Source organism: Bombus terrestris, chromosome 15, assembly GCF_910591885.1.
Source record: "Bombus terrestris chromosome 15, iyBomTerr1.2, whole genome shotgun sequence".
In the NCBI taxonomy this organism is placed as follows: Eukaryota; Metazoa; Arthropoda; class Insecta; order Hymenoptera; family Apidae; genus Bombus; species Bombus terrestris.
The window spans coordinates 4,995,190-6,016,467 of NC_063283.1; the positions used below are offsets into that span (position 1 = coordinate 4,995,190).

At 34.8% G+C, this 1,021,278-nt stretch overlaps 67 protein-coding genes, 10 long non-coding RNA genes and 5 other non-coding genes across 184 annotated transcripts; 43 read left to right on the forward strand and 39 right to left on the reverse strand.

Annotated features, from left to right (window-relative positions):
- The first annotated feature begins 278 nt into the window (after positions 1-278).
- LOC105666583 (MAP kinase-activating death domain protein) lies at positions 279-40,299 on the forward strand. 11 transcript variants are annotated; one of them, XM_012317383.3, is made up of 34 exons: positions 279-397; positions 5,311-5,533; positions 5,955-6,123; positions 6,315-6,480; positions 6,955-7,135; positions 7,228-7,385; positions 7,969-8,269; positions 8,809-9,138; positions 9,897-9,929; positions 10,299-10,411; positions 11,365-12,059; positions 12,528-12,766; positions 13,303-13,497; positions 15,510-15,851; positions 16,153-16,221; positions 16,319-16,519; positions 16,870-17,065; positions 17,182-17,271; positions 17,348-17,481; positions 17,579-17,737; positions 17,838-18,029; positions 18,119-18,206; positions 18,428-18,570; positions 19,499-19,639; positions 21,224-21,368; positions 21,520-21,649; positions 21,741-21,957; positions 22,139-22,411; positions 23,682-23,861; positions 27,509-27,517; positions 32,852-32,924; positions 33,195-33,241; positions 33,874-34,201; positions 37,106-40,299. In XM_012317383.3, exons 2-34 carry the CDS (start codon positions 5,438-5,440, stop codon positions 37,111-37,113), a joined length of 5,841 nt encoding a protein of 1,946 aa, XP_012172773.1. In that variant the 5' UTR covers positions 279-397; positions 5,311-5,437; the 3' UTR covers positions 37,114-40,299. The 11 variants fall into 11 exon arrangements, 10 of the variants coding, with proteins under 10 accessions (XP_012172773.1, XP_012172776.1, XP_012172769.1 ...); XM_012317386.2 differs by lacking the exon at positions 37,106-40,299 and adding an exon at positions 33,405-33,511 and having other exon boundaries at positions 33,874-34,044; XR_007226448.1 differs by lacking the exons at positions 33,874-34,201; positions 37,106-40,299 and adding an exon at positions 31,281-31,403.
- A 487-nt stretch (positions 40,300-40,786) lies between these two features.
- Positions 40,787-43,431, forward strand: LOC100647945 (farnesol dehydrogenase). The gene is made up of 7 exons (XM_003401471.4): positions 40,787-40,940; positions 41,146-41,253; positions 41,344-41,497; positions 41,819-42,031; positions 42,366-42,616; positions 42,760-42,906; positions 43,030-43,431. The coding sequence occupies exons 3-7, from the start codon at positions 41,410-41,412 to the stop codon at positions 43,069-43,071; spliced, it is 741 nt and encodes a 246-aa protein (XP_003401519.1). The 5' UTR covers positions 40,787-40,940; positions 41,146-41,253; positions 41,344-41,409; the 3' UTR covers positions 43,072-43,431.
- Positions 43,432-46,387: 2,956 nt separating this feature from the next.
- Positions 46,388-49,678, reverse strand: LOC125386378. Its single transcript, XR_007226455.1, has 2 exons — positions 48,186-49,678; positions 46,388-48,110 (listed from the first exon to the last, which is right to left on the reverse strand). It is a non-coding gene; the product is annotated as an uncharacterized LOC125386378 (long non-coding RNA).
- A 258-nt stretch (positions 49,679-49,936) lies between these two features.
- Positions 49,937-51,360, forward strand: LOC100648073 (dehydrogenase/reductase SDR family member 11). The gene is made up of 4 exons (XM_003401472.4): positions 49,937-50,071; positions 50,448-50,712; positions 50,812-50,984; positions 51,077-51,360. Exons 1-4 carry the CDS (start codon positions 49,937-49,939, stop codon positions 51,248-51,250), a joined length of 747 nt encoding a protein of 248 aa, XP_003401520.1. The 3' UTR covers positions 51,251-51,360.
- An 800-nt stretch (positions 51,361-52,160) lies between these two features.
- LOC100647824 (serine/arginine-rich splicing factor 1B) lies at positions 52,161-59,432 on the reverse strand. Of its 2 annotated transcripts, XR_007226449.1 has the most exons (4): positions 59,012-59,432; positions 58,334-58,718; positions 53,070-56,855; positions 52,161-52,964 (listed from the first exon to the last, which is right to left on the reverse strand). XR_007226449.1 is itself a non-coding variant. In XM_003401470.4 (3 exons), exons 1-3 carry the CDS (start codon positions 59,179-59,181, stop codon positions 56,664-56,666), a joined length of 747 nt encoding a protein of 248 aa, XP_003401518.1. In that variant the 5' UTR covers positions 59,182-59,432; the 3' UTR covers positions 52,161-56,663. The 2 variants fall into 2 exon arrangements, 1 of the variants encoding a protein (XP_003401518.1); XM_003401470.4 differs by having other exon boundaries at positions 52,161-56,855.
- Positions 59,433-59,866: 434 nt separating this feature from the next.
- LOC100647708 (cilium assembly protein DZIP1L) lies at positions 59,867-64,266 on the forward strand. 2 transcript variants are annotated; one of them, XM_012317378.3, is made up of 9 exons: positions 59,867-60,237; positions 60,325-60,626; positions 60,815-61,183; positions 61,291-61,407; positions 61,470-62,594; positions 62,677-62,854; positions 62,923-63,445; positions 63,548-63,668; positions 63,737-64,266. In XM_012317378.3, the coding sequence occupies exons 1-9, from the start codon at positions 60,117-60,119 to the stop codon at positions 64,034-64,036; spliced, it is 3,156 nt and encodes a 1,051-aa protein (XP_012172768.2). In that variant the 5' UTR covers positions 59,867-60,116; the 3' UTR covers positions 64,037-64,266. The 2 variants fall into 2 exon arrangements, with proteins under 2 accessions (XP_012172768.2, XP_003401517.2); XM_003401469.4 differs by having other exon boundaries at positions 59,869-60,237; positions 60,325-60,689.
- Positions 64,267-64,952: 686 nt separating this feature from the next.
- Positions 64,953-68,123, forward strand: LOC100647595 (zinc finger protein 658B). 2 transcript variants are annotated; one of them, XM_048412376.1, is made up of 5 exons: positions 64,953-65,971; positions 66,059-66,235; positions 66,423-66,745; positions 66,807-66,994; positions 67,057-68,123. In XM_048412376.1, exons 1-5 carry the CDS (start codon positions 65,317-65,319, stop codon positions 67,472-67,474), a joined length of 1,761 nt encoding a protein of 586 aa, XP_048268333.1. In that variant the 5' UTR covers positions 64,953-65,316; the 3' UTR covers positions 67,475-68,123. The 2 variants fall into 2 exon arrangements, with proteins under 2 accessions (XP_048268333.1, XP_048268332.1); XM_048412375.1 differs by having other exon boundaries at positions 64,955-65,971; positions 66,324-66,745.
- Positions 67,722-72,625, reverse strand: LOC100649517. The gene is made up of 15 exons (XM_048412758.1): positions 72,284-72,625; positions 71,963-72,190; positions 71,599-71,886; positions 71,235-71,533; positions 70,961-71,165; positions 70,692-70,895; positions 70,413-70,628; positions 70,205-70,358; positions 69,866-70,137; positions 69,315-69,795; positions 68,787-68,932; positions 68,546-68,710; positions 68,314-68,430; positions 68,060-68,226; positions 67,722-67,994 (listed from the first exon to the last, which is right to left on the reverse strand). Exons 1-15 carry the CDS (start codon positions 72,296-72,298, stop codon positions 67,877-67,879), a joined length of 3,075 nt encoding a protein of 1,024 aa, XP_048268715.1. The 5' UTR covers positions 72,299-72,625; the 3' UTR covers positions 67,722-67,876.
- A 515-nt stretch (positions 72,626-73,140) lies between these two features.
- LOC100647479 (uncharacterized protein DDB_G0287625) lies at positions 73,141-77,702 on the forward strand. 2 transcript variants are annotated; one of them, XM_003401467.4, is made up of 5 exons: positions 73,141-73,333; positions 76,041-76,633; positions 76,710-76,876; positions 77,029-77,215; positions 77,314-77,702. In XM_003401467.4, the coding sequence occupies exons 1-5, from the start codon at positions 73,297-73,299 to the stop codon at positions 77,503-77,505; spliced, it is 1,176 nt and encodes a 391-aa protein (XP_003401515.1). In that variant the 5' UTR covers positions 73,141-73,296; the 3' UTR covers positions 77,506-77,702. The 2 variants fall into 2 exon arrangements, with proteins under 2 accessions (XP_003401515.1, XP_048268891.1); XM_048412934.1 differs by having other exon boundaries at positions 73,143-75,208.
- A 346-nt stretch (positions 77,703-78,048) lies between these two features.
- Positions 78,049-81,113, forward strand: LOC100647358 (succinate--CoA ligase [ADP-forming] subunit beta, mitochondrial). 2 transcript variants are annotated; one of them, XM_012317374.3, is made up of 6 exons: positions 78,049-79,378; positions 79,459-79,621; positions 79,884-80,151; positions 80,232-80,536; positions 80,637-80,756; positions 80,828-81,113. In XM_012317374.3, exons 1-6 carry the CDS (start codon positions 78,999-79,001, stop codon positions 81,029-81,031), a joined length of 1,440 nt encoding a protein of 479 aa, XP_012172764.1. In that variant the 5' UTR covers positions 78,049-78,998; the 3' UTR covers positions 81,032-81,113. The 2 variants fall into 2 exon arrangements, with proteins under 2 accessions (XP_012172764.1, XP_012172767.1); XM_012317377.2 differs by having other exon boundaries at positions 80,810-80,961.
- A 655-nt stretch (positions 81,114-81,768) lies between these two features.
- LOC100647240 (succinate--CoA ligase [ADP-forming] subunit beta, mitochondrial) lies at positions 81,769-85,143 on the forward strand. Its single transcript, XM_003401465.4, has 7 exons — positions 81,769-81,925; positions 82,715-82,974; positions 83,051-83,213; positions 83,287-83,551; positions 83,632-83,936; positions 84,016-84,135; positions 84,211-85,143. The coding sequence occupies exons 1-7, from the start codon at positions 81,860-81,862 to the stop codon at positions 84,379-84,381; spliced, it is 1,350 nt and encodes a 449-aa protein (XP_003401513.1). The 5' UTR covers positions 81,769-81,859; the 3' UTR covers positions 84,382-85,143.
- A 593-nt stretch (positions 85,144-85,736) lies between these two features.
- LOC100647121 (PCNA-associated factor) lies at positions 85,737-86,568 on the forward strand. Its single transcript, XM_003401464.4, has 4 exons — positions 85,737-85,915; positions 86,145-86,216; positions 86,282-86,403; positions 86,469-86,568. The coding sequence occupies exons 1-4, from the start codon at positions 85,879-85,881 to the stop codon at positions 86,517-86,519; spliced, it is 282 nt and encodes a 93-aa protein (XP_003401512.1). The 5' UTR covers positions 85,737-85,878; the 3' UTR covers positions 86,520-86,568.
- Positions 86,569-87,071: 503 nt separating this feature from the next.
- LOC100646927 (cullin-associated NEDD8-dissociated protein 1) lies at positions 87,072-93,145 on the forward strand. Of its 2 annotated transcripts, XM_003401462.4 has the most exons (17): positions 87,072-87,352; positions 87,916-88,085; positions 88,282-88,495; positions 88,598-88,890; positions 88,962-89,124; positions 89,211-89,484; positions 89,567-90,073; positions 90,152-90,435; positions 90,552-90,683; positions 90,754-90,922; positions 91,013-91,301; positions 91,365-91,563; positions 91,635-91,892; positions 91,958-92,146; positions 92,240-92,483; positions 92,549-92,695; positions 92,770-93,145. In XM_003401462.4, the coding sequence occupies exons 1-17, from the start codon at positions 87,311-87,313 to the stop codon at positions 92,901-92,903; spliced, it is 3,708 nt and encodes a 1,235-aa protein (XP_003401510.1). In that variant the 5' UTR covers positions 87,072-87,310; the 3' UTR covers positions 92,904-93,145. The 2 variants fall into 2 exon arrangements, with proteins under 2 accessions (XP_003401510.1, XP_012172763.1); XM_012317373.2 differs by lacking the exon at positions 87,072-87,352 and having other exon boundaries at positions 87,946-88,085; positions 88,264-88,495.
- LOC105666582 lies at positions 92,963-96,492 on the reverse strand. The gene is made up of 3 exons (XR_001099399.3): positions 96,270-96,492; positions 95,951-96,113; positions 92,963-95,397 (listed from the first exon to the last, which is right to left on the reverse strand). It is a non-coding gene; the product is annotated as an uncharacterized LOC105666582 (long non-coding RNA).
- On the forward strand, positions 96,490-115,091 carry LOC100646805 (transmembrane protein 205). The gene is made up of 4 exons (XM_003401461.4): positions 96,490-96,956; positions 112,115-112,305; positions 112,389-112,552; positions 112,951-115,091. Exons 1-4 carry the CDS (start codon positions 96,682-96,684, stop codon positions 113,236-113,238), a joined length of 918 nt encoding a protein of 305 aa, XP_003401509.1. The 5' UTR covers positions 96,490-96,681; the 3' UTR covers positions 113,239-115,091.
- On the reverse strand, positions 114,207-117,321 carry LOC100646684 (DDB1- and CUL4-associated factor 7). The gene is made up of 4 exons (XM_012317372.3): positions 117,107-117,321; positions 116,599-116,873; positions 115,957-116,509; positions 114,207-115,861 (listed from the first exon to the last, which is right to left on the reverse strand). The coding sequence occupies exons 2-4, from the start codon at positions 116,849-116,851 to the stop codon at positions 115,627-115,629; spliced, it is 1,041 nt and encodes a 346-aa protein (XP_012172762.1). The 5' UTR covers positions 116,852-116,873; positions 117,107-117,321; the 3' UTR covers positions 114,207-115,626.
- A 659-nt stretch (positions 117,322-117,980) lies between these two features.
- Positions 117,981-122,247, forward strand: LOC100646244 (ribonucleoside-diphosphate reductase subunit M2). 4 transcript variants are annotated; one of them, XM_048412910.1, is made up of 8 exons: positions 117,981-118,428; positions 118,511-118,678; positions 119,731-119,790; positions 119,870-120,058; positions 120,130-120,365; positions 120,458-120,686; positions 120,882-121,100; positions 121,181-122,247. In XM_048412910.1, the coding sequence occupies exons 2-8, from the start codon at positions 118,610-118,612 to the stop codon at positions 121,331-121,333; spliced, it is 1,155 nt and encodes a 384-aa protein (XP_048268867.1). In that variant the 5' UTR covers positions 117,981-118,428; positions 118,511-118,609; the 3' UTR covers positions 121,334-122,247. The 4 variants fall into 4 exon arrangements, with proteins under 4 accessions (XP_048268867.1, XP_003401504.2, XP_003401505.2 ...); XM_003401456.4 differs by having other exon boundaries at positions 117,981-118,199; positions 118,402-118,678; XM_003401457.4 differs by lacking the exons at positions 117,981-118,428; positions 118,511-118,678 and adding an exon at positions 119,004-119,140.
- On the reverse strand, positions 119,107-119,497 carry LOC125386466. Its single transcript, XR_007226632.1, has 2 exons — positions 119,408-119,497; positions 119,107-119,240 (listed from the first exon to the last, which is right to left on the reverse strand). It is a non-coding gene; the product is annotated as an uncharacterized LOC125386466 (long non-coding RNA).
- LOC100646563 (1,2-dihydroxy-3-keto-5-methylthiopentene dioxygenase) lies at positions 120,477-123,181 on the reverse strand. Of its 2 annotated transcripts, none has more exons than XM_048412911.1 (4): positions 123,046-123,181; positions 122,694-122,813; positions 122,416-122,608; positions 120,477-120,623 (listed from the first exon to the last, which is right to left on the reverse strand). In XM_048412911.1, exons 1-4 carry the CDS (start codon positions 123,166-123,168, stop codon positions 120,613-120,615), a joined length of 447 nt encoding a protein of 148 aa, XP_048268868.1. In that variant the 5' UTR covers positions 123,169-123,181; the 3' UTR covers positions 120,477-120,612. The 2 variants fall into 2 exon arrangements, with proteins under 2 accessions (XP_048268868.1, XP_012172758.3); XM_012317368.3 differs by lacking the exon at positions 120,477-120,623 and adding an exon at positions 122,154-122,360 and having other exon boundaries at positions 122,429-122,608.
- LOC100646441 lies at positions 121,181-126,565 on the forward strand. 4 transcript variants are annotated; one of them, XM_048412893.1, is made up of 2 exons: positions 121,181-121,232; positions 123,606-126,565. In XM_048412893.1, exon 2 carries the CDS (start codon positions 123,695-123,697, stop codon positions 126,539-126,541), a length of 2,847 nt encoding a protein of 948 aa, XP_048268850.1. In that variant the 5' UTR covers positions 121,181-121,232; positions 123,606-123,694; the 3' UTR covers positions 126,542-126,565. The 4 variants fall into 4 exon arrangements, with proteins under 4 accessions (XP_048268850.1, XP_003401506.1, XP_012172760.1 ...); XM_003401458.4 differs by lacking the exon at positions 121,181-121,232 and adding an exon at positions 122,813-123,101; XM_012317370.3 differs by lacking the exon at positions 121,181-121,232 and adding an exon at positions 123,181-123,296.
- Positions 126,566-128,107: 1,542 nt separating this feature from the next.
- Positions 128,108-134,245, reverse strand: LOC105666581 (ras-related protein Rap-2a). 2 transcript variants are annotated; one of them, XM_012317362.3, is made up of 2 exons: positions 134,126-134,245; positions 128,108-134,045 (listed from the first exon to the last, which is right to left on the reverse strand). In XM_012317362.3, the coding sequence occupies exon 2, from the start codon at positions 133,520-133,522 to the stop codon at positions 132,977-132,979; it is 546 nt and encodes a 181-aa protein (XP_012172752.1). In that variant the 5' UTR covers positions 133,523-134,045; positions 134,126-134,245; the 3' UTR covers positions 128,108-132,976. The 2 variants fall into 2 exon arrangements, with proteins under 2 accessions (XP_012172752.1, XP_012172753.1); XM_012317363.3 differs by lacking the exon at positions 134,126-134,245 and having other exon boundaries at positions 128,108-133,654; positions 133,795-134,028.
- A 14-nt stretch (positions 134,246-134,259) lies between these two features.
- LOC100645694 (phospholipid scramblase 3) lies at positions 134,260-147,449 on the forward strand. Of its 3 annotated transcripts, none has more exons than XM_003401453.4 (7): positions 134,260-134,399; positions 137,699-138,087; positions 141,863-141,961; positions 142,071-142,288; positions 144,249-144,404; positions 144,511-144,672; positions 144,747-147,449. In XM_003401453.4, the coding sequence occupies exons 2-7, from the start codon at positions 137,775-137,777 to the stop codon at positions 144,789-144,791; spliced, it is 993 nt and encodes a 330-aa protein (XP_003401501.2). In that variant the 5' UTR covers positions 134,260-134,399; positions 137,699-137,774; the 3' UTR covers positions 144,792-147,449. The 3 variants fall into 3 exon arrangements, with proteins under 3 accessions (XP_003401501.2, XP_012172755.2, XP_012172754.2); XM_012317365.3 differs by lacking the exon at positions 134,260-134,399 and adding an exon at positions 134,953-135,148; XM_012317364.3 differs by lacking the exon at positions 134,260-134,399 and adding an exon at positions 137,299-137,446.
- LOC100631087 (arginine kinase) lies at positions 147,021-159,314 on the reverse strand. The gene is made up of 5 exons (XM_003401454.4): positions 158,881-159,314; positions 157,610-158,079; positions 149,031-149,391; positions 148,324-148,698; positions 147,021-148,195 (listed from the first exon to the last, which is right to left on the reverse strand). The coding sequence occupies exons 2-5, from the start codon at positions 157,648-157,650 to the stop codon at positions 147,848-147,850; spliced, it is 1,125 nt and encodes a 374-aa protein (XP_003401502.1). The 5' UTR covers positions 157,651-158,079; positions 158,881-159,314; the 3' UTR covers positions 147,021-147,847.
- A 15,642-nt stretch (positions 159,315-174,956) lies between these two features.
- Positions 174,957-184,291, forward strand: LOC125386463. Of its 3 annotated transcripts, none has more exons than XR_007226628.1 (4): positions 174,957-175,630; positions 179,531-179,826; positions 179,916-183,186; positions 183,630-184,291. It is a non-coding gene; the product is annotated as an uncharacterized LOC125386463 (long non-coding RNA). The 3 variants fall into 3 exon arrangements; XR_007226626.1 differs by having other exon boundaries at positions 179,916-183,012; positions 183,073-184,291; XR_007226627.1 differs by having other exon boundaries at positions 179,916-183,012; positions 183,110-184,291.
- On the forward strand, positions 175,641-178,108 carry LOC125386465. The gene is made up of 2 exons (XR_007226631.1): positions 175,641-176,457; positions 176,532-178,108. It is a non-coding gene; the product is annotated as an uncharacterized LOC125386465 (long non-coding RNA).
- A 5,559-nt stretch (positions 184,292-189,850) lies between the features above and the next one.
- LOC125386461 lies at positions 189,851-194,048 on the reverse strand. The gene is made up of 2 exons (XR_007226622.1): positions 192,325-194,048; positions 189,851-191,947 (listed from the first exon to the last, which is right to left on the reverse strand). It is a non-coding gene; the product is annotated as an uncharacterized LOC125386461 (long non-coding RNA).
- A 527-nt stretch (positions 194,049-194,575) lies between these two features.
- LOC100645389 (retinal homeobox protein Rx2) lies at positions 194,576-201,816 on the forward strand. Of its 2 annotated transcripts, XM_012317359.3 has the most exons (6): positions 194,576-194,970; positions 195,060-195,476; positions 196,409-198,765; positions 199,129-199,207; positions 199,478-199,701; positions 200,388-201,816. In XM_012317359.3, exons 3-6 carry the CDS (start codon positions 198,363-198,365, stop codon positions 200,999-201,001), a joined length of 1,320 nt encoding a protein of 439 aa, XP_012172749.1. In that variant the 5' UTR covers positions 194,576-194,970; positions 195,060-195,476; positions 196,409-198,362; the 3' UTR covers positions 201,002-201,816. The 2 variants fall into 2 exon arrangements, with proteins under 2 accessions (XP_012172749.1, XP_003401499.1); XM_003401451.4 differs by having other exon boundaries at positions 194,576-195,476.
- A 407-nt stretch (positions 201,817-202,223) lies between these two features.
- Positions 202,224-202,810, forward strand: LOC125386437 (histone-lysine N-methyltransferase SETMAR-like). Its single transcript, XM_048412759.1, has 2 exons — positions 202,224-202,505; positions 202,583-202,810. Exons 1-2 carry the CDS (start codon positions 202,224-202,226, stop codon positions 202,808-202,810), a joined length of 510 nt encoding a protein of 169 aa, XP_048268716.1.
- Positions 202,811-202,957: 147 nt separating this feature from the next.
- Positions 202,958-205,914, reverse strand: LOC100645265 (transcription termination factor 5, mitochondrial). 3 transcript variants are annotated; one of them, XM_048412909.1, is made up of 7 exons: positions 205,462-205,911; positions 205,242-205,375; positions 204,977-205,134; positions 204,816-204,871; positions 204,315-204,742; positions 203,999-204,223; positions 202,958-203,919 (listed from the first exon to the last, which is right to left on the reverse strand). In XM_048412909.1, exons 1-7 carry the CDS (start codon positions 205,672-205,674, stop codon positions 203,634-203,636), a joined length of 1,500 nt encoding a protein of 499 aa, XP_048268866.1. In that variant the 5' UTR covers positions 205,675-205,911; the 3' UTR covers positions 202,958-203,633. The 3 variants fall into 3 exon arrangements, with proteins under 3 accessions (XP_048268866.1, XP_012172748.1, XP_048268865.1); XM_012317358.3 differs by having other exon boundaries at positions 204,816-205,134; positions 205,223-205,375; positions 205,462-205,914; XM_048412908.1 differs by having other exon boundaries at positions 204,816-205,134.
- Positions 205,915-206,303: 389 nt separating this feature from the next.
- Positions 206,304-209,363, reverse strand: LOC100645142 (translation initiation factor eIF-2B subunit delta). Of its 2 annotated transcripts, none has more exons than XM_048412907.1 (7): positions 209,207-209,363; positions 208,699-208,758; positions 207,604-208,562; positions 207,395-207,522; positions 207,138-207,315; positions 206,878-207,058; positions 206,304-206,757 (listed from the first exon to the last, which is right to left on the reverse strand). In XM_048412907.1, exons 3-7 carry the CDS (start codon positions 208,519-208,521, stop codon positions 206,549-206,551), a joined length of 1,614 nt encoding a protein of 537 aa, XP_048268864.1. In that variant the 5' UTR covers positions 208,522-208,562; positions 208,699-208,758; positions 209,207-209,363; the 3' UTR covers positions 206,304-206,548. The 2 variants fall into 2 exon arrangements, with proteins under 2 accessions (XP_048268864.1, XP_048268863.1); XM_048412906.1 differs by having other exon boundaries at positions 208,636-208,758.
- A 455-nt stretch (positions 209,364-209,818) lies between these two features.
- On the reverse strand, positions 209,819-211,109 carry LOC100645028 (60S ribosomal protein L19). The gene is made up of 4 exons (XM_003401448.4): positions 211,002-211,109; positions 210,548-210,654; positions 210,306-210,469; positions 209,819-210,203 (listed from the first exon to the last, which is right to left on the reverse strand). Exons 1-4 carry the CDS (start codon positions 211,004-211,006, stop codon positions 209,877-209,879), a joined length of 603 nt encoding a protein of 200 aa, XP_003401496.1. The 5' UTR covers positions 211,007-211,109; the 3' UTR covers positions 209,819-209,876.
- Positions 211,110-211,772: 663 nt separating this feature from the next.
- Positions 211,773-219,224, forward strand: LOC100644825 (probable peroxisomal acyl-coenzyme A oxidase 1). Of its 2 annotated transcripts, XM_048412899.1 has the most exons (13): positions 211,773-211,981; positions 212,051-212,375; positions 212,479-212,632; positions 215,619-215,778; positions 216,075-216,243; positions 216,336-216,459; positions 216,541-216,660; positions 216,842-216,957; positions 217,111-217,280; positions 217,428-217,590; positions 217,663-218,006; positions 218,094-218,349; positions 218,468-219,224. In XM_048412899.1, the coding sequence occupies exons 3-13, from the start codon at positions 212,503-212,505 to the stop codon at positions 218,726-218,728; spliced, it is 2,013 nt and encodes a 670-aa protein (XP_048268856.1). In that variant the 5' UTR covers positions 211,773-211,981; positions 212,051-212,375; positions 212,479-212,502; the 3' UTR covers positions 218,729-219,224. The 2 variants fall into 2 exon arrangements, with proteins under 2 accessions (XP_048268856.1, XP_003401494.1); XM_003401446.4 differs by lacking the exon at positions 212,051-212,375.
- A 2,919-nt stretch (positions 219,225-222,143) lies between these two features.
- On the forward strand, positions 222,144-222,562 carry LOC125386460 (probable peroxisomal acyl-coenzyme A oxidase 1). The gene is made up of 2 exons (XM_048412912.1): positions 222,144-222,323; positions 222,416-222,562. Exons 1-2 carry the CDS (start codon positions 222,225-222,227, stop codon positions 222,545-222,547), a joined length of 231 nt encoding a protein of 76 aa, XP_048268869.1. The 5' UTR covers positions 222,144-222,224; the 3' UTR covers positions 222,548-222,562.
- A 547-nt stretch (positions 222,563-223,109) lies between these two features.
- Positions 223,110-225,128, forward strand: LOC100649394 (probable peroxisomal acyl-coenzyme A oxidase 1). The gene is made up of 5 exons (XM_020866943.2): positions 223,110-223,192; positions 223,342-223,504; positions 223,577-223,920; positions 224,003-224,258; positions 224,378-225,128. The coding sequence occupies exons 2-5, from the start codon at positions 223,448-223,450 to the stop codon at positions 224,540-224,542; spliced, it is 822 nt and encodes a 273-aa protein (XP_020722602.2). The 5' UTR covers positions 223,110-223,192; positions 223,342-223,447; the 3' UTR covers positions 224,543-225,128.
- A 1,222-nt stretch (positions 225,129-226,350) lies between these two features.
- Positions 226,351-233,945, forward strand: LOC100650628 (probable peroxisomal acyl-coenzyme A oxidase 1). Its single transcript, XM_048412902.1, has 11 exons — positions 226,351-226,577; positions 230,376-230,535; positions 230,822-230,990; positions 231,083-231,206; positions 231,288-231,407; positions 231,589-231,704; positions 231,849-232,018; positions 232,166-232,328; positions 232,401-232,744; positions 232,831-233,086; positions 233,205-233,945. Exons 1-11 carry the CDS (start codon positions 226,448-226,450, stop codon positions 233,463-233,465), a joined length of 2,013 nt encoding a protein of 670 aa, XP_048268859.1. The 5' UTR covers positions 226,351-226,447; the 3' UTR covers positions 233,466-233,945.
- A 6,632-nt stretch (positions 233,946-240,577) lies between these two features.
- On the forward strand, positions 240,578-246,582 carry LOC100649275 (probable peroxisomal acyl-coenzyme A oxidase 1). The gene is made up of 12 exons (XM_048412898.1): positions 240,578-240,780; positions 241,018-241,266; positions 243,156-243,318; positions 243,605-243,773; positions 243,863-243,986; positions 244,068-244,187; positions 244,345-244,460; positions 244,605-244,774; positions 244,920-245,082; positions 245,155-245,498; positions 245,585-245,840; positions 245,960-246,582. The coding sequence occupies exons 2-12, from the start codon at positions 241,137-241,139 to the stop codon at positions 246,218-246,220; spliced, it is 2,016 nt and encodes a 671-aa protein (XP_048268855.1). The 5' UTR covers positions 240,578-240,780; positions 241,018-241,136; the 3' UTR covers positions 246,221-246,582.
- Positions 246,583-248,419: 1,837 nt separating this feature from the next.
- Positions 248,420-254,285, forward strand: LOC100649153 (probable peroxisomal acyl-coenzyme A oxidase 1). Its single transcript, XM_048412904.1, has 11 exons — positions 248,420-248,694; positions 250,590-250,749; positions 251,036-251,204; positions 251,297-251,420; positions 251,502-251,621; positions 251,803-251,918; positions 252,063-252,232; positions 252,380-252,542; positions 252,613-252,956; positions 253,044-253,299; positions 253,418-254,285. Exons 1-11 carry the CDS (start codon positions 248,565-248,567, stop codon positions 253,676-253,678), a joined length of 2,013 nt encoding a protein of 670 aa, XP_048268861.1. The 5' UTR covers positions 248,420-248,564; the 3' UTR covers positions 253,679-254,285.
- A 3,111-nt stretch (positions 254,286-257,396) lies between these two features.
- LOC100648955 (probable peroxisomal acyl-coenzyme A oxidase 1) lies at positions 257,397-262,118 on the forward strand. 3 transcript variants are annotated; one of them, XM_012317356.3, is made up of 11 exons: positions 257,397-257,579; positions 258,060-258,219; positions 258,462-258,630; positions 258,723-258,846; positions 258,928-259,047; positions 259,205-259,320; positions 259,465-259,634; positions 259,782-259,944; positions 260,017-260,360; positions 260,448-260,703; positions 260,822-262,118. In XM_012317356.3, exons 1-11 carry the CDS (start codon positions 257,450-257,452, stop codon positions 261,080-261,082), a joined length of 2,013 nt encoding a protein of 670 aa, XP_012172746.3. In that variant the 5' UTR covers positions 257,397-257,449; the 3' UTR covers positions 261,083-262,118. The 3 variants fall into 3 exon arrangements, with proteins under 3 accessions (XP_012172746.3, XP_048268857.1, XP_048268858.1); XM_048412900.1 differs by having other exon boundaries at positions 260,017-260,207; XM_048412901.1 differs by lacking the exon at positions 258,060-258,219 and having other exon boundaries at positions 258,451-258,630.
- Positions 261,635-488,464, reverse strand: LOC100644380 (syndecan). The gene is made up of 5 exons (XM_003401443.4): positions 488,207-488,464; positions 271,225-271,408; positions 269,891-269,994; positions 268,995-269,163; positions 261,635-267,924 (listed from the first exon to the last, which is right to left on the reverse strand). Exons 1-5 carry the CDS (start codon positions 488,276-488,278, stop codon positions 267,743-267,745), a joined length of 711 nt encoding a protein of 236 aa, XP_003401491.1. The 5' UTR covers positions 488,279-488,464; the 3' UTR covers positions 261,635-267,742.
- Positions 349,354-474,494, reverse strand: LOC125386464. Of its 2 annotated transcripts, none has more exons than XR_007226629.1 (3): positions 473,203-474,494; positions 396,718-396,800; positions 349,354-356,671 (listed from the first exon to the last, which is right to left on the reverse strand). It is a non-coding gene; the product is annotated as an uncharacterized LOC125386464 (long non-coding RNA). The 2 variants fall into 2 exon arrangements; XR_007226630.1 differs by lacking the exon at positions 473,203-474,494 and adding an exon at positions 445,507-445,552.
- A 1,842-nt stretch (positions 488,465-490,306) lies between the features above and the next one.
- On the reverse strand, positions 490,307-491,603 carry LOC100644502 (ATPase inhibitor mai-2, mitochondrial). Its single transcript, XM_003401444.4, has 3 exons — positions 491,450-491,603; positions 490,776-490,908; positions 490,307-490,638 (listed from the first exon to the last, which is right to left on the reverse strand). The coding sequence occupies exons 1-3, from the start codon at positions 491,494-491,496 to the stop codon at positions 490,507-490,509; spliced, it is 312 nt and encodes a 103-aa protein (XP_003401492.1). The 5' UTR covers positions 491,497-491,603; the 3' UTR covers positions 490,307-490,506.
- Positions 491,604-491,695: 92 nt separating this feature from the next.
- Positions 491,696-493,937, reverse strand: LOC125386438. Its single transcript, XM_048412760.1, is given in 5 exon segments — positions 491,696-492,040; positions 492,379-492,391; positions 492,393-492,492; positions 492,495-492,690; positions 492,779-493,937. Coding segments are annotated over 4 exon segments (540 nt in total). The 5' UTR covers positions 492,652-492,690; positions 492,779-493,937; the 3' UTR covers positions 491,696-491,770.
- A 3,084-nt stretch (positions 493,938-497,021) lies between these two features.
- LOC100644150 (protein scarlet) lies at positions 497,022-510,340 on the forward strand. 6 transcript variants are annotated; one of them, XM_012317344.3, is made up of 14 exons: positions 497,022-499,117; positions 499,378-499,543; positions 499,658-499,706; positions 501,132-501,181; positions 501,875-502,008; positions 503,707-503,859; positions 504,104-504,342; positions 505,090-505,186; positions 505,456-505,698; positions 507,426-507,659; positions 508,217-508,352; positions 508,890-508,995; positions 509,233-509,333; positions 509,807-510,340. In XM_012317344.3, the coding sequence occupies exons 1-14, from the start codon at positions 499,100-499,102 to the stop codon at positions 509,986-509,988; spliced, it is 1,908 nt and encodes a 635-aa protein (XP_012172734.2). In that variant the 5' UTR covers positions 497,022-499,099; the 3' UTR covers positions 509,989-510,340. The 6 variants fall into 6 exon arrangements, with proteins under 6 accessions (XP_012172734.2, XP_012172735.2, XP_012172732.2 ...); XM_012317345.3 differs by having other exon boundaries at positions 497,022-499,108; XM_012317342.3 differs by having other exon boundaries at positions 497,022-499,101.
- Positions 510,281-516,617, reverse strand: LOC100644270 (protein brown-like). Of its 3 annotated transcripts, none has more exons than XM_003401442.4 (11): positions 516,399-516,616; positions 516,211-516,259; positions 515,657-515,837; positions 515,177-515,369; positions 514,618-514,807; positions 513,796-514,011; positions 513,591-513,693; positions 512,916-513,137; positions 511,999-512,240; positions 511,114-511,214; positions 510,281-510,537 (listed from the first exon to the last, which is right to left on the reverse strand). In XM_003401442.4, the coding sequence occupies exons 1-11, from the start codon at positions 516,613-516,615 to the stop codon at positions 510,356-510,358; spliced, it is 1,896 nt and encodes a 631-aa protein (XP_003401490.3). In that variant the 5' UTR covers position 516,616; the 3' UTR covers positions 510,281-510,355. The 3 variants fall into 3 exon arrangements, with proteins under 3 accessions (XP_003401490.3, XP_012172739.2, XP_048268862.1); XM_012317349.3 differs by having other exon boundaries at positions 512,910-513,137; XM_048412905.1 differs by lacking the exon at positions 512,916-513,137 and having other exon boundaries at positions 516,399-516,617.
- A 1,841-nt stretch (positions 516,618-518,458) lies between these two features.
- LOC100644037 (ras-related protein Rab-32) lies at positions 518,459-575,644 on the reverse strand. Of its 6 annotated transcripts, XM_012317334.3 has the most exons (7): positions 540,116-540,601; positions 537,112-537,770; positions 534,025-534,480; positions 531,274-531,845; positions 525,438-525,666; positions 523,465-523,790; positions 518,459-522,123 (listed from the first exon to the last, which is right to left on the reverse strand). In XM_012317334.3, the coding sequence occupies exons 2-7, from the start codon at positions 537,449-537,451 to the stop codon at positions 522,010-522,012; spliced, it is 2,037 nt and encodes a 678-aa protein (XP_012172724.2). In that variant the 5' UTR covers positions 537,452-537,770; positions 540,116-540,601; the 3' UTR covers positions 518,459-522,009. The 6 variants fall into 6 exon arrangements, with proteins under 6 accessions (XP_012172724.2, XP_048268853.1, XP_003401488.2 ...); XM_048412896.1 differs by lacking the exons at positions 537,112-537,770; positions 540,116-540,601 and adding an exon at positions 549,182-549,338; XM_003401440.4 differs by having other exon boundaries at positions 537,112-540,601.
- A 1,069-nt stretch (positions 575,645-576,713) lies between these two features.
- LOC100643784 (conserved oligomeric Golgi complex subunit 1) lies at positions 576,714-581,226 on the reverse strand. 3 transcript variants are annotated; one of them, XM_048412894.1, is made up of 10 exons: positions 580,848-581,226; positions 580,536-580,758; positions 580,174-580,341; positions 579,814-580,099; positions 579,537-579,738; positions 579,044-579,460; positions 578,060-578,963; positions 577,707-577,986; positions 577,412-577,621; positions 576,714-576,979 (listed from the first exon to the last, which is right to left on the reverse strand). In XM_048412894.1, exons 2-10 carry the CDS (start codon positions 580,667-580,669, stop codon positions 576,863-576,865), a joined length of 2,718 nt encoding a protein of 905 aa, XP_048268851.1. In that variant the 5' UTR covers positions 580,670-580,758; positions 580,848-581,226; the 3' UTR covers positions 576,714-576,862. The 3 variants fall into 3 exon arrangements, with proteins under 3 accessions (XP_048268851.1, XP_012172722.2, XP_012172721.2); XM_012317331.3 differs by lacking the exon at positions 580,848-581,226 and adding an exon at positions 577,230-577,279 and having other exon boundaries at positions 576,846-576,979; XM_012317332.3 differs by lacking the exon at positions 580,848-581,226 and having other exon boundaries at positions 580,510-580,649.
- Positions 581,227-581,236: 10 nt separating this feature from the next.
- LOC100643467 lies at positions 581,237-591,579 on the forward strand. Of its 4 annotated transcripts, XR_007226621.1 has the most exons (19): positions 581,237-581,639; positions 581,714-581,901; positions 581,977-582,153; positions 582,227-582,366; positions 582,454-582,650; positions 582,734-582,864; positions 582,977-583,087; positions 583,171-583,485; positions 583,557-583,650; positions 583,726-583,801; positions 583,879-584,142; positions 584,217-584,399; positions 584,919-585,071; positions 585,171-585,304; positions 585,378-585,713; positions 585,798-587,523; positions 587,656-588,381; positions 588,710-588,872; positions 589,991-590,122. XR_007226621.1 is itself a non-coding variant. In XM_012317333.3 (18 exons), exons 1-18 carry the CDS (start codon positions 581,382-581,384, stop codon positions 590,203-590,205), a joined length of 5,424 nt encoding a protein of 1,807 aa, XP_012172723.2. In that variant the 5' UTR covers positions 581,237-581,381; the 3' UTR covers positions 590,206-591,579. The 4 variants fall into 4 exon arrangements, 3 of the variants coding, with proteins under 3 accessions (XP_012172723.2, XP_048268848.1, XP_048268847.1); XM_012317333.3 differs by lacking the exon at positions 588,710-588,872 and having other exon boundaries at positions 589,991-591,579; XM_048412891.1 differs by lacking the exon at positions 588,710-588,872 and having other exon boundaries at positions 587,656-588,412; positions 589,991-590,124.
- LOC125386462 lies at positions 591,574-705,985 on the reverse strand. Of its 3 annotated transcripts, XR_007226624.1 has the most exons (8): positions 705,579-705,985; positions 704,831-705,000; positions 703,182-703,408; positions 692,381-692,560; positions 645,102-645,258; positions 643,359-643,623; positions 591,812-592,006; positions 591,574-591,731 (listed from the first exon to the last, which is right to left on the reverse strand). It is a non-coding gene; the product is annotated as an uncharacterized LOC125386462 (long non-coding RNA). The 3 variants fall into 3 exon arrangements; XR_007226623.1 differs by lacking the exon at positions 591,574-591,731 and having other exon boundaries at positions 591,739-592,006; XR_007226625.1 differs by lacking the exons at positions 591,574-591,731; positions 591,812-592,006 and adding an exon at positions 642,375-643,295.
- Positions 635,020-639,857, forward strand: LOC105666602 (E3 ubiquitin-protein ligase MARCHF3). 2 transcript variants are annotated; one of them, XM_012317476.3, is made up of 6 exons: positions 635,020-635,884; positions 635,967-636,125; positions 636,521-636,692; positions 637,512-637,686; positions 638,129-638,319; positions 639,213-639,857. In XM_012317476.3, exons 1-6 carry the CDS (start codon positions 635,842-635,844, stop codon positions 639,406-639,408), a joined length of 936 nt encoding a protein of 311 aa, XP_012172866.2. In that variant the 5' UTR covers positions 635,020-635,841; the 3' UTR covers positions 639,409-639,857. The 2 variants fall into 2 exon arrangements, with proteins under 2 accessions (XP_012172866.2, XP_020722799.2); XM_020867140.2 differs by having other exon boundaries at positions 639,228-639,857.
- On the reverse strand, positions 657,186-657,257 carry TRNAH-GUG. The gene has a single exon. It is a non-coding gene; the product is annotated as a tRNA-His (tRNA).
- A 43,780-nt stretch (positions 705,986-749,765) lies between the features above and the next one.
- Positions 749,766-860,360, forward strand: LOC100643345 (fibroblast growth factor receptor homolog 1). 6 transcript variants are annotated; one of them, XM_012317326.3, is made up of 12 exons: positions 749,766-751,126; positions 786,139-786,190; positions 825,078-825,216; positions 851,709-852,047; positions 852,596-852,988; positions 855,312-855,499; positions 856,184-856,316; positions 856,654-857,142; positions 857,327-857,825; positions 858,009-858,149; positions 858,238-858,343; positions 858,568-860,360. In XM_012317326.3, exons 3-12 carry the CDS (start codon positions 825,114-825,116, stop codon positions 858,673-858,675), a joined length of 2,499 nt encoding a protein of 832 aa, XP_012172716.1. In that variant the 5' UTR covers positions 749,766-751,126; positions 786,139-786,190; positions 825,078-825,113; the 3' UTR covers positions 858,676-860,360. The 6 variants fall into 6 exon arrangements, with proteins under 6 accessions (XP_012172716.1, XP_012172717.1, XP_048268657.1 ...); XM_012317327.3 differs by lacking the exon at positions 786,139-786,190; XM_048412700.1 differs by lacking the exons at positions 749,766-751,126; positions 786,139-786,190 and adding an exon at positions 786,324-786,342.
- On the reverse strand, positions 827,557-830,917 carry LOC125386428. Its single transcript, XR_007226565.1, has 2 exons — positions 829,020-830,917; positions 827,557-828,830 (listed from the first exon to the last, which is right to left on the reverse strand). It is a non-coding gene; the product is annotated as an uncharacterized LOC125386428 (long non-coding RNA).
- Positions 860,361-860,995: 635 nt separating the features above from the next.
- On the forward strand, positions 860,996-863,695 carry LOC100644745 (polycomb group RING finger protein 3). The gene is made up of 5 exons (XM_003402472.4): positions 860,996-861,219; positions 861,562-861,852; positions 861,947-862,092; positions 862,168-862,311; positions 862,379-863,695. The coding sequence occupies exons 2-5, from the start codon at positions 861,576-861,578 to the stop codon at positions 862,502-862,504; spliced, it is 693 nt and encodes a 230-aa protein (XP_003402520.1). The 5' UTR covers positions 860,996-861,219; positions 861,562-861,575; the 3' UTR covers positions 862,505-863,695.
- A 1,307-nt stretch (positions 863,696-865,002) lies between these two features.
- Positions 865,003-874,853, forward strand: LOC100643220 (R3H and coiled-coil domain-containing protein 1). 7 transcript variants are annotated; one of them, XM_048412703.1, is made up of 9 exons: positions 865,007-865,246; positions 868,292-868,557; positions 869,663-869,809; positions 871,177-871,310; positions 871,392-871,512; positions 871,601-872,534; positions 872,618-872,858; positions 872,930-873,166; positions 873,259-874,853. In XM_048412703.1, the coding sequence occupies exons 4-9, from the start codon at positions 871,247-871,249 to the stop codon at positions 873,321-873,323; spliced, it is 1,662 nt and encodes a 553-aa protein (XP_048268660.1). In that variant the 5' UTR covers positions 865,007-865,246; positions 868,292-868,557; positions 869,663-869,809; positions 871,177-871,246; the 3' UTR covers positions 873,324-874,853. The 7 variants fall into 7 exon arrangements, with proteins under 7 accessions (XP_048268659.1, XP_003401482.1, XP_048268660.1 ...); XM_012317320.2 differs by having other exon boundaries at positions 868,416-868,557; XM_012317322.3 differs by having other exon boundaries at positions 865,182-865,297; positions 868,416-868,557.
- On the reverse strand, positions 874,344-877,267 carry LOC100643099 (signal recognition particle subunit SRP72). The gene is made up of 8 exons (XM_048412701.1): positions 877,107-877,267; positions 876,877-876,994; positions 876,520-876,775; positions 875,966-876,445; positions 875,525-875,887; positions 875,150-875,454; positions 874,861-875,073; positions 874,344-874,776 (listed from the first exon to the last, which is right to left on the reverse strand). Exons 1-8 carry the CDS (start codon positions 877,204-877,206, stop codon positions 874,641-874,643), a joined length of 1,971 nt encoding a protein of 656 aa, XP_048268658.1. The 5' UTR covers positions 877,207-877,267; the 3' UTR covers positions 874,344-874,640.
- An 888-nt stretch (positions 877,268-878,155) lies between these two features.
- On the reverse strand, positions 878,156-884,294 carry LOC100642864. Of its 3 annotated transcripts, XM_048412709.1 has the most exons (7): positions 884,143-884,294; positions 883,337-883,412; positions 883,171-883,262; positions 881,841-881,955; positions 879,360-881,720; positions 879,200-879,280; positions 878,547-878,634 (listed from the first exon to the last, which is right to left on the reverse strand). In XM_048412709.1, exons 1-5 carry the CDS (start codon positions 884,188-884,190, stop codon positions 881,608-881,610), a joined length of 444 nt encoding a protein of 147 aa, XP_048268666.1. In that variant the 5' UTR covers positions 884,191-884,294; the 3' UTR covers positions 878,547-878,634; positions 879,200-879,280; positions 879,360-881,607. The 3 variants fall into 3 exon arrangements, with proteins under 3 accessions (XP_003401480.1, XP_048268666.1, XP_003401479.1); XM_003401431.4 differs by lacking the exon at positions 878,547-878,634 and having other exon boundaries at positions 879,220-879,291; XM_003401432.4 differs by lacking the exons at positions 881,841-881,955; positions 883,171-883,262; positions 883,337-883,412; positions 884,143-884,294 and adding an exon at positions 878,156-878,411 and having other exon boundaries at positions 878,526-878,634; positions 879,200-879,291; positions 879,360-879,435; positions 879,970-880,233.
- LOC125386429 lies at positions 881,015-884,451 on the forward strand. Of its 3 annotated transcripts, none has more exons than XR_007226570.1 (3): positions 881,015-881,101; positions 884,093-884,219; positions 884,296-884,451. It is a non-coding gene; the product is annotated as an uncharacterized LOC125386429 (long non-coding RNA). The 3 variants fall into 3 exon arrangements; XR_007226568.1 differs by lacking the exon at positions 881,015-881,101 and adding an exon at positions 882,425-882,942 and having other exon boundaries at positions 883,967-884,219; XR_007226569.1 differs by lacking the exon at positions 881,015-881,101 and adding an exon at positions 882,425-882,942.
- A 1,476-nt stretch (positions 884,452-885,927) lies between these two features.
- On the forward strand, positions 885,928-890,010 carry LOC100648724 (UPF0687 protein C20orf27 homolog). Of its 2 annotated transcripts, XM_003401554.4 has the most exons (6): positions 885,928-886,145; positions 886,363-886,610; positions 888,414-888,531; positions 888,648-888,785; positions 888,901-889,087; positions 889,160-890,010. In XM_003401554.4, exons 2-6 carry the CDS (start codon positions 886,598-886,600, stop codon positions 889,214-889,216), a joined length of 513 nt encoding a protein of 170 aa, XP_003401602.1. In that variant the 5' UTR covers positions 885,928-886,145; positions 886,363-886,597; the 3' UTR covers positions 889,217-890,010. The 2 variants fall into 2 exon arrangements, with proteins under 2 accessions (XP_003401602.1, XP_012172708.1); XM_012317318.3 differs by lacking the exons at positions 885,928-886,145; positions 886,363-886,610 and adding an exon at positions 887,202-887,417.
- Positions 889,163-899,951, reverse strand: LOC100642742. 6 transcript variants are annotated; one of them, XM_048412705.1, is made up of 8 exons: positions 899,464-899,951; positions 899,216-899,354; positions 895,536-899,107; positions 892,022-892,156; positions 891,622-891,899; positions 891,467-891,514; positions 891,165-891,398; positions 889,163-890,876 (listed from the first exon to the last, which is right to left on the reverse strand). In XM_048412705.1, the coding sequence occupies exons 3-8, from the start codon at positions 895,606-895,608 to the stop codon at positions 890,406-890,408; spliced, it is 1,239 nt and encodes a 412-aa protein (XP_048268662.1). In that variant the 5' UTR covers positions 895,609-899,107; positions 899,216-899,354; positions 899,464-899,951; the 3' UTR covers positions 889,163-890,405. The 6 variants fall into 6 exon arrangements, with proteins under 6 accessions (XP_048268662.1, XP_048268661.1, XP_003401478.2 ...); XM_048412704.1 differs by having other exon boundaries at positions 891,592-891,899; XM_003401430.4 differs by lacking the exon at positions 891,467-891,514 and having other exon boundaries at positions 899,464-899,950.
- Positions 899,952-900,935: 984 nt separating this feature from the next.
- Positions 900,936-901,759, reverse strand: LOC125384625 (transcription factor ces-2). The gene is made up of 3 exons (XM_048412761.1): positions 901,702-901,759; positions 901,225-901,406; positions 900,936-901,145 (listed from the first exon to the last, which is right to left on the reverse strand). The coding sequence occupies exons 1-3, from the start codon at positions 901,757-901,759 to the stop codon at positions 900,936-900,938; spliced, it is 450 nt and encodes a 149-aa protein (XP_048268718.1).
- TRNAM-CAU lies at positions 901,537-901,609 on the reverse strand. Its single transcript has one exon. It is a non-coding gene; the product is annotated as a tRNA-Met (tRNA).
- Positions 901,760-901,812: 53 nt separating the features above from the next.
- LOC100642387 lies at positions 901,813-905,256 on the reverse strand. 2 transcript variants are annotated; one of them, XR_007226567.1, is made up of 7 exons: positions 905,061-905,256; positions 904,668-904,749; positions 903,400-904,180; positions 903,103-903,215; positions 902,693-902,918; positions 902,477-902,615; positions 901,813-901,926 (listed from the first exon to the last, which is right to left on the reverse strand). It is a non-coding gene; the product is annotated as an uncharacterized LOC100642387 (transcript). The 2 variants fall into 2 exon arrangements; XR_007226566.1 differs by having other exon boundaries at positions 902,699-902,918; positions 905,061-905,255.
- TRNAR-CCU lies at positions 902,195-902,267 on the forward strand. The gene has a single exon. It is a non-coding gene; the product is annotated as a tRNA-Arg (tRNA).
- Positions 902,723-902,794, reverse strand: TRNAH-GUG. The gene has a single exon. It is a non-coding gene; the product is annotated as a tRNA-His (tRNA).
- A 6,883-nt stretch (positions 905,257-912,139) lies between the features above and the next one.
- On the reverse strand, positions 912,140-914,081 carry LOC105666577. The gene is made up of 3 exons (XM_012317312.3): positions 913,845-914,081; positions 913,529-913,743; positions 912,140-913,438 (listed from the first exon to the last, which is right to left on the reverse strand). The coding sequence occupies exons 1-3, from the start codon at positions 913,907-913,909 to the stop codon at positions 913,275-913,277; spliced, it is 444 nt and encodes a 147-aa protein (XP_012172702.3). The 5' UTR covers positions 913,910-914,081; the 3' UTR covers positions 912,140-913,274.
- A 296-nt stretch (positions 914,082-914,377) lies between these two features.
- On the forward strand, positions 914,378-919,192 carry LOC100648609 (cytoplasmic dynein 2 intermediate chain 1). Its single transcript, XM_012317304.3, has 16 exons — positions 914,378-914,484; positions 914,806-915,528; positions 915,589-915,708; positions 915,786-915,955; positions 916,112-916,259; positions 916,329-916,469; positions 916,540-916,680; positions 916,742-917,053; positions 917,120-917,292; positions 917,365-917,581; positions 917,700-917,851; positions 917,923-918,071; positions 918,141-918,199; positions 918,268-918,422; positions 918,509-918,641; positions 918,704-919,192. Exons 1-16 carry the CDS (start codon positions 914,473-914,475, stop codon positions 918,824-918,826), a joined length of 2,928 nt encoding a protein of 975 aa, XP_012172694.2. The 5' UTR covers positions 914,378-914,472; the 3' UTR covers positions 918,827-919,192.
- Position 919,193: 1 nt separating this feature from the next.
- Positions 919,194-927,098, reverse strand: LOC100652058 (transferrin). 5 transcript variants are annotated; one of them, XM_020866956.2, is made up of 15 exons: positions 926,957-927,098; positions 926,510-926,618; positions 925,704-925,837; positions 925,471-925,598; positions 924,456-924,600; positions 924,221-924,378; positions 923,625-923,746; positions 923,401-923,546; positions 922,692-922,938; positions 922,468-922,616; positions 921,986-922,147; positions 921,803-921,901; positions 921,600-921,703; positions 921,365-921,520; positions 919,194-919,463 (listed from the first exon to the last, which is right to left on the reverse strand). In XM_020866956.2, exons 1-15 carry the CDS (start codon positions 927,048-927,050, stop codon positions 919,278-919,280), a joined length of 2,139 nt encoding a protein of 712 aa, XP_020722615.1. In that variant the 5' UTR covers positions 927,051-927,098; the 3' UTR covers positions 919,194-919,277. The 5 variants fall into 5 exon arrangements, with proteins under 5 accessions (XP_020722615.1, XP_020722616.1, XP_048268305.1 ...); XM_048412347.1 differs by lacking the exon at positions 919,194-919,463 and adding an exon at positions 920,681-920,890; XM_020866957.2 differs by lacking the exon at positions 926,510-926,618 and having other exon boundaries at positions 926,957-927,093.
- On the forward strand, positions 926,966-933,351 carry LOC100652175 (major facilitator superfamily domain-containing protein 6). 5 transcript variants are annotated; one of them, XM_003401424.4, is made up of 11 exons: positions 929,826-930,285; positions 930,374-930,572; positions 930,773-930,921; positions 930,995-931,293; positions 931,376-931,706; positions 931,794-931,984; positions 932,073-932,209; positions 932,328-932,443; positions 932,519-932,764; positions 932,919-933,065; positions 933,139-933,351. In XM_003401424.4, exons 3-11 carry the CDS (start codon positions 930,864-930,866, stop codon positions 933,207-933,209), a joined length of 1,596 nt encoding a protein of 531 aa, XP_003401472.2. In that variant the 5' UTR covers positions 929,826-930,285; positions 930,374-930,572; positions 930,773-930,863; the 3' UTR covers positions 933,210-933,351. The 5 variants fall into 5 exon arrangements, with proteins under 5 accessions (XP_012172697.2, XP_003401472.2, XP_012172699.2 ...); XM_012317309.3 differs by having other exon boundaries at positions 930,065-930,292; XM_048412352.1 differs by having other exon boundaries at positions 930,065-930,285; positions 932,402-932,421.
- A 65-nt stretch (positions 933,352-933,416) lies between these two features.
- Positions 933,417-936,503, forward strand: LOC100652297 (F-box/WD repeat-containing protein 4). Its single transcript, XM_012317302.3, has 7 exons — positions 933,417-933,688; positions 934,170-934,448; positions 934,539-934,689; positions 934,845-935,008; positions 935,084-935,212; positions 935,281-935,428; positions 935,535-936,503. The coding sequence occupies exons 1-7, from the start codon at positions 933,417-933,419 to the stop codon at positions 935,718-935,720; spliced, it is 1,329 nt and encodes a 442-aa protein (XP_012172692.3). The 3' UTR covers positions 935,721-936,503.
- LOC100651936 (cytoplasmic aconitate hydratase) lies at positions 936,472-946,841 on the reverse strand. The gene is made up of 15 exons (XM_012317303.3): positions 946,725-946,841; positions 945,895-945,987; positions 945,655-945,821; positions 945,436-945,581; positions 944,785-945,178; positions 944,510-944,681; positions 944,213-944,430; positions 939,574-939,733; positions 938,923-939,143; positions 938,684-938,840; positions 938,381-938,616; positions 937,542-937,678; positions 937,305-937,452; positions 937,068-937,234; positions 936,472-936,954 (listed from the first exon to the last, which is right to left on the reverse strand). Exons 1-15 carry the CDS (start codon positions 946,729-946,731, stop codon positions 936,702-936,704), a joined length of 2,676 nt encoding a protein of 891 aa, XP_012172693.1. The 5' UTR covers positions 946,732-946,841; the 3' UTR covers positions 936,472-936,701.
- A 404-nt stretch (positions 946,842-947,245) lies between these two features.
- On the forward strand, positions 947,246-948,472 carry LOC100651819. The gene is made up of 4 exons (XM_003401421.4): positions 947,246-947,450; positions 947,797-947,858; positions 947,935-948,049; positions 948,215-948,472. Exons 1-4 carry the CDS (start codon positions 947,416-947,418, stop codon positions 948,276-948,278), a joined length of 276 nt encoding a protein of 91 aa, XP_003401469.1. The 5' UTR covers positions 947,246-947,415; the 3' UTR covers positions 948,279-948,472.
- Positions 948,108-951,306, reverse strand: LOC100651701 (protein RFT1 homolog). Of its 4 annotated transcripts, none has more exons than XM_012317300.3 (9): positions 951,215-951,306; positions 950,828-950,984; positions 950,378-950,580; positions 950,118-950,304; positions 949,768-950,052; positions 949,582-949,713; positions 949,362-949,493; positions 948,790-949,290; positions 948,108-948,711 (listed from the first exon to the last, which is right to left on the reverse strand). In XM_012317300.3, exons 2-9 carry the CDS (start codon positions 950,885-950,887, stop codon positions 948,553-948,555), a joined length of 1,659 nt encoding a protein of 552 aa, XP_012172690.1. In that variant the 5' UTR covers positions 950,888-950,984; positions 951,215-951,306; the 3' UTR covers positions 948,108-948,552. The 4 variants fall into 4 exon arrangements, with proteins under 4 accessions (XP_012172690.1, XP_012172689.1, XP_003401468.1 ...); XM_012317299.3 differs by having other exon boundaries at positions 951,079-951,215; XM_003401420.4 differs by lacking the exon at positions 951,215-951,306 and having other exon boundaries at positions 950,828-951,188.
- A 230-nt stretch (positions 951,307-951,536) lies between these two features.
- LOC100651266 (S-adenosylmethionine mitochondrial carrier protein) lies at positions 951,537-954,235 on the forward strand. 2 transcript variants are annotated; one of them, XM_048412355.1, is made up of 8 exons: positions 951,537-951,675; positions 952,119-952,275; positions 952,352-952,461; positions 952,691-952,931; positions 953,015-953,153; positions 953,232-953,451; positions 953,643-953,654; positions 953,745-954,235. In XM_048412355.1, the coding sequence occupies exons 1-6, from the start codon at positions 951,610-951,612 to the stop codon at positions 953,341-953,343; spliced, it is 825 nt and encodes a 274-aa protein (XP_048268312.1). In that variant the 5' UTR covers positions 951,537-951,609; the 3' UTR covers positions 953,344-953,451; positions 953,643-953,654; positions 953,745-954,235. The 2 variants fall into 2 exon arrangements, with proteins under 2 accessions (XP_048268312.1, XP_048268311.1); XM_048412354.1 differs by having other exon boundaries at positions 953,643-954,235.
- Positions 953,885-955,467, reverse strand: LOC100651387 (ras-related protein Rab-24). 2 transcript variants are annotated; one of them, XM_048412358.1, is made up of 4 exons: positions 955,059-955,467; positions 954,600-954,688; positions 954,266-954,536; positions 953,885-954,193 (listed from the first exon to the last, which is right to left on the reverse strand). In XM_048412358.1, the coding sequence occupies exons 1-4, from the start codon at positions 955,170-955,172 to the stop codon at positions 954,122-954,124; spliced, it is 546 nt and encodes a 181-aa protein (XP_048268315.1). In that variant the 5' UTR covers positions 955,173-955,467; the 3' UTR covers positions 953,885-954,121. The 2 variants fall into 2 exon arrangements, with proteins under 2 accessions (XP_048268315.1, XP_003401465.1); XM_003401417.4 differs by having other exon boundaries at positions 954,262-954,536.
- A 110-nt stretch (positions 955,468-955,577) lies between these two features.
- LOC100651143 (phosphoglycerate mutase 2) lies at positions 955,578-957,319 on the reverse strand. The gene is made up of 3 exons (XM_003401415.3): positions 957,108-957,319; positions 956,078-956,575; positions 955,578-956,001 (listed from the first exon to the last, which is right to left on the reverse strand). The coding sequence occupies exons 1-3, from the start codon at positions 957,205-957,207 to the stop codon at positions 955,835-955,837; spliced, it is 765 nt and encodes a 254-aa protein (XP_003401463.2). The 5' UTR covers positions 957,208-957,319; the 3' UTR covers positions 955,578-955,834.
- A 45-nt stretch (positions 957,320-957,364) lies between these two features.
- On the forward strand, positions 957,365-959,715 carry LOC100650825. 4 transcript variants are annotated; one of them, XM_003401413.4, is made up of 4 exons: positions 957,365-957,477; positions 957,866-958,022; positions 958,278-958,554; positions 958,623-959,715. In XM_003401413.4, the coding sequence occupies exons 2-4, from the start codon at positions 957,877-957,879 to the stop codon at positions 959,052-959,054; spliced, it is 855 nt and encodes a 284-aa protein (XP_003401461.1). In that variant the 5' UTR covers positions 957,365-957,477; positions 957,866-957,876; the 3' UTR covers positions 959,055-959,715. The 4 variants fall into 4 exon arrangements, with proteins under 4 accessions (XP_003401461.1, XP_012172687.1, XP_012172688.1 ...); XM_012317297.3 differs by lacking the exon at positions 957,365-957,477 and adding an exon at positions 957,505-957,602; XM_012317298.3 differs by lacking the exon at positions 957,365-957,477 and adding an exon at positions 957,510-957,554.
- On the reverse strand, positions 959,165-960,748 carry LOC100651022 (histone RNA hairpin-binding protein). The gene is made up of 3 exons (XM_003401414.4): positions 960,364-960,748; positions 959,709-960,279; positions 959,165-959,632 (listed from the first exon to the last, which is right to left on the reverse strand). Exons 2-3 carry the CDS (start codon positions 960,242-960,244, stop codon positions 959,491-959,493), a joined length of 678 nt encoding a protein of 225 aa, XP_003401462.1. The 5' UTR covers positions 960,245-960,279; positions 960,364-960,748; the 3' UTR covers positions 959,165-959,490.
- Positions 960,749-960,889: 141 nt separating this feature from the next.
- On the forward strand, positions 960,890-969,344 carry LOC100650703. Of its 3 annotated transcripts, XM_048412356.1 has the most exons (9): positions 961,106-961,258; positions 961,355-961,482; positions 961,553-961,617; positions 961,721-961,861; positions 961,944-962,093; positions 963,219-963,331; positions 966,017-966,054; positions 966,925-967,173; positions 968,769-969,344. In XM_048412356.1, the coding sequence occupies exons 6-9, from the start codon at positions 963,328-963,330 to the stop codon at positions 968,883-968,885; spliced, it is 408 nt and encodes a 135-aa protein (XP_048268313.1). In that variant the 5' UTR covers positions 961,106-961,258; positions 961,355-961,482; positions 961,553-961,617; positions 961,721-961,861; positions 961,944-962,093; positions 963,219-963,327; the 3' UTR covers positions 968,886-969,344. The 3 variants fall into 3 exon arrangements, with proteins under 3 accessions (XP_012172679.1, XP_020722773.1, XP_048268313.1); XM_012317289.3 differs by lacking the exons at positions 961,355-961,482; positions 961,553-961,617; positions 961,721-961,861; positions 961,944-962,093 and having other exon boundaries at positions 960,890-961,258; XM_020867114.2 differs by lacking the exons at positions 961,355-961,482; positions 961,553-961,617; positions 961,721-961,861; positions 961,944-962,093; positions 968,769-969,344 and adding an exon at positions 967,807-968,564 and having other exon boundaries at positions 960,890-961,258.
- Positions 969,345-969,585: 241 nt separating this feature from the next.
- LOC100650461 (uncharacterized protein KIAA2026) lies at positions 969,586-985,823 on the reverse strand. Of its 3 annotated transcripts, none has more exons than XM_003401409.4 (11): positions 985,630-985,823; positions 976,161-976,285; positions 975,958-976,097; positions 975,658-975,787; positions 975,350-975,487; positions 975,027-975,203; positions 973,669-974,943; positions 973,449-973,597; positions 972,810-973,150; positions 972,449-972,715; positions 969,586-972,292 (listed from the first exon to the last, which is right to left on the reverse strand). In XM_003401409.4, the coding sequence occupies exons 2-11, from the start codon at positions 976,275-976,277 to the stop codon at positions 970,914-970,916; spliced, it is 4,113 nt and encodes a 1,370-aa protein (XP_003401457.2). In that variant the 5' UTR covers positions 976,278-976,285; positions 985,630-985,823; the 3' UTR covers positions 969,586-970,913. The 3 variants fall into 3 exon arrangements, with proteins under 3 accessions (XP_003401457.2, XP_020722771.2, XP_048268303.1); XM_020867112.2 differs by lacking the exon at positions 985,630-985,823 and adding an exon at positions 982,023-982,117 and having other exon boundaries at positions 972,810-973,147; XM_048412346.1 differs by lacking the exon at positions 985,630-985,823 and adding an exon at positions 982,023-982,117.
- On the forward strand, positions 977,299-984,899 carry LOC100650580 (pickpocket protein 28). 3 transcript variants are annotated; one of them, XM_012317286.3, is made up of 14 exons: positions 977,299-977,532; positions 978,830-978,891; positions 979,482-979,758; positions 980,105-980,202; positions 980,274-980,390; positions 980,686-980,889; positions 981,114-981,231; positions 981,567-981,715; positions 981,940-982,141; positions 982,609-982,879; positions 983,086-983,206; positions 983,267-983,392; positions 983,528-983,619; positions 984,516-984,899. In XM_012317286.3, exons 3-14 carry the CDS (start codon positions 979,483-979,485, stop codon positions 984,701-984,703), a joined length of 1,962 nt encoding a protein of 653 aa, XP_012172676.1. In that variant the 5' UTR covers positions 977,299-977,532; positions 978,830-978,891; position 979,482; the 3' UTR covers positions 984,704-984,899. The 3 variants fall into 3 exon arrangements, with proteins under 3 accessions (XP_012172676.1, XP_012172677.1, XP_048268306.1); XM_012317287.3 differs by having other exon boundaries at positions 977,300-977,532; positions 979,599-979,758; XM_048412349.1 differs by lacking the exon at positions 977,299-977,532 and adding an exon at positions 978,391-978,734.
- Positions 985,824-986,236: 413 nt separating the features above from the next.
- On the reverse strand, positions 986,237-997,125 carry LOC100650344 (zinc finger protein 665). 3 transcript variants are annotated; one of them, XM_012317283.3, is made up of 9 exons: positions 996,399-997,125; positions 996,123-996,210; positions 995,807-995,917; positions 994,939-995,569; positions 994,658-994,750; positions 994,308-994,394; positions 993,141-993,299; positions 992,731-993,034; positions 986,237-992,650 (listed from the first exon to the last, which is right to left on the reverse strand). In XM_012317283.3, coding segments are annotated over exons 1-9 (1,785 nt in total). In that variant the 5' UTR covers positions 996,401-997,125; the 3' UTR covers positions 986,237-992,340. The 3 variants fall into 3 exon arrangements, with proteins under 3 accessions (XP_012172673.1, XP_012172674.1, XP_012172675.1); XM_012317284.3 differs by lacking the exon at positions 994,308-994,394 and having other exon boundaries at positions 996,399-997,118; XM_012317285.2 differs by lacking the exon at positions 996,399-997,125 and having other exon boundaries at positions 996,069-996,209.
- Positions 997,126-1,000,887: 3,762 nt separating this feature from the next.
- LOC125386439 lies at positions 1,000,888-1,009,440 on the forward strand. Its single transcript, XM_048412762.1, has 3 exons — positions 1,000,888-1,003,941; positions 1,004,099-1,004,176; positions 1,009,225-1,009,440. Exons 1-3 carry the CDS (start codon positions 1,003,666-1,003,668, stop codon positions 1,009,438-1,009,440), a joined length of 570 nt encoding a protein of 189 aa, XP_048268719.1. The 5' UTR covers positions 1,000,888-1,003,665.
- Positions 1,009,441-1,021,278: the final 11,838 nt, after the last annotated feature.

Genomic DNA, 1,021,278 nt, shown 5'->3' on the forward strand with positions numbered 1-1,021,278 from the left:
ATCAAAAATCTGCCCATCTTTCTTCTAGTTTCCCCGAAATCCCACTGTTATCTCAAAAGCCTACTCCTACTCCTATCCACGAAAACCACCCCAAAACTGTATCCCGTAGAAATTCACCTTCTGAATCTCCGAACACCCTCTCTTATACCCTATCGATTGGAAATTTTGAAAGGGGAATTAAAAAGCCGGAAAAATGGTCGGTTCCGGACAGACATCGGGATTTGAGGACAACTTCGTGTCCCTTTCCCGACGCAAGTGCCGCCCCTGGTCGCACGCCTGCCTAGTAGCCTCGTCGTGAACGATCGCCAGTGTAGTATCGCCAGTCAGGCGATACGGTGTGCGGCCTCGTGCACGAAAAGCGACGATTTTCCACCGGGATCCTCGTTCTAAACGACACGTAAGTTCACCTAGCAGCTATGCGTTTCCAATATTTTTCAACTTTCTCGACGATACGTCGTTAACTTATTACATCGAAATGCAAAACTATCGATTATATAGTGTCACTAATGCGATCTAACGAGCGACGTAGTTTAGGTCGCGTGCAACTGGCTCGAAAGCTTGTTGAAATTGGCCAAAGTTAAGCTATGGAAGTGAATGCGTGTTCCGATCGACTGTCGTTCTAAGGATTGAAGTATGCGGTGGCTACAAGAAGCGTTTCTCTTATCAGGTTTTACATTTCGTTTTCATAATATCGAATTTTTATCCCGATGATGATATTTATGCAAATTCATACTTTTCGTGGAGATGGTTAAAAAGTGTGGAATCTAGGTGGGTGATTTTTCTATGTACTAAACATTTTGTTTATTTTATATATCTTTGCGCATTACATTCTCGCTACGATGCATTCTACGCATTTTTGCACCTTCCAATTTCCCATAAACACGTAAAAGTCCGCAGTACTATCAAATGATACGAAATTTAGTATAGTTGGATCTACGTAATTAATTACTATGTAAATGTTATAATACCTACGACGGTGTGTCGATACTTTTCGTAGCCAAGATGCATGTACTCGTAAAAGTTTATATATTTGATATTGTGGCGATGGTTTTTCGCTGGAACGCGGACGACGAATGATTTGAAATTAGCAATTATTAATTAAGAGTTAAGAATCAGCAGTTCGAAACCATCTTATCGCTGTAAATTTTTCCACAGTGTTATTATTATTATCTACCCGATTTGAAATATATCGTTGCGTATTTCTGCGCTTGGTGCTTTTTAGCCGACTTATTCGAATTTCAATGATTTGATTTGACAAGTGATTTGATTACCGAGAAAGATATTTCAAGCCAAGAAAATATACTCATACTGATAAAGTATTGAAACTACAAAATAACTTGAATTCAGGTGAAACGACTAATGTGAACGAGGTTTACACGCGACCTAAACGATGTCATTTGCTTTTTCTCACCAACGACGTTCCATAATTTCGATTGTTATATACATCAGTATTTAATAAATTAATGGTATATCGTTGAACAAGTTGGGAAATATTGGAAACGCAAAGCCGCTGCATTTATACAGCGTCGTTTACCGCTGGCATTGCAACGACGCATTTATTAAATCCGTTTAAATTTTGCTATTCTAAGTTTATCAAGCTTCTGAATTTTTAATAACGAAATAAGTACGTTCCCATGTACCGTATTATCAAACTTGCTGAATTTTAACGATACGAAATGTTAGGAACGTTGCATTCCTTGACTGCGTACGACCTGTTCGTTGGAATCGTTGTTCGATGATGATATCCGACGATGAAAGATCTTTATCCTACATTCTATAAGCTTTTGAAAAAATTTGTTGGAACGAAGAGATACGAGCCGAGAATTATGCATATAAGATTGTCTGGGAACGTTGTAAAGCTTCTGTTACCTGAAAGTGTGCTACGTGTTCGTTTTGCAAATCGACTTTTGCAAATCGATGCAAATCGACGTATTGAAAAATTGATCGTACAAAATTGACGAGCGGAAGTAGTTTGATATATAAGTATCCTGAAAAATTGCTCGGTCGAACGAAATATTACGATTTATTGGAAACGTTCCTATCTGAATAACATTTTGCAAAAGAATCCATGGATGAAAATTACGTATGCAGAGTAAGGATGAAATAAATGATACCACTTTGGTGTCTTACTTTACCTAAAAATAAAATACTACATATATGGAAATGTATATGTAACGCGTGAAAAAACACTTGTCTCGAAATTATTGGCGTTTCAAATATTTTTTACGAGCGATAATAATCCGGGGAGTTTCGAATTATTTTTAGCGAGTATTATCACAAATGTATATTTATAAGACCATTTTTCATATTTAGATAGAGTGAAATACGTTACCAGAGAGGGGCCACTTATTTTAGCGTCAACCTGTATATAAACATTCGAGTAAAGCTTCAATTATGTGCTGCTACGTGTACTTTGATTTTGCAAATCGATTTTAAGGGTTTGTTAGGTGATTTCCATGGTAGGCATTGTTCGATGGGCTTTTGATCAAGATTTTACCATCAATGGATTGGATAAAGTCTAATTGCTGTCGTAGGTGTCGATTTGTGTGCTAAAACGTGTTTTGTTTGATCACAATGGTATATCAGCTGGGAATTCTTGGAGAGGGTGAAAACATAAAGGGATGAAGCATGATAATCTTCGATCATATTCGGTCATATGTATTGTTTGTTACATTTTCGTGTATTTCTATGCTGAAAAGTTTATAAACTAGTGAATTGCGTTAGAAAAAATGCTTTGTAGTTTGATTCGTATCGAAACGTTGATTTGAAATAATTGGACGAACGTGGAAACGTGGATTCGTCCATTGAAGAAGTGAACTGGTCTGTTCGCTTGGAACGATTTCCTCTTGTTCACTTCTCTTTTATTTCTATTCAATTATATTTATTATATATATATACGAATTCCTACAACTCATATGTAAAATCACTTTTCATTAAAAACTCTTCTCCTCGAATTTTAGTGGAACGATTCATAATATATTTATCGCCAACTTCATATCAATTCCTTGCCTATTAATTATCCGAAAAGGTAGGATTCTTAGTTTGAAATAGCGTAAGAAAAGTTTAGTCAGAGAAATAATTAATAGTAGAAGAGAAATAAAGGATATTGGCAATAATCGATAGTATGGAACAGATCAACGTGTTTGTTCGCGTTGATTCATTTTTTGGCTATCAGTTGTCTGCAAAATGTAATGTTGAAATTTCTAAAATAACTTAAAAGAATGCAGAGCAAAATAAATGAAAGTGCTGGAGAAACGAGTCAAGGATTGCTAAATCGACTCATTGATTGCCTCCCGATCGATACAGAGGAATCTAACGCAATTACTCGACGGATTGTTGAAATTTTGCAGCTTTATTCTAACGAGGGTAAATCAATGAATCGCACTGACAATTTTCGATAATTTTCGACGATTCAGCGAGCACAATTTCCACATTTTCCTACAATTGTACAAATCAAATATTTCTTATCAGTTCTTGTAATATAATTTCTCCGAGTCTTGCTATCTCGAATTTTTGTTGAAATGTTCAAGCTGTATGTGTAAATTTTCAAGCATAGTACCGAGACCGTGATATCTCGTATTGCAATTTATCTCGCTCGAGGTGACGGAACGGGCCGGAAACGGGACGTTCTGTAGCGGAAAGTGTTGTTCCGAACGCATTATCCTTTTCTCACGACTAGTAGAGAAACTTGCGAGCGTCGAAACCACGAAATTAAATGGAAAAAGTAGGTCAGAAAGACGGAAAAGACGCGAAAATATTTTTGGCATCTACTCGAGGATATTATTCCGCGCAAGCTCGTGCTATTCTTTAAGGAGGGATATATCGATTGTGAATTATCCTTTTCTTAAAACGAAATTCCTATTTTTAAATTATGCAAATTCTGAGTCACGGTATCCTTCAAAATGTTATTATATCGTTCCTCATTCTTCTTATTATTTATAGATTATATAGGTATAAGAATAATAATTTTGATATAAACACAAATGTTTCGTTATTTTCTTTTGTTTAATTCATACGATTTTAATAATTTTACGGACTGTAGGAATTTTCAATTCGCAATTATTATTTGATGTCGCGGCAATAATTATTTAAACGTTAAGAAAAATTTCGTTTCTCGAACCGTAAGAGAATGTTTAACGTATTTTAATGGTTTTGTAGTAGATCATGATTAAGTTGAAGAAAATTCAGGGACGTGGAAATCTTGTCAATGTTAATGTCACCTAAAAGCTCGAACCTTTTTAAGGATCTTCACCTAAATATTGCTTCAGAGAAGCTATGCTCGGCTTAAACCTTGTACAGTGCTCGAGCGTTTTTGTGATTCTTGTTAACCCAATATGGGTCACGAGGCTCAAGAAATCAATGAGCCTCGTGCTCCAAATATTGTTTCACGTACTATTAGATCGTACTATCAATTAACAGTTCAGGCAATATTATTTTCCATCGTCTAATCCGTTCTTTTTGTTTATCGCGTGTATCTAACTCTAAATTAAGTTGGAAAAATTTTACGTCGCATATAAAATTCCTCGTCGTTATAAAGTGCAAGGATTACATCTCTCTAAATAGGAATTGTTCTACAAGTTATTGTATCCATACAGTTATTATTAAATAGCAACTGTAGTAGATACATTTTTGAAGCACGAATTTCCAGAACTTGAGTGGAGCTTTTATGACAGAAATTTGGCGAATGCAAATTTCCGCGATAGAAATTTGGTACAAAACAAATTTCAGCGAAGAACAGTTTGCTCAATACGAATTTCAGCGAACAGAAGTTCGTTGAAGATAGAGGTTGTTACAAACAGAAATTTCTGGCATAGAAATTTCATAGATGGTAATTTCCCTGATGGTAAAACTAAATATTCGCAATAGAAATTGGTCGGATAAAAGAATTCTGGAGGATAGAAATTTTCTAAATATAAATATTCATTGATAGAAAAATGTTGTAATACAGACTTGGAAAATTTCCTTCAGATCGAAACTGTTGGAAAAATTTTTAGGGAAATTCTTTGACACTAGAACCGTTGATCTTTGTCAGGTACCTAAATAATAATAATAATAATAGTAAATTAAATAACGATAGATTAAAATTATAGTAACAGCTGTATATTTTTACTAATTATGAAAACATGATTTTAATGTCGATTATCTTGACTGGTGCGTTAGCTCTAGTGTTAAAATCGATGAAATTAATTAAAAGCCGAAGTAGGAGGCGAGATGCCAAGGCGATCTAGCGTAGAAGGACAAATTAAATAGAACTCAATTTTCAGAGGAAATATAATTCTGCGATAGTTATTGATTCGCGTGTGTTTTCAGATATGGAAGATTAAGAGAAGAATGATATAGCCATGAACCGATCAGGAGGCGATCGTGACGAAAGGCCGACGGCTCAGATGATCCGTACACATTGCACAGAACGGTGACAGAGCTGTAAATTACAGCGATGGATATACAGAAGAAGCACTTGTGCCCCCGCTTGGTGGATTATCTCGCCATTGTGGGGGCCAGACTACCCTCAGTCTCTCGCCAGCCTGTGCAGGTACATATTTTTCTTTAAACGAGTAATAACTATGAAGATTATTTATCATTAAGCATTCTGACAACCTTGCGGAAAAAGAGAATTTCAAGAAACAGCGGAAACATTAAGAAGATATCAAGAAATTTGAATTACAGCAGAAAGATTAACGAAGGAATTTAACAAAAATAAAGGAGAAATTTTTACGATAAAAAGAAGTGGTGCGGAGGTGGTAAAGATATCAAAGGGAGAACAGCAGCGATAAAAAGGGCAACGCGAGGATGTGAAAAAAGGAATTTCAAATAAGGAAGAGAAATATTTGTATATTAAAAGAAAGTGGAAAGTGGTGAAAAGAGATGATTCAGAAGATACAATTGTATTAAGCATATAGATGGTGCGGAATTTTATTAATTAGAAAGTTCATGAATGTATTATGATTATTTAGGTTCCAGAGTTGCTGCGACGATATCCAGTGGAAGATCACAAAGATTTTCCATTGCCGCTGGACATGGTTTATTTCTGTCAACCCGAGGGTTGCACCAGCGTGGGCCCAAAACGCACAGCCTTACGAGAAGCCACATCTTTCACTTTCACCCTTACGGACAAAGACTCCGGTACTCAATTATTTTCCTTTGCGTTTCTCAAAATAATCTTTCGAAGAATTAACTTTGACATTAGGAGCCTTGAGAAACAAAAGTCAACGCAGAAGTGTTGCGATTAGAATCAAATAAATATAATTCGTAAAATGCTTGGTTTCCTGATATTTATATCGTATTTTAACTGTATTTATTCGATATTATTTTAGGGAGAACTCGCTATGGTATCTGCGTGAATTTTTATCGACCAATAGAAAGGATGGGAGCTGCGGTCGGGAGTGGAGTGTCGATGAAAAGGGACAAGTACAATACGACTTTTCGGAGGGAGAGTTGGAGGAAAAGCATGGAAAAGAGCACCGATTCTGCCTTTTCTAGGTGAAATATAACACATCATTTTATCATAATCTTATTACCGGAAACTACACCCATTCTGTCAGTTACCAACGCTTATCCGAACAATTAAAAATTCACGCCATTCATTTTCTCTCATTTGCGAGATATCAACGGGAAAGGTCAAGTGAAATATCAGACTCATTAGTAAAGTTATAATTCAGATCCATAATTACGTAATCGTTATTAGCAGCTGTGTATATTATACGAACATTTAAACATTTAAACGTTGAATCGCCTAAGACTGAAAATCGAGATTCAGCTGTTACTTATAGTCTAACTACCAAAAAGTGGAAGCTTAGGAAATATCAATGAAATAGGAAAGAATTCTTTTAGGAATATTCCTCCAACATTTTTAATCGGATATTTTTACCATTTTCGTTTACGCTGATTATATTGATTAATTAAAAAGAATATTTTTCCCAATTATAAGACTGTATCTCTAGCTGTTCTTTATAGCGACTATAGGAGCAGTGCAGTGGGCCCTAGCGATTCAGAAAAAGATTGCCCGAGCAGCAGAAGGGACTCTGACACTTCGCATATACCAAGTGCACCAAGATTAGGTATCACTGCACCGAGTGGAGATAGTGAAAGTGGAGGAAGCCATTCTCCGTCTCCACGTGCTTCACGTAGACGACAGGTAAGCTGGTCAAAAATGTTGTATCGTTTACCTAATATATAACTAACATATGTATGGTAATCTTTATCTTTATTTCATGATTTTGCTTCCAGAGGATACGAAATCATTCGCTAACGTCGTTATGTATCATTTCCCATCATCCGTTCTTTTCGATGTTCCGGGAATGCCTTTTCATTTTGAAGAAGATCATCGATGCGTGTAACGAGAGTTCTTCACCGCAGAAAGTCGGTGCTTCCCGGCAGACCAACAGGTAAGGATTAATCCTTACAACAGCAAACTTACATCCACTTGCGTTCACTCGCTAATTCTTCCTTATGAATATTCAAATCTCATTTCGCATGCTATTTGTACGTGCCTCTATTTCATTGCTCCTCTCTCACTTCATTTCCCATTGCGTCGATTGTGTTAACGATAGTTTCTATTTTTGTCTGTCGATTGCGTATTACTATAAACGTAGGGATTACGGTACAAATATTTTTTAATGACTCTCAGTGGAAATGATGATATTCTTTGTGACGAATGTTTGATTAGGAGATACAAAAGTATGTTAAGAGTTTAACAGAAAGACTTCTTGTTCTTCTATTTAGTTATTTTGATTTGTTCCTCGCTCGAGAGTCTTCGCTTCAAGCAACTTTAGTTTCAGAACTATTGTTCTAAATACGATACATATTTTTATATCATGGTATTATACGTATTGCACTATATTATATTCCAAACCTTAATGCGGTGATTAACGCAGCTTTCAATTGTTTTTAAACACTCAATTGAGATATAAGTAAATAAATGAAGAACGAGTTTCTTAAAAACAGAAATTGTCTGCCGATTTTTAACAGAGACACCGTGTGGAGCGTTTTAACAGGACAAACACTGGAGGGAACACCATCGATAGTGCTACACGATGTCCGAGAGATCGAGACGTGGATATTGCGATTGTTAAGCAGCCCTGTACCTGTTCCGGAAAAGACACGCGTCGAAGTCGAGATCGTGTCGCAAAGTATGCAGCCACCACTCTGTTTTGCACTCCCAGACCACACTAGATTTTCTCTCGTTGATTTCCCTCTGCATCTACCCCTGGAACTTCTTGGCGTTGACATATGCTTGAAGGTCCTCACGTTGATTCTCTTGGAGCACAAGGTAATCTTTCTTTTAACCATTTAAATAACAATTATTTTCTCTTGAAAGTGATCTTTTCTTTAGAAAGAAAATTTTCCAAGCGTATCTTTCATTTTTGACGAATTCTTTGTCAGGTACTAATCAATATATTTAGTGTAATTTATAAGATTTGAATTTTTGTAAAACGTCTTCAGCCTGTTTAAGATTTTCTGCTTATTCAAATTTAGGATAAGAGATTTAAGGAAATTGATTTTCCCAATTATATCTTTAATAATCCGATACTTTAGACTGAAGATTCTTACTACGTTGCTCAGAACAATTAGAGAATTTCCACGTTTGATTTTTATACCTCATTCCTTCTTTTTACTCGTTCTTTCTCTAACGATTGTTTTAAAGTTAATCTTCCACGATGTGATAAAAATAATATACTATTATAAACACAGTAGTCCTCAATTTTTTTAAATTTCTCAGTTTCACTCTCTTAATTTTCTGATAATATTGCGAATGAAGATAACAGAGGAAATGGAATTAATCGATGAATAAATGATATTTGTTTGCAGATCGTGTTGCAATCCCGCGACTACAATGCCCTGTCGATGTCCGTAATGGCGTTCGTAACGATGATTTATCCTCTGGAGTATATGTTCCCCGCGATACCATTGTTACCCACGTGCATGAGCTGCGCGGAACAGTTGTTGCTTGCACCTACACCATTTGTTATCGGAATACCCGCTACTTTTTTATTGTTCAAAACGAACTTTAAAATGCCCGATGACATTTGGCTAGTGGATCTAGACAGCAATAAAATAAACGCACCTACTGGTCTGGGTGATCAATTGCCCCCATTACCCGAACCAGAAGGCACCGTACTAAAGAACCACTTGAAACAGGTAAATAAATAGACATTTATCACGATCAAGATTAACCCTTTCGCAGCCTAGCGAATAAAGTATTAGGAAAAAAGAAGACCAAAGAATTTAAAAAAATTAAGAATTAAATAATTCCAAAGTTAATTGCAAATAAATTCCGAAATATTTCTGTAGGCTTCCATATAGGAAAATATATTATTTATTGTCGCATTGACTAATATAGGTCATTAGCGACCACAATTACATTACATAAGTTGGTACAGTCGTACGATATGTATACTCATTATTATTATTATTATATGTTTAAGCGTATGCATTTGTACGTATGTATAAACGATAAAGTACGTAGGAAAATTCTATACAGTGCAAATTTTACGAATTGACGAATTAAGAACTAAAAAGTGAAGCCGATTATTATTGGAGAATTTTGGGATATTTCTGCAACATTACGTTTTAAATAATTGAAAATTTTCGTTGATAGCATTCATTCAGAGTCATGCACAATTCTTACTTATATACGTAAATGAAATGTTTGAACCATGGATGACAATAATATTGTATTATTATGTAGCTACTTAATATGTAACTTATAAAAGATAAGGCTATTACTGTGACTTTAACGTTAAAATGTAATATCGTATGAAAAGCTGCGAAGGAGTTAATATGACAAAATTAGAAAAAGAGACGAAATATACTCTAGTATATCTCTCTACGGTAGACAACAATATTGACAATGAACCAAGTTGATTTAATCATTCCTCGTTTAATCGGTTCCGCAGGCAATGCAACTGATGGACCAAACCGGCTCTGGTGTAAATATTTCATTTATCCACTCTTTGCATGAACCATAAATATATAGGTGATACACTCCTTGTGTTGTAGTTAGCGGCATGGACTAATTTTGCCTCATATACCTACGACAAGTAGATTTTATTTTTTTATTTGATTATTCATTCTTAGAGGATACAGAGCACGTGTTATTTCCGTTTCAAGGGAAGGAACCGGAAGCTTTTTAGAGACTACGATCTAGGAAGTGTAGTATAGTTATAGAATAGACGGAGTAGACGTAGTTGCTTAAACAATACGACAAATTCTGAAACGCGAGCTCTTGATAGGAAGATATCTAGAAAATTGTATTATTACTCTGCGTTTTTCTTATTGGATGGTGTTTCTTTTTCTAGGCAATGGCTAGTATGTCAGTTCCGCAAACGCTTTCGCAAGACACTTCTCCGAGGACTTCTCTGCAAGCTCCAAGTAGAAGGGAAAGCCTAACTTCTCATTTGTCCACTTTAAGGTTGGCAATTATATTAATCCTATTAGTTTCTTTAATTTTTGCAACCCTTGAATCATATTTCGTATTTTATAGTGAGTGTTATTATAATAATGATAATGATATTTTACGAGTACCAATCCAATAGATTAAATTCAATGGTTGTTTGCAATTTTTCTATGGTTATATATGTATTAGATTGTTCAAAAAGTTTCAATATATTTTTTGACGAATTTTTACCGTCCATTGGTTTATCATAACGTCATGATTTTTAAAAGAAACTCCACCTTGTTCAATGAATGTTTTTGTAATTAATAACGTAAAAACTGTAGATGAGAAATGTTTAGTTTCTTCTAGTTAAACATCTTATTCCTTTCCGTTCTTATGTTTCTTTCTGCTGCCTCTTATCTCTTCTTTATTTTATCTCTATTTTTATTCGCTTCAATCTCTATTCTTTTCGATTTACCTTTTCTATGCTTTTAGTTTAAGCTTTCATCTACCTTACTCTTATTTCAATATCAATTTCAACTTTCTTTTATACCTTCGTGAATAGGAAGCGCGTTAATGCGTTTACTGCTGATTGAATTTTTACTTTTTACTATTCTTTTACCCCACAGAATAACAGAGAATATTTCACAACTGAATATCGAATGCGATAAAAACAAAACGAATAAAAAGAGTAGGATTGAATTTAAAGAAGAGAAGGCTTAGAGACCAATAACTAGACAATTGTAAGAAAATTTATAGAAAATTTAAAATTGAAAAAATGCGCAGAATTCATAATAGGCAGAAATAGAATATCCGAAGTATTCTGATCACCATAACAATATCTAGCAGAGTGAGGCAAAGTTCTGCTTAAATGCCATTTCTTCAATTGCATTCATAAAAATATGAATTTGCATGAACATTCGCAGTCAGCTAATACTAACACTATCGAAGCAATTAACTCTTGTTACAATTAAACCAATTCTTCACAGTGTGTCGTCAATGAAGCATAGACCTAGCGTCGAGCATCATCCGAGTCCAGCGAGTTCCCCAGGAACCAGCGCGGCTTCCGGTCATCGTCGCTCCTCCATATCTCAGACAGCGGGTTCCTCGTCACCTCAAAAACCATTCTCTTCCCAAACCATGCAATCTTTCAACCCATTCATTTATGGAAACGACGTGGACTCTGTAGACGTCGCTACGAGAGTAGCCATGGTGCGTTTCTTCAACTCTCAGAACCTTCTGGCGAACTTCACCGAGCATACGAGGACACTCAGGCTATATCCGAGGCCTGTAGTCGCCTTCCAGATCAATTCTTTTCTCCGATCAAGGCCACGGACCAGTCATTTCTTGAATAAGTTCGCTAGAACTCAGGCGGTGGAATTTTTGGCTGAGTGGTCGCTCACTCCCAGCAACGTCGCGTTCTTGAGAGTGCAAACAGGGGTGTTTGACCCAGCTCAAATCGGAGACAAGCCAAAGTGGTACGCCTCGAATTTAGAACCTATTTATTTTCCTGTTTGGGACAATGGTAGCTCGTTGGCGAACGCTTTGAAGGCGATGAAGGAACACGAGAGTCAACCGACTGACGAAAGCGGATCTGACTCGGAAGGTGCTGAGAGTACGAGTTCCTCTTATTCGTCGCTGAGCGATTTTGTATCCGAGATGGTGTCATCCGACTTATCTCCAAGTGAGTAGCCGTAATTAACAAATAAATCATTTTTTTTTAATTTAATGTGCAGTGTAAATGTAATCAAACGCAATGTTAATGTAGAAAATTATTATAGTATTTAGGATTTGGAGTTATGTAGCTAAATCTCAGTTAAGTGAGATAGGCTTCGATTCCCCATTTCTTTGATTGTGCTCACAAATACATGAATTTACACAAACATCTGCAGTTAAATACGTTTTTAAGAACCGTTTATGTTTGACAGAACTGGTATATTGAAATTATTAGAAATGGAAGTAAACGAGTGTTGGTAAAAGCTGTAATGTTTAAGAAGGCTCATACTTAAAACGGAAAAAATGTAACATCAATTAGGATCGTTTACTCTTATCTGAAATATTCTAATGATGGAATCAAAGGAGAATCTAGAATGAATTTTAATTTAATTCATTGATAATTCTATTTCTTAATCGGATATAATTTGTTTTACAGGCTACAATTGTTCACAAGTGGCGCAGCCTCAACCAATGTCCCTGTCTGTGGACCCAAAGAACGTTTACGATCCACCCAGTTCATTGCGATATCCTGGAGTGGACGAAGAATCGACAGTAAGGCCAGAAAGTCCTTTGAGCACTTCCTCCAGTCACAGTGACCTAAGCAGTCCTAGTTTCAACAGGGACTCTGAGTTCGAGTTAAACCCCAAAGTTCAAGAAGGTTCACAATCAACCAATGTGAGTATTTTTAAAAATATATATGTACTCAATTCTGCTTGCTTTTGTTATTAATTTGCAATTAATGCTACACTTATCAATAGTAATTTTCTTCCCAACAGAATGTACCAGAGTAACAGAATCCTAGATTAATTTCCTTTTTTTAAATTTCTGACTTCTACTTCACACATAATAGTCCTTCATTCTCAAATGAAACTTTGGTCGCCAACATACGTAATTTTCTGCTTAGGATCATTCCACAATTATTTTCTAAATTTATTCTTACTACGGAGTAATAAGAAAAGAAGAGTTAAAAATTGTATCTTTATTCCTAAATCTTAGATCTTTTTATTCAAAAGAAGGAACCTGAAATCTTATCTTGCTCCTATAATTTTTAATTCTTCTTTCGTATCATTCTATCTATACGAATCTCATTATACATAGAACATACCGTATCAATCTCCAACACGAAGCAACTCTTAAAAAACTGCTAAACTATTGACAAAATAAAAGTATCCTCATTACGCTCGACGTCCTAACAAAGTGCTTAATCATAGGATAAAGAGGAGGGTGGTAGCTTTGAGTCAGACTCAGCGTCCACGATAACACCACGCACAATCCTGAGCGCACAAAGTTCAGTAGGACAGTTTGGAGTAGGGAAGGGACGTTCTTTAGCGACTCCGAGCATCGGCGACACTGAACGTCCTGCCACATCCCACAGGACTTCTCGCGTCAGTAGATATGTCGTTCCTGTGAGTTCATCCTTCATTGGTGGTCTATTGACTGGTGTAACATCTATCGATTACTTTCTATCGATTTTTTTCGTTTTGATGTTGTTTTGAACTTTGCATGCGGTATATCATCGAAAAGTAGCAGATTTTCCACTCGATGTGTTCAGCATGGAAAACCCTCTTTTTCATGGTCGTTTGACATTTCGTTATCGAGTTACGAAGACTTCCTTTCATTTCATTTACACTTTCATCTATCGTTCGATGTTCGATATCGCTCAAATAATTTCTTTTCCTTTGGATAATTTTTCACTTTTCAATGTTTGTTCTAAGTATATGGTACGAATATATTTTAAGTTTTTGAAACTTCTTTAGGAGTTTCTCTTCGAATTTCATATGCTATAGATTTCTTTTGCTTCTCGATGCATTTTTAGTGATTTCTTTTAAAATTCCAAAGTATAGATCTGTCTTATTTTTTGAAGCATTTTCAGTGTTGTTTCTTGGAATCTTATAATATAGATTTCCTGTATCTCTAATGTTTTCCATTTTCCGATGTCTGTTGATTCTTTCTGCAATTCTATAGTATTGATTTTCCTTTATTCTTCTACGTTTCTCTAGTGTTTCCTTTCAGAATTTCACCATTCAAACATCTTTTTCTTTCCACTTATTTGGTTTTTAATTCTGTAGTAGAAATTTCTTCTTCTTTCTTATATTTTTCTCCTAAGATTCATTTCAAGCATTTTTTAAATCGTTTTCGTATTAAAAAGATTTGTATGTATTATTTGTATGTAATGTACAAAACGTTTCATTGATAAAACTGTCCCAATGTAGTTCATTGATATGTTTATTATCGTATCAATATTTTACGAATAAATTAAGTCAAATGCATGGTATTTTTTCATTGACAAAAGTTATAATGTCACAAAATTGAAATTAACAACCTCTATGACATTTCATCAAAGCTGTATGTAATATAAACCTTCATCTCAAAGCATCAATTATCCTTTCGATCAATCGGTCTCAACTTATTTTAACCCTTTGCCTTATAATTTAATAACAAGTTAAGTCAGACTACGAAGAGTTGAGTCATCTTTGCTTAATCATCTTTTTTATTTATAACATCATTTCAGAATGCCACTATCCAATTATATGTATGTAACAGAGAATATTGTAAGAATAATCGTCTCCACAGGCCTGCTTTCTCTATTTAACTCTCGCCTGGCAAAGACTTGATTATTATCACGTCAAACGAGAAGAATTTCCATCTCCATATAATGATAAAATTGTTCGCGTAGTTTTATAGAATAATGACGTCAGTGTACGGTATAGAAAGTAAGGAACGTAAAACATCTGCATTTGTTAGAATTGACCCAGCCTCCACCGGCCTTGACCAGCCTCAGACGTCGATAAAGAACGTCTTTTTAAATTTTACAGCGATACATGTTGCCTTTAACATTCCATACTATGACTATGAAATAAGTATTTTAATATATAATATTATAAATGTCTCATCTGAAAATATTTTATTTCCTGTTTTAAACTTCATTCTTCATGTACATATGTACGTAGTATCATCTTTTTCTTCACTTACGTTACTCTGTGTATTTATATTTACTTTCCTCTCTTAAATATCTTATCTCTTGTCTTTTGAATCGAAAGCTTTTTACATAACAATCTTTATCTGTCTTCCGATATTATTCGATATTATATAAATATATATAAATTCGATATTATACGGCAAAGGGTAGAACTTGTATAATATTCCAAAAAATTAACGATTAACATATCTAACAATTGAATCAAAAACTTAACAAATTTACAATTAGAGAAATTCTCCCTTAAATTAAAGAAGGAATTCTTCCTCTATTTCATCTTTCGATATTTAAATGTATGTGTATGTAAAGTTGAAAACTGTCCTGTTTTTCTTCCCAAAAGGATCTTTCTCCAAGAACAAGCGTCCTCTTCAGAAATATTCGATAAATCCTCAAAATAGCTTACGATAATTAATGTTATCCGTTATTCGTGTTACTTCAAAGATTCAACCAAGTGCGGCAAGCCTGCAGCGTCACCCAAGTGTGGGCAACGTTTTAGCAAGGACGTCGAGCTTTGGAGCAGGACCATTTTCTCGACAGACGAGTAGTAACAGTAGCAACGAAAGTGAATCGTCAATGGTTTCTCGACAATTATCTGTGAATACTAGTGGACAGAAGCAGGCCGAAGGTTTACCAAGACAAGCCTCCAGTGTGACTGGAAATGGTGTGTTAAGACAAGGTTCTCAAGGATCGTTGTTAGAACAAATAGCGAGCCAGGCGAAGGATTTGGTCCGTGAAACTAAGAGACAGAGCAGCCAGGATGGAATTCTTGCTCAGATGGATAAGGTATCTTTGTGACTTTGAATATTGTGAATATTCGGAAATCATGGAATTTTAGATGTTATAGAATTTGACTGAAGAACGATCACGTTTAATGCTTTTTAAATTTTAATAATGTCCATGATGGTTTAAAATTGTAACAGAATGGTTTTATCGATAATTTAAGATTCTTCCGATAATAATCATACTAGCCCCAAATACTTTTGATGTGAATTACAGTACAATTTCCTTATAGCTTATTTTCCTTGAAAACTTTCAATAATCCTTTTCTGTAAATAATTGCAGCTTCTTTCTTTTTGTTTTACAGTTGAAACATCAGGCGAAGGAGAAGATTACAGAGGCCGGGGAAGATAGTCTCTTCGCGCCATTGGAACAAGTGAGTCTTTAATTATTTAATATTTAAATTAAACGATATAATTATAATACTTAAATTAAGTAGAAAATATTTAATTTTTCGTTTAAATATTAAACAGTTGACGCAACAGACGAAGAAAGCCATGGGGGAGGCAACGAAATCTGTCCAAGAAGCTTCGAAGAGCGCTTTGGAAGCTAGTAAAACCGCGGCTGGAGTCAGCAAAAATACATTCGATGATTTAACGTACGTAAGCAAGAGCACTTTTGGAGACTTGACGAAAAGTGCCAAAGAGGTTGCTGCGAAGAAAGGTTTACTCAAGGTATGCCACATTATTATTAATGATACATTTCTTCATTTCATTAGATTTGGAAATCTTTGAAACTGATTCATCTACTGGATTAATCAGGATTTCTCTTTCAAAAAGTTTCTAAAGAAACTTTGAAAACATTTCAAAGTTCGAAAGAAATTTTCAATAAATCTTATAACAATAGCGCAAATACTTGAAACAAACTTTAAAAGTTTGTTGATACGGAGAAAATACGCTAAATAAGAATATTAAAAATAGAAAGTTTCTTTTAAAGGGAACTGAACGGTTTAATTTCAAGTGAAAGAACTGTGTTTCAAAATTAAAATTCTAAGAAAGAAATTTTACGAAATGAAATTATTTAGGGCCTTGGCGATACGCAGCATTCACCCCCATCGCCTCCGGGAATGTTGCAACGAAGAGATTCGAGTACTACGCAATTGGTCGCTTCGGATAACCGCGGAGGGCGCCGGGAAATCGGACGTGATTTTTTCAGCAATATTAGTAGTGATTTAAATGGCATCGCTACGCAAACGAGCAACATGTTTAGCGATCTGTTTGGTACGTTTAATCTCTTCTTTCTTATTTATTGTACAAATACAATACAAGAAGATATACAAATGATAAAAAATATATAAAATAATTCATTTTGTGTATTTCTCTTTTTACACTTGTAGGTAGTAAAAGTAGTTCTAATCGAAATACCGGCTCCCCTCAGTCCCAAAAGGCGGATAAGAAGACACCATTACTCGGACCTTTCCCTAAAAGTATTTATTATCCTTTTTCAATCTCGACTAATTATAAATTAATTTCTGACTCTTTAAATTGTTTCGTCTTATTTAGGTAAAACAGGATTGGTCGAACGCTCGTCATTGATAAAACACTCGACGAATAAAGCTAATCAGGAAGATATTCAGAGGATGCAGAATGCAGAGAGATCTAGTACAAATAGCGACAATCAAGCTTTCCTCACGGATGTAAGTTCTTTCATTTATTAATATTTATTTTGCTATATTACGCAGAATTGGAATTAACATTCAATTGTAAGAGAGATATTTTATGAATTTATATCAGGTGGTGAATCAGGTGATAGCCGGCGAAGGCGTTGGTTGGCTAAAACTGAACAGGCTGAAGAAACTAATGGAGGATGAGAGCTATCGAGATCTGGTGGTGACGAAACTGAATAAGGGTCTTCATAAGAAGATTAGTCCTGACGATCATATCGACGATGTGGTGAGTGTAATTTATACAAAACCTTCATGATGTATACATATGGTCATAATGCCAATTTCAACATTCATGAACTTCTCTTCGTTCCGCTTTTTATCAACAGTGTATCTCGAAACCAGTTTACAAAGGAATGCTAAAGTGCCTTCAAGCAGTGGCTCACGGTCTTGGACACACTTACAATAACTTCGGTTTAGGTGGAATGGCGTCAGTCTTCCAGCTATTGGAGATTGCACACACTCATTATTGGAGTAAGGATCTTTCAGAGGGTGGTTTCGATAGTTCACTAATGTCTCAAGTATGTACCACTCGTTACAAATTATCTATCTTGCTTCGTGTTATCAATGTTATAATTCGATTCTTACTAATTCTTTACGACTCCTCCAGGCATCTAGCCCATTTGGCAGCAGGGAAAATTTGAAGTCTCCACAGTCTCCTATACAGCCCGAATTTTCAGACGCACCTCGAAAATCAGGTAAATTAGAACACAATAAATTGAACGCAAAAGACTTGAAATTTCAGGAATTCTAATTAAAATATATTAGTGATTCATTTAATCATCGTTAGGATCTTTTCAAATAGAAAAATATAGAACGATGTGAATTTTAATGTATCCCATGTTACATTATAAATTACAGTTTATTAATATTTCAAGTCTGAGTTGATTCTAACACTATAAATGTCCTTTGATTGAAGATACGTCTCAACTTCATTTGGATATATCACACGGCCACCCACCACCGGCTAACGAAGGGAGCCATTCTGCGACGGACACGTTCTTCGATGTGTTCACGAAAAAAGGAAAGTTCCTCAGCAGGCTAACGTCCTTCGACTCTGAGGTAAAAGCAACGAGTTCCGTCAGAACGTTACCTCGTGGCATACGAAGGTAGCGAAGGTGTTTTTCTCTCCATGGTCTCACTTTCTGTCTACATTTCACGTGTACAGCCCGATAACTATAAAGCTTACCAAAACTATTCTTACAGAATGTTTCGTTTCCCTCGTACGCTTTCATGTATAATATTTTATATTCTAGATTTTTTATATATTTTTTCTTCTTTTTTATTGCAAGCCATATAGAGAGTTTTACAAAGAAGATATTTGATTTCACGGAAAAGTTTCTACTTTCTATGATACCTTTTCTCCTGATTAAGAATTTTAGAAGACTATAGATTAATCAAATGTATTGAATTTACTTATAAGTTAAACACATAGGACACAAAATTAGTAAACATTTGAAAGCGCAGGTGAACGAAAGGCTCTGTAGGATCAAACAGCGACAAAACAGTTGTTGAAATTAAAAATTCCTATGTATTATCTTCCTACGATGGACAAATGGGTGTTGTTTCCGTTAAATACACAGGTACACATAATTGCATGAGAGATTGTTATACTTAATATTGTCAAACGATAAGTATTGCCCAAGAATAGTGATCAGTAATACTAATCCACGAGCTTAGAGGAACACAGAGCACTACGGGAAATAATTCAGAACTATAATACATGAATATCAGACCAAATGAAACTTATGAAAATTCTTTATACACCTAACTTTTCGCATAAACAATAATAAAATACTATATTTGTCCTCCAACAGTTAATATACAAATTTAATATTCGGGGTTCCCGCGAGATTGAAAAGTCCGTAAATCTTTTAAATTGATTTCCAATTGTTAATAATAAATAAAACAAAAATTAAGATAAGAGAAAGAAAAAGAAATAAAGTTGCAAGTAGTAAGTGTGCTATATAGAGGCGTCATGTGTTTTTAGAGTGGGCGGGGAGGTGGAACAGGAAGCAGCGAAGCTTTATCCACAGACGGAGGTAGCATAATCACTAATCCTGCTTTTCGGCAAGCGCACCAGGCTTCTTTCCGAAGCACTGTCTCTGATAGCGAGGTCGAACAAGGCAATGTAAATTGATCACTAATGAGTCTTTTCTTTTTTTTTAATGTGCTAATTAACATAGAATATTTTAAAATAGTTGTTAGCAAAACCGAACCAGGTTTATCCAGATGAACGACCTATGAACTTATGCAACAACAAGCCTCTATATTACATGTAGTGTACATATAAGGTGTGGTATCAATTAATCACCATGATAATATTTGAGCCAGTTTCGATAGTATAATAAAAAGAGTACTTCAAATGAAAATTTATTGATTTTAATCTAAATACGATTGAACGCTGTGACCAAAATCTCATTTTCTCTTTATTCACAGTCTACGTTACATTAAATTATTAATTGGCCAAATTTTTGTGTTGTTCGTTACTTTAAAGAAACGTTTAGTTCGTTTCAAAAAAATTAATAATTAATTTTTTAGAAATGTTCATTCTCAATGATCTTCCCTCCAGAAGAATGTTGTCTATACAAAACAAATATTCTTAGATAAAACGAAGATCAACGTAACATAACTTCGGTTTCTTCTTATGAATCAAAGATACTCTTTCTTGTGTACCCAGCAAATTTTTCATTTAATATCAATGAACTTTGGTTTGAAATATTTCTTTGCTAAATTATCCGAACGAGTTCAAACATCGTGGCAATTAATTTGTGTCACACTCTGTATGTAAAATATGTAGCTAAGAAAGTTTTATAGTTTAGTGTATAGAGTTCGTACATAATTCTAGTTGAGAGTCGATGGAAAAAGAAAGCAGAGCTTGTGCAATACTTGCATTTTGTCAAAGTTTGCGAAACATTGAATTACAATGGATCATTTGAAAAGAAGATAAAGTTAAGATTGGTTAAAGAGAACGGTAGTGAACAGCATGTTTTGCATCTACGATCACTAGATTAGCGTTTGCACTAATGAAAAGACGAAGCTTTTGTAATTGCTGTTAGTACACGATGAAACACACGATTAGCTTTCTATAGTTAAGAAAGTTGTGTTTGATGAAAATTAGGCATTCTTTGAGAACTTTTTGGCGGAGAAGTATTCTACTATTTTCTACTCTTTCTATTAAATTAATACTCTAAATTAATTACCTTTTCTACTAAATGAAATTGGTTATGTATATATGCTTTATATATAGAAGAAGAATGTTAACAAATTGAGTTGTGTGAATAGCAGAAACGTATTGCTCTCGCATAGCCCTATTTTTCTTTATTTATACACTTTGTATGTACCTGAAAAAAATTGTCTTTTGCAGTTATCTTTTACAGTTTTCCCTAAAACAATTCTTAAGGAATGTCTAATTCGTTGTGCGTCAAATTAAGTGGCCATTTAAATAAAATACAAGATTAACATGTATAACACTTCGTCGCTTGAAAATACTCCTTGTTACAGTAGTGTCACTGCACTGAGATATTAAAATTCGCGTAGTTTTCTATAGTATGATCCTTTGAAGCTTCCCTTTAATCGTAGATAAGAATAATCAAGCTTACCTATTTAAGAAAACTTTAGACAAAGGTCGACAGCCTTGATCGATTTGACAAACAACGAATAATAAGCTTTGAAGAAACCGTTTAAAAATTCTAACATTACACCATGATTTCAGTTTTCAAGACAACCGAAGCAACGAACGGGAAGTGTTTGGTCGAGCAAGTCTTCTTTGAGCACCGGTTTCCGGTACCATGGAGGAAGCTTGGTGCCAACCATGGCTGCTCCTAGTCCAGAAGCTGCAAGAACTTATTTATTCGAAGGTACAGTATCACTAAACCTTTCGGTATTAGATAAATAAGTATTAAATAAATAGGTAAATATGAATCTATTTAGATATCTCTTCTTGCAAAGTCTACTCTCAGTCTATCGATATTGTTCCCTATATTTTCTTAAATAAAATTGACTATACAGGTTTACTGGGTAAAGAAAGATCGTCGCTTTGGGACCAGATGCAATTTTGGGAGGATGCCTTTTTGGATGCAGTATCTCAAGAAAGAGACATGATCGGCATGGATCAAGGTCCTAGAGAAATGATGGAAAGGTTAGCTTTTACAATAAAGATGATAGATAAAGATTTCGGATGGAACGTTTTCGAGCAAAATATAAACGCTTCATTTTGGATCCACATTCAGGTATAAGAATTTGAGCGAGAGCGAAAAGAAACGACTGGAGCATGACGAAGATAGACTGCTGTGCACCTTGTTGCACAATTTGACGGCGATTTTAGTGATGCTGAACGTGAATAAGGACGAAGTGAAACGGAAAGTAAGGCGGCTATTGGGAAAGAGTCATATTGGTCTGATCTACAGTCAGGAGCTCAATCAACTTCTCGACCAAATACACAATCTTGTAAGTAGAATAAGTAGAATAAGTAGAATAAGACTCTCGAAGAGTCCTACAAGCTTTAAATAAAATTCTGCAAGATTAAATCCTTATATCGAAGAATTCGAAAAATGTATAATATCAAAAATTCTATAAATTTCCCGGAGCGTAAGAAAATTCTAGCTGAATGGTGTAAATCACGTTTCAGTATGGGAACGATATAGATTTGAAGCCTCTGACATCCAGACAAATGCATCGTCAATCTTTCACCGTGCATGCTGGAGTCGATGCAGAAGGTGATCTACGATTTCTCGAGGTACGCCACGATGGCCTTGTCCTGAGATCCGTGAACGGCGTGATCGTGGAGAGATGGTGGTATGAGCGTTTGGTGAATATGACTTACAGTCCAAAGAACAAAGTATTGTGCCTTTGGCAGCGAAATGGCGGGCAAACTCAGCTGCATAAGTATTATACTAAAAAGGTACGCAGTGAATATATGTAGAGGATAGTTAGTACGTGAGCTTTAAAGGACGAGATTGCTCGTTGTTGTAACTGTCGAATATATTTAAAATAATAAATTAATGTACAGCCGTATACGCGAGTCGTTAGTACAAAATATAAATGGCAAAATAAACTCGTTAATGCTCGTCGCGTAATTCGATAAATACTCGTAAGATACTCGGAGATACTCTAGATACTGTTAGATACTCGATATATCATTCGCGATTACGTTCGTTTATTTATACTGATCGGGGAGAAGTCGGAAAATTTGAATTCGTCTTCATTCGACGATTGCACGACAACATTGTTTTGCCCAGAGTTTGTTTATCATTACATTTCCGCGTCAAGGCTGAGTCAATGTCCTGAGGCAAAACAACAGCATGAATCGCTCTCGACTGGCGTCGTCCTTTGACTCCTGTACCGCTACATATACATAAAATAATTTAAAAATAAAATAAGATTCGTAGGATCAAACATTTTTACTATGTAGAAATAAATATTCTTATATTGCTATATAATAGAAAATTTTGATTCTATATATAAATATAAATATTTTATTTTTATGTATATTAATATCATTATTCTACGATTAAATCATTTACAATGCTTCCTACAAATTGAGGATTGTTAAATAAGTGTTCATTCACTGTGTGACCAAACTCATTTTCTAATTGATCCATAGCTAATTCCTTCTAAATCGATGACCCTTTAATAGCTTAATACTTCGTTATAAGTCTCTTTCGTTAACGATGACCTTTACAGTCCCCATTTGTCTCCAATGAACAACAAAATAAAGCATGTAATGGATTTAACGTGTGGCCACTCTTGTAACTAACAAACGATTCATATTGCTTATGCATTTCTGTTCATAAATATTAGGATACTTTCTAGTATCACAGATACCTGAGGAGATAGCTACTCAAATAACGATCTTGATCATCTTTCATAGTCACTTTATTGTCGCAGAAGCATGGAAATTATATTATTGATGTGTATACGCCTGATTGTTAACTGGAATGTATATGTAATTAAGCTTTACAAATCCATCTATTGTTACGATACAAGTAGTATATCTAGAAGATATATTACATATATTAGATATATTAGTATATTCAAAAATTCGAAATGATTTGCCTCATACACCTTTCGATTACATTATGAAATTAATCACTCGTTCATTCGCTAAATGTGCAAAAGAAAGTGAAAAAATTGTTATAGGTAAATAAATTAATGAAACAATCGATTTTTAGTGCAAGGACCTATACTACTGCATAAAGGATGCAATGGAAAAGGCAGCAGCCCGTGGCCGTGGGGTGAACGCGGGTATCGAACTCGGCGGCGAGTTTCCAGTTCAGGACATGCGCACCGGCGAGGGTGGGCTCCTTCAGGTTTGCATGGAGGGCGTGGGTCTCCTCTTCGCGAATAGCAAGGTATGATTCGCACCCGAAAGCGTGCACCAAGCGTTCATTCGTTTCGAAACGAAACTGCAAGAAGAATGGAATCTTCGAACTTTTAACCGGTTGTTGCAAACACCTGTTTTCCTATCTCTATCTCTATCTATCTATCTTTTCTTTATACATTGTCCAATTGTTCATGTAATGTTGAAAACGCATCCAAAGTTTTCCACCATTCTATTGGGTATATTATACTACTATATTATATCCGTCCCTTTATTATCTATAGCGAACTTTTTTACTTACATCCACTACTGTTTTTTGACTATATACGATGTCATGTCTTTTTTTGGCGATGTTATTGTCTCGACTATAATATGTTCCAACACAAAGTATAATCATGTATTTATTTCAGCGACCGAAAAATACATATGCAGTCTGAGAATTTGTTACGGTGGTTTGTTTGTTAAATTGCCTCGATTCAATTTTGTAGAATTAGTAAAAGAAAAATTTCGCTCTATCGAGCGAAGGTAGAATTGGGGAGCTTTCTAGAAAAATTCGGGTTCGTAAGGTAAAATGGTGGATCTAGCTCGAATTTTTGATAATGTTTTTAACGTGTTTCAATCGATATATTGATTATAAGATTTCTTAACGTATCATCCAGAAAAGTTAACTCGTCGTTTGGACTAACGATTTCTTCAATAAAATAATCTTTTTATCTAAAGAATCTCCCATATTCTTACGAATAACTTTATTTTCGTTAAAAATAAATTTCATATCATACTTAAATTTGCAAGGATTAAAACCCACCTACAATAACTTGCATTAATATTCGAACATTTCAAACATTTTTACAACATGAAATTTATGTCTTATCTAAAAATAAAATCGTCACCTATGTATTATATTATAGGCCCTTTTTTCAAAAAGCTTCTCAATTAATGTCGAAAAAGAATTGGTAGTCAAAGAGATTAGTTCCTTTAGAAAATGAAAGAATTGAATCGAGGCGAATGTTAGGGGAGCAAACCACAGAAGCTCCATCCCAAAACCACCCCTCAACCCCCTTTTATTCTTTATACTCTTCCGATATTATTGAATCTTCTCTCTGTGTATTACTTTTTCGTTCCTTTCTTCCATTTTATTGCATTGATGCAAGGACCACTCAATATTATCTCCCGTTGCTAGCCACCACGATCTGCTTAATTTTGTATCTGTACGTATTATTATATCTTTACCGACTCTTATGTATGAGTTTGTGAGGTGTACGACGATCAAAATAGGATCACACGAAGCTCTGACCGCCTAAAGAGAAATCTCTCTTTCGATTCAGAAACTTTTTCTCTCACGAATCCTTCCTCGTCGCAGGAACGAGAATAATACTTACATTGTATTGTAATATGTAATTATATGAAAGGGGAAATTAGAATCTTTTTTCAGGCTGCTATAGTTCGAAACACGAGACAAATGTCACACATACGAGACACATGCACACGAGGGGGACGAATGGGACCGATGCGATGATGGAAGAGCAGAGGGAAGATCAAGATGTTGACTTAGTTCAATTAATCCAGATATTATTGACACATTGCCGACCAATCGAGGAAATCTCTCATTTCGTTTAACGACATAATAAATAATAAAATTAACCTAGATGAATCGGTAGGATTCATGAAAAAAGGTAATCTTGTCAACGTTTACATTTCTCCAGATGAGCAAGAACATATATTAAGAACTTTAACTTCTTATTGGCTCTATAGAATTTTCATTGATCCAATAGATCTTAATTATTTTAAATATCTTCAACTAAATTATGAATTATTAGAAAGACAGATTAAAAGAGCAAACAATGGAATATTAGAAATATCAATATTCTTGGTATAAATCTTTTAAAGACATAAAACGAAGACATAAAGGCTATTGTGGTAAAATATAATTTTGACAAAGATTGTTTTAATAGATTAAAAAATTTTTCATTCTATAACAAATCATAATCATTAAATACATGTATTACTTCTGTTAGATCTGTTGTATTTGATATATATTAGATCATATTTTATAGTATTAGCTCCATCATTTATTGAATCCCATTTCTAATGATTACAATGGTAGATTATTTTTAAAAATCGAAAGATTTGACAAGATCTGCCTTTGTTATGAATCTCATAATTGTTAACATGTGAATTCGAAGATAGTATCGCGTGATAACCATAATATAGTGACTATATTATAGTCAAGCATAATTCACGTGGTCGGCGATGCGTTGACCCTTTGCACTCCGAAATTTTGCCTAATATAATCATAAAACATAGCAAACTCAAAATTTTTACAGTAAAATTATCCGAAACCATAAATTTCGAAAAGAAATATAATATCTCTTCCCTTTCCCATATTTTATCGGTGAGAGTAATTCAAGAACCAACGTTGCCATTATGAATATCGCTATATCGACACCAGTGGAGTACAAAGGGTTAAAAATAACAAAAACCTAATAATTAATCACATATTCATACGATCACATACTCATACACGCTATTAAAAAAGAAAATCGTAAAAAAAAAAGAAAATAATTCTTCGCACAGGACGAGCAGCCCCTGACACTCTGGTTATCATGATGTTCTATCTATCTCACTAAATATTATATTGATATTTATTATACATTATATCTGTTTATTTCTATATATATTTATATATACACTTGGGTATTTAACATTTATTATGTGGTAATTGTATTTTACATACTGACAGGGGTACTTTGATATATATATATATATACGTATTTCATATACATATATATACAACATATTTACACGTATATATAAATTATCGGTCATTTTGTTGGGTAATATTTTCGTTCAAGCGTTAATCAGTGTTTTCTTGCATGGAGCTCGATGTGCAGCTGCAGTCTCTCTTTTATCTGTATTATAATCATATTATATATACATTTATCATATATATACATTCATATAGGTGATAAGGGTTAAAAAGTCTACAGAAACTTGTCTTTGATTATATATATATATACTATTCTTATATATATATACATCTATCATAATTTGTATTGAATGTTGGATGCCATTATATTTTTCTCTATTAAGTCTAACGATTTGTTTCTGTTTCTATCATTATTTGTCGTGGTCATACGTGAGGAAAGTCTATTCGCAATGAAAGAGAAAGGAAAAAGAAGAATGAATAAATTAATAAAAACAACAAAGAGTTAATGGATAATCAATTATAATACAGAAAGAGATAATTATAATGATTGTTTACGACATATCAAAAGAACTTAATTGCAAAGGAGGAAAGTGTAAGACAAGTATAACGAAACGTTCGTCAATGATCGCATCTCGATAATGATATTTCGGAAATTAGTACACATGAAATATATGAACGATCATCGATAGACTTTCCTCAGCTTGGGGAACTTTTGAGATGGTCCTTGAACAATGAACAATCACCGCTGATTTTTTTAAAAATTGGCCATGACGTATTAGGTAATAATCTCATAGCTGTATTATCATCGTATACAACTGAGCCCTGAGATAATAATCAACTTTTTTAATATTCTAATTGAGTGGACTCTATTATAATTAATTGATTGTTGGCAGAAATTTAATTTTCTGTTTTTCTGTTTTCTGTTTTCTTGTCCTGTCCGTCGACATTGCCCCTGGGCTGGGCATACACAGGATTTCGAGGTACTAATCAAATTAAATCACTGTTTGTTATATGAACTCAGTATATTAATTATAATCAGTGTTGGCCGTGTTCCGGAAATGCTTCTTTATCTCACCATTACTTTTAGCCGTATTATTATTATTAACCATATATACTATTATCTACTACTTACTACTACCTACCTACTACTACTACTACTACTACTACTACTACTACTACTACTACTACTACTACTACTACTACTACTACTACTACTACTACTACTACTACTACTACTACTACTACTACTACTACTAGTACTACTACTACTACTACCACTACTACTACTACTATTACTACTACTACTACTACTAGTACTACTACTACTTACTATATTTACTACTACTATTACTATTACTACACTCTCAACCAATGCATTTAAATTTAACTGATTTGCTCTGTCTACCTTACTGTTTTCCTACCATCGATCGGTGTTAGCTGTGACATACACACATCTATGTATGTATATATATTACACACAGAAAGTACATATATATACATACTTATATATTTATATGTTCCCTATATGATATATATTATCTATGAAGCATACATATGTATACGATATGTGTTTATATATTTATATAAGTTTTATAATTTATATATCTATATAAATGTATATAATATACAGAATTATGCAGAACAGTGTCTGCTGCATTTCAATATTTGAGTCCAACCAGATTGTCCTTAGATGAGAATATTATTTGTGAGTAGTGTTTAGTGCAACCTGTAGAGCAATGTTTTGGTGCACACAATGCAACTATATATATATATACATACATATTATGTATATTATTTTTCACCATATAGCCTTCTACGTCTTGTCCCATATGTTATGGGACACTCCGTATATTAACGCCATCCAGTATTTGTTCTCTATGCGCCATTATGTTTTGTATTCATGTAAATGCATTCAAAATGAATTGAAAATTGTGGTACAAATGTGGTACCGACGTTACTATGATTCAAAATAGATCTAAATGATAAAATAAATTTTTATTATAAAGCTTCACTTTTTCTAGGAAAAATTATATTCAATGTATATACAAACAATATACAAACAATGTATATTGCCAAATTAATTTTGAATATAATTTTTCCTAGAAAAAGTGAAGCTTTATATTATTGCATATATTTTTTTATATACAACAGTTATAATAGTTTTTGTATATAGTGTGATATTATTGTCTCGAATGAGAGAAATGGACATGATACTAATAATTTTTAGCACCAAAGCAATTATGTGAAATGTCTTCATTGATTTTCACAGTAATATTTTTTGGAAGCTTCGTATGATAAAATGTTATTCTGCAATTTTGATTAAAATTGAATCATAGAATATTCAGTATCCCACTTTAACCATAAATTGTGGTATATCGTGTACATCGAAATTTACCGAAATATAGACAAGAAGGACGAATTTATACGATTTCTGGTACATTTCACACAATTTAACTAATTATCAGTAGTGAAATGATACAAATTAACATTATTAATCAATTCTCTTGCATAACAGTAAGAAGTTTAACGATAAATCAAATACAATCCCAAAACGGAATTTCATAAATTACAAATAAATTGGAAAATTGCGAGATCGTAAAGTTATAAAATTGAAAAGAATCTGCTTGTATGACAAAACATCAATATTTAATAAGACTAGCCATTTGTCAATCCACTAATACTCTTAATTAGTAAATCATTGTGTAAGAGGACCTTGCTACTGGAATTGGCGAAGATAAATCAGAAGAAGAAGAGGGAAACGATCGGCGCGGTATATTAATTCAATAAACGCGTAGTTGGAGCATAATAATGATAATTAGGTTCTGAGAAGGGGATCTGTGAAGTGTTTTTGAAATCGTGTTGCGTCAACCTCAAGGTCAATCTGTGGTAATTAAACATTATCTATCTTCTATACGGATATGCGTATTTCCTTAATTTATTAATTTATTTATTTAATCCTCGTAAATTAAAGTCGTATGATATTTTTCGCGCCTCCGAAGAAACCGATAACGAATGAGGAACTTATTGCACTTTAAGCTGTTCCAGATATTTGGAGAAGTATTTTTAGTTTATTACATTTGATACAGTTATTGCTGCGATAACTATGACTGACAGCAGTAAATATTTATATTTGCAAATATTATGTAGACGAATATCCAAATTATATAATTCACAAAGTAAATAAATAAATAGGGTGTGTAGTAAATAACAAAGCAAAGAAATGGTAAAGTATTAGAAGTAAATCATTAGTTATTAGAAATCATAATTGAAAGTGAAAAATCGCAACTCGATTTCAAAAATTCATTTCGTACCCACCTATCGAAACACATTCTAAACGAGTAATAAAAAGATTTCGGAGTACGGCCGTAGAAGTATATGTTGAACTATTATAGTAACAAAATCATGTAGCGATACTCGTAGCGTCAAAAAATTTATTTTTTATGGATTTTTTAATTTTCGCGCAAAACCGGGTGACAGACACAACTATTAACAGAGAAAAGAAAGAAAGGGAATAATATAAAACATTATCAATAGGACAGTTATCGTTGAAATTACGTATCATCATTTGTTTTCTTTTTTAATCGAAAGGCTACTTTTCGTTAGGGACGAATAATAGAGATGAATGTTTATGTACGTCTCTAGGGAAATTTGAATGCACTGCATGAATGAGTAGTTCTCGATATATGTACGATAGAAAAAAGTCGCCCGCTTTTGCAGAATCATCTATTAAAACCACTCTCACGTTGCCAGTTATGTAGTAGAGCAATGGTATCGTGCTATATAGTGATGTCTGATTTGATGAATGAAACTATCACAATTCGTGAGAAAAGCAACTCGAAAATAACCCGACACAACACCTTCTTCGACCTCCATACACATACACACATCATTACACACATACATCTATAACAGTGTTCTTTAAACTTTGATAACACTACGGTAGTAATCAATTTATTTCTCAATTTCTTAACACCCAATATAAACAAAAAATCAAAACGAGTAAAGCTTTTTCATTAATCTGCAAGTTTTTGCAGATCTGCTAATCTACTCGATAATTTTTCAAAAATATTTTAAATCAACAGAGATAAAATACAGGATAAAAGAAATTTGTATTAATACATTGTACATAACCGCCGCCACTATAAGAGTGATTGCGTATATGTATTTATTATTGACTTTAATCGACGCTTATACCGAAGAGATTATATAACAATATAATAAGTTTGAAAAGCACTGTTCTACAGCATGCTACCGCTGTACACGATGTTTCGATCCTATGGATCTCAGACACAATAAAATTACCCCTCTAAACACCATCACTCGTGACCACTCTAATCGATCGATCTATTGATCGATCGCATCCTAACTGTGCATCATTGAACAAAAAAAAAAGAACCCAAAAATACAAAAAAAAAAAAGGAAGAATCAACCGGGCCAAATCCCAATATCTCGTGCATTTTAGATATACCAATACCAATTGCACATATATAGCAGATTTATCGACGCCGAGCAATCTCGATGACATTTATACATTTTTTGATAAGTTTAGGCCATCTCCAGAGTTGCCTGCCTGCCGCTGAACTTCTTAAAAAAAAGAAATATTTTTTACAAAAAATATTACAAATTCGCTGTACGATTAATTAGACGCTGCTCTTTGTGATATTTCTGCTTCAAAGTTTTGAACCGTTTTTTCACTGTTCACCCAATATAATCTCGCTTCTTTTATGCGCCTTGTTGCAGTAGGAAATGCGACCAGCCGCGGCCAATACTCGCGATTATCCAGCTTTTTCAGGCCCGCTTCCTTTATCGAACTCGAGCCGCTAAATGGATGACTTGGCTTTTAATTAGCGGAGAAAATGATGCATGGTGTGTGCAGCTTTATCGTGCTAGTTAATCCCTGCATGCCAGTCGATACGATCGTTTTTGTTATACACGAATCAGAAAGAGTTCCGTAAGAAATACGTTTTGAAGAAGAGGAGACCGTTTTTGAAAAGAACGAGGAACTTTTAAATTGATATAGTATAATGATGAGTAATTGAATTAATATATGTTTTCTAAAATGATCGATAGACCGTGAATCATTACGAGTTTATGGGAAATTCCAAGAAATTAAACTAATGCGTAGAATACACATTATCGAAAGTATAGTACTCGTTAGAATATTTAGTAAGTGAAAGAAAACTCTGTCGACATCTGATTTTGAAGAATTTATTGCTGAGCAAATATCAAGGAAAATCTTTCTAGAGATTTAAAACGAGTTAAAAGAATAGTATTTCTTTCTATCTAACGATTTTATAGAAAAATTTTGATTCGAGTATACCTGAACGTGCATGAGTTTCAAAGATGGTTCATTTGAAACCAGTCACACAAGTAGACTTATTGAGACACTTATGTTCGGAGAAAAGTTCGGTGACAGAAAGGAGCTAACGAGAACCATTGTTTTAAAAGAGCATATTTGAACAGTATACTTGTACCGTAAACTTTTCTCTTTGATGTGTGTTTAATGATGTACGGAATTGAGATACAAGGAATAAAGAAAGATTCAGATTAAGACAGTGCCAAGTTTCATTGTTGATGGATGGAACAATGAAGTTTGGTACCGTTGGGGAAGAAATATCTCTGTAAATGCTATAGTTAATACGATACAATAAAGGAAATGGGAAATTCCTAAAAATTGCAACGGGATAAAAAGAAATAAATAAAATGAAAAGAAGAAAAGTGTAATTCAAAGTTCAGGAGAATGAAAATTTTTGGAAGAGTAGGATAAAATATCTTTGGAAATTTTGGAAATTAAGATAGAATGCTAGTATACATTTTTCAAATTCAGCTAATTTTCTTCCCAAAGTAAGAAAGGAAGATCATTGGAAATTTCTTTGGAAGGCAAATAGGGTATAATAATTTCGAATATTTTTTAGAAATAGAATAGACTATAATTAGGCATTTTTGTCAAAGATAAAACGAAGCGGTATCCTCCAAAAATTTTCCCGAAACTAAATTGCAAAATAAAGATTGGAGAGAAATTTCTTTGCCCGAAAAGACCTGCTTAAAAAGATGCACTGTGATGCATATTAGCCGATATGATAGTACAAGACAATCGACGATTCAGAGCTTTATCCCATTATCGAATTGAGCATTATTTTACTCGAACGAGTTTCACGCCTTTTTTCCGAAATGTTGTTGGCACACACGGTTTTATATTGTCCGGGGCATATAAAGCCATAGAGGATCCAATCACAAGTGTGCATGTAAGAGTAGACCGCGAAATTACTTCGTTTCCGATCTCGACTAATGCAAGATGATCGTATTATTTGCAGTTTTTTGTAAGACTCGATCATATCCGCAAGTGCTTTACTCAGAAGGATGGGATCTTTGTATTGGAAGAATTCAGTGAGTAACTTCTTATAAAGAAAATATAAAAAAAGGAAATAATTATTCTAAAAGATTTACAAAATAGTTTTATGTAAAAAGAATATTGTTTTATACCACTTTTATATAAAAGATTATATATAGAAGTATAGGATTTTTTAAAGATCGTATATTATTACTCTTATCGTATACTCTTATATAAAAGTATATTTGTTATATTTTTCGTTAATAAATTTATTAATATTCCGCTTCAATTTCGAATTTTTAATATTGATATTTTTTACTTTTCAGATCCTAAAACTAGACAAGTAATTCAACGTAAATATAAGTCTCAAATGGTAAGTAGATTAAGTTCTAATGATGCAAGTTCTTTTTAATCATTCTTTTTTAATTGCTTGTTACTATATATGTATCTCCCGTACATCTAATATTCTCTTATCATATTATTCATCGCAATGATTAAATATTTTAAAATATTTTTTTTTATATACTATGTAACAGGCCATTGAAATATGCCACTGCATCCACAGGATTTTCTCCGTTGCCTTTACGTTATCTAAACTCTCGTCTGAGGTTCAAGCCGAGCCCGAAAACGACAATGCATGAAGGTTTAATTACCATTTTTTCATTTTTCGTTTTCCACATGTAATTCTCCGTTGCTTATTTTAGATTTTGTTCTTTTTTCGCTTCCAGAAGCTTATAATAATCACTGCCCATAATTCATCTTCGTTTTTTCCTATATCATCTTATTAAACAAAATTCACCCTTCAACTGAAATTCCTTTTCTATCATGAGAGTATTAAATCTTGTTTCTTAATCATAAGTTATAAGTGCAAAAGATTAAAAAGCATATATTTACAAAAATTGTCAAATCTTCTAAAATAGATAAGAATAAAACACACATGCCCAATAAAGTACTGAATAATACAATGAATAATCCTTAACATAAATTTGATATACAAAATTACAGGCAGATCAAATCTGTTACTCGGTCCTCTGTGTGTTCTCTTACTTGGCCGTTGGGTTGGAGCAAAGAAAGCAACAACAGAACCAACAGCAGCAGCCCCCGCGTCAATCCCAGCCCCAGCAACAGCAACAGCAACAGCAACCACAACAGCACCAACAACAACCACAACAGCACCAACAACAACCACAACGTCAACAACCTCAGTCACAGCAACGTCAGCAACCACAGCAGAAGCAACAATATCAACAACACCAACAAACACAACAACGTGCACAGTATCAGCAGCAACGTCAACAACAACAGCAACAGCCTCAAACTCAACAACATTCAGGTAGCAATGTTGGCCAACCTAATCAAGGCCATAGAAACGCGCACCTCGATTCTTTTCCTAAGCATCACTGACACAAAGGCAGACACTCGCTCCCATTTGTGCATAATTACAATAAGTGTGCCCCCTACGCTTGCCTACCTTGGGTGTAAACACTCGTTTCAACTTTAATCCATTTGCATCGTTAAGGAATTTAAGAGAATAGGCCTCCCAAATGTTGGATGTGGATGATAATGAGTAAATTATACGGATTATTAGGTATGATAAAATTTGTTGAAGTAATAAAAAGTTAATAGCACCTAGGAGAATTTTCCGGATGGCACTAGCGACTGATCGTAATAAAATTTGACGAGTTTTATGGAAAAGATATCATCTTTTATGGAAAAAGATAGCGAATAGAAAATGTGAAATCTGAACTTTGGCAATTTAAAAGAAAGTCTAGGAATTCATATACAGAATTAGTCATCAGATTATTTACTTGAATAATTCGAGAACGAGAAAAAGAAATGTAATCTATTTCAGATGTTTGCAAAAGTTTACAAATGTTTGCGAGCATTTGTATTGGAATATTCACCGAGTATTTGGGATTCTCTATCTGATGACAAATGATTCGCAAGCATTTCGATAAAAATGGACCAATTATTTGTTCTTTAAATATATAAATTCCTGCGTCATCCTAATCTCAATTCCAAAGGGAACGCTATACACGCTATTACATACGGTTCCGATGCAAATGGATCGAAACGAGCACAAAAATCTAATCCAAAAAGTCTAATCTAAAGAATCTTTAATTTTCGAATTCTTAAAAATCGTTTCATTTCAACTTTGATCTCTGACTATAAAAAAATTGGTAATCGTTGCACGCGCCGCTCAAAAGCGGTATATCATCCTCCGATCATTCTCAGAGAGTCAGCTCTAAGTTTCCTCTAAATGTGGAAAACCTGTTTCGTATTCTATTCGAGAAAAGTAGTCGATGGAATCGAACGAGGGTATTTTGAGACCGGAATCAGACTGGAGGGTTAAAACGACAACACGTTACCTAACGAACTAGTTAAGTCGATTATTTAACAAAATATGATATAGTGAAATTAAGTTGTAATTTGGTTCCAAATTCTTTTAAAGAATTACAGAACTCCGAACTTTATAACCTCGATATTTATAAATATTTATAAATATTTACTTCGCAAATTATTTATCAGATCGAAATCTGTCCCTTTTATTAATTTCAGTTTAGACTGTTTAATGTGTTCTAAGGATATCCTTTCAGTTGGAAAATTGAGAATTATTCTACGAATTTCCACTTAGAGTTTGGTGTCTTAAATAAAAATATATTCTAATTCAATGGTAATTTCTATGGCAGTCAACGTGTTAAGCGTTTCATAAAGCAATTGAAAAAATAATTCGTGAATCAAAAAGTGAAAAGAAAACCATCGTTGAAAAATTGGCTGATTAACTGGACACAATCGTGATAATTATTTACAAAGCGGGAGTCTTGGGTGTAAAATGATTAAAATGAATTGCGAAGCATTTTTTCAACAGTTCTCGATGGAAGAACTTGAAAAATTATCGATTGACGATTCGAAGCAAAATGATGTTGGTGATGATGATGATGATGATGATAATGATGATGATGATAATGATGATGATAATGATGATGATAATGACGACGACGACGATGATGATGATGGTGATGATGATGATGATGACGATAATGATGATGACGATAATAATGACGATGATGATAATAATAATAATAATAACAATAACAATAATAATAATAATAATAATAATAGTAACGGCAACGTAATAGAATAACAATGGTTATTGTACATTCGGAAGTACGGATTCGAGTGGTATTTAAATGAACAAATAGAAGATCGCACCGAGTGATTTACATGTTCTTTGATCCCCTTACTATGGATCGTAAGGAAGACTTATAAGAGAAAAGGAATATATCTCTCTAATAGTTTCATTCTTTGATATGTCGATTGTGTGCACGTGTAGAGACATGAAGTAATAAAGCTTGCGTAGTTGCTGGAGGAAATATAACGAGGTATAAAAACAGCAACTATAGCAAGATACATTTTATTGCGGGCATTGAAGAGAAAAATTTTAAAAATTTTTAAGGGAACAGGAACTTCATAAAATATACATCCTGTATTTTAAAAATTATCCAGATAATATACCAATTGGAAGTGAAAGATTTAAAAACATATATATATATACATAAATATAAATCCTCGTATTAAGTTTTACCTCGCGAATATTGTGGTGATGATTATTTTGACAAATTGCGGTAAAGCAAGAAATTATATTCGTATATAACTTCGTTAAATTTCTCCCAGCAACGATAAAAATATATTAGTCGTTCGTGAAAGAAATCTACTTAGACCGCCGTTAAACTATCCTTCGGAACTTCGAAGAAGATCCGCGTATAATCAATAGCGTGGTCTTTCTTGGAGGTGTTTTCTATGAATAGCACGTAAAGCAATTCTGAGATACAATAAATGAGATAGAGAAGAGAAAAAAAAGAAATAAAAAGAATAAAAAAAAAGATAGAAGAAGAACTAATATTCGTATAATCGGCGGAACAATTTTGTATAAAATACATCGAAACAGACTGTAACTGTGATCATCTAATTTGATGGAGAAAAATGAAGATGAAAGGAGGTGAAGATGAAGTTATTTAATTTCATATGGCCGCATGAAATAGTCCAAAAGAGTATTATGTATAATCTCGGATAGGATCGATACATAAGCCGTCTCTCCCTCTCTATACATAATCATGCATTCATTTCAACTAATTGTATCGTTGTTGTTGCGAGATCTGTTTTAAGACGTTTTGACTCGTTAACGCCGTTAAGAAAGATGAACGATTTTATTCAGACTTTTTCTTTTCTTTTTTAGGAGTTTAGTCGGAGTCGTAATAGGTGTGAGGAATAATTATTGTTTTCTAGTCGACGAATGGTCGGTCTGGAGGAGACAAAGGGATTAGAAAAAGAGATTCGTGCTCCACGTTGATCTTGAAATTTGAAATCTCGTGAATTCTTTGGGCTTGGTCAATAATTTTATTTAAAAGAAATTTAGAGTCGAGGAAATTACAAATTCTCAAAATTCATAGATAAAGTTAGCTAAAGTTAGCTAATATTATGCTAATTTTGTACAAAAAATAGTTGAAACTTTTCTATTGTCTAAAAGTCAAAACTTCCAAACTTGAAACAATTAAAACATGAAATTCCTAAAATTGAAAATATAAAAATAACAAATTCTCAAATGCGAGAATGTTAAAATATAAAATTTCCCAATATTTCAAGAATGTTTACACTATTTAACAATAATCATTTTATAATCCTTAAAATAATTTGAGGATTAAATTAATTAAGGATTAATCCTTGATAATGCTGACCAAAAAAAAAATATTCCTTAATTCCACGTTCCAAATTTCAGGATCAATTATATGCTCTCTCCCTAAAGTTGCAATAAAAGAAGAAAAATGTGTAAAAAGGCGATGAGTATAGTGGTTAAACAGACGTATAACATATTCTCTAAACTAACGGGCTTTAAATCTCCAAGGCTGACTATTTGCATACTTTACCTCATGATAGTTAACGCGAAGTAAGAAAGGAATGAGTCGGTCGTGCTAATGTAACAAGTTAATTACGTATATATTTTAGTATGAATACTAAATAATGTAAAGGTTAATGTATATTTGTAATGAATGTCGAACCGTCGAATACGAGCGTCGATTTATCTCCTTATTTTATTCGAATTTATTAAAATTAAAAATACGTACTACGATCAATTTTCCGATTTATCAAGATTATCATAGCGAATAAAAGGAAAGAACAGCCGTAAGTATACGAGATAATGAAACGTCGCATTTCTGAACATTTATCGTCTAAAATAATAATTTTAAATTACGATTGTTAATTTACGATTTTGTTGTAAGCTTGGCCGTAAGCACTGATCGTAAGTTTGAGATTAACTTTTTAATTTAAACTTTAGATTCGTTTCTTTCGTGCTTAGTGTACGAAAGTGAAAAGTTGAGAAAGAAATACAAAAGATAAAAAGTAAAGATTTGAGATTAATGATTTAGCATGGAAATTCGAAAATTTGAACGTTTTCCGAATATCTTAGATATAATAGCAAATCAAATTTTAAATAATACAAATTTCATATATGAGGGTCCATTACTTATTAATACTTGTTTCGCTACTTGCAGACTTTAATAACTTAAGACGATTACTGAAGAATTATCCTGCTCTCAGATAATTGGTAATTATAAATAAACACATTTGTTTTTAAATTTCATCTAAAAATAAATTCGATGTTAAATGTAATCTCAAACTTATATTCAGAACTGCACATCATTTTTCACACGTAACAAGTCAAACTTTACGATATGTATCACCTCTTCAAGTTATTATATCTCGTATCTGTGATCTTAAATTTTGTAAATCAATCCTACGTTTAAGTTTAATTATTGTTTCTGGTGATGTGCGTGCAACGGAAGATACAAACAAAAAAATGAAGCTTCAAATTACATACATGTACTTACATTTCGTAGATAGACCGTGTTGTCGAATCGATACGGCTGAAACTCAACGTGTTCCCCTGCAAACAAGAAAATAAAAAAATAAAATTTCACATATCTCGTATGTAAGAGGAAACCCACGAGCATTCTATTCCTCCATTGTTCTGTCCGCACGTGATTAGCCTTTTCAATAAAATTAATTATGAAAATTATTATTTGAAATAGTGAGTTTGATAACAAATATAAAAATTTAGTGAAAAGTTAAGAAAAAGATCAAAAGCCTAGAAATACTTCCGAAGGTTTAACGAACAAAGGCAAAGTTTGAAAATTTCTAAAAGTTATTAGGATTTTGAAAAATCTTGATGTCTTGGAAGTTTCACAAAAATTGATTCATTTCACAAAATAGATATATATATATATATTAATCCAATAATTCATGAAATTAAAAGCTGGGAAGTTTTGTAATTGAAAATTCTATCGAACGATTTAGAAAATTAAGATATACATTATTTCATTACTTTCATAATTCTCCATTTTTTGTTCTTTCCTTTAAACACGTTTCAATTCGTATTTTTAAACCTCGAACACAACTCCATTTTAATCAAAATTTTATTGATAAATATTATTGGAAAGTTAGCATAAAGACGCGTATCAATGAATCTTCAGAGAAGTATTTTTATACTTCTGACCCATACGATACGTTTATCTTGTAAAACCGGGCTCTGAATTAATATCAGACTGTGTTTTATTTAATCGTGGAACACAATTATACACATATAACAAATTAGAGAATAACTTGTTATTAAAAAGACATGTTCTTTATAATGTTCAACGTACCCTATAAACAGAGAACAATTCAATAAACAAATTTAATCTAATTTCACAATTAATTGATAAACTACGATAAATAACGGATCGTGTCGTTTGTACGTGTTACAATTAAACGAAAATGAATATACGATCATGAACAAAAGTTTGAGTTTGAACAAAAATTGACATAGACTAGCTCTATTTGTAAAATTCTTTGTAAAACTTGTAAAAAGCATGATTCCTTTTTTTCTTGTAAAATATAAGATTTCTGAGTATAGCTAATATCAATTTTATGTTTCATGAATAACTGTTGTGAGAACTAAAATTTCTCTTCTATTCAGAGTTTTTATATTAATCCTGAAATCATTATTTTTCTATTTCTATATCGGTTCTCAAACGGTTTTAGAATCAATTTTCGTATTTTCTAGTAATTGAAATATATTGCATTAAAAACAATTCATCATATATTTCTAATTATTCATTTTCATACTGCGGGTGCTTAACAATAAATTATAATATATTTGATCATTATACTCGAAGGAATCGTGTATTCATCATTGTCACAACGATACGTGACGAATTTAATAACAGGCGAACGAGAATGAATACTAACAATAATAATTATAACAATGAAATGGAAAAAAGCAGAAAAGTGTTTTATTAGAGCTTCGATCGGGAGCAGATGCGATACAAAATTTCAAATGTATAGTAATGTAGGCGCCTTATATCAATAAATAAGTTGTAGATTTGAAGCGAAGCACGTGTTTAATTCAGAACCTATGGTAATTTATCGTATTAACTTTTTTAATAAGAATTCATAAGTAATTTTCGTGTTATGGAAATTATTAAAGGATACCAAATAACACGTTCTAATATTTCCTTTCTTTTTTTCTAAATTAGTGCTCCAATAGTACAATGGATGTTTGAAGCGACAGGATAATTGATTTGGCAATCTAAAGCGCGTCGCTCATTAGCCTTAATTCGCTAACGAACTACTTCCTTATACACTTTGCAAATAAGACATACTAACTTGAAGACATATACATAATATAACACGTATACGATAATGTAATTATACATTAACAAGTAACAAAAATTTTCCCATCTGATCACGATTGGTATATTCTTATTCTATAAATAAATAAAGAACATGCTGTTATCCCATTATGTACCATAGAGGCACAATGACAAACAAACGACAAGGGCTTCCCAATTAACGTTCTATATGTACGCACCTAGCCATATAGTGCGCAGCTCATCGTAACTGCAGTCGAGCAAAGAAGTTCATCACGGTCGCTTCGAACAAATATCTTCAATAAAGTCTAATTCGCAAAATCTCAAGTTTAGTTTAAAGAGAAAGATTCATCTATCAAAAACTGAACAAAAATTTCGGAAAATGTAATTAAGTAATCCATATTCTTTTTAATTTAGAAAGATAAAGACGTGAAACATTTCTTGACTGAAATGTCCACTAATAGAACTTAGGAGTATACTAAAACTTATTGACGCCTTCTCTCTAAATTTTCTCTGTGTTTCAATATTTGTATTATTAATTGCATTATATTATGTTTATATCATTAATGAAATTATATTATTCTATAAGAATAAGTAGGAGGAGATCGTATGAGAATGGAAATATAGATCGCAGACAGGATGTCAGAAATCTCGCAAACAACATTAATTGTCGAGGACATATCGAGCCGAAGGCTAGGTATGGTTTACCACGAGACTATCGGATTTCCTGCTGAACCAGTCGCAATTGATTTTTAGCCGCCGTTACTTTTTACCTATCGGTTTCTAGACTTATAAGCGATCTTATTACTGGAGCTGCGTCGAACAGTCGCGATCTGTAAGTGAAATAGCGAGGATGGACAGATGGGCAGGAAAGGTGGCCGTGGTTACGGGCGCGAGTGCTGGAATCGGGGCTGCGATCGTCAAACAATTAGTCAGTCATGGTAAGCTTCGACAGTTCTTTTTATTATTATTATTAGATAATTATATTTTAAAAATTTCGGAAAATGCTTACAAAATTCCTTTGGTAAACGATATGTTTCGCGTTTAATCCTAGGTTTAAAGAAAGAAGAACGAATGAAATTTTTAACACTTTTATACGGAGATTAGAGACTTGAGGAAATTGAAGAATTAATCATCAGGAATGTAAAATAAACTAATTTAAAACATAAAGATAAAACCTAATCTAAATGAAATAAATTGAAGGCTAACCATAAATTAAAAGAAAATTATTGTTTAAAAATTAATAAATTGATTTCTATAAGGTATGGTGGTGGCTGGCCTTGCCAGAAGAGTAGAGAAGATAAAGGAACTGGAGCAAGGATTGGAAGAGTGTTCAGGGAAACTACACGCCGTCGAATGCGACGTATCGAAGGAAGAAAGCGTGATCTCTGCTTTCGCATGGGTGCAGGAAAATCTTGGGCCTGCTAGCGTGTTGGTAAACAATGCTGGAATGACCAAAGAATCTTCTCTTATAGGTAATTCCTTAAACTTGAATGTATTCAATATCGTAGTCAATTTAGGTATGAATCGAGAAATGGAATTTAAGAATTTTATGTCTCTGAACAAGTTTTCTTCAAAGTTATTATTGCGTACTCAATTTAAGTTTCAAAATTTCGATATCAAATTTAGAATTTTTTATCTATTTAAAAGATAGCTATATAAATGTATTCAAGCCATAATTACGAATATTAAGTATAAATCAAGATGTAGACGTAGAATATTTCGATTATCAATATTCCAAAAATAATCAAATTTCCTAATTATTATTATTTGTTAATTAACGAATTGATAGCTTCGTTAAATCTACAGATGGAAATCTAGAAGATTGGCATACAGTTTTCGACGTGAACGTTTTTGGATTGTGCCTCTGCACGAAAGAAGCTATTCGTATGATGCGAGAAGCAGGGGGAGAGGGTGTCATTATAAACGTGAACAGCCTCGCGGGTGAAAGAGTGCCTTTTATACCCGGATTCTCTGTTTATCCAGCTTCAAAGAGAGCCGTCACTGCTCTGGCACAGACTTTACGACACGAACTCACAGGAACCCAAATTAGGGTCACGGTTGGTGACCAATTATTCTATATAAATAATAAAATATAAAAAAATATCACAGAAAAATAAGATTATAAATGATTGCAATAATAAAAGAAAAATTTCCAGAAACATTCTGGATATCTTAATTTCCTTTTTACTACAAATTCTAGGGAATTAGTCCAGGATTAGTGGGCACGGAATTAATGGTATCCTATAGTACGTATTCCGAGGAAGCATTAGCATCGTTCCCTACATTGGACCCTGAAGACGTCGCTTCAGCTGCAATATACATTTTAACATGTGCTCCACATGTTGTCGTGAGTAAATCATCACTCGAAATCGATCTTCTTGGAAATGCTTATTTAAAAATCTTGCATTCTTCATCTTCGATTTATTTTATGGATATTAAAATTCATATTGTTTTTAAATTGTATTTTCAGGTTCAAGATATTGTTCTGCGACCTTTAGGCGAGTCTTGGTAGTGAACATGCGATGCAATTCAGCATTAGTTGCAGTATAGTTAGAGTTATTCAGTTATTCGTTACATTTATTATGGGATAAATAATTGTTACAAAAATAACAACGTTTAGGGAGAATAGAATTTATTATATTATTAATCGAAACTTCTCTAACACATACGTAGATGACAATTTTGTTGTTGATTGAAATTCATGTTCCGCTTAACAAATTCTAATACCTTACTATTTTAGTACTACTATATATACTACTATGTAATGCAAAAAAAATTCTTCAACGCTGATGCTAATATTTCAACCTTAAACTGAAATGAAACTTTCCCAACCTTTACTCTGAAAATAAATTTAACCATTCTTCTTAAGAAATTGTTTGAATTATTTTTTTCTATTCTCTATCATTGAGAACATTTTCAATATTTAAAGAAGAGATACGTCTATGCGTCTACGCCTTTTATCTATTCTTCTATGTATCCCAGTTCCCTCTCCCCGCTTATTTCCAATGAAAACAATTGATATTATGATATAACCTATGTGTCGTGTATTGTATTTAAGTATCTGCAAATTGCGAACGACGTTCCCTCAAAATGGAGATATTTCAGCTTGCCGAAAAGAAGAAAGCTTTCGCACCACCGGAGAAACGTTATAAGAACCCCTTTAAAGAGGCCATCAAAGTGGGACGAATCTTTATTTTAAATAAAGGAATTTTATTCAAAGATAAAATTTCCATACATATATTTTAAACTATCAGCCGAAAATTGTATAGAAAACTGATCTTATTGCGAAATCATAAATTTTATCGATAACATCCTGGGATACCTTAAAAATTCAAATAAAACACAAGTCGAGGAATTTTACTATGAATATTACGTATATATTATTTAACGTTACAAAATATACATATATAAAATTAATATAGATGAAAATTTTTACGAAAATTTGAAAATTTGATGAATAGAATAAATAATATACTTTTATAATATACGTTTATAATAATATACTAAGTTTATAAATGTATGTATAATTGAAGTAGTTACGAGAATTATGGAGCTATCACAAACCGCTTACCAAAAGACAGGAAATACGGAGCGCGAAACGTTTGTTCAAGGAAGCGAGTAATCTTATGCAGAAAGAGGAAGAATTAAAGAAAGTCAATCGTTTAATCAGCAAAGGATTGTTTTATAACCCGAATTTTCACGCATTTTATGCCCTGAAAGGAGATATACATTTACTTGAAGGTCTCTGAAATTATAATATAATAAATATAGATTTAATTTATTTTTTGGAATTGAATTTTTATATGCGTATCTATCGTTTTCATTGTCGATGGATAATTAATAAAAATCAGCAGTTAAATTAGTTATTCTGCGAAATGTCTCGTAACTTGTAAAGATTTGTTTAAAAAACTTGTTTAAAAATCGAAATTTTTTGGAGACAATTTACTCTAAGAATTTCTCTTTCCTATTTTCCTTCTCTCTTTTTGAAATTAAAAGTGTGATTCCTAACGTTTTATTAAATAAAAATTCATTTCCGCCTCAAAAATCGCGAATAGTACGGAAAAATTACTTTACCATTTTTATCAAGGCAAAGATGTCTTTAAAGAAATGCCCTAATACACACAAAAGCCGCGAATATTACCGAAAATTGTTCGATTTAAGGAAAATGGACGAATGCCATCAAAAGCTACGAAAATGCCAAGTCAATGGCCAGATTCGATCATACACTATCGAAAGAAGGAATGAAAGTTATATACAATAAGCAATTAATGGATGCCTACATGAAAAGAGGAGACTGGTACAGCGAAAATAATTTATTAGTAGAAGCTCTAGGCGATTATGAACAAGTCTACCTGCTTAAGTTATGCGAAATGGATATGACAGAGATACAAGTATACGATCTTATTCCCTATTGTTATTAATTTTTTCGCATATTAATATTACGTGTGTCAAAACAGGATAAATTGTTAGATATCATACCTAAGTTGCACAAATACGATATATTTCGGAGATATTGGAACAAATTTATATTGAATGCCGATTCTATAAGGACATCCAATTTGCTGGCCGTGCACGCAAAATATAAAATTCATTTAAAGCAAATGGGAATTGCTAGGCACATGCTTCTAAAAGCTTTAAACCTTGATAAGAATAATGAGAAAGCTAAAGAATTGTTACAAGTTCGCATCTTCTTAATATTAAATTAAGTTAATTACGAATATATAATGATATAAAGATGATATGAATTAAACAATTCTAAGATAAAAGTAATGGAATGTACCTGATATAATGATAACATATAAACACACATCTGAATTAATTACAGTCACTAAAATTATTGATAGTTACTCAATTATCTACAATACATTTATTTTTCATATTACAAAAGATACAAACAATCATTAATTAATATACATATTATACATATACCAAGCTAATGAACACAATGTATATGTGTATATACAGACAGTTTAAACGTCATAGATTGTTCAATTTCTTTTTCTTTTCTTTCTCTTCCTTTTTTATATTGTTTATATTAAATACCTTTATAAATTTTTGTTAGAGTAGTGAACAATTATATCTAGTCCATTGGAATTACATTAAATTTCAATTCCCTTCCAATTTTCAAGAATATTAGTAATACTCTAATAATCACAATTTTTTATTAGATTCTATTAGCAATAAAATCCTCTGATCCTGTGCGATTGTAGAATATTATTCTTCGGATATCTATTATTCTTAGAAAAATACTATTCTTTCGTTAATACTATTCGCTTACTATCATTCGACTCGTCCTCGTCACGCTTACCACGCCTCAGCCTATATAAGGAGCTTTTCACAGACGAATAAGTTGGAACATTGGTGATAAATTCATATCCCCTATTCACCAGTTGTCCCACTTCTTCCTTGTATATCTGAGCGATCGGCAGCACTTCCTCTTTTGCTCTCTTCCGCGCTATAGCCACGTGCTTCTTCACCTCACATTTAGCTAGGTCAGGCTTACACGTGTGTTCAATGAATTTCAAAATTTCCCCATTTCTTGTGGCCATTCGACCTTTACACCTGGACGTCTTTTCGTTTAAACATAGCCACGTTATTACCTCCCCATTGCACCTGTACTGACGAAATTGATAGCCCTTGTAGAGGACTAGTGGTTTACCTTTTGATGTTTCCACTATTTCCATTTCTTTCCTTTTTTCTCTCTTCTTTTCTTCTTTGCTTCGCAAAAAATTTTTTACGATCTTTATTAAAACAAAATTTTCTTTGAAAAAAGGTCGTAATACTTATAAAAACAACAATTATTAAAACCAAAAAATTTCTTGATCCTCTTCTTTTTCTTCCTTTCTGTTCTTGCTTCTTTTCTTAATTTCTTTAATTGAGATGAGAAATGAGGTTGACAAAGGAGGGTAGGAGGACTTGGTCGCACGGAAGTGACTTCACGACTGCTGATGATCCGAAGATTTAGACCCGAGGTAAAGTTCATGTCTAACCGCACCTTCGGGTTCCACGGAAAAATAAGCAGCGTGAACGGAGACCGCAAATCGCGCTAATTCCTCCGCGACCACAGCCGCATGACCGCAACCTGCACAGCCGGCTGCTAGATCCTCCATGATCCCGGTGAAATCGTTTCCAATAATTTACACCAACTGATTCATTCGATATATAAAAGTAATAGAACTGTTATGTTTGTTATGTATATATATGTTTATAATATTTAAAAAGATCATAATATTTATGATATAATAATATAATAATTTATTCTTCTTTTTAGAATCATGCAAATCCTTTTTAAGTCTTTGGTTTGTGTAGTAAGTAATGTTTCTGTAAAGTATCTGTTATTATATCTTACCTGCTCACAACACAATATGTAACTTCCTTCATTTACAATAATTTAGTGTTAATTGTAATAATCAATGTAACTTTCCATCGTTTAAAAAGGGGTAAAAATATTATTTTATTTAATTGATCATCGATCAAATTTTGAGAATGATGTTGTACATCATTCCAAATTAAAAAGTATAATTGAAAACTATAAAAACTAATATACTAAAAAACATTCCATTACTTATATCCTCTTTGTTGTAAGTCTTATAAATTGATTTATAAGTTATATATTATATATTTTATATATTTATTGTATCACGTACATACACAGGTGGTATTTAGTACTGGTCACACATTATCAGCATATACCGTCCTATGGTGCATGTACAATTGTTATGACAAAGCTTTGATTATAGTCGAAAAAGCACTAGATTGTAATCCATACAATCCAGGATTCAATTTACTGAAAGCGATAGTCTTGCGATTATCTGGTCGTTTCGAAGAAGCAAATTTTTGGTTACAAAGTCTCAGCGACAATTTCTACAAATTAATGGAACCGACAGTAGACAAAGAAAAATCGCTCATGGGAAAAGTTTCTATTAGCGAAGCGAGGAATCAGTTGATCAAACAATGGTACTTAATACGGTAAAAATAAAATACGATAATAGTATATATTAATATATATTAATGATAGAATATATCGATATTAATAAAATATATGCATATTCTTGACGGCAAGAATATAAAAATAGTGAGATCATAACAGTGACGGATTCAGAAGCCTTTCTTGGATTTTTACATAATGTATTTTTCTACATAAGTACATTTTTGAACCTTCTTTTACAAGATTTAAAATTTGCTTGTAATTTATATTTGAATATCTCTATTTGATATTGTAGCCTAAATAATTGAATTCACATCAATTATACCTGTATATCCAAAAAGTTTTTCAGAATGTAATATAACATTCGTATATATTATTACTCTTGGGGGGGGGGGGGGAGGGGGAGGATCGATCCCTACCGATATCTCTGAATCCGCCACTTTTTACCAGTATAAAGTCACACTAAAGTGGAAATATCTTTCTTTTTTACTATATTGATAGTAATTACTACATCGATAAAAATTAACCTGTAACTGCAAAAGAAGACGTTTCAGCGCCTTAAATCTCCTCAAATTTCTGTTTTGGAAACCAAATCTTCAAATCAGTACTGTTCACTTCCAAACCTGAAAAATTTTATAACCTTATGACATAACTCTCTTTCACCAAAAGTATATTAATTGTATTATTCTTCAATTTACCTTAAAAATCCATCTAAATGACTTGTTACCAAAAATCATCACAGATATTTCACATTAAATTTACATTTTACACTTTTAAAAATTAGAACACGCGGTGCGTAACGATACAACGTTCTCTCAATCGGAAGTAGAATTCAAACTTGCTAGTCTATCGAACATCTAACCGTTTCAAAACAACGTTAAAAACTTTCGAATACTCCATTTATAGATACGATATGGCGATGCAATGCATGTTGGACGATAAACTCGACGCAGCAGTACGAATTGTATATAAAAGTAACCTAGCCAAGCACTATGCGGAGCCGTATATATTATTAGGCGATTACTTTCTGAAAAATAAGGATATCGATACGGCACTGAAGTCGTACTTAAAATGCCGCGAAAAGATACGCGAGATGGAATATCCGGTATCTCAAAAGACGATTGATCTGACAAAACGAATAATCGATATTTTAAACGATAAAGCAGAAATGGCGGTAAATAAGGGACATTCGAATCAGGCTATAGATATAGCTACGCAAGCGCTTCAAATACTCGAGGAAGATAAAATACCATTGCAAGAATTACGCTTACAGCGTGGTCGTATCCTTCTTTATAAAGCTCGTGCCCTATTTCAGATCGAGAATAAACAAAATATGCGAAAAAAACGAAGCTGTGAAATTGCAGCTGATAGTATGCGATTCGTTCGCGAACTAAACGCAGATCTATATCAAACATTGTATAACGACAGAGATATCGAAGGTGTCATCGATCGATTTGCGCCAACTCGGAAGCTACCGCGATCTTTGAAAATCCTTATGCAATTTTCTTAAGAAATATTGTTATATGGATATATTTTAAAAGAATTTTAAAGAAAGGTAAACAGAATATTTCAATGATTTGGAAGTATTATTTCGAGGCTAATAAATTATGGAGAACTTAATGAAACAGAATGAAGCGATATTAAAAATACTCATCTGATGCAATAGTTTGAAAACGTTACTCTTGAAAAAGATACCTGTATCTCCTTTTATCAGTGTCCTTGATTGTATTATAGTAAACACATAGCACGTATTTAAAAAAAAACATTCACATTAATGTATTTTTTTACACAGAATTAAAATCGTATCTGCAATTGTATGCTCCCAATAAAAAAGATTGCATAAAATAATATTGTATATCTATAATAATGTTTCTTATTCTTTATAACTAAAATATTAAAAAACTATTCCTCTTTTCATTCATAAATTTCTAATATCTCATGCAATGTAACATTCGATAAAGACATTTATAAAATTGATTATACGATTTTATTTTATTATCGTAAGATCATCGTTATTTTGTAAATTCATATATTTTGCTTTTCCAATTCATATATATTAAAAGAAAAAAAAGTTAAGTACTACAGATAATTACGCAAAATTTATTTCTCATGAAAAGTGTCTTATATCAAAACACATCCTATCTGTAATAAACTGTCTACCATCATAAAAGTATCAATATCCTGTATGATTTATTATTACAGTTTCCTGCAAATAATGCAATATCGTTTCAAATGTCAATATAAGAACAACCTACATAGTACCCATGGTTGAAGAAAAGCTGACTGATATATTTCTGTCTGTCTGAAGATTAACGCGACCTCGGTAATCTTGGGCCACAATTTTACTCTGGTATAAAAAGAGGCGCCAGTGTTTTAAAATGCAGATACATTTTGTAACTTCAATTCCACGGTTCTTTCTCATATAATCACACAAATCAAACACATCATCATGGAACAACGTTGGGCTGACAAAGTTGCTTTAATTACTGGAGCCAACTGTAGCAGTGGCAAATGCCTAGCAGAATGTCTGGTTGGCAAAGGAATGAAAGTTATTGGCATTGCCTCAGAGGTTGACAAAGTAAAGGTATGTTTCTTGTAAAAATTATTCTTTGAACAAGTAACAAGTAATACAACTTCATAATAAATAAAATTTCATTACTATAAAAAAAAGAGTCATCTTCATTACTCATTGTGAGCTTTAAAAATATTTCATCGCCTATTTACTGTTAGTAGATTTAAGGCAACTTCATTCTATTCAGCATTTTTTCCTTCTTCCACATACAAGTATTGTAATCATATCTTCAATGTTCAATAGTGTTGTTTAATTTTACATAGATCGCAAAATGTTTCATTTAGATAAACGTAGATTTAAAACAGTTTTTTTTCTTTTGTATCTTAACGTTTTTATTTATAGAATAATTATGTAGAATTCAAATGTTATTAACTTTAATTCTAAACAGGCACTTGCTGAGGAACTAAAGTCGAAGCCTGGAAAACTGTTTCCTCTACAGTGTGACCTTTCCAATCAGAATGACATACTGCATGTTTTGGAATGGGTTGAAAAGAATTTAGGAGCCATAGACATCCTCATCAATAACGCTGCTAATAACATAGATATCTCACTACAGTCTGGTGAAATGGAAGACTGGAAGAAAATGTTTGATGTAAACTTCCTTGGATTGACTTGGATGACCAAGGAAGCTCTAAAGTTAATGAAGAAGAAAGGTAGGTATTTATAAAATGTAAGCAAGTCAAAGAAGTTTCAGAATGTTTCAGTGTCCAGGATGCAAATTTTTCGTATTCTCTTATTGTTTTGTTCTACAGGAATTGACAATGGTATTATTGTAAACATCAATGATGCTTCTTGGCTGAAAGCACCAATTAATTGTGATCGTCCAATATCCCCAGCTTACATAGCCAGCAAATTTGCTTTGAATTTCTTGACAGAAAGCCTTAGATCCGAATTAGCACAAGTTGAATCTAACATCAAAGTCATTGTAAGTGTTCTACTATGTTTATTCTTGCTTCTGGAGCTACTATCTTTGAAATTCTATTCTTGATGATTACTGTATGTGCTTTTTTGTTATAGTCAATTTGTCCTGGTTTGGTGGAGAGTGAGATGACTGCTCAATGGTTAAAGGAAAATCCTCGTATGGCTTTGAAACCCAAAGATGTGACTGATTGTGTTCTCTTCGCGTTACAATCTCCTGACTCAGTACTCATCAAAGAAATAGTTGTCTCACCAATCCGCGAAGCGATATAAAAGAAAGATATCATATCGATTATTTTTACTGTTTAATGTAAAATATGCTAATTAACACTTGTAAATATAACAAATACAAATTTTTGCAATATATACATATATACCAATCAGTCGTTCTTCATAAAGTTTAATACTGCTTCATAAGATATTTGTATTGATCAAAAGCTGTTACAAACAATTCAGAATCAAGAAGAAGAATAATTTATTCATTGATCGCGTAACAAAGATATGATAAGATATATGATAAAAAAGAAAAGAAAATTATATTTATGAAATAATAAAATTAAATATATTAGATACATATATATCTAATATATGTAGAATATTTGTAACAAATATTAATTGCAATAATATTAGATACAACCTATCTTACAAAACGATTACTTCATAAATCCAAGCAGCGGAACTCTGCTCTCCTATTGATCCTTGATGGATCATCTGAACAGAACTGATAATAGGTTAATAATATCATATTTTCTTCTTTTTCGTATTACTTACCTAAATTTCTTTTTTATTATAGACATTGAGAAACATTTCTTCACACTTTGTTAGTACCAATCGATTTTTATTATGCGTAACAAATATTTAAATAAAATACTCTTTTTTAACATAAAAAAAGTATATTTAGACCTTTCTTATTAGAAAATATATTTTTTGCTATTATTAAACTTGTAATATCATGTTTTTAATATCATGTATTTCATTTGAACTTTAGAAGAAAATAATTCGCGAAGGAGGGTGAATCCATACTCACGTATATTTCCCTCTTGCTTCCTTGTACAAATACATAAAAAGAAATGTAAGGTCGATCAATATTAGTTGTGTACTAAATTATAAAAATATATTACTTTTTTAACAATAAACATTAGTTGAGGAAAGGAATTCAGGATATATCCAGAAACACTATCAGTAATAAAACAATCAAACATCTTTTATTCCTGCTTCCTGAAACAGATATTGACGATCAGGAGTTTTATAAAATTCCTCTTATCGTCGTGAAGTAACAAACGTAAATGCGAAGGTCTCTAATTGAACAGGGTGACTGGGTAACTATTAAGGAATAGTTAATACTACTATCAGGAAACGGACATTCACTCTTGTCAATAATTTTGTGAGAGAAACTTCTGTTTTCAGGATTGAAAAATATCTGTGTCTATATACGTATATAGGTGTGTAAGCTGAACATAAAGATGGTGACGAATGATTAATATAACCACACTAAAACAGATCTTTCAAGCAGACGAAATATTATATCTGTTACACACATTTTAAGTTAGTCTCTCAAAAAGGTGGATCTCTCTAATATCATTTTTCTGATTCTTTGACAGGGCATTTTTGGTATCGTTTAGAAGAATTGCATGCAGAACAAATGTATATATATCGAAGGAACGTCAGAGATATTAAACTTGAACAAATACCTTACAGCGAGTGTGTGCGAATCATCCGTTTTCGATCATCCGTGTGTTATCCGAAAAATGAGATATCCGACTATTTTTATTTATTATTTATATATACTCTTTTTTAATTCCTGTATTGATCCCGACAAGTGCAAGTCCAAATCCCCTAGGTCAGAACCTAGGCGATTATAATCCATGAAACCTATTTGACGTATAAACGAGCGTAGCCACAAGTTTTGCTTTCTTTTTTTTATATAATTTATCGACATTTCGATAATCCAACTCCATCCAAACGGCATGAACACGGCGTATATATTCTGTCCGGTCAAAAGATCCAAGTAATCCGTTTATTTATAGAATCCAAGTGGAATATTTCCAGCCAATTTATCCGTTTATCCAAAATATCCATCATGAATACTAACTTTATATCCTGTCAGCATCCTAATCCAACACACCGTATCTCTGCCGAATCCTGTCTTTCCGTTTTATCATTTATTTTTTGTTTTCGTCCCGGGAGATCCTCTACAACTAGGGAGAGCCAGGTTCTTGTTATAAGATGAAGTATTCGTCTTATTTTCCAACCCAAACGTTAATATCCTCTTGCACCGCGCATCAAGTCCCGACGAACGAGGTGAAGTTCTTACTACACATATGTAGCACACGTATACAAATTGTATATACACACGGTGTCACGATCAATCGAAATGTGCAATAAAAAGATCGAAATGACCGAGAGGAAAAGCAATCGGACGATTTTCGATCACGAGGTAGAAGGCAAACCCGTGAGAACACACTATTTTTTGCAACGCGAATTTTTTCTCAGAGAACCACTTGTTCGTTCTCCACGATCCTGAGGAACGCTAATCACGGAGTTAGATAGTTCGATATGGTATACCGCCTATGCTAATGCTTATATTGCACAAGTCGAACAAGAAACGAGGAAAATTTCTCAACCGAATCGATTTTCTCGCGTTGAACCAGTCACCAAGTCTTATATTCTTTCCGTGTAAGTTTTCGCGAATCATCGATCACTGAACGCCGATGGGTGAGAATTATGATATATTTCTGGTTAATAGAGTTTCTCTTTGACGATGAGAATCAAAGTTATCATGTCGGTAATGATAAAAATAATTCTCGACTTACGAACATCTGACATACGAAGCTATAAGCGAGTACTTTCATATAAAATAAAACTTTTGCAATGTTGACATTCCATTACCAGTTAGTTTGCTCTTTTTTAGATCGTACAGAACGTAATAAAAAAATTGCGAAAATCACTCTCTTTCTTTCTCGCTTTATGTACGCGTAATTGTAATAGAACTGAAACACTGAAACGATTAAGAAATCTATACTACAACCACGTAATATGTCGAAGATGTTCATTCTGCGTTTTTCAATTACGGTATTATTATCTTTTTTCCGTTTAGTTTGTCAACGCAGAAGCACTGCTATGTCACGATTAAATAATTTTTTTTACGTTTGTTTAACGATTCGAAAGAGAAAAATATATTGAATCCTTGTAATGGATTTGCCAACGTTTTCTGATGAAAATCCAGCTAATTGAGAATCCTTGAATGAAACGGATTGTGTCTTTCATCCAATTCCTTTCCTGAATTCCTGATCCTGAATTTCCTCTTGAAAGTATCCTTAATGCCTCATTATTTTTGCATTCTCTTAATCCTTTTTTATAATATATGCTCCATACATAAATCCATCCAAAACGCATTCCATCTCATCCCACCGTCAAGCGAATGTGTATTATATCCATCCAAGAAGTAAGATCGTGTCGATTTCAGTTTTTCATTCATTGTGTTACAATCCAATCCAATATACAAAAGAAGAAAAAATACATTAGTCCCTTATACAATATGCATTAATATTATATATAAAATTTATCACTGCAAATGTAATCCCTGTGACTTACAATATTTGAGTAGTGTTTTATAAATTGAGCAAATACTATATAAAACAATGCATATTTGCTAACATTAAATTTAAATTTTCACATTTTTATATTTAGTGAATGAATGTAAATAACGTTAAAAGGAAACAAATATCACAGGATCAATTTGCAATAATAATGCTCTCAAGAATACACGAAATCATTGTTTTCCTTCAACATCTTTAATTTATGATTGAAAATTCTATAGTTTAGGCATGTATTGCAAAATTTCAAGAATTAGTCTGTGTAATTTTTAAAAGGAAAACGTTAAACGAGAAATGTGTAACAAATTTCCAAATGACTCATTTCATCATAAAAACACATTTCTCTCCAAATATGTCGTGTATAACTTAAAATTTAATTCCATATTTCACAAACATCCAAATAATTGTAACAAACATATTGTTATGGTCTTAATAATAATTTCAGTATGAATTGTTTGATTTTTCACTTTAAGGTGATACATAACACACAGTTCTTTTTATCAAACCAAACAAATGGCCCAATGATCGTCGTTAAAGAACACTCAAATACATAAGACATTTTAAGCTAATTATTATACCGAATGAACAATATCAGTGCACAATAAATGATAGCTATATATATATATATATATATATATATATGTCAGCTTTCCCCAAAGCAAATTGGTCATATGAATATTAATCTATTAGTAAAAAATAAATCTTTTACTTATATTTATCAAATATTATGTCCTATCCGTATGCACTATCCGTTGACGAGTATCGATGTATTACATTATCTACGTATTAAGTGTTATATTTTCAGCACATATAATATTTTGTATTGTCATCACTAGATAGCCAAAATTATCGTACTTAAATTTGCGTGGTAACTTAAACGACGACGAGCCGTGTAGACAACTTTGATGTATTTATTCATACATTAATTGTTTGTAAGAATTTATAGTCTTCAATAATTCCTTTTAATATATTTCATTAAATTAATGTCTTAAAATCCAAATCCATAAAATTTATAGGATAATAAATATCAAATGGAATTATATATAGTGGAAAAAAAGAATTTTAGAATTCCTATAGCAAATAATTACAGTAAAAAATGTTTTGATCAAGTATTGAATACAATATCCATTATGCAATATACTGTATTTTATGTTGCATAATGTATATGCATGTTAAAAATATACGTTTTCCTCATTATCTATTATTTAGCATTTTAATTTATATGCACAATAATTTTCAGCTGTTAACAATAAGAAAAATGTTAGCTTTATGAACTTATATGATAAGCATTCAGCATTAGAAGCTTAAAAAAATTCCATGTTATATATGCTATAAAATGTGCTGTATTTATCACTGCAAATGTGATTAAATAAATGTGAAAAAACAAAGGCTATGTTCACATCAAGTTTTATAGTAGAGCTACCAATGGTAATATCATACAGTACAATGTGAATGATCATGTGTTAAATCAATAAATGAAGGCATTCACATTGAACATAGATTATATTGGCAGCTGTACAACAAATACTATTCACCAATGTGAACATTAATTAAATCACTGAAGTAATATGAGTTATTTCCTCTTAGATTCTCATTTGTAATATTTGAAAATTGTTACATATTTTAAATATAGTTGTAGTGTCAAAACAAATTGCAAAATATAAAGGAATGTATTTTTAAACATAAAAGTAACTCTAATCAGTATATCTTGAACAGTAATATGCAATTAATATGAGCACGATTCCCCTTTTTCAAGACAAAAAATTAAGATAAAACTTGATGTTAATATTTACTGTTGAAAAATCTACTCTTCCAGGTTTACACAAGTTAGAAATCTTTGAATTGATAGCAACAAGGTCTTTGATAAAACAGTTTTAGTATATGTAAAATGAACCGTGCTCTAACTATACATTAGGTATAATACAATTATTAAATTCAAGCAACACAGGAATAATTTTGTAATTTATACAAAATTGGTTTGGATTGGAAGGTGTCTTTAAGTGAAATTCAAATCAGTAATAATGAAACATGGTAAAGCAAATATTGATAAGCCTTTACTTATATTACCATGTGAAACATATACGTACACACTAGTCGTATGAACGAGATCTGGAACGAGATCTTGATCGCGAGTAATTACGTCGCAATGGTGAATAGGTAGGTGAACCACGACGCCGTGGGCTATAGCTTCGTGAATGACTCCGACCTCTCTCCCTATCTTCACTACGTCCCCTATCGCCACTGTTATGATCTTCTTTCACTCGAATATAAGCTACTTCACCCTATAAACAAAAATAAAGTCATGTAAAAATAGTGTACAAATATAAAAAGTATTAACCCTTTGCGCTCGAGAAGCGATTCTCAGTCGCCACGGCGTTTCATGCGGTAACTCGAGAGGCAAGTAAAAAGCAACAGCCTCTGTTTATTCTAGATTTCGACATCTCTAATTGATGAAAATACAGTATTGGTTCGTAAATAGGTTCCTTAGCTCTTTATGTCCTTTGTTAAGAAATGTAAAGTGTTACACGTTAAAATGGAAGTAAAATATTTCATCTCAAATTCTTCCGAAACTATAATTCTGACATCTCGAACATTAGTTCGGATTCGACGATCATAGCAAAAGTATTATAGTTTAGAAGTCATAAAAAATATGGATTTTGGAAATGAAATTGCCTCAAATGAAAATGAATTTGATTTTGAATTGTTGAGAAAAGAGATCGATTGTATTCATGAAGGAATTATTGATAGAGGAAATGAAAGCAGTATTGGAGATAGTGACATAGTATTAAGTGTAAGAAATTGAAAAATTAGAACAATAGATAGTGAATCCGAAAGTGACAGTAATGCCCCACAAGATTCTAATAATTCAGAATGGACATCTTGTGAAAAATCTAGCGAAATACCACCGAGAATAAAATTCATAGTCGCTGAAAAATCTGCAGGGCTGCAAATTTTCCTCAAATGTTGAAGAAACTGTTAGATTTTTTAAGATATTTGTTATCAACGAGCTAATAAATCAAATAACAACTGAAACAAACAATTATGCAACAAAACGGATAGGGGAGAGCACACTGGCCTTTTGTCAGTCCATTTTAAAAATTTAACATAACCTAATATTATTTTTGTTGTGCATGTTGTCGCGCTGTCGTTCTCCGACGAACATGCATAACTATTTTTTTTTACTATACGGAATTGAAAAATTTTTTGATTCACGCTATGAATGTTTCTTATAGAAAAATGTTCACAGAATTGCGTGCGATGATCAGAATTCGCGTCACACCTCCACTTTTCGAAAAAAGTCAAAAAAAGTACTTCAAAATTAGGGCCAAAGCTGGTCCCATCAACTTTACTTAATATTTACAGATATATGCAAATTGATATTGCCAAACTGTATATATTGTATATCAATGTATTAGTTGAAGTCTACGGAATTCATTGAACCCAAGAGGAATGATATAGCTTTTGTAATTTTGCTATAAATTGAGGTCAAAGTTGAAAAATTGCAATTGTGTTGAACAGTGTAATCTGACACTGCACCACCCCACGAAGCAGACCCTGCATTCGGGCGCCACCTTACAGAGAAAATCCTGAATATTGGCACCGACGTCAACGTGTTAATTTGTAGACCATTTTAGTAAGACCATTTTATGTTACCTATAAGACACTTGTTACATATGCGCAATATCATTTCAAGTTGCTACTTTGCCCGACTGAGAAAATCGTTGAGCGCAAAGAGTTAAGAATAATAGTATCATTATACCTCATGAGACCTAAATCTTGAATCATCTAACTTCTTCACAGCATACTTCATATCTTCATACCGTAAGAATTCAACAACTCCAGTACCATCTTTATAAACATCAGCAAAGCATACATCACCAGCTTCACGCATATGATCCTTTAAATCTTGCCAACTACCAGAAGGAGGTAAACCAGTAACAAGGACTCTGTATTGAGACCTCCTAGCAGGTGGGCCACGTCCTCGAGAGTTACTCATTTCACCTCGACCACCTCTTCCACTGTCTCCTGCTCCACGGCCACCGCGAAAATTATTACTGGGGCCACCACCTCTTGGAAACTCAACACGTAGTCTATAACCATCATAATCATATCCATCTCTTGCATGTACTGCATCTTCAGCATCTCTGAAAGAGATTACTTATAGTAATAATTCTTGTGTAATTTTTATGTAACATTAAGATGTCAACATCAAGTTTCATATATATAATAAAAATCATATATTTCTTAATATAAAATTAATAATTTCTAACTTAATAAAATTACAAACTTGGAATTTTCAAACAAAGATATTTTCTCACTTAATGAAAAAAAAGTATTATAGAACAATAAGGATATATATTACGGAACAATCCAGTATTGTATAACTACATCTAAAAAATAAAAAATTTTTTATAGAATCATAAGTTATGGAAGGTACCTTGGATCATCGAATTCAACGAAAGCGAAAGGTGGTCCTCTGCGATTCTTTAAATCAACAAAAATAACTTTACCGAACTTGTAGAAAAGATCTTGAATGTCTTTCGTTCTTATATCAGGAGGTAAATTGCCCACGTAAATTCTACATTCATTTCTACCACCGTGGGACATATTCACAGTTTTTGTTACAATTTATTGTTTTCAAGACACAAATAAAAACCACTTTAAAAAATTTCTAATCGTCCTTTAAGTCTTACACTCTCTTCATTGATGAAATAAACAAGATGGTGGTACTAGTCGAAGAGGAGCGTAATCACGAAACACAGAAAACCACAAACACTAAAGAAACCTGAACGAACCAATCAAATATTTTTCTGCAATTAACAAACAATTATATATCATATTCTATATATTATTTGCCTTTTTTTTCACCGATCAGTAATCTAACTTTTTAAAATATAGCTTTCTTCAATTATGTATTTCAAATATATAGAATTAATTAAATTAATTTATTTCTTGATAAAACATATATGAATTTCTCAAGTACATGGAAATCAAACATTATGTTTTATATATGATATTTCTTCGACCATTTTCCATTTTTTTAAATAAATCATATATTCCACTTAATATTTATCTAATTCCAAAATCTGTCAATCTAAAATTTTTTAGATATACAAATAATTTATTAGGATTTGAGTATGAAACAATTCGAATACTCTTAGTTGTATAATTAAATTATATAAAAAATAATTTTATTTAAATATTTTATTTGAATATTTGACTCATTCCACACATTCTTAAATTAAATCCTAGTGAAAAAATTTGATATACAAATGAATAAAATCTATAGACATAATTGAAATAGATAGTACTCTCTAGATATATCATATCTGTTAAATTTTGTTTATGTTTTCTTCTAACCTTCAAAATGTATAAAAACAATAAGTAGTATTATATATTTGTAAATACCAGAATCATGAAGTTAATAACACAATTTTCATTTACCACTTTTTATAATATTATATTTCTAATTAATTAATAGTTATGAAGTAGTAGCTAGAAATAATGTGTGAATAGGCATCAACAGACTTGTAAATACACTAATGGCATTTTCATTTCGTATTGGCACCAAATGGTGTCATGATTTTCCAAAATTAGCAAAAGAATCTGGATTTTATTTTAATATGCATAGATCCAGAACACGCGTAGATTGGAATCGTATAAGTACGCAATATAACAAATATATTCTTTACCATTATGATTTGTAAACAGATATATTTAATCCATACTTAAAATTCCCTTTTATTCTAGGTAACATAGATATAGATCGAATTATAAGAGAAAGAGATTTCCATTCCATTGATGATAATATAAATAATGTAATAGATTATTGTTTAGAAAGTGAATACGATGTTAAAATCTTAGATTCCAACTTTGTAAAACTCTTTTGTCTTGCACAGTTAGCAGTTGAATATTTATTATATTGTAAACAATATTTAGATCATAGTGTAATTATACTAAAAGATGAACTAAGATCAAAAATTGAAGAAAATGTTAAATTGAAAAAAGAAATAACTGCTTTAGAAGAAGTAGTGAAACATATGAAAGAGAAAGTAAGGGAAAAAAGTAAATTAATAGAAACTAAAATTGGAGATACTAATGGCGAAATTTACAAAGTAATAAAATTATGAATATGTATTAATTGTCCTTGTTGAAATAATTTTTGTAATAACATTTTGTCCACAGAAAAATACTAGTTTTAATCGTGCAAAAATTTTATTAAATTATTTTATTTTTCTAGTGTCCACATTGTCCAAAATCTTTTATATCTCCTATGTTTGTAAGTGCACATATTATACGTCGTCATGCTTATGCATCAGAGTTATATATGCCTGCTTCTCCCATACATGAGCACTATCGCAGTGAAACTGAAAAGTTGCATAATGAAATAAAGAATTTAAAAGAAAGATTAAATGAAACAGAAAAGGTGATAAGGAATGAGTCTGAAAGGATTCCAGAGACAAAAATATTAAGTTATAATAGAAGGCAAGCTGAGAGTGAAAATGAAAATTTTAGATACAATAGTAACAAATCTAAAGAACATTCAGAGTATAAAGAATATCAAGAAGAAATAAAAAATTTGAAGACCATGCTTTTTGATGAAATACATGTATGTATAAAGTAAATAAATTTGAAAAGTTCTTACTAATGATTTAAATGATAATATAAATATTCATATATATGTGTATATCTATACACACATCAATATTTCAACAGAATTTAAGGCAAAAGGAAAAAACCATGCATGAACACACATCTGAAACAAACGTCCAAACATTCATAAATCAGCAAGAGAAAGAATTTCAAAAGCTAAAGAACCAGTTACTTGATAAGGTAAGTAAAATATACTTTTCATGAAATGAATATTATTAATTTGTTTTGTAAACATTTTGCAGCTTACTCCAGACATAGAGAGCATGCATGCAAAATTACAAGCTCAGGAAAATTATTGGAAATCAAAAATAGAACATTTGGAGAATCAACATCAAAAAGATGTTGAGAGGCTTATCACAGAATTAAAATTAACACAAAGTACAGCTGATGATATGAAAGCCAAGTATGAAGCAAAAGTTAACGATTTAGAACGCCAAACTGCGAATCAGTTGGATATCTTATTGGAACAAAGCAAACAATTACAATCTCTATCACAGGAAATAAATGTTTCACAATTGAATGAAAAAAATAAAGATTTTGAAAATAATTCACTGAGAAGACATAGTCCACCTATAATATTAGACAAACTTAATGAAATTTTAAAAGTATCAGATGAAACTAATTCAAAACAAAATGGCACAAATACAAAAACTGAGCAAATTGCTGTTGGAAATAGTGTGATAGACACTACAATAAGTTCAAGTTTATCAAGTAAAGTGCTTCCATTAACAGTAGAAAATACTCATGTAAAGAAAGATTCGAATTCCAGAAACAAATCCATTATGCATGAAAATAAAAGAAATATTAAGCAAAAAGATATAAAAAATAGAACTAATACAATATTTGATCCTGTGAAAACTATTGAAAAGGATTTGGAGTATTACAGTTCAAGTAATATTTCAGACACAGAAATTTCAGTGCCTGAAAAAAGAAATAATTATGAACACACAAAATATAATCGCGTAATTATAAAATGTGACGAACCTAGCACAAGTAAGCCGCAGGATATTTTTAATAAAAGCATATCTGATGAGTTTTTATCTAACATTAAAAATACGAAAATATCAAAATCCTTAGAGGACAATGTATCATTTACATCAAATTCAGAATCATTTGTTTCTGACTCAAGCACAGAAAGTGTTACTGCAATTCACAATAACTCCCCATTTCATGAACATAAAACACATTTACCTAAAAAAATAACAGGACATAGTTCATTTTATAAAAGATTACAAACTAGTTTAATAGAAACTTTTGAACAGAAATTAAGAGATTTAGGAGTAGATCCGGAATGGCAAGGAATACCAAAAGCAACATTCAAACAGAAAATGGACATTTTAAAGCATCATCACAAATTAACTGCAAAAGTAAGACAAATGCATATTAAATTTTTTATGTAAATTTGTTATGTAAAAAATATTAACACTATTTATTATTAATTTAACACAGAAGACTCCAAAATATCATCAGATTAAATTAAGGATAATTGAAGAAGTTCTTAATAAAATATCTAAGAAGAAAAAGGTTACTGAAAATGTGAAACAATTTAAAAACTCACCTCTACATAAACCAATAATCACTGTTAAATCAATGGTTGCAAAAGACCTTAATCATCAACATGATCCTGGTAATTACTATTACTCATATATAAATAAATTTCTCTGAAAAGAAATAACTCCAATAATTTTTTTTTAGGGCAAGCAACAACATCAAATAAATTTCATTCTATACCAGAAGATAAAGATTTTGCCAGAAATATACTCGAAAATGAATCAATGCCTACAAAAGCTACAAAAATTGCAAATTACGGAGGTGTAGAAAAATTATTACAATTTTCTCCCAATTTAAAATCTTCGGAAAATGTACAACATATAACAAATTCTCAAGAGATTTCAATAAGAAGAGATTCTTTCAACAAAATGAAATCTTTATTTACTCTTGAAACTCTTAAGATAATACCAAATGATAAAGATTTAGCTAATAACAAATCTATTGAAAATAGTAGTATAGATAATTCAAATATGCAACAGGATTTACAAAGTATTTTCATATCTCCAAAACATAATAAAAGTGTTCTAAAATCTACAACTGGTTCAGCAAGTAGTTTGACAAAAAAGAAAGTTATTTTTGATTTAACTAATAATGAAAGTATAAAATCATCTTCCGATGATGTTACGGACAAAGAAGAGTTAAATGACAGTAATTGGAATTCTTCGAGGTGCGTAAATTATTTGTGCTCCACGTAGGAAATAAATAATATAGCAATTTTATAAATAATTTTAATGTTTATATAATAATTAATAATTTTGCGTTTATGTAGTATGTCTGACAAGCAAAAACATTTGTCTCAATCAGAACACCATAAAGGTTCAAATAATATTGTATTAAGGACTGCACAAAGTGATAAAATTGCGGAAATATCAAAAAAGCTTGAAGCACAGGTAAGAAGACCAGGTACTACAAAACTTGTTGTGTTTAATGATATTAAACTATACATATTTTCTTTCAGCTAAATATGGTAAGACAAAAGCCTGTGGGATCAGTTGAAACAATATTTTCTTCGACATACATGCAAAATAAAGAGAATCAAATTAAGAGCAACGAACAAATAAATCCTACTAGTATAAGTTCTCTTTTAGTAAATCCATTCCAAGCATCTGTAACAAATTCTAAAGAAACGAATGATTCGCTACCACAACCAGCACCGCGTAATTTAAGAGATAAAATGCCTAATGCCTTACATGCAGAATCTATATCAGAAATATCAGATTTAGATTCTGATATAGATCAAATTTTAAAATTAGAATAATTTTAAATTAAAATTTATATAATTAAATATATAAATATACTTTCTTTTTAGCAAAAAAAAGATATTTGAAAAATATGATATATGTAATAACTTTTTGTTTATTTATTATAATCTAATCTATTAGACCAGAAAGACAATCATTATATAATGTAGTTGATATTTTATGTACTGTGTACAGAATTTTTATTTATGAAATGAATAAAAACAGAAACATTTTCTGCATCAATAAATTTTATTGCAGAATTATAACACAGGCTAATTCAGCTACATGGGACCACCCAGATATCTGCCTTATTTATTGTTGTATGAAAACACTTTCCTGGATAAATTTACAGTATCTCAAGGAACATGTGCAATGGTGGAAGTATTATTTATCCATAATCATTGTTTCATGAGATTTCAAGTTCATTGTCACTTTTTTTAATGGAACCATGTATTTATTTTTCGTTATCCTTGTGCAGCATAAAAATCAAATTCACTGAGGTTAATAAACATACCGTTCTCAACATTTAATCCTAAAATATTTGCGCTTGAAATGTATATACATATGGAATTAATTATTTTGAATTAACAGCAAAATGAATAAACTTCTCGATTCCTAGGCAGAACTTTTTAACTTACGAGAGCTCAAACGGATGTTTAGAACTTGTGGAATTAATTGAAATTAATTTTATTTAAATAATTAGTTTTAAACAGATTTAAAAAATTGTCCAGTTGGCGGGCTACTAAACACTACAATCAGCTAGCAGTGAGAAATCAAATCTGTAAAAGTACCCTATTTTGGACATGGTGATGCCATCTACCAGCGAAAATTTTTACTGCGATTAGTATCGCTAATTCTGCCTAAGTACCGAGAAATTTGGATTTTTTAATTTTACCACATGTCGATTAGTTTTACTTTTTCATCGCTAGATGCTTATAGTGTTTCATTTCCTACTATGGAATCATATGAAGAATTATATTTTGTAATTTATAATTTATGACTTATAGTTGAAGAAACAAACATTAAATATATTTTATTAATTGTATGAGACACAGCACGATATCAAAATTATCCCGCACATAAAATTATTATCGATATGTTATGTCGCGGAGTATAGTAAAGGTTATGTTTAAGATGCGCTGTCAAAGAATAATACACGATTATCGTACAAAATGGTCATATTTATATCTGTTATTTATTATAAAGTAACAACATATACTATTAAAAAAGAGCTAAGTAAAAGTAAGAGTTTAATAATCAATTAAACGTTTTGATCAACTTTTAATGGTAAAACAAAATGATGCCAATGTCTAATATATTTTGCTCAATATGCGATATGAAAATTGATTCTTCATCTTCTGTAAATATATTTTCTACATCTTTCCCTCGTCAAGGAGAATTGTTAGTAAATTTTGTATCACGAGTACTTCGTATAGCTACTTTTGAATTACAAGACCCTTACATTTGTTTGCAATGTTATAATCTGTTTCAAATGTTAGAACAAGCACAGAAAACTGTTTTAAACATACGTTGTGAGATTTTGAAAATATATCGTGCTTGTGAAAGAAGAAAAAATGTTAAACGATCAATGTACGATGGTACAAAATTGAATATCAGTACAAACATAGCATTAGAAGCAAAAAGATTATATAATAGTAATGACAACATAGAGAAGGTATTGAATTTACAAAATGCTACTCAAGTAGAGGATATAGTACAAGAACAATGTGTTCAAGATAATATAACAATGCAAAATATAAGTATTTCAAATACAAAAGTGAAGAAACACTTAAGAAAGGAAACAATTAATTATAATGAAGCAGATAGCACAAAGTCATTTGATTATAATATTTATGATGACATAAAAGAAGGTGAAATTTTAAAAAATGATATATTTCATAATTCAGTGGCATTAACTAATAGTGGTAATACATGTAATATTAATTCACAAGGTAAAGAGAGATTATTTAAATCAATAAAAATAAATGTAAAATTAATAACAGAAATATATAAAAATATTTGTTGATATTTGTTTGCAGGAAATATGCATGCATTAAAAATTCATGTTGGAGAAAAAAGCTGTATTTCACTGACAGATTCTGAAAGTGAATCAAAAAACACTGTAAAAACAGAATCCACATTTTCTGACAATATATTACAAATACAAAATGTTGAAAATATTATAGAAGTAACAGAAAATACTGTGAACACAACAGGTGATATTTTATTTATTATTCATAAGCTTCCCTTTTTAAAATGATCTATTCATTACTTATTGTTTAAATCTTTATAATACATATATAGTGTCAGCAGTTGACCCAATAAAAATACCTATAAAATCAATAAAGATACCAAAATATGATTTAAAATCATTAAAATATTCTTGTCCTATTTGTGATAAAGTATGGAAAACATCAACTGAATTAAAAACACACATGAAAACTCATTCAACATTAAGACCATACATGTGTGAAAAATGTGGTCAGGCATATAAACATAAACATGCATTGGAAATACATGTTGGAATGCATAATGGAATAAATCCATTTCAATGTAATTTTTGTAAAAAATCCTTTACACAAAAAGGAGCACTTATGAGGCATTTACCAATGCATACCGGTGAAATGCCCTATCAATGTGAATTGTGTGGTAAAAGATTCATACACCATACATCATACAATATGCACAGATTATCACATAGTGGTAAAAAATCTTATAAGTGTCAAGTAAGTAATTACTAGCATAGAAACATGATATACAAAACAGTTAAGTATTTATATGTTTTAGATGTGTGATTTGTCTTTGCTTTCAACATCTCATTTGAAAAGGCATATGCGAGTTCATACAGGTGAAAAACCATATAGCTGTACAGTATGTGGAAAACGTTTTGCAGAACGATATAATTTGCTTGCCCATCAAAAAATTCATGATCCACATGAAAATAAGGCAAAGAAAGTAAAAGAAACGCAATTCCAGTAAGTATATTTAAAAGCTTGTATTTCCTATATAATACTTATCCTAACAACTTCATTTTCAGATGTATTCATTGTAATCTGATATTTGAACAGAAAAAAAGCTTAAATGATCATATGAAGTATCATTCTAATGTGAATAGTGAATCTGATTTTAAACAATCACAATGTACACTTCTTCAAGTTGAACCAGAACATCATGAACTATCAAAAAAGGTAGATTCTGAACACAGTGTATTACAAGAAACTTGGATTCAAATGAATCGTTCTAAACTAGACATTATTGACAATCAAGCAAGATTTGTACTTTTACAAAATTCTTTACCTCAAATTGACGAAAATTCCTTCGCAGTTACATTTAGTGACCAAAAAATATCCTTGGGGAGTACAAACTATAATACAAATTTACATGTAATCATAGAACCATCAGATATATCACTTTTAAGCAATAATCTTCCTTCTATTGATAAAATGCATATGTGATTGAGCATTAAAACAGAAACTTTAGATTTCTAACAAATAATTACTTTATTAGAATATACTTGAAAAACGCTTTAAACAAATCCAATTATTTTTTATCATGTACATGTGTAACTATTATCATATTTTTTAAACTTAGCAGGATAACATATAAATCAACTGTGCATAAATAAGTAAATCAATTATAAATATATATTCTTCTTCTGCCAATTAAGAGTTCCTTGTATGAAAGTATTTCTAAAAAAATGTGTTCATTTTTTGTAACATATATATTACTATTTAAAAACAGACTGTTATCAATAAAATACATTGTACAAGATAATCATATAACCAGTAAAATTAAAACTTTAAAAAATAAATTATGAGTGGATTAACTAGTTTTATAACTAAACATTTATCTTGTACTTAATCAACAACATCAGTTGAATCTTCTATTATTTGACTAGGCATTAAATCCTTCCATGAAGTAACACCATACATTCTCAACAAAGTTCTTCTTTGTAATATAGGCGTTGATAAAGATCTACAGATCAATAAATCCAATTGATATTATACATAGCAATTGATATAAAAAAGATTGAAACTTACTGTTTTATCTCATCAATAATAGGATCGATCATTGCAGGAATAGCAATCTTTGAAAAATGATTAAGTTCTGCTAAAAATTTAGGTTCTTGAAAAGAATAATTTGTATATAATTCATAAATAAAATTAATTAATTTGTTAAATGCTTTAAAATAATCATCTGATAGTAGCTGAAAAATAATGATTATACAAAAGTTTTTCTAATGATAAATTATGAATTTGGCATTCTTAATTTACTTTTATCGAAGACATGTTACCACCAAAGAAAAAAATCCAGGCTTATTCACATGTTGATCTAGGTACATTTTTCTTGACTTTAATATCAAGTCGGTATAGAAATCTTTCATATCTTCTGGTTTTTCCATTTCTGGCGACTTAAAATAAATTACAGATTTATATTATTTTATACCTATATAACCTTATACATATATTAATTGAAAACAATAACACCCTGCCCATCGAAAGAAAAGTAAAATATTCAATACAAACTCTTCTTGTTAATAGTTCTTCACTTGATTCACTAAGTTCATCTGTAAATGAAGGCACTGTTCCTCGAATCAATGTATTACGACGATGCAAAAGTTTTGCTTGATGTCTTTTACGCCTTAATTGTTCATCTTCCACTATAACATTTGAATGCTCATCTAAAATTACCTAAAAAAATAATAAAATTACTTACAACTGTTATGTGTTAGATAGAGGTATGCAAGAACCAGAAAATTTATGAAACCCGATAGTTGGAATGAAACAGAAACACATCGGATTGGGTCGAGTTCATGAAAGTATCGGGTTTCCTAAGAATATCCGGGATTCTCAAAAAATCACCTGTATCAAGAGCCGCTTTAATGAATAAGACCGTGTTCCAATTTTCTATTTTTTAAGCGTTTTCGGAAATCATATTATGAAATTTATTTATTTAGTTATTTTTACTTATTTAATTTATTAATATAAAATTATGAAATGTGGAAGATTGAGTGGAAATAGTGCACCAAATAAGTAATATCTAAATATAATATTTTATTTTGAAATCGCATGTAAAAATGTCAATTTCTCCACAATTTCAAACAGTAGTCTTATCCTGTTCAGTGTAACAATATTATTACACAATACTGTCTGAAAACGTAGAAAAAGCAGCTATTTTACATACGAATTTAAAATAAAATATTATATTTAAATATTATTTATTTGGTGCACTATTTCCACTCAATTTTGCATATTTCATAATTTTATATTAATAAATTAAATAAGTAAAAATAACTAAATAAATAAATTTCATAATGTGATTTTCGAAAACACCTAAAAAATAAAAAATTCGAAACCACGATCGTATTCATTAAAGCGAATCTTGAAACGGGCCCTCGGATTTTTCGAGAATTCCAAATATTTTCGGAAATCCCAACACTTTCGGGAAACCCGGACGTTCTCGAGAAACTTGTCAATTTCGAGAATTCCGAAAATTTCAATAACCGGTCCCGGTATCGAAAAAAATGCCCATCCAGATCCTGCATACCTCTAGTGCTAGGTAAACTCAATACTCGTAATCCTTTATCATCAAAATGTGAATTAATGTCTTGTTCCTGAAATTTAATATAATTTGATGTTTTGTCTTTTATTTCTGTTGGACCCTGCACGGCTTCATCATCAAATATTGTTACATTTCCCAATGCATTATAAATTGTTTTATCATCAGTCTCTGTTGCCAGTGGAATTTTGGGAAGTAATTTAAGATCTCTTATAATCTATAAGCAAGTTTAAAATAATATTTGTAGCACTATGAGCGGTATAATAAAGATATGAAATTGTTCATACATCATTTAAAATTTCTTTAATAAAATTTATATCACTTCCTATGAGTATTGCTGAACTATCTTCAGATAATAAATTTTCTTTACTATCTTTAGTACATGTATAAACATAAAACCTTTCTTGTATCCATTCACGGTGGATTTCTTCATTTTTTGGGAGCACAAGAACTGCTCTACTATTGGAGTACCGGTTAAGCATTTGAATAGTTGCATGTAAATCCGTTTGTGTTATACCAATTTTATTTCTTAATTTTAAGGAAGTAATTTGATTGTGATCTATATAAATATAAATAAAAGCATCTTGGAAGATATTTTTATAGAAAATTTAATTTATCTAACTAACGAAATCCATAGCTGTATCCTAATCTCTCTTGAATTGCTAAAAATTCTCCATGACGAGACATATCATTAAATTCTTCTCTGTCTACAAAAATATAAAATTGATTTTCACTTTCATCTTCTGAGCTTTTTGTTGTATACCACTGACAATATTGGACCTGTGATAAATTATTATTTTAATCCGATATATTAAAAATTAATTAGAATATTACTTTTTTTGATAATGTTTGGGTCACGTGAAGAGCCAAAGATAATTTTCTTACTGCACTTGGACCTGTGAGTATTATTATAGGTGGGCTCACTTCATCATATGGTGTTACATGAAGATCAATTTTAGGAATATTTAATTGCTCTAATAAAGTTAGCTTTGTTATAGTGCGAGCAGCTGTTAAATTTACTGGTGGTGCAAATAGAGCAACTGCAGCAATCTATTTAAATAAATTCTTTAATAATTTATATAAGTTGATAATTATCAATACTTGATTATATACCTTTTCTGAAGTAGATACATTAACACCATCGATAATCTGTATACTTGGTATGGAAAATAGAAGTACAGCTTTATAATTAGGCCACTTTGTGCAACTATTACCTCTAAAATCTACTTCTTGTATTAAACCAGTGAGATTTAATAATTCTAATAAATCATTGATTCTATTAAACTTTAAATCTATCACACGTAAACTATATGCATCCTATAGTTTTAAACACATTGTTACAGTTTAAATATTCATCTAATTATTAAATATGAAATTGTTACCTTAAAAAATTCTAAAGTAGATAATTTATTGTATCCTAAATATAATTTCCGCAAATCAGATAAAGTACTTATGCCATATCCAGGAATGGCAGATTTATATGACAGTATACAGTTACCCTCTAAATTTAGTTCTTGAATATTTAATCTATCCAAATTTTCAATGTACTCAATTAAGTTATATGATAAATTTAAATATTTCAAATATCTAAAAATAAAATACATAATGTATAAATGAAGTCATATTTTATTTAATTACATAAAAAGGCATGCTAACTTCAAATTTTGCAAACCAGTAATGGTTTCAATTGCATTATGTGACAAATCCAAGTGAACAATACTCCAGAAATCACTGATATCATGCATTTTTGATATATAATTGTATGATAAATTTACATATGTCAAATACCAAGGAGGTGAAAAATTTAAAATACTATTCATTCTGTTATGTGCTACATTTAAGTACATTAAGTAGGGAACTCCTCCCAGAGGTGATAAATTTGTAATATAATTATATGCAAGATCAATATATTGTAAATAACGGTGGTAACTTAACATTGTAATATTTGATAGTGACTGCAAAAAGATTGTTTTCATCATATTTGTTTTATAAAATATGTTTCTAATATAAAATAATATACCATATTTCTCATAATACATTTGCTTAATATATAAAGACTATTTTCAGGAGATTTAGTCAAGAATGATTTTCCAACTCCTATTAATCTGTCAGTAAGATATCCACAGAATTCTATATTATCAAATGATATTTCTTTAAGATTTCTTAATTTCATAACTGGTGCTCTACCATCATCCCATAAACTGATATCTAGAGCATAACTACTCCAGTTGTTTTCAGTTGCACATTGTATTATTTTTTGATCTACTGAAAGTGATATTTGATCAAGCAATGAAAATGAAAGATTGGACTGTGAAAACGAATAAATTATAATTATTTCAATTATATCATAAAATAAAATTAGTTTTATATTAAGTAAAATTTACATTGGATGAAGACTTTGAAGTAGTTGATATAGAATCATTAGATGCAATTTCAAATAACATATATCTATCCTCCATAGTTTCCCAACTCATATCACTATGTGATAGCAAATCTGTATCATCATTTTCAATAACTGTATCATCCTTCTGCAAAGGTACCTTTGGTACAGATATCCTACCAATTGCATCTTGAGAAAGTAGTGGTTCAGAGGTAGAGAACAAATAAGAAAACTGTAATTATAAGCATAGAAATTAATTTTTGTATGAATGATATCAATTTTAATTTTATAAAACTTATCAATTTGAGCAGAAGTATAATTTTACTCTTTTTTCATCCATTATTCTGCTTGAAACATTAATTATTTATCTTTGTGATAAATTATTTTCATATAAAACCACTAATATACAATTTTCTATTGTTTCTTAACAACTGAATATACACAGAGCTACCAAATTATGTAAAGAAACCACAATTTGTTATAAAGTTTGTTCATAACAATCTTATTTATACAACAATAATATCCCTATACAAGGAATTAACATCCCAGCGAAAAGGAATTTTGAATGGTCTGGACTCTAGACAGAGCTGCAAATATTATAATTCTTTTCAAATTCGTAAAGTCCTTGCGTTAGCACGTAACATTGTACACGCATCATTCAATCAGCAGAGCCGAATTAAAATTTTCCTTCTTCATAGAAATATAGGGCAAGAAGTTAAAATGAAATAAAATTACCTAAATATGAAATAAGATTTATTTTATAATAAATTATACTTAAATTTTTTAGTATGCATTTTTAAAATACAATCTTTTTTTATTTTTTTTAAGATAATTCACTTGCTATACTCGTAAAGTAAAATGTATTTTTTTTTTTAGTAATTATTAAAATTCTAATGTAAATCAATTTCCCATAAAATTTGCAATTCTTTATTATTCACTTCTTCAAGTAGCAACGATATTGACAAAGGTGCAACAAAATATTCAAAGTAGAATATTTAGTATATAAAACAAATTTCTATTTAGTCGTTTTCTTAGTTATATTCACAAAAATATAAAAATGTATAAAAATCCGCAGTGTATTAATAAGAAAATTATCGGCAGCAGCCGACCCATTTGAAATTTTCGCGGTGCGAAAGAAGCGACAACTTCCGGTACGATTTGGCAATTACTTCCTGTGAGTGACCATTTATGTTCATTCGCGATCCGTGCGTCGTGTGATATTGTTGCGTGTGGTCTGTGGTGACGTTACGGTGATAGTATTCGGGTGATTTATTTGCGGTCTTCGTGTATTTTTCGCGTTTAAAAGAATAACAAAGACAAAAACAGAACGAACGAAATATGTCTGAGATTGATGCGAAAGTGAACATGTCGCTTGGTAAGTGGCCAGAGTCTCGAAAATCTAGCAGTTTTGCTGATAGTCCTGGGTGAGCGTACGGCTACTGTTTCTTCCTTTGCACGAATTCAAAATGGCGATGAAAATTATACAACGTAGATATATATCCACATTTATTTTCGTTCATTTAACATCCAAAGTGGTAAATAGATCTCTAAGAAAATAAAACAAAGAAACGTATCTGTGTCAGACAATGAACCAACTTTTGATACAGGATCGTTTCGTCTCCCTAATTAATTATTAAGCAAAAAAAAAGGCAGACATTTTAATCGATGTTTACTTATGAGAGGATGTATGGTGTCTTTTCTAATCGCTGGAAGAAAAATGTCTTCGCTATTTATACCGATGATCGAATAACCAAGTGTATATGAATTCCGGACTTTTTCAAAAGAACCAATTCAATTTCAACGAAATAGGAACGAAATAGATAACAGGCTTCTACTAACGACAGTGGTAGTAAAGAAGAAGAAAGATATATCCGCCATGAAGAATTTATACATTCTGGAAAAAATACTATGATTTACGTAGGATTGGCGGTGAGGGGATTTCTTACAATTTTTGACCAATTACTCGAGAAATTTGTCGAATGGAAAATTTACGTACCTGAACATTTTTGGATAATAACACAACCGAAGTTATGATTCATGATTTACAGAAAAGAAGTCAACTTTCTCATTACGTGGGATATACGTTTGCATAACTTTAGTCGTATTTTTATCTCTTCTATATCATATTTCTCGAGTTTCTCTTTGTTCATCTGATGGATTTGAGAGATGCTACACACTATACGTGAGATAAAAACACGTTGAAAATTTTCAAATCGATTTTATTTTTGAACGGATCACGCGTTCTATGAAAGTATATGGAATGTCTGCTACAAATAATCGCCGTTGAATTCGAGAATTTAACTAAATTCTAAATGAAAATGGTATTTATGTATGTTACAAGTGTGCAATCCAGAATAATTTAAGTTTAAGATTAAATATGTTCGCAATTTATTACTTAAAAACATGCATTGTATATAAATGAATACTTCATGATATGTCAAATGTTATTTAGAATTAACAGAAGCATTTTTATTAAGGAAATTATTAAAGATAAAAAGCCCGACAGAGTGCAATCGTTTAAACAATCAAGATATATAAAACTGCAAGAAGAAGCATCTATGTGATTAAATATTATATCTAAATCAGTTATTAAATGACTTATTAGATAACTGGATTTTATTAATTTGCATGTAAGACTCGAAGGCATCTACTTCAACAAATGAGAGAAATTTTTATGTAATCTACAAACTTTTGTCTACAAGCAACACATCAATGGAAGCAATATAATATTGGTTTATGATGCTTATGTAGTGGAAAATTTTGTGGATAACATACTAATTACATAAGAGAAGACAACTTGAGAAACTTTACCTTCAACTGAAAGTAGATATCTATCAAAAATAATGCCACTATGCTATTGTAAAACATCAATAATGGATCTATTCAATTATAATTTTGTTCAAATATAATTGATGTAATAACTAATATTAATAGCAATATAGATAGTCTGCTTCCTTTGTCAATGAACAATGAATAACATGTTTTTGTTAAATTGAAATTGAAATGGAAGAATAGACTAAAACAGACAATGTAATATAAAAATTATATTTTGAAGATATGCATTGAATCAAGAGAAAAACTGAAATATAATAAACATGCATATATAGAAAGTGTGAAGAATTACAAAAGTATGAAGAATCTTCAGTATGCAAGAAAGTACACATGAAATTTATGTATCAGTGTATAAATAATTGGAACACTCATGGAAGATCACAATGAAAATAACACAGAGAGAAAGGACATTTATTAAGTACAGAAATAAAATAAAATAAACAATTTAATATGCACGAAGATTTAGTTTTAATTAAAAATATCTTAAAGAAAAGAAAATAAAGAATACACGTGGAAATTTATTATTATTAATTAAATTAGCCAATAATACTTTTTATGTAGCAACAAATAGTTCCTTTTCATAAGATGCAATCTTTTGTTACAAATATAATTCTACAGTAATGCATTATGAAAGAAAAATATATGAAAATCATCTGATTAAACTTATTCCTATATATATATATATATATATATTATTTATTTATTTATTTATTTATTTACTTATTTATTTATTTTATACAAAACAATGTTATTTTAAAGTGTGTAAAACCCTGTCATCTGCAGAAGTGTAGTGTTTCACTATGTCTGTTATTTTTTATTTAATATAGAATATGTGATTTTTATTGTTATTTTTTATTTGATATGATTTAAGGAATTAGTAACACATTTTAAACTTAAAGGCTGATCTATAAACACAGAAATTCCAAGTTACATTCTACTTAAGTTTCGTTGTAATTAATTGATAGATGTATGTGTATACATAGACCATACACAGTGAGATTATTTTGAAAGTATATACACATATTGGAAGAAAATCAGGGAAACAATTCACAAAAATAAATATCGAAAAAGATCGATATACTTAAAAGAATTAAATAGAAACTGAATTAGCCATATTGAATTGTCCTTCAACATCATCCATACAAGAGGAAATTTTTCACATATTCCAGATTAAAGCTTAACACAAATTAACTTCATGCACTGATAAGACTGTACGCTCACTAAACCTTGTGAATTTTCTTCCTTTTAAGATGAAATCATAAAGATGGAGAAAAAGGAGAAAAAGAAAAAGGCCGGGGCTACTAATGGAAAAACTGGTGCTAAACGCACTCGAGGAAGTGTGCGAGGACGAAGTGGACTCAGAGGTAGAGGTACCAGAGTAAAGCGTAATGTTGGAACTGCTAAAAAAGAGCAAACATGGCAAGCTGGGCAAAATAACAATAATAACAACAATAATAACAATAATGTGCGTGGTGGTTTTGTGAGAAAACGATATAAGAAAAACAGTAGCTTAACTAGATCACGAAGTAATTTAACATTAAATCAGAAACCTAATACACGAGGAGCTTTTAATGTTCGCCGTGGTCGTGGTAATAGATTTGGTCTGACTCGAAGTAGAAGTCGCACAAACTTGACTTTTACACAAGGAGGCTTTTTTACCAATAATAAGACTCCATTAAAACGAACGAACAGTTTACCAAATTTACGTGATCCAACTTCGGTTCATAATCGACTGGGATATCAAAGCCCTGCTCAAATTGCTTACCGAAATCGTGTTAAAAGAGCAAAACAATTGCTGCTGCAAAGACAGAACCAGAGATTATCCTTACAAAACCAATTCAGAGTAAGTAAATATTGTAGATAATAAATCATAAACGTAATTAATTTGACATTAATTTAATTATGTTCTTCTCTTGTAGATTCCACAAGCTGGGAAATCATTATTAGCACTCCAACAAAGATCCACAGATAGAAGACAACAAATTTTAACTTCTCAACGTCGTTTTACTACTGGTGGATTACGATCAGATCAAATTGCCCGTGCACAAAGACGTGCACAATATGAACAAAAATTAATGAGAATGAAGTATGCTTAAATGTCTTCACATTTATTGTTCTAAGTAGCTTACAATTAAGTTCATATAATTTGAAATGCTTTTTAGTAAATTATTTTTTATTTTCAATTACAAAATCTTATACTTTATATTGGGATTTTATTGAAATTATACAATGTTGTAGTTCCTCGCGATTAAATTCAAACTCAAATGTAAACTTCATGTATACATTGGGAAATGAGTACAGTCCTAGCACACATCAACGCCCTCTTACTCTTACCCCAAGCAGAAACGGAAGTGCTGTGAACAGTTTGCGTCCATTACCAAGAGGAAGGTCCCCATTTAGACAAAGTGTACAAAATTTGAATATGGTATGATAATTATAATTTTAAAAAATCAGGTTCTGTAACTAATCAAGTTATATAAATTAATTTATATAATTTAATATGGTGGAATTTATAAATTTCAGGTTGGTCGATCATCTATGTTTGGTCGACAACGTTCAAGGTCAAGATCGCGTTCCCGTTCTCGTACACGCAACACTCCTTCATCAGATGCAAGACCAGATGTCGATGATCGTACTTTCAGCGAAGTCATGTATAGCTTGTCCGGAAATCTCGGCGTTACGGGAAGAACGCTTAATGATAGATTTAGTTTTTAAATTGAAGAAGGAAAGTTTGTTTTGTATTTAGAATATAAGACTGTTGAGGCCAGAAATTTTATGCTTGAAATAGATACTAGGTATAATGTTTTCTTATCAATTGCATTAATATTAAAGTTACATCAAGTAGAAATCAATTTATTTAACTCGAATGTTCCCCATTTTTTCGTTTGTATATTAAAACTATATGAAAATTACTTTGAAGTTTTAAAGTATAAAACATTTAAGTTTGAAATATATTCCAAAATATTAACTACATTGAATTCGTAATAAATTCGATGTTTAATATTACCTCATCATATTTGAGTTCAAAAGTTTGACACAAATTGATTTGCATAAGATGAAATTCATAGTAAATTTTTGTATGAAAAGATAATTTACAATATAATAATATTAAAAATAATTTTAATATTATAATATAATATTTATATAATATATATATAATATAATATAATATTATAATATAATATAATATTTTTAATATTAAAAATAATTTTAACTTTTTATTAGTATAAAAATATTTCATTCTTTGTTACTTTATAAATATTTTAGTAACATTTTTATTTCTTTTTTATGTATATATTTCTATATTGCAATAATTCGGTAGAATTATTTTTTTATCACACTTAATATATTTTATTGAAAAATGTGGCCTCAATTACGCGAGTTTAGTACATCTAGAGACAAAGTATAATATTATTAAAAAGAATGAACGCTATAACTATATTCGAATTATAAAAATTGTAGAAATTTTATTAGGGATGTTTAATTAGTTCTCAAAATAAGTATAAGTCTGAGTCGTGGAATAAGTTTTTAATATAGGTACGTGGATTATTCACATTTCGAGTATACTGAACATGATATATCAATGAAATATAAATATAATTTAGAATGAATTTCTTTTCTTTATTATACGTATTTAATAGTTGTTATATAAGTGCTTATAAAGAAATCATAATGAGAGTATATATAGCATATACATAGAAATATAATATAAATTGAACTTTTTTATTTTACTTTATTAACATAATTTAATACATATATCTTCTATATATACACACATATAAAAAGTAGAAGGATTTTTATTACACTATGAAAGTTATGTTTACTATCCAATTTACTATCCAACTACAGTGACGCGGTTTAGAATATAAATGGAATAATTTTTACAAGACTTAAAGAATTTATTACTGAAATACTTTTCGACTGTAAAAATATTGCTTTATAATGTAGTATTATAATCATAAATACAGTGTCTCTCAGAATGCAATATTCATCGCCTACTCGACTTAACTGAATTCGTCATATTTTTTATATAAGTTTACAAATTCAAGGTATAATGCTTCTACAAGAAAAATATCCTATAACATTTTGTACATTTACAATAATTGTTTCACACCCTTCTTGGAAAGCCAAACAATTTTCACTGTGAATGTGTTAGAAAAACTCATTTTGTATAGCAATAAAATTGTTTAAAATAATTTACCGGCAATATGTCCATTAGACTCTCGTCTTTTACATCATTTTGTGTTAGAAAAATAGGAAGACAGGTAACAGTATTTATTTTAAGTAGTCACATACAACAAACGCAAATATATCAAAGAAAATATTTTCAGTTTTTAAATCATACTTCTGTCATTGTTCAACAAACTCGACATTTACAAGTTCATGAACATATCGCATATACTTTATTAAAAAATAGTGGAATTCCAACTCCGCCTTTTGGAGTAGCCAAAACTCCAGACGAGGCTGCTAAGATAGCAACTGATCTTAAGACAAAAGATATTGTTCTGAAAGCTCAAGTTCTTGCTGGAGGACGTGGAATGGGACACTTTAAAGATACCAATGTCAGCGGTGTTGTTATGTGTGAAACGTGAGTTTAATCAATTAAATCAACTCTATTATAATGTGCTATTATATTTATGATACACTGTATTTGACATATATTTTTAGGCCTGAGCAAGCAAAGACTTTGACTAATAATATGATAGGTAAATTGTTAATAACTAAACAAACTGGAGAAGCTGGTAGAATTTGTAATTCAGTAATGGTGACAACACGTATGTTCCCACGTAAAGAATATTATATGGCAGTAATGTTGGAACAATCTTTTGATGTAAATTGCAACATTTCATTATAACTAGACTGTGGATCTTTGTACAAATTCATATTTTTATTAGTACAGATAGAGAATTTTAACTTGAAAGAAGGTTTTATTTTCTGAATGTCATAACATTAGCTTTCCTTTTGATAATTTATGTAATTTTGTGTTTGTGCACATTCTTGTATAACTTTATATAAATACATAAGTATCTGCAGTCTAATTGTAACTATCGTTGAATTTATTATTAAAAGTAAAAATTAAATATGATTTACAGGGTCCTGTCGTAATTGTATCTAAACAGGGCGGTGTAAATATCGAAGACATCGCTGCCACGAATCCGGAAGCTATATCGTATACACCAGTGAATATCATGAAAGGTTTATCACTTGAACAAATAAATCAAATTGTGGATAACTTAGGTATAGAAGGAGAGGAGAGGAAGATTACATCGTTAATTATTTGTAATCTCTACGAGTTGTTCATCGAAAAAGATGCATTATTACTTGAAATTAATCCATTTGCATTAGATATTTGCGGAGAATGTATGTTGTAAAAAAGAATCTAATGAATTTATTTTATTAAATTAAAGGTAGTTAATAACATAAGTATTACGTATTTTCAGATTTTGCCTTAGATTGTAAATGTTCTTTTGACGACAGTTCAGAGTTCAGACAAAAGAAACTATTTGCACTGCAAGATTTCACACAACTAGATCCTAACGAAGTCCAAGCATCTAAGTTTAATTTAAGCTATATAGCTTTAGATGGAAATATAGGATGTATGGTAAATGGTGCTGGATTAGCGATGGCTACTATGGATTTAATAAAATACAATGGCGGTATGCCAGCTAATTTTTTAGATGTGGGTGGTAGTGCCACTGAAGAAGCTGTGATGGAAGCTTTTAAAATAATAATCTCTGATCCGAAGGTACTTAAAATTTAAAACAAATAATATTCGAATTATATCTTTTGCCAATAAGTTTGAAAATATGTAATGTAAGGTTCAAAACTATTTTACAAATTTTTAGGTAGAAGCAATTTTCGTAAATATATTTGGTGGTATTATGAGGTGTGATATAATCGCAAAAGGTATTATTAATGCGTCCAAAGAGTTACAGTTGAATATTCCCGTAGTTGTAAGACTGCAGGTAATTTATCACTAATACATGAGAAAAAATTTTACACAATTTTTTTATATTAGTCTAATGTAATCATATAGGGAACTAACGTAGAAGAAGCACATCGATTGATACGGGAAGCACAGTTGAAAGTTATTTCCGTAGATGATTTTGCCCAAGCTGCTGAATCGGTTGTAAAATTATCTTTAATAATAAAAGCTGCAAATTCTATGAACTTGGACATTTCTTTCACATCCAAAGAAACTTCGGCAGAAAAGTCTAAAGTCGGAAGCAAGAAAAAGTAAAAATGAAATAAATTTTTATATTTTTAGAGACACAATTTAAAAGATATATTACATACATAGATATAATTATTATGTTCATTTTATTTTATATTAATCATTTTATATCTGACAACAAAAGTTGGATATTATAAAATATTAGATGTCTTTCCTTTTTGACCTTTTTTATATTATATAAATTTATGTGGATGTAAATATGTTTGTAAAGAATAAATATTTTTTTCGAAATTTATAATGTAATAATTTATTCTAGTTTCGAATATAATATATTATCTATATTATTTTATATCGTAATTTGTAAAAATTGTAATCATGAAATTGTTACTGCCAGTACTAAAAATGATTTACTTTTCTTTAAATTTATATAAATTTGGGTATTTTATAATTATATGAATGAATAACAAAGAATGCTTAATTTTGACTTAGGACTAGTGACTTAAGACTTAAGACTATAGACTATAAAATAGAATAATACTAGTATTTAAATGGCGACAATAGAATTAAATTAACTATACAAAACAAACTAAATATATTTTTTTCACTTATAAATATAATAACTTTAACAAAACTTGTACAATGAACTTATTATTGAAATGTTATATCTATAATTAAAATATCCCAAGATTGGAATACAGTAGTAGAGAGAAATCAAATGAGTAATTAAATCAGAAAAAATTCAAATAAACATAAAGAAGTGCTGCCATTGCGGCATCACCGTGGAGTTTGCGTCATGTTTTTCAGGAAACATCAAGGAAGGTGGGGACATGAAGGCGTAGACAGCGCAGCTTACATTTGGCACTTTTGGCAGTCCACTGCCACTGCTTTAGTAAGATGGCCACCATGTTGTCTCGGACTATCTCAATCGTTGAAAATTTTACCCGATTCAATGGGTCAAAGGTACATTAAATATTCTATTTTTCGTGTCGTACTATATTATTTGTTCACGGTAATTCCTATTCATTTATGTCATTTTATTCCATTTTCACGAATCCATCGATATTTACGCCAATAATTCATAAGTGGTATAATCACCATATTAGATATCTGTAGTCTGCTAAATTGAGCGCCAGGGTCAGGCGATTCGAAGCCAAAGATTGTGGCCTTGCATTAAACCAAGTTTTTTTTACGAAATATGAATATGACAGTTGTGCAATACGAGCGTGGACATTTCCACAATCAATCTTTGATTCGTTGGTCATTGACTCTGTTCTGTACATTCGTATTTAATTAATATTTATTCAATTACGTGAAAAATGACACTACTTGTCAAACTATCAAGAATTGTCATTCTTTTTGAAAATTTGAAATTCGAATAATCGATTATCATCACTATTGATTACTTCGTTTTGTTACGAAATTACTCTTTTTTTTAATGTTTTGGCATTTTTTTTATCATCTTCAGTATTCAATTTTATATCATTTGTTTTCAATAACTATACTCACTGTTTGTTATTTTCTCTTGTTTTGATTAGTTAGAGTATTTCTTTACCAAAGACAAAATAAAGTACAAGTGCCAAGTATGCGATTAGAAGTATGTGGGTCATTACCATTGATTGATCTTTGTACTTCTTTGCTCTTCTTCTTTATGTTCCTCCGTACTAAACAATTAATGTCTATTATTATCATATATGTTACACAAGCTTTATTTAATGTCATTGATCCATTTTTGCTATTTCATTTATATAGATACTGGGATGCAAAACCAACTTAGTAAATCAATCAGTCAGGAATTTGAATGTTCATGAACACATCAGTTACAGTTTATTAAATGAAGCTGGAGTTCCAACTCCTAAATTTGGAGTTGCTAAAACTGCAGATGAAGCTGCTAAACTTGCTGCTGATTTGAAGACCAAAGATATTGTTTTGAAGGCACAAGTCTTAGCTGGTGGCAGAGGAAAGGGACATTTTAAAGGAACTAGCATTAGTGGTGTAAAGATGTGTGAAACGTAAGTTATTATACGCAGATGATGATAGATATGTATGCTTTGCATTACATTAATTTTTCTTTTTTTTTTTTTATAGACCAGAAGAAGCAAAAAAATTAGCCAGTCAAATGTTAGGTAAATTGTTAATTACTAAACAGACAGGTGAAGCAGGTAGGATATGCAATGCAGTGATGGTTACACAACGTATGTTTCCTCGTAAAGAATACTATCTTGCAGTTATGATGGAAAGAGCCTTTGGTGTAAGTTGCTAAGTAAATGTAATTTCAATGAATGAAAGAGCACCTCATTTAATTAAAAAATTTCTTATTTGAGGGTCCAGTCATAATAGCTTCAAGTCAAGGTGGTGTAAATATTGAGGAAGTTGCTGCAACAAATCCTAGTGCTATCATGTATGAACCCATTGATATACATAAGGGTATTACGAAAGAGCAAGCAGATCGAATTGCTGTTAAACTTGGACTTCAGAATGTTAAAGATTATATTTCTAACATCATCATGAACCTGTATAAAATGTTTCTTAAGAAAGATGCTCTTTTATTAGAAGTGAATCCTTTAGCAGAAGATGTTAATGGAGAATGTAAGTTCAATCTTAAAAATTTATAATTCACTATACATTGTAAAAAGTAACATTTAAAAATTGCATTATTTAATATACAGATTTTGCTTTGGACTGCAAGTGCAGATTTGATGATAATGCTGAATTTAGACAAAAAGAACTATTTTCCTTAAGAGATTGGAGTCAGGAAGATACTAAAGAAGTTGAAGCTGCTAAATATGATTTAAATTATATTGCACTTGATGGTAACATTGGTTGTATGGTAAATGGAGCTGGTCTAGCTATGGCTACTATGGACATCATAAAATTGCATGGAGGTGAACCAGCTAATTTCTTAGATGTAGGCGGTGGTGCGTCTACATCTGCCGTGAAAGAAGCATTTAAAATAATTACATCAGATTCACGAGTGGGTTCACATAACATAGATTCTATTATTTCTAATATTGATAAGATTGATAAATATTCTTTTTTTATATCAATTATAGGTTCACGCTCTTTTGGTCAACATATTTGGTGGAATAATGAGATGCGATGTTATCGCAGAAGGAATTATTGCTGCAACTAAAGAACTTAGCTTAAAAATTCCTGTTGTTGTTCGATTACAGGTATAATTCTAAACATATATTAATACTGAAGTAATTGAGTAAATGTAATTTTATATGATTTTGTTGCCATTTCAGGGTACAAATGTAGACGAAGCAAAAGCTCTTATTGCAAATGCAGGTTTAAAAATTGTACCAATAGATGATCTTGATGAAGCTGCCCGAGTTGCGGTTAAATTATCAACGATTGTTAAATTAGCACAATCTGAAAATCTTAGCGTTAATTTTGAAATACCTTCGATTTCATAAATATAGTAAAAATTGTTATTTGCATATTATCAGAAGAACTTCGAGAATATATTCATATTGCTAAATGTTTGGAACAACATTTGAAAGTAATAACTAGATTAATAATTTCGAATGTCACATCTGTGCTGTCTTTAGAATTACATTTGAGTACTTCACATATGTTTTTATTATAAGTGGAATGGAAAGAAAGTTCATTGAAACTTTTGTTTTGCTCGATATTTCACACATTTATATTCTCCATAAAAAGAGATGGGTGTGATCGTAAATTTTAATTACGGATTTGTACATTTGAAAAAAAAAACTAAACCTGTATTTAATTACGATCTTCTACATTTAAAACATTACAAAAAATACTAGACAATTGAGTTACTTCCTTCTCAATGCAAGCACAAATTCGTTCCCAAGAAGTACACAGACTTCTTCAAGAATGTAATTTATTGCTTACCCAATTAACGGGGGTTTCTGTGATTCAGTATTAAAATTAAGTTACATAATATACACTTACTGACATAGCCATATCTTTTGCACGAAAGTGTACCAGATATTCTTTCAAACCTTACATATATGTTAACAAAAAGTACATGACTACTACTGTCCAAAAAACGAAAACCTTTTATATAATCATCCACAAAAAATTGTTATAATTGAGATATTACGCGAGATATGATTGTCATATCTCATTTGAAAAGAAAAAAGGGCCTGTTTAATGTAATATAGACATATGTAGTTATATGTATACATATATAAATTATTTTACGTAATTTTGATTTGTTTTTATTTTATTAATGAGTCGAAAGTAAGATGATGCTCACGTTTCTTGCGTCCCTGAAACATAATATCATTGCAAAATAATCAGATTACAACGTATCAGTATTATGACATGATATGGTGATGATATAGTAATGAAATAGTTATGATATAGTATTGTTGCATCTATGTTGATACATATATATATATATATTACATATATGTATATTACAAGATATATCGCATCGTTAAATAAATTATATTATTATTTAATTTATTGGAAGAAACTTGTACAAAAAGGAAAGTTATCGATTAGTAAATGTAATATTATTTTAAATACAACATAAAAATATTTCAAATAAAATTCATCATGTTCCTCCAAGTGTGAAATCTCTTAAAAGTACTTTTGCTTAAATGCAACTATTATGATCGGTAATAATTATTTTCTTCAATAAAAATGTGCTATTATTATAAAACAACTGTTCTTTTCATTTATCTACAAATTTAATTTAAAGGATTTGAAAAGAAATATCAGAGGAAATATGTAGTAACATTCGTAGTTTGTTTTTAATTTATGATTTTTTGAAGTTGGCCTTCCTGTTTGATGCTCAACTTCTTTGCGATTGGTAGTAACAAATAATAAAGAACAGGGGTTATTCATTTTGAATATCGTGTAATGTATTATAACGAAATCTTCTAAAGTCACTTATTTTCTTATATTTTTCAATTTGTATCCTTAATATTTAAAAAATGGTGAGAACAAAGGCAGATCGCGTCCCTACAAGAGGTAAAACAAATTTTAAAAAATTCACCTTTTTTCAGTAAATTATTTTAAAAATTTCTATCGTTTCTTTGTTATTTCACTTCAGTTAGTTTTAATTGTTAATTTAAACTTGTATTATTACGTTTGATAAATATTTTGTAGTTTTATTCAACTTATATTATTATTTTTAATTGTTAAAGTACCAAAAGATAATTAATTTTATGAAAGTTTCATTAATATTTATTATTTGTAGCTGTTGGTAGCAAAGCATCACATAAAACTACGAAAAGTACGCCAGTTAAGAAATCAAGTAGCAGTAGCAAAGGTAAGATTTATAATTTTATTAAATTAAAGGTATAGTTTCAAAATTTAAAACAATCGTAATTTTAGGAAAGAGTTATTCAGGTGGTAATCCGTATCATCCAAGGGAAACTCCAGAATGGCAGAAGCCTATTACATGTTTTCTCAACCAAGGTTCTGTGAATCAATCTAAAGATTTGTCAAAAGCTCAGGTATATGATGATAGTATTACCAATAAATATATTTAGATAATAAAACACATTATTTTAAATAATAGGAAGCTGCTGGTGAAGATCCTAGCCAAGTAGTAAAAAATGAGTCGGATTAGAGATGTGCAACATTATTGTTAAATTATTATGGTATTATCATAGTGTTATTTGTCAGTACAAAAGGTTATTTATTTCTTTAAACTAGTGTAGATATAAGTATTTTATATTTTATCACAATGAACAACAAAGAATTTTTAATTTTAACTAACATGAGACAAGTAAAAAGATAAGAATGAGCAACACAAGCACCTAAATGCTGAAAGTAGAATTAAATTAGGTAAATTAAATACAAAGCAGACTAAATATATCTTTTTACTCAACATTTGAAATGTGATCAATGTCATAAGTATAGTATTTATAATTTAAAGAACAGTATTGTAATATATTTAAATAAAATTATCATAAATGAAAAAAACGTAAACATTTATTTTATAATCTAATAAGATTAACCTTTTTTATTTACCTTAAGTTATTCAAACTTGTAAAAAAATATCAAAGTATACAAAACCGTTTAAGCGAAGTAAAACACGTCAGAGAGAAATGAACCAATCGTGAAGCTATATTGCGATGTTTCTTTTCAGCGGTTATTGTTTGATAGAGTTTAGGAACGCAATTTCCTATCAAAATTTTGGCAGTCCAAGTTGCGGTAAAGATTCGCAGTATTGAAATGCTGCCGACAGTGAAATTTCATTAAAATACAGTTTCTAACGCGATTTTCTATCGAATAAACGTAACCAAGTTCAGTGTCGTCTGCTTCGACGGAACTTCGTAATTTTTTTTTCTTTTCGTTTTATTATAACGTGAAATATTGGAACGACAACTGTAACCGGCTGTAAAAAAGTTTTCAATCATGGCTAGTGTTTCTTATCAAATTGCAAACCTGCTAGAAAAGGTATTTGACATATTTTTTGAAATATATGCTGAATATCCTTTCGTTTTTTATTCTGAGATAAAATTGATGAGGATGTTAACACTTGATCCGGTGATGATACTGAAGTTCTACATAACCTCGCTTTATTGTTTAAAAAAATATGCAATTATTCTTATAAGCAATGATTTTCTAATTTTCAGTACGAATAACTATATTATGCTTGTTCAATATTATTTTTTTCTAAATTATAATATAATATCTTGTCATTATATACTTTACATGCCCAAAAATGTACAGATTCATGAATTCATTGTCAGCAAGAAACAAAGGTGTTTTCAGCTGTCACTAAGATAATATTATGTATCGTTTTTATTTGATTGGAGTAATCCAAAGTTTTATATATGTATAATGATTATTAGTTGATATATTGTTTATTATTAGTAATTTGATTAGTTTAGTATATATTTTATTATCAAATGGAACAATACATTCTTTGCTTATTTTTATAAATAATTTTAATTGCAAAATATTATTCATTGTTTTGATTTTATATCAATATTTTAACTCATATTTTATTGTCTTAGATGACATCCACTGATAAGGACTTCAGATTTATGGCAACCAATGATTTAATGAGCGAACTCCAAAAAGACAATATTAAACTGGATGATGATTCAGAACGTAAAGTTGTGAAAATGCTTCTAAAACTGTTAGAGGATAAAAATGGAGAAGTACAAAATCTTGCTGTAAAATGGTACACTTATATTTAGATTTAGATGTGAATTTTTTGGTTTGAAATTTCATAATAATATTGTGTGTTAATTTTTAGCATTAGTTGTTTTTCTTTAAAAATTAAATATATGTAATTGCTTGTGTGTTCGAAACGCATATTATGTTTGCAAGATTTTCTTTGTATTTGGACACGATTACAGAAACGTGTCCGATTTCAGTTTGGGCCCACTAGTCAATAAGGTAAAGGAGTACCAGGTGGAAACTATTGTAGATGCCTTATGCATTAACATGGTATCAGATAAAGAACAATTAAGGGATATTTCTAGTATTGGATTGAAGACTGTAATATCTGAGCTTCCTTTGGGATCCAGTGCACTTGTCGCGAATGTTTGTAAACGAATAACCGGCCGACTAAGTAGTGCTATAGAAAAAGTAATTAATGTTTTCAAACTTATAATAACTCATCTTAAAGTTATTAATAAAATTTTATATAACATATTCAGAATAAAAGAAATAATTCTTTATCATATACAGCAGGAGGATGTATCCGTACAACTCGAAGCACTCGATATTATGGCCGATTTACTGTCTCGATTTGGTGCTTTGCTAATTACCTTCCATTCCACTATTTTGGCTGCATTGTTGCCGCAACTTTCTTCTCCTCGTCAAGCAGTTAGAAAGCGTACTATAATAGCATTGAGTCACCTCCTAACTTCAAGCAACAATTATTTGTACAATAAACTTGTAGATCATCTACTTGAAGGACTTTATACTCAAACAGCAAAAAATGTAATACGTACTTATATACAATGCATTGCTTCCATTTGGTAAGTATTTTTATGACTAATCACTATGCATTTTTTTCTATGTAAGTCCTATCTTTATTGTAAAATTTCAGTCGTCAAGCAGGTCACAGATTTGGAGAGCAAATAGAAAAAGTTATGCCATTAATTGTACAGTATAGTAACGAGGATGACGATGAGTTGAGAGAGTATTGTTTGCAAGCATTTGAATCTTTTGTATACAGATGCCCTAAAGAAATTACTCCACATATAAATAAAGTGCGGACACTTTCTTAAGTAATTTTAATATTTTAGATTCATTAGAATTATTCAGAAATTTACGTTAAATTCTATTTCTTTGCTAGATTATAGAAATCTGTTTGGTTTACATTACATATGATCCAAATTACAATTACGATGATGATATGAACGAAATGTCCGATGGAGAAGATATTATGATGGAAGTAGAAGAAGATGGAGAAGAGGACGCGGAAGACGAATATTCAGATGATGATGACATGAGTTGGAAAGTTCGTAGGGCAGCTGCAAAGTGCCTGGAAGCTGTTGTGTCTAGTAGACGGGAGCTTCTTCCCGAACTTTATAAAGTTGTTTCTCCGGCTTTGATTTCCAGATTTAAAGGTATCTTTCGCATACAGTAAAAACAATTCAATAGAAAATTAATGTTATTTAAATTGTTACTAATACAACTATATTTTTGTAGAAAGGGAGGAAAATGTAAAGTCTGATATTTTCCATGCATACATTGCACTTCTAAGACAAACAAGACCAGCTACTGGTGTGGCTCTTGATCCAGATGCAATGGAAGATGATGATGGACCTATTGCATTGCTACAGCAACAAGTCCCATTAATCGTGAAAGCTGTCCATCGTCAAATGAAAGAAAAAAGTATTAAAACGAGACAAGATTGTTTCTCACTGTTGAAAGAATTAGTGCTCGTATTGCCCGGTGCTTTAAGTAATCATATACCTGCGTTGATACCTGGTATACAATATTCTTTGGGAGACAAAAATTCTTCATCCAATATGAAGATTGATACATTGGCATTTGTACATACGTTATTGATAACTCATCAACCGGAAGTGTTTCACGCTCATATGGCAGTTTTAGCGCCACCGATTATATTAGCTGTCGGAGATCCGTTTTATAAAATTACAGCAGAAGCATTGCTGGTATTACAACAACTTGTGCAAGTAATCAGGCCACATGGTAAACAAATCTGTTTGACTATAGATTTATAAATGAATCAATACAAAATTTATTTCGTTGTCATAAATATTATTTCAGATAAAACATGTTACTTTGATTTTACATCATTATCTGGGGAAATATATCGTTGCACGTTAATGAGATTGAGAACAGCAGACATCGATCAAGAAGTAAAGGAAAGAGCAATCGCATGCATGGGTCAAATTCTCGCACATTTTGGAGATACTTTGTCTGACGAATTGCATGTATGCCTTCCTATATTCCTGGATAGACTACGTAATGAGATCACTCGACTTACGACAGTGAAAGCTTTGACATGTATAGCAGCGTCTCCTCTAAGAGTAGATCTTAATCAAATTATGGTATGTACGCTATATTATCTTTTACAGATTAATACTTTAGATTTTGTTTTGATAAACATTTTTATACTATTTTAATATTATTGTATTTGCTTCATTTTACTGTATTTTTTTTACAGGAAGAAGCAATTCCAATTCTTGGATCTTTTCTGAGAAAAAATCAACGGGCATTAAAATTATGTTCTCTTCCACTTCTGGATACCTTGGTTCGAAACTATAGCTCTACTCTTCACGCTGATTTATTGGATAAGGTAATAATAGGAAAATAATCAGATCAGTGCGTACTTTAACATTCCATATTATAATAGAATATTTTATTAGGTTACTACAGAATTACCAGCATTATTAAACGAGACCGATCTACATATTGCACAATTAACCCTTAATCTTCTCACCACCATAGCGAAGTTACATCCAGTTGCTCTTACAAGGGTTTCTGATAACATCCTTCCGGAAATATTAGTTCTGGTGAAGTCTCCACTTCTACAAGGTAATGTATATTTAAATACTTAACTAAAAAATATGTAAAATATATATGTATAATAAAAATATTAATAATGAATTCTTCTTCATGTATTAGGTGTAGCTTTGAATTCGATGTTGGAATTTTTCCAAGCATTAGTACAAGCAGATATACCAGGTCTTGGTTACAGAGAACTGCTCTCAATGTTGTTAGCTCCTGTCAGTCAATCTGTACTTCACAAACAAGCTTATCATTCTCTCGCAAAATGTGCAGCTGCATTAACAATCACATGGCATCAAGAAGCTCAAGCGGTAGTCGAGCAATTTCTGAAAGACGTTCAAAATCCTCAAAGTGATGCGCAGCATATTTTTGCATTATTGGTTATTGGTGAAATAGGTAGACATGTGTAAGTATATATTATTATGTCGATTTTAAATTGTTCACGTCACTTAAATTATTTTCCATTTAGGGATTTGAGTGAAATCAGTTCTCTGAAACATATAATTTTGAATTCATTCTCTTCCCATTCAGAGGAGGTAAAATCAGCAGCTAGTTATACATTGGGTAACATAGCTGTTGGTAATCTTCCAAAATACTTGCCATTCATCTTGAAAGAAATCGAGGCACAACCAAAGCGTCAATATCTTCTTTTACATTCGTTGAAAGAGGTAACCTTTATTAAATATTTTAAGCTTTGTTTTATTTTCATTTAAAACTTTGAAAATTTAATGGCTTACAGATAATTACATGTCAATCTGCTAGTCCATCCGGGGTATCTCATTTGCAAAATTTCGTGCCTTCGATTTGGATGCTTTTGTACAGGCATTGTGAATGCACGGAAGAAGGTACCCGTAACGTTGTAGCAGAGTGCCTAGGAAAACTTACATTGATCGATCCCGCTACTTTACTGCCCAGATTACAAGAGTCATTAAAATCAACATCTGCTCTTTTGAGAACTACTACAGTTACCGCTGTTAAATTTACTATTTCTGACCAGGTATTTCATACATTCTTCTTACTTGTTAAAATAAATTATTTAATTCTTTATGAAATTCTTTGCAGCCACAACAAATCGATGCTATGTTAAAACAACGTATGGATAGTTTCTTAGTTGCTTTGGAAGATCCTGATTTGAATGTCAGAAGGGTAGCTTTAGTTGCATTTAATTCAGCAGCACACAATAAACCAATGCTCATAAGAGATTTATTAGATTCCGTGTTACCACATCTTTACGCTGAAACTAAGATAAAGGTATTTGACAAGGAACAATTTAATTAATTATCATTATTTAATTAATTATTTATTGAATAATTATTTTACGTGTATGAAATAATTTAAATGTAGAAAGAACTAATAAGAGAGGTGGAAATGGGTCCCTTCAAACATACAGTAGATGATGGCTTAGATCTCAGAAAGGCAGCATTCGAGTGCATGTATACATTACTCGATTCTTGTTTGGATCGTCTTGATGTTTTCGAATTCTTAAATCACGTTGAGAATGGTCTCAGAGATCATTATGACATTAAGATGTTAACTTATCTAATGACTGCGAGACTTGCTCAATTATGTCCTACAGCAGTTTTGCAGAGTAAGTGTATAGTATAAATTATAAATTGGTTGATTTTTATTAATGGAATATTGAATCATATGTAGGGTTAGAACGATTAGTTGAACCATTAAAAAGCACTTGTACACTGAAGGTAAAAGCAAATTCGGTCAAACAGGAATATGAAAAACAAGATGAACTTAAGCGTTCGGCATTAAGAGCTGTGGCAGCATTGTTAACTATTCCAGATGCCGGTAAAAGAAATCATTTTTTTATGCGTCAGTATTAATTTTGTTGTTTGATCCCTAATCTTTTTCTCTTTTTTCAGACAAAAATCCATCGTTAAGCGAATTTGTAACGCAGATCAAATCGACACCCGACTTACAACCACTTTTCGAGATAATCCAAAAAGATTGTACTGGTAGTAATATGAATGAAACCAATGTGATGGATCAGAGCTAAAATGTCTATGATTTACTTTTTGTATTTTACATAGATCGCTGTTAGCTAAGCATCCACGGTCATATTATTCATAGTTTATTTCTATACGTTATTTTTTCATTATTATCTTCGATCTGAACTGTAGTTTGAGATGAATGTGATTTCATGTAATACGTCATGTATAAATTATAAAATAAATTTGCCAATTGTAAGCATCTTACAATAATGATCTTTCCTTTAACAATAAATAATATGAAAAACAATGTTTTGGCTTAATTAATTCTGCTTTTACGAAGAAAAGAAAACACCAAAGATTGTTTTCCAGTTGCACAAACCGACTTAAAAATTTATGATTAATGTGCTATCTTCTCACGCACGTATATGTTGCATTTGCTGACCTACTTATATGATTCATTAATAAATTTATTAGCAAGGCTAACTACTACTTTCCCTCCAAATAAACATGCATTTGCGAGGTGCAAGTTGAGAATCTTTAATTTTGGTAATTTACAAATAAATCACAAATTAATTACAATTCTCGCGTTAAAAAGTATACTTTGCACAAATATTATGCATGTCCATATGTTTCATGTAATGTTGAGTCATGCTATTAATATTATGATCGAAATGGAACATCTTTAGTGTCAGTAAAGACGTTCCAAAAATAAATGAAGCTTAAGGAATACACACTTCGGGGGTGGTACTTTGCCAAATATTTTGCGGTCGACAGCCTTTAATCTTACGTTACAGCTGTAATAATATAAAGCTTGATAATTTTGTCTTTATCTGACCTGCTAATAGTTACATTGATGGATAGTCATTCGATTTACCTGATATAATTGAAACCTCTTAATTTAAATATAACATGTTGAATCTAAAAAATAATGAAGATAAATTCATTTTTATATTTCTTTCTGCAATTATCTTTATCCTTGTGCAGCTAGAATTTCTTATAAATTTTCCTATCATTATAAATTTATAAAATGTATTTTGAAAATAATTAGAAAAGATTTGGGAATAGAATTTGCGATTCTTAACTACATAATTGTTCGTTTCTAGATCATAAGAAGCTTGGATCAGTATTGCTATGCACCATATGGCAACTGTGAAAGCTCGCTGTATCATTGATTATTGAATCATTTAACGCAAGAGTCCAGATTTGTTTTTCTTTCGAGCTCGTGCGATGATCCTCATGCGTATGTAAGCTTCGTAATCCTTCACCTAATTCCGAAACCTGTTGCTAATCACGTTTCCGAAAATATTTTATTATCTTTAGAACATGCTTTTTAATTTAAACAATATGTGGTAAATATATAATATCATTACAGAAAGTCTTTTGTTTATACCGAGAAGATTAGATTAATAATAAATAGCAAATGGATAACTAACAATTAGCAATGAAAGGCTATCGTTATGATATGAAAAGGAAATTACTAAGAAGAGTTAATTACGCAATTTTTTGTCGTGAAATTTATATCGGGCCACTACTCGGTATTTATATACGTGAGAACTGTATGGACTAGATATAAAAAAAATTCTCCGAATCATAAGGCACCGAAATTTCTAACGTTGCAGGGAATCACGTAGCATCTCTACGTTGAGCCGCTTTTAACTCGGATGACGATGCCTAGCGTGTTTGTGTGATGCTATAGCGCACGTAAATCCAACCCGATGAATACTTAACTATCAATTATCTATATACCTTCCCATGGAACGTTAGACGCTCTATATGAGGTTTGTTTTCAAATAATATAATCATCATTGACTCATTCATACTGAATCGCTTTAAATAGCTACTTAACTCCCTAAAATATTTCAGTATTAGAAATTTCATAATTTTATCCAAGTTTGTTTAAATATACTACAATTTTTATAGCATTTAAAAGTTATAGAGCTACGGAGTAATAAAAAATGAGCAATTTAATTTTAAAGTACATAATCTTCTCTTATGAAAAGGAAAGATGTTGGTCCCTTGGCCTTACTGACGGTGGTCACGTTTCACATCCTTTTTTCTTTTAGTCGTTTTTATTAATTTCTATTGCACAACAATTTGTCTTGTGTAACAAATTTATTTATAACTGAAAAAAACGTAACAAAATGGAATTATTCAAATTTTATTTCATAATTATATTTTGTTAATATTTCATACTGATTGAAATTTAGGAAAATGCAGATGACGCCCTTAGATTTGAAAGTCAAACTATGGTTTCTCGTGAGTGTCGCCGACTAAGGGACAGCTTGGAAACACGTCTATTGCTCGAATATCTTTCATCACTGTGTAGTTCGCCGGTGGTACCCCTTCATTTGAAATCAAGCGAGTAAAAAAACAGCAATTGCCGGATAACGCTAGTGCGCAGTCGAAACACGCCATCCGGCTCGTCCATTTCCTCTTCTTCTTTTTCCACGATCATTTCTTCTTCTTTGTAACATTGTTCTTATTCCCTCCATTCGAATAATGCACTGCTTTCTTCCCGCGAAGTTATCCCCGAATTTATCTTGTAAATTCATATCCAATCTAATGAAACGTATCGCATTCTTAAATATGCAATTATATTCATAACAAATATACGAAGGATATAAATATCACTTGATTGATAATAATATGAGATGAGAAAATCTGGAACGTTACACAAACGATAATATTGAACGTTAAATATTGTCCGTCAGATAATTATAATGTAAAAGGAAAAATGCTAAAGACAAACTCATTTATTGAAATTTTCCATTGAATTTTATGTGACCTATAATTTGATTGGCAAAATAAATGATAAAAGGACGTTAACTCTGTCTTGTAAAAACGCTGCATGATCGCATATGATAAATCGAGATTTTATCAATCAGTGGCAATCAATTAAGTGCAACGAATTTTTATTTCCCGCGCTTTTATGTAATTGGGAGGATATTTGCAATTTGAACCCCTATTTAATTTGTTCGCCAAACAACATGGAAAACATCCATATAAAGTAAAATATGTCATATTACGGTAAAGATGTTATTGTACATTATATTCTGGATCTATGTTGATATCTATCGAACCATAAAACATTTTTATTTCCAGTATACAATACCTTCGACACACTTTAAAGCATTTAGTCCATTCTTAGTACTATTATACATTTCAAATTGGTTACGAAGTAATAATAGTACTTATTCGTTCTTGGCTTAAGGACATGATTATTTCGGCTGTAATCGATTCTTTTGTGTTGATTACTGACGTCAACGAGTACAATGCTGCAGAAAAGACAAAATCTGCATGATGCATTATAATAAATAGGAAATGAATCTTATGTAAAAAAAATGAAAAAAGAAAGAGCTACAATGCAACAGAAATGACAGAAATTCCATATTATAACTATAGTATAAAAACTTAATCTTAAAGATACAAACCATAGAAAGTAGTTCCTTGATTTTATTTCAGTGAGATAATTAAACAATAACGATTGCATTAAATCTTCATCACAGATCAGTGAACTCATCCCTCGTAAATTCAGGGTTTCTCGAATGGCAAACCCTTTCGATTACATGATCTCGTGATTGGTCGATTGTCGATCATTGGTGGGGAGTTATAAAAGGGGGTTTACTTCCACGGAGCGGCGCACTGTGCGACAGTACAACTTCGTCTACGCGACCATTCACGTCGCGATTTCCAAATTATTTCTGAAACGTTTCAGTCAAATTCGACGAGCCTCTCGTGCGTAATTGGTGTAAACGATTCGGCACGTTTCGAAGACTAATTTATTATCTTTCTATCACGCACAGGCGGTTATCAAAAGACGGTTACCAAAAGAAAGGAAGAAACATGTGTGTACGTACGTTGTTCGGTACCGAAAGTAGCGGGCCGGTAGTGGTATACAATAATCAGAACAAGCTCCAAAAAGCAAAAGAGAAGTACATGAAGCTACACGATGATCTGGTCACTAAGGAATTGGAGATGCTCAAACAGCGGAAGACTCAGACAGTCTTCATACCAGAACTTGCTGATGACATCTTGAGGGCAAGCACCATAAACTATAGCTCACTTTTGAAAGCCTTGTCCAATTACTATGAATCTATACAACAAACTAAGATTTTCAAGTAAGTCATCTTGGTATTTTTAATTCATTTAAATGGAAGTCAAACTGATCAATTTGATTTCATTTCTGATAAAATAAAACCTAAATGATATGTATTTTGATACCAAAATTATGAAAATTTTAAAAAGTGGTTCAATTTGACTTTTGAATACTTTAATTGATTCTCTAGTTATACAATTTATCGCAAATACTCGATCGATTAAATGCGTAACTGTAAACAAATATTTCTCTCCAGATTTATCTCACTTTTTCATCGGTCAGTACGATGGTAAAAAGTCCTATGTTGATCATTGAGTATAAAAATGTAACTAGTTCAATGTCAAAACGGAGTTAAAACACCGGTAACAATTTGTATAGCGGTATTCGTATATAAATGGGTTTCCTTAAGTGAAAGTTAACGTTGACATTTCGTTATCCTTATATTTAATCATTTATAGGTGACGTCAGGGAATTTTAACCTCCTCCCATTTTTTTTTTTTTAGCGAAGCACTTTTATTTTATATTCAGTTTCCACTATGTATCTAACAGTCTAACCTATTAGCGATACAAAATATTTATAGACGATGTTAAATGATATTTTCGTCCAGCTAATTTTAAAACAGTTTTAGATTGTATTTTATCTTATTTAGCCAATTATAATACGACGCATTCTCTTATATAGCAAAGCTTAACAAAATACAGGAAGATCTATAATTTAATAAATCGTAACCTGCTAAATCACTCATCTCAGACGTTAAACGTAGTTCAAATATTTAATGTTAATTTGGCAGGTGATAATTAAAATCGTGTGGCTAGCCGATAAATGGTAGTTCTCTCATACATAACACGATAAATTCACCTTTTAGTCTAAAATGCTTACTCGAACAAGTTGTTAAGGTTTTGAGTAGTTGCCTATAATTATTAAACATGAATTACAATTTCACGTACGAAATTTCGCGAAGTTAATAAACCAACATTTTTGCCCTATAGATATAGATAGAACATAATCGTTATCGCGTAATAGATAATAAAATTAAAATTGTTTCTCTATTTGCTTTGTCCGATAAGGATCTAAATCATACTGCCATTCGAGTAGGTAACGATTCGAGACTATAGAGTGTATACATACTTTACATCCACTTCTCGCGTTTTTAAATGAATTCGAGTGAGTGATCGTCATGAATTTGTCATGATTCCCTTTCGTTCTATCTTCCAAAATATCCAGTATAGCACACTATCATAATTAGCATGTGATATAATATTGATATTTAATGCAATACAAGAAAAATTAATGTGATAAGTTTCCTAAGCAACGAAAAAGTTATTAATATTATCGAACAGAAAGATTGATAAAATTGCGAATGAGACAATGGTAAAAACCTAAACAATTTTTGATTCCGCTGTTTTTCTAAATTTTTTACCTTTTAAGATTCTAAAATAATAGATGTAGCAATGAATTCTTTTCGAAAATGAAACTTCCATTTCACACAAAAATCGAAAAGAATGCATTTTTACATCTAACACAAATATAAAAAATGTATAATCTTATTTTTGTGAAAATATATCTAATTTTGATTTTGCATAAATATACATATATTAATTATGTACAAATATACAATATACATGCACAAACATATAAATGTAACCGTATCATAGTATACAAGCAATTGACATTAGAATTTACGATGTAAAATGCAGTTTGAATAACATGTCACGTTCGCCTAAAAAAATATTACGGTAGCTGATGAATGGCCGTTCTCAAGATCCTTGGGAACGGTATAAAAAGGACAAGGAGAAAGGCAAACGGTACCGTAACGTACGTAAGTCTGCTGATTAATTCAAGGATTGTTTGATGTTATCATTGTAATCATAACAAAGTGAAAAAGAAATGTTCTGCAAAACGGAACTTAAAAGATCATTACGTTCATGCTGCGTGACTATATGCACAAATAAAAATGACACTGAATAAATAATTATCATACTGATATATACTCGATCTGTATTTAGCAGTTAAAGAAATATTTGCTGATATATTATACTTACAACACTATAAATCGTTTCAGTGTTTGAGAAGTCCTAATAGCTTTGAGGTTAAACAGAACGTTGCAAGTATTCGTCGCAACCTATTTCAGAACATTGAAGAATTTAGAAAAAGGTACTTTCTAAGGTGGAAGTTTGATGTAGTAATTATTACACTTAGGTTTCTGTGTGTATTATGTAACTAGTGAATAGAAGGAGAAATCATGAGAATAAGTTATCCCTATTTGCTTCACTACTGAAGCTTCTGTATATTCAACGACACATTAGAATACATAATTTGTTAAACTTTAACTTCTTGTTTTCGTCTTTCAAATACGAAATTTCAAATTGTGGGAAAGCTTTACGTAGATATCACTAGACACAAAATTTAATTTACAAGTAATATAATCTTCTAATATGAATTTTTGTACGAGAAAAATACAAATCATTGCATACACAATAGTGTACGAGAAATACTTAACTGTAATTAATATTAAATGTTAATTAATATAAATCAGTCTTCATTATATTTTTCATGTTTGGCATATAAACATAAAGTAGACTTAGAAGATCATAAACCATCATCTCATCCAATCTTCTGGTTCATTCCTGGTTTCTGGTTCATTCCTGGTTTCTGGTTCATTTCTGGTTTCTGGTTCATTCCCGCGATCAGATAAAAATAACCTTGATTAATAGCCGTTTTTTCGGTACATTATTTTAAATTACATTTATTTTGTCGTTGGAAATATATTACGTGAATAATAATGATATTTAGAATTCATTAAATATTGAAATAGTTATATGAATGAGTGTTTTCAGAATGTAATAATAAATATGTCAGTAATGAATATGAACAGATTCTCTGAAGCTGCCACTATTAACTACTACGTTAACGTTTGAACAGCATAAGCATGCGTACTTGACCAATATAAATACATATATGTAATATAGTTATATTTATCACACTTTGTTATTTAAAGTGCATTCACTTCCGACTAAGATTAGCAGTCGTGATTAATAATTACGTGTTCACCGGTGATTCCCAGCACGTGCGCGCCAATTCTGAGGAATGCAATGTTTCGCGCATGCGTGGAAAAAACGAGACAGATTGACATACATGCATTCGTCGCACGTGCGAAATATTCATAATAATTACATAAGAAGTATAATTTTGGTAACATGTAATATACCTATATTAAGCTTATAATACTAATCGGAAAGAGTAGGGAATATCTAATCAGCATAAGTTGACGAATCCTTTCGACATTGTATCGAGTTCTGTATTAACCCTATTTTTCAATTAATGAAAAACAGAATTTAATTAGTCCCTTCGATCAGATGCCAGTTATGCACTAAATCTATTGAATTCCTTTATTAGAGGTATTATCATCTTCTCAGTAATGACATACGCATGACTTTACAACAGCAAATAGAAAATGTATGTCGTGTAATACAAGGCATAGAAGAGGCACATAAAAAAGATCCATGGACGTCAGTCTTGTATTACAATGGAGGGAAGACATATCAAACATCATTTACAAATGTGAAAGCAAATTTTTATGTTCTTCATTATAGAGTTCATATTGATTACACAATTTTTACTGCTATCTATGAGTTCATAACCTCACAATATCTTAGACATTTTCCTTATGATATATTATACAAAATTCTACTATGCCATTGCCATCTAAATTACATGCATTTGTATTTCTGGAACTCCATATCATAATATAATTTTTATGGAAATAGGACATGTTTCATGAATATTATTTTAGAATGTTTTAAGACATGAGACATCCCAATATTTTGGCTGGTATTCAAGTTTGAAAATACCCGTTTTCATGTGACAAACAAACGCACTGAGGTGACAGGAGAGAGTTTTGTTTGTTCATGTCATTCAAGATGCTGAAAAATTAGTCCAAGGGCTTCGGCAACTTTTTTGCTATCAAGTTTCGTATCTTTTTTATTTCAAAAAACCTGGTATGTCGTTTTTCTCCTTGATTAGAATGCGGCCCTTTTAATCTTTCGCATAAAAGTTAAATGTTAATGTCAATTGATTATGAATGACGAGGCAAGAAAGGTTAGCGGTCCTTAGACGAAGTGAAAGTACGCGATTAAGTCAAACCTAATTTACTATAGGTTATTTTTATAGGTAAATTTTAAATATGTGTACGATTTAACTAACATTCTTACTTTTAGTTATAATATCATGCGAAATTAACTAATCCATAACAATTTGTGAAAGTTTTTTCCTAGAACTGATTTATAGCAACACACTTGTCAGAGAATTTTCTACTAATGATTATCCACACAGACCTTTACCTTTCTGTGTTTCTCTTCTGTAAATCTCTGTTCTCTGGACCGTTGTTAAGTCCATTGGCAAGTCCGTTGGCAAGTCCATTAGTGGGTCCAAAGCGGAACACCCTTCATCAACTTCTTTTATTTTATTTTCCCATGCTTTATTTTCTTCCAACAGTATCTTAGCTATGTAGGAGCATTAGCAATAAAAGGAATATCGTATTACAGTCCATTACCACTCTATTATGAACTTATAGTAATATATAAAAATATTCATTTCTTTATGACGAATAAGGAGATTCGGCGTCATTATATAAATAAAATACATATTACAAATTTTAATTAAAAATGCTAAATACACAATCGGGGACAGAACATTACAAATATCTTGAAAACTCTGATTTATTCTGCGCATAATTCTAAATTGTCAGTCAATCGATTTGATTCACTGATTATTCGAGATATCTGAGAATTCAATAAAAAGCGTCAGCGTGTTAGAAAAGGATAAGGATGCGCATCAATCATGCCGACGACGCGCTTTAATTTGTTTTTGATCACAGACGACACTGATTCATGAAAAAGTACGCGTGCATCAGGACGACACGGACAGGAAATTTCAAGGACCGGAATTATTCATGAAACTCCGGACTGCCCAATACTTTTTTCGGTTGACTGCCATTTCGGAAGAAAAAGCAGGTAGTTGCCGAAGAATTTTAATGGAGGTAATCCCTGAGGCACATTTGGCTTCGATGCAGTTACTTGGCGCTCGGTCAAAAGACACATCACGAAATTTACAAGAAGAGATGAAAGTGAACGCGTGACATTGCAATAACCATGAACGTCTACGCAGTTCAAATAACCCGCCAAAAATTGTCGACCTAGAATACAGTCAGTTCCCTTTGGCAATATATATCGTCACACGCCCACGCAAATGCGTATGCCAACTTTTTGCGCTCAATCGGAACTGTTGAAATAAATTACATCGATCTGTCAGGACTGTACATTATCGTGTAAAAAGCAAACAGGATTTGTCAACATTTGTTGTAAATAAGATACGATAGTATGTCTGGCAAAATAATCGTCACAATGTTCGCTATACTGAATCTCGTCAAGTATATAATGCATTGTATAAGTATATAATGCATTGGCACGCTTTATTAATCTCGATTTGTCGAGAAATTACAATAAACGAAGACGCACTTCCGTAAGGCGGTTAATCTTATCGAAATCTGTCTATGGCAATATGATTCTTATCTCTGCGATTATACGAAGATAGAAATACGACTTTGTAGGGAAAGTGGAATTCTTCTGTAGTGCCAAGCACTTGATGCAACAGCAGGTGCAAAATCAATGTACGCTTTATGCGTGCATCGTCAAAGTGTGCATTCGTAAAGGTGAAGGTGCTCAGATCAGCATAGATTGGCCAAAAAGTTCGTGCGCTAGAAGTTCATGACTCAATATAACAATTAATGGGATTCTACATATAATAAAACTCGATATTTTTACAATTTTTTAATAGACCGGTTCCTTATTTAGATATTTCTATTTTTACGGTCATTGGGTTATTATTAAACAAATCCTTGAATGTCTCGCCTATTTTAGTTCTCAATCAAAATTCTTAAGTTTCGAGTGCTCAGAGCTTTAGACTTCCGTATCTTTAGAGTTTCACGGGGCTCAACATTTTAGCATTCCAGAGTATTCAAAACTTTCGAGTTATCGGGCGCCAAAATCTTTAGAGTTTTCGAATGCTTGCAATTTTTAAGTTCCAGAGTATGTACTCGAAACATTAGCGATCCACAAAGCTTGGAATTTTAAAATTCCCGAAATCTTCCATGCATTCTAAGTATTCGAGTTGCCAGATGTATGTACAGCCCGATAACATCACTTCCACTTGACTCGTAAAAGTGAAGTGCCCTCTCATCCAGGGCGGGCGCCGTCAGTTTCAATGTATAGACATACAAACTAAGGGGGTATTGTTTGATCAACGCTCAAATCAGGAAGGTGAAATTGCAAAGTGGTTGCATATGTATGCGTCTAGCGCGCGCGTGTAGTCCAAGCGATGGGCTGCGTGCCATCTCGCACGTTTCCCTCTTGATAACTGGCTCATAATACCCGGCGATTCTATACCTGCAGGCTTATGCTTTAGAATACGAGCGGACAGCTCGTTGCCTGGTCACGCGTCGAATTACCTCCATTCGGTTCCCTTTCGCAACTCGATAACCCATCCCCTCTACACCTGGAAAAGGAAGAAATAGTTGGGCGTAATTACTATGGGCTGAAACCCTAATTGTAGCCGGTTAGAGAAATTTACTCGACCATCGCACACAGTACCTGTTGACTTTTTGCGGCAATATTTTTTCGCAGATACAAATTTCGAGTCACGAGTTGCGATGATAACCTGTTGCATACGCTGAGTACGAAATGTATACCACCGTGTTTAATGTTGCATTTATATACTAGTTGATTATTAATTTATAAGCCAATCCACGCTTTGCATTTGACGCAGGCAAAAATTATTAATAGATAATAGTTAATTGATTACTAGTTACCTAGATCTAATTATTATAGATTTCGTCACATTTTTTAGTATTTTAGTATTTTCATATGACTACCAAAATTTCATACCATAGAAATGAAATGTAAGATCTAAGAAATAAAAGGTTTCATTGGGGAAAAAGGGTATAGTTAGTACATAAGAGTATATAAGGGTACATGAATAGTTTTTGTTGCCACTGTATATTCAGTCAGACCTAAAATATCCTTCTCTTGTTGTTTTCTATTTCGATTATGAAATATTTAATGCCGAACGAAAAGAAAAAGTTGACCTGTATTGAATGTAACATCGGAACGAAGAAATTAGCTATTTACGAGTAAGAAAAACAAAGAGGAAAATTTGCTATGGAGTGGAATAAAAATGCCTTTGACCGACCTCGAATCCAGTTGTAAATAATTGATGTGAGACAAAGCTGACGTTGGCGCACCGTGCAATGATCGTGAATGATTGATGTAATCACGAAACATGCAAGATAATGTGATCTGTCGCAGACGGTCCTTATCAGTGCTGTCTATGGAGTTTCATTGACATTTAGATTATCGTTATCATCGATATCCCTTTATATGCATTTGAAAATATTTTGGCAATTTATCTTAGTTGATATTCAAATTAAAAATCGTTAAACCAACGATCGCGATATAACATTTTTGACGAGCGGAAATCAACCTTTTTCTCGAACGGTAATACGATGATAATAATCATAAAAGTGATTATTTTATAAATCGGAATTGGAATACGAGTAAAAAGAATTTGCTGAGTTATTCTAAATGCATGTGTGGAACGTGTAAAAATTTTCCAAGTGCATAGTCTTCGACAGGAAGGTTCTTGACCCGAATAACTCTTCGCATACTATATCTATAGGACGATTCTGGGAATTTCAAAACAGGATTACATGACTTTCCAATACGCGCGAATGTTACACATCATTTGTTCAATATATTACGTTCCGTTCAGTATTTATATAGTACTTTTTCAGAAGAAATCCAAGTTGGTTAAGAAACCTGATAATCAATTCCTTCACGCTTTCAACGTTATAAATGTCGAGTACATATAGCATGTATATATGTACATAAGTGGGTAAAAATTCCATTACTATAGTCTCTAAATCCTTACATGTGATGAATGATCCTTTTTTTCGTTAGTCATCATCTCTAAGCAAAAGTATGCATTGCGAGATTTGTAACTGAATTTCTTTTTTTCTAATTAGTACATTAAACGTTTTCTTACGACTCGGTGGTGTTATGTCGTAATTAGTTTGCATCGTTAATGGTATCATTTTGTAAGTTGTTGCGTTATTTATATTTATACGTCGCCTTCGTGACATCAGATGTTGATATGCATACACTGAAAGAGTCAATGATCGTTTATAGAAAGGTTAAATATATAACTAGCGAGTGGCTACGTGGTCCACGTCTCTCGTTATTTCAAGGAGCAAATGATACAATACTTATTAACCCACTGCTACGGTGGTCAGTTTGTCACGTAGACAGTATACATACTACGATATATACCCACAGGATATGACTCTTCTATTTCTTAATTAAGAGATTAAACAAAAGAGGTAAGGTACATTTTTAAACTAATCAAATTATACATAATGTATATACTTTACTATATAAATTACATATCGAATTAGTAGTGGATATCTTCCAAATTACCACAAAATTGAAATTGTTCTACATTAACACCTACAGATTAACATCAATTACGTTTAATTTCGTGGTCAGCTATTACATGCAGAAGGCGTGATAACCACAGAGTCATGAGATATAGCGTAACTAATGATGAAAGGAGTGGCAAACAAATAGGAAGTGACACCCAAATCAGCCAGTTCTAAGACAAGTGACGCGAAAGACGGACGTCATAAGAGTAATTTGACCGGCTTGAAACGTGATGTAATTTTCTTACCACGTACAATTGGTGATGTACAAAGTACGACGTATATACTTTATGTTCCATTCACGTCGCGAAATACACGTGATTTCTGATCGTATGAGTAACCATTCAAACATGGGTTCCATGACCTGAAATGCAATAGGAGCCCCTATAACGCTATAAATTTCGTGTTATACGGGACTCAGAGCGTACAAAGTTAGAAATAAATAGCGAGGTTTCTTTTTAATACACATGATACGCATTCTATTTTATATTTTAATTATATTCTACATAAGATTTTCGTTATTATAAATTACACTATATATAAATAACTTAAAGCGTAAAGAAGCAGGCGAAGCTAAAATCTAATCACTCTCAGAATCGTTTAAAAAATTAAGTTCCATCAACATTACTTTTTGGCTGCTGGTATAATATGTTTGTCGGTTGAATTCTCTTCAGCTTCAGAATTTCTATGTTCTTTATTGGCGAATGTCTCTTTGGTATTATTTCCTTAATATGTCACAGTCATTGTTATTTTCCAGATCGCGTTATATCGTGTCCTATAGTATATTGTGTTCTCAAGAGACACCACTGATGTATTGTTTCGAATGCTATAAGTTATATTTAGCGACTTGGAAACGAATTCATTGAACGCTTACGGGAACACGAGCGATGATGCAATCCATTAATGATTTTGCCTTATCGTCGCGACCGTTTGCCATCTCGATTCTCGCGCTATTTCGACAAATTTGTGTCTTTCCGATAATTTGTTAAATTTGGGTCAAAATCTCGTTCTTGCGAAAAATGTTCAATTTTTCCGTCGGTCAGCTTACAATGCAGAATTCTTGATTATGACAGCGAATCCTGTATTATTATTTGGAATCATCTTACAAAAATATTTTAGAACACCGTGTATAATATCATGGAGACCGTATGGTATTTTGGAGCACATTGCGCAAGAGTTCTTTGAACCATGCTATAAATATACACATATTTTTTGTAATCATTACCTTTGTGACGCACAGAAAAGAATTTGTCACCTTACTTTCACATCCAGTGTTACAATACTAAAAATAACATATTCAGCAGAAAGTTCATTCCAAAGTAATAACTCATTGGGTGTAACATAAGTCTACCTACTTATTAACGATTTTACATTACTTCCTATGTTACACGACACCGATAGATATTTATTAAACGTAACTTCGCCCGAGTTAAATTTTGCTCCAATAATATTGGCAAAAATATTAAATCATTTTCCGTTATAAAAGATGCAACAATGACATAGTTTACAAAGGGACATAGGGAACATTTATAGACACCATAAAGTGATACAGCATGCACCGAATAGGAGATGTAATGGATATCAATGAGCAAAACCTCAAACACAACGTATAACAAGACACAAAACATCCATTTAAGTACACGCAAACCACGTGTACCTACATCCTCGTGGACAGTGGTGTGCCTTACTTTTTATAGCACGAACTTTCCACGAATATTGCTGTTACCGACAAAACCTCTTTTCTTGCCACATTATGCTCCACTTGGATTCTCTTCGTAACATAATATCTGTATGTTATATCTATACGTGAAAGAATCATCGAACGAAAAATGGAAGTAGAAAGCAGACAGGGATATTTAGATATCAAAAATTCTCTGATTAAAAGTAGCCGAAGAGCTTTCTGAAAAATGAGCCTGTGAAACAAAATGGAAAGTCGAATAAATTGCCGCATGGGTAGTTCCAGTTCCAATTTCTTAATACATATTGGCTTTGATATTATTAATGTGTTCCGCTGAATTTATTTGCATAGCAATTAGAGAGATTTGATTGAAGTTTTTTAGCAGACAGATAAGGGGGATAAATATTATCGAAAAATGCCTGAATCAAAGTTCAGAGGGAGAGAAAAAAGAGAATTAAGGCCTATAATTGATATCACTGGCAAATATCTAAGTAACTTTCTAATCTGCTGAATCCAACATCAAATTTCCTCGCCAAAAAATTCCAAGAATCCAAGAAATCTTATATGCAGTTATCGAGCATTTCGTAACTCGATAAAATTTTTAAATATCTCTCCCTTATCGAAAATCCATAATGCTCGTTTTTTAATACAAGAAATGTTTCGAGTATCTAAACGATTCTCCTACAACTTTGAAAAATATTCTGTAATTTAATTATATATATATATATGTCGAGTTGCCACACGAGAAATATTCTTAATAAGAATTCAGGAAATCGTGCGTTTAGCCAGTTTTCCGCAATTTGTACAATCTCAGCAGGATATTAGAAAGATACATTTGCAATCTTTAACGAAACACTGGAGCATAACGGGATACCGCTTCTATCGCCTACGTGCGAATTGATTACTTCGATATGGAGGCAAATGCATCGTATGCTCTCGAGTATCTGGTAGGAGAGGCAGGATGAAAGGGACAAGTATTGAAAGGATTGAAAGGGACATTGCAAATATTCAAAAGACGAAAGATTTGCTCGTGATGATAATTTTTTTTTATTTCCTAACACCATTATTGCGTGCACAATCGCGTGCACTTTCACGTCGTTGTTATTTCAAGCGTAACAATAACGCACGATTGAATCTTTTCTGTAGTAGAAGCAAAAGTTTTGGCAGTTTACTGAAACCTTGTACTACGTTGTACTACGTTGCACTGCGCGAAGTACTGCTATTAGCAAGCAACTCCTTCATCCTGAAGTACTACATCAGAACAGGTGCTTATCCAGAAATGGTAATATGAAATATCCGGTACCTTAGGTTTAATGTTTTTCCTTAGATTTAAAATATCGTTGCCATATTTACGAAGGGGGAGGGCAGGGGGGCAACAAAAGCTTATGAATTTATTATTTATGGTAATTTAAGATCGTCTAGCTTTATAAGCTTCACTTGTTGACTTTTTAATTTTACTACGAATTAATATCGTATGTATTTTGATTAGTTTAAGAATTATATTTTATTTTATTTTTTGCATTTTTTTATTTCACTTGTTATTCCTTAGTTTGATAATTATTTTCGTTTTTAAATAGGTGCCTTAAATAGGTCGATGAAATAGATAAATTTCACGTAAATTTTGTCATATTTTTATTATGATTCTAATATCTAAAAAAAACAACATTAATATTATCCTGTTTTATTACGCTATCCTATTCAATACAGCCAATATATGAGAAGGACAAACTTTAAAAAAACACTTCTTTAAGAAACAAAAAATAGGTAGGTATATATAGAAAAATGTTACTGTTAGTACTGCTACGTACAGTTATAGCCTGATAACTAAGCTTTTCAATGTTATCAATTAAAAGCGAAATTATCTTTCAGCTTTTGTTATATCTTATTCGAAACGGAAATGTCCCTTTCCTTTCCATCTCTCACGTACCACTTTCATCTTTTGACAAATATGTACTTCTATTTGTACTTTATTCGCAATTTTATTCCTGTAATATATTACCGCATTTTTTAAGATAGCACGCCACCACTTATCTTCCTTGATCCGTATATTTTCCAGTTTCATAAGATGTTATAACATATTATAATCGATCTTATCTAGATCGATACAATTGGCAAATTCATCATTCATGGTATTTGTTTAAAAAAGAACGTTCATCAGAGTCTTATGAGTGTTATTATTTTAGTCTCTTCTCTTCTTATCGCTTCATCCTGATTTGGCAATATAAAGATTTCTTATTATTCAATAATGGAGCTTCTTTAAGATTTAAATTTAAAAATTATATAAATGATAACTACATAGATGCACCTGTTGCTATCTTATACAATCATTTTATTTAGAGCTTGCTATTTTTTGTGAAACACTCTGACAATTCCTCATAATTAACTTCATTATTTTTTATTATTAATCTCTATGCTTCTCATTCCTCCATCAACGTTATTCTATAAGCAGAGGATGACCTATGGCACGATTTAATTTAGAAGTAGGCAGTAAATGAATTTGACTTTCGTAAAACCACCATCGTTAGGAGACATCGTTTCGTCTGGTGCTCTGGTACTGTCTGGTGTCCGAGACGATGATGATACTGGATGAGTCCTGTGAATCTAACTTAACGGAGAACCGGATCCGATAATAAGATGTGGTCACGCGAGTAGCGCAAACCATATCGATGATGAGGCTGGCGCATTCGTTGTCTGTCGATTCTAGGACTCAACCAGATCGAAATTGTTTCTCCTTTTTCTAAAACTATGTATTTAGCGTACACGAAACCAGAACATATACGGAATGGAAGAACTATACTTTTTATTGTTATTCTTTGTAGATATCTCTTTAAAGAGTGGATGTTTGCAGATAAATTACAATCCTATACATCTTTTGTTACGTTATAATTTACAAATAACTTATAACTTATAACTTATTACCTTATAAATTAGCTATTATGAATTATACATTTTTTAAATACTATTTCGACGTGCGTTACGAAAAATAGCACATTTCACTTGTCTTAGAAAGACTTAACAGCCGGCTCCTCCTGGCCAAGAAAAACAACGTTTCGATTTTCGTCGCGAAAAATAGTATGTTTTCGTTCATGGCCACGAATAATAATACGTTACGCTTTTTCGCGACGAAAAGTCGCATATTTCGGTAGCTCGCCAAGAAAGATAGTACGTTCGTAGGTTGCTTACGATTCTATCGGAAGAATAATAATAATTTTAAGTGAAATAAACGAAATAAATAATAATATTTATATCTTCTGCGAAGATATAAATGAAACTTCATCAAGCATAGATTCGTATAAACTAATTTATTTAACTAGCAATATCATTATAACATTGACTATATTTTCTCGGTATAAGAACTTTTCAAAGGTCAATTTCAACCGCTTAAAGGAAATCTGCGTTGCAAAAAGAATTATACAATATATACCTATATATTCTCTACATATCCCAAAGTTCCATAATTTGTTGAATTTGCGGGTTGTGGATCTTCTTGTTGGAATTTCTCCATTATAATCGATTTTTTAATATTTTTTTGGAAGAAAGCAAAATAATATATAAGTCTTAAACTTGATATCTATTTTCTATAGCAATTTAGTATTGAAACAAAAATAACCATATCTTCCTTCTTATAATGAGAGAAGAAACATGACACATTTTTCATATAATATTGACAAAGATATTTATCTATTATTCACCACCAGAAACTAGCATTACAAGAGTACCTTCCTCCTATGCTACATAATTTTCAATATTATTTTCTAAAGGTGTTGGACGAGACCATCAATTTACTCTTAATCTATAATTGTTTCATTCATTTGGCTAAACTCGTTTAAAGTTGATCAACGATATTTTTAAGTTTTATCAACAATGAACGAGCAATAAGCGACAATAAGTTAACAGAAGATTAACGACATCCCTTTGGAATCTGAAATATTCTATTCTTCGGTAAATAAATGAAACATGCTACTTCTCGCTACAGCGTTTGAAATAAACTACTGCTCGTGGCGAAATGTGAATCGCTCGTTATCGCGGTATATCTGAAACGTGCTTGTTATCAGCAGAAACTGTAAAATATGCTTCATCTCACGGTAGATCGAGTTATGCTACTCTTCGTAAAACAAACGAAACACGCTACTTTTTCGTAACGCATGTCGATTTATATTATCAATTTTATTACAATTATTTATTTCTATTTAATTAGTTCGCTTCAATTTGATTATATTTATATAAATTACAAGTACAATAATTTTTGATATTTCTCAAGAGTTAATTTTACAAAGATTTAATATCCCTTAATTACGAATTATATTACGTTACATGACTATTTTACGCTGTCAGTATAAACACAATGTTTGCCATGGAATATAAAATACGAATGTTCCTCTAGTTAAGCAGTTAACTAACAAAGCAGCCGTTGTTCGAGTTCCAATTAGAAATGCTCGGGGCTGTTGTAATTAATGGCTTTCTACGAACGATGGCAATGATGCTAACGATCACCCTTGTATTCTGAAATTATAGGTCTTTAACTCGTGAAATGATGGATCGATCGGGCCGATGCTTCACTTGCCATACAAATCTTCTTATCACCTGAAAAGCGTCGAAACAAATTACACTTTGCCGGAGGACTGCTCATATTGTTTCATATCGACGTCTGAAACAGCAACTTAGAAAAACATATGATAAAATGAAATAATGCAATCGTCAAAATTAAATCATCAACTTTCTACTATCCTTCGATAATTTTGCAAAATTGTTACATGGTATAATGAAGTATAAAAGACAAATTTTCTAAATAAAAATATAGTTTTCGAAAATAATAATATATAATACAATAGCTGGAAATTATCAACCAAGTAAATTGTCTAACTAAATTATCAATTACTGTTACCGTTTTGCTTTTTGTTTTGTCCAGGACTTCCTATATCTATGATTCCAGATTCTAATATTAATATAAGTGAGTAATTTTTGTTACAGAATTCTATTTTACACGACGCAACCGGCTCATGTGATTATGATCGCAGCAGTCCTATGCGTGACATCGGCTCTTGTACCAACTACTGACAGAATACACGTTAGTCATCCTCAATCGAGAATAGCAGCCTTTATTTACCTAGCTTCATTCGTGATGCATCTTGGTGCGCAAATTTGGATGACTTTTGTATCAGGTAATCACCATACATGAGATAGAACTGGAAGAAATAATCATAAAGATGAGGGAATATTAAGAAATTCTTGTTTGGATTCACAGGTCTCACCTTGTACTTCGCATTACCAAGACACACGTTTGGGGAGGTGCAGCGTATCCTGTTTCCAAGATACTTCACCATTAATGCATGCCTTAGTCTCACTACACTTCTTATTTTCGTCAAACATCATCCTATACACACATGGAACACTGAAATTGCCATTCAGGTTTGTAAAACAATTAACTGAAAGTTCAGAACAGTTATTACGCCATATAAAACAGATTAAGAATTGCGTTTCTGGAGAGCTTAAAAATGTGAGTTACATGTAATGTTTCAAAGTACAAGAAGTGTATTTATTTTTAACTCTTGCGTTATACAGAAGAAATAAAGCATTACACGATACAATTGGGTGTTTCCTATTTGTATACTCGCTATTGTATCTCATTAAAATTCTTTTTATTTCATGATATTCACTTTTTCCGACCAAATGCTTTAATATTTTTCCATATCATTAAAAACAATGGAAATATTTTCGATTCTAGTCTTAGGTAATTCATTCTATATGTCCGTATAGAAGAAAGTGATATATTTCATTATATATATATATAAATATATATTTTTCAGGTAGGTGGTATGTCCAGTGCCTTTTTTCTGGAGCTATTGATACGACTCTACTTGACTCCGCCTCTTCTACGGCTAATAGTACAGAAGAATACTCTGGAACGTGCTGCTGGTGTCGGCAACGAGATTGGTGTTCACAATCCTGGTCCTCTGAAACACTGCCCCCACTATTTAAAGATTCATCAAGCCTTTAGACGCGTCCATGTTTATATAGCAATGGGAAACATGTTGACTATGGGATGTACGGTGTTACATCTCCATTATATAGCTAGTAAATTATGCTTTATTTAAAAACACCGTTAGTCCCCTAAGTAATGAGTTTTACTGAATATATCTGTATTCAGGATCTTCTGAAGAGTACTAGTACGCTAGTACATTAGCAAAGAAACGCTAATATGTGCTGCTTTCAACGTCATATAGTGTTTGCTTCTCAATACAGAAGATATTTAATGAAAATATCCAATATGTTCTTTGAAAGAAAAAGAGCAATTCATAAGGCTGATGAATATGCTTGTAAAAGAGCGAATTGAGTATTCTAAAACGCGTTTAGAATTCTCTACATATCCAAAAGGATTGAAAATACTGAACTTGATCTATATCCCTGTAGAACGAGCGTTCAGTAATTTAGGCATTACAGTAAAATGAAAAATGTATACTTTCTAGAATTCTCCAAAAAGAACATGATCTATGTTCATAATTTGATTTGATTATGATCATAATTTACTATTAACGCGATGCATTAATTATAATAAAAATGTAACGATACACGAATGACGATAAACGTAACTCTTTTACGTTTAACCGTCAGATAATTACTGTTTTGTCGTTGATCACCTAATCTCTTATTTGTTCCTCTTTTTCTCCGGAAGAGAAATGCAATGTGCGTGTTTGTGGTTCGTACGTGTGCCTTCGGTTAAAATTCAAGAGAATCACTTGTCTAAGGAATGAATGAATCATGGAATTAGTGAAAAAAACAAAATATACACTTTACAGTGAGATAAAGTACATGTCATTAGCCCTTATTTTTTACTTATATATACATATATATGAAATTTAATGGAATATTCCTAGCGAGAACAAGATAAAATAGGTCTTGCCAAAGTTTAATGTAAATTATTGATAGGGATAATATCTTTAAAATTTATTCGACGTAGCTATATGTATAAATATGCCTTTTAACTATTGACGTTAAATTGAGAAAAAGGAAAGAAACGCAAGATCATTGACTATGTTAAATAAATAGATAGTGAAAGGCTTGCTCTGCATCAGAGTTACTGATATTTATTGAAATAGCGATAGCATTATAATAGTTTAATCCTATATCTGTGTAAAGTTATCGGATATTTAATGGAAAACGAACGGGAGATTATCGTGAAAAATTAATGTATTAATTGACTAATATTTTATCTCGCACACACATTTCATTATTGTAAATAATGCATCTCGCTCATTATGTAGTTGTAAATTATAAAACACTTGAGTACCAATATAAATCGTACTTTTCTAAAAGATAAATTGTACTAATTATGAATCCTATCAGGTTATTCGGAATAGAGATAGTGTGATCCTTAATTAACGCCTCTGTTATTAATTATGTTAGAAACTATCGAATTAAATTAATAACATATAAAAAGACTTATCTTCGATCAGAATTTTGATCGATAATTTCATAAGTAAATATTTTATTACTAATACTAATATCACGAGCGCTACTGCTATAACTTTTTTCATTTTAATAAAAGAACTCGAAAATTTTCTTTCTTTTATTAAAGTACGAATATGCATTGCATTTTATGTTAATAATTTTTGCATACATTTTCCAACAATACATATTATGAATGTAGTGAAAAGGTGTATGAAAAATTGATAGTTATATATCCTAATTATATAATCTTTTTCTACAAAATCAAGTAAATATGTAAGTATAAACATATATACAATTGTATAATGTAATGGATATATTTTATTTTGTTGCATTTCATGTAAAATGATTATTCAAACGTTTCTTGAGTATTCTAGGATTACTGTAAGAAACAGACTGATTCGTTATTCCTGGAACCTCATCATGTACATATCACCACAAAATAAGATACATCGATTAATTCATTATACATTAATATAAATATACACGTGGTTCATCATTATTTATATATCGTACCCAGTTTTATGCTACTACTTAACTTTTACTTATTCAATGAGCTTTTTTAAATTTGTATGATTGTAGTCGGTCGCATGACAATTATTCGAAAAACCTGAGGATCCCAAACCTTAGATAAGTAAAATATCAGTGACACAATGATAAACCATTGCATTAAATTAACATGTATACATACTGGATATTTTCAAACCGCTTAAGCCTTATTTATTCCAATAATTAAAATTGATAGTATTAATGGAATCATTCCAAATTGATTCTTTAAAAAAGTTTAAAATTTATACAGACTTTGATTAAAAGATACACGCTAATCGTTTCAGATATTTCCAATATCTTAAAAAATATCTAGTATTTATACACGTCTATTTTACAGGTACAAAAAGAAGTATAAAAAAATCTTATGGCATAGGCGAAATTCTGTACAAATACTAAGGTCAAACGCATTTAATAAATTTAAGTAGATAATTTGCAAGAAAAATTTTGCTACACGCAGAGTGGCATAAACCTAATAAAAAATACTTTTTTTACACCCTGAGAATTTCCGCCGCTTTGTTATAACAAATTGCAATCCAGTCAGGTTGTGTGGCGCCCCATTGAATTTGATTCACTTCTCCTTCGGCAGCGGTGTAGGCAAGAATCGGATCCTCGATGGCTCGTGGCATTTGTTGTATGTCCCAAATTAATGCCTGATGATCATCTCCCGCCGTACAAATGTGGCAAGACGAATGTGGTGCCCAAGCAATACCATTAACGCTTGCTCTAAAAAGGAATATTAAAATTAAGATTTAATATGAAATGTATAAAACATGAGATCCAAATAAATATAACTAATACAATAAATACATGTTACATACCTATGATTATTAAGTCTCGCAACTGGTGTACATGGCACGCGGACGTCTAAAATAATTACTTCACACGCGTCCATTGCAACTGTTGCAAGATAATTAGGGTCCTGCTTATTCCATGCAAGTCTCAAAAGCGGTGTATGTTGCGGGTCTTCATATATTATCGTTGAATGTTCCAAATGTCGTAAATCAAACATTCTCACAGAACCATCTGCACCAACAGATGCAAACATGTCACGACCACCACCAGCGCGGCTAAATGCTATGTCATATACTTCTTTATCATGAGCAATTAACTGTGTCTTAACGTGGCCAGTGACCATATTAACTCTACCCAAAACTTGACCAGTTTCCAATCCCCAAATAGTACATGTTGTATCTATACTAGAAGTACCAATTAAATTTGGATCTACTTCATTCCAGTCAAAAGATGTAAGAGGGGCACAAAAATCTGAATTTTTATTATTATTTAAAACACATTCTAAACGAGTTTCTGGTTCAGCTGCTCTCCAAACTCTTAGATAGTCTCCAGATGTAGCTAAAAGATCTGGAAACAAACCTATGAACATAATAAAATATGCAAATGAAGATAAAAATAAGAATAATATTAATATGTAATTAAGATTTATTTCAATAATGTAATAATACCTTTACTATCAGGTATCCACATAATTTTTGTAGTTGGATATGGATGATCAAATGTACTTTTGGCACTAAATTCAGAAGTCTCTTCATCCAATGAAACTATTTGTACTTTATTGTTATATTCTTCCACAAAACTACCAAGAGCCAAACGAAATCGCTTATCAGGTCTTACTGACCAATTAATACTGTACAAAGGCCATGGTGCCTCATATTTATAGATTTCTTTTCTTTTTGGCGGTACACTATGTAACGCCATATTTTCCTCCTACGTTTTTCACCTAAAATAATTCATATTAAATGTACATCAAACAATATAAATATATATATATATATATATATAATTTTTAAATTAATATTTTTATGTGAATTGCGATATAATAAAAGGAATGAAATTATTTATATTTTCTAGCAAAACAGTATTTATAATATAATAATAGTGCTTATATGTATTCTATTATGATATAATCTCATAATATATAAACAAACAGATTACTTAGATTACGACACTAACCTCAAAATCTGAAGTGTTCAGAACGCAATCGCTTTTTAATGCAATTTATATGCAAGTTCAGAAAATTTATTCTTTCATAGTAAACATATTTTCACAAAGAATATTTAATGCTAAAAATATTAGCGAAAGGAAGCCGATATTTAAATTACAATATTTCATAAAGATATAGACTTAACCAAATCTTTTATGATAAGATAAAATGGCGCTCTTTTAAATTTGACATTTTATTGTTATCATAATTTAATAATAATTAACAATAGCATTCGATCAATTCCAGTGGCTAAAATATATTTTTCAAAAATATGCGAGGTAATATCAACATAATCTTAAACAAATTTGTAATTGTTATATTAAAATGTATCTTTATTTTTAATTTCCCATTTGCATGAATTTTATAAACTTACGTATTAAAAATTACAAATCCATTCATAGATACAGAATACATTTTTAATATCAATAAATATGTACGTATCTAAATATTGAATAAAATTGTGTTTTATGTTGATATTTTATACTGCTGCGTATGCGTCTTGATCTACTACAGATATAATTGTGAATCTATCTTAATATTTCTAATGTGAAGTTTAAATATTAGATAGTTCCAATATTTTAAAATTTGTGCCCTTTTAATTAAATCTAATATCATACATATTTATCCTATATATACATATATTTATTTGTATTCCATTTATTTCACATTATTTGTCCTATCTACCAGGTAAAGCTACATTTATGTTGGAGCTACGATGAACAAGAAGAGTGGCGATAAGAACGAAATGTAGAAATACATGCAATTATGACGTGTATACATGCATAAAACGCTTCACAAACTGTTTTCATATAATACAATATTATATAACAGTGCTTCGCTCTCATTGTCACTCTTATCATTTATTGCAGGTCCAATGTAAATGGACTCTAATATTCATATAATCTTTTAGTCATTTGTTATTAAGCATGAAGTGGCAAAATAAAATAATTTGGAGTTCGAGACGTATCATTAAGACAAATAAAATAATGATCGAAGATAATAATTAGCTAGGAAACGATGGCCGTATGCTTTGAATCTCTTTGAATGACAGCATAACTTCTGGTATTAGGCCTTTCATTGAAGATTATGCCTTATATTGATAATAATGCTTCTTTCCCATACATATTAAGAAACACGCGGGAAAAGTCAATATCAACATATTATAATTTTCACTCTTATTATCATTGTAGAATGCAGGATAACTATTTTTAAATATTTTCAAACAAATATCATTCATAAATACGTGCTTTTTACGATATTGTAGATGTGAACGCGTTTTTGGCGGCAACAGGTAATTATTCGATTGGTTGCCAGTAATTTGGCGCGAAGCAGAAGGAAATTATGGGTGAAGTATACTTCTGGAATACTTACAGTTTACTCTGAGCATTTGGTTGGTTTTCGTGGAGTGCTGACAAATTTTTGAAACTTGTATTCTTTATTCGCTTTTTCTGTAGGATTCGTTGAATGTTACAATGCCACTTCAAATTTCAACAAAGGAAAATATTCGTAAACATCTTGAAAAGGTTTCTTTGAAAGATAACGTAAGTTTATTTATGTATTTTGTAATTCTAATTTATCCCAAATCTTACATTCTACATTGATTATTGCTTAGTTTTCTTTCTCAGTATAATTATTACTAAAGAATTTTTATCTAAGTTAATTACCAAAATTGTTATCAAGAAGAGGTTTTATTTCCTTTTTTTGGTTCCAGTTTTATTAGTACTTATATTTATTAATTATAATAAAAAATGTAAATTATATTATACTATTTATAAATATTCTACGTATATTGAGAAACTAATTTGGCATAAAAGATAGCTATGTCGATTTGTTAGATATAACTTATTAATTTTATAGTGAATTGTTTTTATAACGAATTTACATTTCGTACAAACGAATTGTACATTTTATTAGATAATGAAAATCAGAACTTACAATGTTAAATTACATGGTATATTAACGTATTAAATTATTTTTGTTAGTTCCACATGTCTAACACAGATGTAAGATATACCTCTACTGTATTTTTCCATAAAAAAATTGTGATTTGTTATATTCAGCTTGTTATAAACAGATAAACATAATTCTGTTAAATATAATCGACTGAAAAAACCAAAAAAATACTGTTAATAATTAAATATTTATATTATAATTTGTGTTATGTTGTATAAAATTTTTCAGATTTATAATAAAGTATAATGTATGAATATTAGTATATTAGTATACATAATAAAAAGGTGGAATGTTGTGATATTTTGTGGATTACTTACTGTTTATAGTATTCTGATTAATATTTTGTTTAGTAAAAAATGAATTCATATATAGGTTATCATAGCTTTTCTTGAATTATGTAAATACTATTAAATGTAATTATGTAGTACAATAATATTTGTCATTTCATGATTTTTTGTGTATTTCTGTTCTTCAAAGTGTTATTGAAGAAATTCTTTATATCTCCTGTAACATATTAAATCTAATAGGTATATGACAAACAAACTATTTTTACTTATAACTCTTATTAATTATTTGATAATGTGACTGTTAATTTAATTAAATATCTTCTGTGTATTAACTTTTATATTTTTGTTTTTAGACTTCTCCAAAGAAATTATGTATTTCTCCAATTATTTCACAAGAGAATGGTATCAAAAATGTAATACATAATTGTTTTGCATTTATATGATTAAGATGATTAATTATAAGATTTTTATAATATTTTGATGTATTTTCAGGGAAGTAAAGCCAAAGATGTAAAAATGACAATTTTAAAAGAAAATGGATTCAATCCAGAATTAGAACCATTACTGAAAGAAAATCCACGTAGATTTGTTGTCTTTCCTATCCAATGGCCTGACATTTGGCAAATGTATAAAAAAGCTGAAGCATCATTTTGGACTGTCGAGGAAGTGGATCTTTCTAAAGTATAATTCTTCAAATAGTTGGACTTAAAAAGCAACATATAAGTTAATAATTATATTATATATCTTCACAGGATATATTTGACTGGAATCATTTAAATAGTGATGAGAAACATTTCATATCTCATGTCTTAGCATTCTTTGCGGCTTCTGATGGAATCGTTAATGAGAACCTCGTCGAACGATTTAGTCAAGAAGTACAAGTAACCGAGGCACGTTGTTTCTATGGTTTTCAAGTCGCCATAGAAAATGTGCACTCAGAAATGTACTCTATGTTGATTGATACATATATCACAGATACCAAAGAGAGGTAAATAATAAAGTATCTCTTTTTCAATTATTGAATGTTATTGTACAACTTTTATTAAAAAACTGCTATTCATTGATATTGTTTGTTCATAGAGACTTTTTGTTCAATGCGATTGAAAATTTACCATGCGTTGCGAAAAAAGCTAATTGGGCGTTAAATTGGATCAATCATGAGAGTGCTACATTTCCTGAACGTGTGGTTGCATTTGCTGCAGTGGAAGGTATTTTCTTTAGCGGTAGTTTTGCTGCTATTTTCTGGCTGAAAAAAAGAGGTTTAATGCCAGGACTTACATTTAGTAATGAGCTTATTTCTAGAGATGAGGTTAGTATACAATTGTTTTAATACATAGTAAAAGAATCAGTGATATGCAGAACTAGAAAGAAGACAAGTGAAAAGAATGCGCGTCCAGTTGATTATATAATTCTATCAGTCTTCTTTCCAACTTTGCATAATATATATGTGGAATAAGTACAAAGGTTCAGTACTGCATAAAATCAACTAGTTTACTTAATTTAGGGATTACATTGTGATTTCGCATGTTTAATGTTCAAACATATTGTACAAAAACCGTCTTGCGATCGGGTCACGTCAATTATTAAAGATGCCGTCAAAATTGAACAAGAATTTTTAACGGACGCTTTACCTGTTCAAATGATAGGAATGAACTGTACACTTATGTGTCAATATATCGAATTTGTTGCTGATAGATTACTTACAGAATTAGGCTGTGAAAAGGTTTGTAAAAGTATTATAATTTTAATGGTAATATTGACCAAATTAATATGTATATTAATTTTAAATATTTTTATTTTCAGATTTATATGTCCGAAAATCCATTTGATTTTATGGAGCACATCTCTTTAGAAGGTAAGACGAACTTTTTCGAAAAGAAAGTAGGAGAGTATCAAAAATGGGGAGTAATGCAAGATAAAGTCGAAAGCAATTTTACAGTTAATGCTGAATTTTAATTTACTAAGTGACAGTAATAGGAAAATTGACTATCTCTTTTTTTTTTCTTTTAAACAATAACGAGTTCGATTTGATTGTTTTTTATTTATGTATGAAGCAAGAATGTTATATATGCTTTACTTATCTACATAGATGGAAAATAATTTTCATTATTTTTTTCTTTTCTCATTGATTAAGACTACATTGTATATTACTAGAACCAAGATTGATAATTGTATTTATTTTTTACTACAATTTTTATATTTTGACAATGATATTTAAAGTCCAATAACAACTGGATCTACTTCATTTATCACATTTCTTATGAAGTTATGATGAAATGTATTATACATTTATTGCGACATTTGCTTTGAGTCTTGTCATATATTATATTCAATCATAGAAATAATTTTGCTTTAAAACGAGTCATATATTGGCAATCAAAAGCTTATTATCTCATAAAACAACATGCAAATGAAATTTGTATAGGAATATAAAAGTTTAAATGGACAACAAGAATATTTAACAATTGAGACAAAACTATTCAGTATTTATATAAGTTTATGTGTATGTATATAATGTAAAAAATATAATAATCTTTATTACAAGCAACAGGAATAGGTAATTATCGTGAATATGAGATTACTATGCAATTATATATATATATGGAAAGTTTATATCTTTAATAACAATTGATAAATTTTATAAAATTTATACATTCATTTTATAAAAATTGGATGTTTTAGTGATACAACAATCTCAGAGAAAAGTATTTTTCATGATAGGTAGGAATGTGAACATGAATTGTATGCTATCTAAATCTATGTAAATTTTACACAATTAGAATTTGTATATATGTCTGTATTATCTATTCCTACAAAAAATGTATTTCCATAAAGTTCATAACGAACATTAAAGTGACTTTATTTGAAAACCATTGTTTAAACGATTTAGGTAATTTTTACGGCATTCCATGCCGTCAGCTGGTCTATTGTATGGCAACCAAACAGGTTCGCCCACGAAATAACGTTTTGCTTTGATGTAATTCTGGAAAACCATAATGATATAATTTTTAATAAAACTTAAAAGTGTACTTACTTACACTTAATGCTTACATTAATATCCAAGGTAAACCTATGATATATTCCACTTGGAATAATTATCAAATCTCCAGCTTTAACTTCAATACGTATCCATTGGTCATTCTTGTCTCTAACATCAAAATATCCTGTTCCATCCAAAACTAATCTTATTTCTTCATCAGTATGGAGATGTTCGGTGAAGAAATTTTTTAACTAAAAATTTAAGAAATAATTTGTATTACTTTATTTTGAAAAATTGTCATGGAAATTTATCGAAAGAAATAAAAATTTTACTTACTTTTTCCTCGTAATTCGGGAGACATTCCTTAGAACATTCTATTTCATCTTCGTATGTATAACCACGTTCTGCTTTCAATACCGTCAACGTATTATCATTTTGATAGTTTTTGTAATCAATCTACATCAACACAAGTTAAATATATAAATAAAATATGAAAGATAGAACATTAATACAACGTAATTTTTTCAATAACGTATGAAGGTCAAATTTGAAGATAATTTCTTTTTTACATAATTTTTATTCAATGCGCACGAGCATAAAACGAAAGTAATACGATTACAAAATCACAATCGTGCGACAGATGTCAATAACGAAAAAATTTTACTGAAGTATACAAATGTGACCTAACCTTAAAATATTCAACACCTGTTTTCTTGAACAAATCCTCAAGAGAAATATATTCAGGTAGTTGTTTATGGTGTTCTAACCGTTGATCGGCATCGCTGTTATCCATGTACCACGCACGAACCATTTTTCTTCTGTGAACAAATCTGATTAACTCAGTTGTAGCTTTTATAACTTGTTATTTGCTAATGTCGTAACCTTAATGATAAAATTATCTATTATAGATGTAATATACATTTTTCACTGGACTTTAAAGTAACGTATAAACTTATCTGAGCAACTGATATTGAAGCATAATTTTAAATTAAAAATTACATGCCTTTATTGTAATTATAATTAAATATAAAGGATGAATATATTGTCTTATTATTCTACAAACTTATGATAATGTTAATATTTTATGTATTTTTTATATATTTTTTATTTTTATGTTATGCAAGTCATTTTTTCTAATGCAGTTTGTATTATTTCATATATCATATTTATTTATGTATATTGAATTCATATTTATTAATGTCATTTTAGTAATTGATATATTTAATAGCAATTGTATTTAATTTTCAGAGGTCTTTATATAAAGATGTACATATGAATCTCCATTGATAAAGGAAAGGCTTTCATGAAACAATACAATTCTAATTAATTATACTAAGATGGAATGGTCAGACAAACTAAATGAATTTTACAAAAAGATTCAAATGTATCTAATGAAAATGAGTCAAGAATGTGGAGAATTGAAATTACTTACTTTGTGCATTACAACTGAGAATAATAATCATATTGAACACATATGTAAATCAATGAACAATATATTTAAAACCTATAATATACCTATAGAGGAAAAGACTTCTATAAATAATGAAAGATGTATACAGTCATATAAATACTTATTATTAAATACTAATTTTGAGAATCAAGAACGTTTGGCAGAGGATCTTGTCAGTGGTCACTTGGTTGATATGTGTCCACCTTTATCTCCATATTTGCTTATACAAATATTATGGAGTCTTGAGTATGAGGAGGTTTTAATCGAATCTCTTTTATATATGCCACTTGATCTATGTACAGAGGTGGTGAAAACAGTTACAAAATGTATAGACAGATTACCCTTTCAAAGATTAGTTAAAGCTATATATCAATTGATACTAATCATATACACTAAATTCTCTCAATTAAAGGAATGTAGTGTACAGTCCAAGAATGTCGAGGAAAGCGTACAAAATTTATTAATGAGTTTTGAAGAATTCTTACCATTGTTAACAAATCCAAAGTTACCTTATTTAATAGAAGCATCAGACTTAAAGAAATGTGAACGACATGGTATCATATTAAAGAAGCTAATTTGTACAATAAGAAAATGTTTGGAAAACAAAAGTAAGAAGATATTGATTTCTAGTGAACTTGAAAAATTGTATAACATTACATTTGGAAGAGAAGCACTTGTAAAGTGTGAAAGTACATTGATAGAAAATACTATATCGACATTAAATCAACAATTGGTGAACTTATTGCTGACTAAAGTCAAAGAAGTTGATTGTAATATTTACTTAAGCTGGGCAGAGTTGGATGATCAAGAGAACAATATGATCTCTTTACAACGTTCCATTGGAATTGAATGTTATTACTTTATAGATTATGTATCAAATAATAAGGAAATATCGGAGAACACACATTTGATAGAATGTTTACAGCAATTATCATGTAAATCAGATCCTAAACAATCGAGCTTTGCTTTAAGTCTATCAGAACTCTGTTGTGCCATACATAGTGGTAAAAAGGAGCTCATGAGAGAATTACTATGTAGGTACAAAGAATGGGACCGCACGGTGCTTGATTTCATTTATGACAATAGATCATTACTAGAAAAAAAAGACTGTTTAACACTGTTAGAATATCTTACTTTTGTTCTTACACAATCAACAGAGGAAGATTTCAAAGAATTCAGTTACACCTTAGTTATAAAAATATTATCGTGTCAAAGTGTAACAGATATTTACGAAATTATAACAATGTATTTAACGAAATATGATGGTAAAAGTTATTTAGAGTGTCCGCACACAGATGAAGCATTTCACGAGTTTATTATGCGAAATACAAATTTACAAACTTCCACAAATTTAAAAACGGTTTTACTGTTTCTTTTAAAAAATCCTAAAATGGTACTAATAGTACTTTTGAAAATTACTATTGGTCATTCTCATTATAGAAATATTATGATTTCTCCTAATGATTTACTTTTACTATCACCATTTATGCAAATAAGAGAAGGCAATAATCAAATATTATTGACAAGTGTGCTAAGAATTATTTGTATAGAAAATACAGAATGGAATGCTAAGAAATTCATGGACCTCGTGAATATCATGTTAGACAATTCTGTAATTAAAGTACATGACTTGATAAATAACGTTTATATACCATATTTAAGGCAAGATACCTTTAATGTATCAAACATAAATTCTGTTCTTACTAGTATTCGCAAACTGCAGGCGAAATGTACCAAAGATACGAATATTAAAGACTTGATAATAGCTCTTTCAAGAAGAATGTCGTTCCTTCGAAAAAATACAAGCATCTCCAAATATGTAAGCAATGAAATATTTATTCAGATAACAAGAATATTGCCATGTTTTTTAGAAAACAAACATTTTCCTGTTTCAATGAAAAAAGACATTATTGATGGGATTGATTCTGTCATCGAACCAATAGACAAGTTACATTTCGCTTCCCTTTGGTATTTTATACAAAAAGGCGTCAGTGTAATTTATATAATCGAAGATTATCAAAGACGTTGTTTTGCTGTATTGAACAGATTAAAGGAAGATCCAAAAACTTCAGAAAAATTGCGACATTATTTGTCTAATTTAAATTTATTACGAGAAGACTTTCTGCGCCATTTGATCATTCGTTCGACCGAAGAAGAATATCAGAGAATATGTTCTGAGCTTACTATAATTTATTGGTTCGTTTTTGGATGGAATGACGTAATCGATGCATACGATCATATTCTACGTGTGACGATAGAGGCGTGTTGTTTATCTCTAGAATATCCATCTATCGGTGGATACGATTTATTCACATTTTTACTTAGATCTTTCACGCGTTTCTGTAGAACTTTTGTATCGCTTGAAGGAATAGAAAATTATGAGCAAATATACCAAACGTTAATTAAAAATATCAAGCAACTCGATGGAAGCATAAGACATAGTCCTTATGCGGATCTATTCACTACCTGTATTACACATTTAAATGATCAGACAGAAAATTATTCTGCAAATTTTCTGCAAGATGTTTTAAACACTTTTCATCATTTCAGAGATCAGTGCTTTGAATATAATAAGTACAATGAATATAGTGAAGCAATATATAAAATACCTCATTCTCTAAAAGTTTCAAATTGTTATGTAACTTACGAAATAATTTCTGCTTGTATGAAAGTACCTGCAACAGAAGCTTATGAATGTATTAGGAGAATGAACGATCTATTTGTCCCGAAATAAATAAAAGTGGGAATGGATTATGAATATTGATTATTTGTTGAATTTAAACTATTTATATTTTAAGTTTACATTTATGTAATCTATTTCATTTTTTTTATTATTAAAAGATTTAAGTTGGCCTTTATCGATACCATCCTGAAACTTCACAAAATGCTAAAGCAGAAATTTAATATACTTCATGATATGCCACAATAGTTGCATTAGGTAAAATATATTGTATTTGTAATATTAAGATTAATACACAGGCTGTGGCAATAACTCTGATCATCCTGAGTATTTCCGTTATTTTTAGAGATATGGAAAATTTTTGATTACAAAAGTTGTATGGTGTGAAGGGAGCCATAATATAGCAGTAATAATCTTTTTGTAAGTGAAGCGTTTTCAAAGATTTCAAGGTCACGTCTGTTCTTTTAAATTACTTTTTTATGCTTGGTAAAATATAGTATGTTTAGACGATCTCAACAACCCTTAATACAAAGTCGTTTAACAATAAATAAAAGACACAAATCAAAACAGCAACAAATATTACGTCATGATGAAGTGGTGAAAATTTTGAAATCATCAAATTGCCGAAGCCTGTTCATTTATCATTTCCAAATTGATTGAGCCTTTATTTCATGCCTAATAGCATCGTTAGCTTTTTTGGTACACAGTATTTTTTAATATTTCCCACAGAAATCAAATGATGTTTTTAATCATTAATAAATATCAGGAGGATAGGCTAGCCACGAAACTGACCCATCACATCCTATGCATCGATTGAGTAAGATTCTATCAAGTAGTTTTTACCGTGCATAATGCGTGAGACAGTGGTGTTATTGGTTACAAATGTAAATATGTCCAACGACTAATACAGGGAGAATATTACAAGATATGAAACGAAGACTCATTGCAGTATGTGCTACAATCAATCCGGAAGTGATAACAAGTACATGGGCTTTGACAATTCGAGGATTTCAAAGTTGCATCGATGTAAATGGGCACCATTTCGAACATTTATTATGATGTAAGGCTTGTTGCTTACTGTTTTATTTCTTGTTGAATGACATTGAATTAGGTGTCGTTGAAATCATTCTCTACTCTACCAGTCATACCAAAGTATGGCACAGAATTTTAAAAAACGGCGGTAAACTTGAGATATTTTTAAGTGATCAGAGTTATTGCTGTACCCTATATTTTTAAATATATATATAAATATATATACTTACCACTAATTTATTACACAATTTGTTTTCTTCTTTTTTGAGCCTACAGATTTTAGTTTTTGTGCGATTTTTATCGAATTATAAAGTATTTAAAAAATTATTTCCATAATAAACGATAAAACAACTAACGCAAACGGATATTAAATATTTTCACGATCAATAAATTTCTAATTCGATTATTCTATTGCTGAATCACTTTATGTAAAAGAATTTATTAAAAATTTTACAAGTTTAAAAATTATAGGGAGTTTTTGTATGTATTTTCAATCTTTGTAACGAAAAATTTTTTACATCTTATTAAAATTTTAAACTTTTCATCTTTACGTCCTAAAGGATTTTTTTATAATCAGTACTAAAGTAGTTGCTTGTTTTTATTCTATATTATATTTGTGCGATATTTCCAAAATGCCAGTACAATGGTTAGTAATAAAAAAATGTGAAAAAATTGCATACAAAGAAAAAATGTGCACCAGTATTGAGACAGGCAAAAATCAAGTGGGTAGCTTCCTCTGGATAGTCTCAATGCTTTCATGGAAAAAAATTTGGTCTGCAATATGAGACAAAATTGCTGTATCAGCCTATCGTCTTTGAAATTAAATTACGATTTCTATCTTTAACTACAAATATTAGATCCATGCTACATTATATAGACCATATCAAAAAATTAATATTTAAAATAATTTCAATATAAAGAATCGACTTTTAATTAACTAGACAATAGGGTAGTACAGTCATGCCTTTCATAATAAAACCATTATTTTCTCCAAGTTAAGAACCATACATTTTTTCCATGTCATTGAGTTACAAGATTTCTATAGTGACTAGATTCTTATGTTGGTAATATAAATGGAATACAATACAACGTTTGATAATTGAAAGTAGATTTTTTGACAAATGAAAACGAAATCAAGAATGAGAATATTTTGTCACAAAAAAAGATACTCGTTTATTTTCACTCGCGTTTTTAAAAAAGGAAATATACAAGTGGTACGTACTCCTATGTTTTACTTCTTTTTTTTCTCTCGCCACTGGTAAAAAATAACGCATGTTTTCGTTTCGCCTATTTCTCCTGCTTCTTTTATCGACGCGATTAACAAACATCTCAGGTGGAGAAAGAAAAAAAAGAATTCGAAATACCAGCGAGCAATTTTTGCGGATGGTGTCGTTTACAATCGAGTGGTCTCGAGTATCTGTTTCTTGTCTACCCAAGTGATATTATCGCTCGAACAGTATAGTTAATCCGATCAAAGAACAACGAACCAAAGAAAGACGGGCTAAAACAACAAAGAACATAACTATATCTCGCGAAGGTTGTTTGTCAATGAAATGCACATTTTTTTACTGTAAGCCATTCTCATTGTTGTCTTTTCGAATGTCAGATCAGTATTCCTTCAAATTTTTTTTCCTTCATTAATATTAATATTATTATTAATTATTATTATTATTATTATATATAATTCGACGCTATAATATTTACAGATTCTTCACATTGTAAAAAATATAACGTATTTCGTACTCAATATCATACGCAGGTAGTACTGAAAGGCCGATATACATCTAAATCGTGGTGTTTCTCGAATTAATGTGACCCAGTTGCGTAACAAATCTGCATGTATACATATATATTGTATGTATATATATATATTTATATATTTATATTTATATCATTTATTTATTCATTCATTTATTTATATCTAATTATAAAATCGTATGCGAATCGTTTTTTTATAGGTGGTGAATTCTTGTGCTTTCTCTTTTCCTAATCTTTTTCCTTCTTTCACTTTTGTTATAAAAAAAAATAAAAAAAAAAAAAAAGAAACGATAGATAATACTAAAAAATATTTGCTGGCCGAGAAACAAGGGAACGAAACGTACCTGGTCCTTGATACTTGATATGCTCACTCAGGCGAAGCTCGATTTTTTTTTCTATTTCTTTTTTTTTTCTAGTATTTTCTTAATGCTCGATAGCTTTCCAAGTAAGAGGACAGTTTTTTTTATCATTATTATTAGTAGTAGTACTTTATCATCTTTTTTTTGCATTTTTCGTTTTTTTGGGTTTCTCTTCATTTTTTCTCTTTCTTTCGTGTACAAAAGTTTTCAGTGCATTCTTTAGAAAAATATTCTTAAAACGCGATCCCACGCCGGAGAAACATGTGCGTGTACGTTCAGAAGCGATACAAATATAGAAACTTCTTTTTTCCTTTATTCCGTTTTTTTTTTTTCGTGCATTTAGTGTGTATATAATGTACTTAGAAAGCTATCCCGCGGGCAGTCAATGAGCGTCCTTTACTTTTCCCCCACCCCCGTGTCCAACCCCTCACTCTACCATTTTTCTTTCCTTTTTTCGTTCTTTCTTTTTTTATTATTTTCTTTGCCGATCTATGGTTTTCGCGAAGCACAAAAAACCCAGGAGGGCGAAAAAACGTAACGATAATAGAGCGAGAGCGATTACACGTTTCACAAAGAGGCCCTTTGATTCGCCGTTGAAAGGCTTCTATACGCGGTTATTATCGTCGCCTTTTAATAGAAAAACTGCGGTTATAATCTACGGGATCACAGCGAGACTATGAATTTTCCGAGTGATAAAATAGAGGATACGAATAATTATATCTGTTGCCACCTCCCGTTCCCCCCTCCCACTCGCTTTTCCCCCTTTTTTCTTCTTTGCCTGTGTTTATATTATTTGAGTACAATAACGAAATATATTAAATGGCCGATTCGCTACGTCGGTATACGCTTCACCAATCTTAAACTGACGAAACGTATTAGCACCCTTCATTAGACGAATACGCGAGGCTACTTCGAATTCTCCCTCTATATACTCTACTGTATATTCGAGTACTTCGTTCCCCTCATGCATATACATATACATATAGATATATGATGTATAATGGTTTCTAAAGTATCAAATTATAAATACTAATATTTTGGAATGAAACTAAAATGTAAAAAATAACAAATAATCGTTTAAACTTATTATATATAAATATCTAACGTGAAACGTATAATTAAACTTAATATGAGAAATTTAAAAAAACATAGAAATTTCCGAACCATGCATAATAGTTATTAACGCATAAAGTTAAATGCTTTGCGATGTTAGAAAGAAGAACATCCAGCCCCGCATATTCGCTACGAAACGACATTTCTAAAAGTGCACCGACAATTGGTGAGAACGAATTAAGTGTACGATCGATAACTCTTCCCAAGAATTCTATATCGTTGGACTCATTTTTTTTTGTCCTCTCTAACTACCAATGATAGAAATACTGTACATCAGTTCGTTTGAAACTTTTCAGTTCGATATCGCGGCCCTTCGACACGTTCGAATACGGGAAGCGCTGTCGGTCGTGTACAATTCAACATTCGTAATCGATCCGAAAGACAGATAATTGAGACGAACAAGTAGATATTATACAAACTATAAATTCACATTTTCTTTTGTTTTTATAAAATCAGGATTTAATATCCTCCCATTAAAATTTGTAAAAAAGAAAAAAAGAGAAGATAATCAAATTGAACAACCCTCATTTTTTTTTTTTATTAAGGTACGTTATGCAATGATCACACGGAAATTAATAACTTCGATGGTGGCATTAAATAATAATGTATCGAGCTAATGTAATGACTGTTATGGTATAAAAGCGGTATTTAACATCGGATAATATGATTTTTTTTGATCACACGAGAAAAATTACACACGACCTACTACTACTTTAAGGGAGTCCATTGCTTCTTTTTTTTTTCTTTTTTGTTACATCTATCTGTTTACATTCACAAACTCAATGATAATCAGTTTCGAAAAGAGATTTTTTGTTCGTACAAAGCAATGGATATATTGATTATTATGAGTACCACATACGTATTTTGCAGTTGAAGGGATCAATGTACCAGCAAGCCTTTGTGAAAAAACACATTTCAAAGTCTCACCTCTCTCCTCTTGCTGGTTTCTTTTGTTTCAAATTGGCCATAAAACTTTTTGGAATTGTATAAAGAACTTGTATTTTTGTTTCTATCATACACACTTTACCATGTAAATCCTATAATTATGTTTACGATTGATGTTATGCACTACTGTCCTTCTGTAATATTACTGCAATTTTCTTTCCTCTTCTTTTCTTTTGTTCCTTTTCATTTCATGCTTTGATCAATTAAGCACTGGGTGTTAAGCTTTCAGTTTTCATTCTGATCAAGGTAATTCTTATTGAAATAAGAATACGCACAATATCTGGTATACTATGGAATCTTTTTGATATTTATATTCTGGTCTTAAATATAAAATTCTATTCATTAGTGACCATTCTCAATACTCCATCATGTTCACTTCAATAAAAAGTATTTCTAATATTGGAACTGTACAATCAATACCAGTACCATTAATGACACACCATTCAAGCCATCTATATAATGTACTGCAGCCTCTGACATTGAGCATAGGTAACATATCATTAATGGAAATCATTGCACAATGTATTTAAAATGATCTATCTTCTTTCCAATTCTTGACTGTACATTGTAAACAACATTTATTCTAACGTTTCCAATTCTTTTTAATATTTCAAATGGCTGACCATCACAGTGATTCCTTCAATATCTGCAAATAGTTTGAATGCTTTGTTAATCTAACCTGCGAGTAATAGAGGTTCATGGACTGGAACAAATACGCAACGGGTGTATCTTTTAGATTGAGCAGAAAGCTAGACGTATCGAGTTTGGTTTTGCTGTTAACAAGTAACAACTACTGCAGGGCAGTTCTGTTATCACCCTCGATGGTATCTGTGTCCTTTCCTATTCCATTTGCTATTCCCTTTTCTCATTCTTTCTCTCTCGAGTATTGGTCCTTTGCTGACGGAGTTACCTCTTTCATTGCCCACTTATATCTACTATTATATATTACAATAATATTACACATAATACTATCCATGTATATTAAAATATTTAACAGCCAGCCAAATAGCAGGCTACGATTTTCCAATAGAAAAAGAACCAAGAGAGACGGCATGAGTCTTTGACGTATTTTGAATTCACAAAAATCCAGGCATTACAATCATAATATTAGTCTTACAGATTGGCGAATTCACAGCACAAGCCCAACATTGAGCCTAAGAGAGAGAGCGTAGCCACTGGATGAATGAAATTTTCACCAAGTGTACCACAATCCAGCCACTATATGCATTTCCTTCACCTAACATGGCTCAATTAGCCCATGGTTCAGGATTTTGATTAATTATTAGAGGATGCTGCAACAACAGTAGCTTTTCTTCTCTTTCTCAGGGCTGACGTTCATCTCGCGTACAATCTCCGCAAACACGTCGTTCACATTCGTGCGATGTTTTGCAGATGCTTCGACGAATGGACAACCCCAGAGTTGCGCCAGAGCGTTACCCTCGGCGGTATCCACTTCGCGTTGATGCTCAAGATCAAGCTTATTCGCGACGAGTAATACAGGTACCCTTTCAGTACCTTTAACGCGCGTTATCAATTCCTTCATCGCCTTGATATCTTGGAAAGTTTGATGATTCGTCAGACTATAAACTACGACGAATCCTTGGCCGTTCTTTATGTATAGATCGCGCATACTCGCGAATTGTTCGGTACCGGCGGTATCGAGGATCTCGAGTACACACGGCGAGTTGTCCACTTCGATCTCCTTTCGATAAAAGTCCTCGATCGTCGGATCGTACTTCTCCATAAAACATCCCGAAACAAATTGCACAGTAAGTGCACTCTTGCCTACCCCGCCCGAGCCGAGGACGACTACCTTGAACTCGCGCATCTCTTTGGCAGTTCGCCTCCGTCTCCTCCGTCTCCTCCTCCTCCTCGACGTGTCCAGGACCGAGAGGAAGGTTCTCTCTCTCTCGAGTACCTTTTAGCCGATTATCGTTGCACGTTTGTTCTTTCTCGAACACTACAAAAATTGACTGCCGCTATATTAACTCCGTCTTCTTCGTATCGTTGAGACGATCGCGTTAGAACTAGAACGATTCTTATTGCCGGACAAAGGCATTGATGATATTATTAAACGATGAATCGTGCACAAGATTTTACCGTGATCGAAACGTAGCCGTTCTTAAGGTCCGAAGAAGACATGACAGCACCCGTATTCACACTCTCTGTCACACACCGCAGTCCCCTGGCGACGTTCGCCTGGCCTGCCTCCTTCCTGTCTTTCCTCTACCCCTCACTTCTTCCCTAGATCTGACGTGCGTGACGCCATCTTATCACACTTGGATTTTCTTTTCGTACCTCCTGCGCCGAACATCGGACCACTGCCTGAACTGCCTCTATCCGCTTTCAACCTATAACTAGTTTACGTCTACTCAATATATATCTTTCCAAAACTTATCTCGTAAAGGACTGAAAAATTGTGCTTTAAGACCTGTTTCCAAATTTTCCGGCATGGCTCCTTTTTACTTGATCGCACTGTTCTACGATTGGTGAATACCGATCGGGTTGGAAAAGTCGTAACGAATCGGAGCGCTCGATGAGGGGACTGACTGTTCGCTCTTTCTTTGTGTATAATCGTACACCCGAGGAAAATAGTAAGAGAGGAATCACGGAAACTCCCTTTACCGGATGCAAGTGTCATTCTCTTATCTTCCAGACAGCACTATCCACGATCTCAAAAGCCACGAACTCCCAAGCATTCATCAGTGAGTTTTATTAATATCACAAATTATTCTGTAAAATTTTATTTTTTGTTTATTTTTGGTTTTTAATAAATTTTATGATAACAAAATTTGTTGTCCTAAGATGAGAATTGGAATAATCGTTATTTATATTAACTTATAATCATAGTTATAGTAATACATATATATGTAATAAATTAAAAAGCAATCAAAGTTGTATTAAACGTACATATTTGTAAGCAAAGATTGTACTAAGTTTTAATCCCCGTTACAATAAACACAAATAACAACAGTAATAATAATTTGTATTAGCATAAATTTAATCGTTTATTAAAAGTCATCGGAATTGCACATTTCCTTCTATATTGGTTAAATAAAGGTACAATGTTATACCGGATTTGTTAAATGATTCATAGAACACGAACCACTTTTCGTTGATGATATTTGCAATTTTAATTGCTTTTTTTGCAAAGTCAATCGTATTGCATCATTGAGCAGTAGAAAAATAAGCGTTGTCTATTCGTCTATACAAAGTTTCTCACTTACATGAAAACACCGCATAAATACGATATTCCTAAAATAGATCAATAAGAAAAATATCTAAAGAGATGTGCGTGACAAGAAAATTCGATTTCTATTGAGCTTGTTGCTTCGTATGTTTTTATTGAATATTTCCCTTTCTTTTACATAGTGTTGAAAAAAAAGAAAGACAGGGTTAGGGAGGGAGAAACAGGGACAACAAGAAAAAAGAAAGAGATAACGAGAAACTACAAGTAAGTTCATGTTTCGTTTTCCATCGTTAAAGGGCGTAGCTAATACTTTTCTGAAAAACCGGAAGCGCATGTTGCTACCGTATCTTGCGGTTTATAGAGACCTCCCGTTTCTTTTGTATTGGTGTATCCCCATGTAGATATACGTCATTCCTATAGTCAAGCACTAACGACCTTGTGGTATGCGAACGCAGACACATGTGAGACACGATGACATCATCCGATGAAAGTGTACATAACTGAACAATGCATCACTTTACGTAGTATTTGGTGACGAATGGTGATAATTAGTTACTAAAGGTTAATACTCATTAATCTTTTGAAAAGTCCCATCTTTCTGCGTATTAGAAGAATTATAGTTTAGTTAATTTTTATCTTCAGTACAAGAATTTTCATTTCTTTTTTTTTTAGGAATTATTTAACATCTAAATAAAAATAAAAATAATTTGATAAAAATAATTATACTGCAGTCATACTTTAATAATTTCAAATATATTATAGCTAGGTTTTATTTGTAAAATAATAAATTATACTTTATTAGAAATTTGTACAAATATATAACAACACATGTTACACATTTTTATACAATATAAACATGTTACGAATGTCGGTGCTTGGTGATATAATAAATAAACAAAATGTAAGCTAGAATTGATAATTGTACGAGCAAGTAAATGATTTATTTGGAAATATCATCGAATCAGCTATCGTTGAATATACAGAACAATGCACATGGTTCTTGAAACGCACGTGCACTTATCGCCACGCTTATCGATGATTTTCAGTGTCATTAATTGGAGCATCACCGAAATGTGGTTCGCTCCGATCGTGTAACGCTAATTCGTATAATTTGTCGTTCGTTCACCGTGAAAAGCGTAATCAGTGCGTGTTACGAACGCGCGCATTGAAAAAAGATCGTACGAACGAAAAGTTATCGAGGTTGTTCGTAACAAACGAGGAAACCGTCGATTAGGTCTCATGAAATCTAATTCAAGGCTATTAAAAAGTAGTGCATTCAATGAGGTCGAAACTAGATTAAGGTGTTATTTTTCTTTTCAATTCGCACTGCACTTTCCTGCCTATTTTGCTGCATGTTTATTTTACCAATTATTTTTTCCTTTTCTTTTTCTTTTTTAAATTATATCGTGTTACATTATAATTTAATAAGACATAAAAACTCGTAAGAATTTTAATTTATCCCATATTAAATATATTATAACCGTAAAAATGTATGTACATAACCTAAATAGAGCGAATAAAAGTGGAAATATAGAGTTCTCAGAAAAATATACAGTGTGTTTTATATATAATGATAGATAGCGGATGTTTATACGATTTTATATTTTTATGAACCTGACTAAAGAAATGGAGTCTATATACAAATTTGTTTCGTCCATTAAATGTCATAATATATATTCTACTTTGGATGTCTTGTACATTCTTGCATATATTATATGTATTTTGTAGATTTTTGGAAATTACAGAAATCTTGGAAATTAAATTTTCCAAAAATGCAAACATCCGCAGTCCAGTAATGAAGTTACAAAATATAATCTTGGAAATTGTTAGAGACAATAACAAATTTTTTTTTGAGTAATCGTTCTACGATTTATTCGAATCTTTTAAGGATACTCTCAAGGATGTTAACAGTAGCGCCTATGTATTTGGCAAAAGGTTTTTGAACTGAGGCACCAAAAAAGAATTTTGCTGTTACCCTTAATAATTCTTGAAACAACTATGAACCACTCAATATGCAAAACAATGAAAACGTGATGAATAATGTTTAATTGATGTATGGATAATGATAATGAAAAGATAAAAACAAATGCCACTATCATGCAATTATATGCTAATTGAATTTGTAATAGTATAGTTTATACTATGATTGAATTGGTATCTGACCAGCAATATCCGTGTAATTTATCGATCATAGACATATCGAGAGACAAAGGATTGTTATCAATGAAAGAATGGAAATTTATCGGCTATAGTTCATACAGTTCATATCCTCCCATAAGTTACAACGACCTTTACGAGCGGACAATGACCTGACAATTTCAATAACATAAACAGTATTATACGATTAGAGTTTCGTCACCGCACGATCTTTTTCGTAACTACACTCGGTGCAACCGCTCTGTTGATAAGAAAGGTCGTTATACGAACAGCGTTACCGACTAGGGGATATACACAAACATAACCTAGATACCGAAACAAAAAGTAAACAAAGCGAAGAGAAATGCTTTGATTGTTACCTTTTTACATAGAATTATATCACCTAATGTTTGTATAATACATACAGTAAGTTCTTCACAAAATACACATGCAAATGCGTATTTTTGTATGCATGTAATAAAATTACTTACATACTAAGAATACCACATACACACATATGTTACTAAATTTTAAAAGAATTCGAATTGTATGTTTGCAGCTTCTTTATTAAAATAATAAAATTAGATATTAAGCTTGATTTTTGATTTAATTGATTTTAATTTTAATTTTAATTAATTTTTGATGAAAATTGATTTTTAATCATGATTTTCTTTTTAGTTTCAGGGAAGATAGGAGTTTAAGAAGTTTTATCTTGTCGTGGATTTTAAGAAAGTAATTTATTCAAACAAAAAAGATGAATTCGACTTCTTATTCTGCGCTACAACCATATCCGCCGACTATTGCTACTGCACCATCACCTGGTGCATTTTCAATACCTCAACCTGGAATACCACAACCCGGGGTGGCACCTGGGATACCACAACCCGGGGTGGCACCTGGGATACCACAACCCGGAGTGGCACCTGGGATACCACAACCCGGGGTGGCACCTGGGATACCACAACCCGGGATGGCACCTGGGATACCACAACCTGCACCACCACCATATGGGATATCAATGCCAGGACCTGAAGCGCCACAACCCGAGTTACCAATGATACCACAAGGTAAAATTTTCTAGTTCCTGTACTTATAAATATGGTTACCTATTTGTAAACGTTTAACATATATTTCTATAGGTTTCCGTTATTTTACAAAAATTTTCACTGCTCGAAAATTTAAAACGATTACTCGGGATAATATAAAATTGTTGACGAGGTAGATATAAAATTCTTGATTAAAGTACCCTTGAGACATTCGCGTGTTATCAGATTCCGTCAAGATTATTTTTTATATAGAATGTCTTCGATAAAAGACTTGTTGGCACAAACCGTACTTATACTAATCAGAAATAGATTATTAAAACGTTAATTCAAATACGGGAATTAATACAGAAGTAAGTTATGAAACTTTTTTAACTAACTATAAATACCTAAGTCTAATGTCATATTCTTCGTACATTTTGATTACATATCATTTGAACAAATACATAGAACGATAGAACAAAGTTATGAAATTTGTAATTAAAAGACTGTATATATAAATATTATAATTACTATCAGGCGACAGGAACAAATCTGATCTATATTCATAAAATTAAATATATAGTATATAAACGTTATATTATGTTTTAATTAAAGATTAACTTTAGAGTAGTACTATAAAATATAATCTTTTCATAACAATCCTGCAGCTTTCTAAATACTTCCAAAGCTTCTTCACCATGTTCAGGTAGTAACTCGACTTTGAATTTATCACTCACTAATATTATCTGGGTACGTACATATATAGTAAGAGAAGAGAGGTTCGTAAACGAAGCACGATACAGCCGCTGTTTGCCAAGTGACGATCAGTAAGTAGATAATAGTCGTCTTCGTTGATGGAAGCGTCACGTATGCAGGATAAGTGACATCCAGTTTCGTGTTCTCGCTCGCATCGTTCTCTTATCGCTAGTAAATACTATTTGTGATCTTGATCGATTCCTAAATCTTTCTAAAAAAAGGTACAACATAAATCAATTAATATGATTCATCTATAGATCGTGTGTGTCACTAGTTTAAATCAGTTAATATTATTTGTGATCAACAAAAAGACATATTATGTAAATACCGGTACAGCAGTTATTTATAAGTGTTAAATATTGACCAGTTACTAATTATAAGTGTTATCAGTGATAAGTGTTTAATAAGAATCGTGAAAAATAAAAATTTTCATTAGTGAAATGTTATCACAGTGATATTATGGTAAATAATTAATGACTATAGTTGATTTATAATATCTGGTTATGGATGAATGTAAAAATTTATATATAACTATGATCAGAGTTGCTATGTGACTATTGTAAGCACTTCGTATACTTACTTTTCTATTATTGTACTTCTTTGGAAGCGCTACATCGTTGATATATGAAAACTCCATCTCTAATTAAATCGTAACACGATACTTTTATCTATCGCTAGACTGCGGATGATTATGCAAAATGTAAATTAATACTTTAAGTTCAATTAAAGAAACGAAACATACATAAACATACATATAGAAATTCAAAATCTCAAATATCGAAATACAGCAATGAATACTTTACTTTGAATATTTTGTGTATTTTTAGAATATTACATACTTTCCATATACTTAATTTTGCATATTTAATTTTCTCTGAAATGCACAAATATTTCCAATCTATTTATCACTGACTTGCCACTTCTTTATGTCCTTCAAGCAGTTTCATTGAGCAGATAGTCACTGATAGAAATAAGATTATTACAAAAATGAATAAACTATTAATGATGGAATTATTAATTGAAGATGTTAAAAATTAATATTTCTTTTGAACTCATTAATTCCTTACAATTATTTTCACTATAAACAATTTCCAATAAGATGTGGTGAAGGATTCTCAACGACAGAAAAATTATTTTATCTGAACGAAATTTTCGAAATGACCTTTGATTCTCGCGATGGTCGAATAGTAAAATGGCAGTTGTGTAGTATGGTTGTGTGCCAAGGTGATTCATGGCTAATTTACGGTATACAAAGCTTAAAGAATATTCTGCCTAATTTATGAAACAACGAGTCGGAAATGTGTCGTCGGATCGACAATCTGCTAACGACGAAGGGCTGGATAATTATGTTGCATAAAATTCCACTTCGCGGCACTATAAACACCTTCAATTTTGCTGTTCCCTTTTCTAACGCGACGCTTCTATCGTAATACTTTCTCAGAGTTTTGACATAATTAAAATTTCCAATCGCATTATTTTTATAAGACAATGAAAAGGTTATTTAAGAAACCCAATTTATGATTGTACTTAGAAAAAATATTTTGTGCAAAAAATCACATAAAATTTAAAAAACATGTATATAAACAAAATTATCTTAAGAAAGTAAATAATATATGGAATAATCCATGGAAGATAAAGAAATGTGGAAAAATAAATAGAGTATAGGGAAAAGATTGGAATTATTTTAAGATACTACATTAAACAGCTGGAAAAGTTTTAACTCAGGGGGAGCATTTATTGTTTTCTTTATCTGCAAAGATAACGTGAAAAAGCAAACCGTTCTAACTAAAACTATCTTAAGGAAAGTACATAAGTTTTATCATTTTGCTGAGCAGAGGAAACTTGAGAAAATAGCCGACATTAGTATATTGACTGCTGTTAAAGTTTCGGTATTCCGTAACGCGGTTTCACGCATCTCATAAATTCGTCAAGTACATGTCCATTCTTTCAAACGTTTCAAAATGCGGAAGAATAGAAAATTATTCGAAAATAGTATTCCTAGTAAATATCCTAGTAAACACTGACATATAAGTAAACAATTTTTGCTATAAAGGAATAAACAATCTTAAATTATTGTTTATAACTCTAAAAAAAAATAAGAGTGGGAATTTTGTCTGTGAAATGAATTTTTTATTCATACAAATGTTCCATTAGAAAATGAGAAAGAGTTCAGGAATGATTACTAGAAAATAGTACATATTATAATACTAATAAGAAATTTTTAGTGGGGCCAATAAGCAAGTTAGAAATGTTTATTACGATTATGAAAAGCAAAAGGTGAAGATTTTGGTTGTGAAAGAAGTGTGTGAGTGATGGAGTCGGAATATCTTGAAACTTCCTGGAAGGGAAAGATACAACAGTTTCGAAGACGGCTTCGCGCTTTGGTCAGAAACACGTTAAAGAGATATAGATCAAAGAAGAAGGGCTATACGAGATTCCTTACGGATGAGGAAAAGAGGTGATTCTATTACACGCTTGGCTGCTGATTAAATGGCCTGAAATTAAATTTATGGAGGTCCTTCGGCCGATAAAAGTAAATTTGAATATTTGATGGTTACAGATCGACTGTGACTAATGATTATTTTGTTTTTAAATCGAAGTTGGAATTTAAATTAACTCCGCTACGGTCTTCGGATTTTTACGTCGCGTTCTTGTTCTCGTCTAAAGGAATAAGAAATCAGTATTTTAGTCTTTATATTTTTTATAAATATCTCTTACAATCAATATTTTCTATAAATACTTTGTTTAGATATTTTTTTACAACTATTGCTTTTTATAAATATCGTCATGGAAAACTTTATCGTAAAAGTGAAACAAGAAGTTATATAATATATTTGTTTCTTGTTATAATAAATATAAATATAGTATATTCATATTCTCCCCAAATTTAGGAATTTTTTAACAATTAAAAAAAAGGACAATTGGATCGAGAATGATTCGAAGGATGTATAGCTAAATTGGATTGAATCAATTTTTTGAAATATATTAAAAAATGGCCTATAATTAGAAGAAAACATAAACAAAAGAGGTAACTTAAATTTTAATAAATCTTTCATTTTAGGTGGCTGGTCACCGCAGAATACGACTTGTCCACCCGGCTTGGAATACCTTATAGTCCTTGATCGTCTGTACGTACAACAACAACTTGAGTTATTGGAAGGTTAGTGTTGTATCATTCGAAACACAACGTGCTGTATCCCTCTACTAAACAATACAAATGTCCGTCGCAACAATTATAATTTGTCAATGAACCAATTAAATAATTACAGTTGTCGTTGGATGGGAGACTGAGAACAAATACCTTATAACGAATGCTACTGGCCAGCCATTGTTTTATGTCATGGAAGAGTCAAATGTATGCGCGCGGCTATGCCTCGGTACTCTACGTAGTTGTGAATTACACGTGGGCGACACCAATCACAGGGAAGTCCTACGTATGGTTCGACCCTGCAGGTGTACAGGTTGCTGTTGCTTTTGTTGCATGCAGGTATTTCATCCTTTAATATCAATCTGAGAATACGATCTAATACGTACAATCAGTAATCATACGGATAAATAGGATAGGATATGATTGGCAGGCAGAGCATTGCCAAATTTTGGTCAAAACAGGATACGCTAATATATTCTATGTTATTTTCTTTTTGCCTTTGGTTCCAATAGTGCAATTCAATTCCATTTCTTTCTCATTCATTTTATTTGAGGTGTTAATATTATATCTAAAATTTGATACCTGATCTTAAATAACTTTTAAGTATTATAAATACTTCTCTGCAAAACTAATAATTCTGACTTATACCCTTTCGGCCGCCTACTGGAAATATACAGAACGTCCCAGTTTTTTCCTGCCATACGTTGTTAGTATATTCTAAAGATCAGAATAAACAAAGATATAGCATATGTCATTGGAAGTATTGTTATGACACAAAAGAGATACGAGTTATAACACAAAAAGGAATACGATATACGAAATGGATAATAACAAATATGCGTTACTATACTTACTATAAAGTATGAATAAACAACAAATATCTACATCTACATATTTATTCTAAACTTAGTATTTAAATGTTTAGCAGGAATTCATAGTAAACAATTCTATTTTAATGCTATCATATGTAATGCGGAATATATTCATTTCACATGTTTCTTTGAAATAATACACCGTGACAATATATTATACAAGCTTCGTTATGTAGTTAGCCAATCAGTTAACGACGGACGTCTGGCAACCGCGTTACTGTAATTTATAGCGGGCAGTAGATACGGTTTGCAAATAGTAGGCATGAGTTTTTTCTCCAACACGCGGTGCACACAACGCGCACACTTTCTTTGCACGTGCGCACCATCTGTGACGATTACCTTTGACGAAAAGTTATTCGGCACATTAGAAAAGCCGGTCACGATCGATACTCTTTGACCAGTACCGCTCGTCGAAGTCGCTTTTGGATACGTTGTTTCGGCCTCTAGTGAAGAACCTCACTCACTCGATCCCCGTACAAGAGCTGCTGTAAATAGAACCCTTTAATACAAATACTCTTCGAACGCACAGTCGTTGCAGAAGAAAGTCGTACGGATAATTTATAATACATAATAACAAATATTTTTACAGGTGTTCAAACATCTGTCACTTCATCAATTCTGATTTATAAAGAAAGATACTTTTATATTAACACATTGTACCGACAAGAAAATTTTGTATATTTTACTTTGAGACCTGCAATAGAGTAAAATATACTAAACTGTAATACTTAATTTTTGCAAAATATTAGTATATTGTATTTGCACATTTTTTTTCTGGCAATGTTATGTAAGTCATTCACATTATTGAAAATTTGTTAGTCCATGAAATTTGTCTTATTCCAATCATTTAAAAAATCTGGTAACGTGCATCACTGATGACCATGGCTGTCAATGTGTTGAAACATACTAATTTTGTGATACTATTTTACTATTTGTAAATTTGAAAGAACTAATGTTTTGGATATAACGAGCATAACGTGGTTAATTGTAATACTTTATTTTTAAATTATTCTATTAGTTATCGTGAATGTTATTTTGTAGCTTACATTTATGATTAAAAAGAAACATGTTTGAATTATGCATGGAGCAAAGCACGCTATGCCGATTTCTATGCATCTACCTTGCGCAACCTTGTAAAAGATAGAGATAGTCAGCATGCTGACCAAACCTTTTTTCACATTCTTCATACTCATGAATTCTTTGATTCAGATTTATTAATAGCAACGTATGAATATTTGGCAAAAAGATATACGTACTTAAATATTAAAACTAGAATCAGATTTATCCCCTTCCTTCAATCATTCCTAATAGTTGTTTTGAATTTCGAAATTACCGCCATTTTTTTCCCTCGCACGATAAGAGGTTATATATTTAAATATAAACTCGAATTTAATTTCATTTGCATTTGAATTTGAATTTATTTTCAGATGCTAGAGGTGTATTCTGGAGACATGCTTCTCGGTTCTGTAACAGAAAATTGCCATATTTTTAGGCCTTCGTTTTCTATTCGCGATGCATCTGGGAAAATAGTCTTAAGGATTAAGGGACCATGCTTTAGATGTTGCGGAAACGTGACATATAAGGTAGAATATTAATTGTAATATATATTAATTATAATAATAGTTAAAGAACATCTTTTTAAAGATCATTTAACTAGTATTTACATAACTCTTTTCTCCTTTCCCTCAGATAAAGTCTGCCGATGGAGTACATAGAGTTGGAGAAATTAAGAAGAAATGGAGTGGTTTTACTACAGAAGTTTTTACAGACGCTGATAATTTCAGCCTACGCTTTCCTGTGGATTTAGATGTTAAAATTAAAGCTGTTTTACTCGGTGCCTGTATTCTCATCGTAAGTTATCATATAGGCAGATTTGTACATATATTAATATCGATAAATTTATCGATTTTACAAATATGTTTTAGGATTTCATGTATTTCGAACGAAGCGCCAAAAGGAGCTCTATATAGAATTCGTAAAATGCTTAAAGGAATTCTATTTACTGATCTGAAATGAATAGTTTATTGTTGTGCTCTATTATAATACAAGGTAAACGGTTTGCAGTGAAGAATCACTGTTGTTGAAAGCTTTCAACTTTACCTAAACTTTCTTACCTTAGAATTCGCCATATTTTTTATATCAAATTATTAATGAATACTTGTAATATTGTTAACAAATTTGATGCACAAGTGCTATTAAGTTATCAGTATCATTGCTATTTTTGTATTCAATATTGGAACGAATTTATCATATATTTGTATGTGTGTATATATATTGCTCATCTTCCTATAAAGGTATGTTCAGAAGTTCTCGAACAAATACGTTTTACGACTTTTGTTACAAGATTTCCGCAATATTTATAATGTTATGAACACGAATTATTAGATTGTAAGTTTTTAATTTGCTTTAATGCAGATATGTGTATACGGTATATATATTATACAGGCTATTTTTGAAATTATGATATAATCAGAAAGGAGGTGTAAAAGTAAGTTGAAAATATAGAATGAATTTGTTTATATCTGCCTATTTCACTCAATCTGATTAGTTTCCGTTACTTTTATTCATTTTTATGAATATCAATCGGGATGTAGTATAATTGTAACTAATATAGTTACTTTTAATGACATTTATTTTAATGGTTTATAAATTATTGAAAATGTCTTTGTATCACAGATGGATACTATGTACTTCCGTGGCGAATTAAAGAAGCATGAACTGATGATAATGCGTTAATTCCTATATCTTACATTTCATATTGTTAGTTGAATAAACCCGTATTAATGAATATTCAAACTCAATTTTCTCGAAGATGGAGCTCTATACGATTATTATTATTTATTCATTATCATATTATTTATTATCATATTTTCGATTTACTTCTACATAAAGAATCACCTGCTTTCTGTTTATACTACTATTTCAGGAACACTGTATATACATAAGTTTTTATAATTGCGGGTCATATATACTCTTTTTATATTTTTGTGCATTTGTTTAAGGGCATTAAATATTTGAACTGCCTGAATATTTATGAGACAATTTTAATTACTCATCATAAACAATGTTCAAAAAGACTTAATTCTGTTTTATGATTGAAAGATCTCCTAATTGTCATGTAAAGATATCAAAAGGAATTAAGTTAAATAAAGAAGGAGAATTATTGTGTATGTTCTTTATTCGTGTTTTAAATTCACATCTTCATACATCTGATAGTGGAGCTGTTACCGCCTCAGCTGCAGCACATAGTATGCTATATTTGTCGCAGATGTTCTTGGTTTTATTAAAAAAAGAGAATGGAAAAACAATATGTGTGTAACATCCTTTCCTACACACGTTAGAAAACGGCCACCGAGATGCTGCAGATATCGCACTCGTTGCGTTTTTTTAACACATCAAGGACCGGATTCACGCGCTAAATTTAGGTTTCAAAATGGAAACTTGACACTTCTTTGTCATATCTTCCAGTTTTTTAACGCTCCAGAATCTTCTCTTATTATTTTCCGCAATTTTTATAAAAAAAAAAGATAATAAAATTTATACACACACTAAACTGTCGCAATGATTGAGCATAAATTCTTCCATTTTTGGGGAAAGATGAGATAATATTACTTTTAAAATATAAAGATTAAAGCCAATACTTTCAGAAGAGTTTTGACAGTTCTCAAAGCGGCGGCAATTCAGATGTAGAATTATATAATTAAATCCAGATATTGTAATACTCTTGACAAAACATTTCTTGCCTTTCTTTCATCCATACAAACTCGTCTTTTATATTGATATCAAACGACACGACTTATTTTGTCGAAAATAGGGTCAAAAAGGATCGATTTCTCGCATGGAACACCGTACAAAAATCCAGGGCGTCCTCAACGTGTTAAGCAAAAGGTCTCACGATCCGTTTGTAGTTTTCGATCAATGTAAACGTCATACATAACGACATATCTCGTTTTTTCCCCTCGTCATTCGACATTATTACAAATGTTGAATTATTTCCATCGCGAGACAACATGGTGCAGATACAACGATACTTCCAGTTCATAGTGGTAGAAAGAGAAAAGCAAAAGGTTCCAGGCAAAACGAAGAAAGGAATGATAGAGAAAATGAAAGAATACTGCGTGTATTTTTTCTACATGCTGGATATTACATGTCCTTAGAAAAAAAAAGAAAGAAGAAAACAGGGTGAAATAAAATTAAAATACTGTTAAAGATATAATATAATGCGTATTATATAGAACTTATAATACAAGCTTTTTCTTCTCTTTTCCATTTTCTTTTTGTTCGTACGGATTGATACAAAGGAACTTGAGTCAACGTAAGAGACAATAATAATAATATAATAATAATAATAATATAACGGTAATAATATTAATTAATAATAATAATAGTAATCATATCGCGTGTGTAAAGGGGTAGGTGGAGACCGTAGAGACGTGCAAAAGTTCACCGTTCACGACAATTCTAGATATTTTTTCAAAAATTTAGCATATTTAAGATTCGATCTTTAGATTTCGACTAGGCTAGCTAGAGTTTTATAGAATCAATTTTTATCGCGAACGGCGCTTACATCGTCTCCGTTTGGAACTCTAAGAACGCGCTTTATAGCTGCGTGAAGAGATCTTAGCACATCGAGGACCAAAACCATATTATACCACCATTGTTATACCACGTGATAAAAAGCATGGATCAGAAATCCCAGAAATGCCCCATTGTCTTTTAGAAATTGTTTCCTTTTAGGATTATTCTCCTTCTATTCTTTAATTTCCTTCCTCACGTTTGAAAACGTGAACAAACTATAATACACTTTTATCACGCTACAAACTCTTCGAAAATTTCTTTTCGAATTCCTCTTCGATATACGCGTTTCTTTCAGTTTATGCGGGAAACAGTATGAAAATTTCTCAAAGATGTTTGAATTTCGTTTTTGTTTTCCGAAGGAAAGGAGATCCTCGATGTATCAAGAACGTCTAAAGGGCGAATAAAAGAGGGAAATGATCGCGTGGTTGTTTTTTCTCTGGCGCGCTGTTTAAAGTTCTTTCTCGAGCTTGATCAGCTCGGCGATTCCATCGTGCATCTCCTTCACAGCCTGATACTCGGTCAGACCGAGACGTCGTTTGTTGGAAATGTCGTAGATACCACCCTCGGCCTCGGTGTGCTCTCCGCGAGTACCACGGACCTGGAGATTGAACTTTCCAGCAATTTCTTCAAGCTTCTCCCTGTTAGCGGCCAATTTAGGCAGTTTGATGTGTACAGAGGCACGGACAGTAGTACCTAAGTTGGTAGGGCAGAAGGTCAAGAAACCAAGACGGTCGTGGTGGGAGAAAGGAAGTCGTTTTTCGATCTCGTTCACGGCGCTCACCAGACGACGGTAGACCTTCAAGAAAAAGAATATTAATTACTTAACTTGAAAGGCTATAGACCTTTTTGTTCCTACGATCATTGATATAGTCATTAGATTGCTGATATTTGTTTAATCATACTTCGTTTAATTATTTTTTGTACCTGTCCAAGATCACCGCCCATTTGCATGGAAATGATACGGAGATGATCTTCCTCGTTGCACCAGACCAAGAAGGTCTTGGCATCGTTGTGGTAGATACCACGGCCAGTGGGCCAGAAGCGGCAAGCATTGGCAGCTTGCAAGAAGCGATCACCCTCCTTGAACAGGAAGTGGTCGTCGATCAGTTTCTGCTGAACTTCTTTGCTCATACCAGTTAGAGGATAGAAAGTTCCCTTGAGTTCACCCTCTAAGCCAGACAAAGTGCTAGAGACTTTCTCTTCCATTTCTTTGTACTGAGCTTCAGTCAGGCAGGGGTTGAATGGATAGCCTTCCAGGGAACGGCCGCATCTTACACGGGTGGAGACGATGAACTCACCCTGGGAAGAATAAAGGATTAATCAATACTTTATATTTATTAAATTCTTGAGGGGAATGGTTATCTTAGAAGTTGCCTAGGAATCATTCTTCCAATTTCTATGTAATAGTAATTATAGCTCTTAGGAAGAATAAATTTGAAGATAAATCCAGTTCCCTTTTTAACATCGTAATTACTACTGAATGAGTATGAATTTATTACAATTATAGTTTTATAGTTATTACCGAATAAAAATAAATTTACAAATATATTTGCTATATCAATCTTAATCCTGTATGTTATAATAAATACTGTGCGTTTCATCGCATCTAGACTACAATCCTCAATACTAACAGCTGGGTCAAGGTTGCCAAGACTATCGACGTCTCCAAAGTCTTTTGGTGGATGCTTGTCAGTCTTCTTGAAGCCACCATGGTAGTCTTCAATGATGGGATCGAAGAGGTCAGCAAAAACTGTGTAAGAATCAGCATCAGGCGCGTAGATACCGACACCAGAGTCCAGATTCTCTACACCAGACTGGATCACATCAAGGAGAGTGGATCCAAAGGAAGTCTTCTTTGTCTTCAGTTGATCGAAGACCTCTTTGGACAGATACTTCTTCAGCAGAGATTTGCTGTCAGAGCCAGCCACTTTGGAGAAGCCAGCTTCCAGTTTGTCCAAAACTGCCTGGTCAACCATATTGCTATTTTTCTTGCTATAAACAATTAAATTACATTATAAATTAAGTATTCTCCGGAAGAATATACGACATGGAAAACAATTTTTAAAACAATTTGAACATTTTTCTAATGTTCTTGACTACTTTTAAAAATATAGTAGATTGAATCTAGAAATTTTTGTCAAATTAATCGATACAAGAACAAGACGGTAAGATAGTAAAATCATGAATGCAAAATGTAAAGTAATGCAATGGATCTACAAACAGATTTTTACACTTATAATAAGATAACCGTATTTTACATGAAGCAAAAGAACATCAAATAGATTAGCAGAACCAGAAGAATTAGTCTTTCCTTCTTTGCTATTCGATACATAATGTTTTTCACTTCAGTGATAGATTGGAAATCAATTATAGCGTAGGTAGACGAGACTTTTGTAACAAGGTCGTTTAATTTCTTATCAGTGTCTCTTATCGTGAAAAATTACGTGTTTATTTGCACGTATTATTCGTACCAGATCGTCTACGATAGTCATAACTGTCCGCTATATTACGATATCCCCGATAGTACAATGGAATATATTTCGAGATTTTAGAAAATCCCTTGTACCGATATGCATACATACTATTTGCCTTGTATAAAAATTGGTTTAACAGTCGCATTTTTATGTACATATCATAAATGTAGAAGCTTTTTGAAATTGGTGATAAGCAGCAAGATAGCAGTGCAAATATTAAAGTTCTTAATTGCGGTGAAACAGAATTTAACTTTGAATATTCGTGATGAAGTATACTCTTTATTTTCCTCTTTTTTATTAAATATATTTTGCTAATTGATATTTAACAAAAATTGTATTGTAATTAACATATTTAAAATATGTGAATATAATATATCTAAAAGATTCTAATTACGTCTAATTTTCTCTTCTGGAATTAATTTAAACAAACTATTTAAAGTAATAAACGTAACTTATCAAAACACGTTATTTACTAATGTCTAAAAGTTTAATGTTAAATAATGTTATAGAGTAAAAAGTGCGCTAATAAACTATAAACAATTTTTATTACAATCTAATGTTCCATAAAAATTAAATATTACGGTGTACTATTGAAATATTAACGCGTTAACGCAATGTTTTATTTAATTTTTTGTCCAAACGATTTACATCATAAAATCCTGTTCTTTTTTAACATTGCGACTATGAAAAAGATTCAGTGCATTTTTCATATCTTAATAATGATATATAAAATATTTTCATTCTTTAGTTTTTACGTACTATGTACTATTTCACTACTCGGTCCTTAATTTGTTAATAAAAATATTCCTTTCATACTAGTTTCACTAAACCTAATCAAAAACAACCTTATTAATAGAGCGCTGATTTTACGAATATAATTAAACAAATGAAAAGGAGTAGGATATTAGATAAAGGTACTTTGGATATTTTGTATATTTCTGCGTATTATATATATATTTTATAAATTTTTGCATATTTAAATTTCCCATAAACGCATAAAAATCCATAGTCTGCATATTATCCATTCCTAAAACATCCCCCACTATTCCCATTATTTTCCTTTGAGACACCTTGTATGTTGTACATAACCCATATAACTTTTACGTAACATCACCCTCATCGTAATGCAACTTTCACAACCCTCTTGCAACTCCATGATCACAAAACAATCTCATCGACGATGACGATGCTTCAACAAATTTCCCCATACACGCTCTATATACTAATTATTGTAACCATAATTAATTACAAGTTTTCTAACTATCATGAAACGTCTGATGAGTAAGAATAAGAAAATATAGAAAAATATAAAAGAAGCATTTATTAAAAGTCGGTCAAATCCTCAAAACATACTCAAAACTCATCAATGATAACGATGCTTCAACAAAGAATGATAGTCAGAAAGTGGCAAAGTACCCCTTCAAGCACATACAAAATTCTAGTAAGACATCATTCTATAAGTCCTAATTGTATCATAAAAGGTACAGTTACTTATGGCAAAAAATATGAATTGGAACTTTCTGATTTCAAATGATCATAACTTGAAAATGTAAAAAAAATGTAAAAGTTCAAACGCTATTTTGTAAAGAAAAGTTGATATTAATATTGTTACTTAATAACAATAACACGCGACAAATTAAGGTAAAACATTACAATATAAATGTTCTACGAAACATGTTTGTTATTATATTATAACTTACTTCGAAAACAAATGGAATGTATTGAATACGAAGAATTATTGTTACGTTTCATCCTTCTCTTCTTCGGATGATAGTTCTTCAATATAATCATCGTTAACGACAAAGTATGCAATGTGTGATGCCTTGTTTGAATATTTAGGTGCCTGAAGGGATACAAATTTGTCACTTTTTGGCTATTTTTCTTCTCCCATATAAGCTCTACGTGGTTATTTCAATCATAATAAATCACAAGTCTTCTAACTACCATGAAACATCTAATAATTAACAATATGGTAATGTACAAACAATAAGGAGGAAACGTACAAAAAAATATAAAAGAATTGCAACCGAATATCCTTGGTGCTACTCACCAAGTTCCAAATAGTTTAATAGTTTGTCGGGAGATGGGATTATCAAAGAGTCGAGCCGATGGTCTCACAAAGGTATCCTTTGATGCGGAGAGGGCTTTAAGGAGTTTAAACGAGCCTGACATCGAGAATTCCAATAGCAACAGCTGTCTTGTCGGATCTCATGCACTTTTCTATTGCGCTACCTCGTGAATCGAAAGGACTCATCGTTACTCGTGTTTGTTAGGTTAGAACCGAATGAGGATAGGGCGCGTTCTCGAAACATGGCGTCGATTTTATACATGAATATGTACAAAGCACAGTTCAAGCAGTTACTAATAAAGAGAATACCATTAGGCATTAAGTGTCTAATCATTTTTATGAATTAAAACATTGAGAACGTCCATCGTTTATGAAAAAAATTCAGATAATAATACGATAAATAATGATTCATCGTTAAGAGATAAGATTGTGACATAAGAGGATATTATATTAACAAAATGTATTTCCTTATTATTGTTATGACTGTATTGCAAGGTGTCAGATATGCTGCTCAAAATAATAAAACATTTGACATTACAATAAGGTAACTATTTTAAAATTTATCATTTTTAAAAACATTGAATTGCTCAGATTAATTATTTTGTGCAAAATTGCAAAATATACCTATTACACGATTAGTGACGTAGGCGTGACTCGTCGTTGGTGCACATTTTGAAACACATTTTAATACACATAATATTTCGCTCGAACTTTTCTTCATAATAATAGCGCCAGATTATATTTGGATTAAATACGAAATTCATGTGATTTTTCATCATCAGATACTGATATAAGGATAATGATACTACTTGAAATAAAAAATTCATTATCAATGTACTTAATGGTATTTCAACGTCTGTTTATAAGAATCTGTAAATCTCATATTACATGTATGTGTATCTATGCTTACAGAATTTTATTTGTAATCGCGATATTCTACATCTCTTAGATAATAATATGGATTAATCGCTGTACAATAATCACATTTAATCTTGACTGATATTTTTATACAAAATAAAACGATTCTTTTAATTCTCAAATTACTCTTCTTCCGTGTCTTTATTTCAGAGGAATTCCAAGCTCGTCCAATTTCCACAATAATTATTAATAACTTTTACTTTATCTTTAAAAATTAAAAATCCAACAATCACAAGCTAAATTTTTCTCCTCTTTCAGATCATTTTCAATTATATTCGCTCATTTAAATTCACTTTCTTATTTCTGCAAAAAATTGCAAAACAGAGAGAAAGAAAGAGAAAATAACGATAAATTAACGGAATCCTTCTGCCTTTTTATTCGAGAACCGTGGTAAGCTGTGGTGTCTTTGTTTTTACTGTAATAGAGCAGATTCCAAGGTAAATTTAAAAAATAGTATTCGCAACACCATCATTTCCCCTTGTCCTACGATTTATAAAATTAATCAATATAGCTTCCATTTAATGATAATTGCAGAATTTGTATCGCTGATACAAGGGTTGAAATGTAAAATAGAGAAAGTTCGAGCGAGACTGCAGATATTCGGACAGATGGTGGCTTTTTAGCCGAGTCGAAACACTGTTTGTGCCAACCAGCAATACGTACTCGTCCTCGACGTTCGTTTCATCCGACTCGCATATGCCCAGCGACGTGCATACGCCCATTGTCGACGATTATGCGCCGATTATGCCTCGATTATCGCCCCGGGTTATGCGTCTATTTATAAGCGACACGAACAGTTAACGGTCGATCCTCTCTTTCTCTTATGAAACCGTGCATCCGTCGACGACGACGACCACGAGACGATGAGAAGGAAGAACTCAGCCAGACGCTAATCACAACGATGTCACTCGACGTCGACCAGGATTAGGATGACGCGATCCCATCGCGTCTCCAAAGCTTCGCCTCTCTGTTTTTCCCCCGCTATGTGAAAACAGACTCTCAGACACGAGATTTTTCTTCTCTTCCGTATTTCTTCTTCAAACGAGATTTTACGACACCGAGGATCTTATGGCGAATTAATCATTTTAGTGATTGAGAATTGAGCGACGATTTTTGTGCTTGAATATTGTCATTTCAGTTTGAATTTTTAGTGCAACACTGCGTGTTTCTTCAGTGGTTTCGTATTTTATTGATTTGATGTCCTTTATTGATATCGCTATAATTTCTATAGCTGTTTTTTTTATCTATGAGGTAATATTGATCGATTGAAAAGCATCTGCAGTATGATGTGCGTTTTTGGTAATAAATAATAAGTGATTATTATATTCGGAAGAAGCTATCAAGATTTCTATAAAAGTGTTTCATCGTCAGGAGTAATATGAAAGTTTGATAAATCTCTTTAATATAAATCTAGAGATTTCTATATTTTATATTGACTGTTTTGTTTAAATATATAGGTAGAAGAAGGAGACGCTGTCTAATAAAAATTAACGATTGTTACCACAGTAATCTAATAAACCTAGATACGATTTCAATCGATCATTAATCTTCCATCGACTTAATAAAAAAAAAAAAATAACGAATGATAATGAATGATAAGATAAGGAGCTAAACAACACACATTTTAACTTACGATATTAATCAACATTTATATATATTTATAGATATTTTACAACATTTATAGGTATTTTAGAAAAGTGAAGAAATCCCTTTCGTAAATTGTGCTGATCAAAATATTATACACGAAAATTTTATATTATTCCATAAGCTACCGGTCTGCAAATCTGTTCTAAACAAATAATTTAAAAGATTAAAGTATTACACGTCCACTTTTGGAAACAGCGTGATATTAAAAAAAGGGAAGAATTGAGAATATAAAAATGAAAATTAATTTCGGTCACTAATATGAGAAATAATTATACATTAGTAGTTAATTTATTAAATCTTTATAAATACACAAAAGTAATTTTACTCTTATATTCCGAGATAGTTAACGGACAGATCCACGTTGATTAAGCCTACTCAATTAATTATAATTAATAATTACATTCTTGAAACATCTTTTTTAATAGTCTGTACACATATTTATTTATACTCTCATATATGCCAGTGGAAATGACTTGCACTCTTATGCTGTCAGATAATATCTTTACCCATACCAAGTCCAATCAATTGTTGTCTTAAGTTTCCTTGTGATATTTTACGAATACGACGGACAACAGCAAACGATAAGAATCAAATAATGATCTGACAGTATTTTTTAATTTATCTCATCACGATATCTTTATTGAAATAGATTCAAATACTTATTATACCAATTAAACTTACACTTAATCATTACTAATTTCAATCAAAGTTTCTTATATTTACCGTGTGACTAATTAACAGAAAGAAGTGTTTCCTTGCTCTAAAAAAATTGGAGATTCTTGTCCTCAACAAATAAATAGAATTTACAACAAAATTTAGTATGATTTTAACATTCTAAATATTTTATTACGAACTTATTATTTCAAAATTTAGAAATAATATTTTCGTTAGAGCGTAATTCAGTCGAAAAATTACTTTAACTATTACAAAGGAACGTTATCAAAGAACTCTCTAAATTAAAGAATAAAAAATAGAATAAAAATTAAAAAGTGGGAAAAAGATGTTTTAAACGTTTTCCATCGAGTACATTCTCTTCCTCTCTCTTGTAAATAGATAGAAAATTTGTTTTCACAAAAGAATAAATGGAATCTATAATAAAATTTATCGTTGTTTTAAATTGCCAAGTATTTTATTATCATTCTGTTATTTCACAATTTAAAAAAGGATACTGTCACTAGAGCATAGTTCGTAGAAAATAATACTCTAAATTCTAAACATTAGAATATCAACAATCTCTAAAAAAATATTTTCACTAGATAAAACAGTATTCTACGAATTGCAATAAAATATTACCACAGAGCTCTTTAGCCATTTCTCATAAATCGAAAAAAGAGGGAGAATTAACAATCGAAAAAAAAGCCTTTAAAATATTTTCCAGCGAGCGATATTTCATTCGGAAAGTGTAACAATGGTAACAAGGCAGGCGAAGTGAACATAGGCCGATATATCGTGCGAAATGCAAATAAAATTTTTCAGTCGACCTGTTTCTCGTCCACGCCCCTGCGTAAGGGCAGAGGGTTAACCCTTTTGTGTGAACCAACAGGGGTAGTCCCTACCCCACTATAAACGTCGGCTACACACTCGACCAAGCTCCTTTATAAGGAACTTAAGAGAACGTCCAAACAACACATTTAATTCTAAACCAATAGAATGAAATAAAAAAAAGGTAGAAAAATGAGTTCCAATTTAATATTTCGCTAAGAAACAACACTACACTAATTAATAAAAATAAGTTCCTCTTATGATCCAGTATCAAGAAAATGAATAACTATACACTAATTATAGATATAAATAAATGGAAAAGCGGTTTCTAATTAATTTGACATTGGCGAATGAAACTGCTCCCTAACTCTTAGAGTCTAAGATAATAGACACTAAAAGTTTCAGTCGAGAGGGATCTTTGGCCTGTACGTCAAACTTCGGAGGACATAAACTCTGTTGACGGTTCGATACTTAAAGTGTGGGAAACACGAAGGATAATGAAGTCCTGAGTAACTTGTAAGCAAGGTTTAACGATCGAGCGATGGGAACTTCGATGGTTTGCTGACGAATAACTCGAATTAAATCTGTTTTTTTTTTTTTTTTTTTTTCTTCATAATACTGATACTACGAGTTTTATACGTAAAGCTTGTGTTTTTACATGACAAGCAATATTTTAGTCTTCTAATCTTGCACTAATATTTTATGGAGATTTTTAAAAATAATTTTGAATTTGTCTTATGTTATTATTAAATAAGGAGAATGTATTTTGTATTTATACTTGTTACCAATTTGTTTTTAGAGATTTTTCAAACCAGCCCTGGTTCCTTTTCATCTTGCTACTGAATAGGGAGATTGTATTCTGTTTTACATATTCTTTCTAGTTTCTATCTCTGCCTCTACTTCGTGTATTCATACTACTGAATAGATGCAGTATGTTTTATTTTACCAATATTTGTAGAAGTCTTTCAAAAAGATCCTGGTTATGCTTTATAACGCTATTCAATAGATAGCGTGCATTTTACTTTGACGATTCTTTTTAAAATATTTGTAACCCATTCAGTACCAAATTTTCTTTATATTCTGAGAAAAATTTGTTCTAAATAATTATTAAGAATAAAGTCTTTTTTATGTCTTTGTAAGACTGACAGAACATAGTAAAACCTTATTGAAATACCATTCCTTGTATTAATAAAATTAAAGAAGAGGAACAATAGAAATATCTCTCCCCAATAAGATCACAATTTTCCTATACATAATAACTACACACTTCTAGATGACTCACTCGAGTCCTCGATGCATCAATTACGAATTCCATGAATGTCTGATCTGACGTCCTGCTACGTCACTAGGCGGGCACCGAGCCAAGTGACGTCACCGATGAACCCCTAAACCGACTCACACACATAATACAGCATTCTCCCAAAAAACCTAAAAACCCCAGATAATCTGTCTTAAAATTTTTTATCCAACAGCAATAAATACGTAACGGACCCAAAAAAATACTCATACAAATGTACACATAATCCGTCATAATATATCTTTCTCACAAAAGATCAAATAAATCCTAAAAGTAATCGTTTTTACAAATTGCTCGTCATAAATATATCCAAGGAATACGTACTCGTCGTTCGACGTGGTATCCTTAGAGGTACATCCGCCCATGACGACGACGACAACGATGACGACGCCCCGGCGAGAGAGACAGCGAGCGAGAAACTGACAGAGAGCAGTGAACCTCGTGTGTTCACCTCTCGATAATCGAACTTCACCTCTTCACCACGTTTCTCCTTCCCCAACGTCCTGTAGGAGGATCTTCGAGACCGGAAGTTCACGGGGGGGAACAAGAGAGGGTGTGGGTGGCGGCACACTTCCTCGACGAGGCAAGATGGACGGAAAACGAACGCGTGTTATACACGGGACACGCTATACTTGTGTATGTAGCGTGTACTTCGAAGCACTTCCGGTTGTCCTTGGCGTCGACGGGGGGGTAGTCACCCCTGGCAGAGAGTCAAAGGTCCTGTATCTTCCCGATCGTTGTCCCCTTTCACGGGATTATCCGTCGAAATATTCTTCTTCTCGCGAATAAACTTTCTAATGATGATTTAAAAAAGCCGAGAAGTCGATTGTCAGTCTCTTCCCCTCTTTCTTTCCAATTTTTATTTTTGTTAACATCACCGGGCAATTTAGTTAGAGAATTATAAATTGTAACTAGTAGTAAATGATTCACTGGAATACTGTTATATATTATGTAAATAATACTGTTGTATATAATTATTTATATATAAATATTACTCTTTAAATGATAGGTTATTTTAATACTTCCGTCGATTTAGATTAGCGAACACATAAATTCTCTAACTGTTCTTGAACGGTGCAGTTCCGGTCACACTGGCTGACTAGCGTAGTACGGAAGGCGCTGACAGAATCGTACACCGGCTACGGTCGATTGGAAAATTGATTATTCGCGCTGGTACACGATCCTCGATCGTAAAGAATTCGTATTAGAGTTAGAATCGGTCGTAGGAGATAAGGAACGTTTGAGAACCAGTAAGAAGGAAAAATCGGCGAATGGGCGTCTGTTACTGGTAGCAATCGCGATCAATGCGTCTACACTCTATTATTATGTCTTTCCTGGTCGCGGGTGAAAATGAAAGCGGATTGCGTGTGTCCCGGGGAACCCTGACGGCCGTCAATCGATATCGAGTACGCAAACGTGAAGAAATTCTCGCGACTTCCGGTTGTAGAACTTCGCGATCCTTTTTAGGACGTATATCGTTCATATAACGCGCCAAAAAATATTACAGTATAAAAATATAATAAATAGATAATAAAATAATAATTTAATATTGAAAAGGATTAGCCAGTGCAATCGATGTATGGTCTCTTACTCACCGTCTCGAAAGAAGGAAAGAGAACGATCAGAGAGCGCGGTTCGGCGAGAAAAATCCTCGCAAAAAGAACGCCTTCTAAAAATTGGTCACAGTCGTTAGGAATGTGCGTATATGGTCGTTGTTCCTTCGAAGGTAGATAGTGTTTTTTTTACACGAGAGAAGTATCCTTTTCGCTGTTACTTTATCTCTCTGTTCGTGTGTCCTTCGAACGGTCTGTCTCCTGCGTTGTCCTGTGCGTACGTATTATATATGTGTGCGTTTTGTCGAGATGGTCGCGCGCTCGCGCTCTTCTATATAATATGTATATACACGTTAAGTGTGTGCGTTTTGTAACGTATCCAATTATCGTGTCGCGGAATGGAACGATAATACTTTGGGCGCGCGTCGAACTTGCGAAAAATTCTCGGCGTGTCGCGTGTGATGTGAACACTACAGTCTCTACGCTATCACTAAGCAGGAGGCATTTCTGCGTGCCGTGATCTCTCTCTGTCTCGCTCCCTCGCTATCTGTCTCGCTCACTACCTCCCTCTCCCTCACTAGCTATGTCCTTGTCTTTTCAGACTACTACTATTCTCTCTCTTTCTCTCTCCGCGACTCTCCGTCCCTTTCTTCCTTTCATCCACACGAATCTCCGCTTGCCCTCTCTTTTTACTCCTGTCACTCTGTCATTACTTCGCTCCTTCTCTCCCCTTAAACGACTTTCCCCCTTTTCGCGAATTCACGCTCCTCCTCTCTCTCTTTTTCCCGCTTTTTCCCATCGGATCCACTTTTATTTTCCTCTTCTAAAGCCATCTCTGTTTTTTCCCGGTTCCACGGTGCTCCTCTGTCCCTTTTGTTCTCGCTCGCTGCATCTCTCGCTTCTCTTCGCTCGTGATCGTCTGTCCTTTTTGAACCTACCACTCGTGGCGCTAGTTGTCCTCGTCTTACTCGCGACGTATAGCGCTCTCTCTTGCACGCTACTCACTTCAGGGTGGGGCACACCGGCGTCCAGCACAGAAGGATACCCGGTCGATAGCACGCACCTACACCTACACCAGCCAGCAGCCTCCCGTGTTACGTATGCGTGGAAAATCACGCATACGCGTCTAGCTCATTCGTACAGACAAGAAACTATATGTGTAGCATAGAATGTGTCAGGATGGCAGTTTTTGGCCCTGTTTAAAAACGTATGACGTTCAATGTAACACCGCAGTGCGTTTTAAACTTAAATATGTTGGTATTAATTCACGTGTATACAAACGTATTTCTAATATCTTCCTTTTTTCTTTCTTTGGAATCTAAGTTGAGTGTGTTAACTAAATTTTTTATTACTGTTAACTACTTTTAATACAAAGCAATTTTTCCAAAAGGGATGTGAATAGTAATATGGAAATCGATATTTAAAATCAGGTAATTTGCAATATTCCTTCTGAAAGGGTAGTAGACATGTCTCGATTAACCCTTTTATAGGCAATGGGATTTATATACTTTTCCCATCAACTAAAGTCAAACATGTAGGCAATATGAAAATGTATTCCCGTTATGAAAGTGTGTTACCATAGAAAACTGAAATTTTCAAAAATCAAATTTTATTAAATATTTGTTTTATATTAAATCTTGATTTAATAAAATGTATCCAATATAGTCGATGGGAATCACACTGCCCACTTATCCCCTTATTAGCAAAGTGCCATACAAAACAAAAATGAATATTTTATAAAAACGAATATTATTGCTTTACTAAAATAAATATGTATTCGCTTTAATATGCTCTGTATCAACATTTTTGCTTTTTGAGAAAAATTTAAGTTGTGTCCACGACAGAATTACATAGATGTGTCTACGCAGACAATGAATCTAGTCGATAATGTCAATCCCATTGATTTTTCTTTTTCTTTACGATTTCGAGACGCGTTTCCATGATGTTTATAGCAAGCGCTACTTTCTAAATTTTTCGCGGAGATCGGGAAACGACGGAGAACCGGTGTATCGAGAAATTCTGGATCGAGCTGAGCCAGTCGAATTCAGCGAAACTTCACCCGAGAACAAAAAAAGAGGAGCGACACTCGATCACGTTTACTCGACCAATTTGCTCTCTGCATATTAATCTTTCGTAACACTTCGATTTTCGCATAAGTACGACGTAATCGAAATTAAAGATTAACATATCGGAAAGTTGCATTAATCTTAACGATAGCTATCCGCCTGACAAAATGACGAATTTCACATTTTTGTTTTTAAAGCTATTAAAATCATGTTAAGTATTCGACAAAATTAATATTGTCCTTTAGCGAGCTAAAAATATTTGCCTATTTTTATCATACTACTTTAATTATAATACAGTTACAATAATCTATAATTTTTCTTTATTATTTCTAAATTTATTAATATATTATCTCAAATGATTTCAAATATTCTCAGTAAAAAATGTAACTCAAATATACATCTACTATTTTATTAAAATAAATTGAAACATTAAAGTACAAAAATACAGTAGCGATCAAAGAATTGCTATAATTTATAAAAAGCAATAGTACCGCTCTATACAGGCTCCTAAATGCATCATATAAAATAAACAGCGAGGAATCTCCTTGCATATTTTAAAGAGCAGACGAGACTCTATTCGCTGGAATTTAATATTCGTCTCTCGTTACATATATGAGACTCAAATTACTTTAGGCAAGTACATTATGAATGTGTGCACGTATCACGATGAACAGAGCGACGAAAACCGATAATACAGGAGAACCTAATAAATGGTTCGACGTTTACCCGGTGTAACTTAGCAGAAGCTGATGGCAGGTTATGAATGCGTGAAAAACTCATGCACGCGTATTATATCGTGTTTCGTGAAATTGCTTTCATGAAGTCATAAATACCAAGGAAAGTATAACCCGTTCAATTATTGACCTAATTTTGGTATAAAGGCGTCTTCTAATTGTTATATATATTATATAAAGTCAATTTAAATTTACTGTATAAATCTAATAGTACTTTCCAGATTTTCTACTAGACATATGTATTTTCTCTAATATTGTGGTAATATACTAATTTCTGCTAAATGTATTTTCCAACATTCTTACAAAAAAAAAAAGAAACTTTCAGAATTTCAAAGAACTTTTCTCTAAACTCATATCCATACTTTAATGGATCAGCAAAATTCTACAATTTTATCTCGATCTACTTCCCACGATCTCTATACCTATTTCCAATTAAATAATAACTCTCAAACATATCTGAATCCCCTAACACACCATCGTTCCCATTGCAGAGGCTGTTTAATCATGATCGAAGCTGACTAACAGTGAATAAAATACCGCAACGAGGGGTCGTCCGCTAAGAGTGGAGAATCGAGTCAAGGTGCATCATCTCCCATTGCGTGCCATGTCTCTGTGCGAATACGCAATTTCACAGGGCGGAGAGGGATGCGGATTACCCACTAGTAAGTGCATGATTATCCTACGAGAGGAACACGGCCTCGTGCAATAATGGAGGTGTGAACGATCGTAAGATGTCATTTTCTTCATTCACTTGTGTAATATTATGCATGCACTGGTACCTATACGTCACAAGTGCGCGCATACATTCTACGGCGACGAGCTTGTGAATGAAAGCGGGTTAAAAAGCGCATTCACTATGAACGTGTGTACTAAATATGTACCATGAGCTTCTCTAGTGCGTATCGTGGTTACGCTGTATTGTTCGCGATACTTGTAATTCTGTAGATTAAATTGGTTGGTTGTTCAAAGAGAGATAATTTTTGAAGACAGATAATGTCTCGTTTGTTAAAATATGTTATTTGATAATGTCAATCGTTGGGTAATATAAATTATATTGTTCGATGTTTTATTGATATCAATCGTATTAGTTATAAGTAGACTGCTGACTCTCTCCTTAGTTTGACTTTGATTAATTCTTTAATGATCTTTTTATGATGTTTTCATTTGGTAGTGTCAATCGTAGGATAATATAAATTATGTTGTTCATAGCTTCATTGGTGTTAATTACAGTTGCTTATAAGTAGATTGCGGACTTTCTCTTTACTCTGACTTTTATTAATTCTCTGATGATTCTTTCACGATTCTAAGGTAAGCCTATTCTCAGAGTTTCACACCTATCGCACGCACATTCCTGCCACGTGCAGTCAAATTTCCACATGTATTCTCGGAACTGATCCTTATTCGTACGTGACAATTGAGCGTAAACAGATGAATCGATGACTCGTTGTCTATTCTATTATTTTAACAATAAATAAATAATAATGGTGTTGAATCTATTTGAAATATATGAAATAGATGATAACATAGAAAGTCGACACAGTCGTATTAAATGACTTACAATGAGGATATTTTTCTCTATTTTGGAAAATTTAGAAGAAGATGAATTTTACTTGAGAGGAAAAGCTTCATTAAGAAATCTTGAATTTCGTATCTCTGAATTCCTATTTTTATGGAAAAATAGTTTGACACATTTAACGTAACGAATAAACGTATAATCCAATGCAGGCAGCGATAAGAATCTGAAAATGTTCTCAATCTTTTTGAAAGCCTAGCGTAGTAAAAAGCTAGGGCTGGATCTAAAGAACCTAATACGTCGACACAGAAGAATATCAAATATTCGAGAATTAATATAGAAAAGTAACGAATACACGAAGATGAATTTATAAATACATCCAAAGATGATTCTCAACGTAACAAATTAATATGAATATAAAACACCTAGCACAGGAAAATGAATATAAAATTTTGTCTATTTTTTTTTTTGTCTTTCCTCTTTCGTCTTTACCTCAAACGTGTTAAATATCTGTTAAGTATCTCTCAATACTATAACATAGAAATTTCATCCCCTAAAACCTAGAACCACTGATGCAATTTAAAATACAAACTCGAATCAAACGCGATGAAAGCAAAGAGTAACGACTCGTCTTTTGGCTGCCCTTTCGAAGCTTTTGCGCTAGTTTGAAAAGGCTGGACGAAGATGAAAGAACGACGGAGGGTGCGAATAGAAGCGCAACATACAGCCCAGAGTAAACGTGGATACTTTGTTTTCATTGTTTCGGCTTGTTGGCCGACTTGCGGCCACTTGTATCCTCGCCCTAGGCCCTGTGTAATTTTATCTTTTCTTTTTTTTTTGTTTCTCCATCGAGGAAATCATCTCAACGGATCTTTTTGATTAATTTACTGTCGAGAACATCAATTAAACGTCGAGCAACCCTTCTGTGCCGGTCATTGAATATTTTCTGTTCTTTTGAGGCATTTCAAGGCAAATCGGGCAACTGGAGAATTATTGCTTATATAAGATGCATCTGAATAGAAAATTTAATTAATGCGGAGATAACGTAGATTTTGATATTTGAGTCGGAAGTTTTGATCCGATTGAAATTGTTTTATCTTTAAATTAAGTAACGAACTGTGTGAAAATACAAATATTTTTATTAGCGGATTCATTATCTTTTAAGTGCTTGAGTTATCGAGGTACTTAGTTAAATTGCTTAAAAATTTGTCTAATGTAATAAAGAATTTATTGAGAACTGAACGAATTTATTTGCAAGTGTTAAAAGTCTTAAAAATATAAAAAAGTTTTATAGGAAGCATAAGATAATAGAACTAATAATAAAGATTTCTCTGCGTATCTCAAATTTTAGAAATGCCATTATCATTTTCGTTCGATAATTTTCAAAAACGATCGCCAATTTGTTGGTTACATAATGGAGTTCCCAGAGAAATTTCGAGATATTCTATCAGGTGTAACGCGATACAATTCGAGGCTATTTGCGGAGTACAAATGAATCAGAAAGGACAACGATACGAAATGCGATTACGATTTGTATCGAGTTTCGAGAACGTCTCATCGTCTTAACCGATAAAACAATCGTAACACACTGTATTTCGTTATCTTGTTATAATAATCAGATAAGACGGACTTCGCAACGCATGATTTCATTATTCGTTTCCCTTTCTCCGCGTTAGAAAATTATAACCGAGGTGATAACAATCGACGGCCTTCGTGAGATAATAGAGTCTTTGGTATTTTTCCTCTGATTGATCCTACTTTTTTGAAAAACCAAGTTCGGCAAAATTATTGTCATGGTTACGAAATTTAAATTAAATACTTCTCTTTGATAATTTATCTCCAAAAAGTATCTTAGAGTGGCTGATGTAAATTTTTGGAATTAAAGGAAGTATCTTTCTGTTACTTAAGAAATAAATTAGAAATTCTGAAAGAATATTTTATGGCTGTAATTACAAATGAATACGAAAAATACACGACTTGCAAATTTACTATCTTGTACAAGTAAGCAAGATAAAACTGAAAGATCGATATCTTGTAATCGATAACATCGATAAAAACGTAATCTTGTAGGAAATCTGATAAGAAATTAATTTCTCGTAATCACGATCGTTGTATAGAAATTTATTCGAAAAATTGCCAGATTATAGAAGAGTTAATTAAATGGTCCGATTAATATTTACAGAGGAATTATACTTTTATGTAACCTACTACTCTTTCAGAAAATTTAATTCAGCCACTCTTTTCATTAGAGGTTTCGATTATTCTCAAAGGAGCGTAATGAAATTTTAACACGAGGAATTTTATCAAAAGTAAGGGACTACGTACGTACACACAAAATCTACTCGATTCCATCTAACTGAGTATCATTTAATCTTGTACACATGTAATCACTGATTATGTAGTTTTCGTCACTAATGACTTTATAATATATGAAGGACCACCTTAAAATAAATCGAATAAATAAAGAAGTAAAATTGGATCTTTAAATCGATACTGAAGAGAGGAAAAAAAAAAAGATCGTGCAACGTGAATCACGAAAATTATGCGCGGTAAACATGACGATACTCGAGAACGTCGCTGCAACATCCTGTTACGTCATTGTCGCATTATTTGTGCCTTGAATCCGTTCAGAATATAAATTCTACCCAAGTGAATTCAGACGATCGAGATGTATGGGATGGTCGAATTGCAAAATCGCGATCGACCTTCCATAGGTAGCAAACAAAAGTAAAGCAAACGTAATTCTACGAAACTGAGCTTGTTAACATCTTAAACTCAAAGATGGAAGAATCTTCTAGTGGTAGACGTTTGTAAATGGTATGCATTACGTTGAATATCGAATCTTGGAAATTATATGAATCGGATATTTCAAATAAGTGTTATGTTAATTTATTGATAGTATTTAAAGATGAATCGTTTGAAATGAAAAAGCGTATTTATAAATCATAGCTTACAAGCTTTAAGACTATTTATAAATATATATTATAATATATAATCTAAATTTTAATTCGAACGTTTTAAATATCATATTCTTTTATGCAATTTAGTTGATTTACAATTCTTGAACGATTTGTACACCTTTAGATGTTGTTTCATAAATTGCTAATTACAAAAATCATGTAAAGTAATGTTAACATTTTTCAATTACTATAAACTCGAATGTATTAGTTTACAACTTGTAAAGCCTTAAATATACTGTTTAAACGAGAGTTAATAAGATTCAATAATGTAAGAACTAAGAGTTACATAATATAAAATAAATTCCATTTAGTATGGATGCTATGAAAATTTTGGAAATTAGTTTGTGCGTGTGTATGCGTGTTAAAGATTAATATGTAATAAATACACATGTGAATTGGCTAAATAGTATATTTTAGAGGTCAAGAAGTTGAGAACCACTGCTAGCCTATACAGACAACTAGCGCCACTTTCTCCAGGCCCTGGTTAATACGCTTTGTTGATTTACGAACTAGGAGAATTCCATGTGAGTGGAATGATACCGTTTCACTGTTCGTATTCTATTCAATTTGCGAAACCTCAAAGCAAATAAGTCAGTCAAGATGACGATGAATTTAAACGATTATTTTGAGCAATTAAACTTGCAGAAATAATCGCGCGGAATTATAAGAGCAAGGAGCATCACGATCAACATTTGTTTGCACGTCTCGTTTTGTTATCAATTGACAAATTCTCATGTTTATAGCGAAACACGCAATGGCCATATGCGTATGACTGATTTTTTATTTTCTGCGGCTTTAAATAATCTCGAGAGTTATTCGAATAAATGAAAAAAATAATTGTCTTTAAATAAACGTAATTAATAGTCTGGAGCAAATTATTTGCAAATTGCTCGATGCCTGTTAATTGTACCAATTTACATATATGCTGTATGCGTTGATGCAATGTTATCTGGTCTTGTTTCGTTGTAATTATTATTATTAGTACCGGTTGCTTGAAATATATAGACTATATTTTTATTGCACGAAAGTAACATAATGAATTATCCTTATTTTTTGCTACCAGAATGTTGAGAGATAACCTGAAAATTAATTAAATTTTAATGTTATAAATGAGCAGCAGGTATTCGGAAATATTAATTTTCTGATCTATAAAATCTCTATTTAAAGAATTTACTTTTTACAGCATAAATAAATAATTTCTTCAACATTTTTTTATTTTAATAATAGCAATATTTGTTTTTCCCCTTGTTAAGTATACAGGACATAAATAATTTTTAAATTTTTTTATAAGAAGCGCTATAGTTCATTTTCTAATAAATATTTTTTTAATATTTACTATCCTACGTTTGTTCCGAAATTAAGCAAACTTTGCTTTAAACGAGTCAGATAAATTTATACTGAACGTATTTAATAAGAATATATAATACAAAAAACCCGATGAAAAATTCATAAAGCGTTAGAAATGATCAGCTTACGTTTTCCTTCCTTCGGTTAATTACAAGTGATTGTGAATGAAAATAGAAATAATTATTCCGTGAAAAGTGAATCGGCGCGGTTTCCAGAAGCGTTCATCGTCACGGTTCTAAAGTCTGACAATGAGTAATTGCACACTGGAGATGAGTATTGTGCGACAGACTTATAGCAGAAAGTAAATATCAAGTCCATTTAAAAGGAACACGGTTTTATAAATAATATTATCGTCAAACGAGTTACGACACGGTTTTACTACGATCAAATATTTGTCCAAGATATTTTATCTGCAAATATCGCGAGATTTCAATTATCTGCCATTTGAATTTTTTTAATGACGCTACGCCATATAACTTTTTACTTAGTTCATGCTCGATCGACTTAGAACGATGAACCGATACACGATTAATTATAAGATAAAGAAAAAGATTTGCAGAAAGTATTCAAATTAGTGTGAAATAATTTAAAAAGATTAATACTACTTTGGAAAATTGTTATACAAAATGCAAAGATGGGGTTCGATGATATACATAAATTAATTATGAATATATAGTTGACATGTGAAAAATTAAATGTCTGCATTATTTCTCAAAAACTTTCTTCTTTACTTGTCCTTAAAAATGAAATATTAAAAAAAATGTAAAAATATTAAAACTACTAAAATTATCCATCGCCTAATTCTAAAAAATTCTAACTTCCATCGTAACTGTACGAACTGTGGAATCTTAGGCACTTTTTAAGTGTCTAATTTCTATGCAAGCATGGAGAGGAATTCAAGTAAAATGAGAGAACCGAGTAAGAAGATATATGCCATTATAAGTGGCTAGAAAATGGATGGACAAGTCATACATACAATTAGCCGGATGCCGGTCGTTCTGGTCGACTGCGTTAATTCTGGTATGGAATCGCGTAGAATTCTGCGAATTCGTCGAATATTTATCACTTTTATGATAATTGGCTTCGTATCTGCGATATTATTACGTATCTCATATTTCAGATACACAAAATTGTACACCATTAGTTAATTTAAGCTTAGTTCAATTTTAGAACTACTTTATATAAAATAATGATGTAGAAATTTATATTTCTAATTCATAATATTCTTTCTATGATGTTTTTATATAATTTCTTTTATAAATTATATATTATTAAGATAATCATTGAAAAATGTACGATATTTTATGGTATTCAGTTCTTCGACTGGAATGCATGTCAATATCATCAAAATGGCGACTTAAGCGCCACCCTCGCAAATTTCTACTGGCTCGTTTCTGTGATTAGACAGTGTCCGGTTTCATGTTATATGAAGATAAATTGCCTACGACGTGTATCATGTGAGAAGGAGAACAGTACGTGTAATAAGTTAATTATTAAGATGCAATTCAGTTTCTTCAATCGTAGTGTTCAGAAATATCATAATTAAAAATATTTGTTTAAATAAAAAATATCAATAAATGTTTTTTTTATATACATGTCTCGTCTTTTTTCTATTTAATCATCTTTACCGATGTATTGATCGTAATTATTCGACCCGTATCGATTAGTGTCGCAATCTGTCGGCAACAGCTCGAAGCTACTTCCCCGCAGAGTCAGCGCGCGCGGTAATTCAAACTACGTTAATCGATAATCTTAAAAATATATTTTTACCAGATTTTACACATACATATCTATTTAGAAATATCTTTTTATATCTACATAATCTAACAAAATATTTAAAATCATACATTTATGTAAAAAAAAAGTAGATTTGAATTAGTTATTTTTAAAATGTAAGATATTTATTTCCCTTGAAAAATTTCATTAATGATCTCTCTTTTCTTTTTGTATCTGTAATAAACTTAAAATTTCAATGTGAATCAGTCTCTATTATTGGGTTGGCAACTAAGTGATTGCGGATTTTGTCAATACCGCCTAATGACAAAATCCGCAATCACTTAGTTGCCAACCTAATAGTTCCAACACTGATGCGGACATTTGATATGTCAAGTACTCGCGCGAACTAAATATCTAAAAGGAGACGACGAGCAAACCATTCGCTGGTCACAACAAGAGTTAGCCAATTTGTATTTTTAAACTCCATGTAACTTCATCGCTGGCCTCAATTATTAGACTCGAGATTTTAACTTCTATAGGCACGCTTATTGTCACTTCAACGGCAATTGCGCTTTAACACTGCGAGTTTTAGTCTGAATCAATCTTAACCAAGTTATTATCCATAGTTACGAAACAAACAAATTTGTAAAATAGGAAATTATCCTAACATAAAAGTAATTAAAAAATATGAAATATTTAATCCTAATAAAGTATTACAAAATAAAAATTTGCCTAAAATTATGTTTACGAGAACTTCTATTTAAAATTATATTTTATACTATAAGAAACTATTTGAAATTATACTTTGTATTCGAAAAAGATTATGCTATATACAAGCGTTAAATAACGTTCACGTAAATCTTTTTTTATTGACGCTATCTAAAGGAAGAAAATGTACGTACTTACATTTCTCTATAAGCCGAGTGTCGAGTGTCGCTTCTTTCCGCGAATCTTTCTAATCATTAATTCCAACGTAAGTTGCAGATAGTTCTAAGCGACTTGCACGTGCGTTCACGGCTAATGTCAAGGAGAAACTGAATTCTAAAGAGCCTACATGAATTATTAGGACGCGCTATAGTCAGCGATGCAAGAACCTTCGAGATCATAATTACAACGTGTCTTTAGAGCAATGCACATCAATTTTTGTGCAACAGACACGGCGGAAGTGACTGAAATATTTACTCCGACCAAGGTTAATCGATAATACCACACATGTATTCTTATTTCCGTGTGATAAAAATCTTCTACTTTTAATAATTGTGAACTACAGTTGATTTTTAATTTATTTAACAAATGTCTATTTTGAATTAAAATAAAAATCGAAATATTAGAAATATATTATTCAACGAAAGGAAATGGATAAATAAAAATAAGAAAATGGACAAAGAAGAAGAAGGTACAGCTCTTTATAATGAGATAGAAAGTAAAATGATCTGGTAGAATGTAAAGTAGAATGATTTAAAATATGAATATACAATGCTGGAACATTAAGATCGACTAGAGGAGATCCGGAAGCGTCTCCTCGAGAGTTCAAAGACCTTTTGAACAGAAATAATTGCACTCTAAATGAGCGTCGGAAAGCAGTCCAAGACACGTTTATTGTGATTAATAGTGGACACTGGTTAAGCACTATACTGTATTTAGTGCTCATGTGAACAGAGTGGTTTACTGAAGTCAATATGTACAACGTTAAAGAAACTTACTATAATGATATAATAATAGTAAAATAATATTCTTCGAAATGGGAAGGTATATAGAAAATCATTATATCTATTATAGTTGAAGGAAACATAGTTAATTTTATCAAATCAACGTCATTCGATTAAATCTAAATTTATCTTTAACAGTTTCATTGATATTTTCTTATGCAAGTATAATAAGTCGTAAAAGGTTTCCTTTATCCGATTATACGAGGCAAAGCGTGATTTTCATTCACCGTGAAATGGTCGAGTAAAAGAGTTAAATATCACAAGAGCGCCACATGAGAAAGGAAGATAACGCAAATCGATATCGGCAATCGCTGCCGTAGAGTTGATCATAATCAACTGCGTCTATACGATGTTAATAGCATCGTCATTCGTCCAAACAAACCGCATCTGGTGTTAAAGAAACGAGGAACATATTATTCGATATCTAGAATTAAACTTAGCTTCGTTTCACTGAATTGAACAAACGATGAAACAATTTAAAAAATTTGAATTTCTATCATTCATAACGTAATAAGAAAAGAAAATTAGAAGATGAAGTTCTAGATCCTTTAGCGTTATACAGGTCCCTCACCGCGATTTTATTAAGTTGGCGCCCATGAAAAGTTTCTGCGAAATTTGAATTTGGCGGATCAATCATATCCGTTAAATAAAACAATAATATGAAAACTAATTAATTACTGAAAAAGAACATTAATTACGTAGAAATCATTGTAATTAAAAGAAACTATGTGCGCTTACTGTTCTACATAAATGTCTGAAAAACAACATTTCATACATATGTATATACCAATCTAATAAAAGAGAAACATTAAAAGAGTTCATTGTAATATGTACTTAAATTTACATTCACACATGCAAAAATTGCTACCATTAATAATTATTACAGTAATTATGCTAATCGCGTTAATTATAGCATCTTCGGAGTTATTTAAAAACTCAACACGCGATCGAGCAAGAGATACAGGGTTGTACGTGTGTGTCGCAAAGAATCGATCAAAGAGAAACATCGCCGGCAGACAGGCGTACATTCCGGTTCTGTAATTGTGTGTATACGTTCGTATATGCACGCAAACGATCGTTGCGACGCGTTCCTTGCACGCAGAGCTCCGATCGGGAGACCGCCAACTATCAATTTCCGTTTTGAATTACCAAACGCCATAACGCATGCACGCGCCGCTCAAACGAATCTCCGGTCTTCTCTGGCATAACGAGCCTCCTACTAAGAAACGCATCGATGCACTTTCCTTTGCTAATAAGACGCCTCCTTCTTCCTTCTGTACAACACGTTTTTCGACCGACGATAAACCAGTTTCGCACGCTGCGAAATCGCAACGAAAATTTTTACCGTTCGCCACCTCTTAGTATCCCCTTAAATTCTTAAAGCAGGTAGGTCGGATTATACTGAACTATAGTATTTTAATGTATTGACGATTGAACATAAACGTTGCAGAAGCTTTTCAGTTAAATTTTAAAGTTTTAAAGCTTTTAGAGTTTGATTGATGTTAATTGATGGTTATAAACGAACCTGTTCTTAAAAGTTTGGCAAGTTTAAGGTTATGTATAATTTTATATGTTCGCTATTTAAGGATATATCCCGAATGCTTTAACTACTTTAGTTTACATAAAAAAGGATACGTTCGTCTGTTTAGATGTTTCTGCTTTGTTTTTTTTTTTTACAATAGCTTTTAAGGTTATCTTATAGATGAAATAAATAAATATATATATATATACATAATTTTAATCATGGTGTGTTACTCGATATATATATTGAATTGTTACGAAATTAATGATAAAGTAATGAAGTATTTTTATGAAATAAAGTTTTTAAGTGGTCAGTCGTGGAAACTACTATACACATGTACTATGTTTGTGTCTGATTAATGAACTCGTTGAAAACAACACGTCATCGGTTGACTATAATGATCAAATAAAAACACTATTCATTGCCAAAAAAACAATGTTTATTTTAACCAACCTAAACGAAATTAAAAATAAAACATATTCAAGTACTAATAGTTTCATACTATCACTTAAGGCATTTAATATACCGAATGTTAATTATATTTTTATGCATTGAACTACGCTATCTTGATATTTTAAATAAAAAGTCGAGAATTAAAAAGAAGTTCGTTAAAAGGAGGAAATTGAGAATCACTGTGCATCCATGGCCTTACGTAATCATGCTGCACCCACTCGTTTTACTGTATAGTGGTCTGACCGTAATCTGTCAATTTACTTTTGACAGTATCCCTGCAACGGAAATCCGATGTAACGCACCTTGTGATTTGCATATTCGATATATTTTCAAATCATCAAATTCGATGCCGTTCATCAAGGTTATAGGGTTGGAAAATTGCATAACGATTTAGTTTTAACCGGAAACAAGACCGCGGCGCACTCTCGAATCTTTCCTGAAAACGTTCGCCGGAAATTGAGCCGATCAATTCGCATTTGTGCAATAATTGCTGCGAACTATTATGTTAATGAATCAATTCAATAGATACATTTCATTATTACTCATAAAATAAACAAAAATTATATAAAAAAATATTTTATAATTTTTTCTAATAAATTTTCATTTACAGATATACAATGAAAGATGGTTAGGAATTTTTTCCTCCTTTGATATTTTGTATACAAATATACGATTGATAATGTTACATGATCGATACTCCTAAAAATCTACAGACATTAATCTTTCTCTGTCAAGAATGAAAGCCAATAATATCGAAGAATGGGAGTTTCGTATCAGAAGAAGAACCACGAAGATATAATATAGTATTATCGAAGCCGAAGAAATAAGATCGATAGTAATGCAGTATGTATATATGTATGTAAGTATGTATGTATGTACAAATATAGTAAACACTGTTGTTGAAGAACAGCCTCGAATTTAATACCGTTGAATCTTTGGAATTTCTTAATTCCAAATAATTTAAATGCCTAGATATTAATTGATATACAATGGATGAATACAATTTTAAATATAGATTTTAAACTGCGAGTTTTTATCTTTCGTAGTGCAAAATAATACAAACTGCAAATTATTATTTTTCGTACTGTAAAATAATACATAACCTTGAAACACGAGAAGGAGAGCCTCATGTTTTTTAGCGAGTCTCAATTTTCACTGTCAGTTATGAATTCTGCGATGCTTCTCACAAAACGGAGGTTACTAATTTCATTGAAATGTACATTCACACGGCACAGAAGCAACTATCATTATGTCATACTAACATATATATCATATATTCATGCATAGAAACAATATATATAGATTTTCATTAAATTTTTCAAAATGATACCAGAATTAATTATTATTTAATTATCTCAGTAGATTAAACTTGGTTAAGACTACTTTCGCTGTAAGGTGAAAGGAATAATCATCCGCCATTTCAATGAAAGTGCCATCCTACAACTGAATATGTACTTAAACTATTCCTATTTCCAATATTTGGATTTTAATGTATCGAAAATTTAATTATTATTAAATGTTAGAAATAGCATTAATTATATTCTATAAGATTATTCCCAACCTAAAATTATAAGTAATTTGTTATAAGAGAATATATCTGATATATTTGGTCGATCTTCGTCTAACCTAAAAACCGGTATCTGTTTGATGTAACAAAGCGTAACAACGCATATTACTCCCGAGATAATCGATGATCGTCTGTAATGATGAATCATTTCCCAAATATGCGGTACACTACGCAAAAATTTCTATCCTTAAATCCCAACAATCGTACCGTGAGAACAAGTGCCGATCTCCAACGGTCGCGACAATTAATCCTTCCACTGTTTACTGGTAACCGAATCTCCCTAAAATATTTCTCACGTGACATATTGATATTTCCTTCATAATTATTCTCAACATTTAATTATGATGTAATGAAATAATATTCAAATGGTCACAGGAAATAATATCGTGTATGACCGGCGAGAATATATTTTTATTTCTTATCCTAATCCGTCTAAGTTTCATAGCGTGCTTTGAGAACAACGTCCTATAGATGTGTAAGTACACATATTCATGTGAAAATACAAAAATATGGTAATACATATTGCTTACCTTTAGCAGACAAAAGAAAATCGAAGAATTTGTTCTGAGAGTTAGTCCTCGGAGCACGTCGTACGCGTACACGAGTCGGAAACGAAGTGGCGCGGAATCAACTCGCCTCGCGACAGCCGAGAACCTCTCCTCTCTGCTTCGGCCAATCACATCCCTCCTTTGTACATATCCCCTCCCCGCCTCCCGATCCTCTCCTAGGGACGGTCCGCGGTCCAGCCACGTTCCTTCGTTCCGTTGTTTCTACGAGGACTCTGGTTGCTACCTCGACTTTTTTCGTCCTAATTATTATCCTCCGCCACATTCTTGCGGAAACAAACGAAGAAGTCATTACATACAATCGAATATACGGCGAGTTTCAAGGTCTTAATTATCGAGCCCTAATATAATAAAGTTCTTATAGTACATGGACTTATACGATATTCAAAGTTTACAAAAATTGTGGACCAGTAAATATGAGGCTACAGAATATATGATAATTTTATGAGAATATTTATAGTGGTTACAAAAAGTATTTGTACACCGTTGTATTTATTATAGTATTTATTTACTAATCAATTAAGTCCAAATATATTAAGTTTCTTATCATTTGGTAGTACTTTCATGTAACGACTAAAACTTGATACTATGAAAATGAAATGTGGGATTTAGTAAAAAATGCTTCATTGGAAAATTCAGGTATGTAAAAATATCTTTCGTAGTTACTGTAGATATAATTTTTGGCAGGCGATTGAGAATGAGTATCTTGAGTACCTATAAGAATTATTCTTTAGTGGTTAAAGATGATTTCGAGAGAATAACTGTCGGTGATTAATATCGATACCTGAATCGATGAGATCGGATGTGGCTCGAGCCAAATTCAGTTGGCTGGCCTTTGAGCAAAGCACTACGCGAAGAGTTGAATGTTTATGAGTGTTCGAAAGAAATATAGAGTATGTGTGAGAATGTTTTATGAGAAATGTTTTATGAAAAGTAGTGGAACGATAGAACTTTAAACAACTATCGACGAACATGTATTTTTCTAATTTTTTTTATTGGTGAAATTCTTATTGAGAATATTTCTTATTGAACGAATATTGATGTTTTTAAACTTTACTTCTCGTTTATTCTTTTTTCATGATGTCAACGTAAAGCAAAATATTTGCAATATTTTTCAATAGACGATGCAGTACAATGTGCACAATCGATAATCGATCTCGTTTAATTACACGATCGGCATATCGAAGTCAATGGCCTCGAAACAAAGAACCGACATAAAAGGAAGATAACTATTCGATTGTTATCCACCTCGAAAGATACAATAGAAATTTCTTTGATGCTTGTTTTAATTCTATTATAGTTCATTTCAAATAGTAAAAACGAGAAAAAATAAATATTAAAATAATTAACATCCGCAATGTATATTATTACAGATAAAGACTATTTCTCAATTTAATCATAATTTAATTCAGATCAGGGATCAGTGAAAATTTACATCTGGATCAGGAATCAAAAGAGAAAAAGAGGTAAAAAGTGATTAATCTCTGACCATTTATAAACTATAAGAGATTCAGCAAAGTAACGCAAGATCCTTCTACAGAGGACAAGGTCTGCTCTCGATCTTATGAATCATAGCGTTGCTAAAGCGTATTCAGACCGTTCTTTCACCGTTCGTGCAAAAACGAGCATTGAAGTTCAGTGATCTGAAAAATGATTTCAACCAACTTCCGTGGAATTTCGAAATGACCGAGCTATAATCAGAAACACGTTTATGCATTATATCTATGTATGCTTTCTATGCTTATTTGATATTTTAATCAGACCCCTGTACAAGTGTAAATGTAACGGTCTATAAATAACGGATGCCATATTCTCACCTGAGCTTCTTCAGCCGATTATGACGTCGTGTTTGTCGTCCGTGACACAACACGCGTATAAAAACACGTAATCTACTTGTAACGTCTGCGTCCATTTAATTCTACTATCTCCCTGCATTTTCTAAAACCATAAAAATGACGTCACCTGTCAACATCGTTCTCAATCCCCTTACCTAATCGTTCAAAGAGTTATGATGTATTCCTGTTTAAAAAGATCAGATGTTTTTGAATGAAAGTTTAATATTTTTAAGACGATTAATTTCTTAATTTGAATTTTAAATTGAACTTTAATTACAAGTTTACGGTCACAGAATTTTTATTGATATATTTTGCATCATCATAATTCGGTTTTAACTTTATAGGATTGTTGTTTTTTGTAGCTAAATACTCTAGTGTAATTTGTTCACTTGGAGTGCATTGGAATTGTTCCAAAATATTTATCTTTCTCATATTTTAAATTCGAAATTAGCCTAAATTACTGTCATTGAAAAATAACAATTATGTTAATTATATTCCAAATTATATTTTAATAATACAACATTTCCTCGTAATTTCTCATTTCTATCAAAATATTCAATCTGCTTGGGGTTAAATCTCATCGAGTTCTATTCTATGTATATTAAACCTGATTAAATTAATTATATTAGATACATATAATAATTCCTAAATATAAAATTTATGTCAATTTTGATTTAGAGGAATATTCTTAATTTTAGGTTTGTTTGCTGAACTTTTGGTATGCTTTGCTAGTGGACGGTCCGTTTCCGCGTTGTTCCTTGGATTCCCCAGAATATATAGATCATGAAGCGTTTCCGGAGAACGGTGGAACTCCGGGAGTGTCGCCTGGCCGTTACGAAATCAGCTGTGCGCCTGTCGGTGCTTGTTGTAGGTCGCGTTCAGGACTCCCCTCGGCCTCCCTTCTGCTCTGTTCCTCTCATTCCATCTAACAAGAGAGTTAGAGGAGAGGGGATATTAAAGGTCGCCTCAACGTGGAGATCAATACGAAACCTACATACCTACCTTCCCTATCGGACCAATGGGAATGCCCAAAATGATCCTTTTCGTATCTATTAATTATCTTTTTATGTTCAAGACAGTCAGTTTGATATAATTGCCCAATTTGCTTACTTTCTTAAATCTAAACAAATAATTATTCTTCTATAGTCTTATCAATTAAATCCTTCCTCTCAAATTGGACAATTTATTATAATTATATGTGTCCAGTACACAATTATATGCAGTACTTCATTAGATTCTAGATATTTCTAATACAGCAAGTAATGATAAAACTTTTAATTTTTGATACAGGGAAATCATTGAAGAGGTATTTATTCAAATACATTTATTTATTAAGTACTCAACATGATAATCAAGCTTTGGGAGATTTAGCGTGATATACAATCTACACAAACACCTTGTTTTTTTTTGATAAAGCTATAGAAAGAATATTCCAGGATTTTTAATCTTTTTCTTTCAATTAATGAACACATTTTTTCTGGATTAACTCATCCTTTTGTTAAATCCTATTAGAAGGTTTAAATATCTAACAAGGTCAAATTTATAATAGAGTTCATATTTTTTAATTGGGAGTGTGTAATATACTCGAAAAAGTAACATTTGTTTTCATTTTCTATCTAAATTTTGATTGCAGTTAATGTGTATAACAATCATCTAGTATGGACTTCTTAAAGAATGGAATTGAGCAACAGTTGATGGTTATAATTAGATAATACATATGTATGTGTTTTTTTAAATAAGTTTCACTCCTTCGACTTCACTTTCCACCCAGTTCACGTCGTCAATGTCAGTTAGTGGTGGACAGCACGGAAACTTATTACCTGTAATCGATATGGCTGAAAATCGATCGGTTTCAAGGAACGATTATTGTGTTCGGGGAAGAGGTATCCGTGTAATTATCAGCGACGCGACGATATGAACGAGGAAGTTACCGATTGAAATCGAGTCTCGAAACGAAGACAACTTCGCACGCCGTTATTATTAAAAACATTCTAAAAATTCTGTCCCTCTATAACGTGTTATCGTCATTAGAAGAATTATATAACGCCTTGAGCTGGCCAGTCTGGTTGAGTTGACGAGAAAGGTTACGTCAATGGCCGGGGGGAAATTACTTTTCCTCGCTTGCCCGTTATTTTTATCCTAAGAACTGTTTCATGCCGTTTCCACCGTTATGGTTTAACGAGAACCAGACTCTTCCATTCAGTTCTCTAGTAAACAATCCTTTGCTTGTTTTGTAAACTTCAGAATGTGTAATTGCATATTATATATTATATATCAGGTTTATACTGCTGATTCTAAGAAAAATTGTCATGAAATAATCGAAAAACACGAAGTAGTTGATATTAGAATAAAATATACTTAGTAGATTGATATGGTAACTGGAATAGATTATAAATATAACATCGCCTTGTTCATACGAAATCAGTATTCCTCTTCTCGTATTTATCTATTCACTACTCACCTTCGACAAGTGTCGCCACAATAATCGTAACATGATATTGTAAAAAAAATGCTTCGGAATTATCTTCATGGACTCTTAAAGTATTATATTATACAAAGTTATAAATAGTTATATATATATTATATAACAAATTACGAAAATATTCTATTAATACTTAATCAAATTTTCCATCCACTTTCTTTTCTTCATAGTGAAATGTTTAAATGATAAAGTAAATAAATTATTGTTACATCTTTATTACAGATTCAAGGATTTCCGAAGCAAGTAAAAAAGCAGCTATAAAGCTGACTTGGCTTTATAATAAAAGATAATCAAAATAGAATTGAAAACAAATTAAAAAGAAAGATCAAGATATGGAAAAAACTGGAAAAATTATCAAAAGGGAAAAACTGGAAGAGTGGTATAAATAGAACAACTTTAAGATAATTACTATTGACCTTAAATCGCAAACAGTGACCTTGAAAAAGAGACCTCCTTGAACCAAATACTATTTCTGTATTCTAGCACAATCGTCTTATTGCATTACACGAGTTATAACTGTAAATACTATACTACTAGTCTCAATTACATAAATTATTAATATCCACATTAAATACATATTAAACCATTTTTTTTTTATCGTACATAGGAATTTGATACTCTGGTTTCGTTCGTCATATATTCAAGGATATAAATATAACACGTATACATGTATTTGAAAGAACGAAGAATATAAGAAGACGTGTAATTCATTTCTAAGGGAAATCAGGTATATCGTAGGCCAGGCAATGAGAAAATTGTCATTTGATTCGCATACGTAAGAACGTCGCGCTACTTTAAATACAATACCATTATAACGACATTAATTCGCCGATTTAACCGTCTCAAGAGGCAAGCGACTTTATCGCGTGACTGGCACCGACTACAGCAAATATTTGTCGTCCAGTTTCTTCAGTCAGCGTCACACCTATCAGAAAGACGGCCGTTTTTGCGAAGAGCAGTAAACGAAAAACAAAATTGTAAATCCTCCGTGATCCATAAATACGTAGTACGAGAATGGTGTGCGATATTCGACCGTTGACTAAGGGCAGTTCTCAATGTCAATGTCTCAGCAACGATCGAGCACCACTGACTGCTTCGTAATTTCGACACGTTCGCCGGGAGCAAATCACCGGTGACCACCGTTGATGGCCACCTTGCTTGTTTGTTGCATAATATTGGCCGACGATTCTGCTACGCCAGATATACATACATACTTGCTTTCTGTGGAAATGTTCGCTCGTGCCAAGATTATCTGCTGGCATCTCAAGCATGGAAAACATCCCTGCCAGACCGCTTCCTTATCGATCTTTTGCCGCGCTTTTATCGTTTTCGCTGAATCAATGCCATTCGATGGTTTACGTAGTTCCTCATTTCGAAAATAGTAAAACTGTCGTATTTAATGTATGACGAGGACTTTATTGCTGATTTGATCTATCTCTTTGGTTTTAATTTTCATCTGTAGGTGGAGGGGGTTTTAGTAAAGTAACGCTGATGTGCTAATGATGAGAAAACAAGTAATTTTAGACTCTACTTACTTCTTTACACGTAGATCTTTTGTATATTTTGCATGTTTCGAAAACTTCGTGTATTTTCTTTTTTTATCTGAATATCTGATATTTACACAACTTATCGATGAAGCAATTGAATTTGAAACCGAAAATTTTAACGAAGCAAAGTCTTACAAGTGAACGTGACGATCGGCACGTAAAACTTTTTACGCTACTAAAACAATAAAGTAGTTGTGTATGATAAATATGAGTAATAAATTCTGTTAATGCAGTTTTATCAGTTATGTAATTTAACGGACGTAATTCCAATGGAAAATTTTTTCGTATTTCTTTCATGGAAATCATTAATTTTACTTACATTGAAAAAATTATAAAGATTATGTAAAGAACTTTTAGAATATAAGAACTATCGAGATCGACAAGCTATTCCCAAAATTTTTAAAAATTTTAATGCGTATATATATTTCTTTATTCTTCTTTTTTTTTTTAAATAGCTTTCCTTGATTGTTAGGAAAGTGTGATAAGATTCTTTACTGTGAAATCTGTCCGCGGCAACCCGGTGAACTCATTCAGATCAATTGATGAGGCCGAGTTGATATGCTGCCAATGAAATTAGCCAGGAGGACAATTAAGCGCATCGTTGAACAAATCCTAGACAAACTTGTCGCCGTTGATGGACACAAACTGTTGCCTATAACTAAAGTAAATTCTACTTGGCTCCATATCTTTCATCGGCTTTCTTCTACATTAAACAACGTATCAATAACATGATGATTTTAATTCTACTGTTACAATACAATTATTGGAAAATTATCGAACATATATTGATTGAAAATTTTATGAGAATAGAAATCCATATTAAAGAAGAAATATGAATCATTAAAGTCAAAATTATTGAAGAAAAATTCATTAAAAAAGTATCCATGTTTCAGCTCAAGTCCACCACAGCATGAATAGAAGACCGATGTTGAGGAGGAAGATACAATCTTATTCTCCAATTAACTACAGATTGTCATCTACACCCCGTTGTTCAACACTGCAATGATATTGTCATCAAAGACTCAATTGAATCGTTTAAAGGAACACCTTACCAATAATACCCTGATGAAAAATTGCGAGTAATCAGCTGCATATGATTCATTATTTTAAGAAACTGCTATCTCTTATGCAAACTGCAATTATCTAGCGGTTCAGCAAGGCTTAAATTTAGAGAGGAATTTCGCTAAGTCGGCGAGACGTAAAGGCTGGAGGGCCCTGCCGGTGCTGGGACCGAAATACACGACGATTATACCGGCGACTCCTCGAATTGTTTCTCTGCATGTGGCTTTTTTCCCCTCACCGTTACAGATACGCCTCTGCAAATGTAAATCTTCGTGGCTGTGGTACAGTCAGGCATACAATTCCATCGTAAAGATTCTCTGTAGTCTTAACGACATCATCTTTCGAGAGCTGCTTTCTGGTTGTGGTTTCCTCTGTGTATTATGTTAAATTAACAGGATAATCACGTGTAACACGGATACATATATCATAGATAAATAATTATAAATAATATAGGTAATTTCGATTAATTTTAATTAATACGAAGATTCTATTCATAGCATAAATAATATGAAAAGTAGAATAGTTACTGTTAAAGTGACTTTAGTTGAATTATTTTAATTTTTGTAATAGAGAAATTCTTTCTTAGATTATATACATATAATAAATGGAATTAATCAGTGAAAATATAAGTACATTAAGTCCATTGTTACTCAACAATAATTTTGACATTATGGATATTATAAGTAATTCACAGATATTTCTGTTTTGGACTTTAGAAACACAGGCATTTGTCTAATTCTGATTGATTTATTATATGTTTTCTGAGAATCTGTGAAATTTCAAGCATGGTAAGCAAACAATAGAGTGAAATCCAGTGGATCAATAATTATTTCAAAATCAATATATTATTACAATAAATAATATGTAAATTCTTCATCTAAGAGTTGTAGGTAAGAATTATAAGTAAATGATGGATAACACTAACTAAGCTATTTACGTAGGAATGGAACCATCCCCATATATAATCTTTAACATTTTATACATTTTTCAATTACGTTATCAAGATGTATAATGAGTGTTCAACTTCTCAAAAAATAAGTTGCTTATCACAAATCCATTTATGGCAAGATGATATAAATGATTATAAATTTCAAGGTAAATTTTGAAAAATAGCATTTTCAGCATCAAAACTCCTCTGTATATTTTAATTTATAGAGTTGATTAGTATGAATTTTGAATTTCCATATTGAAGAATCGAGATTATCAAAAAGCCCCATAAACGATGTAAGAGAAGCGAAGGATGGAACGGATGGTCGCTGTATTTTAGTAGTAAGCTGGCTGCAATAGTTTAAGGCTTAAGGCAAGTCATTTATGTCGCAAGGGATCTCGCGTCTTAAGACATCGCTCCCTCGCTGTATAGTGACACGAGTGGCCGTGAAATCGGCTACGTCGGCCATTCTAAAATCGTGCCAGAATTTCTTGCCAAATTTAATTGGAGCTCCGTCCTGTTTACCTGTGCGAACCTACGATCTTGAGCGTTTATCCATCTTTTCATCTCTCTCTCTCTCTCTTTTTTCTTTTCATACCTTTGCTGGCAAATTTTCGATACGAGACAATCAGACGAAACAATGACTCCTTGACGACATGCCAAGGAACCTGATACTGCAAGGCTTAGCTCAGTTATTTAGTTATTTCTGCGATTAACATTTTGTTACACAATTGCAACGTTCTCGAGAATCGTAAAATTAATCGTTTTATTGTTTTGTTTGAAGATCGACAAGCCATGACGAATCGCTGGAGAAGAGCAACGGAATATTTTCATTTATCTGACAAGATGTGACAGACATGATTTGGAGCCATTTTATATCTACCTTTTCAGATCGTTAACGCTATAGATTGTAAGGGACCTGCGTATCTTTACCGGTGCCGGATCGATGCTTGTTAATTTTCACAGATGTGGCCCACACCTGTGAATTTTGGTCGCTTATCGCTCCATTTTTTATCGCTTGATAAGCTTCAAATTTGGGCAAACGTTTCCTGTCTCGTGATAAATGTTCGAGTATTTTTTTTTTTTTTTTTTATCGCGTTATTTTGGAACTGTTGAAAAAATTTGTGAAAGTATAGAACAAGGTGTTTATAGATGAAGATATAATGATAGAAACATAATTTCTGAGAATGAAAATAATTTTATATGAATAAATATCCGCTTGTTAAGTTATTTCTTGGGAAGTATTGGCAATATCATCTTTCTCATTTTATTATAAAACTCCATAACTACTTTTAACCGTTTTATGGAAAGACGTAGGCACTTCCAGCTTTATTTTCAATTTTGTCTTATCAGAGATCAAACAGAGAGAAATAAGAAAACTAACGCTCATTGATATTTTTATTAAAACACAGCTAATTCTAAATTCTTTTGTAATAAAGTGAGTCTCCTTGGGTTTTCTTTCTTATGTTAAATTCTAATAACAATTTAAAAATGAAAAAGGCTTTGTAAAACGATGAATATGGAAGCTATACTATTTTTGTGCTGGTTAGATAGCTTATAACAAGTTGAAGCGACTTCGAAAAATCGTTAAATCGTACACGTGCACCTACTTGTATTACGTCAGTAGTTCACGTAATAACTGCTAAACGATAATGATTTGTTAGCTTACAAGCTGATTGCAGCTTCTGTTACCAGGCGAATTACCGGAAAAATGATGATTTAATAACATCCAAATGTAGATTGAATTTTTTTCAAACAAACATTTCATATAAAATAATCTAAAATGTTTAAAATCTGAACATACTTTTTTGTTTACAGATATATTGCAATTATGATGTTTAACAAAAAGTTCATCATCGTTTAAAATGCTATTCTTATTTTATATAAAATATATGCCAAAGAAAACTTGTTAAAGTCTCTAAAAAGTTTATCACTATACGTAATAAAGTTTATCACTAATTCGCAAGATAGGAACTTCAGACTATATCTGTAAATCAAAAAGATACAAGATAAGTAGCATTAAAAATCCGGAAGCTTATTTTTCAAAGCTTTCGAACGCTTTGAAGGTTTACGTTACGCAATCGTACATCGCTGAAAATAATCAGAAACTACGGCTTAAAATTTTATTACACGTTAAAACATTCGTGATACTTGAGAGAATCTTACATGTATTATCGCTCCAAACAGCTGTAGACCACGTTATTCGCCTGTAAAAGAAATTAATTTTGTAAAATTAACAACTTGTATCTTTTGTGGTATTTTCTATGAATACTTATTAAATTAAAACTTTCAATTTAATCCAGATTCCAGCCAGTTATAATAGCTTTATACTCTATTGAAAATTTCTTTTAGCTTTTACAAAACTAAAACAAAATTAATCTTCTCAAACATATTAACAAACATTTTGACTGAGATACTTCTCTTATTCTGTTAAAGTATTTGTTTTACTATTACAAAAAGTTCTTGTAAATACTTATATCATATCCATAAAAGATATTTTGTTTAAACTCAATTAAACTAAATTATATTCATAATTACAATTAATTTATCTCGACTCAATTATTTCCTCAAACATAGCGAATGACTATGTTTGTACAAATTTTAAATAGCATGTATAACAGTACTTATTCAAAGAAAGTGAATGTTCTTATATACAAAAAATTGTTTTAGGTTATGTTTAAATTAAACCTATACGAAGCCAAAATTCGCGTAATATTTCTCAGTTTGTATCTCTCGTATTTATAATTCGCATAATAAGTGCAGATTTTATCGTGGCCTTGCTCTTTCGGTGAAACGTGCCAAATAATGTTGTCATGTGCGACCAGGGTTTTGCGGAATCTCTGGTGTTTATAAACGTTTAATTATCCGTGGCCAAGACTTTTCGGTGAGCAGTGGGCTTGCCTATTACGATACACGTCGTTTGAAGTACCGGGAAAGCTATGCGATCTATTTTCGAGCTTGAGGATTCGCTGTTGTCGGGCGGACACGCTCCGTCACTCGATCTTCCTCTTTCGATTCGAAGAAAGCTCGTCTTTCGCCGACTGCCTTCCTTTGCCACCCGCGAAAATCCTCTGGTCTATCTTTAGCAGTGTCTTCAAGGTTCTGGGAGGTGAATGATAAAAAATAAATTAGTTCTTTGCACGTGGTGACTAAAATTAATAATCGAAGTGATTAAAGATAATTTTAATAATAAATCAGATAAAGATTGATGATTTGAAGAAAGAATAACTGTGATTTGGATTTCTAACGGAAAAAACTTATTCCAAATACCTTTATTACGCTGTGGCCTGTCTTTGTAGTCTATCAGAATTTGTTATATTCGACAGAATTGTGTCTCTGATTTTTTTAAGTAAAGATATTTATATTATCCTTGTTAGAAATGGTGCTTACCTGTATGTGTTTGTACAACATAATTAAAATGATTATATATATGTATCTTAATTTTCTTCCTATTTTATATAACAGTAATATTCCAATATTTTTTAGCTTCTTCAAAATATGATTTTGTGTATGGTTTACTTCATGTCGTTTTAAATAATTCATTATTTTCCATTCCTTCTATTTCCTAAAAGCATGAGGTAAAGGTAACATTTTTTTCCGAAAGGAGGTTAGTTTCTATCGTTTATATAAAGTCTGTCATATTATCAAATATTCATGCTATGAAATATTTTTATAATTATGCTTTTACATTTGCATTCATGTTTTCTTTGACTTGAAGTAGAAAATATTTTTCCTCTAGTGATGAGAGTTAAAGAAGATAATTTTGTGGTGGCCTGTAGGTCGAGTCAGACTTTCATCAGTAAAGGATGCACCGTGCTCCTTTTATTCTGTTATGCCACATTCACTAGCTGCATTCTATTTCTCCCTCTTCAGCTAATTTCACGAGAGCTCGGTGGACTGACCTCACAAATGTTTGTCGACGATTGGCTGTGGTATTTTAAGCGATAGCTATGTTTCTGCTACACTATACTTTATATGTACTTTAAAATTTATGACACTTTATGAATTGTGTGCCAATTTATTATACAGCGTTTTATACGATTAAAACTTTGTGTTGAATGAAATTACAGGTAATAGATTGTATAGATTGCTGCTATTATACATTTAAAATTTCATTTTTCGAGTAAAGAATTACATTTTGTTCGTCCTCAATTATTATTTTTATACTAATTAATCAAGTATTATAATGTGGTATAAGGTATGGTATATAATTTTATATAGGTTTTGTTTCATAAGTTGTAGCAAAATTTCAACAATTATTTCGAACTGTGATTGAATGAAAGCATCGATTGTAATTATATATACTGTTTCCAATATATCATTTAGGCGAAGAATTATTTGACACTGCAATTTAATGCAATTGAATGCAATTTTGAAAATGAATTCCGTACAATTTTTATGCACCTTGAGAGTCTACGATTACGATACTTTCGAAAGAATCGGTAGATGTCTCCACCGAACATTTTATTTCATTAAGCGGGTAACATAGATTTCTTCGCACACCAAATTCGAACTGATTACGATCTCGTAATAATAAAATTAAATAATATGCCTTTAAAATAATTTAAATCGCTAAATAATCCATGAAGATTTTAATAATTAATTATTTCATTATTTCTTCCTATAAATTCACCAATGACACTGTATCAGTTATCTTATAACGGATTTAAAAAGTAGAAGTATAGAGATTTAATAAATTCATAAAATTTTATTCTCAAGAAATATGTATTTGTAGAGTAATTATTTAATTCGTAGATTAGTATCTAACTTATTGAATTATATTTACATAAAGATTTATCTACTTATTTAAAGATGCTTTGAACAGCTTAGTACAGTGAAGATGTTGGTTCATATTGAAAATACAATGAATTTATGCTTATACGTTATTCAGCTATATTTATTTTAATTTTGTTATTTTTCTTTGTAATTATTATTTAAGTATCTTAACATTAATTTACGCTCTGGATAGTTTCAATAGAATTTCCAACAAACCATAGACAATAAAAATTCCTTCCAGTACCATTCATATTCTGTACCACTATAAAAGGGCCATTAATTTTATGGTGTTCTCATTGTGAAAAAATCTGAAGAGAGAATCCTGCAGCGGACAATTCCACGGATATCATTCCCTCACCAAAATCGAATTGACAATTAAGTATTTAGGGTGGCTGCGGGTCGCGTGTCAGGAAGAGTCATCTTCGCCAGCATGAACAGCAGTAAAAACATATGGTTCCTCCATGGGGTTCAGAGTGCAGAGTCCCCGAAGACACTCGACGAAACAATTTTCTACGGAGTCCTCGACTGTCGCTGCTTTCGTTCATTTTATAAATATTTCAATAGAAACTCGTATTACATTTAACAGATATAAACATTTCTAATTTCTTACAATTTTCGATAACAAGAAATTAAAAGAAGCGCATGAGGATCCTAATTATAATAAAATTATAATACAAAGAAATTCAAGTAATCCCATTCATTTTTCTATTATACTCTTCAAATTGGCGAATTAAATTATTGCCAAATAAATTCTCAATTCGTGCATCTACACCGTTTCACTACTTGTGGCTTAATTTTGTCTGGCGTTGCCTTAAAGACCGTGGGGTCTTCTACCTAAAGTAACAGGTACAACAAGATCGTTACACTTATCCAGAATTCTTACGTTAAATAAATTCTTTCTCATGATCGTGCGATTAATAATTGCCACTTTCCCTGTTAAATTCTTCCAAATGCACGAATTCCACCATCGGAGAATAGGTTCTCGACTCTGAGATTCAGGCTTTTATTCGAGCAGAAATGTCGATATCGAAAAGGATCTCGGAGGGAGATTAGTCTCGACAGCGGCACTTTTATGCGACATTTCTGGATATGGGCGCAGTTTTCCACCGGTTCCCTGAACACCAAAAATTTCGTGTAATCAGATCTAAAGACGTGCTCGTAAATTCCCACCCGCAGTCCTGTTATATTATTGTACATAGATGATCTTATGCGGGATGATATAAACCTCGTAGCATGTATCAGAGTCCGAATTTCTCGTTCTCACGAAATATGAGGGCATAGGTCCTCGACTAATTGCTCGTCAATGTGCACTGTACCTTTTCAAAACGAATGTGTTCGCCCTCGTTTTGCGTGAGAATCTATAACTACGTACTTTGATATTTCATCTGTTCTTTCATCTATCCGGAGCTGCTTCGTAGACCTTGGCATTGCCATATTGACAATACAATGAATTTACACCTTATTGTTCAGCTGAACCTATTTTAAATTTATCTTAATTTAGTAATCCTCTGTTAATCCATTTAGTAATTTCTATGTAATAATTTATTATCAATTGATTATAATAATTTAGTAATCTCAATTAATCCATCTTCTAGATAGTGTTTAGAAGAGTTTAACATATTGAATTAGTACGTTACTGTATAAGTGGTGTATCTTTGAGAAATTTGAATAGACTGACATTCTTTTGGATAGAGGCGTATGCGACCAATTTTTGAATAGCAATATTTATCTATATACAGTAAGAAAAACATTAAAAAATAGTTTGATTTTCACAAAATTTCGCGGACAATCTTTAACTGATTTTATAAAGAGATATAGGAAGAGTTACGATATAATTATATATACTATATATCATTTATGTACAAGTATATCACGGTGAATTAGAAAATGTATGAAATTAAACAAGAGTAAGATTTCCAGCGTAAATTTGAAGAGTATGATTTGTATTAGAGAATTTTAAATTGAAGTACGTAACTCTATAGACTGGTTTCAATATGTAAATCAAAGTATCATTACGAGAAACACCCTGCACGTGAATACAGAACGGGACAGCGACGGATGTGACTACGTCGGGTTAATAAGGATGCGACGTCATCAGGCTGCGACGTTACATTTTCTCCTTTGAATCACGATCTCCAAATCTAAAAGTGCAATTAAATACCAGCTTAATTATTATTACAATTAAACGTGACAATTTATGGAAAACTTCAACTGCGAAATTCTAACAAATAACGTTATCAACAATTTAATTTAATACATTCTATAACATTCTACAATATACGTTCTATAGCGTATATCTCATAGCACATATTCTACGCCCCCTCAACCTTCACGTTTCATAATTAATAATCTAATCAATCTCATTCTACAGTGCACATTTCACTCCCCTTAACTCTCAAATTCGACCCTTATAAATATCTTTAATCCTTTCATCGATAATCTAATTTAGCTCATTCTACACCCTTCAATTCTCAAATCCTACTCTCTTCAATTTCACGACGTTCTAATCCAACTGTATTTTACATTCTTCACGCGTTACTCTACTTCATTGACTCTACATCTCTGACTGATCTACATTTCATTGGCCGGACACGTGATTACCACTGTACTTCTCGAAGAAACAAATTACATTCGCCTCTAGCGTAAGCTTATCCGTATTGCAAGATAATGACATAAATAAGCGTAAATTGTGAAGAAATTTCAGAAAAATTGTAACATCCAACACGCGTCATTTTCTCCTTTTAATTTATAGAGTTAATGAGTATAACTTCTGGACGATATAATTATTGAAAGCGAAAGCCTTAATTTATATCCACTCAACAGGTAGTCTCCTACGAGTCTCCATACACCTGTTGCATGCACTCAGCCCACGTGGTCGCATCCGGCATATTTCAAACTAGGAATTCATCCACTGTATGAATCGAATCTCAGGTAGAATCGCAGCAACCATTGAATAGACAGTGCGCGTATATTGAAAATATCCAAGCTCTTTGTGTCGGATCGAGGGTGGGGATCGACCACCAGTATTTCTCCTCAAAACACATACAGCACGTATAAAAAAGTCTTCGTCGTTGGCCATCTCCCTACGCTTTGACCAGTGAAATATACCAGCATGATATAAAGTGACTAATATCAATGACTGTTGCTTGTTCGCCAACGTTCCATGGGGGTGAAAAAAAGGGAAAAAGCGAGAAAGGAACGTTTATTGTGATCTCGATCAGGAATCTCGCGACGCTCATGTGGGCACGTTAATTCTTGGGCCACGGCTGTCATAATTGCCTCCTCTGATGGCCATTATCCTGGTACCGGTGATGTTGTAATTTGTTTTACTTGGGGGAAGCTTAGAGAACACGAAGAGGGTGGAATTTTTCTGACCGATATAAGGGTTGCTTTTTTTTTATTTTTCACTAATTTTCATAGAAGCGATGAAATGATTTGTCTTGTAGTGAATTTTTTATGATTCTGTTATTTTCTTAAGAAGGTACCTATTGCTCTGTATGTTTGATCTGTTATTTGATAATGTAATAGATATTATATTTATACATAACATAATCGCGTTAACATTGTACCCAAGAATTATCCACCATAATTATGAAAATAAATAAAAGCAAAGTTTAAATGCTTCAGCATAAGAATCACGTTAAACAACATCAAACCTATTTTATCTGAGATCATTTAGTGAGAAATTAAACAACTAAATCTACGAGATTACAATTTGACGGCTCTAGAGAAACATAGTAAATCTCTATAAAATAGCGTTTTACCTAAAATAGTCACAAAACTACGTCCCGAAAAGACTCCATGCCTAAATATTATCCCTATATAAAACCAGTGTTTTAAACAATCTATGTATCAAATCAGTCTTGTACAACATTCCTCGATTATGTCGAACTTATGTTTGGACTGTACTTTGAAGGAAGTCCTGAGAATACGGCGATATCAGCGCGAAAAGAGAAACGCGAGCATGGCTGGTGAACAGAGAGCGAAGGTTCCCCGTCGCCTTCGCGCAATTACGTCCAATTGAACTAATTCAGCTCAATTGACGTTAACAGGCTCAATTGGTCGGCCCTGCCAGCCTGGCCACACGGCAATACTATCCGGTCGGCATACCTACGACGTAAAAAAGAGCGGCTCGCGTGCAAAAAGTCGCTTCCAAACCCTCCTCTTCACCTCGTTTCCCTGTGTCGTTCGATCTAAATATACTTCTCAACAACAGAGACTCTTTCCCTTTGTCTGCTTATTATCAGCTCGTTGCGTTCTCCATATATGTAAAAGCTTGTGTACATTATATATGTATATATGTGGATTATGTTAGTCTGTTCTGATCTAAAAAATAAATATGAAAATAAAATATGGCATACTGTAAAAAATATGATATAAGAATGAAATATAGTGTAGGAACAAACGTGAATATTGAAGAGTGGGCAGGTTTCTAATTTGAAATAAAAATCCTAAGATTCTAAGATTGTAATTTCAATAAATTTTCGATTATGGTATAAGGAAAGACATTTTGGAAAAATTGCGTTCGTTAATTAATATTGAAAAATAATAGTATTGTGTATTTGAGTTGTAAATTAACTGTAGGAATTATAGATCAGTCAGTTTTGTAAAAATTGTAAGATTACAAAAGGTTGTTTGGAAATTACTTTCTGGGTGTATGAGAGATGTAAACAGAAGTCTTAGGGGGTTGAAGAGCGAGGTACCTAAGTACAGTAAGTCAGAGTCAAATCGTCATCCACCGTCGAAGGAGGGTATTATCGGAAGGGGAAGAGGTGGAGCCGAGAAACTCCTTCTATTCTGCTGGTAGAAGTGGTGGGGACGGAACGTATCGTGTCCATTTCGTTCTTATCTTTCCTCCAGGTCTATTCCCCTCTCTTGTCGCTTCGAAGTGGTTGGTGGGAGATAATTATTCTGTCTTCTCTTTCTTTAACCGCTGATATCCCCCACTTCGATATCAAGTCTTCCTCAGTTTGTCCAATATTACATTTAATACGTTACAATACATTACAATATAACGTTTTTTAACGAAAATTTAGTGGTATATTAACAATATTCAAATTTAATATTGTAAGAATTAATAATAGTAAAAGTTTGCTAGAAGATTTTTGACTAACTTGTGAATATTGAATATTAAATACAATTTACATATAGAAAGTCTTTTATTATATAAAAATCATAATATTTACGAAGATTTTAAATAGCGCACATAGAATCTTCATAAAATTAGCACTTAAGGAATTTATACATGTAAAATATCGTTAATGAATCATATACAAGAAATCTCAACAAGATATAAAAGAATCGCAACTTCATAGCTTAAATTAAATCATATCGCTTGAATTCAAGATACAAGTATGCTTTGTCATAAAAAGATAGTTCAATATGTAACTTACAACGAACCATATCAGTTTCGAGTTAAGATATGTACTTATTTTTATCATACACAACTTCCAACAAAGAATTCTTCAACAATCACTATACACCTATAAGAACATTTTACTCACACGAACAACGCGATTCTTCGATCTCCGTTTCAAATTTGGCGCGCTCCGAGCTGTCACTTTCACCGGGCGCACGTGTTTCCTGTTGCACAGTCAGGGTAGCGTTACGGCTCGGCCAGGATCGGGCAACATCGTCCGCCAGACCTCGTGTACATCGAGAATCGTCTGTTTCTTCCGAGAGACTTCACCTTCCACAAAGTTTCACAAAACTAACCTAAAAAACGATTTCGTAAACAACGACAAACGTAACAATTATACAAAATGAACGCGTTTCTATGATTTAGATACGGATAGATGATACAGGACACGAAATTCTTGATAGTATGAACGAGAAAAAGGGGTCGAAAAGAAAGTCGTACAGAGGGTCAGTGCAGGAGGCGACCCGTTACTGCAGCCCGGCACCACCGGACCTTCACTTATATCGTCTCTCGGCTAATAACGCTAGTAATGTGATATGATTAGCTTAGTTGAGTTCAGTTTAGTTCGTATTCGTTCAATTTAGTGGTTCGCCAGCAAAATCACATCGAGTTAAACCCATTTAGGCCAGTTAAGTTACCGACTTCTCGCTCTTGCGCGCTTGCCGTCATCCTCCCGGTCAGCCGCCTCCTGCATCCGCGGATATCCTGCAAGCATGAGTGCGCGCACGCTCGATCACCCGCATTCAATCACCTTCAACTTCATTGAAGTTTGATCCAGTCGATTCAGTCTGGATATAGAGGAAATTGAAGATTCTTGAAACTTCTGCTGCTTGATTCATGAATTCTGTCTGAAGGTAGTTTAAGGTTAGATGAATCTTAAAAAGTTTGTGACAGAGAGTGTTGGTTAGTGGCAGAGATTTTGTGTGAGATGGTATGAGTATGAAGATTTGGGGATATATATTATTAAGTGATAATTATTTTGCCAAGGATTGTACTCTAGAATGATAAGATTGGTTGGTTTAAGTAACATTTAAGAAATATGGTAATGTACAAATATAATGTAATAGATATTTATTGTAGTATATCAAGAAGCGTTGGCAGTATACATTTATTTGTTAGAATAAAAAGAAACTGTCAGGATATAACCTAGTAGATAGGTAGGTAGGTAGGTAGGAAATTGTTACCATGTAGTGTGATCATAAAATAATAGATTACTAATATACAGTTATATTTTATTAATGTATCATTAACAATTTTTTTATATGGAAAGTTTCATATTATGTTAGAAAACTCTGATCAATTATAACTATCTTTTCTCATGATTAAACAAAATTTAGGTTATAGATTATTAAACGATCATACAATCATCTGACTAAATAGTGAAATCTATTTATGAAAACTTTACTCAACAAACTCAGACAAAATGAGATCTATATCGATTTCTATATCCATCCGCTTCGTGCAAAACCATCCCTAACCTCCAAAATCGTCTTTACCTATTTAATTAAATTTTCTCCGTTCTTCTGTCCAATCTTGTCGTTTCATCTACTCACAAAGGTAGTCACGAGATTCATCGATCTGGAGTAAACAAACTCATTGACGAAAACGAGGAGACCAGGCGGCTGGAACGATGGCGCGATCGGTTTCGCGCGGCGCAACGGAAAAGATGCACCGTAAGGATGGTAGGGGAGGAAGTAAAGAGTGTCCGCGAGAGTGCAATTAAATCAGCGCGTGACAGGCGCGCGCTCGCGCGCGCTAATTACCGCCGATGAAATTAGCAGTTAATATACGCGTGTACACACGGAATGGGGGTAGTTTGATTGGGCCAATTCGAGGCAATTCCTGGCGATTGCTGGTTTCATTGAGCCTGCGCTTAAGAGCTCAGTGCCACGCTGCCGGTCAACGGACATGGATCTCTTGGAAAGTATAGGTACTCTTACCTTTCTCGTCCTTCCGATCGATCATCTTCTCATAAATCGATCGATAGATTCTAATCCGTTTCTAACCTCTCAATTCAAGTATATACCGGATACAACTGATACGAGGACGAATCGAAACGGTGTGGATGTAAAATTGCGGGACAATTCGAATCATTGATAGTGCATGGGACGCAAATCGATGGGAGGATCGTGCATTCGGTAGACAGAGGATCGGTGACGCGATGTACGCAAGTCGATCGTCGCCGAGAGCGCTCTGTGATCTCTCAAACCGTTTGATCGAGGTTCAAGGTTCCGGTTCAAGGACTTCTGCGAACAGAGACACGAGATGGATAGCTGATATGTTCGGTGTGACTGAGGCTAGGGTGGAAACTAAGTGGAATTTATGGGAGTTGGGTTAGGTGGTACTTACTTGATGATGTGTGATGTTCAAAAACATGAATTTCATAGAAGATACAACGACTTTAGGAAATGGAAATACGTGGACTTAGAAATTCAGGTAATGTGTTAATTATATTTTTGTTTATGAAAATTTGATTTGAGTATTTTAAGATTGACTCGTGTTAAATTGTATGAAATTGTCTAGTTCTTTTTCTGGATACTTTTGCTCTTCATTCTTTGGTAATGTGAGCAGTTGAAACCTTTGTAATTTATAGAAATAGTAATTGTTCGAATTATGCCTCGATCTCTATTTTTATTTTTCACCTGCTTATCTGTAAGTCATAAATCAAGTGTGATTATAAGTAAGAAGTACATGTTTGAAACGTGAACTATGAATGACTTAAACCTTATGACTTGGATAATTTCATGCATAAATAACGTCATCGTTGGAGTATGTTGCGTAAGCTGCTCCAACTTTCTGCATAAAACCATACAATGACGCATGTTAAACACAAATCTATTGTATTTTACATACCTTTTTATGCCGTTTAATTAACAAAAATTTAGCTGCTAATAGATTTTTATAAAAATTAATCTTTTTTAACGTTTATTTATTTTTCTATACGATGTTCAATTTGATATCTCCAATATCTATTTCTTGAAGTTATAAAACCCTAAAAGGGACTCTAGATAAGTTCTTTTACCAATATTTTTAAACTTCTTTTAAAAAGAAGTAGAATATAAATAGCATAATTTTTCCTAAATCTAAGTCCCAATGGTGCCAACAACCAACCAACCAACCAACCAAACCAAGAACCTTTATTTCCAGTATTCTGCACTTCATCTTCATCCACACAGTCCAAAGATGCAAGGTAGTCTTTTTCTTGAATTTAGAACTATACCAAAGAAATTTACATCATTAATTAAACAAAATGTGTATTCTACAATGCTGTAAGACAACAAAGAAACAGAAAGTAGACAAGTTAGATCATTATTAAATTTACTTTAGAAGTAAATTTTTCCTAAAACCACCTTATTTCCTCTAAACAGCGCACATGCAGCATTCTCTCCACCATGATCTCCGTTCCAAGAAACATCGAGGTCGCAGTGGGTCAAGCGCAGGTCGTCCATATTCGAAGTGGAATCGTGATGTACACAATTTTCCCATCGCGGTGGACCGTGCACAAGCCAACCCGCTCCGATTCCCACATGCCCCTCCAAGCTCCTCTGCAACATCACCTAACACACATCGTAATATCGAGGCGGCGTTCTCCAACTTCTTTGCCGGGGGGCGGTCGCAATGGTGTGGCAGTGGCCACGAGACCAAACAGAGACTCTCGAACCCTAACTTCAGACAGAGGAAACATAAACGACGAAGATACAATGCACATATACCTCTATATACATTCAGCCAATACCATGACGAACCATTTTATTTGGAGTGGTGGAGTGGTACCAGGCCAGAGAAAAGGCAAGAAAGCAAAAAAAGAAAAAGAAAGAATCAAAGAGATGAAAGAGCACATACAGAGAGAGAGAGAGAGAGAGAGAGAGAGAGAGAGACTGAGAGGGGGTGGGAGGGGGAAGTGACTCTTCTGTGCAAGGGGGATTAAAAAGAGAGACAGACGGATGACTCTGGTGCAGAATGGAAAGGGAGAAAAAGAGAAAGAAAGAGGAAGAAATACAGGAGAACAGTACATACCGCGCCCGCATAAAACGGCCGTCCTCTCGTGGAGCACGTAACGCGTAGTAGGTGCTACAGGATTGGTTGGTTTCTATGTGTGGGGGCGGCCTGGCCAGCAACCCGTTGAAAATATAAGCGTGTGTGAGTGTCGGTTGATTAGCCAGAGTCAGAACGGATCGTCGCTTAGTGCGACAGTGTCCGGTTAGTTAGGCGGCTCTTGTTGTTTCGCGCGATCAACTCACCCGGTTGTCGATATATAGAAAATTCAGCAAAAATCCGTTCAGTCGCAAGAGAAACAATATACGTAAACATTTGGAAAATCATTCGTCCTCTCTTTCTTTCGTTTTCTTCTTTTTTTTTTATTGCTGCTTTTATTTTGAAAATGTTTTCAAATTAACGTTTGAGTATAGTTGCTCCGGTTCTCGAAAGTATAATTCGGATCGACTGGTTCAATCTGTTCGTGTGCCGACGACACGATGCTTGGCTCTCGCTTCGTTAGCTTGTACTAATCAAAATTAATCATAACCCGGGCAACAATTGATCGCAATTGGCTCAGATTCCATTACGGAGGACGCGCGAACGCTGCGACCGCCATCCTGCGCACCGCGCACGCCTTTTTGCATAATTGGCCAACCGGAGGTCTTCACGAAGAACCCGAGGAATCGGCGGTAATAAAGGGAGCAGGAAGTGAATGGGACACAGTTGTCTAGGGTATTTTAATCCCCGACTGGATCATCGATCGACGAATTTTCATTTGTTACTACTGAGAAGAGAAGATAAAGAACAAAGTTGAAGAAACACCGAGGAAGAGGAAACTCTCATATACTTTGTATCGAAAATCCAAGCGAGGAATTCAATATTTATTTACTAATAGAGAGAAATGGTTCCTGTCGAGTTGCTCTAATTTTAGTCCTATGAGGATTGAAGAAGAAAGATAATTGAAGTCAAAAAATTGTTGAAGAAGAAGTGTATATAATTAAGAGTAAAAGAAATTGTATTCAACGCACGGTGATTGAAGAACAGAAACACTGTTGCAGTTTGTGAAACTATTCAAGAAAAGGAGATACGAATTTATATTAAAGATTGAAAGAATTTGATATTTATGATATTTTTATTAAAAAGAAGAGAAGTTCCTATCTGATTTTGATAACGGAACCACGTGTTTTTAAAACGTCAAGAGTTATTAAAGAAATACTGTGCCAATAATTGCATTTCGATTGTTATCTAACACTAAAAAAATAATCTAACATTGTTATTCATTACTTGAAGAATCGAAAGGAGAAAATAATTGAAATTTTTCAATCGTAAAAAAATTTATAAAAGATGGACGGAGGTCCCTTCGATGACCCGATCTTCTCTGACTTCGGAGGTCGAGGAGGTTCCGGAGTCCACAGTATTCAAGTGATGCTTGGCCTTCATGGTGGACACCATGGTGGCGATTTAATGCCCACTGGAGGTCATCTCCACAAGTTGGACTCTTCCAACAGTCCACCGCCACATCATCAAACGTCTCACCATCATCTGCAACAACAACAACAACAACAACAGAAAGAGCTGAAGGAATTGGAATTAGCTGGAATGTACGCACCACTTCCTCAGACGCAGGATGTCACCACGTCGACGTCCACCGCTGCGACGCCGACCTCGACGACGTTGCAGCAAGGTCTGCAGCTTGGAAATCCTTTGAAAAGGAAGCCAGAAGATCCGATGAACACCCTTGCTCCAGGTTAGTATTGTGCTTTCAGTGAACATTTAAATATTTGAAGTATTTGATGTTGAACATTTTACAGGAAAATTTGCTTTAATAATTCGATATTTGTGGTGACTAATTGAGAATAAGAGTGATTCTATTAATTTGTAAAAGTACTTGTAAAATTTATATTGATATGTATATAAGGCGAAGAAATCGTTGAAAAAGTTGGCTTAAAAAGTGCTGTGAAACTTTGGATTGACGAGTAAATTGGTTTAAGGGAAGAATCATTATAGAATTAAATAGAATTATTATTTGTGATATTTTTCTTTAAGTGAAATGATATTTATAGAAGGAATAATTGTTGAAATTTTACGTTACATTAATTTGCATTTATAGTCAGTAGCGAAGCTCAGCCAGCTAAGAAAGATTCCAAGAAGAAGACCGACAACAATGGAATCAAGAAGAAGAAAACCAGGTATATATTTCCTTAAAATTACTTAAAATTAGATCAACTGTTTATTACTTCCTGGTGTTTTCTTCTAACTTTAATTTTAATCATATCTTTTTAAATATTAACAACAGGATCTTTATAAAAGCCTTCTTTCTTCTTTAAAGTTAAAAATATTATAATATCTTCGGGATTAGTCACGTTCCGCTGAAAAAGGAAATTACACAGTCTGAAGCTTCAACTATTATTACTATTCGATGATTATTTTCATTTTATTGTGCAAATTAATTATTGCAGAACGACATTTACTGCTTATCAATTGGAAGAATTGGAAAGAGCATTTGAACGTGCACCATATCCTGATGTGTTCGCGCGAGAAGAACTAGCTCTAAAACTCGCTTTATCGGAGTCAAGGGTTCAAGTTTGGTTCCAGAATCGACGTGCAAAATGGCGGAAGAGAGAACCTCCACGTAAAACGGCCGGATACATGGCTGCTGGTTCAGCAAGTCCCGGTTTATCAGGTAATCACAACAAAAATGATAACTGTCTTCTACCTATATTTGTTTATTGCTATTGGTCAGTTTTATTAGAAATTATTATATTATTAAACTATTAAACTTTAAATTATTATACTAATAAAATAATGCTTTTAGTACTTTACTATTTTTTTTTTATCAAAACAAGTAATTATAACAGACAATATTTTACAGTAAATAAAAGGAATGATTAATACATTACACAGAGGAAATTATTTGCTCTTTTGAAGATTTTATTTATTATTGATCGAGTAAAGTTATTTAGCAAAATTTAAAATAAAGAAAGAGAAAAACTAAAAAACCAACCGCAGTTAATTCATCGATTTCCCATTCACATCCATACATACATAGTTATAAACAATATCAACGCTTTCTGCAAAAATAAGCCAATTGTATCGTATTACAAAAATCTATAAAATAATCCTATATATTTACAATTAATACTAGTTTAAAATCCACATAGATTACTATATTATTTCTAAAGATTTTTATAAAATTATACTTACACTTGGTACATTAATACAAGTAATGTTCTTGTTTATAAAAATTATAAGTAATATTAAATGTTATCTTAACAGTAATTATCACACTAAATTTAAAAATTTGTTTGAATTATTAGAATTACTTTTATACTTAAAAAAAATTAATACAAGCAATTCTCTTTCCACCAGGATCATTTACCTCGCTGAATAATACCCTCAACCCCTTCGCCTCTCCAACAACAGCGACAGCACCGCCGGATGCTTGGGCGTATTCTCCAGCGTATGATCTGGCGCCACACCTAAATCTACTTAGCCCATCTAATTCCCCTTATTCCACCTCTTTCGGTGGACCGAGCAACAACGGGTCGGCATACTCGTACGCGACAATGCTTCCGCAACATGATGCCTCGTTATTTTCTACACCATCAGGGAACACGATGCGCGTACACCAGGACTACATGAACGCCAGTAACAGTCCACCACCTCCTCTAACCCGCAACGATTATCAGACTATGGTGACGCATTCGCCACCCACTCACCTAGCTAACTCTATGTCAGAGGAAGAACATCAGCAGAATAAGCAATTGGATTATGTCAGTGGTCTCAGTCCAGCGGATAAGTATCAGCACGAACAGTCTGATTACACGCAGCAGCAGCAACAACAGCAACAACAACAGGATCAAAAACAAGAATACGGGATGCACTCACCACAAGGACGCCAAGGAATGAAGGAACAGGTGATGGTGAAGAGCGAGCCAACCAGCCAGCAGAGCTATGTGCAGTTGCCTCCTTTTCTGAACTGACTCGAAACCTCCAGTCTAGATTTACTCTAGAACTGGCGGTTCCAGTTTGGAATGGATGTTTCTTGCCAAAGGAATTTCAGGGCTGAACATAAAGTCTTGATGAGTTGTGTTTAGGAAGATTTATTAACATTCGGATTAAGTTAAGAATAATAATGCAAGATTTTGAGTTAATTAGAGTTATTATAATTTGTTATTCTAAAGACAGGAAAAAGTTTGGGAATAGAAGTCTTCAATAGAGTCCTTTGAGAAATCTTGAAAGTTTCTTTTATTTATTAAGTTTTTAAGTATTCTGCTCTCAGTGTAATTCTATTTTGTATTATATAGCTTTAAAAGATTCATGAAATTCATTGAAATTACATTTGTAAAAGGAAGTTTAACACTATCAATATGATAATCGTTGATTCTTCTTAGTAAGAAGATTCTTAGTAAGAAAGCAACCCTGGAAGAAATATGTTTTTTTTTATAATAAACGTATATGTGTAAGAAATAAAGTATTTTAAGGGAAGCAATTAATCGAATGAGAGCATTCTAGTGCCTTAAAGGTGTAAGTTTGTATGAGGTGTGAGTACTTTTGTATTATTTGTCCTTTGTTCGTAGTTACTAAGAAAAACCGAATGAAAATGAACGTGTTGTGTTGTATTTTATTCAAATACTCTGTAGTGTATACGAAATCATGTACATATATATAGAGAGTATAAAACATCACCTGAACATGTAAAGTCTTTTACAGAGATATTTCGTGTGTATTTTGTACTCTACCCATCTTTTTATGATGTTTGTAATTACTCGCATTTAAATACACTTAAAAATGAAAACATGTAATCAATTATTTGACGATAACGTGCCTTAAATAATTAACTTCTTTTGAGATATCTAAAAAATTCGATACAACTTATTGTAATTTTGTATGTTAATATTAAATTTGTATGCGAAAGTAATTTTTAATAAATATTCGAAATATATCACAAGAGGAATCTTGTTTCGATACATAATCCATACAATTAGATTGGCAACTAAGTGATTACATATTTTGTCAATAGGTGGTCTTAGCATATTCTTTTGTTTTGTCAACATGTTCAAAGCACCTAACCTATATTGTTTTCTTGTTGTTTGAACTTCTTTTAAAATGAAATTTTAATTTAACTTAATTTAATTTTAATTTAATTTAGTAAAAAAATTGTATCGATTAGTTATTTAGTTTTGTTTTTATCCCAATTAAAAAATGAAAGAACGAGACGCGCATTTTAGACATATTTTACTGTATTATTTCCGAAAAGGCAAGAAAGCATCGCAAGCACACAAGAAGTTATATGCCGTATATAAGAATGAAGCCTTGAAAGAAAGGCAGTGTCAAAATTGGTTTGCCAAATTTCGTTCTGGTGATTTTTCACTGAAAAATGCTCAACGATCTGGCCGTCCAATTGAAGTTGATGAGACCCATATCAAGGCCATTATCGATACAGATCGTCATAGCACAACGCTTGAGATTACAGAGAAGCTCAATGTATCGCATACATGCATTCAAAAAAATGAAAACTGCTTGGCTATGTCAAGAAGCTCGATTTATGGGTCCCTCATCAGCTTAAGGAAATTGATTTGACGCAACGTATTAACATCTGCGATTCGCTTCAGAAGCTCAACGAAATTAATCCATTTCTAAAACGACTGATTACTGGCGACGAAAAGTGGATAGTTTATAACAATGTTAATCGGGAAAGATCGAGGGTGATGCAGGATGAACCAGCCAAGACGACACCAAAAGCTGAGATTCAGCAAAAAAAAGATTCTGTTAGTTTGGTGGGATTATAAAGGAATTCTGTACTTTGAACTTTTACCAAGAAACCAAACGATTAATTCAAACGTGTACGTTTAACAACTCGCCAAACTGAGCGATGCAGTTCAAGAAAAACGGCCAAAATTGGCAAATCGTAATGGTGTTGTTTTCCCTTAATAATGCAAAACCCCACACATTTTTGGTCACTTGCCAAAAATTATTGGAACTAGGTTAGGTTGTGTTATCACATCCACCATATAACCCTGACCTTGCGCCCTCAAATTACCATTTATTTCGTTCCATGCAGAACTCCTCAAATGGTAAAATTTTTAATAACGCTGATAATGTAAAATCACATTTAATTCAGCTTTTTGTTGGCAAAAATCAGAAGTTTTATGAACATGGAATTATGATACTACCTGAAAGATGGCAAAAGGTCATCGACAAAAACAGACAATACCAAATTAAATAAAGTTATATTTTTAAGCAAAAATTTTGCTACATCAATAACAAATTTATTGTAACCTACACATACATAAATCACATAAAGCATGACAATTGAAAATATGTATAACTAAACTGCAAAGGTTAATAGGCAAAAATAAAATATTTTTAGACAAATCTTTAAATCAGTTTGTTTTAGAATATGGATTATGATTCAATTAAAATGTATTCTGGATAAAAAAATATATACTACATTGTTTAAACAACATTAGTAATCTTGTAAAATCCTTATGATACTATCGCATATAAAATTGTTGAACCAAAGAGTTAGTTTCTAATTTTGTCTATTAACATATTTCCAAAATATTTAATTGTTATGCTTTATGAAGTCCTTTATATATCTTTCATACACACTTAGTATTGTAGTAAATGTTCAAGCCATGCTGTTCCATTTAAATTGATCACTTCATTGCAATCATCATTTATAAGATCAACAAGATTATGAGTCTCATATGTATCCCCCAAAAAATTTGGTTCGAAAACCGACATATCGGTTTGCCACACTCCGTCCCCGGTGAAATGATGTTTTTGTTCTAACTTGTATAAGCATAATGCCAAATATTGTGTAGGAGTATAATTATGTCTACCTTGTAAGGAATATTCTTTGTACAGCAAATTTAATGTATTATCAATTGTCGACCTATATTAATATAATATGTATTTTACTATTTATATATAATATATTTCAATATTTTTAGATAATGTAAATATTTTCTTACATTGGATAAAGTATAATGTGAATATTTTTACATATATCATCTATTGAAAATTTTTTCTTCAAATATTGTATCGTTTGATTGATGCGTATCAGTGGAACATATTTCCAATAAGGATGTTTTTGAATAGAAGACATAACATGAACCTTGTCATGCCCTAGTTCTTTCCTCAAAATATATGTTAAATCTTTTCCTGCTGCTGTAAAACAAACATCTCCTACCATAAATCTAAAATTATGAATTACTGTTAAAGAATTTAAATATACATTATACTACAATTATTAATAACATTTATATCCTATTTGATCAGAATGGTTACCTCGAAAAGAATTTATTACTTGATGTATATATGTGAACATTTGCATTGTATATACAGTTCATACGTCTCATATATGTTAAACGATTTATGACCACTTTGTATAAATAAATCATAAGCAAGATTCGTGGATGCTGCAACCATATAGCTAACTCTAAGTTATTTTCAATAGACATATACCGTTTTAAGAACGTGTCTTTTTTCATTTCCAAAGCTTTCACTACAGTATATAAAGATTCAGTTGGTATTTTAAAGTTTTGGAAAATTTGTAATAATTCTTTTACTTCATTTGCATTACGAAGCAGGAGTCGGGGATACATTCTTATTATTTCAATTATATTTTTATCATTTATTTTTACGTATTTAAATTCATTTAAAAATTGTTCAACGTTGTCAACATCCACATTTAAAAGGTATTCGTGTTGTTTTATCTGTAAAAAATATTGTATTAGATTAGGCTATTTATAAATTAATGTATTTTTTTCTCAAAACAATTATACTTACGAATTCTACATCAAACAGACATTTATTTCTCAGCACATCTAGCATTTTAGACATTTCTGAAAGACTTAAATATTTCATTTTCTTCTTTTTATAAAACAATTCATCATGCAATTTCACATGATATGTTTTATGGTATAACATACACAATTGATAATATTCACCAATTCGCATATTAATCTCGCTTTTCATCAATTTTTCCTCAGGTATATGAACTTTCATGCCTATATTAGAAAATACAGTTTTCATAATACTTTGTGTAGATGAAATGCCATTTATCTTTTTGAACTTAGTTACACTTTTTTGCATTAACACTGGAAACCTAAAATAAAGAAATAATAGCATATTATAAGTTAAAATTTATGGTTACAAAATATTATATTTGAGCTTTAAAGTGTGACCTTATTTACCTAAAAATAATTGACATACCGTGTAATATGAAATAAACCTACAGATTCTACGCCCACTTCTTTAAGCACAAGAATTCTATTCTTCAAGATTTTAGGGTTGAGTACTAAGCATTCTTGCAAATATTTGTTCTTCTTTAATCTTACATTAAAATTCTAGTAAAACAGGATAAAATTAACGAATTATTAATAATAGATAAATTGTGTAACATTCAATAATATTATGAATAAATCATACTTACATGCAATATTATACAATTCCGAACAATTTGATCCTTCGATATTTCCATAATTTTACTCTTCTTCGTGTCTTCATAAAGTTCTTCAATAGTATCATCATCAAGATTTAAATTTGTATTTAACATGTCATCAATTTTTAGTTGAGTTGAAAAAGGAGAAATTAATTTTCCGAATTGTTTTATGACGTATTTTGTTGAAAATCTTTTGCTAAGCATTTTAATTTATATTTATTTACAATAATTAGCTAGACATCGGAAAAGGGAAAACAATTAAAATATTTTAAGGTTAACCTAGAAAACAAAAATATTATTTTTATGCATTTAAACTATAAAATTCAGGTCAATTAAACGTATATATGAATAATTCAGAGTTATTTTAGATGTCACGGATTTATACGATTATAAAAAATAATAAGTACAATTTATGATAAAATGTTTTCTTCTATGTTATTACTAATATTCTAAAAATCATCATGAGGTTAGATGAATCTGAATTTTATCCATGAAACAATACCATAAAATTACGCATAAGTCCATAAAATTAATGAATTATAAATGGCTTTAAAATATTATATCCTTCTGATTTATATTCTAGTTCATGAAGTAATAGAAAAGAAAGGATGTGATGTATTTTAATTATTTGAAAAGAGTAATTATTTGTTTAAAATTTATGTAAATAATAATTTTACAAATATAGAGATATCACAAAATTACAATTTTTTAATGTGGAGATGCCTTTTTCTTTCAATAAATTTAGTAGTATGTTATATTGTATCTTTCAGTTATTTCTTACAATGCTCTATTCTAATAGCACAGAAATATACTAACAAAATATAATTATACAATTAAGGTTTCAGAAATTTATTTTAAAGTATACAACATAATATACAATAATAGTATGTAAAATAATTCCTTTAAAGGCATGAGTAAAAAAGCAGGTCGCAGTGTATATTTCCCTGTTCTTGAAATATTACAATTTTGAAAGTTCGGATAAAAACAAATTTATATACACGAGTATAGAGAACGCGGTAATTACACGTTTTATATTGATATTTGAATGCTATGTGAAATAATCGAGGCATAGTAAAATTTATATCTCTGATGGCTTAATACGTAAAATCACAGGAACACTAGTGCATGGTAGAATGGCTAATTCTGTAACAACAGCTGTCACTAAATTAGCTGGTGTAACATCGTACATAATATTTAAAAGATTCAACGACTTTCTTGTTCTCCAGTTCGTTAATAATGATTTTTGCGCACCATTTCCATAATCTTGTACTAGCTCATCTGCATTTCCTATGAATGAATCATCAATAGAGAAAAAAATAAAAATATATAGACACATTATATTAATATAAAATAATTATGAATAAATAAATTGGTGATATAAAAACAAGTATAAAGTCCTCTGCTTACCTAATTCATTATAGACAATAGAATCTGTCTGTACGCGTTCGCAAGACTTATGGGTTTCGCAAGCGACTAACACTGGAATATTAAACGCTCTGGCCATTAAGGCAACCTGAGCGGTTCCAACCCTCGACATTACCGCACCATTCGCTAATATTGCATGAGCACCAAGAAACACTTTGCTTACCTATTCAGTAGTCTTATTATTATCAATAATCTTAAAAAGTATTTAAGTAATATAAAAATCATTTTTCAGTTCTGCTTACTTCAGGCATCACATAACTTAAAGCATTAATTAAAATGTAAGAGCATTCAATTTCATGTTTTGCCAAACGCCTAAGTTGTTCTTTCCCTTCTAGCCATGGTCTTCCATCCACGACAATAACACGAAACTCTTTACCCGCAGTGTGCGCGTCTAGCAATATTTTATGTATCAAAGATGAACTGTAAACAATATAAATTTTATTGCAAATGTTGAAAATAAACAGAAGCTTTCTAAGATGTCTTCAAAAAAAGAACTCACTAGCCATAAGTTAAGATAACATCTCCATTGGATATTTTAGTTTGTATAGTTATCGATATTGCCTTATCGGCAAGCTCTATTTGCTCCCGTATATAAGTATCTATTGCATTACTTAATTTATTTTTTGCCTAAAACATACGATATTTTTATTTCATTTCAAAAATATCATCAAACATATATCAAACGAAAATGTATATAAAATTACTCACATCCTCATCAGACAATGAAGAGGGAAATTGTGTCATTTGCCATTTTAAGTGCCTTAATGCATTCTGCATTGAAACAGCCAATGGCCTACAATGATGCAAGTAGGCTACAGATTCTTGCAAATTTGCTTCGAAACCTCGGATAAAGTCAGCCTGTGGTGGTCTTTCAAAGTCCTGAATAAGTTGCTTAACAGCAGCTAAAAGAGCAACACATCTTGCGTTGCTGCCTACAATTACTTTGCTTGCATATTGCGTACCTAATCTAATTATTGCCGGGTGTATATTCGAATTGACAAAGGATACATCAGCAATGGCCTGTTCTCTTTCGTGATATAAATGTTTGAACAGATTTATTTCATGAGTGTTAATTTTTTGAATGATTTTTTTTTGTGTTGATACTTTTTTCACTACATCTGTCACACTGGTAGTGTGTGTTATAGGCTTATTACTATTATTATTATTATTATCTTCTTCCTTTCTTCTAACTTTATTTTTTTCTGATAAAATTTGTTGTTTGGCTGCTCTTTGTGCTTCTTGCTTTGCTCTTCTTTCAGCTCGTAATGCCGCTTTGCTTTTCCCTTCATTACTGATTTCTAGTACTATTTTCTCATTTTTTTCACATGTATTTGGAGTCTTACTGATTACTGGTACTGGTACTGGTACTGGTTCCGATACCGGTACTAGTACTTCATTAGGAGATTCAATATTTTTGCTAGTTACAGTTTCTGGTATACCATTGCTTTTTTTAATCTTAATACTATTGGAAGGGATAGGTTTATTATTATCCGAAGGGTCTTTGTTTGATGTTTTAGTGGATTTAGCCTTTGCCTTAGCATTAGCTTTAGCAGCTTTCTTTGCTTCGCGTTCTGCTTTTATTTCCTCTCTTGATTTTTCTGGAACAATTCCTTTTTTGTTAGTCATTTTGATTGGTGTAACTGCTGATCTGCCAAATTCAGTATCCTCTGCAAACAAATTTCATCAATTTCATGAATTTGAATTAATAATCTTCTCAATTACATAGGAAAATAATCGTACAATATGAAAAGAAAGGAATTAGAAATTCTTGTACTAAGTTGAAACATATAAATATTTACGGACATGTTCCTCTTGCTCCGTCATCACTGTATCAGTTCTCAGTAAGACATGAGGAATATACAGCTGTAAATAATAATTCAACTTTAAAAACCATAAACTATTGATTAAAATATCATTTTTCCTTGGAAATATTTATTCATTTATTAAAATAATTATCGTTCATATAATACAAAATATTAAATATATCTTTTATATTACTCTTTAAATATAGATATGACGACCCGTTATACAATTTACATTACTTAAAATGTATTACGAAATAATATTTAATATTGAATAAGCCTATTTGTTAGAATATATAAATTGCTTCATACGGGTGCAGCATAGATACAATTTTGTAAAAAAGTTATTTACTTTGGTAAACGATATTTTATTATCTTTTTTATTTCAAGATTTTATTATTTCGTACGCCTTAATTTCATGTTCCTAACCTATTGCGAATGCTTTATTTTTAATGGACTTCAGAATAAAATAATTCTTCATTTGAATATTCCATATTTGACATAAATACCTTTTATATTGCAATATATATTTCTTAAAAGCGTATGTCGTTGAAAGAATAGTGTTTCTTAACTTTTAGTCAAATTTTGGTTATATACTCGATACCTTCCCTATATCCTATGGTTTTAGGAAATAACAGTGCTTCCATCTGTAGACACAATTATATATCAGCTTTAAAAACAAATTCTTAGCTTATGCTATAATTTTTACGGAAATTAAATTTATAGAAATATTAAATAAATATTCAGATTTCGATATATAAATTTGAACTACATATATAATTGATAGTTTCTTTTATAAATATATTAGCAGTAAATAAAAATTTATTTGAAGGAAATGTGATTCTTAATATAAAAAATTTCATTAAAGTATAAAATTAAAAAACACATCAAACAAAAATTAAATATTCAACACGACTAATATTCCACTTCAGGTTATTATGATGAACAATTAGAATAATTAAAATAAATAATGATAATATTAATTACTTAAAAAGTCGTTCCACTATTATTGAGTAAACTGTTATGTTATATGAATTTATTTTTATGCATGTATTATATATGCAAATTATATATGTATCTCACATCCTTACAAAGAATAAAAATGGTAATCAGCAGTCAGATTAAAAGAAGTAATGTTTTTTAGATTTTATTTATACAACAATCTGTAAAATTGTTAGATCATTTTTTTTGCGCTGCTGCGGCTTCATCTTCACGCTGGTATGACTGTAGTAATTCTTGTTTTTTTGTAGCAATACGTTCTGCTCTGCGTTTACGCGCTTCTCTAACTTTAGTACGACGAGCCTCTGCTTGATCCGAAAGCATCTCTGCTCTCGCTTTCTCAGCCTTCTTTTTATGGATGAATTCCATTAAAACTCTCTTATTCTTGAACACGTTACCCTTAGCCTTCATGTACAAGGAATGATAGAGATGTCTATCAATCTTTTTTGTTTCACGATATTTCTTCAGGAGTCTACGAAGAACTCTCATTCTTTGGATCCAAAGATCCTACAAAGAAATAACATAATTTATTTTTAGTACACCATTATAATTTATGTATGTAACGAAGAAATGATTTTCCAAAGGATAATTAAGAAAATTTATATTTACCTTTTGAGGTGTACGAGCATTTGCTGTACCTTTCCTTTTACCAAAACCACAATGACGCCCTTTACGTCTAGCTTCTGTATTTTTGCGAACTCGAGCTCTCGAATGAACAGCAACAGGTTTCTTAATAATAAGACCGTCCTTAATCAGCTTCCTAATGCTCTGCCCTTAAGAAGAAAAATAAGTAAATAAAAACTTATATACATCAATAGAAGTCAGAATTTAATTTTCATAGAAGAACGTACGAGAATTTGTGTTTGCAATTTCATTGATTTCATTGGGATCTAACCAGACCTTCTTTTTACCACATCGCATAACAGAGGCTGCAAGCCTCTTCTGCAGTTTTAACGAACTGAAACATCAAAAAGTGAGGTTATGTTGTGATAACCAATTATTAATATCAAATACAGTTTTTATTGCTTTAAAACGTCATTCTGATATGATTTATATACACAACAATTACTACAATTTAATTGTAATTTTCTAGATATGAAATTATACACTTAAAATACATAAATCTCAATCACGAAACCATGTGGTCAGTCGTCAACAAATTATTCAATATAAAATGTGTAAAATATAATAATTTTAAGTAAATACTAGTTAATACAGATCTTTCTATTGATGTTGTAAATAATACGAATTAAATTTGAGTGGATATTGTTAAAATGTAGTTATAAATTTCTGGACGATCCATACCTCATAACGAAGTGTACAAGTTCCCTTCAGTAAAGAATTGTAAGATGGCGGAATCAATGTTTCCTACGTATCGACATTAAGCGGAAGTAATAGAGAAGGACAATATTATTTTGAATAATTTTACAAATTCAGTACTATTGTACCGGTGATTATGAAAATATTCCAAATCAAAAAAGCATCATTTATCATTTTTTTCATGGCGAAAAATATTTTTTAATATATGCACGTATTTCTTTTATTTTATGGTAACTAAGATAATAAGCTGATTTGTAATTTGTAATGTGTATCAAAGCTGAAGTTGATGGGGCCCCGAAAGGTGAATTGGAGTTCTAACTTCAAATGACCATAATTTCGAAATGAATACATGAAATGCAAAAATTCAAATACTATTTTATAGAGGAATGTCTACATTTATATAATATGTAAAACATATCGCTCAAATTATTAAATAATAACAATAAAATGCGACAAATTAAGTTAAGGCATTATGACGTAAATATTCTATGAAATATGTTTCCAATCTAACTTACTTCTAAAACACGTTGGAATATATTGAATATGAAGAACTGTTCTTATATTTTTGCCTCCTCTTTTTCAGTCTGATAACTTGTAATTTCTTACTTGAAAAAGTTTCAGTAATAATATTAGTCCAATTATGCAAAGGGGTCCTGACATATAACTTGATATATGATCGAGACATATTCGAAATTATAATTTCCCGCCAAAAAGGGGACTGGTCAATAAGCAAAGATGTGATATAGAATGGGTTATATCCTTTTTATGTTGTTATGTCGAATGTGGGTACCGTTTTCGTATCGATAAGATTGCAAGTACAGTGCAAGTGCAGTAGTAAGTTCGAATATTAATCATGCTTCATTTATAAGACGAAAAAATTGGTGGGAACAGATGGACATGAGGGTACACGAGGACTTAGTACTTTGGCCAGGACCGTACAAAAAAATGTATAATACAAAATCAAGGTACTGTGTATACCTATAAAATATTTTATATATAATTTCTCAAAATAATATGGTATGAAACTTTTCTAGTTGTAAATAAAAGACTGTTAGTTAAAAGATATTACAAGTAATTATTACAAGCAACTAAATCTTAAAGTAATACAAGCTATTACATAGGGACGATTAGTCTTAAAATGTCAGACGGTACTGTAACTGATTATTTATTTTACGATTTACGATTTTGCTGCATCGTATGAACATATATATGTCATAGCCCGTATTATAAAGAAAGATGGTGAATCAGTTATAAAGGTTCCAAGCTGTCACATACACATATAATATACAATTGTAGTAGAAATTTTAATGGGAATATCTACCATTAATGACAACATGACATTGAGTTCATCACTGTGACGTATAACCGCTTATTTATATATAAAATCGTGCATTTGAGCAGCAGATAATATTAAGGTAGATAAGTGCGTTGATCGATCTGGCATTCATTTTTATATTTGTAGACGGTATAAAGTAATCTCTATAACATGAAGCAGCAGAAAATGAACATGAACAAGGATCTACAATATGAACGAAGTAGATGTACGTTTGACCCTGTGGAAGTTACGTATCTTTTCGATGGCAGTCCAGAAAAGACGAAACGACGCCGTGATCAAGGTATACGCAGTTTGAATTATTTATCTCTTTAGTTTAACACCAATTATCAAACATGACAAAGTGATTTCTTTCTTTTTCGCAATTATTAAGAACTAGCATAATTAATACTTGCTATTTTAGCAAAATTAATATTTGCTTTTAACGAGATCGAAATATAATTATATATTACTATTTTATTTGTAAAAATATAGAATTTTAATTATAATTATCGCGTTTAGGTACGCATTAGAAATGTTGTTGACCTATACATTTACTATAAGTTTTCCACCAAATAGTAATTGATATCAATTCTACTAATGAAAGAAACGTTTCTCATTCGAAATTTAAAGTATTATCGAGATGGCTAATTCTGAAAATAAATGGAAAGAATTTTATCAGTTAATGAAGTTGGTAATTAAGTTATTTCAAAGTTTGTTTCAGATTAGAGATATAAATCGATTCCTATAATGTATAACCACCTATACCTCGCGATAAGAATTATACTAAACATATACTACATATACTACATATGTACTAAATGTATCATTTCCGCTCAAAGATTTTTATTGTATTTATAAATTATACAAAAAAGTTTTTATATATGTTCGAAAATCAAAAGTAATTAAATACATATATATTATGTAGAAATTGTGAAAATATTAAATTTCTGGGAATTTCTTAAATTTGTATGCTATTATTTCGTTATGGAACGTAAATTGTAACTATAATCAGTGATAAAATTTTCTTTTACTATCACTAATAAATTTATTGATATCTTTATCAAATTTATGTAATATCAGGTAATATATAAAATCTGCATCGGTTTTTGCGAGAGAACTGAACAGCTTCGTTGATAGAATGAATAGATGAGAATTCTTAGTAGAAAAATTCCTAGATGATGTTCTAGGGATAATATGTGATCTATTCTGTTTTTTAAAATAACTGATCTACCAGGTTGATTCTTGTTAAACAGATGTATTATTTACATTTTTTACTATTAATCAGGATTCAGATCTATTAATCATTGCTAATTCACACAATTCAGTCACTACTAATTATCAGAATCAACGGCACCTAATCCGTAATGAAAATTCTTCATACAAACGATCTTTATATTATGCGCTTTAATGTTTCTCATAATATCTCATAATGCTTCTCATAATTTAATAGTGTTGTAATAATACATTTATAATGTTTTCAGTACAAATTTCTAAATTACAGTTTGAAATTGTGTCACAATAATAATGATGAAAAAAATATTAAATAATCGGATCCAAATGTTTTTATTAAGTGTATCAGTAATATAATTATATTTTATTTGGTAGGTTTTTTTAAAAATACGATAGCATGTTCTAAAGCTTCAGATCAGTTTCACAGAATATATAAATACTTCTGTCGTTTAGTTAATTAGTAATTTAGAAAAGTACAATGTTGTGCGTACGCAATACCGAACGTAGAAGAAATAATTTTATAGATTTTTTCATAAAATTTAGAGAAATCATTCTTAAGATATGTGCCTCTCAAAAAATGTATGAAAAAAATTTATTTTATCAAAGAATTACAGTATTGAATACTATTGACACATCCTTTAAAACGCAATGACTTTTTAAAAATAGGACCGATCGTGGCTTGAATTTTTTTGTTACAAAGATTTGTTTATTAGATGATGTGTAAAAAAATTTTGAAGAAATTATGGTTGAAATTGCGAACAAAACAGTAAACGTCGCTTTTTACAACTCTTTTATCCGAGTCTATAATAAAAATTAAAAAAATAAATTTTGTAGATTTATGTCATTTATACATGAATATATATGCTGAAAATTTCATTGAAATTAGTAATCGTTGTTATGATCTACGAACGGTTAAAAGTCATGCAAATCATATTTTTCCGCGACTTTGAGCATGTAACTGTAATACCTTTTTTCACTTATCACTGCCTGTCATTTGTTCCTGCATCAACTGATTTCAATGAAGTTTCCAGCATGTATATAATTGACACAAATTTACAAAACTTATTGTTTAAATTTTCATTACAGATTAAGATATGAAAGTTATAAAAAAACGACCTTTTCTATTTTCTTCGCGATTCTGTTTTTTTTTTTTTAAATTATGGATAATGTTTCGAAGAACTTTAAACCAATTCTTAAATATTTTATTTTATTTGCGACTCTAATATATGATGTAAATTCTAACAACCGTGTGATCAACGATATAGTTGAATTTCACATCAATCCGTACATTATAATCTAAAAATATTTTTATCATAATTAATTATGTATGTACTTGTGATATGTATCATTTATATGTGAAATTGAATTATTATAAACCAAAATTATTGTAAGCGACTAATGAACAATAGATTATTAAATGAATAAATAATTAAGCAATAAATTATTGCTATGTACTATTTATTAATTATCTATAAATTGATTGAAATTATTCTTTTCATTATTTCCCATTATGTTTAATATTTCCTTACTTTGTTACTATATCACTGACACAATAACATTTTTAAAAATATATTTATTACACAATAAAGTGGAAATCAGTTCTGTTGTAAAATAATTTACATAGTCCTTATATTTCTATTCAGAATACTACTACATTTGCTAAGACATAAACATTGACTTTAAACATTGAGTTTAACTTCATCTACATTGGAACGTATCTATACATATTAAACATTAAACGATGTTAAAATACAATACAATACAAGTTGGTATGCATTTGCAACTTACAACATAGTCATTATGCAGTATGTACTACATTACATTTCATATGTATGTTAAATGTGAATACATATCTATTATATTCTTTGTATTTAATTCTGCAAATTGACAGTTAACGAATAATAGTAATTGTTAAAAATTTTATGCATTTATAATGTTCCCTACTAAAAATTGTGCACATGTTTAATTGTTGTATTTTATTCTACTAGTGTTTCCATTTTTCTATTTCCTTTTTCATTATTTTATATGTGCTTATATATGACAATTTTTATTTTCAGAACAATATTTTTTGGATGATCTGACATTAAAAGAAAATGTAGCAATGAAATATAAGAGCCATAAAGAAATATATGAAGATTCTTTACGAATTGCCTGCAATGTTCTTCACAAAGTTAGAGAATTGCAAAGCTCAGGAAAAGAAGATATTGATCTTCTTTTGTAAGCATTTTAAAGTTCACCTCAAGGAAGCTGTTACATAACCAAGCAAGTTCCAATACTCCTTATGAGACAGATTCCTACATTTACAAAAAATATTCCTATATTTTTAGATAAAACGAAATATACAATGTCATATTTCTCAATGTTATGGAATAAGAGGATAATTATACTAAAGATTAAATTAGCTTCTTTTTATATCATTTAGATATTTTTTTTCAGTGTTAAAGGATAATAGAACTTCCTTGATTATACAATAGCAAAAAAAAGAAAACATCCTCAATGTAGTACCTTTGCAGACATATCTTTGGAGCAAGACTTGGATCTGCTCTGTTCGAAGGTGGAAATCCATTGGTCCTGCATTATGCTATGTTCCTACCCTCTATTCTGGGACAAGCAAATTCTGAACAGCAAGCATATTGGATAAACAGAGCTTGGGCTGGCGATGTTATAGGAACATATGCTCAGGTAATACGTAAGGGAGAACATTCTTTTTAAACGAGATGGTCACAGATTCTAAAAGTTTCTCAAGTAAATTTAATCTTGCACTTCTGCCTTAGACTGAACTAGGACATGGAACGTTTCTCAGGGGTTTGGAAACTACGGCAACGTACGATCCGGAAACAAAAGAGTTTGTTTTGAACAGTCCAACTTTGACATCCTACAAATGGTGGCCAGGCGGATGTAAGTAGATTGTAATTGTTTAACATAATAATAATGTTGTTCACTAAATCAGTATGATTTATTTACAATTAAAATTTTCAGTGGGTCACACTGCAAATCATGCAATAGTCGTTGCGCAATTATACACCCAGGGAGAATGTAGGGGAATTCATCCGTTTGTTGTACAATTAAGAGACGTGGAGACACATGAACCTTTAAAGGGTACACAAATAAATGTCTTAATCGTTTGTAATTAATTATATATTATATTGGAATGTGTAAAAAGAGAACAAACTGTTCACATTATCAAACAATAATTATGAAATCAAACAACTTCCTTGTTTATAACTTGCTGAACAATAGATATAGCAAACAGTAAATTTAATCTGTATGTAATTCTTAGGCATTATAATTGGAGAAATTGGTACAAAAATGGGGATGAACGGCGTTAACAATGGCTTTCTCGGATTTCATGACTTTAGGATACCACGGGAGAATATGTTGATGAAGAATTCCAAGGTAAATTTTCATACAAGTGCTGTAAGAAGTGCAGTATCATGTGGTGGTTGTGAATTTGAAAGGAAACTTATGTCCGTATTCCATATAAACAGAACTGTTCATAAATCCTAATTGTTGATAGAGCAAATTGTATAATTACATTTCCCGTTATAGGTACTAGAAGATGGAACATATGTAAAATCTGCAAATGATAAGTTAACGTATGGTACGATGGTGTTCGTTCGAGTAATGTTGCTGCAGGACCTTCTACACTATTTATCCAAAGCTGTTACTATTGCGGTTCGATACAGCGTAGTAAGACGTCAGGGTCAAATAAATGCGGAGTATGTTCCATTAAAAACAATCTCCAGTATCATCGACTGCTCTATGTCTGCTTCTTAAAAAATGCCTCCATTGGAAATGTTACTTTTAATTATAATTAAATCTCTCCTGTTGATACCAAATTAGTATTTGTCATTCTTTCTTTTTAGACAACCAGAGGTGCAGATTCTCGATTACGTAACGCAACAATACAAAATCTTCCCTCATATTGCCACATGTTTCGCAATAAAAGTTACTGCCAGTTGGGTTTGGGATATGTATAATACAGTGCAAAGTCAATTGCACCACTCTGATTATGAAAAACTACCAGAGGTTGGTACTTTTATACCCTTTGTAGTAATATACTTTTCTTCATATTTCTAGCTCTATTAATTTCTTTTGCAGTTGCATTCTTTGTCATGTTGCCTAAAAGCAGTTGTATCTGCAGATACAGCAGCTGGAATAGAGCAGCTTCGGTTATCTTGTGGTGGACATGGATACATGACTGCCAGCAATCTGCCAGGACTTTACGGATTGGCTACTGCAGTCTGTACTTACGAAGGGGAAAATACAGTCCTACTTTTGCAAACAGCTAGGTACCTCGTAAAATCATGGAAACAAGCTATGGATGGTGAGCCATTGCCAGAATCTGTAGAGTATCTTAACGAAGCAGCAAAAGGAGTAAAACATCTTCGTTGGAGTAACGATTTGGAATGTCTGATTGATGCGTATAACGCCGTAGCCGCAGGGTATACTGTTTCCGAATACATTAAATATTGCTGAATAATTACATAGATATTCATCAGAATGTTTACGATATTCTTTTCATTTTGTAGATCTATTCGTTTAGCAGCAGAACATTTGGATCGCAGAATACGTGATGGAGTTCCGACGGAGGAGGCGTGGAACCAAACGAGCATCGAACTAACTCAGTGTGCGGAAGCTCATGCTCGAGTCTTCATTGTAAAAACATTTGCAGAAGCTATCAAACAGTTAAACTCGAAGTCTGAAGAATTTCGTCAAGTAATGTTTCAACTCTGCGAACTGTATATCGTATATTGGGCTTTGAAAAACGTTGGTAATTTTCTTCGGGTAAGTATTGATTTTTTTCGAAACTAATCACAGAGGACAGCGAAAGAAGACAATTTTTTTACTATATCTTGTAGGGTAATTTGAATTCAAGAGTAATTCATTTCTTTCTCTTTTTTAGTTTTCTTCTATGCAGGAAGAGCATGTTCAGACACTTCATTCACGCTTGGAATATTTGCTGATGACAATCCGTCGAAATGCTGTAGGAATCGTGGATGGTTTCGATTTCGACGACCATATTCTTTGTTCGGCTTTGGGTGCTTACGATGGTAATGTTTATGAACGATTGTTTCAAGAAGCCATGAAGAGCCCTCTGAACCGTGAAACTGTGAACATGTCTTTTGAAAAATACTTAAAACCATTTCTTAAGAGTAATTTATAGTGTAATCTTTTTAAAGGAAATATTTAATCATAATTATTATTTCGTATTTGTTTTGTGGTGATTGGATCGTTTGGGATATGTTGCATTTACTTGTTTTCGTAACGTTTTTTTTATTTGTTATTAAATAATCGATTGTATTGCTTGTTGGGTATTGATCTATAAGATGGAACATTTGTAACATATCATATGAGCAATATTGGAAAAAATATACGTGCTCACTTGTTCGTTTTGCTGAGAGTTTATATGGAACAAGAAAGAAAGGATCAAACGTATTTTTGTACCATTTCTATTTGCTGTCATTGTAAATGTGTAATTCATACAAAAAAACATCGCTGTAATAATCGTGAATGAATGTGTGATAGAGATTTTATGTTTATAAAAAGCTTCATGGAAATATGCGATCATTTTGAGATGAAGTGTCTTAAATATATTATGGGAAATGGTATTTTCTATACATTTTTTACAATTAGTAAAATAATATTTTGAACTAGAAAAATGTGTATTTTTATTGTTGAACCTGTAACGCCTTAAGGAAAATTACATTTTAAAATTGAAAGGTTTTCATATGGCACAGTATTTATTTATGGAATAGAAGTGGTGACATACATGTAGTATCGTTCCTTATACTGACATACTGCAATTATTGTTAATTTCCCATGGCAATGGAAATAATAGTTTTTATACAGGAATAAAATGCAATTTGTGAGATTCATTGGTACCGCTGCGGTACCATGGTCCTGAATTTTGATATATATTCGCTTCGTATGTTATTAACAATCGTTTAATTCCTTTTCCTCTTCTCTATCGTCATCTTCTACTCGTCATTTTATATCGCTATGTTTCACTATAATTAAACGCCTCACACTCTTTCTTAATGACACTATCATGTTGCTATCACTAGAAATTTCGTTACTGCTTCCATATAGATCACTTATTTTTTTCGCATTTTTCCTCCTCCATAACATTAAGTAATGGTTCCAATTAAATTTTACTTATATATAAGTTCTTTTATATAAGTTCCATTTTTCGAATTGTCCACTGCCGTGATTGTTTATAATTTAACCGTTATTTATCCTATCAAACCTCAATAGATATGGCCTGAACACCATGAGTGTGAGTCCGAACTTATTACTGAATTAGATTCCTTGAGTCGGACTCGTGATGTACATGTTTGGTCCAAAATTGTTAGTAACCGGTTTCTTTTCTTTGTTACAATATTTCCGGCACATGAAAAGCACCGTTCCGACATTGCTGCGGTATTCCTGGACATTCAGCAGGCGTTCGACAAAGTGTGGCATGAAAGGACTTTTGCTCAAATTAAAGAAAATTCTACCGCACATTTACTACTCCATCTTAAAATCATATCTAATCGATAGGCTGTTCATGATTAAATACCTAGACCATATAACCGCGACATTCTCGATAGAAGCTGGCATACCCCAAGGCAGTGCCCTCAAACCTCTGCTGTTCACCATCTACACTGCCGATTTACCAACCTTAACAGAGATAATTGCAGCGACATTTGCTAGTGATATAGCTTTATTAGCATCCCACTCAGACCCGATAATTGCCTCCTCCACTTTCCAGCAAGGTCTCGACTCTATGGAAAAGTAGTTCCACAAATGACGCTTCAAAATAAATGAAAGTAAATTCAGTTATATAACTTTCACGCTGCAAAAACAATCCTGGCCAAGGTGGCCATAAATAATATTCCCATTGCAAACAAAGATACAGCCAGATATCTGGGCATGATTCTAGACAGAAGAATGACATGGAAACAGCACATCGTAGATAAATCTAAAGAACTGAAAACAAAACTAAAAAAATTCTACTGGCTCATGAGCAGACGCTCCACCTTAAATATGCAGAGTAAAATAATGTTATATAAAGCCATATCAAATCTGGTTTGGACCTATGGGATCCAACTATGTGGAACAGCGAGTCATTCGAGGCAACATAGAAATTCTTCAACGACTCCAATCAAAAACTCTAAGATCCTTAATAGATGCACCCTGGTATGTTAACAACGAAGCAATACATCGCGATCTCAAGATACCCACAGTTAAAGAAGAAATATACAAGTTTAGAAACAGATATAATATAAGAGTTAACAACCACCAAAACCCATCAGTTGCCCAACTACTTGACACGACGGATTAGAACCGCAGAGTAAAAAGAAAATAACCTTTGGATTGAAGCATTAGATTCAACTAGAATCAAACATATTATAAATTCTTATAATCCAAGTTACAGTACCACGTTAGAATAATTTACTTATAATTCTCAAAGACAATTGATTGTAAATAGTCTATCAAAAAGAAAACAAATCTATCCATAGATTTATCCATCCAATACTTTGTTTAAATTGGTATTTTTGTGGCAATTATGTATATGCTTATGATTTTTACTATTTATATATGACATCGAACAATGATAAATTAAATTTAAATTCTTGTTAACGTCTAACGAACAATAAATTATTAAATAAATAAAACATTAAGCAGTAAATTGTATTATTTAATAATTTTCCATAAATTAATTCAGACATTATTCCTTTCAATATTTTCCCAAGTGTTTAATATTTCTTTATTTTGTTATTATATCTCTGATACTATTCCTCATATTTCTACTAGGAGAACTAATAAATTATTAGGACATAAATGTCGTATTTTAAAGTTCAATGTTATTCACACGGAAAAATGCAAATATGATACTTATGAATCACATTGCGGTATTAACAAAGAAAAGACAGAATATATTGCATGTAGAAGGCAATATAATCACCTACAGTTCATGACATTATTATGCAGTATGTAGTACAGTTCGTTTTATTTGTACCATAAACGTGAATATATAATTTGTCCATTTATGATGAGTACTAATAAAAACTATACGCGCGTCTTATTATTTTATTTTATTCTTCCAGTATTTTCATTTCTGTATTAGTTTTTATTATTTTTTTTTCATATCTTATTTTCAGAACAATATTTTTTGGATGATCTGGTGTTAAAAGAAAATGTAGCAATGAAATATAAGAGCCATAAAGAAATATATGAAGATTCTTTATGAATTGCCTGCAATGTTCTTCACAAAGTTAGAAAATTGCAACGCTCAGGAAAAGCAGATATTGATCTTGTTTTGTAAGCATTTTAAAGTTCACCTCAAGAAAACTGTCACGTAACCAAGCAAATTCCAATATTTCTTCTATATGTGAAGAAAAGATATTGCTGGCTTTTTCAGATGAAAAGAAATATGCAAATATTTCCACTTGCTCTCAATGTCGTCGAATAAGAGGATACTTATAATAACTATTAAATTAGTTTTTCTTCTATAATATTTAGATATTCTCTTTCAGTGTTAAAGAATAATAGAAGTTCCTTGGTTATACAATAGCAAAAAGATATCCTCAATGTAGTCTATTTGCAGAAGTATCTTTGGAGGAACACTTGGAACTGCACTATTCGAAGATGGAAATCCATTGCTTCTGCATTATGCCATGTTTCTACCCGCTCTTATGGGACAAGCAAATTCTGAACAGCAAGCATATTGGATAAACAGAGCTTGGGCCGGCGATGTTATAGGAACATATGCTCAGGTAATACGTAAGGGAGAACATTCTTTTTAAATGAGATGGTCACAGATTCTAAAAGTTTCTCAAGTAAATTTAATCTTGCACTTCTGCCTTAGACTGAACTAGGACATGGAACGTTTCTCAGGGGTTTGGAAACTACGGCAACGTACGATCCGGAAACGAAAGAGTTCGTTTCGAATAGTCCAACTTTGACATCCTACAAATGGTGGCCAGGCGGATGTAAGTAGATTGCAATTCTTTAATATAATAATAATGTTCTTTACTAAAACAGTATGATTTATTTACGATTAAAATTTTCAGTGGGCCACACTGCAAATCATGCAATAGTCGTTGTGCAATTATACACCCAGGGAGAATGTAGGGGAATTCATACGTTTGTTGTACAATTAAGAAACGTGGAGACGCATGAACCTTTAAAGGGTACACAAATAAATGTCTTAATCGTTTGTAATTAATTATATATTATATTGGAATGTGTAAAAAAGAGAACAAACTGTTCACATTATCAAACAACAATTATCAAATCAAACAACATCCTTGTTTATAACTTTTTCGGATTTTCATACAAGTGCTGTTAGAAGTGCAATATCATGTGGTGGTTGTGAACTTGAAATGAAAATTATGTCCATAATCCATATAAACAGAACTGTTCATAAATCCCAATTGTCGATAGAGCAAATTGTATAATTACATTTCCTGCTATAGGTACTAGAAGATGGAACATACCTAAAATCTACAAATGATAAGTTAACGTATGGTACGACGGTGTTCGTTCGAGTAGCGTTGCAGAACCTTTTACACTATTTAAGGAAAGCTGTTACTATTGCGGTTAGATACAGCGTAGTAAGACGTCAGGGTCAAATAAATGCGGAGTATGTTCTATTAAAAACAATCTCCAGTAGCATCGACTGCTCTATGTCTCCTTCTTAAAAAATGCCTCCATTGGAAATGTTACTTTTAATTATAATTAAATCTTTCCTGCTGATACCAAATTAGAATTTGTTTTATTCTTTCTTCTTAGACAACCAGAGGTACAGATTCTCGATTACGTAACGCAACAATACAAAATCTTCCCTCATATTGCCACATGTTTCGCAATAAAAGTTACTGCCAGTTGGGTTTGGGATATGTATAATACAGTGCAAAGTCAATTGCACCACTGTGATTATGAAAAACTACCAGAGGTTGGTACTTTTATACCCTTTGTAGTAATATACTTTTCTTCATATTTCTAGCTCTATCAATTTCTTTTGCAGTTGCATTCTTTGTCATGTTGCCTAAAAGCAGTTGTATCTGCAGATACAGCAGCTGGAATAGAGCAACTTCGGTTATCTTGTGGTGGACATGGATACGTGACTGCCAACAATCGGCCAGTACTCTATGGATTTGCGACCTCAGTCTGTACTTACGAAGGGGAAAATACAGTTCTATATTTGCAAACAGCTAGGTACCTCGTAAAATCATGGAAACAAGCTATGGATGGTAAGCCACTGCCAGAATCTGTAGAGTATCTTAACGAAGCAGCGAAAGGAGTAAAGCATTGTCGTTGGAATAACGGTTTGGAATGTCTGATTGATGCTTATGACGCCGTAGCCGCAGGGTATACTGTTTCCGAATACATTAATTATGGCTGAATAATTACATAAACATTCATCAGTATGTTTACGATATTTTTATCGTAGATCAATTTGTTCCGCAGCAGGAAATTTATATCGTAGGATACGTGATGGAGTTTCGATGAAGGAGGCCTGGAACCAAACGAGTATCGAACTAGCTCAGTGTGCGAAAGCTCACGCTCGAGTCTTCATTGTAAAATCATTTGCAAAAGCTATTAAACAGTTAAACTCGAAGTCCGAAGAATTTCGTCAAGTAATGTTTCAACTCTGCGAACCGTATATCGTATATTGGGCTTTGAGAAACGTCGGTAATATTCTGCGGGTAAGTATTGATTTTTTTTCGAAACTAATCACAGAGGACAGCGAAAGAAGAAAAATTTATTACTGGATCTTGTAGGGTAATTTGAATTCAAGAGTGATTCATTTCTTTCTCTTTTTTAGTTTTCTTCTATGCAGAAAGAGCATGCTCAGACACTGCATTCACGCTTGGAATATTTGCTGTTGACAATTCGTCGAATTGCTGTAGGAATCGTTGACGGTTTCGATTTCGATGACCATATTCTTTGTTCGGCTTTGGGTGCTTACGATGGTAATGTTTATGAATGATTGTTTCAAGAAGCCATGAAGAGCCCGCTGAACCGTGAAACTGTGAACATGTCTTTTGAAAAATACTTAAAACCATTTCTTAAGAGTAATTTATAGTGTAATTTTTTTAAAGGAAATATTTAATCATAATTATTATTTCGCATTTGTTTTGTGATGATTGGATCGTTTGGGACATGTTGCATTTACTTGTTATCATAACGTATTGTTTACTTGTTATTATATAATCGATTGTATTGCTTGTTGGGTATTGATTTATAAGATGGAACAACTGTAACATATCATATGAGCAATATCGAAGAAAGATTTACGTGCTGACTTGTCCATTTTACTGAGAGTTTATATGAAACAAGAAAGGAAGGATCGAACGTATTTTTGTATCATTTCTATTCGCTATCATTCCAGGTGTGTAAAAAGAAGCATAGCTGTAATAATTGTGAATAAATGTTGGATAGATATTTTATGTTTATAAAAAGCTTCTTGGAAATATGCGGCCATTTTAAGATGAGATGTCTTAAATATGTTATGGGAAATGGTATTTTCTATACATTTTTTGGAATTAATAAAATAATATTTTAAACTAGAAAAATGTGTATTTTTATTGTTGAACCTATAACGGCTCAAGGAAAATTACATTTTAGAATTGAAAGGTTTTCATATGGCAAAGTATTTATTTATGGAATAGTAGTGGTGACATACATGTAGTATCGTTCCTTATACTGACATACTGCAATTATTGGTCTTGAATTTTGATATATATTCGCTTCGTATGTTACAACCAACGAGTATCGAGTACGTAACACATGTTGTAAAGTATACTTGTAAAGTAGCTATGCATTTCTTTCCTGTAAACAATCATTTAATTCCTTTCTCTTTTCTCTATCGTTATCTCCTAATCGTTATCCTATATCGCTATGTTTCTCAATAATTAAACGCCTCACACGCTTCTTATCGGCACTATCACGTTGCTATCACTTATATTTTTCGCATTTTTCCTTCTTCATAACATTAAGTTATGGTTCTAATTAAATTTTACTTCTATATAAGTTCTTTTATATAAGTTCCATTTTTCGGATTGTCCACTGCCGTGATTGTTTAGAATTTAACCGTTATCTGTTCTATCAAACCTCTGTAGATGTGGCCCGAACACCATAAATTTGAGTCCGAACTTATTACTGAATTAGATTCCTTGAGTCGGAGTGATGTACATGTTTGGTTCAAAATTGTTAGTAACTATTTTCTTTTCTTTGTCACAATATTCCCGGCAAATGAAAAACATCGTTGCGACATTGCAGTGTCAGCCGTCCATCATTCAAATGGATTTAAATTAAGTATGATTATACCTGAAGTTCTGTAATTTCTATACACGCGTACCCGTGAATTTCAGTACAGATATTAAGATCTGAGTATTTGAATATTCGTGTACCCGTGTATCAAGAAATACACGGATTAAAACACGCGAGTATTAGCTACACCTGTATTTTCAGTAAACGTTTAATATCGGAATATCGGTAATTTATGAACACAGTCATTTGAAATTTTTCTAGTGATATATAAAGTATTGTTAGTTAGGAATTATCACAACTAATTATGCCTAATTTTACAACATGAGATTTTAGTTTTACCTGATTACGCATATTTGTATCTGGACTTGGTGTAGAAATGGAAATGGTGAATTCGTAGGTACAAAGGTTAAAGGTATCATACGCGGTAATATTAAAGATGTTCAGTGTAAACAAGGCGCTTATAATCCGAACGTGACGTGGTATCGTATAAATATACATAAATACATGAATATGTATAAAAATCGGGCGTTTGCAAAGAAAATTATCTAGATAGATACGTGCTGCGATAAATTAAACAACCACACTCGTTTGTCAGTGATTAGTGTAAAGTAATCTACACAATATGAAGCAACAGAAAATGGTGGTAAACAAGGATTTACAATATGAACGAAGTAGATGTACGTTCGATCCTGTGGAAGTCACGCATTTTTTCGATGGCAGTGCAGAAAAAACGAGACAACGCCGTGATCGAGGTATAGGTAGTTTTTATTTATCCTCTTAGTTTAACGCCAATTATCAAAAAAATAATTTCAGTTTCTTTCGTTTTCACTGTTGTTAAGAACTGAACAATCTTCGCAAAATTAACATTTTCTTTCCACGAGATCGAAATATAATTGTATATTCCTATTATATTTGTGGAAATATAAATTTTTTTATGTAATTGGCTTATTTGGGTACGCATTAGAAACGTTCTTGGCTTAGAGTTACTATATTTTTCTCACCAAATAGTAATTGATATCGATTTTGAAGGATGTGGATTCCAACAGTTAGAAAACCGTTTTTCATAATAAATTTACAGTATTATAGAGATGGCCAATACTTGAGATGAATGGAAAGAAAATTATTAATCAATGTGGTTGATAATGAAACTAAAAAAATTCTACTGGGTCATGGCCGGATGCTCCACCTTAAATATGCACAGTAAAATAATGCTATATAAAGCCATATTAAAACCAGTGTGGTCCTGCGAAATCGAACTATGTGGAACAGTGAGTGATTCCAGCATAGAAATTTTCCAACGACTCCAATCAAAAACTCTAAAATCCTTAATAGATGCACCCTGGTATGTTACCAACGAAACAATACATCGCGACCTCAAGATACCCACAGTTAAAGAAGAAATATACAAGTTTAGAAACAGATATAATATAAGAGTTAACAACCACCAAAACCCATCAGTACCCAACTACTTGACATGTCGGATCAAAACCGCAGAGTAAAAAGAAAATAACCTTTAGATCGAAGCATTAAATTCAACTGAAATCAAACTTACTATAAATTCTTATAATCCAAGTTACAGTACCACGCCAAAATAATTTACTTATAATTCTCAAAGAGAATTGATTGTAAATAGTCTTACAAAAAAAAAAAAGTGATCGCGGTGATCGGACACTCAAGATACTAATGACAATGGTCTTAGTTACGATAACGAACCCACGGTCAGCGGGGTAACAAAATGTGCCTTCTGCCAAAGTTTAAGTTGTACTCAACTTACTTGTCCACGGTACAAGTATTACTACACTAACTCTTTGTTAGAACGTGGAGTATTCACTGATCGTAAATGTAAGTGTCGTACGTGAGAAAAGCAGATTTCCCGTATCTTGCCGTAGTAGGTGATAGATTCAGGGACTGCTAAGACTAAAACTATTTGTCAGTTTGGAGAACATTTTTTTTTTTCATTTACTAGTATCTTACAGTCAATTCTCTCACTGAGAATTTTGAGTAAGTTACTCTGGCATGGCGCAGTGATATGGCTAATTATTTGTAATATGTTAATACTTATTAACTTATTATATATAAGAATAATTTATAAATAATTATTATAAGTAAGTAAATATTACTTATTAGAAATATCTAGTTGAATCTTGTGCTTAGGTCTAACGGATAATGTTCTTTTAGCCTACGGATCTGTTCTGACGTATTAAGTAATTTAGTAATTAGGGGGTTTCGTGGTTCGTTGACTCTTTTGCTATATCTATTACTATATTTTGTTATTTCTTCTTGGACTGTGGGTATCTTGAGGTTACGATGTATTGCTTCGTTGGTAACATACCGGGGTGTATTTATTAGGGATCTTAGCTTTTCCGATTGGAAGCGTGGAAGTATTTCAATGTTGGAATTACTTGCTGTTCCCCATAGTTGGATTCCCTAGGTTCAGACAGGTTTTATTACGGTCTTATAGAGTGTAATTTTGTTCTGCGTGCTTAGGTTGGAGCGTCGGTCAATGAGCCAGTAAAATTTTTTAAGCTTATCCTTGAGTTGCTTCGATTTGTCTGTGATGTGTTGTTTTCATGTTAATCTCCTGTCCAGAGCCATGGCCAGGTATCTGACTGAGTTCTTGTTGAAAATTGTTATATTGTTAATGGTCACCTGAGGGCAGGTTTGTTTTTGCAGCGTAAAGGTCACATGTGTGGATTTGTTTTCATTAATTTTGAAGCCTCATTTATGAATTTTCCATAGAGTGGAGACATCGCTGTAGAGTGGACGAAGCTATTATCGGGTCTGCGTGGGAAGCTAATAGCGCTGTGTCGTCGGTAAATGTCGCTATAGTTATCTCTGTTGATATTGGTAAATCAGCAGTATAGATGGAGAACATCAGAGGTCCGAGGACACTACCTTGGGGTATGGCAGCTTCTATTGTGGTTGTGCCGTCTAAGTACTTAACAATGAATTGTCTTTTGGTTAGGTAGGACTTTAGGATGGAGTAGCAGGTGTGTGGTAGGATTTTTTTAAGTTTGTATGGAAGCCCTTCATGCCATACTTTGTCGAACGCCCGTTGAATGTCCAGGAATACCGCTGAGCAATATTTTTTCTTTTCTAGGATTTGGCTAATATTGTGTGTTATGCGATGGATTTGTTCTATTGTAGAATGTTGCTTCCGAAAACCGAATTGATGATCTGGCAGTGTTTTCAAATCCTCTAGGAGTGAAAGGAGTCGATTCGTTATTATCCTCTCGAATAGCTTTGACAAAGTAGCTAGAAGACTAATTAGACGATAGGAGCTAGTTTCATATATTGGTTTTCGGAGTTTAGGGATGAGAGTAATCAATGATATTTTCCAGGCCTTGGGATAGTATTCAAGGCGAAGAGTTGCGTTAAAAATTGATCTGATGAATGCAATCCCTTTTATGGGAAGTTCCTTGATTGCTTTATTGCATATTTGATCATGCCTCGATGCTTTCCTGGGATTTAGGCGACGGATTAATTCTATAATTTCTACAGAAGTGAAGGGTTCAATAGAAGGAGACGTTTAGAAGGGAGAGTACAGGTATTCCGTAATATCCGCGGCAATTGTGGAGGAATAAGGTTTAAATACGTTAGATAGGTGATTAGCAAACAGGTTGGCTTTTTCTATAGGGCTATGCGCCCATCCACCTTGCGGACGGCGCATTGGAGGGATTATTTGTGGGGGGCGCGTGAGTTTCCTGGAAGCCTTCCATGGTGAATAGTTGGAGACAGCCGTGGGGGACAAATTGACGAGATAATTTTGAAAACAGTCATTTTTATATTTTTTGATGATTTTGGTTAACTTCCTAGTTGCGTTGTTTAGTTTGCGTTTGTCATCCGGTGTTCTATGGACCTGCCATACTCTTCTTAGTTTACGTTTTTCTACGACACTTCTAATACGTAATGGGGATATTTATGTTTGCTGATAGAACAGCAAACCTTCTTAGTAGGTGTGGAGGAGTGGATATTTATCATTTATATATGACATCAAACAATTATAAATTAAATTTAAATTCTTGCTAACGTCTAATGAACAATAAATTATTAAATAAATAAAACATTAAGGAGTAAATCGTATTACTTAATAATTTTCTATAAATTAATTCATACATTATTCCTTTCAATATCTTCCCAAGTGTTTAATATTTCTACATTTCGTTATTATATCTCTGATACTACTCCTCATATTTCTACCAGGAGAATTAATAAATTACTAGGACATAAATGTTGTATTTTAAAGTTCAATGTTATTCACACGGAAAAATGCAAATATGATATTTATGAATCACATTGCGGTATTAACAAAGAAAAGACAGAATATATTGCATGTAGAAGGCAATATAATCACCTACAGTTCATGACATTATTATGCAGTATGTAGTACAGTTTGTTTTACATGTTTCCTAAGCGTGAATATATAATGTGTCCATTTATGATGAGTACTAATAAAAACTACACGCGCATCTTATTATTTTATTTTATTCTTCCAGTATTTTCATTTCTGTATTACGTTTTATTATTTTTTGTTCATATTTTATTTTCAGAACAATATTTTTTGGATGATCTGGTGTTAAAAGAAAATGTAGCAATGAAATATAAGAGCCATAAAGAAATATACGAAGATAATTTACGAATTTGCTGCCAAGTTCTACACAAAATTAGAGAATTGCAACGCTCAGGAAAAGAAGATATTGATCTTCTTTTGTAAGCATTTTAAAGTTCACCTCAAGGAAACTGTCACGTAACCAAGCAAATTCCAATATTTCTTCTATATGTGAAGAAAAGATATTGCCAGTTTTTTCAGATGAAAAGAAATTTGCAAATATTTCCACTTGCCCCCAATGTCGTCGAATAAGAGGATACTTATAATAACGATTAAATTAGTTTTTCCTCTATAATATTTAGATATTCTCTTTCAGTGTTAAAGAATAATAGAAGTTCCTTGGTTATACAATAGCAAAAAGATATCCTCAATGTAGTCTATTTGCAGAAGTATCTTTGGAGGAACACTTGGGACTGCACTATTCGAAGATGGAAATCCATTGCTTCTGCATTATGCCATGTTTCTACCCGCTCTTATGGGACAAGCAAATTCTGAACAGCAAGCATATTGGATAAACAGAGCTTGGGCCGGCGATGTTATAGGAACATATGCTCAGGTAATACGTAAGGGAGAACATTCTTTTTAAACGAGATGGTCACAGATTCTAAAAGTTTCTCAAGTAAATTTAATCTTGCACTTCTGCCTTAGACTGAACTAGGACATGGAACGTTTCTCAGGGGTTTGGAAACTACGGCAACGTACGATCCGGAAACAAAAGAGTTTGTTTTGAACAGTCCAACTTTGACATCCTACAAATGGTGGCCAGGCGGATGTAAGTAGATTGCAATTCTTTAATATAATAATAATGTTCTTTACTAAAACAGTATGATTTATTTACGATTAAAATTTTCAGTGGGCCACACTGCAAATCATGCAATAGTCGTTGCGCAATTATACACCCAGGGAGAATGTAGGGGAATTCATCCGTTTATTGTACAATTAAGAGACGTGGAGACACATGAACCTTTAAAGGGTACACAATTAAATGTCTTAATCGTTTGTAATTAATTATATATTATATTGGAATGTGTAAAAAAGAGAACAAACTGTTCACATTATCAAACAACAATTATAAACCAAACAACTTCCTTGTTTATAACTTGCTGAACAATAGCTATAGCAAACAGTAAATTTAATCTGTATGTAATTCTTAGGCATTATAATTGGAGAAATTGGTACAAAAATGGGGATGAACGGTGCTAACAATGGCTTTCTCGGATTTCATGACTTTAGGATACCACGGGAGAATATGTTGATGAAGAATTCCAAGGTAAATTTTCATAAAGTTGCTGTAAGAAGTGCAATATCATCTAGTGGTTCTGAACTCGAAAGGAAAATTATCTGCGTAAACAGAACTGTTCTTAAATCCTAATTGTCGATAGAGCAAATTGTATAATTACACTTTCTGTTATAGGTACTAGAAGATGGAACATACGTAAAATCTACAAATGAGAAGTTAACGTATGGTACGATGGTGTTCGTTCGAGTAGCGTTGCTGCAGAACCTCTTACACTATTTAAGGAAAGCTGTTACTATTGCGGTTCGATACAGCGTAGTAAGACGTCAGGGTCAAATAAATGCGGAGTATGTTCTATTAAAAACAATCTCCAGTAACATCGACTGCTCTATGTCTCCTTCTTAAAAAATGCCTCCATTGGAAATGTTACTTTTAATTATAATTAAATCTCTCCTGTTGATACCAAATCAGTATTTGTCATTCTTTCTTTTTAGACAACCAGAGGTACAGATTCTCGATTACGTAACGCAACAGTACAAAATCTTTCCTCATATTGCCACATGTTTCGCAATAAAAGTTACTGCCAGTTGTGTTTGGGATATGTATAATACAGTGCAAAGTCAATTGCACCACTCTGATTATGAAAAACTACCGGAGGTTGGTACTTTTATACCCTTTGTAGTAATATACTTTTCTCCATATTTCTAACTCTATTAATTTATTTTGCAGTTGCATTCTTTGTCATGTTGCCTAAAAGCAATTGTATCTGCAGATACAGCAGCTGGAATAGAGCAGCTTCGGTTATCTTGTGGTGGACATGGATACATGACTGCCAGCAATCTGCCAGGACTTTACGGATTGGCCACTGCAGTCTGTACTTACGAAGGGGAAAATACAGTCCTTCATTTGCAAACAGCTAGGTACCTCATAAAATCATGGAAACAAGCTATGGATGGTGAACCATTGCCAGAATCTGTAGAATATCTTAACGAAGCAGCAAAAGGAGTAAAACATTTTCGTTGGAGTAACGATTTGGAATGTCTGATAGATGCTTATGATGCCGTAGCCGCAGGGTATACTGCTTCGGAAACATTAAATCTTCCTAAATAATTATATAGATATTCATCAGAATGTTTACGATATTCTTATCATTTTGTAGATCTATTCGTTTAGCAGCAGAACATTTGGATCGCAGAATACGTGATGGAGTTCCGACGGAGGAGGCGTGGAACCAAACGAGCATCGAACTAACTCAGTGTTCGGAAGCTCACGCTCGAGGCTTTATTGCAAAAACATTTGCAAAAGCTGTTAAACAGTTAAACTCGAAGTCTGAAGAATTTCGTCAAGTCATGTTTCAACTCTGCGAACTGTATATCGTATATTGGGCTTTGAGAAACGTTGGTAATTTTCTTCGGGTAAGTATTGATTTTTTTCGAAACTAATCACAGAGGACAGCGAAAGAAGACAATTTTTCTACTATATCTTGTAGGGTAATTTGAATTCAGGAGTAATTCATTTCTTTCTCTTTTTTAGTTTTCTTCTATGCAGGAAGAGCATGTTCAGACACTTCATTCACGCTTGGAATATTTGCTGATGACAATTCGTCGAAATGCTGTAGGAATCGTTGACGGTTTCGATTTCAACGACCATATTCTTTGTTCGGCTTTGGGTGCTTACGATGGTAATGTTTATGAACGATTGTTTCAAGAAGCCATGAAGAGTCCTCTGAACCGTGAAACTGTGAACATGTCTTTTGAAAAATACTTAAAACCATTTCTTAAGAGTAATTTATAGTGTAATCTTTTTAAAGGAAATATTTAAGCATAATTATTATTTCGCATTTGTTTTGTGATGATTGGATCGTTTGGGATATGTTGCATTTACTTGTTATCATAACGTATTGTTTATTTGTTATTAAATAATCGATTGTATTGCTTGTTGGGTATTGATTTATAAGATGGAACAACTGTAACATATCATATGAGCAATATCGAAGAAAGATCTACGTGCTGACTTGTCCATCTTACTGAGACTTTGTATTGAACAAGAAAGGATCGAACGTATTTTTGTATCATTTCTATTCGCTATCATTCTAAATGTGTAATTTATACAAAGAAGCATCGCTGTAATAATTGTGAATAAATGTTGGATAGATATTATATATTTATGAAAAGCTTCCTGGAAATATTTTGAGATGAGATGTCTTAAATATGTCATGGGAAATGGTATTTTCTGTTTTTAGAATTAATAAAATAATATTTTGAACTAGAAAAATGTGTATTTTTATTGTTGAACCTGTAACGGCTCAAGGAAAATTACATTTTAGAATTGACAGGTTTTCATATGGCACAGTATTTATTTATGGAATAGAAGTGGTGACATACATGTAGTATTGTTCCTTATATTGAAATACTGGTATTGTCTTTTGGTAACGGGTGCTTTCCTCAGATATAGAATCCATACAGTACCCGGGCCCCCTAGGACCATAGGGGTTGGAGCAAACGCCCAACCATCGCACAAGGCACCCAGTACCTTGCTCCCTGGATTAGCTAAGCCTGCATGGGCTGTCGCTTGTCTCAGGTCGAACGGGGCACATTCTAAGCCCTCCCGTCTCACCAGGACGGTTTCGGAGCAGGTGGGACGCTGCTCATCCGCCGAAGGCCATTCGGTGGAGTCAATCATCTTAACTCGGCCCTCTTGCCAGCATCTTGGCCATCAACCACTGCCACCACGAGTCCATACCCATTAATTGGCCGAGCAGAGGGGTCGCTACTCCCTCCGGGCTGTAACTCGACCGCCCGTGGTACCAACCTTAGTCGTTGGTGAGACTATCTTATAAATGTACGGCCACGTCACTGCCGGCCGGTTAACCGTGCTCGGCAGTTCCAGATGGGACTCACGTAAGCGGGGGCCTCAAGGTACTTTCGTACCCGGGAACTTATCCCGACGGCCCCATCCTTGGCATCAGGATCGTGGGTGCGCTACTACCCAAGGCCACGTAGAGAGAGTGTAACCGTACTTAAACGCCTTACACTCCCGGCGACCTTCCCTGCAGAGTACATAGGGACTCACGTAAGCGGGACGCTTGTCCCGACGGTCCCCCTGGCTGCGGGAACGTGGGTTTGCCAGCCCCCATAGGATCGCAAAAGCGAGCCCTCCCTGCGGGAATACTGACATACTGCAATTATTGTTAATTTCCTATCGCAATGGAAATAATAGTATTTGTACATTAATAAAATGCAATTTGTGAGATTCATTGGTACCGCTGCGGTACCATGGTCATGAATTTTTATATATATTCGCTTCGTATGTTACATCCAACGAGTATCGAGTACGTAATACATCTTGTAAAGTATATTTGTAAAGTAGCTATGCATTTTTTTTCTGTAAACAATCATTTAATTTCTTTTTCTTTTCTCTATCGTTATCTCCTAATCGTTATCCTATATCGCTATGTTTCTCTATAATTAAACGCCTCACACGCTTCTTATCGGCACTATCACGTTGCTATCACATATATTTTTCGCATTTTTCCTTCTTCATAACATTAAGTTATGGTTCTAATTAAATTTTACTTATATATAAGTTCTTTTATATAAGTTCCATTTTTCGGATTGCCCACTGCCGTTATTGTTTATAATTTAACCGTTATCTATCCTATCAAACCTCAATAGATATGGCCTGAACACCATGAGTGTGAGTCCGAACTTATTACTGAATTAGATTCCTTGAGTTGGACTCGTGATGTACATGTTTGGTCCAAAATTGTTAGTAACCGGTTTCTTTTCTTTGTTACAATATTTCCGTCACATGAAAAGCACCGTTCCGACATTGCTGCGTCAGCCGTCCATCATTCAAATGGATTTAAATGAAGCGTGATTGTACCTGAAATTCTGTAATTTCTATACACGCGTACCCATGAATTTTAGTACAGATATTAAGATCTGAGTATTTGAATATTCGTGTACCCGTGTATCAAGAAATACACGGATTAAAACACGCGAGTATTAGCTACACCTGTATTTTCAGTAAACGTTTAATATTGGAATATCGGTAATTTATGAAAACAGTCGTGGAAGTCGTGAAATTATCACAACTAATTATGCATAATTTTAGAACATGAGATTATAGTTTTACCTGATTACTCATATCTCGCTATAAATTTCTTGCATTATGTTGCATTTCAGGGGCTTGTGTTTGAACTTGGATTAGAAATGGAAATGGTAAGTTAGGTACTAATGTTTGAAACTCAGGTTCGATATATGTGTTGTCCGCGATAGTGTAGTTGCTGGGCCTCGTCCGGAGTAATTGTCGCTAGTGGCTGCAGATGTCACTGCTGGAGTACTGCTGATTTTTCCTCCGTTTTTTGGTGCGTAGAAGAAAAATCGGACTCCGGTCGTCGGGATTCGAACCCGGGTTCCGAACGTTCGTAATAATTGCTTTTTTAATTTTTTTTTATATAGTGTTTATTTTTTTATCAGTTTTGGTATATTACATATTTGTATTTTCCATTATAAACGATGAATTCGATTGTGAGGTAGTTCAGGCAAAAGTACCGATACGCGACGGTACGACATAGCCGCGTAACATTACATTTTTTTTTTTTAGGTTTACACTTCTAACTGAAATTTAAGTCGCTGTAGAGCGGTGCTTATGTACGATATTGTTTTTTTTTCTTTCCATCTCTGTCCTGAAAACCTGGTCGCAAAAACAGGACAGTTCGTTAGTTTATTTGGGAAAGGATGGGAGAGGGCGGACTGGGAGGGGAAGGGAGGGGTGTCCTGAGGAATTATTATAATATTTATTTACATATTTACAATTTTATACGGTGGTAGATTTGAGCGTTACCGTTTTGCGGCTCTTTGTCTTGTTGTTTTTATTATGGTTTCGGTATCCACCAATATTTTTTTATGTTTTTTCTGTGCTTGTCTTCTGTGTCTTTTTGGGGGAAGGCCATGTTGTATCTCCACCTAGTGTCTGCAGTCCGTCCATCTAAGTTTTCCTCGTAGAGTATTGATTTAATCCCTATTTTTCTTTTTATATGGTATATTATTGGGATATTATTTTGGTCTTGGAGATAGTTTCTTTCGTCTAGGTATAGAAAAGCTTCGGGGGGGGGGGGGATGTAGCCTGTTATCAGTGTATTTTTATAATATGCGTCATTTGGAAATAAGCAACCGAAGATTAAACTATTTTCTTTTATCTTCGCAGCTTGCGCGAAGTGGTTTCTTGTTAGTTTTAAGATGTGATAATCGATGCGGTGGATGTTGGCTAAGTCGTATATTTTTTTATTTTTTACGTTTTGTATCCGCTGTGTTCTGATCTGTAAATACTCAGGCAAGCTCTGATGCATTTTCTTTCGAATATGCGAATTTCTTCCATTAGTGAAACTGGTATGTTGTATCAGATTGGGCAGCCGTAGGTTATAATAGGTCTAATTAGCGTTTGGTAGCACAGGATTTTTACTTTGCTGTTGTACAATACCTTGTTGTTGCCTGGAGTAGAACAATCTTTTTGTTTTCCAGAATGCTTTGCCGGCTTTGAAGAGTTGGATTTCGATGTGTTGCTTGTAATTTAGTTTATCATCTATATTTACTCCTAAATATTTTACGCAGTTTTTGGATGGTATGAGATCCCCTTCGTTTGCTTTTTCTTTTAGTTGGAATTTTTTACAGTGTTTCCTTTCTATTGGACCGATTTTACTTATCTTGGGCCTAAATAGTATGGTTTCGCATTTACTTCCATTGATTTTTAGTTTCCACGTGTAATAGTGATCGCTAATTTTGTCAAAGAGTTTTCGCAATTCTGTTCTTATCGTTTTGGCTTTGCTGCCTGTTACGTAAATGACCTGTTACGTAAGTTACCTGCGAAGGCTATGGAGCGTTTATTTCTTGTAGGACGATTTGTACGTTTTTCTATTTCGTCTATGAATGGGTCGATTTGTCTGTCTGTTGGGTTAACGTTGTTATAGATTTTTAGATCGCAGCTCTGTTCGAGTAGGTTTTGGAACTTTTTCCAGTCTGTCTTTTTGTAGTTGAACCTGGGTATTTCGGACTGTGTTTCGAGTGTTAGGAAGTCAGATGTGTTCTTGTTTATCTGAAATACTATGGCGTTATGGTCGCTGTCGTAGTCTAGGGTTCGGAGAGTGCTAATTGGTAGTAAATTTTGGAATTTTAATCGCGCGTCTGCTAGGCATATGTCCAGATATGAGCGTTCTTTTGGGTAAGAGGGTAGCTCGGTGCTGTAAAGGTTTGTTTTGTAGTGTATGCTTTTATTGTCTAGCCTAATGAAGTTCCTCTCGTGTTGTTTAGTTCGTTTTTTCAGCTTGTACGTTTAGCGTTAAGGTCGCCGGCTATTATTATATTATTATTTCTTGTTTGTCGAGCTGTAAAGGTTCAAAGAGATTGTCGAATTCGTCGTTAAATTGTTTCTGGTTTCCGTAGATTGCGTAGGCTGCAGTGATAAATAAGTTTTCCTTATTGTTTATTCTCATTTTTATGATAGTTGTTTCTAGGATTTTGAAACTTGTTATTTAGTCATTTTGGATTGTTTTGAACTTCAGAGGGTTTTTTTTTATGAGGATTGCCGTTCCTCCTCCTTGGGTAGCGTTTGGTCTGTCGCGTCTTATCATAGAGTAGTTTTTGAAGTGTACTTTGTGTCTTTTGTTCAATTTTGTTTCTGAGATAAGTACGATATCCGGGGTTTCTTTCTTTATTAGAGTTAGCATACTGTATCTTTTTTGATTCGAAATTAGAGAATTGGCATTTATTGAAATTATTTTCAAATGTTTTACCTCTAACTATAATGTTGCTGTAATTGATGGTTCAGGGGGTTTTGATTATTCGTCGTCTATATTATCGATAATGCTGAAGATGGAGTCGATTCTTTCTTCCTTCCTTTTTGATGATTCTTTTATTTCGTTTAGTTGCGTTTGTTGCTCACTTAGTGCTTTTAAAGTCTTCGATTACCTTTGCTATGATTAGTTGGGGTACGTTTACCGTTGGGCTGGGGCTTTGATTTACGCTATATTTGTTAATTGTGGAGGATTCTCGTTTATGCTTGTTCCTTGTTCTACTACGATCGCGAATTTTAGTTCGGGGACGTATTTACGGCTTATTTGAGCGATCCGCTCGATTTTTGTTTTTTTCACTTCGGTAATTTTTTCGTTGAGCTTTTTACGTAACTCAACGAGTTTTGGGCATCCTTTGTATGATGCGGGATGCCCGAATTTTTTGCAATTTACGCGGTAGATTTTTTCTTTGCCTATTGCGTCTTCTTTTTCTATCTCACACTCGCCTGGTCCGTGCGGCTCGGTGCATTTTACACAGCCGTAATTTAGGTTACAGTTTTGCGCTGTGTGGCCTATTCGCTGGCATTTGTGGCATTGAGTAACGTCGTTCTTTTTTATTTTTTCCCAATGTGCTTTCAGATAATTTAATCGGTTTATTTTTTGCAGTTTCCCAATATTGCTATTGGGGGATACTTGAACTATATAGATTGGGAGCAATATATTGTTCTCCCCTGATTTTCTTGTCGCGAATCGTGACACTTTTGTGAACTGTATCTCGTCTATTTTTAGGGCTTTTAGGTCTTCTAGTATTTCTGCTTCTCTAAAGCTATTGCCTAGCCTTTTTAGTAAATAAGTGTGGAGTTTTTGCGATTTGGGTGTGTACGTGTAGTATGCTGTGTTGGCTGCGGTCAATATTTCTTTCGCTTTGATATAATCGTTTAAACTTTGTAGGTATAGTACGTGCTTGCCTGTGTGTATCCTTTTAATGTGGAAATTCTTGATTTTAAGAGAATTTTCCATGAGGGCGATAGTATTTTTCGGATCCTGTAGGGTTATGTTAATTGGGAGGGGGGGTCTGACCCCTTTTGCCGATGCGGGGGCGTCCGCGTGGTCTTCAAGGGTGTGGCTGGTGGGCAGTCCCTTATGTGCCTGTCCCTTCAGTGGCGTTGTCGGTGGTGATAGGAATTTGGGTTTGTCTGTTTGCTTGGGCTGCGCTTGTCATGTTGCCTGTTTCACCGGTGCGGCGGGAGGGATGATGTTCGTACGTCTTTGCTTTTGTTTCTGATTTCCGATGTTGCAATCAGGGACGTAGCCTGCCTGTTTGCTTTGTTTCGTAATATTTCATTCTTTATTTTTATGCTTTCCACAATCGTATTTTGAATTTTTGTTTTTTTTTTTCGTTAATATTGATTTCGGATGGTCTTGTCTTCTTGTGTATCGTTTTCTTCTTGGTTTATGCTTTCTTGGCTATTATATGTTTTTTTGTTCCTGTTTACCGGGTTTGGTGGAAGGTTGAGTTTCCGCGTCTTTTGTGCGGAAAGTCTTATGCTGCTGTTACTGTCTTTGGTTGTCTTTTGATTTGATATTTTTCATTTAATTTCTTGTTTTGCTGGCTTTATGACGGGTTCCACCTCCTTGATTTCGATTTCATTATCTTTGTCTTCTATTTTTTTTATTTATTTTTGTTTATAGCGAGGGTAATACGAGCACTATTTTTCACTATTTTTTACGTTTTGTCACTTTTTTTTTCCTCACTGGATACTGTGTAGATGATGCGCTCACTGTCAGGACCTACGCCATGTACCCTTTTTGGACTGAGAGGTCCGTCCTGCTCAGAGATTCAGAGTCAAGTGCGCTAACCACTGCACTGCCGTCGTCCGATACTAGTTAGTGTCGGTGGTATTTGGCTTGTCGAGTGCTGCCACAAAACAATTGTACGCGGCAATATTAGAAATTTGCAATATGAACAAGACGCTCATATTCTGAAAGTGACGCGGTATCGTATTGTAGTATCGTGGACAAAAGACCTAAGATATCGGCCGAACCGTAAACGATGTCGCGAGAGCCGCGGCATCGTCGGGTACATCAATGTGTCGTTGGTCCTTTCAAGTAAACAGTTTCGTGGAAAAGGCCTGCGTGACCCTGGCCACGGACGTTTTCGGGATACGTGCGCGATAGGGTGGGAAAAGACAAAGAGACGCTAAGGACAGTGTTAGTTGAGACGTCGGCGAGAACGAATGCAAAAGGTGTACAGTGAGAGTTAAGAGGCGAGAGCGTGCGAGTACAAAAGCCGAAGACTAGAGTCGTAGAGTTGAGAGAGTCAGTGAGAGTTGTAGAGTTGTAGAGTTGCTAGCGTTCTAGAGAGATCGAGTTGTTGCATTATAGAGTTGCGAGAGTGATTTGAGTAGAATAAGATTCTTGCGTTTAGTTCAAGTTGAACATTTATCGTCCTCTGCCCAATTAATCGCTGTTCTTTTTATTTATCTTAATAAATAGTATTAGGAGAATTTTACAAATCTAAATTATCCTAATCTTATCCTTTTTCCGATATTACAGTATATATATGTATAAAAATCGGGCGTTTGGAAAGAAAATTAATTAGATAGATACGTGCTGCAATAGATTAAACAACCACACTGGTTTGTCACTGATTAGTGTAAAGTAATCTACACAATATGAAGCAACAGAAAATGGTGGTAAACAAGGATTTACAATATGAACGAAGTAGATGTACGTTCGATCCTGTGGAAGTCACGCACTTTTTCGATGGCAGTGCAGAAAAAACGAGACAACGCCGAGATCAAGGTATAGGTAGTTTTTATTTATCCTCTTAGTTTAACGCCAATTATCAAAAAAATAATTTCAGTTTCTTTCGTTTTCACTGTTATTAAGAACTAAATAATCTTCGCAAAATTAACATTTTCTTTCCACGAGATCGAAATATAATTGTATATTCCTATTATATTTGTAGAAATATAAATTTTTTAATGTAATTGACTTATTTGGGTACGCATTAGAAACGTCCTTGGCTTAGAGTTACTATAAGTTTCTCACCAAATAGTAATTCATATCGATTTTGAAAGATGTGGATTCCAGCAGTTAGAAAACCGTTTCTCATAAAAAATTCGCAGTATCATAGAGATAGCAAATATTTGAAATGAATGGAAATAAAATTATTAGTCAGTGTGGTCGATAATGAAGTCAACAAAGTTCGTTTCAGATTAGAAATATCGGCACATCGTAGATAAATCTAAAAAACTGAAAACAAAACTAAAAAAATTCTACTGAGACATGGGCAGATGCCCCACCTTAAATATGTTATATAAAGCCAAAATAATGTTATATAAAGCCATATTAAATCTAGTTTGAACCTACGGGCTCCAATTATGTGGAACAAGTAATTCGAGTAGATCAGATCCGCAGACTAAAAAGATTGAATCCCTTTAGATTGAAGCATTAGATTCAACTAGAATCAAACGTATTATAAACTCTTATAATCCAAGTTACAGTACCACGCCAAAATAATTTACTTATAATTCTCAAAGAGAATTGATTGTAAATAGTCTACCAAAAAGAAAAAAAGAAAATCTATCCACAGATTTATCCATCCAATAATTTAAACATATTTTTGTGGTAATTATGTACATGTAGTAACTTAATGGATCTTAGAGTAAGGATAAGTAATGATGTTTTATTTGGAGTTAAGTTTTAGTTTAACAAGCAATACTCAATACAACGAACTGATTACAATATCGTCGTACATATTATTATCATACTCGGCTCTCAACATCCCATACATACTCTCCGGCTCCTCCACTCTCACTCTCTGGGGCTTTTGTACTCACTCTCTCTGACTTCTCAACTAACAACACTCTGTACGACTTCTCCACTAACTCTGTCTCCAGCATCCCTTTGTCTTTTTTCACCCCACCACGCATGTGTTCCGTAAACAACCGTGGCCAGGGTTACGTAGGCCTTTTCTACCAAATTATTCACTTGAAAGGACCAACTACACATTGATGAACCCGAAGGCGTCTCGGCATCCCCGACATTGTTTATGGTTATCTTGGTATTTCTTAAGCCTTCTTGCACAATACTACATACATGCTTATGATATTTATCATTTACATATGACATCAAAAAATTATAAATTAAATTTAAATTCTTGCTAACATCTAATGGATAATAAATTATTAAATGAATAAAATATTAAGCAGTAAATTGTATAATATAATAACTTCCTAAAAATTAATTGAAACATTATTCTTTTCATTATTTTCGAATATGCTTAATATTTCTTTATTTTGGTATTATATCTCTGATACTAATCTTCATATTTCTACCAGGGGAATTAATAAATTACTAGGACATAAATGTCGTATTTTAAAGTTCAATGTTATTCACACGGAAAAATGCAAATATGATACTTATGAATCACATTGCGGTATTAACAAAGAAAAGACAGAATATATTGCATGTAGAAGGCAATATAATCACCTACAGTTCATGACATTATTATGCAGTATGTAGTACAGTTCGTTTTACTTGTTTCTTAAGCGTGAATATATAATGTGTCCATTTATGATGAGTACTAATAAAAACTACACGCGCGTCTTATTATTTTATTTTATTCTTCCAGTATTTTCAATTTCTGTATTACGTTTTATTATTTTTTGTTCATATTTTATTTTCAGAACAATATTTTTTGGGTGATCTGGTGTTAAAAGAAAATGTAGCAATGAAATATAAGAAGAGCCATAAAGAAATATACGAAGATACTTTACGAATTTGCTGTAAAGTACTTCACAAAATTAGAGAATTGCAACGCTCAGGAAAAGCAGACATTGATCTTGTTTTGTAAGCATTTTAAAGTTCACCTCAAGGAAACTGTCACATAACCAAGCAAATTCCAATATTTCTTCTATATGTGAAGAAAAGATATTCCTAGTCTTTTCAGATAAATAGGAACTTGCAAATATTTCCACTTGCTCTCAATGTCGTCGAATAAAAGGATACTTATAATAACGATTAAATTAGTTTTTCTTCTATAATATTTAGATATTCTCTTTCAGTGTTAAAGGATAATAGAACTTCCTTTGTTATACAATAGTAAAAAGATTCCCCCAATGTAGTCTATTTGCAGAAATATCTTTGGAGGACTACTTGGGACTGCACTATTCGAAGACGGAAATCCATTGCTTCTGCATTATGCCATGTTTCTACCCGCTCTTATGGGACAAGCAAATTCTGAACAGCAAGCATATTGGATAAACAGAGCTTGGACCGGCGATGTTATAGGAACATATGCTCAGGTAATACGTAAGGGAGAACATTCTTTTTAAACAAGATGGTCACAGATTAAAGTTTCTCAAGTAAATTTAATCTTGCACTTCTGCCTTAGACTGAATTAGGCCATGGAACGTTTCTCAGGGGTTTGGAAACTACGGCAACGTACGATCCGGAAACGAAAGAGTTCGTTTTGAATAGTCCAACTTTGACATCCTACAAATGGTGGCCAGGCGGACGTAAGTATATTGTAATTGTTTAACATAATAATAATGCGGTTCACTAAAACAGTATGATTTATTTACTATCAAAATTTTCAGTGGGTCACACTGCAAATCATGCAATAGTCGTTGCGCAATTATATACCCAGGGAGAATGTAGGGGAATTCATACGTTTGTTGTACAATTAAGAGACGTGGAGACACATGAACCTTTAAAGAGTATACAATAATATTACTTAATCGTTTATAATTTGTTATAAAAATATTATTCACGTTATCAAATAACAATCATCAAAACAAACAACTTTCTTCTTTACAATTATTCTCTAATAGTAGATAAAGGAAAGAGCGAAATGAATTTGTGTTCGATTTTTAGACATTATCATTGGTGAGATTGGTGCAAAATTAGGAATGAACGGTGTGAACAATGGCTTTCTCGGATTTCATGACTTTAGGATACCACGGGAGAATATGTTGATGAAGAATTCCAAGGTAAATTTTCATAAAGTTGCTGTAAGAAGTGCAATATCATCTTGTGGTTCTGAACTTGAAAGGAAAATGATCTGCGTAAACAGAACTGTCCTTAAATCCCAATTGTCGATAGAGCAAATTGTATAATTACATTTCCTGCTATAGGTACTAGAAGATGGAACATACGTAAAATCTGCAAATGACAAGTTAACGTATGGTACGATGGTGTTCGTTCGAGTAATGTTGCTGCAGGACGTTCTACACTATTTATCCAAAGCTGTTACTATTGCGGTTCGATACAGCGTAGTAAGACGTCAGGGTCAAATAAATGCGGAGTATGTTCTATTAAAAACAATCTCCAGTAACATCGACTGCTCTGTCTCCTTCTTAAAAAATGCCTCCATTGGAAATGTTAATTTTAATTATAATTAAATCTCTCCTGTTGATGCCAAATTAGTATTTGCCATTCTTTCTTTTTAGTCAACCAGAGGTGCAGATTCTCGATTACGTAACGCAACAATACAAAATCTTCCCTCATATTGCCACATGTTTCGCAATAAAAGTTACTGCCATGTGGCTTTTGGATATGTATAAAACGGTACAAAGTCAATTGCACCAGGCTGATTATGAAAAACTACCAGAGGTTGGTACCTTTATACTCTTTATAGTAATATGCTTTTCTTCATATTTTTAGCTCTATTAATTTCTTTTGCAGTTGCATTCATTGTCATGTTGCCTAAAAGCAATTGTATCCGCAGATACAGCAGCTGGAATAGAGCAGCTTCGGTTATCTTGTGGTGGACATGGATACATGACTGCCAGCAATCTGCCAGGACTTTACGGATTGGCCACTGCAGTCTGTACTTACGAAGGGGAAAATACAGTCCTACATTTGCAAACAGCTAGGTACCTCATAAAATCATGGAAACAAGCTATGGATGGTGAACCATTGCCAGAATCTGTAGAATATCTTAACGAAGCAGCAAAAGGAGTAAAACATTGTCGTTGGAGTAACGATCTGGAATGTCTGATAGATGCTTATGATGCCGTAGCTGCAGGGTATACTGCTTCGCAAACATTAAATCTTCCTAAATAATTATATAGATATTCATCAGAATGTTTACGATATTCTTATCATTTCGCAGATTCATCCGTTTAGCAGCAGAACATTTGGATCGCAGAATACATGATGGAGTTCCGACGGAGGAGGCGTGGAACCAAACGAGCATCGAACTAACTCAGTGTTCGGAAGCTCACGCTCGAGGCTTTATTGCAAAAACATTTGCAAAAGCTATTAAACAGTTAAACTCGAAGTCTGAAGAATTTCGTCAAGTAATGTTTCAACTCTGCGAACTGTATATCGTATATTGGGCTTTGAGAAACGTTGGTAATTTTCTTCGGGTGTGTATTGATTTTTTTTCGAAACTAATCAGAGAGGACAGCGAAAGAAGATAATTTTTTTACTATATTTTGTAGGGTAATTTGAATTCAAGAGCGATTCATTTCTTTCTCTTTTTTAGTTTTCTTCTATGCAGGAAGAGCATGTTCAGACACTTCATTCACGCTTGGAATATTTGCTGATGACAATTCGTCGAAATGCTGTAGGAATCGTTGACGGTTTCGATTTCAATGACCATATTCTTTGTTCGGCTTTGGGTGCTTACGATGGTAATGTTTATGAACGATTGTTTCAAGAAGCCATGAAGAGTCCTCTGAACCGTGAAACTGTGAACATGTCTTTTGAAAAATACTTAAAACCATTTCTTAAGAGTAATTTATAGTGTAATCTTTTGAAAGGAAATATTTAAGCATAATTATTATTTCGCATTTGTTTTGTGATGATTGGATCGTTTGGGATATGTTGCATTTACTTGTTATCCTAATGTATTTTTTATTTGTTATTAAATAATCGATTGTATTGCTTGCTGGGTATTGATCTATAAGATGGAACATCTGTAACATATCATATGAGCAATATCGAAGAAAGATCTACGTGCTGACTTGTCCATCTTACTGAGACTTTGTATTGAACAAGAAAGGATCGAACGTATTTTTGTATCATTTCTATTCGCTATCATTCTAAATGTGTAATTTATATAAAGAAGCATCGCTGTAATAATTGTGAATAAATGTTGGATAGATATTTTATATTTATAAAAAGTTTCCTGGAAATATTTTGAGATGAGATGTCTTAAATATGTTATGGGAAATGGTATTTTCTGTTTTTAGAAGTAATAAAATAATATTTTAAACTAGAAAAATGTGTATTTTTATTGTTGAACCTATAGCGGCTCAAGGAAAATTACATTTTAGAATTGAAAGGTTTTCATATGGCACAGTATTTATTTATGGGATAGAAGTGGTGACATACATGTGGTATCATTCCTTATACTGACATACTGCAATTATTGTTAATTTCCTATCGCAGTGGAAATAATAGTATTTGTACAGGAATAAAATGCAATTTGTGAGATTCATTGGTACCGCTGCGATACCATGGTCATGAATTTTGATATAGATTCGCTACGTATGTTGCATCCAACGAGTATCGAGTACGTAATACATCTTGTAAAGTATACTTGTAAAGTAGCTATGCATTTCTTTGCTGTAAACAATCGTTTAATTCCTTTTCCTCTTCTCTATCGTCATCTTCTACTCGTCATTTTATATCGCTATGTTTCACTATAATTAAACGCCTCACACTCTTTCTTAATGACACTATCATGTTGCTATCACTAGAATTTTCGTTACTGCTTCCATATAGATCACTTATATTTTTCGCATTTTTCCTTCTTCATAACATTAAGTTATGGTTCTAATTAAATTTTACTTCTATATAAGTTCTTTTATATAAGTTCCATTTTTCGGATTGCCCACTGCCGTGATTGTTTAGAATTTAACCGTTATCTATCCTATCAAACCTGAATAGATATGGCCCGAACTCCATGAATGTGAGTCCGAACTTATTACTGAATTAGATTCCTTGAGCCGGACTCGTGATGTACATGTTTGGTTCAAAATTGTTAGTAACCGGTTTCTTTTCTTTGTTACAATATTTCCGGCACATGAAAAGCACCGTTCCGATATTGCTGCGTCAGCCGTCCATCATTCAAATGGATTTAAATTAAGTATGATTGTACCTGAAGTTCTGTAATTTCTATACACGCGTACCCGTGAATTTCAGTACAGATATTAAGATCTGAGTATTTGAATATTTGTGTACCCGTGTATAAAGAAATATGCGGAATAAAACATGCGTGTATTAGCTACACCTGTATTTTCAGAAAACGTGCAATATCGGAAACTCTATTTTGGAGTATGTTATGGAAATCATAATTTCAAATCTTTCTGTATGCATATAACCCCGCTGTAGGCCTTAGATTTCGAGAAATTTGCTAAGAGCTGCCGATTTCACTCCAATTTAATTCTGCCTATAGTTATGCGTCAACAATGGCAATTATGCAAAGGTGCCCTGACTCATAACCTGAAACATGTGACCAAGGCATGTTCGAAATTATATTGTCCTACGAAAGAGATCAATTAACAAGGGGTTTATGTACCCTTTATGTCATTATGTCGAATGTATTCTTCTCTGAAATGGAAAAATAGGTAGAATCGAGGGTGCATAAGGCATTAGTACTTTGTTTAAGATCGTACAAAGAAATTTGTAGTACGATGTCAAGATATTTTATATATTTTATTTCATATGTAATTTATGAAAATAGTCACTTGAAGTTTTTCTAGTGATAAACAAAACATTGTTAGTTACGTATTATCACAACTAATTATGCATAATTTTAGAGCACGAGATTATAGTTTTACCTGATTACTCATATTTCGCTATTAATTTCTCGCATTATGATGCATTTCAGGGGCTTGTGTTTGGCCTTGTATTAAAAATAGAAATGTTGAATTAGGTGCAAAGGTTTGAAACTGTCGTATGCGGCAATATAAGAAATCCGCAGTGTGAATATGATGCTCATATTCTGTACGTGACGCGGTATAGTATATTTATGTATAAAAATCGGGCGTTTGGAAAGAAAATTATTTAGATAGATACGTGCTGCGATAGATTAAACAACCACACTGGTTTGTCACTGATTAGTGTAAAGTAATCTACACAATATGAAGCAACAGAAAATGGTGGTAAACAAGGATTTACAATATGAACGAAGTAGATGTACGTTCGATCCTGTGGAAGTCACGCATTTTTTCGATGGCAGTGCAGAAAAAACGAGACAACGCCGTGATCGAGGTATAGGTAGTTTTTATTTATCCTCTTAGTTTAACGCCAATTATCAAAAAAATAATTTCAGTTTCCTTCGTTTTCACTGTTGTTAAGAACTAAACAATCTTCGCAAAATTAACATTTTCTTTCCACGAGAAATATGTCGAAATATAATTGTATATTCTTATTATATTTGTAGAAATATAAATTTTTTAATGTAATTGGCTTATTTGGGTACGCATTAGAAACGTCCTTGGCTTAGAGTTACTATAAGTTTCTCACCAAATAGTAATTCATATCGATTTTGAAAGATGTGGATTCCAGCAGTTAGAAAACCGTTTCTCATAAAAAATTCGCAGTATCATAGAGATAGCAAATATTTGAAATGAATGGAAATAAAATTATTAGTCAGTGTGGTCGATAATGAAGTCAACAAAGTTCGTTTCAGATTAGAAATATCGGCACATCGTAGATAAATCTAAAAAACTGAAAACAAAACTAAAAAAATTCTACTGAGTTATGGGCAGATGCCCCACCTTAAATATGTTATATAAAGCCAAAATAATGTTATATAAAGCCATATTAAATCTAGTTTGAACCTACGGGTTCCAACTATGTGGAACAAGTAATTCGAGTAGATCAGATCCGCAGACTAAAAAGATTGAATCCCTTTAGATTGAAGCATTAGATTCAACTAGAATCAAACGTATTATAAACTCTTATAATCCAAGTTACAGTACCACGCCAAAATAATTTACTTATAATTCTCAAAGAGAATTGATTGTAAATAGTCTACCAAAAAGAAAAAAAGAAAATCTATCCACAGATTTATCCATCCAATAATTTAAACATATTTTTGTGGTAATTATGTACATGTAGTAACTTAATGGATCTTAGAGTAAGGATAAGTAATGATGTTTTATTTGGAGTTAAGTTTTAGTTTAACAAGCAATACTCAATACAACGAACTGATTACAATATCGTCGTACATATTATTATCATACTCGGCTCTCAACATCCCATACATACTCTCCGGCTCCTCCACTCTCACTCTCTGGGGCTTCTGTACTCACTCTCTCTGACTTCTCAACTAACAACACTCTGTACGACTTCTCCACTAACTCTGTCTTCAGCATCCCTTTGTCTTTTTTCACCCCACCACGCATGTGTTCCGCAAACAACCCTGGCCAGGGTTACGTAGGCTTTGTCTACCAAATTATTCACTTGAAAGGACCAACTACACATTGATGAACCCGAATGACGCCTCGCCATCCCCGACATTGTTTATGGTTACCTTGGTATCTCTTAGGCCCTCTTGCACGATACTACATACATGCTTATGATATTTATCATTTACATATGACATCAAACTATTATAAATTAAATTCAAATTCTTGCTAACATCTAATGGATAATAAATTATTAAATGAATAAAATATTAAGCAGTAAATTGTATAATATAATAACTTCCTAAAAATTAATTGAAACATTATTCTTTTCATTATTTTCGAATATGTTTAATATTTCTTTATTTTGGTATTATATCTCTGATACTAATCTTCATATTTCTACCAGGAGAATTAGTAAATTATTAGGACATAAATGTCGTATTTTAAAGTTCAATGTTATTCACACGGAAAAATGCAAATATCATATTTATGAAGCACATTGCTGTATTAACAAGGAAGAGACAGAATATATTGCATGTAGAAGGCAATATAAGCGCCTGCAGTTTATGATATTATTATGCAATATGTAGTAAAGTTCGTTTTACTTGTACCCTAAACGCGAATATATAATTTGTCCATTTATGATGAGTACTAATAAAAACTACACGCGCGTCTTATTATTTTATTTTATTCTTCCAGTATTTTCATTTCTGTATTACGTTTTATTACTTTTTGTTCATATTTTATTTTCAGAACAATATTTTTTGGATGATCTGGTGTTAAAAGAAAATGTAGCAATGAAATATAAGAGCCATAAAGAAATATACGAAGATACTTTACGAATTTGCTGCCAAGTTCTACACAAAATTAGAGAATTGCAACGCTCAGGAAAAGAAGATATTGATCTTCTTTTGTAAGCATTTTAAAGTTCACCTCAAGGAAACTGTCACGTAACCAAGCAAATTCCAATATTTCTTCTATATGTGAAGAAAAGATATTGCCAGTTTTTTCAGATGAAAAGAAATTTGCAAATATTTCCACTTGCCCCCAATGTCGTCGAATAAGAGGATACTTATAATAACGATTAAATTAGTTTTTCCTCTATAATATTTAGATATTCTCTTTCAGTGTTAAAGAATAATAGAAGTTCCTTGGTTATACAATAGCAAAAAGATATCCTCAATGTAGTCTATTTGCAGAAGTATCTTTGGAGGAACACTTGGGACTGCACTATTCGAAGATGGAAATCCATTGCTTCTGCATTATGCCATGTTTCTACCCGCTCTTATGGGACAAGCAAATTCTGAACAGCAAGCATATTGGATAAACAGAGCTTGGGCCGGCGATGTTATAGGAACATATGCTCAGGTAATACGTAAGGGAGAACATTCTTTTTAAACGAGATGGTCACAGATTCTAAAAGTTTCTCAAGTAAATTTAATCTTGCACTTCTGCCTTAGACTGAACTAGGACATGGAACGTTTCTCAGGGGTTTGGAAACTACGGCAACGTACGATCCGGAAACAAAAGAGTTTGTTTTGAACAGTCCAACTTTGACATCCTACAAATGGTGGCCAGGCGGATGTAAGTAGATTGCAATTCTTTAATATAATAATAATGTTCTTTACTAAAACAGTATGATTTATTTACGATTAAAATTTTCAGTGGGCCACACTGCAAATCATGCAATAGTCGTTGCGCAATTATACACCCAGGGAGAATGTAGGGGAATTCATCCGTTTATTGTACAATTAAGAGACGTGGAGACACATGAACCTTTAAAGGGTACACAATTAAATGTCTTAATCGTTTGTAATTAATTATATATTATATTGGAATGTGTAAAAAAGAGAACAAACTGTTCACATTATCAAACAACAATTATGAACCAAACAACTTCCTTGTTTATAACTTGCTGAACAATAGCTATAGCAAACAGTAAATTTAATCTGTATGTAATTCTTAGGCATTATAATTGGAGAAATTGGTACAAAAATGGGGATGAACGGTGCTAACAATGGCTTTCTCGGATTTCATGACTTTAGGATACCACGGGAGAATATGTTGATGAAGAATTCCAAGGTAAATTTTCATAAAGTTGCTGTAAGAAGTGCAATATCATCTAGTGGTTCTGAACTCGAAAGGAAAATTATCTGCGTAAACAGAACTGTTCTTAAATCCTAATTGTCGATAGAGCAAATTGTATAATTACACTTTCTGTTATAGGTACTAGAAGATGGAACATACGTAAAATCTACAAATGAGAAGTTAACGTATGGTACGATGGTGTTCGTTCGAGTAGCGTTGCTGCAGAACCTCTTACACTATTTAAGGAAAGCTGTTACTATTGCGGTTCGATACAGCGTAGTAAGACGTCAGGGTCAAATAAATGCGGAGTATGTTCTATTAAAAACAATCTCCAGTAACATCGACTGCTCTATGTCTCCTTCTTAAAAAATGCCTCCATTGGAAATGTTACTTTTAATTATAATTAAATCTCTCCTGTTGATACCAAATCAGTATTTGTCATTCTTTCTTTTTAGACAACCAGAGGTACAGATTCTCGATTACGTAACGCAACAGTACAAAATCTTTCCTCATATTGCCACATGTTTCGCAATAAAAGTTACTGCCAGTTGTGTTTGGGATATGTATAATACAGTGCAAAGTCAATTGCACCACTCTGATTATGAAAAACTACCGGAGGTTGGTACTTTTATACCCTTTGTAGTAATATACTTTTCTCCATATTTCTAACTATTAATTTATTTTGCAGTTGCATTCTTTGTCATGTTGCCTAAAAGCAGTTGTATCCGCAGATACAGCAGCTGGAATAGAGCAGCTTCGGTTATCTTGTGGTGGACATGGATACATGACTGCCAGCAATCTGCCAGTACTCTACGGATTTGCGACCTCAGTCTGTACTTACGAAGGGGAAAATACAGTCCTACTTTTGCAAACAGCTAGGTATCTCGTAAAATCATGGAAACAAGCTATGGATGGTAAGCCACTGCCAGAATCTGTAGAGTATCTTAACGAAGCAGCGAAAGGAGCAAAACATTTTCGTTGGAGTAACGATTTGGAATGTCTGATAGATGCTTATGATGCCGTAGCCGCAGGGTATACTGCTTCTGAATACATTAAATATTGCTGAATAATTACATAGATATTCATCAGAATGTTTACGATATTCTTATCATTTCGCAGATTTATTCGTTTAGCAGCAGAACATTTGGATCGCAGAATACGTGATGGAGTTCCGACGGAGGAGGCGTGGAACCAAACGAGCATCGAACTAACTCAGTGTTCGGAAGCTCACGCTCGAGGCTTTATTGCAAAAACATTTGCAAAAGCTATTAAACAGTTAAACTCGAAGTCTGAAGAATTTCGTCAAGTAATGCTTCAACTCTGCGAATTGTATATCGTATATTGGGCTTTGAGAAACGTTGGTAATTTTCTTCGGGTAAGTATTGATTTTTTTCGAAACTAATCACAGAGGACAGCGAAAGAAGACAATTTTTCTACTATATCTTGTAGGGTAATTTGAATTCAAGAGTAATTCATTTCTTTCTCTTTTTTAGTTTTCTTCTATGCAGGAAGATTATGTTCAGACACTTCATTCACGCTTGGAATATTTGCTGATGACAATCCGTCGAAATGCTGTAGGAATCGTGGATGGTTTCGATTTCGATGACCATATTCTTTGTTCGGCTTTAGGTGCTTACGATGGTAACGTTTATGAACGATTGTTTCAAGAAGCCATGAAGAGCCCTCTGAACCGTGAAAGTGTAAACATATCTTTTGAAAAATACTTAAAACCATTTCTTAAGAGTAATTTATAGTGTAATCTTTCTTCATTTTTAGAGGAAAATGTAAATCAATGTAAATGTAAATAATGTAGTTATCTATATTGTATATCGTATGTGGTGATTGAACTTTGACAGTTTAATATTTTATAAATCGACATCCCATAAATAACATGATTGGTCGTTGAAAAATACAATTGTAACATTGTATCATATTAGCAATATCGAAAGAATGAGTACGTGTTCATTTGCTCATTTTGTTGAGAGTTAGTATTTAACAAAAAAGAGAAGGAACAAACGTAGTTTTGTATTGTTCTTGTGAACTCTCATTGTAGATATTTAATTTATATAATGGACCATCGCTGTAATAATTTCGAATGGACGTTTGATAAAGGTTTTATGTGTAAGAGAAACGTTTTGGGATTGTGTAAAATTATTCTCGGATAAGATGTTTTAAATATGTTGTTAAAAATGACATGTTCCATACAGTATATGTAATTAGCATAATGATATTTTCAATTACACAAGTGTCTATCTTTCTTGTTAAACCTGTAACGCACAAAAGAAAATTACATTTTAGAATTGATAGGTTTACATACACACAGTGTTTATTTACTGAATAAAAGTGGTGACATACATGTAGTATTATGTATGTTTTTATTAGCCGCATTTATTATAAAATGTATGTATTTTACGGTGGTCGGCAATAGTGCAACAGCACGAAGTTCATACGTCGAAAAATATCCCAATAGAACTATACCTATCGTAAACATATTTTACAAAATAGGTCAATAAATTGTGGGATACCGATACGTTAAAACCCGAAAAATGTATACAAAAAATTTAAGAAGAAAAAATCTTTGATGATCAGCTGTATTGGAAACAGATGGATCGGTCGATGATAATCTGTGCCTTCTCCTGTTGATACTTTTATCGATTTTTAATGTCAATAATTACATAACAAGGCCGAAAACGCAATTTTTTTTATTCTTGATTTTCGTCTTATTTCAGCGTTAAGAATCAGCTCTTAAATTATGTTGAAATACTAGCCGAAAACCCTACATATGTATATGTATGTATTAGACAAGTAACAGAGTTCGCAGCTGATTTAGCAAAATAGAAAACTGTACAGTCAGTTTGTTATTAAAGATAAAGTAATATTATTCTATCCATTTTACGCTTTGAACTAGTGTGTTAACGTCATTAATATTTTGGAATAATCGGATAATTTTGCGGAGAATTTTAGACTAGTTCTCAAATATTTTGTTACATTTGTAAATCTAATATATTATGTAAATTCTTACAACTATGTGTCTAACGGTATAGTTGAATTTCATATCAATCCGCACATTGTAATCTAAAAATATCTTTATCATAATTATTTATGTATAAACTTATGATATGTATCATTTATATGTGAAATTAAATTATTATAAACCAAAATTATTGTAAGCGACTAATTATTAAATGAATAAATAATTAAGTGATGTACTGTTGATATTCTTCGTTATGATTACGTTACTCTCTTCATTATTTTCCATTAAGTTTAATATCTTTTTATTTTGTTACCATATCACTGATACAATAATATATTTTTTAATATATGTATTACGCAACAAAAGTCGAAATCAGTTCTACTGTAAAATAATTTACTTAGTCCTCATATATCTACCATGAATATTACTAACTTTGCTAGAATATAAATGTAACATATTAAAATATAACTTCCTTTACATTGTAAGATATACATATGTATTAAGTTTTTTCTATCAATGATGTCTAAATGTTAATGAGAAAAAAGGAACATCAATGTATAAGAGAGAATATTTATTATTGTATATTTGCAAGTACAAGTTGTAAATATTTGCATTCACATTTGAAAATATAATTATTATGTAGCATACTACGTTTTAGTTATATAATGTATATGAAAATAGATCAATATTCTTCCTATTCATTGCTGAAAATTAACTATTACAACGTTTACTAATAAAAATTACACGCGCGTCTAATTGTTATATTTTGGTCTTCTAATGTCTCTATTCCTAAATCTTCTTCATTATTTTATACGTGCTCTAATATGTCTAAATGTTTAATCTCATAATAATATTTTTTGGATATTCTAGCGTTAAAAGAAAACGTAGCAGTAAGATATAGAAGCCATAAAAATATATATGCAGACGTTTTATGGATATGTTCTTCTTCAAAATTAGGGAAGACTGTAATTAGTAAATTGTAACTCTCAGACGAGGAAGATAATCATCTTTTTATTGTAAAATGTTTCCTGTCAAAGTCTATATCCTGTCACATAACAAATCCAGTTCCACTATTTGACATTAGAGAAAGAGTTATTGCTTGTACTTTTTTTTAAAGAAAAAAAAAGATCCAAATATTTCATCCTATTCTCAATAACATTACATATGAGCATAATTATAACTATACTAAAGAATAATTTAGTTTTCCTCTACACTATTCTTTTTTTCCAATGTTAAAGAAAAGTAGAACTTCCTTGCTTACCAGATAACACAGTGGTAGCTTTAACGTAGCCTTTCAGTAGAAATATCTTTATGACAAGACTACTGTCTGCATTGTCCGGATATGGAAATCCAGTGGTCCTGCATTACGCTATGTTTCTACCCGCTCTTATGGGACAAGCAAATTCTGAACAGCAAGCATTTTGGATAAACAGAGCTTGGACCGGCGATGTTATAGGAACATATGCTCAGTTTATACGCAAGGGAGAACATTCTTTTTATACAAGATCGTCACAGATTCTAAAAGTTTCTCGAGTAAATTTAATCTTGCACTTCTGCCTTAGACTGAACTAGGCCATGGAACGTTTTTCAGGGGTTTGGAAACTACGGCAACGTACTATCCGGAAACGAAAGAATTTGTTTTGAACAGTCCAACTTTGACATCTTGCAAATGGTGGCCAGGCGGGCGTAAGTATATTGTAATTGTTTAACATAATAATAATGCGGTTCATTAAAACAGTATGATTTATTTACTATTAACATCATATCGTGATCGTTGTAAGGGCCAGCCGGCATTTTGTCTAACATGTTTTAAAAAACTGCATGAAAAAAATAAATAATTATGCTAAGTTTATAATACTGAATTGTTATGTTTTCACTATCGAATGTCTGTTTATAATGTTGAGATAAAATAACATAAAGCTATTTTGCACTACATATCTTGTGAAATACAAGTATGATTTACCGTGATGCACCCCGCCTCACGGAACAGACACGTGTGAGCCACCGGTAATACACGCCGGCGTCAACGTGTTAAGAAGTGAGTACAACAAGTGAGGAAGTAAAGTGGCCAGGAAGGTGTTGAGATAGGCAAAGGGAAGGGAAGGAATGGAGGAAAAACTGTCTGGATGGGAGAAATGAAACAAAATGTTTAGGGAAGCAGGAGGAATGAGAGCTGGGGAGGAAGAGGAATTTAAGAGGGTAGAGGAATGGAAGGAGAATAAACAGGCGGAAGAAAGAGGTAAGAAGATCGAGAGTTGAAGGTTCAACTCATGCTATAAGCTGGTAAGTGTGGGAGAGTTATCGCAGTACCAGTAAGGAAAGGAGGGAGGGTGAAGAGATGGTGACACATGAAAAGGCTGTAATAGAATACAAAATTGAAGAGATTATATCACTAATAGGATAAATATTTAAAATTGTAATAACAAAGTTCACAAGCATGACGTAACACTGGGTATTTATACATTAAACTGTGCAGTTCCTTAGCATATTAACACAGATAAGTGCGGTGACACGTCTGATTTTACCTGTAAACGGTAATCATCTGTACAATATGACGCAGCAAAGAAAAACCGTGCACAAGGATCTACAATATGAACGAAATAGGTGTACGTTTGATCCTGTGGAAGTTACCTATTTTCTCGATGGTAGTCCAGAAAAAACGAAGCAACGCCGTGATCAAGGTATAGTTGGAATTCCTTGTCTTTAAATTGTAGCAATCAGAGAAACATTCTTCACAAAAAATTGACATTATCGGGTTGGAAAATACTTAAAATACGCGAAAAAAGATATTATCGGTCAGTGAAATTGGTAATGAAATCAACGAGAGTTATTTCATATTAGAAATATAAATGGATCTTTGTGATTTTTGATCACCTACGCCGCCTGATTAAATGATAGCACGCTCCGTAAATTTAAAGATTTAAAGATTTTTATTATGTTTATATCATATGTTGAACGAAAAAAGATCTTATATATTTTTGGACGTTCTAAGTAAGCATATTTATTACATAAAAATTATGAAACTATTAAATTTTTGGGATGTGCTATCATTTTGACGTGCAATCTGTAATTGTAACTAAAATCTGCGATAAAATTTGCTCACATTATTACCAAATAATTTATCGGTAACTTTATCAACTTGCATGAATGTTTATTTTCAGAACAATATATATCGGATGTTCTGGTGTTAAAAGAAAATATGTCAATGAGATATAAGAGCTATAAAGAAGTATATGAAGATTCTCTACGAATTGCCCGCGCTGTTCTTTCCAAAATTAAAAAATTACAACTTTCGAAAATAGAGGAATATGAATTTGTTCAGTAAGATTTTCACATAACGTTTCACGGAGAAAAGAACATTCCGTTCTTTCTTCTAACATGGAAACAAATACGCAAATGTTTCCTCCTACATTAAATGCCATTGAATATGAGGATAATTATATTAACGAATAAATATGATTTTTTCTACATTATTTGAATATTCTCTTTCAATTTTAAGAAATAGTAGCATTTTCTTGGTTATCTGGTAACATAGTTACATCTTCAATATAGTCATTTTGCAGCGGCATCTTCAGCGAAAGACTTGGATCTGCACTATTCCAAGACGGAAATCCATTGTCTCTGCATTATGGTATGTTTCTACCCACACTTATGGGACAAGCAAATTCTGAACAGCAAGCATATTGGATAAACAGAGCTTGGACCGGCGATGTTATAGGAACATATGCTCAGGTAACACGTAAGGGAGAACATTCTTTTTAAACGAGATGGTCACAGATTCTAAAAGTTTCTCAAGTAAATTTAATCTTGCACTTCTGCCTTAGACTGAATTAGGCCATGGAACGTTTCTCAGGGGTTTGGAAACTACGGCAACGTACGATCCGGAAACGAAAGAGTTTGTTTTGAATAGTCCAACTTTGACATCTTACAAATGGTGGCCAGGCGGATGTAAGTAGATTGCAATTCTTTAATATAATAATAATGTTCTTTACTAAAACAGTATGATTTATTTACGATTAAAATTTTCAGTGGGCCACACTGCAAATCATGCAATAGTCGTTGCGCAATTATACACCCAGGGAGAATGTAGGGGAATTCATCCGTTTGTTGTACAATTAAGAGACGTGGAGACACATGAACCTTTAAAGAGTATACTATAATATTACTTAATCGTTTATAATTTGTTATAAAAATATTATTCGCGTTATCAAATAACAATCATCAAAACAAACAACTTTCTTCTTTACAATTATTCTCTAATAGTAGATAAAGGAAAGAGCGAAATGAATTTGTGTTCGATTTTTAGACATTATCATTGGTGAGATTGGTGCAAAATTAGGAATGAACGGTGTGAACAATGGCTTTCTCGGATTTCGTAATTATAGGATACCACGGAAGAATATGTTGATGAAGAATTCCAAGGTAAATTTTCATAAAGTTGCTGTAAGAAGTGCAATATCATCTTGTGGTTCTGAACTTGAAAGGAAAATGATCTGCGTAAACAGAACTGTCCTTAAATCCCAATTGTCGATAGAGCAAATTGTATAATTACATTTCCTGCTGTAGGTACTAGAAGATGGAACATATGCAAAATCTGCAAATGACAAGTTAACGTATGGTACGATGGTGTTCGTTCGAGTAATGTTGCTGCAGGACCTTCTACACTATTTATCCAAAGCTGTTACTATTGCGGTTCGATACAGCGTAGTAAGACGTCAGGGTCAAATAAATGCGGAGTATGTTCTATTAAAAACAATCTCCAGTAACATCGACTGCTCTATGTCTCCTTCTTAAAAAATGCCTCCATTTGAAATGTTACTTTTAATTATAATTAAATCTCTCCTGTTGATACCAAATTAGTATTTGTCATTCTTTCTTTTTAGACAACCAGAGGTGCAGATTCTCGATTACGTAACGCAACAATACAAAATCTTCCCTCATATTGCCACATGTTTCGCAATAAAAGTTACTGCCATTTGGCTTTTGGATATGTATAAAACGGTACAAAGTCAATTGCACCAGGCTGATTATAAAAAACTACCGGAGGTTGGTATCTTTATATCCTTTATAGTAATATACTTTTCTTCATATTTCTAGATCTATTAATTTTTTTTGCAGTTGCATTCTTTGTCATGTTGCCTAAAAGCAGTTGTATCCGCAGATACAGCAGCTGGAATAGAGCAACTTCGGTTATCTTGTGGTGGACATGGATACATGACTGCCAGCAATCTGCCAGTACTCTATGGATTTGCGACCGCAGTCTGTACTTACGAAGGGGAAAATACAGTCCTACTTTTGCAAACAGCTAGGTACCTCGTAAAATCATGGAAACAAGCTATGGGTGGTAAGCCACTGCCAGAATCTGTAGAGTATCTTAACGAAGCAGCGAAAGGAGTAAAACATTGTCGTTGGAGTAACGATTTGGAATGTCTGATTGATGCGTATAACGCGGTAGCTGCAGGGTATACTGTTTCCGAATACACTAAATATTGCTGAATAATTATATAGATATTCATCAGTATGTTTACGATATTCTTACCATTTTGTAGATCTATTCGTTTAGCAGCAGAACATTTGGATCGCAGAATACGTGATGGAGTTCCGACGGCGGAGGCGTGGAACCAAACGAGCATCGAACTAACTCAGTGTGCGGAAGCTCATGCTCGAGTCTTCATTGTAAAAACATTTGCAAATGATATTAAACAGTTAAACTCGAAGTCTGAAGAATTTCGTCAAGTAATGTTTCAACTCTGCGAACTGTATATCGTATATTGGGCTTTGAGAAACGTTGGTAATTTTCTTCGGGTGTGTATTGATTTTTTTCGAAACTAATCACAGAGGACAGCGAAAGAAGACAATTTTTCTACTATATCTTGTAGGGTAATTTGAATTCAAGAGTAATTCATTTCTTTCTCTTTTTTAGTTTTCTTCTATGCAGGAAGAGCATGTTCAGACACTTCATTCACGCTTGGAATATTTGCTGATGACAATCCGTCGAAATGCTGTAGGAATCGTGGATGGTTTCGATTTCGATGACCATATTCTTTGTTCGGCTTTGGGTGCTTACGATGGTAACGTTTATGAACGATTGTTTCAAGAAGCCATGAAGAGCCCTCTGAACCGTGAAAGTGTAAACATATCTTTTGAAAAATACTTAAAACCATTTCTTAAGAGTAATTTATAGTGTAATCTTTCTTCATTTTTAGAGGAAAATGTAAATCAATGTAAATGTAAATAATGTAGTTATCTATATTGTATATCGTATGTGGTGATTGAACTTTGACAGTTTAATATTTTATAAATCGACATCCCATAAATAACATGATTGGTCGTTGAAAAATACAATTGTAACATTATATCATATTAGCAATATAGAAAGAATGAGTACGTGTTCGTTTGCTCATTTTTTTGAGAGTTAGTATTTAACAAAAAAGAGAAGGAATGAACGTAATTTTGTATTATTCTTATGAACTCTCATTGTAGATATTTAATTTATGTAATGGACCATCGCTGTAATAATTTCGAATGGACGCGTGATAGAGATTTTATTTGTAAGAGAAACGTTTTAGGATTGTGCGATCATTCTCGGATAAGATGTTTTAAATATGTTGTGAAAAATGACATGTTCCATATAGTATTTGTAATTAGCAAAGTGATATTTTCAATTACACAAGTGTCTATTTTTCTTGTTAAACCTGTAACGTATCAAAGAAAATTACATTTTAAAATTGAAAAGTTCTCATACGGCACAGTGTTTATTTACAGAATAGGAGCGATGACATACATTATTGTTCGTTATACTAACATAGTGCAATTATTGTTAATTTCTGTTAATAATAACGTGTCTTGTTAACTTAAACGCCCACAATGGAAATAACGCGAATGAAATGTAATTTGTGAGATTCATTGGTACCGCTGCGGTATCATGATCAATTCGTGTATGTATAGTACATCCAACGAGTATCAAGTACGTGATATTTCGAAACAGAAATATTCCAAGAACGTTAATTTATTCGCTATTTTTATGAGATATGATTATTGCCTATATAAGTAACGGAATTGCGAATATAAATAATATAATAAGCAAAATTACGAGACAAATTCTTGATCATTAACAATTGTTCATTTTAAACTTTCACTTGTTGGGCATACTACACGTAGATGATAGGTCCTAGGAACTTCATGGATGGACCGATAGAATCGTCATACTCATATGTGTACGTAGACCAAAAATGTAAAACAGTAGAAAAGAAAAGACTATAATTTATTTTTTCACCGGCGAGCGATTATTTTTTTTTAAAAACAAATACATATACATGTATATACTTGTATATGTGTGTACTGACCACGAATATATATACACATATATGTAATATATATTTCATGGATCCTCGAGGGCGATCCAGAAGGGGAGGAGCGGAGGTTAGACAATACGCATTCTTAAAAAATAATATTGTTAATTGTTGTTATCATTAAATATTAATTATATTCACTTTTAAAATTATTATTCATTTGTCCACCTGGCCTATGGGAGTTTTGTCTAATTTTAGACAGACTTCTCATTACTAGGATAGCATTTTTTTACGGAATACATCCTCTTATAAAATAAGATCTCATTACAATTACATTTCTCGTCGCATAGAACTTAGACGGCGCATTTCACGTATTAAATGAGCCATGTGGAAATGCAACGCGTATTTTTTACTTTCGTTCCTTTTGTTGTCTAGGGTTCTCGCGTCGAATATAATGTGTTCTTTCAATCGCGTCTAAATGCAAGCTTCTGTAAAGACATTTCTTCGTCATTCACGAACAGAATATTTTTTTATTTAATAGATTATATATCAGTAAACGATATACAATAAAAAATTTCTAATTTTCTTTTTCAATAAATTATATTTTATTTATAAATATTCACATTCGTGGAAGGAAGAAACTCAAAATTCTTGTTCATTAAAAAACAACAGTTTCGCGTTTGTTCGCATCACCGCACGGAGGATTAATTACTATCTAACAAATAATCCTTTGTCTATGTTGCGTACGATTATTATTACAATAAAGATTATGATTCGATCTCCAGATTCCTTTTCGTCAGTGCCAGGAGAGAAGAGGAGAGGACATTCTCGAGAGAGAAAGGTTGAATAGAAAGAGAGGAGAGGGTAAGATGTTTCCAAAAGGCGAAATAACGGAATATGTATCTAAAAATTGGTAGAACTGGTTCGACGTGGGAAAACACGGATGGCATACTTACAATTAGTTATTTTGGCTAATTTTGATAATCAAATTACGACGTTTTTATTAATACAACAAGGATAAATTTCCTTTCAAACGATTTTCGAGTTAAAGGCAAAGCATAACATTTGTATATATACTGCACGATTGATTTTTAGGTACTGCGGTAGTATTCCACTAATTTTGGGAGAAATAGAAGAAAGAATTAATTTCCATTCTATTTATTGCAAGTAACTTACCCTAAACACAATCATTTTTTTTTTCCAACACGTTATCGTATCGTAACTTTTCAGACAGCTTTCATGATTTTTACTTAGATATCGATATTTATTTGTGATCTTTGCTTCTCACATAACCTGTACATCGAACAGCCGCTTACTTAGATTTTAGTTCCGTCTTCCAAGTCGACCCTATCAATACACTTATTCTGTTTTATTACTACCTGTTACAGTATCGTGCGTGTAGAGACGTTTAGATACTTTATTATATAAATAAACTTAAAAAATAGCTTGCAGCCATTTTACAAATCGATAAGATCGATTTAGAAGCAACGAGCGCCCATTATTAAGATGCGCCAATCGATGGAATTATCAGAGTTGTCTCAATGAAAAGAACACGCGATACCTGAAAACATATAAATCGACGTCGCAGGAAACAATTTCCATGATATACGACGAACGTACGACTTTCATTCATATTTCCTTTTTCTTACAAGCAATTCAAAGAAAATCGCCTCCCGAGACATCGGCTATAAATACGTCGATTAAATTTAAACGCTTCGCCCGTAACGTTCAATGGTCGTTTCGAAGTGAGACGGGACAAAGCATAGATTAGCAACGAATTACCATGAAAAACATCCAGGGAAAAATCGCCATGGCGAAAAAAGAAAATTACCAGAGTTATCGTAGGCAATTGGTGTTCCTTATGTAATTAGTACATGGCAGTATCGACATGATATATTTTAGTTTTACCCCGACACATCGGACTTTATAAAAATGGCGCCCGTGTTCCTCCTACGCAGGTAGAACACAGATTTATGGTCATCTTACCGCTTAAATCAAACTTTCGCACGTTAAAAAATAGGATCCTAATAATTTTTTATTTATTTACATGAGAAAATAGAAATTTCTCTGTGCTCGCTATTTTCCTTTTGTCCACTACAAATTAATCTCTTTGATATTTTCAATACTTCTGGTGTCAGATTCTGCTTGTTTTAAACGATCGTTGCTTTATTTTATTTGTATTGGTCGATTCGGGCGATAATAAATGCAACGGCTAGTGTACGTAAAATTCATATTATTATTGCACAGGATATAATAATGACATAACGTTATATATAAGATATTATCAAAGCTGTAACATCGTATATATAAGATTATTTTACCAAGTGTAGAAATTATTTGACATTCATATTTATTCATCGGAAAGATTTAACGTCAATTAATATCGCGATCTAACAGGTTAGTAAAAGATAGCGCTAGATCCTACAAATTGTTATCATTCGAAAGTGGAGGGAACATGGTGGAACAACGTATTCTAAATGGCGCGATTAAGAATTCAGACTACTAACGCTATGTTCCAATAATATTAATAATAATAATAATAATGATCATAATAATAATAACGTTACAATGATATCGATTAATTCGCTATTTCCTAAATAATTCCTTTTTTTCTTTTCTTTTCTTTTAACAATCCCCTTCTCTCAATCAGTAGCATAATCAAATATATCCTTTGATTGACAATTTCATTTAACAAAATTATATATAAAATAGTTATTTTTAACGTTATAGTCTGACGATTAAAACATTGATTGCGTTCTACCTGGAAAGAGGCGAACGAGACGCCGAAAAAATCTTAAATAACTGTGGAGAGACAGTTAACGATTCACAGGATCACCGGAAGTACGAAGGAGGGGAAATTAAAAAGAAAATTTACAGGAAAGTTAGGAGGTGGAGATAGGGGAAGAAAGGGGGAGTCGCTTGGTCCTACGTGAAAAAGTTAATAAATTATTACAACGTATTTCGCGATGCTGATCGTTCATAGGATAAATACCGCGGATGAAAATCTTGGAACAAATAGATATACACTTGTACGTGTGTGTGTCTGCGTGTGTACCTTTCATTTTCATATCATTTTCCTTTTTTTTTCTTTTTTTGCTTCGTTTTTCAATATGGCATACGCGTGTCTCTTTGTAGTCGGAGATGAAAATCGTGTTCACGTATATAAATCTATGCGTGTACGCACGTGTGTTTCTTTCAAGATCGGAAGGTACAACGTGCTTGCGTACACACAGGAAATTTAAACGTCTTTCTTTTTTCTTTTTTTGTCCATGGCAAATAGAATCTCTCTCGACTAGCAGAAGAAGCTTTTTCTCTCCTTAAGATACAAAATGTTTCTTAGTTTCCTTAAGGTGGAAGAAGGGAATGATCGTGAGGATACGTTGTGCTCAATTTATTGATAAAATGCGATCGATAAGTGAATCTCTTCTTTCACAAATATCGTTCGTTTCGCTCTCGCGGAAGATCGACCAATCGGTTGTGGAGAACGTCGTCACTTAAGGTGGCTTAAAATGGCACGCCTAGTTTTTTATCCATTAATCGTAAGTGCATGGCAATCGATACAACCGCGTTCGACGAAGACACTTTCGCTTGGCGGCTTCGGCTTAACTCTTATCATAAGCCTAATGAAACATGTGTTTGTTAATAAAACAGATTCTCTGATTTTAAATTAGGATTCACACTATTGGTTTTTGGGAGTTTTCGTAAGTGAATCGATAATTTAAATAATCCACACGTTCGACGAATAAATATAATAAAAATCTCGAGATTAAAATTGGAACTATCATATGGAATTTTAAGTCTAATTATTCACGGAGATATCGATTTTATGTCAGTAACTCAGAAATAAATAATTGTCGTATATATTAGAGATGTATCATATTAGGAAACCATAGCGACTATATTTGTGCCATATGACGTTCAATAAAGAACTATATATGTATATTAGAAAAAACAGGAGAATGATTGAATTGCAAATCGATCTGACGTGACCAAATACCGATATGTTAGATTAGGAGATATATTGTACGATTAACGTGATTTAACATACAAACATTTGAATACGTACCTAATTTAAATTAATCGATTTAATATGTATTCAATTTCCTCTAAATTTTTTTTTAATTAATGGTTAGCGTTGTTTGCCTTCACCAAAATGCAAACACGTTATAGTCATTTATTATAAACAATCCATTTAACTTACTGGATTATCTATTTAATTATCCTACGACATATCTAGGTATATTAATGACTTTTAAAAAATTAAGAACCTTAAGTTATTTTTAACGTCTTTACCTATCACTTTCCCCAAATAGTCATCGCCTATTTCCTAATTTTTTATTTTCCTTACTATTATTATAATTCTATTACTCTCAACCTAGCGATTAAAATAAGTTACAGAATTTCTAAGACAGAAATAAACTTTAAAAAGCAAGAACAATCTCATATTTTATAGAGTAGTTTTCCTCTAGCGATTGTAATGGGCATTGCAATTCCATAGAACCGGACTCGAGAAATGGGAAATACGACAATGGATCAAAGTCCTTGTGCGGTCATACTGTTAAAAACGTTTCTGCAAATCTGGGAAACGATCATTAAATAGAAAACAAGAAGAAAGTGGATGAAAAACAGAGAAGGGAGAAAAAAACTAAGAGGAGAACAGTAGAGGAAACGCTGATAAACGAGGTCGTGGTTCAAGGGATTGGCGTCGAAGAGAAATCACGGTGGCGCAACGATCCTTCTTCCTTTCCCTCCTTCCACCGGGCCAGAATGATTAACGACATACCAGCAGCGTTTATCGCCCACGAATTTTCGCGCTCTCAGTCCTGTACAGGGAGGCGTATACGTACGCCTGGATACGCATACGCTTTGAAATACACGTTGTGTAAATGCATCTGGAATTGGCGCGACCTTGCCGACGAGTACTCACGACGGGGCGGTTCATCAGTCATCGCCCTCTCTCTCTAGTTCTATCAGCACACGATAGTTACGGAAGAAAGACAAACATCCAACAATGAAACACCGACTTCGTACGAAAGTATAAAATAAGTTAAGTCAAAACCATTCTACGATTCTACGTCTCTACGTTCTACTCTCGGAGGTGGACTAATGCTTAACCCAGGAGACTACTCGCAGCGTGAGGAGGCACACGAGTAGGAAAATAGAGTGCTGTGGGGTTAAGGGAGGTTCCACCTCAGAAAGTGATCGGTTCAAAATTAAAAAAAGATAGTCGCCTATGATAAAACGCAGAATATTATCGAAACGAACAGATCATTAAGAGACTGAAGGCGCGTTAAGATGAAAGGAAACAGGAGTATTGGGCAAATCTTTGTTTGAAAGGTCGGAAAGAGATTAAGGTGGTTGGCTAGTCCCCGACGTGAAGGAAGTCTCTCTGTGGTCAGTGAGCGAGGTGTTTCGCAAGATCCTCGTGGGAGATTCCGGATGTATCGTATCGTCGGCGGTGGCGCTTAATTCGGTTGAAGGACATCGTCTTTCTCAGCATGGTATCGTGGGACAAAACTGGGCGGTGCCAAAGCCAGATAAGCTTTGTCGCCTCAAGCGTAGAATTCTCGATTGTGATGCGGCGCACCGGGCTTAGGGAACGCCTGCGCCGCTGGTGATCTTCTTGGCTCATCCAGGGCGTACGAGCCCTCGTCCTTCTTGCGCATCCTATACACGATGAACATTACCACCAGGATTGCGCAAAGCAGGCCAACTACCGCTCCACCAATCACCGCTACAAAAGGTGAATTTTGATTAGTATAGAATATTAAAGAAATGAGTAAGTGACATACTTATATTAATTTAATTAGGTAATTAGAATAGTTGTTTATATGAAAATATCTATGTACAACATTTACAAATTAATAAATAGTATTTTAATAAGTCCTCGAATTTTAAGATTAGATACTCCAAACCTATTTATCTATTTTTTCTCTTCTGTTAACTTTCTCAAAATACTATTTTGTTTGTCTTTTAGTTTATTTCTTTATGATAGTAAATCTAGTTTTAACTGACTTTAAAGAGCGTCTCAAATCTAAAATATCTTAAGTAGCTGTACAAGCAGGATCAATTCATTATTCAGCGACGTTAAACCATTCAGGGTGTTAATTATGTAGGGCATTTATTATGCGTAGCTGCTGATAAGTTAACTTAACCCAGAATTTCGTCGGAATTGCTGAGTTCTCCTGAATAAATACCGTTTTCATGGAATGTTGATCCGCGTATTGCCCTTATACTTTGAATTTAATATTGAGGCAACGCGTTAATAAATAATGCGACCCTTTCGCTTAGTTTCGGTTCTGTAAACCCAGATTCTGATTTTCAAAGCGACTGCGTTTGGCGAATTCTATCATAATTAATGAAAAGTTCTGGATACATAATGCTAGCAATACAGCATGAATTTCCGTACTTATTACTTGGGAAGATTTGAAAGAAGCTTTAATTCAAATTTAAACATAATTTTTAATCCAGTGGTTAGAAACTAAGACTCTTGCTACTTCATGTAATTAAAAATTATGGAGAAGAGTAATCTAATAGGTAATTAATATTAATATAATATAAGATTTAATATAATTTATAATATTACAATAATGTATTTGAAAGTTCTTTCCGAAATATCTATAACTTAAGTCTCTTATTTAGATTTATACAGTTATTCAAATAAAAACTAAAAAGTAGTTAAAAAGCTGACGTTAAAACAATCTCTCAAGTTCTTAACCATGAATAACGTACGCTTATATATTTCATTCTTGGCTGCTTACAATTGTAAAACCAGTTACAAGAGCATGAGAAAGATAGACTTACCTGCTAGCACACCTGGTTGAGCAAAGAAAGAGCTGGCACGGTCCTCGTGTTTCGGGTTCATGATGTATACGTCGTGATGGTCGTCGGTGCTTTCCGAGTCGTCTTCGACATCTAAGGGCTCGATTACATCGACCTCGTTGTCGGGTCGGTTTACGGGCTCGATGATCGTCTGCAATGGTACACCGCTTAATCAGTTTAATCCGTTTAATTCGGAGGTTCGCCAGGAGGTGTGTTTTCGAACAAATCTAATAACCCGCCTTAACGTCCACGTGTCTCGGTGGGCTTTCCCTTAGCGTAAAATTAGGGGAGGGAAGGCGTATCTTTTCATTGTTAAAAGGATCAATGAATGACAGTGTGGGTTATAGTGAACTGAACGTGTCGGATAGTACTTCACTAAACTAATTATAACAAAATAACACTTAAACCTGCTACGTTCTTTGAGTCATTTTCGCTATGTTTCGTTTCTCTATTGTCAATAGATTTCTTCAATTGTAAAAAAAAAAAAAAAAAAAAAAAAAAAATGATAGGATCGTAAGAGAACTTTTAATATCTCACAGGAGGTTTCAGCATACAATGAAAACAAGAAATCAATAAGTTCTCTTATTCATTGAAACAAAGGTGAAATTGAAATATAAAAGTCAAAGAATAGCATTAGAATAAAATACACCTTTTTGCATGTTGAAATGTTATGTACTGTTTTAATTAATTACTTTGTATTTTATCTTTTGATAATGTATGAAATTTCCATTTGTAATATGATAAATTTGATAAGTTTAGAAAGGTGGACGATGTTTAATAGTTTAGGAACTATAATAATAAATTAGAAGATTTTTAATCTTGCAAAGATACCTTGACAGGAGTTTGTAATTAATCATAAAAACTTTAGCCATATTCACCTGTTCCTTAGTTTTAACACTTGGTTCGTCGATGGAGTATGGTACTTTTGGTTGGTCTACCGGCCTTTGAGGGGGCGGTTCTATCCTGTTGTTGGTATTAAAATCTGTAAGAGAAAAGAGGAAACAGTAATTCGCTCCTTATATTACTGTTAAATATTCTAAATAAAAGACTTTAAGCAATTATCTTGCCAATTAAATAAAAAGCAAGAGCAAGAAATTGCAACCGCACTCAATTATACCGTGGATGTTCATGCATGTTTGCATTTATTTATTTATCAAAATATATAAATGCAAAAATATGTAAAATATCTAAAGTATTTGCACTAGTATTTAGTGGGCGAAGTAAATCTCTTTAATTTCTTTAAGAAAAATATAAGTTCGCATAAAAATCCGCATTCTAAACGTAACAATCGCAAAAGAAATACCCAATATTTGAGTAATAAAAAAATTGTTCGTCACTTTTTCCCAGTACTTTTGATGGTCAAAGATGATCATTGGAACGATCGAGAGATTTGAATGGGAAAACGATAAAACGTGAAGCGTTTCCAGCTTGGCAATTTTGAAAAATGGAGACAAAAAAGAGGAAACGTTTCTGGGAATCGCGTGACGCGCACCGTTGGTGTGCCGCATACAATGCATTCCGCGAGCCACGCTTTTATTGAAAAATTTTCAGCAAAATAGAAGGACGTGAACTCTTCGGTGCCGTCGATCTCTGGGTGGTGCTTTTCGATCGACGATGGAATTCGCACGGATGAGTAGCTTTTTGAAAAAAGCCGGGATGATGCTCGATTGTTTCGCAGCCCAAATACTCCAATATCCTTTTTTTTTTTTATTTGTCTCTAAACTGAAATACTCACAATGGAAGGTAATTACGTTCTAGTCTGATCTGAAGTTTATCGATATCGAATTTCTCGGAACTTTTGTGCAGAAGAATTAAAAAATAATTGTTTTACTTCTCCATATTTCTTGTAGTGACAATTCTATTACAACTAATTCTATTGGAGTGACTGCACTTCCTATAACACCGAAGTTAATGATTAGTATCACACCTTTTTCGATGAAACTTTAATAGCTGTAAAATATCCACATTTTTCTTGTCTTGTTATATCCTGAAGGATGAGAACTAATAAATAGACTACAGATTTTTATGCGCCTATGGAAAATTAAAAAATGCATATAATAAATTATATTATTTGTAAATACAAAATATTCAAAGTATACAAATTTCTCTTTAAGTCTTATTCTTTTAGCTGTATTAATAAAATTATAAATTTGCGTAAATGTTCACAGTCGACTGATAAAGTAAGAAATAAATAAATAAAAAATATATTTACCGTGATCGTCGTCGCCGTCCTCGTCGTCCGGTCCAAGGCCACTTCCGGATGCTTCAGTATCGCGACCTTCGCTGCCTCCTCGACCAGATCCCTCTAAAAATTCCTGGTCGTCCAAATAGATGTCGTCCGACGTGTTGTACGTCGAACTTCCTCCCGCTGTCCTCTCTTTTTCGTTTTGATCCTTCTGCAATAAAAAGAACAACATTTTTTACTTTTCTATTTAAGCATCTTCCTGAAAAATCTTATTTTATTTAATGTGCCGCTAGCGTAAAACAATATTTTAAGAGTACATAAATTTTTTGTATAGGCAGAAGATTAAAGGATCACGAAGAAAGTGAAAAAGAGAAAAACACGGGGGATCTGTGTTCTATAACGAAACCATATGGACAGCTTCGTTTCGTCTCTTTTCTGGACCCTTTTTATACTTGGACGACACTCTTTGTGCCCCCAAATAGAATCCATTGCTGTAGACAAGCTCGTCTGTTCTGCTATCGAGTTACTCTACGCAACGCCGATGTCGTGAAAACCCGATTTTGTTCTTCTTTACGTGGCTCTTTAACGTAGCATCGTGTCTAACAAGAAAAAGGTACAAAAAGGAACATGCCATTTTCGTATCCCATGCTTCAACCATTTGTATAACACGACCTCATAGCAAGTTAAACAAGAGCTACTTAAAACTATTCCATCGGATATATTTCTATTTTAATGATTTTTTCTTATTAAACAATAATTGGTACCATGAGTGAAAATTTATCAGAAAGAACTATAAAGTGAAAACTATGATACGAAGTCTCATATTACTTTTATAACGTACCATTCCATAAGCATCTTTTTTCTAATTTTGCTGTATTTTATATTTGTCTATGAATAAGTGCGTGTTTTGAAGAAAATGTAGCTTCCATTTTATTTCTAATTAAAAAGAAATAATTATAATCTGACAGTGAGTGTGAAAATTCACCCATAGTACCATCTATATTAGGATAACAATGAAACACATTGCCACAAATTAGAATTGTAATAATATGGTGATAATGGGGTATAACAAGATCGATATAAAATAAAACATTCTTGAACGCAATGATTAATAATAGTATGTCTGCGGAACATGTCAAGGAAACTTCAAGCGGTGGTTTCCGGTTACTCAACGGTAGTGGAATGCTATAGTGACGTGCAATTAAGTCCAGAATAATAAATGATGCGATTATCGTGATTGTTCCTTGATTGATTAGCGATGTGTCTTCCATCTATTCATTTCGAACAAATATTTTTCAACGAACTGAAATTAATTCACATAATAAGAAATTACATGATAAATTAATGATATACAGAGTGGTTGGTAACTGGTCGTACAAGAAGAAAGGGGATGATTTTACGCGAAAAAAGAAGTCGAAAATATAGAATAAAAATTTTTCGTTTGAGCCTTTGTTTTCGAGAAAATCGACTTTGAATTTTATTTATGGAGCCATATTAAATCAATTGTCTATTCTGAAGAAATCGCAAGTTGCGAGCAATTGAAAGAAAAGATTATTGTAGCCTTTCATACTTTAAAACAATCGAATACGTTAGAAAGTGTTCATAGAAATTTAATTAGAAGAGTAAAAGTATGTGTTCCGCAGAATGGGCAACATTTTAAGCAATTTTTGTAATAATAAACTTTATGATTACTTCATATTATTTCATTATGTATTACTAATTTTCCGTTACGGCAAAAACAAACTTAAACTGCGATAATATCCATCGAGTCAACGATCTACAGTGAGAGCCGTTATAACGAGACGTGATAAAGTGCACGCGTACCGAGCGAAAATTCAAAGTCGATTTTCTCGAAAACAAAGGCTCAAACGAAAAATTTTTATTCTATATTTTCGACTTATTTTTTCGCGTAGAATCACCCCCTTTCCGCTTGTACCACCAGTTACCAACCACCCTGTATATTCTACCATTGTCTCCTAGCTAATAATAGAAATGAATTATATTTTCTTATTTACCTCAAAATAATAAGATGCTAAGAAGTACGAACTATAATCTTTTATTCATCAGAATTATATTTACATTTGACTTTGGGATTCGTGTTTTGTAAAACACACTGTGGCTTTAGCATCCATTTTTAAAAGACTTTTTCAAATTTTTATCAGGCTATCCTCTTCCTCAACGATTTCGTATTAAAATATCTCTTTTCAGGTACCAAGTGGTGTAAAAGTAACAAAATCAAGAAAAATGGACTTATACCTTTTTCGTGTGCTCTTCGATCATTATTGACGAGCTCTTTCTCCTCTTTCCTTTCTAAGTAATCAAAATAGTCCACTGAATCGTAGTATCTCTTGGAAACAGCGACACAGTGGGGAACAATCGATTGAAAGAGAAACACAAGTGTGCATACAGAATGCAACGTTTACATACACGTTGTACAATCAAATAGGAACGAGCATTCAACCAAACTCTCGAATTCCGAAATTTCGAACGTTACTAAAAGAAACTAATCACAGCCGCTGCAAAGCAGCCATCTGGTACGTCCGTGTTTACATAGACCGGCCGTTCAGCTACTGAAAAGAGCATTTGTTGAATGCAGCGGAGTATTATAACATGTGTTCGATCGTACAATAGATTTCCGATCGAAAAGTTATTCGTTTATTGGTCATTGTAATTCGAACATTGCATTCGGTTGAACTAAGGGTTCGTGCGTTTTTATTTTATTACAATCCATAATTTTGTTATTATAGAAATTGGCAATTATTTGATCGATGATATAATCTATATTAGCTTCTATTATTTTCTTATTTTTTCTATTACCTTTCATTATTTTTTAAAATAAATATTTATATCTCACTTAACGTAGAAAGTATATTTGCACGTTAAGAAACTATAAAATTCTACGATTATGTAAATAGTAGGTAACAGAGAGCGAAATTGTGCAATGATACAAAGTATAAAAACTTTCGGTTTCAGTCTTTGCGAATAATTTCAATTTTATAGCGACCACCTTTTTACTTTCTTAACTGAAAATATCTTGGGTTACGCCACAGTTGTGACATACCGATCTGGTAGCGTTGATTGAAAGAAGGGGAAACATGAAATTCCTCGAAGATTTAATTCCGAAGTATGTAATAATCGTGCAGACTGTTTTGACGGCGGAAAGTAAGCAAAATAAATGATGAAAAAGAGAAACTGTTATAAACAAAATTATATGTTGCTTGAGAATGTGAACATTAAAAAAATTATTAAATGGATACATGTAATATGTAATCATTTTAAAGATATTCATCTCAACTTTACTTTCGAACGATTACTACTTTATTAAATTTTGAATTATTCTATATTACATTGAGCATTCACAATGCAGAAATATCCAGAATTACTATATGAATACTATAAAATTAAAATCGATAACGAAATATATTAGTCCTTTTCATGACTGATTTTATGCATAGGTACGATTTTAAAGCGACAATCCAGTGAATGGATCAAACTGCTCTCTTATATGATAATTTACTAATTAACAATACTAATGAATTTTGAAATTACAATGGTAAGTTATTGACGATTTTATACCTTTACATCAAATAGAATATGTAGTTTGTAATTTGTAAAAATTACTTGTAAAATTTTATTCGTTTCTTTTACTACCATTTGTTATTACTGGACACTATACAAGTGAATTTAGTAGTATTGGTAATTTCTAACTAGTAACTTGTGAAATTTCATTAATATTCATTTTCAGCATTTAATAATATTAAATTCAAATATGTGAGAGGGCGTTCTGACGGTAGAATCTACTGAAAGAATTTTCTAGTATAACCTTGGACCACAATTTCCATACACTAACCTATGATTATTTTACAGAATCTGAAACCAACCAATCGAAATACTTGTCTACCATTATATCAATCACAGTATCACCAAGTATCGGCACTTATTGTTAGGGTTGCACAAAGTTGCAAGAGCAACGTCCGCGACCGATGCACCGGGTGCAGGCGATTGTGCGTACGGATACATTGGCGAGCGTGTCCCTCGCAGCTGATCGATAACGCGAAATTCTTCCTCGACCTGGGCCAGCTACTCACCACGTCGAAACAATTATACGTAACTGTTCGGTTTAGCCTGTTTCTGGGGGACACACGGTTGATTTTCAGTGTATTTCGCTGGCGATAATTCACGTAGTCTGGCCTCACGCACAGATCCGCTTTCTCTTCCACTTTTTTCGTCCGCTGTCTGCGGAAGAAACGCAAGAATTGCGCGGGCGCGCGATGTTATCGACCTCTTTCGCGCATTCTACCGCATTACGCGTTTTTTTTTACTTTCTATTTCCTTTATTTTTCCCCTCGTTTATCTTATTGTCGCGGCTGGAAAAGCGAACAATGCGGCTACGTTTGCATGCAAATGACTAAAGGCTAAGGTCAAGGTTCTCGAGATCCACTTGTCCCGCCTTTTTTTTTACACGATTTTCGCGGCAAACGTAATTAATAAGTTTTGATGAGGACCGATCTTAGTCGGAATCAACAAAGGACTACGAGGTTACTTACAAGACTGTAGATGGAGGTGATGACGAGTGTCCTCGATTTTAACGCTGTGAATCGAGCAGTTTTTGGCAGATAAGACACGATACGCTTTTGAGGCAAGTGGTGACTGCACTGACGTAGTACGGGCTCGAGCCTGTAGACGGCACTGCTCCAGGCTACGCTATATAGCTCCTTTACACGTATAAAACGGGAGGACCTGGCCAGGACCGTACCACCAGATACCCTACTTTTATTCGAATTTTTTACCCCGCCTGATGGTCAATACGGTAGTGCCATCTTAACTGGCCCTTGCTAACCCCTCCAGTTTTTGAAAGTGATTTGGTAAAGCGAGTCTTTGGTGTCAGATATAATATAAACTAAACAAATTTGTCAGATACTTATATCTCACTTAAGAAGTAATACACAGGGAAGATATTAGAAATTTCCTAAAACCTTTCTTGATAATTAACTAGGTAAGGCCCCAACGTGATCAATTAACTTGACTCTACTCTAGTTCATACTTAATTATGAGTATAAAATTGTTTAAAGAATCAATCATTTGGAATATACTAAGAATATACTCTATATCTTCTATATTGCATTTTATTTCCAACCGTTAATGCATTTTTATTTTTTACCTCCTTTTCATCTCTTTGTGCAGACTCAGACGCTGAAGGATTCTCAAAGTCGATACATGATAGAGTTCGAGATATACGGTAAGTCGCACGATAAGGTGATCCGTTCGATATTCGTTCGTTGTAGGACTGTAGGATATTGAAATCCACCTGTTCGGTCAGAGCACGCAACTACACGTACTCTACGTATCTACATGTGTCGCGCTCCCACAGCCAGTACCGCGTATTTGAATAGAATCGGAATCTTTCATATTGAATCCGCATTCGTGGATCTTAACTCGTCATGTGCAGTTTCCTTGGAGATCCGTTCGTATATAGTAGTATATATACATTGCTCGGCGTCAGTCACGCTCTCACGTCTGCTTTGTTTTACATAGTTTACATACGGAGAAGATAACACCGGATGTTTGAAAGACGACAAGGCGATGAATTTCCGGCGAGACAGATACCGTACAACGAAATAAATCAAACATCCTACAACTATGCAATTCCTGCGTTGGTAGGACTGAGGGGGACCAAGTAATCGAAAATATACGAAAAACATAACCTCCACCTTCGATTTTTCGAAGTGGAGGCAAAATCAATTATTGCTCGAGCACAGAAAAATTGCTGGTCGATCAAATCAGTCGACAGCTGTTGGTGAATGGAAACTAAAATTGCGACCACTATTTCCCAATAATCGATGTGTCGAAAGCAAAATACGCGGGCTTTATGTACAAAGCATGAATACGGTAAGGATAATTGCAAACGCGTTCTTTCTAATCTTAAAATATTCGATCGTTAATTGAGACACCTTTTATGAATATTTTGGAGTTTCACTAGCACTGTAATAACGTTTGTTTGTCATTATTATATTAGGAAATTTTGAAACATGTCTGAAGTTATACAGTCGGGGACAAAAATAAGTGAACACGTAGTGGAAGTATACTTTGCTATATAACACTAGTATTAACTCGACTAAACCTCATTCATACTTACCTTCACTACTAGTGCCTGTTCACTTATTTTTACCCTCGATTGTAGAAGAAAGAAATTACAAAGACAGAAAATGAGAAAAAAGATGGAAACTAAGAAAATAGAAATTACAAAATATTTAGTACAGGCTTCACAGAGATCACAAATATATTTCATATTTGTATTTCATTTTAGGTTAACCTCATAATGTTAAAAACATCGAAGAAACGCAACAGTGTCTTTTTAAAATGTAACAATAAGATTCAAATATTAATAACCATGGAATTTCTGCAATAAGAGAATATTTAAACTGGGCGATTGCCGATGAAGTTGGTTTACCCAGGGAAAGCAGAAGTCTTGTTCGTACTTGCAGAGGAGTGTCTGGCGTGCTTCTCCAGCCGAACTTCCTGGACGAAATTTCAACCGATTAGATTTCGTTCGGTTTTGGTACGAGAGAGATCGAATCTCCGGCAAAGGGAGCAGAAACGGTTCATTAGGTGCGTAACAGAGCAAATACATACTTCGAGAAGGAGAAGGGAAGACAAAGTGTACCTGGGTAAATGAGAAAATAAGTGCGTTCGTATGAAAGAAGAAAGGAAGAGGCTGTAGTTCGAAGTGGTAGCTTGCTTTCGAATTTTGTTTTCCGCTTGATAGATTGTGTCTGAATCGTATCACCGGAAAATTTGACGGTAAGTCGTCTCTTGCATGAGTTCTATAGTCGTTCTTTTTGTCTCGCTTGATATGTTTGTAAGAATATGCTGCGTTTGAAACTGTAAAGTCACTGTTTTCTTCTATTTTGTCTTTTAGATTTTTAATTTTTATTTGATTCAGAAATATTCGTAAATGGTCAAAGTATGTACATACATCAACCCGTAACTTCCTTCAAAATATTCCTATGCATGGTAAATTCTATCCCATCAGCAATGAAAGAAGTCGATTTACTTTCTTCCGATTGAATCTTTGTAAGTATGTATGTATATTACATGTGTGCTTGTACCAGAATAAAGCTGCTCTTAAAATCTCATTTCCATGAAACTCAAACAGAAATTCTAATATCCTTTTTAATAAATACAAACCTACTATTACTATATATTTCAACTAAAGCAAATATCAACCAGAATTTACGATGGTGTCAAAACTTTTTTATTTCATCAAGATGTAATTGCGTTCGTTATCCATCGTTGGCTTTTATTCGTGTAGTCGTGTCGCTTTCATAGAAACACTTAACACGCGGTTCATTGTTTCTCCATGACATTAAAATCGCTTGACTGAACCAGTCGATTCAATTAACAGCGGACGATAACGAGAGGTGTGGAATTTGTTTGCTGCTTTTTCTATCGGGTTTCACTTTCCCAATTCCGAATACAGTTTCCGGTTGAACAAATCGGTGGAAACGCGCGAAACAACCACATAGATTATCGTTTCGCGCCTCGACATGTCGGTAAAGTAAGGTGTCAAGTGCACAGCACACGACCATCGACACTACCGCCCCCTCCCCTATTGGTTGTAACCGAGGATAAAGACGCCATCATTTCCATTCCACGGAATTAGCTAGTTCAGCATGAAATACAATTTCGTGTTGGTTAATTTCGGAGCTGCTTTGAATCGGGAATCACAACGTTTAACGATTCGTCGAGTTCCTACTACTGTGTAACTTATTAGATTTGCCTCCACGTGCGCGAATACACCGGATGTGAATAATGGATTTGTTTGTAATGGTAAATAACAGTCAGCAACAGTAACGAGGTTAGTAACAAGTGGTATGAATGATATTAGTGGAATTTTTGTCATCTTTTACAGATTGCCATTTAACTACTTTCGTACAATAAACGAATTATATATATAGATCCAAATGTGGCATATGTATATGTATATGTGGATATTATATTTATATGTGTTAATCCTAGACAATTCCGAAACTTATAAATATAAGAGAAACGCACATCAAATTCTTATTTCTCTGTTATATTTCATAAACTAGGACGTAGATTAAGAATGTAAATAAAACGATCAATATTCTATTGTAAAAATCATTTCCGTTAAAAAGAGCATAACGTTTCGTAGCTAGCAACGTTATAATATCATTTTAGGATTAGATATATTTTCGATCAGTGTTATATTTACGACGAAAAACAATTGGTATTAGATTTTCTAGTAATATCCCCTGTAAATCTCCAACGCGTATAATTCTTTATGTAATTTCTTTGTGAAATCTAATTTTGCAGTCTAAACATTAAACTTTCCTTTCTAATCCTTTTCTTCTGGTTATACTTTTTGGCTAATTGAGCATCGGATGAGCTAAATTTTATGTCATACTTCTGAGAATATACCTTCTGCAGAAACAATAGCAAATAATTAATCATTCTCGTTACGCATCTTTTCAGGTTAGGAATGACTCATTAATTCGAAAAATATCCAAGGTACCGCGATGCTCGATTAAATTTCACATCGTAATTAGAGGGATTTGTACTTGACATGACCGCGGAATATTTTGACGGCGAAAAGCTATGTTCTGTTGACAGATCGTGAAAACCGTCGCTCTTTTTTCGCGAATCCTGTCCGTGAAAATCGAACATGGCTAGGCAACCTTTGTCACTGGATGTCCGGCTGGCATCAAAGGACGCCGCAGAAATAATTCAAGTATAAATGAAAAGGGGCAAGAGGGAAGAAAGATCAGGGGTTGTCGTCGACAAAGAGCCGGTCGACAGAGATAGATGGATGACGGAACGGAGATCGATATAGGGGTCATCAACTGCGGTGTGAAAAAGGATGCGCTCTAACAATGAGAATTAGAAATCGAATTCGCAGTAGAGAAAGAGATATATTGCATAGCATAAAGATACAATATAATATGTAATATCTGTACGATGCTGTTCAAACATCAATCTTTTATTTAATGAGGAGCTAGTTTAATGTTTCTAATGAAAAAAGTATGAATTAGAGGATTTATTCTTTTTAAATATTTAATTGGTATATGTAGTTATAAAAAATAAGTTGGGTTATTATTTACTGGTATTTGAAAAAAATTGTTAAATTGAATTAATTTTTAAATGATGTGAAAAAATGGAATATTAAAAGTCATGCAATGTTAGATTTATGCAGTCTACCTAGAAATATTTTTATGCAGGTACATTGTAAGGCTTGCCAATAAAAGACAGGTATAATTTGGTGTATGGTACATTCAATCTACATATGTACATGTATATTCGTTATAATTGTTTATTTTATTGATATGTATATTTTTTCTATACTTATGTAAAGGATCTATATTTTATAGAATGCATATAATGCACATATATACACTTATATACATATCTTAATGATAAAAGATTAACAAATGATCAAATACTCATACCTACTCTTTATCTTTATTGTTGGTTACTTTTTTGATTGTTATAAATATCGTAACCCTTCGTTACCGATATTAACCATAGAACGTTTATTAAATTGCAACGATAAAATTGTAATAAATTTTGTATGATCGGTTTTTAACATTTTTTAAATAACCACTGATGATTTGATAGAAGCATAATATTAAGAGCTCCGCTAAAGGATTTGCAACTGCGTACAACGTTTCAAAGGATACTTGCTGATTTATCTGGTAATTTCAGCGTTGATATGACCTTCACGAACCGCTGAGACATGCTAGATATTCGAGATCGAAATGTCGAGGAGCTGACACGGAAACTGAGTGAAGATTAAGATATCTACACGCAAGAAGAAGGAAATTGGTCGCGGAGAAGGCGAGATGAAAATTTTCAACGGGACAAAACAAACGAAAATATCACCGGAGACATTGTGAAACCGCGGGATAGGTATCCTTGAATAAAGAAAAAATATAAAGGAAAGGAAAACAAGACGATAAAAGATAATAAAAGACGGCGACAGAAGTAAACGGAGTGAAGAAGAAGTCTAGGGAAACCGAAATCCTCCAGGAAATGGAAAAATCAAGAAAAATCAGCTGGCTCTGAACACTTGCAGAGACTGTGAACTTTAAAAGGAGGAAACTGCGGAGACAGGAAGCGACTGCTGCTTGGAAAAATCCAGCTGCACTCTGGAGATTAAGGAAAGGGGCTGCGAAGTCGAAAGATTGGGTGTAACGGGTGGAAGAAGAAATTAAGGGGAGAACAAACCCAGATGGAACTTTATATAATAGAGGAAGGACAGAAAGATCATTTTATTGTTAGAGATAGAAAATGTTAATACACGATACTTTGTGATAAGTTGAATATAAATTTTAGAAACGGGGAAGTTCCAGCTCTGAAATAAAATAAATATCTACATTGGACGCAATATACGTACATTGGACGCAATATTTTTAAAGAGAAGAAATAATTGTTCTGTGACAACAAAGAAAACGAATTTCAATATTTTAACAACTGTGACGTATTTCCTTATTAACTGTTTCAGAAGAATTGGAGTTATTCGTACTATGAAACGAGGCAGAACGAACTCAAATGTTTGCAATGCATTGGATTCAGTATCTTAAGAAAAAAAAGAAGAAATAATTCTAACAAAAAAGAAAAGAAGAGGAATTTTAATATTACAAAATATGTTAAACGTTACCAAAACTAATTTTCATTACGATTCACAGAAGCATCCACTTAAATTTTTCTTGTGCAAATTTTATTCTAGTCGGTCGATTCTAAACCACTCGATTAATTTTGCTAGTCGCTTAAGCCAAAGAGACCATTATTCTCGCGTACTTTCTGCGTACAGATATCCTCTGGAAAATATAACAAAACAATTCCAGAAGCACGCCATAAACTTGCTCCTATTGTGTCCCAGGCAAAGAGAAGAGGTGTGGCGCTTTTCGACGCGCAGGAATACCAGGGATGCGTGAATGAACAAAGAGAAGAGCTAGGAAGAGAAGTTAGGAGAGCAAGGAGCAAACGAAAGCCCGGGGGAATCCAGAAAATCCGCGTCGAATGCCCTAGGAGCCGCAGAGGAGACTGCGTTGTAAAAAAAGGAAAACACGAAGAGGAAAAAGAAGAAGAGAAAAAGGGGACTGGCAATGGAAAGGTGTTATAGTTGGCAGGAAGGAAAAAGAAACGCGTAGCGCAAGAGAAAAAAAAGCAAACAGACCGCATGAAACGCGTCAGACTAGACTCTCGCAATCGCGGTCCACTTTGCTAACGAGCTTCTGGAGATGCGTCGAAACGCATAAAGCGCGGACACACCGCGTGTCTCGGTAATTATCGCGATAATTATACTGCTGTTACAATGCAACAGACCGGCTGGCTGCGACGCTTTGCCCGAGGACAAAAAAGGATAACAGTAGTTTGAAGCTGACATGTTTTAATCTTCAGTAATGGACGGTTGGATGGGACTGGAATGGCAATTCGGTGGTGAAGTGTTAGTCGAGATAAGGAACAGTAGCTGATCTTGATTTGATAGCGACTGACGCGAGAAATACCAAGGGAACAGAGCGTGAAGAATAATTGTTTTTCGAGAACTGGAAATGAGGATTCTTCTTGAGAAATTGGGGTGCAGTTGAGGGTGAAAAGCTATTTTCCGTTGAAGTTGAAGATTTATGGAATATTCAGGTGGATTTGATGGTAGAGAATTATCTTTCTAAAGATTGGCGATTTATTGGAAATGTTGTAAAAATGACAAACTCGGTAATGGAGAATTCTTTTCTTAAATATTGCCATTCCCCTATACGGCCGATTATAATTAAAGATTGTAAAATTATATAAGAGATTAATGTAAAGGATTGTTCAAAAGTAATAATTCAAGTGATATTACAATTACAAACGTATTCAAAGTTACTTAATTATTATAAATTTCTTTCTTTCGTCGGAGAATACCAACCATCAGCTGAATACCAAGATGATTCCAGTGTTATTGTAGACGTCACAGACTTGCATCAAAGGTTTCCAGTCGATAGACAGCCCCTAAAGATCATTCAAGACCTCTGCAACTAAAGCCATATGAAGCTAGCAGGTACAAAGACTCTTTCAAGTAGAAGCAGCTCTCCTAACATTCTACCATATTTAAAGTTTTCTATTTCATTAGTTAATTTCATCAAGCACCTGAAGGTTTCATCAAGGACTTCCTCTAGCCTTATCAAAGATTTTTTTGAGGACTCTCAGAGCATATTGGCTTCCCTTCGGTTCTAACTACCGAAGATTCTCGGATGCAGGCCTCGCTGCTTAACTCAAAGGGTTTTCTACGGTTTCTCAAAGGGACGCGGCTTACACACACCTGGAAGCTTCCTATCGACCTTGACTGGAAAGATTTATTTCGAATTCACCGGTTAAAACGTTTATACGCTTCCTTGAAGATCGTGTGTCGAGAGGCCGAGATTTTTCTTGCAGATGAGGGACATTAGCCAGCTAAACATTAAGGGGAATTACGCTAATGAATATCTAACCAGAAACCCCAACGTTAAAGGGAATTATGCTAATGAGCCTGGAAAGACACAGAGGGGTCTGAGGGAAAGGGAGACGCCTGTGCGTCTTGTTGCATTATCCACGAGATATTCGGAAGAGGAACGGAGACTTAATTCGAGAGAAATGCTGGAAGAAATGAGAGAAGGAAGAGGAAGATCCCCAACTCGACTCGAGTTTTCATCTTTTGGTTTCGTAGACTGTTTCCTTCATTTATTATGGCTGCTGGGCACTCTGCTTGCATGCAGTCTTCATAAATTTTGGTAAGTTGTTGGAATGCAATTTTGTTTCTTCTGTAAGTAAATTTGATTTGCATTGCAAATTTGTTTTATGTACTTGTGCTGTTTTCGGAAATACTTAAGGAATGAATGGTTGGAGCACTGAGGATGTTTTAATGACTCCTCTAATTATTCTCAAATTTTATTGTTTCAATTCATGTGCTTTGTTAATCCTCAAAATTTCAATTTAGATTTACTGATATCTACTGGATTTTTAATTTGGAAAATAGATTGACTAATACCGGTATATGAGCCAATTAAATAAAATTTCTTATAAGCTGGATAATTTACAAACGTAAGCAACGATAAATGTTTTCATAAAATACGATTTGGTTGAAAATTACTCGAAAAACGTGGATCAACGTAAAAAAATTAAGAAGGGAAAAGAAACGAATTATACGATTTATACCGTTAGGAAGTAAGGCTCGAAGGGAGGTCTCTGACTGAGAGCTGTGAAGGATGTGCAAGGTAGTTCGGAGAGAAAGGGTCGTCGATTCACGTCAAGTATAGCGAATGGATCTTTTTTTACGCGTGGCCGCCAGCAATGTGGGGAAATATTTGCCTAATTCATCGCTTAGCATGCAGAGAAGCAGAGTTGGCCAGGGTGAACTTTCTTTGCGGCTCGATTCCGCTTTTTTCCCCTCAACCCCTTCCCAGTCAATTTCTCTTTTCGTCTCCCTTTTTTGAGGGATCTAGATTCTTTGACATACGGGGTAGATATTAGGGCGAGGGTGGAATTAATTTGGTAACTTTTTGCATGACTTTTGCATCCCTTTTCGCTCGTCAGGTTATGGATTTCTTGTTGAAGAACGATGACTGAAACCTACCGCGTTCTTTCGGTTATTTTCCACCCAATCGTATACTTCTAACGTTAAAAAATATCGAATTTCAACAACACTGAAATATGAAAATTCGAGGATCACAGTAGATTTAGCGTTTTAACGTGAACGTTGTATGTTAAGCTAATATTTAATACAAAATTATTTAATATAAATTGGATCATATATATATGTATTATATTATATCATAAATTACATTGACACACATTGACACATTGACATATAAATGTACAGACACACATGTGTGTAATAGCAAGTTTTCCCTTGGTTTTTTCTCTCGTAAAAAATTGTGATTTTCTTGATGAAGAGTGGAAAGTTGGCTGAAGAAGCGAGCAGAGGGTGTAAATCTTGGGGGTTCGTGACGCGACACGGAAGTGTTCGTTGGATATCATAAATTTCATGGTTTCTTAGATGGCACCATGGGGTAATGGGAATCTTTTGATGAAAGTTCAATCCCCGGCGTGCGGCTGGGAATGCAATAATAATGCGGAACCGAGTTTCATCGGTGAATGCATACCGGAGTTTGTTTTGGGAATATTCGCGAACGAAGTGGAAAGAATTTTTAATTATTCTTAGAATTCCCTGGAGTATCACTCATATTTCTAGCGAAAAATATTTTTCAAATATTTGAAAACGGAAGTGTAATCTTAGGTATTCGTAGAAAGATATTCTTTAGTTTGCTCATAGTTATATCGTATTGTAATAAATGTCAATTTCATTTGCATATATCGATAATTTCAATTATAATTCAAATTTCATTTACATATCGATAATATCAATTGTAATTTCGATTTCATTTATATTTGAATAATTTCAAGATCTATACGCGAAATTATACATTTCTCACTGTTCTCATTCTTCGAATATTTGCAAATAAAAATACCAAATTTCTAAAAAAACATATTCCATATTCATATATATATAAAAAAATATTTTCCTACGATTTTTGAAACAATTATTCGCCTCTAGTTTATTCTATTTTCTCAAAACCTTCTGATGCTTCTGCAACCCGAAATTCCCATAAATGACGAATAAATAATTCAGCAGGCAAATAGCAATAATCGGAACAAATACGTCCGCTTTAAAATGCCATTAAATTTACATTTTGACTCACCGTACAATATTCTAACGAACGTAACAATGCAAATATTGCAACGATTCGGAACCTGCCGCTTGTATTTTCGTTAACATAATTTCCGCGAGGCGGAGATCTTTCAAGGTTTTATCGTCCAGCGTAATTTATCACGAAAATGCGACTATGAAATATTTATATTTCGGCAAGCCAAAACTGCGAGTCAGTTGTTTTCCTCGCTTCTGTCTTCACCCTCGTTGATGAATTATTAATGATGTGTGCGTTTTTAATTAATTTTAATCCGATCGAACGAACGCGAATCGATAACGATAATTTATGAAGGTTATTAAAAGGACTCGTAGGCGAATTGTTTTTCAATTCGGCGACACGAATTAATCGAATCAATTATAGTCGGGCTACGGGTAGAATTTTATCTGTATATGTTTAATTTGTTTAATTCATCGTCGAACAAACGCCGGAATGCAAAAGTATAATGGGACAAACAGGGTCGCTATAATTTCACAAAAACAGATCTGTTCCGTAGAAAATTTATTAAAAGGATTTTCATATTTTACAAGGTAAAACTGATAATCTTAACATACTGGGTGCAATTTGCATTGTTCGAAATAGTCGTAACGGAAGGTAATTAGCGATTTACCAAATGTACGCGTCGTTTGTTTCATTCAACTTTTTCATCTGTATGTTGAATAGATTCACGAGTTCTTTTACGAAAAACGGGTTATTTGTATCGGTCGTAGTATGTCAATTTCCTCGATCGAACGAATTCGACGATTGGAAAAAGAAAAAGAAAGTATAAGCGAACAAGTAAGCTATTTCAACGATTCCAACGATTGATTTTGCAAGAAGTAATTTTTGCAGCGGGTTATTTCCAATTTCTTCAAAGAAATACACTTGACAAATAAATCTGTCATTTGATAAAATGGGACGAGAAGGCAGACGGGTTATTTCAACAACCTCCACAATTAAATAATATCGCCAGATATTATTGCAATTCCTTTAATGAAATAAATTCGTCAATTTGAAAAAAAGGGGGGAACAAAAAGACAGATTAATGATTTTAGTAACTTCCACAATTGATTTTGCCACATATTATTTCAATTTCTGTAACGAGATGAATTCGTCAATCTTAAACAAGAAGCAACGAAAAGTCTGACTAACGATTTTAACAACTACAATTGATTTTGCAGGATATATTATTGCAATTTCTTCAATGAAATAAATTCGTCAATTTAAAGAGAGCGAGAGAACAAAGGGACAAGCGAATTACTATTTTACCAATTTTCGCAATTGATCAATTTCTTCGATGAAATAAACTCGCCAACATAAAAAAGGAAAGTAGCAAAAGGACAAACCAGTTATTTCAACAACTTCCGCAAGTCCCCTCGGTTACCAAACGTGACTGTACGCTAATTCCCATCGTCTGAAGGCCTGGCTGCCCTTCAAAATGCTTCCAGGAGGATCCTCCAGGAGTTCCCTAGCTAAACGAGCGTCGCAGGACGAATAGGGAGCTCTAAATGAGTAGGAAAAGGGCCGCGGGAGAAAAAGAAAAGACGAGCATCGCGACGTCGAGTGTCCGGACAAATTGGTCGGCCGTGAAGAAAAGACGAGGAAGTAGGCGAGCAACGAAGGAGAAAAAGAAAAGGGAAAGGAAGAAAGAAAGAGGCGGGTCCCTTGTTGGATAAAAGGAGAATAGGATGCCTTTCTGCTCGATGAAGCTAATCAATTCCGAGTGGCCGTAGTTCGCTGAGGACGTACGACATTCGTCAGGTGCTCGTGCACGCATTTAATCCGTTCGAGTTCGCGTAGAATTGAAGGAAGTAGCAACGATGAAAGGACGGAAAGAAAAAGTTTGAAACGTCGTCGACAGAGAGACGACGAAGAAAGTTTGCTCGGAGTTTAATGAGATTCGTGGACAATTTAATTGAAAGTAATACGGGCGAGGCAAATAGAATGAGGAGATACTCGCCCTTTTCTCGTTCTCCGGATGGCGGAAGAAATGGATTGAACAGAACGGCGGGATATTCGTGTTTTCTGTTAATTAAACTACATAATAACTGGAAGCACGGGACAAAGGGAATTCTGTTTAACTTCAAGGAAACAGACGTTCTTTAGCCTCCTTTTATGTATGTAGGACAGTTTTTGTTCTCCTTCTTTGAGATCGTTGAAAGGATCGAGGAAATAGGAAGATGAAGGAGGAAGACGGGTTATTCGTTTCGCCAAGCAATTCGTTCATAACAGTGAGTTTTCATCGATAAAGTTGACAAGAAAACCTTTGGTACGATACTTGTGGAGACGAGATTGGTCAGATGCGGAAAGATTACAGAAATAGGTGTTAGAGGAAAGAAAATTATTGTTACAGGAAGGACAACTCTTTGGAAGAATCTTTTTTTAATCGAGTGTAGCTGAACGATAATTAGTATAATATAGTTCAAGTTATACATGTATTTAATGTATTCATTTGGCACAGTAACACCTTATAATTATGAAACCGTCCATCAAATTCTTTGAATGTATTTCAAATCAACATAATCACGATGGTCGTGTTTCGTTGTAGCGTTGACGAAGTTTTATAAAGTTTTCTATAACGCAAATAAGCAAAACAATACTGTCGCGAGTCGTTGTATAAACATCTACACTAATTTCTATTTTAGCACCAGTTCTAGTACATTTACATATGTTGTAACAATCGTTAGCTTGAATTCTTCCATAATTTTATAACTTAATAACTTCTTCTTTCATAAGAACAAAAATTTTCCCTTATCTCGCACGTAAACGAAAATAAGAAAAATCTAGTTAAACAATAGAGTTAAAAAAATACGTAGCTAAAAATCTAAAAATATCGTTCGGCAGACCGAAGGTCGAGATTAAAAATTCCACGGAACATCGGACAAAGAAATTACCGAATTCTGAGCTGATACCCAGAGATGCTTTTCACCAAAGGGGAGGGGGTGGAAAAGAAGTCGTTGCACCGGATGACACTTGACCTTAATAAGCCTTCGAGCGTCTCGAATTCGAGTCAAGCCGCGTCGTGCTCCTTTCTTCTCTTTCTCTTGCACCTTGCTCCACCACAGCTTGGTTTTGCCCGGTCACTCGTTCGATGGCCAATAAAAGCTTCGACCGACTTCGATGGCCGCATTGTTTCGAGTTTGGTCTTGATACGTGGGGGTGGTCAGCGCACGAGATCGACGAGGCAGACAAGGGGCGAAAGCGACGAAAACACGATCGAGGCCTGATTCCTCTCTATCGGTGAACCGTAATTACGTGGAAATAACTATGTAAGCAGAGACCATCCCACCCAGGTACGTGACGATACATTGAACGATGAAAATGCTGCACCGAGAGATTTTCGAGCGTGATAAAATTTGACGAAGTATGAGAGTGTTTGGCCGAGTTTGAAGTAAAGGAGTTATCAGATAGGATGATGAAAATTTTGGGGATTTTCGGTACAAAAATACCGAGAAATTTTGGAGCGTGTAATGTTTGACGAAGTATGAGAATTTCTGATAAAGCTTGAAATAGTAAATGACGAGTGAAACGATAAAAACTTTCGCGTGCAAATTGTGATTTTAATCCATTGTATACGAGCTGCCATTTCTGCATGTTTGTATTTGGCGCAAGAACTTGTCCTATTTATATATTTTCCACTCTATATATATATATATATATATATATACGGATTAATGATGAATACATTGTGGATGTTCATGCATTTATGGTAGATTTAAAAATACAAAAATTCACGCTATGTACACAATATGCAGTCATATAAAAATATTCAAAATACCATTGTAATGTATAATTAACAACGCTTTATGCAATCTCTGGTTAATGCAAATATCTTCTTTCTTGCACAATTATCTTTGCAATCGGCTCTCAATAATTCCCCATCAATTTTTTTAGGTTCATCTCATCCTCCTAATACTTAGGAAGCAATTTACATGAAGTTATTGACAACGAGGAGGTGTATTTGAATACTTGTACCTCCCAGACAGGATATAATTTAATCAGAAAATTACGCTGTTCGTTGACCTACGGATTGGGCCGGTCTTGATCTCTGGTCCCGCGAGCAGAATGAAGAACCGGTTCGATTCACCGGTGCAACATATTTATCGGTTGTTCAGCGTGGCCGATTCGAGGGGTTTCGACGCGGATGAGCACATCGTCCCGGAGCAGCACGCTTCGACTAGTCGCGCCTAAACGCGTGCACACCCGGAACGAATTAAAGGCCGGCTCTTTTTCTGGCCGAACAAACCGCTCGCGTTCGTTTTGCTCGATTGAACGCTCGTTTAACGCTCGATCGGACGGTCTTGTCTCCGTTTCTCCCTCGAAAACCCGAGGTTCTCACTGATTCAACCGTTTATGTCCTCACGGTGCAATACTTTTTATATGTATTGGTTTATACCAATAAATAAAAGTAAGGAATTGGTAGATTTAATTGATAGATTTGTTGAAAATTTAGCCCGGAATACTCCATTGATAGGGATACAGTCATTTATGCGAGACATTATTTATTTACATTAACTCTTTTACGTTATTGCAAAGATATTTATAAAATTGTTATGATGTGGATGAAATTAAGGAATTGCTAGGTTTAATTGGTAAATTTATTGAAAGTTTGCTTCGAAACACTGCATTGATAACGTTAGAGTCATCCAAATGGAATATGTTTTGTTTATCCTAGTTCTTTCACGTTATTGCAAATATATAAAATATTTTTCAAACAAAACCTCTTAATAGTGCAACTATCAGAGTGGTAAAAATGATCAACTGCTAGTATTTCATAGAAATTTCATAGATTTGTATGATCATTTTAGAAAACATGTGGATAAAAACTTATCTGAATTCCATTGATCTTAACGAAGTTTTAAGTAGCACTCGATTCAATAAACTCCTGATTGAGTCCACTTATTTGAACTTGTATTATATGTATAAATGAAAAATAAATAGGGAGGAGAGCCAGTAAATTTCCATTAAGTGTGTATACTTATGCATATGAATCGTTTGTCCCTTAATAGGATCATACAAATGGAATTCTGCAGTATATCATGATATACGGTATTCGAGACAGAGAAGGACGTATTAAAATTGCAAAACAAACAGCTCCATGGTCCCTCCAAGTAACCTTCTTTATGAAACCTTCTCCTGTATCTAACCCATACGCATATATCATAACATATGTTATAATATTATACTTTATATTATATATAATATTTCATATATTTCATATATAGTATTTCATGTATTTTGTATTATATGTACTATAACATTATATTATATTATAATATCTTCTAAAGTTTCATCAGAACTGGTAGAGCAATACACGAAAGAAAAGGAAAGAGGAAAAGAAGATGACAAAAGCAAGCAGGAAACAGAGGACAAATATTGCAATACTGAACTGTATCAAACCTCCTATATACAACGCACCCAAATTTTATGAAAACTAATAGAACAGTAAGAGAAAAGACCGGAGAAACCTCCTATATACAACGCACCCAAATTTTATGAAAACTAATAGAACAGTAAGAGAAAAGACCGGAGAAACAATAAAAACAATATTACAGAAAAAAGTGGTAAAAGAAGTAAGCAGAAAAAAGAGGATTTTCCATGACATTTCTGCGGTATCGTTTGCAAACTCGTTTTCCGTTTTGCTGTTCCCAAGGACGCCGACGTTTCTCAGACAAAACAATTCGAACCGATAATTAGCGTCATTAGCGAAACGTCCCCTCGTTAAATCAGGAGGGTTGCGTGCAGTCTACAAGGAGAGAGGGCGTAGAGAAACATCGCGTGGAAAGAGGGTCGAAAGGGGTGGCAGGCCCTCGAAATCCGCACGATAATTCCGCCCATTCTGGATTCGGTCCCTCTGACTAAATCCTTTTCCGATTCTCAATGCTACTTATCCCTCGTTGCAGAGTCACTGACGAGAGAGAGAGAGAGAGAGAGGAAAAAAAGGGGGCGCGGTCCCGGGGGGTTGAAACGCGTCGACCCCGACTAAGCTCTCAGTTGAAAATTTCTCGCGAAAATACCATAGGAAGGGAAGAAAAAGAGGCAGAGAAAAAGTCCAGCCGATATTCGATACTTTTTTCCCCTGGAGTTCAGCAGCCTTCGTGAGCTAAAACCATAAAGATATAAAGATAGAGTACACGAGTCATACGTTACCGTGTAAGTGGATGTGGTATGGGAACAGAAAGAGAACGTTGCATAGAGGTCCCTTGTGTCCTTGTCTAATCGGACATGCATACTATTGCACACTGACTTTCGTTGATCGTTGTTGCTCAACATATTACTGTACAAAATGTACATGCGTTAGGTGTTAGACGAGGACACAATGTACCTTTATGCAACGTTCTCTTTCTATTCCTATTTTTCAGCTTTTTCAGTTCGCTCACCGACTCTATCTTTATATCTCTATGGCCAGGACAGAGGATTGCAGTACAGAGGTCGTTTAACGTTTCATATTTTGTAGCTGGTTCGATTGTTACGTTGGATCGATATGGCAGAATTGTGTGTTAGATTTTCGAGCAGATTAGAGAGGCAGACGGATGTTTGTTTGGAGATAGTATAGATTGTGTGTTAAGAGGGATGAGGCTGTCTGGCGTGTCTAAGCGTTGTGTAATTTATTTCTCTAATTGTCAGCCTCGATCTCAAATAGAATCTTCTCCTTCGGAAAGAGATTTCCCTAAATTTCGTACCTCTCTTTGTCGCTTTACAGCGAAAATAATTTATCAACGTTAGATATGATTGAAAAATTTCCCAAGTTGCTGAACTTTTACTGTTCCCTGACGGATTAGTAGAAGATTCCAAATGTCTGAAGGTTCTGATTTAAGATAATCTGTGAAAATAAAATACGTATTGTTAAAAGATGTTTACAACTCGTCAAAACCCCAATGTACCATACCGCGTAAGAAAAAGATTCAAAGCGTCTTCAGCTTACAATTAAAAATCACCTATCGATATTGTAAAAGAATCTGTCAAATTCTACAAAATTCTGCAGTTTCCTGTAACGATAAATAAGTCTTCCAAACTCGTTAGATATCTTTTAAATTATTTAAAAATTACTAAAGGCAAATATTATTCAGATATTTGGCAAATTCTTTAAGAGGCAGAATGAAAGTGTCTCAAGCTCGCAATTAAAAATACCTTAGCAAAGTCAACTATTATTAAAAAGAATCTCTGAGATTGTCCAAAATTCTAGTGCTCCATATGACGTTAAAGGGAGATTCTAAGCGTCTTCACCCCATCGCTGCAAGTAGCCGGTCGAGGGAGGGTGGACCTTGTATTGATTCACAACTCTGCCCCTCCTGTCCCTTTTGGTATCCCGTAGAGAAACGGGAGGTGGACGAACGAGAGGGAATAAGGGTGCAAGTGGTAAGGGAAGACAGCCGTCAGCCCCTAAACATTGGCGTGGGATGTCGAACTATCGCATAAATTAGTCTGCAACCCATTTTGTAACTGGCAATTGTATCTCATTCCTACATCTCGCTTCTTTTTCTCTACCCTTTTCTCCCTTCTTATTCATCTTTTTTACCCGCTTTCTCACCTTTTTTTCTTCTTCTTTTCAGTTGGCATTTTTTACTCTGAACGCAAGAACGGTAAAAGTTGTGGAGAGAAGTTCTGAAATGTATGTCGAGAGGCATAAGAATGGGAAGTTGTCTGCGTCGACGAAGATATAGCGGTTGGCGTAGGATTCTCTTTTACATTTGATATTTCATAATTTTATGATATTTCATGATGTTATTAATGTTACTCTTTAATTTCATTTTATTGAGTACCACGTGGTTTCAAGTGAATATTTCTTATAGGTGTTGGAATCGTATATTGTATATGTATATCTATCTATCTATTTATTTATTTATTTTCTATCCATGCGTTATATGTTATAGCTTTTGGGTACAATCAAAATCGTATTAAACTTTAAAGGTAAAACGTAGAACACCTACAGCCTATAAATAGGTAGCTAACCGGTGGTAAAAATATTCTCCTACGTGTTAAAATTATATTATCATTTTAAAGGAGATTATTAATGTTGCACGCTCATTGATTTAATTTTATGATTTTGATACTGATTCGAATGAACATCTTTTATAGTTCTTAAAATAATACTTGTATTATTGCGATTTGAAATGTTCCTTTTATTTCTGTGTGCTATTATTTTTCTTATTACGTACATTGACACACGTACACTTTCATCTTTAGTTTACTAGCTAGTAAAACAAGTAGTTTTACCATTTGATGTTCTTTTTCTCTGAGTACTCTTCAATTTTCTTTAATAACATTTTTATAGACACAAACAGATCCAAAACTAAAATTTTATTATCTGTATAATTTAGTCAATTTTATAATTAATTGATTTTCCAATGTTTTCGATCCATTGAAAACTTCTCAGAGCCTATGGATAATCACAATAGGATGGTCGTTTCTTACTTTCACTATGGTTTACGTAATAAGACGAAAAGGTTAACGTTCAGAGTAGACGAGGATAGAAGCTAGAAATACCAGCAACGATGCTCTTTCGCGATTAACGTCCTGTCGCTAGGAATTTCTACCTTTTCTTCTATCATATTGGCCGCTATTATGTCATATTACATATTTTACCATTATCTTTCACTGTCGTAAGATTACCCATCATTATTATTATTAAACCTAGACTAATTTTATTGCACAAATAAATCCCTTAAATAAATACACAAATAAATTTCCCTTAATGTGAGAAACTTTCTATCATAATCTTTTGAAATTTCCTCGTGCACGTGAAAATAGGTAACGATAAACTGTCTAAAGAAATTAAAAGGCGAAATGAAATTATAAATTCCTTCGCAATACTTTCAAATTTCGCTCGAATAATTAACTAATTGCAAGTACTTGTATTGATTCTTTCTAAGTCTGATTAACATGCATCAAGAAATTGTGCAATTCAGAGATCACAGCACATATTCCACGATAATAAAATAGCTGGACATAAAGTTACGTACAATTCTTGGAATCTTGGAGACGTGGAAAACGACATACGAAAGAAATGACGTCTCTATGGACGTCTTTATCTGTTAAATAAATATTTTCACGATTTCTTATCGTAGATCTAACCACTTTTCGTATCAAAAACTCGTTCGAGAGACAAGTAGAGTTAGAGGTAATCGCTTCCAACTTTTCCATTGAGGATTCGATTATCGTTTCCTCCGATGGAAATTTGCATCGGCCGCGAGACAGATCTATTACAATATTACATGGATAAGCGTGATCTATCCTCGTCCATTTCGCTGACCCAGGGAAAGAAAAGACACGTTTCAGTGTCCTTGCATTCTGTTCAGCTTCACGATCCGGCTGACACGTCCGTCTTCCATTACGATAAGAAAAATATATGGCCCGGACCGCGGATACATCGGCGATTTATTTCGCGAAATAAGCAGAAAACCGCCCATCTCGATCCTCGTAGAATCCTCTCCGATCGGCCGATATTCTCTGCGTTATCAAATTTAATGTCCTCAGTTTTAGGTCGATTTTCCGTGCAAGATTAGATGTTGATATTATTTCTTCTTTAACGTTCTACGAATGAATATCCTTTCTCTTCATTTAGGCTTTAAATGGAACGTGTTAATTAAGTTGTTTTATCGCTGTTCTGTCGCAAAAATCGCCAAATACGTATAAGAAAATTGCCTTTTAATTTTGCTTTTCAATGGTCGATTGGCTTATCTGTATAATAATTAAATTATAGCATCGCTGTTAATTTTCAGTCAGTAGCCACTCGCGTAAAAAAGTTTCAAAAAATATAATAGAATAAAATTAGCTCCTAATTACTCTTTTGAAAGCTTGACAGGCATATCACAATGAATACGAATATTATATTAATATATTTAGCTTTAGAGGTGGACAATGAATCATTGGATTCTCCATTTAGTTCCTTTTAGTACAGTTATATTATTTGTCCATCTTAAACCTACTTTTGCCTATTAAAAGTTTCCCAATATGATGCGTATAAGGAAAATTCTACATAGTTATAGTATCGGTAATTTAATAAATATAATTTCCATTCTTTTTTCATCGTTCTTTACTTTTTGGCGTCATTATTATTACTATTACACGATCTAGTCTCACGTCTCGACTTTCACGATTTTAACAATTACCTTCAATGCAAAGTTTAACGATTTCCTTTTTCAATTGGATTTTTTTTCGCAAACGACGTCAACCGATAAATTTCAATCATCGATTTGATAGAGCCACAGCGCACAGGCCTCGAGATACGCAACGTTTACGCGCCCAACTCCCAATTTTAATGGAAACCGATGATTACGTTCGATGATTAAATTAATGATTCAGCCGCGTTTCAACGTTTAATCTTGTAACAGCAATTCCACCAGACTTCCACGCTACTGATAATCTAGCCAATACTGTTAGTATAATTCCACGAGTTATCTCTGCAAAATGTACATTTTATTTCTTCGATGATTTGTCGAGTCGCGAATTTTCATCAATTTCGTCAATGAACAGTAACTAAACGTGTATTGCTACCTACCAGCTACTAATTTCTCGTTTATGCTTTAATATTCTCTATATTAGATAATGTACATACAATTATTCTAATTGAAACGAATTTAATATCTCTGCTTGATTATAACTGCCAAATGAAATTCTAGTACATATCGAAATTGATAATTCGAGTATCGTTAATTTCATTATTACAATGAATTTATTATTGATTTGTACGTCCAGCTGATATTACACCTAATTGTCTATTTTTCCGTTTGATATGCAATAGCATATACAGTATAATAATACTGTATAACATATTGTCTCGTTAAATTCAGCTCTTCCCCCTTTTATTATATTATTTTAAATATAAAAATAGAAAAAATAAAAATAGAAGAATAATTATTAATTAAAAAATAGATCCTCTATTTTTACTTTATGTAGTCTTCTCTCAATGTTCAAATCAGCAAATACTATTTTCTAATAGTTTTTAATTTCGATAGACAATAACAACTTAAAAGTCGTATTAAATGTTCCATTCACCTCTTTCTGTTCTCTGAACCAGCGTACAATAAAAGAGATGTAGTGAAGGTATTCAGACTGTTACTTGGACACAGAAGACTGACGCGGAAATTTTTACTACGAAGAGAAACAGCTACAGAGCGTGAACCTTGCGACCTATCGCTCACAGTTCAACGCGTAATTCTGAAATGCAGCAAATTAGATGAACCACGGAACGGATTCAAGATCCCCAAGGAACTCAAGGAAGCATTCAGTACGGAACAAAGCAGAGAAATCCTCCTGGAATTCATAAAATCAATAGACATATAGGACGAGATCTGCAGACAAGAAATACCGTCGCTAATGATCGTGTTGTCGACACGATGTTAAAGAATGGAAGAAGAAGAAGAAGAAGAAGAGTTATTTTTTCACGTAGTTCTTTTAAAATCTGATTTTATCAGCAAAGAAGAGTAAATCTAATATTTGTTTCTTTCCTATGAAAATATAGTACCTAATATCAGTAATGCGATCTCTGCTATTTTAATATTCAATATTGAAAATTGTCCATAAGGTTAGAAATGTAAAAGTGGACTTAATTAAATGGAGCGTAGAATGTATGATCGGAGACTCAATGAAAATCTTTTCTTCTCGAGATCATCAACTTTGTAAGAATGACAAGTTCGAGAGACAAAATGGTAATCCGTGTTTGGCTTCTTTGCTCTATTACCTTTTTCCTGATATTTCTAACTCGCTTATTACCCGAGCTTGTAACGAGCGAAAGCCTAACAGAATAATAATATCGCAAGTGCGTCTAATTTCAAATCTTTATCAAGTAAAGGATAAAAGACAATTTTATATCAAATTAGTCTGAAAGAAAAGAGACATCGTTTGTGTTTTACGTACATAAAATACGTTTCTTTGTACACGTTTGGCTACAACTGCGTTGCCGATTTCTGTCAAAATATTACGATAATAGGAGCATTTACCCTAATCAATAAGTAAGTAAATAAATAAATAAATAAATGGTTTCTCATGCACAATTATCTACCACATTCAATTTTCCATATTTCTCTTTCCTCTCTCAGCATCGAGCAAATAAATATGCATCTCGACAAGTTTCAACAAAGGATCCTCTCTTCAAGTTCCACAAACTTTTCCCAATTTAGCTAGACGAGGCAGAGTCATCCGAAAACATTCGAACGCACTTTTCCAATTGCGGAACAAAGGGAAGGAACTGTCTGCCGGCGAAAATCCTGCGAGGAGAAGCAATTATCGCAACGTATTCCAGACACTATCGTTCTCATCTTTTTAACGGGGCCAGACGCGAAACGAAGCCAAGGGAACCTTAGCCAAGAAGACGATGCTTTATACGTTGACTAGCCGAGCCAGGATCCGGTTTATAGCTCACGAGAAGGCTTCGTTGCATTCTTAAAACTGTTCCAAAGGAACGTAAGTAAGTACGAACCGATGTATTTGTAAATGTGGCTGCGAATGACCTCGAATATTGCCGCTATCGTTCATCTTTGCTTCCTCGTGAGGCAATAAGAATAAGATAAAAAAGTGTTTTCTGTTGGAACGGTTACTATTTTTTGATTTATGTACGTTTCAGTTAAATGCGGCGGTTTTTGGAAACGGTTCGGTGCTTAAGCGAGATTATTGTGAGTACTCTGAGTTAATTCGTGGGCGTTGGGAAATTGTCTTTCCTTAAGGTCGATCGTGTGTACCAATATTTTTATTTCTTTTTATTTGGATGAATTTTACAATCAATCCTCATTGAGAATTATAAGTAAAGTGTACTAATATTGGCTTGGAATTTTCTTTCCCAAGTTCTTTAATGTTTGATGTCTTTGAAAATTGTATGATCATTAAGAGATCATTAGGAGTTACTCGGAGGATACGAAAAAATTCTTTCCTTCGGCGTTGTTTCTTTTGGCGGATTATGCGAATTAATATTGACTCGAGTTTCCTTTCCAAAATGCAGATCCTTCTTTACAATTAGTGATATTTATTCGCTAATAATCTACCGACTCTTTTCTACGTGTTTTATAGTAATTCGTTCATTTATTTATCTATGTAGAGTATTTGTTAATGCCTGGAATCATTTTTAAATAAATGGTTTCTTTTCGATTATCGAGATTACACAGACCTGGCGTAATTAAAAATTGTTTATTATATTTGTCCTGAATCGTAGAGTATTATAAATTGCTGAGTAACCATAGTAATCTATTTGTACTTTAGGCCCATAGCCTGTTACAAGGAGGTTCTTATTTCTAATTTTATTACACTATATCATATTTTTACATTGATCCTTCAATTAATATCATGAAAATATTTTATGACATTTTAATACTTGTAATATTTCATACAACGAAGCCAAATTAGTTTTAAATAAATTTTGCTCTCCCATTATCGACATTTCAGAGTAATCAGGTGATTGAAAATTGTTTATTATATTTTCCCGGAACTGTTAAAAATGATAAAATGCATCTATATATTTTTTTCGAAAAGTTAGACGCAGTAAACAGGTCTCCTGATCTAACACATTTTTATCCCCATATCCTTCCTTCCCTTTATGTCTCCACATTTTTCCTCCATGTCTCCATTTTTTTACTTTATTGTTTGACTTGCTCTATTCAGCTCACGAATCTCCTTTCATCTATCAAATCCTTAATTCTTATATTTCTTTGCTTTTTTCATCTTCCGTTACTGTGTGCTCTAAAGATATCATCCCCGGTACCTCCTCGTTTCTTCTCCTCTTTTCTCGAGGCTCGTTTCCCCTTTTGTTCGTTTGTTGGCTACGTAATTCCTAGATTTAAGTCCAGAAGACTTGAATGTCGCGAAAGTCGACTCGCGAAACGTAATATTCACGGCAAACCATCGTACAATAATAATTAAACGATACGGGTGCCGCTCTTTAATTATTTTGTTACGCAAGCCAACTGATTGTTTATAGTCTGCAATGTATGGTAATAATCAGTGTCGTAGAAATTAAGAAAAAAAAAAAGAAAAAATAGAATTATTCGTTCAAGTAATACATTGAAAATTTCAATTCTTTTCGCCAATGTTTACTCTGTATGAAAACTATAATTTTCATCTTAGGGCGAATAATTAATAGTTATTTATCTAGTGAAAGATCTAGTAATAGATGTTGGAATTTTACTTGAACACGTGTAACGAGTTTTTCTTATAGCTGAAATTTCTTTTCGATATTTCATTTCGGCTTTTTATTTTATAAAGTCTCTCCTTTTTCGACCTTGTACACCGTTTTTATTGCTGAAATTCTTTCTCTCCTTGTGCGATTGCTTTTCGTATTATTGGAATTCCTTTTCGGTAACCCTACGTACTCTTCTACCGTCAAAATTCCTTTTTTCCACCTTTCATACCTTTCCCCATTGCTGAAATTCTTTTCTTTCTAATTTGACTGCTTTTCTCGTTGCTGGAATTCCTATTTGCTACCTTACTATCGAAACATCCAGTTTTAACGCACAGTTGCAATAATTTTTAGCAATATTTCTGCTTCTTTTTCTTATGCTGAAATGGATCGCTTTCCTTATTGCTGGAATTTCTTTTTGGTATCTATCTACACTAATTGTATTTCATTATTACAATTCCATTTTTATCAGCCTTCAGATCTGTTTTATTGCTGCAATTCCTATTTATCACCTTACTACCAAAGCATACAGAGTTTTAACGAACAATTGCAATAATTTTCAGCAATATTTCTGTTTCTTTTTCTTACGCTGAAATAGATCGGTTTCCTTATTGCTGGAATTCCTCTCTGATATCCTTAGTTTAATCGTATAAATTCCTTCCCGATCATTTTTTCCATCTATCTTATTACTGAAATTACTTTTTACGTTTTAATTGCTAAAACGTCCAGAATTTTAACGAACCGTCGCAATAATTCACAGCAATAAAAGGGCTAAACGCTTTAACACAATTCCAGACGTAAGATTTCCCTTCGAACGATCATCATTCCGTTTTCGCTCGTTGCAGATGTATGCATGCGGGAAGTTTGTCGCGCGAATAAAGCGATTCCACCCGGCCAAGGGATGAGGACGGGGGTGAAAAAAATGGCCGTGGACGGGGAAAAGTTTTAAAAGTGAACGGAAGGCGGAGGGCGTGGGGGAAAAATTGAGTTTCTACCGCGCAGACGGCGAAAAAACTTCCTGCAGACTGAACAGGATTTCGACGCGGAAAGGAAACAGAGACGGAGAATGGCTCGCTGAATTCGAGGTAAGTCGAGGATCATTCTGCCGTTTCTTTTCTCTGTTGAAACAACCGAGAGAGTTGTTAGAAGCTGTAAGTTTGTTGCTGAAGTTGATCGTGTATATTTTCTGCGCATAGGTATTGTTTAAGCCTATACTGTACAATTCTAGTTAAAGTATTCTTATCAGGCTTTCTCTTTTTCATTTTTCAAGATATGCTGAAACATTTGAAACTTTTGCGTCTTTGTTTCTCATCTGCTATGGCAAGTTTTGTGATGTAGACCAGTTAGTAAATAAGGTCGTAGATATTCTTAATCGAATGAAGGGGAAGAAAGATGGCACAAGGGAAATGATAAAACTCCAGGTCTTGTAGAGTTGGAATCGTTAGAAGTAGATGTCTGTGAAAATTGGTGAACGAGGCTTTCAACTACGTAGGAATTATTTTACATGTAGCAACCATAAAGAACGTCCAAAGGATTTCACTGTGTAACATAAACATACAAACTATTAGATTTCCGTGAATCTTCGAACACAGGAGAATGAGCGAAAATTTAAAATAAATATTAGCAGATATTCTAAAAATTAAGGGTTGTTAATATTAGAATTCTTAATCTAATTTAGAATTCTTCCCACGTAAATTGATTATCTCAAATTCGAAGAAGAAGCAATTCTTATTCTCGGCGAACCTTAACGAGATTAGTGTTCTGGACATCAAGAAATTAAAAATAAAGGGATCGATATTTCGTTTCGATTTTGATGAAACGGCAAGATATATTAATGCCAGCGTGGAAAATGTTCTAATTTTCGGAGGCAGGCGGTCCGTCCAGTGGACATTTTGTGGTCGGAAGCCCGTAAAACGGCACAAAATGTTGGCTGGTCGGGAACACTGGAACTCAAATCGGCCGATTTGCACCGCCAACGCTCTCGAAACAGTTTAGATTAAACGTAGATATTTGTGAATTATGCGGCTACCGGGGTGTCCGTGTGTTCGTTAACAGCGAGTAATAAGAGCTGGGGTGGGTGGCAGCTAGAGAAACATTTCTGCGAATTATAATTGGCATTTCGAGTGTGAAACGCGATACATAATGCGTGGTTTCGTGTTTAATTAATATATACAGCTGGATTTAATTGAGAAACAATCTGCAAACATTTCCGTAGAGAACGTGAAATTTGGAAAAAGAATTATTGGTATTTCTTTTTTAATTTTATACAGGGTGTCTCACCTGTTACCGAGACATTCTGATTTACACGTTTCTTTATTTTTAGCCATTGTTACACGAAAAATCAAGTCAACTGTGTCTCTGTAAACGGAATCATATAATTTTTCATATGCTAGTCCATGTAGATTTACATTTTCTATTAAAAAAAAAAAAAGAACTATTAACCTACATTTATATGGAAGAACTGTTAGTTTGATAGATATCTGAACTTTTACATTGTAAAAATTATCGTATGAAAGACGTTCGCATTTCATACGATAGCCTCTACGATAGGAAAGTTAAAATATCTTTTAAACTAATAAATCTTTTATATACTGGGGTCGGTACTTTTTTTTTGTTTTTATAAAGAATGACGAAATATACAATTCCATTTAAGAAGACAAAGCTATCCTCCACATAACTTTTACGCGTTCACCTTACAACAAAAAAAAAAAAAAAAGGTAATAACATTAGAATATGGCCACCTCGAAACTGTTCGACTTTTATCTGAAACATTTTTCGCTACGGGCAGTAACAGCGACGTGAATCACGATCTCTATATCAGGTTTATGATTTCCCTGTATATGATTTCTGTAAAGACGTGTATTTGAGGAAAGCCTCGTTGTGAAGGTTTTATGGCATAGATGTGAATATAAGAAAAAATATACTGTATTGGTAAGATATCTGGCGGTGATATAACGTAAGAATACGTAGAAATGTAACCGCATAGGAAGAAGCAATAAATCACACACGAACAGCATAGCGTGTCATTAATATTTTATCATTGTGATTTTATATTCAACCGTTTGTAACATCTCTCATCTAATTTTTATATCCTCGTACAAACTTTTAAGAAAAATCAACATTTCATATTCCTCTAAGAATATAATAACGATCAATTTCCGTGGTTCGTGAGAATTTTATTAGTGCAATTGTTCTTGTCCATAGTCTTCGCAATTCCTTCAATCTTCTCAATCCATTAAGAATATCTTTTATCGTAGCCTTATCACAAGGATTAGAAAGGGAAATTGCATCAGGATTTATCTATTTGCAGTGCACGTAATCATTTACTCGTGTCTTTTCTTTAAGCAGTGAGGAAATAATCGCGTTATTTTTGACAGGATAAGCTTTGATATTGTGCAGCTGTAAATAAGGCAACGTGCAACGATTATTTTGGAGGCAGTTTACTGAATCGGTTAGAACTACAAGAATTAAGAGAGTCGTAATCTGTAGAAAATCTAGTTGGCAATTTTATGTATAAAAACTTTGTAAATATATCTCTTAATTAATTAATTGTTAGGGATTTGAATATGCGTTTGAATATATGGACAGATGATCGTTTCTCCCCTTCGATTAAAGTATCTTTTCGTATACCTCTCATTCTCGGAATTTTCATAGTCTTCGACAATTCCAGTCCCAATAAAACGATATAATTTTAGTAAGTGATCCATCATACCTGTAACAGAGAAAAAAACACGAATTAAAAATCGAAATTTTAACTACGTATTTCTTGCTTTCTGTTAATTAAACATAATATCGAATACTTTAGAAATATTTAAATAGCAGCTATTTTTTCTTTTTTTTTTTTTTGAATCAAAATTCTTCGATAATTATTTTATATTATTTTAGAAAATTACATTCTGCGCGTTTAATGAGAAAGTTATATATCTGCGAAACGTGAGAATGAAGAGCAAAAACAATATTTGATAGAATGGATGTTAAAACTAAATATTCTTTGTTCATTGAATTCACTTGGAAAGTGGATAGAACGAAGAGATGGTGAATTTTGATTGTATTTTAATGACGGCGAGGTAAAAGAGCGGCGGCGAACAACTTTATGAAATGTGAATTAATGTGCAGAAATTAAAGGAAGAAATTATTATACATTTTACTGGATGAATGTTAAAACAGTGAAATGTAGATAATTTTTATTGTATTTTCATAACTATTCCATGCAACTTGGTGTTTCATCGTGCAAAAAGGGACGCGCATGTTTGAAATTCATTAAAACTTTATTACGTTTGTATTAACATACGTTTATTATAATGTAATTATGACAATGTTCTCGTTAATACCGCGTATTGAATATTAACATGCGATCTTGCAGCAACAAAATCTCCGAATATGCAAATATATCATATTTAGTAACATCGAATAATATTAAGGTACAATTTTTTAATAAATATCGAAATATTATGATTCTTCATTATACAAACCTACCAAACCTAACCCTAACCTTAATAAAACAGTTAGTAAGTCAGTAAGCCCTAATTTTTCAAAAGTAACAATTTCCATAACCTATAAACGTAACCTAAACCTAACTCTAACCTTAATAAAAAGTTAGTAAGTCCATAAGTCCTAATTTTTCAAAAGTAACAATTTACATAACCTACAAACGTACCAAACCTAACCCTAAGCTTAATAATAAAAAGGTTAGTAAGTCCTAAGTTTTCAAAAGCAACAATTTACATAACCTACAAACGTACTAAACCTAACCCTAACCTTAATAAAAAGTTAGTAAGTCAGTAACTCCTGATGTTTTAAAAGCAACAATTTACATAACCTACAAACGTACCAAACCTAACCCTAAGCTTAATAATAAAAGAGTTAGGGAATCGATAAATTATAATTTTCCAGAAATAGGAATTCATCAACTCGACATCAACCGTGAATCGTGACGATATTCATACAGTCATAATAATATGCCTAACCTAAAAAACAAACTATATGAGCTTCGGAAACCCGTATACTCGAGTCACGAACCGATAGCAGAACGAAATCTTGACTTGGATTCATTCGGTCGTGAGCGTGAACGTCGACGTTGCATTATACTACGGAGAAGATACCGACGCGGGGATATTGCACTCATCCGAGGTTGCGATGGGCGACGTTTCATAAGACAAGTCCCGTGTCAAGTCGGCGTATCATGTTCCTCCATACGCTTACGTGTACCGGAATTTAGACCCGGGGGTAATGATATCACAACCATCCTGCGGCACCCACCACCCACTCCAGTGAAACTTCTCTCACGGATTTAACCCTCTGCTGTTCGCCTTTCTTCGGTGAGAATGCAGGCGTTCACCGTGTAGCTGTATATACAATGGTAGCAAGTTTTTAGTGGGTCAACGTTGAACAACTAAGAGATAGCGGTGACAAAGTTTACGAAACCGTATCGCTTGACATGCACGATAGACGTTCTATAATACATTAGTTTTGTTGCATTTAGGCACAGATAGAAGAAAATCTGCCACATCGAGTATACAATACAGCAGCAGAATAGAAGACAGAAATTAAGCAAATGCACAAGTATGAATATCAAGCAAGTTTTTAGTGGGTCAACGTCGAACAACCAAGGGATAGCGTGACAAAGTTTTCGAAATCGTATCGCTTGACATAGATCATAGACGTTCTATAAAACATTATTTTGTTCTATTTAAGCACAAAATGGAAGAGAGTCTGTCGAATGTATGATACAGGAGCAGAATAGAAAACAGATATTAGATACTAAGCAAATGTCCGATGTAGATGAAGGAATTACGTCAAGGATATTAGAAAAAATAATGAATGGCCAGACATGTCAAAAAGTAAATGAAATCTTACCAAACGTGCACTTATGCAAACAAAGATTGAGACTTTAAGCCTCACCGCGATAAATGATCCACGATAAAAATAATTTTCCGTATTGGAATTTGATATTGCTTCGTTCCAAGTTGATTACGCGCAGAATATTTATACACTTATTGGAAATTTCAATCGAGGAAAGTTCAGCATAGGACTAACATTATTAGGGAAATTTTATGAGTCATAAATCTTAAGTTAAATCCCTCTTGCAGTAATAGAAGTAATAAGTTTAATAATAAGAGAAATGGAATTTTATAAATTATAGGTCAACCGAATATTATTTTTTGATGGAAAATTGTATTGGTTTATTTTATTAGATAGATTAGGAGTAGATTGCGAATGTTCTAAGAATTGCACTAATGTATATAGAATCGTTAGTGTAATATTAGAAGTCATAAATCTCAAATGAAATTCTCTGGCATAGCAGCAATGAGCTCGATAACTGAAGAAATGAAAATTTACAAATTACGAGTTACCTAGCCACGAATATCCTTTAATGCAACATACTAGCATCATAAATGGAAATTTATAATCTACAGCTTGTAACTGAACAATTTATTAGTAATATTATTCATTTACAAATTATTATGCAAAAGGGAGCTAGTGGTATCAAAAAAAAAAACTTAAACTGCGATAATATCCATCGAGACAACGATCTACAGTGAGATTCGTTATAACGAGACGTGATAAAGTGCACGCGTACCGAGCGAAAATTCAAAGTCGATTTTCTCGAAAACAAAGGCTCAAATGAAAAATTTGTATTCTATATTTTCGACTTATTTTTTCGCGTAGAATCACCCTCTTTCCGCTTGTACCACCAGTTACCAACCACCCTGTATACTCGTGTTTTTGCACGAGAGGGTTGGAACGATCATTAGCAATAATCTATAACGACTCTCAAGTATTTTATACATTGCAATCATTGCGGAACTCTAACAAATTTTATTTCATTCTATTGGGTCGAATTTACTTATAATTCTCGATGAGAATTGATTGTAAATAGCCTACCAAATAAAAAAAAAAGATTCTATTGGGTTGGCAACCAAGTGGTTGCGGATTTTGTCATTAGATGGTAATGTCATCCGCAATGACTTAGTTGCTAACCCAATATACGTTACGATTTAAATTCTATGGGGGTGGTTGATGAACGAGAGGGTCGTAACGATTCTTAGCAATAATTTAGAATGATTTTCAAGTATTACATACACTACTTCAATTATCCTAAAACTCTAACAAACTTTACTTCGTTCAACGTTTAACAGTACGATTATTTAACATTATACAAAATAATAAAACACTACGATAGAAACACTGGGAAGCATTGAATTTCATTGATTTTGGAAATATTAATATTTAGAAGTTAACATCGTGAAGCGTGTACATAATCGTTCTACGCGAAAAAATCATTATAAATTTTCGCTTATATTCGAATCAATGAGTCGACGCCGCTTTAACAACCGTACAAAATACACACACACACACACACACACACACAGTATACACACGTAGAAATCTTTGAAATACCCTCAGAACTAGTTCTCGAGGACAGGCTTGCACACAATCGAGTTTATATGGGTGAGAAGTGACCTGGGTGTTTGAAAGGAATTTTGGGAAGTGGATCGGAGGTTGGAACGATAGCGGTGTTTTGGGGCGGTTTAGAAGGGTCGAGCGAGGTTTCGCTAGGGTATTCTGAATGGTAACTCGCTTGGGGAGCTCGAGGGAAGGGTTTGAGAGAAGGGTTTCGAAGAGAGGGTCGGGATGTTAAGAACTGATTACTATTGAATCCTCCAAGAGGAGTTGTTTCTGCGGTTTCAAATTCTCCTCTACGTAAACGCGTATATACACTTCGATCGAGATAACTTTCCGTGTTTGGTGGTGGTTTGTTATTTTTGTTCAACCTTCTGTAACAATCGTTTGGGTTTTGTTTCGTTTATCAGAGTAGAAGCAAACAACGAGCAGAAGTTTTTCGGTCATTGGGTATAAAATATAATTTTTAACTGACTTCTAATCTAATTTAAACAGGTTTAAGGAAGGAAATTTGATGTCAGAAAAGGATGTGGATATATCAAATTAATCGGTCAAATAAACCAAAGTAAGTTGAAAATTCAGGCTCTTTAGGTTTTAGACTTACACCATTTTCATAATCAACAGCATATCTCAAATATCAGCCTGTAATTTTATCATTAGACTAGATGCTTATGCAAGTTTATTACGAATTTATTATAAATCTATATATTGTGAACACAACTGGAGAACTAGGAAACATAGTGCAAGTTTTAGTCGACGTTGAAAATTTATGTTATTCTTATTTAACCTTGTGTAACCATAGTTTTATCAATTTTTGTCTGGACTGTACATTGCGCACGTTTATGCAAATTTATATATCACGAGCATAATTGAAGGACTGAGAATCGTAGTGTTATGCGTTCGTTATGGTAGAAAATTCAATTATTCGAATTTTTATCGCAAGAAAGATCGCAGGCCACTCATGGCAGACAGAGATTTCATCGGAATATTTTACTTTGATCTACAATTTCGTGACTCCACGATCCCCCTCAGAATCTACGAATTTCCTAACAAAATTAATTTACTCTTTCATCATTCATGGTTCAGAAAATTCTTTGCTTAAAAATCCGGTAAAATCAACGTTAATTTACTGCGTCGAGATCTATCCATCGAACCACAATCATCTTCGATCTTCTACTTCCCCGATGTCCATTCCGACTAATCGAAATAAATCCAATGAAGAAACGATTTCCTCGGCCGTAACGTGCAAAACGGAATTATTTTCAATTATATGTTTTCCCGGCCTTCGTTTCGGTTAATTGAATTAACAGAGGCAATTGGAACTCGTCCCTTAATATCTAAGTCAAATATCACCGGGCAGAAATTTCCTCAACTTAATTTCTCGCGCTCTTCAGTCGTAAAAGAGAGTCGGTAGATGATGCTCATCGTCGACAGGGAAACAAAGGCTCGCGAAATAATTCCACGGAACTTCGGCGAGGCTATGGTTACGCTGGTGCAACCCCCTCGACGCACCACCCTCCAGCCACCCCTCTAAGTCTCGACTCTATCACTTTGTCAATAAGTCAGTCGCCGTGCACAACATTATACCAGGGGATCGATATACACGTTGCTCTGCAGCTCGACGAACTTATGCAATTCCTTAGCTTCTGTTGTCTCTTCTACCAGGCAAATTGATAGATACAAAGGCTGGATATCCAAACGTTTTTTTATCAATTTAAATGTAAGTAGATTTTAGGGACAATTTAACGTGGTGCAATTGTAAAAATCGGAATTGAATGAAAGGAAGATTTTAATCGTCGTTATTAAGTTTGGAAAGTTGCATATATTTTTAGAATATTGATTTTATGACATTTAAAAAGGTGGAAACGTCGAGGGATTTATTTGCGGATGTATAAATAGGTTTTAGAAATAATTTAACGTTGCGATTATGGAAATTGACATTAAGTGGAGAATGAGATTCTAATCGTGGGAATAAGTTTGGAAAATGGTGCGTATTTGAAAATTATTGATATTCCGATATCTCGGACAGCTAAATAGGAAAACTTGTGCATTCATAGAAATTGACAAATACGAAGTTTCAGAATGGATACGTTTCTTATCGATTTAGGGAAATGTAACTGGAGTTTAGGGATAATTTAATGTCCTATAGCGGCAGAAATTGAAATTCAACGGATGTAAGATTGTAATTATAAGGGTGAGTTTGAAGATTGTTACATATTTCAAGAATATTGATATCCTGATATTTAAGAAAGCTAAATAGGAAAACTTCTTAATGGATCTTACCTTAAACTTATGGATCTATAAAAGTTGGTAAATACGAAAGCCGGTGGATCGAAAGGTTTCTTATTGAGTTAGAGAAATATAAATTGATTTCAGAAATAATTTCACGTTGTACAATTGAAAGAATCGCGGGAATTTTAATTTCATGCTAATTCGAATGTTACACAGAGTACCGATTTCATGAGCGTGCAAAATTATAAATAGTATCAGTGTAAAATTAGGAATCTGGCGGGGTGGGCTTTAGAAATTAAATTTTCTAAAACTACCAGCAGATATTTTAGAGCAGCGAAATCGCGCAGACTTCGTTTCTTCAATATCAAAGAAATATTTCAAATACTCAAATACATATACTTCAACTATTCTTCAAAACTCTACGAGTAGAACAATCTAACTTCTACTGTATAGGAAATCAGCTTTATCGAGACAAAATTCCATTTATGGAAATGAAAAGAAAAGAGGTTTTCAGTGGAATGAACGTTTTTTAAGCTTTACGTTTCTCGTGCGAATCGCAATTTCCTCGAAACATTTACCGTTTCGAACATTGAATAGCGCGATCGGTGTTGCGAAAAGAGAATCTTTCATGATTCGGATTTTTCGAGGTCAAACGGTTCATTTGCCACGTCTGGCGAATTCCACGGGTTCGAAGTAACTTTCGGTTGAAAAGAGAGGGGAAAAAATTGACCCGAAAAGTTACGGCCGTGCCACGATCTAAAATATTCAAGAGATTTGAGAACTACGAAAGTGGAAATGGGTCAATTCCTTTTATCAAACTGTCTCTCTGATCTCCTTCAAAGAAACAGAAACGTGTTACTCATCCTGTCGTTGCAAAAAGGCCACTAAACTTTGATCTTTCCAAATACCTACGACGATCCTTCGCAAGTGGTTAAACAAGCGTCACCCGAATATGGGTGACGCGGTAGTCAACGCGTTAAGCAGTCAACTGCGTCCGTCGAGCGTACACGTCAAACAGAAACTTTAACCCCTTAACCTACGATTTACATACAATATATATATATATATATATACATACAGGGTGTTTCATGGCAAGTGGACACGCGAAATAAGTACTAACCAAAATCTAAATGAGTACCAACGGTCAAAGAAGAAATCAATTGGTTGCCGAAACGAGCAAAACTCTTATAAAAAGAAGGCTAAAAAGAAAACACCCCACTGATCTCACTAAAGAAATAAAATAGTCAAACTCGAAGATGGTATCCCGCTGGGGATAGCCACCCACATGTCATTTAGCAATTAAGTTAGACAAATTTACCAAATGTCCAGCTGGACAAATTGTAAAGTACAAATTAAATAATAAAAAAAATATATATATATATATATATATATAAAGGAGTGCTATTGGAATTTATTTCAACGTTGCAACCACTTTTGTCTTACGATAATCCGCGGCAGCGTATTTTCGTAGAAGATGCTGGAACTAACGGTGCTTGGCTCGTATGCAAGCTTGCAGTCGTCGTGTCAAAGAATTTCGCAATTTCTCAGAAATTCCAGAGGAATGTCGGCGATCTCGTTGTACACGTGCACCAAGTATTTCAACAATTGTTTTCAAATGCAGAAATAAAAGTCAAGTGGGTTCAATGGGGAGTAAAAACCTAATGGGCCAAATCTGGAGAACGAGCTAGTCAGGCAACAGACATCCTGCACCAAAGTTCGCCGAACTCGTGAGGAAATCGCGAAGGGAAACGGTTGCGGATTTTTGAAACACCAAGGAGGCTACAACTTTGCAACAAGATCAAATGGGACACGCGTCTACGTGATTTTGTTTCCACATGTGCCGTACGTTATGAGACACCCTGTATACGTTTATTCCGTCTCACAGACAAAAATGGGATTTGTTTCACAAATACGATAGAACGAAGGTTCTGCCTGTAACTTTGAAGCAAAAGATTAAATAGGACACGTGTTTACATGATCTTGTCTCCACACGTGCCACGTGTTACCAAGTATCCTGTACGGGTTTATCCCGCCTCAAAGCCAAAAAATTCCTCTTGATCTACAAATACAGTAGAACGAAGGCTCGTCCTATAACTTTGAAACAAGATCTAGTAGGACGCATATTCGTACGAACCTCTTCCGCTGTTTCCATGTCTTTTCTAAACTTCTGAATTGGGCGTCACGTGTTACGATGCACCCTGTACGTTGTATTATATTTGTTTGACGGTGTTTTCAGCTGTTTGCAGTTTTATACACGAATGCGCAACTACGAGTTAGTCAGAATAGTCAGCTACGAGTTGTTCCAACGTAAATAATCCGAGGAACATTAAAAAGCGGATCATAGTCGCATCGTGTTATGGGAATTGGCTTTGGCAAGATCTCGTATCCCAAGAAACGATTAATTCACTGGCCACTTTCGTTAAACCCGTGCTAAGATCTTCGCACCGCTCTTTTTCGCCACTTGAACCACTTAGCGAAATAACGTTGCGGGCAATTGCAAGCCGTTTTACAATCGGCACTAAGCAAAGCCGATTGTTTCATCCTTGATTTGCATTGTAGGGCGGGCAGGATGAAAGGTTGGGCGAGATGAAACTCGCGAGGGATCAATCCTTTCCGCAAAACCAGCTCTCTTCTCTTGGAAACGATTAATTCACGAGCCACTTGCGTTACACGTTATCATCGTTTCGAGCGTTCCTCGAGAATTGTAAAATACGATTTCGTATTTTAATTTCATTTTAACGAGATATTTCGCTTATGTTACGTTTCCATCAAATATCGTTGAAATTCATTTGGAATTCTTAAGCTGAAGATTCTGCGTACATCATCGTAGATCGTACAAATTGGGAAATTTATTTAACCGATTAACGAGAAGATAAAAATACTTGAAGTATTTGCTAATTGAAAATGTTTGATACCCAATATGGTTGGCAGATTCGGTTATAATCGAGTTCGTGAGAGAAATTATACTCGGGAAAATGTTTAATCTCTTAGATAATAACGCGTTCTAATAGTCGGAGGGTAGATTTGCAACATAGCGGAATCGATATCGTGAAGAATGATCTATACTTGATGATTTAATTATACATAATTATTCTACGATATAGTTACAAGTGAGCTCATACAAACATTTATTTAGTTTTTATTAATACGAAGGAAACTTTATTAAAAAAAAAAATCGCAATGTACCGAGCAGAAATGAAAGATGCCAACGAGATCTCTCAAGTTAAGAGACAGCGAAGATCGTAATAAACGTGCGCTTACGCAAACAAATATCGTAGCCTGACTACATTAAAAAACAAGTAACAAAAGAGTAGAGAAATGAAAGAAATCATCTTGCTAACGAGTCCTTTAATCGTTGTTTAATAATTGAATTATCTTTACTTGAAACCTACGGCCTATTACCTCAAGCAGGTTGTTGCATTTTTATTTCTAGTTTCTTACGCTTTATCATTATTACGACGATATTTGCTTCGCTAGAGGACGAAGTCGGAGAGGAACAGCGACCATAAAAATCATAAGCACTCGGCAGGCGAAAAATACGCGAGTGCAAGTGCAAACACGCCGTTGAAATCGCAAACTTTGCAGCGCAGACGTTCGTCGCCATCCGAGGAATTGCTTAGCCCGCGAGATTCGAAGCTTCCAAGCGACACGTCCATTTCCCTAAACAGTTCACTTCCTTTTAGAAACGAGACGAATAAGGACGATGAGGAAAAGGACGAACAGAAAGCGATGATAGTAAAAATCTTGACAGACGAATTGAAGGGGCAAAGTCGCGAGAGTTTCTACCCGGATTCCATTCCATTCATCGTTCGAACATCCACGAGGTGCTCGTAAATTTTCAAAAGGAGCAACAACAGCTCTCCCCTAACCTGGATAGAATAAACGTCGTATTGTTTGCTTGGAAAGGAACTGCACCTTCCTGGCTACCTTCGACTTCGAATCGAGCAACGAGAAAACCGATACGCACAGGAAGCAGGGTGTAAATCTTGTTGGGGGCCCGTTATTGGTGGTACGAGCGAAAAGAGGGTAATTCTTCATGAAGAAACAGGAAATAGGTCTTCTGTACGATTCTTACACGAGGACGTTCGTTTTCCAGGCAAAGGAAGAATAAAGCGTTCAATAAATTCAAGTTAATCCCGCGATTACAATAATTATGATTCTGTGTCGTTATTTTAAGGAGCAAGTGTTTGCCTTTGGGGAATACGAGAAATTGAAGGTTTAATTTGAAAGTTAAATTTTTAGAAAGAGATTAAATTTACGATGATGATAATAATCGTATGTGATCGTATGTAAAGTAAAGTATAGATCAATTTTTCATTTAGAAAGTAAGAGAATAGAGGAAGATGTTCTGATTACCATGGTGAATCAGATGGTTAGTCAGATCTCTATATATTACAAGGAAAGTCACGTCATAAAGTTTCCCTATTGAGGCTAGAAGAAATTTTCTGAATACCTAATTTCTACCAATATAGTATTATACGATATTCCAACTCTTCTCGGAAAACGTGCCTTTACTGGATAGAATTAAACTTATCTTTGCTTCTCAGATAGCTTTCCCAGTAGAAGTCTCTTGATTCCGTTTCTAGCATAATGGACTTATCTCCTTGGATGTAAATGAGGCAAATGACTAACCAATTCTCTTGAATTCCAATACGATAGAAATCTTACTAACCAATTTGTCATCTGTAACTTTATCTTTATATAATCATCATATAATCGTCATAGCGACAGGTATCTCCTCATAAATGTTTCTCGATTGACACAAAGACAACCTCACAGAGCTCCCAATTTAGCGCAGTTTTGTGATATCGCAACTTACCTGGAAACATTGCTTTCTTCTGCATAAGACTGAACGTATCTCTGTCGGAAAAGAAAAAAGACAACTTCTGGGACGTTTTCCTAACACTTTGATTGTCTCGTTGATCATGTATGAACTTACACTTGAAGTGCCCCATTGAGCAATTAAACATTTTTATTAGAACATCAATAAAAAAACAATGAGAACAAATCTTGCACCTAACGGTGCACTGTGTTTGCATCCATATCTTTGAGGGGTAATCTACGAATATTATTATAAACACAGCTTAGAAAATAATCGTAAATGATGCTTTACAATCGTATAATCGAAGTTAGAAGTGTGGACATACCTTGCTATTATATATAGAACGAGCAAATACCGTTTACTAATATCTTCTTCACGTTTCAACGATATATTCTGCACGTTTTGCTTGCGAAGAAATGACAAGTGCGAATGGTTTGTTGAAATAAACGAAGCCTCGTTATAATATGTCGCTATCAACTGTTAGCAAGGCGTCACGGTGGACACCCGTGACCACCAATAAGATAAACGATCCATTGGGGAAGAATGTTGTCTTACATCGTCAATTTATTATTATTTTGCCATTATATGCTTTGAACAATAAAAATACTCCCGTGGCGTCCTGAACGAAACATGTGATTTCGTCGTACCAGTCAAAGTGTTAAGGGTCTATCCCTTAATGACAATTAATAAGCAAAACGAGCAAAATTTCTTGAATTCTATCACGATGGAACCCTTACTGCCCGATTCATCATCATCACGATGAACTAGAGATATCCTTAGCCTGAGCCGTAACAAATATCATGCCATAAACGTGCTCGATCAACGTAGGAAGAGAAAATCTCGCGAATCCTCGGTCTACCGCTGTTTCGTTACATCCCAGCTCCGGCTAGAAACTTCCTTCTTCAGGTTGGTAGACCTGTACCTATTAAAGCGAACAGTAGAGATGAACTTTCTGGTTAATTTGAATACCGTAGCCGTGGGTGAGGCCTGTTCAGGGTGGCAGAAAAAGAAGGAGGAGAGGGGGAGGAGAGAGAGAGTGGCGATGGCCAGCAGTAGTAAACCTTGGCGAAGTTAGTGGATAATTTCCGCGGATGTTCGAAATTAAAAAAGTTTACTCTCCGACGAGAGGATTTCCACGCTTCTTGCACGAGGCCACGTTAATCGCTGACTGCTCCTTTATCTTTCACCCCTGTCCATCTCTTTTTCTTTTTTCCCGCCTTTTCGTAACCCACCCACCCACTCCCTTTTCCCTTGACCGTCTCTTTTCCAATGGCGAACAGAGCGAAAGAGAGCGAACGCGATCCAAGAGGAACAGAATAATCTGAATTGCTTATCTGGCGCCCATTCGGTGGCTCTGAGATATTCTTCGGGGCTTAACGCGGTATAATTAAGCCGGCAGAATTGATGGAACGCGGAATTGAGAGAGTCGCCGAGGAAAAAATTCCCGTTGAAAGGATTTCACGAAGAAATAAAATAATAAAAGTTTCTTCAATCCTTTTCACACATTTTTCTCCCGTTTCTCTTTCGTCGTTCCTTCGCGCGATTTTTATAATACAAAGTGGCTTTATCGAGCGGTTTTATAACATCGATGAATAATAGAACCGTGCAGGTCCGAATAATACGTTCGATCTTCATTAACACTGGCTAAGTTCTTCTCGACATTTTTAATCCGATTGTATTCTTGCTTCCTTCGACGGAATTTGATATTTTATTATTAGATCATTTTTAGACATCGTATTTGTTAGATATTTCTTCGATGGAGGACGAGTTTTGAGGCAACTGAAACTTCGAGGGAACAGAACAGATATGCTAAATCTGTATGTTTGTTCAGATTTATATCATCGTATCGTTCTTGAGACAATATTTCAATATTATAATATACGCGTTACATAGAATTACAATTTCATTGGAGGATAAATGCAGAGATCAGCTATGGCCATTTTTTAATATTTATTATTTTGATTATGTCAATTTATCTTTCATGTATGGACAGCAAATGACATTTCAATGCGTAATTATAATATTTACAGGAACATCTCACTCTACGATTGCAATCATTTGCAGTTCAATACATTTTGATGCATCCTACGTTTACCAGTTAGCTGTGTATGACGAGTATACTCGTCGTAGTTTACTTTTTGCGATGTGCTTTAGGAATCTACGAATCTACGTAATAATCGTAATTTTGATAGAAAAATTCCAATGTCGAACAAAACTTGCATCTTCAGACGACGGTATAAACGTTGTTTTAAAATATTTCTTTGCTCCAATCCATTCGCATCAGTCCGGTTTTATTGAAATTCAATTAATTATAAAGTACACACTTGTCAAAGACACTGCAGCGTGTGCATCGTAATTTTATAGAAAAGTCCAACTGCCGAGCGAGACTTCGATTTTCAAACAAAAACTACACATTTTGTTTGAAAATATTCCATTCCTTCAGCCCTTCCACGTCAACCGAATCTCTCGACTATCGGAAATTAATCAATTTCGGAACACGCATTTCTCAAAGCCACCGCATTGCAATTTTTACAGAAAAATCCCAATTTCAAACAACACCTCAATTTTCCTACAAAACTATGAATTTTGTTTCGAAATAATTCTCTTCCTGCATCCTCCCTTTTATTATTTAATTTGTGCTTTACAATTTGTCCAGCTGCACAATTGGCAAATTTCTCTAACTTGATTGCTAAATAACACGTGCATGGCCACCCCCAGCGGGATACCATCGATGATTCCAAATGATCATTTTCTTAAAACACGCATTTCTCAAAGACGCTGAAACGACACAACGCGAAAGAACAATGACGATAATTGCGTCGCAAGTATGGCAGATGGGACGCAGACTTATTACCTCGCGGGAAATAAAGAATTTCTTTTGAAAGACACTGGCGTCAGTGCGAAGTCTGCCTTTTACGTCGAAAACAGATTAACCTTGAACTGAATTTGAATCGGCCGACGTCCCTAAAATCCTGCCTAGCGAAGAGACCGGGTTCTTTTTGAATCCCGCGTTCCTAAAAGCTTCTCTCTCCTCTTACGTGGCGGTTCTTTATACCCTCGGCTAGTCGTTAAAAAAGTAACGCGGGGTGCGAGGTTTTACGAGAAAATAAAGTCGTGAAAAACGTCGGCTAAGAAGAAAAAAAAAATGGAATAAATATTCGCAAAGAAAAATCGATGTGCTTGCTATCGCTCTGTTTTAAATTAAATTCCGCAGGATAATATTAAAGAAGAAGGGAAAATAATCGCGAAAGTTTTCCAGGATTTTATTGAAATTTATTGGTTTTGAAAATCGCTAAGACCAATCTGCTGGATCAACCTTCAAAGAAAATATCGCGGGAAATTTTATTTTTCAATCAGAAATTCCGCCGCTGTTTGCTGGATTAACGCACCATTAACATACCATTAAGCTTGCACCGTATAATGTACCATTTCTCGAAAATATATTAAAGTAAACGTAGAATATAGGAAATAAATTATAATTAATTAGAAATTATTTGAAGATAAATAATTCGAAATAAACATAATAAGAAGGACGATATAATAAAATATGAGCAAAACCTGCGGAGCCTCTGGTCTCGTTACTTTTTTAGACACGTCTCGTAAAAACAACGGCTGAAGTGGAATATCCGAGGGAGGAAGGAAAAGGAGGCAGAGGCTAATTTCGAGAGAAAAATGCGGAAATGTATAAGAGGGAAATCGTTTCTGGTTGAAAGAGAGAGAGGGGAAAAAAAGGAAATTTATTTTCTGTAGTTTAGAGATAGCCAGCTTAGAACGCTTATTAAACGACTGCTATTAGGTTAGATTCTAAGGGAGAAAAACATAGTAGTTGGTAGGATAAGTGGAAGCTGCGATAAGCTGGTTAAGAGTTTTGGGAAAAAGGAAAGCGTTAGAATATAGGTAACCAAGTAACTTTAAGCCAAAGATATGGGTTAAGCACGGTGTATATAGGTTAAGGGAAATAAAGATATACAGGGTGTTCGCGCTGTTAGTTCGCGAAGCTTTTGTAGCTTAAAGTACGAGGAAAAGGTGGAAGAGGAAAAAGATGGTTCAAAGCGAACTACGTGTTCGCGATAATATTTTTCCGATAATTTGTAGGTGCAAAAATATAAGCGCATTTTACGGTTGCGCTAGTTTCATTGGATGCAAACCTTCCTTTTCTTTTTGTTTACATCCTCTGGTTATTCTATCCACAATAGACAGATCTGTCGAGATAGATGAGATTCAATTTTCTTTAATTGGATCAAAAATATGAATTTGCGTAAATATTCGCAGTTTATTAACTGTTAAAGTGGTCACCACTTCTAAGAAAACTCTACATCTGGTCTTTTTAGTTTTCTTAAGTACTGAAGCCATCGACAGCGTATAGACAAAAGACTGGGATGAAGGCAGACCATAAACGGTAGACAGACGACGTCGGTGTCACGACCGGCACCCTTCAAATCCGATGGACTAATGATGGAGATAAAGATGTGGCGGCACTCGGCGACAATGTATGTCGCCCAAGTGCCTCATGAGCCATCGATGTCCCAACTGTCCTTCCGCCGGATGTTCTAGAAGAAGGCGTGCGTGGCAACGTTCGCGGACGCCTAACAAACGCGTGGATAGTGTGGATATTGAGGGGGTAATTGGTGTAAACCAAGTGTTCAAAAATAAAATCTCCTTTTATTTTTTTCTTTTCATCTGAGACTTTCCTTTTTTATTTTACGTGACATTGGCTTTTCAGTTGGGGTTTTCAGTTATAGGGTAACACTGCTAGGGTGCGGATCTGGACCAGCTCAAATTATATCTCTACTTGTAATTACACTTCTGTATTAAAATATATTTTCTACCTTACAATTTATCCACGCGTTTCTCTCTTTAGACATCTAATAACCTCAATATTAACATATACATACGTATGAATAGACAGTCGGTCATTGCTACAAGGTGACTGCGCATGGCGTATGCCATCCACTTGGAATCTGTTCATGCAGCACGCACCAGAATCAGAATGTTCATTGTTGAACGTTATAGCGCGATGTACCGAGGGTTCCGTTAAGCCAGAATCACGCGACGGTCAAGGACAACCGTTATTTTTAAGACGTAGATTTCTAGCGCCACGACCATCCGCGTGCCAGCACTCGGCTGATACGCCAGCGATTTAGCAAATTTGCGATTGCGTGTATTTTGAACTTCTCCGTACTTTTCCATGCTACTTTTCCATAGCTCGATAACCGAGACTCTGTTGGACTTTCCAGACAGGAACCTAACGGTTCCCGCAACATAACTTGCATCCTCTGGAACATTCCACAGGGTTGTGCGTTCCACCACTTCCACGCACACCTTCACACGGCACTCAGACTCGGTTCCTCTTGCAAAGGCACAAGGTGTAATGGAAGGGAGGGTACGAGGTGTGAAAAAGGCGGAAATAGACGATTTTCGGGGGTAGAATCGTACGGGGTTTGAAGAATCGACAAAGTCACACGTACGAAAACTTGGTCACGTGAGAATCTCAGAGGAATAAGCGGACAGTGATGTCTGACTGACTGTTGTTCGCGAGCAAGTTATTCTCCTCTCGAGGTACCACCGCTCACGTTGACTCGAGAAATTAGGGAGTTTCTTTCGTTTTTTATATTATTTTATCGAATTACGTATGATCCATTTTGCTCTATCAAGATAAAGATTACAACGTTTGACAGATTAGGTTTCATGTTTGTATGAAGATGTGTCGTGAAAGAAAGACGTGTCTGTGAAAGAAAGACACTTTTCGGGCAACCTGATAGATAAGCGAAAACGCTGCAGCTGTGGTGGAAAAGACGCGTCGTCCTCGTCCCATGGTTCCACCACCAACCTGAACCTCGTAGTGGGGGTACCTCGGGAGGAGAATAATTTGCTCGCGAACAGTATATCTAAGATCCGTGCAACGATTGCGAGATATCAGCTATAAACAAACGTTTGTATAAACATTGCCAGATAAACAGCTGCTTTCCTTCGATCGTCTCCAAATCTTCATCAATTGTCTTCAAATCTTTTCCAATCGTCTCCAGATCTGCTCCAATCGTCTCCAAATCTTCTCCAATCGTCGCCAAATCTTCTGCAATCGTCTCCAAATCTTCTCTAATCGTCTCCAACACTTCTCCAAATCTTCTCCAACACTTCTCCAATCGTCTCCAAATCTTCTCCAATCGTCTTCAAATCTTCTGCAATCGTACACCTTTGACTGGATCTCGCCATGCTTCTAACATTTTACCATATTGCATACCATGAACAGTGAGTCTTCCCCTTAATAAAATATATTTCTATTATTATTATTATTATTATCATTATCTTTATCATTATTATCATTGTACGAAAATCTCTCGAAAGGCCGATGAACCGAACACGTTTCAAGACAGCGATGCGTGGCGATAAATCGAAATTAAACGATCGGTGGTACAGCAGATCGAATGGTCTTGCATTTAATTACGCGTTGGTTTCCGGCTGTGGCTCTGCTGTCTTTGGTGAGTAACGCCGGAACATTTTATTCCGTGCTATTAATTCCGTTTCGTGGCGGAACAACCGGATTAACCAGAGGAACGATGGCGCCCGTTGAAATCACCGAATCGATCGACGAGTGTTACACGACTCGTCCGCCATTGATCCCCGTCCCGGTTTTGTTTCCCACTGCAGGGAAAACCGGCGGAAAGAGGATTAGTCTAGTTCGCCTCTCGTCTCTGATAGCGACAGTTGTCGGCTATTTCACGGACAGCCCTCCGGATAATTGATGATCGAATCCATTCAAACTTATTCTCCAATGTTATCCTTTTCTTTTCCCTCTGGTCACTCGAACGGCCTTTTACGGCTTGTTATGGCGTTATTGTGCTAATTATTCGTTTGGTTAGAGTTCTTTCTATCGTCGTGGAATTATCGTTTTAACGATGTTCGTTCCTGTTCTTAGCAGTTGAGTATATTTCACGCGTATTAAACGCATCCATTCCTCGATTCATCGAACTTTTCCTTTGGTACTTCAATCAGAGGATTCTTCTTCTTATCGTTGTGGAATTATTGTTTTAATGTTATTTGCTTATTTTCTGTGGCTGGGCGTTTCAATTCATTTCATTTTTAATGAGTATACCTGTATCCATAATAATCGTATATATCCAAATATATAGCTGTGTCAATGATCGACCCCATACACACTCATTTTCCGGTGTTGTCTTTTTCTTTCGCTTTTGTCACTTTAGTGATTTTTCCTATTATTATTATTATTATTATTATTATTATTATTATTATTATTATTATTATTATTGTGGAATTATCATCTTAATGAAGTTTTTATTCATTGTGATTGAATATCTCACCTGTATGAAAAGTATCCATTTTCCAATTCGTTGAATTCTTCTTTCGATGTTTGAGTCAGAGAATTCTTCTTATTATCATTCTAGAATTATTGTTTTAACTATGTTCTTGGTTCTTCAAGCTTGAATATTTCACGTACAGAAAGGTATCCATTTCTCAATCTAACAATATCTGAACGTACAGAAGGCTTACGAACATTAAAGTCGTTTTCCAAAGAACTTTCTTCCAAGAATGCTAGTTGTTCTGCCATATAAATAAACAACTTACGGATAGGTGCGCTAAGTTGAAAAATCCATCGACTATTCGCAGAGAAGTTCCGAAGGATTTTTCATCGGCTATTTCTCTCCTCGCCAGAAACTCGATTCCCTGATAATTGATTTGCCATTTTCATTAGTATCGTGGCAGCGAGCCGTACCATCTTTTTGTGCGCCCATTGTCGTTTCTGAATCGAACGAAGCTCGCGGAAGATCGAAGATAACAATCGAACCGGTGAACGCGATCCAAGCGCGGAACGACTAGGAGGATAGGCTGGAAAAGGGAAGAAAACGCGGAGTCGCTTTTATCTGAAAAGAGAGAGGCCTCTGCGAACGACACGCCGCGGACAAAAGAAACGAACTTCCTCCCTCTGGTTCCCGATGGAGTGGCGAAAAAGGGAAGCGCAAGAAAAATGCTTCGTCCCTGCTTCGACCAGCCCTCTGAGCGACGTGCAAAAAAAGGGAAGAGAAAAAGGTAAAAGGGACGAGGGACTTTAGCCTCCGATAACAATAAGGTGTTAATTAAGCAGCTGATAAAGAGAGGCGGCTCGATTAATTCCGGAAGTTGAATGGAAATGGTCGACGTACAAAAGAGCCGCGTGCCAACCCCCTGCCAGGGCACGTTTCTTCTTTCCACGTTCTTTATTCCCTTGGAATCGTCCATTTTTCAACCTTTCTGATTTTTTCGGTCTTTCCTTTTGTGTTCTTTTGCCTTGGATCGGGTTGCTAACTGAAAATTTTGAGGGTTGGAAGAAGATTACGGAGGTTTGAGACGGTCCAGTCATTCTGTGAATGCTATTTAGGTTGCTCTTGCTATTATCCTTTCTTCGACCCTGCTGTTTTTTAGTTTACTTTGGTTTGGTTTGCGTTCTGGAATGGAATTTTTGGGATTGGAAGAGGATTGTGGGAGTTTGAAACGATTGAGTCACTCTGTGGCAGCTATTTAGGTTACTGTTGCTATTACCCTTTCTTCGAGCTTCTTGTTGTTTAGTTTCTTTTGGCTTGGTTTGGGTTCTGGAATGGAATTTTTGGGGTTGGAAGAGGATTGTGGGTGTTTGAGATGATTGAGTCATTCTGAACGTGCTTTTTAGGTTACTGTTGATATTATCCTTTCTTTGATCTTCCTGTTGTTTAGTTTCTTTCGGGTTAGTTTGGGTTCTGGAATGGAATTTTTGGGGTTGGAAGAGGATTGCGGGAGTTTGAGATGGTTGAGTCATTCTGAACGTGCTTTTTAGGTTACTGTTGATATTATCCTTTCTTCGATCTTCCTGTTGTTTAGTTTTTTTTGGGTTAGTTTGGGTTCTGGAATGGAATTTTTGGGGTTGGAAGAGGATTGCGGGAGTTTGAGATGGTTGAGTCATTCTGAACGTGCTTTTTAGGTTACTGTTGATATTATCCTTTCTTCGATCTTCCTGTTGTTTAGTTTTTTTTGGGTTAGTTTGGGTTCTGGAATGGAATTTTTGGGGTTGGAAGAGGATTGCGGGAGTTTGAAATGGTTGAGTGATTTTATGCGTGGTATTTAATGTACTGTTAGTATAATTTAGGGATATTTGATAGATTTCAGGTTACGATAGATTGCAAAGAACGGTTATTAGCTTATTGTTTATCCTTGCCAATGCAATTGTTAATGTAATTAAGTATAACATAGATTCGAAAGAACAAGATAAAAATTCCTGATAAACGTCAAGGTTTGTTTATGTTCACGCTTAATTTTTCTAGATGGCTGTAGGCTGTCAAAAAGTCTGACAAAATATACTCAATGTTATGTTAGCCACATCATACAATCGATTTTTATATCAAACGCGAATGAAAATGTAAATCAGATTTAAGATAAATCTTGTAAAACCTATGTCACGGAAATTGCGTTACTTCTCAAGAATTCTCAAATCCACCAAGAATTCATGGAAGTTATATTATTAATTTCCAGTCTTGAAATTTCTACAACGCGACGTCCCGCCCGAGTTTCCTGCTTTCATCGTTTTCGAATTTTCCTTCCTCCGCCATATCAACGTTTGCCAAGCGAGCTACGGGTTTGGTTGGGCAAACGGGCGGAATTTCTCGAAGCTCTTAGCTCTCCGATTCTCCAATCTTCTCCCCTCGTCCCAATGATCGTAATTTAATTGAACGTCAAACACTGTGGAAACACGAATCCATCTTTACAATTGCGATCGATTCGAGAATTTGGAAACTAAAGTAGCGATTCGTCGCGACAAAAGTCGCCTTCCATTCCACGAATTCTGCAATATAAAGATCGATCTTCCAAACAACAATTATATTATAATTATATGTAATATATTATATCGAAGATCATAGAATAATATCATATAAATAATATATTAATATTTCATTGAAAAAAAAAGATTTAATTTGGAAGCAGCAGGTAACAAAATAACGATAACATCGCAAAGTTAATAGAGCACTTTGATAACAAATTAATATTACGATAAACAGTATAACACGCAGGTAATAATACATAGACAATAATTGCTACTCTGACTGAAACGCGAATTTCGTACATTTTGTCCTATCAGCCGCGATACGTTAAAATATCTTACTCTGTAACTTTTTCTACAATTTCTACAGAATATTATACTCGCGACTATTTTTTCCCAACAATTTCCCAACTCCATGAAATCTGATTTATCTGATTTGATTTTGAAATTTGATAAATCGCGGGTCACCGTGACGATCAACGTGTTAAATGATTCTTCGGCAAAGAGTAGGAAGCTAAAATTCAGAAAAATATCACAAATCGTGGCAAAACTACGAAATAAATCGCGTGTGCTTTCCGAACGCAAGTTCCTTTACGTATCGCGCCGGAAGTGGCTGGAACGAGGGCGCAAGATGGTCGATGGAAAACCGAACGAGATCAGTGAGTTTCACAGCGACCAACGTGTTCATTCTTATCTCGTTTTAACCTTCCCAACCTTTTTAACCGGCCGGATTTTTCCCCGTTCAACGTTCGCGAAACTTTCTAATTGTCGAACGTTTGTTGGGTCGGGCAAATAAGAATCGCCGATCGGTTGCTTCCGATTCTTCCTTTTCGCTCGTTGGCGAAACTTTCCGATTGTCCGACGTTGCTCCGAAAAAAAAGCGGAATCTGTACGTGTCTTTTGTTCCGCGATTCACCGATCGAATCATCGATACTCTTATAATTCCCACGCTTGTCTTGTCAGCGTCAGCCTGACTTCTGAAGCTGAGTATATCGTCGATGCTCTTCAACACTTTGACTGCCACGGTGGTCATTGCTGACCACCTGAGCGCTTGAACTTCTTACGATTGTAAAAATTGAATGAAAATCGACAGTTAGGGCATTTTGAATATAACCGATAAATAGAAGATACTTTGAAGTAAAAAATGCCCCAGTGAGCAATTAAACATTTTTATTAGAACATCAATAAAAAAAAAAAATGAGAACAAATCTTGCATCTAACGGTGCACTGTGTTTGCATCCATATCTTTGAGGGGTAATCTACGAATATTATTATAAACACAGCTTAGAAAATAATCGTAAATGCTGCTTTACAATCGTATAATTGAAGTTAGAAGTGTGAACATACCTTGCTATTATATATAGAACGAGCAAATACCGTTTACTAATATCTTCTTCACGTTTCAACGATATATTCCGCACGTTTTGCTTGCGAAGAAATAACAAATGCGAATGGTTTGTTGAAATAAACGAAGCCTCGTTATAATATGTCGCTATCAACCGTTAGCAAGGTGCCACGGTGGTCACCCGTGACCACCAATAACATAAACGGTCCATTGGGGAAGAATGTTGTCTTACATCGTCAATTTATTATTATTTTACCATTATAGCTTTGAATAATAAAAATATTCCCGTGGCGTCCTGAGCGAAACATGTGATTTCGGCGTGGCAGTCAAAGTGTTAAGGTCGAAGCATTGTTGCTTGTATATAGTTAGTTAATGGGAATCGTGTTCTGATCGGTTGAACCAGGAACAGATGTCGAATAATTAGAGCCAGGAAGACGATCTGCCAGATCGAACTGGAACACCAGTAAATAGGACAATAGTACTCCTTGCAACTGCTAATGTGGTTGGTGATGTTTCACGATTTGTATTGTCTCGCGATGCTTTCTTGGGAAATGGTATATTTCAATTGCTTTAATCGTGGTTTTTTCCGTTATGTTATGTTCCTATAAACTGTTCTGTTACGGCTGATTGTGTGGAATACCCTGAAGAATTAATCTGCCACGTTCACGAAACATCGGCTTACGAAGCAACACGATTTTTATTTTCGGTTCTCGTCACAGTACAGTAGAATCTAAAGTGACGAGTTGCTTGTAATATTTTTGAGGAAAAGCGAAACAATTGTCTCAATTATTTCTGGATTTTTAGTACGATTTTTGATTGTCGTATTTATGTACATTTTTCATCTGGCTTGCCATGAGAGAGAGAGAGAGAGAGAGAGTGAATTTTATTTTTATTTCGTGTACATGGGGTGAACCATGGAACAAATTCTGTTGTATGTAACCTAACTGCTCTGAAATGCCACTATTTGCACCAGGAGCAATTACCATCACCACATTATTCCACTTCGATAATTCTCACATTTATCTTCGCATGCACTCAACCTTCTGCACCTACCACTATCATCCCCTAAACTTTTCCCAAGCTCATTCACACAATTCTCTTCCACCTCTCTGTAAACCATATTTACTTTCTATTTCGCTCACACCATCTTCTTCCACCCTCGCCCCATACCATTTCACTTACGCGATACGTCTAATTTCAAACCTTTTTCCAGCTTCTGTACAAATTTCTCTCGGCAACTGTCAAGTATGTACATTTCTCTCTCTCTCTCTCTATCCACTCATACGTATTTCATGGTAATTAATTTGTATTAATTAATTGTTTGCAATAACTATTACAAATTAACAACGTCTAACTATCGTATTATATTTATAATTTGTATATAGCCAAATTTAGAGGGAGAGAGAGAGAGAGTTCCAGGGATTTAAAGAATTTTTAGCGAGAGATCCATCGAAAGTGAAAGAATTAATTTCCAAACTATCGACAATATACCGCAACATTCTCTTTCAAGTTGCAGATTTAACAAGAAGCAAACTCGAACCGCTGAGAGGACAAGTTCCTTGATATTTTCCTGAAACGAAACGTAGTTAAAATAGCGTTGGGTAAGAGCAGTAACGTAAACCGAATTCTGCAAGCAAATTCCCAGCATCGCGAGCTTCCGGATTCTGCCATTTGACGAAAAACGATGAAATTTCGAAGAAATTTATATCTGCAACAGAGTGGCGCGTATAATTCGATCATCGATTCGTAATTCGGATCTTTCGTTCGATCGAATTAAAACGCGATTCATAAAATGCAATTGGAGTACAATCGCAAAGTACAGTGGAAGGATGCGACTGAAAGGCATAAACATAGAATTGAGTGGCCTACGAAACGAGTACAGTCACCAACGATAAATATAATAAACGTTTGTCCCTGCTCGTGATTACGGTAATTAGCCGGCGAGCTAATTGAAAACTTTGAGTTACGTGATTCGATCACAACGTCGTTAAATCGCTACATAATTCAAGTACGACGTATAATTAAATGAACATATACGCGATTAAATTACACGCTCTAATTGAATTAGAGAAACTACGATTAGCAACTCATCCATTCACCGCTATTTACCGATACTTGCTACAATTTACTAATTTCTTGACTAACATCGTTGATCATTAAACGTCACATTATTAAACCTAAACAACACGTCTGAAGATTTTTGATCAACGAATCGACGACACCCCTCTATTTGCACAATACGTCTAATTTCACAGACCCGATCATTCCCCGAGCTTCTCTAGAAATTTCTCTTGGAAACTGTGTAGCTGTGTATCCGTCACTCCGTTTCCAGACAGGGTTCATCCCCCTGTTCCTGGTCGTCGCCGGCGTCGTCTGCCACACGCTTTAATCCCCTTTCGGTCTCGTTCTCAAAGCGGCATCCATATTTACGAACGGGCAACAGTCGAAAAAGGAGGAAAGGGAAACGAGGAAGGTGCGGGCGGTCAAATATTTGCCAGCCACGTTTCAACCCTTTATCGACCTGTTGACACGTCGGCATCCGGCCATTTTTATCGACAATATTGTCTCGATATCAAAAGGCAGCCTTCCATCCGACCCTCCGATGCTCGTATAATCCAAGCCGCCTTTGAACATCTCGAATTTCGCAATAATCCAGGATCACCCGTGTCTTCTTTTTTACTTCGCTGTTCCCTTGCTTGCTTTTCCGAATTTCGTTCCTCCCTTTTGCTTTCTTTAGCGTAGCCTAAACACCGCCGATGATTCGTTTGTTAAGCGCTTGCCGAACATTTTACACTTTGGGCGACTCGCTCCGATTCGTTCGCAGAAATTTTACGTAAATTCCCAGTTATACGCGTAAAATAAATATGCAGGTAGGATATAAAATAAATATACAAGTAGAATATAAAATGAATATACAGGTCGATCGATGATTAAGGAGAGGAGGAAGTTTGATTTGAAATAGTTCTTTGTTAAGAGAAATTATTATTGTTACCAATGTAGAACAACAAATGTTGTGCGTCTATTGTTTTCTTATAAAACGAAAGAAGCTTTTGACACGATCCAATATTTACAGTATACGTAAGCTACGTTTAAATGCGAAGGAGGAAGAAACACGAACGTAAAAGCACCGAGAAATAGATTTTACGCGTAGGCGTCGGATGAAACGCGACCCCTGCAGAGAGCTAAACGCAAAGAATCGAAAGACGTGGTTCAGTTTCCGGGTGCAGCGGCCGGAAGTCCCTAAAAGACAGCCTTAGCGGTATCTCACTGATCGAAAGAAACTGGCCGTGGACACGTTCCTCTCGTTATCCTCGCTGTTCCCTTTTCGAAGCCGCGTTTGTCCTTTCATTTCGGTCACGTCCGACGTTTCGCGTGGCCCCACGTGCTGCATTATTCACGAGACACGGCCCTTCGAGGCCTGGCGAGTCCTCTCGATCCCCTCGAGAACGACGTACTTTCGATCGGCACCGGTTTTCCCTTGTCCTCCTCGGCATCGTTTCGTTCAGTTGACGGCCGCGATTTTAATGATTAATGGTTTCAGGGGAGATATTCGAAGATTCCCCACGCCGCTTCCATGGAATTTCATCCGCGGAATTTCAGTCTCCATGAATTTGATTAATTTTCCAAGCCAGCTTTAACGACGACCGCCATGTTATTGAAATAGCGATCGAACGGTTGGAAAAAACGTATAATTCGTTTCATGCGACGTGAGAATCATTTTTCTATTAATTGTTGTTCGTTCGTTTGCTTATTTGACGGACGCAGGCCGATTCGCATCGGATACATCGAGTACGCGAACCGAGATACAAAGGGGCGAGAGCAATAAATTTAAAAGTATCGATTTGCGCGATTTCTTACGAACAGTAACGCGCACGTTTTGAAGAAGGTTACGCGCGTGTGAGAAAAGTCGACGATTTCGCCAAGTGTCGTTCGCAGTTGACCAAAGTCTATCGATATAATCTGTTAATATAATTATTATCTAAGTTAGTCCGGTGTTTAGCGATAGGAAAAAGTTGCCTGCTCATAATGACTGTGATAGGAGATGGGTTTCATAGTCTAAACGTTTGAAGAATTTCTGGTCCATTGACTAACCGATTGAGAATTTTAAAAACCAAGGCACGTTGTGCCTCTGCGCTATTTAAGAGCCAGCATACTCGAAGTGTTTAGAATATTTCCATAGTTGTGGCAAGCTTTGGGTATCGGTTTGTTAATTTGGAAAACGACGTATGGTGATTTAATTTTATTATGTTTCTTTCTGAAATTTTAACAGTTAAGAGAACCATCGATCAGAGAGGTGTTAATTAAGGCAGATATCTTGGGATTGGAAGCGATTTTTATAGAATTTTCTTCGAATTTCTATGTATTTCAATTACCCTTTTGATATTTCTGAATAATTGGAAAAATTAATTAGGCTAATTAATGTAGTGAAATTTTGATTCAATTTCGCTAAGCTGCTTGAATCAACGAGACTGGTTATATGAATCTCGTTATACAGAGGATGTTTTAATGCGCGGCGTTGCTTTCGAATACGAACAATCTTAGCGAAGTTACAAATTTGAAACCCGAAACTGCTAATGTGAAATTTGAAATTCAGCGTTCCACGCAGAAAATTTGAAATTTGATTGGAGCAGAGCGGAGTTGATCAGTTTGACTAGCGAGTGGCTCAATTTAACCCCTTGATACTGTGCTACGTAGCTCGTATCTAATTCATTTCATGACTTACCCGACCAAAATTGAAATACCAAACAGTTTCAACGACTTCATTTACGATGTTTCGATTTAGCGTTGCATTAACCGTACCGTAATTAACGTGTAATCTATTTCATAATGGATTATCGCAATTTTAATATTAGGAAATTAATTTCATTCGATTGAACATAAATGAAAAAGGCCAAATGACATTATACAATTAATTCATAAACGAACAAGTTTAAATTTTCATCGTCATTCGTCATCGTGAATTCCTCGATCAAGTGTCTGATTACTTTACGAACGCGAAATTACACTGTCACTTACGGTTTGAAATTTCCAAAAGAATTCCCAAAGTGAGAATTTCCAAGATGACTGGACAAACCTAATTTCTTTCCCAACCTTTATTTCAATTTCCCGCGTCGTTATTTCCAGTCTCACTGAACAAACGCACTGTATGCACACGATCGTTCTTCAAATAAAAAGCTCTACATCGTAGGTACAGATTTTTGCCTCAAAGAAAGAGGATCGTAGCTACTTCGACGACGCGATCCATCAACGTTTCCACCCTTGGAAAACCAAGGGAAAGCGATGAGAAGGCTGGCAATACTCGACGCATGTCCTGTTCCTAGCGAAGAACGAGAGAAACACGACTTCATGACTGAAAACACGTCGTGTACCCTTCGTGTTTTAGATAGAAAACGATAGAAGACTGACAGAGACGAAACTTTAGAGCGAAAGAGGTTAGGAAGAAACGATTTAATGTATAACGGTAACCTGAAAAACTCTTAGGCCTGTCATTAAATGGAAATTTTTCTCTTTAGATCTGTCGTTATACTAACGATTCTACAGTTCTAACTACAACGATTCTAAGTACCTCTAATCGCACGTTGGAACTAAATCTAAACCTAACCTAAAAGACGCGTTGAATTTCGTCATGTTTATTTATAAATTTGCGTAGCGTGCAAGCAAGCGACGTTAATTTACGATATTTATCGTTAAAAAAGATCTTGCGAACGATTGCAAGCATTTTTCCTTTCATATCAAAATTAAACCCGAGCTAACCTAAAACTCACGTTGAATCTTGTCGTTTTTATCTAGAAATTTATTCGCAGTACAAGTGGCATTATCGACGTTTGAAAAGATAAAATATCGTTTAAAAAGACGTTGAAAACGATCGTATGTATCTTTTGTATTATATTGAAACTAGACCTAAATCTAACCTAAAACTGTGATATGGAAATTGACAAACTATCGAGTACAAGCAACGAATTAGGTATTTACTGATGGCGACGCAGATGGTTATTAAGTACCATTTATTTTTCATTTATTATCTATTTATTACCTCTTGTTATTCAAATTTATCATTAATAAACATCAAACTAAACCATTTGCCATTTAATTTGCGTTTATGTATGCAGCCATTTTTAGGTTAGGGCATTCGTATGAAACTGAAAGTATGTACGTACTTAGAATTGTTTTTGACGCATTTTCTAACGACATTTTCTCTACTTAAATTGCCCTTTTCAACATATTGAAGTTCAAGAAAAAATCGTAAAGTATATTACCAAATAAACTATTATTATCGTTACTACTGATTGCCAGTTCGTTTAAAGAACGAAGCCACTACACGGCTAGTAAACTGGCTCTTAAAATATCGAATATGGTCATGTACCTTCTATTAAGTCCCACGACACGTCTACAATTTCATTAAAACAACTCGCCCCTAAAATGGTTTAATCGGGCACGATCTGTATGGTAGCATGAAACATACACACGGACAAGAGAAATCGTGGAAACGTGGATAGTTTCCTTTTGCTTTTTGGATGGTAATACTCTACAGTCTGCTCTCTGTTTCGAGTTGTTCGGTCCACGGGCTTGAATGGCCGTTAAACACACCAGGGACAAGGAATGCACGAGGCACGCGCGTTGTGAGACGATCTTCGACAACATCTGGCGAAGATCTTTCGATGGTTTAATTAGCTTGGCCAAGAAATTACAACATCGAGCGTTAATTACAATATTAAAGCGCCAATTGGGGATGCTAACGGTGATACTCGTAGAGAGGAAAAACGAAGGAAATTGGGGCGGCAGACGATAAATCGAAAAATCGTAAAATCCAATACTAGAGGAAGTTGATAAATTTTCCAACGAAATTGATATTTTAATATATTAAATATATATCGATATATTAAATTCGTATGTTTTAAAACATCGACAGGGTTTCGTACTTCGTAATATCAAGTCTCAAACTCTCGAATTTCAGGTGGAAATTTAACTTTCAAATTTGTAATTTAATAAGATTCACCTGTACAGGTACTATTACATCAATTTCCTCAGAATATTCTATCATTGATTTCCTTCGTACATATTATATCACAATGTAATCACACGGTTCGACCGCTTTATGCTTTTTCTAGTTCGTCTAAGAATCGAACGAAACGAAATTCATCGAATCGCTATATTCCATCGTTACATTTTAATTCCTCAATATATTGGTAAGGAAAATATCGCAGAAGCTTGCAATACGTCTATTCGATAGTAGCATTCCAATTTCCTAGCGCTTCGTCCTTCAAAAATATTTCCCAATTCTCTTCCATATTAGAATGTAATTTAAAAGCTCCACCATTATACGTATATTTTGCCGGTCTATTAAAAAATCAAACGAATCGAATTTTTCCGCTCTATTCCATTTTCCCGCCATTATAGAAACCTATATTTTAATCCTTTCATGTACGTACATATATTTCGCAAAAATAAAAATTCTTTCACCCCTTGCAAAATTCTCCTTTAAAATTCTGAATTCCGTTTACCTGTGTTATACCGTTCCAACAAGTTTCTTTACATATATTTCTCTCTATTCGATATCTCGTATACTAAATAATATCTACGTGTATGTTTTACATTATAAACACAATAGAATTACAGGAAACTGTCCTGGGGACAAGTTTGTTCATATAACAGTGTCAGAGCTGCGCAGAATCACAATCGAATTATACTGCATAAATTATAATTACAAAATAATCTAATTACTGTTCGACTACATCGCAATTCTGATCAACGCGATACAACTGCGTCTATTTCTCTGCATCTATGGTTTTTCCTTCGGTTAATAGGAGTTCATGTTCGCATAAGAGGATTTCACGAAACATCTGCTCTTAAATACGAAATAATGTTGCAAACCTATATCGACTGTGAAACACGAGAGCGTATCGCATAACGCGTGCCTCTACTATTTAGAGTTTAGACGCGTTTTATCGTTAAACGTTCGTTTAAGTGGATCGGTATCGTCTCAGTTTCGTACAGTAGCAGTTTGTTGCTGAGAGATAACGGCGATTTATATTCCAGTAAACAGTTCATTTTGCGTAATTTTGCGTCAACCTGTTCTCTTTCAGCAAGTTTACTAGGATCGTTTTTAATATTTTTTTTCGTCGCTGCTTCCTCCACCTAAATTCTACTACGATGTGTACGTAGTGCAATGTAAAGTTCCCAGCAAGCGTCTTTGTGTTTCGGCTAGTTTCGAGAATCAGTGGGCGGATTTTGATGCGGTTTCAGCTATTTTAAAACAGCTTTTCTCGAGTAAAATGTAGACGCGTAAAACACGACAAACGGAAGCAGAAGTCGAGAATACGAAGCAGACACAGTTAACGGATATTCGCAACGCAACAGCGACCTTCCTCGTTGCGATCGTGTTTTGCCTGGAATCGCTGCAACGATATAGCGCGGCAATATGACGCCGTCTCCCAGCAACGTTTTTCACTTTTCGGCGTGCGGCACGTCAGCAGAAGCTTCGCGACGATCGGTGTATCGAGATTATATAGTGGCAGACACAGTATCCAGGTACAGGACGTTTATCAAGCCAATAGAAAATCGGGAAATCGTCAGAAATATTATTAGAAGACATTATACGAGGTCCTGGGCAAACACCGGGTGCAGCAGCTATTTTTATAAAATTTCAAAAAGTAAGAAACGTAATCGCGTGCAAAAATTCACCTACAGATAGAGAGTGCCCATTTTACGTTCGAAAAGCGTTATTTTAGAGAATTTTAAATGACACGTGTTTTTAAGTAAACTCGGAAACTTCGTCACGATTTTTATGCAATTTAATAGAGTAATAAATTTTGCTTAGTACCTCTCCAGCGGAGAAATTGTTTTCAAGCATATCACGTTAAAAAACGTTACTGGAAGTATCTTTGAATATGCTCAATGACGTTAAAAAAAAAAAATATTACACTCGTTAAATGCTGCTGGGAAAGTTCGTTCGGATTTTTAACTCTTTGGTCGGTATAAAAAATCACATTGAAAAGTTTATCGCCGAAGAACCTGAGAGCTTCCGGAAGCATGGAATATTCAAGTTGCGTGAGGAAAAGACGGAGAAAGGTTTCGGAACAAAATGGTACCTATGTAATTCGATGAATGTACATGAAATTGAAACGTAAATCGGAACCAACTTTCCCAGCGTCCGTTTCAATCATCTTTTTAATCACTTCAAAAACAAATTCAAGTTGGGAATTCAGGCTATTTCGCACATTATGGATTTCGATGATTAAATGTCAATCCGCGACGATAAAAGATTATTTAAAGATGGTTCGTTTTAAACAGGAGGTTAAAAGCCGCTGGACTATACATCATGTAAAATCTTTCATCATAAATCTTTCTAAAAAAAATCGAGAAAAATGCAATTCGCTCAATTCCATTTTTCCACCGCCATCTCTCCACTGCTGTTCGCCTAAACGATCCACGTCCACCATTAAAAAAAAAAAAAAAAAAAAAAAAAAAAAGAAGGAAAAAAGCCACCAACCACCACGTTCTCGGTGACGTTCCTCTCCCTAACGTTAACTAACGGCTAGTGGTACTCGTGACAGATATAACACGATTACAGCACGCGTTGCGAGTCTGCGAATAAAATTAGTAGCCACCACGGTGAAATGAATTTGGCCAGGTCAGAAGCTGTCGCGTCGTCGGTCTACGTCGCAGACCAATCTCTCAGGATGAAAGAGAATTTGCCGGGCCGTGCGAAATCTCAAAATTGCCAATTTGAATTAGTGGTTTGCAGCGTCGCTTTTCCGACGACCCGAAACCTATCTCTCTCCATTCTACTCCAATCTTTGATGAGTGTGTCCTGTCTGTTGGTTTTTTGCCCCTTCCAACTACCACTTCCAACGACCCTCAACCCTTCCGCTCAACGTTTTATCATCGGCTGTGTTGTATCGTTGCCTCGCCACAGTCCTTCCAACAGCCCTACCACCCCTTCCCTGTCCTGGTCCAATGAATTTGTACATCGAAAGGGACGAGTTTCCAACTCTGTTGCTTTTTTCTTTCTGTTTTTTTTTTCTTTTTTATAGTTGCCAAGTGATGAGGTTTAGTCGCTTCATTTGCGAAAGGCTTTTTTGATTGGAATCGAGGTGCAGTCGAGGTGGTTTATTGGAATTCGAGGGTTGTTGTCTGTTAATGGACAGGGGATCAAGGGATGATTCGACGATTCAAAAACTGCACAGTCGAACAGGTTCGAAAGAGGCGAAGATCGTCGAATTTTTTAAATTTAATAAGGATCAGATTTTGAAATGCGGATTAAGCGCGTTTGAAGCATCGAGTTTGTTGTACGGTTCGTTTCGTGAAAGGGGCGGTTTCGACATTTTTCGAATATTTATTTTGCCACTCGCTCTATGCGAGGCGTGCGCGAGCAACACGACGATTGTCGTCGTGAAATGAAATGAATGAAACGGTCGAACGAAGCAAGTTCCGATTGGCTTTTAAACAAAAGTAGAGGGTTGTATTTAGGTTGAAAAGTTACGTTCGATTAAAAGCAGAAAGTTGACGTTCAATGCGTTCTACATACATTAAACTAACAATAATATGACGAGAACCATGAAATCTGATGTTCGATACATTCTACGTACCTTAAACTGACAAGAGCGCGACAAGAACTGCGAAATCTCTAACGAGTTGGCTGTATGTGTTTTCTATGCTTTCAGGTTGATGGTAAAACAGTGCGAGAAGAATTTGAACGCAACATGGTTTTTTGTTTTTCGAGAAATTAATAAGCTTTTCCTAGTTAACTTATTTTATAAATTCTTCTAATATCGTAACATTACGCTTTCCTTAGCATTACATTTCTACAATTTATTTTGATACTAATTTTCCATTATTTTTATTTATTACAATACTCCTCAATAAATTGTAATTCAAAATTGTAATAAAAACGTTTCAAACATAGAAAAGTGTGGAAACGCAATTTTCCGAAAACAAAGGGCCAAGTTGCATTCAGATTCTTTTCGCACTGTTTTACCATCAACCTAAAGCATCGAATATACAGTACACATACAGACAACTCGTTCGAGTTCTCGCCTTCCCCTTGCAAGTAGTTCAACATAACTTCCGAAATTCCACACGGTTCCAGACACAATCTCGTGGGGAAATGACCGTAAAATTTGTGGCAAATGAATGGAAAGCGACGAAATTGTGTCACACTGTTTCGAATTTCGGAAGTTACGCTCGCGCTGACTGCTACCTTGGACGACATCATTCCACGAAGCGGTGATACAGAAACTGATGTCCCGTTTTCACAAGTGTCTCCACAATGGTTAAATCTACGTAGCAAAGTACGTACTTTAGGTGTGTGCAACCTAATCGACGTCAAAGGATTTGGTAATAGATTTCTACCTTTCTCTGATAGCCAATTGAGACTTGTACTTTCCGGATACGCCTCGTAATTTTGGAAGCGCTGATTCGAAACTCTTCCAACACTTTAATTTAATAGAATAAAATTTTGAACTACAGCCTAACGACCCTGTATATTTCTTAATTTTAACTTCTACCGCTAATTATTATTTTTTATCTATTCTTTAAATAAACATTCCTTGACAATTTTTCAACTATTTGCTAACTCACGTCGTATTCGACGACCGCTCCGTTCCCTTTGATTTTCTCAAAGTATCGCGATCTTGTTGTTTACCCTATCGCAGTATATCGCAATTTCTCGCATCTGCCAGTTTGTGTTTCTTCTCGATTCCAAGTTTCATCCATTGCCTATTTGTCGTCTCAGTCCTTCTACGTCTTTTATCCACATTTATTTCCTCCCCATCACTTGCCATTTGTGACCTTTTTCCAAATTCCATTTTGTCATACGCTTCGTCATTTATTTATACCACACACGGATGAAATAAGATACAGATGGCAAATATACAGATGCTGTACACGTTTCGGTAGAACGAAAGATCGTCCCTTGTCTTTTCCTCTGATCCCACGAAAAGGATTTTCAGAGGAGATTTAATTGCTTCGTTCGAAAAAGATTCCTTTTTTTATTCGCAGCGAAATGGGTTTGAGATTTATTGGAATTCCACGGCTATTGTCTGCTAATGGAATGGATTACAAGATGATTGCAGGCTTTTAGAATCGCTAAATAGGTTTGGAAGGGGCGGTTCGAAATTTATCCAACATTTCAATATAACGCAGGTAACTCGTACGACAAATTGTAGGATACGTTTCAAATATTCCTTTTATTATATTCTATGCTTCACAAACGAAATACGAGCGTTTCTCTGTAAGCAAAGAGACTCAAATTTCACGCTGATCTTTCTCTTCTTCTTTTATCCAGAGAAGAAAGTCTTTCGATTGAAACCGAGACGAAGCTAAGCCGCTTTATTGGAATTCCACGGTTATTGCGCGTTAATGGCATAGATTGATCGATGATTTAAGGTTTCTAGAGCCGAGTGGACAACTAGAGACGAAACGATCAAATCGACGAATTTCGAATTTTTAACGAAATTCACGAAACCCGAGGAAGAGTTTAATTGCTTCGTTAAAAGATTTTCTGGCTGGAATTATGAATGGTTTATTGTGCGTTAACGCGGAAGAAACGAAGAATCGAAAGAAATTGAGAATTGCGAATAAAATTACACGCGACGGAATGAATAAAATTCATTACAATTTTCTACCAGTTATTTTATTTATCCCGATTCGTATCTACATATTTTATTCACACGCCAATTACATTTCAATGGTATAAAATCGTATTGCAATGCGATTTTAATCGACGCCAGCACGTGCATATAAGCGAATTATTAATCGCGAATTTGCCTTGCCTTTTTGCTTGCTTCGTTCGAAAGACACTGTGTTTTTTATCGGAGACAAGGTTGGTTTGTTAAAATTCAATTTGTCGCATGCTAATGGAAGAAGAAATTTCACGGGATATGGTCTTTAGCCGGGCACGAATTTAATACAACAAAATCGTGTTATATTCGTAATCATCACATTGTGATAATTTTGCAATGGATCATTTTGACGATTCGATAGCAGCATTTTAATTCTCCGTCAAAGGGAATCGAAAAACACGCGTCTGCCACGAAATTAATTATTCCACGATTAATTATCGCGTTCCATTCTCATCGAGAGGCTCCTCCGGCACGGCTCTCTTGTTTGCCTATATTTCATATTCAATAAAATTCATACTTCGATTGTCTAGTATCCTTGATTATGGTCGTAGAACGATTTCAGTTGAACAGGATGGAAAATGTACAAAATAACGTGGAACATCGACGTCATTAAATTTAATTAATTTTCAGATTTTATACCGGCAACACGATACACGAGGTTTCCCTGTCCCCTTTTTTTTTAATGTTCTCGTCTCCTCGGCTTCATTTTTTCGCTGTTACGCTGCGGCTGTTTTTTGCCAATTTCATACACTGCAGTTAGCAGGATCTAATTGCTCGGAAAAATTCGCGGCGAAATCCTGTGAACGAATGATGATAACTTTTGGCGCCAATTCAACGATGTTTCGACGTTTTTTTAGTTGTGAATTTTTAGATCGCCAATTTATTGGATTTATGATTCGCCGGGACAGGTTCCAGTTGAAGCATGAAGTCTCTAGCGTTTCGAAAGTTTCGCTTTAAAAACTCGACTCGTTCATTTAAATTTCTCTTTGTAAATCTTTTATTTCATTCCCTTCGTGTTTTATATTTTTCATTTCGCTAAAGTACCAGGTTCTGACATTTCGAATTCCAACGGCTCAGTTTCAAAATTCAGCGTTCCAAGATTTAAATTCGCATCTGAAGCGCAAGCTTTCAGCTTCGCAGGGTCCGCGATTCAGACCTCGCGCGCGGAAGATTTGGATCTCGGTAATTGGCGCTTGAAATTTCAATCGACTCAGAGTCCGACAATTCAAGTTTCAGATTTTAGCTTTCGAAAGGCGAGCGACAAAAATTTGATTGGCAGCGTCGCGTCTCGCTTGGAAATTCTGTTGTTCGAAGATTTTAATTTACATCTTCGCATCGACTCGAACGTTAACTTCCAGCTTCACCGATCCGGATTTCGATTCCCGAAGCTTTCCCCGCGTCGAGATATTAACGCGCCCAAAGATTCCAAGTTCAGCGACTCGATCCATCAACTTGCGAGCGTTCGCCTTCCGCTGATTCGGATTTCGACTTCGAGCGTTTCGAATCTCGTCTATTCGAATTTGAAATCTCAAACGCATAAGATCCATCCTTGGCCAGTTTCCAGCTTGCAACTTTCACCGACAGATACCAAGTTTCCGACTTCGACTCTCAAATTCCAAACTTCAAATTTCATTCGCCGCCAACGCGAACGTAGAGCTGCTTCTGCCGTTAAATACGCGAAAAAACGAAATTTTATTAGGTCGACGCGTATAAACGGCGTTTCCTCTTCTGAAATTCCAATTCCATTTAATTCAATTTTCTGTCCTTCATACACGGAGTCTCTCATTTTACTCGATCAACCAAAGTATCTTCCAAACTACATATTATTCGAGCGTTATTAATTAATTATTTTTTTTTTATTTGGATGAATTTTACAATCAATTCTCATTGAGAATTATAAGCGAATGATCAATTATTATTAAAATGTTTCGAACAAAAGTTACTGCGTTTCGAGAGGAACATCTTGTGACAGTCACGAACCTCATTTGGCTGGACGTGTGTTCGAGATTTCAGGATGACATCCGTTTTTTTTTTTTTTTACGAAAATATACATCTTTTTGTCTAGTATTTTGTCTAGTACATAGACGTTCAACGTGGTTTTTAATTGTTTACAAGAAAGCATCAAGGTAGATGCAAGGTAGATTTCTTAGCGTTAATCTTGCGAAGTTTATGACAAGAACAGATAACGCAATGCTTTTATTTATGTTACATTTTCCCTTGTATTTCGTACACTAAATATGACGAGATTAACCAGTCGGTTGTTTCTGACGAGTATACTCGTCACGAAGAAATGGCGATACTTTCTGATAGGGGGAACCCTGTCGATATAATTACGAAACAAAATAATGTTATAACAGCCACACAGACTCTGTGTTTGACGAGTATACTACGCACCTTTCAAAGAGGATGCAACAGCTAACTGGTTAACATCGAAGTATCTTTTGAACCATTTTCACATCCAAGTATTTTGATATTTTTCTTTATTAAACACTTCATTTAAAAAAACAAAACTCATCTTGATATGTCGAAAACGCCTCCTTTTTCTGGTCATAAGAAGTTCCCTTTGAAACAATTTGTCCAATAAGCTTGAGAGATATTTTCTTGGATCGATTAAAATAATACACGCCGTATATTTACAAATGATCTTATTACACGCCATCGATTATATTGATTACAACGATCGTTGGTTATATTTTCGTATTGTGTTTATAAATTATCTTGTCATTTGTTGGTAATTAGATTTGCTACGCAAATTCTTGCTTATATTTGCATAAAATATACGCGTGACAGTATTGACATTTCTGATATTCTACGATATTCTATTATTCATTAGCGAGTGTATTATTGTTATTGAATATACGATAGCCATTGTCTATGAATAATGCATGCCAATGATTAGAATGATAATACATTATTAATTATTCTAATTTATGAATATTTTACATTATTCTACAATAATATGGTAATTCTAATCGGCACATATTCTACGAATAATATACAACTTATCATTTACGCGACACAATACATTGACGATTGTATCCTCCGATTGTCAAGACGTTGTATATAGATATTATAAATCTGCACAAACTTCCTACGAAATACAATCGACAGTTGTTTCTGAAACAACTGTTCGTCGATACATTTTAACACTTTACCGACCGATAGCCGATTAATTGGTTTTTTATTACCGACGCTTACCGACCGATAGCCTATCAATCGGCATTTTATCGTCGACGCTTACCGACCGATAGCCTATTAATCGACTTTTTATCGCTGACAATCTTTCTTATTATTTGACCAGTAATTTGTTATTTAGTACTAAGATACCTCGCTCAGTTGCGTCAGTTGCGTTGCTTCGTAAGCTCCCACAGTTTTATACCAATTTGAAGAACGTACCGTTCGCGATGAACGAAAAGAATGGTATCGGAGAGTCTAAATCGAAACAGAGCCGGAGCCAGGAAGAATCTGCGCCTGAGTTGCCGGTTGGACGTGCGTATGCTGTACGTACGAATATTAATTACAATCATTTACAATTACATAGGCTAATAGAATCGACTGTAAACTGATTCTACGAGGAAAAAGGTTGAAAATATGGAACAAAATCGTTTCATACGTTTCGTTTGCAGAAAAATCGAGTTTCAGAATCCGACTATTTAAACTTAAACGAATAAGGATAATTAATCGACAGCGGGTTTCAATTACACGCGGGAATAAGTCGAAAGCGTGGAATACAATTTTTTCGTCAGGCGCTTCCTTCTCAGGAAAAAATATATTTGACAACGCGTCACGCGCCATGTGTACCGTATCAGTTCTTGACTAAACACGTTCCAACTTCTTCCTGTCCTTTGCAGGTACGTAGGTTCCAACGTCGTCGATTATTCGCGACGACGTGTGTCTTTCAGAAAAGGGAAAACGCTCGAAACCTGACTTTCATCACGGACAGTTTTGCGCTTTGAAGTTCCTTTGATCTGGCGTTTGTTGCCAGAGTAATTGTATTCAGGCCAATTTGCTAGGATATGTTTGATGGTCATTCGACAAATTGCACGTTCGCCGCGGATTGCTAGATTCCGACATTAGAAACTTGGTTTTCTCAAAAACGAGACCTCGAACGATTTAAAATGTTACTCCACTTTTTCGATTTATTTCCTCACGTTCGACGATCTGTTGCCGCTCGTTTATTCACACTTTGCGATGTTTGCGCTACTCTCGATCAATTTTCAAACTCGATTTTCTCTTAAACAAAGTATTTTAGTCCTCTGACTTTCTTTCATTAAATAATTGTTTTAAATAATTGTTAATTAATTGTTTTTTTTATTCATCACACTTATGTATTATTTACTTATTAATTATTAATCTTCGATCTATTTTCTCACGTAGAATCATCCAATGTAACCAATTACGAGTTATTAGGTCGTCCGAAAAGTTTCTTTCGTTTTGTAAGCAAATTACAACACTTTACCTTTTATATTATTTTATCGAATTAAAGGAGATATTAAAGATCAAAACAGATTAGGTTTCATGTTTGTAAAAGAAAGACACTTTTCGGACAACCTAATATCTTGTATATATATAATTAACTAATTAAAAAGAATATACATATATAAACAATGAAATTCACAAGTTCGTATAAAATACAACCGATCGATTGAACTTTCCAAAAACGAAAAATGAATGATACGCAAATATAAATAGAATATATTGGATTGGCAACTAAGTGATTGCGGGTTTTGTCATTACCACTTAATGACAAAATCCGCAATCACTTAGTTGCCAACACAATATTATGTACAATGTTTCGAAGGAAGTATCAGTGTTAGCGGTTAATGTTTTATACAAAAACAACGTTTCCTAATAAATTACGTATCGTTAACCGTATAGAAGACCATCGGAGCTTAAAAAAAAAAAAAAAAAAAAAAAAAAGGGAAGAAAGCAAAGGGATCGCGTTCGCGGTCCAACGACATCCATTGTCTGGCGATCGGCCCTGCTGTTCCTCGTTGCCCTACGCGATAAACTCGAATGGAACGGCGTAAGCTCGGCGAAACTGTTCGATCGACCCTTGTTTTACTCCTTTCGACGCGACCCTGCTGCACGGCATTCAATTAAACTGCAGGTCACTCAATTTACCAAGCAAAAGGAACAAAGAGAAGGAAAGAAAAGCTGAACGTCGATCGAACGTTGGTCGCTGCAAGTGTTCTCAAACGAGGCATTTTATTAAATCTTTCTGCGAGCTTTTCGTCGAGAGGTGCTAGCAGCTGCTACATCTTTTTTCGAGGATGGGGGATAACACAGGCTGAGGCGGAGTAACGCGTTGCAGCCGGTTACGAAGTGACTTTTTATGGAAAAGCAAGAAGCGAAAACGCGGAATAAGATTTTTTCATAGCACGTCGTTTTTGGGTTTTCCAGGAAATCGAGTTTGAAAATTTGTCCAGCGCAACTTGCCTGGGATTATCCAACGCGCGGAAAAACAGTAAGAACAGGTGGAATCGAGAAGACAGAGTTTTTAAACGTGTTTGGTTAAGAATCCAACTCGTACGATAAATTTTCAAATTTTCTTCCCTCGGAAACAGAGCGTCTTTGGTGAGAAAATTGTATTCCACGTTCTCGATTTATTTTCGCGCGTGGAATAACCTGCTGTCGATTATTTATTCCCGGCCAGTGCGGAATTAGCCACGTTCGAGTATAGTTGGTAAATTTTCAAACTCGATTTCCTCGAAAACCAAGCGTCGTACGAGTAAACGTCGTTCAATATTTTCCTCTTGTCTTTTCACGTGCAATCGCTTCGTGTTTGCTTGTATACGTGTTGTATTCAACCGGTATAATAGGAATATAGAAAAGGCTTAAAAATTTCAAATAACCCGAAACCGATCCTCGCGAGACAACGCTGTCTCATCGGGCAAAAGCAAACTCTTCACGGTGACCGCGTTCTCGAAAGAGCATAATGCGACGTGGCTAAGCTATTGTTATTTTTTATCATTATCGTCGAGCCGCGTCGGCCAACAATCGAAAAGAGAACGCTACTTTCAAGCATAGGTCGTCCGAAAAGTTTCTTTCGTTCGATAAGGTGATAATAGATGAACGACAATTTCTGTTTTATATTATTTTATCGAATTAGCTATGATCCATTTCGTTCTATTTCTATTATTATGTTCGTGCATAATTCAACAAACTGATAATAAAAGAAAAAACATTGTGCGTCTATTATTTTCTTATAAAACGAAAGAATCTTTTCGGACGACCTAATAACTCGGCTCGGTTCTTTCTTCGTATCTGTGTGTGTATGGAAAATATAAGTCGAAATAACATTTCTTCTTCCCTTTCCATCGAATACGATCGAAACGAATCAATTGTAATAAATGTCTCTCTCACTTTTGAAGTACCACTTGAAGTCTCACTTTTCTTAAAAAGAAAAGAAGAAAATAATTTTCAATGTTTTTGCTTCCAAGTTCTCCGAATTCTTCTGGTCGTTATTGCAATACTACTTTCTATTTGTATATTCCTTTGCATATTCTTTTTATCCTACAAAATATCAAACTCTTCCCCCCTTTCATAGTTTAGGATCAAAATATATTATGGTACAAGAAACATCCTCTTCATTTTCCAGCATAATAATCGTAAGACCTGTTGTTTGGAAGAAATCGTTACGTGTAAATGTGTAATTTCCATTGCTGAAAAAAGTCATTATGCGTAAACGTATCATTTTCATTCCTTAAAAAAACAATTACACGCAAATTGTCTCTCTCTAGCTTCCAGAAATTCTTTCAGCTACAATTGCACAATTATTCGAATACCAAATATATCAGACACCATCTCTAGCACATAAAACACCAAATCAAACTGCGTTTCTTCCGTTCTATCGTCGATTCAATTCAAAATGTATCATCCTGTACCAAACGTCCTCCTCGCTTCGTTACGTTTAAAAACATATCGAACTGTAAGTGTCGTTGAAAAAAAAGAAAAAAGAAAACGTTATTATTGAAATATGTATAATTTTGTATAGTTTTGTAACAAGTGGCCGCGTAGTAGTGACACACGTATGTGAATATAAGTGCGTGGAAGTATGTGTGCGCGCGGCGTCTCAAAAAACAGACTAATGTAACTGTTCCGTTGGCAGTTTGGTAAAGAAGATGGTTTTTTTTTTATTTGGAGAAATTTTTACAGTCAATTCTCATTGAGAATTATATCAAGGATCTTGGAGCTTTCGATTGGAAACGTTGAAGAATTTCTATGTTGCAATTACCTGCAGTTCCCCATAGTTGGTTTTAATGTGGCTTTACATAGCATTATTTTACTCTGCATATTTAAATTAGAGCGTCTGCCAATGAGCCAGTAGAATTTTTTAAATTTTCATTCAAGTTGTTTGGATTTACCTACGATGTATCATTTCCATGATATTCTTCTGTCCACAATCATGCTCAGATATCCGACCGGATCTTTCTTTAGAACTGCAATATTATTTATGGTCAGCTGTGGGCAGGATTGGAAGATGGCGAGACAAAGAAAGCGCTGAGACGCGTGCAAATGTATATCGACGAGGATCCTGGAAATCGTTTATTAAATAAATCTAAAACTATTTTAATATGAATTCCAAGTGTAACTTTAGCGTTGCTTTACTTTTATTTCGCCGATTAAGATGCACAACTCCCAACAGTTATAAATGGCTTTCTAGCTCCGTGGAAATTCTCCTAACACTGTCTAACACGGATCCTTAAATGGATTAACGAGGTTGGATGTCGGGGGCGCGGTGATCGATCCGGCATATTGCGTCTAATTAAAGTCTAATGCGCGAGGCTTCGGTTCGATTTCCGGTAGCTCGGCGTCACGCGGAATCCCGCTAATTGCACCACCAAAGCCACGTTCCTCTCTCACCCTCCCGTTTCCATCCCCTCGACGGTCTAATATTCCCGTTCATTTAGTTCCAAGCGTACCCTATCTACTTACCTACCTTGGCTTCGTATCGTCCGCAATACACGAAAATTCCTTTTGAGAACCGTCCACGAAGTTGCCCTACGCGAAGTATCTCGATAATTCCATTCGGCAGCTTCCTACGATTAGGATGCTCTTTATACTTGTCTGCGATTACACGTAGATTCTACAAGTTCGAACGAAATTCCTTCCAGCACACGATTCGATCTTCGAGTTCTTACAGCTTCGAGCCGAGCTCTGCCATTTCAAATAATAATAATTAAATTGAATTAATCTGTTTCAGACGTTTGAACGTGGCTCGGTACGGATATTATCCATCAATTCACTACTATTACTAAGCATAGTAAATATACGTATATGTAAAGGTAAACGCAGATAAAAATAAATTCGCAAATTTGTTTAATTTACAGAAACAATCATGCAGAAGAATTTCCAGTTGAAATTTTAGTCGAATAATCGTATTTAACCGGAAAAATCGCTCGCATAAAATCGTTCGCTAAACTTGTGCCATAAATCCGTTTAATTTGTATAAATAATCCTAATAAAAAAGCTACCATAGGAAAACAAAACTTCCACTTTAAATGTATTTCATTTACACGTTGAATCGCACAAAGGTAAACTTCCAAGCTATTTGTTTCTATCAAAAAATACCAGCGTGAAAATAAAATTTCCAAATTAAAATTAAAAAGTTCATTTAATCCACGCAATTGGTCGTACCAATATAAAATAGTAAATACGAAAATAATAGAACTAATTTATCGCGAGCGCGTCATATAAAATTAAAAATCAGCTTCATGCAAATTACAGCATAAAGATAAATTTTCCATTAAATTCAAAATGTAACCAACAGGAAACTTCCGCGACGATCCCATTGGACGGCGAGAAAGGTTGAAAGAAAGGGTTCTAAGGGTCAATAGGAGATAGGCTGGTACTACACATGGGCTGTACAGGAAATCCTTAGGGACCGTGTTAGGATAAGCGGCTTAGTTATGCTTAACCTGAGGGAACTGTGACTACATTTCTGAATCTCTCAGCTACGATTCTCTCTCCATGGCAAATACTGAGCAACGAGAATTCGACACGAACGTGCTTTGGTAGATCACTGGCTATCGAGAGAATGCTATACTTGTGTTATTTCACTGTTAAACTGTTAAATTGTTGCATGGTAAAAAATGATAGAATGACGAAAATTGTAATTCGTAGAAACTGCGAGTAGTAGGAAATTGATAGAGAAATCGACGTGTTCCTCAACTTTTTAAATGAAAATTCAGTTTATCAAAGTAAAGTTCCCACTTCAATCAGCGTATTAGAATTTTTTACCGCGCGTAACTTCGATATGAAGAGTTGGCGATTTGTAGAGAAAATTTCTCAAGAAAATTCCATTGTATCGGATAGAAGATATATCATCTGCGAATAAAGTTATTATTTTTCCATGGCAGTAAACTAACTGCGATTTGTACGAGAAAGTTGTGCTATATCGTATAAGGAGTTGAACGTTACAAAGTGCATGGGTTCTGACTTCTGACGAACTTCTTTAAAGCGCACGATGTTCTTAAAATCCGGGGAGAAAAGAGTTCTTAAAACTTATTGCTATAATATAACTTATTACTATACCCTAGGAAACTTATTGTGTGTATGCTGGCCAGAAGAGTACGGCGAACTTCTATAACAAAAATTTCATAAAAGGAATTTCCCAAGGTAAAAGGCGAGGCGCCACGTTGCGAGTACGTTGCAGCTCTACAAAAGGCTATACGCAATGGAAAAAGAAACGCGAGAAAATTTAACGTTCGATATTATTTTCTATTAAATTGCACAATGTGTCAAAATGCTATCCAACTAAACTATAATAAAGACACAGACAATTCTCCAATTTTTCCCCCCTGTTTTTATTGATTGTTGAAGGGTTTAATAGGTTTGACGACAATCGATCATACAACAAAATTTTACGGATAGTACCATTGAATTCAAACTAAAAAGCGACCATTCCATATACATACATGGCCAATGGAAGCGATATATAGTGGTATGAAATAAAACTTTGAGTGGTTACAACCCATTGATCTAGGCTAGTGCTGTACACAGACAGCGCTGACAGTTTTTCGAAATTCGTCTCGTAAAAGCAGAATGTGCCAGGATGGAAATTAAGCTTTTTCATATTGCAAAGGAATTATTTCCAAGTTGGCGATGATCCAGTCCTAATCAAGCCCAGACTGTGCATCTTCCTGTATCTTTATATTTTTATGTGTGTATTTTTTAAATACACTTTTTACCAACATAATTAAAGAAAAACAAGCTACGTTACTCGCTTCATTCCACTGAATGTTAAGAAAATTCTACACGTTCTTGTATTACATTATGTTCATTGTGTGCATTTTATCAACACGAAATATTTATGAACGGAATCAAAGAAAAGAAATGTAAATTAGTTTGATTTAATAAATATTATAATGAATATTCTACTTCGAAAATTCTACACGTTTTTGCCTGTTATACGCGCTGTATGCATTTTCGTAGCTTCGAATATCCCACGTGTAGCATACAAATCCCTGAGAATTTGTAAAACTGTAACTTCTGGTCGATTTGACCTAGCTCTTTAATATTCTTAGAAAAGACGGAATAAGGAACCTATTACCCAGCCAAATGCGTTTGAATCTGCAGCATCGCAGGGAAAACGGCAAACCAACCAAACATCGCGGAGAAGACACCGAACTCAATTACACCGGAGGCAAATAGAATTTTCCGTAACGTAGAAAGTCGCGAGTCCCCTCTGTGTCGATGGAAGAGGGCTGTGTAAAGTCGACGTTAAGTCGGCGAAGTCGGCCGATGTAAGAGAAGACTAACCCGTATTTGCTAACGCGCGAATACATCCTTCCTAACAGAACGCTCTATTTCACTCTATTTCCATAATATACGGGGTGGCCTGTAAATCAGATCGCCTAAAACATACATCGATAAAGATATGGAATCAGTAAAAAAATAAACCGATTGAAATCTCGTAAAAGAGATTAGCCCGAGAGAAAATTATTTTCACGCTCTTTTATCTTCCCTTCTTCTATTTTTTTTATCCGAGTCCAGCCAAACCTCAAAGTGCTCCTTAACATACTTTGCAAGTACAATTTTTGGTAACATTATTATTATTGAATTACCCAGTAAGTACGTCTATTTTAAAAGTTGCATATCGATCAAAATTTTTAGCTTTTTGACAAAAAATATATGGCGCCCCTACGCAGTGCAAACAGATCGCCAGAAATTGTACGGATTAAAAATATACGACGATTTACAGCGGCATGGTACTGCGAGAAGGACTTTCATACAACCATAAATAAGATAGATATTCGGATGATCCTCGTTTACTCCGGGTCACCCTGTATCTCTTTCCATCTTTTGCGCGCCACTTCTGCCTTATCCGTCGCCTAAGATTCAGGAGAAGCGACAGAACCCAATTTCCACGATCCATATTCGGCTTAAACACATTAACGGGTCTGCAGCGGAGCGCAGAGCAAATATACAGCGTCGAGTTTCCTCTCTGTCTAGCGTATGTTCACTGGTTCGCGACACTAGCTCCTCCTATGCCGCTTACTTCGTCTACCGCTCACGGTGCTTCTTCCAGGTAACCTCCTCCGTGGAAATGGAAGCCGAGACACAGATTACGCTTCTTGCCTGGGCACGCTGCTTTGATTTTCTGCCGAGGATTAAGTGGAACGACGCGAATATTCACCTGGCTCTGGCATCTCTGTGTCAGATGTTTTATTAGGCGTTGTGCAGCATGATGGAACGATTGCAGGTGACAGTACTGGCAATGATGGAGTACCTTGAAATCTTCGAAATATCATTCTTTTAAGGCTTTTAAGCCATCGAGCGTTTCATTTATTTTTAAATAAAACAATACCCCGCCTTACAATATCATATATATCGTGTACAATATATATATTGTAAAAAAATTGTTTGATCAGGCGCTGTTTCGGAACACGATGAAACAATTGGCGATAACGGGGCAATTTTTTTGAAATATTTTTTTTTTTTTTTTTTGAGGTTTTCTTGCTCGTTGAAGGCTTGGTTCGCACCGACGTGCAACGATACCTACGTGTTCCCATGTATTTTTTTTTTTTAATCCACGTTATGTAGCACGACGATATGTTTGATAATAATGGGATAACTTTCAAATGTTCGGAACCCGGCTCTTTTAAGGTTTTTAGCTCATTAAGGGCTTAGTTCATATCGAGGTAGAACAATAGCTGCACGTTGCTAGCGCTTTAGTGCAATTTCGTTTATTAGACGTCGTGCAGCACGATGGACTAATTGGAAGTAGCGGTATTGGGAATGATGGAATATTTTGAAACCTTCGAAACGCGATGTTTTAACGTTTCCACTTCAAATGGAGCTTCTAGTGAACTAGAATACTAAATATACTATATCATTAATGCTAATAATAAGAATAATACTATGAATACCAAGGTAGAAGAATATGAATTAGAAACATCGATGGTTCGCTAGGACAGTATATCGTGGTGTCCACGTTATTATTACACAACCATCGATTTTCTCGCTGCCTACTATTTTTGCACCTCCGTCTCGGTTCTTTGATCTTCGTTAACCCTAGAGAAACGAAGTTTCCCGTACCATTTACCTTCCTCTGGTAATATTTCAACCCTTTCGCTCTAAAACACGTTTTACCAATCGAAACTTCATTGATTCTACCAAGAATGAAATCACAGGATCATCCAATACACTGGAATTCCGAAAAACTAAAGAAACGATAAAAATGAAAGGACCACATATTAATGCGTCTTGCAACGTGCATATAATTTATTCGGAAATTGAACTAATCAATTTCTATAGCTCGTTACATTCTACGGCTCGGAAACGAAACGATTTATCTGCATGGCGTTGATTACACTTTGTCTTACCGTGTGTCTCGTTTGCACACATTTGTACGGATAAATCAAAAACACGGAACACCCCTTGTTTCACAATGTTATTCATTTCTGTCTGGAGATATCGTGATTTAGTTAGCAAAGTTCGCTGCCTTTTTCCCTGTCTGTTGCATATATGCTCATTTATAACCATAGATAAATAGCATAACTTTTGACGAGTACAAATGTTGATCCACGCAATATCTGCTCCTATCACTGGAGATATCGAACCCTTAACCACACACAGTAGCAGCAAAAAAAAAAAAATATTCCCGTACACGCTCGTTTTTCAACCAAGCGTAGCTTTTTCGTTCATCGACTTTTACATTTCATTTTCACGGTATCGAATTCCTGCAGTCGCGTGAAAACACTGGCGAATGGGTTGCCAACTAAGTGATTGCGGATTTTGTCATTAGGTGGTATTGATAATATCCGCAATCACTTAGTTGCCAAGCCAATATACTACTCTTCGAACTACTTGCCGTTGTTAATTTCTTTACTTAATGTCGCATCCACCAGTGTCCATGCAATGATTACGGTCGTTAGCGACTATTTGTACATTCGGTGGATCGTTAAATTGCGTTCTTAATACCTCAGTTTCTTTACACAAGTCGATAACCTCTTGCTGGCACGGGATCGATGTGTGAGAACATCCTTGAGATTATTGTCCACGCTACGCTTTTTCCCTTCTTCGTTGTACAGAGGACATCCCATGACTATACGGCTGATCGATAGTCTCGCATGGCACGCGTCGCATTTAACAGGAATATTTTCCATTATGTACAACGTACGTACGCGTGAGTACGTTGATCTCATCCTGGTTATCGTGGTCTGCTCTTTACACTGCGGATACGTTTTCGAATCACACAAGCTGCGAGTTCATTTATGGAACGAATTGAAACTACTTAATTACTATATAACCGGAATAATAAATACAATGGCGTGCGCAAATAGCTGTTACAGCCACTGTCTGTACGCTGCCGTGAAATCGTGGTAATTTTACCGCGCGATAAACATTTAAATTTGAACTTTGCCAATTGTCTAATTAAGTAATCGTAATTGAAGATTATTGAGATATTGAGGGAAAGCAGATTTTCTAACGATGCTTTGGTAACGTTTGGATTAAAAATAATTTCAAGTCGGAGAAAGAGGATAGAGTCATACAAGGATTCGGAAATCGCAAGCAAAGTCGGCGACACGCTCTACTGAATCGAGAAATCGATAGGTTCGTTTCCAAGACCTGTCGTAGCTATGGACAAATCGTTAGGCGTTGGCCAAGAACCAAAATATGCCAACTATTTACGGATCGATATCCATGGGCCCACGATTCAGTGTTACGTCCCTGTTTCGTTTTACCCTCGTGGCGATGTTTTCCCACCACACAAAAATTTGGCTGCGTTATGGCCAACGAGGGTAAGTTTGTTGATAAATATTCAGGCTTGAAAATGTAAATGTAAATTTCAAAGTTTGTTCGTATTTTTCTCGTGGGGTGAATATATTTATATTGTTGGTACATCGACAGAATTTTTTTTTTTACATGAATAAATTTTCATTATATTCTTTTCGATTACATATAATCAGTGTTGATTGTAAAAATTAAATAACGAAGAAAATTGTTAATCATATATAATGGTAACTATGTTTATGAGAGAATAAAGTTATGGTGTCTATATAGTTAGGGTAATTGTCTGCAAGGGTGATTTTGACGATATGGATATTTAAATTGGGGATGGAAACCGAAAAATGAATTCCAATAACTCTATTATGTTCCACTAATAATTTTATATAATTGAATAATAATTCTAATTCGATATTTACTTTACGTCTGCTGTTTAAAAGTTAATCTTCATTTTCAGTGGAAACTACGTATTTTCCAAAAAGAATCTCAACCTTCCTACATTATCAATCGTACTATTTCTTCTTCCTAAGTTTCTGATTGACGTTTTAAAATTCTACCAAATGTCTATGAAAATTAATTTCACAAGAATCCCACAAAAATCAAATGCACCGATACGATGATCCTTCTGCTTGCGAATATTCCTCCATATAACTAACAACAAAAGTATCCATAGAACGAAACAATTACACGACTAAAATAAAAAATCTCGCCGTAAAATTAATTTCATTTAACACCGAATACCCGCAAGTGGAATGCAAAATTTGACTCGTTCGATAAAGACAGGAAATGGAGCATTGATTTTGCAATAATTCTACGTGTTTCAAGCGACCAATCAATTGTAAAATGCGGTTGCAGAGCGCTCGGAACGGCTCGTTTATTTTACAGCAATTCTATCTACCGTAGAAATATTCCATCAATTTCTGGATAATTATCTTTATTAGAAGTTGCTCAGGTGTATAACAATTCAGTCTCTGTTAATATTACGACTGCATTCTACCTGTCTAAAGTAGCTTAGACGTTTTGTAGCAATTATTGGATTTCACCTGAACCGTGTTCCAAACTGTGAACAATTATAATAATTGTAGAAATATTACAATGCAGATAAATATGTAGCTATATATATATATATATATATAGGTACAGAGAGTTTATATCTGAGTAATTATGAAATTCCTGCCTTATCAAGTTAATTATTGCGATGTAGAGATTTCAATTAAACGCATTCATTGCCACTATCATTCCATGAAAATTATGTTATAATTCATATAAGTGCCCTTGATAGAAACTTGCACAGTATAAGAAACTTGATTAAAATTTTGCCAATTAATGACCAGCTAATTGCGTTCTGATCGAATTGCAACCTTCGATTGTTCGTTGGAAACTGTTGAGTCTAAACTTATGACAAATTGTAGTATGTTTCTTTCGTAGGCAAAATCGCGGTTGCAGACAGTCGTAAAAAGAAAGCCATGCGAGGAACCTTGTTCTCTTTAAATACATTAACTTTGTTTTTATTTAGAAAAAGCTAACGAAACTTCGTGTCGCGTTACAAATTTCCATGGTCCTCAAACTAGGATTAGGAATGGTAGGACATTTCCAAGTCATTGAAATGAGATTTTCGAAGGCCTTTTGACTTTTTGTTGACAGTTGTTCCTGATCGTTTATTAAGAATATTTTGAACAATTTTAACCTGATACATTTTTTATTCGATTTAAGTGTTAAGAAATAATGTAGAATTAATTGTAGGTTCTATTTTTGGTGAAATATCGCAACCATAAATCGTACTCGTATCGTAGCAAAACTGATATCGCGATATGTGTAGAACGTGAATCTCTGTAGAATCTAATTTTTAGAGATACACTTGAAAGATCACGCTGATCCAGCCATTGTGCATCGTATTAGGTTGTCCGAAAAGTTTCTTTCGTTTTATAAGACGATCTGTTGATGAACAACGATTTCTGTTTTGCATTATTTTATTGAATTAGGTATGGCCCATTTCGTTATATTTCTATTACTATCTTCTGTTATTTTATATAATTGTTTTATTATCACGTTCGTGCATGATTCAATAAATTAATATAAAATTTCCTCATAAAACGAAAGAAACTTTCCGGACAACCTAATACTTGGAAAATTACTTAGAAAAGCCTGCCATTCAAACAGAATTTCATTCAACGTTATACAAATGAACAGTTCGTAAGAAATTAAGCAAAACCTTAATTATTCCAAATTATGTTAAACGTTAAACATTCCACTCTATTTTCAATTGAGAGTATCGATCTAAACGATATATTCGCAAGGTAAATGTTAAAGAGCTCGAGTTGCGAGTAATTTCTCCATCGGTTCACGCGTTTACCTAATTCTCACAGTCAGTGCCGAGGCTGCAAAAAGATCGAAAGGATATCCATGGAACAATGTAACAGTCGCAACATTTAACAAAACTGACGATACACTGTACTATCGCATAATACTCAACACGTGGCTCAAAATGTCCTCACTGTTTCATATTACGTTGTCCCAAAAGTTTGTTTCCTTTTCTCATAAGCAAATATTAAACGCACAACATTTGTTGTTTCGTATTATTTCCCCCTATCTATATCTTCGTAATAAAATGATCACGCATGATAATTCAATAAAATAATACAAAAGGAAAGAAACTTTGGGACAACCTACCGCATCTATTTCACGTATATTTCTATCACAGATACTCTGCAACGTATCTATTTCCTAGAGTACAGGTACACGTATTTCCCGAACGAAAATAATTTGCATTGCGAAGCGCGAGAAGGGCACATGCAGCATCGCTCGTTCGCGTCAAACTTAACAATCGACCTGCGACTTAAAATTCCAAAGGGACGGTGGCCATTGAGCCGGAAGTAACGCGGGTATTTCGTTAACTCGCTGGTTAATGAACGGCCAACTAAAAGGCGGAGGGTGAGCGGGGGTGTGGGGTGGATACAGTTACTAATGCCCGTAATTAAGTGCAAGATACGAGATAGTAGGAAGGAAAAGGAAGGGTGGGCGACGTTAGCAGTTGCAGGAGGAGGAAGCTGGGCGACAAATTACAAACTTGGGAAATACGATTCGCGAAGCAGCAGAAAGAGGGAACGCGCGCTGGGGAAAGGGGTAAAAGGGTTGCTCGCGCTCGCGAGTCTAACAAAGCGTTTGTTCCCGCATCCAGCCTTGATACCCAAATTAAATCATTCTGCAGAGAACCAGGTCTGTTCCCGCTTTATGCAAATCAACGACACACTGCAGCGCGTTAATGTACCGCGATATTTCATTACCATGCGCGCGCGCGCGTACACGCGCAAACGACAAAGAGAGGAGACAGAGAGAGAGAGAAATGGGGGTAGTTCTGCGGATGAAGTCGCGAATGTGGGCAGTTGGGAATTTTTGCAAATTACCGGGATACCCTCTGGGGAAAATAATTTGTTCCTTCTGGGAACGTTTATGGTGAATGAACGCGGATAGTGTTAGATACTTTGATATATGCGATCTTGCTGTTCTCTGGATATTTTTTCGCCAAATATCGGCGTCTTTTATGGGACCAGGAGGTTTGGTGCAAGGTGAAACGATTGGAATTTTTCACAGTCATTAAACATAGTTAGATAGTATCGTTTTCTTTTCTTGTTATTTTCTTTTTGGACGAATTTTTCAGGGTTTTGTTGGAACTTTCGAAAGGAATCGTAGATAATATAATTTTGGTTTCTCTTGGATTTAGCGAAGAATACGAGAGGAATACACATGTTCGGCCGAGCTTTAAAAAGAAATTAAAAGGTATATCAAATGGTGGACGAAGGAAACAGAAAAGGTTGGAGTTAGAGGGGAAGGGAAGAAAAAGAGGAAAGTAGGAGGAGATAAAACGCGGCCGCGAAGCTAATTTCGATGCTGCATCCTGAACGCCGATACACCAGAGTCAATATTGTACTTGGACTTTCTCCGGAAAGTAAGCTCAGTTTTAAGCCCGTAAGAAAATCTACCCGAGGGGGAAAGCTGCTTAACAGTTTGGAAGAACCTTCGCGTTCCACAGGGAGAAATTTATCGACTTCTTTTTTCTTTCTTTCTTTCTTTCTTTTTTTTTTTTGACGAGTAATCGTTCGTGTACCTTTCAGCCGTGATCGTGTCGACAATTATTATCCGCGTTACTCTTGAGTCATCCGCTAAATCCGAGTTAATTAGTTTGGCATTACGTTGATCCTTACCTGAAACAGAGGATAGAATTTTGGTTAGTGGAGAATGAACTTCGATTTTGGAATTTTTAATTCGTTTGCCAGAGCAATTTCATTTGTAACTTCTTTTCAACTTTGTCGCGCGAGATCTTCGAGTTATTATATTTTTAATCTTGTCTGAGATTTGTAATTGTTTGAACGAGGAAGATACTTGACGTAAAATTGAAACCGAATATATTGTACATATTAATGTAATAATTATTCGTATCTTGTTTAAACCTGAGGTAATTTTTAACGTTAGAAAAGTATGGTTGGATAAATGTAATTAAACAAATAAGAATTATGCAATTATTCCTTTTATTTAAAGCACGACTATCTTTCGTACAACTTTCAAATTGCGCATTAAACTAGAACAATCTTTTATTGAGATTGAACAAATAAGAATTTGTCGCTATTAGAATATGGAAATCAAAGTATTCGAATAATAGGAAGTAACTTTGAAGCAAACAAGAGTCAGCATTACCGAAGTCATTAGAAAAAAAGCAAGCGATTATAAAATCACTCGTGAAAATAAAGCAACCCTTTTCGACCATTAAACAAACAAGAATCTCCATTATTGAAGCCATTAAAAAAATAGAAAATAATTTTCCAACAAACAAGAATCGCCATTACCGGACCCATTAAAGAAACTAAGTGATTTTAAAATCACGCGCGAAATAACAAAAAAAAAAAAAACCTCTCTACTACCACTAAATAAGCAAGAACCGTCGTTATTGTAGCCATTAAAAAATAGAAAGTAACTTTGAAACAAACAAGAATCATCATTACCGAAGCTGTTAAAATAAACAAGTGATTTTAAAATTACGCGTCGAAATAGACAAAGAAAAAGAATCACCATTATTGGTACCATTAAAAACAAAACAAAAAAAAAAAACAGACAAAAATAAAATAAAAAAGAAAGAAGAAAGAACACAAAAGGAAAAAGAGATAGAAAAGAACTTTTAAATGACAACGCCAACATAAAACAACCCTTCACCATCGCTAAACGAAACAAAACCACCATTAACGATGGCGTTAAAAATCAAATATAATGATCGCACGATCGACCTGAACCAAAAAAAAAAAAGAAAGAAAGAAAGAAGCGAAGTAGATAAAAGAAATTCAGGAGCACGTAATTTCTAAATCACAGGACATTGGAGAGAATTGAACTCGATGATCGAAATCTGGCCGGGATCCAGGCTCGTTCTCCAAATTTATCGTTTAATTGGCTTTGCCGGACAAGCGGCCTCGATAAGGAGCGGACAAAGGCGAGGCTCTCGTCGAGATTGCCGTCACGTTTCTTGGTTACCCAATCCCCTGGGTTGCTTCGATTGCGAATCGAACTAATAGGACTAATCACGCCGCGATGTAATCGATGCTAATAACGCGTGCTTATGGCTTACGGGCCTTGATAATTGAACGCGCTCGCTTGACCCATACCGCCATAGCTATCGACCATGCTATTCTTTTGAAAATTCGAGGGAATCTGATGCTTTGGCGAAATTTCATTTCCTCGTTTTTTACGCGAAGCGCTGCTGCTGATAATCGAATTTTCATTATGTTCGAATGTTGCGAAATGGGAGTTTCAATTAAAAGAAAAGGATGAAAATGGCAGATACTTTTTGGTCGTTGATTTTTTACGGCAGGGATCTTTGTTCGTTCGGGACGATTTTCCAAGTTGCACGCAGTTCTAATCTTGGAAACTTGGTAGCGCGTTGATAATTATCGTTTTTAATTACGATCGTGAATATTTTGGATAATCGACAGTGATAATTTTGTGCTTCTTAGTTGGACTAATTTTTTTTCTCGACATATCGAAAACCTACATTTTTTTTTTTTAATAAAATGAAAGCTGCACTTTCTCGCGCTTCGATTTTCTTTCCTTTGCTTCTTATTATTTTTCTGTTTTTTCTTTTAGGTCACGTCTGTTCCTTTTCTTTCCTATATTTAGTTTTTCTTTTCTGCCCCTTATTTCTCTTCTTTTTTTTTTAGATCACGTCTATTCCGTTCCTTTCCTATTTTTAATTTCTCTTTTTTCTTCCTCGATATCTTCTGTTTACCTAATTTCAAAAATTGCTCTAAATTAACAATACTCTATATATAAAACCAGAAAAATTTTCCATCATTTCTAGTAATAAAACAAATGAATAACATTCTATTCCGATTAATGATAATCCATGGCCAGACCCCCGAAAATGTCCAATCTCCAAAAAAGCGAAGAACATGGACCAATTATAAACATTGCAAACAATATCTGACCACAATCCTAGCTACTGCGAGCATGGTTTCTAAATTACAGAAATTCCTCGGTTTCTTGCCCAAGAACAATAATTGGCGAAACCGCAACGGAATGGGCAAAAATTTGCAATCTCCAAAAAAAGCGAAAAATATCTAACAATCATAAATATTCGAAACAACGATCGACCACAATTCCTATTGCTTCAAACATGGTGTCTAAATTACAAAAATCTCTCAATCTCTTTCCCAGAAACGATAACTAACGACACCGCAATGGAACGGCCAAAAATCTCGCAAAAATTAAAAAAAAGGAAAAAAGAAAAAAATCATCTGACAATCATAAATGCCAGAAACAAACGCCTGACCGTAATCCAAACTGCTTCAAACACACGTTATAAATTTCCTCCATTACAAAACTATCTCAATTCCTCGTTGTCTCTTTCAAAAACACAGCCAAAGGGAATGAGAACGACAGAGGATCAGAATCGGGATAAAAGGACGGCAGCCAGGGGACAATAGGGCGGACAATAATTCGTTAACGTGCGATCCCTTCGTGTATCCGCTCGCACATACGTTTCGACGCACATGTACGAGCCGGCGAACGAATCGAGTTACGCGGACTTTGCATAATGACATTTTCGACGTGACCGATTTTGCGCTTCTTCGCGTTGCCTTTAATCTCAGCCGGCGATTTAAACTAACGAGGCGTGTCACGACTGCCACGGGACCCCGCGACACTCGCTTTATTTTCCATAGGAAAATCTCGCCAAAGAGGCGAGACGTACCAAGTTTGCAGAAACGACCTCTCGTCGCTTGAAACGAGCCTCGACTTTCGCCACTTTCGTAGGCCTTGCAACGTGACTGGCAAAATTTTCCTGCTCCTCGCTAGCGTCGAAGCATCGTTCGCTTCGTAAAATTATCTCGCCAACCTCTTTCCTCGCCGATGGAAATTATTTGATGTTATCTATGAAGATATTGTTGTCGTACGATGGATATTGCTTTATCTTTTTCTTTCATCTTTTGGCTCTGTTTCTTTTCTCTTCCATTTTTGCAAATGATATTTATATTATATAGAACCTGTATATTATAATATTCTGATGATTAACCATGGTTGTACAGTGGCAAGTAAATAAAACGAGGTTTCAAGACCATGAGCGTACAGACGCGTGAGTAATTCCTAATTAACATGATCCCATAGAGGATTGAAAACTCGGAGCAGAGTGTTCTAAAGTTCTAATTTTCGCGATACCAAAATGTTTCGTTCTATACATCAGTTACGTAATTATACATCGTCACTGAAAATTACAGTTACGATTATCATACCGCAATGGTCCCAAGTATCGTGAAAATTGAAGCTCATAGCTGGAATTTTACTTCAAGCGCATAATCTTCTTTGAAACCGTGTTAATTAACAGTGTAGAAGCTACGATTAATACGATTAAAAGTTACAATAGGTTTACGATTATTTAGAAAAAATACAGACGCGTGTCCGTGTGTATGACACAGGCTGAAGATCATGCGTTGGAAGAAAAAGAATTATTATCATCGCTGCAAAAATATTATGACACTAGATCAGAATATTAAATGATCAGTACTACCGAAAAGAGGAGAGTAAAACCTACAAAATGCCTGAAAACTTCGAAGCAACGATATCGATCCACGTCAATTTTACCATGGAACGTGCTTTACGCGTAATTCTTCTTTCACCTAAAGCTACTCTAAGTTCACAGATGCAGGATAAAAGAAACTCGACGCTTGGAAATTGTGCCACGCGTATTAAAGCATCGAAAAGGTTGCAGGCTGCTCGGAATAGTTTCTATTGGACGACAATGGCCCCGGAAGCGATCGGATTCCCAGCCGGCATTGGCCCGGCAAAGAGAGATCGTATGCAAATCTCGTGGCCGTCGAATTCGACTCGGTCGGATGGCCGAGGATTTTCCGGCAAATCCGCGATCGCTGCTCATTTCCAATCGTCTCACGGTGACCAGCTTAATGGCGAATTATGCGTACCGCGGCCTCTGCAACACCGAGCGAGCTCTGCCAACCGGAAACCGGACAGTCCATCGAGTATGCGGTTTACGCGCGAATTTCCCGCCACTCATATGTCCCCCTCGTTCTCCTTCACCGAAACTTTCATATTCTGACGTTAAGTATATACCGTGATACAGAAATATATCGTAGGTTGCTTATAATAATATATACAGGGTGTACCATAACGCGTGGGACCCACTTTGACTGCTGCGACGAAATCACATGTTTCCCTCAGGACACCACGGGAGTATTTTTATTATTCAAAGCATATAATGGCAAAATAATAATAAATTGACGATGTAAGACAACATTCTTCCCTGATGGACCGTTTATCTTATTGGTGGTCACGGGCGACCACCGTGGCGCCTTGCTAACAGTTGATAGCGACATATTATAACGAGGCTTCGTTTATTTCAACAAACCATTCGCATTTGTTATTTCTTCGCAAGCAAACCGTGCAGAATATATCGTTGAAACGTGAAGAAGATATTAGTAAATGGTATTTGCTCGTTCTATATATAATAGCAAGGTATGTTCACACTTCTAACTTCAATTATACGATTGTAAAGCAGCATTTACGATTATTTTCTAAGCTGTGTTTATAATAATATTCGTAGATTACTCGTCAAAGATATGGATGCAAACACAGTGCACCGTTAGGTGCAAGATTTGTTCTCACTTTTTTTTATTGATGTTCTAATAAAAATGTTTAATTGCTCAATGGGTCACTTTTTATTTCAAAGTATCTTCTATTTATCGGTTATATTCAAAATGCCCTAACTGTCCATTTTCATTCGATTTTTACAATTGTAAGAAGTTCAAGCGCTCCGGTCACCAATGACCAGCGTGGCAGTCAAAGCGTTAAGCACAGCATGCAGAGAAACAATAGAAGATATTCGTACGAACTTACCAGAGCTTGTTTCAGGGTCATAGATATTTTTGTATTTCAATGGCAAGCAACTGCTTTTGCAATGGAATCGCGCAAGACCTACTGTCTGACCTGCTCGTCCCTCGGATTTAAATCCAATGGATTTTTTTATTTCTCCGGCTACTTCGAAGCAATTGTGCATTCGATGGCCATTGCAGTGTTGAAATAGTTCGTGCACGTATGCAACAAGGTTGCCAACAGATTCAACGAATAGCTGGAATTTTTGTCAGGATTGTGAAATTCTTTGATACTGAAGACTGCAGGTTTGCATACAGTGCCGAGTGTGGCAGTCATTTTGAGCAGTTTCTACGAAGATAAACAGCCGTGGATCATCGGGGCATTAAAATAGCTCTAACTTTGGAACGAAACCAGATAAAACAGCGTATGAATATTTTTCGTCAGTTTTCGTGCTTTCTGTTCTGTTAGTAAGAATTAACTCGAATCACGAGCAAATATTTACAATTCCCATTGGTGGTGGCAACGCGTATCAAATGCTGCTAATGAAATGTCAATTAACGTCATTCAGCGAGAAATATTCGTAAGAGCGTTTATACGATGGTTCCTCGAATCGAGACAACTATGTCACTGTCGATAAATTTTCCACTATGTTGGTAATTAATGGGTAATACGAACTTGTCAAACGCAGTAGCTTTACACGTTTGCTAGAGAAAACTATCCCTGCTAAACGTTGTATAAACAGAGAAGCATTTCGTTTTTCGATGGTTCGATTCTACCAAAATTCGAAACTAAATTTCACGCGCATATTCTATTTTGAAAGAAAAATATCGAATAATCGAACAGAAGGAGAAAATATTAAATTAAAGTAAATATCGAATCGGATTGAATTTAACCAAAGTTAAATGTAAAGGAAAGCTCCCTCGTTTCTAGAAGCTACCGCTTCCAACATTTCTTAAAACATGTGACATCAGACAACGTAGTATCAAGAAACCTTAACGAGGAAAGGGATAAAGGAACAAGGTAGAGAGAATATTGAAAGCATCTTCCGATCTCCAAAAACTAGCTACTTCTTCCAAAATTCTCTAAAACCTTGAGAAATATCGATTTCTACAATACTCCACGCTATAATACAATAATAATAATAATAATAATAATAATGTTGATCCTCAATGGTTTAATAGATAAGCTACTAATTTCTAACTTGAGCATTCGCTAATAAGTAGACTGCAGATTTTTATGCAAGTTCGTACTTTGAAGAATGTAACTAAAAGAAGTAGTAGGCGAATTAATTCTGTCTACAACGAAGGACGAAAGAAAGTTTAAGAGGTAAGCGATACAGAAAGCGGCAAATTCGCAGAAAAAAAGAAAGAGTTTTACAATCGACAGAAACAATTACATTACAGTTAACATAAAATACAGATGATTGCTATCAACAAGCTAAAGAATATTTAGTGCAACGAAGCTGCCGCTGACGACACGATGTCGTTATTACAAAGAAATACGATCTTCAAATTCTCTTTCCGCCGCAATCGCAATTTTGAACTTTCTAATTCCCTACATACCTGATAACAATAGTGCAATTACGCAGGAGATTCCATCATCCGGAAAAATCTTCCAAAAGCCAAACATAAAGCCATTAATTCCACCGATAATTCGCTGGCACCTTTCCGAGGTTTGGAACGCCTGCGTTCGTCATGAAAATGCAAAGAGACTGTGGAGATCCTGAATAGGACAATGCGTTCCCATCAGTGGAACTAATTAAATTCCGCAGCAACCAGGTTGGCTCTCGAGATGACGACGTGCTAGCTTCTCTCTATCTCTCTCTCCTTCTCTCTCGAGTCCTTTGGATCGAGATCCTTCTCGTTCGTAGGAAGGATGAGGGCGAAACCTTGGCTGCACCGGCTCTCGAGGACGCTTTTCCATTTCCTGACTGTATGCCACGATAAGCTATCTGACCCGCGGCGACGTTCGAGGACGTTTCCAAGGCCCTAAATCTCTACGTCAGAGCCACACTGGCGGCGACGTCTCGGTGACGTGGTATGCTGCACCGGTATATGCTCGCTAGCCAAGCCAGGAAATTGGGGAAATGAAAAGTGGCGGGCCACTGTCATCGACCTCTGACACGATCCTCTGCGTGTCTTGATGGAATCGGAAACTGTCTTTGCCAGAATTTGGCTTACGATGGTTATAGGCTGGCTTTCACGATTATGGTCAAGATGTATGACTTTCGGGAGAAATTTAGACGGCTAGTGAAGGAAATGGATAATAGGATATCCTATTATATTACATTTTATTGTATATTTGCGTTGTCAGAATTTTCATTGTACATGCGATGGTCATCTAAGTGAGTTTCGCGATTATCGTCGAGATACGATGGATTAGTTGGAAATTGACCGGGTTCACTTCACTTTTGCGTTTCTGATGCATCGCCAGCAGATAACAGAGATATAACGTTCGCGAGAATAGAGGGATGCTGTTACGGGCTGCAGCTTTTTCAAGGTTTTAAAGCTCGCAGAAATTTTTATCAAATCAATCTATATTTTATTATAAAGTAATCCATATATAATAATAATAATAATAATAATGTTGATCCTCAATGGTTTAATAGATACGCCACAAATTTCTTCTAACTTGAGATCTGTAAGTATTCTAATAAGTCTAATAAGTAGACAGCAGATTTTTGCAATTTTTATGCAAGTTCATATTTTGAAGAATGTAACTAGAAAAAGTAGTACGTGAATTAGTCCGGTTTACAATGGAGGATATTCTATACAGGGTGGTTGGTAACTGGTGGTACAAGCGGAAAGGGGGTGATTCTAGGCGAAAAAAGAAGTCGGAAATATTTTCGAGGAAGTCGACTTGTGAAGTCGAGAAAGTGTTCATAGAAATTTAATTAGAGTTATAACGAGACGTGATAAAGTGCACGCGTACCGAACGAAAATTCAAAGTCGATTTTCTCGAAAACAAAGCCCCAAACGAAAAATTTTTATTCTATATTTTCGACTTCTTTTTTCGCCTAGAATCACCCCCTTTCCGCTTGTACCACCAGTTACCAACCACCCTGTATATTATGTTATTAAAAGCATAAGAAAATAGTTTAGATCAAAAGTGCTAGGACATTTACCGATCTTCAACAAAATACGATCATTGAATTTTAGAATTTTGTATCTTTTTAAATACGACTTTGGAAACTCGGATGTCCAGGAGTTTAACACAAAATCAACAAATTCGTTGGTATATTTGGCAGCAAAAAATGAGCCACAAAAGAACCACAGATCATTATTCGTTCAATTGTGCTCTCCACAGTATTTAGTATTTACAGGTATCTCGTATCGGTTCGATAGCACTATACCGTGTTCTGTGCAGAAAAATTGATGGAGAAAAAAAAAAAATAAGGAAAAAAGAGAGGTGAAAGGTGTTCGTGGAGGGGGAAAAGAGGCCGATGGAAGCTATCTATTTTTTCCTCCTCTTTTTTTTCAGCGAGGAAAGCTATCGAGCCTGTCGCCGGAATATGATTCATAAACGGATCCAGAGGAACGTTTGACCCGGGCCGAAACGGTTCAATAAATTCTTCTTCCCACCCTTTCGCGTGCAATCTTCGTTGCAGCTTCGACAGCCCGTCCCATTTCCAACAGAACAAACAATTATTTCCTCTGTCTGATTCCATTTGGAAAAACGACTCATCGACCAGAGGATGTTCGATAAACATCCCTTTTTCCTGGCTTTATCAATCCACGATACAACGATCGACCATCTTTCGAACGTAGGCAAAGTCGATACGTTTATATCGTTGTTTTTAGAGAGAATTTCGTCGTTCGTTTCGTTGGCGAATGCGATGCAAAGCGTTAAGGGATGATTTACAAGGAAAGAGATGAACGGACAGCGTTGCAACACGCGAAATTAGCGGCGTAATTATCGAGGGGGTGAGTTTCGGAATGTCGAAATCACATCGTGACACTGATAGTACGAGGTTGCGAAAATTGTCTGAGAATTTTGGAAATGTTTTGGTTGGACGTTTTACGAGCGTAAGATAAGATAGAAAGGTTTATGTAACTGCGGTGAGATAGTTTTTGGTATTTCCAAACTATCAGGATGACAGCGAAAGATTACGCTCTTTGGAAATTTAGAAATTTTTAATATCGTATCGTTTATGTTCGATATTGTTGTCTGGAATTCTTAAAATTATAATTCGAATATCGAACAACGTATGAAAAGTTAAATCGCTCAGGTGACAAAGATATCGGATCATTCGAAACTTCGCACCATTATATCAGGTTGTCCGAGAAGTTTCCTTCGTTTCCTAAGGTGATCTACCAAAGTAAATAAAATTAGCGCTCAATTTAAATCGAAGGAATTCAAATGATATTTTAAATTGAATTAAATTAAAGGAATCAGTAAAGAACACTAAGCGACTTTTAATATTACGGAGAATTTACAAAATAAGTTTAACTTTATAATTATACACGCCACTGTGTTTTCTATGTATTTCTATTTATATTATCGGCCAGCCTACATCTATGTAAGCACCGTTTTAGGAGAAACGACCTAATGGACACCCTATATATAAAGTTGTTCGAAAAGTTTCTTTCGTTTCAAAAGTTAATAATAGACGAACAACAATTACTGTTTTGTATTATTTTATTGTATTAGGTATGATCCATTTCGATATATTTCTATTATCATCTTCTATTATTTTATATAATTTTTTTTATTATCATGTTCGTGTATAATTCAATAAACTAATATAAAACAAAAAACATTGTGCGCCTATTATTTCCTTATAAAACGAAAGAAACATTTCGGACAACCAAATATTTATTTCATCCTATTTTCCAGTTCGATTTTAGTCATACTTGATTGTATTATGAAGCGGACTAAATTTATGAGAATCTTCTGACAAAAGTATCAAACTAAAAATCAAATGAATTGCAATATTTTTGTTGTTGGAAACAGGGTAGAACATTCCAGTTATATAAGGTTAAACAACAAAGAAGGAACCGCGATACATTACCAGGATTAATGGGAAAGGGAAAGATTTACTGCATCGAGAATTTTGAGCGTTTAGCGAGAGATATATAGGGGTGTGGGAATCTGTATCGGAAAATCTGGGTCGCTGGAAAGCTAGTGCTCGACACGTTGAAAGAGAGAACGTAGAACGTGGCTCGGTCTAAAGCAACAGGGAATAAGAACTTTACTGCATCGAAACTTTTGAAATACTGAAAAGATAAAACTTGTAATGTCTCAAAGATTAATCATATTTAGAAAGTATCGACGTACGTGTATCTACAGGCCATAACTTTGCATTGTCATCTTGGCTATTTGAAAACTATAAATCATACGAAAACCTTCCGTCTCTAATTTTTCCTGCTGGTCTTTTATGCTTACAAAAGGAGGAAAAAAATACCATTTTTAACACTAGAACTACCATGCCAGTCAAATTGACTGGTTTTACAATTTTGTTCGAAAATTCCTATTTCATGTTATATCCTTTTTCAGACAATGATGTCATGATTTTCGTAACGATAACTAAAGGAATAATATAATGAGTTTTATTTTGTTTCTTATATATTCAAACTGAAAGTAATTTTGTATCATGGCTACTTGTACCAATACCAGTCGAAATGACTGGTACTTGTCAAAGTGTAAAAGGATCCTGCGATCTGTTTATCGAATCTCAATTAACCAGTTTCCTCGTTTTGTACAACTTGCCACACGTTTTTCAAATTTTTACTGCGTATCATTCGATACGATGATATCAGTTATCAGGAAAATTCCGGATCGATCGCTATATCGCTAGATGCTAATACTAGCAATACCACATCAGTCAAAATGACTGGTGCTACAATTTTATAAATGTGTCAACCCTCGTTTAGGGATCAATAATACCAAAAATGTACTACGTAACATGGAATTCCTTCTGTAAGAAAGTAATAAATCACAAAATATAAAAATATTCTATTATTACGTATTTTTTAAAGACCAGACATTTTGATTGGTTTTGATAGAAATAGCTTCCTCTTAACTATCGGTAGTTCTACTGTTAAGCTAATAATATTAAACGAAACTAGTAAACTATTTGAATATTTCTGATTTCCTAATAATAGTAGCAGTAGTATATATAAATCTTTCATTCAACTTGGAAGAAGTTCTTCTTTCAGTACCTGCTTCTTTGAAAATCTCCAACTTTCAACGTTCTACTCTACAATTACTCTTTTTTTTCTTCTTCTCAATAGTCCACAATCGTTATTATTCCGAAACTTCTACTTTCACTTTTCGTTCTTTGCAAAATTCTAACAATTTCTCTTTCCTCGCTTTATGCATCACCCTTGAACTTGACTTATTTACGACCCTCTTCTTAAGGTATTTTGCCCTTCGATTTTAATTTCTACGACCTTTTATCCGACTTGTTTTTTCTACTGTGAAGTAAAAAGGGCAGTGTATATTAAAGATTATTTGCAATATATCTTGTTTTTTCAGAAGCATCGCTGTACAATTGGAAACTTTATTAGGAAAACATTTTTGCAATCTCTTCAAGAACTAAAAACTAGCAAATATCATCGATCCAGATTACCCAAATTACGTAATAAAGAAAGTCCTTCCACATGTAAAATAAATTCAGAAATATATCCTTTTTGTATACCGAAGATGCTTCGAAGTTTCCTCAGAACCAATTTCTAATAATTATTTATGCAACAATAATATATAATAATAATGTTTGAAGACTTAAGACTCGGTCGCCGATATCAAGAAAATATTTCCATAAATCAGATTGCTAGCTGTGACGATTATACTTGCAGACAAAATTCTTCCATACGCTAAGAATGCCTCGAAATTTTGCCAAGATCTGAAAGCTGCTTAAAGCCAGTTTCCACGAGAATTTAGTAAAATTTCGAAACTTAAAACTTCGTCGCCGATATAAGAAGAATATTGTGCAAAGCCAGAGGCACCTGGAAATCCCCTCGAAATTTAAAAATGCTGAAGAGCAACCCTCCTCGATATTCCAACAACCATCCTTTAAGATCCTTCAAAACCCTTCCTCGACCCCAAAACAAAAGAAAATTCAGTGTACAACGCGATCGTCCGACCGCATCGACGACAGTCGTCAGTCTGATATCGGTGATCGCAGTAGTAGTAATTTAAATTACTTAATAATTAATTAAATACTCGTAGTTAGTAATTTAATAAAATTAAACGATTCCGTCTTCTCGAGAATTACAAACGGCTGACCGAATATCGCAGTCGAAATTTGCTGGCCGGTACAGGAAGAACACTCTTGCGAATGAGAAACATTCGAAAATCCCTTTGAAATCGAGAAATTCTCGAAAACTAGCGTCCTCTGTGTCCGAAAATCCCGCCTTCCAACAGCCTAAAGCCGTCTTTCAACGGGGCGACAAAAAATTCCTGTATTCAGCGTGATCGTCTCAGCTGGTGGCATCGACGACAGCCGACAGGGTAATATCGAATTCCATGTGGCACGCGATCCTTTTATTATTCCGTGAAAGCGAAAAACTTGCCTGGTATAGCCGGGACGCGCCCCTTCCGTCGACCTCGCCCCTTTTCGCCACCCTTACATATCCTCTCGCCCTACCTGCGCCTCCTCCTCGGCCATCTCTTGTCCCCCTTTTTCCTTCGTGGCTCGTCGCCGTAACGACAACGATCGCCGAGGTTTCAAGGCTTTCCTGTGACCCCCGCTACGCCCCTCTTCACCCCCTTTGTGTTATCCGGGGCCGGTTTTTAATTAATCCATCCACGCCGCTTATAAACGATCGATGCCCGTTCCCGTTTTACGATCAACGCTTCCGTTCGCCTCTAATCGACGTCGACCACCACGGATTCTCACCCCTTTTTCACCCCGTGGCTAAACGGAGACCGGGTTTCTAGGGCGGATCGTTGCGCTTCATACAGATGGTGAATGTGATGGTTGGTTGGTTGGGTGGTTGGTTGGCTGGTGGTGGTGGTGTGCCGATGCTTTTTAAGATCTGCTTCTTTCTTTTTGCTTCTTATTTTTTTTTTTTTTTTTTTATTTCTCCGAGAATTCTTTCTTCTTCTTTTTTTCTTGCGGGGGAAGACGGAGGGTTTCTTCGTTTTTCTTTGCACGAGGATTGTGCCTTTTCTATAGCTTTCTGGCTCTTTGCCTTTCTCTTTGTGCGCTTTTGTATCGCGCGAAGAAGCATTTCTTCTTTTCTTCGGTGTTTGCCTCTTCTTTTTATTTCTAATCGAGTACTCTGTATCTTTATCTTCTTTTTGATTCTTCTTCGTTTTTCTTTGTGGAATGTGGCGGTGGTGGTTGGTTGGTTAATGGGGCAATTGGCAACTGCTTCTCTCTTTTCGCTTCTTTTTTCTTCTTTTTGCTTGCAAGAGCGTTCTTTGTTTTCTTTGGATTACTCCGTTTCCCGCTCGAGGACTGTGGTTTTCTGATTCTTTGTTTCGCTCTGTGCGCCAGTACTTTCTCTTCTTTTTAATCGGCTTGCTTCTTCTTTCTCTCTTTAATCGATTACTTTGTATCCTTTTTCGCTTGTCGTTTTCCTTTTCCTTGTTTTCTGAATCTTCTTCTTTTTTCTTTGTGCGATACGCACGGTTGGTTGGTTAGGTGACAGTATCGGAGCTGATGCTATTTTTTTGTTTGTGAGAATACTCTTCCTTTCCATTGGGTTTCTTCGTTTCTCTTTGATCGAGGGATCTTCTCTATGGTTTTCCGATTCTGTGTTCTCCTCTTTGTGTTTGAGTACACGATAAAAATTGTTGGCTTACTCTTCCTTTTTTCTTCGGTCAGCTGCTTTTTCCCCTTTTTATTCGGACACCTTATCCTTTCTTTGATTTCTCATTCTTCCCTTTTTTGTGTGTGAATATTTTTTTCCCTCTTTCTTCTTTGTGCACGAGAAACAGGTACTTTCTCTTCTTTTTCTTTTTCCTTCGTTTTCTCGGTTTTCTTCTTTTTTTCATAGATTAAATGAATATTTTTTAGTTACTAATTACCTGCCCTCTTTCGTTACGCGCGAACAAGTACTTTTTCTTCTTTCTCCCTCGTGGTTTTGATCTTCTACAATAATTGAATTCTTTTAACGTACATATACAGGGTGTTTCCGAAATCTACATACAACGAAAATTGAAGCGATTCGCCGTGTAAAAGCAAGTCGAACGTATGCAATATAATTCTTTCACTTTCTTCTAACATCCAACAGCGGATATTAGACGTTGTGTACAGAACATAGATCATGCGAATAGCATGAGAAGCGCTGTAAGAATCGTAGGATCTAATATACAACTTTGGGGCTATTAAGTATGGCAAATGGAGTATTGGAACATGCAAAACGAAGAAAAAGAAGATGCTCTAAATGACGACATATTTTTCAGTACATGGTAAAAATGTACTTTTCTTATACACACACACATATATAGTTACAGTCTCTCTCTCTCTTTTTTATATACATTTAATCTTCGCTCATAGCTGTAACTATAAGTACGCGAGCTACAAGGTATTCCTCTTCGATCAAAAATTTCTCGCCAATTCCAAGAAATCAAAGAATCCATCGGCGTAATTACCGATAAGCGATCGATAAACGAAAACAGAGACAGAGAGAGAGAGAGTGGCGAAGGCAGAGGTGAACCGCTAATTGCAAGCAAAATCGATTGTTTCCCCGTATCAGAAATTCATAGGCTAACTCGGCCAACTATCAACGAGCTTTGCCAACTTTCAGTTGCGCCGAGTTGAAATCCTGCAAATGTTGCATCCATCGTGTCGGCGGAATCCAATTATCGATGAACATCGAACGAAAATGGTTAAATGGAAACACGAGCCTGATAGTATCTATAACGTGATCGTTATCCTAACTTGGGTGAAAAGATGCTTGCAATCGTTAATAGCGATTCTTTCAAGAGTAAAATTCGGCTCGGTAAAAGGACGTTTATAAGAAAACTTGATAAGTAAATCTTGTTAACTAATTGTTTCTGTTTAATCGTTGTGTTTTAATTTGTTCGCTTCATGGTGTTTAATACGTTTGACGTTTAAATAAAATGTGATATTACTTAGTGTTGCAATTAATCGTCTTTCAACGTTGTACAGTTTATCGTGGAGTATGCTGTTGTGAGCGTTCCTTTTTCTTTTTTTTTTTTTTTTATTTAAACATTCTCCCGTTTTACGAACGTTTTCAATTAATTTCTCGCAGCCGGGTATTCTTGTTTTTCGAATGGATTATCGAACAAAAGGTTACAATCGCCTTGTTCTTTATTTTCCTCGTCATTGTTAAATACCTTCCAAATTGCTCAGATTATTTCAGGCGAGTCTCATATTTTTTGCGGCGTGCTGGATTTTTCTCTGTGCAGTACTCTTCTTTTCGTCGGAATGAAATTTTTCTATCAAAAATATTTACTTTATCAGCAATCTCTTCACAGTATATAGAACGTTCGCCATAATTAAAATTCCATTTCTCTTCCATCAGCGGCATAATTAATAGTCGAAGACACTCGTCTGTTATCAAATAACATTTCTACTTTACAAAATCACCATATTACTTGGAATATTTGTCCCAAAATTGTCTGTAAAAACTATTTATTAATTAAAATCCACCCTCGACATTTATACGTTCCAAATCTGTTATCATCGTCTTAATTAAAATTGCCAAATATTCGTCGCTTTGTAGATCATATAATTTGCAATATCCCAAATCTTTCAGCCTCGCAGCAATTAAAATAAAAATATCTTGGCTACTTCCAAAGTGATAATTTATACCATAAAAAACTGAAAACTCGCTAGGTATAACAATATAATTGTTATTAAAAAATTCCAAGATATTCATTTCTCTGAAAATCACAACCCACCCCTTAACAACGTCTTGAATCATTCACCTTCGCGGTAATTAAATTTAAACAAGTCTGTCTTTTGCGAAATCGCAGATCCAATCGAAAATCACAATCAGCTCTTGACGATATCGCAAATCATTCATCGCCCACAGTAATTAAACTTAAGCGAGTTTGTCCTTTGCAGAGTTACAGCGTATACCGCAAAAAACACGAAACTTTTCACTCTGCAAATGTCATTAAAATTCCAAAATGTCCACTTGCCTGAGAATCGCAATCTACCCGTAACAATACCCCAAATCATTCTCAACCCCTGTAACAAAACTTCCCAAAGCTTCGCCATAATTAAAATTCTCGCCCCCTAGCAGCCAGGTCTTAAAATAACGAAACAAAATGAGCTAGAAGATATACCTGGTGTCCCGGCTAAATGAGATCACCTAAATATCTGCCTTATCTACGATTGTATGAAAGAATCTTTATTTCATGGGGCGCGTGAAACGGTGGAACGAATTTTCTCAAGTTTATTTTTTTTTTTAAGAAGATTCCAAGGCCATCGGTATATTTACGAATATACTTTTTTGCATCGGTGGATATGACTTTTCATTTTTTACAGTGAAAAGTATCAAGGTGCTTTGCGCTTGAAAACGCTTCGTTTAAAATATACCTGAATTTCGTAAAACTCGTGAAAACTTTTCTAAGGGTTTGATTACAAATACTTTTGCGTTTATGTTTCCCTTTATTTCCCTTAATATTTTCATTTATAAAAAGGTATACAGAGCTGTGTATAAAAAGATCGAAAAGACCTTGAAATCCCCTGAAAGAAACGAGGTGAAAAAATTCTTTCCACCGTTACGCGTGCCCCTTCAAATTAGCTTAACTTTGCCCCGAACGATCTTTTTCGTGCAATCGTAAATAAAGCAAGACAGATTTAATATACGCGGTTTCGTTTATCCGAGACATCCTCCATCGTAATCCGTCTAATAAATTACGCTACAGCTGGTAAACATTATATCAGATGGTAAATTAAGATGGAGCTTTGAGAAGTAAACTATGGCGGAAGCAGAACGTATCAAACGTGCACATGCTGAGAAAAGATAGCAATGGGCATAAGCTTCGCTGCAACGAACAAACGTTCACAATATACATAACACATATATAGCGTATTATATACAGTTAATTGAGAATACAATTAAAATTCTATCCGACCGAACCTGACCCTTTAACAAGCCCTTTAACAACCCTGAAAATCCTACTGGACTGCAACCCATCCAGCCGAACGTCACTGACATCCTCGAAAACCATCCTCTTCATCTGTCGACGCGTCCATCCAACATAATGCAAAACCTTTTGTCTACGAGAGCGAGAGAACGAGACAAGATTCGCGTCTGATTACTAAAAGTTCGTCTCTCGTCTATCCTGCATTGTCGGTGGCCTCGTCCGACGCCAGTTCCCTCTCGTTTCGCTTATTCAGGGTTTGCTGCGACGAGCAACTGGCGCGCTTCGTCTTCTTCTTTTGATTGGTTCGTTAGCAGAGAGACCGGCGCCCATTCTACGTTACGTCGTGGAATCATAAAACGAACAGAGTGTAAAGATCAGGGAGAAAGCGGAAGGGATGAAAAGGCAGAAAGCCGGAGAGACCGAGAGAGGCGAGGCGAAGAGTCTTCTTCCGCGTCCTTGACTCCTAGAGTCCTCGTCTCTTCTTGCGCGAAGAAACCAACAGAAATTACAGGGAACAGCGATGACGCGGCGCTGCGCCAACATCGTGCGAATCAGAGAACAGGATAGACACGTTTCGTTGCTTGCCAAGGCATTACAATTCCCGTAGATATTCTTTTTGTTTCTTGTTTTTTGGGAATATGTCGCGCGTCTTGTACGGAACATTTCGAAATTTCGTTCGCAATATTGAAAATCCAGTATCGTGATCGCGTTAGTAGACTTTATATTAGGTTGTAAAAAGTTTCTTTGGTTTTATAAGGAAACATCTTATCAGAAGCACAAGATTTTTTCTTTTATATTGTTTTATTAAATTAGACACGATCCATTCTGTTCTATTTAAGATAAAAATACATTTATACAGAATGTTTGTATAAAAATGCATCGTTGTAATAGACGCGTTTGCAAAAGAAAGACACTTTTGACACAATTTAATATATGCAAGTTGCAATATATTTGTCACAAGCATATATTTCGTATTATTTATTAAGACATTGTGGGTTTTATATGAAACATTTTGAAGTTTCATTGCCAGTATCGAAAATCGAGCATCGCGATCGTGCTGGTAGGAAACGAGCCTGGAAAATTGCTTTTCCTACCAAGTGTTACAGAAAAGCACTATACTTTGCATGCTTTGTGTATCTTTTCACATTATGTGCATTCTGTGCAATTTTGCCCATGCAAATTTCCTATAAAAATCCGCTGTCTACTTGTAATATTACTATCTTCTGCTCTGTATCTTCTGTATCTTCTATGAGATGCTCCATATGTAACGTGTATTTGTTAATTCCACGAGATACTGATGCAACGGTATTTATCGCTGATTGCTTACTCTGCTAGACTCTATAAATTTTCTCTGGCAAGCGTTCAAATACTTTCGCGACCCACTGTGTACACAACAAAACGAGAGAATCGTAGGAGTCCAAGAAGCAGTTCGACTCGTCTTTTCCATAATAAGAACACGGTGAGCGTATCCTCCTCGAAGCGCACTCTGTTAACCAGTTAACCGCGTTTGACGAGTATACACGTCCGACAAAAACCTCGTTTCGCTGCGTTTCACGCGTATGCTCGTCGTCGCTTGTATTTATTCACGCACTCTGTGACCCAACACGACCCCCATGACAGATTTCTAAAGCTAAATTCCGCTGTTGACTGGCTAAACATTCGACATTTAACGTGTCTTCGGTGTTCATTAACCCGTCAATAAAACATACTAATAAGAGAAAATAAAACGAACAAGTAAAAGAATACAAATGATCATTATGAAACAGCTGTATACAACGTGAACAAAGTAGCTGTCCTTTGCTTTCTAGCACATTTCAGGGACACGCTTTTCGAAGAGATCGCAACGACTAACCGGTTGGTTAGTAATCGATCGGAAATAAAATGTTGCCAATGGAAGGTCGCGCGTTCGAACGATCGTCAACTAATTCCACAAGATGACGTACCGATGCAACCATGAACATGCTGATCTATCGACGAACGCTTGGCCTGCTTACCCTGCTGGACTCTCCGCCTCTGGCAAGCGTTCAAATACTTTCGTGACCCAGTGTGTACGCAACAAAACAATACAATGGCAGCAGCAGCTTCCCAAGAAACGTAGGAGCCCGAACAACTCATCCTCTCGATAACAAGAACACCGTGCACCCTTCTCGAAGCGCGTATGAATTATCATTACGGATGGTCAGACACGAATAAGAGGCTGTGGAATCTCGAGGAAAAAGCCTGGCCAGGCCACTGGTCGAGTGTTTTCATGTATAATGGATGAGAGACAGGCGCCAGCCGACCTATGAGCAGGCCCGCAACCATGATCGCTGCGACATCCCGGTCGACAGCTGGCCGATTATTCTCAGCCAGACACCGAATCGACCTTCCTCCGTACTTGTCCCAACTGGCTCATCCACTTTCTGCTTATTCCTCGGCATTCTAATTCGCGTCCGCTCTCGACCAGGCTTCGCTCAACGTCGATCCGGATATCCGCACGTGCGCAGGAACGCGATGAATTTCCCAGTTTTCTTCACGAAGAATCGTGAAATCGAGACTCGAGACACATTCGAGCAAATGGAAACTCAACGAGTTTTCGCTGCGTCGAATGGAGAGGAGGATGATGGTTTTAACGATCCTTAGAGGTGGCAGACTGCCAGTCGATCGGTTGTTGGCGATGGGGATAAATGGTTTCTTGGATGATCTGACGCGGATCGACCCGGCTCGTTATAACGTGGCGCAGATGTTACATGTGTAATGAATCGGCTGATTATCTTCTGCTCTTAGGGGAAATGAATATGAACGATCAATTCTGCTAGCTTCTGCTTCGTGTTTGTATTGTATTTGCTCGGACGTCTTCCTTTTCGGAATATCTTCTTGCTAAAAGACCGCAATATATATAGACGCTAATAAAATTACGTTGGAAATTTAAAGCAAATACTTGAGAGCTATATATATTTCGATGATATCCGTCGAAATATAACGACCATTTTCGGTCATTTAAATTCGAGAGAACAGGTTTAGACAGAGCTAATATTTGCAATTGTTACTTGCAAGAACTGCAGTACGTAATTAACTTGACATTCTCAGAATATTGACTTACAAAATATCTGCATATATCGCATTTTGTTTATCGTTATTGCCAAATATATATCGTTGTGCGCGTTTGTATACATTAATTGGTATACTTGTGTTGTTATATTATTCTTACTATATTATTATACATTACTGTTATTTGAAAGAAGCACACTATAAAATTATCTTCTTGAGTAATAAGATCGTTCACTCTCCCTTAGTGTAGGTTCATCTCAAAAAATGTTATAGAAACTGCGTGTAATTTCTTCCTTTTTAAATTAAAGACACGTGTTACGATTATTCCCTGATCAAATGAATATTTTTGTATAAAGGTAATAACACTTGTCGTGTCCTTCTATGTGACATGCTAGGGAAACGCGAGTAGCTTTATCGCTCAGTCTAACACGTCGTAATCAAAATCTGCAAAATCCTCCAATTAGTCTTATCAAAATCCATTTGTGCCGACAAACAACTTTGTTTGGTATGCAATTAAGCTTGTTGGATCGTACGAAGCCCTTGCAGCCCTTCCAAAGAGGGCTATCTATCCCGGGGAGAGCTAAACAAGACCTCTCATCAAAAATACCCCATTCGCTCAAAGAACTCGCAAACATATACTACCCTTAACAAAGAGCTACGTGATTCGTTTCTAAAAAGAAGAAAGGGAAAAAATAGAAGAAGACAAAAATAAAATGGTCTCACAAGATTTTCGTACCAACGTACGAGGGAGCAGAAGAAGAAGAAGAAGAAGAAGAAAAAGAAGAAGGGGAGGAAAAAGAGTGTAGGAAAGAAGAAAGGGGTTGGCAGGCTCTTAATTGGAATTTATTAGAACGAGTATTCGAGTTCTGTGAAGCTGCTGGTTGGTATCAACGAGAACAGCAAAGGAATACTTCTTCTACGTGATTCTAACTGTTTCTGTCTTTCATGTACAGTATTGTGCGAAAGTTCCAAGTCACTTACTTGCTTAGCACACGCACGTACTTTATTATTATTTTGTACGTTAATTTGCAACGTTTGGAAAAATTAATGGAACAGAGAGCTGGATTATTCGAAGCTCGATTATCCTAATCGGCGTCTCATCGTCGTCATCGGCACCGATTCTTGGAACTGGCAAGATTATTACTTTAAACAATAAACTTTCTTAACGTTACTATGTATCGTACATATTTGTTTTTTGTTCTTTATTCGTGTAATATCTATGTAATAAATAAAATAGGTATATTGTTGCTTCGAAGAATTTCTTCAAAAATTAATTAATATTAGGTTGTCCGGAAAGTGTCTTTCTTTCGCAAACGTGTTTTTTTACAATAGTGCACTTTCGTACAAACGTGAAACCAAGTCTGTGAAATGTCGTGGTGTTTATCTGAACAGAACGAAATGGATCGTACGTATAGTAATAATAGTCTTAATAGTCGTGATAGTCTTTTTACGGTTAATTCCTATGACTGTTCATTGGATAAATAGATACACGTTTCATTATCCGTACAATTCGATTTTCCAAACGCACCTCGGCCCCAATTGATTCGGATAATTATCGTTTAACTGTACATTAATAATGAGTGTGATTAACATTGAAATATTAACGTATGAAGATACTGAATATTACATAGTTAATAGATAGATTAAATGGATGATGGACAGTAGAATAGTTCATGGTTAATAGTTAAACAAATAGACAGTTGATATGTAATGATAAAATAAGCTTGTACGTATGTGTGTTTGTGTATAGATGAAGAAATAAGAATACAAGGAAATAAGGAAAATAATCGTAAATCTAAATAAAAAAAAAAAAAAAAACTAAATAAAAATGAAGTGCTAGTGCTACTGTCACTGAATATTATTTTTAATTCGTCGCATAATTAATTAAGGAGAGCTTCGTTGAAGAGTCAGAATCGACATGGTGAAAAGTATGTGAATATGCAATATTTGCTTAATTGTCACCATGAATTCAGCTACATTACAACGTATAAGTTTCCTTTTTCCCTTGGAAAATTCGTTTTTTTTCCACCTCTCGATTTTATGTTTCATAGAACAAAGTTATAAAAATGTAAAAAATTGTCAAGTTAATATACGATAGAGAATCGGTGTTATTTATATTTGCAATAAAAACTATCGTACTCCGACCAGCCATGTGACAATTTCTTTTTCTGTCGTTTTTAAGTCCCTACGAACCAATTGCCATTTAAATCTCTCGGTATCGCCAGATTGCACCAGATTTCACCGAGTCCCTTTCGATCGATGGTTACGACTCTGCTAATTTTATTTTGTACGAAACGCTGGCTTATTTGACACGATAAGAGCACTTTATTTACAGTTTTATTGTATTTTATCGCACCAGAAGAACCAGCAACGTCCTGTCCCGATCGATTTCGCTTTTTCATACGGAAACCTGTTGTATTCGTTCGAAATTCAATCAAACTTCCTAGTTGGCTGGCCTTGAACATCAAGAGTGCGCAATTATCGAAGTTGAACTTCGAAACTCGATAAGTGGATCGTGGAAACAGCGCTGTAATAATGTATCGTGTAATTTCGTATTCGGTTTTCGTAAATATAGCTTATACTACACGGTGACGGCTAAAACACTATGAAACTCTATAATTTACGTAACAGAAGTTGTACAGTATCGAAGAGTATTTCTGTCAAAAATTTTACAAAGAGAAAAAAAAAAAAAAAGAAAATAAGAGGAAGAACACAGCACTCTATGGCGAGCTATAATTTTGTTTACTTCATTGTCCATCTAAATAGTTCGTAGAAAGTTGATCGAGCGTGTGAAATCGCGAAACACTAACAAGGAAGGCGTCTCTGGCCGATTTTGTCTGGTTTCGAAATACGTTACAGCGAATAGACTGAAAAATAACGTATTTTTTTTTTCAATTTTGTCGACGGAAAAACATTTTAAGGGAGTGGAGCAAACCAGCGAAAATAAAATCGTCAGGCGTCGATTTCATTGTTTCACCTATACGAGCGCGATACTCTTTCCACATGAAATCACCCGGAAAAATTGTATCTCAACAAGAGATAAAAGACACAATTTTGTTGACCAATGTTTTTACCCTAATCCCACAGCTCTACGATGGCTACATAACAATTAGTAAATGCAGATGAAATTGAAACTGAAAAGTCTACACTTAAATACGCGTACTTTATGTAATATTGACTTGGCAACTAAGTGATTGCGCATTTTGTCAATACCATCTAATGACAAAATCCGCGATCACTTAGTTTCCAACCTGATACAAGAAAACTAAATTCCCGCCTTTCTGAGCTTTTTCGATAAAATAACTTTCGAACAGATAGCTATCCTTCAACGTATTTCGTCTCATTCAGACGCGAAAGTATAATAATTTACGACTTTTTCTTACCATTATGTAGCGTCCGTTAACAAAAAGTATATTTATTGACGTTTAATAAGGATTCGTTATGAACTCATCGATATAGTAACAGAATATCGCAAAATTGTAGAGTTTTAATTCGGTGGAAAAAGTCCCTCTCACGATGGTCATCGAGCGGGACATTTTCCATTTAGAAATTCCAAATTCTTTCATTTTCCATTACCATCGATGTGTTTATTTTTGTAATGGTACCGATGATACGATGATAGATTTTTGTAAAATGCCAATAAACATACTTTGCATTAATACAGGCTACAAGAGAATGGTACATTTCACATTATCATCGCCTCGATATCACGACAGAGAATATAATTTGAATGATCGGACTGGACGTTTAATCCTGTTTCGACTAGTTGATATCGCGCGCGATCAATGGAACAACAGAGTAAGCGTATTCGCTGGCGAATTGGCATTTCGCAGTCTTCTCCGTGAACGTGTTTTCCATACACGCCATTCTTAAACGCAACGTGATCCGATTAGGAGCACTCGTGCCGCAGCGTTTCTATCGTATAATGGCACTTTTGTAACACTTTCCAACGAGATCTCTTGGCTGGCTATCGCTCGTTTCGAGTACGCGGAATGGATACGCAAATGGAACAATCGCGCGGTGGAAAGTTGGAAAATTTGCCTTTTTATTACTCGAATCATAATATTGATTATTGATCGATTGATATTTCATCAAATTTTTCTATCAAATGTTTGTCAAAACGCATCGGACCGAGACTGGAAAAGTTAACAACGTTCGAAAATGCTTTTTCATTTTTTCACCAACAATTTTCAAATTAACGAGCTTCGATACTTGTAAACAACGAAAGAAAGAGAAATTAGGAAAAATAATGAACACGGTAGAGCAGCTGCGATCAGTTTCATCTCATTGGAAATGATCAGCCCGAAATTAAAAAGGCGAATGAAGTCAGAGAGCTTTGGAATGTGATTTCATAATTGGCATTTAATGTTCTTTAATTTGTGAAAATTAAACAACGAAAACAATGAAAAAAGAGAGAGAGAGAGAGAGAGAGAAATTTCGAAAGATGAAAAGCACAGCACGCGTTACGATGTTTCTAGTCTCGTTCGAAAATTTAAACAGCTCTGGAATATAATTTCATCATCGGAATTTAATATCCTTTAATTCGTAACCGATAATTAAAAACAATGAAAGAGAGCGAAATTTCGGAAGATGAAAAGCACAGCACGAGCCATAATCTCTCCAGTGTCGTTCAAGGATTTAAAGAGCTTTTGAACATGATTTCATAATTCCAATTCGATCTTTCTCAATTTACACTCGATAAATACAAAGAGAAAAAAGGAAAAGAAAAGGAAACAAAAATATAAGAAGAGGAAGAAAGAGAAATTTCGGATGATAAAAAGCACGGTACGAGTAAATAATCTTCCGAGTCTCGTTCAGATATTGAAAAACCTTTAGGACATAATTTCATAATGGAAATTTAATCTTTTTTAATTCACGATCGATAATTACAAGGAAAGAAAAGGAAGGAAAATTGCAAGAGATAAAAAGCATAGTAAGAGTGATAATTTCTTTGGTCTTGTTAAAAATCTAAATCTTTGACATTGCATATAGTGCTTTCCTCTTTTTTAAGGACAGTTAGCAATTCCCGAAGATTTATACGATTTCGCAATCATTTCGCCATTAAAAAAATTATCTCCGTTTTATGGCGAGAATCCGTATAATTATCTCATCGTTTCCACCTACAACGATCTAATCGCGGTATGAAATTATTTTTAACAAAATTTCCCGATAAAATTATCTTTCGAATATATTTCAACTAAAAAAAAAAATCTGCAAACTACGTACGAACTTTTATAAAAAAATGGAAATTCCGAACGTTACAGAATTATTCCTTCAATTTTTCACAATTATCCCGTCGCAACAGAATTTCTATTATTTAATCACTTTATTTAATCGGCAAATCTTTGCGCCATCAGAGAAAATCTGCGATATGGAAAAATTATTTCAGGAAGTTTTATCGGGATTAAGCTTTCGCCAACGTATTTTTATCAATCTTTGCCAATGTTTTCATCTATCTGTCCATTTATATCGATTTAAACGGCGAGTCGTCGGCGAAACCCAATATTTCCAACGTTCTAGAATTATTTTTAATATTCCCGGTATTTCCAAAAATCTACTGTTCCCAACCGAAACCTCGTGAAATTAATTTATACCATTGATCGTCAGAAATTCCACGAAAGCATTTGCACGAAACGGAAAAGCTGTACGAAAGCCAATAAGATTGATATTAACCGAGAAAAGTACCGTCGTGTTAATCTTTACACTCAGTTAAAAAAAAAAAAAAACCAAAAAGAAGCGATTGCAAAAGAAAGCCACTTTTGGAACAACCTAATACGAAATGAAACGAAACGAAAAGTATGCGTTTGAAATTCGGAAAAAGTTGCACGTGTTTGTCAAGAAGCGACGAAAAACGAGCTTTCCGCGTATCGAAAGAGACACGATGATTGTACAGAAATAAATTTTTATTGAGAAATGTAAGCAACGGAAAGATGTAGAAAATGTGACTCGAAAAAGGGAAAAAGATGGAAACCGTGGAATTTGTTGCTCAGCAAGATTTGAATGTAGGGCCTGAAAATTTTGAGTAAAATATGGCGTGTTCGTAGTGAGAAAGACGCGTGGTAAATTTTCCCTTGGAATTTTTGTTGCCTTTTGCACGAAGCTATTTATTTCTCTTAAAAGCGTCTCCGCGGAAGTTCATTTCTACAGCTTTGACAAGTTGCGCAGCAAGCTACGAGGCAGCTTTCTACTCTTCAAGAGTTCTACACTATCCTGTAAGCTTTCGAATGAAGGGATATTTTTTAATTCTACCGTCCGAAAGTGACCCTGAAAGCTGAGCGTGTTTCTTTCTTCAAAGAGAGAAAAGAGAAAGAAAGAAAAAAAGAAAAGTGAAATCATCTCTTTAATTTTATATCGTAATTGACATAAAGGCCAATCGATAGCTGATATTTTTATGTACAAATTTACAAGAAAATATTTTTTACTTGATATCGGTTCGAGCCCCGACGTGAGCATTTGACCTCGATCGATTCGCGATCGAAGGCAATCGAATAATAAAGCGCGGCCAGTTTAAAAAAAGGAAAGGAGAATGTGCTGGTCCTAAAAAGTTTCGCCTTGTCGGGTTTCCTTTGGCCATAAACCAAAGGTTAAAGGTCGATTACTGAAGCTATTTCTAAAGACGCGATCGCGTTGTTGCGCCGCGACAAAAATCATTATTAAACCTAATACGAACATATGGATTACAGATGCGGGACGTGGCAGCCAAGCGAAACATCAAAAAAATGGGCAACCTTCGATGCATCGTCTTATGATACATGTCGCAAGCACGGTGCTTTGCAAGAAACGACGATACAAGGAAAACCTGAAAAGTATCCACGGCCGAGCAAGAAATTGCAAAACACGTCTACATATTTACAAAAAAAAATATCATACAAACATACAAAAATCACGTGAACACATTCGTTAAAAACTGCTACCAAGTGCAACTGCTATTGTGCTAATAAACGTACCAAGAAGACTCGAGAGAGAACACTGCTCCGATTTACTCAGACTCTTACACTAACACATGTTGTACGTGCACACGTACGACAGAAATAGAATAGTTGCAGTGATTGCTGGTAATCGAGGAATTATTTGAAAAATAATATCCGCTAGGATTGTGTTTCACAGACATTCAAAGATGAAACTTTCTTTCGTTCATAAATTGTCGCGACATTTAAAACACTTTGCCGACCGCTAGCGATTCAACGGCATACGCACGTCCGATCAGCAACTCAGGCGCGGATTCTCCCTGGCGCCGGCTCTGTTTCGGTTTAGACTTTGCGATACCATTCTTTCCGTTCATCGCGAACGGTACGTTCTTCAAACTGGTATCCAACTGTGGGAGCTTACGAAGCAACGCAACTGACGCAACTGAGCAAGGTATCTTAGTACTAAATAACAAATTATTGCTCAAATAATGAGAAAGATCGTCGGCGACAAAAAGTCGATTAATAGGCTATCGGTCGGTAAGCATCGACGACAAAAAACCGATTAATCGGCTATCGGTGTTAAGAGCAGTTTGATAAAATCACTGGTACAGCCGATAAGTCTGATAAACTTCGTTTTTAACTGTGGAATAAGATGAGACCAAGAAAGATGAATTATTTGCTTGTACTGGGTTGGCAACTAAGTGACTGCGGATTTTGTCATTAGGTGGTATCGATAAAATCCGCAATCACTTAGTTGCCAATCCGATAGTAAAAAGATGACGGAGCTTTAAAACGAAATGTTCTCGGACACTCTGTTTTCGAATATCGAGTTTGTTCATTTTGCGTCTGTAAATTGAGAGTACAATTACGCTATCTAATTAAGTTCTAATGCGCGGGATATCTTATTAAACGCGCGTTCAAACAGATAAATGCAAAGGAAAATGTAGAAGCTTTTTAAAATGCAGATAGAAATTTCATCGAATAGAAAATAAATACGAGAAGGAGATTATATCTGTAAGTTAATTCGACTCGAAATTGTATCGATAATGGTACAGGTATTTACAGATTCGTGTTTTACATATTGGAATTTAATTTTCAATAATTTCTTGTAATTCTATAGCGTCAATTCCATTCGTATAATCACCTACGAGTTATGTAAATGTAACAATCGTTAATTCTTGTACAGAAAAAATTCTGAACGTGAATTGACAATGCATTGTACATCGAAATTATTGATATCGTTAAAGGCAGAGAAATATAGATCGGAAGAAATAAATGTCTATTCAAAAGTATTAGAATGAAGATTGATAAAAATTCTCTGACAATTTGTACACGTTAAAATTGCCTCTGGAAATGTCTTCCTTGCGGTTTGGAAAATATCAAACCAAAAAAAGGGAGTTTCTCGAGAAATGCCCGTAAAGTTGCTCGATTATATCGGAATCCGCGCGATTCTTTTTAAAACCGTTGAAAAAATGTAATTAATTGTGCTCGGCCATTAAGAATATTAATGAAGGAGATAGAAAGAGAAAAGAAATTAAGCTTCGCAGAAACCAACATGTTCTTATGCAAAGAACTATTACTCAACTTTTTTTTAAAAAAATGAATCCAATTTGATGTTTCACGTGGAAATGTTATTTATTTATTTATGGAATTATTTTATAGCGGCTCCGTAATAATAATAAAGTCATTTGATCGCAAAACAAAAAATACATAATTTGCCACTTCGTGTTTGTAAGATCGAATAATATTTAATTACACGGAATCGAGTAGGTTTGTCTCTTTAAAAAGACTCCGATGCATTACGAACGTTCTACGTAGAGACGCTTTTCTTTGTCGCAATTAACATTCCGCGAGTATTCCCTCCCAGAAGGGAATACAGATCCGATGGAGAATGAAAAATCTCTGTTGGGGCCAGCGATAAATTTGAATCGGTTCCAATGGCGAGTCGGTGACCGCGACAACGAAAATCGTTTCGGGATTCGAGGCTGGCACGGCGACGTAGGATTTACATTAAGCCAGTTTGTCGAATCGAATCGAATGGACGCCGTGCAGATGATCGAGGGTTAATGGACCGAGAAAAGCCAAGAATTGGCTGGAAAATTATATACCGTTCTCTTGATTATAGATCTCGTGTCGTTATTCCTTATTTTCGTTTTAACGTTGCTGCTTTGAGACTATCGTTCTCGTCTCTGAATCACCTGAAAAGTATATCAAAGAAAATTGGTAACTTTTCCCAAAATATTCCCTCTTTCTCGTCCTTTGCTCATGTAAACTTTTGCTTCCGATTTGTCAAGTATTTCCACAGTAGAATAGGTGAAAGTACTTGACAATAATTACGTATTAATCTACAAGCCATAATCTATCAATTCGCAGATGATACTGAATTTAGTGATCTTCCAAAGCAAACAGAATTGGCGTTCAATTTAAATCGAAGAAATCCAAATGAAATTTTAAATGAAATTAAATTAAAGGAATCAGTAAAGAACACTAAGTTTTAATATTACGGAGAATTTACAAAATAAGTTTGACTTTACAATTATACACGCCACTGTGTTTTCTATGTATTTCTATTTATATTATCAACGAGCCTACATCTATCTAAGCACTGTTTCAGAACAAGGACCTAATGGACACCCTATATATAAGGTTGTTCGAAAAGCTTCTTTCGTTTCAAAAGCTGATGATAGATGAACAACAATTTCTGTTTTATATAATTTTATCGTATTAGGCATGACCCATTTCGTTATATTTCTACTATCATCTTCTATTATTTTATATAATTATCATGTTCGTGCATAGTTCAATAAACTAATATAAAACAAAAACGATTACGCGTCTATTATTTCCTTATAAAACGAAAGAAACTTTAATATGTACATACGTACATACACACATACATAACAACATACTCTACGCTATAATATACTCGTGTTACGTCCGGTGACTTTTTACGTTCGAAGCGGCCACCAGCTGTGCACATAGAATTAAACGGACCGCAATAATCCTACGGAACTGTCATAAAACGAGGCTTTTTGATTTACCGTTAAGTCCGTCAATTGGCATAAAACATCTTCGAGTTAAGAGTTTCCTTATGGTTATTGGTCCATCAGGTAAAAATAGAAGTTTCCAGGATTCCACCCGCAAGCGACCTATGGTGGGGCGAACACCACCGAACAAGGGTTTCCCTTTGCAACAGCATCGTCACCGGACTTCACTGGATCTACGACTACAGATCAGTCGACATCTGTTGACTGATTCACCGACTTTGGAACAGTCAACATCTCTTTCATCCGGGTCTTCACCCGTCGATCGTTCATCTACTTCTCTCATGCCTTACGCAACAGCGTAACTATCTTCTCTACAAAGTTGTTGGAAATATATATTGTAACATGTTAACACCTCAGTGTTATACTAATTCAACCACCTCTATTATCCTAAGCGAAATAGGCGATCGGTCTCTGTTCATGGCGTCGATTATTCTGATCGTAACGGGAATTTACGACTGCCGTTGACGCGCTTCCTCGCGATCGTGTCTCTCCGCGACTGGTCGAATAAGCAACTCGTACGCATGTCAAGAGAACGAATAAGGAAGAGAGAGGAAGAAATTGAGGTGGAGACATGGTTCTGGGTGATAGTGCTACTGCTGGTGTAGAGACCGAGATAGGTCCTGCTGCTGGTGTAGATGCTGCTTTTCTTCTTAACCATTTGCATCATGGCCCTTAATGTTGCGAACAAACGAAACGAGAAATCATTCTTGAGACTAGCACTTGAGCGACTCGCATTACTAAAATATCGATGGGAGCACCTAGCAGAGAACGCATGGTACTGCTGCACGCGTGGCCTGACGGAGATTTCTTTGAAAACACGCGTGGCAGTCAACGTGTTAAATTAGATTTAAGTCGCTGTAGAGCGGTGCTTATATTGTTCTTTTCTTCCTATCTCTGTCCTGAAAACCTGGTCGCAAAAACAGGACAGTTAAACCACTGCGCTGCCTTCGTCCGACAATCATTGCTGTCGAGTGCCGCCACAAAATCATGAAAGAAAGCACTGAACGCCAAATATGTATCATGATGAGGCTGTTATTTGTCATTGAGAAGAGTGGAAATGTGAAATCGGTTTCGGTGGCGTACATGACATGACAGCTGGCAAGTCAGATCTTGGCGATTGCCGGTCGTTGCTGGTTCAGGATCAGAATTATACAGACATGATTTCGCGACCAAGGGGCTTGTCCGCTATTAATTCAAATGCAGCTCGTGGTTGGCGCGCGAGCGCTTCCGCGACGACAGCCTGCGATTATTATTGTGCAACCGGCGTAATTTGCATCTGAAAAAGCGGTACGTGCCTTCGGTTCTCGTTCCTTCTCTTGAATCTCTCGCTTTCGTTCTAACGTTCTCTTTGTGCGTGCATACGCGCGAGTTACGAATCAGGGAATGAAAGCAGAGATAAAGGACAAAGGTTTTGTTATTAGTTACGTTCTCTTTGGTTTCGTTATTAGTTATACCGTATCTGTTTTGGGAAATTTTCTTTGCAATTTCCAAGGAGTTTTTTCTTTTTAGTAGTATTCATATTTATTAATATATTTTTATATTATATTTAGTAGTAATAATAATAATAAAATTTTCATTTACCCATCGAATAATAAATAAAAGGTGGAAATAATATTTTCTAACGGGCAACGTTCGATAGCGTAATTGTTAAAAGTATGATTCTCGGAGATAGGAATCTTCATTTTGAAACATTCTGGGTAATTATGACGACGGCTTTTAGTTTAGTTTCCCATTAATTATGCGTTTTCCATTTATATCGTGACTCGTTTGTTCGATGCGAATGCGATTAACTGTTAGAGAGTAATTAATCCGTTTGAACGCGCTCCGTTTGGTCAAACAAAACTGTAGTTAGCGGTATTAAGTAAATTTCTGGCCACTGAATTCGTTTTTCCTAACGTGAATTACTATTATACGAAGACGAAATCGTAAGTAGTACAAACCTAAGTATCTGACGGACGACAGGTTAAAAAGAAAAAAGAAACGGAATTTTAGAATAAATATAAATTACAGACGTTGTTAAATAAAATAACGCGAGCAATTAAATCAGTGATCGGAGTAAAACAGTAGGTCGATGTGATTTTACATTAGAAAGTGAAAGAAAGTTGTGCGCGCGAAAACGTATTAATTTTCTAAATTATCGTTTACAGTGGAGCCTCGTTATCTGACCAAGATATCTTTCAATAACAAATGCCTTGTTTCGTCGGAGTTTAACGAAACTAGCAAAAATACTGTGGATGACTGTGGATGTTGGAAAATCCACGGACGTTAAAAAACAAGAGCACGATATTAAAAATTATCGAAAGCGTGTAAATGTCTCGGATACTGGCAACAGTGACGAGAACCTGAAATAGTCCGATGTAATGGGACGGTTTCGTCGTGACAAAAGCGATAATTTCGTTTTCTACAAATGGAAACAGAAAACGAAAGTGACAAAGAAGAGACGGTGGCTTCTCATTTCGAATCGTTCGCGGCGTTCGAGAAGAAAAGATGGTTCCAAGTAGAAAAAGGAATGTAACTGTGTTGTAACAGTCAGCTGTGTTTCAAAAATTATGCGACTCAGCAAGCGAAAAGATACGAGGTCCGCAAGAATCTGTCAATTAACCTTAACATGTGTAAATGAAATTACACATGAGAAAAGCGATCCTTCTATTATCAGAAAATTCCATTATCCGAATAGTTTTGTCCAACTATCGTTTCGGACAAGCTACGTACTTCGATTTCATACCAACATCTTCGTCGTTCAATCTTCGCAGATTTGTACACGTCGCTCACGATTTTCAGGATTCAATGGACGATCAAACGAGATTCTTAATTTTCATTCCGACATTTCTTAACATTCACAGGTTGCAGGCTTCGTTTTATTCTTTTTTTTTCTATTGAATAATATCGATTCAATTCTTGCGTGTATTTTTAGCTTTTACAGGTAATCACAGTTGCCTGGATGTTTTCAGATAAGATTCTGAGGAACAGAAACAGGAATCTTCGAGGTGCCATTTATTCCACATCTACGTGGCTTGGCAAATATTGAATTTGCGAGACAGCACGGCAGAAACACCAGGTTAGCTTCCTATCGAGAGTTTCGTGAGTTTCTCCTGAGCGACACCGGGTATCCATGAACTTGGGAATTTCGTATAAACCTTCCTGCCTTTGATACATCATCTTCTTCTCCATTTTCAATTAACCGATTAATTTTCAATTCCATCGACTGTTCCGTTCCCTTTTACCATCTCCTTTCATCGAATCGTTCTTTCTCTACTTCCACTTTATTTTATTGTATATTTAAAATTTCACGTATTGCGTTCAAATATATTTTCTTATACAGGGTGTACAAAATGGTCCGAGCAAAACTTGTATCTATCAGCGAGATCAAGCAGATAAGAACAGTTTGTACAAATGTTTTATCGAAGAGTTACGAGTGTTCAAAGATTAATATTAATTTATTCACTGTTTCGTTGATATAATAAACTTAAATAAAATGTTTCTGCAAGAACGCAGACTTCCCATTCGTCGAACTCCTTCGAATATTCCTGCCGTTGTTACATTCGTTTCGAATATATTCGCAAAGCCGTGTGGATTCTTCCATTTCTATCACATTTTCATAAACCAAGAACAACTTCCAGGGAAATCTTCGAACGCTTATACCTGCTCAATAAAACATTTTCGAACAAAGTTTATGGGAACTTTCTTAACATCATTAACACGTGGTACAAGTTTCGTTCCGAGTTTCTCGGTCACCTGGTATAGTATTGCACTTGTTATATATTCGTACGCTTGCATTAAAATATATTTTATTACATATTAGAAATTTGTATTTTTCTAAACAATGTAATAAAATAATTCACAAGATAGTAACATTTAGGTAGAGAAATGTACGTACTGTACAAAATATAATTTACATAATTTATACACAACAAAATAATTCCTGCAACGTTACGTACGTACATAAATTTTTATATTTCCAAATTTATATGCATTGAAATCTATCTGCAGCGTACGTGTTACACGGTGAAGATTCATTTCTAATTTAATTATCACTTATCGATATTATTTCAATTGTAAATTGTCCGATCGACGTTTATATTTGCATCTTACACGAGCAAATTTAACTTTATATCAGTCCGATAGTGTTTTAATCTTCGATGGCTGGAGTATTCCGTAAGAATTTTAATTCTGCAAAATTGAGAAGTACGACTTTCGCGTTTAGCTCGGCGTTTCTGTTGTCAGAAATCGTTTCATAGAACGTTGGCGAGTATCGCGGTACTTGCGCGTGTTTAATGGCTGGCCCGATTCACGTAACTTTGTTTCTAACAATTTTAGTACCTTTATTGACTCGTGTGAGCGCGTAGTATGTTACTTTTATTGAGTAATTAAAAGCTGTATATTTAACATGGTAAACTTTGCAATTAATCTTCTACGGTATATGATACGAATAGAAGGGAAGAAAATATGATCCGAGCAAGCGCGTCGTCTCCTTTCTATAAATTATGTCAAATGAAATAAATAGGTGGCAATTAGGTTGTAAAAAATGCCGATTGGAATATCTTCTAAATACGCTGTAAAATAAATTATTCTACTTGCAATACCAGCCATCTATTCTTGTAATCGAGTGGCAAATTTAAAAGAGTTAAAAGGCTCCAATAAAAATTGTTCATTCGTTCCGTGACCATAATTTCTTATAGAAAGCACTTGCAGAAAACTAACCTGAAGACGATCTATATGAAGAATAGCATGAATTAATTTTCCAGTTGGCATCATCGTCATTCTTCCTGAATCACAATGTGAAGGTGAAAAATGTTCTAATAATTCCTACATTACTTTCAATCTCTTCTTCGTTTACCTTTTCCTTTTTTTGCTCTTTTTATTTCATTGGTATTTTTAAAAAAGTCATGCAGCAATTCCAAACTATTCGATTTTCTCTCTAATATTCATTAATCTTCTTTTTTCTTTTTCCAACCTTACACACACCCTGAAAAACATCTTTCTAATTCCTACACTATTTTTCATTTAACCGGTTTCTTCCTCCTTCGATCGTATCTTCGAAATGATCTCAATAATTCCTACATTACTCTTCATTTTATTACGAATTTAATCCGGCTTTGTCTCGCCTGGTTTATATTTTAAAAACGATCACAGCAATTCCTAACTATCTAACCGCCTTCGCTGTCACTTTATCAACCATTAATCTCCATTTTCCCTGCCTAACTTCATTCGCGTCTTCAAAAAGCTCTTAATAATTCGCACAGCTACGACTTCTTCTTTTTACTTCGTTTCTATCTTCAAGGAAACATCATATAACGCTACCTACACCTATTACTACTACCAGCATTGCTTCCTTTCTATCGCGTCTCCAAAAAGATCTCTTGGTAATTCCCACTCTATCTTTCGGCCTATTTCTTCCTTCTTCTTACTTCGCTCGCATCTTCCAAAATATCATTCGACTTGCTACGCTATTTTCCACTTTATTATCCAATCTGCCTTTCCCTTTATCTCGCTTCGCATCTTCCAGCCCAAACCAAGATCGAATCCTTTGCCACGTCCGACAGATCTAATTATCCAATTATGGAAGAAGCGCGACAGTGGTACACGTTGTCACGGCGATTTAGAACACATTAGACGCGATGATAGCCTGTACGGTTTTCCGTCGTTTCGTCGGGACGAAAGGCCGCGGACACGAAAGTGACCTTCGCTCGAGCCGCCTCTAAGTGTCCAATCACGGTAATACTGTCCGGTCGGTTGACGTCACGGCCTCTAATTCCAGCAATTTCCCAATTGCCGATCAAAGTCGCCGGAATCGCAGATTGCATCTGCGAGGAAGAACCAGCAACTCGTGCGCAACAGGGAGGGAAAACGCTCTCGATGACCGGCATCGGGGACAACTTCCGCCACGGATCGACTTCCGCGAAAACAGAGACATCGACTATTCCGCGAATGGGTTTGGCGTGCCGCGTACATACGTACTCTGTCAAGGAATTCGTTATCGGGATTTTCGCCGACGTGTCTTCTATGAATTGTCTTATACTTTTTCTACCGAGGAGGAATTAGTAGATTTGTAAGTTACGTTCTTTTCTTTCTTTCTTTTTTATTTGGTATGTTACATTAGGTATTTTTTCTTCACTTTTTTTTTTTATCGAAGTGGATTAAAGAAGTGGGATTGGTCAGTACGATATTTAAGTTACGAATCGTTCCTTTTTATTTATTGCGAAGGTTTGAAGAGTTTCTTCTTCATGAAGGATTGAAGAATTTCTTCTTTGTGGAGGGTCGAAGAATTGGGATTGCTCAGCACGATATTTAAGTTACGAATCGTTCCTTTTTATTTATTGCGAAGGTTTGAAGAGTTTCTTCTTCATGGAGGATTGAAGAATTTCTTCTTTGTGGAGGATTGAAGAATTGGGATTGATGAGGATGATTTTTAAGTTACGAATGGTTTTTCTTCTTTTTTTATCTATTGGGAAGGTTTGGAGAGTTTCTTCTTCATGGAGGATTGAAGAATTTCTTCTTTATGGAGGATTGAAGAATTCGGATTGGCGAGGATGATTTTTAAGTTACGAATGATTTTTTTCATTTATTGGGAAGGTTTGAAGAGTTTCTTCTTTATCGGGGATTGAAGAATTGGCATTGGTCAACATGATTTTTAAATTGCGAATTGTTTTTCTCTAAATTTTTGTTTATTGGGATGATTTAAAGAGTTTCTTCTTCATGGAAGATTGAAGAATTTCTTCTTTATGGAGGATTGAAGAATTGGAATTGGCGAGGATGATTTTTAAGTTACGAATGGTTTTTATTTATTTATTGGGAAGGTTTGAAGAATTTCTTCTTTATGAAGGATTGAAGAATTGGGATTTGTAAAATAAATAACAAGTAAAACTAACAAGTTTCGTTTGAATCCTTTTTCATATTCTCTCCAAAATTTGTACTCTAATTACAGCATACAATGAATTGTTCATATCGCGGTAAGAATGATAACAAAATACTACTAATAACAACAAGAACAAACACAGGTATAAGAAAGAAGAAAAACAAGTATACTGGAAGAAGAAGAACAACAAAACGAACAAGAAGATGGACCAGAAATAAAAGAAGAACAAGTACAAGAAGACTAAAGATAAGAAAGACAAGAGTAAGACGAAGAAATAAAAGGAAGGCGACTACACTTGGATAATCCCGCCGATATCTGCGGAGGAAAGGAGGATTCGATTGGAGCCGGCGAGATCCGCATTAACGTGGTGGCGGAAGCGGAGGAAACGCGGAGGACAAACGAGGACAGGCGCATTAACGAAAGTAGGCGCGGAAAGAAAGCTTCTAGAACAGAGTCGAAAGGAAGCCGTAACTTCGATGAAGCTGGAGCGAGTGCGCGCGAGAGAGAAAGAATGAGAGAGAGAGGGGGGGAAGGGAGAGAAGAGAAAGGAGAGGACGAGGACAGGAAAAGCCGTGTCACGGTTGAGTGACGTCGAAATCGATGAAAACGAGGAAAAGAGAAATGGGAACAGAGCTGAAAGGACGTTGGGAGACGAAGAAGAAGGAGAAGACGGCGAATCGAAGGGATGAGAAGGAACAGCCTTTCCGCTTTTCTGCTCGTTGCCAAATTGAGAATCGATGTTTCGCGCTCGATTCGACGGCCTGGAAGCTCCTGCTAGGCTTAAAAGGTACCAAACATTCACGTGTGCATCTACACGAGAAGCTATTGTTTCCACATGATTCTAGTCTGGTACAGTGTCGGTCAGAGATTTTTAAATAGAAGCAGTGCGATACAGGAAAACTTTTGTGAACGCAAAATCGTGAAAGATCGCAATATCTTCTTCTGGCGTGATATTAGTATCCGAATTATCGACGTGATTCTGATCTAGTGGAATTTATAGCCAGTTGAATTTTTGGTGGTTAGGAAGACTTTTGGGAATTGGAAATCGTAGCGAGCCATGAGATATTCTATATGATTTTTGTTCTTAGAAATTTTATCGAAAAACAGATATTTGTATGAACATTTGACTTCGGATGTTGTAGCAAATCAAATTTAATGTCCAATAAAGATACGGAGCTGAATGGTGCGAAGATATGTCGTAGAAAAGTGCCAAAAATTCTGATTCTCTCAAATAGGCATATCTTTCTGCCAAACCAAGCCAATTCTACAATTAATTAAACTTCCCGACGATTCTCCTGACTATTTCTCAATTCTCAAAATCTCGAATAATTCTCACGATTATTTCACGATTCTCGAAATTTCTAACACTTGGCATAGCTGTTTGATAATTTTCAAAGTCTTCTTCCCATAATCCCATAATCGTTGCGCGATGCCTAAAGTCTCTAACGACTCTTACAAATAATCCATAGAATCCGTTTATCTTCTCCACTTATTTTCGCAAATTATACTATTCTTATACTATGTTATATGCACAATGCTCTTACTTCACCCCTTTTCATCCCCTTTGATTACTGCAAAAATTGTATTCCCCAGCAATTCCAGTCCAATTCTACTATTACTTAAATTAAATAAATAAATAAATAATTCTTCTAATTATTTCGCGATTCTAAAAATCTGCAACGCTTTGCGCGCTCATTTCACGATTCTCAAAATCACCGGCAACTCTCTTAATCGTTGCACGAATTCTCCAAATTCCAACAACCCTCGGACGATAAACCGTACAACAGGCCATTCTTCGTCCACTCTTCGCTACCTCTAGCAAGTAAATAGTATGTCTGAGTAAATAGTGTCGCTGAGTAGCTTCGTGTAATTGCAAAATCCTCGACCTTCGATAATCGAAAGTTGGAACAAAGCGAAAAGGCATCGTTCGCGCGTGGCGGAGCCGCGAAATAGAGTCGCGTGGTCGAAACTCAGGATCCTCACGATCAGTCCGGCATATTTGCAGCGAACAACGCCCGGAGGCTCATAATTAAATCGCGTTTCCAGGACAATAACGACGGCCGCTGCTCGACGAAGGGCGTTGGGGGAAAAAAGCCGGGCGGGGCGACTTCCTTTCGCCGGCGCTGAGGCTATTTCCGGTGTGCTCGCGAGTCGTCACACAAAACGAGCTAGACAAAAAACAGCTACCGTAAAAACGTCGAATTTATATTCGCTTGCTGCGAGTGAACGTTATTGTGTCGTTTCGATGGCTTTTTACATGGGGTTGGCTTGCCAACGAGATGAATTTCTTCGAGATATCTCGTTCGATTTCCGTTCCACGTTGTTGCTCGGTTCCCCCCTTTGTTTCATAAATTCTTTCTCTTTTTTTCCCTTTCGTTCGACCATTTTTATGCGTATTTTTCTTCCATCGTCTGTGACAATAGGTTCTTCCATTCTGCAAATTTGATCGAAAGGATCGTTCGATGCTGATTTTTCAACACTTTCGCCGTTGCAAATGTTCTTGTCTCGTTTTTCATTCTCGGCAAGAAAAATCATTCTGAACGAAAGAGCAAATCATTCTGAAGAACCATCGAAGATTGAACTATTTTATTTTTCCTCGCGATACTCTACCTCGTCTTAAGTAGCTGATCGAATTTTTCAATTACCATTTATTTTTTTATCCATTTACGGCGATGATTAAATTACACGGTGATTAAACAATTAACAGTTACAATCTATATCTTTCATTTTTTCGTTATATTCATTTGTTTGTTATTATTATTTCTCTTTTAGTTACGATTAATTTTAGATAATTTTGAAATAATTAGAATTACTACTTTCATTCTATCACGCATCGTTAAATTTTTATTAATTACGTATTTTAAAAGACGCAAAAATTTTACCATCCTATTATTTATACAATCTTGTTGGAAATATTTCATTGGTGATTTATTTAAATCTGCGTAATTTTTAGTAGACGACGAATTGATATAATTTTTTGAAACAAGAAGAAAACTAACAGTATATATATTTATATATAAAATAAAAACCTGCATTTTGCACTGCAAGCTGTCACTGTCTTTGGTTATTGGTTAGTTGTTACGTTCCAAGACAATTTTCTTCCATCTCTTACCTAAACAAACGAAAACGAACAGTTTGTTAGATACTTGTCCGATAATATAATCATAACAATATTATAATTACTTCTTAGAAATTATGACTCAGTACGTTTTGATTGTCACAAATAATGCAGAGGCAATAATAGTATTGGGTTGGCAATTAAGTGATTGCGGATTTTGTCAATACCATCTAATGACAAAATCCGCAATCACTTAATTGCCAATCCAATAGAATTTTATGGAAAATGTCGAAAAGACAACGCGCATTGACCGATGAAACTATACAGAAATCAGATCGAAAGTGTTTTGACATTATTTTTAATGATAATTAAATACACGTGACCCAATCAAAAGGACAATTAACGTAATCAAAAATAAAACAATTTAGAATAAGAATTATTAACAAAAATTGAAAAATTGATTGATCGAATAGCATGAGAATTTACATCAAGTTACATCAAGTGAACAAAGGAAATATCAATTTGAAATAAAATTTCGATCATTTCATCGAGCTTGGTAACGTTAGTGTTCAGACTGACACGTTGCAACTATCAAAATTGCAATCCAAGTTTCGAATTTATTATGACGTTCATTCGATCTCGAGCTTCCTCACACGATTCGATAAATCCTCTTTGTTATAGATTTTTATAAACCACGAAGAAGACAAAGACCTAAAAAGCTTTTTTTTTGGTTTAATAAAAAATTCCATTTTTGTCGTTTGCCGTTTCAACTGGTTGATTCGCCAAATATTTTTTCAGCGAGCAAATCGCGGTAGAATGAACGGTATCTGGCGAGGAGACGAGGATCAAAGAGCGCAGGCACATAATTATTTGAGCAAAACTCGGGATTAGCCGAGTGGAAAGGCTCCTTTTCGCGAAAGCGACCCTGCCCCTGCTTCTGCACACCTCCATCCCTTTCTCCGCCCTTTCTAATTAAAACCGTGGACGAACGCGTGGCTTTTCGAGGGAATTTCTCGGTGTACTAATTATTCAGCATTCTGTGGACACGTCTCGTGCACACACAGACACGCGTCACGTGGATATCAATAACGTCGCCACCCTCGATTAGAGGGGTGATTTCATTTTTCACGGTCGGCCGGATGGAACGTGGTGTTCGACGATGTTACGTAAGATAATAAAGTGAAATAATAAAGAGAAATAATAAAGGCCGATAAAGAGAGAGAGAGAGAGAGAGAGAGCGAAAAAAAAGAAAAAACAATGTTGTTTGTTCGATGGGGTGGATGATTTAGGGGGTTGAAGTGGGATTTCAAGGACGAAGGTATTGTTTAATCGTTAAGGACCATTTCCAAGCTTATCCACTTTGCTGCTTTTCTATTTAATTTTCCCCTTTTCATCTGTCTAATTTCGTTAATCTCCGTTTCTCTTTTGAATCTTTAACGCAGCAAACTCTGAACCCTTGACCCAGAAAAAAAGAAACAAGAAGCCGGACTTTTCATCAACATCCGCGAGATCATCTTGCGAAACTACGATGAACAGTACGTCATAAGCACGAAAGCCATTATTTACTCGCACGGTGTAATTAATTTTTCATTTTTCTATCTTTATTCCGGTGGGATATTCCGCCCACGAGTTTTTGCCATACGCAAACTTTTAATGCTGAACGGTTCGGTCCAAACAACGAGGCAGAACTCTGCTATCTAAGAATAAGAAAAAGGTGATCATCCCCGGCAAAGATATTCATCTCTGTTACAATAACCGATGATTTTTCCTTTCATTTTTATCCCACATACGAGTCTGTAACATAGGAATTTTCAATTCTGAACGACTGGAACCAACGCGAACTACAACGCAATTCGACGCAATACGATCGAAAACACGTGGCAGCAAAAATAACTTCCCACGAGATCACGCGGTAAAACCATGGTGCAACACGTCATCGATGTAAAATACCGCGATCTTACAATAAACGACGTTCAATTTCCCTTCTTATTCCGTTATTTTGCCCCTAGTTTCCTATTACCTAGGAATTTTTAATGCACGAGCTCGAAGAACGATGCAAAATTTCGCAAGCGAAATAAATCGAGAAAGAAGACGAAAAGAATGATCGTTATCTGTGTATAGGAATCTTCTATACCGGCGACTCTCAACAATCCGCGGACAAGTGGAACTAAAATAGAATGCGAAGCTCTTAAACCGAGGAGGGCGAAAAACAATATCCACGGGGTTATCGTGGAAAACCACGGTGCAACACGTCATCGATAGAAAAGCCACCATTTATCCGCAATTTGATCGCACGCGTCCGCGTGTGTCGCAGTTAGTTGGAGAAGGTTTGTACGTGGCGACCCGGCCAACAATTAAACAAGCGACACCGAATTTATCGCGGTATCGATAACCTTCTACTCCTGACAAATCATAGCCGACGATCGTTCGAAAGAGATGGGGTTGGGCTGGATGGCGAGACGGTGAAATTTATTGGAAAGACCACGGTGACGCGAGGTCGAATCCAGGAGATTTCAATTCACCGCCAACGATATGATCGCGCCACATCGATCGAACTGAGAGACTTTTGTCCGATCGGTGGCAACGTTACACCAGCGACAATCGACGAACGCGAACCATCGTTACATCACTGTCGAATTTGATCGCGCGCCGCCTTTCAAATCGATTTCATGCATTATTTCCGATCTCTCTCGTACAATACCGATCTCGCCTCTCTACGTATGAAATTTCTTTATCGTTTGTTACTCGCGTCGGTCTCTTTCATTTTTGTCTTCGTCAATGGGATCGTCGCTTCGTGCGTCATACGCAGTGTCCAATTTTCTAGGAATTTTGTGTCTAATTTTCAACGAATAGCTTTTGCTTTTTGATGCGATCTTTTCAGAGGCTTTGGAGATTTGCAGCCATCTTTTGAAGGATTTTACAGTTTTCACGGGATATTTTGTACAGGCGAGCTTCAACAATTTTATATTCTCTGACGATCTCTTCGATTTAGCGTCTGTATAAACTTCGTCTAATTGTTTTTTAGAGTTCTTTTATTCCCTGAAACTTTTGTTTCCTATTTTACAAAGGGACGAATCGAACGATTATCTAGGATGATGGAAATTCAAGAGGTGCAATCTGGTCTTGCACTTTGATAGGATTAGCATCGAGGTTTCTGCAATTCAGAAGGATCTTTGGAAAAATTTTAGAGCTTTTAACGGATCGTCCGCACAGTTCGGCTGAAAATTTTCATTATTCCTAACTTGGCTGTAACGTTGAAACAACGTTCAAAATCCGGCAAAGTACACTTTGATTTTCAACTTTCAGATAGACTTTTAATTCCTAAGTTACACATTTTTGTACAACTACTTTTTCAAACTACGTTTTACTATTCCGATTTATTTCCTCGACAATTTTAACGCTTACGTTATTTCACTTAACCTAATTGGATGGTAAACGAATGTTTAGACAAAAAGAAAAAAGGACGATCATGCTTTTTTCCTCAATTAGTAAACAGGACTGCTGTCCGAAAATCGAGTCAACGTCGCGGAAAATTACTCGCTGGGAAGCGAGGAAACATGGTTTTCGGAAAATTTCCGAGGGAAAGGAAAGCTTTGCGCGTGGCGGTCCGCCCGAGAAAATTATCGTTGCGGTTTCCAGCCGGACTCGCATTAAGTCCGACAACATTCTACGACTTAACTTTCGTCACTCTGAGGGCAACTTAAATTCCCACTAAATACCCGGCTCTCATTGTCCCGGTTCTCCCTGTTTATTTCAACTGTGTCGCGCCGTTCTCCTGAATTTTCACTCCTTGAAATTCACGTGCTGCGAGATATCGAGAAAATTAATCGAAGCATATTTAGCTCTCGACGATAGAATCCGAAGTTTGTAACGCTGTACATAATTTTAAGTATCTCCGAATTTTGTCAATCTTCGACATATTGAAAAGGGCCATTTAAAAAGGTAAAATGTCATTAAGAAGAAAGAAGAACGTCGCAGAAAATTGCAAGTATTTTTAATTCCACGTTAAAATGAAGATACGACATCTCTGCAAGATGGAATTAATCGCTTGCCTAAAATAGATAGATCAAAGTTACAGAAATGAACGACAAATATTGTACTTTGATCGAACAACTTGCTGATCTCTTAAATAAATAATCAGCTTCACTGACAAATTTGCATTATTCGCTTGTACAGCTAGTACACGCTATATTTACTCGTTTGTACAGTTAACACATATTCTATTTGTTGTTCTTGTTAAATATAACTATGTCCTGTAAAATTATGTCGTCTTCCTGGACTTTTCCTTTCACGGAGATTCTTTCGTCCACTACTGTATTACATCGTTTCCATACAATAATTTGACAAATTCCAAATTCCTTTGAATACACTCGCACACACGTGCATGAAATAGGAAGAAAAAGAAAAAAAAACGTACATGGAGAGGGGGGAAAAATAAAGAAAATAGGGGGGAGATGGCCATTATGAAGAAACGAGTGCAACGTCCGTATTCGTCGAAACGACGCGTCCGCTCGTTATATTCCGCTGGTCGTTTAACGATGCCTGGGTCGACGACGCGTTTAGAAACGAATCGATCAGACCTGCCCGGTCGTCGACCATTTTTCCTGTCTGCGTTCGATCCCCCGATCGTCCCAGATGTGAACGCGCCACGTTGAATAATAAATCGACGAACCAGTTGACAGGGAAAAGAAACGAGAGCAAACGGGAGAGCCGAAAGAGAAGCAACCGAGGGAGAAACAGAGAAGAAAAATGGAGTTTGAGCCTCGTTGAAGTGTCATCCGTGTTATCGTGCGAGGAAGATCACGTTTATCTGAACGAGTCAAAGGCGAACGTTGGATTACTTGATTTTTATATTACACACGTACGTACTTGTTTTCGTTTGTATTTTTTTTTTTTAAACTACACGTATTGGAAAATTGATAGATGTGTGTGACGTGTTGAATAAAAATAGGAATTACTGGTAAATATTAAGAAATAATTTAATACTTTCCTCTTTCTCCAGGAACACTCACTGTACTTTTCGTGCTTTTTATTTGTCTTGTTGTTTGTATTTCTTAGAATTGATCGTATTTAATTCTAAATAGATGGAGATTTCTGGTTACGTGATAGTTTAATATCTTCTTCTTCCAGGAAGATTCGCTCCAATTTTTGTAATTTTTACTTTTCTTGTCGCTTGTGTCACTTAGAATGGCTTATACTTAGTTTTATTGCAAACAGATAGCGATACACGCCATTGATAATAATAATATGACGACGATTTCTGGTCAAGTTTAACATTTTAATGTTTTCTTCTTCTTCCAAGAAGATTCGCTCCAATTTTTGTAATTTTTACTTTTCTTGTCGCTTGTGTCACTTAGAATGGCTTATACTTAGTTTTATTGCAAACAGATAGCGATACAGGCCATTGATAATAATAATATGACGACGATTTCTGGTCAAGTTTAACATTTTAATGTTTTCTTCTTCTTCCAGGAAGATTCACTACAGATTTTGTAATTGTTGTTTTCCTTCATCTTACGATGATATCTCCTGGTACGATCTTCTCTGGTTTTTAAAATAATTTAAAATAAAATAAAGTAATTAAGTCTTGTGTAGTTCTCAAAATAATTTCAGTCGGTAACGCAAAGAAGAGAATCGTGGAACGACCGTGTAAAAGTCGCTCTCTTCAAACAAGGAATAATTGACTTTTGTACTTCTTAAAACAATTATAACGATATACATATTAATATTCAATTATAATTTCCAGCAACTGCGTAACTCAATCATTTTTCTCTTCTTTTCCTATGTTATCTTCCTGTAACGAATAAACATACCAAAGACTATCATTCGTTTCTTCAGAATTAGATGTTAATCGCGTATTAAATTATTCAACGAACTTAGAAATTAATAAAAGGTGGAGTTATTTCGTCCTATTAATTTTAACTTCCAAAGTTAGACATTCATTTAACACGCGTCAAAAATTGCTGAATCTCAGAGAAATGAATCAATAAATACCTATCTATCTTCCAACGGTTAATTATCAACGGCAATAATTCGGTAGTTCTTCCAATTTGTGGAACAATCCGAGCACGAGAAATACGTATCTCCGTTTAATTACAGGATCCCTAATAAAGGCTATCAATTTGGAAGCTGTTTGTCAGCGATAAGGTTATCAGCATTATGCCGAAACCGGTGTATTTGGTCGTGCAGTGATTAGAACACATACGTAATGAGCATCATGCGCCATTTGCTGCATGTTTCCATTAAAAGAGTCGAACCGCTGTGTATCGTCTAGGAAATACAATTGATTAAAATAACGACGATTCAAATGATATTTTTATTCCGTAGATCGTACACGATCTATACCTGTTTCTGGAATTTATTAATAGTGAAGTTTCCACATTATGAATGCCTCTTTATACTTTTTAAATCGTTCACTTGAGATCAAATAAAAATGTCCAACGTCTTTCTATTATTATGACTATGGTATTCAAACTTCTTTTAAAGTCTTCATTGTTGCAGTAACTTTGAAGCGGTGTATATGTAGCAGTTTTATCATCGTCTAAGCAAAGTTTCCTCACACAGTCAACCAACGTAACTTCAAAGTTCCATATATAATACAAACACATACTATTGTCATAGACGTATTTGCGAACCGATTTCCTAATTCAGAAAATTAAACGAAACCTTCCTTTTTCTCCAAAATGTATTACCTTTTGTAAATTACGAGTTCAACAAGGCACCGCACTATATTTATTACTTTAAACGATAAGCCTTGGCTTTGAACTAATATCCTTTAATTTAATAATCGTTACAAACTCTGTCGTTATAACTTAATTTGACCTTTTATGCTTTACGTAATAAGCGTCATTAATAATGATAATGTCTACCGCGCAGAAGGTGAATATTAACGAGCAGAAGATTAAATGAAACTACAGACTCTGGCATTAAGTATTATAAGCCGCCAACAAACAACATTCTCGCGCAAAAATCTTACGACAGCCACTATGTTTTGTTTGACATTGGAAGAATTTGCAGGCGAATTATAATTCTAATGATTCGTTTAACTTCGTATTTTAAACGACGAAGGAAGCGCGTGTGCGACGTGTCAATAATTTTATGAAAAAAATACATAAAACTTAGAATTCGTGATCTAGACCAAATATCACAATTTTATTAACCTTTTCAATCCGGGAAACTTTGGCAGAAATAAAAATGTTCGAAAATAATACTTTCCCATCAATATTCATTAATTTGAAATAATTTAGGATTCACCGATCAGCGTGCAGTCCCAGTGTCGGCACGAGATCCAGTTCCCGCCTTTCGCTGATAAATAACTAAAATAAATAACTACGCAAATAAACTTTCCCAGGGTTCAATGAAAATATACAGAACGTACATATACGTCGCCCAAATTCTATCGAAATACACAGAACGTATATATACTTCGCCTGAATTCTACCGAAATATACAAGACGCATATATACGTCACACGGATTCTATCGAAATACGCAGACGTATATATACGTCGCCTGAATTCTACCGGAATATACAAGACGCATATATACGTCACACGGATTCTATCGAAATACACAGACGTATATATACGTCGTCTGAATTCTATCGAAATACACAGACGTATATATACATCGTCTGAATTCTATCGAAATACACAGACGTATATATACGTCGCCTGAATTCTATAGAAATACACAGAACGTATATATACGTCGCCTAAATTCTATCGGAATATACAACACGTATATATACGTCGCCCGGATTCGAAGAGTTAAAAATAAAGAGCGTTCTAAGATTTGTGCACCGAAGTGTACATCGTCTAGTTTCGTTAAATATAGCGTCCTGTAGTTAATATTATTACTACATTATTATAGTCATAATAATACTGTTAATTATTATAACCTAATTTCATATAGTCATATTTCTCCATTTGCAACGTTCCCTATTTCACATGCACCAAAAAATGTTCGTCAAAAAATTTCATTCGATATGAATAACTACTCTAGAATTCCTGTGACGACGACTCATTTGTCAGGTTCTAGAAAGACGGATGAAATTGGCTAGGAAATGAAATACAAAGGTAGTTGGACAAGGAGGGGGGAGGGGGTGGAAGGGGTTGGACGGCGCATTTAGAAAGCAAGTACTGTTACAGCGGTTACGGGGCCAATTCGAGCTGCAACTCGCAACAAAGTTTCGAAGTTCAAGGGTCAACTCGATTTGCCGCGGCTGCAACGAGAACCGAAGTAAGTAGGTTCTCTTAAGCGCGGCTATAAATCGCGCAATGGGACCGTCTTTTGTTCACCATAGGGTGGAACCATGAGAAATAAAATGGAAGAAAAAAGGGAACAAAAGAAAATCTTCCTCCTGAAGGGACGTCTTTGACGTACGATCGAACGTGCCCATTGTGAGTACGCCAAATCTTTGTTCAATTTTGATATAAAAATTAACGGTTTAACTGTGGCTGCAAAAAGTATTAGCATGCACCCTTGTTTTTCAAGAAATCGTCCTTTTTATCACATTCCACATATCTCATTTTCTCGGTATTAAATTTTTGCAGTTATACGAGAATACTATTAAATGATACGAAATTTGATATATTTAGGCCAAATCGATTAGTATGTAAATGCTATAATAAATACAACGGTGTGGCAATATTTTCTGTAACTACCGTATATGGGATTTTAGGATTTTGAAATCAGGGATTTATACGTACAGTGAGAATGCGATGTTCGATTACGTTATAGTTGCAATAGTAATAGGAGAGAGCGCAATAATCATATCTGCTAATCTATATATGCATGTAAAAGTATATAAAAGGTAAAAATAACTGACTCATTCACGTTTTAATACTCGTTGATATAACCATATATATTTGATATGGATGTAACGATTCGACAACACGATTCTCAAATGTGTATGTAAGTCCTAACCGTGGTTTGCAGAACTATTCGAGTACTTGTATCGATGTACGAAAGCCCTTTACGTTTAAATATTCAATATTACACGTATTACAGAAAACTGTTCAAAACTTGTTATATAGGTACGTAATAATCGTGTCTAATTGTGCCAATGAAGTTACAAAATGTTTCCTATAATATAATGTATTCCTCAAAGCTTTCCGTATTAAGTAAGAATCTTCCAAATTGTCTCTAAAATTTCAATATAGCGCTCAATGAAATACCAAAATGTTTCCTTCCTACAACACAGACTATATACATATACACATAGCTGAAAATTTCCCAAAGTGTGCAAACAATTTCATGGATCGCTATACGATTGTTCAAATAATCTGTCAACGTTAAATGTAAATTTTTACAACGACAATAATAATTTGCGTCGTTTAGATATTTAGAATCGCGGAATTGCGGGACAACCGCGAACTACACATCCTCGCGCCATTTTGTGCGCGCGCCTCAACAAAATGGAATCGATAATTCCCACGGCGGTCAGGAAACAATTTCTGAAACGCGGTCGCAATTTTTCGTCGGCGAAACAACATTTCTAGGTAGCAGGCTAATGCTGCAAACTACCGGCCATTAACGAGTTAATGCGAACAATTTTTCAAACAAGTTGCAAAGCCTTTCGGAGGCTCGTTTCCACCGAGAAAGGAGAGAGGGTAAAGGCGCGTACATACGCGCGGACGATTGTTCCGCGTTTCGAACGCGGAACGCCGATTTTTTTACGGAAACTCGAAACACGTGAATTCGATTGTTTGTGGAGAAAACGTTAAACGCGCGTTTGAAACAGCAACGGACTGTGTTGCAAAGGTTTTGTCGGCAACAATCTCGGTAGAAATTTGGTTGGATCGATCGTTTCCGCGGTTTCTTGAACGTTACACGGGAGATTGCGTCCCTTTGAATCTAAAACAGATTCAACAATTTTTTTTTCTTTTTCTCTTCTTCACTTTCGTGTAACAATTCACAGGTCCACTGACATTCTTGACAATCGTTCGTTAATACGAGCAATCGCCGAGAAAATGCATCGTCGTCTCGACATAGCTATCCATTTTTTTGGAACATTTAAAAGTGATCCTAAAATTGTTGCAGTTGTTGCAAACGTTGCTTCAAAGTATCGTTTCAATGTACCGTATACTTAGTTTAGGAAATAGTTTGCAAGAACTGTACGTGTAAGACGATGCAGGTTTTTCTTTATTTCAACAACGATAATATACAGTCTGCCTGTATCGAATTGTCGCAGACGTCGTTTCGCGAATCATTCAGTCGTAACATTATTAGCATTAAATTGCGATAATTCGAAGGTGAATTCCTTTCGAACGAACGTTTCTATTGAAAAGGCGTAAATATGCGACAGACGGTACTTCGTAATCAGTAGCATGCATTCTCGATTCTCATTGCCATTTTAAAGCAATGGAACTTTGACAGTATTTTAGTTATTTAAACGCGAAATACGATACGTGTTAACATATGAATAGAGCTAGATGACTTTTACAAGCGCCGTTTTATACGGCTTCTATACGTAAAGGTGCATTACTTTCTGCACGAACCTCCTAATTAACCGGTGCGCAGATTTTTATGAAATTGCACGAAATTTAAAGCTACGAAAATGGATAGAACGTACATGATATGCAAAAACATAGAAAATATTCAAAGGACAGTGGTATTTATCATATTTAATATTGGGTTGGCAATTAAGTGATTGCGGATTTTATCAATATCACCTAATGATATTACCCAATAGGTCCTACATCCTACTCCTTTAATCGTATCCATGAAAATATGAATTTTCATAGCAATCTGCAGTCTAATAATCGCAAATATATTTATAATCATTAGGCAATGTTAATTCGTTATCGTTATTAATATAATTATATTCAAAATTAATATTGGAGATGCGACTTTGTTTTTCCTAAAATTCATTTTCTCGAAGCTTGTTTTACAACGCTTCCTTTACACTGTTTACTATTTCTACGCTATTTTTCTATCTTCTTTCATTACATTACCTTTCCCCCATTTTCTCTCGTTTCGTTTTCACCGTCATCGATCATTACCCGGATCTCCCGTTGTCTCGAGCTGCTTCCTTCGACTGTCCTAGCCTTTTCTTCTTTTTAAAGAAGACACGCAACTTTGTTTCATTTTTATTTTCTTCCAAGTCTTGTAGCTTTTTACCATCGCGCGTACTGCACGACCTTTTCATTTTTTTATAATTTCTTCCTTCCCTTTCTGTAATTCTTGCCGAGAAGCAAAATTCTTCTTAGGAAAGGAACATCGATTATTTCTCAACAGTTTTGTCCATTTCGATCAGATATTGCTTCATCCATTTTCTACGCTCTTTCTACGCTATCTTCGCCTCTTTTACAACCCTCCGCTGTCCTTTATCCCTTTTATCAACTACAATGCTATCTTACCCCCGTTCTCACATCCTCTTATCTTCTTTTGCCCCTGTTTCTCTCTTTCACCCCTTTCCATTCTCTCTCATCTTCCAACCTCTTGAACTTTCCTAATGGATTACTGATCGCTAGAGGATAACAGGAAATTCACCGACGAATTCGTGAATTTCTCTCCGGTTAAATCGAACTGTAGAACGTCTCCTTTATCATATCCTTTTCGCTCCATCTCGTACGCACTATCAAATTTTCTTCTCTGTTTAATCTCGCTTTTTAATAAGATTCTTCCTTGAGTTTTCGTTTCCCTGCATTGTGCTATGCTTCTATGTCTTCTTAAGGACGAAACGAACGAAGAGATACGCGGCTGTAAATGATTCCCAAAGGTGAATATTTTGTAAATAATAATTGTTAAATTCGTAGGTCAAATTTAGCTTTATGGGTCACTGTTAAATTTACAATCACAGATTATTAATTGGAGATCAAATTTATTGATGTAGATTGTTTATTGAATGCGGTTAAAATTGTCTCGTTATAGATCGTAGATAAATCGTAGTAGGAACAATGGAGAAATATCTGTGAAACCTCTTCGAGGAATCGTAACTTAGACGCAGGAAAAATCCAAATATTCGAGTTTCTGTTTCCGAAAATTTCTTCGGATATTTTCTGTCAAACGATCGGGCACGATTTTAATCAAATTTCCACTGAGAAGTCTATTGATATTTTCAAACAAGTTGGCTACATGTCTCCGTTTTACAAATTGCACGCAGGGAAAAGATGGCTGGAAAACAATTTACAAATTGCAATTTCAATTAAAATTTCGCTGACGTGTCTACAGCGTCGCGCAGATTGAACGCGCGGTTCCTTTTTTACAAACTACAAGGGCCAAACAAAATTCTACGAACGTACTATTCGCGAAGAAAATTAATTTTTCGAACAATTCGAAATAGGAAAAATGCAACAAAGGCAAAGCCAACTCTGCTCTTCTCCTCAGCTTCTTCTCGCTCGTGTATCTCTTCGGACTTCTTCTCTTCCTCGACTGTTTTATTCGCAAGAAGCATGGAAATACATGCAAAGGTAATAGCAAGATCAAATATTTAAAAACCATGTCAAATTTACCAACGTCTATCGAAACGTAACGTTCATTTAGAAGGACAGAAGAATTAAAAAAATAATGCACGATAATCTCTTCTTCTCGTATCTGCAGAAATATCTTCAACAATTTATAGACGACAATTCGATTCGCTCGATGGATATCGTCATTTCCTTTCTTTCTAACAATCGGTAAATTATCTTCTCAGAATAATCCATGGCAAGCACCGAACGCGATACGTAAGACGACACGGTTCGCTTCTCGACTCCGTACGCTTCAACGTGCAATTATATCATAGCGATATTCGATGCACTTATCGGAATCGTTCGAGTTAACCCCGTTGAAACGCCATTGAGAGCCGGCAACTTCGCCCTCCGGATGCAAACTTATCGCGAACGTAAACCCTCTTTGCTATTATCCCTCGAAACATTAAGCCGATATCGAAGGGATTAGCCGTGACGTGTTCTTCGGAGGCAATGGCCGGTTGAAACTTTCATCCGTCAGCCAGCTCTCCGTAGTTGTAGATTGATCTGAGGTTCGAGAGTGATCGATTTCTTTTCTCTTTGCTCTTTTATAGTTCGTTAGGAAGTTGCGAAAAGTAACTGGTAGCCATTCTCTTTTCAACTGGTTGGTCGATCGGTCGAAATTTTTGGACATTTTGAAGATCCCAAATTTTCTAACCCAGAACATTGGTATTTCTGGAATATCCAAAATGTTAAGAATTCAAGATTTTCATACCTTTTCCGCGCGTTCGAAATGAAATATCGAAATTTCCGAACAAATTTCGGTCTTGGCGTATTTTCTAAAATTGGAATATTCAAATTTATTTCGAGACTCAACTCTCGATATTTGGAAGTATCTTATTATTAAATCTAGAAATTGATCATTTTCCAAACGTTGGAATGATCAAACTCAGAACGTAGAATCCTTCTGCTTTGCTAAAAATAATCCCAAAGGCTTAACAAACCGTAGCACGTACGATGCTATAGAGATTAAAAAAAGAGGTAGCAAAAATAACGAAGATTAAGACAAAAATACTGCAAGTATCGTACGTAGAGGCATGAAATATATCGATAGACGCAGGTCGAGCTGATGGATATTTTCTACCGTTCCACTTCTGTCAAAGTTCGTGAGAGAAGCACGTGCGCGATATTCCATTTATCGAGAACCTGTTCGATTTCATTTATTTCTTTGCCGACCTGGTCATTAATGGGACAACTTCGACGCCCGCGTAAATTTCTACGACGCCTACGAGAAAAGGCGGTGGAATGACGCCCCGTTGGGAATGACTCGCGTTTCCAATGTCGAAACTCTTTCTAATTATCGTGTCTCTCTTTTTCCTAACTTGCCACTGGCTACTGCCGCTAAATACTAAGCTTGTTATCTTTTCGATCGATACGACTGCTGATATTGTTTTAGACGAGCATACGACATGGAACGATACGTTTTTAGTTTGTCAATATTTAAAGAATATCCTGTCGTGTTAACTGAAAATCAAAAGGTAGTTAAGTAGAAAGAACGGACGTACCTGCAACATTCGATTAAATCGAGTCGTTGCTGCCAGGTAGCGTAAACATATTGGGTTGGCAACTAAGCGATTGCGGGTTTTGTCGTTACCACCTAACGACGAATTCCGCGGTCACTTAGTTGCCAATGCAATAATTTTTCTACATGTACATCAAATAAGAAAATCCTGTCTGCATTAAAATTCATTGTAATAGTTTGCAAGATGTAACAGCTGTCTTTCTTTTTTTGCCGACCAGATACGTGAGATCGATGCCTGGTTATTAAATATTAAAAGTCAATTTTCTCGAAACCACCTTCTCTCGGTAGATACGTCTGTGTGAATTAACAGGACAATATCGTGAGATATAAATAAATGGAAGATGGAATTTATCTTATTGGAAATATAAATGTTATCTTCCTTTCCAACTGATATTATATATTTCTATGTTTCTTCCTCTGTCCTATATCGAATATTAAATTATTTGTCCGGCAAGCTTTGTAAATGGTAATTTTACGGACTTCCGGTTTCTTTGATTTCGTTCTTACGGTGCCCTGATCAAACAGCGTGTTCCGTGAAATAAGATCTAAAACGCAAAACAGCTTCCTCGCGCGTGAATCTGAAACTATCTATTTCAGAATGCTGCTGAATATCCTAAACTCTGTTCCACAAACTTGTCGTCGTATCAAGATAAACTTGCAACTAGTAATAGAGGGTTACGGTAATCGATATCTCGAATATCGATACTTCTCAATTCGAACAGCGATATTTTGTATCGGTGTGACGATATATCGCGGTATCGATAGCCGGCTCATAAATGTCGAAATGGACCGATCAAATAACTCACTACTGAGCAAACTAGCGACAAAAACATTGCCCGGTATCTCGTTACACCGCCGCCCAATCGTCTCATTTCCGAATCATCGATTTTCTAACATGTTCTCGCAAGTATGATTCTCAACGACCTTTTTTTCATAAATATTAACTCACGGACAGCTGTAGTTTTCGAGATATTCGTAAAAACAAAAAAAAAGAAAAAAAAGGTAAAACTGTCACTGCTACATTTGCGATACACATCACGTGTATCGATACTGCGGGTATCAATAGCGGTATCGATAGCAAATATCGATACAATACGATTCAAACGTACCACCATCGCTAGTCACGGCTATAAATTTTTCATTGTAGAAAAATTCCAGGCTATCATTTTCAGTTAACTGTACGTACCAGATTTCGAGAAGCTTTTAAATACCAACCTCTTTGAGTCTCAATTGCCACGTAATTTTTGAATTATTTAACAAATGATTCAGAAGATTGAAGAGAGTGTGTAACATTTAACAAGTGGAACATTTCATAACAATAATATAAATCTATGTTAAGTGTTATATCTGTATATATTATAAATAATAAAATATAGAAAGATGTTGGTCATCTTCTTCCTAGCGTTATCGCTAATATTATTCTATATTATTTACTTTCAGCGTCACTTGCTACATCCGACACGCGCACAAATTTCTGCGCTATACTCAACGGACCGATCTTCTCCACCTTTTCGCTGTCTTCTTCTCATTACTAGACAAAAGGTTCTGGAAAAGTTTCTGGAAAATATCGACAACGGTTTCTCGTTATTCAAGCGTCTAATGTAAGAGCAGATTCGTAATTTTTTTTAATTTAGCTTTGTGTCTAGTATCCATTGCTTTTTTCTTTTTTACTGTCTCATTTGACAGTAGTTCGCATTCTTAGGAAGTATGTAAGACGCGAATTAACGTGTCAAACTAACGCTGTACCACTGTAAAGGACACGATTAAAGGATTCTACCAAAACGTAACTTCAAAAGAATTCTTAGACGCAACATCGTTAGAGAACAGGGTAACCATCGTAAAAATTCTTTATACAACGTGCTCTGAAATAACGATTTCTTTATTAAGGAAGCCATAAACCCTTCCCCAGCAGAAGATACAACGGTTAAGATGAAACGGGAAACGGAAACCGCGCGACGGAGCAGCGACGAAGATAACGAAGCCGTTCGAGCCAGGTACCACGTAACAGCCACTTTCAAGCAAATGCATTTAAGGGAATAAATGGATGGTCAGCGTGATGAGGCGCGTTAAGTGCCGCTCGCCGGGCGTAGCACGCGTGTCAAAAGCAAACTACGAGTACGGCTCGTATATCGAAAAAATTACGGGCTGAAAGGAGTATCATCGAGTATCCTCGGCAAGTCGAAATATAGAAAGATCACATAATTTTCTTTTTTTTTTTAAATTTGTATTTTTAAAATAGAATGGACGAAAATTTCTGCAGGCAGAAGAACTGATCAAAAAAAAGAACAAGAGTAGATTCTCCTTATTAACATCGAATATTCTTTTGAATTTGAAATTTCCAGTAAAAAGGTAGAGACATTTTTTGGAGGATTTGTTTCCTTTTTTCAGAAATTCTATAGAAAACGGGCAAATTCTATATAAAATTCTGAGTAATTCAAAAACTTCCCCGCCACATCGACACTGTTTTGTCACGAACGATGTACCTTTTACTTCCAAAGAATCATCGAGTCTCTCCTTGTGTTTTCCACAGTTCTCATCTTCTGTTCTTACATTTCTCCAAGCTGTACTACGGTGTTTTGTTAATCGAGACATTTGGACAATTTTTGCCGCTCATTTCCTCCTTGAAATTTCATTATAAATAAAAAGTTATGTTCCTGCGTTCCATGACACAACGGTATAAGGTAAAAAGGCCACGAAAATAAATTACTCTCTACTTTAAGAAAGAAGAGGAGCTACCTCGAATTTATTGCAACGACCAACGACAACAATCAAGAAACAAAAATTGGCGGAGAAAAAGAGATTAAATCAAATAGCAATTCTGCGTATATCGTCAGAGAGGATATGGCACGGGGTAGAAGCTTGGGTACAGTGTACGTGCACAATGTAATAGATGGGCATACGAAAGTTGTACCGGCTGGGCAACAGAAGAACTTAATCATTTTCGATGTTATCGCGGTTAATTTAGATTAGGTGTAATATCGCATAGCGTATACGTATTTTACCCACGTCAAAGGGCAAAAAAAAAGAAAGAAAAACAAAAAAACAGAAAGAGAAAAATAGAAGAAGGTTTCGTTTTATTGTTACTTTAAGCACTAAAATAGAATGTTTTATTTCCTCTGCTTGTTGCACATTATGGAACCGTCGAATAAATACAATTTGGTTCGCACAATTTGCTTTGCTAATTAGAAAGTTGTGCAAACTTCCACATTTAAGTAGGTTTCGTACGGGTTCGCTCTACGTAGAAATTACCGGACGACGAAAAGTTTGTCGATGAGAAGTAGACGATATGTTTGTTAATTTTGGGGAAAAATCCGTTAGAATTTGTGGACGACCAAAGGTTTGACGAAAGAAACGAAATAGTTGAAAAAAAAAACAAAAAAGAAATGGAAACATAAATATGCAGAAAATTGGCAAAAGACCTTGCAAATGGGAAACGAATAATATCGCGTTGAATTTGGAATTGCGAAAGGAAACGAGTGAAAATTTCTGGGAATGGAAATGAAAAATGTCAGCGAAAGGGACAAATTTTGTTGCTTTAGAAAGAATGCAATCCTTTCTCCTTAATCCTTTCGCAACGACCAAGCTAGCTAAAAAACGTGCAGCGGAGCGCTGTGTGCGATTCCTTCCCACCTATGAGACATTAACTTGCAATTCTGTAGGTTATCTAAATTGTTTTACAACGCGGCATTCCACTGTTTTATTTAGTAAACTTCCGCCTTAACGGATAACGCGCACGTGTGCTGTGTTTTTGCTGGAACGACAACTATCCGTTCACCTAATTGAGTAATTTCAACGAATAAGCCAGATATTCCAATATTTTTACATAAACGATAAAAACTAATTAAAAAGTAGATAAAACGTAACTAGGAAAGGAATATCACAAATGAAGAGGAATTTACACAGCGTAGAGAATGAAAACGGTTGGACATTATATTATCAGGAAGACTTCGTACAATTTTTCAAACGAACGATTATTAACTACCAAAGATGTATAATTCATTAAAAATATAGTCATGAAATAAAAGTCATGGAATATAAGAATTGATAATAGAAAAATTCTGATCCCATTAATCAATATATACTGTGTATATACGTTTTTAACATTTAAGAACGGAAATACTGTTGCTCAACGGGCGTAAACAACTACATACGTTGATTCGTGGGATCGAGACGATACAGAGGAAGGAGAAATAAGATGAAAGAGCCAATGCATCAGTGGGAGCACGCGTGTACCGTTATATCGTTCGAAAAGGTAAGGAAACGTGCGCCGTAAACGTGTACAAGAATGCCCACGCGTGCCTCTATTCCGGTACACGTGTCGTTCACCATGCATCCAGAAGTTCAACGCACCACAAGAATAATTAGAGCTGAAAGTATCCCTTGAGCGATGAATTTTTCTTTGAATAAATACATCTAAAATATCAATTTCATCATTCTTGTATGATACACGTATCGCACCTACGAATAATGTAAATAATTTAGATATACGATTTTTTTAAAGAAGCAAGATATTTAGCAAATGTCTTCTTCTTCTTCTTCTTGCATCCTTTAACACGTCGTATCGACAACACGGTGATTGGCAACGATTTTGCTTGTATCCGGTCTCGCAAGTCTGTCGATTCGATAAATTTCTCGAGATTTTCTCTACCTTCTTCCAAATCGCTCGTCTTCTTCGATGATTCTAAATCCGTTCATCCAATCTCGTACATTTTAGAATTATACTGCTGTTCGTAGATGCACTGGTACTTGTGTTGTCGTATACGTTCGTGTACATGTACACTTACTAATTATCTTCATGATAATTTCATCGATATCGTTTGTTAATAAATATACGTCTTAACGTCGTGGAAAAATAATATGGAGATCGTAGGGCAACGTGATAAATCCACGAGAAAGAAGATAAATTAACAAAAGAAGGCAAAGTAAGGTAATTAGGCGAAATTCGTAAATACGCGAGTCTGCGGATATTTCTGGATGAGCGTGTGCTGTACTGTAAGTGGTAGGTGGCGGAGCTCACATCACGGAACAGCTTTTCTTTGTAATAGAAACTTGTGCGTTGGTCCTGTGTGTGCAATTAGTATGTAGTCTGAATAGCTCGATCTCTGCTATTTTATGTTGGTTCGGCAAGGGAGACTGGGATATTGCTCTGTTATTTCGTGTGGTTTCTCCGTCCACTTTTCGAGTAATTAGAAAGCAGCGAATTTGATTTTACTTTTAATTAGGAATCTAGCCAAAGACGGTTTTAACGAACAATAGTTAGAAACGCAGGATATAAGAAACGATATTTCTGTCATATTATTAAATCTTTCAATTATAATAAATATTATCATTGCTTAAGATGTTCTCTCCGTCCGAAAGAAGTGACCCATTGCCATTGGAGTTTCCTTCGTTAGCTACACGAGGGAAAGCTGCGAATGTTTAGAAGGTCGATGTGACCGAGCAAAATTCTGCAACATTTGCAATTTCCATCGATTCGTCCATCGATCCAGAGAACAATATTCTACGATGAACAGAAAAATTTTAACTATCGAAAGTCTGGCGTTCTAAAACATCGATACGAACCTCGGCCAAGAACCGCGAAATTTGAAATCTTTCGAAGAACGCAACCCGTCTGAAACTTGCTGCGTGTTACCAGAAAATCCGATTCTCGCAAGTTTCACGGTGACCACAATCGCTTATTTGTAACTTTAACGTTATAGTATGTGTATATATATATATATATACGATTATGGTGGTATCATAATTTTCAAGCGAAATTCAGTAATTTCCAAGTAGGATGACGAGGCACGCGTTTCTCGTTACGTGACTGCATTCACGTGGCTGTTTATCGTAATGGACACGATTCAAGGGGAGCAATGGCGGAAAATGATTAATCGGACGCGGTTGTTTAACTATAACGAAAGTTCTCGGTCACGTCTCACGGTCCGACCTCCACCACGGAAATGAGACACAGTTTCCTTCTAACTGTTGGAAACGTGGCTCGATCTTCTCTTTAAATGCCCCCTTTCAGGCTACAAGAACAACGAAACTCGTTATTTTATTATTTTCTCATTGACAAGCTAAACGAACTCAGTATCTATATCAATTATACAGTTTATATAATTTACGTTATTATATATGTACCATTTATGTAAATTTTTTCATCAATATATTAGGTTGTCCAAAAAGTTTTTCCCGCTTTATAAGGAAATGATATATAGATGCACAACATTCTTTGTTTTATATTATTTTATCGAATTACGTATGATGTATTTTGTTATATTGGAACTTCTGAAACTTTGAAACTTTTGCGGACAAACTAATATTTTGCATCCATAGTTTTCGCATACAATTAATTGTCTTGAAGCCAAGTTAGCTTTACGTCATAAACGTGAAACCTATCGCCTTTATGGAAGACAAAGATAAACATGAACACAAGAATTCCTCTTTGCTTGTCTTTCATACGACAAATTAAAGTTAAAATGTCTGCTAAACTAAGTTTTTCTATATAAATAGATTAATATCTTTTTATGTATTAAAAAACATATGGTTCCATAAAAAAAATGAAGTTGATCACAAAATCTCTCGTATTACTGCAAACAAATAATTTGCATCGTATGATGCCCCTCTTCGAATCAAAGAACTTTCGTTAAAACATTTTTGTCACAAGTTCAATTTCTCCTAAGATACTCTATGGTTTCCAGTTAAACGAAACACCCTGTATATACACGAATTCTCAGTTTGTATGTATAACTCGATACATAGTTAACCATTAGCAACAACATTTCTTTTTTGATTATGTACTATTTATATAATTTAATTTTATTGTAAGAATTTAATATCCGTATAATTCTTTGATCATAGTATGGAAGAAAAATTGTAAATAAAGAGATGAATCTTTTTGCTAGATTTTCTGAGTTCTGTGATTTGATTTATATGATAAATAATTCATCTTCCATACGATTCGATGCAAGTTTTTAATCCCTCCATGATTCATTATAAATTTGTCAAAATTCTACGATTCGTTATAACTTTTCCATCCCACCACGCAATTCATTATATTTACGATTTATTATAAATTGTTTATTCACCCTATAAATTTATTATACATTTATTATTCCAACGATTTGTTACGAATGTTGCATATCCGCTCTATCGCGTGTTACAAATTTTTAATCACTTTACGATTTATTATACATTTTTCCATTCTTCCATAATCCCTTGCGAATATTTTTATTCTACAAATTGTTAAAAGCTTGCCATCCCTCCGTGTCATCGCTGATTTCATTGAAATTTTTTATTCCGTCTACGCAAGGATTAAGCAATTTCCATTCATCGCGACCCTCGAACGATTCGAGTCTGTCGAACTAAGCCAACTATTTATAATAAAATTTCCACCCCATCTACCAATCATTGCAGATTTCTCAACCCTCGTATGATTCATAACTTTGAACGATTTACGAGAAATTTCTCGGCCCACTACGGACCGTTGCAAATTTTTCAATCCTCGTACGACTCGTTGCAGATATTTCTACCCTTCAAACGATTCGTTGCGGATTTTTCAATGTTCAAACGACTTGCAGTGAATTTTTCAATGTTCAAACGACTTGCAGTGAATTTTTCAATGTTCGAACGATTTACAGCGAATTTTTCAAACGTCCAACGATCCATCGCAAATTTTCCAACCCTTAAATGACAGACGCCAAAATTTTTAACTGTCGTACCATTTGTTATTACAAAATTTTGAACTTTCATACCTATCAAATAGATCGACACATTGATGGGATTGACTTTATTCTCTTGCTTTTCGGCCTTGAAAATGCGGTGACTGTGTCTACAGTCCACATTAATGCGATGCTTTGAAGACGATCGCAACACCTGAAAGAATTGTTGAATTTCATTTAGCTAGCTCCTTTCGACTTTCTGCTATTTTCCTCATCCATCCGCTACTCTCTACCCTTCTGGATAATTCCTCTTCTCTTTCAACTTCTCTGCATTCTCCTATGAAACGTAACATCCTTTCTTCAGCTTATCCACGCAATTTACAGTTTGTCTTTGCTTTTAACACGAACCTATTAACTCTCTCCTCGTTAGCGCATCTGAATCTCGTTATCATCATCGACTGATCCAACTGAATGTTTCAAGCAGCTAAATTTCGTTTCGTATTCCCTCGGAAAAATTCTCGGGAAAAATTCTCTCATCCTCGAAAAAAGAAGTTATCACCACATGAAAAATTTCAAGTAACTGACAATCTTCGTTTGTTAGGACATTTCGGTTGGACAAAGGTGGACATATCATGGGCAAAGAAATAATATTTGGTTTCTTCGTCATCTTCTACTCAACTACATCGGATCTTCTTCAAACACCCTGTGCTCTCCATTCCTCCCTTAATCCCCTGTATTCCTCGTTACACCTTTCTGTTGCTATTTCTTCACATTGCGACTGTCGCTTATCGGTCCTGCCAATTTGTGCTAAGAGCCAAGTGCAGGACTCCTGCACACGTTGTCCCGACCTCCCTTTATTACGTTCATCCCATTCCTCTCGTAGCGTGGTTTTACATATTTCACAGCATTTGTTCAAAACTTCTAAAGTTCCAAACGCGAGTGAAAATTCCCAAAGTTGGAACGGCTCGTAACAAATTTTTCGTCGTCCGTTTCGTCCGAAAGAAATATGGTTCGAAGTTTGATCCAAGCAAAAGGCATGGAGAACCAGAAGTGAGCAGTGGTTTAAAGAAACGTGGAAAGAACAGTATAAATACCGAGACAACCCTTCAGACGCAGATATTACTAATGGACCTTTTTATATCGGCTCTTTTTCACTGGCTCCAGCCAGTCGCTCAAGGGTGACGTGTCCTTTCTTCCCTTTTTCCTTCGACCTCCATTCCGCCGTTGCAACCCTGCTGCCATCGTCGTTATACCGATAAAATTACGAAAAGCCAGCAGCATAGTTAACGAACCGCGGCAAGTCATCGTAGTGGCGCGAATTCAAGCGATCCAAGAGCGTGTGTCAATTAAGGTAAAATTATTTTCACGGTTCTTAGTTTAATGGCCAGCTTTTACGGCTCAGGTAAAAGTGGTACACGCAGTTAAAAGCTACAGAATGTGCACGTCAACTGTCGCTCGTGTAACTCCTGTGCATTGTTCCCGGTTATTAAGTTAAGGGAATTACTTCTTTGCTCTTTTATCTGTCATTCTCCAGCTAACACACTTTGTGAATTTCACTTTACTTCGTTGGATATTTCGAAGGTTCGTTTACCATTTTATCGATAAGCGAAGCGTCCAGGATTTGTGTCTATGGAAATCTTTCTTACTTCCTTGCTTGCGTGTAATTTGCCGCGTTGCGTGCACGAGAAGTGTCCAGATTTTGCAACGTAATGTAAACAAAAAGTGATCCACGTGGATTACACCCAGTGTTCGGTTAAAATACCAGTAGCTTCGTGCATTAATACGCTTGCATATAGACCAACTTCCCATGCAGCAGGATAAAAGTTGTCTAAAATAATAAATCGGTAAATATAAAATATAAAATGAAAAAATGCTAAAGGATGTAAAATAAACGAATCAAATATATTATAAGCAGACAGCAGATTTTCATGTTTTGTCGTTTACGTTTTATTTACGGGAACGTTTAAACAATAGTCATGTGCAAGAAATTTAAAAGTGCGAGATAAAACATTTATTGTAATATTTGCTAGTTGAAATGCATCTTCGTTTAGCTGTCGTTTCTTTTAACGCATTTACAAAATATAATTACGCATGAATACCATGCGGTCTGATTATAAAATAAATTCCGCGCGTAAATATAAAATACGGCAAAGAAACTACAACAAAGAGAGGAAATCGAAGGACACCTATTTTGTGTGCGCAAAGGCATCGACCATAAGAGAACGAAACAGCGATCAAAGACAAACAACGGGTTCAACGACGGATACCGAAACAAAGACTTTGCAACTTCCGCGTCATCCGGTCCGCAAATTTCTCTCTCTTTTTTTTTTTTTTTTTTTTTTGTCCTCTCGATGTAACGAGGGAAACGATTTTCCTCTACACTCGCTTCCACATACACGTCCGAAGAAAAGAGAAAAAAGAATCGACGAAGAAGAAGAAGGAAGAAGAAAAAAGAATATCGTCGTAGCACTTAACCACTTCCGGAGCCAACTGCAACGATAATCCAATAAATCGACGTATCCGCGATCAGCGGCCCCGTACCTACCAAGCAAACACGTTTATCGGTTTTTAAGGAAAGCAAAGAGTCTCGTTCGATGGACGAATGGAAACAAGTTGAAATAAGTTGAAGGATAGGGAACACGGAAGCGGAATTAATAATCCTTCAACCTTACTGTGACCAAGTTTGTTCTACAAAGATTTTTGCACAATTCTACTGCAGTATGCTTCTACTGGAAGAAGGTTTTGAAATGAACGAGTGTTGTAACGAATGTTCCTCTTTCTTTTTTTTTTTTTTTTTTACAAGTATTACGTCATAACGAACACTTTTTACGAATAATATCAGAATGAAGATGTTACGACGAATACGGAACAATATTATCGATTTACATCGCAATGTTATTGACTTTTTTATTCCACTTACAACGAAAGAGAATTTGTCAATTTTTCTAATTAATTATTAAATCGTTATCGTTGGTGAAATTGATCACGAATTTAGTTGAAGTATTTAGTGATTGAATATTTCTCAGAGTAAAAATATTTCTGTTAAATATTTTGCCACGTAACGTTCGCCATGAATTGACAAAATATAGTGAGAAAAATATTGCAATAAATATGGAATTCGTGAAAGGGAAGCTCGGTGTCGAGCAACCAAGCTTTCTTCCCACCCCGTCGCGCTCAAGCGCGCCCCTTTATACAGAAGCGGAACATGTATATAAATAAAATAGAATAAAACAGAATAAATAAAGCAATATACGCTATGAATGTATAATATCTACATATTATAATACGCATATATTACTCAAAATCTGTAGAACAATAGAGCATGAAATAAATATGTTGCTCTCGATGTCAACTTAGAATTGCAAAAGAAACGAAATAAATCAATGTTTCCAAAATGTGTCTAAATTTGCATAAATTAACTGGACGAACAAAACTGCAATAAATATGAAACTTATCAAAGGGAAATTCGGCGTCGAGCAACGAAGCTTTCTTTCCACCCCTTCGTAATATTGGGAATATAAATAAAAAAGAATAAATAAATGTATACACTATGAACGTATAATATATGCATATTATAATATACATTATAAAATCCATAGAATAAGACGACATAAAATAAATATATTGTTCGTAACGCTACTCCAGAGCTGCAACAAATAAATGTCCCCAAAACGTGTCTAAATTTCCCCAAACTAACTGAACGAACAAAATTGCGATAAATATGAAATTGGCGAAAAGGAAGCTGGACGTGTACTAACGAGGCTATCTTTCCACCCCTTCATAATATTGGGAATATAAATAAAAAAGAATAAATAAATGTATGCTATGAACGTATAATATATACATATTATAATATACATTATAAAATCCATAGAATAAGACGATATGAAATAAATATATTGTTCGTAACGCTACCCCAGAACTGCAACAAATAAATATCCCCAAAACGTGTCTAAATTTCCGCAAACTAACTGAACGAACAAAATTGCGATAAATATGAAATTGGCGAAAGGGAAGCTGGACGTGTACCAACGAAGCTTCCTTTCCATCCCCTTGCGCTCAGGCTCGCCCATTCGTAACGTAGGCAGGTGCAGTGTATGTAAGTAAAATGGAATAAATAAAGCATTATAAAACGAACATGTGTGTGGTTCCTAGCGTTAACTCCGAGCTGTAACAAATAAATCACCGTCACCGAAACGTGTCTAAATTTCTGCCAACTAATTGAACCAACAAAATCGCAACAAATATGAAACTCGTGAAAGGGAAGCTCGACGTGGATCAACCAAGTTTCCTTTCCATCCTCTCGCCTCCTCGAGCCCTTCGCGCTAATATAGACTAATGGAATACGTAGGTAAATAAAATGAAGTGAAACGAAACAAACAAAGCGATATATACTACGAATGTATGGCATGCACATGTATATTACGACACGTACATTATGAAACACTTATAAAGATAACACGGTATAAAGCAAATATATACGACTGTTGATGCCAACAGGTGTAAGAAATAAATGTTGCGAAAACGTGTTTCAATTTCTGCGAACTAAACTAATCGAATGAACAAAATTGCAACAAAATATGAAATTCGTTAAAGACAAGCTCAATGTGCAGGAACATGTATGTAAAGCTATATATTACACGTATGAAGCTTGGTTTGCAACGCAGCAAACTGTTGGAAACTGCCCCCTCACACGAGATAATTCCCGGGCAGGGCCCGGTAAATTCTGCTAAGCATCGCGACGGTTAGCTTGGCTGACTGCCGGGGGGTGGAGGCTGGCCGGAAGTCGCTGGGAAAAATGCATCGTGTGCAGACTGGGTCACGCGAGCGCACGTACGTCCCGAATTATTACTGACCTGGAGAGTGGCTGCCTTTACGGGACGCGCTCACGTTCGACCTATTTTCTTCCCAAGCAATATAACACGGTCTGTCGCGAAAATAACCGGGCTTCTTAAGACTAGGAAAAATCCAGTGGCGACATCGATAGGAGATGATGTGCCGCGTAAAAGTAAAAACACCGTTCGTTATCGCGTTATCGTGGAGCTTTTCACGGCGGTTCAATCACTCGAAGTCAAATTACACGAAACGATTAACATCGGAGTAGAGATCGTTAGAGCGTCGAAAAGGATCCGCTTCTGTCGTATGGTGATGCATCGTACGGTGTCCGTAGCAGCTTCTCTCGAAGACGAATTGGTTAAGATGTTGCACCAGCCGCTCTACTCGCCAAATTTAGAACCGTGCGATTACCTTTTTTTTGTCTCCGCGGCTTAAAATAACAACGAAGGGGAGATGTTATGACAGCAGTCGAGACACGCGGAAGTCTGTGGCGAGCATCCTCCAAGGAATTCCACGGAAAAACACGCGATCATCGAGGTTGACGCATCGGTTGCTCGTGAAAATCGTTGTATCGCCGTGGCAGGAATTTACTTCGAATAAAATGACACGTTTCTTTCGATAAAGTGCCCGTGTTTTGTTATTTTCAAGCATTTCGGTTACTTCTGCGATGGATCGTGTACAGGGTGTTCCACAATATGTGGCACCTGTTTCAGCGATGGGCGAGGGACCGACTAAAGCAACGAAGGAAGACCTGCTGGAAACCTGTTTTCCTATTTGAGATTGTTTCTCAGTTGCAGACATTTCTGCATGCAATGGAATCTTGTTTACGTGAACACGTTAATGCTAAGCTTCTATTATCAAGATTGCCAGTAAGCGTACTTTCGTAATAAGTATAAACGCTTAATCTTGTGACAAGTATGTTGATGCGTGAAGTCATTTATTTTTGTTCAAAATGAGCTGTACGTGTCTAAGAAGTAACAGTTAAATTCTGATATCGAAACAAGATTAGAAAAAGCATCGTTGGATTACAGACGACTGTAGTAATTTGTGCCAGATTACTAAATTTCAGGGTATTTTATCTTGTATCTTATAATACTCTCAATGGTATGAATGAAATTAGATCAATGAATAAAACTAGCTGAGGTTAAAGCTTGCAAAAATTAAACGTGAAAATTATAAAAATTCTACCAATTTACGACGTTTAACGCGAATAGAAATTAGAAGAAAATGGTTAGAACATTCTGAAGGATTCTAGGCTAAATTAGGTTTAATAATAGGATTATTAAAAATCCTCCCAACTTATGACATTCGACGATAATACGAATTAAGAAGAAAATAGCTAAAATAGACTCCAGCGTAAAATTAGAATTAATAATAGGATTAAAAAACCTCTAGGAATTTGTGGCATTCAACGTGCAATAAAAATTAGGATAGAGATTAAATAAGAATTGAGAAAATGGTTTCCGGTTAAACAGCGCGTTCGAAGGGAAGAGGAATGGGAAGAGGTGTAACAGATACTGGCGGTACAAACTGAAGACTATTTTACTACACGCGAGAGACAATGAAGATAAGAGCATTGTGTAGAAACGAATGAAAGGAATCCAGAGACACAGAACTATACACCGAACAGGCTTTTGCTTAAGTGCACGTATGCGTAATATCAAATAGCTGCAAATCTAACCTAACCCGAGATTATAAAGGTCAATAGAAACGGGTTATCACGTTTTTAATAAATGCAAGAAGTAAGTTGGAGCAACGAGCGTTTTGTGAATAAATTTGTTTAATTGGTTGTAAGATTCAGCGTAAAGATAAAAATAAACTTAATCAACTGCATAAAATTAAGCTAAGCAGCCTTCAAGGCTAGAAAACGAAGAAAAGTAAGATAAAAGAGAGGAGCGTAATCCGGTCAGCGATATATATACAGCATATAATTGACAAATTATGATGATAAACTCTAGCACAATAAAGAATACCTATTTACGTATATGCGTGTAAATTATGGGCTTAAATTACAATATTTTAGGAATAAAAATCGGAACGGTGAGCGCAATTTCCAATCTTGTCGCGCCAACACCACCGTCAACCCGCCTTTATTAACTCATTGCTATTCTAATATCGAAATGCCTGGATCCTGGTTCGAGTCGCATTGCACTGGCGAACGCAATCACCTGCATACGTGGCGTCGAATGCCTTCCAACCCAGAATCGCAGATATCCCGCCATAGGGATACCGCACAATGCGCCATTTCCGCCTCGGTGTGCGCGCGTTTATGCGTCGCATCGCGCTATAACGTGTCACGCGCGCTCCTGAAATTTATGCCGACGATAACTCATCCAGAATATTTTATATCTTCGTTTGTTCCGCCGTAATTATTTCTCTTACTACTATTTTATTGCTTGTTAGCCAGCCATCGTTTCTCTTCGAGTGGCAAAGTTGGCCATCCTATTCTTCTCTTTCGGCTCGGTGATGATCTACGCGATCGATCGATCTTCGGATTTTCTTCAGATTTAACCGTGGACTGGTCGATGTTGTTTTCGCAAAGAACGCTTTTTCTAGAGTACGCGTGTAGTAGGTTTCCATTAAACAGATCCTTCTTACGGAATTTTCAGTTACTTCTCATTTCCTTGGAATTGGCGATTTGCTGATCTGAGGGTCTTTTGTGACTTTTCTGTGAACTGGTTAATGTTGTTTCGTGAAGAATGCTTCTCAGAATTCATAAATATGTATTCTATATATATATACTAAATAGTAAGTCTCTATTGGACAGGTCTTTCCTACGAAATTTTCAGTTACCTTTCTTCTTGGACTCGATGAATTATGCATCCTCTCATGAAAGAACTTTTACTAGAGTCGAGGGGTAAAAAATTTGGAAAGAACGAATAGTATTGCTAATAAAACTGTGATAACATGTCATATTGAATCAACGTAACGTGGAACTTTTTAATTCTAAATATATTAATACGTAATACGTAACACGCAATGGATATATAACAAACATTTAAAAACTTGAAAGAGGAAAAATACATTTATTTATTAAAACAACATTACAACAAACAATATAATAATAATAATAATATTACAAATGAATAACTATCAATTTCCAAGATTCACGATTTCCAACAGAGAATTCTAACCTAAATACCAACCTCGTCGACATAACCTTCAAATTTTACTTTGCTTACGACGTATCTATTCCTGATGCAATGATAGAGCTTAAACCGCTATAATTAACGATAAGCGATCGATAGTCTAGGTTAGAGAAGCTCGTGCTACGTAAATTCTACTAGCCGTTACTAACATAGATAACGTTAAATAAGAATAAGCAAAATTTCTTGTTCGCTCTTTAATCGACCAAGGCGATCTTATAATCGTGAATTTTCAATTACGCTCGACGATTAGATGACGTACGTATTCGCGGCTCTTGCATTTTCAATCATCGAGTTTCGATCCACACGCGACCCGAACAAGTGAACTGGAATGCCGTAGCGTTAATCTTACGATTATCATACAATAATAATAATTAACATATGACACGCGTAATTTTCATTCCTTGCCCTTCTCGCTACCGGCTTATTTACTTACTTATCGTCGGGGAATTAATCACGCGACACTAGCGCCGCCAGGCCACAAATCGATATGCGACTTCTAAATATAACGAACGACATTGCGAAAATAATAATATCCAGATAAGACGTATCGTCGATCCGCTCAATAGAACCTCCAATTGCGGCCCAATTAACGTTCATCGATCACTCGAATCATCGACTTAATTGCACGTTAACCTCTATTTCGTAACGATTACGCGACTCCGTCTCTTATCGGAATTGTTCTCGTTAATTGTTTACCATTTCGTGAAAGTAAGTTTCGCGGTTTCTTTTTCTACGCGGCAGATTAATTTCCGACGTTGCATTATATCGAAAAATGAGAACGATCGCGATAATTTAGTCTTCGATGGATCATTCCAAGCGCTGTTACATTACGTTATAGGTTAGGATACACAGAATGCTTCGAATGAAAATTTTTTCCCGAATATTGTTTCTATAAAATTGTACATATATCTCGTCGAAGCAATATCAATATGATTCAATGCAATTTCGCAACGATTAATTATTACAGTTTCGTTATTCCATATTCGTAATCACAGTCATGAATTTAATGGCGCGTGGTTTCTACGAAACGTCATGTATTCCATCAAAGCAATCTCCACGTGCTTCAATGCGCTTTATGATGAGTTATAAGCTACGCGTTCATACATGTATTTATAAAGCTTCATTGTCCTTGATTAATAGGAGCAATCGATTCTAGAATTCAAAATTTTCAGTCCCTAGAACACTACGTATAGCAACGATCTTCTCTCGTTAAGACGACGATTAGATCGAGATATAAAAATTCGAGGATCTCGCGATCGAGCGTCCAATCTCAAGGGCAAGTTTCACCAATATTTCTAAACACGATAAAACGAAACGAAACGATCTGCCAACTTGGAAGTAGATTTCCACGAGCTATTGGGTCGGCAACTAAGTAACTGCGGATTTTGTCATTAAATGGTATTGACAAAATCCGCGATCACTTAGTTGCCAAGCCAATAAAACCAAAAACCCTACAACTTGACTCGAAGCGATGAAAGAATCTCGAGATCGATGGAATTTTGTTTTTAAATAAACTATATCCTCTCTATTGATTCTTCCTTTTTTTCGCCCCCTCCATTGATCAAATTAAAAAGTGCAATAAAACATACAGGAGGAGAAGGAAGGAAGGAAAGCAATCAACGCGAGGGAAAAACGAACGACGATTTTCCAGCCGAAAGGCCGATTCGCAACGCGGCCTTCCATTCGACGATGTTGGAATTTAAATCCGTAACAAACCCGGTAACCAGCCAGATATTCGAATAAAAGAGCGTTTCATCGAAATATTCCGCGGCGGATAAACATCCGGCTGGTTTAAGCCGGTGTTTTTAAGCGCGTTTTCGCGTATCGTCGTATCGTCCCGCCAGCCGGCGAGCATCACGCTTTTCCCCACGAAAAAAAAAAAAATCATTTTTGCTAGGATGTTTTCCTCGACAGAAATAATCCGCCGTAAAACGGCCTCGCGGAATGTTTCTCGCGTTGCGAGTTTCCTCCGTTTTATACTCGCATTTTTTCTATCGAAGTTGAAGAATAATAAATCGACGAACGAATGCCGATTTCGTATTTGCAAAATATCTGCGTACGGCATGTCCGTTTGAAACGGCTACACGCGATTATTTCCGTAAGTGTCTGAAACGCGAGAAAAACATTTCGCATGGAAGCTGTTTAACCTCGTGGAGAAAATACAAATACTTCGATATTTCTTAATAAGATATTTCGCTTGCCTTTTTGCGTTTTTTGATTAGACAGATTTATATATTTTTCTTTATATAATTTCTACATTTATATATTCCTGTATTGGAGAAATATATTTGCAACTCTGACGAGTAAAGAATAATTTTCAATAAAGCAAAGCAATAAAATTTGCTTGATTCTCCGTTCGACGACTACAACATTCTGATAACGTAATTAGAATGGAAATCTGCGAACGTTAGAATTAAAGGAAGATTTGGAGAGGGTAATACAGGTTTTCGAATGGAACAACAGAGAAGCGCACGAAGCCTGACATCGTCGTTTGACTTTCGACTTCTCAGCTCCCTTCACGGATCGGATTCACGGAGATGAGATTCAGACGAGGGTGTGCCCGGTCGTGAATTTGCATCGAGATTATTCCGGCGTTGGCTCGAGGAGAAGTTCGACTGCGAAGGTACGTTATATATTTCACGCAGAAATGGGACGGACGATGGGAAATAGAGAAGGAGAGACGTATATACGATAACACAGAAAGGTGGAGGGGAGGCATTTGCAAAAAAAAAAGAAAAAGAAAAAAACGGGGAAGGAAAGAAAAGGAGAAATAAAATGGAGACGGAACGATGTCACATATGTGACAGTAAAGGTGAAAATATTGAGAGAAATGATCGGAAAATGGCGGACAGTATGCTGGAAGATGAAAAGAAGAAAATTGGTAAATGAGATAAAACGAATGTACGGGGACAACGAAATGAGAATAAACAGTTGATAAAGTAACGGAGCGACGAAAGTATCGAGAAATTTCGAATCGAAGCACAACGATGAACAACTGGATGAAAAGAGGGAGGAAAATTTAGTAAAAAAAAAAGAGAGAGAAAGAAAGAAGTAAGGAATGGAGAAGCAGAAAAAGGTTTATAGAAATTGAATGATATGTGAAGATCAGGAAACGAGCAAGTACACTGAGCGAATGGCAAATTAAAGGGGATGATTGGAAGAAAATGAAAGATTTTTTTAACAACAGTGAGAAGTATCAAGGGATCGGATTTTTAACTGAAATAAAACACCTAAAAATCCAATCGGAAAAACCAGTAACAAGTAACAGGATACGAAAGAACCCTAACCACAGAGTTTTGAACGAAAGCTCGCTAGACTAGACAATTGGAAAATTTTAAAAAGCAATTAACACAAGAGTTCTCTGAAAAAACCATTTCAAAAGTGAAAAAAAACTGCGAAAAAAAGAAGAAAGTGATAGCATTGAAAAGCGGAGATTTCTCAAACGGGGAACAAAAACAGGATAACCGAACAACTCTAATTTCAAAGTTGCCAATCGATACTCGCCTCAGCAAATAAATATAGAAGAAGAAAAAAGATAATTAACACAGGAATTCTGTGGAAAAGTCACGAACGACAATTTAACAAACAAGATAAAAGAACCGAGGACGGAAGTGACGGTATTAAAAATACAGAGAATTTTTCGACAAAGAGCAAAAGCAGAATAACAAATCCGATCTAAAAGTTTGGGGCCAAATCTTACCGCACTGAGAAAATAGAGGAAAATTTTACAAGCTAGCAATTAACTCCAAAAACGAAGAAGAGCGATTTAAAGAACAAAACAAATAAAACAACTGGGAAATGCTATTAAAAGGGCGAAATTGTTCTACGACGAACAGAAACAGAATAAGGAAACAACTTCAATCCCAAAGTTTACGATCAAAACTTGTCACGCTAAACGAATAAAGAGGAAGCTACAAGTTAGCGATTAACCCTGCCAAGGCGAACGTGGAATGTGTATTGAAAAATAGACTTTTACATCACAATGATACGGTTCCTTCTATTTGTATTTTCGTTATCACTTTTCATAAATTACAATAGTACGCGACATACAAATATTCGAAACGAAAAGACAACAGCTCAGGTTTCCAAGCAACCCCAAGACGATGATAAATAAAAATGAAGAAATAAAACAACAGTTCTTGCAATCGTTAGAAGGCACAAGACTTTTCCAACTGATCGGACACTGGTCACAGAAAAATAACGACGTTCATTGCGACTGACACGTGTTGTAATTGTACAGGTGTGTCCATAAATACGATACAAATATCGTACACGTTTACGACTGAACAACAACCTGTTGGTATAACATAATATCGTACAAACCTATGAAAGACAATAGTACGCGAATGTGATGGTTAATAAAACTCAGGGTTGGATTTGATTCTAAATAAATAAATTAATGAAGATGATAGGTAATAATTTAAGGGAAGATTCTATGATATTCCGACACTTTTACGTACAATTTCTTCTCAAAGAAGCTTTCAGCTTAACTACGTGAACATTACGAATAAATCGACGACATTCTTCACGTTTATTCGCGTGCTCGTTGTCGTTCTCAAGGCAGAACGCAACATAGACAAAACGCTGACAATTTAACGCAGCAATTGTCTGAAAAAACCACAAGGAACGATTAAACAAAGTTGAATAAAAGGACGGAAGAAGAAAGAGATGGTATTAAAAAAGCGGAATTCTTCAACAAAGAGCAGAAACGGAATAACGAAACTGAACATCGCGGATGGAAAGCGATGGAGAACGAAAGTAAAAACGAGGGTGAACGAGGGACGAGACTAGCCAGAGAAGGCAAGGAAACATCGGCGAAAAGCCAGGCGGCTTTCCGCGAACGAAAGAGAAAATCCGGAGAACGATAGTATGGTAGAATTGTGTGGGGGGTTGGTTGAGAATGGCGAAGTCGAAAAGCGCTCTTTAATTACGCTCAAGTTCAACGTTTCGTCGTAATTAAATGAGTGGCGCGATAAATGAACGAGCAACGTCCGCCCGTGTTAGCCAACGAAGGCCTTTTGTGAATGGAAAGTAATCGTCGATTCATAACCGGCAGCCCTTTCTCGTTATATTACTGAAACCCACGACCGCGCCATATCGCTGCCATACTCCGCAGGATGAATCGTGTTCGAAATGATTTTGTTGGTTCTGTTTATTACGGTAGAGGCAGGATTTTTCAAACGTTCTTAACGTTTTATTCAAACGTTCCTACCTTTTATGCGAACTTCGATTCTTCGAAAAAGGTTTTATCCCAACGTTCGATTACGCGAATATGTCTTTTGTTTGAACTTCGATCGTCAGAACAGCTTTCGACCGAACGTTCGATTATGCGAATACAAAAGGACTTTTCTGATAAGGCTTTGCAATTTCGTCGGTATATTCGACTTTTTTCCAAACTTCGATATACTGAAAAAGGCTATTTAAAAAGGTAAAATGTTACTTTAAGAAATGTTGCAATCGCTTGTAAGTATTTTTTTATTAAACAAATTAAGCTAAATTTATAGCCTAGGGCTAACTATAATAAACGCGCATCAAGTGACAGGAAGTAAGCGGTAAATAAATTAAAGAAGAAGTTTGATTTTATGTTTATTAGTGATAAATTGGAATAAGGAAAAATAAAGAATAAATTTCAAAAATGAAACTCGCTACTCGTTTGGCTCGTATTTAGTTTGTTGCCTGCGGTCGATAGCTTTTCGAGAATGAATTTCACGATTGAACACGAGTTTTAGGTTAGGTTTACGTTTAATTGAAATTTGAAATTAAAAGTACCTAGAACTGTTTACAACACTTTTTCTTGCGAATATTTTATCTTTTCAAACATCGATAGTGACATTTGTTTGCACACTAAATGAAAAGGGCAAAATTCAACGTGAGTTTTAGGTTAGGTCTAGCTTCAGTTTTGATATGCAATTAAAGGTACTTACAATTGTTTGCGACACCTTTCACAATGATATTTTATCTTTTCAAACATCGATGATGGGGCATTTGCTTGTGCACTAAACGAATTTCTCGATAAAAACGACGAAATTCAATGTGAATTTTAGGTTAGGTTCGGATTCAGTTTTAATTCCAAATTAAACCTACTTACAATTTAATTTAAAATTACATTTTATCTCTTTACATGGTCCTGAAAAACGACCGTAAAACATTATCCTTCGTAACATTAAAACCTACCAATGTCGTTTTTGGCACGGACTCTCCGCTCAACTCAATATACCTTCCAAGATCCTCCTCTTAGAATAGCAAATTGGTCGGTGAATTTCCGTAATACCAATTTCACATAATCTGGAAACTCGAAAAATTTGCGAAGGATCGTTCTTATCAGGTAACAACACACTATGTTTAAATCCCATGATTCGTAACTAAGCGTGGAATATCGAAGTTATGGCATGTTTTAAAGATCCTTGAGAGGCATCGGTTGAAAGTCTTGGCCGTACAGTATAGTCGTGTTATGCGTGTACCTGTATAGTTACATTAGTTACGTCCATACCATGTATATCTAGAACACTGTATACAGAAGTGCATTAATTCCAGCTAGGAACGAGGGCGAACCACGAGACGTTGGAATCGAAGCGGGTTTAATATATCGATCGATCGATCCTCCGGTCAGGAATTCCTCTGGAATCCGCCTGGGACGATCTTTAATTGACCTGGACGATATTTCGCGAGAATGTCTCGCGCCATTCTAATTAATGCTCTGCTCGTAGCCACGGGATGAGGTTCTTGCGGTCTGTGGTCGGTCTTCGAGGTTTTCGGAGAATAACGATGGCTACGACAGCAACCCTCTCTTATGCTTCAGCTAGATTACGAATAATGTGAATATCATTCGTTCCTTTCCTTCTTCTTCTTTTTTCTTCGTCCAAGTCTGACAATTGCAGAATGAAAATAAACGAGAATGCCAAAACTAAAGTTTTCCCAGGAACAACGTTTTGCTTGGCAAAGTGTTATTCATTGACAAAATAGAACAGCGCTTATTTGTTACACTGTTTTATACGACCTTTATAAGACCTGTAGATTGACTGCAAAAGAGAGTTTTATATTTTAAGAAAGTATGTTAGCCCATCATGTAGTTTCCTCAGGAAACCTGTGCCATGGATTTTTCCATTTATCATATAAATATTAAAGAAGCAGATTTATCCGCGCATGTGTTCAAACACGAGACGAGAATTAATTTAGCAAAGAAATCTCGTAACAATCTTGAAATGCTCAAAGCCGTATGAATTCCGTGACGATACCCCCACCATATTTAATGACACTAGCCTTCACATAAGCAACCTTCTTAAGGAAAATTTTCCTTGAGAAAAATGTCTTTTTTTAAATAGCACGTAAGTATGCAGCCTTTTCTACTTCCTACTACTCGTCAATTTGTTTCATAAATCTTGCTGAATAAATGAACAGACAAATTTACCCAAGTAAGGACATTCGGTAAATTGGCTCATCGGCGTAGATTCGCATAACGCGTAGACATTTATCCCAATAGAAAGACGTCAGCTTGAATAGCGTTAGTGCAATTATGTTAATTATACATCGTGGAATTTGTAGTGATTTAATTGAACGCGTAGTCAGAGAAGAAGGTCAATCGAGTGCTTTTACGCGATCTCCTAGATTGATCGGATGCGTAAGCTTTGTATTCGCCTGGATATTATTATTACATCCGTGTTTCGAGTCTTCGTTGTCGAGCAACCTTTGAACATGGCGAACCAAGTATCGAGCATTATGTTCTGGTCTTTTGGCCTGGCTTCTAGCGTCGCTTCGACTCTCATCTCTGGAGGTTTGTTTGCACCAGAATCACCGCAGCGATACAAAAATTTTATACAGCTCTTACAGAACTGCCAGGATGACAGGAATTTTATCTACAGATTTTTATAAAACTGGCGGAGCAAATGAAAAATTCTGGAAATTCTTTCAGCATTCGAATGTCTCTTTTCACACTACAGTAAATATATATGTAATTACATACTATTTCCTGCATTCGTTACTACATTCATTATTCACGTAATTAAAATTCTACTAAAAAAAAAAAAGAGGCGGATCAAAAAATCTAAATCATATCATTTGTCTTATTCTCATCGATCGCTAGACGTCTCAATTCAATAGAGGCTACTAAACGGAAGAACATCCAAGAGGAAGAGTCCAAACGTAAGTGGCCAAACTTTCTGTTCGTTGCTCACTCGTTGGTTAATTAATTGATAACATCTCGCGGCTCACCGAGGAATCTGGGTCAGGCATATCCCGAGGGACGTTAGAACGCTCTCCATCTCAGCGACAACAGGCCGATTTCCGTTTGCAATATCGATCCGCGTGCTACTTTTAGGACACCAACAAACTTTCCAACTTCGACTCGACTGCTATGCAACGCGTGTGCAACGTGGAACCGTGGAAATGATCCGATGGCACCGTTAAGGGTTGCTGTTCGCGTGTCTCGGCGTAGTTTTGATTCGGTGCGTTCATTTTGCTCGCACGATATAACGAAAATTAGGCGAGGGCAGAAAAATCGGGACGAAGTTCAGCTTCGCAGAGAAAATTCACAGACTTCAGGTGGAGTAGGCATATTAGCAAAAAATCAGAAGAAAGTTCATTGCTTCAGGCGTTTACGTTGATACGTTGGCCATTCGCGATTTTTGATTTGAAACAATTTTGCGAGAAGGAAGAAGTTCGTACAAGTTTTGGAAAAAAGTATGAGAAACTCCGGAGACACGCGACGACATTGTTTAAGGTTTAAGTTGGTTGCGTGTTTGGGATGGGACGCGCGATTATTATTTTTCTAGGAAAGATACGAAATCTGTATAAGAGACTTGGAAATGGAAAATTCGTAATTTCATTTGGAAATGAATCATTTGATAAAACGCTGACACGTGTTGTTTGTTCAGCGAAATTCCATATTAATATTGTATTTTCCTGTCAAGTGATACGTCCTATGGAATAATTCAAACGATGGCAGAATTTTCGCTTCTACCTATCGTCAAAGAGAAATTTCAGTTTCTCATTTTAGTTTCCATTTACCGTACTATATCGTATTATATAAAGTACATTTGCAATAGTACATCGTATCGCATGAAATATTTCTTTTATTTGCAATGTAAAGAATTTTTCTTTCTTTTTTTTTTTTTTTTTTTGTTGTGTCCTCTGTTGAACCGTACTGAGTTTCATTTTCACGATCAATCGAGCGAAAAATGAACATCAATCCGTAAAAGTATTTTTACGAAACGAAACTGGAGCGCAGGGTAAACCGAAAAACCAATTAAATTCGGTATCCCTTGATATTTTTTAACGTCCGCAGAAAATACGCGATTTCGATCATTGATTCTCTTCCGCTTGTGCAGCCACGTTAATTAATTGATAATATCTTGCGGATTAACTATACCAAGTACGCCGAAATAATTCGCTGCTCGAAATAACTCGATACCACGAAACGTGATTTCATTGGATGTCTATCGGCGATCGCCGATTCCATACGTTCTTTAAATAAACAATCCACGTATTCTACACGTTCTAAAATTGTAACCAATTTTTTGATCATGTTAATACAGGGTCCGCTATAGAAAGGGAGGATCCGCTGTAACCTATCGAGAAAATTGCCTCTATAAATAGTGGTCGGTAGAAGTCATGAACATGGAGAGAAGATTGCAGATATATCAGCAGAGGCAGCGACATTTACAATAGCACGGTATCCAACATAATATTTGTGTGTAGCATATGCATGTGATGACAAAGATATTTATGACAGAAAACATGATGCTGGCAGTTTGAGAGTATTAGGTTGTCCGAAAAGTGTCTTTCTTTTACAGACACGTCTTTTACAACGATGCATCTTTAAACCTAATCTGTCGAACATTGTGATGTTTATTTTGATGGAAGAAAATGGATGATACGTGATTCGATAAAATAATATAAAAGGAAAAATATTGTGCGTCTATTATTTCCTTATTGAACGAAAGAAACTTTTCGGACGACCTAATATTTGGATTTGACAATGACTAAAACAATATTTTTACACTTTTATATAAAAATATATTGGTGTGTAAAAGAAAATGATTTAACTTGATTTTCGTACCTGTCCTAACAATTTTTTAAATACTTGAGATTATCATAATTGTACATTGATTAAAAAAAAGTTTAATCTATGAAGAACAAAACGCTATAACCACCTAGAAATGAAAAGATGGAACCAGTTTCTTTATGACGTAATTAAAAAATTAAATTTCTCAGTCTACAAAGAAAATTCTTCAACTGTTTAGCAATTAAATTAAATTAAAGCTGTGGCTGTGAGAAAACTTCTCTTTGTACTATTACGCGGAACATGAAACAAGATCAGCCTCGAATATCGTAAAGCAGAAATATTAAAAAATGGCACCTGGAAAACGCGACCGCCAACAACTTTAAAAAGAATAAATGTTAAAGAAAGACCATCCAGTGTAAGTGACTGTCAGGGAAGAACTTTCTTCGTAACTAATGCTCGATAAAAGTTATTGATGTAAAACAAAGAGAATCAGCGCCAAATACTAAAACAGGAATATCGAAAGACGCGCCAGCTGACGAGTAAACTCTTGCACATAAAACCGTTAAAAAAGAACTTCTCCGAGAACTCTGAAAAGAATAAACATCTTAAAGAAAGCAATCCATCTACTATGCTTGCTTCCACGGAGCAAACTTTCTCCACAACTAGTTCTCGATAAAGATCGCCGATATGAAACAAACAAAATCATCTCCAAATACTAATATTAAAGGATACCATCTGACGAGTCAACTCTTGCATATAAAATCACTGAAAAAACGCAAACTTTCCAAAGAACCGTAAAAAGAACACAGATATTAAAAAGAATCCGTCTACTCTACCCTGTCCAGGAAACTGTGGTAGAGAAAATAGATAAAAAGTTTCCTGACAATGCTACGCAGAATAAATAACAAAAAGAATTCGTATCAGGAAAAATTCTGCAACAATTCCACGGACCATTCAGCGTAATAAACCAAGTTGACCATTCGACCGAACCCAGCCAACAAACAGCTCTGTTAGTCTTCCGCCCTCTCACGATCTTCCATTTCTCTTCAACTCGTTCAACTCTTTTCCCTTCTTCGTACCGGCATATACGTTTCTGCGGCAGTCGTAAAGTCGTTGTAGCCAAGTGGTTGACAACAGTTTACCGGCCGGGATCGTAAACGTTTCCATCGACGAGGGAGGAAAAGGCGGAAGTGGTGGCCGCGTTGCAGCCCCGTTGCATTCGATATCTCGAGACAGCAGCCACGCAACGCGATTATCCTTCCTCTTACGAGAAAAGGAACGTCGTCGTAGCGTGCTGTTCGGTCCCTGAGAGACCGGAAACGCGGCAAACTCGCGTCTTCTCGTCTCTTCTGTTCCGGTTTAACCGTGGAAATCGCTTCTACGGCCAATCTTCTATATTCCATGGCTTTTCCGCGAAGGTCGTCGTTATACGCTGGATGCGGACGACCGGCATTTTACCGTACAACGTCGTTGCGACGCTGTTGCAGCAACGGAGAAACCAAGTTGTTCTGTTGTACAAAGGAAAGGGGTTACATGGATACGCGTTTGCTTGTTCTTGCAATCCGCTGCGGTGGTTCGCCGCAAATCGCTCGTCTGCGTCGCGGGAAAATTGGCGTTTATGGCGGACACTGTGATCATCGTATGGACACACTTGCTAATGATACCCATAATTTGACTGTCATAGAGTCATCTGTACGATCTTTAGGATCACCTTGCCATAAAATCGACTGCACCGCGGTTATTAACCCTTTGCACTGGGAATTTTATTTCAATTTCGTTACCAGCAGCTCCCAACGCTTTTAAGTGTTTCATTTGAAATCTGATTGAACTAAGAAATAAGACGATTTAAATAAATAAAGGAAGAAAGAAATTCACTTAAATACTAGCTTATTCACACTTTTGTTGTGTTTTGTAATTCTTAAGTATATAATATATCTTGAAACAATTTCCAGGATGCAATCCTGCTTTTCTTTCGCACAAAAAGGTGGAACTGAAAGAATGTCGAGTGGGACTCGACAAAGGAGTTCCTCAGATAAGAACTGACGTCCAGTTACACTCGACGTATGGTAGCAGTGCAAAGAGTTAAAGATTTATTATGGAAATAATTGTTCGTATTCGTCGTTACTAGCTTTATTTGCAGCTTGGATAGGTGTTAAAATAAAAAGTACAATGAGAGCGACAGAGAAGGGTCGCCGTGTGGCTGCTCGGTAGCTGTATCAGCTTGATGGTGTATTTCGTATAAATCTATGGTCAGCTGTCCGCGAAACGTAGCTTCGTAGAAGCTTAAACGTGGTTTATTAGATGCGACGAAACAGTCTACGAAACATACACAAGCGTACATTTCGTCTCGTTATTAAAACGAAGAGCGACGAGGAAGACACTTCCACCCCGCATCACTACACATATTCGTTTATGGCAGCAAGATACGGCTCGCTGCCGACGTTGTTAGCGCCAGTCGTCGCGACGAAAACGCTCCGTTGTTGTTTCGTCGACAGGTGCACAGGTGTGCGTTACTTTACAATGACCGCTACATGGGAGCGTACTGTCAGCAGCAACGCACCTAATGCGCGTCCCTGAAGCGACGCTTCGCGGACAGCGGCTCTCTATGAGGTTGATTTATCTTTTGCTGCCTTGTCGTCACTTGCTTTGGCGTTCGTCGCGCTCTGTATAATCGCGGCCAGACAACGAACGATCAAATCGAAGAAGAGAATTTCGTAAAACAATCGAGATTTTTCTATTTTCTCTTTCTTTCGATGAATTTTTCCTCAAACAGAGGCTATTTATTTATTTATTTATTTATTTATCGATCCAATTAACGGACCGCAGTGTACCTCGTCGGTACAAAACAGACGAGGAAAAAGTAGAGAATTAATCGAAAACAAGATACGGATATAAAAGTAGAGGCAGAGAAGGGAGCACAGTTTGCTCAGTTTTATAATCGCTCGTCCGCGTTTATTGATTTATCCAGAGAAGATATCAACTCGGTCGACGATATTATTCGCGTAGTTGCATGTTCCAATGAATCGATGATAAGTCGTAGTGGATGAATCCGAACTGTTAAAAAATTCGATGCGGTAAGCTGGAGCGTTGCGTAAAGAACGTGTTTCTACATTGAAACTAATTAGCTGAAGTAGCTGGCTACGGACAACTATTAAGTTATTTATAATTTTGACAAGCAATGAAATGTCAGCTAGCTTTCTCCGGTGCCCGAGTGTTGGAATGTCGAGTCTATGGAGCGCAGCGTCGTAACTGCGAATATGCCAGCCTATGGAACGTGATACGAAACGCAGGAATTCACGTTGCGATCTTTCAACAACCTGAACGTATTTAGCGTTACGCGTCGACTATATCGCCGCTGCTTCGCGTTTATAGCGACATAACTGAAAACAGTGTACATTTTAGAGCAGAGGTTTTGCGAAATTTACGAAGAAATCTTGGTGACTCGTTTCGACATCGCCAGGCTGACATAACGCGAGATATGCCACTGTTCGCGAAAACAGCGTAACCTTCCACTTGCCGCGTCGCGAAACGACCGAACATGAGCCAGCAAAATTTGTTGCAAAACTATGGCTACCTCGATAGCGGCGAAAGTATAATAATTTTATTAAATCGATGGCATTATAAATAGATCGTTTTGTGTGATACAAAAATGGAAACATAACGTTGATCTTTTATTCGATAGAAGCAAATTTGAGACTTCGTCGTGTCTGTATCAACGACAGGCAGCGATATGACTGGAAGAAGCAAATTTCAATCAATTTTCAATCTTTGTCGTTAAGTGCTGTAATCTATAAGAGGCAATTTAGAATAGAAATGCCGCTAGTTAAGTAACAGCAAAGCGGAAGGAATTCGTCGTTTCCAAGCGTCTTTTGTCGCTCGTGAGTAAGTGCGCTACGTTATTTCTTAATTATTTATTATTATCTCTTAATATATTATTATTCTTAACATTCGTTTTCTCAAATATTACTTTTTGATATACGAAGTGGTAATTCAACATTTAGACTACCTAAAATATAAAGCAAGTGATCTAAAGTATCTAAGTAATCCGGTCGTTTATTTTTCACTGTGTGTAGTATATTGTTCCCATTTTCATATTTGAAAGTAGCGATCTCGTTCTGCCATCGATCCATTACAACTGGCAATTACGTTGAAAGATCGCTTTGTGCCTAAATTTCGTCTCCCTTAGACAGATGACCGGAGAGGAAATTAGAAACGTGTTTTTCGGGAAGAAATTCGAAATAGAAATTAGAAACAGAGTCATCGGGATCAAAATGTGATCTGCTTCATACGTGGCAATTAATTTTCGAATGATTCGAAGGGAAGAAAGTGAGTCAGATGCACCGCATGCTTCAGACGGTGAAACCAGCTGTGCTCATCCACATCGCGAATTAAAACATTTGCATGTGATACTTGTATACATTCGTCATTTTTCCTATCTACACACAGTTCCATATATACTATGCAATAATTAAAATATATAGAACTATATATATAAGACAAAATAATAGATAGTTTAACAAGAGAACATATTTAAAGCACATCGAAGCGAGCAATATAATCATCTTCTCGCTAAAAACTAAGGGGACGAAATTAGCCAACTTCTTAGCTTCTTCCTAGAAAATTCTTCCTAGAAATTAGCTTCTTCCAACAACCGAAAAACCTGTCCCTTCGCATATATATTTTTTACTCTGTTTGTATGAACCTTCGCGAAACATCGATCACACCTGTTCGTTACTAAGTTTCCAAGGTAATCGTAAAATTTCGTGGAATTAAAAAATCCATTTAATTTTGGATAAATGCCAAGGAAGCGTTCGTGGGACGAAACTTAGCTACCTTATCCTACAGAAGGTCTAACAACCAGACAACTGTACTGAGAGTTTCCAGTGTCACAGGATTTTTGAATTTCTTGTCTAAAAAATCTACAGATAAAATCAAGTGACCTGTTTTGTAGCGTTGACGATAGTTCGTAGCGTGTGCTGCGGCGGACTTTATAGGGTCGGTGAGTAGCAGCAGCTAAAGCATCCAAATTACTCGGTAAACGAGTTACGAACGCGAAGAAGCAGTGGACCGACAGCAAAATGAGTAGAGAAAGACCTGTTCCTTCTTCGGGAATTAAAATTCAGCGTTCTCCCTTAAACGCGCGACCCCGTAGTATCTGGTGGCCCGGTTGCAGAGCAAATACGTTCCGAGGACCGGTATAAAAGGGCTGAAATATAGCCGTGGCCCAAGGCGAGTTAATTCCATGAAACGTAGCGTGGAAAGAGCGGCCAGAGAATGAACGGGAATCGGGGCGAATCGTAAAACCGGCAGCGGTTCTCACTGCATCTTTGCCATTTCTATTTTTCAATGTATCGAGTTCTCGCGTCGATCTTTTTCCTTTTTTCGTTTCGTTACGATTATAAGTTAACACTTTGACTGCCACGACGAAATCACATGTTTCGCTCAGGACGCCACGGAAGTATTTTTATTATTCGAAGCATATAATGGCAAAATAATAATAAATTGACGATGCAAGACAACATTCTTCTCCAATGGACCGTTTATTTTATTGGTAGTCACAGATGACCAGCCTTGCTAACAGTTGATAGCGACATATTATAACGAGGCTTCGTTTATTTCAACAAACCATTCGCATTTGTTATTTCTTCGCAAGCAAAACGTGCGGAATATATCGTTGAAATGTGTAGAAGATATTAGTAAACGGTATTTTCTCGTTCTATATATAATAGCAAGATATGTTCACACTTCTAACTTCAATTATACGATTATAAAGCAGCATTTACGATTATTTTCTAAGGTGTGTTTATAATAATGTTCGTACATTATCCCTCAAAGATATGGATGCAAACACAGTGCACAGTTAGATGCAAGATTTGTTCTCATTTTTTTTTTTACTGGTATTCTAATAAAAATGTTTAATTGTTCAATGTGGAGCACTTTTTATTTCAAAGTATCTTCTATTTATCGGTTATATTCAAAATGCCTTAGCTGTCGATTTTCGTTCAATTTTTACAATTGCAAGAAGTTCAAGCGCTCCGGTCATATATGACCCACGTGGCAGTCGAAGTGTAAAGTTATAATTTGTTTTTACTTAGAACATCTTTCAACAGTTTTCAGATCCAGTAAATCGAACCAATTTTCTTCGGTTCTTTCATGGTGTAACAGGAGAGTGACTCGAGCCACCGTATGTAATGCGTATACTACGAATATTACGAATAGAATAGAATGTTATAGATAATAAATTGAAAATGTAGAAAGTTGGACACCGTGTATAATGAATGGAAATTCCACGCTAAATGTAATAAATTGAACACGTACCGTGTAATTACTATGAGCTTCGCGTACAGATTGGAAGTTTAAACGTTAAAAACGTTGGAAGTACGTGTGTTTTCACAAAGCGAGGAATCTTCAAAATAAGGAAACAATTGTTTTGTAAATTGCTCGGTCTGAATCCCTCGTCGCAGAATTGCGAAAACACGAAAGACGGCCGGGCGTGACTTAATCCGATTAAGAATCAAATCAGAAACGATTGAAACAAACAACGTCGAAACTTTCCTCCAAGATTAACCTTTGTCCGAGATGAACTTCTTAATCCGCTGCTTCCTAATAACTGTGTCACGTTCACCAAGGAGATCAAAGTTCGATTATGACAAAGATAAACCGCATTCTTGCTGCATAATTAATTTCGTATATCATTCGTATCTACGTCATGTGTATTTGCGACACTTTATTACGATATTACGTTTGTCGCGATTGATTAAATAAACGTTTCAGAAGATATTCTCCGTATTTTCGAATTTTTATTTAATATGATATTAGTTCATTGGAGAAATAAACGACAGCTTTTAGATAGGAAAAATGTGACATAGCACGGACTATACACTTAAACTGTACAAAAGCTGTACACGAAACAATCATCGATTCAATCGAACAACTGATGTCGAAGGAAGATATTATTTACCATTAATTAATTAATTAAAAGTAGTTCAAAAAAAAAAAAAGAAGAAATATAATTAGAAGGATGGACAGATTTCTCTACTGTTTCTTAAACAGCAGAAAAAGATTCAACATCCTTTAGAAATGTTCTCTTACCCTCGGAATAAACAAATTCAAAAGAAGCAAACTCTGTCAATTTCAAATATACTGTAGACTAAAAAGAAACAAAATAAAACACCAGATAATCGTGATTCCATTCAACCATTTAATAAGACAAAAGCAAATAATCGTTAAAATTACAGAAATTCTGAGAAAAAATAAAAAAAAAAGAATAGAGAAGAAAAATCGATCGATTCCTTTAAAAAAAGAGAAAAAAAGACCGCAGAATCTGAAAAACGTTCCAGCCCTTAGCGCAACGTTTCCAAGATTACCATCGACAACTGTGTCTACACATAGAAGAACCGCTTTATTTCCGCGAGAATGTTCCTCGAAACGAGCGAGCGAACAAGCGAGAGAAAGAGAGAGAGAGAAGACAATTCCCGGAGACTTCGCCTCGGTCCGGTTACGAGGAAAATTTTGCTGGAAACCAGCCACTGGGATCCGATTAAGGGAAGTTCCGAGTTCGAGAAGGAGAACCAGCCAACCAGGTGAAATATGAACGAATAGTTCGTACTGCAATGGTAGAATGAAAATACTTTATGGCGTCGGTGAAAACGGTTGGGATTTTAACCCTTTGGGACCATATTCGATTAGTTAACAGAATTGGTTGGTTGGTTTTTGTTCAACTGGCCGATGTTTGATGGTCGCAAGATCGCGCGAAGAAGCTTCAGCCCAGATACTTCAGCCAGTCGACAGATTTGTATTCGAAGGCGAGTCGAGATTCTTCTCTCGTTCGCCAGTTATACAGCGTTGCGCGACTAATACAGCAAAGAATCGTGGTATTTTGTGATTTAGGTGAATTTAGAATTTTACGCTTGATACGGGTTATACTCGTGCAGAATGTAAATTGCACGTTACAGTGGAGGACGAAAGAAAGTTCATAAACGAGAAGACTGTGTGACATTTAATAGGAGCAACGAAAAAATATATTATTGGGTTGGCAACTAAATGATTGCGGATTTTGTCATTACTACCTAATGTCAAAATCCGCAATCACTTAGTTGCCAACCCAATATATACCATAGAACAGATGACTGTTCCTAGTACGATGAAAGATCTTTGGTACGAAAGTTACTAAAATTCGTGGTGAATTTTACACTTTCTTTTACCTGCCATTGTATCTATCGCATATTACAAATTGTTGTACGTATTTGTATGTAATTTCTATGTGGTAAGCTGTTTGTTGTTTAACCGCTTGGTTCGTGATCTTTTAGACACCTCGGTAATTCGTCAAATAGGAAATCTTGAAATATTACATGTATATAAATTCGTATTTTTCAATGGTTAATAAAATGATCGAAGATAAAATTGAAGTTTCTGGCAAATGCAATACGGAAATTATAATTTAAACGGTAGAAATCGTATCCTTAAGGAGGAATCATTGATCTGCATGGCGAGTGTTTCGATATTGTAAACCAAGGGCTTAATTCTGAATTTAAACGTCGAGTTGGGTCATATTTGGTTAGCATATGAATTGCATATTGCAGCACATTATGCATTATAAATTATTCGAAATTATACTGTATTATTTTAACCCTGGACTGATAGCGACCATGATACAACAAATTACTATGCACAGTAAATTATATATCGTGTATCGAGATTAACTGTAATTTATTGTTACAAATAGTTAGCTATAGTGTGCTGCTATATTAACTATCAATTTGTGTCGGTTAGAAAGCATCGAAAATAATTAGCTTAGGATTATTTCATTTTAATTTGAAATGTCTGTCTCGAGCGATCGTAAAATTCAATCTTCCATGTATGAGCTATAAAATACAAAAATTGATGCGATTACATTAAATTGTTTCGGATAAAAATGAAATAATCTACATAAATCTGCAATTCGAATTTCTGTAAACCTAGTCGAGAGTTAAACTAATGTAACAACGATTTCCTGTAACAATTAGATCTTTGTGTACAGATTTAATTTTAATCGTAAAATTCAAAGTTACAAGAGATTAATAACACGTGATTTATTAATTTCAAAGTTAAGAAGAAATCTGCGATTTTCCAATTTAAAGTTTCGTACAAATATCCGATAAACGATCTTCTACTCACGCTCCTTTCCACCTAAGTTCGACTATGGTTCGTGTGACACATACCTGTAACAGAAAAAAAAAATGTAATTTATAACCTGTCCGAGATATCAAACATCTTGGTGTTTAAATTTAATTCAGATTAAATTAAACGCGCAAATGTGAATTATCGTATTATTTACAACGGAAAGACGATATTTAACGCAAGCTATTGAGGTGGGAATAAAAAGATGGAAATTCTTAATTCTACCACGAATTAATTTAGTCAACACTTTACTTCTTCATTTACTCATTTTTTCTCGGCTTATTACTGAAACTGATCGAGCTACTTTGCAATGAAAAGCAAATAACAAAGCAGAAGAATATACGGCATATTGTTTACAAGATGCATTATACGTATAAATATTAATATATATTGCATTATGCGAATATTAATAAATATACTAAAATATTAATACATATTAACATACACATATATTTTATTACATAAAACATCATAATCGTCAATCCATAAACTGTTACATAATCGTGTTAAGATAATCGATTAAATTAAATAAAAACCAATTTGTTCTGACGAGTATTTCCATATCGCAAACACGTGTATTAAATGGTTCAAAGAATTGTATACTGTGAAATGTATACTCTCAGATCATTAACAGAGATGTGTGTTATTGTAATGCAACAACGCGTAAGTTGGTCGAACGACTGAAATCAACGACAAACCGCGGAAAGTTTGAGAAGAACGAGTCGCCCAGAGGAAAGAAGAAATCCAGTAAAGTGTTGGATCAGCCGAAAATCCTAGAAGGTAGCAAGTTCCATCATCAGGATCGCCTCGATAGAGGCTAATCCAGCCACGAGCCAGGGATTAAACAACGACCGGCTCGTGGAAATTAAATCCTTGCTCGTGCCAACAATGGCCTTGCCTCTTCCCCTGTAGCGTAAGTGCAGCGAAAAGTGAAAAAAGAGCCATTCGGTGAAAATGAGAAACAGGCTGACGAATCTGGTGGAGAAACGCCAGAACGGAATCCTCGCGTGGAATGATCAAGTCAGCTGAACCTCAAGTTACTTCCAGTTCGAATAGAATAAATAATAAGTTTAAATCAATTTCGAGGAAACTCCAAGTGTCACCTGAATTAAAGTTTCCACGAGTTCAAATCGAACAAGCAAGAGAGAGATCTAACGACGAACTTACAGATTGCAGGAAATGTGCCAAGCTATGGAAGTATGTCGTGTACGTAATGTTCTTGTTAAAATGGAATTAAAACAATAGTATCTAAGTGGGTCGGATAAAAAGTCTTACGGGCGGTTTGATCAAGCCGCTTGGATTCCACCGACGCGACTGCAAACGACAATGACTCGGATGATGATAGTTGCCCGGGATACAGTTCCGATACAGATCATGTGAACGTTAATCGGTTAACTGCGTTCGACGTGCATTCGCATGAATTCAAAACGTTCAAAATTACCACTTACTATAAACGCTCAGAATTTTAGTAAAAAGTAACATAACTGATATTTAGCGGTATGTTTCCTTCGTACTTGCAGTAAAACTATCATGCATTTCATAAAAGAGAGTTCGATTATTTGATTATTCTTTTTGGTACATCGGTTACACTCCGCATAACGCATTGCTTGTATAATTTTTATAAAAATTAAGTTTCTTTGAGTTTTTAATAAATTATTTTCCCAACACACCTGAAATTTGTCTACTTCATTGCGTGTATCGACTATTCCCTGAATTGTTTCGTGTACTTCCTTACTTCTTAACAATTTTCAAGTTTCTGTAACGATAGCTTTTCCAACAACGAATTGTTAATTTTTGATCGAACAAAAACGTAATCCTTGCTCGTGTTGCTGTACTCCTTTCGCAAAATTTCCAACAGGAGCATTGGCCCTGCGTTCGATGTGTATACTCGTCGTTGCATGGTTTTAATTACGCACCCTACCTAAGGAACTTTTAAAACAAAATTCCGCAGTTAACCGGTTGACGACCATCAGAGAGCGAAAATTTTCCATTTTTCGTGACTGCGTCGTGAAGATCCACGATCCGTCAGCAACATCGTACAGAAGACGTGGCTCGTCTAGCGTCGATTAAATCGTTAAATCGCACGTCAAGGGATGAACAATGCCACACGGCGGTCGTCGAATCGATCGGTTGGACCGGCGTGGAAATGTGGAGGACGCGCGAGAAAACGAAAGTAGTAGAAGCCAACAGCGGCAGCTGTTCTCGCGGCCATTTCCATACCAATTTCTATTCTATTTCCGTTGACGTGGCAATGGCGTTCGATTATAGACTGCAATATCGAGAGGCACGTTCACCTAATAACTGCACGCCGGTTCTATCGATATCTCGGCCGGCTACGCGGCCGCCATTGGCTTCCACGACGATTCTACCCGGTTGTTCCTACGTCTGTCCCTCTTCCGCTTCCTCTTGCCGCTGAGTTTCGTAATTATCTCGAGCGGTACACTCCAGACGATCGAGTGCTCCCGTGTAATCGAAGAGAATTTCGCGTGCATTGAGATTCCTCTTTTTTGCTCTTCTCTTATACCCCTTTCCTTCTTTTTTTCCTCTGCAGGTTTTATTTGGTGTCAGAGAAACCGAAGTGAGTAAAAAGACTGAAATATCCTGAACTATCTCGTAGGTGCACAAAATGAATTTTCTCGGGTAATCGTGAACAGCGTGCAGCCCTATTAATTAATCTGAAAACGAAGAGCAGATCGCATACAGTTGTTCGAGTGCGTTCATTTCGAGTGCGTTCATTATGGAATTGCAATCGTAATGTTGATACATCATCCTGTGTTTCGATTTACGAGTGGCCAGGTTAAAAAATCTGTATTACACTCTTTCTATTAGACGCACCTATCTAACGTGGCGAAGAGATCAAACGACTAACGAGAAGACTGTGCGTGGCCTAACCAGAGTACGAAAAAGAATTACCAACAAAATCCAGAGTTCTGTCGGATTCCGTAACAATATGATCGCATGGTTCGACAAGTTCGATGAACCTGCGAGATGTGGGCCAAAATCGTATCACTAAATCGCTAAGTGTAGAATGTAATTTCCTTTCATTTGATATTATAAAATCGTCAAAGGTGGATGCTTATTTGTTATATAAAAAGGAAGAATAAAATTCTAACAGGAATTTTGGTAGTTAATTATAATTAATAATTGAGTCGTTCAGAAGCAGCGTTGACCAACTGCATGGACTGAGAGGCAGAAAAATGTGACGATGCTGTGAATGCTATTTTGTAAATTTACCTTGCAATTTTCTGTTATTTACCTCATCTTCTAGCAACAAATAAACTCGACGAACCAGATAATATACTTTTCACGACTTTTACGGCTGCCAGCGTGTCTTTATATTCAAATTCGAATTTCCCGCAAACGAGATTCTGTCTTCTCTTATTCTTTCAGAAAACTGCATCTCTCAGAAGCTACTTAATTAATTCCACGTTTGCTGAATTTTTCCATGTCACTAAGTGCGGTACGAAATACGATGAATTATCATTTTTGTTTTTCTATCATCTTCTGCGTTAGTCATCGAGCTCGATCCTTTCGTATCTGTAGATTCATTCGTCATAGATTCATCAAGGAAGAAAAGACGTTGATTTAGTGTAATAAATTGGATACTGGATGAGGTATCCAACAAACTTCGTCTACACGTACATATGTTTAACAGGTTATTAAACATCCAAGCAAACCTAACATTTTGAGTAATCGGTTAAACTTGCTGTAACGGTGGAGAACAGTAAATAAGCTTGAGTTTCGCTTAAATTTCACTACATTGAACTGGGTTTGCCTAATAAGTTGGGTTTAAGTTTAGTACATATTGGGTTACTTGGGTTATTAATCACTCTCTCAGGATCTATTTCACAGATTATCTGTTGACACGTATTTTAAATAACGCGAATAGTATGGTTAACAGATAGAACCGAAATAATATATATTTTTATTATTCGATGTTTCTAATAGGAACGTGAAACGTCTTTACTATCCAAACAGGCGTTTTCAGTCTGGTCTCCTGAGGTTAGAAACGAGAAACGTGGAATATTATCTTGACGTTCTGCTGGCGTTGGAAATACGATATGATAATGAAGATTATAATGTACTCATAAGTGTAGCCACTATGTTCGAATAAATAAATTAAGAAAAGAAGAAAATTGATAAAATGATTGGTTAAAGAAAACAAACAAATAATTATATGTTTAGTTATATAAGGCGTATCGCGTTAAATAATATTTTATAAACAGCCACGTCATTATTAAAGGAAGGGATAGTCATTTTACGTTGTAAAATCGATTAAATATGAAGCCAAGCGATGATGAAGAGTATAGTATACTGCGAAATGTAGCTATGACGATACATAATATTCGAATACATAATTTGAGAAAATAATGGAATTGACAGAATGTGTGTTTCAAGAAAACAGATGAAGAATTATTTAATTATATATATATATAGAAGAAAAAAAGAAGAAATAGTCATTTTATACAGTTGTCAATTAAATACGAAGCCAAGTGGTTATAATACAGAGAAATACGAAGCAACCAGTGAAGTTTCTTCCCACTCGAAGGCCAACGAGATCCGTGAACGAGATCGTTGTTTCCGGACACCGAAACGCTAGTTTGTTAGACGTTTCAGTCATTAAATCTTGCGGAAAAGACTGATGAAATGAAACAGAGGCCAAATTGCAGTCAGAAACGAGACGACTGTAATAAAATCCTCACGATAACCACGAACCAAGATACCATTCATTAACTTCAAGATGTAACTTCTGCTTCTTTGATTCAAAAAAGAGACATCGTTTTACGTGCATCTGATGTCCATCAGTTTATACTGGAAATATTACAATTATCTTCGTTATTCTATTTCTCCCGTTTATTCTAAGGATTAATTAACAACAGATTATCGTTTGCTAATATTTATCTTCGAATTTACGATTATTTATGCTATCTTCTTACGTGATCAATTTTTTAGATTACACACTTTTGCATATTACATACATTCAGTGCACTCTTGATCCTTTTAATACTCTACAAATATCTAAAAATTCATAATCTACTTAGAATGAAACCGAGTGCGATGAAACCTAACTGAGACCAACTTTCCCAAACCATTTCATTTCCCATAAATATGTAAAAGTCGACGATCTGCTTATCTAAACTCAATCAAACCTAGCAAAACCTACGTCAAATCAATTTCTTAAAATCTCTTTTAGTTGTTCACAAATACCTATGACTCTACAGAATCTACTTACTTAACTCAAACTCAAACGAAATCAAACCTAATAAAACTGCCACTTAACGTTCCTAACCTGTTTATTATCCAACCTAAAGCAACCCGATAAAACGCAAGCCCATCTTTTTCAACTCTTCAACTTTCCACAAGTACCAAAAACTCCACAGTCTGTTAATTTTAGTCTAACCTAACCTAAATAGAACGCGATAAAAACTACCATCTAATGTTTCTAACCTATAAAATTCTAACCTTTCAAACGGCATCATACCTAACCTAACCGAGCCCAAAGCCAATCAACTAAACCAAGAAACCCGTGCGATCTTTGGCGAATCTTCGAATTACACGCTCAATACACAATCCGCGAGTGCGTTCTTTCGTACACAAATCCTTTTCGCGGGGTTGGCTTTCATTTGACGATGTTGGCAGCTCTACCGTCAAAGGACAGAGGGTGAAAGAGTCAAGGAACAATGCCTCTGCTGGCCCCGTTTCCCATCACACGCGCCAGATACACCGGAATTAATTATATCCATGCGACAAAGGGCGAAAAGGGTTGTGGATAAGAGAGAAAGGGAAAACATAGAAACGGAGAATGAAAGGGAAGGATAGGCGGATGAAACGGGGGAATACGTTGGTCACGGAGGCGGAAGAAACGGGAACCGAGAACAGAAGCGTTACGGGGCGAGGAAAACAGCTGGCGACACGCTGTGAATTTACGAGGCTCATCCATGGTGCATGATGAAACTCGAGTGGCTGAAGGGGGTCTCAAGTTTTTTGCAACTGACATTTCGTAGTCGAAGAAGCATGGGCGTTTGATAAATTTCGCTTAGGGAAACGAGTTGTGTACATGGTCGGCAATTGGAACTTGTTTTGCATAGTTTCGTAGCGTCGTTACCCGCAAGCAGTTTCAACGCTGGAATTTTTAACCTTTGTAATCTTGTTCGCGAATAAATAATAAAGTATCGCTTTGGATAGCTTCTTTCCAAATTCTATGCGATTCTGCGTAAAAGGATAAGTCGGAAAGAACGAGTGAAATTTTGTCACTCGAGGCTTCGTTTCTCAGAAGATCGGCTTACAGAATCTTTTGAATCTTTTGAATTTCACTGTGTTTGCTCTTGAAGACCACGGCGAACACCGCCGGACCACCAGTCCGTAGAGATTTAATTAGAAGAACGTAATTATATATGCAAAAGTACGGACATCACTTTCAACGGTTTTCGAGTTAATAAAATTCTTGAACAGTAAGCACTTTCTTTTAATCTATGCCCTCGTCGTTCTGGTCGTCTGAAATTGTTAACTATTATTAGGAACCTGCTACAGTGAAATCCACTAAGTCGAGGCCTGGCTGAGTGCACGCGTACCCAACACATTTTCCAACTTGATTTTCTCGAGAACCAAGCCTCAAATGAACAAATTTTATTCTTTCTTTTCCACTTATTTCTTCGTCTAGAATCATTCTCTGGCCTATTATACTACCGGTTATCAGACACCAGGTATATGGAAATAAATAATATCTATATGATGAAATATTTGTTCGGACGAAATATCTGCGAAGTGATGTAAGGAAAATAAAAATAAGTGTATATACTCATGTTGCTGTTTTAATGAAAATTGAGGCCCATTTACATCTACGTACATAAGAGAATTAAGATATGAATTATACCAATAAGTATGTTCCAACAATGACAGGAAATATGCACTAGTGACTCATGGATACGTGTGCAGCACTAAAACGGGACAATTACGTGATTGGAAAATTTCTACTACGCAAATACATAGAACTTGACATTTTGAATATATACTGTGGACGGAAGTACTTAAGTAGCTTGTGACGTCGCGTCTCATTTAACTTGCCTGAAATCACTTTCCACTTGAATATAGTCATCTGGATCATCCTCGGAGTAACTAGACAAATTGCAATACGAATTCATCTTAAGAATACCAACATCGTAGCTATTAAGAAGATTCAGGTTGAATTCTAAGAAAATGCGGCAACTTAGTCAACGAATATCGTTTTCTCCGCATTATTGTAGTCTTCGAAATTGCTTGCATATACTTTCCTGGATATTGTAACAGAGACAAGTAGCGTATTACGACGATAAGATTTTTAATCGAAAGATAAAAGCTTCGAGACGGCTACAGTATTCTCTTCCCGTGAGAAGAAATTAAGATTCGTCCAATATCGTCTGAAAATGGTAGCCACTGGGTCTTCGAGTGAAGAGTACCGGGTCTAAATCCTATCACGTGCATACTGTTATCTTCTTGTCTATAAGTTCTAACTTGTACCAGCTCCTGCTACCTCTCAAGTAGATTTGGTAGTGCATTTAACTTGACTGACGTTGGAATTTAGAGTAAAACTAGCTGTACAGTGTGACAAACGAATAAACCTAAGCTACATTTTGAATTAACAAATCTTAGGAATAAAATTTCATTTAGTTACCAGGGAAAAAATTCTCGCTTCCCTTCTTTCCACAGATTTACCATTTATATTGTTTGAAATTTTCCACAATTTTATTTTTTATCTCTTTTTCTTTTTTTTGGCAAATCCAATCTCCATAATGTAAAATAGTATTAGTTCACTAAAATTTAATTCCACTTATTCGATCCATTTAACTGGTTCTTCGCTAATAACCGTCTAGTCGGTTTCTTTTGCTTTCGTTTCTAATGTTACTGTTTTCTTCTTTTCGAATTGTCTATTATCTATTTCTCGATTCTACTTGTTCTACATTTGCAAAAACTCCTTCTTTTACTCTATTTTCATTTCTACATCCACACTTTCCCCCTAGCTTTTCGTTATATTCTATCTTCCAACTGTCGACGTTCATACTCCACGATGTCCCGCATTTTTTCTACCTATTCTCATTTCCACGTTTCGTCAAAACATTTTTCGTCTGCCTTTCCCTTTGTGCTTCTCCCGTTAGTTGATCTTACTCGCTTACGTCCTGCTTTCTCTCGACTTTGCTCGTTTAATTGTTTAAACTGTAAATCTTCTTCGCCTCTTTAACCGCGTTCCTTTTCTCCGTCAACTAACGCGCGATATTTTTCAACAATTTTATACCGTCCGTTGTTTGCCTTGTTTTCCACGTCCATTCGTTTTTTCGCAGAGAACCTTCCGCCGCTGTGTTTCCGTATCGCGTCTGTGTATTCTATCCGCGATCCTGCTCTCTCGGTTACCACGGTATTTCAAATTCATCTCTCTCGTTTGTCCTTGTAATTGGTGTATTCCATTTTCTTCCGCTTCAATTTATCCGCCGACGTTTCGTATTTTAATTTCTCTTTGTTCCCTTTTTCCTCGCCTCCTCCATTTTTCTTTCGTATTCGCCGGCAATTTTTACTGTTGTCTGTTGCGATCCGCGAATCCGCCACGGTTTCAAACATTTGCCGACGAATTTTTTGAAAAGTATGTGGCCACAGAATGGAGCATAATGCGTTGTTTGATTAGGGCTGGGAATTCCGAATCGCAAGAGTTTCAATTTTATTTTTATTCCCGAGTTTCCATTGCTGGCACTCGATTCTTACGTATTTCGTTAGGATTCCGAAATTCGTTCGAAGGTTTCCATAGGACTGTGTTTTTGAAATGTGCGGCGAAACGAAGGATAAAATTGAATAGAATTAGTTAGGTGTGAGAGTAGTTTTGACACGTGGCCAGAAATTAAAGCCACTTCCAATGCAACACGGTTCAGCTTAGCGAGATTTTATTATCATTAATAATGGATGATGCCTTCATTTTCTGTTCACTACTTTTATCCTTTTTTCACCTTTTCATTATGATAACATTATATGATTTCATTATAAAAAAAAATCTTTTGCACTACCAAGAGAGATTCTTCTCCCACGTGTATCTGAATTTTAACACCAAAATTTTACATGATTTTATTAAACCTGTTCGCCCTTGTATCGTTATAGAATATCTCTTTAAATATTTTCTTTCGGAAATATGAAACACTTTATTCATGGAAAGCGTGGAGTACAAAAAAAAAAAACAAAAAAAAATAGGAAAATACGACGATATTGATAAAATAAAACCAAATATTCCAAAACTACCCTGAAAGGTGTGGAATATATAAAAAGTACATAAAACGTGAATATACCTATTGAATAAAATAAAACCAAATATTTAAAGACTATTCATACTTCGATAACATATACTGAATTAATAAAATCTTCGTTTCGGCTCGATGATCCTATTAATATAAGGAAAATAATTGGCTGAAGATACTCACGTTCATATCGGAGCTGAAGCAACCGATTTCATTCAATTACTCGATAAACGAGTTACGAACGCGAAGAAGTATGAACCGATAGCGAAGCGAGTAGAGAGAAGCCCGACTCTACTTCACTTCTACTTCACGAGAATTAAAATTCACCGTGGCTGAAGGTGGTCTCGAGCTTTTTGCAATTCATATTTCGTATCATAATTCAATTATGAAAAAAGAGAAAAAGAAAACACTTGTCCCTGCGTGTGTCTGAATTTCAACGCCAGAATATTAGATGATTTTAATCCGGTTCGCGTTTGTATCGTCATGAAGCATCGCTTTATACACTTTCTTTGCCAATTTTTGAAACTCTCTGTTCGTCAAGATTTTAGAATACAAAAAACGTACTAAAACGCGAATCCACCGACTGGATAAAATAAAAGCAAATACCTGAAAATTATCCACATTCGTAGGATTCAATGATAACGTCTGTTGAATTATTAAAATACTCACGTTTAGCTCGTTAGCGCTACAGCCATTAATCTTGATGATTGATGTTAGTCGAATAATGTAAGGAAAACAGGAGCTGAACGATCGATTTCATTCGATTACGAGGTAAACGAGTTAGGAACGCGACAGAAGTATGGAAGAAGATACCTTACTTACTGTTCTCGTCAGTTCTATGTGAAACGAATGTTACATGTTAATGGGCATGTTCGTGTATTGCACGCGTTTTACGAATAAAATAATTAACGAGAAACGAAGATATCCGAAGAGAGAAGAAGAAGCGAAGAGAACAGCAGGGCTGAAGCGAGAAGAAACAGGTGCCACTCTTCTCCACGGCGGAGAATTAAAATTCTTCGTGGTTGAGGGTGGTCTCGAGCTTCTTGTAATTGATATTTCGTATCATAATCCAATTATAAAAAAAGCAGGACGAAAGAAAAAAGAAAGTGTTGGTGGCATCAAGAGAAGCTCTTGCCCAGACGCGGCTCAATTTTACTTCGATGAGACCGGTTTCACGCGGAGATACGCGTACGATGATACTGAATATAAATGTACGCTAATGGAAGCGTTCATGCGACGATTCTCGTGAGACGCGGTATCGCGGTACCCGTTTCGTGTATCTTGGCAACGATACATTTCGTACGAAGCCGACAGACGAAACATTAAACTAACTGTATCGTAAAATGATTTTCTTAATATTTCTTTCAAATTCTCACGATTATTTCGCATATTATATATACTATACACTGTTCGATCTTTACAGACCAATTTCTTATCAAAACGGACATATTCATCTTGCAAATGAAGAGTTTTTAATCCCCGTAATCAGTCGTTGCAAAGATGACTTTTCTACTAATTACGGAAGAACCGTTCTTGTAAATTCGTTTAAGAAACACTGATACATTGCGCAAAATGCTTGGCAGAATCTTTTTGCAAAAGCATTCAGTTCCAACCTTGTGGGAGAAGGGTAACGTGAAATATACAGGATGTCCCAGCTTTTTCCCAACCAAACGTTACAAGTACGTTCTACGAGTGGAGATAAGTCGTACGAACATACGTCGTTGGAGACATCATTAAAGAGTTACAGTGTTTGGAATTTTGAGTAGCCCATTCCCTTCTTTGGAAAATTCCGAATTACCTGTCCTCCCCGAGCTGTAAACCTAAAGAAAGATCAACGGCTGATACTAGGACAGTTCATCATCAGACATCGTACCGTGCGGATGAAATATTTCACCCTCGACAAGATCTTACCACCGCCGTGTTCATAACATCACACTTTACTTTTATACAACAAGTGCAAATACAGTGCTAGATTGGTCTAACATTCGATCTATTAAACCTCCTCCACTTTGAGCGTTAAATCACTCGAGGAACGCGATATCGACCGATGGGTTTGACCTGACCGGTTGCTCTTTAGTCGAGAATTCGCAACAAGCGTCTATCACTTGGTCAGAAGGTTTCAGAATACTGCCAACTTCGACAAGCGATAGACGAGATCTTCGATGAGCAAATAAATCCAATTCTTTGCCAATCTTCTTGTTGAAGTGGCCACCACTTCTAAGAAAACTTTACATCTGGTCTCTTTAGTTTTCTCAAGCACTGAAGTCATCGACAGCGAATAGACAAAAGGCTGGGACGAAGGCAGACCATAAACAGTAGACAGGCGACGTTAGCTCCGGGATTTTCAGTTATACGATAACACTGCTAGCGTGCGGATCTGGACCAGCTCAAATTGTATTCCTACTTGTAATTACACCTCTGTATTAAAATATATTTTCTACCTTACAATTTATCCACGCGTTTCTCTCTTTATACATCTAATAACCTCAACACTTCTATTGACAGGAACATTTTGGAATGGAGTCGTCGTCGAAGACGTAAAAATATTTTATTATACCTTCTCACTACTGATAGATGTAAATATTCCTCATTTGCATAGATGCGCATCATACTTTGTACAAACGCAAGTTTGCCGCTGGTTTGCTATGTCGTTTTCTCGTTACAGGGCTTTACTAATGCCTGCAATGGCACGTATGTTCGTACGACATTTTTCTTCTTATCTCCGCCTGTAGAACGCACTGACAACATTCGACCGGAGAAAACTGCATCAACGCGTACAATATCGGTAAATTCGTCGTCCAAAGTGTCGTACATTACAACGCGAAGTTGTCGTTCTCTTCGTTTCTGAATTGCTCGTTAGCGTACGCGCGTGTAAAGTACAAACAGCCGAGGAATTTCTTCCTAGAGAGAGGAAGAGAAAGAGAGAGAGAGAGAGAGAGAAGCTGAGAGCTGCGCCAAGGATATGGCTTTCGAGTGTCAGAGTGTTTTACCTCGGAGGGATACTGTCGCGCTTCAAACACCTTAAGAAGGTTACAATGTACGTGCAGTTAAAATTTAAGGAAGCTTACAGGTGCCGAAGTTGAGATATCGAGTCTCAAAGTTTTCATATTTAACGCGTAATCTCTGCATCAAGCTGTCGGCAACACGACATTCTTCTTAGTTACAGGCAAAATGAAATTTGCTTGGGAATTTTTCAAAAACCTAATATACAACGCGAAACCTTGTAAGAGAAATCTTAGGATACTCAAAAACCGACAGACCTAGCGGCATGGAAGAGCTAAGATCTTCGAATGTTACAGAGGTTTCTCGACTTATCGAAATCGTCAAACGAAAATTCGACGTACGCAAGCTTCGTACGAAGACGCAATTGCATTCAGCTTTTTAGAGACAGCAAGTGTATTAGCATCTCAAACTTCCGCTTGGAACACGGTTTATTCAACGCGCACGGATGCAAAAGTCAAGAGAGACGACCGGCTACCATCGGATTAGCGCGTGACCATAAGACGAAGAAGTATGGATACACCTCACGTGTTTCGTTTCCACGTTATTCGGCACAACTCTAACAGAGGTGACGATATCGAGCGATCGGTTTTGCGACGTCTTGTGACAAACGGCAACAAACTTGCAGCCTCAGAACAATGGAACTGCGACTTGTAGAGGTCTGGCTGTTCTAAGCTCGAGTTACGCAGGTCGAATAACGCAGCTGGACACGTGACAAATAATTCGAGTCAAAGGGAGCTTTATTTCGACCTGTAGAGGTTTTCGCGGCGGTACGGAAGAAGCTTCTGGACGAATGTAAAGCACGCATGTGCACAGATATAACGATGTCGCGCGTATCTACGTAAAGCTGGCTTTACGTTGGTCCATTGCAGCGCTGTATCGTAACTGCAATAAGATAAACAATACGACCATTGCAGAACAGCGTCGCCATTCCAGTAAGCGATCCTACTACTTCTCGATTCACTGTTTATTACCATCCAGAACACAACATTCCAACGCTAGTGCAATCATCTAAACGGTTCGATATCCAGCGCTGGCTGAAGCTTAGTACAGTCTATCCACTGCTACCACGGTCCACCATCTTCGATGATATCAAACCACGCTGAGAAACAACGCATACATCGACCAGTTTCTAGTCAAACAACAGCAATGTAATCGCTGTCCATTCCAGCCACTGGATTAACCTAAACCCGGCTTAAAGGGCGAGGGTTAGCTCGTTCAGTTTTTCCAAAGAAATTTCTTCCTCTTCGGCATACGTTCACCTACTGACACGCGCTCTTTCTCTCTTTTTCTCTCTCTCTCTCTCTCTCTCTTACGCAATGGTATACTTTTGCCAGCGACTGTACTCGCAGAAATACCTTAAAACCAGCGGTATTCCTGCGCCGTCGTTTTCCTCCGGAGGAATTTCCACGGGCGTTTTAAAGGGCTGGAAAGAGAGAGAGAGAGAGAGAGAGAGAAAGAGAGAAACTAGTAGGTAGAGCTCGCGGGATTTTAAGCCGGCGCGATTTGTTTTGACGAGAGACTAACGAGACTGTCTCTCGCATGTTCTGCCCACGCTTCACTTCCCCGCTTTTCCATGTCGTTTCCTGTCTGTCTTACCGTTACGGTTCACCCTCTTTCCTCGTCTTTCCAACCACCTTTCCGTCAGCCTGGCCCCTTTCCACCCTTCGATGTTCCCGCCACTTTGCTGCATCCTCGTCGCCCCAGTTTCACATCCACGGTGCCGTCTTCCTCTTCCACTTTCGTTCCACCTTTCTGCTCGATTCTCCCCGTTTAATTGCTTCCTCCCTTTTGTACCTCAGCCTCTGCCTTCCTCCTCCATTGTTTCTTTGCGCGGTTTTGTTCATTCCTTTCGGCTCGCCCCGTTTTTCTTCCTTTTCGCTTTTATGCCCGGGCTTTGCTTGTTGGTTGACGTTTAAACGGACTTTTAAAACGTTTTTAAGGGATCGAGGTGCAAAGGCAAGCTGGCTATGTCCATTTTTAGTGGTTTCACCGAGTGCAATGTGTTTCGGTGTCGAGCACGAGCGGAATTTACTCTATGGAATTATCGTGCAAGTCAGACTGCAAAGGATTCGGGCAAACGGAAAAGAAACTTTCGAGAAATTGCTCGTCAGGTTTTTCTCGATCGCTCGCATCAACTTCGTCGGATTATATTCGGTTTCGCTACGGATTAAACAGCGATCATTTCGCGCCTGATTGATCAATAAATGTTGCGCGCTGTATAGCGAAATGGCAGCCAATAAAGCAAAATGAGATCTCTTTGGAAATTCCAATATAGAATTATATTATAGTTAATATTGCTACTATACCTTTACCATTACTATCATCCATGCGACTATATTTCTCAATTAGAAATTATTAGCAGTGAAATTATTACTGTGAGTGATTCGAATGATCAATTCTTATTATTCGGATGAATTTGGAAAAATAATAATGAATTATTAAATAAAATTCTTATTATCTCTATAGTTAGGTATTACATTGTAGCATAATTATATTATAATATAGTAATATTATACTCTATAATAATTGGAGAATTATCCTGCAAGGAGACGGTTTCTTCGCTCGATATTTCCATTCTTCTTTTTCCGGCCGGTGGAAATGAAGAACAGAGAGCGTTTCGTCTGCGAATTTTTGATAAAAAGTAAAAGAGGAAGATGAAGCGAGGTCATTTGGATCTTACGTGTAGGGAAAATTTTTGGTACAGGAGAGCTACGCCAGACGAAGATTCCTCGTTGCTACTTTGCTATGGAATTTTGATAAAAAAAATAAATAAACGGAGAGAAAAAGGTGCAGCGCGAGGCGCTCATCTACCTGGAACTTTGACGAAGAAACAAAGAAAATGGGTGTTGTGTTTAGATGTGAGAGTAGACAGGGATGGCTTGCTTATCTTGCGGAAAATTCTGATTAGAGAAAAGGAGAAAATGAAGAGAAATCGCCTCTGGTCCCCTGTACGTGCGAATAAATTTTGTTCCGATATTTATGTAGCGAATAATTGGTTCTTTAAAATTCCACAAATAATAGCACCTACTTTTCCTTACTTTTTTTTAGCCTTTTAGAGAAGCTTTTTTATTTAAATGTTTCGGGGAACACGGGCGAAACTAAACTCTTCATCGTATGGAGAATTCCCTTTTGCCAGAATTCATAGAAAAGTGTGCGCTGCTTAGAAATTCGAAAAGATAGTAAGAAGTATGAGATATAACGATCATGTAAGAGTTAATTGATTCTACAAAATTAATGAATAATCGTAGAATGAAAGTAAAACTACAGAATTTAATTTTTCTTCTTCTCGAATTATTTAGAATAATCAAACGTGAACTCTTTTCATTTCCTCCAACAGTAATTTATAAGAAAGAAGAGGAAATATTATAGTGACACGATTTAGAGATTCGAATAAAACCGAGAAGAAGGGAAATAAATTTTCCTACGATGGACCTAATTAACTTATTTCATATGCAAGACACTTATCAGCGTAGAGGTAGTATAACATAATGTAGTATAACAACTAAGGAACGACGAAACGAACAGATGATCGCGTTTTAAGATTACTTTTTAGCCTAACGAGAAGACGATATCTCTATTTCGACGAATTTTCATAAAGGAGAAGATTAAAATGTGAAAATGGGGATGTGGAGCGCGTACTTTGTAGGATTACACGTAAGATGCCAGCATGCTGGAAAATTATACATCGAAAATAGTTTTATGTTCGCCGCGTTCTTCTCGTGGAAAGGGATCCTGTTAGGCAACGAACGAGGCTCGTTTCCAAGTACGCGGAAACTCTTTGTAACCGGTCGTGAGCCTTCCAAGATTTCCTATAATAACTTTTACGACGCTCGAAACTTTCTCAAAAAGAATGCAACGGCTCGCTTATGAATGAAAAAAGTAAGGGAGAAAAGAGACGAAGAGGGAGAAAGGAAAAAGATTTATACAGAACGGAAGGGCGTAAGAGGAAATAACGAGCATCGATTGTTCGTTTTGCGAGGCACGCGCAACATTCCATGCATCGCTCGCTTCCGGTTAATAGGCTGATTCTCCAGTGAAGTATGAAATACTATTACATTTTTGCGTGTGTTGACGATCGGAAGCTTCACAGAGGAAAATGTCCACTTAAAAATATTTTTACATTACAATTCCGTTGTTTTAGTAGAAATGTAAACAGAATGGAGGAAACATCGGGCTATTGTCGTTTTACATACGTTTTCAAATAGCTGAAAGGTTTAAAATGTAACGAAAAATATTTCGAAAAACGTCGGAAATCTCGTCGCGCGTAAAATTCCAACAGACAATTCCACGATCGTCAAATTGAAAAAACAAATGAGACAACAAAGTTTCCTAAAAATTGGACAGGAATTGTTTAGCGAGTTGCGAAATCGCTACAAAATATCCATACGATACACGAAAAGCCCATCATATCGCCAACTAGAGGAATCGAGCTCGTAAACGAGCAAAGTCTACGAAAGATTGGCTGAATCCTTCGAAAGTCGATCGAGGTAAAAATTCACCGAACGCCAGTTTCATTGAAATTAGGAAAATTCGCAAACGCGACAAGTCTGTGGAAGATTCGCAAGAACGGAAGAAAAATGTCAAGCTTCGAGAAAAGACAATAATGCTTCTTCTTTTTATGTCAAATATAAAATTCCACTGATCCATAACCGCACGTATCGAACCGAGCAAAAAGGAAGATTACTTTTAAAAAATGCAGCGTAACGATCCCATTTAAAAAACGGAAGATCGTCTTAATATCTCGGGAAGTATAAAGTACGTTAAGAAGATCAAACTTTACATTACCTGACCCAACAGTTATTTTATTATCTACCCTTCTTTTTTTATTTTATTCTTTACTTTCATTATTAAGAACCTATTACCTAACCCAACCATAAACCTGATATCAGATCTCTTCGAATACGATAAATTTTATTTCGGACATCCTTTGATACAGTCGATTTCTCCTATCGATTCAGCCTGCGCATACAAAAGAAGTAAATTTCAAACTTAGCCAACAAATCGCGAATCAATCTTCTTGTGGCTCGCTCACCTCATGAGAAGATTTCACCGAGTCTGAAGGTTCGCGTACGCTATACCAGCTCTATGTTACAGGATAATTTAAGGCAGTTTGAAATAATACGCGAGACACGGTTCCGCCACGTCCTGGTGCCGCGCCTCCTCTAATTTCCCATTATGCAAATGGTCTCGCGGTACTCGCGATACGCGACGAGAAACCGGAATTAATTAACCCCGCGCAACGACTTCGACTTTGTCTTGGAGCAGGGGTCGCTATCGAGCTCGTTTAACGCTGATAAAGTAATAACTGTGACGAAGAAACCACAAGACGAAGATTTGTTTGCAATTTAATTTCGCGTGACCAAAGTGCTCGTCCCCGTTCCATCTCCCTTTTTTATTTCTCTCTTCTCTCTACGTTCCTTCCTCTTAATGGCCCTCGAATTTTTTATCTTTTAATCCCGGTATAGTTGCAAGCGGAAAGAAACGTTTTAACGTTTGAGGACAATTTTTACTGCGGAATGTTCGGACGATAAATCACATTAATATGGTTCTCGACGCGTGTACACAAAGAACCATCAAAACGGTTGTTCCGTGTTTTTCTTAGACTCGTCGTTGAGTTGAAGTCGCCATGCCGAGGGAAAGAAAATTACAGCGAAAATGACGATGAAAGTTCTCGGTTTAAAATACGTTTATGGGACTGGAAAGAGGACTAGAGATTGGCATGGACTCAACACGCTTTCGGCCACGAATATAATTCAATCAATAGGAACATGATCCAAGAATACGATTCAAACAGGAAGAACATAATTCAATATAGTCCAATGTATTAACAGAATTTGCTATAGCATCGAAGCAGACGTACGGCCTATGGATAATTTAAAAAAGAAATTACGCTTACGTTAATATCGTGTTCTCTGTAATTGTTCGTATATAATTGTTTTTTTAAATATAAATAGAAAAACAGAGGCACCAATTGAATTAAATGCGCATTAATTCGAATTTATAAATTCGCCAAATGTGAGAACTACTAAGAAAAGAAAAAAAAAAGGAAAAAGAAAAGAAATCTTTATACCGAAATCTGCAATGATGATTCTCGGTAAAGATAATCCTCAATAAACACCCCTTGACGAAGGAACAGCCTAATTTCTTCCTTCTTCTCTCCCTTATATTCTCCTTTTGCTCTGCCTTTTTATTCCTCGTCAAAGGTAAGGATTCGAGGGATTTCCTTGGAGGAAATTCCTCGTAGGCGATACACCTACGAACGAACCTTTCATTTCTCTCGTTAACTTCCGACACGAGTGCCAGAGGCGCGAACGAATCGATACGCGTATCAGAACTGGCTGCCTGCAATCTTCCCTCGACTTTCTACCCTTTCATCTCTATTTCGTACGCGTGCCACGCCGATCGGGAATACCTTCAAGTTCATACGCCCGTAATACGGTGAAAAATTTCTCGTTGGAAGGCGACGACGATTCACCTTTCACTTCGATAATTCCTCTGCCAGATATAGTGGTTCGTTCTTTCAATCGTTCTCCATGATCCTGTTCGTAATTGTTTTCGATTGGTGATTTTTATGGTTCGAAAGGAGAACGATGAAAAAAGCAGCGAATTTGTACGCGGACAAAGTGCGGGTTTTGCGATTTGTTTTGCCTCCGGATTGTTCCAATTTCGTGAATTAGAAGTAGCCGTGACTCGCGTAAAAGGCAGAAGGAAAGATCTGTTCGGTACACGTTGCACGAAATTACGTCTTTTAATCATCCTCGTCTCAACGTTACGACGGTATTATGCGCCGTTTCGCAGAGAGGTAACAATAAAAGAAACAGCAAGATATAAGAAAGGAACATAAAAAGATCGGGGTTAGGTTTAGATTAATATTAGGTTTAAGATTGTAACAGAAAGAAAGTTCCAAGTCCTTTTCGCTCCACCGTCAATTATTCGAAATTCTTCGAAATAGAGCTGGAAACGTTCAAAAAATCGTATGAAAAATTACTCGTACGGCCCTTTTACGAACAACGCAATTTTACGAAGATTTGAATAATTTATTGTAATATCATACCATGCGGTAAGGAATCCTTCTTCCTCTCTCTCTCTCTCTCTCCTCTTTTTTATATATTTGTAAGATATTTTTTAATAATTGTTTGTATATTTGTAAAATACACAATTTGTAAAATATAAAAACAATATATATATTTATATACAATATTTATATACAAATATACAAACAATTATTAAAAAATATTTTACAAATATATAAAAAAAGAGGAGAAAGAAAATACGACTAAAAGGATGATATGATATTACAATAAATTGTTCGAATAATTATTGAAAGAATCCTCGGTATCTCGTCACAATATTAAAAAAAAAAAAAAAAGATCTTCGATTTGTCGTTATCCCGAAGAAAATGTCTACGCGTTTTAAAAAGTCTCCTCTTACGGGCTCGCTATAATACGTTACAATTGAACCGTCACAGCGGAGGGAAAAAGCGAAAGAAGGAGGAAAATAGAGGAAAAGGAAGAGAGGGTAGATGGGAGGAAAGAAAGGAAGAAAAAGAAACTGAAACATGAGCAATTCATAGCGTATCAAGCACGAAGGCACGTATTCAACGTGGAAAATTCACTGGCTAACGAGAGGGGGGCATCGCGACGGTTGCTTATTAAGGCCGATTCGCGTTGAACGGCTTCCACGAAATTTCAATGTTCTGAAAAAGCTCGATTCCACGTCGGCCAACCTGGTTGCAGGACGTTTAATGACGCATCGCTCGCGGAATACTTCAATTTCGTCCGAAAATTACCCTCCAACGCCGATACCACCCTTTTCTACTCTTTCCCTCTGTTCCTCTCTCTCTCTCTCTCTCTCTCTCTCTCTCTCTCTTTTCCTATTTTACGTCCCTTCTCTTCCTTTATCGCGTGCCGCGCGAACTACGACGATTATTCGCGATACAAATCGACCTACTTGCGATCTTTCGTTGGAAACCTATTTGCACGTGTTCTCTTTTTATCTTACGTTATTTCACTGTTATCCTGAACCCTTACGCGTACCGTTTCGTCTCCAATTGCGCGGCTTTCTTCGCATATTTTTCATTCATTGTAATCTCTCATTTATCGTAATCTATCGTTTATCGCCTTACGGCACAGGGCAGCTTGCGATTCACGTCGTATTTTCATTTATCGCTACCTTACCTGTACTAATACCCTAGTTTTTTCTATTATCTTATCTAAGTAAATGCACTTGAGTTACTTTTACAATTTCCTTGGTATCGCTGTTACACGACTTTCCTCGGCAATAACGAAACCATGATGAAATTCGTTGATGACTTGCGTGTCACAAGTCACAAAATCTGCATCGTCCTTCTGTGTTCTTCTTAATCGCAAGATAAATTGCCAAAGCTCGTTTCTATGGTAAATATGAGCAATTGTCGATTAGTAGGAAAAGAATGGAGGAGATTTTATCACGGTAAAATTAAGGATATCTGATGTCGAAAATCTGCAAACATTATTTTGCATAGAAGAAAGAGTAGTCTTTACGGATTATCTTCTATAGATAATAAATATTTCATTAAAAGAACGAAACTTTTAGTATGGACACTTTCTCGAATTCGACTACGTATTTCTAAAGAAACCAGAATTTCCTAAATCCACATTGGACTGTGTATTTCTTTCTCAAAGAGCATTTTTTACATAGAATTTAAATTAATCTTCGACGATCTTTTTACATAGCAGAAGTATAGGTGTATCGAATCAAGATCGATACATCTAATTGAAATGAAAGAACCAAAGAATAAAATAAACAGAAAAAAATAAAAGAACCAAATTTTTCGTATAAAAGATTTTACAGATTTGATTACACATATTTCTTTTTCTTGTTTCTTTATATTCTTTTAAAAATGGAAAGGACACGTTTAGATTGAAAACGATAGGAGAACCGTGCAGCGAGGTTAATCCTGAGAAAATTCATGATTTTTATTCCTTTCTCTTCTTTTCCTTAGTCTTGTTCGAGGGATCCTTTTATTCGTGAAACGACAAAGTAGAAAGTAAATTGCTTGTCCCCTGTGAGTCGTGTGACGAAGGAAATTGGAGCGACGCTTGACGAGCGATTTAGATCCGCGAAAATACTGCCAGCGAATAATTATCTGTCACGAACAGTAGTTAAAGCTTGCTTAGAGCTAAACTGGTACTCGGACGCGCTATTTTCCATTTACCTTGCTTTTTCTTTTGCCTTTACCTGATTGATAATGTTTGACACGGTCGACCTAGAAACCAAAATCGATGGCTCTTAAAAGAAAAACAGTCTGCAAATCAATTAGATTCTTTCGTTCGACTTTTGTTTCTCTTCTCCGCTCTTTCTCTTTTCTGTAAACGTAAAGTGTTTGTTTCGTTTCACTCTCGTAATCTTCTCGTCATCGTCGTATTACATCGATCGATATATGCGTCAAGTAATTTTTAGTTTTTCAAAAATTAGAAGAACTTTCGATGTACGTTCTTGCATTTTCTTCTGTTTTATAGATACCAGAGATATTTGTTTTCCTTTGATCCTCTTTGGTTGTTAATAATCTCGATGATGGTGTATCCTTTCGATTAATTTTTACTTTAGAAATTGAAGAGTCGTATGGATAAGACAAGAAGAAAAAAGACAGAGCCTCGTGTTTTCAAATTTGAGAAAAAGCCACGATAAGAACGACGTACTCGATTATTTAACTTTTATCGGAAAGCTCGATTGTATTGGCGAATGTTTAATCGATGTCGTGCAAAGAAAAACCATCATGTCGTTTATTGATATCTTATCGACGTGCTTGTCGACGAATGTATCAAACTTATCAGCTTGTCGATAGTAAAAGCGCAAACAGAGAGAAACTTCGAATTTGCCACTGTATAGATACTTAAAACTTTTTCACGTTCTTCATTATTTACAGACACGATAGCGAGATTTTCTTTTCAATCTATCGACGTGTCAATTTCATATTCGAAACTGCGCAAACTTTTCGTTACGAATATTAGCCGACTATCAATCTAACTATCAATGTAACTTCATCGTCATTTATATCACTCCATTCTGTTTAATTTCGTTGTCGGTTTCTCTTTGTCCTGTAGCTTAATTATATTTCAGATTATATGAAATTATTTCAGCGGAGGAGAACGGTAGCCAATGGTCAATTTTTGTGTAGCTCAGATACCAAAAATATTCGTGGCACATCGTTCTATAAATTCCAAGCAACTACAAAAGCACAAACCGTAAAAAGCACAAAAGAAAATCATAGAAGAGGAGAGTTGCATTATAAACTAAACGGAGAGAATATTTACACATTGATGAGATTTAACCCCTTAAATTACGATTTACGTTCGAGAATTTTGGGCCGAAAACGATCATCGTACTACGGGCTATGCCCGTAGTTGTAGGTTAAGGGGTTAACAAATCCAAAACCATTTTGTAAATAAATATTGATAAATATTGATATATATATATATATATATACATACGAAATTATTATTTTTTTATTTCATAGGACCTACAGAACAACGTGCCATAAATATTTTTGCTGCCTGAGCTACACGCGGACTGACCATTTGCTGGCATCCTCCTTGAACAAATGATCAAAGAATTCGTCGTTTGACCATTGCCCTTGCGATTTTATGAACGTTAGAAAGCTTGGACAAGGGCGTGAACGTCCCCTGGAAATTGGCTCGTTATTTTCGAGTTTTCGCAACGAATCCCGGAGGCTTGGAAAAACTTTCATCCATCTTGGCAGGCTCGTCCCACGGGCGACAACTTTTCTCGTCGTACTTCCCCGTTCTACCGCTTTCCCCGTCGTCGTACGACCCTGTCCGCACCAGAAGGGACTGGCGGAAATTTTTGTTATACTTTATGTTCCTGCGAATTCCAGTGTTTGGAATTCTCGTCGATTCTGTTGCTCGGTCTCGCGTGAAATTAGAATAAACGCCGTCAATTGTCATCACGAGGATAAAAGAGAAAAAGGAATTGTAACGCAGTGGCGACAGATTCTTCGTGAAATCACAGTGGAACTGCGTCAAAATTTGAGCAGAGTCGCATCTCACACGCGAAATAACAGCCAGTCCTTATGACAGAGGAATTTTATTTTGAACGAAAAGATTAATAAAAGGATTGATAAAACGATTGATAAAAGAACAAGCTTTTTCTCAGCTGGCAAACATTTGGATGCCTCGATGTTTTAAATCGAACTTCTGAATTCGTGCTACTTAGCACGAACGCGTGTTCTGTACAAGATACAGAGCCCAGCGTTAAGAGATTAGCGCGTTGAGTGCCACACAAATATACAGGGTGTCCAGCGCTTAAACGACTAAACTGCGGGGGCTTAATGTAGAAGCAGGAGAAAGAAGGGAAAAATGTTACGTACAGTTAGTGGATAAACGCTTTGTTACAGAGTTGTGTAACAAATGTCGTAGATAGCGTATGAAATAAATAACGATAATTACGACTTACGCAATTATCGAAACTCAGGAAAATTCTTAGCTACTTTGCAACGCAATTAATTCCATTTCTCACTGAGGTCAAAAGTTTGTATCCGAACTTGTAAGTACAACGTTTAGAAATGAGGAATTAAAATTGCACTTTCTGGCCAATCATTTTTATTATATTTCCTAATTATCAACCACACGGAATTGTTATCGCGTGATAAAAAACGAACCATGTAGCTACGCTGACAGAATAACGCAGTCAGCTTGTACGCGCTGTAATGGAAAACTCGTTGCCTATTTCCTGCGTACGATATTTTTCGTTATAACTCGGTAAAAAGCGTTAATTGGCAAGCTTTGTGTAACACAATTTTTTCTTTTCCCCTGTTTATTAACATTAGGATCTTGTGATTTACCAGTTTATTTCATTTAATTTTCACAAAATATTATATCGTATTTGCGTACTTTTCCCCAACAGTCTGATTATCTAAATCATTCACATTGTTGAAACTTCACCGGTCCATGCAATTTATCTTATTTTAATCATTCTACAACGTTCGTCGACGTGTGTCACCGCCACCGTGTGCCAGTCAACGCGTTAAATAGGAAAATGAAGCCGAGGAGAAAAAGAGAGAGAACATCATCGAAATTTGCAGGAATGAAATTTCAAATCTCTGCCGCGTCCCTTGCTGCTTTGCAGAATCGTTGGGCGAATCGGGAGAACAATACGTGGAGGGCAGACATAATTAGAATGCAACGGCCGGTCGCCATTGAATCAATAGTCGGCCAGAATTTATCTGATTTCATTGTCGATTTAAATCAGGGCCATCGGGAAGTGAAACAATCCGCGACCACTCTCGGCTACAAATAATTCCGCTCGATAGAGGGGAAGCAAAGAAAAGGAAAACAAAAAGAAAAAAATGCCGGGACCAGGCCTCCTCTCTTAATGCATATTTATGCGCCATAAAATGGCCAGATCACATTTTGCGTAGTATCGTGCGCCAACAACGAATCCTCCAACTCTTTTCGCTCCAACTCTGCCCGATCTTCCCAAAGATCCGCCATATCGCGTTAATCGATCTTCTCGTTTTTCCCATGGGACATCTTTCGAGTTTCAGTTGAATTAGCGTTCACCGGGTAAAGCGTGCAAGAGACGAGCGTAATGCGCGTTGGGAATTGAAAGTTTATATTTGCGAATAGAAAAGTATAGAAATTGACCTGATCGAGTTTTGAAACGACCACTGATACGAAGTGTCTATTATTGCGAGGAATACATTGAAAATGTTTCCTGACTGTTTTATCGTTGTTCTTTTCCAAGTTTTGCAACTTGAACGTATACGTACAGATTATCGTTGCAGATTATTGTCTATTCTTGTTACAAACATCGCGTTGAAAATGTTTTTCCACTGTCTGTTCCGGCTTTGGGTTGACAACTAAGTGATTGCGGATTTTATCATTAGGTGGTAATGACAAAACCTGCAATCACTTAGTTGCCAACCCAATGTGTTTTATTCTTTCAACGTGGTCTCCACGACGTTCTAAAATCCAGTCGGCAAATCGACTAAACGTTTTCTGCGTATGTAACACTATAGCCTGAATTATCTTAGAATTAGCATCTCTCTCTTCTATTCTTTTAAGCCGCCAAAAATTAAAGGAATATGTAGAAAGTCGATGATTAAGCTTCATAGTACCGCCATTCTTTTAAATAGTTAGCGACTTTTCTCAAACCAAACTCATTCTAATTAACCTTCCATCTTCATAATAGATCAGTTTCGATCAGTAACGTTAAGTAATTGTTCATTCTCCTCGCATTAAAGAAATGAAGTTAAGGCAACAGACAAGCGATAGAAAACTGCAAACTTGCAAGAATATTCAAGAACTTTTCTGGGTTCTTTAAAGGCCAACAACCTAAAGAGAAATACTGCGTGGATTTAAACGATCTGGAGAGTAAAATAAGATTGCGGACAAAGATTAACACTTTGACTGCCACGCCGAAATCACATGTTCCGCTCAGAACACCACGGGAGATTTTTTTTATTATTCAAAGCATATAATGGCAAAATAATAATAAATTGACGATGTAAGACAACATTCTTCCCCAATGGACCGTTTATCTTATTGGTGGTCACGGGTGACCACCGTGGGCGCCTTGCTAACAGTTGATAGCGACATATTATAACGACGCTTCGTTTATTTCAACAAACCATTCGCATTTGTTATTTCGTCGTAAGCAAAACGTGCAGAATATATCGTTGAAACGTGTAGAAGATATTAGTAAACGGAATTTGCTCATTCTATATACAGGGTGGTTGGTAACTGGTGGTACAAGCGGAAAGGGGGTGATTCTAGGCGAAAAAAGAAGTCGAAAATATAGAATAAAAATTTTTCGTTTGAGGCTTTGTTTTCGAGAAAATCGACTTTGAATTTTCGTTCGGTACGTGTGCACTTTATTACGTCTCGTTATAACGGATCTCACTGTAGATCGTTGTCTCGATTGACGTTATTGTAGCCTTTCATACTTTAAAACAATCGAATATGTTAGAAAGTGTTCATAGAAATTTAATTAGAAGAGCAGAAGCATGTGTTCGGCAGAATGGGCAACATTCTCAGCAATTTTTGTAATAATAAACTTTATGATTACTTCATATTATTTCATTATGTATTTTTAATTTTCCGTTACGGCAAAAACAAACTTAAACTGCGATAATATCTATCGAGACAACGATCTACAGTGAGATCCGTTATAACGAGGCGTGATAAAGTGCACGCGTACCGAGCGAAAGTTCAAAGTCGATTTTCTCGAAAACAAAGGCTCAAACGAAAAATTTTTATTCTATATTTTCGACTTATTTTTTCGCCCAGAATCACCCCCTTTCCGCTTGTACCACCAGTTACCAACCACCCCGTATATAAAGTGAATAATCCAAAAATTCTGCGTTAGAATACTTTCTTAAGAAGAATGAAAATAGAAGCCAGGGGAAGAGTCAGAGATTAAAGGAATCTTTTGATGAAAAGAAAGGAAGGGAAAAGAAAGGAGAAGAAATAGAAAATTCTGGGATCCTGTAGAAATAATGAAATTCAATGGAAGTTATTGGAGGATAGTTTGGTGTTCCGGCTGGAAGTTTGGCTGCTCGCGTGCGAAGGTAATTCGTCGTCGGGATAAAGGAAGAATTTATCGCGTCGTTCGAATTCATCGGCGTTCGCCTATGGATCGTTATTGAAAGCGGAGGGAAAAGTATAATCCTGTTAAATCCGCCGCTCCTGATTCGGGGATCCGTAGATTAAATTGAACCCTGCCAATCGAATTCTAGCGCGGCTCGTCTAATTTAATCGAGAACTTAGCCAGGATTGCCCGTTTTAAAATATAAAAAGCCCGCGAAACGGTAGAACGTTTCTGTCTGCGCGCACGTTATTGCGAAGCGTGTAGAATAAATATTTAAAGAATCGCGCGATAAGTGTACGTATTCGTTTAGATGGCCTCGGTAACTGCAACGATTCGAAAACCTCTACAAGATTAGAAGTTTGTTCGTTCCATTGCGCCTAAACCTGCGTAAGAACCTCTGCGAATCGAAATAAATGTAAGCTTGCTCCGATTCCAATTGTTTTCTTCGCGTTTTCTTTCCTTTCTTTATTAAAACTTTCTACTCTTATCGGGAAACTGCGCGCCCGGTATGAAACATCTGATTTTAAAAGCTTGCCAGAAGGAGAAACTGCTTTCTTTTTCTAATAAAATTAGCGTCGAGATACGACGTAAAAATTAACGTCAAAATAAAATTAACAGATATTCGTGTGTTAGTAGTCGACTGTGCAAAAGTTTAAGCGTCTTGAAATCGTGGCAGGAACTGTAAACGAGAGTCAAATGCGGCGAATTAGGAAAATGGTACGTAACACGGAACGCCCAGGAAATTTACAAAGAAATGTAAAAAAGAAAATGTATTTTTGCTGTGAGAAATGAATACTAATATTGGAGAAAAACAGCTGGTAAACAAATATCTTGCATCTTTTAAACTTACATCATTAATTCTCTTTGTCTTGTATACGTTGAACACGCGAATGGCGCACCTGAAGCACATCCTCTGTAATATCAATGGAAACAACGAGCTACATTGGACACATTGTTCATTATTGTCTCTTTTGTAATTGCCACCGGAAAATGAATATAAATTTTTATATCGTCATCGTCATCGTGAGTAGCAGCATCGTTAAAATTTTCTACATCATATACACTCAGCACATTATACGTCGTATCTCAACAGAAAAATAATAATTACACTAAGGAGACAAACGTAACAGTGAATTTCTTTTAAACACTGAAAGCAAACATATTTAATAATAAATCATGCAAAACTAATACAGATATTTATTAACTTGCCCTCGTTAAAAAATTTCGTTATTTAATTAGCCTCCTCCGACGATTTCATACGCTTTAACGTACAACGATCGATTGTATTCGACGAAAGCTACCCAAGTGAAGCTCAAATATGGATATGTTTGTCTCTTCTAACGAAATATTCTACGCTATTGATCGATTTTGTTATTTACTTGCCGAGATTTCGCAGTGTTCGATATTGGACACAGTTACGACTCGCTACAAGTAAATAACTGTAATAAAATGTATCGGGTGTTTTGAATAAAAGGCACTATAAAAGAAATACGTAACATATTGCTACATTTCTTTGATCCTTTGGCTGGAGAATAGAATTAAGAAAAACGAATTTTACGTATAAGGGTCATCTTTGTCTGGAAGACCTTAAGTCCGAGAATCGGGAGCAGCGTCAGCACTAAAGATATTTTTGAAATTATTTTCTCGCGACTAATGTTTATTGCAACGTTAGCAGCGACAAGAATGCCTGGATAATTAATTCCTCCGCGTTCGATGCAGCCGCGTGACTCTCGTGGGACGCCGATTGGGCGACTGTTGTTCGCCGTTTAAGAACTCGCCTTATATGGTCGCGTTGCTCGCGCCCAAAGAATCTTAAATCAACCGGCTGCGTTCGACGAAACCGTGCCGACACGAATTTTTTCGTAATACGTGTTATATGTACTTCCTTTTGAGGGAAACTCGATCGATTTTTCCCACAATTGCTTGAGAAGTCGGAGCAACAATTCGTTGAAAGTTAGAGGAAAAATTCCTTCCACGTTCTATAATATTTTCGTAACACTTGTCTCCTAATTTAAGACACTTCGTTTTACGTTCAGTCTTTCTCAGCTTTGCCCGATTTTTAGTCTTTGGTTTGAAATACGAGTCTTTCTTTTGCTATTTTCGTGGTAGTTCAAATATATATTCATTTTTCGATATGACTAAAATATTAAATTTGCAAATATTCAAAATTACATTGAAGATATTGAACGAAATTAAAAAAAGTTAATAAAAAGAAATTTTCTATGCGTCTAACACTACTCGATGTTCTGTGCCTTTAATTCGAGATATAAGTAAATCTGATTGTTTTGGAAAATACTCGTCAACAGAATTCCTTTTTTCTCTTTTTTTTTTGTAATCTCTCTGACAGTTAAAATATGTATTCGTTTCTCGATATGAATAAAATATTCGATATGCAAATGTTCGCTATTTTTAACTTACATTATAAATATTAAACGAAATATAATTAAATATACTAATTTATTCTAGATATTCACTACCTATCATCGTGCCGATAGAATTGCATTACCATAACACCCATTGAAATTTTCGAATTTTTTAGAAATTCCTTTAGCGTGATACACGGATGAAAGAGCATAGTTCTATGATATTTTGCGATAGTATGCCCGAGAGTCTATCTACATGTACCTATTATCCAGCGCGAAAGTACGTTGCCCCAACCTGACCTAAGCTTGCTCAAACGAGTCGTCGTAAAAGGCCATTAACGTCCGTCGTTTAATATTCGTCGCGGTGAATTGGTGCCATTTCGACACTAAACGAGTCTACTATAGCACGCCATCTCGCTATTCGGGAGACAAGGTCACGCGAATCCTCCAGACTGATTGACAAATTCGGGCGTTGCCCATCTTTTTCGTTCAAAATTTACTCTCGCTCGGAATTTTAATTAAAATGCCTTTAGAACTTCACGACGATAACATGTATTTTAATTTCCGATTAAAGAAATACTACTTTCTGATTAATAATTACGAAAGACGAACATTATCTATTTTTTCAATTCACTTTCTACGGTGTAGTGTTTTACGTGCTCATAATTATCATTTATAATCTGCTTATTTCACAATGATACTTATTTTAATTCTAAGGAAACACAAATTTTTGATTGATAATCGCGAGAATTGTCCAACTCTGTAATCCTATAATATGCATGTGACGTTTTACGTTTTAATGTATTGTTTTCTACGATTAGCGTAGCGTCGAAGGAAAATTTTCCACATTTTATTAAAAAGAAAAATAGAAAAAATTTGAAAATTTTGCCAAAAAAAGGGAAAAATTGATTTTAGTATACATATGTATATACTTATATATAATTATTAATTATTAACATATATATTTATAAATCTAGATATATATATAATTAATAAATATAAAAATTTATATTTACGATCTACAGTGAGATCCGTTATGAGAACAGTGAGAACGAGACGTGATAAGGTGCACGCGTACCGAGCAAAAATTCGAAGTCGTTTTTCTCGAAAACAAAGCCTCAAACGAAAAATTTTTATTCTACATTTTCGACTTCTTTTTTCGCCTAGAATCACCCCCTTTCCGCTTGTACCACCAGTTACCAACCACCCTGTATATTTAAGGCATAAGTTGAAAAAAAACTAATTAATATATAATTAAATATTTCAATATAATAATTAATACAAAATATTATTATTTTACAGAATGTAAACGATTCTCATCGAGATTGTTCCTGATTAAAGAAACGATCAACTAAAAGAAGGGACACGAGTCGAAAGTTCGAAATGACTCGTTTGGAAATTAGAATGTAAATCGTTCGAGGATCGTGAGTAACCGGCATCTCCCTGTGAACACGCCGACTACATAGAATTTTGAATGACATTAGACATCAATGGGAAGTGTTACTACACCGCGTTTCTAATGTATTCCATTGTAAATTTCCAGACAATGACCCATTGTCGTTCGACACCATGACCATCTTAGGAAATATACCGTGCTCGAGTATTATGAATAAACATTAATACAAGGTTAAAATAAATAATGGATATCAGAATGACAGGAATTGTATTAGCTGATAAAAAGAGAAACTTTGAAAACAGAATCAGAACAGGAGAAATTATGACATTTTTATAAAGAAGATAATCAGAATATTAATAGAAGATATATTTGTCAATTTTAATAATTCTATCGTTTACAATTAAACTCACGATGAGGTAAGTATAACTAAATCCAACAGATTTTCTACTCAATATATTTTATTACTTAAACAATAATTCTGTGGAATTAATAACACGATACTTATCTGTGAAAATACCTATTTCCAAACTGGTTTTTAAAAACGTTACTATTATTTAAGAGAAGTTTATAAGAATTGATAATTACATTTGAAGAAAAAATACAAGCTCCAAGCATACATTGATGACGAATAAATACGATTAATTACATACATGTTACAAATTAATTACAGATAGTTAAGAAATTAATAGAATGAGATTACTAAAATGCAGTGTGTCAGATATTTGAAGAGTTTTGTAGTACTAATTGTAAATGTAGAAGGCAAAAATTAAACACGCTAATAATTTTTTAAACGTATTTTATATATATCTTGTTAATATTAATACACTAGAATGTTAGAACTTTGTAGAGTTCCGTATGAGAAATAAAAAATCGAAGATTGACAATGAATGATAACATGCACTGTAAGTACGTCAGTATTTCTGTAGTTTGTGAATGATTTAAAGGTATTTAAAACGATAATCTCTATGAGTAACACTGTGTCTTTGATTTACATGCTGATTCATGCAAGTTAAATGCTTGACAACAATGGATTATCCTGTAGTAGAGGCAAACTGTTAGATAATGAAGCTAGAAAACGAGGGTACATAATTCAATCACGTCTCTTTATGAATTAGGAGCACGCGTATAAACGTTAGTCAACTGAAAATTATCTTACGCTTAAAATTCCTAATAAACAGTCATCCGTTGCATAATACGTGCAATCTTTGTTAACAATAAATAATGAAGTAACCAACGAGTAAACACCACGGTTATGTAAAAATATATTTTTTTTTTTTTTTTTGCTTAAAAAGTAAAATTTAAAAGAAACCTATGTAATTGAATAAAAGTATCAGAATAAAATGAAGAAATTGGATAATATAGATTACAGTTTAGAGTTAGGTATTGTTGGGAAATAATTGAAAAATACAGTGGAGAAGTAAACTTGAAACAGATCGATCAGATTTAATTACGAAGAGTGGAAATAATTAACGAAACGATCAGGCTAACACAGCGTTAATTATTATTCCTGTTGGAAGGTTTGCGATTAATCTAAAGGTTGTTCAAGCTTGATTAACTCTCTAGTTAGAAGCTAATAACGTGTCCAATTTATCCAATGGCGATGTATTAAACGATCCAATTAAACGATGCCCCATTAAAGAATCGACTGTAAACAATGCTTCTGCGAATTTAATGGAAACAAAACTCGGTAAACACATTTTTGACAAATGACAACACAGACATTTGACAAACTGCTGTGTACCTTACGTGTCGATTCTCGCCAGAAGAAATAGTTTGAGCAATTTCAATAAGTAGTTCCAATGGTATTGATTCCAGGGAATTTTAAATGAACGCATTGTTTCAGCCTAAAAGTACAGAAACTTCATTTTACTATCTCGAATAGAGTACTTTATCCAATCATTACAATTTTCCAATTTCGTATCGATCTCTGGCAATTTGAAACCAGCGAACAAATGGACCGAAAAGGCAAGAACCGAACGGGGACAAAAATATTCTATACAATTTGCCTTTAATAATTCCGCGCGTTTCTACGCGATGTAGAATGAAAGTCATAGATGAAAATGAAATTTTGTTTGAAAGTACGGTCGTTAAATTTCATTCCCAAAATCCCGGCCAATGTACATAATTGAATATCATAGGGGATTAAATTTGAAAAAGGTAGAAAAAATGAAAGCTCAGTTTTTACGTGGTATTTCGCAACGATGGAATATTAAATGTATACAGAGTTTAAACAAAAGATTTGAACGCGATACGATGCAACGCGCGTTCAACAATGATTCAAGGCAACAAAGAAAAAACGAATAAAAAATTAACAATTTTAATCAAGAATTCGTGTCCGGTTATATACTCGGGGAGGAGGAGGGGAATACAAAATAGAATGAAACGATGCAAACGAAAAACGAATAAATTGCCAAATGACTACACGGTTCGATATTCACGCGTCATAGAGAAGAATTATCGAGCAGAATAACTTCGATACTCAATTTCCATGCAACAAAGTAAGGTAAATAAAGGGACGGAATATGAAAATTGTTCAAACACCGGTTACTATGTTCCGTTCAATGTTCAAACATAATAACAAGGAATAACTAAATTAAAGAAACAAGAAATAGTTCTCGTAGAGAAAATCGATGAAAAAGAATTATTCATTTAGACACACACTATCAACAGTCGGATCAAGTTTTGTTTAATTCTAAAAAAATGAATTATTCGCTTCCGTAAGTGTGTTTATTGCAAGTAAAACTGGCTCAATAAGCGATTTAATTTACTGACTAATTGTGTCGAAGGGAAATTCTAATTGTAACTGCTAATTATTATTTCGATAAATGATACAGTAAGACGATCTTTGAACTCCGTTTACGATACTAAAATATGTATTCCATACTTCGGATAGAACTTTCCGTTTATTTAATTCGAAAAAGGAATATTACAAGAATTCTACGAAAATTACAAAATTGCAAAAGACGAAGAAACGATTAAAAACTTCACGCATCTTGTAACGTTGTAATCAAATATAAATAAATGGCAAATAATATTAATCTATTTAAATGCGAAACGAAACATCTACGAAACGAAAATAATTATATACTGGAAACTATGAAAGTAATTACTATAATTCGATCGACGTATCGGCAAACAATTTTTAAGCAATGCAACATCATTTCCAAGAAGATGAACTTTTGTATATCGAGTAACCTTCGTAATCGAAATTACCAGAAAGAAATTAAAAAGATGACAAATGAAAAAAATTATCATCGAAATGACGACAAGATGACACAATACAATCCAATAAACAGACAGATTGCAAATGCAGGCAAACTCTTGGATGAACCGTAGCACTGCGTGTATCGTTGAATTTAATACGCCAACGAAAACAAGATTGCGGCTCGATCTCGAGATTACAGCAACCAGAAGAGATTTTTTTTCCTTCTTGGGCGCGGTTACGCAACGAGAATGCGTGGCGATACGATACGAATATTTATAAGCTGTCCGTTCTCTGTTACACCAAATGGCCGACATAGCACGAACAACTCGCGTTTTCCACGCGCGAAGACAGCGTCATTATCACCGGTGATATTTCACGCGGCGAGTCTAACACCCACAGGCCTTTTAAAGCGTTCTCATTGCCGCCGGTTAAATTAAGGATTGCCCGGCAATTGGAAAACGCGACTCGATGTTGGTCGACGTCCTCTAAACCGATTTATGACGACCATCGGGGCCCATTTCTCTCCGTTTCAATCGCTTTTCCTTTACCTCTTACATCCTGTAATTAACTTCTCCAATTATTCTTGGGGAGCTTCAATAATATAAGAAAAAAAAAAAAAAGAAATCCTTTCGTCTCTCCTTTTGAAATCTCTCTTGCACTTTTTATTATTAGTATACCTATTACTGGAGATCTTTGGAACGAAAGAGAATTTCTCTAAGTATCACTAAGTATCACTAGTATCACTAAGAAGCTGCGATTTTATAACGTAAACCGAATTTTTTAATCTCCGTCCTCCTTTTTTTATTATTATTATTATTATTAACACGCGGATCTTCCAAAAACTAAGATGATCATTAAAGCATCTCTAAGGCGAAAAAATTGCAGGCTCCTAAAGTCGAAAACTTGCAGAAATTCTACTTCCAAAGGTAAAAAGTTGCAGAGATAACGTCTCCGAAGTGGAAGAGTTACAGAACGGCAGAACCTCGTTGAAATATTTTATATTTTAATAGAAACGCTATATGAATATCTAATACAAAATGTAAAATAAACAATCTTCGGAGAAATGGTTAATACCAGCCGCGTTTTTCCATAAATTCAAAACGTCGGAACCTGGAATATACAAGAGAAGCAAAGGAAGAACGCCTGAAAGAAAACATTGGAAACCACCGTAAAACGCGGTACCAGGGGTGAATGTGTGGTTCGTCAGACCAATCCTCGTTTAAGCTACGCTCACTAGTGAATATCAGCGAGGGAACGTAGACAAGGGTAGGTTGCATCGTTGTACAAACGTTGCCATGTGGCTTTCGCAGCCCCCTAACGAGCAAAAGTCCCCCCTAACGAGCCAAAGCCTCCCCCGCCCCTTGAGAGCAGCCTGGGGCCTAACCCGGGGCTGTTTCACGACCAACGTGACTCACGAATTTTACGAATCGAATCGGAACCAAGGAACCGGGTCATGTACCCTTCAGACCCGGTTTTGCTCTTCGACGAGACATTACCACGTTATGCTATATACCACAGAAATTCTAGGCAGATTCAAAAGCAAAAAAACAACAACCTGTACACGATGATGATGATGATGATGATGATGATGATGATAATAATAATAATAAATAACAATAATTGTTGTTATTTCTGTATTCAGAGGTAGGATCACAATAGCTATTATTTTATTCTTTGGATAAATCTATCTTTTCACTTTCTTTGCACTTTCTTACATGGACTAGGGATGAAAACAAAAGAAAATCTTAAACCTATCGATTATATCTAGAACTATCTTCTAGTTACTATTTACTGTAATTAGCTTATCTGCATATGGATGGCGAGCGCGAACTCACGTTATCATTTTCAACAATAATAATAACAATAATAGCAACAACGTTAATAATAATAATAATAATAATAACAACAACAATACCACACTGTGGTGCACGTTGTAATTTTCACAGGAAAATTATCCTGCTCATGCCGACACAAGCAGAAATAAATTTGTACGTGTAAAATTCAGAAATTAATGCACGTACCACGTACCCTTGTGGCAAATTGTCCACAGTAAGCTTACACATTAATGGGAAGAAAAGGAAATATCACGTGTTTGCAGAAATATTTTCTATTCCATTCAATCCATGGTATTACGTATAGACACTGTAGTATTGTTTTTTTATAGTTAGTTAATTAGAATATGCTATGGTAATGTATTATATCTATGGAGTATTGTAATATCTATAATTAATTAGAAATAGTATAGATATAGTAATAATGGTGTTATACTGTGTTCGTAAAAGATTATGTCTGTAATTAATTGATAATAATGAGGATACACTGCACCCATGAAGTGGTGAGGATGAATTATGTTTGAAGAATATTATAGTGATGTTTGAAGAATATATATTATAGAATGTAACAGTTAATTAGAAATATTATGGACAAATTATGATATTTATGTAATATTCATTGCATTAACTAGAGATTTTATCGATACAGTAATAGTGATAGTGCCTTCTATGGAATATTATAATATCTATTAGGTTGTCCGAAAAATGTCTTTCTTTCACAAACGTGTCTTTTGCAACAATGAACCTTCATACAAACGTGAAACTAAGTCTGTAAAATGTCGCGGTGTTCATATCAACAGAACGAAATGGATCGTACGTAATTCGACAAAACAAAAAACATTGTGCGTCTATTATTTCCTCATAAAACGAAAGAAACTTTTCGGACAACCTAATACAATTGACAAAATATATTTTTTAGCAATTTTTATGCAACTTGTTCGACGATTTGATTCGATGTAAGATCGAAATGAAGCGGAATGAAAATACGATGAAGCATGAAAACAATTCGTATCTGATAATTTGACTAAAAAAACTGACTGAAATAATCAAAGGTGGCCCTAGGGTCCATTTTCTGCATCGGCCAATCTCGAATGCCGCCGCGGTAGGACAATGCCTGGCAGGACAATGGAAAATGACCGAGGCGAGGGCTTTTAGGGCTTCTTGCCGTCACATCTCACCCGTACAATGTACATCGATTGCATTATACGCTCGATCATCGATCAACGACCCTAGTATATTCGTTGTTTAATCACGTTTTACAAGGTTAATTCATGGAAAAGAACCTAGTGTGGCATCTTAGAGGCTGGAAGATTTGATGGTTGGACGTCGTTCGAATGAACAAAAATGGCAGTAACTGTTGATTCGTATTCAAAATATTACAATTATGGTTGTACTAACTTCAATTTTCTACGTCAAACAATCCAATCTCGCATTGTTCAATTTTCATAATACTTCATAATCTGGTTACAACAACATTTTAGCGATCACAACACACGTTTATTCCAAACACCAATATTCCACTTCAAAGTTTCAAAGAGAACTCTCCTAACGACATAATCCTTTGATTATTCTAAAGAACATCAACCTTCTAAGGATCAGATAAGATTACAATCGACTAACATGTGACTATTACTAAAGTTGCAAGCGCACAGAGCAAGAAAGAGAGAGAGAGAGAGAGACGAACAGAGCAGCGTAAAGTTTACCATGAAATAACGATAGCTCAGGGAAATCTGATTCGTTGGTTCTCGATGTAACAGCGTGAACCATCGATAGAATTTCGTTGTGGACCAAGTTCGACTGGATCTTCCGCTGAACAGCGAGCGTACAAGTGCTACAGGTTACGGCCTTGCGAAATGGCCAACGAACGGAACTACAGGGGCATCGTTCTTCCGTGTCCATTTCCAACATCCCTTCCGGCCCAATTTCTATGTTTCTTTCGCGTAAAAACTACTTCACGTTCGAATAAAAGCATTCAAGCTTTACGATATGGGGGTATTCTTGCGGTACGTATGTTTTTGTTTTGTTATCTTTAGACCCTTTGGGAAAAGGATTAAATAACAAACAATATTCACTGAAATATCATTCTCTTTTTTGGTGTAAATTTCTAAATAATATTATTTAAATATAATCTTCTATTAAATAATAGGCCTTATTGCCAATATAATCTGCTGCTAAATACTATTATTCTTTCTTATCATCAATTACTTGCAATATTAGTAAAGGATTAAATAATGTAAAACACTTGATATGTTATCAATCGGAAGATGATTTCGTATTAAATATTTTATGGAGTAATGTATCCACTTTACCTAACAATGGCAGTTTGTATCACTTTAAATCGAAAAAAGAAATTGTTTACTCAAAAGTACAAAACCTATAGAATATTGAGGAATAGAGAAGTTCACGACCTTCCAGTTCACTGACCTGACTACTTCGATATACTCTGCGGGCCATTTTCATGAAAAAGTTATCTTCAACGATAAAAACCACCTACGTATGCTTAACGTGCACCGAAGTTCTACAACAATTCTTAACGAACTAACATAAAATAAACGTAAACATTATACTTACAGCGAAATCCATGTCTAAATTTTTCCTAACACACGCTTAAAATGGTTCAGAGGAACAGCTCGAACCAACCTAACTGCGTATCATATAACGTATCTAATTTCAGTATTTTTAAAGCAATATCGAATAAATTACACGCGACGATAAGAAAAAATAAAAAGAATGCTTATTCTCCTTTCGAAGAATTATAAACGAAGCAAATTTAAACTAAGCTATGTATCATGTAACGTGCCTATATTTAGTATTAAATATCGAAATGAATAAGAATAATAAAAATAACGTTTACGCGTAAATTTTCACTTCGAAAAATTATGGATGAAGCAAACAAATGGAACATATCGGCGGATTTATCGGCACCAACGAGATTTTCAGTCAGTAACGCATTGCTTCCGTACAATGCAGTAATACCTTTAAGTAATAATACACGTAACATTGCGTAAATAAAGGGCTTTATTAATTTCAGCGAATTGTAGGAGCGCATGTGTGCGTGAATCTGATTCGAACGAGTCACAAGAGCAAAAGGGTCGAAACTTTCGTTTGGACGATGACTGGGGAACCAACCAGGGGCTTTTCATTGTTTACACGCAATAATTAACTAAAATGAATTCAATTAATATCCGCGTTACCGTCCCGTCGTAAATCAACACATGTGTATCGTCATCAATTTTTCCATCGAAGATACATTCATTTCGTCCTCAGCCCCGTTTGCAATTAAGGGCCATGAGCAAATATCACGAGTCCATTTTTATTGATTCCTTATTTTTACGTCATTTAATAATAAAAAAAGGCACGTTTGTTTTATATGAAATATTGTATTTAAAAATACAGAACGATAAACGAACAAGATTACCCATCAAAGATCAAATTTAGTCGAGAGAAAACGCTTGAAGAGAATTTGAAAGATGAGAAGGACTTCGAATTTTTAAATCGCAATTTTTAAGATCGCAGGAGCAAGGCATGATAAGCATATTATATTTTTGTTCATTTTCTAATTCTGATGTTATCTTATCATCGAACAAGATAATTTTAATGGAACATAATCGAAAACCAATACCTGTTATGTCTAACGATGTCTGTCTTAATTAAGTCTTTATTGTGTGTCTATTAAGACATTCTTATTAATTTAGAGATTAATGAGGAAGATATAGAGAGATGTCTTATTAAAAGTAGGCAGTGAGTGTAAATTTTAAAGACCAAGTATATATTTATATACTTATGGAAACGCGTAATGTTTTGGATATTTTTCAACCGTCGATAGGTTCGTCGAAGCGCTTCGTGCACCACGGCACCAATGTTGCTACAGTCGCCCGAACGATAGTCGAGTCTTTGCGAAAAGCAAGCAAAAAAAAAAAAAAAATAATGTATACAGGCCTGATGGTGTTGGCAAAGTTTCGAATTACTCGTCAACATCGGACAGAATATTTCTGGTCTCACGTTTTTGCGCCTCGTGGTCCGATACCTCGTCCACCGTGCGAGACGAGAGGATAAACAACGGTCCCGACCGATGATGGCGCGAGAGAAAAAAAACATCGTATGGTTGCTCACGGAAGTATTCGAACACTTACCATAGAAAATTTTTATATATCGTATATTATGTGGAATATACATATATAATGAGTAGATTGTAGGTTTCAGTGCAAATTTATATTATTTTAAATACAATTAAAAAATGTAGAACTTCGATGGAAAATTGGTTTAGCTACCAAGTATTATAGAAAACACTTTGAACATTTTATATATCTTTTCACATTACATATACGAATTCTGTGCAATTTCGCGCTATCAAATTTTATAATTTTTATTTTTATTATAAGTTTTTATAATAAATTCTACTTTATTTATAATAAATATATAGCCTAGCAATGAGACACGATTGTCATGATTATATTGAATTATATTGAATCCAATCTGGAAATACATATAGTAAGGGACAAAAGTATTCGCACAGTTGGGATGTAGAAATAAAAGGATCGATATTTCCTATATTATTAAATACATGTTACGCATTATTTGAAAACGTTCTTAATAATAACGTCAATATTTCTGTACATTTATTACACAATCATATTATTTATATAAACGTCTATTATAACATACAATTACAGTGTATATTTATTATTTGTATAAATATTTGAATTTATTTAATAATATAGAAAATATTATTCCTTTTTATTTCTACATTTCAACTGTACGAATATTTTTTGTGTTTAGCTGTATACAAAAGCTCTGCAAACATGTATTTAATCAAAATCAATGCACAACAAAAATAGTCATCTTAAACGCATAATGAGTGTTAAAAAAAAATACCGCTTAATACCGAGATTTATTAATATAATGGATAATTGATTGCTCAAACACTTTCGACATCTCTGCAAAATATATACTTGTATTGAATTTCTTATAATTTCTATATATATTCAAATTCGTTTAATGTTTGATGTTTTATTTTCAAATTTGTTTAAACGCTAAATGTAATCATGATAATCGCCTTTCATTATAGTGCTGATAAATTTCAAAATGTTTCATATAACGCACATGCCTAAAGTATTTATAAAAAAATTCCTACAAGTGTTCGTATACTTTCATAGTCACTATAATGATCGACCATATACGAGTGTGTAGAAGAATTCCTGTCCTATCCTGTCGTAACGTAGGCTATCGAAGAGAACGAGACACCTCGCCACCCGTGATACAGTAAAAGTTTCGAAATAATAGATTCGCGGCACGCACCGCGTAGGGGCGTGTAATATCCCGTGATTTACCATATTATGTAATTACGGCAGGTAAAAATGTCTTGTAAGGCACCGCGCCTTCCGAGAACCAATTTAGAACGAGCTATTAACGTTAACACTCGTACCATCCGTCTTGGGTCCTTTCGAATCCCAAAATCAATTTTTTATCGATTTATTTCCTGTTTTAATTTGTTAGAAAGCTAAAGACGGTATTCGACGAAATTATTATATGGATCTGTGTTATATTCATATAATAATAAACTATGTATATATATAGTAATATAGTAATTAAAATAATATTTTAAAAGGATATGTATTTTTCTTTTTTTTTTTTTTTTTTCTTATATTCTCATGACCAATTAACTAATACAAAACACGAATTTTCTACGAAAGAGCTAAAACCGAATGAAAAATGACCGAAATCGATAATATTATGTAGCAACATTGTATTTCAAAATGTCACTAACTAAACGATAAACGTATCTATTTTCGATAAAGTTATTCCCAATTTTAGTACGCTACTATGTCTCTTGTTTATAAAGATCAGAAAATATGTGTTTCTACTGTTAATACCTAAAAAACAAAAATTATTTTCTAAAATCTAAAAACATCTAGTTCTGCAAGAGTTAACATATTGGAAACAGATACTATAAGCAAGTCACTAGTATGCAATAGACCTATAAATAAGCAATTTGCTTCGACTACAAATAAAAAAGTATCACTTGCAGGTATCTACGAAAATTCGAGTATTTCTATATCTCGAATTTTTGTATTTTAATCTTCCTCGTTTTACGAAGTAAATCAAGTTTCTAATAATTTAATAGAATGTTCTATATGAAATTGAAACGAGAAAACACGCATATAATGGTAACCAGACTGCGGAAGTTTATGCAAATTCATAGTTTTGTCAACATGATGTAAAAAATGAAATGTAAATAAAGATCTGTTTCACCTATTAAATATTATAATATGTGCATCACTCTGGATATTTTATATATTTTTCATATTAAATGCATCCTGCAAATTTTTCTATTTTCAAATATTCCCTAATTGCATAAACATGCGTAGCCTGTTATAACAATTTGTTCATATTTTGCACAAATTTGAGATACTCTTTAACATTATAAAAGTACAATTGGATCGACAACAACAAGTTTAAATCGTCCTAGTATCGGAGCAAAACCGAGTTTTGTCCACATGAGCACGCCACGACGAAACGAGTAAACAAATTCGTGCAATTGGTAATGGAGCGTAAACAACCGCTGCCCGAGTCGCGTCGTGCGGCGTCTGTTTAGGATTTGAACGTACACAAACTGGAGGATACATGTCATGTAAGAACGCGACACATCGATTATATGACGCATTCAAGTGCATATTCAGGATAGAAATTCCATAAGTGGAAGTATTTCTAAGAAACAGACCCGCTCTATGAAAACACAAGCAAACGCAAAAGTGAACGACAGAGGCGCAGCACGTTTCTTTTTAAAACTATTTGTAACGTACATTCAATGAATTTGCTAGATTTATTTTATTTTATTTCATTATATTAGCGGTATAATCAGAATACAATGTTATGAAATAATTTGCTGGCTTAGGTACTGTCTACAGCACCACTTATAACGTGCTAAGTACTCAGATAAAATATCCTTTTAAAATAAATGTTGTTGGGTGATGACAAGATACGAAGGAAAAGGGGATCGAACGATCGTCGAAGGAGTGACAGAAGGGAGAAACAAGGCTACGAAAGCAAGTACTCACCTCGGTAGCGGCGTTGCATCCCGCGAGAATGACGGCCGTACTGATCAGGATCCAGTATATCCTCGGTTGCATCTTTCCCTTTGTAATTACCGCTGGGCCCGTTCAAGAGCCCCCTGACCGATCACCGCGTCGGTTCTACGAAACCAAACGAAAAAAATTACGCGTACGTCCCAGCCAGGAAGAAACCACCAAAAATCCACCGGAGCAACAACGCGACACACACCACACTGATCGATGAACCGCGAGACACTGAGGGCGCGTCGATCGGTCACTTCACCGCCGAGCTGCCGCCATTTTGAAATGAACGTGAGCGCGACCTAGTGGTTGATATCGGAAGTCTCTCTTCGGCGATTTTACGACGATGCGCGAAGTATTTGAATTTTAAACCAGTTTAAATTCGTTTGTAGTAACTAAGTAGGAGTTTTAATAGAGGAAAAATAAAATGTGCAATGCTAGGTAAGTTGATTAGTGTCTAAATGTTATGTTATCTAATAAATTCGTATTTTTATATAGGATATGATATTTAGTTAATGATGCGCGTAATCTTTTTCTAGATATGGAAGGCTGAAAAGCATAATGGTGTCAGCCATTGATAGTTATCAGAAAATATGTTCTGTGTTTATCGTTATAAGAAATGTATTGCTTTTTCACATTATGGAAATGAATCGCGATAGAGAATAAAGTTATTTTTTATTTACGAAACTAACGAGATAACACTTTTAAAAATTACGCTTAGACGAAAGTTACGCAAGTAAATCCAAATTGTAAAAATGTTGACTTACACTATTATAATTTTCAACCCGCCATATTGTTCTTTGCAAGTGAGGTGAGTTAGCTTTTTGTTATTTTGTTGAAAAGTTCTGATATGTGTATCTTTATATTCTTTCAATTACTTAATGGTTACTCGAATACTATTCATATTACTTATCGTGTGTTCGTTCACTGCGTTTAATATACATAACATTTTTATAATATAACACTAAAAGCTAAACAAACTTATTACTCAACTTAACATATAGATAGTTAAAAATTAGAATTACTAAGATAAAATTAACAAAAATGGTAAAAATTTGATTCTAATCTTTTTTCGTTCCTCATGTTTAGGCAAACTGCCATAAGGAGTAAAGAATAATGATGGAGACGAAAAAATAAATGAGCGGGAAAATTGTACAAGAACGCCATAATGGTGAGTTCCATCTTTAAACGAGTTCATATTCGTTTCATACAGTGGTAATAATTCATAAAATAAAGATTCAAGAAATAACTACCGTATTTGTCAATCAACCATTTTTTAATCATAAAATATAAAAATTTAAGCCTACATCAAACTTTCTTACTTCTTGAATATGTATTTGCAACTTTAATAGGTATCATTAGCAACTAATTACAATGTGTTTCACATTTTCGGAGAGAACTATCACAATAAAGCTATTTCTTATCGCTAGCCGATAAATCTTTCTCAAGACCTTTTAAAAATCGGAGATTTTCGTTGATGGTACGATTATATTCTTCAATTTTATTACGCATTGATGTCACCTCGTCTTGCATGCATTTCACTTCCTCTTGCATTTTTTGTTTTAACATTTCTAACAATTCTTTATCCTGGAAAGTAAGCAAACAAACATTTCTTGATCGTGATTACTTTATATACTGAAAATTATTACCTGTTTGTAATAATATTCAGCCTCGTATGCAATATCGTTGTTCGAAGTTTTGTTTTTATTAGAATCACTGTATCTCCTTGTGAAATATCTAGAACTATTAAAACTGTCGTATGATTCCAAAAAAATTAATATAACCAATAAAAATAATCAAGAGGGTTTAATAATACACAAAACTTTTAAATATCAAACTTACCAGCTTTCAGGCGATAATCTTTTTAAAATATATCGAAACATTATCTTCAATAATTTTTAATATCATCAATTTTCCGAAAAAAAATTCTTTCATAAATTGAAACAGAAATTTTGCGACTTTCTGTCACGAACAATGAAACATTTGAATGTAAACGTTATCGAAATATGATCGATATAATCGTACTGATATTAATTTTTTTCGAGACATATAAATAAGAGCTTTTGCATAAGTACAAGAAAATAATTATTAGTTTACAGCTTTTATTCAATATGTATATATGTATATATTATTCTATATTATCTTTGTGTATAATATTTAAAAAAAAGTACTGACATAAATGTCTACTATAATTGCTATTAGTAATAATATAACAGTTACATCATTAGAAAGAGCAGCATCATTCTTAGAAAGTATGCAGATATATTGATGTAAGATGAATTAGTTTATTTATCATCCATATCTGTGATTCTTTTTTTGTGACGGTTTATGGCTTCCTGATGGCGTTTGATTTGTTCCTCATGGAAAGAGATCTCATCGTGAAGGTCCTCTTTCAGCTTTTGAATTTGTTGCTTTTGCTAGAATCAAAATATTGATATTTCTAAGCAAATCATTATAGATTATGGTATATAGAAACATAATGGAAATAAATCTTCTAGCAACTTTATGAACACCATAAGAATTCAATTAGTGCAGAGAAATAGAAGTAACTAACCAGATTATAGAAATATTGATCTTCATGAGCTGCTTCCATTTTTCCAAAAGCTCCACCAGCATCACGGATGCTTCCACCACCGCCACCTCCACGTCCAGCTCCAGATCCACGTTCACCAATCATTTTTACTTGGCTGCAATAATCGAATGATTGAATCTTAATTAGTCTCCTAATGATTAATAGTGCCAAAAAAAGCTGTGACATAGCAGCAGGTGTTAAAAATATTCATTGTCCATTTATATCATCAATACAAATAAACAGCTGAATAAAGAACATTGATTCAGACTATTCTACGCTTCAATCACAAATACTATAAATAAAAATAAATACAGAACGATGAAAACAATATTGCAAAAATATTATAAACGATATTTTATAAGAACACAACCTATTACAGACTATTACATAAGTTAAGTACATATACCAAAAAGTCAATAATTCTCTACAAGCTTGTATAGTTTACAAAAAATATATATCTTAATTAACTGAACGAATGATCTATTTAGATTATTGCAGATATATTTTTACAAAAAGAGTTAAAATACAACGTACGTTGCCTTTAACTACGTTGTGTGCAAATACTACAAAAAAGCCGGGGTCTATTTAAGCTAAGCAGAGAAACAAAATCTATACAATTAACATTAACCATTCCTATGGAAAACATTCTTTTGTACCTCAATGAAGCCATATTTCGAGAAAACGTAGTAATAACTCGTTGCATTGTTCTCTGTGAAAATTTCAAAGTATAGCAAGTGCTGAAGATTCTATTAGAAACTATACACTACTGCGAAGTGGAACACCACGTCGTGTTGATTCGGTAGAATTTCCGCGAGATGGCTGTCGTGACTCTTATTTGGCGGCAATATTAAATCAATTTTTCCACAGAATTAAGTAACTTATCTATTTTATCATAATCGCCAACGTAAAAATACAAATTGCTGATGCAAGTGATAGATGTATAAACGTTATAATATATTAGTAATTATAATACTATATTAGCTGTAATATTCAATGGCTTGATTCTCGATCAACTGCCTTTTGATCTCCGAAGCATTCAACTCGTTAACCGCTGTCTGTTTTTGTAACTCCGCCCGTTCTAATTCGATATTCAATGTCCTCTGCTTGAACTCACGTTCCTTCCGAGTTATCTCAGACATCGACGTCGTCCTCTGAGCAGATTCATCCTGATCACCGTCAACCCTATCGTTTGTTTTCTTCACGCTCGAAGAGGGCATATCTTCTGTTCGGAAACAGACGAAATCACACTAAATTAATACCCTTCTTTCTGTTTGCCTTTCATTGGTATAATGAAATGCCAATAACATTTCCTGTACGACATTCTCCATCTTTCAAGATATATTCGCAATACTTCAAGCTTCCCGTTGTTTTACTTTTTAAGCAAAGTTATGTTACATAAAATGGAGATATATATCTATATTACATATACGCAAGAATTTAAATACAAATGAAATAGATTTTCATTTGAAACCCTCCAATATCAAAAACACGCTCGAAAACGTGTAATCGTCCTTCACACGCTCGATCGATCGTCATCGTTTCTAATCAAATCAATAAAACAAGTAAAACTCCACAAACGACTAACCGTCTTAGCAAACTATTTCTATTCTGCCCTGTTCTTTCGTTCTCCTTCATTGTTCTCTCATTCTGGTGATATCCTTGTCCGTAGACAATCTTCGACGGAAAGCGGAGTGCATCGTTGCCAAGCAAAAGTTTTCATAGCGGTGGGTGTCTTCTTATTCTCGATCGCATTAACTTACGCCTTAATCAATGAAAACAAAACGTCTGTTTCTTCCGGGGACCAGTTCTGTGTCATCTCTCGTCTCTTTAAACACACAGTGGTCGAATTCGAACACATCTTCGTCTGATTTTGACTTTATAACTGGCGCCGAAGTTTCTAATGGAAATTGATTGCTCGTTTAGTAGGCGACTTAATGGATCTCAACCGAATTCCACGATAGAGAAACGCACGCCTGTCAACTCACGTCGCGATTAGGTGACATTTCGCTCGTTCATTTGTTTAAACGCTGGTTTAACGCAGTCAGTTGTTTCACCGACGTCTACATGAGTATTATGTAAAGACTGATTGCCACGTGCCAAGTTCTTTTTTATTTTTAACGATTCTTTCCACCATCAGATTCCATCGGTGGGTTTCTTCATTTTTTGGAAACCTTTTCAATAACTACGTTTTATCGATTTTATAGAAACTCGAAGGTTTACGATTACTCGAAGGTTTTGGTAATTTGTAAACAAACAAGTGTTAGATTTTAATATTTTATCTTTCCTATTTATTTATTTGTTTATTTTTCATTTCTTTTTATAGTTTGTATGTATATATCAATCTAATAATAGTTTCGGTAATTTGTAAAGTGTTCATATTTTATCTCTCGTGTTTATTCAGAATTGATTGCTCATTTCATGGTCGAATGAATGAATTTGTTGCCACTAATTTAACACTAATTTATTTCCAATAAAAATCTATATTCCGCATAATTAAATTCTATCTGCTCAAGAATATAATCGGAAAAAGGACGTGGATCAAAATAAGCTAATAAACATTCTTTTGAGCAAAACAGTCCTAATAAATCGAGTTTCATAGCATTGTAGATTTCCGAATATCCAATAAACGCGAATATAGTGGCGAAATATCATGGATCTAAAAGAAGCTAAAATATTCCACATTACGAAACTTAACATTCGATAAGTCTAATAAATTACTGGAATATCGACTCCTTGGTAGATCGTAAACGAGACCAAAATATCCCACAAAGATCGTTACAACTAGCCAACCTCTAAATCACGCTACAGAATCCGCAATCTTCAAAGATTTCCTCTTTCAACCCCCAACCACGATTTGTGCGATTGGAAGATTTACGACGCGCTGCGTCCAATCTGAAAAAATGCCTAAAAATGAAAAAATTCCTACGACTAAATTCTCTTAGAGGATCTTAAAATCTTGAAAAACTGTCTTTTTCAACCCCCCTTTTCAACACGATTTCGAGAGCCGTTAAAACAGGTCAAATAACATAACAAACGAATTATCGCCTCTACTATACTAAAAGAATTAATGATTAAATTCGCGTTCGTGGAATTACCCAATGCAGTTGTACGTCCAGTTAAATCGGAACTAAGGGATGACTAAACGTCAGCCATTTTGGCACGGTACTAGCTAGGCGCTCGATATTAACAAATCCTCGATTCCCAGCCGGGGTGAAAGCGACGAACGAGAAACAGAGACGAGATGAGCCAGGAACGAATGGGGGATGGATAGAAAGGGCAAGGGAGATGGGGATGATAGAGGGTGGAAGAGAGATCCGCGCAACGCAAACATTGTTTCGTTTCATTTCGCGATCCGTCGCGGAATCATATTGCGCCGATCCCAATATTTCCATCGTTTTATTGCGATTGCGGTCGTTCCTCCGCCGATTTTGAACTTTCCTTCAGTTACGTTTCTGCCCTGTCGTTTTTCGATCGCGCGATCATTGTTTCCATCGATCCTCGCGTCTCCATGCTGTTCTTCTTGCATCGTTTTAAGGAAGAGGGCGAAGGAATTGATGAGAAAGGTTTGGAGAAGTTGGTTCGTAGATTCGATCAGGTCTTGGGGTCTAAGTCTTGTTTCTTTTGTTTTCTCTCTTAAAGAAAAATGTGGGAAGAAGAATGGAAAGGGGCTGCAAGAGATTGATTTGTAATTTCGGTAGATTCTTGTAATCCAGGCTATTACTTTCGTTCACTTCTTTTCAAGAATGTCTTCTTACAAAGAATTTAACAAGCTTCTTTAAGAGAAGGACGAAAGAAAGGCCGAAAATAATTTTGAAAAGATTCGTTCGTATTTTTCACTGATTCTTGGAATCCAACGTGTTACTTTTGCTTTTGTCTTTTTGTGTTGTAGAGAAAAGAGTGAGAAAAAGGGTGGTTGTGCTTAGTAACAGTGGTTACTGCATGATTGTTGCGGATTTATAGAGATATTTAAGTCGTGAAAACGATAAATTACTGAGCATGCAAGAACAAGAAACTGAAAGGGTTGATTTATAATTTCGATCGATCTTCACAATTGATGGTGTTACTTCTGTTTTCCCCCTTTTAAAAAGAAATTCGAGAGAAGTTTGAAAGGGCTGATTTATAGTTTGAAATTTTATAATTATTGTTATTGTGTGGGACAGAGTTATGAGCGAAGAGATTGATATTTGTATGATATTATTTGAAGGTAGTATGACTAATTCACAAAAATTTTGAACGTATAGGAATAATGAAATACTAGGAAAGATAAAAAAACAAGACACACTGCGAATGATCATGTTACGGAGGATAAAAAGAAAAAGAAAGTATCGCAGAATTATTAAGTAGAAGATTAATAATTATGATTTATATTTGTACCGATTCATTTGTTTCTTCTCTCGTTAACTATTCAGGATTGTCGTATGCAATTCACGATATCTTTGACATTCGATATCATAAAACCAAATAGCACTCAAAACTGTTAATCACGCGGACGTTAACAGACGTTTTCACAGACAGGACGCTTTTTCCCCGTGACAGTATTTTATTTGAAATATTTTTTATTACTGCACGGATGCATACATGCAGGAAGTTGAAACATTAGTTTATCCACGTGTATGTTTCATATTTTGATTCGTTTTTTATCCCATACATAAAATCGTTTACAGAAATTTCTTCTTTTATTAGGAAATTTGTATTTCGGAAATGAAATGTGAAATAACTTTTCAAATTTCTCAATTTTGTCACCGTTTAATTTACATGATTATTTTTCAACCCTTTAGAAAACAAACGACTTACTTTCATTTTACTTTCGTATTCATTACAAAGAAATAACAGAAATAATCGTACGTCCTGAAGCAGATTCCAAAGTAGAGTGTGGATAATTATAAATTTCAAAATGAATTTAAAGAAAATATAATATTTGTAAAATCGGAATTTTTCAATCTTCAATATATGAATTTGATCAGCGTAGCTTGCAAGCAGATCAAATATGTGCACGCTAGTCGAACGCATAAATGGGAGGGCTCTTACCAACTAAAAATTGAAACGTTTATCAGATATGGAATCAATACTCGTCCAACAGATTGCTTCATTAAACCGTTCAGTGTATTTTAACATTTCTGCAAACTTTTCTCTTTTTAGATACACATGTAAATATGTGGACAACGATATGTCGGGTTCACATGTATGAATAAACAAACTGCAACGTGGCTTCATTAAATATACAACAGTATGCATCAACTCCTCATTTTCAGACTTGCTGTCTATAAATCATTATAACATCGTTTCACAGTGAATAAAGCCTTGTTGTAAATTACAATCAATGAACGATGTTAAGAAAATAATTTTAAATGTTCTACAATATAACAAAAAAGCGACACAAAGGCTTTCAATTATTTCTTATTATTATTTATTCGTTCGTGATCCAGAATGTTACTATCTAGATAAAATGATCTTGATGAATCTATATTCATAAAGACAAGTTAGGGGAACATTTCTTTATGTAGATAAATAGATATATACAGATGTAGATAAATACAGATCAGCTTGATCTATTTATCAATAATATGATTTTCCTACTACTATACATAATTAATAATTATGATTTGTATTTGAAACTATACTAGAAACAAATTTGTATATAGAACTATACTATCAACACCCATTTTTAATTTTCAAGACCCAAGTCAAGTTTACCAAATATTATTTCTAATTTACAAAAAAAAACATTACTATTTGATACACTACCATTTTATATCTTTGAAAACCCTAGAACCCTTGTAATACAGATTTTTAAAAATTCCCACCAACTATTATTCTTAATCTATTCAACAGGAAATTCTACCTCACCAATTATCATTTGCAAGAAAAGAAGTAATATTATTTTACTCGCTGTTATTTTTAATTGTAACAAAAATTATTTTCAATTCGCGAAAAATATTTTACCTTAACAATTATCATTTTTGATTTTCAAAAGAAAGGAACATGAAACATACTAGTCCACGTTTAGTACTAGCACTTGGAATTTTCGCCGCGACACAGCGTCGCGTTACACCAATCTTCTGAATATAAGAAAAAAAAAAGAGCGTGTATAAATAAAAGAGCCATTAACCATCCAACACACCCCATGAAAAGCAGCTTTTAACTCAACGCAAGATCCGCCAATCCGCTGCGGAATGCGTTAAAGCTCCTTTCCGTCGCTAATCCTGTCACTGTTTCCACCAGTGAGTTTGTCGTATCATAGTTCTCGTTGTGTAACGGCCTTCCGTTGCATATAAGACAACACGCTCGCCTATTCCTCCACAAAACCATTCGCGATAGTATCGTGTTGTCGCGAACAACATTCACCTCTGGTTACCACAATCCAACCAGCTTCTCTTCAGTCAACCGAAACGCCATAACCAGACCCACGTATATACACGTTACTCTACACATCTTTCTCGGTATCCCATACCTTCCCATAAAAACCACCATACACTTATAACGTTCGTTGCTGGTGAACTTAAAAAGAAGCGTTGTACATTACATCAAAACGATAATATTTCAAGTTATATTACATGCAACATTGTTTCAATAATGGCAGGAAATTATTTAAGACGAGTGATTTTTGCAATCACTTCTTTCTGTGTGAAGGCGATATGTAATGGTGGTTTTGTGTCTGTCGATGGGTTTTCACAATCTATTGAGTTTTAAATTAATTGGAATTGTTGATAGAGCTTGTGGTTACGTTAGGTTTGAGTATTTTATGAGTTTGTTGATTAGTATACATACAGTGGATAATTCGTGAGTGAATCGATGGATGCCTGTGGATTTGTTTATTATAGTGATTCAGCGGGATGATTTTCTACGATACGGTTAGAGTGAGTATACGTATACCTTGAAATGAGATTTAATTCGATGGATAAATGATAACCGTATTGTCAGAGTTGTTTTTTCTTCGTTCTGGAATTTAAATGTTTAAAGATTTAATTAGTAATCGTTAATTAAACTCTTTGCAGTCCGAAACTTTTTAAGGCCAAGGATTTTAGTTGAAAAGGGAGGAGTTCGAGGGAAGAGTGTGGAATGTTCGTAAATTTATTTACACGATGGTCTCCTTCTTTCTTTTCTATTTTTTATCGCTGAAAGTAATGCAGGAAATAATTTTCACGTTATCACCGTGGTGCTAGTAGCGTCGGTTAACACTCAAAGGGTTAGGTCCTTTGATTAACCAATGTAGGGGCATGTTAAACTGTTCACACATTCACTTACTCCATCCAGTACATAATCCATTTAATCCTTTCCTTTAGAACGCGATTCTCCATAAATAAATCAGACGCGATGAACACAATTTCCTAAAATAACGCACCACTTACAAAAATATTGCTTTCGGAAATGTACCAAATATCGAAGCGGATTTTACTCTTTCATCTCTTTCTGTAGAATCTATTATCTTATCAATGCAAGGTAAACAGAAGTAGTAGCGAACAGGAGAAAATGTTTATTAATGAGAGATGCTACCAAGGTCTACCAATTTATTGCTTACAATTAGAAATTACACACGCATGCTCGATACACTTTTAGAGCCAATTTTCTTACGAAAACAAGTTGTTGTATTTAAATACATTTTATTCTTCATTTTCAATTTATTTTTTCTTATACCACACTTCACAGGCCACTGTATATTTTACTTCAGTTTATTTTAATTTAGGAGCCTGCTTTTTTGATAAGATGCGAATGTTTAATGTTGGAGCGACTAATAGACCACCGAGTCTGGATATTTGTATCTGTTCTTTTCCTGTGAAAGTAATAGCCGGGCTTTATTTTATGTGTGTTTCTTCTGAATTTATGTAAGGAACATCTAACAATAAGTACGATTGTACAAACTTATATAAGTATAAACAACAGCTAGTTGGCTCGATATGACGACACACAAGCTGGACTTGTGTTTTATGTAATCGAATCTGACCTATAGGCACTTTAATGAGACGCTGTTAGTGGAAAGGTTCATTACTTGTAACGACGATCCTTGAATAACCACAAGCTCATCACTCTAAGAAACTATTTATATCTTCTTCCTCGTCGATTTCCTCGCATTCCATACCCTCCGATTCGCTGTAATTTCGAATAATTACGATTGATCATTTCGAACACGCCAGCGGTATCCATTTTCTAAACACGAAAATCGCATTGGAAGTTGAATGAACGTTACATCGATTTCGTTTCTATCCCTTCGTTCGTTCGGTTTTTGCTAGTTTCCTGGATTTTCCTAACTACGCTCGGGATTTCAAATTTTCGATTCATGGCTTCCAATTCGAGACGGTTGTCTGAAAATGTTGGTGGTAATTTTGGTAAATCAATTTTCTTAAGAAAGGAAAGGAGAATGTTAGATCTATTAAATAGCTTCCGTCTATTTAGGAAAACTTTCGGACAACATTTTTCATTGCAATGGATTTTATTCGTATTTCTATTCGTTTAATTTTATTAATATTTAGATTTTTTCTTTTAACAAACAGTGAAAATGAACAAAGCAACGCATAATTGAAAAAATACCTAAGGAAAAATATATATTCATTATATAAACATGATTGGGATTGATCTATTTTTCCAGATGACACGCAGTCTGGGATATCCAACGTTGCAGTCGAGTATACGAAAAGATTTGTGTCTGACTTGGAGGAACATTTCATATACGGTTGAGAGGAAGGTCAATGGCGGTAGTCTTCGAGCAATTTTCGGTCTGCAGCACACAGAATTCATTCGACTGCTCAATGGAGGTATAACTTCTACTAAAAAGATCAAGGAAATAATACTGAATATATATAATCCGCAACTATATTCTCTGGTGCATTTATAATCCAAAAATTATTAATTCTCTGATTTACTTCTAGTCAGTGGTATAGTTAATTCAGGAATGTTGATGGCGATTATGGGACCAAGGTAATCATCGTGAAATTTCTTGTAACCCTGGAATACTAAATAAATTAGAAATTATTAATTTACATAAAAACACCGATATGTGGCGAATATAAGATATACATATAACTATATACATACTCATAGGGCATTCAATTCTCGTCATATGTTCTGTAGATCATTTTCAAATGGAAATATCATTTACATTTGCGATTCATTTTCGACTTCTCCCTCTTCTTTATTCATTTTTTTTAATTTACCACTTGTATAGTTACGTACACTTATATTTATTTTTATTTCACTGCTCTAACAGTATATCTATGTATGATATATTAGGTCGAGTCACAGTTTGTTTACATTTATTTAACAAAATGTGAAAGATCTATCTAATCAAGAAGTAACTCTACAGATACGTACGTATCTTCATTCACATAGGCGTATTTTTAAGTTCCAGTGATTTGTATAACATTTTCCCAAATCCATACGAATTTGTTGCCCAATAAACTATTATGTATTAATATTATTTTGTTATTTGTTACGATTGATATTTAGATACTTATACAGGGTGTATCATAACATGTGAGACCTACCTCAGACGTAGACAGACACAAAAACAATGGAAAAAGTTCACTCGAACATGTGCTACATCTGATCTTGTGCCAAAGTTACTTCAAGGTTTCAACCTAACTATAACCTTCACAGAAGGTTACAGCTACGATTCTCGCTCTGTATGTAAGCTTAGCGCTGTTGTATCAAAGAATTTCGCAATCTTTCAAAAATTCCAGGTGTATGACAAACAATACAAACCGAGGGTAGCCCTGCTGTGAAGATAAACACTGTACGGATTATTGAAACACAAAGATGACTATAAATTTGAAACAAAATAAGACAGAACACATGTTCACATGAACTTCTTTCATCGTTTTTGTGCCCTCTGTCAACTCCTGAAGTGGATACCACACATTACGATACACCCTGTATATTGAAGATTGCCAGCTCTAGTGTTAACGCACTCACCTGAATCTTTTTATCCAACCTATGCAACCCAATAAAACGTCCAGCCCCATAAAAAAGTTGTTTACTATCCTCTTAACTGTGTGATAATCAGTAAACTTTACGGATCATTAAATTTTTAATCAGCTCGTTGTTAGCAGCATATCTTCACATGCAAAATTTACGGATTACAGATGTTGCTGCCGTTAAACTTGCCGTATTAAGATTTTAACGTTCGTTTCTACGCTCTTTATCCCCGGCTTGGAGAACAGTTTGCTGATGTGTTTAATATTACAGTCTGCACCGTGAGGAGGAAGGCAGAGACGGAAATAAAATTGGATGTTCAGAGCATGGCTGACGAAAATTACGAGTGCTTAGTATTCCGGGGTTAATTGTTCCCAACGCGGGGATGGAACGTTCTTCTCCCTCACTGAAAAGAACTTGTCGTTTTTGCAGCGGCGCTGGGAAAACTACGTTACTCGCGACGATCAGCCGCCGTGTGAAAGGTTCATAAGTTTATCTTCCTCCATTTTTCACGATTTAATCCGCCGCGGTCAGAATGAAACGGTATCGTTAATAGTAGAACTACCAACGAATGAAATTTGTGCCAAAAAAGATCGAAATGAAAGGTACCTATATGAAAAAATACGGCAAAAGTTTCAAATCATGTTCTTTGGCCTGCTTATATGTATGTTATACTTATAACTGTTCTGTTAATTTTCATTATTAATTCGAGATGGCCTGATAATTAACGATAGCAATAGTGATTTTCTTTATTTTAATAGATTTTTGATAAAATAATTTATTAAGGTAATAGAAGAATCTAATCTGATCAGATGTTTTCTAAAAAGAAAATCTGTTTCTAATGTTACCTTAATAGCTAAATTTTGATATTGTTTTATATTTTGCATAATTCGATTTCTAACTTTATCAGGGAAACCTAATCAATGTTTTATATATTACAATAGGTATATTAATAAAATCAATAATACACTATTACAAAGTTTCTAGACCTTCGTTGCAGAAAATTTTTTCCCTTTTCTTTGAAACTATAGTTTGAGTAGTTTACAAATGATTTACATTTAAATATATTTTTACTGATATAGATAGAAATAAAAAGAGAAATATCCTCTGTCCTTTTACTATTTTTGATATCAAAACGAGCAGATCACTGACCAGTGTGCATTTTTAATCGATAGGAGAAGCGACAGGTGACGTTCTGTTAAATGGCAAGCCTATCGATACCGACCAAATGATAAGGATATCTGGATTCGTTCCACAAATGGACCTGGCCATCGAATCGCTGACAATCCTAGAGCACATGGAATTCATGGTTCGTTCAATTACATTGCTCTAATTTACTTCAATCTTTCTATATTCGATCAAGTCTCTATTTCCTCCTAAAAATGTCTAAAATTTAGATTTTTACGATGTTTCTTATTATCTATATTAATAAGTAACATTTTTCAAAATTACATGATTTTGATACCTTAGAATTAAACGGTTATGGACTTACAGAGTTACAGAACTATAAAACTATAGAATTATAGAATTAAAAAAAACATTTCTCCTGATATGACTTAATAACAAATAAATATCGGTCCACCGGATAAAAATATGAATTTATTTTTTAATAATCTACATATGCAAACGCAAAATAAATTTTTTCATTAGTTTCCCGAATTCTTATTCCTTAAATTATATATATCTTCCTCGCAACAAGAAATTTATCAAAGTACCAAGAAACGAAATGAAAAATAGTGGATATACTATAACTATCATAACGTCGTTGAAAGCATTTGTTTCATATATATTTTATCGTCGATGATAGATATCATGAATCGTTCTTGATTAATCATACTCGTTTCAATGGACGGCGGCAATCGATCTCTACTAACATCGATCGAATAATGGTTACCCAGTAGCTAGTAAAAGTTTATGGGGCAGTTCACGGTACAATGAACAGAATAATCGTTCGATAAACTCGCGTCGATTGGCAGTTAGCGGTTTTAAATAATTGCCTTTTACTCGCCATCAGTTTGTCAAGCTCGTAATCGAGATCGATAAACCGACTGATATCAGTACAGATTATTTGTCTTACGTAACGAGAAGGAATTATGTGTTTCGATAGATCAATTCTTAAATCGAATGAAACATAATGGAACGGCGATCTCTTTGTGAAACACCTGCTTTTATACTTTGTCCGATGTTTGATTGAAAATATTTATTGGGGATGGCTTATCATCGGTAGATATCAAATTGTAATCTAAGCCTTTCAGAGCCGATTTCTTCATAATCCATAAGAAAGATTATTTTTTGTTAATTATTACTTAGAAAAAATATTATTTAATATGTAACAGAAAATTGTGCGTGTAGACTGCACGTGTTTATGTAATTTCATATTTTTAACTTTCCAATTTTCAAGTTTCCAATTTTCCATCTATGTATAAACGTTTCTTGTCCCTTTTGCGATGCTTATGATTCGTATTTGTACTATGATATTCATGGTTTTTATTTTTTACATCTTTCACGATATTTATGACTTTTATCATTATATTGTGATTTACACGATTTTTATGTTTCTTATGGCTTTCATAATTTGTATGTTTCTCTATTCTCTGATTTGCGTGACTTTTATCTTTATTACGACTTGCATGATTTTTATGATTCTTATTCTATTAATTTTATTTTAACTTCCGTGATCTCCATATTATTCACGATCTTCGTAATCGTTATACGCAGTATGATTTCCATGTCCATCATAATTTATAATCTCGTCTCAATAATACGACGCTGAGTTTCAAGCATCCAATCTGAAATCTGTTAAAAATCAATCTCGTATCTTTCATCAAAGAACTACTCTTCAAAGGCTTATTTCGCGTTTAAGCGAAACCGAATCTCATTTCAAACTTTCGCTGAAAACGCTTTTCCAATGCGCATCTGACCGTCGACGTTGTGTAATTCGCTTAAACGTCGAATGATTGGGTTCCGCAGCCATTAAAACTTGGCGATTGTTCTTGATTTGATCAAGGCGTGCATGAAAATGGACAGGAGGCTGGGGGCCAACGTCAGAAGGCAACGCATAATGGTGCTGCTTGGTGAACTTGGACTAGGAAAATGTATCACCACAAAATTATCTGCCCTTTCTGGCGGAGAGAGGAAACGCGTCACCCTGGCTGTTCAAGTAAGATCTTGAAACATTTTTCTTAAATAAAAATATATATATACAAGCTCTTCAACTATTTTTCATAATTCGTGCTTTAATTACACATGTTTTCGAATTTTGAAATTTTAAATACCGATAGATTTTGTCGTTTTATTTATAAAAATACATATCTTATGAGATATTATAACAACGATAATATTTATTTATTTTGACCCATAATTTCCTTCATATGAGATACACATAGAGTAGAAAATCTTTCTAGTTGCTCACTGAACCGAGTATTCTCTTCTGCGACGAGCCAACAACAGGGTTGGATAGTTATGGGGCGATAACTGTGGTGAAGACGTTGAGGGACGTCGCGGCCAGCGGAAGGATAGTCATATGCACGTTGCATCAACCTGCTTCCGGTTTGTTAGACATCTTTCATGAAGTTGTGCTACTTTCCAGCGGCAGGGTCGCTTTTCAAGGTTCTTCTACCGACGCAATGAAATTCTTTGATAGGTTTGATTATTTATTTATTTATTTGGATACCTGCTCAACGCTTCGTTTCATTTTTAATCAGATCTTGAGATAAATAAGGAATTACCTGTAATTCTATTTTATATTATTATTTACATTATCTATAGTATTTATAGGATCAGTATCAATATGTGGAGCTATTTATTATTGATATCAGAAGGTTTATTTCAATTAAAATTGTGTATTCTTTTAAAAATTCAAGGATAACTTCACTCGACCTAAGATCAATTTAAAGTTGATTTAAATCAGAGTTATTAGCCGATAATTTCTGATGGAAATTTTGCTATTTAGAACAGTATTCTTTCATTTGTTTCATATAAAATTTACGGTCATTCTAACATTTCGACGATACGATTTGAATAATTTGTGAATGTTACGAACGGTGTCATAAAATGTCAAATGGCTACTTTCAGAGATGGCTTTTGCTTTGAAGAGCTTATATATTGGCCGACATCGAAGCTGAGTAAAAGGATTTTTACGTCAAATATACTTAAGTATCCGGACCTTTTAAAAGAAATTGATATCCAGCTATTTTTGAATGACGTGACTCGTTTAGAAACGTACGTGTTTTCTTTGCGCGTACCAAACAGTAATCGTTCTATAATGTTTTTGCACAAGATTTACAAATTTAGATTCATGTGTACAAGATTCCAAAGAATTCAAACTCCTTACCATTCAACCAATACATAGTTCACGCACTATTTTACAAAAATGGAATGCAACTTTCAGCTTGGACCTACGTTGTCCTCCAACTTTCAACGGCGCTGAGTTCTTCGTTTCTCAACTATCCATCGTCCGTGGCAGGGAAGCTGAAAGTTATAGAAAGGTACTGTAAACAAAATCTTTCGAAGAATTTTCAATGACGTGAATGATTTAGACAAACATGATACTTAGCAAAAAATTAAATGTTATAGCTTAGTGTATTTCAATCTTTGTGGCTCTCAGGGCGAAATATATAAAACTCATGGGGTAAAATATATATTAAGTATATCAGATACATCAAATTTTGTCAACGTGTTAACAAACGAAAAAAAAGAATAAAGAAAAGAGAAACGGAAACAAAACTTTCTGGACAAACTCGATGATCCTGCATAGGTAAATTGGATCTGCGATCAATACGAGAAATCGAAACACAGCCAGAAGGTGTCGAAACTGATCGACTACTCCTGCTTCATGGATTCCGGCGAGCTACCAGCAATATTCTCACAGATCTCCTTGTCTCCGAAAGATTTCAAAAAAGCACGTACACTGACGCAGCTTCGATGGCTCACGTGGCGAACTTACGTCGATTACAAGAGGAACTCAGCCTCTCTTCTCTTGCGATTCACAACGTACATGGTGAGACATTGGACTGTGTCCTACAACAAGCTTTTCCTTTGACCACGATAAGCTGTCTGATCCCCTTTCGCTTTGTTTCTCCACCTTTGTGCTTTAATCGTTCCCGTATCGTAGCCACATGGTCATTGTTTCGTATGTTTCAGAGTTTCAGATGGTAGTGGATTAAATTCCAAGTTGTCAGAAAATTTGAAGGGAAAAGATGGGAGATGAGATAGTTCGAAGTCAGATAGTTAGAGACGAATGTTGCATTCACACGATGTTTCACGTACACATAATTTTCTTCTTTTTTCCCTTTCAGTTAATTTATATTATCTCTGGTTTCTTCTTTTTCCCAATCAATTTATGTTATTTCAATTTTCGATTCTAGGTTTATGAAAAGGAATTCGAAGGAATTTGATTTTACATTTTGTTTCTTTTACCGAGATCCTGCAATTTTATAATGTTCGATCAAGATAGATTATTGCGATTCCTTGAATCCTATTTTCAATTAAATCTTTTCACAATTATTATATCTTGATGAATATATGCACAATTTTACTAAGTTGAAATTTAGAATACCATCTAGTCCATATAATTTAACATTCCTCTAGATAAATTAAATTGTTTTGATCTTCTTTGAAACCTTCCTCATTTCTAATAAATTTTTGTACTGGATATACCATAACTTTCTCTTTTTATGCCTTCTTCTTTCGAAATTCCAATTTTTTCCATAAACATTAACTGTACTAACTGTACTAACACCATGTAAATATTTTCTCCTTGCTATTTATATCGCTTCTTATTGTTAGACTGTGAAATCGTTTGGATACTTTTTAATCGTCTCCTCGGGATAGGCTGACTGTGTAGATTATTTGCTAAAGTAATTGGATGGTTAGATAGCCTGTTTTTGTATCTTTTAACATGGTTTGCGATTACTTTCGAAACCGGTTTTATCTCCAGGTCTTTTCTGAGCTCTTAATTTTTAATGTACCATGGAGCATTGACTATTGTCCGTAGAATGGTTGATTGTAATGCTTCGATCTTCTTGATGCGGCTGTTAGCTGCTGTGCCCTAGGGCTCAATCCTATAAGTTCAGGTTGGTCTCACAATTGTTGTACTTTGTAGATTAGAAGTTCGTTTCCCGCATTTATAGTTTTGGATTGCAATATACTTCCTGCTAGGTATACCATGTTTCTTCTTTTGTTTCCAATTTGTTCTACCTTTTGCCGAGTGCGATGCTTCCAAACGAGTCTGCTACCCAAGTGCATTCCCAAGTTCTTAACTGTATCGGTTTTATTGTTCGGTGATATTGCACGGGCTGTCTGTTTCCTTCGAGTGAAAGTTATGTGCTTGCATTTCTCCTCGTTCACTATAATTTGTTACGCTCCTCGAGTCACGATTCCAGTGTAATTAGCTATTTTTCTTGCCATAGTTACAATGACTTTCGATTTCCAACACTGAACCATGAGTCTCGCCTGATACTTTGCGATTTAGCTTCGATCACTAGCCTCCAAATATTCCCAAAAAAGCAGAATTTACTATCCTTCCTGGTATTTTTAAAATATAATATTCTCAAATTATATAAATTGCCATAAACTGTACTCTGTAATCAATATTCTTGTCAACTTTACTGTGTCTCTGGCTCCATTCTTCTCTAATCGATCATCCGCTTTCTATTCGGTTTCCCAATTTTCTTAAATTTCATTAAACTCCAAACAATCCAAAAGTCGACAAACGCACGTTTAAAGTTTATAGGATTGCTGATAGCGTTGCCCTATATGAACATCACGGGACAAGCGTTGAATCAGGGTGGCATACAGAATATGCAAGGTCTCCTCTACTTGGTGGTCGTCGAAACTGTATTCACGTTCAATTATGCTGTTTTCTACACATTCCCGCGAGAACTGCCGCTTCTACTGCGTGACATCGCCAGTGGACTGTACGACCCGACGCCGTATTACATGAGCAAGGTTATCGTCCTGGTGAGATAAATTGATTATTAGTAAGTCCTTTACCAGTACCTAAAATTGTATCTAATCTTATTACAATCTCTGTATAGAATATTAATAGATGTGACTCGGCGAAACTACATTTTTCCTAACAACGAAATACGCACAGATGAAATTTAAGGAAATAATATTTAGATGATTTTGTTACAGACATTGAAACTTTTGTGTCCACCTACCTTTGCGTTATAATTATTCTAATTGAAAAACTTTTGATAAAGGTATTCTCATTGATTAAAAAATTAGAAGTGACTAAAAATTGGAAATACATTTAAATCAATGATTATGTTAATTAGTAACATTAACATCAAGACATTTATTGAATTATTGGATTAGTAAAAAACGTTTTTATTTTGTTTCATTGTCGTTGGAAGTTTTTCCGATCCAAGGAAAATAAGGTTTCGAAGTGATCTATTATTTAATTGTATACTGGTTTTTATGCTTTCGAGATATTACATTTCTGGATGAATAGCAGCGAAATCCAATCTCCAATTTCAATGTACGGATATAGTGGATTCCGTGGAAATTTTCAGATACCCGGGGCGATAATACAGCCATTGCTGTACGCGGCTTTCATATTCGCAATCACGGGGCTGAAGGGTGGACTTTTAGGATTCGTTTACTTTGCGCTGCCTGTAGTTGTCTGCGCCGTTTCAGCCTCCGCTCTTGGTGAGGATCTCCCCAATAGAAAAGATAAAACAGAAGAAAGCAAAAATTCTCAACTATTATAGGGATACCATATATTTTTTACTACTAAAGCAATGTAACTGAAATTATTGTAAGTCTCAGAGACACAGACAGACAAAGAGAAAATTATTAATTATATTTATTATATAATTGAAAGTAGATCGCCGATTTTTATACATTTTTTCTACAAATTGCATACAATACATAGAAATATATAAAATGTTCAGAACGGAACACTTTGTATAATTTTTACCAGATGGAACAAATTTCACAAATATATGAAATTACATAAAAATCAGCTCTCTACGTAGAAGTATGGTAAAGGTAATCTTTGATTCACTGTAGTTTTATAAATTAACTATGGAACAGTAAAATGTAGCGTGAAAGAATCGCAGAAGTTATTCAACAACGAGAGTATTGCATTTTTCATTAAATTATCTCAATTTATTGGCTTCTCCTAGCGTGCAAAGGTGGATATTTTGAGTAGAAACACACAAGAACCGTCTGATTTCTCGACAGGTTTATTTCTATCGGCGTCGTTCCAATCGGTAAACACAGCCTCCCTATTTTCTGTGCCGTTGGACTTCCTTGGCCTGATGTTCTGCGGAATTTATTTGCATCTTGGGTGAGGAGAACGATTACAAACTTCAATTAAATTTAACCTACTCATGGTCGAATGCTCATTCGCGAGTAAAAAATTAAATTCCACATTCAATAGCACGCAATTTAAAATAGCTTGTTTCTAAGTTCCTAAAATATTTGAAAAATACACTCACGGCGATAAAGAATATATATATAGATATAAGTTTAATTAAAACGAGCGTGTACAGGTTCGATGCGTTCCCTTACAAATATTTTTCAGCTATCTGGCGCCTGGTATCGCGTGGCTCAAATATCTATCCCAGTTCTATTATGGCCTAGAGGCGGTTTCCTTGACGCAATGGCCTCTAATCGATCACATAAGTACGTAATTATCTGTTGGAATTAATCACATTTGTCTTCATATTTTATTCCATTACATGTATCGTTCTACGCTCTAAGGAAATTAAACGGGAAGAAGGTGTTTCGTTATTTTAAATTGCTTTTCACAAATTGTATCATTCATGCGAGAAAATACTTGAAATAAAAGTTGCTAGGTTTTTAGTTTTCTTAATCTTCTATCGAAGTTTGAAGTCCTTTCTAACTTTCTTCAATCTTTAGTAGGACTGTAAATTCTTCTTTATTTTCTTTTCTTTATTTTTTAAAGGAAGGTATAATACAATATCTAACTCTGCGATTGGTATAACAAGTACAAATATTATACAAATATTGCTTAATATTATCGAGCATTAATTACAAGATCAAAAATTAAAAATTGTGAAATAAAATTGCAGAATATAAATAAAATCAGAAAACGTTCTTCCACGCTTTTCACATAAGAATCTTTCATGTCAAAGACTGTTCGCCGGATCCGGAAGAGCCGTGTGTCTCCAGCGGACGAGAAGTTTTGGAGAAGTACGGCTACTTACCAAACCATTACACCATGGATATAATCGGCCTCTTGGTCATTTTTGGGATTTGCCATTTCGCTGGCTTTCTGGTGATCAGACACAGAAGTCGCAAGGAACCTGTCTATTAAATTAATTTCCAGTTGTTAATTAAGTTAATCTCTAATTTCATTCACTTTCTCAATCCATTTTACAACTTTTCTTTATAAAAAAAAAGATCTAAAAAAAATCAATGCACAAATGTTTCCTTACTATCGTTGTTTTTCAATTTGTAAACTTAAATACTTTGTTATCTCGGATCGATCGACGTAATCACCTCTGATCTCATTAAATTAACAATTCACAGATTCTCGATATTAACGCTAATGTCAATAGATATTTAGGGAATACAAGGAATACACAGATAATATTAAGTTATACGAGTAGCTTTAAGTAAGTTGATATGTATTATATGCTCGTTATAAATTATTTTATGTAAACGAACGGTGGAATTGTTATTCACAAAAATGTTTTAATTTTCCTCCTCCTTTGTAGACCAAAGTATCCAAGAATATTCATTGCGATTGTTAAGGATAGAAGACCACTGAAATCCCAGATGAGATTTGTCTTCTCGAATCCATATTCCGATAGCACTTGTTCTCCATTTTGTAGACAAGGAAAGTCACTGGATGCTAGACATTCTGAAAGAAAGTTGGTCGAATTGAATTAATAATTAATTATATTTAAATCGTTGTAAGGTAAATTACATGTATTACATTTTTTCCGAATCGAAATTTCAATCGATTTATCCGAAAGTCATTAGTTTTTGAACGCGGTCGCATAATAATTTTGACTTTACAACATTAGCCGGAGAAACTTTATTAAGTCGTCCAATTAATGTCTCACGTTTATTCCTTTATTAGGGTTTATTTAATTAATATGCCGGAATTATTTGTAAGAATTCTAAAATCCATTAATTTTACGATTAAATACTTTTATTTTAGTGAAACTAAAATTTATATTCAACCAAAATGTAAAAAGAAAAGACAGCAAAAAAGTAGAACTGATATTGGAGCTAGATTAAGGTTTTTACTGAACCATGTGAAAAACTGGATTCAATTTTCATCAGATTGATATCTCTGGCTTCAAATCAAGAATGGGGTCTTTGCAAGAAATTTTCCAAAACTGATCTTCTACGTTTGCGAATGATTTTCCGACTGGTACTCGAGAGATCGACAGAAGTTGGCGCAATCTATTTAAGAAATCATTGTGCTCACCAATGTCCTCTATTCGTGACCAATAAATTATGGAAAGAGCTTCGTTCAGGTAAAAGAATATCGAGAAATATTTAAAACACGTCAGATACTTGGGCAGCGACCTGAAACCGTCAAAGACCCATTACTTTTATAGCCTGTTGACCCGTGAAGAAAATACAGCTCATTTCCGATCTGCTTCTAAAATATTTATGGTCTAGTTAAATTCAAACATTGCACTCGAGTAGATTTTACATTTTTAAATAACGTTTCTCCAATATGCTTTAAATAAGGAAGTTAAATAAAAGATATAAATATTATGTATAACATTTGAGTGTCATTCTCTCTTTATTCTATTTAATTTTGAGCCATTATATTCTCAAAGTTTAAAAATGTGTATTTTCCTTTCAGAAGTTTGTGTTTCTTTATTTTCTTTCATTTCTGTGCCACTTTATTCTCAATATATCGTGTCTTCTATTTTTTTTTAATTCCTAAAGGCAATATTGACAATGTCTGAGCGATATTTTTCTCATCTCATTCAATTTTAAGCGTACCAGCCATTTATTTCACGCAATTTCTTTATTTTCTATGTCTTTTCATTTCTTTTCATATTTTCTATTGTGCTTCTCATTCCGTTTAATTTTCATTGTCATCTCGATAAAATTTGAGCGGTATTTTCTTCGTTTCAGTCAAAGTTTGAGCATTACAAGTGTAAACTTTAATTTTTCCTTTCTTCCTTTTTTTTTTTTTAATCTTGAACTTTAAATACCCTATACTTCCGATTAATTAAAGTTATAGCTATCTAATTAAATAATTCCCAAGAAATAAATACCAAATATTGTTTCAGTGTCGTTTACGAAGCTTTTAATGGCAAAGCTATAATTTGCATTTATTTAAAACATATAATACCTGAGATTGTAGAACATGCCAGCAGTTAATAAGAAGAGCATGTCTATAGGTACCATGATTGACGTAATAACATCGACATTCTCGATCCAAATGGAAAACATTAGACCATACGCTATACTACAAATCGCAGCCACTGATGTGGTGAAGCAGTAAAATAAAAAATTGGACAAATTGATTTGAGCGATCAGGATGAAGTATATAACTGTTGTGAAGAGTATGGCCTTCAGGACTGCTATTGGTATCTGAAAAATATTTGTTTCTTTGTTAGTGACTCAGTTTTAAAGTGTTTTTAATTGATAACAATAGCACAGAAATAATTTCTACTTTTTAGAGAACAAAGTTAAGTGCTGGTAGTTTTAGCCAAATTGAATTTTAAATTGCTGAAACTGACTGAAATGATTCTGCGACATTCCATACTTGTTCCTCTCATAACAACTTCATAACTCCATGAGATTTACATTTGTACGAATATAATTAGGAAAGTGGAACTTGAATAGAAGCTTCATTCAAGTATTAAATATTTTATAGGGTATTATTCTTAGCATATTACGTGCATTTTTGCATCTTGAAATTTCTCACAAATGTACGAAAATGCGCAATCTAATTATGAGTATTATAAGACAGCGCGATGCCAGTTTTCATGTGACAATGTTTCACGTTTACCATCATAAACAGTTGACTATATTTCTTCGAATCACGGAAGCGTACCAGGACGAAGGAAAATAATTTTTATAACATAGTTAATTATGCAGCCAAAGGCAGGATACTGGTTTAAAGCTTGATATACGCGAGTAAATAAAAATTCTCAAAATCTTGACGTTCACGATCAGAAACATTTTAAGGTGCGCTAAAAGTTAGTTGTTTTAACGCGAAGTTAGATCTGGTTAGAAAAGTTGAAAGCAAAATCATACTGTTACCAGACCGCAGAACGTGGCGACATAATAGGGGCCGCTGCCATAAACGCCGTCCTCGCGAAGATAAATCAAAAGCTGACTAGGAAATTCGTAAATCACAGAGTAGGCGACCGTGAACGAAATTTCAGAGCTCATCATGTACAACGCGCCTCTCGCGTTCTGCACACCCACCTGCGTGTGCGAATTAATCCCCGTGTAAAAAGTGGCCACCGCCGCCATGGAGAGCTGCGATTAATTTCAATTACAATAATTTTCCTTTTTTCGTAAAACTCGATAGAATTTGGCGAGCAGTCGTCATTATCAATTATTAGTTATTCAAAATAACGAACAAAAGTAAACACATTAATTTCTCATCTAGAACTCTTGACACATCCTACAAAATGGAAAATTTTACGCCTCTTCTCTCAAAGGTCGTTTTCATCCCCTAAAATTGTACTACAGCACTAGCAAAGGATAAATTTGTGTCATAAATGAATATCTTCTTTGTACAGACAGCTTTACAATATCTCGAAAACTTTCCAAATTTTCCCAATTTCTAAATTTCTTTCGTTAGTGTACGTGCTTTACAAAAATCCCTATTTCATCCCCAAGTTTCCCATTAGTTCCCTTTTGTTCGAAACTTGAGTTAGTGTTTACCAATGTTGATTACCAATGTTCAAATCGATTGAAATAACTCACGAAATAAGAAAGCCACGAAATCCATCCTTGAAAGATCCTCCTGTGACTTTGGACCCATATCCTCCACGTCAACCAAGAAAACTGTATCGCGCATCCAGGCTTTCTAAAAATTATTTCTATTGCAACACAAGGATCTCTTCGAACATTTCAATAAACCATCTTTCTCCTTTTTTTCTGCTGTCCTTTCGAAAATATTTTTTATTACCTCTGCGGTTGGATCTCCAGGTCTTTGCTGTTGGTGATTTTGGGAATCCTCGAGAGAGGAGATCGCGAGAATGCCCGACATATCTTATCGATAAGTTCTTCGGCTGCAGTGTCCTCGCGATTCGGATTTGTCGTGGACGTTTCGGTTTTTCGCCGAGATAAGAGTTTTACGTAGTACTCGGACTCGTCGAAACCAACTGGGCATTCGTAACCTAAACTGTATTTGTTCCACATTTAGAATTGTATTATCTCAGACGAATTTTAATCGATTTTTCACATAATACTTCGGAGAAATTTTTATTCAATTTTATATAACATTATTTGAGCTTTATTTGATTTTATTGAAGTTAGAAGCTAACAATGTTTCTGGAAATTTCAATTAGAATTGCTATTTTCAATTTAATTATTTATTTCAAGTATTCGTAGCTTAGACTGTGTTTCTTTGGCATTTAGAATTTTATTATGCCTTCAGTCAAATTCTACTCGAGATTTCATACAATATATCAGACATTTTTTAATTTTTTTTGTTTGTTTGATATTATGCAGTTTCATTTAAACGTTATTTGATTTTATTGAAAGCAGAATTTAATAATGTTTCAAGTGATTTCAGTCAGAAGAGAATATCTCCGTTTAATTAATTAGTTATTTGAAGCAACTTTGACTTTAATAGTATTTATTTAATTATTCCTGTGGTTAGAGGAAGAAGATTTATCTTTTGTCTTCAAAGGTAGTTGGTATTAATTTTTTGACGGTATAATTTCTGTTCCTTTTTGAAATAGAAAATATCATGGATAGTAAAAGTTATCAGACGTTAATTAGCTACCTGAGGAAAAACTGTGTAGCGTTCTCCAAAGTCCCAAAGTAACCTGTTTTCCCATCAGACAGCAATAACACATGGGAAAAAAGATTGTATACGTCCATTCCTGGTTGATGAATAGTACAAAAGACTATAGATTCGTGGCTTATAGTCGTCAATGCCTCTACCACTTGCTTCGCAGAGAATATGTCCAAACCTAGGATTTAATTATTACGTATAATTACGGAAATTTCCATTAAAATTTTTACATTAAAACATTGAAAATTAATACGAGCAGAAATCCAAAAGTAAAAAAGGGAAAGATATAAAGCGTAGAGAGGTAGAAAAATAGGGGAAAGCAGTTTTAAATCCACGTTAAATAAAACACTATAAAATTCTATGTTCCAGATATACTAGCAAAAAGAAATAAGAAGAGAAATAAAAAAATGTAGCATTGACGATTAAGAATTAAAAATTTCCAATTATATTCCAATAATATTCAATCACTTGAAAATATCATAATCATCCATAACGCTATTCTGTTTCACGCACCCTTAAATCGATATCTTCTGTAACTTTCTCTTACCAGTAGTCGGCTCGTCGAGGAAAAGTATCTTTGGCCTGGTAATCAATTCACCAGCCAAGGAAAGTCGTTTCCTCTGTCCACCAGACAAATTCGATATCAACACGTCTTTACAATCGATCAGGCCCATCTCCGTTGATAATTTCATTGCCAAAAATTTCCTTTGTACACTGTTGACGTTCATCTTCAACGCGTACTGAACAAACCAACCGATTTATCGTGAATTATCTTCGATATAAATAACGATGAGCGCATTTAAGAAAGATGATGAAAATTAATATTTATTCACTTATTATTAAATGCTGAATATTATTTGTAATGTAATAAATTTAATATATAATGAATGATAATATAGACTATGTAATAATCAAATTCGCAATATAATTATCTATAATATTAATTATATAATGCAAACTAATATTTATTTATTTCTCGTAATTTTAGTCGAGTATCATTAATTATCAAAGCAAAGCAACTAATCACCGAGAACAGTAAATATTCTTCCACGGTGAGAGACGTTGGCAGAGCATTGAATTGAGGCAGGTAACTGCATATCTTCGACATGATCATTTGCGAAACGATTTGCCCATTTATTGACACCGATCCAGACGTCGGTTCAATTTTCCCAGCTAGAGCCGCTAAAAGCGTTGTTTTTCCAGCGCCACTGGAAAACAATGATCGTTGCGGTCATTTTTAGGTTTGACATTCTACGACGTTAGTGGTTCGTGTCGATCATTTAATTCGTAATTCTACAGTTTCTTCTCTTATGAAGATAAACCAATTTAATATTTTGAAATTGAGATCTAACACTTACTAGAATACACAATAAAAAATGTAAGTTCTTTCTTGTAAATTTCCTCTGCTCTTATCGATTAATTTCGTATCGATTAAAAAGTAAAAAAAAATTAAATAATTAATTATAATCAATAGTTCTAAGCTTAAGAATTCACGATTCCTCCTTCTCGAAATTTCGAGAAGTACATTACATCGAGTACTTTGTTCTTCCTATATTTATTTCTACAGTAACTTTTCTATACCTTGGCCCCATTATAGCAATCAGATTCCCCGTCACAGCATAACCAGACACTATAATCCACACAGATTTCTGTTACTTCACATTTGATAAAAAAAAGTTCCTTAAATAATCGGCAAATCAATCAAAGAAATAGAAATTTCTGTGAACAGGAAAATAATAGACAAATGGAACATTTTCTTTCGATGTCACCTCCTTTCAAGATGGACAAATTTTCTTCGTAACGTCTTCTTCGAAACTTTCTCCATACAATCTTCAAGAAATCTCTTTCCTGGGGGACGCTCACCGTCAAATTATCCCAAACAATTGTATCTGCAACATTTTTCAATTCTTCTAACATTATCAGGTTGGATAGGTCGCGGGAAATCTGTATAGTACGAAGACACGTAACAACTGCAATCAATTTCATGAACTGGTTCGCTTCTTCGTCACGCTTATCATCGTTATCTAACCTGTTCCATGACGAAAATATCTCTTCAATAAATTAAGAATAACGATATCTTCGCATACGTAGAAGGTAGAAGGCAAACTAATTAAGAGATTAAGTTTCAGACTGCAATACATACAATGTGTCTCTTTATTTTACGCTTCTTTTTCTGCTGTTCTACTGCTACTGTCAGGATTTTCCATTGGTAATAAACATTTCAGCAGGTGATAGTGACAACGAGTATGGTGGAGATTCCATTAAATAGAAAATGAAGAAACGAAAATTAGTCACAGTTAACGATTGTCTGTGCTTTATATGTGAGTTTATATATAATAATATCACGATATAATGTGATAATTCTAATAATTTTCAATTGTATTTAAATAACGCAATTAAAATGCTATTTAAACAAGTAGATTCTTCCAAATCTAATTTCACAGTGTTCTATAGACGACAAATTATAATAGATAACAGAATACTAAATAAATAATAAAACGCTAAAAAGTAAAATAGAAAATGAAACATATACAGAACATTAATTAAATAATGGAATAATAAAACACTAAAATATAAAATGGAAAATAGCACGTGTTTGAGGTAGGAAAGAGGTATTAAAAAATTATTAAACAGATTAACTGTCCGTTTGGAAAATGGAAGAAAATTTTCGGACAAAAGACAATGGCAATAAATTATTTCATTTCAAGTTACCGCGTTCTTTGTGTAATAATCTGATCTCTTCTACACCATTTTAAGAATGTTCTGCTTAATTTTCGACAAACAAAGCCTACGAAGCATCAAATTAAAAAGCACTTCGGACAATGAACAGTTGAAAAAGAACTCCGATTCGCTAGTGCCATTTACTCAACAACGTTTGCACAGTACGATGACTATGAAATCGCGAATGAATGACCAAGGAGCAGGAGAGTTTCATCACGAAGAATTGTTCTCTGGTGGCAATCAATCCTGAACAAACTTGAATCTTTTTTTACAAAATTTCTTACGATCAATTTTCCGAGAAACGATACAAGAATTCTTTCTGCTGTTTGTCGTCTATCAGATTTGATGGTACATGGATTTCTAGTCTCACTGACGATGGAATTGATGCGCCTGTTCGTAGCAAGAACAAGATACCAATATGCATAATTTATATCGATTTTGTATCCTGATGATGGAAATTAATTTATACACGAGTGACGTAAATTTTTCAATGGGATTTTTATGCAGAAGAAACTTAAGAGGATGTTGATTTCACGAAGATTATATAAATTCGAGGACTGCGACGTGATTGGATACTGGTTGATTGTAGTAGTGGACAGTTTAATAGCATCGCAGAAAGTGAGAGTACATTCTACGTAACGTTACGATAGTAGGATCGTCTAAGGACACCTGTGTCCTGCACTACGTAATATTCATTGTCTAATGCATAGTTGAGCAACTCGAGTGCGACAAGAGTGAAATTATTAAGCTATTCGCACCGCATCCAGTTATCTGTCTACAAATGGAATTTAATTAATTTAGCACAAATATATTTTCCAATATTTTCCTATCCTTTTTCATCAGTATATGAATGAACGAAGTACGAGGGAAAGTTTTATTTAAAATATCAAACGATAGTCTCAAGAAACGAAGGAAAAATTATTTGTCTACGAATTGAATTTGATTAACTGGAGATACATTGAAACAGGAATATATGGATTTATATTTTTCTGTTAAAATATTTTTTTCTCCTATTTTCTCTTCGTGTGAATTGGTAAACCAAGAATGGAATTGCTCTAAAAATACGTGACAGAAATGAAGGAAAAATAAAGTGCTTTGCAACAGGCCATTATATTGAATCTCAATCACTTTACTATAAATTATATGTATATATAACATGCTTCTTATACATATAAATACAATCTGTATATAATATATAATACGTATGAACAAAGTATTTTCATCTTAATAAAAAAGGAGAAACGATAAAAGAGACAGGAAAACACGTGGCACCACATCATTTTTCCATAGAAAAACGCAGAAACTCACGACATTTCCTCTGTTAAATACATATATCGTGGACATTAATAATTACTCGTATAAAAAACTCTACTTAGGTCGACGTTATTATATAGAAAATGAAACGTTTTCCAAGCAGTCAGGCTTTCAACGTGGAACACAGTTTTAGTTTTCATCGACGGACCAAAATTCGTTGAAGAACGATCAATAATGATCATACTAACCATTCATTAGTATCTGGATACTTAGATTTAATACGTGAATTTTTCCTTGATAATGGACACACAAGTAATGAGATGTAGATCAATGGAAAAGATTTAATGAAATATCTATGAATTTAATGGAATTGCGAATCAATGGAGATTAGGTAAATCGAAATGATTCGTTTAAAAACTTGCTAATGATACCTATACTGGTAAAAACCGATGAAAATTATTATTAATTTCACGGATGAGTACAGTTCTTTGTAATTATTGCAAATGTTGAAATAATAACAAGCTTCTGTCAATTGGCTTTTTACATAATTAATCGCTTACGTTTAAAAACAAAAACAAATAGAAACTTTGGTGTTTCTAATGTTTATATTATATATATATCGTATCTTTGAATCTCCATAATATCTTATTTTCATATTCCATTAATTTAAGACTTTGTTTATTTGACTTGCAGCTTGTAAATGAAATGGAGAATTTTCAAAATGATGGAATATTTCACAAAGATTAGTATCTACAAATAAATTTGTCGTGGAATATTCTGCTTTTGGCAACTAACTTCATTGTAACGTTTTATAATATCATAACAGCGATTACGATTAAGTCGCAATCTAACAACAATACGTAAATAAATATCCAGATACTTTTGAGCGGTGATATACGCTAACTAGACTTATCATAGTAAGTGATCGATAGTCGGTTAACATAGTTTAGCTACCTTTTCAGTTCGATTAGAATAAGTCGCGGCCAGTGTTCATAAGGATCAGTGTCGTCGTCACTCGTTAATTAAAAAAAGCAGGAAACTAGAAGTAAATTTGTTTTCTTAATTCTTAATTTTACATCTAACGATCGACAGGTTGTTAATTCGTTGTTTTATTCGCGAACGCTGTTAATCGTCGACGTAAATTGTCACATGTTCTTTTTTCTTAATAAAAAAAAAAAAACAAACAAACAGAAAGAAAAAATAAAAATAAAGAGAAAACAGGTAGAACTTAAGATTTAGAATTGACATAAAAATCGCTGGAACGTTAGAGTGGTTTATTTCGTTAGGCTTACGTTAGCATAGTCTTCTAAGACCAAGAGGTGGAAACAGAAAACGAATTACGAATGTAAAAATTACAGAAGAATAGTTGCTTAATAAAAATGAATAAAAATCAGATTTATTAGGAAAATATCTAAAAATGAAATACCTAATAAGTCTAAACTTGACAAATATCCAAATTAGATACCTAACAAATCCAGATTACGTTACAGCCGAATTGTACATTTCAAGTATTCGTTAATCAACCTCTCAAACATTTATCCATTATGTCGAAATTATTTATTACAGCTGTTCTTATTCGTGTTTCTAAAACTTTCGCGTTCAATACTGTACAGCAATAACGAAATACAGAATTAAGATAGTGAAAACGATCTTTTGGAATGGTAAGAGTCGCAAAGTTCGAGCAGGAACGTATTCACAGGCTCTTTCAGTGACGAACACGTCGATTATTCGTCGTGGTAGTCTCGCGTTAACGAAAACGTCCTCTAAGCGGTGCTGGCTTTCGATCAACCTTCAACGATACCCGCTAAAACGTTCGACTTATTAATAAAAATTCCTCTACCATCTATCGAGCTTGCAATCGTCATCCGTTCACAATCTTCTTATCGTTCTTTCGTTTCTTTCTGATGGGAGCCATAATTATGAAGATTTAGAAGAACGGTGAACTCAGAATGCCGAGACGAGTCACATTCGCTTAAAGGTTGAAACATTCCAAGTTTTCTTTTTACAAAAATAAGCAGCGATATAAGTTGACTATAAAATGGTTGGAATTGAACAATGAATACTTGGAAAACATAAAGAAAACGTTGTGAGTAAAAACACGAAGGACGATGATAACGTTAAAATTGTTTGAAAGCAGATGAGGGAATTCATTGAATTGTGAAATTTGGTTCTTTAGTAGTTGGGTATTTAGCGTGGAACTCAAGGCAAGATGTTAAGTCTATCTCAAATGTTTAATTTCTCAATTTTTAATCAGGTTTTCTAGAAACTTAGTGTATAATGACAATAATTACGATGGTAATCAATCATCATTATCAATTTTACTTACTATTCGTCTTATAAATGACACTCTCGATTATCTATTCTTAACTTGTCTTCGATTTCAAGGGAATTAAAATGAGAAGTATAGGAAGAGACGTAACGCAAGGAAACAGAGTAAATTCGTATACATTACAAAAGGAATCGTTCAAATCCTTTGAGAACTACAAAACAATATCTATAAAATCATTGCGGATTCTCAACATTTTGATGAAGAGTTAGTCAGCCTGACTGCGTCTAAGAATTCTAATATTTTAAAAACTCTACTTTCTCCACGCTTATTCAGCATTCCAAGTTTCACCTTCTTCGACAAACCCAGCCGAACCTCCGACAAACGTGAATCACGTACAGTTGTGACCAAGAGAAAGTTCAAAATTGCGACTTGCACGCGCTTAGACTGGAGATTTTTATACAAATTAATATTGTTGAGGGTGTAATTAAAACAGTGGAATCTCGATGGAAAAGTGTTATGCGAAGCACTATAGCGTGGATCATATTATGTGCATTCCGTGCAATTTTGCACCTTCCTATAAACTTCCTATAAATGTATAAAAACCCTCAGTCTATAATATACGAGTATTGGTAACTTCGTACTGGATGCTTTTCACCATCTTGGTAACAATCGCTTTCTTCGAATATATATATCACCTTTATTCATCGTACTCGTAAAATAGAATTCAGCTTTCTAAAACTCGAATAAAGTCATAATAAAACAGTATCGTTTAAACTTTCTTTCGTCCGTCATTGTATATATATATATATATGTGTGTGTATGCATATTTACAAAGATCAAATGGAAGAATTATGCTCGATTTTCGTAAATTCTCAATCAGTAACCATCGACGATGTACGAGGAAGCATCGAAATCTTACAAAAGATGACTTTGATCGATGGAATGATCGTTATTATGGTTCGTTTCTCAGGCAGGAAATTGGTTACACGATCGAGACGAGATCCAACGACGACGGCGATGGTCGACGCGGAGCAAGCAGCACTGCACTCTCGTGTCATGGCACCGATGGCTAAACGGTGATGGCAGGACCACGATAACGGACCGGACGATCCTGCTATCGGTTGGTTACCGATTCGTCAGCAGGAACAGGATTTCTTTGAACTCGTTGGCGTTTGATTCAATGCGAACCGCTCGCCATCTGTCTGATCCTGGGATCCATTACCTTTCATCATCTGGTCGTTCTGAAGTATCTGCAAGAAGAAAGCAAACAGGTTTGTTAACGAAGTTGAACAGCAGATTCTCCCTGCGAATTTTGAGCTTATCGTTTCTCTCATTTCGTACCACTTTTATACGCGCTATTCGCAGGGGCCATTTTTTGACATTCTTTTCTGCGTCTTTTCAAATTATTATCTCTCATGTATCGCACCCACTATTATTATTTCAGCTATCTACGAATCAAAGTGATTGATAATTATGTTCTTTGACATTTGTTTAACGTATTTTCGGCTCGTTGCCTCCACCTTTTCGTACCATTTTTATACGAGCCATTCGCAGACCAGAGAGATTTATGAATCTACTTTTCGAAATTTTGAAAATTTTATTGACAAGCCACTTGTGTCGATTATGTTTTATATGTAAATTTCGACAATTTTCTTTACTTTTTATTTTGCGAAGTTGAACGTTGTGGAAGAAGAATGTCTATTTTCTTTCAAAAGAGAAATTGTCGGTCAGGCAGACGCTGTCACAGCTTTGAATTAATTTCGGTCAACGAACAACAATTAAATATGCACCGTAAGACGATCACTGGACGCGAAAATATGTCATTGATAAATCCATCGAGCTTGTACGTATGTTAATGAGGAGAGCAATATGATATTCCATAAATAGCTCGTGGTGATGGCTCTCGGGCGACGTATCTTCGTCAATTGAATTCCGCGGTTAGATGAAGGAAAACAACGGCAGAAAATATCGAGTAGAGCATTTTCTTTCTCACGTTTAAGAGCTACACTCGTTTACTTAATTTCATTACTACGTTTTATTCATCGTATTACAATAAAATGGTACTCTTCGAACGACGAATTTTTGTATTTTCATTTTGCAATGAAAAGTTTCCTCGAGCTTTCCAGTGATTTCACGAAGAATCATTAATAAATTTGACTTGAATTTTATTAATGAGAAATCGCCTACCTTCGTAACAATATCGCGAGAAATTAATGGTGAAACGTATGAAAAGAATATTACATAAATGATCGACGATAAAAGTTTAATAAAAAATTACTAATTTTTGTTCGATCTATTAATACAGAATGAAAGGTCGTGTCAGTTTCTTTGCGACGATTCTTCAAAATTTGTTCATTTTAAAAAATAATTATAATCGTATAAAACAACTATTTCTTTAACCCTATTAACAATTAAATAATCAGTTAACCAATGATTTTTCTAATGATCTAATGAATGGTCAAAATCCTGGCTTAGTCTAGATAATAAAATAATTTTTTTTCATTAATCATTCGCTACAAAAAATGGCAAAAAGTTAGCCTTGTAATCTCATTAATAAATAGATACAGAATCTATTAATCATTTTTACTCACTTTATTGACAAGAAAACGTGCAGCCTCCTCAATATTAATATTTTCCTTGGCCGAAGTCTCGAACCATCCGGCGAAATTCTTCTCTTTACAGTATTCGTCCATTTTCGCCGGTGAATTCACTAGACCTTCCTTCTGCTGGTCACATTTGTTCGCAAGAAGGACGCAAGGTATCTGTGAACCGTCAGGAAGTTGCACTTTCGAGTCCAAATCTTGTTTCCATTTCACCACTGCGTCTAAGGTCGCGCTTCTCGTCACGTCGAATACTATAAACGCGCCCACTGCTTCTTTGTAATACACTCTCGTCATGTTGCCAAACCTCTCTTGACCTGGACATTAGTAAACACAAGGTAGACGTAGTTATTGGTTGTTGTACAACGCTAATTCAACAAATGGTTGTACAACACTGATTCAACAATTAGTTATACAACATTAATTCAACTATTAGGTATACTATACCAATTCGAGGATTAGTTATACGACACTGATTCATCAATTACTTATACGACACTGGTTTAACAATTAGTTCTACAACATTAATACAATAATCTCTTGACCTGAACAATAGTAAACAATTAATTGGTTATTGTAATCATTGGTTGTTGTACAACATTAGTTCAACAACTGGCTATACAACACTAATTCAACCATTAGGTATACAATACTAATTCGAGGATTAGTTATGCGACACTGATTCAATAATTAGTTGTACAACACTAATACAACAATCTCTTGACCTGGACAGTAGTAAACAATTGGTTGTTGTAATCATTGATTGTTGTACAACACCAGTTCAATTGGTTATACAACACTGATTCAACAATTAGTTATACAACATTAATTCAACTGTTAGGTATACAATACTAATTCGAGGGTTAGTTATGCTACACTGATTCAACAATTAGTTATACAACACTAGTTCAACAATTGGTTATACAACATTAATTCAACCATTAGGTACACTATACTAATTCGAGGATTAGTTATACGACAGTCATTCAATAATTAATAATACAACACTAATACAACAATCTCTTGATTTGTACAGTAGCAAACAGGAAGGTAGGCGTGATTATTGTTGTTACACTGATTCAATAATTAGTTTTACAACGCTGATAGCAATAATGACCAATTACTGTTGACCTGGTCAGTAGTAAACAGAAAGGTAGACTTGCTTAGTGTCGTTGTATAATGTTAATGTTTAGTCAAGTGTTTATATTGGAATGAATTTGTTCAATATGTTGCAACATGATGTCGTTCATACGACAAACGCTTTCTGCGTTTGTTTCTATTAGAAGAAAGAGACTTCGACGAAACTTCTGCATAGGCGGTGTGCTCAGTGGCGCCAAGTTTATTATTATTAATATCTCATTTTATGAATTATTCTTCTACGAGCAATCTGAGTTAAACGACTCTATACGTCATAGATATACATAAATAATTTGATTGTTGTATTAAATTTTACGATTAGGTATATGTACACGTATTTTAATTCAATGCCACGCAATTTCATCAATTATACATCATATATCCTTTTCACACATTTTTTCTGTTAACGAAATATTCTGTTGCTTTCTAAAATGATATGAGATTTTATGAAAGAAACTAAATTTCGATGACCTTGATCATGCAACATTTCGTTAATATATTAGAAGATTAACCGACGTGAAATTTTGCCAAACAATTGCTTTCTTTAATATCACAAGATATATCTGATAAACGACTGGAATTCTAATTTGTTCTTTCTCCATAACAATAATCATGCAAAATAAATTCGTTTATCATTGTCCAATCATCGACTTTGAAGTTTTAAAGAAATAATTCATACGATACGAAGAGTACAGAGATAAAGAAAACAAAAGGAAGAATAAAAAGACGTAAGGATTAACAATTCAAGAAAGAAACGAACAAGAAAAAGGGAAGAAGGTTAAAGAAACTAAATAAAGAAAAAAGAAAGAATTAAGAAGAAGACTAACCTGCGATATCCCATAACTGCAGCCTTATGATCGTGTGCGGGTCCCAGTTCAATACTTTCAGTGCGAAGTCAACGCCAATCGTCGCGCGATAATGTTGCGAGAAGAATTGATGAACGTATCTCTTGATAATGGACGTCTTTCCAGCGCCCAGCTCACCAATTACCAGGATTTTATACAAGTGTTCTCGTTTATCGCCTAATCCGGCATTCGGCGCATTGTTCTGTGACGACTGTGCAAACAAAAAGCAAAATTTCATTGCCATTAATCGCCAAATCTTCGACAATCTATCGTTTATAAACGATTTCTTGTTGTTTAATTTTTATTACTATGTTTCAACTATTATTAACACCAGACCTGTTAATCATTATTGATATCATTCGTATCAATGTAGAACTTAAATTATAAAATGGTAACGTTGTTTGGAAAAGATAGGATCTTCTTCTATGATTATTCGAAAGACGTTCCATTTTTGGAAAATTTATTACGAGAAGAAACTCCAAAATATCTTTCTATTATTATTATATCGTCGTCGTAACGATTTTTTTATTTTTTAATGACATAAAGAATTTTTAGACCGACTATATTAACTTATATCCTATTTATTATCAGTTATTCGAATAGCATCTTTGTCGTGTAAAATTCTATAAGTATTATAATTATTCCTTTTGGGAATTTATCCTTTTTGAAGTTAAACGCACCTAATTTCCTGTGCTCACTTAGTTGTCTGCTAACTGGCAACGTTGTTTAGTGATTTAAAAAATTATCCAGGTCGAGTTATAAATAAAGGCTTATTATAGTACTTATCTCAAGCACTCATTATTCTCTGTCTGATATTCTTATACGAATAATACCATTTTTATTACTTTTCTCTTTCTCTTATCTTCGTTATGCAACTATTTTCTTCGCTATTTGACACAATTACACAATAATCATTGTGCGTACTCGTGTAGCAAAATTAGCATTCTAAAACATACGAGGTCAAGCTTATAGAATCGTCTTATATTCGTTTAATTGAAAAAGAAAAAAGAAAGACTACAATTCACTGCAGTATTTTACTTCAATTCGAAATTAAGCTGATTCTGACGAGTATCACAGAATCTTTTAAACAATCGATGAAATTTCAAATCGCATATACATGATGCATGTAACTTTCAAGTTTGCATTTGAATTGTAATTTCAACTTGACTTGTACGTCGTCACAGAAAGTTAATTTATCTTAATATCGAGTATAATTCGTAAAGATGTTACGATTCACGATTTTATGCAACGATGTTGCGTCTCTACGTTTTCTCGCAACTTTACTTATCTTATCGAGCTACGAGCAAGCGACAAGTAGCAAGTAAAACACGTAATGGAAGCATAATAAAACGATCCAACAACTCCCAATACAAATATTACCGAGTCTGATTTACGATGTTGTTTTCTCTTCTTAATTTACATTCGTCGTTGCTTTCACTGCATAATATTATTAACTAACTCTAGTCACTAATAAACGAACACAATAATGATCAAACGTCGAATCACATGATCAATAAAAAGAAAGAAAAAAAAAGGAAATAAGAAGAGAGAAATAGTTAAAGATAATCAAAGAACTAACCCTGCGCCACCTCCAATTCTTCGAATTAACTTTCGATTCAGAGATATTCAGAAATGACACAGTCTTGTTGTTCTTCTTCTTCACGCTCATATTGCTTCTAGTTAATGTTCTACTTAAAACGCTACTGCAAATGCGTTTAGCCCGACCGATGTTCACTCATTACCAGGTTCGTCTAAACTAACAAGAATCAAAGTTTCTTCGACATTAATAACCGATCGATCAACTCTAAGCGGATGATTCACCGATGATAATCATTTTAGAATATAAATCTGTCAATACAAGGGTACCGTAACGTATGACAATGTTTTAGCAAACGCTAATTAATTTAACTTTCACGTTATTTATTTACTTCTTTACTTCTTCAAAAATGTGTGAGCAGATGATCGCGTAGCTTTGTTCATCGATTTTATACTTCTATTTGGCCCTCTTCGAACTATCGTAGTTTATTATATATAAAAGTAATTTTTTATTTTATTTTTATAAAAGATTTGTATTACGTTATAAGCGAGGAAAATTTTGCTGTAAACGTTTATAAAAATACTCAATTTAGTTGAAATCGTTTGGACTGTGCCAAAATTAACGATTATAGTTTATCGGTACACCATAATGATATTAATCTATGTATCTCTGAAAATCACTAGTTCCTAAATTCTTCATCGCGATAGGATAGTATTTTAACAAATTATAATTTTTTCTACAAGCAAATAATATCGTAATATATTATAATCTCTTTCTGTCACGTTCTAATTGTAGAGAATTACACATCTCATAAATAATACGGCGTGTTTCCATATTTTATTACTTTTAAGTATTACTTTTACGAGTTACTATTAAGTTAAGTTAGTATGCTTGCACTATATAGTATACTAGTATAATTTGCTATTATGATATTACCACCAATTTAATTAATAATGATATCAATTTATAATATCATTAATTAATAATAATATAAATAATAATTTATTACTTTTAAGTATTACTTTTAAGAGTTACTATCAAGTATGCTGATACTATATACTATACTAGTATAATTTGCTATTATAATATTGCCACCAATTTAATTAATAATAATATAAATAATAATTTATTACTTTTAAGCATTACTTTTAAGAGTTACTATTAAGTATGCTGATACTATATACTATATTAGTATAATTTGCTATTATGATATTGCTACCAATTTAATTAATAATAATATCAATTTATAATATCATTAATATTAGTAGTATAATATAATATTAATATTAATAATATCATTAATTAACAATACTATAAATAATAATTTATTTGTAGCGGTTATTAATCCCTATTTCTGCTTATTAGAATCACAATAAATAAATATCAATCATAATAAACCATAATTTTCTTCTCTCACAAATAAGCAAAGTTCAACGCTCTAATAAGTAAATTATTAATTGTCCGAATGATTCGAAATTGAAACAAAAAGAAACTCCGCCTAATACTAATGTAGCATAAACAGAATCATGGTGTATTCTACAAAATAAAACGATATTAGAAATATGATAAGTGTAACGTGTGGTTACACTCAGCAGGATAATCTGCCATGGAAAATACCGCACGAAACCGTAACCATAAACTCTAGGGTAATAATAATAGTCTGCTGTAAAGGTAGAAACCATAACGTTGCCGGTTGTACAATGCTCCATAATGCAGCAACATTGCTATGGTACACTGCATTTAATGGCAGCTAAGTTTTGTCTAGAAACAACACGCATTATCACACTTAGAAATGTGTTCACATCTGGCGATTTCGTAAGTTTGAAAATTATGTCATCGTAACATCAAGTTCATCTTCATCTTCAGTTACATCTTTAGATAATAATAAAATTTAATAATGAAACTTTTTGGAGAAATGTCGATGTTAAGATAGAAAGATTTACAGACTAGAACGTTAGAATTAGAATCACAAATTCTGTATAATTATCTGTGTATAGAGCATATGTTATACTATAAAATAAATATATATTAATTTTAGATAAATATTAATTTTCCAAGCTGATTTAAAAACGCCAGGTTTTCATTAGAAACATTTAAAATCTACTTGAAAAATTGCTTTTCGTTGTGTTTTCTTTCAAATTACCCGGCATACGATGACAAATACCAATTGCGTATGCTAATCATAAATTACATTTGCACAGAATTGTAAATATTATCACAAGATTAAGTCAATATACGTGAAGTAACTAGGCAGTAGAATATTCAAGGGGCTAACTTTACACCTTTAAAGAAGATATCTCTATGTTTTGGAATTTTTGCCCGTTTACTAATCGTGAGTAACGTCGACGAGGAGGCCTTACTTCAAATTTTCCACAACTCACCGATACAATATAATTTTCCTCGCGTAGAATTTGGAATTCTAAATTGGAATTTCAATTGGAATTCCATCACGGCGAAATGCTTGCACGAGATCCAATCGTCGACACATTTTTCTATCTCCTGAAATCCCATCTCATTTTTCTATCATGTGCACTAACTGGAAGCGGATAACAGGTGAAGCGCGTTACATCGATCGGAACAGGTGGCAATCCAAAGGATTAATGTCTCTAAGGAATCAGCTGGTTGCCGCAGGACGTCCACGACTCGTTACAAGCTCGTGTCTTTTGTCATAGAAGCAGCAGGCGTTGTCGCGCAGCAATTTCACGGATCGTCCTCCTTCGTCAAGTCCCTGACGATTGCAACTTGTCTAGAGACGCCACGTTATTCCACGATGGAGTTGATCGTTCGACAAATAAAATTTATCGACAGCAGCGACGAATACTTTGAACGAACAACTTGCAGTATTTTCCTTTTAAATAAACACTTTGTGTTTCGCTAACAAACCTGGATTATTCAAAGTTGGAAATAGAAACGCTACATTGAAAAAGCCAAAACTTTCCGTAGCCGTGTCTTCGCGATTGTATTCCATGAGAAACAGTCGATGAAAAATAGTAAGTGAGGTATTCGTTCGACTAATCGTCTTTTCAGCTCTCTATTACGCTATATGGAAGTTGAGATAGAAGACGCCACTGTTGAGATAAAGCACGGCAGGCCACGTAACTCGAGAGCATCGGTTGTTGCAGGGGTTGGTCGAGTGAAAAATACACGGGACAAAAGCGAAGAGAGCGGGTTCGACGCGCGGCAACCGCAAATCCTGACCGCAGAACGAGACTACCTTATGATTCCTGCGTCGTAGGATTACAGGTTTCTACGGGCAAACAGATGCAAAGAAACGTTGGCGGTGTTTTGAAACTGTGTCGGGTGTCGATATCGAGAAAGGGAAACCTGATTATGCAAATGACGACAGGAATCCAAAGAGAGAAAAATACTAGAGCCGAGTACGAGTTTTAACGAGTATCGAGTTCGGTGTCTTTGCTCCAAGTCGAAGAAAGATCTTGTATTTTTGCGGATGGTCGGTTCAGGTTGGGACAGGTTAGGGGACTTGTTTACGGGCAAGTGCAGTAACTCCCTCCAATACTTTATACGTTTTAAATATGCAAACGCTCTTTCATATTGTATACAATTGGACTGACATGGCTAGTGAAATTTTACAACTGCAAATTTTGCAAATTACAAGTCAGAAAAGAGCAAGACTGAGTTGAATGTTCATAGAGAAAAGCTTCCTGGAAGGAGCGAAACATAAAGATATTTACTACAAAAATGTTTTAAAAATGAGGGAAAGATCATCAACACCAAAGAAATAAACTGAGTGAAATATTCCAGAGCAGAAGAGAAGAGGAAACTCAAAGAGAAATGCATCAAAGAAATCGTAGAAACAAAGATAACAAGAAAAAAAAAGACACCCAATGCAATAAAACATTCAAACTTAAAAGAGAAAAACGCAGAAATGTTCCCTATAGTGTCAGCAAAGAACCAGAAATAAACGAACGGATATAAAAATAATAATAATAATAATAGGAATATGCAGATAAATAAACTAAATATTGTAATAATAAATATAGATATGTATAAGAGAAAAAAATAGGAAAATTATGGTCACTATACAAGTAGTTCTCACCGTACTAGCCATATCAAAATAAATAAATATTATAACAAGAAAACTAAACCGAGAGAGGAGCCACAAGAAAACAAAGCAACTACGATAACCACGTAAGTAATTCCTCGCCATACTATCCATATTAAAGTAAATAAATAAATAAATAAATATTACAATAATAGAAAATAAGAGGAGAGCCATGAAAAGACTGAAAAACTACGGTGGGTACACAAGTAGTTCCTCACCATGCTATCCTGACTGACGACCTTGCTCTTCTCCGCGTTGTCAGCCATCATCGACCCCACAGTAGCCAGGTAACTATCGTGCTGTCTATCGTAGCTCTCGGTATAATCCTCCTCAATACCAGCCAGATAGCCAACTCCAGTCTCCTCGTCGAACGTACCCTCGAACGTGGAGAACGTATCGAACTTTTTCACACTGATATGCCTCGCCTTCTTCTTCGTTCGATTTTCCTCTTGTTTCTCCTCCTCCTTCGCTGACGGCGATTTATCGTCGTCGTCGATGGTAACAGCGATCACCGTCTCGCCCGAATCCGTGTCACGAGTAGTTTCGAACAAACGACGCTGAAAAATCGCACGTTTTTCCTCCAATAAGGACAATTTTCGTCTAACCTCGCGAGGGGACGATTTTGGTATTCCAGACTCGGACTCGGATTTCGTGTTCAATTTGGATTTTCTAGATGGTTCGGACGATGTTGGTTTCGGCGGCTTTTGCTCCGCCCATTTTGAAAGCGCATAGGGAAGCGCCGAGCTGCACCGAGCTTCCAGACGAGGAGATTTCTCCGAGGATTGGGAATCTGCGCACGCGGATAATCGCACCAGGTTCATTCGTCGGATTTGCAGAGTTCGTTCAATGGCAATTTCAGGTGATGATGGTGGTGATTGTCATGGTGGTGGTGGTGATGATGATGATGATGATGATGTGGCGGTCTTTGAGAATCGAGACGACGACATCTTTGAACGTAGGTTGCAGGATGTTAGTACGTAGCGGTTCAGGTTTCGTTTTATGCGGTATGATGAGGATATAGTTGAATGTCGAAGAATAGTGGATGTTGAGGTTGAAATTTAATGGTTGAGTTACAGCGTGAGGGTTGCAGAACAGCAAGCATAAACTAAACTTCAACTTTGATGGTTGAGTTAGAGCGTGTGTTGCAGAAAGATAAGACTCAAGATGGATGTTGAACAGCGATGGGGTTGTGGATGTTGAAGTTGATATTCAACGGTCGAGTTAAAATGTGAGTGTTGCAAAAAGAAAACTAAAAATGGATGTTGAATAGTGATGGATTTGTGGATGTTGAAATTGATATACAACGGTCGAGTTAAAGTGTGAATGTTGTAAAAGGATAAGACTCAAGATGAAAGTTGAACAGTGATGGGGTTGTGAATGTTGAGGTTGAAATTGAATGGTTAAATCAAGTGAAATGTTAGTGTAATGTAAAACAGTAGAAATAAAGGTAAATGTTAAAGTTATCAGAATTAAGTATTTAATTAACCTAAAGCTTAGATCAAGTACTTGAGTCAGATAGAATAACTCGTTGTAACTTGAGTCGAGTTATTCCACGTTAATTATATTTCCTAGTATTGGAAATTCAGTTGAGTTAATTAAAGAGCAACTGCTCATTGAACTGAAACTAATTAGCTAATAAATCCTATTAAAGTTAAATCGTATTTGGATCAGAGCAGTTAAGTTAATTATTCTTAACACCTCGAATCAGGCACTCGAGTGCTAATGGTATTACATGGCATTAATTAATTTAAAAGATTTGAGAAAATACAAAACAATTAACAAGTAGAAAAACCAAAACCGAAACTAAAACCACTTGTCGCAGTCTGATGATTTACATTACAATACGGAAATTAAATCCAAGATATTAAGAGAATGTTTGTTTATCATATTATAATGAATTTTCCAGAACTGCACGAGTACAATAATGAAACGACGATTACTATAATATGTATAATACAGTCAGTGTCTGTCAGATTTATTAAAACCTAACATAAAGCAGAACCAATTGAATCATATCATTTTAATCCGAGCCACTCATCAATGACTAACAGTGACATTAATCAAAACCCTTGATCAAAATAGAACTAATAACCATAAAGAACCATAATGCAAAGAAATATCATAAACTTCTAAAAAGAATTATTTTACCAATTACAAGTTATAGACTCCACTTGATCATCAGTCACAGAGTAACGGTAAATCATTCCATATTATAATGTATTATACATATATGTATATAAATATAATTATATGACTCAATACGATATGAATACGAACAATCATAGTATGAATGATTGATAGACTATAATACGGAATTTTTATGTGCCTGCAATAATTGGCAATTACTATTTGATTGACGATTTTAATGTATAGAATGTAAATTTTATACTTAAAATTCAGTACATTCCGCATGCTACACGTATAATGTGCAGCACAAATTGCATGTCAATTCTATGGATTTTCTACGCGTACAATTCAAATTCCATATAAATTTCATACACAAAATTCTATGCATTGGACACAGAACGTAGATATTTCACACATTTTGTACAATAAATTTTATATAATATAAGATTCTGTTTATATGTAGAGTAAAAATTCCATGTAATCTTTGTAAATGCGTAAAATTCTATTCACCCAGAGTACAAATTCCATATAACTCCATATATAAAATTCTCTATGCAGATTAGAAATTCCATGTGAACTTTATACGTAGAATACAAATTCCACGTAAACTCTACGCAAAATTCTCCACATAATGTAAAATGTAAACCCTTCTCACATCCCCCGTCCAACATTCCGTAGACGTAACTCGCAATTCAACGACCATCAATTTTTCCACGACCCTAACCCAAATCAGGAACCAACCCCAAGCCAAGAATCAATGGAGTAAGAAAAAATGAGTGACAGTGAAAGAGAGTGCACGTATGTGTGAGTGCAAGAGAGAGAGAGAGAGAGGGATCGCTCACCGTACAGACTCTTCGAGGAAAAGCTCCTGATGGTTAACGACGGCGACTTGCGCTGCACTACGGTCACCGTGCTCACCGGTTTCTCCGTCGGTTTCTCCGGTTTCCTCGGCTCTCCCTTCTCTCTATCCACGTCGTATAACGTGTCAGGCTGCTCGTCGGCCTCGTATCCGTCGCGATGGCCAAGCCTCTCGATCTCTTGCCCCTTCCTCGCGGTCTTCGACGGGCTGTCGGAGAGGCTAGACAATTCCTGCGACGATTGGCTCTGTGATCGACTGCTGTCACCACCCTCGGGCGTGTGCCTCGGCTCCTGCTCCGTCGACAGACGAAATTTGTTCAGGCTCAGTTTGCGCACCAACGAGTTCGACTTTTTCTTCTTCTTCTTCAAGGTCGTCGATGGACCAACGACGACCTTGCGGTCGCCCTGCTCCTCCACTGAACTCCGCTTCCGACCCGTTTCTGTCGCGTGAGACAGACAGAGGATCTTTGGTCAGAGAATAGATTTTCTTCCGGGGGGAATTTTTCCTTTTTTTTCTTTTTCTTTTTCCTTTCTTTCTTTGTGGAGGTTATGATAGAGCTCAATGGAATTGGAAGCTTAAGCTTGATGGTTTATCGGTGAGCAATGGGTTTGTTAAAGATCATTACAGGGTTTTCGGGGACGTTGAATCGATGATTATTGGACTGCGAATTTTTACGCAAACGAATATTTTTGTAAGCGTTATAAGCGTGGTAGATGTTACAATTATTATAAGATTTATTCTGTTTCACATATTTCAAGTATTTTTCTATTTTGAATTTCTTGTATTACGAGTGCATAAAAATCAGCGATCTAGTGCATATAGTTCGTTATGGATTTTATTCAGCTACGATAAGCACGATAAATGTAGTTGCTATGGTAAATGTAGCAGATACGATTAATTGATTAAATAATGTAATCGAATAGCCGATATAGCGTACATAGTGAGCATAGTATGTAAAGTATGAAAGTAACAGATACACCGGATACAGTACGTGTAACAGTAGCAGATTACAGTAAACTGTTTAAAATGGATACAACAGAGATATCACGTGTATAAATCCTACAAAAGCGATACAGTAGAGGCGCGGTGGTTACAGTAAGTAGAACAGGGCAGATGTAAGTCAGCCTTGTGAATATCATGAATATATATACATAATATATATCACAAATAAATAGCAAAAATATAATAGTTACAGTAGGTGCACAAAATATAAGGAAAGAAGGTATAGTAAATATCATTTCCATAGAAACGAGTACATAAAGATATAGAAAACTATTAGGTTGTCCGAAAAGTTTCTTTCGTTTTATAAGGAAATAATGGATGCACAACATTTTCTCTTTTATATTGTTTTATCGAATTACGTATGACAGATTAGGTTTCATGTTTGTATAAAGATGCATCGTTGCAAAAGACGTGTCTGTAAAAGAAAGACACTTTTCGGACAACCTAATATAATTAGCATAGAACATACAGTTGGTATACGAATATAACAAATACAGCAGCTTATCGAACAGATATAATACATTTCTAACTATACTAACTTGGAATAAATCTAGCTGTTATAGTGTACGATAGATACATAAAGAGTATTAAATATAATAAATATCATTGGTATAGAAAATATTGTTTAAAATAAATCAGATTGAAAAGACAAGCATTTCATATGTAATCAATTTAAAATGATTTATAAAAGAGGAAAACAATCTTTTATAAAGATAGACGTGTCTATCTTTACAAAGATCTTTCAGTAAAGCACGTACTGTGTACATATGTCGAAAGATTTAGTAGCATGTGTCTTTCGATACGAGAGATCCCTATACATTCTCGTTTTAGCAAGACGTAAATAGGTTGAAGAATTTGATAACTGAATGCCAAGTCACCCGAAGCTAATTGAGATTGAGATAGGTCATGAATTACGAAGACGACGAAATTCAAGGAGGATCTTTGAATTTGTTACACATAGTCATCTATTCGAATGATCGAAATCGTGGTTCTCACGGTTATTCTAACTTTCGCGTATCAGATTCGTATCAGATGTTATGTAAATTGGTCTTGAAAGGACGAGCTGGTTCTATAAATCCTTTGTAATTAACGAGAGCTCGATGGCTTTCAGTAATTGCCCAGATATCGTGTAGCTATTAAGAAGATTAACATCTTAAGGAATCTGTTCATAGATCCAGAACAGTGTCCTGCCGATTACTTTACGTGTCGAATATTACAGCGATTGAAATCAGTGTCTGAACAAGGCCAGGAAACTCTATAATCTATTGCTGCTAAGATAAGGAAATTTTATTTTAAAAATCAATAAAATAGAGTATAAATAGAGTAGAGTATAAACTATAAAAAGACACATATGGAAGACATTAAATATTTTTACCAATAAGTTCATAGAAATCTATCGATAAAAGTAGAGATCGACGATTTAGAGAAACAAGTAGAATGAAGTAGAGAAAGAAACCACATCAACATAGAGACCTATGAATAATCAGAAAGAAGAAGGAGTTCGTGAATAGCCATCTGACGAAGCCTTAGAACAACCCTAACCAGTCACTACCAGTTATCTCAATACCAATCAGCATAACCTCGATAGAAACCAACAAAACAACGTCTACGAATTCTAATTTCTCCAAACTTTGCCAAACTTTGTTAACAAAATCGAGATTTCGAAAGAAACACGAGCTGAGAACACGTCGAGTAGATTAATCCTTGACCGCACAGGCGTTTCTATTTTTATCATTATTACAAGCAATTTTCTAGATTGCTTGGCGAATCTGCCAATTGCTATTAAATCACTGTGTAATAAAAGTCGATCTATCAGTTCGATAAAGATTATCGAAATTATTGCAAGTTTGCAAACTCTCCTCTGCGTAAATACCAATCACGGTCGATCTGTGTCTAACGCAGAGAAACACGACCCTGAAAAAAACAACCCTTCGAACAACACGTAACCTAAAACCAGGAAGAACAGAAGAAGAACTTCAGCAACCACAAGAATAAACTCCCCATAACCACAATCCTGCTAGAGCGCAAACAACTCAAAGGGAGAGAGGCACAAGCCAAATAAATAAACCTTTTTCCTCGACATCCAGCTCAGGCTCGGCAGCCGATTCGTCCAGCTGCCTGTTCTTCCTCCTAATCTTGAACAATCCTCCCTCCTTCCGGAAGCTGCTCTTCAAAACTCCGAATCTTCCCTTTTTCTTATCGTCCGCGGCCGGTGGGTCACCGGTGGCCACGTTCGTCGTCGTTCCAACGCTCGTGACCGTGTCTACGCTGGAGCTGCTGTCACCTACGGTCACGTATTCACCGGAAGTGCTGCACGCGAACCTGTTCCGCTCCTCTTCGGACGAGGAGCGCGCGATCACCGTATCCGGCGAGCTTCCGCCCTCGTTTGCGCTCTCGTTACGATCCATCCTCGTAGAAGGGGCGAAGAAAGTGGTAGGAGTATAACGTATGTAGCGTACGTTTGCACACCGGTGTCGATTTTTAACGACGTTTAACGATCCACAACGACGGATTCTTGGCCTGATGATTTTGTGTCTCACTCTGTCAAGGCACGAGCCAGTCCACGGGCTGGCTTCCTACGCCAAACGCGGAAACCTTAGAACAACCGCCTTTCTAGGTCCGATCAGGCCGGCCGCCGGATAATCCGACACGTTTCCCCCTCCTTTCTCTATTCTTTTCATATGTTGCTGTTTCAAAGAGCGAATACGATGTCTGTTCAGGGAGGAGCTATGGCGAAAAAGTAGAAGAGGGAGAGACAGAGAGATTTGTATGGTTAGTATGATAGAAAATTACGTTAGGTTGAGATTCATTCGCCTTTTCATAAAGGAATGAGAATCACGTTAGATCGTTCAATAAGTTAATTAATTAAATTCATTAATTTTCGTAAGAGAACTTGCTATTAAATATTCCAAAATCTTTCCCTTTTTATCCCATTTCTTTGTTTCACATTTTTCGTTCGAAAATTTGGATACAAGTCTCTTTACATTTTTTAAACAATGGGTTTAGTTGTCCTTTACGACAAGTAGAGATTACGTTGGCTCTGTTCTTGTTCCGAAACCACAGACGATGTTATTAATATATATTAAAAATGTAATTATACATTGTGGGGAAACTATGTATAGTTCGATTAACTAGAGTAAAAGAGAATGTTTTTAATGAAAATTCTATATAGAACCAGGAAATATCGGGGACCTAACTGCCACCATGTTGCTATTTGTTTGAATTTCATTTTTCCCAATTCCATATAATAGAGTAAAATTCCATACGATACAACTCTATTTATTGAAACGAAATTTTAGTTAGTGTCCGATTATATGTCGACCGAATCTACTTGTTCGAACGTGGTGCCGACTGAATCTACTTATCTGAATGTAAACTATTGACTGTTCTACTTATCTTACTGTAAACTATTCACTGAATCTACTTATCTGAATGTGAATTCCTACTGCACGAACGAAACGTCGTAGATGTTGCAATGCAACTCTGCCTACTGCCTACAAAATTCTAGTTTCTGTCCGATTATATATCGGTTGAATCTACTTGTCTGAATGTGGATCGCTGTCTGAATTTTCTTCTGCACGAACGAAAAATTATAGGTACAAAATGAAAATATGGAACAAAACGTCATTTAGTGTCTGACTAAACGATTTCCTGTGTACCAAATCTATTTATCTGGACGTGAATTCCCATTACGTGAAAAAATTTGAGGCAATGGAGGGAGTCGGTCGATGCTTATACTACATGAATTATGTGGATGTTATTGTTTGTTCCCTAACGTGGTCAGATAAATGTAATTCTACGCACGGATACGAGTCGAAGTTTCTTATTATTTTCCTTTGTTATTTCATACATATCTGTTCTGACTGTAATTCGAAGTTTCTACTTTCTGTTTCTGTCGCTTGTATGATTAATAGAAAAGCTATGGGTGTTCGTTGAAAGCAACGCCGTGTAGGTTCGATAGACCGTACAGTCGAATGGAGATGAAAGATAGATACCCAGTGAAACGGAGAAGCCTGGGAATAGCAGGATGAAGTAGAATTCGTGATTTGTTTTCTGGGTACAGTGGCAGAGGGTTTCTGAGTTCTTCGACACACTGTGTGACATTCCAGGAGAGGTCATTGATCGGACATTGTGTATGAAATATTCAAATCAACCACTGTCTTGGTATATGTATCTCAACACGTGAAATCAATATTTTATCCTCTGAAGTTAAATTCCAACTTTCAGGATTTTAGTCCTCTGTTGTGGCTAAGTTTCCAAAATCGAGTAAAAACAGAAAGTAAATTTTTTGAAGATGTCGTAGCAGAACTTTCATTTTACAATTGTTATATTATTCCAAACGTTAACAATTAATTTTAGATCTTTATAACTATAACCATTATGAAATATCTTTAGTAAAATTAAAACTGAGAACTTTCCCACTGTTATACAATGTTTCGAGTATATCTCATCAGCGGAGATTTTAGCTTCGAAGAAAAAAATATTTGCAGAGGTCCATGCCTTTCTTCTCCAGAATCCATCGTTCGAATATTGAATACTCTACCGTATACAGTTTTCCCGAATGGAAAATTGATTGGAAGAATCTTGACCTCCATCTCTATGTAAAAGTTAAGGGGCTGTAAATGAGTCGAAATATCGCTCGGTACTTTTTACACGGAACAGGAACTGTAGAGTCTGTTTGAAGAGTCGGAGGAATACTAAGTGGATGAATCTATAATGAAACATCTGAAATCTGTCCGTGTCATAGATTCTACGAAAATCTTGCCATCATTTTTCCTTACGAAATTTAATCATCCAGTTAGAGAGATATTAATACTTCACGCATTACAAGACCACGTGTTTCGTAAGTGATATGTCTGCGTCTAGATTTCTTGTTTGTTTCGTATCAATTCACCATTGTATCGCTGTATTTTATTGCTCTATATCCTAGTTGTATTTCTATAAATCGCTGGTGCCAAATATTCTACCCGTATCGATCAATAATTCCAAACTCCGAAGTAACAGAAACAAGCCAAAATTTCTTTCCTCGTAATCAAATGAAATTCCAGTTACGCGTAAAGAGGATGACAAACCGACGATCCAGTCACCCAGCTCGATCCACGAAGATTCGATGGCAACCTTCCCCGAAGGTGTCCACCGACGGAAATCTTTCAGGAATTCGATCGGTTCGATCATTCATCGTCGCGCGCACTTCTCATCTCGCAAGCGCGTGTACGCGTGCGTCCGCACTTGGAAAGCTTCTCAAAAGTACTTCAGAAGAACCAAACTTGGAAAGAAACGAAAATTCGCCACTCGAAAGGGGAAGGAAAACGAAAAATAAAAATATTGAGAAAAAGAAATTGAAGATAAAAAGGATCGATATTTAGAGGAAATAAGAACGAAAGCACATGGGAGACGAAAGAAGTCACTGTTTGGGAGAAATTAAGACGAATAGGTAGAAGATAGGAAGAATCGCTACGTATGCAGAAAGGATAGAAACAAAAAGACGTGAAAGGGAAATCGAAAGAGATTCACGACACTGCTGATTGTATGCGCGGAACCACACTAAAAGCTCGCGTAAAAATGCCTAAAGGCAGACAATACACGGAGGAGGAGCATGATGGTGCCCCTCCACTTGTACGCGAGAACGCATTTGTTCGCGCGTTAACCAGCCTCGAGACGAGTTTTCCGCGCGTTTCTTGCTCTCTTCCTCCCTGGCTAGACGAGATCCATGGTACCGTGACAACACGTAGGCGTAACACGAGCGCCGAGTTGGGACCTAGCGCGCGGTTAGCCGCAAGAGACCCCGTCATGCGAGTATCGTCCCCTCACTGCTTACTGTTCGGCTCCACCTCGATGAACAACTAGCACGTTACGTAACCGCTCGATTTTGTAGAATTAATTGTTCTGGATTACATGGAGCGTGCTTTGCCTTTTGGCTGCTAACAGGCCCTGTTTACATGGTGGAATTTTGTCCAAGTAGAATGGGTACAATGCGAGGCAGACAGAAATTAAGAAAATTGTGTTCAAACTACGAAAAGTATCGTGTCAGATTCGGAGGATGCGAAATTTAAGTTTCGTGAATCTTGGTTGCTGGTAGGTTTTGTTTGTGGTACATGGTGGAATGGAGAAAAAGTAGAATAGATACGATGTAAGGCAGACAGAAATTGAGAATTTCGAATTGCGAAAAATATATTGGATTTGGAGCGCGTGAAATCTATATTTTGCGATAAAATTCAAGGATTCTGGTCGATGGTGGCTTCTGTTTGACAGCGGAATTTAATGAAAGTAGAATAGATGCGACGCGAGCCAGACACAAATAAGTCAGGATTTCTGGAAACTATTACATTGGATTCGAAGCATGTGAAATTGAAGTTTTGTAATAAATTTCCTGAATTTTGGATGACAGTAGCTTTCCTTTGGCACATTGGTACCATTTCGTTCGTTTGATACACAGCGGTAGAAGTAGAATAGGTGCAACGTAAGGCAGACAGAAATTAAACGCTTGAAATTGTATGAACTTTTATATTAGATTTTGATAGTTGATAGTGAAGTTGATATTTCCAATGAATTTTGTGGATGTTGATAGATAGTGCAAGTGAGTATGATTTAGTGTAACAGTGTAGATTTTTAAATGTTTATCATTGTTAATTTGTAGCAAGATCATTGCTATTTTATAAATGACGATAGGAGCAACTGGTTCGAAGCTTTTGGGCAGTTTGCTCGTGTTAAGTAAGTTGATGTTTTTGAGCAATTTGTTCGTGATAAATGGAAAGTGAACAAAATGGAAGAATTATTGACAGTGGAATAATTGTTGAGGTTTGTGGATTTCAATAGGTGAGTTTCAGTATTTTTGAATATGTTTGTGTTAAAACAATCATTGGTAGGTAACTAAGAAGAGAATCAAGTGAAAAGGTATGATATTGGTAATGCGACAGGATTGCTGATCGAATTTATTCATCAAAATTAAAGTAAGAAAAGATTGAAAATCGAAAAATCTAAAATTGGTTGATAAAGAAGAGTTACACTGTCTTAATGGAATTTAACGTTTGGAATTTATTTAACTTATATTCTAAAGGTTAAAGATGGTTGTCAATTTAGATTAAGATTGTTTTGAATAAATGAAGTAATTCTTAGAACTGGTTGATACAATAGAAAGATAAGATACATGAAGTAGACTACGTATTGGAAAGATATGAAGAGAATATGAGTCAGTTGATCAAATTGATAGCGAGATATTGAGTAACTGAGCTATTCAATCGACCATAGCTATCTCCTCTCTGGATCTGTAATCTCGTGACTGTGACTACACACTGAACTTGATATCTAAATGCTAAAAATATATCGATTGTTTTTTCAAGCAAATGTATTCATCTTTCAGCAATAAAATTCGCTGAAACAGATATATCTGATACAAACATCTATGATGAACACATTTACACGATGTTCACGATTAAACGAAAAATTCTTTTGGATGCGTAACACCCAAGGATTAAGAATGATTAAATAAGTTACTTCCCTTTAAATAAAAATAGTATCATAAGTCTATGTTTATCTTTGTTTATCAAAATATTCATGATAATAAGATAAAGAAATCAACGTTCTCGATATAAAAATTTTCTGATAATCCCATCTTAATCTCGCCAAACGTTAAACCTTCCTTAGGTGCTGCTAATTATTTTATCATTACAGCAAAAGCAAATATCAAAATCATATTGTACTCTCGTAAAGTTTGCACGCGACGAAAATATCAACAAATTTCCTGCCACGATATCGGTAATCGCTATGGCAAAAATTCGCATTTTGTTTTTTATCTCGGACGACGATCAATGATTTTCTTTATATTATAGAATAATAGTTCTGCTCTGCTTAATGCGCAAACACAGAGACGATAATAGAACCCGTCTGATGCGAAACAGCATCTTGCAGCCACTTTTCATGCACTAATTACGTGTCGCCGGCTGGCGTGCTGCAGCCACTGGTAATTCCGTTAATTAATTAACAGCGAACGGGGATGAGTCAGTGATAAAGTTCAAAATCGAGCTCGCTACAAAATGGGCGAGTTCGGATCTAACCAGAGAGAGATTAAAACTGATTTCTCTTCCCCTAATCTTAATTGACAAATCCTTTTTAATTGACCAAAAGCATTATCTGCTTTCTTTTACAAATTTATTATTTCCTTATACAATAGTCGTCAACTATATAAACATTCTATTTGGGGAAGTTTCTGCGTATTGATATTTTTATTGACCTAACTGCGGGAAGATTTGTTTCTATGGATGTTTCATACGCTATTTTATATTATGCACTATTTTCGCCATTTCTTTTCCAGTTTTCTTCTTTTCTCCATGTTGACGCGTATACTCGTCCTAGCTTGTATTTATCTACATGACCTAATCCCGCGACACATTTCTAAGACTAAATTCCTCGGTTAACTGGTTAATAGCAATAATAAAGAAAAAAATAACAATCAATTTTTGAAAATAATTTTGACAAGAATAAATCGGATTATTGCCGCTGAAACAAACCGAGGCTGACTGACTCGGGTACCGCGAAAGGGACATTCAGCGCGTAAAGACATCACCAGATCACAAGATAGCAGATCCTCCGTGAATCCGCGTGGAATTCGCGGGTTACATAAGTTTCTAAGCGTGCCACATACCATCGTGTATCCTCTTACCGCGCTTATGTAAACCGCTCTTAAGCGCAATCGGTGTAAGACGGAGCTGTACACGTTATTATCAGGTCAGATCGTAATTTTCTGGCCACGGCTGCCCATTATTGGCCAAGGTCGTTTGTCAACATGTTCGTCCTAATTACTGCGGAAGACTTTAGGCCATTAACCGAGGAAAATCAATGAACTCGCACTGCCTGTACAAACCAGTGGTTGGTGTTACGGCTATTGGGATGGCAACTAAGTGATTGCGGATTTTGTCATTAGGTAGTATTGACAAAATCCGCAATCACTTAATTGCCAAACCAATAGATACTTGGCTGTTCGATTCTTTGCTTTCCGCAGCCGGTATACAAATTCAAGCAAATCTGAGAAATTTACTTGATCATCCGTGTCCTTGAAATTATATAACGATTTAATAGGAAACGTAGTATTTGCAGGCAAAGGTACGAAAGCAGGTTTAGTCAGCGTATTTTTACGATCCGGTCAACCTGTTTTCTCCATTCGAGTCATGTAATTAGCTTCATCGATTAGCGATCGTTTTCTTGGTCTGTGTGACGTATCAAGGATGATGGAGCATCGTACATCCTTTAAGGACGACCTCGATGTCTATGATTCTCCCGTCATCGTCATCGTTATGTCGTCGTTCTCTCGTGGGGTGCTTTATGTAAGATACTGGTTTTCTTCGCGATTCTGATAAATTCGCACGGCCTCTATGAGGTTGCCACGCCATATGAATTCCGCGATTATCATGCGACAGCCAGGACGAATTTTTTCTTTTTTTTTTCTTTTTCGATTTTTTTCTTTGAATTGCCTTGCAGCTGATTTATGAATCGAAGTGGATGGTGAGATTTTAACGATAATTTGCGATTTGTTTATTTACGAAAGGAAGCTTACATCGTAAAATAAGAAGTACAGAAAGACACTATGATTTTATAAATTTACATTTAGTAAGAGCAATATCGTGCACGAAATATTGTAAATATCGCACATATTGCGTATAAATTATTGTAAATATTGCATATATCACAGGACAGATGTTATCAACATGGTGAAACATTTATAGTACAAAAGTTACTAAAATTCACAGTGTATCAATTTTAAACATTCTTTCATCCGCCACTGTATTTTCATACGAATTTAAATTACGTTTTTCTTGTTTTTTATGGATTAATCGATTGTGTGACTTTCACGTATTTTCCGACCTTGTAAAATTCATTTTTTAAACGTGAGAGGATTTTGTAATTTTCGGTTGAAAGTGTTCGATCTTCAATATTTTGAATGTAGTCCATATTTTTACTTCATACGTACATTGCTCACGCTCGAGATACTTTTTAACTTTTAACGTAAGAAAAACACGATTAGGTGAATAATAAAAGATAACGATAATAGAAGAACTTGCAGGATTAACAATCATGCTATCTTCTTAGAACGTTCGCAGTTCCTTGATCAATATAATAATCGACATATTAATCAACGCCGTATATAGATCAATTTTGTTAATTTTCAGAGTTTTGTAACTGTCCTTTTACAATTAAAAATGATTTTGTCGATGCTAATAAATTCTCTTGACAAACTAATACGAATTATCATATCAACTTGTGATTGTAAGCTAAGATAGTAGAAACTAGAGTTTCTACATTTAAAGAGCAACTTTTTTATTGCACAAAGTTAGAAAACATTTAAGAACGAAATTAAAATGTATAATTTGCAGTCTGTTCGCGTTACGTTAATTTTCCACGTTAATTACGAAGATATGAATTTTAATTTGCCTTCGTAACGAAGATCGAACAACGTGTCGCGTAAACGATTATGCAAATCGACAGAGAAACAACAATCTTTCCTCCCCATATGAGGATGTTTGTCAACGATTCATCGACAGCGTACTAATGGCAAAAGCTTATTTCTACGCGAAAAACAACGATCGTTTTCAAGATTACAGACAAGTTGATCAATCAAATGGTAAAATTATGCGACGCATAATATGCATATTGATCACGCAACAATATGTGCACGATGAAAGGGAAGATGGAAAATGAACATATTAAATCTCGAAATGCCGCGTGTTCCTTTGAATCTGATTTCAGTTGTAAAATAGTTTGCCTCGCGAATAGAATTCCTGGCTAGTCGCGAAACATCGTGCACAACTATGAATTATTGTTAGATAATTATGAATATGTGAATCGTAGATAATTACGGATAATATATGTTTATCGTTTACGTTGTTATTTATTTTTAATGAAAAGAAATGTCGGATTTATTCAGTCGAAGACTTTTCATATGAACTTACAAAACATTATTTATTACTGTCAATTATTATTATCATTATTTGTTTATTGTAGTGAGCCTTAAAGCCTGTGCTACAAACGTGTACATTTAATATAATTTCAAAATGACAGATGTTTCAATTTCACGAAATTGGAGCATTGTCCCATAAACTTAAAAAAAGGACATACGAGCGCTATAGCTTGTAAACTATGTCAAATCAAAAATGTTTGAAACAAGATAGAAAGAGCTCGTGACTTCCCAAAGCATGTGAAACATGCAAAATAATATTTTAGAAATTTCAAGATATGCATTTTTCAGTACACAGTTACAGAAGTTATAAAGTTCGTTTGTAAAGCAAAGAATCATCGAAATTTGCAAAACGAATCGCGAGATATTAATAAGGATAATTATCGCAGATGTCGATGATGCTAGAAACATTTTCGTTAATTTATCGCCAAGAGAGAAGGTTTCCAAGTCAACGCGCGTGAAATGAAGAAAAGAACGTTCTAAGGAACAAACGATCGATAGATCACGATGATCGCCATATGCCCCATTAATTCGTCATAGTATGTCGATCAAAAGAAAAATTTCGAGCCTGACAATATTAATTAGACAGTAAACTAGCGTGATTATGGATTTGCACGAGAAAACAGAGTTCCCTTTATCCGCGTGAAACCGTTCGTGATCAACAGTGAAAATTACGACTCGAAAAAGAACTAAAGGCTATTGGAAACTTAAAAATATTTCTATAAAATCTACGCAACGTGTATGTATATTCCATGAAATCCATAAAACGTTAGATCCTTAAAAGTCTATATTTTATGACATCCAGATAAATTCCAATTTTTATGTTTGAAATCCAAAATTCAACGAAATGTCGTGCAAAAGTTTCTATTCCATGAAATCAGAACAACGGCTCTTTTCGTTCGATTTAGAGAATCTTGTATTTGAATGGAAATTCTGTGTGACTATCAAACAAATTATCAAAGAAACTATTGAGATTGCGAATAAAATGGACACAAACAGCTGAATAGCAAAGAATAAGATTCACTTGGTTTAACAACCGTTATACCACTTATCGATCCATCCAAACCATTTGACCTTTTAAGGCTTATTAGCTTTGAAACCCTGACCCGAAGAAATCTTTGATCCAAATTCGCAAGTCTCACGAAACTTGAAAGACTATTAGGTATAATGCTGTCTACCTGCAATCAGCCTGCCATTTGCATCGGCGCAATTTGACTTATAACAGTTGCAAATTACCCTTCTCGAAATATATTCTTTTAGTTCTACGAATTACGAGTAGTATACAGTTAGTTATACAACTTTTCTATTAAAATCAGGCTTTTTAAGTAAGAGTATAAACGTAAATATTTTTCAAATTTTCATTGGACTTAATTTTATTATTTCTAAACATTTCAGCCAACGTCCGTACGATATATTTTTATACCTTAAATACTTTATTTATTATTTATCATGCATCATCTATTTATTTTTATTTTTATTAAATAACAATATTTTATTAATTTTAACGATAAGGAGAACTTTTATCTTATGTTTCTTTTACGTAAGCAAAATCACTTAAGTTGTTTAATTGAAAATAAGTCAATGCTGTCGTTCTCTTCTCTCCTTTATTTTGCAAAATTAATATCGTTTCCTCAAAGAAAAATTATAATCGCAAATTTTGTTTTTCAAAGTCGAAAGGCAAAATAAGATGTATAAATAAATACTACCATTTTAGCAATCGCTCAGTTTAAACTTTCCATCGTACAAAAACAAAATGAAACTTATTTTCATGGCTTTACTTTATTACATTTACCAATCTTAATTAACAGGCTGTAATAGGTATGAGTCTCGACAGAATACAATACAATACAATAGGGTACAAGTTTTAATGAATCATTAGCTAGTTACTAAAGTTTCACTCTATATAAGAAAATATTAAAGTGAATTTTCCAAGCTTCGGCAAATTATAATATCCATATCTCTATCACATTTTCACGTAACTTCGCTACGACAAACTTTTACTGCGGCGATTACGAGAGTAAATGATAAAAATGATTTTCGAAATCGGTCGATTGAAATCTAATTGCGGACGCAATTCCCTCGCCACAGGAATGTCAGGGAATTATCTCCAGGGAACAGGGACGAGTGTTGTAATCGCAAATTAACGAGGATTAACACTCGCAAGAACCTACACCTACGTTACGTATGTATTGGAACGTACGATGTACGATTGACGTTTCTACAAGTTGGACAAAATTATAAATTCTCTATAAAAAGAAATCTACGCAATTCAAAGTATACGTGATCGATGAGAAAAACCGACGAAAAGGGCAATGTTGTTCAAATTTTCGATCTCGATTCATTTAATTGTGCATTTTTCTTCAAATATTTCATCGAATGTAGGCAATCGAAATAACAGCGAATATTATAATGTTTCTTCAGTAAGCACAGATGTACATGAAATAATAAAAATATGATTTTTCATGGAATTAACTTGTTTTTTAGCTTGTTTTTTGATAGAAGCCAAAGAAAAGATAGCAGTTTTATAAATACATATATGACGTAACGTTTCATCAGAATTACGATTAGACTATTTTGTCCGATTAATCTAACGAGAAAGATTCTGTAAGTAATCTGCGAATTGAAGAACGAAAGCATGCAAAAAAGAAAGAGCGTAGCGGAAATAAAGAACTGCGAGCGATTATTTACGAGCGAGTTTATGAAATTTTGGCATCCGGTTGCATATCTTGGAAACAGCGGCAAATCAAATTATGCAACAGTCAGATAACGTTATCAAATAGATTGAATTAAGGTGATAGCTTCAGTTAGAAGAAGATTCGTGAGATTTCGTTAATCGCACGATGCCCGATGCTAATTTCATAATAAAACTCAAATTAGCTCTCTCGTTGTTAATGGCCGAAGAAATTATTAAAAATAGTTTCCCGATTATTTATCATAAATTTAAGAAAATATCTCTACAACAGGCTAATTTCATTCGCCACTCGGCATCCACGTTCTCGCAATGACATCTCAGCGCACCGTGCAATTCCAATTCTCAATGAAACCTTAAAATCCTATTTTTTTTTTTTTCTAATCTAATTTTAGGAATCTCAAGAATTTAAGAAACCTTAGGGATTTTATGTCAATCGCGTTTTACCGCAGAATTAAAAAAGAAACAATTAGATCGCAAAATTTACTCGGAAATAAATACCTGCGCATCCCGCACACCATAGTTTCAAATTAACCATGTCGTTGTGATTCTCCACGTTTGTCTGACACGTGTTGCGCGCAACGATTTTTAATTGACCACGCTATATTTTACGAACACAAAGCGCCTCAGAACAGACAGATGAATTTTTAGAGAATGAACTACGTACAGTCACGTTGAAAACTTACATTCTCGCGACCACAATGGCGATTCGTCTGTTCGCGATTCGACAGCAACCAAGAGAGAAGGATGGCTGGCGGTGAAAGCTCCGCTAAAAGGTTGACAGTAAGCCAAATTACGAGCGACGTGCAGCCTCGTTGCTTCCAAGGGGAGAATCCTATGAATATCTGAGACTGTTGACTGACGAGACATCCTACAAGTTCTGTCTCGTTATTCTACGCTACTGTCCTTTTTCTCCAGGCACATGCACTCTTATACAGGGTGTCTCAATGTAAATCAGATCACCTAAAGATCTGCCTTATTTACGATTGTACGAAGAACCTTCTCCGGGAAAAGTGAAGCAATCTCAAGATTGTCGGTGTTTCTTCTTCGTCGATTGATGCGTCTTTTTTTTATTCTCCGCACAGAAGTATCAAGGTACTTGTTGTGCGTGAAGACACCTCGTTCGAAAGATACTTCAATCTTAATTTTTTGAAATTTGACGTACGAAGAGGAAAGACGGAAGACGATAGTCCTGCGTTTATGTCTGTCTTGTCTCTCGTACGCTAAATTTGATGGAATTATAATGGAAATATCACTCTTAAATTATCCATTCTTAATATTTTTGTATTTTTGTATAGACAATAAAAGAAATTTGATACCTCGTTTAACTTTCTTTTTGTAAAATACGAACAAGGATTCTCACAGAATAAAAATAAATGATACTATAAGATTCCTTTCGAGGAAATATAAAATTTCAATTTCTGGATTCTATGAAATCTGTAAAATTCTAGATCCCTAAAGATCTATATTCCATAAAAGCTTTAAAAAATCATATAATGTCTACAAAATGTCCTACAAGAATTTCTATTCTATAAAGTGAACCCAAGAATCGATTCGATTGTAGGATCGTTCTGGACTTATCGTGTCTCGTGGTTCTATCGTTAATACATATTTCATAAAGCTATTTTCGAAGCATAATTTCAGGACTAATGAAACATTACGTTCCAAAGTAACATTGAAAATGCAATTTTCTTAAAGCTTATTGGACCATAAGATCCCGTTACGAGTGAATCTACATGTCCCATTTTAAAGCTCTGCTTGGTCCACGTTTTTCCTTCGAATTTAAGTGTATTACAATCATTATCATCATATTACTGCATACGTTCATTTACACAAAGAATAGAAAATCCTATCTCGAAAGATTTAGAAATAATTCACTGTAAAAACAAAAATTCGCCAAAATATTTAACCGCACAAAAATTGCATAAAATCAATTTGAACATTCAGAATTTATGTGCGTTAGATGAAAGTAAAATCCCAATTCTCTAAAGCAGCTACTTGTACAACTTCCTTTTATTAAAAGAATTAACAATTTGTAAGTGGCAATTATTTTCACGAAGAAAATAAACCAGGAAGCTTCTCCGGTTGAACAGTTAATCCTCGATAATTTACGTTTGATTTATTGGCAATTATAGCGATAAATGTTTGACAAGGCGGTTAATTACTGACGGTAGACGAATAATGGCACCGGAAAGAGATGTCAAATTGTCGCTGTTACGAAACGAATTATACCGTTTCCGGTATTCTCCGGCTGCGCCTCTAAACCTAATTATTTTCGCTCGGTTTCATTGAACCGAGATTCTCTCACGGCGATACTAAGTCGGAGAAAGTGAAATAACTCGGTCTTAGAGAACACATCTATGATACTCTTCTTCTCACGCATCCTATTTATCCATGGGATCAAGTTTATTCACTCTGTCCTCTACTCCTCTCTTAAAGTTCATTGTATTACCAAAAGCATAATTTTAATAATCTATACATTTTAATATATTCGATAAACGTGCATTTATAACGAATTTATAATTCACATATTTCAATAAATTTATTATCGCCTTAAAGCGATCATCCTCAAAGAAATTTTTGTTACCTTCAGATAAAAATTTTTAATAATCCATACAGTCTAGTATATTCGATAACCATACACTTATAACGAATTTATAATTCTCATATTTCGATAAATTTATTATCGCCTCAAAGCGATCATCGTCAAAGAAATTTTTGTTACCTTCAGATAAAAAATATTCTTTCCTAAATATCAATCCTTCTCCTAATTAACGCAAGAAACGAATTGATATTCCAACAAAGACAGAAGAAAATCTGAAGATTTTTACGAAAATAGCAGTAGCAATACCAAAAAAGCCTACCTTTCTCGTTCTGGTGGGCTGTTGCTTAGTGTTCTCGCTGAAGTTCATGTTCAGATCGATGTACAGGTAATTGTTATTGAGCAACTGCGGCGGTGGTTCCATCGGTGGCGGATTCGCCTCCTTTTTGTGCCTCAAACGTCTTTCAGTCCTGTCTTGTCTGGTCCGAAGAACCAACGCCACGTTACGATCCAACATTTTCAAAGACGAGCAACTTTACGTCCTGATACTTCCGATGGATATCTCGTTATGTTCAATCGGTTGCGAGTAATTAACTTGGTAACCAGTGGCTTGAAAAGGCCACGAAAATCTCAATATTTTTTATCGTTCGATGTGCGCAGATATTTTCAATCAGTTTCTACGTCGATGCAGAATTCTATAATCTTTAGCGTTACGACATTTACGACGGTCTGTGTATATTTAAAGACATTCTAATTAGTTTTTGTCGTATACCGATAAGATTCGATTTCTGTAGAATTTCTCTTTAATACACGTTTTCTTGACTCTTCTTCGATAAAGTATTATCGATAACTTTGAATATCTGTTACTTTGATTGGAGCTGTGCAATATTTAGAGTGGCTCTAACCGGTTTTTACTGTATCGATAAGTTTCGATATTGCTAGAATATTTGTTCTTCTTTAACTTTTTTTTTTTTGTAAAATATTATTAATAATTTGGAATATCTGTAAGTTTGATCAAAGCGTCGTATTTGGAGAGGCTCCAATTTTAATATACCGTCCAATTTTATTTGGTAGAGTTTCGATATTTAATTCAACTCTTTACCAGTACACAAAATTACCTTTTCAATTGTGCAGTAAAAAGATTGCCTCTGATAGCACTTTCAATATTTTATATCTGCCACTTTGCTCGATTCTCAATTATTTTCTACTACAATTATAAGCAACACTTACTCTCGAGGAAGCAATACAACCTTTCAATATGGTCTTCTTAGAAAACTTCCTGAAAACAAGCTCGGAACAAAACCTTCCTCGACTTTCATCTTCCGCAGAGCACCGGTGATCATTCGAACAGCTTCAGGGTTCAAATTATTATACTATAGCGTCTACTATCACTTCTAAACACGACGGTCCTCCAGTTCGCTCAAGCAACGCTATCAGTCCAACAATATTTGGGAAATTCACTTTGTAACAGTACAAAGTTGATCATTCGATATTAGCTGATCATCTCTGCGCTCCAAACGCTAATTATTTACTGACTGATATCAAATAACAAAAGAACACAAAATCTCCATAAACAACACTTCTCTCGTTTCAGTTAAAAGTAGCATAGAAATTCTGAAAATACTCACAGATCGGCTTCCATCAATAAATCACCAACATTCACAGAACGTTCACGAAAAATCTTGTGATCCGCACCAACAGCCACCAACGCCGGTTCAATTCGATATCACGTTCAGACACTACTCGTTCGGCAAATTAAATTACTTGGTAATTATGTGTAATTCGTGGATTTTACAAATATCAATAATATTTTCGAATAAGTAAATCTTCCAGGATTGCTTCATATTTAGCTTCGAAGGTCTGCGTTCCAGTCGATGATGGAACGAGCTGGATCCGATCGGAATTGAAGAAGAGGCAAAAGGAGATGCGTGGGAGAAGCGTGAATTTGTGAAACGATCGCGTGGATTGTGCGCTACTCGGAGGCAAAGTCCCAGCATTTATTGGTCCCGGGGTTAGTCTGGGAAACGTTATCGTTGGCGACACGTTATCGTCTGTTGACGATAGAAAAAAATGATGGTGCCTAGGCGTCGTCGTGCAGCCACAGTTTCTTTTCGATGCGCGGAAATACAAGACGCACAAATCGGTCGCGTGGCCACTCTTATCTTATTATTAAATCTTCTTCTACAGCGTATAGAATAGCGATATCTCTCGTAGAATATTCTGGGTTTTGGGAGGAGCGACGTATATTTATAACGCGTTTCGCGAGATCACGTTCGTCGGAGTATCATCGATGTTGAATTTTAACATGGGAGAAAATTCCGAATGTGAGGAAAGTCCTGAATTTTGAAGCCGATGAAGGCTCTAGATCGAGGATGGCCTGAATGTTCTAAAGATTTGCAGGAATTTCTGCGATTCTCGAGAAAATTTGTAGGAAGAGCCCGTATTTCAGAAGTTCTGAACTTTCGTCCTGGATTTTTCTGAAATTTACAGGGAATTCTAATCGTCAAAGATGGACAGAATTGTTCTGAAATTTAGAAGAAGCGAAGAGGTCTTAAATCCTGACGAAAGGAAGAACTCGTGAATTTAACAAGTGCTGAATTTTAGCTAAGCTTGAAGGGAATTCTGAACAGAACAAGTCCTGAATTTTTGTAACGTTTGAAGATTTGCTGCAATCGTTCCATCGAGTTAGATCCGGACTTTTGAGCCTGACTTTTCAAACTTTGAAAGTGAAAGAATGTCTTGATTCTTAGACTTTGGCAAGGTTTGCGAATTGAATGAAATTTCGATTCTTGAATTTCAGTGAAATTTCAAACATCTTCTTTGGAATTCTAAGTCTTAAATTTCGATAAAACTCGGAGCAGATTAATCAGACTCCTCAGATTTTGAGGGAAAAACAATAAGATTTGAAACTTCAAGTTTTCGATTGATTAAAAAGTTACTAATAAATTAATTACCAAATTAATTACTAAAGTTACTAATAAATTAGAGAATAAATATCAACAAAAGATCGGTCAAATTTTCAGTAAGACAGTTTAAAACAAAACCAGACAGCAATCATTCTAAACACTGGCTAGATATAGAAAAGTACTAGAAGCAAGAAGATGAAAATAAAAGTCTGGATCGCGAGTTTCGGTCTAACTCACGTAGGCGAAATAACGCTGGAAGTGCCAGACTTGTCCGACAAACCTTTGAACGCTTAAAATCGCTGTAGCTTGAAAGCTCTTTTGCCAAAGGCAAGTAGTATACAGAAACGCAATAACTTTTTTGTTCTCATAAACAGTCGTCGTGTCTCAATTTTTAAGGGATAAGAAAAATTCAATGCCATAATTTCGAAAATAACGAGAACTCGGTCGAACAACTTTGCACATTTTGACAATATTTTATGGTATTTTATCGTTTTGCGATAAATCAGGAAATTCTTCGAAAATTATACATTTTTCTGTGTTTTAAAAATATCACAAACACTGGCAGAAAATCGCGCCGAGCTACGACTAAAAATACTAATCACCAGGCGATAATTTCACAATTCATTTATTTATCAATTTACGCTAACATTTGATGTGTTATAAATTCAGCCTTGTAAAATTGTTTAGTGATTTCAAAAACAGATATTCATGAAAATAAAATTCCCTTGACGTAAGCAACTTCTGTCCTGTCATTCGTTCATTTTATCTGTTTCCTGTTTTTTATCACTGTCATCGTGTACATTTTCTATGCAGTCCTCTATTTTCACTGATTCTTTACTTTTCTCAATGACTCGTCAACTTCCATTCACAATCCTCGTCTTAACCGATATTTCACCGCGAAACAATTATCAACGAATTTATTTCAATTTATATAATAATATATAGGTATGTATGTGAGTGTGTGTTTATTCGGCCTCACGGTCAAGAAATATTTTACCTACAGAAGATTATTTCAACCTTATTGTTCCACAAGTCGAGGAATTAAATTCAATTTACTACATTCGATCAAACTAAATAAGTTCCATAAACCAAGTTGTAAATTTAACTTTAACTTTGAAATTCAATTCTGTATCGTTCGACCTCTATTATACTTTAACACTGAAAATAAACTCACGCAAGTGACTGAATTGCATAAAGGTGCGTAAATGAAGATATTAATTTCTATAGAAGACTGTTGCTTAACCTGACACGATAAACTCCGCTGTTGTTACAATTAAATTGTGAAATTCTATGCATTCTTGCGTTGGATGCACTTAATATGCAAAAACACATACGAAGTACAGTGCTTTTTACAATATTCAGTAGATAGGACAACATTTTCTGCTCAAGATCCACTGTTTTATTCTTCTTATAAGAATCTGAAATTTTGCATAAATATTCATAATCTAATTATAATATTTCGCACAGTACACACGAAAATACTCGCTTTAGACGCGCGTGTAATTAAAAAACAAATTTTTCCACCTGAAAGTTCTATTTTCTCATCATTTTAAGGTACGAATTTTTGCGCCTGTATATTCACCATCTAATTATAATAATTCAATCGCAAAACGTGCACACAGTACACCCCAAACCACTTGCTCTACATACGTGTGTAATTAAAAAACAAATTTTTCCACCTGAAAATTCTATTTTCTCGTCATTTTGGGATACGAATTTTTGCACGTGTATCAGGTCTGTAAATATGAAACCGGAATTTGCCTATAGATGGCCCTAGCTGATAATGTAGTTATCACTAAACTGCGTCATTGATGCCAAAAGTCTTTGCTGACATCTCACAAACATTTTCGATTCAGAACAATACAAGTTTCACGCAACAGCATAGTTTATAATAGCGTTGAACATGTCGAATTTTGTGCCTGGAAACTACGATTTGCGGACAGCATTGATTTTCTGTTACCATTTGAAGAAAACTGCTGCAGAATCGCATCGAATGCTTGTCGAAGCTTACGGTGAGCATGTTCTTGGTAAATCACAGTGCTTTGAGTGGTTTAAAAAATTCAGAAGTGGCAATTTTGACGTGAGGATCGAAGAACGTGGATCAGAAGGGTGTGATCTATTATGAGCTGTTAAAACTTGGCGAAACCGTTAATACTGAGCGCTACCGACAACAAATGATCGATTTGAATCAAGCTTTGCGTGAAAAATGACCAGAATATCAAAAAAGGCAACACAAAGTAATTTTGCTTCGTGATAACGCACCATCACATACAGCAAAACCGGTCAAGGAAACGATCGAAGCGTTCAGTTGGGAAATACTTTCGCACGCAGCTTACTCATCAGATTTGGCTCCGTCCGATTACTATTTATTTGCATCGATGGGACACTCACTTTCTGACCAGCACTTCACTTCTTACGAAAATGTACGAAAATGCCTCGATGACTGGTTTGCCTCAAAAGAGCGACAGTTTTTTTGGCGTGGCATCCACCAATTGCCAGACAGGTGGGGAAAATGTATAGCTAGCGATGGGCAATACTTCGAATAAAATATTTTTAATCATTTTCATACAATAAACGTGTATTTTCTATACAAAAATTCCGGTTTCATATTTACATACCTGGTATATTTACCATCTGATTATAATACAATAATTCAACCCTAAACGCGTGCACAGTACACACCACTGTACTTGCTCTGCACAGTCGTACAATTAAAAATACAAATTTTTCTATATCGAGACATCTAATCGAACAGCATCAAGCTCGTTCCACAAACAAATCGTAAATTTCCTCATTCTCGTGACGTATATGCGTATCAGCGTGGAACATCGACACAGATCGCGATTCGTGTCAGTAAATTTCAACTCGATTGCAGAGTGTTTTTCTCATGGCAGCGCTTCGCGTACGCAGTTGTTAAACCATCGCGTCGGTTCATTGCGACGAGTATCGATTGTAGCTTGATCCAAGTACCGGAAGCCTTACTCGTTGCATCGTTACCTGTGTCGTCCGTAAACGAATCGGACAATTGAGTTTCAGCTCGTCGACAAATCAGCTGCACGTCGATTCCGACGCCAGCTTATCGCATGGTGAAAAACTGTTAAAGATATTCAACGAACGAGAGAGCTTTCACATGGCCTGGGTTATCGCTAGATTACGGATTCTTCGTCAAATTCCTATTTTTATAAACGCAAGAAGAATAAATAGAATTGAACGTCGTTACGATCATCGAACTTTTACGCGCCAGTCTTGCTCTTATTTTAGCAAATATTGGTAATATTTTTGCAAGGTGATCGATTAGGAATCTTCCCAAGCAATCTTCTCATATTTTATTCGAATCTGAGACATCTTCGAGATGTTGGAAAGATAAGATTAAGACAAAAATGGTCGAAAGAACACGAGAGAGATAGAGATTTGTTTAATTTATTTGAAATTATAACAAATACTCTGTTTTGAATATTCTATATATTTTGAATATCATATGCATTTTGTACATTTTTGCATCTTGTCCTCCTTCATCCTAAAGCTTTTCTTCAAGTTATATTCCACTGTGTATTTCTATGCTAATACCAATACTAATTAATTATATCCAAATATATTAGATTACCTGGTGTTTAATAATGCCTTCATACGACTGCAAGAATTTTTGCAAAACTCCATTCGTCTAAACTTGTAAGGAAACAAACAGTTCATACATGTAACTGGAGATGATCAATTTTCCTCGATAAATATTATTTTTTGTTCGCGATTGATAGGAGTTCGCGTTCATACAAGCGAATTCAACCGATAAAAGCTATCAATTAAAATTTCGTCTCAATAAACGCGATTCAAATAAATAGAGTTACGTTGTACTACGAGAGTGAAATGTAGAACCTCGTGAAAAAGATACTTCATTGGAAAATAGGAATATATATGGTTATCATGATATATTTGTAGTATACTTGATGATATTTTTGTAGTATAGTCTTGTGCCTTATATTACGTGATATATAACGGAATATATGTGGTGTCATGATATATTTGTAGTATACTTGATGATATTTTTGTAGATACTTGATGATATATTTGTAGTGTACTTGATGATATTTTTGTAGTATAGTCTTGTGCCTTATATTACGTGATATATAACGGAATATATGCGGTGTCATGATATATTTGTAGTATACTTGATGATATATTTGTAGTGTACTTGATGATATTTTTGTAGTATAGTCTTGTGCCTTATATTACGTGATATATAACGGAATATATGCGGTGTCATGATATATTTGTAGTATACTTGATGATATATTTGTAGTGTACTTGATGATATTTTTGTAGTATACTTTTGTGTCTTATATTACGTGATATATTAAGGAATATATGTGGTGTCATGATATATTTGTAGTATACTTGATGATATTTTTGTAGATACTTGATGATATATTTGTAGTGTACTTGATGATATTTTTGTAGTATAGTCTTGTGCCTTATATTACGTGATAGTATAATGTCATAATACAGCAAACAATGATAGAGTAACACGGTTCTGTAGGTGCACGAAAATTGAATCTCATGCTGGTATAGTAATCTAAAATCGAGCCATCTCGAACCGTAATTTAAAACATAATATTGGGACTAGAAACTAGTCGAAAGAGATAAATAATTCTATTGGGATTTGGTCAATCACAGAAGATGCTCGAAACTAAAACAATGATCGTTATTTAGGATTTTTAATCAAAACAGGAAGACAAATATAGACGATGCACGTAACATTATCGCATTGGTTAACATTAATGATAATAAAACTCTTGGATGATAATAAATCATTCGTGACAACGAAGACGCGGATTTTAACCGGATCGATCACGATTTCTCTTAACCCAGAAACGACCCGTGATAACATTTCCACGCGACGATTAGACTTTTTCTAGACGAAATAATATAAAATAGACTTAGAAATAGTTTTGATTTCGTTCCTTATATTTCACTGTCGCTTTTGAAGTTTCTGGAACTTTTCTAGGTCTTTCATTTCGAGTTAGATTTTGTAGTATTTTTAAACGTATTTAGGTTACTCTAAATTTTTGCAATTCTTTAACTTTTTTAATTACGAACTTTAACGATGCATTGATGTAAGTATCTGTCGTTGTTGTGGGAAGAAATTTCCTCCTATTTTCATTTAAAACAGTTCTGGTTTCCTTAGTGTATCTATGTGTTATTAAAATCTCGCTTCTTTTTTTTTCAAATCTTCTATTAAAGAAAAATTGGCGAAGTAATAATATTACTCGTATTTGCTCAAATTTCAATTTATTCAACGCAACAAAGTAAAAAGCTTAACTACGCGATCGCAACATGTATTTAACAAACCCATTGTTAATTTAAATGAAACATTTCCCATAAATGAGCAAGAGGGCATCGCTGTACCGAAAAGTGATTAAAACTGAAAGCAAAAAACATTGAAAAAGTGAAAAAGAATAGAGAAACAAAGAACACGATCTTGATTGAATAATTGTATTCCGATTGAACAAACGGAATAAACATGATCGAACAGCGACGATCGAAAACAAACTGTATTCATGTATACAGAGTTTCGATTGATTGCGAGTATCGCAGTTTTGTAAAACAAAGATTGCCTTCCGCTTGTAAAAATAGCCAACAAAACTTTGGACGATTATTTTCATGTTTTATCTGCGGTACACGGTTCAATAATCGTGCGCGTGTAACCGAAACACGAGAAAAATAAAAAATCGCGGATTTGACAGTGGAATAAAAAAAAGAGAAGAAAGAGAATAGGAAAAAATAAATGAAAGAATTTTCGTTTCAACGTTTCTACCGATTATCAGTGGCGTTCAATGACATTTTTCGGCTGGTTGTTGTCGTTTTGTGGGGAGGGAGAGGGGTGGAACAAGAACGATTGAACGTTTCTCGCGAATTTACGATGCAACGCCTGCCATAAATCGGCAAATTGGCGTTGCAGAACAAATTGAAACTCGTCTCGATACATGGAAATTGAACGGGCCACATTTATTTCGCGAAACGCGTATTTCTTTCTTCGCGAGGAAGATTTACAGATGTTCTCTGCAGGAACAGAATATTTTCTCTGAATATTTTCCTGATGAAATGATGTTCGATGCGACGTGTAGTATACGATCGTGTTTTGCTTTCTTGAAGATTCAGAGATGTTCCCACGGAAACAGAATATTTTCGCGATGAAACTACATTTAACGTGATCTTTTTTTTTTTAGTTTACAATTACTTGTTTCACGAATTTAGAGGCTTAACATGTTGACTGTAAAGTCCAAGTCCAATGGACATTCAACGTGACTGAGATTTTTATTTTCTTAATACGTTGAGTACTGGTGACTCCACTGTGCAGTCATTCGATCAATGATTTTTCAAAATCAATTTTACTCTACCCATAACTCTTTTATAGACGCAGAATATTTTCTAGAAATATTTCTATAATAACTGCCTATGAAATCTATAGTATTTTAAATTATGTTTAAATAATTAATGTATATATTGTACGATGAATATCTATGAAATATCTATGAAATTTATAATCTTTGAAATTTTCATTTAATCATCTACACACACATCCATCCATTCATACACGTAAATTTATTTTACCTTTATATTACTGTTACACATCTATTGTCTACGATCAATCTAATTACCAACTATTATTTCAAAACAGAGTATTTATTATAGTATCTGGCAGATGAAACAAATTTCCATTTGAATTTCATTTCTGTAGACGTGTCGATAAAAATATAAAAATATATAAAAATCCACACATCATTTTATTATCTAATTTAAAGATAGAAATTTATTTAGCAACGAATATTTCTTAGCTTCTTCCCCAGCACTCTTCGTCTTCGTGATTACACATTTTCATTGACATTCCATGACTAAGAACAATTTAAAGACGCGAAAAATACGTAGAACGCGCATCATATACAAGAAAATAAAAAAGAAAAATACCCAAAGTAGAGTATTTATTATAATAAACACAGAAATTTTTATATGTATCAAGCTATACGCACCGTTTAGATCATGTTTTTAGTTGTCGTATTCTTGTCATTGCGTTATATTTTTATTTCACGTTGCTTAATATCTGTCGTTCTTTTTCCCTTGCTTTTCTCCTTTTATTTATTTTCTTGTTTTTCACGTATATATACGTATGAACATTTATTTCGTATGTATATGTTGTATTATATTTAATATTGTATTATATGTATACATTCGACTTATTCCCCTTCTATCATATAATAAATAATAATTAATATTAACGAATAGTGATTCTTAATGGATAAAACGAGTCCCTATTTAAAAGTTCTAATTGTTTCCATAAATATGTCAATTTGCATAAAATCCGCACTCTATTCGTGATGAACCATCGATCGTTTGCCATTTGATACAACGCAACGTTGACCGCTGTTATTTGCAAACGAAATTGCAACAGCGAAAAACAGTAATTACCATTTCTCATTCTCTTGTTTCCTCGTTCTCAGTCTCGCCGTTATTATCCCTGTCGTGTTTTTCGCTAAAAATTCATCTCGTTATCGATGTAATTAGCGTGTGGCTTATCGATCGGAAGTCGCGAAAGGTCGGCACTAATTTCGTGAAGTCATTAGGTTCGTCCGCTTTTTAAATCGTCTTATCGATCGTTTAATTTCTGAACGTCGCAAATTTGGTTAATTAAGGTAGATAACGAGTTCGATTTCGATTAATCGTTCAGACGCCACCATGTTTTGCATGTTAAGAGGACGTCTTTTTTGTAGTTCGTTTAATTGGTCGATTGCGAAATTGCTTGTTGACAGCGTAACGAGATTAAACGCGGCGCCTATGTTATTTGGCTTTCTAAGAAACAGCGAACGATTTGAACGAAACTTCTAAAAAAACAGCCGATAATCGTAGATTTCTCTTTTCTGGGCGTGCCCCTTTTTAGCTTCGCTGACACAGATTTAAGGGGTGAAACCACCCTCCAAAGTTTCATTCCTCCATAAGAGCTATCTTGGTAACTGTTACAGATGGGAAAAATTTCGTCAACAAAAGTTGAACGATTGTTGACATATTCGAAGAAAATGCTGGTGAACGAGCAATTTTCATATTAAAATTTCGTATAAAATGATTCGCGACCTTCGCGTTCGTTCGAAAAAATCAACAAATGTGCATACTAATGAATTTATCGAAAAGTAATGAAAACGTACATTTTGTTTATCCGTAACTTACTGTGAACCAAATTAGATCTAAAATTTTGCTATTTGCAGAAATTTCCTTAGAGACCTACAGTATCAGCGATCAAGCTTTCAATTGAATTTAAACCACAATTAAGAAAGAAAAGATTGTATACTTTTTGAAAAAAATCCTCGTTATCTCGATAATTAATTTTTCCAAATTTAATAACAAATCTCGCGGATGATGAAACGCTGGTCGTACAAATTGTACCAAATTTCAGATTGATTTATCTTGAAGATTCTTGCGTCAGAGCTTCGTACGTTACATTTTTAAGAAGAAAATGCCGTAGAACTTTTATCGGTTAGTAACAGAGGATCGATGGTGTTTTACTGATAAATCATGGTTATAAGAAACGGATTCGTGATTACACCATTAAGCGGGGTCAAGCTTGATAGCGAGTGATAACGAACACGTCGATAATCTTCGAGAACCGAGAAACGGAACACGAAAATTCACGCCGTTCGAAAGTTTCGATCGATCGGCTTTCGACTAGATCGAATCTGTGCGAGAAAAAATCGACTGATGTACGAATTTTTAAGATGCTTCAATTCTTCCCTTTGAAAATTTCCTTTAGCTCTTGGGCCTTGGAAAATAATAATTTCACGTCTCAGACCGATCATTAGCAATTAGAAATTGGAAACTGATAAAAGGATAAGGTAATTAGTAATTGATACTTTATAAACCGAATCTGATAAACAAAAACCGATAGTTGAAGTTGAAAGTATAAACATTTTACAGTAGAAATGCTAAGGCAATATTTGATACTGATGAGATCGCACACCGAATAATCGAATTAAAGTTTCAAGTTAAAATGCAACCTCGACACAAATGCATCGCGCTGAAGTTCCAATTCTTGGAAAGTGCTTTCGATGCAACGAAAATCGGCAGTCAATTGCGCTGCAGGTTTCTTGCGAATCGACGTGTCACGCGATTGCATTCTACTCGAGAAATACGTGTTTCCTTAGCGTGTTTCGAGTGGAAACGGTTGCGTTGGTCGTTCGTCGGTGTTTGCTCTCCATTCACTATCGTGAATTTTATCTGGTCGCTGCACCGCCTTGATATCAGTGACGATTTGCGATTTTTCATTTCGAAACACAAAAACGCCAAGAAACACGAGTTATGATTCAAGATGATCGATTCAAGAATCAAGATTAATTTCGATTTATTTATGGAGAACAAATCTATTAGAATATCCAATATTATGTTACTTATTATAAGTTGCAAAATATTTATTATAAATTACCTGCGCATATACGTATTACACATATGTATTAATACAATTAATACAAATACGTACAGCATGTCATTATAGTAATTGTTGAGATGCAAATGTATGCTGCAGAATGATAAATAAATTTTTATAGAAAGCTTACTGTAACGATTAGGGTATTTCGTATTGATTATGACACACGTGTATGTGAATTTCACGTACATTTCATGGACACACCAATGTTGCAAGAGTGGACATTATGGATCGATGACATGTAAAAAGAATGGCATTTACCATAGTGTTTGGTGAAACAACAATTAACATCATAATTATTAATTTTCTCGTTTTTGATCTCGTCGTTTCAGAAGATTTTCTGATTTTTATTCATGCAATTTTTCACACTTTCAAGATCTTTGTGCTTTAGAGCAATGGACTTGAAAGTCCAAATCTCGTATTTGGAACATTTTTAATTATCCATTAGAAGCATAAATAACGTGTAATTGAGGTTACTCATTCTTTTGTATAGTTTTAAGGACTTTTGTGATTTCGAACAGTTTCTCGAAAGTCTAAATCTAATTATTTCGAGATATTTTGATTATTAAGGATTCTGATTAGAAGTGGAATTCAAGCAAAATTCAAGCAAATAATTTTTCATATTTTAAGGAGCTTTGTGCTTCTAAAAACATTTCTCGAAGTCCAGAATTTGCGTACACCGTGGCCGATGCTATTGCATTCTCGTTGCGTTACCTTCGATAACGACATACAGTGGCTTAAACAGGCACAGCCCAACTATCATCATTGAAGTGGGATGTGCTAACAGTTACACGTTACACGCCTCGTTAAACATATTTATCGGATTACAACGTTATAATAAGTGCTTTATTATTGGCACACGTGTTTCTTGCTTCGACAATGTGTCTGTGGACGTCAATGGACATCCATCGATTGGCTTACGTAACAGAAATCCAAAAATAAAGATCGATATCCAATTAAATGAATCGAATAGATTCTACTCTAAAAGCAAAAATTCCGAATGAAAATTTCCTCTACAACTTTAATCAACACGTTACTATTAAATTAAAATTTTGACTGAAAGCTGAAAAGTCTAAATGAAAAGGTCCAAATTAAAATTCACGAAAAATATCTGATCGAAACTTCGAGACGTATTCGACGAAATAAATGACAAATAAATATCGGAGTTACAGTGAAATTAAGAGGAGCTAAATATCGGTGGTAAAATTTAATTTCAATGAAAATTTCCCATCGATGCACGCGGTCGGGTTCATTTAATTCGATTTAAAATCACTGCGCTACTTTTCAGTAGTATTACCCGCGTGTGTGATCAGACTGTCTGGAATCAATTGGCTTGGACTAACGGAGCGAACGAACGATGCTTCGTGATTCGATTTGTTTAATTTCTCCGTGTTAAACGAAAAGTAACGATGTGCAAATATTTCCAAGCATTCGTTTCAATGTTTAACAATTGCTGTTAATACTTGTCAGGATATAAAGCACAGCTGTTACATCGGGTTAAAGTTATTTACAATACACGTTGATATTTGCCTTTTTACGTATTTTCCAAATTTTCCTTGAGTCACAAAGGCAGTCTTATAATTTATAACATTATCTTTGTGAATCTTCCAAGATTCTTTTCGTACAACTTTTGATGTCAGTTTCTTCGCGTATATCGATCCTTGTTCGACGTTCTTTAAACGAATCTAATTAATCTACAATGTCTGAAGAAAAATTAAAAAATGAAATCTAAAAATCGAGTAATAAAACAACGTGTAACGAATAAACCTTCCTAAATGGAAAATTATTGAACAACGTAAATAATATAACGTACACGTATATCAGTAGTCAAAGGAGAATCTCTTTCGCTGAGGATGAGTTCGAAAAACCGATAGAAATGAAGGAAACGCGGCAGGAAATGGAAAAATCGAAAGCACTGAAACTTCGAAAGGTTCGAAGAGGAGGCAAGACGTGCAAAAATCAGGAATGAGGATGAATCAGAAGCATCGACACGATAACAAATACTCGATGATCAGACGGCAGCGAGGCTAGTCGAGTGATAACGATAAGGATCCGGCCGAAATGTTTATTTGACAAAATAGCTTTGCAATTGTCTCTTCTGTAAGTCACTAGACGCTATTTGTGCGATTATTCGATCAATTGAGAAATTCTTTCGCCATTGCTTGCGGGTTCGCAATTTCATTTGGAAACTTTCACTAATCGTAGTTAATCAAGAACTTGAATTATATTTTGATGATGGAAAAACGATGGAATTTTTCCACTGAAAATTTGAACACTAAATTGTTCTATAATAAATATATCAAGTGTCAGTGGAATTAAAAAATTGTGAAATTTTTAATAACTTTTTAAATAGATATTTTAACGAATATTTTTTCCATAATTTTTTAAATAAATACTTTTACAAAGCGTAGTTTCTTCGATGGAATATTTTTCGACAATCGAACGTGCTTCAATTTCTCGGCTGCATCGGTCTGATAAATTTTTCAAATCGACAAATCGATAGGTAGCTTTACTTCACGGCGCTGTACGGATGTTTTACCTCTCGTGCTTTTAAAGTCTACTTTTAAAATATTAAACCCGGTAGCGCAATAACGCACAGTCGGTTACATCTAAATGTACATCCATTTACATAAATATATATTATACGTAGTATCTGCAAACATCGATATTTCAGCAGTTCGATCACGAGCGATACGACCGCTTGAATATTTCAATAACCCAACATTTTATAACACACCATTGAAAAACTATAATATCTACGCTCGTATAAAATATTAAAAATCGCACTTTTTCAAACGTATTTCCATTTTCTTGCTATAACAAAGATCTATGAAAATATTTCGTGAAACAGAATCTCTTCCTTATGAACCTGATCGTTTCACGATTAATTTAACGTGAAAATTAAATTAAATGAAATTTTCTCCGCGGATATTTTTAAGAGGGGCGGTTTCGCGTCGAAATAACCACAAACCCGATTCGATCTGGGTCAGTCGACGTCGTTCGCGACGAAACTCGATCGCTTTTCATATTCTCGCGACACCTTCGATCCGGTCGACTTTAATCCGACCAGCTGGAATAGAGGCGCGACAAAAAGAAACGAGCAGCGGTTATGCAAGCCTTTCTTTTTTTAACCCTGTTCCTCGCGTCTAGCCGATAGGATCGCGATTAACGTCGAAGAATCGTACCTAATCGCGCTGATAATTCATGAACAAGATTCTGTAAAATCATCTTGACGATCCTCCGTTACTGCGACTAATTAATTTCACTAATTCCAATGTTTGATCACGTTCTTTGCGCAATACTCTGGCCTTCCTTATTGACTTCTTCTCGGTTTGGTCTCAGATTTTCTGATCTCGTCGCCAGAATATGCAACTGTGCAAAATAATATCTGCGAACGAGACGATCTCTCCTCGGGGTCTTGCCATAAGCCAAGGCGATCGACGTCGCAATTCTTTGTTTCTTAACGTGTCGTTATAATACAACTTTCTTTATCCTTTTCTTTTTCCCTTTTGCTGTTCCTTACACGAAGTATCCGCGAAATCATTGTACAAGCGATCGGGTGGTGATTCCACGTGAAAGAATAAGTCGATAAAAAAGAGTAACGTTTCTTCGTTTGAGGCTTCGTTTTCGAGAAAAATGTGTTTGAAGATCCGCCAGGTACACGCGTACTAATCGTAAGTCTCGAGATATCCGACTTCTCTTTCTGTACACGTTGATAATAATCTGATTAGACGAGCAGAGCGAAGAACGTAGGCAACATTTTGAACACTCGTTACGTTAACGAAATGAATTTCTAAATAGTAATATTCTCATTTTTAAATAGCAAACTTGTTATCCTTATTTATGAAACCATTCCAAATATGGACAATGTGGACATAAGATAACGGCAATGATAGGAAGCCAATGCTGACATTGTCCATGTTTATAAATATCAACACGAGCAAAAAGAGAAGTCGGATAGCTCGAAACTTACAATCAGTACACGTGCACCTGACGGATCTTTAGGCTCTTTTTCCCCGAAAAAGAAACCTCGAGCGAAAAAATGTTATTCTTTTTTTTTCCACTCATCTTTCCACACGACAACGTGTGCCACGCTTTTCGGAGACACCCTGTATACCTACGTGTTTTTTTTTTTTATCTTCGTTATATATTTATATTCCTTTTTTTTAATTTTCGTCTTTTTTCTTTCACATTTATTATTTTCACTGCGGTAACAACTTTTCTTCCTCGTGCCGTTAGGCTCGTGTTCGTGATTCGCTAAATAAATAGATAAATAAATCAGGTCTCTGCGTGAAATTAAGCGATTACTTAAGAAACATTATACCGAGTGAGAGTTTGTACAAAGTATAAATAAGGAAAATATTGTAACTGTATAGATTCTTAGAGGTCGAGGAACTTCTTTTGTAAAATTAAACTTTAAATTACACAGCCGATGATTGATCAATAATAACTTCTATTTAGGATTTACTCTACTCCATTTAGGAAGTTTTCTATCGAGGATTGGCTAATTTCTCTAAAGTCTGTAATACATAGATCGAAAAGAGGATAAGAGTGTTAAAGGGTAAATTTTGCATAATTTTTTAATGAACAATCTTGTGATAAATTTCCGGTGTCTTCTATTGAATGTTTGCTAATTTTGATATGGAAACGGTAACATGGATGGAGAAAAGGATAGGATTGTAAAAGAGGGAATTTTGAAATTATTTATGGTGTCTTCAAGTAACTTCAAAGTAACTGTGCCTGGAATGTTTTATCTTAATTTCCAAAGCCTATTAACCATCGATTATATCAGCTACAATATACTTGTATTTTTTGGAAGATGAAGGAATTTGTAATTATTGCACAATTGGAAGAACACAAAGGGCCGGTGTAAAAATGAGACGTCTCGTGCTAAGTAAATGGAGACAAACAATTATTTGTATGGCTGGAAACAAAGACGGGCAATACTGGCGAAAACAAGTCACGATAAGCCGAGAACGGATCACAATAAATTAAAAGGCAGCCTTGATAGAACATAAAACTGGCTATAGCTGGAAGAGATACAGATTGAAACAATTTAACTCGTGAGCCTTCAAAAACCAATTAAAATTGCAAACTATATAGACTACATTAATCAACCATTAACCAAACTATAAAAAGAAGGAAAAACAAACAGTAATTATTTTTACCTCTTAAGATATCCTCCCAGTCTTCGTTCGCAAGTAACGAAATGAAAATTTTCAAAGCAGACTAAACCAAAATAGAGAAAAGGTAAAAGATTTGTCTTTATCAAATTCGTCTCCTATTTCTCGATTGTGAAGAAAAAAAAAACAAAAGAAAGACCCAGAAAGGAAAACAAGAGAGAAAGTAAAATTTCCAAGAATCAGAAGTATCTTTCCATTCGTCTTCCAGGAATTTCTATCAAATTAAAAGGAATCGATCTATCAAACTGTTTAGTCAATACTCACTTGACCAATCGTCGAACGATACGAGGGAGTCATCGATAGGTTAGTCATCGATAATCTCAATTTCTAATCGTTTATCAAACGCTGCAAACTCTCATTCTCTCTCTCTCTCTCTCTCTCTCTCTCTCTCTCTCTCTATCTATCTATCTATCTATCTATCTTTTCAAGACTTTTCAATTCATCCTGTCACGTCCCACGGTATTCGAATACGGCGACAATCTACCGACCGATTAGATAAAACAAAGCCACCTCGGGAATTATCGAGACGAACATCGTCACGATATAAAACTTTCTCGGCCAGGTATTAAGCCTGTGGCTACCGGTGAAAGTTCGATCGATCGTCGAGTTCAGTTTTCTTCATCTGGAAACCATAGAAATCCGCAATGTGTTCGTACGAAGGTGTGAACAATTCAAGCGGTGTTTCTACGAGACGAGATCGAAGGAAAATGACGAAACTAATTACACTTGAGGCTCCTGGCACGTTAAATATTGACATCTGAAGATCAAGTAAAATGTCGTGACTCAGAATGAGGGAGAATGGCGCTTAAAAATAATTCGGGAAACTAACATTAAAAATAAATAAATGCATTGTCTATCTTTGAACTTCGACTATATTGTCAGACGCTCAGAAGTAGCAATAGAGTACACAAAACGTCCTGCATGCCACAGCCATCGAAATAATAACCAAATAGTAACAGAATAGCCGCGTTTGATATACAGCGGACGATAACCCCTCCAGAGGGACCAAGCCTTAGTATAAGAACCCTCGCAAACCAGCACTCAACACATTTTTTGTTATAACACTCTGAACCGTCACTCTGTTGGATTCAATAAACTTTTACTGTCATATCTAAAGTTCAATTTTTTAGCTTATTTGTGAAACGTTCGAACTACGACACGACGAGATCACCGGTAGTCTGTCAATTTTCTGATTTCTTGTGTTACCTGAATTCGAGTAACTCGAATTCAAATTCGCGTTCGTACAAGTCGAGTTATTTCTAAGTTCAAGTTCAAGTTACTTTCCTTGTCGCGAGACCAGCCTTTAAGTTCAGGTAATCTGACTTCGACTGAGTATTTCATTTAAGATACATATCTAAGAGTGCCATGGGTCGATCAATAATCGCCATCGATATTTCAAGATTCCCAACATCATCGTATAATATCGACAATATCGTATCGACAATACATATTCATCATTTTAGGTGAAAACCTTGAAATATCATATATTACATATATATGGATGTAATGTTCAAATAATTAAAATGTAAAAATACCATGCAACAGTTGCCACTCTTTCACAAAGATTTCCAAACTTCTTTTGAAACTAAGATCTTTGGGAAAAGGGATCCCCATGCAACATACGTGAGACACGTACAAATATATTTGACAAAAGTCCAGCAATTATTTTTAACAGAAAATAACAAGTTCTTCATTCTCAGCTAACTTAGAATTGGACACACTAAACTGACACGCTCTCTTCTTTTAACTAGATATGAGCCAAATAAGTGCAATAACTGTAACAGTATCCTAGTCTATATACTTCATGTTAATTATATTAACGTCTCGCGATAAAAAATTAAATTCCGTCTTTCAAATAAGATTCAGACGTGTTTAAATTGTGAAAAACATGGCGAAAATCTTCTTTAGAAATCTTTCTGAAAGATATTAATTTGTATCACCAAATTATGACATTTTAAACTATCGACTGAGTTTCAACATACACAGTATCGTACTAATTTTGAATTTAAGTTAATCGTACTGTATTGCACGGTAATTGCACTATATATGATATATGTTCAAGATATATAGATACTGTTATCTAAGCTTGTAATTTACCTTAATGTACTTTGCACTTTGTATTTTACATATTCTATTTTTGTATTATGTTAATCGCGGCAGCTAATGACCATGGGAAATAATTGACACAACTTTAACTGAAATCAAGAATAATAATAATAATAATATATGCGTGTGACACGTGTTAATCCTGAACAATATAATTGTATCATTAATTAAACTCAGGTACATGTATAATCCGAAATGTAATTAAAAGGTAAGGTAGGGCAGATTTATAACAGCGACGGTGTTTGTTTCAGCAGATTAGGTTTCGTTTTCCATTAGATAGTTACACGATGATTGATTTTTAGGGGTGGTTTTATTGGTTCTACAATGTAGCGATAATGGAACGAAAATTAACAGTAGATTGGATTCCTTGCTATACTATACTGATTAATACGAATCTCTCTCATACAGTTACTTTAATTAATTAACATATATATATATATATATATCAATAAATCTTTTAATTTTGCGTCACGTAAATCATTTTCATCAATTATTAGTTAGTGATAGGACGAACCTTTTTATAATAATACGCATATACATAAATCAATAATAAAAAAATAAGGAATTCCAAATATAAAAATTGGAATAATTAACACGGACAACTGCTTGCTCCCAGGACTCTTCAATATCGTTCAATCTCCCATCTAACATCATATTTTCGAGCTAACATCTTATCTGCCATGTAAGATAGCGCCACAATTAATTAAACCTAACTTAATAATAACTCAGGAAAGGAAGATAACAGATCCATAATAAATAACAGAAATGTCCACGTGCGACCACGACAGAAGTAAAACAAACTTTTAGGTAAATTTACAGGACAAATTTGTTAATAATGATACGTATATGGACAAACTGTGAGGTAATAAAATTAGCTGTTGACCCGGTGATTTTCTTCAGCGATAAGCAAATAGGCTACAATCTGAACAGCGATCAATGAGAATGGCTCCATCTAATAGAAATCCTCTGTAACCGATCATTTTCTGTAATGATACGCCATGGAAATCGTCGTTCCATGGGGAAACTAAATTACACCTGTTCGTACTTTAAAATGGTAACATTATAGGAAACGTCCCATCGTGCGGATTTTTATGCTCGATAATGCGCAAGTAAATACACTATCATTGAAAAGTATCTGAACACTTACTTATCTTCGGCAGGATGTAATTTAATTACGAAATTATACATTCGATATTTTATTCTTTATTCCCGCGATGGCTATATTTCATGGGATATTACGAAATTTTAAATTCACGTCAGATATTACGTATTATAGTTTCGGCTATAGATACGGACAATAGTAAATATAATTGTTATTGCAGTTCGTTCCAAGTTCGATATTTTATTATCTTTATTTTTGTGGTGGCCACGTTTAATGAAATATCACGAAGGGGTGAAAAGGTAGGTCTAATTTGTTGAAGATTTAAAATTAACACCAGATTTTACGTATTATAGTTAGACGTGGCTCGTAATATAGTTGTTTTTGAGATTCTTCCTAAGCTTGTTATTTCATTCTTTATTTTTACGATGGCTATATTTATTGGAATATTCCGACAGCGTCAAGTATCGTTTGCTTTTGTCGGAAATGTAAAATTGACGTCAGATTTTCTGTAGATATTATAATTTTGTCAGATACGAGATACAGTCTAGTTATTAGTGAAGTTCTTTCTAAGCTCTGTGATTTAGATATAAGGATTTTTCTAATCCCAGCGATTAGTTGAAAGAGGGACGTCGAATTGTGCATTTACTTTTGATAAGAATCGAGAAAGATTTTGGATGACTGATTTACTAATATTTAAAAACTCTCGATGAATAATTCGTAAATTAATATCGCTTTTAGTTAACTTATTAATTTATACGTTCTACCAATTTCAAATCGTCGGCGATATTATGATTCTTATAGACAGAGATGTGGAAGAAAGTGGTCAATAAATTTAAAAATGTATTCCCTAGAAATTATCACAATTTTTTATCGACGCGTCATTTGATTGAAAAATTATAGTGGAAGATTATCTGAAAAGGTAGGATAAATAAGATCACTTTTTAAGAGATTACTCGATTCAGCATAAGTGTTTGAACGTAATTGCAAACGCAACAGAAATTTCAAAATTGATATCTCGTCGAGTCAGCTCTCGTTTCCGTAAATCGACACTAAAAACTCGACGATGCAACAGGTGATTTCGATAAAACGATTTTTTCCTGACTACGAAATGATATTTCAAACAATTGGGCGAAGAGAAAATTTAGTAAAATCAAAAGTAGTGTTTTCAATCATCGGATTTAAGTACCAAAAGAAACAAGAAGAAAATTGTGTTATTCTTAATAAACGACTAATGAAAATAATTTTACAATTTGTACGTTGTTAACTAAATTCCCTCGATCAATTTCTTACAACAATCCCTGTCAGATTGTCTTTTTTCTCAACCATCCTGTGCAACGCAACTGAAGGAAAAGAAGATTAATGTGCTACTTGTTTGTGGTAAACGTTGCCAAGTGGAAAGAAAAATACTCTGCAGTTGGTCTTCGCAGTCTATTTTTCTAGAAGCGATTAAACAAGTTGAAGAACCGGAGCTGGTCAATTTACAATGGAGATAAAAAAAAGAAACGATTATGATAACGATTTGCAAATGAAAATCCTATACATACGTATACATATACGTACAAATGTATCTATCTCTCTATAAATTTGAGCTCACCACTGATATATATATATATGTACTTTATTGGGGCGTAAAAAGTGGGATTATAAGATTCTTTAACGAAACCTCGTGTTATTTAATTTTTAGAAGACTTATAATGAAATATTTGTAGAACTATTTCAATAGATTATTGTAATAGTAAAAGATATGTTATATCTACTTTGTTTTACAGTGAGAAATAAAACGTACTATAAATGAGAAAAGTATATCTAGAAATATTTATTTGCATTACACAAATATATCAGAAACATATCTTTTTTCGTAATATTTATATCTAATAAAATCGTATTTCTTTATACCACGATGTAGAAATTTGTCAGATAATTAGCCAACAAAGAAATTACGTTTCACAAAAGATAATATTAAAACAACCTTCTTATATGCATACGTATAAATGCATAGCAGCGTAAGCAGAAAAACAGAATAATAAAAAGACAAATGGAGATCTGCTATTAAAATCTACCACGCGATTCAATGGACGTACTTCCTTTTTCTCAGACGACAAAGGTGAAATGTAACGTTTCACCGGGGAAACGACCGCGCGCTGCCGCATCGCGACTGTTTCCGCTCAATATCACAAGTGCAAAGAGTTTTTTGTTCTCGCGATGCAGCCTACCGTGGAGTTGGCCTTTGTCCAATCTGCCGCCATTTGTTTTGATGGCGATTTTTGCCATCCCGTGTTAAGAAAAATCGTCAGCCGGCCTAAACGTTTCTTATCGGTCAGGTTTTTTAACCCCACACATCATAAATCAGCACAAAAGCTTCCAGATTAATTACAATTTATCATACGACACCCAATTTTTTCTTGATGAAGAGCTATTAAAAGCAGCAAACAATACATTTTATTCTACGACTATAACAAGAAGGACTTTACTCGTTTGTCTTAAGAGAAATAAAAAAAAAAAAAAACAGTCTCTTAAGAATGCACTCCAAGGAATTTCAAATATTTACAATTTATTACAAAATAAATTTTGATCACGCAACAAGAACCACGCGCGAAGTTAATCCGGAAACTCTGTTCAAACGGTTCCTACTTTAAGTTTGGAACGATATTAATGCATACGTATCAATCCCCTGCACGTGTACCACATTCCACAGATGGTACATCATCATTTACATAAATCATAATCCGGCGAAAAATTCTTGGTGGACTCGTGGCCGATGTGAAAATAAATCTAAGCTGAGAAAGCTGCATTACAGTTCGGCACAAATTAACCAAGAGAGTAAACGATAAAACACGTTGATCAAAACATTACGACTTTAACTTATCGCCGCCTCAAAACATTTAAACAACCTTAATCTTAAGCACGCTACTCTACGAGATTAACAATTTCTCATTTCTTATAAATGATCTCCGGCCATCGTACTTTATCCTTTTTATATATTAATTGATACTTTAACTGATTTAACTGATTTTATATTTAACTAATTAGTATTTTATTTATTTATATTTTAAATATATCTATATATGTAGGGAATAATTTTAAGTTTTCAGAGAAGAGCACTGGAAGGTTTTCAAGGTGGTTCAGCGATTCAAAGTCGATAATTATTTCATGGTGATTTTGAACTTCAACGTGTAATTTCATATGGTGGAACCACCATATAGCAGACGACCCTCGGAACACAGCGAATTCCCGGGTAGTCTGCTAGAGTTTGAAAAACAGCGCGCGAAACGTCGCACGCATCAAGCCGCGTGTATTTCCAGCGAGCGGCAAACGGGAATTAAAAAGTATTTTTACTTACCATTTGACGTATATAAGGGTTTTGCTTGTCCCAGCGGTATTCCTGAAGTTGAACGGCTTCGTATCGTTGTTTTTTCTTCAACTGCGAACGAGAACGTCTCACGACCGATATCACCACAGCTGGGCCCATCCAGCCATCTTGCCGTATACCAAAACGTGTACTACACTGCGCTGGCGTATTTTGCTACTCGTCTTTCCCTCTCGCCCCCTCGTTCAGGGTAATTGCGTAACTGCCGCGAGTGCCCGCGACACTGTCAGTCACGGTCGTATACACAGATCTGGTAACTGCCGTGGTAGGGGTAAGACTCTTAATGTCATAAGGTGTGCTTTACAAATTGGCCGCCAGCTATAGAGCGCTGCGATCTCTGGAACATGAGAACAATAAATAGTTATGCACCACAGTCGTATTCCACATGTACATATGTATACGACTATATAACCTGCGCATGCAACTTATATCCAGTGATTGAAGCGCTTTACTACTCAGTGGACAAATTGAGAAACTTTTGCCGTTCGCTAGGATCTTTACCCCACCACGAGAGTTGTTAGACCTGTGTATACGAGCGTACCTCCAATCGTGCTGTTTATCTTCTTCCAATTACTGTAACGCCCCCTCTTCTCTGTCTTTATCACTGTTGTCAGCGGCGCCAGCGACGCTACGGAAATTTGAAACGACGCGTTGCGCTGGACGATTAAAATGGTACTGAGCTCACGTGTCGCGCGGAGCATAATCACCTGCTCGAGTTCATGTTCGATCGGGAAATTTTAACTGCTTCGTTCGTTTTTCTTATTCAAGAAGTTGAACAACTTTTATTTGTCTCTATCGTATAGGCTGTTATATCTGAAATTACTTCGGCATATGTGAGGTACGATAAAGTCGTGTTTGTTGATGTTTATTGGGTATGAACTGATATTTCTTGTACGTTACGTACAGGATATTGAATAGTTGGATAGTTGTTTGTGGTTTTATGATGTTTTTGTTGGGTGAAAGTTGGACAATCTCGGGTATCGGTCGGTGACATTTAAATGTTAGTACGAGGGCGCGACGCCTGTGGTGCTAGTGTACAGTATTAGTGTATCTGAACAAACGTTTTCAAATCAGTTAGGCGAAGTTTTATAAAATTTCAGTAGGTGAGTAAGACTTGTTCTTACATTACGAATATTTATGCATTTAAAATAGATTTAAAGGTACAATTGTATACAAGCTATATATAGTATTCGTTACAACATTTGATGAGTGAAACATTCTATTTCTTTGGGCATATTAATAAAGATATAAAGTAGCATAAACATTCGTAGTTTATTTATTATTTAATACCTTATTACTGTTTACAAGATCTGAATATATAATAAACAGTCGTACGACTAAAATTACCTAAGAAACCGTAATAAGAATTTAAAGATTGTATAAAATATTTTATTCAATACTGACAACACTGTCAAAAAGGCAATTCAATATTATAGTATTTACATGAATATACTTAGCGCGTATATACATATACAGAAAAATATTTACAATTTTTATATCGAATTAAATAAATAAATTAACTACTACCAAACCAATCCGAGCCCATCGCTCCGAAAAATGCCGCCGCACCAGATTTGATCGTAGCCCCAGCTGAATCGCTTTTCGTATTTTCTTTGCTAGTGGTCTTTTTACGCTATATCAACACATATGAAAAATTGAATTAAATCTTGATACTATTTATATCGAAAACTAAAAAATTAAATACATTATTATATCAACCAATATATATTAACTTCAACTAATATATATTATATTCTACAACATTATATTATTTGCTATAACAAAAGCTACATTTCATATAATTAACACATCACAAGCATGTGCTTGGTTAATCTGTTAATTAAAAGTCTATATAAGCGGAAAACGTAACATCGTTTCCTTACCGGAATCAAATGCACGAACTACCTTATCTGAATACCCTGGCAATCTAAGGCTACATACGCATTTAAATGAAACAAATATTCATAAATAGGCGATAGGAACAATTTTATAAACTAATATTTAAATGGAATTTAAAGAGATATATTTAGAAAGTTTTTAAATTTAAAGGTAAGATCCCCCCTACCTGTGTCTTTTCTGGAATGGGTACGGTAACAAGCGGCAAATTTCTTGCTGGAGCTGTTACTGTTAAAGGCGGGAACCATGGCGCTCCCGTACATAAAGCCAGGACTGAAGACAAATCTGATTTCACGCCTTCAGCATTATTGTATTCGCTTCGTGCTCCTAAAATTGTGTGTAACTGTTCCAAATGAGGTACTAGATTTCCTAGTATGAGCTAATATCAAGAAATAAAATGATTATAATGTGTTTATATACATATATTGATTAGTAAAATATTTTCAAATTAGACAAATATTCACCAGTGATCTTTGAACACTTTTCTTTACGTTATTATGAATGAAAGGATTGAAAACATCGTAATCGAATGGATCGATTTTTGATAACACACTGTCACAAGCTTTGGTTGATAAATCTGATAGAATTTTATTTTCACGGGGTATCATAAGCAGACTAGAATATTTTATATCAAATAATACTTGAAGAGCTTGCTTTTGTGAAAGTCTAGCATTGCCAGGTGCAGTTAGATAATAATTTAATAACTCCGTCACAACGTCCTCTATAATCTCATACAGCACTTTCCTATGACAAAAAATTAAAATTTTAGAAATGTATAGAATTCAATTTATATAAATTTCAATAACACAGGACTTACTTTGGAATAGTATGCGGTATTACTTTATTTAAATCTTTATTAATAGCAGTTAAAAACTTCTGCAGTTGTATAGATGGTTGATATGGTACTAAAATTTCTGACTTTATTCTTCTCCCCTCTCCAGAGTCCTCTTCGATGATCACTTTCTCCCATTCTGATATAACTAAATGTATTGGATAACCATCTAGAGATTCATTAGATATAAACCTTTCCCTATGCTCACTTATCTTAATTTTATACGTTTTGGCCCAAATTGACCAAACAAAAGTGCTTTCTTCTTTCAATTTATCACAAACCGACTGCCATTTGGTATTTGTAATAGTCAATCCCGACACTTTTGAGAGTGTGAAACATTTATTTAAATTTGAACTTAACGTCGTCAATGCTAAAAGAAACCTTGCTGTTATAACAGCATTTATATCACGTTGACCGTATTCAGGGTTATTATTTATACACGACTTCGCAAAATTGATAAAATCTTCGATCATACTGATACTGACAGTTTGCAAATGTTCTTGAATCTCTGCGCGATCAGAGAATGAATCCGAAATTAAATATATATTTGTAGATAATAAATTTTCCTTGATAGACATTGCGCGTTCTGTTTCATACAAGTATTGTTCAAGATCTTCGAGCAAAGCGTGTAAACTTGAGTCAAAATTTTCGCACAATTTGAGAATATTCGGCGAATATCCTTTGATTTTCATTAATAGGGATCTTTTATTATCTAGGCCACCATTTTTAGTGAGCTTCTGAGGAATATCACTTGGGGAGTCTTTCCAGACAAACCATCGCAAATCGTGTTCTGGATACTCAAATTTATCATGAATCACTTTGCCCAACAGTTCGATTATGTCAGATTTTAACGCAATAGTAGTTTCCATCCATTTGTCGTCTATGATACCTAATAAAATATTAACAGTGTTACTACTTTCAATTTAGTAACAATAAATATATTTTATATTGTTTGTTTGCGTTACATACGTTTTACTCTGTGAGATATTAAAGGTTGAAAAAATTCCACCCAGAAGGTTATTCTTGGAAGAGAAAGCTCCTCCCATATCGAATTCCAATTCTCAGGCAGATTAATGCTAACAGCTTCTTCACGAACGTAATACAAGCCTTTTATGGATATTATTAAATCGAGAAGTTTCGTAATCTCGCAATTGCAAAACTCAGCTACCCATTCGAGCCAAGATTTGATACTTTTTTGAAGATCTGGTATACAAAAGTTTTCGAAACTGTTTGCAGCAAATGGTTTGTGCTGTTTAGTCACAAGAGGAAGAAATTCCTTTAATAATTCTTGATTGAAGTCCAACTGGGAGAGCAAAGAGTATGCTTCTTGATCTTGAATTTTTGTTAAATATTGTGAAACAAGACCACCTGATTTTCCATCTGAATCTGTAATTAATTAATGCTTAATACTGTATCATAGCACAATATGTTCTATATTTATAAAATATATATCATTACATACTTATGAAGCAAGAATAAACTAAACTAATTGTTTGAATCAATATTTCAATACAAGATTTTATTTTCTTTTTAACACTGTTGTCATTTTCGTCTGTAACAATAGATTTAACTGCATGGTTACGCAATGATATTAATTTATCCAACAAATCTGAGAATGAAGATCCATTTAACAATACAAGTGCTGCCAGACAATTTGCTATGCTCTAAAATGAAATTTAATATCTTATTAGAAGTATAAATTTTATAATGGAACAAAATTTTATAATAGGTATACTAACCCCTGATTCTACACTTAATGATTGTAACACGTTATTACATTCAGTAAATATGATATTCTTGAACTGACTAATAACATCCCATTGCTTAGACACAATTGGGTACTTAAGTGCTAAATCTGTATTTCCCACTTCAAATAACAGGCTATAATTTATATGTTGAGCTACCAAATACAATTGTGTAGCAAATAATAAATCCTTGTTTTCAATATTCGACCAGATATATTGGGGTATGTCCATCAAGATTTTTATTTGAATGATGACAGAATTCTGTCTTGTTTCAATATTTCTATAAAAGAATATAAATATTGTAAACAAGAAAATTATGTACTTTATTTTTAAAAAGTTACTATAGAGAAATACCTATCATCTTCATTCTGAACTGAATCTAGTTTAAATCCAATAAGGTACTTTTTCTGTAATTCCCTAAATTTGTCCTCAATGTTAGTTATCCTTGAAATAACTCTCTCAGAAGTTATCTTCATTTTCCCAATTGTGTCTGCAGCCAATATAAGATCACGGTACCTTTCCCTAAAAGTATTTAATCGCCTCATAAGTACAGTAGTAGATCAGATTAATAACCTTTTAGCAGCAATAGATATACGTATAAAAGTCTTTTGTTTAACAACCATTTAACAACTAAGCAGATACATGAATATCAATTTATATAGAAAATAAAGGACAGTAACAAGCAATTACTTTAAGTCATTAAAACAGAACTTTACCCAACTAAAGTTCTAAGTTCGATTTTTTTCCTGTCACTCTCATGTTGAATCTTCTTCTGGATCCCCTCGATCTCCTTTATCGTGTACTCCTCGAACAATTTGTTAATGTCCAAATCCAAGTAATTCGTTGTCATTTTCTTGACAATTCTCCTCCACGTATCTTGATGGTCCCACGTAGCAAGCAATCGGCTCGTATTTACATCGCATTCTTATCTGCAGTGTTCTACAAAACATTGTCAATTATTAATCGAATACCAGATGGCGTCACATACATTTTCCTCCTTGTCTCAAGCGATAATGTAATGCACGTACCTTGTCCCCTCTTTTTTCAATTCTGTAGTATAAATTCAAAGAAATTACTGAGATAACTCCCATTTATTTTATTCTATTATGCAAACAACTATACATTTCAAGCTATTAACGAGAATCATTCGTAGAGAAATATATTAATAAATATATTAACATTATCGAAAACAAATATTCGACTGCACCTAATTTGCTTTCATACTTAAATTCCTTACGATGTACCTGAATGTCTAGTTTTTTTAATTTGAACGAAATGCTCGTTCTTAGCGAAGGTTTTAAGAAAAGATCTAGTCGATCGAGAACGTGTTATGGCGAAAACGTTCGCGCGCAATCGCCGAAGCACGTCACCTTACGACGAGACGTTTAACTATGGGACGAGCACGCGAGACGCCATATTGAGCGAATGTTGATTGAATGCAGTTTAGGTGTTTACGCGGTTCTAAGAAAAACCCGTGAATATACGCATCAATTATCGTTCAGCCCGATTTAGGTATCGGCAAACGATAGGTCGGTGTGGCAGCGGTATCACGCGGCGACAGAATGAGCGGCAGCGACGGCGAGGACGGTCAGTGCAACGGGACGATAGAAAGCAACGTAGTAGCGATGGATGACGTTCTTGTTAAGAAACACACTGACGACACTCTCTGCGATGGATGTGTTACCGTCGAAGGCGATTTCACGCGACAGGAAAGCAAACGGACTATTAATTATACAGAGGATGCTGTTAGCTCTCCCGTTGTTGCGGACTCGATCCCCGTCGCGGACTCGATCCCAGTCGCGGACTCGGTTCCTGTCGCGGTATGTTTTCTTCTAGCGAACACCGTTTCATCCCGCATCAACAATCGTCAACCACGAACACGTTCTACTTGCAGAGCGTAACACTTGACGAAAGCGTAGTGGATGAGTTTATCAAGGGCGCGAGGGCTTCCCATAGCATGGAACTGAATGCGATGCAAACGAGGCCTGAGTCGCTTGTCGAAAGTCCAAGTACCGCTGTGAACATAGACAACCCTTTCAGGGGTAAGGAAATGTGTTCATGCGATGTATGCAAAGCAAAAAGGTAATTGTTGTATTGTCAATGAATGGGGAGTGATCCCGTACTGGTGGATGACATTAATGGTTGCCTTTAACGCAGGGAACTGCTTAGAGAGGAGTTACATAAAGCCATGAAGTTCCAAAATCTATGGGCAGAGTTACGTCAACATATAAGGGGTTCCTTTAATGTTGCCTTAGAAGCTTCTTGTTTCCTTGGAGGGTTAGAGTTCCAACAAACTCCATTTTCAGCGGATGATACGCACAAGATTGTTTTGCAGTAAGTTCAATAGTTGATGTGAGGATAATTACTGAGTGTGATTTATGAAGCTAAATATAGAATTTTTTTTCAGACTGTGTAAAAGGAATCCTCATCAGTTATTTATGAGACTAGTAAGCCTGGCACAGGAGTTTGTTGTAGAAATAAAAGTTCGATTATTAAATCTTTTACAACATCTTAGTGTAAATAATTTACCAGAAATTTTTCTTATAGGTTAATATAAATATAATACTATACCTGTAATTAAATAATTTACCTCTGCTAGTTGATGCAAATAGTTCCATGTATCTCTTTTTATAGGCCTTTTAGATGATTATGATGCATTAATAACAACAGCTGTGAAAATTTCTGAATTTGTAAAACTTTTAAAAGATCATTTGGGCAAGTTCAATTATAAATTTCCTTTGCCATGGGCTGCTTTTATTAAGAAATTATATCAGATTTATATATATGATGATCCATTTATACAAAACAGTCTGTCACCTTTTATTGGCCAGGTAAAGGAACTTATAGTATATTAATATTTTAATTTATTTATAATGTCCAATAGATGCTGAAATACGTATCTTATGTTTTACAGTTAAAGAAAGTTTTGCCCTTAAAAAGCTCGGAATACCAGCGTCTTTTCCATCGGTATTTATGGTTTGAGAAAGAAATGACGGTAATTAGAGATCTATGGGCAGAAACTGAATCGTGGATGGACAAGTACAAGTAAGTGATTATATGAATTATATTTTAACAATAACACAACTATATATCGACTGATCACAATCCCAGGAAAGAAAATCTATGAACAAAGTTTCATAAGCGGTGCGTATTTCAGTGCAGAACAAGCATGTCGAATGACCCATCTTAGGCAAGTAAGGGAAGTGTTCACAGCAACTAGGAAACTTATGGAACCACGTATGTTAAATAAGTGGACCGACGTTGAAAGGTATGTTCATATAAAAATAAAGTACTGTATATTATCTTGTATATATTTATGAATCAATGGTTTGATGTCTCCTTTTATTCCAGTGAATTGTATGAAGCGAATGGCCAACTTTCGGCGATTACTTCGCAAGAAAAAGTTGGCGTATCAGAGGTGGACAACAGGCCTTTAAGTCCTACACCGGATTTAAGTTTGGATTCACCCAATATGCCTCCAAGTATCGAGATATTACAAATTTTATTGGATGACTGGAGCAAGGTTGTAAAGTCTCTACGTCAGAAATTATCTGATGTAACAGATGCACAACCGACCACGGACATTTATACTAATGGACAGGAAGATTTCTTTGATTATGCTTGCGCAACTTGCCATTTAGTACAGTCTGCAATGAGATCAGTCAGGTACTTCTTACTATATCTATGGGAATTATAAGCATTTTTAATTTTTATTAATCTATGGATTCTTTTTAAAGGGCTCATATTGAAGGAACTTGTTTAGAGAATAATATAGAAGAAGAAAAAAGCTGTGAATGTCATATGTGTATAGGACCTGCGATATCTTCTAGTGTAAGAATATTTTTGTTTCTTTATTGTTACTTTTTTATTAATATAACATTAATAATTAACCGAATTAACTTACAGATTAATAAAAGTGATGCAGAAAATATATTATTACCATTAGAAAATCCTTTTCCACAACTTACAAATGGATTCTTAGGTAAAAATTCTTACAATGTGGAAAATAGTGGAATTTATGCCAAATATATTATCTAATATCATTTGATTTTATTGTAGAAGATACGGCTAATTTTTCGGCAACGCAAGTAAAGAAAAAAATAGAGGATCTGGAGATAAAGGAAATAAAGAGCGACGGTAATGAAATAAGAATCGAAAATGAAGATGTTGATTTAAGGACGCCCGATCCACAACTTTGTTCATGTGTATATCAGCATGTGAAAGAAATAACAGAGAGAAAAGTGGTGCTAGAAAATCCACCTTGTTTGTGTTTGCTAAACTCCAAACGGAAAATATGGGACACTTGTCCATGCCTAACAAAATGTAAGAGCAATGAAGTAAAAAGAATCTTATTTTCTATTGCGATAAAAATCTTCATATGTTTTATAATATTATAGCTGTACCTGAACCAGTTTCACCGAATGATCATCCAAAGCCACCGTCGCCTTCTATCGTGAAGGCTAATCAGGAACCAAATAAACCTGCAGTAAAAACTGGTTCTACGCAGTCTGCTCAAACACAGACGAGGCATTCTACAACGCAGACACCGAACACCGCTCACAATCATACAACGCATCAAGGTAAATATACATAATGAGTCATTACAGCTTGTAGAGTCAAAATTAAAAATTTTTGTTTTTTCTATTGGAAAATGTTCTACATACTAATGAAAATACTGTGGTACAGAATTTAAATGCCATTTCCCTTTCTAAATAGTTATTAATAATGTTAGAAAATGTAGAGAAAAATATAAATGCCAATAAACGTCAGTTAATGATTTCTTAGCATTTGTCTATTCCGTTTATGTAAATCTAAATGAATGGAACATTCAATTTTTTTTATAATTAACAAGTGGCACATACAGGGTTGTTCTACAAATGTACTTTTCTTTTCCACAAACTTGAATTACATTAGTCTCCATATTCTTCCTTTACCTCTTAAAAATTTTTTTCTTGGCACTCAGTGTTTTCTACAAACATTTTTCAATTAATAATCATTTAGTGTTCAACTTTTTAAGTACTCGTCGAAATTTAAATAACTTATTTTTTTTAATCTCACAAGCTTATATGTATATACGTGTATTTTTTGGACTTCTATAGGTACCACTCATTCACATACACATGGGTCCCTTCCAGACTTGGTAAAAAACACGGGTCCTACCCATAGATCTCATAGCCACAGCAATCATTCGTCGCACGCCTGTCACAAACAGGCTAATGTCGAGCACATTAAAAGAGTCTCGTGCAACGACTGTCAGTATTCGCTGCACTATTTTTAAAGATTTTTGTTTCATAATTATTTTTTTATTTTACCAGAAAAATAATATGTATGAAATTTCTGCATCATTTTAGTAAGTTCCGGAGATGGGGATTGTTCGGATTCTGGAAGTAGTCAGGAAGACTCTTGTTCTACCAGCAGTTCCGCGCAAAGGGATTCCAGTAGACATTGCGACTGTTGTTATTGCGAAGTATTTGGCCATGGAGTTGTAAGTAGTCTTCGTTATTTGGAATTTACATATAACCTACTGCGTTATATTATGAATGAATATTTTTCTTCAGCCTTCGGTAGCACCAGTTAGTAGAAATTATAATGAAATGAGAGAACGGTTACGACAATTACTAACCAAGAAAAAAGCTAGGAAATGTAAAGCCACGTGTAGTCCTTCAAAAAGTCCGTCAGAGTCGGTGGTATCTGATACAAGTACGGAAACGAAGGCAGCGACAAATGCAGCGCCGAGATTGAATACTCCAATTTCGACTGTCCCTGCGATACAAGTGGATCAACGAGATCAAAGAGATCTGGAAGAGTTGCTTGAGTTCATTGAGGGTAATCAGAATGGAAAGAAAGATAATAATAAAAAGGCCGAGAAAAAAGCTAGGCAGAAGCAACGTAAGGTGAATATAAATAGAGGTTAACGTTTTATTTTCTTTGGATATTTGCGTAAGATTAATTAACTTTTGATCATTTATTTGTTACAGCTGGAAGAAAAGCTTAAAAGAGATAGGCAAGAAGCCGAAAAATTGAAACTGATAGAGTTACAAAAAAAGACACCGGAAGTAACGATCACCGTTGTAGACCCGCAAAAACCTGTTCCTCAAAGATTATTACCTCAGTGTAACCTACCCGAAGTATCTATTTTACCTACGTCACCCCCAGTAGCATTGCCGACTGTAAAGCAATTAAGTAATAAAAAGAAAGACAAACAAGAAGTCTGTAGCAATAGTAGTAACACTAGTAGCAGTAGCTGTAGCAGCAGTAGTAGTAGTACCAGTAGTATAAATAGCAAAACGAAGACTGCATCTGTGAATACCAATGTAAAGAACAAAAGTATTAGTAAAGCCGAGAAATTGATGATCTCTGGTCAGGTGAACAATAAAGCGGTGATCAAAAGCGATAAAGCTGAAGTTAGCAATAAAAGTAACAAAATACAGACAAACAATAGCAATAGCACAAATGTGAAAAATAACGCAATGGACAAATCACTGACTATCGACCTGAATGATAAAAACTTGACGAAGAAAGAAAGGAAAAAGTTGAAAAAGAAAATGAAAAAAATGGAGGAGGTGAAGGCAAAAGAGGAGACAAAGAAACCGGTTCAGACGGAGACTCAACCGCAGATCGTGACAATTAAGAGAGTCATGGAGTCTAATAGCGCGGAACCGACAGTCACGATCACGTTAAAAGGTCAAACACCGGCTGAAGATAAAGTTCTATTCACTTTGGTGAATGGTCAGACGAAAGAAGTAACTGGTTTGAAACTGGAGAACGAACAAAGTCAGAACGTTTACGGGAAGAAAAAGAAAACCAAAGCAAATAATAATAACAACAATAATAATAATACTAGTAATAATAACAATAATTCGTTGCAACAGGGAAACAAACAGCAGCAAACGAACAATTCGAAACAGCAGACGCAGAATAAAATTTGTGACAGCAAGAACAATATGAAACAACAGTCGAACAATGAAAAGAGCAAAGGGAAGCAAGTAGACGAGAAAAAAATACAGCAACAGAATATTACTGAAGTAAAAACGAAGTCTAAGAAAGACAAGAAAAATATAGAAAACAAGGAGAATGTGCTGCAACAAAACGTCGTAAATAAGAATAAGAATCAATCACAGAACGTAAGTGGAAAGAAACAGAATAAAGTTAATACCCCACCTCAAACTCCAGTTTCGCAAAAGCCATCACAGAACTTCAATATCAGTAGCGACAACAAAAAAACGAAAATACAGTCGCAAGAGAGAAATGGGCAATTAAATTCCAACAAAAGCAGTAAGAACACATCTGCTAGTATTACTATTAAACAAATGAAAGGTGACAACCAAAAAATTCAAAGTAAATTAATAAATCAGACGACGATCAAACAACGACAGGAATTGCATTCAGCATCCACGGAAAGAATTAATTCGCCATTGAGCAGTCAGTTCAAAGATATTGGCGCAAATTCGAAGATTAACATAGAGAATTTAAAGCTGCCACCCGGTATTACGATAACTAAAGTTGATGCTCCTGCGAAACCCTTGCCAATCAGATCAGCGCCACTGCCTAAACCAGTAAATCCGCCTAAGCAAACTACGATAATTGCAGCACCGATGAGCGGCGTTCAATCAAGTTACGCGAGTTCTCAGGCGGGTGGTAATGTAATAGTAGTGGACACTGGAAAATTGAAGCAGGATCTATTACCTAAACCGGCAGAAAAAGGTAAGATAACAAATATTCTATATTCTATTTCTAATATTTCGTCTAACTTTACTAGTTGTTTCATAGTATTTAATAATAGCTTATAATAATATAATTATATATTTTCGTAATAATAACGATATCTTATCCTAGATGTTGCTAAAGAAACGCAACAAAGTCAGAGCACTACCAACAAGAAGAAGAAAAAAAAGAATAAAAACGGATTAAATTCTAGCAACACATCACATCAACCAACAATGCAAAATAATGATCCTTTCGTGAACGATCATGCTGATGAGCCTGCCAGAATACTTCACAACCCAAGTACCAATATGGTAACCATAAGGAACCCGGCGTTTGGCCCGATGAAGGTGCCACCTACCCAACAGGCGGCGATCATAAAAGTATCAGAGAATGGTATGGTCACCATTAGGAGTCCTGCGTTGCAGCAGGCGATCAACGCAGGCCTTACATCCCCTCCAAAGCCAGATTATATCGTGAAAGGTGATCTGTCATCAAAAACATCGATGGAAAACTCAAGTTTGAAACACACTAATGGTATTATCCCGTCGAGTTTGGCGGAGCTGAGAAGCAGACTGACGCCAGACTGTACGACTTTAAGTGGCTTGGCTAATATACAAATCAGTAAAGTAACGAATGGTCAACCTATACCGGAGAACGGAATCAACCTAAAGGGGACTAGCGTGACGTTGACAAAAGTGAGGACAGAGCCCTGCATGGAGGATGTGCAGTGCGCAAAAACGGCGGTTCGAGAAGCGATAAACGCCTCGATAGCGGCATCGTCTAGCGGCAAGAGCAAGAAAAAGAAGAAGCGCGGTACCGGTACAAGACAATGCGGAGATGACTGGAACCTCGTTGGTGAGAAACAACAATAATCAGAATTTAACATGTAAATTTGCTTCTTTCATTTTTTTGTTTTCCTTAACACACACCCGGGCTGCATTTCTCGCTCCCGGTATGAGACAAAACCGTTTTCTTTTTGTTTATTTTTATTTTCTTCTTTGTCTTCTGTTTCTATCTAAAGAATGAAAGATTAGCATACATTATCAGGAAACATTGATTAGAGATAATATGTATATATCGTACATAGCCGACATGTAAAAAGTATTTTAAACAATTGGACGTGTAAGATCGTTAGGCTAAGTCAAACTGACGACGGTTTTTCTTTCGTTTCGTTTTCCGTCAGGAGTGGACAGTGTACCGCGTTAGGACCCAAGTCTCGGTCGCAGGCTATAGTTCGAAAGAGAGAAAATTTAATCGAATGTACCGGGGATGTGTACACTTCGGGATCTCCTCAAATTGGCCGCCACGAATTTCTCGGGGGATTGTCCGGAAGAGAACTTTAGCCAGTGAGCACTATCTTTTCTTTATTTTCCTTCGCGTGTCCCGACTTCATATTTTCTGTTTGACCAATCAGGCGACTACTGATCCATCGAACTTTGTACTGTAGTGATCACATCCGCCACATAACAAACTACTACTATTCGATCTTAGGATAATTTATAGTCCTTTTTCCTCCTTATATTTTAGAGACGTCTCGCTTACATACATCTTTTGTATTATACTTCCTCTTGTATTGTATTATATTTTTTCTTTGTTTCCTTTCTAGTTACGTGTCCTCGAACGATGTATAAGTCGCGAGACACATTTCGATGCTGAGCATGATGTTTTTAGAGAGAATACTTCGCGCATATTAGACAATTAGATGTGAACGGAAGCTTTTAATCGATCTTGTATTAGGAAACAGAGAAAAGGAAAAAAGGTGAAAGATAAAGAAAAGATACGTAGATCACTCGAGAGATTGACGCTTTGTCAAGTTCATTGACCATGACAACGAGTTCTACATATGGCTACTATTTATCTAAAATCACAAATTGTGGTATGTTTGGCTAATCCTAAGTGATCGATGACAAAGTATACGAAATCGTTTTTTGATAACGCATTTCAATAAAATTATGATATTTTTCCATTATCACGATCTCTTATTTCTTGTTGTGTTTCGAGAACCGCTGTGTTACCAAACAATCGAAAACAAGCTGTTGCATGCTTATGGATCACGTGAAGCGTTCTCTTTTGTCATCGCCGACGACGATATCTTTAGAAATTGACTGGTCTCTTCAGTTCTCGCTACGTTTCCTCTCAAATCTTTAATCGAAATTTGCCTGTTGCTCTATTTCATACGTCTTATCGTAATTCCATCAAGATACTATCTATTTTTAAGTTAAGTTTCTTTACTTTTATTCTATTCAAGTGTTATCGCTATTTATTTATATCTTTATTGCATACCTACAATTTGTCACTGTTCAAATACATTAAAGTCAATAATTATTAGAAAAGAAAGATAAGAGCTTGAAATGCGAGAAATTCCAAAGAAACAGCCAAAATAAAAAAAAAAAAAACAGACTTTTTCTCCATTACCCTGCGTTAGGGTCATCAACGTCTAGTATTCAGAGCGTGTCTTTTGCAGAGAGCGTATTCACGCCCAAAGATATAGACCTCGAGGACGGGGAAATGGACGACGCGGAGCGTGAACTAGAGGCGTTCAAGAGGTTTTGCCTGCAGTCGGTGCCGCCGCCGCGCAAGGAGAAGGTCAATCTCAACATCAAGGACATCGTACTAAAGAAGAAGTCATCCTCGTCGTCGTCCTCCTCGGCGGCTGCCGCTGTAATAGCCGCGAATTGATTTCTCTTTCGACTAACGTTAGATGTCCCCTATCGCTACTACCATTATCACGGCTGCTATGGTCGCGCAAGCGCGTGTGCGTGTGTTGTTAACTTCACACGGAATTAACGAGAGATTTTGAAAGCCGCTGAATTCTTCTTTTCTTTGGATAAAACAAAAGGAACCTTTATTATAGATCAGACAATAATATATTATACCATATTGTTAAATTGTCTGCTGATTATCTTCTTTGAGGACGTACAACTTTTACGCGACGAACATTGGTCTTAATTACGAAAAGATATTCGTATCAACGCGTTATCCATTTACCCAGCACGGTTGATTTTAATTCGTTGGTGCGCACGCTGGTGTACGCGCGCATTACGTTGATGTACACGCGCAGAGCCGATCTCGAGGCCGCGATTTACCATGAAAAATAGTTGTTCGCCAAACAGCACGTGGATCATTTCTTTTTCATGCATCAAAAGTAAAAAAGAACACGTATCATGTTCTTTCGCGTGATTAGCCGTTAAAAGAATTCCGCTATTTTTGCCACGGCCGATGCGCGTGAACACACGACGAACCGGAAACAATCGACGATCTTACGGGTTCCGACGACAGAGTTGCGCCTAATTGTTACGAACGATCATCGTACGACAAAAAAAGATATGCTATGAGACGAACGAATAATAGAAGGGCAGCCACCGTAGTTCGGCAACAACGTTGGCAACGTTGTAACGAGGAGGAGTGATAATATTGTCGTCGTGTCGGCGCCTAGTCGACTTCGTATTTTTAATATATTACTTCACGGGCGTATTACTTTCGCGTTTCTCTTCTTCCGTATACGGAACAGACGAACAGCGAAAAATTGATACTAATAGGTAGAATGTTCGCGAGAGAGAAAGAGTGAGAGTGAGAGTGAGAGAGTGAGGGGTGGGTGACGCGTGGCATTTTTCTCGAGACACAGCGAGCCGTAGATATATAATATGTTATATAAATATAAAGTGTATGTATGTATATGTATATCTATAAATATAGTAGGAACGAATTTTCCCGTCGAAGAGGTCGGTATTGTAAAAACTACGGCCCACCGACACGTAATCGCGAGAACGATCATGGCGGCTGTGACGCACATAGTGCCCGACGCAAATACCTGCCCGAATCATGGATCGATCTACCGAATCGTTTTCTCTGTGCGACCCAGGCAAAAATCGATAATGACGCGAGACGTTTCTCGTCGCATCGCGTCGCCACGATCGTCATCGCCAGCTTAAGAGCACAGTTCTTGATCGACGATCTTATTGTCTGATACGCGATACTATATTACACACGGAGACACCTTTTCTCTTTGAATCTTTTTTTTTTCAATAAAAGCAGATATGCATTTTTACCAAAGATCTTGTGTTTTTATGTCCTTCCTTGTCGTTCACTTTTGATGCTTCCTTTCAATTTATAGAAGAAACACGGTATTTTTCTATCGAATTTAAGGCAATTTGTCTCGGTAGCGTTGCAGATTTCATAAAAATGGAGAGGTATGAGCTTGGAAACTGAAAAATGGTTTATTAGATAATTTCTTACATCGTGTGTTACGTACAACGATTACCAAAGATAGAATTAATTTAAATACATTTCCAGAAACTGATACCTTCGCCGCTTTCTCTTTACTATAATAAACTATTCTAAATAATTACAAGTATGTTCGAGAGTTTCAATAGTTTACAACGTTCCAACTTATTTCACTTTACTTTTCTTTCGCTGTTAAGGTGCTCATCAAATCGTCCAAAATCACACGTAGACCCCGATGGTGCTGCCTTATAGCATCCTAAAAACATTACTCAAACAGTTGATTGAAAAATCACGTACATATATATTTTCATTTATCCAAACATCAAATAAACGAGGATCGTTCTAAACATATGTTCTTTCAATTATGTATATTGATGTAAGAGCGTGTAAGAAACGATGGACACCAAGGAAATCGACGTAATTACTAGAGACGTTACTAGAGACACGCTATTAGGAATAAACAAAGAGACTATACAGGGATTTCGTGTAGTCACGATCCGTACGATTTGTATGCATCGCGGAACAGATCGATCTGACATATTCTCGATGATCAGGCGCCAGATCGGCGGCGTTGCGATTTCTCATGCTAGCGCCGTTGCCGCTATCCTCAGGTGCATGAATTATTTCACGGGGCGAGACGCTCGCTCGCTCGTCGATGGATCGAATCGAGGCGACACGCTATACCGGGTTTCCGGTTTCGCGGAAAATGCGACTCTCGTAGCAGTATTGCATAACTACGAATGAGGTCGCTGCTCTCGATCTGTCGCACGATTTTGAAACCAACTTAATTCGATATTTTCGTACACGCATCGATATCTGGGACGGAATTTAAAATTATAAAACGCGATTCGCATTTTATTTCAATATCTACGGGATTTAACTGCCTCTGATAATGAGTAATTTACGAAGTCGATTTGATTTAAATTACGATATTAATTATTCTATTTTACCATCTCTGTAATTTTATAATTGCTAGGAATTTATTAATCTTATGTAAAGTGATTCACAGGTATATATCTGGTATAGCTATATTTATTTACGTTTTTATTTGCCATTTATGACGATCACTAGTTCTTGGAATGGTAATCAATGTACTTTCACAAAGCAAATAAAGTATTGATTACAGAAGATTAAATTATTTATAGTGTCATATTTCACGGACTATTTAGCTACAAATAAAACAGACGAGAAATATAGACGAGATTGTCCAAACATAGCAACCATTAGAATGTTAAATAACTGTTAAGTAAACTTGATCGTCGAAATTACCGTTAGAAACTGTTACTTCACTTTGAATTATGATTAGATAACGTCAAGTTCGAATTCGAGCCGTTGAATCCAATGATTGCATAAAATTTCGAAGGTACAAGGATCTCCAACGGAAGTTAGCACATTGTAACGAGCTAGCGCCGGAAAGGAGATCAACGATGCGTGGAATATTAGACATTGGCATGCACCTTAGCGTAGATATTCGCATCGCGTGCAACCGCCATGCACCCACGCGCATTACGCATTACGAATTTACGTCAGTCGGAAGACACGTTAAGTCGTTGACTTATCGGACACTGTTGGACTAACCCTTGGGCTACTTCGGTGTTTGTAATTTTAAAAGAGAAGAGGACAATTTCGAAAAACATGTATTAACCTCCTTTCTTTTTTCTTTTTTATGGAAGAGTAGTTTCTGAATTTTAAATTAAAATAATTAATATAATTAATAAATTGAGCCCTCTGAAAAATTATAGCTCATTGAAAGATTCTAAGAAAAGTATGAAGCTTCTTATATTTCTCAAAATTATTTTTTATTTGCTAAAGTTTCTTTTCATATCGATACAATTTAGGTAATGAAGAAAGTGCTGTATCTTGAGAAAAAGATATAGTTGGAATCCTAAAATAAAATGTTTCCTATTAAATAAGAAAAATCGATGATACATAAACCGAGTCTAGCGGCACGTTAATCATTTTAATTATGGTTATCTATGCGCTCTATGAGCCTAAGTCATACATACATGACGTATGGTAATATGTAGCGGTCTTTCTAGTTAATATCCGCCGCCGCTAGATGGTGCAACTGTTCCTATAATTCGCGCGATAGACACATCTAACGGATGTTCAAAAACTTCCCACTATTATTTCAATAAGGCTTACTTTAGAAGAACTTACTTTACGAACACAATACATGATACTTTTCTAAATATTCAGAGTTTATATGAATAATTCCTTTCCAATAAATGAATTTCTATAAAGAGAAAGAAAAAGACCAGGTTTTAAATTAATTTCCACAAAATTTTCATTTTAAGAAACTTATCTTACCATTGAAAACTGATACATGTATAACATATACAAACACGATACATACTACTTCCCCGAACACTCAAAGTTCGTATGAATAGTTCCTTTCCAACGAAATAATTTCTTAAGAAAAGAAAAGTATTCTGAATTAATTTCTACATAATTTGAATCAATTCCGACGTACGAAAATCCAACGACAAATAAATTAAAATGATATGCAACAATTTACAAGCACACGGATATTAAAAAATACCTCGTTCCGCCCAACCATTAAATAACGTTCGTGTTTAAAGGTACAATTAACGACTGCTCGTCGCGAGATCAAAACTTCGTCGGAGAAGAGGCGCAATGAAAAAAATGCAGAGGAGAGAAGAAAGAGAGGATCGGGGATGGCGTGCGGCCTTACTATTTCAAGCGAGATCAAACGAGCCAGATTTGTGCGCCCATCGGCATTTCTGCAGCACTGGTAAAGAGAAAGAACGGCGTATTATTCGTAGAATGACGAACCGTCGCACTTTACATCGACTTTTCTCCTCTTCCTTTGCGAACACTCTAAGAGGAACAACCACTTCTGTTCCTTGTCTTTCTTAGGAACTTTCCCATCTATGTGTTCCTACATTTATCTTTAATCATATTAGCTTATGCGAAATGTTTCTTTCGTTTTATAAGAAAATAATAGACGCACAATGTTTCTTGTTTTATATTAGTTTATTGAATTGTGCACGAACATAATAATAGAAATAAATCAATAAGATAATAATGATAATTCAATAAGATAATATAAAACAGAAATTGTTGTTCATCTATTATCACCTTATGAAACGAAAGAAACTTTTCGGACAACCTAATACATCTAATTTTGTCGATTTTCGTGTGTGCGTGATATATTTGTTTCACACAATTTCAGTGAAAAGTTGGAGGAGAATTCTCTATAGACACACACACATATGTATATATATATATAGTATGCAGTGATAAATTCAAAGTTACTAGATCTAGAGAATTCCTTTTGTAATAATACGTAGATCGCAGACTATTATGGAAATTTATATTTCTGTGAACATAATAACGGAATTAATCGTCTGACTTATGAAACGTTACGGAGGCTTTTACACACTGCATATTTTATATATTTTTGTAAATTACGGATTTGCGCGATTTCAAATATCTCATAAATGAATGCAAAAGGCCACAGTGTTGCGATATGTTATCTGTTCGCACGACGCACGACAAAAAGATATTCCTTCCAAGATCGATGTTTTATGCTTCTAGATTACGTTACTTCTTTATTCGTTTAGCGTACCATTGATTATTTACTGTTGAGGTTGACTGATAGAAGAACGAGTGGATGAATTTATAAAAGAAAAATATATTAAAATAAATAAAGGTATAAGTATAATGTATAAGTTTATGCTGATCCAGATCCTTACTCTTTTAGTGTTACAATACAATAGAATCGATAGGGAGCACGTTCATATACTTGTAGCAAAAGAACATTAGCAAAAAGGTTAACCTTATAGGTCTAGCTAAAGGCTACAAGGAACATAAATAGAAAACTATTTATTAGTTCCTTTGTTCCTAGACCTTGCAACCCAAAACATAATTTATATTCAAGGGCACAATAATATGGACCTCTGCTTATTTACAATATTTTTATTTCACTAAATTCTATTTTCTACGTAATAGGGGTCTCCAGGTCACGGATATACATAAATAAAGATGTAGAGTTTTTCTTGAAGTAATTATTTCGACATTTACAAATAATTATTATTCGTCAATCTTTCGTTTCCCCAATCGAGCTGAATAGAATGTTAGATTTTACCCTTCAATTGATCCTCATCTGTTAACGTAAATTGCAAAGAGCAGAAGAAAATAATCACAAGGAAACAATTCAATTGATCAACCAACCAATGTAACTCATCAAAGAAACTTTTCTAGTAACTTCCACGCGTTCATTGGAGGGGAAAAAAACCTGTTGCGGAGCAACGTTTCTCCGATTCAAGATTCATAACGAAACGACGACCGGTTGCTTGGTAACAACTGGATTTAAACCGATGCACTCCGCTGCGCATTGCAATGCACTATTGCGGAAGAACAATTAACGAGTTCATTTAACCTGGCTGCAGTGTTCCGCGGCTCTATTAGCCAGTTCTCAACGGAGACTTGTGGAATCACCGTATCCCGAGCTATCCGAACGAAAAGCCACGTGTTTCGCCAGCTTTTTTCCACCCTGACATTCCTCCGTTTCTTTCCGCGAGTCGTGAGCGCGACGAAACGGTTTTGCTAGCATCGGCAATTTACTCTTGTTTCGACGTAATCGTTGGAATGCAGGTGATGCATGAAGTGAAGAGCAATCTTGTGAATTCCAGATAACTATCGGACTTGAAATTTCTCTGGATAATGGACGAATAGCGTAATCGTTAATAAGAATGGCCAAATAACTTGTAATTTGTAAATGTACCGGCAAAATTTTATCTTTCTTCATTATCGAAATAGCTATTTTTCCTCGAGGATTGGTAACTTGGAGTTAGTCACTTGTAAAGTTTCAATAATAATATTGGTAAATATGCAAGATGACAATTATGCAAAAGAGAGAGAAAGAGAGAGACAGAGAGAGATGTTATTAAATAGAACGATGGAATAACTGGCAATTTGCAAAATGTATCAGCAAAGTTTTATATTTCTTTGGTTGGCTGTTCGAGCACTAGCAATTTATTCTCCGTGACTTGTAAAATTTCCGTTAATGTATACTAGTACAATTCTGTAAGAGATCCCGACATTATCCTTTTATTGTTCTATTAAAAAATTGATAATTACAAGTTTCCATGAAAAACATTAAAAAGCTTGAGTTTATCGCTTTGTAATAATTTTATGCTAAATGTTACGTACTTTAAAAAATCAAGTAACGAATCATCGAACCATATTTATTTGAACCGAAGTTTACAAAAAAAGAAAAAAGAGGAAGAAGAAGAAGGAAGAATCCTAAGCTGAAAGATTTCCTAGAATTCCGCGTATGAATAAAAAATTTCACTTCCAAAGAACGTTAATACAGTTAATGATCGCCGTGGATAAACATCTGTTGGGAATTTAAACAGATAATTTCCCCTACGACAACCTCGGAAAATATCAGTGAACATTTGACAATTTTACGTGAAAGCGGCTCGCGTTTTATCTTCTTCTATCATCCGTGACATTCCTACGCTTCTTCTAACAGCTTACCAGCGTGACATAACGACGATTTTGTCGGCCACCGTGCAATCCACCCTTCGTAATTTTAGCGCGTTCGCAGATCTATGAGCGGTGCCGTATAAGCGAGAAGCGATCGTCATCTGCGCTAGGGGAAAAAAAAAGGTACCAGGGAACGCGGGAGCGTGCAACTTCGCTCGACGCGGCTTTAGATTGCTCTCGAGATGCTACGAATGCTCCGCGCAACTCCCAAAGGGACTAAACAAACATTATTACTCGGAATTGCGATATTTTATCCAGCCAGACGTCTCTCCATGAAGAAACTTTTCAGGGAAGAAGGAATTCCTATGAACAGGTGCGCAAACTTGTAGAATTACCCCTCGATTTCCATGTTTCTAAATGGGAAAGGTTATTTCTTGCGTTACGAATACAATTTGTTCGTAAGGATTTACAAGGATTATGCAAGCAGCTTGATGCAACGAATTTATCAATAGCCAGAGACAGACAGTTTAAAATAACAGTTGTTTTAAACATTTTTTTTTTTTTTTTAGAGAAAAATTGATTTTTATTCAAATGAAAGCCGGTCGTAGATAAATCTCGAGGAAATTTCTCAGAAAAAAAATGATATGATTAAAAAGTATTAATTTTTAATTGTTCTGATTATGAATAATCATTATGGATGATTAAAGTATTTTTGGCGACCAGTAACCGTTATCGACGATGGAAATTTAATTTTCTTTACCAATAAGCAACATAAACGACGGAAGTTTGTTTTGGTTACTGATAACCATTATCGACGGAGAAAATCTTTTCTGGTTACGTTCGATTACCTGTCATTTCGTTTGATTTGAGATATTCTTTCAAGTTTCAAGCGAGACTGAGAATCTTCCAACTGTTGCTTAATTTAGAACTAGGAGTCTAGTAATTAATTATTAGATAATGATATTTCTAGTTTCGTACTTGGTAACATTGGTTTGGTAAAGGTTCACACAAACGTCGTTTTGGATAACTATTTTCCATTACCTTAAGTAACTTAGGTATGGTTACTTAAGCGTCAATTACTCGAATTCAAATAATTTCAAATCTTGACTCTCACTTTATAACTAATTTCACTTGTACGAATAGAAACTTGTACTTAAACGACCAAATTCAAGTAATTTATGTAAACGAGGCTTGGTACGATATTTATTGAAATATGTAGTTACTTGAAACGTAAAAGCGTTCATTGTTTGATATTATTCATCGAGCAAGAAATTATGATCGAGCTCCAATAACGTTAGATCATTAACAGTGTTAGTTTTATTCGTCGCAGAAAAAATTGTTGACAGAAACGAAACTCGAGTAATAAACTTTTCCTGTATATGAACTAAAAACTCGATCAACATTAAACCGAAGGAATTTTATCAGAGAATTGCTGCATGTAAATGCTCGTAAAACTAATTGTATTAAAATCAACAAACCTTACACGGCTTATCGTGTCGATTTTATAGCGACGCGTACTCACACACCACGCCGTAGTCACTTTATTGCGGCATAAAAGTAGCCGAGCGCGTGGGAAATTCGCGGGAATCCTGGGGACGCGGTTGTAAAACAAACCGGCTCGACTTTCGAAACGATCGATTCTCACACCAGGTTATTTCGCAATTAGATACAGTTTCCGAGAATCTGGTGAAACGTGACGAGAGGGAAAATCACGTGAAAGTCGAGAGAAAATCGTTGCTCGAAGTGCGCCGAGAGCTTCCTAATCGAATGAATTCCAGGCGAGGAGAGAGGAAGAGGCGAGACAAGAAAACGCGAAAAGAAATATGCCAGCAGCCATAATTCGAGACTAACATAATCTGGACAGCAGTTTGTTTGACGCACTTCCTTTATAACGCTTCTATTTACGACTTCCTTCCTAGATTCATCACGGCCACCATAGAAAATTCTTAATCGTACGCGCGATTTTTCTTGTTACGTCCTGAGTTATGCTATTCGGATGTTGTTAGGTATGGTTTACAATATACAAGTTTTGGTAAGTATAGTAAGTTCAGCTTGCAAAGGACGGAAGTAATTACAGGTGAGAAATGCGAGTATTTTTCATTTGGTAACAATGATATAATTCCAGCTCGTTCGTAATTTCATTATATTGTATAATTAGGATTATTCCTATAAGAAAACCATATACATATTACACATATAGAGACACGTATATATATGTGCTAAATCATGTGCTGTTACATAACCTTACATTTATGGTGATATACGCATATGTACACATATATTAAGTTGCCCCAAAAGTTTCTTTTGTTTTATAAGAAAATAATATAAAACAAAAAATCATACCATACATAATAATTCCATACCTAATTCATAAAATAATATGAAACAAAAAATGTAACACCGTAAATGTAAGGTTATGTAACAACACGTGATCTAGCATGTATATTACATTGTGTAATGTATGTATATAATGCATGTATGTATGTTACGTATCTATGTACATATGTATGTGGATATATATACATTAGATCATGTGCGGTTACATAACCTTACATTTATGGCACATGAATTTGCGCGAAGAATTTTTAGTGCACTTTGAGTTAATAATATTTTTACTTCCGACGTCTAAAACGTATATCCATCGTGTGGGTTTCACCAAAAAGTCTAACGCAACTGAAATTAGTAGCTCTGTGACTCTTAACCTTTAAGGTAGACACATAACCTCACATCCATCGTATACATTCTACTAGAAATTCTAGTACTCATCAAACTGATAATCCTTCAATTTCTAATCTCTAAAATATTTCCATAGCTTCATATCCATGTTGCAAATGTCACTATAAATTCTGAAGCTCCTTAAATCGGTAGTTCTCCATAATTCCTAACCTATAAAATTCCTCTATGATTTTACATTCACCGTACAAGTTTCGCTAGAAATTCTAACGCAGTTCAATTTGACGATTGAAAGGGTTGCCAGCTACAACAAGGGGGTAATTCTACTTTCTAGCAATTTAGATAAAACAACAAAACTTCAATTCTTTTTTTTTGCGAACTCTTCAACTTCTAGTCTCCAAAATAACTTTACAGAAATACCATTAAACGAAGCGGTACATATCCTGGAAATATTCACCAGCGATCAGACACCTCAACCACGTACAGCAACATGCAACAACTGTATCCGCTATTCCGTACCTCAAAGGTACTTAAACACTGAAGTTCTGTTCATTAATTTACCCAAGGTAGTTGACGGTAGTGTAGCAATCAATTAAACGTCAAAAATTCTGTCTGAGCGAGGCAGAGTTCCGCGTTCTAGCTCGTTACTCGCGCCAGCGCGGAAATCGCCGGACTGTTAGGTGAATTTTCATCAGAAACTCTCATTAGGGACGTTTGTCAGTCACCTCTCTCCTCTCCACCCTCTCTCTCTCTTTTTCTCCCGACCTCTCTCCTCCCCCTTTTCTCCGTGGTTGATTTTCCAAAGACTATTCTCGCACCCTCATTATGTTTCCGCCGAGCTAAAAGGAGCCAAACACTCGCGCCAGAACATCGACCCCGTGGCCACGAAACGTTTGTTCGCTTCTCGAGGCCACCGGTGTCGTGGCTTAACGAGAACAAAAGAGATTGAGCCCGTAGAAACAAGGAAAGTCGAGGACGATAATTAGAACGAGAAGCGTTGAAGCTCGTAAGCACTCAAAATAACAGTACAAAGGACTGTTGAAGCTTTGACATTGTTTTAGATCCAAGTTTTTGATCTTTTCTTTTTTTTAATATCTTGACTATCACGGTGGTTATGGATGACTCAGATTAATAAATTTTTTAGAATGATTATGATGTTTTGTTAAAATTACATTTGCATACACAATTATGGTGTAGTGTAATATATTTCAATCCATTTGTAGAGGAAATTTAATTTTTTTTTCGTTCTTGACAGAATTTTAAGAGGTATTATCCGTAATGTTGTGAGAGTTGAAAAATTTTATGATGATAATGTGGGGAAAGGAAATATGGCCAACTATTAGTTGAAGATATTTTTAGTCTTCAAAAAGGAAGGAAATTAAGTGCGGCTCGATTTTCACACACAGATGACGACGTCGCTAATTAAGATTCACGCTACTCTGAACTCCAACACCACCCTCCAGAACTAGTAAAAAGTTTGAAAAAAAATTGTTTCGAAATGCGATGCATCCTGGTTATATTTAAATCTTAAAATGTAGAGGGTAGGAAATTTCCCTTCTGCGTTTTCTCTTTTTTCTATGGGAAATTTTCAAACGCAAAATAGTAGGCACTAGTATTCAAAACTTTCTAGAAAATAATTTTTGCGATGCTTCGTGAATCATAAAAAGAATCTTTGAACAGAAATTCCTGATTCATAAATAGGCAAATTATTTTTCCTATTTTTATTTTACTCGATCATCGATATTTTCATACTTTAATGAAAATTGAGAACAGTATCCAATTTTAAATCTTTACAAAATCATTACCCTCCACTTTATTGAAATTTCTATAAAATCTCAACAAAGATATTGGTTTCCAATTTTTCCTAAAAGCTCGAATACCAAAATGTTCGCAGCGTTGTTATTTACGAAGTTGTTCAATGTCGCTTCTCAACAGCTCAAACGAGAGATGATTCGCTTTTATGATCCCGTAACCTTCGGGAGTTAAATGGCCCCAGACCCTTGGCGGATCGGACGATTATTCGATTAATAAGTCTCAGCTATTTCGGTGACACGAAAGAGAATCCTCGACGAGGGTCGACAGTAGGCAAAGAAGAAACATCGATTCCATGGAGTAGGACAAGGAACAGGCCCTTTTCCTGGAATTCGTGGTCCGTCTAAATTCAAACCTGAAGGGCAGACAGGACAAGGTCTTGAACAGACAAACCGTCTAGCAGGGAGCCCCGCGACATTAACGCCGTTTCCTTTTTTTCACCCAGCAGGAAGAAATCAGGGGAACGAATGTCGTCCCGATCTTTTAACCCTTTTAGTCCATGTCCAGACGGCACAGGACTTTAATACACATGTGTTTCCTATTTTTCATTATCGTACAATTTTTTAGACGCCAAACACTGTTACATAGCAGCATTGGTTAAAATTATTTAAAACACCGCTTTTGAAATAAATATTGACAAATTTATTTAACTAAAAACCACTGCAAAAGACCACTGTATATAATTAATTGTCAGAGGAAGTGATTTATCATTTTGAAGACTTGTATCAAGGCGATATAATAATTAATAATGTAAATAATGTACCTATCAATCTTGGTCCTCTTGAAAACAAATTGCAGCGAAAACTGAGTTATTTAACTTTATTCATTTTTAATCCTGCGATTGTAGAATCCTTTGGTTAAGGAGATGATCTAGTTAACGACGTCACGAAACAGAAATTTCTAGGATGGAAGTACCATAAAGTTCAGAGTTGGATAGATAGGTTTATTAATAATTGAATGACTCCTACGATGTAGAATAAGAAAAATCACAAAGTTCGAGACTATTATCCACAGCAAACTTGACTATAGAGTACAAAGTGAAGCCATTAGAAGCAACCAAAGATTTAGAACAAAACTGGTGTACCGTAAACTTTGGAATTTATTGGACCTCTTCTGTTTTTTAAACTCAAACGTAAAGAAATCAATGACACAGTGTTGAGCCTAGCATCGTCAGAAAATTTGCCCATAGAGCGCAAAGAGAAGCCACTAGGAGCAACTTGAGATTTAGAATACATTAGTATCCATAAGCTTCAGAATTTATTACGTTAGCCTGTTTAAAATCCAAAGATAGGTGCAAAAAGTCGGTGACATAAACCTGGAGGCTCGCATCGCCACAGTTGGGCCAGGTGTGCCGACTAAAGCACGAAAAATCGCTAGAAAGGAGAAGCAAGAAGCGTGGAATGAGCTGCGAACGCGTGTGCACACCTTCAACGGAGCACGTGTTCCCTCGCGCAGCACGTGCTGCATGCTGATTTACGTGGACGCGGATTTAGCAACGGTTCTTGTGCTCGCCGCTTTATCGTGGGAGTCCAGGGAGGAGGCAGTGCCCGCGCGGATGCTTGTGTACCTCGCTTCTTGCTTCTTTTTGCCCGACCAAGCGGAGGAGGATTTGGAGGTTAGGATGTGGGAGTTGTTAGCACGGTACCGGAGAATGGTATTTCATGGTGTAACTACGGCTGCCTGTGTAACTGGTATGTCGCGTGGAACATGGTGTGCACCGAGTGTAGGTTGGAATGCGCCGTTTTCTGCGTGTTTGTTCAACGCTGGTTTACTCTGCTCCGAGGATTTAGGAGTTAGGGTGATTGGACAGTTTGGTTGTTGAACTTGGGTAAATATAGAGAAAATTGATATTTGCAATTTATTACGTTGTTTTGCTAATTTTGGCAGGAAATTTTCAGAAAGACTGTGTATTGTACGAACATAAGGCGTAAGCTGTTTGGGCGCCAATTTTCGTTTCAGACGTTGTTGATCCCAAGATCTCGAGTATACACAGAGAAAGTTGGTATTTGGAATTACGCTGTTTTTCTTTTCGAAGTAATTTCGAAGGACAAATTTGTGGAAGATCGCGTGTTATATGGACATTATCGGACACAGGGCGTAAGTCTTTTTAGGCATCAATTTTGGTTTAAAACGCTATCGAACTTGGGTTTACTCAGAGAAAATTGATACTGCGAATTTATTATGCTATCCGGCTAATTTTGAGGGGAAAGTTTGAGAACGATCGTGTATTATATGGACATATAGCGTAAGTCATTTCGAGCGACAATTTTGATGTTTCCTAGAAAGCTTCTGTGATTTTAATAGCGTTACACGGATTTGTAGTAATTTTATACACGCAGAGCATTGAACTTACTCGCCTTAGGTCATTCAAGATTCAGATATTCTTATTACAAAGATTTATCGGGGCTCCACGGGCTGCTGAACCTAATAATATTCTAGTAAACCGTGCAATTCAGACGACGGTGTTTAAAAATTGTAATATTGCCAAACTTGTAAGGTTATTCGTCCGTTTCAACGCACCTGTAATTTAGAAAAATAGCGTAATTTATACTTTGAAAGCTAGAATTTGACCATAAAGCAAAACCACTACCAGAAGGGACTTAAAATTTCGAATATATCGGTGTACCATAAAGTTCAGAATTTATTAGACTAGCTTCCTTAGGATTTAATGACTCCCACCACGTAGACACAGCAAGTCAGTGACACGAAGCTTCGGGCTATTATTTAGCTACATTACAAAGTATAAAAGAGGAGAATAGCGGTTGTGGAACGTATAATTTGTCTCTAGACTCTGTAACTCATTAGGTTGTGTTCTATGGATTTATTGGAGAGTGGGTAACTAGAATTCAGTGTGTTGTTATCCTACACAGAGCCATGACCATATGCAGCGCTGGCTAACTGAGTTTATAGTTTAGCGTCCAGTTGCTCCTGCTGTGTGGATTTATTAGAGTTCTGGTAGCACTGAACTTAGAGGTGTTATTAAACTGCGCGTAATGTCCAGCCAAGATTCTACGCTCCGGAGATACCGAGATCCGATCCACCGAGCAGATACTACGAGCCTTACGGACAGATTATTTTTATTATCCAATTTATAGGGTATACTAACAGACGTTACATTACCGTAGCAATGTCTCTTTATCTAATCAGATGATCAGTATGCCAGTTTAGATTCCTTCCTGGCCGTATTATGCTACTAAAGTAGCTCGTGCTGCTCTTATCACAATTAATGCAAAGCTATTTCTCAACACATCCCAAGTATAAATTGCTTCTACTGTTCACGAATATCATTAAACTTTCGATGGAATATTACAAACGTCGTCCACTTAAGAAAAAGTCTTCATTGACTATAGGCATTTCTCATATTTTAAACCTTCACGGTGATTAGGTGGTATACAGTAACAAGATTGAACGAGGCTTAAAACACAGTCAGATGAAACGATAATTTTCGACTATGAGATTATAATTAACAAGAAACGAATATATAATTATAATTAACGAATATCGCAGAGAAAGTGACTGCTTCTCGACGAAGTGAGCTATTTCTAACACGACGATTACTGATTTTTATGTATAGAGGTAGTTCGATTTTCCTTCGTGTTTTTAATTGCACATTGCACTTTGTCCCGATGTTTCGTGAATTTTCCAGTTTACTCCTTCAAAGTAATTTTTATCTAATCTACATTTGTCAAAGAAACTTTTTTCTAATCCTGCTGATTCTCGAATTTTGATGTTTCAATTCCCCTCCAGCTTTAGCAAGCAACAAGAACTCGCGGTCAAACGATCGATATCAAAATTGAATTCCAAATTGTACATTCATCGTAATTTCATTCGTTGTTATCTGATTAATCAATTTCTCAATTTTTGTTGATATAAGGATTTACATAAAGCTAGGAGAACAAAGGAAATAACGATGAACGTACAATTCGAAATTAAATTTCGAAACCGGTCATTTGACCGGCCTAGGCAAGATTAGCATTAAGAATATAAAACTGACCTAATTAATGGACAATTCACTAAAAATCTTTTCATATTCTCCAATTCGAGATACTTCTCGACGTTAAAAAGATACAATAGGATGGAAAAATGAGCGGAAGAAAGTACCATAGTTGCAGAATGACACTGTCAAATATTTGAACTGTTTAAGAGCTTCGTTGCCATTTTTACTTGAAATGATAGACCCAGAAACGAATCGGAGAATTCACGATGGTCATCAAATGCACAAGAATTAATCGATTTGGTCGGTTTACGCGCAAAACATTCGACACGCGCGTTCGAGCGTGAGCGTGTGCACGCTATAAACCGGCACAATGATTTACGGGACAGCGGATTTAGACCAGTGGCAGCGTTCGTTCGCCGCGAACCTACACGGAGTTCCTTAAATAAAACGCCACGAGGCTTTTAGGATCAACTGCCACGCGAGTATCGGCCACTCGAATATCGGTATTCGCGGTTACGTCGTGAGGACACACGACACTGAAAACGATCCTATTTTGGGTCCGTCAGGCACACACTAGCACGTGTCTGTATCGTTGTATAGTCACAGATGACACACAACGACATCGCGACACAAACATTTTAATATTTTAGTAAGACTAACGTTATGAGAATTTAAAGAAATTATTATTCTCCTACGGTTAGTGTTTGTGTAATTTTATAAACGTAAACTGAAGTCTTTTTATGTTCAATTTTGACGACCTGAGGAAGCTGATTGAAAAGTTTGTACTGTTACATAAATGTAAACTGCAGTGTAATTTTTGTGTCTTTAATTTTGAGCACTTAGGAGCTTAATCGAAATGTTTGTATAATTTCTACAGTCTTTTTATGTTCAATTTTGACGACCTGAGGAAGCTGATTGAAACGTTTGTACTGTTACATAAATGTATACTGCAGTGTAATTTTTGTGTCTTTAATTTTGAGCACATAGAAACTTAATCAAAATTGTTTGTACAATTTCTACAGTCTTTTTATGTTCAATTTTGATTACCTGAGGAAGCTGATTGAAATGTTTGCACAGTTACATAAATGTATACTGCAGTGTAATTTTTGTGTCTTTAATTTTGAGCACTTAGAAACTTAATCAAAATTGTTTGTACAATTTCTACAGTCTTTTTATGTTCAATTTTGACAACCTGAGGAAGCTGATTGAAATGTTTGCACAGTTACATAAATGTAAACTGCAGTGTAATTTTTGTGTCTTTAATTTTGAGCACTTAGAAGCTTAATCGAAATGTTTGTACAATTTCTACAGTCTTTTTATGTTCAATTTTGATTACCTGAGGAAGCTGATTGAAATGTTTGTACAATCACGTAAATGTAAACTGCAGTGCAATTTCTGTGTCTTTAATTTTGAGCACTTAGAAGCTTAATCGAAATGTTTATACAATTTCTACAGTCTTTTTATGTTCAATTTTGACGACCTGAGGTAGCTGATTGAAACGTTTGTACTGTTACATAAATGTAAACTGCAGTGCAATTTTTGTGTCTTTAATTTTGAGCACTTAGAAACTTAATCAAAATTGTTTGTACAATTTCTACAGTCTTTTTATGTTCAATTTTGACGACCTGAGGTAGCTGATTGAAACGTTTGTACTGTTACATAAATGTAAACTGCAGTGTAATTTTTGTGTCTTTAATTTTGAGCACTTAGAAACTTAATCAAAATTGTTTGTGCAATTTCTACAGTCTTTTTATGTTCAATTTGGACGACCTGAGGAAGCTGATTGAAATGTTTGCACAGTTACATAAATGTAAACTGCAGTGTAATTTTTGTGTCTTTAATTTTGAGCACTTAGAAGCTTAATCGAAATGTTTGTACAATTTCTACAGTCTTTTTATGTTCAATTTTGATTACCTGAGGAAGCTGATTGAAATGTTTGCACAGTTACATAAATGTAAACTGCAGTGCAATTTTTGTGTCTTTAATTTTGAGCACTTAGAAGCTTAATCGAAATGTTTGTACAATTTCTACAGTCTTTTTATGTTCAATTTTGACGACCTGAGGTAGCTGATTGAAACGTTTGTACTGTTACATAAATGTATACTGCAGTGTAATTTTTGTGTCTTTAATTTTGAGCACTTAGAAACTTAATCAAAATTGTTTGTGCAATTTCTACAGTCTTTTTATGTTCAATTTGGACGACCTGAGGAAGCTGATTGAAATGTTTGCACAGTTACATAAATGTAAACTGCAGTGTAATTTTTGTGTCTTTAATTTTGAGCACTTAGAAGCTTAATCGAAATGTTTGTACAATTTCTACAGTCTTTTTATGTTCAATTTTGATTACCTGAGGAAGCTGATTGAAATGTTTGTACAATCACGTAAATGTAAACTGCAGTGCAATTTTTGTGTCTTTAATTTTGAGCACTTAGAAGCTTAATCGAAATGTTTATACAATTTCTACAGTCTTTTTATGTTCAATTTTGACGACCTGAGGTAGCTGATTGAAACGTTTGTACTGTTACATAAATGTATACTGCAGTGTAATTTTTGTGTCTTTAATTTTGAGCACTTAGAAACTTAATCAAAATTGTTTGTACAATTTGTACGGTCTTTTTATGTTCAATTTTGACGACCTGAAGAAGCTGATTGAAATTCAATTCTAAAACACATTCGTCAAAATTATCGAAGTAAAACAGGCCGATTAGAAAATTGTGGAAATGAGAAGATGCAGGAACGATGAGATTCAAAATGAACGAGCTGGAATTTCAAAGCAAACGAAGAAGTCCATCGGAACGTGACGACTCTACAAAAATCGCACGCGTCCACTGGAATAATCTTTCTGTAACAAAATCATCATACGGAAGGTCACGGCCACTATGTCTGTCACGTCCAAAAACTACATGGGCAGATCGATCTCGGATCGATCCGAGATCCAGTTTCAGTTCCAGCTGTGTCGGCTCAATAAAGACATCATGCAACGTTAGAACGTTGTTTCTCCTAGTCCATTTAAGGGAAAAGAAAGAGAATAAGAGGCCTCGACTTCCTGGAAGTCGAAGGGCCTAACCCGTGAGATTTCTTTTTTAACAAGAAACGTCGAAGCCTCTTACCACGATCCACATCGTTCACATTAAAAGTAATGACGGTAATAAGATCTGTGCAGCGATGATTCTCGAACGTGACACAAGACTCGTGTCCTTCCTGGGATCGACGATTGCTCCATCGTTGGTGGATTCGTGCGGCGAAACATTCTGAAATCGTCTGTTTCCTCCTGGAAATTCTCAGCTACCGTTTCTCTTGCTTTCTACTTAATGAGACACGAATCGACGTTTTTAGATGAATTTCGTTATTTTGACACAGGTAAACAGGTAAGTCGATCGATGGTTACGCGCAAGGTCGTGACGCACGGAAAGAAAAATTGGATTTGTAGCAAGAAGCTTCATGGGACGAAGAAAATTGGCCAGACAATCGAGTAAACTACGAGCGACGATTAAAATGGAATTCCAAGCGTTCTACGAGAATCCGAGATAACTAGAGGCATTTATCGATTTTTGAGTCAGGAAGAACAGAAACAAACTGTGAATTCGATTTCATAAAATAAAAACTTTTACGAGTTAGCTTGCTAGTATTCTCTTCTCGATCACAATTTCTCTCGGTTTTCATTTAATGATATACGGACTGACGTTCTCGGAAGAGCCTTGTTCCTGTGACGCAGGTAAACAGGTAAACTGGTTGGCTGTTAGTTGAAGTGGAAGAAGGAAATTGGTTACAGAGATGCGGTTGCATTTGTAACAAGAACTTCCATAAAATGGAAAAAAAAGAACTGTTTGTACAGACTGATCCATACGTCGTTTTCCCATTGAAAAGTTTCCTATATATAAAAAAACATCGTATATTTCTATATTTTCGTGTCAGGTTTGTGAAGTTTATTTTCTTGGGAATTTAGAATGGAAAAATTCACAGTAGAACAACGAGCAACGTTTCGACGTTATTTTAGATTTCATAGTGCCCGAACATGTTTATTATTGGAAACTGACTGAGGATACGAGCGAGAAAGGAATATTCATTTCTTTTTTTTCTTCGTTGATAATTTTCTTTTTTGATAAACGTACGACTCGTATAATAAATAACTCTTCACGAGAAGAATTGATTAAAGTAACAGATTGTAGGAAATGTGTAAATAGGATGAAGTAAAAATTGGTGAGGATATAAATATAACACGTGAGAAGACATACAAATAAAATAACATATAATAAGACACGTCAGAGTTGGTCCTGGGGGGCACAAGATATGGGACAAGAGATTCTGAGAGGAACTGAGAAGAAATGCGAAAGAATAGGGAGTAGTTTCATAATTCTTGGCTTTACATTATATTTTCGTATTCTTATATCCTATATCGTCACAGGTTCGTATTTTATGTTTCTGGTTAGATCGCTATCTTATTGAAGTTTAGACGCTGTGAGAATATGAGTAACAAAAGTAGAGAGAATAAGCAACATAGACGTACATTTTTAGGTCAAGTTTAATCGTAGATGCTGAGTCTAAATATCAAGTACAAGAGATGTTAAGCTCAATGGTTGAAAAGATAGACCGTAAACGTGAACCAAAGAGAAATGTAACTGGCAGTTACAATGTGTGCCAAATTTCAGGTTTCTAGCTGATAGTTTCGCTTATAAAATTCCAGCCAGAAAACAAGCAGAAAAATAACTGAGAACGAACATCAAAGCAAAGAATTCGTTAATGAACGAATCAATGTACCAGGAATGAATGGGAGAAAGAAATTGTCAGCCCTGACGTTGGCCTTTGTAGAGGGTTAAATTCCCTCATGCTGCACGAAAACATACTGCGGCAACGATAACACTAAAACAGATGAAACAATAGCATCGACAAGCCCGCAGGTAGCTTGGTAGGTCTAAACACGGCGGAACAGGGCAACGACCAGTGAACCACGGAATTTATAGTCGTTGGGGACGATGGCGTTGCCTAGACGCGTCCGAGTTTCCTCGTAGCGTTTCGCCATCTGAAATAGACGACACCGAGCCGATTCTAAATGTGGCCGGGTCCGATGCAACCCAATGGAAACACGGCGTGTGTGTCATCGTCTGGTCACGCCGTTACGCTTTCTCTGCGTAACAAACGTTGCGAATGTTACCGTGCAACATTTGTTCGCCAGGAATACGCGTAACGAGAAGCTGGAACATTACGAGAGACATTTTCTCAGCCGTTTCGACTCGCTGCGGACCAACCTGCGACTGCGACTGCACTCTGGCCTCTCTGCAAGCTTTGCAATTGGTTGCAGGAAGAGCTGATGATTGTTTGACGTTCGTTATATGGGTATTTTGGTTGTGGTTTTGTCGGAGAGCTTCGGTGAGCTTAGAATACGTTATGTCGTTATACTGTTACGTTGGATAACCAAGCTTCCGAGTACGGAATATTCTGGACTCGAATTCCTTCAAACTCCTCGAGATCCCTTTAAACGACGCGTGATTTGTTGGAATTATCGAAATTCAAAGTGCAAAGTATTATGTTCTGTATGTAGCACGAGAACTGTAAACTGATTAATTCAGCTGGATTACTGCTGTAAAAATTCTTATGCGCAAAATTACAGGGAGATATTACGAAGTTTGGAATGGAAATTCACGTACTCTACGTACTCTTAACGGATTAAACTAAACAGACGAAGTATATTGTTTTATTTTAAATATAATAGCGGTGCATATAGAAATGTTGTAAATAAATTGCAGTTGAAGAAAACGTAGATTAGAATTTGAAAGTAAGATTCGATCTTAAACCTTAATTACAATGCTGAATATTCAAATTTGTTCATTCCAAGACTATAAACCATCAAAAATCGAACGGACGTAAACACAAATCATTTACTCTGTTTTATTCTCCTATATCTCGGATTCCGTTGTACAAATTGTTTCGCCGTGTTTCACGGATGACTCGCAAGGTTTATCCAATTTCATGGGTTAAATTTAGCGAAAACCAGGCAGAATCTGTGTTGCATCGAAAAACAAAGCAGCAAGAGGATCCTGTAGCCTCGATTTTCCCAGGTTTTGCTACGTAACCGTGGCGATACTCGTGACAAACGCGACACAATCCTATTTTTGCGGATGCACCAGACAGTTGGACGTCTCCTCCGGCGTTTCTATTTACGTATCATCGCCGGGACCAACGATACCAACGACGTACCGGCACTTTCGTCACGTACCCTGTTGTTGTTCGCGACTGACACGCGTCTGTTCGCGGTTGATCCAGTCAAATTCACCTAGCGAATTGCCTTAACGAACCCTAAGTGCAATTATGTTACGCATATGTGACATTCGTTAAACCATTCCAGTAATCCGCATTTTGTCATAATTCCTCTAAAAATGACGTAGTTAATATCTCAATAATAATTTGTCTACATTTGAAGTTTCTTCGTGTATTGGTCATTTGAATTAACTCGTCTAAAAATGAGGTAATTAAAATTCGAACAACAATCTTCTACGTTTGAATTTTGCGGGGTCGATGGACATTTAAGAATCATAGTCTCTTAATTCGATCCACTGCTATCTCTCATAAGACAGTGTTCTCTGTTTAACGTTACAAAACATTCGTTATATTATTTTTGTCAAGCCACGAAGACGCAACCAACGTTAAATAAAGTTATCGTTTAATTAATTATAAAAGTAAAGGAATGATTTGAAATTTAAAAAAGTGAAAATACTATGCAAACAAAAAGTCTGAAAATCGTGACTTGCGTCAATATGATTTTCAGCCTTCCATTTCTGTGGAACATATCCCGTTTATTATACGTTCAATTTGTACCTAATGAAAGAATGCTTTTAAAGATTTTTAAAAGATGGGGATGGAACGTTTGGAACTTTTACGACGGTATAAGTTGATAGGTTTAACGATTGTGGGCAATATTGATCATAATGAATGCCCCAGCATTTGATAAAACTGAAAACGAAACTCGTTTGTAAATTTAGCTTACGAAAAAACTTTATTGAACGCTCCGCGTAACGCGATGATAAGATACAATGGCTTCTTATAAATAAGTACATCGAAGTAATGGATATTACTTCGGATGCATTTAAAGCCGACCTCTTCGCTCTCGATCCGGCAATCTACACTTAAATCCTCACTTCATTAAAATCGGCTCCCTCGATACTGCTCGACTTTTTATCATCAATTTGCGAGTTTCATCAAACTCTTGCTTTACGAGCTATTCGCTATTCTTTCACGGTCAGTTATATTATCTCGGTAATATCTAGTTAAGGAATATTAAAATATCTTGCAGCTAACTCGTGCTGATTTTGTACAGTAAAATTAATTCTTTGATGGAAACTTTTGTAATTTCAACTTAGCCACCGGCGAACGTTTTCTTCAATTCTAGCTCTGGTAAAAAGTTAAATAATTATTAAATTTCTACCAAGATTTTGTTTAATCGTAAGTTCGATGGCACTGATAATTTTCGCTGATTTCTAACACTGGGGAAATGACAAAGTTCTGTTAACTACAGGGGACAAATTCAATCTCGCTTTGCTACACGTAGATTGACACGGAGAGTTCGTGTTGAATGTTACAGTACAGAAGGACTTTAATCTGACAAACTGTCCGATAGGAGTTTCGATTACACAAGAAAGCATGATGGATTCGATGTCTGAAGGAGAGAAGCGTGAAAGTTGATTTACAGCATGTGCTGCGTGACATTTATTAGAATGGAACAGCCAATCGTAAATCACCGCTTCCACCGAGCTATGATATCAAAATTTTCATACTCAGCAGGAGTGAAAGTACGAACCTGATAAAATTCAATAAAACGAGAACTCTAGTGATACGTGATTTGACTGAAAACTCATCGAATTTTTTAAATACCTTCTACGCGGCAAAAAAAAAAAAATGTATAAATTGTCGTTTTCTCCTGCGTATTTAATCAATTTTTTTTAAAACATTTAAAACAATTAATCTACTTAATTTTATACATCATTTTTATAATAATTAATATTTTAATCTTAAAACAAAATTTTTCCATAAACTTATTTATTCTAATAATTATTTTTATTAGAGGTATCTTAATTATATTTTCCTATTTTATTAGTTTAATTAATAAAATATCAAAAAAAAAATAATAATTATTAAAAAATTTTAATTTTAAATTCATTTATTTTATTAATTATAATTTTGCAATTTAAACAAACTAAAATTATACTTAAAAACTTAAATTTTAATTAATTAAAAAATAACAAAGTAAATATTATTAAAAAATTATATTTAAAACCAAATCATTTTATTTTAATAATATTTATTACCTTTTTAATTATAATATTATTTATTGTAACAAAAATTTGTTATATCAAAAATAAAAATTTACGAACAAAAAAAATGAAAAAAATAATTTCAATAATTTATAAAATTCATATATTAAATTTACCTATATCATTTATCAATTTACCAACACCAATTAACATTAATTATGTATGAAATTTTGAATCAATTCTTGGTATATTTTTAATAATTCAAATTATTTCCGGATTATTTTTATCTATACATTATTGCCCAAATATCAATTCTTGCATAATATTTGACCAATTATTATTAATACGAAACATACCAATTAAAATTGGTTTACACAGGCTCCGATTCTACTTTGTTCTCTGTGACTTTTTCCACTGTTAAAAAGATTCCCAAGTCTAAAGAAAATCAACCAGAAATGTTACTTATTTACATATTTCTTTCAGTTATATGTTAAAAGTTCGTTTCGCGCATTAACATTAAGAGCGTTCGTATTTGTTGAAACAAAACCAACATATTGAGATGTAAAAACTCAAGTTACTAAACTGAGTCTTCAACAGGGGGTTAATACTCTCTTTGAAATTTTTACTAACATGCTCATAAAGTAGTTCTTTCAGTGGAGAAAAATTCTCAGAAGTGTTGTCTGCAAAACATAACAAATTTCCATCGAGTGTCATTTCACCGCAAAAAGCGAGCCAACTGCTTCGCTTGTGATCGTGTTAGCTGGGAAGCATCGACAACAAAAAGAGATCTACCTCGAATGTCCATTATTGCTACGGTTAAGGTACGTTTTCACGTGACGATAATCCGTGGCTTTTAAGAGTACAGGAGAGACAAAAGTACAAGTAGTAAAAATCTATGTGACTAATTATGAGATATACAAGTCCCTAAGACGGAAAGAAAATAAATGAAAATGATAGTGATCTATAAAATTCAATAAGCAATAAACTATAATACGTAGAAACGAGTAACCGGTGGGAAAAGCAAGCGAAAAGGAAACGAAGCAACAGAAAGAGAGTATAAAGTAGTACAAACAGCGCATAATCGATACGCTGTTGCAAAAACAATATGTAATTTTAACGTAAAGAATATGCTCGAAAAATGATACAGTATGTTATAGTTAATATAAAGTTAAAAATTGTATACTTTCATATTACATATTTTACATATGTACAAATACATAATCTTCGATTATGAGATATAACAAAATTTCTGCTCTGATTTTCTCTTGTGTATTGGGTTGGCAACTAAGTGATTGCGGATTTTGTCATTAGGTGGTATTGACAAAATCCTCAATCATTTAGTTGCCAACCTTTTACGAAAGACATTCAGAATGGCCACCTTGCGTTTCAAAGGAAATAGACGTCTTATCACGGATCCGATTACGCTCTGAACGCTTCCTGGTGTTTCCCGAATTTGTTGAAAAGCTTGTTCCACTCTGAAACTTGGTATTTTGACATTTTCAACAGATGTTGCTCTGTGTACAAAATTTGTTGCATCTCACGCACCAAGAGACAGACAGAGCAGATGTTTATACGAACTTTTCTCGTTGTTTAGGTGTACAAACAGCTCTCAAAGTGGATCGCACATGTTCTGTTACACTATGTATGTTATACTACAAAGTACGTTAAGCTGTACCAAGTTTGAGTTTAACAGGTATCAATTAAATAAGACTACGAAAGGTAATAGACTGTAATATGTGTTAGAATACAGTTAAAGATAAGACAAGGAATCAAGTTATCTTTCTATGTGAAATTAAGTGGAATAACTTGAATGTAAGTTAGGACTTACAAAGTGGAAATGCTTAAGCACCTTAGGGGAGTTTGCGGTTTATCTGGCGGATACATGCAAAATCTAATTCTAAATATTTTGCATAATGGTTTATTCCTGACATTTAAATTAGTAATTATGTACTTTATATATACTATAAATATACCTATGTATTATATTTTGCATTAATTTTAGAGAAAGTTACTGTATCTCTCAGACAAATCGCGACCTCCTCATCGTTAGAAACAAACGTGGTTAGATAATATCAAAGATATCGTTACCATACGATCGTAACTAAGATATGGCGTGGAAGTGGTTGTTTTCTGTCGGGCAACATCAGAACAGGTTGCCCTAAAAAAACGTCATGTTTTTTTAAACTAAAAAGGTAATCCAACAGAGATAATAAATTAAAAATTCGAAATTCCTGACTTTTACAACCATGACACTAACTATTATGATTTTCGTCCGAGTTTTCCTGAAAACGTTCGATTAAACTTGATAAACTTTCTCGAAAACTAACCCTCGTACGAACAAATTTTGTTCTATATTTCTTACTTGTTTCTTTACAAGGAGTCACTTGCCATTCGTTTGTCGCGTTATTCGGTCGCGTTCTGTGCGAACATGCCTCAACACACGTATACTAAAAGCATGGAAGAAATCGTGCGAAAACCGAATGGTGAAAAATCAACATAGAAGACTTCTACCGTCACGTGAAAACGTACCTTTAAGATCTGCGATTGGCAAGTACGCGCTTCAAACCGTGACTGCATGCACGGTCAGCGCAGGCAGTTAAATAAATCACCGGGACAAATGGTAAAAATGTCCGACGCAGAAGACGATCGATCGATCGTTCCTCTTTTCCATGAATCGCACATCGAGCCTTGGTAGATGATTTTTTAATCCGCTGTTCCATCCCTCCAACAGTTCCATCGATATTTTCTTTTCTCTCTCTCTCTCTCTCTTTCTTTTTCTCTTCTTTTTTTGAATCAGTAATTTGCGAGATTCAAGTTAAGATTGTTAGGGTAGCTAACGTTTTTCTTTTACTTTGGTATGTCGGCCGTCCCTCCAGTGGTTTCATTGATATTCTGCCACTGTAAATTCAAATGTGGAAATGTCTATTTTATTACGCCGTGTTCTTCTTTTCCTTATTTTAGCCAAGATCTATCTCTCCTTTCCGCATCTTAAGTAGTTAATTCCGGTCATTGCTGTCCATTTTATTACCAAGTGAAGATGTTCGTTTCTCTGCGTCGTAACTTTTTCAAGAGTACACGCAGTGCCTTTAACAGTTAATTCCAGTGATTCTTGTCTACGCTTCTGTTTCGATTACTGACGTTTCAAAATCGTAAATTCTCCTGGAAAAGGCTATTTTATTCGACGGTATTCTACCATTATTCTCAGGATACAGATATTCATTTCCCTTCTTCGCAATCTTTAATAGCAAACGTGGTATCCTTCCTACTTAATTCCAATTATTTTTCTTTATTTCTATCTCCATCGTATTAATAAATAGAAAACTTGCATAAACGCAGAAGCGTCTCGTATTCTCAAAAGCCGTGCTTCATATGCTCTTAGTACAAAGTTCTATATATATATAACAGATAAATGAATTTATCATTATAAATTCATTTTATATTATAAATTTTATTTACCATTCTATATAATTGGGCTTGGGTAGTTAAAGCAGCATCATTTATGAATTTAGATGGCAAATTTATTTATCATTATATTTATCATTACAAATAAATAAATAAATATAAATAGATTGTAAATTCATTTGTCTATTATATGTATGATAAATATAATGATATATGAACTTGCCATCTAAATTCATAAATGATGCTGCTTTAACTACCCAAGCCCAATTACATAGAATAGCAAATAAAACTTAACTATAAACATTCCCCTTAAGAATCTTATGGGATCCTCGAACGATCAATGCATACTGTCAGTGCAATATCGTACGTACGAGGAAAATACAGCTTGCAAATAAACGTCGATAATATTGACAATATGTATAGTCAATATTTATTGAGAAACCGCGACGATGTTAAGAAGCCTGACGTATTGACGATATTATCGATCGTTTAAGAGAACCTTTACGTACAACATTGCAAGTAAAAAGGAAACTGTTTTTACGTTATTATCATCCCTCTTACACCGTTTTACGTAGACCCACAAGAAGGCATCTTATTATAACGACCCACCATATATATCCTCCATACATTTACCACTGTTCACCTGCAGTAGCCTTCTTCAGTAAACCAACCGAACAACAAAGATTCCAACACACCGTCATCGATCACTAACGATGCCTTAACCTTCCTTAACGAGGATAAACTGGCGCAAAGCATCGTATTAAGAAAAAGATGCTTCAATAAGTCCACGAGCCTTCGCTTTTTCTCAATAGGTGGAATTCAATCGAGTGCAATTTCGTTTGCAACGATTCAGAGACTCAGGTGAAAGCGGCAGATCGAGGACCGGCCCTTTTTGCCCTCGTGGAGGCTGCGTCGAGGCCGGCTGCGCCAGCACAGATGCATGTCACTTTACGAGCTGCTGCTTTTTTGCCGTCTGTGTTTGCGTTCGTCGTGTAAACGACGCGAGAGCCGTGTCCAACGACACGCGGGTGGCATTTATCGCCTGAACCGGGCTGTTAAGACCCGCGAATAAATCCAAGCTAGCCGGTGATCCTAAACGGGTATCGCGGCTGGTCGCCTTGAAAGCCTCCAAGTTGGTTGGCTGATGCCACCGAGTACAAGAGACGTGGATGGACGAATTTATACACAGCGAGTAACGAAAGTGTTCCAACGTTTTCTTGCTAATGTACGGCTCTATCCTAAGACTCTGCCATCGTGTTTGGACGTGTGGCATAACGAATGGATAAAGTTGATGTAAAAATTCAACTGCAAACTTCGAACTTCGGATGAAGAAAACGTAACATTCCCGCTAACTAAAGAGCACTGCTTTTTTTTTCTTCAGCTTTACCATACTTTTTCGATCATTGGAATAATGAAATTTATAAATATGAGATGAGAAATAAAATTGGAATAATGGAATTTATAAATGTAAGATGAGATAAACATAAATGGAAGATCAATAAAAAGAATTTCATACAATACAAAATACAAATTTCGACTCAAAGTTGAAATACAAACTCGAACGTCAAATAAAAGGAACGTAAATAATGCCGCCAAAGTATGGCTGTTTCGCGAAGCCGAAGCAAAACTAATGCAAAATTTCAACCTCGAACTTCGAACTTCAAATGAAGGAAACTTAATATTCTTGCTAATGAACGACTCGTTCGTGGAAGTCTACCATTTCCTTTGGACGATTGGAATAATGAATGAACAAGACTAATATAAAAATTCTACCCCAAGCTTCAAACTTCAAATGAAGGAAACCTAATATTATCGCTGATGAACGGTCCTTTCGTCGAACTGTACTCATTTTCTTTGGACGATGGGGATCCGAATGAGCAAAATTAATGTAAGAAGTCAAATTTAAACTTCAAACAAAAGCTGAAGCTTAAAATAGAGGAAGCCTAATATTCTTGCTAATGTACGGTTCTTTCGCTGACCTGTAGCGTATTTTTGGGCGATTGGAACGATGAACGAGCGAGACTGATATAAAAATACAAACTCGAACTTCGAACTTCGATTGAAGGAAACTTAGTATTCTAACTAGTATACTCTTGGTGGACTCTTTCGTGGAAGCGTTGTTAGACGATTAGAATAACAAATAGACGAGAAACTGATATAAAAATGAAATCAATTGAGACCTAAACGTGACCTAAAAGAGATCTAACGTTATTTATAAAAATATCATGGCAGGAGAAAATTCATGGCAAATCTAATACTATCAGGAATAAAAACAATACATATTTGTTTAACCACATCGCTGTATTTTAATTCCACCTTTATTTCGATCCAATAAACGTCTTATAACGACATACAAATATTTATAAAATCTGCAGCGTAAATTCGAAACGAGAAATCGTATCAATCCCTCAAACTGAACAATTTTTCTAACCAATAGAAAAATACGACTCGATGAAAAATGATTCAACGAACGCTGTAGAGTTGAGAATGAAATTTTGGACAATTGAACCGTCCCTAATAATCGATGGAAAAATGAATCGACCAAACTCGAGCGAAATGTGAGTGACGAAAAATACAAGTTGGAGGTGCGATCGAGACTCGGATCGTCACGATGGCCACGTTGCGATGTAAGTACAACGAGTGGCGACAAAGCGACGACACAGAGGCTGTTGTTAGTACAGCGGACGGAACATTAACAGGAAGTGCTCGGCCACGTGAGCCGACGTGCGTTTTCGTCCCGGTTCCCTTTAAGCATTAGCAACGGCGCGTTGCGTTACGTGATTCAATTGCTTACTAGCTTGCCCGTGCTTTCCACGGAATATTGATCCGATAATGGGTGTGCATCGATTGATCCGCTATCTATCCATCGATCTACCGATCGATCGTCTCGCGAACTCTCCTATCTATCGTAATGAGATTAGGAAGAAGCTTGGCTCTCGATATTTCTACAACTTTCATGAAATCGGTGTTCTGGCTTGAAATTGATTCGATTAATTTCTTGTTACTGAAAAATAAGTCGTGTACAAATTCACCGATAATATCAGTTTAATTATGCAAAGTCTTTAAACCACTAATAAACTATAACTGTATCCTATAATTGTAGATATTACACAAATTTATCTTGTCAAGTCGGAGAAAGAAAATGATCGTTCTAATACATACGTAGGTATACATGGGTGGATTTTTATTCAAATTCATATCTTCACCGATATGTTAGGTCGTCCGAAAAGTTTCTTTCGTTTTATAAGGAAATAATGGATGCACAACATTTTTCGTTTTATATTATTTTCTCGAATTACGTACGATCCGTTTTGTTCTATCAAAATAAAGATCACAATACTCGACAGATTAGGTTTCATGTTTGTACGAAGATGCGTCCGTAAAAGAAAGGAACAGATCTATGTAGAAATTTGATCTACCCGTTAGAGTACTATGAAAAGTACTGTACTTTGGATATTTTATATATTTTTGCCCATTATGCACATTTACGTTTCCCACAATTGCATACAAATTTCCAGTCTTCCTGTAATATTCTCTTTGAGCGTTTTCTGTCGAACGACTGAGAGATACATTCGAATTTATTATTCCAAATTAATAACTATCTCGTCTATCAGTTTGTCCAATCACACAATCATTTACCTGCGTCCATTAACTAAATGATCTGCGTGTACGGAATCGAGTGCAGGTATGATCGATAACCGACGACTCCGAACAACAAAATACAGAGATCTCGTCTGGTGGACTATTTTTTAATTGGTCGTGTTTTGTTAACACGCGAAGCAAGTGTTTGGTCTCTGGCCAACCGACCTTGAAGTCGACGTCGATCGATCTTAGCTCGCTCGAGGATCGTATTTTAGCCGGGTCCAAGATCGATTGTGTCGTACGGATGGACAATTGACTGATCGAGTTGATCTGTACACTGATCTATCTGATTAGTCATAATTAATGATCGATTAATGATAGCAACATTTGTTAAAGTACCATTTGTTTAGGCACATGTAAGTTATATCTTATCAAATAGAATAATTTACATTTGTAGCGCATGAGAAAACTGAATGATGCTCAATCATTGCACAGTGCTTTCTAACACGAACACTTTGTCATTTAAATTACAGTGGCCGGCAAAAAGGAAGTTTAAAATTCATACTCGTATAATAAGTGCACTACGTTAATAGTAACTTTGTAGTAAACAGGTTTTGCCACGTTGATAGCGCTCACGTATTCTGCAGATATACATATTATGTTTTTTCGTTATTTAATTGCTCCTGTCAAATACAATTCCGCTTTCTACAACTGTGTCTTTCGTGCCGTTTATTCTATTCAACGTTCTTTCATACACCACTGTATTACATCACTATACTGTTACGTTATTAAACTATTATTATGTATATTTATATGGAGATTTACACAGGGGAAATTTACACAGTTCGATCATCTTGTTGATGTATCTTGTTGTTATTTTAGCGAGATGGAAAACTGATTTTTGAGTACAAACCTTCAATCAACAGACCAACCCATAGATCTCGAAATTACACATAATATCGTGATTTTAAAAAAGTACGTAAATGTAATTTTCTTTACAAGAATAAATTACAACAGTTGCCAAATCTACATCGCATAAATTCTTATGGCCAGATGGATACATTGTATCCATCATTGGAATAACAGGCATCTTCGTGAACCAGTTAAAAATCGAAGCAGATCCAAGAGAAATCCAAACCTCAGAAATTACGAATAATACGTATAATTTAATATTCAATTATCGATCCACTATAATTACTGCAGTTTTCAATATACCAATCGAAAGAGTTCCATCATCATGTGTTCACAAAAAATAAAAAAAAGAAACCGCAATTAATGGAAAAAGCAGTATCATAAACAACTACCATTATTCACAACTACATTTCCTTTCGAATATCTTTAATCGATGAATCAAAGAGTATTTTATACTCCTAAGAATCACTGAAACGATCGTGAGAAAACTTACGACCATTATTCGTCGATTGAAATCTAGTTCGATTAATTTCCTTAGAGAAGAATTTCCATTCAACGAATGGCAGTCATTTAATCAGAAAAGATGAAGCACATGCGCGTGTACGATCGATTTACTCGTTGACGAAACGATTTATATTTTACAGCGGATCTCAATCACATGGACGAGCGACGTTTCGTGTCTTTTTTTTTTTGTAGGGAAAAGAAAAGGGAAAGCGAAAAATCGAAGGGAAAGGGGATAGGATCGAGCAACCAGTGGTTCACCTTCGTTTCGTTTTAATGGGACCGTTCCCAGCCCGGAATCTCTCAATTAACGTAAACGTCTGCGTCTTGTGAACAAAGAAACGCGTACGTATTTTTATAAAAATCACAAAAATCAGAAATTAAGACCAACTGGATAAATCTTCTTGGTCGTGTGCTTAGGATTAGGATTTTCCACAGTTCGGTCGGAGTTGGAATTTCGGGATTAGACGAAGACCAGTGTGAGTGAAAGAGAAAATTACTACGTTACGAACAGGATTAATGAGAAGTGTGTTTATTTGAACAGAAAATTGCCGATTTTGCTGCTTCACTAATTGCAGACGATCGAAACTGTTTTGGTTTATACTTTCTTCTTACACGCTAATTTGCCAACTACGTAATGATATTAGTGGCTTGATTGGTTACAACTGGTTCTAGATTTTTCTTTTCCTTATGATATTACATTTTCACGTCAAAATAGAAGTTGTAACGTATGAAAACTTGCTCGTAGAATGTCATTCGTTTTATCGTCAGTTACTGATACTATTTTACCAGGAAAAACTTGTAACTTCTGGCTTGTAGAATCGCATTAGTGACGCTAGTCGCGCAAAAACAGCCGAGTTTTATCTACCTTATTCTTGCAATGATTTTACAGAAGCTACGATGGCACAAAATATCAGGTCGTCCGAAAAGTTTCTTTCGTTTTATGAGGAAATAATGTAGAAAAATCGCCGAGGAAGAGTTACCGAAATACTTAAAAGGGAGGATGAAGTGGAAGGACAGAAAAATATTAGCAAGATTCAGATGTGGAAACGAGACCGAAGCAAGGGAATAGAAGAGGGAGAAAAAAGATACTATAGGCTATATAAAAGGAAAGAAGAAGACCTGATCTAGACCACGTAATAGAAGAATGCGAAATAACGGGAGGACCAAAGGACACAGGAAAAATACTAAACGAGACTGGAGAAGAATTAATAGAATTATTAATAGAATTGAAAACAATAATGGAGAAGAGAAGAATGATACAAGACGGGGAGGAACGACAATAAGGAAGCACAGCGAGGAGGCAAAATCCCAAAAGTTGCCATAGTTTCAGAGACAGATTATACAACGGAGTGCAATATAATAGAGCGGATAAGAGGGAAGGTATATAAGAAAAGAGATATATAAGATATATATAAAACTGATAGAATGTAAAAGCGTAATAGGTAAAACCGAAAGCACGTCCAAAGCCGAAAGGCACGGACAAAGTTATAATAAACAACAATAATAAATATAAGGAAATAATGGATGCACAAAATTTTCCTTTTTATATTATTTTATCGAATTACGTATGATCCATTTTGTTCTATCAAAATAAAGATCACAATGTTCGACAGATTAGGTTTCATGTTTGTATAAAGATGCGTCGTTGTAAAAGACGTGTCTGTGAAAGAAAGACACTTTTCGGACAACCTAATAGTTTATGACGTAAACCACTTTAAATCTGATTTTTCAAATCAGAATATAAAACGGATCGAACTTGTACAATTCCGACCAGCGAACGCTCCAGTTCTTTAAAATTCAAACGAATTTTCCACTGTTTGAAAACCTGTAAACCGACGTAAAATTCGATAAAGCCCACAAAATTCCTGGCATCTGTTAACGAGGATACGTAGAACCAGGCTCGGAGCCAAGTAAGGCTTAACGAAATAAGAGATAATGATCATCTAACGAGGCCTACACCAGAATCCAGCGTTTCTTACGTTGAGAAACGGGACGAGAGAACAAACAACCAGCGGATTGTTCCCAACTGGTGACGTTCATTCTAATTACGAGGCAATCCTCGGTTTTTTCCCCTGTACCGCGAGATAAAAGCAGAAGGATCGCTTTTACGACTAACCACGTCCATTCTAATTGCGAACCAATCATCGTTTTCCGCAAAAGAGCCTCGTCCACCGTTCTCGTGGTCTTTCTATTCCTCTGTGTTTCTTCTTTACCTTTTTCTTTTTTGTCCCTTCATCTTCCCCTCTTGCCGCTTGTCTTTTCCTTTTCGAGAGACGCCAATAGGTCGGCTGCCTCCAATTAAAGCTCGTATTTAGAAGATAACGACTGGTAATTAATATCGATGGGTCTTCCATTTTTATCCCCTTTTCCTGGCCTTCGATTCGCGTTTTTAATCGCCCATCAATAAATTTCGCGACAGTGGAAATTTGAAGGATTTTACGAATTACGAATTTGGGAGTTCGAAACGATCTGGTCGGACTTGGACTTTCGCGAATTCAAAGAATTTTGAGGATTTTACGAGTCAGCGGTGTGGGGAATTTCAGGGATTCTTCGAACTTAAGGAATTTTATGGACTAGGAAAGCTTTGCGATTTTGTAATTTTGAGAATTTTTCGGGTCTCGCGATTTAGAAACTTGCGAATTCAAAGAATTTTGAGGATTTTGCGAATTAGGGATCTAAATATTTGAAGAATTTTAGGGATTTTTTGAACTTAAGGGATTTCGGAACCGAGTAATCTTTTTAGCTAAAAACTTACTGATTTGAAGAATTTTGGAGGATTGCAATTTTGAGATTTTTTAATCTCAATTTTTTTAATTCAAAGAATTTTTAATTCAAGATTTTCTAATTCAAAGAATCTTAGGCTTCTTCCGGATTAGAATTGTAACAGTCTAAGAAATGTTCGCGACCTTATCAACGTAAGGAATTTTACGATACAGAACGTCGGCAATTTTTAAAAATTTTAGAGATTCTACGATGCAGACATTTGGAGATTCGGAGAATTTTAGGGATTTTACCAATGAATGATGTAAATTCTTACATCATCTAAAGAGAAGTTGTTGGCGAGATTAAGTAAACCCGGATAGACATTTTCCCATAAGAACTCTGGAAGAATGTTTTGTTTCTTTCATCGGTTGAAGATCGTGTTTGATACTATCAAGATAGTTATAATTAGTCGCGTTCGACTTCGAAGCATGAGCACGTACGTATTAAGAAACTGGATGTAATTTAAAAGCCATTAAAACCGGGTTCGTCACTATGATTTTTCTCAATGGTAGGTCTAACATTAAAAGAGCATCTGTAACATCTGTAGATACTTTTTCAAAGTGACAGGATTTATAAAAATAATAAAACAAGCAATAAAAATATTCTTTAAAGTCCCATATACTATAGTACTGATAGTACACCGATAATAATTCTTGTACTAGACATTTTTACCATTTTAATAACAGTTCTATTCTACATTTATTTCCTATTTTCTATTTTAAAATGTTTGTAAAACACGCGAGATAAATATACAATCCACATGACCAAATGTCTCACTTCGCTTTATCACCTGAAATAGCTTGCTCAATTTTTATAATATCAAATAACGTTTCAGAAACAAGTTGAATGGTTCAGCGGAAGACATAACTTGACATTAGTTTTATCGTAGGTAAACGCGTAGAGAACATACGAAGAACGTCCAAGCTTTTCTAAATGGATCGTATATTTTTTAATACATTAGTCGATCCAGCTGGACATTCTCTATCGTCATTGCGCGTTATCCAAGTTGCTTTCAACTTCGCCATAACTCTTTTAGCACGAGAGGTACGAAGGCTTAAATAATCAGATACTGTGAAGACTCGATGATGAAGAATTAATTAAACCTAAATACATCTCACGTGATTGCATCACCAAAATGTGTTCTATGATTTCACGATACGATTTCCAAACTAGACTTTTCTCTGTTATCCGAGTTTTCACATCACCTTGCAAAATCCAGCTTCTATTTGTTTAACTATCTACATCGTTAATTTAAACGAACCCAAGAGGAGCTCGAGCAGAAATAAAACACGCGTGACACGAAGCTGAAGGGTTGAAAGCATCCATCATTTCCTCAGTCATTCATCTTTGCCCGCCATTTTCCATTTTCTTCGTGCACCCTTAGTTATTCCTGGTTTCTACCAGTGAAATCTGCCTGGTGGCAGGCAAGGTGACAGGTGCGGAGTGCTTCTATAAATTGCGATCTGGAAAGAGCGAGAAAACGAGAAAGGGAAAACCGCGTGCGGATCGAGGGCCGCGCTATCTTTAGAGGGCAGCACCCATTGCACGTTACATTCAACACTCCACTTCTCCATTTCTCCTCTTTTGTATCTACACCCTTGTTCGAAAGCTTCACGGTGTCAGAACAATCGCTGCATGTACTTAAGAACTGCAAGATAGCGAGCAACTCTAAGAATGCGCGAAACATCACGTTAACGTTAGCCTGACACTTTGTACGGCAAAGAAACCTTCGAATGTTAATTAATAATCTTCGTAAGGAAGCTTTTGAAGGAACCACTATGACTAAATTTCCGTATAATAAAACGGTATGAGAATAATTCTAACAAATCTTGGTTGCTCGTTGCCACACGAGTCAATTTACACAAATTAAGAACTGATTGCACACCGTTAAAGCGTGTTAGATTTTTTAATGTGCAATTAAAATGTAATTTATAGAGCATTTTCGTATTCCAGATGTAAGAATAATAATACTGTTAATGTTAACAAATATTACAGTTACGTCTACTTACAGCCCACTCAGATTAGGAAATAGAAAATAATTTATTCGTATTTATATCTTCATAATATAAATAACACGTTGCAATATACAATGCAGTAGATATAGTCGTAAAGCTTTACTGTTTGCGATTAAATATTGGATAGAAAGTTCTTCCTAAGGTGTGATTATTCTATCAGTACAATTAAGTGGAGATTATATCACCGAAAGTGATTAATAACTGTATTTGTTTAATATCCTTTGCGCTGAGAGAATTTATTTGTTTATATTCTGAGTTTTTTTTTTAATTTATTTATTATTACTTAGTGCGTGCCTTTCGGCTTTGGACGAACTTTACATCTCTTACGTCTATTTCTCTTCTTATATGTCTATCTCCGCTCTTTTCCACTCTATTCTATTGCACTCCCTTAATTATTCTATCTGTAACAATGCAGTAGATATATATGATACATCTAACACACGTAAAATATAGCTTTATCGCGTACGACGATATTACGAATTAAAAGGTTGGAGTTCAGAACCCACGTGGATTATTTTCCTGAGAATAATCAACGTTGCAATCTGAAGCAACTTAAGACTTTGATTTTGACTTGAATGTACACAGTACGTATAATGGACCAAGTCGATATAACGTGTACTTGCACCGTCTGTTTTCGGTTTAAACGAATTCCTGTTCGTTCCATTGGCTTATGGTATTTCGGTGGAATTTCGCGTAGCGAGCATACGTCAAAGCTCGGTCGATTTTAGCAACGGCGTTCGAACACGCGAATCGTCCGTGCAAATTCCATTCGGCTAAGTATAGCAGTCGAGTGTCGTTGGAGATCGTAATGCATCGTTTCTTAATAGTTTTGCTCGATGCGTGGACATCGACGTTTCGACGTACCCTTTCCGGTCGTCCTACCAGTTGCAAGCGATTTCGTGGAGCAGGAAAGAGAAGAGAACTCGAGTTCCTTGAATTCAATCGCTATTTACATTATTCTTAGATTACTTATTTGAATTTCTTCTTTTAAATATCTTCTATGATTTTCTCTAACAGCGATGCTTTCGTTAATTTATGCTACTTCACTTGCTTCTTTTTTTATTTTATTTAACAGAGATCATTTAGCTCAAGTTTTAAAAGTTATGGTATAAAAATCAATATCTTTCTTTGAATGATTTTGATTCTGAATAACAATGATAAAGAGGTAAAATTTTGTTGCTTACTGGTAATCACTATACATAACAGAAATCATTTTCTGGTTACATCACTGACAATAGGAATTGTTTTCGATTATTTGATTATTTGGTAACCAAATGATAATTTTCGCCAAGGATAACGATTATTCTTAACCGCATGATTGACCTAATGATTAGCAGTAAAGAAAAGAATTCCAGTCATTCATAATGGTCATCCACAACCAAGATAAATAAATCTTAATATTTCTTGATTATTTCACTGTCCGCAAAATTTCCGCAACATTTAACTGGCTTCCATAAATAAATAAAAATTAACTTCCACTCAATGATCCTTTATCGAAAGGTTTTAAAAATAATTGTTAGATTGTTTACGGGTTCCTTATTCTTTCGTCATTTATCGCATCAATCGTTTGCATGGATTATTAACGACGACAGAGAATGGGAAGTTGTTACAATTGAATTAATTTGGATTATTTTATTTGATTAAATTACTATTTTAATTATTCGATAGTTAAAAAATATGCCCCGTAGATTGCATTAGAGCGGTTGATTTCTGAAGAGTTCAGCTGTTTAGACGTGTAAAAGGTCATTCACACTGGAGGATCGGTGCTCAATGGGCTCGTGTTGGCACTGTTGACCGAATGGAATCACGTAGATAAGTATATCGATTATGAATGGGCCTCCAGGTCCATTCAGTTTGAACGTGACCCAGCCTTGGTCCATCCTCATCTAGGAGCCCGGTCGCTTTCATTCTGCCACAGTTGACAACTTAGGCTTCTGTTAGAACTACGTATACCTTGTTACGTGTATTGTTATTTTTAATCTCCTCTCGTCGTGGAATCGACTTGTGGAATCGTCGTTGATCGATTAATATTTCGCTATACATTTGAGAAATTTCCATTGTAACACCTATCTATATTAATATACAAATTAAAGTTTGAAGTAATTCAATCTTTCATTTTATAAACTTTTAACACCAATCACCAGTCCTCTTTAAATCAGAGAAAAGGAACCAATTGATGAAATGTATATGAAATGGAGAATGAACTACGCAAAGGAAAATAACACAGTTTCAAGATCAACTAAACGAACTAAACAATAAATTAATCTGATGGAAAGAAAGCAATTTTGTCAAGCTATAGCTAATTTATTGAGCACACGGTACAAAGAAAGAAAGAGGAGCTAACAAAACCCCAACTAAAATACAAAAATCCAAGGAAACAAGCTACAAGAGCAAATTAAGCTGATTCATAGATGAGCTCCATGAGATCCAAGGTCCTAACAGCGATCTAAAGCTCGAGAGATCGTGTTTGTTCGTGGAAAAAAGATAACACGACTGGATTGACATCTCGTGTTGCACCACCAAATCTTTGTCCACCTAAGAACCCCCTCGTCCAACATTCGCGGTTTGATGGCCAACGTTCGCAACTATTTCCAGACGGATTTAATTAATCTTGAACCAAAAACGTCCAGTGGGAAATGGTGGCCTGGCCAACCAGCTCGCCACCTGGCAGAAATAGCAGGACTGTGAAAATGCAACTTGACGTTTCCCCCTTGGTCAGCGACGATCGGAAAGGGGCGAGAACGATGTAAAGGGAGAAACATGCGAAAAATAAACACAGACTTGGCACCTGCCCTCTCCATTAAACCTCTTTACACGCCACCGTGTTACAATCCAAGTGGCACGAGAAAATGGAATTTTCCAAATTTCTTACAGAAGAATTCTTATTTTTCTTCTTCTTTAGAATTTTATTTTTTTAGATACTTTGAGTTTCAGGTCACTTGGAAAAAGATTGATACAAAGTTTAAAAGAAAGAATTTAGTTTCATGATTCTTAATGAATGAAACAGTATGTTTTTGTACTTTGTACAATACAACAAAGTGTAATTGGCTGAAATTTTTGGTGATCAATGGATTGTAAATTTATAAGTGACAGAAGAATCATCTTAGATCTTTGTTTCTTTTCTATTTTGTTTCTATCCTTTTAGAATATCCTGCAATTCTGCCTGTATGTTTCTATGAAAGACTTACGTGAGTATTCACAAAAGAATAATGTTCTTATAATTTCTAAACAATTGGTGTTACAGCCAATAAATAAACTATTGTAACGTATCGATATTCTACAATAAATAGATATAAACAATCTTCAGAATTAAATGCCAGAATACTCTTAGCCTCTTGTTTGCGATAGAGGAAGACATTAAATCCACGCTAATGTTAGACTGTGCAAACAGAGTCACTCCAAATATTATATTAAGCTATATCCATCAAGAAGTTTCTAGTTAATCTCACAATTTTTCAAAAAAGAAAAAAGCACAAAATGAATAAAACTTAACATACTATAGAAGATCAAACTCTAAATTATTCTAACTATATATACAATACATCTGACAATAGAATTTAAAACAACCTACCTAATCTATTTGAAAACTTTCATCAAAGTTTACAATAAAATAAAACGAGCAAGTTCCATGTACGTCATCCGATCGTCGTGAGAGTTTAAAATTTTAAGCTGTTGTAATTGATTAAATACATAAAGCTAGCGAATTAATTTGCATAGCTAATGACATAATTAAATAATACGACTACTAGTAATAGTCATATTATTAGAACATCACTAATTGCTAATTACCGAGCACGCGAAATTAATGAACGGAAACATGGAAATTGGGCATCCGGAAGCCGCTGGTCAACCGTTCTAATAATAAAATTCGCAAATTTAATTCACCGGAAACTCATTTCGAAATACCATGGACGCTAGATTGCGGAAGCGTTAAAAGCTCGACGGACACGCTGAAATCTCGTGGCGTGATACGTTCATCAGGTGCACGCATGAGATTTCGGGAAATTGCGGTAATCGTTTTAGCCATGACGATTTATAGTGGCCACGCGCCGCCACTTCCTGTTCGAGATTTGTCCGACCACGAACCTAATTAGCCTTACCCAAACTATATCAGAGTGAAACGGGTTTTCCTTATTATTTATACTATCGAATCTTCTTTGCTTGTGTTACGAATTCGAAAGTCATTCTTTCTCGAGGACATTCTTGCAATTTTACTCGCCGTCGTATTTACAATGACAAAAATTGTAATCATTCTGTTATTATTTTCTTCTCTGTGTGATATTGCTTGACGTATTCGTTTCTTCTTACTCTCTTTTCGTATCATTAATTTTAACTTGCAACGCAGTTGCTACTAACAAGTTTGCGCTTCTTGCTCTTATGAATACGTCGCGCTTCACTCCGTCGTTTTGCGAATATTCCAGTTCACTTCATCGGAACTAAAACAGAAGGATGTGAAATAAAGGGGAATATTTAAGAAACGACGGAACAAAACGCAAAGTAATTAAGCTGTCCAAAAAGTTTCTTTCGTTTTGTAAGGAAATAACAGATGCACAACGTTCTTCCTTTTATATTATTTTATTGAATTACGTATGATCCATTTTGTAGTAATTATCTTTATTATTTCCTTGTAAAACGAAAGAAATCTTTGGGACAACCCAATACTAACAAAAGCACGAACAAAATCCATGGAACCACGTCATCTGATCAACCTGAGGGTTTCAAGCTTTAAGGTGTTGTAGTTGATTAAAAATAAAGCTAGGCAATTAATTTGCATAGCTATTGATAATAGCTAAGTAATAGTAATATTATTAGAACACAATTTGTTATAACATAATTACTAAATTGTCCCTGTTTTTCATAAACCACATTTCACGTACTGAATATAATAAGAAATTAAATAAAGCTTTAATTACTTGAAATTTGATTTAATTTCTCTAAACAAAACTGGCAAACCTCGTTCCTGCAACGATAAATCCCAAAAAATTCCAATTCTATAGACGAAAAGGTTACAAGGAAGAAACGTGTAGCACTTTGAAAGCCAGGAATATATCATTGAGAACACCTTCATCGATCAAGAGGACAATTATAAATTGCTAACCGTGATAAGTATATCTCCTTTATATCTTAATTCACCCCTACTGTTCAATGGTAGTATTTACGTCATGCGACAAGATTTTCTTGCAAATGCGACCAGGCGGCAGGATGAAGTTGCATTACAAGACTTGATTGCAATTTATACAAGATGAGACGTCGATAGCTAGCCCCGTACATGCTACGTTTTGTACTTTGCATACCATCAATTCGCTACGTGACACGGTTGCAAGACTTTTTCCATCACTGGCAACGCCCAAAGTTGCCAAACAAGATCATGTTTCTATGGGTTTGATTGGTCGTGCTTTCGATGCGTAAGTGCATGCTTTCTCACGATAATTAGTTATCGACGAATCGTAGCAAGTCGATACGCCTGTCATTGACGCTATGTTAAAAGATTGCCACCTTCCGCGGAAAATCGCTCGCAAGTTGCGTGACTGCATTATATCGGTTTAGATTACACGCGTAAACTAGGCTTTATGCGTGAATCTCATTATCTCAATGAGCAGATTAATCTGTTGCTAGTTTTTTTTTTCTTTTAGTCTTTACCGTATAATAACGGAATATCCATGAGACAAGGTTGCAAATTTATTTGCGAGCGAAATACGTACGTGGATTCTTTGGGGTGAAACTTCGATGACTCAGATCACTCTGAGAGACAATTTCATGAGGTAACGTTAAATGATTTTGAAGGAGCGCGCGGTTTAGCGATTATGCCTGTGTGCTGCAAGTGGAGACTTTCAAACAATTTCAAGGTAAATTTTTCTTTTTTCAAATCAGACTACGGATCTTCTTAACTACAGAACTTCTGTTTGAAAATAATTTACAAAATATTTCAAGTTCGCTTTTGGCAAATGTAGTATACTAGAATTATGTAATTACTAGAATTTAGTAATATTGCTATTAATATAGAATATTATAATATAACATACAATATAATATGGCTGTGCTTTAAATTAAAATTTCTTTTACTTGCTCTACAACGAGAACATCACGTAACTCAATGTCGCTGGTCATTTCGAAAATTGTCTTTCATCTTTACAAAACTTTTTTAAATTACACAAAAAAGACAACAAATTAATTCGTACACCTAATAACTGTTAAGTAATACCTGACACATGCTATTAAATGTAATACGCGGAAAATTTAATTCTGCATGAGACACTCTGTATATTTGCTCAACTATGATGAACTGATACGTTAGGTTTGCGTATATGTTGAATAAATCAGCTCGAGATTCAATGCTAAAATTACAGATTACCTCAGAATTCGAGTTATGTCGAAGCAATTACAAGAGACGACATTATTAAGTTTTTATACCAGTGTGCACGTGACTGAATGCGATGACGGTACTGCGTGACTTAACACGATGACAATATTATTTGTCATCGCGTCAATGTAGCTCGTAAAATCTTGCCTGACCAGGTTGCAAGAAACTGGATGGATCAGAACGGTTTCGCGAAAGCTTTCTTTTCGTAGTATGTATAGGGCTTAATAGGGCAACAATGGGATTTAATCTGCAGCGAGTCGGAATGTGAATACAATGGTAATGTGACTACCAGATAGCGTATCGAGGATGCAAATCTCCCTACAGACCGTAACTGAATCGCCAGATTCTTTTTTCAAGCGTGAATGCAGCTTTACATAGCATTTGAAGTTTAACTAAGTAGATAAAAGCAACATTAACATGGATAATATCGCAACCTTATACTATAGAAACTTTTATGTTTCTGTTATAACATTCTCTCTCAAGCGTGAATAAGGCTTTATTTCTCGATGATCAAATTATCAATATTAGTAGGTATTATCAATATTATCATATTAATATATTATAATGCGTGTGTATTATCAGCATGATATAAGGAAATGTAACCTACATACATGAAAACTTATTTCACTTATTAAATATTGTAATATGTATATCACTTTGAATATCTTTTATGCTTTGCATATGACAAGCATTTTGTGTATTTTTGCAATTTAAAATTTCTCATAAATGCATAAAAATCGACAGTCTAATTATAGCACATTAACGTAGTATAACGTGTTGATGATTCAGATCTTTCTAAAAAGTACCGAATTCAACGTCACATGTTTGAGCTCTATTTCCAAGTGCGAACGTGGCCTTACACGGTACTTAAATTCCACGAAATTAGCGCACGCAATGTCAGTATTATTATTATTAGACAGTAATATAGAATTCATGTTAATTCTTACATAAATTATCCACTGAAATTTACATAGTATTATTTCGTTTCTTTCAAGCGCGAACAGGACTTTAATCTATACTCAAACTCCACAGAAACATGATATACGGCTTGGATAATGTTGCAAGACTAATACAACGAATTATAACATACATCATGCGAATTTTAATATAAATCTCTAACTCGTTTTACACATTATTAACCTGTTTTTTCCCAGAATAAATACGGCCTTATTTGATTTTTAAATTCTAATGAATTATGATGTGCGCCTTTCATATTACTACAGATTTTTTCCACATCACAGTATTACACGTGAATTATGCGAAGTTCAGTATAATCTTCTCACTTAAATTTGTATACGAACCATCAATTTACCTTTCGTAGGCGTGAGCGAGACTTTAGTCAGTAATGAGATAGTCGTTAAATCATAATTTCAATGGTATACCAACTGTAGAATTACTACAAGCTTCTACAATCTCAAACTATAATATTTAGATTCGACAATAAAACGCGTAAACCTTAACTCTACATTAAGCGCCATTAATCTTCCGTTGCTAAGCGCGAATGAGACTCTACTTAGAAATAACATAAATAGTATCGAATCGCGAAGTTGATAGTACATCGATTTTGATGTTACTATGTGATCCTACTATATTAAGCTACGACAAATAAATCTGCAATTTTCCACTCAAGCAACCTATATATAATTTCATTCATTTCAGTTCTTTTATTTAGTAATAAAATACGATCGCAACGTCAAATTACAACATTGATAGTATACAGTTAATATACTACAATAATACTACAATGAAGCTGTATTGTATCAAATTGTAACTCACAAATTCCATGAATCTCGACATAAATCTTAACTTAACCCTATGTACCATTGATTCGTCTCGTGTCAAACGTGAATGAGGCTTTACCCAATAACGAAGTAAATACCATCGACTTACTAATATCAAACTAACGCGTATAAATTTCTGTTTCAAACTCAGCTGCCACTTTTCTTGTTCTTAACAACTCATTTTTCCAGTTGGAAAATTAACAAGTCATCGTTATAACGTCACTTTCGTTTCTGCCACGTGTGAACGAGGCTTTACTCTTCGGTGCTGAGTTTTACGACGATGAAAAACAGCATTTTAAATAGATTTTAGTAATTTGTACAAACTTTCTATCTCACTCCTTTCTCTTTAAACTTTCTCTTACTCTTGATTTCTGCCACGTGTGAACAGGCCTTTACTCTCCACTCTCGCTTTCGTTGAGCCTTCAACTGTCGCATCAGGTGCGGCGAGTTTCGTGACGGTTAAAAGATGGATTCACTGAGTCCGACGTTGCGGTAGGTACAAAATCACGATACGAGATCCAGGACGAATCAGTCCTGATGCACCGTTCGAAATAAAGCAGCAGGACTGATCGCGATCGCGACAGACAACCAGCGGCGAAAAATTCACGGCTCCACGGCCCGACACAATGACGCAGCCGCCTTTTTGATGTCAAACGATCAGCCTGATGACGACGCCGCCAACGATACAGGTTAGGACAACTATTCGATCGACCATCTCATGGACGCGGGCCATTCTCAACCCGTTTCGGGACTCGCGTCATCTCGTTTCAGATCTGTCTACGGATAAGCAAATCCTGTTGCAAAATCTCGGTGGTAAACGATCGTGTGTCGAGGCTGTGACGTCCGGCCACAAAGCTTCTATCGAGCAAAGAACGAGGGACGAAGGAGGCGTAAAGAGAAGCTTGGCCGATCAGAAAGGGAGCGATGATGGTAGGTTCATGGTAATATGGAGCAGGTGATGATTTTTTTAAGTTTCAATCGAAATACATCCCAGACATTACGAAGATGTACATTTCTTTCAATATATCAATTTCGTACATTTCTTCTTCTTCTATCCTATAAAAAGTTTATTAATTATTTTTACGATAAGCTACACTTTAAAACAGGCAAATTGCAAATGTACTATATTATGTAAACAAGTGATCTATTATACTATAAACATATCATTTTGTTTTGTTTCCTCGATATGAACCTTTCTATCGTTTCTCTGTCTTAGTTTTTTCTCCAATCATCTTTTTTCCATTATTTTTCCATATTATTATAACGATCACGTTTTACATTAAGAATTCTATTATTTCCAAAAAATATCCAAAAATTCTTTATAGAGTCTCGGGTGTCCGGAGATATTTGTCGAATATGCCACATGGGCAGCTTCTCAACGGTCGACGAGAATCGAGCCAGTTACGAAAGACAGAACCAACCTATTCGTGGAGTTGACAGTCAAACGTCGACATTATCGTCCTACGCGTATCTCGGCCCTTTGATCTCAGCTTGCAAGTGAGCTTATCGATGTCCACTACAATTTATCTGTCCGGCTAATCGGATTCCTACACTGCATCTTGTAATAACAGGAATACATAGTTTCAGTCACATCTAGATTAAGATATTATCAGGTTCGATCTACCGAATGCTTAACTCTTTTCCATAGACTAACATCGATGCTGATGCAATTATAAAATCAGAAATATATTTCTGATTTGCCAAGAGAATGATTTAGAAAATTCGTCGATGTATCCGCTGGTAGAATTTTTGAAATTGAAATTGCGTTGCATTTTTCTCGCGTTTCTAAAGATTTATTTAAAAATTTCTTACATTTGACGGAAATTCTAGATACTTCGAGCTTCTAATTATTCAATTCCCTGTTTTCCTGACTCTTTTCAGTGTTTTAAGGATTTCTTATTTCCTCTTTTTATTTTCGATTATTTTTCGAATTTTCTTTCTTGCGATACGTTCCAAGAGCTTTTGTAGCTTCAAATTGATTTGCTAAATGTAGTGTATTAGTAAATTATCGATTGGTAAACGCTTCAATAGGAATTATTTATTCAAACGAAAAAGACTTACATGATTGATGATTCTCGGTTAAACAATATCTTAATTCATTTATTATTTCATTCTCAATCGTTTAATTTTTCTGTCAGTATTCTCAGGTAAGAATCTTTTCAAGCTTCAAACTGATTTACTAAATGTAATGTATTAATAGATTATAGATTGGTAAATGCCTCAATAATTCAATGAAATTATTTATTCAAAGCAATGATCGATGACTCTTGATATAGAATATTCAAATGCATTTATTATTTTGGATAAATATGACAGGTGTCGTGGGACAGTAGCGTTGGTACACGTAGAATGTCTTGAAAGATGGCTGACAGAATCGGGTCACTCTAGATGCGAGCTTTGCGGCTATAAGTACGCCACTAAAAGAGTACCACGTCACAACATCATTCGTAGTGTTGTAATATGGTTCAATACCGTGATAGTGACTCGACAAGTAAGACATGTTCATCATTCACCACACACCTAAAGATGATCCATATTATCATTATTTTATAAGTCAACAATTCTCACAATATTCCATATTTTTATGAGAAACATCAAAGTTCATTTCTATGAAGTAGTATTCTTTGAATCAATTAATCGTACACTATGATACTACTTTCGCTTTAATTTTCCCACTACGTCGTGGAGAAATTCTTTCAGAGAATTCATTATCCTTCTTTTTCAGAAAACCTTTGACGAAATCTCATCTTTAGAAAAAATAATTGCAATCCAATTTTTGATTAAAAATGATTCTTTGAAGTGATACAAATGTTATGCCAATATGTTTCTGAATATGCTCTGTATATGTTTCTGAAATCAAATCAAATTGTCTCGAAGAATACAAATTCTTGTCCCAAATATAATTCATTGAAAGGGAAACGCTATATTTCCAGATGCTTCTAGATATATTGTATCTACTAGTCACCACGCCACTAGCCCTGTTCTCCTGCTACATCTGTGTCCTGGCTCTAAAAATGTTGCTAAAACGAGGCCTGCAAGAGATGCCCTGGATGATCGTTGCCATGCTTCCCACTTGTTCCCTTACTCTAATCGCTTACTGGGGTTGGATAATTACTCTGGCCAGGTGTGTTCATTACCATTTTCCTTTCCTCCGTTTCTACATCTCACGTATTATATTATATTCCTCAAAAAAACCAAAAAAGAAAAAAGAAATTCCCAGACCGTATAAAATGGACATAGGTATTCGTGCACATAATCCCACAGAATGAATCAAATTTGATTTCACCGTGGGGTTGTGTAGAAATTCACCCAAGTGTTAACATTGGACGTATCATCGAACCCTCAAAAACGACGGATTTTAGATTTGCTTCTTTTTACAATCACCGCAAGCATACAGATAATTCTGCAGAAATCAATATTGATCCTGATTTACATAGAGACACAATTATATAGAATTAATTATATAGAATTATTTGAATTAACATCAATTGAATCATACAGATTTATAATACAGAACATTTATTACGCGAGCGGTAGCTCTAGCGTTAATTACCACATCCCTGCATTTTCACGTCTTACGACCTCACGATAGTATTACGTTACCTGAAAGGAAGTTTGCAAACCATAATCCATACAAATACTTATATACATAGTCGAAGAAAATTAATCTGACTGTGATGGCGAATTCCATCGAACAACTCGCTCTTCTACTCGCATCGTTCCTTTTTTGTTTCGAATCGCCTTACCTCCCCTCGCCTCCACCTCCACCTCCACCTCCAACTACAATATTGTCATTTATTCACTACTATAGCGCAACTATCATTTAGTGGTGTATTACCATTAAATAAAAATATTATGCCAATTCAATGCAGATTTATCGTATCGGGTTTCGTTAACTAAATCACGCTCGTAATCAGGTTCTTATCTTATTTACCAGTCCTGTTCTATAAATCTATCTGGTTAATAATTTACCGATACAACTTAATAACCTGGTTAAGCGACCGTGTAAATTATCAGACTGCACGGGCGTAGATGGCGCCGTTATTGGAGGAGCAATTTCGTCATACGTTTGGTTCCTGACGACTTCAACAACGCTGAAACGAATTCGAGGCAAGAAGGGACCACCGGCAACCATCTTCACCAGCAGAGGCCGTACGCGGACGACGAGACGATGGAAATACGCGACGTCACGTCGATCGATCGGTCCGAATGAATCTACACGCAGGATTTAATTGCTGGTAATTTGGTTTCATTAAAAGGCGGCTCTAATCGAGCTGGTTACCAACCATCGAGGACAATTAATCGCATCAAACTGCATGAGTTTCCACGTCGCTTCCGGTTGTCTGTTATCTTCGTACGAGAACAAATCGGAAAGTTGATATAATTTATAAAAATCAGCTGTTAGCATCATGCTCGCAATTATTCTCGCAATAGTGTTATTTATAATTTTGGTTCACCTTATGATAACGATTAATAGTGACTTGCTCAAGATCGTTGTGAAATTTCAAATAGCTGCGATGTTACTGATAAAGCATTAATTTTACTAACTAGGCTGTTACTAATAAAACAATTCCATTGTACGATGGCTTGCTTCTTTTTATTTCGCTGTTATTGAGAGTAATCTTTGCAGGAAGAAGTAGTTCTCTTTTCGTTTTCTGATTTCTGCAAATTGAATAAATTGAAACATGTTAGAGTAAAGATCACTGTTTTCTCATTTCCATATTATTAATTTTTTTAAATTAGAAAATAGTTTCTTAAAAGTTTCTTAATATACAAAGATTTAAGCTTCGTGCATCGAGGAAGATCAAGAAGCAGAAAGAGTTGCATAAGTGAAGAAGATTAAACATAAAGACGAACGAAAGTGAGGATGGAATTTAAATGGAAAATACAGAAGGGAAAAGTTCGAAAATATTTTCTCGCTCTTGTAGAAAGTTATGAGAGTAAAAATAAAAGTTAACTGGGTAAACCAGGTTCCAGAAGTTGTCCACGATTAAAGGTACCGTTGCAGTTCACTTTCGATAGATCGAAAGTTATTACAAGAGGGACGCGTCACGATTTAATTCGGCCAATCCAAAAAGGGATGATTTTACTTTCTTGCAGTCGGGAACAGAGATGAAAGCAATTCATTTTCATGAATTTTTTTTAACTTAACTACTGGTTATATAAGAACAGATTTTTCAGAATGTAAATACAGTTTCCATGTAGAAATGTAATTGTTGTTATTTCAGTTCTTATGTTTATCAAGTTTTTGAACGGTCACGTTTAATGGCGTGTACGATGACTGAAAAACCAATTGTTTAATCAATTTCCTCAGGGATTGAGCCTCAAATTTTTATTTGATTATTTACTTATAATATCTTTCTGAAAAATATAAACTCAATTTATCTATGGAAAGAAGTATATGTTTCTTCTAAATGCTGGGACTTTCTGATTCCTCATTCTTTTTTCCAAAAAACAGATTCAATCCTGAGGTAAACTATCTAACTCTAAATTACATTTTCAAATGCTTGAATTTTAAATCTTCAAATATTCGAGTTTTCAAAATATCAAATTTACAAATATTTAATTCTAATATCTAAGCTTCCAAATTCCCGAAAGTTCGTCACTTTCTCAACTTGTTAATTCTAATTTTCTCATTCTTCTCATCGCCGTTCCCAATTTTGCAAACTGTTTCTTCTACCAGAAACATTTAACGTTCCACAATATTCCACGCTTTTACTCTTCCCATTCTCGCGCTCGTTCGGTCATCGGAGATTCCAATTTCCATTGAAACTAACTCTCTTCTCTCCCAAAAATTCATCCCCTCGACCGAACAAGCGCAACAAGTTCAATCGACGAAGCACCAAAAATGAGCAAGTCTCTCGCAAATACGAATCGTCTCCGATGTTCAATTTTGCGGAAAAAATAAATAAATGTTCCGTAAGCATGTGCATCGCATTATCTCATACGAGATACGCGAGAAAAAAGAGGATAGCAGAGGTCATTAAACCACAACCAGCTCTGAATCCTTCGGTTTGCTCTCTTTGCACCACCTACTGTCGTGTATTCCATCTTTGAGCCTCGTCGTTTATTTTTCGGAACCGGCATTTCCCGCTGGCTCTGTCCTCTTATTTCACCAGCACATGCCTCGCAGAAACCAAGAAACTCAATTTTCTGCCCGTTTCACGTGAAATTAGCGGCGATAAAGCGGCTGCGTTTTAATAAGCATTCGTATAATTGCACGCTCCCCTCTCGACGGACAGCTAAGCCGCTTCTGCTCTTTCTACAATGTTTATTGGATTGGCGTTTATCTCGTTAGATAACGTTGTTCGACCTCGAGAAGCCTCGCCATACACACGCCTTGTGATTTCTTTTTAATAAAACCGCTTCTCGCGTTAATGCGAACGAAGGCGGGATTTTTAAATAACAGGGACGTCTTAAGGTTCTGAAGAGTTGCAGATCTACTTTCAAGAAAAATGGTTTATGAAGTGTGTATGATTCGTGGGATGAGGCGGGCGAAGCTTGCTTTTGAAGTTATACAGGGTGGTTTAGAAAATTGTTCCAAGATAAATAGTACAGGATAATAAACAGGGTGTCTCGTCTGACTCTGCCACCTTTGATTACTGTCTTATCTGTGACGATATCTGTACGGTATCGAGGTGTACGTGCTGTGCTTTTATATCTATTCGACCTGTCGATGATTTTAAAACGTCCTGTAAAGGTGGCATTAAGATTTTTTAATCAATACGTCCATTCGTTATTACATATTCTCGTAACTAATATTTAGACGTTTTTGAAACACTATAAACTCGTGTCTTTTGTATTATCCACTGTGGAGAAAGAGACTTTAAAATTTACAAATCTTAATGTCACTTTTAATGGACGTTTCAAGACCCTCGCAACATCGACTGGACAAAAGCACAGTACCGTAGGGACACTTTCCTGTATCGCCACAAATATGAAAGTATCTGAGGTGGCAGTGTTAGATGAGACACCCTGTATACGTATGAATTGATATACGAGGTCGGATTAGGTAGAGATTAAGATGCTAAGATTAGAGTCTATGGTTTTTCATGAACCAAAATGCGTTCTTTGGTTCTCTCAGGAAGGCAGATCAAGTTTAAGACTTAGACTCTTGAAGAAGTGAATAAATTAAAAAAACAATTTTTATGCTGTTTGGTGTACTGTATACGTATCTGTAATACGTATAATTTATTTGATGTGACGATTAATATTATATAAATAAATATAATTGGTTTCGAAGGTGGTTGAGAGGCTATAACGAAGATATAAAATATTGCAGTGATCGTATACTACAATATCGAATAACATTCCATCTCGCGAATCGCAAGAAACTAATTAGCAACAGCAGTCTCACTCCGTAGAATCGAGATATGTACAATTTTTCCAGAAAATAACTAAGAACGGGGAAAAGTAAAAGAAGAACATAAAGGCAGTTTGTAGAATCTTCTAACTGCAGAAACTATAAATATCAAACATCATTACAGGAATAACGAACGCCCTTAAATTACATAGAAAACTCGTATCAGACATACATATAGCGTGGCAGGTGCAAGTAAGAAGCGAGTCTCACTTTCTAAGAAAATAAAAGAACCCTTATCGGTAACGAAGGGTACATATAAGTACATAAAATCCTAAATAAAAGAAACTTATACACATCGTTCAAATAAATAGATGCTTTGATGTCTGTATCAACGGCCATTTGAAAAAACGTTACAACTTAATCCGAGCAATTTCAGAAACTGCGCTCCTCTTTCTAATAACAATTACCATTTGCATACGTAAGTTTGAAGCATCTTGTACCCTTTAATAGCGTTTTTATCTTAATTCCCACCCATGTACACTTGCAACGTACCAGCTCCCACATTCATTTTTCTCTAATAAAACTTCGATTCGGATGTTTCGATGGAAAGTAGATTTACATAATACGCTCATTTGTATTCAGGAAACATAGATAACTTTATCGTTATCGTTGGCAACTGTTTGCGGACTCCTAGGGTCTTCTAGATTTTAGATGGTGCCTGGATAGTAGTTATACAGGATTAGTTCATGCAGACGACGACGACGCTTCCTGCTTCCACTTGACACGCAAGGTTAGACCTGACACGCAATGCGTTTCGTTCTGATGATTAAAGTCTGAATGTTTGAAGTTCTGCGACTTACCTTTTGCAATCTCCTCCTCCATTTAGTTTTCGCAGGTTTAACACTAAAACGTTACCAGGCTCGGCTTCAGAATTTGATTTACAATTGTACATTCATTGTTATTCCTTTTGTTCGTCTAAATTTATGTAAATTCTTATATTAACAAAAATTGAGAAACTGATTAATCAGATAATATAAGAATTAACACAAAGTTGTATGAACAAAAGAAGTAACAATGAATGTACAATTTTAAATTAAATTTTGAAACCGATCATTTCTTCGGGCCCTGTAAGGATAGTGTTAAAATGCAGATTTCGAAGCTTTGAAGTTTCATTCTTGAAGGTTGAGCTCTCGCAGCTTCGTGAAGCTTCAAAATATATCTTCCTATGTTTTAACATTTAACTTTGAAAGCTTTAAAACTTTAGTTTACGAAGCTTTGCGTTTTAGAACCTGTCAGAATTCAAGTAAGCAAATGTAGGATAATCCTATGATATATCGTGTGTATTTTCTTACAAACAATAACTTTAAGCTGATTAGGATACGCTATCTAAAAAGCAGATAGACGTATGTTAATCCGATCCTCTTTTATTTTTACAATTAAATTACCAATCATTGAGTTACGAATTACCATGAATATTCAATTAAGAGAATTACATTCTAATAAATTTTAATTTGCAACCTTGTAAATCATTTAGCTACGTAACTGCGTAATCATGATCGCAAGTAACTAGTTCAGATTACTTGCTACACATACTGTATAATTCATAACCATGACACGGTGATATAATTAACAATAAGTATACATGAAACTTTATCACATTGATGCAATTAATAATTGTATATCAAATGATGATTGTCCATTTATGAGCAAAAATTAATGTTCAATTTCAAACATCAATTTATAAACAAATTCTCCTTTTGATGTATGTTCGCAAACTGATTAATTTGATTACTATACAAAGTGATTGATTGAATCACTAGGCATAATGATTAAATTAATCATCATGTAAAACGATTAATTTATTCATTTATTCATTAATTAAATAAAGTTTCAAATTCAAAGTTCAAATTAAATTTTTAACTACTTGTATAACTCTGTATGAGACTTCATTTCATTTATTTTTAACATAAAGATTGTAAATGTTATTTCCTCATTAAAATGAAAATTTAGAATAACTGATATTTAAAATAAATTAAGGAAGTAAAATATCTCTCATAAAGAAGTATATTATTTTATCTACTTAATTAAGTATCTATTTTCTACTTATCTACTTTATACTTCTTTATTTACTTAAATACCATTCTTAATTATGCATACATTAATTACCAATTTATTTGTATAGAAACAAATTAATATCAATAGAAAGTAGAATCTTGTAATAATGTTAACAGTGTTTCCTATTAAATAGCAACTTATCTATCTACTAATATTAGCAATGAATCAATAAGAAGTGGATATAAACGTATGCATACTGTCGTCATACTTCTTAACTGTTCTAACTTCATTTTCATAAAAATATATTTAACCAATTCAACCATGTTTATTCAACCATGTCTACGGAATACGAATTCATGATAATATTATGAAAGAAAGCAGAAATATTCAGTCTTTTTCTGCTATTAAATATCGAGTAGGTATCGAACTTCGTAAATTTTAAATACAGTTCTCTGAACTTACAAAATTATGTAGTGTAGATAGAACAGTTAAAAGCTAGTACTAAACATCTATCTGTGTTATACATATCATCAAAATGCAAACATTACCAAATCCTGCGTGAAATATTAACGAGTTGACTGTAAATCATCAATGGTGTCTCTCTACTGGCTTCCATAAATTTGACTTATCGATCATAGATCACCTGCGACGTCCATATTGCGAACTCCTATTCTCTCAATTTCATCCATGCAACCAGCCAACAATCTGCAGAAAACAAAACCAACAGTTTAAAGCAAATATACGATAAACCAATAATTAGCAATTATTAAAATCAATTGTATAAAAATAAAACAATAATTGAATTCAAAAGCTCGTTGTACAAGGTACTTATAATTGGCGATAACTCTAACCTTCAAATATGGCCACCGATGCGACGACAACGAAAAAACTATAACAATATATCGAATAACTACTTGACTTCACGATAATAATGGTTAAAGGAACGATTAAACATATACGTACTGAGGAAATGAAGTTAATCGTAGCGTAGAAATGGTTGCAAAGTCGAAATTGAATTACTACGTAGTTAATGAATATGACATACTTTCAACGTGATAATACATCCTAACGCACTGATTTTCGGCAGAAGAATAAACCCCTGCGCAACAGGTTTGCGTCGCCAACGAGTGGGGAAAGGGGAAGGGAGAGATGGCACGAGCCGACACGAACAGTTTCAAATTTGAATTTTCAAATTTGAATTCTTAAATTTTCAAATTTGAATTTTTAAATTTGAATTTTCAAATTTGAATTTTTAAATTTGAATTCTTAAATTTGAATTCTTAAATTTGAATTTTCAAATATGAATTTTTAAATTTTCAAATTTGAATTTTTAAATTTGAATTTTCAAATTTGAATTTTTAAATTTGAATTTTTAAATTTGAATTTTCAAATTTGAATTTTCAAATTTGAATTTTTAAATTTTCAAATTTGAATTTTTAAATTTGAATTTCTAAATTTTCAAATTTGAACTTTCAAATTTGAATTTTTAAATTTTCAAATTTGAATTTTTAAATTTGAATTTTTTAAATTTGAATTTTCAAATTTGAATTTTTAAATTTGAATTTTTAAATTTGAATTTTTAAATTTCAATTTTCAAATTTGAATTTTTAAATTTTCAAATTTGAATTTCTAAATTTGAATTTTTAAATTTGAACTTTCAAATTTGAACTTTCAAATTTGAATTTTTAAATTTGAATTTTTAAATTTGAATTTTTAAATTTGAGTTTTCAAATTTGAATTTTTAAATTTTCAAATTTGAATTTTTAAATTTGAATTTTCAAATTTGGATTTTCAAATTTGAATTTTTAAATTTGAATTTTCAAATTTGAATTTTTAAATTTTCAAATTTGAATTTTTAAATTTGAATTTTTAAATTTGAATTTTCAAATTTGAATTTTTAAATTTTCAAATTTGAATTTTTAAATTTGAATTTTCAAATTTGGATTTTTAAATTTTCAAATTTGAATTTTTAAATTTTAATTTTCAAATTTGAATTTTTAAATTTTCAAATTTGAACTTTTAAATTTGAATTTTCAAATTTGAATTTTTAAATTTTCTAATTTGAATTTATAAATTTGAATTTTTAAATTTGAATTTTTAAATTTTCGAATTTGAATTTTTAAATTTGAATTTTTAAATTTGAACTTTCAAATTTGAATTTTTAAATTTGAATTTTCAAATTTTCAAATTTGAACTTTTAAATTTGAATTCTCAAATTTGAATTTTTAAATTTTTAAATTTGAATTTTTAAATTTCAATTTTCAAATTTGAATTTTTAAATTTTCAAATTTGAATTTCTAAATTTGAATTTTTAAATTTGAACTTTCAAATTTGAACTTTCAAATTTGAATTTTTAAATTTGAATTTTTAAATTTGAGTTTTCAAATTTGAATTTTTAAATTTTCAAATTTGAATTTTTAAATTTGAATTTTCAAATTTGGATTTTTAAATTTGAATTTTTAAATTTGAATTTTCAAATTTGAATTTTTAAATTTGAATTTTTAAATTTGAATTTTCAAATTTGAATTTTTAAATTTTCAAATTTGAATTTTTAAATTTGAATTTTCAAATTTGGATTTTTAAATTTTCAAATTTGAATTTTTAAATTTGAATTTTCAAATTTGAATTTTTAAATTTTCAAATTTGAACTTTTAAATTTGAATTTTCAAATTTGAATTTTTAAATTTTCTAATTTGAATTTATAAATTTGAATTTTTAAATTTGAATTTTTAAATCTTCAAATTTGAATTTTTAAATTTGAATTTTTAAATTTGAACTTTCAAATTTGAATTTTTAAATTTGAATTTTCAAATTTTCAAATTTGAACTTTTAAATTTGAATTCTCAAATTTGAATTTTTAAATTTTCAAATTTGAATTTTTAAATTTGAATTTTCAAATTTGAATTTTTAAATTTTCAAATTTGAATTTTTAAATTTGAATTTTCAAATTTGGATTTTTAAATTTTCAAATTTGAATTTTTAAATTTTAATTTTCAAATTTGAATTTTTAAATTTTCAAATTTGAACTTTTAAATTTGAATTTTCAAATTTGAATTTTTAAATTTTCTAATTTGAATTTATAAATTTGAATTTTTAAATTTGAATTTTTAAATTTTCAAATTTGAACTTTTAAATTTGAATTTTCAAATTTTCAGTGTAATTTCAAAATTAGCTATGTTCACTGTAAACTATTTGAGATATTTATGGATTTTAATTTTTAAATATTTAAAGTAAAATTTTAAACATACCTTCTGCAAAACATAGTAGTAATATTTATTAATTGAAATTATCATTCAAAAAAGAAAAAGAATTACTTTTATAAAATATTATAAAAGTTAATTTATTATAAAAGTTAAATATAATCGCAAAATAAATCCAGTAATTATTTAATATAATTAATGATAAGAGTTAGTTATTAAAGTGAAATCTTTACTCATGTATTCAAGTAGAGTCATGCAATGATAAAAAGACAGAAATAACTGTAGAAAATAAATAATGCAAAGTACAGATAGGATATTCTTTTTTCGACGTTAAACAGAAGTTTAGATAAGAGTTTAGAATTGTTACTCCTGCTTTCTTCACACAATTAACGCATTTTCAAAATCATGAACCAAACCTATAGCCGCGCTATCAATTACGTTTTCATAATATAAAAAATTATTAATGTTTCGGCAATCATTATCATGATATTTGTCAGAAGCTTGTCAGCATCAGATAATTTCTAATTCTTAACATTAGCTCTTGGTACATATGTATATCAGTTTTATTGATTCTCATAGATTCAATTTACATTAATATATAGCTAGTTCTGTCAATGTTATAAATGGTAATTTTTAAGATTGAGTTTGAAATACTCCACTGCAGGACAAGACAAGTTTTGGTATGAGATAGACATGGACACGTTTGAAACTAAATTGAATGTGGACATGGCAATTCAGACTGGTCTTTGACACAGTAAAATCAGGAATGTAAGGGAAACAGATTGTAGTAAATATCTCAATATTTTTCAAAAATGGATATACTGAATCTAAATACTATAGTTCTCAAATAAAGTTTACTAAATAGATTCATAAATACACATAGAATATAATGAAAGATGATGCTTCCACGATACGTTTAACTTGTAATACAGAATGCAACTATGTCTTTTACTGGAAAATTTTAATTGTATGTTATAATTAATTTGTATTAACAGCGAACATATCGTATACTATGCACATTAAACGTACGCAATCTTATGTATATTTTCGCGTGCTAATTCAATTCTCTCCCTTGGTCAAATAAACTTTACAAGATAAGTAGACGATATAATGAAAGATAAGGCATTCGTAACACAGAGTACAATTATATTTTCTGAAGTGGAGAATGTTAATTATATTTATATAGAATTTACACATTACATAAGTGTTTGTATATAATTGTACCAGCATTTTTAATGAATGAATTTGAATTTGAAAGCTTCTGTATCTCATGTATACTAATACATGTATGAGGATGTTTGTATGGAAATATTACAATAAAGGATCTTTTTATGTGTAATTAAAGCCGATAATTGAATTGAATATATTATTAAATAATTCCTACGATTATTGTTTTAAATTCATCTTTACGTGAAGGGAATAAGAAAATTTGATGTTTCTAACGGTTTGTACTTCGGAACATGTAACACAAATTCTCACGTTATACCTCGCTTGTAGCTGTATCTCTGTTTTACTGGAAAAAGCATTGGGACGACGCGTGGTCTTCTATTCATATGGAAATTAGTAAAAGTGATAATTTATGAAACGGTTGTAGGGTGGTGTACTGGTTTCTAATTTTTGTTATTAAATTGCAGTGGCTGCATGTTGTTGCGTTGCCAGGACGAGATACACAGGCGCGATAAGTAAATGTAGAAAATAAGATATGGATAACCAGTAAAGTAAGAAATTGGACAGATATATTGAAGTCGTTCTCACGAACTGAATTTTATTATTGGTCTTTACTGACTTTTATTACTAAATTATGATATAATATAGCGTAATATGTACTTCATAAATTAATTATTTTAATCGAAATGATCTAACTACATAAATACATATTATATGGTCCCCTTTCACAAACATTTATACCAATTAAATAGCCACATTCTTCCTGCTTCAATTACGCCATCAATCATAGCAAATCAAATAAGCCAAACAAATCCAAGCTATCCACCAGCAAGTGAAATGCAAGAACCGGACTCATCATAAGCGCACACCTGAACAAGCACCTAAGTTAAAAAAAAAAAAAAAAAAAAAGAGGAAATGGAAGGGAAAACAGAAAGAGCCAAAGAAATAACACATCGAAAAGAAAGAAAACAATCTACGTGAATGATCGCTACTACGAAATTGATATTTCTTCAAACTCCGCTATAAAATATCAAAAAACTAGTTATAAAATGCCGGTAAGATGACGAAATGAATAAGTAATTTAAAAAAAAAAAAGAAAAAAAGAGAGGGGTATGAGCGATGGAAATGTAACAACGCGCTGGCGTAGTTCGACAATCGAGGGTACAGATGAAAATAGAAGACCGAGAGTCTCTTCTCTTTCCACGTGGATACGGAGCGAGGAAGAAATGAATCTTTTACGCGCCATCACCGCGAATGCATCCGGTTCTTCCAGATTCTCGAGCGGCACGTGACGCTTCTAGCCTCCTAGACGATCGGGAAAAAAACGTCGGGACGAACGACACAAGATGACTGGATGAAGCCTCCGCCGGGGTAAATTCGAAAGGGTAAAAAGAGGATGACACCCATGGGGGGACACAAATTATTGGCTCGTGACGCATCGAACGTCTGCTCTTTGCCTTTGGAGGAGTACGCAGGAAAAAGGATCTATCTATTAAAATAGTTAGAAATACACGGTATTTTATGAAATAATTTTTCAAGCTTCTCGTTTCTCTAAATGTGAACACTTGGAAATTTGGAAATAGGAAATATCGAAGATCTCGGAATTTAAAAATCCGCGAGCGTAGGGATCTCTCGGGACCCAGAAATTTGGAGATTCTTATTTGAAACTTCGGGAATGCAGAAACTGGAAAATTTTAATTCAGCGCTTTGAAGATTAAAAGATTAAAAGATTCGGAAGTGTGGAACTTCGAAGATTCGAAAATTTAGAACTTTTAATGAAACTTGAAATCTCTTGAAATCTGAAAGGTTTTAGAATTTTCGAAGCAGCACTTATGCAGTGGTATCACAAAAGAAGGTACAAGGAATGAAAGCTGTGGTGGGCGTGAAGGACGAGGCCACGGTCTTCCTTTACGACAGGATACGCAACGCATTCTTGGACGATTAACCGCAAATCGGGGGCAGAAACGCGTGAAATTTCTGCATAAATAATACGGCTTTCTAATCCTATGACTTTCGTCCAGACAAGCGTCGGTCTCGTATTTTTTAACCCTCGTTAGAAGGTATGTCGAGCGAGATAAAACGGTCGATAGATGACTATCGATCTATTCAAGCGGCTTTTATTACAGCCGGAACGATATGGCTCGAATGATATATTGAGATCGATAAAAGCGAATGATTCGCTTTGCAACAGTATTAAACTTGTATGGTCTTTAAATTTAGATAAGTAATTTGAAATTGAATATTAATCTCATGAATCATCTTTCGAAAAAATTGCTGACTTACGTTACACAACATTAATAATGTTGGAAGAATTAAAAAATTCCAATCACGTAATAAGAAACCTGATTATATTTATAAAATGAATATCTTTGTTACTCTGATGCTTTGTTCAGGTTTGATTGCTTGATCTAAGTTTGTATTCACACACGCACAATTTAAGCTATCTAAGTTGAAGTTGCTTGAGTTCAAGCAACTTAGTCTCATGTAATGGACAATTTAAACTAGAATTGCAAGAAATGCTGCATGTTTAAATGCGTGTAACAATGGCAGGCATTACGTAAAGTATTAAAAAGATAATATTACAAAAGAATGGTTGATTGAGACAAGGAAATATGATGTGAGAAAAAATTGTTTGATATAATTGGAATCTGACAATCGGTTAAAATAAGTAGCTACAGAAGAGAAGAAAGAGACTTTTCCCTGCTGAAGTGTAATGCTCCCGGTACGATTGAACACAAAGTTCTTCTACACTTGGTTTATTTTAGCACCAACGATTGGCATGAACGATACTACGACCATGAGGGAACAGTTGAAAAAAGCTCAATTTCGCTTGAATCTCGGAACGATATTTCAAATGAAGAGCAGTATTTAAAGTAGATCTCAAATTACTTCAAGTAAAATTCGAGTAACGTGACTAACCCGAGCGAACCGTGTAATAACAGCTTCGTGAACTGTTTTCAGACAATGAGGTCAGGTTACAGATAATAAATGGAAATGCAGCGTAAACGCACTGTATGAAATTGTTCTTACCTTCATCCACGTTCATAAATACAAACTACACGGCCACCTAGAGCTTTACTGGATTAGTATCCATTAAATAAACGTCAATTTAGAGTGCACATCGATCGATCTCACTATCGAACCCCTCAATTTCCTTCGACCTTCTGTCCAAGCCATTCTACCCACCAGTAATAATTCTGTCGTCCGTGCCCTCCATTAAATCGGCTTGAACGCCCTCGAGCGCGCGTTTAAATTTTCCCTAGCATGCGCGCGCGATAACTCATCTCGTCGACGACGGAAAAACGCGCCTTTATTTCCCTCCCCGCCATAAGAAACCATGATTTACGAACGATTTGCAAACGCTGATTGAGCCATAAAGATATTCTGCGACAAGTTCTGTTCGCCGTCTGCTCGGCTGATAAATTCCAGCAATTTTCCGCAGTACGCTCTTTGTGACTCTGAAGTTACTTATAATAATACGTTACTTTTGTCTTGAACATCAGTAATAAAAGGATGCTTATCTGCAATTACCATGGTCTCCTAATCGACTTTCGATCGATAATCGCCTCACGATCGGATAATTGCGTTTGAATTACTCGGCGTTTCGCGCCAAAACTGACCAGCCGCTTTTTTCTTTTTAATGGAAAACGATGACGATGGTAAGAACTATATAAGCCAAAGACATCGAGATGAATTTATAGCATCTGCAGCTTGCAATTTAGAACTTGTACTGTCCGCGGGAAAAATGAAGAAAAGGAGGTATGTATACAGTTTTATACGGTTCCGTTACAGGCGTGTTGCTTGTAGTTGCGTGTAATCGCGGCGTCTTGTAGTATCTTATTTTCTTGTCACTAGACGTTGGAAACTGGATTAGATGTATTAGACATGGTGTATTTATGTTTGTTGAATGACCGTGCTAAAAAATGTATAGCCGATTGCGTAGCTGGATGCATTATATTTCACGTCTGATTGCAGCCGAATGATAGAGGAGAAAGTTGAATAGTTTCGAGTTACCTCGATTTGTATGGATGAATTTTGTAGATATACAACGAGATTATATGGAAAAAGATATTGTCAGATCGATAATCCCTCTTCTTTTTGATCTTATTTATTCTGGGCACGAATTTGTCCATTTGTAATATCCCTACAAAGATTTTCGATTCTTTTGTCTGTTCAATACAATCACTTGGCGCAATCTTTAAAGAATATAACTCGATCAAAATACACTGCATTCTATAGAATCGTACATACGCCAAACGATACTAGCGCCACCACGGACTAGAACTCGTTGGCCATTTAATCTTCCAAATCTGCTCACACTGTGCATTGTACATAATTATCACGTTCATTGCCCTTTAATTTAACTAAATTTAATGAAATAATTAAAGAATACAAACCAATCGCAATATCCAAGATGCACTTCAAATTATGCGGCAAGAAGAAACAATTTAAAAGACATCAGGTGCAATTGCTCCGATGAAAATACGTCATCATACGTAGTATGATACGTAGGACACCAGCGCCGCCATAGACAAGAATTCCCCAGGATGCCAAGCTTCCAATTCTCCTCGCATTATGTACCGAAAAGGAATGTAATCTGCACGTCCAATCCCCTGCAATCACACAGTCTTGAACCTATCATTCTCCAACAACTTTTGTTTCTCTCCTTGCCTCCTCCCTAACCTAAGATTCCAACTTCCAAGATACAACATCCAAGATACCCAGAGCACATCTCGAAACGGTGTGCCGTACAAACGTCTCAATTTGTACAGATCGCGAAAAAGAAGAAGAGGAGGGACAAAGAAGAATAAGACGAGGCAGAATTCGTTCCCTTTAACGGCTGTATCGCAACTATACGGTTGTACATGCGTAGGTACAGTGCGCGATGATCTCGACGGTGGATCGTGAATCGACAGGCTCGTTTCTCGCGGCTGTTCCTACCCGTGAATTATTGCCAATTACAAACGCGCGGACCCTTTCTATCGGGGCGCTGCCGAAATTTATAGTCGATGATAAAGGTATCTGGCCGCGGTCGTGCCGCTGTAAAGCCGGCTTAACAAGCACCACCCGTTGCCCTCCAACACGCGAGCCAATAAATCGGCCGGCAGTCTTCCTCTACTCTCATCGAATCACTTTCTTCGCCCCCTTTTTTCCGCGACGTTCGCCCCCACTCTAACCAAACCTAACCTCACAAATAGAAGCATGTTTGCACGAGTGTACGTGAACGTCGCTCCTGGCGGTCCAGCCGACTTATAATTGCTTCATGATACTTATTTATCGAGGTTATTAATAAACAAACGATAGCTACACCGGACGCCTCGTCTCGTAAATATCGTAATTAATGCTCGCGATAATTTTCGAGCTGCACCGCCATTAATTTACAAACCACTCTCGGTACGCCCCCCACTCTTTCATTCTTCTACTCTTTTACGACGGTGTTCGAATTATATCCCCGGTATGTTCTCTTTCGCATTTTTCCTTTTTAATTTTCGGATTTTTGTTTTCATGATTTAGCGTCGTATTTTTGTATAATATCGACGGGGAATCGAGTACAGCTGCGTGATCTAATTAGCATGGGAGCTTCGTTAACACATGAACGAAATTTGGGGAAGACCTAACCTTCTTGACCTTGAGCTGAATTTTACTCGAGAAAAGGTAAAAACTAATGCTAAAATTTGGGAGATAATGATACGATAATCGAATTGAAGAAATACAGATTGAAAATTCTATTGAACATAAGTAAATATCGAACTTCTATAATCCCACGTAATTCATAGTTGTTCGCTAACAGGAAAGAAAAATTTATTTACCGAGGATAAATTTATTTTTCTATTATATCCCATAAACGTAAAGAAATCTATCTATCTATCGACGAGTTTATTTTAAACGTTAACGTTTGAGAGTTGGCGGTTTTAATATCGGTTAAAATCGAACGTGGTTGTGTCTCGACCATTCTGAAAATAGAAAACGAGTACTAAAACAGGCGAGGAGTGATTTATGCTCCTTTATCGCAACAGTTTTGGGGCACGAAGGTGTTAGGGGTACCAGAAATATCGCGGCATAATGCGGTGTGCGTGCGACAAGATTGAAAATCGAGCTGCACGAGGATAATAACGTATGTTGGCCACGGGAACGAACACGATGGAACTGTGCCAACCAACACGGTACTTTAGCGTTCATATTGCACGCGTTGAACGATGGGATCGATCGACAGCGTAGCAGATATATTTAAAATTTTTCTCGCAGGCTCATAATTTTTGCGTTTGGAAGATTCGAGATAAATTTCCATGTCTGCAAGATTTTTGTATTAATAATTTATTTAATAACGCGTTTCCCTCTAGATATCTTGATCATATATTCGTTTCTAAATTAATCTATTAAGTGGCACATTTTCATAAGTTATTTCCTCTAAATGCAGAAAAGATGAAAAATACAATATCATTATTAATATAATTGAAGTGAACCTATTTGTGAGAAGCGGTTACACAGAAATATTTGTTTCGTGGAAAGAAAGTACAGGATAAATGCAAAATTAGAATTATTGACACAGCAGAGTGAATTAAAACAGAATGGTCGCTAATTTCTTCAAACTTAATTAAAACCTTAATATCATACCATAACAGCTGTAATTTACGAGAATCTCAATTCACTGGCTTTTTACAACAGTCGTATTTAAAGGGTTAACGACCAAATAAATCATCATCGAGAAATATGGTGAAGCAATGTAAAATTTTCAATCCTCATCTTTCGTTAAATTTCCAAAATGCTGGCCTTTTCAATTCGTAAAACTCTCAAATCGCGAACTTGCGTCTGCTTCAAAGTCTCCAGAGACCTTCGATGCTTTTTCACGATCCTGTCGAACTTTCGATTCACCTTCTTCAAATAGCTTGCGAATTTTATGCATTCGTCTCCTACAGCGCTGTACGTTCCAGCTTCTTTCTATTTCCCGAAAACTTTCGAACAGCCTTACGAAACAGAAAGATATCCACACGAGCTCATTCTTTTAACCAAGTTTCGAGAAGTTTCTTTTCCGCGGTTATTTACGATTCGATTTATTACGATTACGATGTAAGTGGCGTCTAAATATTATGGTAAAAACTGCAATGAAATTCCAGTCGAAATTCCAGCTAGTATTATCAGAAACGTTCTATGATATTTAAACGAATTTATTGCCAGCAGATTGCGACATAGGGCACAGATGTACTCGTATGTATTGGAATCTGAGTTACATGGAATTTTCATTATGGTTCCGCGAAACAGGCGGAGAACGTTTCTCGTGGCGAATATTGGACTCGCGAGATTTATCGTTCTCGTGACAAGGACCTACCGCAACGCGCTACACGTTCCACTGGACCTGTCACGTTGTGGTTTAGCGTGCTGGCGAAGTCGTGTAAAGATCGAACGAGGGACTTCCTGTTGATCCGCGGGGAAGTTCCTTGAACCGGAGTTTTACTGTTGCAAACGCGACGCTTTCTTACGTTTAACAAACTATGATATTCATGAAATTTTAGTCGATTAATAATTTGAAATCTCATAAACCTTTGCATCTTTTGATGCGAGTTTAATCGAATTAATGGCAGTAGAGATTTTTGGTCGATTATTATTTGTGTCTATAAAATAAATTTTCCTCGTTCACATTTGTTTATTTATAGTAATTAGATGCAAAAAAATTATTATGTCCCAATAATTAAATCCATCGAGCTGCACTCGTTACAAAAAACGAATATAATAGGAAACTTATATCGTTATCGTTTTCTTATATCACATATTTCTACGAGTTATATCAGATGTAGGACTATTTCAGGTTGACACTGATACGACAAATATTAATTATATTATCCTATGAATTTTAAAATAAACCAGGACTCAATTTTATTTAGAAATCCCTAGTAGGTAGATTTAACTTACTGAATAAGGAAATCTTATCATTCTTTGCTCAATGAAAAATTTCAGAGCATTGAAATTCATAGAATTATTTTTGCACAAAATCTTATCATGATCTTTCAATGTTCTAAAACAGTAATTTGGAACAGTAATATATAAATTATAGTAATAGTAAAATATATTCCCTTTGCTAATACAAATTCCAGTCGCTTACTTCATTGGTCACCAATTTAAGAACTGTCACGAGCAAATCAACAAGAAAATCGTAATTCTATCGCGAATTTTTATTTTTATTAATACTGAGCCAAGAAAACTTTTGAGAAAATTAAATAAAAAAGAAAAAAAAATAAACCTCCACCGTGACAATGTGCCTTGGCACATTGCCGTGACCAGGATTCGAACCTGGGTTACTACGGCCACAACGTAGGGTCCTAACCACTAGACGATCACGGCTATTGGAGTGTCATGTCTGGAACATTCTGGAAAGTCGATGATAACTACCAGTAGTGACCAAGTTGATCCATCAACCGTGAAGATCTTTCTACTCTGATACAATTGTGATTAATCTATTCATCTATAATTCAAACTGAATGTAATTCAAATTATATGCATATACATGCACGTACATTTATGATTTATGAATTCTAGAGACGCGATAAGATTATTACGAAAGGAACGTAACATCGTTTTCACGTTAAGACTAACATTTATTATCGTCAAATATTTATGCGATCCCTTACGATCCAAACATTATTAATACATTTTTCATTAACCGGTATCGTAATGCAACACTTGCAATTGTTATTTTTGTATTAAGAGCGAATTTGTACACAGCATTTTGAATCAAATTTAAGAATCAAGGAAAGAATTAAGCTCTTACATGTTTCTTTAATTTATTGGCTTGGCAACTAAGTGATTGCGGGTTTTTTCATTAGGTGGTAATGACAAAATCCGCAATCACTTAGTTGCCAACCCAATATATTACCCGTATCAACAAACTAAAGAATTTCTTACGTCGCGCTAATGTTATAATTATTTTCTAAGCAACTGCAACGATGTCGATTGATGAAACTTTATAAAATGTGGAAAATATCGTTTGGAAATTAATGTAATGTAAAATTACTGTAATATAACGAGTAGCATATTAATCTTTTATCTGCGCGCACTCGACTAGATAAAGTAGAGAGACGATAATCGTTAGATAACGAGAACGCAGCTCATTTGTACGAATATTAACAGGCCTTGACAGAATTTTTTGGATTATTTATTATCCAAAATAATGTTATAACATAAGCGCAACGTGAAAAATTCTTTAGTGTGTTAATACAGGTAATGTGCATTAAACAAATATATCAGTCCTTATAATAATTATAATTGTAAAATAATTTATGATAATTTATGATTATAAAATGCTGTGTACAAAAATAAGCAATGGTAAATATTGTGCAAGTAAACAGCCGTGTGGAAGTTTCCCTTGGTTAATTAAAACTTCGCTGCTATTACGTGAATCATAATGAATCAATTGACAAAGAAGTAATTAACGTCTTATGCAAATGCTAACATTGAGAGGGATCTTAAATCTATTAAATCGTCATTTGATGATCAATAACGTTGATACTGGAATAAGATGGATGTTGTGATAATCGAAATTTCCAATTACAGAGATTCTAGTGCTAATAAATTAGGATATAATAGTATAATAGCTATTGTCGTATCGTTTATTCGATATTCAAATTAATAAACATTTATTAATTTGATCGTTATTCTTTATTACATATCACTGGTTCTCTTTCACAACATTTCTTGTCAATCTTGTTTATTAAATTCTTTCCTTCTTAATTTTAAACATTTCTTTTAGGAAACAGAAAAATTTGCAATTTTATTTCTCTTCTTTATAAAGTTGCAGAATTCCCGAGTTATCAAAATGTTAATCCTCTTTTCCTTGAATTTATGAACATTTTTCAAAGATTCCTGAGCTCTTCTCAACTTGCCAAACTGCTTTTCTACAAATTTTCTAATTTCATATAAATTTTCAATTTCTCTTCGTTCATAAAATTGCCAAGCATCGAAATCCCAACATTTTCTCATTAAACCTACCAAAGGTGTATTTTAAAAATTCAATAAAAAGATCGTATTCTTTTACAAATTTGCACGGTATATTCTTTACACGAGATCTTGCGGCGTAGACATTTTTCTTCGTCACCGTGTATATTATTAGCTACAGAATTACAAAACAGGAACCAACCACTACACGCACGTTCGACCAACACTTTGTTTAACCTGTTAATTGGTAAAAGGTAGAAACCCTTCCGCGGGATCAACGTGTCTTCCTGTCGAAAACGCGATCCGGAAACCCGGTCACGTTTCCTTGCCACGTGGACGGAAAAGATAAAGAGCGTCATAACGGAAAATCTGATGCCACGGAAACACCCCGGAAACGCGTGTAACAAGCAAATCCCAGTTAGCTTCTGACACGCTAATACCACGTGTGATCCTCAGAAGATCAGATTGTCATCCCTGAAACACTGTTTCTCTGTTCCCATTACCACCATTTCTAAGTTTCTGACAGTTTAAATCGATTTCTAAATGATATGGCAACTTCATTATACTTTCTCAATGTAACTTTGAAATTTAAAAAATATTTTGAAATGAGAAAAATTGTAAAATTATTTACGCGATAGATCATCTTCCTTTTTTTCACTTTTTCGTTCATGAAAATAATATAAGACATAATTTTTCATTAATTCCAGTGTGCTGGTGTTAATAGTATAGCGACTATTATAATATGAAGAAATAATATCGTAGCATAATAATTCGAAATTAAAGAAAATATCCATTTCATCTGATTTATTAAAGTCTTCATTTGCATTTACTATCGTTGATATTAAATAATATTATAAGATATATTCAACGTATTTTCGTGGCGCTATGATGCACTAAATGGCAATAAAAAATAGTCGCCAAAGATATAGGTAAGACAAATTACTTGAACAAAAGTTAATCAATGGAGAGTTGCAAACAATTTTGGAATAAAGAGAGAAATTTTTGGAATAAAAAAACAAAAATTATTTTCAGCCAGCCGATGCTAGTTTTGTTTTAATCTGTCAATGAAAATCCCATTGCGCAAGTATGTACATAATTGGATCGTATTTAAGCGTGAAAATACACGCCGGTCGGTCGTTAGCGAAGCACTGATACGTGAGCAACGCGATAAGCGTGTTTTTCCAGTGCATTTCGCGGCAGATAGAGGAAAGGCACGCAGAAGAGGTGACGGCCGCTCGTTAGATCGCGTTAACCTTCACCTTCTGAACATTGCGCTGCGAGCGATACCGATCTTAAGTTCGCGGCGTGGCGTTTCGTCGCCGCATTTACAGGGAACGTCGCACGTTAGATACGCCGATTAGGCAGAAAACAAATTGGTTGGTAGTGCAGGTACAACGATGCCTCAGTGCATCGTTTTCTTGTGGTTTATTGATTACGTTATTGTTATAATTCCGTTGTGCGGTAGGTCGTAAACAGTTGATCGTAAAAAACGGATAGAAAACAAAAAGAAAAGGAAATTATTATTACAGGTTGGAAAGTACGGATATACAGGCTGTGAGAAATAGAATGTCGTAAATAACTGTGTTTTCTTCGAAATAACGATAAACTTTTTTACAGTTAAATAAAATTTTTGGTGCCTTACAAATTTTCTTTTTCATTTTTTAAAAATAGCCTGGAAAATTAGAAGCTGCGTGTTGTCCAAAATTATCGTAGAAATCGATTGGTGTACCAATTTGTTTTATCCAAATTGTTATAGAACTTGGTAACATTTAATCAGAAAGATCTTCTCTTTCACTCTGTTTAGTAGAAGAATATTTCATAGAACAGCGTTAAATATTTATTAAATATTTATGTAGTCAGCTTCGATACTACTGCTTTGGGTATATCGTACTGCGTATCAGGATATTGATGGATTTGCAAATGTACTTCGATCATGTGGTCAATGAGTAGTGGAGTATTCGCTACACAGAGATATTTAATTCAACGTAATTTAGTATATTTGCAAACACGTACACAGGAATTGGATACATTTCGCCGTTTTAATATTTGCAATTATTAAACCTTGAAATATTCGAAGAGGCAACGATTTAAAGTGTTACATGCTGCTAAAATCGAAGCTATATACATGCTGGAAATACTTTAATTAAGCATTTACTTCGCACTTCGAAGATACCATATCAAATCGATCGAATGTTTACAATATCAGGCATTTGAAATATACGCGCAATTAAAACACAGGTACGAACCTCTGTTATCGATGTATCGGCATTTAAATAGGCTCTGTCGCCATTCTGAAAATTCTCCAATATAAAGATGTGAAATATATTAGCCAAGATATCCGGCTGTCAATTACCTATCAGAATTTCAGATACCGCGATATAGACCACGCACTCGTATAGTTGGATCCCTGTAAAATTCGAGACACCTCAATTTGATAACGCTATCGAACTTAAAGCATTTCGCTTGGTTCTAGCCAACACCAATATCAACAGCGATTAACATTAAAAACAAGACGATGTTAAATTCAATCGATTCCTTCGGACTTTGAAATATCGATCTGCCGAGATTTTATATCTTTTCGAGATACTAGATAGCGGCACACCATCTACCGACTATTTATTCATCCGAGACGATGCTTGAGACGTTAATAGCGCTGATTACAAGGACAAGGTACCGTAGTCAGAGGTGTGCGGCTGTTTGCGAGCGCTGAGGCTCGCGAAAGCTTCCCTCGGGTTGCCTCGCACCGGCCACCTGTTAAAAAGCTTATCGAAATCGTAGGAAAAACGCTTGACGTTTTCAAGACATCCTCTACATCCGGGGCTGTCGCAGGACACAAAATTCATGGAATATCAGCGACGTACAAGCGAAGCGGAGACCCAAGGGAATGGGCTGAATGTGGAAATTATGAAACCGAGTGTTTCGTATAAATAGACGACAGGCTTGGGAATATTCTATTTGAAAAAGTAACGATTTGAAGCAATGAAATACATCGATTAATTTGTTATTTTTATTTTGAAAACAACAGAGAAAAAGATTCATTTTGTATGGAAATGTAAATAAATGTTTTTTAAGTAATTCTTTATTAGAGCGAATCAAATCAGTCGGATAAAACGTATAACAAATAATAGGATTACCTGTTATTTTATTTGAACGCACTGACTTCTATTTGACCAGAGCAAATACTGAAATTTACAGTCCATGAATTTTTATAAGCTGAGCGTTGAAATAAAATTCTAGACGCCTGCCGGCGAGGTGTGCAATATATTGTTGGAATTCTGTAGAATAGATCTTAAAGAGTTGAATAGGACCTGGCTAGCTAGCGCCAATGCCAGGTACTTAAGATTGTGGGCGTGTGCCCATAGCACTTGCACTTTTAGGTCCGATACAGACGAGTGGTTGGCGGCAAATTACCGCAGCGGCAGCGGGTTGGAAGAACAAGAAGAAGAAGAAAAAAAAAAAACACCGTCCGAAGTGAAATCTTTCCAGCTGCAAACAATACCTGGCATCGGCGCTAGCTAGCCAAGCTCTATTCAGCTCTTTAAGAAGATCCATTCATTGATGGACGTTCATTGACGAGCGAAATTATCCATTCGAGTGGTGAGAATAAGGAACACGTATGGGATTCTTTAAATTACTATGCTGGATAAATACATATATTATACAGTGATAATATCTTGCAATATTATAATGCTTTTACAATATAGTACTATTTTCTTTGTTTTTAATCTTTTCGCTATAAAATACTGGACACTTCCGGGATTATTTTACGAGCCTTAGGAAGAGATTCGATTTGGAAGATTATCAGGCGCGAGCTTTGTATTAAAAAATACTTTCTTCCTTTTCTTATTAAATGTTTTTACGTGGAGTGAAACACAACGCATCAGGCATATTTAGAAAATAAATAATCGAGTCTCACTAGGATAGTATCAAGTAGGAAAATAAAATACCAAGTACGAAAATGACGGTAAGGATTCACGGATAATCAATTTGATGATCGAGATAACGTTTCGACGAGGAGATATTGCTAATCCCACTATATACCATTCCTGTCAACTATACAAGTCCTTAATTCTCTAATTTATACATTGGTCGTTCTATTTTCAAAGAATTTGCAGGATTTAATGGTGAAAGTTCACGTATAATAAATTTCTCGTAATTTCTGGCCACAGTTACGTATATCTCATTGCAACGTTTCTAATAACGTTCCACTAAATTTCACAATCGCTGTTCCTCTACCCGATTTATTATCCCTGTCCGTTTATGCGAACAGTTCCATTTACGCGTGAATATCGTGAGATTGCGCGATATCGGCGCGAATATCACCATTTCACGGATACGCAGTAATTTAATCGACCAGCAATCCAGCAATCCACCAATACTGCAGATCTACGTAATAGGCTCGTGATGCGATATATTAATCGCACGATCGATCATGTTTGCTCCTCCGCGAGTTAGGCTACCACCGATCAATGGGAAATCGTTAAACGTATTTATGGATTTTCCACGGCAACGATATTCCTGGGACACGATAACCTGACGTTATAACGTAATTAAAGCTTCACGTTCGTTGCGTCGAATCGCTTCTATTTGATACACGCGGTATTCGTGCGTGAGGCGCGCATCAAAAAGTTTAATTGGCCAATTCGAGCTTAGTTACGTTCAGGCGCTTAGATCCTTTATTTATCCGAACGGTTTCCACGGTTACATTCCGTGACACTCTGTTTAAAGTGTTGTCTTCCCTGGTATACTGGGTGTTTCAGGATTTCTACTCGATAGTGTAGATTAAGCATGCTATTAATAAGCAAGAATATATGTTTAATTTGAATAATGTTTTTACGAATATATTTCGTGCATTGCACGACACTTTTTGAAATTTCTTTAGCGCTGCAAAGAGACACAGCTGTCATGATTATATCGGTAAAATTTGCAAGCAATCTGAAAATGTATATAGAAGTCACAAGACATTGCAAACATACATTTGGCGAAAAATTAGCATAAACACTATAACTACTGTATCAATACGACGATAGTTTTAAACATATTATACAATCAGAACTAAAGATCGACTCACTAAATGTAGTGGTTTATTCATATAGCAAATAATCGATTGCTCCAACTCGATATTTGCAAAGTATATGTTTCTAGTAAATATTTTGTAAGTTCTATACGCACTTCCAGATCTGTTTCTAATTTTAACAGCATAATCACGACAGCTGTGTCTCTCTACAGCGCTAACAAGACGCTTGAAAATGTTCTGTATAATAAATATATAAAATGCTTTTACGACTAAGTCACTGTAGCTTCATCAGACAAGAATTCTTTCCCTCATCATCTTGTACCATCTTTTACCTAATTAACCCACAATTTAAGATGTACAGCGATAGAAGTAGCTGCAATACTCAAGTTGTATTTATACAGTAAGAAAGGTATAGATCTCGTATTAGAAAATTGCATGGTTTATTATTGCAGATATACGAATTTATAGTACGTTTGGAAAAGTGATTGCGTTCGATTTTCAATTAGTTTCTGTAACTCTGCAACAAATTATTGCAGCAGCTCTATCGATTCTGGAACATCCTACACGCTTCCTCGCTGCCTGAGAACCGCCATATAAACGAAAAATACCAAGCATTTACTCACAAGGTACATAGTTAACCTCAGCAGATTTTTCAATTCTTTAACATTCTATACACATTGCAGCTTTCTGTCTGAGAATCACCGACCACAAAATATATATATTTACTGCAAACAGTTCCTTAACTTCCAAAACATCTTACAGATACTGCCGCTTTCTATTTGAAAACCACCGACCATTTAGTCACAAAATATATAGTCAGCGCGACAATTCTTTAAATTTCGAATTATCTAACTCAAATCTTCGTGGCTTGAAGGCTGCCGCCTTCTATTTGAAGACCACCGAATAAATAAAAAACCTCGACCATTCGCAATTCACACGCTCGCCAGGTACGTAGTTAGCACAGCAACTGCTTGGTTTCGGTTCTGAAACGTCTTATACACGCCGTTGCTCTCCGTTTGAAAATCACCGTATACACCTAAGTGGAAAACGGCAACCAGTTGCATTCACATTAAAGCAATTTTACAATTTCCAGCCACAGCCGCTCAACTAATTTTATCCTTCCGAAGTCTCGAATATCTCAATTTCTCATGCGTTCGTATTTTCACAAGTTTAATATCAGCGTGAAGACACGTCTCAAAGTTGACGATTCGGTGTCGAGATATCGAGTTTCACTCTTGGCATAACGTAATAAAATGATAAAGTATGGCACTTGCTGTCTCTCGATATCCTCCAACGTTCTACCCTTTCGGCGTTGCAGTAAATTCAACCTCTAATTGGTCGGCCAGGTGACAGCAGGATCGCGGATTAGCTCTTTGAATGAGCTCGGATATCCTTGTATCGGTTATCCTCGCTGCTTGAATAAATTAGCGACTTAAAAACGACGCAGATATCTGGTCTCGATATATCAGAGTCTCGATGCTTCAAGGCACAATGGATGCAAACGTGTCTGCCGAGATGTCGATATTCGAGCATTGGCATTTTACGTACAGCGTGGCCCGCTATATTTTGTACAATTTCTATATACTGTTATTACTCGAACGTTGTACTTTGCTTTTTATTTATTTTCCATAATCCTTGCCTTCCGGGATACGACGAATTTCCAGTTAGATTTCTCTTTGGCTGCGGCTCATGGTTTACCTTTCCGACGAACAAGCTTAACATATCTCGTACTTAACACGAAGTCTGTACGTTTTGCAAGACTGAAATAGCAATTTGAAATACGCATATAAGTAAACTGCGGATATTCATAGAATTTCATATTTTTATATATACGTAGACGAATAAAAGAATGGAATTTAGCTGCTATTTTATTGACAGCTCTGATAATACAATTATTGATAACTCCAGTTGTAGATCGAAATATGTCTGCTGTTTATACATTCTTCACAGTTCACAGTTCACAGTTTACAAATTCTTACCCTGTCCATTTTTCAATACGATGTTGTTATTTAAACAGACTGTACGTTTTTCTGTATTAAAGCGTATTAAAATCAAGGACATTGCAGGGAATTGTATAGAAAGGAAAAGTGTACAAATTATAATGCAATACGGTGCCTTAATATAACGTTGAATATACAATAAAATAGTGTAACTATGAAATACTAAAGCGTTTAGAGTTAATAGTGTTAATAATGTTAGAGCTACGCTAAAAATAGGAAAAAGTAAACAGGATTATTAAAGGTTGGCCATTATACGAGGTATAAAGCTGTTGAATTATGTACTCCTTAATAACTGTGAGATACTTAAAGTTAAAAATAAAGTTTCAATCTCTAGATGGGATTTTTTTTTTTTATTTATGAAAGAGAGCCGCCGTTTTCCCGGGCCCTCTCTATGTTGGAAGGTACAAATTAGACTCTTCCCCTTTCACAACCCCTTTCTTTCGGTCTCGTGCGACGACAAGGAGCACAGGCTCCGAAAATATCCACGCGTTGCAATACGAAACCAGAAGTAACCAACCGCAGGAACCTTCCATCTGGCGTCATTTTACAAACGCGTGTATGTACATTTTTTCTTACACTCTCGAATATCCTTATCCTTGAAATATAATGTATTGTTATAAATAAATGGAAAAGTGTATACGTAGATACTTTATAGGTGTACGTATTACAATACAGAAATAAAAGTATATTAAAATTTCCTTGATCTTAATGAACAGTAGTTTTCTGATGTCTGAGTACAATGATGGGAGAAATGAAATTTTGTAACTGAGTTAATAGCATAAATTATAAATTCTCAGTCGATTTTCACGAATTAAATTTCCATTTTCTTCATTGACCAATTGGCAACGATACTTGCCCCAACTTAGTATTTAATTATCTGTTCCATAACAAAACATGCTCTTCTTATTCCATAATAAAATATTCCATGAAACAGATAAGAAAGTACTGTTCAAACCAAATTTTAATCACTTCAAAGCCAACATTTCCTAGATATGTGCCATTTGTATCATTAATAACGTTGTTTATAACACTTCGTAGATATAACCATTTGTAACATTAACCCTATCATTCATGGTCGTCCGGCGAGCATTATCATCTCTGGTACCAAGCCTATTATTCACAGTCGCTTCATAGATATTATCGTGCACGATATTAACACTATTATTTATACTGTCTTCGTGCACTGAGTACGATCACCTCTGAAGTCTTCTTTATACGCTTCCCCTATGATCATTTTTCTTGTCCGCCTCCTCTTCCATTTGTCATGTCTATCTAACGTCTGACCAAAAAATCGGAAAATCTCGATATAAAATTGCAGTGCAGGTATATCCACGCTCCTCCTGCCGAAACAGAATTCTCCGCGATAACAGCGAATTATTTCTCACGAGTGACAGTTGCTCATTTGAAAAGGAGGTAACATTCAATTCATCAGGCGATATCGACTATACGATTGAATAAATAATTAATCGGATGAAATAGCGCCGCTGGACGAGCATTACGATCGCCGTATGAATTATCGGCGAATCGCACGATACCTTCTATTACGCGACGCGATCTCGCGACTAGCTACGTGGAATATGATAATGATACACGAGGCGTCGTAAATCCGCTCGATCGCCGAAGGCTGACCATCTATTTCTAAGCCTTTATTAGCCTTCTCATCTTTTTCGATGCGCGACGCCACGCCTGTAGGCTACTCGCGACACACGCACACAAGCGTACGTACGTCCGACCACGTTTTAACGATCTCTCGAGGGACTGAACGGCATCTAGCCGAGGGTACTACTATACACTTTGAAAAAGTTTAACGAGTTTGATTATGGCCAATTGCCGAGAATCAATGAACTTGTTGGTCTTCGGAAGAAATGGATTTTTCTGACGTTCGTTGTGAACGACGACAGAAAAAGTGGCATTGTCCAGGTGGAAATTGAATTCGATTAGCTTTACCATCGATCCGGTCCAACTGTTCTTTTTCAAATATGCTCGTGTTCGAGTTACTTCAACGCCGTGGACGGATAAACTTACGGACCACGTGAGTTATCGCTTTAGCAACGAATTATACGTGTTTGGCGGAGATTGGTGTTCCAATGAAGCAGAATTTTAATAGAATACAATGCAAGGTATTCATTGGATTCATCGGATTGACTATGGTAGCGATCTGGTTGAATTGGTCTTTTCGAGATGCGCTAGTTTTCGAGTCACTTCAGTGGGGTAGAGAAATGAACTTACCGGTGATGAGTTAGAGGTTTCGAGGGAAAAATTGGTTTTACCAATCAAACTGAATTTAATAGACAGAGTATAGTGGGTTCATCGAGTTAGGAATTGAATGGGATTAGCTTTAGCAGCGATTTATTAGGTCGTCCGAAAAGTTTCTTTCGTTTTAGGAAATAATAGACACACAATGTTTTTTGTTTTATATTATTTTGTCGAATTACGTACGATCCATTTTGTTCTGTTGAGACAAACACCGCGACATTTCACAGATTTGGTTTGACGTTTGTACGAAGATGCACTGTTGTAAAAAATACCTTTGCGAAAGAAAGACGCTTTTCGAACAACCTAATTGTTGCGTTGCTCTTTTTCAAATATTCTAATTTTCGAGAGCAAGCTTATTGGCGATCGGTCAAGTTACTTTTTCCGGGAGATTTTGGTCGGAAATGGTGTTTAATGCAATGGGAAATGTAATGGATTCGTCGAATTGGAAGTCGAATTGCATTAGCTTTGGTAATGAGTTATTCTTTTTGAGACATGCTACTTTTCAAGTTACTCGTTTGAGCGTAGTAGAGAAGTCAGTTTACTGGGTTAGAAATGAATCACTGTTTGACCAATTTGTCTTCCAGTTGATAGAATGTAGCGGAAAATACGTTTTTATAAAACATATTTCACGATCTACAAATAAAGAATGATTCACATTAAAGTGACTAGAGAGAAAGCAACATCTGTTTGCCTTTTGCAATTACAGAGAACGACATGGGAACGTCAAAACGGTGAAGTTTAAGCTTTTTCCCATCGAAATTATGGAATCTTTTAGAATAACATGAAACATAAACGAGGAAGGTACGAGGAAACTACAGATGCTTCTCACATGTGCAACGCCCAATGCGCAATATTAAACCAACTGTTACGTTCGATGCAAAGGGCTTTTCTTAAAATATTCGAAGGAAGAATTTCGAACGAATTGAAAGAAGTAACAACCAAAAAGAAAAAAAAAAGAAGAAAGAAAATAATATATCAAAAGAAAAACAAATATCCCATAAAAAAATGGAAGAAGCTTCAAACATCGAGAAACAGAGAAAGGAGATGACCAGATTAACTTTATATGATACGTATCTCTTATGGTGTCTTATACTATATAATATCAATAAAACTTGTAAGATTATCAATATACTGGGTGGGACGATAGTCTTAGTATAGTCGGATAGGCATCGATTGTACGTGAAAAAATAAGAAGAAAATTTCATACATTTTTTCACCTCAGGTTTTGTCTTCAAGAAGATCGACTTGCAAGATTTGACGAGTACATTTAAATTTGGCTAATTTGAAACCGCGCAAGAGTAAACAATCGATAGAGATTTAAACTACACTAAAAAATAAGTCGAAAATGTAAAACGAGATTTTTTCATAAGATGTTTCGTTTTCGAGAAAAACGAATTTGAAAATGTGCGCATACGCGTACACGTCAGACGTCAGTTCGTATTCGATCAAACAGGTCCAACGCATTATTTTCTCGAAAATGAGGCCTTCAACGAAAATACTGTATTGTACGCTCTTGACTTATTCACTCCTGTTATATGATAATCTTCTGTTGATTGTTTACTCATATCTAGCTGGTGCTTTTTCACATCAAACTGTACTAAACAAATCTTCAAACTCGATTTTCCCAAAAACCACGCGTCGTATGAAAAAATATTATTCCCTATTTCCCACTTATTTTTCACGTAGAATCACCCCTCGTAACATGATTACCAATATTTATTAACAAAGCACATCATCGTCGAAAACCATAGAATATCGACAATATTATTTTGAGGACACCCTAACACTGATTAAGCTTATGATCCGAGAACTGATCAAAGCACTTTTGAACAAAAGAAAAAGGGAAAGAAAGAAAGAAAAGGGAGGAAAGTAGACGGAGGAAGGAGTATAAATGGACGTTTACAGGAATTCTCGAAAATGAGATGTATATAGCGGTGGTTAGCAAAGGGGTTAAGGCCTAATCATAGATCGCGACTGAAGGCGAGTATCCAACCGTTATAACGAGTACCTCTTTTCTACGGTCGAATAGAAGGAGGGCCGGGTACCAGGCGAAGAAAGATCGAGGCTTCTGCAAATTTATTCGATTGCCGGCCACGACTAACTTCCACCATACCCGCATGCGGCCTCCTAACCCCCTATGGCGTTTATTTATCTCGAGTGCACCAGGCCTATCGTCCAATTTGCGCTCGCGAGCACACACGCGAGCACCGAGAATTTTCGCTCGTTACCGCCGCTACTATATCACGCCAGATATACTAATCTTTCGTCGGCCGACCCTACGTTGGTCAGTTCCTGGTATTCTTGTCTGCTTTTATATGTACATATATATATACTTTGTTGTGGTCTTTTTTCTGCCAGGTTTATATGGTGTTTTAGGGACGAGGAGAAGATGAAAGCATTTGGAGATTGCTGGTCGAGACGTTGACTGTCATGGTGGTCACCAGTGACTCATATTTTATTTTATTTTTCTTAGAATGATCAAAATAAGATCAATTTCATATAGCAATAAACTTTCTTCATAATGCGATGATGACTTACAGGGGATTCTCAAGCCGCAAATTCTACAAATTATGGGATTTTGAGGATATATGGAGAATATATTGTAGTATCGTGGACGAGGGACCTCGGGGATGTCGTGCGAATTATAAACAAGCGGTTGCTCGGCATGTGCGTGGTGGGGCTAAGACAAAAGATACGAGGCTAAGACAAAAGACAAGGGGTTGCTAAGGGACATAAACGAATTAACAGCAGTGTTAGTTGAGAAGCCAAAGACTGTGAATTGCGTTATCGAGATAGCGTTGCTGGCGTTGTCGAGGCAGTTGAATCCGTGGTGACGAGAGTTGCGAATTAATTATCTAGTTGTCTTAATTATAATACGTTACTGTGATTAGTTCACGTTAAACAACCATCATTTCCTGTTTAATCCATTTATTGTAAATAAACTAATCATAGTAGTCTAAGATACTACAATATACTAAGATACTACAATATAGATAGACGTTTATTGCAATTGCAGTTGCCAGGGTATGAACGCGCCATGGAAGAAACATCCCATGGAATGTACTTGGTTTATAATATCGTTTAGAGACATTCGACCGCCCTCCGATCTGCATTTTACATAGTGTCATTGGTCTTGTTTCTTCTTATCTGCATTATCGCCTCACCTCTTGGTATTAACATCCATTAACATCCACATAGAATTACGGGATATAACGAGAAATTTAAAAAAGGTACAAATAAACGAGCCAGGGGATATATAGGTATATATATATCGTACAATATTTTTTGTGCTTAAATTAACCCCAAGAGGGTGAAACTGAGTTCTGAAAATCCGCCTGCTTTCCAATTTTGCGCCATAACTCTGATCACTTCTATGGCGAGATATAACGCAAAATTGAAAAACAGCCGGATTTTCAAGAAATTACACAGTACACGTATATCCTGAAAGTTTGACGAATCTTCTCTTCGACGATCTTCTCTTGTTAGGCGACATTCTCGAAAAAGTGAACTATCGTAATACGATGTAACATTTTGCAAAAATGAAAATTGAATTGAAATATAGAAAATTCGCGTGCCAGTCGACGTGTTACACAGTTAGTTACTCAGATGCTGGATCGACTATGCTACCCTCTGTCTGACCCTGCAGGTCATCTCCACGGCGACTAATTTTAACATTGTCCCGCGATCTATTTGCGAATCTCTAGCATCCAATCCTATTATTCACACCACCATCATTGTGTTGCTCACCCTAAATTCGATTTTCAACGACACTTGACACTGTTTTCAGTCCCCAACCCTAAAACGTGTCTAACTGGTCGCACTCGTAAATCTCTAACAATACTGCACCATCCACTACGACCAAAATCGTCAGTCCAACCAATGTACCGCTGATTGAGCGAAAACCTCGCGATGAATCGCAAAGCTCGACCGAATTTAACCCCTTAACCTACGATTTACGTTCGAGAATTTTCGGCCGAAAACGTAAACAAGCTCGCGCAGCCTTCGAGCCATTCGCACGACTTGTGTGGTACGTACCGTAGTACGTACGTACGTAGCCCGTAGGCTATGCCCGTAGTTGTAGGTTAAGGGGTTAAGGCGTCAACCTTTACAGTCAAAACGTAATCCTGACAATTTGTGTTAGTCCCTAAATTCGTACGAAAAATAATCCCAGTCCTCCATGTTTGAATGTCCCATTATCTGTAACCTTCTTCAATTATCACTTATCAATTGTTATTACATCAATTGTCAATACAAAAGCGTAACTGCGTTTCTAGCATCTGAGACTTTGGTATATCGAATAAATAGGTCTTCAAGGATTAAATAAATCCATCTGGAATTAGTCAAAAAAAAAAAAAAAAAAAGAAAATGTAGGCAGGAAGGCAAATAGAATCATTGAAACATCGCGATATCTGGCTACTTCAATTTTGCAGATTCATGAAACGATTGTTCTCGACTCGTGCTCGCGAAGTAAGAGAGACTTCCGATAGAGGCGACAATCAGACACGGCCAATTGTTTCTTCGTTTCAGGAAACACTCGTGCACGGGTGGTGGTGATCTATGGGGTCAAGGGTCGTCAACCTCCAGAAAGTACGTACGCGTCGTTGGATGATAGAGTGACAGTCATTATGTTAAATGGCAATCAGGATAATGCCGTCATCAGCGTTCGTACTAGGCAATAACTATAATACTGTCATTGCGGACACTCCCGCGTAATCTTGGCTTTTCATTGGCCACTACCGGGTAGCGCTGCCAAAATCGTATCGCTTTTCCAAGATGCTAACACATCGAATGTATCTTACAGCGAATATTTCTTCGAATTATGGGATTCTTATTCGCGTGAAGCAACTCTCGCGAGTATGAACTAACTCGAGTAACTCTTTCAAGTATGAAGTAATTTAATCACGAACGTAGATCTGACAGATACGAAATTCTTTCAAGGATGACTAACGAATGTTCTACACGTAGTTACATTTTGTACACGCGTTAGAATTTCTTGGAATAATAAAAAGGCAGTAATAAATCGACTTAGTCTTTATACATTTGTTCCTGAAGAATCATATTCTATTTGACGTTACCTCTCGTCTGATGGATATTACTTTGCAGGTACGTAAATCAATCAGCGTTGAAGACACCTGTTGCTGCTGCTGCATACATAATAACAACTATGATTTCCTTTCCTAGGAATAAATTACTACCTGCTCAGCGATCTTTTTACGAATAAATAACCAATACTCTTACATCTATCGTTAATTAAACGGACTGGATTAAAATTTTCACAAATTAAAGTAATAAAAAACAAATCGAAAACAAACCGTCCATTCAATTTTACATAGCAAATCCGTACCAAGTACAAGCTTATTCTTAGGTCAATCGAATTTTCATCCTGCCAACCATGGAATTTAATAAAATTAATTAATATCTCCTTACTTTGTCCGCCAACGATATCAGCAAATTTGATCAACGTACAATTTACATAATTACGTTAATAGCCTGGTACAGCATCGTACATTTCACGACTCGATATCAACTTGCCTTCCACATTTTTATACAAACATTGTACCTTCCTTTAATCGATTCTACCGTCGAAAGAATACCTGTAGCTTTTAATTACAACTTCCTAATTGGATTCGATGATCGTTAACGTTAGCCTAACACGAAATTCGCGGCTCGAATCAAATTCACCTCACGTATTCGTCTTCCACGTTGCAATTATCGTTGTCGATGATCTACGGCCAGTTAGCCATAGAAAACGGCTGGTAGATAACTGTATCTGCGGATATTTTGCGCGCATCAAAATTACTGTTACTCGTTCGTCATTCTCCGATCGATTCCAAACGCGTGCATCGGCCATCGACGATCGTTTCGTATTCGTCACCATGAACGACAATTAACCGCTGCGATTAACCCTGTTTGGCAACTGCAACAAGAAGCTGCACCAGGTCGACCGTGGCCGTTCATTTTCTAGTTCTCATGGGAACGTCACATTATTCTTTGGTCAGCGTAGTTTCTTTAAAACTCCTTTACATCCGTCGTTTGGACATTTTCACATCGATCGATAAGCTTCGTTACGACGATCGAGACGTTTACCGATAGGTAACTTCGTGTTTGTCGCTTTTCGGAAACGTAGAGAGTTGGAAAATAAATTTTGAAAATTTACTATCGCCACTTTAGCAATTTACGTTTATCGAAATCTTTTCGTTTCGAGCTTAGGAAGCTGAAAAGTTGGACAATTTTAGAAGTTTCATTTTGGAATGGTAACTTATATTCGCGGACGAGTAAGCTTCTTAGGAGAGAAATATCGAGAGTCGGGAAATTTGGAAACTTGAAAAGTTTGGCATTGAAAATTGAACAACTTATACCTTCGCATAGCTTTTATATTTCTCTTTTTAATTCAGAGATTCCGAAGGTTTGATATTTCGAAGTATCTCGATACGCAAATATTGATATGTTTCCGTCTAAAAATTTAGAAAGTCAAGGATCCGAAATATCTTAGGAAGGTGGTGCGAACAATTCGATGGTGAACATTAATATCAAGATTGAGGAATTTAGAATGTTAGAGACCTTGGAAATTTAGCAAGTCGAATAAACATCTGGATTTATGAAACTTTCGAAATTTTATCGAAGGAGAAACTGAGCGAATAAAATTATTTAAACATACTGAAAAACAACAACGTGGAAGTAAACTTGGAGATAGCGAAGTTTCTCGCTTCCTTAATTCCTTTCATAGCTATCTAAACAATTTTACATTACATCGGGACATATTTTTATTCGAGACATATTCACCAAGAATTTTCATAACGTTCTACGTTTAAACGTGACAAGATTTGGTATAAACGAATAAAATAGTATTTATAACGATGCTCTGTAGCTGTATGTTACTTCATACTAACAACTTCCTACTAACAGAAGATTTTATGAATATCAGATGCTGTTATAGCTCTCGTAACTAACCTAACCCGAGTTCTGCTGCGTAAGCCTGGCTAATGAATCCAACTATGTTACAAACTGCCGACAGAATATGCAAATTCATCTTAAAATAGGCAGAACAAAAAGTGCAGTTCGTTATGTCTAGCACGGCTGCTATAAGCTTATCTCGGCTTATTACGCTTATTACGAATGGGAAAATGAAATGAAAAAGAATTTTTTAATCAAACATTTTTATACCTCCTGACAAACTGTTGCTCGTTAACGAAACGAATGTTTAATCCATTAGAAAAAGAGAAGCTTAATCGTTTTCGCGATCTAAATCAAAAAGTGACAAATCGAAATTAAATCGCGAAAGATCGTGACCGACAATGGATGCTGTTCAACATCATTCATCTTGTTTCGAAGTTTCGAAAAACGATAACAGAACGTAATAAATTACTCTGTTAACTCGACCCAAGTCAGTTTTCATAGCGTTTCGCTTCCAGCGTACGATAAAGGTAAAAATTTCCTAAGAGGAATGCGAACTGTTTTTAAATACCAGAAGCATATGAGATTTATCAGAGTAACAGAATTTCAAATATTCAATCTTTGGACTTTCTAATACAAAATTTAGTATTGCAAAATATAGTATTAGTGGGTGATTAATTATGGTAGAAACCAATAGTAAAATCTTCATCGAGAGAAGAAGCCAGCTATTTGTTATTATTTATGTAAAAGAAGATCGAATCATTAAAATTTAATTGGTACCACGTGTGGGAATTCGCCAGCAGCGGATATAAATTAAACGCTATATTTCCAAGCTGAGTTTTACCTGAATTTAGCCGAATATGATCTACCATTTCGCTAATTAAATATCCCTGTGTTTCAACTTTTTCTAGCAATAAATTTAACATATTCTTACAAATTAAGAAAATAATCACAATTGTAAGGTAGACAGAAACTCGCCAGATAACATTAAGCGACCACGTTAAAACAAAATTTGAAATTTGCAATAGTCTAATATCCAACTGTTTGCTCATAAAATCTTCATTGTCTTTCTAAAATCCATCCATCGCTTTTAATTGCTCTGACGGAACGTTAAGGAGCTTCACACAATCAAAGTCCGCCGTAAGAAACCGCAAGTACTAGAAACCAACTATCAGAAGTCACGGAAGATCGATCGAATTAATTGCGTGGTCGACTGTCAATTAACTAATTCTATTAGCGTGCGTCAAAGCGATATTTACGATGATTAATTGTAGACATAGACGACGGTACCGTTAATCGCGCGCATCGGCCACCACCGGTCGTTGAAGGCCCGTTCACAATCGCGTAGTTTCGCCGTGAAAGGAACGGCTCCGTGACGTGATACGCGCTTCGTAATTTCTATAGCAAGTATACGTAATACATCGCGGCACAGCTGCTTCCGGATGCGATCGGTCTCGCTGCCGGAAGTGCCGCCGCGTACATTTTTACGAGCGCAATTTATGCACGTGCGCGGCGACTCGTATTGCGCACGCGCACCCGCCGATTCGCGTTTTACACGGCGATCAAGGGCGAGATTTTCCCGGGGAAACGCTCTATCGAAATGTTTAATAAGAGGGAAAATGGTAAGATGATAAGATAAAGTAGATGATAAGATAATGTTTATAATAACAGGCATGTAAATTTTAAGATGGGAATTACGAGCAAAAAATATTACGAAAATATATGTAAGATATATGTAGCGATAAAACAGAGAATTTCCTCGCAAGGAAATAAATAATATCGTAATACAATTTAAGGGTAGGTAGAATATTTAACAAGGGGGGAGAAACAGGGAGATGATATAATAAAATAGAAAGTGGATAATGTTTGTAATAACGAGGATGCAAAGTTTTAGATGGGAATTGCGAAGAAAATATATGTAATATATATGTAGCGATAAAACAGAGAATTTCCTCGTAAGGAAATAAATAATATCGTAATACAATTTAAGGGTAGGTAGAATATTTAACAAGGAGGTAAATAAGGATATAATAATAAAACAGAAAGTGGGTAATATTCATAATAATGGGAATGTACTAGTTTTAGGTGGAAATTAAACAAGGAAAGTTATGGAAATATTATAGCGACAAAATAAAAAATATTCTCTATAAGAAATACGTGATGTTAACATAGGGAATGCTATGTTTCATAAGGATGTGTTTAATAAGGAGAGAAATAGGGAGATGATAATAAAATATGAAGTAAATAATATTTATAATAGATAGAATGTGATCTTATAGTTAGAGAATAAAGGAGACATATTAGAGAACAATAACAACAGAGAAGGAAATATTCCAAAACTGGATGATATTCTACTGTAGTGGTATATGAGTCAACAGAGTCGGGAGAGACTCATATTGTTGTGCCTTGGAGTGTCAACGTTGTTTTGGTTGGCTAGGTTCGAAGGTAAACGAACTCCGGACAAAACATTATCGCCGTTATTTGTAATCATCAACCAGAGTTACATTTAGACTTTTTGTACGATAATAACACCGGTTGATACAAATAGACGAACGTGCTCTTTAGGACGTTCATTATAGCGAGTCATACAGTTGAATAGCGAGCGTAGAGTTGAACAGTAGCATTGAGCGAGCGATGATAACGACTGGCATACACTGTCTCTGTACTTATATTTAAAGTGATTTTAATATACGCTATTACAATTTTATCACTATAATAAAATAAATGTATCTCTTCGATAAACCAACACGTATAATAATCCAGCTAACTAATATCAGATAGAGAGTACGAGTTTCCTTACTTTTTAAGTTTGTATTGTTTTAAAGTAGCGAATAGAATACATAAGAAAAAGAAAACAAGATATTATACTATAGGTAGAGCATAAATGGAAAATAATAAAGAAAAATAGCGAAACCTCCCTTCTTTCGTTCGAACAGCAACCCTGCGCGATTAATTATCGTTGAAAATAAGTTACCGTATGTACCGATGTACTTAACCACCGTGAAAACGGGGAAAAATTCCAACTGATCATAGATAGCTTGATAAACTGCTTCACGGAATACAATTCGATAATCTATTTCATGGTATTGTATTTAAATTCTATTCGCAATGTAAAGGGGGTAACACAATGCTTGATATATAACATTGTTACATTTCGATTGTTCGTTCGTTTATTAATAATCCCTCGGTATATTCTTTAAATTATTTTGTTGTTAGAGTGAATTAACTTGCTTTCAATTTTCTATCGATGATCATAGATCGCTTGATCATAGATCAACCATCGGATACTTCTTCCTAACACACATGGTTGTACATTATCATCATTCTATCTGTTCAAAGCCAATAATCAAACACACTGATTACATTTCTCTTCGATTTAGATCTTTCGCAATCCTTAAAATCAGTAGGCATCGAAACCATTGTATCAGTCCGTAGTATCATTAAACGCTATAATCGACGGCCATAGTACTATTTTTATACAGCTTCGTTGCTTTCTAATCTCTGAAACAATCATACGTCAATCTTAACCGTCGAAGCAATCCAAACCACGTGGATTATATGGCTTCTCAATTTAATTCCTTTCTAATCTACCAACCAACCATTAACATCAATCGTTCTTACACCTCAAACGATACGATCAACCATTATGAAGCTATTTCTATTTAGTTTCACTTGCTTTCAAGATTTCATACCATCGTGTAGTACAATTAAGTAATTGACCATCTTATATAAATCATCCAGCAAATCATTCTTCTCCAAAGAGAAAAGTAAACTAATTCGCGAACATCAATTTTGAATTGATTGAAGATCAATTACTACAATTTTCCAATCTTCCATACAATCATACACCATCGTCAAACCATCGACTACCACGTCAATCATCCTCCTCTCGATTTAACATTTCTTTAATCGATTAACCTCCCAACATGCAAACACGTCTGGCAAACGTTTCATTCGTATTCGTTGTTTTCAACGTTGACGTGCCTGAGACGCCACGAACAGTACATACTTTTACGTCGAACCATATCAAATGGTATTTTTAGCGCGCATCGAGTCCTATTTCATTTATACGTCAAGGGGGTTAAAAAGTCGCGTATCAAGCACCATAACATTTCTATCTAGTCATCATTTCTATCTAATTTCAATCGTTCTCAATCTTTTACACAATCGAATTTATGATGAAATCTCAAGCCTGCAATCTTTCGTATAATCCTAGTAATTACACGATCGACTACTATAGAGCGTTCCATTTTTATTTAATTATCCCTCAGCCTGCCAATGCTAAAATATGTCATGAAATGATCACGCCATGATTAATCAATTTCTCAATTTTTGTTAATATGGGAATTTACATAGTTTCAAATGAAATTTTGACCGGGCCTTTGGTAAGGTCAATGTTAAACATCTTCTTAAAACATTAGAAATTCCTTTCTGTCAAAAATATTATATTTTGTAGGTATATTCACATTGAATCCCATTTTGAGAATTGTCCAGCTCTTCTAACATAGGAACACTTTGAGATTCCTCTATCGTACTCTATCATAGTTAGACCAATATTGCAACGTGGATCCATAATCTGAACACCATACTTCAGCAACCACGTTGCATAGTTTGGAAGGGTTTGGCACAGGTGTTCACGTACAGTTATCGTGCCTTTTACATGCAATGATTATCGAGCCATAATGTTTACTCTTGGTCTTACGTCACTGGTATGTAGGAGAATAGCTCACGGCATCCTGTTTGCTCACAGAGTGTTCAATGGTTTTAAATGTGAACACTGTGCTGAAATAATCGAGTATTTCAAAATGAATGTCTATCTTCTGTATGCACAGTCTCAGAGTACATCGCTTGGGTACCTTGTCTGACTTAACCGCATTGCCTTAAATACCAACAATGCCACCCATCTATTGTTATATCTCCTCAAACTTGTCGAGCAATTTGTATACCGTGCTTCATCCTAATTCGTAATTAAATCGTAACTTGCATCGCCTAATTTAATATTGAATATTCTAATCTACCTAACTATCAAAGATCTGCATATCTTTCATAAACAGTTTCGACGTATGTCTCAGAGTTCTCGCAGGGCATTCAGTTTTCTATAAGTCTTCACTTTTTTCCGGCTTGCTGCACGTTTGTCACCGTAAAAACTAATCTTCACCGAAACACAGCCTAGAAGCGGACCAAATACGTAGCTACGTATTAAAGAAAACCGCACGAAAATCGGCTCAACGGTTCCCGAGCTACAAGGTAACAAAGAGGCAAACAGACAGACAGAGAGACGTTGCGTTTTAGATGACGTAGAGATGGCACGTCTGGCTGTGCATTACATTGAAATTGAAGAGCAAAATATAGAAACTCAGAGATCGAAGCATAGAAATTGGAGGAGCGAAATGTACAAGTCCGTAGCTACAACGTCGTAAGTACAAGTCGGGGCTAAACACGAAATCCAACGAAACGAACGCGTCGCTCCCTCGCGTTTCCTCCGCTTGCCAGAACTCTAGGAAAAGATTAATCAGCGTCGTGCCGTCTTATCTCTTCGCCACGATAAACTCTACACGAGTACAAGTCCGTAACAATAAGAAACGAGTACCCAATTGCGAGTATCTCCTTTACGTTCACGGGAATCCCCATGAAACGCATAAAGGCGCAGCGGGAACTCGCGGATGGGTCAGGTGTTTTAGGGGGAATGGCGGTATTTAAGCGACTAAGAAACGTTGGCCGCGGTAGCCGAGGGTGGAGAATAGGCGATGCCAGATGGACGAAAGGATAAGATTCTTTATGGTCGGAGATAGACAGATACAAACAGTTTCACGGTGAGTCGGTAACAAGCCGGCCGGTGATCGATGCGAGCGTCCTGCGATGATTTAACTATCCTCGCCGACGCGTCGGAAAATAAATGCTGAATTACTAGCGGTGCAACGTGTTAAGCCCCGTTCACACCTGGCGGATCTTCGTGGATATGGATGGTGGAGAGCCAAGCCGATTCCGTTCAATTCCATCGTGATTCTATGCCGAACTAAATTTCAAATTACATTTGTGCCAGTTTCTTTTATTTGTAGCATACAACGTTATACTTTAACCGGTTATTAAACAACGAAATGATAAACATAGATATATATTTGTTTTTGGTGAAATTAGTTAGAATTTTAATGTTGTTGCTTCGTTACTGTTATTTTTATGCAATTACTATCGTATCGATAAGAAAAGTCGTTATACAGGTTCATGGATTCGTCCACTTAAGGAAAGTTACCGGTTGGTTAAAATACGCGAAGAAGAGTTGCATGCGATAGGACGCAGGTCTTGAGAGTCAGCAAGAATCGCAGTCTTTATTGCGCGATTCAAAACAAAAAGAAAATAAATCAAAGATAGAGAAAGTACGAGAAAAGCAAAAACAGGATTGCACGTGCAACGTCTGGCTCGCTCGATTTTTAACGTCGAAACGATCACATCGCCCGATTACGTCGCACCGCGCGTTCGTTTTTCCAACAATCGTATCGTATCTCGTTTAGAAAAATATCGGATAAAAATGTGCCTCTACTGTCAGTAATTTGTAAACAAAAGCTTTTTACCGCAGTAAAGAAAGCACTTGATCTTGAAAGGGTTAGAGTCTAAACGAGTCTTATGGAAATACGTGAACGTGGATGGCTCGTTGGATCGAAGAATTTCAAGTTACATTTCCTAAGTTCACCGAAATTATGAGACGTTGGAACACGATAACAGAACAAGGGAAGAGCGGTAGAAAAAGGATAAAGAGACTGACGATTCAAAAGTATTGGGTGAATAGAAAATTTCATTTCCAGGTGGATCAAACGCAACATTTCCATTTAACAAGTGTAAACGGGGCTTTACGTCGCTGCCTCTGGAAAACCCCCTAGCGTAATGCAAGCTTATCTGCGAGCTAGAACTAGTATTTATTGCGATGCTGACGCAGGCTGCGTCGTGTTTGACGTTAAGTACCGAGCTGGAAATAAATGTTAATAAAGCGGTCGGTGGTTGGAATACGCGATGAAATGAGTTGGGAATGTTAGGCCATAGTGAATTCCAGTGCTTGCGATACTTTGGTACTCGGTGACAGCAGTTGGATTAAAGTGTGTCGTTTTTCCACCGAGAATAAATGCTTCAATAAGTGATTGAAACGGACAGGAAGAAACAGGTTGAGGATCATTGGACGACGGCTCCTGGTAGTTAGGAACAGTCATTGGAGACAGATAGTAGTTTTTCGAAGTTGCAACGGATGCTAATAGAGCAACAGATGGTTGAGATGCTTGCTATTACTGAATAGTTTTCACTCTTAAGAGTATTACTGACGCAACGCAAATTTATATTGAATACCATTAAAGTCATCTTTAAACCATATTTAATCACATACCTCTAAATCAATTAAAATTTCCAAAGCATTTTTTTCAAATTAATTAGAAGCGTGGAATTAATTAAAATCTAGAGGAAATGAAGAGTAATATACGAATAGCAATACGAGTGGCTTCTAAAGAATTATAAACCGATACATAACTCTGGCAAATCAATAAAAACCGTAAGAGTATTCTTTCCAAATAAATTAAAAGCGAGAAATTAATTAAAACCAAGGCAGACAACGGACGTACACGGATAACAACAATAATTCAATAGCATTAAAATCAGCCCTAAACGATCGCATCCAATACGTGCCTCTATTAAATTAATTAAAACTCTAAAAATATCCTTCCTACTACAAACTATCATCTACCTAGTCTAAAAAAAAGGACTCGTCAATCCAAGAAAGAAGCTTCGGTTTACAAAAAAGAAAAAAAGAGAGGAAGCTTCGCGTGACAAAGGACGGAAAGAAGAAAGAGAAACATAACGTGACATTCCATACTCTACACTTCTCCTAAGAATAATTCTCTCTGTCCCATCCCTAAACGACCATACTCGATCGGATACCTCTGCCATCTTCGCTCGTAAAAACTTATATTTAATCAGTATGCCGCTACCGCGAGCGGGACGCTTTACGATTTATCCCGAGTCGTTTGATTGAACGCTTTACGACAATCTTTCCTCTTCTCCAGTGCCTGCACTCTCGTTCGCTCTCTTTATCCTTCTTTCCTGGTCGATTTAATTCCCTGTCGGAACGCTGGAAGATGGGGTCGGTTCGTTATCGCGAAACACCGGCGTTGAGAGCGAAATAATGCGTCGTGGGCGCAGATAACCGGTTTTACACGCGTGTCAACGATAGTCAAAGCCCCGCCTTAATCATTCTAATGTGCCCTGAACCTCCTTCGTTCACCGTTCACGGCTTCTTATTTCCCAAGACGGCCCCGGACCGTCGAAAATTACGATAACAGGGTAATCGTTCTCGATGCGACACGAGCCGGCCTCCAATGCTTACCCCCTATGGTAAAATGGCGCCGTTTTATCGGCCATTCAGAGGCCACGTGAAACCCGAATGACGGTTTAGCAAACTGTATGGCTGCAAAAAAGTTCCAATTAAATTTTATGTTTCATTAAGCGAGCTTGAGTAGATTGCTTATAGCGAGGAATTTATAATTTCTCCTCCCTTACATATTTGGAAATTTAATGAAGATTTCACAATTTTTTTCATTTCGCGTGCTTCTTGAATAATATGCATTTATGGTACGTATGCCCTGTGTGATAAAGATGATATGTGTGATATGGTTTATCTGCGCCAAGATAAATAAAGGACATAGTTCGATGTAAAGTAGTTCTTCTATCTTTCGTTAATTACGATTTTATTGATTCGACGATTGTAAATCGTAGGATCGTAAATAAAGCGTAATTAGTAGCGCGGTAACTACAGAGAGCATATATCCTTTACAAGCGATGCATTTTCTTATCAGCTTCTATATTGCCCTCCAGTAACATCAAATTTGTGTATCCTTCTGAAGGCATACTATATTATAGTATAATAGTAATAATAATATTAAAACATACTATATTTGGATCTAGTTAATTAATATATAGATGCTGTAATGCTAGCAACTGTATAGGCAGTTTGATGCTGTTTCTTTTTATAAAAACAATCACAAATAAACATCTTCGATCCCATTCTCGTTGCAGCTTCGAATAGCTGATAATGTTGAAGCTGAATAATGAACTGATCACACGTTGATGTAATGAGATCGAAAGTTAAAAGTGTAGAAGAAGAAAGCACGTTGCGAAAGAAACGAATTTTCAAAAGCACCGAACGCGGATGCCCAGACGATAATTTATAGCGTATCGAGATCGAGGCAGCACCGATCGCGATAAATCTCGATCTTTATGGTGATCTGATGCGCGCACGCCACATGCTCTATGGTTATATCCGCCCACTTTCGACCCCATCGACATCCGCCCTCTCGCGATACATGCTATTTATTTTCCCATCTTGGCCCCCACGACGCGTCTTTCTTTTTCTCTTCTTTCCTTCTTTTCTTCCTCTCTTCGAACGCTCGACTCCTCGAGATTTGCCGGAAGATCGCGGTTCCCTCCGTTTATTTTCACCGTTTCGTTTCGTTTCGTCCATTGTGTGCCACGTGCAGAAAGTGTCAACGGTCTTTGTGCTATTGTGGTTATTGCGCAGGTACATTACTCGAGCGACAGTGAATTGGAAATTATCTTGTACATTGTTTTACATATATTTGTATATTCTTATTTTGCATATATTTTGCACATAATTATATTGTGTCTATATGTATGTATATATAATGTATAGAATATAACATATAATATATGTGTACAATATATACAACATATTTATATGTATAATAATTAATTAATATATATATGATAATTGTATATATACAAATATTAATATATAATATAATAATACAATATATATATACACACACACAATCATATTGTATCTCGTGGCTTTAAATCACTAGGACCTACACATAGGCTATAAACGTTCTTTCATAGTAACACTAACACACTCCTAATATTGTACTGTCCACTGACCAGGCCCATTTTAGAATATCACTGTATTATCCGATAGTCTTACTGGAAATCGCGTAGTTGCAAAATTGGGAGTGTTCGACATAAATTCCTTAGACTCGGAGCTAAACGACTGGAGTCTGTTCTACGTCTGCTGTTTCTCGCATTTATGACGCGGTTCTTAGCGATTTGAATCTTCAATCATTGAGCAGTAAAGGGACAACGTATGGCATCATTTGTGTTTGTAAGACATTCGAGATAGTCGGCAACAGTTGGCACATGTTTGCCACTTATTTTACTACAAATCTACATGAGCTACATATAAGACAAACCCACGTAACGGAAACCGGTAAATAAAGCCAAATTTATTAGAATGTTGCAATAAACGCGCAAACGAGTAGATCCTCGCTACCTACATCTACCTGACAGTGTAACGCTCGATATATACACTGTAACCTAACTTCAAAGGATCCTCCAAGAGATATAATTCCACTTATAATACCATTACTCAAAATCCAGCCACCTGCAAGATCTTGCGTACAGCCTGCAACTAAAAGAACAAAGTGGGAAAAAAGGCAAGTTACAAGGAGCAAAAAAGAAATCACTTTTCGTGAGATTCAAGTTGGGAACGATTCAAACCTGATCTCGAATGGTTGGCGAGGAAGCGCAACCGCATAGGCGCGGACAAATTACACGGCGGTGCTCACGGCGGTGCATCGATTTATGTCGACGCAAACAGTGTAACAGTTAAGCCTTAACTGTTAAGGTCTCGCTGGCATTAGCATAATACGTTGGCCGATCGATTATTTCAATAAATGTAATCGGAACCGGCATTTAGCGGAACTCACTGCATCAGATAAGCTCGGATGGGGAATAATGAACCGCGTTTTAAATTCCCCGCATCCTCTTTTTCTACTCCTTTACATATTCATTGACGCTATCACCAACACACGTGGTCCATTCGACGTTTTTCAATCTTCTGGATGGCAATTCATCATGTAGTCTGTTTGGACGTTTCGAAATTCTGGAATATTCCCTTGCTTTAGTAATTCTGGAATAATGTATGTATGTATATATGTATTTATGTATGTATTATTTATTGTCATTTGGAATATCTGTTACAATTTTCCAGTTACGCGTATGCTTCAAAGTTGCACGCTTTACACTTATTTTCTTTCCATTTGCTTATCTATGATCTGAAGTTCCAGAGTTTAGCTTTCATTTTAAATTATATTAATATAGCAAGGGGATGAAAATTAATTTCCCCTGCAGTATCGAAGGTAAAAATTGAAAATGTATAAACTGTTATATATTCGACTGATGTTTACTGTTTAATAAATTGTAGCAATATAATTGTGATATTACCGATATCGTGTATTGGTGTCTTTTATTAATATCATAAAACAATATCAAACGGGCTTCGAAAATTATTTATTGATTTTTCATTAGCTGTTAATGACTTTCAGTAACGAGAATTAAAACCAAATAGACCATTAAATACATGAGTTAATAGCTACTAAATCGTAATAATATAATTGTACCTATTAATACTAATACATAATATTACACGTTCTCATAAAATACACCTATTAATACCATCAGTAGTTATCAAACGAGCCTTGTAATGTAACCTCCTGTACAGTGAAATACTTACTCGAAATAATTACTTGCTCGCCATTTTTTTCAACTTGACAAAATATGCACTGATAAACATTCAACCAATTAATGTTTAATAACTAGAATAAATCGTAGCAGAAGCAATATAATGTGTTCCAATGAAATTCGCCTATTAATACCATAAACCGATTCAAACGAGCTTTGAAAATTCTTTGCTAATTTTTCATTACCTGTTATTGACTTTCCATAATGAGAATTAGAAATATTTAGATCATTAAAGGTACGAACTAATATCTGATAAATCGTAACAATAAAATTGTACCTATTAATACATAATATCGCATAATATTACATACTTTCGTAAAGTACACCTATTAATACCATCAGTGGCTATCAAACGACCATTAAAATATGACCTGCGCGTTGAAAGCGTTAATTCAAGAATCTTGTCCGATCGCATGAAAAGAACGTCATTGAGGACGCGGCTGGAGATATATCGCCATGAAGCTCGGCTCGTCCGGCATTTCACGAGATCTTTAAATCAAATCGAAGCTTTGGTGGTGTCAGGACGAGCAAGATGCATCCCTCTTCAAACCGGAAGGAAGCATTTCGCGCGTTCGTTTTCACGATCGAGTTTAACTACCTCCTCGCGGTTCACAGTCGATTATGAACTTTAATTTTTATAGGGTGATCAAAACGATCGTTGGCTACTAACAAAGTCACGAATACGAGTTGCTTGGTCTGTTATAGAATGGCTAACGTTTGAAAGATACAGGAAGTTCTCCGCTTTATTCGTAGCGCTATAGTGGAAACAGAGTAGGACTAAAATAGAAAGAGTAAAGTAGAAATAGCTAATCGCAAGGGTAAGATGCGGAAATGTGGAGGAGGGAAATTGTTACTGATCGGAAAAGGCGAATGAGCAAACCGTACACGTATTTTACCTAGTTTCGATGTAGACGCCTTAAAAGTCTCATAAGCACTGCTATAGCTCAGATGCTACTAAGAGAGGATTATATGGCAGAAGGTGACATAAAGAGGTGAGATTAAGAGGTTTGCAGGAAAAGCGTAAGGATGGTATAAGTAACCAACTAATCGTAAGTCACAGGTAGATATGTAACAGGTAACATATAAGTTAAGTATAGGATAGTACATAGTATATAGTATATAGTACATTATACGACAGTATAATAATAGTAGTAGTATAATAGATAGTATAAGAGAAATAAAGATATACGTATATGTTTAATTTTTAGTATTAGATATAACGTGGTATGTGTTTGGGATGGGAATGTGAGTGGGTGTGGGTTATCGTATGTGGTAAATGATCTAAGAATCGTACTGCGATGAGTGGGAGTTGGAAATGTGTAAGCCGAGTGCATTTTGTGGCCTGTGAAATCGAAAACTAAATAAATTGCATTACTATTGGGGTAGAAATAAATCTGAAGAGGATGACGTTCGCTATGATTCACATATGAAACCTAATTAAGAAGAAAGATATGCCATAATTGTATTTAGAATTATAGAAGATTTACTAATTATAGTATTTTATCGGAAATTTTATACAAAGGTAAATTTACTATAACGAAATAGGTTGAATAAAAATCATGTATAATTAATTCATGAAAAATAGTACGCTAAATATTAATTATATCAATTAATTGATCATTATATTGAAATTATAATTAACTTATAGGGAGGCTTGTAATTACCTTTATAATGATTGTATTTTATGTCTCTAAAATAATTATAGTATTGCTAAAAAAAAAAATGAATGAAAGTAAGACACGAATGCCCTCGCCCTTTATGATCTCGCGTAATTTTCAGTGAATGAAATAATTACAGACAATGGTGATTTTTATTCAATCCACGTAGTAATTATCGCTCCAGTTTACGACTGTATGAAATTTCTAATAAAACGCACAGTTACCGTAATTACACTGAAGGAGTTTCAACTCTGTTAATTTGTGATAAATTAGGTATGAAATTATTTTAGAGGTTTATAGATACTCATGCTATTAATATCCACATACATACTCATAAATTCGCTCGTATCATTTACTGTTGCCCTATGGAATTTTTCTCGATAATTTAAACCAACTTAGAGAGGAAATCATACTTTCAACAATAACTACAATACATAAATATATGTAAGGAAATGACATATATTTTCGTAACACGTCTAAGAAACTAGGAATGACTTAACATCTGCATTTATATGCAACTAAATGAACGTAATGTTCCATTTATATCGTTATATCAGTAATCAACACGCGCTTCTACATTCGTCTCTAATTAAAATTCAGAAATAACTCAATTACTTCGATCTTATGCCTGCTAACCACGTACTACCGACGAACCTTGCCTTGAAATATCCTGTTATATAATCTAACCACAGCGTAGGCATGTAATATCATTATACAGCTAAAAATGTGATACAGGATTGTAGAAATTTTGATTGGAAATTCTTCAGACAGAAATTTCTTTACAAGAAGAAAAGTTTTACAAAGTAAGAAAGAAAAGTTTTACAATTTTCACTGACTTCAGAATTAATAACGTTCTTCTTTTACTGTATACACCAGAGTCCTCTTCCACAATAATTTGATGGACAATTAATGGGACCAATGGATTGGCAAGTTGCAAAGTGTATGTCGTGAAAATCTAAAAAGTAGAAAAATGTAAAAAATATTCAATTTTATTGCTTCAGTTATGTTAACAAAAATATGAAGATAAATAACAATTCACAATGTATCTATAAACCTCTCATTCACGATTTTAGTATATCTTATTTTATTGTATTTTTATTCAATGCATACTTGTGTTATTGAATTTTATTTGTCAAATGATATAGGCACATACCTTGTAACTTGTAACAATTATTCATAAAAATCCGTTTCTTTCGTTATCAGACTTGTTGCTGTTCTCAAGATAATGTATTCCTATCGATAATTTGTAATTCCACTTGTAAAATTTCACTAACAAAATTATACTTGGACTGTGTTCGAATTTCGAATATTACTTATTGCAGAGGACTTCCCGTTAAAATTGCTCGTATTAATACGTGGAAGAAAACGAGGAAAGGAAAAAAAGGACAAGATTTTTCACCTGATCGGCGTCGCTATTAAGCTTCCAATTAGGGTCATGTTGTACAACGCTCGGAATAATTAGGGGATCGAGTTCTTACGATCTATACGATCAGATACGAACTGTGTAGTATACGACACGTTACACAATTTTGTGGATCGTTTAACTCGTTCAGGATCGCACTGAATTTTTTTTTGGAAAATTACATCCAACGACACGGTTCTCCAGGAGTCGTTAACTTATTTTTTATTATTACCTCCATTTAAATGTTATGTAAAACGCACGAGAGGCGATCACTGTGACACGTTAACGAAGCGATAAAAATGATTTTCCCTAACGAGTATAATTATCTGCTAGAAACTGTTGCCTTTAAAAAAGACAAGCGCGTTTTCTAGATTTTAATAGAAAAATAATAGAATTGTTTCAACCTATAATAAATTATCTATAGTACAGAGAAGAAAATCTATGTCTTAAGGAATACTTAATAATAAACTAAATAATTTTCTTCAATGGAAGAATCGTTATTCGCCTGTATGTAAGAAATGAGTTTAGAAATAGCTTTCCAACAATGTACAATACAGAGATTAATTCTGAACTTAAGACTCGAACGACACTTTCCTAATTTCCGAACAGATGTTCAGCGTGAAATTTGCAATCAGTAGAAACTCCAACTTGAAATCCACGATAAATATTCTATGACGATATGTTCTTTGAAGCAATACACTCCTCATCCGGTAATCTTAATCAGACAGACAATAAATCTACGCGATACATTAATTCGATTCTTGATAAGTAATTTGTTCCTCTGCATGTACAATACTTCAGCCATGGATCGGTATCATTCATCATTCTAAATGTAATCGTTCCATCTTCTTGTTCGTTTAATTACGAAATATCGTGTACTAAAGGAAGTGATGGGAAAAATTTATTTTTTAATTTAATTCTTAATATGTATGACAGCAGAGGTGTGAAATAAAATGAATTGTTGTGTTTTTCGAGATTGGTAGAAACTTTGAATGTATTCAACGACATAATGTTGATATATATTGTAAGAAACAATTTGTTAGGATGAAATATTATTCTTCGCAAATGATATAATAAAACGTAAGAGCCTATTTAATAGATGAAAATACATAGTGCCTAATTTTGCAAAATAGAATCAAGCCATTAAATGTTAATAAAAAGAAATTTGGAATATTTGGAATTTTATTCATATTGCATTGTACGAATGCATAAAAATCAGATAAAATAATATCACATAGACAAAAATTTAAGAAAAACACGCTTGGAAAGAAAAAATGTAAAGTATCGGGAATAACTGGTTTAATAAATTATTACAATTTCCATATAAAATTTCTATGTGTAAAAAAAAGATACTGAAACAATAATTACTAAAGCTATTAAACCCATTATATGGCCTGTTCTTCAGTTAATAACATTGTACAGCGAAGAATTTTGCGAGCGAACGGTACAGCATTAACAAGCACAATTTTCAATATGTATAATCTAAACTAGTTTACAATTAGAGTAAACCAAGATATCAGGTTCCTTCTTTGGAATCAAGGTCATCCAGTAAACGTGGAAAAAATTAAGTATTAAAAATCTAATTACAAGCTCTGATGAAAACATTAAGTACACAGTCCTCCTTTTTCAACTCATTTATAATCAATAATTATGTTGGTGGGGCATTAAAATCTCAAACTTCTTTTTAACCATAAAAAAGATAAAAAAAGATAAAAAAAAAAGATCATCTCAATACGTAAAAGATAGGAATTTAAAGAGATAGCACAGAGTTACATAGCAATATTGTTTCTTTCTTAATTGAAAGTAAATTATAACATTAGTATAATGAGCCCCTTTCTTTTATTAAGTTCTCGTCTGAGAATCAAAAAGCTAACAAACAAATATTCCCTGCTTTCCATTCTACAGAATTTTCTAATCGAGCCCATTAAATCTAAAAGACATACCATAGTAGCCATATCAAGATCGTCAAGCTACACTCAATGGGCAGCCAGACCAATCTTTCATCCAGGCGAACGAAGAAGGACCGAGGAGCAAAGACAGCAAAGGCTACTAAACCTATCAAACACTTCCTTTTTTCCAAAGAATTTACCGATTAAAGGAAACTCTGAAGGACGCGGTAAATTAACAATATCAAGATCATCAAGCTCACTCAATGGGTAGGCAGATCGATTCTTCATCCAGGCCAACGAAGAAGGTCCGAGGAACAAAGACAGCAAAAGCTACGAAACCTATCAAATATTTCCTTCTCTCCAAAGAATTTTCCAATTAAGGGGAAATCTGAAAGACGCGTTAAATTAACAATATCAAGATCGTCAAGCTGGTTCAATGAGCAGGCAGATCGATCTTTCATCCAAGCTAACGAACAAGTACCAAGGAACAAAGGAGGCAAAAACTCTACTTAACTTATCAAATACTTCCTTGTTTTCAAAGAATTTCCCAATCAACGCCATTCAAATGTGAAAGACGCGCTAAATTAACAATATCAGGATCAACGAGCTCGCTGAATGGGCAGCCATACGAATCCTTCATCCAAGCCAACGAAGATGTACTGAGGTGGAAAGAAAGCAAAAAGTTACTCATCCAAGCCAATGAAAAAAGACTAACGAAGAATGAAACAGTGAGACAAAGTAAAACAAGTTTCGTTCTAAAATGAAGAAAAAGAGGGGGAGGGGAGGGGGGAAAAAGGAGCGACGAGGCAAGTTCTCGTTTTCTATATTCTTCCTAGCGACTGTACTCACCTTCTAGCACCCTCGTAGGGACCCAGTCACGTTTTTACCTGTGCCTCTCTGCTCCCTCGTGTCCCGGTGCTCTCTATCCGTCTCTCTTCGCGCGATGCCAGTCACCGGCCCTGACTCCTGCCGGCTCGCCGTTACGCTGTTAAACGAGCGAATCGCCAGTAGCTATCGGCTCGGCCGCATCTGGAAAGAATAAAGTACACGTTACGAAGGGTAAGCAAGCAGTCGTGCAGCAATGCAAGCCGGGACTAACGTAGACTGCATAAGTAATAGGGCCGCGGGCTGACTACGCTTCTCTTCTTTCCGCTAGCGGATACACACAGCTAAAACCCGACCAAGGATCGAACTCCGTCATCCCTCGATCGTTTCCGTGACCGAGTAACCCTCCAGGTGTAGTTGGAGGCGTTCTAGTCGACTTGTTATACGGATTGAAATGTGAGCACGTAAGTTAAATGACAGGAGCGAGCGTCCGAGCACGTCTGACGATGCGGATAGTTGTTTGGCTACATGTTGCGAGTGTTATCGAGTGGAAGAGAAGGTTTTCAGGACTTTTGGTTTGGTTTGGTTTTGCATTAGGCTATGGTAGGGCTTCGTTGATCTGAATTTATCGAGAACCAAGCGGTTAGTATAACAGGATTAGTATAACAGGATCGAAATTGTCAAATAGATGGATTTTATTCGTTGATAGAAATTCATGTAATCAGGCACTAGTAAAATTTTACTGAAGATAAGTTCAGAGATAGTGGATGTTGAAAGTTGGCTTGCGATTATTGGTTAATGTTGATCATTGTACAATTTGTTTCGCTATCACTGGTTAAGAACTGGAACAGTTTCAGCCGTAACGTTGTGATTTCAATGTTACACTTGCTATATTTCAATAAGAAATCATAATACGTTCAAGTTTACAAGCCCAAGTAGCAGATTCATTATCGTGAAATTATGCATATCGAATCTCAGGATTTACCGTAATTTAAAATCTTCTCGCGGAAGGATACACAATGATAGCAAAATACTGCCAAGGGCAAATTCCATAGAAAATACTTTTATTTTAAATAGACATTTTTTTAACCGCGGGAAATTGCAGTAGATCAAACTGCTTGAAACTTCAGAATACCATCATGATCTATCATTTTCTCCACAAAGTATACGCAGCCACGACATAAAAACGCCACGGGCAAATTACACGAAGAACATTTTCATTTTAATTCAAGGTATTACATAAAAATTCATTTGCCCATACGACGCGGCATTTTCAAAAAATTCCAATTCGTTAGCATAAGACTGCCTCGAACCTCGGAATACCACCACGATCTATCATTTTACCGAGAATGAATATACAATGACTGGTCTACGACGCCAAAGGGAAATTATATTGCCCGCAAACTAGAATACGCGCTCGAACAACCAAATGGAGACTTCAACGAGTGGAGACGAAGAATTCGCTCGCGGTCGAGTAGCATCAACAAGACGATATTCCAGAATCATGCTAGGTAATGATTTCAGGCATCTTTGCTACCACAAGCAAACAACCGAAAGCGTGCTTCATTTCCATTCAAATGACTTCGTTCTCGGACTATAGTACACTGATTCCTGACCTGGCTCAATCTTTTTCCATGGTTATTTCGAGTCATTTGACGAAAATGATGTGAACGTGAAGATAGCGCAGTTTTGTTGAGGTAATAATATGAGGCAGGTTTTTGTTCAATGAAAATTGTATCACGTAGCAAAAGGATTGTGGCGACGTAATGGTAACCACACATACATATCGAAATAATTTTATGGCAGCTCTTGTGGTTTCAAGGATAATTTTATGGCGGATTTTATTGCGTGCTACACCGCAAGAATTTCATTGGCACACAAGTGTTCGCCTATGGGACTCGGATCGTAATTTCTGGATTATTAGCCCAATCCTGACGAGTCTATAGATTTTATGAATATCGAGGATTCAGAACGTTTCTAGGATATCTAGGACTTTAAGGACTCTACGAGTGTTTACAGTTAAAATCAAAATCCATACACCTAGGATTATAAAGATCTCGTTTCTTTAGGTGCTTTAAAGAAATATACATTAAATAATTATTGAACAATTAGATTAAATCTTCAAAAATTGCTTATAAACGTTTACCTATTACGAGTACTAATTACATGAGAGGTAGCCGTATAATACAGCTTAAATGGCAGCAAAACTTCCATCACAGGGGTAATCCTTTCAGGTAAAACGCTTTTCAAATACATCATCCGATCTGAACTTCACCATTTCAGCATCTACAACAGGAAGCTATTATGGAAACCCTTGTAACGAGTCTACAAATAGGTTCCAAACAGAACGCCAGTCTATTTTGCTCTTTTTTCTCATCCATTTCTTTTCTTCTGCCTCCTTCGTTCCTCCTTCTCTCAGTTTAATTACAACGCTACACCCTAATCGGTAAACGTCTAACACTTAAACGCCACACAGAAACGGTGTTTCGTCCATCAGCAACCGCGAATCCATCATTACACCCATCAGTCCATTACTTCGATCCCTTCATTTAATCCAATTAGCCGAAAGATGCTGCAGATATCCGATCCCCTAATTGTTTCCAGCGTCATAGATCAAGACGCTTTCACAGTGCTTTGCAACGGTGCCACCCTTGTAACCGGCGTGAACGATTTACGCGACACGGACAGAGAAGGAAGCTTCACAATGAAACGTGTGATTACCGATTTCAAGACCAGACTAACGTACGGTGGCTGTTTTCGAAGATCGCTCAGAATCGAGTAATCAACCGCGTGATTACCGGCATGAAGATGGAAGATAATACGCGAAGCGGGTAATTCCTATCCGGGAAAATCATCAGCCGACGAAGGCGTACGTTCTGGGAGAAAAGCCTCGGTATGGGATTAATCATCATAGCGTCAAGTTTTATCCGTGAAATCACTGTGAAATGCTCGATGAAAAGATAGAGAGGTCATGTGCTTTAGTATACTTGATCTACGCTACATCATCGGTCATCACTCTTTGGTCATCGGTCATCGCGTTACAATCATTGATAAGTTAACCTCGATGCGCGAAGAATCGATACTTAAACATAATTTAAACCTGTTACGAATTTCTATTTTTCAACGTTGCTCTGAATTTAGCTAACTTGTTATTTTCTAACGTTAACGAGGACCAAAGGTGGTGGATGCGCGAGATTCGTTTAAAAAATTCTTACGCCTATGTTGGATAAATTGAAAACTGAAGGAAAGGATGCCAAGTACGTTGGGATATAAATTAATGGCAAAAAGAACATAAGTTAAGTCTGTACAGGTAGGTCGAAACGTCGTTCTTGTAAAGCGTATGCGCTCGCTTTTTATACTTTCACTGTGTATCTACGGTAGAACCTGGATCATGCGAAGCGACGTGGACCGGGCCTATTTCGGATAATGGGAAACTCGCCTAATACGGGAAATACGTGTAACAGATGCAGAAATCCAGAGAACGCGCATAAAAATATAGAGTACGCCTAAATTATAGAGCTTGTAAATATTCAACAGGCGAGATACAATCATCTAGATCGCAGATATTAGATTTCATTTCCTTAATTGTTCTTGGAAAAAATATGAATTTGCATGAACATTCTACCCTCTACCTTTTTATTAACGACATCCACAAGATGCAGGCACTTATGAGACATAAAATAACAATGGCTAGGAATTCCGCACGTGCCATTAACGTTTGCGATTCGCGCGTGATTCCTGCTGCCGCAGGCGCTTCGATCCTCCATGTATAAGCGTGGTTCCGCGCGGCGGGACGATTTTCTAGCGCGTTGGTTAGAACACACCGGAACCGGCTGGTTCTCGCGTATTCATCGCGCGTTATTGCTACGCGTATCGCATACTCGCGAGTATTTAAGCGAGCTACGTTCAAAGCGGAGAGGACGGTGGAAATTACTGTTCGCCTCGTAAATCGATGCAACGTGCAATTTACACCGCGAAACGGCGCTCCTTGCCGCCGTAAAGGCCCATTACGACGTTGCGCGAGCCCGGCTGATATTAAAGCCAACATCTGCTTCGGGGCGTGCATCGATACACGGCTCACCCTTTTAAAGAATATTCCGAGGATATTCTATATCATACTGCTCCTTTCTTCTGATTTTTCCTATACTCTTATCGCCTTAAGTGCCTCGTACGTTATATGCTCGGGTGTTTTAGCCGTTAGGTTAGTAGACTATAAATTATAAGCGATAGCGGGCAAGTTTGGTTTTGAAGAATCAGCGAAGTAGACAAACGAAGGATGCCGATCGGTCGACTTTAATTATAACGAGGTAATTTGAAAGGTAGGCTATCTGCTGCCGCCGGGTATCGATACTTGGAAAATCTTGGAATTTCTTATGGCTCAGGTGTTTAGTGATTAGGTGAGTGATATATTGCAAGGAGTTATATATATGTATATTTACATATGCATATATGAACATAATTAAAGAAGTGGAATCGAAATAGAAATCTATCCACTTTAAACCTTGTATATATTTTTATATTTTTAGATTTTTGGGATTTTAAATTTCTAAAAAGCGCGTAAACATCGTCTAATTACAAGCAAAGGTGGGCAATCTCGGTTTTGAAGAATTAGTTAAGCGTTTAATGATACTAGTTGATAATACCAGTTGGTGAATTTTAATTACGGTGTTTGAGAGAATTTAGGTTGATGTTAAAAGCAGCCACCTGGTTCAGGGCGTGCATCGATACCTGGGGAACCCTTTGAAAGTATATTCCAAGGCTACTCTACATCATACTCTTCCTTTTGACATACTTCTATCGCCCTAAGCGTCTAGTACATTATGTACTCAGGTGTTTAATGGCCAGGTCAATGGACAATAAATTATAAGCAAAAGTGATCAAGTTTCGTTTTGAAAAATGTATAAAGTAGATAAATGGAGGATACTTGACGCTGGGTTTTGATTATATCAGGGTGTTTGGGAGTTAAGATGACGCTTAAGCTTGTAAATGAAGATAATCAGGTCTGGTTTGAAAAAATAATCAGGAAAAGCTAAATGCATAAAGCAACGCGTCAAGATTTATCGAGCCCAAACTTTTAAACTCGATTTTCTCGAAAACCAGGCTGCAAATGGAGAAACCTGTATCCTTCTTTTGCAACTTGTTTTCATGTGACAAAATGATTCGATCAGTTTTAATGATTTCAGTATTTTACGTCTTAATGCATTCCACCACTTTTCTTACGTTGAAACAACTTCATAAAATATAATCAGATAAACAAGTTTTACCTCGTTCGAATTTCAAGTACATATATTAAACACATAGTTACAACACGTATAACATAGTGTATAATCCTAATTGGTTAGACCCGTTTTACAATGTACAAGATATTTTACGGCCTATATGCATAATATATATATATGTATATATGTATTTATATATTTATATATATATATTTAAAAACCAATTAAATATTCAATTTTGCAACCCCGAAACTTATTACGAACAAACACTTGCAACACCTGTAATGTGTACGTAATACTAATTGTAAATTGATCAAGTTCGTAAGTAGTACGTGTAAGATACAACGTATATTATAATCAATAAGAAACGATTATTTTCCCATAATTCATTTTTTAAATCAGTTTGATATTCATTTTCACAACCATGCGCTTCTTCGCAAAATACAATATATATATACTCAACCGAGAACATTTATAACAGACCTCCCTTACTAATCTCATCACTGGTAATGACGACCCTAAACCTACTACTGCCGCTATAAATAATTTATTTCCACGATCAGAAGCAAGACCATGGTACCGAGTTGCACTAATTACGTAGCAAGCAACGATCATAAGCAAAATGTTGCGAACGCCATCTGTGATAGCCGCTGTCCGGGCCCGTATTAATCACACAGACGATCGTAATTTCCACTAATTACGCTTACGATTATAACCGAAACGGGACGCGAAACTAATTACTCTCGCAACCGTAAGCAGAAATAAATGTACGTTTGCAGTGAAACCGCGCGGCGGCAATCTACGTTTGCTACGTTAATTATTCCTACGATCACGAGCGAAACGATTGAATTACACCGCACAGATGCCACTTCGAAAGATGGCGAATCTCATTTTCCTAGCAGTAGTATTTAAGTAATTCCATTTGAGACAAAACCAGATAACCTGTTACCATCGAGAACTTAAGCTCCTCGAGATACGTGTGATTCTATCGTCTCGCTTGGAATATATGAAGATCAGAGAAGGCTTCTCGAAGATACAAAGTATATTTGGTTATCTCATAGAAGCATTTAAAATTTCAGATTAATTAATGCGATCGTGAAATCAATTTACGTATTTAAGGTAGGAAATTTGATTAGAGCTAATTTATGGGGATTCGTATAAAAAACAGGATACAGAATGGACTTTCTTTTATTTCTAGAAAATACACGTAGTATATGTCTACGTTAACAAATATTTGAAAAACAATGAGCTCACATTTGGCTTAAGATTAGGTTAGATAATACAAAGAACAGAGTTGCGGAATTCATGTTTGAGATAGGTTAGGATTAAGTTCCATTTCTCAAAGATATTACTTCAATCTTTGTATTGCACACGTTTGTGTTACAACCCTATAAAACTTGATTGTTAAAGAAAATATATATATAAATGTCTACCTATATTAATTGTAAGGTTAACGAAAGGTTACAGAAGGTGGTACACTCGTCCAGTTTCACATCATTTTTCAGAAACTTTTCCACTTTCCTAAAACGGAGAATCTCTACGAAACAACTTCATTAAACTTTTCAAAGGCCAAAATACCATTACTTCGGAATTCTAAAAGACGACTTTTGCGCAAAATTAATAACTCGAGGTGAAAAATCGGCCACTCTCCCCTCCTAACCTCTAAAAAGAATTTCCATGAATAATTCATGATGAGACTCGATAATGGCACTTGTCGCGTAAAGATATGGAGAGATAATTAAGCAGACGTTAAACGAGAGTGTCAGTGGCAAATACCCAATGATTAATCGTAAATTACTGAAGTGATGGTTATTGATGATCGTGAGGGTGCCGCTTACGGTCTATTTTTCACATAATCGACGATATCGTTCCGTTCGAAAGAGATTCGATCTCGCGTGGGTATCGATCGAACGTAAATTAGGGTTAGATAGCGTCGATACGATGATCACGATTCCAGGAGTCGATGAAATCGTTTCGAGATGAGAGATGATCAGAGCTTAGAGAGAGGCTCGCGCGCTCGTTTTGAAATTGTCGGTTCTGTGAGATGGCAATCTTCGAGTTTTCAAAGGGTAAATGATGATTTCATACGCGATATTCTCGGGTACTTATAGGTTAGGTATGCAGGATTTAGAGATAAAGATGTTCCGGGATTGAGTTGGCACTTTTGAATCCATAATGTGAAAGTAATTCTGTAAGATTATGAAAATGATAGCTAGTTATGGAACAAGGTTGTCGATAGTTATTTTTGTGTTATGAAGTTTCTCCGTGTTGGGAAAGATAAGGAAGATATTTATGTACGTTCTCAATAAATGGAATACCCTGTATCTCTGTGGAATATGTTTATGGATGCCCACGATAAATGAAATACCCTGTATCTATGTGGAATAATTTTTTCCAGGATAAAGTGTAGAATAATCAAGATAAAGAATAACAAAGATAGTCATAAATGTCCATGATAAATGGAATATCCTATACATATATCTCTGTACAATAATTCTATCCAAGATAAAACGTACAATAATCAAAACATCATTTTCTTCAAGATCTATCATCCAAAATTTATATCGTCAAAAATGAAAAAAATACTTTTTTAACCATCATAAATGAAACACGCTATACACGGACCTAACCAAAGATGTGCTCAACCTTCCATTCGGAATCTACAACTTTTTCCTCCAGAATTTCTCCGAGATTACTAAGGCGACATTTTTGTAGCCTCAATAAATGAAACATCCTGTATGTTCCCTAACCTAAAAGGCGAACATTCATTCGCTTAGAAACTTCAACCTTCTCTTCAACGATACTTTCATAACAAAAGAAATGTTTCTGTAACCATACTAAATGAAACACCCTATATTCCTAATGTATACAGTAAACATGTATTTCATTCGCAATGAAACATACTTATAACATCATTCACGCTGCATCTATTTCCATTTACTAATAAACTGAAACAACCAGATTATCCTCATACCTTACCACAGAAGTTCTAATATCGTCTAGTTATTATCATGTTTCACAATATCGTACTTCAACTACAACACGCTTAACAATACACACATCCCATTATGAAACAGGCGTTAATTCGCATTCACTATACCAAACGAGTTTCTGAAAGCTGACACATTCATCTTCGCCTCGCACTATTCTATAAACACTTTATAAAGGTAAATTATCTCGCATATTCTAGTGTTTGGTGGAAAATTCGCGGATCGTCTTCAACAGTGATTGTTCAAATCACGGTGATTTGCGATTCACGCGTAAACGTCGAGAGAACGCGTGACAAAAATTCAGGCCGCGTGCGGCCGCTCGTAAATTTCCGGGACGAGCTGGGATAATATATAGAATGGGACGAGAATTTATCGCGGACCATGCTGGACAAGGATTCTGCGTCAACGGAAAGCGTTGTTTCCCGAAATAATATGCTCGAAGCCAAGCTCTGTTGCAATTATGTTACACATGTTGCAGCAAAGGATTTCTTAATAAAGGAAGAGTGACGATTGATGATTTTGGCAGACGTGGAAATTTTGGAAACTTGCACATGGAGGAAGATAATTGACTTTTATTATCTTCACGTGCCGTTTCTAAATTCTTTCTATATAGCTTAATTAATTTATGTTGCATTTTACTCCTAATAATAATTTTTTATATACTCTATTTAATTTCTTCTGAAGAAATGAAAAATTTGTGAATGAAGAACGAATGACAATTGGAAATTTTGATTGATACGTGAAATTTTGGAAATTACAATTTTCTATCTAAAATTTTTAGGTTTCTAATGCATATTACATTATAAATAATAATCGATAATTTTAATAATCAAACTTTGACATAATCTTCTTTAAAGCTTAGGTAAATATGTAAAAACGAGATTTCTAATTCAATATAATAATTATAAAGAGTATATCTGTATATTTATAACATAAACTTTCTCCGTTCTCTATTATTTTTGAGGAAATATTATCAGTACTGTCCATAAAAACATCCAACTTAAATCATGCAACAAACACTTCTACCGTGAAAGGAAACGATGATAATCACGTAAGCAATATTTCTTCGACCGAGAAATTGAATTTCGATGGGATATAAATTTTCCAGACAGCACCTTTTTAACAGGTTAATCATTTCTCGCCGTTGAATGGAGCCATGAAACCGCGAGAAACGTGCGAGAAATCAAAAGGATCAAAAGTCTTGGAAGGTGTCCATACGAGAATTAAGATTGCACAGGCATCGTGTAAGTTTCGTACAAGGAGCAAAAAAATATGGATACCTAAATGTCATCGTAAATCTGCGGTAGCTGACGCGGCCCTGCCCACCAAGCGTGCCTGCAAAATATACACTGACGATAATTTACTCGACGCGGATCCGTTTCCATGTAACTCTTCCGACGAAAACGTGTAATAGCCCCTCGTTTCAAATCCGTGAAAATAGTTGCAAATTATCATAGACAATACACGATGTCTTTACGAGCACCAAAAGTTTGTTATGAGGACGTTAACTCTTTTGGTCACTATTGTATGCATGTCTTTTATAGGTTAGGTTATAAATTAAATTATGTAAATACTAATCTTGTTTATAAATGACATTAAAAAGTATATGTCCATATGAATGTTATTTATGTAAAAGTGATACATGTATTTTAAAACAAATCTGCTTTTTGCTGGTATTCTAGTTTCAATAGATTCTTGAAGTTTGGTTTTATTAATACAAACAAAAGACTTGTGATCAAAGAAATTATATGTAGGTACTGATCTATACAATTACCAAGAAAGAGAATAGAATAAATCCCATTTGAAACTCTCTGTATGATATCTAACAAACTCTTCAAAAAATTCCAAACATTGGTTTCAAAATAGAATCTTACAAAATTACTAAACTGAAGCTTGCTATGTAAAATAACCTACAGAATCACCAAATACAAGATAAATCTCTAAATAGAGATATGAAGTTCTTTGTATAATCTTCAAGAGAAAACCTTTATTAGATTCTAAAGAATATTGCAATGTAAATCCTTATAAAATTATTACATTACATTTTACCATAAACTAACCTGTAGAATTACCAAAAACAAAATATGTAAATCTCATGTGAAACTCTCTATTGAATCACCAACATTCTCTTTATTATATTCTAAAAAAGATTTTAATATAAAACCTTATAGAACAAATAAATTGAACTTCTCTCTTAAAATGTCTCTCTTATAAATGAGTTCTATATAAAAAATTATACCAAATCTCCAAACCAAAATTATTTTAATATACAACCTTATAGAACAAATAAACTGAACTTCTCTCTTAAAATGTCTCTCTTATAAATGAGTTCTATATAAGACATTGTACCAAATCTCTAAACCAAAATCTGCCATATAGAAATGCAAAAAAAAAAATAATCTAACTTTATATAAAATTTTCTATACTACCTGTAACAATTAAACTTTTAAACAAATAAAACAATTAAACTCAGATACCTTAAATATATTTTCCAACAAAATACTTATGTAAGTACCTATTCTCTTAAAGAATCCTCCTGTCAATGTAACATCCTATACCAGGATTTTTATCCTCAAAGAAATACTAAAAGAAATGAAGAAGAAACGTCATATATACCTTGGATTTCATTCGTAAACACATCTATGCAGCCAGTGAGTTTTGCTCGGTGAAGTTGAGTCAAAGGGATACGCACGCTTCCTGTTCGATTCCACGGATCGCAATAAATGATTATTACTTCATCCCCGTGCGCCTGTCCAGAATTTGAATTGTTTCCGAGTGCGTCGTGTGTGGTGGCGGCAAATCGACGCCATTAAAATTGCACGAGCGAAGCACATAGGCAACCACTGAAACAAGCCGCGGCTGTGAGAACAATTTCTGTCGAAGTTCGATAGCCCACAGCGTTTATCTTTGTCTGCGTATCGCGAATCCTTTGATTGAATCTCGCCCGGCACTTTTATATTTTTACGAGTCGGAGTCGGAAGATAGATACAATCGAAAAGTCGGCTTCTACCAGCTACACAAGAGAAGCTACGCTTGAATGTTTTTCTGATTTATTGCGAGCGATTACAGCGCCCTCATCAAGTTCTGTTCACCATAATGGAAGATTCTATACATTGTTGTGTTATTGTATTTATACACTAATAACACCGAAATCATAGTATTGATAGACTTCGTTTTAATTGTATTGGAAAACGTGTAAAACTGATATTTATTAATTAATTATATCTCCAGTATTTATATATACGTATTTGCCATATTTTTCTTATTTCATTTGTTATGTCTACTTTTTGTAAACAATAAAAGATATTTGAATATTAAAAAGATATTACTGAATAATACTACCTTAGGACATTGCTAAACTAGAGAGACTGATGTATAAAATATATCGTATTGTTACGCATCTTCTATGTGTGGAATGTAATGTAATTACGTATACATAGAGGAACACTAAATATTAAGATTGAGGTTATGTGGTGCTTTAATTAGAATTTAATTTATGGGCTATCCTCATGCATCTTTAATTCATTCTTTATTTATTCCAATCTAATGATTCTAATTTAATTTGTGTTTGTTTGATTTAACCCAATTTTTGGTAGGTATTGGTAGGAATTTCTGTTTCATAAATTTTTTTTCATTGAGGTGGATTGTAAAGTAATTACATCTGAACGTATAAAAAACGAAATTGGCGATACATAGAGATAAGACAAATGCAACACCATATCACAAAGATTTCCAGAGTCATAGAATATGAAAAAGATATTTTGAACATTAATATCGTATTTTATAGTTTATCCCATTGGCAAGACTACAATTTTTCAGACAAACCAGTTATTAAAGCAAATGCTCGTATGATCATTAAAACAGGTTTGCGCAAAAAATTCTTCTAACCAAACGTAACCTAAGTTCTTCCGTTCATCAAAGAATCTAAGGCTTTAATCATAGTCATGGATATCAATTTTCTCCGATACAATTCCTTAACTACTCTCTAACCGCTTATCAGTTCCATTGAACAAACAATCATTCATTTTCGTTAACATCAACCGCGCTTTAAAAGCAATTATAATCGATCGACACGATATTTCAACCGAACGACTCGTGAAACGATACTAACGAGCGCAAGGACAGATCATGTTAAAATAGTCAGAGATATCCCCGTTGTATTTGCATTTAATCGCGGGTATTTCGTTTATCATTAACAATCTTGTCCTCTCGAGACCAGTGTACGATATTAATTGTACAGTAAGACGTATATTAATAACGGTTACCGGTTATGTGCACAAAGATAGCACTAGCCATGTAATTAGCGACAGTTTGATGGTAATGCACCTGACCAAGAGATATCGTAAAGATGAGGAATCTGTTCTTCCCCGACGGCGATCCATTCAGATACTTGCTGGTTATAATTTACCTTAGTCTACACGTATTATTGTTTCCGCTGTAACAGAAGAAGCCCATGTAAATCAGCCTTTATTAATCATTTCAGTGTTACACGGTAATATAGAATATATGGAAATGTAAAGTAAAATCAAATAATAAAATTATTGCTGTTGAAGTGCATTATATTTATATGAATACACGTAATTTACTAACCGAATTAATGACCCTTCACTATTCTCTGTTTTATGATTATGATGGAAAATTTGATTTTGATTATAATTTTATGATATAAAATATGTATAATAGAATTAATAGCTTGTAGTATTAGGTGATTTAGATCTTCATGAAATTAAGTTTAGTCATTGCTTCGACCATTCCAATTTTTCATAACCTCTCCGGTAAAATTAGAAATTTTTTATATATTAAGCAAAATCACGTTTTCAAGCTTCCACTTATTGAACTAAACTAAGACTTTGACTACTTTCATAACTCTGAATTATGTTCAACTATCTAATATCGCAAATATTAATCAAGAAATAAAATCCTCAAGCTTGATAAACTCTATGTGTAGTATCAAACGCAGCGTGCCTTAAAATATTCATTAAAGTAAATATCCGTTTATTTCTTCATACATACCGCTTTTTCCTAACCTGTTACGTCAATCACGAACATCGGAAAACAACTCAAAGAAACGCTCTATTTCAAACACTCACTGCAACCAAAATTTCAAACCAGAAGTCACACGATGCGTCGCAAACGAATTCTAGCCTCTTAGCCATGCATATCCCGCGAGAACAAAATAAAAAGCGCGAAAAGAAAGTTAAGTGAACAAAGTCGAACACAAGGTTGGCGTAAGCACATGTGGTGGCTTGCGTGGCGGACACCTCGAGATCGAATAAGCCCGGCTCGTTAATTACAAGTTTAATTAGTTACGCCGCGGTCGCGGTGTAACGAGCGGTTTGTATGGCAATAGAGCCGGGCGTCGCAAAAACCTTCTTGAATTTGCATAAAAGCGTACCTACGACGTAGCACGCGGACGGCTGCAATTATGGGCGAATTTATTAGGGAAGTGGATGGTTGGCGCGCCGGCGCGAGCGCGCGCGCAACGTCGCGCTTAATGGCGCGCGTTTTCTAAATATAGGACGCGAACGAAGGCGAACGAGGACGACAGGAAGAGGTGTACGACGAACGTGTCGTAGGAAGGCTTCCTGCGATTCACTCGGGCCGGAATCAGGCGTTATTCGTATGACTGGACATGTGTCTGCCCTTCCATTGTGATCGACCACCACTAACACTGGTTGCTACTGTTGCCCGTGAGAAACAACCCGGCGGCTTAATTAAAGGATTTACTTTCGCCACGAGCCACGCGTTCGCATCTTCGCTACGTGCTGTGGATCGTGAAACGTCGAATCGATCGTGGGGTCCCGGTTGTCGCATATCGGTGCATAGAGGAAATCGATGGTTTGGGTGAGGTGAAGCGCGCGGAAAGCAATGCTGAGCTAAATTTAACTTCTAGTGAAAACAATTCCGTACCGATGTATCGAAATAAATATTTTTAAGGTTAGTACAGCGTAACTTTGGTTTCACGTGGATGTCAGGCTTTAGGCGTTTCAATTAGTGGGCCGAAAATTGGTAGAATTGTAGAATGCTTGGTAGCTGATGTTTAGTATTTTGTATTTTATTTGTACTTTATAATATATAGGCAGAATACCCGATACGTAGTGAACAGTGTGACTTAATGAAGTTTGTAAATACTATTGATGATAAGTGGATGGTAAAAGTAGATAGTTGAATATTTTGTTGATATTTTTCATTAGCGAATAAGTATATAGCAATGATAAGTACTTTCTGGAAGATCTCAGTGAACAGATATTTTTAATTTTTAAATATTTCAGAAATTAATAAATTGATGTCTAAATATGAATTTTGATAAGGAACTCCCTTCGAGTCGTTACGAGCCGCAGCGCAATCCGTTGATTTATAGACTCTGCTAATTAACAGAAGCAGGAAATCACGAGAAAATTACCTGAGATTCTGTCAAATGTAATGAGAACAATATAAATGGCTCCATTAATACGATTTTCTACATAAATGTTAATTATTACACTAATCACTCGAATCACGTGAGGTACTCGTATCTGGAGCAACTGTGTGTGCGAAGTCGCATATCCCCTGTTGCTATTCCAGAAGGAAACAATTCTCCGCGATGACTTGATGCTTTCTTAAAAATTGGTCAAAAGGAGAAACGGTATATTAATTCATTACGAAGAAGTTTGGTTGTTCTAATCGTGATTCGACTCATGGAGTTTAATTACAACGTCAGATCACTTTAAGAATACAATTGTATCCCTGATAAAATTAGAAAAAAAGAAGCAAAATCTTATTTTACCTTCGATAGAATTAAAAGAATCATAGTTAGTTTAAAGGAATTAGTTCAAAAATTTATTTGAAAGAAAGAATTGGAAGAAAGATGAAATGTTTGGTTTTGGCAATGGTCGCTGTCACGTTTGGGACACGTTTTGAAATCTCCAATCGAGCCTAAACGCTCACGTGCAAAGAAGAGAGTCCTCGTGTACGCGAGGAATAATTAATTAAGCGACGGTCGTTTCGGCAATCGAAAACAAAGATGGACGTTTGTATCCGTCGACTGGTAAGAACGTCTCGTGCATCTTAATTGCCACCTTCCTGTATCGAAACATTAACTAAAAACGTCGTAACTATATCACGTGCCTTCTCGAGCTCGTAACTTTAATCCCATGTAATTTCCTTGTAGTTATGATTATGCTTATGACTGTTTTATAATTCTCTTTTTACATTTTCCCCATCGTATCACGTTTTTAATCATTGTTTGCTTAATCGTTGATCTTATCTGCTAACTGTAACGTTGTAAAAGACGTTAATGATTATGACTGGGAAGAATAGCAATTTTGTTTAAAGTTTGCTTTGCTTCTTAATGAGGTAGAACAGAAAACAGGTAATACGCGTCCCATTGACGAAACTAATTTTAGACGAGTCAGGAAAAAATGAAAATTCCTCTTGCTAAATCAATATTCATAAGGATAAATTTCTTCGGGTAAGGGACCAACCAAAAAAATAAGAGAAGAAACATGTTGGGAGAGACATGTTGAGAAGCATTTGCAAAATGAATCGACGAATTGAATTCATCCATAGATGGGTAAAATATACCTGATGAAATGTTCCATAAAAAGAATGCGTAAATAAATTGCATCAAGAGAAGTAGCCTTAAGAACCAATAATCTCAATAAAGTTAAAAGAAGTAAATATACTTAAAGTAAATATTATAATAAACATAACTATGTTGATTAGAAATTAACCAAACAACAAACGAGTAAAATTTCCCTTCTTCATAGTACTTAATTCTTCAAACGAAAATACTAAAGAAGTAGTCATCGTTTATGATAGACAATCGAAAGGACAAAATATCACATACAAAGATAATAATTTTATAAATAAACAATAAATCACATATTCTGATAGAAACCACGATATTGATCTATTAATCAGAATGCGAAAAAACGTAGCGTCTCTTTCGATCGTAGTCTCAATTTCTTTAAACAACTATACCGAAGAATGCAACATTCACAATCAAAGAAATATCCTCACTCAAAAAAAGAAAAAAAAATAGAAAAGCTAAATGACAGCAAGCCCTTATCGTTTGAATAATATAACGGATAATTATGAAAAGTATCACGCGTCGACGACGTCCACGAAATCGTCTCGCGAAAGCAGCAACGTCGCTGGCAGATTGGTGTAACGAAAATGGCCGCGCATCCGGCGCTGACTGATTCCGAATTCCGCGCGACCAACGACCACCGTTGACATCTTGATTTTCGAGTGGCCCTCCGCTCCGACCCCTTCCACGAACCGATGAATCCTGATTTCCAATTCGAAGGGGTTGACTCGGTCGACGTGATGATCCTTCCGATCTCGTCCTCGTCTTCTTCTTCGTCGTCTTCGTCGTCGTCGCCGTCGTCGAGAGAGATCGTCATGAGATCGTTCTTCCATCCACGAGCCTGAGAGGAATGCTCAAGGACGAATTATATTTAGCCAACGAGGAGACACACTTCCAAGGATGCGATTTATATTGACGCATCGTATATAATTTTGCATACTGCCCGTGACCATTCGACTCGATTCCGATCTGCGCTCTCACAATAAAGCTTCGGGAATAATTCATTGCAGTTACGTTCGTTGGGTCATTTTTAATCCGATTGTGTTTCTTATGTCGTTAAGAAATTCTATAATTGTCAGTTAGCGGCCAATAAAATCTTGAATTTGAATACTTAAGTTTATCGAGGCTATTGGTTAGGGCTTGGTGCATATCATTAAAATGCTCTTCTAAGATATTTATTTAATTTTTCTTCGTGTTCGTTGATGATAGTGTTCATCGCGAATGAGACGCAAAATGTAAAGGAAATCTATTAGATAGAAAAAAATTGAATTTATGGTCACCAGTGTTCTAATGATAATAGTTGAGCGTTAAATTTGAAGAGAGTATGGAAAAATCGTTATTAAGATGCGCGCTACCATACAAATTGTAGCTTAATAATTTAACGATACGAAGGCTATGGAAATTTGCATCTTTAATTATTATAATTGAAACTCTTGAGGTCTGTAATTTTTCTGACAATTTTAAAATCCAATCTTTTGCAATAAATTGTAATTTGAGGGTGTCACGTGTTCTGCTTCGTATAAATCTTGTTTCTCAATTAAAATTAAGGTCCTTCAGTTGAAGAAAGTTTTTACTCTGGCAAATTTTATTCTGTCCTCGAGCTCTGGAGTCAAGGACAACTTGAATCACGCCAGATTTAGGATTTATTCGAGCGTTTTCGGCATCGAAGGGGCTGCGCCTTGAAAGAGCATGGTGGGTCGTTATACGTCGTAAATCTTGGCTCACCCACGTGAAATCCTACGGGAAGGTCCCTCGAATATAGGGAGAAGAAACACGGAAATAGAATCGCGAATAATTACGGTCGGCCATGTCGATTTTTTATCCACTGTCAAAAGTGTCAGGGAGTGGCATCGTGTCCTTGAACTCGCTCTCTTTTAGATATAATTCACGAAATAGAAATATTTAAAAAGTTGCGATTTTCTAATGAATTAACGACCACAAATTTATATAATAAGAAGAATCGTCTATTTAGAAATTTTATTTTTACTTTTAAACATTTATTTATCACATTTTATATTACATTCTATTAAATTTCTCCTTCTGATTACAATTTATATCAATAATCACATTAACACGTATATAATAATTTCTCAGTTAATTATCTCTGTTAATACGTGCAATCGTTCACGCTTGGAAACCACTGTTCTCAATGCCATTTTCTAATTACAATTTACTACTCCAGTTTCAAATGGAAGATTACCATTGAAGATGCAACGTAGCCCCTTTCATTGCCACTTTCTAATTGCGATTTATTATATAACTCGAATTAACATGACGCAAAACTATCCAACCTCATCGGTTTACACGACAGACGCGCTAACTGCCTCGTGTTCGTTGCTACACTTCCGCTTGAAAGTAACACGCTCGATGGCGCACTCTTTATTAGTCATGCATTGCTGGAGACTTTTCTTTTTTTGAAGCAATAGATCTTCCAAGGATAAAATTGGTCTCGGTATGCAAAAAGATAAAAGGTTGAGGTTTCCAAGAATGCACGATGTGACTATGAAAAGGATCTAAATTTAGACATTTGGCAAAATTGATATCAAATTAATTCATCTAATTCAACATTCCTGATCCAACCGATCATTCAGTATAGTTTCTCTATAATTGACGTCTCAATAACCTCGACTAACAGAACCTATCGACCTCTCTGACAATTCTATGTAATCACGAAAGTGTTATTTCACGAACGTCCAATTGGAAAATCCCTGCGTCTCTCGCTTACAAAACATTCCCTCGCCGTATCTACCTGCTGTATCTCTGGCTGAAAATTTCTCCGAGAAGGTTCACGACACTTGTTCAGCGAATCAACGCACCAGTGGTAAACATTCTCACGACATTCCTGTCCTGTTTCAATTTTTCCCCGGAACATGATCACGACAGGTTGGATTTTCCCGTGAATAAAAGCGTGCAACAGGGTAACACGACGTCGAACAGGCCGCTATTTCAACTGATTTACGGCTTCGCCACCACTCTATAATCATTGTGTGTTGGTTATAGTCGCTGTCAATGAGGTGCTCACCTTAACTCGTCGTTCGATTTTATCGCCGCGGCGTAAAACCTAACCGATCGCCGCGCACCGACTGGGCAGAGCAATTACGCGGCTTGCGCGGCGCTAGGAGTCGCTTTGGAGGAATTCGAGACGTCGAATGTCGATGCAATTTGCGAGCCTGTTGCGCGCGATAAATTCGACGCGCACACTAGATTCTATCGAGGAGATTGTTTAAGAAGCTACGACCGCGGCTGATTTACAGCTTGGGCCTCGGTCGCGTCTGCTTACACAAAGTTTCAAAACTGAGGGTCGATATTTAAGCGCCGATATAAAAATCCCATAGTCGACGATCGTATCCGCGCTGAAACCACTCGTTCCTGCTCCACGATCACTGTTATTTAGCTGACAGCGATAACGTAGCTGACAATTACTTCGCAGACGACGTAATAAAATACTTGCGTAAACAGCGTGCACGAACAGGTGCGAAAGAAGGTGTAAAATCGAAAATAACGAAGGGCACTTCAGCGCAGTGTTCTCTTTCTCCAGCGAGTGCGCGAGACAATATCGCGCGCCAACCACACGCACACGTTACAAATAATACAAAAATTGGAACACTCAATTGAATATATAAATTGAACATGCAACTTGAACACGTCGGAAACGACTAACCTGCGATAAATTATTACACGGTGTTACAAATCTTTCAACTTATAATTTAGCATTTAAATATCAGCATTCGTTATCCTATGATAATTTATTCCTAACATGTACAAAGACCGATAATTAAGCTACGGTTTAGTCTAGAGAATTCTCATGTTTTTAACTATTTTTCTTAACTGTTTCCCTGCAGAATTAATACCAGAGTCGAGAATGTGATATTAAGTTTAACTAAAAAACAAACTGTATACCAATAATTAATTATAATGGTAGGTTGAGCTCTTAAGACTGGACAGATACTACAAACTGTGCTATTATATCACATGCCTTTATATATTTAGTTCTAAATGTATAAATGTACAAATTGTTGTTACTATTTACTAATAAAAATTTGTTATATAAAGAAAAGAAAATTAATCGCTTAATCACGAAAGTTAGGCAGAGCTGGATACGAATAATACTTGGATGGATAAGAGCTCTAGGGAACTCCAAGTATCGTTGGCATACAGTCGCTAATGACGATAATGACCATGGTAGGCGACTTTAAGTATAACAAAGAAAACGTCTCAAGTATACATTAAGGGGTCGTGTCTAACGCATTAGGAAATGGAAAATACGGGTTCTCAGTACACAAATTAATTACACGTTTCAATATTCCGGTACAAGAATTTTGAATTCGTAATTGGTGGAATTTGAACTCTACGAATGAATTTTTAACGAATTTTTCATTTGTTCTAACGTGGTTTGTGTAACGTGTTAGTCGAGGTTATTGAAACGTTAATTATAGAGAAATTATACTGAATGATCGGTTGGGAGGAATGTTGAATTAGATGAATTCATTTGATAGCAATTTTGCCAAATATCCAAATTTAAATCTTTTTCATAATTGATGAAATTTGAATGCTACGAATGAATTTTTAATATCTGTTTCATTTTGTTTCAACGTAGGATTTAGATACTAAATTGCTTTACTTTTTGCATATACGAAACTGAGATTAGTTTTCCACCAACCTAATAACAAGAAGTTAGGTTTGCTGTAAATTCTTTCGGTTTTATACAGTTTATTTATAGGTGTAGGTTTCTATATATAGCTCCTATTTACAGGTTTCTTTATATGCACGGTAGGTTCGTTTATAGACCATGTTTCAGAATTATATCTCCATTGGATAATCATTAGAGGAAGATCAAAGGAACGATGATTTTACTTGTCGAATAAATATCAAGTTTCGCTGGTCTTATTTGTTAGCGATTTAGAAAGAGCGTTAACATGTTTATCGCGTATTATTAAGCGTATAGTTCGCGTGTATTTGATTTAACGCACGCAGCACGCTAATAAGTTTCTTATCGGGTAATGAAAGATGATGGGATTGCGTCATTTAAATTTAAACGAAACAGCAGCTCTGTTGAAATCCGAGAGATCACCACTGTGGTAATGTAGGAAATTTGCGTTCAAATATCATACTTTATACCGCTATTACTATTATTAAGTCAAATATATAATCAAAAATAAAGTCAACCGATCACAATTCGATTTGCATCCACTTCTCGAATACATCTCGCAGATTAAACGCGTAATTCATTGGTCGGTTCGAGCCAATTAAATTGCAAATCGTACATGATATACTAGCGACCATTTTAAACAACTTTTCGAAGATAAAGACGAAACGTGAACACGAGGTTTATAGAGCAACGAGTCGGTTTCTGTCCCGATGGGACAGGTTTTTTCCCTACGTTCGCCGGTCACAAGGAACATCTGCCTTCCGCGCAAATAATGGAAACTTATGAAAGCCACGTCCTTCGTAGCCGTCGCGAAACTGAAGTAGGGGACCCTCTTCTTCGCGAGGACAGGTCGTTTTTGCTCTTAGAAAATGTCACGCGATCCGGTCGCTCTTCCATCTTCTTAACCAGTGGCCTATGGCGACTTTAGAAAAAGATTGAAAGGTGTCCCGGTGTTGAGAATTGCTTTTTTACTTGCCTCAGATGTTTGGGGACGCGACGGTTTTGTTTTACCAGTGGGGTTTGTTCTATTTCTGTGTAAGGGGTTTTATATTCTACGCTCGTTCTTCGCGAATTCTTTACGCTGTTATAGAAGATATCTCGGTTTTATTTCGTTCCCTTCGTTATTGCTCGTTATTGCTATTTTAATGGCTAAACACTTTTATCTTGTCGATAGAGAATCATATTCCCTTTGTGATAAAAAAGAATATGTATTTTACACGAATAAGACAAAATTACAATCCTGACAGTCTCCTCCCTTTGAGTCTTCGAAGATGACATCGAACCAATCGTAGATGATAACGTTTAATGTTAAGATTAATAATAATACGAATTATATAAACATATTAGGTCGTCCGAAAAGTTTCTTTCGTTTTATAAGGAAATAATTACGTATGATCCATTTTGTTTGTATAAAGATGCATCGTTGTAAAAGAGGTGTCTGTGAGAGAAAGACACTATTCGCACAACCTAATAGATACTCTGTTAATTGCAATTAGTAGCCACGATTATTCATAATAATACGAATTATAAGAATGTAACACATTATAATCCAGTAACTATATTGCGAATGAAACAGTGGTAGCCACAATTAGCTCAGAAGCAGTTGGAGCAGCAAAACCCATGACCTATGCTCTACTGAGAACTTGCGTGTCCCGTCAAACTCCACCAACCATAACCTCGCCCCAACGTCCTCGAACGATAGGCGGAAGAACTATAGATGCGAAGAACGTAAGAACATTCGTATCGCACTAACCGATCAAGGTCTGCACAGTTCAGCGATACATTGTCTTTCCTACGATCGAATTTAATTTGCGACTTGTAAGTATACAGGGTGAGTCGATAAGAAGTGCTCTATAGAAAATAACTCGTTACCTATTGGAAATATGCTGAACGAGTTACGTCGCATTTCAAGGCACTCGTCGAACGAATTCAATTTAATTTTTTTTTCTTTTTTACATTTGACAAACAAGGTTTTTCTTAAATGGTACATTTTTTACAATACCAATCGATTCATATTCTTTACAAAAATAGTCAATATTCTTGTTAGAAAATATTAGGTTGTCTTTCTTTTACAGACACGATGCATCTTTATACAAACATGAAACCCAATCTGTCGAACGTTGTGATCTTTATTTTGATAGAACAAAATGGATCATACGTAATTCGATAAAATAATATGAAACGGAAAATGTTGTACGTTCATTGTTTCCTTATGAAACGAAAGAAACTTTTCGGACGACCTAATAGATGTATGTACATGTGTATTGTACGAGGAATGAAAGAGAGGAAGACAAAAGGAAAACGCCATGAGAAGAGGGCATCGCGTATGTGTTGAACGAATGAATGTGCGATAAAACAAATTCGTTCGTTAATATTTCAAGTTACCATGTTATATATAAAATAGTTATTCTGTTCTAATAAATTTTCTATTTAATAAAACGTTATATAATATTACTTTAACAATTCTGAACAACATTTCCCTATACGTGTTACCATCAGTTTCCGAGATATTCGCGAAGGTTTCTGTTTCGATAATACGATTTTGGTACTCGAACAGTACCATTTTCACAGTTGAAGCGTTATTATTCAATTTCAATTTTTATTGACCGGTTTATGTTTCTTTCTTATGCGGAATGACAATGATCGTCGAAAATGAGCTAAGTTCTGGTTATATAGAAACACAGACACCTGTCGTCTATGTCACCAGAACGAAACGTAATTAGTAGCGTAAATCTTTGCGAATATCTCGAAGACTAAAGGCAAGCGACACGATGGCAACGTGTAGAGGGAAAAGTTGTTCAGATTATTAACCTTGACAACGTATTTCAAGGTGGTTGAAATCGGTGAGGTCGGCCACTTTGTAGACAAGCAATTTACCTGCCTTTGTTTTATACCAATTTACTCAATTTGCCAACTAACATTCCGTGTGTTCAAAAAATTTGAAGCTCGCTAGCTTGGCGTGCTTCTTAATCGTAATATTACCCAGATATTTATTCGCATAATTATCTCTACTAACACATCGAACAGGCGAACAAATTTGAAACTCGTTATTCCGACGAGTGTTTCATAATTCTACTACGGTGGAACGCCCCTTTGTGCAAACACCCCATTAACCGAATGCCCCATTATCCGAACGTTCTATCATCCAAACACGATATTTCCCAGTAGCGGATGCTTTTCCGTTTCAAATATTTACATATTTTATTAGCGTTCGTGTACGATGTATTCTTTCCTTAATTCGACCGGCTAAATTCTGATTATGAGAATATAACATGAAACTAATGGCGTTCTACCTGTCGGGAAACAGAATACCACGTGGTTGAAAAAAAGTCGAAAGCGGTGGAAGCGCAGCGGATTTAGCAAAAGTACGCGACGTCGGAAAAGCCAGAGCCGCGGCCATTGTAAATGAAAAAAGAACGATATTGAAAATTAGCTGAAGGACGTGGATCGCTCTGATGCTGGCTACAGCGGCAAAAACCTTAGACACACCGATATAATGAAACGGTTTCGTTGCGATAAAGTCGATAATAATGACGATTTTATAGAAATGGCAACAGCAAACGGAAGTGCTAATGGCTTCTCATGGCGAGGCGTTCGTGGTATTAGGAAAAACAGCTTCGATGATTCCAGGTACAAAAAGAACGTAACCGTGTGCAGCCACCTATGTTGAAAAAATTACGCGACTTAGCAACCGAAAAGATATGTGGCATCCGTAAATATCTCGAGAATCCCCGTTCGAATAGATGAAATTTCATATGAGAAAAGTGATCGTTCCATTATACGAAAATTCCAGATTATATTATCTAAGCACAAGTATTTGTATATTACGTTAATAAATGTCTGTATTGGTTGCGTAAAATCGTTGAATATAGCTGCTATGCGAGATTACACGAACGAAAAGATTTGAAAGATGCGATCGTGTAAAATTAACCGAGCAAGTGACCTTCGCGTGTTTAAAAATTTTGAAACTCATTACTCTCTTGTGTTTCATCGTTCCAACGTTAATCAGATCTTCGTTCACACGGCTATCTCTACTAATACATAACGCGAACCGAAAAATTTCAATCTCGTTATTCTCACGTGTTCTCATAATTCCACTCGGATCTTCCACAGATCTACGTTCCCGTATCTCCTCTTAAACGTTGAAAGTAAGGCCGCGTATCGGCTGTGATTTACACTAATTAAACAGGCCGGCTGACAATGACGGTCGAGAGAGGAGGTCAGCCGGACGATCACGGAAGGTAAACGCGCGCGACGTAATCGCACGCGCGTAATTACACGTGCGTAATTGCGAGCGCACGCGAGCACCAGGCAGTTCATCCTCGTGCTTTCTGTTTCGTCAGGCAGCTGTGCTCGCGGCGCGTACTAGAAGGGTATTATCGTCGAGCATGACGCGATAATTACTGTTGCTCGCTCACCTGTTCCCCGCGTTTCTTTCAGCCACCCACCAGACATGCATCGAGAAATCTAGCCGTCTTTGCTCTGTTATAACGTGTCCCGAGGGTGCCGAGTGGGAGGAACACGCTTTAGAGGTTAATTAAGGATTTCCTTTTTTCATTTCTTTCGTTTCCTTCGATGCCAGCCATTCGAACAAATATCGGACACGCGTAACACGAGAATTTCAATATCGAAAGTATGCTCGTTCTCGCGTTACATTTTTCGCGTTGGACTTTGACATTTTCGTTTGAATAAAATTTTCGATGCGTGGAGGCAAAGCATTCAAGCGTTGGAGATGTGCTTTTGGCAAGATAAAGCAAGATAAATTATTTATTTGGTAATTGTTGGTATAGAATGAGCAGAGAGAAATGGACACAGTGGGTACAGAAAGTATTTGCATATCTCGTTGTATTTATCATAGTGTCCTATGGTGACGTATGTTAATCGATCAGCGTCAAATATATTAAACTTTGTATCATTTTCCAGTACTTTTATATCCGTTATATAAAAAATTTAAACACACGCGTATTTGAATATTTCTCAAAAAACGATGTTACCAATGTAGCTTATTGTTCCTAATTAGATAGATTTTATGTAAATATGTAAAAATAACAACTGGACGCTCTTTTGAAAGAATTTGAGCGAACTTACTGAATGCAGTGTTAAAGATCCTCGGGTTGTAAATACGAAACAGGAGACGTAAATTGAATATAAATTCAGGGGAAAATTGAAAGCGTGAAACGATGGGAAACTGATTGTTTGATATTGTGAAAATGAAATGTACGAAATCTGATAAAGAAATGATGGTGTTGAGACGGAGGAAAGAGATATTGGAGATTAATTAAGGGTTTCTTAATTCCTTTTAAACGCGTTTCAGAAATAAATATTGAAAGACGAATGGAATATTGCGAGCTTGAAAATGCTAGGAAAAATACGATAGCTGAAATTGTGAATGCAAAAGGGCCAAGATATATTAGGTTTCAAGTACTTTGATTACAAATAACCATCATAAACCATGCAAATTTTGTTAGTCACCGATAACCATTATCGATGTCGTACGTTTAAATTGCTTTTAATTATCATACGAATAACCAGTATTGGCGATTGAAATTATTTGCGGTTACCGATAACCATCATCCATGTCGTATATTCAAATCGATTTTAATTATCATACGAATAACCAGCGTTGGTGGTAGAAATTATTTGTGGTTACCGATAGTCATTATCGATGTCGTATAGCCAAATTGTTTTTAATTACCAGTATTGGTGATAGAAATTATTTGTGGTTACCTATAACCATTATCGTTGTCGTACGCGCAAATTGTTTTTAATTATCATACTAATAACCAGTATCGGTGATATAAATTATTTCTGGTTATCGACATGCATCGTCGATATCGTGCGTCCAAATTGTTTTTAATTGGCACACAAATAACCATCATTATTGGTAATAGAAATTATTTCTGGTTATCGATAAACATTATCGATGTCGTACGTCTAAATCGTTTTTAACTGTCATACGAATAACAAGTGCCGTTTTTGCGAGAGAAATTACTTTTTTCTCTTTGTTGGTTATCGATGATCGATTTCACTGTAATTTAAAATCGCTCGACTAACTTACAATTCTCATTAACTTGCTGAGTATGCAAAATCGTCTGCACGACTGTTTCGACCTGATGCTTGAAAGATAGTTGAAAGGGCAGAAAGAAGGCAACTTCGTCAACCATCGAGCTCAACATGGGACCGTAACAAATGCGTTTCACTTTGGTTGCACGAGCCAAGCAAAATAGTTAATCAGCGTGATCCGATCAGCGGAGCTCGGGTCGCGGAGGAAACATGTAATATTTGTAAAACATGCGAACGGAAGCCGGTGGTTGGAGCTGATTTCAACGTTGTTAAAAGAGAGGGAGAGATTAATTCCGTGGCGCGAGCTTGTTCTCCTGGTGTTTCCAGCGAAGGAAAAAATCTCGCCCTGCCAACCTGCAATTAGCTTGCAAATTAAAATGAGCATCTATGAAACGAACGTTCTACTCCAGGCGCGTCATTAATGAGATCTGTTTTTAACCTTTTTATATCCGTTTTTATTCGCTCGCGATAGATTTACATTGTAAATCTAACGAGATCGCGTGTAACATTGTAACGAAAGAGCCGGTCGTCTCAAAAAACAAAGAAGCATTTTCTTAATGAATTATACGCGTACGTTTCTCAGCTTGTCTGTATTGTACTAGTGTTAGTTTCCCTTCGTTTCACGCTTTCAATTTTCCCCTGAATTTATATTCAATTTACGTCTCTTGTTTCGTATTTACAACCCGAGGATCTTTAACACTGCATTCAGTACGTTCGCTCAAATTCTTTCAAAAAGAGCGTCCAGTCGTTATTTTTACATATTTACATAAAATCTATCTAATCAGAAACTGTAAGCTACGTTGGTAAGGTCGTTTCTTGAAAAATATTCAAATGCGCGTGTGTTTGAATTTTTTATATAATTTTTATAACATTCTTCGAAATGTCCACGTTAATGAAAAACGGACGAGCTTTTCGCTCGATTCTCGAGTTGTTGTTTCGGAGCTTTAATAGACTTAGAAATTCTGATCCCTTAAATATGTACCCAGTGTCGAAAACGTACATACGCTCTACCTATGAAAGTTATCTTGTTTTAACGAACGAGGTGCAACGGCTAGAATCTTTCGAAGGTCATTCAACAGGATGGCCTTGATAATGTACGCGAAGGAGAAAGTCATTTTGCAGATGGACCCCGCGAACACCACGTTTATCGACATAGATACCTACTTCCGTATGAAAGAAAGCTAATTTTTCTGTCTAATCGAAATCACAAGTAAGATGACTTACATGAATAAATAAATTTACATATAAATGGGAATTTTACTAAAATTTTACCTAAATACAAAATACTATTCATAATTACTTGCAACAGACGTAACTGTTACAAAATAAATTGTAAACCTTATCGTATAAGAGTTAATATTTGTAATTCAAAAAATATTCCTTAGGAAATTTAATTTCGTTTATCGATGGCCACTATCGATAGCAAAAATTTCTTCCAACCGGAAGAAACTGACAGGCAAAAAAGAAAAAAACGAATCTAATCATTCGCGATGGTTATTCGTAATCTGAATAATTAAAAATGAATATTTTCTAATCATTCTATTTGTCGAGCAATTTCCTTGAGATTTATTGTATTATTATAGACAACAATTAATTTTTGCTCGTGTTACGAGTATATCGTTTCACGCTTAATGACATTTTTCCAAACAATGTCTAAAATAATTGTTATATTCTATCTATTATTATATTATATTATGTTACTATTATAGATTATTATATTAATATAATATAAACATAATATGGCAATTATTATATAAATATAATAATCTATCATAGAATATTATATTAATTATATTGTATTATTATATTATATTATGCCTATTATAGATTATTATATTAATATAATATTATATAAATATAATAATCTATTATAAAATATTATATTAATTACATTGTATTATTATATTATATTATGTCTATTATATCGTTATTATATAAATATAATAATCTATTATAGAATACTATATTAATTATATTATATTATGTCTATTATAGTATCGAATTAAATTACATACAGAAGTGTTACTACAGTAAAGACAGAAGAAAACGGCGGTGAAATATGAAATTCGACACGTTTCTGCTTCTGTAGATGGTTGGTGGAATATCTTCGATATTGAGAAAAACTAACGGGAAATGTTAGGAGCTCGAACGAAACGTATCCGGGTGATGACAACAACGTGACGATTGCCATACTGCGACAGCTTTACACTTTCAACGTGTTTACCCTCGCGACACGCCGATCATTTCCGATTTCTATAAATTAGTTCGTGAACGTTTCACCTTCTGCTGTGACTTTCGAGCGTAGAATAATATTTTCCCTACTGCGGTTACGGTTAGAACGAGTTTCACGCAGTAACGCGAGTGCCTGCTGTACGGTAAGTAACGTTTAATAATCCTGATATATCTGATAACTCTAGAAATGTTAATAATCTCGAAGATTCTCGTAATTCTAATGATTGTTAATGGTTTTGTATTTATATCGATAATTTTAATAGTTAGACCGATTCAAATTTTAATAATTCCATTAATGGTAATAATCTTGATAATTCTGAGCATTCTGACTGATACGTAATTCTTATGTTTCTTGAAACTTATAAATTTATAGAAAACTTCACAAAGAAATCATTAAATTATTATAATAGTTTACGAATATTTTAAAAATTGTTATAATGCTTTCATGTAAATATTCGTTGTTACTAATTATTATAGATGAATTTACGAAACAATCAAATAATTTATAGTCTTAATAAAAATATGTGCTTTGTATTTTTCAACGTCGAATTTTATTTTACGTTCTGCATATAAATATAAATAATTTTAATAATTCCATTAATGTCAATAATTTTGATAATTCTGAGCATTCTGACAGATCTGATAATTCCCATGGTTTTGTATTTTATATTTCTCGAAACGTATAAATTTATAGAAAGAAACAATCAAATAATTTATAAGCCGAATAAAAGTACGAGCTTTGTATTTTACAACTTCAAATTTTCATATTAGTGGTGTTACGTTCTACATATAAATATGGAGACATATTTAATTCTTAGAAAGGAGAACAAAGACTGATGAAATTTTTGTAGAACTTTGGTGTCACGTGCTTTTTTCCTTGGCTGTTCCGGAATTGTTTGAAAGATTACGCAATTAGAGAAGGTTTTCCGGCCCGGTGCAGAATCACAGTTAACAGTTGGTTGGCCAAGAGACGGGTGTTGCGCGTTCTTTATGGGAAAAATTTTCTCCCACACGGAAGAATATACCATACGCCCACAGAATCTCACGGTTCGAACTGTGAAAATTGGAAAAAATTCGAGAATGCTCTATTTTCGTATTCTTCCCCGTAGAAAGTAAAACAGAATTTTCCAAAAATTCCTTAAAATTAATTAAATCGAAGCGTATTAAATTTCTAAAACAATTTGATATTACTAAAATGAGGCAAAAATAAAATTTGATACAAAAATATTTCACTGACAAATTAAATAAGAATATTTTTATAACCACAGTATTTTAAATCAATGAAAAATTGAAAGACAAAATTCAACTTTGTCTTTAAATTAGATCAAATTCTCCGTACGTATATACGTAACTAATACATCAAACCTATTAATTTCAATTTATTTCAAATTGAATCTTTTAGCTATTAATTCAAATCGACAAGGCGGTTCTTAGATTTTCTTTTTATTATTTAATTTGTACTTTACAATTTGTTCAGCTGGACATTTGCCAAATTATTCTTAGATGAACGTCAATATTCAAGGCTACTCCAAAATCTCAAGCAAAATTAGTTTGAAGCGCGAGAAATCCCTGTGTAAAATCAAGAATTAATTTGTCATATAGCCGTCAAGAAATTATTAATAGAAATCGGTGCATTTTAACGCAGCGAAAAAGAGGGTTTTAGCTTTACATTTTTCTAGCGAAACAGAAAAACAACATCGAAGAATCGTATTAAAATTAGCATATAGTTACGTCGAAACGCCATGAAGTGTATTTCCTAATTCCTGTAGAACCACGTGCATGTAGTTTCTTTTTAAATGCTAATGAAAAAATAGATTTGCATAGAGCAGCCGACCTACGTATATGCATAAACATAAATATATTTAAATATCCGAATAACGAGCGAAGATCCATTGAAATACACCAATTTCTTTAATTAAAGCTAATTCCGTGAGAAAAATAAATGTAGCTCGCTACAAAAGCTATAATTGTTTCAAATTCAAACGAAGTCTCAGTCGTATTAATTATCCGGCATTAATCAGGTGTGCTGCTTCGATTAATTACGCCAGTCGATTTAATATTCTATCCTCGTGCTGTAATTATTTACACTAACGTTTAACTCGTTAAAATGCAAACGATATCGGAAATTATTAATGTTACTTCCATAATATCCTTTATATATATTCATCAATTATTAATCAACTTCAATTTGAGAACAAACTAACTGGTTAGAAACTACCTCGAACCTTAAACGTCATGTGTTGTACTACGCACCAGCTTTCCTTGCAGGTTACTAACGTGGCAAGGTTCTACTGTAAACGTGAAACGCAAGGACGTGTCATAGAGACAGGCACGAGCCTCTGTCCGCCTGTTGCAGAGGCTTCGTCTCCTCAGGAGTATCCTCACGAAGTCCCAAGGACACTCCCAGGCTATGCTCGATCCCAGGCAACGCAAAGAAACGCAGCTCTCGAACTCGTAGGGGAGGCTTCAACCGGAAGCGATGCATCTTCACGGATATGACTGCTGCATCGCAATAAGACCGAAAATTTTCTCCCCTTCCTCCTCTCTTTCTCCACCTTCGACGGTTGGATTTGAAATTCGTAAGGACACACCGCGTCTTCGTCTTCTCTCACGGTTTTCGACGCAGCTATACATATTCACGATACGACTATCAAGATAGTTGTATAATCGTTTTGCGGAATTTATTCCTTTCTTTCCAGGGACAATCTTATTTCTTTTCCATCTTTCGATGAAATATTCAATTGGGACAGTTGCGCGGTCTTTTATCGTCTAGATGTTTCTGTCTCAGAGCAGCGAGATTTAACGTGTGCATAGTCGGCATACGATAAACTGTACTGCGTGTGTTTAGGTAAATTCATATCTTTACAAGAATTAGGTTGTCCGAGAAGTGTCTTTCGCGTCTTTTACAACGATGCACCTTTGTACAAGCATGAAACCTAATCTGTCGAACGTTGTGATCTTTATTTTGATAGAACAAAATGGATCTACGTAATTCGATAAAATAATATAAAACGAAAAATGTTGTGTGTTCATTGTTTCCTTATGAAACGAAAGAAACTTTTCGGACGATCTAATATAATTAATACTAAAACTATCACACCGGTCAAATTGACTGGTTTTACAATTTTATTTTAAAATTCCTACTTCGTGTTATATTTTTCCGCAATGATGTAATGACTTTCATAACGATAACTAAAGGAATAATATAATGAATTTTATTTTTTTATTCAAACATTTGTATTTTGTATTTTTGTATTCAATATGTATGTATTCAAACCTGAAATAATTTTGTATCAAGGCTACTTGAAATGACTGGTACTCGTCAAAGTGTAAAAGGGTCCTGCGATCTGTTTATCGAACCCCAATTAACCAGTTTCCTCGTTTTGTACAACTTGCCACACGTTTTTAAAATTTATACTGCGTATCATTCGATATGATGATATCAGTTATCAGGAAAATTCCGGATCGATCGCTAGATGCTAACACTAGAAATACTACAGCAGTGAAAATGACTGGTTCTACAATTTTATAAATTTGTCAACTCTCGTTTAAACATCATAGTCCCAGATGGATTAATAATACCAAGAATGTACTACATAACATGAAATTTCTTTTGTAAGAAATTAATAAATCAATAAATATACAAATATTCTATTATTAGGTATTTTTCAAAGACCAATCATTTTCACTGGTTTTGGTAGAAATAGCTTCGTCTTAACTATCGGTAGTTTTAGTGTTAAAGGCAGAAAATTCTCTCGCTTATCAAATTCGTAAAGAGAACTTTGCTTATTTTGCATTGAAGATGAAGAAATACGTGAAATTGACACGAACGTATGAATCAATCGAACGAATGGAATACTCAAGCAGAATTTAATACGATATCCTGCGATATCAACGAACAGATAGATAATCAAATGAAATTATTCTGTGATTAGAAATTAACAAATGTACGAGACCGAGAATGAACGAATGGCGTAATCTAAATGAATAATTGACATCGTGCGGAGTTGATAGGAAAAATTGTAGCAGGTCAAAGAGACGCGTGACAAATCGCTGCGAACGGAAGCATCGACAGCGGAACCTAAGCCGAAGCTTTCTTCCGTTTCTGTTTCGCCAGGCGAATCCGCGCGTTTATTATTAACTCATTCGAATTGAAACATATATCCCTTTGAAGAGAGCTCGCCTCGTCGCCGCTGTAACAGACTAAACACCGATTCCAGGTACCGAGTTCACGAAAAAATAAAAGAGAAGAAGAAGAAAAAAGAACGGTTGGTTTTTAGCGCGTGTAAACGCTGTCATAATATTCCGCGGATATTCAGGAACCTCCTTCGACGTTCCAAGAAACCGGCGTTCTCGCCGTTGACGAACGTTTTCGATGAATTCGTAAACGATCTCGACGCGTGAAAATAATCATTGGGAAATTTCATCCTCCTCCGAGTCATTCAGCCGGTTTATTCTTTTACCGAACTGCTCATTTTCCCACCTATCCGATGAAAGTCTTCGCGAAGAACAGAGGAATAGGATTGCAGTTGGCTGCAGCGAAAGTTCTGCATGAGTAGATGGACGAACGATGCATCTGGTTAATAAGAATAAAATGTTTGATCGAGGAGAGCACGTGGAGAACGTCGACGTTCTTCACTCGAAGAAAGACTTTGAATGATACGACGTGGTTTAGTGGGCAGCGATTTTGGATGAAAGGAGAGAAACGTGCGATGATGAAGAAAGGGCACAGAAGTGGGAGTTGATTTAGGGACGAATTTTAAATTGAGAAGTCGAAGATCGAAGGTTAACTTTGATGCGGAAATCCCTGGCCAAGAATTTTGTTGAATTTCAAATTTTCAAGATCGGGCGGGTGTTGTTTTCGCTGTGGCGTTAATTAATTCGGAATTTGATTCTGTTTCTACCATAGTTAACGTTCAGGAACACTGTTAGCTAAGTAGATGGTATTTAGAAGCAGCGCTATGCTTCAAATAACGCAATAAATTTTTTATTTCTTTATTATGTTACGAGTACCGAAGAAAATCTCTTCTTCCTTATCTCGTAATTTATAATCAGACTCCGGTCATTTATGCAAATTTGTACCTTTATGGAGGTAATTAAAAGAACGGAAGCTAGGTAAAAAATCGTTTTACGTACTAAATACTACGGCTACTATACCTTGGATATTTTATACGCGTTTGGATATCACGCGCATTCTCTGCGATTTTGCACGATTCGAGCGTCCACCATAAATGCATGAAAATTCGCGCTATATTTATGATCCAACTATATGCAACGTAAGTCCGTTCGACGACTTACGACGAATTAAAACGTGCCAGCCAGTCTGCACGAGGAAAATCTACGAACGCGTATTTGTCGTTTTACGAATGAAAACTATTTGAAAAAATGTTGCGGTATTATGGACCTATTCGGCTTATTCGAGCGTGAAATCGCTTCCTGTTTCACCCGTATGATAGAAGCTGGACCATCAACGAGTACGCGTTTAGATTGGCACGATTTTCCCATGAGGCTGATCGTATGCGATTCACCTGAGCGTGGACGCCATGGGGGCCGAGTCATTAACGATGGAAGGAAGCAACGAGGATGACCGGAAGCCACGCACGGAGATGTGACTCGCGGCTATACGTCGATCGTTCATCGACGTGCAACGGTCAACAACCGAACGTATCGTGCGCTGTTTTATTATTTCTTGGTTCGTTCGATCGATGGTTTAGTTTCGCATAGGCATAAAGACCGTGCGGTTATTGGTTTCTGTATTGATGCGTTTTATCGAGTTTGAAGGGGAATTTACATATAGCGGAGTTACCTTTATGATACCTTATGTCTTCTCCTTTTCTTCTTTTTTTTTTCTAAAACTATCGCGGCAATTTTAATCTAATTTCGATCGAGTGCTGTATTTTGTTCCACGATTATCTATAGATATACACTGCCTACAGGAAGTATTTGCATATAGTCTTATTCTTCAACGAAATGTATTTTCATCAGCTTTCGTCGTGTACTTCGAGTATTGCACTTTCGTCTAACATTTAATTCCAATTTAATTCAATTGATCAATTACATTTGTTAATCTAATTTCGATCGGGTAGTGTATTTTATTCCACGATTATCTATAGATATACACTGCCTACAGGAAGTATTTGCATATGGCTGTATTCTTCAACGAAATGTATTTTTATTAGCTTTCGTTGTGTATTTCGAGTATTGCACTTTCGTTTAACATTTAATGCCAATTTAATTCAATTGATCAATTACATTTGTTAATCTAATTTCGATCGGGTAGTGTATTTTATTCCACGATTATCTATAGATATACACTGCCTACAGGAAGTATTTGCATATGGCTGTATTCTTCAACGAAATGTATTTTCATCAGCTTTCGTCGTGTATTTCGAGTATTGCACTTTCGTTTAACATTTAATTCCAATTTAATTCAATTGATCAATTACATTTGTTAATCTAATTTCGATCGGGTAGTGTATTTTATTCCACGATTATCTATAGATATACACTGCCTACAGGAAGTATTTGCATATAGTCTTATTCTTCAACGAAATGTATTTTCATCAGCTTTCGTCGTGTACTTCGAGTACTGCACTTTCGTCTAACATTTAATTCCAATTTAATTTAATTGACTAATTAGATTTTTACGGTCGTACGAAAGTACCGTTCGACGATGCTGCAGATATTTTTCACAGCCACTGTATACGTCGAATATAAATTCCTCCGCAGCAATGGAATTCCTCTGTGAGAATTTCTTGTTGCAATTCTTCGTCGATTTATTCCTCGGAGTAAACAGTATGGAATATTTGCATTAGTCTACGACTTCTACTTAGAACTCCGTTGATTACAGACATTTGCAGCGTTTGATCAAAGGTAAAGTTAGATACAAAGTATTGACACGTTGCGAATAAGCAAAGAAATACGAGTAGGCGATCGAAAATATCAGTTTGTTGTTCGCCTGATACGTTTGAAATTAGCTTAATGCATTTTCATGTGGAAATGATCTTATAAAAATAGATATCGTAGATTATATTAAATAACATGGCGAAGAAATGAAAGAAATGTCTGTGAATGATGAGAAATATATCTTATAAATATTCTCAATCCCATTCGTTGATACACAGATGCAGACTGTCGCTAGAAATTCTCTCGGTCTATCCACAATTGTTCCTGAGCCGCGTCCAGTCGTTTCAACGAATGTCACTGAACCAGGCTCGCTCTAAGCCAGCAATGAGCCATGATTTCATGGCTCATTAAATCGCAGCCGACAGTATAATCATTGTCATTCTCCGTTACTCGCGTGTCGGCACGTGCGCCGATCAATCCCCGCGAAAATAACCGGCCGACTAGCTAGAAACTCTCGGCTAACCGACTGTTTGGCTCCCAACGCTATTCGCGAACCCCTGTTTGTATGGCGAATGGAAATAGCGAAATAATCCACTTGTTAAATAGTTGACTAATAACGAATGGGGAAGTAATTGTAAAAATGTAGAAAATAAAATTGTAGAATTTCATAGAGTGCGTAAAGAAGATTTTAGAGATTGCGAAGAATCAAAGTTGTCTGACGAGCGAAAATAATTAAACGAATTGTAGAATTGTAGAATAGAATAGAACAACGAATTGAAAAGGTGAGAGAATTTTTAAATTTTTAATTTAAATTAAAATTTAGACAGTTAAATTAAAGGCGATGAAACATTTAAATTAAATGAAGGAGATTTTATAAAGTGCAGAGAATCGATTATCCGATAGAAGAAAATAATTAAATTAATTGTCAAACGTTTGAGTGCCAATGGATCGAAAAGATCAACAATTTGCAGAGTCACGGAGTACGCGTGGAAAATTTTATACAGCGCGAGGTATAAGTTACGTAAGAGATGAAAATAACAGAATAATTCATTGGTTAAAGAAGATACATTCAGAATTGTGGTGTTTCACGGAATAAACAAAATTTGATAAAACGTAGAGTTTCTCAGAGAATATGAGAATATTGACAAGTTCAGTTGCAAAGGTTCTTAGATTCAGAACGTAAGATCTGTCTAGACGCGGAGTAACAAAATTCTTGGAAACAAGACATAAAAGAGAAGTTTATAAGGCCAGGGTGTGAAAATTCTTGCGCGTAGAATATAAAAACTCTTAAATTCAGAGTGCAACGATTTCTAAATTACAAAATATGAATTTATTTGTACTATTTGTTTGATTCTTTTTCGCATCAAGGCGAAGCAATGATTTTTTATTTACGAAACACAACTCTTCTTCATTTGTGTCCCCTCCCCTCTGACCACCCCTTTCGTTTGCAAATTTTCCAGTGCAATATTTGTTATACTTACACAGATGCATATATTACCGACAGATTTAGATTTTTCGGTAAGCTTCGCGATTTTTTGCGTCCATATTTACAGAATCTTCATCCCTTTCGGCCGTTCTCTTTCGCCAAGTCGTCGCCAATTTCTCAACAGTCGTCAAAACAATGGCGACGCGACGTCGACAGTCAGGGCGAATTTATGGAAAATAAAAGCTTCTAGAGTGCAATTTATCGGCGAAAATACAGTTGTTGTCGCCTCGTGAAACAAGAAGAAAACGCATTACGTCACGTACTTTATGCCTCATTCTGTGCGGTCGAGATTCAACGTTTTACTCGTCCATATATCTTCTCTCTTGAAGGGACACGAACAGTTCATAACTTTGAATGTATAATTTAGTTATAGCAACTAAACAAATTTCATTCCTTTTATTTATTTATTTATTTCTTTAACCGTAGATTTATCACTAACATCTGTATGGTTTTATTTTCAAAAAGCTTATTTATATCTTCGACTTTGCCAGATTATAGTCTACGTTAGCTATCTCGTACTAACATTTTCACTGCCATGCTAAAATCACATGCCACGGGAGTATTTTTATTATTCAAAGCACATAATGGCAAAATAATAATAAATTGACGATGTAAGACAACATTCTTCCCCAATGGACCGTTCATCTTATTGGTGGTCACGAGTGACCATCATGGCGTCTTGTTAACAGCTGATAGCTACATATTATAACAACGCTTCGTTTATTTCAACAAACTATTCGCATTTCGTTATTTCGTCGTAAGCAAAGCGTCCAGAATATATCGTTGAAACGTGTAGAAGATATTAGTAAACGGTATTTGCTCGTTCTATATATAATAGCAAGGTATGTGCATACTTCTAACTTCAATTATACGATTATAAAGCAGCATTCACGATTATTTCCTACGCTGTGTTTATGATAATATTCGTAGATTACCCCTTAAAGATATGGATGCAAACACAGTGCACCGTTAGGTGCAAGATTTGTTCTCATTTTTTTTTTTTTATTGGTGTTCTAATAAAAATGTTTAATTGTTCAATGGGGCACTTTTTATTTCAAGGTATCTTCTATTCATCGGTTATATTCAAAATGCCCTAACTGTCACCGTGGCAGTCAAAGTGTTAAAGTAGCCTTGTTTTTTAGCCATCGGATATTATCATATTTTTCTTATATCTATTTATTCTTCTAAATTTCTGTCCATTTATTTATTCATTTTTTCATAGTCCTTCACCACCGGGTTAAGACACACTTCTCGTTACATTTTTCTTCAGTTTATGCTAACGATCTACTCTTCCAACAACCAAAGTTAACATCATTCGTATTTAACGTTTACACTTAAAATCTTAAAAACTTAAACGCAACCTAACGCATATTTTTCTCGTGTGATTTTCGATTACAGCGATCACGCCAAAGTCTCCTTTATCCGAACACTCGTTATCCGAATATCCTATTATCCTATTAATATTAAAATAATATTTCCATAATACGTTTCCATAATATTTAGAATTACACGTAACGAACAAGTCGGATGCTGTTTCTCGTTTTAAACATGTACACGTTTCACGTTCGTGTCCGTGCACAATGTATTCTTTCCTTAATTCGATCGAGTAAATCCTGATTACAAGAATATAGTGTGTAATTGAAAAAACTGGGAAATGGTATAAGTGCGAGAGAAGAGACGCAGATACGCGACGTTGGAAAAGCCGCAGACATTAAAAAATGTAAAACACGATATGGAAAATTATCTAAAGCGCGTAGATACCTGAACGCTGGCAACAGTAGCAAAAAGCCTGGATATACTGATGTAATGAAACGGTTTCGTTGCGATAAAGACGATAGTAACGACGATTTTATACCAATGGAAAGAGAAAACGAAAGTGGCAATGGAGAAGCGCCTTCTTACGTCGGAGCACTCGAAGTACAAAAAGGATGTAACTGTATGCAGTTACTGGCGTTGAAAAAATCGCGCTACTCAGCAGCCAAAAGGATACGGGATCCATAAATATTTCAAGAATCTGTCGATCGTAGTTCGTATCCGAGTGAATGAAGTTTCGTATCGCGAAAGTGATTCTTCTGTTAACATAATGACAATTTCATTATAATTAAATTTCATTCCAACATGGCAAGCTCCACCGGGTTACCTTCAAATCAAAGATGATCGTTTCATCGACATCGTCTTTTGCCCACAATTGTTACACTTCTACGCCATGTGTTATCGTCGATTATGCATATTTTTATCGATTAGGTCGTCCGGAAAGTTCCTTTCGTTTTATAAGGAAATAATTGGTGCACAACATTTTCTCGAATTATAATACGTATGATCCATTTCGTTCTATCAAAATAAGGTCACAACGTTCGACAGATTAGACCAGGGCCGGCGTAACCTTTCGCGGGCCCAGGTTCAAAAATGCTGTCCTCAATACACATTGAAATCCTACACTTAAATTCTACAACGAGAAATTATTCATTTACAAATGCTGTTACATATTATATATTTTTATAGGCAGTTTTTTGAACAAATCCAAGTAATATTTTTTCTCATACATAATTCGCTTTCAAGGGGCAAAAAATTTAACTTCTGCAAAAAACTATTGATGTAGTTTAATTTCTCTAAAAAGTACATTTTTCTGAAAGCGTCTGGATATTTTTTATCTAAAGTAGGTTTCCAGAACTACATTGAACTTTCATGATTTCGCTACTAAAAAAATATCTTGCATCTGTTAATGGTATCATCATTCTGTAAAAAGTTAATCAAAATCGGTGTTTTTTAATTAGGTAATTTTCATAGACCGTGGAGCCTCTCAAAACGCGGGGCTGGGTTTCAGCGAACGCGCCGGCCCTGGATTAGGTTTCATGTTTGTAAAAGACGTATCTGTAAAAGAAAGACACTTTTCGGACAACCTCGTGCATAGTATTTTACACGATTCGGACAAAACTTGCTTCTTATCACCTCTCGGCAGAGAAGATAACTGAAAACAAGTAACGATCATACGTACGCCGTGTAACAGAGAATCATCTACTCTACGTATACTACGAAGTGAAATCAATGGTGAACCATCGACCTGAAAACATTTAAGCTGATCCCAATCTAACTTCGTTTCAAACGGAAACGAGTGCGAGTGAAATTAGATATTTTCAGGACCGTCGGCCCACGCGTTTCATTTACCACAGCTGCCCCTCTATCAAAAATTTCACAAGACAATTCAGGGTGATGACCTAGTAAACATAGTTACCTAGTAAGGAGTTACGAGAATCTTCGCTTTTCCTAAATATTTCCTCGTTTATTAACGAAGTAACAGTAGCGACATTTTTCCTTTCCTCTTTATTTTCTGAAGCAAACGAATGTTTAGATACGCGTGACTAATCATACGATAACATATGACGACAGATATAGATAATAACCGTTGGAAAAACAGGATCCCGATCAAATGATCGTCGATGATTTCAACCTATCGATAAATAATCATTGGCAGCGAGGTCGATGTCGATGTGAAATCGTGTCGATGAACACATTATGGATGGATCGTCGGTGATTTTAAGGTAACCCAGCTCCACTATGCTTCGCATAGTGAAGTTCATCTTCAAGTGGAGTTACGCATCCAAGTAAGCTCTGCCTTTTAAACATTCTACGCGATGGATCTTGATACAAAACCATGGATCTCTCCATAGTTATTGAAAATATCGTTCGTTATAACGACTTCGTTAAGTTGGACCATCCTGTTCGCGTATTTGCGTAATTTGCATAACAGTATTATCGAATCTTCGTTTGCCCGGCGATCGGCGTGCATGAAAACACAAATTATGCTCCATCATCGCGTGTCGATCAGCCGTCATCGCGGCTGCCTTCCAGTCACGGAAACTTCTTCGTCTACTCGGTTACCTCGAGGCTGACGAAAATGGAAACGCAATAAAATCGAAGGCTGCGCGGCTCTATCGGGCGGAATCGCGGCGCCCCGCGTAAATTTAGAACACATTGTTTTTCGCTGCTCGCGTGAATTCCTGCACGAGCAATCGTCCCGTAAATCCGGACTCGGCCTAATCCACCTTGCGACACTTTCTCTCTTTTAACGAAACACGCGCGATGGTCGGTTAAATTCCGCTTCGACTTTTTTTCACCTAATCCTCTGTCTTCTTCGGTTCGTTCAATTTTTCAAGTTTCTCAATCTCCAGACAGATATAAAGCAGATCTCACCAAGGAAAGTTTGTATAACATCTGGTAATTTAGGGATTAGGAAGAGAAGCACGCGCGTATTTTGGGTATTTAACATTTTTGTTTCATCTGACGCTGTTTTTGCTGTTAGGGTGATTGTATTATATCGCGTTAATATTATGTTAATGTTCTGTCGGGTTGGAAACTAAGTGATTGCGGCTTTTGTAATTAGGTGGTAATGAGAAAAACCGCGATCACTTATTATGTCGTAGTGTTCCTTTCGGTGCGCAAGGGTAGCGAGGAAAAAACATGGGGAAAACAATGGGAAAATCAGATGCAAACGTAGCTTCGACGTGGCACTGTCGACGACACGACGAGTTCTAAAATCGATCGTCCATCAAATTCGAGAAATGTGGAACGACGGTTCGTACGAGGAAGCTTGGCGGAGGCTGCCAAATCTCATGAGAGATGTCGATTGTATCTCGTTTTTAAATTTCTACAATTCTCAGCACATTAGTCGAAATTTAAATCTTACTTCGTGTTTCAATTTAATTAACATATCTAAATTGCTTGCTTCTAAACTTCGTTGAAAGTCTCTATTTTCTCTAGAAATAGGAGAAAATTCATCGAATGATCCTTAGTATTTACTATGCCATCGGTCGAATATATTTCACAATTCTACGTGAAAACCGTACGCGCAGTTCACTAGGCTAACAACATTTCCAACGTATCCTTAGTTGTTGAAAAATCGTGTAATATACAAGGTGTGCGAGATTTTAACGTAGGTCGTTTCAAGCTTCGTTGAAGGCTTCCGACAGAAACACTGACGATGGTTATCGATGACGAGAATAACGATAACGATAATCAAGAAAGAATCCGATCGGTTATTGGCAACCAAAATAAAATTCCCCTCGTCAATAATGACTATTCGTAGCCAAAGTAAAATTCTCATTATCGATAACGTCTATTCGTGACCAAAATAAAATTCCGATCATCGATTATGATTATCGACCATCGGACGGAATTCTCGTCGTTCGCAACGATTACTCATAACGAAAATTTGTCAATCGAAGATGTAATTGACTGTTATATCGTAACTCTTAAAATGTTCCTTAAAAGAGCCTGGCAAACGCGAGTTTGCCAGTTTCCTTCCTATTTCTCTCATAATTTTCCGAACGAAGCTTCGAGCGATCCGCGTTTCTACGACATTTTTCTCTCGTTTAGCCCCGTAAAATACACTGACAACGTTTCGTCGTTAAAACCTGGCACACCCTGTAGAGCAAACCTACGAACCTACAAGCGAGAACGTACGAACTTACGTAAACGTAATTTGTATATACCGGGATCGATAAGAACGATATCGTGACTGGCGAAGCATGTTATGTAGATACTTGCACATATTTACGAGTATGATTAAGTCGAAATTAATTACCGATTTGTCGATTTATACAAAAATCAACACCCCACGGGTTCCAGTTTCTCTATTTCTTTCTTCGGTTTCCTCGTTGTTTTGTATGAGCGAGGGAACGAGGCGAAGCATTTACAATTAAGACCACGAGCTGAACCTGAAAACTGGTTTCCTTGTTAATTGCTGGCGATCGCGTTGATTAGCCGTATACGATGTCTACACTCTCCAGACTCTCGATAATCGCTTTTCTTTCCTCGTTACCTTGCCCTTCTTTGTCTCTTTTCTCTTCCCTTTATCTAACCGTGCAATCTTATTCGACGCGGGAGTATTAAGTGGAAATAAAATCGAATCTCCTATAACGTTACAAATACCACGGACATAGTAACCGGCGTATAATAATGAATTTCGACGTTTCGGACAATTCGTTGGAAAATCGAGGATACGACAAAAATTTTAATCAACTCTGTTTCTTCTTCCCTTTTTTTTTTTTTTCTTCTTTTCCACGATAATACGCCCACTAGGAATTACGATAGCGATCCAACAAGTGGATTCGAAGAAAAGTATTCGTAACGAAGCTCAGTTGGAATTCTATCTTTAACTTCGGTCCTTGAAGAGACTGAGATTTGGCAAATACGAATCGGCCATCGTACGGTAAAATTATTTTACCGGAAAGGACCGTGGAAGAGTAGGTGCAACGAATAAATAAAAATAAATGTACGAGACAATTGGCAAAATTATTATATTAAAAGCTGGTGTATGTTATGGAGAATTTTCATTAGAATACAGCAAGCACGTCATTTAATCGTGCGGAATTAAAGTTAGAAAACGGGGCACCGGAAGTTTTCCAAGGAAATGAATGGCGAGAGTTCGATTCTGACGTTCTTAAGCCGGCAATTGTTTCGATTCTATGTTTAAAGTAATAAACAGGGGATTCTGTTACCGTTTCGCCACTGAAAATAACCGTAGATTTGATTCAATTTCCCGGGGCGAAGGATAAGCACGTCGAATCGGCGGCCGGCATTCATCGTAAATTAGCAGCACAACTAATCGTGTTTGATTCTGCTCTTGAATGAAATCGGCCAACCATTGTTTCTTAATTCCGTGATATTTTCGGAAAGTTAAATATATCAAACTTGTAGCTTGCGGCGGTTGATTCACGTAAAACTTTACGCGGTCGTATTTTCATTCCGATCGCAACGTGGAATTTCCCTAATTTTGTTAGACGACGATGTTCTTAGCTTGAGAGGTGATGAAACAACGGTTAATTAACACATAGTTAACGATAAGAAAAATGTTCCAGAACAGTGGAAGAAGAAAATTCATAAAAAGGAAAGAAGATAATTTGACAAATACTAAATAGAAAAGTATTTCGTATTATACGAATAGAATAAAACGGATCGTTAGGAAGCAGTGAACTCATGCTGTAAAAGTTATATTAAATTGGCTGTTACGCTCGCCATTTTAGGATTTACTTAGTAATAAAATTACGATGTTCAAAGTACACGCCGCTATTAATTACATTTTCAATCCGATCCACTTCTCCATGTTGCAACTATAATCACTGAATATTCTTTTTTCCAGCATCGAATCGTAAATGAAGATTTCCAGGCGAGGTGGATACGAAGGATACAAGTTCCCTCCTGCAACAGAATCTCGGCCGAATGAAAACGTCGAGATAGAGTTAACGCGAAACCGAATGTTAAGAACGATTATTATCGAAGATGGGACGCGAAGTGGCCACTTCGCGTTTAAACGTATATGCGTTTCAAGCACGGTTCTTTTTCCATCGGGCTTTCAAGTGGCCCAGCATCCGCTGTTAATTACATCCTGCGATCGTTTCAACGAACATGCTATACGACGAATTCTTCTCAGCTTCTGCGATTTGCATTTTCATTGCTTCATTCAATTTGTTGCAGCTTCGATCCAAACGAACTAGCAACTTTCTACTGTCGGATTCTCTTCTCTTTAATAGGCATCCCAATTAATTTTCCATTCTTCGTAACAGAATCGCTGTTCTTTCCCCTATTTGCTGCATTAATTTTCATTTTACGTTAAATTCTCACGCGAGCGATAGAACTGCACGTTATAGCGATAGATCGCCAGAGTTTCGATACGAACACGTTGATCGTTCGAAGTTGAATCTAATGGAAATAAACGTGGGCGGATAGAAAATTCCTCAAAGCAAAGTCGTTCCGGTCCCTTAGAAAAATAAGAATCGTAAGAAGCGACGGGAAGAGGCGAGAAACGCGTGTCCCACGAGCGTGAGACAATTCATGGTTTCGGCCCGATGACAGTCCAACAGCCATCAACTGTCCTACTGAAAGATTTTCCTTCCTTTCTGCCTCTCTTCTCCCTTATGGATTCTTCGAACGATTTTTCTGACGCTTCCGAAACTACCGCTGCGTCGATTCGTGGAGAAAAAACAGGGAATATCTGTGAGCAGAACGGAGCGTGACATCGAATCACGGGATTGCAGAGCGGAGTTAAGGTCAGCGGGGCGCTAGTTGCACCTAAGGTTCCTGCAGCGTATATTTTAGAATCATAGAGCTACGCTTCTCAGAGGATATTTTTTACGTGTGATACTTTATGGTGCGGCTACCGAGAAGAAGTTTGCCGAGTATTCGTTGAAAATAATTTCTGTACTGGTTGCACGGAGGTCAGTGGAAGATCATAAAACTTTGGTGTTCCTGAAAATTTCGATATATTACGCTTATTTGGCGAATAGGTTCGACGAATATTTTTTAGAAATATTAATAACAGTACTTTGGAAGTTTACATTAGAAATTGTGCAACGTTTTGTTGAGGATTGGTGTTTATTGTTTGGAAGATGGAATTTTAGATGTACATTTCTCAGAGAGTATTTTCTTTATTATAATATTCTATGGTGCTGAGAAGAAGTTTGGCGAGTATTCGTTGAAAATAATTTCTGTACTGGCTGCGCTAGTCAAACTCGAAAATGGTATCCCGCTGGGGATAGCCATCCACATGTTATTTAGCAATTAAATTAGAAAAATTTACCAAATGTCCAGCTGGACAAATTGTAAAGTATAAATTAAATAATTAAAAAAAAGGCTAGCTGTGTGGAGGTGAAAGATCGTAAAATGTAAGTGGTTCTGAAAATTCCGATATATTACGTTAGGCTTGACGAATATTTTTTAGAAATATTGCCCATGTAAATTGTGTCGAAATAAGTACCAAAACGAATAAGAAATAATAAAAATACTTTGAAATTTTACATTAAAAATTGTGCAACATTTTGTTGAGGATATTCTATGGTACTGAGAAGTTTGACGAGTATTCCTTGAAAATATTTGTCTACATAAATTACCTATATTATTTATCGCAGTGAAGCTTAAAGCTCAGTATAATCTTCATTAACGCGCAGCGTTTCCCATGTAATTTTGATCATTTTCTCAAAACTCGTCAGATATAGAATACAATGCATATACACCATTATCCCGAGAGAATTCTTCATTTTGAAGTCATTAGTCATCATATACGAGAGACTTACTCGCCTTCGCTCGATGTGATTCACTGTCACGCATTCCATGGCATCGCCACGTTACTATTTATACTGACGGCTAATTCGTTTCCACCGGTGAACTCGAATGGCTGTGTGCACTGTATGGGAGGCCGTGGATTTAAGGTGTTTTCGATCAGTGACAACGACGAATCGTTCATGTCGACCCAGAGCAGCTCCGTATCAGCTGCTCCTGTCTTCCGACGTGTACTAATTAATAGGATAAAGTGGGGCCGATAATCGCCGTGGAAAAGGACTGGAGAAAACGCTGAAGAACAGTTCTCTTCCCGGAAAAACACTTTTAATATTTTCTTTTTGGTAGAATACATTTACATCGTCGCAACATCTTTGACATTTCCAAAGTTTTCGAAATCCTTAATATTTTGTAGATTTTTGGAATCTTCTCCTATTTATGCTATTTACCGTTTCCCTTCGTTTCCGAAGCTTAGCCAGTTTTTGTAAATTGTGAAAAATCTTAGGAAAATACTTTTAGGAATTTTAGAATTATTGGAAGAATCGTTAGGGTTTCTTTGAGTCGATGTACGTTTATCGTTCGAGTTTCTAAAACTTTATAAATGCCTTTACCATTTCCTACGCTTTTAAAGTTCTAAAACTTTTGAAATTTTTCAAACGACGAGAACTTTTTAAAGCTCTACGATAGCGAAGATTCAAGATTTATAAAATCTTCGTTCTCGTAAGTTTCCACTATTTTTAGAATTTTTTCCAATGTTTCAACCCTTTTGAAAAGATTTCTTTTTTGTCGATAGATAGACTGTTAGAATTTGAACTGATTGAATTTGTTGACTAATAGAAGAATCAGTGGATGAATTTGTAATAGAAAAATATATTGAAATGAATTAAAGTATAAGTATAATATATAAGTATAAATTTATGCTGATCCAGACCCTTACTCTCTTAGTGTTACAAGACAATGGAAAAATATCCTTTGAACCCTTTTGAAAAGATTTCTTTCTTGTTGAGGTTGACTAATAGAAGAATCAGTGGATGAATTTGTAATAGAAAAATATATTGAAATAAATGAAGGTATAAGTATAAGTTTATGCTGATCCAGATCCTTACTCTCTTACTGTTACAAGACAATGGAAAATACCCTTTTTGACTCTTTTGAGAAGATTTCTTTTTTGTTGAAGTTGACTGATAGAAGAATCAGTGGATGAATTTGTAATAGAAAAATATAATGAAATAAATGAAGGTATAAGTATAAGTTTATGCTGATACAGATCCTTACTCTCTTGGTGTTACAAGATAATGGAAAAATAGGGAGCACGTTCATATATTTATAACAAAAGGACATTACCAAAAAAGTTAACCTTATAGCTTTAGCTAAAGACTACAAGAAAACTATTTATTAGTTCCTTTATTCCTAGATCTTGTAACCAAAAACATAATGTATATTCAAGGGGCACAATAATATGGACCTCTCCTTATTTAGAATGTTTTTGTTTCACTAAATTCTATTTTCTGCGTAATAGCGGTATCCAGGCCACGAATATAAATAAAAATAAATAAAGAGTTTTTCTTGAAGTAGTTACTTCAAGATTTTTCGTATTCAAAAAAATTTTTTCTTTATTTATTTGGAATAATTTTAAAATCAATTCTCACTGAGAATTATAAGTAAATTATTACTATAACGTGAATAATAAGTGTTTATCGTATGTTTGATTCTGTATTCAAAAATGCATGCCAATACGTTCCTGTGATCCCAGGGTTCCGAGTTTCACGAAATGGGAAATGTTTTCGATGTTTACCGAATTAAAAAGGAAGAGGAAGAGGGAGGATACATCCCCTTTTCTTTGCACGGTTCCTGGGAACAGCTGGAAGTCGTAAAAGCAGACAATACTATATACGTGGAGATACGCGTAAAACGATACCAAACTCGACCTTTTGGCAATTTCTTTAGATCAACTTTCATCTTATTTGTGCCCCGTAGGGTTTCCGGTCAAACATTGAGAAAGGAAAACACTTATGGCGAACGATCGCGAGTCCCGAGCAACGTGCGAGTTGTAAAAATCATTTCGAATGTCTGTATCGCTGATTATGATAAAAATTTACTTCAATCTCCCTCCGATTAAAATTTCACTCAATTATTAGAATAACAAGAAATTAAGTACATCGATTAGAATTTTTCACTTCGCTTTGGGAACTGGAATTTTCCAAAGAATTTCGTGCGTGTGGGAAACAAGATAACAGAAAACCAGGAAATAATAAAATAATATAAATTATAATAAATAATAGTAATATAATAAATGATAAATACATTACGCGAATAAAAGTAACGAAATGACGAATAAAACGTGCAAAGATGGAAGAACAGTATTCTTACGCGTAATGTCATAAATTCAAATAAATTTTGCTGGCGTTAATTTGATAAATTTTGCGAAAGTACAAGGTGGCAGAGTAACGAAGCGTAAAAATGACCGTGGGCAGGTGAACGAGATGGAAAAACAACTGTCCCTCTCTGTACTCGTCGTGTGCTCGATGGATTCGATACGCCTGATTTCACGAAAAATTACAGGGCAATCGAAAGACGAACGAACGATCGCTTCGAGCAGCTCGCAAGAATCGAACAAAAAAAGAAAACTTCGTAGATTTCCATACGAGAAAATAACAACGCTCCTTGCGTCGCACTCGCAGTTATCAACGCCGTGACTATCAGGTAACAGGTTGCATAATACGCTGGTAGGAAATCGACCAGATCGAAGGTAACTGAATAATTAAACCTCTGGGAAGTTAATCTGATCAAGTGGACTTTTTGTTAATTTCTTAATTTCATTAGTCAACGTAAAACGACTCACTTTCGTGAGTTCATTAATTGCTAGAAAATCACGCAAATAATAATAAATCCGAAGGTGAATTTAAGAAACCAGCTTACGCGATGCTGATCAATTTGATTTCCAGACGGTTTAATTAGCACGATTAATACAACGAGTAATTTAAAGTGGCGGCAAAATGTAAATCTCCCGTCTCATCTGAATAGAATTTCCATTTACGTTTGCTTCACTATCCTTTATTTTCACGCTGTAGCTTAATCGAAGAAATTTTTAAGCGTGCGATTCGTACGAACGAATAGCCGGATACGTAACTCAGCTCGAAGATGAAGTTTTTAAAGTACAATGGAGTCGGAATTATCGTTAAATCAGCGACGATCGATTCGTCGACACGATTTCACACCGACGCCGGCTAATGTTTATTTATCGACACGCTGAAATCATCGACGATCATTTCATCGAGATCCTGTTCCGCCGACGACTATCATCCATATTTCCCGTCATACGTTATCGTACGACTATTCACGCGTACGTAAACATTCACTTGGCCGCACAAAGAAAAAAAAAAAAAGGAAAGAAAAAAAAATAAAGAGGAAACGGAAAATGATAAAAGTCACTACAACGTACTGTTGCTGTATTAATTAACATAAGTTGCATAAGTAAGCGCATTCACGAATATCACGAGCCATCTCCGATTTCCATAACTCTTTTAATACTTTGTCGAGGTCATCAGCCTGAATTCTCTTGTGAAAGTTGTAATGGGGGAGGGAGGGGGTAGCTATAGTAAATCAAATGCGTGGGCGGAGGCTGTGCCTCGAGAAAAATCCAACTTCACCCACATTCGTTTCTGTTTGATATAAAATTAGAGTGGGATTGGCTCAAATCTTTTCAGGCTGTCGGTTCCGTATCTCGATGCTCGCGTATTAAGACGTACACGAATTTCAAAACTCGCGTGTATTTTCAACCGCGCGTTTCAAATCAGAAACTCTAGTTTCGTTTGAACGTACGTTCGGATAACCACGTGTGTACCATTCAAATGACCCAGAGCGACAGGAAAAATCCTACCACTTAAAATTCGATTCTTAATTATTTATTTCTCATGGAACGTATGATACGACTATGTTAATTTATTCGGTCGCGATATCAAGCAACGCACGGTTCGTCGCTTGCCCTATTCGTCTTATTGAAGCAATCCGCTCGTTCCTCTCAACGTACCAATTCCATTCACTTAATCCTTCGCTAGAAATATAATCTGAAAGCGCTTTGAAACCTACGATTCCCCACTAAATCTTTATGGGTTGCTCGTAAAGTCATCATTTCCAATGGCCACCCCTTTCTAGCCTACAAAGGAACCACTCGGTGTCGCACTTGAGGAATTTACTTTACGATCGATCGTTACTGTACGAGCTGCTACGGAATGGAAGAAAGGATTTTCTAATGCTCGGTTGATAGAGGCATTAATTCTACGGTACGAAACGTTTTAGAACGCCTCGTTTACCCCTCGTATTTCATCGAAACTCTGGCATTAGCGAGGGGTGGCGTTGAAGTTCAACTTTTTTCTCCGTTTGATTTGCTCGCTTCGGCTCTCGTCTCGTTTAAATGGCAGCTTTATAAGCTCTCGGTCTCTAGCTGTAACGCGATGATTTGTGGCTTAGCCGCGGCTGGCTACTGGGAATCTCAAGTCGCTAGTTATCGATTGCTATCGTTTCTTCCGAGTATTTATTTTTTTCTGCTGGATATTTTATACCGCATGTAAAATGGCCACGTATTATTCCTTTGATAATGTAATATTTCTTTCTCATTGGAGTTTAATAATTATTTTTCTAACTTTTCATACTGCAAAGGGTATCTTAAATAATTCGTCAGTGTACTACTGGCTTCTCAAAATTGCTGTTTAATTATTAGCTCGTTTTTCGTATCTGCTTTCGAATATCAAAAAGGTTACAAATTCTACTGGCAGATAAATAAGTACTCGACATACGATTAATACGATTTAACCATTCAACGATTAGGCAATTTTTCGTGCGACGATCTAACGCAATAAAGGAAATTTTCGAAACATTTCATGCACCAAATCCATTTCCGCAACTCAAAAACACCGTAGGAAGCCACGGATTTACAAAAGTATAACAACCTAATCTTCTCAATTTTTCAATAACCCGATCGATCACTGTCGAAACACTGTCTAAAAATTGCACGATTTCTCAAGTAACAAATACTTAATTTTACGTGAGAACAAAACGACACAAAGTTAACGCGAGATTTACAAGCTCGGAACGAGAATAATCCTCTTTCATATCTGCGTAACGTAGAATTTACACGACTGAATAAACCTTTAAGCCGCTATTACGCTGACAAATCGCTCCTCTGTTTTCAAACCATAAAATAACAAGGAAAAACAGGAAGAGACATTAGCTATTCGATTGCGTCCTAGATAAATCCCTGGACAATTACGGACATAGTAGAAGTTAGTTGGAATAGGATGGTTAAAATAAATCAATGAATCATCATGGATAATCACGAGGATCTCTTAACGGGATTAACCAGCGGGCAGATGAATTGCAAGCGTGGCTATGTTCGCGAGCTAGTGCCGTGCCACGAGTTAATTAACCATTTTTCTTCTTTTTTCTTTTTTTTTTTTTTTTACAATGTTACCGAAGAGAAACTGGTTCTCGAGTGCGCTGAAGAACCCCGGAGAAAGCCAGTGGCAGGTAGAAGTTGGAATTGCAGGGAATCGAACGTACATATATAGTGTACTTATAAGTATCAAGTGCACTCGAAGTTCTGTCGAATCGTACACTTCGAGATCTGTCTTTCTTTTTATTTTTATCTCTTTTTTTTTACTTTGTAACGAGGAAGTTTTACGCATCATAGGTACGAGATCGTGCAGCGTAGCGATTCTACGATGGAACATGTATTTCAATTTCCGTAGAATATTATCATTTTAGGGTTTCGTGGCAGATAACATTGGATCACGGTGATCTTTTTCATTTTGTAAGCTGCGTGTTTCAGGCATGGACAGAGGCGACGTGAATCACGTCTGTGGGGTGTATTTCAATTTTTGTGAAATATATTTCAATTAGTGCGAAATGTATTTCAATTTTTGCGAATTATTATGGAGGGCTTTGTGGATGATGAAAATGAACAAGACGCTTTTTCATTTTATTACGCGAGAGTTTTGTATGATACAGAGGTGTAACGAACCTAGTGTAAAATGTACTTGAATCTTTGTAAAATTGTGGCGTAAACTTAGTAAAATCTGAACTTTGTGGCGTGGACGTTTTATGTGACACAGAGTCAAGATGAGCCCAGTGCGGGATGTATTTTAATTTCCGTAAAACACCTGAGAGATGAAATAGATATTTGAAGATGCAGATGAATTAAGTCTCCGTTTTATTTCGCCATACACAAGCGTCATGTAGCACAGAAACAAAGTGAACGTAACGTGGAATGTATTTCAATTTCTGTAAAATATCTCGACGAAATATTTCACGACGAATGTGAATTAGAAAGCATTAAATATACAGATCAAAATTATCAAAAGTTATGATCGAATTTGAAGAAAGACTTTGCGACCCTCCATTCACGCTTTTATCAATCAATTGCAAAGAAAATCACAACCTTCTAATCATAAAACAACATCAATCGAAAGAATCGACTAATAATAAATAAGAATAATTAATAGAATAAATTAATAAAATACATAATAAAAAAAAAAGAACAATTACTCGTCGATCAATACTAGGCATATTTGTTTCTATAAATCATACGTAGCTTGAAATGTCATTTTACAACAAGAGAAACTTCACATACAAAACAACCGGACAAACATGGCTTGATCGATCGAACGGATGCGGAATTACTTAGTCGCCAGTAGCGTCTATCTGAAACGTCGTTCGATCGATCAATTATATCGCCGTTATTACCCGTAGCCAGCAACCGTGCCGACAGCGGATCGTTGTTTTCCAGCAATCATCATCGATAGATACGGCAATCTACTACCATAGATTGAATAACCACCGTGTTTGCGAACCTGCAATCCTAATTCAACGGTGATCAGGATAATCGTAGCTACCGCTTAACTAACGATGGTTTCAAAGAGGAAGTTCGTGGCTTATAACGCGTATCGGTAAATGTAAAAACGTTGACAGATTTGACGTAGTAATATTTGCAGTTATGAGTTTCTACGATTTTATCGAGGTGTAATTAGAAAGCAGACGGATTAATTCGAGGAAGAAGATAAAGCTCGATATTTTGAACCTGCTAAAAGTATATTAGAAATGGTACAAGATTGGAATAGAAAGAAACGAACTACTGATTAAAGCGGATGAAGGATAAAGTGTCAAACGAATTATATTATATATATATATATTAAAACGAAATAGATTTAACTACAGTTTCAGTGTGGTTTGTATTAGTTAGAAAGTGGACGAAGTAATTTAAGGAAGAAGATGATAAGGTTCGGCATTTTTAATACACCGCGTGAATTGGAAATGGCACGAGATTGGAATAGGAAGAAATGAACTAATGATTAAAGCAGATGAAGCATAAAGTGTCAAAGGGATCATACGTTAAAACGAAACAGATTTAACCATACTTTTAGTGAGATTTATTTTGGTTAGAAAGTGGACGAAGCAATTTAAGGAAGAAGATGATAAGGTTCAGCATTTGGAAAGGATCCGCGTAAATTGGAAATGGCACGAGATTGGAATAGAAAGAGATGGAATAATGATGAAGCATAAAGCGTCAAAGGAACTATAGGTTAAAACGAAACACATTTAACCGTACCTTTAGTGGGGTTCCTATTGGTTAGAAGGTGGACGAAGTAATTTAAGGAAGAAGATGATAAGGTTCGGCATTTTGAATACACCGTGTGAATTGGAAATGGCACGAGATTAGAATAGCAAGAAATGAACTGATGCAGATTAATTTTAAAAGCAAATTAAAAAACAAAATGATTAAAGCAGATGAAGCATAAATGTCGAAGGAATCATACGTTAAAACGAAACAGATTTAGCCATACTTTTAGTGAGATTTATTTTGGTTAGAAAGTGGACGAAGCAATTTAAGGAAGAAGATGATAAGGTTCAGCATTTGGAAAGGATCCGCGTAAATTGGAAATGGCACGAGATTAGAATAAGAAGAAATGAACTGAAGCAGATTAATTTTAAAAGCAAATTAAAAAACAAAATGATTAAAGCAGATGAAGCATAAATGTCGAAGGAATCATACGTTAAAACGAAACAGATTTAGCCATACTTTTAGTGAGATTTATTTTGGTTAGAAAGTGGACGAAGCAATTTAAGGAGGAAGATGATAAGGTTCGACATTTTTAATCCACCGCGTGAATTGGAAATGGCACGAGATTAGGATAGAAAGAAATGAACTAATGATTAAAGCAGATGAAGCATAAAATGTCAAAGGGATCAAACGTTAAAACGAAACAGATTTAACCATACTTTTAGTGAGATTTATTTCGGTTAGAAAGTGAACGAAGCAATTTAAGGAAGAAGATGATAAGGTGCAGCATTTTTAATCCACCGCGTGAATTGGAAATGGCACGAGATTATAATAGAAAGTAAGGAACTAGTGATTAAAACAGATGAAAGATAGAAAATGGAAGGGACCGGGCATTAAAACGGATAGATTTAACTGGACTTTTAGTGTTTTAGTTTTAGAAAGAAGATAAAATTGACATTTTGATTGGACGAAATAAAGCGAGGATGGCATAAAATGAAACTACCAGCATTAAAGTCCTCCAACCCTCTCATTCTCCGTCTCATCTTCGTCTCCGTTTTCATTTCCCTGTTAGAACCGCAGTAAATTCCACTCTCTGCCTCGGTATCTCGCTCAATGGCGCGAAAACTCCCTGACGCACGTGCACGCGCGGCCACGTACCATTCTCAGCCAAGAAGAAGAAGAAATAGAAGGAGACGAGGAATCAGAAGAATCATCCTGCAGCAAGAAGAAGAAGAAGAAGAAGAAGAAGAAAAAGAAGGAGAACATGCAACAACGACATCAAGCTTGGCTAGAGAGAAGACTAACGCGCGACGATCTAGTACACGCAGAGACCTGTATCTTGCAAATACACGACTTCCCGCAGCTGAAATTTTACACTTGACGCGTGCTATTTTGTCCGACGATACTCGACAAATCTCATTCCGTTCGACCACCAGTCCCATTCCGAATAATATCGTCGAACGTTAATTAGAATTGTTCGTTAAAATCGATAGAAATTTGCACGTACCGATGAACGACATTAGCGAGAGGATCGTCGAAAGCTTCGAATCGCGACGAAGATATGCCCGTGACGAAGGATTCGAATCACTGCGAATGGAATACGGCGGTGTAGAATTCTCGAAATTCTAAGATTCGCAAGATTTTTGCGCCTACCAAGAGTCTCGAGAACTTCTCTTTATTATGGTGTTACAACGAGCAAAGAAACGAAAGTTTGTGAGCTTTTTCCATGCACGGTTCTGTTGATTATTAAGCGTTAAATGTACCTGGTGGAAAGAAGGACTCTGGTCTCCGATAACTTGAAGAAAAATATCGAATAAAGCGTGATTATGTTAATTCGTTCGTTAGCAAAGCGCGAAGTAGTTTTGGAAAATTACTCGACGCCGTATATCGTAATCAGTTCTATTGGAATTTTCACGCGGGCTAATTATGCGCTATACGGTGAAAGCATAAAGTAAATCATTCTTATCGTCGCCATTGAGAAAATACGAGGTGTACTTTAATATGACGGAAACCGGAGGAAATACGTATATTAATGGACGTTCGTTAGTAATTTGTCATGGAAGAAAGGCAAGACGTTGCAATCTATCGTGGATACGTTATCGTTGAAAAGGTCTACTTACCTTTACGTTCGGAATATATCGACGCGTGTTACGAAAAGCGATGTATTCCATTTGTCTTGCGAAGAATAGCGCGCTTCAGTCTATCGCGAAAAGAAGCACGTTTCAATGTTTCTGCCGATAACAAGCGCGTTTCGAATAAATCACGATAGCAAACGCGATTCATATTGCCGCGAGCAGTAGGTTGTTTGAAACGCTGCAACGAAAAGTAGCACGATTCATTTGATTCCAGAGAGTAGGATATTTTAATTTCCAAATGGCTGACATTGATCTTCTCTGGCTACCGGTTGTCTTCATCGTCGCTCGTTGCTCGTTCATCGTGATAGAAAGTAACTACGTTTACGACGTTTAATAGCGAACACGATGATCGTAGGTATTCGATACTCTAAAAGTCTCGAAAGCGTTGATAGCTCAAGACTTGCAAGTCTTTCAAGAATTCCAAGACTTTCAAGACTTTCGAAACATTCAAAGTATCGAATCCTATTCTGTAAACTTGAAGTCTTGAAAGTTCAAGATTTTCAAGATCTCCAAGATTTTTAAGACTTTCAAGACTTTCAAGAGCTTTAAGATATCGAATTCTATTTTGTGAATTTAAAGTCTTGAAAATCCAGGACCTTCAAGATTTACAGGACTTGCAAGAATTCCAAGACTTTCAAGACTTTTAAGAGCTTTAAGATATCGAATTCTATTTTGTGAATTTAAAGTCTCGAAAATCCAAGACCTCCAAGATTTACAGGACTTGCAGGAATTCCAAGACTTGCAAGAATTCCAAGACTTTCAAGACTTTCAAGAGCTTTAAGATATTGAATCCTATTTCGCGAATTTAAAGTTCCAAAAATCCAAGACCTCCAAGATTTACAGGACTTGCAGGAATTCCAAGACTTGCAAGAATTCCAAGACTTTCAAGATTTTCAAGAGCTTTAAGATATCGAATTCTATTTTGCGAATTTAAAGTCCCAAAAATCCAAGACTTCCAAGATTTATAGGACTTGCAAGAATTCCAAGACTTTCAAGAATTCCATCGCTTTCAAGACTTTCAACACTTTCAGAGTATCGAACCCTATTCCGTAAATTTAAAGTCTTGAAAGTCCAAGATTTCCGAGACTTTCAAAACTTTCAAGAGTTTTGAGGCGTCGAATTCTATTTCGTAAATTCAAAATATCGAAAGTCAAAGATCTCCGAGACTTCCAAGACTTTCAAGACTTTCAAGACTTCCAAGAGTCTTAAGGTGTCGAAGGCTATTCCGCGAATCTAAAGTTCGCAAATCTAAGCTCGAAAACTTGCAAGATTTCCAAGACTTTCGAGACTTTCAGCGGTTTTAGTCTACCGAATGTCATTCGAAATGTTCCGAATATCTCGTGAAACAGAATCTTTGGAATCGTTTCGAAACTGAGATTCGAATGCCCGTTACCGGACGACAGTGCACATACGTGAATATGCAAGGAAGAAACGGAACGTAGGCAAAACGGACGAAGAAAGAAGGAAAAAGCATAGTGGGGCTGTGTGACGAGAGAGTTTAGCCGGTGCAGCTAGCCTCTGAATCCACAGAGTGGGGAGAGGAACTATGAGAGCGGCCACGGGGGTTGGCGGAGGGAGAGCTCGTGGACGAGCGGTTATTTCAAGCGACGACTCTTCTGGCACTTCGCCCCGAGCTTTCCTCGAGCGCATCCTCTCGCCTCGGAACGCGTTCTCGTGTCAGTGTCGCCGCGACGCCAGCCACAGTCAAGTCACTCACTCAGTGGACAGTCGATTCTAAATCGACAGTCGATCCCGATCATCGACATTTCGAAAGGATTACGAATATCAGGACATTCAATTATTTCCAAGTTTCTTTCTCTTTGGTTACTGATGTTCAGTGATTAGTTGCTACGATAAGTAGTGGACAGTTGTAATTTTGAAGAATTACGATTGAAATTTACTTTGACGATTTAAGGATTTTAACGTTGCTTTGGTTTTGCTAGATTGTGGTGGACAGTTGATAGTTAGTGAACAGTCGGTCGATACGACTGTAAGTTTCGTGCAGTAGTCCTGGAAAATCGTGGCAGTACTATGATCGTGGGAAATTCCTAGAAAATTGCGAATTTTGTTGGACATAATCGAGTCGACGAACCAACGTTGGAAAATTCAGAGGAGAACCTTGGAAAATTGAAAAATAAACGAATCATCGTCGAAAGAGTGGAAACAAACTTGTAACATCGGAATATCCCAAGCTAGTGAAATTAACGAAGGTCCCATAGAACTTTGAAATCTTAAAAGTTTTCAAAATTGCCGCCATCAAGGTTGCCAAAGGGCTTAACAAAGCGGGACCTTCGGAAGGTAAGCTACCAAACGTTCGAAACAAGAAGATTCTCTGTCTTCTGGAAATCAGTGACGGACCAAAGTTTGAAAGGATTCGCGCGGAAAGTTGACCGGAAGTGCGTCTCTCGGGGTGATCAGTGCGCATGTGAACCTAGGAACAGGTGTTTACCAAGCGCGCTAGTGTTTTCAAACAAACCTCTGACCAAACACACAACACACCGACACACCGACAAACCTCCCCTTGCTGCAACAAAAAAGGAAAGAAAGAAACAGCACACCAACAACAACGAGAAAAAGTGTCAGATCGTTTGGTCCTCTGCTTCGATCGTGCGTACGCTTTTCGCGGATCAAAACAAGTTAGGAACAAGTTGGAAAAGCGGGGTGATCGCGGATGAAGATGGAACCGTCGTGGAAAGAAGAGGAGGAGGATTTATAACTCGACTCGCCTGAAATAACAAGAGGAATGCGCGCGCGGTGAATCAGCTTCCTCCGCGAGAGTGCGAATTTCCTGACAGCGGCCACGCGATCCAGGATCGACCGACACACTGCTGCAGGATCTCTGGATCGTGTTGGAGTGTGCGCGCGAGCGCGTGCACCTTGAGAAAAGCCAGAAACGCCAGAAGCTCGGCGAGGGGGACGAGAGAGGCGGGGACTGCGAATAGGGAACGGTTTTTCTTGGAAAGGAGTCGCGACTGGTGAGTAGCAGCTTTCAGATGAGACGTTCCTGACGAGACGCGGTTTCGCGGAAAAATTCCGATTCTCGCGAAAACTGCCGAGCAAATTGCGCAGCCACCGAAAATTGTGTTTGATCGTCGAGTTTTAGGGCGGCGGAGGGGAGATGTTTTGCTTGGATGCCGTGAAACGAGTCTTTGTAAGAAGATTCGTAAAGTTGTTGCGGCGTTGAGACGTTGTTTATAGGTTAGGTTAGCTTCGAATTGTAATCGTGGGCGGATAGTTATCGATGTGATGGTAGGGTTAGGTTGGTCGCTTTGTTTATTTGTTTCATTCGCCAGAATAGAGTAGAATTTTCGACGGATATAGTTCCGAATTTATTCGAGTTTATATACGTGTACTTGGGATTTATGGAAACATGGTACGCGAGATGGACGATATTTGGCAGGGCGTCTGTTGAGATTGAGAGGTTCGGTTGTTGGGAAGAGGAAGGTTGACGATCGGAGCATTCAGTCGACGATAGCTAATAATAGAACGATCTAATTACAATTTTAGAAATAGCGTACGAGCTTCTCTGACTACGAAGAGTGTTGATCTCTCATTTTTAGAAGAAGATTTAGTCGATGTCTGATAACGTCTGATATATAAAGAAAGAAACATCAGTAAGGAACACAGTTGCCAAGATCGATGACAGGTAATCATCGAGAGATCAGATTACATTTAATCGGCTGTCATCGATCTTGGCAACTGTATTACTTCGTAATATTTTTAATGACTAATCGAAAATAATAACAAGCTGAACAGTAATGAACTTTTGCTTTGAAAAAAGCTTAAATTCCAAGGTTTAACGATAAAAAGAAGCGAACGTGATTGTCGACAATGTTTGAACAGACTGTTAAAGGAGAGAGATGGACGCGCGAAAAGTGCGTTTCCGGCGGCGAGTGCGCATTTCCGGCCAGCAATTTCTCGATCGAAATGCGCCGGTATGGGACGAAAATTCGTGCGTCACTCGGCTAACGATTTATAGATCGGATGGAATGATCCCTGACGTTGTTGATTGATCGGTTGGAACGCGTGTACGTGCAGTGTACAAACACGAATCACGTGTTTGGCTATCTGCTACTGAATTACGTGGTATTCAAAGCAACAAACGTGACCTCGCAGTAGAATTCGAAATTTCTTTTCGTATAAATTAAAATCGTCTGACGTGAGCCGAAGTGTGGCTAGAAATTTTCATATACTTTTATATTTTCTTTTTTCATATTTTTCATTCTATGTATTCTTTTAATAAACTTTACGTTTCCTTTTCGTTTATTTAATCGCCATATTATTTTTTTAAAAAATTATATACCGTGATAGATCAGTTGTAATTGTATTTTTTTTTTTTTTTTTTTTTAATATCTAATAGTTAGTCATTTAATGTTTGCTGATTATCAGTGACTAGATTACGGTTATCTGTGTGTGGGTACGTGTATGGTTTACGACGCTATATAATTATATTTTACGACGTCATTTTATGACATGAATGACATCCTTATTGACGATAAATCGCAAGTTTAATCGATCGATCAATTTTCTTTGTTGCACTTGGATTGTTTGTCCATCTTTATTCGAGTTATGCGAATTATTCGACTTTCCGAGGTTATCGCACAAATAGGATCGTGGTGCATTAAAGACGAATCCGAGATTCATTGCAATTCCTCGAAGCTTTGTTCTAAGAATGAAAGTTCTGTTATAGGCGATTTGTTTTAGTATACTCGAACTGTTGATTTATTAGACGAAGCTAGGAATTCCCACTTACAGACTCCATATAATTGGCAACCTACTTTAAATAACAATAAATAGAGCAGATTGAAATAGAATTATAAACTCTTCGTATTTATAACCAACCTGGAAGTCACCATTTACTTCTAATCTTTCTGTCAGTATAGTCGTGAATATAAATTAACACGACAGGAATATTTAAAACCTTGTTAATAAAAATAAGAATACATTCTCAGCTGGATTTACGCGGATAATATTCAATATTTGAAATCAGTAAAATATAAATCCTCCTAAATAAACGCTATAGCTTTTGCAAATTTGATATGCAATTTTCCGTGATATTTAAATTGTAGAACTTCGCCACGTCGAAAATTAAGATTTTAAGAAAACGATCGAACGATCGACCACTCGAGTTGATACAAGAAGATTAAATAAAAAGTACTTTATCGATAGATAGGAATATTCCTAATATTGCTAAGAAATTTTTAACAAATCCACTGTTTTATACAAAAAAAACTGCAAATAGAAGCTTTATCGGTGCCAAACGACTACAAGACAGACATTTTCTCGCACGAAACTTTATTCCCCGAGAAAGATCGACTTTTCCAAGGCAAAGATCTATCTTCACTTTCGTCTTCCGTTCTCCGCTTTCAATTTTCTCTTATTGACTGGTCCGTATAACGCACGGTATCACAGTTTATCTGAATAGAACAATCGTGTCACGGACGATTTCCGATCCATTCAAATGCCGATCAAATCGTTCCGTATGCGAAGAAAGGAGCGAATCACGTTGTTCGGACGAATGTTTAAAAAAAGAAAAGGGAAAAAAGAAAACGACGAAAGACAATCGAAGGAAAAAACGCGAGTACATGTGTCTGTACGCTTTATACAATGGCCTCTCATGAATATAACGCGTTTATCATTCGTCGATGTAATGCTCTATGTCTGTCGGTTGGATTCTGGTCGTCATCTATCGCGTTCGCGGATCTACGATCGATGATCCAGCCAGAACGAGCGCCGCCTCGACAGATCGCGCATCGTCATCGATTCGCGATTTTCTATGCAGCTTTTTAATGACCTTCTTTGTCACTCGTATGCCCTATGGTCGAACATAAATCGTAAACTTGAATGATTGATTAGATCTCTTGTTCGTTTTCTTTATGTGTTCCTGTTTTCTTTTTTCTTCCTCTGGATAAATTAGAGAAATGAGACTAGAATTTAATAACAACGTGACATTGCCCGAGGAATTTCTTTGAAATGGCAATGTAAGTAACTTTGAATGCTCGATCAATTTTTGTATGCGTGTCTGTTATTTATTGTAGCGAGGCTTAAGGCCTGGTACACTCTTTGTTTACACAAGTACAGTAGGATTTTAGTTTAGTAGGATTTCGTTTGCTTCTTTTTTAGCATGTTTCCTATATCTACGTTGCAGTGTCTCCAATGTAATTTTTATAACTTATATAACAAGTTTTGCATTACTATATTACAATATATTTGTACTTTCAGTTACCATATAATTTGCTATGTATATATATTGTTAGAATTGAACTATAACATGTTTAAATATCACGTTATACTTGATGTGAAATTACATACTTAACTATATAATATAATATATCTCAGTATCACAATGTGTCGTCATATGTTTGTCAAGTCTGTGATTTCTTTGGTTCTTTGGATTCTATGGAACATCTGATATCGCAGCTGGATCTTCATTTATTTAACAGAAAATTAGAAACATGGAAGCATATCAAACTTACACTGATCGTAACGTTTATTTAGAAGAAACAGCATATCTTTAGAGTTTCAGGTGTTTAAATCAACGTTGATGTTTTAAGAGTCGACGTTAAGAGTTTCTAGAGTTGGCGTTCCTTTAATTAATTCGATTACTTGGCTGACTTGCTTATTAATATTCCCCGATCGACATCCTATCGTGACATTGATAGGGAAGTGATGGTGATATGCAGCATAGTAAATCGAATTTATATGAAAGAACGTGATAATATAAAAATGTAACAGTATTTACGAAATATCATTAGCAAGAACACGCTTATGAAAGTCTATTAAATCAATGAAATGGATGCAGATTATATAGCTATTGGTGTAATGTACGAAAAGGTAGCAATTAACGTGTAAACAAGTATAATTGCTCGAAGAAATTCTGCTCGAACGTATAATTAAGCTATCTATAATTAGAATATGTCATGCTTATGCATATATAACTGATGAATATCGCTATTATATAAATGCGCTATACGATCACTGTCTGTACGATACAAATCGTAGAAATTTCACTTCACTTTGATGGAACAATGGTTCGATGAAAATGATTGTTTTCTTTGTACCAAAGCGTTACACGTATGACGCTTGGTACCGTTTGTCCTAAATTCTAAAAGGAAACTTCTAAAGAGAAGAGCGTCTCATTTTCGGACGTAAATTCGCAAAGATTAACCGTAACGCGTCTATCATCCTTTTGGATCTTTCTACTAATTTGTTTATCAGTTATATCATAAACATTAGGATCTATCGCGCTGAAATAAAAATATCTTCTTCGCTTAAAAGTGCGAATTGCAAGATTCCCGAAAAGATGCCTTTGTATTCCATGCAAGTTAAATTCGAGCCTACTTCGAATAAAAGTGATTATTCCGAGTATCTTTGCACGTTTAAATTTCCTATTGATGTATTTAAAAAACAAGCAAAAAAATTACGATCTTCTTCTAAATATAACGTTTAAATAATATCGAAAAATAAATCGTGTTGCTCTAACATATTCATGAACAATTAAAAATATACTTCTAAAAGAATATTATTTACTAAATATATAAAAAAGAATTAATTTCCTTTATAAAAATAATATTACCTCCAACACGCTTTCATTTATGAAATAATAAATTTCCTGATAATATTGAAAAATAAATTGTGTTGCTCTAACATGTTCATGGACAATTAAAAATATACTTCTAAAAGAATACTATTTACTAAATATATAAAAAAGAATTAATTTCCTTTATAAAAATAATATTACCTCCAATACGCTTTTATTTATAAAATAATTAATTTCCTGATCAATTTCCACCAACACGAATAATTAAATGAACAATAATATTCCTATAGAACCACATTGGATATTTTATACGTTTTATACAAGCTCATTGTGTGCACCTTCACATTGAAATTTCACATTGAAGTTTTGATGCATAAAGCTTCACAGTTCATACGTGAAACGTTCGTCTGATTAATTTCACGCGATTAATTCGTCGCGTAATTTCATCGGCTGGAGGACGACGCGTGTGTGCGTCCGGCAAGATTTCGGTGGCCGGTCGTTTGCATGGAAAGTATACGACGAAATTACCCCAATTCTCGTCGTTTAACCGGGCTACTGCCTGCGAACTGTTGCAGCAGGGGGACAAAGAAAGAGCAACGTGGCGTGGAAAGAGAGAAGAAACGGAGGGAGGATAATTTATTCCGGCTTTATTTAATCTCTTCCCTCGCGTCTCGACGACGCGACTTGCTAAGCTTCTTTTAATCCAGATTCCACATCGACAGAGAGAGAAAAAGACGGAGCAAAGGCGTGTTTGCGTTAGTCTGTGCCTGTGGAAGGCCGATAATTTGTTTGTTCTAATCCCCGCGTTACTTTTCACGTTGCTACTGTAACTTGGAATTAAACGTAGCTGCTTTGAAAATATCGATGAAAATTCGAGTAAGTTTCATGGAAATCGTTATTATTTCTTGAAATATTTCTGTATAATTAATCCTTCTTTAACTGGCCGCTTCGTTTAACGGATCGCTCGAGGCCTGTACACCGAATAAGAAATAATAATAATTATTTCGCTCAACGTATTATTAGAACTTTAGCAGAGTGAAAGAGAAACGAGGGAATATCATCGACGAGTTGTTATTGTAAATCCACTCGCCTTGGCGAGTTTTATTATTTTATTAGCTTGTCCGAATAGTTTCTTTCGTTTTATAAGGGAATCATAGACGCACAATGTTTTCTTGTTTTATATTAGTTTATTGAATTATGCACGAACGTAATAATAGAAATGTAACGAAATGGATCGTACTTGATTCGATAAAATAATACAAAACAGAAATTCTTGCTCGTCTATCACCTATCGTCTTATGAAACGAAAGAAATCTTTCGGACAACCTAATATTTTAATTATTAGAAGATTTATAGTAGAATCCTACGAATTTCTTTTTTTTTCTTCTTCTTCTTTTTAGAATTTCATCTACGTTAGAATTTCATTTACGTTGAAAATTGAAAATTTTCAGTAGCACGTATAATAAGAAGTAGAAGTATGTGGTAAGAAGGAACGCGCAGGGTAGTTTAGAATCGGTGGTTAAAGCATTGTTTACTTATCGATACTAATTTCATAACTTGCAAGACGCTTTGATTAACTTAGAACGACGTGTAATTATCGATGATTTGAGGGATCGCGGCGAACTCGTACGATACAACTGGACGATACGGGAAGATGGAAACTACCTTGGAATAACAGTAATATGCAGCTCAACTGTAAAGCTCTGCTTTCGCGAATTAAAATTCCGGTGCATCCGGTGTTGAAAGGTTAATGGCAGTGACGAGGTGAAGATTCTCCGGCGAGGTAGAATCTCTTTTTATCTCTTCCTTCCACTTCCTACCGCGTTTCTTATTTACTTTCATAAACTCGGAAACTTCATTTCATTGGTAAAAATCGAGGAATTTTTGCAAGGCAGGTATTCGCGCAAAGAAATGGCCTGTTGCATTCAAAAACGTGGTAATTCGTTATTACAGAAGCAGAACATTGTGCTGCATGATATCGTGGTAATACTGACGCTGGAAAATTATGATCGTGCAAGAATATAGCTTTTAGAAACGTCACTGTGGCGCCAATAATAATAAACGCTAAGTAGATAATATTGTAAAAATATAATCGGAAACTCATGGAGATCGACATTGTCGCGACAATAATAATGAATATTATGTAAAGAATATTTCACAGCCATAAACGCGACAGTATGTGCATAGCGTGTAATATCGGCGCCGATAATGTACCAATCGTAATAAATATTAAATAAATAATATTCGAAAGCTGTAATCGAGGGAATAGGTACATAGTCTTTGGCATTGACGCGTCAATAATAATAAATATTAAACAAATAATATTGCCGAGCCATAATCAGGCGAAATTATTTGGACAGTGTCGCGCCAATAACGATAAATGTTAAATATATAACGTTGCAGGGACATAGTCGCGCGGAAACTCTTTAAGATCGACATTGACGCGCCACCAATAACGAATATTAAATAAATAATATTGCGGAGCCATAATTGCGCGAAAGCTCTTCAGGATCGACTATTGGCGCGCGTATAATAATAAACGATAAATAAACAATATCGCGGAGACACGATTACGACGATAATCGTTGTAAGTATAATCGCGCAGCAATGGTCCTTAAAACCGATACTGTCGCGTCAATTATAATAAATATTAAACAAACGATATTGCGGAACCATAATCGCGCGTAAGCTCCTTAAAATCAACATTGGCGCGCCAATAATAACGAGTATTTAAATATATAATATTGCAGGGCTTTTTAAAATCGCCACTGACGCGTTGGTAATAAAGAAGATTAAATAAATCGCGTAGCAGAGCCATAATCGCTGTCAGAGTAATCTGGAATATCGATATTAACGTGGCAATGTTATAATCGCGTACGGATAGTCCTTAAAACCTTAAAACATATATTGACGCGTGAATAATAAGAAAGATCGAGTAAGTCGTGTAAATCGTACGGCGAAAACGCAGTGGCGAGAAAACTCTTTAAAGTGGATGTGCACGCTCGGATAATGATAATAATAATCAGCATCGAATAAATAATATTGCCGAGACGTAACCGCGAAAGCTGCTTAAAATCGACATTGACGCGCCAATGATAACGAATGCACTGTCAGTAACGAAATGAACAAATACAAAAATAAAACAGTCGTTCCCTGACAACTTAATTCTACGTTATAACAGCCGCGCTCTTATACTCGTCGTCGCTTGCCTTTTCCCACACGTTTCACGCGCACACCTTTCGAAGCGGCGAACTGGTGAAAAGTAGCCATAAACGTGGAATATCATCGGAAAGTCTTGGCGAATTCGACGCAACGACTTTACACGCCGTTTACTTCCGTTGTTTGTGCGACGCACGAGTCAGAGCGAGAAGTACGCGAATAATAATATACAGACGAGACACGCTACGCAGTGATCACATGGAACGTGGGTTTCCAGCTTCCGGTAGCAGAAGAGACGGATTAAAGTAGAAGAGAAGAAAGCGAGGAGACGTGTATTGGCTTGGCAACTAAGCGATTGCGGATTTTCTCATTACCACCTGGTGGCAAACTCCGCAATCACTTAGTTGCCAAGCCAATAGAATGCACGAAAACATAAATCATCGGCATAATTGAAGCAGGCGTTTCTTTTTTCTCCGTCGTTCTGTTTGCTCGCGCTAGATTAGATGCTGCGTGCAACTGGCACGGTGAGAAATACGAGCAAACGAATGTACGAGCTTATTGGTTAACGACGATTCGCGAGCTTCGAATTAGTTTCGTTGGTGTTGGAAGCAGCGGTTGATGGATGGATAATCATCGGACGGTCGTTTGAAAGAGATTTATCGAAACGTACCGGATGTAGTTTGTTCAGCCAAGATGCGCTCCGAGCATGCTATCGGCCATTCGGAATATTTATAAAATATATTTCATCGGACGAGATTCGTTAAATCGTAGTCGAGGCGACGACGAAATTGTATCGCGCGGTGATTGATCGGAAAATTTGATCCGCGTTGCGAACATACGACGCGACATTAAGGCGAAATTAAATAGTAATCGGTCGGAGGAAGCATATCGGACGTAATTGATGCGATGTTTGTCAAAGTTGCAGAGAATCGTTAAGGAAATATCTGAGATATAATAATAATAATAACAGGGGAAATATACGGCAGATGGTAAAATTAAATAGCAATTTGCCATTCCAACGTACTGGATTGTAATTTCGAGAAGCATATCGGACGTAACCCGTGTAATTGTTTATTAGAGAAAATGTCCAAGTGTTGTAGTCGCGTTCAACTCACGTCGTGGTTGCCAATGTAGAGGATTGTAAATGATGATTGTTGGAATAACGAAGTATCTCGTTGTTGAAACCGTCGAGTGTATTTAAAATAATTAAGAAATAAATAATTACAGGTAATATCGTTAAGAAGCTCGTACTAAGAAATTCGCTGAGACAGTGATCTACGAATATCTACGAGTATCTATCAGTTACCAACGAGTTATCAGCGAGTTATCATTATGCACTGCCTTAGCGAATTTCTTAGTACGAGCTTCTTAATCACATTACCTGTAATTATTCATTTCTTAATTATTTTAAATACACTCGACGGTTTCAACAACGAGTTACTTCGTTATTCCAACAGTCATCATTTACAATCCTCTACAGTGTTGTTAACAATTGTTGGTGTTGAGGTTATTAGATGTATAAAGAGAGAAAACGCGTGGATAAAGTGTAAGGTACAAAATATATATATTTAATTTAATAGAGAAGTGTAATAATAAGTAGGAATACAATTTGAACTGGTCCAGATCCGCACGCTAGCAGTGTTACCTTAAAACTGAAAACCCCGAAGTCAACGTCGCCTGTCTACTGTTTATGGTCTGCCTTCGTGCCAGTCTTTTGTCTATATGCTGTCGATGGCTTCAGCGCTTGAGAAAACTAAAAAGACCAGATGTAGAGTTTTCGTAGAAGTGGTGACCACTTCAACAGTTGGAAAAGTTGTACATAAATATATGACGAATGGTAAAATTAAATAGCAATGGATCGTAACGATATTCGTTGAATGGAATTCTAAAGCGTTGTTAATAATCAGAATTTCGACGAGACACGAGATGTTAATTGATAATTCGTAAGTTATCGTTCATGTTAAAAGCGAGGTCGATGGAATCTGATTTGATGAACAAACGAACCAGATAACAGTATAGTAATCGAAGGGAAGTATCGTGGCCAAGGGGGAAGGCACGAAATCATTGCTATTTTTATTGCGAGGAAGAGATTAACGGAACTGCGATGATGAATTAACTTGGGTACAGGTTTAAGACCAGGAACTTACATTACAGACGCAATTTAAATACCACGCTCTTCGTTTATTAAACGTCGCTATGCTTTTGCCTACCTAGGCCAAGAAGAAGCGTAGCTTGGCAGGAAAAAAAAGAAAAGGCAAATTTAATAACGAAAAGCGACCGACAAGCCAACAAGCCAAGGAATAAAATGCAGGTATCATTTGCTATAGTCGAAGGTAATTTAATTCCATAAAGCTTTACGACGTTCCTTAATAAACCAATATTTAAACAACGTGTAACCCGTAATAAGAGCAACGATAAATACCATAAAATCAATCTTCCTGTTACGAGAAGCCATACGGTTAATATCGTACGATTCCGGCGGAACTGGCGATTCTCGCGTGTATCGCTCGAAAGCGATCGCGTGGTTAATATTACACGAGAGTTGTCGATTTTTTACGTTTCATTCGAAAGCCATCGGTGTACGCACGAAAGAACCAGTTACGACTCGTTGCACGAATCACGCTAATTCCGAAACGTGTATCGCTTTACTTCACACTTGGGACCCTTCTTTCTCGCGGTTACAGGCGCACACATAAAGTACATAAACGCAGCAGCTAAGCAATCGTAACGTGCCGGCGCAACTGTTGCAGCATCCACTTTTTGTGGGTATAAAAAATGAACGCGATTGGTAATGCGCGGCTCGTTACAGGGGCCGCTGTTGGCGCTCGCTTCCGGCGATAAACTCCGGCCATTTGCAATTTGCTATGATTTTTCTCGATAAAGATTACACAGAGCTCGCGCCACGTCGAGGAAATTTAATGTCGATGAAGGTGCAGGCCGCAGACACCGGCGGAATAAAAGAACAGCGACAAGGCCTACAGCCAGTACAACGGATAATTATTGTTCTTTTAAACAGATAATAAATTACGAAGGAGAGCAGCCTCGTGTAACTCACGCCTAACTGGAACTAATTAGGAGACTCGCCCAGGAAATCGCTTCACTGTGTCCTGCGCAAGAAAGCAAGTTGAATTAGAGTCGGCGAGGCGGAGGAAGAAATGGCGAAAGGAAAAGTCGGCCGCAGGAATTCACGAAGAAAAAAAGAAGAAATTACAGGGACGAACTGTTCGTCCTTTTTAGGGCCTCTCTCGCTTCCTTTTTGCGAGTAGGATTAATAACGTTTAAGCGATGTAATCGGTCTATTGCCGACGATAACGATTCAGCATCGGAGTATTTAATTTACTGTTAATCTTGTTGTAATTATTGTTAGTCGGTCTTGGGGCGGGTTAATAATCAACGATTTCTTCTTTTCCGTTTTTTTGCAATTAATTTAAGTCAATTCTTTCGGAGGAGTTTAGCGGAGTTTCTTTGAATTTGGTGGAATTGACTGGCACGGTCATTAACTGGATCATTAGCACGAGTAACGTCTAATTAAAGGTTCTAACTAGGCGCAGGCAAGTTACGACTAATTGGACTCGCAGAAAAGTGGATTTTTGTCGTTTGCAACAATACGAACTGAGAAGGGTAGAACACAACGTACAAATAGAATTTAGGACACATAATTTTTCCCTAGCAAGATATTCGAAAGTGAATTGAACTACTTGCGAAGAGATAAAATAAAGGGAACTGGAAGGGAGTATAACGACAGAAATATATCTTAGAGAATGTACGAAGTTTTAGCAACTGAAAGGAGACACCTCGTTTGGTAAAGAGCGTAGAAAGAAGATGCTCAAAGGAGGGAAGAAAATTTGAGAAAAGAACTGAAAGTCCTGAGAACGAGAGTACCGTATCCTATTTCAAAAGGCAAAAACAGCGACATAAAGAAAAGGTACATGGAAGATGTAAAGAAGAAAGAAGAGTGAGACAACGTCTATAGGAAAAACAATTCTGAAAAAATAAAGAAGATCAAATGATACAAAAGGTATTAGAAAAGTACCAAAAATATTAAAAACCATGGTAGGAAAAATGAAAAGTACGAAGAAGATATTTCACGGGAAATTTTTCAACCTAACGTCTTCTAGTCCGCGTTGAATCCGCTTTCTTCTCGTTCACAAAGCCAATTTATCGGATGTAAGTATGCAACATCGTATAAATCGCGCGTCTTCAAGCCGAGGGAAAATGATGGATGGAAAGACACAGTGGAACGCATTGTGAGTTCCATTCCGTGTCTCCTTTTAATCCTGCATCTCTGCTACCAGAGCACCGCGTACAAAACGAATCTTCTCTTCTTCTTTCGCTTCTTAACAGAACCATGTTTCATTTCATGAACTCGAGCTAGAAGAAGAGTGGCAGCGTTCTAGTATACGTAGAAAGAGACGAAAATCGTAGGCTTTGTACGGCCGAGTCGTGGAGAAGGAGAGAAGAGAAAAGGGACGATGTCGGGTAAGTAAGCTGGTAAGAAACGAGCTACGATTTATTTGACAGATCGCACCGACCGCCAGCGTTACAGTGGTTTATTTTATAAGGCCAGATTGCCGGCCTCACTTCGTCGGAATAGAATAATGGACGTTTCTATCCCCCGTTTGTACGACCGACCTCCACCCCGCAGCGACCGATGCCCATCCTCCTCTTTTCATTCTTTCTGGCCTTCGCGTCTCGAAAGTCAAGTGCAGTTAAGCACCACTTTTCGTCAGACACCATCTGAACCCAAGAGACGACGGTGTTCAGGTTTAGGAGACGGTTCGCATGTGCCAAGGTACGCGTACTCGTCCGTGAGAAAAACTCGGGAGGTACTTCGCCGATGATCCAGAATTTCGTAGATTTCGTGCAGAAGTCGAGAATTGTCTGGGAAAATGTCTCGTAATACCGCAGGATTAGGAGGATTTTTGGATAAACGTAGTTTTCGTTAAGCATCGTGGAAAATTATCAGGCAACGGATTGTTCGGAGGTTTCGGAACTCAAGGAATTTTCAGGAGAATTTTGAAGAACTACAGGATCCTCTGCGCGAGTTTCGCGATAGTGGAAGGTTGTCAGGCAATTTTCTGAGATGACAGGATTCTCTGAGGAATTTTGCAATATCTTGAGCTCTTTTCAGGGAACTTGGAGTCGCTACAGGATGTCGTAAATTTTGCGATAATCGAAAATTTCATAGACGAAGTTGGTGGCAATCGCGGGTTTCAGGTGACGAAGGATCGTTTTTATGGAAACTTTGAGAAGATAGCGACGCGATTTCGAAAGACGATGCCAGAAATAATAGGCTACCGATCGGTAGATCGAATCTACGCTGGAAATTAATCGGCGCCGTTGGTAGCCGAGTTAATTGCCGCTCGTACCACGAGCACGCGAGTTTTTCTCATCTCCAACCGATTCTCGACATAATCTCACGCCGATCACAGGAAGAGCGGCAAAGAAACCAAGCGTCTAGACTACTCTGGACGCGATCATCGCCGATGAAAGTTCAGAGAAGGCTGACGACGTTTTTAACGAACTATTATTTGCGTATAACTTTTCCTTTTTTACTTTTATCTACATCGACTTTTCCTTCCCTTTTCGTTTATTGCAATATATGCGGGTCGGAGACTGTTTATTTTGTTTCGTGAAAATAGAAAATGGTAAAAAGCTCGATGCGTATTCTGCTTGTAATTCCATCTACGAATCGACCAATATACGTCGACTTGGAAATAGTTTTCTATTTTTATATCGAAATGTATGCGGGTCGAAGGATGTTCCCTTCCTTTTCCATAGATTTTCTCGTGTTTGAGAATTTGTGATATTGAAGGACCGACGATGGCGAGAATAAGGGGAAACGTGAGTCACCGATTCGGTGAGACGAGCACGAGACAGGTTGTACAAAAGGAAACGAAGAGCTCGTGCATTCGACCAGTTAATCGACCGTTATCGTACGGCCTGATGGAGTAGGTCATGGTTTACGCTTTGTCGGAGTGGCTCATTTGGTTCACCTGTCTGGAAGAATGATCAAGGTAGCCTGATTCTTTCATGAAATTTTTATATCATCGTTTACTTAGCTTCTAGGGATAATCTTAGACTCTCGAAAGAACGAACAATTCGCTGGTAAAATATGCAAATTTTATCAAATATATATAATCGATCATCGTCATTAGTCAATGAAATATCTTCACTTGAAATAGAATTTTCTTCTAAACGTAGCATAGTAATTAATTAAAATTCTTTTCAATTGCTTTGGAAAAAAGTGGAGGGAAGAGTTGTAAGGAACTGAGAATAGCTGTGTAATATTTCGCGTAATATTCCGAGGAATAAAATTCCTCGTTGTCGAAAGGAATGTTAAACCACTGTTTAATGATTCGTATCATTAAGAAGGCGACTTCGAAACGGTACGGGTACTTCTAAGATACCTCTCTATCGCATACCAAAAGCAAGAAACACCTGGTAAGAATCACCTCGTAAATCAGCTTCCTCGAACTCGTCTTAACCTCGAGAAAACGTGAAACATGAACGAGAAGACAGCGTGAAAAGATATAGCATCCGTGCAAACGCATCTGTACACCTTCTCCCCGAGGTCTCGAACACGCGGATGTCCCTAGAAAAAAATCCTCGTCTCCGAGAAATGTGTTGAAACATGGTTGCACGCCGAGAGATTTACGCCTGCTAGCGCGAGAAACGTGAAACGAGACACTTGAAAGCGTTCCGATGGAAAAATCTGGCCAATTTCTACTTTCCTTCCTTATTTTGCGAACAATTGCTTTCTTAATTAAATTTCTATATTTATCTTTCTGTTTCTATCGAGCTTCCTGACGAAAGAGATTCTTTGCTTTATGGATCGTTGGATTATTAAATTTAATTATAAAACTAACATAATTTCTAGAGATATATCACTGCAGAAAATCTCGTAAGTTTTCGCAGAGATCACGAGCCTTCGGAAAACCTGTCTTTTTCGTAATGGGTGTAGGAATTTGAATACGAGGAAAGTAATAAAATAAAATTGATAAAACGTACAACGGAGTATCGCTTAATTATGCACTATCAACGATTCAACAGATTATTTAAATGATAATTTAAAACCGATTGCACGTGGTTCACGAATTTCCATTGAAAACAAAAATATATCAATGAAATATGGTGAACTCCGTACTGATAATATAACATTTTACTTAAAAACTGAAGATATGCTCATCGAATATACTCAAAAATATAATAAAACAATATAATAATATCTAATATCATATAATAAAATTCCTCTAGTTCTTCCTTTTGCTGTTTATTATTTATATAATCGGAGTTAATTTAAAAATTAATATAAATTACTAAGCTGGAATTTGTAAATACCAATATATTACATTACCTAAACGTTACATATATAAACCATTAGATATCTATAAATATTATCAATTAAGGTCCTGTTAGTTTATTAACAATTAAAATATTGTTTTTGTGAATTACGAGTGGTCCCATGAGAGCTGTTAGCTTTAAGAACATTGATACCCACTTAAGTCACATTGACACAGCCATTACAGACATTGTAAAAATATTTGAAATATATTTTCTTCTGACAAATAAACGCAAAAAAGAAAGAAGAAGGAGTCGGATAATAAGAATCAGGAAACATACAGCGGAACTCGGTTTATACGAACCTATCGGATGACAAAGTGGTAAGTTTCTATAATAGGAAACTAGCTATTTCGTTCTGTTAATAGGAGTTCATGTTCATGTAACAGGATTCCAGGAAATGTTTGCTCCTATATACATAATAATCCTATAAACTTGAATCGATTGCAAGTCATGAGAATGCGTCCCAGAACTTGCATCTCTACTGCTGCATTTTATTGTACAACGTTCACATAAAAAAATTTACGGTCGGCGGTATAGCGCAGATAATAAGAACTCAGCTAAAGTTCAAATAACAGAAGCTCGGCTAAGGATCAGACAGTAGGATCTCAGTTACAATTCAGGTAACAGGAGCTCGGTTAAAGTTCAAGTAATAGGAGCTTGCTTGAAGTTCAGGTAACAGGAGCTCGGTTAAAGTTCAAGTAATAAGAGCTTACTTGAAGTTTAGATAACAGAAGCTCGGTTAAAGTTCAGGTAATAGGAGCTTGCTTGAGGTTCAGGTAGTAGGATCTCAATTAAAACTCAACTAATAGGAGCTTACTTGAAGTTCATATAACAAAAGCTCGGCTAGGGTTCAAGTAATAGGAGCTTACTTGAAGTTCAGGTAATAGGAGCTCGATTAAAGTTCAAGTAATAGGACCTTACTTGAAGTTTAGATAACAGAAGCTCGGTTAAAGTTCAAGTAATAGGAGCTTACTTGAAGTTCAAATAACGGGATCACAGTCAAAGTTCAGATAACAGAAGCTCGACTAAGATAACAGAAGCTCAGACAGTAGGATCTCAGTTACAGTTCAGGTAACAGGAGCTCGGTTAAAGTTCAAGTAATAGGAGCTTGCTTGAAGTTCAAATAACGGGATCACAGTTAAAGTTCAGATAAAAGAAGCTCGGCTAAGGTTCAAGTAATAGGAGCTTACTTGGAGTTCAGATAATAGGAGCTCAGTCAAAGTTCAAGTAATAGGAGCTTACTTGGAGTTCAGATAATAGGAGCTCAGTCAAAGTTCAAGTAATAGGATATCAGCGAAAGTTCGGACAACAGGAGCTCGGCTAAAGTTCGATTAACCAGGCGCTGCAAAAGTTTCGTTCGTATAAATGAAGTTCGTATAAACAGAATTGTACAGTATTCGGTAAATCGAGCATTGCGGCGACATCAGTTCGAATAAACAGAACTCGGATAAGCAGAGTGCCGTTGTATACCCAAATATAGTGAAATACATCGTACGAAACTGGTGATCAATTCCAGAGAAAAATCGTGTAAACAAGATTCCTCAGAAGCGACTTAACGAAGATTTAGGTTGTTAAGAACGAATCGCGTTGCTTTCTGTGTAACAGCGGGGGGACACGAGGTCGATCGTGTCCTGAGGTTAATGAAAACGCGCGACGGCCGGTTAAGACGCGTGTGGGCAGTCGCCGGTTTTTCTTCTGAGAATCCATCGAGCACACGGTGGCCGGTTAACGGGCTCGGTTATTAATAAATTTCACGGCGGCGCGCGGTTTATTCTCAACGCCACAAATCTCGCGATACGGCCAATTAAAAAGGGCCGACGCGTTAAAAACCTGCCTTAATTGATACCTAACGAGGTGCTAGAAAGACGAATCGACTCACTCGGCCCCTCGGCTCCATCGCCATTGATGTTTCCAACGTAACGTTCGGTTTTTCGATTTCTCCACTTTCTTCGTACATTAGAATAATATTACGGAATCGATCAAGATTTATCGATCGGTAACGTTGTTTAGTTAATGAGCATTTTTTAAGCAGAGTAGACTTTTTGGACGCGTGGTGTTCGACGTTTGCCCTTGTCAAGAACGAAACTAAAATTCTAAGATTGATGAATGGTTTTTCGAGTTAGCCCGAAGAAATTTTCGTAACGAGTTGTTCGCCTCGCCGCGTTGCTACGGCAGAAAATAAGATCTTCAGGTGGGTGAGTAATGTCTTAGGCCCGGTGCATTTTTCGAATATATTCAAGTGGATTTTAGTATTCTTAGTATTCTTAGCGCGTGTTACGGTCTTCGTTAACGATATAACCGATACAATTCTTGGAATCGACCAGTGGGTTTTCGAGCGTGATATATTTTTTGAATAGATAAAACAAACTTAGCGATTGGATTTATACACTTCGTCGCGGACAGAAATAAAATCCGCCGATAAATAAACGATATTCTCAGTTGTGTGCATTATTCCATCAGATTGAACGAATCACTGAAACGTGTTATTTACTTCAACGATTCGGAAAAATTCTACAGACATACAGAGGTATCATACGGGCTAAAGAGGAATGAAATAAAACGAAGACGATGGAAAGGACAATAAACGAAAAACTATATTCTCCACTGGAAGAAGAACAAAAACTCTTTGCCTTAATTGCTATGCACAGCGTTCACCGGCCATCAAACAAGATTCGCATCGGCACTTGCACTGATATTCACGCTGATTTTGCTCGCGGCACAACTTTCAACGTGTCTATCTTTGGCTTATCAAACGACTAATACTACGTGTCACAATGTACGCGCAAATGACGCGGCAAAATGCACGCGATGGTTTCATGGCGAGCAAAAAATATGTTTGTCAGTGTCGATCGATGCCATTAATCATCCGTGGAAAAGGAGAAAGCCTTGGAGTGGATCTACGATCGAGTGGATGCAGCTGAACGTTTTCACGCAACGAGTCTATTAATCGGCCAACAGGGAAGACGGACAGCCGTTTGTCGGGGAATTAAAACGTTTCGCGGACGTGACGGTTAAATCAGAAGTCATCTGTCTTCGCTTATAAAGTGTTTTATTGCTGTGCAGGGTCATGCTGCATAAACGAAACCCCATCGATGCGATCGCTATTGCGATCACGGTACATGACCATGCACATTTCTCTCCTCTTTGTGACCAGAGAAAATAGCCGTGAAAAATCCTTCTTTGATACTTGCTGATAGCAGGGAAAAAATGTTGACAAACGAGTAGAGCAGGAATTTTGTGATATAAATGCAGCAGCAATCTTGAGAAATAAATGGACCAGAGATTTTGAGAAATAAGTGGAGCAGGAATTTTCAGCAGTAAATAGATGACGAAGATATGCAAAGGAATTTTCTAAAGGTAGATCGCAATTGCAGGAGGGAACGATGTTTGTGTTTCTTTAGAGATGACGTAAAGTTTACAATGCTATTATTGCTTGTCGTTAACAATATTTTAATAATATGTATTTTTTATTTTAAGATTGATAAAATAGTATATTAAGAGAAAATTCGATCCTAGAAGAGTTAACGATAGACATCAAATAATTATTTGATAATTAATAATAATATAAATGCAGTATTTTCGGTAATTTTCTAAGCTTGTCCCTGGAAGCGCTAACATCATAACAGTAACATACTAACAGCGATAGCTTCTTGAAAATGATATCGTTGAGGAATAAAAATTTAATAAAACTTCAACGCAAAATTCTCTATAAAAATCTCCATCTTCGAGTCTAATACATATACCGCAAATGATCAGCATGCAAATTACCAGGAATCAGTTTGGCAGTGATTCCGACTGAACACGATCGGCATTCAATTCGCTGGCGGGCAAAAATCTCGCGAGAAGTTCTTGTAGCATCTGCGTCATCCACGAGCTCATCGTCGAGAAATTAAAGATTTTAATAAATGATCTCCCCGCGAGATCATCGTGTAGAGTACAGCTAACTTGGTTAAACGGACCAGGAAAATAGGCAAAAAAAGAAAGGTAAATTGGCTGCGCGATCGAAAATGCTATTTCGAAATTCGAATAGCGAATTGACGTCATCGAGCTTCGCCCGCTGCCAAAAACGAAGAACAAGCTCGAGTTCGCGGCTCTATAAGCGAGCATTTAGAGCTTCGTTTCTACTTACGTTTGCGGAAATAATGAAAGGAATTATTGAGGAAAACGGTTGCGGAAAACCGGCGTTCATAAAAAAAATCAGCGTTCATAAATTGCGAAATTTGTTGCAACGAGTGAAAATTCCACCGGAACATCTTTGCTCGTTTGAAGATTCCAAATTTCTTTTGTTCCATACTGTTTCATCGAACTTCGATTCAAATCTAATTTCTTCCATTTACGAACACAGACTGTGAAGATTCCAATAATAATTACAAACAAATGATTGTTATAACATAAGTAGAACGAACCTAAGAATAGAGACAAGAGCAACAGAAACTAAAGAATTCGATGCTTGTCAGAAGTCTTCTATCTTACTCGATGTCTGACTAACTAAACTGCCACAGACCGAATCTACTTCTCCGAATGTATTGGCTTGACAATTAAGTGATTGCGGATTTTGTCAACGCCAGCTAATGACAAAACCCGCAATCGCTTAGTTGCCAACGCGATATATCCGTGCGCTGCTGTACGAAAGAAAAAGTAGAAAAACGAAGGAGACAAATAGCGAAGAGAATCGTTGTATGAACTTCTAAATTGTATAATTAGATGAAAAATGTACAACTTAATTAACTATGAAGAAATTCAGACGAATACCCGCATCGTGTAACGATCGGATGCAGTTGAAAAGTGGAATGATCCATTCGGTAGGAACAAATAGCGTATTAACATGATTTCGCGGAATGTTGGTACGCATGATAGAGTATCGTCACGAGTGGAAATGTATGTATCCTGGCGTGCGGCTGCACGTGCACGCGCATACGCAGCCATGCGAGCTACGGCACGAACCTTCGCGGTTTAATTTATCGGCTGAAATCTGGATTCGCTAATTACCGCGGTCGATGCGCACGGCAGCCGTGCGTGCGAGACAACACGGATCAAGGCGGACCCTAGATGATGAAGGAGAAAAAGAAACCGTAGAAAAAACGGTGGTTTTTCCATAAAACGCCATTTTTCGTAGGTAGTTAAGCACGTGGAAGTATATGGCCGGGTTAGGCGAGTTGTTAAGGGAACAGGACCATATTGTTCGTAATATTTCGTTGTCTTCTTTTTCTGATGTTGATTTACAGGCGAACCACGGAGAAGAAGTTTCTGTGTTTTTGGTGTGCAAGTATGGCTAATTGTATAAAATTAAAAGCTTTTCAAGATTTGCCAGCCTTAATTAATTAGAAGATTGATTAACGAACGATCCTTTTTGGAGATGTTCTTTTAGGAAGATAATCTTAATACGTGGTTTTTTTATGAGATCCAACAGCAACAGAGAGGAAAGTGGTTGTCGGGCCAATTTAATTGGATCAAGTAATTAGCATTTAGATAATGCTACGAAATTATGAAACTGTTAACGATCTTCTTCCGATCATCTCGTCGTTATCTCGAGACGTTATGAACAATTATATTGCAAGTACTAGAGGCAATTAAACAGCCACGTTTACCATAGTTCGAATTTAAATATCGAACGTTCAACGTAATCGTAGCAGTCGTGTCTCGTTACTAGACTGCGGATGTTCCATTCGATTTTCTCGAAGATTAAACCGAAAATGAACAAATTTTGTTGTATCTTGTTGATCTGAGAATTTTATCATTATATCGAGAAGCTCGGCTCGAGGATCTATGACCACTTTCGCTTCATATTCTTGATTTTCCACGAACATCAAATTTTACTACGACAAGCGAAATGGTGTCTTCCTAAAGCGTACGAAGACTTTTATGGCCGACTGTATACGTTACACGCAGTTAAGCAGATAAACGAAAAATTAGCTAAAACGACAGTAGCCAGCGTAGAATCAATATACAACGCTTCGCGCCATATTTACACGGTACAAAGGCCGCTCACTGAAAGAATCTCGTTACATTTCTCTGCCAGGTGGGCCTCGTCACGCGCTACTTTCCACACCAGCCGAAAAAAAAAAAGAGAGAAAAGAAAACGGCGACGCGTGCCACGAGAGAGAACGATCCCTTCTTCCCGTGTTAACCCTTCGTTCCAGCCATCCAAGAGCCATTTTATGGAGCTGCAGTGAAACAAACGAACACTCGCCACGTCGAACAAGTTCAGCGAGTTCACGATTAACTTGGAAGAATTTGTTTGGACAAGGATTATCGTTCGTGGAAGTACATCGAAAGCAGAGAGCGTATTTTCCAGGGAATCAGCGTAAACAATGTTACGAAGGTTTATTGCTTCTCGCCAATTTTTTTTTTCTCCTCCTCTTATTCGCGGAATAAAACGAAGTTCGCTTTCGCGTAATGTTACGCGTGCCTGCGATTAACACGAGTTCGCCGATGAATTTTACATATTTTGCTCTGGCAGCCACGATAAATTCGAACAGATTACAAGCAACAACTTTATTTTTAGAAAATATTACATTCTACTCGTATATTCTTTTCTGTTATCTAATATTTGAATTAAAACTGACGCTTGTCCAAGTGTTTCGCAATGTCGAGATTTATCTTGTTTCAATCGTTTGGGAAAATTGATTTTCAAATCAAACACTAGAATTACCACACCAGTCAGATTGGCTGGTTTTACAATTTTATTTTAAAATTTCTATTTTATGCTATATTTTTTCAATAATGTAATGACTTTCGCAACGATAACTAAAAGAATAATATAATGAATTTTATTTTGGCTACTTATACCAATGCCCCAGTCAAAATGACTGGTACTTGTCAAAGTGTAAAAGGGTCCTGCGATTTGTTTATCGAGCCCCAATTAACCAGTTTCCTCGTCTTGTACAATTTTCTACACGTCTTTAAAATTTTTACTATGTATCATTCTATATGATGAAATCACTTATCAGGAAAATTCCGGATCGAGCGCTAGATCGCTAGATGCTAACACTGGAAATACCACAGCAGTGAAAATGACTGATTCTACAATTTTATAAATTTCTCAAGCCTCGTTTAAAGATCATAGTCCCAGATGGATTAATAATACCAAAAATGTACTACATAACATGAAATTTCTTCTGTAAAAAATTAATAAATCAATAAATATACAAATATTCTATTATTAGGTATTTTTCAAAGACCAGTCATTTTCACTGGTTTTGGTAGAAATAGCTTCGTCTGAACTATCGGTAGTTCTAATGTTAATCGAAAGAACCAGGTTTCTAGAATCGAAATTTTTCCCCAAATTGGACTACACGTGTATTTCTTGCTCTCGTTGCTGGGTTACAGGGCTGGTGTATTTTTAATGATCAGCCTTCTATCGAGTACACGAGATCGGTTACACGGTATAACGCCGTAAAGCGAGTAAGTCGGACCACTGAGCGGAACAACAACACGCGACACGTTGCAGATAGGGCTGATAACGCGGCCGGGTTATGTTGCACTTTCGGTGCTTCTTTTTCCTGTTATCCACGTTTTCGTTGCTTTCTCAAACGCACCTCTTCCTCTATGCTTCATTGTAGATCGTATCGATAGAGACGTTGCAGAATTTTAACATAACAGTTTTGCATTAAAGAAATACGTCGACGATAGTGGTAGTAGTGGAAACAATGTAGAGCCAGTAGTGTAGCTCAATGTATTAGTTGTATAGTAGTGGAACAGCGTATAGCGTGGTATCGTAGTTTCGTGTATTAGAGAAATATCGTAATAACGTAGAATGGAAGAGAATTCTGATAGTACGTTTGCAACGAAATAGCGTGGTAATTTGATGATATGTTTTGGTCGAGCAAATGGAATAAAATATCGATTGAAATATTTTAAATACGTATGACCGTGATACTAAGAGATTCGAGTAATAGAATAATAAAGTCTCAGCCATAGTAGTAGCTAATGTAGTGCATTAAATAATGATGGCAAAAAGTAGAGTATAAAAGTACGGTAATATAGTGTAATGTGGTATAATAGCAATACGCGAAGATACACGCCGTATACCTTCGTATATCAACGTTAAAGAGATCGTTCCAATTACCAGAGAATTTCGCTCGGCTCGACAAACAGATTCCACGAAACATAGCGTGGCAACGAACGCGATCCACGTTTACTCAAGCGTGCCGTGTATCGCGATTAATCGACTTCCTAGTCGACTATGATCAAACGAACACATAAACACGATCTATTCTACTTCGTTTGGTCTATTGCCTGAATTAATCGATTTATACATACAGGAACTTAAAAAGGGAAGAAGAAAAACGGAAAGACAGTACACGTTAAACCTTTTAGCGAGTGTACGTTTGTAGTAAACGAAATTACAATACATTTCCAGACTCGTTTAATATTTTAATTTAACGAAAGGATCAAAAGAAATTGTTTTAGTTCTAAAGATATATTCTACTGCTGTTGGAATAATTTTATTTAATTACTGCAAGACGACAGTACGATATTCTTAATGAACTGAAGAACAAAAGCTCTTCTTCGGTTATTTAACAATTTTTATTCTAGTACGAGTAATATATTCGCAAAAGTTTTTAATGGTGTTTTTGTAATATTTTTATATATACGTAATATACGAAGAAGAAAGGTTTGTCGCGAAGGAATATCAAAATACATTTCCAGACTCGTTTTAATATTTTAATTTAACGAAAAGATCAAAAGAAATTGTTTTAGTTCTAAAGATATATTCTACTGCTGTTGGAATAATTTTATTTAATTACTGCGAGACGACAGTACGATATTTTTAAGAAACTGAAGAACAAAAGCTCTTCTTTGGTTATTTAACAATTTTTATTCTAATACGAGTAATATATTCGCAAAAGTTTTTAATCGTGTTTGTAATATTTTTCTATATACGTAACATACGAAGGAGAAAGATTCATCGCGAAGGAATATCAAAGCAACAATTTTCTCTTGCTATAGGTCATCAATATTTATAGCTGGCGGCCACTAGCAACGCCTTATGAAGCTATTTGCAGGGACCGATAATACGGCCCCTAATCGTCTGATTGCATAATAATGCTAACCGCAGCTGCGGTGAACCGCAAATAAGAGATGCCCTGATGACTACTCAACAACTACTTTCATTTTCCTTTTGTGCCTTTATTTGTCATTCCTACCGTCACGTTTTCGTTCTCCTGCGATTAGGGGTTGACCGACTTCCAGATGAAGACGACAGATAAATTCCAAAATTATGATATATTAACTCTGCCACGAACTTTCTGAGAATCTTCCCTCTAACGCAGCTATATCTTTAAGGCCGTTTACAAACAAAGATATCGAACAAGCTGTGTTCTTCGTGGCTAAACGTCTATATTATCCGTTGTTTTATTTGGAAAAATTTGAAAAGAAATATATTTCTTTCCCTATATTTTTCCTAAAATAAAAATAATAAAACAATCGCTGGAAAACCATTTAATCGATCTCAATTGAAATTAGGCTTAGTTTCCCTGTATCGTTTCTAGAACAGAAACAGTACAGTAGATCTGCATAATAAAATCTTCTGCCTTGTTCTATCTTCCTTTTGCTTCATCTTTTCTGCTATTTTTTTCCAAATGAAGTTTATCCAAATTTCGTACACACGTTTAAGTAACTGCCTTTGAATTTTCTCAAACTTCTTTCAGTCTCGTATATCGAACGAAAACCCCAAACTCGAACACGAAAGATTCAGCTCGTCTGTGACAATGTGTCAAACGTGTCTGTTCAAGGATTGCCGATTCTACTGTAATGAAATCCGCACGGACGTTTGCTCGGAAATTAATTCATAGAAGAAACAGAGTTGCAACGCGATTACAGGGTATCGTGCGGATCAAATAGAAGGCCGAAGGCACGAAGGAACTTGACGAAGAGACTCGCCAATCACTCGACCTCGTTGCGCTCATTCCGCCAATTACTAGACGACGATGCGTGGCTCGATCATGCGCGCAAGACAAAAGGATCTGTATCAACCGTCCTGAAAAGATTCTCTGCGCGATTATAACTCACGCGACCAACCACGAACCAGAATTGGCTCTTCTATTTGGTCTGCCTTCGATCCAATCCGAACAAGACTAATTGAGACCGAATTGAAATCGTTGCTATTGCTTGTTTAACATTAACTGAGTTCGATTTCTTTACTCTGATTGCAAATCGTCTGTTGATATCTTGTGCGCGGTTTGATAGGTACAATTTATTTTTTAATCTATGTTTAAAGTAAAGGAAAAGAGAATATCTTGAAGAAAGAGTTATGACTCGAAGGATTGGGGTAATTTCACGAGCAATGTGATAACTTGGATCGAAATTCTTGGTGTTACGAACAATTTTATGTTTGCGATGTTTCTCGATCTTCAGATATTTCACACGACATTTCATAGGATTTTCAAGTAACATCTTTAATTTTTATTCTTCTCGCTATATACCTTGCCCTGCCATTGATCCACTATGAAAGAAATTCCTCTATAAGCGTTAATCCTCGACCATCCAATTAGAAAATGAAACCACCAATGTCTCAGCGACGCGTCTCCTCGTAAATCGAAGAATTTCGTCTGATTACAAAAGAAAATGAGCGGAGAGAAGTGAAACTCTTTGCTAAAAATAACCAAGTAGCATGGTACATCGTCGTAAAAGCTGCACGTCCATTTAAACCGAAGAATCCATCGAATTTGTCATCAGGATGGCCGATTAACGCTCGAATCTCGGCTCCATTGTTGAAAATCCGCGTTGACTACCGGCGGATACCTCCCAGAAGGGTCCCTTTTCCACCGCGTGTTTCGTCTCTCAGATAAAATCTCAGCCTAAGCGGCGGAGGACGCGGTCTTTCGTTTGGGAAACGAAAAGGACACGGAGGAGCAGGAGAAATAAAAAGTGAAAAATGAAACGAAAGGGAAAAGAGGAGAAATAAAGAGCAGCAACAGGAGGAAGAAAATATGTGTGGTAGCCAGTGCCGTGTTATTCGATGCCAATCGAGATTAAGGGTGTACAATCTCCGACGTAGAACGGCCTCATTATTTCGTGGCCAGCGACTTCAACCGGTGCCAAGCTGGGCTTAATGATGATTAATGCAAACCCCCGTTGCTTGTTTCATCGTTTTAGAGAAAACAGTCCGAGGGTGAACGAGAAATGCGCGTGGCTATGTTCGTAAAACCGTGCCACGAAACCCGTATTATCGCGATTCCTTAAACGGTCATCGGCCAATCACCGCTCCGCCATGATCCTTCGTCCCCGAAGATGACTGATGAGCTTCCATCCAGCTTCTTCCATTATGCTCCGTTGCACCGATCTTCCTTCTTCGAACGATCTTTGTTCCTGGAAATTTGCGATCTCGAGATTTACAGATTACGTGTGGCACGAAGGTTCCCTGACTTTGCAGACTCGTCAATTTTTTTTAGAAATCTTCGGAAGACCTTTCGAAGTGATGGAATTTTGCGATTTCGAGGGCTTGAAGATGACACGACTGTAGGATTTATGGTTGTAGAGTTGGACCTTGGTACTTTTAAGGATACCGGACTGGTTGTCACTCGATTTTGAAGTTTTCAAGATTTTAGAGTTGTTCGTTTATTTTGAATTTGTATATTGCTAAGGAATTCGGAAGAGTTTGAACAGACGTTGTCTGTCTTTTCCTGAGGATAAGTGGTTGATAGATGTTGGGATTTCTTTTCTCTTTGCAAGCAGAATATTTTCTCGCGCCTCTTTCTGATTAGTTTATTGTGGGTCGCTTTAACGTTTATTCAAAGTGGACCACAGCTCCGTCGAAGGTTAAAAGTTAATCGCCGTTGCAAGCGAAATTGCGGTCGTCGCTTGGGAGATTTAAGTATCCCTCGAAAAGAACGTAGCGTATCCTACGAGAAAACGAATTTTTAGCCATCAGAATTTTTGGCCATGAGTGTTTGACTCATAAAAATCAGCTGAATCTATCCAAGACATTATTACGTACCAAGTTACATGGTACAAAAAGCTTCGTTTCTCGAATATCTGAAAAACAATCAGTATGGTACCATCTCGTTTCGTTAAGGACCAAACTATGATGATTTATCGTACCATTTCAAATATCTCAATTTCTTTAAATTTGACAAAGTCGTAAGATGTAAACGGAATTAAAGAGCGACGAGGAAGAGCCCTTGGACTCTGTCTGATAGTGGCATATTCATCTTTCTCATAGTAAGACACCAAAGTTGGATGACAGAAACAGGCCGCAAGGAGTTGCAAATTAAATGACGCGTTATCTGAACGTTGGCCATCGACAAGTTGAGAAGGAAGCCAATAATAAGCGAAGAAACTGCGCTAAATTAATTTTCTCTGCGGATAATTAAATACAATACCCCGGCATATCTCTGCTGCGTAATAATAAATGAATGGTTATTTCGCTTAAAAACCGACCACTCTACCCCGATAATCCTGTACATAATTCTACCCTTGCTTCTTATTTGCGTTCATGCAAATGATCAATTTCGTTAATCAAGTACCGTTCCGCAAAACCAATTTCAATCGGCAATAAAAGCAACGAGAGATCGACCGAGTAATTCTATACCGATCCGAAGGATCGAGGGCGTTGGTCTGCACGTGGCCGGAGTAAATTGAATCCTCCACGAGCCAAAATGCGTATGGACGTCCGACGAAAAACGACGAGTTAAATGTTTTCTTTTCGTCGCCGTAGATAGGCGCGTCTGTCGATCATAATTCACTTCCTCGTTGTTTGTTCGAGAGGATTAAAGAAACAGTGAGATGGAGAAGAGGGTGGGGGAGGGGGAAGAGAAGAAGAAAAAAGAAACGCAAAAGCAGGAGGAGGAACACACACACACACGCATGGTCGAGGTGTTGCGCACCGCGAAACGGACTCTCCGCGCAATCTTTTCTAATTATCTCGTTCCAGTGCGCATTGCGACCCGTAATCGGATATGCTAATGAGGAACAGGGAAACGCAACGATGTTACCTATCCTTTTATGTCGCCTCGTACACCCTGCAACCGACCGACCTCCCCCTATACAGGGTGTCTCGTACAATTTATTTCCTGGAATGTACCACACGTTCGGGGATAAAAATAATTGGGCAAATATGGCAAGGGAAGTAGGTATCGACGTTGGTTTCGTTAAACAGGTCTTGTTTACGTACGGACACGTAGATAGTAATTTCAATTATTTACTGGCTCATCTATATACTGCAGAGATATACGTGTAACGAGTGGAAATTAAGTACATTACGCTGATACTAAATAGTTTGATTGGGAACTTTGATATCTATTAGGTCGTCCGAAAAGTTTCTTTCGTTTTATGAGGAAATAATAGACGCACAACGTTTTTTGTTTTATATTATTTTTTCCTCGCGTTTGTATGAAGGTGCACTGTTGTGAAAAACACGTTTGCGAAAGAAAGACACTTTCCGGACAATGTAATAATTACGTTATCTGTTCGTGTATTTTTGCCCTCGACTGTATGTGAAGAGTTGATTGGGAGAAAAGGATGAGGGGAAATTTTGTAGGATTTTTGGGAAAACGAAAATTTATTTCTCGATGTACAACGTGGCAATCTTCTCGTGGGTATCGTATCGAGATAAAATATTTTATTCTTCGTGTTATTCTGTTAAAATGTAAAAAAGGAAAAGTACGTTGATACACCTTGATTTCTTATAAACAGGTATTGTAAAATTCGGGACGATTTTTAAAAAAAATTAATACGACACAGTCAGCGACGAAGAACACACGCAGAAGCGTACGAAAGCTCGTAGAACTCCAATTTTTCGTTAAAATTGGCATTTCTTCTTTTTCCGGTGGACTATGCTGTATTGGTATATTAACGTATGTAGTATACTGTATTTAGTATACTGTACCTTATAGTCGATGTGTTTTGTCCTAACTTTTCGAAGGCGAGGAATATTCAAATTAATGTATTATCTTCTTCGTGTGGTTTTTGCTTCTTTTCATCGAGATTAAAATATCTAGTCGTTATCTCGTAACAGCGTGAATAATGTAACTTGAAAGGTGAAGAAAAGGTGAAGAAAACAGGAAATTTCAAGTATTTCGATGTATCTTGAACGATGAAAGAATTCTAGATAGGACATGCTAATTAAGCAGAATAGTACGATGCTACGAATGAAAATCCTTAATTAGATTACAGATAGAGGGGAAAAGTAGTCCTACATGCGATTTTATATCGTTTTGTTTATGAAGAAAGAATTATAATAATTTATACTGGAATTAACGCTAACCTAACCAGGCCCGGTCAAATAATCGATTACAAAATTTAATCTAAGATCGTACGTTCATTGGAAATTTCTTTTATTCATCCAAGTTCATGTAAATTATTAAATGAACAAGAATCGAGAAATTGATTAATACGATAATATAAGAATTTACGTAAACCGAGACGAACAGATAAAATAACAACTACGATTGTATAAACAACAATGTATTTTACAATTTTAAGTTAAATTTTGAAACCGGTCATTCGACTTGGCCTGGTAAACCTGACGTTAACCTTCTCTGTTTGACCAATAAAATGCAGAAAATCGTTGGAAGATGCCTATCGTTGAAGTTACAGCGCTGAGACGCTGTCTCCACGTTCGTATTTCTCATAAAAGGTACGAGAACAACCTTACTAATTCGGTTGCTGCGTCTCGATTTTCTAAACAAATGCAAATTTTATAAATTCCACGGCTCTATAACTTCTATAAATTAAATAAAATTTATATTCACAACCAGGGTGTATTATTACACATAATATTATTATATTATTACACAGTTCTAAAAATCATAAAATTCCCAATTCAAAATTCACCAGAATATTTCACCAGAATATATATATACTGATGTATATATTTATATACAGGGTAGTTGGTAACTGGTGGTACAAGCGGAAAGGGGGTGATTCTGCGCGAAAAAAGAAGTCGAAAATATAGAATAAAAATTTTTCGTTTGAGGCTTTGTTTTCGAGAAAATCGACTTAGAAAGTGTTTATAGAAATTTAATTAGAAGAGCAGAAGTATGTGTGCGGCAGAATGGGCAACATTTTCAGCAATTTTTGTAATAACGAACATTATGATTACTTCATATTATTTCATTATGTATTACGGCAAAAACAAACTGAAACTGCGATAATATCCATCGAGACAACGATCTACAGCGAGATCCGTTATAACGAGACGTGATAAAGTGCACGCGTACCGAACGAAAATTCAAAGTCGATTTTTTCGAAAACAAAGCCTCAAACGAAAAATTGTTATTCTATATTTTCGACTTCTTTTTTCGCGTAGAATCACCCCCTTTCCGCTTGTACCACCAGATACCAACCACCCTGTATATAAATATATACATCAGTATACATATTAGATTGTTCGAAAAGTTTCTTTCGTTTTGCAAGGAAACAATAGACGCGCAATGTTTTTTGTTTTATATTAGTTTATTGAATTATGCATGAGCATAATAATAGAAATATAACGAAATACATCATACCTAACCCAATAAAATAATATAAAACAGAAATTGTTGTTCATCTATTATCATCTTATGAAACAAAAAAGAAACTTTCCGGACAACCTAATATATAACACGGAATACTACTTTTTATAAGTTTCTGCACGTCCCTGTCCATACGACGAACTCACTGTCCTTTCAATCTTCAACCCTTTGCAACATTGGCAAATCATCTGAACCACGCTGGACACCCAGTATAGCCATGTCCTTGTCTTCGCGAGCATTGGGTGCGGTTGGGTGGCGTTGCTCAGCGGCTCGCGACTCTGCACGATGCACGATCGGAAGAAATATGGTTGCCAAAGTAATAACCGTATCCGTAAATAACAACCGTTGCGTCTGGCCAGACGATGCAGATCCTCGCGAGATCCTTCGCGATAATTAACGTTCGATATGATGTATTATCGCGTCGCCATCATAACCGTCTTCTGTGCTCGAGTTTTTCCCTTGCGTTAATTAGCGCGGTGCTCGATTAACCAGCGAATTACCGCTACTTACGTGAACGTATCAATCAAAGTCTGAGAAGGAAAAGCAAGATCTACATAGTTACTTATTGGATCTTTCAATGTTCGATGATGAATCATTGGAGAAGAGTCTTTGCGGCTTTTGGACCGATAGCTCGAATAGCAAGAGCACGATCGTCTTGTCCTGTTGTTTTTATCAGAGTCGGAGTAATAATTGGAGAGAGAAACGATGGTCGAGAAGATTGAAGGTCTTGAGATCCGAGGAATTTGTTTAATAAGATGTAATTACGGTTCAAGGAGGAATGTAAGAGGAGGAATTGTTTTACTTAAATTTTAACCTTAGAATAATAAAGATTAGCTTTCTGAGGTGTTAATAACGATTAGAACGTTCAATTGAATTTTCAATGGCTGATAATTACTAATAAATCTTAGCCATTATCGTAATTAACAAAGTAGCGTTAATTAACTCGACGGAAGATCCAAGAGTTACAGAAAGTGCCATTACTCAGTTCAAAACCTTGACAGCAAACTCGCATCAACAAGCGTACTTCAGCAGATACCTTTATCTTAATTTGATCTGTCTGATATATCAAATATATGTATACAGGTTGCCAGGTGTAACTACTGATCTACATTCGTGCGTATAACCAAAGCACGAGTTAGGGGAGTGACTTGTACACACGCTATATATGCAGAATAATGGCCGTATAACATAGGTACAGTGGCTACAAAAAGTATCTCTACGTGCTTATTTTCCAACGAAGAGTTTTTCCGTCGATCCTCGCATTTTCGTGGTATGACATTTTTCTAATCTATGAAAATGTATAAACGTTACAAACATACTTCCGAACATAATTAGCAACTGTTATTACCCGATAAGATACTTCGCTACAAATTAGAACTTTAAATCTTTCTTAAGCCTGCTACGTTCTTTCCATTATTTCCCATCCAATTACATTTTCCCAATGTTGCAAAATATGTTCGCGGTTCGGACAAAATACGAGGAAGATCCATACGCGTTTGCTCGTTTCAATTTTATTTTAAATATCTTCTTGCAACATCGCAAATACTTTCTCTTTTCTAACACGAGAGTAAGATTGAGAAATAAAAGTTGAAGGATCGTGGCAGGATTAAATTTCGCTGCAAACTTTCCAACAACCCGGCGCGACATCCTGCCATAAATAATGTCCAACAAAATGCGAAACCGCGAGGTAAAGAAGAATCTTAAGAAATGGCCATTTTTGCAACTCCTTGGCGGACGAAAAATCCTTGCAGGAAATGAAAAAGCATCAGCCAGAAGAGATCTACTCAGCTACGGAATAATCGTTCATCGGTATCCACGTGATGATCCTTCGCAAACTCTGCTGACAAATCGATGGAAGTTTCAAAGTCAACAACAAGGTCCAAATTTCGATCGATTTACCAGCAGGATATCCACTGAATTATTTCGTCGACGTATTGGTAAATTCTTCATCTGCTGCCACCTTTTTTCATCATCGTGTCATCATCGTCTTTCTCAACCATTGCACCGCGTTTCGGATAAATTGCCTTTGTCGTTTCTTGAGAGATGCTCTTAAACGTGGACCTTTCGTGCTGCAGAATTTTGTCTTTTTTCGTTCGCGAGGAGATTGAAAAATGGCCATTCTTCGACGTGCTGTTTCCAACGACGAGAATGCGACAGCTTACGTGCACGTACCAAAGATACACGAGGGACAGCAGCGAGCAGTAATTAAGCGATCGTGGGGTGGTGCATCGATTATCTCGGTTAAAGAGCAGCGTGAACGAGAAACGCGACGATAATAATTCCAGCTGAATCACCGTGACAATCTTACACCGATTCGAATCCAACCTACGTCTCTTTACTCTTATCACAATGTACGTACGTTCGTGACAATCCTTCGTGTACCAGCCGCCATTGATAAGATCGATGCTCCTTTTCTCTCTCGCGTAATATAGCGACGAATCTTTCGAGATTTCACGTCGTCCCGCGTCTTATCGCCGTTACACGGGCTACCCTTTTCGCGATTACATTACCGCGAGTCTGTGTTGCCGATCGAAACCGATTGCCCCTGGCTGGAAAGCTGTGCCGTTGCAAGGCAGCCGTAACTGCACCTGACTTGCAGAATAATTGCCTGGAACGCGATACGATCTACTTAGACTCGTTCTCTTTCCTTCTTGTCCGTGAATCGTCGTTCATTTTAACGCGGCAGCCTTTTCTCGTTCTACGTTTCTTTTCTTCGTCCCTGCCTTTTTCCCTTTTTTCCTTTTCTTTCGCTCGCCGTTTCTTCAGTTTGTTTGTTTCTCTTCTTTCTGCTTTTTTTCTTCTTAATTGGCCAAGCGGCTCGAGAGCGATTCTCTTCCTCCTCCTCTCTTTCTTTTTTTAATTGGCCGGCCGATTTGAAATTCAATCGAGGGATCGAGCGTGGTCGTGGGCTCGATAGCTTTATGGCTGCACGTACGGGGATGGTAATTAGTTGCAGGGGGGAGCATCGCTGGAAATTAAGAAAATAAAGGATACGACCGGGGAAACGAGCCGAGGCACGCGCGTTTCTTTTCGTCGAACGCCTGGTTACCAACTTTTCGGATGTCCAGTTCCTCCGCCTCCTTCGCTCATCCGTCTCTCAACGATGATTCCTTCGAAGATCCTTCGACACAGTCCACTGATCTCAGAAAGCCAGCTTCTTTTACTCGTTTCTTCGTTCCATGCTCGTGCAAGCACAGGATTCATATTCGATAGTCAAGAAGCTAATTACTTGCAATTAAGGAGGTTAAACGATAATAAAAAAATATCTCTACTGGGAAATATTTGGCAAAAGAACGAGAGAAAATGAAGGATAACGTAATTCAAGACTCGATACGTTTAAAGTGCTAGAAATAGTTAAAAACCTTTAGTACAGTGTGTTTCTTTTTAATCGTAGGAGGCAGCGACTTTGTCCAATATTCAGATCGCTATCGATCAGAGTACGAGACATTGATCCATGTAGAGAAAAAGAAAGAGAAGAAACGTTCTTCCACCTTGAGGTCACAAGACGACAAATGACAGGACCGTGTCGTGAACACGTCTGCTTAATATTCCACCCCTCGAGCTCGTCGTGTTTCGTTCGTCGTAATTCGTGGCGGTGAGACCGATACAAACGCGTCTGTCGATTCTATGCAAATCAGACGATTTCTACCGATCGATGTTTCAGTGTGCCAGATATCAAAGCGTGACATTACTATTTCTGAAGGTCTCACCGTGATCAGAGCATGATTCGATCGATAGTTGGAATATTTTCCGACAGACGGTCCAGCTTATGACACTTTAGATAGCAACTGTTTAGTTAGATCGTAACATGTGAAATATGAAATTTTTCGGTGCACGTTGTTTAGAATTCTATTGAATTGGCAACTAAGTGATTGCGGATTTTGTCGTGGCCACCTAATGACAAAATCCGCAATCATTTAATTGCCAACCCCATACGTTTGTACACGCGGAGGTAAAAATCTTTGACTTGCGTGAAAGAGAAAACTCTGGATTTTAAAACGATGAATGAAGATACAACTATTTGTTAAGAAGAGAAAAAGGAAGATTAGGAAAATCGATAAAGGTTTAGGTATTCCACGTGTAGTTGCTGTGTCAGAGAAATTGACTCGTTAGAATCTTAAAATATATACACGTGCGTACGTGTAAAGCGGGTAATTCTAAAATTTATAGCAATGCGTAGATCTGCTTTTGCTAATAGAAAGAGGAAGCTTTAGAGAATCAATTGGGCGAAATCAGATATTTTGAAAATGATAGGAACGAAACTACTTGTTGATAAAGAGAAAGGCATCTACATTTGATAAACCGAAATTAGACGTTTTATACGTAATTCTAATGTTAAAGAAATTAGCATGATTCCTAAAGATATTAACATAAGTCAATACCCAAGATAAATACAAAGATATTCGAGGAGATTTCGAAAACTGATACAATGAAATTATACATACGATACAGTAATAAACTTGAGATACGTATTTGCATGTTTCAGAATTGAGGGTTAATCCTGGATCAACCTAAACCACGCTATCTCCATTTATATCGTAAGCCTCTTTTTATTTAGAAAAAAAAAAAAAAAAATGGAAGGAGAAGAAGATTGTTCTCGTCCGATCAGACCAGGGACCACGATGATATTTCGGTTTCACGAAGGTTTCCTGGTGGGTCGCGTGACAACGTTGGGTCGCGTCACCTCATGGTAACGAGCGCTTATTTATCCGACTCGCGATCTGCCGGACCACCGCGACGAAAACTGGTTTCTCTCGATGAATGAACGAAGAGGATACGCGCGCCGCGATCGTGCACCGGTTTCGTCCACCACGTTCCATCGCGAAAACCGTAACCAATCCGACCTGCTTTTCGTTAAATAACCCGGTCACGTTTCCAGGTGTCCTGATTCGAAGGATGAAACGCTGCGCGAAAGGGTTGAAAGACAAGACAGTTTGATTCAGCGTATGTGTAATACGCGTTTGTTGTAATTGCAATGGATACAGAACACGAGCAAAGAGATGGAATTTAAAATGGAAATTTTGCTCGCGCTGTGTAGATGTGGCGACTTTTAACGAGTCAGCAGCTACGCTAGAATCGAAAAAAATGATAGAAAATTTATATAAAAGGCGAAACATAAAAGAGTCGATTTATCCATGAAATAGAAATCTCTCAAATTTATCATAGTTCAATTATTAATTGATCGTACGATCACTGTATTTGTCTTTTGTAAAGTCGATTACAAGTTTCACCAAGATTTATCTTTTGCTGTGAAACCGTAAGAGGAAATATCTATAAATATATAATTAGTGATTAGTGAAAGACAATTTCTCTAGTAGATTAAAGAAAAAAAGATTCGATTCTGAAAGGGACGAAGAATTTTATTGCGAATTATTTTGATTACTTTTGTGTTCGTCCTTGATCCGGATCCATTATCGTTTTGGATTCTGGCACAGGACAAAATCGCGATTTCCACGGGTAGAACAGGTTCTAAAATATTTTCTCACGTACATCTGTGTGGTGGTTGAATCGTCGTTTGTTCATTGTGCCGGCAAACAGGCGCGTATTGTCGCATCGGAGCGCGACCGTGAATTGTGTCATTGTGGGACGTTACGCGGGCAACGCGACGCTTGTGTCGCATGTGGGCTCATTCTAATGTAAAAGCCTGATTTTACGGTTCATTGTCGCGCGATGAGAAACGAGCCACTCTATGTTGTACGCCGATTAAAGCCAGAGGAACGAAGTATGGAAATTGACTGTCCGAGCTATGCGTAGTACACTTAGGTTTTGTTCTTTCCAGATACATATTTCAATCACGTAAAAGAAAAAATTGATAGTTTATGGCGAAGCTGTGCATATAACGAATCGAACAAAGTGGAATTTTTATGAATTTCCCGAATTACGAATAAATTTTCCATCGGATCATTCAGCTCCTATCTCGTATTTTATTACACGACGATTTATAGCGATCGTGACTGAAATACGATTCTAATCGATGGAATATCTCAAAATTAACTACATCGTGTCTCAGCTCTTTGCCAACGCTGAAAGTACACAACAACGAAATATCAGGAAATTTAGTGGAATTCTAAAAAATCGAAAAATTGTATCATCGTCAACATACACCCAATCTTTTTCTCATCTCTTTACCAATTGGTAAAACAAAATTCCATCCTTGGATGGAAGAGAAATATCCTAAAACACCAAAGATCTCAACTCCCGACCCAACTGTGTTCCTTCTATCTTCCTTCCACCTTCGGACTGCGCAAGAACCGTCAAAAATTCCCCAAGCCAATATCTATATACTTAGATATATTTGCCTGCTTCTCAAAGAACTCGAGTGTTCGACTCAACGACTTCCTCATAAACTTTCTACGCTTTCAAGCCAACGTACTCGAGCTTATCCAAACGCCGAGAGACACGCGAAGCTGACTTCCTACGACAAGAACGTTCGAAGGCAAGAACAAAAGCCTATTACAAGTCGAGGGATCGTTGGTGAAATTGCACGTGGCGTTAAATCATAGGCTGGAACGGTGCGTGAAGCACGGTAAAGAGGCAGGCGTGCGTGAAGGAGAGCGTTTGACAGCGTTAGAAAGATCGCCGCGACAAATGATCTCCGTCTCACGGAGCGGCTATCTCTGTGGCCGAGGCTACCAACCTTCGTTTCCTCTGCTTGTAAACGGCTTGTCGTCCGCTGACAACAGTATTTGTCTCTGCAGCCCTGATCGACCAGATTTATACCCGTCGGGCAGACGGTACTACCTATATACGGGGTGTTCGTTTTATCCTATTCAACAGCAAAAAGTCAGCGCTTCTTTTTTCATCGTTGAAGGAACGCTCGTGCGGCGATAATTTAGATCTATCGATCGTTCGGCTATTCTTCGTGGCAGACATGGGAATTTACTGTTAATGGGATGTCGCATTTAGAGATGGTCGAGCGTGTGAAGTATAGCACCGTTTGACACTCGGATCGAATGAGACACGTTTTGTTCGAATAGAGTTCGATTCTCGGCAGTTTACTGATAGTGGCAGATTTATGGCGATATTATAGTACGCGTACTGTATACGGGCTGTTCGTTTTAATTGGAATTTTTCATCTTTTATCGTTGCACGTTTCTATCACGATGACTTAGGTTCGTCCACTCTTCAGGTATTTAATGGCACAAATGGGTATCTGTTGTTAATAGGATGTTGCGTTTCGATCGAATAGAGTTCGATTTTGAGAAATTTAGCAATTCTAACGGGTGATTGTATTACATGTAACGATATTATGTTACATGTACTGTATACGGGCTGCTCGTTTTAATTGGAATTTTTCATCTTTTATCGTTGCACGTTCCTATCACGATGACTTAGGTTCATCGATTCTTCAGGCATTTAATAGCACAAATGGGTATCTGTTGTTAATAGGATGTGGCGTTTCGATCGAATAGAGTTCGGTTTTGAGAAATTTAGCAATTCTAACGGGTGATTGTATTACATGTGGCGATATCGCGTTACGTGTACTGTATACGGGCTGTTCGTTTTAATTAGAATTTTTCATCGTTGCGCGTTTCTACCACGACGATTTGGGTTCATCGATTCTTTAGGAATTTGATAGCGCGTACGGGTATTTATTGTTAATGGTTTAGAGATGATCGATCAAGGATACGAAATGTTGGAATACTATTTGAAATTTGGATCGAGTAGGACAGGTTTTGGCTAAATGGAAGTCGATTGTTGGGAATTTAGTAATTCTAAGGGATAATTGGTCCAAGTTATGCAGAATTTTACTAATTCTCAGAATGAGAAAAAATACGTTGAACACAGCACAGATCCCGTAATTTCGTGATCTTCATTTTGCAAAAGATCACCAAAGAAATACTCTTACATTATACAATTATTAAAATTACCAAGTCGTAGTGGTATCTTAAACTCGTAATTATTTTAGCAGAAAACTTGCAAACCACATACCTTGTCAATTCTATTATTCGCCATTGAAAAACATAGTAAAAGAGCAACAAGAAATAAAATAAACCCGATAGAAGGAAGTTATCTTCGTATAAAAATTAAAATCTTCCAACTAAATTTACTTAATGTAAGATCATTGAGGGTTGGTAACTTTCTGCATAACTTGGCTCAATTATGGCAATGTTATATATTATACGAATATACGGGCTGTTCGTTTTAACGTATCGGATAGCCAGAATTTATTCTCTTTTATTCTTAGACATTTCTACGACGACGATTTAACCGTATCGATCTTTTAAGTATTTAACAGTAGACGTGGATATTTATCGTTAATTTGATGTTGTATTTAGAGATGGTCAAACATCTGAAATATTCGAGTGTCTAATATTTTGATCGAGTAAGAATTTCATTGTCAAGGGACAAGTCAGGCAGACCGTTATTTTAATAAACGTCGTCGAACATCCCATTTGCCACGTTATTTCTTCGTATTCGAGCTTCTTAATAATTTTATGGAAATTAGCGTTACAGTATGTGTATGACGTTAGTGGAAGGATGTGACGAGTACGTGACGCACAATGGCGAATGAACTCCACCAGGAAGCGTTTTGCATGCCTCTAAAGGAAACCTCGAGGTAATCGCTTACAACACTGCTAAATTAGGTATTGATTGTTTACGACATTGCTTCGAGCAAATCACACAGGATACAGTAAATCTGCTCACTGAATAAATTAAAACTTTCAACCTTTCTCGTTTGTTAGAACGTGAGATAATTAACGTTCCGTGTATCCCTATTATTATCCACGTATAAAATTATATCAATTGTATCATAGTATTTACGTACACGCGCAAAATCTGAATAAAATTGTTGCAGTTGGAATTTATTTACAACCTTCTTCGAGAACCAAAATTCGCATCCACACTATGTTCAATCGTCGAATACGATATTTTATCAAGGAAATTTTATGATTTCGTTTGTAATTAAATAATCACAGAGATGTACCGAATTTTGCAATTGTCTCGCCGATGCCAGTCGAAAGATTCTTTTGCTAAGATCGACATAAATAGCGCTAACGATAAAAGCTAATCAATTCACTGCATTGTCGTATTTTCTGTATTTTCTATATTTTCTGACAAAAGGCCAATGTAAACCGTGTTGTGCCCGCATTTAGCTAATAAACATTCTTTTTAAGAGAAAAGAACAAACAATAAAAATATCACAGCTCAAGCTCGCCATTATAGAGACAAGAAATACACCCTGTATAAGAAAAGAGCATGGAACGAATAGTAGCGAAACGGACACGGAGGGTTTCATCTCAATTGGCGATAATACAGCAATCGAGTGAAAGCTTGACCATGTCACGATCCGTTACAGCGAGAATTTTTCTCTACTGTCGGTGGTCCTCGGCAAAACGTTACGCTTGATTAACATGAAACGCCCACCGTGAGCTCCCTGTGCGTCTTATCGTAAGCCAGTTCGCGAAGTCACGGCCCGATTAAGCTAAATTCTTTCGACAAGCGGCCAACCACGTCGATTATCTCTCAGACGTCGGCAGAAAAGAACGTGAACACCGTTGGCGCGGCTTTGTTTTACGAGACACCGTTTACGAGGGGAAAGTGGGTGTTTCAGGAGGAGACTTGTGGGACACTATCGGAGAAAATAAGTTACGTACTCAGATCTATTTGTTATAGCACGGTTGCTGCGTGCTGTTTAACACTTTGACTGCCACGCCAAAATCACGTGTTTCGCTGAGGACGCCACGAGAGTATTTTTATTATTCAAAGCATATATAATGACGAAATAATAATAAATTGACGATGTAAGACAACATTCTTCCCCGATGGATCGTTTATCTTATTGGTGGTCACGGGTGACCATCGTGGCGGCTTGGTAACAGCTGATAGCGACATATTATAACGAGGCTTCGTTTATTTCAACAAACCATTCGCATTCGTTATTTCGTCGTAAACAAAACGTCCAGAATATATCGTTAAAACTTGTAGAAGATATTAGTAAACGGTATTTGCTCGTTCTATATATAATAGCAAGGTATGTTCACACTTCTAACTTCGATTATACGATTATAAAGCAGCATTTACGATTATTTTCTAAGCTGTGTTTATAATAATATTCGTAGATTACCCCTCAAAGATGTAGATGCAAGATTTGTTCTCATTTCTTTTTTTATTGATGTTCTAATAATAATGTTTAATCGTTCAATGGGGCACTTTTTATTTCAAGGTATCTTCTATTTATCGGTTATATTCAAAATACCATAACTGTCGATTTTCATACAATTTTTACAATCGTAAGAAGTTGAACCGTGGCAGCCAAAGTGTTAAAAGAATAATTTAAAACCAGCTAATCACTGAATTTTAAATGCTACGCGATGAGCACAGGCTGGAAATGAGTGATCGTATTTTGAGCTCGATAACAGTCGACGAATAGGATATATGAGTTTGCGTGTTTAATAATTGTGGAACAAGCAGACTGAAATCATTTTGAGGGATTTAACGTTTCTATGCCAATGATTTACGATGCGATAGTATAATTTAACATTGAAAATAATTTTTAACGAACCGATCGCTAAACTGTGAATGCCACGTGATGAGAAAATGAAACAGAAATATACGAAGATATTTTTAATAGTTAAAAGAAGGAGATGGGAATCCATCATTTCGAAGGATTCGACGTTTCTATGCCAATGATTTACGGTACGATAAGATAATTTCAAATTGAAAATAGTTTTAAACGAACCGATCGCTAAACTGAGAATGCTACGATGAGAAAAATGAAATAGAAATATACAAGGATATTTTGAGCTCGCTAAAGGTTAACATTAATTATCAGACTTGTATACGTTCGCGTCTTTAGTAACCGTAAAAAGAGGAAATAGAAATCCATCATTTCGAAGGATTTGACGTTTTTACGCCAATGATTTACGATACGATAATATAATTTCAAATTGAAAATAATTTTAAACGAACCGATCGCTAAACTGAGAACGCTACGATGAGAAAAATGAAATAGAAATATACGAAGATATTTTGAGCTCGCTAAGGGTTAACATTAATTATCAAAGATATATAGGCTCGCGTCTTTAGTAATTGCAAAGAAAAGAAACTGGGATCAATCATTTTGAAGGATTTAAAATTGTGGCGTGTAAAATTGATGAGAATGCAATAGAAATATACGATCGTATTTTATGCTCGCTAAGAGCTAACATTAATTATCAAAGATATATAGGTTCACATCTTTAGTAATCGTAAAAACGAAGAAACTGGAATGCATCGTTTTGAAGGAGTTAGAAACGCGGCGTGGAAAATTGATGGGAATGTAATAGAAACGTATGATCATATTTTGAGCCCGCTAAGAGTTAACATTAATTATCGAAGATGTATAGGTTCATATTTTTAGTAATCGCAAAAAACGAGGAAACTGGAACCTGTCATTTCGAAGGAAATGTGTTCGAAATTTATGTACCAACGATTTACGACATAATCAAGTAATTGAAAATCGAAGTTAATTGGAAAGTTTCTTCATTGTAAGTGAATAATTTATTGATGCAACGATATCTCGTGAAAGTATCTTTTTCTCCATATTTTCTGAATGAACCTTGCATTTTTTATACGCCACTGTATATTTTCATTTTCATATTTTCGAGCTACGTGAAGGAACGATATGCACGACGTACATGCAGAAGAATAATATCGTGTATCACGTAGTTGCGCTGTTTCATCATAAAATTGCAAATTGCGTGTCAAAGCCAATTACGATGAAAATTAAATTCCACTGATTGTAATATATGTAGAATCATGAACGTAGGAAACGGCTGATAAAATTACAACAGCTTTCTTAGAAGCTGTAATAAATGTACATGAAACCTGTCATTGGTGTCAAAAATGTGAATCAGTGTACGTACGTATACACACGCACGATAGTTTTATATTTGGCCGAAAGAAGTTCATGGCGATTAAACGAAGACTTTAATCGAGTCTCTCGTGCGTGAAAATGTATAGACGTTGCACGTCAATTAGGTGTGCGATCTACAACGATTTCTCGTCGTTTAGACGCTATAAGCTAAAGCTTGGACAAATGGGTTGGCCGCGATCTAATGATTACCTAGAGGCAACGCTAACTAAATCTGAACGCCAAGTAAGAAAATTCATTTTTCCACGAGATTATTACACCACGAGGTAATGACAAAATTATCCTATTTTTATACATTTTAATCATACTCCTAAATGTTATACATAGTACATAAAACATAATGAAACGTAGATAATATAGAAAAAATATTGAAATATTATACATATTATGAACGATTAGTACGAAACTATTATACCTAATTTGCAATTGGCACTCCCCTAAACTTTTAACGACTATCGTATACGTTTTAACACTTCTTAATTCGTAGCCACGGGCGTTCTAGCTTGTTACAACATTTATTTAACCACGAAGGTAAGTACGATTAAAAGTAACAGTTTTACCAGTCATCATCGAGCTAATCGACGTGAACGCGATACACGGTGCGTCGTAACGAATGTTACGAGACACAAAAAGTCCGCATACGTTAAAACCGTCGCCTTATCTCTAACTCAGATTCAGTTGGAATCAAACATACGATAATCGCTTATTATTCGCGTTATAGTACCACGCCGGAATAATTTACTTATAATTCTCGATGAGAATCGATTGTAAAATTCTTCCAAATAAAAAAAGAAAGATCTCTAACTGTCGAAATTCCTGCGCGTTTCCAACGATCGGAAGCAACCACGACAAGCTAACAGAAGCAGCTATAACGAATTCCGCTGAACAAACGTTTAAAAACAAGACAAAAGCGGCAATAAGACAGCGATAGAAACGGCTGCAAACCGTCGTATTGAATTTTTCTACGGTGCCCTTTGTGCCACGAATGATTCAGAATAAAAATTCGAAGAAACGGCCAAAGGTACCGAAGAAGCCGTCGTTGCCGGAAAGATCATCGACGACGTCGCGGGCCTCCCGTCGCGGAGGAAGTCCTCTAACGAACGAAACGTTCGTTCCCTCGTTCGAATAATACGCAGCAGATGCCAACCGTTTCTCTGGTCCCTTTTGCAAAGCAGAATTTTATCTCGAATTACCCGATCGGAGATTCTCGTGTAACTCGCAGTTAAGATACGCCACGCATCCGTAGAGCGGCGACTCGCCATCGATTAGCCGGCTTTTAGCCTCCCCTTACCTGATAAACGATCGATGTACTTTTCTTGTTTCACGCCGTGCAATCGGAATTAATTGGAGAGGACGTGCTCATAAGCGGCATTTTCGTTCTCTTTTCTCTTTTTCTCTCGCTCCTTTGTATGCTTTTTTGGTGGACTCGGGAAAGGTGGAGCATCGATGGCGATGCCGTGATGTTAGGTTATGTGGAATATTAATGGGTCATTAAGGGACAGTGTTGTTTGGTTTCGTTCGGCTCTTTCTTTCCTTCTTTCCTTCTTTTTCACAGTCGTGAGTTTCGCGCAAGTAAACAAGTGGGTTTATTTCCATGTTTTATTAAGTACAGTTTATCTCATATTCGTTTAACCCTTCCTGTTTTGCTTAGATTTATACGATCCAATTAATTGCCTCTTTAATTCAGTCTGACTTTTTCATATCGAACTTTCCTCAAACTGGTTTTATAACGTTCTTTCTTTTTGCCTTTTTTGTTTTCTTTTTATACGTTGTACACCAGGACACGCGAATGGATTTATAGGTTTGTTGGATTTGTATCTTTGTTTATGAACGTTGTAGCACTTGTAAAGGATGTGGTCGACGATTACCTGTATAGCATAATTGGTGTAAATTTTTCCACACGTAACAGAGGAGTTACGTCTTTCAATTTACCGTCCTCCGATATCGAACTAGATTTATAACACGGATTATACGTATTTCCAACAACGGCAGATATTATCCGAGAAACGCACATTTTATTCGGTTCATCCGCCTCCGATTTCGATGTTTCAGCGATGACTTAACCCTCTTTCGCAAGAGATACTCGCAAATATATTCTTCGGGAGACTCGTAACTCAGAGAAATTGAAAAATTGAGAATATTCTAATCCCCCCGAGACGCTTGTAACACTCGTAAAACTTGTTGGAGATTGTAAAATGAAAGATCCACCTTCTAATCTCGAGCATAGAAGAATAATAGAAAAGAAGCTCTCCTGTCCTCCTCTTAATTTCAATCTCAACGCTGTTCCACGGTAAAACATCGTGACGAAGATGAGGCGGTCGTGAGACGAGGCGAGCGAACATCCCTTCGTTTCGTAAAAATGATTCCGCGAAGACGAGAAGCGATTTCTGGAAAAAGCTGGTGGATCGGTTACAACCGCTGCAAGTCCCCCACCCGATCGATTCTCGAACGGAACCCTACGAGCAGCATTTTCAACGAGACTTCAATGAAACCCGGGTGGCGGCGACGTTATCGTCGTTTGATCTCGTAAAAGGCCATTGTTGAATGCGTTCACGTAATTCAGGAAACGTGTACGTGTCCGTTTCGTGTCGGGCATATCATCGGCGATAGTCGTTCTTCGTCGACCGTAGTAGCGTTTTCTCTCGTCCCGCGCCTCCGGGGCACCAGAATGCACCGCAGCGGAAGTACGTCGTGATTTGCCGCAGCGCCGGAAACGGCGCACGTGCGTCGTCGTTTTTGTAATTCATTCAGTCGCGTTCCGGGAACCCGTTCGGGGATGCTGTTCATTTTTCAACGGACAATGAACGTCTCCGAAATCGTCGTCGGCGGACAGTTGAGGTAATTTGTAGCGGGACGATATCCGATGGCTAATGGAAAAATTAACGGAAACGCGCTTGTGGAAAACAACGCGGCTGCCAAAATTCGAAAGGTTTTTGATTTTTTCTTGCAGACTGTTAGGCGTATGAATTGGAATACCGTAGGATATAATTTAAACGCGATTTCCCTTCCTACGTAGTTATTAATAATGCTAGAACACGATGTCGCAACGTCGTCTCTACGGAGAGAGATACAAGCACCGATAAACGTTGGTTAATTGTTTCTTGACTTTTGTCTCCGTCATCCGTCTGAGTGAATGGAACGTTGAGTTGTTTTTTCAAACCAGCAGGCGGCACATACGGCGTTCTCTATAGGTGCACTTTCCCTTTTCGTGAATTTGGACCACGTTCGTGCGTACATAAGTTTTCTTCCCCTCTTGAAAAACTAGTTTCTTGGCATTTGCTTTTTGCTGCTTTTCGCGAACGCTCTGCGCATTATCTTTACGGAGAAACAGAATGAAAAGAATAGGAAGACTGAAATTGTAATAAATATTGATCGGAACGTTTATCGCACCGTTCACGTCAAACTGAACTAAAAATGAGAATTGTGAACGGGTACAGAACTGAAGGAGAAGCTGACACACTATAGATGAGTCGAAACGCTATGAGGGCCACAAAAGTGCTTGTCAAAAGGATTAATCGATTAAAAATTAATTAAATTACAGAAAATACGTTTGTTAGTGTGCAAAGACTGGGATAAAAATCTTAGCTCGGTTAGAAAGCGATGTTCGGCGAATCGGTACGCGCAGTCGTTTAAATATTCGATAGTCCATTGAGCACTGAATTGTAAAATAACTAAAAATATAGTATCATTCTATCTATATGTGAACTTTCAAACTACTATGAATGTGGCTTCTTCCGATTGAATTTTAAAATTATGAAAAGTACATTGAAATATAGCGATTCTGTGATCGAAAATTGAGTAAGAAAAGAACAGAGATAGATTGTTAATAAACTAACAATTGCATAGTAAAAAGAAAGAAAGGTCGTTCACCGATTAATTGCATTGTTCAGCTAGGTCAAGAGGAACGCCAACGTCGTTCAATGGCGACTAAGAGGAATTAACAGTTCGCACCTTTCGCAAGCTGACAATAAAAGTGGTCGTTCGACGCAGTGTAATCGAGCCACGCAAACATGTCGTGCGTAATGCTCGTTACAAAACGAATCACACTCGGTCTTCACATTTATGTCGATATATCCCGACTGTGGTATGTATGATCGTCAGTGTTTGACAAACATCGTGCCTAGAAAGATCGTGTAACGGAAGAGATAATTGTTACGAGCAATAGAGACCATTTTTAAGTGAAAAATATAGGTAGAACAACAAAGGATGGGTAGAAGAACAAAGGATGAGTCAGTCGATTTATTGGATACTTAATGGAAAACAATTCTTTTTACGTTAGTAGCATTATTGTAAAACAGCAGTAAAGAAGATTTTAAAATGAAAAGTATGAAATGGATGACATTTACTTAATTTATTCGATGCTTGATGAAAGAATCTATTTTTAGTGACATACTAATAGGTAAATAGTCGAGAGCATCGACATAAAATGAAAAATACGTACATATGTAACGTGGGATTAAAATTCAATTAACCTACTTGATATTTAGTCGAAAGATTTTCTATTGTTGATGATATAATACGTCCTTTATTATTCGTAAGAAAGAAAAATAAAAATCAATAAGATACGGTAGAGAAAAATTTTGTCCATCATTGTATTGAACGTTAAAAATTGTCTATCGCACAAACTTGTATCTATAGATGTATTATTACACGTTATATATGTATATATACAATAATTTAGCACGTATTGCAAACGAAACTTTCTCATATCGGTTTCCAAAGTTTTGTTAGCAGTGCTTGTAATTTTATTGGAAATCGTTGACTCGAACTCGTCAACTTCCGACGAGATCCTGCAGCTTTAATTGATCAACTTATTTCAGTATGAATGAAGATAATTATACCCGTGGCGAAATGTTCGAAACTCGTTCTCGATGAACGGTATAAATCTCTTAGCAGTTGATTCGGATCAACCGGACTCCGATCAAGTGTAACTGAGTATGACATAACTGAGTAACCAAACATATGTTAATGCCAAGACAGGTGCCAGTTGCTTCGGGTATCAACGTTACGGATTATAGAATCGATTAGTAACTCGACTATACGGACAAAAGATTCGTGTTTCAATCTCCGATCGAGATATTCTAGTCAAAATCCTTATGTTAAGTTTGTTTGACATAATAGCGTTACATATATAAGTATACTACTTAGGCGATGCTTGTTCAAAATGAATCGCTGATTTCGTTTCGATAACCGAGAAGAGAGAGTTTCTAGATTCACTGCAATGCTAAACGCAATCTAGGATTGGAAACATTAAACGGTAACTCTATCTTGAAGTACTTAAGAGATGCTTCAAGAGATGAATATTGAAAATTTGAAGATACAGAAAGTATGACAATTGCAAAATCATTGCACGCCTAATTTTATCCATAGTTTATTATATATAATTAAAAGTTCAAAGTTTGTACAAATCAGCGTGTCGAATTATACACATATAACTCGGTAATTATATCAAAAATTAGATCTATTACGTATCTTTGCTTTAAACGTCGAACAAATCCCAACGTGAAAAGTCTATTTCCCAATTTATTCCTACCAAATTCCTCCCAATTTTATTACATTCAAAAACTCCGTTACATAAAAACATGAACACCCAAAAGCCAAAAGACTGTGTAAATTACCTGAAATAGAAATAACCGATCTCTTCATCTACTCATGCATACATCTTTACAACATTAACAATTCTTCACCGCGGAACTACACATAACGCAACTACTATAGAAAAGAATTATACCTCTCATACCATACGTTCAACGCCAAACACATCCTAACGACAAGGACTGAATTTATTCGTACCAAAGTTTCTCGTCATTTTATCGCGCACCGACATAGTCAATAGCTCCATTACATCGAAACGTAAACACCCAAAAGCCAAAAATTTCCTCGGATTCTCGCAGAAATAACCCAACCCCGCACCCACTCGTAGCCACCCTCGCAAATCTCTGACAAGTCGCTCACCCCACACGTGAACTATCGCACGAAGTTCCAAGTCGCAAGCACCTACTTACCCCCACTCACGTGACGCACGGGAGCCCGCGCACGTGAGTCGAACCGCGTGTAGGACCGATCAATGGGTGGCCAATCAGGTCGCGCGGCGCGCGAGCGTAGGGACGCGCATGCGCAGCTGCAGGTACGACACGCGGCGCGGGCCGCTGGCTGTCAGACGAAAACGTGCCACCGGCAAACAAGCATCGTGCCGACTCAGTGGTGTGTTTCTGTTAGCTGTGTGTTGTCGCGGGTTTCTTGGCCGACGGCTGAACAACGAGAGACCCCGACACGGGGTCAAGAGACCGTGTCGCGTTCTGTCTGTCTGTCTGTCTCGCGTCGCTTCTTGTGACTCTGTCCTTGTCGCGCTCGCACAGTTTGCCCATCAATGGGCCCGCGGTTTCTGTATCTGCTCGATCGCTCGTACGGGCGACGTCTGCCCAGGAAACTGTCCATTACGGGCAGCGGAGAACGCGTCTAGCGGAGTGAGGAAACGGAGAAATGTGCGTGTAGTTCTCTTTGGTTCGACATGATTTCAGCCTGTGTTTGTTAAGTATTAGTGAGACTTATCGACGTGCCGGCTGCATTAGAAGTCGATCGCCGTCGATTATTGTTTGGTGGTAAGTAGGCAAATTTTTAGATATAACTTCTTGGGGGTGAATTGAGGTTACGGAAACGAGAGTTCGTTGAAATTTCGGTGCTTCGATCTGTTTAATTTTAGCGAATGGAAGTCGATTCTTTGTGCAAGTTCGAAATATTCTGTGTTGGTTCCTGGCTTCGAAAGCGTTGATAAGTATTGATAATGAAAATATTTTTCAATAGTAGAATGTTGCTTTTTTTGAAACTTAAAGGAAGCTTCTTATGAAATATCTTTAGATTCGTCAAAAGAAATTTTTCAATTTTGATCAACTGTTTCTGATCCATCAATGAATATAACTCGGATATACGATTAGTATTTAATTCTCAAGAAACAATTTATTTCCATAAGTTAAATTTTTACAAAGAAACGACGTGAACAAAAAAGATTCCAGAGTAGATTATTTTTTAATTTATTATATCATCACGTTCCTTTATCTTCTAATTTCTCTTAATTAAATAAATAATCAATTTGGCTTTCGATCAGCTCATATATATAATTATACCATTATCGACTTTTACGGCGGAACAAAATAAATTTGAACAGAAATATTTCAATATGGAAACTCTACAAATCTCTTTGAACGAACCAATTTCACCGCACTTGTAACTTTCTTCTCTAAGCCCTTATTTTGATCCGATCGAAGTCAGCAGGGCGCAAAAATAAAGTTCTCTATCGAGTAAACCGAGTAAAAAGCAAAATCTCGTGTATCACGTTCGATCGGATTTATCTATCTTTACAGCTAACGAAAGGAAAAAGGAAAAACGAATTGGAAGTCGAAGCGCCGGTATTTACATTTAATTGACAGTAAGTCGATGATTTACTCGGCCGTAGCGAGCCGTAGTTGTAAAATTTCCTCGAACGCCCGGATATTCTTGTCCCTGCTACCGAGTGTTTTATTAAGCGGGCATATTGCTCGCTTCTTGCGACCAGTCAGCCGATAAGAAAGTATCAAGTGGTCTGGGAAAAAGCTGGGAGTGCCGTTAAATTAAGTCACACTTTTCCACCGGTCTTTTCCACTTGCTCGCTGTCTAACCATAACTAACTCTGAATGGTCACGTTTGATCGTGATACGATTTTATACTATTTTATATTTATATAGTCTCGTTTGTACTTGCAAATTTCCACGCCACTAAGCTGTAAGAAACGATTAGAGTGGCTGTCGAACACGAGTTATGTATCGTTTCCTTACTTTACGATTTTGCCCGCTGTGTTTATTGTATGCTTACTTTTACGATTACGACATATTAATTCTTTAGCTATGATACCTTCGCAAGCGTTTGTAGCGTATCGATCAGAACAGTTTTTTTTAGTAATATCGGAAAACGTATTTTATGTTTACATGAAATTATTAGTCGAATTTTTGAATATCGGATCATGGGATGAAAGTAATTCTACGTTATAGAGAGCATTTACGTGTAATTAAACTTGGGATACTTATGCAAATCCATATTTTTACGAGAAATGGTAATTACGGTAATTATAATGAAAGTGGCATGAAGTTCTAAGAACTGCACTGCGTTCGTGCAATTTATGTAAATGTTTAATCTACATTCGATGATTTAAACGAATTCCTTTTATCGAATCCACAACTTTTCTATGAAATTTCCGATCATTTTCTATAATGCAGAACGACATTCTCAATGTGGGAAGTTACTCTTGTCTGATAATTTAAAACATTTCATAAAATTCAAACATAATTTCGCTCGATATTGCCAACTTAAGCTGACGTTGTTTCACAAGGTAACCTGTATCCTACGATTTAAACCATATTCATAATAACTGATTTTAATAAATTAGTAATAAATTTGACAAATCTTAAACATAGCGAGACTGAGATATAGACTGACATCGTTGTGTCTTCAATTAATCCAACAATTCAGACTACTTTGTGAAACTCGTACGAAACTTTCTTACGGACCTTCCAACCAGTTTCTCCAACTGAGAATAGAACGATAGAACCCTAACGACATTCCTAAGCCGAATTCGTACATTGTTTCACCGTGGAATCGCGAATGGAACGAGGATGAAAGTGGCTGCGTTCCTCCAAAAACAGCGTAACAACGTAAATTCTGTTTTACGGAAGTTTCCCACGAAACTTCCAAGCAGCCTGAATTTTTCTAGCTCGAAAATAGCGTCTCCTCGTTTACCGAAGCATCCTGTAGCCTGGACACTTAAAAGTCGACGGGCCGCTTGAAACCATGTGACTCGCGAGTGCGTCCTTACGAGTGCGGAAGCGAGATAGGTTTTTGCAGAGGACGCGATCTGCTCAGCCGAAATTCATTTTACGCGCTGCGGCGCCTCGTGGGCCTCGTTTCAGGGAAGTGCCTTTGTGACCTGGCCCCCTTCCTCTCTCTTTCGCTCCTGTCACCCGAAACATCTGCTCAACGGCAGCACTAGAAACATTTCTTTCCTTTTTTCTTCATCGCGCAGCCTCCGTGTTGGAACAGAGCGCGCCTTATGTCCCCCACGGACCCCCATGGAAAAAATACAAATCACTTCGTTAACCGACGAAAATTTATATTCCTCTCGACATCGTTAACAACCATGGCAGGACGAAGAGACACGCTCTTTTTCTTCCTTGTTCATTTATGTTAATTGTATTTGAGAAAGAAGGGAGAAGCGTCACGATGAAAATTTACTGGATATTTTAGAGGAAATTAATTGGAGAATCGAGTGTTTAGTCTTTTCATAGATAAGATTAGCTGACGAATAATAATCAGGCAATTAATAATTATTGTACAGATAAGTCGCACATACGCTGTGAATTTTGAAAAACGCATTACCAGAGGTCCACACGAAAATTCTTGTGCTAGGCTGATAACGTTATCGAATAGTATCCAACCGTCCTAACGAAAACGTACCTGCAACCGTGAACAGTCCCTCGTTGCTGATAAAAGGCCAAAGATAAAACGTACTTGAGCAAACCGAAGGTAGAAGATTTTGATAAAAAACGTTACGTCTCGTTATCGTGCAACGGAGGGTGAAAGACTGACATTTCTCTGATTGACCATTTTCTACGTGATCACCTTCACATTCCATCCCACACGACGACACATCGTGTCACATCTCGCATAGAAAAATAAAACCGGAACAGGTTTATCATCCTCGTGTATGTAAATTACTAAATAAAATCACGAAATAAGAATAAAAATTGCAATAACAAATATGAATATTCTTTCATATAAAATACCTTCCAAGATTCTGAATTAAACCAATTCTGAACGTAGTACAAATATAATAGAGAGGAAAATATATCAAAGATGTTCGGATCCAACTTTCCGCAATGATAATCCTAAACAAAATCGTCTCTATCTTCTTCCGCTTCCAACTTATACCATTTATAACTAACTTATTCCAACTGCAAGTTCTCAAGCAATTTCTCCTCCCACTAATTCCAAGAACATTTACTGACATTTCTATTAATATCTTCAGCACACCGCAGCAATTAAAAGTATTGATAAAAATTCTGTCAAACGGCCACACGTCAAACACAAATCGATTACCATAAATCAACCAGGTGAATGCTTAAGAGATCCATTACATAACCTCTGCTTCAATCAGAATTGAATAACATAACCTCTCTCCCCGATCATTATTAATTTTACGACAACAGAAAGCAATTGTATGAAAGTAGGTACTATATAAACAAGCAGTCATAGATTATAGCGGAAAACAAAATACGTAAAAAAGAGAAGAAGAATAAGAAGATGCGTCGATTGCAAGCAGTTAGGAGAGGCGTTGAAGGAGCTTGTGAAACGCCTGCTTTCCGCTTAATTCGCCGGTGAATTCACCACGCGATCACACATTGACGATCGTGGGCACAAAATGAATATTCCACTATCACGCGCCGCACTTCCCTGTTCACCGTACCCTTCGCTGGCTTCTCTTCTGGACGCGGCGCACGTTCCATCAGCCTTTTGTTATTCACGCGGCTGTACGCTGGAGTGTCCCTTTTTAGCTACCCATGCCAGCTAAACTATCACCGACGCGTCCTTCTTATTCTTCTTTTTTCTTCTGCTTCTTCCCCCGCGTCGGAATAAAACGCTGCATGGAACGAGATTCTCCTGCTCTTCGATCTCCACTTCGTCGTTGTTACTTAATTTCTTGGCTGTTTCAGCGAGTTTGAGGTTAGCTTTCGCGATGGGATGAGCTTTTGTTCTTTTTGCGAGATAAGTTCGTTCGTGGAACGAGATTCTCCTGCTCTTCGATCTCCTCTTTGAAATGCTCTCTTAATTTTTTCCATATATTGACGATTTTGAGGTTAGGTTTGGCGATGGGGTGAGTTTTTGCGGGTTGCGTTTGGGGAAATCGGAAGGGTGGCAGTTCGGGGTATTTAGAAATTGTAGAAACGTGACATTTTTAAGGCTGATTGGATGAATCGTTGAAAGCGGAGAGTTTTTCATTTTGTAACAGTGGTTCGAGCTATCTGGAATGGTAAAGGTAGCTGTGGCGAGGTTCGTAGTTTAAGGAGTTTGAGATTTTAACTGGCTTTGAAACATCGGGAATTTTTAATTAACTACATTATTTAAAGGAGCAAGTGTGAACTTTTACAATAGCATAACTTACGAGCTAATTAAGACGGCTATGTCAGTGTCTAAAATAGAGAACCGATTAATTTAGTGAAAATATTAAATTCGTGAATTATCTTTGTAACTTTTACATTTTTAGAAATTATAGAAATTACTCGTCAAAGATCAATTTATTATATACCGAAATATTTGAGACTTGCGAATAATATTGCAGGTATAAATCACATAAAACAGGCACCATAACATTTACCCACGCAGAGTACCTATCATAGAATCGACACAAAGGTACGGAATAATCGAGTTACAATCATACAATCCCTCGAAACGGGATCCCTCGGTATTCACCGCGCGTGTTCATCGTGTGAAATGAAACCTCCCAAAATCCCCTTTCTTTCACCAAAACCATCCTATTATTCCGCACACGATCGTTTCCGATAGAATCGAGCACCGTTTCTCCCGAAGTGAACTCGCAGCCCACAAAAGGAACCTCCTTACGATTCCCATAAAAAACGACACACGCGCATACTCCACTCTAACAACTTTCTTACGTAGCCTGAAAACATTTCAATGTCGACATACCGTCCCACGTAAACCGTCCCTACAAAAGCGTAAAAAGAGAACAAGAAGCGAGAAAGAAAAAATATCCGAGAAATTCTCCAAGTCTACTAAATCCAAGTCACCATTCCTTGAAATTCCATGGTATAACTTAAAACTACGTACACATCATACACGGAGCTAGCTTCTATATAGAGACGACGTCTATTTGAAGGCGTATTGGAACATAAGGGGAGGACTGAAAGGCTGGACGAAATCATTCTTACGTAATAGACAGCTACTGTCACAGTATGACGATAAATGGCATTAAAACAATCTGCTCGTAGCTGTACGAAGCCTATTCGGTCTCGACGGATTCGCCAAGTTCGATCGAAGATCTCCTTGTTCGGCGGTTCTCGCGATCGTCCAACGACGATAGAGAAGCCCGTGATGCGCATAGCGATACGTTTTGGGAACGTGCTGCGCCTCGCGAGCTTTTAACCACAAAGGAGTGGGGGCACAGAGGAGGCGGAGTGGGGGGACGCGCACGTCCCTGGAATATTTTAATCGCGAACGAACGTTTGGGATCGCAGTCGAGCCGCGACGGTTCGCGCGTTAATGGTAGTCTATTTTGTCGTCTGTTATGCTGTTTTCTAGGTAAACATCGGAGATTCGTGGAGGGAATGACGATAACATCGTGGGTGTAATCTGTATGAGCAGCTTGTTACTTTGCGTGGCGCTAGCATGTATAATTTTCTTCTCGCTAGAAAGTTTTGGCTTTCGTTCGTTGATTATGTTAGGAAGTTACTACTGTTAGGAAGTATTGCGCGTGTATTGATTGTATCGTTAGGTTGCTGATTGTACGACGATCGATAAGCAGTTTGTTTCCGATTTTTAGCTTTATATCGTAATATAATATAACGTTGCGTTATGAGGCGTGACTTTGTTCTACGTATTTGTTAAAATTTATCTTACTTCGCTGATCAGGATAATGGCACTTGATATTCCAACGTTGTAAATTGAAAACATGAGGTTTTGCGTTTGTTGGAATATCGAGAGTTACGAAGAGTCGTTAGAAATGTCGCGTGTAAATTATTCACGAGTATGATCTTTAAAGATACAAGTATTGGTGCTCGAAATATTGCGATTAAATTGCTATCGTGCGTTCGATGATAAACATTCTAATACGTATGCTAATAGCGAATATCGTAAATGTTATTACGAGAATAACGATTAAACCAAATACAAACGTAGCTGGATCTCCGTATGGCAGTTGCGTTTACATTGTGGCCATACTTGGATTTTTATACGCTCGTAAAATGCACATTACACTCTCTATATATGCAAAACTCTTAACACATACTGTTTACAATGACCCTTGTCTTAAGCTGCGTGGTACACATTTTTATGCATAGATCCCCTTGTCGCTCGGAATACTCGTACGACAACTATACTCACGAGATAGACCTTGAGACTCTTCAAATCCTAGTTAAATCTATTCTCCTTACCTGGTCACTGACAGAAAAAGTGTCACGACCTTTTCCTCCTCCGATTCATCTTGCAATTTACGAATATTTATTACGGTTATTTGTGATAAATAAATTCACCGAACTAATTTTGTTTGTTCTTCGAAAAATTCCACGTTGACTATGCACGATATTTGACCGATGAAACGTAGAAGTTTACAGAATGAAATTTAGCTTCCGAGAGGCTCGTAATATAATTGAAATGTTTCTCTTGGCCCTTCGTAATGTAACGAGTAATTTTATGACGAGTAATTTTTCACAACAACGTATGTGCTTCATCGAGCCCTCGAGAAATCACGAAAATATCTGGAAATAAATTGAAATGACCACGTCGAGAGGACGAGAAGTGGTAAAGACCACTTTTTCGGCAATGTTCGCGTTAAGCTGGCGTACGCTGACTTCATCCTCGCCGGCCATAATTCATTACACCATTTCGGCCGCGTATATTACACACCGGGACGCCTTGTTCCGAGTCGACCTCTCCCTAATTTAATGCCGGTATTTAGTCTACGGTTCGCAGCACGCGCTGAACAAAACCGTGAGCCGAAAATCAAGAGCAGACGTGAAATTACCGAAAACGTGCTTGGAAACGAACCGTGCTGCTCTTGTTTCGACTTCGATTCGCATGTGAGGAGCTTTGTTTCCTAATCCGCGTAGGCTGAAATTGTTGCCCTTGGAGAATAAAAGCACTGAGACTCGTTCACGCGAAACACGGGTCTCTTAATCGGAAATTAATTTCTGACTGATGCGTGGAAGAAAAATTTCGAGTTGGAATATCCAGAGATAAGAACATTCTTTGGAATATTATGAATTTTGTCATTTCTAATACAAATTACGACTATTTAGATTCTAAATTAAAATTACACCCCTCAGAGGATCTTTCTTTTCATAGAAGACCTTGCAACATGATAAAAATTCCTGCCATAAAAATGCGCATTCTCCGCTCTAATTTATCAAATTAGCTGGACAAATTGTACAACTTGATTATTTATGATAATGTTGTGTACTTGACAAATTATAAAGTATAAATTAAATAATAAAAAAAATTCTCCGCTCTAATTTACTAAATGTCCAGTTGAACAAATAATAAAGTACGAATTAAGTAACAAAAAAGAAAAATTCTTCGCTCTATTCCCAAGCCAAAAGTGAAACGAAAAACAAGAAAGAAAACGTAGGAGAACTCCCCTTAATTAAAATGATTTTGAATTGTAATTACACGATAAAATCTTTACACGAAACACTTTGCAACAAGATGAAAATGAAGATTAAAAGGAAACCAGAAAACCGGGCAAGATCAAAAGAATTCTAAACACCCCATATACACAGGAGACATCGCCTAAGAACGAGTGGACCCACGGAAGGCCAGAAAGAACAAATTTCACCGGCGTTTCCAATGGCCGTTCTGTCGCGAGATACAAACAGAATCCATCGTTAATTCCCGCCATAAAATCGTCCGTATCATCGAAGGGAATTCTAAATGTTTCTACCGTTACCATACAATCCTTTTTACGATTCGAACCGCCATTCTCTCCCTCCTATACTCTTCCTTTCAGTGCCGTCTTATTTCGCCTTCTTTTTTTCCACGATTTTTACGAGCTCCCGTTAAAAGCATCTCACCTAACAAAATATAAAAGTGGCGCGGGAAGCGAAACGCGTGCGGCGTGAAAATTCTTGCGGTACGCGCACGTGAAAGGCTTCATCCCAGAGGTTGTTGTTCGCTGTCTTTGTTCATTGGCGACCGGTGGAACAGCTCAAATATTGATCGAGAGAACACGTTCGAGCTTCTCGTCTTGACGAGTCGAATCTCCTATTCTTCCAGCAAAGAATATTGTTCAGTGGATCAGGATGGCGAGGTCGAAGATGCATTCCGTAGCAGAGTGCACGGTAAATATGGGAACGAGTCACTGCAAACACGCAGTCGAAGATGATGAGATCATTGCAACGTCTTCGTTTCGTTCAATTTGTGTTTGCAATCGCAAACACAAATGGAGTAACAATTGGAAAATTCGATTGCATTGTATTTGAGAATTTTGCGAAGATCGACATGACTTCGTTTACCTGGCTTTTGCCCGAGACGGAGAACATCGAGACACTGGAATTTTTCAAGTCTTTGGACGATCCAGAAATCATTTAATCATTGTGGAAGAGTAAGGTGACCTTTTGGTTGATCTTTGGCAGAAAAAGTGAAAATCGAGCATTGCAGTTTCTTTTGGACGATACTTGGTCATCGTAGAAGATCGGAGTAAGTTTTTGGCTGCTCTCTGAATTAGTTGGAAGATTGGAAAAATAAGGATTGGAATATTCTGGTTATTTTTAGCGATGTTTAGATGAAAATTGAAAAGTCGACTAGACAGAAGATAACAAACCGGGGGAAATATTTCTTTCACCCGGTGAAATCGTGAAAGAAAAATATTCAGACCACCCACGAGACCTCGCAACTTTCCCCATACGAGCAGAATCCCATAGAGTTAGAAGGGATATCTACAGTAAGCGGCTTACTGCAAAGATCGACACCCTTCCGGATATTTTAGGATAACACTAACCTGACGCAACCTTTTCTCCGGCATAATTTGTCGATACAATCGGTTTCCGTTTCTCGTGGTTTCCTATGTCTTTCAAGCATGTGACAAATTTCCACATTTTTATTTCAATTAATAATTATAAACCGAACTATGTTAAGTTCCCAGCTAAATTAAGTTGAAATTTGAAGTTTAATATATTCTGCCATTACTTTCATGCACGTCACTTAAAATAACGTTTAACAGATCCTACGGAGATTCTGGAATTTCGACTATTGTCATAATTTTACCCTGATTTAATATCTCAGCAATCTCCGATCAAGTCAAAGTTCGAGCGTAAGTCTGCTACGTTCCTTTCATCCAACCCCATTTATCTGACGTTGGAAGATATCTTCATAGTCTGAACAAAATATGAGAAAATATCGATATTTTCGTAAAATATCTTCTCACGGCATTGCAGATCCTCTTAGCTCGCCGCAATGAGTGCGCTCGATACCAAATTCGCGGACTATAACGAACTAAAATTTTGTTATTGAAATACCTGCGAAACTTGTCAGCAAGTTCTTTCTTTTTTTTTTTATTATTTAATTTGTACTTTACAATTTGTCCAGCTGGACATTTGGTAAATATTTCTAACTTAATCGCTAAATAACATGTGGATGGCTACCGCCAGCGGGATACCATCTTCAGCAAGTTGATTCAATTTCGTGCTACCAATCAAGGAATAAACAACATCGAAGAGAAATAAAATAAAAAGACGAAATAAACGAGAACTACTACCGAGTCCTCGATGAAACCAGAAGAAGAAGAAGAAGAGACTCGTTTAAGAAAGTGTACCACCTTCCCAGCCCGAAGAAAGAAAAACGAAAAAGGCGAGCGCCATAGCGAGGCAACGTCAAGACTATATGAAAAGTTGTTCTCAAAGGGACACTGAGAAGCGAATTGTCGCGGCCGTGTAGTATGTATAGTCCAAGTAGATTTACAAAAGGGAGCGTAGAATCGTAGCAGCGGTTGGACAATCGAAAGAAAAGATTCGCTGGTGGCGCGCGTTGGCGTGAAATAGCGACGTCGATGGACGTGGCGTGGGGCTGTGGCGGAGCACGTGCTTCCGGTTTACGGCTCACCCAGTTCTACGGTTTATGGTGGAGGATTTATGGGCCGGGACACGGTTCACGGGAGCGTTGCCTTCCAGAAAACCAGGCTGCACCTTCCACAGACCCCTTTTCCCTTCTTTCTTTCCTTTTTTCCCTTCCTCTTCCTTTTTCTTCTTTTCCCTTTCTCGTTTTCTTCCTCCGCGCTTCCCTCTTTTGATCCAACGCCGACAAACACGCATACTCGGTGGGTGGATGGGATTTCTTGACCGCGAGAAACGACTTCGATTAGACTCCCGAGTCGAAGGAACGATGCTCCACCCCCGCCTTCCAATCGCTTCGTAAATTCTACTAACAATAAGAACGTGCTTTGTGCTCGGAAATCGATACCATTCTTTACGACTTGGCACCTTATTTCCTTTTTCTTTTTTCTTTTCTTTTTCGATGTTCCGCGGTGAGATTAGGCCTCGAGTCGGTCGGAGATCGTTTCGGTATTCGTTTCTCGAGGTTTTCGGGGTATTTTCGACTGGAAGATACGTACAGAGCGTGCGCTATTTGTAGGATGAGATAAGCTGAGCGTTGAATTTATGAATTATAAAAATCGATAAGTATAATATAGCGATATAATAAAATACAATAATGCGATTGACGCGTATAATTAATATTGGGTTGGCAACTAAGTGATTGCGGATTTTGTCATTAGATGGTAATGAAAAAATCCGCAATCACTTAGTTGCCAACCTAATATAACGAGGTATTAACAATGAGGTATTAAGCAACGAATTAATTGTTCCTTTAATTAGAAAGTGTCTATTTGCTAATTGCTGATAATTGTACGTGTGTTAGAAACCCTTGGAGGAATTACTTTTTGTTCGATTTATATAACAAGATAGTAGGTTGTTGCTCCTAATTGCTAATTGATTATCAATTTGTTTGCTTTGATAAAAAATGAATAATTTAACTAAGGAATTCGCATACCTCTGTAGGAGAGTGCAGTATCGCGCGATAGCTGTTTTCACCTTAGCCATACGACTGGAAAACGGGAACACGGCCGAGTTCAACATCAGAATTTTAATTCGTTGTCCGACAGTCCTAGAGAATAGACATTACGATGCACATGGTTCGAGACGAGGATAGTAATGCCAGAGTGGAAGCTTCGAACTATCAATTTCTTCCCGCGCTTCATTTAAATAATATGGAAATGAAAGAAGACGGAGGCCGTGGGATGACTGTAATTTCAAAGGATTCCAATTTTTTGATCACAAAAGAGCGCAGCTAAATCTCTGTGGCGGTGAAAGGTTGCGCCCTCGAGAATCGGTAATTAAGGGTTTCGAATTTTAACACTTTGAGTTGAGCTTTTACGGCCACACAAATTTCTGCACACGTTATTCTGTTTCTCCTCCTTTTTTTTTTTTTCTTTATCGAGTGAATACAGTTTATGAAATTATATGCATTACAAACGATCGATAATTCGATTTATATTTGTGATAATGAAAGTTATCAAATTAATATAGTTTACTTAAATCGCCTGTATCGTAACGTTTATTTAAAACAACATATTTATTACCGTAAAAGAGTGTATATCGAATATTTCTAAATACTAAAATAATAAAATAAATAAATAATTTTGAAGGACGAAATGAGGACATCTTCGAATTATTTAAATTAAATTGAGATATTTATAGGAATAACAATCTCTGCACTGGATATATAGGAAAATTGATTCCAAGAATCCTTATCTCTCTAAGCACCAAACGAACGTAATTTCCCAGCGAACACTTGAGAAGTTAAAAAATTCTTTACCCTCCGACACAAAATTTAACTGAAGCCAAGAAAAAGAAACAATTACGGAACAGTAATAAAAGAAGAACATTCAGAGTTTCAACTTTGCCCCACAAAATACTCTTTTTAACTATCAAAACAAATTCCCCCTGTTTCTCCCATAAAATCCTAGAATTTCCATCCAACGAACTCCTACCTATAAACATAACCTAGACCAGGCGCCAAGCCTCCCCTTAGTCGCCATTAAACCTGTAAAACTCGATTTAAACACAAATATCCATCGAAGGAAACACAATTAGCCAAAAAACCTTTACTACCTGGTGTCCAATTAACGAAACAATGAAGCTAATGCTGTTTCCGTGTAAACTAACCTCTCGCGATAACGCGAGCGCGCGTAAATTTAAAAGACCGGAGACGAATGAAGACCAGAGAAGGTTAAAAGGGAAGAAACTAACGAAAGAACAGAAAAACCAAATTTTCTCGAACGGATTAAGGCCATAAAATTGCCTTCGCGCGATTCTCTGCTGGAAAAGTCATTGATTTACGCGCGGACCTTTTCTCTTTTTACCTTTTACGTTTCTATGATAATCGTTCCTCGAGCCGCGGCCATTTTGATGAACAATACAATGGATATTTCTGGCGTAAAGTAAAATTAATTGCAATTTGAAAAATGGAACATTGAATGAGACTTTCGTGAGTTTGGAACTGTATCTCGAAAATGTCACGATTCGAGATAATTCAGTTTAGAAAATCACAAAGATGATATCGCGACCATTTCTATAATTCCTTTTACCAACATTGTGCGTTTAATAATTAACAAGTAATTTTGTTTGCAAACTTCCGAACAATATTTCGTCTTTCGCGAGTATTCGTGAAAATTGTATTATTTTCAAGATGCGCACATGTGCGATATAAAAGAAAACATGTATGTGATTCCATCGTCGATAGAATAGCGTTCCTCGAAAGGAAAATCTCTTGAGGCGAAAATCACAAACACGTGGAGGGGATGCGTACGGTTTACTGGTGGAGACAAGACGTATTTCGAGGCTGGACAAATTGAATGAAATCGCTTGAACCTGTTCCTTGGCCTCCGGGGACCACCCGTAATTATCGTGACGTAGGTCAGGATTTTGATGGCGTCCGGCAAGGTAGTAATTTGAAGGTCGACGCCGACACTCTCCCGCTCATTCCTCCGAGTATTTATTAGCTTCGCGTCTTCGAATTAATTCCTAAGACCGATAAAGTGTAAAAAGAGAAATTCTAACATTAAGGAAGCTTGGGAACTGTGATTTTATGTGATTTATGGGGAAATGGGGAAGAGCGTTTTTCTTTGTTTCTCTCCGTTTTGGGGCAAGTGGAGATTATCTTGAGGAATGACAGATTTAATACCAGGAATACTACGGTGGTTGAAAAAAGCAATTCGTAACTTTTTTCAAGTAGAAAAATTAGAAATTCTATAGATTTCACGATGAAATTGAGCGAACTTTTGGCCACTCAACTTTTCACGAAGCTTGTTCTTTTGCGTTGTTTTTCATTTTGACTTCCTATCAAGTCAAAAGTAATAATAATTCAATTTTCAATTGCCACATATCGAAATTGCATTTTGCATTATTCCTCGATATTACGCGAGTCGAATATGATTAATGGCGCACATTTGTAAATTATTTAATCGTCGTGTTTGCCTAGTAAATTATAGTAATATCGCTAATTACTAAATATCATATTCCACGAATAATATATAATAGACGGAACGAACTTGAAAATTAATTATGTTACAAATTGGAAGTCGACTTGTTACGATGTGTTAAAAAATAAATGGTGAAATACCAACGCAAAACATTGCAACAAAACGCTATAGAAATCGAAAATATTGTAATAAAGAAGATGAAAACCGAAAGGGAACATAAAAGCTGAAATAAAAAGCGTTGCAGCGGATCGTCAAAAATACTGTAAAGAAACGTGAAAACAGGATAGAAAATAGAACAAAAAGAGAAATAAACACGCCGTTAACCGATGGGAAAACGTGTCCGACCCGCTACTTCTTTTCTCCGCCGCCCCCGCCTTTCGAGAACGTCGATCTCCAGCAGCGATCCTGGCGATCGGCCAGATCGGCTTCGAAAAACGTGTTCACCGGTCACGAGGAACCGTTCGTCCGTGCCAAATTGAAATACGGTCCTGGAAAAATGATTTCTAGCGCGTGCTTCGCAAACGAGAACGTTTAGCGCGTCACGCAGACGACCACGCCGTAAATTTTTATAGAGAGGCGTGTCAATTGAACGTACATCATCATCCCTTGTATCTCGTCTGTCTTCGTGTCAATAAGATTTATAGACAGTAAGTTGTACGAATTTCTTTTATTTTGTCGCGTTTGAACAAATTTTTCAGACATATTTTAACCATGGTTGATCCTTAATTAGTAAAATGTACGTGGAGCTGCCACTGTGAACGCTATTAACGTCACCGGCCACTTTGTCGCTCTACGAATTTTTTCCAATTTTCTTTCTTTTTCTTTCCGACGACGATTGAACGATATAAAATTTCCGACAACCAATAATCGTTATACCCATTGGGTGGCGAGTTTATTACCGAACAATCGATCGTTGCAAAAGTTAGAATGCAATCAAAGGTGACAATCATCTTAGCCTTGCCAGCCTTATGCGAACTGATTCCAATAAAATCACCATAAACGCGACCCCTGGAACTTGTCTCGTGAAGATTTCTTTTTTTCTTTTCTTTTTTCTTCTTCGTCGTTAACGATCCCTTCGAGGATTCTTCTAGGAGATTGTTTTCTTTTCAGCGATCCAACGACGCGCCAAGGTACGTTTTCACCCTAACTTCGGAAAACATCAGCTAGCCGAGGCTGAGAAAGGGCGAAAAAAAGAGAATTATGAATCTACAGGGGGACGATTAATATTCCTCGGACGCTATCTAAAAGTCGAGAGAAGTTCCTTTCCCCTTCGAGTTTCAGGACAGGGACTTTCTTCGGATCCTGTCACCTGTTTCACACTCTGCGGAGAGAAAACACACGCGTGTAACGCGTATCTGGTTTCGTTTTTCTCGAAGGAAGAAAACTCCTGGGACGTCATAGGTTCGAAGGAAAACGAGATAGAAAGGGGCGAGTCGAGTCTCGGGATTTTTGCAGGTCTACGTGCTCCTTTGGCGTTTATGGCAAAAATCTGGTCGCCAGATTGCGTTGGAACGTGTAGGGGAAGGTTCCTTCGTGCCCGGCAAATTCAGAAGTGTACAGAAAACATATAGCACAGCGTGAAGAGAAAATTTTGAAAAATTTATCAAAGGAATATTAAAAGAATAATTGGAAATAGAACGAGGAATTTATCTTGTTTGGTACAATTAATTTGTAGGAGAATTTTGACATTTTAGCGCCTGCAGATTATTTTCAATGCTACGGCTACTCCTGAAAGATATTTTCCATTCGATTCTCGAACCAGTTGATCTTCCAATTTGCTTTCAATTTGTAAGCGCTTCGTAGAAATTTCAACGCCTAAGGAAGCTTCCCGCTCTTAGAGGAAGATGGGCGTGAAGACGTGGAAGATAGAAAGAGGAACGATAGAAAGTAAGAAAAACCGACGGATCAAATTGGAATTTTCGCGACAGGAAGCTTATAATTAAAAAGGAAGCTAAGAAAGGAAAGGCGCCCTTAACTCGCTCTCTTCTTGCCAACAAAGCGTCGCTAATCGAATTAAGAAGACTTCCCGAAAGCCAGATATATCGCCAAACGCGTGTCCAAAAATAAAAATCCAACGCCCATATTCCCTCGCCATTACCGGAGGATCTAACCGAATTAAAAAAGATTCGGCGGAAGAAAGGGACCCACTTAAGGGTGCGATGGAAGACGCAATAAAGAGTTCTTTATACTTCCTGAAGGAGCAACACATCGCAGCAACGATAGGATAATATGACAGGACCAGAGTCACGGTCATCCCTTGAGGAATTCAAATTTACAGGCAGCCCGATCTTAAGCGGACCACCCGAGGGGTACGCTTAGCATAAATTTCGGGGATGGGCAGGTTCTTCCTTCTCCCTCCTCCTCCTCACCTCCTCCCTTCCTTTCTTCTTTCGAGATTTGTCGAAGGAAATCGCCTGATTTACGCATGCAGCCACATCAAAGCCAGCTCACCGAGCCAAGAAAATATATTCCACCCTTGTGCAACAATTAACGGTGATTTATCACGTGGAAAAAGATTCGATTTCTTCGGTGCGCGAGGACAAATTGAAAGTTATTCTCTGCGACGGTCTATCATTTCGGAGCGAGAAATATGGGAGGAGATGGAAGTTTCGTTGCTTCGTTTTTTCGAATCTACAGACGTTAACATTCGCTAATTTCCATAGTTTCGGATTGTTTAATCTTGGAAACCTGCGAATGCTGTGACTTTCGAATTTTGAAACCTTCCAATTGTTATATTTTCAAGCGTTTCAATTTTTGATTCTTAAAACCTTTGGGTATACGAAGTTCAAAATCGCGAAACTTTCCAGGTGGTAGATTTCCAAATTTCCAAACTTGCAAATTTTGGGATTTTCGAATGTTTACATGTCAAAACGTTCCAATTCCAAGCAGGTCGAAATTACCGGAGTTTTAAAATCCGCGTCTCTTTCGATCGCTAAACTCCGAAACATGGAAATTTTGAAATTTCAAACTTTCCAATTTATAAATTATCAAACGTCCGAGCTTGGTAACCTGCCGCCATTCCACGATTTCAACCCCCACAGACAAATAAATCCTCACGCCATTTCAAAACACCGTAGCCGCAACAGAGACCAGTTTCGTCATGCGCAACCAACGAGCCCGCAAACTGCTGCACCTCCAGCCACAAACATCTCCTTCAGCCTGAATTTTTCAATTTTAGAAGAGGCGCGTGGGCATGGAAACCGCGAACGAGCCTCGCCAACTTAACCTTCGCCATTCGATCATTACCATCTCGCAAGGTAACATCAAATAGCTACAACGATAAACGTCATTGGTATCTCGTTAATCAGCCGCCAATCGTGATGAATGTTACGTCGATGATTTGAAACGCGACTGAGACATATTTACGTTGTTCTCTTCTGTACGATTCGAAAGCTACGTCACGTTGGTCTCCATGAATGAGACGGACACGCTGGTTTTTTAATCTTATCAGATAGTAGAGACGAGAGAAGGAGAGACATAGAGAAGGGAGAGAAAGAGAGAATATAGAGACAGGATCGAATACATTATCTTATTTACCGGACAGCTTTGGAGAATTGAACGCTCGATAAAGCGTGAACGCATAAATAAGCGGACGAAATATTCGGTTTCCGTGACGCGATTATCGAGTAAGTGACTCGGCTCGAGGGTCCACGTGAAACAGAATTTTAATTTCCGGGGATGGTCGGTTGGTTGACGACACGAATTTTCTTTTTAATTTATCCCTGCCTGCTCGTGTTAATTTACGTATGTAAATTAAATATGTAAATTATTCGAACGAATCTCTTTTTTTCTTTCGTTTTATCGTCGTTTTCTCTTTTTCGAGATTGAATGGAATAAATTTCGAGACGAGTTTGTTGATTAACGCTAAGAAGAAGCGGCAAGACAGTCACTGATCGTGGCTTGAAGAATTATTGGAGCGAAGGTGGTGGATACGTTGGTGTAATGAAAGTAATCGAGTAAGCGGAGAATATTGGAAAATTGGATTGCCTACGTGTTCCTCTTCCTTGTCGCCTATTTGAGATAATGGAGTAAGTCGATTGTTAGACATTAAGCTTTCACGAAGTGGTACAGAGTGCAGTTAGACTAAGTTCGCAGAGGATTAGATTCTGTGAAATCGTTTGTTGAAGTTTGCTCTCTTCTTAACGCGTTCTATTCCGAGTTCCAATAATAAATTGTAATAAACGTCTTTATATATTTCTATAACTATATTACAGTCGATTAATAGACGTTAAACTTCGATGAAGAGGTTCGAGATGCAGTTTGATAATGTTTGCAGAGGATAACGTTTCGTAACGTCATAGTTTATTTTTTTACTAAATCTTTTCGGTTCCATTTTCAATAATAAACTGGAATAAACATTTGTATACGTTTCTATAACTTTATCGCAGTCGATTGTTATTGTTGGACGTGAAGTTGATTAGTACAGTTGATTAGTGGACGTTAAACTTCGATAACGAGGTTCAAGATGGAGTTTGATAATGTTTGTAGAGGATTGAATTTTGAAGAATCATACTTTGTTCCTCTAAATTGTTTTGTTTCGACTTTTAATGACAAACTGCAATGAACATTTTGATCTATTTCTGCAACTTAATTACAGTCGATCAGTGGACGTTAAACTTCGATGAAGAGGTTCAAGATGCAGTTTGATAATGTTTGTAGAGGATTAAGTTTCGTAACGTCATAGTTTATTCTTTTACTAAATCTTTTCCAGTTTCAATAATAAACTGGAATAAACATTTGTATACGTTTCTATAACTTTATCGCAGTCGATTGTTATTGTTGGAGCTTCCACGAGGTGGTTGAAAATAGAGTTGGATGAAGTTTATAAAGGATTTAACTTTCTACAAAATTGTTTCGTTTCGACTTCTCACAATAAATTGGAATAAACACTTCTATATATTTCTAGAACGTTGTTACAATTGATTAGTAGACGTTAAACTTTCATAAAGAGGTTCAAGATGGAGTTTGATAATGTTTGTAGAGGATTATATTTTGTAAAATCATACTTTGTTCCTCTAAATTGTTTTGTTTCGACCTTTAATGACAAGCTGCAATGAACATTTTGATATATTTCTACAACTTCATTACAGTCAATTAGTAGACATTAAACTTCAATGAAGAGGTTCAAGGTGGAGTTTGATAATGTTTGTAGAGGATTAGGTTTTGTAGAATTATACTTTGTTCCTCTAAACTGCAATAAATATTTTGATGTATTTCTACAACATTATTACAGTCGATCAGTAGACGTCAAACTTCAATGAAGAGGTTCAAGGTGGAGTTTGATAATGTTTGTAGAGGATTAGGTTTTGTAGAATTATACTTTGTTCCTCTAAACTGCAATAAATATTTTGATGTATTTCTACAACATTATTACAGTCGATCAGTAGACGTCAAACTTCAATGAAGAGGTTCAAGGTGGAGTTTGATAATGTTTGTAGAGGATTAGGTTTTGTAGAATTATACTTTGTTCCTCTAAACTGCAATAAATATTTTGATGTATTTCTACAACATTATTACAGTCGATCAGTAGACGTCAAACTTCAATGAAGAGGTTCAAAATGGAGTTTGATAATGTTTGTAGAGGATTAGATTTTGTAGAATCATACTTTGTTCCACTAAATTGTTTCGAAGTAAACGCTTTAATATACTTTTACAACTTTATTACAGAATGCAACAGATACGTGTAGCAGAATAATTTTCAATAAATAATAACTTTTTTCACAACTGAACATCTGTTTCTCTTAAGCAAGTCAAGCTGCGTCTCGTAAATTTCAATCTACGTCATTGAAAAAGTAGTAAATCTGCAACTTTATTACATGCTTTACATCATCGAAACCTTTAAATTCAATTTTTAAGCAATCTAAAACATGTATGTTCTGTCGAAATTTCTCTTCGCCATACCAAAAATCTATTTTACCATTGAAGAAACAATAAGACATACAACTTTGTTACACATATCATTGCATCACCAAATTTAAATTTCCTATTACTTCGATTATTACAAATTCCCTCAAAATTTCCCTTTCACTATTCCTAAACTGTATCTCCAAACTAACCAGGGCAATCTTGAAATATAGCGAAACATTCTAATCTACTTTATTATTTATTTTTCTGTCTAGCATCATCGAATAGCTAAATATTCCATTCTCAATTAAAAACCTAAACTTTGATTACGAATCCTCTTATCAGAGCCACACTGAGCAACTGCAAAATTGAAAAACAAATATTATTTATTTTCTTCTAACGCCTTTGCTCAATAAACTTACGAGGCCAAGTAATTTCTTCTTTGAACGTCTTATTATTGTTATCATCATCATCATTATTATTATTATTAACACTTTACTATGTTCATAAACTTATGGAACTGAAGCATTTCTTTTTTTTTCTTTTTTTGTCAAAATTCAACATTGACGATACAGAACAGCCGCATAATAAAACTATAAAACTTGCACAAAGTGGAATCGCACATACGATAACGATAAGATAACTGCGGGACACATCGCGTATTTCTCTAAATCGCCCAAAATTATATTACACCTGCCACGTAAATTATAATACGAACCACCGACGAAACAATAGCACATAGAACTTTATTACACGGTTCGTGTCAGAACGTAGCTTAACGTGTAGCCTGGCGAGGTGCAGTTCATCGCGCGCAATTTGCAACGTGTAAGTATAAATACTTGACGGTGAACGGTTCAACTCTCAGGAATAGACGCTCTGAACGCGTTACATACAATGTGTCTTTTCGCCTAACGAGCACGAAGCAATGGGTAGCGCGAGTAAATCTGCTTTCGGAATTTAACGCTTGAAAATGGTGGTTTATGCGTTTCCGGATGTCGTTAATGCAACTCTTGCGAACCCTAGGATGACCAGTCTTTATAATATGTCTACTAAACGAGCAACATGATTTTTCTCACTCGACGACATATGTTTGAATCTCCGAATAATTCTCAATCACCTTAGAATATTCGCTGACTGATTTGTTTGGTATTTCGTTGGTCGTTAACGTTTGGCGTACAATGACGGACTCCTTGTTGCGATTGTGCTTTATGGCCGTGGTTTTAGCTAGGACGAAATCGGAAGCCAGGTTGAATTATTACGAATTGTCTGTACTTTTCGCGAGATGCAGTGGCTTACGAAAGTGTTCGAACATTTTAGAAACTCTTTACGCGTTATAGGAAACAATTGTTGAGATTGGGAAAATCTTTTTGATCTGAGAATATACAGTACATCGAAGTCCATCCACGATATTTGGCAGTAGAAAGTGTTTCACATTGATTGTACTTTTAGGGCTACTAATTTCTCGCTGATCGTGTACAACTTCTGTCTATATTTTCGAATTGGTTTCGAAAGTTTTATTATTGTAAGGACGATAGTCGTGTCTCGTTACAGAGCTCGTGAAATTTCACAAAAATTTGGATACAACGCTCGTGATGTATTGGTAGAAAAGAATGGTAAGTCTTGGAATATTTTCTCGTTCTAATAGAAAGAGTTTCCAAAATATCGCGCTATTAGCTGAAAAATAAAGATAGAATTTATGTTACGTAAGAAAAGAGAGCCGAAGCACGCAACTGAATGTCGCTGTTCGAACGTTTATTCGGAAAAATTCAAAAATATTTATCGCTAGACTGCGGATGTTTATGCAAGGACATATTTTAATATATTTGCATATGGCATATGTTTTGCATAGTATTTTAGTTGTTAAGCATACGCACATATATTATGTTAAATATGTATTTATTTCATATTCATCTCATCGTGTTTCATTGCTATCATAGATGACTAGCTATAATGTATAGTGTGTGCGTAACATCGGACAACCGCTTCGACGCTGGATTCTGCACACGAGAACCATGAGAAAGGTTTATATAAATATACGTCTTATTTGATCTTGTTTTCCAGTTATAGCGAGCTTCTTCTTAAGCAAAGAATTTACATTACATCTGCATACCTGCAGGTTCAAGGGATGTTCAAAGTGACGTGCTTACATCCGAACAGAAAACAAAACTGGAGTCTTGTTCGTCGCTTTTATCACTTTTATCGTTGACTCTCTTACTACTTACGTTTCACCAGGTATTGTTCGTTAACTATCGAGTTGCCTTTGTAAATAGATAGCGAATTATTTCTATATAACATAAATGTTTGTATAAAACGTAGCTTCATGTGTAGAATCCAACGCCGAAACGGTTCACCTTGTATAATTATAAAATATATATGCATTGTATTAGAAATTAGCTTCCACTACTTGTCGGCTACTAATACACGGAAGAGTTTCTGAGCTGAATTTTTACGAATAAAATTCCCTCTAATAATAATATTTCTCGTACTAGCAGCTAGTCAGCTGATTTTTCATGACGAAGGATATTGATTTATAAGAAGGTTCGATTTCAGAACAAACACGATCGATGAACAATAACTATCGTGTTGCTTGACCTCTACCAAGCATGCCAGCGCGTACAGCTCAGATGCCGGGCTATTTCTCAGCTTCTACGAAACGAATCGAGATGATACATACCCCATTTTCTTTGCCGGGCAGTAAGCTATTCAACAGAGAAAACCCCATCAAGATCTATTGAATAGCTTTTACGTGATGCGAGTACAGACAGACAGACAAAAGTTCTAAAAATTAGTCTTCTCGACTTCATAGCTTATAAGCTGTTCTCGCATCACTGTTCTCTTTTTTTTATTTTATTCGATATACAGGCACAACCCTTCTACTGTTTTATACTATACGTACATGGACTATTCGATGTATAGATGCAGCTCTTCTACTGTTTTGTTATATCTGTATAGACTATTCAATGTATAGATCGATCAAAGTATAAACACAATCTTAATACTATTTTATTATCTATAACAATAATCTTACATTATTGTTTACCATTTGTTATATAGAATAATCTATATATAAATTATTCAGTGTAAAGATACAAACCTTCCACGGTACTTTTACTATACGTACGTGTAAATTATTCGATATACAGACACAAACCTTCTAGTGTTTTATATTATACGTATATAGATTATTCAATGTATAAACACAGCTCTTGTGTTATTTTATTATATGTATATGTAAATCGTTCAAAGTATAAACACAATCTATTATTTTATTATCTATAACAATAATCTGTTATATTATTCACTATTTGTTATATAGAATAATCTATATATAAATTATTCAGTGTAAACATACAAACCTCCCACGGTAATATTACTATATATACGTGTAAATTATTTGGTATACAGACACAACCCTTCTACTGCTTTATATTATACGTGTATAGACTATTCAATGTATAAACACAGCTTTTGTGTTATTTTATTATATGTATATGTAAATCGTTCAATATATAGACACAATCCTTCTACTATTTTATTATCTATAACAATAATGTTATATTATTGTTTACCATTTGTTATATAGAATAATCTATATACAAATTATTCAGTGTAGGGACACAACCCTTCTACTGTTTTATTATATATATTTAGATCATTCAATATATAGATAAAACCCTTCTGTTTTATTATACATATAAATTGTTCAATGTGGAAAGACAATGTACAACCCTTCCACCGTTTCATATATTCTTTTTTGTTCTTTACTTCTATCTTTTATTTCAATTACGTCGTTTATTTACACGTATAGATCATTCAACGCACAGCCACAATTCTTCTATCGTATTTGTTTCATCGTATGCATAGAGGTACAAATGAAACAACAAGTATAGAACAAGTGAAAACGTAGATGGACACGGTTCTAAAAAGAGGATCCCGTTTCGCCTGAAATATATTTAGCTACGTCGCCTCATCATTTAAAAATTTAATTAAAAATCAAGCTTCTCAGAAACGTAGCTCACGTTCTCTAGAAACCAAGTTCTCCATTACACGTTCCCCCGAGCCTAATCTGAAGAAACTACGAGCAACAGATCCCGCGAGGTTGCGGCCGAAGAGCGAGTTGGTTATGGTGCAACGTGGTTGATCTATGGGGTCGAGTGCAAGGATGCACGCCGGACGTGTTCTGGCGTTCGAAATCCTCTGACACGGCCATGTGTTCCTTTTCTAGCCCGACGCTGGCGATAGTGCAGTCTATTATACTTTATGGGAAAGACACCGTGCATCCCGATAGTACTCCATAAAGCGTCCCGTCGTTTTCGATCGGATTTATGACGATTCGCCACACGCGCCGCTTCGCCGAGAAGGGAAAAAGAATAGAAGAAAGAAAAGAAAACGAAAATGGAAAGACGCGATTCCGTGATGTTACTTTATGGGACCCCTTGTAAACCGGTCCGATGGTTACTTTTAAACACCTCTATTTATTAAAGAACCAGGTTGCCCAACGATTTTTGTCGATCGTTTTCGAAGGATTTGGCGAGTGTGTAGGCGCTACGGTGTTCCTCGTTTTGCTTTTGCTTTTCGTAGTTTTCTTTTCCTCTGCTGTTCGATGCGCAGGTTTCGTCCGCAGGTTTCGTTCCATTTGGAACAGTGGTTGTTTGTTTGTGCTGGGCATTAGGAGTTTGTAGTTTGATAGCAGCTAATTAATTGTCGGCCATTAGGAGTTTGTTGTTAGATAAGAGGCGCTAGGAATTTGGGCACAGCTACAGGAGGTTTGGAGTGGAAATTGTTGGACGTTACGATGCCCACCAAAAGTATTTACGTGTACGCTTAATCTTTGATACAGTGTATCTTTCTTTCGTATCAAATTTTTCTAGTGAAATTATTGACAAATAATGCCAACTTTGATATACTTGGACTCAATTATCATGCAAATGCAATATTATGCAAATACTTTTTATAGTATGGAATTGTTGGAAAAGGAAAATTTTCACAATGTATGAATTCTAAAACTGCTCTGTCGTAAATAATGGAGAGTATAATTTATTTATTGTATTCTTTCCCTATACAGCGATTAAAAAATAGAAATCCTAATTTTCGATTAAAATCGATTTTAAAAAGTAGAAATCCTAATTAATACCATAGCTACCAAAATGATCACAACGACTGATTTTGAAATAAAAATTTGATCTTCATAGAAATTTGACGTTCGACGCTCGAGACAAACAGTATCGTTTCGAAGTATTCGAATGACATTTCGTCAAACGTATGGAAGAAACTTATCATCAAATAAGATTTCATTGTTAAATAAGAAAATATCTTTCTTACGTTGTAAAACAGGTCGAACTACTCGAAACACCAAGTCGAACGAAACTACTCGAAACGATGAACTGGATTAACAAATGGATTAGCGGATTAACAAATGTGTTTTCTGTTGCAGAAAGTCATCGATGCCGCGCCACTAGATATTCGTATTATGGTCGAAGCAGTCGGGATGGCGATCGTGAAATGTCTTATCGTTGGGATACTCCTGATGTTGGAGATCGATCGAACTACCCAAGGACAGCTGGTTCGACTAGGTGAGAACTTATAATCGCGCTGGCTCGTACACGATTTACCCGTGTAACATGGCACGAGCGGATTTTTCTGATAGCTTTATAAAGATTTTATCTAATATTATACGTTATACTACACTGCCAGACACGTATATCATTTACATGCTATAGTTATTTATATTTACAACGATCCACATCCTTGTATTATAATATACGACGGAGTGTGTGCTACGAGAACGTCGATTAACGACCTGAACGACCATTAATGCACCATTTAACGATCATCTGTTATTGAAAATTGAAACGAGCCTGTAATTAGCCGATTCGAAATGTATTAAATGAAAAATCGTAAAGTAAATACGACAACTAAGCACGCACGTACTTTACGTGGTACAACGACCTCGGAAAGAATTTCTATTTCAAGAATAACCCCATAAAGGAAGGGAAAAGCGTTAAAAGCGAAGCACGAAGTGAAAAATTGCTGGAATCACGCGGATAGCGATCGTCGTCGCGATTCCACGCAGGATGAAAGGCGAAAAATGCTAAAAATACACGGAAACCGCCGGAGGATTCGTTTTCGTCGGCGAACGCGATTAAGTGTAACGGTCGAACGTTTACTTTCCTCGTCTCTTCTCGGCTACTAAATTTCTCCGCCTCTCTTCATCCAACTTTCGCACATCTACAAACGTCTACAAACTTGTAGAAACACCTAACAACGTCGTTCTTCTACGCTCCCTTGAACCCTTTCCAGACTAATACCACGAGTTTCGAGATAATATTTTCAAAGATCGTTGGATTATTACGATCTTTCTCGACAACACTCAGGCCAATCGGAGAACAGAGCCACGTGTTCTATTTAAAAAATTCTCCTTACGAATTCCTTTCTCAGCGAAGTATAACCCGTCGTATCGCTGCGTGTGAAACAAAGATCCGTGTTGATAGGGAAGAGACTTTGGATTTGTCAGAGGATCAACAAATTTTGGCGATATTTTCACTTGTAACGAAAGAGAGTCGTAAGAGGGCGAAAGAAAAAGGAACTTCGAGACACGAGGGTGAAATAGGTGGAACTGGATGGAAGAGGAACGTAAAAGAAAGAAATGGAGGGAAGATCGGAGGGAGGAAGGACTTGGGAAATATTCGAGGATGATGGAAGATGACGGGTCTCGATCGTAAGAAAGTCTATCGTACAGCTTCTTCGCGCCAGAGTATTTTTAATTCCGCTCGTTCGAGCAGGAGGAAGCAATTTTCTCGTCTGGAGCGTCGAAAGAACTGGAAAATCGTATCTTCGATCTGTCCGCGCACCCTCGAAAAATCAAAAATTAGGTTCCTTTGAAAAAAAGAAAAAGGGTGTACGGATGTATTCTACCGAAGAAAAGGCTGGAAAGAATTGCCCTGAAAAATTCACCCTAAACACGCAGCTCAGTTGTCCCAAACGTTGGTCAAAAAGAAAAAAAAGGAAGAAGAAAGATTGGTGAAGGAACAAAGGTTAGTCATTATTGCGAGCTTTTCTTTCAACGAGTGCTCATCGACTGCTCGTACCTCCGTCATCGGACTTTTTTCGGTCGTTGGAACGCGGTGAAAGAGGTACAGGCCTTAGCCATATGCTACGTGGTGGAATTTTGAGAAATCAACGTGTCGAAACCGAACCCATAAGCGTATGTGACTCTTTGTCCATCTTGAATCTTGGCTCTTTTCCAGTCACGTAATTTCTAGCCCATACCAGGAATTAAGGCTACAATTTTATTAACGCAGCATTGTCCTAGAAAAATGTATTCTCCTTCGAATTTACGTTCTGCTTATGTCTAACAGTTGACGATACAACTTACAAATAATCGCGATTCTCACTGGAAACATGGATCGATCGAATGAGATTTCTCTGTCAATTTACGTTATCTTCTGTTTGTGAAATTAAAATAGAAAAGTAAAAAAAGAAAACGTTGTTCGTTCGTGAAAGAACGAAGCGCTGATTTGGAGATTGAAAATCGAATGGTTCGGAGGTTCTGACGTTTCAGAGGTTCAGAGGAGTCTGTGACGGCTAGACAGACGATTCATGAGCGAATAGAGTATTTTTAAAACGTAAAAAGGGGATAGAAGGCAGACGAAAATAAAAGACAAAGTCTTTTTTAGAGGTTGGCGAGAAATTCCATTTACGAGCTATGGCAAAGTCACGGGGATTTTTCTCCACTTGAAAATATCCTCAACATTGTCCCGTTTTTCTAGACAACTGTTCGATCGATAGGACCAATGGAAAATGTAACGATTATCTGAGTTTTCCTCGATCCGGAATTTTTCACGAAACCATAGCACGTGAAAGTATAGAGAATTCAATTTCCATGGATTCTTAAAATTATGAATCATGCGAAATTCTGAATCAATTTATATTTATTTCATATACCATGACAGATAGGATTTTGAAAATTATAAGCAGAAGGTTATTAACGAAATCTCAACTGGAAGTCTCCGGTATCGTAAAATTATATTTATTCGGAAACAAACCGTAAATTCTAAGTAACATTAAAAGTAAATAACACGACGAAATCGATCGATTAAATAACGCCTAATCTTGTCGATGATCTTATCGTAACTATGGAGCATATGTATGTAGCGCGTATCTTGATTGATGAGAAATTATACGCAATATCGTTGAGTAAACTTGTGGAAAATAAAAATTCATTTTACTAGATAAGAATCGTTACAGAAAATCTCACATTTATTTTCGTATTTGTTTAACTCGAATCAGTTTGGGTCTCGTCGCTTGTTATCTCGATGTTTCGACGAATTATCGTGTCGACGATCGAGATCGAAGGTAAATTTGAATTTTTACATTCAGACATTCGAATTTGAATATTTGCTTGCATTTTCGATTATGTCCATTTCGAACATTTGAATGTTTCAATTTGGAGTTTGAATTCCACTTGAATATTTCAAGCTTCGTTCTCCATTCTGTCGATCTAAATTTCTAGGCTACAATTTCTCTGAATTGAAGTTCGCATTGTTAATCGAAGATATTCGGGCGTCGTCTTATTCAAAACCTACAATCTCGTTCCATAACTTTACAGGAGGTAATAACTTTTCAAGAATATACAAATGTTAATAAAGACTGTGGAAAATCAAATATAATTCATCCAAAACTCGTAACTTTTTCCCTCGAGTGCCTAGGTTCCTTTGAAATTAAATGATAACGTAAAACTCCTCTGATCTTCTCAATTCTCTTAATTTACTAAAATTCATTTCTATTGTAAAATCTAACTGAATTAAAATTAATATTGAACATAATATTGAACATAATTAAATTTACATCAATATGATCGTTGGCCAACAGCGCCAGAAATTTAATGTTTATTACAATAACAAATTAAATATCAAAGAACACGGCGATATAAAAATATCAAAAACTCCAAAATTCAGTCTAAAATTCGCTTTTGCTCTAAAACCTAACTGAATTAAAATGGACAAGCTTGATCAACTATATAAAATTAATATTGAACATAATTAAATTTACATCAATATAATCGTTGACCAATAGCGCCAGAAATTTAATGTTTATTACAATAATAAATTAAATATCAAAGAGCACGGCGATATAAAAATATCAAAAACTCCAAAATTCAGTCTAAAATTCGCTTTTGCTCTAAAACCTAACTGAATTAAAATTAATATTGAACATAATATTGAACATAATTAAATTTACATCAATATGATCGTTGGCCAACAGCGCCAGAAATGTAATGTTTATTACAATAACAAATTAAATATCAAAGAACACGGCGATATAAAAATATCAAAAACTCCAAAATTCAGTCTAAAATTCGCTTTTGCTCTGAAACCTAACTGAATTAAAATGGACAAGCTTGATCAACTATAATAAAATTAATATTGAACATAATTAAATTTATATCAATATAATCGTTGGCCAACAACGCCAGAAATTTAATGTTTATTACAATAATAAATTAAATATCAAAGAACGCGACAAAGATATTTTGAAAATTCCAAAATTCAGCTACATAGAACTTAGAACGTAACTCTTAATGAATTCGTTTCGTTAGCCTGCGCCTCCATTACCGAATTCCATTAAGGTTTCCACGCAACAATGGAAACGTCAGTTTCTAGGAAGCTGGTCAAAGTCGAATTTCACTGGCCGACCGATGGAAAACACGACAACATCTGGTGAACAGATTCCGATGCGGGTTCTACGCGTCCTATTAAACGCTTTCTCCAAACGGTATTTTACTGGAAGCCGTCGTTTCCTTGGAATTTCCGGCAATTGCACACGTGCGATCGTTAATAAGTAAAGCAATAAAGAGGCGTTGCTTGCTAAAGGACTAACTACCGACTACCTGAGAACCTCCAGTTATTTTATGATCATTCCTACGTGGTAGAAATCTCGAAACGTGCGTACTTGCTTCCGTAGGCTATTTAAAGGAAATATTCACTTCTTTTACTCTTCCTACTCTTAGATTTACGTAGATTGTTTTTGTATCGTTGCTGTTCATGCAGTGTGATTATCCTCGTATCATGTAAACGACAGCGTTGGAAGCGTCAGAATTTTTCCAACACGGTTTCAAAATCTTTTCGAGATTGTAAGAAATCTTCGAAAATAATCGTAAGATCCTTTAAAAACTCTGAAAAATCTTCGCAAGTTTCATGCCTTCCATGTTTGCTTTGCCTAAATCAATCTTCCAAAATTCCTTAAAATCACTTCAAGAGTCCTTTGGAGGGTGTTTTGAACACGTCCAACATTTTTCTAAATATTTACAATTTTCTATTCTCCTCACATTTACGTGGATTCTTTTCCTATCGTTGTTCATATACTGGTTATCTGCATATCATGCGAGAGCAACATCTGTGCAAGCGTCGGAATCCTTTCAAAATAGTTCGAAGATCCCTTGGAAAATGTAAAAAATCAGAACCTTTGCATGTTCCGTGTTTGCTTCGCCTAAATCAATCCAAAATTCTTTAAAAACACTTCGAAACTCGCTTAAAAACTGTTTTACACACGTGCGAAATCACTTTGGAAACTCTTCCAAATCTCTCTCAGACGTGTCTCCAAATTTCCACCGCTCCGTTCCCCATTTTTCTACGTTCGAAGCAATTTGAAATTATCGCAGAAGCCTCGCCTAAAAACCTCGCTAAAAGGAAACCTCTTCAAACTTCAAATTTTCCACAAAAATTTTGTTTCAAACTCCACGATTCTACGTATAAACCAATTTAATGTAATTCCAAAACCTCTGCAAACTTGTAGTTTTTACCGCCAGTCTCTGCCCACCTGGCGTCGATCCGAATGAAATTACCGAAAACGATGTTCCAGCCAGCCAATTCTTCGTCTTTCGACTCGCACAGCCGGATAGAATCGGGCTAAATTCGACGTAAACGCGACAACGAGTAAAAAGAGAGAGGAGTAGACGTAACGACGAAGAACGAATGGAAACGGGCGAAATCAGGACGCGACCGGTGAATTTACTTTCCGGCAAGTGAATTTATTGATAACCGGCCGAAACGCTCGCGTTGCAACGATCCATATATATGTGTATTATTATGATTGAGCTCAATTGTCCAATTGGCCGGTCATTGAATGCCATATGCGCGGGCCAGGCTCGGCCCGTTATTAGCGGCCCGTCGTCCACATGGAATAATAATTCTCAACCCGACGTCGGCCGCGTTTCCACGGGCCCGACCAGGGCCGTGTGCCACGTATTCTTCTCGCGCTGCGAAATTGAGAGCCTCTGCCAATCCTTTGTCTATTAAATGTATTCAACAGGGTAATAGCGGCTGACATTACCAATTGGACAATGAAAGAGATGGCAGCGTAGCGCGATTTCTAAAGGGGGATCCGCTCAACGCCAGCGAGGATTTTTCGACAGGAGCCAATCTTCTTGATGACAGAATCCATGTTTGTCTTTCGTTTTAACAGCCACGATCAATCTCAGAGAAGTTTTGCAAAATGCAACGATATGGTTAACGAGGAGGATGATACCTGGTTGCTTGGAAATTTCGTATCTCGGAGGGTTGGCCTGAGAGAAATTTCGCTCAGAATGATATTGCCAATGGAAAGTATACATTTGTCCGTCGTTCGGAGATCTAGTTTCTACGAGAATTATCAAAATATTAATATCGAATATGAAACTCTGTTGTTTGAAAATGTTCAGTTCTTCGATATCTACGACTCATCTTCATCTTGCACATCTTATTTGCATGTTGAGAGATTCGGTGTAGAAGAACCCTGGCGTGAAATTACTTCAACTGAGAATATCGTCAACGTATCTGTAATATCCCTGTTTCTGTGTACTCCAAAAAGGAAGAATACCGATCTTCGCGATGGTTTACTTCAGCAGAAATATATCTGAAAAGATTGAACGCTCCTTTACGATGCGAAAAAGGAAAAGGTGATAGTACCCAGTCTCGAGCGACGATTCCACTTACTTCAACGACAATACATGCACGAAATTTATCCTACACGACGAAACAAACGTTGCTGTTCGCATTTAGTTATTTTAGCAAGCACTCGACCAAGGCTTTAATCACTGCCTCCATACTGCATCCAAATATAATCCATAGCAGCCAATGAGCAGACATGCTTAACGCACAACTCGTGACTGAAGAAGGAGCCAGGCAAAAGCGTACGCAGTGAAAGAAGCATACTTGACCTCGGCCAAAGCCGTTGCAGCTTAATTACGATTGTCTGGCATCGAAGCGGGGCTGCGTACACTCATTAAGATAGCAGCCGGTCTTGAGCAGTGTCCCTTAATCTCTCGAAAGGGATCATCCTTTTTAAGGTATAATTATGCAGCCGGGATAGGCTGTTTCTCTGTCTGTTCGTTTTGTACCTGAAACAGCCCAGTGAGCCAGTTGAATCTCCCGCCGTCAAACCATCCAACGTTTCTATCTGTCAGGCCGTGCCTATCCTTTTTTTCATTCGAGTATCGTTCTATCCGCGCTGTTGTTTTATATCAAAGAGACAGGAGGAGGCCCCTCGAGACCAGCGTGGAATCTTAATTAGAACGTCCGAGTCGTCTGGAAACAGGACACGAATTCGACTATCTCTTCCAACTAAATAGATGCACCCAGTCTTTCGGGCACCTCACGATCTAACCTTGCCCCCTGCCCCTTTTTCCAAACCCTTTGATAGGGTAGTAAGATGCGACAGGATCGCTACGAAAGGGTTCGGTAGAAACATACACCTGTTGTTCTTTCGTGCGTTGATGTTCTTGCTTTCTTCTTTTCTTTCTTATTTTCTAGACTTTGCTCGCCACACATTATGGTAAAGGGTCGTCGTTCAAGGTGAAGGATTATTGGGTGAGGAGGAAGAGAGAAGAAGAGAAGGTTCAAGGGGGTGGATCAGGAGAATTTGGAGAGGTGGTCTCTGATGATGGGAAAAAAGTAAATTATCGAGAAGCAGAGTCGATTTTAGGAAGATGATATTTGATGGGAATTATGAACCTTAAATTGTACTTTTCCTGACAATTAATTAGCACGGTATCTTATACCTTTTGTCTCATAACGAGTCAAATTATATTGTATTTCTATATTTTTATGCAGACTACGAATCTTAAATTAGAGATGCATTGCTCGGAAAAGTTGTTGATACAGTATCAGATTAAACAATTTTCCCATATCTAGCAACGATTAGTTAACTTTCCTCGACTTAGAAATATCTATGTTTCGAGATGTGTCTCATAGACAAAGTTTTCTTTATCGTCTAATCCTTCGTGCTGGCAAATTTACCAAAACGTTTTTATTACTTTGCCCTAATCTACTTAAATCTGAGAGAATTCTGAAGCGCTTATCGACGCTTCCACTTTACTCGTTCGTTAAGACAACAATTAAGAAGATAGGGAAATCAGAGGTGAACCGTGCGAACTAACTCGTTAAGTAGACTTAGAGCTAATGGTAATTGGTTGTCAAGCAAGGCAACCTTGCACAGGGAATACATATGTAAATTATAGGGGTTGGTTGAGGTATTCAGATTGATGGCACTGATGAAATTGAAATGGAAATGGAAAGCATTCGATGCTTCATTGGCCTGGGCACATTGGTTCGAACGTAGAATATGTAAATTAAATAAAATTGTAAAACATACTCAATAGAGACGTTATATATATAATACATACAATTTGAGTGAAATTGGAGCAACGTTGATGGTAGGTGATATTTCATTGTCGAATAAGAATGGTAAATGGACATTTAAATTTTGAGAAGATCGAAAGTTTTTGATATTCAGATTTACGAGGGCACGAAATTATTTCAGATCAAATATCAAAGATTTCGAACAACAACGAATTGAATTCCTGTTGTGATTCTATACGAGTAATATTTATTTGAAAGAAATTATCGCAGAGGAGATATGATGGAAAAAAATAAGAAGATAAAGATAAAATAGAAACGACTCAACCTTTTCCTTGTTTATTACCCGTGTTTCGCGTGATTCACAAGCGATAATAACACAACTCTCTAGATTATTTAAACGAGAACAATGGTACATGGTAATTAGCCTTGATTGGCGTGAATTTTACAATCTCGTATTATCGACGACGTCAAAACGCAGAAAATATTATTTCGTCAGAACGATAAACCGTGTTAATATCGTTCAGCGAAGAAAAGCGAGCTCATAAAAGGATTGTACGATCGTTTTCCCCTTGTCAAGAATTAACACGATCTTTATAATCCGCTTGACGCATCAATTAATCCTTCTCGATCTTAAATTTCATCCGAACGTGTAGCTCTTACAGCGTCGAAACGCAAGAAATTATTTCGTCAGCAGACGTAATTGATCCTATTGTTCCTTTGGATTTTTAATGTTAAGTTTCGATTTTTACCACACGACCCATGTTTGCTTTTTGACTTGAAACTAACGCGATACTTTGTTGAAAAATGTGTTATTGTATATATCTTCGTTAATCCTCTGTTCTCGATCATCAGTCGATACATCTAAACGAAAGTCGAGAAGGAAAGTATTTTCCTCCAAATTTTTCCTTCCTATATTTTCTACCTTTGCTCACATAATTATTTATCGAGCATTTGCGAGCTCATCAAGTCACCGTTTACAACAAAGAAGCAACCTTGGAAAATATACATTTCCACGTTAAAATCACATACATATGAAAGAACAAATTTTCCCTCTTTTAAACTGATGAAACAATACGAAGAATAAATTCAAGATATAATATAAAGATAAAGCAAAAAGAAATTGAAATCATACACATTATCGCGCAATTCGTGTAGTTCTCACTTTTAAAACCACACATAAAATAATGCCAAAGTCAAATTCAAAATATCGCATAGAAATAAAACAGGAAGATAGAAATAGTTGAAACAAACTTCACGAAAAAGATTTCAAAAACATCCCTGTCAAAATTTAATAATGATAATTAACCAATTAACTAACCCCAGAACCTTTTACCTCCACGTGCAAGTAGACCTTCCCTCGCACGATACTCAGAAGCTAATTTCTCGTCGCACACCCCAATATCAATTTCCACCCTCCTTCAATATCAACCTCGAAAGGGATAAATTCTTCGAGTTTATCGGCTCGTGTAACGTTCTAGTGGCCAGATTAATTCGTCTCCGGTCGTTCTAATTTTTCACCTCGACTCGAGGAACAAAGAGCTCGTACAAAAGGGGGTAACAGAGAATTCGATGGCTCGCCGTGGTTTCGGATTACGGCGATCCCACGCGGTTAGATCGTATCTCAATCGTCTTAATCCGACGATCTGACCCAGAGAAGGCTCTTTTTCGCGTTCCACTAGCCGATGTACCAACCGGATTGAGTGTACGGTATTAATTCTACAAAGCGGGAACACGATACCCTTTCTTGAATCTTTTTCCTGCCTCCCCGCCGCCTTTTTTCTCGCGGAACCAGTGGATCGATCGTCGAGCTTCTGCGTCCTTTCCGACTAAATCACTTTCGTCGTTTCGGCAACGACGCGTTGAAGTGACGCGTTAATTGGTCTAGCAATTAACGAAATTGTGAATTAGTCGCAGAGAGAAAGAATTTAGAAGATTTACTCGAAAACAGGTTTCACCGTTCGTCATTTGCATCTTTTGGTCTTGAAACTGTTTACGTACAAGATTGCACGCATCTTCCATCTCATCGCGTCGAAAGTACAGACCGGTGTACAGGTCGCAACGAAACGCACGTGAGGCCCACTTTGGGAGCTGATTTCGGAGCTAAAAACTATTTTTACTTATTATTATATTACTATTATTTTTTATATATATATTACTAAATTTATTTTTCTGTCTTTTAATTTTCTGTTTCGATTTTCTGTTGCCTAATTACCTTCGCAGAAGACACTGAAACGTCCGTTTCAAGGCAAACCTGTACACGAGTTCCTGGTGTATCCTGAGTTTGTTAAGAATTTATTGACAAGCTGTACTCCGAAGCTTAGTATTTCAACATTTAGACTAGCTGCTCTGTTAACAAAATTCGTTGTACCCCGTAAACGAAGACAGACAGAGCACAGGTTCGGATGAAGTTTTTCCATTGTCTTTAGGCGTAGAATCAGCTGACGAAGCGAGTCTCGCGCGTTCCGCTACGTCTGATGTATCTTTATTTTCGACTTGAGCAGCCGAGAAACGGACTTGGCTTTCACAGAGCTGCAAAGTGTCTGATTCATATTTCGCCACGCGTATTTATCGAACGCGTTTGGTATCAAGAGATTGCTATAAATATCAATTAGAAATCGATGAAATTGAGATTACAATTAATATAAAATAGTTTGATACGTAATTATTAAAAAATTGGGATTAATTACAGGAAAAAAACACTTGATTCTTTACGGAGAAAATTAGCGATTTGCTAGCAAGGCAATCAATTTTTGCATTCTCATGGATATCGTTCGACACATGGAGATTTTTGCTCTGTCGGATTGTTTGGGCAAAAAAGCAAGTGGAATTTATCTACGACGTCATTAACGATCGATTTAAAGATCGACGAAATAAAAATGTAACGGGCGAAAAATGGGACTCGATGACCTTCGTCCTTTTATCACGAAATTCAAAAACGAAATATCATCGCGATATGTATTAGGTAGAGAAAGAATCTTTCATAGCTGATAGCAGGCAAGTCAGCGTTTCAAATAATTCCCAGCTCTCTGCTAATGATTCTCGTTATGTTACGCGATCTACCTTTAGCTTATTTCTATCGAAATCCAATAAATCCTCTGCCCTGACAACCCTGCTACCATTTTAAGCGATGTAATTACCTTTCAGATATAAATCTTTGCGATTCAATCCGCCGCTTTTCTCGATACCAATAAACCAGCTACTGAGAGGCGCTTCAGTTGAATGCAGCAGCTTCTAAGGAACGAGGAGTCTGAGATAAGCGAGAACAGCTTCTGCCTGGAAGGTGGCAAAGGGGCGTGCAATTAAAGCAACATAAATCACCAAGCTGTCCTCTAGCTAGCCCTACGATAGTTATATCTCGTTATAGCTCGACTCCTGGCTATTTTCGAAGCAAATCGCTTTCAAACACGTTCCTTTTGCCACACGCTTAAGAGATGATCTTCAAACTTGATTTTACGTTCAGTCAGAGTATTTGTGTTTAGTGATCATTGATTTATTTGGAAATTATCCAGATAAGAAGAACGTTAAACGTGGCACAGAATATATAGTGGCATTTATCTGTAGCAAGTTCTTATATAATTTGTTTCTTTGTCGACGATAGAACGCTTGGCAAGTGGTCGAATTTTGCGTTCAAAATTCCCTTCGTTTCCAGTTACTTCTCCTTACACCGTTGTTGAGATTAGCCGTGGCGAGCGGTTTACAAAATATCAACTTTTGTTTTATTCGAAAGGATCTTTTTTCTTTTTTTAAATTGGACCTAACAGGAATAAATAACGAGGTGTATTCTGGATAAAAGTAAAATAAGTAAATAGTATTAAATAATTTCTAGATAATATCTACGAACCTAGAATAATTCCGTAATTAATAACATTAGAAAATTATTATTTTTCGATCGAGTAGCTTCTCTTAAAAGATCGAATAACGTTCCAATGAAAGTTTATTATTATATAATTCGTCAGAGAATTATTCTCCTTTAAAACATTGAGTTATCTTCCCAAGGAATCCAATTGTCTTCTTCCAAGAAATTCACTCCACATCCTACAAAACTGAGTTTACGCCCTCACATCTTTAAACAAACTTAAATAATCTGTAAATTCCCAAGAAATCCAACCATTGTTCCTTCGACAATGTTTCTAATTACAGCTATTTCGAAAAAATCGAATTTCCTTCGGAACCGAATTAATTTGCCGAGAAATGGTCGCGTGTAAATGCCACGACAAAAATCCTACCACTTCGTAGGCGAATAATTTTCGTAACTTGGCGTATTTCGAGACAAGGTGTGTTGTTCACTTTGGTGCGAACGAACTCCACCAAAATCGTAAAACCGAAGAATCATCTATGTATATACTTCGTCAGGATCCCCCTGAAACTGACGAAGTAACGAAACGAAATCGATTCGTTGCCCATCGCTTGTTGATGTTTGTGAGCCAGATGAAAGAACGTGGTTGCACGAGAACTTCTGAATATTTTTGGAGTGCTGTTTACGCGGTTGGATACGCGTTTCGTGGTAACTGCCGTGTCCCTGAACGTTATTTCCAAGTGGTTGCTTTCTAGAATACTCTTTTCATCTCTGACTCGTTTCAAAATTTTATCGATATTACGCTTGGAAAGATTTTATCGAGATTTTACGCTTCTAAAGATTTTATCAAAGGACCGTAAGAAATGTCACCAGCCGCGGCTATCGTCGATTCCCAGTTCAGAATTTCCATTCGAAAAGCAAATTCATCGTTTCAAGAAAATTCTTCATTCCTAGTAGCGGTAGACAATTTTATGCAATTTCATCGACGATCTTCGACTGACGTTTCAATCGATTGCTCTGTCAACGAAACAAACAACCGCGGGGAAAGAAAAATATTACAGTGACCGAGGTTGCAACAGTTCCAAACGCGGAAGAATCGCAAAGGGAAACTGCGCGAAGTTCCCTCGGGAGCCGCGCACCGTGCAGCCTCAAATGGAGAAGATTCTCTTCGAACAGTTCCGCCGTACTTGGCATTGCTTCGTTTTTCCATCTTTCTGTCTCGTGTATTTTTCTTTTTTATCGTCCCGACAAGACACGGAAAATACGACGGTTCTTTCGTTCCGCGTTACGTCGAAAACGTGTTAAGCGAAATCGAAACGGCGTGACGAAGACAATCGTTGCTTGGCATCGACAGCGGCGCGATCCGCAACACGCAAATTTTACGCGGATTTTCTAAAATTTAGATTTTTGGAAATATCGAATACAGGTTTTATTAACGGTTTTATTACGTTAGATGTAAGACGAAATTTTATTTCGATACGGTTGACGCTGTATACTCGTCTCGTAAGATAAAAAATCAGGTGCATTTATGGGAAGTTTAAATATAGGAAAACGCAGAGAATTCGCATAGTGCGCAAAAATATGGGCCGTTTATTTTGAAAGCGGTGTAAGTCTATTTTCCTTCGTTTTGAAATATTGAAGTGTTTGCGCTTCCATCGATTGAAAAATCCTGATAAACATTTACTCGGTTTGTCCGCGTCTCTATGTGTTCAAGCATAGATGTAAATTCGTTATATAAATAGCTTCCTTGAGAATTAAGTAGATGAATATCATTTTTCAGGGACATGAATGGATTTATCAGACTTTTAATCTCTTTTATAAACTTGACAATTTTTTTATGCCAATTTATACCACTTCTGACACAAATTGTACAATTCGTTAAATTTCTATCGCTTAACGTTTCTGTTTTATATTATTTTAGACAAATATCTATACGAAATTAATATCCATTTGAAAATGAATATAATAAAATTAATTATCGCGATGTTATTACGTTAAACTGTAGTAAATATACCAATGTGAGATTCTAATGTTAATTCGAGATTATTCATTGAGAAAAGAAAGCAAGATAACGCCAATATACTTCCTTTGATCTTGGCTTTGCACTTTCATACGACCCGGTATAAGTGTGAAATTATTGTTAATTTAATAATGCTTTGAGCGTAACAATAATTACATTTAATTACAACAATTTACTTGAATCACGCCAGCAGCAATGTAACAAATGTAATAATAATTTCCCAGTATATTAGCGCGTTTAAAACAACTTGTTCCCATTCGTACGTGCAATATTATGTCAGATACAGAGTGTTAGATTATATTCGCTATCATTTGTGTTTGATTATTGGTGCCTCGACTGTTTGGACAGGCTACAGATTACAGGAAATGGACTTGCACCACTTTCAAAACAAATGATCCTGCAATTTCATTTATTAACGAAATTTCAATCGATTACAACGAACGAATGATCTTAACATGCAAATTATAAATTGTTCATGAACAAAAGACGTTCATCTCGCAGTGTAAATTCCTCGATGTTTCCAAAAAGATTAATTTTCAAAATAAAGAAAATCACATCGTCAAAGTCTTGTTCCACTCTGTTGGTGAAAATGTAAACTTCTTTTTTCTTTTTCTTTCTGGCGGACACCTACAGTCGACTAATTGTATCGGATTTTCTTCAGGAACGCGTTAATTATCGACGAATTCGAACTGGCTAGCGCCGATAGAAAATCGGCGGGAAGCACGAAGAAGGGCGGCCCGTTTCAAAAATAGACGCGTGTCTGGTAAACGCGCACAGATTTTGTTTCCACGTTGCTGTTGCATGTTGGCTCACGTGCACGCGCGTTTCCGCCAGCGTGGTGCCGCCGTTTCACGATATATTTGAGGAGATTTAACGCGCCAACTCTAGGCTCCAGCCTATCCACGGAATCCAAGTCGACCGTTCGTCACATCCCGTCGATTTACAATTATCTCGATACAGAGAAGACGCTCGGTAAATTACTTTCGTCATGAATGTTCCATTGGCTCGCGAGAAGAACCACTTTAAGAGCGAAATATATATTTGTGAATTTAATAACACCAGGGTCAGAGCGATATTTATAAATCGCCGGATTTTATATGGACTGGAAATGGATAGGGAACATGCCTGTTCATTGGTCTTTAATTAATGTTTAAGAAAATGTGTAGCCACGCAGCCGTGTTTCCAGCTATCGTTTATTGACTTTTAATTAACGTTTAGGAAAGTGCGTAACCACGCAGCTATATTTGTAACTATCGTTCATTGATTTTTAATTGACATTCAGAAAATAGCGTAACCGTGCAGCTATATTTCTGGCTGTCGTTTATCGGCTTTTGATTAACATTTACGAAAACATGCGCAGCTACGCAGCTATATCTGTAGCTATCGTTCATTGACTTTTAATTAATGTTTAGGAAAATGTGCAACCGTGCAGCCACATTCGTAGCTATCGTTCATTGATTTTTAATTAACATTTAGGAAACAGTGTAGCCGTGCAGCTATATTTCCAGCTGTCGTTTATTGGCTTTCGATTAACATCCGAGAAAACATGCAGCCACGCAGCTACGTCCGTAGCTATCGTTCGTTGATTTTTAATTAATATTTAGGAAAATGTGCAGCCACATTTGTAGCTATCGTTGCGGAGTAACAATCATATCGACGGTGAGAGCATAATATATTTTCACGAGCATTGACTCACCAGAAAATGATGGAATCGTGGAACGCGGCTGAAGTAGATCGAAATACACGTAGATTTTCTGCGCTCAGGCTACGCTGAAACTGTTTGCGGAGCACGTGTATCTGGAACATTGAAACAGTTCGTTAAATTAGTTGAGAAGCAGTCGAGGTGAACTTGTTTTTTAAAGGTGAGCCGCGCAGTCAGAAATAGCTTGGTCGTGTAAATAAGAAGAAGAGTTGTTTTCAGTTCATTAAAATAGTTTTAAGAGTATATTGACCGAGGGCCGGCTGTAACGAAATGCTATGCCGATTCTAAACAGACGCTAGTGTGTCTGGAAATTGTAAGCTATGGTGTAAACCATCGATTTTGATTGTTGCTTTTACGGTGTTCGGTCAAGCGCTCTCTAGGATCTTCGTGGATTAGTTTCATACAGAATTCACTCCGAGATTAAGAACCAAATTTCCAACGTGCCGGTATATTTATTAATTAGTATGCGTCTTTCAAACTTTTATTTTTGAACATGAAAAGACATCGCAATTCTTCTTTGACAATTTGAGTAATTTTTAATAACATAAATATGTATATATATGTATATATGTTTGTACATAGAGACTTGTCATTACTTTACATTTCTTCAATGTACTTCTCGTTTATAATTTATTCAATACAAGTTTCGTACTCAGACTCGCCAACAATTGCAAGACGAAAGACACGAGTCTTAATGGGCCATAGATCATCGACAAGACGATCCAATTTTAGAATCAAATCTCCAGCGTATCGGTACATTTATTAATAAGTATGCGTCTTCTAAACTTTTATTTTTAAACATCAAAAGGCATCGCAATTCTTTTTTGACAATTTCAGTGATTTTTGGTAACATACATATGTATATATATATGTATATATGGGGCTTGCTTGTCGTTGCTTTACACTCTTTCAATGTACTTCTCATTTATAATTTATTCGATACAAGTTTCGTACTCAGACTCGGCAACAATTGTAAGGCGAAAGAAAGACACGAGTCTTAATGGGCCATAGATCGTCGACAACAATAAGTACGTCTACTAAATCGGTATAATTTCATGTTTGAAAATATTTTAACAGCCGTTCGCTGCCGCCGTTGACCACGTGAAAACTTTGGAATTAATTTACGAGCGGCGCGTGCTATTCACGAGCCAACAACCATGAGAGTTCCATAGCATCGAACGCAGCGAAAGGTGTGCAAAGAAGGCTTTTTCAGACGATCCGCAGATTTATTAGACGGAATTAATGCTCCGTGCGATCGTTACATGGTTCAACGTTGTCGAAACGGTCTCGCGGCCGATAATAATTATTTCCAATGATTCCGCGCGAAATGTCGCTGGCTAATTTAGTGGAACGAACTGAGAACGTTCTATATAGAGATTGAAACCGACAGTCGTAAATTACACGAGTAGCCCAGGTAACAGCGCTACGTTGCTTCCGGCGGGAATCGAGTTCTCGTTGGCTCGATCGAAAAATCTTGTTCTCTTTTTTAATTTCGTTGGCTGCGCAGATCACGTGGTTTATTAAGCGTGAAATTCGTGCAAGTCCGCGACGGTAGCGTTAAAGGTAATTACGTATTTCTTTCGGCGTTGCTTTCTCGCTTTCGTTACGCTCTTGCAACATTCCTATCGCAATCTTGGTTTAGAAATTTGGTAAGCAATCGTTGAACGCGTCTAAATTGTTAAAAACGTAATTTCTTTGATTACGAGCAAAGTTTTATAATCGAAGGATGCTCGTAGAAAATACTGTAAATGACAAATCTGGAGAATTTTTATTCTCTTTATTGTCGAGGAAAATATTAGGTTGGTATGATCACTAGTTCCTACATGCAAAGTTGGTACGACTTCTAACGACGCTCTTTGTTTTTGGCGTCCGCCATGTGTTAATTACCCGAGTGTATCCAGTGTGTTCATATGGCTGTACATGGTGGTGAAATACAGAATATAAAAGCTGAATCTGTGTGAATCAATTAAATATCGAACTCCAAAACCTATTTAATAACATTTATTGGTAGATGATCAAAGTAGCAGTAAGAATACCGTGGTACAGAGTTTAAGTGCCATAGACAGATATTTAGTGCGATGGATAGAATCAAAAGTCGATAGAAACAAATTGATTTCAAGTAGCTGAACTTCAGTTCTTACGAATATAGTTGTAATATAATTTACGAGACAATTGATTTTTAACAGAAATACTATGAAACGGTATTACAAGACAGGAATCTATAAATTATTTTCTTTGTTACTTAATTTGTACTTTAGAATTTGTCCAGCTGGACACTTGGTAAATTTTTCTAACTTAATTGCTAAATAACATGTGGATGGCTATCCACAGTGGGAATTTCACTATTTTATTTCTTTAGTGAGGTCAGTGGGGTGTTTTCTTTTTAGTCTTCTTTCTACGAGAGTTTTGCTCGTTTCAGTAGCCAGCTGGTTTCGATGTTCTTTCCTTGATCTATAAATGAAGAAATTTTCTAGTCGAAATGTTGGAAATCTGAGTGACGTTTTAACTCAAAATAATAGATGATATTTTAAGAAATGCTTCGGTAGGAAATTATAATTTGGGATTAAATTGTATATTGCTTCTTCATTGGAGAAATCCTTTGACGACGAGGATAAACGGGAAAATGGAAGAAAAGTCAAACCACCGTATAATGGCACTGTAAAAGGGTGCACGTCTCACCCCAGACACGAATAAATAAACGTGGAAGCTCGTTCGCGTGGACAAACGAGGGATATTTAGGTCCCTGCCATTTAACTAAATGGCTGGTGCTCCCCAAACGAAATCACTATGATTTCTCACGTCCTATTCTAGCTATGTAGATCATACACGCGATCAATCATCGAATTTGCTGCCTACTATGCAATTGTTAATTCCGACGTCGAGCAAGAATTATTGTGAATTATCTTGAAAATTGAAGAGACTGACGTCGCGATGAAATATCATTACGTAGAACGATATTTCAAAATAGAATTCGAACAAACTAATTGATTTTGAAGAAATATTCCACCTCCATATCCCTATTCTATGATTTTAGTTTCCTCATCAAGACAATTCGTCGTATAAAACGTAGAACAAAATTGTATCGGGATACAATTGATTTTAAAAATAGCTAATGTCCATTTGCCTTTTGTACATTTAATTTTGCGGATAAGTATCGTGGAGACTATTTTTATAAGATTGGCAACCGGAATATATTTGATTTGAATTTGGCCATTGAAATATTATTAATGGAACGTACTGGATAAAATAAAAAAATTGTCGATTTAAGATTTGACGAAGCTGGTGGATTTTATTTTATTTTATTAGGAAATACTACCTGCATATTTTATTTTGTGTTTAATATCAAAAATGATCTACCCGGTATAAAATACAGAACACGAATCAGAGTTGAACGATTTAATTTCAAACGCAACTTCAAACTATTGTGACCGCATATGACACAACGATGTCAGTCAAAGGATTAAAGAAAATGAAGGATCGAGTTGCTCGCCAGAAATTGTTTACAACGATTCTCGTATTCGCGGATGGCCTTTCGTCCGAGTAAACCCGCCAGAAGCAGCGAGCTTTGAGGAAAATGTAAAGAAGGAAGGAGAGGATCGAGAGAAAAGACAAAGAAGCCTCTCGGAATGTTTGTAGCTATTCGTGGCGCCTGGAACGAAACAGATGGCTGCGTGCGTGATGTCATACGCAGAAATCGAACTTCGTTCTACCAGTCAATAATCGATATTTTCTATTTCTCACGCTTTCGAAAGTCTTCTGATCGATTTTTCTAACAATTTTTATTATCTGAGATAAAGTAACGTTTAGTAATATGAATTTTCATTATATTGTTAAGCAAAGAAGATAAGATATCGAGGATTCTTTAATTATCCGCTGGTCTCTGGCAATTAAACGATTTCTCTTAAACACGCGTGACTAATATAATTTTATTGCCAAGACGAAACAATGAAATTTTCAGCGCGTACACAACCCACCGTGAATCTTCAAAATGTATCGTTTAAATTCTTTTTACAGATCCAGATAAAAAAAGATGTAAAAAATGATCTTTGCTATCCCGTTCGCGATCCCGACCAATCGCGATGTTTTCAAAATTTCTCTTACGCATCGCTTGCTAAAATAATCATTCGAACTTGTCAAAAAAGAAACTCGAGTTGCTCCGTTCGATTTGAAGAAAAAAGAAGCTTCTTCTCCTTTGAATATTGAACTTAACGTCCGAGTATCAATTGCAGTGACTGCGTATTATTGAACGTTATTTCCAGATTCAATAGGAGAATCGAAAGAAAGAGAAGAAAATACGAGAATCAACGAAGCAATCTTCAGACGCGGAAACAGAGAAAAGTAAAGAAAAGATGCTATTTCCATTCGAAATGCGGGAAGATTTCAATGCGCAAACCGGAACTATCCGAATATCCGAAGATAAAACAAAACGCTCGCTTGGACATTGAGAAGCAGCGAGTAACGAGTCGTCTGTTTGCTCGTGTCGTGTCTCCTCGGTCAAACAATCGGGGAACGTCCACGAGGCATCAAGCACAGCACGTGAGGACGCGTGTCCGAAAAAAGAAGCGGGAACGGAACTCGCAAAGACAATAAACTCGATGAACTTCCGTCGAGGGAAAAGAGAGCTCTCACGGACAATTAGTCGTTTGTACACGAACGCCGAGGATGTTTGGAGATAAGACAAAAGAAACGGAGAAAGCAAGGAGACGAAGATGCAACTGGAGTAGCTGAAGCTACGAAGCGCAGCAACATCGACTCCAGGAAATGGTGGGCGAGATGGAATTCGTTCTATGCTTCTAAAGACCAGATGATAAATAGTCTTTCAACGTGGCTAATTGCGGACACGTTTCGAGCATTTTGCAAGGTATTCGCGACTGTTGCTGTTGTAACGACGTAAATTAGGCAAATTGGCTAATTTCGTAGCTGTGACGGAGCTAACGTCAGCAAGCGGAATTTATTAAAACGACGATTTCCACGTTTATCGCTAGAGATCGAAATAATTGTTAATTGAAATAGTTAGGGTGGCCATTGAAAGGTATGTCGGGAAACTGAGTAACATCGAGCAGGATATACGGTTTGCCATTTTGGTAAGTAAAATGCGACTTTTGGAAAAATTGTCTGTTTCCCAAGGTAGAATTGTGCGGGCGTTTAACGTCGATATCGATCGATTGAAATTTCTAATACGCGTAAACCATATGAAATCTAAGAAATATAAGAAATATAAATGTTAAATGTACGTACCTCGAGGCTCAGTAAGAATACTTGGTACATTCTCGTCATAATCGTTCGACGTTCAAACAAGTACGTTCGACGTGCCGAAATTTACTCAGTCGAATACCAATAGTAATTTCATGCCACGTGATGATTAAATTAAAATGAAACATTGAAATTCTTCCTACAATTATTTCATTTTATTTTGCTTTATGACTGATAAGTAACCGACTGAATGATAATTGAATGATACTCAAGTAGAAGCTGCAATTTTATTACAAATACAACCATCTTTACCTCAGCTTGGTTTCGCTATTTTGCTTTCAAGGTGTCTGGTAGAAAAAGCGAGAAAGCCACTGTTTGCCACGAAGAGTTTCGTAACGAGTAGTTAAATAGAACCTAATTACCAAGAGTTAGCAACTAATAAAATACGAACAAAAACAACGAAACGAAGAAGATGCAAAGTGTTATAAAAAATATAAAACCATATAACAGCATATAAAACGTACATACATCTAATATCAAATTAGCGATTAATGATCGATAATTAACGTAATTCCATCGGCATCGTCGCACTTGAAAAGCGCGAACAGACGTTCCATTCGAAACGATGGCGCGATCCGTGGCGGAGACGAGAGGATCGGCACAGACACCCTCGACAGATCTCTAAATTTAGTTAGACGCGTTTTACTGACGGGGAAAAGAGAACGGATCGACGTCGACACAAACGAACAGAGAGGAGGAGGACACGATGGGACGTGGTTCCAGATGAAACGTCGGAAGGGACAGTGTCGCGATTCTCGCCTGGCCAACGTCCAAATGGCGATACCTCGATCGTCCAAATATCATGAATGGGTCGACCTGGTAAACGTTTCCCCGTGACCAGATTCTCGAAAGAGAAAGAGCTCGAACCGAGCCAAGTCCACGGCTCTCCGGTCGCGCCGAAGTTCAATCGATGTTCAAGGTTGAGAAATCGTGGAACGACGCTGAACGATTTTGCATCGCGCGATCGTCGTGTCAGCGGTTCACGCTTGCGATTAAAACGGAAAATTGTATTCGACGGATTTCACGCCTTCTATTTTGTTATCGATTTTTGGTCAAATACGTTCGGCTAAAGACGAATCGGTGTAAGATATCGCAGAAATAAAAATCTGCGTCGCAGGAATATCAACGAAAGAAGTTCTAGCGTCGAAGAAAATCTATCGGAGGCCTTTTTTCTCTTGAGAAAAGCGAGATTAAACGCGTAACTCTTTGAAATTTCCTGTCAAGTTTCAAGTCGTTTATGCTGTTTTCTTACGGTTGAATAAATTTGTAGAAGCAGATCGAAGCAGATTCTAATTGATTCGTTAGCAAGCGTTGGTACGTGTTCCAGTAACGTAACCGACGTGGTGATATCTGTTTAATGGCGAGAACGTATTCCTTTAATTAAATAAAACAACGCATTACATAGATTGGCATCATTCAATAAGGAAAAGTTATTGGGTGGAGTGAAACACACCGTCAGGATGTGATAGACGATGAAGGAAATAGAAGAGAACAGAGTCGTATGACAAATGATATCTATGAAACTGAGTAATGAAACGCCAGCGAACATCATTTTTCAATTACAAATATTCTCGACAAGCTGTATTATTAAAGGAGCAATAAAATATCCTAAGGATTAAAACTGATATGTTTTATTGGCAGGAGTAAAGAAACAACCACCACCTTGCTGCAATATATTACAAGACCGAAGAAATTCCATCGGACCTTCCATCGGAAATAAAAACAGTTGTTAAATCTTAGCAACAACGATGTACTCGATGTGGCGAGAATCGAAACGTTATCGTTCGATCGGCGTATTGTCGAAAATTTAATTTCAATTAAATCTATCGCGCCGTCCGAAGGATTTAATTACCAATGATCAAAGATAAAATGGATTAAAAGGCTGTGATGATCACGCGGCACGACGATATCGGGCAATTACTCCTCATCTACGTGAGCTGTAATTCTAGAAAAATCGTTGCAGAACTAATAATTACAAGGCTCGAGCCATCAATTTATAAGGGAAATCGATCGACAATTTGTTACAGTGAACGAAGCCCGCGTAATTGAATATTAGCAGAGGATGGAGAAAATAAATTTCTGAAATTGCGGTTAATATCCATTAACCGCGGTTAACGAGTCGACGATAACTAGGACGAGGTTGTTGTGACAACTGGAAGCGGTTACGATCGATGATCGAGGTTTCCTCGGAGGCGGAGAAAGGATATGATTGATGAATCAGTGGTAGAGACGAAGCGCATATCGTAAATAGCTTTCGATCTGACTAGGAAGTTTCGAACAGCTAAAACTGCAGTTAATGGAAATTCGTATTTTTCTGAATACGTAATACTGAAAAAATCCACTCTCGTCAAATATTCGTTCTTCGCGCTATATATTATTATTATTATTTGTTTATCGCAACGGGATTCAAAGTCTAGTACGATCTCCGTTACAAACGTACGCATTTGACATAATTGTAACAAAATATAAGGAAATATGACGTGATATTAATATACTGTATAACACGATGAATAACATGATACAATATATCGTAGTATAACATAGTGAATTTCAGGTTTGACTTAGGTGCTTGTATACTAATTGCAGATCTTTGTTGCCTGAGCTTTCTTTGTTTCTAACTTGGTCAAGAGGATACTCCAACGTGAAACACGTCCTGTTAGGTTGTTCGACTTTTTTTTTTTTTACAAAGAAAACTGTAACAGTGTTCGCAATGAAACTTGCAGAGTATATTTTTGCGTATGTTAATAGCATGTGTCATTTTTCTTGTCGAGAAGAAATTAAAATTGATGGCACTGTATGCCCTCGTACGCAATTGACAAAAAGACCTCGTCTCATGGTGTCCACGATTGCGGTCGTTCTACTTGTTTAAAATAGGAAACTCAAGAAGATTGTTAATTAGGATGAGTTTGGCTGTAGCACGAAACTAGGACGAAAGCAAAAAGTCGATAATTAAAAGAACGACGACCGTATGAAGTTCGATCGTAGACCTTCTCCATGTTTCTTTAGCATTCAAAGGCTTAAATAAATAGAAAAAAGGAAGATATCGAATTCGTTCTTGTTCAGACTATAGCGATACATGCGTGGAAGATTCACACCAAATCTTGAGCCAATTGGTCGAGTAGATTTTATGGTACCGTGAACGCCGTGTTGAGGAATAACAGATCTGAGAGGAACGTGTTTAAAATGTGCATCGATGATAATTATTCGTCTAAAAATCTTTCGAACGTCCCTAACTTCGTCGATTAATCTTACATTTCTCACAAATCCATAAAAATCCACGGCTTACTCCTAGACGCTCTAAATAAGAAACAAATGATTCCTGGAAGAATTGAAGTTTCCCAAAAATGGTATTAGAAGTAGCTGTTTTTAATTAACATACAACATGATGTACGTATACATATGTTGCTTTTTAAAAAGACGCTAATTACGACTCAGCGAAGATTAAACTGAGATGCAAAAATTCAGATGACGCGTATCCTTCGTTTCGCATTTGTTTGGCGGACCATTTTCAGAACGTCCCTTCTGTGAAGATACCATGTGTCTGCTGTTCAGTACGCATCGCAGTGGAGAATTGCTTTCTTAAATAAAGGATTCTACGCATAAGTTGTGCGTAGCTGAGAGAATCGACGTGAAATATCGAATTGCGATACTTCGACGCAATTTTAGCGGCGTTTATTACGGCCACGATTCGCGGAAGAATCGAATTAGAATCCGCGTTAGGCTGCCAAGTAGCGAGAGCTGTCGGTTTATCTTTCGTGAACTTGGTGCCGAGGAAGCGTGCTACGAGCCATGTTTCGCGTCTCTGGCGCTAAATAATCTGGATAGAATCCCATTAATACAGCTTTCACGTGTTTTGCTGAAGAGATACCTAACGATCTTCGCATCGTCGTACGATAAGCTTGTAATTTCATTGCGAAACTTCGAATTACATAGTTCGATTTAATTAACAGTAGAACTACCACAACAGTCAAATTGACTGGTTTTACAATTTTATTTTAAAGTTCCTACTTCGTGTTATATTTTTTCCGCAATGGTGTAATTACCTTCGCAACGTTAACTAAAGGAATAATATAATGAATTTTATTTTGTATTTTATGTATTCAAACCTGAAATAATTTTATATCAAGGCTACTTATACCAATGCCAGTCAAAATGACCGGTACTTGTCAAAGTGTGAAAGGGTCCTGCGATCTGTTTATCGAAACCCAATTAACCAGTTTCCACGTCTTGTACAACTTGCCACACGCTTTTTAAATTTGTACTGCCTATCATTCGATATGACGATATCAGTTATCAGGAAAATTCCGGATCGATCGCTAGATCGCTAGATGCTAACACTAGAAATACCACAGCAGTGAAAATGACTGGTTCTACAATTTTATAAATGTGTCAACTCTCGTTTAAAGATCATGGTCCCAGATTGGATTAATAATACCGAGAATGTACTACATAACATGAAATTCCTTCTGTAAGAAATTAATAAATCAATAAATATAAAAATATTGTATTATTAGGTATCTTTTAAAGACCAGTCATTTTCACTGGTTTTGAAATAGCTTCGTCTTAACTATCGGTTCTTCTATAACTATACCTATAACTATAACTTCTAATGTTAAGAAAACGCTGCTACAAAGAATCACAAGTTTGATAATTCTATATAAAAACTATGGAGATCAAAGTCGCCGAGGAAACGATCTTCTAATAGATTTAAGCGGCGCATCGTGGCCAGATTGCGAATATTTATGCAAATTCGTTATTTTAACTGTTCTACGGTTTATCTCGGCTGTGATGCCGGCGAGAAAAGTCGTCAAACGTGTTCAGTCCTTCGACAGTCTATAAAAAAAGAATGAGAAGTTACGATCAGAAAAATGTATATTTTTTTTATGCTCTAGAATTCTTCGGTTTACGATAAAAGGCGTGAAAAAGCACACATCAGCTTTTATATGATAATAAACTTTCTTAAAACTCGCAGTTCTAAAGTGCAGAGAGATTTCGTTCCAGTGTAATCGTTGACACGAATGCCGAGTTCGATACGCTCGAACATGCGCAAAGTTTTATACATAAAAGCTTTGGATCTGCATAATTTTTTCCTATTTCTCAGTTGTTTGTCTATGAAATGAACGCGGTTTCTCAATGATCGAAAATCAGAGAACAGGCAAGATATCGCTATCCGGACTGCATCGTAGTGTTGTGCGTCCACTGTTTCAAAATTTATCGTACATCACGTAATTATTAAAAAAATAATTCTAAGACGTTTTTTAACATTTCCTATTCCGTATGGAAGAATTTTGGGAAGAAAACTGTACAATTTTCCATCGGAATTCGTAATTTTATCAGACTGTCGAGGGGTTAAGACTATAATTTAGAAAAAATGAAAACTAAGCAGGGAATTGTTATATTTTAGAAAACACAAAAGGTATCATAATTTCCATATTATCTCCATATTTTTTCACATTACGTGTATTTCTGCGTCATCAAATACATAGAATATCCGCAGTGTAACTATGACTATCCAAGTACTGGAAAATCGAATCCAATCCGTCTGATATTACATTTTTTTACTGAAAATAATCTTCCAAAAGATCTTTCGTATTGCCCTAGTCTCGTCCTAATAATAAATAAATGATAATATGAATTTTTTTTAATAAAAAAATATGAATTTCGTTTTCGTTTCACAGATCTGAATCATCCCGACACGGTGATTGTGTCAATCGGTGAGAAGCTGATCCTACGATGCTCATCGAGTTCGAACGCGGAGACGATTTGGTACAAAGGCGACGATATTTTCCGACCATCGTCGCCAAGAATTCGATTAATGAAACAGACGCTGAGGTTCAAGTACATCGAGCCCGAGGACGCAGATTCGTACAGTTGCCTGGTTGGATCAAACATGACGAACGAATGGAGGAACGTGACGATACGAATCGAATTGTTGCAGAACGACGAATACCAGCACGAAACCGAGAGACTGGGAAGACACGAGGAGGAAACGAACGAATTGGAAATCGAAGCGAGAAGTTAGTACTCGGATTTTCCTCGCTTTTCAATCTTGGACAGTTGTTCGTACTTTGCTTCGACGATATCGAACAAAATTTGATTAAAAATTCGCGATCGCTTGTTAGTTTCATTTTTAGTTACATACGTAATTGATTTGTAATTTGTAATTTGAAAGTAATAGCTTCCTTGGCTCTGCAAAAGGATAATAACGTTACCTATCCCTCGCCTCTTTCGCCAATTAATTCTAAATCACCTTCGTATCGTTGGAAATCTCTAAAAATTCCAAACAGCTTCAAAATATCTTTGGAAACCCTTCGTTTTAAATAATTTAGTAATTCGTAGAAATAATTTCGTTTCAAACTTGAAGAAATCAGATTATTTCAAAAATCCATTCCCTTTAATGCGAAACTCCGATCAATGTTTCTTACCATTCCAAAATTCCCTTTTCAAGTATTACAAGTTTAACCTAACGCTCCTATCTTTCGTTTAAACGAGTCGATTCTAGATGCTCCAGTTAATTTGTCCAATTAATTCCGAATGAAAAAGAACACGAATCTCGGTGTCACAGATTTGCCAGAGACGCGATCGTTGCACCTGGAAAGCGAAAACGCGGAGGTCGACCTGGACAACGAGAAACTGGAGAATGAAACAGCCGGTGAACACAACAACACCGCTCCCGTACGAGCGCCATCGTTCAATAAAAGCGTAGAGATGCCAAACGTGGTCGTGAAACCAGCTGGCAACATGTTACGTTTACGATGTCCAAGCTTTGGCAACCCAAGGCCGAACATCACATGGTACAAGAACAACGAAGAACCAAAAAGAACGCTTGGCACGGTGGTTATGTCTAAGTGGACCTTCAGATTGGAGGATCTAGTGCCTGAAGACAGCGGCAATTACACTTGCGTGGTGTGCAACGAGCTGGGATGCATCAATCGCACGTCCAAAGTTGAAATTGTCGGTGAGTATCGCATTTTTATCTTTCTGTTTACTAAAACGTACAGCGTAATGGAGAAGTAAGAGTAACGTTGAAATGGAAAAGTAAAGTGTAATGTTGAAATTGTCAGTGAGCCGCGTTGAGTGCATCGTGCTTTTTATTTATTTTTCTTTTTAATTTATTGAAAGGATGGTATGTATAATGGGGAAGCGAATGTAGCGTTGAAATTGTCAGTGAGTAGACGAGTGTCTCATTCTTTTCTTCTATTTATTGGAATGATCTCTCGTTTGTTTTCTTTTCATTAAAACAATTCAGGGAACGATAGTACAATGGGAAAGCAAAAATTTGTGTTTTCAGTTAATTAGCTTTTGCTGAGTTAGCTGCGACGAAGTTAGAATAAACGAAGTAAGCTGTAATCGAACGATGTTGCAGGCTTTAAAATGAGAAAAGAATCGCGATATTCAGCGACCAGGAAGTTTCTAAATTTTGCAATATCGTTTTATATTATCATTTGCTATACGTTCTTCAATGGAAAACGTTACGACATATCCAGTGATTATGTAAAGAAAGAAAGTTTCTTAAATCCATACAATTTGCACCTATTTTTCATTGGGAACAATAACGATCAACGATAACAATCGAGAAGGATATTTCGAAGAAGAACATTAACGACCATTAATCACTGTGCAATTTCTATGTTCGGTCAAATGATTTTACATTACCATTTGCACATTCTCCAATGGAAATACCAACCATTGAAAGATTCCTATGACCGGCTAGCACGAAGAAAGAATCACGACGCTAGATCATTGCAAACTTTTCAAATCTCATAACATTTCTCACGTTACTATCTACCATCCATCTTTCACTGGAAATGCCATCGATTAGAAATTTCCAACGATCGCGTTGCATGAAAGAAGAACATTTCTAAAGAAAAGTTTCTAAAAATTCCATATCCTTTTACATTATCGCTTGCTACACGTTCTTCGCTCGACGAAACGAATCAGCACATTAGATTGTCATAAATAAACTGCGGATCTTTATACATTTACGAGGAATTTGATGAGTTGAAAATGTAATTTTTACCGAGTAAAATAATTCTCTACTCGACTTTTATTTGTTAAATTAAGTATAAATATCCACAGTCTAGTCATGATTAACATAAACGTGCTCCGCTGGAAACACTATCGATGAGACATTTTCAACGACCGTCTAACGTAGAAAAGAAGGAATCACGACATTAAACAGTCGTGAATTTTCATTGCATCTATAGAGCGTTTTCCTCATAAACCATACATCAACGTGGATTTCCCGAAGAACGTAACCGCGGCGGTGAACAGCACGGTGACGTTCAAGTGTCCGATCGTGTCCGATCTTGAACCGTATATACAATGGCTGAAAGTAGTCGAGTACCCTGGTGACCAAGAGAATTCACCGACCGGCATTCTTCTTCAGGTACAGACAGACCGGATTGCTTAGATGGTGGAGGTTCCTGTGTCTTCTCGATGGATTCATAATCATCGCTTTAATTCTCCACTTTCGAATAAGAACTGTACATATTGTTTAGGTGGTGGAGGTTCTTGTGTCTTCTCCATGGATCTTTAATTATCGCTCTAATTTTTTATTTTTAATTAAACACTATTTGTATAAAATGATTATGTATAATAATGTATACAAGGTTTTATGTAAAATAAGACAGATTCCAAGGGATTCTGGTGATATGTGAACTGTCTGCGGCGATTTTTAAATAATATCCAAGTGACTAACGATACGGTGAAGGAAACATGTGCCGTTTGGTATTTCAGGTGCTGCCACGTGGATTGTTTCATTTTGTTCTTTTTTTTTTTACGTTTTAATAATGTCATGTTGCTGTATTCTATCTTCTTTTTCCTTCCGATCTGTTTCTTCGATATTCGACGACCGAGGTCTCTTGAGATCAAGTTTGCTTGTAGAAAGATCGTGATAGAAGAAACTAACGTGATGTAATAGACACTTTTTACGTGTTATTTCATTCCTTGGTTCTTAATAAATTAAAACGTACTCGAGCTAACTAATATTACACGCAAACGCACACAAAATTTCTTTAAATTTTCTTCGTTCTTAATTACTTTTAAGAATCTTTAAAGATTATGAAAAAAAATTGTACAATCATAATTCTCGAAATCTTAGAAAAATAATCATAGAATTCCTTAGATCATGAAGATAATTATAATCGTTATCATTAATATTCGATCTATGAAATACAGTGCAATAAGTTTGATCTCGAGAGATTTCTTTTCACCTCTTTCTATTCTCTGATACACTGGAGCTTGGTAAAAAAAGGTGGTTGGGTCTATTTTTCCTGTAGAGAGCGTGAAACATCGGCCGATACTGACCAGGCCTCCAAGAAACACGACGGTTCTGATAGGAGGCAACGTTACTATGACCTGCGAGGTTCTGTCGGACGCGCATCGTCATCTTGAATGGTATCACGGTTATCACACGTCTTTCGACACAGTCAACAAAACCAATCAAAGTTTCCGGGTGGAGGTCAAGGTGGGCACGTAGAACTACTTGAAATTGCATGGAACACACTCTATTTTCGTTTATACGCTTCCGCTTCTTGTGTCGTCAATAGATCAAAATTAATTTAAAGTTTAAACGTCGCTAAAACTATTTTTCAAGTCTCCTTGTTTATCATCCTAATAATACTTTCATTAACTCTAACTTTTTCTTATCCCATATTCTTCGACTTTGCATTGGTTCTGTTAAAGTCTGAGTTACTATTACATAAGCGTCAGTTTTCGAGAATTTCATATAATTCCTCGAGAATGCGAGTAAATTAACGAGATGTACAGTTTTGTATTATTATTATCAATTAAACATAGTATTATTCTTCTCATTGCTATGAAACGTAGAATTATGAAACAGAATATTACTTTCATCCAAGATCTAAATTGCACGGTATGATAAGATTGCAAGTAAACTTCATTTTATTTACAAGCTAGCTTTGTACGTTTTCAAATATCAGAATCGCTTATTTTTCTTTCAATTACAGTTAGCTTCATATTTATAAGGAAGATCATTTCTCTATAGTTCTTTAAAACTGAAACTATGCTATAATAACTAAAATCGAAGACAACCTTCCGTACAACCATTTGCTAAATCATCCTCTTACTTAAATCACCTCCTACTCAAAGCAACGAATTTCTCTAAATCCTACTGAATTCTTTTAAACAGGCGGAAGGCGCGGACAATCCAGAAGTATTGAAGCTATACAACGTGACACAGAAGGACGAAGGGTGGTACACCTGCATAGCGCAAAACGCGTTGGGAGAAACCTTCAGCAGTGCCTATCTCCGAGTAGTCGAATGTACCTAAAACTTTTTGTAATAATAAAAATCCCTTCTGCAGAATCGCATTTCCTTAGTTATGTTTAGAATAAATAATTGACATCTTTGCAATGGATTCTGCTCTTTCTCAAAATTGTCCAATAAGCTTTCTAATATTAATAACTTCATTATCCTGCTATATTCGCAAGAAGATTATCGCGTTCTACCTAAAAATAGAAACAGTAAAAATTTCTCTATAAAATTAAAGAAGTATCTCTAGTGTTCTAAACGTATACCAAGAAATTTGCATACCCAAACACCTTATAACAATCTTGCCTTTTCGTCCCCAATTCTAATAAACATTTCTTCATCCTCCAGCTTTGGAGGACCATGGAATACCATTGACAGCGAAACCACAAATTCTCGTGAACGTTCTCGCCGCTGTTCTCTTCATCTTCTTCGCCGTGGGCGTAGTGGTGGTAATATACATTTTCCATCGTCTGAAACGCGAGAAAATGAAGAAGCTGCTGGCCATAGAGACGGCACGTGCTGCAGTCGTGACTCAATGGACGAAGAAAGTGATCGTGGAGAAGCAGAACTTAGTAAACGCGCAGAACGTTCAAGAACCGTTGCTGATGCCCGTGGTGAAGATCGAGAAACAAAAATCGACTGTCGCCGCGGAGGACAGCAATGGAGGAAGTATCTCGGAGTACGAACTTCCGGTCGACAGTGCTTGGGAGTTGCCACGAGAACATTTAACTTTGGGAAACACCCTGGGCGAAGGCGCATTTGGGAAAGTCGTCAGGGCGCAAACAAATACTGGAAAACCCGGGATTCCTTGCGTCGTAGCCGTGAAGATGCTGAAAGGTAGACGCTTTATCCGACGCTTCGTTCCTTCTTCACATTTCTCATTCTTTTTCGTTCGAATTCCCTTTTCATTCGATTTACATCAAAACTATCTAAGAATAATTCCAATCTATGCAAAAGAATCTAATCGCCAATTACACATCAATCATTTGACCTAATTACTCAGTGACCAATTTCTCCACAGAGGGTCATACCGACGCGGAAATGATGGACTTGGTATCTGAGATGGAGATGATGAAGATGATCGGCAAGCACGTGAACATAATCAATCTGTTAGGAGCCTGTACACAAGGCGGGCCATTGTACGTGGTCGTAGAATTTGCTCCGCATGGAAACCTTCGTGATTTTCTACGGGATCACAGACCTTCCTCTGGATACGAACCGACCATTGGCCAAGAACCAAAAGAGAAAAAGACTCTCACCCAAAAGGACCTAGTATCGTTCGCCTATCAGGTAGCTAGAGGGATGGAATATTTAGCGAGCAGAAGGTGTATCCACAGGGATCTGGCTGCCAGGAATGTTTTAGTCAGTGACGAATATGTTTTGAAGATCGCTGACTTTGGTCTCGCTAGGGATATACACTGTCACGACTACTACAGGAAAACCACAGACGGAAGACTTCCGGTTAAGTGGATGGCACCTGAAGCTCTCTTCCATCGAGTTTATACCACTCAGTCCGACGTGTGAGTATAAGAAATGTTCTTGATAATTGGATAAATATTCGTTTGTTGTAAAGAATATTGGAATTATTTATCTTTTCGAAAATATAAAATCGAATGAGTCTGATAGCGTCTAACAAAGTGTCCCTAACACTGGTATCATTTATATTCGTTCATTAATTTGAGTCGATCGTCGTAATGTTTCAGATGGTCGTACGGGATTCTGTTGTGGGAGATCATGACACTGGGTGGTACCCCCTATCCGTCCGTACCATCCGTAGAAAAATTGTTCCAGTTGCTAAGAACTGGCCATCGAATGGAGAAACCACCGTGTTGCTCCATCGAAATGTAAATGCAACTTTTACAATTTACCGTGTGTCTTTCATCGTGATAGAATACTAATACGCGATACTAATAAAACGAAACAACGTTGCAGATACATGTTGATGAGGGATTGCTGGAGTTACCAGCCTAACGAACGACCAATGTTCGGGGAACTGGTCGAGGATCTCGATAGGATATTAACGATAACTGCGAACGAGGTAAGAAACTTGAAATATTCTTTGAAAACCGAGACTGAGATTTTAAAGTTTCTTTCAAGCAGAAGAGAATTTCCAAGCTTCGATGATTTACATAATCATTCGTTTGCCTTGCGCGGGGATTACTCGGTCGTTCGATTATTTCTTCCAATCTTCGAATCTCAGTTATATTTGAAATAAACCTAATGTGCTTGGAATTTGAGGAACGATGTAACGTATCGTTTCAGGAATACTTGGACCTTGGCCTCCCGCAGCTAGACACGCCGCCGTCCAGTCAAGAGTCCAGCGAAGCCGACGACGACGAGGGCGAAGAAAAATTCCCTTACCTACTGTGAAAATCCCACGAACGATCGGTTTTCGCCGAAGATTGTGTAAAAACTCTGAGAATGATCCGGAATGGACAACGAACGAAAGAAGCGCATAAGATAAAAGCACGAGAAGGAAGAGGGATCAGATGCGAAGAAGAGAACGAACGAAGATCACGAAGAAGAGAAAACTATCTTATAGTCGAAGAACGCTGGTGAACGGAAGTCGATCTAGCGACTGACCTAGCGAACACGCCAAATAATATAAATCAGTATTGAATTGTTTAGCGCGTATTCCGTAGAATTTAAGGAAGAAGAAAAAGAAGAAGGAAGAAAGTAACGATCGAGGAAGAAAACTCCGGCCTTCGAGGAGACTGATTTTCTTACGAACAACATTGTATTTATTTTCCTGTTATCTTTATATCCTGGGAAATCGATTACTATTATGGAACGTGCGTTTGTTCCACGTGATTCACGTACACGCGTTTCTCAGGTTTCTGTCGTAACAGAATCGTATCGAAGACTTTTGCTGCACACCTGAACTACTATGGCAGCCGAAGCGTGAGATATATAATAAAGAATAAAATTTGTTACAAAATATTCACGTCCAATTTTGTACATGTTATACTACCGTGCCATTGATAAGTGCCTTGGGAAGATGAATGAAAAGAGAATGAGAGAGAGAAAGAGAGGAGATGGAAGGAAAGTTCCGCCAGGGCTTCTTGTATTCGTTAATATGAAGAGAAGAAGAAACACGTACATATATATATATATATATATGTATATGGTGCATCAGGTTTGCACAGAAGAGATACCTGATCTAAAAGATCATCTCGAAAAGTGTTTGTAACTAGTCAATTAATAAAACCTGTACGTTTCTCTGTAACATAGCTCGAACTCGGTTATTAAAGTATAATGATATGTATTATGTTAGCGTTTCTACGTGAATGGACTCTAGTGGACAACGAGCGCGAATCTTCGAATTTTTGTAGAAAGATAGAAGAAGATTGTAGATCGTAAGTGAATGATTCGTGAGGTTTTTAATCGTCTTCTTTTTTTTTTCTTTTTAACACGCGAGTTTTTACGTTGTGATCCGAACAGGAGTGTCCTCGTCGAGGAGAGACGAGTACGATTCAAAGGATATTGTATAGTTTCTTGATAATACGACGGAAGACAATTTTGCACATAACAAATGTTAAAAAAAAAAAAAAGAAGAAGGAATTGGAAAAAAGAAGATAGAGAAGAAGATGATGGAGAGAAAATTGATTGCATCGTCCACGTGGATGTAAAATGCATAAAGATGTATAAATGGTGCATGCGAGAGGTGCTTAGTAGTAGATAATTTATTTCTCTGTATATTGTTACTTAGGATGTATTTTAGGATGTCGTTAACATTATTTTTTTTTTTTTTTTTTTTGTATTATTATGGAACGAATGAGGCGAGATACGTGTAAAATATAGAATGGAGATTAATCAATTGATCGACGAAAATAATATACAAAAATTAGAGAAGATTCTTTGTACATAGCACCGATCTGTTTATTTAAAAGTTTTTCTCAACTTTTTCTTTTTCGTTTCGTTACCCAGCACCTAAAGGTAGCCAGTAAATCAGCATTTACCAAGGTAGATTGTATGTATAGTCTGCATAAATATTGGATTATTATTGTAACGTGAGTTTCGTCTCGAATAAATCACTGGAAACTGTACCCACATTACTCAATGTCTACATTTATTATTTCCAGACGTTTTCGTATGGTTTTTGCGATTTTCACGGTTCTTATTAGTTTTAGATGTTACAAACTTGGGATTCTGAGAAGGATTGAGAAACGTCGAACGAATTTTCACAATCTAAATATCGTCATTCTAAATCGAATCTTTGCAGCTACTAAATTATTATTTTTGAGAAAATTCCCGAGGTTATTGTAATTAGTGGGCTGAAAATCATAATGCTATAGGTTACTTCAATGCTATTTTTCTTTTAATGTTATATACATAATAATCAGTTATAAAAACGTTTCGTAGCAAAAAAACGAGATTATAACTAATGAACTATATTAATTATTGAATTAAGGTTGAACGATGAACTAAGCTAAAAACCGTATGACTAACTCATATTTATTAAATGTTTACGGTTAAGAAAAGAAACAGAAACAAAAGCCTTTCAAACATTTTTAATTAACATAGGTTGAAATCAAACGAGTCACGCGCGCGTAAAAAATAGATATGTATGCATCGACACGGTTAAACGAATAAACAAATTAGTTTATGATTGATCGAGGACATATTGAGGGCATTGGAGAACTCCCCACCACCAAACGAAACCGCGTGTCCAGAGATAAGCTAACCATAAGACAAGTGATGGCGCTGAGATCAGTTCGTTTTGTTGTCATGAGTCACATTTACACTAAGTTGTTTTTACCAGGTTTTTAGTCGAACATTTAATTTTGTATCCCTCCATTTCGCTTCGATTCAACGACAAAAAAATGCCAAGAATAATACGGACCATTCGAATGAAACTTCCTAACGAATAACACGAGTGATAGTTGCCATTGTGTGCTAACACTCGACATTCAGGTTAGAATCCGATAACCCACTTTTTACCGAGCTCAATATTTATTTTCTCCTTCAGATCGTTGTGTAATAACCTTTATTCTATTTCCTGACAAATTTTAAACGATTTGAACCATGTGTCAGTAGAACGAATTCTATGAGTTTTACGTGTTGCCAAATTTTGACCATTTCTATAATAATGTCATTCGTGTACCATTATGTCAACAGTTACTTTGGAGCTTTTCTTTTTTTGAGGAGAAAATAATAGTATTGTGAATTACTGTGTAAGATTTTAGTCTTGTAAAGTAACAAGTTTAGAACGATTTAATAGCATTGAAATCTGATTGCATTTGTATGGTGTCTCAGGTAATATTTATTAAATGGTGATTACCAGTGCCATGGAGAGGAGAATCAAGTTGAAAACACTGAACAGCCACATAACGTGCAAGATATGCAAGGGTTACTTGATAGATGCCACTACTGTTACCGAGTGTTTACACACATTTTGCAAAAGCTGTCTAGTAAAACATTTAGAAGAGAAACATACCTGTCCAACATGCCAAATTGTCATACATCAGTCGCATCCCCTCCAATATATTAGCTTTGACAGAACTATGCAGGATATTGTCTACAAATTAGTTCCTGATCTTCAAGAGAGTTAGTATTGTCTTGCCATTAATAAAACTGATAAGATAACTTAAAAATTCTCTATAACATGACAACATGATTAATCTGGTATATTTATCTCTAGATGAAATTAAAAGGGAAAGAGAATTTTATAGAGCAAGAGGTTTACCTTGCCCTAAAGATATCCTACCAAATGCTGGAGATGTTGAGGAAGAAAAGGCAACAGCTGATGCACATGCAGAATCAGACTATCACCGTACTGACGAACAGGTAAAGAGAGATAAACATTGTTTACTCTATATTTGAATAAGTTTCGATAATTGTAAACAGCAAATATTTTCACAGGTTAACGTATGCTTGGAATGCATAAATACAAGTTTGAAAACTTTAAAACGAAGATTTATTAGGTGCTCTGCCCAAGCAACCATTACACATTTGAAAAAGTTTATTGCCAAGAAAGTGTTAAATGGAATGGAAAAATATCGGGATGTGAGTAAAAATTATAAAAAATTCATACCATAATTTATATTACATTACTAATTAATGCTCTTTGCAGATTGATATATTGTGCAATGATGAATTATTAGGCAAGGACCACACATTGAAATTTGTTTATGTAACAAGATGGAGGTTCCGGGACCCACCTTTAAGGTTACAATATAGACCACGAATAGACATCTAAGACTAATATCTCTATGTTCGATATGCGATGAAAATCACAAAAAATCTTGTACCTATTTTATACGTTTGCTAGTTCTATCCGTGTATTGCCCGTCATAGTACTTATTTCTGTGTTTTTGGCACAGTAAATTTAATTTCGAGAATAATTTCTTGCGACGAAACAGAGTTGCTTTACACCCGCAATTTTCTACCCCAACAATAGAAAGAATTGCTTTAACTAGATTACCAATAATCATTAACACGGCATATTGTTGCGATAGCGATTCTATACATTCGATTATCATTTTATTCCTTTCTTAAAGTTTGGGATCGTTTGCGTATTATCTTCGATTGAGTTACATTAACTCGCCTTTTTGATGTTCGTTACGAATTATTGATCTATACTTATGTAACACATAAATATAAGTAGATGAAGAAATAGCGACACTGACAACGAGAAGGTAACTTTTTCGTTCGCTGACAGTATCGCTAAATGCAATTCTAAATATTTAGTTTTATATTACCGTGACGCACCTTGCGTGTTCTCGTGTCGATCCTTTATAAGTAATGTTTTTAGTTCGGAGATACAGAAATAGCAATCGGTATGTGTCACGGATAAAAATTTGTTGTTTTTCCGCGCATGGCAACGGAACGAAAGATCATCTTTCTTCTTGTAATCTTAAGACGTAAATTTCTTTTTATACATACCCTAATTGTATATAGAATATTTTTGACAGAATCCCGAATATTTGACAGAATATTGCGCGTAGACACAGCTTTGTATTAGAGAGAGGGAGAAAAATGGAGAAAATAAGCTGGGTCTAAATACTGGAAGATTTAGACCCTTTTAACTTTGTATGTTTATGCGCTGTACACATTCTAATTCAGGCCCCGAGTTTCACTCAATGCCAGGATACAAAAGAATTTTATCAAACATATTTTGTGGAGGGATTTGATAAGGACAACGATGCGTTGAGCGAAACAGGCAGGGCCACATATCGCTTAGTAGTTAAATGAACTTGTTTTGACGAACAGTGTAAAGCGGAGGAAAAAAAGTCGTGTGATTGTATATAAATATTCTAGAGGGGAAAAATAAATAAAGTGCAGTTTACTTTACTAAGTAACGGCATTTTATGAATGCTAAGGCTTGTATGTTGTACACTATGTGTGTATCTCCATAAATTATTAAATAAATATTATGTTTTGTACAGTATCAACTGAATCGATTAACGAGAATTTAATTATCATCAAAAAAGTAAGAAACTTATAGACTGTGAATGTTTATGCAAATTTATATCTTTGTATGCAGTGGTTATAAAAAATATTTGCATATGTTCTTATTTTCCAATGAAACATCTTTTTACCAGGTTCTATATTTAATTGTTATTATACTAACTTTTGTAGTCATATGAAAGTATTACTAAATGATATGAACCTTACTGTGTTTGCATTTAATTAATTAATATATAAATGCTATAACAAATATAATGTGCAAATGCAGGGTGATTTATAGATGTATGTTAGTATTTCAGGAAATGAATCTACATAATAAAATAAATAATGAAAATTATATGAACATTTGCTCTACGTATCTTTGTTTTTGAGTTCATATGACGTGTTTTACTTATTTTAATGTGTAGATTCGTCCCTTAAAGTATTGACATTTATCAATCACATTTTATAGTTACTGTTTGAATATTTTATATATTTTTGGACATTATGTGCATTTTGTACACTTTTACATTTATAAATTTATAATATGTGCATAAACATCCGTAGTCTAGTTGCAAAATTCTATCAAATATCTTAGTCTGTAGAAATGATGTAACGAATTTTTTGAATTGTATTACAGACAAAATAGCGGTAAATTATTATCTAACATTACGTGGTCACCAAACAGATGCTAAGAAGTTTTATCCACAGAATACTAATTTCACCCGAATAATACAAAGCTACCTTGCCCCACTATTTAGAAAGTCTCTATACACCTTTCAAATGTTTTCAAAAGAATGAGAAAACTTGAATCATACAGTTATGCAATAATGATGTTCACGTAGAAAACCATGCAATTCTTAGTTTCTCGATCGATGACACATTTCATATTTTTCAGTCAAAAAATTCGTTACAAGTGCTTGCAATTCCATTTTACGAAACAATATTACGAAATCAATAGATTAGAGTACACAAACTTACATTAATTTTTCAGAAGAAATGCATAGAAAGAAATACCACATTTATGCAGGTAAAATTTTGCACCAAACTAAGCTAATTTCATCGTCAAAACACATTTCATGTTACCAAATCTAAGAAGATTCCTTACAAACTCTTACAATTCCATTTTACACAACGATATTACGGAATTAATGAATTAGAATGTAAAACTTATATTAATTTCCCAGATGAGATATGTGAAAAGGGACACGATACTTCCGCGCGTAAAATTTCGCATCAAAATGGCTTCGCGATTTAAAAAGGTACGCCTGCGCAGTAGCCATACAGGCAGAAGCAAATGAACGCATGCGCGATGCATTTTAAGGTAGTTTATGGTCAATGTGCGCCGAGTAGAGACCGTGGCTGCAGTGCAGCAACACGGTAAACGTGGTTTCGTTGAACTCTTTATGAATTTAATTCTGAGTGTCAGTAATTTTCTCATATGTCCGACCTGCGCGCAGTTTCGCAGATAAATGAGCTTGCAAGATAGCCTCTTCTCCGAGGACGTGGAGCACGACGTGACTCTATTTTCAAGGGACAAGAAACGGAAAAGGTAGGAGAGCCAAACGATCACATTTCCTGATGCAACGACGCGCCTTTAAAGGTTAGATCACTACGGTCTTTTTACAACGTGTCTTCAAACATTTTTCACTTTCAATTTCTATGAACGTCTATGATACTACATAGTAAAGCTTTCTCCGAGAAATCATCGGTATTAAATCTCTTAAAGATATATCTCAACAATATAAAAGTAGTTGACGTTTGTCAATCACGCAAGAAGATGAGATAATATACGCTGTGATAAATAGAATCGATTTGATAGCCCGCAATTTTTATTGGCGATTTAGTTTAGAATGTTAGCAGAGACGCGTTATGTTAAATTTATTTGTATCCTTGACATACAATTTGAAATTCTAAGGCAATTAGAATTAACTTTATAACCTAAATGATTTAGGATACCATAGAACTGTTGAAAAGTGTTCAATGTGTTTGTTATTGATGTGTCTTATGGCCTTCGTGGAGTATATTTATAAATATCTTGCACTAAAGGTAAATGGTTGATATCTTCCAGACAACGTATATCGGTCTGTATTATTGCAAGTGATTAAAATATTCGGAAATTAAGGTATACATATACGTAGGCTACTTTGATGCTTTATATTTTTAATCATTGAAGATCTTAAATGAAAAACCATGTTAATGTTGAAAAATTAAACATGACTTTTAAGTAGGAAAAAATATAAATTTCATGCTAAATACAAATTTGAACGCTGATTAATTCATTTGCACTTTTAAGACAATCGTAAATATTCATTTTAACTATAAACCAATATTTCTTGTTTGCACTGAAGATCTTCACATCTAGCATTTACATCATTTACATTCCTGAACAAGAAGATAGCACAATGTGTAAATTCGTAAAACTTTATTCGATAATGAAAAAAAATGGAAAAATAATAAACTTCTTTTGAATGTAAACTTACAATATAAAATATTCTCGGAGTATAAATACGTTTTTCTTACCCGTAAAATTAAAAAATTACAAGAATTCAATGAGTCAAACTGATAGCACATACTACGAAAAAATTTACTTATATTTACTGAAAATTATACAATGTTAGTATTTTCTGAAGCCCCCTTTCTGTAAACCGTTCTTGCAAGCTCTCCCCAATAATTTTCAATTCAGAAGATCTTGCCTTCCGTTACAGAACGCCGATTTTTTTGATCAACAAAATATTTTATAACTATGTGTTGAACGATCGTACTATCTTACTGGAATATACAATTTTTATCAGTAATTGTTACTGCAATAAGTTTGTATCTTCAGTTCAATATACTTTTAACTATTTATGCAACTTTATACAAAGACAATTTTCATTTTTCTATGATAACCAAACCCGCTCATAACATGATGCTTCCTTAGCATCTTAGTTGTCGGCTGCTTGAACCTTTTTCTTTTGTCTATCAGGGCCATGTGAAATTCTATTATGCTATCTTTTTATGCGCCCGAAGAAGTACAATGTTTACATCTAAGGATTACTAACATCGACTCTTCATTTTCTTCTGTCCATACATCGTGGTAATAATATTTCCATCTATCAGGACCATGTGAAATTCTATTATGCTATCTTTTTGTTCATCCGAAGAAATACAATGTTTACATCTAAGGATTACTAACATTGACTCAAAAAGCTTCTTTTGCAAGATGTACATAAGAAAGGCTGTATTTCCATACATACCTCACACATATTATCAAAGTTACAAAATGTGTTATCTTTTTATCTGCGAGTGTAATATTTCGATTCTCCAATTATTGATAATATAAAATCGAAATTCTTTCGTAAATTAACTTGATATAATTAAGTAGTGTAAAAAAGTGAAACGAGATCGCAATCAATTGTCGCGTGAAAAAAATATTCATAGATTTTCTTGTTTGTAACTAATACATTGTTCCATTCCATCCTCAGATTGTTCCATTACATTAGACCGTTTTTTCTTTTCTCACATTCCCCGCGCATTTCAAACGTTTACGCGTTTTATTTTTCGCTGTACATTTATATTTTTAGCAAACTACATAGTGTTTTGAGAAACATAAAAGAACTGTGACGCATTGGCATGTTGCCTGTAGAAAATAAGAATGCGTTTTATAGATGTCAATAGTTCTAATTAACATTTCTGTTTTTAATTAACATCATATGGTTCCTTGCATTTGATTTAAAATATTGCAGTAAGATGGGAATACATAATAAGTTTTTAAGTTGCGGTTATTGGTTAACTAGCCCTCCATAGATGGCGGAAGTTGCGTACGTCGTTAGATAACAAAAGAAAATTTATATGAAACGTAAATTTTAATGAAACGTATTATCTCTCTCCATCAACGACAACGAAAATAATGTACCACGCGGTTACACAAGATTAACTGTCGCTACAAATACATATTATATAAGAATACCGTAATATGTACAGTTCTTTGATTATTCAATATGCAGTTCCAATATTTCATACATATTTCATGGACCGTTCGTATTTAAACATATTCTATCCTCAAAACTTTTAAAATAAAACTTGTAGATATTTTATCGATAAAAAATGTTTGTCATAATTACTTTACTTGAGAAATAAGATAATAAAAAGGAAAGGAAAGAAAAGAAAAGAAGGTCCCGATCGTCCGCCATATTGAATAATTATTTACGTTTAGATGACAAATAAGAAAACTTATTTCTTTTGGCGGAAATTTTGCTATAATTAGAAAAAATGAATGCAAAATACTCGGAAGATTAACTAACTCTATACAATTTTCGATATCTTTAAAGATAGTAAATATTAGAAGACCAATAACGACGATGTAAGCGTCAAAAATATACGTGTGTTAACCCAAAAAATCCTCACCTCTTTCACTTACGTCATTTGCCACTTAAACTCGTTAATTATTGAAATCACGCGTCAGGGGGACAGATGGTCGATTTTGAATGGCACGAATAATTGTTAATCTATGGAGTGCAACCGGTCTCTCGTCGTATGTCGCTCACGTATACGCATGATTACGTGAACCACGCAACACTTACGAGTCGCACGGGACTCTGTTTCTTCTTTGTAGTTCAAGGCTCGTCGATTTAGTCGTCTCTGAAATGTAATTAACATAGATCTTACTCTTGGAACGACGATTCATCAACCGGATCAGACGATAGCGTGGAACGGTTGTTTTGTTCGGTCTGTTGCAGTCGATTTCTTTTTCTGCTTGGCTTTCATATCTGGCTATAAGAGAAAGAGAAGCGCAGAGAACCCCGATTTATCACGCTACATGGTTCGTTCCACCTGAACGGTTGGCATGTAATTTAACTAACATCGTGAAACGACGTTAAGGTGAGAATTTTATCTTGTTTTCCAGCATCCATATTGGTCTAGATAGTTTTATTTATCTACCGAGACTGAAATTGCTCTCCACTAGATCTTGAGAGTTCGTTTCCTATTTCCTACTTTTTGTATGTTGCTTGCGCTTGTTCTAATGCTCTCAATGCTTTCTAAAAACATCCGGTTACGACGTTACACATAATAAATTCCGCCTTTATCCGACCGTTTTATTCCGGTTGAACGTAATAGCCGGTTTCCATGAAATCTGATTATGTATGTGAAATGTAACGCGGTTGTAACGGCGGTGATGTCGACGCATAATGGAGAATTTGTATCAGAAAGTTGGCCAAAAGTCGATTTCAGAAATTTTGTTTCGCTTGCAAAATTTTCATTCCCAAAAGGAATCGAATACATTACGAATAACTTATTTACGACCTTTTTCTTTGTACGTAAGTACGTAAGTACATTTAAGTACTTCGAAAGTTTACAGTTGAGTCATTCGATTGCTCTACGAAATAGCATAAAGATAAATTTGGAGAGCCTTAAGCAAATAGTATTAAATCAGGAGAATTATTCAGAGTAAGCATTTAGGCATGAAATATCTTATGTAAAATCAGAGTTTAAATATAGATAGTTATGTAAGTTGCAAGGAGAAAATTTTCGAAATAAATAATGAAGGAATAATCAAGAAATTGTTTTCTACACGTTCCATAATTTTAATATCACAGCACGTAATCAGTGTTTAATTAAAAATCAAACAATATTGATGAAGTTAATCAATGTGGCTTGTATATGATCCAAGCGAAAATATTTGTAAAATAATATTTTCTTACTAAAAAATTGTCCTACATCTTTGCCCAACTTTTTTATGCAAATACCCGCATTATGCGTCCTGTGGAATGACCGAAATGATACGTGATTACTCGGACCAAGGATGGCTCTAATTTTAAGAAAATCAAAGAAGGAGAAAGTGAAATGTTATGTAAAAGTTAGCCTGCCTGTGTTCATCTGACAGGATACGGGCAAAGTGGCCCGGGGCAAGGCGGTTACGTTCACCCGTCCTCAGTCCAGTCTCACTTTCAGCCGTGATCGTAACGCGTTCTTTTCACTTTTGCAGGGTACTCGTCTTTCCACCTGTAAACAACTATCGAAGATATATTATACACCAGCTGGTGCAGGACCGTTTTGCCGATCTGCATACATTCTCAATCGGCCAAGGTTCTGCCAGACGGACAGTCGTGTGTTACAAAAGTGACGTGATAAGGTATCGAAATGCCTATTGTTATGATACATGTTTTATATATATATAGATAGTGACATTGCTTCGTTAAGTGGCTGTTGCTATCCCCACCAATTCGATCTTGCTTCGTGAAGTGAGCCTTTGATGTTGCGTACAGTCTATCACAAAGGTCTTCGTTCATCATCACCATCAAGTTCGAAGTATTCTAATCAAGATGTTAGATCCTACAATATTTTTGGTATCCAATTTTGTATTAATTACAGTTAAATGTATATTTAAATAAATATCACAGTTCCTTACGTCTTTATTTGAAAGGAAAGAAACTGAAAAACTACAAACTATATAAATGTATATACGTATGCATATACGTAATAGCTCTCTATAGGTATCAATTGCAGTTTACTATCTTTTTAACAATAATGGAATTAAAGGTTTTGTAATTACTGGTATAACCGTTTTAAGATCTTCGTAATCTAAATATTTATGATTTCTTAAATTCTTCAAGAAATACATTAGTATACTGAACATAATGAGAACTATTTTGTATTGATATGTAAGTATAGATGATTCTGTAACAAAATTTATTTTTTTATTTCTTTTATGACTACAATCGTGTCTATAGACTTTTACAACTGACTGTATATGATATAAACAAGCACATACATGCCTCTCTCGATAACTGACTAGATACAATCCCGTGGTCATTTAGCAAAGTGCTATTACATTCAATCGTTTCAGTGATGTATCACCTGAACAAATCACAAAGTGTAAGATTTCATTATTTCCTGTTGTGAATCATTTAATGATGCCCCCCATCGATAACATATCAACAAAAAGACATTCTGATAACAATTATAGTTCAGCGATTTCTGTAATAATTGTGGATAAATATATAGTGTTCGTGTTAAATTGGAAAAAAAATTGTTACTATATTTTAATAGTATATTTTATGAAGTGGATTTTACGAAAAATATGCATTAATTTTTAATAGATTTATTATAAAGTTAGTAAAAGTATTAAATTATAAACTCTTAATGTTTTTGTATCACGGAATACACCTATTTCTTCGCATAAGATAATATCATTTTAATGTGATTAATTTAAAAACGACCATATTAATGCTCGATTCCTTCGAAAGTAGAACTCGTTCTAGATTGAATCAGATTTGCGCGAAATTCACAGACGATTCTAATACTGTTACGAAATGAGTTTACAAGAATGAAATTCTTACTACGTAGCAGCAGCAGTAAACGAAAGTGAAACTGACCGGCTCAAGGTCGCGTGACGTAGTACTCAGACGCGTCAGGGAACTATTTAACCGACTTAAAAAAGAAATATTAAATTAATTATAAAATAACAAGGTTATAATATTTTATTTTTCAATATTCGAGGGACCCAAAATTGAATGGTGAACAGTGTACAACAAGTTGTGTAACGAAAGGTACCGGTACGTTGTTCGAGATGGGCGTTGAAGGTCGACGATCGCCCTCCGCATCTCCAGAACGCGTACGAATTCAAAGACAAGGTAATTAAGAACTTACATTGAAAACTTCATATCTGAAAAAGATAGTGTAAAGTTAATTAAATTTGTCATTCGAACTTTTAGTAAAATCAACGCCAACGGTTGAAATCTATAGGCCGCCAGCTGCTAGGAGGGCCAGAAATGAACTTCAAACAAATATGGACCAAGTTCAAATACAAGCAACTGCAGATTCATCTACTACAAAGTAAGAAATTGTAAAAATACTTTCGTCTATTTTCTTTCTTATAATTCAAAGAATAAATTGTAAATATCTTTAACTGAATTTTATTAAGATCTTCTCGTCAGAGAAGGCCAGATCGCGCAGTTTATGTACCAAGACATCGTAGAAGTTTGGAAACAGAAGGGAGTCCTCAGCCAGTAGAATCTATTCGTGTGAGTCGTTCAGTTAAGGACAATCTGTCCTCTGCTTCTCATGGCCAATCAAAATCAAGTTTAGATATCAAAGAAACAGATTCTAGTTTACAACAAAGTATAGAATGTGAACAAAAGGAATTAAATACGTGTTTTGATGATAATCAAAGTAATGATGAATCTGAAATTAATATCTGTCTGCAAGAAGATCCAAAGGACCCGACTTCTTCTGTTATTCCAGAAGGACTTACGATGGAAACTAGTAAGAAAATAACAACTAAGCAGTTAGATAATCTAAATGAAGATGTGCCAAATGATACAGACAGTACTACTGCTCCTGAAATTAAATGTGAGACAACTGATACACTTCAGTCAGGAACTATTGAAGAACAAGAAATCTCTAGTAATTCTAGTGAAGATAACAATAACTTAGACTCAGTTGAGGCATGTATATATAGTAAAGTTAATGTTAATGAAGAAATAGACAGATCTGATAAATGTAATAACGATATTGTTGTAACTAATTCAAACGCAAATAACAAACAACGTACGGAAATTTCAAATAAGGACGAGATAACAAACCAAAAGAACGCGCAAATGATGCGTCGCAATATGGTATCAAACGTGCTGATTATCTCAGATAGTGTACAGGAAGAACCACAACAACCTATTAAGGAAGTTATTCCTATTCCTACAGCACCACCAGAGAAGAAAGTAAAAAAGGTTGTGCGTCAGAAAAGTAAACCTGCACCTCCACCTTCTCCACCAATTAAAAAGATTAATAGGGATGAATGTGACTGGGACAGTTTATTCGACGATAATGGTGATTGTCTAGATCCAACTCTTATCGAGGAGGCAAGTATTTATGAATTTACCTTTCACCAACATAAAACGACAAAACTATGTACTTTTTTAATGTTAATTACTTTTAATTTCAGTTAACAGCGGCTGTTGGTAATGTTGTGATAGAACAACCGAAAAGCGATTACAAACCTTACACTAAACACATCGAGGTATCCAGCGACGAATTTGCTCATGTTGTTGAAATTTACAATTTCCCATCAGAATTTAAAACCAGCGATTTAGCAGCTGTTTTTAGTCCTTTTAAGAATGGTGGGTTTGAACTAAAGTGGGTAGATGACACACACTGTCTTGGAGTCTTCAGTAGTCCTCTTGTTGGTAATTAGAAACGAGTCAAAATTACACCGACATTATCAGTAACAAGTGCTCACCCGTTAAATCGGTTTTAGCTGCTGAAGTATTGGCTTCGGACCATGCATTTGTTAAAACACGACCCCTGAGCGAGGCCACAGCCTTGAGTAAAACAAAAGCAAAAAGGAGCGCGGAATTTTTACAGCCGTACAGAAGTCGTCCAGAAACTTGCGCGGCATTAGCCAGACGACTGGTTACGGGTGCTTTAGGTGTAAAATTAGCTACTGCTAGGCAAGAACGCGAACATGAGAAAAATGTATTACGTGAGGCTAAAGGTAAGTATTATTTACACAAAACACTTCTCACAGTTTGAAGCTTAAAAAAGCTTTAAAAAAGCAGAAATAAGTTGTTCTTTCTTTGTTTCTAGAAAAACGTAGATTAGCCAACAAACAGCGGGAAGATGCGTGGGAAGGCATTATACCTGAAAAGTAGCATTATTTGTTGGAAATTAATGTTCATACATTGAGAATTATTTACATCATTATGTAAATGTTTTATGGCATTTACATGAATTTGTGCCTTACTCATCTATTCTCATTTTTGACAAACTCATTTTTGTCGAACTGATTTGGCGATTGGTTTTGGGAACACGGGAAATTGCTTGCCAATAGATGAGTGTGGCATGACAAAAGTATCAAGTAACGGATATACTTGCTTAGGACTGGTAAAATGAATTTTCCAGTGCTTGTTTATTTTCTACGTATTATGCATATCATAATATTCAGACCAGTTGAATGAGCGTGCCTGTTGTACTATTTTCTAATGGAAGGGTATTAAGCATTTTAACTAAACGTCTAGATGAGGGCAATTTACAGCCTTGACATATTAGGAAACTATATAAAAAAGAACACAGATATAGAAACATTTTATGATATACATATATGGTTATTCTTACCTCGACAGTTGCCTTTCTGTTATAAATTTATATATACACGATAAACAATGCTGTGTTGTGCAATTGTAATACAAGACAATAAGTTAGAATGATATAAACCGAGGATATCCTTCTACACAAGCACGCGTGCGTGCACATACATCGATATGCTACAATGACATGTAATCACAGCGTGTCTTCACAGAGTTATAATTTTAGGGTAATGAATTTTACTGAAATATGAAGTGGCATTTTATTATTATACGCAATGTATGATTATTGTAGTTACGAATTATGCCACTTATATTACATATACATATATAAATCTGTTACATGAATGTTAAAAATTTGACGCACAATCACAATATATCAACATGAATTACAGATTTACTAAGAGAAAAAAATGAATTTGACACAGATTGTATTTTTATATACAATTGTTACCAACAGAGAAATAAAAATATCTATTGCCAAATCCTAGTCAATGTATGCAAGGAATATGTTACCTATATTGTATATTATATTGCAGAATTTTGTCAAAAATTGACAAGAGGATTAAAAGAAAAAGGGAATAAAAATATTTTATATATCATTCTTTTGTATATATTTTCAATCCTGGTAGAACCTAGTTACATTTTAATCTAATGACAAATTCAGAAGTTAAAAATTTACAGTGATCAAACGATACTGGTATAAAGTAGTACGTTCGTTTAAAAATGGCAGTATTTTTTACTGTACATATGTACAGCGATACAAAATATATGTATAATTGAAAAAGTTATACGACTCGTCACTGAGATGTATCGTTCAATCATCCATCTTTTTAGCAATATCGAAATATTATACATGTTTTCGACAAATACGAATTACTTGTTTTACCATTTTCCTCCTTTCTTTTTCTTTTTTTGTTGAACCTTACGTTGTTGTTGTCGTGGACCGGAACTTTCTACCGCTGGACTATGTCGAGGGTTAGGAGAAGGTTTCGCATTTGTAGGCATCTTAGTAATATCACTGTAACGATAAGTAAAATAAAAGTTATCAATTGTATGTATTTTTTAAATTAAATAATAAATGTATTTGTGAATTAATACGTACTACATATCACTAGCTACAGTTGTAGCACCTTGTGTGCCCTTCATCGCAGCATCCCGATTTCTCCTATCTCGTTTCTTCCTAAATCCACTACGTTCGTGTCTGGGTAACCATCGTTCAGGATCAGGTGGAACATTTGGATCATAGTTCTTAGGTAACTTTCCTTTGCGTTTACGTTTTTTCTTTTTCTTTTGTGTTATATCGACAGCGGGTTTTCTACACAATAGAGTTATAATTATTAATTTTATTGAGAATTTTATTATCGAGATTACATTAAGAGAATAATACTTACCCAGGAGATGGTTCTATCTTCTTCTTGATCATTTTGGTACCAATTATCCAGTTACTGTTCTCCAAAGCATCAACGTCGATCGTTTCAGAAAGGTCATGTAACGGTGGCAAACGTTTTGATAGCAATTGTGCCTTTTCTGGACAAAATTGCACATAAGCCACCACTAATTGCGCTAATGTCTTAGTATCGCAAGGAGCAGCATCTACCATTTCTTGTAAAATATCAGCTGCCATTTTAATTTCTCCTCCGCGTAGATAAAAATCAGCGGCTTGTCGCCATAATTCTCCTAAATTAGCAGTAGTTTCCTAAAATTGAATATTAAAGGTTATACTAAATTGAGTTGAAAAAGAAAGAAATTAAATTAAATGCACCTACCTTATTTTTTTTGTAATAGTTAACTGCATTTTTTAGAGCAGCTGACGCTTTTTCACGATTATTATTAGCCATATGAAGAGTTACGAGTGCACTGACTATGCCAGGTAATGATCTGTCTCTTTCACTCAGATTTTCAAGAATATCAATTGCTTCTTGTCTTTCATCCTGACTCAATAAGAGTTGCACACAAACCAGTTTCATTTGCAATTCTTTATCTCCAACTGCATACTGTATTAATAACTTTGCTGCTTCCTTTGCTTTACCCTCTTTACCAAGTTGTATTGCCTTAACAAACATTGCATCCACAGCTAGTGCAGGATGATCCTTAGCTAGTTTATTGCAAAGCTGCTGGCACTGGTCTGCCTGCAAGGACATAAGTTATAGAATAATGATATGTGAACAATGATCAATAAAACAGTGTATTACTAATTGAGTTTATACCTGATCAGTGTATAAAGCTAACAAGCACTGATTGTATGCAATGTTCCGTCTCTGTCTAGAAGTTAATTTATGTTCTAAGCTATCATGAGTAGCGCTTTTCATTCTTTTTTTACTATCAAATACGTTTTGATCTTTATTAAGGCACACAAGGTTATTGCTTGCAACTGCTACTAGAGCTATGTCATCTGGTTTTGCTTTCAAAGCAGAAATGTACAATGTTTGAGCTTCTTTCTCGCGACCCTGAAGCTGAAGACAATATCCAAGTTGAACTCTAATAATTCCTAATTCATCTTCTATTTCTTCTTCAGCAACTCCATCTTCCTCTAAATTTTCTTTACACTTTTTCTCAGCTGCTCTAAGTTTTTTCTCTGCCTCAATCAAGATGGCTTTATCACCTTTGCTACCTTGTGCAATTAAACCACAAGCTGCATTATATATTAATTCATATGTATCTTCGCGTAATGCAGGAACTTCTAAGTTCTGTCAAAAAAATATAAATTACAATAAATATAAATTAACATATACTTAAATAACATTAATTGTTAAGGACTTACAGAATCCTCAATTGCTAAATTTACAACCACTGCTGCAAGATTAGCTTCTCTTTCATCTTCATATTCATCGTGAGAATTTTTTATAATGTCTCTGTACACAGAGAAACATTCTTCATATTTTTCTAGCCTATACAGTATCTGAGCCTTTAGTTCCTTGAGTTTCAATGAAGGATTTGAAACATTTTCTACTACCTTCAAAGCATCCTGCACTTGATTCAATCTATATAAACAATATGCTTTTTCGAAATCTAAATTGCTAAAAAATATTTATTTGTTATTAGAATTATACAAAGTGAATATTAATTAAATTAGAAAAGTTTTAACAATAAGTTTTAACAAACAATCAGGATGACATACCCTGATATTTTTGGATTCTTAGTAATAAACTGGAGTGCATCATTGAATTTAGATAATTGAATATAGCAAATAACTTTACAATGGAAAGCAGCTTCTTCATCCTGGGAAATACCTAAAACTGAAAAATTTTCTATTTTTGAAAATATGTTGTTCTTCGTAAATGGAGCACAGGTTATGTTGATAGTAAACTCGTAGAATTGAAAGCAATTTGTAAGATCACGAAAACTCACTCTTATTAGCAATTTTTATTGCCCGCTCGTATTCACCATTTTGTCCTAATTTATTTAATTCTCCGTATAATACAGGAAAATTGTTTTCCTTTGTAGCCATATTGCTCACTTTGCGGTCATGTCCAACGTGGAACTAATTTATGACTACCGAATACAGCATAATGTTCCAAGAACAATTTTAGTAAAAGTTATTGCTTATAAAGTATAGTTTATGTATCTATTTGAAAGAATTAGACATTGTTTAAAATATTTGATAGTAATTAAACAATGCATAATAAAAAATTAAATTAAATTAAATTTATTTACTAATGCTACTCAAATTTTTCTTTAAAGCATTCAAAGATTGAGTAATTACAATATTTAATTTCAATTGAAGTAATATAATAATACTTGTGTATAATCTAACTGAAGATAATACCATTTTGACATTAGTCTTAAAATTATATCAGAAACGTAATCAAAAAGTTTTATTTGTCGGAAGAGAGAAATATAAGAATAAGGGAATAAAAAAGAATAAGTTAAATTTCCATGTTACTCAAATGCTTATTCATTTCATTAAAACTATATATATACACATACGTTAGAATTATGTACAATTTATAATTTTCAGTTAAGCATATACATACATAGCATAGAAATAATATCATAAACGTAATATAAAATAGATTTTATGTCTTATAGAAATTTGTGTTGTTATCATATTATATGTTCTGCAATACCAGAGCTGGTAATACCTACTTTAAATGGTAATCAGAGTGTTTTTTACGCCCTCTGCGAATTATTGCGGCGAACAAAGGAATTATACACTTATTTATACTTCAATAAAATATCGATATTTAAGTTATCGATACAAATTTAAATTTCAATGGCTCATCAAATTTAAAACATTGCATGAGAATTATTCTGCTTTTTATTACAATTGCAATTTAAATTCAAACTACCATTCAATGTAACTATTTTCATAATTAACAAAATGATTTATATTCTAACATAAATTTTAAAATGGAAATAGATAATTACAGTAGATAAATAACACTTGGAGACACGAAAACAAGATGGAGAAACAACTTGTATTTTGACTATGCAAACAAAGATTTAAATGTCAAATAATGATATATACATTATTATAATTTATTAATTTAAATCTATAAATATTTTATGCAAAATAAATTACGAAATGCATGGAGTTGTAAATTAAGCCATTTCGTTTCAGCAGTTTGATTTTTGGTTAGAATATGTATGAACTCCTGATCTCCAGGAAACACTGTATCAAGTTACTAGCTTGCTTACATTCGTTGCCACCAGCTAAAATGACAATACGTAAAGATCATTAAATTACTCTTTTTAAATGGCAAATAATTTACAAAAAATTTTGTTTAATATTTAAAATAGAGTCAGATTTCTTAATTTTTTACTCACCGACGTTTTTGCATTTATTGACCATTTCATCAGCCATTAGCGCGTCAGCTCCGTAGGTTATCAACTGTCTCTTGGCAATATTTACCCAAAGGTGTCCATTCTCTTCTACCTGTGTTACGGAAATAAAAATAATGTTTTCTCTTTACTTCCTTCCATATGCGGAGTGTTATAAGAAAAGAATTTAACACATCAGTTATAATTCACAGAAAAGAGTAAGAAATGCCTTATCACATACAAATCATAAAATCAATACTTTCGATGTTAGGTTAATTTTGTACTCATAACCTATTCCAATTAATGTGAAGCGATTTAAATCGAACTTTTCATAAAAGTTCGATAGAATGAGAATGTCTAATAAGATTTCTTCTTATGACAAAGTTTAAACACTTTTTTCCCATTTGCACCGATAAACGATATAGTCGACTAACGACGATGAATAATATAGTTATATAAAATGCGTATCTCGTGTAATACGAAATATGGGAAAATATTTGAAAAAGTATTCTTGCATTGATATATTCTTCATCTTTTTCTGCTCTTCATCGAAATGATTGATTTTAGAATCTATGTTGATAGGCATTATAAGTTTACAAAATCGTGGAACCTATTTCATTTATGTAATTTAATTCAAAGAGTACTTTGTATGATATGACTTAAATAATTTCGTTACTTACGATTCCCTTTTTCCTCAGCATACAGTACGTATAACAACCAAGTCTCTCGTCTGCCTTAGATATAATGCCTTTCTTAGCACCCTGTATTAAATCTGAAGTTTGATTAATATTGACTAAGGTTTTCCATTGTTTGCAATTTATTTCGTTGTTTGCTACTTACTTGGGTCGATACTAGTCTCTGTGATACAAGATGCCCTGAAACGTTCCACCTTGGCTTTTACGATATTCGAAAATGCCTGGAAATATTACGATACGTTATAAAGACTTTAAAATATAAATAAATATTGGGTGAAATGTTGTCAATAGGTTAACTATAAATGATTAAAGCTCGCAGATTGTAAATATACAATCAGAATATAAATAAACTTTTTCGATATTATAGTTAATTTTTTAATCGTAGTATGCGGAAATCCAGAAGTATCTCGTAATTCGAGATATTTTCACATACTAAGAGCATCAAAGAGAAGAAATTTTATGATCGAATTATTATATTTCTTTTATTTTATATATTAAAAGAGTCCTGGTTTTACAATCAATGAATTCTTTCTTATATATCGTTTTAATCGTATAACAAGCCACGAAATTATCGTTCTAATCCATTAAAAATAATGAGATTATATTATCCATCTATGACGATATTTGCAATGAATTCCCAACACCGAAATAATTACGAATTATGATACTCGAAACAAAAATATAAATATAATAAAAGAAAGAAACAGTCTATTAAACAAATTAGATGATTGCAATCAAGTAATGTTGAAATTTACCAAAGTCCCGACGAAGCAGAAGGCAAAGACAATAGCGAGTATCTTCATCTTCCTTTCCGAGTTGTCGAGGAGCTCGGGTAAGTAAGATCTATATTGAATGTTCACTAAGAACTAAGTACGCGTTAAATGTTGCTCGAGTTTTTATAGTTATAGGTACAATCATTAATAATAACACGTCCCGTAATTTCTCCCTCCATTGTGTACCGGCAAACGGTATTGTATTTTCTGGATGGAAGCTCGCCGAAACTGAAGCTCAGATTGGATTCGGATTTGGCACAGCTTGGGCTCGTTGTGACCGCTTTATAAAGAGCTTTAAACGTTAACCAGATCTTAAAGACCCGATAAAATCGCACAGTGAAATTCCTTCCGCCTTGATATCCGTGAGACAACTCTAATGCAACGACAAAACATTCTTTTCTCTTTAATATTTTGTTAATGAAAATTTCATTAACATATTGCTGACATTTTCTCGATTAAAATGAGATCAAATAACATATAAAATTCAGTTATGTTGATTTTGCTTATGAATATCCCTTTTTCGATTGCTGGTCGGTTGGTCGGTTGGTTCTAACTGTTAAGGCATAGTCCTATGGCTTTTAGGGCGTTTCAAGAATAATATAAATAGACACGAACATAATACATCATAGGATACTAATCCTTTCTTCTTCTCTTCCTTTGTCTTGTGTCATCATCTTTAATTTTCTTTTTATTTATTGTTTATCGTCATATCCATTGGTAAGATATTCGTGACTACAGTTACACGTATTGTATAAATATATAAATGTTAAAAAATATTTACATGTTTCTTTCAAGAAGCTTAGAGGTTTTTTACGTTTTGTTCTACTAGTTAGAAATGATTATATATTGTCGAATATCTTTAAGTTGCACCTTGTGCCCTTGAATTTGGTGTAGTGTAGAGCAAATATAGCAAAGTAAATATCCGATGGTGTTGTTGGTGTTGCAGTATTCACAGGGCACCGGATTCTGTTTTCTGATAAGATGAGAATGTGTGATGTCGGAGCGACTTATCCTGAGCTTGATTATTCTTGTGAAAGACATAGTCGTACTTATTTCATATGCGTTTTTCCAAGCCTGCCCCGTGGGCATAATTTCGTATATCCGTACACACCTAGTAAGTACAAAATCCTTCTAAATTTGTTAACGAGCTATCTCCACTACTCCACGAAACTAATCGCTCGAAACAATTCCCGGTGTTACCTATGATTTGTACCAACGGGACGATAACGCAATTATTAATGAACTGCCGAAACACAAAACGTACTTTTGCTTTTATACTTTTTATTTCATTGTTATAACATAATTTCAGTTGGATTGTTCAGATTTTCATGAACAAAATAATGCTGATCATGACTATATACGATATATCTATCGATATATCCTAGCGTATGTACTTTCATTGTAATATCGAAATGAAAATTTAACTTTGCATTTTTTACATTATTGTATTTTGTTTCATTTAAGTTGTATGCTTTACGTTTCTAATACAGATGTTAAAATATTTTCTATGCTACAATCATAATTATGTTGTATATGTACATACGTGACATACGCTATCAAAGCGTATGCGCAGAAGGAGTTGTTATATACCTGTTCGTAGTACATAAAATCGTAGACACCTTATTCATTAGAACTTAGCAGTTTAGTAATATGTAGAAGTCTCTTATAGGAGCTCTTGTTCTTCATGAAACACCCTACCAAGTTACTAGCTTTCTTACATTCGTTGGCACCATCTGAAATGACCATAAATAGGAATCATTATATTATACATTTTAAGTGGTAACTAATTTATAAAAAATTTTATTTAATATTTAAAATACAGACGGATTTTGTAATAACAATTTTTTACTCACTGATATTTTGACATTCTTTGACAAGTTTATTAGCTGTATGCCAGGGGCTTCCCCACATTATCAGCTGGTGTTTGGCAACATTATTTTTTATCCAGAGATTTCCATTCTCCTCTACCTGTATCGCAGAAATAAAAATAATATTTCTTTCATTTTCTTTTCTATAAAAGAACTTATGACTTCATTTATAATTTATAAAGGAGAGTAAAAGATGCCCTTATCAACATAGAAATCCTGGAATCAATCTTTTCGATATTAGTTTCATTTTTGTATTCTTTTCTAATTAATGTAAAAGAATGTAAATCGAACTTTTTATAAAAAACGGATAGGGCGAGAATGTCTAATGGCATTTCTTTCTGTGACAATATTTAAATACTTTTCTCTATTTATATTGATAAACAAAATAGTCAAGTAACGACAAAGAGTGTACTTATATAAAATGTGTATCCTATGTAAGACGAAGTATGAAACAAAATTTGAAGAAATATTTTTGTATTGATATAAACGGAAAAAACATCGAACATCTGTCATAGATATTCTCTTCATCACTTCCACTGACCTCGATCTTCATACATGTTACCAAGTCCTGTGTGATCTTCAAAAGGCTTTAGCTCTCGGGTTGTCTTTTAAAAAGCTATTTGCGCTTCGTGTGAAAAGGGAATACAAATGCTAAGTCTATAATTGTCTTCTTTCATATGAACTAGGGTTAAATAAAAATGTTCAAACCTAACCCCAATCTAGTTATGATAATGTACTTACAATAAAATATCTATAGATAGTCCCGTAGTTTACGCGCGCTTTCTTGAATTTTTCCCACGTTGAAATTCAGAGCACTGAGCAGAAGTCACATTGCGTTTTCTGGTGAAGTTTGGGATACTTTCGGGATTACTCCTGTGTTTTTTCGTTTGCAATTCCTGGGATTTTGTGCGTTTCTTTCTCTGACACGGAGGAGGTTTGGGTAGTAATTTAAATTGCACAGCAGACAATGAACAAACTAACCCAAACCTAACCCAAAAACAAAACGATAAATGTGGGAGTATCTGTATACAAGACATATGTATATACTACATGTTGACTTGTCAAATGTGTACTCAGCGTCGAAACGGTACGTTTTACTTATAAAAGTTATTTTATTAATGTGTTTTTAAAAAACAACAAGCGACGGCTAAAGCTTTATAAACATTAACCAGGAGGGCGACTTTCATAACTTATATGAAGTTCAAGGTCACTGGAGGTTAGTCCCCTAAACAGAAGTTTTACCTCTTTTTTCTTTTACATAATTTAATTTAAAGAATACTTTGTATAATTTGATTTAAATAATTCCGTTACTTACGATACCCATCTTCCTCAGAATACAGTAGGTGAAACAGCCAAGTCTGCCGTCGTTCATAGGTATAGTTTGTCTCTTCACGTCTTCTATTAACTCTGAAAACCGAATAATATTGACTAAGGCTTTCCATTTATTTTAATTTAAATTTATTTTGTTGTTTGCTACTTACGTAGATTAATGCTAGTTTCTATGGCGCAAGATGTCCTAAATCGTGCCAATTGGGCCTTTTTGTGATCTGACAGAGCCTGAAAATATTAGGATATATCATAAAGGCTCTAAAGTATAAATAAATATTTGGTGAAGTGTTATTAATAGTCTGTTTAAATGATTAGAGTTTGCAGCTTGTAAATAAATAATCCGAACGTGAATAACTTTTTTCGATAAGATAGTTAACTTTTTGGTCGAGAGAACCCGAAAATTTCGGGCGGAGAATTTTTCTCGGGATCAAGTCGAATTCCCGACACTTTCGAGTTTTCACACATCCCTACTTTTCAGAGTTATTAGATCCTTTCAGAAAATCAAAGAGAAGACATTTTATGATCGTATTGTTATATTTCTCTTATTCTAGATATTAAAAAAGAGTCCTGGTTTTACAATCAATGAATTGTTTCTTATACATCGTTTTAATCATAAAATAACAAGCCACGAAATTATCGTTCGATTCGATTAAAAATAGTGAGATTATATTATCTATTTTATGGCGATATTTACAATGGATTTCCAGCACCGAAATAATTACGAATTATAATACTCGAAACTTAATTTTTAGTTGTTGTAGTTTAGTTTATTTTTTTTTTAGTTGTACGATTGAAATTAATAAGATTACTATGCAACGATTACGGCAAAAATATAAGAATTTAAAACATCGATACAGATTATATATGAAAGAAAGAAACAGTCTATTAAAAAGATTAGGTGATTGCAGCCAGGATGATGACAGAGGGAACGAGAAGAGTAAAAAATGTGAAAATTTACCAATGCTCCGACGAAGCAGAAGGCAAAGACAATAGCGAGTATCTTCATCTTCCTTTTGAAGTTGTCGTAGAGCTCGAGTAAGTAAGATCTATATTGAATGTTCACTAAGAACTAAGTACGCATTATATGTTGCTTGAGTTTTTATAGTTATAGGTACAATCATTAATAATGACACGTCCTATAATTTCTCCCTCCATTGGGTACCCGCAAGCGGTACTGTATTTTCGGATGGAAGTATACCGACATTTCGTCTCTTCCCAGCTATCAGAATACATGTGCTTGGAAAGAGCACGGTTGTTAACATCCAAAGAAGAACAAAAATATATCTAGATAATTTATTCCGTTTTTGAAGCATTTGAGAATAAAGGAGTAGCTTCTCTTAGACAAACAAAGCTGAATTTCATTTAAATAATTGTTTGCTTTTTCATACCGATGGCGAATTGCTCCTGAGAAATAAAGATAGATCGATAGATTTTTTGTTTCTTAAAGGTTCGTATCTTCAAACTCATAAATATTGATTTTCGATACAGAAATCATTATTTAGCATATCATTAAAATGTATAAGTCCGATAGAGCACGAGATTAATGAGTATACTATTAGACTTTTACGCAGATAGTTTCATTAATTTGTACCTGGACATGTAATTTTAGATTTTACAAGCTTGCTGTATAAGTTGATCTTGGTGAGCACGGTCGGCAGAGTCTGCATAATAATTTCTTACACAATACTCTTTCCTGAATTTCATCGCACCCACTGTCGTTGTCGCTTTCATTGTCTGGCACGAGGTTTTTATTCTCTATCCGAAGTGAAGATCCTAAGATCACGGTGAAGAATCACTATGTAGAATGATCGCTGGTTGCTTTATTCACTAAATTATACGTCTTAATTAATTAAATATAATGATTATTTTCGTTGCTTAATCGTGCGTGACAACATTTAAATTACAATATTTAATGAAAATTTAAGTAAGCGAATAACCAAAGTATAGATAGTATACTTTCATAATTCCCATGGCTATAGCAAATACGAGTCTATGATCTTATAAATTAACACGAAAGGAAGGCCAAAGTTAGAGTACCAAAAGAGAATATCTCGAATTGATTCAATTCTTAATACACTGACGTATAATGAAACTGCAAATTGAATAGCTCTTTTTGTTATGCGGCATTAACTCGTAACCGATAAGGATGAATGAAACTATGCACTGAATAATACTGAAAAAATTTTTTTCTATTTTGTTCTACGATGATAATAGTATATTATTTTTATGCGAGTGGATTCATGGGAAAGACCGATAAAGAGAGTTTGAGGTAATTTCTCGAGATTCAGCCATTGTACAAGAGAAATGACTAATGTAATTGTACAATATAAACGATTTCATCTTATGGAATTGGAAAGGGCAAAAATTACATTTACCATCCTTGTCAAGATATTGAGACGAATTATAAACTTACAATTACGTATGATAACAGTGGCATAAATGTATCATAATGGTGCGTTTACACCAAGCTAATTTTCGTGAACGAACCCTCGCTGTTTTCCTCACTCTAATAAAATATAAAATAAAAATCATTCGGTTATGCCTTCATGACGAAAGAAACTGTCATTTAAAGTAAATAGAACGGAAAGTGAAGCTGTCATTTGAACTTAACCAAACATGTGCAAGAATGCGCCATGAAATCATACGCTTATTCATTCGGCGAACACATGCTCGCTTACGCTTTTATTCTTTAATTTTAGGAGAGTGGGGAGAGAACAAGCATTCGTTCGTTTAGTGAGGCTTGATCTAAACTATGACACGATCGTGGTCTAAAGTAGTCTAAACCACCTAAACCACAGTCTAAACGTATCATAATTCTTTGTGGCTGGATAAGCACCAGGAAAACAGTGACATGAACGTACATAAAATATTTATTTTAAATAGTTCCTTGAATCAATTGAAGTGAACTACAAACAACAAAAGTTTAAATAGAAATACATTTATCTTTAATAATACGTTATCGTACGTACATTTCCTACATATTCTGCGATATGAAGTGAATATAGATCAATGTTGGAAGCTTTTATTTTAATTGTCATTGTTATTACTCTCCAATTTTCTATCATTTTATGAATAACTTTTGTTTTTCGACTAATGAAATCCTTCTCGTTTGAACAATATACGTCGATACCATAATTAACTTATAGATTATTATTTATTTATTATTAACTTAACTTAGGATTTCCATTTCGTTATTTATAAAACAAAGTGGTAAAATATGAGGACAGGATTCCTTTAAATGACAGAAAACAGTGCTGCCATCAGTATCCAGGCTTCCAACTATTTGATGCGTTAAGACGTCTATGCTCATACATGCACCAACACATTAAAGAATAGCTTAGTCGTTGCATTACAGAATATTAAATTAGTTGTGTGTAGTATGAAAGTACAACTGCCACATTGCCTTATAAAACATGGGAGATAAAGGTAAAAAATTTTTACTTTGATACGTAACGATTTCTCCTTTATACAGTCATTTTTATCACTATTAAGATTCATTCTTCTATATTCTTTACAGTACGAATGTATACCATTGAAACTTGGCGAGAGTTAATTATTTAATCTTTTAAGTAATCGAAATATCATTATACGCATTACAGATTGAAATTTTCGTAGAATATCCTATGTTTCGATAGTTTGTTCAAAGCCGGTCAGTGGTTGGCGTATTAGGTTATGATACGTTCCTAATTGGGTCATTTGAAAGCGCGCCACTTTGAAAGTATGGTGTATCTGCTATCGAAAGGACTTTATACTGTTAATGCACTCGAAACATATCAATTTCTCTTTCTTTTTTTAGACTTTCCTGCTTTCATTTTCTATACTTGTCAAGGTTAATTCCTTTTATTATGTAACCTCATAATTTACTACAGAATGGCCAACAGCTGATATCTAATCAACATTCGAGTTTTATCACTCCATAAATTGAAAAATTGATCTAACTGTTATAACGCGATAAATATTGTACATTATCGAATAAAAAGTAAATGTTCGTAACATCCACACTTCACGATAGTACAGACAGATGATGTCACTTGTCTGAGTATAACAGTATATGTAGATATGAATTAAATAATACTTATATTCATGTATTTCTAATACGATTTTTGTGGCTAATAAGTAGCATATTATATTTTGTCTTGATATTGTGTGCTATTGATAATATTAATTCGTTGAAATTAATGTATCTACATATTAAGGTTACTCATAACCTTATATTTTTTATACCTCGGAATTGTACGTTATTAATATAGAATTTCACTTGTTACCTGTATTTCATATTTTATGTACACAGTTTCACATAATATTTCATTTGTTGTATGTCTGTTTTTTTGAAATGTTTCAAATTCTATATCGGAAATTAATAATAATACATACATACATATATGCATCAGTATTAAATGATAAAGCTCAAACGAAAATTTACATCATCTAAACCTTTATAAGCTGTCCAACTACATTTGTTAATTTTTTTATTTTAGAAATTAATGAAGTTAGGCAAATGCAATTAAATGTTTTATTATTGAAAGTAGAAAAGTTATTGATTTCAATTACTAATAATATTATAATAACATTACAGGACAATAATGTTAAAACAAAATTCACATAGGATCAAATTTTGTTCATTTAAGTCTTAATATATAAAATGCAGATTTATCTTAGTATTTTATAATTTATAATATATTGAAAAATTTTCATTAAAGATTTATAATTTGTTACACAAATAGCTATACAAATAGCTATAAGAAAATTTGAAACATATTATTTTATTCGAAAATTTCGACTAACATATTTTCCCTATTTATTTTTACGTAATTACCTACCTAGTTGTCTAATTACATTATCATATTGTCTCATTAACAAGAAACATGTTTTCATTCCAATTAATTTCTCGATCCCTGGCAGATCAATAATAAATAAAAGGCCAGCTGTTATATACAAATATACGTAAAGAATTTCATTTCAATATAATAAATCCTAATAATAGGTTGTATATTATAAATAATATAATATATAACGCCTAATATATTAACAACGTTAATATTTATTTACTACAAAATAAATATGTTCACATTTCATTGTATTAAAATAAAAAGAGATCTCACACACAGAATCGTTTCGCAATCGTTTTTAGGATAAATAAACGATAACGAATTGAATTTACATAATTTACAAAAGATATATAGAAAATGCGTACATGTTATTCTTTTGTTTATTAAAACTTATGTTTAGAGCATCATGTGCACTTCAGTGGAGGAAGCAGCCTCGGGAAAGATAACAATATTATGGTACAACCGCAACGACATGGACAGATAGACGCTCATCTCGGATTTCTACAACTTTATCACAGGTTACATTTTCCTTTTATATACATGTATCCAAATTATATAATGAAAACTTAAATAACTAAATTCTATTTTAAAATCTTTTCAAAATTATAATTTATTCCGTAATTACTTGTTTTAGATACCACGTAGAATTCTTGATACCTTGGAACTTGTGTACACATAAGGAACGGAAGAGTTCCGTACCGGCAATAGTTGCCGGAACTCACAATCCTAATTGCCATATTGTAGACTTGATAAGTGAAAAGGAAAGCCTAAAGTAAATCATTATATAAGCGTATTTAAAATTTTATGCTTTGTAAACAAACTACCATTATTTCTTTTTACAACAAAGTCTGTAATTTTAATTATAATATGCTTTTTTTCTGCGACAGATTAAAAATAGAATTGCTAGCATATAAAGAAAAGATCTTAAAGGAAGAGGTGCAAATATTGTGCTGTAAGAGTGGAAGTCCACTGAAGATTCAACTGAACAGTCGTGTATTGGGACAAGACAAGGGCAGACCATTGTTAAGGAATGGGATACGCAGTGTCGGCGTGGAGCAATCGAACGAAGATGAGGTCTCCGAGTAGATCTCGTTGATAATGATATTATTGCTCGAATATCTAAGAGTCGAGTGTTTTTTTCCACAGGTGCTGGGTACGAAATTGAGGGCATCTTTAAGCATGCAAAGCAAACAGAGTTTCTGAAGAAATTCCGAGATCGATGCATACCAAGAAGCGCACGTATCCAGTCGAGGACGTATAATGTAACAGAGGATAAAACTTGATGCACGAGAACGTTCCTTATTTCGAAATTTAATCATGCAAAACGCAGGATTGCGTTGCAATGAAATTCGTTGTTGCGGTCAATTATCAATGATTACTGTTTTAATCGTAAAAGAATCACATGTGCACGTCACGTTCAATCTCAAGCATAGCGTAAGCAATGTTTCATCTATCGAGATTAATTTAACTACACAGCCTGTTCCAAGCTGCACGATATAACTTTCGAAATATGCGATGTTCAGTAAAAAAAGAAAGAGCTTTTCTTTGAATTTATTGCAACTGGTCTGATTGTACAGGCCTATATCACAACCGCAAGAGTTCTTTCCTCTTATGCATCGAGCATTATTATTGCGATAATCTCGATGCAAGAAATGAAGTGTTCTTTTAATCGGCCTTTTTTTTGAAGGATCACATCGATATACATGTATGTGTAATTACGAGTTACCGCTAAGTACCGCATTTGCCTACTGTTCCTTCTTAAACGAAAACGTATCACGCAATGCCTATATATATAAATCTATTACATCTTTTAATATCTATCGTCGATCTATCCGCAATAACAAAATTGTATTTTATTATCGTTTTACATTGAGCGTAGATTTTAAACGATAAGGATATATCACTAATCAAAAGCAGGTTTCGCAATGAATGATGATGCTGTTTTCTAATATCTTGCTAAGCTGACACGAATTATTAAAATGAACAATTCCAACGAACATTTTTTTTTTATTAACATTCCATATTAAACCTTGTTTGTACCTTACACTTGACGATCAAAGTTATAGTTTATTCAAAATTAATTTGCTATTCAAGATCAAGAAGAAATTTCCATCATTTAGGAACAACTCTTATAGTATATTAATTTCAGTAATCAACTGATTTTGAGGAAACTATAATTTTTTCACGTCTGTGGTATTCCTATATGCATTCTATATGCATACTAATCGTATTAAAATCCAATACCTTTTACGTTCAGAAACGGGATTACTTAAGACATTCCCTACCATATGTGACATGTAATATTTCATTACTTTTAATATTTATTGTCGCAATTTCTCTCAATATTATTTTTTACAACAGCAGCGAATATGTTAAAGAATTCTAAGTATCGTTAACATCGGAAGTTTGACTGTTTCATGGGAATACCAGTTGGTCCGTCAACAAATTCGCAAATATTGAAACCAAGTCTAGCCAAAGGATGACAATTACTTCTAGGATTACCCCACTTGCCTCTAAAAGTCATCCAACTGGGTAAGATGTTGTTGTCCTCTTTCAGAAGCAATTCCATCTTCTTCCATGTGGGCCAAGCGGTACCAAACCCACTCTCATCGTAGAGGCGAGGTAATCTGACAAATTTATGCTTCCCTGGTGCCGTCCAAAGTCCATGAGATCCTCTCGCGCTAAATAATATCGGGTGAGATCCACCAGCAGTGAAAACTCTTTCGGGAAATATAGGTTTTTGAAAGATGCCTTTTCGCGTTTCTTGGCTTTCGTAAACGAAGGTTCCACTTCGTAAATCGTATCGGTAAAACGCGCCTGCGTCATGGGCGGACACGTACATGGCTGATGGATAATTCGCATCCTGAATTAAAAAAAATAAATGGTTTTATATAGGAAAATACAAAATATTGTACTATATAAATATAATTAAACATAATCTCTAAAATATTCTGATCTATACTGAGATTTCATATGATCTTCCTGCATACGCACGAAAAATTTGATTAAAAAAGAAACAATAATTCAAAACGCGAAAAATATACATATTTATCAATTTTTAGACTCGTGTCATTTAAGAAAACATTTGAAAGTGCTTTCCAGAACAAAATAAGAATATTTGTTTTCATCGAACGAGCATGAGTTCACCTACCTTAAAATAAAGACTCATGTGTTCCCAATCGCCCACGTGGTTGCCGTATTCCTTGAGTATTCCAAGGCATATCCCACCCACCGTGGGTATCGGCCAGCTACCAAAAAATCCAAGATCCAGAACGCAGACTGCCTTTCCCTCGCTGAACGGATAGAACATCCAATAGGTCACGTGAAAGTGCAGCTTCCGGGACTTGTTTCCTTTTTTCTTCTTTTTTTCAAAATCACCATGTTTCTACATACAATTCCATAAATATTTATTGGATCAACTAATCGACAGAATAATTTCCAAGAATCTCCTACCCTCAGAATATTTTCAAACGTCTCAATCTTTATTTTAAGAGCCACCATCTAAATTAAAGAACAGAAACTTTTTTTTTATGTCGTTCTTTTAACATCTCTACTTCTCTCTCCGTTATAGCTATTACCATGTAAGAATTCCTGTTCAGCATATGTACCTCTAAACTCTGTTTCCCATCGCCCTTCCAAATCTTTCCTGGAAGATCGTTAGTGAGGATCATGGACGAGCCGAAATCGTCGATCTGCACGTTCCTCGATGCTATCAACGTCTCGTCCCCTTTTCTTCGCGACTTTCTTTCGTCTCTGGCGGTCTTTAAGCTTATCACGTCCGTAGAAACGTCTGGTACAATACAGTTCTTGATCACAGCGTAAACCGGTACCGTGCCCCCTGGTTTTCGGCCGTATAGGAAGGACGATCGATTCCTCAACAGTACTTCTACCGACATAAAATCATTCCATAAAATAAATTTTCCATGAATTTTATAAAAATTCATTAAAATCGATTGTATCAGTTTTGGATGTCTTCGAATGTAATTTGAAGATTTATTTGTCATTTACCTACGTCGACTCTAGTGCGAAGATAGTCATCGTCGGATTGCATGTTATCCAAGAATTCAGGTACCCCAAGGGGTAAAAATAGTTCGCCAGGTGCAAGCCATACTAGAGGCGCCCAGTCTCGTACTAGTTCTTTTACTGCAATTTAATTTAATGAAAATAACATGAAATTATAATGAAAATAAGTTGTAACATAAATTTATCCGTTTTCTATATGCGTATGTGTAATATATGCATTACACATATTGTATAAAAACAAGATGAATTTATATTACAACCCAGTATTTTATAAAACTGAATAAATAAAAAGTTAGGAATTATTTTGATGATTATACTTAGATAATTCTCTTTTCACTATCTTTTTTATGTTGCGAACAATAGTAATATTAATTTCCACAAATATAACATAAATTTACTGTACTATACTAAAATATCGGTGGCAGAACTATGATTAAAATTACACAGATTGGAACTATATTATTACATACAGTTTGCGATATTCTAAACCCATAATAACAATAATCCTACCGTGGAGGAAAAATTATGAATTAAACACTATAAATGATGCCAAATAATACCTACAGAAAGTTGAATACGTATGTAGGTGCGTGCTTATATAAAGTTGAAAGTAAAGGATAATGTATTGTCCCTATAAAACAATTTAAACGTACAATATAGTGGAAAATAAACGCGAAGGTACGGACATAATATTGTACTCATACATAATATTGATCATTGTTGCTAATGACGTTACCGATGATAACATAATATGTTTATTAGAAAGCCAGTTTATTCGAGTTGCTAGCTTCAGTATGTGCCACATATATTTAGGTAGAAAAAAGGAAAAGCCTAGGGGGATTCTGCTTTCATTTCATTTTGAGTGAGAAGAATTGCGAATGTATGCATCTTCGTTCCACACACTCTCACATTTCAACCTTGATCAAACAGTTATGTACCATCGTTTAAAGCGGCGTATCGTATAAGTCGTCGAAGATCTCGAAACCTCCTTACAAGCTCGAAGTTGTAATAATTCGCATATCTTTATGAAAAATATTGTAAATTTTTCTTTCTCAGAATCTCGTTACAAATTAGCAAACCTTTATGAAAAATTTCATAAATTATTTTCTCAAAACCTTGTTACAAGTACGATAGAAGTCGTAATAATTAATTTGTATAATATAAATCGTTATGAAAAATTTCATCAGTTTTTCCTTTCCATTTCATTTTCTTCTCTGATTAAACGTAAAATTTCATTCTGATGGAATCTTCAAATATTCAAATTCAACTGGAAAAAAAGAAATATTTTTTAAGATTGAGGAACAATGAGTAGCGCAAAGGGATTTTCATTTCATCATTACAGACAGGAAAAGCTTTCACCCTTGGCATACACGTGTCGATTCATGTCCTGGCATCGAAATCATAATTATTATGTAGGACCGATACATGGCGTTACCATATTTGGTGTTACGGCATGTTTCCCATTATACTTCCGCAATTAAAGAACAGGCGCCGTGAACGGGAACAAGTTTCTGTTTGTTTTTACTTTAATGCGGCGCTTACGTTGTCACCGGGATAATTATCCCGTTGTTTAGATTTGTCCAAGATAATTTAATTGCTATTTGTTTCGAATGACAATCGTTTCTTAGATTTTTTCACCATGATAAATATGTAGGAGCTTTCTTATAACTAAACTGTAACCACAGCTTTAAAACTGTAAAGGATTGATAAAAATTTCATCAGCAAAATTAGGTTTCCTTTTTTATCATTACATCGACCAGCGGATTTAATAGATGGTTGTGATGGTAATCGTCAGTTTACGAGTTTTCATCACAACACATACATATGGTACTGTAGACAGTATCTAGCTAACAAATTAGCTCTTGGAATTGTATTTTGATTGCTAGTATAACAGAATAAATTATGATGCTCCCAGAGATCCTTAAGGTTTATAGGAAAAATTAAATAGTTTCGAATAGTACGTCATTTAATATATATTTGTATGTACTCGTGTGATTATTCCAAAATTGAAGTTTCAAAAATTTCAGGATCACCTAATACCACATAATAAACTACTCGAAGCCATTTAATTTTGTCTAATGAAATTTTCATTTATCTTCTACTGTTTTAGAACTATGGCTTCGCCCTGTTGCGGAAGATTCTGTAGAATCTTGTTACGGTACTCCGGAGTAATTAACCATGATATACGCTAACAATTTATGTTTCTTGTTAATATCCATGTCCATACTAATATAGTACAAAGAAAGTAGAATCATTTTAGACAAGATCTCCCGTTACATTCTACAACACTCACGATCCTTAGGTAACACAAGATCGCCATAGATTACGAATATCTTTGAATCCTTAACATAGATTTACATGTCACGAGGAAGAGAGCCAATTTCACCATAGAAACGAACTTTCCTAGAAAAAGAGAAGTAATACGGGGGCGCTAGGTAGCCGAGATGGAATTCGTTTAATTATTTTCTACGCATGCGTGTAATACAGGCGAAATCGAAGATTAATGGAAACTCGTTTTGGTCTGCTTGACAATCGTCAAACCGGTCCAGAGAAATGGGACAATCGATTTTCAATCTTGGTCAGCGATTCAAAGCTGTAAGTTTTATCCCCAGAAAATAGATCGATCGATCTCACAGGAGTACGATCATTGTAACATATATTAACGACACGTTCATGCTAAATACACACGTGATAATACGCATGATCGTTTCGACGAGACAATTTCACTGTTAATCCAACAGTCGCAGCTTTGACTGGTTACCATGTAGACTGTGTCCCGATTCACCACGCTTTGGTGCTACTTTTACGAGCTTGCCATCGCCTTTATAGTAAACATTTCTTCGATGGTAATTCGTGTAGTGACCGAGCATGAACTTCTTTGCATATTCCCGTTATAATTACATAATTGTGATCATATCGAAATAAATAGTTTTACGATATGAATAAGTTTCCAAACGGTGACTATCGTCATTTGAATAAGCAAATTAGTGTTTAAATTAATCCATTTTATGCACTTAAGTTATTGTACTACGGCCTTGTTACAATTTATCCTCATTACATTTCTTTGAGTCAAAATTGTAAAAAATAGAGAAGGTGAAGAACGAATAAAATGTATTCATGTTGTGCGTTTGCTAACTTCAATTTCTTTGCTTATTGTTAGTCTTCTTTTGCTTGATTCTTCAGGACTACAAGTACAATATACAAATATGAATTTAAACAATTTAATTGGTTCATATCAGAAAACTATACCGATTATCTATTCCGCGATCTCTTTAATTTTGTCAAAATCCAATCACCATAAACTTACGGCGTTTCATATGAATAATAAGTACGTTATTTTAACTTCACCAACTCCACGTAAATATGTTTCTATTACATTTTACGAATCTTTCAGATATTTAATAAATTTTAAACAAATTTAGAAGGGCTGATCTGTCTATCGTGAATCAAATGCAGAAAATAATTGAAAATGACAATCGCTTAAACTTGAAGTTCTTACCTCGTTCTTCGTCGGTGGTTTCCGAAGTCACGATCATGTGAATGATACACAGAATCAACAGCAGACACTGCATCGTATTCGACTTGTTCACACATTTTGATAATCGAGTGCCGGAAAAGCCGCGAAACTCGAAACTTTTTAAGTGTTGCTCATCCTCGATGCGCTGTTTCCCGCCACCTTTATATCCCCACGTGCTACCGTTGCTGTGGACCTACCAGATATACCGTGTCACAGAAGAATTCTGAGGTTAACGATCGTCCTGTTACCAGCTACAGTGTTTCTCAGGTAACTGACCGGTTCTCTACGTTCCCCGTGCCGCTCACTGGACAAACATTATCGTCGCTCACGGCCATTGTGCACGCAGTTACGAGGATGCGGGGGGAGACCGTAAACGTAACGAGTTAACCCTTCTATCGAATTGAAAGTTTAAAATTACAGTCTCGCGCTTTTCATTTTAACTACACTGACCTACGTACATGTGTGTATTACGTATATGAATACGGAGAGATTATATATATACATAGAGAGTGCTTTTTATATAATGGATAACTTGATTTTTCTTGATCACCATTTTTACTTATAGCGTCGATATTACTTTTAATTCAACGATAATGCAGTTCAAATGTTGATGATTCGTTATCAATAGAATACGAATTTTTATGCATTTATAGGAAATTTGAAAGTGCAAAGTTACCAGTAACAGTAACATTCTGTTATCAGTAACAGAATGCATATGATATGAAATAATATAAATAATATAGTGCTTTTTATAATATTTGATAAATAAAACAACCTTCGACTCAGGTTCTATTTTTTAAATTATATTCTCAAAAATATAAATTTACATAGAAATCCATAGTCCAACTATAAAACATTCAACATCATAATAATAAAGTTATATGAATAACATGCTATATTATTGTAATATTTTATATTAAATAACTATTAGTTTCATTAACTTTTTTATCAATCTTAATTGTATAAATGTGTATATATTTCTTATTATATAACTTTTCATAAATAATACTAATATCTTATTAATTAGTTAATTGTTATATGATCATGCGATATTTTTTATTACGTAAGTAAATAATACATGTATATATGTGCGTATCTGTTTGTCAAAGATTGCTTATATTTTCAATGTATGAGAATTTACTGATAAAAGAAAGATTCGTTAATAAAAATAGTTCATACTATAGACTTTATAAAAACCATCGACATGAAATAAAAATAAAAAGAATAGAAAGTGGTCATAAATTACGACTGCGGTTGCGAAAGGGATACAAATCGGGCGAACAGGAAACCGCGGAAGCCATTTACGATTAGTGAAAAGAAAAGCGCTCTGCATGTAGCATAATCACAAGAATTACATTTGTAAATGCTATATTTCCAACGTTGTCGTTCATGTGTACAATACTTTTAATGTTTTCATATATAATTTCGTATTTTCGCTAACTTTTTAAATTTTACCCTTTTTTTGCCGAAGTAATGAAAGGTTTTATAAATATTTCAAATGATGCAAAATTACTGTAATATTCTGTCAAAGTTCGTGATACTACTTTCATTTCTATAAAATGTACATTATCAAGAACGATTATTATACACACGAAAATGACGAAACTGTCAATGTCTACATATTAATGCAAATAACAAGGTAGATGAGAATTAATGTTTTATAATACTTGCTTATTTACTTAAGAACTATATTTACTTTATTCATTCTTCACACAGAAACATATTCTACATTTTATATTTACATTATTCGTAACAAGCTTTATAAACACTTATTCGTAAATTATACATAAGTTAATAACAATTTATATATTTGAATATCACACTTTTCAAAGCTTTTTTGTGACTTAATTCTATAACTTTATAAAAACAGCTGATTAGGTATAAACAAAATTTCAACAATGTGAATGAAAAATTACGCAATTTACGAAATATACGTAGTGATAATTTAGGAGCCTTTTATCACAAAGTGTTTATTGCTATCGCTTTAATCAAAAGTAATACATTTTAATGTCAAATATATGCAGTGTTATAAGAATAAAACAATAATTATATATTTATCGTTTACATAACCTTTTAAGAAAATTCACAATATGGCAGGAGAATCCACTTTTTATACGTATGTCATTAGTTTTCATATTTAGAATTTATAACAGAGAAAAATAAGAGGAACTGAAATTTGATTTGTTAATTACTTTTATCAAATGGAATATTAAAAATAATAATTTTAATCAATTAAATAATGTATAATATTGCTTATGACAGTGTATAATAAACTGTAAAATGGAGCTTAGAGAACATTTGTAGCTGCACTATACATAATATTAAGAATAGAGGTGTGTGGATACCTGAATCTAAGTTCAGGTCAAGCAGTAGTCAAATTAATTCATATGGGATCGGGCTTCTTGGAGTTTATAATATTTAGATACTCGGACATACTTATGTGGTTACAAACTTTCGGAATTCCAATCCTACATCAAGGATCCAATCTAAATGTACTTTCGAATATTTGCACACCCCTAATTACGAATATCACACACGGCAAATATTAACACTTTTACTGCCAGCCGGTTGATATGTCACCCTTTGGTGCTTATGCGAAAATCGTCACTGACCGATATGTCGGCCATGCTTGTTTACGTTTAGACTATCTCTCCTCTGAGTGCGGTATTCTTCGCATATATTATGTATTTGAAGCTGTCAGTATGAGGGTTAATAAGTCTGAAGTTACGTTATAATTAATTAATATATTACCATTTAAAGTACCATTTGCTACATGCAAACAAAGTTTCAGAATTTGATATAATTCTTCTTCGTTATAGTTTCTTATATAATGAAAACAATGATAACAAAAACATATATTTTCATAGGATCATGAATTTTGCATTTTAAGAATAATGAGTTATACAGTTTATGTAAAAATTTCCTTACATTTCTATATAATATTATACATGATTTTAAAAAACAGTGCTCCTATGTAAATTGCTTAGAAAGAGGAAGATACATTTTATAAAATACTCGTATTTGAAGCAAATTTTAAACTCAAAGGTAGATCATAAATATTTCATTTTTTCATTAATCATTTCAGTTTCAAAATGCACTGTTTTAAACAATTGTAATTGATACTTCCATATATTTGTATATTTATTTTATATTGTGAAAATATACATATATAATTAAATTTGTCCAGCTGAATAAATCACAGCATAAGGCACAGCTGTATATGTACTATATCAAAAAGATAAGACATGTAACTGTACTATTGTATCTTTATCGTAAATACAAGGAAGCAGAAAATCTTTGATCTCATATGTAACATCTTCTGTTTTGTCTTTCTAAATTTGGATAATTATTTTATTCTCCAAATAGAACATTTTATCTTAGTAGATAATTGTATAGTTATTTGTAAAAAATTTAATGTGAATTTGATGTTTAACAAACATATTTTTTAGTTTCAATAGAGTACAAAGAATATTGTACTAATCAAAACATGTTTCTTATTAAATCTGGCAGTCTTATGTAAATGGAGATCTGCAGAGTGGGCACAACGCTCGATGCTGTAAGATCAAGTGTGATTTAAATTCTTTAATTTAAATTTTGATGAAATTAAAAAGTTCTGCGATCATGAAGTTTGTGCATAATACTGTATTGTTAATGTTACTTACCCCTTGAGCTTGATGTCTCCATTCATCAATGCAGTTCTTATGAAATTGATGTTTGCAAGGTAGGATGTATGTAGCTTTATTTATCAATGGTAATAGACATATTGAACATTCTTCAGAATCAAAGAATCTGCTGGGTCGTCTATTATCATTGAGAAAAAAGTTATTTGTTATTTAATTATGTAACACTTATTTACGTAGTTATGCTTCTACTATACACTTATATTTAGATCATGTTTAAAACAACTTACTCTGAATGATGTTCGTACGCATGTTCATAGTATTGCTGCGCAGATCTTGGCTTATTAGTTCCAAACATAAAATAAAGAACCGTAGCTACCGTGACTCCGATGAGTATAGTTACGAAACCTGCATGCGGCATCTTTTTGATATTGACAGTTCAACTAACAACAATCAACAAATTCGACGAACTAACTTTGGATATCCCATCCGCTCAAGCTTATGAAACTAATGAGATCTATCAGCAAGAATACGTAAAAAGTACAACGAAATCCGTGAAATCCCCGCGGCATAAACAATGAAAAGATCGGAACGTTGCCTACTTTGACGGTATCGATTCTTCGTTTAGACGTCTGGACAGAACAAAACACTATTATAACTTTGCATCGCGGTCATATAAACAGACCTCGACACTCGCTAGGGAAAACCACCCTAAAATTGAATCGTGAAATATAAACATGGAAGATAACAAAGTTCTCGTTCTTGCGAGACAGATAGAGATGAGTAAAGAGTCTCTGTCTCTATCTGAAACATTTCTAGCATATCACACATGCGCAGAACGCGAACCTTCTTGTCTTCCATCTTAACTTTCGTGACTCAATTTTCGAACGGTTTCTTCTATGCTTTCGGTACGAGTGATAAGCCTGCTTATATGATCGTGATCATGGTTTGTACATAAGAGCAAACAGGCTGGCTAACAGAAGTTTTGCCAACTTACATATCAAACATAATTGTTAAAAATAATATATACTGTGAATCTCAACTTTGACTAAAATTACTACTAATATATGTCTGATGTGAAGATAAGAGGATTGAAATTATGACAGTGTGTGATATTAAATTATTAATAACGATGCAATTACATTTATCTTATGGGTTGTTATTTAGTGTCTTTTACTGAAAGCGACTGAGGACATTTGACATATATATGCCATAATTTTCGATGGTATCGTCATATATATAGTAAAAATTGCATTTTTATATTGCATAGGTTATTATTTACTTTCATTTTATTTTTGTAATGGATAGATTTTCATTTTTCAACAGTTATAAAATGATACATTTATTGCTATTTACATTAATATTCCTAAAAATGACTAAAAGAAATGGCGAAACAATATTAACTCTTTTTCACTTTGAAAGATATTCGTAAAAAGAGTCGTCAATATAATTTTGTGTTAATGCTTTGCATTCAAATTTAAAAATTTCTCTCAACAATTGTTAAATTAAAACTATACATTGCCTCATTTAGATAAATTTATGAAGAGTGAAATCTTTTCACCTGCTTGTTTTAAACTATATGCATTGACTAGTCGTAAATGAGACTAATGGCATTAATAAAATTTAAACCTTCATAACACAACAGATCTAAACGAATAATATTATTCCTTGAGAATGATGTGTTCGCCAAAGAAATCCTCCCAAGTTATTCCTTTGATTATGAGAAATTATATCTTTATCGTCCTCTTATTAATGGCATATTTCAAATCTGGTAATCTAAAGTTGCTGTAGAATGAGGAGGTGATAATGTAACAGGTGTCATAGAAGAAACTGTACGATTGATAGATTGTAGTGGTGGTGCTTGCTGTTTTATTAACATGTGCCGCAGACATTGTGCTTCCTCTCGAAGCGTTATCACTTGTGCCCTCAAAATTGCATTTTCATGCTCCAAAATAGTTGCGCGTAATGCAATCTACAATAACATTTTAACAATTTGATACATTATAAATATTTTCTTGTTCTTGTAGCAATATAACTCAACTTTTACTCACGTTATCTTCTCGTATTTTTCGGGCGTCACGAGATTTTTTCGCAGCTTGATTATTACGTTTACGCCTTTCGTAATATTTCTCGTCCTTCTGATCATCTGGAATGGGTTTCTTTTCGCTTCTGGGTCGTCTGTGTACGCTTGCAATGTTATTCGCCCCCAAAAAGTGACGATTTATCATTGTACCTGTTTTACCGAGAGATGAAATGTTTCATTAATCATTGCACTTCATACTCACATATTTACGAAACACTATAAATGTAAAATTATCCATCAATGTTTAATCAATAATACTTAGCGAAAAATACAAAAGTTTTGCCCCGGGTGAGGATCGAACTCACGACCTTAAGATTATGAGACTTACGCGCTGCCTACTGCGCTACCGAGGCACTTAGAAACACAATTGAATAATAACAAATAATAATTCTTAATTTGTACAAGTATGTTTCTTACTAAGTAATTGAGATAAATATTCACTTACTTGTATTACTATTTGAAAATGCCGGGGGCACACTTATGGTTTGTATTAAAGGTTGCATAGTAGTTACGAATGGTGGTTGAAGTAAAGATCCTGGAAGTGAAAACGTTGTTGACAACGGTGAAGGCGTTCGGCCGATTCCAGTATCCGGTGTATTCGAACTTTCTAAAATCTCGATATTTCTAAAGTTGTAGTCTTTGGAATTGTATGGTTCATATCTGCACAGATCTACAAAATTAATATAATTTTATTATGATTTCCGATATTATATTTTTAATGATAAGGAGAAGATATTGCCAACTAGCTTCTAGTTTTATTTTGAGAAATGTAGAAATCTAGCAATTAAACTATTCAGTATTTATTTATGAATCTCAATTTCTCTAATTTAATTATTTTGAAAGATATTTCTCGTATAGTAATAAAATGATTAATGTGTATAAAATTTGTTACATGATCACAATAATATATACAATTTTTAAAAAATGAAGTAACAACCGCCCCTGTGGCCTAATGGATAAGGCATCGGTCTCCTAAACCGGGGATTGTGGGTTCGAGTCCCACCAGGGGTAATTAAAGCAATTCATTTTTTGTTTCCAATTCTATAGATTATTTCTTTTTATCTTTATTTAGTACTGCATTTAAAATAGCAACACAACTATGTAATTCAATGAAATTAATAAAAATTCAACGCCATTCTAAAGGGGATGAATGAAAAATAAAGAAATTGTGTCTTATTTCATTTTAGAGATACAATTTTAACAACATACAGTAAACTTACATGTATGATTGATTTTAACGTATTATATATTTTCACAAAATCCTTGTCGATTCACTATGAATACTATATTATAATTAACCTTTGTAAATATTTCTGCCCAGACTGATTTTACCTTTTTCATTTACCCCTCTAATTATTCCTACGATATTAATAACATAATAATAAGGATATTCTATCATTTTAAATGTGAAAAAAAGTAAACATTGCAAAAAAAACCTCTACCGTGACAATGTGTCAATAGCACATTGCCGTGACCAGGATTCGAACCTGGGTTACTACGGCCACAACGTAGGGTCCTAACCACTAGACGATCACGGCTACTTGAGGAGTTGTAAACCGTGTGGAAATCGCCTTAATTCAACAATCATGTTGATCAATATATTCATCTATCCATGAATTGGTTCACTTGCTCATTAACTAAACAAAATGTCAAATTACAAAACTGAAAAAGACATAATAAACACAAAATGAAATTATATATGTCAATTTGAACAATAAATAAATATAATAATGTACAAATATCAAGAAAAAAATTGTATTTTATGGTTATGAAGAAAATTGATATCAAAGTAAGAAGATGCAGATTTCTAATTAAACAATAGAGAATTCAAAATCCATAAAAGTACCTGAAGTTGGCGCGAACAGGCTATAGCTTCTCAAGAAATGCAACGCAGAAACCGCGCCTGATACTGCGCTTCCGCTACAAATTGTCCTTGCATGCGCGTGAGAGCTCATTCCTCTAAAACAGATAGAAACTATAAACACCAATGAAACCACGTGCAGCACTTTCAAAGACGGTCAAATTATTTTCATCCACAAATGAATCAAATAAATCACCGATATTTCTATTCGATAGAAGTACTTGGAAGCATCCTATCAACTTCTATGAAACCACTCCTAATCCTGAATTAATTGAAACTCACAATTTATCGCGTTCATCAGATGTTCTTCACTTATTATCCACAAATGTTAAATCTACAACCTCCTCTTGATCTCTTCAATCTGTATAATTTCGATTAATTGTAAAATAAAACTCAGTTTCTTTTCTTTTGATGTTTCCACGTTTCACAGAATTAGTTGTTCCCGTATTCACTAACCATAAATTCAATAATAATTTGGAAATATTGAGAAATATTAGCTAGATGTTTAGGGACGCCATTAAGTGTTTAAGAGGAATTTCGACTTCTTCGCGACGTAACTTCTTTCTCGTCATAACTTTCCGTAAGGTCTGTTGATGTTCCTTATCACGTGCTTCGTTACCGCATACCTTCTCACAGGAAGGATTCCCAATTCGTCGCCATCAGGGATGGTTCCGCCTCTCTGTACATGCGCAACGCAGAAGCTAGCTATTGTTCCGCCCCTGAATCGTTAGGGGTGAGTACTTGGCTGGTATTTTAAGTGGTCAAGCAAGGCAAAAACCTAACCCTGGGCGGCCAATCCCCGGGTATGGGGCCCGCAGGCGATAATCGCTCAACCTTACGCACGTATCACGACCCTAATCTCTAGATCTATTGTTATAATAGGTCGCTGGGCTCTTCGTATCTTGCATGATTGAATGATGGAGATTAGCATCGGCATCGCGTTGAAAGTTGTTACTGACGGACGTTACTGTTTATGAAACACGCATTTATGCTCTTTTTCTTTTGGTCATATCGTTGCTTCACTTCTGCGTGCCTCGAATTAATGTTGGAACGACAATTTTTTCTGTAAAAAAAAGTCTTTATGATTTATTTCATATCGAAACATATTATAATTATAGTAAGAATTTGTCATTTTTTAAAAGAAGATATTTTTGACATACCTATACTTACGCTTATATCTTATATATTTATCATGTAAGGGTAGAAATGTGGGTATTATAGAAATAAGTATGAAATTTAAGTTTTTGTAAGAAAACGTGAAGTTTTAAATGCATGGAGCATTTCGTTTATCCTGGGACTTAAGAAGGGAATGCGAGGATATTCCGACTGTACTATGTCATGGGCTAGTGGGGCCCAACAGTTCTATTCTGTCATTTTTCACATGATCAACGTGTACAAACGTCAAAGAGTATGCTACACGTATTGCAGATTTCTGGATAAGTTTTAGCACATTCTACGAACTCTGTATTCTATTCCTTTCGTTTTTGCTTAGATTTCTAGTAAGATATTTTTTGAATGTTCGTCAGAGTGAATGATTCTACAAAAAATACCTTCTCTGCGTCACAAAACAGCTGATCCTCCTAATCCACGCCGCAGTTGCTTTCTCTTCTTGAATCACGTATAGACAGAAAACTAAAAATATTAATAAAAATATATAATAACGTTAAAAGGCAAATGTTATCTTAAATAAGATACAAATGTATATTTATATCTCTATATAAATATATAGGACAGAGAAGAAGATAACACATATTCATACTTTTGAAAATTTTCGCATAAATGTTGCTCTGTTTCATATAGTTCTTTTATACTTTACAAATAATACTATAACATTTCATGGCTGTATAAATTCATGTCACTAATAATTATTGCATAGCTTCTACTATAAACCATTGCAAAATAAGATAAATTTAAATTTCCAATTTTTAAACATTATTAAATACCTTAGATTTTGCTATTATTATGTGTAGGAAATACAATTTTAAAAATCTATATTTCGTATATGTAGTTGAAACTGCACTTTCTGACGCTACTTTAAAACCGATAATCCTATTCAGTCTGTTTGCTGGAAAGGAACTACCTTGCTACCTGCAAGAAATACAAAAGTCTCGTTATTATGTCGATAAGGACTCGGGAACACCTTTATTATTCTTTGTTTGTTATATTATATCTCTACATATAGGATATTTTAAGGTAGTAAATCTCCTTCAAGTGTCTTCGAAAAACCATAAATATGTAGACAGAAATATAAACATAAACATAGACAGAGACACTAATTATGAAAGATATTTTGTAGGTATACAATATCCTTCAAGTTCTGTATAAGTTATGTTTATGCTAGACAATATTTATACAATATTTTTAATGATATAATATATTACCTTTATATTATATTAATAGCGTGCCATGTATTATTCCTAATTCGTATTTTATTCACTGTTTGGCCGATCTATTTGGCAGAGGCTCTCATATTTTCAGAATCCTTAAGTTTTCCTTTTGGCAAATTATTTTATGACATTTATCTTCATCTGTCTATGCTTACATACATATGTACATATAGACATACAAGAACATTGGCATGCTATGTTAATCTAGCAGACAAGAACCACCTACCTACGCGTTTCTAATGTCTCTGGGACAATCGGCAGCTGACACTTTCATGTTACCTACGAATGTTTAATGCGTTGGTAATTATTATGAAGTAAATTACACGACCGTGTAGGCAATATCGAATGGGGGAACTGCAACATTGATGAGGCTGACTCGTGCCTTAAAATTGTTTCTATTCGACCTCATCAATGTTGCAATCCACGCCGTCCGTACGACATGGATGGCAATTAATGGTCAAAAGATCGATTGCTTTTCGCGGGAGTTAGCTGTACTGCAATAGAACAACCAGGTCCTTTGACCTTCGCGTGTCTGTAGCTGTGTATTGCGAAGCATAATCGGCACAGAACGATCAGGAAATATGAATAATATTAGTAATTCGATCAGTAAATACTTTCCAATTGTTCAATTAACTGTCGTACGCTAGATAAGCACTAAACACGCTTTTCAATTTGCAACGCGAGAATCTTAAGAAATATTAATATAAAAATATCTAAAAGTTTAAAAATATAGATATAGTCAAATGATCGAAAATTTTACATCAATGTTTACGTATTGCTTTTATCAACGCTTAAAAAAAGTAATTATTCTGTTTGAAAAAGATATTTGTATATGCGTAGAGAAAATAATTTCAAGAATTATTCAACTAGTGCTTCAAATAGCGCTTAATTTCTTTCTGCTAAATTAAATAACATTCTTAGGCAGTTAAAAAATTCTACTTTCAACGAATTCGCTATATTTGTAATATCCTTAATTTTGTCTATGTTTGCGGCATTAAATCTTCTTCCTTCCTTTAACACAAGTTGTGCACTAATAGCGGTAAACGTAATTGCACGAAAGAAAATTGGAGGTGCGACGGTGATTTACGGAATAGCGTGTCGTTTTCGTACGCGAAAAAAGGGGATGAGCAGCGTGGATTATATTGCCTGTTCAAATTTAACTCGGGGACGGGGGCACACCGCGGGTTAAATAACGCCATTTGTTATCGTAATATCTAATTTAGCGTTGAAGGGTGATGCGCCAACAGCCATGTGGTCGTGATCTCACGAGGCCACGGTACAGGTGTCTTAGGAACAACAGTTTAGCTTCCATAAGTTCGCCAGGTGTACCTGTAAGAAACAAAATGATTCATTCCCAGACCCGCTTTTAAACATGAACTATACTCCCTAGCAATTTTTGCAATACTTATTCTACATTTACATATCTTTTAAGTTAAGAAAAGATATCCTTATCATTGGGATCTTCTTCAATAAACGTAGATGTTATTTTAAAGTATACCTTCTATCAGCTAAATGAATATATCTTTTAGATTGTTGAAGAAATTGGATTGAGATTTACTTAAGTATCGAAAACTACCGCCAATAAATATTTTAAACATACTACTCCTACTAATTTTTACAATATGTATATTTTACCAATATATACCTTCATGGTAATTTTTTCATTCTTGTTAAGAGATCACATAAGGAATCTTAAAAAGAATACTCCTACTAGTATTAAGATTAATGTAATTTTGAATTTTGCTTAAGATACTTAAGATTACTTGAGATTACTTAAGATATTTAAGAGAAGCACTGATTGTTAATTAATAAAAAATCAGTCTCCTTGGAATTTTTCAATTTCCTTTTCAAAATTCAATTTTTTACTTCTACATATGCAAAGAAAATGGACAACTTAGTAATATAATGGTATAATATACATATAATGGTAATCTTTCCTTTATAATGATACCAATGAAAGCCAAACCTGCTAATCGATCTGATCAAGTCTGACGTTTTCACAGAGAAGCAAAAATAATCAACGAGACCTGTCCTTACATTACGAACCGTGTTCTCGTCGCTCTGTCGGCCGCTCGTTATCATTATGCGGCTGGATTCGCGATAGCGAACGCCCCCGCGGCTCTTGCTCGCTTGGTCTCTGCTCGTGCGAACCCAAACACCTGCCCGCGACCAACGAGTAACGTGACATCACGTCATGTGACCTCCTGAGCCCCGGATGCGCCCCGAAACCCCTTAGATCCCAATGACACCGCGCGACCTCCGACTAATCTGCGTAATCGCAGTCCTGGAAAACGACGGATTACACACTCTGACCATATCTTCGTGCCGCCATCGCATTTTCCTCATTGTACCCTCTGTCTTTTTTAATTCTACTTTTAAAGTAACCAGAGTTTCCCTTTGCTTCCTTTAGATATATTTGTTTTAAAAGGGGAAGCAATTATTTTAAAGATTGGCCTATTGCGGTATCAAAATTCTGGTATCAAAAGTTCTTTTAGGTATACTTTTGTTATACCTAATGATTAGTCTGGTTTGCCATGGTTTTAAACTTAAGATATTACAAAGATATAGTATAGTAGTTATTAGTATTATAAACAGTTACCGATTCATTATAGGTACTGTTGCAGGTATTTTGACCTATTTACTTGTTTCCTTTAGTGATCATGTTTGGTAACAATCTTAATTTGAGTCACAATTTTTATTGAAATATAGATAGGAAGTATTTAAAGAAGATTTAAGAATTTTTCAAGTCTGTTTTGAAAAATATAATCGTAGTGTCACTTTATAGAATAAACCTCTCTTAAATGAAATTACCTACTTTAAAAATGAAACATTTAATAAATGAAATACAATAGCTAATTATTATACATAATCAACATTTTTACCTTCACATTTTATCTAATCTATCAGTTGGAACTCAATTATGCCAATATGAAACAAAATCTAGCAGATCCTAAGTCTCCAAGTTCTTCAGAGCTTAAGGCATGAGCGATTCATTTGAAGAAGCTTCAACAAGTATTTTTCATCGTTCCACGAGTAAAATGTTTGTTCTCCTTGTTCGTAAGTGATGAATACGAAGGAAGATCACGCATGATTCCATGTATCGTACACCTAGAAGCGACATCATAGCGAAAGGGTCGCGTGTCTAGCCATTAATTTCATCCACCGTTTACCATCTTCGCGTAGGAAGCACGGACTCCTCTTTCACCCTTGCACGAAGTCACGTATTCGTGACGCCCATTGTTTCACAACCGAAGCAAAGTTATCTCATCAAGTCGTCACGAGGACGCCCCTCCTCTTTGGTAAAAGACGTGATTAAACTTTTCTTACTTCGCTCGGTTTGCCTATTTACCACTGACTTCCGACTACGTTCTGCGTTCCTTCTATGTGTTTCGTGTCAGGTGTGTACTGATTAGCAGATTTCCGTTTTCGTTACTTCGTTTACGCTTCCCTTATGCGGGAAGTATCGCCTGCAATGAAAGATTAACGTACCAGCTTTTACTTTTCTTCCTTTGGGTTACCTGACTTTTTTCAAGCAACCTGCATCGTTTCATTTTTAGTTCCATGAAGTAACTTTTGAATACGCGTGATTTCTAGATTTATATTTGAGTAGTTCACACTCAACATATGAAATTTTTTAATTAAGATTGAATTGAATGAAAATTCTCAAGTTTGGTGCCGTAGCATTGATGCTTACATGTATATATCATCAATGTTCTCTATTTTTGTTTTGTGGAATAAACTCATTTGGCAAATAAGTGGTTTATCTGATCCTTGGAGAATTCAGAATGAATATGTGTTAACAAATTAATGTGCTCACTCTATACTATAAAAATCGCAATATCTTGAAAAGTAAATTTTAATAAATAATTTAATAAAGCACATCATGTAGAAATAATGGATACAAGATAAAAGTTATACAATCTTATATAAAAATTCTATATGCTGAATGGTCCTCCTCTAGTCTACCATTGTCCGATTCTTACAGTTTTCCAGATTCTTTCGTTCGTAGATTCTTTGCCCTAGTTCTTTCATTGAATGAGTCAACATAATGCTTCTTGTTCCATTAAGAAATACTAGAAAATATAATAAGAGATACCGTAATTCTTCCATAACCAGAACTTAATCATTTAGACTTAGGGTTTGGTCCCGTGAGGTATGGAAGGAGTATACAGCCCTTCGTTTCCCAGGCTGTTGGCAAATTGTGGCTTACCGCGCTGGCACGGTTCTTATCCGCACTCGTTCAGGTAATTCTTAGCCAGTAAGCTCATCGTTATCAGATACGAAACAACCATCAATAGTTTTGTGAAATTCTAAAAGAAACAACGGAAAAATTCAGATGTAATCGTACTTTGACTACGATTCTTGGTACATTTCTTTTTAAGCGTTCTTTCTTAAATGTTATTTATAGATTCTATTTATAGAAATTCTGTTCGCAGAGATTCTATTTAATAATTCTGTAATGATTTTCTCTTCGAATGAAATCATTTTTACATAAAGAAAGATATTATTAAGATTGAATACTTAACGAAAATTGTTTCTTTAAATTCTTAATCAATGAAAAGTTTGCTACCGTATAACGATTCTTATTCTTTTACAATACAAATACAAGATAGATGTGAAAAGGTAGATTTAAATATGAAAGAGGAAAACTACGCTGTAGAAAGTCAACTTGCATAACTAAAATGGAAGAGAGCAATATATAATTTCATTATACATTACATTATTGAAATAAAAGCATGTTGTTTCCGTGTACGAACAGACATTGCTTCTTATTAATATTTTACTCATACGGTTCTCCCTCCAGCGATCAAATGCTCCTCCTATTTTTTCCTCTTCAAACCAACACACCGCCCACTTACCATATAGCATGTTCATGTACTGTTATTTCAATTGCAAATCGATACTGACGCATGGAAAACACAGTTACAGAGGTAACTCCAGGCAAGATGGATTTCATATGTCTTGGAAAATGGAATGATCTGGCCTTTTATTTAATTCTATTGCTGGACTCTATGCTTTACAATACTAATATATGTTGGAAGCTATCGTTATTATTATTTAAATATCAATCAATCCTACTGTTCTTTCATATGATGATCTACAGTGATTAAAAATATGGTAATAACGTAGTAGATATAAATGGTGAATGCTAGAAATAAAATTCTTATTGAAGAAATAGTATTGTTTTTTAAATTATTATCATAAATAAATATTCTAAGTTCTATTGCAATTCTACAAAATTTGTTTATTAAAAGAAATATCTGAACATTCGTAAGTTATTCTAAATGTATTGTTACCGTATACGGCATCCTTCAAGATAATTCACCTCGATGGCATCTCGATAAACGATAATCTTCAAATTCACACGCTCGATAAAAGTACGTGTTGCTTTTTCTAAATTTTACATGCTTTCTTACTGGATCATTTACTTTGAATATGGAAAATTCAAGATCAGGAACATTATCAGACGCAGAGGCAAACAGAATGTTAAATGAAATCCTTGAAGAAGACAGGGAAGAGAATTTAGACAATGATGACGAAGATGACGATGAAGGCGATGAATCAGAGTGTACAGCAGCTTGCGCAGGAGATCCTGCTGTTAAAAAGGTCTAACATATACTACATAAGAAGAAAATGATCTTTTAAAAAATTCAATAAAACGTTTCCTTTTTTAAGTCCATTATCTTCTTGAAATCAATTTTGGCAATTACAATTTTTCAAAGTTCTTCAATCTCCAACTTTGTCATAATATATTCAAACTAAATAACAAACCATAATATCCTCATCTTCCTGAGACCATCCTTCGTCAATTCCAACTTCACAAACCTCCTTCATTCTCAACTTTCTATTACAATATTTAACATAAGCAATAGGTCATAAAATATAAAACATCAGATTCAATCTTAAACAGAACAGCAGTCTTAACGTCATTCATCGTCATACAATATTTCTTTCTTTTTGCAGAGACTCTGCGAATGTATACGCATCGCAGAAAATTCTTCCAGGTTCTCCTTGCGCGTGATGGAGGCGATGAGGTTGTTGCAGCGCAAAGAAGACCGTCTGCTACCGACATCCACCGCAGAGGATATCGTCGACTATATTCAAGCAACTTATCACGACGATGGTGACCTTTACGCTCAGGTGCGAACCACGCTGAAACAGGTCTGTTCCCAAGGGTTAGTTCTGCGTCAAACAGAGCGAAACAGCCGGTGTAGGCGAAAATTGTGTCTCGCGTGAGACACGATCGCGTTTCAAGGCAACTGCAAAACCGTTTATCTCGCTCGTAGACCGTGCATCTATCGACCAGTTTCGTTTGCAGTTCAACTGTTAACTGTAACGCTTCCATCGGTTCGTTTCACTCGATGAACAATCAAATCTTTTCCTGTAAATGAAATTTAGGAGATTTCGGAAGGATCTATTAGTGACCGGGACTTCTAAGGCCGTTATGGAAAATAAGGAAAGTGCAATTATTTGCTTTTCTATAAAACTATACAATATAGTGCTATAGTTGTAGAAAGCTATGACTGTGTTTTATAGAAAATTATATTCTCTATTTAAAAATAAATAATGTTACGTTCATTATTGAAATTAATAACAAAATAGTTTATTTTCTATTAACAATCTTTATCTATTTTATATACTATCATTATATATATTACTAATGTTAAGTAAATAGTTACAGGACTTTAAAAAATATAAAGAGAGCGACAATGAATTTCCAAATAATTATTCTTATGACGTGGTGCAGAATAGCACTCTTCTTTCGCCCTAAAAGTTAAGATAACTTATCGATAAATTTCTATCCTAGATTCGTTATGGAATTGTTAGAAAACGAGTATCATTTAATCGGACCAAATGCGATCTCGATGAACCAAGCCACTTGCTCGAAAGGTCGAAGGGATTGCGCGTTGTCTTCGCCAGTTAAGACACCGAAACTTCGCAGGAAACGCGATGATAATGGTGACGATTGCGACTGTGAAACGACAACTGACGAAGAATCAGAACCTACGAGCAAAAGTCGAAAAGTATGGATCAATAAATCAAAAAGAAATACTCGAAGACGACACGAAGAATATGAAGAGAATGTTGCAGCTAGAGAAGTACCAGAATGCTCTTGTAATATGACTGACGAAGACGTAGGCGAAGATGAATGTGTATGCGAGGATCAAGTGCAAAGAAACGCTAAACATAATAATAATTCAAGAGTGCAAGAAAGAGAAGATGTGCAAGAAAATGATCACAGAAGAATAAATGAAGAAAGACAAACGAGACCAGTTCAGGATTTCTTGATAAAGTCCTCGAGAAGAAGAAATGTTCAGGGAAGAAATAGAACGATGGAAATTGTTGATAGAACAACGATAGGAAACAATAGATCAAACAAAGCATTATCGGATAACGTGGACAATTTTTACAGTGAATTGCAAGGAAAGATTTTGTCTTCTGGAGACAAAAAGCGGGAAAGAGAACTAAAAGCGTGGATTAAACGTTGTCAAGATGAATGTAAACGACAAGAGAATCGACGAAACAGAAATAATTAAATTTTTCGTTGAGCTCGTGACTCTGCTAAACGTGACTTTGATCTAAATTATTAATAAGTAACTACTCCAAGTGGAGTGCTCTTTTGAATGATAAAAAATTATTTTTGAATGGAATATTTTTCACGTAACGTTTTGTGCTTACAATATTTTATACAAATTTTATCAAATGTATAATAAACAGATCTTCGTACCTTTTATTCCGTTTTTACTTGCTTTTTTGTATCATTATATATTACCTTTTTATTGGTTTATACATATTATTTTTATTTTTCGTTGAAAATAGCGTCAAACATGGGGAAAGTTGTAGAAACCTTCCGGTACGATCGATGGGGATTAAATAACCAGAATGCACCGCGAAAGAAAGTGCTTCACTTACATAAGATCTTAATCTGTTATCTAAAATGCCAAATATCACAAATATAGAGATTTTATATCACTTACATTAGTAAATTCATTGAAAAAATATAATTCATATTAAACTTATACCTGTATTTGAGTTTCTGCGCGAATGGATGATTCTCTTTCTTGCGTTTCTTCTTCGAAATTTGTTACATGCATTATTACGTTGTTTTCGAACGCTATCGGTGTACGCGATCTTCCTTAAATATTTATACACCAAATCGGAAACCGTTGATTTCTGATCATGGCGTCGTAGAGGATTTTGCTCCCCGTTTCTATTATTTTTGTTCCGAGATGCCAATCTATTCATAGTTATGCATTATTCGAGAAAATTAAGAAAGAGAAGAGCGAATTTAAAAGATTTAAATGTTACAGAATCATCCACTACACTAATCTCTCTTACCTGACTTCCTTAGTTTCTTCCTTTCTTGTTATTTTATATTGATAACCTCTGTTTTCTAATGTCATTTTGGTTATTTTATAACATTAGATTCATTAAATAGGGAAAGAATTTAAAACGAGATATTTGTACCATTACATACCATTATTTAATTTAACATCATTTTTCTAAAAGGAGAACTACGTATTTTGTTCGTTAAACATGATGCATACATATATATATAAACGAATTCGTCTGCTATATAAATTCATAGACGTGTGGTCAAATGCAAAATTTGTTTATAATTTTTACCAATAGATGATACAAATATTTTCTATTACATATTGACTTTCCTATACATAGTTTGTGCTTTTATACATAGTATTACTAGAGAATATTATCAAATAGAGATTAAATCTATCAATATTAACTAAATACAAGATTAAGTCTTGTATTTAGTTAATATTTATAGTAGTTTTTAATAAATAATATGATAAATTTATCTATACATTTTTACCAGTAGATGGTACAAACACTTCTTATAGTGTGTTATTTTCTAAAACAGCTACATGTAGCGCTGTGATAACAACGATGATAGTTTACATCATGGTGGTTTTGTAATAACTGTCAACATCAGTTAATCAAAAGGATAATGTCTCATAAGGTGGTTCATTATATTTAAAAAATCAACCTCTCATTTTTACATTTTTACATTGGCCACATTTAAACGTTTGTCACTGCTTAAGTATTCAATTCTCATACTTGATCATTATAATTTCATGATCCTGACATTTCAACTTTAGAGTGCATATTAATTGACAACCTCGAATTTATCGACTTTTTTTAGACAGTATGCAATGAACGCGTAGATAAAATAACATTAATTTCACATTTTGTGAAATGAAAATGAAAAATAAAATTCTCTGATTTTCAAGTAAGATTTAGAAAATTATGAAAGTATTTTAATGTATAGATTATATTTCAGGGAACTATTAGAAAGGATTCATCTGTCAGGAATGGACATCAGTCAAATGTTAAAGCAAAATCAAAAAGTTCGTCATCATATGCAGACTCAGAGAATTCTGAAAAAGTAGATTTAAAATTGAGAATGTCTCAAACTCTTGAAAAAAGAAAAGAGGATGACAGTCACTCAAGATTAACACAAAATTTACAAACAAGCAAAAATAGTACAAAACATCCTATTAAATCCTCTAAAAGTGTTCCTGTTAAGGAAAGTTTTTCCTCGACATCCAAATCAAATATTAACAAGTCTAGAATATCATCAAAAAGTATTTTAACAACTAAAACACAGACTGAACTTATGAAGAAGTCAGATATCAATGCTGTAAAAAGCAGTAAAAGTAGTAGTGGAAGAATACAGAGTAATTATTCAGAAAAGAGAGGACAGAGTACAATATTTATACCACAATCACTTACAACTAAACTCAATGCTAAATTATCTAATAAAAGCACTAGTTCTGTATCAAAAAATGGAGAAGAAGTTAAAACATATTCATCAGAAACAACTGAATCAAAACCAAGGTCTAGGCAACGTAGACTATCTAGAACATTAAGTCCAAGTGAAGTAAAAATGTTACATTCTGCTACTAATAGATCAGATCCTGTACAGAAAATGGACCAGAAGAAAAAGGAGAAAATAGAGATACTTCAGACAGATAATGAATATGATTATGAAGATGATTTTGAGGTAAAATACTGTAGTTTATGCACAATTTATAATTTAGGCCTAATTTAAACTATTTCATAGGATTATGAATCTGATTTTCAAGAATGCACAGATAGTGAAACATCTGAAGTTAGTGAAGAAACAAGCATTAATCATATTAGTGTACCACTGGATCCAATTGAACTGCATACTGCAAAACAAGTACTGATATTTATTTTATCATAGAATAGTATCGAAAGTAGTAATATTTTTTATTTCAAGTTATCACTTTACTGTAGCGCAAAATTGTGAACAGTGCCGAACAAAAGGAAGAAGAACATATGCATGATTCTGGTCATTATGAGCTTACAGAAGCAAGAAAGAGAGCTGCAAGAATAGACTCAATTGCAAATGATTCAAAGCTATCTTCTCTTCTTGAGATAAAACAACCAGTTAATAAATCATTTAGGTTTGTTTTAAGCAAGATCAAGTTTCAAAATAATTAAATAACTTTTATTGTGAAAATTGTACTGTTTTCAATAATTATATATAAATGATTGCTAAAATAATATTGATTTACATAAATAAAAATTTAATATATGCACGTGTACGCATTTTTATATAGTGAGGATAGATCGGAAAGTAAATCGTTACCATTATCTACTGATGAAGGATTCGAAGATAGTCGTTCGGGTGATTTTGCAAAATCGCCACCGCTTTCACAAATTTCGTTCATTGATTTCCGTAAAACCAAAGAGGAACAAAAACCAAAGGTAATAAATTGATAAATTAGAGAAATAGTGAAACTTTTTATTAATAATTTTATTTATTATTGCTTTCAGAAACCCAAAAAGAGTTTAAGTAGAGGTGAAGAGCTATTAGAAATGATAAAATTAGATGTTATGGAGTGGTCTGTTCTGGAATGTTCACCTATACCATATGAAGAATTTATTAGAAATTATGGAAAATTAAATGCTCAACAAGTATAGTGATTGTCTATTAATAATACTACATTGTGTTATTAATTGAAAAATTAATGCGTTCGATTTTTAGATATCTACGCAAACTGGTGAAGATAATATTGACATAGAAACACAAACGGAGGAAATAACATTTAGAAATAAATGGACTCAATTTCCAATAACTTGCAGAAAAAATTTACAAACCAAGGAAGATTTAGACTTATTTCGTATGGTACATACACTTATAACTTTTTACTGATTAATCTTTATCTTTATAAATATCACATTTTTAGGATCAAATTGGGGTCGGTAGTGACAATGATAATGATATAGAAACTACAAGCTCTATGTTACCGCAACCCTTTGATATATTGCGATTAAATGATTTCATGAGTCGCGCAGGAAAAGTAATGTTATCGTTATTGGAAGAAAGACGATCTGGTGGAAATGTATTTAAAAATGAAGAAGAAATACCATTCAGTGACGGTGTTGTCAAACTTTCCATAAATTCCATAACATTTTTGGCTGGTAGAGCAGTAACGATAATTCATTATTCAGAAGTCTTAAATAAAATCCTACTGACTATTCATTCTCCAGCTGAAGAAGTACGAATTATTTATTGAAATACCAAATATAATCTATAGCAGTAAAACGTGTAATATTTTATTCAGGAAATTGAGACATCCAGCAAACAAGATTATATAACCGATTGTTGTATTGGATGCGTTTGGAATATTACTGAACCATCGATGCCGATTAAATTATTGTACTCTACCTGCCCTATTACTTCATGTTGTTTTCATTCAACGAATTATAACATCGTATTTGCTGGACTTCAGGATGGGTATAATATTTTATTACTTTCAATTGCTGTACAATTTACTGTATAAAAATAAATAAATATGTTAAACAATAGATCGATAAGTCTCTGGGATTTAAAGGAAGATGAAATGTGGCATCAGAAAGTGACAGATAAAGCCAACAATTTAGATTGGACAATACGAATGCCTACATATACAACAGCAACAAATGTAGAAACAAATCATACAGCACAAGTTGTTGCAATACGTATACTATCTAAAATTGAAGAAAAGTCAATAGAACAACATAACAATAAATTTGTACCAATACAGGTTTGTTAAAATTATTGTACGCATTATATGTTGTCATGTATGTAATGCTTTAGTTATTAATGTTATCTGCATCAGTTATTTGTTTAACTTTAATTGAGAATATTACTTGTACTAATAGATATGTAGCTTAAGTGAAAATGGTTCAGTTGTTATATGGAGTGTTTTGCACAATATGGGCAAAAATGTCGACGATTTAGGACTATCATTTTGGGGTAGTGTAAAACTTATTAAAAGCCAAGAACTATTTTTACAACCTAACTATAAAAAAAAGTAAATATTCCCTAATAACATGTTTATTACCTATTAAACTTCAACTGTACTAAAGTCTTTTAACTCTCTAGAAAGATCACTGCAGCTACGTTCATTGATATGCATGTGGATTGCATTGATAGTAATAATCTTTATATTGCCACTAACAGTAGCAGTATTTTGCATGGTACTTGTATTGGTAACAAAGCTAATCCTGCTGTATATACAAAGTTGGATACTAGTAAGTTATTAATAATACATCAATTTTAATTAGTTCATTGTAATTTCAATACTTTATTTGATGTTTCAGATGACTGTGGGAACATAACTTGCATAGAAATCTGTCCATTTGGATATTCGTTCTTCTTGGTAATATTTTTACTTACATTCACTCTCTTGGATTCTTTCGTTGTTCCTAAAGCAGTTTTCTAATACAGGTTAGCTGTGATGATGGAACAATTCGATTGCACTCTTTAGATATTAAGAAACCAATTTTACAATTAAAAGATGAAGATAATACATACATTATTAGATCGGTACAATGGTCAAGGTCGAAACCATTTACTCTTTTTGTACTAGACAATAAATCATGGTAAGAAAAATTAACAAAATGAATATTTAAGATTTAGATTTAAACGAAGTAAGCAATTGAAATAACTTTTGTATATGGTATTTTAGTATACATATATGGGATTTAAGTAACAGTGATATATATCCAACATACAAAATAAATATGCAAAATAGTGGACATATAAAAACTATGCAATTATCATACTGCAAAACAAAACGAGATACATCTCATCAGTACTTGGTATGTTCTTTTTTTCATGGATAATAATGTGTAAAAATTTTATATGTGTTATTTTTTTCCAGGCGTTTGGTACAGAATGCGGGCACGTAGAAATACACAAACTAAAAATGAATTTTTATCATTCAAAGGAAGAAGATTATTTACAGGAATTAAATGCTTTCATGCGATACGTTGCAATTTTATAAATAAGATAAAATCACCAATAGGATCAATACTGTTCAAGGAAATTGACACATTTTTTATACTTCCGATGAATTGAAACGGACTTTGTATGCCTTGAATATACATTTGTACTATCAAAGTGAATGATACATACTTAAATAATATTTAAGGACAATCCTATAATCATAATGTATGTGCCCACTGAAAAGCATTTTTTAAACTGTTGTATCACTTTAAGGCAAAACTAGAAGTTTGCACAAAACTATTATTATTTATTGTGCACATTATTCACTGTAACGCACAAAACTGAAACCGTCCACAAATTGTATACAATCCAAAATTTTATATTGTAAAAAGATATTTAAATAATATACCTCAATGAAAACATTCTTCAGTAATAATTTCTTTATTATTCTAAATATCACTTTATCAAAACATAGACATATATAATGATGTAAGGAAAGACATTTATGCTCAAGTAATTTGTAATTTACTTAACACAAAGATCAAAATATATATAAACTTCATGTAACTATAATGGAAATTCAAATATGCCGCGCCGTTGCAATTAACTTGTTTTACAAGATCATCAATAATAACAGGGTAACTCGCTACACGTTGAATTTGGTGAACTTCTAACTGTAGATGTTGAGTTTCGTCCTGTAAAAAAAAGGACATTTGCATTTGTTTTAAATAATATAAATCTACATTAATAAACCTATTCATCATCGTAAAATTTTACGTTATTTATTCACAATGTGCGATTATTGTTCTTGGATTGATCAAATTTTAGCGAGAATCAGATCTGAGGCAAAGCCAGATAAAAAGAAACGTCGTAGCTATGTTGATCCAGTTATAGTAGTTCATGGAGGCGCGGGAAAAGTTCCACGAACGAAACGTAAACACATACTCTTTGAGGTTTGAAAAATATTATGTACTTTTAATTTAAAATTAATTAATATTATTTTTAAAAAAATGTTTATAAATAAATTACTATAACATTAATTATAGAAATAAAAAGTAATTATTTATAAAACATACCTGATAGTTAGTAAACCTTTTTGTAAATAATTATTAGATCCTTATTGATACAAATAGGTTAAAAATGCCGCCATTGAAGCGTATAGTGATCTTATTAATGGTCGATCAGCAGTGGATGCGGTAGAAAAAGGAATCGTTTATATGGAAAGTAAGCCGTTTTTTAATTGTGCGAAAGGTGGTTCTTTGGACGTTAACGATGAAATTGTCACGGATGCTGCTATAATGACGATACGCGACGCTGGATGTGTAGGCGCTGTTCGTGACATAGAACATCCTATTTCTTTAGGTATATATTTTATTTAACAAATCAGTGTACGGTTAAAAACATTTCCAGTTAACGATCTACCCCAATTTCCAATTTCAATTTCTAATTATAGCACGGAAGGTATTAGAGAAAACGGAACATGTTCTAATCGTCGAGAATGGAGCTCAAAAATTTGCCTTAGATAACGGAATTTCAATTTTACCGCCGGGAAGTTTAAACATATCCGAATCATTAATGTCAAATTTTGAATCGTTAACATGTTGTATGAATGAAGACCAGGAAGAAAGTGAATGGAAAAATGATGCTAAGGGTAAAAAAAAAGAATGCGATTCGGATTGTTTTATAAATCGACCTCAAGACGGTGAAGCATATCCGTATTGTGTATTATCTACTGATTTAGACTGGGATGATCCGATAACTGTACAGGTGTGTTTTCTATGGCACCATTATTTTATAATACTACTAGATTCTAGACACATTATAAAATCATAAATTACAATTTTTATTTAATCCTAAACTATGTTTCTTTGTTAGTATATCTACAAAAGAATAAACAAAAATCTAATAGCTACTATAACTCCTCAAGTTTTATAAAATACAGTTAAAAAATATGAATATTAGGTTAGTGCGGTTGGAGTAGTAGCATACGATCGTAAGAAACGGCTTGCAAGCGGAACATCGACAGCTGGAGAACCTCGAAAGCCAGTTGGTTCCATCAGCTCAATCGGTACGGTAATTGGTTGCGGCATTTACACAGATGAACATGGCTGTACCTCTGTATCTGGTAACGATACAAGCATCTATTGCTATGCACCAGCACGGAGAATAGTTAAAAAATTATCTGAAGATATATCGATTAACACCGCAGTAAACACAGTGCTACAGAACTTCGAAAATGAAACCGGGGAATCTCACATAGGTGCCATTGCGTTAGACGCAAAAGGCGAGCCTTGCGTTTCCTTCAATTGCACACATTTCCCATGGGCTTTCTGCCAGAAAGGTTACGTTTATTATGGGATGGCGCAAAACGAGAAGTATTGGGAAAAAATAACTATATTAGAGCGACCTTTAGATTGTATGTGTATAAGTTCCGACGATGAGGATTAGAGAAATGTTAATTAAATATTTCATTTTATACGTATTATACTAGACGAATTTAACTGTATAAATGTCTATTTTTAACAATGTTAATATTTGTACCTATAGCAATATTAGTATCTTGTTATTTTAAAGTTAATATTATACTTTTACATACCGGAAATATAATACTATGATTTGAATCATATATTCCATACATGGAGAACGCAGGCGTTGGGCCCTTGAAAGTAATTCCGAAAAGCTTGTCCATTTCCAAAAGCATCGAGTAGATTTCTTCTCGTCTTACGTCTGTTATATTTTCATGTGTTATCACCTGGAAGTAATATTTACAAAAATATTTAATGTCGTTACTTTTAATTCTTTTAACATTATTTTTCTCATAAGAGAATTACCATGCCTAACGGAGCCCACGTAAGCAAACATATTTCATCCGAATCGACTTCATTAAGGCATAGGGTTCGGTACTTGTTATTCCTCGTCTGATAGCCAGGATTGCCTAAAATAGAGAAGAAGTAACAAGTTTAAAATCAGACACAAGAAAGATATGATTATATACTCACTGATATTTTTATAAAATAATGACGATTTAACATACCAATTTTCCCCTCAATGTTCTTTAAGTCAACAAAGGCCACGTCTCCAACATCAGACATCATGCAGTCAAAGGCAATCAAATCTTTCCCAACTCCGTTCGCTACAAATCACATTGTTTTCTTATTTAATCAGCACACAAATCATGCTACGCGATTTTATTATCACGCCACGTGTAAGTACACACCTTGGATATTCAAGGCATGTAAATTATATGGCATTTGGCCGTCACTGTCACTCAGACCAACAACGGAACTCTCTGTAAAAAAGTTAGCAACTGCTTCCGTGTCCGAACAATAAGACTTTGTACCTGATATATTCTTCAGAGCAGCCACAAAAGCGTACCATCCTACGAAAATGTGTTTTGACCGTCATTAAACAATTTTGAAAGAGTTTAAAAATATTTTAAATTATTTATATTGCTAAACATATAGAAATCAATTGAAAATATTTAAAGAAAAATTAGCCGATATAATATCAATAAGAATATTAATAAGTATTATTTATATTTTTCATTATTTCATAACAATATGCAATAATTAATTTCTATTTATTGATTAACAGGAACATTGAAGATTTTGTTTAACAACTTTATCTATAAATATGAAATAAGATTCATCTAAAGATCACTATCCAATAGAATCATTCAGAAAATGGAAATATTCTCACCAACGTCTCGATATCCCGTGAAACACGCCTTGACTCCTTTCAAGTCTTTCAAACTCTTGATCCATGAATCCTGTTGGACGATAGCCGCAATTCTAACGAAGTCATTGTTCCTCTTGGGTACCACCTGCACGATCGTTTTTAGACCCATTCTGAAATAATATCCTAAACACTGTAACCACTATCATCTCTATCCACAACTTTATGCAACTTGAATGTTTACTTACTTTCTGGCGTCAAACAGCTCCTCAGGCTTTGCAACGAATATATCCGCACGCTCGGTCTTGAGACTCTTTAAACAACCTGCTCTGCTCAATTCCTGGATACACGAAATTGCTGGTTCCACGCCATACACGATCGAAGCTTCCCTGAGCCACCGACACTTATTCTCTTCCAAATTGGACGCGACGCACCATTTCACCCTTCTCGATGGATGACACGTTGCACGATTATTAGCGGTCATGAAACGAGGAACTGTGGTCAAGTGTTACTATTGTTATTATTGGAGAAACAAAATCTTATAATTTAACTTTTTCATAGTGCAATATGAAAGAAATTCGAGCAAACTCCTCTATGTATCTTGAAAGCCATTATTTTCCTATTTCTTAGTATCTTATTACGCTATGAAAAAGTTAATCTTTAATTAATAAGATATGATAAGATATAGTGATATATGATGAGTAGACTGCGGATTTTTACTTATGGGTGATTTAAGGATATAAAAATGCACAGAATGTTCATAAGATGTAAACATAGATTTGCACAAACATCCACAGTCTAATGACAAATTAATGAAAATCATTTTAAAAAATCAATTCTATCTGATTAGTTAGAAAATAAACAAAATAAGAAAACTTCTTTAATAGAATTTTTAAATAAATTTTTCTTGAAAAAGATCGAGTGTTGTTCATGTCGTAATTAATCGTCGCTAATTACATCTTGTTAGGAAGTCCTCCGGCGTTTCCAGAGTATCTGTGCTCACCGGCGTCAGATGATAATTTTCCAACAATTGGCGTAGTATCGAACTAAACTTGTCCATTTTCAAGGAGCTCATCATCTTCTCCACCTTTTCTGCTACCTCTCTGGTAAAAGGCAAACATCACTTAAAAGATACATTACTCGATCAAATCCTTTTTATTAAAATCTCTTCTTTTACTAACGATCTAGCGACGACCATCGGCCATGGTTTTGTTATCCATACGCATGGTTTGTCAAGTTTCACGGGCCTCGTCGTACCATCCGGACAAAGATACTTGTAATTTTCTTTACTGATCCGTTCCGTCTAATTTCATACATGGTTTCGTTAACAAACTGCTTGAAGTTGTGATATCACGCTACTCAAAATAATTAACACGTTCCATAGCAGACAAAAATTAGCATGTTTCTCTATTTAAACATTCATAGGCAAGTATAAAAATATTTCTTGATCTACTGCAAAAAGGCATGAAAATGTCAAGAACTCACCTTCCTTTTTTTTTTTTTTTTTTTTTAGTTACATATTTCACTTTTAAAGTTCAATCAATCGCTTATTTTATATCTTAATACTTTAATCTAAGTCTACATACTATTCTGAACTTTAGAATATCAGGCGAGAAAGTGATTATTCTGATATTGATTATTGGTTTTAAGATAATAGTTTCGTTTGTGCTATTTATGGAACATGTTTAAAAAGGGACAATATTTCGGCCCTTTCATTTTTCTTCATTCTTGCATTATTTCGAATAGTCATTTGTTTATCTGAAATTAATCCCTCTACCTTGAAATGCAGCAAGGTATCATTTAATCTAACCCAGGCAATGTCACCTGCGTTATCAGTGAGGCAGAATAAAGCACCTTCGCGACCGTAATAGGCATCATTCGTATAACAGCCGACTGGATTATCGCACGCGGCACAAAGGTTCCTATACTTCGATTCTACGAGCAAGAAGATGGGAATGGAGTAACTACATAGTGTATTATTTTTAGTTGACTTCAACTGCACAAATACTTACTTAATTTACTATCATATGTGGTATCGGCGGTCCAAGCACCAGCTATACAAGCTGCCTCGAAGAAATTCGACAAACCGTCCATTCGATTCTCCAACAACGTCTTGTCCGGATCACATTTTCTCAATATTACCCATTCGTCAAAGTACTACAATTGTGATACAGGTATGTAAATGTTTTGATAGTTCATTTGTATTTTTAAGTAATACTATTTTGTATGACCAATTTTATATTTATGTTCAATTATATTATTGGATGCTATAAAGGCCTTAGCATCACATGTTAATTTAAAGTAAAGTGTACCCAAACATTTGTAGTTAAATAATTGTTGTACGCAGTGATTACTTTCTACGGGATCTAAAAAAATAATATTTCTCTTTTGATATTTGATTTTCATAATAAAAATTATGTAATAAATTAATTGCATTTTTTATACATTTTTCTATAAGAAAAAAGAATTGTAAACAACACTATTTATTTATATTACTTGATATTTGTGTAACATCTGAAAAAATTACGATTCCCAAAATGTGTGTCAAAATAATGATTCCATTATGTAAAGGCTCTAGATAAGAGTTAGATTCAAACTGTTAACATAGGTAGGCCAATATTGATTCACAAACGTAACTTGATGAGAACATAGTAACAAAGTTTGTAGGTAATATGTAAGAAAAGAATGAATAATTTATTGATGCGTTTCATGAACACAGAAGAGTTTTGAGTGTTCTAAGGCCATTTTTGCATCCAGAGATACAACTGTAATTAGTTATTAAAGAGGAAGTACATATTGTGAATTCTAATTGACTGTATTTTATATAAAGTAATTAATATTTTTAATAGAATTCTTCTCAGAAGAAGTGATTTATATACATATAAATAGTAAGAAGCAAATTATTTTCTTTGATATTCCAGTACTTATAATCTTATTTTGAACGATTGGGTTGTATTATCTCAGAAAAGTAATATCTTTTATAGAACACAGACACGATAAACAAGGAATAGTTATAAGAAAATTAACCGTAGAAAATGCATTGGTCCAATCATCGGTGGTATCCAGTCCAGGATGACAGAATCTCTTACCCTTAACGTCCCATATATTCCTCACATCCTTAGATACTATGACTACCATCTCATAACGTTGCTTCTCTACCAAAAGATAATGTAACATCGAAGAAACGTGAATTTCAATTTCTCACGTGATGGCAACTGGTAAAATAATTTTAATCGCTGTTCGATTTACTTTGTAATTACCATCTGGAAGCATTCTTAGCTCGTTCGTGACTAGAATGTTGTATTCGTTGTACGCGGATGCTGCGACCAGATCTTCCGGTTCCATTACGGTAAAGTCGGCTTTGGCCATGGTCAATCGCCGCAGGCAATTAAACCTGTGTAATTGATGTGCCGTTAAAAAACAAGACGCGAAACGCGGAAAAGGGAATCGATCAATACTCTTCAAAAAGTATAAAGTAGCATTCAGACGATCATTATTATTGTCAATATTTAAAATTCTCAACATTGCATTGATAATTATGTCTTGATCGTCCACAAGATGTCTTATACACAATAATGGTGAGTATCTTAACTATTGATACTAATATTGATAATAATATTAATAATATCGTTATTGTCAATATTACAGGGTTCTCAACATTGTCGTACATAGGAGACACTCTAGAGCCTAGACAGTCAATTTTTTTTGCCAATACAATATTGTCAATATTTATCGACAAACTACAGTTTCCTCATACATTCAATATTATTGATAATACATTCAATTTCACGTTAGCGTTTAACGATATCAAATCACAAGAAAGCATGTTCAGCCATTATATATTTCAACATTATCAACGAAAGAAGATAAGAACGTATGGAGCACAATTATTTTTCATCAAACCACATCGACAATATTCGAAATATTGATAATACTTCTCTATACTAATACTAGAGGGTCTCTATAATATTGAGAACCCTGAAATATCGACAATAATATTAATAGTCTGAATACCCTTTAAAAGAGTCTTAATTTATCGATCTTTCTATAAATTTGTTATACTCGCCTATCATTTCCTATAACACACTCTACCTGACTCCCTGAGATTACCAACTGCTTGCAAAGTTCGCGGACCTTTTTTGTTGTATGAATGCTCTCGACCACGCATAGTTTCACTGAAACGACGGTGTTTCTATTTTTTTTTCTCTTGCAAAACTCTTTCTCCTCCTCTCGAGCAAAGGGGATATCATGACTACATAATTTGTTACCAATGACGAACAAATTGCTCGCCGCTCAAAGTAAATGGAGGGATCGTGTTAACGCAGATTTCTATGATACTCTACGATATTATTCTCTTATGGTACTTGAGTATTTTAAAATCCTATTGTTATCTTCAGCTATTAAAGGCATTGCATGGATTTAAGGAAGAATTTTTAATATCTTTTTTTTAACTTGTATATTTTATAGAATATTGATGATACGGGGATCGTGGATATTAATTAAAATTACTTACAATTTTCAGCGTTGATACTTTGATGAACAAACGCGATGAAGATGAGTAAAACAAATAATCGAATATCCATCTTTGACGACCTTCCCACCGGCATCTTCTTCAAGGACGTATCGTAAGTGTTTGATTTTCACTTTTTCACAAGATTCTTCAAGCTATTTATCAAAAACTAATACACGATATTTTTCATGTAATGTTTTATACTAAAAACAAACTGATGTACAGAAATAGAGTGTGCAAGGGTTTCATTATTTATAACAGTAATTACACTTGTCGCACCGTTATAGTTGACGAGGTAAACGCTAGTTTAATGAATATGCAAACACATTAATTAGTAACGGAACTAACGGTGTTACGCATCAACTTCAATAAAACTTCGAATACAAATAGAAAACCAACAAGCATTTTATTAATTTTTTATTGTGTATAATTGCATCTATAAATACTCGATGATTTAAAAGATATTTAGCAACAAAGATCAAGTTTCATCTATTGATACAATCAATCGGGTTTGCCAGTTACATCTCCTCTTTTGTTATACTATCTACTTTTCTTCATTCTTGTATCGCTGCTATTAGCGTTATCATTACGCGCGTAGATTGGACAAACTTTAGTTAATATTCCATGAATAATTCTATTCGAAGTTTCATTGAAATCGACGAGTAAAGCTTCACGCAGTCTGGTCGTCGGTTTTCCTCGATTCTGATGTAAGTCGACAGAAATGATTGGGAGACAATTAATACGGACACCGAAATGAAAACAGAAACGATCACAGATAACCAAATCCACAACGATAATTATTCATGTCTGTTTACAAGACAACTTGATGAATCAACGCAAGGATCCTCTTACAATCGTTCTTTATAAAAAATTCTTCGTCATTTATGAAATGACATCATCGACTGAATCTTCAATTATCATGAAAACAAGTATTATTCGACTGTTTCCTAACAACACGTACCTTCACCTTTCAACCAGTGCACCAAATTCTCTTGATATACAATAAAATACTCTCTAGGCAGAGTGCTAAAGACAGATGTCCAACAATCGAAATAGAAAACAGTAACGGGTAGACAACAGACACGGTCTGTTTCGAGGGGAATGAGTATGAATTATGTGAAAAAGGTCAGCCGGTTCGGCTGCATGAATAACTCGTTTCAACAGAGTCTTTGGAGATGTAAAGAACGACAACGATCGACGAATTTACCACATGGCGCCCGGTACACGAGGAGGTGGATTTCTTTGCATTCGATGCGTCTACCTCTACATGTAACTCCACGCAGACTGGATTAAATTGAAACTGGCTGCTGATGCGACCAATAGTCCAGTAGGGAACTGGAATTATTGAGGCTGGTGGGGGCTTATGCGTAATATAACATGTTGGTACAGTAGATGACGTTAATGTTCATGAACAATCCGAAACGAATTTAATCAATACTTGGCACAAGTGAATTTTTATGTGACGCATACTATTTAGTAAATTGTAAAAGCTATGGATTATAATTGGTTGAGAGTTATTACTGCATTTGATGCACATGTGAAAGGAGAAGAACAGGACTGATGTTTCTTACTGATGATAATTTACATCCTCCTACACAGTGGCTGCATGTGTGCCTCTGTTATATTTTCCGCGTATTTTCTCAATAAGTCTTGTTGTCGTTATATAAACGGAAAATCCAGAGAATTAATTGTGGGTTAATTCAACGAATCAGTTAATTTGAATCAGATGTGGAACAATCTTCGTGTAGTTGTTGTTAACTTCTTGATAATCATAGTAGGTTTTTGATACCTTTGACTCTTTCTGTTCAAGTTTCATCACTCATGTCATTTTAATTAAAACAAAAATTCGATTAATCGTATAATATACACAGCACTTCATCAATATTTACATTATTATCAGTATTATCAGTATCATTTTATTGATTAGGATTAAAGAATGTCATAAATACAATCTATGCTATTTGCAAAAACAGTAACATATTCATAGAACATGAATTATTCATCATGTTTATCAATCATCGTAATTTAATTATTTTAGCAATTATATTGTTTCGTGTATTTAATCATTCTATAGTTATATTATTAAACACATAATTCGCAAAGAATAGCTACACATATCTTCCACAAATTTAATTAATTAGGAAATAACACAGGATCCGAAATCTTAAACTTTTCTTGTAACTGTGATTTCTCTATGCATGCTTCTCACGTAGAGGTCTAAGTCATGCTACAATTACTACTGAATTATTTTGTTGATAAGTGTAGGAACGAAGATTGGTAGCAAATTATTGTTATGTTACGTAGTATCATTTCTCTTAAAGCATACACATCGTCATCATCATAAAATATTTTCAAACAAAGGCCTTTAAAATTGCAAAAGAATAAATTCATGAAAATTTAAATATTAAATATTCCATCTTTTTTAACTATCACAAGACATTTTTATTATTATTATTTATTATTATATATTTATTTATTACCTTATTAGAGAATATTTGAATAAATTAAAAAAATTGTTAAGGTATTCAAATAATTAAACATCCAATACAATTTTTGCGCAAAAAATTTTTATTCGATTTAAAGTTATAGTATCCACTACATAAAAATTACAAATGACATATACATACATGTTTGACGATAAGCCTTGTTCGACCAAGATAACTAATCAACATTGATAGAAGACTATATATAAGTACTAAAAATGACTGATTAATATTTGTGAGATATTTCAACTACTCGTATCATTTTTTTTACGACGTAGTGATTTTTTATAAAACGTAATTAATCAATTCTTTTGTAACCATAAAGATTAAATTAATATTCATATAATAATCTAACAGTACTGGTTATGAAAAAACTCACTTTTCAATATAATTTTTTAAATAGTCTTTTTCATAACATGTGTTAGGATAGATAAAATCTTCTTCTCTGTAAATACGGAGATTTTGTCATGTGATCAAATATCAGTTATCATAAAGTTCATCTTATGCATACATATGTGTGTATCTGCATATGAATGACCTTGAGTCGCTCACATCTATGTATATGTATGTATATGTATGTATATGTATGTAATGTATATGTGCATATATATGTATGTCCATATCGAAGGTAAAAGTATCTCAAACTTCGAACTCGAAGCTTGACACTTGACACAATCAGTAGTTAGTAGCGCTAGTATAGCTGTATGTGGAGGTACGTTAACTCCACGTGATTCGCTGCCAAGACATCAGTATACAGCCTCCGTACTTTCTGTCAGTACGTTCAGTACTTTGCTTCTGTGATATTGACGATATGGAAGGAGAACAAATAATCAGAAGAAACAACTCTAGGTTCTATGTATTATATTATTAATATTATTCAGTGTAATATAATATATTTAATTTATTCTCTTACGAACAATAATCCTTTTTATTGTAGAAAAATAAGCCGTATTAATATCATTGAAGATGCAGATAAAGTATATCATCCAATAATGCAGAGGGTGTTTATTGCGTCGTTATTTATATAAAGTACAAATATAGAGGAATCATATGTAGGAGCAAATTCATTGAACGCGGTTAATTCGATAAGTGAACTTTCACAGACTAGAGTGCCATTTTTTAATGTTTGTTATAAAGTACGCAACATAATTTTTATCGAATATTTACAATGTTACTAAATTATATCTATAGATATATATGATAAGTTATCTTTTTCGTACCAGTGTTTCCTCTCTTATCTTACTTTATATTCGTTCTATGTATTTATTGTTTTCATTTATATATGTGTCTGGAATGTTTCTAATTAGTTATGTATATTAATATATTTTGATTTCAGAAAACAATGCTGAATTTAAGCATTGTTCCCTAGACTGAAATATTTAAGACAATATTTTTCTGATGTATTGGTTACTGTAACGCCATAAAAAATGAAGCTGAATTACACACAGTTGCCTATCAAGGCACATTATTTCTTCTTTATGGCAGGTAAGTCCAATTAATTAAGTTGAAATACATCTTTCTTTATTGTGTAATTCTTTTATATTATTTCTGATTGCAGCTATGGGACCAATTCTTCCATTTTTACCAGTTTACGGTAAACAACTTGGTATTTCAGCATTAATTATGGGCAGTATAACAGCTATTCTACCAATCTTGTTCTTAATTGCTAAACCAACTTTTGGTTTTCTCGTGGATTATTTTTATACCTGGAGAAAAACAATTTTTATTGCATTATTAGCAGTAACAAGTGGTTGTTATATTTGTATGTACTTCTTACCAGTACTTCCAGGTCCAGTTTTTTCAGACTATAGTTTTAGTAATGTATCTTGTGATTTGTTACCATATTGTAAACTAGAGGTACTTTATTATTGATTTGTAATAATATAATGTGAACGCTCTCAAACTTTTATAAATTAACAGTTTTTATTTTCTATTTCAGGATATTTCTAAGCCATATTTATGTACTGGAGTAAAGAATGCTATATGCCATTGGACCTGTACAGATAAAAATTTCTCTGTATCAATACAATTCCAAGCACTTAATGAAGAAATAAGCTTTTCCCCAAATTCAACGTGCTTAATTGATAAGAATAGTACCTTATATTGTTCTAAACATAGCAACTGCAATGTTATTTGTGATAACTTGGATGATAGTTATTGTCTATATACATCTGTTTCTTTTTGGGGTTTTGTTTTATTAATGTCTCTTGGTAATATTGGTTTCAATGTATGTAATTGCATGAGTGATGCAATTTGTTTTGATATATTAGGTATGATGTAATTTTCTTCTCGTTTCATTTCAGTTTATTAGTACTAGCAGCAAGTATTATATTTCTCAGCTTTATTTATTTTTCTAGGTGAAGGTGGTCAAATGGGGTATGGTAGACAACGTGTTTGGGGAACTATAGGTTTTGGAATTTCTGCCTTTTTGGCTGGCTACACAGTAGATTATTGGTCTAAAGGAGAAATTATTAAAATATACACACCTGCGTTTTTACTTGTTTTCATATTCACACTCATTGATCTGTTCTGTTGTAAAAAATTAGACGTGAGTATCTATCATAAAATCTCAAAAATAAGAAATATTTGTTTTTAATATATTTAATTACACTACTTATTAAAACTACTTTTTGCAGCTGCCAGTAATGAATGGATCGGCAGATATACTGAAAGACATTATGAAACTTTTGAGGTTGAAACCTATAATTATATTTCTCTGTTTTGCAACAATTGCCGGCATTCTCGATAGCTTTATGATTTATTTCTTATTTTGGTAAAGTCTTATTTCGATAAAATATTAAATTTTTAATATTTTAGTATAAATTTTAAAAAAATGTGATACATAAATTACAAGAGCAAAATAAAATTCGCAAATAATACGTTTTAAATAGGTATTTAGAAGACCTCGCTATGGCAACTAATTGCATGACAGAGATTAAATTAATAGAAGGTTTAATCGTTGCAGCAGAAACTTTGGGCGGCGAAGTAATTTTTTTTTCGTTGTCTGGTATATCACTTATTTATTTAAGTAATCTTATTTTTTGTATTATTTTTTATTTTTTAATCGGTTTCTTCCTAATAGGTAAGATCCTAAAGAAACTAGGATTCGGATATAGCTTTACATTGTGTTTCGTATGCTACGCTTTACGACTTGGACTGATTTCTTTGGCATTGAATCCATGGTGGGTAATACCAATAGAACTGTTTATGCAAGGACCTACTTATGCACTTTGTTACACGACAATAGTCGCTTATGCAAGTAAAGTTGCACCGCCCGGAACATCAGCTACTGTTCAAGGAATCGTAGCTGGCATGGATGACGGTTTTGGTAATGAAAGTTTATGATATGGATATACCGTTGTTTAAATATAATACACATAATATGCATTTGTATTATCCTAATCGATGTCTACGCAAAACTACTCAAAGATGTTACTCAAGTATACTTAATAGTTTTACTATATTATTATTTATTGCTCCAGGTTTTGCAATTGGTAGCCTGATAGGCGGAATCTTATACAAATTATTTGGAGGTGTAACGACGTTACGGATATTTTCATCAATTGCCGCTATAACAGCATTCATATACCTTATTTTATACCTGTTATATTTAAAAGATATAACACCAGGTAGTAAAACTAGTAGTTATTAGACATTTAATTTTCTGTATGCTGCTGTGGTTAAATCAATCTCTTATTATAGATACAAAGAAGAATGTAGAGTGGAAAACACCAGAGGAAGCTCAAAAGAAATGTACAGTTGCAGAAAGCTGACTACACAAAGATGTAAATCAAAAATATTTGAATATTTTACTGCAAATGAATATTGTTGCTAATAATATAATTATCGTTTTATCAACGGGTTTGTTTATTACCAATTGATAATTTATAAATAAAATTTTACATATTTTTCTTATTGGTCTAATTCTTATCACGCGTATTTCCGTTTAAAAGTTTGAAAAGAAAAAAAAATGTTTACACATGATAGTTCAGGTGATGGTAAAGTTTAACAGCTGTTGTACCCACGGTTGCCACGTGATTGGTTTGATAAAGATGACAGATGCGTGGCGTTTAGATACTTTACCATCTGACGTTTTGATTTTAATTTTCGATTATTGTCATGCATTTGATTTGGTACGACTTAGCGAAGTTTGTACACGGTTCCGTGATATTATACGGGAAGAAACACTTTGGATCAAGAAGAGTAAGCAGCCGATTGTGACGAATCAAACTTCAAGAAAGTTTCGCGAAAGGTATGATAGGTTACGTTTAAATATTTTTTTCTGTATATAACATATTATTTTTGTCGCTGTTTTTAGTTATCGTCCGTGAGGTGATTTTATTTGCACAATTCTGTGCGTTGCAAAGTTCATAATATGTGTTGATACAAAAGACAAGAAGCTTTTATCTTAACATACAAATATACGAAATCTAGAAAGCTTCAGGTGGTTCCCAATTGTTCCATAGTACTAACAGTTAATTATATATTTTATATTTATGCCATATATATTATACATTATATTATGTATCATATATTGATAATTAACATAAGAAATAAAATGAAAGATCACTTACATTTTTTAGAAATAAATTACATTGTTATTAATCATATTACTACTAACTATATTACTATTAATTATAAATTTAAGTTATAATTGTAGTATAATATAACATATTAATAAAGTTATGTATTAAACAGAATTTTATTAAGGTTCCAATATCTCAATTTAACAGGTGCAATTCATTACTAAGTTTACGTACAAAATGGCATGTTTCAAACAATTGGCAATGTGGCAAATACGAGAAGAAAGTTATCTTCTCTCAAAATGCAAAAGTTATACCACATATTCAATTAACCAAAGATATTTTATGGTGGAGTGGTGGAAATCAATTGTATGGTTTTAGACGTACTGAACCATTTCAAGATAATAACCGAATTTTTATTCATGATAATGTTACGAGTAATATTTGCAAATTTATTGTCAAGAATGATTATATTGTTACAGGCCATAGGTATTTAGCCATAGGCTTCGTATTAATCAAGATAATAGCAGAGCTGACATCTTATAAAGTATTATTTCATATACTTACCATTTTTTGCAGAGATGGAAGTATACAATTTTGGACAGGGCCACAAAGTAGCCGAAATATAGATTTTTACTTTAATATAGAACGAGCACATTCTAGAAGTGTAAATGCATTGGATGAAACATTTTCAGCTATTATATCAGGTTCCAGTGATGGTACCGTGAAGGTATAATTTTAAATATTACTTCAAAAAGTATATAATTAATCCTTTCTGGTCATAATTTCTGAGGGCATTGATCTCACCAATACTTCAATGCCTGGCAATATCCGGACTTCGACTGGAAAGAGTTAACATTTGAATAATATTGTAATAATATCTAGATTTGGACATCTCTTGAAGAAAGGATCTCAAATGTACCTTTAGCAACGATAAATATTGCACAGTGGGTGTGTTCTCTTTCAGTTGATCCAATGAGTGAAAAGGTTGCCGTAGGTACTGCTGGTGATAGTGATATACCTCATCTTCATATATTTGATCTTAAACAGTAAGCTATTATTTAAATAAACGCAAATTGAAACTTCGAGAACGCCTATATAAAATTTATGTTTCATAATTTCAGTTATACCGAATTTGATATGTTAAAGACAGATAAAAGAAGATATGCAGGGACATTAGGTATGGTTTGGGATAGCCCACAAACTTTGCTTACCTGTGGATATGATACTTATATTCGGAAATGGGACTTGAGGTAAATATAAATATTTCTTATCTTAAAATAATAGCATCATTATTTTTACTAAAAAATAAATATTCTAGGACTGGAACATGTGTGTATTCGTGGCGAGAACCAACAGATGCAACTTTATACTGTATATCATCAGACTATCAGTACACTATGATTACTGGAACTAAATTTAATTGTAAGGCTGTTCTCTGGGATCAAAGACAAAAAAATTATGTACAGGTCAGTACTGTCGTATTTCTTATACGATATTCGATATAATATACAATTTATATATCATATACAATAACGTTAAATTATATTTATAACATATTTTTACTTTTTACAGATCTACTTCATGAATCTTCGTAGAATGTCCAGTCCTACTTATTCTCTCAGCTTTGATAATACACATTTATATGGGGCAACGGATCAACATTTAGTCGAATTAAACTTCTCAGGATATTCATACAAAAAATCCAATTACAAAGAAATTCTGAAATATGAATACGTAGAACCTGTTAGAAATGGCTGAAACTGGGTCGTGCACAATGAATGCGTAATATTAAGTACACTAACATGCAGGAATATTTGGACCCTTCCAAATTGTTGCAAATATATACTCATATTTGCAAAAATATTATTGCAAAAAAAATACTCTTCAAAGAAAGCTCTTTAATTTAATTTTCGCCTCTGACAATCTCAAACAATCATGTATAGTTAAAAACAATAAATAAATTTATTAAAATAATAGTTAACATTAAATACTATAAATAAAGTAGCAAATATTTTAGGTGGGTTAAAATTGTATTTGTTTAATATTGAAACAATATTTGATCTCAGTTATGGCAAGAAACAAAAAATCAACAGTAGAGGAATATTATTCTATCATAATGTCAAAAATGTAATAGAAATATCAATATTTTGATTTGATTGTACAAAAGGTCGAAATAATTATGCATGGCAGTGTATATAAAATAAGAAACACTATATGACTGATATAGATTAAGGTATTTTACTATTTAAATTATTGACAAATTTAATTGTAAATTAAAAAGCACATCACATTTGCAATAATTATTAACACTTTATTATATCAACAAGTATTAATTTCTGCAAAACTCTTTCTTTTAAATAATTGTTATAAAATGTAAAGAATTTGATTTAATGCACGCATAATTATACAATTCATTAGTACATTCGTCAGAAACATTTTTTAGTTCTCAACCTAAAGTATATAAGAAACTATCCGCAATTTAATAACGCTAGGAAAAAAGAACTTGTAATACGTAAAACTAAATATATTTATTCAAACTGATTTAATGCGTTTGTTCCTTCGCCCTTTTATATTTCATAATACAGAAGCTATTTTTGTTACAATTAACTTCTCTTGTTATAAATAAGGATATGGATACATTCAGACATTAGATGCTGCAAATCCAAACTCAAAATTAAGTATTGTGTTAAGTAACTTCTTATGATAATCTATACCTCACCTGTCCTTGAAATAATCCTATCAAAGCATTTTTCTAATCATATAGTTTAGAATACCACCGTGTTTATAATATGTTAAATCTACTTCGGTATCGAATCGTAGGATTACTTCGAACCTTTTACCATCATCCGTAGTAATGGTAATTGGTTGACCAGGTTCAGAATTCTCAGGGATTGCTATATCATACATTTCATAACCGGTCAATCCTAAGGTCTCTGCGTTTTGCCCAGGTAGGTACTGTAGTGGAATAATACCCATACCTACCAAATTTGACCTGAAAAATAGTAATAGCAATAAAATGTATATAAGGTACTCTCCTACATTTTACATTTTGAAGGTTCCTACAATGTAAAACTTTCCCCGATTTATTTTGTAATAAACAGTTACCTATGTATTCTTTCATATGACTCAGCTATAACCGCTCGAATTCCAAGAAGATATGGTCCTTTCGCAGCCCAATCTCGTGATGATCCAGATCCGTATTCTTTGCCGACAAGAAGTATTAAGGGTGTTTGATCTTTTGCGTATTTTTCAGCTGCGTCGAAAATATCCATCTAGAAACATACAGTTATGTTCAAAGATATTATAGAGACTAGTTTATTTGATTTTAATATGTCTACAAACCTCTTCCTTAGTAGGAATGTAAATTGTACGTGGTCCAGCTTTTGTTAAAAATTTGTTTACCAAACGAATGTTAGCGAACGTACCTCGTGCCATTACTTCGTCGTTACCTCTACGTGAACCGTAAGAATTGAATTCTTTTGGTGTCAAACTAAAAACGGAAAAGTCACAAATGGATCAAATAAAAGATATATTTATCTTCTTTACTCTTATCCTTCTTTACTTGTACTTTAAACGTACCCACGACCTGCGAGATATCGTGCTGCCGGGGAATTGCGTGCAATACTGCCAGCTGGACTGATATGATCTGTTGTAACAGAATCGCCAAGATTCAGAAGAACGCGTGCTTTGGTAATTGGTTTGATTTTTGTTAATTCCTAATTATAATAAAAATCTCAATTAATTCTAACTTACTTATCAAATATAAAATAACATGTCTCTAAAAATTAATAGATTTATGAAGTTGTATATAGGTACATAATGTAGTGCACAAATTTCGCCAATGTGTTCTATAAATAAAATAAGATTAAAATGTGACAAATATATGAAAAACATTGATCCTCTTTCTTTTATTTTAATATTAAGATACTACTTTACTTTACTTTACTTTAATAATAGGATAACATTTTTGTTGATACAAGATATGTTTACTGTTTTTGCGCACGATTTAAATATTCAACAGTAAACATACTGTTTCGTTTCAGCTTCGTTCTTGCGAAGACGGAGGTCACGATTTTCAAAATGTAGCAAGTATTTATATGGATCGCGAGTATAAAGATGTGCATTTCGTTTACGAATTGTGTGTCTCTAAGTTCTAGAAGTGTCGTTAGAAAACATCATGAATCATTCAACTTTATACTGATAAAAGCGGATGATACATCGAAATATACACATTTATAAGTATATAAAGCTTTACGTTTCATATTTTTATTATAATCTTCCAATGTAGCTATAAGCTGAAACATGCATTTATGGACTTTTTGCTACATGACTTTTTGTAGTCTTGTTTTTATTTATAAAACATACAGGCAAAGTTCGTACACTAAACTGCGGGATGATCTTTATAATATAATATTCACCTTTTGCAAATTTTCGAAGTATGGTGGACTCTTTATGTAGGTAGAACTTGCATCCCATGGATATAATGTAGAATCTGGAGCTAGCAAGTTTGCCCAGCTAGAGCTACCCTGTTTAATTTTACTATAAACTTCTGTAAACATTGCAGGAATTACGAATTTTTGCTCGACAACTTGAATTTCTGATCTAGTAGGCCAAATATCTTGCAGGTATATGGGAGTGCCATCCGCTCGACGACCTGAATATTATGAGCATTATTATAAAATTTTTCAAAGACCATAAAATTAATTAAATCATTCATTTACCAAGTGGTTCTTTTTCGAAGTCTATATCTACCGTTCCAGCAATGGCATAAGCAATTACCAAAAGCGGTGATGCTAGGTAATTTGCTCGTGTGTGTGGATGAATTCTGCCTTCGAAATTTCGATTACCGGACAATATACCACAACATACAAGTCCGTTCTATTTAAGTAAAACAAACAATTGGAAGAGATAGAAATTATTTACGTGATACAGAAGTTGAGGACATCTAATATATTATTACCTTTTCAATACTTTCAACAATAACATCTGGAAGAGGACCGCTATTGCCGATACAGGTCATGCATCCGTAACCGACAACATCAAATCCTAATTTTGTTAAATATGGAATCACCCCACTTTCCTCCAAATAATAAGTAACGACTCCAGATCCCGGAGACAATGATGTTTTAATATAAGGCGCAACGCATAAACCAGCTTCAACGGCATTTTTTGCAAGGAGACCTAGGGTTATAAGATTCTATTCTACTAAAAATATTCAATTTTTAAATATGAAATTTTAATCATTTTGATAATATATCTTAGAACAACTTTTATGCTACTACGCCTCCCCGACAAAACCTTTTTCGTGCCCGCCTATTTTTTATTTTTTTAATAGATATGATAATATAAACATTAAATAATAAAAAGTCCATTACAAAAAAAAAAAAAAAAACTGAAATCTACAATTAACAGAATAATAATGTTTTGCTATAACATATACGTCATATTATTATATAAAAAATAATATTTTATTACAAAATTTTGGCGCCCCCCTGGCAATAGTTCGCGCTTCCCAAGTTGGAAACCGCTGTCTAAGACCGTGAATTATTTTTTATATTTCAATGGGTAATAAAAAACGATCGAGATGAAAATATTTTATAAAAGAAATTACCTGCTCCAAGCATGACACTGGGGTTGCTAGTATTAGTACAACTAGTAATGGCAGCAATGACCACCGAACCGTGCCTTAGTTTGTAGTCTTTCCCTCCATACTCAAACATACCTACGGTATCTACTTTCTCAGGGCTTAAACCATATCCTTTGAATCCTACCTGAAAAAAAAATGTATTAATAATATGCTTTCCTACTATTCAATAAAGCAAGATTGAGATATAAAATAAAAAAAAAATATATAGAAGTATAGCATACATAAACAATTAGTTTTTGTAGATAGGTTTAGAAAAGTTTATATGAAAATATAAAAATGAAAAATCATTTTTTCGCATCATAGATTGCTTCAAGGAGTGGGAATCTAAATCCTTTCGTACATCAATACACGAAAGTTTGATGACCTACGAGCATGATTGCACGTAGAATTCATTGTCCGATGATTTGCTGAAGGCGCAGTCTTATATCGCAAAACGGCAGGTCTCCAACTGTTTCGACATTCGATGTCCAATATATAAAGCTTTATTTCTATTTCATTCGTATGTAATTATTTATCTTACACGTTTAGAAATAAATAGGATGTTCCATGAATAGTGAGCAAGAATTTTAGTATAAATTCAAGAGGTTGGGCATCGAAGCAAGTAAATAAATTTATATAATCACATGTTCATGTGAACAGATATATAATATATAATAATATATAAAGATAAAAATTAAATAATCTACTTATATAAAGTATCATTATAAAATGTTCATACATTTTGTACGAACATCACTCTAATAACAATTATAATATGAATCCTAAATTAAATTATAATTAACAAAACTTTAGACAATATCTATATACGTATACATATACATAAATTTTTGTTCAATTTTTTTAAGATACTTTATATATTGTTATATTGATGGTAGTTTCACCAATGTAGTAAAATTCCATAAATTCACAGAACAGTAAACCGAGGATGGCATTTTCCTTCGGAAACAGCTGTTCGAATATCCTTAATGATACTTTCGTTTGTAGAGGTTGTCAAGGTCATTGTGATTATTTTTGGAACTTTGGAATAGTAAACCCATTGTCGATGTCTAAATGGTTGGAGACCCTTTAGCGTGAAATACGCATTATTCTAGACAATTATCGGCAACGTTATCGTCCGAGCTTTCCCTCGCATTTAGGGATTACTTCCACAAATTCTAAACGGGCGAAGCGGTTACTTTCTCCGTTCTTTTGCAAAGCAATTACCTATAGTTTCACGAAACCTGGGACCCAAAATCTAAAATCTAATCTCTACTAGAAAATATTTTCTATAATATGAGTTTCAAAATAATATGAATTTTCTATAATGTGATATATGTTATTGTAGAAAAAAATGTAAGCAAAGTTTGTATAAAATTCATCAAATATTAGAAATTTTATTTTTAATCTAAAGGGACTGCAGTAAAGAAACAACTTCAGTACTAAGTAACTTGAGCACACCAATAAAAAATTAATCAAAATCAAATCACTCTTTCAAACATGCTAACATTAACTCAGAATAGTTTTACTGTTTCAAACATGCTATAAATTTGTAATAATGAACTTTCGCATTTTTGAAAATACAGGATTTTTAAATATAAAATGCTCCTATACCTACTATACCTGTACTTCTTCTTCTCTTCCAATAAATACAATTTAAATACTAAAACTGTCTTCCTATTGCTACAAACTCTTTAATTGCTATGCATATGATAGAAAAGGATTTTCCAGAAATAATTTCAGTAGAGAGAACAAGACCAATCGTTTGCAATATAAGGCACGGCGAATATCTGTACATAAGACGGTGGTATGCAACAAAATGCGTGAGCTTTGCAAAATGAATGGATGTTGTATCAGCAATTTCAGCGAGGTTGCACGTCGTTCGTAGCCTCATCGAAAACAGTCGCCCGTGCTCTCCGCGAAATTCAAGATCGATCGATCATCGGTACGTATAAAATATTTTTTACATACGGAGATCGGTTACGGCTGCAATTGTTATAACATTATCATCAGCCGTGCATATGTAAATTCTTTACAGCCTCTCAATGACAAAGATATTCTAATTTGATATCTGACTTCTTTCTTTTTAAGAATAATATATATAAAATTAAATTTCTAAAAAATTATATTATGTTACCCAATCAAGGTTCTATAAAAGACATAATATTTTCAAATATAAATCAACTTTTGCTTTTAAATAACTTTATCAATTTCATTTGTAACTTGAAAATCTCTAAGTACATATTTTGAGAAATTCTAATTATCCTATTCTCTTCTCAATTTTAGTTCTTTAATTTTTCCTTTTCTTTTTATTTGAAAATCGTTTGATACTGATACTCGTGGATTAAGTCTTCGATTGATATTGATACTCGTAATTTCTTAGGATTCTTTCAGAAAGAAACGGTATAGTTCTTGGGCCGCATCCATCATGGCCAAGTCAAAAATCCGACGACAAAAGGGCGTTGAATTTCATGACACGGATGAACAGTCAGCTCTCTATGATTCACGTGGATGAGTTTTCAGCAAATGTCCTTACTGTGATAGCATAGTAATGCGATTCCGATGTTGAACATCTTTCAATAGAAATCGATCGGTCCCTTGTTTTTAAAATCATGCGAGCTTGTTGTTGCTTCATCACGTTCGCACGATTATCGTTACTGCTTTTGACTAATATTTATATCGTGATGGACAACTATTAACATATAGAATCTAAAGTATACAATGACTGATCCATGTACATAAACGTAACTCATCCTCAAACTAGCAATAAATGAAGGTTGTTCATGTAAATATTGCGCGATTTGAAAAAAGATAATTCTGTCTTATAACTGTCTCTCTTAAAATCACCCGTTGAAAACATTTATTAAGAACTATTTATCTTGTGAATTGACTGCGGACTTTTGTGCAAATTCGTATTTCTAAAAATATAATTAAAAAAATAAAATTTCAGTAGAAAATTATTTTACCTACCAAGTATTATAGCAAGCACAGTACTTTGGATTTTTATATTATCTACATTGCATGTAGTTTTTCACTTTCAACTTTCGTATAAATGCATAAAAATCCACAATCTACTTATAAATAATTTACCAAATATTTTTTTCTTATTGTTCAACAAACGATTAAGTTAATCAACTCAGTAATTATAATTATATTTATTTTATACTAAATAATAACCATAAACCTATAAGATTTATTTTTGCCAATATTTCTATGTTATTCCTGAAAACAGTACATGATTTCATTTTAGTTGTTTACAGGGAAACATTGTATGTACAGTGACCTCATCGAAAAATCTTTGTCTACCTGAGGGAGGTATAGAAAGTTCATGGAATGTTCACCAGGTTTGTGTGGATGGCCAGCATTGCTTAAGGAAGAAGGGTGGGGGGTACCTTCAGGGAACATATAAATGAGACAGACGAGCGTAAAAGGTCATTAGTGTGCAGTTAATAAGTGCGGACGGTCAATCATCGTAATCGAAGTCGACAGTGCTTTAGCTATCTAGTGGCTTCAACTTCAACTTCGAACAAAAATTAATCTTCGTAAAACATACTACATATTGTGGAAGTTAAAATCGTTATCGCTTCGTCTTTGTGATAAATTGTTCTTGAACTATTAGTGATCTGTTATTAATCTTAAGATTCAATCGGTATGATCGAATGACGATCGGTATAGTCATTTTGCTTGTATTCATCTCACAGTATAACATTCGTACCAGTTAAAGAAGTTAGGCCGAAGAAACATCGTACATGTTTGAAGAACAATATGGAGGCTGCTATCGGATGAAATCTCATCCGGTGTGGTTGGTAAAGAAGCCTCACCGGGTTGAATTCATCCAGTGTCTGCCTCCGTTCTCCAATCGTTATTAAGAAGTATTTACGAAACGTATACTCTCGTTATTAGGGACGAAGTATTCATCTAGTACTACGTTGCAAAGAAATCGTGACTAGATCGAAATACTCGTCCTCAATAGCGAGATTCATCATCCACAAGTGTGTGTCATCCACAGCTTCAACATTTCTACCAAATCGTCTCGTTTATTTTTCCTTGGTGATCTATTTATATGGTGAATCGAAAGACCATAAAGCTAGACCAGCAAGGTGAGATAAACGAGACATATCTTCATGTAACATGGTGAAGCATAATGATTATATACCAAGGTACAAGGTAACAGGATTTCTCTCCAAATATTTCAAAATCGCGCTTTGTGAACTCATATACACGCCACAGATAATCGTCTTTTAGATGAAAGGATCCGAAGGGACTCTTGCTGTGATGTGTCGCCCTAAGAGATTCATATCACAGCAGTAGTTACCTAGGATTCTTTCGCCTTTCTCCACTGGGAAACTTTAGCAAGCACACATCACGCTTCGAAATAGCACGCAGAACGACGCGCTTGGAAAGACGCAGAAAGATGCACATACTTCCAAGTACAGCATGGGATAAACGTGATCCTGTTTGACGGTAATAATTGATCGTCACTGGGTTTTGTTTGTCCCATACGAGTACTGACCAATCATCGCTATTGCATGTTACTACACAATCAAATGCCCTGCACACCGGATGTTAATAAGTTGGCACAATAGTATTCTATGGTAAGAATGTTATGATGACTTAAAAATCCTACCTTATTAGTAAGGCACTTCCTGAAATCTGCCTTCATATCTACGACCGACACTCGATCGTGGGGCCTCTTAGGGCCACTAACGCTAGATACAACACTTGCTAAATCCAAAGTGACTGTCTCTGAGAAGACCGGATCTTGGTTTGGGTCGTCATAGTTCCTTAACATGCGTACACTAGTAAGATATTTCTCTATCATATTAATATGTTCGTCAGTTCGTCCTATAAAAGAATTTTATACATGAATTGGATCGTAGAGGTGTTCTTGCCAAGTTTAATATTCTTTTTATAGTTTGTATACCTGTTTGCTTTAAGTATGCTAAACTCTGCTGGTCAATAGGGAAGAATCCAACCGTTGCACCATATTCTGGGCACATGTTCGAGATTGTTGCGCGATCTGCAATACTCAATTGAGAAACGCCTGGACCAAAGAATTCTACAAATTTTCCAACAACTCCAATCTGACGAAGGTGCTGCAATTATATGAATAAATAAATTATTATATAAATAAATTATAAATCTTTTGTATCATTAGGTTCACAAATATCTTTTTAAAACTAGGAAATTTTCTGCTACCTTAGTAATTGTAAGAACAAGATCTGTTGAAGTCGCATATTGATTCAAGACTCCCTCTAATCTATATCCCACTACTTTTGGTACTATCATTGATATCGCCTGACCTAACATAACGGCCTCAGCCTCAATTCCTCCAACACCCCATCCAAGTACACCGAGACCATTGATCATAGTTGTATGGGAATCTGTCCCAACTACGCTATCAGGGTATAACATATTGTCCGTATCAAATACAACTCTGGCTAGGTATTCCAAATTTACTTGATGTACTATTCCACTTCCTGGAGGTACGATTAACATATTTTGAAACGCTTTGGCACCCCATTTTAAAAACATAAATCGTTCCTTGTTTCTTTCAAATTCGAGATCTTCATTTTTTTTCAAGGCATCTTTGCTGGAAAAGATCATTGTTATCAGAACTATGTTATCTTTATTACCCAATATAAAGCTATTATCGCTATTTTAAATATTCGTGTAATATCGTTCATACTGATTCTAAAAGAAAAAAAGAAACAAAAATAAATTTAGAGTTGGCCTTGTTATGTAATCATGTTACACAAAAATACGAAATTATCTTTTTGATTTGATAAGTACGCACTTTACACTTCACTTTTTTGTCAAATTAAATATGTAGCAAAATGATTCATTTACCTTCTAATAAAGTCAACTTGTATTGAATGATCAATAACAAGATCAGATGGACAAATAGGATTTATTTTCTTTGGATCAGATCTTAGTCTTTTCACAGCATCTCTCATAGCTGCAAAATCCACAACTGCTGGCACTCCAGTAAAGTCCTATTTAAAATGGAACTTAGGTCACTAACAAAATCATAAACACATAAAAGTTGTCTTTTATAAAACTATTTACCTGTAATATTACTCTAGCTGGTTTAAAAGCCACTTCTGCTCCTTCTTCAAGAGCCTGATTATGTTCCCAGTCTGAAATCTTTTCAACATCAGATTTTTTTACCTGGAAATTATCACAATTTCTGATTGCACTTTCCAAGAGTACTCTAATCGAGAAAGGTAATCTGTCTGTAAAAATATCCATGTTAAAAAATTGTAAATCTTTTGTATGAAATATGTTTAACAATTCATTAATACATACCATATTTTTTTCCAATATTAGTAATATCAAAATACTTATATTCCTTAAGTCCAATTTTAATGGACTTCATTAAATAATTGTATGGATTTTCGTCTGAAAATAATTTGCCATATTAAAATTGCATTAAATAAAGATATTATTTATTTCCTGAAATAGAAAATATTGATTTTGAAATTAGAATATATACAAAATTATAAAACAATCATATACTCTCTATAAAATAAATATTTATAATATCAAACTTCTTTTCAAATTTTCAATTCTTCATTCATATAATTGCTTTAGTTAAAATTTAATTACATATTACTTAATTACTAATTATAGAAATTATACTTCATCAAAAATCGAATGATAGCTGTCCAGAAATCTTCGTTTAATTTTCTTTTTTCAACTGTTGTGGCATTTTAAACAAGAGAATGAGTAAAAAATATTCATGCAATGTAGTTGTCAAATGTAACAGGTGTCATAAAATTATAAGCAATGTCACATTGTATTTTTTATTTAAAATAAATTTATTTGACTTTATATATGTCTTGAGTTTATATATGACTAATTTAAGATTCTCATGTATTGTCATGAAAAAATAACATAGAAAAATGAAATTTGAAAAGATTGTTTTTTCCGGTGATTTCTTAAATTAGGGCAATGCATGCATAATATTATGCAAATTTTATATTGTAATAAATTACGAAACATTTTCTTTCAATAGAATATAAAAATGTGAAATTAAAACAATAAATTACAGTGTAAACGCGTTTTCATTTTTTTTAATTATTGTAAATTTATTTTAAAAATAAATGAAAATAGACAAAGCAGATCTTGACACTTACCAGCCATGATTGTCACTGTACCAGTCACGTCGTCCAATTCGCTTACGATGTGATATTATTTATACAGGGTGACGAACACATACGTTACAAAAACATTCTTTTTTTTAGAGAAATTTGTTTGCCTACATTTTAATATTCTATAATAAAGATAATAATTATATTAAATTATAATAGATTACAATATATTATTCAATATAATTCATACATTATTTTCCTTTATCGAAATTAAAAATCATATAAAAATATTATTTTATAATAATGTGAGAAATTATCTACTTGCTTATGAAACATGTGATTTACATTCGATGATTAACAATTTTTATGCAGTTGTAACAAAACAACTTATTATAATAATAAAATTCTTACACATTGTTGTTTACTTGTAAAAGTATATTTTGTAAATTTTTATGTAGTACAATTTTTTTCAGAATGAATGTAATAAATGTATTTTACAAGAATACTGTTTTTTGTAACACCATTTAGAAATGGTAATCGATACAGAATATGTGACGATTGCGATATATCGAATCGTTCGATTAAACTTGTTGCAGATTCTGAGTATTCCGACTTGCGAATGTATACAAAACTGTGCAATTATGATAAACGTCAAAACGACGAATTCTTTTTAACGAACAACTAATTAATGCAAATTATTTTTTAACGAGCGCGTTTTGTAATTTAATTCCTTGAAATGGAAAAGAATTTAGAAAAAACATTAGATGACGTGTAAGTTTTATACAAGAATTTTCTCATATATCTTCATCATATATTTCATATATGACAAAGTAGTTATCTAAATTGATGTTTGTTTTAGTGCTACTGATACAAATATTTTTCAAAATGTAATATTCTCATTAACACTTAATATTCATATATCATTATTTCATATTCTTATTACTGTACAACTAAATATAACCCTTACACTTAATAACTTAAATTGCGATACAATATGACAAATTCTGTTAATTTTGATGTCTATTGATATAACAATACATTTAAAAAATTGATTATAAAATGCATTTAAAATGTAAAAATTAACAAATTATCGATTAAATTTAATATTTTTTAATAGTAATAATACTGAAGGTATTATTGGCTGCATCTTGGCTGATCATGCCGGCTTATGTTTAGGAGGTATTTCTAGCTAATTTTATTTACATTGTGTATTAAACATTATCTGGAAGAATAAGAATAAAACAAATATTTTCAGCCAAAGGAAATGCATCTACTGATAGTGCAGGAATAATTGCAGCTATTGCAGATCAAGTTGCGAAGCTAGAACCTAAATCACCAGCTCCAGTTATTTCTCTTCAAAATGATAGCAAGTAATGTTTTTTTTATTGATTTTGTTTTGTTTTGTACTGTTAAAATTAAGATACAAAATTATTAATCAACAAATTTATTAAACAACTTTGAAACTCAACATGTCTTTAACTAATCTTTAAACTTGCACTAAATTAATATTAAAAACATTATAAATTATTTTGTAGGAAATGCCTTATACAACGCCAAGGTGCAGTAGTAGGTGCCATTTATAAGGATATTTCTATGTAAAATAGTTTTGTTATATAAATTAATAATATTGTTTGTATGTAAACTAAGCTCTATTATGTTTGTTATTTTGTTAATTATATATAAACTTTAAATATATAAGTGATTTTTTAACACATCCTCATGAGATAGTAGAACTTGTACTTGATTCTGATTGTAACAGTATAGAAAATACATGATTATTAAATTTTACAAGACTTATAAGAGTTCGTTATAGCACCTTTGTAGATAGTTTGTAGGTAAATATCAATAAATCACCATTAAAACATATCTAAGGTCAGTCACTTTTCTTATGTCTGTTACTTCTTTCATACCATTTGTTTGTACCAAGTCTAATTAAATCATGGTGTTCATATATCCAAGAGACAAGTACTATCATAAACATTATCACTCCAATAGTTAAGTGCAATAATTTTTCATCTGGAAAAAAGTAAGCCTGAAACATAAAAATTTCGAGTTGTAATACTACATTTTCTATTAATATATGGAATAATGAAAAGTATTACTCCATTACATGAGAGACATTAGTGATCAATGCTGCTATTAGAAGAGAAGCAGAAAACATAGGCTTTGGCACTAATCCACGTAATGGATGGTACATTGTATCTTTGTATCTCTTATTGATAAATATAGTAGAATGCACAATTCTTAAACTCATGTTTACACAGTTTCCAAGAATGAAACCAACTGGTCCAAACCAAATGGCAAATAAATAGGATGCACACAGAAATGCGATCGATTCGTAAATCATAATCAAATTGCTCTTATTTATAGTCGCACTATCGGCCGTTGCATTGCTGTAACATTCTGTTACTCCATTTATTCCCAAAAGGAGGATAGCTAGACAATGTGCTCGCATTAAGAGTACTGGCAGATGCGAAATTAATTTAGTACCACCATATAACCATAAAAGTGTGCTTGAATATGACTGTCCAAACACTAAAACAACTAACCCAATCGACATAACAGCTGAACATAAATGTGTAAGCACATTTACGCTTTCTTGTATTTTTACCTTTAAAGGAAACTTATTTTTAATAACTTGTAGTATATGAATACATGAAATATGTTTCATATAATACCTACAGGATTTTGGTCATTAACTGGTTTGTCTCGTTTTACCATTTGAGTAAAATAGAAATATCCACTTTCTTCTATTGGACGGAAAATAAACCTTGCTGCTAAAGAACCTAAATTATTTATAATTTCGTATGTTCCCTTTAAACATATGAAAATAAAATCAAATAGAAAAGAATTATATATATATAAATATATATATAAATACTTATTATAATTGATTAAATACCTGTTCAGTAAATGTTAATACTGGCATTACTGTCATAATTAGCCTTTCTCCTTCTGTTAAAATTTGCTTTAGAATTCCTTGTCTAAAGAAACTCCATGTAAGAATAGTCAACTTTTTATCTAGATATGATTCCTAAAAATGACAGTCTGTATACATAATACACAAAAGATCCATCTTAATACATACTTTGTTTGTCAATTGCCCAGGCAAAAAGTCCTTCACTGTTTTGAAAGGAAATTCTCTCACAACATACTCGTCAGTACTGTCTTTTAATGACATGCGTCTCTTTAGCTTACACTTGTTAAGCTTTTTAATATAATAATGAAAGTATAAATAGTGACTAGCAGTATAAAATATTGCTGCAACTAGTTGAGCTACACCAAATGCTAACAATGCATTCTCTGGATTTTGGAGTATCAATGGAACAAATGTTATAGTACGAATAGCAATCATGATAGAATCAAGTATAATCTAAAAAAATTCAATAACTAATTATAAGTACAATTTCCCATACTATCTTTAATTCAAAATCTTACTTTCAACCTAACAAATAAAAATGCACTAGCAACCAGTTGAACGATTAAAGATGATAATTCAATAATACAAGACAAAGCAACTGCCCAAACTGCAAATGTATAATATGATGGTAATGCCTCAGATGTTGTTAAAACAGAAAGCCAAATATATCCAAACAATAGGGACATTAAGAAACATATAGGAACCCTGAAAAAATATTTACCACCTAAGTATTTATGTAGGTTATTTATATTATAACTAATCACTTTTAGAAACGAACGTCATCCATAATAAATTTACAACTTGAGCCCAATTATGTTCTGCTGTGTTGGTTAAACATGCTTTCATAAATGGTTCTCGAGACAGAAACAAAATCATTGATTCCAATAATAGTAGTCTCACATTTATGACTCCTAGAACAGCTTGACCCACATACCGAACAACGAAGGCATTTAAAATAAAAGTGACTCCTCTGCATAATATCTAAAAAGAAGTTGATTATAATTATTCTTCTCATATGTGTCTTAGCTTATTGACATGTTACAAGCTATCAGATACTAATAAAAACAATATAACTTTTTTAAATATAAGCAGATAAAGATATTGTAATCACGAATAATAGCAGCAGAATTTGTATTTATATATGTGATATAGTTTTTCTCATAGATAGAGAATGATGTTTTTGCTATGAAATACTTAAGTTTTAAAAGTGTTGTGTTATTGTATATACCTGAAATACAATATTGAACGAAGCTGTCTCCACGCTGCTTTTCAAAATATTTTGTGACATTTTTATGGACGATCAAATGAAAATATAAATGTTTCGAGATTCCCGCCCAAAGGGGTGATCAATGAAATTCAAGGTTATGTGAACACTTTAACGGTATCTAAAACATCAAGTCGATCATTTTTCAGTAATTTCATTCGCGCTCCTAACTAATCGGAACATAGCAAATACAAAAGCCAAGAATTTCTTCATACTGCATGAAACGGATTTCATGACGTAATTGCGTTAATTTTCTATATATATGCATTGTGTCTAGTAATTTTGTGTCATGCATCTTCATCTATTCTTCCTAGTGAAAAACTGTTTTCAAAACAAAAGCTTTTTCCTAACCTTGGTGACACAGAATTTTGACATACATAAGATAAGGTTAGGTTTCACCTAGCAGACTATCACAGTAGAATCAGAGATTGTAGCGAAAGTAAACAATGATTAACTTGTGAAGTGATGTCATTACGCAATAATGTCCATGTGGTCTTTTCATTTCATACCGCTAATTCACGGATACAAAATGTTAAATTTCTAAAATAGGTATCTCTGATCGCTTTCGTTCATTTAACAAATATTCTACGATGGTTAAACTATTACATACACGATGACTTTTTAATTATTAATTAAACGAAACGAAACATAATAATATTAAATATTTAATTATTTTTTTAAATTTTACTATCTCTATTCGATAATGTTAATACAGTAAAGAAAATAAAAAATTATACTAATAGAAAATGTTACAAGAAAGTAATTCAGCAGCCACCACAGGTGCGAAAAACGTTTTCATTACTTCGTTAATCGTAAGTAAATTATTGTGTAATGAGTATATGATCAAATAACATGCATGCCTCTATTATCATTAATACACATGGCAATTCTTTACATTATTATAAAAAATTATAAAACTTTTACTTGATAATCATTTTATATAAATTTGTATTAACGTTAATATCCTTTCAATCTTTTTAAAAATATTTTTATAATTTATTTACTTAAAAATAACAAAACAGAAATTATATTTTCTTAAAAATTAGCGTATATAATATTATTTTGTAACATTTATTTATGAATTTACGGTTAACAATTCATGGATATTTTTGGAACTAAAAGTTATATTTTTATGATATACGTATTTTTAATATATATATTGTATATCTACTATATATAAGCTAAGAGCACTCAAATTTTTAAGTTAACATCTACACATGCAATTGTAAGAAAAATAATATTTAATCGACGATAGTCAGGTGCTCTCGCAGGAACCATGTGCGATTTTATATCATTTCCTTTGGATACGCTTAAAACGCGATTACAAAGTCAACATGGTTTCTTAAAATCTGGTGGTTTTAGACAATTGTATAAGGGTTTAGGCCCCGTAATGATAGGATCCGCACCATCAGGTAAACTTAAGATAACAATTTATCCTTTAGTGCATTTTAAAAATAAAAGTAATATTGATAAAAATATTCTTTGCAGCTTCGTTATTTTTTATAACTTATGAAACTTTAAAAATAATGTTTCAACCTCAAATACCTGAACAATATCACGTGTTTATACATATGACTGCCGCGTCAGTCGGAGAAATGGTAATTTGTATCTTATTAATGTTATATGTAAATAATAACAATAATAATCGATATATACAATTTAAAGGTGTGTGGGTACTCGGTATCTTAGGTTTGAATCAGGTCAGGCTCACAAAAATTCGAATACCTGCACACCCCTAATATAATCAATATATAAAGTATAAACGATCCTTTTACCTCTAAACATACAATTACAAACAGCTTTGTAATGCTGAGATATTACTAATAGGTTGCATGTCTTATTCGAGTCCCAGTAGAAGTAGTGAAACAAAGGAGACAAGCATTTTTAAGCGATGCCCACAAATTACCTTTGAGAGCTTTATATCGTGGTTACGGAAGTACTGTAATTAGAGATTTACCATTCGGTTTAATTCAGATGCCACTCTGGGAATATTTTAAACTTTATTGGAAAAAACACGTGAAACGTGAGTGCACGCCTATGGAGGGTGCTATCTGCGGATCGGCGTCAGGTAGAAAAATAAAAAAAGTTAATTAAATCACGGGCATGCATTAACATTGTATATTTTATTATTACGAACATTGATTTTTACAGTTGCTATATCTGCGGCCCTAACGACACCTTTAGACGTTGCAAAAACTAGAATAATGTTGTCGAATGTGACGGTAGGGAAAGATGAAATAAAAATATCCGCGATGTTAAGCAAGGTTTACCACGATCATGGTTTTAAAGGGTACAAAACAACCTTGTCTCTTAAATATTCAATTCTATTTGTTATCCTACAAACACAATAATCGATAAATATTTTCAGACTTTTTGCAGGCTTTGTACCAAGAGTGTGTGGTTTTACTATTAGCGGATTCGTATTTTTTGGTGTTTACGAAAAAGTTAAAGAAATTTGTATTGCGGTTTTGCCACCATAATGTTGTGAAAGATACATTTATAAATATAAATCATGGTTAATATTTTGTCAAATGATACTATCATAGAGTCAAAATAGAAAAGGAATTGAGATAGAATTCGTTAATTTCGTATGTATTTGGTAGTAATTTTATCATAAATATTGCATGTTAATCTTTCATCAGCAATATAATATATTAATGAATAAGAAAACCTTTTTAAACTTTTTTTATAATCACATTGCATTTGTTATAACATATTTTGTTGTAACATATTTGTTTTTCTATTTCTACTACCTTTACCTACTTTTATTACTTTTCAGATTTCAAAGAGAGTGAGTATTTATGTTACATTGAATTTTACTCATGACATAGAAAAGTACAAAATGAAAATATAATTGCATTTATATTTTAATTATTAATAGGAAGATATACTGTAGTCTTTTATCACAAATTTTGCATTTAAATTGTAATAATTGAAAATGAGAAAGCACATTTTTATTCCACAATATATCTAAATGAATGTGAGCATGCACGTATCAGGAAAGAAATAAAGAACACAAAGAAATGTAAAATATAAAGTATATTTAAAAATAATCAACAAACATGAAAATTTTCCTTACATTTACATATAATAATGTGTTGAGTTATGACATACTGCACATTAATTTATATTCGTGATATTCACTTGTACAAAATAATATAAAATATGATAAATAAGGAAATTATGGTAATTTTTAATACTGACTTTGTTATATTCATTAACAACAATATGTTACTTTGGGTTCGTTACTTATATCAATTACCTCTTCAATTTTTTGTACATTATTGGGATCAGACATAAAATCTTGTGCAATTTCATTAAACAATTCAGCTACAAAATTAACTTAATAAATATCACACATTATAACAATAATGAGAGTGTATAATATATAACCTTACCAACATTTTCTCCAGTTTTACTAGATGTTATAAACAATTTAGCTCGAATGCCAGCAGTATATGTTTTTACAACATCTATATTAGGAGATGGAATTGCACCATGCTCTAAAATATCATTTTTTGTTGCACAAATGTATATTTTACATCCTTCTTCAATTTCCCTAAGCTCCCTTATCCAGAATTTTGCTCTTTGAAATGTATTTGATTTTGTGATATCATAACAGATAACAGCAGCTTTTGCACCACGGTAATATATCCTACTCATAGCATCATATCTAAAAATATATAATTTATGACAATCAACATTCTTGAATTTTTCATTTTTGAAGATTACTTACTTCTCACTGCCTGCTGTATCCCATATCCCCATGATAAGCCTTTTCCCATTGACTTGCATTTGCTTAGCTGCAAACGCAGCGCCTATAGTCTAAGGAAATTGGAACTGGGTTAATTTGTTTTGTGACGCATCTCTTAGATGATTCTCAGTGTAAATCTTAATAACTTTATTTTACAATATTCCTTCCACTTCGCGGACTAAGAGGAACAAGACAGCCTAAATCAGTATAGTCCCTAAGTCATTCCAATATAAATTGTACAATTGACAAACAAGAATAATAGTTCTTTATAATCTGATATCTTTAGAGAAATTGGATATACAGACTAAATTTTTTTTATTTGTTGTACATATTACGTTAAATGATTAAAGAAAAGATAAAGAAAATTTCGAACATTTATTTAATTTATTACATTATATAAAGTAATGTATAATATACCACATTGTATGTGATTGTACTTACGTTTTGGTAAGATAGACCTTCATTAAACCTTTCATTTACGAAACGTTCGACGAGACTCGTTTTTCCTACAGCTGAATTACCCAATAAAACCACTTTCAAATCGACACGATTCATTCCTAAATAATGAAACTTTCTCAGTGTAATAATGCTACGAAATAAGTACTAGTCCTTTTTGTACCATTTAGGTTAGAGTAATTGTTTATTTTTTGTATAAAAGAGTAACTGCTGTGTAATATTTGTAGAAGATAAATCTGAAGGTGACTATACTGCCCCTTGATACGAAAGACGTCATCAAGAATTCAGTACAATGTCTATTCCAAGAAAAACTGGTAAACTTCCATATAAATACGTAACTAAATAAATACTCTATTAAGCATTTATTACTTACTACTTGTCACAGATGGCGCTTTTATATTTTTACTATCTCATTGAATCATACCTACTTTAAATTCAATTTGTATTTTATATATATTTATGTTAATATTAGGTAAGATCTCAAGGAGAAATAATTACATTTAATATATTTTAATAATTTTATATTTGTAATTTTATAATAATTATTTTCAATAAATATTTGTTTAAATAAATTACAACACATAAAAACTTGTAATATTAGTAAAAACTTATGTTATTTTTCTATTTTTCTTCTGTTGTAAACATTTTTATTTAAATGTATCTTCCAATAATAAAATAATTCTTCAACAATGACAAAACTAAAAATTAACATCTTCTGTTTGTATATAATGATACAAATTTTATAATGAATTTCTTTAATTTTACTTAGCTTTCCCTTGTGCAGCAACTGCAGCCATTGCAGCTTTTACAGTTTCTTCATCACCTAAGAATTTCATAGATACAACAGGCTTGAAGTTTTCATCTAATTCATAGACAAATGGAATACCAGTTGGTAAATTTAATCCCATGATTTGATCATTGCTCATTTCTAAAAAAAGAAAGACATGATTATTAATATAATAAATAAACAGAATTGATTATGCTTTGAGAAAATAATAACTAACGATCTAAGTGTTTAACTATGCCACGTAAACTATTTCCATGAGCAGCAATGATAATCCTTTTCCCTTCCTTCAATTGTGGAATAATAGTATCATTCCAATATGGCAATGTCCTCTCAATCGTCAATTTTAAAGATTCAAATTTAGGGAATTCTTCCGGTTTTGGTCCATCTGCATATCTTGGGTCTTTTACTATTGTTTCATAATACTTGTGGTCTGATTCCATGGGTGGAGGAGGTACATCGAAAGATCTTCTCCAAATTTGAACTTGTTCTTCACCATACTTAGCAGCAGTTTCTGCTTTATTCATACCAGTCAGTCCTCCATAATGACGTTCATTTAAACGCCATGTCTTTTGAACAGGAATGTTTTCTTGATCACTTTCTTTAAGAATTGATTTCAAAGTTTCTTGAGCTCTTGTCAACAATGACGTATGAGCAATATCAAACTTAAGGCCTGCCTGTTTGATTGCTTTCCCAGCTGAAAGTGCTTCAGTTTTACCTATAACAAACATATATATGTCAAACAATAACATAATTTTGAAAATAATGAATTTCATATCATTACATAAACTATAGATTATTTTGTTTTTTTTGACCATGTGACATATTCATAAGATAATTGAAATCATGGATAGCTATAATTTAGTGATAATACCACTATCATGACTTAGGTGCAAATTTTTATGCAAATTTATATTGTTAAGGACATAATTAAAGAGATAAAAGTTGAATAAAATTGGAGTTTTACTTATTAAAAATTATTAAAAATTATAACGAGTATTCTATTGTAGGTATATCCTATGCTTCTCTATACGCATTCTATGCATTTTTGCATCTCCAGATTTTGTATAATTACATAAAAATCCGCTACCTAATCATGGCACTTCATTAATTTATCTTTTTCTCTATAGATAAACATCTTTAAAATAAAGAAACTTAACCAATGAAACATGGTTAACATCACATTCGAAATATTTGACCTTTTGCCCTTGGAGTTTATTCTCAGAATTTTCTTTTAAAAAATGACTTACCCTTGTCGGATAAATCGGCGTCATACCATCCACAAAATAAATTCAATTTATTCCATTCGCTCTCTCCATGACGTACCATAACAATTGTATATTTCGACATTTTTTTATTATAGGAGCTAACTGCACGCAAAGACGAAAGACGATTCGTAAACGACGATTTACTCTGTTCAATATCTCTGCACAACTGCTTTAATCGAAAGCCCCCGCCCCCACCACCTGTCACATCTAATCGTGTAACCACTTTATTCAAAATTTTACATGGATGCATTCTAACATTTATTGTTTACGCTTTCACCTACTTTATTTATATCGGCTAAAAAATTTTTTCTATTCAAGGATATAACTAAACTAGCGGCATATATTTACAACCGTTGGTATTTTGACTTTGTTCCTTATTCATTTATTCACGTAATAACACATTTCGCGCCATTGCAAGTAGTTCTCATTGTACGTTATATTAGCTGCAACACGTATGAAAACTCGATCAGTTTGAGTGTTAGTTAATAAATATATGAAGTAAATAATTATTTCTGATTGAAAGTTTTTATACGTTAATAATTAATTGCAAGATTTTTAAAAGGAGAATCTTTTGCTCGAATGAAGTGAAACATAAATATAACCTTCATGAAAATGAAGTGTACTAATACGAATTTGAAATCTAATTTAAAATGACATTACAAAAATAACAAACACTAGTTCTTATCGTTGGACTGATAATACATGTTAATCTATTTAAAGAATTTTCATTCTGTTTAAAGGATTGCATATAATGGAACTTTCAGATCAGCAAGTTGATGATTCTTCCTTGTCATTAGATACGAATTATTTACAAATCTCGTGCAACTGGAAAATCAGCAACAATAAACAGCTTCGTGATGCTTTCACATTAGAAGCTTCGTCTCTAGAATTTATGAAGTAATTCAGATATTTACATATTAAAAATATATTAATTTTTTTCATATAATAACTATATATATATGCACTTATTCTTCTACATACAATGTATACTTATGTATTACTTATAAATACACTAAATTTGTGTATTTAAAATAATATAAAACCTAAAAAATATAAAGTATTATAAACATCCTAATTTACTATCAGATCTCGCATATTTCTTTGTTATTTTAATTTATATTCACATTTTTATAAATATGAATTTTTTTACAGAACTAACTTCGAAGATATAGTTTCTTTAAGTACATGTATATCTTTACAACCAATTGAATCCAACAATGAACCATGTATGCTAGATGTAAGATTAACTAATGGGCAGAGAATTTCCCAGATTGCTGTAGTTTCTGAAGCTTATGTATTAGAATTTTTCAAACAATTTGGGGAATATGAAACAACGAAATTTGCAGAATTTGTAGATGAATTTGAAGACAATTCAGTCTACTTTGCAGAGACAGCAATTTTTCCACATGCTACAGAAGCTAGTATTAAGGTATAGAGAATACATACAGTGGATTTAATTTACAAAAATGTATATTTAATTCAAAATTTCTGTTTTAGTTTACAAAAACAAAAAGTAAAAATTCAGTTATGTGGATATATGGTATAAAGCTCTATGTAACAGAGTCAATTAATGAACCTAAGAGTTTTTCCACAGAAATATTTAATCCTGAAATAATAAGAAATTTTTTAACTAAACTTAGTTTTAACAATGAAGGGAACAATATTGCAAATGATGTTCAGTCATGTTACATGAATATTTTGAATTTATCAAAAAATAAAGGTGTTCAGAAAAACGATGAAGAAGAAGTGGCACAATCTGCGATAGATAGTACTGCGTCAAATAATATAGATATCATAACATATATTGATAAGAAATTTGAAGATATGGAAGGAAGATTAATGAAAAAAATTGATGAAATGGAACAAAAAACAAATGAAAAACTTGATACTATTTTAAGACAATTAGAAACTCGATGCAGTGTCAAGTGACCTTCAATTCATATAATTTAAAAGCATATTTGTAAATAATGACAATATATATTTAATTCTGTATGGAATATGTATGTAAAATATACACATATAAAAAATTTTGAAGATAATACTTTTTCTTAAAAAGGGTTTTATTCCTAAGTGCTTCTTGAATATCTATTTACACATTTTTGAATCTTTACATATAGTGATGTCAAGTCTTGTATATTTTGACTATCAGTTACATATACTTTTCATTTCTCATTTTTGTATTGCAATTGAACCTTTTAAATACATGTAAATATTCATATGTAAGAACATACCAAGAATCATATTACAATTCATCTAATTCTGTTCTTTCTATAAAATTTTATACAGATATAAAAATCACGGAACTATGATGCACAGAAAGATATATTTGCATAATAAAGTAAAATGTTGGTAACATAAGGTTATTTTAATCAGAATTATTGCTATCTTGTGGAGGATCCCACTGATGAAGTTGTTTCCTCCACAACCTTACCATGCTATCCCATCCTCTTCTACTATATTTAATATATTTTGGCGGTGTTCTTGGATGTTCTCTTGTACGTTTTTCTCTAAAATATGTATAACCAATGTAATAGTTTTCAACATAAATATTTCTGACCTTATCTTAATAAACAATATTCTTACTTAGGCACTGCTTGTATGTATCTATCATACCCAATAGTATTTTTTCCATAATCTATTTCTTTTTGTCTACGAGCTAATACTCTAGGATCTGTTTCATATTCTACCCGTCTCTTATTACTATCTGAAGAATTAGTAGTAGAACTTGAATCACTATTATGTCTAGTACGAGGAACTTTTGCATCCTCATCATTTATTTGATTTTCCCTAGTTCGTTTGCGAAAACCATCATCATGCTGCTTATTCCCTACATTATCTTCATAACTTATACTGACTGCATTGTTTCTTTGATTTTCTCTGAATTGAGACATGTTATCAATTTCCACATTTGAACTAATATCTTCTTCTTTTTTCTGTTCACTATTAATATCTGTCGTAGCTGCACTAGAATTAGTTTCTAAAAAATTCTCCCCCTTTGCATCCTTATTAGAGTCTACTATTTTGGTCAATTCATGTGAACTCATGCAAATGGCTTCATTAAGAAGAGCATCATCTTCTTCTGTTAATTGCGTCCGCGAAGAATGCATGTCCGATTCCATTTTATTTCGATCGTAGAAAAGCTTTGTAACACAATCTACGAGATAAAACTAACGTTAAGCCAAATAAACAGTTTAACCTTAAACCGACAAGAAAAACCAATAAATAAATAGTATCTCACCTAACAAGAATAACCTAAATGAATGAAACAACTTTTTTATTAGAACATAGAAGGAAATTGTTAATTGTGCGTTTCCGTAATAAATAGAAGAATTCGTGAAATATAATTATTATTTTGTGATCACTAAACATCGAAGTTTCGAACACGCGATGAAATTGCACTTAATTTTAAACAAATTTATAAAATAAGTTCATTCTTACAATTGTTACGAATTCTACAATGCGCGCCTTTTCTGATAATTTAACATTTGCGCACCTCAAGCAACTTTTCAAGTTCAACTTAGGTTAAAAGATTTGAAACTTTTTTCGTTGTTGATCTTTATAGAACATATATGTTACGAGTACGAGAGCAACGATCGTCCAAAATTTCATTTCTTAATAATCGTTCCATGCATATCGCTCTAAGATTCTATCGCATTTTCTTTATTTCAAACTCACTACCCTTTTCGTAAAATTGAATATTACAAGATGTCGGCGATAATCTAGCGCTTTTTGTTTGACAAGTTCGCATTCCCGCATCGGTTTGTAAACATCTTTGATGGGCGCGCAAAAGAGTATAAATCAAATTTTAATAAAAACAGAATAAGTATGCTCATATATATTGTCATTGCTGTTTCTTACTTGGTTCTAATATACAAGTTAATGTTATTTCTTTCCGGTTCTTTTACCTAAGACTTCATTAGTATATGTAAAAAATAATAGTAATCTTTATTCTTTTATACATTTTTTAAGGTTAAAAGGTAAATGCAATAAGATTACAAAACATGTATAGAATTTACAGATCTTTAGGTCCCAAATGATTTTGTAAAGATGTGTATGTCTTTAAAAAGTAAAAACCATTGTTTTAGTTGGATTGAAGTACTTGAGGTTGCAATGGAATTTATGAAAGAGAATGGGTATGTTTATGTATATTATGACTGTACTTACAGAAATAGTAAAACTTTATTTTAACTCATGTTATAATATTGATTACAATATAGTTTTCATTTTAGTATTGATGCTTCTACAAGGCAAATCATTTTGATGTTTGATTTTAATTAGAAGTGGATATTATTACACAATTTTAAGCAGATGTAATTGTAGATACCACTTCTGCAGAAAACACTAAGTTAATCACAATGTAAATATTTATTTTAACATCATTATACAAATTATTATATATAATTTAATTCTATAATTTTATTATTTAGATAAGAGAACTATTTCAACTAGTCTTAAAATTAGTGAAATTTTTCTTAAAGATGTCCATGAAAAGGTTTCATCTATTAGACTATAGTTATTTTTATAATATATTATTGCGGATCACTATGAAATTTATTTACTAGACTAATAGTAAACATTAATATTTGATATTAAAGGTTATATTAAAGGCTATATTAAGGCTATATTAAATTTGAAATTTTCAAATACAAACATCAGAAAAGCCAAGTATATATATTATTACACCTTAGAGTTACTTGGTAAAAAACATCAATTGCTTCTTATATTAAGGTAAAGAGGTACTGTGAAATAAGAAATCATTTATATGTATTATGTTATATGTAATAGTTACAGTTTAATATTCTTATTTTTTTTAAATAGACATCAAAAGATTTTGAGCATGGAAAAAGACCAGAAGTAATTTAGAGTTCCAGAATAAAAAGGAATACTTAGATAGACAGACAGTTCTCTATGCAAAGTATGATATTCAAAAAGGATACAAATATAGAGGAGCTTTTATTTCAGTATTTGGTATATATTAATTTGCTTTTACTAATATAAATATTATAGATGTTCATCATAATACATATATTTTATTTTAAAAATAATATATATAAGATATATATAAGAATTCTTTATACATATATTGAAAGTAATATTGTTTGTGACCATAAAAATATGACTATATATTTTATTTAGAAGTGAGAAGAAACAACAAGATAATATGCAGATCAATGATAATATTAATACCAAAGTGTCTGTTAAAACATAGAACATAGCTGATATTGAAACTAATTTGTATAAAGAATCACTTTTATTTCTGAATTTCTCAGATATTGATTTTGATGAATTGGTATAACAAGAAATAAGATAACAAATGTTACTATATATACATATGTACGTATTTGAATATTTATCTAATATGTTCTATTCATATTTTAGGCTGCTAATATGTAACTTCTTCAACTTGTTTACAGTTTTGTTTTACTGCTGTTTACAACTTGTTTTAAGTACCCATCTAATAAAGTTTAATAAGATTATATTTGAAATAATAATTTTACTTTTCGTACGAGATATCTCGTACTTTCAAGCTATGTGTGAAAGAAAAATATGCGATATATTTTGTATACGCGCAAAGAACAAATATTATTATTAATATTATTATAAAAGGATCGTGAAATAAAATTCTGCGCGACAACGTACTTCTTGCGAATTCCTAATTAGAAGACGTTCGACCCTCAGAATGAAGCCCACCAGAAACTGATGACATTATCGAACCTGAATATGGAAATGACGTGGGCCTCCTGCCCACTTAACACCCACTCCATTCCTCCTCAAATTCTCCGAAATTGTCTATCAAACAACAGTACCATAGTAACGATTTTACATTTCTATACATTTTATTTGTTATAAAATATATCTATACAAGGATGTTCTTAACAATAAGTACTTGGCATTAGTCATTGCATTTTAAACCTCTCTAGTAAAAGGGAGATTATTTTTTCCAAGATAAGGTTTTTCTTTGGTCATATTTTATTCAAAATATCTTATTCTTTATGCTCTTTCTGTGAGAGGTTTAGGTTCCATAGTTGCGTGGATACTGTTAGTCCTATAGTTTTGGTACATCCTGTATAACGTAACGGCACTCACTTTCAGTACGAGTGCCTGCGGGGAGCGCGAATCCGGTGCAATCTCAGTCAACGAAGAGACGCCGTCTCGCGTGGATCAACAGGTGCTCTTTCCCGTGCAGAACACGTTCACCAGCATGGGTAAGTTTCAATCCTGTTTGCGCCAACTTATTCGAAACGGACAAACTTAAAGCTGCTTGCCGCGCTCGATTCTGAAACGCTGCAACGTATTGAAGCTTGTTTCGGCAGCGAAAGCAATAAATCAAAGGTGAAACCCACGCAGTAATGCCTTGCGTCTTCGTTTAGGTATGCAGGATGAGACACACGAGTACATTAGATTCTGTGCTTATGCGTCTTTGCTGACATAACAATAATGTTGCGTATTTTCCATGTTGACGTGTCATCAATAATAAATTTTATAATAATTACATTTATTATAAAATTTATCTGTTAACGCTGGATTTGAATATTAATTTTTGGATCTGTTGTATGGTTCTGTTTTAATCGTGCAAAGGATAGTTACAAGTTCAATGAATTTAAATACTGACTAAATTTGAAGCTATAGATATCTATGTTTGTATTGTTGCGTTCAGAATAATTAAAGAATTACTCACGTGATTAATCGGTATCGATATGGTATCCGCTACTTAAAAGGCTTTGGCACGTCGGTTAAGTCTTACGTTCGCTAAAAATATCACCATATTGAGATTTTTACAGTTATGGTAATTATCTTCTAAAACTAATTATGAAATAAGTGTATTATTTTTTCTAAGAATTTAAGCGATATTTAAGGTAGCGGAAGATCAGTTAAAAATAAAGATACAATCCTATGCTATGGAAGGACAAATTAGCAACTCTATGCTTACTACGGTGAATGAACTAGATCTTAAATGTCATAGACAAATGTCAAGGAAGAAATGTTACATTAAAATGCATCTCGTTGCATATTTTGAAGATTCCAGACTGTACTTTCTGGATCGTTTTTCGTTAAAAATTGCAATCGATAATAGTTGTCTTTAATTTCTGACAAACGATGAGTCAGCGATCACTTTCGCAATTCTTATGCTTTTACACCTCGTTAAACATTGACCTAGAAAAGAATAGCATCACGATTAGGAAATAGGAATCAGCTGTTTGGGAGATAAGTTACATATGCCTTCTTTAATTCTAATTCTTAGATTTTTATATATAAACAACCTGCTTAATCTATTTTTATGTTTGGAAATCAATACGTTTTATTATATCAATATATTAAGTTAATAGAATTCCATTAAATTAATATTCTGCGTTAAGTAATCTTTATATTTTTCATTTTTATATACGCAATTTTATTTTACTTGCAGGCATCATAACTAGAAACATCGATTCGTCCAAGATTAGCTTTATAGATTTACATAAACGGCATTTTAATATTTTTATAAATATGCCATCATTTATAAGACGAATTAAAAGGTGATGGATGTAATTTGATTGATCATTCTTATTTCTATTCACGAGTGTCGCGTGGTGTCAACAAAATGTCAGGAGGGTATCGGTTCAACGAGATCAGTATCTTGAAACAGGAGCAACCCGATCGAGTGCACCACACGGAACCATACCGACCTCGTCGTCCTTGCAGAAATGCGCTTGAATGTTGCCTAGGATCGATAGTAGATCCAACGGATAAAAATGATGTCTGTCTGACTGTATCCTCCCACTCGTCACGTACAATTAAAGATAAATCCAAAGCAAAGATCAGTTTAAGAGAACGATTACAATTTCCTCTGATTCATATCATTATGCTCTTTATGTAAATGTAAATGTATTCTTGATAAGATGCCTTTGTGAAACAAATATCTCTGTTTTTCTTCTTTATCATCTTCTTCAAATTTTTGAAAAATAAACAAATATTTCCTATATCGGTTTTAGAATAGCGTAGTTTTAGAGAACTGGAAAGAATTTTCTTCATATTGGTTTTTTGATATTTACGTAACGAATTTGTTGTTCTTTCTTCCTTTCTATTCTACCTTTCCTTTGTTATTAATAATTTATTTATTCTCTTTTCTATTTTCCATTGTATGAAAATCCAAAGAAAAGTTATTGGTATTGAAGTACTATTTGCCGTTAAACAACTCTCTTTTTAGTCTTTGTCGTTGTAATCTCAAAAATATAAGTGTAGAAGATATTCCTTTTCGAAATTTTTTTGCAGCCATGGATTACAATAATTCAGTTAATAATTTAGTAAAGTCGAACGACAATACCGTAAGTGAATTCAATTGAAAGAAGAAAAATCGTGTCGAGCGTATAATGAACATGCATGGCATTGACTCCTTTTCTTCGCGGCCCAGTTTTTATCGTTTACGTTCATTTAATAATGAACCATGTCCACAAGCCAACTTGCGTAAGTTTCCATGCCCAGAATGAAACTTTTAGCTCTGTCCCAATAGTGCCCCGCCTTTTAAGTATGAAACCGATTTCTTTTTCATTTCTTCATTTCGTTTGGAGTTACATATATAGTAGTTCTCCTTTCTCTCATCTCCTCTTTTCTAAATTACATATACTTGTTAGTTTCGCATATTATTTTTATTATTATTTCACATAATCCTTAATAAGTAACGCATATTAATTGCACCTTATCAATTTATTTTATTAAAATAATAATTCTTTCAAGCATTGCAAACTATTTTATTTCCTTAAAAAATCACACCCATTGTCATAGTATCTTTTTTCTGGGACAATATATTTCTTCATCGTATCAAGATCCGTATATATTTTTAACTTTTTTATCATTTTTGTTATTTTTCATAAATTTCTCATTTCGTAAAAATCATCCTTTTCTTTTTTCAGGAATCGCATACGCTTGTAGTGTGGTGGCTATGCTTGCCGTAAGTATATCAGATATATCACGGTTTCTTATGCTTCCTGCTTTTCACACTTCCGGAACTAATCATGAATGCATTGTACATAATTCGTTGCTGGCGAACCGATGAATCGGAGAAATCGTCCATCGTGAGAGGAAAGATTATACTTTACTTTTTCATACCTAAGTTCAACGGCTTAGACAGAATCTCGAATTATTTTTGTATCAGTCTTTTTTCTTCTTTTGTTGTTGACTCTATATAACTCTACTTGAACTTTAGAAGAAATCGCACGCAAATTGCGCACTTTGCTTTCTTGCGTAAAACTCGCGAACTCGGAGTCGAAGAATATCGATCCTTTCACAAATGGAAAGTGCAGTTAATGACGTATGAATCATATCAAATGAGATGAAGATTGACATAAACTGTAACGATTTTTTAAAGCAGCAATGTTTTCTTTACCTTGCAAAGTAAAAATACTTGGTAAAAAAAAAAAAAAAAAAAAAAAAATGCCTAAAAAATGAATTAGAATTTTGAAATGTCTTTTTATAATTTGGAAAAGCATCATTTTTTTCAGTAACTTACTTAAACGACTAGAACTTCTAATAAATATTATAGCAGATATTGTTACATAAGTAAGTTTATAGAAGATATTATGCTTTTTTAATTTTAACAACATTGTTAAATACTTTTGTTTATAAGTAACACTTTCATTTACGAAAGTAATTAAAAATATAAGTTTCTTGATCGCTATTTAACATATCAATTATTCTTAGATGATTGGAAAGAAAGCTTACATGAATAATTCCAGTAATTAAAATAATTACTTAAAAATTAAAAAAAGAAGATTCTCTAACTGGAGAACAATTAGAATAATAAAGAAATTGTTCTTAATAGGTAATCCTTCTGACAGTGGAGGCTGGTGACATGATGCGGAAGAGCATTGTTTTCGACAAAAATACTCCAGATGTGTTCTACTGCCCGCAACAGAAACCGACTGGTTTCCAGAAGATGATCGTGAACGCGAAACCGTTGTCAAGGCTTTGCCAATTCGAGGGGAAACCGATCCCACCCGATTACAAGAGCGACTGTTACAACGACGTGGACGAGACCGAATACGCGTGCAAAGAGAAGTACAGAATTATGGTGAGTCATCGTCGAGGTCATGGGCCTCGAAATTTCTCACCGAAAGCGGTCAAACCTCGGGAAAATCTTGGAACGCGTATGAACAGAGAACAAGGTGTACTCAAGTGCAACCAGCTGGGACGAATCAGATGAATAAGACAGAAACAGCAATGTTTTGATTGAATTGTTAAAGAGGAGCTTATGCGCTTCAGCTGCATTTTACGCGTTCTACGTTAACGCGATTAAACCTTTCTGTAACGAGGTTTAACTGGAAGTCGAAAACGCGAGAATGGAAACAGTTACTTACATTAATGTGCGAAAATTTCCAGATAGACTTTTCAATTTTTGTTCTAACAGAGTTTTTCTAAAAAATTTCAAATATGGCCTGACTTAGACCTGTTTTAAAATTCAAGTTTATTTCTTTAGTTTAATCTATAATTTCTAACGTGTATTTTATATGTTAAAGAATCTCCATTAATTATTTTACATTTAATTAATAAAATAAAATGCTTCCAATTGAACTTCAGAGAATCACACGGAAGAAATAAGCTAAGCTAAGTTTTACTAGTGATGCACGCATCATCCGATCATCATCAACGTAACATCATGTCCATCACGTGTAACGCGACTGGTGTCGGTTTTGTTTTCTTGCAGAAGCGATTCAGAAACAAAGCAGAGGGAGATGAGAACACCGTGGATGACTACGGCGACAAATAGATGAGAAATTGGTGCTGCACGATCAAGCAATGCGTGCAATTTTGCAAATGGGTCCCTCCACTAATGCTCAAGCTTGCAACCTCCAGTCCTATAATTACAAAACATTTTTCTTCCCCAAATTCAAACGTCCAATTAAATAGTTTATAGATACGATCAATTTAAGAAGGAAACGTAGACTAACTAGTTAAATTATTCATGTTAGCATTTAAAATGTTATCATACCACGTGACAATATTAGGATATATATTTATAGTGAATTCACTTTCTTATATAATTTTTTTTAAATTTTCATTGTAAGTGATATAAAGTATTTAATGCTTCATCTTTTTCTATTTTTTATTGTAAGATCCAATCTTACCGGTGCTATTTTGTAGTTTCCGTGCTTGGTGACCGGAATTTGTAATATCTTTTCCGTAATAACATTAATAAAACTAACAAAGGAGTTGGGTAAATTGATCATTAATTCTCCAAATGTAGCTTCGACGGCTGATACTTTGATAACCGATTGCACACTAACTTTGCATCATCTTGTTTCGTTTGATTCATTTGTGCACGTCTAAATTGTCAGATGGATATTCTATGATAAAATGTAAATTATAATTGTGACAAAAATTTGGAATGTCTTTTATATCTTCTATGTGACAAAATTACGTTTATCTGTACTTGTGAAAATATAACTTGTTAATTAACTGAAATTATTTACCAAAATATTAATTCATTCTTGAACTTCATCAATCATGAAACAAACCTGAAGACTTCATCAAACATGTGTATTGTGGTAGGTAGTATTTCATTCATGATGTTTGACCAAATTATAAAAGATAATTATTAATTTAAAAGTCTGGAATCTTTTTTTTTTATATACATATATTATTTTTATAAATGCATGTCTGTTTTAGATGCGACTACATCCACCAGGAAGTGAAACACCATATAATGGTTCACGTTTAACAAAATTCCTAGCTTTTGATAAAGATATCTATAAGAAAAGGAATCAAATTGAAGATAGTGATTAATAAGAAAAATTTATCATATATGGCATAATGGCATTCTTCTAGGACAATTATTGACGAATATTCTAATACCAATTTAATATTTTTTTATATTCTAATTGCTTTAGCCATCTTTTTAATTTACTTGTAATTTAATTTTTTAATTTCCTTGAAATGTGTCTTTTTCTCAATTGATTTTATCGTAGTGATAAGATTCATACAATCTTTCATAATATTAATTGTAAATAATTCAAGTTACTTTGTGATTGATAGTTAAAAAGAACACATGCTCATTATTAATTGAAATGTTTAACGTTCCTATTCACTGCAAAGTGTACAAAGCTTATTTAGCATATTTTTGTAATATATTTGTAATATATGCGCCAGAGCTTGTAAAGCGAGAAAATAATATATACCAACGAGTACTATTTTCGACTTTGTAAATTATTATATGTAAAATAAAAAACAATCTCATATATTAAATTTTCAGTTTGTGACCCCCTTTTTTAAATATAGTAATATAATATGTAGTATGAGATTTAAGGTATATAATTAATATTATATATATAACTATATTTTTAACGATTTAACGTTGTTCAAATAAAATAAATTTTTCAATATATTTAACTTAAAGATAACATAACTTTTTCATGTTTGTCAAAAGCAGTATTTCATGTACTTCATAAAATTCATCGTTCTAGGTGAGAATAAAAAAATTATACTGTTCTGGTGCAATGAATTTCTGATTTATACATGAAGCAATATCAACGATCTATGCATTGAGTAATAAATAATACAGAAGAGCATTACATTGCCCTGCGATTATATTTCACATCAAGAATTATGAGTAAATTAGTTATTAATAAATATATTTTGAGATATAATTAGAAATTAAAATTAAATATATCTCATACAACTTATTTGCATTTATTCAAATGATGTTAGTTTAGATAATGTAATTATTCCAATTATTTATTTACTGCAAATGAGTTGTACATTTTTGTAGTAATTTATACAGTACTTACTAAATCTTTAACTTCGTAAATTTTATATATTCGAATTTACTGGCTTTCAATAAGCTTTATAATAATTATTATATTATAATTATAATATAGCTTTTTTTATAATTCAGGTTACACGCGAGTGATGTCTTAATAATTATTTTATTCATGTAGAATATTATTTACACATTATAATAGTGACCTAAAAAATGCATGTCATTCAGTAATAATACGTATTCCTGATATCATTCGAAATTAAACAGTATATAAAATACTCTTCTTTGCAATTCAACCTGTAAACAATAACGTTTTATCATAGTCCTCAAGTGCATCATTTCAATGTTTGGTTTAAATTCGAGTCATGGTGAAAATTAACAATTTATAAATATAGTCTATAAACGAAACATTCTAGACACATATATTATTCATTATGCAAAGTATAATAGCGCTATCTTGTAATGTCTTGCTTAAGCGTTTTAAGCTTGATTTAAACCCGAAACAAATTAATGTTTTGTTAATATTTCCGATCTATTTGTATAATACAAATATTGTTTCAATATGGCGTAACAAAAATATATAAAAATTGTTGTAGACATCACAGGTTTCGAGTATCATTCTAACGTTACAATGTGGGAAGAGAAATATTCGAAAAGATACAATATTTAGAATATGTTTAGTGTATTCATATATGCATGTCTAATGTATTAAGATTTTCCTTCTTTTTCATTTGAATAGATAAATGCATAAAATTCCTTATGTTTTCCTTAAGATCTTCATAAGCACAAAATGAAATGATTCAGGAATAAACTCATCCAATAATAGTCAAAGTAACACTTCAAATACGGATGGTTTCATTATCTTAAAATAGTGAATAGCAATTTTTGATATTCGCGTACAAATTGGTACAAAATGCTCCAGAATGCTCCAGATATTATTATACAGATCTTTGTTGTAGGAACATCAATTTCGAAGATATATACGTGAACCAGAAATTACGAATATATTCTATTCATTCTATAAAAGATTTTGAAGATAGAATTAAAATAATGTCTTATAAGATTAGCTTCCCACCGTTCGAAGCTCGAATCTGTGCGACCTGTTCGGGAGTCAGAATCAACTTGCTTCCGTTCGGCAATGCTAAGGCATAATGGCTTCCAGTTTCGTTTACAACTACTACCAACTGTGTATTAGTATTTTGAACAGGTGGTGTGGGTTTGACTGGTGTTATAGAGATCCCTCCTTGATTCATGCGTTGTATTATCTGTGGAGGAATCACACCTTTCGTTGGTACCTCCGTCACGTTTGGTGTGAGTGTTGACTTTTGCTTAGTCTGCGCGATGTTTCTCCTAGATGTACTCTTTGCTTTTTCTGCTTCAGTCTCAGGACTGGTCTTCTCGGTAATTATCATCTCAATTTCATCATCGCTGTCGCTGAGAACGATCAAAGAAGTAGTCTTCTGACCGGTGTTTTCCAAAGATGTGGTTGGTTTCTTCGGTTTCTGCATCCTAACAGGGGTGCGTTGCTGTTGAACGTTTTTCATGACCTTGGAATTATTGAGTCGCGGTGTATTTCCTCTTATGGACATATTACTTCTTATAACAGCTCCACTAAGATGTGGATAGCTCTGTCTTGGCGCTGAATACCTGTTTTGCAAAGGTTTAGTTACTGAAGTAGGATTAGGCTGAACTGAAAACGAAGGATTTTGGGGTATTTCTTGCGGAAGAATTTGTTGACCGGTAGTAATATATCCAGTTGGGGGTTGAGTAGCTGCTACCATGTAAGGTACATAACCAGGATGGTTGACAAATTGTTGTGGAGCTATCATTTGTGGTCCTTGAGATTGGAATGGTTGGGAAGGTACAAAATTGGTTTGTGAATTTTGGATAATGTAATTTTGTCCCCCTTGTACGTAATAACCTTGTTGAATCGGTGGTATAATACTTGAGACCATTGGACCAGATTGCACGATTGTACTTTGTGGAACGACAGTTGCAGAATTTGATTGCATCACATAATAATTCATTGGATTCGGTTCAGTTTTGAGCATTACATAATTAGAATTAACCGTGTAACAGCTATCGAACTGATTCGGTGTAGAATCATAGATCGGGCCTTCGTCTTTGATGTCCAACTCCGAATGCACGCTTGCGATATTTTCTACTTTGCAACTTATTTCTGCAGAAGGCACTGTTTCTTTAGGTTTACTTTCAACTACAGCCTCTTGTTTGTCTGCTGTATTGTTTTTGTTAGAGGATTCTGGCTTAATCAGTTTCTTTGGTTTGCATATTTGGATTTCTCTGATTCTAGGAAGTTCCCTTTCACTGTTAAGTTTGGTTGAAGAGGTTACTTTTGATTCTGCTGCATCTTGGAGAGCATTAATTTTGATGCTTTGTAACTTGTGTTGGAAAGACTTTAATCTTCTATTGGCAGCTATAAATTATAAGTTGCATTGATTATTCCTTATGAAAATATATAATATATAATATTATATATTATATAATATATAATAATGCTCTATAATACTTTTAAAAAATTGGTAAAGTTACTGAAGTGTTGATTATAATAATTTTACGTTGTTATACTCACATGGACGTTTATTTTTCCTTTTGCGAGAGCTTGGTAAAATCCAATCTTGGTCTGAGTCCTCCTCCTCGTTTGTCCGATCGTCAGGGTATCTGACTTTCGGAGTAAGGTATGAAGTGGATGGACCTGTCTGTGTGCTGGGAGCCGCGTACACGGCCTCAACGTCGGTCCATTCTTCCAGCTCGTTCTCTTCGATCTCATCGTCTGAATAAAATTGTTCTGTATATGAGGAAATGCCCCGAGCTCGTAACACTCTTCGCGTTTGTTGTTCTAGTTTCATAATAAAATGAAATTTTTTATTAATATTAATAATCTTGTTAAAATTAAAACATTTTATTGTCATTTCACTGCTTCTTATTTATACCTTCTTCGCTTGAATCTTCTTTTGTCTCTTCTTCAATTCCTTCGTTCTTGTGACTGTTGTCTTTGTCTCTTTTAGATTGTTCTCTTTGCGTTTTGTTTTGTAAACTTTCATCTTGAGATTTTGTGCATTCTTGTTTGATGTTTTTATTGTGTTCTGCGTGACTAACAGATTCCTCTTTGATCTTATTGGAGATATTTTGGGAGCCAGCTGGGGATATGGTAGGCTGCGGTAACGTTTGTAACGTTGCGTCTCCGGAAGTTGACAATTGACAGCCCTGTGATCCAAGAACCCACCAATTAGAGCCAAGACCCTCCCCAGATGAGTCCTGATCCTCCGCACTGCTACAACATACAGCAACTTGTCTGTCATACATACTCAATGAAAGCAACGTTACTGAAAGAAGGTGGATGAGTTCCACTTTACAGATCATATATAGATTGTAGCAAGTTTAAGAGGTTTCAGGCAGGATGATCTTTTGATCTGGGAGTATTAAGTGTAAAAAATTGTGCAAACAAATTATCAGATATACATGTTTTGTTCAATCTTTCAAAATTACTATTGTTACTCCCAGATGAAATTCGATGAGATCTGATAGTGTGGATGATATTGTATGCTTTAATATAAATGAAATATATATACCCTTCCTTAAAATTAGTCCATTCCTTTTGGAGCTTTCCTCTAGCTCTTTTCATCGACTCTCGCAAAGCAGGTTCCATTTCCTCTAAAGAAGATAGCAACTCTGTCATTCTTTTCACCAATTTTACTTCACATGGAGATATAAGTTCCGTCTGAAGAAATATATAAATTAAAAAAAAGGCTAAAAGAAAATAATTTTAGATAAAATAAAGACATTACGTACTTCACCGTCAGTATCAGTACTTAGGCTACCATTTTTTGGTGAAAAGGTAGAAATAAGGTCTCTTAGTGAATTAACACTGTCAGCCACAAGTTGAAATTTTGAGACACTAAGCTCCGAAAGCATCGTATTAAAATTCTCCTTTTTCCGTTTCCATTCTTCCGTTTTTAGGTGATCTAATTTCCTAAGATTGTATTTAATCTCACTATTCTCGTCAAAAGAAAAATCATCCTCCATCGCTTCTTTTTGTAACATACTTCTCAATTCGCTCAAAGAAAGATCTTTATCATCGGAAGATGTTGTATCATTTTTAACTATTTGGTTTGACTGTTCCTTATTTGATTTCTGTTCTTTAGCGAGCCTTCCATTTCGTCTGAGAATCCTATTTTCCACTTTGTCCTCAGATAAGCTAGTATCATTTTGTTGCTTTCGAACGTGAGTCCTCGTTTCATTTAATTTTTCATCGTCGGATTTCGACGTGATAGATGTTTGATGTGTTTCTCTAACACCATGCATGTTGTCCGAATTTTTATCGTTCAATTTCAAATTTTCTGCACTGATAATTTCATTCAGTTTTTCGTCATCTGTTTTTGAGATACTAGACAAATTATCAATAGTTCTATCGACAGAATCACCTTTGTTTATATGTACATCCATCGCATCTAAATATGATTGCTTCGTCGGATTTATCTTCAATTTATCTTGCGAAACTTGTGTCAAAGATATGTCGTTATTTTCTGTGACCTTTTCCTCGATAGTTTCGCATTTTAAATCGCTCAAAATTCCATTGATTATTTCTATATTACACTTAATGTTATTACTACTGCCAGAAAATCCTTTAAACATTTTTTGAGATGACTTCTTACCAGGAATATCTCGAACAGAATTATTTGTATCGTAACCACTCGAATTTGTACTTTTACATGTTTTATCAGATATAATGCTTACTTCTGAACATTTCGACAAACTTTCCGACCTTTCGACGTTGATAGTATTTAAGTTAATATTATTACTACTGCTATTATTGTTATTGCTACAGGTGCTTGTACTACTAAAATTCGTGTCCTCGTTTGTCAATGAACCTATTGCACTGTCGCTACTGCACTTGCAATCGTTCAGATGTTTATCATCACTTTTATTTGACTTTCTCCTTGTTTTTGGTGGTAATCCATTACTCCATCGCGATTTTCTTTTTCTATGTTTCGTTTTCCTTTTCATTAAATCCTTTGAAACCAATGTTTTGTTCTCTAACTGCGTCTTTATTTTCGGCTTAATCGGCTGAAACAGAAATAATACTAGTAAGAACATAAATGATACAATGAAAAAAGAAAGTGAACTAAAAATTGTCAGTGATTGGATACCTTTACTGTTGATAAAATGTTGTTATCAAGACAATGTCTGTAAACTCTCAGATCACTTTTAAGAAACTGTGGAAAGTAAATGTATCTTGCCCCATAACGATCGGTGCCTAGAACGGTTTCAAATTGGTTTTCCCATGGCTGCTTGGCTATTTCCTCTTGCACAGTTTTTCTAGTGTGCTAAAAATTATATTTTGTAGCAACAACTAAAGAATTTATTAATTAAATTAAACGAATTTCTAAACTTCTAATCTTTAAAGTTTGATTTTTATTATGCGCGGGACGCTTCTTTTTAATTTTGTTCTTTTTATTGTATTTTTTCATACCATGACTGTATCACAGACTGTTTTCAGAAGCCAAACTTTCTGTCTGAAGGTCAACTCCTCGAAATCCTTGCCATTTAACAGAGGAGCATCGGGGAAAACATTCCAGAACTCAGGTTCCACACCGATAGTTTCTAGAATCTAAAAATCTTTCATCACATTTTTAATCACTGTAATACAAAATGTGCACGTATAAAATTAATTTATTTAAACAGATAATGATAGTTGTACACGCGATGCAATGCTTTGTAATAAGTGACAACATTGAAGCAACATTATCATTATCAAGCACAAAGACGACAAACTCTCACCTTTACCGCATTCTGATGTTTAGCCTCGTAAATTTTGAACCAGCTCTTCATCTTGTATGCAAGAATGTTTGTCCAGAATTCGTACGGCATCGGTGGTATTTTCCTCAACTTTGCTTTAGACATAGGGGAACTAAAACCAAAAGTATTATTAATTTCATGGAAGAGTTGATAAGATTACAAAAATATTTGGAATATTTAATATTTCATTTGCTTCATTTAATTCATTTTTATATAGAACAATATTGGAAGGAAATCTAAAATGTTTGAATTCTTCTTTTGCGATTCTAGATTCTACTTTACCTTAACAACGACGTCATGATATTTGCCAATTGTCTGGAAGCTCTTGGTATCAACAGCATTCGTTCCATCTCATACATGGACAAATGAGGTATGTTCAGAGCTTCTTTTGCCAGATGAAGAAAATGGAATATTTGTGGAATCTGTAAACAATTAAACGTTACAAAAGAGGACTTGTGAATGGAATAAGTAATAGAAATACGTACCTCCCACATGAATTCCATCTCATTTCTTGTTTCTTCTGTAAGAATGTTCTCTCGTTCCCAATCGATCATCGATTGCTCCTCCTCCTCCAATTTTCGTTTCCTATTTTTCTTCGCCATTTCTGTAACTTAAATGAAGAAAAAAACATGCTCGAATCTAACTTTTCGAAATACAATTAACCAACTCGACAAATTTATTTACCTCTGTAATTAAAATTACTTTCAAATATTCCAATCGTTAAGAAAAGAAGAACTCGTAAACCTTCCAATCGTACGCCAAAAAATAATTAAGATTCCTGCGCTAATTGCAAAGTGACCTATTTCTTACTTTTACTTAGGAATTATATAATATTACATATTCAAACCTGCTAGTGTGCTTAATGCGATATTATTGCAAATGTACCATTAATTAGATAGAATCGTATGTAATTTAAAAAACTGCCGCCGTTTCGCAATCACTGTCATCTCTTGCAACGTTTTTTAACACAAAGCAAACAACGATGACCTACTATCGACCAACGAGTGTCAATGTAAATAATTTCACACACAAGTGCAAGCTCAGCCCCCTCAACGTTAAAGTTACATATCCTTTAGATTAGGTCTGTTTCATAAAAATTTCATGCTGCTCGTTTTCGCGTTTGAATGTCGAAGGTAATATTTGCACGATAACGCGAATAAATGTTGCTTAATCGCGTACTACGCTAGTTCTGCAAACATTTGCACTTCGCAATCAACAACAGAACCTTCCACAGTGTAGATAATTGTTGTATACACCTTTCAACTATGCAGCTGAGTGATTACTATAAGATACGATTATCGTAATTATATGTATGCAAGACAAAATGAAAAAATTGTCTCTGAATATAGATATATTATTCGTTTACATTGCATCCATGTAAACGCACGAAAAACCACTTGACAAATATTAAAATTTCGTTAAATAATTCAGTCGCAGGCTATTCTATTTTAATTCTACTTTACGCTAAGATATATTACAGAATATTTGTGATTTTTAGTAGACATTCATGAAATATAAATAGGAATTGTTATTACTGGTAGTTGGTATGCAATTCTTAATAGATCTCTACAAGATACGCGGTAATTATTCATAAAGAACAAAGTACATTTTGTAGTACGTACATACAATAATTTCTTTTTATCGCTTCTTTCACTGTTATATCTGAAAACCATAAGTTATATAAATATGTGCTCATGTGTATAGTTGTTTAATATTGATCAGACGACGTTCTTTCTACAATTATACTTTGGTCTCAACAGTTGGTGAAAGGAACACCGATACGACTTCCCTTTCCTATCTCATTGAAAAATCGCGCCCCATCAAGATCATCTTCGCTGCTCAGTATTCGTATAACGTGTAAGTACGTTCTTCGATGGCCTTGTGTCTCGTTTCCAGCATTGTATGACTTTCTCGTCTCGAGAAACGTCTAGAATATGGCATTCAGTATGGAACAGAGTCTAACATTTTATGTCTGACAAAAATAAATGGAGTTGCATTAGATAAATCCTGCTGTTACTTTAACAAATAATTATTCTGGTATTATATGTTTTGTGTTAAATGTTATAGTTAACAATTTTATATTGGTTCATCGCTTTAAATGAAAAGTAAAGTAAACTTCAAATGAAAGTTTCAGAAAGAAAGATAATTGATCATGTACATGCTTTCTTTCATTAGTGAACACAATTTTCATTGTACAGGCGCTTCTCTGGTTCTTTAAATATCAAAGACATTACAACATTGCCCTACATTCAAGAGTTCTAAATTAATCCATTAATTTTTAACCAAAGTATGTTTCTCAAGCAAAAGATTCTCCGCTAGAATGTTTTAAAATACCATGCTTGTGTCTTTACATTTTACAAACTCCAAATAGAAATCATAGTAGCTAATGAGTTTACCAATTTATCCAGTTTACGATTGCATTCATATTGCGCAAATTCAAACAAATATTATAAAAACTATTAACATATAATAACAACAACGATAATAACAATATACATTTAATATATATAAAAGAAGAAAAAGAAAAGGGAAAAGTACGCGTAATACTGAAAAAGGAAACGCGTAGAAGCGGCACTTCCGCCAATCAAATTTTCCATCATTTTTCAACCGAACTATACGAAATAGATCTCCTTTGGAGTACGATAAAACAGTCATTTAAAATTATCTGTGTCATCGCGTTGGCATACGCTAAAGACAACAGACAACTATTGGCACGTGAGGATCCTGTCCAAGCGAGTTAAAAGGATGTCCATGTCGGTGCCCACCCCCAGTCGGTTGACAGACATCCTTCATCGATAGTTGGAAGGACCGGTGAAAATACACTGTATACCATCCTTCGCCAAGCTAACACACTTTTCAGTCGGTCTAATTGCGCGAAAAAACATCACTCGATAAGACGTAAACCTCTCCATAGCGAAATTATTCTTTTAGCGTATCTCTAGTTAGAGATTACGCCTTTAATATCCTATTTTTGGCGCCTATTACATCATTCTGTAGATATTATAATCATTTTTTGCAAATCTAGGAAAGTGGAAGTTTTATTTTTGTCGTTCGCATAAGTAATTAAATTCTCAATTAATCTTTCCTGTGATAAATGGTATATACATATATATATATATCGAGAGATTTTTGTATTTTATTGATATTTCTTTAGATGATGCTGTTCAGAGAGTGAAATGTGAAGAATTATGGAGTTTTTATGAAATAGAGAACAGGGTAAGTCACTGTGGCTTGTTCTTTTTTTTTAAGGGATCGATACGACTGCTTATATAGAATAACTTTTTGTAAATTAATACGCTAGTAATATAGAAACAATGGTTATTTTGCACGGAATCTCATTTCGAAAGAAACTTGTTTTAAACCTACGAAGTACTACATCTTTTCATAAAAAATTCTGCGTTTTTATCGGTTGGCATTCTTTACGACGTCTGAAGCTTCAACAGTTGACATCTTTTCGTGAAGAAGAACTTTACTCGGCTATTATAACTCCTCTTGCAAAGAATTATTTTATTCCCGTTTAAATTGGAAATACGACTTTTAAATAAGAATTTTTGATAAAAAGATGTTTTGTTAAAAATGATCTTGCGCTCTTTATTGCAAACACGTTAGGATCCGCTTACTATGATATTAAAATACAGCAATACCTTGCTGTACCTTTTTTTAAAAACAATTTCAAATCATCGTAAAAGATGTCAAGAATAGTATTAATGGAAGAAATTAGACTAAAGCTTGAGGAAATGATACCTATAGCCAAAGGTCGATTATAAAATCGCTGAGAATGTGAATTTTTTGTGATAATGATGCAGTATGGATAGCAATCGGGCAATTCAAGATATCAATGCAATGCCGGTAAAGCTGTACTATCGGGATTATTCGAAACCAGAGGACGAGAATAAGGCAGAACCGATCGAAACCGTTTACAGGACCACTGACAGGGCCACGCTGAAATATTTGAAGAATCACGATCCTAATATACCTTATTCCATCAACACTGTACATCTACAGGACCCGTACAAACATCCTCTTAGATTAGAAGGATACGCCACGGCAGATATTTTCAAAGTTCGACCAGCCTCGTTCAAGGTAATAGAATTAAAAGCTCCATACATTGCAACGAAACTTTAATTACTATGCAGTTAAATGTATAATCGAACTTCTTGCTAAGAGATTCGTTCCATGCATTTAAACGTCAAATCCTATTATTTGTGAACAAAGGATGAAATTAGTTAGAAGTTTGTTCAAATCTTATGGCTTTTTTTGTTGTAATCGTTGCTTGTAATTCTAATCGAAGAGTGCTCGTAGAAAACACCGCAAGCAGCAAAATTGAAAAATTGGAAAAAGGTTCTACATGCAGTAGTATATTGTTCTCTATTTGGAATGAAAATTTTTACAAACTTTTTTTTTTCATGCGAATTAATCTTTTCACAAGATTATGTATCGGCCGAAGGATACGGCGTTAAGGTCTAGGCACAGCAAGAAAGAAAGTCCTCTGATGCATTATGACAATGACGACGACAAGAGTATAAGGTAATAATAGATAGCGACGTGATAATATACCGGAGATGGAAATAAATATTAAAATATGCTTGTGAATTTAGTAAAAACGAAAATCAACGATGCATAAGGGTTACGAACATTATGAAGCAATATTGTACAAATAGTACTCTTCATGGCTTACGTTATATCGGAGATTCGAATTTGTCTATTGTCGAGAGGTAATTCTGTGCAGTTTGAATTAATATTATGATTTCATTTAATACACGAACAAATTTTTGGGCTCGGAATAATAAATGTTATTTGAGAAAATTTTACATTTTCTTTTGACTTTCACTTGATCTTTAATGCTAATACAATTCTATAACATCTTAATTGTTGTCTTAAATGAAAATTTGTTCATAAACATTTATCTTATTTTTGTATTATTTTCTGTAAATACTTATCTTCGAATATTAAGAAGATACAAGCACCGATTACACTATAACAACTAAAAATTTAATATCTCCTTCACAGAATCTTCTGGGTAATTTCCTTTACACTAGCGGTCCTAACAGCCGCTTATTATATTTGGTTCCTATATCGAAAGTGGGTTTCGACACCCATTATCATTGCTCTCAGTCCAGAATCGGTGTCCCTGGACCAGTTCCCGTTCCCCTCAGTTACCATTTGTAACATGAACAACGTAAAAAAAAGCGAGGCAGCTCGTATAAACGCTGGGTGAGTTCTCAAGCAACTGATAAAAAGATCTATCAAAAAATTTCTTTTAATAACAAAATATTAAAGGAATTGCATATTTTATTAAAACAGCTAAATGATATATTTTATTTAATACCGTTTATGTCTTAATTAAGAGTTAAGCAATTCAATCTTCACTTTATATTTTGTTAAAATATCATCAAAGTTAAATTAAACATTTATTACAACGAACCATTCAACAACAGGAACGATATACGCAAGAAGCTTTTATTGGAGGACATGTGTCGTATTGAAAGTATGTCGCCTCGCAGTTTCAACGAGAGCACGATAACTTGGGATAACGTCCTGCGTTTTATGATCAACGTATGTAACACACAATGGAATTGCACATACGGTTTATGAGATTGTCATGATAACAATGTTAGATCTTATTCGTATATCTCTGTAGTCTACTTGTCTTATGATGTCCCAAGATAAAGAGTACTTTCAATCTCATTTTAAGAATTATACATATATTATTACCTTATTTCTCGCGCAATTAAAGATGTGAATAAAAAGTTCTACAGGAACACAGGAATGATTATAATTAATTCGATGTACTGAAAATAATCTGTAAATGTCGACTATAGTAAAAGCACTGAAACATTCATTTAAATATTTATAAGTAAGTCTGTACGTCATTGATTATTCTTCAATAGGTGTCGCAATCTTGTACAGACATGCTGCATTTGTGCAAATGGCACGGGAATGTTACTGATTGCGAGAAGATATTTAATCCCACCATGACAGATGAAGGGATGTGTTGCAATTTCAATTCTGTCGACAGAAAGTACCTGTTTTATAATCCGTAAGTAAATTCCAGAAATAACAGTTTACATTCGAAATCAAAATTTTTCTTTGCTTCTGATAGTTTCATTTTTAGATTTTCGAACATCCAATGTTTGACCAAGTCTTTTGTGATCTTCAATAATTCCTACATTCCTAACAATTCTTCTATTATATTAATTTAATATTAATTTGATGATGTTCGAAATAGTCTTCCATATTCGATAAATTGAATTTTGCTTGCAGACGAGATTGGTCCGACATCAACATGACGTTCCCATTCAACAGCATCGATTGGAATCCCGAAACTGGATACGATGAAAACGTACCTCCAGATTCCATTCCATGGAGACCGTACGGTGCTGGACAATATTATGGTCTGACTCTGGTTCTTGATGTAGACGTCGATGAATATTACTGTTCGTCTACTGCTAGTGTTGGTTTCAAGGTACTTTATCTCAGATCATGAAATTGATCTGGATAGTATTACAAACTACTACTATATATTAATCGTTCATCTAACCACTATTATAATCTAAAATCATACCATAATTAATGTAACATTTAACAAATTTTACTGTCAATATTTACATTATAATACACATTGAATTTAATAAAAATATTGTAAAGAACATAAGAGAAGCAAAAAGTTATGAACCATTTTTTAAGCATTAGGTATCAATTTTATTCTGTTGCATTCTTTCGATTACTTCCGACCTAAATTGAAAAACAGCCCGAGTTTCAACCAAATATGAAAAAATTCTTATTATATCTACTGTTGAAACATCTTTTTACAACGTTAGAAATCTTTTTTGTTTGTTAAAATGTGAGTTAAAATTTGAAATATACATAATATTGCAAATGAAAGGATATACGATATTTAGCATAACATAACATAAGAATATGTTTTCACAGATGCTGCTGCATAACCCTGTGGAGACACCAAAGATCGCCGAATTTGCGTTCACTGTGACTCCGGGCGAGGAGACTAGAGTGATCATAGCGCCCCGGATATTGTCCGCCAGCAAGTCGATAATCTCTGTTCCTCTAAAGAAGAGGAAGTGCTTCTTCACCTCGGAGAGAAAGCTACGTTACTACAGAACTTACACGCAGAAGAACTGTATCCTCGAATGCGAGGCGAATTTCACGCAGAAGATCTGTCATTGCGTCCAGTATTACATGCCCAGTAATTTTTTAGATGAATTCCTTTTAGTAATTTTTAAATGATCCTTTAAGTATGGTCTTTTGGTAAAATTGAATTGAATAATTATGTTTATCTTATTGTGAAGTAACATGCATACCTTCTATGTATGAGTATATATGTCCTCTCTTCAATATCAAAAGCTAAAATGTAAAAATTAATTCTAAATTAGATTCACCATTTGTTTCCAGAATCCTCTAACACGTTAATCTGTGAGAAGAAAGACGATACATGTGCGATGAAAGCTCGCAGAGCAATGGAAGTTAAACTTTACGACGATGATATTGGGATAGCCTTAAACGTCTCTGAAACGTAAGCTTCTCTCACCAGAAGATTCCGACACAACAAGAATTCAAATCATATCTTTTACAGGCCCAGTTGCAACTGCTACCCCGGATGCTTCGAGATCGGTTACAACGTTGAAATCTCACAGAGCAAACTGGTGTCCTCTTTCATTGTTCCTGACAGCTACGTGAAGAAAAGCAAAGAATACTTCGCGTAATTTTATTTGTTCTTTTAGCTTAAGAAAATTATTATTTATTATTTATTTATAATACACATTAATATAGTAAAGAGTAATAATTTTTTATACCAATGATTAGTCATAATAATTGGAACGATTTTTCTTATTAGTACCAATATGGCGGTGGTCCACCTGTTCTTCGTCGATTCTCAATTCACTAAGTATATGAAGAACGAGTTGTTTGGTTTCACAGAATTTCTATGTAAGTAGATCTTAATCTTTATTACGTAATATATGATTCATATTAACAAAATTTTTTAATTAAAATGGCGATCAAAATGTTGACTTTGGGTCTAGACGATAAATGGCTTTCCAGTGCTATCTATTGCCGCATGTTTCTATCTAATCCTTCTTTGATTCATGTAGATCCCTTGGGTCCAGCTCTAATATCGATCTGATTCATTTTTTATGATAGTAATAATTTAACAGTATATAAACATACTTATCAAAGAAGATAAATCAAATCGTCAACACATTTTTTTACATTACAAACGTATAGTATATTTTCCTATAAAAACAACAAAGGAGCATAAATTTACCGATACCTTTGGTCACAAATTTTTGGCTTTTAACTGTTTTCTTCTTGTTTATTCCATTGTCTTTTACAACAATATGTGACAAAGCTTGGGATGGCTTTATGAGAACAATTTTTTACATAATATATATTATTTTACTTTCATTAGGGTTTAAACACATGGTGACACTAAAATATAATGTAATATGCGTTACCAATCGGACCTTTTAATTGAGTAATATGAATTAGTTAAAAAATCAAACACGAAAGATAATAAAAATGAAATAATATAAAAATCTAATACTTCTAAATTTTATCAACTACAATTATCGTAAATATTAATTACAATTGAAACAAATTTTTAATTTACAACTCCATTAAATATTTAAAAATTGCGTTTGAACAATAGTGGTACATATATATAAAACGCTCTTCAGTTGTTTAGAACCCTAATAAAGTCATAAGGTACAATAAGATTAGCGAAACACTGGAATTGTTAAAATTTGAACAAAAGCATATGATTCAAAATTATAAAAAGTTTTATAAAGTTCAAGGATCTCAATTACATAATTGTTTGTATACAGCTAATACTGGTGGCTTGTTGGGTCTCTTCATGGGCTTTAGTTTCCTCTCTTTGGTGGAAATCATGTATTTCGCGACATTGCGGTTCTGGTGCCGTATATACAAAAAGAGGCATGTTTCTCGCGATAATACTCTTCACGTGCAACCATTCGACTCTAATACTAACCTCGTTTATCCTTTTGTACAATGATCTATCTATTCTTACTTTTTTCAAGAAACTTACTCATTTTTGACAAAAGTTCTATTGTCGTTAATCGTTAGTATATAAATTGCATGTAAATAGATGTTTGATCTACAAAAATGTGCGTTATTATGTAATTTATGAGTTTTTGAATGTACTATGAAGAAATATATTTGAGAATATAATGTGCTTCTCAACTAGTGTACTCAGTTCCGTTTGTTATTCATTATTCAACTTTTCTATTGTTCCATACTTAGGATGGATTAACAATTAAACGTAGATATACTGACAATAAGTGTTCCATCCAAATAATAGTACCAATATGTTTAAAATACATTTTTTAATTCTTTGATTTTTAATAAATTACATTGAATAGTTTGCAGAATGGACTAGATAGAATATAAAATCTCTTATCTTTCTCTAATACAAATTTATAATTTGGATTGGTTCTAAGTAGATATAGGCAATTATCTGTAAGTACATATGTTATATATTAATTTTAAAATTATATGTCAAAGTAGTATCGGTTTTGGTAACTATAATTCCTAGTTTTATGTTATTGAAATAAAGTAAATAATCATTACTCTATGTTTAAAACAGGTAATTGTATTTTGTATATAGTATTTAATTGAATTGTATATATTAAATCTTTACTTTACTATTATCCAATTAAAGAATAATTTCATATATATCTTCAAATATTCGCGATATTAAACTATGTATATGCCGCATGCGGTAACTACCATACTGTGTTAGAAACAATTACAACCTGTCATTGCAACATAACGACAGAACACATATTAAACTAAAAATATCAGATTTTTATTTATTTATAATAATATAAAATTAATTATCATTTTTCTAAATAAGCTACTATCGCTTTGACAAAACAGCAATGTTATTTCGAAAGACATGCACTTTGTCAAATGACTTACCTTTTGGTGTGGAATTCTCAGTGAAATCTTAACCGTAGTCGGGTAACATCCTCAGGAACATGTCAACGTGATGACAAAATACTATAGTAATTGAAAAATCGCCACACTACACAATCTCAGACATTCAGTCATTAAACACAATTCGATATTCTCTACGACGCCATGTTTGTTGGACTACAGTACGGGTGTAACTAGATTCACTCGTCGTACGATGCCGAGGACTAGAGTCACGTCGTTCTAGAATCACGAACTGTCTCTGCGCAAGTGCACCGCGATACGCGCGAATTTTCAAACTTGAATTTCTCTATCTCAGATTTTTCATTTATTTTTATTGAATCATCGATTTTACTGAAGTTAATTATTAGTGAACATAGACATTTATTATAAAATCTATCGAAATTTGATATTAAAAATATATATATATGAAATTGTAATTTGAAAAATATGTGAATATTTTGTAAAATTTGACGAATAAAAATAAGGTTTTCGGTATCAAAAATATATAAAAGTTATTTTGGTTGAATGAAAACAATCAACTGTTTAAAGTATCATAGCTCGGGCGTACTGGTCTTGCACACGCATATCTACTGAATAAAATTGACGTGTCTTCAAAAATGAAAATGTCCCGTGGACATCATTTATTATTATACCTAAAGTCTGATATAATCGTGCGCTAACTTTTTAATCGGTACGGTTTTCTTATCTAGGCAATAATCAGTATGATACATATTACATTCAAAATTATAATTCTAGTTATATTGACAGCAGACTAATCTAAAGTGACAATCTTTTTTTCCTTTACGACTGTTTTTTTTTCATACAAAACGGTGTTCGAGCGTGTGCACCTGGTTATTTCGTACACACGCATTTTATAAGTTTCTTCGGGGTGGCTTCACCCACCGCATACTATTTTTATCGTTTATTGTTTAGCTTCGTTTTTTAAATGATTCTCTTTTCTTTCTTTCGACATTGTTTGAATTAAAAAATATTTAAATTCCTTTTTCTCACAATATTAGACAGACTTGAAAAGAAAAGCTCGCGCGGAAGTCGAAGCCAAAGGAAAACGAAAGATTGAAACTTAATTTTAAAAGAGCGCATCGCGGAATACAATTCGCTTCATCTATAACGTGTTACATGATAAAAGTAAAATTTGTTGTTCTTCTTTAACTACAATCCTCTGTTTCCGGCATTACCATGTGACAGATGATAAAAATACCGAGATCATTCCTTCGTCATTTACAATATTCATGGAACAAAGTGTTCCCAGTATTCTTACGAATTCGATGATGAAAATACCAGCTAAAAATGATCAAGGTCCCCCGTGAAAAAGACGAAAATAATAATTCATCTCTCTTAATCATCATTACGATAATCACATCATCACTATCATTATCGTCATCTTACAATTTTTATATATAACTTTACATTCCTACTATAGTTTAGTTTATTAGAAAGTGCGTAGATTTTCAAAAATTTTTTTACAATGGCAAATGAAAAAATATCTCGATAGATACCCTGAAAATAAATTATTACGTTAAATATACAGTCTCACGTCGTTAGATTCGCGTTTACCAATGTTCCTTTTTTTTTTTTTCTCTAATTTTCTTGTCGTCATGATAGAAAATTACAAGACTTCTTTATTTTATTTTTTCTCCTATCCTCCCATTTTATTTTCTTGTTTCTTGTATTATTGTTTATTATTATGTTTTTTTTTTTCTCTTCAAAGTAGGATGTCTCCTTATTATCTTACAAAGAGGCCATTTTCAACTCTTCCCTTGCATCTTCTTCTACCCCATAGTCTATTATCCTCAGTACATTGTCTCCTTGTTTCATTCTTCTTTTTCTTTTCTTCCAAACGCCCCGCTTCACAAGACTTAACAATACGACAATGAACAGATAATTTAATAGGAACGTGTTTTATTATCAAAAATTCGTATGATCAGCATTATTGCCCATACAACATGGTGTCATGTAAAAATTAATCTATATCGCGATAGGACTGCATATTTCCTTGTTTTTCATTCCGTTTATCCTTCCTCTTCTTTTTCTTTCTTATTTATTTTTTTTTAAATTAAGAAATTTCATAAAATTGCACGCTATACCTAGGCTTCATTCATGATTTCCATCCTTCTCTCTTCCACGATTTTTCTCCATTTTAAATATTTACGAATATGTTCCTACGTTAATTGCGGTATAGTCAGTACCGTATACCGTGTACTCGTAATGTTTTCTCCACTTCCGTTTATTTTTCTAGTTTCTACCTTCCTTTTCGCTTGTTCTTTCTCTTTTGGCTAGACGACGAATATTGTTATCAAAAGGAGAGAGAAAAATAAAAAGAACGCGAACTGGAAAAAAGGAAGAGAATCGCAAAAGTCCGTTTTTCCTTTGCGTGTGTCTGCAGTGTTTTAACGAGGATAGTTTTGTACAAAAACCCTTCGTCTTTCCTTCGAACACGGACGAAAAATCTGTACACGTTACAAGACTTATACAATATATACTTATACAAAGTTTTGTTTTTACGTATATTCACCTCGATATGCCTGCTTAATCCTTATCTGGACATTGACGTCAGTGTGTTACCGTTTATATTATAAAATACTGTTACGTTAAGAGCGTTTCTTTGTTTTCGTTCTTTAAAATCCAGATAAGAATTAATCATCGAATGAATGGCATGCGCAAATTCATTAAGCCGTCAGTCCTTCGAAATCAACGCGGTCGCAAAAGGGTCGAACGTTTTAAGGACACTGATCGTCTTCGATGATTCTTATCGTCGAAAAAAATCGTACACTTTCTGGCGCTTCAATGATCCTTCTTCTCAATACGATTACAAACAAATTGCCGGGTTACATGATGGCCCTGAAACCTCGACCCTTAATTCCTCAAACGATCAAGGAAGGATTCCATGATTACGTAAATTGATCGATACGTTTCGAACGCAATATAGAACAAAGTAATTTCATTCCTTTCTTCCTTTTAAGTTCATTTGCGATTTGAATTCGTGAGCTTATGTACAATCGAACATAGGTCAGAATATATTCTCGCGAGGCTCAGGAAGACGCTTCCAGGCGTTTTGATTAAAATGGAAGCTCCGAATTTTCATTTCGTACGCAGAATATTATCTAAGGAGCCTGATAAAAAAATTACCAGATTTTGCAAGGGATCGAAGAAGGGGTACGTCAGTGCTTAAAATGGCCAATTTGAAAAAAGAAACAGAAAAGGAAAACAGAAATATTTATTCATAAATGGCACTGATTAGCAATTTATTGAATATATCACGATTTATGGGGTTGCTTTATGAACAGTCCCGTATCTCCTTCGATAATTTCTACGACGCGAACCCTAAAATTACTTATTCACCTAGTTACTTACAATCCTTATAAACCTTTCTCGGTGATAGGTCTCCTATTTAACGTAGGTACAATATTATAAAAGTGCGTTAGTTCGTTCGAACAAAAGGGCCCGATAATCTTTCGATACAAAAATCTTGTTAATCTATAACCAGCAATTCGGAACTGCTCAAAAAAATTATGGGAGTCGCTGGTGTGAATCAGATTCTGAAAAAATCAATCGAAAGGTAGAAATAATCGAAAGAAAAAGGAAATTACAAATTTCAAAAACACTGAATCTTTCCAATTGGAAATTTTAGAGAATTGAATACTTTACCAGAATCCTTCTAACATTTGATTCCGTAATTATTTCGAGCAGTTTTTTCCCATCAAATCGCATCTAAGACATTACAATTTTAAGCTCTCGCCTTGGGATTCGACAGATTAAGAATCGTGTTTGCCTTTCATCTAATTTTTTTCATACTTTCACTCGCTTAATTGAACGAAAGTGAGTCGTTTTGTAAAACGCTACGATTAGAGCCCTCCTCTTCGACCTGGGGACATCGTATAATTATTAATACATATATTTACAAACTCTGTTTTTCCTCGGGAACTGTAGATCACTGTCATACAAAGAAATAACAGAGGAAATGTCGTTTATTTCAAACACTCCAACTTGGGTGATCATTTACAAGCTTTTTACTATCCTCGACTAAAGTGGCTGAGTTTCAATTAAAGGAACAATAGAAAATTCAAGAATATCGACGATTACTATTCGGAGAACTACAATTACATAGTTTTAGATAATTAATTTAAACAATAATTTAAGAAGAAATGATTGCACTGGCACGCTAAGGTGAAGCATACCGTTAACTGACAACTAAACTGTGTACCACTCAGTCTTAGGAAAATAGAAACGAAAACGTAGTTTTGTGGAAAGCGTTGAAACTTGTAAAGGACTGTGTGACTAAAAAAAGGAAGAAAAAATATATAATATAATCAAAAAGCATCAGATGAACGGAAAATTCAGGGAACACCGAAGAGAAAAGCTTTTCTAATCTAATCGAAAATACTGTAGCAGGTATTATGACCACATTAAAAGTAAATTAAACATAATAGTATTATCTTTATTTTACAAGTTATAGTGATAAAAACAAAGTAATCCCCAATCCCAGATTTTCTTTGCAAAAATTCTCCATTACCGATCAACGATTTGATTGCAGAGGGTAGATCACTTTGTGATCACTTATTTCGTTTCAATAGCGTTTCTCCGTTAATACTTAAATAATCAGTTTATATACTGTATAAAAAGAACGATTCTTGGGACATCACCGAGCCATATAGTGGTACGTTCGCCGTATACGTTTTAGGATTCATTTATTACAATAATTATTTACTTTATTCGTTTCGTTTTCGTACAAAAACAGTTTGAATATCAAGTTGATATAGGTATTGAAAAATTAAGTTTCATTGTTAATGGTTCCTATTAGCGGTAATTTGTTTAGTGAAGTTAAGAAAAAAGAGAAAAGAAATATTTAATTTCATTAATCATTCCCGACAAAGACGAAATAGGGGGATAATAAAAATGTTATTCGAAACAATTAAGAGATATCAAAAAAGAAAATTTTATATGGCGGAAAAAATATACAGTTGATGTAGATGTCCGAGGAACAGTGTGTTTCTTTGCCTCAAAATGGCGTATGTGGCATCCTGATCATTGCCGTTACCAAAATTTATTGACCAGTCGATAGGTGTGAAACCGTTGATGCCTTTTTTTAAAAGTAACAATCGAACCGATTTCTGATTCACCGCTATTTTAAGAGTTCGCAGCGATGGTGTTTGGCCATCGTTCTTAACAAATGGGGATATAAAAATTAATTATATATATATTGTATAGATAATCTAGCCAACTATTTTGCTGTTACAAACTAGTAACTATTTTAGTAACTGATATCCATTATAGTCCACGGTCTTAAAATTATAAAACAGATTAGTCTGCCCGTCGATATTCACTATTATTTATTGCAGCTCCGTGTGAGATAGAAATCCTCTTCGCGTGACGCGTTACCTTCGTCGTCATCATATTCCTCTTTTTTATTTTGTTAAATCGTGGTCGTTGTCATTGCAATAATGCAATAATTAGTTTTTTCTTGTGATCCCGAATGACTGGACGGAAGAGGGCTCGCTCAAATCGCGATATCGTTCCGTACCACGACTTCAGTTTCATAACATAAAGACGTATGCAAAGATGACAATAGCTTCCCTTTTCGATGACGATTTACATGTTTTCTTTGTCATATTTTAATTTTAACATTCCTATTTTTTCTTCATTTTATTCTTTTTTTTTTTTTGCTTAAGTTAATTCTTGATTTCAATTTGCAAGAACAAATAAGATTACCATATAATATGTATAAATCAATATTCACCATTTTCATTTTTTCACTTAAACAATAATAAACAAGGGCCGAGGTTCGGGCATTTAAAATAAATCTATTGTTTCGTTATAAACTTATTGACATTTGTATTTTTTAGATCCGTTTCTGAAATATTTAGCTACGACGCTAATAAAATGCATACTATGCATAGTATTAGAATGATCAGATTACTGTCACTTCCTGCTTAGCCAAGATTCACTTGAAGCTATCACATGTGTTTTTTTATCGTTCAATGAGTCACGGAACCTGTATATATGTAGTTACGTTCACTATAATCTTTTTGTATTAAACTTTGTTCAGAGCGATGGGTACAACCCACGAATATACAAGAAAAAAAAAAAAGAAACAAAAATTAATTTGCAATTTGGCATTCACAAACCAATGGAAGTAACTACAATATCGTTAGAAACGATTCTAATGATATTATTTGATCTGATGTTAATGTTTCTAAATAATGCGTCTATCTCAAGTGAGAAAATATAAAGTAGATTTATTAATATTTCTTCTTTACTTCATTCTTTCCTTTAATATCGCTCCGGATTCATTCACAAAAAATTTGTCTTTGTTACTACCGGTGGTCGGGAGAGTGTTTCGATTTTTTACGAGCCGTACTCTTCCGAGTCACATTCTATGAAAATTACTCACTCGCGTAAACTATCGCTGAGTCTTTCTTTTCTTTTTTTATCGTATTCCCTTTCCATGCGTATTTATTTAAGATATACCCGACTGTCACCAAATAATCCTCCCACAGAATCTGCACATAAAACGTGCTGCCAGTCACTCTGGAAACTTGTTCCTCATTAATGTTATCCATGTCTCCTTTTACATTTTTTTTGCATACGTTCACATGTACGTTGCATTTTCAATGTTAATTACTTTTTATTTGTTTGTTTAAAAAGGTTAAAAGATTAACCCCTTTACCAGCTCCTGAAAGGTATTCTCTAGCTGAATCATTTAGGCTCTGGGAAGGTCACCTGACACTTGTAGACTTCTTCGAGCATTACCGCTTGCCCTTGACCTTGACTTACGGTAACAGGAGTCGTGGCATTCACAACGACAACCTGTTGACCTTGCTGTGCTTGTTGAGGCTGTTGCTGTTGTTGCTGCTGCTGTTGCTGCTGATTACTCGCGTTCGCTTGCTGTGCGTTACTTGGATTATTCGCATTCTGACTTCGGGCAGTTTGACCGTACTTTTCATGAATTGCACGATGACGCTTTAATGCGAAGCGATCGGAAAATCCGATCTCACATATATCACATCTGTAGGAAGAACGATATTGATTAGATGTTTAAATTGAAAATGAAATAACAAAGTATTCAAAGTACATGCTACATATTACCTATGAGGCTTTTCACCAGTATGAACCTTCGCGTGATTTTTCAGATGTGTAGCTTGATTAAAGGCCGAACCGCATATATTACATCTATAAGGTTTTTCACCGGTATGAATTCTTCTGTGATTCCAAAGGGTCGAATGTCTGGCGAATGTTTTTTCACACACTTCACACTGATAAGGACGTTCACCAGAATGAATTCTCTCATGATTCTTTAAATGAGGACTTTGCGAAAACTGCATACCACAAACACTACATTTAAACGGTTTTTCACCAGTATGCACTCGTCCATGATTTTTTAGATAAGCAGCTATAAATGTAAAAATAAATAGCATGAATGTAAAAATAAGTTGACAGTGTACATTATGATCTTTTAGAACAAATTACCATAATTTGCGTGATTCTATTTTATTCACCTTTTGCAAAAGCTAAGCCACAAACTTCGCACTTGAAAGGTTTATCTCCAGAATGAAGTCTCTTATGGGACCAAAGTGACGAATATCTGGAGAATGTTCCATCACATACGTTGCAATGAAACGGCTTCTCTGCCTGATTTTGACTGTTCTGTTTACCGCCTGTAAATAAAAGAACATCCGATTTCTTAGTTTTCCTCGAAGGGCCAGTTCTACAAAAAGATATGCTTCGAGATGATTGAGTAAATGCTTTGAAGAATTAGAGACACTGGATTGTGTATGGTTCTTTGAAAAATATACTCTTTGTTGATATATCCAAAAGGGTATTTCAATATAGAAAATAGAAAGTCTACGTTATAGCACCAATAAATCATTTTATGATGCAAAACTAATGCTTTGGACAAAATGTAACAATATTATGTAGAAATTTGAACATGCGGGTTATGGAAGTTAGTGCAGAAAATAAGAAATGAGGTATGATCAGATGTTTTAAATCTGATGATCTTTGGATCATTATATATATGTATAGAATGATTAGTTATATTCAGAGTATTAAAATAAGTTCCTTATTGCCTATGTCTTGAAATAAAGAAAGAATGAACTATATGAACTGAAATCTAAAATAACTTTTCCATATTAACAATGCTAAAGTTTAGTGAATCAAATTTATAAAACTGTCCCTTAGGGGAGATTTTATTCCGTGCAATGATTCTTAAATGTAAATATCGACAATGCTACCAAAAAGAAAACAGAATTGATGCAACCAAAGTTCAAAATTTTTAATATTGGGAAAAACCAGCAGTGCTGAAGACTTTTGTCTATCTACAACAAATCCATGCAAATAAAATATGGTAGGTACTATAAATAATGAAAGAAGCTTATGGTACTAAATTTTTGCAGCATTAAACATTTACTTTTTGCCATAAATTCGAGAAAGAAGCAAAACAAATAACGACGAAATGATTCTAAATATTATTTTTACGAAACGGTGATATAACGGTATTTATTTATTTTTTTTCAAGTAAGGTATAAGAAGGTATAATGGCTTTTAAAAATTTTATAATTGATAGACAAATTTAAATGATACTATCCAATTATTAATAGACGGTTCTAAAATATACTATGAAATATAAATCCCTTATTTTTTTGGCTTTAATTTCTCCGACTTACTTCCTATGATGATGCGGCCTGTTGCCTTGCAGCCGCCACACTTTGCGAGGGAACTGATTCCAGAATCTAGTTTTTCGTCGTGTTTACCTACCATACACCACCCGATGTACGATCATGATAGTAATGAAATGATAGTAGTACAGGAAAGATGATTATGGTTTAGTAAGAAAAATGTTTCTTTTATATTATTAATTTTTATACTTGTTAATAATATATATATACACATATTATATTAACATTATATATATTAATATAATATATTACTTTAAAATAATAGAGAATGTAATTTTTCATAGCAAACATTTTTCTTCTATTCTGCATGAAGCATGGCAATGGTAATTTTTACTTACCAATAAAAATTATTCCTGTGCCATTACATTTATGACACTTAGTAACACTGGTGACACCCCTTCGTTTCACAGGATGATGACCAGGTTTGATAGCTATAAAAACAAAAATACATTTGAAGTATTTATTAGATACAGAATATTAAAATATACTATAAATCAAAGTAATTATTTGAAGTTTCTGTAAAAGTTAAAGCAAAATAACATTTATATTAACATTTTATATGTTGTTATATGTTACAATGGAAAATATTTTTACAGTAAATAATGAATGATGAACATACTCTTTTTAATTTTAGTGGGATGATGTTCACAAGGGTCTTCACTGCCACAATCTTCACAAATCTGCACCTTTGGTTTCTGGTGCATATTTGTCTTATGGCTCTTTAATTCTCCTGGTAATGCAAAACAAGCTCCACACACATCACAGGTATATGGTCTTTCTGGTGTAGTTGCAACAGTAACTGTTGTAGGTGTTTGTACTACAACTTGCTGTGGTTGTTGTTGAAGATTACTAGGTGTTGTATTATGAATCCGTTTATGATGATTCAGCAAACTCATATGCCCAAAGACCAAACCACAAATATCACATTTGAAGGTCGCATTGGTAGCAGCCGCAATACTCATCTGATTCAATAATGTGTTATAACCGACAGGTTGGACATCAAAACGATAACAACCCTTGTCGTCGGTTGTGATTGCACCGATTGTGCTCACTGCATTTGTTTGAACCTTTTGGAGCATGTTGACATTGTAATAGAAAGGGAAGTCTGCAGTTGCAGATTGCTGCTGGGATTTATCCTCTTTCTTATCTGTTGTAACATACATCTGCTGAGATTGTTGTTGTTGCGATTGTTGACCTTGAGCAGCTTGCTGCTGCTGTATTTGTTGTGGGTCAAACATAGCTGCTTGTTGCTGTAAATTAATATTGTAAATAACAATTTCTTATATCTAATATAATAAATACAGAGACAGGTAAATACATTATTGATTAAAAATTTATATAAGATCTATGTAAAACGGAAGTAAAATATAGAAACTTATGTAATGAAAGATGTTATACATATTTAAGGATATGATCTACTTATACACTGTTCCTTCTTAAATGAGATGTAAAAACCTATCTCTGTTTATAGTTTCAAAGTTAGTAACCTGTCTCTGATCGCCGTAGCTTGAATTACTCTGCTCCGTCTGAGTAAAACTATTGGTTTGCTCAGTTTGAGTAAACATGGAACACTTCACTGGCTGTTCGATTGGTTGGCTCTGTTAAGCGGTAATTATTGTTAGATATTACAAGTCTTGTACTACATCCACAAAAAACAATGACATTCTATATGGCTTTGTTTAAATCAACGTGCTATACACATTGGTATACGTTATGCGTATTAAGCATCAATGAGAAGCTAATAAATACCAATGGAGAAAACTCGTTCCTTTTTTACGTCGTGCTGGTATACAAGCTGCATACCTGTTGTATTTGATCAGGACGGGTTGTGTTCAACCACACCACGTTGCTGCCATTTGATTCTAGGGCCATTGATGTGTTGCCTTTGACCCTGCACAATCAGTAGGCATTCATTAAATGGAAACAAAATAGGAGTTGTATGTGATACATCTAGATATGTAACGGAGCCACACCAAAGTAGCTAGGGATAACTTTCATAGATAAATATAAAAAGAAAAGAGTGATAGAATAGAGGTAAGAACAAGGGCTCAAAGTATAACCGCGACATACGATACTCACATGTGATAGTCTACACGGGCGCCGCGGGTTACATGTCTGGGTGCCAAACGGATGATCTTCTAGTTGCCATGACTGCGGCGCGGAATGCCGCGCAGCTGGTCACTACTATTCCTAGTGATCGTGATACCTTAATAACTAATTTATATGTTTCGTCCTATACAACATCCGAGAAACAAATTCCTCGTGTCGGTAGGGCCGTGGTCGCGACGGAAAAATCAATGGCGATCGATTTAGTGCTTTGATACACCTTTTTAATACGTTAGATCCCGTTAAAATTAACACTGGGCACAACGCCGGTGAGATTTCGCCTGTTGTGGATGCCGCGAAATCAGTTTTGAGTTACACGCTTGTCAATGAGCAGCGTTGACCCGCGCAGATCATGTCGTCCAAGCGCGGTGGCGGTTGCGGCGACTGGTATACGAAGCGCGGGTTTCTCGGTTGCATAAAATTGGCGGTACCTCAGCGTTAAAGCAATCTTTGATTTTATTCCCGTCAGGTTGGGCCACGTCGCCGCGTACCGTGGCTCAGGATAGGCCGATGCGCGAACAAGCAGACCGAGCACCGTCAACAAACTCTACGGTAGCCATTACACGCGACGAGGATAACAATGGGCGACACGAACGCGCGCTGCCCCCGATGCCTTTTTCCGAAGCGTTTTCGGGCGCCTTCCGTGAATGCAGCCGCAGCCAAGCGCCGCCAAGGTCAGCTCCCGGTGACGCTCCACAGACGCTAATAGCCGTTACACCAAGCGATTTCATTGGTCCATGACCTACTGTCCTCGCTTCTCATTGGTCTGTACGTTCTCTACGTGACAGTCTTAGAAATCATCATTTATCTCTTCCTATTAACATTACACTTTTTTTCATGAGATTTAAAGAAATATTCTCGAGTCTTTCTTAAATATTTACAAGTATTTTATTTTTATTTGGAATAAGTTTTTGTTGTTTGGTTCTTTTTATGAGAATAGGTATGTTATTTTAGGATGAAACTATATACTGGAATTGTAAAAATAATAAGTAACATTAAACTACTAAGTAGTTATAATTTTATATTTACTATATACATGTTTTAGGTGTAAAAGTGTTTTTTGTATCTGTGAAGTATGTAGTTGACGTGGAAATCTAGCTTGAGAGTTTACATTCATAAGTAATTCGGCTGTCCGATGTAAGATGGCGCTGTTGAGTTTCCGAGACCCACACAGGTATTTGAGGTTTTTACCCATTGCGTATAATCGTCCATACATTATCGAGGAAAATGGTCGCTCGTTTATAATTAATTTGAAATTGAACCACGTGATATTTATTAACGATTTCCAATCTCCAACGATTCATGAAAACGTGATGAATGTATATCAGCAATCGGTTCTAAAATCTGGCATATATTTTATTTTGCATATTTTCACTACCTTACCGATTCATATACTGTGGCGTCTTTTATAACTAATTCATACAATTGAAAAATAAGAGATCCGTTAAAGTACATCACATTGTCGGTTTAAAAAAATAAAAAAATATTATCGTTCGTATGATTTCTTCAAGTTATATATGGTTTATATATGGAATATATTATTATTTTCCAAGATAATTTAGAAATCATACGCTATCCATTTTTATTTATTCTATATTAGAAGATCTATTTTTATTTAAGTCTACATAAGAGATATATTTCTCTATCTGAATTATTGTTACCGATGAGCGCCAACTAACAAAACCTACCAAACATTATATATGCATATGATTCCACTATCTCGTGATTTATATATAATGGACAATATATGAGGACAAAGTATAAAAATAAATTTTCATTACAAATGAACAGTAGATATGTTATAATAAAATTTAGTAAATAATACTGATGTTAAAAAGTGACATTTAACAAGCTTTTTTCAGATAAAGATGCGGTATTAGAGAAATTTCGTTGACAAGCCATGCAAAATATTTCCTTGAGGACATCGTTCAAATGGGTCAGCCTTCTATGAAAGGGCGAGAGATTAAAGTCATGTGTGTACATAGCTTTATACATACAAATGCGGCTGGAACATCGTGATTTACGTACTCATATTGACGACGCGTACAATATTAATTTTCCTGGTAAATTTCAGAACATCAATTTCTCTCTTCCCAAAATCGTTATTCCAAAATTATTCTCCTTTTTAGGGAAAATTTAAGGCAATCAGAGTAATAAAATATTCAGTTGCTGGCGCAGTTAAGTCAATGTAAAAGATTAACGCTTCTATTTCCTTGATATATTATTCAAAGGTATTTCACCTTTCAAAACTTTTAACATTGAGTAGGTACGTGTTTCGCGTAAAATGTACAAATTCCTTTGGGTAGTGCAATTTCCGCGGTGCAAGTTACAAATGAAATTACCGCGAACAAAGCGATCTACTCAGTCATTTTGCGGTTTCAAGAGCATGGGTTTTGAAATATTTTTAAATTACAAAGATTGAAGCTATTAAACGCTATTAAAAGTTGGAAATTTTCACGGCTCCTTATACGAAAATTCTTATATCATGTAATTACTTTCAAATACTTGAAGAATGATCGAATAAACGAGGAAACGACCGAATACGGGAAATGAAGATTTTCAGTATAATCAGGAGAATCTTCATACTATCAGCTTTAAAAATTCCTATAAATCGAGAACTATTCTTGACCCGGAAATTTATACTCTTCTCTCATTAATTTTCTCAAAACAGTATTTTCATTTCAATGTACATTTTTCCACGTCTAAATATAGCCAGTATCGTTGCTGGCCTATTTCGTGGTTATGGTGTGCTCGTGCTTTTGAAATGGTATCGTGTAATCCAGAAAGCAACCCTTTCGCTTTATGTAAACGGCATACCAGAGTCAAGCTTGTATCAAAAGTCGAACAAAGCACGTGTATCGCTGTAATTATGCCACTTTATAAGTCAAACTACTCTACGGTCCTATTTTCCCCAATTTTCAAATCTTGGAAAAACTTGAATTCAGCTGTCTGATCTTGCGTTCGTTCGTTCTTCGAGTACTTAAAATCATAATTCTACCATCACTTACCATATGAGAGACTAGAGAATTGCTTCTTTCTAATACCTTTGATTTTTGTGATTCTAGAAGATTCCAAGTTTCATTAGAGTCGCAACTTCACCGCTATTTCTGTAAGAGTCGCTGGAAATTTTTAACAGTTTCTGGAAAACTTGAAGTTTCTTTAAAACAACAACTTTATCGCTATTTGCGATAAAGAAATACTCGTATCCGTATCTGATTTTACACTTGATCGATGTCGCGAAACATACTGCGAAATTGTATACACTGGCAAACAAACCATCCTCTTGATCTTCTTTCAGCTTGTCTAAATACGCGTTGAAGCGTGGGAGGCATCGCTTTAACCGACTATTAACAGTGTCGCAGGATATCGCGTTGCGAAATTCGTCGTGCCACTGTCTTTTTTACGCAGCAGCATCGCCAAAACGACATCTTCAATTTTGATAAATGGACTAGGAGAATAGCCTTTCGAGAATAGAATTCTTCATTAACAATAGAATCGCATGCTATTTGTATTAGGAGCTGGGTTTGCCTTCTCCAATAATGGATATAAATGATTCTGATACGATGTACGTTTTTAGCTTCGGTATAGGTTTTTATTTCGAGTGTTTGTTTGATGCGATTTTAAAAGTTCCCTCGGACGCGCAATCGATATAGGTGACCCACTTCGAGATCGTTCGGCGTTGGAACATCTCTTTTTTCCGGCAAAGAACGCTTCTTGTCCACGAAGCAATGAAGATTCAGAGACGAAGGATCCGAAAGATTTTCTACGGTGAAGAGGATTCTATGCTGGGCTATCGAATATTTTGTGAGATTTCGTGAATTGGTCGTTCGAGTGGCATGCGATGTTCGCGATTTAAAAATATTTCAGCGATATTTGCTCGCTGTAAGAAGCATCGATACAGATATTGTTTCTTCAATGTACTGCATTCGATCGTACATGAACATCTAGTAACAATAATAAGGGTATTTCAAAAATATTCCAATTTATTCGTATTTTCCACAATTAATTTGCAACGTGAGATTAAAAAATAAGATCTTCTTAAATTTCACTTAAATGTTAATTCTCGAAAACTTAATCTAAAAGAAATTGGAACATATCCTCTTGGATAGCACAATTTATCTCAATTTCTCAATAAAATTGAAAATTACATCTCATTGATGTACATCAAATTTCTCCTGAGTCTTAATCTTCAAAAACATAATCTAAAAGGAATTGTAAAATATCGAAAAAGGGTAATTTATCTGAGTATCTCAAATTGATCTTGTTTGTGCTTTAACACAATTCTTAATATATTCGAGACAAATATGTTCCCTAATACCATTATCCCATCAACGAGACGAGTACATCATGTTTCATGTTCCCTGCAAGTTGTTGTCGCACTAAATTACATAAGTCAGATGAATTTTTAAGTAGCCAGTACGGCCCTGTAAATCGTAGCGCCCGTTTCAAAATGCCTCGTCGCCCGGCACCAGTCTCACTCAGTCAGTTGGCGTCGCGACGCCGTCGCCAGAGGTATTCGAGAGCCACGTACGATACAGTTCCCGGGTTTTCTCTGTTCCTGACACAAACGGGCAAAAATTACTGAAAGGGACGCACAGTGCACGCGAACAGTGAACACCGCGATTCCATTCTCGCAATTAGCCAATCTCCAACAAATAATTTCTTCACAGACGAGACAGCAAATATTTACAAAATTAACCGAATATTAAATCATTAAATACCTGAGGAAAATAAAGGAGGAAATAAAAATAAAGCAACGTGAGATAATATAGTGATACAAAGCTTCGAGCAGATGTGAATCGTTGAATATAATTTTCAAGAGGATCGAAGTAACAAACCTTCTCTCCAAATAACAAATTTTCGTATTTGCGAATCTTTGCATACAGCTTCCAAGAGGATTGAAATGATGAAATAATAAAATAAATAATAAAATTTGAATGTTCGGGCACAGCTTCCAACAGGAGCGAAGCAACCAATTTTCTTTCGAAATAACAATTGGAAGTCAGAAATCGAACTGAGCGCTATGTAAATTCTGTTGGTAGTGCAGTATCGATGAGCCACGAGCTTCCTAGTTTTGTACAAATTGTCGCTGGGAGGAGAGCTAAAGGCGATCGTTGCCAGAAAGTGAATTAAACGCAATCGTCCCGCACAGAGGATACAAATGACGCGCTGGAGGATAACGCAGTCTGACACGATCATGTTCCCGATCAGAGTGAAATGACGAACGAGCCTCGTGGTTCCTTCGAGAAGCGAGAAACGAAGGAATAAGATAAGTCAGGCAGCGAACGAAAGGATTCTTCCTGTCGAGGGGTACTCTGCTGGAGGAAAGTGGAAAGTGGCAGCCACTGGATTTATCAGACACGTAATACGTTATCGATGATAGCTTGTGAAATTACTCGAGTCTACGTTATGCTTTCATTCGATCGTTATAATCTCCTTAACATTAAACAAAAAGGAACAAATATTCTATTTAATAAGATTTCCTGTAAATAGGTTACAATTTGATAAAATTTTTAGTGAATAGGTCGCAGTTTGATGAAATTCTCGCGAATTTGGGGCGAATAGTAAATGCAAAAAATTTTAGCAAAGTGACGAAGCACGAATTTCTGCTAGCCTAAGCGTAGTGCTCGTTCGATGACTCGATTGGACGAGTGGCTAATTAAGAAATAAGTGGACTGGAGATTTCACTCCCAAAGAACCTCGAAAGACTACGTTAAAGTGCGCGTTGATTTTAAAAAGACAAGTCCTTGAGGAAATATCGAGTTGCATTGTTGAACGAAGAAGCTGTACTCGGTCGGCAGTTCGTATGATTCCTCCAATGAGAAAAGAGATTTTACTGAACGAAGCATCCTCTTTAATCCTTTACTCGATCATCGAAAGTACTTTCGTCGCTGCTAGCAACGTTCCTCTGGGATTCAATTGATTTCATTCTTTTCTCGATATCCTTACTATTAAATAAAAATCATCTTTTTAACCGTTCACACCTCGTCGTAGACGCTTCTTCGTTCTTTATTTTAGAAAGTAAGCGTGAGTTTGTTAAATCAATTAATTAGAAGAGGCGCACAAACTATTCGTGTACCTGCTACTTAAATTCGTCGACACGTTCGCGGACAGTCGATCTATTTATTGCTAAGATGCATCTCATCCGGGGTCACTGACTCGTGGTATGTCGCTCGAATAATTTTAGGCAGCCACGAAATTGGAAATCAACCGAACCACCAAGTTCGAGATTGAACAGGAGGAGCACGGTCAAGATCAACGAGTACCATGCGTACGCGTTCGTCGCTGCTTTCTAATCACATACCTTAGAGCCTTATATTCGACCCTCGTGTTCTCCTTTTGTAAACTCGAGGAAATTTGCCCCTCGTCATTTCGTTTCACTCCTGCGACGTTGAAGCGAAAAGAGAGAAATTTCTGAGTGAATACTTGTTACGTCCTTTTCCAACAAATTCCAACAAGGATGTTATCTAAATAAAGATTCCCAACTGGATTCCACTGGATAGTGACTTATCTTGTGATTTCTTTGAGACCTGGAAGGATCGCAGTTCGAAAAAAGACAATTTCTCACCGAATATTTATTATATTTTGCCAACAAATTCCAAGGAATGTTGTTACGTGGAAAGATATTATATCTGAATAAGGAATTCCACTTCAACTGGATTTCGCCATAGTGGTGACATTTTTTTTAGTTTTGGCAGAGTGGTGGTTTGATTTAGTAGCATACCAGCTAATCCGGATTATCCGGGACGCGATGGCTCTATGATAAATTAAGAGTCGTTCTAGACGAGGGTTCGAGCATCTTGGAATACAGCCGGCTGCAAATTCGCGGCAAACGTGTCCGATTGTCCGACGACCCTATTTCTGTGGTAAATTCCGCGTGGAATTAAGACATAGCTAACCATTTGCCTACCGAATCTACATCAGCATTTATTTATACGCGTGTTCTCGGATCTAACGATATTGGAAACACCGAGAAGAAAGTCTTGATGCTGTTCGAAGCACAAATATATATTAATACGCACTCGATCTTCAGTGATACCTAACACCAAGTAGAAACTACAGTGTTAAAGCATAAAGAAGAGAGAGACGGAGTGATGACTGACTGTGATAGTTCTAGGTGATTCTAAAGGATTTCTAAGATACTTTCAGAAAACCTAATTGTCATAAACTACGAGCTTTCATTTTATTTTATTTTATTTTATTTTTTTTTTTCGACGACGAAAGAAGAAGCCTTAAAGGAATGTCAAATTCGCCGGATGGGCGGCAGGCGCCGCCTCCGAGATTGAAGATTCAACTTCCGATACCGGGTCAATTCTATCCACAACCGGGTATGGGCTACGTACCGACACCGTACGGCCAAACCCCCATGCCGATGACTCCTGTTTCCGGCCAACCACGGGTGATTTACGCGAACAAGGCTAGCGAGTTCGTCTTCAGCCAGTTCCAGGGCATCAAGGATCTGACCAAGTCTGGCCTAAGTGTCGGCGAGAAGAGCGCGTTCTGGCTTTACGAGAAGGTCCGCGTTAAATGATTTCGCGTGTGTGTTCTTGTTGTATATTCGCGTCAAGATGGCTAGTACTGATATCGGTATTACGAATTTCTGCACAGGTCAGTTCCTGGAGCAGACGATGGTTCACGCACATTTTCTTATTTGTTATCGTGCTTTTGTACAGTATCGGGGGCGCGATGATATTCGTCACGATCGAGGGAACCAACGAGGATATGGCACATGGAAACATTCGAAAGGAGAGGTGGGTGCACAGATACGAAGCTTCACGAGTGGCTTCTTTTTTAATGCCGCCTTTTAGTTTTCTGATATTTTTGATTATCCTTAACCCGAGCGTATTGTCTTTTTGTGTTTAACAAATGATCGAAGGCAACGTTTTTTTTACCAGGGATTCCATTAAAAAGTTAAAACTCTCTTCGTTTTTGAAAACGAGAGAACGTCTCGGACAGATATACAGCGCTGTTCGAAAGTTCTGGGACAGTCGTGTTTCGAAATCTGAAAAATTCAAGTAATTGTAAAGATATAATAAAACCATGATTCGTACGATTGAATATCGTTACGCTCGATACTTTGTACGATAAGGAAAGTAACTAATGTATTATGTATATATCAAGAAGTTGATTAAAAATTGCATAATTTAGAGTTCATAATTAATCTGGGATACTGAAGTGTGGAGGAGCATATGAGATAAGAATCGTTTATATTTTGTTACAATATATAATATAACAGGATAAATATATACAATTTTTACGTTACATAATCGTGACAAGCTTCGTTAGCACGTTTAAACGAACTTTAGTAAATTCTTGTAACTTCGTATCAGGCGAGATATAAATCACACTCAACTGTGAATCAACGGTAAACTTAAACGTATTATATCAGACTAACCTAGATCTGCGATTCATAGTCGTATCTATAGTTTATATCCCGGAAGGACTTGCTTAGAAAAGCGGACACATTTAAAAAGAGCTGTATCCCTTTAATATTCTATACGAAATGATAGGGAACAGGGTAGAACGTTTCTTTCTGCCGCTCTTCTTTTCTTTCTTTTCATTCGAGACCCTAGTTTCGCGTTTGTTTAACCGTGCGATGAAGCTTATGATTTATTATTTCTAAGAATGAGCGCGAAATTTTTTGTACTCGCCGGTCCATCAATAATTCTATTTTACATTTATCACGTGGAATATTAGCTTATCCTTTCAACTAGAAGAGGTATAATAATCTCTATATTTCTACGTTCTACGTACATATTGACGGTTTAACCTTGATTCCAAGGAAAATGGGCTTAAAGAATAAGCACAAACGCGACGATCATACACACGTTAATATCGGTTTCATCGGGAAACATCAGATCGACAATACTAGTGGAAAATGTAGGACGATCGAACGTGTATTAAAACAAACACGAGCCACGGAAATATAGTGCATATAATAATATCATTTTGTCGTACTTCGGTACCTTTGTTCAACCAAATTAATTGACATTCTCTTTCATACCTCGCGATATTATTATTAACGGACTTGTTTTTACGTTTGCGTGCCTGTGATCGATTTTCATACGAATTATTCTTCGCCTTTATTGCGTTTAAAACATTAACAAATTATTAGAACTCACCGTTTAACCATTAGGTTGTTCCGAAAGTTTCTTTCCTTTTATATTTCATGTTGTATCGTTATATTTTGTTCTATTATCACAAAATGGATGGATAATTCAATAAAATAATATAAAACAACAAATGTTGTGCCTCTATTATTTGCTTATAAAACGAAAGAAACTTTCGCAGCAACCTAATATTTATACAATTAGAAAATAAACTTGGTATCTTTAATACTATTTTAATACTGTACATCTATAGGTTTCTTTCTCAGGAAACTCTTTAATTGTTTTACGGAAAATAAAGACTGAATGTTCCATATATCCAGGCGTAGGTTTACGCGTTAATTATTTTATATAACGTAGATACGATACAACGAAAACGCCCATGACGTAGTAAAGAAAAAGGAAAATAAGCACTTCGCGTAGTAACAGTGTTTCTATCTTTGTTGATGCTGTCGAAAAAGAAAATTACTGCTTTCAAGAATAGCGATAGAATTTTCCTTTTCTCGTTAATTAGGACAGGCGCCTTGTTAACTAACAAAAGTTTCGATGCGAAGTATCGGCACAAAACGTGATCCCAATATTTGACAGTAATTATGTTATTTCGCAATTTGATTAAATTCAGTCGTTTTATTCATTCGCGCGAACTAATATGAAAATAGATAGAACTAGTTTATTTTAACCAACTGTAATGAGAACTGGTACGTTTACGAGAACATGTTATGTACATTTGAACCGTTAACTATACCTAAATCCTAATCTAATGATGCCGGAGCTCTTCTGTCATGCGAGCGTGTTTCAAATTATCGCGATAACGTTTTACATTGACGCAGTATGCATAGCTTACATCTCTCTTCTCTTTGCAAATTCCAAGGAAATACTTTTTATAGATATTCGTATAACTCATGGGAAGGTTCATCTTCTATGGTGTCACTGAAGCTGTCCACCATATAAATCACCTTTTCTTACAAATTATTTCTGTATTGTAATTTCCATCGAATCTCTTCGTACCTTCGATTGTGCTCTTGGCCACAATACAAGTAACATTGAGACATTCGCAGTTAGTTTATTGCACAAGAAAGTAAGTAATACCGACTGCAAGCCAAAATTGTCCTTTAACATGAGTCGTTTTGCCCAAAACTCTGCTTTTATTGAAATTGAAACGAGCTTAACTACAATCTTTTGGCAAAAGTGAAGGAAGTTTCAAGATAACTTGTACGATATGATATTCAGCGATTATTTACTGATATCTATGGTTGAAGTTGATTCTAATTTCAATTTGCTCTCAAATACGTGTATAGTTCTTTCGAATAATATTATTAGAATCCCTTAAGAGCATTGAATTCTTAATCTAAATTCAATCAGTGACTTTCAATCGATGTTATTTCGTAATTAAATTACTCGAGATTTGTTGCAACATAGATTCTTCCTCTTCTTATATCTGCCATAAACTAGCTACTAAACGGAGAAAATGGGTGAATATACGCGTTACAATCTATTACATTCCAAATTCGATCAAAAAGGAAGCTTAGAATGTTCAATAACAATAGAGTAGGGAAACAGCCACAATTACCAAGAATGAAATAATCTTTAGATACTATTAATTCAATAAACCCATCTCACAGTATCTTGTAATCTCTATACATTTATACTATACATTTTCATCATGCTAGTCTCCCATTGCAATGGTCATCGAGTTTCAAAACGTTTTATATAACGTACGCATGTAATTATGGATATGAAAGTTTCCTATATAGGGTGTACAAGTACCCTCGCGAACCAGTGTACATGGAAATTATAATAACGTCGACGCTTTCCTTGACTTATTCCACTTGTCGGCAGCGATTTCGTCTGGTCCGAAGGCAAATCGATTTTTCCACCATACTTTCGTCGTGTAGGATCGATTGACCTTAAAGCGAAGGTCAGGTTTAGCTTAGAATTTGCTTCTGACCTCTCTTCTATTCGAATAAAAATTTGCCGGTGGCGTGACCAATCCGATAGAAAGAAGGGAAATGAAATACGTGTGGGAGACCAAGTACTCGGCCGGTGTAACTATAATCTTTGTAAATCATTCCCCTTTCCAGCGTGTAAACAATCTGTGTTTCTTCGTGAGCATGCGAACTTCGATTAGAGGTGTGTGGTGTTAATTGAAAGGAAAAGGGGAGAAAAAATGAAGTAAGTTCCAAGGTGCTGATTAAATTCTGCGCGTGGTATGATAAGTGTATCGTAGTTTGCTTAAAAATAACCAGAGGTTCGGGGCATTGAATAATTCGAAGAAACAAATTTAAATGCATATAATTAGAGTGATTTGCGAGAAAAATATTAGTCACCTAGGTTTCGTTCGCAGCTTTCTTTAAAGTAATTTTCCCGTAATTTTATTGGTCACTTAAAATTCTTTTTCGTGTCTAATTAAATCATTCGCGTTTAAAACTCAACCATGGATATATCTTTCGTCGATAAACGTTTAACTATTTTTAGTATTTAGTAGTTAATGTTTCAAAAATCTTTGAAGCTTGAATATTTTAACGAGGGGAATATATTTTCAATTATCGAACTTTTTGGTATCGTATAATGCTATTATAATAAAATTCTTGACACTTAAGTTGCGATTTTTTACAAAATTTTCGACATAACTTTTTAATTTTCGTTTGGTTTATCAAATATTTTAACTTTCTGACATATTAATACTTTTTAAAGACGCAACAAATTATCCGTATAATAAGATTATTGAGCAAAGTAATTTCCTCATTTTTTCTATTAGTTGTTGGTTGTTAAAACAATTTATCAGTAAGGGAAATAAAGGAAAGCTTGTAATATCATCGACGACCCTTAGTCTAGACAGAATCGAGTCGTCTGGCTGCGTCTGTCACCTCGTTTCACCGCCCCTCCAATAATCCAGGACGTTCGAGCCATTTATTCGAATCAAGAGCGAATCAACACGCAAAAGAAAACTGGTGATTCGATTGCTCTGTAGTTATCTAATAAAAAAAGAACGATAGAACGAGAAGGGAGTGAAACGTATCGAGTAATCATAGTTGAAAAATAATTCCAACAACAAACACGTATCTTCTCCTTTAAATTACAAAATGTTCTATTTTCTCGTGAAACGTGTTCTTTATTTTCTCACTCGTATATTTCTTCCTTTTTATTTTCTTTCCTTCCTATTTGTTTGTTTCTTCTGTATCTTTTTATATTTGTATAAATACCTCGACCATGCGAGTTAAAGAGAGTCATGGGAATTACTAACATTTTTCGCATATAAAAAACTACGTTTCTGAGTTTTTACGAAATAAAATGAATCGATAAATAAAACTATTGGATGAAATAGTTTTCCGATTTTCTATAGCGCTTCCACCGTTCTCTATTTATCGACGATCCGCGATAAATATTAAGAGCTCCACTACCATCATTTATCGAATAAAAATATTTGTCATTTCGATATCAAGACACGTAAGGAAGAAGATGAAATTTTTTTGATTGTCAGCTTACTCTGGAATTTCTTAAGTGAACTCGTGCGACCCATTTCTATAGTTCCATTGAAAACTTTGGACTTCAAGCTCAAGCTGTAACTTGGATATATTCGAATGCAAAGTTTCGCCGCGTATAATATCTCCGCATAATATCTGCCATATTCTTTCTTATCGTACTCAGTCAGAAGAACGAAGAAAATTTTTCTAAATGTTTATATGTCACAGAAACAAGACACTGACCACGATTCGAGAGTTGTGCGACGACCAGGTATTGGCTTCGAATCCAGAACTTTGGAATGGGCGGGCGAGGAACGAACTGATGGAATACGAGGAACATTTGTACGAGTTCTACAAGCGCGGATTAACGGATCGTGGAGAAAAGGTGTGGACCTTCTGGAATGCTGTATTCTACTGCGGCACCATTTATACCACCATAGGTGAGTCACGCTATCCGACCGGTATTTTTGGACTAATTTTCCGAAACTTATACGGGGTATTTCGCCTTATCTTATTTAAATTAAAACAACTTTTGTTTGGACTATACAATTATATGTATAGGATATATATACCTTTGAAAAATATAGCCATGCATATTTACTTTTGATTTATAATATACGCGAAAAGGGGACGAAGAGACAACTAAATAAAATCTTCGTAAAGAGAGAATTTATGAAATATCTTCTACATATCTACAAGCGAGTAGAAAATATTTCTAAGGAATATCATGCATCGTGGATCAATGTGCAACTGATTTTTGAGACAAAAGTAAATCGAACACGTCGAAGCGATTCACAAGCTCTCTTGTTGATTAAAAAAAAGAAAAGAAAGAAGAAAGAAAGTAATTGAATTCATAAATGGACCGAAGCTTGTATCAATATCAATCGATGAAAACGAAATCAAACCAATTATTGTTCCCTGTCGAAAAAAAAGATCAGAAACTTTTTTAGTCGACGTTACTCGACACGCGGCAGATTATTTTCTGATAGTCGAGAAAAATTACCTGTCCATTTTATGGGGGAACAGGAAATATTTTTATGAACTGTGACACATCGCGATAAATTATTACTTACTATTACTTCGCTGTCACTATCGTTATTAGTGATAAATAAATCCTTTAGTACGCACAGCTTCATTTCTAATGTAATTATTTGTTAGTATAGAGAAATTCTGTAGAGAAGAATGCGAGCAAAAAAGATTAGTCGATTGGCAGAAATTATTCACACGGATGTTATTCTCGAAACACCACATACGACATGACGATGGTTCCTCTCCCGTGAAAACAAAGGAAACGAAAAAAGAGTAAAACGGCTTCGCTTTATGGAATATATACACGTCAACCTGGGAGATGGCCTAATTTATTTATTCACATCTTCCTGATATAGCGTTTGTTTTCCTTCCACCTTGGCTTCCGACTTGCTAATCGATCGTATCTTGAAACACGCGCGAAAATACTGTTCCGTTTATTTGTAGATGACGTTGCACCGATACTCGATTCTTGCAACTGCTGATGATAGATTGCATTTCGCTAAAAGAACGCGCGTGAAACAAAGCTTCAAAGGAAGTTTGAAACAAAGCGATCATGAAAGAATAACGAAGTTTTTCCCGTAATGAAATTTCATTCTCTAGCAAATTTCAATTACGACGTTCTGAAAATTTATTCCAAACTTTAACTTTGAAATTGAGTTAACAAGCTTCGTTATTACAAAAATAAAAGCTTACATGCATATATAACAATTGCCTCATCAGCAAAATGTGCATCAGCACAAAAAATTCTATTCTTTGTGCAATCAAGATGCAGTCATCGAAGCCGATCGTACCATTTTTCCCCAACCTAAACCTTAAGCTTATTTATGATTTACGTTGGTCTAGTGGTATCCTAGTAGATTGATTCAATCCAGCATTGGATTGCAACTTGAGTAACATAAATAGTATTTCCATCGCAGTACAGTGCCGTCATTTCAGCGAGTAATTCAATCAAACGACTGGATCGAAATTCTACTTTTTCGATTCAGTGTTTACCCTCGCCATCGTGAACGCAATATTCCGGCGTCACTGGAATCGTCTAGACCAGCGATTCTTAATCCTTTGTTTATCACGGATCTTTGTTAAAGGTTTTTTCGTTATCACGGACGCTCAAGACTTAACTCAAAATTTAAATCCTCAATGTGTCAAATACGTAATATACTTGAAACGATCGTGAACTGCCCGCCAACGACCTTTCAGGGAAGAAAAGATTCGCTAAAATAAAGAAATACAACTTGCGCGTGTAAGGACTTTATGGCTCCGCGGAGGTCCGCGGATTACAGGCTAAGAAGCGCTGCTCTAGATGGTTCAATATTCCGTGTTAGCTGAAGCGTACACGTATTGTTTTATCCGTCTTTTGCGTGAATCCATTGCAATTGCTGTCTGCCACTTTCAACGACCTAAGAAAGACTGGAATAACGTGGCCATCGACCAAGTCAAACCATTGAAATATACTCGCTTGAGTTAGCGACTGGATTAACGTAAACCCAGCTTTAACCTCGCCAAATTTTCATCCAAACATTCGCCCAAACCTCTATCCAAGCCATCGCCCAGGGCTTAAGCTTGGGTATTTTAAACATAAATAACAACTCTTCTAAAATATATTCGCTAAAATTTAAAATTCACGCAAACCTCCACCCAAGTCAATATTCAAAACCTCACTGGAGCCCACATCCAAGTCTTAGCCTTAACCACGGATATTTTATATAAATAATAACTTTTCAAAAATATTATATTCGCTAGAACTTAAACTTCATCAACAAACCTCCATCCAAAATATCACTCAACCACTCACCGAAGCCCTCACCCAGGGGTGTTTTATATAAATAGCAATTACTCTCAAATTTGTAATTCCCTCTGCTCGTAGAAACGTTTCTAATTAAATCGAACACCACCAAAGATAATCGAATATTCGTGTTCTTTCAAGACTTAAGTGTGTGCCTGTTCGGGCTTTGCGGTGTTTCGGTGTTATAAATTTATATTTATTTTTATCAGTCGCCTATGTATGTATAATCTTAAAACCTATGTACTTCGGAGCGGCAGCGTGTGTGTATTGAGGAAACGGGCACGTTGCGATTCTCCGCAGTTTCCACGCCAAAGGGGTGGAAAGTCTGATGCACTCCTCGTGACCTACATACTATCTCGATAAAGTGACTATTATCCTTTCACCCTGTTTAACCGCAACTTTCAACGACTTTGTTGGGCGAAGGATGTGGCTGACTCCGATGTCGTTAAATTGATCTATACACGCCAGCTTCCGAGATAGTATTTACGAAACTGAGATCCATGGTCATTGGTTCGTTGGCTGACGCTCTGGGTGGAAATCGACGTCGATAAATCAACGGCAAGGAAATAAACTGCGGAACTCGAACAATGCAATCTTTCGCATAAACTACTGAGACAGCGTTTCTACAACGACACGGTGTCGTTGATGTATTTTCGGTGGCGTCGACTGCTGCTGGTCGTCGACCGAGAATTTTTATATTTTACAGCTGTGAAACATAGTACGATAGTTACAGACTTTTATGCAGCAATTACGTAGACTAATGGTTTGCGAAGTTTCAAACGGATACACGTGACATTTCCAATTTTTCTTTGTCTTCCTCGAAAAGAAGTAATACGTGAATAACCTTATCCTACTTTACTTACACAATGGAAATTATCTTTATTTTTATTACTATTATTATCATCGTACAGGTGCAGTAACAAGTACAAAAGAATACAATGGTAAGCGTACAGCGAGAAAAGAAAGAGAAAAGGATATTATTATCACGCGATAAGGGGATATTGTGGAGTTTCGTTTCAAATGCGGATAAGCGTCCAGAGAGAAAGTCGACATTCCCAGCGTATCGATTTGTTAATTTAGTAATTCTATTTAATGGATCTGCGCAGCCACAGCATATTTTGGTACTTGACAGCAAAAATTCTTCGCCAAATTCCTAATGCATCGAGGTGGTGTATATAGATCGATTCGTTCTAAAACAAACATAGGGTTCATTTTACCATTAATAATTTTGTATAGAAACGAAAGGTTTGCTAGAATTCTGCGATTTTCGAGAATAGATAGGCGAATATTATTCGAAATAGGTAGTTATGATTATGAGACGATATTCTAATACCCAACTTAAAAGCAGCAATAGGATTATGCATTGTATTTGTATATTGTATTGTATATCTTTCATATACTGGAGATCAAATAGTTGGTGCGTATCCTAATCGTTAATCTTCGTTGCTTTTTTCCTCAATCTTTTAAATAATTCTTTAGTACAATTTTTCATTAGATATTTGGACGTATAGCAAACAAATTCATATACAAACTTCGAATACTAATTATTATTTGTATATTATCATTATGCTTCAGTTTGGACATCTTTTGACAAAAGTTGCACATATTTGGGAGGATTTTCAGGAAAATAGAGCGAAAATCGCACAAATTGCGAAACAAATGTATCTTTAGCGTACATTCAACAATTTCCTACGATCAGTTTTTGTGTTACAAAACGTTGGAATTAACCCGAGTACTCGTTTTAATTACTCGACTAATTTAATACTAAGGGTTAGATTAGGATTAGGAGTAATGTAACACTTGGCTAATTATCTTATTTGTCGGGTAATTAAGTATGCGAGTATTCGGCTTGCCAACGAGACAGGGACAGTTCGCGCATAATACTGCAGCATGCACCATTTTAGCTATTCGTGTCCTGAATTATGTCGTTACTTTTTACGACTATTCTTGTTCTGGATATTTCCTGGTGTTTTAAAACAATTCGTTAATAAAATGATATCGACAAAAATTGTGCTCCTGATACAAATGAAAAAAAGGATTGGTATTTGATAAGATACAATATCCTGTAGCGCAGTTGAAGATTGGAATTATATGAGCTTCTCAGAGGTCAAACTAATTAACAAGCTGCGGATTTTCTTGTATTTATGAATAATTTAATGATGCAAAAGTACATAGTAACATGGAAAAATATATGAAATATCCAAGATATAATGATCGCAATAATAAGTGAAACATATCACTATTCAAATTCAATTTACATAAACATATGTAGTTTAATTGCAGCTAAAGATTTAGAAACTTAGAAAACCTGACTATACACTAGATAATAGGAACAGATCATAAAAGATCCAGAAACTTGAAAAGGCCAAGAATTAGATGGTAGAAACAAATCGTAAAAGACCTAGAAACTTAACATTCGTTTTCAAACATAGCGCGTCGTTGCGAGTAGAAATGCGGGATGCCTAGTCCATTTGACACACCGATAGCTGTGCAAGATACGCGTCGACTGCAATAGGATCTACTGAAATTAATAATGCACCGTATATGACCTCATTTTCTCGTACAGGCCTCGGTTATTAGACGCTGACTCTTGTTTTCCGTGCACACATTGTTCTACCGTTTCATTTTGTCACCTCGCAAAACAGGGATGCAGAAAGGGGATGGAAAATTTGTGCGACGAGTTGGTCGACGAAGATGAGCCCGGGACGATGATCGCGACCATAAGAACAAAACATCTTTTTCGCGTCGACGGAATGTGCCCACGCGTACTATTTCGAGAGGAACACGACTTACGTAAGGGTGGAAGAGGAGACGTGGGTGACGCTCGTGGGAAGATGTGGCGCCCATCGTTTTCGCAATTCTCGACGAGGAATGGTCTCTTTCAAAACAACTATCGACGAGAGATCGTTTCTTTTTTTCTTCTTTTTTAAACACCTTTCGACAAGGAAGAGAAACGAGGTTCCGACAAGAGATCGTAAACCCTACGATTTCTAACACTTTATGCGAAGAGAATAAAATTTGGTGATGGCTGATGGTGGAAAGTTGTTAAAACGCTTAAAGATTCCGCTACTTTTCCTTTGTCGAGAAAGGAACGTTAATTTACTCATGCTGAAATTGAGTTTCCTTTAATTTTCTCTCGTTTCGGATCTACTTGGATTTTCGATCTGTTTAAGTGGATTGAGGTTTTTTAGATCGCGCATGAAACTTCTTACATTCAAGAACTGTATGTTTCCATTCTTTGCAAGAGAGAAAGTTAATCTCGAGACGTAATGTTAGCACGATTGAATTGGGTCTCTTAAATTCGTCCATTTTTAAAGATCTATTTAAATTTTAATAATATTTAATGGAGATTTCGTGATTCCTGGAAGGCTTGAGAGTTTTTTTTTCTCTCAAGTTCTCATAAATTCTTATAAATTCTCTCGTAAAACATTTCGTAGAAGATTTATAAATTCTTTTTTCTCTTTTGTGACAGAGGAATAAGTTAATTTTAGCAATATGACTAATTTGAAATTTTGAAGAACCTTTCTTCGAACTTAGTCATCTTTAATTAACTTCTGCCGTGTTTTTTAAAGCTTTTTGGAAGACTTAAGAATTCCCCTTTTTCTACTTTTTCCTTTACCAAGAAGAATGCTAACTTTTTGTTGAGAAGCAATAATACTTTTAAATTAATTTCTTCTTAATTAATTACTTGGTGACATTGATACAACGATGAAACATTGCATGATATTATTTTCAGTGATATCCGAAGTTCCTCTGATCTTCCAAATATTCGTATGGAATTTCATAGCTCCTTCTCGTTTCTCCGTTTGTTACACAACTGAAGTGTTTAAATGGGCCAATAAAACGGCAATCACAGTGCTCTTAAGAGCATCGTTCTCTAGTTATTGTTCTTCGAAATATAAACAACGAAAATCTTCCAGATTCACGTCCACGCCCAATCAAACGAAGAACGAAACGCTATTAACCATTTTGTACTTCGCATTTCTAAATCAAGCAATACTTGTCGAATGCTCGGAATAAATACGTAAAATTGAAATCAATATTCCAATCGTGAAAGCAAAGAGAGATAACACGAAACAAAATAAAACGTGGGAAACTTTTTATTCGAAAAATATTTCTATCTTCGTCAAATTATATTGTCAATTGGAAATGAAAGGCGATGTAGTTCGTTAAATAAAGCTGACAAGTGTCGTACAATTCGCTTTATGTCACGGTGAACGTAAGTAAAAATATAGGAAAAGAATATTCAAAGAATCATTACGGAAGGAATCGTAGGATAAAACCAGTGGTGGTTGTGCGAGTGAATTAAATTGTCTGGCAGCCTGTGAAACTTCGTCGTTCGTTTAGCGATGTTTCGCGTTTCGATTCTATTTCGAACGTGTTCAAGCGATTTATAACACGCTCGCGATCTCCGAATGTCGCGTTTCACGCAGAATAGAAATAAATACACCTGAATGGCGTCAGAAAAGAGCGCTTGGGAAAATCGCGAGAAAGGCGCCAACGCGTTTACATTGAATTTCATCGGAATTCATATTTTTATGTATACCTTTAGGAATATACGTTAAAAACCACAGAATCTGCATGGAAAATTGTTTCGCTTATGAAATATTAGTTCAGAAAATATTTTATTTTCGATATTAGCTCGGAAGGTATTTTAATTTAGACGTTATTAGAAAGTGTTTTACTTTGGATATTATATATATATATTTTTTTGCATATTATGGATTTTTGCAAATGAAAATCTTTCACATAAGGAAACTTATAGCAAATTAAAATTGGGTTTTTATTGTGTTTAGTAATAATAGTAGTTTTGGACTTCAATATCATTATTTAGTTAAAACAAAATCGCTCTAATTCTACTTATTATTCAGAGTTTTAGTCCTCTTAAAGCTTTACTTTTCCTAGATTACCTTTCTGTAGATTTGCATTGTATACGAAACAAGGTTCAGAGTAACTTCTTAGCATACTATGGAAGCTTCGCGGAATTTTATAAAAAATATAAAATGTTTTAATTTCAGCCTTAATGCCAGAGGATAATTTTAACATTTAGCAAAATGAACGATGGTTCTTCTTTCATTTAGTTCCCATACATCATCTCTATAGAAGCACTCAGACGATCAACATTATCGTCAATATTATTATTCGTATTATTGTCAATATTTAAGGTTTTCAGTACTATCGTGAACTATAGTTTCAATACTCTCTAGACGATTAATGTACACATGTTTATCGTCCGTACGATGTTGAGAATCTTAAATATTGACAATAATATCGATCAAACGAACGCTCCTTTTGAAGTTATTCGCTTCCGACACGTTTGAATAAATAAAGATTAAAAGATCTTAGAGAGGAACATAGTTCAACTTGGTAAACTTTGACGAGAACTACATTCATACAGCGTTCTGACAATTTTCGTTCCGAAAGATTAAATTCTTCTTTCACGTAGTTTTCATTCATAATTTCAACGCGACTTTATAATGAGAATCGACAATTTTGTAATCATAATTGTTAAGTGAATTAAGAATTAAGAAGCTCAAGATCACGGATATTCTTATCGTACGATTGTACTACGAATTTTTATGCATTCACGAGTAGTGCAGGTAATATGCGAAACTATATTAAAATATATACTACTCATTATCATAGTCGGTAACTAATACAATTTTATACTTATGTTCCACTTCTTTACTACTATTCCTAAAAATATAATAAAAATACGCAGTTCATTTATAATGGATCATTATAGAATTCTTTACAATAGCCAAACATATCTTCACTATCGCAATATATTTACTATATATTCACTTATATATATATACACTATATAATCACTTCAGCATCGCAATTTCGAATAAAATTTGCATTACAAATATGTATATGAATATATATATGTACAAATGAGTATACAATATTAATCAATCGATAATTAAAACGATATACAGATTACGCGCCATCGAACCGTGTCTTCCATCAGATTCCCGAAATGATGAATCAGCGGTGTCAAAACGGGTGATAATTAGTCATGATCTGTTTAATTCTGCAAGCACAAAGAAACCGCTTCGCCGATCGGTCATTTTATTTTCGGTAGCGGTGCGTTTGCCGAAGTTTCTTTGTATTCGAGTTGGTAACTTTCCAAAAAATCTGTTTGCATGCGATCATCTTTATTTTTGTGTGTTTTACAATCCACTTAAATCGAATCATTACGCCGAAGCCAATAGCACACGTGTTATCAGATTGTTCCACGGAACAGCTTCATCTTGGATGAACGACCTCTTCTTCCCTTCGATCCATACAATTTTACTTTATACGTACAGTGACTCACGAAAGTAATCGAACAATCATCACAGACGCTTTCTATACGCTGAATATATTACGTGGTTTCTTGCAATTTCGTTAGCACTGCGACGAGACGCGATTATCGCGATTACAATAGAAAAATTTGAGATCGTGTTCCAACACTTACCACACAGGTTTTTTGTAAATAAATTATGTGCATCGTACAAAACATGTTGCAATTTCGTTGGCGCTTATATCGAGACCCGACTGATATCGCGATTATAATTATCGAATCGAAAATGGAAATAGAAATTACGAGGCGTTTATTGCAAATATACACTTAGTGAAAAATAAGTCCACTTAGCGTAGCAAATGTATAGTTAGTATACTTGGCATTACTAAATTAGTACAATTAGCACGAATGGGAGTTTTAAGCACACAATTCGCGTTAAAAATGGTTTCGTTACATATCGCGGTTTCCTATCATAGTAAGTAACAATTGTTTGTTCAAATATTTTGCTGATTTCTGCACAGCTTCCAATAAATATCCCGTATCTTCTATATAGATTATCAGATATGTTTCACATTTTATTAATACAATCACGACAGTCGTGTCTCGTTACTGCGCTAACGAGCTTTCAAAATGTTTTGTACAATAGATCGTACGAAACGTGTACTGTATAGCAGATTAATATTCGTTAATTTCATTCAAAATATAGAAGTGCTATACTTTTAGAAGAACCAAATAAGAACTTTGATTCGGTGCTAATATTACGCGAGACGGGTAAAAGAGAAACGATAAGAGGAACGAAGATTTGTGTTTTAGAAGTTGATGCAGCAGGTGTTTAATCTGTTAGCCATTCTTGATACTATTGTACGTGTAAATTGAGCCACCTCAAAGGTAGTGCACTTGCCTTTTAGGGACTTATCGATCCAATTTTTCTCGTTCATTTTAACGACCCGTGAAAAGCTCTCAGCTTCGTGAACAGCTCGTTTTATTTCTTTCTCTTCTCTCTTTCTCTTCTTCGCACACTTTCATCTTCATGATATTTTCCGCTATCTTTTTCCTCTAGTTTGAACAACGTACACATAAACCCTCTGTTTGAAAGCGAGTAAAAATTAAACATGGGAGTAAGAAGTCAAATATTAGGAAAGTGAAGCTTTTGAATATTTTGTCACAAACTTTCCACGTAGAAGAAATTATATAAAGTTTCAAGACTTTTTCAACTTCTTTTAAAATCGATTTTCCTTCTTACAAATAGCAGCAGAAATAACGCGTGCATCAGACGATACGAAGAAAGCAATGAAACTGTTCATAGTGCGACGGTGGATTATTTATTATGATTTAATTATTATTATTTATTATGATTTATTCTTAATAATATATATATATAAAAAAATAGGTAATTTATACCTTTCACAGAGAACGAAAAGTTACACCGATTAATGTAACCAAAGATATAGGGTTGGATCTGAAGAAAGGGAAATGATATTGCTGTTTTCAAGAGTAACGATGCATAGAAACGCGTGAAATTAACTTCATGGAATATGCTTCATTCCACGCCATTTCGTTTCACCTTGTTACATTTCTTCCTATCTCTAGCTAACTATGTTAAAGATGCAATTTGCCACGGCTGCCGTGAATATTTTTATTTCTGTTAATTTATTACGCGTTCTAACTTTATTTTCTAACAGTAATTTTACGAACGCGGCGAGTGAGACAACGCGAAATTCCTTCCGAGGACGTTGAAGATGGAACGATGGGTATAAAACGCGATTCGAAGGACACGGGTCAAAGAAGATTATCGCTTTATTGAGTCGATGACCATAAAGGAAGAAACCATAGTCGTATGGACGCAGTATCCTTGATAAATACAGATGAAAAACGAAGCTTTCTTTAACACACCCACAAATTAAGCTTCTTCCGCAGGGATACTTACACAAAAAAAGAGAAATTGTTTGATAAAGTAGAAACCCGCGTTCACGACGAGGGAAAGGAAGATAATAAAAGATAAGGATAAGTTAGAGACATTAGAGGGTCGAAGATAAATTGGGCGAATGTCGGGGAAACCGAATCGAGGACGGAAAAATAAGAAGATCACAGTAAGAAATAGTATTTCATTATCATGAACCGAAGTCACAGTATGAAAAGACGCGAAAGTTAAATTACCAAGAAAACGCGCAAGGTGAAGTGAAAACAGATTTAAGTTGAAAACTAGCATTTCGCTGAAATGATGCGATTTAATTCCGTGTTAATTTAAGCAAAGATGCTCCAAATGAGAAAATCTTGATGGCCGGAAAGTTTCAAAGTTTCAAACATATATGGTATGAGAAGAAAGCGCGAAGTAATTTTAAATTGATTGCGAGACGAAGGGTGGAGATCTTGAAAACTTAATTTTTACCGAAACGGTAGTCAAATAGAATTCAACGATGCTTTTAATTTTATGTTGAGTTCGTCACAATTTCAACTTGGAAAACATCTATAGAATAACACGTATAAAATGATGCAAATGCCTTATCACTAATTAACAAACAAGATATTGTTTAATTATTAAATGAAATAAATTTCAGCAGATATTTTATGAAAATCGACATTTAATATTTTCAGTTAAAAGCCAGGACAGTCAATTCAAAGAAAAGAATATTTAGGTGGTATCTATTTAACATTCATTGTAAAATTTTTATAACGCTTTCCATGATATCTAGATAAAAAAGAAATTAAGTAAATCGTTCTGGCATTTGCGAACAGTTACGCATATTCTTCGTGCGATTATGCTAACTAAAATGCTTGGAAAAATGTTAAAATTTTATGCTGATCATGTAGAGATCATAAAAGTTTGCCAGCGTAGGTTAATCTTGTTCTGAACTGCCATTTAAGTGTATAACTATGTAAAAACTTCTGTGATTTGATTTAGGAAAATTGCTACGATCGTATCTCCTAGTCTTTAGTTAGATTTATATAATTAAAAAATATGGCACACATTGAGAAACTAATATTCGTAATGTTTCACCTCCAAGCAAGCGTGCAACTTCTAAGAATCACGAGAATCATGAAACTTCCACGAAAAGTTCCAAGGATCATTATAAATAAATTCTTTCCTATATTATGCCTGTGCAAATCGATTCTTCTGTAACGTTAAATTAGATTTTGTCACATTTCAGTCTCTTTTACATTTTGTTTTATATATATACAC

What these genes read in the sequence shown, in the direction of transcription:
- LOC100646441 (XM_048412893.1), top strand. Translation starts at nt 123,695, where the DNA reads ATGGAATGGTCAGACAAACTAAATGAATTTTACAAAAAGATTCAAATG.
- LOC100650461 (XM_048412346.1), bottom strand. An exon ending in ATCATGACGTCGTTGTTAAG is followed by an intron (nt 975,788 to 975,957) that starts GTAAAGTAGAAT and finishes TTTTGGTTTTAG; the next exon opens with TTCCCCTATGTCTAAAGCAA. An exon ending in AACATCAGAATGCGGTAAAG is followed by an intron (nt 975,488 to 975,657) that starts GTGAGAGTTTGT and finishes AAAGATTTTTAG; the next exon opens with ATTCTAGAAACTATCGGTGT.
- LOC100651387 (XM_003401417.4), bottom strand. Translation starts at nt 955,172, where the DNA reads ATGAATCGTGTCGATTTGAAAGTGGTTTTATTGGGTAATTCAGCTGTA. An exon ending in AAGGTCTATCTTACCAAAAC is followed by an intron (nt 954,689 to 955,058) that starts GTAAGTACAATC and finishes CAATTTCCTTAG; the next exon opens with ACTATAGGCGCTGCGTTTGC. An exon ending in TAAAACTGGAGAAAATGTTG is followed by an intron (nt 954,194 to 954,261) that starts GTAAGGTTATAT and finishes TTAATTTTGTAG; the next exon opens with CTGAATTGTTTAATGAAATT.
- LOC100648609 (XM_012317304.3), top strand. An exon ending in TTCATTCTCCAGCTGAAGAA is followed by an intron (nt 917,054 to 917,119) that starts GTACGAATTATT and finishes TATTTTATTCAG; the next exon opens with GAAATTGAGACATCCAGCAA. An exon ending in ATACATCTCATCAGTACTTG is followed by an intron (nt 918,642 to 918,703) that starts GTATGTTCTTTT and finishes ATTTTTTTCCAG; the next exon opens with GCGTTTGGTACAGAATGCGG.
- LOC100649275 (XM_048412898.1), top strand. Translation starts at nt 241,137, where the DNA reads ATGAAGCAACAGAAAATGGTGGTAAACAAGGATTTACAATATGAACGA. An exon ending in TTATAGGAACATATGCTCAG is followed by an intron (nt 243,774 to 243,862) that starts GTAATACGTAAG and finishes CTTCTGCCTTAG; the next exon opens with ACTGAATTAGGCCATGGAAC. An exon ending in ATTATGAAAAACTACCAGAG is followed by an intron (nt 245,083 to 245,154) that starts GTTGGTACCTTT and finishes TTTCTTTTGCAG; the next exon opens with TTGCATTCATTGTCATGTTG.
- LOC100631087 (XM_003401454.4), bottom strand. Translation starts at nt 157,650, where the DNA reads ATGGGCGGATGTACCTCTAAGGATACCACGTCGAACGACGA. An exon ending in GATACCACGTCGAACGACGA is followed by an intron (nt 149,392 to 157,609) that starts GTACGTATTCCT and finishes AATTGTTTATAG; the next exon opens with CAAGAAAAATAGCAATATGG. An exon ending in TTGGCAACCTTGACCCAGCT is followed by an intron (nt 148,699 to 149,030) that starts GTTAGTATTGAG and finishes TATTCTTCCCAG; the next exon opens with GGTGAGTTCATCGTCTCCAC.
- LOC100647945 (XM_003401471.4), top strand. Translation starts at nt 41,410, where the DNA reads ATGGACAGATGGGCAGGAAAGGTGGCCGTGGTTACGGGCGCGAGTGCT. An exon ending in CAAACAATTAGTCAGTCATG is followed by an intron (nt 41,498 to 41,818) that starts GTAAGCTTCGAC and finishes GATTTCTATAAG; the next exon opens with GTATGGTGGTGGCTGGCCTT. An exon ending in GAACCCAAATTAGGGTCACG is followed by an intron (nt 42,617 to 42,759) that starts GTTGGTGACCAA and finishes TACAAATTCTAG; the next exon opens with GGAATTAGTCCAGGATTAGT.
- LOC100646563 (XM_012317368.3), bottom strand. Translation starts at nt 123,168, where the DNA reads ATGGTTCGTGCGTGGTACATGGATAACAGCGATGCCGATCAACGGTTA. An exon ending in CAGGTGTTGAATATTTTAAG is followed by an intron (nt 122,814 to 123,045) that starts GTTAGGTCACAT and finishes GTGTTGATGTAG; the next exon opens with ATTGATTACAAAAACTATCA. An exon ending in GGTTTACCTTGGATATTAAT is followed by an intron (nt 122,361 to 122,428) that starts GTAAGCATTAAG and finishes ATGGTTTTCCAG; the next exon opens with AATTACATCAAAGCAAAACG.
- LOC100643099 (XM_048412701.1), bottom strand. Translation starts at nt 877,206, where the DNA reads ATGGCTACAAAGGAAAACAATTTTCCTGTATTATACGGAGAATTAAAT. An exon ending in ATTTAGCAATTGAGGATTCT is followed by an intron (nt 876,446 to 876,519) that starts GTAAGTCCTTAA and finishes TTTTTTTGACAG; the next exon opens with AACTTAGAAGTTCCTGCATT. An exon ending in TAGCTTTATACACTGATCAG is followed by an intron (nt 875,888 to 875,965) that starts GTATAAACTCAA and finishes ATGTCCTTGCAG; the next exon opens with GCAGACCAGTGCCAGCAGCT.
- LOC100642864 (XM_048412709.1), bottom strand. Translation starts at nt 884,190, where the DNA reads ATGAAGATACTCGCTATTGTCTTTGCCTTCTGCTTCGTCGGAGCATTG. An exon ending in TCTGCTTCGTCGGAGCATTG is followed by an intron (nt 883,413 to 884,142) that starts GTAAATTTTCAC and finishes TAATATTTTCAG; the next exon opens with GCTCTGTCAGATCACAAAAA. An exon ending in CAAAGAATGTCAAAATATCA is followed by an intron (nt 881,721 to 881,840) that starts GTGAGTAAAAAA and finishes TGGTCATTTCAG; the next exon opens with ATGGTGCCAACGAATGTAAG.
- LOC100647240 (XM_003401465.4), top strand. Translation starts at nt 81,860, where the DNA reads ATGGCCACCATGTTGTCTCGGACTATCTCAATCGTTGAAAATTTTACC. An exon ending in TGATGGAAAGAGCCTTTGGT is followed by an intron (nt 83,214 to 83,286) that starts GTAAGTTGCTAA and finishes TTCTTATTTGAG; the next exon opens with GGTCCAGTCATAATAGCTTC. An exon ending in CTGTTGTTGTTCGATTACAG is followed by an intron (nt 84,136 to 84,210) that starts GTATAATTCTAA and finishes TTGCCATTTCAG; the next exon opens with GGTACAAATGTAGACGAAGC.
- LOC100647121 (XM_003401464.4), top strand. Translation starts at nt 85,879, where the DNA reads ATGGTGAGAACAAAGGCAGATCGCGTCCCTACAAGAG. An exon ending in AGATCGCGTCCCTACAAGAG is followed by an intron (nt 85,916 to 86,144) that starts GTAAAACAAATT and finishes TATTATTTGTAG; the next exon opens with CTGTTGGTAGCAAAGCATCA. An exon ending in AAGATTTGTCAAAAGCTCAG is followed by an intron (nt 86,404 to 86,468) that starts GTATATGATGAT and finishes TTTAAATAATAG; the next exon opens with GAAGCTGCTGGTGAAGATCC.
- LOC100650825 (XM_003401413.4), top strand. Translation starts at nt 957,877, where the DNA reads ATGGAACTTTCAGATCAGCAAGTTGATGATTCTTCCTTGTCATTAGAT. An exon ending in TCGTCTCTAGAATTTATGAA is followed by an intron (nt 958,023 to 958,277) that starts GTAATTCAGATA and finishes ATTTTTTTACAG; the next exon opens with AACTAACTTCGAAGATATAG. An exon ending in CTACAGAAGCTAGTATTAAG is followed by an intron (nt 958,555 to 958,622) that starts GTATAGAGAATA and finishes TTTCTGTTTTAG; the next exon opens with TTTACAAAAACAAAAAGTAA.
- LOC125386460 (XM_048412912.1), top strand. Translation starts at nt 222,225, where the DNA reads ATGTTTCTACCCGCTCTTATGGGACAAGCAAATTCTGAACAGCAAGCA. An exon ending in TTATAGGAACATATGCTCAG is followed by an intron (nt 222,324 to 222,415) that starts GTAATACGTAAG and finishes CTTCTGCCTTAG; the next exon opens with ACTGAACTAGGACATGGAAC.
- LOC100651701 (XM_012317300.3), bottom strand. Translation starts at nt 950,887, where the DNA reads ATGTCACAAAATATTTTGAAAAGCAGCGTGGAGACAGCTTCGTTCAAT. An exon ending in GTAAATTTATTATGGATGAC is followed by an intron (nt 950,305 to 950,377) that starts GTTCGTTTCTAA and finishes ATATTTTTTCAG; the next exon opens with GGTTCCTATATGTTTCTTAA. An exon ending in TGATCACTAATGTCTCTCAT is followed by an intron (nt 948,712 to 948,789) that starts GTAATGGAGTAA and finishes TTTATGTTTCAG; the next exon opens with GCTTACTTTTTTCCAGATGA.
- LOC105666581 (XM_012317362.3), bottom strand. Translation starts at nt 133,522, where the DNA reads ATGCGCGAGTTCAAGGTAGTCGTCCTCGGCTCGGGCGGGGTAGGCAAG.
- LOC100652297 (XM_012317302.3), top strand. Translation starts at nt 933,417, where the DNA reads ATGATAGTTCAGGTGATGGTAAAGTTTAACAGCTGTTGTACCCACGGT. An exon ending in TATATTGTTACAGGCCATAG is followed by an intron (nt 934,449 to 934,538) that starts GTATTTAGCCAT and finishes CATTTTTTGCAG; the next exon opens with AGATGGAAGTATACAATTTT. An exon ending in CCAGTGATGGTACCGTGAAG is followed by an intron (nt 934,690 to 934,844) that starts GTATAATTTTAA and finishes AATAATATCTAG; the next exon opens with ATTTGGACATCTCTTGAAGA.
- LOC100651936 (XM_012317303.3), bottom strand. An exon ending in CAAGTTGACTTTATTAGAAG is followed by an intron (nt 945,179 to 945,435) that starts GTAAATGAATCA and finishes GATCTTTTCCAG; the next exon opens with CAAAGATGCCTTGAAAAAAA. An exon ending in CTTCGAAAAAGAACCACTTG is followed by an intron (nt 938,617 to 938,683) that starts GTAAATGAATGA and finishes CATAATATTCAG; the next exon opens with GTCGTCGAGCGGATGGCACT.
- LOC100643467 (XM_012317333.3), top strand. Translation starts at nt 581,382, where the DNA reads ATGAGCGGCAGCGACGGCGAGGACGGTCAGTGCAACGGGACGATAGAA. An exon ending in AAGTGGACCGACGTTGAAAG is followed by an intron (nt 583,088 to 583,170) that starts GTATGTTCATAT and finishes CTTTTATTCCAG; the next exon opens with TGAATTGTATGAAGCGAATG. An exon ending in ACTTACAAATGGATTCTTAG is followed by an intron (nt 583,802 to 583,878) that starts GTAAAAATTCTT and finishes ATTTTATTGTAG; the next exon opens with AAGATACGGCTAATTTTTCG.
- LOC100651022 (XM_003401414.4), bottom strand. Translation starts at nt 960,244, where the DNA reads ATGGAATCGGACATGCATTCTTCGCGGACGCAATTAACAGAAGAAGAT. An exon ending in TACATACAAGCAGTGCCTAA is followed by an intron (nt 959,633 to 959,708) that starts GTAAGAATATTG and finishes TACATATTTTAG; the next exon opens with AGAAAAACGTACAAGAGAAC.
- LOC100651819 (XM_003401421.4), top strand. Translation starts at nt 947,416, where the DNA reads ATGGAAAAGAATTTAGAAAAAACATTAGATGACGT. An exon ending in TGCCGGCTTATGTTTAGGAG is followed by an intron (nt 947,859 to 947,934) that starts GTATTTCTAGCT and finishes AAATATTTTCAG; the next exon opens with CCAAAGGAAATGCATCTACT. An exon ending in TCTCTTCAAAATGATAGCAA is followed by an intron (nt 948,050 to 948,214) that starts GTAATGTTTTTT and finishes ATTATTTTGTAG; the next exon opens with GAAATGCCTTATACAACGCC.
- LOC100650628 (XM_048412902.1), top strand. Translation starts at nt 226,448, where the DNA reads ATGAAGCAACAGAAAATGGTGGTAAACAAGGATTTACAATATGAACGA. An exon ending in TTATAGGAACATATGCTCAG is followed by an intron (nt 230,991 to 231,082) that starts GTAATACGTAAG and finishes CTTCTGCCTTAG; the next exon opens with ACTGAACTAGGACATGGAAC. An exon ending in CAAATGGTGGCCAGGCGGAT is followed by an intron (nt 231,207 to 231,287) that starts GTAAGTAGATTG and finishes TAAAATTTTCAG; the next exon opens with TGGGCCACACTGCAAATCAT.
- LOC100650703 (XM_012317289.3), top strand. Translation starts at nt 961,173, where the DNA reads ATGTGTATGTCTTTAAAAAGTAAAAACCATTGTTTTAGTTGGATTGAA. An exon ending in GAACACGTTCACCAGCATGG is followed by an intron (nt 963,332 to 966,016) that starts GTAAGTTTCAAT and finishes TTCTTTTTTCAG; the next exon opens with GAATCGCATACGCTTGTAGT. An exon ending in GTGTGGTGGCTATGCTTGCC is followed by an intron (nt 966,055 to 966,924) that starts GTAAGTATATCA and finishes TGTTCTTAATAG; the next exon opens with GTAATCCTTCTGACAGTGGA.
- LOC100646684 (XM_012317372.3), bottom strand. Translation starts at nt 116,851, where the DNA reads ATGGCGTTACATAGTGTACCGCCAAAAAGAAAAGAAATCTATAAATAT. An exon ending in GTGGATACCTGATAGTAAAG is followed by an intron (nt 116,510 to 116,598) that starts GTATTATTACAT and finishes TTATGTTCATAG; the next exon opens with GTTTGTTTCCAGATCTTTTA. An exon ending in GCGAGACTTAATAATCATAG is followed by an intron (nt 115,862 to 115,956) that starts GTATGTAACATG and finishes ATTCCTTTTTAG; the next exon opens with AGCAAGCGTTAATGGTATTG.
- LOC100644825 (XM_048412899.1), top strand. Translation starts at nt 212,503, where the DNA reads ATGAAGCAGCAGAAAATGAACATGAACAAGGATCTACAATATGAACGA. An exon ending in TGTTGATGAAGAATTCCAAG is followed by an intron (nt 216,958 to 217,110) that starts GTAAATTTTCAT and finishes TTCCCGTTATAG; the next exon opens with GTACTAGAAGATGGAACATA. An exon ending in TATAACGCCGTAGCCGCAGG is followed by an intron (nt 218,007 to 218,093) that starts GTATACTGTTTC and finishes TTCATTTTGTAG; the next exon opens with ATCTATTCGTTTAGCAGCAG.
- LOC100648724 (XM_003401554.4), top strand. An exon ending in TTTCTACAACTTTATCACAG is followed by an intron (nt 888,532 to 888,647) that starts GTTACATTTTCC and finishes TACTTGTTTTAG; the next exon opens with ATACCACGTAGAATTCTTGA. An exon ending in AGTGAAAAGGAAAGCCTAAA is followed by an intron (nt 888,786 to 888,900) that starts GTAAATCATTAT and finishes TTTCTGCGACAG; the next exon opens with ATTAAAAATAGAATTGCTAG.
- LOC100643220 (XM_003401434.3), top strand. Translation starts at nt 865,167, where the DNA reads ATGAGCTTGCAAGATAGCCTCTTCTCCGAGGACGTGGAGCACGACGTG. An exon ending in TACAAAAGTGACGTGATAAG is followed by an intron (nt 869,810 to 871,176) that starts GTATCGAAATGC and finishes TCAATATTCGAG; the next exon opens with GGACCCAAAATTGAATGGTG. An exon ending in TGTATTACGTGAGGCTAAAG is followed by an intron (nt 873,167 to 873,258) that starts GTAAGTATTATT and finishes CTTTGTTTCTAG; the next exon opens with AAAAACGTAGATTAGCCAAC.
- LOC100642742 (XM_048412704.1), bottom strand. Translation starts at nt 895,608, where the DNA reads ATGCAGTGTCTGCTGTTGATTCTGTGTATCATTCACATGATCGTGACT. An exon ending in AACCACCGACGAAGAACGAG is followed by an intron (nt 892,157 to 895,535) that starts GTAAGAACTTCA and finishes ATTAAATTGCAG; the next exon opens with TAAAAGAACTAGTACGAGAC. An exon ending in ACATGAGTCTTTATTTTAAG is followed by an intron (nt 890,877 to 891,164) that starts GTAGGTGAACTC and finishes TTTTTAATTCAG; the next exon opens with GATGCGAATTATCCATCAGC.
- LOC100647358 (XM_012317374.3), top strand. Translation starts at nt 78,999, where the DNA reads ATGTCCATTAGACTCTCGTCTTTTACATCATTTTGTGTTAGAAAAATA. An exon ending in ATTAGATATTTGCGGAGAAT is followed by an intron (nt 80,152 to 80,231) that starts GTATGTTGTAAA and finishes ACGTATTTTCAG; the next exon opens with ATTTTGCCTTAGATTGTAAA. An exon ending in TAATAATCTCTGATCCGAAG is followed by an intron (nt 80,537 to 80,636) that starts GTACTTAAAATT and finishes ACAAATTTTTAG; the next exon opens with GTAGAAGCAATTTTCGTAAA.
- LOC100644380 (XM_003401443.4), bottom strand. Translation starts at nt 488,278, where the DNA reads ATGCAACCGAGGATATACTGGATCCTGATCAGTACGGCCGTCATTCTC. An exon ending in GTGTTAAAACTAAGGAACAG is followed by an intron (nt 269,164 to 269,890) that starts GTGAATATGGCT and finishes GTACCATTGCAG; the next exon opens with ACGATCATCGAGCCCGTAAA. An exon ending in TCAACCAGGTGTGCTAGCAG is followed by an intron (nt 267,925 to 268,994) that starts GTAAGTCTATCT and finishes CACCTTTTGTAG; the next exon opens with CGGTGATTGGTGGAGCGGTA.
- LOC125386439 (XM_048412762.1), top strand. Translation starts at nt 1,003,666, where the DNA reads ATGTCAAATTCGCCGGATGGGCGGCAGGCGCCGCCTCCGAGATTGAAG. An exon ending in CGTTCTGGCTTTACGAGAAG is followed by an intron (nt 1,003,942 to 1,004,098) that starts GTCCGCGTTAAA and finishes GCTTTTGTACAG; the next exon opens with TATCGGGGGCGCGATGATAT. An exon ending in GGAAACATTCGAAAGGAGAG is followed by an intron (nt 1,004,177 to 1,009,224) that starts GTGGGTGCACAG and finishes TATATGTCACAG; the next exon opens with AAACAAGACACTGACCACGA.
- LOC100650580 (XM_012317286.3), top strand. Translation starts at nt 979,483, where the DNA reads ATGGATAGCAATCGGGCAATTCAAGATATCAATGCAATGCCGGTAAAG. An exon ending in AATTTGTCTATTGTCGAGAG is followed by an intron (nt 980,391 to 980,685) that starts GTAATTCTGTGC and finishes TCTCCTTCACAG; the next exon opens with AATCTTCTGGGTAATTTCCT. An exon ending in CTGCTAGTGTTGGTTTCAAG is followed by an intron (nt 982,142 to 982,608) that starts GTACTTTATCTC and finishes ATGTTTTCACAG; the next exon opens with ATGCTGCTGCATAACCCTGT.
- LOC100645265 (XM_048412908.1), bottom strand. Translation starts at nt 205,674, where the DNA reads ATGCTTAGCAAAAGATTTTCAACAAAATACGTCATAAAACAATTCGGA. An exon ending in AGTAATAAATTCTTTTCGAG is followed by an intron (nt 204,224 to 204,314) that starts GTAACCATTCTG and finishes TCATAATTTTAG; the next exon opens with ATTTATGGTAGGAGATGTTT. An exon ending in CACATTATACTTTATCCAAT is followed by an intron (nt 203,920 to 203,998) that starts GTAAGAAAATAT and finishes ATATTAATATAG; the next exon opens with GTCGACAATTGATAATACAT.
- LOC100645142 (XM_048412907.1), bottom strand. Translation starts at nt 208,521, where the DNA reads ATGACTAACAAAAAAGGAATTGTTCCAGAAAAATCAAGAGAGGAAATA. An exon ending in CTTCATTGTCTGATGAGGAT is followed by an intron (nt 207,523 to 207,603) that starts GTGAGTAATTTT and finishes CGTATGTTTTAG; the next exon opens with GCAAAAAATAAATTAAGTAA. An exon ending in TATTGTCTATAATGAATTAG is followed by an intron (nt 206,758 to 206,877) that starts GTAAGCAGAGGA and finishes ATTCATTCATAG; the next exon opens with GAAATGCAGATGAGCTAGTA.
- LOC105666583 (XM_012317379.2), top strand. Translation starts at nt 5,438, where the DNA reads ATGGATATACAGAAGAAGCACTTGTGCCCCCGCTTGGTGGATTATCTC. An exon ending in GCTTCCCGGCAGACCAACAG is followed by an intron (nt 7,386 to 7,968) that starts GTAAGGATTAAT and finishes GATTTTTAACAG; the next exon opens with AGACACCGTGTGGAGCGTTT. An exon ending in TGGACCAAACCGGCTCTGGT is followed by an intron (nt 9,930 to 10,298) that starts GTAAATATTTCA and finishes TTCTTTTTCTAG; the next exon opens with GCAATGGCTAGTATGTCAGT.
- LOC100643345 (XM_048412700.1), top strand. An exon ending in GTTTCCGGGTGGAGGTCAAG is followed by an intron (nt 855,500 to 856,183) that starts GTGGGCACGTAG and finishes TCTTTTAAACAG; the next exon opens with GCGGAAGGCGCGGACAATCC. An exon ending in AGCCGTGAAGATGCTGAAAG is followed by an intron (nt 857,143 to 857,326) that starts GTAGACGCTTTA and finishes ATTTCTCCACAG; the next exon opens with AGGGTCATACCGACGCGGAA.
- LOC100646927 (XM_003401462.4), top strand. Translation starts at nt 87,311, where the DNA reads ATGGCTAGTGTTTCTTATCAAATTGCAAACCTGCTAGAAAAG. An exon ending in TTGCAAACCTGCTAGAAAAG is followed by an intron (nt 87,353 to 87,915) that starts GTATTTGACATA and finishes TTATTGTCTTAG; the next exon opens with ATGACATCCACTGATAAGGA. An exon ending in TTTTACATTCGTTGAAAGAG is followed by an intron (nt 91,564 to 91,634) that starts GTAACCTTTATT and finishes AATGGCTTACAG; the next exon opens with ATAATTACATGTCAATCTGC.
- LOC100645389 (XM_003401451.4), top strand. Translation starts at nt 198,363, where the DNA reads ATGGACGGAGGTCCCTTCGATGACCCGATCTTCTCTGACTTCGGAGGT. An exon ending in GATGAACACCCTTGCTCCAG is followed by an intron (nt 198,766 to 199,128) that starts GTTAGTATTGTG and finishes TTGCATTTATAG; the next exon opens with TCAGTAGCGAAGCTCAGCCA. An exon ending in AGCAAGTCCCGGTTTATCAG is followed by an intron (nt 199,702 to 200,387) that starts GTAATCACAACA and finishes TCTTTCCACCAG; the next exon opens with GATCATTTACCTCGCTGAAT.
- LOC100644745 (XM_003402472.4), top strand. Translation starts at nt 861,576, where the DNA reads ATGGTGATTACCAGTGCCATGGAGAGGAGAATCAAGTTGAAAACACTG. An exon ending in ATCACCGTACTGACGAACAG is followed by an intron (nt 862,093 to 862,167) that starts GTAAAGAGAGAT and finishes ATATTTTCACAG; the next exon opens with GTTAACGTATGCTTGGAATG. An exon ending in GAATGGAAAAATATCGGGAT is followed by an intron (nt 862,312 to 862,378) that starts GTGAGTAAAAAT and finishes TGCTCTTTGCAG; the next exon opens with ATTGATATATTGTGCAATGA.
- LOC100643784 (XM_048412894.1), bottom strand. Translation starts at nt 580,669, where the DNA reads ATGACAACGAATTACTTGGATTTGGACATTAACAAATTGTTCGAGGAG. An exon ending in AGTTTATTCTTGCTTCATAA is followed by an intron (nt 579,461 to 579,536) that starts GTATGTAATGAT and finishes AATTAATTACAG; the next exon opens with ATTCAGATGGAAAATCAGGT. An exon ending in ATACCGCATACTATTCCAAA is followed by an intron (nt 577,987 to 578,059) that starts GTAAGTCCTGTG and finishes TTTTTGTCATAG; the next exon opens with GAAAGTGCTGTATGAGATTA.
- LOC100644270 (XM_012317349.3), bottom strand. Translation starts at nt 516,615, where the DNA reads ATGAAATTGATTGCAGTTGTTACGTGTCTTCGTACTATACAGATTTCC. An exon ending in ATTGCTATAATGGGGCCAAG is followed by an intron (nt 515,838 to 516,210) that starts GTATAGAAAAGT and finishes ATTGTTTTCCAG; the next exon opens with TGGCGCTGGAAAAACAACGC. An exon ending in CTGGAGATCCAACCGCAGAG is followed by an intron (nt 513,694 to 513,795) that starts GTAATAAAAAAT and finishes AATAATTTTTAG; the next exon opens with AAAGCCTGGATGCGCGATAC.
- LOC100647824 (XM_003401470.4), bottom strand. Translation starts at nt 59,181, where the DNA reads ATGTCCCACGGTGGTAGAAATGAATGTAGAATTTACGTGGGCAATTTA. An exon ending in GTTGAATTCGATGATCCAAG is followed by an intron (nt 58,719 to 59,011) that starts GTACCTTCCATA and finishes AATCTCTTTCAG; the next exon opens with AGATGCTGAAGATGCAGTAC. An exon ending in CAAGATTTAGGTCTCATGAG is followed by an intron (nt 56,856 to 58,333) that starts GTATAATGATAC and finishes TTTTGTTTATAG; the next exon opens with GGTGAAGTAGCTTATATTCG.
- LOC100651143 (XM_003401415.3), bottom strand. Translation starts at nt 957,207, where the DNA reads ATGTCGAAATATACAATTGTTATGGTACGTCATGGAGAGAGCGAATGG. An exon ending in CGCCGATTTATCCGACAAGG is followed by an intron (nt 956,576 to 957,107) that starts GTAAGTCATTTT and finishes TGTTTGTTATAG; the next exon opens with GTAAAACTGAAGCACTTTCA. An exon ending in CATAGTTAAACACTTAGATC is followed by an intron (nt 956,002 to 956,077) that starts GTTAGTTATTAT and finishes TTCTTTTTTTAG; the next exon opens with AAATGAGCAATGATCAAATC.
- LOC100649517 (XM_048412758.1), bottom strand. An exon ending in ATGTATCTACTTCAGAAAAG is followed by an intron (nt 70,629 to 70,691) that starts GTATATAATCAA and finishes TTATTTAAATAG; the next exon opens with ATTGCTGCAGTTGCTCTATT. An exon ending in TTATGAAATTTATTTATTTA is followed by an intron (nt 68,933 to 69,314) that starts GTTATTTTTACT and finishes AAAACGCTTAAA; the next exon opens with AAATAGAAAATTGGAACACG.
- LOC100644037 (XM_012317334.3), bottom strand. Translation starts at nt 537,451, where the DNA reads ATGGATCGTAACGAGAGCGCAAACGAGGGCGGAAGCTCGCCGGATACG. An exon ending in GCTGGATGTCGAGGAAAAAG is followed by an intron (nt 534,481 to 537,111) that starts GTTTATTTATTT and finishes CTCACGCGACAG; the next exon opens with AAACGGGTCGGAAGCGGAGT. An exon ending in TCGTCAGTCAGGATAGCATG is followed by an intron (nt 525,667 to 531,273) that starts GTGAGGAACTAC and finishes TTGTTTGCACAG; the next exon opens with TCGTCACAGAACAATGCGCC.
- LOC100649153 (XM_048412904.1), top strand. Translation starts at nt 248,565, where the DNA reads ATGAAGCAACAGAAAATGGTGGTAAACAAGGATTTACAATATGAACGA. An exon ending in ATTATGAAAAACTACCGGAG is followed by an intron (nt 252,543 to 252,612) that starts GTTGGTACTTTT and finishes TTTATTTTGCAG; the next exon opens with TTGCATTCTTTGTCATGTTG. An exon ending in TATGATGCCGTAGCCGCAGG is followed by an intron (nt 252,957 to 253,043) that starts GTATACTGCTTC and finishes ATCATTTCGCAG; the next exon opens with ATTTATTCGTTTAGCAGCAG.
- LOC100646244 (XM_048412910.1), top strand. Translation starts at nt 118,610, where the DNA reads ATGCCACTTCAAATTTCAACAAAGGAAAATATTCGTAAACATCTTGAA. An exon ending in AGCTTATTTCTAGAGATGAG is followed by an intron (nt 120,687 to 120,881) that starts GTTAGTATACAA and finishes TACTTAATTTAG; the next exon opens with GGATTACATTGTGATTTCGC. An exon ending in CAGAATTAGGCTGTGAAAAG is followed by an intron (nt 121,101 to 121,180) that starts GTTTGTAAAAGT and finishes TTTTATTTTCAG; the next exon opens with ATTTATATGTCCGAAAATCC.
- LOC100644150 (XM_012317342.3), top strand. Translation starts at nt 499,069, where the DNA reads ATGGCTTCCAATTCGAGACGGTTGTCTGAAAAT. An exon ending in TAGAGCACATGGAATTCATG is followed by an intron (nt 502,009 to 503,706) that starts GTTCGTTCAATT and finishes GATTTGATCAAG; the next exon opens with GCGTGCATGAAAATGGACAG. An exon ending in GCAATGAAATTCTTTGATAG is followed by an intron (nt 504,343 to 505,089) that starts GTTTGATTATTT and finishes TGCAACTTTCAG; the next exon opens with CTTGGACCTACGTTGTCCTC.
- LOC100649394 (XM_020866943.2), top strand. Translation starts at nt 223,448, where the DNA reads ATGTATAATACAGTGCAAAGTCAATTGCACCACTGTGATTATGAAAAA. An exon ending in TATGACGCCGTAGCCGCAGG is followed by an intron (nt 223,921 to 224,002) that starts GTATACTGTTTC and finishes TTTTTATCGTAG; the next exon opens with ATCAATTTGTTCCGCAGCAG. An exon ending in ACGTCGGTAATATTCTGCGG is followed by an intron (nt 224,259 to 224,377) that starts GTAAGTATTGAT and finishes TCTCTTTTTTAG; the next exon opens with TTTTCTTCTATGCAGAAAGA.
- LOC100646805 (XM_003401461.4), top strand. Translation starts at nt 96,682, where the DNA reads ATGTGTGTACGTACGTTGTTCGGTACCGAAAGTAGCGGGCCGGTAGTG. An exon ending in CAACAAACTAAGATTTTCAA is followed by an intron (nt 96,957 to 112,114) that starts GTAAGTCATCTT and finishes TTTTTGTTACAG; the next exon opens with AATTCTATTTTACACGACGC. An exon ending in ACACTGAAATTGCCATTCAG is followed by an intron (nt 112,553 to 112,950) that starts GTTTGTAAAACA and finishes TATATTTTTCAG; the next exon opens with GTAGGTGGTATGTCCAGTGC.
- LOC100645694 (XM_003401453.4), top strand. Translation starts at nt 137,775, where the DNA reads ATGAATTCGACTTCTTATTCTGCGCTACAACCATATCCGCCGACTATT. An exon ending in GTTACCAATGATACCACAAG is followed by an intron (nt 138,088 to 141,862) that starts GTAAAATTTTCT and finishes CTTTCATTTTAG; the next exon opens with GTGGCTGGTCACCGCAGAAT. An exon ending in ACAACTTGAGTTATTGGAAG is followed by an intron (nt 141,962 to 142,070) that starts GTTAGTGTTGTA and finishes AAATAATTACAG; the next exon opens with TTGTCGTTGGATGGGAGACT.
- LOC100645028 (XM_003401448.4), bottom strand. An exon ending in AATTGCAAACACAAATTCTC is followed by an intron (nt 210,470 to 210,547) that starts GTACGTTCTTCT and finishes TTTCTTCTTAAG; the next exon opens with GGCAGAGCATTAGGAAGCTG. An exon ending in ATGCTCGTACACCTCAAAAG is followed by an intron (nt 210,204 to 210,305) that starts GTAAATATAAAT and finishes ATTTCTTTGTAG; the next exon opens with GATCTTTGGATCCAAAGAAT.
- LOC100652058 (XM_020866956.2), bottom strand. Translation starts at nt 927,050, where the DNA reads ATGCCGGTGGGAAGGTCGTCAAAGATGGATATTCGATTATTTGTTTTA. An exon ending in GGACCAATGCATTTTCTACG is followed by an intron (nt 924,601 to 925,470) that starts GTTAATTTTCTT and finishes TCACAATTGTAG; the next exon opens with TACTTTGACGAATGGGTAAT. An exon ending in ACATGCCTTGAATATCCAAG is followed by an intron (nt 921,902 to 921,985) that starts GTGTGTACTTAC and finishes TGTGATTTGTAG; the next exon opens with CGAACGGAGTTGGGAAAGAT.
- LOC100648955 (XM_012317356.3), top strand. Translation starts at nt 257,450, where the DNA reads ATGACGCAGCAAAGAAAAACCGTGCACAAGGATCTACAATATGAACGA. An exon ending in GAAGCAACGCCGTGATCAAG is followed by an intron (nt 257,580 to 258,059) that starts GTATAGTTGGAA and finishes GTTTATTTTCAG; the next exon opens with AACAATATATATCGGATGTT. An exon ending in GAGGAATATGAATTTGTTCA is followed by an intron (nt 258,220 to 258,461) that starts GTAAGATTTTCA and finishes GTCATTTTGCAG; the next exon opens with CGGCATCTTCAGCGAAAGAC.
- LOC125386437 (XM_048412759.1), top strand. Translation starts at nt 202,224, where the DNA reads ATGAAAGAACGAGACGCGCATTTTAGACATATTTTACTGTATTATTTC. An exon ending in AGATTACAGAGAAGCTCAAT is followed by an intron (nt 202,506 to 202,582) that starts GTATCGCATACA and finishes GTCCCTCATCAG; the next exon opens with CTTAAGGAAATTGATTTGAC.
- LOC100647595 (XM_048412375.1), top strand. Translation starts at nt 65,317, where the DNA reads ATGATGCCAATGTCTAATATATTTTGCTCAATATGCGATATGAAAATT. An exon ending in AAATACTGTGAACACAACAG is followed by an intron (nt 66,236 to 66,323) that starts GTGATATTTTAT and finishes ATACATATATAG; the next exon opens with TGTCAGCAGTTGACCCAATA. An exon ending in AAAAATCTTATAAGTGTCAA is followed by an intron (nt 66,746 to 66,806) that starts GTAAGTAATTAC and finishes TATATGTTTTAG; the next exon opens with ATGTGTGATTTGTCTTTGCT.
- LOC100652175 (XM_012317307.3), top strand. Translation starts at nt 930,864, where the DNA reads ATGAAGCTGAATTACACACAGTTGCCTATCAAGGCACATTATTTCTTC. An exon ending in AATTTGTTTTGATATATTAG is followed by an intron (nt 931,707 to 931,793) that starts GTATGATGTAAT and finishes TTATTTTTCTAG; the next exon opens with GTGAAGGTGGTCAAATGGGG. An exon ending in TTTAAAAGATATAACACCAG is followed by an intron (nt 933,066 to 933,138) that starts GTAGTAAAACTA and finishes CTCTTATTATAG; the next exon opens with ATACAAAGAAGAATGTAGAG.
- LOC100647479 (XM_003401467.4), top strand. Translation starts at nt 73,297, where the DNA reads ATGTCTGAGATTGATGCGAAAGTGAACATGTCGCTTG. An exon ending in CAAAAATTAATGAGAATGAA is followed by an intron (nt 76,877 to 77,028) that starts GTATGCTTAAAT and finishes ACAATGTTGTAG; the next exon opens with TTCCTCGCGATTAAATTCAA. An exon ending in GTGTACAAAATTTGAATATG is followed by an intron (nt 77,216 to 77,313) that starts GTATGATAATTA and finishes TATAAATTTCAG; the next exon opens with GTTGGTCGATCATCTATGTT.
- LOC100650344 (XM_012317283.3), bottom strand. An exon ending in GTCCTGATCAAATACAACAG is followed by an intron (nt 995,918 to 996,122) that starts GTATGCAGCTTG and finishes ACCGCTTAACAG; the next exon opens with AGCCAACCAATCGAACAGCC. An exon ending in ACTGGTGAAAAGCCTCATAG is followed by an intron (nt 992,651 to 992,730) that starts GTAATATGTAGC and finishes TTCTTCCTACAG; the next exon opens with ATGTGATATATGTGAGATCG.
- LOC100647708 (XM_003401469.4), top strand. Translation starts at nt 60,117, where the DNA reads ATGGCATTTTCATTTCGTATTGGCACCAAATGGTGTCATGATTTTCCA. An exon ending in TGCTTTTTGATGAAATACAT is followed by an intron (nt 61,184 to 61,290) that starts GTATGTATAAAG and finishes ATATTTCAACAG; the next exon opens with AATTTAAGGCAAAAGGAAAA. An exon ending in ATCACAAATTAACTGCAAAA is followed by an intron (nt 62,595 to 62,676) that starts GTAAGACAAATG and finishes AATTTAACACAG; the next exon opens with AAGACTCCAAAATATCATCA.
- LOC100651266 (XM_048412354.1), top strand. Translation starts at nt 951,610, where the DNA reads ATGTTACAAGAAAGTAATTCAGCAGCCACCACAGGTGCGAAAAACGTT. An exon ending in CCGCGTCAGTCGGAGAAATG is followed by an intron (nt 952,462 to 952,690) that starts GTAATTTGTATC and finishes TATTACTAATAG; the next exon opens with GTTGCATGTCTTATTCGAGT. An exon ending in CACGATCATGGTTTTAAAGG is followed by an intron (nt 953,154 to 953,231) that starts GTACAAAACAAC and finishes AAATATTTTCAG; the next exon opens with ACTTTTTGCAGGCTTTGTAC.
- LOC100648073 (XM_003401472.4), top strand. Translation starts at nt 49,937, where the DNA reads ATGGAACAACGTTGGGCTGACAAAGTTGCTTTAATTACTGGAGCCAAC. An exon ending in AAAGTTAATGAAGAAGAAAG is followed by an intron (nt 50,713 to 50,811) that starts GTAGGTATTTAT and finishes TTTGTTCTACAG; the next exon opens with GAATTGACAATGGTATTATT. An exon ending in AATCTAACATCAAAGTCATT is followed by an intron (nt 50,985 to 51,076) that starts GTAAGTGTTCTA and finishes TTTTTGTTATAG; the next exon opens with TCAATTTGTCCTGGTTTGGT.
- LOC125384625 (XM_048412761.1), bottom strand. Translation starts at nt 901,759, where the DNA reads ATGCAACCTTTAATACAAACCATAAGTGTGCCCCCGGCATTTTCAAAT. An exon ending in ATTTTCAAATAGTAATACAA is followed by an intron (nt 901,407 to 901,701) that starts GTAAGTGAATAT and finishes TCGGTAAAACAG; the next exon opens with GTACAATGATAAATCGTCAC. An exon ending in GAAAAATACGAGAAGATAAC is followed by an intron (nt 901,146 to 901,224) that starts GTGAGTAAAAGT and finishes ATGTTATTGTAG; the next exon opens with ATTGCATTACGCGCAACTAT.
- LOC105666602 (XM_012317476.3), top strand. Translation starts at nt 635,842, where the DNA reads ATGTCAAACGATCAGCCTGATGACGACGCCGCCAACGATACAG. An exon ending in CGACGCCGCCAACGATACAG is followed by an intron (nt 635,885 to 635,966) that starts GTTAGGACAACT and finishes ATCTCGTTTCAG; the next exon opens with ATCTGTCTACGGATAAGCAA. An exon ending in CCTTTGATCTCAGCTTGCAA is followed by an intron (nt 636,693 to 637,511) that starts GTGAGCTTATCG and finishes TAAATATGACAG; the next exon opens with GTGTCGTGGGACAGTAGCGT.
- LOC100644502 (XM_003401444.4), bottom strand. Translation starts at nt 491,496, where the DNA reads ATGCAACGAGTTATTACTACGTTTTCTCGAAATATGGCTTCATTGAG. An exon ending in CGAAATATGGCTTCATTGAG is followed by an intron (nt 490,909 to 491,449) that starts GTACAAAAGAAT and finishes CGATTATTGCAG; the next exon opens with CCAAGTAAAAATGATTGGTG. An exon ending in ATCAATATTTCTATAATCTG is followed by an intron (nt 490,639 to 490,775) that starts GTTAGTTACTTC and finishes TTTTGATTCTAG; the next exon opens with CAAAAGCAACAAATTCAAAA.
- LOC105666577 (XM_012317312.3), bottom strand. Translation starts at nt 913,909, where the DNA reads ATGACATTAGAAAACAGAGGTTATCAATATAAAATAACAAGAAAGGAA. An exon ending in GAAGAAACTAAGGAAGTCAG is followed by an intron (nt 913,744 to 913,844) that starts GTAAGAGAGATT and finishes AACTATGAATAG; the next exon opens with ATTGGCATCTCGGAACAAAA. An exon ending in GCGCAGAAACTCAAATACAG is followed by an intron (nt 913,439 to 913,528) that starts GTATAAGTTTAA and finishes TTGGCATTTTAG; the next exon opens with ATAACAGATTAAGATCTTAT.